The sequence below is a fragment of the Erpetoichthys calabaricus genome, chromosome 1, assembly GCF_900747795.2.
Source record: "Erpetoichthys calabaricus chromosome 1, fErpCal1.3, whole genome shotgun sequence".
NCBI classification, from domain to species: domain Eukaryota; kingdom Metazoa; phylum Chordata; class Cladistia; order Polypteriformes; family Polypteridae; genus Erpetoichthys; species Erpetoichthys calabaricus.
Window position 1 is genome coordinate 94,810,239 of NC_041394.2, and position 1,042,531 is coordinate 95,852,769.

The 1,042,531-nt window shown below is 39.6% G+C and overlaps 6 protein-coding genes across 9 annotated transcripts; 5 read left to right on the plus strand and 1 right to left on the minus strand.

The window, feature by feature from the left end:
* Positions 1-13,086: 13,086 nt before the first annotated feature.
* Positions 13,087-772,124, plus strand: unc5db (unc-5 netrin receptor Db). Its single transcript, XM_028803567.2, has 17 exons — positions 13,087-13,330; positions 489,373-489,591; positions 538,819-538,962; positions 539,221-539,324; positions 545,272-545,452; positions 554,016-554,183; positions 571,886-572,050; positions 577,375-577,407; positions 612,374-612,559; positions 639,504-639,881; positions 664,915-664,999; positions 710,863-711,034; positions 722,385-722,612; positions 724,289-724,438; positions 739,095-739,259; positions 744,725-744,903; positions 767,188-772,124. Exons 1-17 carry the CDS (start codon positions 13,246-13,248, stop codon positions 767,363-767,365), a joined length of 2,820 nt encoding a protein of 939 aa, XP_028659400.1. The 5' UTR covers positions 13,087-13,245; the 3' UTR covers positions 767,366-772,124.
* Positions 772,125-818,379: 46,255 nt separating this feature from the next.
* LOC114645896 (chromaffin granule amine transporter-like) lies at positions 818,380-871,065 on the plus strand. The gene is made up of 15 exons (XM_028793801.2): positions 818,380-818,580; positions 823,150-823,489; positions 827,395-827,453; positions 831,952-832,035; positions 836,003-836,095; positions 838,068-838,157; positions 839,359-839,402; positions 846,533-846,593; positions 850,259-850,354; positions 850,495-850,573; positions 853,017-853,068; positions 856,138-856,201; positions 866,368-866,487; positions 867,944-868,077; positions 870,328-871,065. Exons 1-15 carry the CDS (start codon positions 818,400-818,402, stop codon positions 870,418-870,420), a joined length of 1,590 nt encoding a protein of 529 aa, XP_028649634.2. The 5' UTR covers positions 818,380-818,399; the 3' UTR covers positions 870,421-871,065.
* A 21,110-nt stretch (positions 871,066-892,175) lies between these two features.
* tti2 (TELO2 interacting protein 2) lies at positions 892,176-911,770 on the plus strand. Of its 3 annotated transcripts, none has more exons than XR_007934031.1 (9): positions 892,176-892,388; positions 896,522-896,698; positions 897,263-897,953; positions 904,028-904,214; positions 905,045-905,137; positions 905,228-905,412; positions 909,211-909,354; positions 910,495-910,652; positions 911,120-911,770. XR_007934031.1 is itself a non-coding variant. In XM_028803578.2 (9 exons), the coding sequence occupies exons 2-9, from the start codon at positions 896,665-896,667 to the stop codon at positions 911,210-911,212; spliced, it is 1,590 nt and encodes a 529-aa protein (XP_028659411.2). In that variant the 5' UTR covers positions 892,188-892,388; positions 896,522-896,664; the 3' UTR covers positions 911,213-911,766. The 3 variants fall into 3 exon arrangements, 2 of the variants coding, with proteins under 2 accessions (XP_028659411.2, XP_028659420.2); XM_028803578.2 differs by having other exon boundaries at positions 892,188-892,388; positions 910,490-910,652; positions 911,120-911,766; XM_028803587.2 differs by lacking the exon at positions 896,522-896,698 and having other exon boundaries at positions 892,194-892,388; positions 910,490-910,652; positions 911,120-911,765.
* Positions 911,771-915,577: 3,807 nt separating this feature from the next.
* On the minus strand, positions 915,578-922,201 carry mak16 (MAK16 homolog (S. cerevisiae)). The gene is made up of 10 exons (XM_028803599.2): positions 922,034-922,201; positions 921,676-921,725; positions 921,053-921,162; positions 920,749-920,813; positions 919,291-919,442; positions 918,916-918,970; positions 918,729-918,803; positions 916,842-916,949; positions 916,666-916,728; positions 915,578-916,013 (listed from the first exon to the last, which is right to left on the minus strand). The coding sequence occupies exons 1-10, from the start codon at positions 922,046-922,048 to the stop codon at positions 915,789-915,791; spliced, it is 918 nt and encodes a 305-aa protein (XP_028659432.1). The 5' UTR covers positions 922,049-922,201; the 3' UTR covers positions 915,578-915,788.
* A 6,170-nt stretch (positions 922,202-928,371) lies between these two features.
* ssbp1 (single-stranded DNA binding protein 1) lies at positions 928,372-941,494 on the plus strand. Of its 2 annotated transcripts, none has more exons than XM_028803610.2 (7): positions 928,372-928,550; positions 929,334-929,369; positions 929,638-929,698; positions 932,142-932,282; positions 933,897-933,984; positions 938,621-938,709; positions 940,587-941,494. In XM_028803610.2, exons 2-7 carry the CDS (start codon positions 929,346-929,348, stop codon positions 940,628-940,630), a joined length of 447 nt encoding a protein of 148 aa, XP_028659443.1. In that variant the 5' UTR covers positions 928,372-928,550; positions 929,334-929,345; the 3' UTR covers positions 940,631-941,494. The 2 variants fall into 2 exon arrangements, with proteins under 2 accessions (XP_028659443.1, XP_028659461.1); XM_028803628.2 differs by having other exon boundaries at positions 928,372-928,522.
* Positions 941,495-959,990: 18,496 nt separating this feature from the next.
* creb3l2 (cAMP responsive element binding protein 3-like 2) lies at positions 959,991-1,038,433 on the plus strand. Its single transcript, XM_028803659.2, has 12 exons — positions 959,991-960,348; positions 1,004,719-1,004,944; positions 1,016,487-1,016,671; positions 1,020,328-1,020,412; positions 1,021,556-1,021,740; positions 1,025,070-1,025,216; positions 1,027,228-1,027,286; positions 1,029,797-1,029,865; positions 1,030,113-1,030,212; positions 1,033,112-1,033,235; positions 1,033,995-1,034,229; positions 1,037,688-1,038,433. Exons 1-12 carry the CDS (start codon positions 960,250-960,252, stop codon positions 1,037,761-1,037,763), a joined length of 1,590 nt encoding a protein of 529 aa, XP_028659492.1. The 5' UTR covers positions 959,991-960,249; the 3' UTR covers positions 1,037,764-1,038,433.
* Positions 1,038,434-1,042,531: the final 4,098 nt, after the last annotated feature.

A 1,042,531-nucleotide genomic window follows, 5' to 3' on the forward strand; every position in this document is an offset into this window, starting at 1 on the left:
TCCCAGGTGGCAAGGCAGGCAGACACCCATGCCCTGGAAATGACAGCCAGGCCACAGCCTGGTGTTACGTAGGTGTCCTCTTGGCCTGGTCCAGCTGCTCGTGTCCTTAACAATGATGATCCTGCGAGCCAGATCACTCCCAGGGAATCACGCCACATTGCCATAGTGCTGTAACTGATGCTCCCTCACAATGCAGGTAATTTGCCTCATTTGGGACTTGTTCGATGCTCAGACTCTCTCATTTTGAGGCACCTTACCTTCTTCCTGTCTACTTTTTGACTACCACAAATAATAGGTGTACCCCCATTACCCACTGTGAAAACATCATTCGCATACTTATAAGTTCTTTGTGTGTTTAAAGGTGATTCAGGTTATGCTTTGTTAGTATTTAGCGCTGAAAAAATAAAGATTAAGTTGAACATTAATTTTAATTTCTGGCTGTTCAACTGGAAAACAGTTATGAATAAAAGTCATTGATTTGTAAATGAGAAACCAAGACACTGCAGCACTGTGACAATGGACACCCTCACTGTGCCGAAAATGGCAGCCGATTAAAACTGGGAATTGTAAGCTGCACTACAATAAAAAATTTTACTGAAATTTGTATTGTGTTGGGTGCTGCATCGGTTAACGCTGCTGCCTCAACATCAGTTTGCAATAAAACTGAATTGTGCAATGAAACGTAGTGAAAAAAATTGTGAAACCAGGGAAATTTGTGCCATTGACCCAGGAGGAAAGACACTTAGTTTGTTCCTGGAAGTGTTTTCCTGTGTTAATTCTGCATGTGTCTGTCTGTCATTTAGTGTTTTAATAAAGTGAAATATGGGGATGTGAAAGTGTGGGTCCCCCTAATTAACTCTGTGGACCTCCTGAAACCTAAAAATCAGAGTGGAAGGGAGGATCCATGAAAATAAATTTTAAAACACATGGTGTAATAATTCATGCAGTGTCCATTTGCTGTGTCTGTGAGAAAGTACAGTAGCAGCCCGCAGGCTCCTCTTCACAGGCTTGGGGAGATTTAGCTGTCTGTGAGTGCTCTACAAGATAGATGCACCTAGATGTTTGAGTAGGGACAGCCCACCCAGAAGGGAGGTAAGTGTGTCCCTTGAAAAGCCTCAAGAAGATTCAGGAAAGCAGGATTTTTCATGAAAAAGTATAACCAGGAATCCAGAGAACTAGATCATAAGAACATAAGGAATTTGACAGACGAGAGGAGACCGTTCATTCCATCAAACTCGCTTGTTTAGCTAATAGCTAAGCTGTCCCAATATCTCATCCAGATACTTCTTACAAGGTTACTGCTTCAACCACATGCCTTGGTAGTTTGTTCCAGATTGGCACATCTGTTTGTGTAAAGAAGTGCTTCCTGGCTTCAGTCTAAAATGCACTTTCCTCTAGTGTCCTCGAGTATGCGATTCACTATTCAGCTGACAGAATTCTGCTGGATCGGCTTTATCAATGCCTTTGAGAATTTCAAAGACTTGGATTAGGTCGCCACACAGTCTTCTCAGCTATGACATAACATAACATTTTATTTGCATTTGGAAGTGATTCCGCACCTTGCTTAGATGATGAAAATGTTATGCTTACATAAACCCCTAAATCCTTTTCACAGGGGGCTTCCTGCCAGACAGTGTCTCCCATATTGTAATTATAATTGGCATTCCTTTTGCACATGTGTTGCACTTTTCTATATTAAGCTGCATTTTCTCTGTGCTTGCTCAGTTCTGAAGCTTGTCTAGATCTTTTTGATCATTTTTGCTGTCTCCTTAGTGTCAGCCATTCTTCCAATTTCAGTGTCATCTGCGAATTTCACTACATCTACACCGGAATGAGTGTCATCAATATAAATCAGATAAAGTATCCCCAGGGTTACTCATTTATTCCACTAATGACTTCATCCTAACGTTATCTTTACTCTTTGCTACCCGTCAGTTAGCCAACTTGAGATCCAATTTTGTAGGTTACCTGAGTACAGCTACTCATTTCAGAATTAATATTTGGTGTGGGATGGTATCAAAAGCTCTTTAAAGTCTAAGCAAATTATGTCATATTATTTAGTATGTTATTTCCATATAGGTACTTTTCTAATTCATTCATTATAGTTTCCATAATTTGTTATGCTTCAGAAGTAAGATGTATTGGTCTGTAGTTACCTGGATCTATTTTGTCTTCCTTCCTGAAGTCTGAAGTTACATTTGCCATCCTCAGGTACTTCACCTTTCTCAAATGACTGCTCAGATATGCCTAATAAGGGTTTATAGATGATGTCTTACATTTCTTTCAATACAATTGGTAAAACCCCATCAGGTCCAGGGGTTGTATTAGTCTTGAGGACTTGAAGTACATCTGGTTCTTCTATTTTAAAATCTAGGAACACATAGCTTGTCTTTACTTCTGCATGGGACATTCCATTTGCTTCTTGATTTACAAATACTCGGGTCATTTATTTGTTCAGTTTTGTTGCTTTTTCCTTCTCGTTTAGTGTGTAACTATTAGTCCTTGCTTTGGTCTCAATGATAATAAAGAATGTGATGCAAATTCCACCTAGACAGCAACCAAACACAGAATTTGAACCCAAGGTACAGGTTCCATGAGATGGTGCTGTTACTAGATTTCTCCAAATAAATCATATGTGGATGCTAGGGGTTGCTGTTGCCCCTTTAACCCAACAGACAGGTGCATAGGACACAGGTTAAAAGCACCCAGAAGATATTTATTAAATATGTCCTCTTCTCCAGTGCTTCAAAAGCATCACAGCCACCAATGCACAATTAATAAACACAATTCTAATCACTATTCTCTCTTTCTCTCTATATATAACTCATCCACACCTCCCTGCAAGTGTTGTCCACCTTCTCCCGACTCTGGCACCCTTGCTGGGTTTCTAGCAGTCCTTTAAATAGTCCTTGACCTGGAAGTGCTTCTGTTCTTCCTCCCACGTGACTTGCCAGCATTTCTGGGTAAAATGGAGGACTTGAGTTTTTCTTCAGCCTGGAAATACTTCTGGATTTCCGTCCTCATGACTTGGCAGTACTTCCGGGCTATAAGGGAAGCACGACTCCCCCGGTCCTTCCATAGCATCCCCTGGCGGCACCCACGGCACCCAACGGGGCTGGGATAACGAACTCCAAGTCCCAGGATGCCCTGTGGGAATCTGGGGTATTACTGTACTCCAGGGGAGCTACCATCTAGCGTCTTGGGGAAGACAGTGTCCAAAACCAAAAAGTAGCTTTCATTCTTGGGGCATCCCAGCCAGATTGAGCTGCCGGCCGTCCATCACACATACAAACAAGCAGCCTGTCACAGTGGGAATCATGAACAGGAAAACAAGAACATGGAGGAGGACTATGTAGTTGTTAAAAATACATATCCAGTATTTTCACTATATTAATTAGGATGCTCAGACCCTTGGAGTGTATGATTTAGTTTTTTGGCTATTCCGCCAGACAGAATTGTTTTGGCAAACACATGCCTTTTTGTAAAATTTCAGGGGTCTGTGACAGCACCGCCTAGTGGATGATGCTCTGTCTTTTATTAATCATGTTTCAGTCTAGATTATAATCCAGTAGTGGTTCATGGCATTCTGTAAAATAAAGATTGGTTTATTGACAGTCTAGATGAATCTATTGTAGGTTTAAACTTCATTTATGTAAGGCTGACATGTGTGTTGTAGCTGTTTCAAATATATCTATATTTATTTACTATGGTGCACTTTATTCCATGATTTCCATTAAAATATTAGTTGATTGTAGCAGGTGGGCAGTGTCACTCACCAGCTTTCTCTTCCACTTTGTTTAATAGCACACCCCAGGCATTAATAAAGGAATACAGATTCAGTGACTTTGGAGGAGTTTAACACAGCTGTACAGTATGGCTGATGGGCGTGATCCCTATGTCACACTTGACTTTTCACAAGGCATAACATAACAAACATGTTTGGTTAGCAAAGCTCAAAGGGCCTGTGAGTAGTCATAGTAAAAAAAAAAAATAAGATGTGTGACCTTCTGAAGAGAGTCTTCGAATCAACACACATAATATCCACAAGGCCTAAGCTATCATACGTTAAATAAACGGTTAACATGGTCCCTGCCATTCTTAATATTTCCTAATTGCTGCAACAAGAGAATAGAAAGATACACCTCGCTGCACAATGGAAAATAAAAAGTCACATTAAGCTGTTATATGTTTTATCTTGTTTCCATTCATCACAGAACATGTCTCATTAAATTTAATTGATTTTCATTAGAATGGATTTATAATAATGTAACAGGTTAAGCTTGTTTTTCAAACAGCTGTGATGAAGAGAATTATATATATATACACAATAGCAACAAAGGCTCTTTGACTCTCTTCTACAAACTGGCAAACCTTTATAAATCAAAGCACACAATTCATCTTTATTGATAAATAAATCACTTTCAATAAAAAAGACCCAGTGCAGCCTTAATTGCACAATAGCTTTTACATGCCCTACTGCCATTACTAGGAAGCTCTTCACAACTTCACAAGTACCGAGTGACCTACCAGGACCCCCAAACTGAAACTGTATGGGCCTTTGTTAGAAGATACCTACGTCTTTCTCCTTACCAGCACTAACTCTGGTCTGGCTGACCAATATCCACACCCTCACTGACTCAATACCACGCCGCAGTTAAGTGAGCAATTTAGCTAATGGTGGTCATGCAAATTGCTGATTACTTGCAAACATGTTCTTAAACTTTATGCGTAATCATTTCTTTTTTAAATCAGTGTATTATTTATGCCACATTTAATGGAAACTGGATAAAATTAGAACAGCTATGACAATAACAAGCCTTTTGACTCAACATGCTACCAATCCTATTCACCTACGTTTTCCAAATTGCCTTAAATTGAGATTTGACAGTCCCCTAAATAATTCTCCGTACCACGCTATTTGGTAGCATATTTCATGTTCCATCTTTGGTTCTCTTGGAGAAGAACTTAACAATTGCATGAAATCTGCCCTTAAATATCTTCCATCTGTGTCTCTTTGTTCTTGTTAATGAAGTCATTAACACATGGGTACAACTGCACTAATTTCCTTCATAATTTTAAACTCTTCATTCATCTAAACTCTTAATCTCTGTTTGCTTAAACTAAAAATATTCCACTTTAGCCTTTCCTCATTGCTCATACCTCTCAGTTCTGGAGTGAGTCTAGTCACTCTTACCCGCTGCTGTGTCTTTCTTGTAATATAGTGACCAAAACCAAACACAGTACTGCATATGAGACCTCACTAGTACATTATATAGCTTAAACACTATTTCCCTCGACTTATACTCTATACATCTTGCTATATAACTTAATATCCTATCAGCCCTCTTAATGGCTTCAGTCCATTGTCTCTTTGTAAATAATGACAAATCCACTACAACTCCCAGGTCCTACTCATAAGGTGGACTTTCAAGTTTCAGATCTCCCATTGTGTATTCAAATCTAAAATATTTTGCTTCCTAAATGTAATACTTTACAATTACATTAACTATCATCTTCCACGTATCTGTCCAGAACTGTATTCTGTCACAATTTCAAAGGGCAGTGTGCCCAGAACCAATCCCTGAGGAGTAACACTTTTAACATCATTTAATTCAGAAAATGTTCCCCTCAGCATATCACTTTCTTTCCGTTGTGTAAGCCAATTTTTTTTTTACCATTCTACACACTGTGCTTGGAATTTACACTTTTACTTTGAACACAAGCCTCTAGTGTGGTATTTTGTTAAAAGCTTCATGAAAATGAAAATAAATAACATCATATGCACCTCTCTGATCACTTGCTTTGATTGTTTCCAGCATATTATTCAAACCCAATCTTCCCTGTCTAAACCCATTCTTACTTTTCATTAATACACTCATTCATCACATGTCATGTTTGATCTCTTTATAATAATTGCTTCCAAGAACTTTCCCAGGATGCAGGTTAAGCTTACTAGCCTAAAGATACTTGGATCAGCCCAGTATACAGTATGTAATGGGACAATATTGTTGGCTTCCAGTCTGTAAGAATTTTCCCAGTGTGTATTAGGTTTATGTCCTCACTAGCCTCCATATGCACTCAATGACAGATGTTATCTGGCCACAGTAATTTGTTTGACTTCATCCTTTTTAAACAAGGCAGTGCTTCTCCCTCTACAATTTCCAATTCACTAACTACCTTTCTCATAGTTGCTGTTCTTTTACTACTAAGATGCTATTTTCTCTAACTGCATTTTATCTTTCCTTATAACCCTTTTATGTATTACTGTCATGCTCTCATAAGCCCTACAGTTCACGCTGGAGTTATTTGTCTTGCAAGCTTTATACAGCTGTTTTTTCTTTGCAACTTTTCTTTTTAGCTGCTTGTTGGTAATGACATTTCCATAAAAGAGGTGTATAGGACAAGGAAGTGCAAAACAGTGCTGGCTTACAGCTCCTGGAAACCTGGATATAATTCATGGCCCAGTTGCTTCCCAGATGGAGTATGTCAGTTTGCTTTCTGTTGCCTACCAGACTGCAAAACTGTGCCAGTTAGGCTAAATGGAAACTCTGATTTGGTATGGTACTAAGGAGTGTTAATGTGTATCTGTGCCCTGTGGGGCACTGGCACCTTGTCCTGTGAAAATTGGCTACTACCATGTACCCAGTGCTATATTGCAATATATATATATACAGTATATATACACAGTGCATCCGGAAAGTATTCACAGCGCATCACTTTTTCCACATTTTGTTATGTTACAGCCTTATTCCAAAATTGATTAAATTAATTTTTTCCTCAGAATTCTACACACAACACCCCATAACGACAATGTGAAAAAAATTTACTTGAGGTTTTTGCAAATTTATTAAAAATAAAAAAATTGAGAAAGCACATGTACATAAGTATTCACAGCCTTTGCCGTGAAGCTCGAAATTGAGCTCAGGTGCATCCTGTTTCCCCTGATCATCCTTCAGATGTTTCTGCAGCTTAATTGGAGTCCACCTGTGGTAAATTCAGTTGACTGGACATGATTTGGAAAGGCACACACCTGTCTATATAAGGTCCCACAGTTGACAGTTCGTGTCAGAGCACAAACCAAGCATGAAGTCAAAGGAATTGTCTGTAGACCTCTGAGAGGGGATTGTCTCGAGGCACATATCTGGGGAAGGTTACAGAAAAATTTCTGCTGCTTTGAAGGTCCCAATGAGCACAGTGGCCTCCATCATCCATAAGTGGAAGAAGTTCGAAACAACCAGGACTCTTCCTAGAGCTGGCCGGCCATCTAAACTGAGCGATCGGGGGAGAAGGGCCTTAGTCAGGGAGGTGACCAAGAACCCGATGGTCACTCTGTCAGAGCTCCAGAGGTCCTCTGTGGAGAGAGGAGAACCTTCCAGAAGGACAACCATCTCTGCAGCAATCCACCAATCAGGCCTGTATGGTAGAGTGGCCAGACGGAAACCACTCCTTAGTAAAAGGCACATAGCAGCCCGCCTGGAGTTTGCCAAAAGGCACCTGAAGGACTCTCAGACCATGAGAAAGAAAATTCTCTGGTCTGATGAGACAAAGATTGAACTCTTTGGTGTGAATGCCAGGCGTCCCATTTGGAGGAAACCTGGCACCATCCCTAGAGTGAAGCATGGTGGTGGCAGCATCATGCTGTGGGGATGTTTTTCAGCGGCAGGAACTGGGAGACTAGTCAGGATAAAGGGAAAGATGACTGCAGCAATGTACAGAGACATCCTGGATGAAAACCTGCCCCAGCGCGCTCTTGACCTCAGACTGGGGTGACGGTTCATCTTTCAGCAGGACAACGACCCTAAGCACACAGCCAAAATATCAAAGGAGTGGCTTCAGGACAACTCTGTGAATGTCCTTGAGTGGCCCAGCCAGAGCCCAGACTTGAATCCGATTGAACATCTCTGGAGAGATCTTAAAATGGCTGTGCACCGATGCTTCCCATCCAACCTGATGGAGCTTGAGAGGTGCTGCAAAGAGGAATGGGCGAAAGTGGCCAAGGATAGGTGTGCCAAGCTTGTGGCATCATATTCAACAAGACTTGAGGCCGTAATTGCTGCTAAAGGTGCATCGACAAAGTATTGAGCAAAGGCTGTGAATAGTTATGTACATGTGATTTCTCAGTTTTTTTTATCCATCCATCCATTGTTTCCTGCTTATCCGAGGTCGGGTCGCGGGGGCAGCAGCTTGAGCAGAGATGCCCAGACTTCCCTCTCCCCGGCCACTTCTTCTAGCTCTTCCGGGAGAATCCCAAGGCGTTCCCAGGCCAGTCGAGAGACATAGTCCCTCCAGCGTGTCCTGGGTCTTCCCCGGGGCCTCCTCCTGGTTAGACATGCCCGGAACACCTCACCAGGGAGGCGTCCAGGAGGCATCCTGATCAGATGCCCGAGCCACCTCATCTGACTCCTCTCGATGCGGAGGAGCAGCGGCTCTACTCTGAGCCCCTCCCGGATGACTGAGCTTCTCACCCTATCTTTAAGGGAAAGCCCAGACACCCTGCGGAGGAAACTCATTTCAGCCGCTTGTATTCGCGATCTCGTTCTTTTGGTCACTACCCATAGTTCATGACCATAGGTGAGGGTAGGAACATAGATCGACTGGTAAATTGAGAGCTTCGCCTTGCGGCTCAGCTCCTTTTTCACCACAACAGACCGATGCAGAGCCCGCATTACTGTGGATGCCGCACCGATCCGCCTGTCGATCTCACGCTCCATTCTTCCCTCACTCGTGAACAAAACCCCGAGATACTTGAACTCCTCCACTTGGGGCAGGATCTCGCTACCAACCCTGAGAGGACACTCCACCCTTTTCCGGCTGAGGACCATGGTCTCGGATTTGGAGGTGCTGATTCTCATCCCAGCCGCTTCACACTTGGCTGCGAACCGATCCAGAGAGAGCTGAAGATCACGGCCTGATGAAGCAAACAGGACAACATCATCTGCAAAAAGCAGTGACCCAATCCTGAGCCCACCAAACCGGACCCCCTCAACGCCCTGGCTGCGCCTAGAAATTCTGTCCATAAAAGTTATGAACAGAATCGGTGACAAAGGGCAGCCCTGGCAGAGTCCAACTCTCACTGGAAACGGGTTCGACTTACTGCCGGCAATGCGGACCAAGCTCTGGCACCGATCGTACAGGGACCGAACAGCCCTTATCAGGGGGGCCGGTACCCCATACTCTCGGAGTACCCCCCACAGGATTCCCCGAGGGACACGGTCGAATGCCTTTTCCAAGTCCACAAAACACATGTAGACTGGTTGGGCAAACTCCCATGCACCCTCCAGGACCCTGCTAAGGGTATAGAGCTGGTCCACTGTTCCGCGACCAGAACAAAAACCACACTGTTCCTCCTGAATCCGAGGCTCGACTATCCGACGGACCCTCCTCTCCAGGACCCCTGAATAGACTTTTCCAGGGAGGCTGAGGAGTGTGATCCCACTGTAGTTGGAACACACCCTCCGGTCCCCCTTCTTAAAGAGGGGGACCACCACCCCGGTCTGCCAATCCAGAGGCACTGTCCCTGATGTCCATGCGATGTTGCAGAGGCGTGTCAACCAAGACAGTCCTACAACATCCAGAGCCTTGAGGAACTCCAGGCGTATCTCATCCACCCCCGGGGCCCTGCCACCAAGGAGTTTTTTGACCACCTCGGTGACCTCAGTCCCAGAGATGGGGGAGCCCACCTCTGAGTCCCCAGGCTCTGCTTCCTCATTGGAAGGCATGTTAATGGGATTGAGGAGGTCTTCGAAGTACTCCCCCCACCGACCCACAACGTCCCGAGTCGAGGTCAGCAGCGCACCATCCCCACCATATACAGTGTTGACACTGCACTGCTTCCCCTTCCTGAGACGCCGGATGGTGGACCAGAATCTCCTCGAAGCCGTCCGAAAGTCGTTCTCCATGGCCTCCCCAAACTCCTCCCACGCCCGAGTTTTTGCCTCAGCAACCACCAAAGCCGCATTCTGCTTGGCCTGCCGGTACCTATCAGCTGCCTCCAGGGTCCCACAGGACAAAAGGGTCCTGTAGGACTCCTTCTTCAGCTTGACGGCATCCTTCACCGCCGGTGTCCACCAACGGGTTCGGGGATTGCCGCCACGACAGGCACTGACCACCTTACGGCCACAGCTCCGGTCAGCTGCCTCAACAATAGAGGCACGGAACATGGCCCTTTCGGACTCAATGTCCCCTACCTCCCTCGGGATGTGGTCGAAGTTCTGCCGGAGGTGGGAGTTGAAGCTACTTCTGACAGGGGGCTCTGCCAGACGTTCCCAGCAGACCCTCACAACACGTTTGGGCCTACCACGCCTGACCGGCATCCTCCCCCACCATTGAAGCCAACTCACTACCAGGTGGTGATCAGTTGACAGCTCCACCCCTCTCTTCACCCGAGTGTCCAAGACATGCGGCCACAAGTTCGACGACACGACCACAACGTCAATCACCGAACTGAGGCCTAGGGTGTCCTGGTGGCAAGTGCACATATGAACACCCCTATGCTTGAACATGGTGTTCGTTATGGACAATCCGTGACGAGCACAGAAGTCCAATAACAAAACACCGCTCGGGTTCAGATCGGGGGGGCCATTCCTCCCAATCACGCCCTTCCAGGTCTCACTGTCATTGCCCACGTGAGCATTGAAGTCTCCCAGCAGAACGAGGGAGTCCCCAGAAGGTATGCCCTCTAGCACCCCCTCCAGGGACTCCAAAAAGGGTGGGTACTCCGAACTGCTGTTCGGTGCATACGCACAAACAACAGTTAGGACCCATCCCCCCACCCGTAGGCGGAGGGAGGCTACCCTCTCGTCTACCGGGGTAAACCCCAATGAACAGGCTCCAAGTCAGGGGGCAATAAGTATACCCACACCTGCTCTGCGCCTCTCACCGGGGGCAACTCCAGAGTGGTAGAGAGTCCAGCCCCTCTCAAGGAGATTGGTTCCAGAGTCCAAGCTGTGTGTCGAGGTGAGTCCGACTATATCTAGCCGGAACCTCTCAACTTCGCGCACTAGCTCAGGCTCCTTCCCCTTCAGAGAGGTGACATTCCACGTCCCAAGAGCCAGCTTCTGTAGCCGAGGATCGGACCGCCAAGGTCCCCGCCTTCGGCCACCACCCAACTCACACTGCACCCGACCTCCTTGGCCCCTCCCATAGGTGGTGAGCCCATGGGAAGGGGGACCCACGTTGCGTCTTCGGGCTGTGCCCGGCCAAGCCCCATGGGTGCAGGCCCGGCCACCAGGCGCTCGCCATCGAGCCCCACCTCCAGGCCTGGCTCCAGAGTGGGGCCCCGGTGACCCGCGTCCGGGCAAGGGAAATCGCCTTCCAAAATTGTTTTTCATCATAGGAGGTTTTTTTAGCCGCTCTTTGTCTCATCCCTCACCTAGGACCAGTTTGCCTTGGGTGGCCCTACCAGTTTTTTTATTTTTAATAAATTTGCAAAAATCTCAAGTAAACTTTTTTCACGTTGTCATTATGGGGTGTTGTGTGCAGAATTCTGAGGAAAAAAATGAATTTAATCCATTTTGGAATAAGGCTGTAACATAACAAAAGATGGAAAAAGTGATGCGCTGTGAATACTTTCTGGATGCACTATATATATATATATATATATATATATATATATATATATATATATATATATATACATATATATGGGTGTACTGGCATTCCAAATGGGATGAAATGAGATGTTTCACTGGGCTGGGAGGTTGTAATGGAAGGACAGTGCGGGTGGAAGTGCACCTCAGTTGAGATGGTTCCTTTTTCCTCTCCCAGCTGAGAAGATGAATTAATGGGTGGATTGGGGAAAACTGCCTGCCAAGAACACTTTATCACCCAGCATGACAGGTGGTGACGTTCCATTGGCATGGCCCCAGTTTGGACACCCACAAGGTTGCATGGGAATTGTAGTTCAGGAGGGCACCCCTGGGTGCTGCTGAGGGGTACTGGTGGGAGAAAGACTCCCTTTCATAAAAGAAGTTGTTCCTATGTGTAATGTTTTGGCAATGGAACTACTCCTGGGTGCAGCATGAAAAAAGCTGCCTCACTGCAATCAACAGGTTGGAAAAGGTGGACAAAACTTGCCTGAGAGGAGTGGAGGAAAAGAAAAGGAATTGCTATGGTGATTGTGAACTTGTAAAGGTCTTACTGTAAATTATAGGGTCTTTTGAACCTGGGACTGTTGCTTGCACGGTTTTGCTTGTGGATGGAGGGGGGGTGAAATTCCTCCTAGTGTCACAATATATAAACAAATGTATTTGCATTTTTCTCTTGAAAAATTATTTTAATTATAAATGTGCATACAGATTATTTTAATGTGGATCTTGTTATTTACAGGAAGCCGTTCGGTGCTGTTTCCTGCTTTGCACCCAGTGCTGCTAAGACTGAGTTCGGCACGGTGTTAGCTTGAGTTAAATTACGCGTGTTTCACAACATTCTGTTATGTAGCATTCCGTTATCTTGCAGTTTAGGTTGCAACAGGAGCGTGCAGCAGGTCCTTTAATTTAATAACTGTTGAATATTCAATTAATGCCCTTAACCAAAACTATTTACGATGTTAAGTGCCAATTTCTACAAATAAAACGACGACAGGTCGACTAACTTGCCCAGGGTTCAACAGTGAAGAGGTGGTGCTGATTTAAAGAGCGATGTTGGGATTTAAATTCCAGCGGTTTAGAGATTGCCCGGGCACACGAGAGAAAACATTGTAAATACAGATAAATACAAAATTGATATTATTGTTTACGCTATATGTAATGAATCCGTTAGGAGTAACCACCTGCCAAAAGGGGAGTAGAAAAGAGCTTCTGCTGTAGCACTAGCTTCTGTTCACGTGAGGCCCTTAAAAAGAGTTCATTCAATGTTGTGCCATCTCTTCCTACTTTAAACACACACGCTGTAGCTCAACGAGCTCAGGATCTCGAGTCGTGAACATCTGGCAGCTGCCGTCTAAAGCCAACTGAATAACAGTCCGCTAGTCCAAACTCTCACTAGCCTGCGTGTCCGCTTGCTCCGCCCCTCTCCGCCCTCGTGCGTTGTGATTGGCTAGTACTCGGCACGAGCTGGTACGCTCTCTCCTCCAGCCTGGAGTAATGCAGGTTTAGTATAAGGAAGAAGGAGCTGCGACTGATGCTGGTGTAGTACCGCGTAGAGTGTTAGTGATCGCAACGAATTCATGGACACCTGAACGTTGTCTTTACCGAAATAACTGAGGGCGTTGCGGAGCATTTGCTCATTGTATATTCAACAGAAGCAATGGGAAGGCGTCATGCTGGGCGAGAATACTATTTGGGCATTTTGTTTTGGCTTGGGATCTGGATCTCAGGTGTGGCAACAAAAGGTAAGACTGCGAGTGAACTTAACGCTTTCTATCTACCGGGGCGCTTGGAAGGGTGTGCGTGAGTGCGCGCACGAGAAAATCAGCTTGAAATAGGAGGTTTGTTACCACGTACGGCGGGACACAGAAGTTGATTCTCTAGCCTGACTGTTTAGTCAGTACACTTTGGGCGATCGCATGTCTGTCATGTATTGCGAAAGGAGTGAGTCCAGCTTTTCGGCTCTTTGATTATCTCAGCAGAGTCTCATGGCTAAGTGCGAGCATCAACAAGAAGCAGGATCGCAGCGCCGAGTGGTGGAGAGGCTTACGATTGTGTACCAAGCAGCACGAGTTATCTTGATTGCTTGTAGTTTTTGTGGTGGTGCGCAAATATATGCAAAGGAAAGGAAGTTGTTGCTCAGTGTTTTTTTTCAGTGTTTTTAAAAGTTAATCCCAAACTGTTCCAATCCCTGGCGTTAATCATGTATCATTGATCATACCTCATTATTAATACATTTGATATGTGTTATTACTAGCTGATTGTTTCATTATTTAACAATAGCTGGATATAACGACCAGTCCCAGTTATTTAAAAGCGAGGTTTGCGTAACGATTTCAGGAAATTGACTGGAAGAGTAATTTCTAGTCACACGCTAGGATAATATGTCGTTTAACTGGCAAATTGTTCTCGAAATAGAATCAGAAATGATCAAGAAAGACTGGGGTTGTGTGATTATGATACGGTGATGAAGATGCGTGTCACCAAGCACACGCGTTAAAGCTTTTGCTTTTAAAAATAGACGCACGCCCTGTTTCGCAAACCTTATACTATATCCACGTGCTCTGCAAACGGCACGCCATCGAAATCGTGAATTCTAAATTAACGGAACCTTACGTGCTTCTTTTTTTAAGTCTTCCAGGCCCAACGAATACTAAAGTGTTCACGTAATTCATCATGTACATGTTCAAGTCTTAGTTGTGGGGGTGATTTTAAACATGACCGCATCACATACACGGACACGTCGAAGTCCTACCTTTTTTAAAATTTGGCATTTGGTATGTTTAAATGTATGCCATTAAAGAAGCGATCTCTGACTTATATAGGAGCTGGTGCTGAGCCTTACTTGAATAAAACAAATCAAATACTGTATAAGTCTGTAGCGGATTGGGCAGATTATAAATCGGTATGGGCGGATGTTACCGATAACTACATTGCAGACGGTGTGTAAATAGTGAATGTTTTTCACCAATAACGCAACGTTTCAGTTTAATAATGGACAACACCCCGTGTGCTTATATGTTATAAATAATCAGTATCAACTTTCTGCTTCAAGAACACGACTCATCTTGCTTATCTGGAATATTTGCGTTATTAGTATTCGCGGGGAGTTCTACGAAATAGCTGTTCAATTCCACCCCATTCCTGTCAATTAATAATTGTATAATTGCACATTGAACGTTGTGATTCAATGGCAGGTTGTCGCTCAAAACCTCTGATTACCAAAGCTTGGCTTTTCAAGCGTCGCTCGAGCTCTCCCCCCGAGTGGATTAGAGTAACTTTGAAACGTGCGATCTCGATGAAAAGCGGGGCGTGAAGAGTCCTGGCAGGCATGCCGGTAAAATTATCAAATCGGACATACATCAAATGCGACACTGCCATTGTAATCGTTCTTGTTCTTTTCCGTGTATATCGGTCACTTTTCCACGGTAATAACAACAACGATCAGGCTGAGTAAATTGTCGGGGTCTGGTGTGCTGATAAACGGAGAACCGAAACAGCCACGGCTTCAAACTTAAGGCATCCCAGAATTCTAAACAAGATGAGAACGACGAGTGTGCTAATTTAATAACACTAAAGCTAAAATAAACATTGTATTCAGCATTAGCTGCAGTCAAATAGCGCCTCTGAATCACGCTAGCCGAGGGTGAGGTGGGGGTAAGCGTTTTTTCTTTTACTTCCATTCATTTTTCCTTCATTTGTTGTCAACAGCTGAAATGTTTCCGTGCCAAGTGTAATCACAAGTAATCCATCTTTTAACCATTCTAGGAAATGTTTAATACTATTCATTATTTTTATGTTATCCTTCATTAAAAATGCATGCTTTTTGTTTGAGTACACTCGTTATAATTAGTAAACAGTAATCGAGCGGTGCATGTGCCGGCACTGCTGCCCCACAATTCCAGGTGCATGGATCGAATTCCATCACGGCAGGTGCTTTCGTGTTCTCCCGGTGCGCATGTTCGGGTTTGCTTGACTGCCACCTCTTAATTTACCTGGTACGGAGGACAGGCACCCATCCGCAGGTTTGATCCTAATTTGCGTTCACCGGGATAGTCTCAGAATGCAACCCTCAAATTGGTTTACTTTGGGTTCAAAAATAAATGCATGAATGGTTAACTTCCTTATTGCCAACCGTGAACCAAAGGAGTGACATTTCTAACACGCTATTGCAAAAGAGCGAAAATGACACCAGAAGAAAATATAAAATGACTGTAAAAAACCCTATCAGTTTCTTATACCGAAATGGTGTGCATCATGGCAGTGTGCTACTAGTTTAATAAACTTAACCCAAGCAAAATGTGAATTTTACACTCAAACTTGGCAACAGCAGGTCTCCATTTAGCCCAAAGCGCAAAAGTTAATAACCATTTCCCATCTACTATTGCCAATAAATAACCATTTTCAGTAGTAAGTGCACAATTGTAATCAGTGGATATCATAAATCACAAATCGATGTGTTAAAAGCAGCAGAAGCGGTTAAAAAATAGTTTGAAAGCCGATGTGATAAGTTTCTTCGGCGTGAACCACCGGCACTTTGTTTTCTTGGTTATCGTTTTAAACGTTTTTGATTAGTTTTTCTGTAGTAGAAAGGCGAGCTAGCTAAAGCTTCGCAGGAGCCGACTGTGTCGGATTGTCGTTTTACTCCGTGAGTTAAACATTTAACGTTAAATAGGTATCAAACATATTGTTGGCCACCTTGTTTGGAACTGAATGTAACTATATTGGCTGTTGGTCTCATCCCCCGCGGTCTCTCCAGCGTATCCGACATTCCGCTTTAACGCGCGATCTGTGACTCTCGTGTCGCGTTGCGTATTTTAATTACCGACTTTGAATTTCACAGACCGCTCTCCTTCAAAGTGTAGCTGGAGTGCTCTCCGCTAATTTGACAGAAACAACAGTAAATCATTGTCATTGCTCGTGTTATTGAAAGTATAAGCGGTTAATAGAACTGCAGAGCCAAATAAGGGAGTGATAACGGTGCTGCTGGTAGCTAAAGGTAAAATTCAAGAAACTTCTTTTTAAAGGGAAGACTTTCGAGAAGACACAGTCGTAGGACGGCAGCGGGGTGCAGTTGCAGAACGTTAAACATCAAAGTTGCTGGTGCATTTCCTGCCCTTGCTCATTGTATGACCCTGAGTAAGTCCCCTTACCCGAAAATAACAACAAACATTTGGAACACATCCTCATCTGGCATGAAGTGTCAACAGAATATATAAAAAAATATTTGTGCGTGACATTTATGGTTCTAAAGCCAGTAACAGAGTGTAGTATCAGTTAATAGAGACTAACAGTGCAATTTGTTAAAAGGTTCTGCGCTCTTTACAAGACGAAAAATCCAGTGGAAGATCATTTAGGGAAAAATGTTGGGCTCACTTTGATTACAAAGCTTTGCTTGTTGTTTGAATGAAGCTGACAGATTTTACAGTTAACCGCTTTCTGTGGTGTTTGTGATGGCGAAGACTTTCAGCCGATCGTTCAGTATCTGCAACATTAAGTGTCTATATATATTTTTATCTGCGTGTTCATTTTTTTTTCTCTTGCAATTATAAAAGGCACAAGAAGAGAATTATACTTTGTATTTGGGTAGAGCTTTGCGCATTACGTGCTGTCTGTGTACTGGATGACTTTTTGTGGGGAAAAGAACAAGAGTGGCGCTTTGAAGTGTCTGGCTGAAATGTATGTTCTGGGACTATTACACAATTTAAAAAGAAAAAGTCCTTTTATTTTAGATACTCTGATGACCCGAGCATACAGTATATACATCATATGTACATAATATGAACATTTATAAATTTATATGTGTGCAATTTTACATTCTGGGTATTTAGATTTAATACACAGCTAAAGTGCCAGTGTAGAATAACACTAAGTGAACGGAATTAAACACTTTTCCCATATATACACATTTAAGAGTTACTTAAAAATGTTGCCATGATACTACATTAAGAATAACTCCAATAAATTAAAAGCATACATTTACGGAGGAACAAAGGTGTCAGTTTTTTATTTATTTGTTGTATGTTAGGACATTCCATGCTCCAACTAATTTACCAAAAATCAGTGCCTACACACTACACCTACACACAAAGTGATCCCCAGAATTCATGTGAGCTGAAATGTTATTCGTCTTTGTTTTTAAGCACTTTAACACAATAAAGCTGTTACATGTGTTCCTGTATCTCTGAGACGTTTAAGCCAAATAACGGCAGTGCATTATACAGACAATGCTTTGCTTATTAATTAGTTCACTTTTTTTTTTGCATCCCCTTGTAAGGTTCTTATTCTTGTAATAAAGAGAATGGATTATACATTTTACTATATACATAGTATTTTGAAATGGACTGCCGATAAAAATGCTATAAATGAAATCCTTTTTGTTAAATTTTACCCTACTTGCACATTCCATCCTTTTAACTAAAGATGCTGGGTTTGTGCATTTCTCAGTTTACCTTGTCGACAGGTCATCTCAGCATGGATGAAACTTTATCTGTTCTGTGCAAAACATCAGGGATGAGAGAAGGTCACTCAGTCCATCAAGGACTGTTCAAAGATTTCTAGACAGCGAATTCTAAGAGCCACTTAATCTCTTGGTATCATCATTGACAAAGCTTAGTGTGTGGGCACACGTTTTCACTAAAACACACTCAGGAAGTAATTTACAGCCTTTATGCCATAACGTCTTTTTTAAATATAGTAGGTATTGTACCATTTTTCTAACTCCTACGTCCAAAGGGCTTGTGAATTGGGCTGAGTGGGGGGTTATTAAGTAAAACTGGCGTGAGTGTATATGTGATGAACTGCTGTCCACACCAGGATTGTCTGCTGTTTTATATCCAGTGCTGCTTGGGAAGCTTCCACTGAAACAGAAAAAATGGGTTTGGAAAATGTTTTGATGAATAAGTGTGACAATCTATTCGGAAGACTAGATCAACCCTTTGTCTAGAATATATTTTTATAAAGAAACAAAAATCTGTAAATAAGGTTTTAAGGAGCTGTACATGTGTGTGAGGTTTGCTATGCCCTTTCTTAATTATTTTGCAGAGGGTGGTTGTTCAAAATTCACATGATCTGCTTCAGTTCTACAGCAGGACAATGCAGTGCGCTGTCCTCTATAGGAGTGCTGATTCTTTTTCTGTTTTTTTTTTTTTTTTATGCAAACTTTGCCCACCTTTGTTTTGTAGTATGAGCTATGATTTCAGCACATTCATGGTTGAGATAACTGAACATGTCCTACATGTACTTACTTAGGTTTCTGTAAGGTTATGAAATGAGTTACATTTTCAGTAGACAACTTTCAGTTGGCCACAATATACTGTGGGTAGATCAGATGTGAAAGAAACTGCCTCTTCTTAAATTAGTATGAATTTCATGTACAGTTTTGGAATGTTTGCTTGGTCTGTGCATTCTCAGTGACCCTATATGTCCTTTCTAAGCTGTATTTTGCACAGATGTTTTGATGTCTTGTTGGGTTTATCTTGCATTGGAGATGACCAGTGTGCTGTGGGATTTCTCAGGTAAGGAAGTTTCAAGGTAAAGTAGTTATACTTGCTAATCACAGTGCTGAATAATACTGATGTGTTGCAAGCTGATTAGCAAACGGCAAGTATGAATTTCACCATACTCTCTACACATGATCGTATAATGACCCTATAATTATTGTATGTGCTCTTTTGATGTTTATAGACATCATTTCATGCTATATTTTTTTCCAAATGCCTGTTTAGCGTTGCTTTAATTCACTCCTCTGATAAATGTACACCCTTTACAGAGAGCAGAAGTTCCTTTGCCCCTCTGTCTACAATATACCCTCGAGTTTTCATTTTTAGCAAATCACTCCTTCCTCTCTCTCCACTAATTAGTTAGTAGGCTGGTGTCACAGTGGCATCAGCTTGTTGACTTGTTACTTCATTTTGCTTTTTGCCTGAAGGGGAGCCTGTTTATGATCTGGCCAGCACTGTTACATTGATAGCTAATACACACATCATGCATAACTGAACCACAAATGCATTCCGTATTGAAAGGATGTGACAAAAACATTTGTTTTTTTTTTAGCTTGCTATATGGTTGCAAGACATGGATGCTATCCACTGAGACGAAGACTGGACCCGTTTGGTACTGTGTCTTCTTGGAGAATCCTTGAGTACCACCGGTTTGACTTTATGTTGGGCTAGCGGTTGCTCACGGAGTCCCAATTGAGGCACATTGCCTGTATAATGAGGGAGAGTCAGTTATGCACTATGGCCATGTGGCGTGATTCCCTGAGGGTGACTCGGCTAGCAGTATCCTCATTGTTAAAGGACCTGAGTGGATGGACCAGGCCAAGGGGATGCCCATGTGACGACTGGCTGCTGCAGATAGAGGGTGGGACTGGACCGCATGTCTGCCTGGGGGGTTGCCCACCAGGATCCCAAGCTGTTTCGTCATGTGGTGGGTGTGGCAACACGCTGTACCAGTGCATACTCCCCAACCTGACCTGATTGGGGTGCTCTGACCACCAGGAAGATAATTGCTGCCACAGGCAAGTCATTGTTAAGGATTTTAAAAAAAAAAGAGATCTGTTAAGTCTAAAATCATCAATAATAGAAAGTAAAGCATTTTATAGAGTATAATGTTCTCCAAAGCAAATTGTAAGGCTTAAGTAGAGCTTTTGTAAGTCTTCTGATCAAAACTGTTTATTCTTCTGTTCTGGATGGGCTAGATTCCACAAGATATAGTTTTGGTGCCCACCAAAAGTGTATAATCTACTGATCTGAGCTGATCAGCCCACTTGAATTCCCATTCTGCTGGTTGGATGGTCAAAAGGAGTGGTCCCAGAACCTCTTCTCTCAGACCTATCAGCGCCAGATGTCTCCTTGATCCTCCTGGGCGTAGTCTCTTTAGGCTGGCTTCTGGTCCTCACCGACAAAGGACAGTGAAGAGCTCTTCTTCTAATTGTTCTCCGGGTTTACCAGAATTCCTGATTCTGAAAACACGGTTTTGGAGTGAAAGGTACAATTTTAAAATCTAAGAGAATTTCGCAAATGATACTTTGAGGGGCAGTCAGGCCTCATTTAGGAAGGCTGAGCCTCTTGCACTGTCATATTTTGCACCTTGAGTGGACTTAGTATTGGCATCCATACCTAGTATGTGGTCTCAGATCTTTTGATTGCTGTGTTTGTGCTGTATTGTTGGCAATTTGTGCAACAAATATGTCCTCACCTGTTAAAACTGTTCTGCTTTTTCATTTGTACTACTGTCTCCTGCTCTGAGCAATTGCATTTCAATCTTTTTTATATACAGTATGGTGCTTAGTATTAGTAATTTCATTATGGTTAAGAAACTGGATAGTGCTGCAGTTGGATAAAAGCATGCATAGCTCAGGACATAATAATGTACATCTTGTGTCATTTAATACGTGTTAAGGCGAAAGTAGGTATTGATGTGTACAAACAGTATTTTTAATTAAAAGAGCTCTTGAAAGCTTAACGACATCTCTTGCAGGCCATGGAATCCTGGTTGAAGACCAATAATCTGTGTAGTTGTTGGACTCTTGTGCTGATGTACCACAGTTTATATAGTTAATTACATAATGAATTATTCCTGAGCTCTGCTCAGTTAGGGGGACTCTCAGTTCCATGTTGTGGATTTACTAGGAATCTAGTGCTGAGAAGTTTAGAGGTGTGCTGGTATTGGCTTTTAATAAGAAATAATTAGCTGGCTGGTAGTCTATTTTTTTAATACATATGTAGATTAAGGGATGGCATTGTGTCCTTTAGATTAGCATTGCAGCCTGGAGACTGGTGTGGTAATGGTCACGGTGGAGGATGCATTCTCTTCCCATGTTTGTGTGGCTTTTCCTGCCACATCCCAAATATGTGTGTGTGTTAGGTGTGAGTGAATGAGTGTGACCTGTGGCAGTTGCAGATGGGCATGTGCTCAGTTATAGAGGTTGTATTACTTATTGTGTTACTCTTCTCTGTTGTAGCTTTGCCAGCACCTACAGTAGCTCACCTCAAGCAACAATATGGTTTGTTTCTTATTAAGGAATCAAGAAATAAATGTATTTGGTAATGTGACTGCTTTAGCTGATTTGGTGTTGGGATATTTATCTGTTACAGACCAACAGATAGAATGAAAGTGAGCAAATGAATAACAGTCATGCATGTTTGCATTTAAATAGCTACGAAAGCCTGACTGAGCTCAAATAAGAAAGAGCACTAGTGTGGTTCTGTTGAGCATATCTATCTTGACAAGTTATAACAGATAAACAAAGGAAAGGAAGGCTTTATTTTAATATGAAAGCATACCACTTTTGAAACATTTAACAAAAGGAAAAGACATCAAAAAGATGTTGGGTACCACAAGCTACCCGTGAAATGACGATGTTCTTGCTTCTTTGAAGTTTTAGCTTGAGGTGGATTACAGGTGTGTCCCTCTTATTTGATGTTTAGGTTGTCCTTTCAACATTTATATGCTGAGATGTCCATAAGAGACAGGCGAGGTGGTGGGGCTAGTGTTGTGTCACTGATTTGCCAATAGGTTGAGGTCTTCCTGCCTGGACATGGAAGCAAGGAATTGTTGTGTTACTGTGCCGCGCTCCGCTCCTTCCTCCATATACTGTACTCTTTAGCTTGGACCCTGGAAGAGACAGGCTTTTTTTCTCACTTCAGATAAAATTCCTACACAGATTCAAGCATATATTGTTTTCAGGACAATTTTTAGTGGGAGGGTATAAATGCTGCTTATGTGAGGTTTGCTACAGGCACAAATCGACATTGTCTTCTGATCCATCTGTTGATTGTGATCCCTTAGGCTGTGGTGTTAACTGAGATGCACTCAAAGTGACGGTTAATACTGAGTGTGCCGAGTTACCAATCTGTCTTTCAGAGCACCATCTGCTCCCTCCTAACTTTCTAATCAACCCCCCCCCCCACCAACTCCTCATATCCTCTTTTTGTACATATTGTTTTTAAATTATTTTTTGCCTTTAATTACTTTTCTGACTCTGACATGGAGCGTGTGTTCATGTTAGGAGGTTTTAACCTAAAAAAAATACACACATGGATTAAAAAGACTTCCTGGCCGTGAACTAGACCAGCGGGAAGGCAATGAATGTTAATATGAACCAATAATTCTGCTTGATCAAGAACTATAAGAAACTGTAAAACACCTCAATGGCTTAACAGTGTATATGTGACAATTTTTGACATTTCCCTCACTTACAAATCCATTCTACCTGCACTGCTTATTTCTCTAATCTCAGTGACTAAGTGTTACTGTTACATGACTCTCTACTGGAAAATACTCAGATACATGATCTGTGTGTGTGATTGTGTGTCACTTGTGTCCTATCCTAGCAACTTGAGGCTGCTTTGTGTATTTTAGGTTAGTATTTGATACAGGACTAGAAGAGAACACATATGATGATGCTGGGATTTATGTTGTTCACATTCTGATTTAAAAATGGGTGAATGGGTAGAGTTCCCTTCAATCTTCATTTCTCTCAATCTGTCCACTTCTGGTGAGTTTTTCTCACTTGTACTTAAGGTGTGCATCTTTATGTGGGTGGGTCAGGACTTACATAAATACAAATATGCATACAAGAAACAAATAACCAGCTTCTGGTCTTGAAAAATAACATAAAAGTAGAAGAGAAACTTTTATGCTTTGGTCATCTTCATTGTAACATGGAAGAAGTGAATGCAATGAGGAAGACTTATAACACAACATTCACAACCCCCCTTAATCAAAATCAGGGCCACGAGGAGCTTCAGTTTGTCTAGGCAACACAGAGCACAAGACAGGAAACAACTGTAGACAAGATGCCAGTCCATTAAGGACATTTTTCTTTATTATATGAAGGTAAGCGAAATTAAGACATTAAATTTTTTTTTTCTTAAATTATTGCAACAAAGTTGTCATAGAACTGTATAGTTTTTCAACGTAACCTCCATGGCATTCGACACAAGTCCTCCAGTGGTTGAACAGTTTGATATATTCCTCTAGAAAAAGAAAAAAAAGTGTTTTGCTTATATGTGCAGCTACTCATGAACCATCTGCTGAGCCACTTCATCTGACTTAAAGGTCTTTGCGCTCTTTGCCTCTTTGAGTGCTCTAAGGAGGTGGCAATCACTTGCGGTGAAATCTAGCAAGTATGGCTGATGATGAAAACACAAGTGCAGGTCCTTGATGGTTGCAACTGTTGCATGGGGCTGGGCATTGTCATGTTGCAACATGACACCTCTCCTCAGAGCCTTTATTCGTTGATAAATTTCAATAAGGTTCATTTCTTCACAGCTCAGAAAGCTGGGGACAGAACACTACTCTTCTTTGATGCATACTTTCAGTGGGACTGTCACTTTTATACTGCTACTGTGACGTCATGGAGCTTGTCTGCACCGTGCTTCTGCCTGCTGGACACTCCTAATGACATTATTAACAATGTTGCCAACTTACATGACAATGGTATCACAGTTTTAAGGTTTTCATTTGATTCGTCCTTGTTACAACCTCAAACACAATAATTAAATTCATCATCATCGATGGGGAGACTGGAGCCTCTCCTTGCTGTATTAAGCACTAGTCAAGAAAGGCTCTGTACATGGTGCATGGGGCCACTTTAGAATCCTCAATTAAACTACGCTGCACATTTTTGGGACCATGGGAGGAAAACACGCAGGGGTGGGCTTGGTCAGCAGTTATGTCCAGTGCAAACTCGGTTATCTTTATCCATGCAAAAATGCAAGTTTTTATATCTGCAAATAATGAATTTATGGGTAATTGAAAGAAACATCAATATGAATTACTTTGAGACAAAACCAAAAGTTTATTTATTTAAACACATAGACACACATTTTAAAACAAATACATACACTATATGTATGGCCATGGAGGATTAGTGCAGCAGTTTTCAGCCTTTTTGACTTGATATAATAAAATTATTTACTCGTAATTTGTCCAATCAGTGCCTGAAGTGGAAATACGTAAGTGCTGGTACTCTCTTTTTAAGTCTGATTTCTTAACAGATTAAATGTACATTGTAAATTTTAGTGACCGGATTTATTAACATTAGATTGGAGGCACAGCTCTTCCTTCGAGTATAGGGCATCAAATATTACGATTTGATCAGAGAAGGGGAGGTCCCCCTTGGAGTTTCGAGTATTCAGACAGAACATAGCATCACTCAAAATGTGATCTCAAAAGCATTCATGTTAGCTAAAAAACATGACCCGGTAGTTCACTGATTTTTGTGGACCTTCTTGGTAACAGGGCAGGTCCACCTCCTGGCAAACATATTCTACAGAATGGTGTTGGGCTGCAGGTTTTTGGCAATGGTGAAACACTGGCTTAGCGGTTAGTACTTCTGTCTCACGGATTCAGCGACCGGTTTATATCTTATCTCCAGTTATTGACCAAATGGAGTCTGAACATTCTCCCTGTTTCCGGGTGGATTTCCAACACATACTACTAAAGACTTTTAAGTTAGGTTTCATGCGGACACTATACCGGTAAAGTGAGAGTGTTTCTGTGTGTGCCCAATAATGGACTTGTGCTTCACCCTGAATGGGATTAAATAAACCTTAGAATGTTCTGTTATTTCCCCTCAAAAAGACAATTTGGAGACTCAGCCCTTTTCCTGTTAAGCCTTCATTCAGGTGCTAATATCATTAATGGATTTCTGCTCCATGTACATGCCTGCAGACGCAACCCCTGTCCAGCTCCGTTCAGAAACAGGTGTCCTATCATTTCGTTAATCTTATTTCCTCCCGCCACTCTGTATTGCCCACTGTCCCTCAGGCCAGAACAAGCTTCAACATACTGGGCAGCAAGTCATGCCGTCTGTTCTTCAGCTCCCAGTAGGATGAATAATTTCTCTGCCTACATTTTTTTACTCTCTCTCTCTCTCTCTGTCTCTCTCATTCAGACACACACACACACTCACGCTTTTGCCATTTAAAAGCCTGTGACATATTGGTTTGTCAAAGTATTAAAACTTATGCTAAAAAATATTAAAATGTAAACTGAAATATTGCTTTTCATCTCTCTGTGTAATTCTTCAATATGCGGTGAAACAGCCATCATGCCGACTCAGCCATTTTGTCGTCTGTGTGCGAAGGGTGACTTCTAAAAGAATGGTCTGTCAGGGAAGTGTTTAATGTTTGAGAGTTTCCTGTATTTGTTTAGGCTTGTCATAAATTCATTTCATACTTATCAACCCTTATTATATTGAAGATTCATATTTTTGTGTTGTGTAGCTAATGATTCTGTTGTATTCATCGTCTGGTATTTGTATTACTGTCACTAGTCCGTGAGAGACAAGCAAGTGAGAATTTCATTGCACAAATAACAGGGAAGTTGAACTTGAAATTAAATGCCACTTGAGATCTTTTATTTGTAAGAAAGCTGCTCTTCTTTGCACACTGCCTTTATCTCCATTTTTAGCTTTCTTTTATAAACTAAAATTTATATTCAAAGCACAGTAGTACTCCATACATTACTGTGCAGTTTACATTTTCATGAAATAAGTATACATTTACAATAGTATAGGATCTGATGCATCAAACAGAGTTAAGTAGATTTGTGTGTGTATTTTATTTCTTATATAGTGCACTTCTAGAGTGAACACCATCCTATAGTGGTTTATAAGTACAGTGTTATCATACTGTATATTATTTATATATAGTGACACGTGAGTCACTGTCTTGCACCCCAAAACACGAGGCTGAGTCTCAGTACTTTAGCAAACCAGCTTTATTCAACTTGAAACAGGAACAGCAGGGTTATTTATCGCAGCAGCACCTACCACTCTCCTATACATAGACACAGCAAATGGGCATAGTTTGGGCCAGGTCAGTGGCCAAGTTATACTGTTCCCTGCATTTGTAATGTCCTTAGCATCATTACTCGGCGACAGGCTCGCAGTTGTTTCCGCGGCGTTATTCTGTTGCGCTATAACACGCCCTTGACCCTCTGCAGTTTGCATATCAGGAGAAGGTGGGAGCGGAAGATGCCATCATCCATATGCTACACCGATCCCTCTCTCACTTGGACAGAGGCAGTGGTGCTGTAAGAATTATGTTTCTAGACTTCTCTAGCGCCTTCAACACAATCCAACCTCTGCTCCTTAGGGACAAGCTGACAGAGATGGGATTAGATTCATACCTAGTGGCATGGATCGTGGACTATCTTAAAGACAGACCTCAGTATGTGCGTCTTGGGAACTGCACGTCTGACATTGTGGTCAGCAACACAGGAGCGCCACAAGGGACTGTACTTTCTCCGGTCCTGTTCAGCCTATATACATCAGACTTCCAATACAACTCGGAGTCCTGCCATGTGCAAAAGTTCGCTGATGACACTGCTATCGTGGGCTGTATCAGGAATGGGCTGGAGGAGGAGTATAGGGACCTAATCAATGACTTTGTTAAATGGTCCGACTCAAACCACCTACACCTGAACACCAGCAAAACCAAGGAGCTGGTGGTGGATTTTAGGAGGCCCAGACCCCTCATAGACCCAGTGATCATCAAAGGTGACTGTGTGCAGATGGTGCAGACCTATAAATATCTGGGAGTGCAGCTGGATGATAAATTAGACTGGACTGCCAATACTGATGCGTTGTGCAAGAAAGGACAAAGCCGGTTATACTACCTTAGAAGGCTGGCGTCCTTCAACATCTGCAATAAGATGCTGCAGATGTTCTATCAAACAGTTGTGGCGAGCGCCCTCTTCTCCGCAGTGGTGTGCTGGGGAGGCAGCATTAAGAGGAAAGACGCCTCACGCCTGGACAAACTGGTGAGGAAGGCAGGCTCTATTGTTGGCATGGAGCTGGACAGTTTAACATCTGTGGCAGAGCGAAGGGCGCTCAGCAGGCTCCTATCAATTATGGAGAATCCACTGCATCCACTAAATAATGTCATCTCCAGACAGAAGAGCAGCTTCAGCGACAGACTGCTGTCACTGTCCTGCTCCACAGACAGATTGAGGAGATCGTTCCTCCCCCAAACTATGCGACTCTTTAATTCCACCAGGGGGGGTAAACGTTAATATTTAACATTATACATAGTTATTGTCTGTTTTTTTCACCTGTATTATTATCATTCTTTAATATTATTTATTGTATCAGTATGCTGCTGCTGAAGAATGTGAATTTCCCATCGGGATTAATAAAGTATCTATCTATCTATCTATCTATCTATCTATCTATCTATCTATCTATCTATCTATCTATCTATCTATCTATCTATCTATCTATCTATCTATCTATCTATCTATCTATCTATCTATCTATCTATCTATCTATCTATCTATCTATCTATCTATAAAACTATAGTTGCCTCGGCAATGGGAAAGCAGTCCTCAACAGACGTGGCACTCACGGTTTGGCATGTCGTCCCGTTTTTTTTTTTGTAATTGTTGGATCCCAGGTAGGATAAGTGAATTACTCATGGTCACACAGTGAGTCAGATGTTGGACAGAACTGGCTAGCTATGGGTCTGTAGTTCATCTTGACAAGTACTGTAGGTCACACTACATGGAGGGATGAATATGGAATGCACTCTTTTTATGATGAAGAACAGTTAAGGAAATATGGAGTACATCTGTACTCTAAATGTCTCCTGCACAACTCAGCCCTTTTTAATTTCCTTGTAAAGTGTGTTGAGACTTGTACATGCCATAAGAGATAAAGGACTGACTGCTTGACTCCACTTTCTCCTTTTAACATCACCCAAGTTACATCAATTCCCTCCATTTGCTGTTTCCCCTTTCCCCCTCTTTCTGCCTCATAAATGTATAGCAGGTTCAAAAGGCACTATATATACAATTTCTTCCTTTAATCAACAAGATTTTGTGCTTGGAGACCATAATGCATATCTTTATTGATGTATGTTTATGCATGGCTTCTCAAAAGAAAAGCTGCAATATATGTAAATTTAAAAAAAATGACTTGTGCTGTACTTCATTTCTTTGCCTAAGGTGCAGTATGTGCAATTTTAAAGTGATGTATCTGTGAAGGAATTAAAACATGGATCTTAATGTAAGAAGCAAAGTAAGGTATACCCCAAGGCTGTGGCAGGTAGAGCTGTCTTCTGACTACCACAAACTGGGGAATCATTCCATTTTCAGATCTTGCTTGTTGCCCTGGAGCGAATAGATGTTCTTGACAGGAACCTTGAAGCCATTAGTCGCACTACAAATTGTAAAGGGGAGTCCATTGCGAGCCAAACGCCCCATGTTTTATTCATTTCTTGACACTGAGCTCTAGGCGTTGGATAATCTGCCTAAGTAGGGTCCTGCCAACCTTTACATTTCAAGATGCTTGGATTAAATTATTATAACTAGGAGAACACTTGTTTTTTTATGTGGTGCAGCTCCTATGGAGTTCTTATTTTTTTTCTCTTGTCTCCCAATTTATTGATGGCTGTAATTCTAAGATCATCTGGAATGATTGAGCACAGGCAGCCCTGTCAATATGTGAGATGCTGTGTCAGTTTAGATCTGACAGTTGACTGTAATGTGAAAATGAAGGTGCTTACTCAACCAGCAACAGGAAGGATTGGAGTGTTTCTAAATGGATAGAGCCTAAAATATCTGAGAAATCTTGAAGCAGCATGCAGCTTAGAGAGGCTTATGGCATAGATTTTTTTGTTTTTAAATATTGTACGTGACAAATAAATGAGAACTTCTACTGGATTGATTTGCGAATACCCTTTTCTGTCCTCCATTGATTTGATTTTGGTGATTCTGCTTGGTGGCTGTCTGTCACAAGCGTGATTATCTCTGTTGGTTGGCTGTTAGTTCCCTGTCTCTGATGAATCATAGTAGTAAAAGAAGAGGCTCATGGTTCACCTTGGCTTTATTACTGGAACCTCATAGTTTGAGAAGAAATGTGAACTGGTCAGCACACCTCAAGAAGGCACCATGGTGATAGAAGGATGGACTTGCACTCATTTTATTATATGCTTAAATGGAGCACAATAATGTTGTAGACTGGCTTTTTATCTTTAACTCATTGTATGTCAACTTTTTCTGCCCCATGGAAAAGATGAACAGAGGGATGTTGACACACATTGACAAGAGTTCACACGTTTGGGTCTAACTGAACTGTAGCGTCCATTACAAGCAACATTCATCTTCTGCATTGCCTTCCAATTATGAGCACAATCTCAAGGAGCATTAAAAGAACTTGAAGTTCATCCATCAAATCTGAACATGCTCCATCAAGTTTATGTGAATTCGTAGAGCTATAATAGAGTTATTACAGACGTCACACATTCTATAGATTTCCTAGGTTTTCTATAAAATACCTGCTTTTTCACACATTGCCAGTAATACATACCTAAAGGTCATGCAAAAGGACAAAGTATATTAAATCCAAAAAATCAAAATCAATAATACTTATACAGTACCAATACATATACGAGTAGTGCAGAGTCATGAATGTATATCAGTGTCTGACACCTTTTGGGCTCATCACAGATGAGCACTACTATCCTGAGATACCAGGAGGTGCGATCTCTGACTCTTCTGTTTTTTCATCCACATCTCTGAAAAGACGCCCACTGAGACACCTCACCCCACCCCTTCTGGTCCACAAGCTATAAAAGCGAGGCGCTCCCGAAAGGAGGCATTTTACTTGGGAGATGAGCCACCCACACTATGGAGCTCCGACCCTGTAGCCTAATCACTCTACCCAGCCATTTGACCACAGCCCAATGCTGCCCTTTGCTTTTGTTTTCTTATTGCTCCATCATGCACTTGATGATTTGAGGAAACTTATTATTTTGTGTAAATGAGGAGGCTCAGCTGGCACTCTAGTGTTTCTTGCTGACTGCTTTTATACCCTCAATTGCCACCAATATATACAGTATAATATACTGCTATAATATACTGCTACCCTATTAGTGATTTTTCAGTTACAGTACTGTGATGGATAAGGCTGGTTTGGAAAATACGAGAGATACTGTGTACGATGGTTGTGTGGAAACTTCAGTGAGTCAGTCATTATCCAACCCGCTATATCCTAACACAGGGTCACGGGGGGGGGGGGGGGTCTGCTGGAGCCAATCCCAGCCAACACAGAGCGCAAGGCAGGAACAAATCCAGCCAACCCACCGCAGGACACACAAACACACACACATACCCACACACCAAGCACACACTAGGGACAATTTTTTTTTTTAGGATCGCCAATGCACCTAACCTGCATGTCTTTGGACTGTGGGAGGAAACCGGAGCACCCGGAGGAAACTCATTCCCTTATTGTCCAAAACACATTCATGACATTTAGCTAAACAAACAAGTAGGTTTGAGGGTCTGAACAATAATGAATAAATAGCTTGGTTGGCTGTTTAGTGCATGAGAATAATAAGATAATCTGGTTATCAAATCAGTTAATTAGTTGTTAATACAGTAGATATGTTTATATAGTGCGTGGAAATAAACTGATTTTAAACTGAAAAGAGGCAGTGAGTGTTTCCTTAAAATACAGCTATATACGGTAAAAGCTCTAACAAATGAATCCACATGCCGGTCTCATGGCAAGCATCTCAAAAAGCATAAAGTGCAGCATGAGAAATGGTTATGGATTTTCATTACTTATGTAATTTTGTAGCTGCAACGGTGGTGGAAATGTTTGCATTTTTCTACATGCAGAGAACAGTGTAACAAAATTAATATGCAATGCTCCAAAACGATCATTTTAGGTATCAGTTTAGAAGCAGTCAATTTTTAATTCAGATGTCTAACAATATGTTTTAATCAGAAACATGTTGTTCATTTATAGCTTTTATTTTTGTTATTTTCATTGATTGTTGTGACATTGTTGTGTTGCCATTTTTTTGTGTGTGTGTTTGGTTTCATGGGCACTGCTATTTTAGGAGGGATCCACACATGTGAAGCACATACCATGTGACCCATGACAACTGTGATCTGAAAGGAATAACTAAGTGCATATAGCAATATACGAACTTTAATTTAATATGCTGTCTCATATCTTGTTCACCACTTACCTGTAGTAAGATGTTACATTAAAAAAGCATATCCATCTTTCACACTTCTTATTCCACCTGCCCACAATTAGCCATAATGTTAATGGAAGGCACATAAATCTCTCGGTTCACAGTGGATGGAAATGCAAAACTTGCGCCACTTTCACAATTGCAGTGGTGTACGGAGTAATAAAAAGCTTTACTTTGAGAGTGTCCTCTTGGGGTTTGTTTGTCCTGCATATATTAAAAAGAAAAAAAAAACAAATCAATACGTGTTGGTCAAAGGTGAAATCAGAAAATAAGCCCTCATGAGAGTGGAGAGCCCAAGACCAGTCTGCATTTGCACATAATCAATCACTTTTGTTTCATTTTAATAGGCAGGAATATGCAAAGCAAAGTCAAATTATAGTATAGGAATGTGCTGACGGTCCCTCTGTGACCTATGAGCCGAGGCCCGTGGCCAGATGTCCCCCGGCCTAGCAGTATGGCCAGCTCTTCCGAATGTCTTTTCCAGCTGGCTTATGAGGCAATTGTATAATGGTGCGCTTAAGAAAGTATCTTGCACTGATGCCAGGCTGATTTACTTATCCACAGCTGCAGCATATCCATCATCCTATTGCTTGCTTAATCAAAGGTTCTCCCATGTGAATCGACGCACATACTGCTTTGTAGCGGCAGCCAGGTGGAAGCTGGCAGCATCACACACACCGTATCAAATTTGCCTATGCCAGGTCTCACAATACCTTACATGTCAAAGTTGTCATCTTATTTTCATTTTTCTTTTATAGCCTTTTGTAACTGTGTGTATTTGGACTTCATGTTTGCTTGCTTTTTAAACTGTTGTTTTTGGTTTGGAACATTCCAGTGTTCCAATGTGCCAAATTAAGCTGGGTAACTCTCTTGTCACAGGTACAGCATGATGGGTAAGGGTTTTGAGGTAAGCATTAGAGAAAGGACTTTTGAGGTTGGAAGCTAAGGATGGAGTGGATGACAGGTGTCGAAAGGGTGAAGTGTTGTAAATTCCGCTTGTATGTGAGTTGGTCCAAACCATCTGCAATGAAGATAATGGCAGCAGTAGGCGTGCTAACAAATATTGCTATTAATAAATACAAAACACACCATACTGGTTTCTGATTTCTTTTTTCATTGGCTAACACAAGCTTTCGGATCATTTATGCAATCATAAGGTCAACAGCATTTGCTAAACTCCCTAAAGCCCTGGGCCCATGTGGACAGAACTCCCTCTAGTTCCAGTTAACTTCAATACAGCTTAAGGGCTCCATTTGGAGTAATATGAGTTCTGCAGCTTTTTCCAGGATCGTAAACAACATGGTTAGGCAGTGGCAGTAGCCCCATAAAAACCTAAAAGTGTCTAATTATTTCTTCTGTCTGTTGTCAGTGTCTGTTTATCATTGTCACATCATCCTTACCTGACAAAGGTATGGCTCAAGCTACATAGAACTCCATCAGTGTTGCTATTGCATAGTGTAGGAGGATGCCATAAATTCAATTTGGTTGACTTCTATTTTGAGCCAAGTGCACTATACCATCCATCCATCCATCCATCCATTTTCCAACCCGCTGAATCCGAACACAGGGTCACGGGGGTCTGCTGGAGCCAATCCCAGCCAACACAGGGCACAAGGCAGGAACCAATCCCGGGCAGGGTGCCAACCCACCGCAGAGTGCACTATACAATATGTACAATTATAGTATAAAAAGCTGGGCACAGAAACTTCAATATATACAAATATATAAACTCAACCATGCACCATAGTGTTAGAACCTAAAGCAGGGGTGTCAAAATGGCTGGAGGTTTTCATTCTAACCATTTTCCTAATCAGTGACCAGTTTTCATTGCTAATTAATTTATTTTCCCTTCATTTTCCTTCATGTTTTTAATGATTCAGTCCTTGGAATTCTTTTCTTCATTAAATGATAGCCAAACAGTAAAGAGATGTGAAACGAGCCAACAGATGAGAAGCTAAATTGGGTCTTCAAACTCCAACCAATTTCACTCCAACCAGTTTCTTAATGAGAAGCCAATCCGTGCTGTTAATTAAACCCATTAGTTAATTCCATGGCCTAATGTTGCTCTCATTCGGCCACAGCAGACATTTCCAAAACTGTTGATTTTTCTGTTTTTTCTAAGAACACCGTCACAATGTTTTAGTGACCTTCACCTTTCTTTATTTTCAGATATTGTGTGATGAGCACAGTTAGCTGGATGTGTGGTGGCTTGTTTTGGTTGCTAATTAAGGAAAAAGAAACAACTAAGGTGCCTGAGTCAAGTTAAATAAAACTAAAGAAAAAGTAGTTCATTAGCAGCAAAATCTAGTTATTAATTAAGAAGATGGTTAGAATTAAAACCTGCAGCCACTGCGGCCCTCCAGGACCGGAGTTCGACATCGCTGACCTAAAGCTAAACGAAAGCCAATGGTACCATAAGCCTTTATGAAAAAGATGGTTTAAAAAAATTGATGGAAAGAAGCAATCACAATCTATATGATCGACTTGGATGTTTTAGACTTGTTATGTAAATAGTCTTTAAATGAGCAGAATGAGAGCCATTTAAGAAAATATCAATCCGTCCTTTTAGTCAACCACCTTTACTTGGAACTCAAATCTAATCGTAGCACCACACTGCAAAAAATAAAATCTTAGCAAGTAAAAAGTATGTATATCCTTATTGTAAGAATTATTGACATATCAAACAATTAATATTTACGTTTATTTAGCCTACTATAAGAAATCTTGTCAAGTAAATTTTGCTTATCCCATTGGCAGATTTTTTTTGCAAAACAAACTCCCGTTTAAAGTTTTTGCATATGCATTTTTTGCAGTGCACTGAACACAAGTTGTATGTCAAATGTAGTAAGGGTGCCAGTCCAACGTAGGGCTCATCGGCAGTCCTGCTAAATCAATTCTGACTTCAGCTTAACCCAACGTGCATGTCTTTCAGACTTGGCAGAGAGCTGGAGTACCCGGGAGAAACACAGGTAACTGAGCTGGGGAATTAAATCTACAATCTTGGAGCAGTGAGACAATAATGCTATCTGCTACACCATCCCGTATAATTCCACAGCACAGGTTCATTCTGAATTCAGAAGATGAATTGAGCAACACGAAGGCAGGACTCTATGATAAGTAAGGAATTCTGTTTGAAGCAGGTATGACTTTCTGATCAGGAGTGGACTGGAATGAAAACCTGTGGGCACTGCTGCCCTGCATTTCAGAGACAGGTGAGAGTTGTTTGTGCACCTTATTTAAACACAGAAAGTGAGAAGGCTGAGTGTCACTGTATGCAATGGTCTTGCAAGACTTGAGAATCCATGATTGTTTGGTGTTCAAGGGGAACACAGAAATGGCAGGCTCAATACTGACTGATAGAGAACTTAATAATAAAGCAATTTCAAATAAATCCAATTAACAATAAAAATCCACACTGCAGTGAATTAAGGTCTATTTGAGTATGTTGACGTTCACAGTAATTTGTGATGAGTTTTTTTTATATTTTCTTAAATGGTAATCTAATTTCTCTCATGTGCGTCTCGTGTGATGCTTTGTTTAATGAGTGCCGTGCAGCTTTCACAAAATACCCAGTGATACACTGCTACATAGCTGTGTGTGGAGATGTTTATGCGGATTAAGACTGTCTGAAGTGGATATTTTGATGTTGGGTTGAATCTTTTTTTTTTATTTTTTTATTTGGTCTACTATCCATAGGCTTGCCCATTTTTTTGTATTTTTTTTTTTTAAATAACCTGCCTGTTCCCATGGTGGAGAATGGCTGCACACAGTGAACTTGGGTTCCCTGGCAGTTCTTCATGAACCTAGGTTCCCCGTTCCCAGTTAGTTCTAAGGGCAGGATGCATCCCTTTTATTATTTCGTCTTTGAATGTATTTTCTAATTTGATTTAAATGCTTTACATTGAGTCTGCGTGTGTTTCCTCTGGGTGCTCCGGTTTCCTCCCACAGTCAAAAGACATGCAGGTTACGTACATTGGCAATCCTAAATTGTACCTAGTGTGTGCCTGAGATTTGTTCCTGCCTTGTGCCCTGTGTTGGCTAGGATTGGCTCCAGCAGACCCCTGTGACCCTGTGTTAGGATATAGCCGATTGGAAAATGAGTGACTGACTGGCTTTACATTGATGTGCTACCATATAATTAATGATTGTTTTTTTTTTTCTCCAAACCACTCCTTTCAATACTTGTGCTAGCAGTGTTGGTCAAGACAGTCATTCACCACTGGGCACACACACCCCCTCTGTCACTGGCAGTTATGTAATTTAATGGCATCAAGCCAATCTAATGTGTATGTGTTTAGGATACACGTGGAAACTGGAGTAGCCAGAGAAGACCAACAAGTCCATAAAAACAGTGACCAGGACATGATCTGCACAAAGCACTATAGCCACAGTCACACAGTGTGTTTTTAAGAGCACAGAAATATTATGGGATAAAAAGAGTTAATTGCATGTTTTGAAAAGTAAATCATCAAACAGCCTGGGGGCATTCTTGGGAGATCTTTAGGTAGGAGGGTTCTGCTGGCACTGAGCTTGTGCCCGTTTCTGACTGATCGTTTTGGCAGCGACTTGACTCTACAAGATCAATACTAGACAGACAGCTGTCCTTCCTCCGAGGCTAAAATAAAGAGAACAAGAGAGGTGGGGGCCGCAAACCAAGCTTGATGAATTCCTCCACGTGTTGGCTTCTTTTTTTCCTGCTTTTGATTTATTTTTGTTGATTTCTGTTTGTTTTTATTTTTTTATCTTTTCTCATTGGAGCATTTTATTAGCAGCACCACTGAGTGCTTTTTAGATCCCTTTTTTAGTTGTGCAGAGTCAGCGCTAGTAATAACATACACTCCAAAGTTGAGACCAATTGATTTTCTTTGTAAATAAGGCTGATCGAAAGAGTGAGGATGAAATTTGACTTAACTTTTTTTTTTTTTTGCCAGGAAGAGAACATTGATAGAATGGCAGAAAATAAACTCAGATGCCAACTTAAGAAAAGAAAATGACATACTGTATGGGACATAAAATTATGCCTGGCCAGTGTATTTCAATGAATAATGTGATGGCACAGACTGGCAAAAAGAGCATTTCTTTAATCCAGATTTCTCAATTGTAGTCCTGCTCCTAACATGGTGTAATAATCAGAGTTTTTTTCAACATAACTCCAAAAATAAGTATAAATCAATCAGGTTAGATGCATGGTGTGCAGAAGATTTGCTGTTGCAATGCTGCATTTTAGCTGGACTAGACATTATCTGCTGTATTTGATCTTGAGCACAGTGACAAATTTTAAATGCTCTTAAGCTGATCACATACGCTTACTAAAGTAAAGGCTGGAGGAGTGCCACTTCTGAAGAATGCCAGGCATTGTGGTCAAGTAAACTGGACAGTAAGGCCGCATAGAGTTTAGCATTTTGAGTCTCATTTTATATAGTGTCACAATGTGCTTTTGAGCAGCATACCAGCCTGAATTCTGCCCATTAACTGTGCAAGGTGCAATACATACAAAGCCAGCTTGATTGATTAAGTTTGGACTTGTCCACAGCACAAATTCATCTGTTTCTCAAGAAAGAAATGTTCCTAGTCCATGACAAAGGTGTTCTGTCATGTTAGGTTCTCTAAGGTGATCCTAGTCTTTATTATGCAGGCTTTATCAAAATGTTCCCAAATCCCTGCTATAACCCTCATATGTTCCTTTACTTTTTATACCTATGACCTCAAGCAGCTGGACAGGGCACCAGAACAGACAGATGATAAGAAATTACACATTTATTTATGCATTATGGATAATATGCCCCAAATAAAAAACAAAGTACAAATGAGAGCGTTGGCAAAATAATACAACCTGATAGTGCTAGTAGGTTCAGGGTGTGCATAGACTTGTTGTTGTACTCGATTCTCTTCTTAGCTAGCTAATCGTCCGCATAGGATCAGGCAGATGTATAGCCAACGACAGAGAGTTGGTCTTCTTCTCCATGCATGTAAAATGGCAGAGAGATAGGAAGGCAGAGAGAACAAATGTATGTCAATCATTTGGTTTCCTGTCAGACATCATGGACGAATGGGGTATTATGTTCTAGAGTGACCCTCCTGGTTCAGTGACCAATTCTAATTAGCTGCAATCCAATCTTCTAATGACCAATGGAAAAGGCTGACTCCCTACTTCATCCTAGTTCCTGTTTCAACACAACCCCATTCTCTTCCAGGTTGTACCAGCCTAATAACTTCATTTAATCTTAGCTACCTGTATTTCCTCAGGCCAGCAAGCCTGGCCAGTAAATGTATGGTTTGGAATTTCAGCTACCTACATGCACAGATATTATCTGATAAATGGATTGGCTTAAATATTTATATTTTTAGATATAATAAAAATATTATCAACCTATATGTTAGATGTTAGAATTGGGAATACCTCTTAATAATAAAAATTCATTACATTTATATAGCGCTTTTCTCAGTACTCCAAGCGCTATCCACACAGGGAGGAACTGGGAAGCGAACCCACAATCTTCCACAGTCTCCTTACTGCAAAGCAGCAGCTCTATCACTGCACCACCTGTGAGGACCTCTTGCACTTAATGGCTTCAAAATATTGGACTGTTTGGGGTAAGAGCATTAAATGACTTAGGAAAGCAGCATCACAAAAAGTAAAGAGGCAGTTGACCATTTGTCTCCTCATTACCTCCTTGAGTCTATTCCCATATCCATGTTCTTGATTTTGCCCTCCCCAATCATATGTGAAGATTCTTTAGAATCTGTCACTACTGGAGATTCAGGCCACACTCACAGCTGAAGCATTTAATTTAGGAGTGTCTAAATGCTTAAAATCAAATGTTCACATTGGTGCAGAATATAGTTTTATTCTTGGCAGCACAGTGGAATGGTGGTTTGCACTTCTGCCCTGACAGGTTTAGGAGAGTTAAAATCCTGGCTTAGCTGTTTTCCATGTTGAGTCTGTATATTCTTCTTTTCTAAATTTACTAATCACACTACAAAGACATGTACATTGGTTAAGTGGCACTTCAGCCAGTTGGCCGAAGTCTCCAGGGTGGCGACTTCATCTGATTTTGTCTTGTGACTGTTTCTGTTATAACTGATCATGGATGCCACGGTGGTTGATATTCTCCAGGGATGCTGTTAACTGGAGTTTTTCTTTTCCTCTCTGATAATTTAAATGGGAAATGTATTATGAGGATCCTTTCATGGGAATTACTTTGAAATTGCTTTGTTTTACTGTGTGCTTTAAGTATATCTTTTTATGTATGTGCATTATTTAATTAGGAATTTGTAAAGTCTGTAATTATATTTATCCTATGAACGTGTTACAGCACTTAGACCTTGTGCAAAAATAGGCAGAACTGAATTAAATCGATGTGAGTGTTGGTTTGCCCTGTAGTGTGCCCTGCCAATGTTGGTTACCACCTTATGTCCAACACTGCCTTCCCTAACCCTGAACTGAAGTAGACGAGTCTGCCAATGGATGGGGGGAACAGACCCTCACTAAATCTTAGCCTTGTTCCTCCTCCTATCCCATCACTCTGCATATTGGGCTGGCCCAGTGTGAGTGAGACCTGCAGCTCACCCAGGGTTCTTTTCTTCCTTACACCCAACAATGGTTGAAAAAACAGTTACAGAAATGGGTGAGAAAATAACTTTTCAATTTGTATAAATGCATTCAGGGAATGTTGGAGTGTGTGAAATTAATGCCTGTTCTAATTGCTAAATGTATTAGATTGATTTCAGGTTTTTATATTCCATTTTTATGGTAGACTGTTTTAGGCTAAACAGCAACAGAATCTTTATGGGAAGGCATATCTTTTTTACAGTGCTGCAAATCTAAATACAATAAAATAAATGAAGAAGGAATGTGGAAAATGAATAATTTATAACTGTATAAAGTAGTCCACTGTTTTACAGTAGCTTTTATAAAAACAACAGAAAATACTGATCATCAGCATCAAGTGGTATTTTTTTTAAATTTATTTTCTCCTATCCTGAGACTGCAAATGTGGCCATGAGCGTAGAATAAAAGGACAGAGGCTCCATTATTTTACAGCAGAGTGACCATACGGTGAGACTGTTAGATGACTTTTCTGGGGAAATGCTGAGTTCTGTCAAAGATAAATACTAAAAAGCACAGGGTTTTGAGTGGTGCAGAATTTCTTTGGATTACTTCAGGGATTTGGGAAACCCACACAAAGAACTGCTTCCATCCCTGCATCACTGGTAAGATGTCTTTCTTTCCAACAGAGCTGGGGTGACTGGAAATGAAAGAAATAGTAAATGATTTGATCACTGATCAGACATGCCCTCCCTGGTGTCCTTCAATGTGGAGGGTAGTGAGGCTTCAAGTGACCCTTCGAAGGCAATATTTCCACATTTAAGAGTTAAGAAATCCCCTGTCACTAACAGGGCAATGGAAATAAATATGTCATCTCAGTCACACACCATCAAGAGTGTTTTTTCTTCTTTGAACAAGAATCTGGGTGCAAAGCAACACTGCAAATTAAACAAATGCATCTGGGGATGCGTCTTTGCCTGAATTAATACATGAGACCTTGTTTTGTTGTGGAAGGGTTTTGGTGTGGTGATGACCTAAAACATTACATACCTTTATTCCCATGCTTAGATTCTTTGTTATGTAGATGCACACTGTTAAGGAAACCCGGGCATCAGCAAGCCCAAACCCCAACACGAACACACAAGCACAGTACGGGTTCAAATAAAGGTTGGTTTATTACACCACACTCCTTTATAAGTTACAACAAGCACAAAACACAGGTTTTTTTCTCTCCTTACTCTAACTTCTCTCACCACCGCACTCTTCTCCTCCAGTGAAGTTTTGCCTCTACCTCCCAGCTCTGACTTGCCTAGATAAGGGAGTGCAGCCCCTTTTACTACAGACTCGGGAGTACATCTGGTTCCAGGGCGATCATCCAATTGAAGTATTACCAGGTCACACACAAGTCCCTCATCATAGTAGGGAGCTTTTCTCCCTGTAGCACCCACTTGCTGTGCTTCGTAACTCCAGCAGGACTGCCCTGCCAGACTACACTTCCCGGCATACCATGCTAACTTCCCACTGGGCACTGATATCCAGGGCTGCTGCCATCTAGCATGCTGGGGGAATAAAAAACCCCCAGCGATAGCTTTTCTTTTTAATGGGATGTCTGTCCACCCTTTCCGGTCCTTCCTTTCAGGTCTGCTCCCTTTCCTGGCTGGGTTGCCCATCCAGCCCATGTGGCATCTACAACACATATCCTCCACTCCAACTCTTGTTCTCTTATCCTTGAACTCACCTGTCCTGATGGGAGACACAGCTCAGCCGTCACAATGTACTTGTCATGTGGACTATAGACCATCTCAACCCAGGACTGACTGCTGCTGTACTTCACTTCTCCTATTAGAGGACATCTTCAATTTATTCATACCCCAAGTGGCAAGGAGAGGAGGCAATAAACTTTTATTCAGTTGTTATAAATTTTACATTCTTGAATATCCTAAATGTCCAAAAAACAAAAGCAAATAATAGTAAATGGGTGTGGCAATTCAATTGATACAACCTGGCAGCTGTTAAAGCAGCTGTTAAAGACGATGCAGGCTGACACCCTCAATATGTCTGTAAAAGTTACATTGCTGGTCTCTCGGCATTGTCTTCTTGATTCTCAGCTTTTCTATTTGATTCTTCTCTCTCTCTTTCTCTTGAACACTTTTTACAGCTTGACAGGTGAACATTCCTGTCCCCTCTCTGTCCAATGTCATTTTGACAGACTATGTCAGTGCGCATGCACAAAGACAAAAAAAAATGTTTCGAGATCTTTACTTTTACGGAAGTCTAGAAATGACTATTTTATCATTTTAAAGTTCTGAACTTTTCATCTTGCTAAATGGCACTTTTTAAAGTAATGAGTAAAATTTTTGAAAATTTTGCTTTCTGTCTACTGTCTGTACTATCACTTCCTCTTTCTGGGGTGAACAGTTGCTACTTTTACAGAAGATCAGAAGTTCAACTATAGAAAAAAACCTTAGTTTTAACATATTGTCAATAATCCTTTTGAACACTTTTAACCACACTTCCTCTGCCCCTTAAGTGATAAACTAAATTTGAACTGGTCCTTCTCATTCTGATTTTTAAGATGATGTTGATAGTTTAGTCAGAGTGCTATCAGATGTCTGGACCTAAGAAAATTGCCAAACAATTTCAACTGTTTTAACATTACAGTGAATCTATGTACCATTTAATAAAACACTAAGGTCTGTGTGCCCAGTCCTTCTGAGCAATCTGATTGGTCAGTTTGGCTTTGGTGGACTCATGGACCCCATGATCATCTGAGGTGATTATGTGCAGAGGGAACAGACCTATAAATACCTGGGAGTGCAGCTGGATGATAAATTGGACTGGGCTGCCAATACTGATGCTCTGTGCAAGAGAGGACAGAGCCGGCTATACTTCCTTAGAAGGCTGGCATCTTTCAACATCTGCAATAAGATGCTGCAGATGTTCTATCAGACAGTTGTGACGAGCGCCCTCTTCTACACGGTGGTGTGCTGGGGAGGTAGCATAAAGAAGAGGGACGCCTCACTCCTGGACAAACTGGTGAGGAAGGCAAGCTCTATTGTAGGCAGGATCTGGACAGTTTGACATCTGTGGCAGAGCGATGGGCGCTGAGCAGGCTCACTGTCAATCATGGAGAATCCACTGCTTCCACTGAACAGTGTCATCTCCAGACAGAGGAGCAGCTTCAGCGACAGACTGCTGTCACTGTCCTGCTCCACTGACAGACTGAGGAGATCGTTCCTCCCCCACACTATATGACTCTTCAGTTCTACTCGGGGGGTGGGGGGGTAAACGTTAACATTAAACAAAGTTACTGTCTATTATACCTACATTTTTATCACTCTTTAATTTAATATTGTTTCTCTATCAGTATGCTGCTGCTGGAGTATATGAATTTCCCCTTGGGATTAATAAAGTATCTATCTGGTGTGATTGGTCAGTTTGACTTTGGTGATTAAAGGCGCATGAGAGAAAGTCACCCTCAAAAACGGCATGTATAAAACCGGACAGGAGGTGGGAAAAATGCCTCGCAAATAATGACAGAATCTGAGAAGTGGGCTGTATGTGAATGCGCTCGAGAGAGCAACGTGGTTAAGAGATATTCACATGCGCAAATACAGAGGAAAGTCACTGAAGGTACATGTAAGTCAAGAAATAGCAAATATTTTTGAATTACTCTATTACCAGTTTTTGATAGAAACTGTGGCTAGTCCATTATAAAATGATAATGATCTTGGAGAAAAAAAGGATCTGGAGCATTTGTAACTTTTATGTCCGAGTGGCCCAAGTCATGATACAGTTCACAATGAAATGGCAAGCATCGCTATACAGACTACAAGTGTTGATTCTTAACTTTGGCTGCTTAGCTTCTTACTGCCATTTCTCATAGAAATCCATTATTTCCAGCCCCTGTCCATGACTTTTGAAACACAGCATGACTTTCTTACATATTTAATTCGGGATGCCTAATTTCCATTATGTTTTCTTTTGTGGTTTACAGTTTTGCACCATGCTGCGGTACTGCCTGCATTTATTCCTTCTTTCTGTTAGTATCAAGTGCATTTTGTAATTTTTTTTATGTTGCTTTATTACTCTTAAAGTCAAACAGCGTGCATAAAAAGAAAGGCACTATATAAAATATATTCTCAGAACCTGGATGAAATCTGACACAAGAAATGATGGCTCTATTATCAAGCAGACCTGTTGAGCATCCTGGCTGGCTCCTCTAGATTTGGCAATGCTGTACAAAAGCTGATTCTGCTACGTGTGCCACATTAATGGGATGACAGATGCTCCTGCGTGGTAAAATATTATCCAGTTTCACCTAGAATCAAAACAGCATCATTCACTGTCATCTGTCGAGGAGCAGGCAGTTCTTGTCAGCACTGCTACTGAACACATTTGGTTTTGTGCTTGCAAGAGTACATAATGATGGAGATATATCAGCACCACAAGAGGGCAAATACAAATACACACTTTAGAACTCTCTAATCACTCAACACACTGTTTTAGTTAGCACTGCTAAATGTTGCTTACACCTTCTGTTCACCATAGAACAAATCACACAATGACACCAGGCAGGCATCCTCAGAATCTGAAAATATAGTACTAATAAATAAAAACCGTGATGAGTAAAATCTGAACTCCCTGCCATGCAAGTCACTGGCGGTCCCTGCTCGGTCTTTTTCTGTCCCCTACTATTCTGAAATGAGCCACTTTCTTGCATTTGTGTGCCACTTCTGATGGCAGATAAGTCAAGGAGATTAGACAGTAAGACCTCATACAGTTGAGCGCTTTGAGTCTCATATTGACCACATCACAACGTGGCACTGAGCACAGTTCTGGCCTGCAGTATTTAAAAAAACAAAAAACAAAACAACAACAACCTAGTCATAGGGTAATGACTGTGAAACCAGCTTGAATGATTCAGTTTTTATCATGTAAATGTCCACAATGCATGTTCACTCGTCAAAAAATAAATAAAAATTCATAGGGAAGTCCTATACAATAAAGCAGGCTTGACTGATTTAGCTGCTCTTCTCGAAACGTGCATGCATCCGTTGTTCATTTTCTTGTTTTCTCTTTCCACCTAGTTATTTCCTGAACAATTAATTTGCTAGAGGGTGTGCACATTATTTTTCTCACTTAAAAATTCGACATTTTGTTATTTTTACACTTGCACCACATGCAGCTTCCAGAGGTGATACCAAATCTAAATATGCCGCCACCTCAGTGTTATTTAGAAAGTGCCGGGAGTACAAATTTGGGGAAGTGACTTGCACGAGGTGCAGTGGGCAGAGCCCTTTTTGGCCAGTGGAGTGCACACAGGGCATTTTTGTGGATAATGAAGCAACATATATAATTATAAATGTGATGAGTTCATTATTATGACCCTTTTTATTAGCTAATCAAAGTGCTTTATGTACAGAATGGGGAACCACTTCAGCCACCACAAATGTGTAGCATCCATCTTGATGACACAATGGTAGCCATTCCTGTTCCAGTGTGCTCACCACACATTAGGTGGTGAAGGTGGGTGAAAGAGAAAGAGTGTCAGCCAATAAGGGATAGGGGATGATTACTGTAGGTATTGGCAGAGTTGCTCAAGTGCTTTTAAACTAACACCACCTTCTCAAACCATTTTAATTCTTTTAAGACATTAACCCCGTATAGAGTGCAGCTCCATTGCAGGACCACTCTTGCAAACAACCACAATGACAGTTTAGAATCACCAGGTAACCTAGCATGCATGTGTTGGGTGATGTGGGAGGAAAACTCACTCAAGCGCAGAGAGAAAGTGCAAACACTAAATTGCAAACATCTGAATGCAGGACTCGGAGGCAGAATTCAGGATCCATGAGGCAGCAGGGCTAATTACTGCATCACAGTGCTGCCCTCTAGTTGTTAAACTAGCAAAAAATGTGTAAAACACCAAACTATTAACAATTGCTGCAGGTGAAGGATCCATGCGCAGTGAGGCGGGGAAAGCTGATCCTCTGGAGTAAAGGAAAAAATTCATCCATCCATGATTTCCCAGGATAGTAATGAGGGAGAGATCGTGGCAACAAGCTAAAAATGTCAGACCAAACTTGTCTTTGTCCAGACTCAGATTCAGTATGTTTCTAGGGAATTACTAAGTTGTTCCCAAACCAGCTGATTCCCAAGGAGTTCACAAACCAGTTAGGAAGAAATAAGCCTTACTGGTTAGCAGTTTAAGTCAAACTGCACTTTCTTGATGCACGTGGTCATGTGGAGAGCAGCACCGTGGTTCTACCAACAGCTCAGCACTGAACAATGAATATGCAGATTAGCTATTCCCAAAGTATAACCAATTGACAGGCTTTGTAATTACAGGATAACTATGATTGACAGTTCTTACTTATTAGAATCATTTGTATTTTAATCATGTCCCTCAGTTCTGCACAAAAAAACTGAGCATTAGTTAAACAATCTCTACAAAAGGCATATACCACCTTAGAATGGTTCTCTTTTCACAAAACCTGGCAAGGTTGCTGGGCATCATGCTACAATTTTGTGTTCTTAAACATCTCTCCAAGAGGCACCTCTTCTGTGTGAACCAAATGAGATATAATGTCTTGTACCATGTGGTTATTTAATACACTTTGACAGATGTAATCCTTCCAGTAGATGATGAGGGGGCATCTTTAACCATATGATGAGACGCTATCCATTATCGATAGTTATCTCTGTCGAGATGGTCACCATTTGTTGGCCTCCTTGTCTCTACCCACTTCTGTCATTTCTCTGTGTGATCAGATCTTTTCAGTTACTTAAATGCACAGGCATTCAAAGGTTCCTTGGGATTTGCTAGTACTGTGCTGGTAAATTAAATAATACAGAAAAATAAAATGGGCTACATAATGGCACAATGCCGGATTGTGAGTAAAAGTTCAAGCCCAGTTACAGTCTGTGTAGAGTTTACGCATTCTCCAAGTATCTTTGAGTTTTTCTCCAGTTCTTCTTTCATCTTAAGTGAATTGATGGCTCTGAGTTGGCATTGTGGCAGCTCGTACTTCCTGGCATGACTCTGGCCTGATTTGAGAGGGTTGGTAAACGGATGGATAAATAATGAAGTAATATTAAGGTGTCTTTTACAACAGAAGAAATTTCCCTCATCCACCTCTCTGACTGGCATAGTTTCACTCCCTCAAGTTAAAAAACGCTGGCTTCATCTGATCCTAAAGGGAAAAAAAAATGTTCTTCGTCATCTTCATACCTCCAGAGGGTAATGCTTAAAACTTCTATTAATCATTAAAAAAATAACCTATTAAAAAGACGCCTCAGATTAATTAAACTGAATCATGGTGTCCAAAGCCCCCCTTCACGCTGACTAGGCCACCCAGCTGTGGCTTGCTGTGCCTCAGGGATGCAATTCAAAACTAAATTCCCCTAACATGTCATGATGCCTGCAGTAAAGGAGCTCTGGACTAAAAATAGCAGCGTAACAGATTTTATTTTATTTTTTTCAATATTCCTTTGCCTTACAGCTCAGAGCCTAAACATGCCTACAGAATTCTTTCACGGTTATGCTAGGAAATGGCCTCAGACGGGGTTGGTCTGCCTAACACTAGAGCTCAGGACTCTGCCTGCTTCTTTTTTCATAAATGAAAAGTAATGTGTGGAGGATTTCATGGTCACTGGTTCACTGGTTCCATGTTGTCACGCTATGGCCCAAGAGTAGGTGATACCCCTTAAAGGAGTCGATGTTAAGTGAGGCATTTTGCTATGTGTGGTTTTAGGCCTAAGAAACAGTATGGTAGAGTCTGCTATTTTTGTTTTATTGCAGCAGATTGCATGCCCTCAGTGACCCTTTCTGTGTGTATACTTCCTTGATCTGAAAAGAGGTTGACGTGTAGCGCCACCCGCAGGACTCATAGGGTATTACGTGACATCCTAGTAGTTTTAAGCAGTCAAACCCCCCACCATTCGGAGTATGTTGCCTTCTTTCTATCCCCATTTGGATTTTAAGCAGGTCAGGTGCATTGACTAACGCACAGTGTTATGTCTGTCACCTGCATGAGATATGATGGACTTTTACAGCAGACGATCTGGGAGTAATAAAACACCACCTGAAAGCCACTCATTTTCACATTTTCACTCATTTTCTTGCATTCTCGCCTGCCGCTATCCACCGCTTTCCAGTTCTTGGCAAACGTGGCGGTGTGTAGCTGTGGCACAGCCCCATCGGTGCTTCATACAGCCAAAGGAGCGTGTCCCCTCTATTAAAATTCAGCAGAGACATTCATTCAGCCGCCGAGGATGCGGTTGCCACTCTTGCTAGATGCCGCATACACTAAACGCTGGAAATGGTGCTCTCATTTATTGATTTATTTGTTTAATCTCCGAATCTGTTTTTGCTGCTCATTAAAAGTCACTATTGGGAAATGAGGGGTCAATTTACTGACTTATTGCTTCATTGATTCTCTTTGTTAATTACCTGTAACGCTGGTGTTGATTTGACACTAGGAGACTAGGGGCTCGTTTATTGAGTTATTTGGAAGTTTTCAGGCACCTGTGCCATCCCAGCTGTTTCAGGCTGACTGGAAGTGGATGTGAGTTGCTGAATCAGTTTATATATCAATTATTAATGCCCCATGCCACTTGCATTGACTTGACACTGGGTAATTGGGGTAAATGGCTGAATTATTTATATAGGGTGGCTCATGAACTGTTTGTGTGTCTCATTACAAGCCAACACACAGCGCCTGACACCGCAGAGGCATGCGTCTTGAATCCCAGGGCAGCAAAATATAGTAAGGGGCTTCTCGAAGTGTTATAACACTTTATTGGGTTTGCCATGTGGGATTGGACACTACACAGAATGGTGGCAGAGATGTGGAGCACATAGCAGAGGTCCTATCAATGGAAGTATCAGGGCAAGATGTAGCCAGTCACCTCAAATTAATTTAAATAATCCAATGAATCTGCCACTGCTCTGGATCACAGTTTTCTCTTTTATTTCTGCACTCTATTTTCCAGGCTTATTGTTCTTATTTCCCTTCCCAATAACATCATTTTCACTGTCTGGGAAGGATTAGACACCATTTGGAGTGTTCTAAAAATGTGTCTTACTATATTTTGACTTTCTAATTTAAAAAATTGAAGGTAAGAAAAAAAAGAAGTAGCTTCTCTTTGGACATATTCTGCACCGTAACAGGTAAAAAAAATAGCAAACAAAGGAGGAGAATCGACTTTGCAAAAGAAAGTGACAGAAATACAATACAATACAATGCAGTTTATTTTTATATTGCCCAAAATCACACAAGAAGTGCCGTAATGGGCTTTAACATGCCCTGCCTTTTGACAGAACCCCCAGCCTTGATTCTCTAAGAAGACAAGGAAAAACTCCCAAAAAAAACCCTTGTAGGGAAAAAAATGGAAGAAACCTTGGCAATGGCAGTTCAAAGAGAGACCCCTACCTATTCCAGGTAGGTTGGGTGTGCAGTGGGTGTCAAAAAAAGAGGGTCAATACAATACACAGAACAGAACACAAGTAATCCTCAATACAATAAAATAGTGCAATAGAAATATTACAAGTACCGAGCAGAATTCAACACTAGATGATATCACATAATACGATTTGGATTTGTTCAGAGCAGAAATGAAGCTTCTTGTTTCATTCACAATCCGAGCACAGTGATAGACTTTCATCCCAGCATCAAAAGAATGAAAAAATAAAGATTAGATGAAACCAGTTCTGATTTCTATTTGAACAGGAGGGAGAGTGCTGCACTATGGAGGAGGTAGAATTATTGGCCGTTTGCCTTCTACTTTGCCTTGGATTCTTCCTGGGGTTAGGTTTATTTCGCTTTTGGACCATGGGTGTCCTTTGGAACTCTGTCCTTGGATATGCCCCTTTGTCTCCACTCACACTTGGTGAATGATTGCACGCTCCACCCTGTTTTGACTTCTGCCTCTAGGCCTCTTTCAACTCACCCCTTTACTTTTCAGTCTTTTTAGGGGTAAGGGTAGCATTAGGGTTACAATGTATTGGCCTTGATGCATTTGGGAGCTGATCCTAGGAAATTTTGTGTTGACAGCTGGAAATTCTATTCAATTTTTTCTTGTACTAGCTGTGTAAGCCCATGCTGTAAAAAGCCCGGGGTCCTAGAAACTATTGAAATCGTCAGAAAAAAAATTGAAATGTGGAAATGTCAGGTAATTGAAAGGAACTACTCTGGACATCTCTTTTCTAGGAGGTTTCATTTTGCCGACATGCTTGCATTGTTTGTGTATTAGCGGCTAAGCGAGTGACACTTTCTTTGGAGGTTTCGTTTTGCCGATGTGCTTGCCTCGCTTGTGTATCCTCAGAGGTGGAGCCCTTACCCCGAGTCCACCTCTCAGTTCTGGACCAGACAGACAGACATACACACTTCCACGCGTAGACGTTTATATACAAGATAAGGACTTGCACAAATGTATAATGTACTGACAGTAATTGCTAAACCTGACAATATTAGCATGCATGAACACTCAGATTGTGTTAAATATAGTAAAACATAGCAATTTAATTTGATTAACAAAAATAAACTTTGTGACATTACAACTGATACCAGTTGGTACTGGAATAGGGGAAAAAATTTTCAGTCAGCAGTTTTTATATAAAAAATAAACCTCTGGAGGGCTTGGTTATAACAGAATAAGTCACATTTCTGATAACCATGGCCAGCTGGCTGTCCACCTTCTCTTGGGTATTGTACAATATCATAAGTACATGCCGGACAGAGTGTTAAAAAAAAACAAAAAACATCTGTGCAGATACAGAGTGTGGCTGTGTCGCCACTGAGTTAAGTCACACCGATGCCATTATACCACACCATCCCCTGACGTGCACTTGATTGACTGCCATGGCCCATTAAGCACCACTGCACCAAATACTTTGCTTCAGTCTGCTGCCCTTGTGCATGACTTCTGGGGTGTTCTGCGGACTTTGGCAAGCACAAATAAACTGTGTAGTGTCAGTTTTCATGTTCGGCTCACTGGATTGACATTCAGAAGTGTACTATGTTGTACTGTGCTATGTGTGACATAAAAGTGTATTGCGGTGGACTCAATATAAAGGCGAATCCTGCTGTAACATCCAATAGCTTTTAAATAGCCACCCAAAAGGGAATGGGGTTTTCATAATTTACTGAGCTTGCTGGGAGCACATCCTCCCATCGAGATGAGCACCTTGAACCTCTGCTACAAAACCACACAGCAAGTGTGTTCCACACAAATCTACCTGGTGCCTGAGGGATTCCTGTCAAGAACCAGAAAGTGTCCCTATTGGAGGGTGTATTAGAGATAAACTGTCATCTCTGACAAAATTAATTGTTCAATTCATTAGCTGAATTCATTATTTTTAATTGTTTACTGGCTGATATGCACCATTTAACATTTTAAAAATAAGAGTTATTAATCATTTTTATCCTGAGTTGCTTTGTTACATGTTGGCTGGTGGAATTTGGGAATGAAAGTTGATTTTTATTGTTGATGTTCTTAATGGAAATAAAGTGTGTATTTAAGGACATTGAACAAAAAAATACACTGTTACCAGTGATTAAAAGCGATCTAGTAGATCGGACTATGGGTGCAAGAAACTGTTCTAACCAGATTTAGAACAGTATTTAGCACAAAAGATTTTAAAAAAATGCTCAGTTTCATCCATCCATTGAATGCACATCAGTAAGTTTAGGTTCTCATGAAGCAGGAGTCCTCATGGTGAGCAAGGCTGAAACCAACTCTGGACATTGCAGGTACGCTACCCCAAAATGCACATTTTTGTCTGTGTGGTAAACTGAAATACATAGAGAGAAGTGTAATGGATGAAGCTAGATAGATAGATAGATACTTTATTAATCCCCAAGGGGAAATTCACATACTCCAGCAGCAGCATACTGATAAAAAACAATATTAAATTAAAGAGTGATAAAAATGCAGGTATAACCAACAGTAACTTTGTATAGTGTTAATGTTTATTCCCCCGGGTGGAATTGAAGAGTTGCATAGTGTGGGGGAGGAACGATCTCCTCAGTCTGTAAGTGGAGCAGGACATTGACAGCAGTCTGTCGCTGAAGCTGCTCCTCTGTCTGGAGATGACACTGTTTAGTGGATGCAGTGGATTCTCCATGATTGACAGGAGCCTGCTCAGCGCCCGTCACTCCACCACAGATGTCAAACTGTCCAGCTCAGTGCCTACAATAGTGCCTGCCTTCCTCACCATATTTAACATATTTAACAGAATCTGTCTGATATCTGGATGAGAGAGAGACTTCTTCTTTAGTGAAAAGAGCCAGTTAGACATGCCAGTATTCTTTCATTCATATTTAGCCTTTCTTTATCCAACCCTCTCAATCCAGTTCCGCATCATGGCAGTCAGAACCTATTTCAGTAGGAACGAGTCTAGTACGGTGCACTAATCAGTCGTGGCCCACATTCACATACACACTGACACTTGGCCAATGTAGAGCCATAAGGACAGCCATGCAAACTCCATACATAATTGGCATCATGGGCTCTAGAGCTGTGAGGTTGCTGTACTAGCTTCTATGCCACACTGTCGACCGAATTTAATCACCTTTTTTAAAATTCCCAACCATTTCTCATTCATCCATTTTCAAAACTTGCAGTTTTCCTGCCTGGTCACTTGCAGTCTAGCAATGCCCGAGCAACAATGGGCACATTTCCATATACACTAAGACTAATTTAATTTAGGGTGGGTGGCTAAACTGACAACATACTTGAAAGTGTGGAAGGAAACTCCTACAGATTCAGTCATGAGGGCTGTGAGGTAGCAGTGTTATCCTGCGCTTCTAGAAGATATCAGCCAGTTAAAGAGAGAAATCTTTTCTTGAAAGAGTCCCGTGGGAACTAAAGGAGTGACCTTTGAATGCAAATTACAAACTCTTTATTTTTAATAAATATGCTGGTGGGGGAGTCCGAAACTAAGTAACAAATCGTGCTATTGTTTGTTGACAATCTTAATTTTTTTCTGTGTATGCTCTTTCAACTATTGGAATGAGGGGTGTCTAGGTGGTGCTTTTGCCTTATCCCCCTTGCCATGATTTTGAATATTTTTTTTTTTCATGGTAAGGCTAATGTCTCTCATTCTAACACTTATTGTACTCAACACTTGAGATATTACCGGTTTCTCTGTCCTATGTCAATGACCTTCTTTTTCATACTAGGTCAGCTCTCAACTCTTAAGATCTTCCTCCTATATATCTTCCCAAGTTTTGCAGGGCTGTTGTTGCTCCATTCATCATACACACTCTCAGTCTGTCACTTATTCAGTTATAGCTGCCTTCAAGTTCCAACCCTTTGTCCTGACTCACTCTACCTTTTTCTGTTTGTCTTCTGTTGTATTCTTTTGCTTATCTGTTTGAGGCATTCAATTCTGGATGCTGTTGTCTTTAGCACAGTGAAACTGCTCTGACTTTCTCCTCCATGCCAATGAAGGTTTTCCCTTCTAAAATGATGCCAGTGTATGTGTGTGCTTGTGTTCACCTTGCGATGAGCTGATGCTCCGTCCAGGGATTGTTTCTGCCTCATGCCCAATGCTAGCTGAAGTAGGCACATCCCTAGATTGATGGATTCAACCATTAAGCATCCACCCTTTTCAGAAATATTGTGGGAAGATGTCCTCGGACTTTGATGGGTGTTTCAGGCAATTCACAACACAGTGAAGCCGAACCTGTTCTCACTATGATGATATCTTGCACTGCCACCTGGTGGAATCTTCCAGCTTTACGTAAAGTAATAAAGTAAAGTATAAACAGAACAAGGCTTGCGCAGTAGTAGCGTCCGCTGGAGTATAAACCTGGCCTTAGTAGTCTAAGCTCTGAATCCCACATCTTAGGCATAGTCACAAAAGCACTGATAGGTCCTGTCAGAGTTCGGATGTACTTTTCATTGGTCATCTTGCATACAGTCTTAAGAGGCTACAACAGCTTGACTTGAATCAAGGGGAGTTGTCCTCAAACTTTGATTTCCATTTACAAAGGTGTTAATTCTAACACTGCAAACTGCCTGCCTTATTCTTTGTACCATATAAACTTGTCAAAGAGCTGAAATCTTCTGAAGCCAGGATCTTCACCGTTGTCTTCTAAAGCACAGTCACCCAACTCACCCAGCTGGAAGTCTCTCTGTAGCTCTAAGACTGTCTCAGTATTGATGTACAGATCAAGAATGAAGGCTCATCTATTCTCTCTCTTGCTTTTATTTTCTTTGCTTAAATTTGACATCTTTCTGGAGAATCTGTTCCATTCTTCACTTTGTAGTACTGGGGCTATACAGAGAAAACTACATAACCTATGGAAATATTTTGAGAAAGTATTATGATAGAGGAACATTTTCAGAATCACAGCTTTATGTATTGGGGGAAAAAAACTTTGAAGGAAGTGCCCTGAATATATACATGTATGCAGTACTGTACAATTATCTTTTAATCTTATGATTGCAGTGTTTCTTTCATTATTGTTATCCTTTTATTATGTTGTGTTTGCTTTGTAAAGCATTATGTGTCATATAAAATAAAAAAGGAAAAAGGTTAATCCAATGCTGAAAAGAAATGAAGGTATGAGATGCAATGTTTTTGCTGTGTAACCTTTGCACATTCCTGAAACATTATGTTTCATATATTCTCTTCAGCACTGGAATGCCTTTTTTTGCTGATGCAGCCCTTCACCAGCTTTGTTAAATGAAATAAAGATTGGTAATTGAAACAAAGACCTGAAATTGTTTAAGAATGTACTATCCTCTAAACCGGGTGTGATTTTTATTGAGAGGGCCATAGAGTAAAGCCATTGCAGAAAGCTTGGGTCAACTGGTATCTATCACAATGAATTTGACCTCAACCTCATAAAGCTAACAGAGCTCTGTTCAGATGTACAGACCTCCGGACTGAGGAGTTCAGGTGTTATGCTATTTTAGCTTGTCAGTAGCAGAGCAACTTCAAGAAAGCTGAGGGGGATGCTTCAAATTAATTTTACTTTGTTTTTACCTGCACCAAGCTTGAAGGAAAAATGTACTTGGGGGGGGGGGGGGACACAAAGAAGTTTATTATCCCTTTTTATGACACAATGACATACACATTACTGTAGAAGGGGCTATGAAAGAGTAGCATGGTTTAGGAACCAGAAGTTTAAAAATCACATCTATATATACAGCTTTCACTCCTGACTTGGGATTTGAGCAAATCTCTTCACCGATTTTTGCTCCAGCTATATCCAGTGTATGTATTTATGGATGTACTGTATGTAGGTTTCTCCTTACACATTATACTGCAGATGTTTCATTGGTGTGCTTTTCTCATTAAAATATGATATAAAATACAAAGATTGTCTTGGATGTTAATTTGTGCTAAACAAAATCGGCTAATATCTGCCCTTCTTGAAGCATCTTCTTTTAGATTTTACAAAAATGTAAGGTAATTTTAAAAGCATGTGGAAGCAAAGTAGAAGTGTGTGCCTCTGTCCAAAGTGCTGAAATCTTGTTTACGTCCTCTGTGTGATGTATGCTCACAGTTTTTAAATTCATCACATATGCAAGTCAGGTGGCTTTATTGTCATACCTTTCATACACAGTATTACAGCATACAGTGGCAGGAATTAACATCCTTCAGGACCATGATGAAAATATAGATAAACACAGAACAAGTGCAGGGCAGGCAAAGAACTGTACTGTACTATAACAGATCACTTACCTAATGCTTATTTTTAATTATTTAGTGAATAGATAGTAATAATTTGAAATAGATAGTATGAAGCCCGAGGTGTGTACAACTGCCCTAACCCGACACATACAGGCAGGACAAGTTTTAACCACACAGCACATGATTTATTTAGATTTGGGGAAACATTTCTTTTTTTGCTCCCCCAAAGTACAGCACAGTCTATACAGCACCACAGTCCCTTCTTTTTACCAGTCCTTCCACCTCCACTCCTCCTCATGAGCTTCATCCACTTCCTCCCAACTCAGGTCATTAAGTGGTGGTGACTGGCTCCTTTCATATGTCCTGGGAATGTTCCAGGTGGCTCATCAAGATTACCTGGAATCACTCCCAGGTGTGCTAGAAGTCTGTTATAAGGCTCTGCAGCTTCCCCTGGTGGCCCCCGAGGAACCCAGCAGTGCTCTCCCAACTGCAGCTCCCAGAATGCTCTTTGGGAATCCGTGGTATCACAGCCACCCAGGAGGGTTGTCCTTTAGTGTCCCAGGGGAGGTATTGCATCATCTACGCTCTCTCCCCTGGTCCTTCCATTCTGTTGGCGTGCTGGCCAGGTAATGGCTGTGGCCGGCCATCACAATAGTAACAAATACATAATTAATAAATACTATCATTAAAACTAATAATAAAAACAACAGCACTGTCCAAAGTAACAAATTTACTGCATTTAAATTCACTACTAGGGGTAGATCCAAGGGCAGGGAGGGCAGCACAGAGCTCACAGTCCAGACAGCCAAGGGGTAGAAGCTGTTGTAGAAACTGACAAAACTGGTTTTGGATGCTACAGTACCTTTTGCCAAATGGAAGTGGGACAAAGAAACCATGGGAGAGGTGTGAGTGCTCCTTCACAATGCTGTAAGCTGTAATGCAAAGATATCTTCAGTAGAGGGCAGAGAGGACCCAATGGACCCAGTGGTCTTTTCTGCAGTGTGCACTATCCATTGTAGGATCTTCTGGTCAGAGACACAGCAATTCCCAAACCAGACAGTGATGCAGCTGGTTAGAACACTCTTGATGGTGTCTCGTAGAATGGGGGGAGCTAGGCTTACCTTCTTTAGCTGCCAAAGGAAATGCAGATGGTGCTACACATTCTTGGCTATGGAGATGGTGTTAACTGACCAAGTAAAGTCAAAATTGTCACTTTACAATTGCTTCTTCTTCATTATGGAACTAACAAGAAAGCATTAGGTACTGTTTTAGGGACATTTAGTGGGAGCAGAAATTGACAAAGTAGCCATTAAAAAAGTGTCTCTACTTTATTGCTATGTTGTTGTTGTTGTTTTGTTTTTTAAATAGATGTAAAAACCCAATTATGTCCACCATAGTTCCAGTTGTGACTAGGATGCTTCAGTCTTACATACCATGACTGACACAAAACTAAATTTTAAATATGCCCATGAGACCTGGACAGACTTCACACATTTGCAAGAGCAAGTGTGTGATGAGCTTAGTCTTCTCTGTCGATTTGCATTTTCTGTTCCCTTGGAGAATGAAACGGCACTAAGTATGAACTTACAGAAACCAACAGGATGCAATCTGAATAAACCAGCTTGATACCTGGTCCTGCATACAGTATTGGCAGCTTTAAGTGCATGGCGGTGCGCAGGGTAGTAATTCTGCCAGTTGCAGATAGTGTACTTTTCTATTTTAGCTTTTTTTTTCCCAGGAATGTGTAACAACTATTATCAATAAGAAAGAAAACTTTTTGGTATCTATCTATCTATCTATCTATCTATCTATCTATCTATCTATCTATCTATCTATCTATCTATCTATCTATCTATCTATCTATCTATCTATCTATCTATCTATCTATCTATCTATCTATCTATCTAAAACCTGAGTTGGGAGGTATTTTGGTGTTTCTCAGTGCCATAGGATTGAACCATTGATGTCAAAGAAAGAAAAAAAGACCTTGTCATTAGCCCTTTCTTTCTATGAAAGGCATCTTGCATGAAGAAGGGGCCCGAGTTGCCTTGAAAGCTTGCATATTGTAATCTTTTTAGTAAGCCAATAAAAGGTGTCATTTTGCTTGACATCCATACCCATACCAACACCCTAGTACTTTTATCATTGGAAGGAACCAGATGGAAACACTGTGTGACCTATAGACACTTCTTTCTCATGATGATTGTTTAGTTTTAAGAGGTTTATAATTGATAAATAATATTAATAATAATAAATTCCTATTTACAGTATATTGTGTGTGTGCACGTATTTATATACATAAAATACTAATATATATATGTAATATATACAGTACTGTGCAAAAGTTTTAGGGAGGTGTGAAAAAATGCTGTAAACAAAGAATGCTTTCAGAAATATAATGATTGTTTATTGTTATCAATTTACAAAATGCAAAGTGAGCGAACAAAAGAAAAATCTAAATCAAATCAATATTTGGTGTTACTACCTTTTGCCTTCAAACCAGCATCAATTCTTATAGGTACACTTGCACAAAGTCAGGGATTTTGTAGGATTATAGTCAGGTGTATGATCAATCAATTATACCAAAGAGGTGCTAATGATCATCAATGTCACACGTAGGTTGAAACACAGTCATTAACTGTAACAGAAACAGCTGTGTAGGAGGCTTAAAACTGGGTGAGGAACAACTAAACTCTGCTACCAAGGTGAGGTTGTGGAAGACAGTTTCATGTCATGGTAAGATTAAGCACAGCAACAAGACACAAGGTAGTTATACTGCATCAGTAAGGTCTCTCCCAGACAAAGATTTCAAAGCAGACTGGGGTTTCAAGATGTGCTGTTCAAGCTCTTTTGAAGAAGCACAAAGAAACAGGCAACGTTGAGGATTGTAGATGCAGTGGTCGGCCAAGGAAACTTAGTGCAGCAGATGAGACACATCAAGCTTATTACCCTTCGAAATCGGAAAGATGTCCAGCAGTGCCATCAGCTCAGAAATGGCAGAAACCAGTGGGACCCAGGTACACCCATCTACTGTCCGGAGAAGTCTGGCCAGAAGTGGTCTTCATGGAAGAGTTGCAGCCAAAAAGCCATACCTCCGACGTGGAAACAAGGCCAAGAGACTCAAGTATGCACGAAAACATAGGACCTGAGGTGCAGAAAAATGGCAGCAGGTGCTCTGGACTGATGAGTCAAAATTTGAAATATTTGGCTGTAGCAGAAGGCAGTTTGTTTGTCGAAGGGCTGGAGAGCGGTACAATAATGAGTGTCTGCAGGCAACAGTGAAGCATGGTGGAGGTTCCATGAACGTTTGGGGCTGCATTTCTGCAAATGGACTTGGAGATTTGGTCAGGATTAATGGTATTCTCAATGCTGAGAAATACAGGCAGATACTTCTCCATCATGCAATACCATCAGGGAGGCGTATGATTGGCCACAAATTTATTCTGCAGCAGGACAACAACATGTATAGGGGGATTATCAATAAATGGGCTTGCAGGGACCATGCTTTAATTACTGTTCTGCCTACCAGTAAATTGTCCAAAAGGTTCGTGTTCCCTAAATTTGTTTGAATTTCTAGAACATATCAGGTCATAAGCTTTTGATTCTCACCAAGACCAAGTTCTAGCCCCATTCATTTTCAAGTAATCACATGACAGGCAGACTGGCTGAAATTTGCATTTTATATGTATAGGACCACACCTGGGGCTTACCAGATGGGATGCCAACACCCAGTGTATGGTGGGATCTTCTGCCTGTAGCAGGCAGTGACTCACTGTTCCTCATTCTTAGCCTCCCAACTTGGAATGGGACTGCCAGCTATTCCAGTCGGGCTGCTTCCCTATCCATTTTGTCCTTCCACATCCACCTCCTGAGAATGGAAAGAGAAGGCCACAGATCCTGTCCTGACCTTCCTTTATAATGGTTTCCTGCCTAGGCAAGGGACAGGATCCATCCCAGCTGGGACACTGGTCCATCCACCACAAGACATATATATTATATTTTCACTTCTGTGTTTTGTAAATGTGTATATTCACATTAGTTTTTTGTATAACAAGAGTTTCTTGTCAATTGCTCCCTAAAAAAAGTCTCAGGTTAAACTTTACTTTCTGCAGGATTTTGTGACAGCCAGTAACTTTCTACTCTTTATAAGAAGATTAATGGCTTTACAAGCTAAAGATTTCTCTGACTAGTTAGCATAGCTTAAACATCAACTGATCAATCTGCTTGCTGTGAGCCTGCAGATCAGCTATAATAAAATATACTTGTCTGGAACCATCACAGGAGTGACTACATTGAGTACTTAAAAAGAAAACCATGACAATAATGTATAAAATCTCTCTTATACCCATATACTGTAGGAATTTAAATAGGAAAAGGATTATGCCAGGAACAAATTTCTGCATTTGAGGTTTCAACACATTTACATGTTTTAAGCAAACCTGACTTGACCACGTTCAGTCTGATGTATATGGTCAGGAATCGAATACCAGTCTGTGGACACAATAACTTTTTAAAATGAATGAAACTTAGCAATCTAATGATGTGAGTTGATCTGCTCCAGTAGGTTTTGTTCTACAGAAATAATTACATTACCTTTGATCATATTTAAGGAAAATATTTTGACAGGGGAAACGTTTGAAAATCACAGCTTTATATGTAGGGAAAATAATGATTTAGACCCATTTTTATGCTATATTTTAGATGGTGGCATGCTAATTTTATTTTTGATTTGAATTTGCACCTCAAGAAACATTTACACAGCAGCACTTGTGTCTTTGAGTGCAGCTCCTACTTTATATACTGTGGATAATCTCGGAGATTGAGAGCCATATGCTTTTTAATGGATGGATAAAATGCTTATTTATAAGCTTTATGGAATGAAAGCATTCCTATTTTGAAAGCACCAGGAAAAGTGATCTACAAAGCCGGGTCTACTTGCGGGGCTAATCCCCCCCCCCCTACAAAAAAAAAAAAAAAACCTAAAACATCACAAGCAAGAAGTCTTGCAATGGTATTGAGCCATGTGGTGATCCGAGTTATTTTTGTTTGACTGCCTTTCAATAATCTAGAACTGATCCACATCAAATTAAACTGGCATCTGGCATATGCTTTGGGATTAGGAAAAGAACTTCATGTTCCTTTTTTTTTTTTTTCTTTTTCTTTTACTCGGTACTTAACCCTGTATGACCAAATTTAGATAGAGGACCTTTATTGTTACAAGTGTGAGACATCGCACCTTAGAACAATGTGAAGATGACCAGAGGACAGGAATGAGTGTTAAATATACTACCTTACAAAGGAGACAGGCTAGCACAATGGGTGTCACTTCACTCTCTTCTGTCCAAAAAGGCAGAGGGAAACAGAATGGCCTAACTAGAATCTGCTGCCCTGACTTGGCCTAAAAAAGGAAACCTGCAGGTGTGAAGAGGGACCTTCTGTATACGAGACTTGTGCAAAGTCATAAAGAAGGAAAAAAAACGCACAAATACTGTTAAGCAATCCCGGTTTTGCTGCTGGTTTTCAATTCCTCCCATTTCTCAAGGGAGTTACTGCTTTTGACAAGCCTTGTCTGCACTTTAACACTACTCATTCACAATAGGACATGTTTTTTTTTTTTTTTTTACTTTTTCCTAACTATAACTTAAGCTCCTTCCTGATAAATATGTGAACATACGACTTTACCTCTGAAGGATACCTTATTATCAACACTTAAACTTATTGCTTGTTAATTCACTGTTTTTAGAAGTTTTTAGAAAGCAATAAAGAACAAAAAATGGTGTAAGAGATGATATTAAATTAAGAAAAGCATTGGTTGCAATTAGGTACATTTATACTTAGGCTAACCACAATAAATATCTTATATAATGACACGTGATTGATATGTTATCTTTTTTTTGGATAGAAAGAAAACAAAAAACTGCTGGATCTTAGAAAATGGTCCACTCATGCAGATGGCACTGTCACCCTCAATTAATGTGCTAATATTAAATTAATCAGCAGTGCAGGAAAGTGATTCTTAAAATGTGTGGTTCTTAAGTTTTATCTTAACTGGATCCTCAATTTTAACTTTCAAATAATAAATGTGTAATCGTTATTAACTTTCAGAACCTATATGTACAATATAAAGTACACTGTAAAAGATCCACTAAAATACTTTATATCTCTTTCTCTCTCTCTCTCTGTGTATATACATACGGTATATGTGTGTGTGTGTGTATATGTATATATGTGTATATACATATATATATATATATAATCCTAAGCCTAAAAGTGCAACGATTTTATGTGACATTTTATGACACGTTTTTTTGTCACGCTTTAAATCAGGCTTATTTTAAAACCTACATATATATATTAGGTATCATTCTTTAAAGTGATGTTGTTAGATTTTCAGATTCTTATTCCGTTTTTAAGTTATAAATTAAAAAATATCAAGAACTCGCATCCCGTGAGATGAGACTTTGTGCCAAGGGATTTAACCACGCCCGGGGCCGGAAATAAAAGACAGAGTAGGACAGCTGCTGTACAGCCTTTTAAATGGTCGAAGTGCCGCACGAGATGCAGATCACGCGTCATGGTAGCAGCAGCAAGCCACCAGCTGATTGAGCAAAGAGGAGGTAAAAAAAACTGTATTTGTGTCCCATTGTGTCCCATTGTATCACCGTTTAAGAGGGGGTTTTGGAGGAGTGACCTCCTCTTCACAACGCGAGCGAAAGAGATGGGGAAGTTGGCGAGCGAAGCGAGCAGGGGGCGAACCCCCTAGGTAACCTGAAAAAACCTAATACAATAAACTGTTAAAATAATGATATTAAATAGATAAATTCATGTACATTTACATTTAAGCAGTGCTTTAGCTGTCAATATCAATTAATTGTTTCAATGTGCAAGACTATTTTATGTGTAATGATTGCACTGCTGGAAACTCACAATGATACAGAATTCTAAATTTACCTAAAGTTACTTAATTTGCATAAGAGAACAGCCCGTTTGCAGCCAAACTTCTAATTGCTCCTTATAACCTCCAGAAATTTGCAACATGAGAAGCAAATATTTAATGGTGGTGAGCAAAATATTTTTTCCGTGTGTTCTGAATGTTTTTTGTGGTTATGGAAGATAATTTATGCAGTGTTATTTTTAAAATACTGGTGAAACTGTTACTCACCCTGTATCGGAAAAGCAATGTTTCCTTCTCCACTGGCCAACATGTGTTTTATTTGTAAATGTCTAAAAACATCCAATTGCTAAAATAACTATCTGTTGACATTTTTTTTGTATTTTACTGTTAATCTCATGCAGGTAAATGAACTATGTATTATGGAGATATTATAAATGATTTTTTTATAGAATGTATTGTTTGAATGTGGGTGAGTTTAAATACTTGGGATCAACAGTACAGAGTAATGGGGATTATGGAAGAGAGCTGAAAAAGAGAGGCAGGGTGGAATGGATGGAGAAGAGTGTCAGGAGTAATTTATGGCCGTCAGATATCAGCAAGAGTGAAAGGGAAGGTCTACAGGACAGTAGTGAGACCAGCTATGTTATATGGGTTGGAGATGGTGGCACTGACCAGTAATAATAATAATCCCATTGGGATTAATAAAGTATCTAATCTATCTATCTATCTATCTATCTATCTATCTATCTATCTATCTATCTATCTATCTATCTATCTATCTATCTATCTATCTATCTATCTATCTATCTATCTATCTATCTATCTATCTATCTATCTATCTATCTATCTATCTATCTATCTATCTATCTATCTATCTATCTATCTATCTATCTATCTATCTATCTATCTATCTAAGCAGGAGACAGAGCTGGAGGTGGCAGAGTTAAAGATGTTAAGATTTGCATTTGGTGTGACGAGGATGGACAAGATTAGAAATGGGTACATTAGAGGGTCAGCTCAAGTTGGAAGGTAGGGAGACAAAGTCAAAGAGGCGACATTGCATTGGTTTGGACATGTGCAGAGGAGAGATGCTGGGTATATTGGGAGAAGGATTCCAAGGATAGAGCTGCCAGGCTAGAGGAAAAGAGGAAGGCCTAAGAGGAGGTTTATGGATGTGGTGAGAGAGGACATGCAGGTGATGGGTGTAACAGAACAAGATGCAGAAGGCAGGACAATATGGAAGAAGATGATCTGCTGTGGCGACCCCTAATGGGAGCAGCCAAAAGAAGAAGAAGTTGTTTTAATTTGTTGTAATTGTGTGATATAATTTAAAAACAAAATTAACAGTCAGTCATTGTCTGAACGACTTAGTGCTGAACAGAGTTATTGGGGTGCTGATGCCTATTTCAGCTAACAGGGTGCGAGGCAGGTTCAAACCTTGGATAGGACTCCAGTCCATCACAGGGTGAACACATACACACACACTAGGGCTAATTTAGTGCTGCCAGTCCACCTAACCTGCATGTCTTTGGACTGTGGGAGGAAATCAGAGAGGGAGGAACCCCATGCAGACACGGGGAGAACATGCAAACTATATACACAGGGAGGACCCAGGACATGAACCTTTTACTCCTTACTGTCAGAGAGCAGCACTATCACTGCACCACCGTGTTGTCCATGAAACAGTTTAAGTTAATATTAACTTTTTCAGGGCGGGTGGTGACTTACGTCAACACAGAGGCAGAGGTCTACATTAATCGATATCTGGGGGTAGAGGGTGTGTAATCAGCTGTAAACATCAAGAAAATCCCCTGTTAAGTTAGAGTTTAGCTGTATTTGCTAGCAGTATGTTGCTTGTATTATGTGTTACACTGGTTACACTGTGTTGCTGCATACTGCAACCGCTGTCACCATTGGCTGCTCGAAGACGGCCGATCGCATATGGCTGCCACTGGCTGTGCAAAGAAGGTGGATTGAAGACGGCCCCCACCGACTGCCTTTGCCCGGCTGCCAGCTGCCACAGCGGTCACAATATGTAGCAACAGATACCTGAAACAGCAGGGCTCCAGTGTAATGTGGCAATGCACGGCATTTGCTGCTTCTAATGTTACAATACCTTGCAGGTCTATGCTGTGTAGTAGTGTAGGGGCTCACAGAACATAAAACACTGGGACATTTGCCATAAATAAATATTTTATATTGGTTTATGTGTGAAATCATTACTTTGTGTACTTTTCAGAAAACAGTTTTTTGGAAAAAACATTCAGCCTTGGGCCAAAACAGAAAAGTTAATAATTAACAAAGAGTTAATGATGAAGTATAATGGTTACTGACAAACCATACCCTTGTGTGATCATGACGGTTAAACTTCCAGTCTGGCCAGACTTTTTCAGTGTACAATTCTTGGACTGTTTAATCCACTGTGGAGGGGTTTGCATGCTGTTCTCTCAGCATCAGGACAGGAACCATTCACATTTACTTATTTGACTGACACCTTTATCCAAGGTTGCATTTCTTTTGCTTTTCCATATGGAGCACAGGCATGTGAAGTGACTTGCTCAGGTCACACAGTTTCAGTAGTGGGATTTGAACTCAAAGCCTCAGGGTTTGAAGTCCAAAGCCTTAGCCACTAAGCCACGTTGCCTGGCACACACAGCGTCAGTTCAGATTCTCCAAGTAACCCAACATGTATGTCTGTTTGGGATGTGCAAGAAAACTGGAATACCCAGAGAAATTCTGTGCGGTTTCAGTTGCTTAATCTTTTACCTTTTCAAACTGACCAGAGAACTGAACTTGTGCATTTTTCTTTTACACTTCCAAAAGCTGGTCCTAATTGCAAAACGAATCCCCAATACAAGTTATTTAAATGCCAGTGGGCAGACTTCCACATAGATTTTAACTCTCTATTGGTATTACTTTAAAAAACTTTATGCTTAAAAAATATTAACAATAATTATCCATAGACTCTCCACAACCAACAACTTGTATACACCAATCAATGTAATGTTCACATCCCTTGAGCTAGAATCCGCTGTCTGTAAAAGTTGTTTCTGCCATCGCAAACCTATGGGGCTTGGTATTTTAGTTACATGAAAATGCAAAAAACAATTAGCAAAAAGTATTTTATTTACGCTAGGAATACATGTAATTACATTCTATTATATTTTTTTAAATATGATGAATTGTTAAATATTTCAAAAACAAAAATTATATTGTAGTGTCCAGTGGAATAATTAATAGAGGAACTGTGGCTGACGTCCTGTACAAATCAGGAACGACTGAGGCTAGAAGAGACGACGGGCTCTGAGGAGGTGCGCTTATGAACCAATAATTTTCCCGTTCGGTTGGATATGCAAATGATCTTCGATTAAAAAATGGGTGGGGCGGGGTCTTTTGGACTGGTCGACGGTTGTGAAACATAGAGAATTAAAAGAAAGAAAGCCTACTAACCGGACATTGCAAAAGAAAGAGGTGGAGCTGGCAGACGAGCAGTACCGGTGCTAGATTATTTTGCCAAGCTAACGGCCCGGCCAGGCTGAAGGCCCATGAAAGTAACTGTTGGACTCGATTGAGGGAGGTTCGGAGGACTGAGAGAGCGGGTATGCTTAAAGCTGAAAGAGAGCGGGACTCGGAATGGAGGGGACAGAGGTAGAGTCTTTTTAGGGCTGGTCTCAAAAGAGAGGGTACGAGTAGAAAGGTGGTGTTGCCTTACGAAGTTGGCGTTTTTTTTCTGTTTTCTTTTGGTACTGATTAACGGCGGCACTCAAAGCCAGAACAATGAGAGATCTATGGGCAATTGTAAATAATTCAAGTTCAAATACTTTTTTTTTTTTGCTGCTATAATCCTGTTTTGTTCTGTTGTTCCAGTAAACTGTTCTCCGATATCTACTTCGTTCTTCTGTTTCTTCCTTTTCGAACTTGACGTGGAACAGATTGTTCGGTAACTAACCCGTGCGGCTGCTCCCCACAATCCCCGCCTTTATGACCTGCACCCTAGGCGAATGCCTAATTCGCGGGTGAAGCCGGCCCTGCTGGCAGTAAGTGCAGGCAGGCAGGCGGACAGAACACCGAGGTGGTGAAGCCGATGTCCCTCAACGTCACAATATTGGGCGTGTGTGGTACAAAATTTGTTCCTTTGTGTTTCTTTTGTGTTAATAAAAAAAAAAGTAAGTAAACCTTATTCACCTTGCTAGTCTCTTATTCCTTTTGCATCCCGGGTCTCTTTCTTTGATGAAGTACAAAAAATAAATACATTTCAAAACCGTTATCCAAGTGGCCAAATCGCATCTAAGCGTTAGGGATTATCCCAGATGCAGAACGTTATATCATCTTTGTAGTTGCCACATGTTTTTCTTGTTTCTCTTTCGTTCTTTTGTGTTAGCCCACCTGCTTCCCGACATCCACCTACTCTTCGATTACAGACTTCGATAATTTTACTGCATCGTACCTCTCACGCCTTCTGTATAGCCAACCGGTCTACAGGAACCCAGCAACACCTGACAGGGCGGCAGTCCAGCGGCTCGGTGCGTCTTATCGGCGTGTGCCTTATGCAGTTCTCATGGGTAACAGCTGGACTGTGGTCAATTTGAGTGATACAGTAGTTGTAAAAGCTTTTCAAAATACACTAATCGATTCAGCTTATGTTTGTATAGCGCTCTTCACTGAGTGCAGGTGCACAGTGCTGCAACAAGTTCACAGGTAAATAAAATGTTTCATTACATGAGTACACATACATGTAACAAGGTACTTAGTTCGAATTAAATAATAAAAGTAATTTTCAAAAAAATCTATATTATAAGGTTTAGAACTTTAAAGCGTTATAATTACACATTCTAAAATTGGGAACAAGCAAGCCATTCCAAAATATTACCCTACAAAGCCAATTCCATGTTGTTACAATGGGAAGGTTTTGTTCTGGTTTACAGTGCTCTTCAAAGGCTGTCAATTTTTTCCTCTCTCAAAGCATTTAAAGAATTTCTTTTCAGTGCGTCTCAAAGCGTATTAAAATTTACTCAGTGCATTAAAGCAACAATACGCTTTCATGAATAAGAAAACACATCTTTTTTAAAGTGCTGCTTATCTGCTGTTAAAGATGTCACTTCTTCAGCGCCGTATCAAAAGAAACACGATGTTACGTATGGGAGAGGAGTTGTTATTTTTATGTATTTATTTATTTATTTTATTTTATTATTTTATTCTTTGTTGAAATATGCTTCGCTGCAACCGAGTTGTATTCTTTGAGGAGCTCGGGCTTCATCTGTGATTCTTTCCCCCGTGTGCGCAATTACAGATTGCACTCATGTGTTGAGTTCAGGAGCCTTCTCCAAACTTCTGACTTAGAAACCCTTTGTGTGTGAACATGCGTCCAGTGGCGTAGAAAAGCGGCCAGATAGCACGAGGCCTCCCTGCGGAGACCTAAGACGCGACGCGGGCTGTTGCGGAGTACGAAGCGTCTATCTTATGTCGCAGGCACTGCATTTGTTTTACAGTATTTATTGTGATTTCCTTTACAATTACCACATTAAACTACTGACTTGTATGAATTTTTGTAATATTTCATTTGTCTGATTATAGATTTAGTATGCTCTTGGTCTTGTTATTCGTTTCACATCGTGATCTGAAGAGAAGTGTCTGAGGAGTCCAGTTGGCACCCAACATTTTTGCTTATGTACCAGCCGTAAAATGCGTTGAATTTGATTGCCAGATACCATATTAGATTTGGGCATCTGGTTATGGGGCACAGAGTTTTTGTTGGGAGATCTTTTTTACAAAAAAATCAATTTGCACTGCTGACTGCAAATTGACACTTGTTTCTACCTAAAACCATCACAATGAAGGCCTCAGAGTGGAACAATGGTGTCCATTTGAGAATGAATCTCAGTACATACAGTAAGCCTCTTCATGTAAAGCTCACTGGGTCACTGCATTCAAACACGTCCTTCTAGTTTTTGTTAGTTAAACGTGCCTCTTAGAGGATAATCCTCCACATTTTGATATGGCTCACTGTTGATTTTGCAGTCTATTTATCCCAGTGGTATAGAGTCAGAGCCAACTCTAATGTCAGATATCTGCATATCTTTGTCTTCTCAATCAACCATGTGACCTACTGGCTATTTAATTACAGTATACCTTTACTATAGTGATGGGTGATTTGTAAGATTGAGCAAATCGGTTTAGTGGAGCTCAACTGGAGTGTTAAAGCGCATGCTTGTCTAGTGTGGCGTCGTCGTCATCGGCTTCTGTTTCGCTGTTGCTGCCCCCTGGCCGCTGTGTAAAGTACATGAATCATCAGACTCCTGAGTCTTGATTCCTTTTAATGCGTGAATAAGTCACTACCTGAGAATCAGTCTAACGATTCTTATTCATTTTCTTCGTGAATGAATCATTACAAGATGCACAATTGTCAATCGCTTGTGATTCTGTAATGTAATGACCTATTTCAAATTTGCAACATGGTTAATATTAATATTAATGGTAAATATTTAATTATGTATGCATACACACATTTATTATAGGGCAGCATGCAGGTTAGGTGCATTGGCGATCCTAAATTGTCCCTAGTGTGTGCTTGATGTGTGTGTGTGTGTGTGTGTGTGCCCTGTGGTGGGCTGACGCCCTGCCCGGGGGTTTGCTCCTGCCTAGCACCCTGTGCAGACCCTTGTGACCCTGTGTTAGGATATAGCGGGTTGGATGATGGATGGATGGACATTTATTATATATATACTAGCTGTCCCCCGCTGCTCCACCCGTGTAGTAGGGTAACAGGACAAACTTTAAAAATCAACAAATGAACTGATAGTGATAGCTAAGCAGAGGCAAGGTATGCTCCAAAACATCGTGAGAGGTAGACCGACTCGAAAGGAGGCTGACAGGTGAGTGAGAAGGGCCCTGCCCGGCTCCCCACTCCTGATGTCATGTTTCCCCCTTCCCTCAACCTGTAGCCTCTGTCTCGGATTAGCACAAATATATCACTCCTGCAAGTGAACTATGATTCTTAGCGCAATGAAAGAAGTCGCAAAATCAACCAGAATGTTCAAGCAAATTATAGAAAAAAACCTGATCTAAATCTGTTAAGTAGTTCTCTCATGAAAAGTGGACAGACACACAGACAGACAGACAGATATATGCTGGATTTTATATAGACAGAGAGATATGTGTATATATATATATATATATATATATATATATATATATATATATATATCTATAAAATATATTGTGAATGCCACATGGGTTGGATGGGCAGAGGTTGGATTTTATTTTCATACACCTAATATATACAGTATATATATAATTCCAAATTATTGTATTAATTATTGTATTATTTAATTCAATATTTATGAGGTAAATAGAGGGGGATTCCATCCCCTTCAGAACTACAGTGTAATGTATCACTAAAAATGAATCAGAAAAATTGATTCACTAAAACGGACAGTTTTAAAGAATCAATTCAGTTTATTGAATCGACATGCCCATCACTACTCTGTGACGGGTTGAAATCTAAGTAATCGATGCAGACCTCATCTTTACCGTTTGCAGTGCGCCATCTATTGGAGTGTATTTTGTAATGCATATACTGTATAGATAGTAATAGAATTAACTGCATTTGTCATTCCAACAGATGTGGTAATAAAATGCATTAATACAAATATTTGTGAGGTGCCATCTATTGGAATAACGTGTCTCTGTTATATGCCATTTGGTAAGGGATTTGCAAAAGCAGTGTTAATGTTTGTGATGCCCCCCCCTCCCCTCACCTGCTGGAATTACATATACTGTATAATGCAGTTTATAACTACAAATGTTTGTGATGCATCATATGTTGGAATGACAGAGACAGAGCACACGGACGGATTATATCCACCTTAATATAAGGATAAGTGTCTATGTGTCTGTGAGTGTGTCCATTTTTGTGATTGTTTATTTTAAACCAATTAAACACAACTATACAATAATGACTATATGCTGTTATATAAAAAGGAAACACTAAAATAAACCTTCTCTGATGCCCTCCTACCCCCTACCCTCACCTTATTCCTTTGTGGTATACCCATATATTTTGAGTAACAAGATGCCTGAGGAGAAGAAAAGAGGCACCATTGGCCCAGGAGTCCTTGCGTCCAATTTGACACAGGTTTAGTTATCCACACAGACGATTTGATATTTGGTGCTGTACTCTATCAGGCAGTTGATGCCATTTGCCAATATTGATCTCAGATGAGCAGGTAAGAGCTTAAATTGGGTGAGACTGAGAAAAGATGTCTTTCAAGCATTATCTGGAGATTTCCAACAGGAGGCCAGTACTGACATGGCACTGATTGTCACAAAAGTGCTATTCTTGCACATAACTGAGAGAGACAGAGGGGTATGATCTAGAAATAAAAATATCTGAGGTAACAGATGTATATCCATATAGGAAAGATAGAAGACATAATGGTACTAACTTTAGATGAAAGGGTAGCAACATTGGGGCATTCCCAATACCTATGAAACAAGGTTGGCAGAGCCCTAGTTTATAATCAGAAGGGATCTGTGGTTAACCCCATAGTTCATTGTCTTCTAGGGGTCAGATAAAGGCTATGTCCTAATTTGAACTGGATATTTTGAAGATTGGGATGATTATATCTATATATTTTACGCCCTATATAATATCTATATAATTTTTTATATAATTATCTATATAATTTTTGCCACTGTGGATTTCTGTCCTTCTGGCTGGTACATTTCAATGAAACTTACTTCCAGGTGAAAGCAGTTTTGCTGAAATTCAAAGAGAGGAGCTTTAAGCACCAGAATTGTCAGTCATATTTAAACAATCTGTGATGTGTAAAATGGTAAAGATATGTGTAAAAGTACTACAGAGAGTACATCAGGCTTGAGAAAATCAACTGCGTGAGTAGTGAAAGGCAAGATAAGAAATAGAAGCTGCAGCAAAGTGTACACGAAGAGCAAATGTAACCAATGAAGAAGTGTGTAGCATACATGAATGTGAAAGACAAGCACCTAAATTACGACTTGCAACTAATGAGTACATCTTTGTGAATGGAACTGATCTGCCACCTTATAATGAAGATGTATCCTTCAGATTAAGAAATAAACAATTTTCTGCATTTCATTGATTATTAACAAGTCTCAAAGACAACCCTTCGATAAGGTGGACATTTCTTGAGCTACCACATGTGGACTTGGGCAACTACATGTAGCTTTCTCACAAGCCAGAAGGACATCTGATGTGAAAAGTAAGAATATGGATACAACTCTGCAAGGAAAATTAGTTCTAAAGTGCCAGAATGTGTTTATTCAGAATTTTGTACAGAATGATACACTTTGTTATTTTATTTTTAAACCAGTGGCTGTCTTTCAAAGAAGGCCCCTTGGGTACCAAGTAGAAGGGCACCCACATTCCCTGCTCTGTGTAATTCATTTAGCTTTAAATGTTGGACCAATATTCCATGACTGATTGTGGACTGGGTCAGTTAGTATGTACATATTTTAATAGAACTCTCCCCTCCTAAACACCTTGAGATGATATCCAGTAGAGCAGGGGTGGGCAATTTCAGTCCTGGGGGGCCCACAGTGGCTGCAGGTTTTCGTACCAACCCAATTGCTTAATTAGAAACCAATCTTTGCCAATCTCAGACCTTATTTAATTTTATGGCTTGTTAGTCTGGAATGCTAAGTTCTTATAGATTTGTTCCTTTCCAAGGATATCATCCAAATGATTTTAAACCTGAAATGGATAATTTCAGTGTGTCACATTTTTGTGTTTTATTAAACCAAATAGTGCATGATGAATCCACACGGGCGTAAATGGAAACAAGTTAGATGGAGGACTGCTGATGTCTTTGTAATTTACATCTTATTGCTAATAAGGAGCCAGTGAAACAGTGAATGCAGCTGTTTAAGACTGCAATAAGCAATTAAGGGTGGGGAACTTTAACAAGCAAGACCACCAAAATGAAGCATCAAAATGACACTTGAGCAATAAGTGCTTCATCAGCAATAATTGTCTCCTTATTAAGAAACAGGGTTGGAACAAAAACCTGCAGCCATTGTGGCCCCCCAATACCGACATTACCCACCCCTGCATTATTGAAACTATGAAAATAAAGTTTGCTGTATGATAATATTTTAGTAGAACTCAGTTCTCAGAAAGCATTTTGGGATTATATTCATTAAGGATAGAAGCCATAAAAATATAGTTTACTATAGATAAATATTGTACTTGTAAAACACTTTGGGATTACACCTATGAAAGAAAGGAGCTATATAATCAAAGAATATTTTAATCTATTGAGATATATTGCTTTGAGTGTGTTTTGCAGTAACAGTTCTAAATGCCACAATGAAATGATGTGCTGATTAATTTATCCAGATGAATTTTTAAACAGTTTGAGGTTCCTGGTCCTTCACCTATTTTCCAGAGCTTTTCTTTATTCATTATGCTCTAATCGGAAGATAAATCACTCCCTTCTGTATCTAAGCGGCCAGCCACCTTACAAGAGAAATAATTCTCCCTTCTGTATTCTCCTTAAATTACATTACTGCTCAACCTTCCTACAAGACTAGTAATAAATTTAGTCGGCGAGTTGGTCAATAGCAGGACACGGCGCAATCCCAAGTGACTCCTTTAAGGCTATGGAACACGACGGCCGTGCTGACCAGGGACTTCAGAGTGGCACATCGTAGCCAGATGTGCAGTTAATGCATCTGTATCACCCAGAGCTAAATCCTCATCCTCGTCTCATGTCCCTAGTTTGTAGTATCTCAATTTAAACTGTTAATTTTATCCTGCAACAAGCAAATGTATATTTTCCTAAAGAAACGTGAAGGCATAGGAGAATTATTTATTTATCGAGTCCACCACTAAATCTTGTTTCCTACGAGTCGGAGTAGGACAAGAAGCAGTACCTGGGCACACAGGTCCGATTTAGTTGATCGATAACTCTGTCTAATGTTCATGGAGGGAACACAAGACGGCACAAAGAGAAATGTGCCATCAGTGTCATGGGAGCGGTAAATGACTGACGCAAGAAGTGAGTGAGCAGTCCTGTTTGACATCTCGCCTATTCTCCGGCCACGTGAGACAAGTCTGTAGCCTGCCGTGAACTGATCTCGAAAAGAACATTCCTTTGGTCACTAGCTGACGTGCTTTACCTTGTTTCGGAAAGGTTTATATGTATTCGTCTGTTGGGTTTTGCCGAGAAAGTAAAGAGAACTCGCCTGATTTGCTAGCCACGAACATGCAAGATACCGATCAATGCGGAGGTGTAGGGCGGCCGTATTTGCAGCTGCTGCTGCGACCTCGCCAAAATCGTTTTTATTCCTTTCTCCTTTGATCAATTACATCATCGCCTCTTGAAAATAAAAACAAAAATCTGAAATCCTGTCAGCGTGTATTTTCAGACTTTGGTTCAATCATTGAATTCAACAAAGTGAGAAACAATACGTGCTTTATACTGTATATGCAATCCTTGCCTTAATTAAATGAACGCCTGGTCAGTTATAATCGTTGGAAAACCATGCAACTAAACTATAGATTTGGTTTTGGTCGGTTTCTGGGAGATTGTATTTTATTTGAAAAGCGCAAATATTTTCATTTAATGGCTTAAAAGAAATGTTAGAAACCTCATCTCTTTAATTAGTCCAACTAAGATCACTCTTATTTGTGAGGCTACATGATGTATTACAAGCGATCAATTGGGAAGAAATATGTGACATGATAAACCAATATTTTTTCTGGCACTTCTCACGTGAACACAAGCCAGTGGTTAAAACTATGGAGTTAAAACCCTGAGGGTTTAGGTTCAAATCTTGCTACTGACACTGTGTGACCATGAGCAAGACACTTCACCAGCCTATGCTGTAGTTTGAAGAAAAAAATGTACCCAAATTGCACTTCAAATATTTTAAGTCGCCTCGAATAAAGGCGTTTGCTATTATATAATAATAATAGTAACTTTGAAGAGTCGAATCTTTTCAAAGAACGAGTTCAGCTCGCTATACCAGAAGCATTAAGCAAAGCGGAAATCCATCACAGCACCCACTCACTCATACTGGCCAAATTTGCAGCCCCAGGATTAATCAAACATGCACGGTTGTTATGTGGGAGGAAAGAAAATTTAAACAGAAGACAAATCAAGAGGACATACTAAAGTACAGGGAGAAAGGTAAAATTAAACGTCAAATCACACAACTTGGCTGCAAATGACTTAGTAACTAAATCACTGAAAAAAACTTTAAATGTATTTATTTTTTTGTGATTAAGCACTGCTAAAATAAATCACAACTGAAAAGACGAAAAGTACTGCAACAGCCCACTTTGTAGAGGGATGACTGACACGCAGACATCGGGAATGTTAAAGGGCACAGGAGCATTTCTTTAGATCTTGTCCAAATCGAACCGAACCTTAACCAGGCCACCGCAGCATGGTTTTGGCAGACGACATTTCTCAGCGTCAGTCCCGAAGGTTGTTATATGAAGAAGTCCACGAACCGTCAATCTTTGTACCACGTTGCATTTCTTGCAACTGACAGAACCTCTCATCTAGCAACGGCGCTAACCTCGTGCCACACCCCCAGAACGCCAATCTTTGGCGCTGCCCCGCCCCATGGAAATCTCCTTCTGTTGCCCCGCCCTCTTTTTAGCTGTCCGAAGTCATCAACTGAGTGGTTTCATTTCAGGTCCAGGTAGCCAGTTCTCCTGTTCTTATCTGCATGGGTTTTTATTACATTAGGCGCTACGGTACTTTAAGGCGTTCTTTTCATGTCCATGGAATTTTATTTAAATGCACAGCAACAAAAAGCTATTAGCAGATAATATAACCTCATTGCAGGCTTTGGAAAAACTGCACGTTCTGTATAAAACGTGTGCATTGTCATAATGTGAAATTGGATCTTAAAGGTAATTTTTGCATTTTTAAATATATGGAAATTAGAAAAGAAAATTATTTACAGACATCTGTACAGGAGTGGGCATAAAATGCAGCTAAGGACAGGAGCCACTCTGGGTTATACACTTAAAGATTTTGGCCAGGGTGTAATAGTATGTCAACCAATCTCTTTCAAACTGAGTTTATCAACTTTTATTGTGTTTTTAACACAGCTGAAGTGTCCATGTACAGTAAGTTAATGTTGCTAATAATTTACTGTTACTGCATTAAAGATTATGTGTAAGTGCCTTAACCCATAAAAAAGGTAAAATTAAAAGACTGTCTGATACTCTGTTAAGGCCAATCAAATAATAATTACTTTATTTTGTTTTGTAGTCCCTTGTAGAGCCATTGCTTGACTGAGAACCATTTTATTCTCTAAACGGTTCTTTGCATATGAAGTTGGTTCTTTGTGTTTTGAAAAGGTTCCTGTATATGGACAGAACAGAAATGTCTAATATATAGTAGCAGCTTAGCAGGATACAACAGATGAAGAGATACTGGACTTAAACTGTGTGATCGTGTGCAGTGAGAGTCCATATAAATCATGAAAGCACAGAGATTTCACAAATCTGTTGTTATCTTTGCTTCGTCATTTATGGAGCCTGTTACAGATCTAAATAGATAAAAAGTTCTTTCTGGATGGTTCTGTTGATGGTTCTTTGTGGAACCAAAAATGGTTCCCCTATGGCATCACTTTGTAAAAAATACTCTGGCCAGGGCCGGATTTTCCTATAGGCTAACTAGGCTTCAGCCTAGGGCCTCAAGATCAAGAGGGGCCTACATTCAAATTGTTAGCAAAATTTTATTATCTCTCATGTAATTTACAAACTTAAAAATGGAAGGTGAAAGGGCCTCATAAGTGGAATAGCCTAGGGCCTCTTTTCATATAAATCCGGCCCTGACTCTGGCGCTTTTATTTTTAAGAGTGAACTGTTGCTTCACTCATTCCTGCGGGCCGACAAGCGGACATAAATTTTGACATCAATTTAAATGCTCGTTTGCATCTGAGAATGTTCCATTTTCATTCAGAATAGCTTTTTCTGGAATAATAATAATAATGAATACATGTAAAAGTAAATATGTGTATTTGGGACTCTGGGAGCATCCTGCTGGATAACGTGACATGGATTACATGACACCATAACATGAGATGTTTTTTATGGCTGTTTTTATAGAATTTGCTACGGTCCAGCCTTGGTCTCCATAGATGCCAATTATATCAGAAACCTTCTTATCTTTGCTCTGCTTGAAAACATGAGATTAAAATATGTTCTCTGAATCACTACAAACTACATATAAAATGTAAAGTTTCATTTTTGGGTGGAGTTTGCCTTTTATGCTTTCAGGGCCCACATTGATTCCCTTTCTTTGTTCACTTACCGATGGCCGAAAGAGCATACATGTTAACACACATTTGTCTGCATATAAAGAAAGGCATGGCTCCCCAAAGCCAATTTTCTCCTCATAAGCACATCAGCAAAGCACTCTGGGCTCCACAAAGCTCCTCACTCCTATGTCAGCTTTGAGCTTTCATCTTTCTTTGTAGACGCTCAGTGCTTTCATTTCTGGAGAAATTACCAAAAAAAGACAAATGGATCTTTTCTCATTAATTAGAAGAGAGATATAAAAGCAACACATGTCACTGTGTGTTTTTGTGCTACTTCATCTTTAGTGAATTTCATTCTAGCTTTGTTCATGTAAAAACCTTAAGAAAGTTCATAAGAAATTTTCTGGGCTGTCTATATCTGTCATCAATGCTTTGGAGAATGATGACAGGAATAACAATTAAAGGCACTATATAAGAAAGCAGTGCTGAGCAAATTCTCATAATTTACATATATGCACAGTCCTGAGGCTTTACACAAATAAAGATTTTGTTTTTTGCCTTCCCTGGACGTCTCATCAAAGCACCAGACTTTCATTAGAGAGTTAAAAACAAATCTCAAAATAAGTACTCTTTACTGTACATGCATAAGTGCATATTACATTATTCTTATTTACTATTTTGATATCTACTTTATTCATTGATTTTCTTATCTATTTCTAAATTGTTTTTCTTTTTTTTTTCTTGCAACTTTTTCTTTGACATCTTGTAAAGCACATTAAGCTATGTTTGCACTCTGAACACTCCAAGCCTTTATGCGGATGATATACAGCAGGGGTTTCCAATTTCAGTCCTGGTGGGCTACAGTGGCTGCAGGATTTCATTCTAACCATCTTCTTAATTAGTGAGCCATTTTTGCTGTGGATTAACTTGTTTTGCCTCAGTTTTACTTGACCTGACTCAGGCCCCTTAGTTTCTTTTTCCTTAATGAGCAGGCAAACAATAATGAGACAAATAAGCCGCCACGTGACCAGCTAACCTGAAAATAAAGGTGAAGGTCTCGGTCATGTTGGCCTGCTCAGGTCACCAAAACATCTTGACGGCGGTCTTAAGGAAAAAAACAGAAAATCAACAGTCTGCAGAATGAGAGCAGCAACAAGTCATGATATTCAATAATGGCTTTAATTAAACTGGCTTCTCATTAAGAAACTGGTTGGTGTGAAACTGGCTGGAGTTTGACGTTTCAATTTAGCTGGTCATCTGTTAGCTCATTTCGTATCTCATTTCTGTTTGGCTGCTACTTAATGAAGAAATGAATCAATTCAGAGGATTGAATCCTTTAAAAACAGGGCTGTTAAAATGAAGGGGAAAGGGGTTAATTAGCAGTAAAAACTGGTCGCTGATTTGGAAAAGGGTTAGAATAAAAACCTGTAGCCACTGTGGCCCACGAGGACTGGAGTTGGACACCCCTGATATACAGCTTTATATCTCATTTAAACCTAATCAAATTGAAAAATTGTCCATTTTGGTTGACTTATTGTCAAAGATCAATAATTGGCTTTGTAATAACTACTTGCAGTTGAACACAGGAAAGACTGAGATTCTAATTATTTTTCCCCCTAGCCTTCACTCTGAGATTAGTCTCAAAATGGCTTCTCTCAAATTGTAATCTGTAATCTTGGGGTTATTTTCGATAAGTCGTTAAGACGAGATTCGCATGTTAGGTCTGTAAGCCACTTTTTTCTTTTATTTAAGAAACTTATCTAAACTGAGGTCTGTAGTCTCAAGACCAGAATTGGAGATGCTTGTACATGCTTTTATTTTCTTGCGTCTTGACTACTGTAATGCCCTGTATACTGCTCTGAATAAATCCTCCCTTTCTTGGCTACAGTTAGTTCAAAATGCAGCTGTTAGACTTTAACTCGATCTGTTCGGAGGGCCATCCTGCACGCTTTACATTGGCTTCTGGTTTATTATGGAATTCGTTTTCAAATTTTGGTGCTCACTTATAGAGATCTCTGGGGATATTACTGGCATCCTGCATCACCATACAGCCTGTCAGGTTTGGGCAACAGGGCGTCTTGGTCATCCCTTATCCCCAGCTTAAGCTGCCGAGGGGATTATGCGTTTCAGTCTGTCGCACCAAGAATCTGGAATGGTCTTCTGCTAGCATTGTGCATGGCTGAGTCAGTTGATTCTTTCAGTAAGCAACTTAAGACATTTTTGTTTAAGCAGGCTTTTGAACACAGCTGAGTAGTCTCTGCTGGACTTTTAGTTTATTCTTTGTTTTGTTCTTGTTATTCTATTTTATTGGTTCACTTTATTTTTCTTGTTTTATTATATCTGGTTTGCACTCCTATGTGTTTTGTTGTTGTACTGCGCTTTGTGATGTCATGTCTGTGAAAGGCGATTTATAAGTAAATTTTACTTACTTATGCTCTTCACATGAAAACGTGCAATAGAAATAAATGTTGTTGTAATTTTGAATATGTGTTTACATTGTAAAAGACTTCCATCCACTAGCATTTTCAGATCATTTCGTAAAATCTGATCATCCATTCTGAAATGCTAAAAATTATAAATCTTTCTTTGCGGGCAGACACGATTGATCAGCCAAAAGCACTTTGTTTTTTTTTTTTTTTATGGAGCAAACCCAATGAAAATTGAAATGTAAAATAAATGAGGACAAAAACAAAATAGACCTCCGTCTACAAGTGCTTTTTTAGGTTACAAGTGAATGTAAAGCTACCAAAACCTTGAAAAATATAAATTGGGAGACCTGCCAAAATAAATACAATGAAAAATTAGAGTGATTCAAGGTATGGTGTCTGTCGGCCTAAGCTGAAAAGTTAGGAAAGGACTTTCCCCAGAGTAAATATGAGATCACAAGGGGAAATTGTACTTCATCTCATGACAATCAAGCGCCAGAATTTTCGAAAAGCTCTGTTTTCCACAGTCTGTTACATGAGACCTAGTGCTTATAAATTACTACAGTATATTTTGAATTAATTTTCAGTGTGGCTGGAAGGCTAAAACAAAGAAAAAGATGCATTGTCACATTTATGCATGTTACTGTGGACTAGGTCTAAGTATGCGTTGATGAATTCTCACTACCACTGAGTTGTCTTCTAGGACACAGAGGCCATCATTTGAAGAGAGGACCATTTCTTACTGTAATGCTTCTTGATTTTATTATCTGTTAAATGAGTGGAAGAAAGACTTTCATGTTTCCATTAGTATGTAGTTTATTAAACAAACCAACACAAGCATTCCATGTTATCATTGGAGCTAATCCACAGGACTGTTGTTCATTTTCTTGGGGTTGATGGACAGCAAGTGGCTTTTTTAATCCTATAATTTAGTTGAAGTAGTTATTCAGGGGCAGATAGTTTGTTTAAAAGCAGGAATTGGAATGTTGGGCACCATATTGATGCCTCGTATACAAAATATTTTGACAATAAACACCTTCATTTGTAGCTTTTTGATTATTGGGACTTTACCTAGAAATTCATCCATTTTCCATAAGAGCACATAGTTAGCTTTTGCAATACCCCAGGCTCATTGTCCACAAGCCCATATTTGCATTTTACATTTATTTGCTTTTATAAAATGCAGCTTACAAAACAGTTCAGAATAATCGAGTACACATCAGTGTGGGGAACAAGTGTTACAGGATGAGGTTACCAGTTTGATCACTGTATGTGAAGACCTCAGAATAAAATGCAAGTGAGTTAGAATTCCTAAACCTAACAGTTAATATTAGTTAGACAGAAATTCATTAAACAAGAGAGTCTCTAAAAATGTCTCAAACACAATGAGGTAGTCATAATTTTGAATGTAGCAGGGTAGCTTATTTGTCCAGCTAGGAGCTACACATGAAAAAAGTCTGAATTGAGATTTGATTCCATGCAGTGATGGCATCACAAGACACTGCTCATAAACAGAACTGAGTGGTTGAGAAGAAGCATAGGACCTCACAAGTGTCTCCATATGCATACATGCAAACCCATTGAGTGTTCTGTAGGCAAGAGTCAATAATTTGAACTTACAGGGACCCAATGTAGTGATCTGAGAAGAAAAGTGACATGTGCCTGCCTTGGAGAGCTGAACACGATATGTGCCACCGCATTTTGAATCATCTGCAGCAGCTTGGTGACACATGTCGATACTTCTGCAAGCAGAGAGCTGCTGCAGTGGTCCAGACATGAAAAGATGAAAGCCAGAACTAGGAGTTTTTACTGCAAACTGTGGTCTGATCTTGTGAATGTTGTATAGAGTGAAACTGCAAGGCCCATAGACTGTAGCAACATGGCCCCTGAAGGACAACTGGTCATTGACCACCAAACCAAAGTTGCAAGTGGCAGGTGTTAGCATTAATAAGCCAAGCTGAACAGAGATGGGGTGCTGAATAGATGGATGAGCTGGTGGAGCAAGAAGCTCAACTGTAAGGCATAACTGACATGTGGCTACTTCAGAGTTGCCAGTTGACTTATCACTCATCTTTGTATTGTGTAAGAAAATGAGCATAGACGGTTGGGCAAACTCCACTAAGACTACGGCTGGGCCCTAGGTGCCTGGAGGTGTGAGGTAGCAGTGCTAACTGGCGTGCCACTCTTTATGTGGGCTTTCTTCTATTTTATAGGTACACTACGCCTGCATGTCTTAGCTGGTGGTACAGCGGGAACTGGCAATTTGTAAAGAAGTAGGGAGCAGCCAGCTCTATCAACATGCTGAATAGACTGAGTATACATGCTTGGGCTGCTCTTTAATTATTGAACAAGAAACACGTCAAGCTTTGTGAGCTTTTTTTCAATTCACTTATTAGCAAACCTGAAAATGAAAGCCCAATTAAACAATTAACCAAGAGATTCAATTAGAAAGTGGGATAAAAAAAAAAACTCAGCGGGCCTGAACAAACCTCGGTAGTCTTTTGTGGTGTCATTCTGTTCCATTTTTATATACTGTACACTTTGTATGGCTATACATACATGTGTATGGCTCAGTTCCACTGATTGAGTAATTTAAATAAAATTGGATAGAACTGATAATTGTGCTCAATGAGAAATGAAACACATTAAAGAAAGAGTGGCCTCCTGGTTCCCTTTTATATTTTTGTTTCAGGTTTTGCAACTTGATCTTCTTCTTCTTTAGTGTTCAATCCGGAGATTGATTTGTAGTAGCTCTCCACTCCTCTCACTTTTCCACCTTCCTTTTCATTTGTTGGTATTTCCTGCATCCTATATCTTTCATTATTTGCTCAAGTTATCGCAGACGTGGTCTTCCTCTGCCTCTCTTCCCTTTCACCTGTCCTTCCTTTTTCAATTTCATGAGCCCTTCATGTCTCAGTAGGTGTCCCATAAGTTTCACTCGTCTTTGAACTATAGATTCCCATAAAATGTGCCTACCATCTACTTTTCGGAGAGCTTCTTCATTAGTTATTTTATCAGCCCAATTAATTTTCAACATATGCTGGTAGCACCATAGCTCAAATGAATTTAGTCTCTTTTCTTCTTTAACTCCTAAGGTCCATGTCTCACAGCCATATAAAACTACACTTTAGACAAAGGTTTTTACGAGCCTTTTTCTGATTTGAAGACTGTTAATTTGAGATGTCAAGAAGTTTATCTTTTTGTTGAAAGCAATTTTTGCTTGACTTGATGAATTCTGCTTATTACTTCAACTTTACTTTGGCTATCCCTCGTAATCCTGCTTCCCAGATAAATAAATCTACTTGTTGAAGATGTTCATTACCAACAACTATCTGCACTTTGGCTTGCTTGTTCTTGTCACATACCATTACCTTTGCTTTGGATTTATCCATCCATCCATTTTCCAACCCGCTGAATCCGAACACAGGGTCACGGGGGTCTGCTGGAGCCAATCCCAGCCAACACAGGGAACAAGGCAGGAACCAATCCCAGGCAGGGTGCCAACCCACCGCAGGACACACACAAACACACCCACACACCAAGCACACACTAGGGCCAATTTAGAATCGCCAATGCACCTAACCTGCATGTCTTTGGACTGTGGGAGGAAACCCACGCAGACACGGGGAGAACATGCAAACTCCACACAGGGAGGACCCGGGAAGCGAACCCAGGTCCCCAGGTCTCCCAACTGCGAGGCAGCAGTGCTACCCACTGCGCCACTGTGCCACCGTGCCGCCCTTGGATTTATTTATTCTCATATTATATTTTATCCCCCTAATTTCATTCATTTTTTTCCGACATGTATTTTAGATCTTCTTCATTTTCAGTTAAGATAGCAATATCATCTGCAAATCTGAGCATATATATTCTTTCACCCTCCACTTTTACTTGGTCACTAACTTCTTTCAAAGCTTCTTCTATATACATATTGAACGTTGATAGTGTGTATCCTTGTCTAACTCCTTTCCAGATTTTTGCCTCCTCTTGTTGCTTCCCTCCATATAAAATAGCTCTCTCATTCTTACTGTCACACACGTGTGATTGGGAGGCAGCTAGAGGGCCTATACAGTATAATAGTTATGCCACGCCAGACCAGGGGGTGACGAGCTGCACTAACTTTCTCACTCTGTTCTCTGAAGACTATCTCTGGGAAATCCAGCGCTATTGATAATATCACTTCTGGTCTCAATGACATCACTTCCAGTTCCTGTCTAGATGACATCACTTCCTGCCATGGCCTTAAAGCCGCCATCTTGTTAAACCAAAATCAGTTCTGTTTTGGACTTCAACCTGAACACAACTCATCAAAATTTAACTTTTGTAGCCAGGGCACAATATATGGGTAGCTGTTCCAAACCTTTTTTGACGTACCCGTGTCTTTCTTATCACACTATAAAGATTCCATATCAGTCTACACTCTCTATAACTATAACTAATTCCTTTTCTCAGAATCTTTAACATTTTGTCCCAATTAACGTTGTCAAAAGCCTTTTCTGTATCTATAAGTGCTCATGTATGTTTTCATATTCTGCTCCATCCTTTTTACTATGATCATTCTTAGAGTTAATATTGCTTTCCTGGTGCCTCGATTCCTACTTAATCCAAATTGATATTCTGAGAGCATTGCTTCAGCTTTTCATTTTATGCGCCAAAGGACAATATCAATATTATTTTTTTAAATCATCTTGAATTCTGCAACTTGATTAGATCTTTAAAAATGAAGGTGTCTCAAAAACTGACCGCACCGACACCCTGCTCCTTGCTTACCTCAGAGCACGTGGCTAACTCAGTGTAATAACCTATTTGTATCCTGCCGGCCAGACATTGTGGCCAGAGCCAGCTATTAGTGAGGAGGTAGTGACTTTGGCGGTAAAAGCAGCCCAGGATCAGAAATTGACAGCAGGAATACTGAAAAGGTCACAGAGTTCTGTAACAGTGCAATTCAATTAGAGAAAAAAAGAAAAAAAGAAAGAAAGGAACCTGTGCAGAAAAGCAATATTTGACACTAATGGCAGTCTGTACCAATTACACTTCTTGAATCTTGAAGACTGTATTGACAATGGAATGCGAGGCTTTGCAAAATCCAAACCTCTGAAGTGTTTTTACATTTTCTTTAAACGCATACCACGTGATCGCTGCACTCTACTGGGAATCCAAAGCACTCTCAAGAAAGGTGGCAGAATGTACACGTCACTTGTGCTACTGCATGCCGGTCCTCTAGGGAGGAAAGCTTCAACTCAAGTGGGCGCCTGTGTCACCTGGTTATGGTCAAGAGCTGTGATGTGAGAGCATACTTCCTAGGTACCTTTTATCAGAGGAGACTTACGAATCACACAGACAATCATTTTGTAATTTCTGCTCTTAAATAGCCTGCTTAAGGTCACACAGTGGATCAGGGGAATGTATGACACTTGGCCATTAGTCATGCTGGCTTTATGCTCAAACTGAGTTAGAATAGAGTAGAGCCCCCAAAATATGTGTCATACGAAATGGAAATGAGTTAATTGAAGACTACATCCAAAGTTGTGACCATCTTGAGGTTTGAAGGTAGGTTCTATTAGCTGGTATCATTTGACAAGGTTTGAAACATAAAACAAGAAAATGACAAAAATCATTGTGGTGCAAACCTGACCTTTCAACCTGACCTCTGTAGTATAATCAGTGATGAATATGTCACTGTGATTTGGACAGTAGATGGATATACACACTTACATGATTTTTTCAATATTTAAATGTACAGTCTTATAAACAAATAGATTTATCTTGAGTTTATACACACATGCAACCATGTTTTAGCTTGTATCACGTGTTATGGACACCCTTTGAAAGGAAAAAGAAATGACTGGGGGATGAAAAAGCAAATTGGAGTAGGAACAATCTTAGTCTTAGAGTAAACAGAAGTCATAAATCATTGACGAAAGAGGACAGAACCATACTTCATAACCAGAATCACAAAACCAAAATATAACATCAAAATAACACTGCCAAGAGTGACTGACTAGAATTAATTGGCCCTGACACTAACATTTGTTTTTTATAGTGAATCAGAAAGTTTGTGTACTGAACACTGCATGGAGTTTATAACTATTTGTTAATCTTTTGGTTATTTTTTTGTTCCAGTTTTGCTATTTGTATTATGGCAGTTTAATTTTAGTATTATGTTTTTGAAGCCATTTTGGATTACATTTTTTTTTTGGTGTTTTGTGTGGGTATTGTCGCATTGTTTGTGGTAACAATGCCCGTTGCCCATGACGCAAGATGTCATATATCTTATAACTGGGGGTATTTAAAAAAAAAAAAAAAAAAAAACTCCTCTGTGCTTGTTTCATCGTCTTTTCAATTTTTTAAAGTGCTGAATCATATCTGCACATTTTTATTGTTATTACAGGGTGAGTCAAAATTATATTAACACTAATGGTACGGCTATGTATATACTCCATCCGTCCATTATCCAACCCGCTATATCCTAACTACAGAGTCACGGGGGTCTGCTGGAGCCAATCCCAGCCAACACAGGGTGCAAGACAGGAAAGAAACCCCGGGCAGGGCAATTTTTGTGGACAATTTATGTGCCACATATGGTACACGTGTTGAACATGATGGCGAACAGGTTGAGACATTCCTGTAAATCATCTTGCACATATGAATGTTTTATGAATAAATTGTTTCCACCATTCAAATGTTAACATAATTTTGACTCACCCTGTATATTTAGTTATTAATGGGATAAATAATTGTACCGTGTATGTCACCATTTTGTTTTTTATGGGTACCACAATTTCAAGACCCTGTCGTCATGATTCGGTGTCAGATGCTACGGAGTGTGTCTTTAGAAATCATATAAATTAACATTGTTGATATGATGATGTAAATAGTGGCACATCAGACACATCATTGTTCGAGTTTATGGATATGTCTAACAAAAGGAGAAAACAGCCTTCTGTGTGTGAATTGTAAGTGCTTTAGTATTCCCAATTCCATACTCTTTGCTTTTGTTTCCTTGCTGAAATTCTTTCATTAGCATTTTGGAAGTGATGATTCATAGGATAGATCTCTGGTTTTGGCTTTGGTAAACATTTTCTCTCCCAGTCATCCCCATTTCTCATTCTGCATTTCCTTGTGCAAGGCTTGACTTAAACACATAAATGATGGAGGCACACAATACTTGGTATCTAAGCTTTTAGATAAATATCAAATAATCAAATTACTACTACTAGTTAGGTAAAAGATTTCTTAGTAATCCTTTGTTTGTTTTTCTAACTACAAATTTTGGTTATGATTTTGGGTTTTGCCATTTTGAAGTTTTTTCTTCATGGCTTAGGACCCATGTTAGATTTACGACCCTTTCTTTTACCTTGCCCCTTTAAACTTAGCTTATTCATCTCCTGATCTTCCTTCCAATCTATTCTTATGGTCTTTGACTTGCTAGTTTCATCCTTGGCCAAAATAAGATGAAGCTGTGCCCATCTGACCAGCTACAGTCACTGTTTAGCCATAAACACTACGTCCATATCCATGAGAAATGAACATAGAATGGCGGTGCTTGTGAGAAAGAATATTCCCACAACGACACTGAGATGAGGTTATTGACATAATGATAAAATATTTCGGTAATAAGTTTTGAAAGATGAAAATGAGATTCAAAAGTTCAAAAACCTCATGCAGGACACTAGGAATGTTAGGCACATGTGAGCTGTGAGACAAGACCCCTTCAAAAGCAAATGTCCAGAGGCAAACCATAAATGTCAGGGCTAAGATCTTTGCAATAAGCATGTTCTGGTTACAAAGACAAAGTGCATATATACAAGTGTATCATTATTTAGACTATAAGATGATAAAGACAGTAGCTACAACATCCTGCTTGTTAATTGCCTCTCTTTTCACAATGGGTTCAAATCTGACTGTTCAGTTGGAATTCATTGATTCGTATGACCTTCTGACCTTTGCTTCAGACTGAGTCACCTGAGGACAATTGCAGAGCTAAGACCTCAGCTGCAGATCTTGCCCATATTCCTGTTGTGTTTGAGACTCTTGTTCTGATGATGTGCTGCCTTCCTGTGCCTCAGAAGATGTTTAAAAGTCAGGTCCCTGTTGTTTAAGTTTCTTGTTTTCTCTTCATGTTTTGAACGGAATTGATTTTTATAATATTGGATCAAAAAATCCCTGGATCTTAATAGAAGACACCTCCAAGTCTGCACTGCTTTATAGTATTTTTAAGCCTAATGGTTGTGATAGATGACATTGATGGATGGCATTCGGGCAGGGATGGATGATGTTCCCATATGTGGCTAAGATGGCATCTTAATGGAGGGAGAACATCCCTCCCGGGATGTCTACTGTTCACTGTCTCAGATGAGAGGCCACTATGGACAGACTACATGGACAGGCATCCTGGCCAGGATGAGTGTTGTTTCCTGTCTCATTTGGGAGGAAGGAATAGCAGGTGGACTGAGGGAGACTGTTCCTCATGAACAGATGTTCCCCCAGTGTGCTAGGTGACAGTGTGCCTCTGGTATGGCTCCAGTTTTGGTACCCTCAGGCCAGCATGAAAGTTGTAGTTCTGGAGGGCAGCCCTGTTGGGGTTCTCGGGTGCCACCAGGGAGCCCCTGTTTTCACTGAGTTTCCATCTGACCTGGAAGTGATTCTTGTGTGCAATGTTGTGGCAACAAAAGTCCATCTGGGCCTGGCATGAAAGAAACTTCTCACCCAGGCAAGTTGGAATTGGGAGAGGAGGAGGAGGTCAAAGCTCACCTGGGAGGAGTGGAGGAAAAGTTGCGTTCTTGTAGAAGAAACCTTTGTGTCAGAAGGTATTTTGTGAAGATGATCTTGGACTTGTGTTGTGTGCAGTTGTGTCAGGGGTTTGGGGTGGCAGACCCCACATGGTACAATGTGTATTTTTTTTAGATGTCTGCATAAAATGCAAGAGAACCTATTGTCATTGTGTGTCTGTCTGTATGCAACTCGGCCCCCCAGTGGACCCATTTCATTGAAATTTGGCAAATTTGTTAATCAAGGAAATTTATTCACACAAGTATTTTTTTGCTGGAGTATCTCAAGAAAAGAATGCTGCACAATGTTTGAAATTTTAAACATTTTAAAAAGCATTGGCAACTTTTTGAAATCTTCTGTTTTAAAACTAGGAATCATGCTGCATTACCTCAGTTTCTGATTATTTTACCTCAGAGAGGTTATTTCAGCTTGAATATTTTCCTCTTTTACACATTTCATAGCTGCTCCTGGCAGGAAAACAAATCCTGAATACACCAGCAGAGCCGAGTGCGTGGCAGGAAAGTCACAGTCACGTCAGCTGCTTGTCGTGCGCACACAGGCAGACTTCAGTTTAGAATTTAATTCTCCATTGGGTAATCTTCCAAAAGTGTTATATTTAAGAGAAATGAACTAAAATTAGCCATCGTCCTTTAACAGTCAACAACTAACAAAAGTATATCATTGGATGCAGTTTTTACATCACTTGGAATCTGGTGCCTGTATAAGCTATTTCATCCTTCACACGTCCATTTGGGCTTGGCTTTTTTAAATGTGTAAACCTGTAACATGACAATAAAAACGTGTGCTCTGAATACATGTAATTGCACTCTGTGCCAGGGATCTCAAACTCCAGTCCAGGAGGGCCGCAGTGGCTGCAGGTTTTCATTCTAACCCTTTTCTTAATTAGCGTCCTGTTTTTGCTGCTAATTAACTTCTTTTGAATTAATTTTAATTGACCTGCTCTTGAAGAGTCAGACCCCTGAATTGTTTCTTTTTCCTTAATTAGCAGCCAAACAATAATGAGATACAAAATGAGCCAAAACATGACCAGCGAACTGTGACGATCATACAATATCTGAAAATTATATGGGTGGAGGTCTCAGGAATGTTGATTTGCTCAGGTCCCCAAAACATTTTAACTGTGCTCTTAGAAAAGTAAAGAAAAAATCAACAATTAATAATAATAATTCATTACATTTATATAGCGCTTTTCTCAGTACTCAAAGCACTATCCACACAGGGAGGAACCAGGAAGCGAACCCACAATCTTCCACAGTCTCCTTACTGCAAAGCAGCAGCACTACCACTGCGCCACTGCGCCACCTGTGAGGACATTTCGAAAATGTCTGCTATTGCACAATGAGAGCAGCAACAAGCCATGGAATTAAAGAATGGGTTTAATTCATGAAAAGACTCTGCGCCTAATTAGGCAACTGGTTGGAGTGAAATTGGTTGGAGTTTGAAGTCCTGACTTAGTTGGTGTTTTGTCTTGGTAGAGTAATATGTTGCTCTACTTTCCCCAATATTAATATGTAGCCTTTGTCAAAATGCCAAATCTCACAGACTTACCACTGTTTATAAGGTATTATAGTATATAACTTATCCCCACCTTCCCTTCTATATGTATAGGCAATTAGGTGTAGTAAAAAGACAAGCAGGAATTAAGTTACACATAAAACAATGCATTATTGGTAATATTCATAAATAATAACAATAGCAATATGAAAAGTACATTTGAATATTGGCAACCATACAACCTGATTAAATGGTGATGTGTAGTTTCAGGCGGCACACAGACTTGTAGTTATTTAAAATGTCTCTAGTTAAGGCATCATTGGTGCTCAGCTTTCTTCAGAACAGGCCGTATGCCTGTTCCAAAATGGCTACCGAGCTGTGGTCTCCGTTGTGTTGTCCTTTCAGTTCATGGTGTGATGGTCTTCATCATATGTTGGTTAGTAAGAGAGAGAGAGAATGTGGTTGAGCAAGCAGATTTATAGATTCTCTGTCCAACCCCTACAGCCAATAGGACATCATGGTACTTAAAAGCTTCTGATCCAAGCCAATTCCAAACAGCCATACTTCAGACCAATGGGGGAATACAACATCTTAAAACCTGCCACCCCCCAAGACCATATGTTAAAGTAACCTGGCTTCCTTGCGGGGGATTGAAAGACTTTAGCAGAGAAACAGAGAAACCAAACTGGTTTAAGGCACAACCCCCCCAACTCTGTCGTAAAATTCAAAGAAACTCAGTCGTAAAGGGGGGCAAACACGAATGCCTCTCACCAAAGTAACACTAAATTACATTGCTTTGCCTAAATAACAAATAAAGACATACAAAATATTTATCAAGTTATATGCAAAATCTCACATCACAACAGTTGGTCTTCTGTTGGCTCACTCAGTTCATATTTCACTTTTGTTTATGGAAAGAAATGAAGCAATTCAGAGAAACCATGAAGAAATTCCAGGGAACAAATCTTAAAAAAACAAGTCAATTAAAATAAATTCAAAAGAAGTTAATTAGCAGCAAAAACAGGTCACTAATTAAAAAAGGGTTAGAATGAAAACCTGCAGCCACTGCAGCCCTCCAGTACTGGAGTTTGAGATCCCTGCTATATGCTCACTGTTAGTTTTGAATATGACTTGTAGATGACAAAATATTTAACAAACAAAATTGTGATATTTCTATTTTTGATGGAAGTAAATAAACTAAAATTATTTTCAAAGCAGTTTAACTAAGTCCCCAGGTCCCCTGAATGTTATGCTACAAATACATTTTCCAACTTGGTTTTAATGTTTTAAGCAAATAGTTTTTAGCTTATAGTAAAGATGTTTAGAGCGGTCGAGTGTGAGTATTAAAAAGCTGCAAAGTAGAATCGATACTGTGGCCTCAGCTTCGACTACATGTGTGAGCGTAAGGCTGATAAATTTGTACTGTTCTTCAAGAGAACATTTAGGCAAAACTAAAGCAGTAAATAATTAGGAGCTGATAAATTTTGAGGGCAGTTTGCACCCTGAGATGGACAGACGCCCTGGGTGGGCACAGCTAAGTCTGACTAAATGAATAGTCAGTTATGAAGTTTTCAGAACAGCTTGTCATTCGATCCAATCAGTTGTAAACACACTGTAACAGGGACATTGTGGCCACATGTACAGAGTGCAGTAATCATGCTTAAGTAGAGCAACCGCTGGCTTTCTTTTTCCTTGAAGCTTATCCAAGGATGGAGTGCTCCCATCACACATGTAACTTGAATTGTGCCTCAGAATAAATCTCTCTGAGTTCTCTCAGTTGGGGCAGGGCAAATTTGAAAGCCAGTCATGCCGGAATCATTGCTGTATACCACTGAAATATTAGTCCTTGTCAGTATGGCTAAGAATCCTTCAGTGTAATCATCTGAGATGGGAGCCATTACATGTTTAACTGACATTCCTCTTCAATAGGAGTGGAAAGATTTAAGTTGCCACCTGCATAGAGCAGTGGTGCTGGAGTTAACACAGCCTCCTAGCTTGGAGCTCTTTAATGAAGTGTTGGCCAGTTCCCATTCAGTGGAAAATGTATGGGATCTCCTGGTGTGTGCACTGGCATTTCTTCTCATATTCTAAAGATGCACATGTCAGGTTAATTAGCAACTTTAATTGGTCCTTGTGTGAGCAAACAGAGTGTGCCCTGAGGTAGGCCTCTAGCCTCATCCCTTACGTAGCACACTGATAGGACTAGCTCCAACATTTACTGCTGGGTATTTATTTCTATAGCATTTAGGTGACTGTTTAAGATTCATTGTTTTCTAAAGTTTGCTTTAAAAAAAAGAAAAAGCGGGTATTGTTTTCAGGAAATTTTCCATCTATAGAGTTTGACTCCATGTGTAATTGGAAAGATATGGCCTACTTTATTTCAAAAGGCTTACTTGAGGCTTTAATCTTTATTTAGGACTTAGAATGATAAGAAATGAGAAATCCTGTTAGCAAACTGATATCAGATTGATCAGAAGATTTTGTTCAGCCTTTTCCTTTATAGGCTCTGAGCCTGTTTAAGTTCTCCTAGAACCCATTTCACCCCCATTGTTAACCTCAACTTTATCTCCATGATAATTACTCCTATAGCATTTCATGGATGATTTTAAATTCTTGGTTTTCTAATGTTTTCTTAAAGAAACAAGTAACATCTGTTGTTTTAATACAGGGGGTTCCCAACTCCGGTCCTGGATGGCCGCAGTGGCTTCAGGTTTTCATTCTAACCCTTTTCTTGATTGGTGACCAGTTTTTGTTGCTAATCATCTCCCTTTCCTTTCATTTTAATTGACTTGTTTTTTTAAGATTTGTGTCCATGAATTTCTTCATCATTCCTCCGAATTGCTTCATTTCTTTCCTTAAATGGCACCCAAACAGAAATGAAATTTGAAGTGAGTGAGCCAAAAGAAGACCAACTAAGTCAAGGCCTGAAACTCCAAACAGTTTCACTCCAAACAGTTGCTTAATTAGGTGCAGAGTCTTTAATTAGGTGTTCTTTAATTCGATGGCTTGCTGCTGCTCTCATTGTGCCAAAGCATACATTTCTGAAATGTATTTTCTGTTTTTTAAGAACACTGTTAAAATTTTTTGGGGACCTGAGCAAATCATCATTCCATTTATTTTCAGATACTGCATGATGGACACAGTTTGCTGGTCATGTTTTGGTTCATTTATTTATCTCATTATTGTTTGGCTTGTATAATTAAGGATAAAGAAACAATTAAGGGGTCTGAGTTTTCAAGAGGAAGACAAATAAAATTAATTCAAAAGAAGTTAATTAGCAGCAAAAACAGGTCACTACTTAAGAAAAGGGTTAGAATGAAAACCTACAGCCACTGGGGCCCTCCAGGACCAGAGTTGGGGACCCCTGTTTTAATACAACATTCACTCAGCTGAGTTTGACTCCATGTGGAAACTGACAGCTATGGACTGCATCATCCAAAAAAAGAGATTTGGAAATTAAGAACAAAAGAAATGAAGAATGTCATCAGCAAACCGATATGATTGATCTGAAGGTCTTGCTCAGCTTTTTCTTGACAGGTCTGGCTCCTCATGATCCTGTTTTAGTCCAGAAAATGGATGAAAGGACAAACAGTATATGATACGAATAACTCCTATTAGTAAAATGTAAAAACACAAAACTTTTTGTTACGTCATTGGACATTAATGCCATCCCTGGCTGAATTTTTGCCTGACCTTTCGGACTCAGGGTTAAATGCCTTTTAGTTGGGTGTCTGCTCACAAACTCAAAGGAGTCATTCACATATTAGACGATAAAAGCTGTGGATGACATCTTAAAAGTGGATTCAAATGTGTGCAAGTAAAGGATAGGAACGAGAATGAGGGACAAGTCAACGACTTAGTCAGAGGACATGGAAATAATCTAGTAACATGCATTGTGACTAAAAATAAGAGCAAGAAGGCACAAGAGGAGGTAAAGTTAAAAATACTGAAGTAAGCTACAGGCAAAACACCAAATTATAGACCTTCTTGAACACTGCGTGACAACAGAATAACAAAAACTTGATTAAGTACTAAACTGTAGTGCTGTCAGGAGATGGGCGAGTATTTGCTGTCCCCAAACAGTGACCAGCAGTGGCACAGTCATGTAAATGAGTGTGGCTGAAGGTATGAGAGTACCCTCCCCAAATGTCTTTGTTTTAGTCAATAAAGAATGACTAGTGAATGTGGAGAGCACATCGTCACCTAAGAAATTCAAAAGCAAGTTACCCTCGTTAAATTAAATGGGAGCTTACTTGGAAAAGAGCCACAAAGTGAACATCAAGTGAAACAACCAGATACCACCTAATTGGAGAACTTGCTGCCAAAGACATCATTAAGGTGTCTTTGAATAAAGACCCAGTCACATTACACAGCTTTTCCAGTGATTCTGAGTCTTCTCTTAGAGAGCTGGGAGCACTCGTGTCATGCTCCTGTGACCACCAGGTATGTAGTCAGAGATCCCTTAGTAGTTCAGCTCAAAACAAGTTTGTAATTTATCCTGTCAAAATTTGGTTTAAGTCATAGGGGTGGGCTCAATGTGCATGAGAGCTGATAACCAGTGAACACTCAGCTGGAAGCAGAATGCATATAATGCAGGAACACGGGTGATATGAAACTCACAAACAAAAGAGAGGTTAGTCTGTCTGATGTCTCATGTTTTTATAAGCCTCAACAGAATAATAAAAAAAAAAAATCTGAACCCAACATATCTGGAAATCATTCATACAGCACCGACTCTGTCATGCAGCACATTATTGACTATTGGGGAACAAGGGGCCTAGCTCATAATAACTTGGAAAGGTAAAACTGCGTTGGTAAGTTGTCACGCAATCATCTAATTTGTCAATGCTCAGAGATTTCTAGTTGTGTAATCTGACATCTTCTGGTGACGAGATCGGCATCTACACTCATTATTTTTGACATCCCCTCTGATTAGAGTTCTTGTATAGTGACATCAGCTTAACTTTGCCATCAAACTGATTGGAGTATTATTACTATGAATAATACCAGCCATCCATCTTGATTAAGGTAACAGGAAAGCTGAAGTCTATCTCATAATAATACAGTTACACAAAATTCAACTATAATAAATTTAACTATATGTAAACTGGTGGTAGATTAGATCATTAAAAAGTAATACAGAAAGAAAAGAGTGCAAAAAGTTAAATTGGTAAGGCATAAGGTGCCATGCCTTTTTCTCATATTCTTGCACTGTCGATCTGTCTTAGTTACCACAGTATGAGTGCCTCTCATACACAGAACTAGGGCTAGGACCTTTGACGGGTAAAAAATAAGTTTTCATTTCGAGGAGTACACGTTGAGTGCGGTGTCACTGAAATAAATAAGTATTTAAATAAACACATAAAAAGATAAGCAACAAAAGCATATTTTGTGAAATATTTGATTGCCAGTAATGGCGCACTGCACGATAACGTGCAGTGAATACATTTCACTTGAGCATTCATAGTTTTCATCCTCTTTCTCTGTACGTTTAGCATTCGTTTGCTCAGAGGTTGATGCTCTTGCTGCTTCCTGAGCAGCTCCTCTTTTCTGCACCTTAGCGGCCTGCTTCTTCTCTTCTTTTTTCGGCATCTTTTCGTGTTAAAACTTATTAAGTCAGTGTTTGTATTTCAATTACTTAGTATGTTTTCTTTAATTTTTCACTTAAGCTGGCACCTACAGTAAGTGTTCAATCTGCTCAAGAATGAGTTAAGATATGAAGAGGTAGGGGAAGTGATGGTGAAGGTGGTAGGGATGAGAACGGCGCCCGTACGCATGCGCCACATGGCCGCCCTACTGGCTGCTGCTGAGAGTTGATTCTACAATAAAATAAAAATAAAAAGAGGAATAACCTTGAAGGTCAATCATCACCCCAAAAGTGGATAGTAGACGTCACGTAGTATATGTGTACCAAATTTCAGGTCAAGCAGTTTGCGAGCTACAGGTGATTTAAATTCCTGGACAGACAACCGGACAGCCATGGTAGCGTATTATATGCAAAGATTCATGCTCACATACCATTAGGTTTTTATTTATTTATTGCTTCATTTCATAATGCATTTATTTACTTGTGAATTTATTTTTAATTTTGTCTGAAATGTTGTTCCTGCAAGACTCTCCTTTTGTCCCACTTGTTGCTGTACACAGGTGACAAGTGTGCCAGCTTAACACTTAGTCAATCTCATACGTAGGTGCACGCTGTCTCACTCACCCTGATGTGCGATAATCATGGAGGCGGACCTCTGTGTACTGTCATTCTCTTTCACACTGGTGCACAGGATGGCGTGAGGAAGAGTGAGATGCAGTCTTTTCTTGTTATTTCCAGTCTAACACCATGCAACATGTAATTTCTCTCGTCTTACTCGTTGTACACATCTTCAAAGTGTTGTTATCAACTTACTAAGTGTCATTTTGTGAAACAATGTTTTGTTCTATCTGTGGCTACCTCAGCTCTAATTTAATGCATGGAGCCTGAATCACCCAGAAATTCTCCTGTGGCACATAATCGATGTACAGTATGCACATACAATATTAATAAATAAAGGTTACAAATATTTCCTGTTATTTTAGGGGCAATGGTAAGGTATTTTCAAAGGACATTTGTACTCATGTACTCATATGATACTTAACAACATATACTTTAATAGTAGGGTGTTGTACTGTGTTAGCCATTATGGATGCAAAGAGAAGTCAAGCAAAATAACACCTTTTATTTGGCTAACTGGACAGATTACAATATGCGAACTAATCTCTTCAGTTATCCAATAAAAGGTGTTAATTTGCTTGACTTCTGGCAACATATGCTTTGCAAAAGATGAAGATCTGCTATAATGGGTTGAGTTTTAACTAGACTGAAATAATAATAATGAACTGCATACCATTAAACAGTCTTCAAAATAACTAAATCGGTTGAATCTGCAGTATGGAAAATGACACAAAGAAGCCCTTTTCTGTGTTTGTTCAGGACACTTCCCTTTAGATCATAACTAATAATAGATTGTGATGATGTGGGTTCTGCTCCAGGCTCTCGTCTCCATTTTGGGAGCTCCTAAACCCGACACCATCGGTAATGTCACCGGATGAGCTGATCAGTGAGGACATCACGAAACAAGGGGATGGTGCAAAAAGTGCTAGAGTGCTTTTATTAAAATCGGCAAAATCAACACAGTGTCCAAATAAATAGTGCAGTGTTCAAATGTCCATAAATAAATAATCCATAAAAAGATAAAATTCCAAATGGATAAAACAAGGCTAAAACACGAGAATTAAAACAGCAGCAATCATTGGAGCTACACCAGCCAGACACAGCTCCTTCCCAGCCTCTTCAGCTCACTTAAGGTTTGTTCAGTCAACAAGACTTCTGCCGCCGCAGTCCTCTCTCTACCAACCCCTGTCTTAGCTGCTTCCGCCGGCATCTGCTAGACCGCTCAGGGTCGGTTGTCCTCCTGTCTTCCTTCTTGCACATGTGGTCGTCCCTCAGATCCCTAGGGCGGACTCTTCCTCGATCGTTACCCACTCTCCCATTCAGTGGGCACAATCCGTCCCTTTGAGCGCTGATCACTCGCTCTATCCGAGATCCTCGACCGCTATGACGTTCTTTTTCCTCAGCTGGCTGGCTCGTCCATTCTCTTGCACTACCCCCAATTCTGCTCTCTCGCTCTCCAGTCTTTTACCATTCTCTTCCTTTCATTCTGCCTCGCGCTTCTCCTATTTATTATGGGGACGTGGCAATTAGCAGCTCCCGGCTTCAATTACGGATGCGCCCTGGAACCGCTCCAGCCACACTACCACGCCCCCTCTTTAAGCCGCGAGTGCGGCGCTTATTTATTTCAAAACTGGCCGTTTTGATCTGAGCTGTCGACCCGCTACACCACAGGAGTCTCGTCAGTTGGATCTGAACTACAGGAGGAAAAGAAAATAGAAGTTCATAGGGAGATTTTGACTCATCAAAAGAGTCAAACCAAAATTTTCTCATCCAACAAAGGTAAAACAGCACTGTTAGATGACAGCTTCCACTGTCTTTAGAGATGAATAGGGTCATCTAGCAGTAGCTGTAGGGGTGTGTTGTATTTGTGACCATTGGGGACCACCATAACCTGTTGTCACTACAGCTTAAAGGTGAAATAAAAAATATGCATGGCTGAAGGACACATTCAGTTTAACTCATTGTCTCATTTTGATAATGACATGTTTTGGATTATAGTACCCTTTCACTTTTTGGCATGTACTTTTGTGTTATCGGAGTTTTCTTTTTATATATACAGTTTTCTCAGATTCCTGTATTACATTCATGAAGTTCTGTATATTTTATATCATCTTCATTTCACTATTTATGCAACAATTGATTACATGGCTATGCTGTCACACCTTTGATGGACACATTTGTGCTTTCAAATTTTCCCTTAGGGGATACAAAACTCCCTTGTTCATCATAGTGCTAGTTCGCTTCTTTCTAAGTAGATCCTAGTGTTAGGTTTGGTTTCCTTCACTTCAGTTTCTGACTACAACTCTGTTTTGCTCTTTTGGATTCTAGTTGCCACCTGGTATTTTTGACCCTTGCTTTCCCTTTTTTTTAACTAGGATTCTTCACATTCTAATGCCCTCTTGGTTTTTTCTCACTCACAATAATCCTCGACACTCTGCATGTCATAACACAGGTGAGCTAAGGCCTGTATGTGGTCTGATCAAAAACAGGAACTAGGACGAACACAAAGGCTCTGTCAATCAAACAGGCCAATGTAAACATTGACTGATGATTTATTATTTTTTGGTGATAAACATTCACAGCTGAAGGATCAGCTACACCACTGCTGAACACAAAATTTGAAAAAAAGGGGCTGCAGCCTTTGAACCTCCAGAGAACGTGAGTCAAGCCAAGTCTCCGCTAGCAGGTAACCACAGCCAGGTGCTTGAGGAAGCCTTCATGCCGAACTGCTCATAATTAGTCCCACTAGCAATGGTGCAAGGTAAGATTAACACCGTTTAGCTTTTTCTCTTGGTCGCACGTTTATGAGGTGCTTTATCTTTTTAGTATTGATTTATACAGTCTATTAAATGCTTTCTTTGTTTGTTTTTTTAGCTTTAAAGATTGAGATCATTCTCCATAACCTTTGGCTGAATTATACTAGCAGTAGTGAAGAACCTCGCTGAGTTGGTGCACTGTGCTCCAGGCCTGTTTCATGACTGTCTTTAAGTTCTTCTAGAATTGACGCCCAATTCAGCCCCCAATGCCACCCCACCCCCGACTTTTTCTGCAGGGTAATTTATTTCTGTAGCATTTAGTGGGCCATTTAAGATACTTTGTTTTCTAAAGATTTCTTAAAAATTATAAAAATTCTATTGCTTTAATACAGAACTTACTTAATTTCACTAGGACTGAAGCCAGGAAGCACCAGTTATCTCACAGAGTTGTGGGAATCTGGAAAAAACTGCTGAGCTTTGTAGCTGAAACAGAAACCTTGAACAATCTTTAAAGTGTTTCTAGATGAGTCGTTGGGGGCAGCTTAGCTGTCAGCTAAACAAACAAGCTCTATGGACGCGATGGTCTTCTCTTGTTTATCAAAATTCTTTTGTTCTTGCCCAGGTGGCAAGCACATTGACTGAAGACAAATTTTGATATGTGTATGGAGTAAGTGACTCTGGGGCACCAATATAAGTCTGGGACGCTAGACAGGAGGAATGCTCAAGATCCCACATGCCCTAAAGTTGTGTCAGAGGAACATCTTATCTAAAATATGGCTCCCTGCTCTCTGGTACATGGGTCAGGTGAATCAAGGAAGCGTGGGGCATTGCATGGTCCTTTTCTTGAAGGCTTAGCTTCAGAAATGCAGTGAACTTGACCTTGAAAGTAGTAGCTGGGTCTCTGCCAGACTTAAAGGGCTGTTCTGAACTTAGGCCAATTGGGAGGAGAGTGGACAAGGGTGCAGGTGGGAGGAGGAAGAAACATCCAAGACGGAAGAAAGATGGGTGGAGTAGATGTGTAAGATTTATTTTTATTTATCCCATATTTTTGCATCTGAACTCTTTTGTATACAGTAATTAACTTTTGGCTATTAGAAGTCCTATCTTTTATTAAACTTTTTGGTCTCCTTGACATTCTTTTGGTTCAGGTGCCTGCGAGTTTGATATCATATAGTCACAATATAGAAGTGTTTCCTCATTTTAATTTTAGAGTCCTGTTCCTCTCTGTTTTGCTACTGAATTTCAGTAAATCTGAACTCTTAAGTTTGTGTTTACTCTTGAGATTTCTGAAATCTTGAATAAGTGTAGTTTGCTCTGCTCATAAGTCACTGAATTCAAGTCTACAGGAGACTAGGCTTCATTTTTTTTTCTCTCTCTAACACAGTGACCAATGGATGCATCCGCCTCATTTCTTTCTTTTGACTGACCCCTCATCACAGGTCAGTGAAGATAATCTAGTGTAGCAAGGGTGGTTGTGGTCAGATGAACAGATGAATGCTGCATACAGACTACTTGTTCTGTACAGTTCCAGACAGTATTGAACCCTGAGGAAGCCAGACAGTAGTAATGGAAACGGTCCATAAAAGGGAACCTCCTAAAGCACAGGGTGTGTGAGATGTAGCTGTGTTGAGCCGCTGATTACAATAAGAGACATATTGAATGAACAAATCTGATTGTGGCGCGAATGCAGATCAGGAGCAAAGCACACACTGCAGCTGAAGGCCAACATACGTACACACCCTGAAACTCAGATATAATTCTGGAATCTTAATTTAAATTTTAAAACCTGCTTGAGTTTCACTTAGCAGGTGGAATATGAAGTGAAGCAGCACACTGCGAAAGCCAAATGAGCAAAAATTAAGTAGAATAATTTAAAACACCAGCAAATAAATAAATAAGGCTGGTCAGACAGTCCTGGCCCAGTCTTTACATCTGCAAGGCAGCAGTGGCAGAAAGCTGTTAACAATAAGGCCTCAACAGCTGGACACCGCTCTTCCTCATGATGAAATCAGACCCATGGTAATCATAACCCCTTCCTGTTACACGATCATAAATCAAGACCCTTAAAAAACGGCCTTAACACTAAAAAATAGAGAAAGAAAAATCTTATTTTACCCACTTCTGTCTTTGAATTGAATTAATATGTATTGTAACACTTCCCCACCTCCCAAATAGGTTTGTTTTAGGAAGATTATGAGGAGATATATATATATATATAAATATAGAATATTTTATTAATTATTGATATCAACACTTTTCTGGCATGAACCAGTACAACACAGGTCATGAAAAATAGATGCTACAAGAAACTGCACAATCACATGAACCTTACTGCGGAAAAGTAAATAATAGAATAGAATGTTACAGCATGATACAAGGGTGTTGTGTGGCACAGAAGCAGAATCTACATGTCCGCCATCATCTTTCATTAGCTCACATTTTCTTAATGGTTTACTTGCTTTTACAGGTAAATTCCCCTTGTCTCTTCAATATTTTATCCCTTTAATTTCATTCCTTTTCTGGTCATTCGATGTGTTTTTTTCCACAGTTGCTAATGTCTTTTTGCTTGTGTGTTTGAGTTATGGACACAAGGCACAGGACTTATACTCTCATGCTTTCTAGGTGCTAATAGTGCAGTCATCATGGGAACAGTGGGCACACTACAGAGCCAGCAAGTTTTTTTTCCCCAGAGTTCAGCATCTCTGGACTCCCTGACTATTGCAATGCAGAAGAAATGACAACTTGCCCTTTACTGGCAGGATTACTAGATTTTTATGAAGGCATTAAAGAATGTAGTGGAAGTGAGTGCAAGAATGGGTGTGACTTTGATGTCTTTATATTGGTGTGGCCTTTTGCTAATAGGAACCTGTGCTGCACATTCAATTTCTATTTATTTTTGCATAGTACTCTTCATGGAGTACAGGCTCAGAGTTTTATGACAAATTACAGTAACACTTTAGTTTAGGTACTGCAAAAATGAATCTATTAGTCATATACTGTCATGTAACAAGACCTTAACCAGTGCTGCTTTTGATTTTAATAACACTTACAAAGCATCACTTAACATCTCTGTAATGTAATCTACTAAAATAACTTAATTTTGGAATGGTCAGAGGGGGCAAGAGTAAGACGTATTTCTTTTGATATTACATATTCAGTAGAAGACCTGTAAAGCCTTCATATTCACCAGTAATTTTATCAGCATAGCAAAAGTCCTTAATATGCCACACTGCACAGAGATTAATAACCACTTTACTGATATTTTGTAAGACCAAAAGACATCTTTATTGAGGTCTTGTTACATAACAGTATATGAGTATTAGATGCATTATTCCAGTACCTAACCCTAAAGTGTTACCCAAACGACACATTTTACAAACTAGACTGTTTACATACAGTATATACAAATGAATTTAGTTAAACATACAGTAAAAGGAAAGCAATGTCAAAGTCATTAAAATAAATGGATCCTACTAATACAGTATATGTCCATTCATATTATTTTTGAGATATGGCCAAAGAAAAACACCACTCGGCAGCATCCCTGGAAAATATAAACCTCTGGGGGTCCATGGTCAGTTATAATATAAAGTCAGACACAATCACCATCCTGGAGATCTAGGCCAATTGGCCGGCCACTAATTTCTATAGTATTATATAAGATACACCTACATCCTGATGTCATCAAAAAAAATCTGTGTGAGGGAGTATTAAATGGAAAGTAACAATAGTTAACCTATGCATCACTATATGTTAGATCCCTGGGATTGTGCACTCTGGTAGTGCTGGGTCAAACTTGTTGACCCTTCGTTAAGGGAAAGTGCTGTTTTACTCATTTAGGTTAAATTGGCTTTGGTGTAGCAAGAGAGACTTAGAGTTTAGCAAGGATCAGGATTAAAAGCATTCAGAGAGTAGTTTGTAACAGAAGACACATTTTATGCACTTCCTTGTTCACAGTGTTCAGCTAAAAATGATCCGACAGGAGCTTAGATGGGAGAGTGGACCATGAGACAAAAAAAAGTCACATGCCACAAGCCAAAAGTTATTAAATTCATAATCAAAATGTCTAGATAAAGTTCTAATATGTGCTATGAACATAGCAGCACAAAACTGAAAAAATAAAAGGTATTAAGCACACAGGCCAGATTGGAACTCGCCTAGTCTGCCCTCCAAAATAGACCTCACCTCAGGCAGCCAGACCCCAAAGTCTAAAGGATTATCCATCCATCCATTTTCTAACCCGCTGAATCCGAACACAGGGTCACGGGGGTCTGATGGAGCCAATCCCAGCCAACACAGGGCACCAGGCAGGAAAGAATCCCGGGCAGGGTGCCAACCCACCGCAGGACACACACAAACACACCCACACACCAAGCACACACTAGGGCCAATTTAGAATCGCCAATCCACCTAACCTGCATGTCTTTGGACTGTGGGAGGAAACCGGAGCACCCGGAGGAAACCCACGCAGACACGGGGAGAACATGCAGACTCCACGCAGGGTGGACCCGGCAAGCGAACCCGGGTCTCCTAACTGCGAGGCAGCAGCGCTACCACTGCGCCACCGTGCCGCCCAACTAAAGGATTATATTATTCTTAAAATCCCTGTAGGTTGGATCAAATGGCATTCTTCCCTACATCAGGTGTCCTAAAGTTTACTTTATTGCATCAGTCTTTTTAGATATAAAGACAAAATCTAGAAATTTAAAAGCAACTTAAAGTATAATAATACCAGTAGAAGAAAGTCAGTTATTTTGTAATCTGCTTAGACCTGAAGAGTGTCGCAGGGGTTGCTGGAGTCTCTCCCAGCTAGCATAGTATGCAAGGCAGCCATAGTGTGAGGGCTTCAGTCCATCGCTGGGCAAACACACACAGATGCACCCACACGCACCCACACCCACACATCCCAACCACATGCCAGGGCTGATTTAGCACCACCAATCCACCTAAACTGCATGTTTTTGGACTGTGGGAGGAAACTGGAGCAGCTGACTGAAACCCACACAGATATGAGGAGAACATGCAAACTCTACACAGAGAGGACCCGGGATATAAACCCTTGTTTTCTTAATGCACCACTGTGCTACCCAATAGAAGAAATTTTAATAGAAAATATAAAGGTAGTGAAGTCTGGATGTATATAGTCTTGGAAAACTTATTGAACATTAACATTGCCAAAAGTGGATGTTGTCCTTGATGTAATGCACAAGTTACATTCTCCAATTTCCAGATGAAATTGTCTGTCTCTTTTTCTGAAGGGTCTCTGTTTCTGATGTTTGTTTTCCTTGTTGTCCCTCCTTGATCCCTCAGAAACACCCTTATGTCAAAAATATATGTGGGATTTTGGACCACATATGATTGGCTAGCTATTCTGGAGATGGATGGTTCTGTCCCAAAGTCTTGATCATCATATTTACCGGTGCAGTCTCATGTTGTCCCCATTTCTTTTACTGTCAAGTTGTAAACTGACTGACTCTTTTAAGCTAAAAGCACCATAAATTTCATTGATATCAAGACAGATATACATCCACCTTAAAAAAGGATAAGTGTCTGTGTCCGTCCGGCTGCTATGTCTCCGTCATTCCAAAAGATGGAGCGTCAGACATTTTTAGTAATAAGATGCATTGCAAATGTCATTCCAGTAGGTGGCACATCACAAACATTAAACTGCTTTTATGAATCCCATACCAAATGGCATATAACAGAGACCTATGTATTGCATGGTGCAATGCAAACATTAACGCTTAGGTCTACACTGATTTCTTAAATTTCAACCCATAATAGACAGGTAGTACAGCAAATTAAAGTTATAAACTATTGGTACAAGAAGACAGAATGTACATTTACTGATCAAAAGGAAGAAAATGCAACTGCAATTAGTTAAGATGCTTTTAAGGGTCCTGTAAATGGCAACAAAAAAAGTGTGCAGAAAGTCTGAATACTTTCTCAATCCATTGTATCACTGCCACTTAATGAAACATTCTTCCATGTTTGATTCCAACTAAGTCCCATTTTGTGCTGAGACACCAGAACATGGAGATCACCACTAAGACCATCCCAGTAAAACCTGAAATTCCACTAAATCAACCTAGTGGTTTGAATGTGAAAGTCCAAATCACATTGTGATGTTTTGAATGCCTTCTTCATTTCCTGTGGTTTCTTTATAATAGCTCATTAGAGACCGAAAATCTGTTCCTGGCAATTGCCTCAAGCAGCTCACTAGTGCCCACCTCAACAAATAAATTTGTGCCAGCCCAAATTCCCACACACAGACTTCTTCAGGATGTATTTTGTTATTTATTTTCTAAAGACATCAGGGACTGACTAGCAGGCTCAGACCAAGTGGAAAAGGGTTGAGGAGATGTATCACATTTCAAGCTCTGATTTACCAACTAGCTCACCTCCATCTTTGCTGCTTTTGGTTTAAGCCAAACATCTTTGAAAATCAAACTGGAGAAGGGACAAATTCCCACCAAGCTTTGACTGCAGCCTTGAGTCCAGTAAAGGAAACTCATGAATGTTACGTTACATCTCAGTCAGACGTGCCACCTTAGCTTGTTGGAGCTATATGCCCAATTTGCTTCTCCTCCCCATTGACCAATTTAGTTGGCAAGGAAAAAAACAACCTGTGGACTAAATTCACATAACACGGGGATGCTACAGAGTTGAGCAGAGGGTGAACAATCCAGTTTCAGGTTCAAGTTCAAGTATTTGTAGCATATTCTCTTTAAATAATGGAAGCAAATGAGTCAGAGTGGTGTCTGCAACCAGAGTGCCTGTCAGAGGACTTAAAGCGAGAGAGTGCTTGCTGAAAATTGCCCTTTGTACCCCCTCATAGGTAATTATGTTTGCATAAACAAGTGTGAGATGGTAAGCAGACAATTTCTCTTAATTTCCTAATAAGTTAATCGGTGCCACAATGAGTAAAATGCACAACCTCCAAAAGCAAGGATGACTTTTTAATGAAAAAGTAATGACATGCGGTACGTGCTTAAAGACATAATTATGGGCAAGCGAGAATCCACTAATGAAAGAAAATGAATGGTATGGCAGGAATATGACTTTCCATCTGAAGGCATTTCCATTTTCCCTGACTCTAAAATAAGTGCTGCTGTTTTGCATTTTCGCTTTGTTGTCTTGAGTGTGGGTGTGTGTTTGTGTGTGTGTGAGATGGTGCATTTACTCAAGCATTTGGTATTGTTTCTATGTCTTCCATAATGAAGGTCTGTGGTTTCCTAGGTGCTGGGTGATTTCTGTTTTTTATCATGCCTTCAGGTATATTGTTATAAAAATTAACCCCTGCCTTCACCCTTTTATCTTTTCAGTCTGACAGGTCTTGAACATTTGTAGTGTTGATCATTTGGAACTTGATTGTATGCTCTCTTGGGGTCAATACATTTTTTTTTAACATCTTGTTAGTGTCATCCTGTCTGATTTTTGAAGATATCTATTTTGCTTTCTTATGGATGGCTCCTGTCTGATGCTGGAAGCTGGCAGTTCTACCCTCATTAAGTTGTATCTGCAGATTTACTGTTGCGATATGATACAACAAGATCTCAGAGGCTTGTACCAGAACTTTAACCCCACATAGTGTGATCTTGTCAGGGTGCCATATATTACAAGGAGATTTTACTATCCTATACTATCTGTTCCTTGATGTATATTACAGCCTTTAACAAGAATTGTTTCTGTTCTTGGACTGGGTTCCAATCCCTAGCTTGGTCACTTTCTGTGGGAAATAATCATGTCCTCGTTTTGCGGGCATTTTTTTATCCAGATACTTGGGTCCTCCCTGCCCATATATCAAAAATGTACACGTTAGACTATTTGGCAGGAAGACAAATATGTGATGTGGTGTAGATCAGCACCCTGTTTGGGTTTCTTGATGATACTCAGATATTTCCAGCTCTTCCCATGACCTAAAATTGGACAAGCCAGGTAGGAAAAATTAATGAATGAATGAATGATCCTATTGTGTATACCCTCTTTTAGTCTTACACTATGTCTACATTACTACATTTTTAATTAAAAACGGTGTTTTTAAGCAAAAATGATTTCAATCCATGCTTGGATTTTCACATTATTTATGAAAGTATCTCTGACCACACTAAAATGACTGAAAATGTGTATGTCATAGATGTTTTACTACACTGGTCACGCACACAACATCAGAAAAATCCTTAAAGGGATGGTAACCTGTTTTGTCTCGGTAAAGTAATATATTACTCTACTTTCCCCTATTGTATTATTAATAAGTAGCCTTTGTCAGAATGCCTCACATCTCACAGACTTACCACTGTTTATAAGGTATTGTACCATATACTGTAACTTCTCCCCACCCTTCGGTTCTACATCTATAACCTCAGACAATTAGGTGTAGTAAAAGACAAGCAGGAGTTAAGTTACACATAAAATAATGTATTATTGATAATATTCATAAATAATAACAAAATGCAAAGTACATTTGAATATTGGTAACCATACAGCCTGATAAATGGTGATGTGAAGTTTCAGGCGGCACACAGACTTGTTAGTTACTTAAAATGTCTCTAGTTAAGGCATCATTTCTAGCTTTCTTCAGAACAGGCCGCATGCCTGTCTCAATATGGCTGCCGAGCTGTGCTCTTCATTGTGTTGTCCTTTTCAGTTCATGGTGTGTGAGATGGTCTTTCATCAGTTTGGTAAGAGAGAGAGTGTGTGAGGTAAAGCAAGCAAATTTATAGGTTTTCTGTCCAACCCCTAGAGCCAATAGGGTGTCGTGGTACTTAAAGGCTTCTGATACAAGTCAATTCCAAACAGCCATACTTCAGACCAATGAGGGGATAGAACACCTTCACACCTGCCCCCCCAAACCATATGTTAAGGTAAAGCTTGGCAGTTAGGCAGCCTGGCTTTGTGTGGGTGTTGAGAGAGAGACTTTAGCAGAGAAACACTTGCCAAACTTGTTTGAGGCAGTTCCCCCAAACCCTGTCATAAAATTTAAAGAGACCCATTCCTAAAAAGGGGGTGGGGGGTAAACATGTATGCTTCTCACTAATGCAACACTAATATTACATTGCTTTGCCTAAGTTACAAATAAAGACATACAAAATATCAAGTTGTATGCAAAATTTCACATCACAGCATAACCCCACCAGCCATGGAATTTATTGAAAAAACTATATTAACATTAAAATGATTAGCCTTTTGCAACTGAAATGCATACATGTAAAGAACTAACAAGCACCATGGAAAGCAACCCCTCTGTCTCCGCTGTATTGGAAAATGGCTTTCTTCCTTGAAAGGTGACCTGTCAGGGAATGAGTGGTTATAATCAGCAGGGTCCAATCAGGGAAGAGCTACAGTATGTAATAAGTTCAAGCAAATCAAATTAAAGTCCACATTTTCATCCATCCTCGCTGGAACACAGAGTCAGTGTTTTCAGAAAGTATCTGGTTCTCGAGAGCATTTTCGGAAGTATACAGCTCTGGAGAATGTTTTCAAAAGTCAGATTTTGGGGATTAAAACAAGGGGATAGTGTGGACAAAAGGGAAAAATTGAGACTAATGTAGCAAGGTAGACAGGGCCTCAACCTACCTCCTCTAGGAATCCTCCTTTAATGTTTGAATATGTGAATTCCTGATGCCAACCCACTTGCCACTTTAGAGATTATAGCTGAATTCTGTTGTCTTTCTAGATCAAAACATTTACTTTCTTCTTTTAATCCGGACATATTGCAGAAGAATCTAACTTTTCAATATCTAGGGCAGACTCTGGCTGGTTCTAAAACCCTATGGTGTTCCCCTCTTGAGATTTATCCATATGGAGTCTGGTTTTGCCAAATAGGCTTTATGTTTTGTGTCCTCATATTCATATAGACCTCATATAGACCCTGTCTCATCATGGTAGACTGTAAACATTAGAGCCTTTATGATCAATAATTGGTGATTGACTATCATTTTTTAAATGCTATCCCAGTATTTTCAAGCTATCATATTTACCTGTTTTGAGTTAACAGTTTGGTCTAGTCAAATTTTGAGGACTGTATATCAATCCTCGGAATCATCCTGTCAAATCTCAGCAGATCTGGTGATGACCGATAGTGTCTGATAACCGAAGCCTAAAGTTTGACACTCTTAAAGCCTTACCATTACAAATTCTCATCAATTTACGCAACAATTGTCTATCCTTGACAGATCCCATGCTTTTATGAGATTGTAGCGTCCTACAAATTTAAGCCTGTCAGATTCCAGCAGACTTAGATGTTACTGTCAAACAGACTGGCCCTATCCAATACCCCACTGACCAGTCACATGCCATTACACTTCTAAACAATGTGACTTACCCCTCAAAAGTGTGGTCCTGTCTGTATATTTGGGGTCTGATTTTATTAGACACTAGCTGATTACCCAGTGGCTTTGCTCACTGAGTGGAAGGGAAAAAAATAAAATGTAGTATTTATAAAATAAGTTTGTTAGTTGCCAATTTTATTTTTCAACAAATTAAGAGCATTTACAATAACATAGAAATCAGTATAAACAACATTATTAACATCTTTATCATATGAGAATATGAAGTAATATATAAGAAGCACATTGCAGATAAATAAAAATTATTAAACAGTAAAATCTTCTTGTATAATACGCTACTGTGGCTGTTCGTTTGTCTGTCCAGGATTTTAAATCACCTGCAGCTCGCAAACCATTTCACCTATTGACTTGAAATTTGGTACATATATACTACGTGACGTATACTATCCGCTTTCGGGGTGATGATTTTATCACTCTTTTTATTTTTATTTTATTTTTTTGTAGAATCAACTCTCGGCAGCGAGCAGCAGGGCGGCCATGCGCGCATGCATACGGGCGCTGTTCTCATTCCCTACCACCTTCTCTAATCATTCTTGAGGCAGATTGAAGACTTAAGTGCCAGATTAAGTGAAATGTTAAAGAAAACGTACTAAGTAATTGCAACACAATAACTAACTTAATCAGTTTTAACACGAAAAGATGCCGACGAAAGAGAAGCAGTGGGCCGCTAGGGTGGCGTAAAGAAGAGCTGCTCAGGAAGCAGCAAGCACATCAACCTCTGAGCAAACGAATGCTAAACGTACAGAGAAGAGGATGAATACTATGAATGCTCAAGTCAAGTGTATTCACTGCATGTTATCATGCAGTGTGCCATTACTGGTATTTTGATAAAAGAATTTGAACAACATATATGAAGCGTATAAATTATTAAACAGTAAAACATTAACATTTAAGAAGTAAAGATAAATTGAGTACTACTGCAGTGCTTTCGGGTATACTACATTTTTTGTTTGCCCATTACATGCATAAATGTATACAGTTTTGGTGTACCTACCTGAGAACACGCGACATATAACTGACCGTGGGAGAAGCATGGATTTTAAACACGTGTTGAGTTCATCTGCTGGTGTCCCTCGTGGAATAACTGGTAATGTTTGACGAAAATCTCCTGTGAGTAGATAGATAGATAGATACTTTATTAATCCCAATGGGAAATTCACATAAAAGTAAAACGACAGTACCTCCCATTATTTTGTTAGGATCTCTGAGATCTTGCATTGTTCGGTTCAAGGCTTCATAAGCTCTTTTATGTGCCATGGTGCACTCATCCCAAACTATTATCTTTGAATGTTGCAAGACTTTTGCCTTTCCAGAGCCTTTGCGTATGTTACAAATTGGATTTTCATCGTGAGTGAGGTTTAATGGTAATTGCAATGCCGAATGTGCTGCACGGCCTCCATCTAATAATGTAAAAGCGATTCCCGATGACGTTACAGCCAGAGCTATGTCACCATTCTCTCTCTCGGCAAGAATCAGGTTTATTAAGAATGTTTTTCCTGTTCCTCTGTGGTCATATGTAATTTCTGTTTCAAACGCTCATACGTAATTTCAGTTTCAAACGCGAAAAGAATTTTATATATACAGTATATAGATCTGTAGGGTCCTGACACTTGTATGGTGATTTTTTTTTTTACCAGAAATGCAGCCCTTTAGTATAAAGCTGCTCTCGGCTGTGTGTTTAATTGATGAAGCTTTGTTAAGTTGTATAGATTTGGGTGTGCGACATGGATTTGAAGTAAAATATGCTAAAGTTCAAAAAGGAAGGTGAAGTTGAGTTTAATGAATTCTAGTAATGATGTCAATGTGCATTTCTTCCTGCTGTTGATGTTCTTTTCTTTTATAGCAGATATCAGTTTCTTTTAAAAATGTCTGAGTGTGATATTAGGTGATGGATATTTAAGACTGCATCACTTCCTCTGGACCTTGCATATGAAATTAGATATGTCAGTGGTCTCTATGTCAGTGGGTTGGGGTCTGGTGCTTGCCATCCAAGTGTTGAGCTGTACGTACAGAGGTTACACAATAGACACTGACAGCTAAGAAAGAAAGCGACCAGCATGTGAAATCGGCTTGCTTTTAAATGCAAAGTGTTGTCTACAAGCTTGGCTACAATGTCTAAATCTTTCACAGCAGCATGTGGGTAGGGGATGGTGGGTACCCATACACATGAAATCAGTAAGAACATCATAACAGTTTGGAAAGAACTGGCCATTGTGACAGATAGAGGGCGCTGTGACCCCTTGAACCCTCAGACCACTCGTCAGACACCAGATAAAATCCAAATATTGAATTTTTTATTATAAATAAGTGCACAAAGCACCCTCCACTCCACAATACTTACTAAACAATCAATAATTAATAAACTATAATCAATCCTCCACTCCCAGCAGCTCAGTCACCCTTCCTCCCAACTCGGCTCATTGCTGGGATTTCCCAGAGTCCTTTTAAAGTCTTTGACCTGGAAATGCTTCTGATCCCCCCAGTCCATGTGATTCCTAGCACTTCCGGGTCAGATCAAAACTCCTCTTTTCTTCAGCCCGGAAGTATATAATTTCTTCCATTTCCACAATTGTGAATTACTTCCGGGCTATATGGAAAGTATAAATCCCTGGGCCTCCCTGCAACGTCCTCCGGTGGCCCCCATGGTATCTAGCAAGACTGTGACGAAAGACTCCAAGTTCCATGATGCCCTGCTGGAATTCGGGGCTCTTCCATGTTGCAGGGATAGCTCCATCTGGTGGCTTGGGGGTGTTGGCCGGGATATACGGCAGGCAATCCCTCACACCACTTAGTAACTTCTCATTTAATAAATTCAAAATATAACTTCTACCACACAACATGGCAAATTATTTCATGTATCTTTGTTTGTGAGGAAAAGCTGTCTTACGTTTTATACAAAATAGCATTTTACAGTAGTAGATTTTTCTTAGTAAAAAAAATTGTTACTTTTTTTGAGACCTCACATTGGCTTTGTTGAGATTTTTCAGGTAAGGAGACAGACGTTTTAACATAAGGTCGAGATACACTAATCATAGTGCCATGGAGTGATATACTGCATGTTGATTAGCACATGCAAGTAATAAATTCACTACACTCTGCAGATGTGACAATAATAGATATGACCTATACCATAATACACCATAATGCACTATTATGGGATCCAGTCTTGCTGTCCTGACCATTTATTCTTTAGAGCAGTCAGATTTATTTTTCCCTGATTGTTTAAACATAAGGTTTCAGGCAGTGGTTAGTCTTAAACAGAGTTATGTCCTTCATTCGATTGGTGTACCTGAAGATACTGAACTGAAGTCTTATAAAGGCAGCATGTATCCAAGATTGTCATGGTTAGTTTACAGTCCCCTGAGATTTCTAGTCTGTCCTTTATGCTCTTAGTTTTCAAAAGAGAAATAGTTGAGAAACACTTGGATGGTTCTGGTCGAGACAAATTTCCTGCCTGTCATTTGCAGAGGGATACATTGTTTTCGGGTGTATTCTTAGTGTTACATGTGTCCACTTTGGAAACACTGACCCTCCTTCATAAGGGACAGTTTTCATCTGCCTTAGGAGTTGTGTCATGACCCATTTAAGTTGAAGCCAAACTGTAACAGAGGTGGTACTAATGATACTATGTTGGCTATTCCAGGTGACCCTTACCCAAAGCTTACAGTTGAGGGAACTACAATCTATTGACAGTGACTGTTCTGGATTCTAAATACTAAATCAGAAAAGTATCTATGTTTTAAAAAGCAGTGCCTTTCAGCTTTGGTTATCTACCATACCCCTTCCTCTCAGCAAATATTGCACATTATCATATTCTCTTCCCTCTCAGATCTGCCAGCTGGACTCAATAACACAATTCCCAACTTCTCTCAAAACATATCTTTACAAACTGGCATACCAACTATGATTTTAATCACTGTTACAGCCAGCTGTCTTTTATGTTTGTTACTACTTTTGTAACCTCATTGCTGTTTGATTTTATTGTTCTGTTTGCTTTTATCTTTTATTCTTTATAAGGTGATCTTGAGTGTTAAGAAAGGTGCCTATTAAATAAAATGTAGTATTATTATTATTAAATAGATAATAAACAGTTTAGCGTCAGACATGCGCAATTAAGGGGCATTTTTAGGGCTCCTCTGAGGTTGTCATTCATAACTCCAATTAAGTGGACACACGCTTTATAATGCCTTCTCCCTTTTTTCTGATGAAGAACAGCGAGATAACAACTGACATTGCTTCCTGCTTGAATCTGGAAGCCCTGCATCTTCTGCCTCCACTGGCATGTAAAGGAGTGCCAGCCCAGAAGTGGGTGACCATTTCTCAAAATGTTTTGTCCTTCTGTAATACAACATAAATGTCCGTGGAGACAATTGACTAATAGATTACTAAAATACAGGTGCTGGTCATAAAATTAGAATATCATGACAAAGTTGATTTATTTCAGTAATTCCATTCAAAAAGTGAAACTTGTATATTAGATTCATTCATTACACACAGACTGATGTATTTCAAATGTTTATTTCTTTTAATGTTGATGATTATAACTGACAACTAATGAAAGTCCCAAATTCAGTATCTCGGAAAATTAGAATATTGTGAAAAGGTTCAATATTGAAGACACCTGGTGCCACACACTAATCGGCTAATTAACTCAAAACACCTGCAAAAGCCTTTAAATGGTCTCTCAGTCTAGTTCTGTAGGCTACACAATCATAGGGAAGACTGCTGACTTGACAGTTGTCCAAAAGACGACCATTGACACCTTGCACAAGGAGGGCAAGACACAAAAGGTCATTGCTAAAGAGGCTGGCTGTTCACAGAGCTCTGTGTCCAAGCACATTAATAGAGAGGCGAAGGGAAGGACAAGATGTGGTAGAAACAAGTGTACAAGTAATAGGGATAACCACACCCTGGAGAGGATTGTGAAACAAAACCCATTCAAAAATGTGGGGGAGATTCACAAAGAGTGGACTGCAGCTGGAGTCAGTGCTTCAAGAACCACCACACACAGACGTATGCAAGACATGGGTTTCAGCTGTCGCATTCCTTGTGTCAAGCCACTCTTGAACAAGAGACAGCGTCAGAAGCGTCTCGCCTTTGGACTGCTGCTGAGTGGTCCAAAGTTATGTTCTCTGATGAAAGTAAATTTTGCATTTCCTTTGGAAATCAAGGTCCCAGAGTCAGGAGGAAGAGAGGAGAGGCACAGAATCCATGTTGCGTGAGGTCCAGTGTAAAGTTTCCACAGTCAGTGATGGTTTGGGGTGCCATGTCATCTGCTGGTGTTGGTCCATTGTGTTTTCTGAGGTCCAAGGTCAACGCAGCCGTCTACCAGGAAGTTTTAGAGCACTTCATGCTTCCTGCTGCTGATGAACTTTATGGAGATGCAGATTTCATTTTCCAACAGGACCTGGCACCTGCACACAGTGCCAAAGCTACCAGTACCTGGTTTAAGGGCCATGGTATCCCTGTTCTTGATTGGCCAGCAAACTCGCCTGACCTTAACCCCATAGAAAATCTATGGGGTATTGTGAAGAGGAAGATGCAATACGCTAGACCCAACAATTCAGAAGAGCTGAAGGCCACTATCAGAGCAACATGGGCTCTCATAACACCTGAGCAGTGCCACAGACTGATCGACTCCATGCCACGCCGCATTGCTGCAGTAATCCAGGCCAAAGGAGCCCCAACTAAATATTGAGTGCTGTACATGCTCATACTTTTCATGTTCATACCTTTCAGCTGGCCAACATTTCTAAAAATCCTTTTTATGCATTGGTCTTAATTGATATTCTAATTTTCCAAGATACTGAATTTGGGACTTTCATTAGTTGTCAGTTATAATCATCAGCATTAAAAGAAATAAACATTTGAAATACATCAGTCTGTGTGTAATGAATTAATCTAATATACAAGTTTCACTTTTTGAATGGAATTACTGAAATAAATCAACTTTGTCATGATATTCTAATTTTATGACCAGCACCTGTAAATGTTTAACCCTGTGTTTCTTAGTGAGATATTTTCATTTTAAGATGCATGTTTCAGTTTTCCAAAAATATTCTTATTTGAGTTGTAAACCAGAAGCATTAATCAGTAAAATCAAGAGGGACCCAATTTCCATAGAGATTGTAGCTTCCAGGTCTACATGAAGATTGCTTTATCTAAGCAGACTAAGATGTTTTCTGGCCTATGCACGAGGTCCTGGAAACACAGGGTTACAAGAACATAGTCTCATCAGATGATTGAGGTTTTGAATAAGAAAGGTCCTCATTTGAAAAAGGAATCTCGGCTCCACAGAAGCAATATACTATGCATTTTTGTAGCCATTAAAATGCATTAAGTATGATAAAATCGTAAAATGTCATTTTAGATTGTTACTTATATGTGTTATAGCATGTCTTTGAAGATGTGCAGAACCCCTAATGTTGTATCAGTAACAAGGCAGCAGTTCAATTTTCACAGAAGTTATGCAGGTTAGATATTGTCCATGGTGCTGAAATTGCTTTTCTGTTCTTTGTTTGTCAGGCGCTGTCTAAAAAAGTGGAAGGGCTGGGGCACCTTAAAGACTCAAATGTACTTTTTCAGTCACCCTTTCGATTTATTACCTAAAACCTCACCTTTATGTCTATCAGGGTTCATGCCTTCCAATCACTAGCCAGAGAGCAGGCCTGCTCCCCTAACTTTTACCCCTCTGAGTAAGTAGTAATTAATGCAAAGCCTCCACTAGTAACTGTCTAGTGAAAGATGGCTGCTCCATAATGGAAAGGGATGCATCACCTTACTTTTGATGAAAATTATTATTCTGTTCGTCTGCCCTCAGGATCTTGGGCCATCAGTATTTGCAGAACTGACTCAGCATGTTCCCAGTATGTATAAATTCATTTGATTTTTCTACAATTCTGCAAAATGTAACATTAATCACTGTAAGGTCAGCCATTTGAAAAGAGCCTCTCGAGGGAGTGGCAGTCTGACCTCTGAGGCACAATTGCATTTTCTCAGAGTTATTATGCAGTCCACACTCTGTTTATTTTCCTCTGAGGACCTTTTTCATTTAAGGTTGATTTTTTTTCCTTCAATAGTGCAAATGTCTAAAATAAGCAACTGCTTTATTGACTTAATTCACTTTTCTTTTTACTTAATTGAAGTTTCATGTAGGAGCTTTGCTTTTTTGAAGATCACACCTTATAAAATGTAAATAAAGCACATTGATGGATTTCACGTTCATTCTGTTATGCTTTTTTCAGTGACATTTGTAGACTCAGTTCAGACATAGACTAAGAGAACAATCTTCCACACAACTATGAACTCTGTCTCTTTACCTTTGAGACATAGGCTGTGAAGTCACACAAGGGATGACTTCAAATTATGAATAAATTGATACATCATTCTCTGCTATCAGCTGTGAGTTCTAAATATTAAATCATAAAATTTTATTTTACGGTTGTGGCGAGCGCCCTCTTCTACGCAGTGGTGTGCTGGGGAGGCAGCATAAAGATAAGGGACGCCTCACGCCTGGACAAACTGGTGAGGAAGGCAGGCTCTATTGTAGGCATGGAGCTGGACAGTTTGACATCTGTGGCAGAGCGACGGGCGCTGAGCAGGCTCCTGTCAATCATGGAGAATCCACTGCATCCACTGAACAGTACCATCTCCAGACAGAGGAGCAGCTTCAGCGACAGACTGCTGTCAATGTCCTGCTCCACTGACAGACTGAGGAGATCGTTCCTCCCCCAGACTATGTGACTCTTCAGTTCCACTCATGGGGTGTAAAACGTTAACATTATTCAAAGTTATTGTCTGTTATACCTGCATGTTTTTCACTCTTTAATTTAATATTGTTTTCTATCAATATGCTGCTTCTGGAGTATGTGAATTTCCCCTTGAGATTAATAAAGTATCTATCTATCTATCTATCTATCTATCTATCTATCTATCTATCTATCTATCTATCTATCTATCTATCTATCTATCTATCTATCTATCTATCTATCTCTCTATCTCTCTATCTATCTATCTATCTCTCTATCTCTCTATCTCTCTATCTATCTATCTATCTATCTATCTATCTATCTATCTATCTATCTATCTATCTATCTATCTATCTATCTAAAATTGCCTGGATACAGTATTCTTCTTCTTCCACTTCATCTTTTCCCACTTCTGTATGGGCTTCATGTGCTTGATCAACCTTCACTGTACAACTAGGTCTTGCAGCTCCTCCCCAGTCAAACCCTTTTCCTTCAGATCTTCTTTTACTTCATCCATCCACCTCCACTTTGGCCTCCCTCACTTTCTCTTTCCCCTGTACTTTCATTCCCATCACTCTTTTCCCCACATTTTCATTGTCTCTCCTCAGCACATGTCCATACCACTTCAACCTACTTTTCTGTAATTTCTTAGATATCTCTCCCACTTTTGTTGCACCTCTGACTGTCTCATTTCTTATTCTGTTCTTTTTTGTAACTCCACACATTCATCTCAACATTCTCATTTCTGCCACATGTAACTTCTTTTATTGTGTTCTGCATGTCCCAGCGCTATATATCATTGCAGGTCTTACCTCTGTTTTAAAAATCTTAATCTTAACATTTGCTTTAATTCTTTGATTACTGAATTCTCCTGATACCTTCTTCCAATTGTTTCGTTCACACTGTACTCTATGGGTTATTTCTGTATCGAATATTGCATCTTGGGCTGCCACTGATTCTAGATATTCAAATGTATTGTGGAATATGGCCGGCCGTTCATCCCGGCCAATACCCCCAAGCCGCCAGGTGGAGCCCTGCCTGCAACATAGAGGTGTCCCGAGTTCCAGCAGGGCATCATGGACAGTGGAGTTTTTCATCACAGCCCTGCTGGATACCATGGGAACCTCCAGTGGACGCTGCAGGAAGGCCCAGAGACTTTTGTTTCACCTATAACCCGGAAGTGCATATTAGTCACGGCGACAGAGCGAATGACTCACTTCCGGGTTGAAGAAAAGGAGTTTTTATCTGACCCGGAAGTGTTAACAATCACATGAACAGAGAGAAATACTTCCGGGTCAAGGACTATAAAAGGACTATGGGAAATCCCAGACGTGAGCTGAGCTGGGTGGAAGGGTGGCAGCGTGTCTGGGAGAGGAGGATTGGTTTATTGTATTGGTTATTGATTATTTATGAGTATTATGGAGAGAAGGGTGCTTGGTGCACAGTATTATTATAAAATAAATAATAATTGGATTTTTATCTGGTGTCTGACGTCTGATCTGAGGGTTCAAGGGGACGACAGTGCCTCTGTCTTTCACAGTATCCACTCTTTTCAGTAGATCTCCCTGCAGGCTAACTTCTGAATCCTGATCATCATTAAATCTCATATAATCGGGTCTTCTTCCTATTTATTTTCAATTCCCTGCCTTCCAAAGGCCTTTTTCATTCTTCCCACTTCCTTTCTACTTCCTCTTTTCTGGTGCCATACAACATAATGTCATCAGCAAAAAGCATGCACCGGGGGATTGATCTTTTATGCTCAACACATCCTTAACCAGATTAAAGAGGTAAGGACTTAAAGAAGATCCCTGGTGCAAACCTACTCTAACTGGGATCTTGCCTGTTACCACAATGCTGCTTTTAACCAGAGCCCTCACTCCCTCATACATGTCCTGGACAACCGTCACATATTCGTCTGGTACTCATTTGTCTTTTGTTTTTTCTGTTGCTGCCAAGTGGTTAATTTTTATAAACATTCCAGGCTATATGCTTTTCTCCTTCTATACCCCGAAAGTTAAACGCGATTGTAACTGGGTGCATTTCACATTGGCAGTGCTGTCACACTAGGCTTCCAGAAAGAATGAAATCCTTTGGTCCAACCTTGTGTGGAGAATAGCAACCAGACACTCCCAGCAGCTTACGTGACTGATCAGCAGCAGTATTGATCCATTTGCCTTGTGCTGCTCCATTCCTTTACTCACCCAACAGGAAGTTAACATTTTTGCAAAGTTGCCATCAATGCTGTCACTATTCAGTATTCCCTCTTTTTTTATAAGGAGTTAGGACTGGCATTGGATTCATCACTCTGCTTATCCACACGATGTGAAGAAACAGCTAGGAAGGCTGAAAGAATGTTAGGTGACATGGTGTTTCAGTCAATGATTAGTGCAATGCTATAGTCTGTGAACATGCTGGCAGTTAGTACAGAGTTGGAGGTGTTGCTGTGGTAGGTGAGCATGGATGTGTATTCTGACAATTGATGCATTGTTTGGTTGCTACAGTCAGAGTGACAAAAGTGTCTTGTGGTGAGAGTATTGCTCTTATGATCTAGGTTTTAACAAATATGTTTTGTAATATCACTGGGGTTTGGAAATATGAACACAATAATTACATGTGAACTGGAGCAATGTATAATGTGGTAATATGGTGAATGTACCTTTGTGTATGTTCTGACTAAGCAGAAATCAATATTTATCTGTACCTAATTGTTTACTTTGTGTTGAAAGGCAGTGAAAACAGCACAACATTACAGTGTACGTCTGAGGACGGCAGAGGCCCACCAGCATATGAAGATAACATTAAGAAATTGCCATTTCATTATAGGACACTTGCTTTGCTCTTTCCTCACTGAACTCAGTCTAGCTCTATGTTTACAGAGTCTGCTCCAGCATAATGCAGTTGAAGAGATTTAAACAAACTGTTTAAATGAAATTGTTTTTTTTTTCAAATGGACTTCTTTCTACTGATTGCAAGCAATCAACATTAAAAGGAAATCAGGCTAAGTGCAGTTGTTCAGTTTAGTTTTATAGAGTTGTAGTCCTCTTTTCAGTAAGGGGTTTGACTGCTTTTTTAACTTTAAGTTATTCTTTAAAAGGAGGTAGTGCCCCCTCAAAGATGATCATAGTGATCATACAGAGTCCTATACAAGTCAAGAGAGGTTATGCCTAAGCTATGTATCACACTATTGACTAGCGGAAGCGCAGGACTGTAAGGAGGGAAGATTAAAGCAAAATGAAGATTAAGAGGTGATGTGCTTGAAGTGTTCAAAATTAGGAAGGGAATGTGTACAGTATATCAGATCCCAGCCATTATTTTAAAATGAATTCTTCAACAAAAACAGAGGGACCCAGACAGAAGGTTTTTAACAGTAAATTTTGCACAAATATTTGAAACATTATGGCTCACTACACACATACAGTATGTGGTTTATTTCAAACCAAGACTAAGTGAATAGTTTCCTACCTGAAAAGTGTGCACCTATTTCAGCTTTAGGAATGAAAGGATGCCACATCATTTGATGAGAATGAAAATTATCAACCTACAGAGGGCTGAATTCAAAGACACCCCGGAAATCAAAGTGAATAAATGCTCCTAATGAGACGACGGATGAGGTCCTGGGGGATCTCCTCCTAGATCTGGACCAGGGCATCACTGATCTCCTGGACAGTCTGAGGTGCAACCTGGTGGTGTCGGATGGACCGAAACATAATGTCCCAGAGGTGTTCTATTGGATTTAGGACAGGTAAGTGTAGGGGCTAGTCAATGGTATCAATTCTTTCATCTTCCAGGAATTGCCTGCATACTCTTGCCACTTGAGGCCGGGTATTGTCGTGCACCAGGAGGAACCCAGGACCCACTGCACTAGCATAGGGTCTGACAATGAGTCCAAGGATTTCATCGCAATACCTAATGGCAGTCAAGGTGCCGTTGTCTAGCTTACAGTGGTCTGTGTGTCCCTCCATGGATATGCCTCTCAAGACCATCACTGACCCACCACCAAACCAGTCATGCTGAACGATGTTATAACGTTCTCCACGGCTTCTCCGGACCCTTTCACGTCTGTTACATGTGCTCAGGGTGAACCTGCTCTCATCTGTGAAAAGCACAGGGCACCAGTGTTGGACCTGCCAATTCTGGTATTCTATGGCAAATGCCAGTCGAACTCCACAGTTCCAGGCAGCGAGCGCAGGGCCCACTACAGGATGTTGGGCCCACAGGCCACCTTCATGAAGTCTGTTTCTGATTGTTTGGTCAGAGACATTTACACCAGTAGCCTGCTGGAGGTCATTTTGTAGGGCTCTTGCAGTGCTCATCCTGTTCCTTCATGCCCAAAGGAGCAGATACTGGTCCTGGTGATGCGTTAAGGACCTTCTATGGCCCTGTTCAGCTCTCCTAGTGTAACTGCCTGTCTCCTGGAATCTCCTCCATGTCCTTGAGACTGTGCTGGGAGACACAGCAAACCTTCTGGCAATGGCATGTATTGATGTGCCATCCTGGAGAAGTTGGACTACCTGTGCAACCTCTGTAGGGTCCAGGTATCGCCTCATGCAACCAGTAGTGACACTGACCGTAGCCAAATACAAAACCAGTGAAAAAACAGTCAGAAAAGATGAGGAGTGAAAAATGTCAGTGGCCTCCACCTGTTAAACCATTCCTGTTTTGGGGGGCGTTTCGTTGTTGCCCCTCTAGTGCACCTGTTGTTAAATTCATTAACACCAACGCAGCGGAAACTGAATAGCAACCCCCTCTGCTACTTAATTGACTAGATCAATAGCCCAGAAGTTTCACTGACTTGATGCTATACTCTGATTAAAAAGTATTCCTTTCATTTTTTTGAGCAGTGTATAATAAGGGTCTATGGTTACCAACGCTGGACTACAGAAATATGTAGCAAAAAGTCCATGAGAAAAATCTCATGTTACTCGTCTCGAATAGCCACATCAAGTTATCAATTCACTCACAAAGTCCCAGACACTTGTATTTTTACTAATATATTGTTAAATAAACCACCCCTGGAAAGTGCTCTTGTGAAAGAAGTTGGAATGTGCTCAGAAGCAAATGAGCTTTTGAACTGAATGATGGCCATTTGATTAAAGGCAATTTCAGTGTTTATGATTTCAGACATTATTAGCATTTTTGTACATACTGAGGCAGCAAAGGGAAACATCCAAGGTGTCTCTTTGCTTTGTTACCTGCATAATCCAATTTTGTGGTCACAGGGAAGTGGAGTATTTCCTTCCAGCATAAACTACATAGCAGGAACCAAATAAACATTCAAATAAATAAATATGCATAAAGGATGTCAAAGCCCTTACCTGATCTTGAACTCTTGTCTGCTAGGTGAGGTGGCTTACTCAAATAAAACTACCACACCTAACACTCTCTTTAATTTCCATTTCTTTTTCTTCTCTATCTTTCTAAAATTTAATTTCCCTCACCTCAGTCCAGAGCTTGCTCTTTCCGACCTCCTGACTTCACACTCAATAAGCCATTGTGGTTAAACTTGGCTTAAAGAACTGCTTGGGGTCATTCCTTATGGTAAAGGGGAATCGGGCTAATTTGCCCTCTAGTGGCCGCTGATGTTCCTGCACTTCTGAACCTAAGCAGCTGCTGGTTTAGTTAAAGGTTAGAACAGCATCCTGTGCATTCTCTGTGTGAACTCCAATGACCTGGAGGCGTCAATGCTTCCAGCATCCTTTTGCTGTCTCACTCTGTTTTGAAACAGACAGAAAATCTTGCTCACTGAGTAGCAGATTGCCCTCTAGCATTCTGGGAATGTGTACTTTTATAAAACATTTCCATGTTCTCTACCAACAGTATGTCTTGTGCAGTGAAGCACTATGGTTTGCCAGACTCACGATATCTTATAAAGTGCACTTTTATCAAACGAGGCCTCTGTGGATCATAAATGATCAGGTCACCTTTGAAAAGGGTTTTATTCAAAGCTTATGTTACACTCAGACAAAGGCTACACTTAGTCAATATTCTGTACATTCTATAATGCTTTGGATGTCACCATAATTACATAAGTACTAGACACCATGCTTTAAGTCACTTTATTGTGTCTGCAGTCAGGGTTTCATAGAAAAAGGAAGGACAAACGCTTAAAGATTAGTTCATCCCTTATATGATATATGTATGGAATGCAGTTCTCATGAGCCGATTCCAAAACTACAGGGTGGCTCATATTTATGTATATGATGTTTTACAGGCAGTAGCATTTAAACTACTGTGTGAAAAGTATTGAAAATGGCATCACTGTGTAGCCTGAGAATGGGAGTAACGATGTGCTGGACGGGGCAACCCCTGCTGTGTTCGAATACAGAATGGCAGTGAATCGATTGTCGCTAGAGCAGAGCATACGTTGTATGTGTTTATACTCTGCAACAAACAACTGTGCGGTGGTGAAATAGAGTATGGCAGTTGAGTTTGGAAGCAGTGGCCCTGGCGTGCTAACCAGCGCAAGAATAAACACAAAATTCTACATCAGCGGTACTACTAAAGGGAGAAGGTAGGCTCAGGAGTGTGCGTACCGATGCCAACACAGCTCTTGTGGTGAATGTCTTTCAAAGATGGGTTCTTCTTCAGGTGTGTATCGATCCTGATGGTGCATTGGTGGACCACGCCATGGAGAACAGGGGATGAAAAAACTTTTAAGGTTCTTAATGTTCACGTTCCATTATGTTACTTGATAATAACATTGGTAGTTTCCTGACAACAATGCTGTTTCAATCATATACATAAATATGGGCCACCCCGGAGAATAACTTCAGTAAAGCCAAATATTAACAATAAAATGGTGATTGTTTAGGAAATTGATAAAACAAAGGAATGGGAATACATAAATAAGTAATAGACAAGGACTCAAACATTTTAGACAAAAATAGTTTATACTCAACTACCTCTTGGGTCTAACCAAACAGTCATTAGCCCCCTGACTTTAGACTGGGTGCCTATCGCAGTTACCTACTGATCGGCTCACTTTCCTCAAGTCTTGACTTGCCAGAGCCTTTCTCTTGACTCTGTACTCAATGGTTAAGTGCCAAAAGGGTCTTGTAAGGTCTGTAAGGGTCAAGAATGGCCTAGGGAACTTTCAGAACTAGACTCTTACAATGACCCCCAACATCCAAGCTATCCTGCAACAAATATCTTTTGTAAAGAAAAATGGCCAGGCAGATTACATTTCCCATGCCCTCTTTTAAGGACATTTGTGTGACAGAAATAATTCAGTGGGCTTCTGTGCTACCACATACTGTATTTGAGGCTAAGTGTATAATGCCAATGGTCCTCCAACTCTACTGCCATTATATGTCCATTCCCAAGTGGTGGTGGTTTGATTACACTGAGACGGTCAGTCAAGTGTCTACTATCAGTGTAGCATTTACTTGAGGACTTTACAACAACAACAACATCATTTATTTATATAGCACATTTTCATACAAATAATGTAGCTCAAAGTGCTTTACATGATGAAGAAAAGAAAAAAAAAAGACAAAGTAAGAATTCAAATAAGACAACACTAATTAACATAGAATAAGTGTAAGGTCCGATGGCCAGAGAGGACAGAAAAAACAAAAAAACTCCAGACGGCTGGAGAAAAAAATAAAATCTGCAGGGGTTCCAGACCATGAGACCGCCCAGCCCCCTCTGGGCATTCTACCTAACATAAATGATCAGTCCTCTTTGTATTTAGGGTTCTCATGGAAGGACTTGATGATGATGGTCATGTAGACTTCTGGCTTTTAATCCATCAATGTAGGAACATCACGGTGCTTTGATTAGGTGGTGGTGGCGCAGGTCGCCACCACAGAAAACCGGGGAAAAAAAAAAAGAAGAGAGAGTAAGGGTTAGTACAGATTTTGGAGCCACCATGAATAGTTATGATAATTAATTGAATATACAGAGCATCAGGATTAAACTAAAATGAAGTTATGTGAAAGCCATGCTAAAGTAATGTATTTTTAGCAGGGCTTGTTTTCTCTCTGGAAACACGTGTGAGCGACTACAATCCCTGAACACTATAGATATATACGTGTGTGCATAAATATGTATAGTCAGGTCCATAAGTATCTGGACAGTGACACAATTTTCATAATTTTGGCTCTGTACACTACCACAATGGATTTGAAATAAAGCAACCATTATGTAATTGAAGGATAGACTTTCAGCTTTAGGGTTTACCAAAAATATCATATGAGCAAAATTACGAAAATTGTGTCACTGTCCAGATACTTATGGAACTGACTGTGAAAGCGTATATGAATACACACGCATTACTAGGGTTAACATTGCCGCCTCGTAGTTTCCTGTGTTCAGACTTCATTCTGGGTACATTTTTGTGTGGAAAAAATATGGATTTTAAGGTGTAGACTTAAACAAAAGAATACTTTACTTATGACCTTTGAAGTCTAGAGTGTTAGATTTTAATAGAGAATATGTTATTTACACCTATTTATGAAATATAGATTAAACAGTGATGATGCCTGATGACTTTATACAATTCACATAAAGGATTTAAAAGAAGACTTCCAACGTACTCTAGACACCAGATCAATACAGGTGAAAAATCAAACAAATATCTTAAAAATTAACAAGTAGCAAAGAGATGGGTCTTTTTTATTTCTTCTTCCAACACATGCTCCGCCGACCGCTACCTCAAGGCATTGTATAAGATAAAGAAATTTATTAAAAAAAAGACTTCATAGAGTTCCTCAGGGACATAAAAATGATTTAATAGAGGAGTAGGTTTTCAGAAAGTAAATGTATGTTATGAAAAACCTTTCAGCCCAGTGTTCTTTTGGCATGAAATAAATCAGATTTTTGTGTTTATTAAGAGAAGGAGTTTCCACAGTGTTTCTAAGCAGCAAATGCATGAAGACGGGTTGTTTAATTATTCAGTTACAAAGATTTGCTCACCTGTAGCAGCCGTGAGTGGATTTCCTAGGTGTTTTTATGCTGGTACCTAGCAATCTAAGAGCTGGACGTGAACCTGTCATTGGCTGTGATTGCCCCTCCTAACCCTAAGAGGAATCCTTCAGTGGTGAGTGGTGGCTCAAGGTGATGCTGCTGAACTTCATGTTATGCTCGTATCTTTTGTAACAAAAAGCCTTTTTCACATTTGTGCTGTGTCTGTGTAGGTTTTCCTTCTGGTACTCTGTTTTCCTCCCACAACTACAAAGACCTGTTGGTTAGGTTGACTGGCGACTGAAAGTTGGCTGCATGTGACTGTGAGTATGGGTGTGTGCTTCAGCAGGCCTTGTAATGGACTGGAGCCCATTTCAGAGCATTTTCCTGCCTTGTGTCATAAGATATTTGACAAATGAGACACCAGTCTATCCTGCTTGTCTATTTAGCTACTAGTTAAGTTGTCCCAATTTTTGTCCCAAGGTTTCTCCATGTCTTCATAGTTTGTTCCAGATTTTTTTTTACAACTCTTTGAGCAAAGAAGTCCTTCTTGGCTTCAGTCTTAAATGCGCATCCCCTTAATTTCCACTGGTGTCCTTGAGTATGTAATTCACCCTTGAGCTGAAAGAATTCTGCATGATCTGCTTTATCAATGTCTTTGACCTAATCCAGGTCTTCAAAATCCTCAAAGTGTCTAGTGCTAATAGACAGGTTTGTCCTTGTTGGCAACGTCCAGTTCAAGGACAACAGTTGATGTTCCCGGTCCGGTTATGAGTTTCTACCTTCCATAATTATTTTATGCTTTCTTCCAGCTTCTAGTGAGAGGTTTAGCAATGATTTATTTTGTGTTATGACTTATGAAACATTTCTAGCATCATTCATTCATTGTTTTACATTTTATCTAGCATTATATTTTTTATCATTGTGAACCACTGGGGTGCATACAGCCGCCCTAACCCGATACACCAGACACAGAGGCACAAGTCCCAGCACTACACAGGCTTTATTTATAGTTTCCAGCTCACACAGTAAAACACCACACATCACACGGTTCCTTTCTCTTCTTGTCTTTACTGTCTGCACTCCTCCCTCAAGCTTCATCCTCCACCTCCCGACTCTGGCTCACAAAATTGTGGCAGCTGGCCCCTTTTATAGCGCACCCGGAAGTGCTCCAGGTATTCCACGATCTCCTTCCGGGTGCACTTCCGGTTGTGGCAGCAGCCCTGCAAAGGAAGGCTCAGCTGTTGACTATACACCCCCTGGCGGTAGCCACAGGCCCCAGCAGGGTTGAGCTTCCATGTTCCAAATCCGTGACACTGTAGCACGCCAGGGGCGCTGCCCTCTGCCATCCCGGGGGGGGGGGGGGTATTGCCCCGTGCACCCTCCTTCCCCCAGGTCCTTCCATTATGGCAGCGTCCCAGCCAGGCATGAATCTCAGCTGTCTGTTACACCATCAAGTGGTGACATCTTTGTTTATTGAATGGGGGCCACCATTTCATGAACTTTGCTGTTCCTACTGGGTAGGAGGCAGGTCTGAGGCGTAACATTTGACATTAATTATGCAATGGTGTTGAAACTGCTGCAACATGTAACTCAGTATCTGTGAAACACATTCAAAACAAAAAATAAATACATTTTTCTAACTTGTGTTCTTAGTCGTGTTTCTGGTTATGACTTCTTGCTATTCTTCCTGACTGTGGTTTTTGATTTGCATTTTGTCCTCTGGTGTAAAGATCTCTTTGATTTTTGGTTTTGACCCCTTTTGTGAATTCTGGTGATGTCTTTTCCTATGTTTTGGTCCTAGGAATTCCACTTTTCTCTCTGCTCAGTGTGCTGGCAGACCAAGTCCTTATGTCTAGTACAGTTTTATATAATGTTATGCTGTGTGCAGTGACCACCATGCGCACAGAAGGTGGGAGCTGACAGAGAGAGCTCTGCATGAAGCATTCAGAGACGCCCTCTGTGCGGCTGAGAAATTGAGACCTCCTATTAGCTCACAGTGCAAGTAGACCACTTCTGAGAAAGACATTGTGGGTTTGCGACTGACCAATGCCAGTTCACTACAGTGCAAATCTTTGAACTGAGATGCTTTGTGATGCAAGTCCATGGCAATTCACTGTTATATTGGGTTATGTTTTAAATTATGTTGTGTTGTGCTGTGCTTTATGTTGTGATATGTTTTGCCCCAATTTTTCCAGTGCATGTATACATTAAAATGTTAACCATGCAGAATAGTCTGCAGACGGAGTCCAGTCACATAGTACCAAGTCACAATCCCATGGATAGAGGCCTGCATCTTTAGACCCAACACAGACTTTGACCCACTTGATGAACAGCTAAGACTCTATCTAGCTTTTCCTTATAAATGATTTTTTACTAAAATATATATTTAAGGAGAAAATGTTTCCCAATTGTTATAGGTATGGCCAAGAATTGCACTGAATCATGGAGCGGCATATCCATTCCACACAAATAAAATAAAGTTTTGCTTTTGAATTCTCTTGCAAGATTAGTATAACCCTTCTGTTGAAGTGGGTAACTTACAGTAGCCTATAAGGAATGACTAGTGAGTATTTCCATTCCCATCTATATATTTTATCTACTTTGCTGAAATATATTTAGGTGATGGCGTACATTAGATAGGCCGATTTTGTGTTTTCTATCTAATTAAAATGAAGTTCTTTTTGTTAATACATTCCTTATTTATTATGGTGCCAGACAGAGGTAATGTGATGCACATTGGTCAAACATGCATGTAAGAATTCCCTATACAGTCTGTACATATCTCATTCTTCCTTCTACTACTACTACTACTACTACTACTACTACTACTACTACTACTATTACTGTACAACCACCTTACTGTGTGTTTCTGAAGGAGCCACTTGTATGACAAGTTTAAAAATTCTATTCAGTACAGCCTATCAGTTTTGATCATTGCTGTTTGCATTTCCTATAATCCATCTCTGATGCTAAAGGATAAGTTTGGTATTTTTCAATTAGAAGTTATTCCTTCACTTACATAATATATATTCATTTGCCACATGAAATTGTGTTCTAAAGTTAAGCGTTTTCAATAAATTAAAAAAAATATATATACATATATATGGCCCACACTAATTCTTTACAGTGGCGGCTATAGGGCACAGTACACCACCAGAAAACAAAAACTTAAAACTTGGGACTGCAAACATTCTGATATATAAAAAGATGCTTTCTGTGTTTCCCACGGATGTTTGTAACAACAAAAGGGATCTGGAAATAATCGATTTTATTGCATATTTCTAGCTTTATTTTTGTCATGGTACGGATATGTTTTCTATTCACTTGTGTGAGTTCTCATATAAATTCTGAAGTAAATTAAAACAACACCAACGATGTGGCATGAAAAAGCTTTAGTATGATTTTGGTTTTTCGAGATGAAACCTTGCACCCCTTATGGGAGGGTGAAATTTTGTTGTGTAAGTGCTGAACTATCGTACAATGCTTGGTTCTTTTAAAATCGCTGAATCTCATGTTATTGATATTTTTTTAATATGTGTATAAACTATTTTACAATGTGTGTGTAATCGCAAGATGCAAATCAATACTCAACAACTGTCTAGGCTTGAAGAATGGACACATTCGGTAAGTTTAAACCATTCCCTGATGCCCTCTATTCTAAAGTGCCAGTGTAGGCAAGGTATTTTATTTATTATATAAAACACACAGTTTTGCATGGAAAATGCATATTAACTGCATTTGTGAAAAAATAACTTGAAAATGACTAAACTTATCCTCTATCCTTGAGGTACAATTAAAATAAGATTTGTGGGATCAAATGCTTTATTTATTTATTTGTGTTTGAGATCTTGACAACAAAATGCAGTAGCAATCCGATTTCTTTTTAGCAATTATCTATCATAGAACTGATCTTTTATTTGTGTTGGAACAGTTAAGGCAACTGGCAGGGATAGGCAAAAGAGAACAAGAAGTGTCACTCCTACAGATATAGGGTGACTGTCTGAGAATGCAGGCGAGGAGTGGTAAGACGTCAGGCTGAACCAGAGCATTTCATAAACAAACATGGAAGGTATGAGTACCAGACAGGGAAACTCGCTGCACAGCTAAGCTCATGAGCAATAGAGCTTGAAGTATTTGACAAATGTCAGACGAATTACGTAGAGCTGGAGTTGCACGTGATTGCGAGGGAGCACCTTCACACTTGGGCTTTGTGCTCTGCGTCATTTGCCTGCGTGTGTGTTGAAACAAGCCACTAATTATGCCTGCGGCCGAATGGCGGATGTGTTTGACTCATTTACCCCCAGGAGATATAATTTTCCACCCTGTTGAGGCTCAGGTGCTCAATTTCCAGGCTGGAACTTAACCTTCCTCTGCAGAGAAACCTTTCCTCCCTTAGGTGAAAACCGTTTAAAAAAAGAAAGAGGCAGAGAGAAAAATGCAACCTGCGAACGTGACCCCGTTTTAACCCTTAGACCTGTGCCCGGTGAGCTCCCAGCTATGAAAAACAACCCCAGACAATCCAGTGACACTTACAGTACTTTAGCTGACGTGAACCTTGCTTTTTATTCAATACTTCTTGTCACTTTTAATGTACTTGCTGAGAGCGATGACGGATCGGGGGAAATCTCCAGTTTGTTCAATCGATTACCTTGGCAAGCAGTCATCACTTGCAGGAGTATACAAAGCTAAGGCCAAATACACGCCGGACACTTGCTTTTGAATTTATTTTAAGCCTAGAATCCTGAAGTTAGGAGATTAATTTCCACACTGAAAACATAGTCACATTGCTTGGATTTAGCAAAGAGGGCAGGGCTGGTTTGGGCTGTAGCTTACTTGCTATTTAATAACTGATGGTGGTTTCTTTTGTGGGGTACTGAATTTGAAACATTTTTCAGCCTTTGGGAATGCTTTGTTCACTCATATGGTATTTGCCTTTATATGCACTTAATATCTTTAAATATTTTTTTTTTTCCATTTGACTTTTAGATGTTGAGTAAAGTCCATAGGGTATGGGCGTTCAATAATAAGCTGAGTGTGTCAACAATATGTACATATTGGTGTACATTTACGTGTTTCTATATGCATTTGGATATTATATAGATAAATGAGTAATTGTGTAATACATTCAGCCTTAAATGTTGCTGTTAATCCATTCAATGGTCACTTGCACTCATACTGTACAACCCACACATGTTGACTTGCTGGGCTTCAGCATTGGCCTTATTTCCTAAGCAGTGCAACGTGAGGTTTTATCAAGTTGCCTCACTAAGCAATCAAACAGTACACTGCTGTCACAAAGTTTTGAAGTCTGATAGCAAAAAGTATACAGCATGATGTGATATTTTGAGCCTCATTGACACTGCAGTTTCAGTTCGGAACACGGTGGTGGGGGGCCTGCCAAGTTCAGTCGCTACAGAACCTTTAGTTGTTCTGCTGACTTGGATTTTCTTTTCAGTGCTTCTGCCTTTTAAAGCCCTTTTTGTATCAAGGAGAAGTATAAGGGATTAAAAAAAGTAATGTAAAAGAGTTCTGGAGTAGCATATAACACTGTGTAGGTATAGATAGGGATGTAGTGGCAAAATGTGACATGACTTGTTAAATTGGTTGTGGCCGCATTGCATGTGTGAATATGAGGACACAACATTTTCAGTTTTCCAAAACAGGGAAAAACTTTGTCCCTTGCCAAAAGGCTAAAGGCTTCACAACTTCTAAAAGTGTACAAGGTAACAATTTAGTTTAAATACTGCAAAAATGCATCTATTACTCATTTACTCTTGTGTTACATGACTTTAATTCCATGTAGTAGCAGTACATTTCGGTGTCTTGTATGTCTGTAGTACTAGGGTGTTGTACCGTGTTAGCCATTATGAATGAAGTGAAAAGTCAAGCAAAATGACACCTTTTATTGGTTAAGTAAAAAGATTACAATATGCAACATTTCGAGGCAACTCCGGCCCCTTCTTCAGGCAAGATGTTAAGACCTTAATAAAAACTTCTTTTGGTGTAAGTAATACTTACAAAGCATCAGTCAAGTGGTTTTCATCTCTGCAATGCAACCTACTAAAGTAACTTCACTTTGGAATGGTCCAAGGTGGCTTAAGTGAGACATCCGTCTCTTGATATTGCATACTTCAGTATAAGATCTGGGAATCAGCTTATCTTAATATGCAACACGGCATGGAGGTCTTGTAACATAAGAGTAAATGAATAATAGATGTATTTTTGTTGTACTTAAACAAAAGTGTTACCGGCTAACTTAATCCTGCAGCCCCTTCCTTCACGCAGGTGAGACAAATTTGAGTAGTGGACAAGCCACATTATCTGTCAGACAGGAGCTGGCTTTATTGCTTTACTTGTATTTATTTGATACTTTTTCTTTTCCCTTGGTATGTCCCTCCTTTGTATTCAATATATTTGGCGTAATTCTGTGAAGAATGTTTACTATAATTGTGGTATTTCTATGAACATTACCTCCTTTTATTTGTCACTAGATGGCTGACTGATTTGATCTAGCCCTTTAAACAGGAGGCCCTGAACACTCTCTGCTCAGTGTATGCATAATGTACACCACAAGCCTGAGGTGCAGGGCCATGTCTAGAAGGCGCCTAGTACACCTTATCTTGTTCCGCTGTGTGTTAAAGCATGTCTGATAGTCTGTCTTTCTGCCAGGGCAAGACTCAGCAAGGTGTTTAAAAATGCTGCGTGTGCACCTCGACTGACAGAATGGCCAAGTAATTAGATGGAAAATTTGTTGCCGGCTGCAGCTATAGCAAACTTATGCCTCCACTTTTTGAGTCTCATTAAAGTTTTACTATAGAATGAAAACCTACTGCTTTATCTTTTTCAAATTATTAAATGTAACTTTAGATTTAGCTCTTCCGGAATGATTCCTAGATTTATGTGAACTCACTTGCCATAAAAATTTCTAGTGGTTTTGGTAGACTTAGTGTGTTTGCTCACTTTTGCTTTTGTACTTTCTTGTTTTCTGCCACCATTTTTAAAATGTAGGTCTGTTAAAACAGCTAACAAGTTTGCCTTTAGACTCCAGCCAACCAGAAGTTGCCTGATATTCACAGATTCTAATCTCTTAAACTGTCTCATATACATTTTTGCATTTTTTGGAAGCTCCCTGTTATTTGACCATAGCAGCTCCATTTCCTGTGGGCAAGTGGTGTTGCAGTAAGTCCTACACTGCTGAATTTGTGAAAGTGTAGAGTTGTTCACACTGGCAGGATTGATTCTGTCATAACCAGAAATAAAAGACAAACATAAGCAAGGAGACTGGCATATGATATACTAGGACAGGGGTAGGCAACATTGGTCCTGGAGGGCCACAGTGGCTGCAGGTTTTCATTCCAACCCAATTGCTTAATTAAAAAACAATCCTTGCCAATCTCGGAACTTATCATTTGGAACTCATCAGCCTAAAACAAATCATTTTTAGTCTCTCACATTTTTCTCTTAAATGTTTTGTTAAACCAAATAGTGCATGATGAGGTGTAAATGGAAACAACTTAGATGGGAAACAGCTGGCTCCTTTGTCATTTGCTTCTTATTGCTAATAAGGAGCCATTAAATATGGTGAATGCAGCTGTTTACGATTGAAATAAGCAATTAAGGGTGGAGAACCTTAACAAGCGAGACCATCAAAATGAAGCAGAAAAAGCAATAAGTGCTTCATCAGCAGTAATTGACCTCTCATTAACAGACAGGGTTGGAACAAAAACTTGCAGCCACTGCGGCCCTCCAGGATCGACATTGCCCACCTCTGTACTAGGTATAGGAGTTTTGCTGACTGATAATGAAATTCAGTCCCAACCTCTATATTGTGCAACATGTTTATCTGTAATCCTGGACTTATGTCCTGCTTGAAGGTGTAACAAGTGGTTAGAGTCCTGGTTTGCTTTATCTTGGTTATTCTTTAACACTCTGACTTTGGACACCATCTGTTCTCTGAATACTGAACTTAGCATTGTCATGGATGGCACACATGAGCTGGAGTTACTTCCGGGATGGAATAAGGATTCTTACTTGGCTGGTAGGCCAAAACAGTGAAAGGAGTGGTGGAGACAATAATGTACAAGTATTTTCTTCCCCAATATGCTAGATCACAACATCCCTTGGCTTCAGTACCCAGCAGGTTACCCACAGGGCACACTGGAAATTAGTGTCCCAGAGTGCAGCCCTGTTGGGTTCTTTTCGAGTGGGGCAGGGATGTATAATCCCTACTTTCTTGGACTTTCGCCTGACCAAGAAGTATTTCCTATGTACAATGCCATGGCACTGGAAGTACTCCCAGATCTCAGAAAAAGGAGCTGCTCTGCCTCATCCAGGATTTGGAATCTGGAATAAAGAATGGACAAAGATCTCCAGGGAGGAGTGGAGGAGAAGAAGAAAAAGAGAAAAGAGAGAGAGAGAAGAAGACTTTATTATATTATGTGTTTACCAAGACGCCTGTATAGAAAGGTACTTGTAATAATAAAACCTTTAATTCAAACTGGGACTTGTGTCTGTGAGGCAATGTCTGAGGTTTGGGGTGCTGCAGTGCCCCCTACATGTCACAGCGTTTAGCTAATAACTGCTTTTGAAGCCATTATACATGAAACACTCAGCTCTACATACAAAAATAAAGCAAATGTGTGCTGTAGAAATTAGGCTCCATTATAGATACAGTGATGTATGCCTTCAGGCCTCCCCTCCACTACTACCATCTTTGATGTTTTTTGTTCATCTAAAAAGTTACCAGCTCTAAGCATGTGAGATGCAGTACAGATTTTCCTAAAAAATGTCAAATCAAGGTCCAGATGTGCTTGCAAAGTCTGCATGACTAAGGCACAGGATGACATAACAATGTACAACAAAGAACAGTAGAGTTGATGCAGCCACTGATGCCTTGCTGATTCTTCCATAATGTCTTTCCAAACTCATAGATCAGTCTGACCGTTTGTAGGAGAAGTCAGTTTTATAGAGGACTGTATCATTTGATATCCAGAACAACCCAAAACATGTTGGAATATTTAAAACCCAAACCTAAACCCTGAATTGATTAATTACCTTAATTACTTAGTTTTAAATAGGAGCCTTAAATTACCAAACTTAAGTAAAATGTATCAGTAAAGAATATAAGGAACACAAGAATTAAGTCACAATGTGAATTAATTTAATAAATCAATTAATAAAAACAATCTGAATTAATACACTTAGATTCTGAAGAAAAAACGAGAGTTTAGAAGACTGAAGAGGAAGGAAACAAAAATAAAGTATCCCTGATGCTAACTCAAAACATAGTGAACTGTCAAAGAATTATTTTATCCAATTCACTCTGACTTTGATGGATTTCACAAGCTCATAACAACACGCTTATTACACTGGCATTAAAAATTATGCAGTAGCATTCGATAATAGATGCCCGCAAAGAAAATGCACAGATATTTTGGACAAATGCAATTTAGAGTTCTGAATTGCTAAGAAAGACTAGAAATAATGAAATCTCGATTGTTTTAGATATGAGCAAAGGGAAGTTGATTGAATATATTCTTAAATCAGTGGTTCTCAAAGTGTGGTCTGGAGACCACCGGTGGTCCCTAAGTGTGAGTCAAGTGATTTGCAAGCTGAAAATCATCAGGGCAAAGTGAGACTTTAATTGCTCAGTTATGATAGTCTGTTGTGTACTGTAAAGGGCAGGTGGGATTCTTACCCAGCTGGGATGCCTTTATAAGGAAACGACCGGGGACCATAGAGGGAGCCCCCCTGGCTTACTACAGTACCATGGGTTTGGAGCAAGAAAGCTCAACTCTGCTAGGCCCTGTGGCCATTGCCAGGGGGCACAAGGAAAACAGCTGAGCCCTCCTCTGCAGTGCTGCCGCCACACCCAGAAGCTGGAAGGAGATGGTGAAACATCAGCACTTTCTGGTGCTCTATAAAAGTGACCGCCTCACTCCATTTGGGGAGCCAGAGTCAGTAGGAGGTGGACAAAGCTGGTGGGAAGAGGAGTGGAGGTGTACAAGAGACAGGCACTGTTCTGCATAGGTGGGAAACAAGACAAAAGTGTTTCCCACAGCTGAATAAACGTGTGTTATGTGCTGGACCTGGGCTATATGTCTGTTGTGTCAGGGGTTTGAGGAGGTGTATGCTCTCTGTTGGTCACAGTACTTACTTAATATGTATTTGTAACAATCAAGGCTTGTAGCCAATATCAATACTACTAAATTATCATGCTTAGATTCATGAGAAATGTGTCTAAAACTACTACTTTGGAGAACAACTTTCTAACTTTCTTGTGGACTGTAACAACTTTTCCTCAGTGCCACACCTTCCTGCTCACTTGTGTTTGTTTGTTGTGATTGGCCCTCTCTCTCAAATTCTTACATGTAACACTACTTCAGGCATAGTCTCCTTCCAGGCCAGTCGATCTTGGACACAGCACAGATCTTTTCTCTAAACTCACTTTGAAGTCAGCCAGTAGAGACCACATCTGGTCAAGGCAGTCGTTTAACTCCAGTGTGGCATAGTGGTTAAGGCTTTGGACTTCAAACCCTGGAGCTGTAGGATCAAATCCCTGTACTGACACTGTGTGACCCTGAGCAAATCACTTGACCTGCCTGTGCTCCAATTGGAAAACTAAAAGAAATGTAACCAATTGTATCATAAATTTATTAAGTCGCCTTGGATAAAGGCGTCAGACAAATACATAAATGTAAATGTAAACTCCATGCCGCTGGTGATGCATGCATTAGTGCTAACAGGCTGCTTACTATTAATCGAGCTTCATGGCTAAGGAGTTATTATGGGTCACTGCCGAAAATCTGGGACTTTCAAATCCAAATACAGCAAAGTTGGATTTGAATCATCAGTTTTTTATTTAAATGCCTTTCATAGAAAGATTTTGGAAATGTAATGCAGAATTATACAGGTGAATTTCAAAATCAAGTGGTCCACTGTTACATTTGACTTGTGTTCCTCGGTCAAAACACTTTGAGTACCACAAAGACTTATCATGAAGAAAACAACAGCTTTATACAATGTCAGATTCAACAGAATCATTTTGTAGATGTCCAAAGCTCCTTGCAGGAGTTAGCAGACTGTTTTATCACCTCTAAACAAAGTGGGGGAAGGACACTAGAAACTAAAACTTATTGTTTTACACAAATACCTTAACAAAACTGCAGGGTAACAAATCCCTTACCAGCAATTCCAAAATTTACAAATATGACTTTTTTAAACATTGTTTTTCCAGTGTGAAACTTGGTGAGCCATGTTAGATGTTCTACGAAATTTACATATCTTGAACCATTTTACACATGAGCACCTCTTAGACTGAATATAGGAAAATGACGCAGTTTCTAGGTCATGATTTTATTTCCGGAAATACATTTCAATAGTTTTAGACTTAAGTTTATCTTTTATTAAATGAAAGAAATTACAGTGATACTAAATCACAATCTGAAATGATTTCCCATTTATTTTTCTACCTCCCTGTTAAGTTTGTGTGCAGCAAATTACATAAAATTGCAGATGTTTTCCTAAAAACACTTGTTAGGTTATCATCCATCCACAAGTCCATCACTATAAGAGTGGCTCCATTACTCTCGCTCTATTATTCTTTATATAACAGGAAAACGTGCATTACAGGCTAGATCAGTGGCGGACAGGGCAACAGTCAATTACATGATAAATCTCATAAAATGAGCCACATTTACACTTGATTGCATCTGTATAGTTAAGTGCTTTTCTTTGAAAAACAGTGCGTCATTTTCTGCCTTCTGCATTTGGGAGAAGAACAGCAGCTGCCATGCTGCCACCTTCAAATGTAAAGAAAACACTTCCTCTTTTAAAATAGTTTTTCTTGCAAAAATAAGTTGTTTTTTTTTCTTGGTATCTATAATACCCAAACATTCTACTCCTGTGGCATTAACAGACTTCAGAATCAATACTAGTGGGTAACCTGCGGAAGTTTTTTTTTTTTTTTTACCCAGACCCGATGTTGGCCTGGAGAACTTTGGCTTCTCCTTAACCCTACTCAAAAAAATTTTGGCATCTTCCTTTCTGTGCCTGTGAAGTGGACCTGTTATGCCTAAGGTGAAAACAGCACACTACAAGGGGAGAAGGATAAAGGGATAGTGAGACAGATGAGGGTTGGGAAACCAAAAATAGGACTCTAACTGGACAGGCCAATAAAGTCTAGCATCAAAGCCAAAACAAAATCCTAACTCATAGTCAAAATTCAGAAATACTAATCGAAGACCAAAGCTGTTAACATATGTGCTAAGTTTTTAGTTTGTATCTGCAAACGCAGTTTATCTGAAACTCTGTTGGACTGAACTTTATACCCAATGATCTATGACGTCAAACATAACATGACCCCGAATGTCACTCCATCAGAACTGCTTAACAAAAACAGAATAGAAATTCAAGATGGCATCACCAGAAGATGCAAATATACTGCTCAAAAAATAAAATTAAAGGAACACTTTTTAATCAGAGTATAGCATCAAGTCAATGAAAATTCTGGGCTATTGATCTGATCAGTTAAGTAACAGAGGGGGTTGTTAATCGGTTTCAGCTGCTTTGGTGTTAATGAAATTAACAACAGGTGTACTACAGGGGCAACAATGAGACCACCCCCAAAACAGGAATGGTTTAACAGGTGGAGGCCACTGACATTTTTCCCTCCTCATCTTTTCTGACTGTTTTTTCACTAGTTTTGCATTTGGCTACGGTCAGTGTCACTACTGGTAGCATGAAGCAATATCTGGACCCTACAGAGGTTGCACAGGTAGTCCAACAACTCCAGGATGGCATATCAAAACATTTGCTGTGTCTTCCAGCACAAACTCAAGGGCATGGAGGAGATTCCAGGAGACAGGCAGTTACCCTTGGAGAGCTGAACAGGGCCATAGAAGGTACTTAACCCATCAGCAGGACCGGCATCTGCTCCTTTGGGCAAGGAGGAACAGGATGAGCGCTGCCAGAGCCCTACAAAATGACCTCCAGCAGGCCACTGGTGTGAATGTCTCTGACCAAACAATCAGAAACAGATTTCATGATGGTGGCCTGAGGGCCTGACGTTCTAGTGGGCCCTTGTGCTCACTGTCCGGCACCGTGGAGCTCAATTGGCATTTGCCATAGAATACCAGAATTGGCAAGCTCACCAATGGTGCCCTGTGCTTTTCACAGATGAGAGCAGGTTCACCCTGAGCACATGTGACAGACGTGAAAGGGTTTGGAGAAGCTGTGGAGAACATTATGCCACCTGTAACATCGTTCAGCATGATCGGTTTGGTGGTGGGTCAGGATGGTATGGGGAGGCATATCCGTGGAGGGATACACAGACCTCTACTGGCTTGACAACGGCACCTTGACTGCCATTAGGTATCGGGATGAAATCCTTGGACCCATTGTCAGAACCTATGCTGGTGCAGTGGGTCCTTGGTTCCTCCTGGTGCACGACAATGCCCGGCCTCATGTGGCAAGAGTATGCAGGCAGTTCCTGGAGGATGAAGGAATTGATACCATTGACTGGCCCCTACACTCGCCTGAACTAAATCCAACAGAACACCTCTGGGACATTATGTTTTGGAACATCCGACGCCACCAGGTTGCACCTCAGACTGTCCAGGAGCTCAGTAATGCCCTGGTCCAGATCTGGGAGGTGATTCCCCAGGACGCCATCCGTTGTCTCATTAGGGGGATGCCCCAACGTTGTCAGACATGCATACAAGTACATGGGGGCCATTCAAACTACTGAGTACGATTATGAGTTGCTGCAATGAAATTTCGGCAAACTGGACTAGCCTGCCGCATCATTTTTTTACTTTGATTTTCAGGGTGTCTTTGAATTCAGCCCTCTGTATGCTGATAATTTTCATTTCCATCAAATGATGTGGCGTCCTTTCATTCCTAACACATTACCCAGTCCATATCAGCATAGATATCCAGCATGATTTTTTTTCCCATTGAGATCTGATGTGTTTTCAAAGTGTTCCTTTAATTTTTTGAGCAGTTTATATATATATTTTCTTATAATGAAACAAATCAAAAGAATAAATAATAGCAATAAATTCTGTGACCCACAAAAGGCCTAAAAGAGTTTAAAAAAAGAGTTTCTTCACAAGATTGGAGTAACAAAAATGGAAAACAAATGTAAATCACAACAGTACTCATGGTTGCTGCTGGGTTCTAAGTTTTGTTGAATATGAAAATTCAAAATTCCAAAAATATATCTTGCCCAAGTACTCTGAATAAAACTTGTGATACAAAAAAAGGCCTAAATCTGAACCCATCCCACCAAACCAAACAGGAGGAACACCAACAATGTGAATTACCAGGGAGTAAACCAGGTATAGCAAGAGCAATAACTGAGAATAGCAGGGGTTGGAGGCAAACAGAAGAGAAGGCTAGAGCGCCACCAAAAGGCATTTACTATGCAACCCCCCCCCCCTTATTATTATAATGTAGAATAATGGACACATGGACCATGCTGCATGGTTGTAGGGTTCCAAGGCTGGAAATGCTTCAGCTTTCTGGTACATATTTGAAGTTGCTTGTAACTTTTTATTTTTTCCAAGCAAGTTTTTGTCATTATGACACTAAACCCCTTTAAAGTTGAATGAATACTTATTAATTTTTAATTATGGAACAGTGTGTGTCACTTATTTATGAACCTGTAGAAGTCTTGAGATGCATTTAATATTAATCCTTTGTTGTTTCTCAAGTCAAAGCTAAACAGAAAGTCTATTTTTTCATTCAATTTTCTGTTTTATCATCAAAAACGCCTTGGCAAAACTTAAGAACATTAGCTCCTTTTTCCTTCTTAATTTTGCTAACCAAAGAGTTGAAAATTTTAATTGATTGAGCTGGAAAGCTTTTTATTATTATTATTATTTCACAAGCACTTCATTTTGCTCTTTCTTTTGCTACTTGGATGTACAGTAAATGTAGCTTTCCTCTTCATATTGCTGGTGGTTCCCGAGGTACATTGGGCAGCTCTGACACTGGGGCGCACTGGGTAGTTATGGATTTTTTTTGTCAGTTGATTTCATGTAGGTTTGGAAATGCACTGTCTGGATGACCAACTGACCTAGGTCAGCTAGAATTTGACTAACTTCACTGGCTTAGGTCAGCTAGAATTTGACTAACCGCACTGGCGTAGGTCAGCTAGAATTTGACTAATCGCACTGACGTAGGTCAGCTAGAATTTGACTAACTTCACTGGCTTAGGTCAGCTAGAATTTGACTAACCGCATTGGCGTAGGTCAGCTAGAATTTGACTAACCGCACTGACGTAGGTCAGCTAGAATTTGACTAACTTCACTGGCTTAGGTCAGCTAGAATTTGACTAACCGCACTGGCGTAGGTCAGCTAGAATTTGACTAACTGCACTGGCGTTGGTCAGCAAGAAGTTGATTTTCGGCTATATGATGTTTGTCAACTTTTCTATCAAAATCAAGTTTTTTTTTTCTCTCGTCTTCATTGCCATCTCTCCTTAGGCATGATAACCACATAACATACTGGAATTTTATCTTTGGTCCACCCCGAATACTGAAAAATCAGCAAAAGCGAGAAACACGTCTTTACAGATGCAGAGTTCACAACTGAACTGACTAACAGGTTGAGTCTGGACTATAAATATGGTGGATAAGAGGAAGCGGTGGAGTCAGGACAGGCAGAACAGGAACTAATGTGGCAGGAAGGTGGATTCAGTGTACCGGAAGTGATGTCAACAGTGGGTGGACCAGTAGTGATGTCACTGAGAGGCAGGCTCTTCAACTGAACTACAGAGGAACAAGAGGAGAGAGGATCAGGTGAGAGCACCAACCCCTGTTCTGGCTGACAAATAACACTATTTGAGCCTGTAAACTGTCCCCTATGCACACGTGTGTGACACTCTCTAAGTGAGTGTTTGGTTTGCCATACATCTCAAAGACATGTAGGAAAGGGTAATTCTCAACTCTAAGTTTACTGTATGTGACTGAGTGTTCCTTGTGATAACATGTTGTCCTGTGTAGGATTACTTTTATTTATACTCTGGATTTGTCTTCTGCTCCGAGGGACCTATGAGGGTAAAATACAGAAAACAGAAGTTATTGTGTGCAACTGACTAGCGCCCTCTCCAGGACTATCTGCTGCCTTGCACCTAATGCTACCAGAAAAGGGCTTCATCTAACCGGTGGCCTTGAATTAGATTAAAGTCGATGTCACATTATGTGGGTTCTTGTCGATGCACCATCTCAAATTACACGAGTAATATATATTTATATATATATATGTGACATCAGACAGACAAGGTTTTCTTCTGTTTATAAAGTTCAAACATTCATGATCCCTACCTTACCTTCATTAGTTCATTTGGTTGTCCGCTACTCTCCTGACACAGCCTGCCCTCCAACATGCTTGGTTTTTCCCTAGCCAGTTGCAGGCTAGTTGGTCTCCGTCACTGGGTATGTCATATTAGAGAATCAGCTTATTGGGAGTGCCCCACCCACTACCTCTGACTGGCTAAGATTATGTAAATGAAGGTTATGACTGAGAATTGTGGAAAAAGCCATCTAATGTGCCATGGCTTTGTTATTTTTATAACATGTGTATACATGCAAACTTTATCCCTTTTAAGAGCCCCAGATCTCAGCTTTAACAAGAAATTGAAGCAAACATTACTTATTATGTCATTAAAATAGTTGAATTTGTTGCATTTTTATGTGCTGTATATACTGTATTTATGAATCTATTCTCTTCAGGTATTGCTTTAGAAGATGGTTCCCTTGTGATGACTGTCTGCATCTAGAATAATGCCAAAGAGGTCAAACATATCAGCAGTTTGGAGTTTTCTTAACAATTATTTCTACCACTCTTGGATATTTAAGACAGAACAAAAATTACAAAGTAAGGAGAAGCAAAATAAGTGCTTTATGCCTCTCTGAGAATTTTAAAGTGCCTCCTTAGCCCAATGGTGTGGCCTGCAACACTATGACACCTTGTTCTCATCTACCAAATCTCTGTCTTTCTCTCATGGCCCTGGTATTTCTTCTTTCTACCAGTGAACCTTTGGCCCAAACATCATCTCAGATTCAGGTTTAATCTGTGCCATATGATGTGTTTGAAACTGTTACTTCCAGCCAAGCCACTTTTGGGGTTGGCGTGGGGAGACCCTACTTTTTCTCTTTTTTGCATCATGTGAAAACCCAGGTGTTGTTAACTTGGGAGTTTCTTCAAACAAAGTCCCTAAAACGTATAGCAAAAAGCCTCATAAGAGCAAAGGTCTGACTTAAATGACAAAAGGGCAAATGAAGAACCTTTATCAAATAAAAGATTTATTATGAAACATGCTTTATAGCACAAAAAGCTACAAGGAGCACAAAAGATCCAGGAGGAGTTGTTTTAATGCAATAGGCAATCCACTGGTGAACAAGTCCCAGAAACAAAAATCTAAGAAACAGCAATGAGGTCAAAATTTCAGAGTGTCAAAAATGAAGCAATAATCAATGAGAACTCACCAAAGTCAAGCGCTTACAATGTACCATAAGAGACTGTGTGTTTACTCCACCTTTATAGAGATGAACATGGAGATGGACAGAACCACCCTCAAAATACATGGAACACAGTAGAAGTATTGATACACAGAAATCAAATAATACTCAAAACGAAACAGAATAATGGGTATAATGAACATAAACAACAAAATTAGCACAAGCAAATGAATCAAATATGATCAAAAAAGATATAAAAAGGAATTTGAACAACAGCCAAGGGAGGAACCCTGACTGAAATATAACATTTGGTCTGAAAGGGCTTCACAGCTGCCCATTCCCTAAAATAGAAATATGGTCCCCCAGCCTGTAGATCGGGGAATACTGACCACCAACCAGATCTCCTTAAACCTGCACTTAAATGGCCTAATTACCTCCAACTTTCCTAGAAACAATCAGTCGGCCTCCCAAGGCCAGGATAAGGACCCCTGGTGCTTGCTGAACTAACCATTATTGTCTCAGGTGAGCATTACATACTTCCCACGAGGTTGCCCGCACTGACACTTTTGCATTAATGCCCCTACCTATTGGCCTTCCAGCATACAGTACCAGAGAGGATCAACCACCATCTGTTGCCCCTGCCTACTCACTCTGGCATGACTTGTTATATTTGTGCAGGCTATATTTATTTATTGTTCAAACTTTATTTCATACAGCTGACAAGCAGAGTTCAACTCAACATTCTCCGATGCAGACAACGTTTGCAGAGCTTAAGACACAGGCGACTGGAGTGGCATTCTCAAGGTCATACAAAGAAACCAGGGAGCCCGAAGCCTAGACTTCGTGGCTGCTAGACCACACTGGCACTGTCATCATCATCATCATCATTATCATCATCATTATCATTATTATCCGTTTACGTTTCTTCTGCCTCTGTCTTTTCTCCCTCCCTCACTCTATCCTCGAAGCCTTCGGCAGCTCCAGCGAGGAAACAAATGCTCTCCAGAGAGCAGCAGCTGGTGCAATCGCAGCTTTGGAGAGGGGAGGATTGCCTCGAGAGGAAAGCAAAGTCATTTATCAGGCTTCCCCGAAGATGACTGAAAATTTAAATTGAATGACTTTACAGAGCTGTTAAAACAGTGGCAAAGTCTCAGCCGCTCAACAGGCCGCCCCTTAATGGCAACATTTTAATCAGCCTCCTTTGCATTAGCTGCTGATCGATTGCTTGTTTGACTTTCTTCCATTTCGCTTTGCCTTCTTCTAGCTGCTGACTTCTGCTTACATTTTGATTAGTCTTACAACGTGATGCCAGTCTGTTCCCATGATAACAGGAAGAGAGTCCGGAAACATGGCTTGGGGACCAGATGACGTGCAAGTGGTGTTTAGGAAATGAGAAGTGATGCCTGATGTGTGAATGCCTGTGAGAAACCACAGCTTGGGAGCCAACGTGGCAGCAAGCTGAAATGCTTTTGCTTTTTTGGCTCTAGTGAGCCGAGTTAGAAGAATTCCTCAGATGTTCAGTCTCCTGAGATTAATTTCATCAAGCTCTTCCCAAGGGAGTCCTGCATATTGTTTGTCATATATGAACCGAGTGGGGACGTGGAGAGGGACAGAGGTTCACTGATACTGGGAGATCCCAAATGTTTGCCTGCATTAGACCCCAAAAATTGACACTCCACTTTTGCACAAAGTCTGGAACTTGTGATGATGTAATATTTATCCGACCATAGCATCCATTCTACATCTGCCACAAGTTGTGTTTCTCCTGACGTGACTTTCCCAAGATTACTTGTGCATGGTGTTATGACTTTTCCCAGGTTCTCATTAGGGTAACTGCTGCCTCGCAATGGCAGAGTTCAGGGTTTGAATCAAAGCTCAGTTTCTGTCTGTGTGAAGTTCCAATTTTTTTCTTCAGTTCTTATAGTTTACCTCCCACATCCCAAAGATTTGTAGGGTAGATCAATTAGGCCAGGATTTCTGTGTGAGTGATTGTGCCTTGCTATAGACTGGTGCCCTGTTTGATATTGGTTCAGTGCTGCTGGGATAGGCATCGTCCCTCACAAATACAGAATTGGATTTTATGGCTTTTAGGAAATTGATGCATGGAAGTATACTCAGTGGCCACATTATTAGATGCACCTATCTAGATCCCCCAGTGGTTCCTGAAGCACCCAAATTCAATAAAGGTATGGACTCAACAAGCTGCTAAAAGCATTTCTTAGGGAATTTGGCCTAATTCAATAGCATCATATTGTCTGTCAGTCAATCATTCTCCAACCCTCTATATCCTAACACAGGGTCATGGAGGTCTGCTGGAGCCAATCCCAGCCAACACAAGGTGCAAGTTAGGAACAAATCCCGGGCAGGGCGCCAGCTCACCGCAGCATCATATTGTTTCCAAAGATTTTCTTGTCACATATTCAAATTGTTAACCTGTTGTTCTACCTCATCATGACGGGTATGAGAGCTGTGCAAAGAGCAGTTACTGTTGTGTTTGTGGAACCAGCTTGAGAAGATGGGGCAATATCCTGATAGCAGTATCTATTTGAGAAATAGAAATTTTTGACCATAATGGATGCATATGGTCAGCTTAGGAATACTATGCCATTAAATTATACTTAATTGGTATTACAAAGCCACGTGTGTACCAATAAAACACTCTCAATTCTATTACTGTACCACCACTGTCCTAAATTGTTGAAATAAGGCAGAAGTCATGCTGTTTAAACCAATTCATTGTGGTCTTCTTCTACAGTAGCCCATCTACCACAAAGTGGAACAAGTTGTGCACTAAGATGCCCTTCTGCATACCACTATAGTAAAGAGTTCTTATTGGAGTATTTGTTGCATTTCAGGCAGCCATTTGTTTCTAATCTGTCCCATTAAGAAGGTGTTTTTGCTCACTGGACATTTTTTATATAGCACCATGTTCATGTGTGAAAATCCCAGGAGGATAAATGATTCTAAGATAATGGAACCACTATGTCTGATACCAACAATCAGACTATGGAAAAATTCACCCAGATCACATGTCTTGCCATTCTGATATTCAAACAAGATGCAAACCTTTAACCTCTTGTTCATGTCTGAACACTGTTTAAACTGAGTTGCTGCTACATGATTGGCTATTAGTAGGAGTGGGGTATTCTATTCTAATAAGCTGATGGAACTAATAAAGCAGTCCCTGAATGAAACTTGTGGCAAAATGTGTTCTATGAATAACTAGCTGTTCCCCGCGGTTCTGCCTTCGTAGTAGTGAAACAGGACAAACTTTAAAAATCAATAAACAAAAAGGTATCACTAGCTAAGCGGAGGCAATTTACGCTCCAAAACACAGAGGTAGACCGACTTCCTACTCCTGACATCACACTTCCCCCTCCCTTCAGCCTGCAGCCTCTGTCTTGGATTAGTGTGAATATATCGCTCCTGCAAGCGAACTATGATTCTTAGCTTGATGAGAGAAGTTACAAAATCAACTGGAATGGTCAAGCAAATTCTACAAAAAAACCCGATCTAAATCCATTAAGTAGTTCTCTCATTTGCTAGCTAAGTGGAGGTAAGGAATGCCCCGAGGCTGGCGTGTGAGTGAGTAGGGCCACACCCCCTCCCCTCGGCCCGCTGCGTGTCTCTCGGATTTGCGTAAATAAATCAGTACCACAAGCAAACTATGATACAAAGAGCAATCGGAGAAGTCACAACATCAACTGGAATGTTCAAGCAAATTCTACAAAAAAACACAATCTAAATCTGTTAAGTAGTTCTCTCATTCGCTAGCTAAGCGGATGTAAGATACGCCCCGAGGCTGGTGCGTGAGTTTGGAGGGCTCCGCCCCCCTCCCCTCAACAGGCTGCTTCTCTCTCAGATTCGCGCAAATAAATCGGTACCACAAGCGTCCTATGATAGTTAGCGGGATTAGAGAAGTCGCAAAATCAATCAGAATGTTCAAGCAAATTGTAGAAAAAAACCCTATCTAAATCCGTTAAGTAGTTCTCTCGTGAAAAGCAGACAGACAGATGTTGGATTTTATAAATATATATACATTAGAGAGAGAGATATTTTATATATAGAGAGATCTCCCTGCTGTGACAGCTGGTACCACTGCTATTTACTCTGCCCAGCATGTGCTCATGATATTACAGAATTCCCAGATGGGTCAGGGTGGCCAGTTGGCCTTGATCACCAGAACTGTGATTGCGGCTGGCTGCTTTTTTTCACTAATCTTGTTGATTTGTGCTTTGGTCTTCTTCTCCTCTGCTGCCAACTAGTCATATCTCAAATATAATATTATTGGATGCCATGTTGTCATGATTTCTTTGTGTAAAGTCATAGCACAAGTGTTAAATTATAAGGTCTATCAAGTTACAGTTCATGCATGCCTAGCTACACATTTGGCCATATGCTCACGGCCTATTCCCAGCACAGACTTTTATGAACTGCAAAAAGTTCTGACTAGTGTCTGCCTGTTTTTGTTATAATTATTTTGTCCTATTAAAACAATGCTTAACAGTTTCAGACTCTTTTAAGCCAATTCTGAGTCATGGGGATCAGTGCCAATCTTGGGCACAAAGCTGGAGCCAAGCCTTCACACAGTTAGTTCAAATATAAAAGTCAGTTTATTTTTCTTTGTTTGTTTGCTTGTTTATAGTTTCATTCTCACTAAAACTGTTGTGTAGAACAGAGAATAGAAGAATCTTAAAGGAATCATTTTAAAGACCCCTAGGGTATGGGGAAGAGAAGGAGAACTGCAGTGTGCCCCCCTACTGATGCCCTATCGCCTTATTCTGTGTGAGCTGTACTCCACAGGCCTCTTGATATTTTCATCTTAATTTTATCTTTTTTTTGGGGTGGTACAGTGTTTCACTCTGAGACTTCTGGATGTGTTATGTTTATCAAGAGAAGTTGGGCTTTGATCATTTGATATTGTGTATCGATTGTTCTTTTTTCATCTTGTGCTGTTAGTCCCTTAAGTTCTTGCCTGTCATTCTCTGCTAAAACATTGGCTCCCATTTGATTTCTCTCGTATTATTATTATTTTTTTTTTCTCCTGCAGCACACAGTGATTGGGGTGTTCATCTCTGACAGACAAAAGGTGTCGTCCTCCTGTATAGCTCTCAAGCAGCCATTGTTTGAAAACTGCTGGAGGATTTCAGTGCACTTTAATTTTCTTTCCCCCCGGCTTTGGATGAACTAGGCCCTCTTTTCTTGACGTTCGTTTTTAGACAGCTTGCACAATCACTTGCGTTGATACAAATGGATGCTTCCTCCATGCAGTTATTAATGAGGGTTTGTTATGTTGTGAAGGGCCTCCGAGGAGAATCAGCCTGCAATCCTTGACAGATTAGATGTCTACATTTCCACAACAGACAAGCATAGCCCCTCGTCTCCTGACCAGAAGCGTAAACTAGTATGCGTAAACAAAAAAACGACACCCGACAGCTTTAAATGCATATGCTGTTGGGCAGCCACTGTGGGGATATGTGAAGTCACTCTCATTTCAGAGCTGTCACAGTCAAGTGGCTAAAAAAAACGTGCCCACCTTGGGCAGTTATTATTTTTGAATATTACTTTGTGTGTTAGGAAGCTTAGGAATAGCACCGATACTCTGATTCAGAATGACTGTTGTTGGTGTATGTGCATGGAGAGATACTTACTGTAAAGTGAAAAGTGACCTTTCTCTGTTTTGAATTGTAACTGATGTCAGAGAACAAACCTGTAGACTTTGGTAAATGTTGTTATTGCAAGTTTTATTTTTTCCACATATCAATTTAATGTATGCCCCAGATGGAATTAAAGTGGAGAAGGACAAACAAACTGTAATTGCCTTTATTTCCCTATTGGCACGTGGACTTATCTTGCCTAACTGGAAGAATCCTAACTCTCCTCTTTTAAGTCAGTTGGTAACTGATGTTATATACAATTTGAAATTGGAAAAAATCAAAATGTCTCTTAGAGGATCTGTTCAAAACTTTTTTAAAACCTGGCAGGACCTAATCAATAATATTTTAGGATACGTACTTAAATTGGCGAGAAAGACTCCTTTCCCTCTTTACTACTCTCAAAAGTTTGACTCTGGCTCTTGGCCTTTCTCTCTTTCTTATGGGAGGGGGTTGAATTGAATTTAGCTTTGTTAAGTTTGACTTGATTGTATGGAATATTACATGCTTTAAATAAATTCATCCATCCATCCATCCATTATCCAACCCGCTATATCCTAACTACAGGGTCACAGGGGTCTTCTGGAGCTAATCCCAGCCAACACAGGGCGCAAAGCAGGAAACAAACCCCGGTTAGGGCGCCAGCCCTCCGCAGGGCCCAAGCACACACTAGGGACAATTTAGAATCACCAATGCACCTAACCTGCATGTCTTTGGACTGTGGGAGGAAACCGGAGTACCTGGAGGAAACCCACGCAGACACGGGGAGAACATGCAAACTCCACGCAGGGAGGACCCAGGAAGTGAACCCAGATCTCCTTACTGCGAGGCAGCAGCGCTACCCACTGTGCCACCAATTAAAGTTAAAAAAAAATGTAATGTACTGTATGCAAGACAACCTTCCAAAAGCAATGAATGTACAACATTGTGACTGTGATGGTTCTGGTTGCATCTCGTGGCACAGTATGACTAAGTTAACTTTAGTAATACAAAACATTGAGCAGATGCAGCAAAGTCTATCAAATACAAACCTGGAGAAGCTTTAAAGCATGGAGTCAGTCAAGGAGCAGTGGAGCAGGTTGAAAAGCGTTTTACATATAATGCAGGAAAAGTTAATCCCTGAAGTGTAAAAGCAGTATGACTTTAGTGGGAACTGCACACGGGATAAATAAGGAGCTAAAAAGAAAAAAAAATACAAAAGGTGGACAAGGCAACTAACTCTAGAGCTTGTGATTAACAGTTAAAAAGGATAGTCGGAAAGCTAAAAGGCAGTTGGAGAGAAACATCGCAGAAAGGGTGAAATATGAGCCAAAGAGATTTTTGCAGCGTTTTAGTAGTTAGGGAACTGTAGGAGGTGAAGTGTATCAAGAACAGTGAGTACAAACAAAAAGATATAAAAACTGAAATAATAATACTCCAAAGTTGCATTTTTCTGAAGTTTGAACATATGAAGAAATAGATAACCTCCGAGCAATAACAGGGGTAGTGAATTAGGTGCTGAATGATTTCAAAAGTGTAGAGGGACAAGTGCTGCTTAGATTAAAAAGGCTGTAATCAGAGAAATCACCAGGACCAGATAACATTTATCTTCAAGTGTTTAAGAAGATTAGTGAGTATATAATGTATATAAATTTTTCAGGCAAATTTTTCGCAAGTCTCTACACGATGGGGAAATTACTAAGGCCTGGAAGGTATCAAATATTATCTCATTATATTAAAAAGTGATCAGGTTCACCCTTAAGTAACTATAGGCCAGCGAGCTTAACATGTATCTTCAACAAATAAATGGAAGGAATTGTTAAGGAAAACATCAGGCAACACATGGCAAGAACTGGTGTATTAGTAAATATTCAATACTAGACATTAATCCCGTTACAATGACGGGCGCTAGAACAGTAGTGCATAAACAATAGTAGGAACAGTCTATATTAAATGGCAAGGGACCTTGACCTCATTCTGTTTCTTGTCTTAATTTTTTTTTTGTCAAAAATATTTTTGCAAGAGGGCGGCACGGTAGCGCTGCAGTTGGGAGACCTGGGGACCTGGGTTCGCTTCCCGGGTCCTCCCTGCGTGGAGTTTGCATGTTCTCCCCATGTCTGCATGGGTTTCCTCCGGGCGTTCCGGTTTCCTTCCACAGTCCAAAGACATGCAGGTTAGGTATATTGGCGATTCTACATTGGCCCTAGTGTGTGCTTGGTGTGTGGGTGTGTTTGTGTGTGTCCTGCGGTGAGTTGGCACCCTGCCCGGGATTGGTTCCTGCTTTGTGCCCTGTGTTGGCTGGGATTGGCTCCAGCAGACCCCGTGACCCTGTGTTCGGATTCAGCGGGTTGGACAATGGATGGATGGATATTTATGCAAGAAGCCTAAAGTAAAATAATAATAAAAATAAAATAAAAATGTATATGACAATACAGTAAGTATAATTAATATTGCCTTAGTGTAAAAGTTTGTAACAATCTGTAATACACAATATCTGAAGAAGATATTTAGGAAAAATTTTCTATTTTTTTACCTCATGAAATTTTTCTATAAAATTTCATTATAGACAACATTTCTTGTAAATATTCTGTCTGAGTTTGGCAAACGTTTGTAGATGGTCCTGAACAAGACAATCTTGACAACAACATTTTGAAAACTTCTAACTCTTCATAATGCAACATATAACTGACCGTGGCTGAATACTGGTTCTGGCAAGTAAATGCCATCTATTTGCTCGTATTTTTCTTTGTCTTTCAGCCATTCTTTTGTTGATGTTTACTTGCTGAGCTGACCGTTCTTCCAAGAGATGTTGCTTATATAGGATTTGATTGTCTGTGTCTTTTGTCCTACTTGACGTGTCCTTTTTTTTAGGTGGCATGTTGTTAGTAGATAGTCACAGTAATATAGGCTTGTATGTCCGTAATATTTTCTGTTACAATAATACTGGCTTGTACTGTATGTGGCTGTAATATGTGTCACTGTATTGTGTGCCTTTAATTTTCTCTCGCAGTAATACTGGTTTGTATTCCCGTAAATCTGACATCCTCGGAGTGAACACTTGCACAACTACAAACACTAATCCCACCTCTTTGGGGAAGCTGGTCTTCACGTCTCAGTACCCGATTGGATTTTCGTGCCTTATGTTTTAGGTCTTACCTCATTTACCGAAATCCGATTGGATCTGCTGCATCGATATTTTATAGGTCCCGCCCTCTCTGTCTTGTGTGACGCGTCAGGTGGCCTTTGAAGCATCTGCTTTGAAGCATCGTACTGTGCCCCGCGCATGCACACTTCACCAGAAGACACACACATACAGACACTGAACGCACACAGGGGTTTTATTAAAGAGGTTGAGTACAGATGGAGGAGATCATATTTCACAAACATGCTGGAATCCTTTAAGAAAGCCACAAAAAAAAATGGTCAGAGCAATGCATTTGGTTTTATTAATGGTGACTTTCAGAATGTATTTGATAAGATCACCAAGTGGGAATTCAAGGCAAAGTGTGTGAATGGGTACAAAACGGACTTAAACACCAGAAGCAAACATTTATGGAATGAGGAATTTTTTTTCTGAATTAGGTGATGTTCAAAGTGGTGTCCCTCAGGGATCACTGCTAGGGCCACTACTGTTTTTGATATACATAAATGATTTGGATAAGGATATATAAAAACAAGCTGGTTAAGTTTGCAGGTGATACCAGTCTAGAAGGGGGGGGTGGGGGGGGCAGATAATGTAGAATCAGCTCAGTAATGACAGAGAGGATCCTGGGTAGAATACAGGTTGGGCAGATTTGTGGGAGATGAAAGAGTGACTAATCTGATTCCATATGGCTGTGTAGCAATGAGGGAAAACTGAAAGTTTCAGTTGTGCCAAATGACAATTAAGAGGTGACTTGACCAAAGTGTTTAAAAATATGAAGAGGATGTGTACAGTTGGTTCCAGGCTGTTATTTTTAAAATGAATTACTTAATAAGCACAAAAGGACATAGCTGGAAAGGTAAGGGTAAATTTTGCCAAATTTTAGAAACTTTTTTGTTTCTTTTTTTATGAGAATGTGGAAGGAGATCTCCAAGGAAGACAAGAATATAGTTCAATCAATCTGTCTTTATTAAGATTTAAGTGTTGCAAGGCAGAAGAGCAAAGTTCCCCTTTTTCGATCGGCTTTTAATATCGTTCCTCCCTCCCCCTCCCCCTTCCTTATCAATGAACATAATATGTTTATCTAAGCATTCATCTTACATTGCACGAATCGGCTAACTGTTTCTATTTTGAGTAGGTTGCAGATGGGGCCCTAAAGAATGAAAGGTCATCTTGCTGTGTCTAATGGATGAGTCCCTAAAAACAAAATTGTCCTTGGTCAGCTTACTGCACCCTGTCTTATGACAGACACCTGTATGAATAACCTGCTGTTATAGCAAAACAGCTTTGTCAGTTTTGTAATCTTTAGTAACTTGCAAGCATTTAATTTTTTCTTTCACAAGAACAATAGACATAAAGAATAAATTAGTAAGTAGTGTGTGAATGGGAATGCCAAAAGGTTTTCTTTCTCACATGCAGTTGGAGATCCAGGTAGAGGGAGTTTTTGAAAATAGTTGTTTGGATTCTGCCTCAGAGTGATGTATCCATGTGTGATCACCCATGACACACTTTTTAAATTTAAAATTTCTTCCTGTCTAAATTGATTAGTTTAAGAATCTCCTTGAAATATTGGAGGTGGGAATGCTTCATTTCAAGAGTTAACATCCTAAACACCTAACATGCGCAAAATGTATGCATATTGAATTGTTCGTGAAGAAAGTATTGGATGGATGACACACAAGTAATCCTTATAGTGCCTTCTATGTCATACACCACCACTCTTCGATTCTCTATTAAGATTCACTACACAGGGACAACATTTTCATCTGTTACCAGTGTCAATGACCACACAAACCTTTGGCTGTCTTCGAGAGACAATAGTATTTTGCAGCCCATCTCTTGACTATTGCATATGATTCAGACAGGACCTGTTACGTTGCTGGCTCCATTGGGAAGAAATCCCTAAAGGTGTATTTTTCTCTGGAGTTAGAAATTCAGTGGTAGGGAAATACTCTGTTTTGTTTACAGGAGCTAATCATTGGCCTCAGAATCAACATGACAGAACAACCCTTATAACCCACTGAATTGCCCATTCAGGTTCAAAACTTTTTTATCCTATCTATCTATCTATCTATCTATCTATCTATCTATCTATCTATCTATCTATCTATCTATCTATCTATCTATCTATCTATCTATCTATCTATCTATCTATCTATCTATCTATCTATCTATCTATCTATCTATCTATCTATCTATCTATCTATCTATCTATCTATCTATCTATCTATCTGCATGTTTATATATAAGGACTAATTATGTGACTTCTAAAATCAGCTATCTGAACCAGTGTTGATTTAGACATGTCACTGAAAATGTATGCAATCATTTTTGTGTTTTATATTTCTAATTAATGTACACCACTTTGCAGAGACTTGTTTTCACTTTGATATCAAAGAGTCTTTTTCTATTGGTCAGTATGAGAAAAAAGAAATTAAATCCACTTTGAGTCAATGTTGTAAAACAATAAAATTTGAAGATCATTTCTGAGGGTGGTGAACACTTTTTTAGGCACTGTAGTGTATGTATGAATTTGTATACTTCATATGTGTGTTGCTTCAGCAGATTGCCCTCTTTTGGTAGTTTTCTGCAACCAGAATAATGCCAAAGAAGACAAACATATGAATAATTTGGTGTTTTCCTGTGTGTTAGAAATATGAAAGTATAACTTCTTCTGTCACTCTGAGCCTTCTAACTTACCCCCTTAACCTGAACTTTTCTTTGTGATAATTATTCCTGAGTTTCTCGTACCCCTCACTACTCCTGGTTTGTAACGGTTAAAGCCTTGGATTGGCTCCTTATCCCTATAAATCTGATCACTTCACCCTCTTATACAGTCATGTCCTGCTGTTTAACTTGCAATTTAAAGAAGCCCTCCTTTGCCATAGAGGCTTTGACACTGATTGACTGGTCTCATGGCACAGGATTTCAAACATACACCAGGTTTTCCATTAATTTTTCCAGTGTAGTATGAATTTAAGGATGATACTCCGGTACAAAGCACTCTTGCCAGAAGAAGAAAGACTGGCACAATGACTGACTTGTTCTTATTCAAAAACTTTCTTAAATTTTGACAGACGAAGGAGCCAAGCGTCTCTGAAATTCAGTTTCATCTGCTGCCTCTCTTCACATAAATGTTTTAATCCGGTGCTCTCATCATTGCCCTCTGGTGACAATCTGTAGAAATTGCATTTGGGGAGAGTGAAGCCTGTGTAGCATCTACTCTTGGTAGTACAACGTGTCGGAGTTCATTACAGGTTAAATGAAAGCTACAGTAACTTAAAAAAAATGGCAATTAAAAGTGCTTGTTGAAGGATAAAATTGCTTACACCAGTGGCGTATTGTGTAAACCAATGCAATTAAAACGGAATATGTTTGAGCTCAGCGTGAGACAATCACAGACACTGTGCTCAATTGGATTCTAAGACGACTGCATGCACGTACCCCCCGTCCTTGCCTATTAATTTGTATCATGCTTGTGTTCACGGGATGACACTCGTCCAACACCCCCCTCCTGAGCTCCTACCCGCTGCTCCTCTTTAATTATAGAAAAAAAAACTTTTACTCACAGGCCTTGATTGCTTTGCTACTCTGTGCCATTCCAGTTTGCCAACTCTGTGTTACCCCAGAGCACCTGCTTTGCAGGTGAAACCAAAATGTGGGATTTCAGTTGTAATTGCAGGGTTTAATTGTGATTGTGATGAAGCAACAACTGTCCTGTTCAAAGTCAATCCTCTTCTTTATCATCGTCAGCCTTGTCTTGACAATAATTAGTTGGATATATGGCAAAAATATTAAGACTGGCCTTCCCTCTCTGGAGACGCACATGTCCTGGATAGACTGACATTACTCAGCAGTTCAGAATTTAGTGAAAGATGGAAATCTGTAAGGCTGGAATGGACCAGTCCACTATGCCATTGTGGCTGTGTACCCACTCATCAGGCAAGATGCATTTGGATTTGCCCCAGGACAGATTGAGCTATGACTCACATTGCTGACTTAATGACTTAATTTACTGATTTTTTTTTTCAGGGTGATAATGATTTTTTTCATAACCTGAGATTCATAGCTTATGAAATCTCTTCAAGACCCAAGCTCATCTCTTACAGTTAGTTAATTACTTAAAAGTCTGGATTGGAGTTTGAAAGATGTGTTCTTTGACCCAATGACTGTTAAAATTATTTTGGGCTGGAGTTTTCACAACTCTGTGTCCTTGGAAAGTTGTCAACATGGTGTCCTATAATTATTCAAGGGCTTAATGCTATTTTGTTTTTTGAGTACTGTGCTTCTGTGGTAGAGATGGACAACACATTTCCCATGGAAAAGCAAAGAAGTGAAACCAGAGGAGAATAAAACCCAGGAGTACTGTATGGAATGTCTCCTCTGGGACATCTTAATGGCTATGGCCAAACAACTGTTGTGAGGTGTTCTGCTGGCAAGGGGTTTTCGGGGATAAGGTCACCACCATGGTTAGCAAAGGACAGGACACCTCCACAGGAGAGAAACGTCTTCTGAATGCCAATGTGGAAACAGCTGGGGCATTGCAAGATGGTAGTCCTTCTCTGCTAGAGGGGGTCAGGCCAAAGCAGAAAATGGAAGGACTAAAGACTAACTGCTTACTTGGTGGGAGTGCAAAGCTCAAAGGTGAACCCAGACGGTGTTTAAAGCTACCTCCTGACAGAATTGCTTTGAGTCTAGAAGTCCACAGGGGAGTTGAGCAAAGGCTTACAGAGTTAGCTAGATGCCTAGGGTAAGAAAGAGACACAAAGAGGTGAACAGTGAGAAGAGTGCTTCAGTGGATCCGGTGAGTCGAGAAAGTTGGAGAACTGCCTAAGGTATCTGCACAAATGCAATCAAGCCTGTATAGCCAGGCCCCACTGAGCCAGCAAGAGTCTACAATGTTACTTTATGTTTTACCTCTGAGAATAAATTAACCTATTTTGAGATTTTAGATGCCTTTCCAAGTGTAGAGGGACGCTGGTGGGATCCTCTTCGTATTACAGAGACCTGAATCTATTGGGATATTTTGGTTCCAGGAATAGGAGATGAACAGTACTGTGACTCATAGGAAATGGAGGGGGTATAACTTGGTGGGCTTTTGAGAACTGGATTAGAAAAGCCATTTTCTAAAAGGACTAGCATTCCAAGTAAATTTGAAAGATAAAATGCTAAATGTGAACTGCTTGTAGTTTGAAGTATGGTTTTCTACTGCCTTTTGGATGACACAAGAAGGCAGAACTGGGCCAACCAATAAACTAGAAGACACCAGTATACTGAGCAAATAAATAAATACAGAAACCATAGGATGAGTGGATTGGGACTGCAGAGAACTAGCAGATTTAGACTTGTTTGTTATGAAAAGACCTTCTTGTTGTCTAGCATTAAACAGTTCCATTAGCTACTGGTTCAGAGCACTGTAGTTAGAAATGAGGGGAGGTTGGCTGTCAACCTCAAAGTGGCTGCATAAGCCATGGACAGACAGTACAAGAGCATCATGGTACTTCAATCCTGGAGCTTAGTAGACTTGAAAGGACTCCAGGTGAGTGCCATATGCCTGTTGGAAATGGAGGCATGAAGGCGTGAAGGTCTGTACCCTGGGGGTCTGGGGCTGAACATTCGCAAGGCTCTGGAGGAACAAGAACAATTTTCTATTTGTCCCGAATCATATTATTTCCTCTGGGAGTCAGGATTTGACTGCACTTTTGGGAGAGCAAGTCTGCCTTTGTTTAAATAGGCATCCTTGCACCACGGCATCCCTGTGGTGGGCAGAGAGCTGCTTGTGTGCCTGATTCAGCCCTTATTTACATGCCACAGTGACGACTAGCATTGGGAAATTGATTGTTTTCTAAATTGTTTCACTGGTGAAGGTAGCTCTAATTTTCGAACAATTTTCTGGCCCTTACAAAAGGTCTGGCAATTAATTTGCTTTTACCGCCATCTCTCCACATAGAAAATTATTAATTTATCATTTTAATCAAAGTCCAAGATAGTAGTACGCGGGACTGCAGACTCCTTTTGATTATAGCGCCGAGATAGAGATAAGTCTCCCAGAGAGTTCATTTAGCATATTAATGCTTGTTCTCTTCGACTGTGAAATAGAGTCGTGAGGCTGGTTGGGGCGGGTGAGCAGCTTTTCAGAAAGCCTTTGAAAATTAAAAAGTGCCTGCTCTTCCAGTTTTAAATTTTAATCATTATTGTCTACCTCCCCCAGCCCCCTACTATCAGTGCAAGACTTCTGCCTCATAGTTTTCACTTTTGCCAAATATTTTGTGACTTTTAATATTAAATGAGAATATGTTATGAAATAATGGGATGGCTCATTGGTAGTTCACGTGAGGGTCCACCTCACTGGGTGTGTGTCAGAGCTAGGGGGAGTAGTGGTCATTGTTTTACAAGAAGACCCCTTATAGGGATACACACTGCAACTGATTGTATAAAGTTGGCATCACCAATAGCCTAAAGGGAATCGGTGCAGCCTCTTACCACCAACCTATTAGCAATGGTCTGAATGCTGATGTGAAAATGTGGTCAATTTCAGGGATGGTCTTACCAGTCATCAGGGTTCCAGGCAGAATCTACACTACACTATACCAAAAATATTGTTAGGTCTGATCAGCCAAGCATTAAGCTTAGTTGCAGTAAAGGTCTTACCCAGGGGAAATAGATTCATATCTGCAGAAAATGCTTGAGCAACTACAAAGGAAGGATTAGCAGTGCTACCAATAGTCCACTGCCATTTTACAGTTTGGAAGGCTAAAGCAGTTCCTTTGTTCTGGAGAAGGAAAGAAGGCCAGGTGTTCTTTTAGGAAGAGCCTATGAAGTCAGCACATTGGATTATAACCAGCATCATTCTATACTGATTTGGTTGTTTATTAGTTATACCCCACCACCACCACCTTCAGCGTTGGTACCATCAGCTAGTGTTCATCTAAGCATTGGTATGAACAACACAAGTGACCTCAGTGGATTTGAAAGTGGCATTATAGTTCTATCATGTTCCAAACAGCTGTCCTTATGGGCCTTTAATGCACAACTGTTCTAATGGTTTACTGAGGATGGTACAGATGGCAAGAAACTACCAGGGATAGGCGAAGTTATGGATGAAAACAGCTTGTGAATCACAGGAGTCAAAAGAAAATGGTGAGAATCATAAAAGCAAGCAGATGGGTCACAATCAGGCTAATCCTATCAAAATTGCATAATAGTTTGCAGAATGTCATTTCAGAATGCACCTCTTATCATATTTTGTTTCAAAAGCAATATTACAACCAAATACCACGTCAGTGCCACTATTGTCAGTGAAAAACAATGAAGTGTGTCTTATGGTGGCAAACATTCATCAAAACTGGACCATTGATGAGAGGAGAAAAGTTACCTGGTAAGATGAATCCAGTCTCCTTTTGCATCGTGATGATGAATTGATGAGAATTTGGTGGAAGCAGCATGAGTCAATGGTGCCATCCTGTTTGGTGTCAGGCTGGAAAGTGGTAGTGTTATGGTGTGACACATGGCTCATATTAGGGCCACTGATACCCACTGAAGAACATCTGAATGCCAAGGTATCATTCCTGACCAGGATGATTATGAATCACATCTCAAAGCAGGTATCATCACAGAATGGTTCCGGGAACACGATAGTGTGTTTCCCTAAGCTTCAGTGATCTGAGCAGTCCCCTGATCTCAACCCTATCAAGCATCTTTTTGATGAGTGGAAAGGACTGTTTGTATCAAGTCTGCACCACTGTCCAATGTGCAGCAACCATTCAATAATTACATATGGTTAAATATTCCTGAAAATGTCATCCAGCGGGCGGCACGGTGGCACAGTGGGTAGCGCTGCTGCCTCGCAGTTGGGAGACCTGGGGACCTGGGTTCGCTTCCCGGGTCCTCCCTGCGTGGAGTTTGCATGTTCTCCCCGTGTCTGCGTGGGTTTCCTCCAGGCGCTCCGGTTTCCTCCCACAGTCCAAAGACATGCTGGTTAGGTGGATTGGCGATTCTAAATTGGCCCTAGTGTATGCTTGGTGTGTTTGTGTGTGTCCTGTGGTGGGTTGGCACCCTGCCCAGGATTGGTTCCTGCCTTGTGCCCTGTGTTGGCTGGGATTGGCTCCAGCAGACCCCCGTGACCCTGTGTTCGGATTCAGCGGGTTGGAAAATGGATGGATGGATGGATGGATGGATGTCATCTAGCGTCTTGTATAAACTATGCTCAGACAAAGGTGGATGCCACATGCTATTAGACTCTGTATATAGACCGTGCTGGCATCAGATGACAGTGTTACTCCAGAGGTCAAAAGCAGGCCCTCTTGGAGACCTTGTAAAGCTGGAAACCTGAATCTGCTCTGGAAAATTTTATTGTGTGATATTTGGGTGGAGTAAGAGGAATGAATGACACCACATTTTATTTGATCTAATGGACAGTGGAGCTTTGTATTGGCCTCAACCTACAAACTACTGGCTCCATATCTCAACCCTCACCAGTTTGCTATGGAGCCTCAAGTCAAGATGCTTACCCAGACTGCACAGGAAAGTACAGTAAAGTTCACACTTTGTGTTGAAGTTTGGCAAGAGAATTATTGAAATCAAAAGGGTCTATTGGTCTGGTCACCTTTGGATTGTGTACAAACAAAAAGATGCTGTTTAAAGTGTGAGATTCTACATTTTTCTTTATGTAGAGGAACCATTATACTGTAGTTGTATTTGTAGGCTTAAATGTTAAGGATTTATTTATGTTTACTAGCTGTCCCCTGCGGTTCCGCCCATGCAGTAGTGAAACAGGACAGCAAGGAGGGCCCTGCCCAGCTCCCTACTCCTGACGTCATGCTTCTTCCCGGGTCCTCCCTGCGTGGAGTTTGCATGTTCTCCCCATGTCTGCGTGGGTTTCCTCCGGGCGCTCCGGTTTCCTCCCACAGTTCAAAGACATGCTGGTTAGGTGGATTGGCGATTCTAAATTGGTCCTAGTGTGTGCTTGGTGTGTGGGTGTGTTTGTGTGTGTCCTGTGGTGGGTTGGCACCCTGTGCGGGATTGTTTCCTGCCTTGTGCCCTGTGTTGGCTGGGATTGGCTCCAGCAGACCCCCGTGACCCTGTGTTCGGATTCAGCGGGTTGGAAAATGGATGGATGGATGGATGTTAGATTCAGACAGTGTGATGGCACAATGATTAGTCTGTAAACCTGTACAGGAAAATCCTTGTGGTTATGAGAAATCCAGGATCAAAAGACCATATGTATTAAGTGTTGATGACAGCCTCCTGGGCCCAGTCACTGCCTCTATGGAGTTTGCTTGTTCTCCCAGTGTCTAGTATTCATCTGAATACTCTCAGTATTTCACATCTCAAGGACATACATGGTCAGTTATTTGGCATCTCTATGAGTGACCATGGATCAGTATGCAAGTATTCCCAGCTGTGGCCTCCAGTCCTGTTCAGAATTGATGTCTGCCTTGTGCCTAATGCTGCCAAGATAAATTCTATCCCCAGCAACTGTGTGCTGGATCAATCAGGTTCAATAACGGATGGACAAATTTTATTCCAATGGGTTGAAACGCTTGTTGCTCTGTGTTTCAAGAGAGCTGAAATTGACAAGTGCTGCCTGGATGTGCATTCCAAGCAGTATAAATGAATAATGTATAAAATGGAGAGGCAGAATGCATTTGTCAGTGTTTGTTTTATATAGTGCTTCTCATAGTGATCATCATGATAGGGTCTTTTGTAAATTAATAGTGAATACAGTTGAGAGTAATTGGGTATGACCAAAAAAATTAGGTAAAGTTATCCAGTAAACCCTATTACACGTGTTATGAAAATATTACAATAAGTCGTCAAACTTGACAATACAAATTTGAAACTGTATAATCATGTGATGGAAATATTATAGTATGTATTAAATTGTGTTATTGTCTCCCAGAAATAATATAATATTCTAGCTGAGCAACCTGGCCTTGCCTGGATATGTTTGTAAAAAGGATTAAGGAAGGAAAGCAAAGGTGTTTGTGCTTTTAAATAGTGACCCTTTTGTCATTGCTCGCTGTCCCATCCATCATCCACACTGCTTCTCTTTCAATGTCTCTGCTCTCGTAAGTCGAGAATTTGTAATTTTTGGGTCTGATTGGATTCCAGAGTTGCAGAAACTCCTTGCTTTGTTGTAATCGTGAACATTGTCATGTTTGACTTGTCCTCATCGTTCAAGGTGGACAGTTCTTAGTGCTTACATTACGAAGAAAAGCTGACAAAGCAGGAATTTAAAAACAACCCTTTGATTCACCTGTGTGTTGCGCCGCACTTCCATTCTGGACAAAGCCTCACCCAAATACCCTCCTGCAGAAGCACACAATACTCCTTTATAAATTATAGTAGAGAGAAGCAGCACGTGTTGTTGCCCGGTAAAGTAATGTTAAATGCTGGTGATTTTATCTGCTCATCCGGCTTCAGTCTGTTCGGATATTTTCATTTTGTCTGAGCCAACAGGTAGCACTGGTGTGGAAACTGTAGCACACAGAGAAAAATAAATCCCTGGGTCAAAATTTTGAGTTCCAAAGTAGTATCTTGTCAATATGGCCTGAAGAGTAAGTATGTAAAATCTGGGTCCAGATTGGGTGTAGGATTGTATAGGGAACATGCAGAGAGACAGACTTTGAGACATTTTGTTTTATACACTGTATACAGATTTAAGAAAAGATCACTGTTAGATATTAGTTGGTAAAATGTACACACAATGTAACTAGTTTTGAGGAGATTTCCACCATGGTAACAAACATAGAAATAGTAAACTCTCTCTTGTTTTTGAAGTCATATATTTGTTTATTTATGATATTAGGCTTTTTTTTACAGAAATGCACCTACATTTATTCATGCATTAATGGTTAGCATCGATATCCGCCTCTACATATACAGTACACACCACTCTGTATGAAGACTGTCAACCTCTCCACCTCACACCTCCAGCCACAGGCCCCTGAATGATATCACAGGAGGTGTCTGCTGCTGGAGCTCTGCAGCCAGACTCTGTTGTGGTTGAGTCTGCAAAAATAAAAATAACGAGTCAGAATAAAAATCACACACATAATGTACAAACAGTAAGGAGTCGATGAGAGTAAAAAGTGTTTCAGATGACAAGATATTCTAGATCAGCTTTACAAATCTAATGCAAGAGTGAAAAGATCCTTGAAATCTAGAGAGCAGGCCAAGGAACAGAGTCCCACCAAGGAGTAACTAAGAACGGAAAAGTTCTTATGGTGATGAAAAGGATGAAGTCAAAGATCTGAGAGGTCGGGCAAGTTAAGTAATGATGACATATTGTGAGCTGCTGGAATATTTAGTTCATCATTTTTAGTAGGTGTCATAGTGTTAGCACCTAAAACTAAAATACTGTAACAGAACATGTTAAATTCAGCTGAGGGTTTCAAACCAGCACATGAAGACAGAAGTTGAGATGGCCAGACCACACAAACAAGTGTGAAGTGTTTGCTACAGTACTTTAACAGCCTGTCATGCTAAGAAGTGGTGCTTTCCGAATTATCCTCATATAACCCTAATAAGAAATTAGAAAATGACAGCAGGATGAGTCTGGCGTGTTTAAAAGGGTGAGGCCTCTGCTCACATGAAGCAGGATGATTTATTTCCTTTTGCTTTCTTTTCTCTACACCCAATGCTAGAGATAATTTTCAAGCAACTTCTTGTTGCAGATTAACTACTGTATATAGAAATGAGTTCAGTGATGTAATGTGGGTGATATTGAAGACAAACCTAATTTTTACTGATTTTAAACATGCGTACAGTAATCCCTCACTTATCGCGGGAGATAGGTTCCAAGGCTGACCACGATAACTGAATTTCCGTGAAGTAGGGACACCATATTTATTTAATTATTTAACGTGTATTTGGACATTTTTAAACCCTCCCTGTATTGTTTACAACCCACCCTTTACTCTATTAATAACAGGGACAACTGCTAAGCAATATGAAATCGGTAGATAAGTTTACACTTACTGTATAGCGAAGTACACGTTGCAGCTTGTAGGCGGTCATGACGTCGTCGACCTTGTTGCAAAGATTCCTAAAGCAGATTCCATCCAGACTACAGTGATCCCTCGTTATATCGCGCTTTGCCTTTCGCGGCTTCACTCCATCGCGGATTTTATATGTAAGCATATTTAAATATATATCGCGGATTTTTCGCTGCTTCGCGGGTTTCTGCGGACAATGGGTCTTTTAATTTCTGGTACATGCTTCCTCAGTTGGTTTGCCCAGTTGATTTCATACAAGGGACGCTATTGGCAGATGGCTGAGAAGCTACCCAACTTACTTTCTCTCTCTCTCTCTCTTGCGCTGACGTAGGGGGGTGTGAGCAGGGGGGCTGTTCGCACACCTAGACGATAGGGACGATGCTACCTTCTGTGTGCAGCTGCTTCCCGAAGGACATGCCGCACGGTGCTTCGCATACTTAAAAGCACGAAGGGCACGTATTGATTTTTTTATCTGTCTCTCTCTATCTCTCTCTCTCTCTGCTCCTGACGGAGGGGGTGTGAGCTGCCGCCTTCAACAGCTTTGTGCCGCGGTGCTTCGCATACTTAAAAGCAAACAGCCCTATTGATTTGTTTGCTCCTTTGAAGAGGAAGATATGTTTGCATTCTTTTAATTGTGAGACAGAACTGTCATCTCTGTCTTGTCATGGAGCACAGTTTAAACTTTTGAAAAAGAGACAAATGTTTGTTTGTAGTGTTTGAATAACGTTCCTGTCTCTCTACAACCTCCTGTGTTTCTGCGCAAATCTGTGACCCAAGCATGACAATATAAAAATAACCATATAAACATATGGTTTCTACTTCGCGGATTTTCTTATTTCGCGGGTGGCTCTGGAACGCAACCCCTGCGATGGAGGAGGGATTACTGTACTGCCTTATCACGCAATATGAAATCGGTAGATAAGTTTACACTTACTGTATAGCGAAGTACACGTTGCAGCTTGTAGGCGGTCATGACGTCGTCGACCTTGTTGCAAAGATTCCTAAAGCAGATTCCATCCAGACTACTGCCTTATCACGTCCACTTGCAACTCGATTTGCGCCCTGGTTAAAGGACACTGCGGCCGTAGATCTTATATGCTTTTCCTCCTTTTTAAATAAAAAGAATCGTGGACTCATTGATGCTGTAATGTGTCCTGCAGCAGTGTAGCTGTTCCCTTCCTTCAACATATCCAAAACTTTTACCTTTTCTGCAATCATTTGCATCTTCTGTTGGCGCTTGGACACGGCCCCTGAAGCAGTAGCACGTTAATGCTGAATGAGTGAGATGAGACTTCCTGGTTAATGCAACACTCCGTCGCTGAGCCAATCAGCAGCACACAGGAACTTAACTGCGTGCTCTGATTGGGTAGCTTCTCAGCAATCCGCCAAGAGCATCTCTTGTATGAAATCAACTGGGCAAACCAACTGAGGAAGCAAGTACCAGAAGTAAAAAGACTCATTGTCCGCAGAAACCCGCGAAGCAGCGAAAAATCCGCATTATATATTTAGATATACTTACATATAAAATCCGCGAAGTCGTGAATCCGCGAAAAATGAACCGCAAAGTAGCGAGGGATTACTGTATATTCCTTTCACTAACACAGCTGGTCTTATATTCATGTGGGTCCTCATCTCACATGTACAGGACATGAAACTTACCTTATCTCCCATTTATCCAGCCAGGATGTGTCCATTTGAGTGTTGCAGGGGTATTGAAAAGAGCCCTACGTCAGGTAACTCACAATTAGGCAATGAGTAGGTTACATTATGTGGGAGCAATGGAGGAGAAAGAGACTGTACATCAGACGTGGAGGCACTTTGTATGTCATGCTACGCCTTTGGCCATGCCTACTGCCCTGCCTTGATATCAGTGCTTGATATACTACTTGCCTGGTACAAGTAGCACCCCTTTATACTCAGGCTGCCTTTGACCTAACATTTTGATTAAAGAAAAAAAGAAAATGGATTAATAAATCTGGTTGATTAATTCATATGTAGTTTGACTGTAAATTCTTGGCAAGTTCCTTTACTGAAGGTAGTCCATCATTCGTATGCATCTTATAGAATACACAAAACCTTGCTATGTATCTTCAAAGAAATACTGTTGCATATATCAGTATTGACCTGATAAACTCAGAAGCAAGGATTAAGTTCCGTTTTGGAAGAAAAAAAAACCATATTTACCAGTCAGGAAGCCACCGCAATAAACTTGGTCATCAGTTTATGCCAGGACCATATCACATCATTCCCAGACTGAGGACATCCCCCGAAAAACTTCCTATCAACATGAAATGATAGTTGTAGGACAAATCCTTCCTCCTTCTTACGGATGCTGGTGTTTTCCCTCGACTCCAACTGCTATCAAGCAAGAGAGGTTGGTTTTTCACCCTCAAATTTAGCGACAGTCCTTCTTTCGTTGGTGGGCTTTCATCCCAACACCTGCATCACAAAGCAAGGCTAAGTTTTCTTGGCCTGTTCCTATCCTGTTAGGTGGACTGCTAAACATTAAATATTTCTGTTTTGCCCACATATTAAGAATGTTTTCACAGTCCAGAGAACATATTTCATATGCAAAGAATGAAATGGCTCTCTGTTAAGCAGAGGTTTTTCTAGAAACCACACAACCCAGTAAAGTGTCATTAAAGAACCATTATATTTACAAGTGTGTAAGATTAATGGCACTATGGGTCCTGTGCTTCCTAGTAGAACCTCTGTTTGGCAAAGAACCATTGAATTCTGGGTTATTTGCATTTGAAACTAGTTATCTGAGCTTTCAAAAGGTTCTTAATATGCGGACAAAGCCGGAATATTTATTGTATAGTGGGCTACCTAGCAGGATGGGGAGAGATCATGATAACCTGAACTTAGCATGTGTTACTGTATGCAGCAAAAGTCCTTTAAAAATCAGGAAGCCGTTGGTGTTTAGAAAATCTGTTACCATCTACTCGTGGCTATTAATATTGCGTGTGGTACGGATCTAATTAAAAGGTTCCTTCTGGAAGTTTCATAAGAATGGCTCTTTTGGGCATCGAATGTGGTTCCCCTATGGCACCGCTCTGAAGAACCGCTTTGACGCCTTTATTTTTAAGACTATATTATCGACAGAGCCTAATTTTGTTTTCTTTTCCTATAAAGCTCTTTGCACGTGAAAGGCGCTATATGAAATATAGCTCGTCTAATAGAAAGGCAGAGCTAGTTAGGACGGCTGCGAGCCTGCTGGTAACCGACCCTGCGCAGCCTTTCTCTGTACTGAGCCTGGGAGGCACTGAGCGCTCGTCTTTTAACTCGCTTTTTCTCGCTGACGGGCGGCAGGGTCGTTGTCCCTTCATAACGTTTTTCTAGACATTTCTTTATTTTTTTTTGCAGATCGTTTGCACTACGCCGCCATGCGACAATCAATAATGCGCAAATGATTAATATGCAATGCAATTTGCTGTATAAATATATCAATAAAAAGGGCTGCACTTATTAATCTTAAATAAAGCATGAGGAATGTCCTCGCTGAGAAACCGAGTGCACAAAATGAATTAGAATAATTGATACTACTGCGCTTTGAATTATTTATGGCATCTTATTAATAGTTTTATGTGGTGCAGCAAATATCATTGTGTTAGAGGTAAATGAGTATCATTTATAAAATATTAAATGGGATGTATAAATGGTGCGTAAACGTGGAGCGCTAGGCTCATTTATAAGAAGCAGAGGCTGGCGTGTACTCAAGGTATTAGACCTGCCTGGTGCGGCAATCGGCTTTAATTCATCTCCTACACTTCAAGAGAAATGGAGTCGTCGCTACTAAAATAGCCTTGATAAGCGGGCGATATATTTTCAGACCCAGATCAGAATAATAAAATGCATCTCATTAAAGATCCCCGGTGTAATTCCACAGGTCCCTCTTTTTATTAATCAAGGATCGTGTGCGCTCTCTTGCACTTGTGGAGCGCGTGGGACTGTTTTAGACTGATACAAATATGGGCATTGACCACGAGCGAAACATACAATCTACAAGTGAATTTGTTAGTTAGTTCTTTCCGACAGAACCGCAGTAAAGCCTCCTTGCCATCCCTTCAAAACCAGCTGACCAAACAACAAGATCGTGCACTCTCATCCACGATCTATGAAACCTTGATGCTGCCGGAGGAAGCGTCTGTAGTCATAGCAACCAGCAAGCGTTACATTTTGTAGTATTGCGCATGCCTCACGGACATAACCCTATATGTTCTCGTTGTTCTCTTCTTACAAAGGATCGATTTAAAGTTCCGTAATTCAGTGCTTGAACGATATTAGCAATTCTTCATACAGTTGATACATTTTGGGTTAAATGGAAAAAACTTGTAGTCAGGTTCGGCGCCAGAAAAAAATCAGTATGGAGGAGACTGAATTTCTGAGGGATGGTGATACCATTGAGTACCAAAATGAAGCTCAACTTTTACTTGAGAACCGACTAACTGTGAAGTGACAACAAATGTCTACTCAAATTTAGCATTTTAACATTATTTAATACTAAACATACTAAATGTCAAACTGTGCCTACAATTTCTGCATAAAGAGGCGCACACCCAAGGGAGAGGCGGTTGTCAAACAGTGGACTGAGAGAATTACGGTATGCGGCCCACTCTAATTAGTTGCTGCACTCTTTTAGTATTCTATTTATGCCCTCTTTTCAAATAAAATGTGATATGGGTGTATATCCTTTCATCTTTTTAGCGGATTCATAGACATTCAAGACAATGTATTGATACGTTTTAATGCAAGATAAACATGCAATACATGGAATATCCTCAAGTATTGTAATTAGGAAGCTCTGTTGACTTGCTAAACAAATAATAAGCTCAAAATGAAAATAAATGCACTTCACCCAGCAACTGTCGCACAAAAGTAAAATTAACTGACCTGCCACTTGCAGTTGGCATTAGTGTGAAATGCATGGGTAAGCGCCTTTGCTGCGCAGATGGGTGGCTTTTGGTGTAAATTTGGGGCTAGTCGTTAATGTACTTATCTGACCAGTGACAATGGAAAAGTGTTCAAGAATCTTTTAGTTCAAAACTTGGAGGGCAGGACAGTTCCACTGATGGACACATCCCTTCTCTCTAAACCCCACCTCCCCTGTGACACCATGTATGGTGATTGTATTTTATTCTTGTGCAACCTAAATTATAATTAAGAGGAGTCTAAGCTATCTTACCACTAGTTGACATTTTCCAAATCAGGTTTATTCACCCTCTCCACCTTCACCACGCCCCACAAAAAAAGTACAAATTCTGTCAATAAAAGAAAGTTGTGAGCTCACAATCCAAAAGTGGATTGATCGTCCTTAAATACAAACAAACAGGCATTAATAAAATGTATCATCAAAAATAAAAAGTGTCTTCAAGTGAAGACAGCTCGGTGAGGTTTGGGAATCCCTGGTGAAACCCCATTTTCTAGTTCATGCAAAGAATTACAGAGTTGTGAAAAAAAATATCCTGAAGGAACCTTTCACACTCCCATTGAAAAATGTTTTGAAATCTTCAAACTGAATTGGGATTGATGATTCATGTTTGACTGAACAAGCTGCTCTCATTAGTGCTTTTATGCAATGTTGCTAAATATGTGACATGTGATATCTAGGTAAGTGTTAGTGACAGGAATAACTTATATAGCATTCTACTTTTTAACAGAAGTTAGACTGAATAGTCATCAGCCTTAATGTCTGCCCACAGAGACCAGATTAAATGTAGTAATAAACAAAATAAGGCATTAAGGAATGTATTTAAATAATCTTTATTTTTGTATGTTACATATTTCTGAGTCTTCGCTGAATTGTCCATACGTGGCTACAGATATGGATTTGTATGTGTGAGTGGGCTGTGCTATGGACTGATGCCATGTCCAAGGCTGCTATTCCTGCTTTGCTCCCTTTAAGTGGGCACTAAAAGTGAAAATGTGAGCTCACTCTTTCCATGTATATCCTTTTGAAGGATTACTTTGCCAATAGTCATTTTCTTGTGTATTGGATCTCCTGAAAGTTTTCACTGAGAGACCCATCACACAACACGGTAAGATCAGTCTATTTTTAATATTCTGGTGCATCCTAATTTAAAGTATCCTATAAATTATATTATATATATATATTGATTAATTTTCCACTGCTTTTCCAAGACTGGGTCATGGGGCCAACAGTCATACAGTGATGTCCATATGTGTCCCTTTCCCTAGCAACACTTGCCAACTCATACTGTGGGATTCCAAGGCATTCCAAGGCTGTCTGGTAGATATAATTCTCCTCTGTCAGATGTCTGTGCTACTCACAGTATCTCTAAGGGAGAGCCCAGCCACCCTTCTGAAAAAGCTCATTTCAGCCACTTTGTTCTTTAGATCATTACCTAAAGCCAGAGGTGAGGGTAGAGCCGTAGATTGACTGCTTAATCAAGAGCTTTGTCTTCTGGCCTAGCTCCTTCTTCACTAATGAATAACTGTGTTTGCTGCACCAATCCATCTGTCAATCTCACCATTCCTATTCTCCCCACTTATGAACAAGATCATGGAGATACTTAAACTCCTCGACTTGACGCAGTAACTCACCTCCCACTCGGAGGGGACAGTTTACCTTTTTCCGACTGAGGACCATGGCCTCAGATTTAGTAGTGCTGATCCCTGCCGCTTCATGCTCAGTCACAATGTCTGCTGGAGTTCACAGTCTGCAGAAGCCAACAGGACCACTTCATATGCAAAAAGCAGAGATGCAGTTGATAGGCCACTGAATGAGACACCCCCCTTCCCTGGCTGCCCCTTGATATCCTGCACAGCTTTAATTCCATTAACACCCTAATTTACTACAAACCCACCTGGTCAAAACTACAAAAACAAAGTTCACAAAGAACAACAACAACAACAACAACATTTATTTATATAGCACATTTTCATACAAAAAGTAGCTCAAAGTGCTTTACATAATGAAGAAAAGAAGAATAAAAGACAAATAAGAAATTAAAATAAGACAACCTTAGTTAACATAAAAAGGAGTAAGGTCCGATGGCCAGGGTGGACAGAAAAAACAAAAAAAAACTCCAGAAGGCTGGAGAAAAAAATAAAATCTGTAGGGGTTCCAGGCCACGAGACCGCCCAGTCCCCTTTGGGCATTCTACCTAACATAAATGAAATAGTCCTCTTTGTAGTTAGGGTTCTCACGGAGTCACTTTATGCTGATGGTTATACAGACTTCTGGCTTTTAATCCATCCATCATTGTTGGAACATCATGGTGCTTTGGGTAGATGGTGGTGGCACAAGCCACCACCAATAGGACACCGGAAAAGGAAACAGAAGAGAGGGTAGGGGTTAGTACAAATTTTGAATGAATAGTTATTATAATGAATTGGATATACAGAGTGTCAGGATTAAATTACAGTGAAGTTATGAGAAGGCCATGTTAAAGTAATGTGTTTTCAGTAGTTTTTTAAAGTGCTCCACTGTATTAGCCTGGCGAATTCCTACTGGCAGGCTATTCCAGATTTTAGGTGCATAACAGCAGAAGGCCGCCTCACCACTTCTTTTAAGTTTTGCTCTTGGAATTCTAAGGAGACACTCAGTTGAGGATCTGAGGTTGCGATTTGGAATATAAGGTGTCAGACATTCCGATATATAAGACGGGGCGAGATTATTTAAAGCTTTATAAACCATAAGCAGAATTTTAAAGTCAATTCTGAATGACACAGGTAACCAGTGTAGTGACATCAAAACTGGAGAAATGTGTTCGGATTTTCTTTTCCTGGTAAGGATTCTAGCAGCTGCATTCTGCACTAACTGCAAACGATTGATGTCTTTTTTGGGTAGTCCTGAGAGGAGTGCATTACAGTAATCTAGCCGACTAAAGACAAACGCATGAACTAATTTCTCTGCATCTTTCGATGATATAAGAGGTCTAACTTTTGCTATGTTCCTTAGGTGAAAAAATGCTGTCCTAGTGATTTTATTAATATGCGATTTAAAATTCAGATTACAATCAACGGTTACCCCTAAGCTTTTTACCTCCGATTTGACTTTTAATCCTAATGCATCCAGTTTATTTCTAATAGCCTCATTGTATCCATTATTGCCAATCACTAAGATTTCGGTTTTTTCTTTATTTAATTTGAGAAAGTTACTATTCATCCATTCTGAGATACAGGTTAGACATTGTGTTAGCGAATCAAGAGATTTGGGGTCATCAGGTGCTATTGATAAATACAGCTGTGTGTCATCAGCATAGCTGTGGTAGCTCACGTTATGTCCCGAGATAATCTGACCTAATGGAAGCATGTAGATTGAGAAGAGCAGCGGACCCAGGATAGAGCCTTGTGGAACACCATATAGAATATCATGTGTCTTTGAGTTATAATTACCACAACTAACAAAGAATTTTCTCCCTGCCAGGTAGGATTCAAACCAGTTTAAGACACTGCCAGAGAGGCCCACCCATTGACTAAGGCGATTCTTAAGAATATTATGATCAATAGTGTCAAATGCGGCACTCAAATCTAAGAGGATGAGAACAGATAAATGGCCTCTGTCTGCATTTACCCGCAAGTCATTTACTACTTTAACGAGTGCAGTTTCTGTGCTGTGATTTGTTCTAAAACCTGACTGAAATTTATCAAGAATAGCATGTTTATTGAGGTGCTCATTTAACTGCATAATGACTGCCTTCTCTAGAATTTTACTTAAGAAAGGCAGGTTAGAGATGGGTCTATAATTTTCAAGAGCAGAGGGGTCGAGATTATTTTTCTTAAGTAGGGGTTTAATTACCGCAGTCTTAAGACAGTCTGGGAAGACCCCCGTATCTAATGACGAATTTACTATGTCAAGAACATTATCAATAAGCACACCCGATACTTCTTTGAAAAAATTTGTTGGTATTGGGTCAAGGGCACAGGTGGATGGTTTCATTTGAGAAATTATTTTATGTAAATCAGGTAAATCTATCCTAGTGAAAGACTCTAATTTATTTATTATGGAGTACTGGGGTTTCGGGGGATCCTTAGTGTTGGGGAGATATACTATGTTATTTCTAATATCATTAATTTTTTGATTGAAAAATACAGCGATAGCCTCACAGGTTTTACTGGAAGTACTTAGGAGGCATTCCTTTGAGTTACCTGGGTTTAACAGATGATCAATTGTCGAAAATAAGACTCTGGGATTACTAGCATTGTTATTTATAATCTTAGAGAAATAGCAGCGCCTCTCAAGACGGACTGTGTTATTGTATTCTGTTATTTTAACTTTTAATATCTCATAGTCAATAGTTAGTTTAGTCTTCCTCCATTTACGCTCAGCTCTACGGCATGTTCTCTTTAAATCAGACACTCTTTGGGTCTTCCAAGGTATAACAATGCTAGAAGATTTTTTAACTGTCTTTTCAGGTGCAACTATGTCAACAGCAGCCCTCACTTTAGTATTAAATCTTTCCACCTTACTATTTACATTCTCCTCGCTATTATAGTTGGCACTATAAACGGACTGATTGGTTAGAATGTTTGTAAGTTTTAAAGTTGCTGATGAGTCAAAGAAGCGTTTTTTAACAATATGCTTCTCATGAGTGTTTTCTATCATTATTTCTATATTAAAAAGTAGAAAAAAATGGTCTGAAGAAGAGCAAAGGGATGAAGTGGAGAGAGACAAATCATCAAATGAAGAAAGTTACCACGCAGATAATACAGGGTATTGAATGCACATGAAAATTATAACAATGACAGAGAGACAAATGTGCAGCAAGTGATGAAAATGACAGTATCAGTCACCCATCACAATTTACCAGTGGTGACAAAGCTACTCCGTCGATCTGCACAGTTTCTAAAATCAGATGCTCACCCCTGTAGTCACAATAAATCTTTTCAATCATATGTTACAAAATCTATGCTACAATCATATGCTACCTTTCTGTTCACACTCTACACAACAGACTTACAGTACAATATCAGCACTTGCCATCTACAGAAATTTTCAGATGACTCGTCCATCATAGGCTGCATTAATAATGGAGATGAGTCAGATTACAGGAAGGTTCTGGAGGACTTTGTCTTGTGGTGCAGGGACAATAACTTGCAACTCAACATCAGCAAGACAGAAGAGCTGGTGGTGGACTTTAGGCTTGCCAAGGAGCCTCTGTGACCAGTCATCATTCAGGAGGAGGACGTGGATGTGGTGCAGAGCTACAAGTACCTGGTGGTTATTATAAACAAGAAACTGGACTGGTCTGATAACACAGTGGCACTGTATAAGAAGGGCCAGAGCAGACTGCACTTGCTAAAAGGAACTCTGGACTTTTGATTTGTTCAGCAAGCTCCTGGAAATGTTCTGTCATTCCATAGTAGTCAGTGTGGTGTTCTACACTGTGGTCTCCTGGGGAAGCAACTTAAGCCCAAAAGAAGCAGAATGCATGAATAAATGTATCAGGAAAGCCTGTGCCATTACAGGACAAACCCCGGACACACTAGAAGCTGTTGTAGAAAACAGGATGGTGGCAAAATTGGATGTCATCATGAAAAACACTCTCCATCCCCTCCAAAAGGCGCTGTCTTGGAGTATTTTTAGCCACAGGCTCATTCCACCAAGGTATGCTAAGAAGCACCTCTGGGGGTCCTTTTTGCTCACCGTTATCAGGCATTTTCGGGACACTCATTAAGTTTATTTTGAAATACCATTTTGAAATATCTGAACAATATTTATTTATCTATTTATTTATTTCCATATGGTTTGATTGGTTACATTATTTGTCCCATGGGTCTGTATCCTTCTTTCTATGTTTCTGCTGCTAAATGTATATGAGTTTCCCCTTGGGATTAATAAAATGTATCTAATCTAATCTAATATACAACAAAGAAAAACCACAAAGGATGTTCAAGATTACGTATACAATAAATGGCTGGGAAATTGGGAGGATCTAGCAGATGCTTAGTTTACATTGAATGGTGTAATAAACAAAGCATACAATGAAGAGCAGTTCTAATGTTAGAAACAATCTTGTTAATTTGAAAAGTCAGAGGAGATTAGCCAGACTCTTTCAGGCTAACAGATGAGCCACTCAAATATAATTTATGTATGCAGTGGACAATTCTGGTTCTGGTGGGTCACTGTTGTTACAGGTTTTTGTTACAATGGATTGTTTAATTTAATGTCAATCTTCTTGATAACTGAAGATTTTATGTAATCAAATGGCTTAATCAAGTTCTGTGTGTGCTGTTTGTGATTAGAATTTAGAAGGATGTTTATTGTTGGTATGAATTTTAGAGTACAGATATTCTAACAGTGAATGAAAATATGGCAGCAATTTAAGATAAGGGAACAGGAGATGAAATGTACTCAACAAAAAGGCCAAAAGTTCATAATTAAGAAATTTAATACTCAAAATATCATAGCCAAAACACTAAACTATTTCAGAGCCAGCATGCAAAGGCAAGGGTTGAGTGCAAGAAACACTAAAGAACATATAAAGAATGCTAACAAGTTCGGTAGTATCCACAATCTTGGACAGTGCACCATGTTGATCTTTATAGTGTCACAGGATGATGTTGCATTACTTGAATGGTAATGTAATTGCAACTGCAAACAATAAATAAAAAATACAAAAAAAATAATAATACAATAATACAAATTAATTCCATCCAATAAAATTTAAAGTAGAAATAAATGGTAGTATCTGCTTGTATGTTAGTACCATCATTCATGAGTGAAATTGGTCTAAATATTTCACATTGGATCCAAGAATCTCTTAAGTTTCCACTTTATTTCTTTACATGTGTGTCAAGAATTTCAAGATTTTGATTTTTTCTTTATATTAATGAGAGTCTGCAGATGATTAAGTAAGATAACAATTAATCACATGAATTTGTGGTCTTTTCACCTATATGTAGAATCATAATCAAGAAGTTGTTTAATCAAATATTTTGGAAGAAGAAATATTTAGAAAGGAAATAAAAGTTGAGGAATGAGGATGTCTAATCCTGCCCATCAGTGCCGGAAGGAAATTCTGACAGAGAATAATAATAAGAAGTGTAAGGAGCGCAATAAAACTCAAACGCAAGAGCTGGTCTCAAAGAATTGGGCCAAAAAACAAGTCTGCCGCCACTATGGCACTCTAAGACCAGGACTGCTCAATCCCGGTCTATGCATTAATTACTTTTAGTGTTTTATTATGTTGAAAGATAAGCAAAAAGAGGTTGGTATTTTACAAAATATTAGCTCATAAATTATTTTGGCAGTTTATGTATTCTTTTATGCTTTGCTCAATTAACTGCTTGAACAAGAATGTATTAAGAACATTCCTGAATTAAGACTTCCGTAAACAGTATTTTGGTGATTGAAGTACTACAGTAATGTATAATGTTTTGAAAGGCCATTTTCACACTGACATACAGTTAAAGTTGTTTTTAAGTTGTGTCTACAGTTTATTAAACACACACATTTATATTGTATAATATTGTCATGCAGAGGGCCTCTGAGCCCATGTTTTTCATTGCTTTAAATTAGATTTGTAATTTGCAGCATGCATGAGGTTTAGCTGTGTGAGTTCTGTTTATTTTTTATTATTTTGCCTGGAGCCTTAAATAAAAAAGAAGTGATTTCTCTCTCCATGGCTGAATATGAGCTGTCTTTACCACAGGGGAGAGAGCTCTGTATTACAATGCACAAGAAAATAAAACATTTCCATGTTATTCAGTTTGAATTCTAAGTGCAGTGCCATTGTTAAAACATAGTTTTTGTGATCTGCAGACTCTCTCCCTTTACAGCCGATAAACTTCTCAGGAGTCAAATGGGTGGAGTTGGGGCAATATGGATGCAAACCGGGCGACACTGTTGCGTTCAAGTACTAAAATGATTTGCCAATGTCATTGTCTATTTATCACATGTATGTGCTGATGCTTTTGATTAATTTGGCGGACAGGTAGGTGTGAAAAGGATCCACAAGCCTAGTGTGCTGTAATTAGAGCTCATTGTTAGTTAAACCTAACCCCACGCTGGGAGGAGCCGCAGAAACAGGTTGGCTTTCTGCATCACAAGTAGCCTCCCTGATTAAAGCCTTTAAATGCTACTCGCTTACAGGCAGGCTCAACGGTTCAGGCATGTTGGGGAACTGGAAAGGCTCCAGGTCTATATTGCCTTCTAATGGAAATGGACAGCTGCAGAAAATGGGGAAAAATGGACTTGGCTGTAAATAGGTAAACGGCGTAAAATGAGGCACAGCATCCATGCTTCTAGTCATCTTCAGCAGTAGGATTTTTTTCTAATTATTTCTTAATTACTAGTATTGGTCTTAAAAAGCAGATAGGGATTTATAATTGTTTGTATATTTTTCATGTTGCTTGGTAGTGAGGTCTGTAGGAAACATAATCACTTGTTTTCATTAGTTTTGTGCTGTAATTAAGGTTATTGGTTTTATAAAATGTAATTATGTTCATACCGAATAATACCAAAAATTGGCAGAGCAGCACAAAATGCAGACAGTGGTACATTTTTTAATTAGTTTAAAATTGGTTTTATTGGTGTGTATGTGTTTGTGTCAAAAAACTACAGTACGCATGGTATTAAACTTTGAAAATCTGTGCTTGGTTTTAATTAATTAATTATTTATTTAATTATTTTTAACTATCAACATTATTACCTTAAAGAATAAAAAAAACACATTTATATTATGCAAAAGCATTTTAGCTTAAAACTTACATATTCCTATATTTGTGTTTATTTTGTTTTCCTTTTCTACCTTAAATAAAAAAGCTGCAGCATAGTAGTGACAGGGTTATCACAGCTCCAGAGTGCTGGGCTCAGATTCTGACATGTGTGTTACCGTTGTGTTCATTTACTCCTCCAATCCTTTAGAAGTGTGTGTGTGTAAGTATTTGTGAGTGTATATACACTACCCGGAAGCCTGTGATAGACAGGTGCCCAGTCCAGGTTTAATTCTCCCTCCTCGACATGCAGCAAGGACAGACTCAGTCTGCTGCAGACCTGTGTTTAAATAAGGAGATCTGGAATATGAATACATATGTTAATAAATTTGATTAACAGATAGATAGATAGATAGATAGATTCTCAGACCTGCTTAACAAGCACAAAGCAGGAGAATCCGCCCTGGATAGGGTGCCAGTCTATCAAAGAGTCCACTCACAATAAAACAGGAATAATTTGGCATTGCCAGGTAACCTAAACTGCACATTTTAGGTGGTATGGGAGGAAAACCTAAGAAAAGAATACACAGACATAAGGCAAAGGGCAGATGATCAGGCACGGGATTTAATTCTAGGATGATACTCTTCTGTGCTGTCCTGTCTATAGCTAGACATTGTGTATATGGAAGAGTATGTGTACCAGTGGCATCATTGGTTGAGTTCTTCCAGGGCTTTAGCCCCTGATCCTAAGCATCCAGCTCATGATCTTTGTGAGCCCCCATCCAGTCCATCCCACTCTTTGGGTGCATGAAAAACTGGGGGTTAAGCCCATATTATGTGCTAAAGCTAGCGATGTGGCTGGTGTGTATTTTGTTTAGATTATATATAGAAAATATATTTATTCGTATGTAGTGTGTGTGTGTGTGTATACTGAGCCAGATTCGGGAGGATGGAGGATGAAATTTGCTGCGGGGAGCGGAGGTGGCAGTGATCGAGAGAGAACCCAAAGTGTTGTGGGCTTTGTTTGTGCTTTGGGACTGTGTTATTGTGTGTGGGAAACGTTTTCCTGCAGACTGTGTGTGTAATAAATCTCTCCTGTGCTTTTACAGTTGTACCAGAGCCTTTGTGCTGGATTTTTGGGTAGCTGGAGCGCCACCTGGTGTCCACAATATACACACAAACACATATACACGCACACACATACATACTGCATGTATACAATATAAATATATATAGCAGTAATTAGATAAATACATACAACACTCATTGTAATTCTGCAAGCCATTTCATTTGTCTCGTGGAATGGAAAAACATTTATGATAATAAATATCGAAACAGAGAAGTTTATAGAATACTAATGATGTACTTTTGAGCTGGAGTAATAATTTAAGATTCTCAGCTACATAATTATACAGAAGCAAGTCAGATATGAGAAATAATAAAAAAAACAATGCATAAAAAATAGGATATATGCAATAGTTGAACCGCAATGCCATTGACTTCTAGTCTGACATGCCACCATCTGCACTGTTCTGCAACCATCACACACTTGGCAGTAAGATCCCACTTTCCGACTGTCACATGCAAACATCACAGAGGTCTTCTCAGATCGTTTTGAATTTCACCAAACTTTTCAACTTTCAAGTTTTGTGGGCGTTAGGGTCATGAGAATGATCCATTAGGTAAAACCAATGGTCCAGATAGCCAAGAATGTCTTGTCAGTCAGTCTGTCAGGGAGTCAACATGGGACATGCAGCTTTATAAACTGTATGCAGATACATATCCTTAATAATGAAAATGAACTGTCTCACAGCCTTGTCGAAATGTCAGATTTTGTTGGTGTAATTGTTCAAATCAGCACATATTTTCTCAGGCCTCTTTTCATCTTTCATCTTGAATAAGTTTTTTTCACCAAGAACACTGAAACACAAAACAAATAAGGGAATAAATACTTAAACTTTAAACCTCAAGCTCCTTGGTTATATAAGTGTGCACACCCTGCAGGATGGGACCTGTGTTTGTTTCCAGATTTACAACGTAACTAGCTGCATTGCGAATAAAAGCAGATGGATATCTTTTAGAAAAATATGCAGTAGTATACACATTGTAAATGGATATGTACAGCTATGTATGTATATATTGCTTTGTTCCATACTCATTATTTAATTTTTCTGTAAATTATAGCCTAATTACTACAGTATTTGTGTGAGATGTTTCTACTTTTCTGCAATAATGGGCAAACTGCCAATGCAGAATCTTATGGTCTTTTCAATGAGATTATTCCGGGAATTCTTTCTTTCTAAATAGCTTTTTATCTGCGATTGACTCATGTTTTTGCTTCTAACTCCTTGCACCTCTGACCAGGGCAGTCAGGGTCAAGAATGAAGACAAAGAGAGATTTTTCTTTTTTTTTGATCACAGCCTTAATAGAATATACACGTAAAAATAATAGAATTAGAGAGATTTTTCTTTTTTTGATCACAGCCTTAATAGAATATACACCTAAAAATAATAGCATTCTGTATCTTGTGAAGAGCTCTCCAATATAAAGTCACCCGCAGCAAAGCCTACTTGTTAGGAAGTCACACTTTAAGACTCCACCTTCCCCACCTCAGACAGTGAATTGAATTAAGTGAGTTTGTGAGTGATAGATTTAAACAGAAATAACCAAGCATTAGCTGCCAGGCATGGTGAAACTGAGCATTGTTATGATTCTGGCTAAGGTCCCTTCAGTGTTGAGTTTGCATGTTCCCAGCAGGTAGATGTATTTTTCCTGTGGGTCTGCTGGTTTCCTTGCACAGCCAGACCCAAACGCCAAAGTTTTATTGGCATCAAAGCTTGTGTTTGCCCATTGAGCTAAAGATTGTTACTGTCTGGCTGTTGGAGTACAGTTTACCTCCATTAATCTGCAGTAAAAAACACAAGTTCAAAAAAATGATGGATGAATGAGTAGGTTTCAGAAATTAAAAACAAAATAGGGCAGCATTCGTTTATAAGTCTCAGCCTTCAGCAAGATTTCTCAGTATGTGAAGGTCCTTTTGAATCCACAGATCAAGAGCAGAAAGGGTAATGTCAGAAATGGGCTAAATAGGAAACATGCAGACATGAGGACCACCCAGGACTGGGGTTTCAAATCACTGATAGCAGAGCACATAGGAGGTATACTACCATATGTTTATGTGTGTGTTAAGTAAGCAGATACGTTTTTGAATATATATGTATGAATACCATTATGTACAAATCTGTAAAGCATTTCCAGTTCTTTGTTCTTCTTTATACTCTGTGTGTGTGTGGGTGTATTCAGGGTTATGTTTTATTTGTCACTAAATACAGCATATTTCAGCAGCAAATAAAAGAATGGTGTAATTATTTCTTATATGGATCTAAATTCCAAGAATTAATATTTCAACAAATTTTTGCTTGCTTTCCAATTAAGTCTATTAGTTCAAGCAACCACCGTTGTGATAATTTAAATCCACAAGTATTCCTTACCTTTGGCCATGCAGATGTGCAATTATACTTCTAATTAAAGTCGCAGAAGTAAGCATAATTAAAATTTTCAAAGTAAAATAAACTTTGCTGGCTGATATTATAATTTAGAAATAAAAAAAAATACTTTAGTCTTGTTCTCCGTTTTTCATCCAATTACTATAATTAATCATTTTATTCCAATCTTTTATGACGAACGTGCAATTTTTGCACTCTAGGATTTCATTAGTATGCTAAAAAAAAGTTATAAAAAAATCAAATGTTAGTCAGAGCTGGTGTTGTGCCAGTCATTATTTTTTAAACTGTATGATTATTGAAGGCTAATATTAGAAAAGTTTATATATGATAATAAAAGTAATTATGCAACCAGTATGTCAGAATGCAGAAATGATGCCCTTGGTTTATTATAGTATAAGTGTGCCTAAAAATACAGATGTGTTGTATCACAGTAGTTTAAATTATATTAAAGAAATGAAATGTAAAATTAGACCTATCTGACCATTTTGATGTAAATATACATTTTGTTAAAAACTTCTTTATAAATAATCTAAGGTTTCAAAATTTTGTTACTTTTATGAAGGCCCTACATTAGAACATTAGAACAATCTAGACAAGAACAGGGCATTCAGCCCAACAAAGCTCACCGTTCCTATTGACTCAATTCTTCTAAAATAAAATCAAGTGGAGTTTTGAAAGTCTCTAAAGTCCTACAGTCTTCCACTCTACTTGGCAGCTTATTCTAAGTGTAGATGATTCTCTGTGTGAAGAAAAACTTCCTAACATTTCTGCAAAATTTACCCTTAACAAGTTTCTAACTGAGTCCTCATGTTTTTGTTGAACTCATTTTAAAATGTCAGTTTCAATCCACCGCACTAATTCCCTTCTTAATTTTAAACATTTCAGTCTTGTCTCCTTTTAATCTTCTTTTGCTTAAACTGAAAAGGCTTAGCTCTTTTAATTTTTCCTTATAATGTATCCCCTGTAGCCCTGGAATCAGCCTAGTTGTTCTTCTCTGGACCTTTTCTAGCGCTACTTTGTAGCATGGAGACCAAAACTGCACACAGTACTCCAGATGAAGACTAACCAGTGCATTACAAAGCTTCAGCATAACTTCCTCAGACTTGTACTCTGCACATCATCCTATTTAACCTAACATTCTGTTAGCCTTTTTAATGGTTCTTGAACACTGTCTAGCAATTGATAGCTTAGAGTCCACTATGACTCCTAAATCCTTCTCATAAAGTGTACTTTCGATTTTCAGACCTCCCATTGTGATTTCAAACCTAACATTTTTTCTTGCTACGTGTAATACTTTACAAAAACTTGCACCAAATTTTATCTGCCACAAATCTGCCCAAGCCTCTATGCTGTCCTCTGTAATGATTCAACAGATTCTCGATCATCTGCTAACCCACCTTGCCTGGTATCATCTGCAAACTTAACCTGCTTGTTACTCATATTCCTTACCATATCATTTCTATATATTAAAAGCAGTAATGGCCCTAGCACTGACCCCTGTGCAACAGCAGTCTTAACGTCAGCCACTTCTGATAAGGTTTCTCGCACCATAACCCTCTGCTTCCTGCGTCTGAGCCAATTTAGCATCCATCACCAAAGAACTCCGTGAACCACCAGTTCTTTTAGTTTGATGCCCAACCTCTCGTCATTAAATGTTTTCTGAAAGTCCAGATCAACAACATCATAAGCTCCACTTTGATTATATCTTTTTGTTGCTTCCTTATAGAATTCCAGCATGTTAGTAAAGCATGACCTCCCTCTTCTGAACCCATGCTGACTGTTCAGAATAACTCCTGTCCTTACCATGTACTGCTCAATCTTATCCTTAATAACTCCTTTCATTAATTTTCCTGTGATGCATGTTAAGTTTACAGGCCTATAGTTGATTGGATCTGTCGTGTCTCCCTTTTAATATAATGATATAATATTTGGCATTTTCCAGTCCTTTGGGATTTTCCCAGTACACAGTGACTACCTAAAAAAATGTGTCAAGGATTTATATATGTAGTCACAAACCTCCTTAAGAACTCGGGGATACATATTATCTGGTCCTGGAGATTTGTTTGATTTCAGCCTATTTAATCTGAGCAGTACTACTCTCTATAATTTCTCAATCACTCAGTATCTCCTTAGTAGTCCCGTTTACCGCTGGGAGGTTATCTACTTCCTCACTTGTGAAAAACCTCAAAAAATGTCAGTTTAGAGCATCTGCTTTTTCCCTTTTTGTATTTTTTTAATTCATATTTATTATTCCTGATGCAGTTCACCTCTTCCTTTACTGTTCTTTTACTACTAAAATACTAAAAGAATCTCTTTGGGTCATCTTTCACCTTATCTGCTATATTCCTCTATAACTGTCTTATAGACTCCCTAATATTCTTCTTAATGGTTACCCTGCATGTTAGATAGATAGATACTTTATTAATAGATAGATACTTTATTAATCCCAATGGGAAATTCACATTCTTCAGCAGCAGCATACTGATACAATAAATAATATTAAATTAAAGAATGATAATAATGCAGGTGAAAAACAGATAATAACTTTGTATAATGTTAAATGTTTACGTTTACCCCCCCCGGGTGGAATTAAAGAGTCGCATAGTTTGGGGGAGGAACGATCTCCTCAGTCTGTCAGTGGAGCAGGACATTGACAGCAGTCTGTCACTGAAGCTGCTCCTCTGTCTGGAGATGATACTATTAAGTGGATGCAGTGGATTCTCCATAATTGATAGGAGCCTGCTGAGCGCCCTTCGTTCTGCCACAGATGTTAAACTCTCCAGCTCCATGCCAACAATAGAGCTTGCCTTCCTCACCAGTTTGTCCAGGCGTGAGGCGTCTTTCCTCTTAATGCTGCCTCCCCAGCACACCACCGCGTAGAAGAGGGCGCTCACCACGACTGTCTGAAAGAACATCTGCAGCATCTTATTGCAGATGTTGAAGGACGCCAGCCTTCTAAGATAGTATAACCGGCTCTGTCCTTTCTTGCACAGCGCATCAGTATTGGCAGTCCAGTCTAATTTATCATCCAGCTACACTCCCAGATATTTATAGGTCTGCACCATCTGCACACAGTCACCTTTGATGATCACTGGGTCTATGAGGGGTCTGGGCCTCCTAAAATCCACCACCCTTGGTTTTGCTGGTGTTCAGGTGTAGGTGGTTTGAGTCGCACCATTTAACAAAGTCATTGATTAGGTCCCTATACTCCTCCTCCAGCCCATTCCTGATGCAGCCCACGATAGCAGTGTCATCAGCGAACTTTTGCACATGGCAGGACTCCGAGTTGTATTGGAAGTCCGATGTATATAGGCTGAACAGGACCGGAGAAAGTACAGTCCCCTGTGGCGCTCCTGTGTTGCTGACCACAATGTCAGACGTGCAGTTCCCAAGACGCACATACTGAGGTCTGTCTTTAAGATAGTCCACGATCCATGCCACCTGGTATGAATCTAATCCCATTTCTGTCAGCTTGTCCCTAAGGAGCAGAGGTTGGATTGTGTTGAAGGCACTAGAGAAGTCTAGAAACATAATTCTTACAGCACCACTGCCTCTGTCCAAGTGAGAGAGGGTTCTCATATGCCCTACAATTTACATTGTAGTTGTTAGTCTTATACTCCTTATAAAGCTGTTTTTTATCCTTTGTATGCTTTGTAGCTTCTTTTCATCGTTTTATTAACCCACTGCAGTTTTTTTTTTAATTTGCTACTAGTTCCAAATGTAGTTATGTATCTGTCCTGCATTACATGTAAATATTTTTAAACCTGTTCCACTACTCCTCGACTCTCTACACATTTAAAAGCTTATCCCAGTCTATCCTCCTTAGACTTTGCTACATCTGCTCAAAATATGCCCTACCAAAGTTAAACTTAACAGTTTTAGTCTGAGCACTCTTCCAGAACACTGAGAATTGTATTATGTTATGGTCACTTTTACATCCTCAATTCTATCCTGATTGTTATAAAATACTAAATCTAGACAGGTTTCACCCAGCATTGGTGCTTTAACAAACTGTGTTAAAAAACAGTCACTGATTATGTCTAAAAACTCCCGCTCTGGTGCTCCGCTATTTGCAAGGTTAATATTCAGGTTAATTTTCAGGTAATTAAAGTCCCACATGCCTATAATATCCCCCGATCAAATCTACATAAAATAGTAAAATAAAATAATAATGTAATATATTTTAAAACATATATATACTGTATATATATATATATACATATAAAACATAATATAAAATAATATCCCCCAATCAAATCTATATAAGAAGCAGAACAAAAACCATTTCCCTCAGCACACAGTACAAAAGTACAATAATACGGCTTGCCTTTTTCTTCTTCTATTCTCTCTCTCTCTCTTTGTCTGTCTCTGTCCTTACGCCTCCACTCCTCCTCCTGATTCTGGCTTCCAGAATGAAGGCTGCAGGCTTCTTTTATGTTATCCTCAGAAGTACTTCCGGTGTTTCCAAATCTTGGCCCAGGACTACTTCTTGGTAAGGCTGGAGCCCCACGAAGTAGGACTCCACAGTCCCCAGAGCACCTCCTGGTGGCAACCCATGAAACCCAAAAGGGCTGTGTTGAAGAACTCCAATTCCTAGTGTGCCCTGCATTAATCCATGGGGCTGTAGCAACCAAGAGGGGTTGCCTGGAGGGGAGGTAGTGCTCTGTACATTCCCTCTCCCCTAGTCATTCCACTATAGAGGCGTCCTGACCAGGCAAATGCCCCAGCCGTCTGCCACAAAGCATCTGGGCTGTGTAGAGGAGCGCATTGATAGGCAGGTATACACTCTGTAAGGGTGATTGTCTAAAAACACAGGTGAGACTTAAAGTGAGGTAAAAGATGTCACCCTCACATTTATACATCGATGGGCAAACTGCAGACATAGTGGAGAATCTCAAGATCCTGGGCAGTCTAGCATCTTATGCCAGAGGCATTTCTTTCTGAGACATTTATAGAAGTTTGCAGGCTCACAAAAGCTAATGACCCTTTCTTACACTTCCATCACTAAATGTGCTTTGACCTTCTCTGCCATAGTTTGATATGGTGATCTCTCTACATAAGTTGCTAGAGTAAGTAATGTCTACTATTTTGACAGCCTGTGGATTTACTCTATTTTTACGGACTGAAAAATTAAACCATTAAGATCTTTGAACCATCACACTTCACCCACATTCTGTTCATGGTTTTTCCATCATATGTCTATAAAGATAAAGCCTACCAGATTTCACTTGAGTACTTCAAGTTGTGAGACACATGAACTTCATGTGTTGACCTTGATGACGTGTGTTTTGTTCAATTGGTTTATAACCTCTTGGGGACTGATGGTTCCAGTTGTCTGTATGTTTTGTACTGCATATTGATATTTTATTTTATGTGCTTCACCAAATCAGATTCCATATTATTAGCATATAAACTAAAGTTCCTTCTTAAGGCCAAACTTTATCTTCTGTAACCACCTCTCCATGTACCAGATTATTTTGATTTGTTGTTTATTTTCTTCCTAACTCATCCTGTAGTTCTCTTAACATTCTTTATTCTGACAGTTCAACAGTCTGTCAAGAATGATGCTACATAAGAAAATATTACAGTAGGTCCATCCACAAAATGCAAAGTGAGGGGTGGAAAACCAAAATGTAATAACAAATCATAGACTACCAATTTTTGTTATCCTTAAACCTTAAAAGTTAAACTGTAGTAAGTATTGATATTATTGGTTTTTCATTCTAGTGCGGAAAACCCCACATTACAATAAATAACTCCGACAATATGGCACCACACAAAAATACAAATATTAAAAAAAATAAAATGTAATGGGCAGGAGTCAACCCCAGATTTGTTAAATGAAAGACAAGTTTGCTAACCACCTCACCACTATTGAAACCCACACTGCGCTGTTTCACCAAAACACTGTAGTATTTTGTTGCCATTCACTCCATCTCTGAGTCGCAAGGATGAAATTATATATCAAAAACCAGTCAGTGTCTTGAAAATCAAAGCTAAAGAACAAACAAACAAACATATCGATTATAGATATAGCGATTAATTTGGGAGTAGTTACAACATAGCATTCTCTGACCCATTTGAGGGAACCAGTCCATCACAGGGCACGCTCACGCACACCCCCGGGACCAATTTATATTCACCAGTTAGCCTAACACACACATCTTCAGGGATGTGGGAGAAATACTAAAGTACTTGGAGGAAATCCCAATCAGTAGCAGAGGGAACGTGCAGGCTGCACACAGACAATCACCAGGCATGGGACTCAAATCCAGGACGCTGGATCTGTGAGGCAGCAGATCTAACCACTGTGCCACTGCAACACCCTAGGAACACCGTTTACAAATTAGCCTTAGAATTTTGTTCAAACTGACAGACTACGTTTGGATAGATACCAGTTATCCTGTATCTAATTCACTGCATTTAAGCATAAAAAGCCCTATTAAAGTAATTTGTTTTTCTTTCTATTTTGTAATTCTTGTATTAAATTGAGGGGAGTTATTAGTCTTTGTTGTATTTCTTGAGCTTCTATAAAAAATTTCCCCTTGGGATAAATACAGTACTATCTCTCTAAAATAGTATGGCATACTGACAAACACCAAGGCATAGGCTCGGCAGAGGCTGCAGTGTCCTCCTGACTCTCTGATACTTTTGCCACTGGTTTGGCCTCCTACTTCTCACCCGTTGTGTTCAGCTACTCTGCAGATGCTGCACTTTTTTATATCTTGACAGATTATTCAGAATGTGTGAAGGTCAAACACATGGACAGAGTCAGGTTTCAGTAATAACTTCACCTCTATTCACTGCTGGCTATCTAGTTTTAACTCCTCTGCCTGTGCTTTGAAAGTTGGCCATTTCATAAAATAAAGCATGAAACAGATTGATTGTATTTCCTCTAGTTACATGTAGCCAAAAATCTAAAGATGTCTACCTGCTGCAGTCCCCAGCATAAACATTTTCTTACACAGTGCCAAACCTTGTTAGTGATTTTTACATTGATTAAATCACTTCTCCTGTACCTTTCAGCTCCGTGCACTATTTTTCTGAAGACATTTTCTCCTTCTTTCCTCTTATCCGTGTCTTGTGTTTGGCTATGGAAATGGAGGGATAGCCCTGGAGTTAGTAAAATCATGCAATGGGAGAGCTGTACAGTGCACCATATGCACCTTTCCTCTTTCGCTCATTTGCTCACTGGCTCTGTCTCAGTTTGTGTCCCAGTAGTCCCAATTTTCAGTCCATCCTTGCTGGTATGGTGCCTTGTGATGGTGTTGGCTGTAAAGATGCTGGAACAAATGGACATTCATTGCCGGTCTGTAGCCTTTCAGGACATTGCAGGTAACTTTATTTTCATATTATGGCAGGTCCATTCTGCTGCCAGACTTTGTGCAAAGCTTATTCAACCAAAGCTACAGGAAACACACAGCCCAATCTTGTCCTATGCAATGGTCCTGCTTCTTCTGCTATTGGTATTTCATACCAAAGACTCCTTGTCCAAAGAAATCCCCAGCCATTGTTACTCAACCAGTAGGTGTGCCAGTAAACATTCTGCTCACTCGAGCTGATGAAATGTACAGGAGGGAGATGTTCCCTTACGTGAAACCAAGGAAGATGAAGCAGTTCCCACACATCATAAGGGGGATTCTCCTGTCTAAGCATGCACTTGTGGAAGAAACGACCATCACCCCTTGGGTGACCTAAAACCTCTAAGAGAAAACAGGCAGGAAGAAGTTTAACTCATAGCCATTTATTCTTTTCAAAGAGGGAGCACTCCTATTACAGGACGCTGTAACTAGACGCACGCAGCATTCTGTAACGAGATGCACACCTTTTCTGCTAGATGAGGTTTTTTTTATAAACAAGTAAAAGGTACAGAATTAGATTACAAAGTTTCTTATCATCATTGGCTGCTTCCAGGTGCTAGACGGACACAAGGCAAAATGAACCATACTAAATTATAAGTAAAAACACGTTGATCATTAATGTCAAGCATCGCGTGTTTGTTTTGCCATTTTGAGCTCCTGTCTTTTAATAGCACAGAAGCTGAAGGCAGATGCCTTCCTCATACAGCAAATAGACATATACTGTAGTTTCCTGCTGACAGACTAATGTAATCTGCTTGCTTCCTGTTTCAGCTGCCCTAGGTTACCTGAAAACGCTTTTACATTATATACTGAACTTTGCTAAATGTGCTTAATTACTTTAAGATATAAAATCCAAACCTCACAACTATTAATTCATTTGACTTGTTATGATATTTTTTACCACAAACGCAACTGAAAGGTGTGAACTTCTCGTCTGTAAACTGATTGAGCTGCAAAACCCCTTACAGCGAAGATGCCACTTTAATGTAACCTCATCTTGCCTGGCAAGTGTCCTAAACACATATCAGCTATATTTTACATTTCTCTGTTTTGGGATATTTTAGATATATTTGTTATACAAGGTTACAAGAGCTGAGCAAGTACTTATAACAGAATAATTCTACTGTCTATTCCAGTTTTTCTCCCACATCCTCAAAGATGTGGACGTCAGGTTGATTCTAAAGTGGGCACTGGGTGAGTATGCGGGATGGCTCAGCAGTGGACTGGCACCCTATTGAGGGTTGTTTGCCGCCTTGCACACAGTGCAGCCTTGATATGCACTAACGCCCATGACCCTGAATCGGACCGAGTGGCTTTCAGAATGACTAACTGATTAAATTCTACTTTCTGCATTAGTGAGTAAAGTTAACCATGGTTCAGCAGGATGGGATTTCATCTTCACTTTTCCACCTGACCATTCTTTTCAGTAGCTCTTAGTTAGATGTCCCCTTTAATTGATTCTAGGTTGTTTCTATATTGCTGAATTGATTTTCCAGCTTTTTATTTTCTTATTGTACTTCACTGCTGTCGAGGGGAATTGGTGCTATTTGTGGTATACATCCTGTGGCCAAAAAAATAGTTGCAGCCAGAACCAGGTATTAACATTACATAAATAAGTGGGCGCTGGTGAATTTCGTAAGACAGAAAATGCAATTTGTTTGAAAGACTCAAGTTAAGAATTTCACTCAACTCTGTCATTTACCTGAACTCAACATTTACAGTACTACTTAACTTGGTATAGTCTCTGATAACCTGCATGGTAATGCTAAGTATGTTTTAAGAATTTTAAGACAAGGAAGACAGAAATTTTGAGGTAAGAGTGTTATGCTTTTTAGTTATGTTGCTGGAGAGTAGCAATTTGCTATGTACTGATTAGCACATACAAATAAGAATTTCACCAACTCTGTACGTGTAACAATTCTAACCCTATAAACCACACATACACCTGACAATATTACCATGAATACTATGAACCCTATACAACAGCTTGGCCAGGTATACAAATTAGACGGGTCTAACTTGGGCATGAAATATCTATGACGCAAATCACGCAATACCCATCATGGAATGCCCACAATGTCAGTTACAAAACACCCTCTGATATCAATCTAGATTTATGTCAGTTGGTTTACGTGGAAATTGTCATTATTTGAGTCAGATCATCATCCCACAACACAAATCATAACCACAGTGTAATCGAGCGCACCACCTAACATTCACGACCTCCCCAACAGAGTGGAACTCTAAAGGTCTGTACGTAGACTCTTCGTGAATGACATTGTGGGCATTACGTGATATTGTGGGCGTTATGTGAATTATGTCATTGGTACTGCAGGCTGCTGTTACACTCTGATGATGCGAACGATTGTCTCACTGTTATACTCACTATTACCACTAGATGGCGCTTCATCATGAAAAGGCACCAGGCAGTCATGTTGGATCATGCTGATGTTGGGAGTGTTGAATTTTCAGTTTCTTTATTAACCTCTGAGTTAGTCTGATAAAAGTTGAAAGGTTAATCTTTATAGGAGCAGGTAGCTGGCTTAACATAATGTAGCACATGTCAGCCCTTACATGGGGTGAGGCTAATAATCATGGATGGTCACAGGAAGGCTCCTGCTCTCATCAGAAAAGATAAGGAGTGGCATTGAGGAAAAACAAGAAGGAGGACGGGATGAAGTATAACTGTCTCATTGATTTTTTTAAATGATGGGTAACCCTTCAAACCATTGAGTCTGCTATGTCTCAGTGTTTATTACAAAATGATTCAGATCCATCCTCTTTCAATACTTTGGAGCTAAAATGTTTGATCACTAGCCATTACTTCAACAGATGCTAAGCATTTTTTTTCCTACCTGAAAAAAAAATAGATTTTTAAAGTTGTACAGTCACTTTCAGCAGCCTTGCATCCACAGTGATATGACGGGACCCACCATTTTGTATTACCTTCAATCCATTTATTTATACTGCTTTAAAGAAGTTGTACGACATAACATAGAGGACTCCAGAGCGTATGGAATTAAATGATTGTGTGCAGCTTTGAGATTGACCAGCACTATTTATGTACGTGCAGTACAACAAGGTGGCGTTTAGCAAGTCGGTTCCTATGATGCAGGAGTTTCTCTGAGACATGCATTTCCATTTATAATGAGAAGGCATCAGTCCTGTCGCTATCTGTCTGCAACTGTCGTTTACCCTTTCCGTTTCTCTCTGTTAGTGCTGCTTCCTGCGCGTAGCGATGTGATCTTAACCTTTTTTTTCTTTCTTTTAAGTGAGCGATCGCCAGTGAGCTCTGTCCCACATTTACAGCCGCTAAGTATTTCTGAGCTGCTCCCAAGTGTTACGATTTCGGAAAGGTCCCGTTAAATCTATGTGTATCTTTTAAGTCAGGTACACTTTCTGTTCTCCCCAGTGAGCCGCTTCATCAATAATTAAGCACAAGGCTGTTAAAAAACGAGTCTCCATTTCCCCGCTAACCTCCTTGTTTCTACGGAGTGAAGAGGCACTCATCCATCCAGCTATATGTGCGGAATGTTAGGCTACCATCTCTCCGAGCTGAGCACCGACTGTCCGCGGCACTCGCAGGGAGCTCGGCGAGCGCACCAGCCAAGTGATTTATTTCTCTCCTTCTTGTACGGCGGCCAGCTCGGCCAAGCTGATACCGACTTGTCAAAATTCGCTCTAATTAGAGGATGCGCGGGGACAAAGTTGATCAATTCAGCTGCATCGTCTGTGTTTTCTCTCTCTCTCTCTCTCTCTCTCTCTCTCTCTCTCTCTCTCTCTCTCTCTCTCTCTCTCTCTCTCTTCATTAGAAGACTTTGTAACAAAGCACTTTAGCTGGCGCGGCTAGTGGTACAAGTTTGAAAACAAGTCATAAGAGGGACTGGGAATAACAAAGCCGATAGAGGATGACTGAATTTCCAGAAGATAGAGCTACTCTGCAGTGCTGTGACTTTTTCTGTATACAGTGAGTTATTAACGCCTGTAATACTGTGTGCCGCAATTTAATCATAATGCTGTGCCGCACACGGATAAGTGAACCCGGTGTGGATCTGTGCAAAAGTGGGTCAAAACCCTCCAAAAATGTACAATCCGGTCCTCCTGCAATGTAATTGGACAGCAAAATTATTAGAACTTCATATCATAACCTGAATCGTAGCATGGGGAGATTTTAAATGATTGTGAGGGGTTCAATGTAGAGTTAATAATGAATTTAATTTTATGATGGACTACACAGCTGGGCAATCCATTAGGTGACACAGATGGCCGCCTAGGGGAACTCAAGGGGCTTGTGCTCAAAACACTGAAGTAAACTCCCTCCTTGGTCGTTGAAGTCTAATAACAAAACTGTGCTATGGACACAGAAGAGTGCCGTTTAGAAAAATCATGCATACAGTACATGCGCTCTGGACCCCCCACTTGTGTTATGGACACAGTGAGGCGACATTTTGAGACACAGGGGAAAATCTAGGACACCATATGGCCTTTGACTGGCATTGATGGACACCTTTCCACCAACTACATTTATTCAGTGATATTTTTTTATTCTTTGAAGCTGATATCACATCACACAACATTTAGTCAAGGGGTTATGTCAGACTTGTCAACTGCTGTTACTAATTCTGTCGCATAACCATATCAATACATGAGAGAAAATTGCTGGACATATCAAATTTAGTGACTGCCTGCCAACCTTCCAGCCCAGTCTTTTTTGCCCCCTTTTGTGACAGTCAGTGACGCACGCCCAACGGAGGTGGTGCTGTAGGAAGGGTTAACAGGTACGGCAGTCTCTGCCCTTTTTTGTCCCTATTCTTTTGCACTAGTGGTGGCTCTGAGGCTTGGTGATCTGCGCTGGCAGTCAAAAGATTGCCGGTTTCAATCCTATAAATGCCAGAATTGATTCCACCCTGTTGGGCCCTTGAGTAAGACCCTTAAACTGCAATTGTTCCGTGCTGGTTATGACGTTAACCTGCATCCAGCCCTGAATGCAGGGGCCTCTGACTTGCAGGGAAAACTTGGGGGTTGGTGGCAGGATTGGCACTCCAGCCACTATAAAAAACATCACACTGTTCCATTCCATCTGATCTAGTGTGGTGCTGAGGTGTCACACATTGCATGACAGCATTTGGGTCCTAATCTACGATCCTGAGGTGGTTTGTCATGTGGTGGGTGCAGCAACACTCTATCAGTTCTGCTCCCATCCTCCTGTTGTGTTATATAAAAACACAAGACATATGACAGACGAGCTTCTCATCTGTTTGTAAGGTCTAAAACACACAAGTTCCTTAGTTCTTGTCGTGGAATTTTGTGCATTGTACTTCCAGATGAGCATTTATGGGATGTCAGCTGTCATGCAAACAGAGCCCACCTCTGTGACTAAAGACAAAATCAACCTGTTTGAGTGAGTCACTGGGTATGTCACATTACGTGACACGGGAGTGCACCGCTGACTGCCTCCAAATCACTAAGAACATGTAAGCGAAGGCTACACATGGAGATCGCTGGAAAAATTGGCTAATGTGACACAGCCTTAACTAAATCAAATAATTAAAATTTAAAATCGAATATTCAAAAATTCATAATTATTATACCAGTACTACACAGATGACTGACTCCAAGGTTATTCAGGATCTTTTCATTTACACAAATGCTTTAAAGCTGCTTTTGAAACAATGTGACTTTCAAATCAGGTTTGTCTGACAATCACTTTGTGACATTTGCCGTGGTGAGATTAATGTTCGCATTACAGTAGTATATGAGTGAAACATTAGCAGTTTAGTAACACTTACTGTTGAGGAATATTTCATTGACAAGCCAGATTAGTTCAACTTTCTAATGTCACAGACTCTCGATGTTTTAATTTTACAAATCTCTCTCTCCTTTCTTATATCCGTCCCAACTTTGAGGCTGCTGTTATGAAATCAACGGGAGATTAATCTTTTATTTCAGAATTCCAGTTGACCAGCTTTTGTACTGCTGTTTTCAAGGTGGCTCGTGTAATATGGAATACCATTGGTGCAAAAATTAAATGAATAAAATGGCAATTATGACTCCTATGAAAAGTACAGCAATGTATACAAATGAATCATTAAATTGTGAAAAAATGTGTAAATTCATTAAAGTTCTCTAGTTAGTTTAAAATACAGTTTCATCATTTTATTTTGGTTAATACTCATCTACTTACCTTACATTTAGTTATTGCAGGTTTCTCTTTAGAAGTAGCCTCACTACCTGTTGAAGACAGGTAATAGAATAATTTAAAAATATTTGCTATCTCTTGCTCAGCAGTGCCTTTCCTCAGTGTCCACCGACGCTACCTCTTTTGATTTTGTTCCCATAAAAGCCTGCTTCTCAGAGTCCATCATTGTCTTCAAGGTACCATTCTTTCCAGTCCACATTTATACTTCCCATCCTTGAAGATGACTCTCTCAGCGAGCCTCCTTCGACTTTTCTCCTCCTCGTTTGTCTCACACTCTCAATCGTGTAACCAATGACAAATAGACCAATCACATCAAAGCCAAACTAACCAATCAGATTGCTCCAAGGGACTGAATACACATGCCATAGTGTTTTGTTATACAGTAGATGACTTCATTTTTTTTTAGCAATGTGACTTTCTGGAATGTCACATTTCCAAATGGCTGTTTTTATGCCTCTGCTATTTATTTGAAAATGTCTCTTTTCAGGATGGTTCTTCACTGACATTTTGAAGTTTATCCATTTGAGCATTTCCAATAAATTAATTTGTTGTAAAAGTAATATCATGTGTTAAATGGTCTCTTTCTATTTCATCTGCAGAACTTTCAAAACTTCTAACTGCCTCCACATTTCTGCCTGTTGGAAGGCAACTAGCGCTAAAGATCTTAGGCAGCATAACACTTAAAACCCAGCAAGAGTAATCAGCATCGAAGGATTAACCAATGGGAAGAGGCACAGCCTGGTGGTCTTTCTTTTGATTGACAAGTGATGAACCCATCATAAAAAGAGGCCTTGTGAAATAAAGAGTGTTGGCATTAAATGGGCCATTTGGAAAATTTAATTTAAAACAGATTTTAAAATAAGGCCATTTGGAATAAAACCTACAATAATTATAAAGAAAGCAAGTACGTTGTTGAACCAAACCAAATAAGGATTTTTGTGTACTTTTATTTAATTATGCATCTTTTTACAATTTAATAACTAGTTTGTATGTATCTCTGTACATTTTCCTGTGATTATTTATTTCATAATTTCCATTTTATTTATGTTAATTTAACACAAATGGTGTTCCAAAGTGTAAGTGCTCAGCCTTTTTGTTTCTTTTTGCCTTAGTCCTAATGCAGAATTAGGTGCTGAACCGGACAGAGCATCCCATTTGCTTGCTTACCATTCAAATACCGTATATACTCATGTTTAAGTTTTCCTGCAGACAAGTCAGGCCTTGATTTTACCATATAATTTCCAGGATTTTATAATGTCGATCGTATAAGTCGAATGCGGAAAACTCACTCGGTTGGTCCACGAGATTATGATATTCTAACGCCTACCTGAGAGAGTAACCACAGAGCACACTGCCTTTTTTTTTCTATGTATTATACTAACGAGACCACACAGTAATACCCAAACTATTCTGAAGCGATGTTTGCACTGTTTTGTGTTTTTTGTATTTCACACCCTCATACACCTTTTCGTAAGAGCATCCCTTATCTGTGATGGAGCTTTCGTTCAGAAGAAAATATGAAGCTGGTTTTAAATTAAAAGCCGTTGAAGTGGAGAAAGAAGTTGGTAACTGCGCTGCTGCAACAAAATTCGATGAATCTAAGAAACTGGTGTGAGATTGGAGGAAGCAAGAAGAATGGGCGTATACGTTGTGGTCTGATTTAATGATCACTTTTTTGTGTTTCAAGACCCGACTTATATGCGAGTATATACGGTATTTGTTATATGTAGTTTTACTACATTCATCACAATCTAATTATTAATCATTATACTAATAAACATTACACTGACTTCAAAATAGAATAAATAACATAACTTTAGTGTCTGCTGATTCATTTTAAGCAGCAAGTTTGCTGTTGATGCAGCAGCCCTGACTGCACCCCTCTGTTATTGCATGTGTTTGTTAACCTAACACTCTGGTTTTCTTCCCACACCCCAAAGACATGAAGTTAGCTTATCATTTAGATTTTAGTAAGTGTAGTTCTGTCCCTCTAGTCCAGTGTTGCCATAGTTAGGCACTGCTACTCTCTGCAACTTTGAACTGGATAAGCCATTTAGGCCTACAACTAATGCCAATATCATTGATAACTCCCTTGTTGAAATGTGTGACACAACAAGATAAAATGATTGCAATTCTCAGTTGATTGGTTGCATCACCGAGCTATCCAAGCAAGCACAAATCATGGTTTCAATTTCTGAACTAATACCATAAAATGATAAGAGTGGCAATAACAAAAGCCTTTCTTGCCCTGAAAAAAGCAATGAGATTTTCCTTCTTTACTTAAATTAACCATGCAGGATTCCCACAATCCTAATATCCAAGCCCTTTTACATAATCTCAGACAAACATCGGATAAACAGTAATTACCTGTGTTACTGAACGCCGTGTATTGTGCTATGTAATTTAAACAGAAATATACTGTACTTATGGGTATGTAGCGTTATTTTAAAAATTTGTATTTCAGAGCTAAAGTAAAATGTGAAACCACTAGTTATGAGCAAAACAGGCAAGTTTTGCGCAACTGAAACTAAGATTTGTTCTGTGGAAATATGATACTTTTTTTTTTTTGTCATTTTAACGATGTATTTTTTGGGTAGAAAACAAGGGATAATGCTTCCTGAAGTCTGATTCATACTTCCATGTTTATTTGTGTTCTAATTTGCACCATACTAGTAAAATCAATTCTATTTATGCCACTCATTCACATCGCTGCAGAGAAGTGCCGACACACCAAAACAAACGATCGTGTGTACATGGAAACCTACCCAAACTCATTATCTAGAGACCACCATATCCTAGCTGAGGATATGCACATGGATCTTCTAAAAGGGATCTTTATTTACTGTAAGTTCTAAATGACAGGCAGATGCATGCAGAATTAATAAATGAAAACATTTCTGCACTGGAACTAAATGCCTTTCTTTTTATTATGAATTTCACCTCAAGCAAAATGCAAATTATTTTGCAAATACAGTTTAGCGTGAATTATTTTACTAATTTCTGCACAGTGTGGAATGTTCTAAATAAAGCTATTAATCACCTTATATTGTAGATGGCATGGCAAGGCAAAAAGTGACTAGGGGATTGCGTATGCAGGTATACCAGGTGTGGATGTTAGGGGTCACTGTTGCCCCTTTAACCCCAACAGACAGACACACAGGACACAGAGTAAAAGCAATGTATTTTTAAATTTTTTTCTTCTCCAAACAGACAATTAAACAAGCACAATTCTCAGTAATAATAATTCTCTCTCCTCCACACCTCCCAGCAAACGTTTTCCACCTCCTCACGACTCTGGTTTGCTTGCTGGGTTAACAGCAGTCCTTTATATAGTCCGGGTCAGATGGAGAATTAGAGTACATTAATCAGCCCAGAAGTACTTTGGGGTTTCCATCCTTGTGATTCACTAGTACTTCCAGGCTACATGAGAACTTCGTCTCCCACCAACTTCCCACAGCATCGCTTGGCGGCACCCACGGTACCCAGCAGGGCTGCGTTGCCAGACTCCATGTCCCATAGTGCCCTGCGGGAATCCGGGGCACCGCTGTGGTCCAGGGAAGCAGCCGTCCAGCGTCTTGGGGGAGGCAGTGTCCTACAAGAGCTGCCTTCCTCTGTCCTTCCATCTCACGGGCGTCCCGACCGAGTTGAGCTGCCAGCCATCTCTTACACTGGGGATGTGCTAGGCCCTGTCCAGAGTTCATTCCTGCATTGTGCCCAGTGCTGCCAAGATAGGCTTTGGCCCCCCGCAAATATTAAATGCTTTTCAGAATGTACTTAATGAAAAGCAGCACATCTACTTAATAATGAATTTTATCCTTGATTTCTTTTTACGTTAATTATGGTATGCTTAATATTTAAATATGAAAGAAACTATCTAAAATTAAAATGGAACCTTTTCCATACTTACCTTGTTGTGCATGTGGTGAAATTCTTGCCATAACAGGTGCTTTAATAAATAAAAACCAATTAATTGCAAATTAACTAACTCTTACCCTAATTAAATTGTGCTAATTTAAAAGACGTCACATCAAATAATCACAGACCCATTGATTGCCAAAGGTCTTTTGGAAGTTTTGCTTTGCTAAAACATTTTATGGTGATGTCATTTGTTAAAGATGCTGTATTAGGTGGTCATTGCTTGATTTTTACCACTAGGAGCATTGCAAAGTTCTTTATTTTATTAATATTTTGTAAATGGTTCGCTGTTACTCTTGTTTTAATATTGTTCATAATGCACTGTTACACTATAAAGAGCAATTCTACGTTTTTTTTTTTTCTGTATTTTGTAGGTCTACAGTAGAGATGAAGGAGCAGACCAGTGCACTATTGAGCATTCAGGGAGTCAGACACTTGACAGAATGGTTGCTAGTTTAATCCTGCTTGCAGTGAACACAATTCTGAAAAAGTTGTCTTGTGTTGTCTGTTCATCATGTAAAGACCTCCAGATGGTGTGTCCAACAGGGAGTGGTTAGTATCGTGAAGGGATCAAGCTCAGTGTTGGGAAATGCACTGTGGAAAGTATATTCTACTCCCAGTGCTCCCTCAAGGGTAACAAAACAAACAGAAGAACAACAAAAAAGTAAACTCAACACAAATAATAACTTTATTAAACAAACTCAGCACACAATTCATGCCAGGCTCTGTTGGGAAGACCCCATTGAAATTGGGTCATGATTAATGGAGGTTTAGTATTATGGACATGTGCCGTCTGGCTGTCTTTGTTGATGTCTTTCAGTTAAATGAGATTCCAGTAGCTGGGAGCATTCGCTGATTATACCCACACCCACCACACAGCAAACCACCTGGAGTGCAGCCGTGCAGCGGGTGACACCTCAGCACCACACTGAACAGTGTGAGGTTTTTGTTACAGTGGCTGAAGTGCCAATCCTGCCACCAACCCCCAAGTTTCTCTGCAAGTTGGACAACCTGCTTGCAGGGCTGGATGGAGATTAATGTCATAGCCAGGATGGAGCAACTGCAGGTTAAGGGCCTTGCTCAGGGGCCCAACGGAGCAGAGTCACTTCTGCCGTTTAGTAGTGCTCCAGCTATTATCTTCTGCCACTGCTGTTGGAGCATGCAGAAGTTTGGAGATTGGAAGATCATGTAGGATTGTAGCTCAAAAGTCAAAAGGGTTGACCAGGTCAGTGGTTGTGATGCTTTGGCGTGTACAGGGTTTAGTAATTATGAGGTTCACAAGTGCCATTCTGTGCTAACACTTTTTACAACTGTAAGATAATGTTTTGGTGAAGCAAAACCAATCCATGATTAGCTAGCAGTTTCTCTCCCTTTTTCTAGAAATGTCTTGTAACAGTGTTTCTCCAGGCAGATTCCAAGAAATACATTCTCACAGACAGATACAGCATACAAGTGAAAACAAAAAAAAAGCAGATTTGTAAATTTAAGATAACTAGGCATAACATATATGCTGTATATAAAAGAATAGTATTTCCTAAGCAATTAGGATAAAAGTGTATTTCTTAAGCAGGTTATGTGTACAAGTGATTTTCTCCTTGAATGGACCAAGTTCAGTGCTGTGAGAAGGACATTCTGTTTTCACTCGACAGTGACAAAACAAGAAGAAGAACAGCAAAAAAGTAAATTCAACTCAAATAGTAACTTTATACTTAGCTGGTATTAAACAGTCATTCAGCATACACTCCATATCAGGCTCTGTTTGGAAAACCCCATTGAAATTCATCACAATTAATGGAGGCTTAGTGTGAAGGACACTAAACCTCCATTATCAGATACATAGACTACAGTGACATATTAACTATCGACTGGACTTCATTGATGCCTCCAGATGGCAGCCTAACCTGTCAACCCTATCACCCCGCCGCCATGTCTCACCCGCTCCGTTAACTCTCTGGTGAGCTCTCTGGTGAGTCAGGCACTTTGAGTGGATGTCTGTCTGCCTATCATTTTTATTTATTTACTGTGTTAGATATTATTTTCTTGGATTTCTAGATTGTTGCCTTGTAAAAGACTCCATATTAACAGAATGTCCATTTGAATTGTCTTTCTGTGGAGCCTTTGTCTGGCTCTTCTCCTCAAGGCACTAAATGAGATAAAATAATCGGAGCACGCCGTAACTCTCAATATACTCAGCATCAATAAATCCCAAGAAATGCAGAAGAGTTATTTCTTACCCTGGCACAAAATAATGAATTATATAAGGCCTTTTTACCCAGGAGCACCAAATCGGGTGAATGTGTGGCTGTTTGCTAATGTGGGGCATCTCCTTCTCCCTTTCTGTGCAAATTAGCAGCACTCCTACATTTTGTTTTGAACTGTCAAATTGTGTATGTGTGTGGACCTTCAGCTACAATGCTTAGAATATTATCTTTCCATTAGCAGAGAGAATTCTAATTGTGTATCTAGCAAGGTCTTTGCCACTCCATTGCTTTTGTGAAGTGGCAGGGATTCTTCAGAAAACTGTGTAAACTGGCAAAAAAAAAAAAGTTGTTTTGATCCTTTTGCATCCCTGAGGAGGCCGATGGACAGCTGTCTGAAATTTAAAAGCTGGTAGATTTAAAAGCAGAGCTGCAACAAGCAAGCAAGCAAAGGTGGATAGTTAGGTTTAAGGATACAGCATCTGTGTTTTCGAGCACACTTGTAATTTAACATTTTTTAAGCTTTCTACAGTTACAGAAGTCGGCATGGCATCATGCAAAGAAGAAATACTTGAATGCCCAAGTTGGCATGAAAGTAATGTGATGCTTGCCTGCAGTATAAAATGAGAAGTCACTCAATTAAGCATGCCTACCTTTAAGCAAGCTGGCTCAGCATTTGCCTTCAGATCAGCCTGAATTTGTCAGGACGTGGATTGGACAAGGTGTCAGAGTTGGGCATAACCATGTCGAGTCCACTTATCTCTACATAAATTAACTTTTGGAAGATCTATAACGTGAATAGTTCATTCTGTCTTATACCAAAGGGGGAAATTTGGCTTTTTGCAGAAGCTCAATAAATAGGTAAATAATACATACAATAGATTTTATAACAAACAAATACAACCTAGAATTACTAAAACTTGTGATTTTTCCTGGGGATAAAAAGAGCAGTCAGAGTCACTGTCAGGCTTTATAAAGATATATTGAAATCAGTGTAAAGAGGGCCCAGTAAATGCTTCTTAACACACTTCTGCTGAATAATTACTGTAGTTGGCTGAAATTACTCATTGCCAGGGAGTCCAGAGTGTATCCCACAACTGAGCTTACCCTTTTAATTATAATGCTTGTTGATTCGATGGGCCTCTCTTGAAGTGATGTTTACCAGCCCAGCACACAACACCACAGAAAACTGCACTGGCCATCACAGAGTTATAGAAGATGTGAAGGATGTCATTAACAATTAAAAGAATGCAGTATTCTAAGAAAAAAGAGCCTGCTGTACCCTGTCTTATATAGTTCATGTGTGCTACATGACCAATCCAGTCTGTCATTGATGTGGACCCTCATTACCTGTAGCAGTGCACTACCTCCATGTTTACTCGTTGAATAGTGACCGGAACATAGAGGCCATTTCTTGGTTTTGATGTTAGGCTGCAGGTAATTCTCTTTGTACTAAGAAACAAAGTTCTCCACACGACTCCCACACTCTGTCTCATTCCCCTTGTCAGTGCATGCCATAAGTGCAGAATCATTAGAGAATTTCTGCAAGTGTCATGACCTGGTGTTATATTTATAGTCTGAAGTGTACAGAGTGAAGAAAAAAGGTGACAGCACTATTCCTTGTGGCGCTCCAGTGTTGCTCACAACCACATCAGACAGACAGTCTTTGAGTGGTATGCCGGACATATTCTCTATTATCCAGGACACCATCGCCTCATCCATCTACATATCTCTGAATTTACCCCATTAGTTGGGATGTTGTGGAGAAATCAAAAGACATGATCTTCACAGTGGTGCCATCTTTATCCAGGTGAAAATAAGACTCGGGGAGCACTCTAGTCTTTGTCTGATAGGCCAGCTGCAATATGTCCAAGCAGTCTTTCACAAGAGGACTTATATAGTCAAGGACCAGCCTCTCAAAGGTCTTCATAGTGTGGGATGCAAGTGCTACTGCTCGGAAGTCATTAGGTGAAGATGTGACTACCTTCTTTGGAACCGGAATAATATATTAAGTTTTCCACAGCTATGTCACTTTCTGGAGCTTTTGTGATAGTCTATACAGGTAGCAGAGGAGATACCAGAAAATTGGGCAGCACAGACCTTAAGAACTCATGAAGAGACTCCATCCATTCCTTTGGCTTTTCCTGTGTGTAACCTCCTGAGTTGTCTCCTTACTTGGTCATCAATACAATACAATTTATTTTTATATAGCTTAAAATCACACAAGAAGGGCCGCAATGGGCTTTAACAGACCCTGCCTTTTGACAGCCCCAAGCCTTGACTCTCTAAGAAGAGAAGGAAAAACTCCCAAAAAAACCCTTGTAGGGAAAAAAAAAGGAAAAAACCTTGGGAAATGCAGTTCAAAGATACCTTTCTAGGTAGGTTGGGCATGCAGTAAGTGTCAGAAAAAGGGGGTAAATATAATACAAAGTAATTCAATGCAATATAATAGTGCAATAGAAATATTACAAGTACAGAGCAGTATTCAACAGTAGATGATATCACATAATGCGATTTGGATTTGTTCAGAGTCCTGGAGACCTCGGCCATCAAGCTGCCTCCCTCTATTGGCCATTCCACAGCTGTGTCAGTGCTGGGCCAGCCAATCCGATGAAAGAACTGTTCTACCCGATGATTCCTGCAATCATCCATCAGAGATGAGGAAAGCCCAAACTGTTGGTCAAGGGTGGTCTCATCATTCTGAACACTGATGTCTTAAACTTTCTCTGTATTATGGAAAATTTGGCAACCTTGAATTCAGCTGTTAATGTACACATGTCACGTCAGCTTCCTACCATTAATTGTCTTTTTTGTAACCACAGCTTCACTGTAGACATGATGGCTGTCAGTCATGCACTTTCTGATACATTCATACTAGCTTGGCTTTGCCCCCTGCCATTGCATATATAAAGTGTAGTCTTTCCTGTTCTTCACACACACATGATCCTTTGGGATCCTGCTGCACATGTGATGTGTTCCCTGATTTACAGTCAATTTATATGGGAAGAGTAGGTGGACCTCATATAGTGGATGCTCAACCAACAGTACAGTACATACTAAAATGAAGTTGAAACACTTTATGCTGTGTAAAGGCTGTTACTGGCTGACCACTGTTTCTCAGTGGAGTACAACCTGTCAGGGTGGACCGTCTTCCTTTCCTATCCTGTTCTGACTTCCATTTATTCAAGTTTAAAAAACTGAATGAAAATCGGTTATTTCCAGAACTGTTGTCTGACATGAGCAACATTATTCATTCCAACAGAAGTGCTTTTTAGGCACAGGAAAGGGTTACACATAGACGGTCTAGTGTTGTCGTTATCAGGATCCATTTGATTGGAAGTAACACAATGAGCTGATGGCACCAACCTAGTTTCATAGTCTTCCAGCGCACAGCTTTTTTTTTTCCTCCTCAGCAATGGTGTGTTAGTGTGCTAACCTGTGGGAGCATCCTTGGCCACCTGAGAAGGCCTTAGGCATGGAAGATGTGCAGGGCAGTGCTTGTCGGCTGTTGGTGTTTGTAATTGTTTGGTGTAGGTTTGTCTCTACTTAAATGTATAATTATTTTAATTTCTGTATTCTGTGTAAATCTGATGGTTGCCAAGCAAAAAAAGGAGACCAATGCTGGAAATCGAAGAACATCTCTGTAAGCCATTATGGGTAGATGGATGGGTGGGGGAGTTAGTGCCTGCCTGCAGAAATGTTACCATAGAAATGAATTCTTCAGATAATCAGATGAGAGAGCAGTTCTTTCAAATGGGAGAAGATCTGGGAAACTAGGGGCCACCAGACCAGCCCCATGAGGGATGCTGGAAGAATGCTAACTAAAATGAGAGCTATGGATGAGGTACGGTGTGTAATGCTTAGTCCTTCTGCTTCACCGGTGTAGTATCCTAGGTTTGAACCCCACATTTGGTTATTGTCCATGTGAAGTCTGCAGTTTCTCCATGGGTCTGTGTGGGTTTTCTGTCATGCTACTCTGGTTGCTCCTTCCATATCCCCAAAAATGTGGTGATTGTAAATTGGAACTATGTGCGTACATGCAAATGGATAATATAGTGGACTGGTGGTCCCTCCAGGGTTAGTTTCTGCCCAGTGGCTTCTGATGTAAGTTTCAGGCACCTGCAGATTCTGAATTGGATTCTGATATGACTAGCAAAAAGTTTGTTTAGCAAAACACAATGGTAGAACAGCAAGTGAATGACAGTGCAAAGTAGGAAAACAGAATCAATACGCTTTCATTACATTAGGATTGCAGGATATGCTGTTTCTGTAAAAGGCAGAATCATTTGATAGAACAGTAATAGTGCCCATGTTATTGGAAGTGGCAAGTGAAAATTTTCCTTTTAGTATATTTAATTTTTATTGTTATTAATTTCTTTATTTTACAGATTGGGGTTGTATAAAATTAAATCTGTAGGGTAGGCTTTAGTTTAGATACTAAAGACTAAAGATTTACTTGTATACAATGTTTTTGGTGAACTGTCTTTTTTCTTCCTTAGCTGGATGCAATGTACTGACACAATGGCAAATTGCACCTTTAATCCTAAAGCAATACGGATGAAAATCTGATAGAGATGTAATCTAGGCAGCCAAAGATGCAAATGCTAAGGAGCTCTTGTTGGATGTAATGTTGTGTATAATTTTATTTTAAACACTTAGGGAGTCCGGTCATTAACTGTTGTTAGCACTTTCATCCCTCTTTCTTTGTGCTTCTAGCTGTATCTGCTCTTTCGACATTCTATCTCATCTTTCTTTTTCTCATTCTGCACTTTGTTTTTTAACATGTTTCTCATGTTCTAATTGCTCATCATTTGAAGAAGAATTAATTATAGGTTATACTAATTTCCAAGTGGATTAATTCAAAGAAACTATTTTAAAAAAGATACTCTTGTGAAAGCCGGAGAACATGAGCGATGTCGACTCATGTAAATGCTGCTATGTTATGTCTGGGCATGGACAGATGCTAGAAAGACTCCAAACACGTTGTTGTTTTATATACAGTATATAAAGAGATATGATATGATATGATAGCTATGCACCTGTAAGCAGAAATGGCCTTCTCTCCCTTTCTGTTGGAATATAGTTCCACCTGAAGCTATTAGGGATGCTCTAGACTAGCAGTCTTGCAGTTCAGTAAATGTTTTTAAACCTCGAAATTATACTGATGGTGGTCCACAACAGAATTTAAACAACAAGTTGAGCTGGGATCTGAGCTGGAATAAGGGCAGAGAATCCAAAAGTAAAAAAGGGGAGAAAGAGAAAGTCTGGCAGGTTCAGTGGAACAGCTGGGTTCCATTTTTTCTTTTGCTATTTTAAGCCCTCTTGCCTTGGCTTATCCCCCTCCTGTTTTGTTCAGACATACAGAGATGTTAATTATTTCAAACACATATCTGGGCAGCATGCTACAGTGTACAGTATAAATAAACAAGATTAATGGAGGGAGATGTTTTTAAACCATGATATTGTCAGGGGTCTATGCTGGTGCTAGGTTTTTAAAAAGAATGTGGCTCAGGCTTTGTAGTGTGTAAGGTTCATGTCCTCGGAGTGCTTAATAGATGAACTGGCTGATTGCTTGTTCACATGCAAGTGTGATCAACACAGCCATTCTTTATTGACGCTCCATGGGTTGTTATGGTAGGTACCTACACTCACTAAGAAAAAGGGGGTCAGAGGAGAGAATGAAGGAAGAATAACAAAAATTAGAGAAGTGAAAACTCAAGAGAGTGCAGAATTACGGGATTGTGCCAATCTGCAGGAGAGAAGTCGCGGCGGTCAGATGGAGCAAGGCAGAATGTAGCTCCAAGCATCCCAGTGGTGACCGGCTGAGGTGGCTGGAACGAGAGCTGAAAAAGCAACCATGATTGTCTGCATGATGAGACACAGAAGGTGAGCAGGGGAGAAGTGTAAGAGAGAGAGAGAGAGAAGCACTGGAGATGAGAGGCAAGATAAGAAGAGTAATGATTCTGAGTCTGGTTTTTGTACCTGGTGTTAAGCATATTTATTGAAATAATTAACCGGTTTTAATCTTCACTAATGCACAGTTTTGATGGATTATTTATTTATTAAAGCTTTGTGAATTGCACCACACTCTGTTTTGGACACTATCTTAGGTTTTAATAAATGCTCTTTGCACCGTTAAATTGTTTTTTGTGCTCTCATTGTCCTAGTCCATTGTCAATTCATGACTATCGATGTCTTGGGAGACGGAAGATGCTAAGGCTTTGGGCCTCCAGGGCATCACACACCTGCACTGTAGTATTAAGTGTGATTTCTGGTAGCTGGGTAAGTCTCTTATGCTGTGGGACTCTCACCTTTTGCTGCAGTACATTTTTTTCTGCTGGCGCCATCCTTCATTGTTCTGCTGAAATTGTTTATTAAACCTAATTGTGTTTGTATAAATTCTCAAAAAGGTTTATTTGGTTAGCAAGTATACATTAATTTAGCACTTTTCCGGGGATGTTAGAGAAAGGCTTTTGAGCAGGACATTGCCAGAGCCTGGGCCTGCATGTAATTGTGTTGAAGGTGATGTTTTGTGCTAAGCACTCTGCACTTAGCTGTTTGCTGAAGGGATTTTTCATTTTGCCAGAGTACTGTCGAGGTACCACTGCATGTTTATTTGGCAAATAAATGGATGTTTGTTTCAAGCCACTGACTCCAGCCTCATCCCTGCCAGTGGATATGTATAATGCTGAATATTACTTCATTCTCCTATTGAACATTCATTTCTAAGACGAGTTTTGTATCTTTGTGTTTGAAAGTTCCATTTTCAAATGAAAGATTAATAAAAATAAAAACAGCCATTCCATGAATGTGCCGCCTGTCAAAGCTGTTACTTGCTCATGTGAAATCGAACAAATAGGCATAGGAGAGGATGGCTGCATGAAGAGTGCGGTTGTACATCAGCTTCAGTTCATCACTGCAAAACGGCTGCACACAGACTTTTATTGAGGTTCATAAAATGACACTTGCCTGTGCTTCTGCACACTTTACTTGACAGGTTCAAATCAAGTGAGATAAATATGCTTGTGTTATTCGGGGTGAAAACATCCATAAAGCCAGTTTGGACGAAACGCTGAGACGTCGAACATGATTGGTGTGCTGTTAATGGAGTGCGCTGACACCCACCTTGCCGCAGTTTCGCCCCAATCCTTTGTGACTGAGTAAACAGGTAAAAGTTGTATCAAGGAGCTTTTTCTCTCTGATTTCATTTGCTGATAATCATTGAAGCAATTTCAATTCAATACATTCGGAGGTATCATAATGTTGATTAAAATTTGGGCGGCACGGTGGCGCAGTGGAGGGGGACAGGAGACAGGAGATTAGATTTATGTGAAGGAGCAACAGTAAAAAGAGAAAACACATGATCTAGACATTGAAATTCGAACTAAATTTGTCCACGTTACTACCCAGGGAGATAAGTTACATCATCAAGGGTTAATCAGCATCAGAAATAATTCACTCTGTTATCAATATCTTAATGATGAATCATTCTGAATGTTGGTGACTTCAAATAATGAAACAAACGCCTATCAGCATGTTCCATTCTTGGACCCAAGAAGCAGGACCTGCTTTATTTAAATGTTAATGATTTTAAACATAAACCTGTGGTACAATCTGAGCAGGTCTGACCATCTTACTACCACCTACAGTCCTGTTATTTACAGCAGCATCTTTCTATTTTCCAAGCCAGATGTTCTTAGATGTGTTTGGTAGGTTGTTGTTTGGGTTTTATTATATTTTATATATTGTACCTGGGTGTAGAAATAACAGGTCTAACAGGCAAAGAATAGCTGGGACACTAATCTCTTCATCCTGTTTAATGCACAAGTCCAGCAAAAATAAAGTCTTCCTGGTGTCAATAAAAAGCCTCTTTCAGCGAAATTAAATGGCAAAATTAATCTGGTGCTTTGTCATTAGTAAGTCGTTTTCAGAGCAGCTCTGTTCAGCAGTCGGTTCTGCTCGTCACAAAAATGCCTCCTTCCGGGTGGTTGGGCTACTTATGTTGCGCCGACTGGAAGGAGCGGTGATAACTGCCTTCACTGGGTGGTTTCTGGATGCTGTCCAGAAAAAAAGTATATACATGTGTGTATGTGTGCATGTATACAGTACATACTGTAATAACAGGCAGGGACCACAAAAAAGGTTTGGGTAAATTTGTACTCCGTTTACTTGAAAATATGCAAAAAAAAAGAAAGACATCTTTACAGACAACAAGTTCAAAATGGAACTAACATAGATAGGCAACATGGTGGATATGTATGTTGGAGACAGGAAGAGGTGGGAACTGGTGAATATCTATCTATCACATGAAAAGTTCCTCATATGGAACCAATATACTAGTCTATCTAACTTGCACTTGGTGAGGTTGTGGGAAGTAATGGTGAAATCTTACAGAGGAAAGATGAGAAAAACAAATACAACTATGTAAAAGAGTTCCACCTAAGGCTTCCCTGTTGAGAGGTGCTTAGTAAACAGTAAGGGGTTGGTGGGTCTACTGGCAGGTTGATGGTAGAATCAGAAGAGATCTTCCAGGTTTGGATCCTTATAGGCGTAGAAGAAGTGAGTAGATGGAAGGTGTGTGGAGACACCTCAATGTCTATCCCAAATGTAGCATTTATATTGGTCCCCTTTAAGACTCTCAACATGCCCTTGCATGTAACAATGGTGAATGTGAAGTGATACGTTATTTTAACTCAAATGACCTTTTCTCACTAACTCCTTCCCTTACTCTTTTGATATGGCCTTATGATGCATATTTTCCTAATGTTTACACTGTGTAATATATAGACTGAATTTGGAAATCAGAGGAATAGAAGGAAAAACATCAGTAAGGCTCAGGATTTCATCTGGCTGGACTGCCAGTTTATCATTATTATTTTCATTTTGCTGTTTCTCATGAGGGTCCCAGCCGTAGCACACTGAGGTGGATTCCTCAGGCCACCCTTACCTGATCTACTATCTCCTGGAAAATTTGCAGACACTCCTAAGCATGTCTTGGGTGTACTGCTCGGTATTCTCATAGTGAGCCGGGTCTTGTACACCTACTATGAAAAGCACACGGGAGACATCTTAAGTACACATGTCCAACTATCTCAACTGCTTCCTCTTGATCTGGAGGAGCAGTGGTTTAACTTCAATGCCTTCCACATTGCTGAGCTACTTCAAGAAACAAATGGTAAAATTACGTATATCTATAAAATTAAGTTTTGATTTAAAGACAAATGATTTAAATACATTTGGAGCTGTAATTTTTGCTAAAGAAGACAAACTGTCACAGCACGTGATTTCTTAGTTTATATTGATCATCTTCTCCAAAATACATCATATATTGAGATTTTCTCACTAGCTTTATGTGAATGCAGTAAATTGTTGATTCATATTGTAAAACTTGCTGTACATGATTGCTCAAGTGCATGGTTCAGGGAAGATGTTACAGCAGAAAATATTTACATGAAGGAACAAGTGATCCTTAGAAATAAGGTAACCAGATTCCTCAGAAAATAGTTTTCAGTTGGGTGTCATTTTAAGGTGTGACAACATAAATGGTAGCCCTTCACCACATAGGACACAAAACACTAATCATAAATGTAAATATTTAATATCAAACCCCCTCAGCACTGTAAACAATTTAAACAGAAGTGTTCTTTCTGAGTTGAATGTGTTTGTTTTGAAGCCATCTTTCACAGAGTGCATACAGTAAATGTCTAAAATAAACTATATAGCTAGCGATTACATTTAGGGAGAGAGCAGGGTTTGTTGCCAGCCCATTATTTTGTATTCTGATAATTTTGTCATATATTCATCTTTGGTAATACATTTTTATTCTGCAAGTTTGTGTTTTTTCATTGGGGCTTCTAATTATGTTGGTTCAAGTTTCATATTCATGTTGTAGTTTCATTTTATCATAAGGATTGTACAAATATTTAATTGTTCTTTTCTGATGGCAACTTGTGACTCTGTAGCAAAAGATGCGGTTCTTCATTGTCAAGTTTGCACTTCCCAGAAGTTGTGTTGAGTGACATCATTGACACAACACTATTTCTTTCAACATTACTCCTCAGTACTCCACCAAGATTGCGGATATCAAAACATAACATTTCATGTACCCTTTCATTATATGTCTTTTGGCTTACTGACTTTCTTGCTGGGTTTGTGTTTTGGTTATATATCGGCTTTTCTGATTTTCACTCCTGCCAGTCTACCGTTACTTGAACCTTTTTTCTTTTGCCAAGGCCTGCCAGATTCATACCATTGGCAAACCCCCCACAATCCTCACAGTCACAGCCCATCTCATTACTCAGATCTTGCTTATTTTTAAATAACTTTAGTGAGTGGTGGTTAAACGTGGTGCTCTAATGTATAGCAAGTCCATGTATAGTGTGCTGCACATCTACAATTCCAAGAAATGCAGAACATCATCAAACATCACTAAAGAAGATTGGCTCCAGAGTGAGGATTCAACTGTAAAAATAGCCAACATGAGTAAACCTAGAAAATGGACATTAAACCAGTGATGATGATTACTGGTGACACTTCACAAATACAGAGCCGTAGTGAAATTGAAATAATTGCACCACAGGCATGTTTAGAAACATACTCAGGGTCACACAAAGAGTCTCAGGTGGGAATTGAACTGGTAACCTCCTAAATTAAAATTCACTGCCTTAGTCACTAGACCAGTTTTCTAATGTCATCTCCACAGGAGTGCTGTAAATGCAGTAACAGGCAGCTCAAGAGTTTAAACAACGCTGCGTCTACTTTTACACACAAGTCCATGTGGGAAATAAGCATCACTTCATTCCAATTACAAATGGTCATGCTTAAAGGAACAGTTCACCCAAAATTCAGGATTGCTCAGTTGTTTTATTACCTTGAGAAAAGTCTGTGGGCAAGAGAATTCTCTACTTTTCAGTCCACTTATTTCGTTTTTCATTATTTTAAACATGATTCTCCAAGGGTTTGTAATGAAAGTCAATGGTCTGTATTTGGAAACTGTGAATGGAATGGTAAAATCTTCATGTTGCATCTTTAAAGCAAAGACATTCAGCTACCTAAACTCATGGCAAGGTGGGCACGCCTAAATGGATACTACAGGTGGGGTTATTTGTGATAATTTTTAATCAATATATTTTAAAAATTACTCTATTACTATAATTATCCTATTTTGAATCATAGCAACTGGTGTCATGTTTCAGATCATTGGAGGTGCTGTGTCAATGAGCTCAGGGCTAATGTACTTCATTAGACAAAGCAACTTATGATAAGAGGTGCTGGACTGTCTCTTTCCCTTGCTGAATACAAGGAGCAGACTGGGGGAAGTTGTTTGAACTGGCTGGGCCTTTGTCTTCTGCCATCTTGTATGATCTCTATGTTACTGGCATTTGGCCTTCCAGTTTTTGTGTTGCTATGGAACACTTAGTCATGTGATAGATAAGAAGGGAACATAAACAGGAAGAGGTATGGAATTGACTATGAGATTTTGTCCTAGCCTGTGACAGTCCCTACAGTGGAAGGTGAGGAAAAAGCACAGCCCCCTGGCTACAGCTCTTCAGCAGTCAAGAGTGGATTGGCAACGGATACTGCTATTGTGTAAAGTGCAGCTGGCCATGCACATCAAAGTCATATTACAAATATGGGCAAGTATTAATGGTGGATTAGACAACACATCCCATGACAGAGTAACAGATGAATACACATTATGTGCCCATAACTTAATTAAAGATGGATTAGGAAATTACAGTAGAAAGGCCATTCTTCTTCTTGCATTTTGTGAATCTATCTATCTATCTATCTATCTATCTATCTATCTATCTATCTATCTATCTATCTATCTATCTATCTATCTATCTATCTATCTATCTATCTATCTATCTATCTATCTATCTATCTATCTTAATGTATAAATATAGAGTATATACAGAATATATACAGTATATATATTGTATGATGAGTTGTATGAGAGGTTGGACACTAAGGAGGGAGAAAAGGACCTGTACTGATTGGTTAGACAGAGGGACCGAGCTGGGAAAGATGTGCAGCAGGTTAGGGTGAAAAAGGATAAAGATGGAAACATACTTACAAGCGAGGAGGGTGTGTTGAGCAGATGGAAAGAGTACTTTGAGAGGTTGATGAATGAAGAGAACACGAGAGAGAGAGAGAGAAGGTTGGATGATGTGGAGATAGTGAATCAGGAAGTGCAATGAATTAGCAAGGAGGAAGTAAGGACAGCTATGAAGAGGATGAAAAATGGAAAGGCCATTGGTCCAGATGACATGGAGGTGTTTAGGAGAGATGGCAGTGGAATTTTTAACCAGATTGTCTATTGGAATCTTGGAAAGTGAGAGGATGCCTGAGGAGTGGAGAAGAAGTGTACTGGTGCCGATATTTAAGAATAAGGGGGATGTGCAGGACTGTAGTAACTACAGGGGGATAAAATTGATGAGCCACAGCATGAAGTTATGGGAAAGAGTAGTGGAAGCTAGGTTAAGAAGGGAGGTGATGATTAGTGAGCAGCAGTATGGTTTCATGCCAAGAAAGAGCACCACAGATGCAATGTTTGCTCTGAGGATGTTGATGGAGAAGTATGGAGAAGGCCAGAAGGAGTTTTGTGGACCTGGAGATAGCATATGGCAGGGTGCCTCGAGAGGAGCTGTGGTATTGTATGAGGAAGTTGGGATTGGCAGAGAACTACGTAAGCGTTGTACAGGATATGTACGAGGGAAGTGTGACAATGGTGAGGTCAGCGGTAGGAGTGACGGATGCATTCAAGGTGGAGGTGGGATTACATCAAGGATTGGCTCTGAGCTCTTTCTTATTTCCAGTGGTGATGGACAGGTTGACAGACGAGATTAGACAGGAGTCCCCGTGGACTGTGATGTTTGCTGATGACATTGTGATCTGTAGCGATAGTAGGGAGCAGGTTGAGGAGACCATGGAGAGGTGGAGATATGCTCTAGAGAGAATTGGAATGAAGGTCAGTAGGAACAAGGCAGAATACATGTGTGTGAATGAGAGGGAGGTCAGTGGAATGGTGAGGATACAAGGAGTAGAGTTGGCGAAGGTGGAGGAGTTCAAATACTTGGCATCAACAGTACAGAGTAATGGGATTGTGGAAGAGAGGAGAAAAAGAGAGTGCAGGCAGGGTGGAATGGGTGGAGAAGAATGTCAGGAGTAATTTGTGACAGATGGGTATCAACAAGAGTGAAAGGGAAGGTCTACAGGATGGTAGTGAGACCAGCTATGTTATATGGGTTGGAGACGGTGGCACTGACCAGAAAGCAGGTGTTAAAGATGCTAAGATTTGCATTGGGTGTGACGAGGATGGATAGGATTAGAAATGAGTACATTAGAGGGTCAGCTTAAGTTGGACGGTTGGGAGATAAAGTCAGAGAGGCGAGATTATGTTGGTTTGGACATGTACAGAGGAGAGACACTGAGTATATTGGGAGAAGGATGCTAAGGATAGAGCTGCCAGGGAAGAGGAAAAGAGGAAGGCCTAAGAGGAGGTTTATGATGTGGTGAAGTGAGACATGCAGGTGATGGGTTTAACAGAGCAAGATGCAGAGGACAGAAAGATATGGAAGAAGATGATCCAATGTGGCCAACCCCTAACGGGAATAGCCGAAAGAAAAAGAAGATATACAGTATTGTATGAGGGGTTTATAATGGGAAATGACCCTACCTGTGAAGGAGCAGCATCAGGGATTTTTTTTTCTTAAGTAGACCAGACCTTGTTTGTAATTTTGTAATTCCCGCCAACTTTTAACCTCCATTTGTTTCTCCTGCCTGGCACCTCCTGACTTCTTTCTCTTTCCTGAGATGAAAAAACACTTATGTGGTCTCTATTTGACACAGATGATGTTACCATTGAGGAGGTGGTGCAGTAAAGTGACTCGCAAGAAGTTTTATTTTTTTCCAAGGACATCAGGAGGTTGGACCACCGGTGGGAGATATGCATTCATCATTCATCTTCAGGGAAATTACATTGAAAAATTCTAATACAGCTTTGTGCTGCACCACTTCCTTCCCAGGTAGGCTCATTTCCCATCAGACACCCCTTGTATATGCTACTTAATTAAAAAATAAAGGCATTTGAAAATTACCGCAATGGATAGAAGCAGAAGCTACATATGATGTTTGCAATGGCTTATAGGTAGTTCAACTACACATCGCGCAGTGCTTTGCCATTAGTCTAGTTGAAGCTGTGGTCAGATGAACTCTTGAACGATGCGCTGTGGTGAGATTTCTTTGGGAAACCTGCTGAAATTCACAGAGGATGTACATGTAATACACTGTGTTGCATAGTGGCTATGAAAGAAGACTTTAATCCACAAGACAGACAGTAGCCACTTCATTTCCACCTCTAACTCACAATGTAACCCTGAGAAAATCTCTTGTACAGTAACTGCTGGTGCTCCAGTTGTAAAAAAATATATATATATGTGAACAGCTTTTACTGAGTCCTAAACATGTAAGTCTTCTTGCATTAAGGCATCCGCCAAATATTCAGTAATAATTACGGAGTTTGGGCATTGCTCCTTCTGCTTCATGACACTATTTGAATTGGGTAAAATGAATTTTGTGCCAGGTGGAACAGCCTATTTGCATGGCAGATGACGTGGGCCTGACACTGTCAGATTTCCTGTGATTTATTTGAAACAATGTTGACATGACAGATGGTGTACCCATAATAGCACGTAGTTGTTAATGCTGTGCCATGTATATTAGAGAACTGTGTACTGAAATAAGGCAGTCAAACCATGCAACTTCTAATAGATTTAACGTGCACTTCAGGGACTAATAGGACAGACATGACAAGCTCAGGTTTAATCCTTAAAGAACTTGTTATGGTGACCCTCTCCCACCGACTTTTTTTAAACCATGTATCTCAGATTTCTGTTTAATCCCTTGAGAAGGCAGAGCCTGTCTCAGCTTCAAAAAGAATAAAGCAAAAACCGACTGGTCAATCACAGGGCATACTCACCCACATACAAACACACTCTCTCATCGGCCAGTTTAGTCACCTGTCAACATAATCTTCATGTCTTTAGGATGTGAAAGAAAGGCCAGAATGCTGTGAGACATCTCACACAGATGTGTAGAGTACATGCAAACTTCTTACATGCATTGACTGGGCTGGGATCTGATCCCAAGGCTCCAGATCTATGAGGTAACATTGTTAACCACTGCATCACTCTGCTGCCTCTGTTATAAACCAACTCACGGTGTACTTCCTGAATACAGTGGCCATTCTTTGTCTTTCATCTTTAACTCATTTTTTTGGTGTGGCTTCAGGCAAATCTTCATTTGCTTGCAATGTCCAAGTAACAAACTGGATAGATGTGCTTTTCAGACTTTTGGTTGGAAGGTGTGTAATGACACCTCTTGTCTTTTTTGTAAACTTGTTGTATTGAGACACAGCCCTGGCCACTAGTGATGAATGAAACAATTGCAGTTGAACTCAATGTTTCACTTGCAAAAACAAATTGCAAAACAGATTGCGGTTTGTTTCCAGTGAAATTCATGCCATTGACACATGAAGAAAGATGTTTACTCCTCTCTGAAAGCATTTACTTACTTTAATTCTGCAGGCATCTGCCTGTCATTTAAATAACGTCTAGTTAAAAAAAAATCCTGTCAAGAAGAAAGTGACCCATCAGACATTATTCTGGTAGTAGGATCCCTAGCTTTGCCAGTTATGATGACAATCTTGATGATAACAATCCTAAAGAGGCATCAGAGACAGAGAAGAAGATTGGTCACAGCACTTAGGGAGTGCATATTCTTAACCTCTTCTGAAGGATTCAAGAAACAGGAAAAGACGGTTGCTAGGTAATGGTGGAGTAGGGCGTGGCTTCATATTAAGATCGAACATTGAAGTGGCCCTTTGTGTGGAAAATATGTCACATTTTTCAAAAAATGCACCCCTTCATGGTACATATGAACATACTGTATATAGAATTAATTTTACCGGTGTGCAACAGATTATTAAGATTTAAGGAGCAATATTCCATGTTTTCCCACCTCAAATACCCTTAAAAATCTTTTAATGAGTTTCGCAGCTTGTGAAATTGCCTGTGGAAAAGAAGTTTACTATCAGTAGCTGTATGGAAATTGAACTGTGCCTCATGTTTTTACTCACTGTTAAATGCCCTACCTGAAGGTTGACCACAAGCCCATGGCTTCAAAACAATGTATGCCAATCATCAGGCAACCAGCAAACCAGCAGCAAAGAAATGACATAAGGAGCAGTTTTGTATGATATTATCAAGGTTTAAGTGCTTATTTTACTCTTATTTATCGTTTTCCTAGCAATGTTCTTCATGCTGGCATTTCGTGTTTTTCTGTACATTGCTGCACATTTTTAGGGTACATTTATTCCCACATTTATTTGATGTGTGTACCATGCTGGTTATAAAAGATGATTTTACCTTAACATCTACACATTGTTTTTGCGAAGCAAAGAATCGTTGGCCTAAAACAGGCTAAGCAGTTTCTTTGTTTAATTTTATTTTTGTTTCTCTTTCCCATTAAAGATTATGTTTTTTTTGTGATTAACTTGTATTGGCCTTTCATTTCATTGCCTGTCTGATCCTCCCTTTGGAAATTCCCATGAAATTGTACTTCTCCCAGTCCTGTCCTCCCTTATTCAGCTTTGCTTTGCATGATCACTCCATTTGAAGGATCATTCAAGCAAAGTAAATTCAGCTACTGTGAAAAGTTCCATAGCTAAGAAATGTGACAAGAGCCCAGGTTGTATACTGTTGATAAGAAAGACACGGGTACATCAAAAAAGGTTTGGGGCAGCAACCCATATATTGTGCCCTGCACTGCCAAAAGGTTAAATTTTTTATGAGTTGTGTTCAGGTTGAACATCCAAAACAGAAACTGATTTTGGTTTGACAAGATGGCAGGGTTAAAGGGCATGGCAGGAAGTGACGTCCATTGAGACCGGAAATGGAGTGATGTCATTGAGACCAGAAGTGCTGTCATCCATAACACTGGGCAGTGAAAATGACATCTTCAGGACTGGAAGTGACATCATCATGGTTCTGGGAACTGGAAGTGACGTCATCAATAGCACCGGCATCTACTGGGATTTCCTGGAGATAGTCTGCAGAGGACGGAGAGAGAGAGAGAGTTAGTGCAGCTTGCCACCCCCTGGTCTGGCATGGTACTACTATTATTTAGGCCCTCTAGCTGCCTCCAAATCGTACATGTGTGACAATACTTTATGTAGTACTTCTGCCTGTACTTCTGCTCATGGTATAAACTCTGATTACATTCAATAGAAGGACAGTTTTGTCTTCTCTGCTATTCTGCCTGTGGTTTTCTCTGTTGACATTTAAGAGTTTTTGGTAATACATAGTCAGTAGAGGTGAGAGAACACATTTTCAATAAGTTTTTGTGTTTAGTGTAGTCTTGGGTGAGACAGCACTGTATGAGCAAGGATTGTACTTTGGTGGCTGAAGCCTCAACTGCCTAACGTGGCAAACTATGGCTGACAATCCTTGAGTGTGAAACAGCAGAAATATGAACACACAGGTTTAATAAGATAGTCTGTCATAGGGTGTAGTCTTGGATGAAACAGAACTATAAGTAAGATGTTCTTAGTGGCTGAAGCCCCAACTGCCTAGAGGACGCACTATAACTGACAATTTTAGAATCTGGTTGACTGTGCTATATATTACTATAGTTTGGAGAATGTACTCCCACAAATTAAAGGTTTCAGGTCAGTGTGAAAAATAATAACAGTTTAACAGTTCATAGCTTACAGTCTGAAGACCAGTTTACTGGTGTAACATTTTTATTTAACATCATTCTTGTAATGCTTTTTTTTTTTTTTCTTTATCATTATTTTCACTTTCAAGTCAACTGTTGATAGAGTTGGTGCTGTTTGTAGTAGGATTACACACCTTTTAAAAGAAGGAAATGAAAACACAAACCTATTCATCATTCCAGCATTGTCAGGCAGACTTTAATACCTCTGGAAACTAGTAAGATCTTTGCTTTCAGGATTTTCTGTTTTCCCTAGTTCTGCACAGTTTGTGCCTACTCATCAGCTTCAAAATGTAAGTGGCACTTTCATTTCATTCTTCCCCTCAATCTGCCTCAAACCCCAGAACGGTGAGATGGAGCTAATTTGGCAGGCAGCGTGGGGATGTCCCGTAACAAATGGAGCTCGCTGTCTGGCTTGCTAGCACACTAAACACATTGAGGCCTGTTGTAAAGTGGCATCCTCGGCTCCTTTCCAGCTCCATTTATCATTCTCTCGAAGGGGCAAATTCCCAAGCAGGCATTCCCTCCTACAGCTCACAGGAGACGACAGCTATCGCAGACTGTCCATTCCTGGTCAGGGGCAGACTGGACCATCTGATTAGCTTCATGTTCACTTAAGGCACTTGGATAACAAGACTGGCTGCATGTGCCTTGACTACTAAGACATTTGTTTCATTGACTTTCTCTTAATCTCAAATTTTCAAAAGGAAGAGTGCAGTTTTATTAGTTGTGGAGTAACTCTGGTTACAGGAGTTTGTGCTTAGCAAAACCTGGGAATTTTTTCATCTAAAAATGAATGAATTATTCTACTTATTTTTAGAGGTAAATGCTATCATTTTCTTCTCAAAGCCAATCTCATCCTGGTTTTCTCACTGGCATTTAAGTGAAAGCCATTCAAGCTGCAGTGTACCTGGACATGTTTCAGAGGTGCATCTCTCAGCTAGGACATACATCGATAAAAATATTTCATTTCTTTAACATGAATGGTGCTGCAATGTATTATAATATTTATCTGAATATTTATCCTCTCAATGGGGGATGCAGCGTTATGAACTGCATGGCACATTTTTATTTCTGGGCTGGCTGAAATACAATAATGCAGAGAGCTGCTGAGACGTTGCTTTAGTTTTTGTTTCTGGTTGGCTTTTGTCTGGCCACCTGTCGGCTGCAGATCCACACAACATGAAAGCGTTGCGCTTCTCAGTCAGTGGGAGGTGGTAAACTGACCAGCGCGGACTGATTGCCTTTTTGCCTGAAGTATGCTTCACATTTAATGAGCTCTGAGTATGCAAAATTGCATTTTTTCTTGTTTTCTTTAATTCTTTTTTTTTTTTAATAACAATGCAAATGTGCTGATTCTGTATTATGTGGCTGATGATGTAGAAATATTGCAGCCTCGCTTGGTGCTAAATTTTCTTCATTTGTTCAAACTCAGTGTTATAAAGCCTGTTGATTTATGCTGACTTTATAATTAATTTTTTCTCCTATAAGAAATGTTGCAGATCTACGTTTGCTTATACAGCCGAATCTCTTTGTGACTTGTCAGGCTCTTTTTGACATTCGGTCAATTTAGGAAATTCAGATGATGGACATTTCTCTTGATAATTAGGTCTGGAAAGCATGTCAAAGAGTTGCATTTCTGCAAAAGTAAATGAACGAAAGCACCTAAAAGTGCCTTGGTTACTCAGAATCCACTTTCAGACTCCTGCACATTCCTCTTTGTTCTGCTTAAAAGTACAACATCATTGTATTTGTATTGTAATCACACAAACCAAACAGTAATCAAATGAATTAATAGAGTGAATTAAGTGATTGACATACTCCACTAGCTACAAAAACTTTAACATATTATACGGGCTAAACAAAATGGTGTCCTCTTATTTGTCAAATTTCTCACGTTCTAATGTTCTTTTGACTAAGAAGAGCTGAGAGTTTCAGTATGGCCTGGGCCTCCCCTCCTACTTTAGACCAACCATAATTATGCTGGTAATGAACCTTAGGGGCAATTGGGTGGCTTGGGCCTCCTGGTCAAGTAGGGTGGTCCAGATCTAATTCTGCAACTGTTCGACTGACAACCATCTCCCTGCCATTTTGGAATGCAGGGCAGGTGTTGCCATCTATCGGCAACAAAAATGCAGGGCAGGTGCTGTGAATTTTCTATGTAATAAACTTAATACGTTATAGCGGTAATGAAAATTGCATAATTAGATCTGGACCACCCTAAGTGTGGTCTAGTGACTAAGCTAGCCAGCTTAAACTACAAGGCTCCAATTCCATCTTCACCTCTGACTCACTGTGTGACCATGAGAAAGCCCCTGTAAAGAATCCACATGAAAAACTACATGGTCATCAACTGTGAAACACCACAGAATGGTGCTTCGTAGTGTAGGCCACCACATAAAGTAATGTGTCTTTGTCCTGGGGCAGCATTTGACTGGTCATTAGCATGCTGCCCAGGTAATCATAGAGCAGAACAGAACACTGGGCTTCCCATTTCTGCATGAGACCAACCACAAGCATGTGGTAATCTATGAAGAAAATGGGGGGATGGCTTGGTCTGCCATTGCCGATAATATGCAACTGCAGATCTATGGAGCCATATGTCACTACAGTTTTTTGACGCAGTTTCGTGATGAAAATAAGATCAGGATAACCTTAAGGTTAGGGGTCAGTTTTTGTAAAAGTTTGCTTAGTTAGCGTGTAGTATAGAAATGAGGTAAAATCACTTCCACAGTGAAACTGCTGCTCATTATATTCAGTGACTTCCGGCAAGAACATACTGTATACAAATTGTGGGTGACGTATGCTCCTGCGACTTGGCAGTTGGATGCTTCTCCCCCAGTGCTGCATTTGTACAATAACTAATACGCTGCTAACCAATCACTAAAAGGAGGGTGTGATCTGCTACGCTGACCCTCCCTTCCCTTCTAAGCTTGTAATCATCGGAAGTACTGCCAATCACTCTGGACAGTGGTCTAGGCTACTTTTAGCTAGTCATTTTTAAGGCAGTTCATAGTTTACAAAATACACAGATCAATAGTTGAAACTGACGTGATTATGATATCAATTATTTATCCATATTGACTGGGCACATATTACAGGTTAGAGACACACACATATCCATTGAAGTAAGTGGAGCAGACTAATTGTGACATTGGAATAACTGGACTATCAGTTAGTGTGCCTTTCGGGCAATCTGCAAGCATTGATATTTATTATGTTCGTCAATGTCTTAACGAAGCTGAGTAGTCAGTAATAATGCTTTGCGTGCAGGGTAATGTGATATTCCTTGGATAATAGTCCATTGTTAATAAAGGAAGGCTTCACAAGTGCCACACCAGAAAAATAGGAGGAAGTGCTTGGGTGTCCGTTTTTGCACTTCAGATCTGCCTCCCCAACCCATTACGAATGACTCAGTGGTATGCCCTGGGCACCCTTAGATAGCGATGATAGTAGATAGATAGATAGATAGATAGATAGATAGATAGAATAGATAGATAGATAGATAGATAGATAGATAGATCTTTATTTGTCTCCAGGGAGAAATCTGTCTCTACACAGAAGCCTGCTAGATAAATAAATAAATAAATAAATAAATAAATAAATATATTTACACACACACACACACTATGGTCTGAACACACAAATAAATGACTAAAAAGGAAAGAAAGATTCTGACTTGTTCTCGATAACACCTACACATTCAAATGACACATACAGTATGTAAGATGAATAGTGACTTGCAATTATCCCAGGTTTGTGCAGTTGTTTTATTACGTTTATAGGGTGGTGTGCCCTGTGATGATCAGATCCTGCTTAACCGTATGCTCATTTCTGGTGGCAGTGCATACAGTTGCGCTGCAATCATCAAAAGACAGAAGAGGGCAGTAAAGCGGCAGGCTTTGTAAACTGGTCTGTTGCCTTCTTGTTTAATGCCGTGACCCGGATAACAATTGGCATAGGTCTTTTTGCATAGATAAGGAATTGGACTTGTTTGGAATCCTGGCCAAATCATTTATGCAAATATGAATGAGCAATGGTTGCCCACAGCAGTCCTGCCTCAACACGGGCATCATATCTCTCTCTCAGCTCTTGTTCTATCACTTCAATGCTGAGCTAATTGCTCTCTTTTGATTTTTCTGATTCTTTTATCCCATTTGCTTCTGTTTTTGGTGTTATTGGTTGCTTGCTATTCCCAGGATGCAGTGTGCAGTGTGCTTTGTATTCCCTGTGTTCTCATTCGCTTTGAAAAGAAGATGGCAAGAGTCTAGTTAGTAATGGCAGAAGGGTCCTTGTACTTGGGTTATATTTTTAATGTTATTTGATTTTTTTTTTTCACCTTTGATGTTGGGAATAGGAACTGAAATGCTGTTCTTGGGATTTATACTGGAAATACGCAGCTTGGCTGTAGTGCAGTTGTTAAGCCTTTTTTTGCATGTTATGTACTGTATGATTCTGAACTTTTTTGGTCAGAGGACAACTTAACATTATACCAGGATATATATAAATTAATACAAGTCTATCCATCCATCATCCATTGTCCAACCCGCTGGAATCCAAAACAGGGTCACGTGGGCTACTGGAGCCAATCCCAGCCAACACAGGGCACAAGGCAGGGAACCAATCCCGGGCAGGGTGCCAACCCACCTCAGGACTAATACAAGTCTAAGAAACAGATATAAAATGGTGATATAGTGAGCCCCCATGTCAAAAAGAGTCAATTTACCTTTAATGTTCAGCTCACTAAGTTATAAATAGTACATGAAATCAAAGTTAGGTTATTTAGCATGATATAGTTCCAAATGGTGCTTATCTTGAAGGTGTTATATAAAGACCCTTGAAGGTAGTTGTGATCCTAATGCTACACCATACCAAAATTATTTTAATGCTGCTACTCCTAGTACCTTCTCTGTGATTCTCCTTCATCACTATCTTCTGACCCACTGTCCAATCCTCAGCATTCTGGTAATCTATATTTTACTGTTATCTTAGCCAATAGGCCAGGTTTAGAAATGACAATGTAGACTAGAAAACATCTTTACAGAAAGGCATTTTAAAAAGACAAAAATGTAACTAGACGTCTTGAAAAGGCGGGTCCAACTGATTCATTACTAGGAAACAACTATTTACAATACTGTGCAATTTTACATTTCAGAAGTTGTATTTCAGACAAGTATAATCAATTCTTAATTCAAATTCTTAAACTACATAGTGTTTTACTGGGTTGCAGAGGGCTAAGAGCGAAAAAACAAGTCAAGAAAGCAACCCAGAATGAAACTTCAAGCTATTACAGAGCACAATTTTACACATAACATACACAATACAGCCAGACAACCTAATACTTTACATACTTTGTTAATATGTTGGAAGAAATCTGAGCACCTGGAACAATGAGGAGAATGTTGCAGACTCCACAGAAGCTGTCAATCTGGCCTGGGGTCTTGGAGCTGCAAGACAGCGAGTACTAACCGCTGGGCCAAGGTGCTGCAAGGAAAAGTCTTGTGAATTCAAAGTCCTGCCAAATAGCCAGCTGTGAAGCCTTTCACATCCCTCTGTCACATCTTTCATTTATCTGCTTGACTGAGTTTTAATTGGCACACGGCTGCTCCGACCTGACCTAAGCGGACAGCAGGAAGGGGCCATCAGGTTCTGAGATTGCATCTTGAGTGATGCTGCATGTTGTTTCATTTAAGGGAAGCACACGAGTTTGCACTTTGTATTATTATTGTTCTGCATATGACTTTGTTTTATTTTGCTGCTGGAGCGAAGTGAATTTCCTTTCACAGACCAGTAAAGCTCTTTCTTTCTTACTGTTATGTTGTGTCTTTCTATCTATCTATCTATCTATCTATCTATCTATCTATCTATCTATCTATCTATCTATCTATCTATCTATCTATCTATCTATCTATTATCTATCTATCTATCTATCTATCTATCTATCTATCCTATCTATCTATCTATCTATCTATCTATCTATCTATCTATTATCTATCTATCTATCTATCTATCTATCTATCTATTATCACAGAGCACCATTTAAAGGCACACTGTAGTGCCAGACGTCCCTTAAAAAGGAAAATGAAGACCAAGCTTTCTCTAAACCCTAATACTAACTCTAAATATTCAAACTCAAATCAGGACATTTAAAATGGAAAGGGTAGCAAATATATATATTATAGTGATTTAAAGTCAGAAATGTAAAAAAAAACATTTTGAAAAATATACTCAAGAAGATTTACAATGGTCAGAGTATTTGAAAACAAAACAACGCACTCTGATTGCTTGATCAGGTGGAAACCTAACCCAAAAATGGAGACTTTGTAAACCCATCCTGCCTATACCCTGACAGATGAAAGATATGAACAGTGGGTGTTAAGGAAGGAAAACGCCTTAACTACTAAAAAATCAACTTCTACAAAACTCAGGGGTGGAGATGCTTAGAAAAAAATGAAAGAGGTTTAATAGACAGAGAAAGGGAAAAAGAGGAACCACAAAAAGGCAGTGGTGGAGAGAGAATGCCTTGCATTTGTCAATGGGAATGAGGGGGACAGAGATCCTTCAGAAGTTCACTAATTGAAAAGCCTAACTCTAACACTAACCCCTATTCTTGTAATGCTTTCCCACCTAAAGGACGTTACAGTGCAATACTCTGTCTCACTCTCTGTGCGTCTTACTCTCTATTTCCTCTCACTTTCTCTCTTTCTCATTCCTTCTTACTTGGCATCTTTCTGCACAGGTCTGGCATTTCACTTTGTTTTGTGAGACTTTTTCTTCTTCAACCCCTGAGTTCCTGTCACACCAGTTAAACATGTCACTCGAAGACAATGTACTATACCAACAATCCTTTTTGGTTTAAGATTGTAAAGGTTCATTGTTATCTTTGTCCTTTTCTTTACTACTGAAAGGAAGGCTCTTTATAATCAGACTCCGTGCACACTGTTTGTGTCATAGTGAACACAAGTGGTTATAACTGCTACCTCATAGGGTTCAAATCCTGCACCTGATTATTGTCTCTGGGGCATTTCGACATTCTCCTGATGTCTGTGTGGGTTTTTCTCCCACACCTTCCAAAGACATGCATGTCAGGTCTCTAGGAGATTTCAAAATGGTCCATGTTGGTGTGCCATAAGTGCTCACTGTGATTATCTGGTGTCCTATGCAGGGTTCATTCTGCTTTGTGGATGATCCTGTTGCATCCTGAACAGTGGATCTTTTAAGGTATAACTTTGTTTATGTGAATACTCTTATAGCTTTTATTTATGTATTTATTTTTCATTATTTGCTTTTTAAACATTAAGACATCTGTTCCGCCTTCAGACTTTATGAACTCAAATCAGAGTTTTTAAATAACATTTAGATAGAAGCAGATGGCTATTTCAAAGGTTAACTTAAACAGTGTGTGGATTTTACCGTTAATTCCTAATTAAATCAGTGATTTTGCTAATAAGAAGATGACAACTTTCCATTTTTGTGCCAGTCTTCTCTCTGTTTCGTTTCAAATCCTGTTTCCGTATTTTTTGTCATTTTCAAATGCAGAGTACCTATGACCTCCTCGCAGTGCTTTTCCAAGAACACCTCCACTAACAGCAATGGCCCCCGTAACGGTGTGCTGTCAACCAAGGCACACCATGTGCAAGTGGAACAGAGAGCGTGGGTAGAACTGGTTGATGGAGGGTGCTGCCATGCATTATAATTGGTATGGGACAGTTAGTTTGAAAAATGTTTCATCACAAATCTGTGTTGTGCTTGCATCCTCACAAAACACAACTATTTAATTATGTAATCAATCAATTAATTTGTTACTTGCTATAGTTTTAATAAATATATATTTATTTTATCCGTGACCCTGCCTTGGGTAATCAAGTTAGGAAAATGGGTGGATGGGTGGATATTTATTTTATGGGCTCAGTGTTGGCATGATAGGTAAAACTGCAAGTCTGTCAGTACTTGTATGTGGATTTATTTATCAGCTGAGGTAAAGGTTATGGCTGCATCTCCACAACAGAAAAAATATGTACAAAAAGATTTAGTTACTTATTTAATCCAGTGTTTATTGGGTTAAATGGCTGATTAAATATTAGTTTGTTTATATATTTAGGTATTTGTGTTTAAGCTGGTGGTAAAATTGGTAGAATTGCTGATTCTATGGTGCTTCAATCCAAGCCCAGTTCACGGCTAGGGTATGTTGTATAACACAACAGAAGAACAATTATGTAAGAACTAGGGGGTTCCCCCAAGCTGGCTTTGCTTGCCAGCCCCCCTGGCCTGCGCTATGTGCCAGCCACTTTGCATCTCTGCAGCTCATGTTGTGAAGAGAGGGGCTGAACGCACCCCAAGGAGACACAGTCGCTCCTCCGAAACCCCCTCTTAAACGGTGATACAATGGGAAGCAAATACAGTTTTTTTTTACCTCTTTTCTCGATCAGCTGCTAGATTGCTGCTGCTGCTGTGCGGTGTGATCGGCATCTTGCACAGCGCTTCGAACATTTAAAGCATAGACAGCAGCTGTCCTACTCTTTGTCTTTTATTTCTGGCCCCAGCGTGGTTAAATCTTGCGGGACATGTGTTCTTGGTATTTTTTAGTTTATAATTTAAAAACGGAATAAGAATCTGAAAATCTAACAACAAATTCTGAAAAGAATAATACCAAACATATATGTAGGTTTTAAAATAAGCCTGATTTAAAGCGTGACAAAAAAGTGACATAAAAACATCACATAAAATCGTTGCAAAAAATCATTGCACTTTTAGGCTTAGGATTTTATATATAGAGAGTAGATTAATTAATATGTTGCCTAACAAATGAGTCATTTAGTTAATAATTATTTAGTTAATTGATGCTTGATTTATTTATATACAGTATATATATACAGTATACTGTATATAAATATTCAGTTCCTGTCTGAGGTGAGAATTATGAAAAAGTAATCAATAAAAGTAATAAATTAATTACTTAGCCAATTAATCATTTAGTCAATTTTTGCATTAATCAACTATGAATATATGTATGTATATATGTTTTTATTTAATGAGCTCAGTGATAGAACATTAGGTAGATTGGTAGCTTGCCACTGTTTGAATCTTGGGTCACTTTTTGGCTAAAATCTAATCTACGCAAAAAAATAAGACATAATAACTAGATAATAAATTAATTAAGCATTTATTTATTGTATATAATTCACAGTGCTACTTCTACTTCCCAGTCCCTGAATCTTCATTCATTTTCTAGCTGTCGTGCCTTTTCAGTTCAATTCAATTCAATTTATTTTTGTATGGCTCTGTTTACAAAGAACTGTAACAAATTTAAATGTATAATGTAAGTTATATAATTTGCATGCAAAAAAGTACAAATTAGTTTAAACATGCTGTAAAATGGAGCAAATTCAATTTGTTTGGTGACTATGTGGAGTGTTCAAGTTTTATCCATTCTCATCCAAAGAAAAATGTCATTATGCTGACTGGTGGGACTAACTTGCCCCATTTTGGGCTTGTGTGGCCCATAATAGACTGATGTGTTTTCTTTGATTATGCCTACGATGTCCTGTGTAGCTCCAGAATGGATAGATGGTTATGTTTTTAATCCTCAAAAAAGCCTCATTATGAAGAACAATCTCATGACTTGTTAAGGTCCAAATAACTGGCCAAATACTGTGATCCCTCAGCTTTCCACGCATGTATCTCTGTGTTAGCAAATTTAAATTACTTGTAGTGAGCTGATGGTGACTGTGCCCTGTGATGGACTGGTGCCCATCCTCAGTTGGTTCCCATCTTTGCATGCATTTATTTGAAGAAGTAGGCATGGAAACAGAAAGAATGATTATTTTGCCTGTCACTGATGTCCAATGCCCTGTACAGATTGTAGTATAATTCACATTTTTTATACTTTAAACTCTGGCTCTAAAGTGACTTCCTCAGTCACCTATATGTTGCATGAAGTTTCTTTGTTTATGGTTCTATGTTATACATTTGTGTTACACTTCCTTTTTTTCTTATTATATTTGTAATTATTGTATAGTATACTAGACTCTTACCCTTATTTGATGTGCTTGTAATAAGAATAAAAAGAGTTAGAAACGTAGAGACAATTCTCAACTTACAGTTGTCATGGTTCAGCCAGCAATTTCACCCTGGCTGGTGTTCAAAGCTGTGTCCCTTGTTTGTTTTGTTCAATTTTATACCATTTATTCGGGGCGGCACGGTGGCGCAGTGGGTAGCGCTGCTGCCTCGCAGTTGGGAGATCTGGGGACCTGGGTTCGCTTCCCGGGTCCTCCCTGCGTGGAGTTTGCATGTTCTCCCCGTGTCTGCGTGGGTTTCCTCCGGGCGCTCCGGTTTCCTCCCACAGTCCAAAGACATGCAGGTTAGGTGGATTGGCGATTCTAAATTGGCCCTAGTGTGTGCTTGGTGTGTGGGTGTGTTTGTGTGTGTCCTGCGGTGGGTTGGCACCCTGCGCAGGATTGGTTCCCTGCCTTGTGCCCTGTGTTGGCTGGGATTGGCTCCAGCAGACCCCCGTGACCCTGTGTTCGGATTCAGCGGGTTGGAAAATGGATGGATGGATATTTATATTAATGTTTATTTTATTTATTATATCTGTTTTTCTATGTGTGGGTTGGTAAAGGGGAATGGTTATGTCCGTTGTGTTTTGTGGGTTCACCCCCAAGGGGTGGGGCAACCTGCCAATCACCACCAGGGACAGCCCTCCATCCTATTTAAGAGAGGACCTCCCATAGTTCCTCATGGTTCAATGAATGCACTAGGGACTGGAGAGTTTTTGTGAGTATCTGTGTTTTTGCTGTTTTTTTTTGACTTTCTGGATTTATGAACCCTTCTCTCTTTTTGACATCACCTCTGGATTTCATATTGGGACTGTGTTATTTGATATTTTCGATCCTCTGCTCTGTTTTGACCACTGCCTTTGGATTCTGTATTGCAGTGATTCTTAACATTTTTTGAGTCACAGACCCCTTTAAAAATCTGATGAAAGCTATGGACCCCCTTCCCCAGAAATATTCACATAAACACAACTTTGCATGCAATGAATAGATTTTGATTCTCTTATATATATATATATATATATATATATATATATATATATATATATATATATATTTATATGAAACACACAAAATATTATTAAACTTTAAAGTAAACAATCTAAAAAAAAAATTCCTATTTATGCAAAAGTAATACCCACTCATTATAATTAGGAAACACAATCCTCTTGTGCAAATTAAAACAGATCTACTACTACAACGTTTTCTACTACCATTACTACTACTACTACTACTACTACTACTATTACTACATCAACTCTAAATCAACAGTACCAGGCTATATAGTGAATATAGATGTTAATTTTTATCTGACCTTCACGGACCTCCTGAAACCCATCCATGGATGCCCTAGGAGTCCTCATACCTCAGGTTAAGAACCCCTGCTGTATTGGGACATTGTTTGCTGTGTCTGCCTTGCATCTTCAGGCATCTCATTTGTGCTCTTCAAAGCTTTGTGTTGGCACAACCAGTTTTTTGCAAATAAACCTTTATTTTAAAAAGATTTGTTCCCCGCCCTTTGGGTTTCTAGTCAGGGTTTTTGACGGTGGACAACTTTTTGGAAGTATTTTGTACCTGTGCTTTTGGGACTCTCCAAATCAGGACAACAACCCAGTATGATTTTGGTGGTTGTTTTGTCTGGATTCAGTTGGGTGTTTCTAGAAATATGCTAATCAAGTTTATTGTCTTGTGTATGCTGTACAATGAATTTCTAACTTGCATGTCTCCTCAGAATAGTGATAGTGATACAATTCCAACAAAAGACACACACACACACACACGCACACACACACACACACACACACACACACACACACACACACACACACACATATGTATGTATCCATGTCAGAGATGTTAACACTACGGCCTGGTAGATCCAAGAACCCCAGTTTGTATCCCAGCCCAGGATCTATGTGAGGGGTGATTGAATGTTCACTCTGTTTTTGAGTGGTTTTCCACCAAGTCAGCAGATTTTCCTCTCACAACCTGTTTGTGGTTTAGTTGATTGTCATATCTAAACTGACTCCACTTAAATGACTGTGGGTTTGTGGAACACAGTGATTTGCTAGATACTGGCACCCCAGTCAGTGTTAATAGTCCAGGTCTACTAGAGAATTTTCCCCAATTTCCAAAAGAGAGTTTGGAAATCAAATGGATGAAGCTATACTTCTTCATGTATGTGCAGCAACTCCCCAAAAACTCTAAATCAAAAAGGCCAGTTAGGTAATGGATACAGTAGATGAATATATCTGGTTGTGGTCTGATCCAGGCCTGATTCCAGTGATGTGAACATTAGCTCAGATTACAGTCACATTGACCTGGACTTCATTCTTCTGAGTCTACACACCATTCATCTCATTTTAGTTTAAGCTCACACAGGGCACAGGGCTACTTGTTATTTAACATTACGGCAACAATAATGATCTCGAGCTAGGAGTGAGGGCAGGTCAATTTAATTTGCTCTTCAGTCCCTATATCTGTCTGCCTTCTAGTAGCTGTGTTGCAATACTTCATTTCCAGTGCCTTGTAGGACATTCATAACCCTGGGAAACAGTGAAAAAAAGCCTGACAGATCCCAGAGTGCCGTAGGATCAGGCACTCTTAAAAATAAAAGTGCCAAAGTGGTCCTTCAGAGTGACTCCATAGGTGAATAATTTTTGGTACCCAAAAGAATCATCCACATTAAGGTTCCAGAAAGAACCTTTATTTATCTAGATCCATAACAAGGTCCATAATTAGCCATGAAAAGGTAATAACAGATTTGTGAAATACCACTGGATGGGTTTCTGATTTTAAAAGAACATTTTCTGCATAGGGTGGCATGGTGGTGCAGTGGTAGCACTGCTGCCTCGCAGTAAGGAGACCTGGGTTTACTTCCCGGGTCCTCCCTGCATGGAGTTTGCATGTTCTCCCCGTGTCTGCATGGTTAGGTGCATTGGCGATCCTAAATTGTTCCTAGTGTGTGTTTGGTGTGTGTGTGCATGTGCCCTGCAGTGTGCTGACGCCCTTCCTGGGATTTGTTCCTGCCTTGTGCCCAGAGTTGGTTGGGATTGGCTTCAGCAGACCCCCGTGACCCTGTGTTAGGAAATAGCTGACTGACTGACTGATTTTCTGCATACAGTAACACAGTCTAAGTTCAGATTTTCTTAAGTCATTTGTATCCTGCTTGGAAGCCTACTATATATTAAAGACTTCTGTTTTTTTACACCCTTTACATCTTTATTTTGTAAGACCTTAATTGAAGTGGCCAATTATGGGCAATGGCAAAAATGTGTAAGTTATTAGCATCGCTTTTTAGCATGCTCTAAAAGTGAGCAATAGTCCTAAAATTATTACATAATTATGGGTAATTACTAAATTTATGATGGGGTGAGTAAGAATACAGACATGATTTCTTCAACATGGATGTGTTAACTGAGGCTGAAAGGGTTACATCTGTTTTTGTATTTTAAGTGCTGGCCTGATGCCGTCTTCAGGAGCGTTTTAATCAGCCCCATTGAACGCTTGATTAAGCAGCACGTCTGGAAACAGGACAATTATGCGACTCGATATTGGCATCTGAAGAACAGAACGTTATTTTGGGTTTTCTTTGTTTTGCTGGTTCTAATTTTCTTAAAAAAAAAAAAAAAGCTATTGGTCAATGAGAAAGAGGCCTTCAAAGTCTCATTAAATAAAGTAAAGTTAATGTACTTGCTTATTAATAAGGAATACAGCAGTCTTTCTTATTTCATTATCACCACCTCCCTCCCACCAGTGTGAATTTGCTTTTTGTAAAAACCCAACTTAATTATTTTCCTGCCAGCTAAGAAAAAAAAGACAGTGACATATTAAGAAATAGAATCAGGTCTTGGAGACCAAGCCATTCCAATGCCCACATACCCCTTTACCTATCCATCCATCCATCCATCCATCTATCCACCCACCCATCTTCTAAACCCACTTTATCCTGACAAAGGATGCGGGGAAACTGAAGCCTATTCCAATAAGCATAGGGTGCAAGGCAGGAACAATCCCCTGGACGTAGTGATAGCCCATTGCAGCCACTACCCTTAACCCGTAAATTAAATCATCAGCACTGTGAGATTCTCTGATTACCATTCATTTAGACCATATTAGGAGATCATTCCAAAATGTGCTATGACTCTGTAGCACCTCACTGTTTTACTGCTTTACCCAGTTTGCATTGGTGTCTTGGAAGTGACACCCTCACATTTGTTGTTAATTGAAAGTAATTGGTAGCTCAATTATGTTTTTCAATTTTCTTTCTGTACCCACAAAATGTTCCTTTGTATCCTATCACAGAAACTGTGTAATCCATTAGTTAATAACTTGCAGTTCAAATATACATCAGTAGGTGGTACTATGCAGATCTCTACACCAATTTTTGCCTACATCCAGTCTTTTGACATTATTATTATTCCTTGTCATTGACAATGTAATGTGTTGTGTGTAATGAAAGGTATGTTTACAAGGGGTTCATACTTCTGCTTTTTATATTTTTATCTGAACTATGCATTTTTTGGAACTGGGGGACTGTAATTGTTGTTTTACTACAATAAGATTTTCAAGGGAATATATGTTAAGAGAACATGTGTGTATATATTGTAATAAAAGGAACAGGACAAGAAGAAGGATCGAGGTACCTTCACAGAATAGTACCTTTTAATAAAGGTGCCAAAACAAAGACAGAAAAGTATGATCTATATCATCACCTGAACAAATTATGCTAATTTTCAATACCTCTGTACAGGAGCTTTGTCCCCCTCAATTATGAGTTCACTAATAAATGTCAATTTCTGGTCCATTGTGTGCTTAAATTGAACAAAAGGAGGAAGGGTTGGGGCTTTTTCAACAGCAGAGGAAGTGACATCAGTTGCATTACAGGCAGGAATCTTCAGGTGCACAGGTGAAAAGGGAGAAGCTGTTAGAGACAGCACCTGCCCATGTCTCAGAGGGTTATTGCTTAACTTCTTGGAGCCTTGAAGGTGTTCCCTAAGCACGTGTGTCTGACAGTATTTTTACATTTTTTATGTATCATACCAGATCCCAGTCCATCTAAGACCCCCTTTACATACCTACATGGGATCCATTTGGAATTGACAAAGAATCTAATTTCCATGTCTTTAGGGATGTTTGAGCAAAATCACAGTGCCCAAAGGAGAACAGAAACACATATAGAGAGAGCAAACAAACTCGGACAACAGCCAGCCATGATGTTTGAATTCTGAATGGTGGACTGAGTGGTGGCCACTGTCCACTCTGCTATCATGTTACCCCATATTCTATGTAGTTCTGTTCTTTTTTCATTTGTTAGAAAAATATCAATAGCTTACAACAGGAAGGACAGAATCAAACAGAACTCTACAGACTCAGAAAAGTCACCAAACATTAAATTAATTAATCCATTCATTTCATTAAAGAATGAAACTCATTAAGAAATTAAAAGGTAAACAGGGAGATCATTTTAAGAATAAATCAAGAAATTAACAAGACAACAGAAAAACTACTTTAAGGGAAAACTAAGAAGAAGTAAACTAATTAACCAAAATAAAAAGCACAAATGGAAAATGGAAAATAAACAAAAGCACACAAATGAATCAGGAAAATAGTTAAAGAACCTAGAGAATTTAAAGAATGCAGTTAAATGAACCAATAAAATATGAAGAAAAGAATTCAATGAATCATGCCACAATACACAATCCATGCTAGCATAACAAAAGAATAATTCTAAAATCAAAATGTCAAAAACAAAAGTTTCAAAAGCTCACCAAACATGCTGAGGAATGCCAGTTGTCTTAAATAGACTTCTCAGTGTTACTGTTAATGTTGATTAATTTTTGTTTGATTTGCAATGTCCCTAGTCACAATGTAGTCATGGTTTTGGACGCTTTCTACATCAGGGATTTTGACAATTCCATCAGTTTTCTAACTTAATGTTTCATTTTAAAGCTGATTATTTACTTTCAATGCCATCTTAGATTCTGACTTGACACTGTTGATGTCTTAATTGAGGACAGGTGTAAAGGTCCAAAACGATGCTGTGCCATCAAACTATAGGATCCCAAAACTCTTCCTGTCATGATGTGGTATAATTTTGTGTCCACAAAGGCCACCAGTGTTTATTTCCACCATTAGGTCCGCATCTAGCATTACAGCATGGCCTCTGAAGTAGGGAACCCATGCGTATCGACACAACAGGTTAAAAGGACATAATCATCTGTGCAAATCCTTTACCGATCTGTGGATGCCAGTACTCAAAGTTTATCTTTGTGCTTTTTTCTCGTGTTGACTTTCAGTTTTGACCCTCTTGTTCTTTAGAACATGATTATTGTCTCTTGTATTGGGCTTCGGTTTTGTTTTACTTTATTTCTTTTTTTTTGTTTTGTTTTTACACACATGTCCCAGTTTTTGCTCAAAAGTTTATCTGCCACTTCTATAACAGAACACTTTGTGCGCCTTGATCTTGTGATTAATTTGTTTTTGTTCTCGCGTTTTTTCACCTGTTCTCTCACTTCTTGGTTTCTGTTTTCTGTCTTGTTCTCTGTATTTTGACAATTTCGTTGGCTCGATCTCCCCGTTTTGACCTTTCTTGTTCTGACTTCAAGTGTTTCCTGGTCGCTTTCTTTATCTGTGTCCTCAGGTAGAGGCGACCCTGATGGCCGCAGCACATGACAGTTGTTCTCCAATAAGAGGCCCTGTCCCTGCAAATGAAAAATGCAATTAACAGAAACAGACTGGGAAAAATAAAAAAGCACAAAATAAAACATGCAGAAAACAAAGTTAAGGGCAGGAGGTAAAAGAACAAACACAAACAAAAACATAAACTTGACAAGACACAGAAATAATTCCAATATTAAAAACTTTTAGGAACAATTGAAAGTGGGCAGGGTTCATTGTGTATTTGTTGAGTAAGTGCACAGATTACAACATTTAAGTGGACTATCTGTACCAAGCGCCACATCTGCTCTGAAATTTCTTCTTACTATAACTATCCTGCTCTGATCTGTCTCTCTGTCTCTAGCTCTCTGTACAAGTCACTGCCAAATCCCTCAGACTGATCCAGGGACAACTTCTAATGTTGCACTGTTGGGTAGAGTCAGGTTGAATTTCCACTTCTTATGAGTTGGAGAAAGGAGACAACAGCATTACATTTCTTCTGAGAGCTGTTGTCCCCTGTAAATCCTTCCCAATTTAATTTAGCTCTATGATCATATTAATAACAATATTATGAATAAAGGTGTGTGCTTTGGTTTCCTTAACAACGCTTTGATGCTCCATCCAGAGTTGGTTCTGCTTTGACTCAATTCTCACAAGATACGCAGTGGGAAATTATGAGGACGATCTAGAAAAGCAGGTTAAAAAAATGAGATATATTAGATAGATAGATAGATAGATAGATAGATAGATAGATAGATACTTTATTAATCCCAGGGGGAAATTCACATACTCCAGCAGCAAAAAATATTAAATTAAAGAGTAATAAAAAATGCGGTAAAAAACAGACAATAACTTGAATAATGTTCAACGTTTACCCCCTCTGGTGGAATTGAAGAGTCGCATAGTTTGGGGGAGGAATGATCTTCTCAGTCTGTCAGTGGAACAGGACAGTGACAGCAGTCTGTCGCTGAAACTGCTCCTCTGTCTGGAGATGACACTGTTTAATGGATGTAGTGGATTCTCCATAATTGATAGGAGCCTGCTGAGTGCCCGTTGCTCTGCTACGGATGTCAAACCGTCCAGCTCTATGCCAACAATAGAGCCTGCCTTCCTCACCAGTTTGTCCAGGCGTGAGGCATCCTTCTTCTTAATGCTGCCTCCCCAGCACAACACTGCGTAGAAGAGGGCACTCGCCACAACCATCTGATAGAACATCTGCAGCATCTTACTGCAGATGTTGAAGGATGCCAGTCTTCTAAGGAAGTACAGGCGGCTCTGTCCTCTCTTGCACAGAGAATCAGTATTGGCAGTCCAGTCCAATTTATCATCCAGCTGCACTCCTAGGTATTTATAGGTCTGCACCCTCTGCACACAGTCACCTCTGATGATCACGGGGTCCATGAGGGGCCTGGGTCTCCTAAAATCCACTACCAGTTCCTTGGTTTTGCTGGTGTTCAGTTGTAGGTGGTTTAAGTCGCACCATTTAACAAAGTCCTTGATGAGGTTTCTATACTCCTCCTCCTGCCCACTTCTGATGCAGCCCACGATAGCAGTGTCGTCAGCAAACTTTTGCACGTGGCAGGACTCCGAGTTATATTGGAAGTCCGATGTATATAGGCTGAACAGGACCGGAGAAAGCACAGTCCCCTGCGGCGCTCCTGTGTTGCTGACCACAATGTCAGATCTGCAATATTAGTTTATAGCTATAGAAATAGTATGTCCATAGTTTATCTTAATGTAACTCTAAATTGTTTGATGCACATTTTTCAACCTGGGCATTTCTCATTGTAGTGATATGATGGTCACACTTACAATGTCACTTAAACAATGAAACATATATTTACAGCTATATCCATGATTGTCTCAATATTAAGAGTTCCGGTAACACATCACTGTTAGCCAATTTTCATAAATCAATATCTTTAACACTTAAAGGTGGCCAACAATGGTACAGTTATGAATGTTTCCAACATCGAAAACCAGTCAATAAGTATTACTTTTAATCAGTAATGTTTTATCTATGGATTTACTGTCTATGGAATATGTAATGAAATGTAAACAATAAATGTCTTGATGTCTGTGTTAACACATCAGGCATTCCATCAAGTTAAACAAACACGCAGCAGTGCCATCTGCCAGGCTCACTCAGGCAAGGTTCATGCAGAATGTCCATTAGTGTACAGTCAGACTCCAGCTTGTAAGGATGGTTAACTGACCAGTGGGTTGCAAGCGGGACAGGCATGTGCATAAAATTTATTTTGTAAACCCCTTTAACCTTAAGCTTACACTGTCACTGTCCCTTAGCTTTGTGCAGTCTTTCAAATTTTAAGTTAGCAGAACAGGCCTGTATAATCCAACAACCCCTCTGACTCCCTGTGATCTATTAAATTATGAAATCAGATGTAAGTGGACTTGGCAGCTTTTTCATGTTATGTCTTTCTACTTTACGTGGTGCAAGAAAGATTATCCACCATGTTGCATGTGTCCCCTGAGGTTAAGTATCCTCCCCGCTTTTGAAAATGGCTAATGCTATAGCAAATGTGAGCTGTTCTCTTTCAGTTCTTCCAGTCCATTAATATCCATTTTTTAATAAATGATGTCTCTCTTGGGTATGTTGACATGTTTTAGATGAATCTTGTAGTATTTTCTCTGTGTTAGGGAGAAAGTGTGTATGTCATAAAAATTGATCTGAACAAATTTGTGTCTTATCAATTTTTTAGAAGCACGGTTTTGTTTTCCCTTGTTTTGCCAATATTCCAATCAATCTTTTTTTCCTGCCTATTACATCCAGCAACAATCAACTTATAGATGAGACAGTCTTGTTTATGTAGAAAGATGCTGTGTGGGCCAAATCAGATGTTGAAGGTAGCCAACAACCAAGTGCAAAAAATATTATACCAACCATAGGCCTATAATAAAACAGAATAAATGTGAAGCATACATCTTGAACATGGTTTGAAAGTCAAAAGGCAGCACTCGACAAATAGAATTAGAAGCCACCATCAATGCTGAAGTGGCTTCATCTTATCATCATTAAGGACTGTGCTTTGAGAGCACACTGGGTACTCACAATTTGGATGCAAGGCTCCCTTCAAGTTTTGGGGGATTGCGATTATGGACACCCCAAAGACTTTTTAGACCACTATAACTATATTAAATTGGACTATAATAGACTAGGCGTGGTGTTCTGTGGTGTGTTGGGCTGGTAGCATCACTTCAAGAGGGTCCCACCGAATCAACAAACTAATTAAAAGTGCAGGCTCAGTTATGGGTCACACTCTGGACCCCCTGGAGGTAGTGGCAAAGAACAGAATTAAAACAAAACTGAGTGCCATTATGAGCAATGACGTAGATCCTTTTTCTGACACACTAACACTGAGGACATTCCACCAACATATAATTCAGCAGAAGTATGTCAAGGAAATTAGTAAGGCTTCTTTAAACCAGCATCAATGCCTCACTGTGACTGGGACTGCAAGTCAAACGTTTTCTTTCTTTTTAAATTTTCTTCCTTTTTAGTCATTCTGGTGTGTGGTCAGACCATAATGTGTATTATATATATTTATTTATCTATCTATTAATGTATTTATTTATTTAAAGTGCTTCTGTAACAAGCCAAATTTTCTCCGGGGGCAAAATAAAGTTCTATTCCTCTAGGATTTGAGGCATCTTTTAGGGGTGGACAGCTGAGACCACCTGCCACCTTCTCCTTATGGGCTGAGATTCATGGCTACCTAAAAATGATAGGGACTGCTATTAGAGAGATCACAGACCATATAGATGGGGATTTGACACAAACTGTATTCCTTGGAAGATGTTTTGAATTAAATCTTTAGTTTTTAGGGGCAGGGATTTTGGTCCATTTGCAGTTCTCAAAGGCAGTGAAAGGGGTGGAGCTTGTTGACTGGAAAACATCTTCTTCTTCTTTTGGCTGCTCCCGTTCAGGGGTTGCCTCAGTGGATCATCTTGTTCCATATTTTCCTGTCCTCTGCATCTTGCTCTTTTTCAAAGAAGTCAACATGATGTGTTGCAGTGACTGAGTCCTTCGATATTCTTGCCATGTTACTTGCATATCATTTCCCAATCTGTCCTTTGGAAACATTCATTCAGAACCATTTTTACTTTCCGGCTCCAATTTCTCACTTTTCTGTTTGGCTATAATTTGATGTCTAATATCAGTTTTGTAGGTGGGAGCAAGATGAATCAGGTTGTGGTCAAATCTGCCCAAAGGTGTCACATGTTTACATTTAAAAGTATTTTAAACATTTGAATAGAGCTGGTCCAACTTGTTTTTCTCTCAAGTGGAACATAAGACATACTAATAGACGTTTGTCACTCTTCCTTCCAAAGTCACTGTAGTTAAAGTCGCCACATAACTGCTGGGTCAGACTGAATCATCATTAAAATGTTGGTGATAGAATGATTCATTTCTGTTGCTGAGTCTCCATTTGCAAAGGGAGGAATTTAAACATTATTAAGTCTGATGTAACTTATCCCCTTGGGCAAATAATGTGGATGAATTCAATGTGGATGAATTCTAACTGCCAGAATTTCAATGTCAGTCAGTCAGTCAGTCAGTCATTTTCCAACCCTCTATATCCTCTGGATTACAAATATTAGTTTTAATTGTAATATGCTCCCTTTTACACCATTCCTCATTCACACTGAGGACCATACCCACTCCTGTCTCACCAAATACCCATTCTATCAGTGCACGCAGTTTCAGTTTTGCAACAAGTATGTGGCACGTTTAATATTATGCTTTGGTCTTGTCAACCTGCTTATTCCTCCTGGTCCACAGTTTTTGCCTCCCCCATCCCAAAGTGATTTGTTCTGTTAGATACAGACTTGCCCACATTGTTCTCTTTCAAAAATATTTATTTCACTAGGATCATAGTGTAGTTAGTTATGAGGTGGAATTCCCTTGACCAGGCTACTTTGTTTTGTAATATCATGTATATAGAAATGTCATCTGTGACAACTGTGCTTACCTGGAAGATACTGACTGAGCTGATTACAGTTTTGGCAGATAACATCCCATCATTCATTACTGAGGATTCAAATCTAGACCTATTCCACTGAAACTTAGTTTCAGGATAGGTGTGTTGGGCAGAATAACATTTATCTTTGATTTGTTTTAGGGTGTTTGGATAGTGAGAGAGCTGATTTCCTTCTTTTAACTTGTGCTAACATCTTCTGATGTTGTGGCCAATGTGGAGAGGTCAGATTTCCTTTTTCTTTATTATTATTTCCATTCCATTATATTGCTGTTTTTTGATTTGCTTATTTTTCCAATTAAAAATTGATAAAAAAAAAAAAGTTTTGATGAGAATAGGCCATTCAGCCTACCCTAGCTTCTCAATCCATAGTTGCCTAACCGTTTTACAATTTTGACATTTGAAAGTTCTCCAAGGATTTGGTAGCCTGTTTGTTGTTGAGGTATAGACATACTGTCGCATGCACCCTTAGCTGCTAGTACCAGGATGAATGCAATAAAACAAATAGTTTTATTTGACAACCAAGTGACCAAACTCACTATATTATTGTGAGGTTAGAGGAACTCGTGGAAACAGACACAGTGACCCTTTCCACTTATGTACAAATCACTCTAGTTTACATTCTAATTATAATATATGCCAAGAACACTAATAATGCAGCTGAAAATTGTTAATCAATTGCATACTTTTGTAAAATTGTTTAAAATGGGAAACATCCAACTTGTGAGCAATGTCATCAAGTGCCTATATTGGTAGATCATGTTTTGGTAATGTCCTACACTTGAACTATTTTGGGTAAAAATGTTGTTCATCTCTAGCTTTCAATTTAAAATGCCTCCTAATGCTTTTATAGTGATATCTGAAGTAATAGCAGAAGAGCTAAAAGTACTATCTTATGCCATACTGCTTATTTTGCTCAACTGGAAGAATCTCAATCCACACCACTAAGGCCAGGCATAAATTGTGTGATTTTTTTCAAATCATGGTCAAGCAACTATTTACACTGTAAGATAGAGTCTGAAGTTGTATATGTGCTCAGACTGTACCAACATGTTCTGTCTGATTGTCATTCCACGATGTGAGTGTACAGACTATACATACAGTATACATGACCCTGATAAATAGTTTTACCCATTGAAATTTTGTAATAAAGTTTAACAGTTTCAGAAAAACAATACATTCACAGCCTTCTCAAAATGTTAATAAAGAAAAGAGCTACATTGCTGGCACTTGCGGTAGTCTGTATGAAACTACAAAGAAACGAAAAAGTGCAACTGGACACGTGGATGGTTGGAAAGGTGCAGACAATATGTTCTGTCTATTTTACAGAGAGAACTGGAAGTGTGTAATCTCTAATTTGCCATTGTGTGTGCTAATTTTGGGTTCGTCCAGTAAACATTTCCAAAGATACATTTTGTCATTGCCAATTTAGTTGTATGTGGGTTTCTACGCAATAGGTAGCATTTTGAAATCAAAAAGTTGAAAATGAATATGACAAAAACAATACCCAATGTACAATGTCCAGCCACTGTACTACAACATACAGAAGAACAATACCGATCATTTGAAGTCTGATGGTGACATCAGAAAATCGGCTCGTGAAACTGCTTACATTTCAAAGCAGCAAAGTGAAATTTCTGACATGACGGAAACGGTTCATACGACGGCCGAATCCTAAGATGCAATCGGGCATTGACACCCCTTTCTTACTGTACATGAAACAACAGCCGAAAAAGCTGAAATTCAAGTGACTTGAGGTAAATTGGGTTTAAAATCACGACAAAATCAAACAGTGTATGTCTGGCTTAACTCAGTGGGAAAGCAATGTTCTATATTATCTCAAATTAGAAAATATCTAATACTTTTTAAGAGGATATGTTCAGAATTTTTCAGACTTTGTAAACATGCTGGGAGTAGTGCTGAGCTATTTTATCCTATGCAAAACATTATAGATGGAGCTCTCTACTCATAAAGCTCTCTTTGTCGGGTGGGAGCTGAACACTGAGCTTCATGGATTGTTTTTGAGGCATCCTATTGTACTTGCTTAGTTATTTTAATTTTTTGCGAGCTCACACACCCTCTGCCGTAAGCATAAGAGCAGTGCAAGCTGGGAAAGGTGACAAATCAGGTGTGGTGAATCTAAATGAAGTGATTCAGGAGGTTATTGCGCCTTACATCACATCAAGTGTATAGAATAAGTCTCTGCCAGGACTGACTACTGACTACTGTTGTTAATTTAGTTAATTATTGATGCCAATAAAACATTCAATTTAGGCCTAGTAGGTGTGTGAACTAAGCACAAACGTTGCCATGGCTAAGGTTAAACATGGTTTAATTAGTGAAGTCTTCCATTTTTGCTGTTTTTAGAAAAAATAATTGTTTTAAGGGTTAAGAAAATCAACTTTTAAAATCTAATTTGAAGGCACTATAAAAGTTTGGGACCCCTAGGCCAAAGCAAGTTTCCACCAGTGATACAGCACCTTTACATTGTCGCTCATCTGTCTGACTGCAGAGCACTGCATATCAGCTATGGCTCTGCCTGCTTGTTTGTGTTCCAGAGGAAGTTGTAGAGGAGCAGGGAGGCTAGATGATATGTGAAGATTCCTCCCCACTTATCTCTTGGCCCTGAATCTCAACTTGATTCCTCTTACAGGCTTACCATACACCCCGTTTCCTTGGCAACCTGCTCTCGTGCAGCTGATTTCAAGTAGCAAGCCTGCAGTTTGGGGGATTGTGGATTTTTTTTTAAGTCCTTTGCTCTGTGTGTATTTTTGCTATCTGATTCTTGCCGAAACAGCAGAAGTTAAAGATTTTTTTTTTCTCTTTAAACAAAGATGCTATCTGTCCAAGCCCAGTTGTTCAGCGGAATTCGAATAGCTTATCGGCAAGAGATGTGCATGAAAAAAAAAAAAAAAAAACTGACTGTCGATCAGTAAGCAGGCTGAGCTGAGGGCATGATGTGTTCTTGAATCAGCTCGGATATCTACCGATTGAATAATCCACAGGGGCAAGCTGAGTCAAGGGTGGGAAAAGGGGATTGTGAAGTGGCAAACTGGTGGTTATGATTCTCAAAAAGTAGTTTGGGAGTGAAACTCTGCCATGCTTTAAAGTGAGTGGTGCTTGTGGAGGGTGCTGGGTCACATCATTGCCTTTAACTGAGGTGGGATCATTGGAGGATTTCTGTCTGTGCCTTTCACATTGAGTACATTCACAAGACACTACACAGAAGGACCCAGCTGGTGTGAGGACTTCCATACAGTGGAGAGAGATAAGGGTTCATTATATGTTGTATATTTTTAGATCTTCAGTAGATAAAAATGGTGGACGGCTTGCTCCTAACATTTTGACAACCTGTTGCCAGTCACATAATTGGACAATGCTCAACAAATAATTTGGGGTCTGTTGTTCCAAAACTGAATTCACCAGCTGAGATAAATTTGGCCGCAGCATGCAGCTGGCATCCCGCACATTCTCCGCTCGATGGACCTGCCAACTAAGCCTGTTTTCAACTCCAAGCTGTTCCCTAATGTGTCTGATTTTTTTTTTTTCATGGAAGCTGCCATTCTGTAAAAGACTGCACAATTTTGACATTGCGGCCTACAGTTTAAGAAAAATTGAGATTATCAGTTGTGTGCTATTGGTGGTGTTTGTGATGCATTTTAACAGTTTTTTATAATATTTCCTTACGTTCAGAGTGCAATATTGTTTATTATTATATAGTTTATTTTTGATTGTATTTGCAAAACCAGCCTTGAAGTTACTAGTTGATAACAGCAGGGAGGACAAAACTTTCAATCATTGTAGAAAGTTAATGGGGGTAATGAAATTATTTAAAACTAGCCAACCCATGGCGTAGCATACGCCGCATAATTATGTATTGATGGGTGAACACTTCCTGAACGACACAGTTGTCCAAATGGGGTGGGTTTGTGGATACCACTGTGAGTAAATGAAAAGATAGACCTCTGGAGAGAGCAACATACAATTGTCCGTGACTGAAAGTGGGATCATCTGTGACGAAGAAGGCCACGCTGGTGAAAGTTACTTCGTCGGTAGGGATAAGTGTCAGTACTTGTAGATTAAGGTGTAGCGAGTCTTCGTTGTTGATGCTTAATATAGCTTGCGTACTGAGATGTTCCGGAGTCACAGTTGAGAAACACTTTTTTAATGTCTTTTAAGCACAGGGGAAAAAATTAACATGTGAAGCATCCGTAATGTAATAAGCCACCAAGAAAAGTAACATTGCAACAATGCACGCTACGATCCGATCGCTGTAAACAGAAGTGAAAACAAAATCGAGCCCGGTGTATTCTTTAACTGCCTTGTGGTGCTGTAGTAGTGCTGCTGCTTTGCAGTAAGGAGACTGTGGAAGATTGTGGTTTCGCTTCCCGGTTCCTCCCTGTATGGATAGAGCTTTGAATACTGAGAACACTGCTATATCAATGTAACGAAGTATTAACAGAAAATTGTCTTCGTGTAATATTAAAAGGCAAATTAACCGCGACAAACAAACTGTTTTACACACTGCATACCAACCCGTGGCGTCTACGCCGCATAATCACACCGCTTTTTAAATGTTTTTTAAGCAGAGGGAAAAAAATGAACATTTGCAAAATCCGTAACGCTGCTTTCAGTAAGTACAATGCACATGCGTTTAATTTGTCGGCCACTTTTTGCCAGCCGTCTTTTCTAGTTTGGAATGCTTTTGCAGTATTACTGCTTGTGCATATTAAATCTTGAAATCCTTCGAGTAACTAATTAACTAACTAACACCAACCCACCCACACACAGCTTGTGTGAAAAAAATGCACCCGTACTTTCATAATTTTGTTGCAGCCTATAGTGGAGTCAGGCACAGAGAAGGTCAGCTGCTGAGAGAGCGTCTCAACTGTTGCAGGGCCTGCATCGGTGAAGCAGGTGAGACGCTAATGAAACAGAGGCACAGGGCTTATTGGTTTTTAAAGACTGCTTCCTTCATTGTGTTTTAACCTCAGTTTTAAAGGATTGTTTTAAGGATCCCATGGGATACCCCTCGCAAACTGTTTTAGACACTGCATTCAGCAATTCACATCCACGACAAACATGCCTCTTCTTACATGGTCCTGCCGCGTCCACCCTCGTTCTCAAAGCATACACACCGCCTGGTCATGTGCCCGCTCGCAAGAGCAACTCACGGAGACCCGCCCACCAACTCTAAGACCATGGCATGTAAAACAGTTTGCAATGGTGGTGCGTGCATCATAACCGAAAAGAATAATGAAAAGTCAACGTGGCTCAGAGGTGCATGTGGACTCCTAGCACAGACGAAAGCGACTTACGGGGTGGTCGGTGAGTTGTTGTGTCCGGGCACATGAGCAGACAGTGGGAATGCCTAGAGAGCGAGGGTGGACGTGGGCCGGGGAATAAGGAGTGTTGGTGGGCGGGGAAACGTTTTCCGTGTTCCTGCAGAACCATCTAAGAAGACGCATGTTTGTCGCGGATGCGGTGGACGCGGGCCAGGGAATAAAGAGTGTTGGTGGGCGGGGAAACATTTTTTTCGTGTTCCTGCAGGACCATCTAAGAAGACGCATGTTTGTCGTGGATGCGAATTGCTGTATGTAGCATGTAAAACAGTTTGCGATGTTGCACGCAGTCATGCGTCGTAACCGAAAAGTCAACGTGGCTCAGACATGCATGTGGACTGTAGCACAGACAAACAGAAATGACGGTGTGTTTTCCGAGGCATCGTTTCCGAGATGGTGGGCGTGGCTCTGCGAGTTTTCGTCGTATCCAATGGTCTTAGAGTTGGTGGGCGTGGCTCCTTCCTGCGTGCATTCATGGGTGTCTTGCCCGCTCTGGCGGCGGCTTAGAGCCTTATATATATAAATGGTTTGAAAAGTGCCTAATAAGATGTGTTTGCTTGGGTTCTTGGATTTTCTTATGTGTTGTAAACATATTCTTTTAAAATGAGAGAAATGTGGAACTTCATGTGACTTTCATCTTTGGAAGAGAAAGGGATGGACTCCAGCTTTGTACTGAGAAGTATACCACTACAGACTGAAAGTCTTTGAACGTAGTCACGTGAATAAATACAAGTCAGTTTTGTATACTGTAATATTCTCACGACTTCTTATTGCAGTTTAGGATCTTAAGGTGCAGGAATCTATCCTTTCAGCCTTTGAAATCCGCACCAGACAGGGCCCACTCACCAACACTACCATACTCACACTTGGCCAATATAAAATAGGTTAATTGGCAAACCCACGTGTCTTTGGGGATATGGCTTAAAAAACTGGATCCATCCACTTGCTAAATGGGTTTTTTCCATTTCATAGCTGGAATCAAGTGCAAAGCATGATCCAAGCCATAACCTTCCATGCTGTTTGTGAGGTGACCAGCATATCATGAGCAAAACCATGCAGTCATGGCAAGAATGTGAAATCTACTCACTGAGGATAACCAGGCCATAAACTGAAATCAGGACCATGGAGAAGCACTGCAAACTGTTGTTCAACTACCATATATTTGATGTTACGTTTATGTTTAGTCTTTTAACAGATGCTTTTACCCAAAGTGACTTACAAATTAGGACAACATAAACATCAGACTGGGGGACTGTTTAGGAACAAATGTTACAGCAAAAAGTGACAAATTTGATCATCAGAAGTGAAGAGCTTTAAACCAAACAACAACACAAGGTTACCTGTTTTTTTCTTAGCTACTATGAACCTCACATGAAAGCCATTACCAATTAGACAGATATTCATAGAACAAGAAAGTCTTCAAGCACTTCTTAAACTCAGTGAGGGAGTCAACAGGTCAGATGGTGGTGGGCTGCTAATTCCGCAAGGCACATGAAATGAGTCTAGGCTGAGATTTGATGCGACACAGAGGGGTCATCACTAGACACTGTTCATCAGCACATCGAACTTGGTGAGATGAACCAGATGAACCCCAGGCCTTTATCAGAAATTACAAAACTGAAGAGGAGAAGCAAATAGCTTTGTTGTTAAAAGACTTGGACAGCACACAGAGCTAAACAGGGTGTCTTGTGCCATTTATTTAGCGGGATTGATTGGACTATCCTGAACACGGTTATCTCCATTACATCACAGGGAGTTCTCACTTTATTGTTGCAAAAACTAATGGGATGAAGATGCCAGTTTTGACTTTATCACGTTCACATTGTGTTACTTTCATCTACTCAATAGAAATAAAAGAATGAACATTTTAGTAGGCAATATCATCTTGTCTGAAACAGTGCCAAAGGCACAATCAAATGGTGTATCATGGTGACACAGTGGTTAGCCCTTCTGTCTCACAGTTCCAGAAGACACAGGTTCAATCCCCAGCCAAGTCAAAATCTGTGTGGTGTTTACACATCCTCCTGATGTCTGTTAGGGTTTTTCTCAGGCTACTCCAGTCTTCCTACAACTTCCCAAACTTAAATGATGAAATTCAGCTAGTATGAGTTAATAATGGTGTGTGTTGTGCCCCCTGATGGACTGGCACCCTACCTAGGGTTGGTTTCTGAATCATACCCTTTGCTACTTAAATGTGATTTTAGTAGGTGGATGTTTCTCTTTTATTTTATTTTTAATTGCAGTTAAGGTTACATTTAAAAGAATATCCCATATATCCATGTGGGTCTTCCTCCCAAATTACAAAGATATACAAGTTAGGGGAACTGACCACCTTTGAATGGTATAGAGCTCTCTAATTGATTGGCATTCCACCCAGGGATGTTTCCTGCCTTGCACCCAATGTTTTGGGGTATTGACTGCAGCTTCTCATGACTGTGAATTGCATTAAACAGGTTTGAGAATGTTATGTTGTCTGTAACATGTATAACTCGAGCTGCAGAAACTCCCTTTTCAGGAAGGATTTTTTGGATTCATTATCCAGAAACAACCACACTAGGCAACCGGAGAATATCTAACCATTTGAATTAAGCTCTTTTCTCTTGAAAACTGTTGTTGCAAAAAGAAATGTGGTGGACATGGACAAGGACATTCATGGTCCCAAATTATCAGCTTTGTGTATTATGTAACCATTATCAAAAAACTTCCATAAATGCATTCTTTTATTAATAAACCCACAATTTGAACCTGTTACATTCAGCAGTCAAAGACACTAACTATGATAATAAAAAGCAAGTGCAGGATTAAGTACTGATTCATTATAATTGATATGGTACTGTTTTAACAATTTTTTTTTCCAAAGCAAAATTTTGGAAAGTTGCTCATTTTGAACTTCCAGCAGTTAACTTTTATATAATTTGTCACTAAGGAAAATGTGCAAATTAATATGCCGGTTAGTCATGCCTTTGTGATGCCAGGATAACTTTTAGTTTATCACAGACCAAAAGAGGAAGAGTATTTTCTGTAAAATCGATTTGTAACATATAGTCAATAGAATCTAAACTTTTAAAAATTCCTAAGTGGTGAGGAAAAAAAGTATTTGAGAATTTTAAAAAAAGGGCTGGTTGGAACAAATGCCTTGCAATTGAAATCACACCTCCTTGTTCCTCAGCTCCCGACATTAGATGTTTCTCCCTCGAACTTGAAAGAAGTCTTACTTCTCTGCGATCTTCCTTCCCACCCAAAGGCAATGAATTCTGTTCACATAATCTTTCTAATCAGAAGGCCTTCATTAACACAGAACAGCAGGTTCTCAGCTTCAGCTCGTGTAATGAGGCTCGCCAGCCTGCCGTTGGTCTTCTTTTCTTTGTGGTCAGAAAGCCTGGTTGCTTTTTGAGTGATGTACAAAGATCAGTCAGTTTTCAAGTGGAGCTCACCAGGACAGCCCCTCCACTACTCCAAGAAAGCAGTGAGAGTTGAAAGGGAACTTGGCTTTGCACACTGGCCTGACATTAATTATTAAGAGAATTAGAAAACGGGACCTTCTGAATCCTTTCCAACAGAAGCCAGCACTTTTGCAGTAATTATCTGCCACCTCTTCCCTTGGTTGCGATTGACTGTGCTTCCCATTCTCATGCGTTGTGCGGGGGTGCAGCACCTCTGGCTATCTCTTATAATTAAATTGTAACCAAGAGGTTCACACTCTTCAAGGGTACAGAGAGTTACGCCTTTCAGTGTGGCATTCGAATGGTGAGGACTCCCTCTGCTGGGCAGTTCACTCATTTCACAGGAATCTGAGCTTCAGCAGAGCAACTGACCTATCCTGACTTCATTCAAAGTAATATCCGCAGTAGTGAGCATTGGATTTCTCTCTGATGCATCAGGGTTGATGATATTGACACCCTTGCTGGTTTGCCTGGTTTGGTGGTTTCCTGCATAACAAAAGCTCAGCAAAGGATTAGGGCTCAGGACCTTTGTGACCCTGCAACAATCTCCTTCTGATGGTGGCTCAGAATAAAGTAGGCTCTCTGTAGAGTGAGCCTGTCCCAAAGCAATTTACATCTGCTATACACATTTAGAGGACCGGGAGGATAAGAAGTACAAAGACATGTTGAAGATAATACAATCAGTCAGTGGTGGGATTTTCAGTTTCCCAGCCCTGTTCAATATACCTTTGTGGGCTGCCTGCACAAAATAAATGAAAACAGAGTGGGAAAAAGTATCGGTGGAGCACAAAGCATAAACTGATGCGATCCTGGAAGTGTAATATTCACTTAGAGCATGTCCATCTTATGGAGACCAAGGCAACAAAGGAGACATTATACACCTTTTAATGTAGTATGCTATTCAGTTTGATAATGTTTACTTAGTGAAAAATTATAAAAATAAACTTAGGATGATCAAAATGTAAGAATCTCCACTTAAATCATGAGAGCAGTGTCCCTCTCTCTCTGGAGTCCTAACATTTTGATCACCCTATTTTTATTTTTATCTTTTTTTTCTCACTTCTTGAGTGATAAGAATATTATCATGCTATCATGACCAGATGGTTTTGGTGGCCCTCTTAATTATTACTGAGCCACCTCCTCTATTACTGTCTGAATGTCATTTTGATAAGGAAAGGAGACTTTATCCAGAAAGAGAAATAATGTAACTGTGAATTTCTTTATAAATCTTTTCACTTTTTGATCAGCGTTTGTTCTGATGCTAAACCTGTGTGTTCAATTTCATTTTACTTCTGATCTTGATCTTGCATTTTGTCGGAATTTGTGGTGGTCACTGAAAATCTTTAGTTTTTTTTTTTTGGATTGTTATTAATAGTTATTATTATGACAATGACGTTATTGCAGTACTATTTTCATCATGGATGCTTCATTTAGTACACTTTTTATATGGCTGTCACCATGTTCTATATATTGCAAACTTAAAATGCTCAAAAGGCTGAACGGACCAGACCAGGTCTTCAGTAGTCTGCATCCAAAATAGGCCTCACCCCATGCAGCCTGGCCCCAAGCTCAAAAGGTGAGCTTCCAGGTCTGCACAGGCCCAAAAGCTTTAACATTCAAAAACATCTTGAGTTGACAAAAACAAAACAATGTTCCTCAAATTTAAAAAAATAATTAAATGTTCAAAAAAAATGAATAAACAAAGCAGAAAAAGGCAAAAAGGGCGTGCCTGCAAAGGCAAACAAATCAAATCTTTTATCCAAAGGCAAAATTCTGAAACAAGAAGCAAAACAATCCACTACCAGAATTTTCAAGAACAATATTTACAAATGAAATGCACTAAAGAAAAATCTGTGAACCTCTGAAGGACCTACTCCTCAGCCTTAAAATCAGTCCCTCAGCAGCAATATCATGGTTGGCCTGCCTCAAGAAACATCACATAATAACAAAAATATAGAAATAACCATTCAGAAACAACTGAAATAACAATAAAAATCAAATAAACTTACCCTGACTGAAACATAACAAAGTCTAACTACAATTTGCTGCCAACATGATCATTACCATTATTGCAGCTACTATTTAAGATGGTGCCATAGTATTCAAACTTTTGGATTAACCCTAAAACTCTCTGTGTACTTAAATTGTTTTGATTGGAGAAAATTCTTGTTAATCTGTTTTTTCTTTTGCTTTTTGGCCTTTGATTTCTGAGCCTAGACATTTTGGTTTTCAAGTATTTTCTGGCTAAAATGACTCCTGTCTGCTTTTTGGACAACTATTAACTTGCTTGTTCTTGTTTTTTCATCTCCTGCTAATTCCTCAATTAAAATCCTTTCAGTGAGCACGCTTTCTTTCAAGGTGTTTACATTACCTTTTATTTTTTTGCCTAAATCATGTCTCTCCTATTATGCCTCTTTTGACTTTTCTGATACAAAGTTTACAAAAAAAACATAAAAATGGCCAACAATTTCCTCATCATTTTTTCTCAACAAAGTTCCAAATCCTTTACTCACCCATTGACATTCCTCAATTGGTAGGTCTTGTCTGAATGAAGTTTGGGATCACAAAACAATTACTGGAAGTCTATAAATTCTGAGCACTGCTGGTCAGACCTGTGGAGACTATACAGTTGCAGATAAGACAGTGGGTGTGGGTTTCGTAGGGGCATGGTTTTGCTTCACTTTCATTCAGCTAATTCATCCCTGCTTGTGTATGATATTTCCCCTTCAGCTTGCTGGAATCAATTCTGGATGATCCTATGCCTGCTGCTCAACAATGGAATTCTCTGATATCACACTTGGCATCTGCATACATGGCAGAGCAGGGGTCCTTGCTTAGCTCTAGTTTCACCCTTTTTAATCTGCAGACATATGGGCGCCCGACTCTGAGAGTGCTCTCAGACTTCTTGCCTCAGAAGCAAGAGTATTGCTAGCACAGAATGTAGAATGTGATGGCCTACAGCCATGACGCTCAACAGTTCTTTTATCTGAAGTGACACGTACAGGTACGTGGTATTTAAATTCATCAATCATGACTGTGAGGCACTGTTGCCTCATATGCTCAGTGTCTGCAGTGGTGCTGCATTAACTTGTCACCTGCAGGGCTTCTCCATCTGTGGGAGGGCTGTGACTGACAGCTTGAACAGTACTTTGTGACGAATTTGAGGGGGCTTTAAGGAGGGGTATCCAACAGGCAGATGACAAGGCGAGAGGAGGCCTGGCGGCATTTTGAGCCTATTAGAGTGCTCAGCCAGCATAAAGAGGCAGAGTCTCTAGAGCTGGGAGAAGAACTGGGCTTGGTGTTAGACTTTGATTACCTTCTGTCTTGAATCAGTGAGTTGGGCGGTGTTAGAATAAAGCTCCACACAGAAAAGAAGCAGCCTTAAAAACACAATGCCTTGGTCATTATGACAATCAAGACCAGGTGGATCTCATTTTCTGGTCCTACATAACAAAAGCTAGCTTTACATTTCGGTTTAGCAACCTTTCAAAGTGAAAGCTATCTCTTCTTCATTTTTATCATCATAGGGTGGGTGGAGTGACTAAGCAAGCCTCTAGGAATGAGTGTAGTAAACATTTGTAACTCAAGTACTTCCTTAAAATCCTGAAAAATAGCCTTTACCTCCACTAGACAAGCTGTTACACACTTTAAATTGCACAAGTGTTAAGTCCATAAACATCTGCTCATTTTCACATATGAGTTTATGTCCTTTCCTAGGGTCTTATATATAGAACTTTTTGTGGATTCTTGCATGAAAATAGGCAAATGCCAAAAACAAGCTGATGTACAAAACTTGGAGTACAGAAATTTAAAAACAATTTAACCCATATATAAAAAGGTATACCTTTAAATTTAACCTATATATATATATATCGGTTACATGGCAAATTGGTTAAATGTGTATCATTAGACTATGCTGAAACAGTTGGTGGTGATCATGCGGAAGATGAAAACATCAACTTTCAATATCCTGAAGAATATCTACAACCGTTAACACCGTACAATCTTCCACCACACAAATTACTGTTGAAAGAAGGATGTATCCAAGAAAGGTAATGTAGTACATCTCCTGCGAATAACATTAGACACTAAAAGAGATCTTGTTATGCCATTTGTATTAAAACGTTCACAGTTTCCCATTAGAATAGCTTTTGCAATGACAACTAACAAATCACAGAGACAAACAATTGAAAAAGTTGGTTTATTTATTAGAGAGAAAGAAACAAAATTCACTCACGGGCAGTTATATGTTGCGTTGTCACGATGTAAGTCCAAACACAGAATCAACATTCAATGCGATATTGGAAAAAATTTAATTGAAAAATTTGTTTTTACTGAAGTTTTACAGTAAAAGTGTAAGTTTTAAAAGTATTTGTATGTTAATTTCAAATCCAAACAGAACAAAATTGTATAACGCAACTAGTAACTCTAACTCAACATGAAACATAATTTAATTTCAAATTATTACGTTTTACTACTTTTTAATATGGTTAATAGCAAAGTGGCTAGTGCATAGCGCCAGCCCAGGGGTTGGTGAGCAAAGCGAGAAGGGGGCAAAGCCCCCTAGTATATGTGTATATAAAAGATACAGTAACTTTTTCATATTCTTGGGTGTTACATTTCAATACCAGTTAATGAAAACTGCACTGCAAAAAATGCATATGCAAAAACTAGACAAAAAAACTTTAAATGGAGTTTTTTGTTTTTATTTAGCAAAAAATCTGCCAATGTGTTAAGCAAAATTTATTTGGCAAGATTTCTAAAAGTAAGCTAAATAATCATAAATACTAATTTTTAATAATTCTTAGAATAAGGAAACAAGATTTAATGTCATGATATAAAAACTTTTCACATGCTTAGATTCAATTTTTTCCAGTGTGAAATCCATTAAAATGATGGTTCTCTCTTAAAAATTCTATTTGAAATGTTTTCACGTCTCTTAATCCAACTAGTGTATAGTGTTTAAAAGAGATGATCAAGATATTTAATGCTACGTAAAAGTGATTTATAGCTATAATTAACAAGTACCTTTTAAATATTATTTTTTAATAGGTTTATAAATTTACATACAGTTGTGCTTTGCTTAATGACTGCATATGACTCCTACTAGTGCATTGTTAGTTGGTTTTGTCATTAAGAGTGTTGACTTAGATTAAGAGGGCAGGGGTGTGGCTCTGTGTCTGATGTTATTATTATATAGTGCAGTGCATCTGCATTGCTGGATTCTGTGAGTAGCATGTGGTAAAAATCCAGCCCTGTGCCAGCAGTACACAGGGATGTGACTTTGTGTCATTGTCACTGGAATGATGCATCAAGTATACCTTTGACTTGACATAACCTACCCTAAGCTAATCTAACCTCAAAAAACCTAACCTAATATTAGCATAATACATTCATCACATAAATTAATAATAGTTATTGAAATACAATATTAATAATACATTAATAACAAAATTAATACAGTAATACAACCACTTATGACAGAGTTATCTATCTATCTATCTATCTATCTATCTATCTATCTATCTATCTATCTATCTATCTATCTATCTATCTATCTATCTATCTATCTATCTATCCCATAGCTCCTGAATGAGGCATTAGGTTTGTATTGGTAGATCTGATTAAACAAGCTGACGCTTGGTGTTACTGGCTGGGCTCTTAAAATTCAACATTAGTGACCTCCTTCAATGAGCATTGTCAGACTTCATCAAAGGCCCAACTTGTGGTAACAGGTGTGATGTTTGTTGCATGGCACTGAGGTGTGTGACTTCCGGACAAATTTCACACATCCAGCTCTGCCCTAAATATCCAGTTCCTTCTAAAATTACAGCTCTGCCCCATTTTGCAGGCTACAGCAAGGACTGTCTCAAATATTTAACGACAATGTTCATCAAAAGATCCCAACTGATTCCATCTCCTTTAATAAAATTTTAATTTGTATGCTTACATGATGATTATCAGTTGAGAGCACAGTTGGTTGACATACAGCACTATCACTCACCATCACTATTATTTCTTTGTTTTGTCCTTTCATTAAGCCCCCATCAGACTGCATGATTTTTCTAGCAATTTTAAGTTGTTGTCTTCATTTTTGTAATTGTAGCAAGTTGTGGATGCATATGACCCCAAATCATGCCCAGGTGTATTGTGTCATCCTCAATAACTTGGTCATGGTGCTCTGCAAAGAGCCACAACAAAATGATTTTGTCACAAGTCATTGGATTGGGCTCTTGTGTCTACAAGATCTGACAACCAAGGAACATTTATTCAGTGCATACAACCCTGTTTTCCATGATCAAATAAATGTACTACTCTCCAGGTTTTATGATGTATCCTCATTTTTTGTTTTAAAGGAAAGAACAGACATCAAGGATAGTGGTAGCTGTTTCTTGATCCATGTTGCTTGTCTACTTTTGCACGATGTACCAATTCTTGTTTCAATGTCCTCGATTGCAGTGCAGTGTAATTTGAATGGGATGGGACTTGGTACTTCAAAATCCAAACTCAACGTCTTTTCAGGGAAAAGAGTTGCTTGCCCCTTTGTGGTTTTTGTGAGTAGTTCTTTATTGAGGTCTCATTCATGACTGAGGGTAGAAGTCATCATGTGAAGACTAATTAATTGATGCAGTGATAGCAGTTTTGCGGACATTGTGTCAGATTACAATAAAGAGAGAGCTGAGATTAGTCCCCCAGGTGATGCTTTCGGTTTACCAGTCAGTCAGTTTCCCCATCTACACCCATGGTCATGAGCATAGGGTAGTAACAGAAAGAACGAGATTATGAGTACAGATATCCAAAATGAGGTTCCTGTGCACAAATGCCAGACCTTCTCATCTTGATATGGTGAAGAGCTTACGAAATAGGAGAAGTTTGGAGTAGAACTGCTGCATGTCTAAAGTGAATGGAGTTAACAGAGGTGGCTTACATATGTTGTTATGAGTACCAAGGAGGCCCACTTAAAGAGGACCCAAGAGCAGATCCCGGATAAGCTGGAGGAATTGTATCTTCTTACCTGCTTGGGTGTGTCTGGGAACTCCAAGGAGGAGTTGTGGACTGTTACTGAGGATAGACTGACCTATTGTGTGCAACCATGACCGTCACCGGCACAAACAGATGTAGAGCATTATAGGAAATGAATGACTAAGTGGCCTGAATGAAACTTTGGTGCAGCGACATGTTATCCCTATGAATTTTCTTTAGGCATTCTGGTTTCCTGTCTCATCCCATGAATGTGCAGTTTAAGTTATCTGTCGAGTCTAAATTCTGTCATCTTTTCCTTCAAACCATATTCTAAGTCTCCAAGAAAAGGTTTGCTTCTGATTAATTTTACATAAAAAGCATCATCATAAGCTCTTGAACTGAGATGATCTAGCAATAAGCGTTAAGAGTTTGTTAAAAAAGGCGGCAACATGTACTGCTGCACATGCAGGGAGCAAAAATGTGACACTGTTAATTAGTTATCACCGTTGATTCAGAAGCAGACTGTAAAATAAAAAAAAAAAAAAAAAAAAAAGAAAGAAGAGAAAAAAATGCTAAATTATCAAACAGATTTGCCAAGGAGGGAGGAAAGCAGGGTGGGAGGAGGTGGAGTTGGGCCTTTCTAGTGCAAATTGCTTAGCCTTAAGTACAAGATAAAATGAGAGCCTGCAATTCACTTCATGGGCTAAAAATGGCAGTGACCTGCTGAGAGTTTGCCTAAAGTTATTCATGAATAAAATATGGCTTAGATACAGTGTCAAGAAAGCTTGTACATTTCACCAAGATCTATTTTTAAAGGCCGCGTCTTTGAGGCACAATTGAATTGTTGCTTTGTGTGCAGGAAAGTCGCCCCACAACAAGAGTAAAAAGCACTGACAACTTATGCCTGTTGCCCTCCTCTGGTGCACTCAGATATATAACGGAGAGACTATAACCAGCAAGTAGTGCACCAGTCTACTCCCACCCGCATTCATTCATCAGTAGGGTATGAGTGAAGGACAGACCACCTGCTGCAAAGTGTAGGAGACATTGTGAGGGCTGCAGCAGGGGCTAAAGTGATTACATACTGTGCAACCCCAATTTTAGAACCTTTTTCCCTACAGGATCCCTATAAAATTCTCTTGGTGACAAAGTTCAAGGAGTAAAAGGAGCTTAATGTTTTATTTTACCTTATTTTATGAACAATAATGCTCCCCACACTGTAAATTCAATGCCAGTTGAAGACCAGATGGAGCCCTGAGCAGTTTTATTTACACAATGGGGTCTCCTCGATGTCCGGACTTCTTGAGTCACATAAACAGTGCCAGACACCCTAGTGGGGCACCTATGTCACTTAATGTATTGACTGGCTGTACTGGAATTAAAAATTTCTGCTGCTGTGTGGTAGCAGGACTAACCACTGAATCATCTTACCCCCCACCCCACCCCTGTGTGTGTACTGCCTTGCATTCCAACAACCTAGAGATGAGATGGAAGTGAATGTGCCCTCTAATAAACTGTCACCCTGCCAGTGTTAGTGGCCCCTGGTGGCAGGATACTAGTTGTCCCTCATCGCAAGCCTCAATTTACTAAAACATAGGTGCCAAGTGAAGATCACTATTATAAATGATCTATTTAGTAATAAATGCATTAATATTCTACATATGATTTCATACATAATTTAATACAGTACTTCTAATATTTGGCCAGCATGGTGGCGCAGTGTTAGCGCTGCTGCCTCGCAGTAACGACACCAGGGTTCACGTCCCAGGTCCTCCCTGTGTGGAGTTTGCATTTTCTCCCTGTTTCTGCTTGGATTTCCTCCAGGTGTTCCAGAGTCCAAAGACATGCAGATTAGATGGTATGGTAAAAGGTACTACTAATATTAAATGCCGTGTTTTAAAATATGAAAGATTTAACTCAATGATAATATTCTCCATCTGATTTATTTTTGATTGCCTATCTCAAGTCCTAGCTCTACTGTACTTATTTTTAATTCTGTTAATTGATAACTGAGAAATTACTTGAAACTGGTGGAAGTGGGATTTGGGCTGGGTTAGGAAATGATCATCTCAAAAATATGACTTAATTTAATGGCACAGCTGCGTTAATTTTTTATTTTTTTATTTTCAAATTGACATCTTACTATTTTCTTGTTACTTCATTAATGTGTTTACTGCTTAGCTAAATATATATACATACAGTATATACATATAGTATATTTATATATATATACACACACTTTTAAAAAATGAATCATGATGTAACTAACAGTACTGTTTCCATGCAAACTAAACTGTTAAATGTCAAATGAGCACCAGCAATAGAGAATTCGTAATACATACAATACAATATTTTAAAGAAAAGGTAACATTTTTAGTTAAGTACAAGACGCAACAAAACTTTGTGTTATGATTGACATTTTCTTTTAATTTTTTACATAGGTTTAAATGGCCTTTTGGGACAATGTTTTAATCCCTTCTGAGAGTTTTTCCCATTTTAAAGTTTAGAATTTTGCACGTTATTCCACAATACCATTTTTCTGTATATGGTGTGATAAATAATTGAGCCTTGACACAAAAAGAGGTTTGGGGCAGCCACTCATATACTTGGAAAATAGCTGCTAAAGCGAAAAGGTTGCAAAAAAATGTTCTTTACATGCAAGAGTCCAAAACAGAACTGAGGATCCATACAGATATGGTGGGTTTTAAAGATGGAAGGAGGAAGTGACGTCTTCAGGGGTGGAAGAGAAGTGATGTCCTCAGGGGTGGAACCGGAAGTGCCGTTCAAGGGCTCAGGCAGAATTTCCTACATTTGGTCTGCAGGGGAAAAAGAGAAAGGGTCAGTGCACTCTGCTACCCTCTGGTCCAACCGGGAATTACCTTCTTTCGAGCTCTTTTGCTGCCTCCCATGCGCACGGTGTGTGATAATGGATACCACCATTTTGGAGTTATAACTTGTTGCTGTGGTGATGTATCCCAAAGTATCCCATGATCCACCGAGAATGCACAACTTCTGGCACTATAAGTGTGACGATATTTAGGTCATCATGTATGATCCTATTTCATCTGAGATTGGACTCAAAGAGCATTACATGCAGATCATTTTGTTTGATATTTTAAAATTTCATTATTTCGACCTTTGATCTTCAAGTAGTGTTTAAGATTTGACGACAGATTAATTTAATCTTTTTGGTGCTGACTTCAGGATGTTGTTCTCACCTCCTACTGATTTTTCTCTGTCTCATTGGAGATGGACCACTCTGTTAATTGAAGTAAACTTCACTTTCCATTCCATTTATAATTTTAAAAAAAATGTACTTATCTTACCTTTAATCTAGACATATTATAAAGAAATGAAAACAAATGAGGAATCACTTAGTAACAGACACATCACTCACTTACATTTTCATGCATGCTACCTGTTTGGAATTGATGTTGGCACAAGTCAGAGTATGGACAGTCATATGTACAGTAAAATTTTCAATTGTTTATAACAGGAACAGCCGTTTATCAAAGCTCTCCTTCACAAAGCAATGGAGGCAGGTGAAATGACTGCCAGGAATCTGAAAAAACAGATGCACCCACCAACTTCTGATCGTGTGCTTCTCCCTGTCTGTCTTTCTCTCTAGTGAACTGCAATTCAGATTAATTCAGTTTATTTTTGTGCTGTGCTCTTCACTTTGATGACATCCAGTACAGGATGAAACATGGTCTGCACAGAGTGGCCCTTGCTGGATAAAAGCTTTATAATGTATTAAAAAGTAATTTCCTCAGTTGGTGCCCTAATGTGGGAGCACCACATGCGTTCCCCTAAACCTGGAACTCCTGCTCAGAGCTGGTTTCCTCTTTACTTCTAAACTGGAGTAGAGGGACTGAAAACAAAGTGGATGACTGGCCCAGCATGAGTAAGTGTGACTGTGTCCCTTCCGGTACTGCTTTCCCACCTTGATCCTGATGCTGCCATGATTGGCACAGGCTGCATACAGGCCTGATATTGGATACGGCAGATTCATAAGATCTCATATTAAGTTCATCCAATTTGGAGTCTCAGGGGTGCTGCAGATTCAGTAAATGAATATAGGTGGAAGGATAATTAGCATTCCTACATGACATATCACGACTATTTACACTTTAGAAAAATAATGTTCTGTGGGCTGATGCAATGCAGATGCTTGGTTTTGTTGTATAATTGGTATAACTTGCTTTTATAATTTTGAATATCCATTTTCCATTATATATCACATGCAAAAACGCCTACCTTAGCACCATCATGCCATATACCAGGATCAAAATCTGGATGGGGTGCTTCAGGCGGGCTCACTGGCTTTAAAGCTGCTTTTGACCATTAAATTTTATTATATGATTGCCCCTTCTTAGTGTTTGTATCACATGATCACCAAGTGGGTGCAGTTCGTTAAATGGTGAAATGCTGAAAGGGTGAACTTTGTGTTTTGAGGTTTTATTACACCCATTTACACAGTGCGAAAGTGCAGCGGGCCCTGATAGTTTTGTTATTCTGTTGCTGAGTACTGTAATTGTGACTGGTTTCTCATGTTTAGGTTATACCAGGGGGTCCCCAACTCCGGTACTGGAGGGCCCCAGTGGCTGCAGGTTTTCATTCTAACCCTTTTCTTAATTAGTGACCTGTTTTTGCTCCTAATTAACTTCTTTTGAATTAATTTTATTTGACTTGCTCTTGAAGACTCAAATCTCTTAACTGTTTCTTTTTCCTTATCTATACAAGCAAAACAATAATGAGATACAAAATGAGCCAAAACATGACCAGCAAACTACATCGATCATACAATATCTCTCTCTATATAAAATCCAACGCCTGTCTGTCTGTCTGTCTGTTTGTCCGCTTTCCACAAGAGAACTACTTAACAGATTTAGATCGGGTTTTTTTCTATAGTTTACTTGAACATTCTAGTTGATTTTGAGACTTCTCTCATCGCGCTAGCAATCATAATTTGCTTGCAGGAGTGATTTATTCACGCTAATCCAAGACAGAGGTTATGGGCCGAGGGGAGGGGAAAGCATGACATCAGGAGTAGGGAGCCAGGCAGGGCCCTCCTCACTCATGCACCTGCCTCCATTCAAGTTGGTCTACCTATCGCCACATTTTGGACAGTACCTTACTTCTGCTTAGCTAGCAATACCTGTTTGTTTATTGATTTTTAAAGTTTTTCCTGCTTCTCTACTACCTGGGCTGAGCCACGGGGGACAACTAGTCTGAAAATAAAGAAAGGTGAAGGTCTCAGGAATGGTAATCTGCTCAGGTTCCCAAAACATTTTAACAGTGTTCTTAGAAAAGAGAAAATAAACAATTTCAGAAATGTATGCTATGGCACAATGAGAGCAGCAACAAGCCATGGAATTAAAGAACGGGTTTAATTAATGACAAGACTCAGTGCCTAATTAAGCAACTGGTTGGAGTGAAATTGGTCGGAGTTTCAAGCCCTGACTTAGCTGATCTTCCGTTGGCTCACTCACTTCACATTTCATTTCTGTTTGGGTGCCATTTAAGGAAAGAAACAAAGCAATTCAAATGAACAGTGAAGAAATTCAGGGGAACAAATCTTAAAAAAACAAGTCAATTAAAATGAAAGGAAAAGAAGTTAATTAGCAGCTAAAAATGGTCACCAATTAAGAAAAGTGTTAGAATGAAAACCTGCAGCCACTGAGGTCCTCCAGGACCAGCGTTGGGGACCCCTGGGTTAAACAGTCAGTGACATCCACATCCCTTTCAGCTCTGAAATACTGTAAGTAAGATGCCACTACTGTTTTGCCCTTATTTATTATGGCTGCATGCAGGATGATGGGCACTGGTTAAGATAGCTGTATGCCCTTGGTTTGATTAGCTCTTTGTTTTGGTGAGGTGTCTTGAAATGGAATGACTTCCTTTTCAGTCTGGGGATCCTGTAATTGGCTCCAACATCTGCCCAAGCCTTATGTAGAAAATGGGTGTATAATGATTGATGCAGACTAGAGGTGGCACTCTGAAACTGTCCACAGATGCAAAATGACTCAAAAGAGTCACAGAGTGGGTACAAGAAAGGTGTTTAATCATTTAAATAATAAGCGACAACTCAAAGCAATAAACAAAAGAGTAAAAAGTTAGCCTACATTCTTACTTGGCCACTTTTCTAATAGGTTTGTGATCCCTTTCTGTCAGATGGGGTGAGTATAACACTTACCCACACTCTCTTCTCACCTCCAGTGCCTTCTTTTCTCCTCTCCTCTTCCCTCCAATTGATATTCTCTCTGTTTCTCTTCCTGCCTCCAAATTCTGTGGTCCTCTGGCCAAAGGGCCTTTAAGCCCTGATCCATGATCAGTTATGGTTGCCCCAGAAGAACCTCAAACTCAGGGTCTGGCCATTATTTGCTCCAAGGACACCAGATCACTCTCTATTGGCCATTGGTAACCCTGCAGTCACCAACATAAAACTAGCTTCAGTGACTCAAAAACATTATGACAACCCCTATAACATACGAAAGGAGTTTAATTTGTACCCTTGATTGTTTGACTTCTGTCTTTTGCATTGCCATCCCAAGACCACCTCTGCTTTGTATATTAAACAATATTTGGGCATGAAATTTAATAATACTACTATAATAAAATAGTCTATCCATCCACTGTTCATCCATCCATCCATCCATCCATTGTCCAACCCGCTGAATCCGAACACAGGGTCACGGGGGTCTGCTGGAGCCAATCCCAGCCAACACAGGGCACAAGGCAGGAACCAATCCCAGGCAGGGTGCCAACCCACTGCAGTAATAAAATAGTACTTAACTATAATAATATAGTATTTAATTATAATATTATAACTGTAGATGCAGGGTTAGAAAATGGAGGGGTCAGAGACTTTGCTGAACAGGATTGAAAACTAGCACACTATAGGTTTTATCCCACCACTGATGCCTCTGTTTTACTCCTGTGTGTGTGTTCAGGTACAATATATAATCAAGGCATATGTTGACACCATATGTGCATCCTGAAAGGCACTATATCAAAAAACATTTTATCAGTTACAATTAGAATGTGCAAATCACATATTTGCCATAAAATCCAAACAAACAACTGTATGACTGCCAGCCCCTTCATTTTAGTGCCACTTGGACACCCCACCTCCAGGGAATTGAATTTTGTGCTGTATGAGCTTCACGTGCCCATTGGCACAGCACAGGCGATAAGTCTGTGAAAATTGCCTCTGCTGTTGCATATAAGACATTTTATACTGTATATATATATATATATATATATATATATATATATATATATATATATATAAAGCTAATTCTCTCCCGTTTGGAGGCAATTACTGAGATAGCCAAGCTCACTGTGTATTAGTATTCATTAGCCTTTGAGAAGAACCGCAGTTGTGCATCGCTTGGTTGACCGAGCAAAAAGAACAATTTCAGCAAGAGGAAGAAGTCCAAGCTTGATGGCGGCCAAAACGAGAGCTGCATCTTTAGGTCGAGCCTCATCGATTGACAACAATCCCCCTTTCTAAAGGGTCTCTGGTTACTGTCTGTATGCTGCTAGTCACACACGGTATATTATGTGTGCTCTTCCCCTTCTAAACGAGTGCTTTTCTGCGTGTCCATTCAGGACTCATGATTGAGCAGCCAGCTGAAATAAAATTGACTGTGCCGAGGACAGCAGGCAGAATTGCTGTATCCATCTATCTATTTATCCTTCCTTTACTGAATCTATGTATTTAATACACTTCAGTATCAAGGTTTTAAGAGCCTGCAGCAATGAGACAAAGCAGGAAGTAGGACTGACCAAGACACACTCACCATTATTAATAGGCTCACTCATGCAGTGCATCAGAAGAGACAGTCACAGCAGGCTGCTGCTTTTTAACCTGCTCAGTGCCCAATTGCCTGTGCCAGGCATGTTTTCAGTGGCCCCTGCCCTTTTCTCTTCTGCTCCACTCATCTTTTCTTCCCCCTGACTGAATGGAACCCTTTAATGTCCACTTTGTGATTTATTCTTGTCTAAAGTTTGTATCTCCTGGCCTAGAGCTCCAGCACCATTTTTCCTTCAAGTCATTCTAGTGGGCCCCTTGCTGTCTTTCTTCTGCTTGTTCAGTATCCTGTTTCCTCTTGCTTCTTCACACCTCAGTTATGTCCTACCAAAGCCTCAGACATTCTCTCCTGCTCACATCCTCCTAATGATGGGAATACTGGCCATGTGTCCTCTTCTCAGTGGCTGGTTTGTGAGCCATCCATATTCTCAGCCTGCTGTGTGCTTAAGGTCACAAGAAGCTAATTAGAAACCAAACCTAGATGAGATGCCAATCCAAGAAAGGCCCCACCACTCACATCCTCTCTTATTACATCAATTTTTCAGATGTGGTAGGAAATGGAGGAAGTATACATGGACATGAGGAGAAATCTGTGTCATCAGCGACCAGACTGGGATTTGAACCTCAGAACTTGGAACTTTGAGACACCAGTGTTAACATATCACTCATCTCTGTCTCCAAACTCAAGCATTATTTTATTTTGACTTACTTCCCAATCCACTTCTTTTTGTGTCCATTATACCCCTAAAGGTTTTCCCTTCACATCTTTCTTTGGTAAACGTTCTTTACCTTGGAATATTATTTCTCCTTGCACTTGACTGTACCTCGCTCACCAGGGCACCATAACTGATACAACTGTTCTCTCAATCTCTGTAGATAAAGTCCCAGCTAAAATGTGATCCAGATGTTCTTAAGAAACATGTGGCCATCCTTTCAGGGGCCCTTCTCTGCTCTATTCTACTGGCACATTATTTAGTTTCAATGCCTCATAAATTCAGCATTCTAAGTTTGAATCCCACTCTTCATCTGCATGGATTTTACACATTCTCCTTGTGTTTCCCCTCAAATCTCCAAAGATGTTCTGTTTAGGTTAATTTGCACATTCAAACTGACCTTGTGTATGTGTGGGATGTGTGGATGGCTAAACATTGCAATGGAACTGGACTCTGTCAAGAGTTTGGCCCATTCTTGCACCCAGTGCTGCTAGGATAGTCTTCGACAATCCCTAGTCCTGTCCAGAGAATAGATGGAGGGATGGATGGATGAATGAATGCTGGTTCCTGTTTTGCAATGCTTCAGATTAAGGCTGACACACTGTACAGAGATAAGTCAGCTCAAAACAAGTTAGAAAGTTGACAAGTGGTGTAACTATACGGTGTATTTAGGAACTTGGTTAACAGTTTTAAAAGGTGGAGCATATTTAATTGTAGTTTATTTTACTTTATCAAAGGGATAGATAACACCTTTTTGTTTATTAAATATTTTTTCAATGATGTATTCACAAATAGCAGTGATCATATATGTAATTACATTTATTAGTACATAAAATACATCTTTTTTTTTTTTAATTTTTATTAATTTTAATCATTCCAAAGAAATAGATCAGTTTTTACAAAAAGTAGGACTGAAAACAGATCGACCTCCACCCCTGAGAAAGAGAGCATGGCCAATGGGGTAAACCTTAACGCTTGTAAACGTACCTAAATTGATTAGTTTAATAGGGCAATAGAGATGAATGGAGAAGAGAAAAAAATGCGGAGAGAATTGCTTCCTCTGTGCTTTAAGAGCTTATTCTAAAATGTTATTGATTAGATCCTGCCAGGTTTTGAAAAAGGTCTGTACAGATCCTCTAACTAAGAATTAGTTTTTTCCAATTTCAAATAGTATAAAACATCGGTTTCCCACTGACTTAAAAGAGGAGAATTAGGATTCTTACTGTTTACCAAAATAAGTCTGCGTGCCAAAAGTGTAGTGAATGCAATCACAGTTTGTTTGTCCTTCTCCACTTTAAACCCATCTGGAAGAACACCAAACACAGCTGTTAATGGGTTAGGAGGGATTGTGACATGAAGGCTGTCTGAGAAGCACTTAAAAATTTTGGTCCAAAATTATGTTAGTTTGGTGCAGGCCCAGAACATGTGACCCAGTGAGGCTGGGACTTGATTGCAGCATTCGCAGGTTGGATCTTGCCCTGGAAACATTTTGGACAGTTTTAAGCGAGACAGATGTGCTCGATATATAATTTTGAATTGAATAATTCTATGCTTTGCGCATATGGAGGTCGAGTGAATTCTCTGTATTGCTACTTTCCACTCCTTTTCTGAAATATTGATTAAGAGATCTTTTTCCCATTGTCCTCTTGGATCTTTGAAAGGGAGGGACTGTAAAATAATTTTATATGTTAAAGAGATGGTGTTTAAGTCCTCGAAATTGAACAGTATTTTTTCCAGCATGGAGGAGGGTGCAAGATGAGGAAAATCGGGCAGGTTCTGTTTAACAAAGTTCCTAATTTGAAGATAGCGAAAGAAATGTGTAGCTGGAAAGTTACATTTGGAATGTAATTGTTCATAGGATGCAAAGATGTTGTCTATATAAAGATCTCTAAGCAATTTAATCCCAAATCTTTTCCAGATATTAAAAACTGCATATGTTCGTGATGGTTGAAAGAGGTGGTTCTCTTGCAGGAGTGCCACAGATAAAAGACTCTCCATCTTAAAATGCTTTTTACATTGATTCCATGTCGTTAGTGAGTGAAGCACAATTGGGTTATTAGTATATTGGCGATAACTTGCATTTATTGGGGCACAAAGCAGGGAATATAAAGAAGTACTGCAGGATTTTACTTCTATTGCGGACCAAGCCTGTGTTCACCTATTTGTGTCCAGGTTTTTATGGCTTGTATGTTTGCTGCCCAGTAATAAAACTGAAAGTTGGGTAGAGCCATGCCACCTTCTACCTTAGGTCTTTGTAGGGTTGTTCTTTGGATACATGAATGTTTTGAGTTCCAAATAAATAAGGTTATTGTTGAATCTAATTGTCTTAAAAAATGATTTATTGATGTATATTGAAATGTTTTGAAATAAAAAAAGAAGCTTAGGAAGAATATTCATCTTAACAACGTTAATTCTTCTAGCTAAAGTGAGATGAAGGGTTGACCATCTATGCAAGACTTGCTTAATTTTTTCCATACAGACGGCGAAATTTTGTTGATAAAGAGCTTTGTGTTTACTTGTGATATTTACCCCTAGGTATGTAAACTGATCTGCAATGATAAAAGGTAGGCTGTCCAACATAGTATTATATGCTTGTGAATTCACTGGAAAGAGTACACTTTTATTCAGATTAATTCTGAGACCAGAGATCTTTTGAAATTCTGTAAGTGCTGTTAAGACTGCAGGCACAGAATTTTGTGGGTCTGATATATACAGTACCATATCATCTGCATATAGAGAAATTTTCTGTTCCAGTCCTTGTCTGATAATCCCCTTTATCTGATAAGCATTTCGACAGTGAACCGCCAGTGGTTCAATGGCAATTGCAAATAGCAGTGGTGACAAGGGGCATCCTTGTCTGGTACCATGTTCTAGTTTAAAGTAGTTTGAACAAATGTTGTTAATACAAACTAAAGCTTCTGGATTGGTATACATTAGTTTGATCCATGCACAAATGTTCGGGCCAAACTCACATTTCTCTAATGTAGTGAAAAGGTATTTCCATTCAATCATGTCAAATGCTTTTTCTGCATCCAATGATAAAAATATTTCTGGGGTGTTTGACTTTGCTGGTGAGTATATTACATTAAACAGGCGTCGAAGATTAGAAGATAAGTGTCGACCCTTGAAAAATCCAGTTTGATCTTGTGATATTACTGAAGGCAGCACTTTCTCCATCCTTCTAGCTATGATTTTTGAGAGTATCTTAACATCATTATTCAGAAGTGAAATTGGTCTGTATAATGCACATTGCAATAAGTCCTTATTTTGTTCAGGAAAGATGGTGATTAATGCTTGGCGAAAAGTTTGAGGTAGAATTTGATTGTCTCTAGCTTCTGTAAATGTTGCTAATAGGAGGGGAGCTAGCTGAGCGGAGAATTTCTTATAAAATTCTGCAGGGTAGCCATTAGGGCCTGCTGCTTTCCCTCCTTGAAGTGACTTTATAGCATCTAGTAATTCTGATGGCGCCAGAGGTTTATCCAGTTCCTCCGCACTAAAAGTATCTATTTGTGGTATCTGTAATGTATCCAGAAATGCATTAGATTGTGTGTTGTCTTCTTTAAACTCAGTAGAATATAAGGATTTATAGTAGTCTCTAAATGTGTGCATTATATTTTTATTGGTCAATGATTTCATCTCTGTTTGTGTTGGTGATTACTGGGATTGTATTGTGAACTTCTTGCTTGTGGATTTGTTGAGCTTAAAGCTTATTAGCTTTCTCTCCATGTTCATAGTAATGATGTCTTGATTTATGAATAAGTTGTTCAGTTTCTTTAGTTGTCAAGATGTTGAGTTCTGTATGCAGAGCCTGCCTTTTCCTAAGCAGAGCCTCGCTTGGACACCTGGCATGTTCTTCATCTATTCTAGTAATTTCGCTTCTTAGCTCTAATACTTTCTTGGTTTCTAATTTATTCCTGTGGGAAATATATGAAATAATCTGTCCTCCTAAGAAGGCCTTTAGAGTTTCCCAGAGTATTCCTGCAGAAACCTCTGAGGATGTATTTGTCTCAAGGAAGAAACTGAAAATACATCTTTTAACAGCATCTGACAATACCATGTAATTAAAAACCAAGCCCAAATTTTCTTATCCTGGCTGAAATAGCATTTTTAGGCGGCAGATTCCAACTCAAGTGATGTAAAAATGACATTGATTGATATACTGTTTGTTAGTTGTTGGTTGGGGAGCGTCTGAGGCTAATTATAGTTCAAATTTCTTAAAAGGTAACATTTTTGAAAAAAAGTCCTGAGATAGAGTTAAGGTCTCTGTTGACATTTCAAGCTGTTTTGTTGTGTCAGGGTCCTAGGGTGACCCTATTCCCTTTTTTACTCTTTATTACAAGGACCATAACAGAAGGCCTCAAATCTCATATCCTTACCACACTGGTGGGTTTAACTGCTGTTGCAGTTCTGTACACCCATTTTCATTTACATTCTCTAACCCCAGGCAATTAGATAAAGTACCAGAAGATGCGGGAGAAAAAGTTACAAATTTATTGCATGTATTGTAGAGAAAACAGTAAGCCCAAATTTGAGCAAACAGAATACAAATATTGGCAAAATAATAATAATACAACCTGGTTCGTGGTAAACAACCAAACTTCAGGTGTGTGTCTGTTTTAATATCTGGTCCAGCTTGGTCCGGCATGCTGTCTGCATAGAGCATCAGAAATGGTCTCTCCTAAAGTTGGGATATACTTAATGCTACGCGACGTGCACACTTGAGGACGCTACTGCTATGCAAGCAGTATACTGCTTATACTTGTGCAAGTACTTTAAGTAAATCTGGAGGATTCCACCACATGGCAGTGCGAGAAATCATCATAGTGAGAAAACAATGTCTGGTTTCACTGTGTTGTGAGTTAAGAGACAAAAATGTTAAACATAAAAATTCTTTACATTCTGGCAACAGCATCATAGAAGATGGTATGTGAAATCTTTAAATGTATCGTGTCATTATGATGGTTAATATGTGACGCTTGTATTGTGTATGCAAGAAAATGATGAAAAAAAGCACCATAAATACATCTGCATGTCAAAATTTAAGTTTGATGATTTGCTTCACCACATCGAACCATTCATCAAACATTGAAGCACATAGATTTAGCTTGTTGGAGCTGCATTACAGTTTACTGTCACATGTTGATAGTAAGTAACGATGCTGATGACTCGTACCAAATCTTGAACACACACCCCTCACATACAATATTTTTGCTAGTACTGCAACTCGCGCATGGGTCAAGTTAATTTCTGACGACGTGCTCAGAAGATGCATCAAAAGAATGCAGGGCATTCTTGTGGCAACCATGATGCAGCATGTAAGCATTTTAAGCATGAAGTACAAACCAGCCCTATGGATTTTGCCATTCTCTCAGCCCTTAATTTAAGTCCAGTTCTGTATTACCACAGGCTAGCTTTCCAGTTTCAAAGGATGCAAAAATGTAGTTTAGGACAAACAAAAAAGAAAGAATATACAGGTAATTAAATTATAAACTGCCTTCTCAAATCAAGTTAAACATTTACTTGTCCCTTCATGGGGGATGACTCAGAATAACCTGCACATCTGGTCAGCTCTGATCTGGTAGGTTGTATCCGTCTCTGAGCAAGGACTGGCTCATACAACTTCCCTGCATTTTAAAATTAGACATCGTTTGACATTAATAACAAAATACATCTTTAATTGATATGTTAGATATTATTATCTATTACATAAGCTAATATTTTTGGACTAAGTAAACCATGATGGATAGCTGGCCTTGGTGACGCTTAAGTGTCAGAGAAATATAGAATCATTATAATCTGCAGAGAATGCTGCAGTGAGGTTGATTTAGGACTAATGTAAATATTGAGGATCTGTATTACTGTATGCATGATAGCAGTCATAATTTGAATTAAGGACCAGAAGATGCAAAAAAATGAAATAGCAACTCTTAAATTTAGACCAGGGTTTCTTTCCTGGCACCAGCCCACCGCATCAGAAATGGCATCAGAAAAAGATACAACTAAATTGTAATGTTAAAATGAAAATAAAACAGAAAACTAACATCATTATTGGACTAAGCATCTGAAAAAGCTATACTATACTTAAGTAATCATTTAAAAATACTCCTCCATAAAAGGGTAAAAAACAATCACCACACTTATAGAGCTACAATTGGGAATTCCTTTCCTCTGGCATTCATTACTTGATAAATTAAGTGACATTTTGCTTTCCTTGCTTCCATTCTTCACTGTTGGTGTTACAAAGGTCATTTCAGTGACCTAGTGCATCTTTGGATAGCAGGTGAAGTGAGTTGGTGAGGCAGGGGCTGATGGGACAGGTTATGACCCATGTAGGCAGCTCTAGTGCCATTTCAATAACTTTTACTGGGGATTCGTTTTGCTGTGAGGAGTGACTGTCTGCCATGTAAAAGAAGAAACTATACCAAAATATGCAATTTCAAAAAAACCTCTCTGAAGGTAAATTTGAAACAGTAAATTATTCAGTAGCTGAAGGCGCACAGCACAGACTATCTCTCTCTTTTATGATAGACAAATTCACCATTGCTTTCATTTGGAGTTTTTCAAATTTCTAAAATGCATACAGTACGCTCTATTCAAGATATCTCAATGAAAATTGAACTTTCCAGTCTGGTTCATTTTAATCGATGTGGGCCAAATTTCAACAGAATCACTCCATAGAGATATTTCATATCAATTGACTGACAGACAGACATACAAGAAGGTGACAGTCAGTGCTTTTCTCATTTTCTTGCAAGTGCACCTGAAAAGGAATGAAAAATAATGCAATCTTCATTTAAAATAACACGCATTTGCTCCAAGTGCCTAACTGCTTTTTTTAAATTAAAAATTAGCTGCCAGTGTTTGAGACAGGTCATTACACAAACTCACATATTTCTTTTTTTTTGTTTTAGTTTACATTTTATATCTGCAAATGGTGCAGGCAGGCTGCATGGAGACTTTTCTTGTAGAAATAATGTCCCTGCTTGTTTCTTGTGAATAACCTGCATTTGTTCTTGAACCAACCACAGTTTTGTAAAGGCAGCCCTAAAACATTTGCATGTGTTCATCTATCAGGCCACCCTAATGGGTCAGGAGTGAAGACTGGCGTGAACAATGGCAGACAGAACACTTTTTTGGGATGTATGGCTGCCCACTCAATCCTGGCCTTTATTAGATCCTCTGGTCTGCATCTATCCTCTTACACACAAACACTTTCTGTCGGATTCCATCTTCATATTACAACTCAGGCTGCCTTAATTCAAACAGATGTATTTTAAATGAGCATTTTTTACCTTTGTTTTTCATTTATTAATTGTGTTTGCCTTAAAACTGTTTACAGTTTCATTTTCTGATTTAATAAGAGTTGATTAAAGTTTAAATTCTTAAGTGCCTCCCTAGGAGTTTTTGCATGCCATTGCATAAATCAGATCATTTTTGCATAATAGCATTTTCCATCAAACTCTGTTTTAAAGGTTGTTGTTCTGCATTTTTGTACTGCTGGGATGATGCCACCAAGGCATAGTAGCATATATATTTGTATAGTGTCCTCCCTTATCAACCTCATAGGGAAAGTCTTTTCAAGAGTCATGAATATGAGCTAATACCCATAATAAGTAGACTTACAGGATGTCACAAAGATCAAACAGCTGTTCATGGATCTTGAGAAAAGGCCTTTCAAAAGAGTCCATGAAACATTGTTACTGTGTCAGGTGAGGTGACAGTAAGACTCAGTGGGTGACAGTTGGACATTCTGGGAGTGAATGGATAAACAAAAAAGCAAAGTGACGCAAAGGCACACTGAGTGACAGTAACTAAACTGGGAGACACAGTGTCTCAGGGAAGCATGGAAAGAACAGGTGAAATCAGACAATGAGGTCACTCATGGGCATGCTGAGAATCATTAGGGGAACAAGAGGAAGGTGACTCAGAAATGCATTGGGTGATGTGGATGACTCAGAGGTACATTAGATGATGTGACTGAACTAGGCATGCTGAAAGATGGGTGGCTAGGTGGGCAAAACGTTAACCAGATACCCTCTGCTACTCAGGGGAAGTCAACATACAGGGAGTAAGGAGCTGAATTAAAACGTCATATGATTGAAAGAGACCCTGATAGTCAAGCCCTGAGGTTCATGTTGAGGTGAATCAGAGGCATGCTGGGAATTAGTGGAAGGACTAGGGCCCAAGGTGAATGTGTAGCACACTGAGCACCAGAAGTTGGACTCTAAGGCGAGGTGAGGTGACTCGAATACAAGGTTTGACATTTAAGTTTGTGAACTCATCCTAGAAGAAGTGCTACATACCTCATTGCTGAATATCACTACGGTCACCTTTGAAGCATTCCCCTTGGGAAGCTATGCACTTTTGCCAGTGCCTAGTCCACCCTTCAAAGCAATTTTGGAACTCTTTTTCTGGAATGGCCATCAGAGCTGTCATCGTATTACGCTTGATGTCCTGAATGTCATCAAAATATCTTCCTTTCAGTATTTCCTTTATCTTTGGGTAAAGAAAAAGCCATTGGGGGCCAGATCAAGTGAGAAGGAAGGGTGTTCCAATACAGTCATTTGTTTACTGGCTAAAAACTCCCTCACAAACAGTGCAGTGTGATGTTGCTCTAATGCAAGCTCTGGCATTCTCAAGACGACACACAAGAACACGCAACAACAACACCATTCAGCAAGACACCGCCACACGTCGACATGAACACAGCTGTGAGACATGGATATACAAAGGTTATGAAACCTTACTGAGCTGTTTGTACAGTGCTGCCAATGTAAGCGCATGGTGGCAAGTTCACGAACTTAATTGTCAAACCTTGTATATTATAGTAATAAATAACGAGGCAAGAAGAATAAGAGATACTGGGGGTATGTAGATGAACTAGAAGACATGCTGAGAGAAGCCGGTCAAACTGGAAGTGGCTTCAGAACAGACTAAAATGGAATGCCAGGTGACCCAGAGTTATCCTGCTAGCCAGTGGGAAGTGGGGTAAGTCAGAGACATAGCAGGAGTCAACAGCTAATATAAGAGATAAGGTGACATAAGGACATGCTGAAGGAGGATGGCCGACAGGATGGAAAGTGGCTCTGGAATGGTGAGAAACTGGCCAGACTATGATGGAAGGTTGGTGATTGGAGTTGTCATACTAGAATGGATTTTGAATGTCAATAGGCTTTCTAGTAGTCTGTGGCTGAGTGGGAGAGGAGATTAATAAAAAAATACATATAAGCAGTGACTTGTTATAGACAAAAAGTGTGTCAGAAGATTATTGTGAGCAAGAATGAGGAAGCCCCTAGAGGCTTATGTTTCAAACCATCTAATATCCCAGACTAAATTGTTCTCTCCTAAATTTGCTGTCCCCACCGCCCATTACAAGCTCATTGCTTTTTTTTTAGAAGGCAAAGACAGAGGTACGTTACTGACTATGGCAATTGCCCATCTTTTGTGCTTCTCATGGAGGGCACACAATTAGTTCACACTAAAACACATTGTGTGACACCACACTTCTGTGCCCCAATCTTCATTACTCACTTGTTGGCATCAGTCTTGAATTTCATCTATCTGTATCTGTTTTTATTATCTCATTTTCACAAGTTGGTTGACAATTGTGCTCTTGTTCACATCTTATTGTTTTGCCTACTGTTTCTTAACTGTAATCTTACATTTTGTGTTTCAATTTCAGTTCATTTTTTTGGCATCTGAGTACCTTCCTTCAATTTTTCCTTAAGAGAAATATCTCATAATTTTATTGCTCTTAAGGTATTACTTTACTTGGCCCGGGTATGTTGGCTGTATTGCCAGTAGTAAGAATAAGGCGGTGTTTTTTTTTATAGATAAACCTGGAGATGAATCGTAAACCTTACAGGCAGTGAAAGTCAATATCTCAGAGTCAGATGCCAAAACTAAACCAATAAATCAAACTTGAAGTCTGTAAAGTATCACTAGTATTCTTTTAACTGAAAATCACACCAGAATTACAAAGTCACTTTTTGATAATGTTTCCATAATCTTCGATACTGCTGCACATGTAGTAGCAGCTTTTTAAGTCACAAAACTTCAGGACAGACAGTGCAATATATCCTTGCAACAGAACCACAAAATGGCAGCACTCATGGTAAAACAAAATGGCATTGGGAAAGACTGATGAGTGTAATGATAAAAAATAATTACGGTACATAAATACAGAGATTAAAATAAGCAAAAATAATTATATGGAAGGGATCCCACAGAAAATATATAATAATCATTCGGAAAAAATGTATTTGAAATAGAAAATACTTCTAAAGCCTGCACCATAACAGTTGCCACTTATTATATGAAGCCTACAATTAAGTAGTGTCAGTTACGACTCGGGCATGGCAGCAATGACTGGGGTACAAGCTTTGCAATCCCCTTTTAATAATAAACTTAAATATATCATTAACAAAAGAAAAATAAGCTATAGTGACCTATGTTTTCTGGTTTCTGCATATGGACCCAGTCTTTATCCCCCCAACAGGTCCCTCAGATTGAACACTCTCTCTATATCTGGAGCTCAACTAGTAGTGCTCAGCCTAGAAGGAGCAGGACCTTCTGGGTCCGGGTTTTGTCTCTCAGAGCTGCATCAAATAGGGAAACATGGTTAGTGGTAGAACCATCTCTTGTCCCAGAGTGAAACCTCGTCTCTATAGAACCTCAAAGGTGTCTCCAAAGCACATCATGTGATGTAGCCATTATTGACTTACTTGATATCATATAACGGTTTATTCGGTTTCCTTTCTTCCTCAGAATAGCATGCCAGATTCATGCACCCAATTGGAAGAGAAGAACAGATGGAGAATAGTAGCATCCATCCCCTTAAAATACCATAGTCATTTCTTCTGTCAAGAAAAGAATGTTTGTTGGCCCACAAGTTAAAAAAATCTTGGTGTAAGAACTGATTGAAATTAAAAATTATTTGCCATTATTCAAAGTCAATAAAACAAAACAAAAGACCACATGAGATTCTGAAATTTCAGTTGAAAAAGTTCAAATTAAGCAATAATTTACTGAGCCAGATCTTAGGGAAGTTTCTGACAGTCTGATTTAAGTAAACAAAGCCATGATGTTAGCATTCGTCTTTTCTGGCCAACATTCTCTGCTAAAGCGGATTAAGTAAGCTCTCTGCCTCACATGTACTGGGCCCCTCTCCTTTTTATATCAGACAAGTTTTAATTCATATGTATTTGTTTTAATGAATACTTCACCCAAAAATTATATTTTTATGTTACTTGCTTCATGTAGTTTGTAATGGTGGAAAATGTTTTTAATCTCATATATTCATGGAGAATGGACATAACAATGTTTCTAATAGAAACGGGCCCAAAAGGTGGCCAACGAGAATGTGAAAAATGTCTACAGTAAAAACAAAAAAAAAAAATCTCATATTACCCGTGTTGCATACTCCACATAACATTTATTTAGTCGTATGTTCAAAACGTGAAAAATGCCTGTAAATGTTGTTAAAGAGTTACTTCCTCAATAAATAGAGCAAATCATAAACTAGAAACTAAAGGCCTAAAGAAGTCACCATTTTAATTGAAGCCCCGCCTCTCCCCCTAATTCACTGGTCAAGAGTCCTGCCTTTAATTGGATTTTTTTGTCTTTTTTTCTGAGGACATTTTTCACATTTTGGTCACCACTATTAAAACCGTTGTTATGTAATTTCTCCACAAAAACACGAAATTAATTTTTTTTCTCAGCCACAAGTGTATGCAACATAAAAAAATAACATTTTTGGTGGAGTATTCCTTTAAGAAATGGGTATTTTTTTTAAAGTAATTAAATAGTAAGTTTGAGACCGTTTTGCTAATTGTAACCAAGAATAAGATAAGAAGCAAGAAAAATTAATTTAAAGAGTAATCATGAAGTGAAATACTGTTGTATATATACTGTATTATTGCATTTTATGTATGTTATTAAATAAAGGATAAGAGAAAAGGAAGTGCTGAAGGGTATTGCTAGGTAACCACAAAATGGCATTTTATGAGTAAATTTTGTTACATATTAAAAAAAAAAAGATTTAATAAGCTTGTTCAGAATTTGATTATGACATTTGGGGGATAGTTGAATTAAAATTCTTTCTTCCCTTGAAGGCACCAGGGAAGGGCAGGATCTCAATGCACAAAGACCCATTTTCTTTATTACTTCTGTAAAAGCTAAAGTAGATAGGAAAGAAGTTAGCTTATTGCATTTCATATATGAACATATATAATCTTTTTTTCTTGTATTTTGCTGTGTGATTAGTTAAATAAGATAAAAGCTTTTTGACATTATTCTGTGTGGACTTTTCTCCTTGTTGGAGGTTCAGATGTCAAAGTATTTGTTTCATTTAAGGGTTAAGCAGGATTACAGATGGGAACTAAAGGACAACAGAAGTTATATGTGTTAAACCGCATGAGACCTAGAGGTCATGAACTGTGGAATGAAATTTATGAGCCCTAAGGTTACAACTGCTTTCAGATCTCTCTAGGGCATCCCCTGGTCTTCTTCTAGATGCTTATCGCTGCTGTAGCCATTGGTAACGTCAGGATGCACCAATATGGAACTGTGTGTCACTTGTGGACAAGAAGCTGGTGTTCAATATTTGTTTTTCTCTCTTTTTTACCTTTGTTTCACTACAAGACACTGGACAAGCCGATAAGTTTATTCTTGTTACGTGAGTGAACTTTAATTATAGAGAAACAATCATGTTTCCAAAGAAATTCTAATTGTTTAGTTCTAATGCAGCATGCGGGAGTAGGAGCAGGAATGCAGTATGGCTTGAGCCGGGTGCATGAGATTGATGTCGTTTAATTAGGCAATGTTCTTTTTGTTTTCCTCTGCCGAGCAGGAACGCCTGTAATCCAACAGAAAGGCTTGCCAGCCTTCACGGTGCCCTCTCGCTCATTACATGTCTTTTTCGGTTTATGAGCAGGTTAATGGAGCCGAGTGGCATTAATTGTTACCTGCGTTAGCTAAATATAATGGCCGTTTTAATTATTGTTTAATTAACTGATAATTTCATTTTAATGAGACAATTGTTAAACGTGTTCTGTAAGAAAGCAGATAAGTAATTACATCAGAGCAGCTCATGCGGCATTAACTGTTAGAGGCTCTGGAGAAGAATGCCAATTGGAAACTCACGGCACTGGCTTTACACAATCTCACTTTTCCCATCACAGAGCTGTCCAGCGACAGATCTCCCATCTTAGAGACAGCTTCATTCTCCGTGCAGTATTTCTGCTGGTGATGCCACCTGCGTCAACTGCAAAAGTGCTGGTTTGCCCCTAAACCCAAAATCTGCTAGATCAATGCCTCACTTTGCCACCCTGAGTCATTTGACCTGCCTGAGCTGCAATTGCAAAATAATTCTGTAAATAAATGCAATGTATTGTGATCTCAGAAGTCACCTTGAATAAAGGTGGTAGTCTAATATTAAAATAAAAATAGTCAGATGAAGGAAATAAATAAGAAATGAAGACAACATTCATATGGGCCTGCTCTGCCACCATACTCAAGAGCAGAGCAATCAATGAAGTAATGCTTGCTCTCATCCACCTTCAAGTGCTCTATTTAATAAATCTATACTTCCCAGCAGTAATGGCATATTGCTTTATAACTCATAACTGGCTTTGGTTGTGCTACTTTGTTGTGATTTTCTATAGGAACTTGTGGCTTGACTTTCCAATGTACATGTTTTCTTTAATTTAATCCTTCAGGGTCTGTCATGACACCTCAAAAATAGTATATGACCAGCTAAAAGGCAATAGTATGGATTTCAGTTGCATCAAAAGTAAAGACTAGAGGAATAATCCAGGACCTGCTGTCTAATCAAAGTGTCAGTCAGAGGTACCCCCTGCAGTGTGAACTTGAGGAGAGCCAACACAATGCCATGCTTTGCTGTCAAAAGTTGCAGGCTTGATTTCAGCTGAGAAAATATGTGAATTTGGGTTCCTTGCTCATCTGTGCCTGTGTTTGTTAATGAATGTCCTTCAAGATATGTCTGTGTGTTTTATGAATTTGTATTTGTCTATTTGGTATTCACAGCAATGACAATGTGATGGGCTTAGAGTGACAAAATACCTGTAGCCAGTAAATGTCCCAGTATTTAGATACCAGCCATGTCCAGTTGTTACAATCAGCTGAGCTCCTCAAATCTCAAAATTTAAAATGTAGGCTTCAGGCTCTAATGAGGCCTAGAACTTTAAATCAGCTTTTTTTTAACCCAAAACCAAGAAGCAGGCTTGTGGCCTATAAAAAAAAAAATCACAGAATTTAAAAGGGAGAGGGGAACCACATAAAAACCCAGACCTACATTAATGACAGCAAAAAAAATCCTTTATATTTGAAAATGAATAAAAGAATTAATAAGCAATAGCAAAAATGTTAATGAAATGCATATAGATAGATAGATAGATAGATAGATAGATAGATAGATAGATAGATAGATAGATAGATAGATAGATAGATAGATAGATAGATAGATAGATAGATAGATAGATACTTTATTAATCCCGATGGGAAATTCACATGCCTAAAAGGCAAACCTCAAAACAAACTAAACCAGTAAGGAATCCAGAAATCTTAATAGAAAAATATTCAAAATACCAAATATAAGATATTTTGATTCAGAATGAGACAGAAATGCCTGTAATGTAGAAGACCGGGAAATACGCATGATCAAAAGGCAAGCTAAGAGTCGGAGCCAAAAGTAAATGTTATCTTCCAAAAAAACTGGAAACGTTATCAAAAATCAGTAGTCAAAGTTCAAAGCGAGAGATCAGAAAACTGGGAAGTCTAAAGGAAGATATGTTGAAAGATATGAACACAGGCTTTATCCTTAAAATGCAGATACTTTGAGATATTGGGGCAAATATTTAAACTGCTGCTCCAATGGCATCACAAGTGGCACACATCCCATGGAATTGTTGGAAGATTGCTATGGCAATGAGGGATGTCAAAAATCCAGAAACAGCTGCGCCAAAAAAAAAGAAAAAAAAGAAAGTAGACAGTGTTGTAGCATAATGGCAAAAATCTTGAACTTTTCCAGTTTACACTCAACACAATAACTAATGGGAAAATTGAGATTCTTGAGTTCTTAAATCCCCAGATCAATGTATAGATTGTGTAAATCAATCCAGGAAATCCCATAAAAAATTAACAAAGGCACAGATCACAACATAAGCAAGAAGCACTTATAAAAGCAGAGGTCAGAATCCCTTAATTCAAAACATTAAGTAACAAAATGAGAACCAAACAGCAGTAGGTTAAACTAATGCCACAGCGGGTGTTATGATTAAGAGTCATATTCGAAGGCCACAGGCCCATTTTGGGACTAACTGTGCCTGGTTTTTAAGATTCAAAACATACTGTAAAGTCCCAAAATGTTGTAAGATGTCTCTCTAGGGAGAAAAAAAAACATTAAAACTCTACCTTGCAGAGAAACCCCAAAACAAAGATTTTTTTATGAATGAAAACTATAACATAAACGATCTAAAAGGCAAAAGGAGCTGCTTTAAAGACAATCCCAGGTAAACAAATCCAAAAAACAATCCAAGGGAAGAAGCCAAAGGCAGAAGCAGAAATAATTACAAAATCCAAAAGAGAAAGCAATATTGACAAGATGTCTACAAATTCAAACTTTCTTAGTGAACCGCTACCTGCCTTAGTGCAATAAAAAGCCAGGAGAATGTCAACACCCACAAAACAAGTGAGAAAACAGAAGAATACATTACACATAGATACTGAAAAAGATATATACGAACAAAATTAACAAAAATTATATAAATGCCTGTAAAATACTTTAGAATAGCACAAAAGACATTGAAAAGGAATGCAAAACTAACCCAGGGAAAAATATGGCTAAAACATGACATCTAGGGAATGAAACCACTCAGCCCATTATGAAGGTTTAGAGCAGTTTTTCAGCTGCAGTGTCGGGGGCCCTGCCTCCATAGGAGTAAGAGATCAGGGCACACAACACAAAGAACAAATAGGTGAACTAATAACTTACGATAATACAAAATTAATATACAAAACAATGTTCACAATACTGTGGTGGGTTGGCACCCTGCCCAGGATTGGTTCCTGCCTTGTGTACTGTGTTGGCTGGGATTGGCTCCAGCAGACCCCCGTGACCCTGTGTTCGGATTCAGCGGGCTGGAAAATGGATGGATGGTTGTTCACAATTAAATATATAAAAAAAGAAAGCAAACAAATAATCAATAATTAAAGGATGTCAAAAGAATTCAACCAAATAGGAAAAGCACATCTGTGTCAGGCATGAATTCCTGGTCATTGTGTAACTCCAGTGCAATGTTTTGTTTTGTGGTTTGTGTTATTTAGCAGCAAACTAACTTCTCTTATCAATGTGATTTCAGTCACCCTACACTAGAGTTGTATGTCAAGGACTGTGAATTGTATTGAAAGTGGATGGATGGATGGATGGATGGATGGATGGATGGATGGATAGTATTCAAGATGATTGGAGTTCTCCTTCCATTCAGTGGTCAATAAGCAATCCACAAGCTACATATGTGCAGTATGGCCATATCGTGTTGCACTTTGATTAAAACCTATAAGCAAGAATTTCAATGTATACTGTACACATGTCAGTAATGACCTTCAAAACCTACCAGTCAGTGCTCTCCAGGTTTACAGTGCATTGAGTGAGCACTTTATTGGACTTATCTCACCCTACTATTTAAGTGGCTGCTCATGCAATTGTCAGATATTCTATGTAAATATGCCATGTAAAACAGATCACCAGCAAGCCAAGGATTTGTTCTGTGCATGTACAGTTTATTGAAGGAATGGGTAAAATCCCAGATTGATTTGCCTGTGAATGCAACATGATAGAACCGACAGCAAGACAACCAAGCAAATTGCATAAGTGAAACAAGTTAAACTCTCTGTTCAGCTGGGCAGCCTTATTCATCTAATTCTGTGTGTAAGTGTGTATCTAAAGTCTGAGTCACACTATCTGACTATTTCAGTGGTAACCATTATTTACATAATCTTAGAGAGAAAAGCTGCATATACTCATTTTTGAGCCTCTTTTAGTGCACACCAAAGTTTTACAAACCGAACCTCAGATCTCAATCTCAAGCGTGTAACAAATTCAGAGTAGAGAGCCGCTTTTATCTGATTTGCTGAAACTATCAACCACACTGTAAACCGGGCATATTGGACCTTGTCATTTACACTTTTGACACCTTGTTGTTCTGACTTTTCTGAAAGCAGATATCAGGGCATCTCCCTATGTACCGTATGTGGACCCAATAAAATGACCAATAGGCCGGTTAAAGTCCTGAATGGGCATTTCCTTTTGGTAAACTTTCCTACTCTCACAGAAGGTAAAATGCCTCTTAGTTAGGTTTTGTCTCTTCTCAGCTTTGTGCCATAGGCTTTGGCACATCTCCCAGTTTTTTGTTAGAACAATCTCTGAACAGCTGACTTTGTTTGGATCGTTCAACAATTTAAACACTTCAGTCAACAACAACAGTTTTATTTTTATACTCGAGCTGTTGATATTGCACAGGTCAAAGTCTTGAGTAAACTGCCCAATAAACAGCCATCAATCAGTATATAAGGACAAAAAAAACTCAGAACAATGTTGAGTTATAAATATATAGCAAACAAAGAACATGTAATAAGAACAAAAGAACTGAATCATTGTGTAAACAAAATCCCTGAAAGACCAAAGAATGACCTGCAGTAGACCACTTGAGCATCATACAGCAAAGCAGTGCAGTCGTTGGGATCAGCCACGTCTGCTGCTACTTGTTGCCTCAGCATCGGGCACATGAATGCAAGTTGCTCGGCTTGAATGGAGATAGAAATCAGATGTTTCCCATCTCCTCAGGCTACTTAGCTTATGTAAGCATTTTAGAAATGTGGTCTGTTCAGTAATGACTAGAAATATCACTTTTAGCATCTCTTCAGCAGCATTATATTCACTGGTGTGGTGTTTTAACCAATAAAACTCATACATAGGTCTAGATCAGTGTTTTAATCATGGGGTCCATTATTGCTCCAGTGTTGGTTGAACACTGATATTTTGCTCTAAAATTATTGCTAGTTAAGAAGAACGCTATCAGTTAGGATATACAGTATATATCGTAAGAAGACACATCACATCAAACACAGATCACAAACATAATCCACGCCACCTTGTACTTCTCACCAGCATTATGCAGGTCAGCCACTTTTCATATGATAAATGCTCTTAGATCCTATATGTGCAACACTAATACAGCTGGTTTATCTTGTAGATTCAACTAGCTGTATGGCATGAACCAATTCATCACTCTGTTACAGACCAGAGTTGCAGCTCAGGTTAGAGTAAGTCCTTATAGTAGTCCTTTTGAGTGCAATTCAGTGTTTCCCTGCAACATGTTGGTATCAGGGATATAGTCATTTTCAGCTATGCACCATCATACCCTTCAGCATCATTGAGATCAAGACAAACATTACCCGCTTTGTAGGACTTCTGTTTATATCTTACCTCTATATGTCCTGGGAATTTTTTTCTAAAATAATGTCAAGGCTTCTTAGAGGATGCTCTTCCCTTAGTTACCAGCTGCTGCTTCCACTGTATTAATGTGCTCTCAGTCAACTGAATTTTGCCTAATTTGTGAAGAGGAGTTTGCTGGCTGCTATGATATTCTCTCACAAACCCAGTAAGGGGTACTAAGTGGTTTAGAAACAGCAGAACATGTTTTTACAGTTTGTTTCTGGGGACCACCATATTTCTGATGTTCAGGCTTCTGAGGGTCAATTACTGAGTCCTAGACCCCTTGAGTTTCCTATATTTCACACGTTTGTTATTGCCGACCTTCTCTCCTGTCATTCAGCTTCTGAAAAGTTTACAAAAATTGCTTTTTTTTAATAAGGTCTGGCCAAGTTTGAAGTGAAGCTGAGATGCCTTCTGTGTGTCATTTGCATGTTCTCTCTCTTCCAGTGACACTGTCATTTCCACACACAGTCCAATCAAATACAATTGGGTTCACTGGCTATACTGGAGTTGGCCTGGGTGGAATGAGTGTGCCCCCTGAAAGGGTCTGCTCCTGCCCTGTGCTCACTGGATCCAGAATGCATTCCAGCTGACCACAGTATTTGAGAAAGAGACTTCAGAGAATGGGTGAGGACATACATAAGAGTCCTCTCGGGAGTAGAAGGGGATTTTACTCCCTCTAGTTCATCCTTTCCATTCAATAATAAATGCATCGATGGCTGCTATTGCTTACTGGGTTTCGTTTATTTGATTCTATAGCAAAAGCTTTTAATCTCTGACAGGGGTCATTTATTCTCCCGATCCAAACCCTCAGCTTTCATCCTTCCCACTTCTGTGTCTAACAGGAACCACTAACAACTTGAATATTTATCAGTTTTAAAAATGGCCTACAAACAGTTTGCTGCAAAGGAGCACAAGGTTGGAAAAATCTACATACTGTATATGCCATGCATCACCACCCTCAACACAATTACACAAAGGAAAAGTACAGAAATGATTCATCGTGTTTCATCTCCCCAAATGTTCGAAACAAACAACAGAAACAATTTGATCTTCTCCAGCTTTTCTCCCCAACAAAATTGTTTAATTTTAAAATTTGGTCACTCTGTGGAGGAAAACTAGAATCAAGGCTTCAGAGTATTGTTAGATAAGAGCAAACTGAAACGAGCAGCTATTAGCATTTGAACATTTTGGCAAATGTCTTGCAGATTCCAAATACTTCACAGGGCTAAAGCTCAGCTGGTTCTGGTTTCCATCCCCCTCATTCCAGCTGAAAGCCTTTGCAAGTGTAGGTCACTGCCTGTTTTTCCTTACTTGACTTCACGTTAGGTGAGATTGCTAGGAGGCAGAGCCTAAAGGTCAGGGGTGGGCAAAGCCATTCCAGTGTCTACAGGTTTTTGTTCCAATCCAAATGCTTAGTAAGAAACACTTATTGCTCAAGTAACACTTCTGCTTCATTTCAGTTGTCTTAACTTAAAAGCTTGTCTTAATTAAAAGCTGTATTCTCAGCTTTTAATTGCCCCTTATTAGCAATAAGATGCAAATGACAAAAGAAAGCAGCATTTCTCCATTTAGTTTGTTACCATTTACAACCGTATTTATTGTGCACTATTTGATTTGATTTGATTAAACACTTGGAAGGAAAGTGAAGAGAAAAAAGTGAAGGACAGAGAATTACTCATCCATTTCAGACTTCAAAACATTTGGATGATATTCTTATAAAGGAAACACAAAATCTAAGATATTGGAATGAGCTGACATGGCAGAGTTAAAGCACTGACAAGCCATGAAATTAAAATATTGGCAAGGATTGTTTTCTAATTAAGTAAATGGGTTGGAACAAAAACCTGCAGCCACCACGGTCCCCCAAGACTGACTTTGCCTACCCCTGCTATAGGTGCACCACCATTGAGGGGCACAGCCGCACACTTATTCTTAGGAGCACAATTCACAGTTACCACACATTCTAAGGTTAGGCATCAAAAATGGACATGGACTCCATTTCTTGGCTCTCCCCTGTGCTCCTTCCATCTGGATGTGTTGCATAATGGAGGGATTGGTCCACAAAAAAAGAGACAGTGACCTGGTTTAATCTAACAGCCCATCCTGAGCTCCTCTGTTTTTAGTAGTGTGAAGTATTTCCCAATGCTATTTTGTGCTTGATTTTGGCCTTGTTTTTGGATTTTGAGCTGTTCTAGCGTTTTTGGCAATTGTTTTGGATTTCCCTTTTTTCGACGTATTTGCCCACTTTATTTTATGCTTTCTCATTTGCAGTCTCTTGCCTGTGTATGATTTGCTCTTGGATCATGGCCTTATTTAAATAAACTTCTTCTTACATAATGTCATGTCTGCTACATCCACAAAATACCTTAGATTGCAGTATTTACTTTGGCTCATTGAGTCAGCCATGCTTTATGGAGCTGCACATAGAACCATGTTACCCTATTCAGCTCTTGCCTGACACTAGTGGTCCATATTGTGTGTGCTCCTGGCCCTTTGGGTCCAACAGACAGTACCTGATGGAGGAAACATCAGACACCAGGGGAAATCTAAGTGAACACTTTAGGGTGTCAATACTATCTTGAGATTTAGATTCATTTTCATTTTACCGTATCCTTATGTGTGTAAAGATTGTACTGTTTGTAAGAATTTTAAATCACTGTAAGCAGTAAAGAGTGCTATACAATAATAAAATGAATCTAGGTCACCATGCTGCACAAACTGAATTACAATTATAAGCAAATATGTTAATCATCTGTAAATGGTTTGGCTGTGGGCTAACTACACATCTCCATATAGTGCCTTTCATAATGAACCCCGTATCAAAGTGCTACCCAAAGTAAATTGTAACCTAGCTTGCACTGCATGTATCACTAAGCATATTAATTCAGGACTTGAGATGGGCACAGTCTCGTTGAACATGTTGGCATGTAAGCTCTAATGGAAGCACACACACCCCAAATCTCTTTCAGCTTGGCTAGAGCTCCTTTGTGTGTGAGTGGATGCCTGGCCATTATCAAGGAGACAAAAGGGAAATTAAAGGCAATTAAGGGAGCATTTTGAAATCTATCTGCAAGGATAAAAGGCACATTAAGAGGAACGTCTGGATTTAGCAAACATCAGATGGATTGACGCTAGCGGCTTGCTATTTAATGATGCTTTTAAACCTGGATAAACCTGGTTATATTAAACTCGCTGATACAAATTGCAACCTCACAGATGGCTTAACAATAAGCCGCATTCTCTGTGCCGCTCTTTTTTGTTGCACTAGGCTTCTCAGAAGGCAGGCTGTTAGCATTTGCTGTTCGTGGTGAATTTTGCCTACACATCTCTCTCTTACACACATGTGAAATTTTTTTTTTCCACCCAAAGTGCATCTGAAGGCGGTGTGGATGTGTACATGAAAAAGTAAGTCACCTGGCAGCCTAACACAATGGCAGTCCTGGCTAGATGTGATTTTCATTCTTTTAGTTGGCCGGTGCCAACATTGCTTTGCTTGCCATGATGGTGTGTACATTAAAGCAGAGTTTTGCTCCTTATATACATTTTTGGTTCCCTTTGGATTTCTAATCACCCTCTTTTACTCCACTGAGTCTGTCACTGATCAGGTTAGGTAGCCTGAGGTGCAGGACTGCTTAGTATGAATTAAGCACAGTCTAACAATGGCAGCCATAGCCATATACTGTATGCTGGTGTAGAAGACCTAATGATTATGCAGTTTTTCTCATTTTTGCCCAAGGAGGGGCTTCTTGGTTATTCTTAAAATGTATTTATTTTATTTAGACTATGCATTATTCCAAACTTAAATCATATGTCATCTGTAAGGCACACAGTTGGTGTGAAATTGAAATTATTAATTGGCCTTATGTGAGAGAACATAGGTGTGTATATAACTTGAATATCCTGCAATATCTTGGCTCTACATCTAGGGTAAGTTCAAATCTTGTGCTCAGGTCTGTTGGAACAGGCTCTGCACCCCTTTTGTAATCTTGTACTGGAATAGTGGTTTAGGAAATTAATAGTTTGATGTCTTCTTTTTAGGACTCTGTTTAAATTGCCCAGTATGAATGAATGACAGTAAATGTGTGAATGTGCCATCCATTCACCTAGGTTTATTACCAAGACTGTCAGAAAAGGCTCTGAATCCTCAACTTTGAACTGCATTGTACAGTTGAGGAAAACGAACAAATGGGTGAGTTCACTGGCAGGTTACAAGGCTCCACTTGTGTTAAAAAGGGAATCAGTGGTGGGAACTGAACTGGCAGTCTCGCTTTCCAGCAGAGCTTCTTAGCCACCAGGCCACTTTAGTGTAGGAAGTTAAAGATTCAAAAGGATAAATAAAATTATGGGATATAACAGAAATAATAAATGCAGTGCATACAGTGGATCTGGGGTCAGGAACCACACAATGAGAGCAGCAGCCTGAACCCTAAAACAAATAGCCTGGTATTCTCAATGTGCTACCACTGCTGTCTCTGCCCAATGAACACACTGAAAACAATACAATTGGAGGAATCACACAGTATGTTTGGTATGTTCTGTTTTTAGACATAACATGACCTATTAAAGAAGCTGGCCAGGTGCCTGCCTAATTTGCGGCAACCCAGATCAGTAGCTAACCCCTCTAATCCCCTAATTTGCTTGAACACTCCGGTTGATTGTGTGACTTCTCTCATCGCGCTATCATAGTTCACTTGCACGAGCGATTTATTCGTGCTAATCCACGACAGAGATTGCGGGCCGAGGGGAGGAGAATGCGTGACATCAGGAGTCGGTAGCCGGGTGGAGCCCTCCTCACTCACACGACAGCCTCCATTCAAATCAGTCTACCTCTGGCCACATTTTGGAGTGGACCTTGCCTCCACTTAGCTAGCGATACCTGTTTGTTTATTGATTTTTAAAGTTTGTCCTGTTTCACTAATGGACGGCTAGTAATTACTAAAATAACAGACATTAAAAATATGACAAATGTTACTTCATAATTAACAGAAACAACAATAAAACACAGAAATCTTCTTATATAATACGCTGCTGTGGCTGTTCATTTGTCTGTCCAGGATTTTAAATCACCTGTAGCTCGCAAACCGTTTGACTTGAAATTTGGTACACATATACTATGTGACCTCTACTGTCCGCTTTCGCGGTGATGTTTTTATTACTCTTTTTATTTTAATTTTATTTTATTGTAGAATCAACTCACTGCAGCTCACAGCAGGGCGGCCGTGCGGTGCATCCATACGAGCGCTGTTCTCATCCCTACCACCTTCGCCGTCACTTCCTCTACCATATCTTAAATCATTATTGAGGCAGGTTGAACACTTAAATGTCAGCTTAAGTGAAAAATTAAGAAAAAAGTAATTGCAACACAAAAACTGACAATCAGTTTCAATGTGAAAAGATCTCGATGGAAGAAGAGAAGAAGCAGGCCGCTAGAGAGTGGAGAAAACAAGAGCTGCTCAGGAAGCAGCAAGCGCATCAACGTCTGAGCAAACAAATGCTAAATGTACAGAGAAAGAGGATGAATACTATAAGTTAAGTGTCGCCATTACTGGTCTTCTTATATAATACGCTACTGTGGCTGTTCTTTTGTCTGTCCAGGATTTTAAATCACCTGTAGCTCGCAAACCGTTTGACCTATTGACCTGAAATTTGGTACACATATACTATGTGACGTCTACTATCTGCTTTCGAGGTGATGATTCACCTCCAAGGTTATTCCTCTTTTTATTTTATTTTATTGTAGAATCATCTCTCAGCAGCAGGGCGGCTGTGCGGCACATACATACGGGCCATGTTCTCATTCCCTCCCAACTTCGGCGTCACTTCCCCTACCTCTTTATATCTTAAATCATTCTTGAGGCAGATTGAAGACTTAAGTGCCAGCTTAAGTGAAACATTAAGGAAAACGTACTAAGTAATTGCAACACAAACAGAGTTAATCAGTTTTAATGCGAAAAGACAACGAAATGCAAAAAGCCAACGAAAGAAGAGAATAAGCAGGCTGCTAGGGTGGAGAAAAGAAGAGCTGCTCAGGAAGTCAGCAAGCACATCAACCTCTGAGCAAAGGAATGCTAAACATACAGAGAAAGAGTATGAAAACTAGGAATGCTCAAGTCAAGTGTATTCACTGCATGCTATAGTGCAGTGCGCCATTACTGGTATACAATAATACCCAACACTGAATTGTCCTCCATACATGTGCTGCTCCAAGAGATTTACCTACAGCAACATCCAGGACCAAAGATGAGATCAGTAAGTTACATTTTACTCATTGTTTTGTGTTTTATGATTGTTGTACTGGATATTTTATAAATTGTGTGTCCCTGCACTTGCTTGCTTCTGCAGAGAGGCAATCATAAGCAAAATTGCATCATCCACGTTTATGTGGCAAATAAAACAGTTACATTATACTGTAAGTGAAAGAAGTGATTCCTAAGGTACTAGTTAATCGATTTATAGCTTTCTATTTTGTTGTATGGGAATTAAAATTAGCATTTGTGCGAAAAAAGATATTTTAATGTAGCATTTGACATCCACTTTATATAGTATCTTCAATAGGTGGGCATTATGTCCTAATGGCTAGGGTGTTAGACTTATTAAAACCTTAGTAGAAAATATATTAGTAGTAGTTGTAGAAGAATTGTAAGTGAACAGAGTACAGTGAAATTCTTAATTGTATATCTGACCAACATGCAGCACTCTGGTGCCATAATAAACAAAAATGTATTAAGATAAAAACATTAATAGACAAATCAGCTTACCTGATGTTCGTGGCGTTACTAGGATGTCATCCTGGGTTGCCCATTTGGAGATGAAGGGAAGGCAACTAAATTTACAAATTGTTTAAAGTGTATTTGTTTAGCGATTTCTCATTGGGTCAGCACTACCCACAGTCATGCCCTTGACAGCTATAATCCTCACTTCTGTTTCTAAGCTCACATTGTTTAAAACCTGGTGGTTAGGCAAAGTGCTAACATTTATATTAAAAGATTAATCATAAGAGACTCAGGCAATGATGTATGAAAGTCTATGACTATCTTTACTGGTAGACAGTCTGCATCTGTGATTAAATCAACTGCTTTATCTAGAATATCACACTGACTGATGTAAGTTCTATTTTCAACTCCAACACAGTGTGACACTGAGCAAATGACTCAAAATGTGCTACCAATGTAAAAAATATACAGTATATAAAAAGTTATAATGGTTTCTGATGTACTCATTTTGATCACATATTCAGTAATGTTATTAATGTGATTTTAAGCACTTCTGACTTGTTACCCATTAATCTCCATTTAGGTAAAGTTGGAAGATTCAACTCCATTAGTCTTGTCTTACAACTCCTAGATGTGGAATCTGTCTAGTAGATCTGCTCTTGATCAAAACTGTGGTGATCCAGATGTGGCCTCATACAGCTTACTGGATTTGTAACCTGTATGGTGTGCTATAAGATCCAGCACTTGTGCCTGCAGTCACACAGGTGACCTCAGTGACAGATTTACTAGGAACCTCAAGTCTTCTCATAAGGTGTGTTTTCTAACTCCAGAAACACGCAAGGCATTGTTGTATTTGTATTTTATTTTTTAATATTAAATAATAAATCAGCCAAAGTCTGAAATTCATCAAATTGTGATATTAACAATGAGCATCTCCTAATCGATCAAAATAATTGTCAACCACAAATTTAGCTTATGTGCTCCTTTGACTTTTATCTAAATGATTGCTATAAATAAAAAAGATCAGCGGCTTAGACCAGACCCAGCTTTTAACTTCATATCCTCACTGCCTAACACAATGCTTTCTGTGCTTAAGCCAGTTTTTATCAACACATGCTGACTCTCTGCCTCATATAGTGTCCAGCTTTGTATGAATCGTTCCCTGTTCACTGGATTTTTTTATTTTACCCTCCTACTTCATCCACATTATTTAGAAAGCCTCAAAGAGACGGCACCCACACTCATCAGTCATTTTGGACTGCTACATTTGAACAAAATTCTGTTTTTAAAGTTTTGAGTTTTATTATAGAACCATATATCCCTATTTCCAGGTACTTCAAAGACACAGATATTTATTCTCCTTTTCATTTTGTCTATGGAAGAATTTCAAGATTAATAATCCATTCATAGCTCATAAATACTCTGATTACTACAGAACAGTAAAGTTGTAATACAACTGCAGTGACCCTGAAAGGACACTCACCTTATTAAATGTTCAGTTGGGTTCAGCTTGAGAAGAAACCTTGACGGAGTCTGAATCCTGGGGGTGCGATTTCTGCCTAATGATGCTCCATGCCAAGTAGCCAGTTATGCCAATTTACCTGCTGCACAACAGAGTACTGAATGGCACATGCTTGGGAGGGACTGCCCATGGGTTTGAAGATTGTTAGTTTATTCTGTTCGTCACTGTTTCCTGATGTCTAGCTAGAAGTGGCACTACTTAAAATCTTGAAGTGTGCACATGAAGCTTTCATATTTTTAGTTATTACTTCGATAGTAAATCTAGGAGATTGCTGTAGCATTGCGCGCAAACATGCAACCCTAAGTGTTATTTCTCATTTGATAACCTTTTGCCCTGGAATAGTTTAATTGGTAATTTTATTTTATAAAACTTCTAGACACAAGCTTAAGATATTACAAATAAAATTAAAAAAGGGAGATTAATGGAGGGGTGTGAGAATTGGTAGTTCTATCTAACAAATAAAAAGAAAAACACACTCCACGGTGTATAGCAATGAATTATTATGCAATCCAGAGTCTATTCAGTTTTATAATTCAGCAGATGCCAGTTCTTCCTATGTGAGGGTACAGGTTGATTGCTTTGAACGCACTTGATTGGCAGCATCCCAGGGACTTCCTGGAGGCTTCATTTTGGTTTGTTGCTGATCTAAGACTGAGGCCCTCTGTGATGGTGTAACCAACGCTGCTGGACACTTCTGGATCAGACGAGAGCGGCTCTAATTGAATGATGGGATCTGGCAGCACTGCTTGTGATAATGGGCATCAAAGTTTCAATTCCAATTCTAAGGTACAGCAAATTGATGCATGCTTTTGTAAAATGTGATCCTAGGTGGGTTACTGTATTGCTTCTGTTGCTTTCTGGGTTTGGCTCTGAGTCCCTGTGAACTAGGCCAGTATAAGCAGGATATTAAAAACAATGCAGAATGACACAGTTTAAAACTAAATACAAGAAAATATTAAGAAAATGGGACATGGACCACAATATATTAAACAATAGACCATTAGCATGTCATCATGTGCCTTAAAACTCAGAAAACCCAATTTCTAAAATGACATGTAAACCCTTTTAATGGTTAAAGAAACTGGGTTATTGGTCTCTGAGACGCGTAGTTCACAGAGGTTGATTCCTCTACCAGAAGCCCAGATATGTAGCCATGTAAACCCTTAACTGGGCTACACTTTAAGATATTGTTGTCTGCGCATGTCCGCTGCACTCTATGCTTTGCACGTGCTTTCAGTAGCCACATGTGGAAGCATCCACAATGATCAGTTTCCTGCGACAAATGGTCTGGCAGTCTAGTAGGAAAAATTGGAAGGACAGAAAAAGACATGAGCGTTAAAGAAAACATTGGCACCCTCTGACCCCTGTTATACATTATTTGTTTTAACAATTGTGTGTCTCAAAATGTATCAAAAGAGTATTTCACAAGTAACTGCAAAGACTCACTAATATCAGTTGATCCATCTAGATTTTTCACTTTACAAGATTAGTTCAATCAACTCACCTTTAACAGCTTGTTTCAGGTCATCGGTGACCTAATCACAGACAGTGGGGGTTTTGTTTTGAGCTGGTGAGCAAACTTACAACTTTACTCTTTGCAACAGCAGCTAGATAACTAAGTCTTTCCCCAATTGTGTAAGGCTTTTTGCCTTTGGCGTTTATATACACCATTTGTGCATGGTAAGAAATTTTCTTTAGTTCTATATTCTAGCTAATCATGTAACTCACAGCCCTTATGCCAAAAAAACTTTAGCATGCGTGTAATGCTTTGTTTCTAAAACTTTAATAGGTTTAAGATGCCATGAGTAAAGATTTCTGAGCATGAATCACACAGTGCATGAGGACTTGCCTTTAGTAGGCAAGAGTGTAAATCTACAGTGTATACTAGAGAAAATCAGCTTGTGCTTTTTCACTTCCTACCCACTAGGGGGCATACCAACACCCCAAACCCTAGACACAAATACACAAGGACAGTCCCGAGTTCGACCAAAGCTTAATTTCATTGGCAAACAGTACCTCAATAGTACACAATTTGACTCTTTCCAATTCTTTTCTCCTCCACTCTTCCCAGGTGAGTGTTGTCCAGCTCCTCTCCCGACTCCAACTCCCCAGATCAAGTGGAGGGCTCACTTTTAAAGCCCAACCATAGAGTGCTTCTGGTGTACAATCTATTGCTCCTAGGAAGCACCTTCAGGTCAGACAGGACTCCAACGGTCCTTGTGCCATCAATATGTGACAGTTGCCCCTGATGGCCCCCCACAGAACTTGACAAGGTGGCCCCATGGGACTACAACTCTCATGCTGCCTTGTGGGTGTCCATACTGGGGAACACCAGATGGGATGTTGCCACCCAGAGTATGGGGAATGCTGCAACCATAGCAGGCAGTCACCCACTGTCCTGTCTTTTCAGGCTCCCAAAACCATCCATGGCTGCTGGGAGACCAGCTGCTGCTGCAGTGTACTATTATAACCATGCCCTGACATGGAAAGGGGGGTATCAAGCTCCCTCACTGACATTCATTTATCAAGGCTTCCTGGCCAGGCAACGGAGCAGAGTCCATCCCACCTGGATGCCAGTCTGCCCCTCACATCTGATAATGCTTGGCTTTTGCCTTACATTTATTCTCTTCTTGAGCAAACCATTTCAATTGATCCACTATATTTGTCACTTAAAAATCAATTTTCTTTTGATGCTTTTCTTTATTCTGTTATTTGTTTAAAATATTCCACTTTTCCATCATGATTACTTAGTATATACAAAGGGATTGTTGCGAGAATGAGCGAGACCACAAATTTGAAGAAACGAATGTCTATAGTGAATATAACACTGTTGCCTATAAGTTGGCTGAATTAAACTGTTAAAGCTTCAAGGTGCTACTAAAGCACTGTGTTCCGTTACCTCCTGCTATTACATATGCTTTTACAGAAGAGTCAAGCCACAGTAGGCACCCTAGGATTTCACTCGTAACCCCACTTTCGGATCCCTGAGATAAGCTACAAGTTTCAGATATTTTAAATGAAAGCACTATGATATATATATATATATATATATATATATATATATATATATATACTAGCTGATTACCCAGTAGCTTCGCTCACTGAGTGCAATGGAAAAAAATAAAATGTAGTCTATAAGTTATTAAACAGTAAAACATTAACATTTTAAGAAGTAAAGATACATTGAGCACTACTGGAGTGGTTTCGAGTAAACTATATTTTAAAGGCGGTATAACATAACAGGTACATAGTACTAACAGCAGCTTAAATGTATTTGGATCATCTGTCGGTAGAAGATCCTTTTTGAAAGGCACCACACAACCGCTGTGGTATAGAAATTACATTTTCTATGTGATCGTCCAAATTTCTGCCTGACAACCTTGCTCTATGTGCCTGTGATTTAAGAGAAAAATAATTCTGATAAATGTAGACGCTGCCCTTCCGTGCTTAACAGGCAGAAGGTCCAAACAATTCCCAAGTCCAACACTTTACATGAAGAAGTCTGTACATCTTCTTAGATGTAAACTCTCCGTCTTCTTAAAATAATTGATCACTAAAGCAACCTTGAATGTTGCGGGGTTTTAGTGACCCGAACTCACCTTAAGGGACAGTAAGTAGTCGTGCAGGGCAATTTACAAACAGAGTCCTGCTTCGATGGTGCCGATTACACTCGCACAGATTTCCACTCTCCCAGGAGCCGACAGGGTACTTGAAGAGTCACAAACAGTGCAAGAAGAGAGGACGCTGCACGAAACTTCGAAGCTCTCGACCCGGCGGAGCAGCCCGACATTCCGCGCCTCCCAGTGTCCACTTTGTTTTCCCCTCGTCACTGAAGGCGGTCTCGTTTTCACATTGTTTACAGCTTGACGCAGTTAAAAAGTAGAAAGACGCAAAGCTGTTTTCCTCATCTCTTCTACTATCAAGTACTGCCAACTAAAAAAAAGTTACAATGTGGCAGTTTCTGTGACAGCCACGTGGACGAATAAATAAAACTTCTCTGTCAGAACGCGCCTGGCGGCGGACAGCTCAGCGCTGTAGTCCAGAGAGGAGGGCTGGGAGAGGACGATGCAGGGCGCACTTCTATGGAATAGATTGGCGTGTTTGTGATTACTTCTTTTTAATATCAGTAAAATAACTCTCACACAAATAATAACAATTTGTAAAGACAATATAAAAATGGCGTCCACAAACGAAGTGATTAGTTCCTGTATTATAATATGTTCTGTGGTCATACGTAATTTCCATATCGCGTGGTCATACGTAATTTCCGTTTCATACGTAATTTCTATATCGCGTGGTCATACGTAATTTCCGTTTCAAACTCGAAAAGAATTTTATATATATATACATATATATATATATATTTTTTTTTTATTATTTCACTGCTTTGAAACAGAATTGAAAATTTAAAAGATTTTTTTATGCCATATCCTTGTGCTCCTTCATCCCGACTCTCTTAGGTCCCTGGGCATTAATCTGGTCCTGAAAATTATGCTACTGTTTGACAAATCAATCAGCTAAACAGAGCAAAACCTGTTCTACTGACTGCTAAATCTGGCAACAAGATGTACATTGACTGAAAAGTCCATCATGGTATTGGGTCACCAAGAATTAGAAAAGACTAAATAGATAACCTAACAAAATATAGCCAAATGTAGCTTAGTTCTGCTAAGAGTTATGCAATTTCACATGAATGTCATTTCTTTGAGGGCCAAGGAAAGCAGAATTTTAGGACATGTTTTTAGAAGAGATTAGTCAAAATCCAAGGCACAAAAAGTGAAGCAATGTCTGCCTGTTGGCACTTTTTTTACTTAAAGAGTTTGTTTCCTCCATCAGCAAAATGTTAGTTCTTCTGACCACTGACATTATTCAGCTAATAATGAGCCAAAGTAAGAATGTGTCAGGAGACAATGAGCAGTGTAAGTTATCTTAGGCATCCCCCTCGGATTTTCTTCCATTGGGAAAAAAAAAAAGCTTCACAAAGTCACTTTGCATAAAAGATGCTCTGAAGATAATTCTCGACAAGTAATTACAAGTAATTAATTATTTTGTAATTACTTAATAGATAATAATCTCTAAAAGCAACAAGAATTAAATGTTCAAAAATAGATCCCTTAATGCCTATGTTTCATTGTGCATACATAATTTAGCCAAACACAGTTATTCCACTTCAAGACAGAGAAAAATGAAAGTGGAGTAATATTATCAGCTGCAAAATTTCAAAAAGGAAAAAATGTACTGTCTAGCGTAGTAGATACGAATCAGCAATTCCAGCCACTTTCAGGCTTGGGTCTAGGATAAATGTCAATGGATACTGCTGAGGTGACAACATGACAATATGATATAGAAGTCATAGCTATGGGAATGAGTATTATATTCATAATAAAGCAATGTACAGTGGTGCCTTGGTTTGAGAGTATAATTCGTTCCGGAAATGTGCTTGTAATCCAAAGCACTTGTTTATCAAAGCGAATTTCTCCATAAGATAAATAATGGAAACTCAGATGATTCGTTCTACAACCCAAAAATATTCATATAAAAATGATTAATACAAAATATAAAGTAAAAATGCATAAAACAAATTAACTTGTACTTTAGCTTTGAAAAGAATTGTGGCTGGTGTGAGGGAGATGAGAGAGGAGGAGAGAGGGGAGAGGAGGAGCAGGGTTATTGTGTAGGACGACTTTCACTATAACTAACGGAATCACTGCTATCTGTTGGCTCACTGGAATCATTTTTGTTTTTTTTGCAACTTTAACAAGGAAACCTATCCAATGACAGTTGCTTTTGTCTGAAGAGTCGCAACACTTGGACACAAAATAAAAATAATATGCTTTACGCACTGTAAGGTTTCTAAACTCTTTTGGGATTCTCCCCAATGGGACAACATGCGGAAGAGTGCCCCGAAGCAACTGCAGGCTCCCAGCGCTGTAGCAGTTCGCCGCAAAAGCAAATCTGAAAAGATCGCTGTCATGCTATAAGCTCCTGCTGTCAATGGGTGATGCAAGGAACATTATAAATGCAAGGGTACAGTACTTGGCCCCAACCCTGCCTGACTGCTGTGCCTGTGTATAGGAGAGTGGCAGATCCTGCTACAATAAATAACCATGCTGTTCCCATTTCAAGCTGAATAAAAGCAAGTGTCACTAAAGTACTGAGATTCAGCCTCATGTTTTGGGGTGCAAGACAGGGACTCATATGTTACAACACACACACACGTGGTCACAATGCTATAGTAAACAATATACGCTCGTACGGATGTTGACTATACGAGTGAGGCACGCCGACTGAGACCGAGCATGGGGGATGATTACCCACAATCCCGCAGCAAGAGAGAGAGAGAGAGAAGAACAATTGTTGTGATCACATGATGCTCAGCAGACAAAGCGTATACGTACTACTTGTATTGCAAGACCTTCCTCGTTTAGTAAGTTAAAATTTATTAAAACATTTTTGCTCGTCTTGCAAAACACTTGCAGACCAAGTTACTCGCAATCCAAGGTCTTGCTGTACTGCTTAATTTATATGTCTTCTGTACTCATTTTGTGGCCTACTTCAGCTGACTTCTGGTATTGAGGAATTTTGTGAGGAGGACGTGATGCTTCAACTGAAACCTTATTTTACAACCTGTTTGTGTAGCACCCTACCCTTGTGTAGTACTTTTTGTGTTATTCAAAGATTTTGGTTTCTGTTTCCTACTTATATACTTCAGTACTGACTGTAATATAATTTCATTGACCCAAAAGCTTAGGTTAATTGCTATGTGGGAGCATGTATTCAAACTGTAGTTATACTGTACATACCTAGTCAGGATTGTCAGCCATAGTGTGCCTGCTAGGCAGTTGGGGCCCCAGTCACTAAGTTACATTCTTGCCCATTTCATTTCACCCAAGACTACACTATCCAGAGTCCCAATTGAAAACATTTCCTCTAACCTCTTCTGACCTAGAAACAACAATGAACTTTTAATTCTCAGGTGAGAAACCAGAGGCAGAATAGCAGTGAAGGGAAACTTTTCTTCTGTTTGAGTGTAATACCATAAGCAGAAGCACAGACAGAATTTCTACATAAAGTATACAACCTAGACATGTGTAGCTACAGCAGTTTTACGATGGTCTTCATTTTCTGTCCAGTTGCAGAGCATCTCCAGAGGCAGACTCACAGTAGGCTTATGGCATCTTCAGATGTAAAGAAGAAGACTCTCTCATTAGCTTACTGTGTCATATAAAATCTCCTATCTATTAGACATGACCATTCTAGGAGTGCTGTGCCATGCCTCATTGTTATGTGATTTTCTAATTAAAACTTTAAACACAGTAAATAATCAGTATACTGTACAAAACACCATTGAAATCATCAAAACATTTGTCAACTGTTATTAAATGCTCCTATTTGCTAAAATAAAGTCCCATTGTTGTATGTTATCTAAGTTAAGCAATTCCAATAATGTCAGTTCAGTATTTCTGTGTGTTAGTTCAGCACTTCAGTCTACAGCAGTGGTTCTCAATCTGTGGGGTGCGAAGTAACAAAATGGAGGGTGCGAAGATGTGAAAAAAGAAAACAAGAATCAAAAATATGAAAAATACATCTATTGAAACCAAAACAAATTAACTTAAACTACATTCTGATACTAGAAAAATAAATATAGTTAGATAAATGTTGATAAAAGTTAAGTAGGTATAATAAAATAAGCATCTATGATATATCATTAATTAAAAAAGAACAAATTGGTATTAGTGAGCTCCTTCCAAAATAACGTTAGGGGGGGGCGCGATTAAAACTGTTATGAAAACTCGGGTCGCAGATACTTAAAGGTTGAGAAACGCTGGCCTACAGTATACAGTAAAGTCCATTAATCCCTCCAGTGAATGCACTGCAACCATTAGAACGGTACAAAAGAAATGTATCCAAATTATAAAAAGTTTGTATGTTCCAAAATATATTTAAATACAGCATCACTGACATAGCTTGAAGACTTCAATTTTGTCCATTGCTCCTTTATATAATTTTATGCAATTTCTCTGATGGCTACAAGAACTGACAAGTTTTGCATGTGGTGTTTAAGTCCAGGGGTAAACCAAATTGAGAGCTCAACTCCAAGAGGAAAGTGATCACTGCTAGTAAAGCTCATAGGGTCTCCATTAATGCAGCTTTTACCAGATAATCAGATATGAAAACAGCCCCTTCAGGCCATTATTGTTAAACAAAGAATTACCAGAAGATTTCTCTGACAATGTCTTTTGTTTACCTCTGTAATTAGTGTTGTAGAAGAAACAAACACTTCATTCTTTGTTTAGTCAAACAATTGCCAAGCCTTTCTTTTGAAGCCTGTGGGTGAGATTCACACATAGAACATGGATGAATCTAATTTTAAGAGTGTTATTGATGGTCTTTATAGTTCAACCCACGCCGGCCCACAAGAAGTGCTGCACGTACAGTACACCCCTCAGGCAAAAAAATTACACTTTAATCCATTTAATTACAAAACATGTCCTGCATCTGTAAAAGGTGAGGTTGTTTACTAGCCTCTTGGGTATATCGTGAGAAGGACAGTAAATAATTTGATCAGTAAAGCAGATAACATCAAAGCTTGCTGAAGCGAGTTTAAACCCCTTTTCATATAGATCAAAGAGGAAGGTTACAGAACGTGGCTGCTCTTGTTTGATGATGAGTTACATTGTGCACGGAGTTATGGGATACCTGGCTAAAGTTTGGTAAAATTATTTGTAGATGCTATACCATTTTATTTCAGTCTTCCATTACATATGACTATAAAACTTAATTTTTCCCAGCCCGCCACAGGGGATGCACAAACCAATGTTTCTTTGTGCTGGTCCCAAGTCCAAATAAATAGGGAGGGTTATGTCAGGAAGGGCATCCGGTGTAAAATTTTGCCAGATCAATATGCGGACAACAATACAGGTTTTCATACTGGATCAGTCGAAGCTTAGATTAACAACAACCATCCAGCAGTACTGTTAGCCAACAGGGTGGTGGGGAAAATTGGGCTACTGTTGGCTGAAGGAGAAGAAGAGAGGGAAATAAGTTTATGGTGGCAGGAAGAGAGGATGAAGGTTAGGAGAGTGGAAGTGAGGGTAGGAACTTTGAATATTGGCAGTATGACTGGCAAAGGTTGAGAGTTAGCCAATATGATGGAGAGAAGGAAGGTTGATAGATTGTGCTTGCAAGAGACCAGATGGAAATGGAGTAAGGCCAGGTGTATCGGAGGTGGGTTCAAATTGTTCTAGGGTTATACTGAAGGAACAGTATGTCAAGTGTTTTGGAGGTGAAAAGAGTGTCAGAGAGAATGATGATTATGAAGCTTGAAATTGATGGTGTAATGATAAATGTTGTTAGTGTATGGCTGTGGTGAATATGTATTTTATGAAGAGGGAGGAGCACAGGGTGACATACAAGAGTGGAGGAAGATGCACACAGGTGGATTATATGCTGTGCAGGAAGGTCAGTCTGAAGGAGATTGAAGCCTGTAGAAGTGGTAAGGGAGACAGATAAATAGTGTATAGTGTGACATCTGGACAAAAGAAACCTGGTGGTGGAATGGGTAAGTACAGAAGAGTACAGAGAGGAAGAGGTTGTCAAATAAAAAGTGGGATAATCAGAGAGATGAAAAAAGTAGACAGTAGTACAAGGAGATAAGGTGCAAGGTGAAGAGAGAGGTGGTGAAGGCTAAAGAAAAGGCGTTTCATGAGTTGTATGAAAACGACCTGTACCGACTGGCTAGACTGAGGGAGCAAGTTGGGAAATATGAGCAGCAGGTTAGGGTGATAAAAGATAAAGATGGAAACATACTCAAAGCAAGGAGAATGTGTTGAGCACATGGAAAGAGTACTTTGAGAAGCTGATGAATGAAAAGAATGAGAGACAGAGAAGGCTGGATGATGAGGAGATAGTGAACCAGGAAGTGCAACAGATTAGCAAGAAGGAATTAAGGGCGGCTAAGAATAGGATGAAGAATGGAAAGGCTGTTGATCCAGGTGACATACCTGTGAAAGCATGGAGGTGTTTAGGAGAGATGGAAGTGGAGTTTTTAACCAGATTATTAATGTAATCTTAGAAAGTGAGAGGATGCCTGATCGGTGGAGGAGAAGTATATTGGTATAGATTAATAAGAATAAGGGTGATATGCAGAACTAAAGTAACTACAGAGGGATAAACATGATCAGCCACAACATGAAGTTATGGGAAAGAGTAGTGGAAGCTAGGTTAAGAAGGAAGGTGATGATTAGTGAGCAGCAATATGGTTTCATGCTGGGAAAGAGCACTACAGATGTAATGTTTGCTCTGAGGGTGTTGATGGAGAAGTATAGAAGACCAGAAGGAGCTGCATTGTGTCTTTTTCGACTTAGAGAAAGCATATGACAGGGTGCCTAGAGGTGAATCATGGTATTGTATGAAGAAGTCGGGAGTATCAGAGAAGTATGTAAGAGTGATACAGGATATGTATGAGGGAAGTGTGACAGTGCTGAGGTCTGCGGTAGGAGTGGCGGATGCATTCAAGGTGGAGGTTGGGATTACATCAGGGATCATTTGTGAGCCCTTTCTAATTTGTAATGATGATGGACAGGTTGACAGAGGAGATTAGACAGAAGTCTCCGCTGACTATGATATTTGTGGATGACATTGTGATCTGTAACGAGAATAGCAAGCAGATTAATGAGACCCTGGAGAGGTGGAGATATGCTCTAGAGAGGAGAGGAATGAAGGTCAGTAGGACCCAGACAGAATACATGTGTGCGAATGAGAGGGAGGTCAGTGGAATGGAGAGGATACAGGGAGTAGATTAGGCAAAGGTGGATGAAGGGGGTTTAAATACTTGGAATCAGCTGTACAGAGTAACAGGTAGTGTAGAAGAGAGGTGAAGAAGAGAGTGCAGGCAGGTTGGAATGGGTGGAGAAGAGTGTTAGGAGTGATCTGTGACAAACGGGTACTAGCAAGAGAGAAAGGAAAGAATCTACAAGATGGTAGTGAGACCAGCTACGTTATATGGTTTGGAGACAGTGGTACTGATGAAAAGACAGGAGAAGTTAAAGATGTTAAGATTTACATTGGGTGTGACAAGGATGGATAGGATTAGGAATGAGTACATTGGAGGGTGAGCTCTGGTTGAACAGTTTGGAGACAAAGCCAGAGAGATGAGATTGTGTTGGTTTGGACATGGGCAGAGGAGAGATGCTGGGTATATTGGGAGAAGAATGCAGAGGATAGAGCTGTCAGGCAAGAGGAAAAGAGGAAGGCCTAAGAGGAGATTTATGGATTTGGTGAGAGAGGACATGCAGGTGATGGGTGTGACAGAACAAGATGCAGAGGACAGGAAGATATGGAAACAGATGACCCGCTGTAGGGATCCCTAATGGGAGCAGTCGAAACAAGAAGCAGAAGAAGAAGATTAGACTTAAATTTGCAAGGCTCTGTTTAATTTAACTCTAAGGCAATGCTCTTTGAGTATGCAGAAATACACAGTTTTTTGTTTGTTTGATATGTTTTTAATGTGTGTTAGCAGGCATAGGTTCATGCATTTTCATGTGATGAATCTCCATGTGCTTGCCTGTAATATTGTGTTTAAATAAAGGTCTCCGGTGAGAAAAAAATATTGAGTCATGTGGGGTTATGTTGTGGTATTCTAGCAGTACAATGCCAGTTTTTTTCCAATTATGATGGCAGTCATGACAGATTCAACCTTTAAGATGTGTCGGAGACAAAGGAGATATCAGGTACATTCCTGCAGTTTGTTTAAAGCTTGGTTGTTTAAAGCATGCCTGTGCTCGGCCTCATCTGCAAAAGACATGAAATAACAGATATTAGGGAAAAATACAATAATGCAAATGATGATTCATTTGTATGTCTCTACTTATAGATAAATTGTAGAATGTCACTTAAAAAACATTGCATCTCAGCCGTGATATGAAAAGGGCCCATTGATTATAATTGATATTATCTTTGTGCTGTAAACTACCTGCATTACCCAAATGTGGAAAATGTGAATGAGGCCTTAAGCTGTAGAAATCAGAAACTTAAATACTCCTTTGAGAAAGTTCAGCATGAAGTATTAAGTGCTCTTTTTTGAGTTTTTACATGTTTTTCCTGTATCGATTCTGGTAATCAGACACTTGTTTTGTGGTTTTGTTTTGGAGTTGCTGAGTTTGATTGACATTAGTTTGTGGTAATTCTCCTTTGTTTGGATGGTTAAGTATTTTTGGAACCTTTTTTTTTGCCATCTTGGAATTCATACTTGCCACTCTTTTGTTAGGGCCATGTCCTCTGAGGTTGTGGCACAACATGATAAGTTAAAAGGTGCTCATGTCACTTGTGAATTGAAAACCCCTTTCTAATCTCTCTGTCAAACTGTTTTGTTAATGAACTTTTGGTTAACAAGTTCTTTGCTCTTGTTTTTTTGACAAGGATTTGTGTCTCTCTTTTTGGCTTTGATGCTCAGACTTTTTGAACTCATAGTATTGACCCTTTTCTGACTTTCGTCTATTCTCCTGGCACCCTCTCAAACTCAGTCTGTTTGCAGACATAACACAAAGCTGCTGTAAATGCCTATGTCTCAAAGTTGTGACATTTGCATACCTAGTGTCAGCTGTACACAGTTGTTGTGATGTGAGATTTTGCATATAAATTGATAAATATTTTGTATGTCTTTATTTGTAACTTAGGAAAAGCAATGTAATATTAGTGTTACATTAGTGAGAAGCATTCATGTTTACAACCCCCCACCCCCACCAGGACTGAGTCTCTTTGAATTTTACAGCAGGATTTGTGGAAAGTGCCTGAAACAAGTTTGGTAAATGTTTCTCTGAAGTCTCTCAACTCCAACACAAAGCCAGGCTGCATAACTGCCAAGCTTTACCTTAACATATGGTTTTGAGGGCAGGTGTTAAGATGTTCTTTGCCCCATTGGTCTGTAGTATGGCTGTTTGGAACAGGCTTGTTTCAGAAGCCTTTAAGTACCATGACGTCCTATTGGCTCTAGGGGTTGGACAGAACATCTATAAATTTGCTTATTCCCTCAATCTCTCTCTCTCTCTTACCAACTGATGAAGGAGCAGCTCACACCATGAACTGAAAAGAACAACACAATGAAGAACACAGCTCGGCAGCCATATTGAGACAGGCATGCGGCCTGTTCTAAAGAAGGCAGACCACCAATGATGCCTTAACTAGAGACATTTTAAGTAACTAACAAGTCTGTGTGCCGCCTGAAACTACACATCACCATTTATCAGGTTGTATGGTTGCCAATATTCAAATGTACTTTGCATATTGTTATTATTTATGAATATTGTCAATAATACATTGTTTAAATTGTAACTTAACTTCTGCTTGTCTTTTACTATACCTAATTGCCTGAGGTTATAGATGTAGAAGGGAAAGTGGGGAGAAGTTATATACTATAATACCTTAGAAACAGTGGTAAGTCTGTGAGATTTGAGGCATTCTGACAAAGGCTACATATTAATAATATAATAGGAGAAAGTAGGGTAAAATATTACTCTACAAGACAAAACACCAGTAAAACAAACATACTAGACAGGATCTTCCACAAAGTTCACCAAGTTCATGTCAGTAGGTGCTTTCCCTCCACAGGAACTTTGTTTCAGGAATCAATTAATTCCTGTATGATATAGATCCTGTGACACTTATGGTCCTTGGCCATTTTTGTGTGTTGTGTTCTCACCACAAAACAGGAACTGTATGCTTAATGTAAAATATGTGACATGATACGGTGTGAAGAGAGGAGAGTTCGGGAGTTCATGGGGGAACCCCCACCAACTTATTGCTTCAATGTGGTTTATGGTACAGCACACCAAGGATTCAGCTATGAAGAGCAATGTGGTGTGAAGTGTGGTATGATTGGAAACTTAACAGTTGATCCATCCTTACTGTTTTAGTTTTGATGCAGTGCATGGCACCATGCATTAGGGTGGTGACTATGAAAAGTGATGAGGTGTGCGCCACGATCGGGAGTTCATGGTGGACGTCCACACCTTATTGCTTCAAACCAATCAACACTTCACAGAGGAGATTATTTCTTCAATGAGGTGATGTGGTGCAAAGAGCAGCACTCTGTCTTCACCTATAAGTCTCCAAAGTCTAAACTACTATGAGATCTATGAGAGTCAATCAGCACAATTCATTACCCATGCCCCACCCATGATAGTTCCTGGTTGAATAAAAAGTAGATACCCTACAGCAGGAGCTAAACAAGTCTCAGGAACTCCCTACCAGGAACTGCAATTGGTTCTTGCAGTGGGAATACTACAAAAGTTTGTAGTTTCTAAAAAGTTCCTGCAGTGGGGAAGCACCTAATAAAGTCACTCAACACTTGAAAGTTTGATGGGACAGAAGTTAACCCAAATTAGTAGATTTTATTATGTAAGTAATTAACTACTGGTGTTATGTGTTTTAATTTTGTGATGTCTAGATTCAGTTTTGTCCATTTGTGGCCAATGTCAAATTATATTTTGTATTATTATTCCATTATATCCTTTCTTTTGCGATATCATGGCCATGTTATTGCTGGCATAGCATCATTACTTGTTACATGTATTCCTAGCATTGCTGTATTTGATTCATTACATTCTCCCTAGTTAAGATGGAAGCATGGTAAATAATAAATAATAATAATTCATTACATTTATATAGCGCTTTTCTCAGTACTCAAAGCGCTATCCACACAGGGAGGAACCGGGAAGCGAACCCACAAACTTTCACAGTCTCCTTACTGCAAATCAACAGCACTACTACTGCGCCACCTGTGAGGATACTATCAATGTCCACATTTATGGATATAATTCTCAAAAATCTCATATCTTTTCCCACTTGTTCCTTGCCTTTGTTCATCTTGTCTCCAACTTCATTCACCATTGAACTCCTGGAGGCCGGGCCTTCATTTATTGCTTAGGTGCACTGCCAATTCTGGCAGTCACCTGAGGCTCTAATTAAGAAGCTGCCTCAGCGTCAGTTCTTTGCTGAGCTATTGATTGGAAAAGAACTCTGTGCAGCAGCTCTCCTCTTAATGTTAGTTTTCTCTTGGTTTCTTCTTATGTTATTTCAATTTAAACTCAAGTTCAGAGGCTTTCTTTAGGTTTCTTAGTATTAGTCCACCTTTGAGAATAATATTTTTTTTTTTTTTGTAATTTGTTAGCCGTCTTTGGGTATGTTGTCTTGGATTAGGTTAATGTATTCATAGGACTGTGTTTTCTCTTTTGTTACCTTCTCCTTAAATTAAACTTTTGCTTCTTTATGTTCCTCTTCCCCTCTTAATTTAACTTCTTGTTGTCCGCTGCTTTTTATTATGAGTTATTTGATTATTGTACAGTATTTAGTCTCTTGTGTTGAATGTATTTTCTACATTAGGTTCTGTTTGTTTCAATTGTTATTTTAATTATTTATAATTTTGTTAAAAGTATTACTTTCAGTTAATTTAATTTTCAGTTAATCAGTTAAGGACTTGTTATTTCATTACAGGGCGGTGGTAGGGATTGTTGTCTTTGTTGAGGTCTAGTTAAGCCTTGTGTGTGTATGTACTCACGGGCCAATCATAATGCTTGATTTGATGACACGCCTCCTGTTTTGATGCATGGGGACCATCCTGCCAAAGGAGTGAATGATCAGTTGGAATAAAAATGCAGGCTGGCCACCTTATGTTCTAGTTATTCTATTTTGAACTTCCCAGTCTCCTTTTTCATTATTATTCATAGTTGTTAATGCTATGATGGTGATGTCAGGCGCCATCATTTTGTACTTCATTTACAATTGCTGCAGCCTTGATGTTTGTGCTAACAATTGCCATTGCCAGCACCATAATTGGATGGCATTCCCACTGATTCTTTATGTATTTGGCATGCTGCTGTCAACACCCCGGCACTGGATCAACTTTCTATGTCTCAATTCTCTTTCAGTCTTTAGTGTCTGAGGAAGGTAAATGACACTTCCAAGAAGAGTTTAGTTTTAGGTCTTTTCTGCTTTGTTTCCTTGACTATGTTTTGAGCTTTTCAATATTGGGTTTTGTCGACCAGTCCTTCTCTCTGTCTGTGTGTCTGTGTTTTGATCTTTTGCTTGTCTTTAAATTTTCCCTGTACCAATCTTGTACTCTCACCTCACACTTTCTCAAAAATTTGTCAGGGCTTTCTCTCTCTCTCGCTCACACAGTGTCTGTAAGATCGGTTACAGGAAGGCATTGCCAACCCAGGGTGCACAAAGTGTTTTTTTTTTTGTAGCAGGCATATTACATATCCCATTCAAAACCCAATTAAATGTGTTTATTGTTGGAGTGCTGTAGTTGTGGCAAGCAGGTGACATGATTTTGTGAGGATGGCTTAGCCACCTTATGCATGCTTGAAATTTAAAATAGTGTGGGTGGAAAACAGTTACGATTTGTTTACAAGTATGAAGCAACTGAACTCAAGCATTGTGGTATTGAGTATGTTGGTGGCAAGTGAGAATTTGAGAGGGTATCAGTTCACAAGGAAAGAATGATAAAATACTGAGCTCAACAAATCTTGACAAACAAGAAAATTAGAAACAGGTATGAAGATCAGAGATGCTTTAGACTCACTAGGGAAAGTAATTGCAGCAGCCAGAGAAGATCGAATATGAAAACAACAGCAAAAAGATGGAGGTTTCAGAATAAGGGAAGATCACAGAAGGGAACAAAGTCAGAATCAGCGATTCACTAGTTTTTGTTTTGATTCATTTTATGTAATTTATAAAAGTTTAATTGTCGTTATTTTGTTTTAACATCACACCTCCATTTTCTTAAATGTTTTCTTATCAAAAGCCACCAGTTTTGTGCGTTGTTTTAATGGAAACCACCATGTTGTTGAAGACAACAATGCTTATTATTTGTATTACTAGCTGTGTAAGCCCATGCTGTGAAAAGCCCTGGGTCCTAGAAACTATTGAAATCTTCAGAAAGTAATTGAAATGTAGAGATGTCAGGTAATTGAAAGGAACTACTCTGGGCATCTCTCTCCTAGGAGGATTCGTTTTGCCAACGTGCTGGCATCGCTTGTGTATTAGCCGGCTAAGCGAGTTTTCTGTTTCCTCAGAGACGGAGTGCTTACCCTGACTCCACCACTCACTTCTGGGCCGGACAGACAGACAGACACACTTCCACACGTAGACTTTTATATATAAAATGGACTGATATTATCACACCACTGTTATATGGTAGCACATCCAAATTTTGCCTCAAATAAAATGGAATGACTCACAATCATTTAGCACAAGTGCATATCGTTAAATAGACATAATTGTAGGATTTTGGTTTGACTTTGCAAAGAACCTTGAACTTGAATTAGCATTTTGGGATTAGTAGTTAGTCATTTTGACCTGCCTGTTTTCTCTTAACATATTACTATAAGTGTTCATTTCACTGTCATGAAATGTATTATTCCGAAATGTTTGGACTTGCACATCAATCAAACGTTCAATGTAGTCGGTATGATCCATTGGGAGGTCTGGAGAAGACCTTAAAAGGAATAATAAAAACAGGTTGAAAAAACTGCTGATGGGGTGCAGAGCCAATAATTACAGAGGGCCTGGTGTAAAAGAGAAGAGTAAGGTAAAAGTAAACATGAACAGTGAAAGAGAAGCAACAAGTTCCATGTCCAAGGGTTAAAAAGTAAAAAAAAAAAAACACAAATAAGAAACTGAAATGACGTGTTTTCATTGGTGGTTTTATTGGCTTTAGTCATGGAAAGAAAAAAAGCATGTCTGTCTTCAATCTCTTTGCTAATCCTGAAAAGAAAGAACAACCTGCTTTAAGGCAACTGTGCTTTCTTGAAGTCTCCTTCATGGTTTCCCAGTGCTCGCAACGAAGAGGAGCAAACTGTGTCAAAAGCCACCTATGAAACAGGAAACATCTGATTGAAAGTGACTGGACCACCACTGATAAAAGGTGCTATAACGATGCATCCTTCTTTTTGTAGCCTTGTCTTGCTGTGCTTTATATTACCAAGCACATCATGTGTGTCCCTTCCAGCAGTTCAGGAAGTCTTAAAAAGGCTTTTTTTTAGATGTTAGCTCTCTCTACTGTGATGCTTAAATAAAATGGAAAGGACTTCAGTGGGGCATTAAAGAATAAGTAAAAATAGAAATAATCTCTTCTTAAGTAGCTCATCCCCTACTTGCCATCATGAGTGACACATAATTTTGTCTTTTAAGGGTATCCAACAAAGGCAGCATAACTAATTGGCAAAAGACCAGTTTTTCAAAATTACATTTCATGTCCCAATCCAATCCTGGAGACGTAGACAGTGCATGGCTGACAGTCTCTTTGTTGCTCCAAATTGGAGGGTTACTCCTCAGTCAGCATCAGGAAAACTGCTTCAGACATGAGAACACTAATCACTTTACGTCAATACCTGCACATTACTAAGCAATCTCCTGCAATTGAAGTGTATGCTGCCTCCTGGTGTGATCATTCCCATCCAGGGTCTCAATGTGTGCTTCTGCAGTGCTCCCTGTCAAATATAAATTGAAGTCACTTCTGTCTTCTCTGGAAGACTTTGTGATGGTGCTTATGTAATGTAGCTTTCTGTCACCTTGTACTGGGAATGCCATCCTTCCAGTCATCTATGAGTCCACTCAGTCCAGTCTTAACTGGGTTGGGTACAAAGCAGGGACGATCTCTGGGTGAGGTTCTAGTCTGTGATGGGACTCACTGACAAATGTTCCACTCATATGTAATGTCAGTTTAGATTTAGCAATTAACCAAACCTCTCCTTTTTTTGGGATATGGATGAAAACAAAAGTGTCTGAGAAAACCTACTCTCACAATGGCAGAATATGAAGGCTGCACCTAGATAGTGACATGGCTTAAATCTTAACCACAAGAACGTTAAGTGGTGACGTTTAGTCATTAGTTCTTCTGAATTCAAAACACAAGGTGGCTGATATAATTCTACTCCTACTCCAATTCTAGAAAAATCAATGTCCTTTATTATACTGCGATAAGTTTGTCAGTTGAGTTGGGTCGTATTATGTAATGTTATCTACTGTTGAATTCTGCTCTGTACTTGTAATATTTCTGTTGCACTATTAAAATGTATTGAAGATTGCTTGTGTTCTTTTCTGTGCATTATATTGTATTTACCCCCTTTTTTTGACACCCACTGCATGCCCAACCTACCTGGAAAGGGGTCTCTGTTTGAACTGCCTTTCCCAAGGTTTCTTCCATTTTATTTTGCCTACAAGGGTTTTTTCGTTGTCTTCTTAGGGAGTCAAGGCTGGGGGGCTGTCAAAAAACAGAGCCTGTTAAAGCCCATTGCGGCACTCCTTGTGTGATTTTGAGCTATACAAAAATAAATTGTATTGTATTGTATTGTGTTGCATTGTATTGTATTGTATTGTTAAGGCAAATGCGAAAGGTGCAATAATATTAATAACAATAATAATTAAAAGCAGTGTTAACTGCTGCACCAATATTAATGGATGCTCTTTCACACTTATCACTGCATGATGCAGTAAATGTAAAAAGAGAAGTAGAATCCAAAATCTACAGTGTCTGCGTGAACATAACTACAAGCCATTTAATCTGAAATATGAAGATATTAATAACATTACAGTCTCAAGCCTAGAAGAGGATGTATGGACAATCCATTAGAGGGTCAATTTGGAATCACTAAATAACCAAACCTGCATGTTGTTTTAGGTGTGGTGAGTACCAGGGGAAAAAAAACCATGAATTTTCAAGGACGATGTGCAAACTTTGCACAGGCATTGACCATGTGCAGTGTTTGATGCCAGGATACTGGATCTGTGAGACTGCCATGACCACTAGACCACCATACCACCTCAAGGTGGTGATGTTAAATGGCATGGGAACCACCTGTAGATCTTCTCCAGTATGACACCGATTAATTTTGTTTGCTTAGCTGATATTTAGCTTAAAAATGATGAATGAAAGTGCATTGTTTCCGTGGTATTACGTGCTTGAAGCTGCATGATTTGTCAGTGGTGGGAACTGAAATAGCTGCCTTGTGCTTTATAGTCCAACAAAGCCACACGGTGTGCATCTCTGTCATTTGTATTTGAGTGAAAATTAGACATCAGAGCAGCATTCCACTTTATGGCAATTCTGGTCTCACCTTTCGTTTCTAGCCAATCAGTGACACTCTCCTGTGTCATTTGTCCCTTAAATCCAGACTGAGGACACTCTGCTGCCAAGTCTGAATGAGTCCCAGCTTTTAGTACTGTCTCTAGCATACTTCCTCCTGGACTCATGGGGTATGGTAACCTCCAAAGCTCTATTCGTAATTCATGAATTCATTGTGTTCTCATACTTTGTAACCCGTGGCTGTGCTTGATTTGTATAGCTTCTTTTTAACATCCTGTCACTCAGCCTTTTACTGCTGCATTTCACCCGGCTTTGTAGTTTTCTCATGTTACTGTGTTTGATTTCTATAAATCCTTCTGTCAGGTTTACCTTAATTTGCTTGTTTTTTGTTGTCTTGCTCAATTTGTACATTTGTCACTCTATTGTAATATTCTTTACTCTGTAACACACAGCGTGACAAAGCATGCTATGATTGGCACTATATGAAATCAAGATCAATTAATAATCTTATCAACCGTTATTGTCCTTGACAACATATACTGAACGAATCCTTTAATTCTAATAGGTTTATAAAACGCAGACGGCGTGTACTTTTTCATGTCCCCAATAAAACGTTCTATCTTTACTTTGCTGTCTTTACTTTTTTCTTACATTTGTAAGTGATAATGTTTGCAATTAGATTCCAAAGTGCAAGGATTAATCCCTCTTTTAATTACGAGCAAGAAAAGGCTATGTTTTCAAATGTAAAACTCTGATTATTCTAAGTAGCATAATTTTAAAAATAACTACACTATTTTAATAAGGGGGTTAGATTGAAGTAAGAAGTAGATAAGGAGACTAAATTAACCCCAGGGAATCTAATTAACATTTTTGAAGATTAACATAATGCTGTGCATTGGGGTGAATCTCCAAAGGATTTTCCTTTAAATGAAACATCAAAGTGTTTTTTTAACCAGGAACAGAAAATGTATGCAGCTATATGAATAGAGGATGTGTGCACGTACATGCTTGAGGGTAGGGAAAGGGGCAACAATGTATGAACACAATTGCTGCTGCCAGTCTGGAGTATTTCTGAATGGAGTGGGTGTGTGTAGCTGCATTAAGTTGGAGGATTCGTGCAGAGCTGTGTTGTCACGAGTTTGTGACTTGATTGACTAAGAAATGTTCATAGACTCAAACATCTCCTGCTGTCTGTACTGGACTGGTGCCTCATCCAGGGCCAGCTTCTGCTTAGAACCTCATGCAGTCAAGACAAGCTTCATCCCTCATGAGATGTTATCACTAGATCCAGACATTCAATCAGTTTTTACTTCAGACAGCACCTTTAACAGCTTGTACAAACCTAAGGTGGTTTAGTGTGCAATCAAAACAGGAACAGACTGACAAACTCATGAGCAGAATGAAATTAAACCTGCAGTGCCACAGTGGACTATCATTGACAGACACCAGTAAAAGTCTGAGGCAATCCGCGGTGAGAAAAGAGAAGTCTGATTGATGCAGTAGAAGAGAAGCAGGACCATAAGGGCCTCACAGACAAATGGACGGTGAAGAACAAAGTTAGAGAGCTGGGTCCTGATACTTATGACAGAGCAGGGAGGTTCAGACAGGTGGAGTCTCAAAATGCAATACTTCACCTAACAATTATATATTTTATGTAGTTTGTAGTGATGGCGGAGAAAATATGTAATGTCTTTTTTTTTTTAAATTTTATTGATTTTATTGTAATCATTTCATACAAATAGATAAATTTTTACAAAAAAAAAAATAGGATTGAAAACAAATCCACCCCCACCCCTGAGAAAGAAAGCATGGCCAACGGACTAAAACTTAAAAATAGTTAAAATAAATAAATTGAAGAGTTTAATAGGCGGATACAGATAAATGGAGAAGAAAAAGAAATAGGAAGAGAATCTACTTCCATAGTGCTTTAAGAGCTTATTCTAAAATATTATTGATTAGATCCTGCCAGGTTTTGAAGAAGTTCTGCACAGATCCTCTAAGTGAGAATTAGATTTTTTCCAATTTCAAATAATATAAAACATCAATTACCCACTGACTTAAAAGAGGAGATTTAGGATTCTTCCAGTTTAACAAAAAAAGTCTGCGTGCCAATAGTGTAGTGAAGGCAATCACAGTTTGTTTGTCCTTCTCCACTTTAAGCCCATCTGGAAGAACACCAAACACAGCTGTTAGTGGATTAGGAGGGATTGTGACACCAAGGCTGTCTGAAAGGCACTTAAATTATTTTGGTCCAAAATGATGTTAATTTGGCGCAGGCCCAAAACATGTGACCCATTGAGGCTGGGACTTGATTGCAGCGTTCACAGTTTGGATCTTGCCCTGGAAACATTTTGGACAGTTTTAGGTGAGACAGATGTGCTCGATATATAATTTTGAGTTGAATAAATTGTATGCTTTGCACATATGGAGCTCGAGTGAATTCTATGCATTGCTACCTTCCACACCCTCTCTGATATGCTGAGTGAGAGATCCTTTTCCCATTGTCCTCTTGGATCCCCAAAAGGTTTTATATATTGCAGAAATGCTGGCTGAGTCCTCTTGACTGATCAATATTTTTTCCAGCATAGAGGAAGGTGGGAGATGGGGAAAATCAGGCAGGTTCTGTTTGACAAAGTTTCTAATTTGAAGATAGTGAAAGAAATGTGTTGCTGGAAAATTAAATTTGGAACGTAATTGTTCATAGGATGCAAAGATGTTGTCTATATAAAGATCTCTAAGCAATTTAATCCCAAATGTTTTCCAGATATTAAAAACTGCATATGTTTGTGAGGGTTGAAAAAGGTGGTTCTTATGCAGAGGTGCCACAGATAAAGGATTCTCCATCTTAAAATGCTTTCTACATTGGTTCTATAGTCTGAGTGAGTGAAGCACAATTGGGTTATTAGTATATTGGCGATAACTTGCATTTATTGGGGCACAAAGCAGGGAATATAGAGAAGTACTGCAGGATTTTATTTCTATTGCTGACCAAGCCTGTGTATGTTCATCTATTTTTGTCCAGGTTTTTATAGCTTGTATGTTTGCTACCCAGTAGTAAAAATGAAAATTAGGCAGAGCCATACCACCTTCTGTCTTAGGTCTTTGTAGGGTCGTTCTTTGTATACGTGGATGCTTTAGGTTCCAAATAAATGAGATTAAAGTTGAATCTAATTGCTTAAAGAATGATTTATTGATGTATATTGGAATGTTTTGAAATAAAAAGAGAAGCTTAGGAAGAATATTCATCTTAACAACTTTAATTCTTCCAGCTAAAGTGAGGTGGAGGGTTGACCATCTATTTTAATGTCATGTTTTCAAGGAGAATGGAGATGATTACTAAAAGATTGTTTAAAAAAAAAAAAAACATGCACGCTTCTGGAAAATGAAACAGTTAAACTGAAGACCCACCTCCTCCCTTCACTCATTGGTTACAGGTCCAGCCCCATAACTGTTATGTCTCAGCCAGGGTTCCTCCCCTTCCCATTCTGGTTTTATGTCTCTTGTATTAATTTTTGATTTATGTTGTTTATCTGCATTATTCTTAACGCAAGTGACATTAGTGTTTTTCATGGATGTTTCTGATATTGTTTGTTGTTGTTCAGTGTTAGTCACCATAGACACCTATTCTAACAGAATTTTGTTATTTCTATTAACCATAAAAACATGAGATTAAAAATTGTTCTTGGCCATTACTAGAAACTTGTAACATGTACTGTCATTTTTGGATGGAGTATTCCTTTAAAGATGTGGGCTAGCGTCTTGACTTCTTGTTAACATGACTTCTAGTTAAACAGGGTATCAAATTTAAAAACTGCAACTGCCGAGTTGCCTTTCTTCTCAAATTGGAATCATAGGGTGTGACTGATTACACAATTCCATCGTGATTCCAGATCCTTGTGAAAGTACCCAATGCCACCTAATTTTGGCAGCCAAGGAATGAGGCGGATACAGGAATAAGCGTGGCTCAGCAGATTACAAAGGAATGGAAAACACAACTCTCTAATGTCACTAGTAGACTTTTAGTATCAAAGCATGCCCCTCAAAAATTCATTGCACTGCTTCTACCCCTAATATGGATCTCCAGCATGAGCATTACACAGACAGCAGGAAGCCTCCGGTGTTTTCCCTTTCCATTCTTTCTTCCCTCGGACTTTCACCTGATGCTGCCTTCTCTTGCTAGCAAATGGCAGACCTCACAAATTGGCACTTGCGGCATTAAAGATGTAGGTGTCGGGGAGCTGTCAGAAAGATTTAAGGTGGGTATTTGAAGAGAAAGCAGAGAGCGTTTAGGAGAGGCTCCTGGGCTCTGATTTATGAGGCCTTGTTATGACAGACCTATCGCTGGAAGATGAAAAAGCTACAAGTGCGACAAAATCGCAAGACTCTGAAGCCGCTTACATGGATGCGATTACTCTCACAAGTTTCAGCTTGAACGATTACTGCGTGTCTCATGTAAGCCATTTAAACAAAGCTGGAGGTGATCTCTCATGGCAGTAAAAGTGAGCACTATTGTGTGGATGGCACACTGCCCCTGCAAAGGAGCATACCTTTTCTACTCTTGAGGACATCAGAGGCACAATGAGCTTTACAGGAAAGTGAGACAGAGCACAGAGGATGGCTCCAGGAGTTTGTTTGGCTCTCTTACACATGGTCAGATAAGTTCCTGCTTAAGAAAAGACAAGCCACAAAATTCTACTTAAGCTAAAGCTGCTGTCAAAGTGGGCTTTACCATTAGTTACAGAGAGCACATTGGATTTTGTGAGTAGCAGAAGGCTTAGCGTGGTCTGTGTCAGGTCCTAGCGCAGTCACTTTTTTATTTATAATGGGACAGTTTGCTTCTCTCTCTGCATTTCCACCTTTCTGTGTGTCTCTTCTAGGTCTGTCAGTCATTCATTTTTTTTCCTTTGCTTGCCTCTATACATATTTGACCTGTTTTGCCATTACTAGACATCTCCTACTTACCTTGATATTTATTTTAATATTTTATTGTAATGAGCTTTTCCATCCTTCGTCATTAAATGCACTAACTCCAGTTCAATGCTATAGAGGACTGAGGCCCATCTTGGCAACACTGGGTCTAAAGCAAGTTCTGGATATTAATAAATATGCTCAACTCACCTCTGTGTGCTGAATTTTAATAAATGTTTAGTTTTACTGGAAATTCTAAATGAAACTGATTTTTTTCTTTTGATACTTTGGTTTCAACCCCACATCCTAAAGAGGTGTATGTTCAGTAAATCTAAATCAGTATCTCTAAGCTGTTCCCATATGAATCTACGTTAGCGTGTTCTCTGATAGACTGGCCCCTTCTCCAGGGCTGGTCATTGTTACGTTCCCAATCTGCTGGGACAGACTGTCACCACCCTGAACTGGATTAGATGGCTAGAAAACAATTGGACAAATGGTGTAGCAAGCTGACTAGAAGACAGTTAGACAAATGGTGTAGCAGGTCAGAACTATGATATGTTACCTTTATGATCGTGGCAAAGGCGTACACAAATCAAGCATCACTTTCTCTGTTTGTGGTTTAAACCTAATGATAGACATATAACATAACTTAAGCTTGCTGCAATTAACATAATACTTTGATTCATTCATAATATAAGAATAATAGAAATGGATATGTGCAAGCATTTACAAACAGGGCTACAATCGAACAACACAAAACATCCTGGATACAGAAGAAGGCAAACACTTGTGAATATCTTCTCTTCTTTAATTCTTGTCTAAAGAATTGCCCCAGAAGACATTATTTTTTTCAAGATCAGCTTTTGAATGTTCTGGTCTTTCAGCCAGTTAGATGGATCAGTTTTAATCGGTATGAGTTTCTCAGTGCCTGTGCTTTCATAGGGGCATTGATTTATGTCACAGCTTGCCTGCACACACTTACCCCCCTCACACAACTCCGCCGTGAGGATGTGTGTGTGTGACGGACAGTGCTCTGAATTAATGGAAGGTCAGTTTAAGTTTTCTGCTGAATTTAAGCAGGAAAATTTATAAGAGCTAAAGACTTATTCTTTGTACAGGTTATTACTTTTGACTGCAGCAATAACAATAACCAGAAGCATGCATTGATACATTTACCGGCTTTATCCTAACTATGAAGTTACAAACAATGTGCCCTCAGAATCAAAATGTAGTATAAGTCCTACACATCCTCTTAAGGGTTCCTTTGTTCTGATTTTTTCAGTGTTTTAGCCTAGGTCTCTACCCTGGCATATTGCATTTATACTTTGTTATAAGTATATAAGTTATTTGTCATGTTTTTGTTATCTTGTAAATTGATTTTACTTTCTCGTATACATAGTATAGAGAAAGTATAGGAATCTTGAAAATACTCGACCTTGAGATTTTGATGAATCTTCAAATTTTAGAACTTCCTGAGTCTGAAAATACCGTTTTTGAAATTATGTTTGTCTGTATGTCTGTCTGCGTGTAACCTAAGTCAATGAGATTTTGTACACCTGCATTATATCAAAAATAAGGAATCCTATCAACTTTTGGGCCACTTCCAGCAAACGGAATTGGTAGTTAACTGAATGCTTTCACAAATTTTCAAGTAAACTATGGTTATAATTACAGATAGACGATTCAAATTGTGTATAGATATTTATAATGATGAAAAGCAAACAGATATGAAATTTCAGAAAAATTTTATTTAAACAACCATCCTAATCTTTTGTATCATGGAAATATAAATGTGTACACGATATTAAAAACTGTATTCAATATAACGCATATTCTTTCAATAACTATTATTAATTTTATTTTAATTTATATATCATCACTGCGGTGGGTTGGCAACCTGCCCGGGATTGGTTCCTGCCTTGTGCCCTGTGTTGGCTGGGATTGGCTCCAGCAGACCCCCGTGACCCTGTGTTCGGATTCAGCGGGTTGGAAAATGGATGGATGGATATCATCAGTTTAACAATAACATGTAAACATTGAACATGCCATGTAAATATAAAGATGTAATGGGAACAATAAGCTGCTACGTCCCCATCGTGTTCGTGGTAATACATTTAATCTTATGATTTTTTTGTTTTATTTCTGCCATCACTATCATAATTAAATGTAGCTACATGCAGTTTTACCTATAGCAATTTATTGCAACAAATATTATATAATACTAACATTTTTTCTATGTTTTTAGGTGACTATAACTCTTTTTACTTTGCACGTAATCTAGGTAATGCATATGAAAACATGAAAAAATTCCACCGCCGTTTTCGACCTCCCTATCATTTTAATATAAAGTTTGATTATAAATAGAAATAAATGATTATGTATCAATATTATCAAGTAGTTATGATGAGAAACAAAGACATATAATATTTGAGAAATATTGTGCAAGTGGAAATGGTTCTGATGACCTTTTCCACTATCTCTGTATACGAGAAAGTCAAGGGGAGCACACTTCCGATTTTCTATAATTATTAGTGTTTTTTTTTTATTTATACATACATTATTAAGACTGCATCCGTTGTTTTATGTTGGTGGAACCCCAAGAGGTGGGTCCAGCATAACATCACTGTTGAGTGACCGCCTCAAGGTTGTAAAGTAAGGAACGCTGGTGTAAGTATTTTGGATGTTTTCTGGATATTTTTGTTCTGATTTTGGGGATACTACTTTTAGACTTCAGACATAAGTTGTTTGCTTTAGATGTTGTGTACTTTCATTTTTCCCATCTTGCCTGTTTTGTTATTCCTCGTCTTTACTTAATAAATTCTTTACAGTATTTGTGAAAAATGATGGTTTGCCTGCAAACTTTAAGCCAAAGGTCTACAGTCATCCTCTTCTGTTAAGTACTTTTTGAGTATTTTAAATTTTAAAAGTTTAAGCTCTGTTTTGAGCCTGTGCAGGGCAGAAAGCCTACCATTTCACTTTGGGGCTAAGCTACCTTGGGTGAGGCCTGATCCTGAGGACTAAGCTTAAAACAGTCCTTGCCTGGGTTTTCTTTATATTGGGGCTTGTTCGAACTTTTTTGATATTTTCCTGTTGCTGAATCACATGATTTAGGATCTGTGGAAAGCTTCTGCTAACACACATGGCACACATACTTTTCTTTTGCTCTCTCTGTTGGCTTTAGTCATGCCTTGTGGTTGCTGGCTCTACTGTAGTTGTTTTTGAGGCTTCACACACAATGGTCTTCCTATGCTATCATAAAAATTAATCTGCTGGGAACTTGGTGATCAGTTGACTCCTTTACTTCATCAAGATAACATGTTATTTTTACATAATCTTGCTTTTGCACCTTACTTTCTTTTAAGAAGGCTATAGTCAATGCAGCACCCATGTCCAGCAATGTCACAAACTGTCTTCCATTTGTAATGGTGCAGCATTTGAATACACTTTGGAGTAGGAGGGTTGCTCAGCCCTTGTTATGGCCACAGAATTAATAGAGGTCCTACTACACAGCAGACATTAAAGCCATGCAGGGAGCAGGCTGAAATAAGGTTAACTGTTGGCAGTGTTGGACTATAAAGGAAGGAGCAGACACCTTGTCACTCATTATGTGAGTTCACATAAGCCCAAACATTTTGTTGACAATTGGTTCAAAGTTTTATCCATGATGGTTATCAACAGTTGAGTTACAATTACCTTGCTCACTGATCTTTTTGGAAAATAGTATAACACTGAGACATCTCCAAGCCAGTACTAGTATCATTTCACTGACTTTTATAGCTTAAAGAAAAGTGTTTTACTTTACATCTGGATAGTATATATTTTCTCAGCTCTGAGTTTTCTTTAATCCAAATGCCTGTGAACTATTTATAGCACCTTGTGGTTTCACACATAATGTCCTGTTTTACTCCATTCTCCAGTTTGCTTATCTGTGTGAATAACAGTCATTTAAAATCTCAGCAATGACAGCTTTGTTGCTGTAAAGCAGCTAATCCCAAAACAAACTGTGTGTCTGCATGTTAGTGCACTCTGAAGAGCTATGTGACATCTATTTAACAGCGCAAACAAAGGCTTTATTGATAAGGAATCTTTGAGAATCTCCCATGGAGTTTCACACTTGCCACAGAGGAACTCTGTGACAGAACGTGATGTTCCTGAAAAGGAACCATAGGTGACCATGTGGAGGACAGCGTCACCAGCACAGAGATTAAACTGCATTAGTGGACAGTCGTAGAATTAACTGACTCCCAGATGCCAACACAGCCTGCAAACAAGCACACTTCTAAAAACGATGTGGCCCACATTGTAGGGAGGAATATGGGAAGGACTGTTTGAGGGGGAGTAGTGTGGGCTGGAATGGCACTCTTCAGTCATGAGTGGGGTGACCAAGTCAGGGGCTGGAATTGTAAAAAAAAAAAAAATGTTTCTTCATTTATTGCTATTAGAATTCTGCTATCAATCCACACCGTGATAGTTATATTAGAATTATCTTTGTAGTGAGAAGTCAAGCAAAATGACATGTTTTATTGGTTAACTAAAATATTACAGTATGCAAGCTTTCGAGGCAACTCCGCTCCTTCTTCAGGCAAGGTATAATGCCTTCTTCTTGCCTGAAGAAGGGACCTCAGTTGCCTCAAAAGCTTGCATATTGTAATCTTTTTAGTTAGCCAAAAAAAGGTGCCATTTTGTTTGAGCTTCTTACTACATCCATAATGGCTAACACAGTACAACACCCTAGTACTACAGTGATTTCTAAAATTTAATTTTCAGTTCCCTGATGGAGGCTCTCTCAAATGAGATAGAGAACTAATTTAATTGTGCTGTAATTAGTGTTCCCAAAATACTGAGATTGCGCTGCTCTTCTCTCCTTTTTGATGATTTTTTTTTTTTATCAAAGTCACTATATGTGTTTATTGTGTGGTGATGTCTAACTGCAGAAGAGCAGAAGTGAACTCGTTTTAGTTTTCTGGACTTGTTAAATTTCCAGATTCACTCTTGGGTTGAGTGATGCTGATGTGTTGGGATGGGATGACTGCATCTACAGAATTTGATGTCATAAGCATGGCAGCCCCATCCCGTTTAACTCTAAGCCGAAAAGTCATTGAGGACGAAAGCAGTACTCATGTTAAACTCTTACATGTATCTAGGTGATTGTAGGACACTGTGTAGGTGTGGGTCAGTCTTTCACATTATATACAGTATACACAGTAATGTGAAAAAGTAAAGCTGGTTTGCTTTCATACTTTAAGCCAAAGGTTTACAGTCATCCTCTCCTCTTATGTACTTCTTGAGTATTTTGAATTTTAAAAGCTTAAGGCCCATTTTGAGCCTGTGCAGGGCAGAAAGCCTGTCATTTAACTTTGGGGCTAGGCTACCTGGAAATTGTTGAATTTTTTCAACATATTCAAACAAGCAAACATTCGTTCTTCATGCAAACAGTGCCTACAGATGAAGGTGGCATACTGTACTTGAATAAAAACACAAGGGAAATTTTCCTTTTTGATCATTTAAATATTAACAGAAGTAATGGTCTATTTAGGAAAAAGTAAGTAAAGCCTTGGCCTCAGAGGCTGGTATTGCTCTCTTTGGCAGAAATGACTTCCTGCAGACGTTTAGCATAACTGCCCATCAGTCATTGACATCGTAAATTTCTGAACACTTTTCAGTGCAAAACTCCTTCTGTTGCAAGATGTTTGAGGGTTTTCTTACATGTACTGCCCATTTTAAATCTCTTCACAACACTTTAATGGGAATGAAATCAGGGCTTTCACTATGCCAGTCCATAATCCTCCATTTCTTTTTTTTTGAGCCATTCCTTGGTAATACACTGTGGAGGAGGCAAAGGCGCTTCGAAAATAACTGCAGAGTCTGAGAAGCAGGCTTTATGGGAATGCACTCGAGAGAGGGAATGCCAGTGAACAGACAACAATAAAGGCGTAGGAGGTACACTGAGAGAGACACCTTCAAGCACAGAAAGTATAAAACCAGACAGGAGATGAGAAAGGTGCCAGGAAAATAAGTAGGCTTTAGAGGAACACGCTCGAGAGAGGGAGCACTAGTGAAGGGAGGTTCAGAAAAACACGGATACAGAGGAAAGGTGCTAAAGATGCAAGTAGGGCAAAAGATAGCACATATTTTAAAATCATTCTATTACCTGTCTTTGACAGATATTTTGGCAAGTAAAACAAGAAGAGAGGAAGTGTTTTACAAGACTTGCGGAAAATTTGTGAATGCTAGAAGCTGTACTTAGTTGTTACCAGTTTCAAAATAAACTTACCTGTAAATACTATGAATACAATATTACAAAATACTGTTCCTAATATAGCATTCAAAGACCTGCTTGATCTAATACAGGGTCAAGGGGGGGAGAGGAACCTATCCCAGCAGCACTGGGTGCAAGACAGAAAACAGCTTTGGACAGGCCACCAGACCATCGTAATGCCCAGTCATGCACATACCCCCACAGAGCTAATTTAGAGTTACCAATTAACCTACCCTGCATGTCTTTGTACATTAGAGAGCTGGAGAACCCAAAAGAAAACCCACACAGACATGGAGAATGTGTAAACTCCACACAGCCAACCAGCAGGTTTGGAGTTCAAGCCTAGGATGTTGGATCCATGATGCAGTACCACCATGTCACCTTATTCTTAGCTTACTGCAGCATTTCTCAACCTTTAAGTATTTGCGACCCGAGTTTTCATAACAGTTTTAATCGCACCCCACTAACATTTTTTTGAAACCCTAATAAAATTTATACCTATATTTTTTGCTGCCGATACACCGCTACAAGTTTAAAATTTCCCTACGAATAGCGAAATTACGCCACTTATGGCAACATTTGCGCCCCCTTTTTTGTTACTTCTCACAGTTTGAGAACCGCTGGCTTACTGACTGAAATATGTTACTGAATAAGATGAAAAAGCAAGTAAAAGCTAAAATTCTACATCTAAGCAAAATCTTAGACGGTGAGGTCTCTACTGGATGTACAGAAATACAATAGTGATACTGTCTTAGATTAATGTGTGGGAAAACTGGAAAAAGAGAGATTCCTGTTAGGCAAGAGAAAACGTGGGTACTAGACTGGCAGAGATTCTGAAAACAGGATGCCCAGTCGGCTGACAGAAATATACTTACGTAGTGCTTTTTCTGTATGGAAAAAAGAATGAGAAAGAGGAACTTTACCAGCTGAAAAAGAAATGGAAGTTATACAGTCTACTAGAAAAATAGAAATATGGGAGGATGGACACTTCAATAACTATAATAAATGACCTCTATTATTCTAACAGGAAAATAAGAATGGGGCAACTGCCTGAAATACAGAAAGCAGTGAAACATAGCAGACACATATGACACAGTGAAAGTAATGTAAAAAATGGTGAGAGAAAATGGATCTTATGAAAGTACAAAAAACTGGGGTCATAACTCCGTGACTGGAATGTGGCTAAGAAGACATCTCTCAGTCTGTCGCCAATCATTGATGGAGTGTTTTCTCTTAGTAATTCCACTGTCCAGTATCTTATTTATTTGTGGGGTGTAATGTGTCACATTAAAATAAAGCGCCAAGCAAGGTCCATTTGCAGAGGTTTGCGAAACAGTTCATTTTTGTTATGAGTAGATCAGTTAAGTAACTCAGTGCTTAGCATCCTGGTACTATTGTAAGTGACTATAATTGCCATACCTTGTATTTTCTGCCTTCCTTATTCAAAAAAATCTCAGAGAATATTTGCCATATATCATATTTCATTTTGCAAAAGGTGGGGAAAATACTGTGTGTATTTGTATCTGTAGAAAAAAATATGCTAATAAAAAGTCTTTTGAACCTGGGACTTGTGCAGGCTTAGTTGTGTCAGGGACTTGTGCTCTGAGATTCTCCCTAGTGCCACACTATAAAACAGGGGTGTCCAACTCTGGTCCTGGTGGGTGGCAGTGGCTGCAGATTTTCATTCGAAACCCTTTTCCTAATCAACGAGCACTTTTCACTGCTAATTAACTCCTTTTCCCTTCATTTTAATAGCCATGTTTTTAAGGATTCAGTCCTCTGAATTGATTTGCCCTAATTTAACATGAACCCTAATTGATTCTAATTTCTTCATTAAATGGCAACCAAACAGAAATGAAATGTGAAACGAGCCAACAGATGACCAGCTAAATGGGAACGTCAAACTCCAGCCAATTTTACTCCAACCAGTTTCTTAATGAGAAGCCAGTTCTTACTGTTAATTAAAGCCATTATTGAATATCATGACTTGTTGCTGCTCTCATTCTGCCACAGCAGACTGTTGATTCTGAGTTTTTTCTAAGACCACCGTCAAGATGTTTGGGTGACCTGAGCAGACCAACATGACCAAGACCTTTACCTTTCTTTATTTTCAGGTTAGCTGGTCATGTGACAGCTCATTTATTGTCTCATTATTGTTCGGCTACACATTAAGGAAAAAGAAACAACTAAGGGGTCTCTGTCACGTCAATTAAAATTAAGTCAAAACAACTTAATCAGCAGCAAAAATGGCTCACTAATTAAGAAGATGGTTAGAATGAAAACCTGCAGCCACTGTGGCCCACCAGGACTGGAGTTGGACACCCCTGCTATAAGCCTACAGGGTCCACATTCATTTAGCTAAATCACATATTCAAGGTCATCAACGGAATTCAAAGGGAAGTTCATGTAAAAAGGAAGCCAGGATGCAGTTGTGCAAAGAGTCTTGGGAATTTGGAGTGAACTACTAAGTCAAGTAGTTGAAGCAGAACTCCTGACAACTTTAACAAAGTGCTTGGAAAATATATTGGGACGTCTTAACTATTAGCTAATAAAAAAAGTCTGATGGACTGAATGTTGTCCTCCCATTTTCCAGGTTTGTTACTAGAAGGTGGATGGAGGATATAGGATGTTTACATCCTTTCTGGTACTTTTCTTAACTAATTTTCCAGCTAAAAGGTGGAATAATATTTGGAAGGTAGAAAAAAAATTGCAAAATGATTATAAATCTGAGAGGGTAGCATGGCCCACTCTAGAATATGTTTGGTGGATATCTGGCTTCCAGGTTGAGGTGTACTCCATTTTTCTTAAGTATACTGCCCATTGTGCTGGTCATGTAGGCCTGTAGAGATTTCACTTGGCCACACTAGAGAGGACATTATTTTCTGATGAAGCATTCCAAACTGGATTGGTCCTTGATGGGAGAGTCTGTGGTCCCAACACCATATGTCTAATGTCTGTCAAGTCTGACATTCCCATGGATCAAGATCAACATACAAGGTATACAGGGAGTGCAATTTCAATAGGCTCCCAATGATCTACTCAAAATTTGAGATGGCAGAAGTGAGAGTTGACTCCCATGATGGTGCATGATCTGAGGGAGATCTGTTAGAGAATAATAGTGAACAGAGCAGAAACGATCCAAGGCAGACCATCGACAATTATGCTTTACTTTGTATTTAGTTAGCAGTTTATTTGATTTTTAGTATACATTCATCCAGTTACAAAAAACAAATCTATGTGGTGGGTATTATCGTAGATATGGCCTTTGGGCTCATTCATTTGAGTGAAAAAATGAAGTGTTATTTTAAGGGCATAGCCTAGCTCAAGGACATTGCCTGGACCTTTTCCTTTCATGTAGTTTAACATAACATTATTATACCTTCTTAATCCAGTATTGGGCAGTGAGGCTGTCAGAATTTATCTCACCAGCATAAGGTTTGGAAATGACCCTGGACAGCATGCCAGGCCATCACAAGGCCATTTTGAAATAACCATTAACTTAAATGTAGGAAGACAACTGAAGTAGCTTTAGAAAAACCCATGCACACATGGAAAATGACTAGAAATATCATTCAAATGCTTTACTGTGGACACTAGCTTCTGCACCACCATAATAGCCCTTTTTTGGAATGTTAACAATGGAAATACAGCTACATTGAGAGGCCTGGTTTGGAGTCAAACACATTGAGCCCAATAATTAGAACTGGACCCCAAAGTCATTCTCCTCCAAAATGAAAAGCCACAAGGCATCTTGTAGGCCATTTTGTGAACTGCCATTACTGTAGAAGAGTTTCAGTTAAAATAAATAAATAAATAGATAGATTTTAAAATGATGCAGCTCTTCAATGTTCATGTATTAGCAAGGCAGCCATCTTGCGACTCGGGATGGTGTGCTGCCATTTGTCATATTCCCTCTGTAGCAACATGAAAGAAGTAAGCTGGAAGCTTAGATCAGACTCGCAATCCATGGAGTTACAATGGCACTGTGAAGCCACACAAGGAGCCAGTTGATTTCTTGGAGGTAGCAACCCCACAGCACTTGGCATGGAGGCATGGATTTGGCTAACTTGAAAAGAGTCTTTGTTGAGAAGGCTGAGGTAACAATCCCAATTTATCACTCTGACAGGACATTAGTCTGCATTTTGAAATGGTTGCTGCCTTGATCATGTTTGCCTTTGCAAGACAAAGAAAAGGAGGGGTGGGGGGGGGGGGGGGGGGGGGGGGGCTTTGTTATGTCCCAGGTACAAAGAGCTGCTGTCCTCTGTTGCTTGTTTTGTTTTCAGGATGTTCTGACTATCATTAACTGTCATTTGGGGGTATTCCCTGAGTCCTCTTAAAAGGGAAAGGTGAACAATAGAATGATAAAATCTGCACCTCTCCTACATGCTGAATGCTGCCGGTCCTTCCTCAAAACTTCACAAGTCCAGGCTGGAAGGAAGGGAAAGGCTGGTGAGCTTGATGCTCTTGGGGAGTTTCTGTTACTAAGTCACAGAATCGAATGGGCATTATGCAAAAAAATGGTGAAGCTGGCAAAGAGGGCACACGTGAGAAAGTGAAAATCAGTAACGCTGGGTCACATTCAGGTCACATTTAGCCACCATAGCCTATTAAGGACTAAAAATAAATTTAAGTTGCACATATCCTTAGCCATTAGATAAAATTAGTCAATAAATGAAGGAAGTGTTGGCAAAGAGTGAAAACGGCTCATCCCTTAGGTAATGATTTTGTGAACATTGTGCTCTCTATATTCGGCCTTCAATATATATTCACTACTTTTCCAGTGATGTGTTGTGAGCAAAACTCAGCCCCAGCACAGCGGATCTGAGGCTGATTTCATTATGTTAAAGATGTTCAAGTTATTTATATATTTGGCCATAAGCCATGCGTGATACCGTTTAGTAGGAGACCCCTGGGGTGGGAGCCATGTACACGGGTGTTGCATTCACAATGGTTTACAAAACGCCCTTAAGAAGGTTGTGACATCATTGTTACAAATACTATCTGGCCCCATAAGAGGATACCAGAGGGCATTACAGAATATAAACTGCCACCTGACCTTTAAACTCTTTTGCATGAGCTGTGATTCTTGAGAAAGAGAAGGTTGTAAATGGACAGTGGACCTAATATGCCTCCAGGTCTGGGCCAGTTGATAATGGCAGAGTGGGTGTGATTTTTACTGTACTGTATTTGTATGGATGTGGGGTGTTGCTGGCCAAAATTATACTCGATTTTCATAGGGACAGCAAACAATGAACATTTCAAAGTCTGGGGTTTTGGGGATGTGATATGTCATGAGTGGCTGACATTTCTGCTTGACAATAGCTTGGGTTTCAAGTGACACACATCACATTGACTGCTTGTTCCACCTGCATCCCAGGTTTCCACACAAGGCATGAATGTCAAGTAACAGATTATTCTCTCTCCACAAAGCTCACAGGGGTTCAATACTCTCGTCATTCAGCAGACTGACGTCAAACTGAACTTGTTTTAGTGTCTAATCCAAGCCAATGTTCCCCTCAGGCACAATTCCTTTAATAGATAAGTGCCAGCTGTTTCTTTATTTCTTGTTATTTCCCTGTGATTGGCTCTCCTGTAAACAATGCTACAGCTCAAAATAAGACCTGCTGATGGTTCCATAAATTCTGCTGCCCTCTCAGGATGAGGAGGAGTAGAAGAAGGAGCAGGAGGAGGAAATGGAAAAACAGCTTGCGTAAATCCATTTGTCTAGCTCAGCTTTGGCATTTTTGGCAAACGTTTGCGGCAGCACTGTGAACTAAACACCAATCTGCCTCAGGTGAGGCATGTATTAACTTCAAAATAAAAGGACATAGTTGGTAAAAGTCCATACTAAATTAATGACAATCTTAACTTCACAGTTGTAAGAGAAGAGTGTATGAAGTGATGATACTACTTGCTGCTCCACCAAGATTGTCTTCCTCTGAAGAAAAGAAAAATCCAAACAGTAAATGCAGAATGTAGAAAAGATGATGCCAATCAACAGACACTCCAGTTATTACCATAACAAAGCAAGCAGAAAAGGTGTGGACCCCCCACTAGAGGTTGTTTAGCAACAAAAGTAGAAATGAACACTTAAAAAGTAAACTGACCATGATCATGATTTTCACCACTAATTGGGTGTTGGAGACTACTTAGTGCTGCCACCTTGCACAGTTTTGGTTCATATCATTTACCACAAAGCCATTTCACTGGTTGGATTTCCATTCTGTATGTTTCCAGTTCAGAAAGATATTCATATATACCAGTGGTCTCCAACTCCTGGATGGCCGCCGTGGCTGCAGGTTCTCATTCTAACCCTTTTCTTAATTGGTGACAGTTTTTGCTGCTAATTAACTCCTTTTCCTTTCATTTTAATGGACTTGACCCCTTGAATTTCTTCATTGTTCCTCTGAATGCTTCATTTCTTTCCTTAAATGGCACCCAAACAGAAATGAAATATGAAATGTGAAGTGAGTGAGCCAACAGAAATCCAACTAAGTCAGGGCCTAAAACTCCAACCAATTTCACTTTAACTGGTTGCTTAATTAGGTGTTGATTCTTGTCAATAATTAAACCTGTTCTTTAATTCCATGGCTTGTTGCTGCTCTCGTTGTGCAATAGCATACATTTCCGAAAGTGTTGATTTTCTCTTTTCTAAGTGTGCTGTTAAAATGTTTTGGGGACCTGAGCAGATCAACATTCAGATCTTTACCTTTCTTTATTTTCAGATATTGTATGATCGTCACAGTTTGCTGGTCATGTTTTGGTTAATTTTGTATCTCGTTATTGTTTGGCTGCTAATTAAGGAAAAAGAAACATTTAAGGGGTCTGAGTCTTCAAGAGCAAGTCAAATAAAATGAATTCAAAATAAGTTAATTAGCAGCAAAAACAGGTCACTAATTAAGAAAAGGGTTAAAATGAAAACCTGCAGCCACTGTAGCCCTCCAGGACTAGAGTTTGAGACGAATGATATATACAGTATCTTATATTTACTCAAAATGATATTCACAATATAGTCATGATATATTTTTCATACTTTATATATGCTCTCTATCTATCTATCTATCTATCTATCTATCTATCTATCTATCTATGCATATTTATGCAGTATACTGTATATATACATACATGCATAAGTAAGAACTACTTGGATCAGTAAAGGTTTCAAATGTTATTGAACCTATAATCCTAATAAAAACCTTTTGTCCTAGTCTGTCTTGCTGAGTTCCCCATTAGAGCTTTGGCGCCATATCCATTTTCATCTCTGGGATCTTCCCCATCAAAGAAGCACTAGAGCCAACTTGTGGGAATCTGGCAACAGACCCAAATACACTCTTCCTCCAAGATACTGAGAAACTCCTAGAGCACTTTGATAAAAAATCAGCAGTATTTTTTTTCACTTGGGGATTAATCTGATGCCTGAATTTGGTCCCAGGCAGGTCTTCTGTTATCATGACAGCAGTCACAGACAGGCTTAACTGGCAATATGAGCCCTCCAGCAGACCCTCTAAATAGAAAGGCCCATAGAGAGGGTTGTGGAGCTAATTATTTCACATTTAGTGGTGTCAACCGTCTGTTCTGCTACTCACAGGATGTGATCTTCAGCCATTTTTTCCCAATGGTGTAAGAAACTTGATTGCCAGATTGGCTAAAGAAAGAAAAACTGAATTAAAGCTTGTCCTACTGTAATTTCAGATGAGTGATTAGATATCAGATAGGATGATCTAAAATGTGGACAAATTGAGAATATACCAATGCAGGGGTGCTCAGGTTTGAAGCTGGAGGTTTTTGTTCCAGTCCAATTGCTTAATTAGAAGCCAATCCCCTCCAATAACAGAAGCTGTTGCTTAATGTGGCTTCTTTGTATTTTCATTCTGCCATGTCATATTGCAAATTTTTCATTTTTCATTCTTTAAAACGATTTGTTCCCCAGAGCATGTTAGAAATTTTGGGCCCTTCACTTTTGTTTAGTTCAATTTGTTTCCAAATATTTTATTATTTCAGATACTTTATGATGAACACACTTACGTGTAAATGGAACCAGTATTGAAGGGGAGCTGTTCATTTACATCTCATTTTTAACTGGCAGCTGGTTAAGAAAACAAGAAGCCAGAAAAACAGAAAATAAAGATGTTTAAGACTAAAAGATTCAGTTGAGGGTTCAGAATCTTAACCAGTAACTAAGCTAAAATTAAGTGTTCCTTAAGCAATAATTTGATTTAGGGTCAATCATTGGCTTCTATTTGGAAATAAGTAGGAATAAAAACCTGATGTCAGTGATGTAGACTAACAGGCTCAACGGTTGTGGATACAACCTTAAAGCCTTACTATTCTATTTGTTGGTTTTCATATTAACTTTTCTCACTAAATACAGTATGATTAACTTCTGCCATTTTGTTATTTGTTACTTCTCCAAGTTTGCAGATAGAACCTTAAAGCCATCGCATTCCATTTGTTGGTTTTCATATTAACTTTTCTTCCTAAGTATGATTAAGTTCTGCCATTTTGTTGCTACTTGTCCAAGTTTTTGGATACAACCTTAAAGCCTTAGCATTCTATTTGTTAATTTTCATATTAACTTTTCTCCCTAAATATGATTATCTTTTGTCATTTTATTTCTTGTTACTTGTACTATTCTCATTACTAATCTTATCGCTCTGTTCGGTCACTATGTATTCTATCACACATTTGAGGTTTTGTTTATTAGATTCTTTTCCTCCTGGTTACAACTTTAGCTTGCTTTTTTCTGACTTTGCTCTATCTTCCGACTCCATACTGAAAATAACAGCTGCCACTCTATACCCTCTGGCTAGCTCCATTTTACTATACTTTTCTTTAAAAACACAGACACTAATCTCTGTTTTTACCTTTTATTCACACTATCTGAGTCTCCAAAAATGGAGACTTTTGAAAATACTGTCCAGAGCTGTGAACTTCTGAAAATGCCAGCTCAGTGTTACAACTTGGATGGTTGATAATGTAGTCTTTAAAAACACAGACTCTAATCACACTCTGATTTGTTTGTGCTTATTATGTAGCCCTTCCCTGAGAGGATTCTGCTGATTATAACATTTTATTCTCTGATTTGTCTCAATTTATGGAAGAAAACCATATTCCGACATAGCAAAGAGAGAACAGTTGCTTTCAATAATGCTTGTTGTGTTGATAACATTTACGTAGTACATTTTTTAAATTTTGCATACATGCACATAATTTACTGGTTGCTAATTTTTGTAATATATCCCATGGCCGGAGATGTTTTTTTTACCAATGCACACATGCTCATTGTATGGAAAGGTTCATGTCATATGCGTTTTGGGTTGTTTTAGTGGACGTACTCTTGTAAATGATTTGAAAATGCTGGTGTGGACAGAGATATTTTCATTTAGAAACAGCATCTGTAAAAATGAAACATGGTGTGGATGTAACCTCAGTATACACAGAAAACTGGAAGCTATTGTGGCAGCATTTTTGAAAAGACAATGACTCATATTGTGGCACATACCCAAAGTTACAGTATACAGGGAAAATTACTGTACTGTAAATGGAATAGAATGTGAGAAAAAAACTGGGACCAGGACAGTGTTTGGACCAAAACTTGATCCTGGGCTACTGAAGCTTTGATGCAGTAGCTTTAATTGCTGTACCGCTGTGCCTGTCATTACTCTATAAAGATGTCTGAATGATTTCTGCAAGGTGGTGTTAGACAGGATGCTTTCCAATGTACCAATTAGTATGGGATGATATGCAGTAAGTCTGTAGGCTTTTAGCAACAGTTCTGTCACCCTCTCAACAAAATCTACAAGAGTCTAGTCATTCATTCAAACAAAAAATTAAACTGTAGTTCTAAGTCCACTAAAAGGAATGAAAACTTGGCAGCAAACAGGCAGTGAGCACATTCTGCTGTTGCTTAAGTACAAACATACTGCACTCCCTATTGGCTGGAAAATGTGCAAACAGAAAATCCAGTGGAGAAATGCAATAGAAAATCAGGACCTCCCAGTGTGCCATTCATAGATAACCTGTATAAAGGTGAAGCAATTAAAGGCCACTGTGGTCCAATCAGCACAAATTTAACCACATCAAAATAGCCAATTGGGACCTGAGAAGGCTGGAATTAGGAAGCTCGCTAATCTTAGTAAAAAGCACACCGAGGGAACCCGTTTTTTATATGTCATCAGTCAAGTGTTTCCAGATCTAATGAAACTAATGAAGAACAGATGATGCTAAATGAAGCGCACCACCAAATTGCCTCTTTGACCTTCTGGAGAACACAGATGTTTGCCACATGTAAATAAAAGCAAGGTCACGGAGTAAAGCTACCATGCTATTATGATCACCCATGATACTGGATTAGATTATGTGCATTTGATAACAGATGTGTTATAATCTGTTTAGAACTTTATAGTTTTATTTTAGGCAAGTGTTTTATAATTTGTCATCAATTTTTTTGAAATTTTTAAAACTTACTGTTTTTCCTGACATCCTCCCATCACCATTTGTTTGAGGTCATGCAAATTTCTGTGTTTAGTGTATAGCAGCAACCATATTATTATTAATAACAACACTGGTCATTAGTCAAATGATTGGTGCCACAGCAACACATCAGGTCAACTAACTCATCGTTATGCCTGCAAATAAAAATCCGCACACCCAGAGGTAGATTGTATCAGGATCCTGGGTCTTTTTGTAAATTATTTTCAGGTTGTTTTCTGACTCTAGCATTGAGCTGAAAATCTTTATAGGGGTTGTCGATGCAAAAAGATTGGCAAAAATCAATTGTTTTTTGAAACAATGCTTTGTGTTAAAGTTTGGTTTTGATTTGAGCCGTTTTCTGACGCCATTTTGTTTTTCGTTCATCTGCAATAAATTGATAGCTTTTACCCAGTATGGGGCATGGCTTTAGAGGTTGTGATCCTTTCAGTCATTCCTCATCAGAATAAAAGGGTCATTCAAGGTTCACTTCCTTATATGACTACGTACTCCAAAACCCTTCTGGCACTTGTATTTCATTAATTTGTATTTGTTCACTTACTGATTTTCATCTTTGCAACCCTTTTTGACCTTGTTGTTGGTTCAGGCCTTCTTTTATAACTTTTTTCTCTCTCTTTTTTTCCAGTCATTCTTATTTTTTTTCTTGCCCTCTGGGCACAATGGATTAAACAGGGCTAGAATATGAAAAGAGCTATGACATTTTGGGACAGGCGTTGAAATCAAAGGCCAAAATATGAGCAAAAATTCAAATTCAAAATTAATAGAGCAAGAATCTTACCAAACCTTTAAATATGTCTACACCTTTCTAACTACCACACCAATTTTGTTCACTTTTTAGAATAAGTCAGAAGATTGTAGGACTAGTGACCGCCATCTTAAATAGGATCATCGCAGTGACCTCACGCATCTTACACTGGCCATCATATGAGGAAAATGGGGTACAGTTATCAACAACAATTTTTCAGCAATGTTAAAAAAAAAAAAAAATGCCAACAGCCATGATCAAAATGAAAATACAAAATGTCAGTGCAATGACATAGTTGAAATAAGAAAATGTAATGTGTGATTGTCCAATCATAACAGGCATGTTATTTAAGATGTAGGCGCTGGTTTAATGATGTCAATGCTTATAAAATTAAATTTAAAAAAATTCCATGATGGCTATTTCCATCATCTTTTTTAATCCGTTCAACTTGTTACTTCTGTTTTCCTTCTTCTTTCCATTTGGAAATATTTTAATTACCTATTTTCACCTTTCAACCAAGCTTGTGTATGAAAAAGCACAATAGAAAGAAATTCCCTGCTGTGTTTTTTGCTCCCTTCTATTGATTTTGACAAGAGATTGCTAAAATGAACATGAAGTATTTATATTCAAACTACCTTAGATATTACAACACATGTGCAATAAACACATTGGCCCCTGAGTTACGTGTCTCGTCAAACTGATGCTTTCATTCCACAAATCTTTGAAAAATACCTTGTGTTTCTAACAAAATCCACCTTTACACATTCAGAAATTTAGGCTATTTTAGTCCATGGTGAAGAGCATTGAATAATCTTCCCTGTAGGAGTTTCTCTCGGTGGACAAAGAGTCAAAATGGAGAGCAAGATGTTATTAACAAAAGCTGCACGTTCTGAAATTGAGTAAATTAGAAAATCTACCAAAGGCTTGTCATCAGAGGTCGTTTCAGGTTGACTATGTTTTGCATCTTTTACAGGCAATGTGATAAATGTTAATGAGAAGGTTGCAAGAAAGTGTCGAATCATAACAATCCTGCTAACAAATGAGCCTAATTGGCCTTAGTAAGAGCTAATATGCATCCTGATATGATATGAAAAGAAGGTTTGAATATGAAAAGAACTTTTGCCTGCAGCACACTGCAGCTCTGCTTTGAGAAAGTCGAATGTTTCTGAATGGTTATCTTTGTCATGTAATGTCTTACTTGGCACTAGAACCTCTTTACAATTGCAGTAAAGAGGCAGTTTTCAGGAGCTCAGATGATGAGCTCACTCCATCTATAAAACGAAATCCGCACATTTACAGTACTTGCGTTATTCCATTTGGGGTAATGAAAGGGCCTGCTTGTGAATGCCAGGAACTCATTCAAGCAGAAAAGAGCAGAATGTAGGCACTCTCCCCATGCAGGAAATCAGAATGTAAGCTGGCAGCATGTAAACTCATGACATGGAAGTGTAGCATAGCCCAGCAACCTGTTATGGTGTCTTTACAGTGTGGGTGGAATTTGGATTATCCAAACAAGAGAGTGATAGGACATGAACACTCAAAACAGCAGGAACCCCTGGGCAGATTTCATCTTGGGACAGAAGTACCGTCTGTTAGTCTATTAAAAAATGTCCAAACACGAACACATTATTTTTTTTCCAACAACTTACACTATAACATACACTAACATCAGTTTTACAAAGCCGCCTAGGACTTGTACAAGTCATGTATCGTTTGGCTCTGCATGCCACTGAGACTTCTGCAGTCATTAAATAGCATTAAGCCTTCCCCTCCATATTTTTCATAAAACAGTACTGACAAGACCAGCTCCATTAATGCTTCATTGTAATATACTGTGATCATTGCCATGAGTCCTCTGAGTTTTCAGTTAAGTTAATGCCATTGAACTAAACCAGATGCAGGAGATCACACCTATCCAGATGCTTCAATCCTGACAATGAACTCCAGATCATACTCTGAAGACACTGTTCATGTTCCCATTTATTAGCACGTGAACTTAGCTCAAATACTCTTTCTTGCATATGTCCCCAGAAAAGTGACAGTGATATAACAACCAAAAGACAGAAACACTATAGAGACTAAATAGAGACTATTCTTGAATCTACTGGTATATTTGCCAGTGGCCACTTGCTGTTTGACAGAAGGTTTGAGTGAGAGCTGTGCAGGCTGGCTGAGGTCTTTAGTTATGCTGTTTGCCTTTGTAAGGCAATGTTGTATTATACATGTCCTGAAGAGTAGGCAGCTCAGTGCCGATAATATTCTGTGCTGCCTTCCCCACTCTCTGCAGTATCAGCATGTCATTTATGCAGTAAACACCACTGGCCACCTGTGGAAGTCTGTCCACCTGTAGAAGTTTGTGCGCACAGATTATAAGTTGCTTTTAGGCATCTGGGGAAGTAGAGACATTGGTGAGTGTCCTTGACAAGAGATGGATTGGATGCCCACTTTAGTTCCTCAGTGATAAGTCACTCCAAGAAAGTTAAAGCTGTAGCCATCTCCTCCGATGTAATTGAAAATGTGGTCTGCCTTCTGCTTTCTTAAAACCTATGAAGAGCTACTTGGTTTTTGCTGACATTAAGGAAGCGATTAGAGTCCTTACACCACTCACTCAGTAGGTAAACCTCTTCTCTGTAAGCCATCTCATCATTGTTGATAATAAGGCCTATGAGAGTGATATCATCCATAATTTTAATAATGTAGTTGGAGCCGTGCCTGGCCACACTGTTAGAGGTGAAAAAGTAGTACAAAGGAATGTTTTAGCACAGTCCTCTATGGAGTGCCATTGTTGAGGGTCATCATGGAGGATGGATGCTACTAGTCTGTTGGTTAGGAAGGTTGTCGGGGGTGGCACTAAGTCCTAGATTGAGGAGTCTGGTGGTCAGCTTTGATGATACAACAGTGTTAAATGCTTAGTTGTAATTTATAAACTGGGTTCTGGCGTAGCAGTTTGTATTATTAAGATGTGCTAGGACAGTGTGAAGTGCGGTTGATATGGCATCCCCTGTGGACACCCTGTGCCAATTTTCAAGCTTGAGAAGATCATGACTATCTGGAATATTCTGTTTTAATGCTTTCCTCCACCAGCCTCTTAAAGCACTTTGTCACAACCAGAGTGAGCACCATTGTTCTGTAATCATTCAGATAGTCCACCTTTGTTTTCTTCGATACAGGGATAATTGTCCTTTTACAGCACATGGGGACTTCAGATTATCTCAATAGCAAGACATTAAAGATGTCATTTTTATGATTAGAATATTATGGAATGGAATCACTTTATCAGCTAAATACTTTGACACGTACAAGAAATTTGATTTGCTGATAAAATTAAACTTGAAATACCTACACATAAGGCAACTGTTGTAACTGTTATTTAGAAATAATTACGTATAAAGTGAGATTATTGTTCCGGAGGAATGCAGTACACTATACTGTATGTAAAGTTGCCACTACCAAGCAAACCCTGAGTTTCACTACAAATTCAGTCTCACATGAACTCGTTTCACTCATCACTAGTCAGCAAAAATCTTCTCGCAGGCTTCCTGGACCTGGAGTTAAAACAGATCATGGAGTTTGGGCAAATCAAAATCAACTATCTTATCTGCTGACCAAATGATAGGTTGAAGCCTGAAATTTTCCTCGACAGTGATTGCTCCAAAGGAAATACTTAAGGACCTGAAGATCCATTAAAAGGCTGATAAAGAACAGAGAGAAAAGATTGGACTACAGTTAAATATCGACAAAATAAAGGTTATGACAACAGAAAAGCCTGACAGCTTTAGAGATGATGGAAAACACATTGAAGCTGTAAACAATTTTACCACCTTGAATCAACTACTAAAAACAAAGACTCTAGGAGCCACAAAATATGGCACAAGCTCCTCTAGCTAGAACGAGGATCAAAGAAATCTTCAAATGAGGTGATGTGACTATAAAGACACACATTTAGAATTCAGAATGCAAAAGCTGAACTATAAAAAGGCAGGTCAGAGGAAAAATGAATGCCTTTCAGCTTTGGTTGTGGTGATGACTTCTGAGAATACCATTTACAGCAAAGAAAACAAACGCATGGATCCTTGATCAAATCAAGCCCAACTTGAAGCCCAAATCTGCAAATGAAAACTTACTTTGGATATAATAAGAAAAGACAAAATTTATTAGAAAGGCTAATTATGCTTGAACAAATTAAAATGTGATTGGTAGCAACTAGCTCTAAGTAGGCTGGATTCAATTATAGCAATCGTGAACATGCCTCTGTGAACCCTGAGAAAACAAATGAAAGAGATAACCTACTGGAGACAGACAATGCATATGGTCACCAGAATTTAAAATCAATTTGACCACACTCAGTATTAATGACGGATTGGATTCAGAGTGTAGAACTGGCTTTTAAAAATTAAATTCTTTAACTGTCTTAGCTTACTTAACAATGGATTTGGTGTTATCTTCTTATTATATTCCCCAGGAATGGTGGTGACTTCTTTTTTGGGAGGGATGATGGAAGGCCTTCTTCTGAAGACTATAATCATTTTGACAGTCTTCTAAGTACTGAGGTCAAGATTTGTTTTGACTGCACTAGGACACCAGCTGCTCAACCAACCTTCTATAAGCAGACTCAGTGCCATCATGAATAAGACCAGTCAGCTTGGTATTGCTAACAAATTTCAGGACTTTTACAAAGTGGAAAGACCACGTCATTTGTGTCAAGGTTGAAAAGAAGTGGTGTGGTACTCCAGTGTTGAGAGTTAATGTGACCAACTTGTGCTAACCCAATCTGGCATGCTGACTCCTGTCAGGAAGGAAGATTTTAAATTCATTTACAGATAGAGTCAGAAAGAGGGACCCAGACCTGTTAAAAGCAATAATGATTTAATTAACAGAAAAGCTAACATCAACAAAAACGAATCCTTACGTACGAATGTCAACAAATAACCCAATGTGATGATGCAGGTTCTGTTTCACACTCCCAGTTCCCTTTTGGGAGCCCTTGAACCAAACACTGTCAATAATGTAACCAGATGAGCTGGACAATGAGGACACCAAATGAAGCAAGGGGAAGGTGCAAAGTGCAGAAGTGCTTTTAATTAAAACGAACAAAACAAATCCAAACAGTGTTCAAAAGAAAGTGCAGTGCTGCAAAACATCAATAAATAAATAATCCATTAAAAACAGAATGAAATGTGGTGGTTAAAATAATCCAATAAATATTCCATTTAAAAACAAGGTTAAAATACTGGCTGGAACCAGTCCCTTCTTTAAAAACATGGTGCCTTCTTCAGCTGGCAGCTCTCCTGCTTCTCCCATCCAGGCCCTGCACCAGGGGAGTCACCCTACCTGCAGCTGACCTTCTCCTGCTGGTCTGGTAGCTTGCCAAGCCCTGGCTCTGTATGAGTCCCTCCAGACCAAGGCTCAGGTCCCCCAGCAACCAGGGCACTCACGCTGGAGCTTCAACCCCCCCAAGCCTCTGACTCCCACTGCCTTCCGTGGTCTTATGCGGCAAGCCGTCCTCGATCGTGGTCACCCCTGCTCCACTGTAAAACTCAGCAGGACTAACCCAATCCATCCGCCCCCCCGAGTGCCGGCCAAACACTTTTGCTGAGGGCTCACTTCCCAGCTGCCTATTATTACAGTGAGCCTGCTCTCGCTCGCTCCTGCACCGGCTCCTGCACTGGCTCCTTCTCCAGCCTGCTCCCTTTTCTCTTTTTTAACCTCCGTCCTTTTCTTTTTTCATCTCCCCTCTGCACTCGCACTTCTGCTATTTATAATGGGAATGTGGCACAGGTGTGGCGATTAGCAACTCCCAGCATCAATCACGGACATGGGCAATCCCAGACCTGTGCACTTCAATGCGGAAACGCCCAAGCCCATATCACGCCCAGGAAACACTCCGGCCACACTACTACATCCCCTCTGTAAGCCAAGAGTGTGGTGATTATTTATTTAAAAACTGGCCTTTCCTTCTGAGCCACGGACCCACTATATCACAACCAAATGCAGGGCCATATTGAGCACATCTTCCATGGGTTTGTTTGCTGTACAGACAAACTGCAATGGATCCAAATGGTTGTTAGTAATAGTTTTGTGGTGGGCAAGTACAAGACTCTCAAAGGTCATCATTACAGCAAAGCTCTGTAGTCATTTAAGTCAGTCAGTTTACAATTTTTGGGGGGAGTCTAAAGACTCATTATAATATTAGTAATAATTACTGGCAACTGACAGGTGCAGTACTTCAGCACAGATGGGGAAAGTGAATCTGGTCCAGCAGCTTGTTTGTTTTCTGCCTTTTTAAAAGTTCCTTTACATTCTGCTCTTCGATTATCAGTAATGGGAATAGTGGAGCAGCCAGGCTGAAATGCTGAGTTGATGAACAAGGCTGACTAGAATACAGAGGCAAAGGCAGGTTATTGTCAAAATTGAAGTTAGCCTTCATCTTATCAAATAAGCAATAGAATTTGTTTAATCCATTGGTCATTCAGAGATCATCTACAGCGTACTTTCTGTTTGTGTATTTTAATACCCTGCATGCCATTCCATACTGGGTCATTGGTAATTGCCTCCATAATTTGCACTTAGTACATGTCATCTAGACTAGGCTGAAATAACCAGGGCTGGCACCAAATCACTTATAAATTGTAAAATCCTGCCCAGGCTTCTGTCCTTTGAAATATAATTGCTCTATTCAATGATTTTCTTGTTTGATGACTCTAAAATGTATATTTCCTGGTTAAGACAATATATGTTTATTGGCTATTTAATCTTTGCTGTATGATCCTAATGTTGTTTAACAAAATCTGAATAATTGCTCCTGGCAGATAATTTACTTCTCTCTAGTGAATGGTTTCTAAAAAAGATCTTGGCTTGCTTTAAACACTTGATGCTGTAACTCCTCCCTAATATGGATATTGAAGTGTTTAACCAACAACCTCAAAGTAATGCATTTAGATGTCTTGCCAAGCACTGTCTGGTGTGTCATGTCCTTTTTGATTTTTATTCAGGTATTCTGTTTTGCTCCACGTTCATATTGGTTTATTTGGCCTAGCATATGTGAGTCTGTGTGTTTGGTTGGCTCCATAATCGAATGGCTCCCTGCCCAGGACTGGACTGGCACCTGCCTTGTGCTTAATGCTCTAGTGGTAGGGCATGCATACAGTTACCCAAAGAGTTAATGGAAAAAGAATAAGTGAATACACTTAATGTAATGTGTGTTCTCATGGATTATTCTTTTATTGACTTTTAGAGATCCACTCCTTCTACCTTTTGTCATTTCTTTTAACTTGTTTATTTTGAATCTATAGGTTTTATGCTGTTATTTATCATATGCGTTAGATTTTACAGCATTGTGTATATGTTTTTCCTTATCATCTTACTCAACAGTTGAACAAATCTATTAATAACACCATTGCTTCCATAGAAGCTTTTTTGCCTAAAATCAATTTTCTTAGCTTGATATATTCTTTCATATTTTTTTATACTGATGGCGTGAAACTCTTGCTTTACAGTGATTGTCCAAATCACAACTCATGGTTACACACAACAGCAGCCTAATTACAAGGCACATCTCTTTATCTGAGATCTGATTGGTTTATACGCTGGTATTTAACCATAATGTATCCGTTCATCTTAATTTTAAGTTTATATCTCTTGATCTGTCAAAGGTCTGAACTTGTGCGAATTAGAGTTAAGTACAAAAATGTGGCTGTCAAGGAGCTTTTATGACTTCATAACATTTTCTTTTAATCAAGTTCTTAGTTCAGCTCATTGCTTAAAAGTAAAAAAATGACTAAATAAAAGTGGAGCAGTGTGAGTGAGGGTGATGGCTTCACATAAACCTTCACTGAGTCAGGAGGCTTCAAACTGAATTACAGGGCTTCAGCATGCCTTTAACCTATAGAATAATTATACATTTCACTATGAGGCAGTTGCAGGTTTGGCATTTAAATAGGAGAAGTTTCAGGTTGACTGATTCATTTGATGTCTTTGTTTTTTTGATAAAGTCCCATAGGACTCTCTGCTAACATCTGGTTTGCTATCTCTGGTGGGTATACTAAAAAGAACAAAATGGCTAACCCATTACATTACAGAGCAACCAGAGAAAGGTAATTCTTTTAAGAATTGAGAGGTTTCTAGAGGTCCAAAGCTTTTCTGTACCTTTTCTCATTTTTTAGTTTTAGTAATTCTTTGGTTTATTTGTTCCCTAATGAAAATACACCAAAAATAAGTCAGTCTTTTATAGCATGGGTGCTCAGGCCACAGAGAAAGACAAAAGTGTAATGTCATTAGGTGCTAGCCTCCAACAATTATTAAATTTTATACATGGGCGACTCACATTCACATGAAACAATACTACATCCATCAAGTAAAGCATAGTTTCTTAAACTATGGGCCGCGACTCAAAATGGGTCACTTTTTGAGTTGCACAGGGTCGATACTCACTGTTGACTTGATTTGGAAAGGGTCACATTGTGTTTGTGAAGTATCTTGTGATGTATCGTCGCAGGCAGTTTAAGCAATCAATTTTTCTCCCCTATGCCTATTCTCGAGGGGGAACCCACCCCTTTATGATTATCAGCAGCAGTTCTCCAAGTGGACAGCAATCTGACAGTTGTCAAGGACTGGGACTCAAAGACACTAAGAAGTGGAAGATTGGGTCGTAAGAAGAGTGTAAGAAACGCTGCAGTGAAGGAAACAAATTCAAAGTGTTATGCTTGGAGGTATCAACAAGGCGGCCTTCAAATCTCAAGCTACTGTTATCTTGAGCTCTCTAGGTGAATAGATATTGACAAGCTACAAATACACTCAGTGGCATGTTATATCTTTTATCTTAGATCATCTTAGATGTGAAGTGCAGTGCAGAGGTATACTGACATCTTTACAAGCAATTTGTGTTAACTGTTGACTTGTACTGGTATTGAACAGAACTTCAACATTGCGCTTTACTGGAATTGCAATGCTATTCGAATGAGTCTGAGAAATTCAGTCGGCATGTTCAAGAGAACACAAAAGAATAAAAAGATGTATCTCGAAAATAGAATCAATTTATTTCCAGGGAGCAATTCAGATTTAGATACTTTGCCCCATTTGATTCTAAGTGCAAGTTTGTTGGAGTGGAGCTGTCCAGTTGCTGAAATGTCTTCTGAGATGTATAATTTCTCTCTCTTGCTAATTAGAATGTTAGAAAGATTAGATGAGAACAGGCCATATAGTGCAACAAAGCTCCTATCCACTTAATTCCCTCAAAAATGCACTGGTCCATTTTTGAATTGTTTTAATTAATTTCAGGGTCTCAGATGCTGGAAGTTGTCCTGGCAGGAGTGGGTGCAAGGAAGCAACCAACCCTTCATGGGACATTAATCAACTGCAGTCAGGGCTGGCACCACCATTAATGCAAATTAGGAATTAGTCTAGGGCACAGATCATAAAACGGGGAAAATTCCAGCCGCATGGGTTAGCTACTGAACAATTCATTGGCACATTAATAAGCTTAGTCTAGGGTGCAAAATAACCTAACACTGATACTGATTGCAGGACATAATAGTGCATACACTCAGCCTCACACATGCCATGCAGTAACATCACATGCCAGTCTTTGAAATTAAATGGAAAAATATCTTTATTGAAATAAATTTAAAAAAAACTGCAGTAAAGATAGTTTACTTTGTGATAAATAACAACTGCTTATCTTTCATTGGTAAGCTCCAATAAGAATCTGCTGGTTAAAATGTATCTTATAATTGAAGATGATACTAAATTAGCAGCATTAGCAGATACCTTACACTAAATAAAATCCTTATCAGTCAACTTGAACGTGATTCATGCTTAACCTGGTAACCTACAAATCAAATATAATGTGAATAAAAATTTGCATATGTAAAATATTAGATACAATCATATGTTCATTGCTTTGAGGCTTAAGATCAAGCATTATAGAAAACTTGGGAACCCTAGATGATTCATCATTTTTCCATAGCTAAATAGTATAACGGTGTGAATAGAGAGGCTAATAAGATACTTTGCTCTAAAGAAGCACTAACTTATATATTCAGATCTTCTGATTTTGACATTTAATGCAACTTTGTATGTACAGTAGCTTTGATCTTCGCATTACAGATCTCCTTTTCTCGAACACTCTCTCTTGATTTTGCCAACTCCACACCCTCATTCTCTACTCACCACTTATTCAAGGTTTAGTTAATGAAAGATGAAGCTGTGTCACGCTGTGGGAGACCAATACTGTGATTTAGCAGGACGTGTATATCCATACTGAAATGTTGGAACCAATAAATTTAGATATCGAAGTAATTTCAGTATTTGATCATTTATTTATTTACTGATTGATTTATGGTTGCATTATTTTGCCAATTACTACTAAATACATTTTTATCTAAATGTTCATGGAGTCCTCACATTCAGAAACCTCCACACAGCCCCACACATTAAATCAGAACTACAAACCCAATTCTGAAGTCACATACATTAAAACTGCCAGCCTCCCATCAGAAGGTACTGTCATATAACATGCCATCCCCATTGTCATATACGGTCTGTTACGTTTACATGCAGCTTATACCACCACCACATTTGAGGTTAACACCTTTGCAATGCTTTATCCACCCCTCTCCTTTTGCTCTACTAGCACCTCGCTGGTAATCACACAGTGGTTCCAACTAAGCATTCATAGCTTCATGTCTTCCAGATATTCTGGTTCTTTTCACATACATGTTAAATTAGTCCTTGTGTTAGTGGTCCCCATAATCTGCCTGCACTTAGTGCAGTTCAGAACCTGCTAAGGAAAAAATTAATTTTGGGAAAGGTAATGTAAATGAATTGCTTGAGTAACACTAACACCACCCAATTAGCAGATTCAGAATATAAATCAATATCTTTTTAAAACTGCATCACAAGCTATTTTTGTGCTTGTAAAGAATAGAAAGACAAACATATAGTTGTCTTCTTTTAAAATCTGTTTTAATTTTTTTCTTCATTGGCCCCTGCTTCTGCTTGAGACTCCAAATGACACATGCAAAGTTATACAACTTCAGCCACAAGTTGCTGATGCATGAAACGCTTGATACGGTGTGGGTTCTGTGTAGGTTTAGAGCTGTATGGTCTAGTGAGGACAGCTGCATTTCTTGTGTCAGGAAAATCTCTCGGGTGGAGCTAGGAGAGACATGCACATAAGGAGCACCAGTGAAAATAAATGATGACACAGAAAGGCATTCTCTACACCGTGCTAAAACAAAGTTTTTGCTTCTGGAGAGCTGGCAGTGCCATGCAAACAGAAGTGCAGAACAAATTGTCAACATCCCTGTGGGCATTCCCTGCTTAATAGCCTAGGATCCCATGATTCTTATCCTGTGTGGCATTTCATCTCCTCCCTTCCAGGTGTCTGAGGAGGTTAATGAAGGAGGCATTGCACAGACAAAAATAGAAAACAAGGTTAAACACGAGACAGAGGGAGACAGAAAACTCCACAGTCGGTGAGAAGTTCTTTCTTTCTTTCTTTCTTTCTTTCTTTCTTTCTTTCTTTCTTTCTTTCTTTCTTTCTTTCTTTCTTTCTTTCTTTCTTTCTGGTAAACAAGTCTGGAGAGTATTGCCTTTCAGCAGATTGGTGTAAGCTGGCAGTTCATTAATCCTAGCAAATCCTTCCAAAGTTACTGAGCTGTAGATTCCATTTTCAAATTCCTCATTAGTTTGTCTTTATGGATTAAATGCTGGCATTCACGAGTGAGTGCACACACAGCCCGGACTGATGGATGTAATTGGGTTGTAATGGATTTCGGGAGGTGTTCATCCCTGATGTAACCAATTTCCAACTGTGTCATCAAAGTATTTTTTTCTTCTCGTTTTTAAGTTTCACTTTTCTATTTATGAAAGTGAGACAGAAAGACACACCACCCACCTCCCAGTCTCACACCTTCTCTAAATTTAATGAATTCCCTGTTTAAAGTCCACGAGGTTCCCACATTCAGCCCTAAAAAGCTCTGCGTGGAGATCCCAAGGCGTGTGCTGGCGCCACTGATTTTACAGGCAATTCACATGAAGCGCATTTAGCTCCTAAATACTTCATTTGTCTTAAATCCTTAATTCCTTTTGTGCAGCAACCTATTAAAAGACCAAGTGCATTGTCTGGTGTGATGAATTAAATAGGAGTGCCAAAGATGTTTGCGGTGTGTGAAAAGACCTCTGTTTCTTATGTGAGTCATTAAGAGTTTACTCCGTCAGTGAATGTGTAGCACCATATATATAGTATGTATATGTTGGAGCTGGACAGAGTCTCCTGAGCTCGGAGTCGTTTCTGTGGGACCGATGGAATAGATGGTCTGGCAGGGCTATAGTACAGCTTAATTCATTAAGTCAAAGAAATGAACAAGGGGTTGCACTTCTATTTTTGGAATCTAATCTTCTAGTTTTGTTTTCTTTGTTTTAAATACTTGAGCAGCAGAAACTCAAAGTTTTAAAAGCTCTATTGTCCTACAGCACCCTCCATAATATTTGAGAAAAAGGCACATTTTTCCTTGATTATCCCCTTTGTCCCACAGTTTCAAATTACAAACTAAACAATTCAGATGTGATTACAGTGCACATTGCAGACTTTTGTTTAAGGGCATTTGCATATATTTCAGTTACAACTCATAGAAATGACAACACTTTTTATACATGGCTGCCTCATTTCAGGGCACCATAATGTTTGGGTCAATTGGCGTCACAGGTGTTTGTATTTCATTGCCTCATTAATGCAAGTATAAGATACCTAGGCTGGTTTCTACCTATAGCCTACCTTTAGAGTCTATAGTTGCCGTTGTTCAATGTGTAGACAAGAGCTGTGCCAATAAAAGTCAAAGAAACCATTATGAGGCTGGAAAACAAGAATAAAGCCATTCAACACCTCAGTAAAACCTCATGATGACCTAAATTAACTGTCTGGAATATCATTAAAAAGAAAGAAAGCATTGGTGAGCTCAGCAATTGCAATGGGACTGGTAGGCCAAGAAAGACCTCCATTGCTGATGACAGTAGAATTCTCACCAAACAACAAGCCCCAAACACCTGTCTGACAGATCAGAAACAGTCTTCAGGTCGCAGATGTGTATTTGTCAGAGGCCGCTATCAACAGAAGACTTCATGAACAGAAGAACAGAGGCCACACTACAAGAGGCACAGCACTAGTTAGCCACAAATTTAGGATGGCCAGATAATCCATCCATCCATTATCCAACCCGTTATATCTTAACTACAGGGTCATGGGGGTGGCCAGATAAAACTTTGTGAAAAAATACTTAAAAGAGCCTGCAAAATTTTTGAATAAGGAGTTGTGGACAGATGAACTTTTATTAGAGTGATGGCAAGAGCAAAGTGTGGAGTCAAAAAGAAACTGTCCAAGATCCCAAACATACCAGCTCATTTGTTAATCATGGTGGTGGGTTTGTTATGGCTTGGGCATGTAAGGCTGCCACCGGTACTTGCATACTTCTCTTGATTGATGATAGTACTGCTGATGACAGTTGCACAATGGATTCTGCTGTGTATAGAAAAATCAGCTCAAGTTCCAGTAAATGCCTCCAAACTCATTGGACAACACTTAATCCTACAACAAGATGATGATCCCAAACATACTGCTAAGGCAGCAAAGGAGCTTTTTTCAAATGGAACATTCTTGAATGGCCAAAACAGTCACCTAATTTTATATCCACTTCAGCATGCTTTCCATATACTGAAGAGAAAACGTACGGTAAGGGGACAAGTCCCCAAAACAAGCAGGAGCTGAAGATGGCTGTATTAGAAGTTTGGCAGAGCATCACCAGAGAAGATCCTCAGCGCCAGGTGATACCTGTGACTCTCAAAGTTCAAGCAGTCATTGCATGCAACAAAGTACTAAATGTGACTGCTTTAATATACCTTCCATTGCTATGTCCCAAACATTATGATGCTCTGAAATGGGAGGACCATTTTGAGAAAGATAAATATTTTATTATGTAGTGCATACACAAAAACTTGTATTTTTGATGATCATCATTTAAAATAATTTAATCAACAACTGCTAGCCCCTAAATACAAATAGTTAGAATCATGTTTAGAACTTCCTTAAAATCCATTTAAAAAATGACCTGTCAGCTTTATTGCAGTTAATCATTGAATAAAACTAACATGATAATCCTCTTTGTTAATCTGTTGCACATTTTCATTTTTGCAACCAAAAAGGAAGCTCCCAGCACTTTTTGTACATTACGCCCTGGCTGCTGGGGAGTCTGTTTTAGCTCTTTGCCAGTTCCATTGGACAGTTAGACTAGGTGTTCATTGGGGCTTCACACCACCTCCAACCAAACACCCCAACCCTCATATTATAGAAAATTATTATAGAATATTATAGAAAAACCACGGGTACCAGGATTAGCAGAGTTTTACCGAGTAGAAGGGAACCAAAGGTCAGCTATGGAGGCGAGGTTCTAAGAATGATGTTTTGTGAATTTTCAAAAATGTAAGCATCTAATGGAAAGAAAAGAATCCTCCAGACAAGTTCAGAACAGCCTCTTCTGCATTCTGATTTTCCTCCTGAAGTGAACCTCATGCCTTCTTTTCTCGAACTAGACTGGTAGTTGACTGGATTTCTTTGACACACATGTTCTTAAGTCATTCTGAAAAGGGTTTAATGCTTATATACTGTGTAATTATTTTAATTTCTTAGATGCTTGAATAGCAACAAGTGAACTCTTATTTTAGTTGATCCACTCATAAATAAAAACAATGATTTCCATCACAGAGCTTATAGGTTGTATGGGCAGACCTTTTGTTTTGCACTCTGAACTGAACCTCACGCTTGTCTTATTCAAGCCAACCTCCTAATGTTTCTCATCCAGCTTTTCATGTTATACCTTCTCACCTGAAAGTAAATCCTCACGTTTACTTTGACAAAATGAGGTGCATGCTAATTCCTTTTTCCAAGGTGCTGTAGGCCTACTCAATTGAATGCTGGCCAATGCTTTTTCTTCTTAAGTGGGCTTCTTGGTTTCTCCCCTAAAAGTAAACCTTCTCATTTCTGTGACATACACAAGCATGTTAGTTTGCACTTCTTAAATTGTGCATATTCTACTGAAGCAAACCTCTTGCTTTCTCTTCTTTTAGTATATCAGTAACATTGATCTTCCGAAGATAGACCCTTTGTTTTATCTCCTGGACTCACCCTTATTGTTTTCTGTTCTGAAATGATACAGCTTTAATTTTCTTATGTCAAAGTGTCTCTTTGCAAAGCATTTTGGGACTGGTTAGGGTATCTACCCCTAGTTGTATGGAATCCATCAATAGATTATCATTTGTAGTTTTGTCAGACTATTAGTGTTGGCATTGAGCCTTTGGATTATTTGAATTTTGGTGACGGGGGTTAGGGGTTCATTTCAGTGCAGTAATTTAGAAGTAGAAATTGATTGACTCAACTGTTCCTCTTTGACGCTTATTGAGTCGCTAAGCAAAGCACCCACACACAAAACATACAAAATGCTTGACTAGGACAAAGAAGGGGATGAATTGAAATTGGAAGAAAAAAACATACAAAAATGAGAAATGAAAAAAAGAGAGGTTGATCAGGTCCATCTAGTTAAGTGCAAAGCCTTACCTGGAGAGCTGGCCCTGCTGGATGTATAGATTGGAGCTGGAGCAAAGGCTGAGATTGAGTTGCTGTAAATGCAAAGAGGCCAAGTCTGTTGCATGTTCTTCAAAGACCAGGACAAGCTGCTAGAACCCAATGCATAATCTGTGAGTACTAATGGAGGTGGCAGAGATGGACAAAGGAGGAACTGAGGTGATGCAGCAACAGAGCGTGAGAGCCACAAAGAGAGGGAAGTTTCTGGGGTCTTCGTCTGGGAATAACGTTGTGGCAACAATGTCCCTGGCTGAGGAGCGTTGCTGAGAACTTTCCTGTGCTTCCCATTCATGGTTCCTAAGTGTGTATGGAGTCTGTACCATGATACTGATGAACTGACAAGGATTTCAGCACCCGGTACATTATCAGTCCATAAAAAGTGGATCACTACTCGCTGCTGTTGTTTTGTGCAAATGAAGAGTGCAACAGGCATGTTTATACTCATAAAGAAGCAACAGAAATAGACTGATCATGGTTGAAACTTTATTCACTATATTTATATATAATATATTAGGCCTCGGAAAGTTAACACGTTAATTTTTGCGATTAATGTGGCCTGTGTAACGCCAGCAATGTGGTAATCGTGTCAGGCAATGCTTTCATCAGGGTGGTATTTTCATGTAGTTTTACATTATAAAACAATAATACAAAAACGTTTTGTGAACCTAAAGAATTATATATGCATCCTATACCATTGTAATAAGAATGTAAGTTTAATGTCACTGTGCTCTGTACAAAAATTATTTTAGAAATCCACTCATATGTACAGGCCAGGCCAAAGTTAGCACACAGGGGCTCTCAGCATTTAGAGCTGCTATGTAAGCATTTGAAGAGAGAAGGTACAACTACGAAAATGGGCATTGTACTATTTCTGTATGTTAGAGATGAAATCGAATCCTCTCCTTTCCTTGTTTGGAACCTAAGTAAGGGCCTGCACGTGGAGAAGACAGTATATAAAGACTTGGACAGCAGCCAAATACTTCAAAGCCGATGGACGGATGGGTGATGGCTTTGAAGTATTTGGCTGCTGTCCAAGTCTTTATATACTGTCTTCTCCACGTGCAGGCCCTTACTTAGGTTCCAAACAAGGAAAGGAGAGGATTCGATTTCATCTCTAACATACAGAAATATTACAATGCCCATTTTCGTATGTTGTACTAGTCTATCTATCTATCTATCTATCTATCTATCTATCTATCTATCTATCTATCTGTCTGTCTGTCTGTCTGTCTGTCTGTCTGTCTGTCTGTCTGTCTGTCTGTCTGTCTGTCTGTCTGTGTTTTTGATTTATTTCCTCTCTCTAACTGCACTAGCTTTGCTCTTGTCTCCCCTGCTGCTAACTTGTATTTTTCCTTGTTACCTTTAGCACTTGATTAAGAGTATTTATCTTCACAAAATGATTCTATTCATTTCACAGTTTTTCAAAATGCTTCAGTCAGGGTCATTGTGGCTGACATGTTATGAACTATTGCGTTTCCTTTTCACATTTTTGAGTTTACTTAATTTTTTATTTGTTGCTCTAATGTTCCACTTATATTAAGCGCATCCCACTGATGCACTTTTTAGATTTTGTGCTATTCGTGAATTGACTTTTACTTAATGTCCATTAGCACAGCTTTTATTTATTTACTTATGTATTTTTAAGTCTTCACACACTCTAATCTCTTGCTAACCCATATATGATAGCTTCAAATTAAAATGAATAGCCTCCTAAGTGCTTTCTATTCATTTGGACTTGTTAATTAGCATATGATAATTAGTTATGGACAATTGGCCATGGAGATGAGTTCATTAAATAGCATCATGCTGGGATCTCATTAGCCATCTAATATGGGGGCATCAGTCAGCTGTCGTTAGCCTCTGTGACTGAACAGCCAAATAAGAACTTGTATCAGGACAGTTACAGGCAGAAGGAAAGCAACGGCCTGGTCCATGGTTTGGTAGGTGTCCTAGAATTTTCTTTTTTCTTTTCATTGTTCTTATCAGGCCCTCTTAAGACCAGTTAAGTTTGTCTCTGGTGTGTTGTTTCTTATTGGTATCCAGTATTGCTGAGGTCACTAACAGTTTCATGAACATGAAGCATGAAAGTCTAATTCCTCCAAATGATCTTGAAACCTTTTTTAATTGATTTCTTTTGTTTTGATGTGGAACCCTTAGGCATACTGTATATGACCTTCTTTGTAAATGTAATAAATTTGTTCTTTCTTCAACCCCTTTTTAGATGTGGTTGATCTATCTATCTATCTATCTATCTATCTATCTATCTATCTATCTATCTATCTATCTATCTATCTATCTATCTATCTATCTATCTATCTATCTATCTATCTATCTATCTATCTATCTATCAGCACTTGCTGCTACAGATTGATTACATATAGTATTTATCTGTTGCTCCTAATCAAAGCTTTTCAGCCCATTGGCAAGAAGACATGGAAGTGTCTATGTCAAAAGAACAATAGGCAGCTATGAGAAACATCTTGTCTATTCTTTAAAATGTTTGTGTATTGTTGCCAAACAAGACCTTTCTCTGTCTGCTGAGTTTCTCTAAAGGTAGTTGGAGACCACTCCAGGGAGCCCAATTGAGTCTGTGTAGATGTACTTGCTGTCACTGAAGAGTACACTCATTTGTCACTTTTGTACAATTCTAGTCCAATTGCATATTGTATGGCTGCTCTGTAATTGTGCTTTTCATGAAATATTTACAAAACACTTGTAGATTACACATATTCAGCTTAAATGTGTACCAGATAATGGCCCACAGCTGTGTTGGTGACATGAAAAGCAAAAGGGAAACTTTTTGCTTTCTTTGAATATGTGCTCTACCAATGGTAATTGTATACTCTTCTCAGTCATTATGAAGTGTTACGACATTAAAGTGGGTTTTGGAAATGTGCTGTGAATGAATACAACACATTTGGGCTTATGTTTTCTATGATGCACTTCTCTATGCACCTCCTGACATAGAAACACATGATCTACTCAGACTCCATTGAGGTGTTTCTTGTGTTCCCTTCATGCAAATTGCAAGGAGAGAACTGGATGAGTCGTGCAGCTCCATAGGGACATGTACTTCAATAAATGACTACTGTGAGCCTGCACAGATTTCAACTTTTCCAAAAGATGGACAATACTTGCATGATTTCTGTTGCAACAGGACCGACAGATAACAGAACAGTGTGGAAACATCAAAATGTAGTGAGGTGATGAAGTTTAAACGCTAACTAAAAATACAGATTGCTTTAGTTGTCCATAAGCCCTAAAAGGGCCTTGGCAGGATACAAATCAGAAACCAATTTAGCTCACAGTCATTCATTAACATTTTCTCAAGAAAAACTGAAACTAAAAAAGTAATTGGGCCCAGAGCCATCCAGGCCAGCTCTGTCCAAAGGGTTCCAGTTATCCCATCTTAATGATTCATTACATGGTCATCACATGCTGAACATTTTCACAGTCAGGACATCATTAAAATGCAACCCAACTGACTGGAAAATTAATCAGGTACGCAAAAAGAAAGGAACCCATGGAAGGTGTGGGCAAGCAGTATTATTTCTCCCAGGGGTGGCACTACAGTGGCCAATTAGGGCCTTGTGGGGAGGTTTTTCTTGTTAAATTTAACTCTTCATACCTTAATGGCACCTCTTGAAATGTGAAAATAAAATTTTAATAATGTACAGCTTGGAGCGTCAATGCTGATGGGCATGTTGGTGTTTAATGGTTAAGGTATTGGATTGTTGACCACGGTGACGGAAATGTAATTTTCACCACTAATTTAAGAAACTCAGTTAAACCTCCAGCTCTTGAGTAGTTAAAATATGTCAGCAACTATAAGTTACTTTGATTAAAACATCTTATCTTAATAATCAACTACAACATGAAAAGAATTAATGGATAAATGGACACAATCCATAGGGGATGTTCTTCACATGCTTCATTTTGTTTGTCCAATATAACAAGTATATGTCCTGGCATCAGACCTTCAATGAGAAGAACTGCACTGCCATTTTGCTGCGATAACGCCAGTCAAACTGTGCCTCATAGATGCAGCAATGTCAATCGTTCTTAGTCCGATTCCAAATCTATTCAATGTGACGAAAATGGAAAATGGATAGCATCAGTGGTGCACTAGCCACACCTTTTTGAGATGAATCTAAAACACTCTATGCGTTGTCTTATTAGAAAATAACAGAAAAAATCTACAGCTTGGGGCGGATTACAGGTAACATTAAAAACAATTGAATGCCCGCTTCGCCACCAGAGAGTAAGTACATCCAGAAACATTCCTCAGATAACCTCTAGTGCATTACCTGAGCCCTGGCCATTGGTACCAATGGATTTCTACAATAGAATTCTTTTTGTGAGTGCTGTATGTTGGTTACTAAGCATACTGCTTGTGACGTGTGCTCCACTGGACATGCAAATGTAGACATATATCTAGTAGTTATCATGCCATGACTTCCATATTCTCTGGAATAACAAGCAATTCCCACTCACATTCCCTTTCATGACATCGAGCCTAATCAAGAACATTAGAAAATTAATAAGACATAAATAAGAATTGTGATGAGGGCAGGCCATTCAGCCCAACAAGCTCATCCATCCTATTGACCTAGATTGCCCAAAATACCATCAAGTTGAAATTTGAAAGTCCCCGAAGTCCTGCTTTCCACCACCAAAATGTCCTGCTAAACCACAGCCCCTGATATGCAGTCTTCCCTGGTACAAAAATTTCCTTCTACTGCTTCCATGTTTCCCATAATAATAAACCAGACCCCTTCCATGGCATCATCCCTTGTCCTTTAAAGTCCTTCTGTAGTTTCTATGACCCGGTCAATAATAAGTCACTGAACATCTCTGATTTTAAAATGTCAGACTGTCAGGCAACATGACACCATTCCTTATTCAGACCCACCCTACTGCAGTTTCCATGGCATGTAGTAATAAACCACACCCACTTGTTATGAATCTCCTTCTTTGGCTTCTGTTCCCCTTTTTAGCCACACCCCTTGAATTGGCACCACCCCTGGTCCTGAAAATGTCCATTTTCTGCTTCCATACACTCTGAATTTGTAAGAGACACTGTTTGCCATCATAGTATCCCTTGCCCTTAAATTTCCTTTATTACCTTTCATGCTGTCTGCACTAATAAGCTACACCTCAGAACAGAAAAGAAGGTGCTTCATTAACTCCACACTGAGCTCAATACGCCATTCTATGTGTTACATGTGACTAGGAATTGTTCAAAATGGAATTATTACTGAGATGAGTAGCAGTGAATGAATGTTTCCTTAGAAGATCATTCAAAATAGTAATTATCAAAAGAGGCAAACACAGGAGTCACAAATTATGAATATGCCAGAACAAATATCTTAACCAAAACTTATTGTTAAAACTAAATATGTAGTTGTTGCTAAAGTAACTCCTAATTGCTCTTAGATTTACTAAATGTCAAGTTGCTAATCTTGGAGAGGTCTCTGCTTATGTTGTAATAAAAATTTCAGAGATATCATTGAGTGCACCTCCATCTTTTATAGTAGTGTCTCAATGACAAAATGGCAACACAATGATGACAATGATAAAAATTGTAAACAACACAATTTTTAAGAAAATTGTATAAAACAGACCAGCACGGTCATTAATGCACCTCTGAAAAAATTTTTTTCTTTGTTATGTTGGATTTTACCTTTCTGGTAGTTGGAGTAAAAATGATCCTGCTTCCCTTGGCTGCCTAACCAGAATGAAATCATGTACAACATGATCTTTGATCACACACTCATTTGCCCTTTCACAATAAAATGTTCCGTTTGCACTTGCATCGCCAGTGTTTCAAGAGAGATAACTGTGTGTGGACTATCAGCAAGTTTAGTTTTTGCAGTCAAGGAAGATGCCATCCAAACAGTCACCTGCCAATGGAAGTCACAGAGTAGTCCTGCCCCAACTACAGTTAAACCAGTCTTTCCGTGATATGAAGCATACAAGGATATTATTAACTATGGAAATACTTGTTGTTTTCTATTAGGCAAATGTGTGTGTGTGAGGTGCATACTATGTATGTTTCATAACAAAATAATTACAAATAATAAGTTAGACAATATAGGCATGACCTAACATTCAGGTATATTCAGCGACTAAGTGAATTGATGTGAAAGTTGGTTCATTTCACATTTTTTATTTACTTATCCAAGAGTCAGCTATTGCATTTTTATTAGTTTTGTAACATTGAGTCATATTCAAAAGTAGTAGTGATAATAGAATGCAATTCTGTGTATTAGTAGACTCCATTAAATACATGCTTTTTAAACTGCACTTTGCAATGAAGGCAAAGATGGAGCACAAAAAGGCTTGTGGTGGCTCATTAGCTTTGATACACAGCAGATTCCAATTCAAGTGATGTGAAAATGGCATCGATTGATTTGTGTTAGTGGTGGAAGGCATGTGACTAATTGTTGTTTAGTTTTCTTAAACATAACAAATAGAGTATTATCCAATAATTAGCAATTGAATCTTAATAGCAATCTATTAGTATAAAATGACCAATACTAGCATAAAATCAGTATCAATAATACCCCATAAAAGAAGAAAAGCAACTGAAATAAATTCCCCATCTAGCTATTAGTAATTAATATTAGTTAAAACACAGTAAATCATTAAATTATATCAATAAGTAAGAATTTAGAAAGGAACTTATTTATTGTATAACAGGAATAGGAAAGGTACACAGTGGGCAAGAAGATCAGGGGCTTAGCACAATTGTTCGTGTATACCAGGGGCTTAAGCCACTTCATCCTCCCACATCCCGACACCACTGTCCATTTTAAAACATGTCCTCTATTTATTTCACTTAGGGCTGCTGCACCTTTCCCGTGTTAATAATTGTTACAGACACCATTTAGCTTCAAGTTGATAACGTCATTTCTTTATGCAATACAGTAATCTGCAGATAATATTGTTTAATTACTGCAGTCTTATTAATGCTTGCATAATTGCTTTCCCCTTCCATTTATTTCTTGAGAAGTGATTTTATTGTACTCTATTAGTTAACTGACTTAAAACAGCAGGAGAAAATCTGTGTGAGCTATTTGCATGTGTTCTGCCCAGTGGTTGGCTCACTTGCATTCCGCACCCAAGTGGCTGTCAGATGAGTAAAAGAGGAAATTATACAAAATATGTAAGTTCAAGCAACCACTCTCAAGGTTAAATTGGAACAGTAAACTCATTCCAGTCAAACTGAACGTTTCTCCATTTTAAGATGGACGAGTCTGCAAAATCACCAATGGTTTTCAGTGGGAAATTTTGACATTTTAAAAGTTTATACGGTGCAATCTCTTCTCGATGAGTTTCTTTGAAAAACAAATGTGCCACATCTCAACCAAACTGGTCCACAGGAGGCCTAGCTGTTTCATGCGGACGGATAGACAGACAGATAGATGGACGTAGGCTTTCACAAAAGGTGCTTTGCGCATTATGTGTGAACGTACCTAAAAAAAAAAGAGAAAATAATTCCAAAGTACAAATTCAACAAAACTGTGCCCACTGAGTCTTTGACTTTTCAAACTTGTAGAGAATGCGATAATAAAACTCTCCTTCCTACCTCCCTGTGTGCCTCTTCCCAAAAATCACTGGCCTCCTCTTCCTCCCTACAGTTGCCTCCACTTAACGCCTGACTCCTGCCTCAGTTGATTGGAGGATTTGGAGTCCAAACCATCAGATCTTTGCCATCATTCCGACAAACTCTTGGTGGCAAAGCTACATTTCCAAGAAGTTTCTGCAGAAACTTTAATTAATGCAACAGGAAAATGTTGTGACCCTTTTGGCATCAGTGGGAATGCAGCATCTTTTGAACCTGCAGCCAGATGTATACCTTCCTGAATGGCACTCAGGCTGGGAAAGGGTATCCATGCTAGCATGTGTCCTACCCTACACAGCCCACTGTCTGCCTGTTTCCTCTAATAATACACTCACACACACACACACACTGCATAAATATATATAATACACAATACTGTATATGTAATACATATGTCTAAATGTGGTTGAAATCTAAATAATCAATGCAGACCTCTGTGTTAATGTTTGCAGTGCACCATCTATTGGTATGTATTTTGTAATGCATGTAGTAATAAAATGCATTGCATTTGTCTTTATAACAGATGGCACATCACAAACATTTGTAGTAATAGAATGCATTACTGCAAATGTTTACAATGCAACATCTTTCGGAATGACAAACACAATGCATATGTCTCTGTTATATGCCATTTGGTAAGGGATTTTAAATGTAGTGTTAATGTTTTTGACGGGCCATCTGTTGAAATGGCAAATGCAATGCATTTTATTAATGCTAATGTTTGTGATGTGCCATTTTGTTGGAATAATCGAGACATAGCAACCGGGTGGACATACAGATGCACAAGCATACAGACACTTGTCCTTTTATTAAGGTATATCACTGAGTCAGCAGTGGTATGACTCTGCATGCAATGATTCTATTGAGTAGCTTTATGGCCATCCAAAGTCACATGAATTTCAACTAGTGTGTCAACAGCAAGCCGTCCTCCTGAGAATAGCAAGCTACCTAAAAGAGTAACGTAATGAGCAAGAGTCCAATGGGTCAATGCCAGCAAGCACCACGCAACACTACATTATACATTGTGAGTAGGGTGGGATAGAGGTTAACTCCAGGAGCTGGCATTCAGTTCCTATCTTAGTCACTGTCTGTATGGAATTTTGTGGAATATTCTTTGTGTTCATGTCAGTTTCTTCCTGTTGGTTTTATGTAACATTTCCAAATACAGTACATGCACATTACAATACATTTCTTAGTGATCCCCTACATGAGCTAGTATAGCCGTACCTTGCCATGGACTGACTTCCTATCCAGTGTTAGTTTCTGCCTTGTGCCTGAAGGGCTACAATGGAAATTGAATCTGAAAATCATTGCTTGGACAGATTATAGAAAGAAGCACATTTTTAGCTTGTCGTGGACAGCCAGGATCTTTGCCCGGACAATACTTATGATAATGACATCTCCAAGCATTAAGGACTGGGGGAGCAAGGGTGGCCAGAGTGTTACCTCCCCCTGAGCACTAGATGGCAGCCCAACTGGGTTGCAAAGGTGGTAAGGACTCCTGCAGGGCTCCAAGCGAGTTGGAGTTTGGTGCAGCCCTGTTGGGATCAGTGGGCATCATCAGGGGTTGCTGCAGCAACCACTGAGCCCTTATGGGCAGTTCTTCCGCCATACTCGGAAGTTCTGCCAGAAATACATCATCAAGCACCTGGAGCACTTCCGGTGGCATTATAAAAGGGGCCATCAGACACTACTCAGTGAGTCAGAGTCGGGAGGAGGGAGACAAAGCTTGCCGAGAAGTGTAGGAGAATAAGAAAAGAAGAAGAAGAAAAAAAAAGTATTGTGTAAAGGTGTATTTGTGCTTAGTGAGACTGTGTTGTGCCTGTGGGAAATGGGGAAGGCGTTTCCCACGAGGTAAAGAAAAATAAAAAACATTTGTGTCTTTATAAGTGCCTCCTGCGTCTGTTTGTGTTGGGTTGAGTGGCTGCTACGCCCTTTACACTTGTCACAAGCTGTACTCTGTAATACCAGCCTCCTTTAAAGTTAAAATCTTAATTTGGACTCTTAAGGGTTAAGTCTGAAACTATTTATTTTTTTCTTTAAAAGGCGAATCTATGCATGAATGGAGAAGTTGATCCAGCACGATCCGCTCTAGTGCTTTGTTTCCGTGGGGATACAGAGTAGAGAGTAGTGGGAATTCTCTTTCCAACTGTGTTAACCCTTTTTTTGCCATGCTGCTCAGTCTAACTTTCTTTGTGATACTTGGGGAAAAACATGAGAAAAAAACTTGTCAGGTGCTGAGGTGCAAATCTTCCCACATTTGCCTTAAAGCTCTCTGCTTTTCAAACCTAACCTTCTGGTTTAATAGCTTGAATATTTCTGTCATTTAGGAATTGGTGGTGGGCGTGGCTAACATGAAGGGCGTGGCCTGAAGTGGGCTTGTCACTTGCTTACTCTGTTATAAGATATTCAACAGTATTTCCCATCCTTTTCATTTTTCTTTACCTTTTTATTCAAGTCATTTTGAAGCAGCCTGCTTTTTTCCCACCAAGTCTAGACAGCTAAAAGCATGGGTCCCTTAGTCATCACAAGCCACTGCTGATGTTTCACCTCCAGATGGGGACTCCTGTAACTGAGCATTGTGTGACTTTCAGCATGTGATCTAATTGATGGAGACACATCTCCTCAGTGGCGGGTAAAGGCTTTACTATAAATAGAGAGCACTGGGGGCCGTGCCCAGGGCACTATTATTTTTATACAAAATTTCCTGCACTTGTTACATTTCTTTCCTTTGTTTCTTTTAAAGTTGCACCTCTTAGCAACCTGACTAAAGCATTTTGCCTGTGTCTGCACCTTTTTTCTCCTTCTTTTAGAATATAAAACAACTGTATAATTATAAATCTTAATGCATTGACAGATGCAGTAGAGGTAAAATACTTTGAGGCACCACTTGTCATGAAAGACACTATATAAAGCAACAATGACTAAAGTCACCAGTTCTCTGCTATTTTTCACTTGTCTCCCTTAGGTGGCTTTGTCTTTCACAGACAACAGCACAGCAAAAAGAGCATTTTCTTGGTATTCCAAAGTCCACAAATTAAATTTCCTAGCGCTCCAGGACTGTGTGGACCATTGCAGAGGGAACACCATACCACATACAGTAACTTTCTTAAATCCACCTAACAAATTTAGGGTCACAGACGGCCAAAGTCTGTGGTTGGCAGCATTTGGTGCAAGTTAAGGAGCCACTCCTGGATGGGGTGCAGTCCATCATAAAGCTCACTTACCCACACGTATATCAATGCATGGTTTTAACACATAAGAAATGGAAGGATTGTTATCATCTTAGAAGTGGGAGAGCATTAAACAGTAATGAAAATCTGAGTGTCTATAAGGGACAGTTAGCTACCAGCCCAGAACTGAGCCCTTGCATTTCCTGGTGCCCCCTCCATTAACTCTGTTCTTTCAGTCTCACTGTGACTGAGTGATCCACTTCTTGTTATGTCTTCATCCCTACTGGCTTTCATAGACTATCATACAAATCATAACATAATCATTTAGAGGAAATAGTAGTTAAGTGTTTTGGTTTGCAGTGTACATTGAAATATATAAGAATTTGGGTTTGGAAAACTACTGAGATGGTCAAGTAAACAAAGGATGTACCACAAGAAAGGTTGACGTAATACACAAAATGTTTTGAAAGATGACTAAAAGATGACTAAGAAATCAGCCGATGTCCTGTAAAGAACCAGAATGGACAGTTCTTACATACACAGAAATTTCAACCCAAACGGTATAAGAAAAACAAGAATATAATAAAACAGACTTTTATTTTATATAAGTCATTTGGGTGTAAGCTGACGAACCAAACAGACTAAACAAATGCATTGATTGATGTAAATTCAATGGTTTATTAAATGAATCTCTGCTTTATATATCTTTGATCATTCTGACCATGCTGTAACAGACTGCTGTGATGAATGCTCCCTCTTCATGAAACGATATTAAAGACACATTGAACAAACCTGGTTTCTAATAGTAAGAGACAAGATTTCTTTCTTTAATATATCTCCAAATTTAATTTGTTCCACAATCCACACGCAAACCAAGGGTAATCGCCCCCTGATGATCTCATCAACACCTCTTCCAGCAGCAACCCAAGCTTTTTCTAGATAGTCTCCCATTCAAGTACTGGCTGGGCCCAAACATGGTTAGATTCAGGTGGATCACCTATTCCAAAGTGTAGGTGGTATGGCTTCTGACAGCAAAAGAAGGCACAAAAAGATGAAAAAGTAGTGAATAAATGGCAAAAGAGTGCAAAGACAAAACAAGAAATTCCCCAAGCCAGAAAAATCAGATGAAGACAATACTTATGATAATGACTCCTACAACTTTTAATGACAGCCTGAGGGAAGCCGTTTCATCCATGACAATATACAGCAAAGGTGGGAGGTGGTCCCTCAGTTGTGACATCAGGGTTGCCCCACCTCTTGAGGTTTCACCCACAGAACACAAGGAATGGACACATTTAAAGGGACAGTACATAATTTCAGAATAATAAATAAAGCCAACAGTAATCACAAAAATACAAGGAAAACAATATTTCAGTTTTGACAAAAGCTTGAAAAAAACATAAAATACACAAACTCAAATTGATACATAACATTAGCTAATGCCATTTTTACATCACTTGAGTTAGAATTTTCAGTCTATAAAAGCAATTTCAGCCACCCCAAGCCTATCTGGGCTTGATTTTTAAGTACATAATTGTGTAAAAACGTATTACAGCATTATTTTATGTATTCTAGTAGTAATAGGGTGGCACGGTGGTGCAGTGAGTAGCGCTGCTGCCTCGCAGTTAGGAGATCCGGGTCCGCTTCCTGGGTCCTCCCTGCGTGGAGTTTGCATGTTCTCTCCGTGTCTGCATGGATTTCCTCCAGGTGCTCCGGTTTCCTCCCACAGTCCAAAGACATGTAGGTTAGGTGCATTGGTGATTCTAAATTGTCCTGGGCGTGTGTGTGTGTGAGCGCCCTGCGGTGGGCTGGCGCCCTGCCCGGGGTTTGTTTCCTGCTTTGTGCCCTGTGCTGGCTGGGATTGGCTCCAGCAGACCCCCGTGATCCCTGTAGTTAGGATATAGCGGGTTGGATAATAGATGGATGGATAGTAGTAATAGTAGTATCCATATTGTCAGGTGTATAGAGTACAATAAATTTCTTACTTGCATGTCTGACCAATATCTAACAAATCACCCTTCTTCACTAATAAATGCCGCTAACTACTGTTATTTTTGAATGTGACAAAATATTTAATAAATAAATAAATATATGATTTCTCTGTTTTAATGAAGTAAAAAACTCATTTGTTGGCTGATCTCAGTTCTTCTCGAGTGTTCTGCCTGAAGGTTTATACAGATAAATCCCCATTCTGATCCCTCCTTTTATGGAAAGTTCAAAACAGTTACAACACTAGGACTGTACATGAATGGACAATCCTGGTACTGTGATGTAGTGGCTAAGGCACTGGATCTTTCGGTTCATTTCCCACCTCCACCTCAGTAGGTGACCCTGAGCAGCTCACTTAATCCATCTAGCTTCAACTGTAACAACAAAAAAAATGAAAATAGTTCTAATGTATCCTAATGTTGGATGTCACCTTGAGTAAAATTGTCAACCTAATCTATATACAATAGTTAGGTCTGTCATACGATTACTATTGAACCACTGAGGCTAGAGCCTTGATCTTGGCCTTGATCGAAGATTTTTGACCTGCTTTGTTCTGGCAAAAAAAAAAAATTGAGGTAGCTGCAAAGTGACCTGTGCTCGTTGGTTTCTTACAGTGAAATAACAAGCAAACAAGCTTTCATGGCAGAATAAAATAAGAAGACTAGCAGCATCTGCTGAGCATCAAGCAAATCACAAAGTCTGATAATGTGACCAACAACACAACACAACAGGTAGAAGAAGAAGAGCAGTGACATCTGCTGACCATTAAGTGTAGGATACAAAATGAATGGCAAACTCAGAAAAATGCATGTGACCGGGAGTCTGTGTTTCTCACTACTATATAATAATTATAGGAATGTTTCATGTTGATGATGTGACATACTTTGGCAGTTATTTAAGTAATTTCCTGTTTTATCTCTCGATCAAAATACCAGTTCTTCTACTAATAATATCATGTCATTAGAAAGCTTGTCAGCTGGTTGTTTTTGGGGCGTGGCTAATCTGCATATTGTCATTTGCGGAGTGGCTAATATTCAAATTCATTGTTCAATGCTGAGCCATTGGTACTCCCACAGTGTTGCTGTTCTCCACCTTCTTCAGTAAAGAGCTTCACTCTTGTGTCTTCATAAAGTCCCACACATGATTTGTCAAGACTGCTGCTCACTGTGTCGAAAGTGTGCAGTCACAAACATGCTAAAGTGTATCTGTTGCTAGCTAATTTCTGGGTAGACTGAACTTTTGAATCAGCCAATGGGGAAATGAAGCAGGTGTTATGAATATAAAATTCAACTGTCCACTGTTTAAACCATGAGGCGTGAAGCATGAATTGAATGACAATATAAATACAGTCAACAGGGCAACAGACACCCACTAGTAACAGTGAGGGGGGGCCAAATACGGCACTGCCAGTGAAACAGTGTGAGGATTTCATGTTGACCAACTTCACTTAATTGTATTACTGGTCCCCCATCTTAAGGGGTCTACACAGGACAAGCTTTCAAATATTATTCTACCTGGTGACCCCAAACCTCCTCAAACACCAAACTGGCTCCCATTGACAACTCCACTCACTCACCGTTCCCCTGCCCAGGAAGCTCAGCCATTGAATAGGACACATCGGCAGGAAAGAGCCAGAAAAAAAAATGTGAAAAGAGCATCCTTCCCAGAAATGCAAAGCACCTGAAGAAAAGAAGGTGCTTAGAGGCCGTGGGCAGAGCAGGCATCAAGAGCTGCCTGCTTCCTTTCAGGGAATTGCTGTAAGCTATCATGGAAGGCGCTCGGCGGAGAAAATCCACTTTCACCCTTCGCTGCTCTTGTGTGCTCATCTCGTAGAGGTGAACAGCTGCCGACTCTCTCTTGTTATCAGGCTACGGCAGAGGCTGTCAGGGGGCCTCCAAGCAGCATGTATGGAATCAGTCAGTCATCCTTCTAGAGCATTTGACATGCACTTTGATAAAGAAGTGCAAGCAAGCTGTGCTGAAGTCCAACTTTGTGTCTCCTACACTCTGAGATGAAGTCTGTTGGACAAGTACTTTTGAAGGATGAGCTGTATACCACTAAAAGGGGTTGATTCAAGTCAGGAATGTGAGAATTGTGTTAGAGTGGCATAGTGGTTAGAGCTGCTGCCTCACAGCTCTAGAGAGTTAAGTTTAGTTGTTGACCCGGTCACGTTCAGGAAGAAGTCTGCATGAGTTTTATCCATATGCCAAAGCCATGCAGGTTAGATTAATTGGTGACTCTCAATAAAACTGACATCAGTAGATTTGTCTGCCCTGCAGTTGACTGGCATCCCAGCACCTTGTGATGCCCAAAGAGGCCTCTGTATAAACCATAACTCTTAGCAGGTGCCAGAGTGCCTATTACCACCATCTCCCAGCTCCAGAGAATGGATTCAGTTCATCTTACTGTGTAGGGGTTTGCTTATTCTCCCTGTGTTTGTGTGGGATTCCTCCAGATATTCAGTTTGTCATCCCACATCCCTGAGCCATGCAGGCTTGATAAATGTTTGATTCTAAACTGGCTTTAGTGAATGACTGAGTGCTTATGCTGCAATGAACTGGTCATGATAGACTTCTGCCTTGGGTCACCATAATTTTGTTTAACTAGATTTGAGAATGAACAGATACATTTCCCAAATCTGTTGTGACAGTAGATGGCACTATACCAGCGCTTAACTCGACACAGACAGACGCAGGAGGCACACTTATAAAGCACAAGGTTTTCTTTTTTTCACCTGTGGGCAACACCTTCCCTGTTTCCCACAGGTACAAGACAGTCCCAGTAAGCACAACACAGCACAATACTTTACTTTTTTTCTTTTCTTTCTCTTTTGTCTTTCTCCTCCATTCCTCCTTGGCAAGCTTTGTCTCTCTCCTCTCGACTCTGGCTCACCGAGTAGTCTTTGCTGGCCCCTTACATAAGGAGCCTGGAAATGCTCCAGTTGCTAGTTCTCTTAATTCTGGCAGCACTTCCGGGTGTGGCAGAAGAGCTGCTCTCCAAGGCTCATCAGCAGCTGCAGCACCCCCTGGCGGTGTCCCCGGATCCCAACAGGGCTGTATCCAACTCTATCTCCCATGAAGCCCTGCGGGAGTTCAAGGCACCGCTGCAACCCAGGGGGCTGCCATCTAGCATTCTGCGGGAGGTATTGTTCTGCCCACGATTGCTCCTCCAGTCCTCTCAGTGAAGAGACATCCTGGCCGGACGAGGGTCCTGGCCATCTGTGACACTGTTTATTCCAATATAGGAATGTGAGGAGCCAGAACTTGTATCACTGTGCGCAAGGCAGGTACCAGCTCTGGAATTCAGTGAACATAAGAAGTGGAAATGCCTACTGGCTTTAAAGGTTGATAGGGTCATAATTCTTACGTGTACAGAGTACGGTGGAAGTCTTACTTGTATGTGCTCAACACGTTGCCACTCTCTGGCAACATGATTTGCAAGTTTAACAACATTACCTCATATTTTCAGTACTCTTTAAATAGCTACCTTACCAGAAAACCTTTGTCTTCCATACCTGTTGGCATCTAAACAGGAATGTTCTCCTAACGTTTAGGATGAAATGTTTTAACTCCAAATGATTAATGGCAAGATTTGAAGATTTAGAAACATCACAGATCATATACCTTTCATTACAGACATCTTTTTTTGAAGTACTACATAAAAAATGATAATCTGGGACTTTTTCCCTGTATGAAACTTGTTTATAAATGGATGGAGGGATAATTGGTCAGTACTTCATGTTTACAATTAAAATAATCCATTTAGTGAAAGCTGGAGCCTATCACAGACTCTGAAGGGAGCTCCACTCCATTAAAGGGTACACTCACATATATAATTTAATGTAGGCAGTTAACCTAATCTGCACAGTACCCGCACAAAAATCCACATGGATGTAGTGAGAACAACAGAACTTCATACAGCTGCCTAATTTTTACCTTGTGAGTTCCAAAACTTTATTCCACCACATCAGTTTTGTAACTGTGATCACCCATCTGATCATGGCCATCCTGGTGACACACGTAGTTCTTTATCAAGTGATGGTGAGTCACTTACCCATAGAGTTACTAGTTCACTTCCTGCCTTTTATTTACAGTGTGACCCAAACTAGGTCAGTCAACACCTACTTGAGCTCCAGTTTTGAAAATATCCATGAATAATTACTGTGCTTGTAATATGGCTCACTTTGGACAAGACGTCATGTGAACTGTAGGTTGTTCGTTTTCCACTTACTTACGTGTTTAAATCTGTGTTCTGTCATATTCATGCCAAAGCCAGGAGCTCATTTAAACCTTTAACTACTGTAACAAAAGGTGCTATACCAGCGCTTGACCCAGCACAGACAGACACGTTTTTATTTTTATTTTTCTTCACCTGTGGGTAACGCCTTCCCCGTTTCCCACAGGCACAACACAGTCCCAACAAGCATTAAGTACACACACTACTTCTTCTCTCTCTCTCTCTCTTTCTCCTCCACTCCTCTCTGGCAAACTTTATCTCCCTCCTCTTGACTCTGGCTCACGGAGTAGTGTCTGCTGGTACCTTATATAGGTCACCTGGAAGTGCCCCTGGTGCTCGTTGACCCACTTCTGGGTGTGGCAGAAGAACCGCCCACACAGGCTCAGGGATAGTTGCAGCAGATCCTGGCGGCACCCCCAGATCCCAACAGGACTGTAACAAACTCCAGTTCCCATGAAGCCCTGCAGGGGTCCGAGGTATCACTGCCATCTACCATTCCAGGGGAGGTGATGCTCTGTCCAAACTTGCTCCCCTGGTCCTTCCAAGACAGAGGCGCCCCGGCCAGGCAGGGGCCCTGGAGCCCATGACAATAGTCACATTTCTTCCATTCCCAGCAGCGTAATCCAAACCATTCTATTGTTTTACTTCCTCCCCGCAAATGTCTACCCAATCCTGTTCCTGCCTCCTAGTCTTGTCAGCAAGCAGTGCTACTGATGTCAAGCCCAGCTGTGCTTTCAACAGCTTCATCCAGCAGGACCTGCACATTTGTAAACCAGTCGTATTTATGTCAGTGCCTACCATTCTGGAACCAGTCCTTCCCCTGCCAACTAGGGCTATTTGGGTGAATCTGAACTTGGTGCCCTGCAGCCAGTCCTGAGCACCATGTAGCGCTGCTGATCCATGTCATCAGTCCAGGGAATTTGTAAGACATCTGATTCATGCTGAGCCAGCACCGTTGGGAAGATCCATAATCAGTGCGTGCTAATGTGTCATACGTGAAAAAGAAGTCACCATTGTACTTTCCGACTCACTGGCAAAGCTGTTAACGACAAGGAAAAAGTTAAAAACTCAGTTCTTACTGGAAGAGGCCAGGGTGCCAGCACCCCAAGGAAATCAGGCCGACTCATTTCAGGCAATATGAATACCTTTCCCTTAATCTTTTAATGTGCTCTATAAATATTTGCACCCTGCCGAGTACATCTGCCAGCTTCAGATAAACACTAAAAATGCATTTATGTTTTTTTTTTTTTTTTAAATAGGTAGAAAACTGAATGAGTGGTATGGCTGGGGTATTATGAGCAGCAGAGTGCAGAACTGGCACTGTTTCCCATCTCACCTCTTCCTTCTTTCTCCTTTCTCCATTCTTTTCTTTTTCATTTTCTGTTTGTTTTTAGCTTCAAGCAGTTTTTTATGCATTTACTGCTTAAAACTGGTCCAATTAAAATAAAAGTGAAGTGAAGGCATTCGTTGAAACAGATAGATGTCTAAGGGTAATACAAGAATGTTTTAGATACAGTTAGGCCCATAAGTATTTGGACATGATTTTCATAATTTTGGCTCTGAACGCCACCACAATGGATTTGAAATAAAGCAATCATTATATGATTGAAGGGTAGACTTCTGGCTTTAATTTAAGAGGTTTACCAAAAGTGACCATTTATATGTCAAAAGTGAAGAAAGACCTCTGCAAAGTGGTCTACATGAATTACCAATGTAAAACACAAACTAAATGATTGCATATTTTAGTAATCAGGTGAATACTTTTTACAGGCACTTTACATTCCTTAGAAAATTTTATATACTAAGAAAATGTATTTATCTCTTATAGTAGGATTTTGAACACCAGGTCTAAAGTCAGTGCTGCCAGTTACAAGAATGCCAAGTATGCCCTTCTAGTAACAATACATAAAAATCCCTGAAAGGCTCTTCATGTCGTAAAGCGAAAGGTCTGGTGAGTTCATTAACCGCTGCTGGCCATGCTCATTCACAGATGGGTTATCCTCCCTAAATGTTGATCAGTTTGGCTTTTGCTCCTCCACCATCAGTTAGTGTCATTAGGCCTATAGCAAGCCTGTGACATCTCTTCTGCGTATAGTGAGGGCACAAGCCAATGGGCAGACTATTGGACCTCATTCAGTTTTTGTTGTGGGAATCGGCAACAGACTGCAGCCTGAATGCTTCACTCATTGTCCACTTTTGAAGGTATTCCCATACCCTGCAGCAAAGCTCAGGAAAAGCAAGCAGCTGAGTAAGAGACCTGACGGCTCCATTTATTGTAACACTACAAGTAAGAGCTTGTATTTTGGGCTATTAAGGTTCGGTTTTAAAAAATTCTGTGCACCATGCAGGGCTTGTTCCTGCTTTGCTTCAGGACTGCCAGGATAGGTATTGGTTATCCACAACCCTGAACTGAAAAAGCAAATTTGAAGATGAAGGGATGGGTGGATTAAATAACTTTACTGAGTTTTCCCAACCTACGTATTACACTACAGGGTCACTGTGATAAAAGAAAAGCACAGAGACACAAACTCAGTGTTGGGGAGCCTCCCCATATACTGGCTGTGGGTTACAGTTCAGTCAAAAAGGTCAGAAATAAATCAGACATTCGACAAAGTCAACAGAGATTCTCGGATTTTTATGGAGACAATACAGGAAGTACAATTAATGGGGAGGAAGTGAGATCAATAGCGGGGTGTCGTAGAAAGCAGTGGCCGGAGATGACATCAGAAGCAGAGAGATGGAACTGAGGTCATCGGGAGGAGACCGGAAGTGAGATAATTCCATCGAGCTGGAAGAGAAGTCGTCTATACTGTCAGGATGAAGATGGATACTCTGGCGGTATGTCGGGTAGGAGTGTTTTATTCTGGCATTTTTCTGTAGATGAAAGGAGAGAAAAGCATTAGTGCTCGTTCCAGTTCCTCTTCTCTTGTTCTTTCACGCTCCATTGAGCCTTTTGACTGTCCCCTAATTGCATGTGTGTGACATCAGACAGAATCCAAAGCCTGTCCTCACAACACTGGGTGTAATATGGTACCCAATCTGAATGGGACTTCAGGACACACTATCTCACTCATGCCAGACCAGTTTACAATCTTACAGTCAGAAAGCTGACAGAAACCCCACACAGACATGGAGAGAACAGGCAAATATGTACTTCAGAAGCTGTTACCAAGCTGGGGAGCAAGCTTCAGTCCATGGAGCTGTGAGGCAGTAGTGCCAGCAACCTCACCACCATGCTACCTAAAACCATCTACATTTTTTTTTTGTAGAATAATGGCTTTCCATATGGAAGTACATTAGGGCTATAGAGAAGATACAAAACTAGGGGCAGAGAAAAAAACAGTGAATAGAAAAATATATTTTGTGATTAAAGATGAAATTTCCACTTTAATCTTGCAGTTTATTTTGTCATTAAAGTAGAACATCATAAGCTTCATCTTAAAATTGATATTTAATTTGCTAATTTAATTTACGGGTACAATAAAGAAAGAATATCCATTGGATTCAAAACTTTTTAGGAACACTGAAAAATCTTTGTTATACATTTTTAATTATTCCATCCATCCGTCCACCTAGGGTCACACCTATCCCAGCATGCATCGGGTGTGAGGTAGGAACAATCCCTGGACAGGCCGCCAGCCTATCGCAGGATCAATACGAGCACACACAAAAACTAGTCACGTCATTTTAGTATCAACAAATCTCCTACCCTGCATGCCTTTGGAAGGTAACCAAAACACATGGAGGAAACCCACCAGGAAAACATACAAAAGCCAGGCAGGAAACACCCGAGACGTGACCTCCTTACTGCGAGGCAGTAGTGCTTCCACCACACCACCGTGCCCCATGTGTTTAATTATTAACAGTTGTGGGATATGGCCGGCCATTCATCCCGGCCAATACCCCCAGGCCGCCAGGTGGAGCCCTCCCTGTAGTGTGGAAGTGCCCCGAATGCCAGCAGGGAATTATGGATAATGGAGTGTTTATTCACAACTCTGCTGGATACCATGGGGGCCGCCGGAGGACGCTGCAGGGAGGAGTAAGGATTATTTTCCCTACAACCCGGAAGTACGTCCCAGTCACATGGACAGAAGAAATGACGTGCTTCCGGGATGAAAAAGAAGAGTTTTGATCTGACCTGGAAGTGCTAGGAAGTCGCATGGACTGAGGGTTCAGAAGCACTTCCGGGTCATGGACTATAAAAGGATTATGGGAAACCCCAGAAGATTGAGCCGAGTTGGGAGGAAGGGTGACTGAGCTGCTGGGAGGTGTGGAGGATTATCATTGTTGAGAATAGATTGTTTATTGATTATAGTGGAGTGGAAGTGCTTTGTGCACATTTATTATTATAATAAAGTCATTTTGGACTTTTATCTGGTGTCTGACATATTGTCCGAGGGTTCAAGGAAGCTAGAGCGCCCCCTATCTGTCACACAGTATACATTATTTCAATGAAGTTAACAATTTATCAGTAAATTGTAATATACATACTTGAATTTGTTGAAAGGGATATCAAACATAAATCTTAGTATTCTAAATGTTCAGAGATGTGTAATGAATTTTATGTATTCTGTGTGGTGATGGCTGCATGCGCGCTCCTGTCTGCGAAAGAGAAAGCCCGTTTAAGAAGCACATAGCAATTAACAACTGGATTGGAGAAATTATAGAATACGAAGCATTTAACGTGCTACTTTAGTTACGATGGGGTTTGAGAAACTCTAGTAAATTAAATATCAATTATAAGATGCAGTTTTATGACGTTCTACTTTAATGACGAAATAAACTGTGAGATTAAAGTAGATGTTTCAATATTAAAGTCGAAATTTCATCTTTAATGATGAAATAAACTGTGATTAAAATGGAAATTTTAAGATTATGGTTGACATTTTGACTTTTATCACAAAATAGACCTTTTTTCCTTCACTGTGTCCCTATTATTTTTTTTTTCTTCTCTGTGCCCTGATACACTTTTTTTTACAGGATTTTTTTTTCTGCCACTTATGAATTAACATTTTTGATTACTTAGACATTATGGATAGGTGTCTCATGATTTCAAATGTCCCATGAATGAGGACAGTTCATTTTCATTTAATTAAGCCACCTCACAACCGTGTATTAGAGTGTGAAAGAATGAATGAATTTACATCATCTGAAGAAATGTGAAAATTAAGTGAAAAGAGTTGACTCATTGTTAGGAGGTGCAGATGAAAAAAAGGGCTCAAAGATTATGTTCGTAAAAAAAAATACGCTTTCTTAAAAACTGTAAAGGAATGCTGCACCCATAAATAATCTTTTTATATGTTACTTATACCATGGAGTTTGTCGTGATGTTTTAATGCAGAACTGTGATAAAAAAAAGTTTTTGATAGAATAGGTGTCTACGGTGACCAGCACTGGACAACAGCAAGCACTACCAAAAACATTTATGAAAAAATCTCATGTTACTAGCGTCACATAATCCACACATTAAATAATCCAGTTGTATGCTCACAATGTCCAAATAGTTGTATTTTCACCAAAATTTTGTTAAATAAACCACTTCATGAATGAACATTTGAATTGAAGATCCACCTGCCATCATTGCATTTCTATTCTTACTCACATCTGGTGTGCCACAGGATTACTTAGCCTCAGTTTTTACAACTGCATGGGTGAACTGACATTCTGCTTGTTGAAGCACCTCAGATATGTACAATCCATAGTCTCTCCCTGCTAGCGATTTCACTCGCTTTTCATTTAGCTTTGATCTTTAGTTGCTCATGTCTCTCTGTGAATTTGCATGTGAAATGCAATGTTTGGCGATGAATATTCTGTTACAGGGCTGGACTTTTGACCCCTGATTGAAGAAGGGATGCCAGGTCTTGAATTCAAATCCTCATTGCTCTCTGAGTACTTTCCATTCTTATTCACAAGCCAATGGCTTATTTAACAGTATTGCAATAATAATAATACATGTGTTTGGGACATTGTGAGCATATAACTGGATGACTTGACGTGTGATTATGTGACACAAGTAACATAAGATTTTTTCATGGACAATTTGATTTTGTTTACCTTTGTGGTCACTATATTTATCTTTTATATCAGAAGCTTGATTATCTCCACTTTGCATGAAAACTTAAGATTAAAATTTTTAATCAGACATTGCTCCAAACTAAATAGGGTAAGTCATAGGAAAAAACATGAATTTTGGTGGAATATCGCTTCAGCGATCAAGAATATAAACTGTGTATGTAGAAAGTTATATTAGGCATCTATGCTTTTTTATTGTCGGAGAGGAATGCACAAGTGTAAATGTTGAGGTGCCAACTGGGCCACCTCGTTTACTGAACTGATGAAGTCAAACAAAAATAACAGGTGCACAGTGGCACTAGAAGGAACAAAAATTCAAAGTCAGCCAGTGCCCGGAGTAATAAGGGTCTGTAGAGCAATTGGGCTTCCGGTGGGTCGCGCATACCCAGAATGAGACAGCTCCTTCTGGGAGTGCCCTGCTCTTACAGCCCGTAGACTGGAATGGGTGAAGACAGTTGCCCTCACTGGGTGTCTTCTCAGAGCTGTGGGTGGAAAAAGACACAAGATGGTCAGCAATGGTGCCCCCTGGTGTCCCAGGATGGTGATGAGCCCCATAGGTGACCCTCTGACACACATGCATGCCAACCTATAAAGCTCCTTGGGAGAGTGTCCTGCATAGAAAGTGCTACAGTAAATAAAAGTTGCCCTCTGCCCTACAACAGACTAGTGTAGTGTCCAGCATTCACTCCTGGGTAACAGCAGATACCTCAGGGATATGACTTGACTCTTGCAATTCTGAATAAACTGTTTCTCAAAATGGGTGGGTAGATGCACAGTTTTTCCCCCTGGTCAGGGATTATGTCTGTTTTAGCAGTAAGACGTACATTAAAACATTTCAGGAGAAATGTTCTTACATGTGAATAAAATATTCCACAGCTACATCTGAAAACTGTATGAAACAAAAGCACACATCTCTCAAATTCCAGAATATGATTATCCAATAGTTGTTATCATCTTTTTAGTGTTTCCATAAATGGGAATCAGAAGGCATAAATGAGACCAGTGGTGTAATAAAGTCACCAGTCTAAAAGGAACAAAAAGCTGCACTTACCTTGCTGGCCCTGGAAAATCTAAAACTGATATAAGTGGAGCAAAAATCTGAAAAGGGAAAGTTGTTAGTTTTTGTGGCAGGCAGTGTAGTGTCATGGTTAAGACTTTGGATTTCAAACCCTGAGGTTGTGGACTCGGATCCTGCTACTGACACTGTATGACCATGATCAACTCACTTCACCTACCTGTGATCCAATTTCTTAAAACAAATTAAATGTATCCAATTGTATTTTAGTCACCTTGGATAAAGGCGTCAGCCAAATAAGTCAGTAATGATCTATATAAATAGAATGCTGAGATCTTTCACATAATTACTCACAAACTACTAAGGCTAGTACCTTGATCTTGGTCTTGATTGAATGTTTGTGACCTGATACATGCTGGTTAATCAACAAATTTGAGGTACTGCCAACTTCAGCAAAGTGAGCTGGGTTTGTGCACTTCTTATAGGAAAAAAACAAGAAGGTGACATTGCAGAAAGAAAAAGCAGAGCATCCACATCTGCTGAGCATGAAGTAAATTGCAAAAGCTGATTATGAGTTAAAAAGAAAATGAATGACAGATGTGTCATCCACTGAGTGTCAAGCACGTATGGCACAGCAATCTGCTGATACTCTCAACCTGCTGGTTAATCAAGAAATTTAAGGTAGGGCCAACTTGTCAAAGTAAGCTGGGTTATGTGTTTCTTATAACAAACTGACCATGAAGGGTATAAAGAAAAAGAAGAGCAGCAACATCTGCTGAGATTGCAGTAGTTGGTTATGTGATAAAAAATGACAAATGCAGCATTCGCTGAGTGTCAAGCACATACAGCGCAGCAACATGCTGGAACTTAAGAAATACTGGGGCAAGAACTTTGATCTTGGTCTTAACTTAAAGCTTTTAACCTGATATATTGTGGAAAGTCAAACATGTGAGGTCACGGCCACCTCAGAAAAGTAAAGTGATTGACAAAGTGACATGCAGAAAGTAAAACAGGGCCACCTGCTGAGCCCACTGGTGGGCAGAAAAGTTTCTTGTAATAAAAGTTCAATCCTGGCAAACCTTCCCATTGATCCCCTTGGAAACTCTCCAAGTGTCTTCCAGATTTATAAGTATTATAAGATGTATAAGTATGGTGTTTACTGCTCATCAGTTGTGATGAAGATCTCTGTAATAGGAAGAAAAAAAAACAGTGCAGTGACATATGCTGAGTGTCAAGCACATCACACAAGAGAGACGTACATGCCAACAAACAAGCACTACTTTGGATAATCACATCACCAATGTAATCACAGTGAAACTGCATTTTCTCACAGTGAAAACAAAACGCTGGCTTGACAAAATGGAAAAGTTCAGCCTCCTCTACTGTATATGAACCAGCATTGTTTGAGGACCAGAGGTTCGTATGTTTCCTGGTAATAACATATTAGGGGTTATCAGCTAGATATTAATATTTGTTATCACCTCCTGCTTTTGTTGGATTTAATGGTTTAGGTAAACGATTGTGTTTGTGGTTATGATTTCTTCTCCGTGGCTATGTCTCTATACCAACTCAAAAAAGCTCCAAATTATTCAGCTCAGAACCAACCACCCCAAAAAGAAACGTCTTAGTTACACAAATGTCTTAGTAAGTGCTGTGCTGCCCTCTGCAGGTGGAGGTTGAAATACTGCCCTACTCTACCACAGTTTGTGCAATTTTTCTTAAGCTGTCCTATTGCCCCCTTTAACCAGTTAAATTTTGTTGAAATTAATCAGATGTAACTCTTTTATGCAGTCCATTGAAGTGGGATATGATTTTCAGCATGCAGACTTTGTTGGGAGTAATCAGGGGAATGATGAGTATGTCGCGTCTTTGTATAAAATTATTACAGACTACTGGGGAGAGTCAGCTGGGTCTAAACATCCATTTGGTTGGTGAAAGTCTAGGGATAAAAAGATTAATTGAACATTTAATCTGAAGAAACTGAAAAGTTTTTTTGGCAGCTTTTGTTTTATTTTGTTGTACTCATCAACATCAAAAAGCATTCAGTTTATTATGTCTCTGTAGTTCGTCTTATCATCTGCAATAACTATCTTAGTACTTTTTATGATGAAACCAACCGTAGAAAACCTAATAATGGCTGCAAAATGTGTGAAGGCTGATGAATGCAGAGCTAGAAAGGGTTCACTGGGGAAAGATGGATGATGAACACAAAGATAAGAGCTTTTTTGAAAAGTTTATGGTATTTACCGATGCTTTTTTTTGTGATGAATTGTGTATTTGTCATAATTAAGCTCATTTTTGAGTCTATCACTATGACAGGTCATGGCGACTGCTTCTTCCTTTGACATTTCGGATTCTTATAAATAAAAAAAAGAGAGAAGTAGCTCTTGGTAAGTGAGAAGAGTGAAGGGCAGGTTTTCAAATGATAACAATTGAAGTGTGAATTACAGGGAGGAAATTGAGCTCAGAATGAGGCCCATTGGCAGCACACAAAGTAATGGGTTAATTGTTAATTGTAATTATTGTCATGGTCACATTGCCTGATTGTCACTGTCTTCTGGTCACAGGTGATAGATAGATAGATAGATAGATAGATAGATAGATAGATAGATAGATAGATAGATAGATAGATAGATAGATAGATAGATAGATAGATAGATAGATAGATAGATAGATAGATAGATAGATAGATAGATAGATAGATAGATACTTTATTAATCCAAGGGGAAATTCACAAAAAAAAAGGTGCAGGTATGGCTCAGTACAATGGTAACACAGACTATTTGTTCATTTGTGGAATGGCCCATTCTTACACCCTTCAGTTCCATACTGATCCTCAAAAAAAAGCCTAAAGCATGAGATAACAGGTAATTCACAATTCTAACAGACTCAGGAAATTCAAGAGTGCAGAAGGTTTTGGTAACCCTGAGAGTGGTGGCTAAGTTCTTTGAGGCCTGTCTAACATTATAACAGTTCATAGTGCTGAAATCAGCCATTGGTCACAGAGTGATAATAAAGACAACAACTGTCCACAGCAGAGCCAAAACCTTGACATGCCAGATGGGCTTTACCTTGTTCTTGTCTCATGACCTCCATGCACATGGAGGGTCGATTCTTCTCTTGCATTTCCTGAGATCATTTGCAGACATGGTGTCACTGGTCTGCATATTAAGAACACTAATAGAGCATTACAAGTGGACAATGGGAGCATTTCATCAGAGCTATCAGATTAGGTTTCAACACCCCATGCACCCAACTCTGACCTGGAATAAGCAGGGTCAAGAAATGGATGAATCAGCAAGATAAGCCCACAAAAATAAACTGAATTCGGACCATCAATCAATTTTTAATTTGTACTGTTGCCTGACTAAGGCAATGGGCAGTAATGGCATATCCCAAACTGTAACAGGCACAAGCCATGGACATAGCGATAGTCAATCATATGGCACACTAATGCACCTGCCCCACTCACTGATAGACCAGGCACTTTTGGACTATGGAGAGAAACCCACATGAACATGGTGTGGAAAATGTAGAACCTTTAATGGTTAAACCTTCAGATGGTTACAACCAATGTTACAAAATGAAAATTGACATGACATTTTGTGCAGGAAGTCTTCTTACCACCACATTCAGTAGACAGGGACTTAGACAATGCAGATAAGGGTCAATTACAGTTTCTGTCACTGAGGAGGAGTGGCAAAAAATATAAAAATGTAAATCTGGGAGAACCAACATCTTGGTTTGTTAAACCCAATAGCCCACTCCGTAAAGTTGGGTGAAGCCATCTTCATTGATCGCATTCATTGCATTTTTTACTTGTACAGAAATCAGGGTTGGAGATAACACCATTATAGTATTCAGGAAGACGTAACGTTAGAGAAAAACAGCCAAAATAATCACTACTATGCAGTCATCTTCCACTCAACATATTCAAGAGCAGCCCGTTATATCATAAAAGACCATAATCAGGCAAGCAGAAATGTTTTCATCTAACTCACCAACTGAATAGACAAGAAGGGTCTAACAGCAGGCCGCGTTTATGGACTAATTCATTGATGTTGGAATATGTTCTCTTATGATGTATAAACATGCTTATACCCATTTGTGTGTATTTTTAGTTTTTGAACAATGGAGATTCTGATTTTGCCATTTTTTTATGTTTGGAATTGTGGGTACAAAGTTTAATTTCATTAAAGTCTTTAATTTCTTCATTTACGTGATGTCATTTTTAACTACAATCTCTGCGCCACTGACGCAGCAGAAGTTACTCTATAAATATGACGGTGATCACACTATTTGTTATCCATTGGTGGATAACACTCTTCTCAAACTCCTTAGTGTCTATTAGCTAATTTTTCAAGTTATCACTACTGGTAGGAGTGTGGGTTTTGGTTTCGACTTTTGAATTTTGTTTTGGCCTTGTGTTCTTGGTTGCCTGATTTGGCTTGATCTCATCGTTTTGACCCTTTGTTTCCCCAGACCACATCTTTGTTTTTGTTATTATCTCATGGTATTTTAAAGTGCTCATAATAATCCTTGGGTACTCGACTTTGTTCTTAACAGCAATGATGTTGCTTGTGACACACCATTCATCGGTATAATCAGATGTTGAATTAGTGATTGTAAATGTATTAAGTAAGCAAGAAAGATCAACAAGACAGAGTTAGAAATGACAATGTAGATGAGTATTTTGGAGATTTCACCAACATTAGGTGTTGTTACGTTTACTACTAAGGTACAAGTTGAGAGTGATGCCATTGATTAGGAGTATCATGCTTGTAAGTATAACGCAAGTGATCATGTAGGCACTGTGCACCATGGACTTGGGATAATTGCAGTTGGTGGTGACCAGTACATCTGCCATGTTATTCAATCAAACAGATGCAATATATGAGTTTTCTGATGGGAAATTTCTTGTGAATGCCCTTTGAAGTAGAAGCTTTCAGTAGGACAAACCTAGATTAGGCTAACTGTAATGTAACCTTTCACCTTATTTAATAATTTTGTCCTGCCAGATTTGTAATATTTTAACAGGGCACAAACTGAGTTTATCCTTAATTGCTCTTTGTGCAGTAACAAAGCAGTGGTAGCCCCATGTTTCTCCCAAAACATACACGTTAAATTCATGTGAACACAACAAAGTGGGAATGTTTGACGTCACAAGTGGGAACTTTGAAAATGTCCGTATAATATGAACTTGGTTACCTTTTTAAGATTTTGTCTGCTTGGGCCATGGTCATATTGAAAGGAAACTAATATGTATCTCTGATCATAACATGTTGGTTTGCAGGTGTTGAGCAATGGTTATCCAGTGGATGAAACTGCCATCTCCTTCCTCGGTCACCCTCTAATGCCATTGTTATTTGGTAGACCTTCCACATGGGTCCAATCTTCTCTTTTAATATAAACCACGAATTATTAAAAGCATGTCAATCACATATTTTAGTACACAGGAGCCAATCGTAGACCACTTACAAACTCACCCTGATTATCCTTACATTTTGTACACTGTACTACTAAGGTGACCCAAGCTTTAGGGGAGAGTGTTATACTGCATGATCGATTAAGCAGGCGAGTAGACGCTGAACATTGCTGAGAGTTAAAAGACGCATCGATGTGCTTACATTTTCATGGGGTTTAATGATAGGTGGCATAGCTCCATCTCCAGAGTACTGCACTTAAATTCTAGGTTCAGGCACTGCCTGTGTGGAGTTTGTACATTCTTCCTGTGTTTGCAGGGTTTTTTTTTCTCCCAGTATTCCCCTTTTCCTGACCCAGTTCCAAATACTTGCATTTTCAATAAATTAGCCACTCTGCTTTACCCCATTGTGTGTGTGCACATGTGTAATCTATAAGCGATGGGCTCCCAGTATTGTTGGGACAAGCACTGCCTCCCTGTGACTCTGAGTAAAAATAAATAAATAAGACTTTATTAATCACCATCACCAAGTATTGTTAGTTTCCTATTGAATCAAAAATGGGACACTTGCCACATATGGAAGTGACCTTTTCAGGACTCTTATAGCCTGGACATAAGGTTACTGTCCCTCACAATGGCTACTATATCACAGCACAGGCTATGTTATGTTTTACAGCACTGATGCTGACAGTCCTCACAGTTCTTCCTTTTTTTTCATGGTCACATAAACTGCTTTATTCATCACTGCTGTTAATTAAAGCCACAGCCTGTTACCATGCAGTCTTTTGTATGTGTTCTTGTGTGTGTTTAACCTTTTTGTTTGCTAAGTTGGAGTTATTAATTGTACACCTACTGTTTAATTTTACAACTTCATCCTCCAGAAGATTTAACAACGTTTGCTGTCTTAATTAAAAGGGCAGCAGTATGGCAGTGGGGTGGGGAGTGGGACAGAGCGGCTGAAGCTGAGTGCTTGCTCAGCTGGATGAGATGCATTTTCTGACAGGCGGTTAGGCAGTCAGCGGAGTCTGTAGGAGGGCTATACACTCTCAGACACAAAAAATAAATTCAATCAGTAACTGAGTAACTGCGGGGTTTAAACATGCATCTCGAGTTCATGGCTGCTTTCACAAATTTACAATATCTATCCACTCATGTCCTAACCCAATTTAGTTTAGGGTATTCAAGTCTTGGCAATGTGGCAGACTTTACATACCCACAATAACTTACCTAGAATCACCAAAACAACACACCTTTGTGGTGTAGATGGAGAAATGGGTACCTACAGAAAAAAGCCATGAGCACACAGGCCATGATTTAACGATTCTGGAGCTGTTAAGCAGCCATGTTAACCAGTGCAATTACAATTTCTCATTATAAAGAGAAATTAGAAGTTCTTGTTGATTGTTCCTGTGCTCCTTCGAAACAGCAGGTATGGTACTCCTGTGGACTCACACCACAAAGCATCTCAGTTCAAAGGTTTTCACTTTGGTGAACTGCCGGTGATCAGCTGTGAACCCACAATTTCTCTCTGTGTCAGCACTCACCTTTTCTACACAGCAACGCCACTACACTCCACCCACCCATACTGCAATTCCCATCTGTACATGCTGGACCACATTGGACCAGAGGTCATCCAAAGGCCATGCCAAACCACGCTAGACCAGCAAACAGTGAGCCCCCTGGTAGCCTATTATCAGGTAGTATTATTTTAACTAGCACTCTCATTTTTATTCTTGTTTTATTGTAGGCATGTTATATAATATATAACATATAATATAATATATAATGAATAAACCCCTCCTTTAACCGCCACCTTATCGTGGTGGAGGGGTTTGCGTGTCCCAATGATCCTAGGAGCTCTGTTGTCCGGGGCTTTATGCCCCTGGTAGGGCCACCCAAGGCAAACTGGTCCTAGGTGAGGGATGAGACAAAGAGCGGTTAAACAAAACCTCCTATGATGAAAAACAATTTTGGACGGCATTTTCCCTTGCCCGGACGGGGGTCACTGGGGCCCCACTCTGGAGCCAGGCCTGGAGGTGGGGCTCGATGGCGAGCGCTTGGTGGCCGGGCCTGCAACGTGGGTCCCCCTTCCCATGGGCTCACCACCTATGGGAGGGGCCAAGGAGGTCGGGTGCAGTGTGAGTTGGGTGGTGGCCGAAGGCGGGGACCTTGGCGGTCCGATCCTCGGCTACAGAAGCTGGCTCTTGGGACGTGGAATGTCACCTCTCTGAAGGGGAAAGAGCCTGAGCTAGTGCGCGAAGTTGAGAGGTTCCGGCTAGATATAGTCGGACTCACCTCGACGCACAGCTTGGACTCTGGAACTAATCTCCTTGAGAGGGGCTGGACTCTGTACCACTCTGGAGTTGCCCCCGGTGAGAGGCGCCGAGCGGGTGTGGGTATACTTATTGCCCCCCGACTTGGAGCCTGTACATTGGGGTTTACCCCGGTGGACGAGAGGGTAGCCTCCCTTCGCCTTCGGGTGGGGGGACGAGTCCTAACTGTTGTTTGTGCGTATGCACCGAACAGCAGTTCAGAGTTCCCACCCTTTTTGGAGTCCCTGGGTGTTGTGAGGGTCTGCTGGGAACGTCTGGCAGAGCCCCCTGTCAGAAGTAGCTTCAACTCCCACCTCCGGCAGAACTTCGACCACATCCCGAGGGAGGTGGGGGACATTGAGTCCGAATGGGCCATGTTCCGTGCCTCTATTGTTGAGGCAGCTGACTGGAGCTGTGGCCGTAAGGTGGTCGGTGCCTGTCGTGGCGGCAATCCCCGAACCCATTGGTGGACACCGGCGGTGAAGGATGCCGTCAAGCTGAAGAAGGAGTCCTACAGGACCCTTTTGTCCTGTGGGACCCTGGAGGCAGCTGATAGGTACCGGCAGGCCAAGCGGAATGCGGCTTTGGTGGTTGCTGAGGCAAAAACTCGGGCGTGGGAGGAGTTTGGGGAGGCCATGGAGAACGACTTTCGGACGGCTTCAAGGAGATTCTGGTCCACCATCCGGCGTCTCAGGAAGGGGAAGCAGTGCAGTGTCAACACTGTATATGGTGGGGATGGTGCGCTGCTGACCTCGACTCGGGACGTTGTGGGTCGGTGGGGGGGAGTACTTCAAAGACCTCCTCAATCCCATTAACATGCCTTCCAATGAGGAAGCAGAGCCTGGGGACTCAGAGGTGGGCTCCCCCATCTCTGGGACTGAGGTCACCGAGGTGGTCAAAAAACTCCTTGGTGGCAGGGCCCCAGGGGTGGATGAGATACGCCCGGAGTTCCTCAAGTCTCTGGATGTTGTAGGACTGTCTTGGTTGACACGCCTCTGCAACATCGCATGGACATCAGGGACAGTGCCTCTGGATTGGCAGACCGGGGTGGTAGTCCCCCTCTTTAAGAAGGGGGATCGGAGGGTGTGTTCCAACTACAGAAGGATCACACTCCTCAGCCTCCCTGGAAAAGTCTATTCAGGGGTCCTGGAGAGGAGGGTCCGTCGGATAGTCGAGCCTCGGATTCAGGAGGAACAGTGTGGTTTTCGTCCTGGTCGCGGAACAGTGGACCAGCTCTATACCCTTAGCAGGGTCCTGGAGGGTGCATGGGAGTTTGCCCAACCAGTCTACATGTGTTTTGTGGACTTGGAAAAGGCATTCGACCGTGTCCCTCGGGGAATCCTGTAGGGGGTACTCCGAGAGTATGGGGTACCGGCCCCCCTGATAAGGGCTGTTCGGTCCCTGTACGATCGGTGCCAGAGCTTGGTCCGCATTGCTGGCAGTAAGTCGAACCCGTTTCCAGTGAGAGTTGGACTCCGCCAGGGCTGCCCTTTGTCACCGATTCTGTTCATAACTTTTATGGACAGAATTTCTAGGCACAGCCAGGGCGTTGAGGGGTTCCGGTTTGGTGGGCTCAGGATTGGGTCACTGCTTTTTGCAGATGATGCTGTCCTGTTTGCTTCATCAGGCCGTGATCTTCAGCTCTCTCTGGATCGGTTCGCAGCCGAGTGTGTAGCGGCTGGGATGAGAATCAGCACCTCCAAATCCGAGACCATGGTCCTCAGCCGGAAAAGGGTGGAGTGCCCTCTCAGGGTTGGTAGCAAGATCCTGCCCCAAGTGGAGGAGTTCAAGTATCTTGGGGTCTTGTTCACGAGTGAGGGAAGAATGGAGCGTGAGATCGACAGGCGGATCGGTGCGGCATCCGCAGTAATGCGGGTGCTGCATCGGTCTGTCGTGGTGAAAAAGGAGCTGAGCCACAAGGCGAAGCTCTCAATTTACCAGTCGATCTATGTTCCTACCCTCACCTATGGTCATGAGCTATGGGTAGTGACTGAAAGAACGAGATCGCGAATACAAGCGGCTGAAATGAGTTTCCTCCGCAGGGTGTCTGGGCTTTCCCTTAAAGATAGGGTGAGAAGCTCAGTCATCCGGGAGGGGCTCAGAGTAGAGCCGCTGCTCCTCCGCATCGAGAGGAGTCAGATGAGGTGGCTCGGGCATCTGATCAGGATGCCTCCTGGACGCCTCCCTGGTGAGGTGTTCCGGGCACGTCTAACCGGGAGGAGGCCCCGGGGAAGACCCAGGACACGTTGGAGGGACTATGTCTCTCGGCTGGCCTGGGAACGCCTTGGGATTCTCCCGGAAGAGCTAGAAAAAGTGGCTGGGGAGAGGGAAGTCTGGGCATCTCTGCTCAAGCTGCTGCCCCCGCGACCCGACCTCGGATAAGCGGGAGACAATGGATGGATGGATAATGAATAAATATGTAGATTTTTCCTACATGCACTGATACGCTATCTTTTTTGCCTCATAAATATCAAAGATAATGTGGCATATGAAGGCTGTAGCAGGAATTTGGGAGCATTTGACTACAAGTGACATAGGACAGAACAACCATATTAATTTGTTGCACCTTCTGTTTTCTTTAAATAAAAAAAACAATTATGGAAATAATAACATGAAATAAAATTATTAACATCTTGAATAACAGTATGGTATGAGAAAGGCCCATGAACAAATACAGTGTACTATAACAAGATAAGTATGCTGAAAGAGGTCTGCAAGGATGCTGGTCTCTGAAGCACCACCATAACCCTTTGCTTCATTTCCTCCAGTGGGCAAATGGGGCAGCATAGAGTGCCCATACCAAAATTTTTGAATTGTGAACTCAGCTGAGATGAGCTGGTTAATCCATTAGGGGCAGCGTTTCTGAAAGCCAATGGGTGCGAGTTCTGGACACCATGTAGTGAGTACTCTGCAAACTCTGTGTTATGCACATAGAAGGGTACTAATTATATATTGTAACTTCAGGGTTGTGAAATGTGAACATTGAGGGGGAGGTGTCGTCAAAGTTTAATAGTGACTACAAGCAATGGACACCCTCCATTCCCACTTAGGGCTCTGATGGGCACTAATTTACTCACAGACACCCAGTATTCCTATGGCTTGGACTTCATGAGCACAGAGGATCTGAGGTATGAACCTTCCCTATTGCAGCATAAGAATACAGCTTAAAAATGAGTCTCATCATTATACACTGTAAAGATGAGACAAAACAACTTCAGAGTGTTGGGAAACCACCCTGGTGAACCCATATAATTGAAATAAGACAACAATGAAAAACATTCAACATCCTTTCAGACAGGAGCTCAGAATTGAACTAATTCAAAATGGCTGAACTTCTGGTCATGTGGGTTCCTGGCAGGAAGGGGTGGATCCAGGAGGGCAGGTAATGGAAGTAACGTTCGTGGTGGAACAGCCTTCAGTCTTCTGTTCTTCAAAGGGAGGAAGAAGAAGGCATTAGAACACAGTACCAACCCCTGGTTCCATGGGTAATTAATATCACTGGAGCCCTTAAGCTGTCTAATATGCACACGCCATGTGACAACACAGTAACATGAGATTAAAAAATATGCATCATCGACACCTTTGCATTGTCCTTTTTTAGATCCCGCAAAAAGACACCGAGTACTAATTTTTCAAGTGCAGACCCATCCCAACTATATTCCATAATCAAAGCCTGTTACTCATTCTTATAACCATGCATACATACTTACCAAGAGTGACATTCATGGCGCTCAGCTCAGTTGCACTTATGTGCGGTCGGCAGATTCTAAGAGTGCAGTCGGGCTACTGTGCTCTTTCTAGATATGCTGCTTGATCACCACACTCACTTCACCATCTTCTGTAGTAAATGCAGGAGAATCAGAGCTCCACAATGGCACATAGAGCGAGTTAATCTGCAACCCCAATTTCAATGAAGTTGGGACGTTGTGTTAAACGTAAATAAAAACAGAATACAATGATTTGCAAATCCTTTTCAACCTATATTCAATTGAATGCACTACAAAGACAAGATATTGAATGTTCAAACTGATAAACTTTATTGTTGTTTTGCAAATCTTCACTCATTTTGAATTTGATGCCTGCAACACATTCCAAAAAAGCTGGGACAGGGGCATGTTTACCACTGTGTTATATCACCTTTCCTTTTAACAACACTCAATAAGTGTTTGGGAACTGAGGACACTAATTGTTGAAGCTGTGTAGGTGGAATTCCTTCCCATTCTTGCTTGATGTACAACTTCAGTTGCTCAACAGTCCGGGGTCTCTGTTGTCATATTTTGCGCTTCATAATGCGCCACACATTTTCAATGGGAGACAGGTCTGGACTGCAGGCAGGCCAGTCTAGTACCCGCACTCTTTTACTACGAAGCCACGCTGTTGTAACACATGCAGAATGTGGCTTTGCATTGTCCTGCTGAAATAAGCAGGGACGTCCCTGAAAAAGATGTCGCTTGGATGGTAGCATATGTTGCTCCAAAACCTGTATGTACCTTTTAGAATTAATGGTGCCTTCACAGATGTGCAAGTTACCCATGCCATGGGCACTAACACACCCCCATACCATCACAGATGCTGGCTTTTGAACTTTGCACTGATAACAATCTGGATGGTCCTTTTTCTCTTTGGCCCGGAGGACACGACGTCCATGATTTCCAAAAACAATATGAAATGTGGACTCGTCAGACCACAGCACACTTTTCCACTTTGCGTCAGTCCATCTCAGATGAGCTCGGGCCCAGAGAAGTCGGCGGCGTTTCTGGGTGTTGTTGATATATGACTTTCACTTTGCATGGTAGAGTTTTAACTTGCACTTGTAGATGTAGCGACGAACTGTGTTAACTGACAATGGTTTTCTGAAGTATTCCTGAGCCCACGTGGTAATATCTTTTACAGAATGTCGGTTTTTAATGTAGTGCCGCCTGAGGGATCGAAGGTCACGGGCATCCAGTGTTGGTATTCGCCTTGCCGCTTACGTGCAGAGATTTCTTCAGATTCTCTGAATCTTTTAATGATATTAAGGACAGTAGATGATAAAATCCCTAGATTCCTTGCAATTGTACGTTGGGAAACGTTGTTCTTAAATTGCTGGACTATTTGCCCATGCAGTTGTTCACAAAGTGGTGAACCTCGCCCCATCCTTGCTTGTGAACGACTGAGCCTTTTGGGGATGCTCCTTTTATACCCAATCATGACAAACACCTTTTTCCAATTAACCTGTTCACCTGTGGAATGTTCAAAACAGGTGTTTTTTGAAAATTCCTCAACTTTTCCAGTCTTTTGCTGCCCCTGTCCCAGCTTTTTTGGAACGTGTTGCAGGCATCTGATTCAAAATGAGTGAAGATTTGCAAAACAACAATAAAGTTTATCAGTTTGAACATTCGATATCTTGTCTTCGCAGTGTATTCAATTGAATATAGGTTGAAAAGGATTTGCAAATCATTGTATTCTGTTTTTATTTACGTTTTACACAGCGTCCCAACTTCATTGGAATTGGGGTTGTATATTTTACCTCACTAACATCTGATAGTTAAAAATAAAACTTTTCCCTCAGCTACTTTGTCAATCAGTTTCACTTTTTCCAATCAGTGTTTCATCCTTTTGAATTTGATCCCTTAAAACAATTAATCAATGTCCTCAGAGAAGATGATTGAACAACAGGAATTGCCCACAGTCTTCATTATAAAGGGGCCAATATTTATGTTAGAATTTATGGATTTTGCAGTTCTAATCAATGTTGTTCATTCTCTAAGTATATAATATAATCAATCAAGGTCAATTTTTATTTGCACAAAAGGAAGTTTTTCACTTTTAGACATTGTTCCGTTTTAGTGTACTTTCATTGTGCACTACATCATTGTCCATTCTTTCATTTACTAACCCTACTTGATCAAAGGTGTTGGAGCACGAGTAGCCTGGTAGGTACTAAGCAGTGTACCACTGCATTGTAGGGCCCTTATGCACAAAAACTATGCCAGATTATAGCCATTAATGAACCTGATCTGCATGTTTTTACAATTCAGGAAAATCTAAGACTTGGGGAGGAAAATTCTTGCATCTAAAGGGCGATCAGTATTTGAACCATGTGTCCTGGAGTTGTGACACAGTAGTGTTAACCACTATGACATAACAGTGTCTAATTCGGCTTCATTATACAGAAAAAATTCCACAAACGCCCTTGCCACCAAGCTGTGCAGCACAGTGATTGCCGATTACTGATGCAAGTTAGGCCCAATTAGACTTACCAGCGCACAGTCAGAGTAAGCCAGTCTGTAGGGACCTGGGCTGTTTTATAGCTGCCGCCTTCATTCGTAGAACAAAGATTTAATTTTTAGTTCAGAAGCGGGAAGGTCTGACATTTATCAGGTAATTTAATATGATCTGTAAAATTAGTTTAAAATTAGATTATTTTATGCAAGGAAATCTGTGGATTATCTCCTGTTCTAGATATGATTTTATAATGATACCTGAAACCATTTGTTAATTTTTTCAAGCAATTACAATAGCCAGTAAATTATTAGTTAATGAAAAGCAGACCCCTTTGTGGCACACATGAAGTGTTTTGACAGAAATAGAGTCCAACAAAGCTTATGTGTGGCGGATCTGTGCTTGAGTTTATGTGGAAGATGGATGTGCTTGAATAAACGTCCTATAGTAGCGCCTATAACTCATCTATAGTCTCTTCAGTCAGATGGGTGCAGGTTTAGTATCCAGCCTAGACATTTTGATTGTTCTTCGGGGATCTTGTACAAAGGGGGAGATGAGGCTAGTTTCTTTTCTGCCATTAAATAACAAAACATTTGAATGAAGTTCTGACAATTATGAAAAAAATTAGTACAGTGGATTCCAGCTCTTACTTTATAATGAATTCTTCAACTGTTCTGTCTATGAGAAATTTGGGGATATTTTTTTGTTAAGAACTGAGAGAAAGCTGTAAACCAGAGACATGCAAGAATCAAAAATAATTAATCAGGCTGATCTTTCATTAAATGAAGGGCAAAACCAGAATCATAGTCAATAGTTCAAAATAAAGGAGTCTTAAACCAGAAGAGCAGTAAAGAAACAATCACAAGTATTTTAACCTGGTTTATCCAATATCAAACACAATGTAAAAGATGCACCAATATTTATCTATTCACATTAGTGACATTACATGTAGCACAATCCCGGAGAATTCTGGGAGTTATCACCATGGCAATCCATCAACGTCATTGCCAGAATATGGCGCCTTCCAAAAGAGAAAAAAACACTGTTGTGGGATTACATTTGTCAGAATGACTTGAATCACAAAATAAATTTTTTGTGTGTAAATGTATTCCTTTAATATTAAAACCTCATAAAAAATGTATAAATTGACCCAAATATTTCAAAGAGCTATAAAAATAAAATAAAGAAGCCAATGACATCAACAAGAACAGGGTGGCACAGATAGTAACTTGTTAAGGGCTTAGAAAGTTTTTTCTTCACAGAGTATTATAAACACGTGAAATAATTAGTGTAGTAGTGTGGTGAAGTTTTACCTTCAAAAATTGAATCAAATTTATTTTACAAGAGTTAGGTAAATAGATATTGACACCGTTAGTTGGGCTGAATGTCCAGTTCTTGTCATAATTTTTTTAATAGAAATAACGAAACATAACATTAGTAAAAAATAATAATAACATAGCATAAAACATTATATAACATAAGTGTTATGATTCAGCGCTAACCAAACTTCATAAAGCTTGAATTCTGCCAAAATATATCCAAGACCTACTCCTTGCAAAAATACATGAGCCATAAAATAAATACCAATAGGGACAAGGGAAAATTAAAACCCCGGCATAAAAAAACAAAGCCTTAAAAACAACTATTGATTAAATTAATTAAACTAACTATAAAAATGTCAAAACTGGATCCAAAAATTTCAAAAATAAATCTCAAAAGAACAAAACAAACATTACTATAACTAACACAAGACGTGTCAAAACTATTACAGTAAATCTGCAGGAGTTTGTTCATATTCCACAATGAGTAATCTAAGAAACAAAATACAGAATCAAAATATCAAGAAATCCAAAACGTATTTATGAAACATAAATCTGAACAGTGAGGAACACCAAGGAAGTCAAACAACAAAACTTAGAAAACGAATCGCAGTGTGCCTGAGGCATGCCAGGCCTTTAAGTGAGCCTTAAGAAAAACAGTGTCAGGAGACCCTGCCTTTACAGGCTCCACATACAAACTAATAAAACTGACAATAATATGACCGACAATTACAAAATAATTAACAAATCAACAAATAAAGAGTAATCAACACATAATGTTGTCTTTAAATCATTTTAAAAGGTATGTTTCACTCAGATTGTATCAGTGTCTGTTTGTTTAAAGAGCCGGTGTTTACTTTGGTAGCTTTGGACATTTCAAACTTTGGATCAAGTACAGTACCTTAATAAAAGCAAGTTATTCACACCACCTTCTAGACTTTCAATAAATATAGTAGCTGTGCCATAACAGTTTCTATGTTTTTGTGTTTGATCGATTGAAGTGAACAGAGAGCAACCTTCTGTAGAGACGGATATATAGTCCAGCATTGCCTGTTATTTTATGTTCTCTGGTAGGTCTTGGTTTTTTAGCATGTCACAGTCTTCAACCTCTTTATTGTCATCACTGTGGAAGCAAAGCAATATAAGTGTGTTTTTAAATTTCTCAGGTTCTTTCCCTTTAATGAAACTTCACAAACCCTTCTGTCCGTATTGTGCCATACAAAATATTTTTCAATATGCAGTGTGTGCACATTTAGCATGTAAAATGGGAGGAACAGTCTACAGTAGGCTACCATCAATTGGTCTGTTTAAAAGATATTTGTTTTTGAGTGTGTTGTCTTAATTTTTGCTTAGTTTTCCCTTTTCACTAAGCTTTTAGTATTGTTTTATGTCAATGCGTTATTAGTTCTTTTAGTTGCAGTTTTCATTAAAGGCAATTGCTTTGCTTCACATAGATTTGTTTCTGTAATTGGAAGGATTTTAATTTGCACTGTCTAAGTAGTGTAGCTGTATTTGAACCCAGAAGAACATTCTGACTGCATGTCCATTTTACTCATGCACTGAAAAATCTTTAATGAACTCGGGGTCTGGGCTTTGATACCCACGGTTCTATAGGGTGAAAAAAATCTCCTCAATATGGTGTCTCTCATAATCAAGCAATTTTAAATTGGAGGGATGAGGATCAGAGGCTCTGTGGATTATCCTAACTGTGTAGTAGCTCCATTCATCATGCTGGCGCTGTACCCATGGGTGTTCTGGAACATTTGTGCCGCCCTGACATCATTATGTCATTTGGAAACTTACCATACATTATGCTTGAACTGGGCCCGTGGATGTTGGTGCCACCGTGGGATTCCTAACTTCTCCGTGGTATTGTTCAACCAGTGGCACTATAGATTATTTAGCACAGTGCTCGTGGGTATATTGGGGAATTTGTGCCACCCAGACATGACTGTCACCTTTGGGGCACTGTTCATTCCATGATTCTGTACATTACGTCTGAGTGCAGTGCAATGAGCATGCCACATTGGCATTAGTAACTATTTTGGGGTACTTTTAGGCAGCAGCATACATCACGCTGGCACTGAGTCCCTGTGTTTCAGTCAATTGCCACATACATCATAATAGCTTAGTGCCCGTGGGTGTGCTGCAGGATTTCTACCATACATCATGTTGGCCTTGTGCCAGAGCGTTTGTGACAGTTTGACGTCATTGCCTGATTTGGGGTGCTGTGTAACTAGGTTAGTGCTGCTATATATCATGCTAGCATCTTGGAACATTTGTAAGATTGTTATAATCACTAATCATAGCACCAAAGATTGGCAATATATGGCATGTTAAATAGTGCATGCAAGTAAGAATCTCACTGGACTCTGTACAAGTGACAAAAATGACTCTGTAAATAAATATATCTTGTCTCTTGAATTCAAGATCTTCTGACGCTGCTAGACACTGAAGCGGGCTACCATCACCGATAGACCAATACCAGTTTCTCATGATTTACTAATATTTACAACGATAGTGGTCCGCTACCCTCAAGAATAATTGAGTAAATAATATTGATAAAATCCAGGCCTTTTGAGTTATTTTCATAATAAACATGACTTGGTTGCATTGGCATGGTGGTTGTTGCTGGTGATTGTCTGTGTGGTTAGCATGTACACCTCATGGCCAGGTGATTGCTACTTGCACCCATATCTCAAACCTGTTTACTGACTCTAAATGCGACTGGCATACTCAAGTGAAGAGGTGTGAGAGACTCTGCCCTGCGATGGACTGGCATTCCATTTTAGGCTGCTTCCTGCTTTTCATCTATGTGGCCAGGTATGCTCCTGATTTCTATAACCTTGTCAGATAGTAAGTGTATTTAGACAATCAATAAATTAATGAACTGTTTGGTTGAATTAACTAAATGTTTGAAGTGAGAGAAAGTGCCAGGCTGGACCTTTATGGTGACCAGAGAGTAAAGTAGGCACTGTGGAGTAGACAGACAGAAAGCTGAGTGATTGGACCCATTCAACCCTGAAGAATGGTATGAACGGCCCAAGTACATGTCCAATACTTAAGTCAGAATTACATGTCTGTCCTGCGATAACTTCTTAGATTCCAAGTGACTGTCAGTATCCAATTCTTAATGCTTCTTTGCTTGCAGTTAACTGTCCATAGTAACACCAGCATCACTCCAAAGTATCCACATGACTGTCCACATCTGTGTAGATAAAAGGGCCAGTGGAATTAGGAATATGAAGTCTTCATTAACATATACTGTCTATCTCTGGTCCCTCATGGTGACACTACTGCTTAAGTCAAGTCTTCCCTGAAATCTGCTGACTTGCTTTGTGCATCCCTGTCTCTAGCTGTTAATGTCCGCCTCCTATTCTCCATGGCTCCCCTGCAAGTCCAGTCTGCACATACACTACTGTCTTGTTTCAGTGGTCATTGACCTCATGACTATGCAAATCGAGGTCATCTTGAGCTGTACGCTTGTCCTTTATTGAAGAGTCCTTAGTGGCCTTGAGCTTTCTCATCTTCTTTCATTGTGGTTCACATCCTTTCTTCTATGACTATACCCCCTTCCAAGTCCAGTCCTCACTGACTTCTTTGCTTTCCAGTTCCTATCCCTTAATAATTTCTAGACTTATCATGTTTCAGTCCTTTAAGGTAACCGTTTTGCCTGACAGTAAGTCTTCAATGACATGTTTTTAGTGGTCATGAGGCTCTCCATGTTTACTGCTTAATGTCTGCCCTGTTCTGTACAAATAAATTCTTGTGTAAGGGTAGTCCACCTTCAGTGCACAATGATCAGTAGACTAACCCACACCAGCTCTTAATAGCCACCTTAACTGTTGTCCTCATTACAGAGCCCTTAGTGATAACATTATCATTCCTTAATGCCCACGGGAATGTCCACACCAGCAGCTGTGCAAATATAGTCCACTTCATTACTTAATGATCACTTGATGAACCTGCTGTCACATCCTTCATGGTCAGGCTGCTACCTACGTGTAGTCCTCATTTTAGAACTCATAGTGTCCATGAGCTTTCCAAGATTTTTCTGGGCACTGAGCTGTCACAAAACATTAAGTGGGATGATAACATTGCATGTATTATTAAGAAAGCCCATCAGAGAATGTTGTTCTTGGGTCAGCTGAGGAAGTTCAATTTCCCTCAAGCAATATTGGTCTAATTCTACACAGCCATCATCTAATCCATTCTGAGCTCATTTATAACTGTGTGGTTTGGTGCTGCCTCTGTTCAGGGTAAGGCCAATTTACAACATATCATCAAAGCCTGTGAAATGATCATAGGCTGTAACTTACTGCACATTGAAAGCCTATGTGAGTCCAGAGTAAGGAAGAGGGTTGCAGAGATCATTTCTGATCTGACTCACTCAGGGCATCACCTGCTCCAAAGACTTCCCTCCGGCAAATGTCTTTGTGCAGTGAAAACTAAAACAACCGTCTCCTAAACAGTTTTTTTTCCATGTGCAATTATTCTTACTAATCAGGTCTGAGCTTCTACTCAGTATCTACATATACCTGCACACTAGACTGTCTGGACATTTTCACCCTACTGTCTCTTTGCTTTTTGTTTTGCCCTTATATGCTACATCTTATTTTTTCATTTTATATTTTATCTTCTTATATTCTGTGTTGACCTTGTATGTTGCACCAATGCTATCAAGACAAATTCCTAGTACACATTAATGTACATAGCCAATAAAATGAATTCTGATTCTGATTATTTCCTTAATGTCCCATTATGAATGGCAACACACTTTTGCAAGTCTAGCCTGTAAAAGTCCCACTCCAGTGCACTTTTATTGCAAGTGGTAGTGAGGCTGACAACAGTGAAATACCCTACTGTGTGATATGACATCCTCACAGCTGTACTTAAAAGTGAGATAGTCAGAAGTCACTTGAGCCAGGAAGGTCTCTTTAGCTTAACCAGGTAAGCTGGTGTTTACGCTCCAAGGCCCTAAGTTCACAGCCAGCTTCCCCATGTAAGAATACTGAAGACAGAGGCAGGGGACACTGAATGATGACACTGGTCCTTATAGAAGGATCCTTAGTGTCATTTTCCTTAATATTATCATGGATGTCAACACTGAAAATTTCTGGGTTTCCTAAGACTGCGCAGTTCCTTTAGTTGAGGACCACTAGGTGTCCAGTGCAAGCGCTCAAGGACATCACTATCATGCAGTTGTCACTCTTTGATGATTTTCTGTTTTAGGCCTTAAATTGTAGATGTTCAGCAGTCATTAGCATCAGTAAGCTAAACATTTTCCTCAAGCTTTCAAAATGGCTTTGTGGTCATATTTGAGTTTTTTTTTTCATCATTTGATTTTTAAATTTTATTTTATTATTATTTCACAGCATTTCAGATGCATTGTTTCAGTTTTAATATTGGATTGGTGGTTATGGATTCTGTTGGTGTACATTTGTCAATATGTTGGAAGAAACATGATTTGCTTATGGCAGCAGACTCTGGACAAACCAGCATATTAATTCTGTTAGACCTCAGTGCAGCATTTCACACTGCCAGACATGACATTCTACTGTCCAGAACGGAGAACATGCTGGGTATCTCTGGCACTGCCCTACAGTGGTTTAAGTCCTATCTGACTGACAAGCAAGAGTTTGTTAATCTTAGCAACAGCAGGTCCAGCTCAATGTCAGTCACACAAGGGGTTCCTCAGGGCCCTGTGCTCGGACCTCTGCTCTTCTGAATCTTTATTATTCCCCTTTGGCCATATTATTCGTAGCTTTGGACTGGGTTTTCACTTTTATGCAGATGGTACTCAACTCTATTTCAATGTTAAAAGCAAAACTTCATCAGAGTTTTCTTAGTTCACAACTTGCCTCAGTGAAATTAAAACCTGGATGGAGCAGAACTCCTGCAAATTGGCACTAAAGCTCAACTTAAGAAAATTAGCTCCTTTTCAGTCACTCTTCATGGTGATTTCATCAGACAGACCTTCTTCTAATGCAAGGAGTCTTAGTGTCACTTTTGATTCCTCCCTTTCTTATTCCGCCCACATAAATCACATTAAGAAACTTTCTTACTTCCACCTCCATAGCATATCTCATGTTCACTCATTCCTCTCCTATTCTAATGCTGATAAACTTGCCCAATGCTTCTATCACATCCTGCACCAATTATTGTAACTCGCTGCTGGCAGGTGCCCCTTCTAATCTTATATCTCAGCTCCAGTTGATTCAAAACTCTGCTACAAGAGTCCTTACACAAACCAGCAACAGCGAATACATAACACCTATCCTGCTTCACCCCCACTGCCTCCTTACAGGATTGAATATAAAATTCTGTTACTAACCTACAAAGCTTAAAATGGCCTTGCACCGAACTACATTAGTGACCTTCTCCATCACTATGTTCCTGTTTGCCAACTGAGGTCCTCTGATTCTGGCAATCTTGCTGTGCCCCCGCAATAACCTGCACTCTATGGGTGAGAGGGCCTTCAGCTCTATAGCACCTCCTGAAATTAATTAAATCAACTGACTCAATTCCTTCTTTTAAAAAAACAACTTAACACTCATCTGTTCTGGAAGGCTTTTAACTTAACCTGACATTCTGCCTCCTCTTTCAGTCTTCCTCTCTGTCCAGATACTCAGGATAATTTGTGTATGCATTATCTCAGAAATTATGTTATTTGTTAGGCTTTTCTTTTAGTGTTGAATTTAGTATTTCACTCTAGTTTATCATTTTTTATTCTATTAATTCTTCATATCAATCTGTTTCAGTGATCTATTCAGGAAACATCTGTATCCAAAGTTACATATACCTGTTGTTTCTTTCTGAGACGCTGTGAAACACATTGAGCATACAAAAAGTGCTATATAAAAAATGTATTATTATTATTATTAAAAGCAAATGCAACGTGACTCAAGTATGACAGTTGCAGTTCCCTCTTTTCAGAATTTGAATTCTAAAAAAATAAAGAATTCTCTCACATGCAAACAGAACATTTTATTTCGTTGAGAATTTCACATTTCGGACTAAAGCTGTCACTTGAATATAACTATGAAGCTTCATGCAATCAGTCTTAAGATTTCAGATTCTGGTTTACATATTCAGCCTCTGCACACAATAGAATCTTTTTTGTGATAGTCATTCTTGTTGGTCAAAGAAGAGGTCATCCTGTGGGACAGAGATATAAAATTTAGCAGAACTGAGCAAAGTGAAAGCAAAGGAGAAGTTTGTTTCTCTGAAGCTCTCATTGATTTTTTGCTTTGAAGATCAGTCAGCTGCCCCACTGACATTCCAGAGATTGTGTATGTATAGTAAGCTTAGGTCAAAATAGGTCATTTGAAAAGTGGACTAATAGATAAGCACTGGGATAAGCCAAAACCAACAGAAGAGTCTGATAGACAGGCATGGTACTATTTAAAAATGCCTGCAAACAAAATGAATGCATGAGGTGAAAATCAAAATAGGGAATAAACAGGTCCTAAGCATAACTAAATCACACAAAGTTTTAGTTTATGATCTAAATGTTTGGATGTGAAGCTATGCATGCCATGATCTTATATGTGATCGGCTCTATTACGTCACATGCATTGTGATGTATGGTCGGCAGTTTATCCCGGTCAATACCCCCAGGCCGCCAGATGGAGCCCTCCCTGCAACATGGAGGTGCCCCGAATTCCAGCAGGGCCTCATGGACATTGGAGTTTTAATGCACAGCCCTGCTGGATACCATGGGGGCTGCAAGGAGACACTGCAGGGAGGCCCAGGGACTTCTATTTGCCTTATAACCCGGAAGTACTTCCCAGTCAAGGGGACAGAGGCGTACTTCCGGGTTGAAGAAAAGGAGTTTTCATCTGACCCGGAAGTGTTGCAAAGTCACATGGACTGAGGGACAGAAACACTTCCGGGTCAGAAAGTATAAAAGGACTATGGGTAACCCCAGTAGATGGAGCTGAGTTGGGAGGTAGGGTGACTGAGCTGCTGGGAGTGGAGGATTGTGTATTGTGATTATTATTGATTGTATATTGGAGTATTGAGGAGTGGAGGGTGCTTTGTGCACTTTATTATTGTAATAAATATTAATTTTGGACTTTAATCTAGTGTCTGGTGTCTGATCTGGGGGTTCAAGGGGACGATAGCGCCCCTATCTGTCACAGCATGTAATGCCATGATGTGCCTAGCCAACTGAGCTCTTGTCTAAAACAACTTGGCTGCAGCCATCTAATGGTAAAATGAAATGAATAATGAATCATATCAAAATAAACACGAAGAAAAATAAAAATAGTCATATAGCTTTCAGAGATGCCCAAATTCAGACCAGTGGGGGATTTGAAATCCAGAGAGCAACATCTTGACATGGTCAGTGGTTGCAGACCCAAGTGTGAGGAGGCTTCAATCAGAATACCATGACGTTGAAGAGTTGAATTAGCAAGTTGTGCTGTTTGTCAGGACCAAGTAGACATGACAGAGTTGGAATGATCTGACCTGCGTGCTAATGCAAGGAGCCCTGCTGCTATGGCCACTTATGCCAGCTGAGGCTGATTTCTTTTTTTTTTTTTTCCACTTTGCACATTAACTTACTGAGCACACATGGCACTCTTTCAAAGATTTGACCCCATTTAATGTGACCTTTTGACAAATGATTTATTTGGTTTGATTGTTCACAAATGTAGAAATAACAGCTTTTTAAAAGGCTTAAACTGGAGAGAAACACTGAAATAAAAAGAAAGAGAGGGAATTCTGATTTTGGGAGGCTGAAAATCATTTCAGATGCACACAATGATTGCGCTGGTGTAGGAGCTGGCACCTTTAACAGCGCATTTGCAATGCTGCTGACCATTTACACAGACTCAAAGAGGAATAATAAAGAGAACAATGAACATAAGCTGAAAGGTCTGTTATAATTCAGGAACTGATGTGCCTTCTGCAGGAGTATCAGGTGGAGTTTAGTAATTTATACTGTGGACATTAAGAGGCACTCAGGGCTCCCCAAACACCCCACACTTACAGGTACAGACACAAGGTAAAATCCCAAAGAGTCTTTTATCAGGGGAAACTCTTCTCAACAAGCATTTCCCACCACCACAACCACACGTATGTGCAATAAGCACTATATATCACAATAAACACACTCTTTATGCACAATAAATACTCTCTTGGTCACTCACTGCCTCCTCCACTCCTCATCCCAAACTTCGTCCTCCACCCAGCAGTTCCTTTTTTTTTTAGCTGCACCGGAATTGCACCCGTTCTTCTGCACACATGGTCTGCAAGCATTTCTGGGTGAGGCGGACACCCCATGATGTAGGGACTCCTCAGTCCTGCAGCTCCCCCCTTATCGCCTCTCACAGGACCACACAGGGTTGTCCCCCGGGACTAGAATACCTACAGTACATAGCATGCCCTGTGGGCACCCATGTGAGGATCCAATCCTGCCATTTAGCATCCTGGGGGAGACAAAGCACTGTGTAAGCTGTCTCCCCCTGCACTTCCATCCTAAAGGCTTCCCAGTCAGGTAAGGATGCTGGCAGTCCTTTACAATACCAAGTGACATTTGAATGAAAGATTGTGAATGAAGCCAGCCCCACTGCCAGAAAATCTTGGGCTCCTGATGATTATGGATGAACACCTGGACCCCCTGGCTCCATACTATGATAATTTTGTCTCCCCGAGCTAATCGAGTGACATGCTTACGCCACACTCAAGCTTAACGTCGATCACATTGAAATTTTACACAACCGTAATTACATTTATATATCGTATCGCATGTCATGTCTCATGATGTGTGGAGGGTTGGTAGCTCTGAAATAAAACCACAAACAGAGTCAGCATATCTTTTTGCAATGTTTTTATTTCTGTATGTGTATCTTATGATATAATATGAATGATCACAGTGTCCACCTTCGGATCTTGATATTTGTGTCATACACGTTCTGACGTGAATCACCTCATCTTTCAAATGATGTGACAGATCCTTTGAATATTTTACATCTAAATTTGCCCAAGAGGCTGAGATCTCCTCTGTGCTCACACTCCTAAAGTTTAAAATTGGACAAAAAAGGCGACATATGTTGTTTAGGCTTTCAAAACGCCCGGCAATTCTGAAATTATGGAATCCATCATAATGTGAAACATGCCTCTTCTGAATTTTACTTCTGAATTTTGGGATTCCTGATCATCTGCTTCTGCATCAGATCCATCGGACTCAATAAGACGATTTCATGGATTTCCATTTCATTTGCCGCAGCTTTAGCCTCATGCAAGAGAGCCTCCCACTGCTCGGGGCCCCTGACAGGTGTCATGATTGCCTCTCCCTGGTGGCAGCTCTGAGTGTGCACTCTTTAATGGTTGTCTTTGGCTTTGCACAAAACACATTGAGGTCTTTGAGATGTGGGAGGATAAGGCTCCATAAAGTGGATGGGTACTCGACCAAAGACCAAAATTTGGGGGATGTGGGAAGGTAGTTTTGCTGTGCTTGGGTTGAATTCTATATGTCAAAAAGGCTGAATCAATTTTGGGTTGGTTAGCATACAGTCATATCTGGCCTTTAGTGTTATTGAGGGAACTGCTGTGCAAAACAGGCAAAGAGTGCAAATGAGAGAACAAATCACTGAAGAAGGCTGGAATGTGTTTAACACAAACCACTATGAGAATTACCGAAGAACAGCGGCATAGCTCTTTATTGAACTATACAAACTAATAACATACAAGACATTGTCAATCATTCCTCTGAGTATCACCCCAAAAGTGTACATCAGTAGTAGAGTCACCAGGCACACTTAATAATACCCTAAAAAGAGAATGAAAAACCAGTGTCAAAAGAGGCACTCACATTTCAACATTACTGAAAATTGAAAGTGCGGCTGCACGTCTACTTGGTGACTCAAAAAGAGGTGCTGCCAAGTGGATATATGAGATATGAAGCACACAGGGCTGTTTAGATATATGACAACAGAAAGACAGGCAATTCTCCTCTACAGCATCACGTAGACCAAACATGCAATCAGACAGATACTTTCAGCCAAAAATCATAAATGACAGCTTGGGTTAGTATACAATGATCGATCTCTCAAGGTTTATTTCTCTCAGCATTAAGCAATGAAATATTTACAGATTTCCTTACATTGTGATGTTTAGTCAGTTGGCCTGTGACATATAAGAGAGTTAGATGGCACCAAACAGGAGACGTTTCATCCCTAAGCATACCATATGCTAAGATGTTCACCTTAGAGGAGTATAAAGTCTAACAGGGCTGGGCTACATAATGTTTAACATCAAATCAGAGGCTCATGGCTGAAGATTGGAAAACGTCCAGACCTCTGAGATGGGATAAGGTTAGACCATATAAACAGTATAGATCTGCCACTGCTGTGAGATTAGATGAGTGCTAGGCCTGACAGGGTTAGGCTACAAGCTATCTAAAATTCAATCAAAGGCTAATGATAAAAGATGGGAAAACCAGCAGACCTTTGAGATGTGGCATGACTAGGCCTCAGAATGATAAGCCAGGAGAGGTTTAAGATCTGTTAGAGCCATAGTTCAGACATGTTGATCTTAAAGAGAAGGAAGACCAACATGGGTTAGGCTACAATTCTGCCTAATTTCATGATAAAAGACGAAAAAACTTGCAGACCTTTGAGATGTGAACTATGGTGATAAACAAGGTGTCTAAGATCTGTCAGTGCCATGTTAATCTTAGAGGAGTGCCAAGTGTGAAAATGCCTAATATCTTATCAAAGTCTCATAATCAAAGACAAGAAATCTTGCATACCTGTGAGATATGGCCAGGTTAGACGTATGGTAAAACAGGAGATAGCTGAGCCTTAAAAGTGCAGCATCCCTATCTCTTAGAGAATTACAAAATGATTTGGGGACTGGATACATGCATGATGTTTTACATCAGGCCTATGCAATTTCAAATGATCACGATAGAAGATGACAAAACTAAACCTGTGAAATGCAACAGGATTAGATCTCATTGTGGTAAGGCATTTGAAATCTTCTGGAGCTATAATCTAAAGATATCAGTGTTAGAGGAGTACAAAATCTTCAAGATGTCTCACTTCAAATCAAAATCTCAGAAAAACTACAGACCTGTGGGATATGGCAGGAAAAGCTCCAAGGGGACAAACCAGCAAACATATAAGCCAAAAATGTGCTAAGTACGAAATATAACAAGCTTAGGCCTCAACAACAACTGCAACAACATTTATTTATATAACTCAAGACGTTAAACATCAGGTGTATAAGGCTTCAAAAGATCATAATCTGAACCTCAGCTCAGCATTTTGCTAGAGCGGCCCTTACCTGAAAATGTGAAACAAAAATAATGATGATGATGACATAGCATTTAGAAGGCTGCAGTCCTATGAAATTTGACATGATTATACCTCATGGTCTTAAACCAGGCGACACTGGAGATCTAATACTATTGGATCTCATTTCAGGAGTCTGCTAAAGTTGTACTTCAGTTTTGAACATTGGACAGTTTTCTAGTAAAAGGAGACTATCCTGCCTGTCAAGTAGATTTGGTTATTTAGCACCACTCTAGGCAACATGCTTTATATTCCAGCTAACCCTTGTGACAAAGCTTTTGCCAGTTTCTTCAATGTCCACCTATATCCTGGAGCCCATGCCTCACTATTTAGCTGCAAAATCCTTCAATTCAAGATGAGAATTTTGAAGACATTTATTATGTTCCCAGATATGGTAGCCTTATCTATTCCATTGACAGCTCAAATAAGCCATTTAGCCTCATGGGTGCTTCTTGTGCTGCTATGTCTTTTGTAGTGTGATGTACGAAATTGCAACACTTCTCCAAAATATTTGTGTTGACCCCTTTGTGAAAATTGTTTTTTAGACTTTGACACCCTTATAGTTTGGTTGTTATATCCTATCCATATTAAAGACACTAATGTCAAATTTAAAAAGTAACAAATCAGCACCCTGGTATTATAACAGACATTTTCTATGCATGTTTTTGTATATTTTATCCCATGAGAATTTAGATTTTTATTTTATATTTGTAATTGTTGTTACAAAGTTTAGTTTTATTTTTTTTTTTTTATTTATTTAAATGATGCCATTTTGACTATATGTGTGGCATCAATGACATAATGGAAGTTATGCTATAAATACAAAGGTGGTCACACAATGCATTATCCCTCTGTGGTAACCTCTTCTCAAACTCCATCTTGTCAGCTATCAAGTCCTAGAGGTAGGTAGTGCGTTTTGGATTTGACTTAACTTTGCCTCTTACCTTTGAATTTCCTTTTGTTTTCTGGTTGCCTGTTTTGCCTTGATCTTACCTTTTTCTGTTTCTGACTAAATCCTCATTTTTGTTATCATCTCCTAGTATTTTCAAGTGTTCATAATGATCTGTGGGCACTCTACTGTACCTTTAACACAGTGACCTCAGAAGGGACCCTACTGTTGTTTTATTTTAACCCTGAGAGACATCCCACGACCATGCCACAAGATTTGAAAGCTGCAGGCCTGTAACGTGTGACAGAGTTGTCAAAGGTTAGAGAATGTCAAAGTCTCAAGGGGTTCAACAACACATCTTTGGACTCTCACAGGATTGTCACAGTGAATGAAAAATTTGCATGTCATGGCTCAAAGCTGTGTTTTGTCTTCTCTTCCACTGTTACCCTTGGCCCTCCTTAATGACTAGGAAATTCTAGGAGAGGAGAGGGCATAATGAAACTTGAAGCACCAACAGTGGCTGATGGAGAAATCTGATAATGGCCTTCACTTTTATAGCAGTTGGCTGTGGGGCCATGGTTACTAACAGAAATTAAGGGAAGTAGCAAAAATAATTTAAAAAGTGAACCTGCTAAAAGAGGCATAAAGATGTGTAGTCAAAAAGCAGAAGAACAGAAATTCAAAACAAGAACTTTCTTTTAAAAAGGAACTAGAATACATGTGCAAATTGAGGTAGGACACTGTAAGAATGACAAAATACAAGGAAAAAGGTTTAGAGACTGTTTTGTCTTGGTAGAGTAATATATTGCTCTACTTTCCCCTATTGTATTATTAACATGTAGCCTTTGTCAGAATGCCTAATCTCACAGACTTTCCACTGTTTATAAGGTATTATTGTATATAACTTATCCCCACCTTCCCTTCTATATCTATAACCTCAGGCAATTAGATGTAGTAAAAAGACAAGCAGAAGTTAAGTTACAGTTTAAATAATGTATTATTGATAAAATTCATAAATAATAACAAAATGCAAAGTATATTTGAATATTGGCAACCATACAACCTGATTAAATGGTAATACGTAGTTCAGGTGGCACACAGACTTCTAGTTACTTAAATGTCTCTAGTTAAGGCATCATTGGTGCTCAGCTTTCAGCCACATGTCTGTTCAAAATGGCTGCTGAGCTGTGCTCTTCATTGTCTTGTCTTCATCACAGGTTAGCAAGAGAGATGCTTCTTTCAGATGTTGGTTAGCAAGAGAGAGATACTTCTTCATCATCACATGTTGGTTGGTAAGAAAGAGAGTGTGAGGTTAAACAAGTAAATATATAGATTTTCTGTCCAACCCCTACAGCCAATAGGGTGTCGTAGTACTTAAAGGCTTCTGAACCAAGCCAATTCCAAACAGCCATACTTCAGACCAATGGGGGAAATAGAACATCTTAACACCTGCCCCCAAACCATATGTTAAAGTACACCTTAGCCCATTTGCGGGGGTAGAAATGACTTAAGCAAAGAAACACTTGACAAACTGGTTTAAAACACACATCCCCCAAATCCTGCCGTAAAATTCAAACAGATCCATTCCTAAGGGGGGGTTGGGTGACGGGGTGGGTTGGGCAGTAAACACTAAATTACATTGCTTTGCCCAAATTACAAATAAAGTCATACAAAACATTTATCAAGTTATATGTAAAATCTCACATCACAACAGAGACACACCCCATATAAAAAAACGAGTAATCAAAAACGACTGAGTCCACAAACTTAAACATGCAATGAACTGAATAGAAATGGTAGGTAGGTTGCTTTTACAGCATTAAGGCAGGAATGACGTGTTTTAGGGCAAGAAGTGGAAGTGAGGTCGTCATCAGGGGCAGGAAGTAAGTTCGGGATTAAAGGCAGAAATTATGTTTTCATGTGGACTTTCCTTCTGGAGGCCTGTAGAAAGAGAAGAGCAGGCATTAATGCTTATCATCTACCCTAAAATATAAAAACCTAAACCAAACAAATCCAAACCAGAAACCAATAGACAGTATCTTACAGGGAATGCAGGCTTCAAGAAGTCAGAGAATCCAAACATGAAGCACAAAAATCAAGCATAAAAATTAATTCTCATAAAATGCATTTATACCAGTTGTATAGTCAGGTGGTCCTGCCTCCTTTAGTGGCACATACAGGAGACAGGTCAAAGAATAAAGAAAATGAATACATCTTATCATAGCATAATAGAAAACTGAAAATGTAGTAAACATCACAATATTACATAAATATATTGCAGACAAAACAAAATAAATAACAGATTAAAAAAGATTTTTATAATTTTCTAAAAAAGACCAAAATGACACCTTTTATTGGCTAACTAGAAAGATTACAATTTACAAGCTTTCAAGGCAACTCAGGGCTCTTCTTGATTACATCTTGCCTGGAGAAAGGGACTGTAATCTTTCTAGTTAGCCAATAAAAGGTGTCATTTTGCATTTTTACTTCTTACCACATCCAATGGCTAACACGGTACAACACAATAGTACTACAAAAAAAGAGCAAAAAGTATACTAGAGTAATGATAAAAATTAGAGAAGTGTTGTATAACAAGGGTGTGAGCAGAAAGAGAAGAAAAGAGTGTAGATTGACTTGGCAGGATGATGAGATCCCAATCACTTAAATTTCATAGCATTAAACAGAACCAAGTGAAAAACTGACAAATCTGAAAGGCTTTGTGATGCAACTGGACTGGGAGTGATGATGTTTCGATATGCGACAGTGCATGAGCACAAAATGGTAGTCACATAAGAGGGTAAATAGTAACAGCATCAGCCTGAAGGCCTCAGAAGATCAGACAAGAATCGTCCGAATCGAGATACCAAACAAGATTGTATTTCAAACTAATAAGCTTCACACCCCTGGGGTGTCACTTACATTGAATTCCTTTTTTACACTGTTTTTGGAAGAGACCTTCTGGCAACACTGTGCACCCAGAACCACACACAGTAGGCAAAAAGATCACAAAAATTGTGCCTTTATTAAACAAAATGAACTTAGGGAGGGATGAACATAAACAGACTACACATGGACATAAACAGGTTTTGAAGAAAGGAACCTACAACCTTTCTTTAGTGTTAAACCATTTCTTAAACAGGATGACTTGCTCATTTACCCACCATTCCAATTACCCCCAAAAATACTCCCTTCTCAGCTCCTGCCTCTTTGGTCACCCTAGCCTTCCAGTAGTTGAGTGTTTACCTACTGTATTTGCAAATCTGCTCTCCTTTGGCATCTGATTTGGATGAGGCACTAAAACCAGCCACACAACTGAATTTCTTCTGTTGTCAGAGATGACCTTCCATGTTCTCCATATTTGGATAGAAGTCCCTCTAGTGGCTTCTGACATTCCTGCACCCAAGAGCCTCAAGTTGTCTTGTGAAGTTCAACGTTTCTAAGGTAGCTGCCCAGCTGCCTGCACTGTTTGAGGGACAGCACAGTCCAAATATGTTCCTTTCTAGACAAGTGTGCAAGTAGTGGTCCTCTTTCAGCATTCTTTCTTTGGCTTCACTGTCTCTCTAGGCAAGAGTCAGCCATCCCTGCCAGTAGCTGAGCTACTTTCAATGGGAACATTCCACACTTCCCTTCCCTCCTGCTCATGCGGTTGCCAGTGCCTACCAACCTTCTGCAGTGGAGCCTATTGCTTCTTAATCGCCCTTGTGTTTCCACACTGAGGTGCTTTGGTTTCTCTCTCTCTGTCTGTTTCTTTCTCTGCTGGCTGTCATTGGGACATTTGCCTGTGCTGTGACAGCCAAGCATCACGAGGATGAGCTACAAACACACACATAAACATGATAATAACATCTTGATGTCACCTTATCTCAGATACACTGCTGCAACTTTTTTTTTTTTAGCTAGACTGTTAATGCCACATTCCCACAGCTATTCAAAATTCATTGGCATAAGGGGTCACCGTCGGCTAATCCAATCTTCTCCTCCTTCCTTTCCGCTTGTCTGATCAGCAGTCTTTTATGACTATGGAAGTGTAATTCGCCAATAGCAAGGTGTTGATGATGGTCGTATTTTAAGCTCAAAATAACTCACCATAAAAATCCAGCTGCCTGCTGATTAGCAACTAAACGCCAAGCAGTAATTTAAAAAGACAAAAACAGCTAGGAAAACAAACCCTTCTTTAACAAAATAAACACAAAAAAAGAGTTAATTATAGTGTTGTGTCTAGCTGGCTATTCCCTTGGAACTTGAGCACTGGGCCTATGATGTGAGTGACTGCCAACTGGCGACAGCGCCAAACTTTCTAGCATTAGTCAGTCAGAGGAATCAATGGGAAGAACAGTGTGCAATACATCTTATTCACTGCTTCAGCCCATTTGCAGTTGGCAAATCCTCTATAAATTGCAGAATACTCCCCCTCCCCACTTTGCTTTCTTTTTTTATTTTCCTTTTTAATTCAATAATCTCTCTGCAAGCAGCCCTTCGATAACTTAAAGACAGCGGTAAGTGAATTGTCCTTGATGCAAGCCTGTGGATCCTGATTGACTTTTTGGAGAAAGTCCATCTCTCCTGGAACTCAACAAACCAATCTCACAATATTTACTAAATAACTGTGCTAATGGAAAGCAATTAGGCAGAATGCTAGAGGTGCTTGCCCACGCTGTGAAACGCGGGATAGAAAGATTATTGGATGACCAAGTTTTCTATCTGTAATTTTATCAAACAAGCCTGAGCAATGGTAATGTTTTAACCTGAACAATAACAAAGATTCCAAACTCCAAATGGTCGGATTAGTGATAAGACCTAAAATAGTACAGATGCCAGCACCACAGTTTGAGTGCTTGAGCTGGTGAGATCAAAGAGGACTGCAGTTTTATAGTTAGAGATGCTGTCTAAGTATGAACAGTGAGCCCTGCATCTTTACAGTATGGAAGATTGTGATAACGTCATCCAAGAATCAAGTAGCCTTATGGTATGAGAGGCTGAATCTGTGTGGTTAGAGAAGCCTGCAGCTTTAAATTATGGAAGATGGCGATAACGTCATCCAAGAATGAAATAGTCTTACGGTATGAGAGGCTAAGTCGGTGTGATTGGAGAAGCCTACAGCTTTACAATATGAAAGATGGAATCAACATCATCCAAGAATGAAGAAGTCTTACAATATGATAGGCTAAGTCAGTATGATTGGAGATGCCTGCAGCTTTACATTTTGGGAGATGGTGATAACGTCATCCAAGAATGAAGTAGCCTTACAGTATGAGAGGCTGAGTCTGTGTGGTTAGAGAGGCCTGCAGCTTTACAGTACTACAGGCTCCATCTTTATTCATGAAGATGCTTGTGGCTTTACAGAACAAAATGTTAAGCTGGTGTCATCAGAAAGTCCTGCGTGTTTGCAAAATGAGAGTCTCAGTTGGTTTGAACAGAGGAGCCTCCTGATTTACAGCATGAGAGGCTAGGTCAGTGAAATCAGGGAGTCCTACAGCTTCACAGTATGATAGCACAAGTCAGTGTGGTGACAGAGACCTTCTGCCTTACAATGTCAAGTGTCAGGTGGCTTTATTGTCATACCATTCATACAGAGTATTTCAACATAAAGTGGTATGAAATAATGTTCTCCTGGACCATGGAGCAAGATGTATTTAAACACAGGACAACTGCGAGACAAGTAAAAACTATACTAAAAATAGATAATTGATATATAATAAGTAATAAATTGAAATAGATACCAATAAATACATAAATCATAACAACTAACAGTAAAAACAGCAGTAGTAACAAATGCGACAAATGTACTGCATATAAACAAACTACTAGGAGAAAATGAAAGTGGAGGGGGGCTGCGCAGAGGTCAGAGTCTGGAGAGCCCAAGGGTAGAAGCTGTTGCAGAACTGGTTCAGATGCCACAGCACCTTCTGCCAGATGGAAATGGGACAAGGTGACTATAGGAAGTGTGGGAGCGGTCTTTCACAACACTGTAGGCTTTGCGGATGCATCACTTGATGAAGCTCTCTTTAATGGAAGTTAGAGAGGTCCCAATGATCTTTTCTGCTGGGTGCATTATTCATTGTAGGACCTTCCATTTATGTGTGTTATCCATTGAAGTTCCCAAATCAGACAGTGATGCAGCTGGTCAGAACACATTCCTTTATAGAATGTGGTAAGAATGGGGGGAGGTGGGCTTGCCTTTCTCAGTCACCAGTGGAGGTAACATTAACCTCCTTAGCAGTATGTTTACCCCTAGAAAAACAAGGGACAAATGTTGCATTTTTTCCAACAAGAAAATACAGTAAGTTATTATGTAACAGTAACATGTAAAGAGCAAATGTCAACATACACTCAGTAGGAAATGTATATCTAGCATTCACTGCCATACTGATGCAGATTTAGAACACGTCCTCCATGTGTTATGTTTTGAAACCGTCATTTGAAATGTCACACGGGAAATGTGAGTTCACATTTTCCCTGACACAAACATTGAGAGTGGCTGCAATGTGAATAGAGCTTATGGGGCTAATGTCTTTCTTGTCCTTCCACTTTTGCTAGGCTGAAGCTTCACATGAACAAATTCACCAGACATATCAAAGTAGTTTTGGTTGTACAGTGCCATATGCATCATTTTCACTATTCATGTCAATGTCAACAATTCACATTGTCATCACTATCTCTTGATTCAACTAATGGCTCAGTTTCAGTTTGTTCTAAAACTGGCTATGCGATTTTTCATTTTCATGCCATCATGCATTTTGGTTGAAGTCTCCATCCTGCTCATGAATATTAAGGAGTTAGCGTAGAATGATTAATTTAATTACATTTATATAGCGCTTTTCTCACTACTCAAAGCGCTTTACATAGTAAGTAGGAAGCCGCTACAACCACTGCTAATGTGCAGCATCCACCTGGACGATGCAATGTCAGCCATTTTTGTGCCTGTACGCTCACCAAACATTAGCTGTTAGGTGGTGAAGTGGTGAGAGAGGTAGCCAATTAGAGACCGGGGATGATTAGGGGGGGCAGAATGACTAGGCTGTGGTGGGCAATTTAGCCAGGACAACGGGATACACCCTGCTCTTTACGAAGGATGCCCTATGACTACAGGGAGTCAAGATTTCAGTTTTACGTCTCATCTGAAGGCTATTTTTACAGCACAGTGTACCCAACTCTACCCTGGGGCATTACGACCACAGGATAAGCCCCCACTGCTGTCTTCACCAACAAGTCTTCCAGCAGCAACCCAAGCTTCATACTGGCACACAAATGTCTACCATCACACTATCCTGGTGAACCATTAGTGGTGGTTGAAGGGGCTCCCCATTCACTGAGAAAAGCGCTATATAAATTTAAAGAATTATTATTACTATTAATGTGAAAGCACAAAAATACAGCTCTATTTTAATATTAACAGTTTATTTTTAGCACAACTGGAGTCTTAACATCTGAGGTAAAAATGAAGGCAAATACATGCATTACAAACTTAGAAGACATCTTTATTGGTTTGAAAATGATCAATTTTAATGGAACACTTTGAAACAATAATGAAACACGTCTCACCAAGACGTCTATCACATTTACTGATGAGCTCACTCCCTTAACAGCAGTTTTGTGCTTTTCAGAGTGAACAGGAGCTTTAAGCCCCAAGTGCCAGCTCTACAGACTGTACAGGTACATTTGACTTGCCACTCATTGCGTCCAGGTCATAAACTTGGGGGTTATGTATTTTATTTTTTTTAATTGCCTGTAAATGTACACTTTTGTTTTTATAAGATGGCATTGAATAGAAAGATAGTAGGATGGGATTGAATAGTAACATGGCTCTGCCCAGTCCTCCAACCTGTCACCAAATCATATTATGTGATATCATAACTTGTTAAATTCTACTATGTACTTGTAATATTTTTATTTTACTGTTATACTGTATTCAGGATTACTTGTATTTTGTTCTGTGTATTGTATTGTATTCACCCCTTTCTCATTGACACCCACTGCACGCCCAAACTACCTGGAAAGGGGTCTCTCTTTGAACTGCCTTTCCCAAGGTTTCTTCCATTTTTTCCCTACAAGGGTTTTTTTCTGGGAATTTATCCTTGTCTTCATAGAAAGTCAAGGCTGGGGGGCTGTCAAAAGGCAGGGCCTGCTAAAGCCCATTGTGGCACTTCATGTGTGATTTTGGGCTATACAAAAATAAATTGTATTGTATTGTGCCGCTGCGGTGGGCTGGCACCCTGCCCGGGATTGGTTCCTGCCTTGTGCCCTGTGTTGGCTGGGATTGGCTCCAGCAGACCCCTGTGACTCTGTGTTAGGATATAGCGGGTTGGATAATGACTGACTGACTGACTGTATTGTGCCACATGTGCTTTTCATTAAACAAAACCAATGCTACACGCAAGTTACTCTTCAAGGGATTCAAGATCTGTTGTGCATGGACCCGACAAACAATTTGTAGACCAGCTGTGTGTTTCTATAGTCTAAGTAGTGATCAAGACAAAATTCCTGACAATTTTAGGGATTTTATAAATACTGGCCAGCCTTATATTTTAGGTAACAAAAAGAAGGCACGTCCTAGAAAGAGATGAGGTTTGGTCACCCGATATCCACTTATTTCTATTCATTTGTCTATTTATAGTAATATTCTGGAAAATAAATAATAGTCATAAAAAGAGTTACTTCCACCTGTATCAAGTTTTTCCTCTTACAGATTCTACTGTTTTAAGAATCCGCCTACATTATGTGCCTAATTCAAGGAAAATGGGTATGTGTCCAGGAACGAGACTTAATTTTGTCAGGAGTGGGAAAAAATTTTGATGGGAGCAGGATCAAAAAAATAGCAGACCTGTAGCTTGGATTTCACAGTATCAGAGCTGGACGGCCTGCATGTTTAGACTACAAGAGCCAATGTGATCAAATCAGATGGGCCCAGATTTTTCAATGTGAAAGGCTGTGCTTTAGGGAACAATTAGGCCTGCACACTTAAAATGGGAATGGCTGGGTCTGTGTGATCAGAGCGGACTGCGTGCCACACCATAAGAGGCTGAGCTGGTGGGATGCGTGAGGCCTTCAGTCTTAGCACATGAGAGGCTGAGTTAATGGGATTAGTTACAGTGTGAGAGGGTGAGATGGTGTGATGACAGGGGTCTGACATCTTCACAGTGTGAAAGGTCGGGTCAAAGTGATTATAGCTATGTTCTGCTTTACAATTTGAAACGCTGACTCCACGTAGCCAGAGAGGCTTGAAGTCTTACAGATACCTCACAAAATATATTAAAAGGCTGCTGCGGCTTTATACTAAGAAATCCCAAACTTCCTGAGAAACCTACAGCTACAAAGAGTTGCTAGGTCATTAAAAGGAAGAATACAACTCAGCAGGGCCTCTTTGATAAATTTCAAAGAGAACGTGAAGCAAATTGGCAAAGAACAATATTTAATCAATCACCTCTGACGAGCATGGTCAGACGGGAATTCTAAGATTTCTGGTACTGCTGCATCTGCTGAATAGTGGACAAAAACAAAGCAAACAATGTACGGTAATTTACTTAGATGTTCAAAAAAGCTTTTGATACAGTTCAGCATCAAAAAGTAATTCTGAAACTAGTAGCTGTGGGCAGCAGAGGGAAACTACAAACCTGGATCTCAAGTTGGTTAAGATACTGGAGATTGTGGCCTGCAAAGGGCGCTCCTGCCACCCAAACCCGACACAGACAGACACAAGATACACGTTCAGCACACACGTTCTTTATTTTTCCTGTGGGAAACGGCTTCCCTGTTCCCTGCACAGTTCACAAGCACCAAAGCTCAATAAACACAGTACTTTCTCTTCTCTCTTTGCCTCCACTTCTCCTCCAGGAAGCTTTATCCACCTCCTCCCAGGGGAGTGAAAGCAAGCTCCTTTTACAGAGCATCCGGGAGTGCTCCAGGTGTTCCATGACCTTCTTCAGGCAGCATTTATGGGTCTGGCGGAAGTGCTGCAACCAAGGGCCCAGTAGTACCTGCAGCAACCTCTGGTGGCACCCATGTAACCCAACAGGGCTGATCCAAACTCCAAGTCCCACAGAGTCCTGTGAGCATCCAAGGCACTGCTGCAACCCAAGGGGGCTACCATGTAGCGCTCCAGGGGAGGTAATGCATTAATTATGCCGTTTCACTCTATAGATATCCCGGCCAGGCAATGGCTCTGGCCATCAGCCACAAGACAAAGATTACAGATAAGAGGAGAAAGGCCCACATCGAGTAGGATCATCAGTGGAGTTCATCAGGGGTCTGTGCTTGGACTGTTAACTCTTTCTGTTTAATATTAAGAGCATTGATTTCAATATATTTGGTAAACCTATGAAATCCACAGAGGACACTAAAATTGGAGGAAAGGCAGCAAACAAAACTCAAAAAGACATGGACAAGCTTCAGAGAAGGACGAATATTTGGAAAACGAGGTTTAATTAGGGACTGTCATTTGTAAATATAAGATGGGAGACACTTTCCTACAGGAAGCAACCTCTGGAAAGGATTTAGGGGTTTGTGTTGACATATTTTCATTGTGTACAGAGGCAATTAAAAAGGCAAATAAAATGTTAGGTTATATCGTTAAAGCTGTTAAATTTAAGTCAAGGGATGATATGCTCAGACTATTTAATGTGCTAGTAAGACTGCATCTGCAGTGTTGTGTGGAGTTCTGGTTACTGCACTTCAAGAAAGACATAGCAGCACCTGAAGCTGTGCAAATTGGAGCAATTAAGTGCATCTCAGGATTTACAGACATGTTGTACTCTGAACAGACTCAGAGAATGAAACGTTTTTAGGCTCAAGCAAAGGAGATTGCATGGGGACCTAATCCAGGTCTTCAAAATCCTCAAAGTCACTGATAAAGGAGATCCAATTGAATTGTTTCAACTGAAGGGTGAACCACATACTCAAGGACACCAGTGGAAATTAGGAGGAAGTATGCTGTAGCCATGAAGCATTTCTTTATGCAATGAGTTGTGGGAATCTGGAACAAACCATAGAGACATATAGTTGAAGCAGAAACCTAGACAATGTTTACGAAGTATCTTGATGAGATACTGGGACAGCTTAGCTATTGCCTATAGAAACAAACCTGACAGACTGAATGGTTCCTTCTCGTTTGACAGATTTATTAGGTTCTTATGTTTGGCAGACCTGTGTCTGTAGATACTGAAGTGAAAGGCACAGAAAGACCTTTAGTCCATCTGTTATTAGATTATTCTCAAGCAATTGAACAAAGTCTTTTGTGTTCTGATTAATTGAGATGGTCACAACCATGTTTGTCTTCTATCCGGCCGTCCAACATGTGCGAATGCAGAAACAGCATGGTTTGCTTTAAATGAGTTTTGTAAGATGTGAAAGGATCAGACTCGACACACTTAAAAAGGTTTGGGGCAGCCACTCGTATTTTAGCCCTGGCTGCAATGGGTTTTGGAAGTAAGACATTGGTGTCTTTGAAGGAGTCCAAACAAGAACTGATGATTAGTGGTTAAGATGGCGGCTTTAAATGCCAAGACCAGAAGTGATGTAAGGGAGTCAGAAGTGGCCTCCTTCTGATGATGTAACCAGAAGTGACATTCTTCTAGGTGCCAGAACCGAAAGTGACGTTCTTCTACGTTCCGAAACCGGAAGTGACGTCTTTAGGGATGAGTCAGACAGGTTTTCCTGTGTTTGGTCTGTAGAAGTAACAGAAGAAGGTTTAGTGCACCCCGCCACCTTCTGGCCTGGCCTGGAATTACCCTCACTTGGTCCATACAACTTCCTCCTACTCGCACGTGTGTGACAAAGAATTACCCTGAAGGATTTACTTACTTGTTTTGCTGAATGATGAAACACTTTGTTGTAACTGTGGGATTTACAGAAGCTGGCAGATGAAATGGCAAGAATCCCCATCCCATGATTGTTGACTGTCTGCTTGTAGCTACTATATATACTAAGGAACACAAAGAGGAGAAAGAAGCCCTGAAAAGTGAAGTGTCTTAGGGCCAGGCAGGCAGGGAAGTGGACTAATTTGTCATTTCTTTGCCCCCCCCACCCCAAATAATTGACCCACTTTACTACCCTCAAGGTGGAGAATAACCAGCCCCTGTCACTAAGTATGCATTACATTAAACCGCATGTGGTACTTCTTGTTAAAATACACAAATGTCTAACGTGATTGGCATCCAAATTAGTGGTCAAGGAATTGCGATGGCTAATCTCTGAAATAGAGAAGGTGAAAAGTGAAAATTGAAAGCCTCACAGGAATAAATGTAGGTCACCTAAAAATGAGCTTTGTGAGAGAATGGCAAGCGGGACTCTCCAAGCTCGAATTTCGCACCCATCCCAGTGACAGGATTTCACCTTCAGTAATGAACATCCCGTCAGGTGGACCAGATAAGTCTCCCCTCCGTGGGCTTCCAGCCGTCAGCCTGTCAATATAATTGGCACCTTATCTGTCAATTGACTGACTGGGAACTGACATTCATTACACATAATAATGCATCCTGACTCTCTGTGCTCCACCGGGAGTTGAGCCTGACTGATGCCACGACCAGTCAGCTGTGCATTTGGTTGGGGGGGGGGGTTCTGGGATAATTGAATTACAGCAAGCAGGCAAGAGGTGCGGTACAACCTGAGATGCAACAGTGGGCAGCAGCACTGCCTTGTTTATCAGGTACCTTCCTCGATCTTGTCAACTTCGAGGTGCCATCTTAGATCTTGAAAGATTTAAACCCCATTTGTGTCTCTCTCCTTTTAAGCAGTGCACCACACTTCAAATCCTGCTTGCTGGAATTGAAGTAGTCATGGAAATGAAGAGGGAAGGATGAGTATATGCCATGGTAGACTAACCAGAGTCGTCTGTAATATTTGTATTGGTCCATAAAATCCTTCTTTTCACTTTGAATGACCTCCAGGACCACCTTAGTCAGGAAAGTAGTAGATAGTCAGGAAAGTAGTCAGCTTGAAGTCTTCTGTCTAGGAGATGTCTGAAGGGAGCAAAAGAAAGACAATGTCAAAGGCAGATCTACTACTGTTTAATTTATACTCCCACTTTTTCTGCCAGGCCTTAATCAATCAACTGATCGGCCATTATTTTACATAGCATCCTTCACAGGGCATTATATCATACATTCCTAGTATTTCTAAGCAACAAGATGAAAGGTACTATGAATCTGTGGCTTTATCCTCACTATGCCTTAATCAATCAATAACTCAGGTATTTCTTATTTCATATAGCGCCCTTCACACAAGTATACATCTCAAAGTAACAAGTTAAAATACAACATCATTCCCTCAGTCTGTTTTGAATTGGCTGAAATCAACCAATAGTTGGACAAAGGTTTAGAAATTCAGAGATCGATGAAAGGAAAAAACTTTTCTAACACACCAGGACACAATCATTTCCTCATTTTCTGCTTTCTCTACTGCGCTGGTCATTGTAGCAGAAAAAAAAAAGACAGGCAAAGACAATTTGAAGAATTTTAATATAATTAATTCCTTTTAAACAGCTGGCTCAGGCTTTGACATTTGCAGCACACCATCGATTGCTCTGACTTCAAAGCTGAGGAGCTCGCTCTCATGTCTGTTAATGACAGGCCCTCACTACTGCGCTCACTAACCCGGGTGGCTCTCAATTAAAAGTCCCCCACTGCAGACAGAATTAAAAAAAAAAAAAAAAAAACTGTCATTTCCAGTTTTGACAAATCAAGCTCCAGCAGGCAAGGGGGTGCCAAGAGTGACCCAGAGGAAACCGTGTATCAGTGAGGCTTGTCAGTCTCCCGCTACACGGAGGACAGAGGCATTAGGAATTAATGGTATAACCTAATGGGAATTTTATTAATTAGGCAGCAGTGGCGAACATGTAGGCAGAAGCTGGTGCCAGCCCCTGAGGAATGGCAACGAGCACACTGACTACAGCACAGTCTTCGTAGTGGATGATTATAGCTCTGCATGTTCAGCTGTTATCGCTTGAAACCAACTTTTTAATGTTGAGCTTCTTAAATCTGAAAAAGGTATGAGAGGTGTGTGTGATTGGAAGTTCAGCTAGCTTCAGGTGTAGGTCAGTAAAGACAACACTGAAATGGGAGGAGACTCTAAGGCAAGTCAGGCACTACCATCCTTGAGTCTTGTGGCTTGTTAGTCAGCTATCTGTAGGATCAGATTCGACACACTTAAAAAGGTTTGGGGCAGCCACCCGTATATTATCACTGGCTGCGATGGGTTTTGGAAGTAAGACATTAGTATCTTTGAAGGAGTCCAAACAAGAACTGATGATTAGTGGTTAAGATGGTGGCTTTAAATGCCAAGACCTGAAGTGATGTAAGGGAACCGGAAGTGACCTCCTTCTGACGATGTAACTGGAAGTGGCATTCTTCTAAGTGCCAGAACCGAAAGTGATGTTCTTCTATGCACCGGAACTGGAAGTTACGTCTTTAGGGATGAGTTTGACAGGTTTGGTCTGTAGTGGTAACAGAAGAGGGTTTAGTGCACCCCTCCACCCCCGCCCTGTTTTAGCTTGTCTTGAAGACAGCAGGCCTAGCAGATCCAACAATTTAGAAGTATACAGTGTGATGGAAAGCAATTCCCGGTAATCCTAGACAGCTTTTAGAGACTAACGAGTGAGGAGGAGTGCATTTTAAATAAGCCCTACTATGTCTGACTAATGAATTGGCGATTTGTCTCCACTACTCCTTACTTAAGAAAATAATTTCACTCTTTAGCATATTTCTGAAGGTCCCAATATCATGGAAATCAGTCAGAGCATGCTGGTATTTAGGAATATGAGCTCTGGACAGAATTTCAGTTGGTGGAGCTGTCCAGTTTCTGAATTCACTTCTGCAAGCAGATCTGGGGTAGAAAGTCAAAGAAAGTTATCTGCTCTACTTGAAATATTTCTCCATCTCCTCTGTATCACTCAAAGATAACCCTCTTAAACATCATGGACTTTTAGAAACTATGAAGCATGGTGGACACAGTGGTGGAACTACTGTCCTAGATTTGAATCCTGGCCTAGTCACTGTCTGTGTGAGGTCTGCATGTTCTTCCCATGTCTGTATTGCTTTTTCTCTAAATGATTCAAAATCATGCATGTTAGGTTAATTGACAATTCTAAATTGGTCCTCCATGAATGGATGTGGCTGTGTTCATGAATATGCCCTCCAATATGTTTTGTTCCTGTCTTGTGTCCAGTGCTATCTGGATAGGCTATGTGCCATACTGGATGCATATGGATTCATAATGGATGAATGGATCTTTTACAATTGAGAACTTCAGTTCCTATAAAAACTATTCACCCCCTTTATTCGCCCCCTTGAAGTTTTTCACATTTTATTTTTATACAACATTGAATCACAAATGGCCTACCCACTGATGAAATCACTTCCAGCACCCATTGATGACATAATTTCTGGTACCCGGAACCCATCAACCTGCCATATCAGTTCCTGTTCCGGCCTTCCTGACTCCACTCGTTCTTCTAGTCCAGCATATTTATAGACCAAGTTTCATCCTGTTAGTCAGTTCTGTCTTGAAGTCGTGTCTGTGAGGACATATTTTCATTTTTTTAACGAGTTCTAAACAGAACTGGTTAACAGGATGAAATGTGGTCCATAAATATGATGGACTAGAGGAAGGGTGGAGTCAGGGAGGCCTGAACAGGAACTGATGTGGCAGGTAGATGGGTTCTGGGTACCGGAAGTGATGTCATTAAATGGTGCTGGAAATGATGTCATCAGTTGGTGGACCAGTGGTGATGTCATTGGGAGGCACAGTCTTCAGCTGGTCTGCTGACGGAAAAGAGGAGAAAGGACCAGATGACAATGCCAACCCTGGTCTGGCTGAGAAACAACACTATTTCAGTCTGTAAGCCTGTCAAAGTGAAAACAGATCTCTGCAAGGTGATCTAAATTAATTAAAAATACAAAAACACAAAATAATTTCTCAGATAAGTTTATACCCCCTTCAAGTCAATATTAACTAGAAGTACCTTTGGCAGCCATGACAGCCTTAAGTCTATGTAGACAGGTCTCTCTCTATTACTGTAACTTTGCACTTCTGTGTACTGCAGTTCTTCCCATTTCTTCTTTGCAAAACTGCTTAAGCTCTGTAAGGTAGCTTGGCGGACATGAGTGAACAGCACTTTTCAAGTTCAGCCACAAACTCTCAAGTGGATTGAGATCTGGACTGTGATCCGGCCACTTCAGGACATTAAAATTGTTGTTTTTAAGACATTCCTGTGTAGCATTGGCTTTATGCTTGGGGTTGTTGTCTTCTGGAAGTCAATCTTCTCCCAAATCTTCTCCCAAAGTGTAGGTTTCTTATAGACTGTATCAGTTTTAACTCCAGGATTTCCTGTAGTTTCCTGCATTTATTTTACCCTCAGAATGCTCCAGAGCTGCTGCAGAGAAGCAACCCTGCAGCCCTGATGCTGTCATCACTATGCTTGACAGTGTGAATGGTGTATTTCTCATGATGTGCAGTATTTGTGTTATTCATGGCATGTTTGATGGTCATGAAACTCAATTTGGTCTCATCAGACCATAGAAACGTCTTCCATGTACCTTCATTCATGTGGGTTTTTGGTGGCTTTCTCTTTGCCTCTCCCTTAAAGTTGTGACTGGTCAAGCATCCAGGCAACACTTTATGCACAGTCTGTCCCATCTTAGCCACTGTAGCTTGTAACTGCTTCAGAGTTCTCATAGATCTCTTGGTGAACACCCCATCTAGTCATCTTCTTGCATGATCCCTGATCTGGGTGAATTTACAGCTGTGCCATACTCTTTTGATTTCCTGATGAGTGATATATCTGAACACCAAGGGATATTCAGTGATTTGGAGATTTTTTGTCTCAATCATCTCACTAGTGCTTTTCATGGAGATGCTAGGAGTTTCCTTTAAGTCTTCATTCTGTATGTCAGCCCATGCTACTGACTCACCTCAAGCTGACCCTTCCAGATAAGGTGTACTGTATTTATACTGCCACCAATTGAAACCCTAGATAGGTGATCTCTATTTAATTAATTTCGGGACTTTAAAGCCAACTTCCTGCACCATGGATGATTAAGGTGTGTCATTTTACAGCAGATCATTATGTACTCAATTAATTCATACTTTATATTTGTAACTAATTTGCACCACTCTGAAGAGATTTGTTTTACACTTTGACATTAAATACATTTATGACTTTATTTTAAGCTGGCGAACACAGCATTAGTCATGGCCTATTGGTGGCCATTTTAACTAGAGGATTTTTCACCCAGATATTGACCTTTTGAGAACACCTTCCTCAGCACATATACAGTATACATATTCAAAGTGGTGTCATAGTTTCTTTATTTCTTTGTCAAGGATTTAATTTGAGATATTTTCAGTCTCTTGCAAATTTTTTTCAGGAGATTTCAGTGGAGATTCCAGTGCTGAACACCATATGAAAGCCTCAATTGTCCAAAATAGAGCTTATACAGTAGAAAGTATTGTAAGTCCTTGGCTCCTCTTTGCTTAATCATATTGGTATAAACGAAATCTATAAGAACAATATATTGTGATGGGTGGCCATGGCCACTACCTGGCCGGGATGCCAATGGTGTGGAAGGTCCAGGGGAGAGGGCATTGGTGAGGCAATACCTCCCCTGGGACACTAGAGGGCAGCCCTTCTGTGCGGCTGTGGCACCACTGATTGCCGTAGGGCATGCTGGGAGCTGGAGTTTGGTGCTGCCCTGTTGGGTTCCGTGGGGGCCACCTGGGGGAGTTGCAGACCCTATAAAGGACCTCCAGCACACCTGGGAGTGATTCCAGGCAATACTGATGAGCCAACTAAAATACTCCTGGAACCTGAATAAGAGGAGCTGCCTCACTCCATTGAATGACCAGAGTTGGGAGGAAGAAGACAAAGCCTGAGGAATAAGTGGAGGCAAAAGGACTGATGGCAGAGAAGGGACTGTGCTGTGTTGGTGTACTGTGCACAAAACTGTAAATAAACCGGGTGTTGTGTGTTGAACCTGTGTTCTGCCTGTCTGTGTTGGGGGTTAGGGCATATATATACTAGACTAGTGTTTCTTAACCTTTTTTGAGTTACAGACCCCTTTAAGAATCCGATGAAAGCTATAAACATAACTTTGCATGCAATGAATACAATGTACTTTATCAAGATTTGATTGTCTCATACATATATGACATACACAAAGTATTATTAAACTTTAAAGCAAATAATCTAAAAAGCACTCCTTTTTTATGCATAAAGTAATGGCTACTCATTATAATTCTGAAATACAATCCTCTTGTGCAAATGAAAGCAGATCTACTATGTTTTCTACTACTATTACTACTACTACTACATCTACTCTAAGCCAACAGTACTGGACTGTATAACGAATATAAATGTTAATTTTTATCTGACCCTCACGGACCCCCCCCCAAAACCCATCCATGGACCCCTAGCTTGCAGAGATACTTGAATCAAATTCTTCCTGCCCTTCACGAAACTTAGGTAACCCCTTCTTCTGTTTCAAATGTCAAAAGGTAATTCTCCAGTTATCATTGTTGTATAAAATGCACTACATATAACGGATTAAAGTGTTACTGTGACCAGAAATATGCTTACTTTTGCTGAACTGGCAAGGTCTAATTTTTTTTACAGTTTTCAGTGGAAATAAAACAGACTAAACAGTGAAAAGTGTATAGTTATCAGGGCACAGTGTGGGTGAAGGCAAGGTTTGCAGGCACACTTCAAAGGATCCGTTTTTCATATGTTCAGTCTGTTTGAAAGTTTACTGAGTTAAAGTGAGCTGAAAGCATTTGAATTAAAAAAAAAAACAGACATAAACCTGCTTTGTCAGGCAGTGAAGTACTCAGCGGAGGAGGAGGAGGAGGAAGGTAATTTAGAGTTTAAATGTCTGTCAGTGAGTTCACTGGTGGAACTGTGCTTGAAAATTGCTTAATGTCTACATATACTCATCTTGTAAGGGACATAACAAAAAGCTGTTAATGGAGAATCACCCACCAGGACTATTTACCGCAGTGGACACAAAAAAATATCCCATTCCAATGTAGAACAGTCCAGCCTGTCACTTTATCTCCTTAACATTTTCAGTAGATATCTATTGCTTGAATTATATGAGAATAGATGACCCAAAAGATTAACGTGAGCATGGTCAAGAAGGCACAGAAAGCTTAGTAAATTATAAATAATCATCCACTCCAGACTGAAATAACATCAACACTCATGGTGTACTGATTGACCTGGAACATCTGTCTAGTCTGAAGCCATATGCTGGTGCAGTATTCACAGTATTGCAGAGAAATGCTGTTTAGATTATAAGGAAAGGCTGCTACCATCGTGCCTAAGAGTGTGAAAGCAGCTGTTCTTGGTTATACCCCACCTCAGCACCTGTTTTGTGTCACCATATCCAGTGTAATTTTCTGCTATAACATTCAGGGTAGAGGACTGTCACTGCATTTGAATCCCTACTTGATTTTCAACACTAATGTTTTTGGAGTTTTTTTTTTGCCCCTGCAGGGATTCTGGTTTTCTCCTACAAAGTAAGAACTTGATACCAGAATGGCTGGAGACTCTGAGTTGTGTATGGATGAATGTTTATTTTAATGTGAACTGCAGTTGACAGTTATACCATGCTGTTCTGGATCTTGTCTTGTGTCAAGCATTTATAAAGAATGTAAAACATTGTCTTTTAAATGGTCAATTTTGGGGCAATACTCTAGACGGAGACAGAACTGGAGGTGGCAGAGTTAAAGATGTTAAGATTTGCATTGGGTGTGACGAGGATGGACAGGATTAGAAATGAGTACATTAGATGGTCGGCTCAGGTTGGACCATTGGGAGATATAGTCAGAGAGGCGAGATTGTGTTGGTTTGGACATGCGCAGAGGAGAGATGCTGGGTATATTGTGAGAAGGATGCTAAGGAGGTTTATGGATATGGTAAGAGAGGACATGCAGGTGATGAGTGTAACAGAACAAGATGCAGAAGACAAGAAGATATGGAAAAAGATGATCCGCTGTGGCGACCCCTAATGGGAGCAGCTGAAAAAAGAAGAAGAAGAAGACTCTAGATGTGCGTCTGCTCTCAATTGTATGCGTTGATTTTTTAGGTTCTCTCTAAAGAAGATGATGTCATACTTCACCATACTTTTAAAGGTCCCAACATCTTATAAATCAGTTGGGCCATGAGTTCATGAGTTGAATAGAATTTGAGCTCTGGACAGCAATTTGGTTGATGGAACTGTCCAGTTACTGAATTCACTTCTGCAAGCTGAGCTGGGGCAGGAACTCAAAGAAGAGTTGTCTATTACTTCTCTCAGATTGTATCAGGATTGCTTTTTTCATTACTTCCTGGAAAAAGTAATCACATTACTTTACTTTTGTATAATTGGGAAACCATCCTTTTTGTATTTTAATAAGAATGAAAAAACCAATAACAATGAAGAAGAATTCAGCAGTTAAACAAGTAAACTACATGACCTACATTAGCACTCTGCCATTACAAATATATGAACCAGCCAGTAGAGACCTTTAATTTCCAAAAAGAATTCTTAATAAAAAATAAGTCCTAATAATTAGAAATAAAACTGACTTAACCCCTGGAACTCTTCCAAGTATAGAGTCAGTAAATGGTAAAACTATTGCTAGAGTAGAGGCCTTACTGATCAGGTGGGGTTAGCTACCTGTTGTGTTTATTATGTAACGCAACATCATTGTGCTCTTTAGGCTGTCACAGTTCTGCTAAACCTTGCAATTTTTCCTTCCCAATCCTCTAGTCCCCTTTTTAAATCATTAATCCTAACAATCAGATGGACTCCACTTCTTCCATTTCATGTGCTTCCAGCTTCATTTCTCCATTCTTGACCATTCCACTATGCAGTAGCTGCAGAACATGATCTGCCTATGTTCATGCCATGTGCTTTAAGAACATCACTGCACCTCTCTAATACCATTTCCAGGTCCTACATATTTTGTTGTTGAAGGGTTTTAGGGTGACCATACCCTAAAACATAGATACTTTTATTCCCACACCCAGATTCCTTGTTACATAGGCCTGCACAAAGGTCTTCCACCCCAACTCTTATTCTCTTTTCTTTGCACTCACCTGGCATGGAAGGAGACACAGCTTGCAGATGCAACACTCTTCCTGCTGGCACTATGGAGTGACTTATCCCAGAACTAACAGCTACCATGCTTACCTCCTCCTGTTTAAGGACATCTCCTCTGTTCTCTATACCCCCATGTGGCAAGACAGAGCAACAAAGCAAGTAAGGGGAGTTGACAATACACTTGTATTAAGTTATTAACACTCTTAAATATCCTTAATGTGCCAAAAGGGTAAGAAAGAGCAAAATGGATGATGGCAAATTACCAATATTCCAACATGACTATTTCAAGATCTGTCATAGACAATGCTGGCTGACACAGCCAATGTGCATTCAGTCTCTTAAGGTTACATTGCTGCGTGATTGTGTTCTTTCTGCTTCTTCTCCTTCCTGGTTCTCTCTCTTGTCAATCCACTCCATCCATTCACTATAAACTGATGACTTTTTAAAGTTTGCCAGGACTAAGGAGAAACACACATAGCTCCTCTCTGTCATTTTGACAGAACAGATCAGTACACGTCGATGAGGTGTGCATGTTTGAACGTAACCAATGGTTTCAAGACTTGGCTTTTATTCATGTGGAAAGTCCAGAAAATGACCACTTTGCCATTTGAGGTGGTGACCTTCATCTTGTTAGGCTGCCATTTTTACAGTGGTTAGTTTCATTTTTGCTTGTGTAGCCTTCTGTCTGCTGCCTGCACTAACACTTCCTCTTTCTATGCTTGAAACTTGCTGCTTTTAAGGTCTAAAGTTCAAGTGCCAAAAAAATAAAAGCACTTACAGTTTAAATACGGTTATAATAAAATAAAAGGTTGTCTATCACCCTTCCTTGTAACACTTTAAAGTACAAGAATAAATCACATTCCCCTACACTACCTTATATCTTTCTACAGGCAGCATTGATCATCAAGGGCTTTCTTCCTTTCCTTGCTGATCTCATCTATCACTGGGTGTATTCTAAAAGCAAAGGGTCCATATTTTGATAGCAGGAATAGCGAGCGAGTAATTAAGGCTTTAGACTTCAGATTAAGTACCCTGGGAAAATGCCTAAATGACTTTGCTCATGTACACTTTGTCTTTGGATTGAAAGCACATATGGAGCAAAGAGACTCGCCTGTTACCTCAGGTAGTCTCAGGTAATTACAGGTGCAAGTTTCATTGACACTCGATCTGGTGACTCAACCACTCTGTGTTTGTAAGTCTATGTTGAATATTTAACAACCCTCTTCTAGGGTGCTGCTATGATTTTCAACAACACTACTGTATAATGTGGCTGAGGGGAAACAGGAGAAGAGTTGTTATTCATGAATCACCGAATGCAAATGATCCGGCTTAAGGTTTATGTCTCAGAAGCACACAAGACCTCAGAGCCGGAATCACAGTGCACACAGGACTTATGGGTAGTGTGTGAAATAGAAAATGCATGCAAAGTAATTATTAACATTAACATTTAGAAATACTTAGAGCTGTTATTCTTTTCATATTTATACATATTATTGCAGCACTGGCACCTCAGGTTGCTGAAAGTCCTTTATAACGTAGAGGTTTGTAGTATGATATTAGGATGGATTAGAGCATGTTGGGGATAGTCAGATGGCTCTGAATTGAACAAGAAGCCAGTGCAGTGAAGTTAAATGCATGGCTGCACGTGCCAGCGTTGTCGTTTACATGTTGCGCCAAGAATGTTAAAGAATTATAGATGAAAGTTCTGGCAAAAAATGAGAAGAGCATTGACACCAATTTTGTCAGGCTGCCATTATTAATGATGTTTTCTGCCTTATATCTTTGGTGTCTGGAATCGTAAAGAAAAATGACACTTTGTGCTATTGGCTTGCGGTCTGCTAAATTCTGTGGTAATCTTCTGACTTTGACTTCATATTAAAAGATGTTTTTTCTTACTCAGAAACATCTTGGAGCATATAGATTCAAAGATGAATTTCTTATTATTCCTATGTTGGCCTCTTTCATACACAATGCTATCCAAAAACACTTTGTTTCCATATTGTGCTCACTGTGAGTGGATGGGGTGTGCAGTGGACTGTTTGGTAATTACTCTGTGGCAGTGCAACCAGGTTAGGCTCCAGTTCTCACCACCCTCTTATAGAAGGATATACAAGAGCTGACTTGGGACGCAAAGCTGTACATAAAGTAAAGGTTACTTGTATAATTTATGTGAATTATCTGCAAGAATATTCTTCTGGGGCAGCACAGTGGCGCTGTGGTACTGCTGCTGCCTCACAGTAAGGAGACCTGAATTCGCTTTCCGGATCCTCCCTACATGAAGTTTGCATGTTCTCCCCGTGTCTGTGTGGGTTTCCTCCAGGTGCTCCGGTTTCCTCCCATAGTCCAAAGACGTGCAGGTTAGGTGCATTGGCGATCCTAAAATTGGCCCTAGTGTGTGCTTGGTGTGTGTGTGTGCCCTGCGGTGGGCTGGCACCCTGCCCAGGATTTGTTCCTTCCTTGCATCCTGTGTTGGCTGGGATTGGCTCCAGCAGACCCCCGTGACTCTGTGTTAGGATATAGCTGGTTGGATAATGGATGGATATTCTTCTGCTCTTCTCATGACTTTATTTTGATTTTGTCAGGTTGGCCTTTATTGAAACTAAGGAAAATGGCTTTCAAATGTATTACAGTATAGGGGCAGCTTACTATCCCTAATCCTCATCTTAATATTGAGAGGTTTTTTTCAGTTATTTATAGGAATTAGTGAAGGTTGTAAAATCTCTTGTATATTTTTCCCCAAACCATTTACAGCCCACTGCTTTGATACCATAGCCCAGCACAGAAGCTCAGCACATCAAGTGGCTGATCCAAAGACAAGGTCTTATGGCATAAAGGGGCTACTAGCGCAGCAGGGGGCACACTCTTCATATGGAATGAACATGGCTGTATGAGTATATAGCCAGTCAGCCACATCCATGTCTTCTGGTAATTCCCATCATGTAGCATCAGGACTCTGCCATTTTTTTGTAGTATTATTTAAAGCTCTAGCGACTATACAGATTTCTTCTTTTTCTTTATGGAATCTTATTGACAGAGCGTGCCTCACTAATCCATCTTTAAGTGTTTAAAGGGGTCAAGTTTTCCATTCTAAGAAAAAAATTTATAAGAAGACGGTAAAAGTCCTGAAGGCTTAGAATTGTCAAAATGTCTGAACAAGCTTTAAATCTGGCAGAGCGGGATTTCCTGGTATCTTTCAACGTTGAGCTCTTGTTTTCCCATTTAGTGGGCAGAAAGCTTTTGGAAGAAAGCAACAGTTTCTCATATTAGGCCTTTGCTGCAAATAAGTGCTATACTAATGTGAAAGAAAGAAAGAAAGAAAGAAAGAGTACCATCTTTTAAATAGTCCTTTTGATAAGATTGTAGCCAGAATTATGAGCATGAGCAGCCATAATAAAAAGTAAGTGGAAGAAGAGATGAATGTTCTCCTCCTCATTTTACATCTCATTGTAATTTTTACCTTTAAGAAGGTCTGATTAGCGGTGCTTATCACACAGTTATTATGTACACAGGCACAGATCCTCAATTTGGACTGCCATTCTCATAGCAGGAACCTTCCAGCTGTCTCCATCACCTCATTTTATAAAAGCCCTTCTTGATAAATGGAACACTTCTCTGAATTCCAAGCATACTTTATTATGAAAAACTTTTGATATAAAAATATCTGAATGCGGCTGGCAGTTATGGAAAAAAATGATCACTCTATTGTTGTTTTCTGGGGACGCATTAAGCATTGAAGGGAAAATGCAGCGTCTCGGCAAATGGGCTATTAAAACAATGCAAGTTTCTGTGAATACATTAGGCATTGATTTAGAAAAAAGGATAGTCTTTTTTCTGTGAATACGTAATGCACAATTCTGTGATTCTGTTGTGCTATTATTGGAAACATGAACATTTCTCCGAATACATTATGTTATCACTGGGATAGAAATAATTAGGCCGTGGTTATAAAAATGGAAAGTTCTATAGAATTAGGATGATACTAAAATCACGGCTCTTTTTTGATGAAATCTAAAAAAAAAAACAGTAAGTGAGTCATAGTTTAGCATTTGAGAAAGAAATTAGATCTGATTCTCCCTTTTTAGTGTTTCTGGGGCTTCTGAAGTGGAATACCAATGAATTCTTCTATTTGACTTCTTATGTATCTTGATTTTATTCAATTACACATTCAATCTCTTAGTAAAGTACAAGGATGACCCCACTTTTTCCAATTGTTAGGTGCACTGTGAAATAAATGTGCACCCTTAAAAAGAAAAAGGAGAAGAACAGGAAATAATGATAAGCAAATTAAAATAAGAAAAGAGGCAGGCAAAAATCTATGGTTAAAAGACAAGCCAATGTCAGAGACCAAAAAGTTGAAATGATCTTTCTCTATCCAGAATAATGGATGCAGATCACACTGTGTCGCCATCTTATAAAATGAAGAGTGACAACATCACATGGTGTACCACCAGCAGTCATTTGGCAAACAACAGACAAAGTTGCATCCATCCATCCATTATCCAACCCGCTATATCCGAACACAGGGTCACGGGGGTCTGCTGGAGCCAATCCCAGCCAACACAGGGCGCAAGTCAGGAAACAAACCCCTGGCAGGGTGCCTACCCACCACAGACAGACAAAGTTGTTTTGATTCATTGACACAAAAATAACAAAAAGAGGTACAGGCCACAAAATGAACAAAAGTTAGACCAGAAATCCACTAATTTCTTTTACACTCCAAGAACGTATTAAATAATCAGAAAGGAGAACAAAGAAAGTTAATGATAAAGCCAAAAGGGTTTGCCTAAAAGACAGTCCAAAGCAAACAAATCCAGTCCATAATCCAAGAACAGAATCCAATTAAAAAGAGCAAAATATCAAAGAAAACCAGAAAATCCAAACAAATCCCTCATCTCTCAATGATAAGGTGGGTAACAACAAGGTGGTCCATCTCATGGGATTCCAGCCACAGAACACAAGGGTTACCAGAACAGAGGTATGGAAAAACAGAGAATAATAACATGAACAAAATATTTATTGCAAAAATTCAAGTAAACAGGAAAGCAAAACTATAATTAATAAAAAATACTTATGTAAAAACAAAAAGGTTAAATTAAATGACAATAGGGATGAACCCCTGGCTGTATATTAATGGTATAAACAGCTTGGATGCAGCTGAGGGAAGCACCATAAAATGGCAGAAATCACACTACAATGTCGCCATCATGTCATGTTATATCATTTTCTAACTTCCTTAATCTAGACCAGTGTTACAGGGGCCTATCCCAAGTAGCATAAGGTGTAAGACAGGAACAAAGTTTGGGCAGGGTGCCAGTATACCACAGTGAACACACAAACCCAGGCAAAATTAATGTTACCAATTCTCCTAAACTGCATGTCTTTAGACAGTGGGAGAAAACCAGAGAACCCACAGGAAACTCACGTAGACATAGAGAGAACTCCATGCAGGGAGGACCCGGGACACAAACCTTTGTCTCCTTACTGCAAAACAGCAATGCTACCACTGCAACACCATTTGCCCAGTTATCATCATAATGATGGAAATGAACAGTAACTATAAAAATGAAACAAACTGATAAAATGCACAGACATTAATTGTCATCTGTCAAAACTAAGAGTCGTCACACTAGTGAGTTCTAAAATAAAGAAGGACTATGTGGAGTGTGTCATCTTTGAGCCTGTGAATTCATACCTGTAAGGATCTTGATAATACACCACAGCAGGCCAAAAGAGTACACAAGAAAGCCAGTAGATGAACTAGAAAAGCAGGTAGGTGTCAGAATACCAGAGAAGCAAGACAAATTAAAGAACAAAGCCAGGAACAACATTAGAAAAACATCCTAACACTGCTTTGGAGTGTTTCCTCCTATATATTGTAAAAGATTTTATTGGTATTTGTGGACAGTTTTGGTAAAAACTAGGATGCCATGAGCTCACAATGTTACATCAATGTGTTACTTGACCAGCAATGGCCGTAAGAATGGTAAACAAGATGGCTATGCCTGTGACAAGACCACGCAAAATGGTGTCAACTGTGAACAAAGCAAAAATCCTAAATTGGTAATGTGACAAAGTATCAAGTAAAACAAAAGCAACATGTGCACACATGATTCAAATAACTAGAAGAACAAATGCATGTAGAAAAAAACTCTCAGAATCACAACAGTTCTGCATGTGGTTTTAAATCAAAGCTGTGATTCACCATTGGCAAGTGGCATCTATGACATTGCTGGCTAGTTCTCCACCCACCTTGGTAGGCCTAAAATGTTTATACTGTATAGGAAAAGGCAAACGTTTTAGGTCATAATTCTAAAATGGTTTAGAGGCCAGTGCCATTCTGCTAGCTCAGGGGTTATGTTCTTTATATATTGGGTATAGCACTGCGGCAGTTTATGATTCTTGTGGTACATCCAGGAGGGAGACAATAAGCTTTGTGTAGAAAATACAGAAAAGTATCTCCGTAGTCAAAAATGGTAAGATAGTCCAGAGATTCTCTGTAAGTAACAGGATCAGCAGATAAAACTGACTAGTATGCAACACACTGCTGCACTTCATGGCGTAATGCCCATGCTTGAAGTCCCATCCATGCATCCATGTACTTAAACTGCTTAATCCAGTTTTAGTGATACTTCAAAGTTCATCTAGTGATCCTCTTCTGAGCATGCTTTAAGCAGTTCAGGGTTGATTGGAACAAAAAATACAGAATCACCCCTAGAGAAGAGACCAAACAACCACTGAGCACACTTATGCAGAGACAACATTTAACATTCAACAAGATCTATATCACACTACACGGCTTCAAGGTAGAAAGCATGTCATGCTCAACCACTACAGATGCTGGATCTTGTTGATTTAAGGATGCCAGATTACACAACAAGAAATTGCAGAGGTTGATTAATTACATAACACATCTACAACTCTTGAACAGAGTTCTACATTTTGTATTGTGCTTATTTTGATAGCAAAATAATGTGCTATCTGACAGCGGCAGTGGCTGTACAAATGTTTTCCAGGTATATCGAGTTCAGACTCAGTTTCGGCAGTGCCTTTTTTTTTCCTGTTTTGTCGTGGTACAACAAACACAAGACATCAGATAGACAAGCCTCTTCACAGTTCAAAACACTCTCATTCTTTCTTTCTTTTGCAGCCACATTATATCTGTTGTACCTCCGGGATAGTGCTCATTGCTTGTCAATTCTCAGACACATTGAAGCCCACTTCTATAACTAGTAAAAAATCAAACCTGTAATTTGTTTTTGAGTCCTATGATTGAGTTGCAGAGCAAGTCAAACTACACAACTGGCATTCACGGGTGCACAAAGCCACTGTCCTCGATTCACTTTGATTTTGTAAATGAATTCCACAACTGAAAATCACCTGAAATGTCAAGTAACGTGATGTGAGTTATGTAATGACTGCCTCTAGAATGGAAACCATGAGAGGTGGCAAAATCAAAATCACAGGACTAGGGTCGTAACCGTAAAGACATGAATAATGTAATAATAATAACAATAATAATGTAAACAAGCTCGGGACGTGATCCAAAAATTTAGTCAGAAACCAGTGCAGAATAGTTGTAGCTGGGGACACAAAACCAGAACAAAAATTAATGCTACGCTTTTCTATTTAAATAATCTCAGATATCCAGGAAGTGCATGACAATGACCTTATACCGTTCACACATCACATACAGTACTGCTAGTCATTTTGCTTAGCAATGGCAAAAAAAAAAAATACCGGCGCTCATAATAAAACACAGTGCCATGGGAGAACTTAATTTATTTTCAACATCATTTAAATAAAAAATAAATGTAACCAATAGATTCCTTGGTGTTCAAAATCCTGAAAATGTTTATATTTTTTTAAATGTAAGAAACCAAGGAGCAGTCAGAAAAAATAAAAGTATAAGGTGTTTCATGACAGGCTTAACCTGAATGTCTTTAGGATGTGGGTGGAAAATGAGAGAACAAAAGGAATAGTACAGGGTGCACACCCCACAAAGAAAGTGAGCAGGACAGGATTCAGAACTAGGGCTGTGCAGCCACAGTGCTAACCACTGCATAATATGCCATCCATATTTGAAGCTATTCACGTATTTTCATCGATTCTGCCATGTTGAACTTGTATTTGGGTTTTAAAATGCACATTCAAAAAGACTGTAGCAACCAGCCATAAAGCAGACAGCTGCTATTAGGAAATAAAACTCTAGACAAATGACTTTGCATTGGATTGACAAAACCAAGCAGAAGAGATTCCATTTCACCAAGAGCAAAGAGCCCAGCCCTGGAAGACAATTGATTCTCTCCAACACCTCGGCTGTTAAGTCAGTCATTCAGCCTCTGTGGTTTTAATTAAATCCCTTTTGAATCACAGCCTCCTAGTATCAATCAATACAGGCAAAGTAGCAGGACATTTGGTCTCTGCTCAGGAAATCAATCCCGGTAGGATTGGGTCAAACCATGAGAGTGGTTATAGAGAGGAGTACCACTCCAATCCTTTCAAGGTTTGAGCAAGTAAACAGCAGCCTGCTGCTCCATTCTGTAGCTGTGTTATGTCCGTCTCTTTTTTGTTACTGGGAATGTGCAAGCAGCACAACTGGAAACTACCCTGCTTCCACCTCTCAGATTGGCTCTGTCATATAAAAGAGCCACAGACATCAAAAAAAGTTTGGGGCAGCCACCCGTATAATGTGCCCTAGCTGCAAATGGGTAAATGGTTGAGTTGTTAACAGAACAGTGTCCAAAACAGAACTAATTTTAGAAATATGGCAGCTTTAAAGGCCGAGACAGAAAGTGACGTCATCAGGACCGGAACCGGAAGTGATGTCACCAGGATCGGATGTGACCTCATCAACGGCACCAGAAACAGAAGTGATGTCTTTGGGACTGGAAGTGCAGTCATCAGTGGCGCTGGTACTGGAAGTGACATCATCATAGGCGCTAGAAGCGACCGGGATTTCCTGTGAATGGTCTGCAGAGGTTTGAGAGAGAAAGTCAGTGCATCTCGCCACCTCCAGATCTGGCGTGGTACTACTATTATTCAGGCCCTTTAGCTGCTTCCCAATCGCACATGTGTGACAGCTCCCATAGATAATGGTCCCCCAGTGCTCTTCCAATATTTCTATTGTCATATAATACAATGTCCCTTATTGGTGCCAACCCAGAGCCAGACAAGTTGCTCTTCCTAGCATATTTTCTTTCCAGCATATTAAGCCCAGTTTGCTGTCCTGAGCCACATTTCTGTGACTGCAGTCTGGGCCCTGACTGAGTGCTCCATCACAATACACACCTTCTGAAATAATGAATACATTTAGGTCAAATCATTTTGAGTTATTATAGAGAGGAATGGGAGATAAGAAGCACCCAAGTCCTTCAAGCTTTGGAGAGAGAGTTAACAGCAGCCTGCTGCACCGTTGATTGCCAGGCAGATGTGGGCTCACTATGCCAGTCTCTGTTTTGTCACTGGAAACGTGCTTGCGATTCGACAGGAGGATGTGTGTAGTGTGATAACAAGGCTTCCCCGAGGAGTACAAGGTGAGCTTGTTAGCTGGAACGTGCTGGGCCCTGCCGTTTATTCTGTTCTCACTAAATCCTCCCCTGTCCAGCGAAGGTATTAGAGAGCTGTTTCTCATCACGATGTCAGCGCTCCCTGGGGTTCTCAGAGACATTCAGTTGCCAAGTCACTACCACCCCCCCTCCCCCCAAATAAATCCATTGACACAGCACACTTGGACGAGATGTACTTGTGCAATTTTAAATTAGTGTTGTGTCTGGTAGAAGGCCATTTTGAAACAGGACAAGTTTAGTCAGACATGAGGGTAGCCGCAAAGAGCAGGGCACTCCTGTAAATTGCCATTGTTGAGAGAATGCAACAAAAAATAAATAAAAAGAGAAATAAATCAAGTGAAATCCTTCTTGATTAATCTTTACTCAAGCAGCTCCTTCAAAGGGTGAAGCTGTCTGTCTTGTTCTGACGGCAGCCATCTGAGAGAATGGTTGTTCCTTCCAGACAGCGGGCAGCTATGGTCTATAAATGGTCACTCGTGTTCTTGCTACCTCATTTCACTAGGATCATGGCTTGGCCTTTTGGGGGGGGCGGACAGGTTTAGGGGAGTGGAGCCACACCCAATAGCGCCACACAACCACAAGATATGATGGCACACCTAGAAAAGTCAGGAACATCGTCCTTTTGCTGTTACCTACAGCCATACCAGCCTGTCATTAAAAATAAAACTAATTCTTACCAAGGTAGGGATCACAAACCAGAGGTTCAGACCACCTCCATTCACTAGAAGCCTATGGTTGTATACATTCAGTTTATTTGATTCCATCTTTTTTTGCCAGTGGCTGATTCATTTTAAGCATTCAGTATTTTAATTCTGATATACTGTATAATAGACATGGAAGCATCCAATAACAAATGGCTGCACTGGAGTCAGCCTTTTATGCTAAAATGAATTTTAGAAATTAATACCCTTACTGTCCAGTCCTTTAAGGTCCAGCCATTAGTGTCCAATTGTAAGGAAGGTAAAGGCACATTATGAGCTAACCCTGATCTAAGCTGAGACAGTTTAGCTCCATTTTGGCCTTCTCTGCTTTTCACTAATTTGAGTGACTCCTAGCCTCTGCAGTGATGTAAAATAAGGGCAGTGGTTATTTTACTGTCTCTTTGCTGCGTGGCTAAACTGTTTTTTAAATATGGGTGGAGTAGTGATGACCAGCAGGGAGAAATGCTTCAGCACTGCAGGTTCTATTATAAAAAGGTTTGCAAAATATAGATTGGTATAGACTAGAAACTATAGTGATGTAGAAAATGGATCGAACCCATAATGACTTTTGACTTGCAACGTGGTGAATTAACAGTCATTGTTGGAAGAGTTTATGCAATATTTTGTAGTGAAAAATTATAATCTGTCTTGTTTGGGAGCAAGACGATTCATTCTTGTGTATTTAAGTTATTTCACTTGTCTGTCAGTCTTGCACACATAACATCAAGATGCATTGCATGTAAAACTCAGTGTTCCCCACTATACTACTCGATTCAGAGTCATAAAAATTGTAGATGTTCATTATTTATGATTTGAAATTAGAGTGACTCTGACCTTGGGAGTAAATCGGGCAGGTTAGGACTATTCACTATGTACATCATATAATAATAAGATCATCATTTAAGGCCTGCCTGATATTTGGACACCTTGTTGAGATCATCAGAAGGGTTGAATCTGGGCGATTATTCAGCAATATGTGCCTAGCATTTAGGAAAGTCTGTAGCAGATGGCCTGCCTGTCACTAGGGGGCACTTGTGTGTGTGAACACTGTGGTCATGTGATGCAATATATGGTAGTTGTGCTCCTTTTCACAGTGTCCTTCTTACTAGATGACACACACTTGGATCTTATAGCTTGTGAATCATGTAAATGACAGGTCCTATTAAGGATCTGAAGTGGCTCAGTGGTTCATATTGCCAGGAATCCTAATTGTGTGGTTTTTATTCTGAGACCCACCGGCTGTATTCTGCTTTTGCAATGATGTGCATGCTCAGGTGATTGGCCTGGTGTAAGTAAGTGTGGTTGCAATGCAAACCAAATAACACAATGTCTTTGTGTCTCTCTGGTTTCTATGTCCCTATCATTCCAAAAGATGACGCATCGCAAACATTTTTAGTAATTAAATGCATTGTGTTTGTCATTCCAATAGAAGGTACATCATAAACATTAACACTTCTTTTACAAATCCCATACCAAATGGCATATAACAGAGACATATGTATGAAATGGTGCACTGCAACTGTTAACACAAAGTCCTACATTGAATTAGTTAAATCTGAGCCCATCTTAGTCGGAGAGCATAGTCTAGTACAGACTAATATTATTAGAAAGAAGACTTCAGACTTTGGTGACTGGCTTGCTCCATTATCCTCCCCTAAGTTCTGAGGATGTCCTTCTCAGTCAAGGCAGTTCGCCAGTTCGTATTGTGGTGCTCTTTTAAAAAGACTGAAACATCAATTATTCCCCCAAAGAACTTCGAAAGCTTTCAGTGTGCTGAGGTTTCTCAGTCTGTCTTTGTAAGACACTTTTCTGAGGCTTGGAAGGCTCATCATCGTCGAGGGAGCCCGGCCTGCACTGTTAAGCCACACATGGCTTGCTCTGGGAACACACAGTGATACGTTCCATACCTGATGGGGTCACTGTGGTGAAGTGGCAAAATTCCCAGCTAATCTCCTTTACTTTAGGCTAGGCTGTGCAGCAGGAAATCTTGTAATCAATTGTTCAGTTTGTACTTTACATAGCAGCCCCCTACAGATCACAACATACTATAATAAATAAGATTGCATTTCAAATTAACAAGATAAAATATGTGTATCCCGGATGTTTTTTTTTGTGAATCGTGAGAGACACTCCTCCACAATCAATGTATCCAGATTTTTAAAAGTTTTTAATTGCCTTCCCTACTGGGGAGTTACTTGCTTCACCACAAATAAAAATGGCAGTGGAAAAGTAAATCAGCAGGGGGAACGTCAACATTTAGTGGCTATGAACTTTAGTTAACTTTCAGTAATTATATTTTCTTAACAGGTTCACCAAAAGCTTGGCAATTTAGACTTCTTTTTCCAGGTAAGACCCCCCAGTGCATCAGTATTCTTGTGTACCGCTCTTTGTGCATAATTTAAGAAATGCACTTAATTTAAATCAGCTGGGCGCTGCTCTGAAAAATCAGATGCCAGTGTTCTCAGTAATCAGGAAGTCCAGTTGGACAAAATTATTAAAGGACCGCGCTGTGATTAAAGAGATTTTTGTCTTGCCGATTGACTCCTGGAATTGTGCTCCCTTTCCCAGAATCCTTTTAGTTACAGCAGCAGGAGGAAAAGACTGCACGACAACGCTGCGATGCCGATTCAGGCAATTAAGGGGAAAATCACACTTATTTATTTGTCAGCCGGGGGAGGCCAGTATCTACCCATGCCGCTCCGACTCCCCCACTCCCTCCTTCTTTTTCCACCTCCCTTAAAAACGGGGCTTTCTAAAGTCAATAATGAGATCTGGCGGCCGTAGGGGTTTCCTGTTCCCAGCGGACACCCCAGCGGCCTGCTCTGTCTGAGCATTTAACTTTAATCATGAACTGCGGCAGCTACTTCGCCTCCTCCCTTCACCCTGGCGTGCACAAACAAAACCCAGCTTGAGCAAAAGTTCACATCCACATGGAGCTCGGAGGGGTTTTAACCTTTATATTCATTAATTTGGACATTATGTGCATTCTAATTATATTGCATGTCTGCTTTCTCTGTCTTTCACTCCTTTTTTGTCTTCCCTCCTTCCTAAAGGCTGTGAAATGCTAGTGATGAATACAGATGAAAAGTTTGAGGTCTTCTTCCCTTCTGCATGATAATGTTTGACATAGGGAAAAAAAAATGAAAAGAAACACGAAAGCAGATTTTCAGAGGGCCGCCTATCTAAGTAGCTGCCTGATGCACGCATACAGGCTTCCATTAATTCAAGTTTCTTATCGTCCCTGCCCTCTCTGCCTCCATTATCATCAAATTTAAGAAGAAAAGTCATGAATTTTATATAATCTGTACGGCATGATTTAAATGTAAGAGTGTGTTAAAGTTAATATTTGAAGGGACCATTTGGGTAGATGGTGGCGCAGTGATAGTACTGATGTTTGTATTAAGGAAGACCAGGGTTCAAATCCCAGGACCTCCCTGCATGAAGTATGTCTGTTTGGGTTTCATCTGGGTGCTCTGGTTTCCTCCCACATTAAAAACACATGCAGGTGATTTGAACTGGTGACACAAAATTGGTCCTAGTGTGGTTTTGGTGTGTGGGTTTGGGTGTGTGTTCACCCTGTGTCGGACTGGTGGCCTGTCCAGGGTATCTTCTTGCCTTGCACCCTTAACAAGCTGGGATAGGCTTCAGCCTCTCCCACGACCCTGGTCTGGATTAAGTGGGTTAGAAAATGACATGACATTTGGGTTGTATTTTATTTTAGCAACATTCAGATACAGTATATTATCTAAATTGGATCAGAGTGAGCTGGCATTGGTTACATTTTATTAAATCTAGCACAGTTTGGATCAATCTGATTCCTATAGATTCGTTTACATTATGTCATGCTAGATCAGTTTACATGTGGTTTAACTGAACTGAATTAGTGTAGGAAGGTTTCAGATGAAGTTAAATTTAATTTGTTTAGGTATGGGTCAGTTGAGTACACTCTGATTTACATGGGAACAATTATATACAGTTTGATTCACTCTAATTACTTTCAATTAAATTAGATTAGATTTGATTTAGTTTGGTTAGGCTAGATTAGGCTAAATTCACTTGGACTCAGCTGGATTCCTGTCCGGTTAAAGCTGATGTCACATTACACAACTTCAGTCAAACTTGAAGAATGCATTTGTTGATCTTGTTGCATGAGCACCTCACATTACACAACTAGGCGATGGCTGGATGACGACTTTCCAAAATATCACAAGCTCTCCCCTTTTTGTGACAGCCAATGATGTGCTGCCTGACAGAGTTGGTACAGGTTTAGCTGTTATCCCATTACTTTATTATTATTTTTTCCATTCTGTTGTGGCTTGTAAAGCGTGCAACATCAGACAGACAAGTTTCTTTTCTGTTTGACACCCATCTTTCTTATTCCTTGCAACCGTCTTATATCTATTGTGTGTCCGAGTGAGCGCTCATTGATGTTCAACTGTCACACACACACAGCTCACCACTACGGTTTAGGACAAATCTGTTTGATTTTGTCCGGGTGATTTGCAGACTGGTTAGGACTGAGTTGCTGGGTGTGTCAGACTACATGAGTGGTGGTCACGAGAGACTATATCTGAAAATGAAGACTGAAAACTGAAAACTACTAGAAACATCATACAATGTGACTTGGCCTTTAGATTATGGGTTTTGGTTCATTTCAATCATGTCTTTGGGTCAGATTAGATTAGAGATGAGGCTCAAAATCTGATTTGACGATTTTGTTTGATTTGGCTTGGTTATGTTACATTAGAGTGTAAATGTTCGCTTGAGTCATGTTCAATTAGGTGGATAAGTTCGATAAAATAAAATTTCATAAACACTAAAATTTCATAAAGTACCTTTTAAGTTAAAAGTTAATGAAGTTTGCTTAAGTTAACTAAATTTTGTGTAGTTTGATGAGATAATAGTAGAAAATAACAGATTAGATTAGATTGGATTGGATTAGATTCGATTAAATTAGATTAACATATAGCTTTGCTCCATGTGATTTGATTAGGAAAGAAATTTTAGTTTAGAATACTAAGAAGAAAATGTTTGGTTCAGTTTTATTAGATTATTTTATATTAATTTTAGTTTGGTTTAGTTGAGTGAGTTTATTTTTACTCAAATTGTGTGGCATTAACTTTAAATTAATATATGAATTAATTTATGTACATTATTTTAGCTGTCTTGGTTCTGTTAGACTAGATAATCCTAGATTAGATTAGATTTATCTGGTTTAATTTGGTTTGGTTTGGGGAAGGAATTTGTTTATTTAGATTTGACAAGTAATATTGGTTTTGGTTAATTTAATTTAGAAAAAAATTAATTGGAATAGGTTAAAAATTAGGTTAAATTCACTTGAATCAGGCTGGATGTGGCTCAGTCAGATTAGATTAGATTAGATTAGATTGCAAACCCAATTATGGAAAAAGTGGGTACACTAGGGAAAATGCTAGAAAAACAAAAATGAATGACTTGTAAATTTACCTTGACTTGTATTCAGACAAAACCAATGTAAAGACATGGCATTTCATGTTTTACTGTACCTACTCAACTGCAATTGTTTTTCTGAAGATATACATTTATTGTGAAATTGGGCAGTTGGGGCTGTGGTATTTTAGGACTAATAATGATATGACAAGTTCAAATAACAAAGTGACAAGAGAAGTGAAACTGGTAAGGTAATTATATTCTAGTAGCATAAGGAGCGTTAAAAGGTGTTGTCCTTCTAGATCAAGGATGGGCCGAGACTCATAAATTTCAGTGAATAATCCAGGACTTTGAGAACAATGTTCCCCAAAGACAACTCGGTAGGGTTTTGGCCATTTCACCCTCAAGATAGATAGATAGATAGATAGATAGATAGATAGATAGATAGATAGATAGATAGATAGATAGATAGATAGATAGATAGATAGATAGATAGATAGATAGATAGATAGATAGATAGATAGATAGATAGATAGATAGATAGATAGATAGATAGATAGATAGATACTTTATTAATCCCAAGGGGAAATTCACTTACTCCAGCATCACCTTACTGATACAAAAAAAACAATATTAAATTAAAGATTGATAATAATGCAGGTAAAAAACAGACAATAACTTTGTATAATGTTAAATGTTAACATTTACCCCCCGGGTAGAATTGAAGAGTCGCATAGTTTGGGGGAGGAACGATCTCCTCAGTCTGTCAGTGGAGCAGGACAGTGACAGCAGTCTGTCGCTGAAACTGCTCCTCTGTCTAGAGATGACACTGTTTAGTGGATGCAGTGGATTTTCCATATATTGATATTGGCAGTCCAGTCTAATTTATCATCCAGCTGCACTCCCAGGTATTTATAGGTCTGCACCATCTGTACACAGTCACCTCTGATGATCACGGGGTCCATGAGGGGTCTGGGCCTCCTAAAATCCACCACCAGCTCCTTGGTTTTGCTGGTGTTTAGGTGTAGGTGGTTTGAGTTGCACCATTTAACAAAGTCCTTGATTAGGTCCCTATACTCCTCCTCCTGCCCACTCCTGATGCAGCCCACGATAGCAGTGTCGTCAGCGAACGTTTGCATGTGGCAGGACTCCGAGTTGTGTTGGAAGTCCGATGTATATAGGCTGAACAGGATCAGAGAAAGTACAGTCCCTTGTGGCGCTCCTGTGTTGCTGACCACAATGTCAGACGTGCAGTTCCCAAGACGCACATACTGAGGTCTATCTTTAAGATAGTCCACGATCCATGCCACCATGTATGAATCTACTCCCATCTCTGTCAGCTTGTCCCTAAGGAGCAGAGGTTGGATTGTGTTGAAGGCGCTAGAGAAGTCTAGAAACATAATTCTTTCAGCACCACTGCCTCTGTCCAAGTGAGAGAGAGATCGATGTAGCATATAGATGATGGTATCCTCCGCTCCCACCTTCTCCTGATATGCAAACTGCAGAGGGTCGAGGGCGTGTTGAACCAGTGGCCTCAAGTGGTGAAGCAGCAGCCTCTCCATGGTCTTATTCAGATGTGATGTCAGAGCAACAGGCCGGAAGTCATTCAGCTCACTAGGACATGATACCTTTAGGACTGGGGTGATACAAGATGTTTTCCAAAGCCTCGGGACTTTCTCCTGTTCCAGGCTCAGGTTGAAGATGCGCTGTAGAGGACCCCCCAGCTCCGATGCACAGACCTTCAGCAGTCGTGGCGATACTCCATCTGGACCCGCTGCTTTGCTGGCACGAAGTCTCCTCAGCTCTCTGCTCACTTGCGCTGTTTTAATTATGGGTGGGGATGTCTCTCCTATGCTGGTATCAGCAGAAGGATGTGTGGAGGGTGCAGTACTCCGAGGTGAGAGTGAGAGTGGGTTAGGGTGGTCAAACCTGTTAAAGAAGTTGTTCATTTGGTTTGCTCTATTTACGTCTCTCTCGATGGTGGTACCCCGCTTCGAGCTGCAGCCAGTGATGATCTTCATCCCATCCCACACTTCCTTCATGCTGTTATTCTGCAAGTTCTACTCCAGCTTTCTCCTGTACTGCTCCTTCGCCGCCCTGAGCTGGACTCGGAGTTCCTTCTGCACGCACTTGAGCTCATGCTGATCACCGTCTTTAAAAGCCCTTTTCTTCTGGTTCAAAAGGCCCTTGATGTCACTTGTAATCCATGGCTTGTTGTTAGCATAGCAGCGTACAGTTCTTACTGGAACTACAATGTCCATACAGAAGTTGATGTAGTCAGTAGTACAGTCAACAACCTCCTCAATGTTCTCACTATGTGATCCCTGCAGGATATCCCAGTCTGTAGTTCCAAAACATTCTCTCAGAGCATTCTCAGCCTCCGGGGTCCACTTCCTGAATGATCGTGTGGTTGCAGGTAGGACCCTCACTTTTGGTTTGTAGTGAGGCTGAAGCAGAACCAGGTTATGATCTGCTTTCCCAAGCACAGGCAGCGGGGTGGCGCTGTATGCGTCTTTAACGTTTGCATACAGTAAATCAATAGTCTTATTTCCCCGGGTGTTACAGTCCACATACTGGGAGAAGGCAGGTAATGTTTTGTCCAGCGTCACATGGTTGAAGTCTCCAGCGATTAGCACAAGCGCTTCAGGGTGCTGCGTTTGTAACTTAGCAACAGCAGAATGGATGATGTCACTCGCTGTCTCCATGTCCGCCCGAGGAGAGATGTAAACAATAACAACAATGACGTGTCCAAACTCTCTGGGCAAGTAATAGTAAGCTATTAATAATAATAATAATAATAATAATATATTATTTATAATATATTATATATTATTATTAATAATAATAATAATAATTAATAATAGCTATTGTAAAAGCTGTCATCTGTAATGGATGTCATGATGTGGACTCAGGTATACTTCAGTAAACCTTGGTCAGTCAACACCATCTGCCACTACATCTGCACATGCAAGTTAAGAATTTACTATGCAAAGCAGAAACCATACATCAACACTGTTCAGAAGCACCACTCGGTCTCATCTGAGATGAACAGAAGCACATTGGAATTGTGTTTTATGGTCCAATGAGTCAACATTTCAAATTGATTTTGAGAAAAGCAGCTATCATGTTCTCTGGGCTAAAGAGGGAAAGGATCATCCAAGTGGTTATCAGTGTCTGAAACCCAGCATTTGTCATAGTATGGGGTTGTGTCAGTGCCCATGGTGTGGGTAACTTGCACATCTGTCAAGACACCATTAACTGAGAAAGATTTGAGACAACAAGTGCTGCCATCTAAACACCATTTTCTTCAGGAACGTACCTCCATTTTCCAGCAGGACAATGCCAAACCTGATTACATGTGCATGGCTGTGTTGACAGAGAGAGTGGGTACTAGATTGGCCTTCCTGCAGTCGTGACATGTCCCTGATGGAGAATGTGTGGCGCGTTATGAAACACAAAATACAGCAGTGAAGGCCCTGCACAAATCCACAGCTGAAGACTTGCATAACGGATGAAAGGGGAAAAATTCCACTTGCTAAACTTGACCAACATGTGTCTTCAGTGCCCAGACACTTAATCTGTGTTACATAAAGAAATGGTGGTGGTATGCAGTGGTAAACACTCAACACTCCAAACTTTTTTGGAGAGTGTTGCAGTCATCAGATTTGACGTGAGTGTATATTTATGAGAAAACAACGTCAAATTTTGTATTGCAGGGTTTTCAATATTGTACAGGGTAAATAGAATCTGCAAATTACTGTTTTTATTAGCATTTTCCATATTGTCCCAACTTTTTTAAGAATTGGGGTTGTAGATTACATTAATTGTGGTTTTGTTTGGTTTAGTAGGAGAAATTCCATTAGATAACAAATCAAAGCATCACACACAAAAAGCAGGACTAAACAGCAGAGGCCGGACAAAAAGTTTATCATCATTCACAAAAAATGTAATCATGAGGCTCAAGAAAACCACCAAGAATGCAACTCAAGATAATTCAAATTCAAGATACATATCAGATGGAAAAGAGGCTGGGAGCATCCAGGCATCAGTTATAAAGAAATAGTTAAATGTCCATAGGAGGCCATGTTTGGTATCAGTATGGCATGTGCCAAATAGTCCACTTGAAGAGAAGAAAATACTTTCAGAGCAGAAATTAAATGCAGGAGAGGAAATGTGACATAATGTAGTTTCAAAAGTATGAACTGTCATGGAGGAGAGTTCATAAACTTCTTCTTCAGTTATGTGTTAATGAAAGATGCCCACTGTTACATGAGTAACCATTTTCTTAATACTTCATTACACATAAATAGATTCTTTATTATTAATAAAATGGGGCATCTTTCAATCAGATTTTTCTGCATAGGAAGCCTTTTACAGTAAACTTTATGGTCTCAATGTTAGAGCTGTGGTGTTCTGCCGTGTGCTTTATGATGGCTCCTATTCATAAAGAGCAAGACCCTATATGGATATAAAAATCTGTGCCAGCACCATCATTTTTATTTGTCACTTTTCAGCTGAGCAGGAGTCATCCCCCGTCGATGTGGAGATGCATTGGGACGCCACACTCTAGAGTCCTGTTTTACTTCCATTACATTAGACACTTAGGCTTTCTTGCGCACAGCACATCATTTGAATAAACTGCTATTAGCTGCCGACTAACTGCTTGTACTTCATTTCGAACAGGCTGAAGCTGTCCTCAAAATTAATTCAAGCAGGCACCTTGTATTCTGATGAATATTTATAGTGGCGGAAATCTGCATGCATCCTACCCTTGAGCAATTACATCAGTTTAAGTTCAACAGTTAAAAAAAAATAGAAGAAGAAGATGAGTGCCTAATTCCAATTCAGCACTTGCATTTCGAGTTATGCTAATGGTTATTGAAGTCTGTTAAAGTGAGTGGTGCCGGCCAGCATTTCACCTTGCTTTCTGTCTTAAAGGCGCATGCCTCCTTCCTTTTGTAGATTTGCCCACTTGTTACACGCAGACGTTCAAGGTGAGTTTACAGAATTGTTTTTAAGAACAGATCAGTTCATGACATTTTCCCTACACCTTTTACTTTTTTTTTTACTCTTTTGTTCAGCCCTGTGATTGTGTCTGTTCTATCTATAGTGTCCTTAGGAGTTAATCTTATACAACAAAGTCAAACAAATAGTCTTTAATAAATCTTGTAATGCAAAGGCTAACATCCATAAAGAATCCTGGTCTGGTCTCTGGAACGTTCTTCTCGTATCAGTGTTCTTTGTTTCTCTCCATCCTGAAGACTTGCTCATATGAATCATATGAATCCTGAAGACTTACCCATATGAATCAAGTGTGGTCATTTATGTGAATTTGGCTAGCATCCCATCTAAGTTTGGAATCTGCCCTGTTGCTACCTCCATCTTCCTATGACTGGATTAAGTATGCTCAATAACATTAGGATGAATAGACAGATTTTGGATTGTACAGTTATTTGTTCTAGTGACATCCAGAAAGTAAATGAAGTGTCATTTTTAGTTATATTGCTGTCAGCTTCTGCCTAAGAATTAAACGATGGATGGATGAATGGATGGATAGGTGGATGGATGTGAGCACATATCACAGTACAAATAAACATTTAACAGACTCAGAATGAAAACTCTTTGGGCCTGTCTCCCCATGTATGTAGCCATTGGCAAAGGAAGTTGTGCACTATCCATAAAGTACTTCCAGTTTTTAATCCTTTCATCCATTTCAAGATCACAAGAAGCCATTGTTTTTCTCACAATCAATGAACTCAAGATGAAATTCTTCCCTGGATGGGTCACTGGGCTATCCCTGTCATGTCACAGCCAGGCTTTCTCTCCTGGCTGGGGTTCAAATTCATGTTTTATGCCTGTATTTGATTCTATTACTTATGTCACTGTTACTTTTGTTAAGTGCATTATCCTTTGTTTTTGATTTTGTTTATGTATGTGAGCTGCCCGTGTTATATTCCATGCGTTCCAAGAGCTGGAGCCACCTGCCAACCACTGCCATGAACTGACCTTCGCCTTATAAATCCAGAGGGTCTCCCACAGTTCCTATTGGTTTATTTCAAACTAGCCAACCCGCGGCGTAACATACGCCGCATAATTATGTATTGATGGGTGAACACTTGCTGAACGACACAGTTGTCCAAATGGGGTGGGTTTGTGGATACCACTGTGAGTGAATGAAAAGATGGACCTCTGGAGAGAGCAACATACAATTGTCCGTGACTGAAAGCGGGATCGTCTGTGACGATGGAGGCCACGCTGGTGAAAGTTACTTCGTTGGTAGGGATAAGTTTCAGCACTTGTTCATTAAGGTGTAGCGAGTCTTCGTTGTTGACGCTTAATATAGCTTGCGTAGTGAGTTGTTCTGGAGTCACAGTTGAGAAACACTTTTTTAATGTCTTTTAAGCACAGGGAAAAAAATTAACATGTGAAACATCCGTAATGTAATAAGCTACCAAGAAAAGTAACATTGCAACAATGCACGCTACAATCCGATCGCTGTAAACAGAAGTGAAAACAAAATCGAGGCCGGTGCATTCTTTAACTGCCTTGTAGCGCAATGGTAGTGCTGCTGTTTTGCAGTAAGGAGACTGTGGAAGATTTTGGGTTCGCTTCCCGGTTTCTCCCTGTGTGGATAGCGCTTTGAATACTGAAAACACCGGTATATCAATGTAATGAATTATTATTATTCTTATGCGTCCAGCGCTCTCTCTCTCGCACGCCTGTATGCGTGTGTGTGTCGCTCGCTCTCTCTCGCTCGCTGCATGTGTTCCTGCAGGCATAGCAGTAAGTGAATGAAAAGATGGAACTCTGGAGAGAGCAACATACAACTGTCCGTAACTGAAAACTGGTTTTGGCAGATACATGCACATCTTTTTGAAAGTTTGGCCCTGTGCCTTATCAATTGTCATCGCAAAGGCAAATCTAACAGGAAATTGTCTTCGTGTTAAAGTGAAAGGCAAATTATCTGCGACAAACTGTTTTACACGCTGCATACCAACCCGCGGCGTAGTATACGCCGCATAATCACGCCACTTTTTTAATGTTTTTTAAGCAGAGGGAAAAAATGAACATTTGCAAAATCCGTAACGCCGCTTTCAGTAAGTACAATGCACACGCATTTAATTTGTCAGCCACTTTTTGCCAGCAGTCTTTTCTGGTTTGGGCTGCTTTTGCAGTGTTACCACTTGTGCATATTAAATCTTGAAATCCTTTGAGTAACTAATTAACTAACTAACACCCACCCACCCAGCTTGTGAGAAAAAAATGTGCCCGTTCTTTCATCATCTTGTTGCAGCCTATCAAAAACTTGCTGATCATGTTTTCTAGACTCAATATACAGTGGAACCTCGGTTCACAACCATAATTCGTTCCAAACCTCTGGTCGTAAACTGATTTGGTCGAGAACCGAAGCAATTTCCCCCATAGGATTTCATGTAAATACAATTAATCCATTCCAGACCATACGAACTGTATGTAAATATATTTTTTTAAAGATTTGTAAGCACAAATATGGTTAAATTATTACACCATAGAATGCACAGTGTAATAGTAAAAACATTGAATAACACTGACATAAACACCCAGGCTCCCTGCTCAGCTGCATGGCATGTGCAGTGCATGCGCAGGCTCTCTCTCTCAGCAGCACGCGAGCCTCCCCAGCCCCCCCTCCCTCTCCCTCTCAGCAGCATGCAAGCCTCCCCAGCACCCCCCCTCTCTCTCTCTCTCAGCAGCACGCGAGCCCCCTCCCCCTCTCTCAGCAGCACGTGAGCCTCCCCAGCCCCCCCTCTCTCAGCAGCACGTGAGCCTCCCCAGCCCCCCCTCTCTCTCTCTCTCTCTCAGCAGCATGCGAGCCCCCTCTCTCAGCAGCACGCGAGCCTCCCCACCCCCCCCTCTCTCTCTCTCTCTCAGCAGCACGCGAACCCCTTCCCCCTCTCTCAGCAGCACGCGAGCCTCCCCACCCTCTCTCTCTCAGCAGCAGGCGAGCCCCCTCCCCCTCTCTCAGCAGCACGCGAGCCCCCCCAGCCCCCCCCCCCCTCTCAGCAGCACACAAGCCTCCCCAGCACCCCCCTCTCTCTCTCTCTCTCTCAGCAGCACGCCAGCCCACTCCCCCTCTGTCTCTCAGCAGCACGCGAGCCTCCCCAGCACCCCCTCGCTCTCTCTCTCAGCAGCATGCGAGCCCCCACCCCCTCTGTCTCTCTGCTTCGGGCATTTCTCCCCTGTGTAGTGTGTGAGCGAGTGAGGAGAGAGAGAGAGAGCAAGCCAGTACGTTACAGTGAGCGAGAGCAGGCTCGAAGGCAATGTGTTCCTGTGGTATAGCGGGTCCATAGCTCCCCTTCAAAAGGCCATTTTTAATCAGGCGACTGACAGTATTGGAGTCAGGCACAGAGAAGGTCAGCTGCAGAGAGAGCGTCTCGACTGTTGCAGGGCCTGAAGCAGGTGAGAAGCTAATGAAAAAGAGGCACAGGGCTTATTGGTTTTTAAAGACTGCTTCCTTCATTGTGTTTTAACTTCAGTTTTAAAGGATTGCGCGGCTCTCTCTTGCACTGCCTGTGTGTGCCTCTGTCTCTCTCTGGCATTGCCTCTCTGTGTGTGTGTGTGTGCGCGCCCCTCTGTCTCTCTGGCGCTGCCTGTGTGTGCCTCTGTCTCTCTCTGGCGCTGCCTCTGTGTGAACCAAGGTTCCACTGAGGTTGACTAATGAAAAGTCAACGTGGCTCAGAGCTGCAAGTGTACTGTGGCACAGACAAACAGAAATGACGGCATGTTTCCCTTGGAGTCGCGTCCGAGTTGGTGGGCGTGGCTCTGTGATTCTTTCGTCGTATCCAATGGTCTAAGAGTTGGTGGGCGTGGCTCCTTCCTGCGTGCGCCATTGGTGTCTTACTTGTCGGCAGTTTAGTGAATCCACGCCCCTTCCGGCGTGCTTTCCATGGTCGGCTACTTGTCTTCTGGCTTAGTGAATTATATATATAGATGATGTGCCTGGGAGTCGTGAATCGTGTTTTGCTGTGCTTATTGTGATTACGTTTGTTTTATGTTTTATTTTGCCTTCTTTCTCTGTTTTTGACTTTTGGGATAATTATTCACTTTGATTTGCCTTGCTGGCAACTTATTTATGTATTTTTGCTTTTTGGAGCTTCATTATGAGACAGATCATTCTTGTGATGATAAATCTTTTTACTTATAAAGACTTTGTGCTCATCCTTATTACTATTTGGGGTTTGATGGTGATATCCCCCTCTAATGGGCATTTTTGGAATTGTTTTTGGGACTATGTGCTTTGGGATTCCTAGTCCACAACAATCACAGGACACGAACACAAGTATCACATTCTTATTTATCTGAAGTCTTGGTCCTTCGGCTGCTAGCATCAGTTTTCCACTTCTGAGCCTTTCTACGTACTTGTTTCCTGACTCTAGGCAAATAAATTTACTCTTATTAAATACCTTTACTTTCTAAGGTCACATATTTTATTACTGTATATGCATATCCTCAAGACTCTATGCACTGCACTATACCCCTAATTAAATGGACACCCAAAGAGGGCTGCAGCCTTCACATGTCAAACGAAAAGGGATTAAGGTTTATAAACTTGAAATACTGAAAATGGAGAGGGGAGAACTGGACAAACCCTGGACCTCAGTAACTAAAAAGAATGTTATATCCATCCAGCCATCCATTTTCCAACCCGCTGAATCCGAACACAGGGTCACGGGGGTCTGCTGGAACCAATCCCAGCCAACACAGGGCACAAGGCAGGAACCAATCCCAGGCAGGGTACTAACCCACCGCAGGAATGTTATATTTAATAATTTATATCACAAAAAATTAAGAATAGCAATGTGGTAATGTGCCTTACTGGCATTACCTGTAACTAAATAAAATTTGTCAAGCGTCCTCTGTAGTGTTGAGAGGCATTTGTTTGGGATAAAAAGTTAAAAGTATAAAGAAAGGAAACTTGCCTTTTTATAGAATGCAGATAGACGTCTTCTCTGACCTTATTAGCGCCTTTTGGAGAGTGTCGCGGTAGGTCTCGTGTAGACTGGAGAGACAGCCTTGCCATTAACCGGCCGGGATGGCATTGTCGGTCCTCCACTTTTGCGTGTGCCTCCCACGACCCCATAACTCTAAAGGAGTAAAAGAAAGTGTGAAGCATCGTAGTATTAGTTTACCGCGGTTTAGTAAAGGGATCCCATGTTTGTAGTTGTCTGGACAGTAGCTCAGGGGAAGGATGTGAAAATTTAAAAGTGCTTACGTTAACTCAAAAGCCGGCACAGCTATGCGCGCGCGCACCGGCTGCTTGACCTATTATAGCATTTTTGCAGAGCAGGAGTCGCCACTTCTCGCAGACGCGTTCTCATCATCGCATGGCTGTAGAGAGATGACGTAGGACAGCTTAATTGGTCGGCACAAGGGCGCCGAATATAAAAGGGATTCATGGCCCCTATAGGTTGGTTCTTTTATGACTAGATCTTCTTGGAGAAAGGTACTCGGTAGAACAGCTTTTGAATTTACCAAGCATTACGGCTTGTGCCTTGCTTTTTGTAAATATTTGTTCTTGTATATATATATATATATATATATATATATATATATATATATATATATATATATATATGGTTGAAATAGTTTACTGTCAAATAAATGCAAAGAGTACGCGACACGTGTTTCGCCCTCGTTATGGGCTCATCAGGCGTATACACTCCACTGCACTCCCTCTCGGGAATCGAACCTCGGACATCAGCGCCAGAGGCGATGCCCCTGACGTTGCGCCACGGCGTGTGGTTCATTTATTTATATTATTATTATTATTATTTGACAGTAAACTATTTCAACCATTCTATGATCTGCTCCTCACAAACTGAGGGCACCGTGGCGGATGTTAGCAGATTGCTGGCCAACCACAAGCGTTACCTGGAAGGTAACCACCCATACAATCAGATTGTGACACAGACTACGAATGCAATGAATATATATATATATATATATCTCTGGAGTAATTTTGGTGGAGGTATTTATTGGGTTGTGGTTATTGGTGCACTGTTTATTTTTGTATATACACTGTTTCTGTATTTTGAATATTTTTGTTTTGGTGAATCCTGTATACACTGTTTGAAGGAGCAGCTTCCTGACTTGGAGCACTGTGGAGGAAGACAGCTTCATTTTGGTTCATGTATATATGGTTTTCACTAGTTTGTATGCAGTATTCTTTTTTCATTTGGGACTTTCATTCAATACTATAAATACTGTATATAGTCACTATTTTTGGGCTTCATTTACTTACTGTTTTTGTGTGTCCTTTGTGGTATTGGACTGTGTATTAATATATAAATTCCGCAGGACATTATTTTTGTTTTCTTTAAGTGCACCTGTAAATAAAACCTCACTTTATTTTTCAAAAACTCAACCCTTTTTGTGTCTGTGTCTCCCTGTCTTACACTACAACAACAACATTTATTTATATAGCACATTTTCATACAAAAAGTAGCTCAAAGTGCTTTACATAATGAAGAAAAGAAGAATAAAAGACAAATAAGAAATTAAAATAAGACAACCTTAGTTAACATAAAAAGGAGTAAGGTCCGATGGCCAGGGTGGACAGAAAAAACAAAAAAAAACTCCAGAAGGCTGGAGAAAAAAATAAAATCTGTAGGGGTTCCAGGCCACGAGACCGCCCAGTCCCCTTTGGGCATTCTACCTAACATAAATGAAATAGTCCTCTTTGTAGTTATTGTTCGCACTGAGTCACTTGATGCTGATGGTTATACAGACTTCTGGCTTTTAATCCATCCATCATTGTTGGAACATCATGGTGCTTTGGGTAGATGGTGGTGACACAAGCCACCACCAATAGGACACCGGAAAAGGAAACAGAAGAGAGAGTAGGGGTTAGTACAAATTTTGAATGAATAGTTATTATAATGAATTGGATATACAGAGTGTCAGGATTAAATTACAGTGAAGTTATGAGAAGGCCATGTTAAAGTAATGTGTTTTCAGTAGTTTTTTAAAGTGCTCCACTGTATTAGCCTGGCGAATTCCTACTGGCAGGCTATTCCAGATTTTAGGTGCATAACAGCAGAAGGCCGCCTCACCACTTCTTTTAAGTTTTGCTCTTGGAATTCTAAGGAGACACTCAGTTGAGGATCTGAGGTTGCGATTTGGAATATAAGGTGTCAGACATTCCGATATATAAGACGGGGCGAGATTATTTAAAGCTTTATAAACCATAAGCAGAATTTTAAAGTCAATTCTGAATGACACAGGTAACCAGTGTAGTGACATCAAAACTGGAGAAATGTGTTCGGATTTTCTTTTCCTGGTAAGGATTCTGGCAGCTGCATTCTGCACTAACTGCAAACGATTGATGTCTTTTTTGGGTAGTCCTGAGAGGAGTGCATTACAGTAATCTAGCCGACTAAAAACAAACGCATGAACTAATTTCTCTGCATCTTTCGATGATATAAGAGGTCTAACTTTTGCTATGTTCCTTAGGTGAAAAAATGCTGTCCTAGTGATTTTATTAATATGCGATTTAAAATTCAGATTACAATCAATGGTTACCCCTAAGCTTTTTACCTCCGATTTGACTTTTAATCCTAATGCATCCACTATCATCCTGGTCACACTCTGTCCCACATACTAGACACCTAGAGTGTAGGCTGGTGTTCCTAATTCCCACTACATGGGGTGTCACAAGCAATGACAAAAAGCCAAAGAAAGAAATGCGTAAAAGGCAAACCCAAGTACACAAACCAAATTTGTAATCTAATAATCAAAAATCCAAAATGACAAATCAGCGAAAAACAGAATAGTTGCCATAATTGAATTTCAAAAAGATAGAAAAACAATGGTAATATTCACTAATGACCCCCACAATTAGTCTCTAAAATAGGGCTAGTATTGCAGTGTCAGGGATCCCCACTTCCTCAGGCTCAAAATTTAAAAGACAAGTAACATAAGGAGCATATACATACCTGACACAATATAAGTGACATTAATATTTCATACAGGTTGGCACAGTGGCACTGTGGTAGCACTGCTGTCTCACAGTAAAGAGTCCAGGATTCACATCCTGTGTTCTCACTGCATATAGTCTGCATGTTCTCCCCGTGTCTGTGTGGGTTTCTTCCAGGAAACTTTCCTACTTGGATAGGATTTGACTTGAAAGTACTCAGAAGGGCCACATCTGCATCAGTGGCTAAAACAAAAGGCCCAGATATGGAGGGAGTTAGAGAAGGATTTATGGATTAGCAAGCTCTTCTCAACAAACTTTGACAAAATGGAGAAAGAACTTGACCGTTCAGCAGTCACTCCAGTTTGTTGAGAAGAACATGCTTGATGTGATCTTTTTGATTCTGAAACATGGTGGGATCAATCCATAAGTCCCTCTCTAACTCCCTCCATATCTGGGCCTTTTGTTTTAGCCACTGATGCAGCTGTGGCCGTTCTGAGTACCTTCAGGTCAGATCATTTCCAAGTAGGAAAGTTTCCATTTCTATTTTGATAAAGAAATCTGAGCTTGAGTGCCTTGACACATGGAGATCAAATAAATATTGTGTTGGATAATTGTTGGATGTCTTGGTTAGCATGTGGCTGGCAGAGAAGGGTGGTGGTTTGCACTTTGGCATATTGTCCTGTGCCATCACACAACTTCAGAGGCGTCACGTTTCTTTACCTATGTTGGAGCAGGGAAAGCTGACCTTGAATTATGGATGTTGCTTGGCTGTAACCCAGTAGATCAGTTCTTTGCACTGATATGTGAGGGTCGCAAGAGTTTTGTTTTTGAAATTGACCTACATGCTTTGTGGACTTGGAGAAGGGTTATGACTGCATACTCTGTGGTGTCTTGTGGGATGTTTTATGTGAGCATAATGTGTGAGCATGCCATTAATTTGTGGCATTTTTGCACATGGTCATACTACTCATGTCACCTGTCCAGGTAGTCACTTCTGTGGATAACTTACTCTACTAGGAGAGCATCCATTGACCCTAAAGATGGCATCTCTGCTATTTTGTTTTTTTCTAACTGTGATCAGCAGTAAACACTGATGTTTCTCACAGACTCATCACCATCATAATGAAGGAAATGGTGCCTTACCCACCCCTAAGCGAGATCCTGATTTGAATCCATTCCCTGTTTTGGGGTATCCTACAGAAATTGGACAGATCGCTTGCATGCTCTTTTATGTGGTCAGGCATTAACCTCTTCACATAAACCAAGCTTTTATTTTCACTTCCAAAGATGTGCTTACTTTTGAATTCTGTTCTCCTCACTGCTGCCATTTTCCCTGGCAGCAAATAAATGTTCTTATTAAAATGCACTGGATTCTGTGTCAGATTCTCACATTCCTTTTGTGTGAATTCAAGTGTTTCACTCTCCTGGCTTCTGCTGATGAGTCCTTACAGTTTTAAAGGTAAAATTACTGAAAAAAGCATGATTGAACACGAGAAGAGCAGCTTGAACAAATGAAGAGCGGGGACAATGTTCATTGGCATTCCGCATGCTGTCTTGGGCAGGCTGCAGAGTTTAGATAGTAGAGATGAGAAATGGGCAAAAGGAGCTCAGCACTAGAAAACCATCAACGCCCACCCCCTCCACACCCAAAAAGGCAAGCCCACGTCTTCTCAGCCCCATGCTTGGTCTGCTTTGTCCATCATGAAGCCGTTGTCACAGGTGGACAAGGACTAATAAACTCGAAGGACTGAATGGTCTCCTTTCATTTTCTAAACATCTTGTAGCCCATATTAATAAAGCCCCAATGCCCTAAGTAGTGCCGTGTCTCTAATTGTGGCCCCTGCCTTTTCAAATGACCCTCCACCTGTTATTTTTTATCTAGTTTGGGTGCTTCAAATAGGGTTCCTGTTCACCTCCTTGTGCATACCTCTGCGAACCAACGTGCTTCCACTTCTGGGCATCATTTTAATTCTAAGATGCCCTGTCACTGTTTAAATTCCAGGCCCTGTGTGTAGGAAACTAAACCAGTGTCTGGAAAATTAAGCCCCTTTTCGGACATCAGGACCTCCGTGAGACCCTTCCTTGGTTACTTAGCCTTTGCTGCAGAATCCTGATGGATTAGATTCAGCAGACCTTCACAGCCATTATCTAGCACTAGTAACTTCTAACTTGCCAAGGAATTATAAAATAGAATCATTCTGGAGTGGTACCTCGTCTCATGGATAGTGATGGGTACAAATGGTAGTGAGTTAGAAAAATTCTAATTTTATTTAAAAGTCAGCATCAAATGAGGTTTTGCACAATTTGGAGTCACCAATTAATCTAACTGAACTGTGGGAGGAAGCCAACACAGATAATAGGAAACATGCAAACTCTTCATGAACAGTGATCAGGCCAGGAATCATATGTCTCAGTCATTATGCCTGAAACAAAATTATTTAATGTTGAAAGCTCCGCAAGACCCTGAATTGGATTAAAGGAGTTTGAGAATGTAATACCATGTTATGTTATCTTATGCTGGTTGCTGTGCTTGTTAATTACTATTGTTTTTATATTTAATAAAATGACCCATCCAGTTTAAGAAAAATATTGGAAACGTGATGGGTATTATGAAAGGGAGAAATGGGTTAGCAACTCAATCAGTCTATAAGAACTATGGCTCAGTGAGAGTTGCCTTGTGTAGATTATTTCAGGTGGATGCCAGTAGAGGGTGTTGTTTGTTGGTTTCATGATGGCTGACATGGGCCCACAGTGGCTAGTTATACTTGCAGCCTCACACCTCCAATGACCTGATTCAAATCATTTTTTTTTATATGCTTCTCCAGTTTCCTCATGCTAGGCTTATTGGCCCAGTAAGGAGATGGCCTTGTGTTTAGCATGTCAGGGATTGGCTAATCTGCTACATTTATAATACATAATGCAGAAAGATGGCTAATCTAGCTAGTGAAGCATCCTCCCAGGCGCCTACTGGAGAAACCAACATCAAGCAGACTGAATCATGGGTGAGTTGCACTGAGGGAGGTGGCAAATCCTCATTTCTGTTTGAGTCCTTGCAGCCTGCACACATTTATTTTAGTTTTATTTTCTTAAATGTGCAATTTCTGTGATAACAGCACTTGCTGGCCCTTTGCATTCCACAGAATGGCACCTTAACACGAGTCAGACATATTCTGTCTGTGAACCGTCAAGGTAAGAGCTCAGAGTCTTCTTTAACATGGTGACAAGAGGCAGGCTGTCCCCTCGTGATGGCAGCAGCAGGCTTGCCGGCTCCAGATAAGCTCCTGTGCTGCTCAGTCAATTACGCACTTGCTCCGTTCGGCCTGTCAGCAGCTGGATGAAGCGTACCGGCAGATTTAAGGAGCAGCTGACAGTCGAGTGACTGCTGACTTGATAAGCATCCATGACAGCGATCCGTTTAGGGGAAACAAGGCGCCCTCACTATCAGCCTGCCTCTTTTTGGAAGTTATATACACGATGGAAAAATGGCCTTGGTGATGGAGAACACGTGATGCTGTCCATCAGTATAGTGATGGCAATATTTTAGTCTCGGTTTGGTTAATATTCATTCATCCATTTTTGTAACTCGCTTATCCAGTTTACGCCCATAGGGAGCCGTTATTTACCCCTGCAGCATCGGCACAAAAAGGAACCAGTGTTGGACAGGGTGTTTGTCATGACTAATCTGAATTGCTGCAGAATGATTTTGTGTAAAAATTTGTAAAGTTAGTTTCTCATTTTGTATTGACAGATTGTCTTTTATGCAGCACTAATATAAGCTTTATCTATCCATCCACTACCATGACCACTTGCTTTAATAGGTTAACCTCAAACCTGGAACCTTGCGTCCATCATTGTGTTCCACTTGGCCTTGTCTTTTGCCAGGATATTTTGTATGACATCATGGCTGTCTGTCATTTCCTGAATATCATCCATCCACCAAGTTCTTCCTCTCCCTTTCCCTTTCTTTATCTTACTCTCTTCTACAATGTTAAATGACCTTCTCATTTGCAACGATGTCCATACAGCTAATTTTCAAGATCAAGTTCAAAGCTTGTGCTCTTCGTTTTTAGAGAAATTCAAAGAGAAATGTTTCCATTTGTAGTGGGAGATTGTTCTTCATCAGCTCTATGTTTCTCCAGAAACCTGGCTTGTTTTTGGCAGTTCCATCTCTGATGTCAACATTGTTTGGCAGGTTTTGATTGATCCATATTCTGAGATAATGGAAGTTGCTTTATTTTTGAATTTTCATGCAGTAGTTCTTCTTCTTTGTGCCCTTTATTTGTTAACACCTCATTTCATAAGGCCTATATATATATATTGTACTGTATATACATACATACATTTAGTCCAATTGTAGAGACCTTGGCATCATCAAGCAAAAGACAAGCAACATATATTTTATATTGTGTATTTGCATAATGAATCACTTTGCCAATGTGATTTACTTTTATAAAAATGTAGTACTATTGTCTACAATCTATTTATCTATTATTTTTTTTAACAGTTGGAGCACAGGCCTATTAAATGACTAACTCCAGGTCACACAGAAAGAATTCAACCGAATGCCTTGGCATATACAGTAAAGTCCAGTGCCACAATCAAGACCCAACTCTGGATAGGATGCCAGTCTACCTCAGAACACACTTACACTGGCACATTTTCAAGTCACCATAGGACCTAATGTACAACACAGTAGAGTGCTTGCTGAGCAGGGTGCAAGTTCTGATCAACTAAATATGAGAAGGGGCTTTATTTGAGTGGCCTGGTGGCACAGTAGTTAGCGCCATTGCCTTCAGAATCCTAGGTTCAATGTCTTGACCACAGCCTCTGTGGTATTGGCTTGCTCTCTTCATGTCTACGAGTGCTTTTTTGTTACATTTCAATTTCCTTTCACATTCCTAAGATATTGTCAGGTGTATCAGCCATTTTTGCCATTTCCTTTCGTTGTTTTCCATTTTGGTTAGTGAACTCATGTTGTTCTAAAGGGGTAAGAGAGGTGCTACATGATGGGTGCGCAGGAGCGTAGACACAAGGTTAGCTTGTACTTCAAGGGAAGGGGTCATGTTCCCCAAACATCTATGTAGATCCGAACAATGGTAAGAAACTTGTAAAAAAAACTAGACTCTGTCAATGACCCAACATCCATTTTTCATTCCTTTATTTGATGTTTTGTATCTTTTTACACATGGTGAGATATTTAGTTTATGCTAATGTTGTGCTTTATTTTTTCTTTTTACTGTAATCGTTAAGAGTTAGTTAAAATAGGCAGGCACTCATATGGGCTGTTCGTGGTCAACTGAGTGAAGCAGGCTTTTTTGAGCTCTCCTGTTCAGGCTAGTGGTTAGGGCCTTGTTTAGCTGTTTCTGTTGTGTTGGCCTCCCTGTATCTGCTAAATTTCATCATCTCATTTTAGTGCCACCAAAAAATCTATTTTGGATTTTTACATGTTTGCTGGTTATGACAAATCTGGTGTACATTATAACATCTTGTATTTGGCCCAATGTAGATGTGTATCTAGCTGTGTTAATTTAATTTAGTTACATTACTCATTACTTACAAAAAATAACTGAATATGTTGCATAGCTACATATTATACAATTTATTGCATTACAAACAGTGCATTACTTTTGCATTACTTTTTCCTTCTTTTGTATAAAGAAATTCACATTTCACTTGCCAGCATTTCTTATTAAATCCTTACTTCAATACCCTTCGTGAAACTCACCAGAAAAACAGCCAAATCAGATCATTTTTTTCTTTCTTATAAATACTGTAGCATCTCTGGGTCCAGGCCAGAGAGTGACGCGCTCCTCAGGTTGCTAAGACCTGTCTGAGGCGGCGGGAATACCCGGAGAAGCTGGCTATAAAAAGCAGCCCCCAGTTATTACACACCTGAAGTCACTTTCTCTTTCCTCTACCACCCTTCAGTGCTGCTGTGATGTGGCTTCACGCACTGCCTGCCTACACATTGACACCACCAGCTCCACCTCCCACCACTCATTTAAGTGTGGGTGACACCATAGCTAACACTATCTGCCTTCAGTTGATCAGTGGCCTCATACCCAGGCCAATGGATTTTTACAGCTACAAGTAATTGCTGTCCAGCCACACAACTTTTTCCACATTCTGCTCCATAATAAACTGTTCCATGCTTTTGACCAAGGAGAGAAAGGCGGCAGATGAGATGAAAATATATGTGCTAATGGTGCAGATTTCGCTTATGGTGAAAAACAGAATTCAAAACTCAACATTCAACACTCTTCACTAGTGATCGACAAAATAACTGGGACAGCACAGAAACTCTTTGGTCATCTCTGGTATGCAAGATATTGTGTCCCTTTACTTACCACTTTTTATATAATCTCTCTCTAACCATAGCAAAATGCCATTAGCTTCTAATTTTTGGACAGGGAGAGTGACCCACGATCAACTGTGTAAAGATATATTCAACTTGGTAGCTGGAGCAGCTGTCTGACATTTAGTGTAGAACAGCAGACCTCCATGTGCCCGATAAAGTGTGGAGCCTGGTGCACTGACTTGACTTTATGGCACTGCTGCCCTCTGGTGGCAGGTGTTCGCCACCAGTCTCTCCAACACTTGGGAGAATCTCTTACTTCCCTGCCTCACACCACATTTCCCCGCTTTGCCAGTCAGTCAGACCACCTACTACTGAGGTCATTTTCAGTTCCCCTGTTTGTTATACAGAGTCATCATCTTTATACCCAGTTCAGAGTCACTATCTGGAGGTCTCATTCTTGGCTACTCCATCCATCCTCTTGTTTATGAAGGACATTCTCTGATTATGTAATAAAGACAGTTAGGATCATGTTGCCTGTTTAAATTACTGAACACCTAATTCCAGCTTTACCTAATAAATATAAAAATCTGCCAAAAAAATAAAAAAAGGATATTTGACCAAATGAATATGGGGAAACAAAGGTTAAAATGGTGCTTTACTAAAGCTGATTAAAGCCTTGTCAGCATGTCTAATGCAGGTCAATTGAGGCCGAACAGAATAACCAATGAACATCACATATGAATCTGTCTACAAAACTAATGGAGGACATTTAGGCCCAGACAACCTTTTTTACAGCTCAGGGCAACAAGAAGCAATGAGTTAGAGCACCAACACAGAAACCAGTTTGCAGTTAACCTGAGGGTACTGTGGTACTTGTAGAAAAACCTATATGAGCACGGGGTGAAAATACAGCAGGGTAAAGTGAAACCAAAGACTACGCCTGAAGGACATGATCCACAGCCAAATTAGGTTTCACCATTTCTAGTTCAGATTGAACAGCTCTGCTGCTTTGTTTCTAATCACAGTCATTGATAAGCTGGTCCAGTAACATATCAGGTATCCAATACCTGGACTTCAGGTACCAAACAGAGCATCCACACATTTTTCCTATGTGGCAATAACAGTACAATTAGCCTTACTTTATTTTACCATTTTAAGCTCAAATATTCATTTTTATTTAATTTAGTAAAAAAATACTCATATTGTCATAACTTCTATTACATATAGCAAGATATGAGTTATAATGTGAACTGTTCCCGTATTTATCAAACATCTCAGAACAGGAAAACTGTCATATCTGACTCAAAAATCTCAGAGTGACACAAAGTTGGTTGTACTCCTAGAAGTAGACATAAAAGCATTTTTCCAGTTTTCCTAAGTTAGTAGACTACTCCTAACTTCTCCAGGATTTAGGAGAGCTTGTGAGCTGTGCTAACGTACTAGGAGCTGCCAGAAAATGGCATTCAGGCAGAGATTGGCACACACTTACTGGGAAAAGTAGACTGTTTTGAAAATGCAGGACAACGAACATGTAAAAAGATATTGATCTGTTAGAGATGGTATAATATTCGTCACAAATCTTGTATGTTACGTGATTGCTCCATCTACACAGAGAAACCACACTCTTTCGGTGAAATGAGAGTGTTGGTAACGTTATGTTGGCCACAGGGAAAATGCAGCTTTGCCATGGTAATGATTTTAGTATGTCACAGGCAACCATTTCTCAAATTTTATACCAAACCTTGAACACCCTTAAAATCCATGAGGTAATACACAGATTTATACATTTCCCCACATATTGTAATCTTTTTAGTTAGCCAATAAAAGGTGTCACTTTGCTTGACTTCCCACCACTCTAAGTAATGTGTTGTTAATGCCAGCTGCAGTCATGCAAACCAATTTTTCTCGCTGGTTGGTGTGATTGACAGCACACACATAAAGATCATTGCCATAAGTGTGAAGGAGCACACATATGTGAATCACAAGTGATATCACAGTATCAACACACAGGTGGTCATGGATGCAAACTATTATTCCTCACATTGTTGCGAAGTTACAACAATTACAAGCAGCTTGGAACAATATCCCACCTTCTTCTTCTTTGTCTTCTTCTTCTTCTCCTACTACTTTAAATATTACTGTTATTATTATTATCTTTGTCATGAAGCCTTATCAGTACTTTCAGAAACCTGCAAAGCGTCTTTATGATTTCCAAGGAAACTACCAAATACTTTGTCGACGGTAAAATCGTGATGTCATTCATTCTGAAACATGAACTCCTACTCCTTGCTGGAGTACTTCTCATCTCCTACTCTGGGGTGGAACAAATTGTTTTTCTAGTCAGAGTTTTGGTACAATTAATAATAATAATAATAATTCTTTGCATTTATATAGCACTTTTCTCATTACTCAAAGTGCTCAGCAATTGCAGGTTAAGGGCCTTGCTTAACGGCCCAACAGAGCAGTGTCCCTTTTTGGCATTTACGGGATTCAAACCGGCAACCTTCCGATTGCCAGTGCAGATCCCTAGCCTCAGAGCCACCACTTTGCCCTCCCCAATTCCTAAAAGTAATTCTGTCCACTTAGATGGCACCAGGTCTGTGGCATTGAACCTCATACTATCCAAGGGTGATGTTTTTCAGATTTATGTGTTGCCCAGGGGGATTAGATTTATTGTTGCTTTCGTTCATCTGTGATGGTTCAGACATCTCTAGTTTATGTGACCCTTGCCCATGAAATATGCTTCAAAGGTGGTTGCCTAGTATAAGTCTCAATAGCAGGAGAGCATGGAGGCAGTACAGGTACAGGCGTATGACACAGATATTTAATACAACTGCTGAAGGTGTGTCTCCATGGCAGAGATGAGATGTTACACAACAAGTCCATGATACATCATTGATATGACTAACCTGACATAGTGTGACCCAGTGGTTAAAGTATCAGATATTTCAACTAAAGGTTGTTGGTTCAGACCCACCTCAAGATAACTGTGTGACTTGAAAGTGTAAGTAGGGTGCAGCATCCTCTGTCTTGCAGAGACTGTAATGCCTACTTCTAACACACAATGATACAGTTACTTGAGCCACAGTCTGTTGGCATTTACACCTCTGCTCACTGGATACCCAAATTAGTTATCATTTTTAATTCTCAATAACATTGTTGCTCCATAATTATCCAAATGAAACCTTTATCAGGACCAGGCTGTGCAAATCTAATAAGACTTAAAGGGTTTTTGGGTTGCTGTGCCAATATGTGGCATGCAGAGCTAAGGGTATTGGACAAATGAGAGGATTGTTTCTTGCCATTTTATTCAAATAGGATAAATATCCTTCAAAGGGCACTGTTATGGCCAGCATGCATCTCTGCTAAGCTAAAACTAAGCTCAGCTTGTTTAATAGCGCACGTTTTGCTTGTATTGCCATTTTGGCTTCTCAGTATAATCACTTCCTATTGTTTGTGGAAGCGCGTCCATGGCACCAGCTTTCGCCCTGCTGTCACTCTAGTGCCATGGAAACTGAAGCTGAGTTATATTTCAGACATTCAAACAGAATGCCAATTAGGATGCAAACCAGGCCAGGCCTGAAGTCTGAATAGAAGGTTTCTGCTTCTGCCCTTCTTCATAGCTCTCACAAAAATCCATTCTTCACTTATGATCGGTGAAATGTGCCTCAGATGGCAGTACATTGTAGGTGTTGATGGGTAGGAAAGGAGATTTAGGCTGCTGCCAGTTGTAAAGAGTGCTGCTGTCTTCGATTCCCTTCAGGACTAAAGGCTCTTGAAACAAAATCCGTTTTTTTTAGCTTTGCTTGGAGTTTTCCTCCCATTTCTATTGACATTATTGTTTATGCTCCTAGGAAGTACGTAATGAGCTGCTAATTGGCTTCCCTTGTTCAATCTGTGAAGGTCATTCATGTACTTTTATTGATAAATGTCTTCAATAGCTGATGAATCATTGGCTCAGGCAGCACTCATAGTTCAGTGCTTCTTATGTATTCATCCATCCATTTGCTATAATCATTTATTCCATTACAGGGTCATGGGTATCCAGTTCACATCCTGGCAACATTGGGCACAAGGCAAGAAACAAATCTGGTGGGATGCCAGTCCATATATGATCACACTCATGCAGACTGGGCCCAATTTAAATTAGCAAGCATGTTACTGGGATGTGAGAATACAAGAAGAAAACCTTTGTGGACATGAGGAGAATAAGCAAACCACGCAGACAGTGCAGTGGCTTGGAATCAAACCAAGAAGGCTGGCACTGTGGAGCAGAAGCACTACTCACCATGCCACCCTTTAATTCATTATCCCTTCCCTAATTGAAAGTATCCATCAGCTTCAGAGTATCATGATTAGGGGAATTCAACTTTTTTAGGGATAGAAAGGCTATGCCAGCTATTTATTATACATGTGACAGATCTTTTTATTTAAAGCAATGTACATGATGAAGAATAGGTACAGTTCTTCACATATACAGGTTAGGTAACTTGATCAGGGTAACACAATGAGTCAGAGGCAGGAATCAAACAGACATCTTTGTCATCTTCATCCTCTCCTTTTCCTGTTAGGCCTGGGTGATCTTACTGTTGTGTAGGTCTGTCTCTCGGCTATCTTCATTGATGTAATCGATCCATGTCTTGCTTGGTTTTCTACCTGTACTTTGTTCTTCCTTTTTTCCCTGCACTTCCCATTTTACTACATTTCGTTTTTCCATTCTTTGGACATCTTCAGACCATCTCAGATCTTGATTCATGAATTTTGTCTCTAAAAGTCCTTACTTAACTGGGTGGGGGTTGAATTTAGTTTTGTTAAGATTGACTTAATTGTATGGAATAGTAATTTGCTTTTAAGAAAATCAATTTAAAAAAGGAAAAAAAAAGAAAAGTCCTTACATTCACCTCCTTTGTGAATTCTTCATTACATCTTCTGTCTGCAAGGTTCACCCTCTTCATCTCCGCAACCTCTAATTTTCTTATCTACTGCTCCTGAATTGAACTGACATCCTTGTGGTTTAAGCTCCATTGCCTTAAAGCCATATGTGTCTTGTATTTTATGTACCACGACAGAATGGAAAAAAAGGAAAAACAAAGGGCTGAGATTGTGGCCGAACTTGCCATGCCTAGAAAGCATTTATACTGCACCGGCTCTGTCAGGCAGCATGTTATTGGCTATAAGAAAAAGTGACAAGCTTGTAATATATTAAGCAGTCATCTAATTTGTCATGCCCAGCAATAACTAGTTGTGTAACCTGACGTCCTCTGGCGATGAGATCAGCAAGAGCAGCCATCAAATTTGAAATCCTCTTCAACGAGAAGTTGTGTAATGTGACATTGGCTTTAGCCACTGCAGCATGCTGTTTCAAGGCAAGCCCAAGCCCTATTTGTCTACATCAAGCCCCCTACCACTGACTCTGCCCTTCACATTCTGACTGTCTCTTGCTCCTCCCCTTTTATTAAACTGTATGCTTACCACTCTTTCCTCAAATATAGTTGGACATGTTTCCAAACTTTGGAAATTATATGAAGTACGCACTTCAATGTAATTCAGATTGAAACTCTACACGCGTTAACACAAATCCATACTTATTCTAAATACTTTATTTCATTGTTACTTTTTTAGATTCACACCTAAAACATATTCTATTGGCCTGTACCCTAACTAACCTATTAATGTGCTGATCCATTGGATTTTTGATTATACTTCTTCCTTGAAACATATGTGTAGACTTCCTCTAACATTTAATCAGGCTCGTTCCTGACTGCTTTGCAGATCTAACTAATTTCTTTAGCAGTCATCACATACTGTTTCCTTGAGCCGTTGGTGAACAGGGTGACTCTCCAAGCTTTTTCATTGTTTCTTTCCTTGACATATTTGTAAACAGGTGGAGTCCCACAATGGTCAGCCTGATGTTTACTTTTTGCTTTGCTCTGTTAGATGAAGTGCTTATTTCTTGTAAAGGAAAGTCAAAACCTAAATTAACAGCTCCTTACTTACTGTATGGGGCAGTGTATTTTCTACAGGACAGTTAATAAATTTCACCTCTCTCTAATGGCTGAAGAGTATGCAGTAGCTGTTTGCTCATTTGTGTATCCTGAAAGGTTGACTTCACTGTATGAATATAGTTTGCTTCTGCTGCCACAATTTCTATAGCTTCTGTAAATGTTAGATCAGAGCATCATATTGAGGGTTGGGGTCTTGGCCAATAATATCCCGTTTAATTGTCAGAGGGAAAAAAAGGATATTCAGAAAAGAAAATGAATAAGCATAAAGGCCAGCAGCCCAGTGTTCAAGTACAGCCACAATTCTGCATGGTTCAGAAGGTCCTGCTTAGTATGGCAGCTGCTTCACAATGAACACTGTCCTCCTGCCTTTGATGTTGTGAGACCAGAAATGGCAGGGCTATGAAGACAGTGCAGAAGTGAGGTCAGTAGAGGAAAGACTGGAGAGAATGTGCATCACTCTTTAGTCTTCCCATGTGTCTTCAGTAAGTCACTCACCCAACCAACATTTTTGACACTTCTGCCTCCATTGACATCTAGAATTTACCAGTGTGGCTGGGTGATTTTATAGCAGTCCTCTGAGTCAGGGAAAGAGTTTTAAGCTATGGGAAAGAATTCAGAATTGGAGAAATTGGACAAGAAGTTACCAAGCCTCATGAGGTCTGCTCAGAGTCCATGGGTATCTAACATAGCTGTATCATTGATTCCAAAAGCAGCTCCTTCCCTTCTCGCCTCAGTGTAAGGATTCATATGGTATTACCTTCCTGACAGCTAGTCTTTAGCATCTTGTCACTTTGTAAAAGGGCCAGGACTCGGTTTCTGAGAACTGCAGTAATTGTCGAGTTCATAGAAAGGTCTTGTTTCACACCAGCTTTCTGGGAAGCTTGGCATATTCCTCCTTTATGCACCTATTAAGTCAGCACAGCTCAGCTGGAAGGATTAGCCTGACATTTCCATCCTCAATCCAATCCTGCCTAACCCAGCTCACCTCAAACATCTGAGCACATTTGATAGAAAACTATTAGCAGTGGAAGCAGGGGTAAGTTCTGGATTTTTGCATTGCGATCTTAACTCTTAAACTGTCACATTTCAACTATTGTTAGAGTTAGATATTAATGTTAGAACTTATTGTTAAGAGTGAATATTTACTGTTGCCAGAACCCTGGAGACGTTGTGTTTCAGACTGTTCATCCAAGGTCTCAGGCGATAATGTTTCATTATTGACTGCATCAGCTAATCACTGTTCTCAAATCCCTCGAGTCCCCCACACTTGTAATTATGCATTAAACTCTGCCAGAAATCATTTTTTTCTATCAATATTTTCCCATGGTTTTACTTAAGAATTTTTATTAGTTAATTAAAGAGGAAAGAAGTAATCACATACCCATTTTAACCATATATTATTTTTCTTTCATTTTACACACTAGTCCCTTGTCATTTGAAGTGTAGCACAAAGACTGTAGATCTCTTGTTGTCGGCAATGAATACTATTAAACATAAAGGTACCAAAGTCATCTTACATGTTTTTTCATGGGGTGGTAAGTTCAAAAGTGAACATCCATACATTCTAGGGTTTGATTTTCTTTACTTTCTTTCTAAGACCCATACTCAGCCTTTCTCATTGAGGTATTTTGAGCAGTATAGACCCCTACACACTTTTAGTACATGACCATTGTAAGTGGGCTTGATTTAGGGGATTATTATGCTCACCATTCTTTGAAATATTATGACTTTGGCCTATGGCTTCATGACTGGAGCAGCATGGTGACAGAGTGGGTAGTATTGCCATCTTACATCGTTTCAGATTCCCTGCTGGATTGCCTTCTTTGGGAAATTTGCTTGTTTGCCTTTTTTGTGAAGATTTCTTACATTCTAACAGCAGGTAGAGTTATTTGGACAGGCAACTCCAAATTGGTCAGCTATACCCTATTATTTACAAATAGAGTGACTCACACAGTGTATCTAGTGCCCCATCTATGATTGGTTCCTACCTTGTGTCTGAATAAGCTCACCACTAGGTAAGTTGGTTCAAGAGCTGGATGGAAAGACTGGCAGAATTAAGGCTTTATTCATAACCTGTGCCATTGATTCGTGAGACAAGTGTTTAGGACAGTGTGCTTATATCAGTTTGGCACTCAGTCTTATGTCTAGGCCAGGTCAGTTACTTCTATAGCCTCATTTTAAATATCACTATAACAAACATGACAGAGTGAGTGAAACAATGGTCATTCCAAATCCTGCCCATTGATCAGTCTCAAAACAATGAGGTTTCATTTTTGAATATCATGTTAGTGATGCTGACATTGTGTTCTGTTTAGTTCAGGAAGAGAAGGCACCACCCAAACCTTCATGTCAATAGCTTATTGTCCCACCTGACTCTTAATGATTGACCTCACCCATATCAGAGTAAAGTATCCAGGCTGGAAGGGAAGGCCTCAAAAACTCTGAGTCTGGAGTTAGAGCTTAGGTGCTCACCACTGTGGATAGCTGGGTGTTATCCAATTCCAGATAGTCAGATTTGAGCTCTTAGGGGATGCCAACAGACCTTCAAATCAGATCCAAAAGTTTCATCTACCCATATCCTTCTCCAGGAGCTTCCAAGTTTGATATGCTCCCACTTCCCTCACAAGAATTGTAGTGCAAAAGTTGTTTCTTAAATGATTACTACATGGACCATCCCAAAGTGTTCACATGTTCCACTTCCAAAATTCAGTCTTCTTAGCATCTTAGTGCAGTGAAGAAAGCCCACTAGATAGTCTTCCAGAGAAAAAGCATAGAGACCGACTAGCTTCACAGCACCAATTCCAGCACCTTCCCCACTTGGAGAGGGCTGAATGGCTCTGAAACCTAAGTGCTCATTTAGCGCACTGTAAATGTAAACCTACCATCTAATGAGCTATTGCATATGCTGCAGTTTTGCTTGCATTACCATCTACCACTCATCAAATAGTTTTCTCAAATATGTGAAAGTGGTTTGCTTCCCTGTAAGTGGACGCCTGTAAGCAACATCCTGTAATACAGGGTGAATGGTGCACAGGTAACCACCCCTCAGTAACTAATAGACAGATATCAGGGATGATGGGAGACTTCTACCAGCAGCAGTCACTTTCTGCCTTCACACTTGTGTGATGCCACTATTCGTAGTGACCTGCAATCAGCCTCCTCTTACTCTTATTGATTGGGTCTTCCTCTTTGACCTTACTGTCACGGCTGACTCTAGCAGGAGCGTACTGTGATGAGTGCATGGAAAGAAGCAGTCGTAAATCAGTTTTAATTATGGATCAGGAGATGGGGGAGTAAGAAAGTTAAGCTGAGGTCAATACCAGTACATCAAAATAAGAGTAGTTATATAAAGCCAAAAACATGAGGCAAAGATCAGGGTCAGTAAAAATATAGAGAGAGGGTCCGGAGCCAGAAAGGAAATAAACTCATTTAGTCAAAATGTGAGACAAGATAGTTAGGTACCAAAACAGAGACAAAATCAACAGAAAAAGTCACCTGCAATGTTCTTTGTGAGTATCTGCACAACGTTAACTTTTATGCCATCATGGCGATCGTGTCGCATGATGCACACCTTGAGCCTTAGCAACAGCCCAGGAGCCTCACAACACAAAGTCGCGAATTTGCTGCGTCTATACACAAGCAACATGACATTGTGGATGATAGAATTAAAAATGAAACAGTATTAAAATTGCATCATAATCAAAAGCGAATGCAATCAACAAATGTTTTTCTTTTCTATTTAGTCCTTTAATCCTGTTATGCCTTCAAATTGGTTTTGTTATTCAGTATATGTTTGACTTCTGTTTTGAGAATACAGTGATCCCTCGCTATATCGCGCTTCGCCTTTCGCGGCTTCACTCTATCGCGGATTTTATATGTAAGCATATTTAAATATATATCACGGATTTTTTGCTGGTTCACGGATTTCTGCGGACAATGGGTCTTTTAATTTCTGGTACATGCTTCCTCAGTTGGTTTGCCCAGTTGACTTCATACAAGGGACGCTATTGGCAGATGGCTGAGAAGAAACCCAACTTACTTTTCTTTCTCTCTCTCTTGCGCTGACTTTCTCTGATCCTGACGTAGGGGGTGTGAGCAGGGGGGCTGTTCGCACACCTAGACGATACGGACGCTCGTCTAAAAATGCTGAAAGATTATCTTCACGTTGCTACCTTCTGTGCAGCTGCTTCGTGAAGCGACATGCTGCACGGTGCTTTGCATACTTGAAAGCTGGAAGGGCACGTATTGATTTTTGCTTGTTTGTTTTTCTCTGTCTCTCTCTCTCTTTGTCTGCTCCTGACGGAGGGGGTGTGAGCTGCCGCCTTCAACAGCTTTGTGCCGCAGTGCTTCGCATACTTAAAAGCCAAACAGCCCTATTGATTTGTTTGCTTTTCTCTCTCTCTGACGCGCACTCCTTTGAAGAGGAAGATATGTTTGCATTCTTTTAATTGTGAGACGGAACTGTCATCTCTGTCTTGTCATGGAGCACAGTTTAAACTTTTGAAAAAGAGACAAATGTTTGTTTGCAGTGTTTGAATAACGTTCCTGTCTCTCTACAACCTCCTGTGTTTCTGCGCAAATCTGTGACCCAAGCATGACAATATAAAAATAACCATATAAACATATGGTTTCTACTTCGCGGATTTTCTTATTTCGCGGGTGGCTCTGGAACGCAACCCCCGCGATGGAGGAGGGATTACTGTATTATTTTACTGTATTAGCTATTTTATGATATTATATAAATTATTGTGATGTTGCTATTATTGCATCAAAAAGTATATGTGCTTATTTTTTTTGCAGTTTGCATATTGAATCTAAGGAGCAGGGCCCCTCTGCCATAACTGCCATGTTTTGCTCCTCCCCAGCCTTACTCAATAGACTAGCAAGCCGTAAGTGGGCTGCTGAGGCGTTAGCGAAAATGTCAGTTGTTTGACTTTCCTTCTGTATTTTACTTTCTTAATATAACCCATTGCAAGTGCTTTTCTCATTTTCTTTGGGTTTATAGACCTTGGCTTTGCTGTTGGATTAATACTCTAAAATTTTCTGTTGACTGATTTTGATTTACCTTTTAGACATACCTCATTACCCTTTTCATTTATCTTCTTGTTTTTGAAATTATGTAAAATAAATCTTTACATATAAAATAACACATTTTTTATTTTCGGCCAGGGTGTTTTTCAGTTCCCTCTTTTAGTCTTGGCTTTATTTTGACCTGTGCAGTCCATGAAGCCTACTAATTTTTGGTTTCTAGTCCTCAGCCTTGGCGCGTAGTTTTTGAATAAAAGCCTGATTTGGCAGAATTAGTGTTTGCTGATATTGCACTTGAGGTCATCTCATCACATAGTCCTCTACACTGGTGTTTCCAAACCTCCAGTCCACTAACCGGTACCAGTCTGTAGAATATTTTTGCCATGAAAATCATTGAATTCGCAGGTTTAGCTAATGTGAACACTTTTCAGCCAACATTTTGAGCAAAAATATTACATCATGTTCTGTCTGGATGATTGAAACTCAAAACAGGGAACACCCCACACATCATTCAGATCTAATGTTAATAACTCTGGATGGTAAAATCTCCATTCTGTTGAGAAATCAGACTTGAAAAGAGAGTCCTGGCAGTTACATATCTTCACTTTAGGCATTAGTTGGACAAACTGTGACACAGTGTAAATATCCATCCATCCATTTTCTAACCCGCTGAATCCGAACACAGGGTCACGGGGGTCTGCTGGAGCCAATCCCAGCCAACACAGGGCACAAGGCAGGAAACAATCCTGGGCAGGGTGCCAACCCACCGCAGGACACACACAAACACACCCACACACCAAGCACACACTAAGGCCAATTTAGAATTGCCAATCCAACAGTGTAAATAAGTTTATTATATTTTCCAACTCCCCGGTCCACAAAGATCTCAGTCTTCTGCCGGTCTACAAGTCAAAAAGGTTGAAAACAACTACACTGCAACAAAACCGTCTTTAAAGCAGACATTAACTTAAGATAACTGGGACTCAAAATTTTCACAACTGCTTGAGCTAAAAATGGCACAAGTACTGGTCATGTTCTGAAATGCAGACTACCCTGGGATGGACCATCAATGCAATTCACAACAAAAAAATCTGTTTATGCAAATTAAGATGCCATAATTAAGGTATAGGTCATTTGATCGATATGTTCCTCATTGGAAGTTGTGTATAATGCAATGAGTGATCATATAGCTCAAGTCTGTAAAAATCCCTTTTCCAATAATCCATCATCTTTGATGGATGTAGTGAAGACTCATCAGAGGCAGTTTGCTGACAGCCATCTTTTCAGTTAATTGGGGCACAACGGTGTGTCTGAGTTCAGCACGTTAGAGCAGAAAGCGGAAACAGGCGAAGTAATCAATATGTGCTGTCTGACTGGCCTTCAGGCGATGGAGAGGTGAACTGTAAGTCCAAGGAAGCCATAGTGTTTCCCAATTTACAGTTGTCATGTGCCTCACTAGAGTCAGAAATAATTGTAGAAGAACCTATATTATAGGTCATTGTGCTGGACATGCCTATAAATAAGAGAGATAAAGTCATTTTACCTGAATTAAATGTGAAGGATAGCTACATCACTTTCAAAGCTCTTTCGAGCCTCCAGGGAACAATCCAAGTAGATGAGTTCAAGAGTTTGTAGACCCACCTTGATTGGGGCTTGACACACAACAGCATGCTGACTGGAATTTAAAACCCACTCCCTGCCATCATAACCTGTAAATAAAGGAGGTGGCAGATTCTGTGAAGTAGAACAGATGTATACTGAGAAATGGACTGGATTTTAAAGGGACAAGACAAGATAGGGTCTGAAAACAGGCAAGCATCAAGAACAAGAGCATCGAGTGTATTGAAATCAGAAATTAATAATGATAAGAGTCAAAGAAGCAAAGCAAAGCTCTAAAATCTTCTTCGTAGCACCTTTTAGTTACCCTCAGGACTAGATGGGAAATGACTGGGAAAAATTGCAGTGTCCAGATGTGCAAAGCTGACAGAGACCTGTCCACACAGACTCAAGGTTGTCATGGCTGCCAAAAAGTGCATCTAATTAATATACTGTAGACTTAAAGTAGGCAAATTCTTAACTGTATGTGATCAATTGTTTTGTGGTTTGTATTTTTAATTTATTTAGCTTACTTTGTACAGATTTGTTTTCATTTTAAAATGAAAAATTTCAGAAGTGACAGATCTTTGATCCAAAACACGGATAAAAGGACAAATACGCCACCATCTTAAGTAGAGATCCCTTAATGACATCAAAACAGAAACATTGGGAATATCGTATCTTGCAATAGTGTGCTACTGTCAAATACAATAAAGCTTGGGCCACATCATACAACGGTGGTCTCCATAAGGCAAGACACCATCAAAAAGGGTCCCAAAATGATGTCACCATTAACGTGAAAATTTTTTTTAAACACCTCAAAAACAAATGGTGCAAAGTCAGACAGCACACAAATGAGGTCTACAATCACAATATTAAGCATTTTCCATTATAAAGTCAGTTCAAAGCTTACATACTGTAATCTTTCTAGTTAGCCGATAAAAAGTGTCATTTTGCTTAATTTCTCACCACATCCATAATGGTTAACACGGTACAACACCCTAGTACTAAAGTCAGTTCAGAAAGGTTAAAATAAGCAGAGTGAGACAGAGTTCTTCCAGAGCAAAAACAGGACAACTTGTCCAGAAAGTGATGACATCAAAAAATTGGAGGACTTAAAGAATAGACAGGCTTGAAGTTAAGACATACAGTGGTGAAACGTCTTCAAAAGGAAATTACTAGACAATTTAACTTGCTAAAAGAAAGGTCTTTCCCTTATTGAAACAAACTACATACAGTTACTGAGCATGCAGCTCGCTCTTAAATAGCCTGCCTATACCGCATGAGCACACCCAGTGATGTCACACTCACATGCTTGTGGGACACACCCCCTTTCAACACATAGTCTCATAGCAACTGAAAATGCCAAAGGGTTAGAAATGATGTCATCATTGTGTGAAACCAGTTTGAAAAAAAAAACAAATACATGATAGAAATAAAAGTAAGAAATCAAAATATTACGATCCTTGCTTAAATTTTATCACCTGCGAGTAGAGTGATGAGGGTCTGGAGGTGGTAGGAGTGTTGGGGAAAAGGCTCAGCTGCAGACAGGAAGTGACAGAGCGAGTGTGCATGAAATCTGAGTGCACCATTCAGTGACATTCAGCTACCTGAGCATTGTGTGTCGGAGGATTGGAGCTGAACAAGACCTCCCACTGCAGTTAAGGGCATTGTTGGGGAGTGCTTTACCGTCTCCCTGTGCACATCTCCTCCTTTCTTGTGGAATATTTGATAACCTCTATTTAAGTATAAAATATGTATCTATTTATATACTGTAATGCATGAGTTACTGTCTTGCATCCCAACACACGAGGCTGAGTCTCAATACTTTAACAAAACCAGCTTTATTCATCTTGAAACAGGAACAGCATTGTTATTTATTGCAGTGGGAGCTACCACTCTCATATACACAGACACAGCAAACGGGCATTTTCAGGGCCAGGTCAGTGGACAAGTTATACTGTTCCATGCATTTATAATGTCCCTTGCATCACCCATTGGCGACAGGCGCATATAGTGAGATCTTGATTAGCTTTGATCAGCTCGTAGTTTTTTCCACGGCACTCTGCTGTTGCACTGCAAACCTGTGGTTGCCTCAGAAACAGACAAGCAGTCGTCCACAGACATGGCAGGCATGCTTCGGCATGCCGTTCCATTGGGGAGTTCCTAAAAGAGTTCAGAAACCTCACAATATAAAATATTGTGATGTACAGGTAGTCACTCTCTAACCCTTGTCTGAGGAAAGGGGGGGGGGGGGGGGGGGTTGGATGGCTGAGGTTTCTAATTGTACGAGATGAACAAATCTCTTGGGAGTGGGCAGAAGTGCAGAATGAGGGAATTAGGAGTGAGGAGCCAAAAGTGAACAGGCGTTGGTGACAAGTGAAGTAGATGGATACATAAAGCAGGAAGACGGGAAAGATATAGGGCTTTGATAAGCACTTAAAGTTTTGGAGGTGTGCTCTGTAACCCAAAATAGCAGAGCCAACAATAGTGCTTCATTTTTACAGGACCAACTTAAGCAAAACAAAATCGAAGAGGCCCTGACAACTGCCAGTCCTCCTGTTCTCATTTACTCGGATTGCTACAATATATATATATTAAATAGGCTTGATTTTTTTCCTTTTTTATTGGGTTTATATACATCAGTGCCTTATTTATAATACATACTAGCAAAATACCCGCGCTTCGCAGCGGAGAAGTAGTGTGTTAAAGAGGTTATGAAAAAAAAAGGAAACATTTTAAAAATAACGTAACATGATTGTCAATGTACCCTAAGTTCTTGTCTATAAGCCGGACTCATGTATTAGCCGGAGACCAAAAATCATACGAATTTTTAAAATAAAATCGTATCATAGATAAGCCGGACTCATGGATAAGCCGAACGTACTATAACCTATAACTAATAGAAGGGAGGGAGGTCAGTGGTCTCACTCGCGCCCATTTAATTTCTTTAAGGGGGAGAGAGTGTGAGATATTGGCGTCTCTCTCACTCCCCGCATGGCGCGGTTGGAGCGGCCGGAGCGCGTTCTTTCTGCTCTGGGCGTCGCTGAGTCAACACGAGCGCGTAGCGGTCATTTAAATTGTGATTTTATATGTAAGCATATTTAAATATATATCGCGGATTTCTGCGGACAATGGGTCTTTTAATTTCTGGTACATGCTTCCTCAGTTGGTTTGCCCAGTTGATTTCATACAAGGGACGCTATTGGCAGATGGCTGAGAAGCTACCCAACTTACTTTTCTGTCTCTCTTGCGCTGACTAGCTGTGATCCTGACGTATGGGGATTGAGCAGGGGGGCTGTTTGCACACCTAGACGATACGGACGCTCGTCTAAAAATGCTGAAAGATTATCTTCACGTTGCTATCTTTTGTAAAGCTGATTCCTGAAAAGACATGCTGCACAGTGCTTCGCATACTTAAAAGCTCGAAGGGCACGTATTGATTTTTGACTGAAAAACAAACTCTCCCTCTCTCTCTCTTTGTCTGCTCCTGACGGAGGGGGTGTGAGCTGCCGCCTTCAACAGCTTTGTGCCGCGGTGCTTCGCATACTTAAAAGCCAAACAGACATATTGATTTGTTTGCTTCACTCCTTTGAAGAGGAAGATATGTTTGCATTCTTTTAATTGTGAGATGGAACTGTCATCTCTGTCTTGTCATGGAGCACAGTTTAAACTTTTGAAAAAGAGACAAATGTTTGTTTGCAGTGTTTGAATAACGTTCCTGTCTCTCTACAACCTCCTGTGTTTCTGCACAAATCTGTGACCCAAGCATGACAATATAAAAATAACCATATAAACATATGGTTTCTACTTCGCGGATATTCTTATTTCGCGGGTGGCTCTGGAACGCAACCCCCGCGATGGATGTATAAGCCGGACTTATGTATAAGCCGATATTCTATTTTTTCATTTTCACAACTTTTTTCCTTAGATAAGCCACGGCTTATAGACAAGAACTTAGGGTAATTGTGTTGTCATTGTTATAACTGTTGCTGTCTTTTATATATATATATATATATATATATATATATATAATATACACACACACATAAACATTTATATACATATACATATATATACATATCTACATATACACATCTACATATATATACACACATACATAAACACACACATAAGACTTACTGACTGAAACGGGCTTTCATTGACAATCATGTTACGTTATTTTTAAAATGTTTCCTTTTTTTTTCATAACCTCTTTAACACACTACTTCTCCGCTGCGAAGCGCGGGTATTTTGCTAGTATATATATATATATATACACATATACACACATACATGCAGTTTTAATAACACAGAAATCAATATAAACATTAACATCATTATCATATGAGAATATGAAGTAATATATAAGAAGCACATTTCATATAAATATAAATTATTAAACAGTAAAATCTTCTTCTGTAATTTGCTACCGTGGCAATTTGTGTGTCTGTCCAGGATTTTAAATGACCTGTAGCTCGCAAACCGTTTCACCTATACACTTGAAATGTGGTACACATATAGTACGTCACGTCTACTATCTGCTTTATGGGTGATGATTGTTTTACTCTTTTTATCTTTATTTTATTTTATTGTAGAATCAACTCCTATCTGCGCACAGCAGGGCAGCCGTGGGCGGATGCGTATGGTGTATTCACTCCATGTTATCGTGCATTGCGCTGTCAGTGGTATTTTGATAAAAGAATTGAACAACGTATAAGAAGCGTATAAATTATTAAACAGTAAAACATTAACATCCATCCATCCATCCATCCATTTTCCAACCCGCTGAATCCAAACACAGGGTCACGGGGGTCTGCTGGAGCCAATCCCAGCCAACACAGGGCACAAGGCAGGAAACAATCCCGGGCAGGGTGCCAACCCACTGCAGGACACACACAAACACACCCACACACCAAGCACACACTAGGGCCAATTTAGAATCGCCAATCCACCTAACCTGCATGTCTTTGGAATGTGGGAGGAAACCGGAGCGCCCGGAGGAAACCCACACAGATACGGGGAGAACATGCAAACTCCACGCAGGGAGGACCCGGGAATCGAACCCAGGTCCCCAGATCTCCCAACTGCGAGGCAGCAGCGCTACCCACTGCGCCACCGTGCCGCCTAAAACATTAACATTTAAGAAGTAAAGTTAGATTAAGTACTACTGCAGTGCCTTCGGGTATACCTCATTTTTTGTTTGCTCATTACAAGCTTAAATGTATACATTTTTTGGTGCACCTACCCGAGAACACGCGACATATAACCGAGCGTGGGAGAAGCATGGATTTTAAACACGCGTTGAGTTGATCCGCTGGTCTCCCTCGTGGAATAACTGGTAATGTTTGACTAAAATCTACAGCGAGTAAAACGACATTACCTCCTATTTTTTTTTTTACGATCTCTGAGATCTTGCTTTTTTCGGTTCAAGGCTTCATAAGCTCTTTTATGTTGTATGGTGTACTTATCCCAAACCATCATCTTTGAATGTTGCAAGACTTTCGCCTTGTATGTAGATCGGGGTAATTACATTCATTGCATTCCTAGTCTGAATCACAATCTGATTGTATAGGTGGTTACCTGGCACTGTAGGGTTGCCACCCATCCTTTAAAATACGGAATCGTGCCGCGTTTGAGAATGAAATTGCGCGTCCCGTTTTGAATCAATACTGGACGGGATTTATCCCGTAATTTTTTTATAATTTTTTTTTGAAAGCAGCGTCTCATGCAAATCATCCCACACGCATTTTATGAAGATGCCTCCTTTCCTACTTTTGATTGGGTAATACTTGATGTCATCGTTAGTTTGATTGGTCTTTTTAACTGTCCAGTGAGAAGGGCGTGTCTTTTAAGTAGAGTCTGCAAAGTGTTGGCACTGAGATGTGGCGTCAGCACCATAGTTGAAGCCCCTAACGTTGCGGTCAGCAAGTCGGCTAACATCCGCCATGTGCCGTCTTTCAGTTGCGAGAAGCAGATCATAGAATGGTTGAAACTGTTGCCCCTAACGTTGCGCCACGGCGTGTGGTTCGTTTATACCTCGTGTCTTCTCATTAAAGTTTTATCTCACGAATATGTTATTGCAGTCCGCAGCGGGAGCGTTTGTATAAACTTAATTTAAAGTTACGTTTTACACCGTGCTTTGTTTCCCTTATGAACATGCTTGTATGCTTAACTCGCTCCGTTCTCAATTGTTTAATTAATTTTTTGCTCTTCGCTGTTTGCGGCTCTTCCTCCATTTCCCCCTACTTCGTTCTTTTATCTCGCGAATATGTTATTGCAATCCTTAACGGGAGCGTTTCAATAAACTGATTGAAAATACTTTTGCATTTACCTTTTTAGTAAAAGGCGAGCTTTTAAGCCTGAGAAATCACCCCGTAAATGCACACGTTTAATTGCACATGTGTTAATATGTATGGTTACACAGTATTAAAAGACAGTGAACAACGTCAGTTACCTTTGTTCCCGCGTTTGATAAAAGGTGAGCTTTTAAGCCTGAGAAATCACCCCGTAAATGCACACGTTTAATTGCACATGTGTTAATATGTATGCTTACACAGTATTAAAAGACAGTCAAAAATTAACGTCATTTACCTTCGTTCCCGCGTGTGACTCGTGCTGTAAATCTCTTCCTTGTTTTTAGTTCACGTGATTACGTAGGAGGTGTGATGACGCGATACGTGACTCCGCCTCCTCCATTACAGTGTATGGACAAAAATATGTTCCAGTTATGACCATTACGCTTTGAATTTCGAAATGAAACCTGCCTAACTTTTGTAAGTAAGCTGTAAGGAATGAGCCTGCCAAATTTCAGCCTTCCACCTACACGGGAAGTTGGAGAATTAGTGATGAGTCAGTCAGTCAGTCAGTCAGTGAGTGAGTCAGTCAGTCAGTCAGTGAGGGCTTTGCCTTTTATTATTATAGATTATGAGATATATATGTTCCCGGTACTCAGAGGAGTCCAGATTTCAGTCAAGTGTAACTTTTAATGAACTCTAACCAGCTAAGTTCATCAGCCAGAAGTGAACAGACCCTTTTATTTTATGTCTTTGTTTTAAAAAAATTGAGAGTTGTGCAAAGAATATCTACAAAGGGAAAAAAAAACTTCAGTTATGTAATAAAGCAGCGTGTTTGTCCATAGTGGGCTTAGTAGAATCTGATTGACTCATCCTTATCTATCGGCAGACCCTCAGGGACCTCCACAATCTGAGCCAATAATGTACTGGCTCATCCTGGTGGAGTCTGCTGTATAAAGAAGAGCAAGTGATGATTCTGTGTGTCCTTAACCTTGAAAGACCAGTGTGAGGTGAGAAAGCCTGACAAGCTTTTATTTAGAGGACAAAGGTCTGTACTCACATTATGAACAATTCCAGCAAGTCCGATCATGCCAGTGCTGCTGAACAAAGAGGTTCGGAGCATGTGCTGATACAGCATATTGTCGCACCCACCACATGACAAACCAACTCAGGATCCCAGATTAAGACCCGAGTGCAGCCATGCAACGGGTGACACCTCAGCACACACTAGTTCAGATGGAATGGAATAGCCTGAGGTTTTTTATGGTGGCTGGAGTGCCAATTCTGCCACCAACCCCCAGGTTTTTCCCAGCAGGTTGGAGGGCCTACATGCAGGGCTGGATGCAGATTTCCATTAATAAAGAACTTATAATTTATTTTGAAATTTGGACATTTATTGTATTCTGTATTCCAGGATAGAAATGGCACCCTACTTTAATAGATAGATTTGTACACAAGAAAAGGCAATATGTAAGACAGACAGACAGACAGACAGACAGACAGACAGACAGACAGACAGACAGACAGACAGACAGACAGACAGATAGATAGATAGATAGATAGATAGATAGATAGATAGATAGATAGATAGATAGATAGATAGATAGATAGATTCCTGCAAGTTGAAGTCACTGTCTCTGAGGTGTCTGCCAATTCTCCCTCCTTTTCTTTGTGTACTCAGCTCAAAGTCACTTGACTTAGATTAATTACTGATCTTACACTGGTCTTGATGTGCCTTTCATGGATTGGCACTCTGTTCAGTGTTAGTTACCACCTGATGCCCAAATCTACCAGGATTAGGCATCTGCTCCTTGCATCCCTAAACTGTGTAAGTGGGTTAGTAAATTGATAGATGAATGGATGGTGCCAAGTCCCCCCAAAGCTGAGGTTGCCTGGCATTCTATTCCTTTCCACGCCCTAATTAGTTATGTAACATGCTAATGACATGGTGGCAGTCAGAGGTAATTAGGGCCTGAAAGTCTGCAGGGTAGTGTAAGAAGGCGCAAATCACAGAAGCAGAGGAAAATATGACCTGAGTGAGGAAAAAAAGACAAATGGGCCGTAGGCATTCAGTTGCACTGACATTTGCATGTATTAATTTGGCATATGCTTTAATGCAAGGAAGATTACAAATCTTAGGTGCATAAAAACAAATTCAAGGGATGCATTCAAGCACTAAGCCATACATAAGCATCAAAATGACTCCATATGACAGAGTCAACACAGTATATCACAAGTTAAGTAAAACAAAGCACTAGGGTTTACAGGTGCAATAGCAGTGACAAGTGCATAAAATTACTACAAATTACATCCTAAGCACTACAAGTGTATAAAATTGCAGGAAATTACATGGTAAATACTACAGTAGGTTAGGGCACAGAATCAGATAATCATAGCAGTCTCATAATGGAGGAGTTAGGATGTCAGGCCTCAGAGAACAACAGTGCCAGTGTTAAGAGGCAGTGTGCCCATTGGCAATGGCACCATCAAATGACCAGTTGGATCAGCCCGACTGGCACATTGAGTGTGCAGGCAGTGTGGAGGCACATAAGGATAATGCCAGGGGAGGTCCTGATGGCTCTAATCTAGAGGGGTTGCTTAATTCCAAATGATTGGAAATTATCTGATGTCTCTACTCAGAACCCTTGCCAGGAGGGAGCTGCAGTAATCCAAATAAGACATGACCGATGTGGGACTTTATGGATGTTGTTTCATTTGCATGACTCTTCTGTTGTAGAGGAACAAACCAATAAGTGAAGGCCACTGAAGTGTCACGAGTCCAAGATTGGAAGTGGGAGGCGAGTTAGATTAGAGGTGTTGGGAAAGATGGAGTGAGATCAGATACTAATGAGAGAGGGATGAGAGGTGATCAGAGGTAAGAAGGCAGAGGGTATGATGGCCGTCTGGGAAGGTGGGGAAGCTACTCCATCAGAACGTCTAGGATGCTCCAGCAAGGAGAACTTTGCTTCCTTCTGTTTTCAATCTCCCATTTTGCTATAGGGGTTTATAGGGTCATTATTGTTACATGTGCAGAGTACAGTAAAATTCTTACATTTTCATTTATTTGCTTGGTAGACTGTTTTATCCAAAGCAACTTAGAAAAGAGGTAAACATAATCGAGTAACATTTGGCTAGGGCCTGTTTGTTCAGCAAGTATAATAGGTGTAAAATTCTTATCTTACCTGAAATTCTCAAAATGTTCCCCCTGTTATCATCCCTTTTCTATGTGTTTTAAACAGTAAGCTCAACATTTTTAATACTCATATGTAGACTCCAGTTCTAAATGTAGAGGTGCTCTCCACTTAGATACACCCCATACATTATAGGGAAAGTCTGTTTGTTGTTATTGAAGCTGGGGGCGGACTGGCATAGTGTGTAGACAGCCTGGGTGGAAGGTCATCTTGCTGGAAAAATGTGTGCTCCCTTTCCTGACTGGGAGGCCCTACTTGTAGGACAGTGCAGATGGATTGGCATCAAACCCAGGATGATTGCTGTTTCTTTTCCTGGTCAGGATGTTGGTATGGCAGCCTCTCGAAATCATGTGTTCCACCAGTACGCTGGTTGGCAGCATCACTCTAGCATAGTTCCTGTCTGGACACCCACAGGGCTGCATGGAAGTTATAGTTCTACATTGGGGTCCACGATTGCCACTGCAGGAAGCTGTTGGAAGGAGGCGCCCTGTTACCTCCCTGACATATAAGTCCCTTCTTATTACAACGCTGACATGCCAGATGTACTCCATGGTCTTAAAAGAAGCTCCTCCACTTCAATTAGGTTAGTCAGAGTTGAAGAGGAGTAGGAGGAGGACATAGATCATCTGGGGAGGAGTGGAGAAGGAAAAATTAATCAAAGCAAGGAAAAAAAGAAATGTTTTTATACTGATTTGATGAAGAAGCTTGTCAAAGAGTATGTCTTTAAATAAAAGAGGTTTTTTGCACCTGGTACATGAATGGAATGCAGTTGCATGAAAGGTTCAGTGATCTGAGATGCCTTGAACCGGGGTCACACCGATTAGCCAAAGCAACATTATTGTATGTTATGTTAGTTATCACATAATCACAACTTGGCAGCACTTTGATACAGTAACCACATAGTTTTACTTTCTTTGGTTTGAAACCCACGTCCAGTCATTTTCTATGTGGAGTCTGCATTTCTATGTCCAGTTATCCTCGTCACACCTAACAAATGTACACTTTAGTCTATTTGGCAGTTTTGTACCTCATGTGGGTGTGTGCCCGAGTGGACCCTGTACTGTACTGGCGCCCAGGCCTAGCTGCATCTGCTTTTGCACCCAATGCTGCCAAGAAATGGATTAAGTGGATGTGAGAATGTTCTCAGGTGAATGACTACTTCATTAATGAGAAACTTCACTAGAGCTGTCTTGTATTTATCCTTCACAGAAGGATGGTTTCATCTTAGAAAGAAGACCAGTGAAAAGATTAGGAAAAATGTAGGATTTTTATGTGGCAAGACACTGTTGTCATTTAGGAAGACTAGTACTCAGATGTGTTCATTATAAGTAAACCTTAAAAACCTACCTGAAGAAGGGGCCTGAGTTGCCTCGAAAGCTTGCATATTGTAATCTTTTTATGTTAGCCAATAAAAGGTGTCATTTTGCTTGGCTTTTCTCTACATTCATAATGGCTAACACGGTACAACATCCTACTACCTGCATGAACAAAACTTTACTTTGTACAGCGCCTTACAATGTACTCATTCACAACATGGAGATACAATGGTGAGCATCACAGCTTCTCAGCCTCAGGATGCAGGTTTTAAGCTCTGACCACACTGTCTATATGGAATTTGCACTTTCCCTCTGACTGTGTTAACGTATGGGCTCAATGGGCACTGGCAAGGGGCATAGGGACCCACAACGTTTCTGATGCCTATGTATGTTTCTTTTGTGCTATCAAAAGAGGAGCTCCAGCACACTACTTTGCCCAGTGGCCTATGATGCTGTTGGCCTTTGTGGTCCTGTGTAGCCTTTTTGTATCCCACAGATGTGCACACTGGGCTGATTCTTTAGGCTAAACTATCTCAATGTGAGGAAGTAAGTCAGTTATGAACAAGGTATATCAGTTATGGGCAGAAAGATGGGCTCAGGTGTGGACTAGGTATTTTCATGAAGTGATAAATGCAACAATATTTACAATGTACTTTATATGTCTAGCGCACCCTGACAGATTCAGTGCCACGGTGACTCCCTGGTGGTGTTTGAACCTGCAAACTGTCAAGGTCATCAGCCGCTACCGCACTGGCTTCTAGATGGCTACAGAAATGACTTATTTTTTTTCAGTTAACAGGATTTTTGATTTCATGGAGCCACGCATAAATGTTAATTTCATGTCAAAGAGATAATTACAGAATTCAGAAAAGTTCAACATTCTAATAAAGGCTGTTCTGTTGACATTTAACCACCCAAGTTGCACAGAGGGGGAAAAAAAGTCCAGGTGATGTTTTATTCATAACTAAATCTCCATCTATACTAGGCAGTGGTTTGGGAGATAAGTGGGTGGCAATTTGAAAAGTTACACCGCGTCCTTGTTATGAATTTTAGATCAGAGAGTCGAGACATCGTCCAGCTAATCTTCACGTACGGCGACAGCTTTCTTTCTTCGTTTGGCCGCACGCAAGCAGCGCAGCCATCATGATCTCTGTTTGTTCTGAAAACATAAAAGGCCTGCAAAGGGGACTATAAGGGTTGGGGGGATTAGGGTTAGGGTTTACAGCTCTTCAAGGATCTTGAGTGATTTGTAGTCACCTGGCATGCCCGATCTCCATTGCTGCAGACAATCCCGGCTCTGGGCCGCCGCACAGAAATTATTGCCACCGGCTCAGAGAGACGTAAAAAAGCCCCGAGATCCATAGAAAAATTAAAGGAGCATCAAAAATCAATTTGGAGCCAGCGTCGTGTGCTGCGCCCAGCTCCGGTGTGATTGTGCTTAATGAATTATTTCCACATGTTTTAGCCTGGCCCATCCGACTCTTTCATAGCAGAAAATCGCTAAAAGGAATTAATTTCATCTTGTTCAGCTGGCGGAACAATTTTCTACTTGTCACTCAGAGATCTCACGAGAAGGACTCCATATTGCACAGATAATGTTTTTTTTTTCTGGAGGTGTTAAGAATAATAAGTTTGTGGACAACAGAAAGGGTGAGCTCTTTACCCTCTTAGTTTGTTGTCTTATTTGTTTAATAACGCTGCGGGCTCCAAGCTGGTTAGAATAAATGGACATATCGCATATCCTTTTTCATTCACTAACCCTAATTCATTTTTGACCACACTCTTATGCCAGTCAACCAAACAGGGGTATGATTCTTTCTTTCTTTCTTTCTTTCTTTCTTTCTTTCTTTCTTTCTTTCTTTCTTTCTTTCTTTCTTTCTTTCTTTCTTTCTTTCTTTCTTTGTATGGTGCCTAGAAGTAGGGTAACACACAGAGACTCACCTTTGCTTACTAAACCTGAGTGGGCATCGATGCCTGAACTTTTTTTATGTGAAGCGTTGTCAACACTAACAGATCAGTTGTGACACTTCTCATATAGTGTCTCTTTGCCAACGTCCACCTGCTTTTTCAACCTGTTGAGGTGTAGCAGGACTCAAATGTAATGAGCCCACTTTAAAGTACAGATGCCCTTGCAGGCACACAAAGACAACACCAGGGGAGGTCTTAAAGGCTGTAAACTAGAGGGGTTGCTTTATTCCAAATGATTGGAAATTATCTGATGTCTCTATTCAGAACCCTTGACATGACCGATGTGGGACTTTATGGATGTTGTTTCATTTGAATAACTCTTCTGTTGTAGAGGAACAAACTAATAAGAGAAGGCCACTGAAGTGTCATGAGTCCAAGATGAGCTTGGAAATGGGAGGTGAGTTAGATTAGAAGTGTCGGGAAGGATGGCACAAGATCAGAAACTGGGCAGGTAGGGAAGCTACTACGTCAGAACGTCTAGGATGCTCCAGCAAGGAGAACTTTGCTTCCTTTTGTTTTCAATCTCCCATTTTGCTATATGGGTTTATAGGGTCATTATTGTTACATGTGCAGAGTACAGTAAAATTCTTACATTTTCATGTATTTGCTTTCTAGACTGTTTTATCCAAAGCAACTAAGAAAAGAGGTAAACATAATCGAGTAACATTAGCCTGTTTGTTCAGCAAGTATAATAGGTGTAAAATTCTTACCTTACTGTACCTGAAATTCTCAAAATGTTCTTTCTGTTATCATCCCTTTCCTATGTGTTTTAAACAGTAAGCTCAACACTTTTAATACTTGTATGTAGGCTCGGTTTCTAGATGTAAAGGTGCTCTCCAATTAGACACACCCCATACATTATAGGGAAAGTCTGTTTGTTGTTATTGAAGCTGGGGATGGACTGGCATGGTGGGTAGACAGCCTGGGTGGAAGGTCATCTTGCTGGAAAAAATGTGTGCTCCCTTTCCTGACTGGGAGGCCCTACTGGTAGGACAGTGCAGATGGATTGGCATCTCACCCAGGATGGTTGCTGTTTCATTTCCTGGTCAGGAGGTTGGTATGGCAGATGGAAACAGGGAGCATGCCTCTCGGACTCAAAGTTTAATGAGCTCACTTTAAAGTACAGATGCCCTTGCAATCAGAGTTTCCATTGGGTGGAAACACAAGAGCAAAGAGGAACTTGTTAGATAAAGGCCGGAATTTGTGGCGCTGACCCCAAGGTCATGGTTGGATTGTTCCCTATCACTAAGTGAAGACTGCATATTCTCTCTTCTTACTCTAATATTAATCCCATATCTTACAGACATATACGTTGAATGGCTACATTAATTTAACTATCTCCAAAAAGGTAACATGACATTCGATAACTGGTGCATATCCAAGCTAAGGACAAATCCCAAAGAAAGAGTATGATGGTTTGAATAGAAGCCTAACCATTCAGCCTCCATTCAATGTGGACAACTGCATTTAGTGGTCCTCAAAATAAGAAACTCTTAGGAAGAGTTTCCCACATATTAAAAGCTGTATGTTGTGTTGGACTTGTGCCTGTGTCTGTCTGTGTCGGGTTTGGGGAGCTGGAGCGCCCCTTTTAGGTCAACGCACATAATGTACCATTATCCAGTTACACTGTTATGCTGCTCACACTAGTTACAATGCTATTTTTTTAGCTGCAGATCTGTTTTGCTTTTTCTTGTAGGATGGTGAAGTGTTCTTGTGTATTGCTTCTCACATTAAAAACTGTTTTGCAGCAGAAGTACAATTTTGGCGTTATGGTCCTTATAAAGGACGGTAGAAAATGATGAAAGCTGTGAGAATGAAAGCAATAAAGCTTGTCCTATAGTATCAATCTGTTGTTATAAGATTGTGGCTTATCATCATATTATCATCATACTGTATAATAAAGTCTTTGTTTAATAAATCAAAAATTTTCCTTTTTAAACTTGTTGAAATTTGCTGTGGAGTCTAAATTCATAGTGCCAAAACGCAGGGGAGTGTGGAACTCAAAGAGTTAAGTATTCTCCACTGAAGGGTACAAGCAGCCCTTAGAGGGCAGTAAAGTGCCATGACTCCAGTGTAGGTTCAGATTCTTCATTAAGAGACACCATGTTAGAGAGGAGCACCCCTATTTGCCCCGTATCTTACATGTTTGCTTTCTTCAATCTTATGAATCTCTCCAGTGGAGCTGAGATAGGAGAAAAAAGAAGCTTCACTGCAATTTGTTGTGCTCAGAAGTCAGGCTAATTTCTCTGTTCCAAACCACCAGCTCACATATATGGCTAGTGATAATAGAAACTTAGACCCCTGTGCAAGCAGATGGCAGGATTTCCTGCAAGCCAAAACAATGCAAATGAAACGTGTAAATAGCAAACACCCTGGGCTAGAACAAGGAGAAAATAAAAGCTTCCCGCCTTTCTTATTTTTATTAAATCTGCAAGGGCATTGCCAGTGATTAATGTGCTGTTAATTTGTATTGGACACTGCTGGAGGACAGTGGGTAATGATGAATAAGCTGGTGGTTCAAAAAGCATTTGTGTGAATGTGTTTAGATTTCAATCGATGGCAAAAAGAAACAAGTTGCAGATTGCAAGATGCGCTCCCCTGCATATGTGTGTGGTTCTGCAACTTATTTCTCAAAAATTTCAAGAAAGTGCAACTATAGATCTGGTTGAATAGCAGAAGTAAAGCCTGGGCCGTTCTCCACAAATCTATCAATGAATATATCGGCAAGTCTTCTGATTTTTCAGGCAAAGGCATCTTGTTTTCTCAAGTGTTTCTAGTTCCCCTATGAACCCCTTCCACAGAATTAGTTCTTGTGTTCCTGTCTTTATTAAGCAGGATTATTCTGTACTTCTATTCTTATCCTTCCCATTTGAACATTTATAAAACACTCTGGGCATGGGACAGGCGCTATATAATTAAAATGTATTATAGTATCTATCTATCTATCTATCTATCTATCTATCTATCTATCTATCTATCTATCTATCTATCTATCTATCTATCTATCTATTATTATTGCAGGGAGTCCCAAGTATAGAGTGTTTATACAGTCTAAAAAGTGAGATGTATAGCCCAATGAAATATTGTGGGAACATTCTCCATAAGAAATAACAGAAAACTTAGAAAGGTGCACTCTTCATAATACAACTTTCTAATTTGGAAATATACATAGCATGCAATGCAGTAGTACATAAATACACTTAAAAAGAACAGTAAATTAATGACAATTAAAGATTTTTTTCTAACATTTACAATACAAAGAGTTTTGTTTATTGTGGATAGACGCTTTAAGATGAAGTGTATTTTAATTGGAAGGGGAGGTAGAGTAATGGGCAGGATTAAAGCGATTTTCAGTGTTTACTCCTTAAAAATGTTGAAACACTGGTGGAGTTTCATCAATATCCAACACAGCACTGAATGTGTGCGATTTGGTTAGTTTTCTTTGTTATCTTTTCACTGTGTGATATTGTACAATCCCATTCACAACTTTTCTTTGTTTCTTTACCACTCAATCCTCATAAAAGGATAATTTAAGAGCTGTTGCTTAAATGTGTTGTTATGCAAGACTTTTCATTCTTTTTAGAGAAAAGTTGCATAACAAGACTTTTTTTAATAATATGGGCATTAATATATATTATGCAAAAGCCTGTAGCAAGCAATAACCCCAAGTGTTACTAAATGAATGGGTATTTAAAAACGTTAAGCTTTTCCATGTTATAATCTGCATACGCATACAATGACCTGCTGCTGTCCATACGTGTTGCAGAGTCCAATGCTATCGACTTAGACTATACACAACATAATTTTCCGATGCACATTAGCATCAAAGAAACCATTTATCTCATACAGTATATTACACAATCCACAAGTAATCATCACACACTACACTGACATACACACTTGAAAATTAACCTTGCACAATGCAGATGAATGCAATGTGGACCTTAAAAAGCCACTTTATGATACAGAGCTGAAAAACGCAGGCTTGTCCAGAAAAAGACAATAAAATAACACCCGATCCAGAGATGAAAGGCAAGACAAATGAAATGTCAAAGTGCAACACAATGTCATAATTAGGAGATCAAGCAGTCGAAAGTAACAAACGGGAGGCAAAAAGGTACAAAGCAAGAGGCGAAAAAGCCAAACAAATCAAAGGAGCAAATAAATAACACAAGTCAAACATTTTGTATCCCAACACTCAGTCAGTCAGTCCCAGAGATGGGGGAGCATACGCACAAACAACAGTTAGGACCCGTCCCCCCCACCCGAAGGCGGAGGGAGGCTACCCTCTCGTCCACCAGGGTAAACCCCAATGAACAGGCTCCTGGTCGGGGGGCAATAAGTATACCCACACCCGCTCGGCGCCTCTCACCAGGGGCAACTCCAGAGTGGTAGAGAGTCCAGCCCCTCTCAAGGAGATTGGTTCCAGAGTCCAAGCTGTGCATCGAGGTGAGTCCAACTATATCTAGCCAGAACCTCTCGACCTCGCACACAAGCTCAGGCTCCTTCCCCTTCAGAGAGGTGACATTCCACGTCCCAAGAGCCAGCTTCTGTAGCCAAGGATCCCCGCCTTCGGCCACCACCCAACTCACACTGCACCCGACCTCCTTGGCCCCTCCCATAGGTGGTGAGCCCATGGGAAGGGGGACCCACGTTGCCTCTTCGGGCTGTGCCCAGCCGAGCCACATGGGTGCAGGCCCGGCCACCAGGCGCTCGCCATCGAGCCCCACCTCCAGGCCTGGCTCCAGAGGGGTGCCCCAGTGACCCACGTCTGGGCAAGGGAAAACGCCATCCAAAGTTTTGATTCATAGAGAACACTTGGAGAAAAAAGAAGGTGATGAATGAAAGCAGGCAAGGGTCATTAAAAAAACAAAAATGACTAGAAATTGTTACCATTATCTTCAAATATTAATTTTTGTTCATCTGTTTGTAGTATTTCTACGCATTTGTTGCACCCACTTGGTTTTTCAAGGTTAAAGATTCTATTTATGGTGTTAGTTTACCCTGAATTCAAGTATTTAGAGTTTTTTTATTATAATTTGTACCAGTTTATTTTACTGACTATAATTTTCACTTAATGTTCTGTTTTTGTCATTTTCTATCCTTTGATTTTCACAGTGACAACTGTTTGCTGTGATATTTGACTATGTCTTATTGTTTGGTCACTTTATTTCTTCTTTCAGGTCCTCACTAGCTTAAAATAAATCTGATTTTAACAAATCTTTTATGCTGATTGTGTGATATCAGCACGTGTCGAAACATCAGCAGTCATAGATGTGGCAACCTGAAGCCCATTTCACATTAGACGACTTTTTCAACAATTTTCAGTTGTAGCCTTCATAATATTTCATAGTGTTTGCCAGTTGGAAGCAGTCTGCGGCAAACTCCTTTGAAGCCGATTATCTAATGTTAACACCCAATGACTGAGACCAAATAATCTTCAACTGGCTAGTATTAAATCAAATAGGGTTGATTTTCTCTTTGGTCGGGAGACTGGGCTCCTTGCATGTGAGAGTTGAGAGCCAAGGTGCGTTCAGCTGGTAGTACAATGCATAGTATGTAGCAAGAAGGAATAAGCAACACATACTGTATATACTCGCATTTACGTTCTTCCGCGGATAAGTCAGGGCTTGATTTTACCTTATAAATTCTAATATTTTATAATGTCAATCGTATATGTCGAATGCGGAAAACTCATGCTATTGGTCCAAGAGATTATGATATGCTAACTCCCACCTGAGAGAGTAACCACAGAGCACGCTGCCTTTTTTTGTATGTATTGTGCTAACGTGACCACACGGTAATACCCAAACTATTCCAAAGCGACGTTTGCACTGTTTTGTGTTTTTTTGTATCTCACACCCTCATACACCTTCATTGTAAGAGCATCCCTTATCTACGATGGAGCGTACGATCAGAAGACAATATGTAGCTGGTTTTAAATTAAAAGTCTTTAAAGTGGTAAAAGAAATTGGTAACTGTGCTGCTGCAACAAAATTTGATGTCTTTGAGAAACTGGTGCGATATTGGATGAAGCAGGACGATGTAAAAAAATTTAAAAATGTAAGTGTCGTATTTTTGAACGGGAGTATAAGTCGGGTCTGATTTTTTGATTGATTTTTCGGATTTCAAAACACGACTTATACGCGAGTATATAAGGTATGTTTTGAATCTCTCAAACAGAAGAGAAGCTCATCTGTGTGATGTTACTTGTTTGATGTACTAAAACAGAATGGAACAAAATAAAGGGCAGAGATTGCTACTGAACGTGCTGTGGTTCTTAACCCTTCGCACATCGCAGGCTACATCACGTAACACGCTAGTGGCTGTCTTAAAAAGCGGCGAGCACTACTATGCTGGAAGATTGCCGATCATTCTGTAAATGTGACATGGGCTGCGATTTTCAGTTATGTAATTTGACATGGTGTAGCAACAAGATCAAAGATTGCAATTAGCAAATCTGACATACTCCACAATAAAAAGTTGCATAATGTGATATTGGCTTTGCTTAACATGTCCTTGACAAGCGAATATGAAATGTGGTTACCCAATAAGATCCAAAATGCAAAGAGACAATGCCACACTCATAATGTTAAAATTAAATAATTAGCAAAAAACATGAATGAACGTATTTAGAATCATGACAGTGTTATGCTACTGTACCCCACATGGTGTCATGGCCATCTTGTAACGTAGAAGGCAATGGGATATTTCAAATGAAAAAGTAAACTAATGACTAAAGATCACCTGCTGGAATACACTCTTCCGGAGGCAGAGCCTGACATTTACTGACTTAGTCTTCCCACAATTTACAGTGACACAATTTTGTCCAAGCTATAACACAATGCATACCCTACTGATTCCCTTATTTGTTATTTAGTTTGTGGAGGACAGCCCTCTGCATTATAAATTCTTGTCCCAAAAAAGACTCTTTCTCCTAAGAGAAATTTCCCTAAAATATGTTGACATACCTGCTATGCACCTGTTCTGAGAAAAATCTCTTGAATTCGATCCAATAAGCAAAAGTGTCCATAGCTGATGAATGCACCTTTTTCTCTTCTTACATCTTACATTTCCTCACTTAATAACATTTCTCCTTCTTCTGCTCCTCAGGAGGTGAAAGCAGTGATGCTCTTCCAGAGTCCATCCCTTCTGTCCCAGGAACACTCCCACACTTTCTTGCAGAACCAGATGATGCCTACATTGTCAAAAGCAACCCCATTAAGCTCCACTGTCGAGCAATGCCAGCTATGCAGATTTTCTTCAAGTGCAACGGGGAATGGGTTCACCAAAACGAGCACATGTCGGAAGAGAGCATCGACGAGGGTACTGGTAAGACAACTTTCAGTGATCCATACAGTGTCATCTGCCACCCCTGCTGCTACTTATTTAATAAATGTGATGGGGTGATAAGGCAGGCAGAAACCTCCAGTGACAAGAAGGACCATTTGAAGGTCTTGTCTTTTCCAGAGAGGCATGTAATCACAAGGGCTTACCAGTGTAATAACCAAGCCTCCAGTGCCTTGTTTCTGCCAGGGTGTGTTCCCTAGCTTCTTTTTATTTTCCTTTTCTGTGTCTTCTTTGTTTATTTTAAAGCATAATTTTTCATAATTATTATAATTATGTATTTTTGTTAATATTGCGTTGTTTATTTACTGTTTAGATTCTGTGTATTTTGTGCTGTCCTCTTATGTTCCTTGTGTTTTGTGGACGGAAACCTCAAGAGGCAGGGCTACCCTGATGTTACAGCGGAAGGACCATCCTCAGCCTTCTTAGAGTGTATATATGTTTAAGGACTGACTTTTCTGGTCCTGGTTTATTTTACTTCAGTTTCTGGGGTTCTGATTATTGGCCTTGTCCTTACTAACCTGAGATTTAAGGGTTCTTCACCCTGGAACAGCATTTATATATATTTTTGGCATATTTTGGGACAGTTTGTTTCTCTTTCTGCATACTTTATTGTGTTGTAGATTTAATTTTAAATTGATTAATTTGCCATTTTGTACAATAACCTGTAATGACAAAGTGAAAACATTTTTTTGGAAAGGTTTGCAAATTTATTATAATTCCAAAACTAAACTCTCTAGTTTATTTAAGTAATCAGACTCCTTGCTGTGGTCAAAAGAAACCTAGTTGCTTTAACATGTATTATATAAGGTGCCACAATTAACACTCCACGTCAGGACAAAAAAACAAGTGATGCAGTCCATGAAACGCTCTGTAGACCTCTGTAAATAAAAATTGTACAGATGCATAGATCAGGGCACGGGGATAAAAAACATTTCTAAAGCTACTGGTGTTCTATGGTAATTGTGAAATAGTAGAAGTTTGGAACCACCAAGAAACCTCACAGAGTTGGCCGTCTGGCCAAATTTAGTAACCAGGGAGCAAGAGCCTTAGTCAGGGATGTGACCAAGAACCTAATGGTTACTCTAACTGAGCTTCAGAAGTCCTTTTCCAAGATGGAGCGAAACAATAACCATCTCAGCAACACTCCATTAATCAGACGTTTATGTTAAATTTGCCATTTGGCACTTAAAACTTAAAAATTCTGGTTAAAACTAAATAGGGTGAAAAGTATGCAACAGGTATGGTTAAGCCTTGAACAAGATACTTTTTTTTAATAATTAAATATTTTTGGGACAGTTAAAGAGATAAAACCTATAGTGCCACTTTTGGGTATGGTTAGGTTAGGAGTTTCAGGTGGCTGCCGGGATAGGCCTTGTTTGTGGATTCTTTTGAGGCCTACACTGTTTGTGCAATTGGTATGGACATAATTTCATAATGTCCAGAAGGGGCATTAAGCAGGGTCTCTGCTTGGGATTTCAGTCAAGGACCTGAAAGGACAATATTTTACCCCCCAGTATTCTAGACAGTGTACAGTCCTGGATGTATTCATATCCAACTATGCAATTCCCTCAAATATGGATAAGGGCCTGCTATGGAGTCCTGAGACTTTACAAACCATAGTAGGCATACATTACAGGGACATATAGAGCCACCATGAGAGTCTGATGTCTCTCCTTCTAAATGTAGACAACACCTTGACATGGATGTAATTCTGGACAGAACCTGAAGTGACCACTCAGGAGAAACTAAAGGCTCATTGGGTCAGAATAGAAAGAGCTTGGAGTTAGAAAGACAGGTATTGGCAACAGCTCAACTGGCAGGATGAAGACAATCCAGAGGTATGGTAAGAGATACTGTAAGTGGACATGTTAAAGAGGAGTGGGAGTTTGGGATTGTAGTGGGAGATGGCTCTGATTAGACAAGTGACTAACCCGTGTAGCTCGGCCAAGCAGGTTTGTTATTTTTCATGGTATGTCATATTGTGAATTCTTCTTTCATTGTACAGTATATTCCCAAATTACTTTTACTTTTTGTATTTTGGCCTTCTTGGTTTCATTCTGGGTGTGAGGACACTCCAAAGTATAAGACTTAGCTAATCTTGCTCACTCTGTTTTCATCGTCCTACATTGCAGTTCCTCTTGTCTTGCACTATTTCACCTTTGTGATAAGGCTAACAGTCAAATATTGATTTCTTAACTGTACTTTTAGCTTCTGCTCCCTTTCTGTCTCCTCTAATTGCATTTCCCCTGTTCATTGTGCATTCTCTTGTTTACTTCGTCCTGCATCTCGGCTTCTGTTACCCACCTTTAACTCTTCCCTCTGCATTTTAACTTTGTTCTTTTATGGTTCTTTCATGCTTTTTCACACTTTGTTCCCTGTGCTAAATTTATGTTATTGGTAACATTATTTATGCTGTTTTCTCCCAATGTTCCCACTCTTTTATCGTTTTTTTCTTGTAGAATTTTGCCTTTTTGTACATTTCTCTTTTTTTTCTCAACTCAGCTCAGTGTTTTGCTGAATTTCTTCATTAAGCCCTCGTTATATTTCTTCTCTTACTACATTTCAGCTACTACTAGTCCAGATCCCGAATTGACCCTGATGTGACCCTTAATTGGATTAAGTGGGTTTTAGAATGTTGTTGTTGTGTGTCTTCATTTACAACATTCACAAATTTTTAACATTATATGTTCTCTCTTTAGTTCATTTTTTTCCTTTGCTATGTTGACTTCTAACACTTTCTAATATTTTTTCAATTCATTCTTCCCTTTTCTCTAACACATTTCTTGTCATCTCCTAACATGATCTCTCTTCTACACTGGTATTTTCACTTTTATTGAACTTCCTCTATTCTCTTGCTTATATACTTTATATAATGTATCGTATTGCAGAAGTCTTTTCAAACCCTTTTAATTTAAATCATAGGGTGCCAGAGCTCATCCCAGAAGCACTGGATACAAGGTGGGAACCAACCCCAGATAGAAGTGCCAGTCTGTTGCATTACCCTCTCACACATATACAGTAGCTTCTTCAGCCCTGTACTACACTGGACCAGAAAGGGAAGAAACAACAACAAATTTAAAAACACAAGCAAACATCATTACCAAAGTCAAAATATACTGACCTAACAGTAAGACCTAAATTATTTAAATGAGAAGACATATGAGAGATTCTAAGCCTTCTATCAATCACATACTAACTTCCACAGCAAAAGCCTTTTGTTGCTTTGAATCTAGAATCTTGGACAACCATAGAAGTGAATAACACTGACCTTTAAACCAATACAATAGTGACATCACGACTTCCAGTTATTACGTGGTAGCAGCAGGAATAGCAACCATACACAAATCCCAATAAAAATGGTGGCATCAATAAGAAAATAAAACAGTGGGGAGCCAAAATGTAAAATAATTGTAGGTCATTCAAAAAGCTCATTACATAATCAAATTCCTTTTGCTCTAAAGCCCCAACAGGAAAGGAAAAAATCCAGAAAATATATAGAATAAAAAAAGGAAAAAAGAAGAGTTTACATTCATAGCACAGTTAGAATCAGTGATGTGAAATGATTCATGCAGAAGTGAATTTGCAGCAAAACTTGCAAAAAAAATTCGCAAAACAAATTGCATTTCTCTTTCAGTGAAGTTCATGCTGTTGACACAGGAAGAAAGATGTTTAGTCCTGTCTGGAAGTGTTAACATTAATTAATTATGCCTGCAACCGTCTGTCATTTAGTATTTAAATAAAAATCTCTAGTGAAAAAGAAATTACCAGACTCATTTTCCATGATGCATGGCTATTGCCAGATGTGTTCTGGTAGTATGGTCACCAGTATACTAATTATGATGGCAACCTTGGCAATCCTAAAGATGCATCAGAGACAGAAAAGAAATATGAAGCTCCGTGGTGCTTGGAGTGTGGATATCCTCAACTTCTTCTCCAGTAATCAAGATGCAGGAAGGAGAGGTTGCAAGGTAACAGCAGGGTTGGGGTGTGGCCTTCCAGTCTAGTGAAAAGTTTCTGTGTAAATAACACTGTAATATGCATGATGGAGTGTTTTTTTTGTGTCTTCATTTAGAAAATATGTGATGCACTTTGCTCCTCAGTGGTGATGTGAATGCGAAGTATACAGTATATAGAATTCACTTTACTGGTGTGCAACAGCTTACCTGCATTACACAGCTGAAGAAAAGAGCACAAGTGTGAGTAAAGATTTAGGGAACAATATTTTCCACCCCGAACATTAAAACCTTCAAAAAATCATTTTTAGTATGTTTCACTTTTCGCAATTGCAATATTGCTTGCAAATAAATTAAGTGTGGTGAGTGTCCTATCCAACACATTTTATTAGCAAGTCATTGACAGTAAATAAATTACTTAGGTATGTGAAATAATAATGAAATAAATTTGTTTATTTGCACAACGTGCCAGGTGTCAGCATATGTCAACATCCATTAAAAATTGGTTCCAACTTATATTTGCTTAATTTCTGTGTGAATACTTCTATTTCCTGAGTGAAGAGAACCAGCCAAATGAGACTCTATGAAGGCCTTGATCTTTTGGCAAGCAGTTGACCCGAGGCTCCCCTTTAATTGGTTGCTTTCAGATTTTTCTGGGGATGCAGTTCTCTGCGCCATGGACACTCCCACACTTATTGGCAGTGAATTAGTATTGCTTTAAGTTTTTTTAATCTAATGTGATTGGTCAATCGTTGACGCACTATGTCATGTTGACCTCAATGGTGCACAGGTCACACCCGCCTTTAACGTTACGTAACTACAGATGAGCGAGCGTTGCTTTGATGGCAACTTCAAGTGGAAAATTTGGTTATTGGAAACACCCCTTCATAAATTGTTGACTTGAAGAAAAAAAGAAGATAAAAGAGCTTGGACCGGACTGACCTGACTTAAGAATTCAGGGATGAGTGTACACATGGATTTGTTCTCGCTCTTGTTATGATAAATGGAGTTGGCTAACTTGGTGTGGTGTAAGTAATGCCTTTTTTTTGCTTTCCCTGTTTGCTTTTTCAAAGTGTTGCTACTGAAACGATGGGGGTATGAGATCTAAAACATTTTTCTGAAAATGCAAGCGGCATGAAAGTAGCTGCAGCTATCTAGACAATTGTATTAAACTAAATTTTTTGGCAGGCTTAGTATTGTTGAACAGCTACATGCAGGCTATAGGACTGGCATTAGAAGGCACAACAAAGAGGTGACCAGAAATTGACACATCCTATCCAGAATAATAGATGAGATATATATGTGTTTGTGGTTAGTATGAAAGTGGGGTGTCCTGGAATGATTTTAGTTGTAAGAAGTGTGCCACTACAGGAAAAAGGTTAGGAAACACTGCTGTAGACAATATTATGAGGCTAATTTTTTGGCAGGCTTAGTGAAATGACTCAGTTTAATCTCAAAATGGTTAATAAATCTTCAGGCCTGAAGGAAAGGAGGACAAATTTTATATTCAAGGAAATATAAGTATCCTGACCCGAAAGACAGAATAAGATTTAGGTTGGACTTGTCCTGTGGGTGAAGTACAAGACAGGTTAGAGGGGCTAGTTATGGCTTAAGATGTGGGGTCTGTAGATCTTACAATGTGAATTTGTGCCCAGTCGAGGCAATCCTGGAAAACTTGCATAGGACTGGGCAGACTGGCGGTAAGTGTAGAATAAAATTAGGGTGGGAGTGAGGTAAATGATAAACTGGGATGCAAACCTTGAGAAAAATCAGAGGACTAGTGATTGTTTGAAATGGATTTATGGAATAAAGTGTGAATGGCCAAGGACTGGGCAGAATAAAATTTGGATTGGACTTATGTTATGGATGTGTTATAGGGCAGACAGAAGTCCACATTATTGGAAGATTACAGAGTTGGGGATGCTGACATTATGATGTTGGAACTAGGCATGGTGCCAGAGGATTTGACAATTTAGAGACCAGTGCTGTATAGTAAAAAAAATTAGGTGGCAGGTGCACCTGTTCCTTTCCACAGCTATAGGGCAAGTTATGGGAAGAATAATGCACTGTGGATGTCATGGACTGACGTTTTGAAGCACAGTAGAAACGGGAAAGCTTGGCATCAGATTGGGCAGCATGATGGAAAGGCCAAGATGTGAATTCACATTATTATGAGGACCACAGGAACATGTGGAATGACTAGATAGATAGATACTTAGATATGGTGAAAGGAACTATATAATAAATAAATGAGAAAGGCACTATTTAACAGATAGATAGATAGATAGATAGATAGATAGATAGATAGATAGATAGATAGATAGATAGATAGATAGATAGATAGATAGATAGATAGATAGATAGATAGATAGATAGATAGATAGATAGATAGATAGATAGATAGATAGATAGATAGATACCGTAGATGTGAAAGGCATTGTATAATAGATAAGTGCTTCTTCAATTTGTCTCCACCCAAAGCTGCACCTCTGCTCAAATTTTTTTTCCGTCTCTGATACAAAACTATACATAAAAATGTGATTTAAAATATAAAATATATTAAAAATATATTTATTATTGCTATCTTGTTAAAAAGTATTTTTCCATATGGTTTTTAAAAAAAACTTAAACTATTCACACTGTTCAGTCTTTACTTCTATCTACATCTTATGTATTAAGATGTGGATTTATTTTATATTATTTCATTGCCTGGAAGTATAATTACATCTTTTTTCCACTGAGGTCTTGTTTAATTTAAATTGATTACATTACCAGTGTGTCTTATGCAGTCAAAGCTGTCACCATCTCTGTCTGTCCTGCATTTTCTTTATTAGTTCAAATGCCTGTACTGCTATATAGCTAGGAGTTTGGAATTATCACTCCAGGGCTTACTGTATGTCATTAGTATTCTATTGTTCTCTTCTTTTATGTACTATAATGATGACTGTTCATGCCTGAGTATGATACTTGGTAGTCCTCCTCTGGCGTGGTCCCAGTTTGGACACCTATAGGGCTGCATGGGACTCCTTATTCTGAAAAGAAGAAGCCCTGTTGCAGTCTTTATTTCCCGCCAGATGGTGCTCTTGGGAGAAGACCTCCCTTTTTTGTGGAGTATGGCCAAGAATTTCTTCCACCATACTAAGCCATAGCACTGGAAGCACTCCCAGGTCCAACATAAAGGAAGCCACCTCACCTGAGTCTAGGAGTCAGAGTCAGGACGAGGTGCATGACATTCAGTGCAGTTGTGAGGAGGAGAAAAGCAATGAGGAATTGTGTCTGTGTCTGTATTTGATTTGTGGAAGAAGGAACTTTTAAATGTTCTATAGTTCTGTAAAATTAAAATGCTTTGTTTGAACCCGGAAATGGATTAGTGCTGTTGTTTGGGAATCAGTGGTGCCACCTTGAGGCCATAATATAGATAGATAGATAGATAGATAGATAGATAGATAGATAGATAGATAGATAGATAGATAGATAGATAGATTTTTTTTTTTTTTTTAATTTTAAAATGTCCTTTATTAACAATTATAACACAACTGTAGTCAAATTAACAGCCAACATTCAAAAACATTTAAAAGTAAAGTTTTCCTACTCAGATTTTAGTACCAGACATTCATTTTCCATGGAACATAAAACATCATTTACAGCCCAGATTTCACTAAATACATCTAATTGATTAATTAGTTTAAAATATGCAAATTCAATCTTCAGTCTCCTTTGAAGGAGGACCTTAAACATTAATAGAGCGTCAGTGGTTTTCAGACCTTTATCTCTATTTCTTCTTGTTTTTAAAGTTGCCATCTTGGCCTGGCCTAACAAAAAATTGCAAAGTAAACATTCTCTTTTATGAATTCTCAACACCGACATTCCAAAAATATAAATGAGTTCATTAAATACAATTCCCAAATTCAACAACAATAAAGCAAGGAAAGTCAGCAATGGTTGTAATCTGGTACAATACAGGAATAAATGATAAATTGTTTCTTTCTGAAGACAAAATGGACACTGATCTGTTGCGCTGGCGCCAATGGTTTTTAAGAATGAATTGGTAGCTACTGCTACATGTAGAATCCTCCACTGCAGGTCCCCAACTCTTTTCTCAATGGGAGGTTTATATAAAGTCCTCCATGCTGGAGATGTCGTGTCATGCAGACACAGAGTGTTCCTCCAGAGGGTATCAGTCATTTCCTTCAAATGTATAAAATGGGACACTTTAAGACACCAGTCATACAAATCTTTTTTTGACAAATCTTGGAACAAAATTCCATTTATGTGATTAATTTTTAAAATTGAGTTTTTAGGCCTGATAAAATCTTTTACATTTGGTTTGATTCTAATATCACATTCAGGAGGTTCTGCCTCTTTTATGAGATCACCAGAGAAAAACTCCTCACACAGGGGACCTGCACCCAATTGCACTAAAGAGACTTTTAGTTTGTTAATAATCGACCCCCCAAAGCGGACAGACCTAATCCCGAGCTCATGTGTCACAGCTGCCTCAGACTTCCACTGGTTGCTGACTGGATCAATAAAGTCAGCTACTTTAGTAAAGCCTTTGCTCATAAGCAGGGAGTTCAAACTAACCGAGTCAAACTCCAAGGTTGGATTCCATACTACTGGTTCTTCAAGTAACCAGAAGACTGAGTCCAGATTAATTCCCACTCTGCTTGCTTTAGTATGCCAAATTAATAACATATTGCAGTATGTATATGGCCTTCATTTCAAGATGCCTTCTACTGCGTACAGTACCTGTTCCAGCCTCTCAGCCTCTCTTTGTTCACTAAATCTCTTACCTTTACTTGTTCAAATTATTCTCATAATTTATCACACTATTTTTTCATTATTTTTATGGCATTCCCTCTTTTTTTAATGTATGTCATGTTGACATTCTGAAATTAATCTTTTTACACTGCAGTTTTTCTCTTGATGATATTTTTGTCTTATGCTGCTCTAATTCTTTTCTTTTTATTCCATATTGCATAAAAGAACAGAGAGCAGACCGAGAAAGACTTCTAGAAATGGGGTATTGTGAGAACCCCAGCAGCACAGTCAGAATACACACAAATTGCTCTGAGTTAGAGAGCTGTCATCCCACCCTCACTCATTAGATGAACTCTTTTTCAGACTCTTTTTCAAGGACAGATCACAAAACAAGTGAGCAGCAAGTAGTCAGATAAAAATGGAGCTCATGGGCCTTCTTCTGGGTTGAAGTCTTCAGAACTAGAGAAGAAGCAGAAAGAATATAGAAATCCCCATAATCTCCTCCATAATCCTCTCCATTATACTTCTTGCTGAGTTGTAGTGGACTTGAACTCTCTTGATTCTTTTGTTCACCCAAATCTTGTTTTTTTATTTTTCTTATTTTATTTAAAAATTTTCCCTTAATATATGTACAGTGCCCATAAAAATTATTTACTCCCTTGGAAGTTTTCACATTTTGTTATTATACAACAGGTTTCAAAGTGGATTTAATATGCCTATTTTACATTGACCAACAGAAACATACTCTCTAAGAACATGTCAGGTCAGGTCAGGTTGGGGGAGCATGCACTGGTATAGCATGTTGCCGCACCCACCACACAATGAAACAGCTTGTGATTCCAGTTGAAAACACCCCAGGAAGACAGACGGTAAATCCCACCCTCTGTAAATGACCATCTATCTGGTGTTACGTGAGTGTCCCCTTGGCCTGGTCCAGCTGCTCGGGTCCTCAACAATGAGGAATCTGCGAGCCGGATCACCACTGGGAATCGCACCACATGGCTGTAGAGTCGTAATTGACACTCGCTCACAATGCAGGTAATGTGCCTCATTCAGGACTCCATGAGTAACCACTAGTTCGACACAAAGTCAAACCAGTGATACCTAAGGATTCTCAGAAGAGACACAGTACCAAAGGACTCCAGTTTTCATCTTGGGTCACCTGGATTGCATCCATGTCTCGCAACCATATAGCAAAACAGGACGCACCAGGACTCTAAAGACTTGGACCTTCGTCCTTTTGCAAAGATATCGGGGGCACCACACACCCTTTTCCAGCGACCTCATGACCCTCCATACTCTCCCAATCCATCTGCTGACTTCATAGGAAGAGTCACCAGAGACATGAATGTCACTGCCGAGTTAAGTAAACTTCTCGACAAGGTCGACACTTTCCGCAGACATACACACTGCTGATGGCTGTGAAAACTTCTAAAGTGCATGATCAATGTCAAAAATAATTAAATCCACTATGAGTCAATGTTGTGTAACAATAAAATGTAAAAACTTTCAAGAGGTGAATACTTTTTATAGGCACTGTATCAACATAATTAATCCTTGTTATAGTTCATTTGCTTTCTTTCTTTCTTGGTTCTCTATTCTTCTCTTGTGTAGAGTCATCTCTTAGTGTATCTTGATATTTTCATTGCATGTACTTTTCTCATTGTTATCTCCTGAATTCCCTTAGTCAAATCCATCCATCCATCCATCCATTTTCCAACCCGCTGAATCTGAACACAGGGTCACGTGGGTCTGCTGGAGCCAATCCCAGCCAACACAGGGCACAAGGCAGGAACCAATCCCGGGCAGGGTGGCAACCCACCGCAGCAAATCCATCTCTTACTATATAATATTTTTATTTTTTTATCTGTACATGTCCCCTCTTTACTCAAAGCATTTTGTGTCTTCTATTCCTACAAGTCTTCACTTCATAAGTTTCTATTTTTTTCAACTTACAGTAAAACATTTTGGCCTCTTCTTCTGCATTATTTCATTACCCCACTGATAGTGTTTTTCACACTGGTCCTACGTCCATCTGTAGAATTACAGCAGACATATTTTTTCATGGAAAGGGAATTGAAGGCAGCTCCCCACTGTGGTGTGCGCGCTTGACAGATCCTGGCAGCTTGGAGGTTCGTTTCCAAGTCAATTGCTTCTGTCAGCCCTTTGATTCTGCCTGTCTCGGAGAGCTGGGGTATTTTCATACCTGGCATATTGATCACCAACAATTCATACCAAGTGCAGTGGCAGTGTTTTCCTTACTCTTGTGGGAGTTGGTACAAACTCAGATTTCTTAAAATATCACAAAGGGGCGGCTTGCCAAAGAGGCGTGGGAATTGTAATGTGTTGTAAAGCCCGGAATTGTTCATTTTTGTAGCCTAATTACTTTTCTCTAAAGTGTGGCAGTGGGGTGGATACATTTTCATTGTCTGATTGCCATGGAGCTTCCTGCTGCTATAATTGAAGACTTGCAAGCACAACATTATTATTGCTTTAGTATCTATGTATTATCATGAAGAAATCTGTGCAGACATTGAGCAGAGATCCCTAACACACACATATCTCATTTCCATTACAAAGACAAGAAAAAGGAAATGTTCAGCCATCAGAGTTCAGACAGTCTGTAGACAAGAGAGGATGATGTCAAAATAAAATCTATGAACTCCTGAATCTTACAGATCATTAAATATCGCATCAACATGTAAATTGTGAGGCTCCTGGACACTACACCTCAACAAAGGTTATATGGTTAAACAAGTTACTATCCACATTGTGACCAAATGAAATCTCTGAGAGCATTTGTAAGAGCAAACTGTTGAGACCTATAGGAATAAGTGCCATATCAGATTAAAGCCTGTAATTTAAATGAGACAATTTGACACTATATCATCAATCAATCAGTCAAATGCTGTCATCTGCATCAGTTTATGTATGAGCACCTGAAAAAAGTAATATTCATTGTTCTCAGAACCCTGAGAAAAAATAAACTCCCTATGTGAGACTAAATGTTAACAATTTTGGAGACTGACAGCCTTTGTAGCAGACATGTTTGGCGGCTTTTTCAGGGAATACCTTAACTTCCTCACACATTACTGCTACACCTTATTAGAACAGACAGCGCAAGGTGCTTAAGAATCATAAGATAAGCAGGGCAGTAATTGCAATTAAATATAACATGCCGTAGTCAAAACCAAAAGTTCCAATAATCCTATATACAAAAGCCCAACGTGTAATGTTAACTCATACTCGAATTGCACTATTTTGTAATCAACATCTGCAATAAGATGCTGCAGATGTTCTATCAGACAGTTGTGGTAAGCGCCCTCTTCTGTGTGGTGGTGTGCTTGGGAGTCAGCATTAAGAAGAAGGACGCCTCACGCCTGGACAAACTGGTGAGGAAGGCAGGCTCTATTGTAGGCATGGAGCTGGACAGTTTGACATCTGTGGCGGAGCGATGGGCGCTCAGCAGGCTCCTATCAATTATGGAGAATCCACTGCATCCACTAAACAGTGTCATTTCCAGACAGAGGAGCAGCTTCAGCGACAGACTGCTGTCACTGTCCTGCTCCACTGACAGACTGAGATCGTTCCTCCCCCAAACTATGCGACTCTTCAGTTCCTCAGTATGCTGCTGCTGGAGTATGTGAATTTCCCCTTGGGATTAATAAAGTATCTATCTATCTATCTATCTATCTATCTATCTATCTATCTATCTATCTATCTATCTATCTATCTATCTATCTATCTATCTATCTATCTATCTATCTATCTATCTATCTATCTATCTATCTATCTATCATAAACACACCCCATACCAGAACGCTGCTAAAGTTTGTTTGAGAGAATTATCTGTAATCTCGGATACAGAAACCACCCACTGATGTGACGAGACTGACTTCTCAGGGCTCGCTTATAGCAACCAATGGACCAAATGGCATTGACCTTTGCTCCAAACATGATGGGTATACAAATTAATAGTTGCAGTGGGTTGCTGAAAGTAGGAAACCTTTCTAAAAACATGAAATAACAATTAGAAGTCAGAAAAAAGTTAACAAAGTCATATTATTACAATTACAGAAGCAGTCGCATTAGATCATTAGCTAACATTCTACAATGGACTTGAATTTGGTCTAGTTTTGTTCCTGGTTTTCCAGCACTGCTGTCAGGATTAACTTTACCTGAATATAAGAGAATCCTTGGAAATGGACTGGTGGATGGACAGAAGATTAACCCTATAATCACAAGACCCTTCAAGTGGACCATTTAGCCTCCATGTCATAGATTACCATTTCCAGCCCATTTGATCAAATCATTGACACAAATGGAATCTTCTGTCAGTCTTGGTGTGTGCGTTTGTGCCTGAAGGCACTTCTTACTGAATACTGTGGTGTAAACACTAATGAACAACCAGGGAGACATAAGAAGGGTTGACCAGGGAGAGAAACCAATAATGGTGGGAGTATTAAATGTCATGTCATCACAGAAAGGAGGACACTCCTGGGGGTGTTCAGTGAAGGGAAGACACAATCAGCAATAACTCCTGGCCACTAGAGGGCACATTGCCCTAGGTGAAGATGTACAAATGATGCCTCCAAATTCCCAGAATCATTAAAAAAAAAATTACACAACTTACAGCAAGTCCATTTTAGTTACTGTCAACATAATCCGCTTGAGATACAATACAATCATTACAGTGCTTCTTCAATTCCTGGAAATACTTTCTGTACTTGTCTTCTGTTACTGTGTCTAGAGCATCCTGTAATTTTTTTCTCTGGATTCCAGCCATTATAGCCAATCATCTTCACATCATTCTCAGTTTTAATCAGGAACAAAAAGAAGTCACAGGAAGTTAGGTCTGGTGAATACAGTGGTGTGTGAAGCATCAACCACATTGGTTTTGGTCAAAACTCTTTGACTGACAACTAAGTTTGTGCAGGTGAACTGTCACGGTACAAAATGCAGTTTTGCTTTCTCCATTGCTCTGGATGTTTCTACCTGAAGGTTTCACACATACGTCTCAGAAGTTCAGTGTAATGTTGCTGATTAACAGTCTGTTCACTGTGAAACTCTTTATTAAAAACTAGCCGCACCCCGCGGCACTGCCCGCATAGTAGTGAAAAATGATAAACTTTAAAAATCAATAAACAAACAAGTATCAGTAGCTAAGTGGAGGCAAGGTACACTCCAAAACACAGAGTTAGACCGACTCCCCACTCCTGACGTCACTCTTCCCCTCCCCTCAGCCAGCAGCCTCTGTCTCAGAATAGCATGAATATATCACTTCTCCAAGCGAACTATGATACTTAGCGCAATGAGAGAGGTCATAAAATCAACCGGAATGTTCAAGCAAATTGTAGAAAAAACCTGATCTAAATCTGTTAAGTATTTCTCTCATGAAAAGTGGCCAGACATAAAGACAGAGACAGACAGACGTTGGATTTTATATATAGAGAGATGTAAGTAATCAGTGTTGAAAAACGTGTTCATCATTGTCTTGATGCTGAATATGTCCTGACGTAGTTTTCTCAGCTTGGAGAAAAAAAAATTTGGCAAGGTCACTTGATTGAATATAGAGTAAATTTCAGAAATACTCACTAAATCAACTCAGCATATTGCCAATTGGCAGACTGATTAACATGATGGTAGACATACGATAGCCAACTCTGGGAATTCTTGGGTCTCCACCTCGTATAAAGCTGAGGTATTTTTTTTTAAACCAAAGATGCAACCGGGAGCCAGGTTAGGGAATGTAGCCCCCTCAGAAATAAAGATGCAAAGACTCCAGGAGTCATTACAGGAGCCCTATTACCTACAGTAAATCACAAGGCTCCTTTTAGGGAATAGCCAGGGAAACCTGGTTTTAAATTAAACGTCATTAAAGTAGCGAAATAAATTGGTAAGTGCGCTGCTGCAACAAAATTTGATGTGTCTGAGAAACTGATGCGAGATTGGAGGAGGCAGGAAGATGTAAAAAAAAAAAATTTAAGTGTCGCATTTTTGTCTTCTTTTTATATACCTCTTTCTGAATATTGTTTCATTTATTAATTTTATATTATTATCTTTTGTTAATAATATATTCTCTTTATGTGGCCTGTGCTATTCTCCTATAGATATTACATTGCATCCGGAAGGTAATCAGAGCGCATCACTTTTTCCAAATTTTGTTATGTTACAGCCTTATTCCAAAATGGATTAAATTCATTTTTTTCCTCAGAATTCTACACACAACACCCCATAATGACAATGTGAAAAAAGTTTACTTGAGATTTTTGCAAATTTATTAAAAATAAAAAAATTGAGAAAGCACATGTATATAAGTATTCACAGCCTTTGCCATGAAGCTCGAAATTGAGCTCAGGTGCATCCTGTTTCCCCTGATGATTCTTGAGATGTTTCTGCAGCTAATTGGAGTCCACCTGTGGTAAATTCAGTTGACTGGACATGATTTGGAAAGGCACACACCTGTCTATATAAGGTCCCACAGTTGACAGTTCATGTCAGAGCACAAACCAAGCATGAAGTGAAAGGAATTGTCTGTAGACCTCCGAGACAGGATTGTCTCGAGGCACAAGTCTGGGGAAGGTTACAAAAAAATTTCTTCTGCTTTGAAGGTCCCAATGAGCACAGTGGCCTCCATCGTCCGTAAGTGGAAGAAGTTTGAAACCACCAGGACTCTTCCTAGAGCTGGCCGGCCATCTAAACTGAGAAATCGGGGGAGAAGGGCCTTAGTCAGGGAGGTGACCAAGAACCCGATGGTCACTCTGTCAGAGCTCCAGAGGTCCTCTGTGGAGAGAGGAGAACCTTCCAGAAGGACAACCATCTCTGCAGCAATCCACCAATCAGGCCTGTATGGTAGAGTGGCCAGATGGAAGCCACTCCTTAGTAAAAGGTACATGGCAGCCTGCCTGGAGTTTGCCAAAAGGCACCTGAAGGACTCTCAGACCATGAGAAAGAAAATTCTCTGGTCTGATGAGACAAAGATTGAACTCTTTGGTGTGAATGCCAGGCGTCACGTTTGGAGGAAACCTGGCACCATCCCTACAGTGAAGCATGGTGGTGGCAGCATCATGCTGTGGGGATGTTTTTCAGCGGCAGGAAATGGGAGACTAGTCAGGATAAAGGGAAAGATGACTGCAGCAATGTACAGAGACATCCTGGATGAAAACCTGCTCCAGAGCGCTCTTGACCTCAGACTGGGGCGACGGTTCATCTTTCAGCAGGACAACGACCCTAAGCACACAGCCAGTCCTTGAGTGGCCCAGCCAGAGCCCAAACTTGAATCCGATTGAACATCTCTGGAGAGATCTTAAAATGGCTGTGCACCGACGCTTCCCATCCAACCTGATGGAGCTTAAGAGGTGCTGCAAAGAGGAATGGGCGAAACTGGCCAAGGATAGGTGTACCAAGCTTGTGGCATCATATTCAACAAGACTTGAGGGTGTAATTGCTGCCAAAGGTGCATCGACAAAGTATTGAGCAAAGGCTGTGAATACTTATGTACATGGGATTTCTCAGTTTTTTATTTTTAATAAATTTGCAAAAACCTCAAGAAAACTTTTTTCACATTGTCATTATGGGGTGTTGTGTGCAGAATTCTGACGAAAAAAATGAATTGAATCCATTTTAGAATAAGGCTATAACATAACAAAATGTGGAAAAAGTGATGCGCTGTGAATACTTTCCGGATGCACTGTATGTCTCAAGGTCCACTTTACCTTACCTGAGGCACTGAGGTTTTTCACTAGCTTATGTAGGCCTGGGGAGGTCATACAGCTGCACTTAAACACAGCATATTAAGAATAAGGGATATAGACTAAAATAATACATAAAAATACCCAAAACAATATTTATAAGAGAATAATACAATGTAAAAAGACAGAGGACAAAAAAATTATAAATATAAATTATAAAACAATGCACAAGAGTCAATAAAATAAAATAATTACCATAAGTTGGGACTTGATTTTACCATATAATTTCTGCCATTTTGTAATGTCGGTCGTATAGGTCGAATCCGGAAAACTCACACTATTGGTCCAAGAGATTATGATATGCTAACGCCCACCTGGGAGAGTAACCACGGAGCACACTACCTTTTTTTTTCTGTGTATTGTGTCTACATGACCACACGGTAATACCAGAACTATTTCAAAGCAACGTTTGCATTGATTTGTGTTTTTTGTATTCCACAAACTCATACACCTTTATCGTAAGAGCATCCCTTATCTGCGATGGAGTGTTCGATCAGAAAAAAATATGAAGCTGGTTTTAAATTAAATGTTGTTGAAGTAGTGAAAGAAATTGGTAAGTGCGCTGCTGCAACAAAATTCGATGTGTCTGAGAAACTGATGCAAGATTGGAGGAGGCAAGATGATGTAAAAAAAAATTTAAGTGTCACATTTTTGAGCGGGCATTATAAGTCAGGGTCTGATTTTATGATTGATTTTCTGGGTTTCAAGACCTGACTTATATGTGAGTATATACCATAATTAAAAAGAAAAGGCACATGAGTTGGGGATGAGGCCTTGGCATAAATGGGCTGTGTAAAAGAGCAGAAGCAGAAACAGAAGGTAAAGTTGCTTAGGACTGTCCCCAACAAGAGGGAAAAACTGATAAGTGAGACAATTCTGTCTTCTCTCAGTGAGCAAACCACTTATCACAATAATTTACAAATAAGAGAGCTGAATGATAAAGAGCAGGTATCTAACATTGAAGGTTTCTGGACATAATTGTTTAAATTAGAAACTACTTTTGGTGTTGAAAATGCACAATAGGAAAATCAAAGTGAGGTTCATGTCTAAAGAGCGGGCAGCACAATGTTTTCCAGACCCCTTTCCCCCTGCAGCCAGTGTGCCCCTTAACTTATATTTGGTTCTGATTGCTGAGCTCCAGGAGAGACTGAACAATAAACATCATCCATGAACACACTGCAGCCTCATGTTTTGCCTGCAACGTCACAGACTTCATTTCCAAGTTCATTTTTTATAATGAACCCAGTGTCCAAATAAATTGTACTTCCATCTGTAGTCTTGGAGCACACAGGCATCTCTTCTTCAGAAATCCTCTTTTAAATGTATTCCTTTATCCTTCATTTTTTGAAGGCAGGCACATTTCAAAGTACTTGACAGACTTCAGTTTTTTCAACAATACGGACATCTAAAATACATTAGCAAATAAAAGATGAGTAAATTAAATGGAGTGACAGAGGCAGCAGCAGTGATGTGAAAAATAGTGTGGCACAGACTAAATAAATTTCAGGAATGCAGATTCTTAAGGGAAATATTATGAAGCAACATAATTTGATTCCCTTCTGACTTCAGGCTTTGTGAATGCCAAGCTCGTGATTTCACAGTACATTTTTAGTTCCAAAGCCACTCCAATACATCTTATTTAGACTGGACTCTGGCAACAGGTCAGATGGGATATGAATTGAGGAGAGACTTTGGAAAGGAGCACTGAAGTGTTCAAGAAGGTCAGGCAACATCATGCAAGGAGGTGTGGTGGTGGAGCTTATAGGCTGATTTCCAGAGCCGTGTATCTCCCCAAAGGGTGTAAATAACTTTGTATGTTACATGTCATCATCAGGGTTTTGTGGGCTAAAGTCACTCTGAGGGCCGTCTAGGCTGAATCCTATAGAGTTGTCTTACATGACACTTCACTCCCCGAGTTCTATTGGTTGATTTCCAGAGGGATGTAATATCTGGACTCAGCTGGGTTGTTTAGGTCGTTTCCAGACAAACATGCTACATGGCATGTCTCCCTAAGAGACGTCTGTGTTGATTCCCAAAGGAGTGTCCAATGTAACGTGTCTTTCTGAAGGTATTGTGTGCTAACATCCTGAAGAAAGACCTGGATGAACTCTAGTTTCCAAACATAAGTCCTATGTGAAACATCTCTATGAGGGTCTTCTGGGCTGATTTCCAGGAGAGTTTCCTGTGTGATATTTCACTCTCAGGGTCTTTATGGATGATGTACACAGTTATCTTTTACACAATAAACCATTCTAAGGAGCTTTGGGAATAGTGTAAATGTCAAGTCACTCTGAAGGTCTTGTCTGATGAGTTCTAGACTTATGTCATACATGACATGTCTTGAAGCCCTGTGTGATTTGTGATGGTATTGACAGCTGTGGCAAAGCCTATAGGTTGATTGCTAAGCTGAAGTCCTACATGACTCATTACTCTAAGGGTCTTTAAACCTGACTTTAAACCTGAGAGCAATATTATAGGGGATATGTTATTCTGAGGAGCTTATGGCTTATTCCACAGCAAAATCCTACATGCTGCATCACTCTGAGGATCTTCTCACAAAACCATCCTACATGATATGTTACTATGAGAGTCTTGTGGGTTAATTTTCATAGTAAAGTCCTTTGTGATCTAGGAGATTCCTGTCTGCTGATTGTGAATTCTATAAGGAAGTTCATGACTGATGTCAGAGTAATAACATAACTGACATGTCAATTTCCAAATTTTGTTGGTTAATTTTAAAGGTGATGCTTGGCACAATCTGTTGCCTGATTTCCAGAGAGAAGTCCTATGTGGTGCCTGAGGGTGATTTCTAGACTTATGTCCTGAATGACACATCTCTTTCAGAGTCCTCTATGCTACTGGCCAGGGGAGTGCCCTACATGACAAGTCACTCTGAGGGTCTTGTGATGATCTATTTGACACGGTCCTATTCAAAGGAGTGACATGTTATAGGAGTGACAACCATCCAACCAACCAACCATCCAAGTGATAGCTGAGGCGACAATGATTTTTTGGTGAGCGTACTTTCAGTTGTGTTCCTGCTCTCTGTTGAAGCAAGATAACAATTATAATTTGTCACTCCATTGTTATGTCACTCCAATAAAATGTCACTCCTTTAATACAGTATTTATGTCACTCCTTTGTTATATCACTCCTATGAAGTATCACTCCTTCGATACAGACCCATTTGACATGTCACTCTAATAAAACATGGGGTCCTCTTGGGTGACATTTCTGTCTGAACATCTTATATGCTGACATCTGAGAATTTACTGTAGACACTGTACCTAGTGAAATATATAAATATAGGGAACTTAATCTTCAGGTCATATCTCTGAAGTTGCAGTGGGACTTTGTGTTCAAGGTCTTTTAGGCAGATTTCCTTCAGAACATCTGTTCTGTCTAATTCCTCAACAAAAAAAAAGACAGACAGACAGACTGGCAGACAGGCAGACAGATAGATAGATAGATAGATAGATAGATAGATAGATAGATAGATAGATAGATAGATAGATAGATAGATAGATAGATAGATAGATAGATAGATAGATAGATAGATAGATAGATAGATAGATAGATAGATAGATAGATTCCTGCAAATTGTTTGTTTGGAATATTGAGATGAATCTTTCTCATCTTGATTTCCTTACCTGCACTGGTACAGGCCAAATCAGAACCCTTTCCTGGCTTGTTTTTCTTCACCCTTTACATTTTATATTTTGGCACTTTCCACTTACATAATAAGCACACATATATATTACAACCACTGCAACTGCAATATCTTTGGTGATCTAAAAGTAGTGGCTGTGCTACTTGGATACAGCTTGGATATTCCAAGTAGTATTGTTGTTTAATTTGTGAAAGGGACAGCAGTGCTAAGGAATCTCATTGCATTAAATGACCTAGCTGCTCCATAAGTGTTTGTTTCCAGGGCAGAAAAGTGTGACACATAAGTCAGTTATTGACCCAACAAGGAAGTTTTTGTCTCTCCTTCATATAAAACTTGGACTGATAAAAAATGAATGAAAGTGATGAATTAGCAAGGTAAAGGATTTCGATATTTGAGACAGATGTTTTCATGACTAAATGATGCCAAGATTAAGGAAGGCATTTCTGTTGGTCCACAAATCAGACACACTGCTAGTTGTGGCCAAAGGAAATCTTGTGGAAGGCACACAAGGAGGTCATGGAGAATTTTCTTGGCAACTACAGAGTACCAAATTATGAGAAGCTGGTTGACAACATACAAAACCATGAAGTGCAACATGTTGCTAAACATACATTTTCTGCATTCAAACTTTTGGTCTCGTGTATAACGCCAAGTATTGAATTCACACTAAAACATTGTGTACGGACAAATGTACGTACACACAAAAAAATCCAGGTGCATAAAACTGTGCGTACACCAAGTTCCATGCACTTCCCCTGTATAATTCCTAATACATGTGAAATTTAATGCATCTGCATGTGCCTACAGCCCCACTCTGACTCCTCCCAGAATTTCATATATTTGAATATGCAAATCAATATAAATAGCCCCTTCTGTTCAATGCTCTGTTAAAAGACAATGGCAAAAGCACGTGGAAGAAAGAAGAATGTCTGCGTATGTGAAGTGGAGGCAAGGAAATACATACTATTTGTTGGCTTAAGCAGTGGTATAAGCAAGAAAAGGAAACTGATAGAGTGATACAGTGTGGTGGAGACACTTAAAAGTTCAAGTTCAGAAAGTTGCACAATGCCCAAAATAAAAATGAAGTGGTTAGTCAATGTCAACCTAAAAAGATGAATCTCAGTCCACCATCTGTTTATTCTGTTTCAGACAATACTACAAATTCAGATCCCTGTGCAGAGGACACTACTCTAGGTAGTGATTGTGCTACTGTGCCTAGCAAATCTTCAGTTGCTGGCTGCTCACACACCTCTGCCTCAGAAACCACTGGGCGATCATCTGGCTGTGTTCTGACGAACTGTTCTGGAGTCACAAAATGATAATAGTGGATACAGTAAGAAATGTGTCCAATGAACTAAGGAATATAAGGGCTGCACTATGTGATATTGACCACAAATTAAATGAATTTAAAAATAAATGCTGCATCTGATTACCTGTTTTTACATTCTGCTAATTAAATTCAAACAAAATTGTAGCCAATCATTTGGTGGGTCAGAGTCATCATAGCGCATCTCTTCAGGTACGGTGTAGCTGCGATTGTATGGCACATTAGGCACCATGCTACATGCCTGTACAATGCGAGACACTTTCTGTGGACTATAGAGCAGTGCATTAATAGAATGAAAATGCTTTATATTTACATAAGTAAATTCATTCTCTGAAGGCACCTTTATAGCATCGCATCTGCACCAAGTGCCACAACGGATAGATTTTCTGCTCTTTACACGGCTCTTTGAGGCGACTCCTTAACAAAACCGCTTGCCTTTTGCCACACTAGTTGGAAAAAAACACCAGCGACTATGCAGAGTTACTGTCTTTATAGGCTCTTCTGGTATAGATGATGTAATGCCAGCTCTTTCTTTTGGTGATTCATCCCTGGCTGTCTCTTGTTCAGCAGCATTGCAATAGCAATGTGCATGCAGTTGACCCCTCCGATTACATTTGGAAAACCAGATGTTGTTGTGAATTGCGCTTTGATGTTTCATTGTTCAACCACAGTGTAAGGAAAGCTTATATATCTGGATTACAAGCAGAAAATACCATCCTATACAGCTGGCATGGCACAAGTCAGTGATGTTTGTGAAATACCTGGTCGGTCAGCAATTCACATTGAAAAGCTCCTGTGGCTAAAAACCCGAGTGGACAGAACTTGCACAATTTCCTCAAAATCTGCCTTTGTAAAGCCAGTACCAGTCCAGCTCACAGCTCAAAAGGAATAGCTGTTGAAAATTGAAGTCGACTTAGAAGCCAGTCATCATCATCATCTATAAAAACGCACTCTCTTCTAATTCTTCCATTGGCAATGTCTTCTAACAACACTAAAGCAGATATGGTAGTTTGAATAGATTGGCCATTCCATGCACTATTATATTGTTACAGAATGATTACAATCAAATGAATTAAATTTGTAAATGATATGCAGTTAATTTGAGTGTATTTGATAAAACCTGCATCATAAATGTGAATCTAAAAAAGAAAAGCAGACCACAGAAACAGTAGCGCTGCTTTGACACTGGGTGCCACCCATTTGCAAAACCAAGCAGAAAAGTACGTATACAAGGTGGGGAGCTTCCATGAAAATGTACATGGCTTTACACCAAGTTTAATTTTTATACATCTCAAAGTGAGTGTGGAAACGGGCATATGCAACATTTTTGCGCATATACACAGTTTATGCATGAGGCTCTTGGTCTTCTTCCCAACAAATCTTGGTGCAATCAGTGATGAACATAGTAAAAGGTTTCACTAGGACATTGCAGTGATAAAAAGTGGACTCCATCAGTACTCTCTGACTATTGTTGGACACTGAAATGAGAAGTATGAAATGCTGAGTACAAATGAAAATCATCAGCAAAACATTTTCAGCTCAATTGAACTAATTCAATGTGTCAGCATCATTAAGCGATTAAACACGCTAAATTCAATAAAAGTTAATTTCATGTTTCTCCAAGTCTTATGTGATAAAGTGAATCAGAAATTATATTTGTTTTCACCTTGAAGCTGCCTATCATGCACCCATTCCATTCATTTTCCAAACCCTATCCAGAGCAGGGTCACGGGGTAGCTGGACCCTATTCCAGCAAACATAGGGCACAACACAGGAACAAACCCTGGACAGGGCACCAGTCTGTCACAGGGTGAACATACACACACACAATTTAGCAATGCCAGTTCACCTAACCTGCATACCTTTGGGCTAGGAAAGGTAGGAGGAGGTAGGAGGAAACCGGAAAACTTGGAGGAAACACATGTAGACCCAGGGAGAATAACTCCACGCAGAGTCTCCTTATTGCAAAGTATCAGTGATATAATGGTGACACTTTGCCACACAGTGCCTATCATAATTACCAACAAATTTTTCAGGAAGCAAAACATTTGAAAAAAAATCGTTGTCTACTGTAATAGGACAAGCTGTGGAGATCTGCTGTAATTTTTTACCATGGCCCTAGTTTTTCACACCCCATTGTCCCCGATTTCTGTGATCCGTCTTTGGAGGGATGTGGTGTCTATCATTAGATCATTTGCAGAAAAAAGAGGAGGCTCCACAAAGCAGGCACTCAAAAATTGGTACAGCCCTTTGTGGGTGCTTAAGGGCACGTGAATGTAATGCTGATTTAATGCCGCCTTTCCCAGAAGAAAATAATCATATAGAGAATGAGAGGAAATAGCCGCAGTGCATTAGATGGGAGCATGTGAGGGACAAAGCAGAGGCGCTAAAGGGCTCCGCTTGCAAATTGCACTTGTTTAAACTTTACAGCCATCAGGAAAGCATACAGGGATCCACAAAGAAGCTGCCTTTTCTTTTATGTTGTATATAAAGTGAAGAAGATTAGAATTTAATAGAGCATGACATTGCTGTTTGCTTCTCCTCCTCTTAAATGAGAAAACATACCACGGTGGTAGACAGCATAAACTAAAAAGCCATTAGGCAGAGATAGCTGGCGGTCTGTCCATCCGACTGCTCCATGCGAGGAGGATCTCCTGGAGGAGTTCTCTGCCTTTATTATTCATCTCTTTTTCTGACACTTCAGTAACTGTTTGGACATAGTTTAACGGGAATCGGATCACTTAGGTTACTTCATATTTGTTTTTATGATGAAAGGAGTCTGTACGAGGGAGAAGAAAGAGCTTGCCGGCCACTTATCAGTTCATTCACTTTGAAACTCAGTTATCCTAATATAGGTTTAAATATATTACACTAAATTAAATTATATTACTGTACACTCCAAATTATATAGCAGCTTTCTTAGCATCACAACTATGTTCAAACTAAAACACAAAACAAACTGCATTGTGGGCAGGAAGCAGCTCTGAACAGGATTTTAGGGGGGATTACTCATTATGATTATGTGTATATTGTCATTACTTATGCTTTGTTCCTATTATTATCTTTCTACGTTACTATTGCTTATGTTGTATATTCTTTATATGGTTTATGCAATATATTCTAATTTTATTACTACCGTGCTCTTTCCAGAGAGTGTTTCTGCCTTGTGCCCAGTTTTGCAGGGATCGGCTCTGCCCTCATGGCCCTGAATTGGATTAAGTGGGTTAAGTGGATATTCTCATGCGGGGCCATTCATTAAATCTGTGGGGAGCAATATCACCTTATCAAACCACCCCACTGCCAATGCTCTCTCTCTGTGAAATCAGGATGTTCTTCATCTTGTTAGTTTTTCTTCAAGTTCTTTGGTCTTCCATCCATTTGCCAAATATATCGACATTAAATTGATTTGTCACTCTGTGATGGCCCAATGTGGGTGAATGCAGATTTGTTTTCTGCAATACATGCTGGGTTGATTCTTGCCATGTGCTGCAAAGACAAACTTGAGCTCCCAAAACCTTGAATTGGAATACTGTGACAGGGTCAAATAATTTATTTTATATGTGTTTGTCCTTGTTTTGACTAAACATATTCAAAAGGAAAAAAATCATGTACATTCATAAATGTTTACAGTAAGTAAGCTATGCATGCTAAACTGCAGAACACAGAGATCTCCTATAGCTTATCTGTTCTTTCTGTTGATGGCCTTTTTGATAGTTTAAACCAAAATTTAAATTGAAAAAAAAATGCAACAATTCTGTGATCTGAAATCCAGAAGGATACATTTGTTTGCACACCAGAATGCAGATGTTTACTTTCAACTCTTTGCATCAATCAGCCAAGCTGAATTATTCACCATTCAGAAAAAACTCATTTACACGAATTACATGGGAAATACTCTGCACAGCAGGTATTTACTGTGTGGTTGTCTTGTCTTTACAAGCAAAACAGCTGCTTTAGCAGAATCTGGGTGAAAGTGAACATTACACATACTGTAAGAATTTTACTGTAATCTGTACACACGACATTAATAAAGTTATGGGGATATTGGAACGATAAAGAAACTGAAATGTGGGCCAACCAATGGTATGGCCAAGCATGCAATAAGAAGAAGCCTTGTGAGACATTGATGGAGTTTTCCTCTGTACCCCCATCATCCATCATCAGAGTTGCCCTTCAGCTGAGACTGAAATCCAAATGTCCTTCTATGAAGCACTGCATTTTATTTATACTAAGAATTGCCATCCACCTGTTTGTTTTCCTTACCTATCCATTAATATACCACCCATTTTTTTGCAACTTGTCTGGGTCTGGGTTGCCTGGGCAGCAGTCTAAGTAAAGATGCCCAGACATACTTTTTCCCCGCCACCTCCAACTCCAATTCTTCCGGGGGGATACCGAGTCATTCCTGGGCCAACTGAGAGATAAAATCTTTCCAGCATGTCCTGGGTCTGCTCTGAGGTCTTCTCCCAGTTGGACAAGACTGAAACACCTTCCCAGGAAGGCATCCAGGAGGCATTCTAATCAGATGCCCAAACCACCTCAGGTAGCTCTATTCGATACAGAGGAGCAGTGACTCTAATTTGAGCTTCTCCCAAATGTCTTCTGTGAAGGAAACCAGGGCATCAGCAAACCCCAAACCCCCAACACAAACACACACAGAGTCCCCTGTTCAAATCACGGAAGGTTTATTCATCCAAAATACAAAATACCTCTCTAAGTTAACAAAAGCACATGTTTTTCTCTCCACAATCCAGTTCTTCTCCACAATTCCTTTTACCACTGCCCTCCTCCAGTTAAGTGTTGCTCTACGATTTCCCAGCTCCGACTCGCCTGGGTAAGGGAGTGCAGTCCCTTTTATTAAAGACCCGGGAGTACTTCCAGTGCCAGGGCCACTGCCTGATGTGTGTATGTGAAAGTCCATTATAACAGGGAGCTCGTTTCCCTGCAACACCCTCTTGCAGCACCCAGTGACCCCAGCAGGGCTGCTCTGCCAGACTACATCTCCTGACATGCTCTGCTGGCTTCCTACTGAGCACTGATATCCAGTTCTGCTGCCATGTAGCGTACTGGGGGAATAAAAAGCCCCCAGTGACTTCTTCCCTTTTCAGTGGGCTGTCTGTCCATCCCTTCTTGTCTTTCCTTCTGGGTCTGATCCCCATCTCCTCCCCAGTTGGGATGCCTATCTGCCTGTTAGGATCTTCCCGTCTGGGTAAGGAACAAACCCCTCTTCTGGTTCGGGATGCCCGCCCAGCTCATTTGGCTTCTACACTGTGCTCCACACCCTATCTGTAAGGCTGAGCCCTGCAAAGGAAACTAATTTCTGCTGTTTTTATCCACAGTCTAGTTCTTTTGGTCACTACCCATAGCTTGTGACTATAGGTGAAGGTAGGAATGAACTTATAGATCGACACGTAAACTGAAAGGTCTAACTTTTGGCTCAGCACCCTTTTCACCACGAATGACTGGTACAGCATCCGCATGACTGTGGATGCTGCTCCAATCTGCTTGTTGCGCTCCTTTTCTCTTTTTCACTCACTCAAAAAAACAAGATCCTGAGATAGTTTAACTCTTCTACCACAGGAACTTGAACTCTTCACCCTTTTCCAGCTGAGAACCATGACCTGAGACTTGGAGGTAATGATATTCATCCTGGCTACTTCATACTTGGCTGCAAACTGGCCCAATGCATGTGTAAGGTCACAGCCTGATGAAGTCAGCAGGACCACATCATTCTCAAAAAGCAGAGATACAATCCTGAGGCCACTAAACTGCACATCCTCCTCTCCTTGTCTGTGCCTAGGAATTTTGTTCATAAAAATTATGAACAGAATCAGTGATAAAGAGCAGGAAAGACCGAAGTACTTCCCACAGGACACCCTGAGGGACACATTCATATGCCTTTTCCAAGTCAACAAAACATATGTAGACTGGTTGGTCTTATTCCCAAGAACCCTCAAAATCCTTGTGAGGGTAAAAAGCTGGTCTGGTGTTCTGCACCCAGGATGATATCTGCATTGTTCCTCCTGAATCTGAGACTGGACCAACAGTTGGACCCTCATTTCTAGAACCCTGCCATAGGCTTTCCCTAGGAAGCTGAGGAGTATGATACCCCTAACATTGGAACAGACCTTTCAGTCCCCTTTCTGAAAGATGGGGACCACCACCCTAGTTTGCTAATTCATCGGCACTGCCCCTACGTCTATGCAATGTTGAAGTGGTGTGTCAGCCAAGACAACCCAGCAACATCCAGAGCCTATAAGAACTTAGGGTGAATATCATCCAACCCCAGAGCCCTGACACAAAGGAGATTTTTTAACTGCCTTAATGATTTCTAATCTCTAAATTGGCTAATGTCCTCTGCTCAGTCCATGACTGCTTTAGATTTTTAACTTGTTTTCTCTCCTACACTGAAAACATCCCATATGGTTTATTCCAGCTTCAATTCGTGGGAATTAGGTTTAGTCAATCCCATCTTTGCCAAAGAGGAACATGCACTTGGACATGTTAGATCCTGAATTATAAACTTGGTCCTAACTCAGTCATATTAAAAAGGGGCTCACAAATGGCACAATAGCAGGGAGCTTAAATAGGCTCCTGACAACACGAAATGTTATAAAGGAAAATGAAAGGATGGATTACATTTTTATACCAGCCAATTTGGAGCGCCATGCAAGAGTCTTCAGAACATATGTATTCTTTATTTATGGGGAATGGCGACACAAAAATAATAAGATCTTTACATGATATAACAACATTATCAGTCCCACTAAGGTCAATGCAGTTTTCCCTCCCACATCCCAAAGACTTACAGTATGTGTTAGGTTAATGGAGGACACTAAACTGGCCTTCTATGAGTGAGTCTGCCCTGCAATAGACTGGCACACCCACTCAAAGTTGATGCTTTGTGCCCAGTGCTGCCAGGATAGATTCTCGCCCCCATGATCTTGGGTTGGATTAAGAGAACTTCGTGGCTAGAAAGGTGTGTCCATGTATGTCTATAAATGGTGTGTGGCTTTGTGTTTTTCTATTTCAAATTTGTAAATAGGTGCAAGTTTGGTCTCTTTGATGAGTGCTACATGCAAATAAGATTTAATCGAGTTTGGAGTGGCACCATGTAGTCCCTACATTGATGGATTGAAGGCCAGATGTCTACATGATCATCATCGTCTAATTCTTCCATGTGAAGCCTGAAACCATGAGGACTGATTTAGATCATTTATGTCAGGCAGAATGGCCTCGGAACCACTGCAGATTTTTTTTTCTCCAGCCATCTGGAGTTTTTTTTTTCTATCCTCCTGGCCATCAGACCTTACTTTATTCTTTGTTATTTAGTATTAATAGCCTAATCTTATTTTTATATTTTTCTTTTTTTTTTTTCTTCGTCTTGTAAAGCACTTTCAGCTACATCATTTGTTTGAAAACATGCTATATAAATAAATGTTGTTGTTGGTGGGGGGTCAGAGTCTGTCTTGGCAACATTGCGGCAAGGCAAGAACCATCTGTGGATGTGCCACTATCCCATCACAGGACACACTACCATGCCATATCTACACTCACATGGGGACGATGTAAAGTCACCAATTAACTTAACATGTACTGTGCAGTAGTCTTTGTGGGAGGAAAATTGTATTACCTAGAATCTGTGCAGACTCCACATAGACAGAGGCTGGGAATAGGATTTAAACCCCGGATACTGGATCCACCAGGAAGCTGCACCAACCACCATTCTGCTTTATATAAATTAAACTGAACTGAATTCACTCCCCTTTAGTGGACTCCCTGAACATTTAATGCACTGAGTGGTCACATTATTGAGTAGCCCAAATTAATAGCAGGATGAGGCCTTCGGAATAGGTTGACTTGATTGGAATTGGGCACAACAAAGTGACAAAAGTGTGGCATGGAGAGGTTGACTCATGTCAGTTGCAACTAGTCACCAATGAAATGATGGAACTAAATCATTCATTGTCATCTGCATTGTTTGATGGTATTTAAATTTTATAAGTGTTGAGGCCAATGCATTAACTGGAATTAAGTGTTACTTTCTTCATTTTGTGGCATACAATGCTATCATGTTGAAAAGTACTAGGGTCCAAGGTGGAATTGTATTGATAGAGATGTTGGGCTTTCCCAGAGCATTTGAACACATTAAAAGAGCCAATATGTGCTATCAAAACTCATCTACACCTTTCTGCTGCCATTTGCCTGCACTGTTCACATGCAGTAGGAGAATTGCAAAAATGGTACAGGTTTTTTAACATAGAAATCCTGTTCCACTCATATCTGTGAATTACAAAGACATTAGATTTATCACAGCGGGTGGTCTTTCTTGAGTTACCCAGTGTCTAATATTTCTGTTCCTTTGTCCAACAATAACCAGCATCAGCTGTCATTTGTGTCAAAATGCATTCTGACATGTTTGTTTTGGCAACCCTGCTTTCATTGGTTGGCCTGTTGCTCTACATAAGTCTCTTTCCTCCCAAGTTTGTTGTAAACTACAGAACTGCCATTTGGTGGATGGCATTTGGTGATGGCACATAATCACTATGCAGAATTTCTGTTCTTGATATGCTCACAACACCTGCTACTGTGTGACATTCTAGCTACTAGTTTTGCTTATTATATCTGTGAACTGCACTAACGTGCAAATGGCTTAGTGAGACCAGCCTTTGCTCACATGTGATGTTGCCACTGCATGAGAAGGTGAACCTCACATAGTGTCCCATCAGCATGTATCTAATGAAGAGAGTCCCCATGAAGGACTTGAACATAGGCGGAGTGGTGGCTCTGAGGCTAGAGATCTGCACTGGCAATCAGAAGGTTGCCAGTTCGAATCCCGTAAATGCCAATAGGGACGCTGCTCTGTTGGGCCCCTGAGCAAGGCCCTTAACCTGCAATTGCTGAGCGCTTTGAGTAGTGAGAAAAGCGCTATATAAATGCAAAGAATTATTATTATTATTATTATGTATAACGCACCAGTACAGTTATGTCTACTAGGCCATTGGACCAATTAATTATACATGATAGAGTTAAATGTTTTCTTTTACAGTCAATACATTCAGATTAAAAGGTGCTACTGTATATAAAATAGAGAGTGATGGACTGAGGTGACACAGTTGCACTGAAGAATCTCTGATTTCCCATAGATCTGTTTGTGAATTATAGTCAGTTGTGTTGAGCTTTTGTAAAGACTGAGTGCGTTTTGATTTCCTCTGTTTCATACGGCCTTAGTTAATGCCTTTGTGTTATCTAAAGCAGGATTATGAGATAAAAGGAATACAAGTACGTCAAAGCACCTTATGTGCTCCTCTTACCTGCCACTGCCTCTTCCAGCATGTCAGTTTGTAAAAAGCAGGTTGACAGCTTTGCCTCTTTTATACAGTGCCAGCTGGTGGAGTGATCAACCATACTCTGAATTAATAACCAAACAGGCACCACTTTCACATTCTCGGGAGGTATTACATTAAAGAGGACTCAGTAGAATTAAAGTTTTGCCTGTTTTGTTTGGTTTTTTTTTTTTCTGCATCTGAAATGCAGAACATACCGGGAAGTTCAAAATATGATGTAGCACTAAAGTGAAAAGACACCACTTGGAGGTATAAGACACCACAGCTCAATTATGAGTGGTGCCGTGCCTTAAAGTTCTAAGGCCTTCAGGATTTTCTCTCTCTCTGTCTATCCATATAGAGCACCTCTATGGAGTATTTAGTTTTCAGACATTTTCAGATTTTAGTGTTACATTGAATCACAATGGATTTAATTTGGCTATGTGACATTGATCAACAGGTTAAAAAGACTCTTTGATGTCAAAGTGGTCTAAGTTAATTACAAATATAAAACACAAAACAATTGATCACATAACTACTAACCCTTTGAAGTCACAATTCTGGAAATGCACCTTTGGCAGCTATGATAGCTTTGAGTCTGTGTCCGCAGGCCTCTATCAACCTTTGCACATCTAGCCACTTCAATGTTTCCCCCATTCTTCTTTGCAAACTTGCTCAAGCTTTGTCAGGTTGCATGAGGATTATGAGTAAATAGCTTTTTTCTAGTCCAGCCACAAATTCTCACTTCGATTGAGATCTGAACTCAAACTCCAGAAACACCAGGACTTTAATGTTGTGGTGTAGTCATCCTGTTTTACTACTGGCTTTATGCTTGTTATGCTGGAAAACAAATTATCTCTATCTGTCAGACTGCTTCAGGGTTTTCCTCCAGGATTTCTCTGCACTTCACTGCATTCATTTTCCCATCACAAGGCTTTCAGGGCTTACTGCAGAGAAATATCTACAGCACAATGCAGCCACCACCATGTCTCATGGTGTGTTTTTGATAATGTGCAGTGTGTGGCTTATATCAAAAATTGATGTTCAGTATGATGGCCATAGAGCTCAATTTTCATCTTATCAGACCATAAAAACTTCTTCTAGCTGACTTCAGAGTTTCCTATCTGCCCACTGGCAAACTCAAGCCAAGATTCCATGTGCATTTCTTTTAACAGTGGCTTTGCCTTTGCAGCTCTCATAAAACTGTCACTTGTGAAGTGCTTTGGCAGTAGTGATTGTCTGCACTGTCTCATCTATTGTAGCTTGTAACTCCTTCAAAGTTCTCGTTGGCCTCACTCGTCTTCTTTTAACACAGTTACTTAGTTTTTGATGATGGTCTGCTCTAGGCAGATTTAAAGCTGTGCCATACTTTGTCCATTTCTTAATGATTGATTTAAACGGACTCCAAGGGACACTCAGTGACTTGGATATTTTATTGTATCCTTCTTCTATCACCTTTTTATGTAGGTGCTTGGAGTGTTCTTTTGTCTTCATAGTGTAGACTAGACCACCATACTGACTCACCACAAGTTGGACCAGATAGGTGATATTCATTGAGTTAATTTTGTGACTTCTAAAACGAATTGGCTACACCAGTGATGATTTAATAATAATAATAATAATAATAATACAAGTTATTTATAAAGCAGCATTCCCATGCTCAAGGCGCTTAGGTGTGTCATATTACCGTATATACTCGAATATAAACCGAGTTTTTCAGCACCCAAAATGTGCTGAAAAATGTCACCCTCGGCTTATATTCGAGTCAGGTCCCGCTGCCCCCCCGGTATACGAACAAGCCAGTTTCCCTTTCGGTTTGTGCGCGCCGATGATTTCCGCACGTTTTCAGTCTCTCCCTGTGCATTCCCTGTGCAGCAAGCGAGAGAGAGAGCACAAGAGAGAGAGACACACGTGCGTGCATGCGCACGCGCGAGAGAGAAACACACACATGCGTGTGCGGAAAAGAGAGAGAGAGAGAGAGAGCGCGAGCGAGAGAGATACCATATTGTTTTTGTTGACCCTCTTTTCCACTTACAAAACTAGTTTACTGTTTTTCTTGAAATAAATACTCAAAAGCATTTAACCTACTGATGCCTCAATTAATGTACGGTAATTTTATTGGTATTTATTTTGATTATTGAAACTTACCAGTAGCTGCTGCATTTCCCACCCTAGGCTTATACTCGAGTCAATAAGTTTTTCCAGTTTTGTAGGTAAAATTAGGTACCTCAGCTTATATTCGGGTCGGCTTATACTCAAGTATATACGGTAAGCTGAATACTTGTGCAAACAATTATTTTGTGTGTTGTATTTTTGATTAATTTAATTGAATTGAATTAATTTAATTGAAAGATCTATATTCACTTGGACAGCAAAGAGTCTTTTTCTATTGATCAGTATCAAAAAGCCAAATTGTTGTGATTCAATTTTGCACAACAATAAAATGTGAGAACCTGCTAAGAGGTGAATAATTTTTATAGGCACTACGGGACCTCTACATTAGTACTTATTCGATGGCTATGAACAGCATGCACCCTATAAGAACTTTTCACATTTTCTTTTATTTAAGTTATTTAATTAAATGTTTATCTTAAGTGCAGCATGGTTTTAGCAAACCTTACCTGAGGCCCAAACTGTTTTGAAGGTGGCCTCCTCCTGGATTCCTCAGTAGCCCGGCTCTGTTCTCACTGCACAGCAGGAGTGTTGCTGTCATCATGACGTGCACAAGTACTGTATGCTTGTGTTCCACAAAGCTCTTGTCCTGTAAGCCGGGTGAGACAGATATATCAGTGTTGTTGTTAACAGACTACTGAATCTTTGTTCCCTGAGCCTTCCAAATGCCATATGGTTTAGATGTGAGCCTATTGTCTTCTCCACCTTGGATATTAGCTCATTGTTGACCTTTCTTCTTTCTCAGAAGTCATTTGTATGAAAATCTATGCTCTTTAGATTTGACATACAGTAGTCTTCTTGGCTCTTCCCCTATCTATCTATCTATCTATCTATCTATCTATCTATCTATCTATCTATCTATCTATCTATCTATCTATCTATCTATCTATCTATCTATCTATCTATCTATCTATCTATCTATCTATCTATCTATCTATCTATCTATCTATTGTGAGGGACGGCCGGCGGTTCAGTCTGGCCGGGACATCCCTGAAAAAGAAGAATGGAGGAAGCCAGGGGGAGCTCACAAAGAACCTGGGGACTTCTACTGTTACTACAACCCGGAAGTACTTCGGAATCACGAGGACGGAAGTCTGTCGTACTTCCCGGATACTTGACGACGGAGGATGTGGCGTTTGACCCAGAAGAAGAGAAAGAACACTTCCGGGTCATGGACTATTTAAAGGACTGCTGAAGACCCAGCAAAGGGAGCCAGAGTTGGGTGGTAGAGTGATGGAGCTGCTGGGAGGAGTGGAGGATTATTGTGATTATTGTTTATTGTATAATTATTGGAGAATTGTGGCGAGTGTGGTGCTTTGTGCACTGTATCTGAAGAAAAATATTAAAATTCTTCTTGGTGCTTTTTACAAGTGTGTCTTGGACGTCTGTCTGGTGGGTTTCACGGGGCAACAGTGACCCTTAGCGTCCACACTATCTATCTATGTTTAATATTTTAATATACCTCCTTCATGTCTTGAGGTAGTTTTTACTATAGAAAAATTGCTATCTTCTTATATAATACACTACCGTGGCTGTTCGTTTGTCTGTCCAGGATTTTAAATCACCTGTAGCTCGCAAACCGTTTCACCTATTGACTTGAAATTTGGTACACAAATACTACGTGACGTCTACTATCTGCTTTCGGGGTGATGATTTTTATTACTCTTTTTATTTTTATTTTATTTTATTGTAGAATCAACTCTCGGCAGCGTGCAGCAGGGCGGCCATGCAGCGCATGCATATAGGCATCGTTCTCATTCCCTACCACCTTCGCTAATCATTCTTGAGGCAGATTGAGGGCTTAAGTGCCAGCTTAAGTGAAAAATTAAAGAAAACATGCTAAGTAATTGCAACACAAAAACTAACTTAATCAGTTTTAACGCAAAAACATGCCGACGAAAAAAGAGAAGCAGCGGGGCTCTAGGGTGGAGAAAAGAAGATCTGCTCAGGAAGTAACAAGCTCATCAACCTCTGAGCAAATGAATGCTAAACAGAGAAAGAGGATGAAAACTATGAATGCTCAAGTCAAGTGTATTCACAGCACGTTAACGTGCAGTATGCCGTTACTGGTATAAGATAAAAGATGTTTGTTCATACTCATCTATTAACACCTTTCTTATTTGTCTATTTACATATTATCTGTGGATTTTCTAATTTGGATTAAGCATCTTGAGAAAACAGATGAATGCATTTAGTGCTGCAAATTTAAAACTTTAGCCAGTCTTCATTAGCAGTGTTAGGGATAACACATTAAAAGTAACGTGTGTTATGTAGTCAGATTACATTTTAAAATAATGAGTACCATAACGCAGTACTTATTTTATTGACATAAAAATACCAGAGTTACTTGAAAAAAAACACACACATATGCGTTACTACTAAAGCTTATTCCTGACCCCCATAAAAGAAAAAAATTACTGCGTCATTTCACAGAAACGTTGCATTTTTTCAGTAACAGCATGCCAACCTGTGCTCCCACCATCTGGTAACAGCTAGTGATTAAGAAGCTAAACATGTGCATAGCATGCAATACAGTGAAAAAGAAATGAAGAAAAGTCATAGGTAAATTTAAATGGCCCCTTTTAGGGGAGCCAGTGACTATCACATCAGCACTGGGTATAAGACAAGAAGCAAATGGGCCAGGCAGTATAATGGTCCTTTGTAGGGCTGAATCGCACAGTCAAGCAGAAGAGTGTGCTGAATGCTATCCAGTAACAGAAGCCTCTTTTAAAAACGTCAGTTAAGTTGTCATCCAGCTCTTTGCTGTAGATATGATAAAGCAGTCTGATGGGGCACTGATGAGTACTCACACTTGAATCATTAGGAGCTCATTGAGGGGATGGAGTATGTTATTTACTTCACAGCACATGAAGAAGTAAACATTTTAAAACACAAGAAAACTATAAAATCTGGCCGTGTTTCTGGTCAGCTTCATGAAGTTTCCTATATGGGCTTTATTAACAAATGCTGGCCATTGAATTGTGAAGCTTTTCATACAAAAGAAGAAACAGTAACACAAAAGTAATGCAGCTTGTAACACATTACTTTTCCTAATAAGTAACTATATAGCATATTTAGGTTGGAAGGTTGGGAGACAAAGTCAGAGAGGCGAGATTACATTGGTTTGGACATGTGCAGAGGAGAATTGCTGAATATATTGGGAAAAGGATAAGAGCTAAGGATAGAGCTGCCAGGCAAGAGGAAAAGAGGAAGGCCTAAGAGAAGGTTTATTGAAATGATGTGAGAGGACATGCAGGTGGTGGGTGTAACAGAACAAGATGTAGAAGACAGGAAGATATGGAACAAGATGATCCGCGGTGGCAACCCCTAATGGGAGCAGCCAAAAGAATAAGAAGAAGAAAGCCTATTTAGTTACTTGTTTTAGTAAGTAATGAGTAATACAACTTTGTTTCTTTAAAATGTAACATTCCCCAGGGCTGTTCATTAGCGACTGAAGTACTTCTTGTACATGTCATCCATTCTTGACTGGTAAACAAACTGCATACAGTTGTGCTCACTGAGTTTCCATCCAGTCTTTAGAAGTGGCTGGTATGTTCCCTGTCTATATTAGTGATGCATCCAGTACATTAAAACTTGTTTCAGTCCCCTTTGTGATCATATGAACATTTGTACTGTGTATCTGTATATGCAATCTGCCTACGCTATAGGAAAAGTGCTATACAAAGTATAAAAAGTTGTTTATTCATCAGTCCCATGGAATGAGTGCATTTGAGCCTGGATTCAAGTGTTAACAAAGCAGCATTAAAGATGTAAATTGCCTTCAGTCACGTATGATATCTGTGCAGTGCTATGCACTGACTGAGCCTGCGTCTAAACTCAAATGTGAACAAATCTGCAGTAGTGCACACATACCTCCTGAAACTGCATCTTGTTAGAGGACATTGTTGAGCTGCTAGCCCTAAGTCTAGCGTTAGACAATCACAATGCAACTCTGTGAGTGACTGACACCTTAGTAACTCTTATATGCTCCCTGAATCCAGAGCTAAGCAGTGTCACATTTAATTCTGTATGTGGTGTCTACAATGCCCATGGCTGTTTCCTACTCTACACAGTGTACAAAATGTAAGCCAGTTCCGGGCAGCAAACTGCATGTTGTCCTGGACAACCACTCAAACTAACTGCCTTGTAACAGAGGGCCATCCTGAATTTTCATTTAACTCTAAAACTCATGTGCCATTTCTGCTGTGTCGGATGGCCCAGAAGCAAATGGAGAGTCAGAAATTCAAGATATCTGAATGTGTATGGATTTTTATTGCAAGTCAGGGTCCTGAAGCACATGATGCTCGGATTTAGTTTACCGTTTATATTCAGAAATGGGTTATTTTTTTCCTTTTTGTTTCCTTCATAAATTAAATTCTGCTTAGGCTCAGCTCCTAATGATGAGTCACTTGAGGACCTTCGAAATCTTCAGTTGTCAGCTAAAAAAAAACTTGAATTCATTTGCATGTGAACGTCTGGGAGGATAGCAGTCTAATTGCATTGAAATGCATTTCAATCTGTTCTAAAAATGAATAACATATTTCTTGCCTTTTTTTAAGCAACTGCATTTTTAACTTTCTTTAAATAGTCAAGCGGCATTTTTCAGTGGCGATGGCTCTGGCATGTCAATGCCTTAACTTGTCCTGGGCCTTGTATTTTTTCAGTTGGTATTATTTGGATGTGTAGTGTGGTGAACACTTGCTACATAATGGATCCAAAGTCATTAGGATCAAATCCCACAGCGGATGTTGTTTTGCTTCTGTCGCTTTTTTAAGGCATACTCCCATTTTCCTTCCACACCCCCAAAGACAGGTTAGGTTAACTGATGATTCTAGTCAGGACGTTGTGTTGGTCTGTGCGTTAGTGGGCCTTGTGATTAACTATATTCCCTTCCCAGGGTTATATCCTTCCTTGCACCGAATGCTGCCAGGATAAGGCTCCATTTTGCTGCAACACTTGATTGGTTTAACTACTGTAACTGTGAATGTGTGTATGGATAGATGCATTGAGTGGGCGTCACAGTGATAAACACATTTTCTTTGTTATACTTGCCTTGAGGAAAGGCAAACTTCTAATCATGAAGCTGACCAGGAGAATAAACATCAAAAATTCATGCTGAAAGTCCAGTAACTGAGGGCCTGTTTCAACTTTAACCACATATGAATGCTTACAGGGTCTTAAATACTAATTGTAATTAACTAACGGCACCTTTTTTTAGTTTTATCTGCCAATTTTTCATCCCGTCATTGTGATGATGTCAGCACTTTACACCCGTGAGGGATGCCATATAGCAATATTGTGGCAACTACCCAAAATGGTGGCACACAGAAAAACCAAGATGCTGTTGGAAAAGACACAACAAATAATTTGCATATAGAAAATGACTTGGGAACTAAAAACTATTAATATTATAAAATAATTAAGTGACCTAAAAACATCTATATAATGATCTATATAATGATATAATTTGTTATAGACAGAAGAAAACAAAAAAAGAGTAACAAACTCAGATGATAAACCTCTTTACCTCATCTTAGGTTTTTCTTCATAATAATAATAATAATAATTCTTTACATTTATATAGCGCTTTTCTCACTACTCAAAGCGCTTTCCACACAGGGAGGACCCGGGAAGCGAACCCGCAATCTCCTCAGCAGCACTACCACTGCGCCACCTGTGAGGATAGCAGCATCAGCAGCTTCCTACACCTAAAAGACCATATAAGGGTGATTAAAGGATTCTTATTTGTCTTTGTGCAACTGAGTGTGCATAATGTTGGTTTCTGCCTTGTACCCTATTAATGAGAAGGGGCATAAAACTTTACAGTACTTGTTTCTCTCCTCTTTATTAAGTTGTGGGAGTCTCTTTGATGTGTTTATTGTGAACCACTCTATGTTGATCTCCTTGAACTTTAGATCTATCTGTCCATGTCTGATTTTATGTTTCCCAATACGGCCTTCTGTAGAGCCAAAGCCTGTTCCAGCTGTGTTGAGTTAAAGCCAGAAACCAACCCTGATGAAATGCCAGTCCACTAGAAGGCACACTCACTCACTCACAACAACAACATCTCTCTGTTATAAAAGAAAATCTTGAGACAAGACAAGACTATTTTACAGTTAACGGCCCAGGCCCACGGTCCTCACATTTGTGTGAATGCTTTTTTCAGACACAGTTCATGCACTCTCAGCTCTTATAAAGTTTTACGCTTTCCTCACTTTAACTTCCCAATAAAAGAAGACTTATTATGTCCAAATCTTAATGAAGAATTTCATCCCGAAGGGTTATCAACAGAAGAAATGATTACCTAGGCAATCCTAACACCGAGAAATGATGAAGTCAAATAATTAACGTGAAAATTGTTGATCGGTTACATGGCAAATTGGTTAAATGCGTATCAATAGACTATGCTGAAACAGTTGGTGGTGATGTTGCGGAAGATGAAAACATCAACTTACAATATCCCATAGAATATCTATAACCATTAACACTGTCCAGTCTTCCACTGGCCGAGTTACTGTTGAAAGAAGGATGTATTGTAATGTTATTGCGTAATTTATGTATGAGTAATTCTCTATGCAATAGGACAAGATTAGTTGTATTCAAAATTGGTCAAACAATTCTGACATGTAAAATTTTAACAGGCGACAAGAAAGGTAATGTAGTACATCTTCCATGGAAAACATTAGACACCAAAGGAGATCTTGATATGCCATTCGTATTAAAACGTTTACAGTTTCCTGTTAGAAAAGTTTTTGCTATGGCAATTAACAAATCACAGGGACAAACATTCGAAAAAGTCGGCTTATTTATTAGACAGAAAGAAACAATATTCACTCACGGGCAGTTATACATTGTGTTGTCATGATGTAACTCCAAACACAGAATCAAAATTCAAAGTGATACTGACGAAAAGTTAATTCCAAATATTGTTTTTACTGAAGTAAAAGTGTAAGTTTAAAAAGTATTTGCATGTTAATTTCAAAGCCAAACAGAATGAAAACGTATAATGCATTGAATACCTCTAATGCAACAAGAAACAATTTATTACGTTTTACTGTTTTTTACTATGGTTAATTACTCACTGTAATGTAAAATAGTTAGTTCTATTATGCATATGTAACAATTCCAATGAAAATAACAATCTGTTTAAATTGTACATCCTCTTCTCCGTACACGAGCGGCAGAGCTGCCAAGTTGCTAGCGTATAGCACCTGCACGGGGGTTGGCGAGAGAAGCAACCAGGGGGCAGAGCCCCCTAGTTTTATATACATAAAAGTGCTTTACAGTAATAATGCCTAAACAGAGTTATAAAATTAAATAAAAATGTCAATAACAAATTATGGTCAGATGGCCGGGGAGGACAGGACAGTAAAAAAAGCTTCTGTTGACAGGATGTTGGAGAAAAATAAACCTGGTGGGTTCCAAGGCCAAAAGACTACCTGGTCCTCTCTGGGCATTCTAGAAGTTCCTCTAGATTCTTTACTTCCACCATTATTTGTAAAGACAGGTGTCCTAGTTTATTTCTAAAGTTCTCACTTTTTTGTTTGCTGCCAATAATACATTTTGTTTTTCTTTGTAAAGTTTAAGGAAATTATTACTCATCCATTTCATAATACTGGTAAGACACTAGGTTAGAAGATTTAGAGACTCAGGGTCATCTGGCACAATCGATAAACACACTTAATGTCATGTGTGGTATTTCAGTTTATGTTTCTTATTGATCAGGCTTAATGGGAGCATGTAGATTGAGCAGACCCACACTAGAGCCCTGTGGCACACCATACATTATATCATGTACCTCTGATGTATTATCACCACAACTAGCAAAGAATTTTTCTACCTGTGAAATAAGAATGATATTTATTCAAGGCACTGGCATATAAGCTAACCCACTGTCAATAAGAACGCTACAATCAATGGTATCAAATGCTACACTCAAGTCTATTAGAATAAAAACAGATATATTATTTGAACCAGCATCAAGCCATAAGTCATTAACTATTTTAACCAAATCAGTTTCTGTACTCTGATTTGGTCTGAAACCTGACTGATACTCATCCAGAACAGAATTTTTATTCAAGTAGTCATTTAGTTGTTGTAAAACTACTTTTTCTACAATTATACTTTAAAAAGGCAGGTTAGAAATGGGTCTAAAATTGTTCAGGACAGAAACATTAATTGAGAGTTGCTACATACCATAACTTGCGCACTCTTGACATGTGTTTTTACCCATAGACTTAGAAGTGGGACATGAAAACTCCTCACCATACCTCCGATCCGTGGAGCTGTGAAGCTACACTTCACTGTCATGCCACTCAGAGAAGTATAATATAAATGAAAAGGTATTAATATTGTGAATTAAAGAAAACTAGGAAGGGAGGTACAATTAAAATGCCTGTCTGGCGAGAGACATACCTGCTGTTAGAGGCTCCTCAAGGGGACAGACAATTTGCCTAATCACCTATTAATAGAAGCTGTCAATGTGCCAGAGTTCATCTCCTTACCTTCTGCTCGATTCATGACAATTTGCCTGCTGTGCACAACCCAGGAGTCTTCACCTGCTCGCTCACTGATGGTGACTTCTGTTGCAAGGAGAGACTGTGCAATGTGAAGTTTGGCCAAAGTGATTCTTATCAAGGTTGCCATTTGAATGTTTTAGACATCTGTGGGCACATCTGGCCATCTGTCCTGCATCATGAAGAATAGCTTTTGCTGAAACAAAAGACCATCATTAGCAGCATCCTTAATAAATAAAGTCCGATGAGTAATGATCACCTTCTGCTGCCTTTCCTAAACGGTTGTAGACGGTCATTCTCCTCCTTGATCTATTTAAAGGACACAGATTATTAAGAGTTTTGCTTAGTGAATTTACTGCACAGCAATAATCACTTTGCAGGGTCAGTCAGATGAGAAACACCAACTGCTCTCAAAGACCTGACCACATGTGCTTCTTATCCCCTTTGAGTTACTCTTACTGGATGCACCCCTGCTATAAAGCATCTGGCCCTTGTGTCTTCGAGTTATGAAGTAGTATGTCCCATGGTGAATAGATGGAAGGATACACAGTTGAATCACAGAATACACAAGGCCACAAAAACCATTAGGAATGGCAGTGTGCAACAAGCTACTTGAAAAGATCCCACAAGGCCAAGACACTACCAAAAAAAGGGTGTATATTCAATTCCCATGACTGTTTTACCTCAGTCAAGTTACCAGGACTGAAAGACAGCACTCAAAAAATCCACAGACACCATAATAAAGATGCATATGTGTTTCTCTGGAAACTGGACACTACGATCTCATTGCTACTCACTCAGCCCGGCTCCATTTTGGTTCCTACTGCTTAGGTGTCTTGTTAATCAGCATGGATGTCTCAGCAAATTTTGAGAGGAAGTCTACTAGTTACATGATAAGAGAATGGATTACAACATGTTGCAAAATATTAGGTGGTATGATTAAGAACGTCATATATCTGAGGAACAGGATTTCATTGAGGGATTTGCTCTATGGTGGGACTGGAGAATTGATCAGGGGGTCTGAAAATTTTCAGGACACTATGTATGAGATAGGGTGGCAAAGTAACCCAGTGGTTAGTGTTGATACCCCATGGCCCCCTGTCCTAAACTGCTTCCCAGAGCCATCTTAACGTATGGGCACACTGGGCATTTGGCCAAGGGTCCCACGAGCATAGGGGCCCCATGCTAATCTATGTATGTTGTGACTTGCTGTCAATAAATACATACTATACTATACTAAACTATAAATATTGTTATTGTGTTACAAGTAGACATTGGTATTAGCCTCTGATTTAGTATCACGGTTACCTCTGTAATCTGACGTGTATGTACAGTGGTGTGAAAAACTATTTGCCCCCTTCCTGATTTCTTATTCTTTTGCATGTTTGTCACACAAAATGTTTCTGATCATCAAACACATTTAACCATTAGTCAAATATAACACAAGTAAACACAAAATGCAGTTTGTAAATGGTGGTTTTTATTATTTAGGGAGAAAAAAAAATCCAAACCTACATGGCCCTGTGTGAAAAAGTAATTGCCCCCTGAACCTAATAACTGGTTGGGCCACCCTTAGCAGCAATAACTGCAATCAAGTGTTTGCGATAACTTGCAATGAGTCTTTTACAGCGCTCTGGAGGAATTTTGGCCCACTCATCTTTGCAAAATTGTTGTAATTCAGCTTTATTTGAGGGTTTTCTAGCATGAACCGCCTTTTTAAGGTCATGCCATAGCATCTCAATTGGATTCAGGTCAGGACTTTGACTAGGCCACTCCAAAGTCTTCATTTTGTTTTTCTTCAGCCATTCAGAGGTGGATTTGCTGGTGTGTTTTGGGTCATTGTCCTGTTGCAGCACCCAAGATCGCTTCAGCTTGAGTTGACGAACAGATGGCCGGACATTCTCCTTCAGGATTTTTGGTAGACAGTAGAATTCATGGTTCCATCTATCACAGCAAGCCTTCCAGGTCCTGAAGCAGCAAAACAACCCCAGACCATCACACTACCACCACCATATTTTACTGTTGGTATGATGTTCTTTTTCTGAAATGCTGTGTTCCTTTTACGCCAGATGTAACGGGACATTTGCCTTCCAAAAAGTTCAACTTTTGACTCATCAGTCCACAAGGTATTTTCCCAAAAGTCTTGGCAATCATTGAGATGTTTCTTAGCAAAATTGAAACGAGCCCTAATGTTCTTTTTGCTTAACAGTGGTTTGCGTCTTGGAAATCTGCCATGCAGGCCATTTTTGCCCAGTCTCTTTCTTATGGTGGAGTCGTGAACACTGACCTTAATTGAGGCAAGTGAGGCCTGCAGTTCTTTAGACGTTGTCCTGGGGTCTTTTGTGACCTCTCGGATGAGTCGTCTCTGCGCTCTTGGGGTAATTTTGGTCGGCCGGCCACTCCTGGGAAGGTTCACCACTGTTCCATGTTTTTGCCATTTGTGGATAATGGCTCTCACTGTGGTTCGCTGGAGTCCCAAAGCTTTAGAAATGGCTTTATAACCTTTACCAGACTGATAGATCTCAATTACTTCTGTTCTCATTTGTTCCTGAATTTCTTTGGATCTTGGCATGATGTCTAGCTTTTGAGGTGCTTTTGGTCTACTTCTCTGTGTCAGGCAGCTCCTATTTAAGTGATTTCTTGATTGAAACAGGTGTGGCAGTAATCAGGCCTGGGGGTGGCTATGGAAATTGACCTCAGGTGTGATACACCACAGTTAGGTTATTTTTTAACAAGGGGGCAATTACTTTTTCACACAGGGCCATGTAGGTTTGGATTTTTTTTCTCCCTAAATAATAAACACCATCATTTAAAAACTGCATTTTGTGTTTACTTGTGTTATATTTGACTAATGGTTAAATGTGTTTGATGATCAGAAACATTTTGTGTGACAAACATGCAAAAGAATAAGAAATCAGGAAGGGGGCAAATAGTTTTTCACACCACTGTATGTGTACGGATCTCACGCACTACATAATGTAAAAGCGTATATGTTAATGTCACTTCAACTCAACTCTCTGCAAAGAAATTTTGCAAATGTTTGTGCTGAAAACTTGATTAATAATAAATAATTCATAGTAATTTCATACTGTGCCATCTCCGTCTGTATGGTTTACCAATTGAGTATAATTTATATGTTGAAACTTTTGTGTTTTTCAAAGCTCATGTTATATTGTTTAAACATTTGTGTTGATTAATCTTTGCTGTATGGCCTGTTTTCTAATGCTTAAACACTGATTTTGTTGGATATGTTTAATTTTATCGACCATTTACATTTTTATTCCTGTGAGGGGTTTTGTAGGTAAGGGCCCCAGTGCACTGCTTTGCCGGCGGCCTATAATGCTATTAAGATGGCCCTACTGCTTCCTGCTTTGTGCCTAAAACTACCAGGAGAGGCTTCAACTCTGAATTGGTCTGAGTGGGTTTCAAATTGTTATCATATAGTTTAGGGGCAAAAATATTACAGAGAGTAATAAATCTCTCACACGCAGCAAAACTGTTAGTGTAAAATTAACTCTGATAGTGTTGAAGTATCTCTTAAAAGAGTATATAGTACGTGGAAAAAAGTGTTACCATATATGCATTTTAAGTGTTAATTTAATGTATTGTGTAGTAATGCTTAAAAACAAGGTTAAGGAGTATACAAAGCAATTTAAGGTAAATAAGTTGTCTATTTTAGTACATTCTTATCTATCATGGCAAAAGGGAGTTGTGGCATGCTGAATGCTGATTTATTATGAAACAAGAATTTCACTATATTCTCCACAAATATGTAAAAATCAAGCCTGAAAAAGACTAAAAAATCAGTCAGAAACATAACATAATGAACAATCAACAATGCCATTTATTTCTATAGCACTTTTACTTGCAAAGAATGTAAATCAAGGTGCTTGTGGTTGTAGTGCAAGTTCAGGTTAGCATGCAGCCTAAAAAAGTATCATAAACAACAAAAACATAAAACAGTGTTAATGAACACAAAAATTATCCACAGAAATGGCCACAAATTTAGCAGAAGGGCAAGCACTAATCAACCATCTAACAAAAGTGTTACAAAAGACAAATTTTAATTAAAAAATCAAGTAAAAATCACCATATCTTCTAAGACAATTGACAAAAGACTGGAAATGCAATGTTCAAGCGAAGATTTTCCATCAAACTCCCTCTTTTTTTATTTCCCTTGCCTTTCACATCAAGGAACTGTCACCTGAATACTGAATAATGTTTCATAGCAACTGATACCAATGGGCAGGGCTAGGGGCAAATTGCAGGCAAACTGTGGATGGGGCAGAGCACCCATTGAATTCTGACACAGTGCTGCCCTTGCCGTGATGAAATTAAGAACAAGGCTATTTCTTGCCCAGAATATTGCTTAAAGGAAAGGAAATTCATTGCAAAGACTGGACACAGTACAAACTCATTATTTCATAAATTAAATTAAGCTAAGGAAAGCAAAAACACATGAAAAGAAAGCAAAAATTTTAAAAAATCAAAGATAAAAAACAAAATTACAACATACAAAAGTATAAATCAAAAAACCCTAAATTTACAAAAGCAAGAAGTACTACAAATCAACTATTAAAAATCAAGCCAAAATACAAAGATGGTATAACAAGAAATTGAGGTTCTAAAGGAAGAAGGTTATAAGACATCTAACTAAACCAGAAGAGACGATGAAAGAGACCAGAAGGATACAACCCAGGGTTAATGCCACTGCAGCTAGGCAGTGGTGGCAGGTGTTTTAAATAGCCCCAGGGCACTGCCATAAAACCTAATGACAGCATCTGAGGGTCATTGACTAATTCAGACAAGAAACAAGAGGACATAATTAGCTGCACACACTAGAGAATTACTATAATAAAAAAACAAATAGAAAAAATTAAAACTAAGGCAAAACATAACAATTTGAAGATCCTTCATGCTCTTTATCATATATGAATGCATGAAATGCACAAAATGCACAAAATCATTGATTGCCAACCTTCAACATATGCCAGAAATCATCATGGTGAACACTCATTGAACTTTATGCATTCTCTTCCTATGATGGTTTTGGAGCCTATCTAAGTCCCATTGCTCATTAGGAGGCTAAGGTCTAAAAACCTTCCTTTTCTCATTTTCTTTGTTGAAACATTTGCACACTTAACCTGTGTGTGATGTAAACCAGGGGCATCAGCGAATCCCAAACACCTAAACACGATCACACACAGTTTATTAACCAACTAGCAAAATACCCGCGCTTCGCAGCGGAGAAGTAGTGTGTTAAAGAGGTTATGAAAAAGTAAAGGAAACATTTTTAAAATAACGTAACATGATTGTCAATGTAATTGTGTTGTCATTGTTATGAGTGTTGCTGTCATATATATATATATATATATATATATACATACATATACACATATATTATATATATATATATATTTATATATTATATATATATATATATATATACACATATATTATATATATATATATATATACATATATTATATATATATGTTATGAGTGTTGCTGTCTTTTATATATATAATATGCACACACACACACATAAACATATATATACATATATATATACATATCTACATATACACATATGTACATATACATACGTATATACACATCCACATAAACATATATATACATATACAAATTTACATATCTACATATATATATATAGACATAGATATATACATACATACATTCACATAAATTGCGCGTCCCGTTTTGAATCAATACTGGACGGGATTTATCCCGTATTTTTTTTATCATTTTTTTTTTAAAGCAGCGTCTCATGCAAATCATCCCACACGCATTTTATGAAGATGCCTCCTTTCCTACTTTTGATTGGGTAATACTTGATGTCATCGTTAGTTTGATTGGTGTTTTTAACTGTCCAGTGACGAGGGCGTGTCTTTTAAGTAGAGTCTGCAAAGTGTTGGCACTGAGATGTGGCGTCAGCGCCATAGTTGAAGCCCCTAACGTTGCAGTCAGCAAGTCGGCTAACATCCGCCATGTGCCGTCTTTCAGTTGCGAGAAGCAGATCATAGAATGGTTGAAACTGTTGCCCCTAACGTTGCGCCACGGCGTGTGGTTCGTTTATACCTCGTGTCTTCTCATTAAACTTTTATCTCGCGAATATGTTATTGCAATCCGCAGCGGGAGCGTTTCTATAAACTTAATTTAAACTTACGTTTTACACCGTGCTTTCTTTCCCTTATGAACATGATTGTATGCTTAACTCGCTCCGTTCTCAATTGTTTAATTAATATTTTGCTCTTCGCTGTTTGCGGCTGTTCCTCCATTTCCCCCTACTTCGTTCTTTTATCTCGCGAATATGTTATTGCAATCCTTAACGGGAGCGTTTCAATAAACTGATTGAAAATAGTTTTGCATTTACCTTTTTAGTAAAAGGCGAGCTTTTAAGCCTGAGAAATCACCCCGTAAATGCACACGTTTAATTGCACATGTGTTAATATGTATGGTTACACAGTATTAAAAGACAGTGAACAACGTCAGTTACCTTTGTTCCCGCGTTTGATAAAAGGTGAGCTTTTAAGCCTGAGAAATCACCCCGTAAATGCACACGTTTAATTGCACATGTGTTAATATGTATGCTTACACAGTATTAAAAGACAGTCAAAAATTAACGTCATTTACCTTCGTTTCCGCGTGTGACTCGTGCTGTAAATCTCTTCCTTGTTTTTAGTTCACGTGATTACGTAGGAGGCGTGATGACGCGATACGTGACTCCGCCTCCTCCATTACAGTGTATGGACAAAAAATATGTTCCAGTTATGACCATTACGCTTTGAATTTCGAAATGAAACCTGCCTAACTTTTGTAAGTAAGCTGTAAGGAATGAGCCTGCCAAATTTCAGCCTTCCACCTACACGGGAAGTTGGAGAATTAGTGATGAGTCAGACAGTCAGTCAGTGAGTGAGTGAGTCAGTCAGTGAGGGCTTTGCCTTTTATTATTATAGATTCTCAAAGTCACACAATCACAAATAGACAAGTTTTCTCTCTCCACAATACCTCTCAATTTACCATCGCACTGCCTTCCTCCAGTTGAGTGTTGCTCCATGTCCTCCCAGCTCCAACTCACCCACATAAGGGAGTATAATTCCGTTTATTACGCACCTGGGAGTTCTTCCGGTACCAGGGTGATTGCCCGAAGGAAGTACTTCCAGGTGACATGGAAGTCCCATAAATTGGAGAGTGCAACTCCCTACAGCGCCCCCTTGCAGCACCCATGAGCTGTATTGCTGGACTATATCTTTCAACATTCCCTTCTGGTTCCCAAATGGGCACTTTCATGGACGGCTGCTGCCATCTAGCGACAAATTCCATCTTCAGTGGGCTGTCTGTCCATCCCTTCTGGTCTTTCCTTCCAGTTCTGAACCCCTTCTCCTCCCAGGCCGGGATGCCTGTCTTCTTACTTGGAGCCTCCTGTCCGGGTAAGGAATCATCCCCTCTTCTGGCCGGGGTGCCCATCCCACCTATGTGGCATCTACACCTGTGATATTTCACTTACCCCTTATAATGTGCCAATTATTAATTTTATATATTGTGTGTATTTACTTTTCACTCTAACAATACAATGTTTCATCTCCTATTGTGATCACAATGATTGATTTATATAAGCTGCATATATTGTATAATGTTTGACTCATTGGGTGGATAACAGTTCCAACCATGGTGGGACAATGGTATTATAACAAAACTTCTTTTCATATCAGGACTGAAGATCCGAGAGGTAATGATTAATGTGTCCAGGCAACAGGTGGAAGATTTCCATGGCCCAGAAGACTACTGGTGCCAGTGTGTGGCATGGAGCCACCTGGGGACCTCCAAGAGCCGCAAAGCCACAGTGCGCATTGCATGTAAGTTGCCACTTTTCCACATACAGACAATGAACCTCATGATGTTAAATTCAAGTGTGTAAAATTACCTGTATAGAAAAGAATTGTGCAGGCTTCTCCCATTGTGATAAGTCAGACCAATGGCTGGCCATATCTAAGTCTGCAAGAACTGAGGCAAAGCCTTATGTACAGGAAACCCTGAGTAAATTAGCCTAGTTGATAAAAAAGAGTCCACATAGCAAATGATACAAACAGTAGTTTTTCCTTCCTTCTTTGCAGATTTACGGAAAAACTTTGAGCAAGACCCCCAAGGCCGAGAGGTACCTATTGAGGGGATGATTGTGTTGCACTGCCGGCCTCCAGAAGGAGTTCCCATGGCTGAGGTAAGATTCAGTACTGTGGTTTTCTCCCATATTTGCTCACCTTATACTGCCATTTGTGTGTGCAGTCTCTCCATTTACGGTGTGCAAAGCCTTGTCTTAAACTGAATCCAGATTTTCCATTCCATTTGCAGTCCATTTCTAGATAAAGGGAAGCTGAAATATCAGCAGATTTTAATTTAATCCTCCTCCTCCTAGGCATTTGCTTTTAATTTACCTTTTGTGAAATTGTGCTTCCTACTGATCTATTGTTGCGCCTATTGTTGTGTGCTTTAATGAATGCTAAATACGCCCATCTCTGGGTCATCCCCAAAAGGAACATGAAAAGTGAAGGTGGAATAAGATTCTGGAAAAACAAAATTTATGAAAGATCTGTGAACTGGTCCAAGTGTGATTCAGTGTTGGAACAAGGAGTCCTCCAAAACTAAATGGGTATTTGTCTGAGAGGGGCACTATGCCAAATCTAAACAGTTTTCAGTTTCATACTGCTGATTAGTAAAAAATCATTAACACATTGTAGTGATCTTCAACTGGAAAGGGCGAAAGACTCGCATCTAAACCAGAAGGCATTTGGAAGGCTCAAGGTAAGGAGATTCAATGATCTGGTTACACCAACACTAACATTTCTGACCTGCTGGGCAAGAGCTGTGTTGAACACAAGCATACTTGTGCACACCTTGATGAGACCAGCATTCCTACCATGATGTGCAGGGAGAACAGAACTACACTGTTGTGAAATTCATAAGGAGGACACCTTTAAAATAGATAGATAGATAGATAGATAGATAGATAGATAGATAGATAGATAGATAGATAGATAGATAGATAGATAGATAGATAGATAGATAGATAGATAGATAGATAGATAGATAGATAGATAGATAGATAGATAGATAGATAGATAGATAGATAGATAGATAGTGAAAATGGGTAGGACTTGCACCCCAACTGGAGTGCTATTTGCCTTTGTGTTTGTCCACAGTCCCCAACTCAGGACATGAATGACTGGTTGGAGTACAGTAAATAAATAAGATGATAATTCTAGCTCACCTCTGTGCTTTTCTCGTTCCATCTTACTCTTTCCTAAATTGCCCCTCAAATGCCAATCTGACAGTCCTGTCCATATTAATCTCTCCTGTGCTTGTTTTTTCCTGCCTCCTAATAGGTCTCTCCATCCTTCTCTCTGTTTTCATCTCTCTCGCTTTTTGTGTCACTGCTTCTTGCACACCTGTCATTCAGCATGAATGGCCTCGGGGTCACAGGCTGACATCTCAGTGAGCGCTGTTTGTTTTCGCCTCACAACTAAATGAACGACCTCTATCTACTTGGCAGACTTGCAATGTTTTCGATGAGCATGGTCTTGGCATGCTGGAGACCCTGAGGGCAAACTGATTGATGAGGTTGAATTACTGTCAAAGCCTTGGCCAGGGCTGATAACTAATGTTTTGTGCTGGGCATATGAGGGGCTCTGAAACTGACCTGCACCTTGGTTCACACAGACCTGAGTTCCCTCTCAGTAATGCTGATGTCCACTCAACAAAATGCCCAATACTTCGTAAGCTGTTTGATTGATCTCTCCCTCTGGCGGCAGCCTGTTCTGTCTATGCTGGACAGATATGCTCCAGAGCAAACTGCCAGTCTGGAATAAATAAAAGATGTGTGCCAATCTTGAGCCAAGCAGGCCGTAAAAGTGTAATGAACAGATCGTTCAAAGATAGACAGGGGAATAATAAGGTCATTTGGAGCATGTAAAGGGTGAATGAGCAGATCCGCACAGTGGCCGCCACCCTCCTCCCAGCAGCACAACCATTTGTTAAAACTGTGTCTTTAGGTCATGCAAATGGTGCTTTGTAATGGGTACAAATGTGCCAATTAAAGAAACTTTGCTTCCTTTTCTCTTCGCGCTTTTTTTATTAGAATAATTCATTTCAGTCCCGCTCTCCATGCTGCAGACATTCTCTTCATTTGCTTCTTTGATGCAGCCATTGTGATGCAAAGCAGGTTTGATTCTCGTGAACAGCGAAGCTTAATTGAGCTGCCAGCACATCTGCAAATGATCGTCTTGAATCAAGTGTCCTGCCAGCCCATCAGTCCAGACGACGGTCTGTTTAACCCCATGTCTGCTGGCAGGATCTCACTTACCACAGGGACTGTCATTCAGCTGTGCCTGAAATGTGTTCTGCCAGGGCATCTTGGCATTTTCCTTCATGTTCTCAGTCTGTAGTCTCAAATGACATGCAGCAGATCTTATACTAATAATTCCTAGTGCTCCATTCTACCACTTGTCTTCCATCCATCCATCCATTTTCCAACCCGCTGAATCCGAACACAGGGTCACTGGGGTCTGCTGGAGCCAATCCCAGCCAACACAGGGCACAAGGCAGGAACCAATCCCGGGCAGGGCGCCAACCCACTGCAGGACACACACAAACACACCTACACACCAAGCACACACTAGGGCCAATTTAGAATTGCCAATCCACCTAACCTGCATGTCTTTGGACTGTGGGAGGAAACCGGAGCGCCCGGAGGAAACCCACACAGACACGGGGAGAACATGCAAACTCCACGCAGGGAGGACCCGGGAAGCGAACCCAGGTCCCCAGGTCTCCCAACTGCAAGGCAGCAGTGCTACCCACTGCGCCACCATGTCGCCCACCACTTGTCTTGCATATTTTAATTTGCTTTTTTGTACTGTTTATCAAGTAGAATTACAAATCTCAACGAAGACTGATGGATTTAGTGATTGACTCTCAATCATGAAATAAGTGGAAAATTAAAAGTCTTTATCCAAGGGATATTTCATGCTATTATTAACAATAACAATTGTGTTTATAAGGGAATCTTTAGTGAACAATAAAGTCAATTTCCCCAAACTAACTTTACACAATTCAGGATCACAGGGACATAAAACTAATCCTCACATGGTGTTTGAATGATCTGCCATTCCACATACATATACACGCACATACACCACCATTTTTAAGTCCTTAATTAACCTAACATGCTTATCTTTAATGCAGGGGGAAGTATCATGCAGACACTGAAGGAGCATGAAAACTCATCATAGATAATAAACAATGCAATGTTCAAATCTAGAATGCAGCATCATCAGGGGTGTGGCAGACAACTGGGGTCCTTACCTGACAGGGATGCCTCCATAGTGGAAGGACTGGCGAAAAAACATATTCAGAGCATTAGGTCCCTTTGGAGTAATAGGTGCCAGCCTCCCTGCGTTGCAGAGGTGCTTCGGACTCCCACAGGGAGTTGGAGTTTGGATCAGTCCTGTTGGGTTCCATGGGCGTCACCAGGGGGTGCTGCAGGTACTGTTGAGCCCTGTGACAGCACTTTTGCCACACAAAGAAGTGCTGCCAGAAGACAGTCATTGTGCACCTGGAGCACTTCCGGGTGTCCTATAAAAGGAGCCAACCGCCACTATTCCAGGAGCCAGAGTCGGGAGGTGGAGGACGACACTTGCCAGGAGGAGTGGAGGTGGACTGAGAGAGAGAGAGAGAGAGAGAAGAAGAAGAAGAAAGAGAAAAGAAGAGAAGTGTATTTACGGGGAAGACGTTTCCCACAGGAAAAAATAAAAAGCTTGTGTGCTGAACTTGTGTCCTGCATCTGTCTGTGTCAGGTTTGGGCAGCAGGAGCGCCCTCTGCAGGCCACAGGGGCGTTAGTACTTATCACTATGGCATCTTGCTGCCCAACATACAAACCACACAAATATACATTCTGTTAGATAGTGCATCCCGAGATGCTTTTCCAACAGTGGGACCAATAGCAGGTTGATTGAGTCAAAGCAAGTCATTGAAGTCAAAGTTAACCATTTCTCTCTATTATAAAAAAAAATCCTGGGAGAGAAAGATAGGGAGACGAGACGTGATCTTCACGTGAAGATCACGGAAGACACTTAAAAGACCCACGAGATGAAAGAGATTGGCCACAGAGAGTCTCGCAGGGACCTAAAACATGAGACTTTGTGCCAAGAGATTGACCCAGGACTGTCTCGCGGGGATGTAGAACATGAGATTCTTGCAAGACACTTACAACCAATATCAAATAAGACCACGGGCAGCAAAACACTCAGTCAGGTCAAGGCTTTGAGCACACACAGATCCAGGGCTCTCAGCGCATATAAAGTGTATAAGGACAATACGTTATAGATGAAACATCGATGACTAGGCGAAGATGAAAGAGCAGCGCAGAGAAAAGAGACCCAAAAGTGCTGGAGAGAAAAAACAATGCAAAAAAAGAAAAAGAATAATCGAGGTGCAAATTCAGAAAATAAGGAAAGTAATAATCAGCCAGGAACAAGTGGAAATGAAAAAAAGCACGTCCAATCGGCCTCAGAATTAAAAGACAAAGTATAACTTCATAAAGTCAAAAACGTTGGCGCTATACACATGCAGAGCAGGTTAGAGATTATGACAGCATTGGAATTCGAAAGGCTCAAAAAAATGTTGGTGCGATACACATGCAGAGAAAGGTAAAGAATTTGAAAGCAGGAAAATTAGAAAGCATAAAAAAAGAAAGTAAAGATCGCAGTAGCGCAAGCAAACGGAAATTATTACTCGATAAAAAGGGAAAATAATCACCACGGACCACATGTCATTGAAAGCAAAGCAGGACAAAGCGAGGTCAGAAATAAAAGACAAAGAGTAGAAAACAAAGTAAAACGTCATAAAGAGGTTAAAAAACAAGGGGGGCAAACACATGCAGAGCAGGTTAGAGATAATAAAAACTGGAATTCAAAAGACTCAACAAAAACGTAGTCGTGAAACACATGCAGAGCAAGTTACAGAATATGAAAGCAGAAAAAAATGACAGTGTCAAAACAAAAAAGTAAACATTGCATTAGCACAAAGAGAAATTATTACTCAGAGAAATAACAAAAAGGTGAATAGAGATCGAATATATGGACATAGGTGATATGTCTGAAGTATGTAAATATTGTAAGGCTTTGAAGTTTAAGTCAGAGAATTTCAAAAACGGGGCTTACCTCACATGCATTTATTGGTTACTTTGGAAAAAAATGATTAACTGCTGAAGATGTAGATCGTTTTCTCTGTGCTGAAATTCCAAACAGAGAAACCTATCCTGAATTATGGTACAAAGACATTAAACACATGTCTCACTGACCTCATTTAAAAGATTCAGCATGTTGGGACACGAAAAATTCCAAAAATTGTTTTTACCAAAGTTCTGAAATAAAAGTGAAACTAATGAAATAGCAACAATTCAAAGAAAAAAAAATCTTAAAAGTGTGTATCTGGAAAACCAAACATGGGGGTTGGAGAGCGAAGCAAGCAGGGGGCAAAGTCCCCTAGTTAAATAAAAAATAAAGGAACATTTCATACAGGCTACTAAATTGGCTCCAAATAACTGATTGAAATGACTGCTTTTCTTTTCACAGTCCTGGCCCTAGTGCTACCAATTTTCTTAAAAGATTGTATTATCAACAGTGTGAATTATGAAATGAGGTATTGTAGCACAGTGGCACCATTCTTAGTGTTACTACCTCAAATGGCCAAAAGACTGAGTTCACATCCTAGTTGTATTCTTACCTGTGTAGAGTTTAGACTAACCAAATGTGGGCTTTCCTTCAGGATGTCCACTCTCCTTCCCAGAGCTGAGAGACGTTTCTGCTGGGAGACTTTAAGCTGCCTTTCTGTTTGAGCAAGCAAACAATTCCTTATAAGTAAACACAGAGAATCATCACAGCCAGTATTGTCATTGTTTGGCTGAGCTTTTCAACTTTTCAGTCTTATTTGAGCTGTTTTTCCGTTTTTATTTGACCTTTGGAGTTTGTTTCTCATCTGTATTTTGCTACACATTTTCAGATCACTTTTTTTTTGCACTGCAACTCACACATCCTGCTGTGAGGACAAACTGGTCACCCATCGTAACTAAGCTTTTGTTTTCACCTCCATACTACTTTCGTCTTTTCAGGTTGAATGGTTGAAAAATGAAGAACCTGTGAGTGCCCTCAACGATGATAACATTGACACTCGAGCCAATCACAATCTCATCATTAAGCAGGCCCGCTTGTCAGATTCTGGTAATTACACCTGCCTAGCCAGCAACATTGTGGCCAAGCGGAGGAGTGCATCAGCCACTGTTGTGGTCTATGGTAAGATGGCCTACTGTTGTTAATGTGGATTATTGTATTTGAGTATTGTGTTGTTTGGGTAAATGCAAATCTGACTAATAATGGATAGTGGTGAAATTTATATATGTTTTCATTTACAAATACGGTAAAGTCATCTACTTACAGCAGTCAAAGTCCTATCAAATATAAAAAATATATGAAATTTTCTTATAGAATGGTAAAATTGGGTTATACAAAAACACTTTGAGATATGAAGACATACTTTACCCAGTTAGGTTTTCTATGTACAATGGACTTAATACTGAAGGACAGGATTTGTATTAAATATAACGAAGTTCTTTATTTTAATGGATTCGTGTTTGTCATGGTCCCAAAGAGTGATGACATGTTTTATGTTGGTTGGAAATGCAAGGAAGAATTTCACTGTGTACACATGACCATCAGAACTGCTCCGTCCACTGACCTTTAGGTGACATGTCAAGATCCAATAATATAATATAATATACCAATCAGCCACAACATTAAAACCTCCTGCCTAATATTGTGATTGAGATCTGGCTAATTTGGAGGCCAAATCAAGACCCTGAACAATGTGTCATTTTCCTCAAACCATTCTTGAACAATTTTTGCAGTATGGTGGTGTGTATTATCCTGCTGAAAGAGGCCACTGCCATCAGGGAATACTGTTGCCATGAAGGGGTGTACGTAGTTTGCAACAATCTCTAGGTAGGGGGTACATGTCAATGTAACATTCACATTAATGCCAGGATGCAAGGTTTACTCAGCAGAAAATTCCTCAAGAGCATCATGTTGCCTCTGCCAGCTTGCTTTCTTTCCATAGTACATCCTGATGCCATCTCTTCCCAACGTAAGTTATGTACCTGCACCCAGCTGTCCACATGATCTAAAAGAAACTGATTCATCTGACCAGGCCACCTTCTTCCATTGTTTAATGGTCCAGTCCTGATGCTCACATGCCCATTTTCGGCACTTTCAGTGAGGGACAGAAGTCATCATGGGCACTTTGACCGTTCTGCTGCTTCACAGTCAAATACACAGCAAGTTTTGATACACTATGTGCTCTTAGTCTTTTGAGAAGCATTAAGTTTTTCAACAATTTGTACTACAGTAGGTGTTCTGTGGAATTGGACCAGATGGGTTATCCTTCACTGCCCACACGCATCAGTGAGCCTTGGGTGCTCAAGATCGCCTTACAGGTTCACTGCTTGTCCTTCCTTGGACCACTATTGGTAGGTACTAACCTCTGTATACCAGGAACACCCCACCTGAGCTGTCGTTTTGATGATGCTCCGACCCAGGCATCTAGCCATCACAATTGCTTGTCCATTTTTCACAATCAGTTGTGATTATTCACTTTCTTCCTAATATATCCCTTGCCTTGACAGGTGTCTTCATAACAAGATAATTAATGTTATTAGCTTCATCTGTCAATAGTTTTAATGTTGTTGCTGATCAGTGTATAATATAATATAATATAATATAATATAATATAATATAATATAATATAATATAATATAATATAATATAATATAATATAATATAAAATAATATAATATAATATAATTCATACAATTTCAAACTTACTTATCGTGTTCAGAATCATGGATAGCTGGTACCCATCTAGCAGCATTGAGAACAAAGTGGGAATGAGACCTGGATAGAGTGCCAGTCCACGGCAGATCTGTAATCTATATGTTATAAGTGAAGACAAGGATCTTTGTCCTGAATAGGTGCGTTCATTGTTGGAGTTGTAACCTCAGAATTTTAACTGAAAAATTGTTAATATTTTCGGTCAGAACCATAAAGGGGTTCTGAGCCCCCCACTACTTTCAAAATGACAGCCATTTGAAAAAACACCTTTTGTTGTCCTATTTCTGCTCATAATTTCTGCACATGCAAAAATTAGTAAATGAAGTCATAGGGGCACATAGTCAGACACCTGCAGAATCGATTAAAGGTAGCTACATGTCCCTAGCCATTATAGGGCCAGAGATAAGAAGTTGGGTCAGACGCCTGCAAACACAACAATATTTTAAAAATGCACTCAGTGGCAAGAAGATCGGGTTACTACCTAAACAAAATGAATGGTACTAATATTAAATACCTACAGTAATGCATTTGTACGCAAGGTCAGTCAGCTCATAAAATTGATGTGTTCCAATTTTTTTGTCAGTGAATCCAAAATCTAATAAAAACTGTGAATGTATATGAATGTAATAAACACTAAACTATTTACATGCTTTAAAAAAACTGATATATGAATGTATTAACTTTGCAAAGTTTAAGGTAAATAATTCTTGCATTTAGTTACAATCAAATATAAAACCTTCTTAAAGTACAATAGGTGGAGTTTTTGTCAATCTACTCAATAAAAGACAGAAGTGAGCATGATCAAACAAACTTTCCCATTGAATTCCTCAATTCTCTCACTCCAAGTTTAATGCCCATACATTGACTTAAATTAAAAATAGAAACCATTATTATTCTATTGCGGAACATCAATATCAAAAAAAGGATTATGTAATAGAACAAAAGTTATTGTTACACAATTAAAACCTAATGTCATATTTGGTGAAGTTCTTACTGGACCAATTAAATGACAAATAATTTTTATACCACAGATTCTTTTGAATGATCAATGTCCAGATATTCCTCTTCTACTTAAATGACAACAATTTCTTATAACAGTTGCATTTGCTATGACAATTAACATGTCACAAGGACAAACTCTTCAAAAAAACTGGAATTTACTTATCTAATGCTGCCTTTTCACATGGGCAGTTGTATGTCGCTTTCTTAAGACCAACTTCATGTGAAAATGTCAACGTTCAAATTGAGAAAACTGTGGTTCAAGGAAAACTAATTAGAACATTAGAACAATGTAGATGAGAACAGGCCATTCAAGCCCAACAAAGCTCGCCAGTCCTATCCATTTAATTCTTCTAAAAAAACATCAAGTCGAGTTTTGAAAGTCCCTAAAGTCTTATTGTCTACCATGCTACTTTGTAGCTTATACCAAGTGTCTTATCGTTTTTTGTGTAAAGAAAATCTTTCAAATGTTTGTGTGAAATTTACCCTTAACAAGTTTCCAACTGTGTCCCCATGTTCTTGATGAACTCCTTTTAAAATAACAGTCTCGATCCACTGCACTTACTCCCTTCATAATTTTAAACACTTCAATCATGTCACCTCTTAATCTTCTTTTGCTTAAACTGTAAAGGCTCAGCTCTTTTAATCTTTCCTCATAATTCAACTCCTTTAGCCCTGGAATCAGCCTAGTCGCTCTTCTCTGGACCTTTTCTAGTGCTGCTATGCTCTTTTTGTAGCCTGGAGACCAAAACTGCACACAGTACCCCAGATGAGGCCTCACCAGTGCATTATAAAGGTTGAGCATAACCTCCTTAGACTTGTATTCAACACATCGTGCTATATAACCTAACATTCTGTTTGCCTACTTAACGGCTTCTGAACACTGTCGGGAAGTTGATGTTGTAGAGTCCACTATCACTCCTAAATCCTTATCATAAGGTGTATTCTCAATTTTCAGACCACCCATTGTGTATTCAAACCTAACATTTTTACTTTCTATGTGTATTACTTTAAATTTACTTACAATAAATTTCTCCAGGCACAAATATGTCCAAGCCTGTATGCTGTTCAAGTCCCTCTGTAATGATTTAATGGATTCCAAATTATCTGGCAATCCACCTATCTTGGTAACATCTGCAAACTTAACCAGCTTGTTACTTATATTCCTATGTAAATCATTTATATACAGTATATTAAAAATAACAGTGGCCCTAGCACTGACCCCTGTGGAACACCACTCTTAACATCGGCCAATTCTGATTAGGTTCCTTGCACCATCACTCTCTGCTTCCTGTGTCTGAGCCAATTCTGCACCCATCTAAGAACACCATCCTGAACTCCAACTTCTTTTAATTTGATGCCCAACCTCTCATGTGGCACCTTATCAAATGCTTTCTGAAAGTCATTAATAAATATCATATGCTCAACTTTGATCATATCCTTTTGTTGCTTCCTCATAGAATTCGAGCATTTTAGTAAAACACGACCTCCCTCTTCTGAACCCATGTTGACAGTTCAGTAAAACTCCAGTACTTGCCATGTGCTGCTCAATTTTATCCTTAATAATTCCTTCCATTAATTTTCCTAAGATGCACATTAAACTTAATGGCCTATAATTGCTTGGATCTGCCCTGTCACCCTTTTTATATAACATATAAATATTTATAATTTTCCAGTCCTTTGGAATCTCCCCAGTGCGCAGTGACTTCCTAATAATATGTGTCAAGTGTTTATATATGTACTCGCTAGCCTCCTTAAGAACTCAAGGGTAAATACTATCTGGTCCTGGTGATTTGTTTGATTTCAGCCTATTTAATCTGAACAGTACCTCTACAATTTCCAAATCCTTCAGTACCTCCTTAATAGTTCCATTTACCGCTGGGAGGTTATCCACTTCCTCACTTGTGAAAAAGAAAAATGCAGGTTTAATGTATCCGCTATTTCACTGTCTTTATTTTTGTAACTGTAATTCCCCTTTACTATTTCTGATGCACTTCACCTCACCCTTGACTGTTCTTTTGCTACTAAAATACTGAAAGAATCATTTAGGGTCATCTTTCGCCTTATCAGCTATATTCATCTCCATGTGTCTTTTAGCCTACCTAATATATTTTTTAATGATTGCCCTCATGTTCTCATATACCCTACAATTCACGTTGGAGTCATTAGGCTTATTCACCTTATAAAGCTGTTTTTCCCTTTGCAGCTTCTTTTTTCATTCTTTATTAACCCACTGTGGAGTTTTAAAATTTCCTATTAATTCCAAATTTAGGAATGTACCTGTCCTGCATTACATGTAAAACATTTTTTAACTTGTTCCACTGCTCCTCGACTCTCTATACGCTAAAAAACGTATCCCTATCTATCCTCCATAGATTTTGCTGCAACTGCTCAAAATTTGCCCTACCAAAGTTCAACTTAACAATTTTAGTCTTTGCATCTGCCCTAGTGGTTCAATCACCTCTACACCCTCAATTCTGTCTTGATTATTACATAATACTAAATCCAGACAAGCTTCACACTGTGTTTGTGCTTTAGCATACTGTGTTAAAAAACAGTCACTGATTACTTCTAAAAACTCCTGCTCTTGTGCTCCTCCATTTGCAAGATTATCTCAGTTCATATTCGGATAATTAAAGTTCCCCATGACTATAATATCCCCTTGTATACTTGATGTGTATTGAAGTTACTGTCTGCATTGGGTGGTCTATAACAGGGGTTCCCAAACTTTTCAGCTCACGACCCCCAAAATAACCGTGCCAGTGACTCGTGACCCCCACTATCCTCGGAAGTGGTTAAAATATACAAATGTTGCGCGCAACGGTGCACATGCGCCAATGGGCCTATCCAAACATGAGAATGACAACACGGAAGAACACATTGGTCTAACAACCATACAATTTTTTTTAATAGTAATTTACTCATTTGTTTAATTTCAACAAAATATCTTATCCAAACAAGAGCATGACAACAAAAAAGAACATAACGCTCTAACAACCATATAACTTTTTTCATCCAGCTCAGAAAACATATCAATCCTTCCTATTTCAACTCGCTCAGTCCAGCGCTCAAGTTTTCTCTTGAATAAGTGGATTTTATCATTTAGCGAAATTATGTGGTGTTCTCACCTTGAAATGACATATTAAGTCCATTCAGTTTTTCAAATATGCAAGCCAAATACGCTAGCCTTGTTAACCAGTCAGGATCAGTGAGGTGATCAGCGAGCTGGGACCCATGCTCCATCAGAAATAAGCGCACTTCGTCCCGCAGCTCAAACAGGCGGCAGAGCACATTCCCTCGCGAAAGCCACCTGACTTCTGTATGGAAAAGCAAGCACTCATGCGCCGATCGCAGTTCGTTGCAGAGAGTGGCAAACAGTCTGATATTGAGTGGATGCGCTTTTATATTGTTGACCATTTTTATCGAAGTCTCAAGAACACGTTTAAATTCTGGGTCAAGTGTTTTGCTCGCAAGAGCTTCTCTGTGTATAATACAATGCGTGAATTTTACGTGAGGCGCCACTTGTAAGACTCTTGCTTTAAGACCTTTCTTTTTTCCCCAGCATCGCTCCAGCACCGTCTGTACACACACCGACGCACTCGCTCCAAGACAGTCTGATGGCTTTTTTAATTTGCATGTTTTTTAAATGTAACTATTAACTACTAGTTTTTATCTTTTGTTAGTTATGGATAAAATGTTATTTCTAAAAAATTAAATTAATTTCTAAAAAGTTTTTAAAAAGTATTTGATTTCTTGGAAATCATCCCGCGACCCCCCCCCCCCCCCCCCCCCCCCCCCCCAATGTCTCGCGACCCCCCACTTTGGGAACCACTGGTCTATAACACACTCTTAAAATAAGACCTCTTCCCCTTATGTTTTCCGGGCAATGTCACATGTCCTGACTAAGATGGGGCTCATAGTGCAACTGAAGAGGACTTACATTTAAATTGTGTTTAACATAAACAGCAACTCCACCTCCTTTTCTCTTCAGTCTATCCTTCCTGAAAAATGAGTATCCCTCTATGTTACACTCATCCCCATCTTTGTTATTTAGCCAGGTTTCTGTTATTGCTTTAATATCACAATTATGCTGTGCTACATACAGCTCCAACTCACTTGTCTTATTTTTGATAATTCTAGCATTAAAGCAAGCTATTTTTAATGTGTTAGTCCTTCTATACTTTAACGTTGGGTTAGAATTTACATTAGTACTCATTTTTATTTCTACACCATTGTTTGTTCCTCCATGCATAGATCTAAACCTGGCCTGTCGTAAATTACCTGTCCCTCCCTATTCACTAGTTTAAACAATCCTTGACTACCCTATATACACCTCCCCAGTACATTGGTAACCCTTCAGTTCAGATGTAATCCATCATGGCAGAACAGGTCCCATCTGCTCCAAAATGAGTCCCAATGCCCCAATGTCTCTGATCATTAAAATAAAGAAAAAATTCTGTGCATAGCACAGGCTAAATTCTAAATATAATATAATATAATATAATATAATATAATATAATATAATATAATATAATATAATATAATATAATATAATATAATATAACTAGCTGTGTAAGCCCTGTGCTTTAAAAAGCATGGGGTCCTAGAAACTATTGAAATCGTCATAAAAAAATTGAAATGTAGAGTTGTCAGGTGATTGAAAGAAACTACTCAGGACATCTCTTTCCAAGGAGCTTTCGTTTTGCTGATGTGCTCGCCTCTCTTCTGTACTGTATTATCAGCTAAGTGACTTTGTCTTTCTTTGGAGGTTTTGTTTTGCCAACGTGCTGGACTTGTTTGCATATCCTCAGAGGTGGAGCTCTTACTCCAACTCCACCTCTCCCTTCCGGGCAGACACACACACTTCCACATGTAGACATTTATATATAATATAATATAATATAATATAATATAATCTAATATAATATAATATAATATAATATAATATAATCATTGTCTCCCTTTGACAAATTAGAACAACCATCAAAAATGGAAGAATGAAAATTACATTGTGTATGGAAGGCATGATGGCTCATCTACTATTGCTGCCTCACAGCTATGTGATATTGGGTTTGAATCCTAACATGGCCACTTTCTGCATGAAGTTCTCGTGCACTGTTTGTAGGGGTTACTACAGGAATTCCAGTTTTCCTCCCACATCCCAAAGATGCACCAATTAATTTAATTGGCCTTGTAAACATATAAAAATGATTTTATGGATTGACATTCCATCCAGATGATCTGATATTGTTGGTTTTCTGACATTCCTAGAACAATATCAAAGTGAATGATCCAGGACAGTCATCCAATTTCTCTCAATCAGCTTTAAGTTTAGTGTCTAACATCGTATATAAGGAAGTGCATAAAACACAATGTCCAAAGTTTGAATCAAACAGAAACTAACTAACTAACTTTTCACATTCACAAAATTGTTTGCAAAATCCTTAGACCTTGCATGTATTTAAAATTTCTAAAGTAACTTTGTTTTCTTTTTCTTTTAATCCATTATATCAAAAATATGACTTTTTCTGCATTTGAACATAAAATCCTTCCATTGTGATGTCTGAGTTTAAACCTGATTATTTGAAAACCGACTATCTAGCAACAACAAAAACCAAACAATATAAGATCCATCCAGTTCATCCAGGGTGGCTTTCTGCCTTGCACCCAATGTTGTGCAAAGCTGTAGCTCAATTTGAAAAGACTGCAAGGTATTTAGCGACTCAGAAATGAAAGAAATGGCAGATATTACTGCATATTTGGAGTTCAGGAGATTTCAGTAAACAGCTGCCTTGCACAATTAATTATTACATTTCATTCCTCTGTAGTAATTTAGGCATAATATGAGGCTTTATCCGAGGAGTCATAAAAGGCTGATTTTCTTAAGTATTGTTACATATTGTGTGATTCTCCAGTATGCTGGCACTAACTGGGTGCTTTGGCTCTGACTGTTATGCTCTTGTTTTATCTGTAGTGAATGGTGGATGGTCCTTGTGGACTGAATGGTCTGCCTGTAACGTGAGGTGTGGCAGAGGATGGCAGAAACGGTCACGGACCTGCACAAATCCAGCTCCCCTCAACGGAGGAGCATTCTGTGAGGGGATGTCTGTGCAGAAGATCACCTGCTCATCAGTGTGCCCAGGTAAGCCACCTGTACCAGGGCCCCAGGGTATCAAGTAGAAGTGAGTAACTATGGGAGCAGTACAACTGGGTAAAAAAAAGTGAAGAAAATATACCTTTTTCATGATTTTCCTTACAATAAGTTCAATTCACAAGATTGCTAATAATAATAATAATTCATTACATTTATATAGCGCTTTTCTCAGTACTCAAAGCGCTATCCACACAGGGAGGAACCGAACCCACAATTTTCCACAGTCTCCTTACTGCAAAGCAGCAGCACTACCACTGCACCATATAGTAGGCATACCAAGTAAACTGTGTCACATTGTGAAACTGATGCAGAAAAACCAGACCAGCACTGTAATGTGTGCTATGAAGACACCATTCATCCTGGACTAGTATAGATTGAGAGCTTTACTGTAACAATGAGTCAACTTTAGCTTCATTTTGTTTTTCATTTAACTAAAACTGATCTATTGGAGAAGACGTCAGAAGCCTACCCCACTAGAATTGCACGCTTCACCTCATAAGCTTTGGGACAACTACAACGAGAGCAAATTTAAATTTGTGGTAGCTTAAAATAATGAAAGAATTGAAAAATGTGATCTCTAGTTGCTTTGAATTATCTTTGGGATGAGCTCTTTTGGTCAGACTTTTACAGATGAGGTCCAGAAGAGTTGGAGCCAGAGGCAGAGCTAGACACAAGGCTAATTCTCTACTTCTTGGCATTAGTCTTAAAGTCTGGGGACCAGAGAGAAAGACACGTGATTGGTTGTATTGTCACTAAATCCTGCTGTTATAATCATTCCCCATAAATATAACAGAGTGTTGACCATCCTCAATCCCCATCAGAGGGGCTAAAACTGCATACTGTTGTCAGATTTTTGAATATTAAGCCTTGGTTAAAATATCAAACACAATCATTTTATTAGGTTATAAACTAAATATGGAAACTAAGCACCTTTTTGAGCGACTCCTGCTTCAAAGAAATTTTGTTTAACGCTGCAACCTTTTGGTGGAAGTTACAAGATGTGTCCACTGGGTGGCACTGCTGCTATTCATTTCTAATCTACAGTATATTACTCAAATCTACCCTCAGTGGATTTGAAATTCTAAATACCACAAGAGAATGGCTGTTTACAAGCAGTGTGATTTATTCTAACAAGGACTGAAAAAGTACCAAGCATACATCAGCTTTGAACTGATAAATCCCTGAAGATGTGTTCTGTTGTGTATTATGAAGAGAAGAAAGTATGTCGAACGTCAAACTTGATATCACACTGGTTCTTAATCTGAGGGAGGTGTCTGAGTGCATTTACAAAGAGGCCATTTATGCTTTTACCGAGTGAAATAAATCACTTGGGATATGCTCATTGTATTATATGGGGATGGGGGTGTGGTGTTATGCTTGTTAGTGTTATCTGTAAAAAGAGATGCGTGTTGAGCAACATAATACACACCTTCTGAGGTTTTTGCGAGTTCCATTCTTCTCGCAGCCAAGACTGATAAAATTTGCATTTAAATTAGCCTTGAACACCTCCAGCAATAGATGCTACCTGCAGAGTCGACAGACAAAGACTACATGCACAGCTCGAGGAAAAGATGAAGTGAAATGTGTACCAAACCTTTAGAGTAAGCCATTTCAGGCTACTGTGGTTGGTGTCCAAGTGAATGCAGGCCACAGCCCAAGCTACATAATACTATAACAATTATAAGTGAAGGAAAAGCCATTGTGGAATATTAAGTGGAGACAAGGGGCTACCAGATCTCTGTGAGTTACTTCCTCTGATTAGTGATATTTATAGTGTCTTTTTAGTGCGCCCCCTTTGGTTAATCCAGGCAGCTTTCAAACTCCATCACATACCATGGATAGATATATAGATAGGTAGATATGGCACTATATAAGATAGATAGATAGATAGATAGATAGATAGATAGATAGATAGATAGATAGATAGATAGATAGATAGATAGATAGATAGATAGATAGATAGATAGATAGATAGATAGATAGATAGATAGATAGATAGATAGATAGATAGATAGAACTTTAAAAAGGTCAATGCTGAATACCAAGTATATAATCTGCCTTTATATTCCATGCATACCCCCCACAACAATGAAAATGTGCATAGAAATCCTATTAAACAGAATTATGAGTTATCATTTTTCGATACACTCAGGATATGCGCATTCTTCACAATTGCAATATAACTTGGGATTCCCTACTATCAGCTTTTTTACATCTCTTTTGTTGTGCAGGATAATTATATGTACTGTGAATGGAAAACGAAAACAAGATAATTACCACACACTCAAGAAAATAACTGATTGTGGGAAACAAAATTTGAAGTAAAAACTATCTGTGTAAATGTATCTAGTTGTTACTATTTTCCGATAATTTAAGATCCCATGCTGCACAGATTAAGTGTGTCCTAGCTGAACATGATGTACCGTATGTGAGTTATAACCTAATATAACACATAATGCAGTATTCTGAAACCCACTTAATTCAATTAAGGGGAGGTGGGGACACCACTGGGAGCAAGGCAGGAAACAGTCCTGGACATGGGACAAAATGTCACCCAGGTACAATTTGGTATCCTCCATTAACTTAACCAGCACATCTTTAGTGACATGGAGAAAATATGCAAACTGTACAACAACCTGTTGCCGGATTCAAACCCAGGATACTGGATCTGTGAGGCAGCGGTGCCTGCCGCTGAACTTCCACTCACAACATAAGATGACATTTTCAAATACACTTAATCCAATTAAGGGTCATGGAGTACTGGAGACTATCCCAGAAACATTAGGTGCAAAGAAGAAACCATCCAAGACCAAGGGTCAGATTTATAAAACTTATATATGTCCATTCTGGGCCTCTTTTTGTGTGTACACAAGTTTTATAAATCTTTCCGTTCTAAAGATGGGATTTGTAAAAGAAAACTTGACAAGACAACTTGCATGTATTTACAGCAAATTTGACCCATCTGTATGCACCATTTAAAAGAAACCTGGGAAATGGCGACACCATTGGTCAAGTAGGGAAATGCAGCTGAACCAAAGGACAACTCAAACACATAATCTCTCTATTATAAAAAAAAATCTTGGAAAGCAAAAGCAAGGCTACGATACGTGATCTTCTCAGAAGGCATTTAAAAGACCCACGAGAGCAAAACTGACTTGCCACGGTGCATCTCGCGGGGACTGTAAACATAAGAAATTGTGCCAAGAGATTGACCCAGGACCGTCTCACGATGACGTAGAACATGAGATTCTTGCAAGACACGCCCTACTTACAATCTATCAAATAAGACAATGGGGCAACAAAACATTCAGTCTTGTGAAGGATCTGAGCACACACAGATCCAGGGTCTCAGCGCATATAAAGTGTATAAGGAAAATACGTTATAAATGAAACGTCGACAAATAAGCGAAGAAGAAAGCAGAGTGGAGAAAAGAGACTCAAAAGCGTTGGAAAGAAAAAAGAAAAAATATCCTAGATGCAAATTCAGAAAATAAGGCAAGTAATTATCAGCCCGTAACAAGTGGAACTGAAACAAAGCGCATCCAATCAGGCTTAGAATTAAAAGGCAGAGTAAAAGACAAAGTAGAACTTCATAAAGATGTTCACAAACGTTGGCACTATACACATGCAGAGCAGATTATGAAAGCAGTGCAATTCGAAAGGCTCCAAAAAAAAATAAAACGTATGTGTGATTCAAATGTGGAGAAAGTTAAGAATATGAAAGTAGGAAAATTAGAAAGTATAAAATAAGAAAGAAAAGATCGCAGTAGCGCAAACAAACAGAAATTAATACTCAAAAAAGGGAAAATAATCACCACAGACCAGGTGTCATAAGAAAAAAGCAGGACAAAGCGAGGTCAGAGATAAAAGACAGAGTAGAAAACAAAGTAAAACGTCATAAAGAGGTTACAAAACAAAACGGCCAAACACATGCAGAGCAGGTTAGAGATAATTCAGGATAGGTTTCTCTGTTTGGAATTTCAGCACAGACAAAGCGATCTATATCATCATCAGGTAATAATTTGTTTTGCAAAGTAACCAATAGGGCGGCACGGTGGAGCAGTGGATAGCGCTGCTGCCTCGCAGTTGGGAGATCTGGGGACCTGGGTTCTCCTCCCGGGTCCTCCCTGCGTGGAGTTTGCATGTTCTCCCCGTGTCTGTATGGGTTTCCTCCGGGCGCTCCGGTTTCCTCCCACAGTCCAAAGACATGTAGGTTAGGTGGATTGGCGATTCTAAATTGGCCCTAGTGTGTGCTTGGTGTGTGGGTGTGTTTGTGTGTGTCCTGCGGTGGGTTGGCACCCTGCCCAGGATTGGTTCCTGCCTTGTGCCCTGTGTTGGCTGGGATTGGCTCCAGCAGACCCCCGTGACCCTGTGTTCGGATTCAGCAGGTTGGAAAATCGATGGGTGGATGGATGGAAAATAACCAATAAATGCATGTGAGGTAAAACACGTTTTTGAAATTCTCTGACTTAAACTTCAAAGCCTTACAATATTTACATACTGTACTTCTGACATATCACCTATGTCCATATATTCGATCTCTATTCGCCTTTTAGTTATTTCTCCGAGTAATAATTTATCTTTTTTTGCGCTAATGCGATGTTTACTTTCTTTGTTATGATACTGTCATTTTTTTCTGCTTTCATATTCTGTATCTTGCTCTGCATGTGTTTCGCGCCTACGTTTTTTTGGGGATTTTTGAATTCCAGTTTTCATTATCTTTAACCTGACAAAGTCATTAAACACATGTCTCACTCACCTCATTTAAAAGATTCAGCATATTTGGACTCGAAAGAAACTACATTTTACACCTGAATCCAAGTATAGTTTTATAAATGAGACCCCAGGGCACCAGTCCATCATAGAACGCACAAACATACACACATCCACATTAGGAAAAAAGTAAGAATTTTCAGTTTTCCTAAACGTATGACTTTTGGAGGAAATTTAAGTGACAGGAACTTCTTGATAAAGACAGGAGAAAAGCAAAAGTAATAAGATTTGAGTAGTAATAAAACATTCTTGATACTCCAAACTTTCACACTAGCATTAGGCATGTGGAACAACTTACCGCATACTGAGTGAAGGTGAAATGGATATCAGACACACCACATGGAAGACATATTGGAACACGTTTACCAATCAGACATGCTTGTTGGAATGGAATTTGTCCTTACATTTGTAAAATGTAAAGTTTTTAGAACATTTTGACTACAAGAAGAACTGACACAAGACAGCATAAAAGAAATGTCAGTCCCCATATCGACTCTTTGCCATGTAGCCTGAGAAAATATCCATATGTGTGTGTTTTTAATAGGAACATAACATATATTATAACATCATCACACACTTGTTATTCAATTTTGCAAAAACTGTGAAATTTACTGGCATGTTGTCTGTCAGGGTTAGAGGTTCCATAAAAGGGAAATGGCTGTCACTGACAACTAGAGGACGCACAGAATCCCAACACACAATAGATGGATCTGTTGAGTGCTGTGTTGTACCAAGGCGAAAAAGGCAGGCCAGGAAATGGATTAAACAAGAACTGAAATCAGAATACAAAATCAGCATTGTTAACAAATAGTCAGTGTAGTGGAGGACTTGGGTGGATGGGCTTCCCGGCCAGATTGGTTGTCGGTACCTTTCCTGGCTGTGAGATCATAAGAAATGAAAGACAGAGGGTGACTGCCTCCCAAGGCCATGTATTTTGCTAACACACTGGGTGGCAGCATCCCTCTAATAGAGCTCCCATTTGTACCCCCATGGGAGCTGTAGTCCTGATGGGCAGTTCTACTGGGGTCCTTGGATGCCGCCAGGGGGAGCTGCTGGGAAAGGACTTCAATTTAAGGAGGTTCTGCCTAGCCCAGAAGTGAGAGGTTTGACATAAAAGGAGCTTCAGTGCTTCGCCAAGGTGAGTCAGTCAGATATGGAGGAAGGACAAAGCTCACCTAGGCAGAGTGGAGGAGGAAAAGGTAGAATAAAAAAAGAAAAAGAGATTGAGTTGTGAAAGAACACACCTTTTGAAATAAAAACATTTAATTTCATCCCGGGACTTTGGATGTTGCAGTTGTTTCTGGGAATAAGGACTCAGGCTGTGTCCCCTAGTGTCCACATCAGATAGCCCAAAATACTAACCAATACACATACTGTAAATGTAACAAATATACTGTACATAAAATCTCTTGCAATGAATTGAGACTAAATCATTAATAATACTGTTTTAAGTTTTGTTGGTACTATCAAAATAAATCATCTCAGCAAATATAAGCCCACCTTGCGATAATAGCTGTTAGAAAACATGATGTGGAAGAATACGCCTTGACACAGGAAAAAGGTTTGGGGCAGCCACTCATATATTTGAAATAAGGCTGCAAAATAGGCAATTACATGCAATACTGTTTACAGATTTGAGTCCAAAACAGAACTGACTCAAAGAAGGAAGGTTTTGTCAGGTTTTTAAGATTGGTCAAGGGAAGTGATGTCATCGGGCCCAGAACTGGAAGTGACGTCATCAAGCCCAGATGTGACATCATCAAGTCTGGAACCAGACATGGCATCATCGGGTCCAGGCAGAATTTCCCATTTTTGGTCTGCAGAGATAAAAAGATAAAGGATTATTGCACTCTGCCACCCACTGGCCGGGCATGGAATTACCTTATTTTTACCCCTTTAGCTGTCTACCATACGCACGTGTGTGACAATGGATATAAGCAGGAGATATACATCACAGGAATATATTTAAAGTATTAAACAAAAAATGCCAACGATAATATGTTCAACAAAAAACACATTACTCAACAATCATAATTAGCAAAGAGAGAAAAATCAGAGATATACATAAAAATGAATCAGTACTATGGAATGCAGAAAAAGCAACAAAAAAGGAATAATTTGCTTTTGAAACCTTTGATTTCAAAATGAGTTTAGGCGTGATATCTCTCATTTATATCCATTTACTAATAAGGTTTGTTGGTATCCAAAATCATAGACTGTTGGATATTTTTTAATACTTTAGAGTATCTTTCCAAGACAAAAAGGCAAAAATCAAGCTACTGGTATGCTAAAATGCTAAATGAGCATAAAGAATAACAAGCGTTTGTGAAACTGAGCTAAAAAAAAATAAAAAAAATAAATGAAGATGCCCAAGTTCATGACATCTCTGTTAATATATTATTAAATCTTCAATGTATAAGTCCGTTTCATCAGGGAGCTATCCTAGTAGCAGCAGGTGCAAAGCAAGGCCCAACCATAAATATGACACCAGTCCATCACAGGGCACACTCACAACACACTTTGGAGTTACCTGTTAACCTAACCTGCATATCTGTGGGAGGAAACCGTAGTAACTGGAAACAAAACACTCGTTATTAACAGCGACAAGGCCAGTATTCAAACCACTCTCCTTTCAATTGAGTATTTAACACGAAACAAGCTGGTGTAGTAGTTTGTGCCTCTGCTTCACTGCCTGAGAAACCAAAGTTCAATTCCCAGCTTGGTTTCTGTTTGTGTTGCAACTGTACTTTCTCAGCTGCACAGGCTTTCACCATTCTGTCCAGTTTCCTCATACATACCAAATGTTTGTTTAATACTTCAGGCACATGTACAGTAGGAGTGGGTCACAGGAAGACAATCAGCCTGCCATGGCACACACAGATGTGTGCATCTGCAGCTTAAACGTTGTCCCATCCATAGGGCAGGAGGATCTCAATTTATTGCTTGATGAGATGAGATGCATCCTTTTAACCCAAAGGCATCCAGTATGCAACTGGAGGCGAGCGCTTAACTGTGATGCTACAGAGCAAATTCCTAGACTGAGACAAATGACATTATGAATAGGATTCATTCTGTTCAGGAGGGTATATTGTTATAGTCTAGGCATGCATGGGAGTTGGGGACTGGGACAAAGCCAGCCTCACATTGCGTACAAGGAAATGTGCTGCCACAGCTTGGATGCTATTCTATCCACAGAGCAGGGGGAGTTCTCCCTTCATTGCTCACTGAGTTGGGAAAATGTCTTTGTAACTTGAAGGCTTCCAGTTCACAACTGGCAGGGAGTACTTTTCTGCAACAATATAGAGCAAATTGCCAAACTGAGATAGTTTGCGTGTTACACTATTAGGAAACTTTATTCCAGCATGAACTGAGGGAGTATTCTCAATTTGGAATGGTTCCTGGTATTTACCTGATGATCCCAGATTAAGCTCTGCCTCATCATACCTATGACATATAAAACGCAGTTTCAAAAAAAAAAAAGATGACAAAATGTTAATTGTGCTTCAAATATGTTTTTATTAGAGCTTTTAATATGTACTCCAAAGCTTCATGCCCTTTTTATGCCATAGAATGGGCAAGATTTTCTGCACTGTTATTTTGTGCTCCTCAACAAGACAGGCCTTTGTAAATATCCTAGGTGGCGAGGTCAGAAGGGGTTGGTGAATTCTGCCTTTGTTCACTTCCTTCTAACCATTTATTCTTTAGAGAGTACACTTCATAGCACATGCCTTCACAGGTTCTTCAAAAGCATAATATTCAAAAAAACAAGATAACCAACTTCATTAAGTAAAGTATGATAAATCACATAAAAAATAAACATAGAGAGACAGCATGAGTTTAAAGAGGACTCTGGGGAAGAGATTAAAGCATTTCTACACTTTCCCTTCGGTTTCTCATGTACTCCAGGAAAGTCTCAAAGGATAAGGCCTGGCAAACAGTTGACAACAATAACAGCCTAAAGTATGAAGAGTTTAGCTTGAAAGCACCAAAGCTAATATCTACAAGTCACAAATGACTCCCCATTTAACTTAGTGTGTCATTTAACCTTTCAGTTCTCCTACGATTATTTATAGACAGGTACAGTATGCTGTGTTACTATACACACAGTAGCCACTTTATCAGATACATCAATCTGGCACTGGGTAGAACCTTACTGAACTCTAAAACAGCCTGAATTATTCAAGGGACACATTCGATAAGGTGCCTAAGAGTTTAGGTCTTTGCTGACTCAATAGCATAATGCAGTTTTTGCAGATTTTTCAGCCACACATTAACATCGTGAACCTCTCGTTCAATCTCATCCCAATGGTGCATTATTGGATTGAGATGTGAAAACTGTGCAGCCGGTGGAGGTAACTGAAGTCACAGATTTATTGGCACAACCAAGCTGAGATGATGCGTGCTTCATGACAAACTGCAATATCATTGCTGGAAGAACCGTAGACTGTGGCCATAAAAAAAGACATATGGTCAGCAACTATGCTGTGGCATTCAATGATACTTGCTTAGTATTATGAGTCTTTATGTGTGCAGAGAAAACATTCCCAATGCCGCTACACTACCACCTCTAGTCTGTAACTTTGACAAAAAAGAATGGACCCACAGTTATGTGCCGCTTATGCCAAATCCTGACCCCATAGAAAATTATTTTTGCCAGAGCAGTCAATATTTTTCTGTCAGAATGCAGGTTAATAAAACAAAATAGTCAATATAAGACCTCCTCCCAGAAATTAGGCTAGAACTCCCTGGCAAGTCTACAATATCCCAGTAGGCCTTACAAGGTCAAACTAAGTCTTTCCCACAAACTTAAGGAGCATGCTTTATGGCCTATAAACCTAAAAGAGTGCCAAAGCATATAATCCTCAAAAAGAGAGGAGGACCATAAAACCCTTGGCCCAAAAGAACAAAACAGTCCTTCTTATAATAATTATTATTTTAAAAGATTTTGATGAAAAACCAAAACAAAGTAAATTCAAAAACAGACAAAAACGAATTATAAAATTGTTACCTCAAGGAGGGGACTCCAGGCAAACCAAATCCAAATCATACTAAATCATAAAGCCACAGGAATGCGGAAAGTCCAATAACCAGACAATCAAATAACAAACTGACAAAATTCACAAGGGAAACCCAACAGTGAGCCAAACAACAGAGGCACGGAAGCTAAAATCTCAGTGATCGTGCAGAATTTTTCTACACTTTAAAAAGAAGTGATGGCAGTCTCACAACTACTGCATCAGGGAGTCCTGTCCCACTATGCTCCACAAAGAAGAACACTGCAGATAGCAATCAAGATGGACATTATTACAGAAAGAACAGGGAATCACAAAATAATTGAACAATGGAAAAATACTAATTTTAACTTAAACAGAAAAAAATTAGCAAAACTACATTCCTTCATAAATATTTCAATATCATAGAAAAAAAATGCAAAAAACATACAAGAATTAACAGGATTGAAGCCAAGGATGAACCCCCAGCAAAACCACAACAAATTCAGCCTCATTTTCCTTTTCTTAGCTAAACAGATTGGAATCAGGGACGTGCGGTCAGGGGAGGCAGGTGTCATCATGAAAAGTTAAAAAACTAATAATCATAAAATAAATTTGTCCACTGGTCTGTGCTATAAGTTTGTTTTCTGTATGATTCCAATAACTTTGATCATTTTTATAGTCAAAATCGCTGAATTGGAACATTTTCTTTTCAAATACAGGGGAGAAACACGAGATGCGGCAACAACGAGCCTCACCTCACCTCGGAATGCCTGTCCCTCACACACTGGGTTGATGCATGCAATTGCCTATTGCTGTCTCTCTGTATTGCTGTTGCCAATATAATGTTTGCAGACATGTCTATTATACATCCTGACTTTCCACAGTCTGGCTAATATCTTTAACGAATGTGTGGGACATATCTAGTCTTGCTGATCAGACATGAAACCACAGTGAAAAGACACAAGGTGAGGCAGACAGTACCATGCTGCACTGAAGCATGCTCATGTGAGCCCAACAGGTGCTTGTTGCTGCTGTTCTTCTACGCAGAGGCTCTTGGCGCCAATAAGTTAGCAATATCAGAAAGTCAAGTGCACTGCAGTGGTCTGTTTATTTTTATTTTTTGTTCTGACTGACTGCCAAAATGGAAGATTAAGATTTTTAAAACTAAAGAAAAATAAGGAAGACTTTTACAAAAAATTGACGGAGATTTTCGTGGAGAAGGATAGGCACATGGACTTCATTTACGAATAAAGGTAAGACCATAAGTGGTTTTAAGGTCAAAATTGAAATCCATTTATTTGGTACACTACTCAATACTTTCATTTGTATTGAATGAGTATGAATTGTGGAATTGCAAGGGCAAATTTAGAACACATGGAGGGAGCAGAGCAAATGCGTCCTCTCTGCTCTCTCTCACCACTATAAATGTAACGTTCTTTCTTAGCCAAATACGTACCTTACCTATGTGTGTGTAAAGAAATGCTGATGAGATATGAAACATAACCAGAAGTCAATGTGCATGCTGCCAATTGAATAGTGAATAAGCTATTCTTTTGGGTTCATATATTTGTAAATCTGACTCTGAAGGAGTCAGTGCCTCACCAGCTGTGAACCTCACCACACGTCACTGAATCAAGCGTGGTCTTCTGATGCATCGGCCCATCCACTTCAAGATCAGATACGTTGCACATTTTGCGATGCCCTTTGTCATTTGAGAATTTCTGACCTTTCTGATAGTTTGAACAAGTATGGCTTTTTTCCTGGTGTTTTCACTCACACTCCTTGGATGTTTCTGTTTATTATACAATTCTCTGGAAACTCTAGACTGTATTGTGTGATGATCCCAGGAAGGCAGATGTTTCTGAGCAGCTTGACACACCACATGTGGTCACAAGACCACACATCTTAGCCATTCTAATATTTGGCCAAACAATAGCAATTTAGCAGATTCTTGTTCATCATGACACCAAAGTAGTGCTATGTTGCATGCTGGTCAAACATAAAAGTAAGGATTTCATTGTACACTGTACATGTGACAGTACTACTTCTAGTACTTCTAAACCTCTTGACCAAGACTGCATGCTACCTTTATTGAATTGTAGCCAAAGGACGGGCTATTTAGAGGAATTTGACTGTTAGAGTTAATGAGCAGGCAGGAATAACAAAGTGGCCGTTGAGTTTATGGATGCAACATTCTAACACTATACAACATAATCATTGCATACTAATAATGAAATTTGACAGTATGTCCTTATTGTATATCATATATGTTAAACAACATGTAACGTTTGAAACAGAAACCAGAGCCACCATGCTTCTTTCAACATTCATTTAAATGCTTAGAAAGCTTGACGATCTTCGACTCACAAGCCCATTTAAATAATTATGCTTTAAAAGTCCTTATTATTTTTACATTCTGACAAGACCTATTCTGCCAAACAGATCAGCTTTTCTGTTTTGCTTCAGCAAGCAGGTAAGCGGCTAGATTGTTAAATGTGACAGCTTTGGCTTTGACAGAAGCGATATTGATGTGCACAGTAGCCATGCTAGATGTTGTTTTTGCTTGATTTGATTTATTCATCTTCCACTAACTTGCATCCACACCTTTCTTCTGAAACTACAATTTTAGCTCCCAATTATGAGAAAAACAGGCATACTGCACCTTCAATGGGGGACAAGACTTTAACAGAGAGAATATAGAAATGCGGGACTAAACACTTGCCTGCCATTATTCTCTCACTTACTCTTCATTTGGCTTCAATTCCTTGCATTCAGCAAACCCCTCTTCTGTTAAAACTATGCGTAAGAGAAGTACAAACTACTAGGACCAACATAAGACATTTTTTGTGTTTTAAATATTTTATGGCAAACTGGCACTTTGCTGCAATCTTGTAAATAAAGAATGACAGACCATTTTTAAGGCTCACAGCTGTGTTTAGCATCTTAAAAGTGATACCCTGTCCTGTGAGACCGGCTGGTTTTTACATTGAATAATTTTTATATTAAACAGGCTCTAATTGAATATCTTGTTTTCATATTTTCATTGCAGGAGTTAATGCACATTTCCATTCCTTTTTCTCCTTGTAAATGTTTTTGTTAACTGTGTAATGTGAAAGATAGACAATGTGTTTTGGGGCAGGCTAACCTGCTTATAAGGCATTCATGGGGGGAAAAGGTGGGTCCAGGTGGATGGACCCTGGAAATGATGTCGGCGTGCAGAAGCCATCAATCTTCCTTTCTGCAGAGGGAGGAAAAGAGAGATCATCATTACATTGTGTCACCTCCTGTCTCGATGGAGAATTATCGTCGTCAAAGCTAATAAGATGTCTTCCAAGCACACATGTGTGACAACTGGAATTCATTTCATTGTTCCTACTACACCCAATTGATCATTAGCAGGCCCACAGTGGAGTGGCTCATTCTGTCTTACTATGGTTCAATCAGAAGGCAGCTTTAAAATATATTTTGGAATTAAGCAAATGATAAAATAAGTAAGCAAAAAAAATAGAAGTTATCAGTTCTGATGTGAGAAACATGACAATATATTTTTAACTATTAACCTTCAAATCTCGACTTAATGTTAGTTTGGACAATTTAGGTGAATAGAAACAGGATATAACTTTTTGAACTGAATGGCCTGTTCTCATCACAATTTCTCTAATGCTCGAACTAACGAAAAAGACAAACCTTTTGAGCCTGAACTGAATTAAACAGGCTCATTAATGGAGAGAGAGTTGGAAAACAGTCTATATCTTTAAACAAGGTCATTAAAATATTAAAAGGTAAGATTCTCCACCTGATTATTAAAATGAAGGCAACGTGCCCCCAGGGCAAAGATTATGAAGCACAAGCCTGCAGTAGAATGAAATTAATGTTGTCTTCTAGCTCAGAACCCCCCCCCTCCCCCCCACCCCCTTTGTAATGGGTTTTAGGTTCCCACTCATTAATCTGGGGTCATGTCCCACTCAAATCTGCCTGCCCTCTGGAATTCCTGGACTTGCCTGGATCCCACAGTCCTGACTAATGACACATTGAAAAGGCATTTAAAATAACAACACTACTGAATCCAACACAGGTTTTGTGGGTTGACAGAGCCTATTGAGGCAAAGCGCCATGAGGCAGGAGGCAGAACCAAAACTTGGAGTGAGAAACGGCTCATCACAGATCCTGCTTATATCTAATACACGTGTCCTGGGAATATATGCATTCTAACTGAGCTGCAAATAGGCAGGCCACTTTGGAAAATTTGTAGAACTAGATTGGGGATAAGATAGAGAAATGCTTTAAACAAGCCAGTGTCTGAGCCAGAAAAAAATACCAATAAGGCAAAAACTAAAACACTAACCAAAGGTTGTAGTCAAAGTTCACTAATTAGACTTACACCTAGTTACGCACACAATTTCAAGATCTTTCTTTTTATTCAGAAACTTAAACGCTGAAACAACCATGCTGCCATCTTAAATAGTAGCACATATGTGAAATGTCTGCCAATTATGTGGTAACAACCAGACATTGTTGCTATCAACAATATGGAGATGATTATGTGAGAAAACCCCAAATGATGGAAGCTGTTGCCCAAAACAAAACACAAAATGGCAAATATGCTTTAAGGTTATGAAAAATCTGAACACACTGAAAAATTCAATTAAATGTATTGCAAAACAGCTGAATTAAAGTCATTAAGTTGAAAAAGCAAGATTCAAAAACGAGTGAGGACAACCAGAATACACAGAGAAAATCTCATACAGACATTGGGAGAACAAGCAAACTCTACACAGAATGTGACTTGAACCCAGGAAACTGAATAGATCCTACCTTCTTTGACCTGGAGTGAAATAGCTGGAAATAGAAATGGATTAATAAATGAATGGTTAATGTAGTCCTCTTGTCAAAGTCTGATTAGCTCAAATCTGCTAGTGAGAATTATTTTTAAAAAAGCCTTATGTTGCACAAAATACTAAGTAAACAAAGAAGAGCCTCGAGCCACTATTATAAATGAACTCCATTAACCTGAGATGAAGACTGGATTCCTTCGGAACTGTGTCTGTTTGGAGAATCCTTGGGTACCGCTGGTTTGACTTTGTGTCGAATGAGCAGTTGCTCTTGGGGTCCCAAATGAGGTACATTACCTGCATTGTGAGGGAGTGTCAGTTACGGCACTACGGCCATGTGGTGCAATTAGCGAGGGTGATCCGGCTCGCAGGGTCCTCATTTTTAGGAGACCAGGCCAAGGGGATGCCCATTTAACATCTGACTACGGCATGAAACTGGATGAAACTGGACCGCGTGTCTGCCTGGGGGGTTGCCAACTGGGATCCCAAGCTGTTTCGTTGTGTGGTGGGTGCGGTAACGCGCTGTACCAGTGCATGCTCCCCAACCTGACCTGATGTCCTAGTTTAACTGGCAGGCAGTTCCAAACACTTTTTTCCTTTTCCCTTACACTTCCCATCTTTATTTTATAGCAGATCCCACTTATCTTACAATATAATAAAATGCCCTCCCTCACAATATAACGGTCAGTCACATGCCAGCTCAATGCACCAACAGAGACGGCAGTGCACACAGCATGGCATCCTGGCACCAGCTCTTCAGCTGTGACCACTGCACACCACCCTACTGCGTGAAACTGACCATATGTAGAAAGTATTTTATTTATTTAAACAAGTCTGTACTCTAAAGGACTGATCTACTAACCGGACGGGAGGTTATACTGTATGAGAGAACCCACAGGAAAACAGTGAATAAATCCAAGATCAGTATTATGGGATTAATAAAGTCTATCTTATCTAATTTAAAAACAAGATGAATTTCACAAAATTGTAAACTAAAATAGAGTAAAAATTAAATGAAGCCACAAGTCAAAAATAAAAATTTAGAAGAAATAAAAGTACAAACTGCTAAATAAGGGGATCTTAACATCACATCAAATCAAATCACATTTTATTTGTCACATACAAGTCATAAATACTGCACAATATTTAATGAAATGCTTAGTTGCTGGATTCCAATAATGTGTATTAGAAGAATCTTTAAAAAGACAACTAGTAGTAAATAGTCATCTCTTTAAATATGAATAAATATCAATATGTAAAATGAGAGCATTATATTAATATTATAAAAATAAATAATACATAAATAGCAATATTGGAGAATTAACAATTGTGCATCAATTAACTTTTGGTCCTGTCTTCATTTAGGGTGCAAATAGACTCTCTCTCTCAGTCTCTTTGAACGGGTCTTCAGGTAGCAGGCCATTGTTGGCATGGCTGGTATCTCTGATAGTTTTCTTTCTTCAGGTCTGACATTGCTTGGTGTGGATGTGCTGGTAGTGCACATTCAGTGATGCGTTCAGCTGACCACCACTCTCTGTTGAGCCTTGTGACCCCACTGCATGCTGTTCCCAAACCAGGCAATAATACTTCCTGTCAGGATACTTTTGATGGTGGATTCATAGAATTTTTTTAGCATCATAAAAGGCATCCTAAAATCCCTGAGGTGTCAGAGTTGGTAAAGGAGTTGTAATGCTGTCTTCACCAACGTGTAAATATGCTCAGAGCAGGTCAGGTCCTCTGTGATGTGCAGACAGAGCTATCTGCAACTGTCCACCCTCTCCACCTGAAAGCTAATAGAATTGAGTAGGGTGGTAGTGCCTCTGCTGCTTTCTCCCAAAGACAACAATCAGCTCCTTTGTCTTGCAGTCACCAGCATGGCAGACTTTCCACTATATTTAGGTAAGCCTTCTCATTGCTATTAGAGGTCAGGCCCACCACAACTGTGTCATCAGAAAACTTGACAATGATGTTAGAATACTGTGCAGCCATGCAGTTATATGTGAGATGAGCTGGTGCAGATGTATGAAACACAATGCTTGAGCAAAGTACTACTTGAGCTCCCCGAATATACTGTATGGACAGAGGCAGCTAGAGGTTTAATGGAAGAGTATAACAGGACTAGGAATGGAGCCCCAACCTATTCTTGACAATAACCGACAATGCACAGTGAGCCAGCAGTGGGATTAGGGTCTGTTACATTTAATACTTTGGATTGGTGACGTAGACCCACCAAGTTGCCCAATAAAGAAATAAACAAACAAAAGTATTTATTTGCCATTGGGTTACCCTTTTTGAACCAGCAAGAAGTAGATACATGATGATACATCATGCAGTGGGGAAGGAATCTAACAATGTCTAATACCAGCCTAAACCGATGTCGAGCTTGCAAGAGCTTACTTCACTAAACTGGTCAGGATAAGCAACTGCCCACTCAGCCTCTAATGGGCCCTAAATCACTACAATAATGGAATAAAAGAAGAAAGAACACAAAACAAAGCAAGATCATACAGCCGACTTGCAAACAAAAGGCAAGCACAAATCTGTTATAAATTAGTAAAGTCATAGCATCAACATGACAGAGCTTTGCCTTCCACAACTAAACCAAGCTGACAGTTTTAACCATGATCTGGTCCTTTTTAAAAACAACAAATGGACACTCTGGCATAATAAACTATCTCAAATGGCCACTCCTACCATACTAGAGCCCTAGGTTACAGTTCACGCATTAATAAATTCAGCCTCATCTCTTCTTAGTAGGGCTACTTGGCTGTAGTTAGAACTGCCTTCTTCTTCTTCTAGTTTCTCCAAGTTGTTATTTCACAGTTTACAGAAGCAGTGATTACATCTTGCCTGAAGAAGAGGCCTGAGTTGCCTTGAAAGCTTGCATATTGTAATCTTTTTAGTCAGCCAATAAAAGGTGTCATTTTGTTTGACTTCTCAGAACACTAAGATAAAGTTTATTTCAGTCCACTTCTGTCCTCTTGTGCCTAGTTGGACTGCTTTTGAGAAAAACTTCTTGCTTTGTCCATTTCGTTTTCTTTCAAACGTTCAATGCAGTGTTTGTTGTTTTACTCTTTTTGATCCCTTACAGTTGATGGAAGCTGGGATGTTTGGAGCGAGTGGTCCCTTTGCAGCCCTGAATGTGAACGCCAGAGGAGCCGAGAATGTAATGCCCCTTCACCAAGACATGGGGGCAAATTTTGCGAAGGGCCTAGTCAGGAGACGGAAAACTGCACTGAGGGACTGTGCACTCAGAGTGAGTCAACAACATGCATATCTATCAGTTTTGAGACCCATTTAGTCAGGCATCAGTAAGCTGGAACCATTCTAAGCACTGGGTACGAGGCAGGTTCTGAATCCTGTTTATACAAGTGCCTGTAGTGGCTAAGGTACTGGACATTTAACCACAGGAATGCTGGTTTAATTCCCAGTTCAGCCTATTTGTGCTCCTGAAGCAAGTTGCTTACTCTGTTTCTGCTCCAACTGTAAAATATATCTTTGAACATATGTGATGTACCCTGATTTGGTAAGTCGCCTTAGACATCAACTAAATATAAAATAACAATAATAATTTAGAGTGGCCAGTCAAACTAGCCTGCACATCTTTGGCTTATGCCAGAAAACAACACTGCTCAGGAACACAAGGAGAACATTCAAATTCCACAGATATACTGCTATCTTGGAATTGAACCTTGTCTATTTGAGTTGTGAGGAAGCACTGAAAACTACTGTTCTACTCATAATTGATGATCCCAAAATTCTAACCTGATGGTTCTGCTTAGCAAATGAAACCTGGTTGAAAGGATAATGATTTTCCACCTTTCACATCACATGGTTGTCATGTTGGAAAATATTGCAGTGTTTTCTAGCTCTTAGGAATCCATACTGTGCATTATAATGACATGTATAACATTTGTACCTAAGCATACAGTGAGTCACATTCACACATTTGTTCCAAAATAAAAACACACAGAAAATACTGTGCTGGTTGTAAACTGACCCCTTTTAAATTGATCATCACAGTTCATTGTTTGGAGCTGTTGGGAAAGGATATGAGATCAACTGCTTTGTTGTACATTTTATGGGTTTTGCCCATCTTAGTGTTGCAATGTAATTTAGAAATGACTTTACAATCGCCCTCGTATGAGGTGCTATTTGTAAAATGGTGTACTTGTTTAATTGTGCCATCATTTATTGTACATTTACAGCATGCCAAATATAAAATGCTCTCTTTTTCCGCAATGTGTGTGCTTTTTAGGTGAAAAAATTAGAGCATTTTTAGATTTGTTGTAAAGGTACAATAAATGATGCTACAAATAACAAGTACACCATTTTACAAACAGCACCCTTTACTTTCATCTAGCAGAGATTTCTCTCTTTCTTTCTTCTTTCAAAAACTGTTGTTTTTACTTACTGGCTCTCTGGGGAGGGATAGGTGTTGAAACGAAAATAACCCATGGAGGTCAGCATCAGCATATGCATTGGACGCATAAAAAAACAGGATGCATGTTCCAATATCACTGACTTCATGTGTTTTCGGAGCTAAAGTAAGAACCAAGCAGGATAAGGGCAAATGGCTGTGAGGTGTTTGCCCACACATGACTGGCAGAGAGGCACAGATGATAGCATGCAAGTGAACACGTGCCATGCAGTTACTGTACGTGCAAATGTGTGATCCAGAAGGATGGCATTTCACACCAGAGTTACAAGGCATGTCTTGGTTGGTTTACACCCCCGCTTCCAAATTGGGCAGTTGTTGCTTTGAATTTATTGCGGAACAGTATCTCTGGTGCCCAATCTCATGAACAGTTAAGAAACGTTTGGGAAGTTGTCCATACCTGGTGCAGACAAGCTATTTTATATTCTGAGCATTAAGGCTACAAGGACCTCCTAGTTTGAGGTGAACAGTTTATCTCCCTAGACAATCACGGAAGGAGAGACCATCTTAAGGCCAGGGATAAACGCTATGCAACGCGTGCACTTGGACACTGCTGATAACAAGCAGTGTACTGTCTATACTTGCACACATACTTTAAGCAAATCTAGAAGATTCCATCAAGTGGCCATGCCAGAAATCATCATGGTGAGAAAATAACGTCCAGTTTTGCTGTGTTGTGAGTTGAGGGAAGAAAGATGTTAAAGATAAGCGACACAGAAGATGGTGTGTGAGACCTTTAAATGTATCACGTTATTACGATGAGGAATATGTGATGCTTGTATTGCCCATACGAGAAATGAATGAAGAAAGCAACATAAATACATTCGCATGTCAGAATTTAATTTTGATGATTTGCTTCAACGCATCAAACCATTCATCAAACATTGAGTCACACAGATTTATCCCGTTGGAGCGACATTGCGGCCTGCTGTCACATGTTGATAGTAAACAATGATGCTGACATCACGTACCAAAACTTGGAACATAATAGTTGCATATTTTTGCTGGTAGTGCAACTTGCACACGCATCATGTTAATTTCTGACAACATGCTCAGAAGTCGCGTCAAAAGAATGCTGGGAACGCATGGTAGCTATGATGCGTGCGAATACATGTTCTGACCGTAAAGTATAAACCGGCCTTTAACTGGAGCTGCATTCTTTTTTAAGAGTCCTTGAAAGGATAGTGACAGTTTTGCACCTTTTTAAGAGAAGGTGCAATAATATGTTTATTTGAGTGTCCATTTTTATTTTTGTTTTGCATTTATAGTTCACTTTTGTTTATTTTTTTACTTTTATTATTGAGGAAAATAACATTGCATACAATCAAGTCGAACTTACACAATAAGTTATTTCATAGTCAAATTAGAAAAAAAGAAGAAGAAAAATCAGAAATTTAAAAAAGGAAAGAAGGAACAAAAAAAGACAAAACTTAACAGAATTCATTATTCGCTCTTTTTACATCACAATTGTTTCCTTTTTTCAATGTTGCTGTTTTTAACATAGTTTGAGCTTTTTTATTTTTTGCACAATAAAAACACTCTGATTGTAACTGCACCTTTTTTTCTGCCTCCCTATAGCCAGTGGCACATTACACAAACTCTAGTCTGAGGGGATGTCAAACTTGATGACTGCTTGCTGATCTCATTGCTGCTTACAGGACTATAAATCACAAGACATGACAAATTATATAACTCCATGACAATTTTCCAGCACAGTCTCACACTTCCAGAGTATCACAAGCTGTCCCCTGTGTTACCTGCCAGAGCCGGTGCAGTATGGACACTTTCCAGGTGTGGCAAGTTCACCGTCAATCTCTGCCTTTTTTATTTTTTGTGGTATCTAAAACACAAGACGGCAACCAGATGTGCATTTTTTCTGTTTGCATGGTCCAAAACACCAGTGTAAACTATCCATCTTAGCTGCTTTTATATGCATTGTACTTCCAGATGAGTCCTCATTGACTGTCAACTCCCACATACACCTATGACTTAAGACAAATTCAAAGAAGGAGCGAATCACAGACTGGTCGCTGCTTGTGTCAGAATTCACGGTTAGAGGTCACTGCCTCCAACTCCGATTATGTAAATAAAGTCTAAATTGAAAGTCACTCAAGAAGTCATGTAAAATAACAGGACTTTTAACATTCAACTGGCGCTCAAGTCCTGTCATAGCAGTTGTAGATCTTGCCATAACCTTTTAAAGATTCTGAGGGGTCACACATTCATTTGTTGTATTCTCACACTCACGACAGCAGACTTTTCCTAGTTGCTACATGTCTAGAGGACGGCACAGTGGAACAGTGTCTAGCAAACATCTGCAGAGACTTGGGTCGACCTATCAAGCTGGTCACTGCATGTCTGAAGTCTGCATGTTCTCCTGGCTTCCTTAGCAGTTTTTTTACTCTAGCTACAAATTTATGGGATCAATTCTAGCTCAACACTACCATATAATGGAAAAAGAGGATTCAGAAACAGCATTGATTTTTGATTGAATATTTGGGTGCGACTAGCTAAATCCCAAGATGAGTCTCCAATGAAGTTACTTACCTCCTTATTAGTACAATGGGAACACAGATAGGTAAAATGGCTTGCCTCGACCTACAGGCAGAAACTGAAATCCCATCTTTGTAGTTTCAAGTCCAAAGCCTTAGCCTTTACACAGCATGCATGATGAATGGAATCAGTCTAAAACAGGGGTCCCCAACTCTAGTCCTGGAGGGTCCCAGTGGCTTCAGGTTTTCATTCTAACCCTTTTCTTAATTACTGTCCTGTTTTTGCTCCTAATTAACTTCTTTTGAATTAATTCTAATTGACTTGCTCTTGAAGACTCAGACCCCTTAATTGTTTCTTTTTCCTTATTTAGCAGCCAAACAATAATGAGATACAAAATGAATGAAAACATGACCAGCAAACTGTGACTATCATACAATATCTGAAAATAAAGAAAGATGAAGGTCTCAGGAATGTTGATCTGCTCAGGTCCACAAAACATTTTTATGTGCTCTTAGAAAAGACAAAATCAACAATTTTGGACATGTCTGTTATTGCACAATGAGAGAAGCAACAAGCCTTGGAATTAAAGAACGGGTTTAATTAGCAACAAGACTCAGTGCCTAATTAAGCAACTGGTTGGAGTTTGAGGCCCTGACTTAGTTGGTCTTCTGTTGGCTCACTCACTTCACATTTATTTTCTGTTTGGGTGCCATTTAAGGAAAGAAATGAAGCAATTCAGAGGAACGGTGAAGAAATTTCAGGAAACAAATCTTAAAAAACAAGTCAATTAAAATAAATTCAAAAGAAGTTAATTAGCAGAAAAAACAGGTCACTAATTAAAAAAAGGGTTAGAATGAAAACCTGCAGCCACTGCGGCCCTCCAGGACCGGAGTTTTTAGAACCTGGTCTAAAATCTTGCCACTCTGCTCTCCTCTAATGGGTGGGTGAGGAGTTTGGTCGATTGCATTACCTGACAAATGCCCTCTCTTCATTTCCTTCAGCCATCACAGGCTTTGATCAGTGATGGGTGGCAGTTTATTGGTGGTAGCCATAATAAAAAGCATCCCAGAAGGTACTAAAAGGGAATTTTGTTTCTGATTAAACAGTGACCATGTAAACCTTGAGTGTCTTCATTTGTGAAACATAATTACTTCACAAAATAGTTAGAAGAAAATATAAGGTATATTTTTACAAATATTATTATTCATTAAAACAGCCACACAGTTTGTGTCATGTTGAAGAAATATTCCACTTCCTAAATATAGTAGATTCTAAGCAATTAGAGAGATAGCATCAGCTTTTTATTTTACTTTCCAATCTTCAGGTTGCGGAGAGTGCTGTTCCTAATTACAGCATGATTATTGTATTTTATTTGATTTTTTTTTTGTTAGCTACCTAGGTCATTAAATGAGCTGCACTTTTGCAGATCAAATAAAATCAATTATGGCGTGTGTGCCGTGCAGCCCGGCCGCCTAAGCCTCTAGAAGTGAGAACGGCACAGGCTTTTGAAAACATTATCTAAGATGTACTTAGCGGGGCGCTTCTATTAAACACTTTGGCTTTGTTCTGCGCTGAGATGTAATTGCCTGGCTTCCAGACCCTGTAAATGACTGTAATTATGCCCCCTGTTTCTTGTCTTTCTTTTCTAGACCGAAAACTCCTGCACAAGGTGAAGCCTCCAAGTAAGTTGCTTTTTTTCCATTTTCTGTCATTATGTAGTCGTTTATGAAAGGCTTTGATTCATAATCAAAACTCATTTGGAATAATTAAGTAATTGAGCAAAGCAAGTCATTTCTGTCCAAAGTAAAGAAGAGGGGAGGAGAGGAGTTTACTGAGGCAAATCCTACGATTATACAAAGGAGAAAAGCAAAAATAGCTAACACTTTGTGGAAGGGTGCACGTCCCCCACACCTTTGGGCCACAGAGCAAACAGGCTGTTGGTCCTCTCTGATGAACGTCAACATAGTTACTTGCTAAGCAATTACTTCACAATCACTCAATAAAACAAGCAAGGCCAATTTTACCTCTTTAGCTTTGACTTTACGGACTTGTTTATTGTCACACTTGTAATGTAACATAATATAACATCCTCAAATCCACTCAGGATACTTCCAGATAGCATTAGTGCTGGGAAAGAGTCAACCCTAGACAGGGTGCCAGCCGATTGCTGGGTACACTAATAGGCACATCCATCTTCACTGGATGCCAATTAAAGTTGCTAATTAACCTAACACACACACATTTTTTAAATATATCAAGTCAGATTATACAAACAGGTGGAAGAGACCAGTTAATAGGAAATGTGATTATACTTTTATAAATGTACTTGTTTATATTTTGGGCAGTAAAGCACAGAATGAAGGAGATTATACTCTATCCCACAGTCAAAGTTCACTAAGCGTTGTGAAAGGCAGTCAGGCACCACTTGTCGGAGTGCTGGAGATGATACATTCAAGAAATCTTTCTTCAGCCCAGCATATTGTAGGACAGAAAATTGCACTGTAAAACTGTCATGGGTGGAGGAGGGAGAGAGATATTGCAATACTACTGAAAATGTCAAAACATATCATGGATTTGCATACATTTCCAGACTAAATATGTATATTTTATACATATTTCTTGAGCTCAACAAAATACTAAAACCCTGGCTAATCTCCTTATATAATGCAGTACCGTGGCTGTCCATTTGTCTGTCCAGAATTTTAAATCACCTGTAGCTTGCAAACCGTTAGGCCTACTGAAGTAAAATGTGGTACACATACAGTATTCTACATGACTTCTACTGTCTGCTTTCAGGGTGATGATTGACCTCCGACATCAAAAGTCAACCGAGTAAAGTCAAATCAAATGTATTCACTGCACAGTTGCGTGCAGTGTGCCGTTACAGTCACCTGCACCTCCCAAACCATTTGAACTTCTGACTTGAAATTTGGTAAACATATATGGACAACGAAGGTCAAGGGTCAATGGTGTATGGTCAAGTCAATTGTATTCACTTCATGTTATCATGCAGTACACTGTTACTGGTGTTTATATGTTGCACTGAGACAAAAGACCTGCAGCAGTGTTTTGGCTCTACTTGTTAGAATGTTATACATGATTTCGTCATGGATTCACAATTGCGCTTTTGGGACGGTCTACAAAGTTGATCTTATTACAGTCATAATTGTTGGATATAAGCCAGTTCTTGAGAATTTTATGTTTGTACCTGTCATATTTTTTTTGTAGCATTTAGGGCTTGTGGGTGAATTGAAAGATAGACATCCACTGAGTTATCGAATTAGTATTATCTTATTCTGATCATCTGTATCAAACATTTTGCCCATCTATCAGTTTTTGACATTTGATGCCCATTGATAATATATAATTAATTAATAATTCAAAGCTTTATATCTGTTTCATTTCTCTTTTTAAAAAGAGTATAATGTAGAAAAAAACAGTTAAGGCTGCTCAAGTTACTAAAGTATATTTTATGGATTTTCTTCCAATGTATTCTAACCTCTCCAAATTAACTTTTGAAACTTGTGTTATTTTTATTCTTCAGCCACAAGAAAAAAACTGTTGAGAAAGGTGACAATAAGCACACATCTTATTTTTACTGAAACAGGTGAAGTTGTTAGGTTAATGTGTTTCACAGAGCACAGGCACCCTGTCGTGATATCTCTCTCCAAAGCACTAGTCTTGTTATTTTTTTGCCCAAATGTCTCTCCACATAAATGGCACAATACACACACATAACTGTGACCACATGTCCACACCAAGCTGTATAGTACTGACAAGGAATATGAACTTGAACTTTAGCATTATGCAAAAAAAATAGTGTTCTGCGCAGCTTAAGTTTAAAATTTTATAACAACAGGATCAATTATAATAATAACGATAATAAGAAGAAGAAGTTAGAAGATTCTGGTTTCCTGTGTTGGGAGAACATTTGCACATCTTCTTGACTTTTTTTTGTGCCTTTTAGGTTTTTTCTCCCTTCTTCTTTTCCTTTTATCTCTTAATTATCTTCAATTTAGCTCAGAGCAAACAGGGCTTGGGTCTGAAGTACAATCGGGACTCTCCGATGCTGTGGTCATTGGGACTGCAGTTACCTCAGAGAACTATAAAAGACTCTTGTTGGCCACAGTTCTCCAGTGTCACACTAGTTAGCTTTAGTTCACTGTGCTTTCAGTTTTTTTTTTTTGCTCTTCAAGTGTTTGTCTCTTTTGAGAAATGTTGTGTGGCTTTACCGTGTTCCACATTTTAAAGAAAGTTTGTATTGTTTCATAATACCCATCTTTTGGATACTCTCAATATCTTTTCTGTCTCTTTTGATGTTTTAGTTGAGGACTTTAGTATTCATCTCTTGTGAGAGAGACACTGTCTCTTAAGTGTTCTGCTTGTTTCGAACCATTTCATTTCCCACAGCAATAAACTCAGTCACAAGCACAGTAAAAAGCACAGTCAATACTCTCTGTCTTTGTCTTCTTTGTCTCTCTCTGCCTCATCTTTCCCCCAGCAAGCTTAATCTTCTCCCACCTAACTCATGCTCCCCAAGTGAAGTGAGGCTGCTCCTTTTATCCTTCACCCAGGAGTACTTCCAGTGGCTCGTTAGCGTAGTTCAGAAGCATTTCTGGATGCGACCAAAGCCCGACAAAGTAAGGCTCTGCAGTCCCTGCAGCACACCCTGGCAGCACCCCTGGAACCCAACAGAGCTGAGACAGCAAATTCCAATTCTCAGTGTGCCCTGTGGGAATCCATGGTGCTGTAGCAACCCTGTGGGGCTGCCACATAGCAATCTGGGGGAGATAATGCCCTATGCGCTCTCTTTCCTCAGGTCCTTCCATCACAAAGGTGTCCCAGTCGTGTAAAGGCCCCGGCCATCTGTCACAACTAGTTAATACTAATTCTAATGTGTTCCTGTAATAAGAATGAGAAATAATAACAATTGGAAATAAAAAATTATCACACAGAAAGAAAGGCAACCACAAAAACATGTTTACTCCTGACAAATTCAAATGCATGTACTGTATATTAGATAAATTAGCCTTTCTAAACTGGATCAGTATGGGTGAGTGTGGCCTGCATAGGCTATCCAGAGCTGGTTTCTGTTTTGTTCCCAGTCCTACAGGGAAAGACAAAGGATGTTCAGAGACCAAATTCACAAAATGAATGAATGGGTGATAATAATAATAATAATAATAATAATAATAATATTAATAACAGGTGCGGGTGGCGCAGTGGGTAGCGTGCTGCTGCCTCGCAGTAAGGAGACCTGGGTTCACTTCCCGGGTCCTCCCTGCGTGGAGTTTGCATGTTCTCCCTGTGTCTGCATGGGTTTCCTCCGGGTACTCCGGTTTCCTCCCACAGTCCAAAGACATGCAGGTTAGGTGCATTGGCAATTCTAAATTGTCCCTAGTGTGTGCTTGGTGGGTGTGTGTGTGTGTGTGTGTGCACGCCCTGCGGTGGGCTGGCGCCCTGCCCGGGGTTTGTTTCCTGCCTTGCGCCCTGTGTTGGCTGGGATGGGCTCCAGCAGTACCTCAGTGACCCTGTAGTTAGGATATAGCGGGTTGGAAAATGGATGGATGGATAATAGGTGCTCTCGGGCTGGTCAGGAAAGGGATGGAAAATTACACCAACAAAATCACTGGTAATATCAAGATACAAGAGGTCCAGAACATTGTTCTCCTTGGCACTACTCATCTACTGAAGAGGAATTTATCCATCAAGTGAGCCATCACATCATCATGGCAACCCTTAGCTTTAGGGATGGATTCGGCTTAATGAGTGAAGAGAGTAGGACTTTAAGGAAAGATAATAATAATAATAATAATAATAATAATAATAATAATAATAATAATAAACAACAGCCTTTTCATAAGTATCCCTCTTTCACTCTAGTGTATGAGATACACCGTTTGTAGTCAGGTGTTTTGTAGGTGCTTGATTGTAAAATGAAATCTTACACTGTGTCGCAGTAGAGGTATTGCTCCACCTCTCGAACCCTCAGGTACCACTCTAGACACCAGGTAAAAGTCCAAGACTCTTTATTATAATTACAACGTGCACCAAGCACTCTCCACACCACAGTATTCATACACAATAAACTCTCAATACAATTCTCTTTCCTCCTCGCCCAGACTCTTAGCCCTCCTACCTCCCAGCTCAGCTCAGTGTCTGGGCTTTCCCACAATCCTTTTATACACCCTGACCTGGAGGTGTTCCTGTCCAACAGTCCACAGTTCCTTATTCCTTCCGGGTCAGGGTAAACAGTCCTTTTCTTCAACCCGGGAGCACGTCGTTTCTTCCTGTCACGTGATGATGACGTACCCCCGGGTTATAGGGCACATAAGAGCCCACGAGCCCCCCTACAGCGATGCCTGGGGGCCCCCAAGGTGTCCAGCAGGGCTGTGTGTAGAAACTACATAGTCCATGAGGCCCTGCTGGAATTCGGGGCACGTCTACGCTGTTGGGAGAGCTCCTCCTGGCGGCCTGGGGGTGAGGGCCGGAATGGGAAACCGGCAATCCACCACAACTGGCACTGCGGAATATTTAATTAGCTATGCAGAACACTATCACATAGGATATGAACAGCTCAAGCACACACATTGCATCATACATAGATATGCAATCTGTAAATAAACGCCACAGCACCTTCAACTTCAGACCAGCATCTTGCAGATCAGCCACTTTTCATGACACAAACACATTTCTGTATGGCAGAGAAAAAGTCAGCAATTGATTCATTCATTCAAGTGTTGATACGCACTTCAACAAAAGCAGAATCTTTGGTTAAAGTTTCTTTATCTGGGACATCATTCTCTTTTTTTTCAGTTGGAGCACAGGCAGGTGAAGCGGCTTGCTCATGGTCACACAGTGTCAGTAGCAAGAGTTAAAGCCACTACCTCAGGGTTTGAAGTCCAAAACTTTAACCACTATGCCACATTGCCTGAAGTTAAAAATTTATAAGCAGAGAACTTCTTTTTTTGTATTCTTCATTTCGGAGTGGAGCTGGGCTAAATGACATATCATTAGCACCACTCTGCCACAGATAAGCACTGTAGCTCTATTTAATTAAAAGCAAAGTAAAACGAAACATCCTATCATCACGACCTTCCTCTGAATTTGTACTTGAGTATATTTTCTTGCAAATCCAGAAATGGGCACTGAGTTTGAAGGGGGAGGGTTCCCTGAAATTTTCACCTTGATACCAGCTCTAGACAGGATACTAGTCCTTTAGAAAGCAGGGATATTTAAATGTTATTTCTTACACTGCCCTTATTTCCTCTTGTTGGTAGTGGTATGTTTCCACTCACACACACAGAATCTTGGCACTTGTGAAATAAAGCCAGCTAACAGACACCTGTTCGCACTGCCAAAAGTGTCCTGATGTTGTCCAGATACTTCTCTCTCATGGCAGGTGTCATTTGCCATACATTGTTTTGGGTTACAGAGTGAACTCCCATTCACTCCTACCTTTCAGTTTTTTTTCACAAGGTGTGACAGGATACAAGCAGCAAGCGTTACACATGCCTGCAGTTTGGCACGTAGGTTAGGTGGTGCTGCCAACTTCCCTTCCCATATCTGTTGTCTAGGTGTCACTAAATCCTTGCTCTTCTCTTTTTAGTAGCACTTTGACAAATGAGACGAGATATCCACATGATTTGTGTAAACAGCACTGCAGTAGACACTTGGGAGTGTTTAAAAAGATGACTGTTGACTTGAGGTGGTATTCTTAACAGTGAATGTACAAGTGCAGGTAAGCTGTTGATAAGGCAGTGGTGAAGGCCTATCAGTCCATTCATTTGGAAACCAAAGAAAAGCAGGCTTTAAGGGAGAAGTTCAGTATTCTTCAAATTGAAGTCATTTTCTCGCATTGTGGTATACAGTACATTAATGGTCCAACAACAACAACATTTATTTATATAGCACATTTTCACAAAAAAAGTAGCTCAAAGTGCTTTACATAATGAAGAAAAGAAAAATAAAAGACAAAATAAGAAATTAAAATAAGACAACATTAGTTAACATAGAAAAAGAGTAAGGTCCGATGGCCAGGGTGGACAGAAAAAACAAAAAAAAACTCCAGAAGGCTGGAGAAAAAAATAAAATCTGTAGGGAGGGGTCCGTGTACTTTTTGGTATTTGAAATTTCATTTTAGAAGCAAAAACGGAAAAAACGAAAATGAAAGGAATTTTCAGATTTTGATTTTTGATCAAAGAATGAAATGAGGGAAAATAAGGTATTTTTTAATTCTGTGGTAACAAATAGCAGTCATAAACTTAAAATTACACATACTTTTCTCGATTTATTTGTGAATCAAATAATGAAAGTGTTATAGCTCAGAAACAACAAAACAGACGCATTTTCGTTGTGTGAAACCGGAGGTCTTCTTCTGCGCGATTTTTGACGACACGTGCGAACAGCCCTCCTCCTCATGGCATCAGCAGAGGATAGATAGATAGATAGATAGATAGATAGATAGATAGATAGATAGATAGATAGATAGATAGATAGATAGATAGATAGATAGATAGATAGATAGATAGATAGATAGATAGATAGATAGATAGATAGATACTTTATTAATCTCAAGGGGAAATTCACATACTCCAGCAGCACCTTACTGATACAAAAAAACAATATTAAATTAAAGATTGATAATAATGCAGGTAAAAACAGACAATAACTTTATATAATGTTAACGTTTACCCCCCCGGGTGGAATTGAAAAGTCGCATAGTTTGGGGGAGGAACGATCTCCTCAATCTGTCAGTGGAGCAGGACGGTGACAGCAGTCTGTCGCTGAAGCTGCTCCTCTGTCTGGAGATGATCCTGTTCAGTGGATGCAGTGGATTTTCCATAATTGATAGGAGCCTGCTGAGCGCCCGTCTCTCTGCCACAGATGTCAAACTGTCCAGCTCCATGCCAACAATAGAGCTTGCCTTCCTCACCAGTTTGTCCAGGCGTGAGGCGTCTTTCTTCTTAATGCTGCCTCCCCAGCAGACCACCGCGTAGAAGAGGGCGCTCGCCACAACCGTCTCACATTACGTTGTTTTTTCGGAACAGTAAAAGAGTGACACTCCGGGACGAGGACATAACTGCAGAAAAATGAGTCGCATCTTTCAGGTAAAAATACAAGCTTTGCAAACTTTGCTTCATTGATGTGGCAGTTCTTTTATGAATGTTATTGTTATTACTTACTGTGAAACTGATAAAATTTGGTGATTTCATTTACTAACACTAAGTCTGGCAATTTTTATAGTGCTAGCATTTTGAATGGTTGCTCATTGACTTTTACCGGCTACTATACAGTAAACATTTCGAGTATTAACAGTGCGCACAAATGTAACGCATGTTAGGAGAGCAACGTAATTTACAGAAAGTTTTCTTAACATGTGTTACACTTGTCAATGAGCAACCATTCACACATTTACAAAGTGAAACAGAGATTTGCTGCAAATTCAGCTTCACCTTGTGACCTGTAGGGGATGTTGCAGCACCCCAAACCCCAAACACAACTCTACAAACACAAGTCCTTCGTGTAAATAAATGATTTATTTTAGAAATACCTCCAAACAGGCTTCAGCACACGGTTTGCACAATTACAGTTTTCTTGTTTCTTTTCTCTCTTTCTTATTTTTTTTCATCCTCCACTCCTACCAGGTGACTCTTTGCGCAATTCCACCCGACTCCAACTCACTTGGGTAAGGCAGAGCAGCTCCTTTTATGGGAGACTCTGGAGTATTTCCGGTGTCAGGGCATTGCCCATAGGACCGCATTTCAATGTCAGGCATAAGCTGCCCAAATTAGGGACCACAGATCTATGCAGCATACCCTGGCAGCACCCATGGAACCCAACAGGGCTGCCCCACAGGACTACAATTCCCAGCATACCCTGTGGGTATTCATATGTGTACCGTATCCCAGGGCCACTGCCATCTAGCATGTTGGGAGAGTAAACAGCCCAGAGAGATGGCCTCCTCTGTCCCTGTGTTACACAGACCTCACAGCCAAATAAGAATCTTTGGTCCATCCTTGCCGGGACGTCAGCATATTCACTCTGAGGATGGTGCCTCCTGCCAACCTCCTGGCAAAGGGCAAGGAACAGCCTGCCTTTCTTTTCGGCCATTCGGTATGGCCACCTCCCAGCCAGGTAAGGACTCATGCACCATCCCAGTCAGGACACCAGTCCAGGCCTGCTGTCCACCACAGTGTGAGTCGTTTTGCTTATCTCTACAACTTTAGAGAAAACAAAGATGAAAAATAGGAAGTTGTACAGATTACAGGGGCCAGAGCATATCCTAGAAATGTTGAGGCTAAGCAGAAACCAGTACCGAGCAGATACCAGTCCATTAGAGAAGTAGTTCACAAACATAGGAAACTTTAGTTAAATAAAATCAAAAATGTGAAAACTTACAGATGACTAATTGCTGCTTAGATCTGTATCTGACATAAACCCTGGAGATTACCCTGGACTACATTAAAGCAGACAAAGCCTGCCAACATGGCAAGTTGGTTCTGCTTGGCACCCTCCTTTGTGCCTCTTTTTCCCTTTTAATAACATTTGAAGACTGGCACACTTTAGGCAAGTTTGAGTTTTAATATCCTAACTTCTTCAAGCCTTTTGCTACCCAAAAGGTACTTTTTTGAAACTGTTTGCAAGGATTAAATGAAGCCTACAAAGCCAATCTATCACACCTTCACATTCACCTTTCTCCTCCTCTCCTACATCAGTAAGCAGCAAGTCAGAAGAAAGAACTATAGCTGTCTTGATGTTCCATGATAATTCTTGCTACTGTATGTGAGATTCTATCTTAAACACATTGATCTCTGATCAGATATTTCCTAGCTCAGCACGCTGCCCTCCACTGGCTACCATTGGGACCTGTATTAGGATCTTTGCACAAGATGTCTAATTGGTTTGCTTGAAAGATTCCGGGGAGGGGAGTAAAAGAAAAGAGATTAGAATGCCATCATGAAGACATTGACGCTTGGGTGACCTCCCACAAGCGGAATGAGCTACTTGTATTCAGGAAGGAGCATTGCTGGGATGAGACAGAGTGCATTAACACGCTTTCCAGCGAGAGAGCGGAGTAACGGATGGTTTGCGGCGAGTGAACATGTGTGCTATAGAGGAAATTAATGGAGTGTAATTACAGCAAATGAGCTAATTTAATCAATTATATGTGTTAATATGCCTGGTGCAATTTATGAGCCTTCATTTCTAGCCTCTGCACTTTTTCCGATTATCTTCAGGTGCTTGAGAGAATACAGGCAGAGTCATTTGTAGAAACTTCATTAGCATTGGACCTGCTCCTAATGAGGCTGCACTGATCGCCTTGTAAAAAGGTACAGAAAGACAGAGCTGGACATAACTCCTGAGTCTTTCTGGCAGCAGAAGTTTCACAAAACCATCAATAACCCTTCTGCATGGGAGCATCTTGAAATGCTGTCAATCAATCTGCCCATCTCATCCTTCTTATTTCATTTAATTCAGTACTCATATAGTGCTCTGCATGGAGTACAGACTCAGAGCACCAGCACAGAATCACACCGATATAGTATGACAGCAAGTCAAGTTCATAAATGCCCATGTCAATGCAAATAAACACTATGCCCACTGTTCTGATAGTTCCTGCCACCTGTCTACACATTTATTCATGTGTTCAGACTCAGAATTAGGCAGAAACAGATATGTAGCAATGTTGATGTACAATCCAATGCCTAAACACATACAGATGTGTCTCACATTTGCACACACTGACTGGTACCCAACACACAAACATATATTGGCCTGCATCCACCCATGATATTCACACACAGACATACATTTTGGATAAACTTGTACACATTCTTGCTCACACACCAGAATGTAATGCATACACCTACATGGACACACACATACATACACACATGCACAGACACAGCTATCCCTCCAATTAGGCAGCTGCTCCATAACCAGCCCACCAGAACAGTGACTAATCTGTCCCAGTGGACTTACCCAAACTTTTGTCCATATTTAAATACAATACACTAAGGCTACTTTGTAAAATATAACATCCCAGTGTCCATGTCTACTCAGGATGAAAGTGTGCGTGTGCTTGTGTGTGTGTGTGCGCCTTTCCACCAATCATCTTTTCATGTTAATTTTTTTCCCTTTGTGAACAAGCGGCCTTTTCTTTTTTTCTCTTCGTGACAGGCGTTGCTCAAAGCCTTGTCAGAGGCAGCTGCAATTTGAACAAATCTTTGTCACTTACATTCGCCGGCCTGTCGCCTTGGGTATAGCAATGCATTATGGAAATGCGATTTGAAATGAGTCCGCCAGGCATTAGCAAGTAGAGTGCAAAGGGATTATTAACCCTTGTTTGGCATTGCACATGCTAGGCACTGCTAACAACTCCAAAGCTCTGGGAAATGCCAACATGCCTTTGCGATTTGTATGACTTGCCATTCACAGTAGCCCAAACAGCGCCATCCCATGAGTGACTAGCGTTATGAGTGAGTAAGGCATGATTCTGTCAGGTTTTACAGCCATCTGAGCATGTTTTGTGCTGTTGTATGTTGTTTTGTGTTTTATTTTTTACTTTTGTTGCTTTTTATTTTGCATGATTTTACTAGAGGTCTTCCATTGTTTTAACAATCCAAGATAGAAAGAAACTGTAATGACATATTGGTGTGGCTACATTACATAATGGTGTGTTATGAAGAACAGTAGTCTTTTATCATCTAGATTAGCTTCTGTCTGATTTTGGGTAACTTTGATCCATATTGTGACGTGTGAGTCGGTGTCTTGCACCCCAATGACAAGGCCGAGGCTCAGTACTTTAGCAAAACCAGCTTTATTTAACTCAAAACAGGAACAGCAAAGTTATTTATTATAGCGGGATCTACCATTCTACTAAACACAGACACAGCAAACAGGCAGGGTTGGGGCCTGGTCAGTGGCCAATTTATAACATTCCCTACATCACCCATCGGGAGACCGGCACTTTGCGCATGGCAGCGGTCAGATTGTAGTTGTTTCTGAGGCACTGTGAATCTGCAGTTGCCTTGCCAATGGACAAGCAACCCTCAACAGATGCAGCAGTCATGCTTCTGCATGTCGTCCCGTTGGAGAGGGTCTCAAAAGGTTTCAGGAGTCTTACAATATGTTTTTTACCAGTAACAGCGCACTGCATGATAACGTGCAGTGAATACACTTGCCTTGAGATTTCATACTCTTTCTATGTATGTTTTGCATTTGTTTGCTCAGAGGTTGATGCGCTTGCTGCTTCCTGAGCAGCTCTTCTTTTCTCCACCCAAGCGGCCTGCTTCTTCTCTTTTTTCGTCTGCATCTTTTCACGTTAAAACTGATTAAGTCAGTGTTTGTGTTGCAATTACTTAGACAATGGAACCACTGCCAGACACGTCTTTTCTCCGACTTTCATGTAAAATCAGTATGCGCGGCTCAGTGTTGCTGGTGTCCAACTTTTGTATAAAGAAACAAATCAATTCAGTTCTTTGTGAGTGTTGCGGATGGCCAGGGCCTTTACCCGGCCAGGACTTGGGACCCCGCTTGACAACAGAAAGGCAGTCTCCTGTAATAAGGCACCTGGATGGACTCCAGGTACCTAACGAGCTTCTTCCGGACACGCTTCCAGGTGTGGTGGAAGCGTGACTAAATAAGGCCCTGGAAAGGTCCATGCACCCCCTGGCAGTGGCCACGGGTTCCAACAGGGTTGAGCCTCCCTGCTCATAATCCGTGGCCTCACTGAAGACCAAAGGGGTTTCCCTCTATCGGCCTGGGGAAGAAACTGTCCCGACAATCCTCTTTTCCTCAGTCCTTCCACACCTTGGGTGTTCTGGCCGGGTAAAGGCCCTGGCCATACACCACATGAGTTATTATTCTGCTTGAAGGTGAGAAGAGGATCCAGAGAAGAAATGTTTGTCAAACCAAAAATAAGTCAAAACTGTAAAGAATAAATCCTAAAGACCAAAGCCTAATTGTAAACCAGAAATAAAAGTCAGAGAGAGAGAAAAAAATATGCATTTCGTCTGATAGAGTTTTTATCCCAGTCATGGATACCAAATGAATCTTTGCACCAGATTTAAATTTAAAATTTAAAAGGCTTTGTGTGCCAATATCAGGAATAGTAACCTAGTGTTGCCCAATTGATTAACAGAATAATGTCACCGCACCATGAATGATCATTACATTCAGGAACTATATAACTGCAAAGAACCCACAGAGAAGGGGGGTAAAGAAAATGTTCTAAAAAATATTTAAAGAGAGAAAAAAAAATCTCAATGTGCATAAATCTTAACAGTTATTTAGGGAAAGGATCATAAGATAGCCAGGATTTTTGATTTGCTTTTCAACTACAAATTTTTTACCACAATTTGGTATTGATATTAGGCTCTCTGGTTACTTCTTGGTTCGACCACCTGCATCATGTTTGACAATTCTTTTAGTTTTCCCCTAAAATACCATCTTCATTTAAATGTAATTTAATTTTATTTCTTTTCAAATTAATGGAGCCTCCTTCTACTCAACAATATGAGTCACGTCAAGGGGCAGTTATCCCTCCATGAAAGAAGAATTGCCACACTCTTGTCTTTATGAAATTCACTTCACTTAACTTTTAATGCACCTCTTCCATCTTCCCATTCATATGCACAGGCTATTTTCTCTACTTGTTTTTCAGCACATATTGTTTTATGCTTCAGGTTATTTGTTCTGTTGTAGTCAGTTTTGCCATTCACTTTTGTACTCTGTGATGTGTTTCCTTTTTTGTGCTCTTTAGGAACTAGTTAATTTTAGGAAGGTGTTCACGTCTGTGCATGTAAGGACAGGTGGGTGAAGCAGACACTTGCATGTCTGACCATAAGGCTTTGTAAATTCAATTGTTTATCAGGCTAGTGACCTTTCAGGACTTTAACACCATGAGCTATTTTCTTTCTTAAATGATTTTATTTAACTTGACTCCTTTGTCTGTTTGTTTGTCTGGATCAAATCTTGCAACTGATTTTAAACCCACTTTTGACGAAGCTAATTTTTTCATATTTTGCATACATGTTCAGTATCGATGACATTACAATAATCCGTCAAAACCGATGCAATTACGTAACAGATTTTGCCATAATCAGTGGTTATGAGATTCCAATTAACACACACACAACAATGATGGAGAGAGAATATAGTGAAATATAGAAGCATACAAGTGAGAGGCGCCTCGGATTGCCCCCACTTGCCTCTTCCAGTAAGTGGAGTTGGTAAATATGCGTGCTGACTTTACTTGTTTACTCTTGCGAAGGAGTAGCCTTGATGATCAAGGTGAGGAAAGGTTTGGCGTAAGCTTGCCATTCTGTCGTCAGACAGCAACCGAGTGCTAATCCCATAAGAACCTGGACAGAAAAATAGCTAAAATATAATTTAGTATTCAAATAATTCTGCAGAAAAGATATATTATGTAATACTTTTAATTAAAGAAGCTTCCCATTCATGAAAAATGATTAAAGCAAAATCATTTGCAAAATACTCAAAAATTAAAAAGTAAAACATAAAATATATAAAAAGAAAATTTTAAGTTAAACGATTTTATTAACTTTAGTTATAAATGCACTAAAATGCAAAAAATATTTTTTTCTTTAACCACAATTTTCGTGGTTATAAGTGACATATATTAATTCAATTGCACATATATTAATTCAATCAATAAATTCATAGAATTGTAATTTCCCACCATGCTAAACAAGTTTCAAAAATTGTTTGAATCAATTAATTTATGTGTGCCCCATGATTTTATTTAGTCACATATAAACACAAAAATTGTGCTTAAAGAAAAATTTATTTTTTGCTTTTTAGTCCATTTATAACTAAAGTAAATAAAATCATTTCACTTAAAAAATGGTATACTTTATTTATTTATACCTTGGGGATTAATCCATGCATTTTATGCCACCAGAAAATGTAATCTTTTTGCGACTGCTATCCTTATAGAAAATGTTCCTAATAATTAAAACCTTAGCTGTCACAATGTACATATAGATACTGGTGTGGCAGCACAGGTGCTCAGTGGGCTTCTAGATTTAACATAAACTGTACTAAAAGTAAAAATGCATAGTATAGTGACTATGGAGGATTTGTATTTTGTAAAACTCATGTTTCCACACTGGAGGGAAGATATTTGAATTTCAAAATAAGGTAACCTGTACTTATGCAATCATCAACTTTAGATGTAAAATGAGTAGCCCCTTGTTATTAATTCTACCCGCATTTCCCACTTTATTCTGTGCTTTGCCAATGATGTGCTTCATTAACATCAAATTCAATGCAACTAACATTCTTATGGCAATAAAATATTAGCTTACGTAAGGTATGTCAAGGTTTGTAGGCGCTACATTTAAGCTGTTCCCACTCATAAAATTGGACCACATAGATGAAGGTTATGAAAATGTTAAATTATCACAAAAATAAAAACACTAGGGCAAAATCTGATAAGAAGAAAATAACAAGACCGCTCCCATGGCCTGTCTATACAATTTTTATTTTCTTATATAACTGGTGCCTTTATCCAAGTTCACTTACATCATTTATAATACCATTGGTTACATTTCTTTTGGGGTCCAATTGGAGCACAGTACAGGTCAAGTGACTTGCTCATGGTCACATAGTGTCAGTAGTGGGATACAGTTTGAAGTCCAAAGCCTTAACCACTACACCACACTGCCTGCCTCATTCCTGAGCAGCCATAAGGCACCCACTTACCCATGATGAAGTATAAAGACTCCAGCAAACACCTACAGTAATTTTGTGCTTTTTCTGGGCTCTTGTCCTCTTGCCAGTTAAGCTCTTGCTTTCATTTGCTCAACAGTCTTATGGCTAGAAGGATCTTTTAAAAACCATTCACCAACAACCTCTGGAGTCACTTCTAGTGCCCTTGGAATTGTGTCCAAGTAATGGGAATGGTGTCTTTTTGGGCTAGATACACTTGGCTAGAGCTCCACCTAGTGACATCTAGTGGACCTGCAACTCCAGACTTGATATTTATTTTAATTGGCCAATATGCTGTAACAACATCACGTTTGAGGGACAGCCTATAAATGATGTACAGAAAATACTTTTTAAAGCAAGTAGGTTTGGTTTCATTGTATTATGCGATTCAGAAGGATATTTTACAAGATAAAAAAATTGAGAATTTTCAAATATAGTGTGGAACTCAGAATTTCAGAAAGCACAACTCATTGTATATTATCTCAAATGGGCACAATAGAATTCAACTGATATTAGTCAAAAATGAGAAGATGTGGTTGCATTGGACCAATGAATGCAAACATTAAAGGACCGGAAAGTTATTGTCTGGTCTAATTCTGTTGGAAGGCCAAGGATATGGTGAAAATCACAAGAGTCTGTGTCTCCATCATGACAAGTGACAACAGTGAAGTCTGGTGTTGTCAGTGTAATGTTCTTGGGTCCTTTTTATGATCTACAAAGAGAGAAATGTTTGAGTGATTCAGCATATGTGAATATCAACACAGATCAGGTACATCCCTTCATGGCAGCACTGTGCCCATGGGTACTTTTTGAATTAGGCAAAAACCTAAAACATTTCTTGAATGGTTTCAGTGACATCTTATTGTTGTAGTCTCACTATAGTAGTTGCTAAATCTCAATCTAATAGAGAAATTGTAAGAAGACATTTAGCCAGTTATTTCGAGATCCAAGAACAGTTTGGTGATGAACAATGCATTTTCCAGCATGGTGGAGCACCGTGCCATAAGACAAAATTGATAACTGAGTGGCTCAGGAAACAAAACAAATAAATTTTGGTCCATGGCCAGGTAACTCCCCAGACCTTAATCCCTTTGAGAACTTGTGGTCAATCCTCAAGAGGCGGGTGGACAAACAAAAATCCACACATTCTGACAAACTCCAAGCATTGATTATGTAAGAATGGGCTGCAATCAGTCAGGATTTGGCCCAGAAATTGATTGACCGTATTCCAGGGTGAACTGCAGAGGACTTGAAAAAGAAGGGCCAACACTGCAAATAATGACTCTTTGCATAAAATTCATGTAATTGTCAATAAAAGCCTTTGAAACTTATGAAATGCTTGTAATTATCTGAAAAAAGATCTAAAAACATTGAAGCAGCAAACTTTGTGAAAACCAATCCTTGTGTCATTCTCAAAACTTTTGGCCACGACTGTAGGGTGCTGGGTCAGACTCTGTGAAAAGCCAACACAGATCTCCAGTAAAGCTACTCCTCTGATGGAAATCTTTGAAGAGTCAGTAGTAAAGGAATCAGTTTATTTGTGCTTAAGTAAAAAAAAACATAGATTATCACACAACATTAGAAATGGGTAATTCTAAAATATTTGAAATGACAGTTTTTAACTAAGTAATCTAAATACATTACTGAATGACCATGGTGTTTCTTTATGTTCTGAATCCTGGTCTTCAAAAATTATTATAATATTTAACCACAAAAATCATTTAGTACACTTTTTAAGAACTTTTCAAAGTGCACACAAGTGGTGGTAATATTGGGATCTGAAGCTGTCATATTACTGTTGAAATTCTTTTTTTTTTTTCTTCTTCTTTTACTTTTTCATTTTTTGTGTATCATATACTAACTGAGATTTCTTTGCATTTGCTATGTGCTAGAGAAATTCTTTATTGATTAAAAAAGTCTGTAAAAGTTTTGAAAGTTCAAACTATTGAAAGATTTGTTCCTCTGAAAATATTACTGTTCCCAAGGTCAGAGGAAACAAAAGTTGTGATGCATGACTGAAATGTTAAATAACCTTAATAAATGTTACAACAATTGGAATATTTGCACATCAAATTTTGGCCCTCACTTCAAACACATTGATGAATTTCGAGTCGAATTAATTAACTTGTTAACTTCAATCTGTTCTTGTTGAAAAACCACACATCCTTTTGATACCTTCGAGAAAAACTGAGTGAGATGCACCGTAGATTTTTTTTGATATAGTCAGAGTAGTGTAATTAAATATCTACAGTGATGTTTTGAAATAATGCCAGGCAACATCATGTAACAGAGCTGGTTTAACATACTGTATATATAAGCACTGAGCTGTCAAATTCAAGAGTGTAAAGTTAAATATCTTCTGAGGTTCATCAGCATTCACATTATTTTTAAATCAGTTGATCAGTTTTTTCAAGGCACATTATCTTATTGTTAATGAAATGCACAGGAATGCAATCATTATTAACAGTTACAATACAATTAGTCATCAATAATTATAATAATGAGTAATTACTCATTAACAAAATAATTAAATAATTGGAATTATCAGTCATTAACATTTCCAGTACAATTAGTATTAGTCATTTTTAATCAGTCGATCAGATTTTGCTTTTATTTTTGGCAGAGCAGATTATCACTTTGTTAATGAAGCCCACAGGAATACAATTAGTATTAGTCATTATTATTAACATTTACAATGCAATTAGTATTAGTCATTGTTCTAAGTTAATTACTATTAACTAATGTATGTGTCTTAACATAAAACAACCTTCTTTTACTTGAATATCATTTCAGAAATTAAAAAGAAATTCACACAGTGAATTAGAGGATTTCAGTGGTGCTTACACCATCATGTAGGCCCCCAAGGTCTTACACTGTGACAAGTATGAAGGCTGCTGCAATGCATGCTAGGGTCCATGGTACAGATCCAGAGTAGCTGGTGGTAGTTACAGTAATACGGAGAGAATAACAACAACAACAACATTTATTTATATAGCACATTTTCATACAAATAATGTATCTCAAAGTGCTTTACATGATGAAGAAAGAGAAAAAAGACAAAGTAAGAATTAAAATAAAAGAACACTAATTAACATAGAATAAAAGTAAGGTCCGAAGGCCAGGGAGGACAGAAAAAAACCCAAAAAACTCCAGACAGCTGGAGAAAAAAAACAAAACTGCAGGGGTTCCAGGCCATGAGACCACCCAGCCCCCTCTAGGCATTCTACCTAACATAAATGATCAGTCCTCATTGTATTCAAGGTTTTCATGGAAGGACTTGATGATGACAGTCACATGGACTTCTGGCCTTTAATCCATCAATGTAGGGACATCACGGTGCTTTGATTAGGTGGTGGTGGCGCAGGTCGGCACAACAGAAAACCGGAAAAAGAACAGAAGAGAAAGTAGGGGTTAGTACGGATTTTGGAGCCTCCATGAATAGTAATGATAATTAATTGAATATGCAGAGCATCAGGATTAAATTAAAATGAAGTTATGAGAAAGCCATGTTAAAGTAATGTGTTTTTAGCAGTTTTTTAAAGTGCTCCACTGTATTAGCCTGGTGAATTCCTATTGGCAGGCTATTCCAGATTTTAGGTGCATAACAGCAGAAGGCCGCCTCACCATTTCTTTTAAGTTTAGCTCTTGGGATTGTAAGCAGACACTCATTTGAAGATCTAAGGTTACGATTTGGAGTCTAAGGTGTCAGACATTCTGATATATAAGATGGAGTGAGATTATTTAAGGCTTTATAAACTATAAGCAGTATTTTAAAGTCAATTCTGAATGACACAGGTAACCAGTGTAGTGACATCAAAACTGGAGAAATGTGCTCGGATTTTCTTTTCCTATTTAGGATTCTAACAGCTGCATTCTGCACTAGTTGCAATTGATTTATGCCTTTTTTTGGGTAGTCCTGAGAGGAGTGCGTTACAGTAATCTAGTCGACTGAAAACAAACGCGTGAACTAATTTCTCAGCATCTTTCAGTGATATAAGAGGTCTAACTTTTGCTATATTTCTTAAGTGAAAAAATGCTGTCCTAGTGATCTGATTAATATGCGATTTAAAATTCAGGTCACAGTCAACAGTTACCCCTAAATTCTTTACCTCCGTCTTCACTTTTAATCCTAATGCATCAAGTTTATTTCTAATAACCTCATTGTATCCATTACTGCATATCACTAAAATTTCAGTTTTCTCTTTATTTAGCTTGAGAAAATTACTACTCATCCACTCAGAAACACAAGTAAGACATTATCTTAGTGAAACAACAGAGTTGGGGTCATCAGGTACTATTGATAAGTACAGTTGCATGTCGTCAGCATAGCTGTGGTAGCTCACGTTATGCCCCGAGATAATCTGACCTAACGGAAGCATGTAGATCAAAAAGAGCAGTGGACCCAGGATAGAGCCTTGTGGAACACCATATAAAATACCATATGTCTTTGAAGTATAATTACCACAACTAACAAAGAATTTTCTATCTGTCAGGTAGGATTCAAACCACTTTAAGACACTGCCAGAGAGGCCCACCCACTGACTAAGGCGATTTCTAAGAATATTGTGATCAAGAAGAAGTCTGAAGTAAAGCAGGGCTTGAATAGATGTTAAATAAGGGGGAACCCCATGTGCTCTGACTTTCCTGAAACAGGAACAGCATGATTATTTATTGTAGCGGGATCTACCACTCTCCTATACAAAGACACAGCAATCCGGCAGTGTCCTGGCCAGATTAGTGGCCAAGTTATATTGTTCCCTGCATTTATAATGTTCCTTGCATCACCCATTGATGACAGGCGCTTATAGTGTGATCTGAATTGGCTCGGATTTGCTTCCTGCGGTTGCTCTGGCAACAGACAAGCAATCTTCCACAGACACATCAGTCAGGTTTTGGGATGCACTTCGGCGTGTCATCCCGTCAACCCGCTATAACTTAACACAGAGTCTCGGGGGTCTGCTGGAGCCAATCTCAGCTAACACAGGGCACAAGGCAGGAACAAACCCTGGGCAGGGTGCCAGCCCACCGCAGGGCACACCCACACACACACACACACACACCAAGCACACACTAGGGACAATTTAGGATCGCCAATGCACCTAACCTGCATGTCTTTGGACTGTGGGAGGAAACCAGAGCACCCACAGGAAACCCACGCAGACACAGGGAGAACATACAAACTCCACACAGGGAGGACCCGGGAAGTGAACCCAGGTCTCCTTACTGCGAGGCAGCAGCACTGCCACACAGCTGAATAGCTATTGTATATGTAAAAAAGACAAACAAACACAAAAATTCTACAGATTAAGAGACTGTATAAATGTGTATACCTCATATATATCCATCCATACCATTTTCTAAGCTTGATTAGGGTCACAGAGGACTGAAGCCCATCCCAGCAAGCACAGGACGCAAGGCAGGAACAATCCTGGACAGGACGCTGGGACGCGACCCTTGGTTTCCTTACTGCAAAGCAGAGGTGCTACTATTGTGCCACTTTGCGGCCCCTCATATATATCACTATCACAAACATATATAATAGCCATAACAATCTGCTTTACCTGTATAGTGGAAAAAAATGCCTTTTAAAAACTTGTTGTGATGTTCTGACTACAGAATGACTGAAAAAATGTGAACAAAGCAATTAATATATTTTCAAAGTGAAACCAAACTTTATAATACTCTTATTAGCTATTCCTGTAAATGAATAGGAGGAGGAACTTAAATATTATTAATATTTCTTTAACTTTCATTAACCTCCAATGATGGACTAAGCAAAAGAAAAATAGTACAATTTAGAATAAAGAGAAAACAAAAGAGAAACCAATTACCTTGTAGGTTGTAGGTTATAAATGTAAGGAGCCCCCAGATAAGACCAATGCAATCTTGGAACCTCGGAGGACTGAAACATTTGGGACATAACTATATAGTAATACTCCAATATGAAGGAAAATTACTGAAGCTACAAAAAAAAAAAAAACAAGAAGAGATGCTTATTACATTACTCTTTTAGGTATTTCACTGTACTTAGGAGTATAGCTCGTTTAGCCACGCAAGTTGGAGATGATGCAAGTCTGGCATCATCACCAATTTTATTAACTCCCCTGCAGCTGGCACTGAAGCTGTTCATTTGAATGACAGAATGCCAAGTCATACTGCTGCTGGTTCAGCAGTAAGGTCATCTTCAGATGATGCAACTTGTCAGTACCTTTGCATGGCCTATCCTTTGAGAGATTGGCTGTCCCAGCAAACTGCTTGTAATGGCACACAAATAATTTAGAATGGCGGGTTTGTCTTGCTGGTGTTGAGGGCACAGCAGCAGAGGTCTTCCCCGTTGTGTTGTCAGGTGGAACAGGATGGATGTTGAGTGCTGCACTGTTATGCGGTGCAGTAGACTTGTTTGATGCTGTACTTCTGTGTGCTCATCTGTCCATTGTATTTGGACAGGTGAACCTCCTTGTGTTAAGCTACAGTTGGATCATTTCATTCCTGAAACAAAACTACAACTGGCATTTCATGACCTAAGGTTCTAGACTCTCCATCTACAACTCACAAACAAATGAATTTTTCAGGACTCTGTGCTTTCTAAACCGAACTTTAGGTCTTCTCCTCATCCTGCTTCTAACACCAGTGTAGCACTTTGCAGTGCTTCTCGAAACTGACACAATGAATCAGAATTTCTTGGGAACTGCAGGTCTGACATTGTGGTCAGCAACACTGGAGCGCCGCAGAGGACTGTACTTTCTCCGGTCCTGTTCAGCCTGTATACATCAGATTTCCAATACAACTCGGAGTCCTGCTACGTGCAAAAGTTCGCTGATGACACTGCTATCATGGGCTGCATTGGGAGTGGGTAGGAGGAGGAGTATAGGAACCTAATCAGGGACTTTGCTAAATGGTGTGACTCAAACCACCTACAACTGAACACCAGCAAAACCAAGGAGCTGGTGGTGGATTTTAGGAGGACCAGGCCCCTCATGGACCCCGTGATCATCAGAGGTGACTGTGTACAGACGGTGCAGACCTATAAATACCTGGGAGTGCAGCTGGATGATAAATTGGACTGGTCTGCCAATATTGATGCTCTGTGTAAGCCGACTATACTTCCTTAGAAGGCTGGCTTCTTTCAACATCTGCAATAAGATGCTGCAGATGTTCTATCAGACGGTTGTGGTGAACGCCCTCTTCTTCGCAGTGGTGTGCTGGGGAGGCAGCATAAAGAAGAGGGACGCCTCACGCCTGGACAAACTGGTGTGGAAGGCAGGCTCTATTGTAGGCACAGAGCTGGACAGTTTGACATCCGTGGCAGAGTGACGGGCGCTGAGCAGGCTCCTGTCAATCATGGAGAATCCACTGCATCCACTAAACAGTGTCATCTCCAAACAGAGGAGCAACTTCAGCGACAGACTGCTGTCACTGTCCTGCTCCACTGACAGACTGAGGAGATCATTCCTCCCCCACACTATGCGACTCTTCAATTCCACTCGGGGGGGGTAAACGTTAACATTATACAAAGTTATTGTCTGTTATACCTGCATTATTATCACTCTTTAATTTAATATTGTTTTTTTTTATCAATATGCTTCAGGTAGGTAGGTAAAGAATTGACATACCAGACTTGCTGCTGCTTTCCAGCTCTGCACCTCTCATATCTAAGGACCCAAAGTTTAACATGAAATTATGTGAATTTACCATATATTTTTACTGTTTTGACATACTTTTTCAGCTCCATTTTGTTTGTTGCTGTTGTGGTTAGGTGAGGGATGATGCAAGGCGAGAACAAAAATAGTTGGTATGCCAACTGAGCAAAATCCTATTGAATTCACTTACACAAAAAATAAAGTAAATCTTTAACAAAACTATGCGCTCAGCTGCGCTGCAAAGATCAGCAAGTTGCTGCTGTGTTTAAAGCTTCGAGGCATCTGCATGACCTTCCTAGTGGCATGTCAGGTTAAATCTGAGACCTCACTTTCTTATACTGGCCAGAGCGGAAGGGGCGTGGCTTCCTTGGCTCCATTGCCCTCAAGGGACGGTTTCTTAAGACAGTTGGCAACAGTTCACCCTCTCATCCCAGGGTGTTACTGCAAATCTTAGGTAAGCCCAGAAGGCAATCCTTGGGTATGCAGGGCTGACACTGTACCACAGTGTGCTACTTGGGGGTGGTTAGTGTTCCACTGGGGGCATTGCCATATATTGTGATGTTACAGCATTTTTATAAGGAAGCGCTTTATGCACATCAGAGCCTGAACCTCTTTTTCAGCAAATAGATAACCTACAGTTGTACTTGAAAGTTTGAGAACCCTTTAGAATTTTCTTTTTTTCTGCATAAATATGACATAAAACATCATCAGATTTTCACTCAAGTCCTAAAAGTAGATAAAGAGAAACCAGTTAAACAAATGAGACAAAAAATATTATACTTGGTCATTTATTGATTAAGGAAAATTATCGAATAATACATATTTGTGAGTGGCAAAAGTATGTGAACCTTTGCTTTCAGTATCTGGTGTGACTCCCCCTTTGCAGCAATAACTGCAACTAAACGTTTCCAGTAACTGTTGATCAGTCCTGCACACTGGCTTGGAGGAATTTTAGCCCATTCCTCCGTACAGAACAGCTTCAACTCTGGTATGTTGGTGGGTTTCCTCACATTAACTGCTCGGTTCAAGTCCTTCCACAACATTTCAAAGGTCAGGACTTTGACTTGGCCATTCCAAAACATTAACTTTATTCTTCTTTAACCATTCTTTGGTAGAACGACTTGTGTGCTTAGGGTCGTTGTCTTGCTGCATGTCCCACCGTCTCTTGAGATTCAGTTCATGGACAGATGTCCTGACATTTTCCTTTAGAATTCTCTGATATAATTTAGAATTCATTGTTCCATCAATGAATGCAAGCCGTCCTGGCCCAGATGCAGCAAAACAGGCCCAAACCATGAAACTACCACCACCATGTTTCACAGATGGGATAAGGTTCTTATGCTGGAATGAAATGTTTTCCTTTCTCCAAACATAACGCGTTTCATTTAAACCAAAAAGTTCTATTTTGGTCTCATCCGTCTACAAAACATTCTTCCAATAGCCTTCTGGTTTGTCCACATGATCTTTAGCAAACTGCAGATGAGCAGCAATGTTTTTTTTGGAGAGCAGTGGCTTTCTCCTTGCAGCCCTGCCATGCACACCATTGTTGTTCAGTGTTCTCCTGATGGTGGACTCATGAACATGAACATTAGCCAATGTGAGAGAGGCCTTCAGTTGCTTAGAAGTTACCCTGGGGTCCTTTGTGACCTCGCCAACTATTACACGCCTTGCTCTTGGAGTAATTTTTGTTGGTCAACCACTCCTGGGGAGGGTAACAATGGTCTTGAATTTCTTCCATTTGTACACAGTCTCTCTGACTGTGGATTGGTGGAGTCCAAACTCTTTAGAGATGGTTTTGTAACCTTTTCCAGCCTGATCAGCATCAACAACTCTTTTTCTGATGTCCTCAGAAATCTCCTTTGTTCATGCCATGATACACTTAAACACATGTTGTGAAGAGCAGACTTTGATAGATCCCTGTTCTTTAAATAACACAGGGTGCCCACTCACACCTGATTGTCATCCCATTGATTGAACACTCCTGACTCTAATTTCACCTTCAAACTAACTGCTGATCCTAGAGGTTCACATACTTTTGCCACTCACAAATATGTAATATTCGATCATTTTCCTCAATTAATAAATGACCAAGTATAATATTTTTGTCTCATTTGTTTAACTGGTTTCTCTTTATGTACTTTTAGGACTTGTGTGAAAATCTGATGATGTTTTAGGTCATATTTATGCAGAAATACAGAAAGTTCTAAAGGGTTCACAAACTTTCAAGCACAACTGTAGATAAAGAATTCTAAAGTTCTGAGCAATTTCTTTTCTAGTTTTTTAGGATATTGTTTTCTGTCTGTTTTATGGTAACAGGTGTGTTTTGCCCGTTTGCTTTTAGGCAGTAATTTTCCTTAGGTTAAAAGTTCTGTGAAACATGACTATGCTGTACTGTGTGCTCTTAAAAAAATAACTGTCACTCTATTCAAAACCTTTTTGTCTCTGTCATTCCAATTTGACGTGTGGTCTTAATGGATACAACAGCTTCACATGATTAATTCCGCAACCAACAGCCTGCACTGTTTACAGTTGACAGAAATGGGTATACATGCCGTTGTAAGGAATTAGGACTCTGAATTTATTAGGCAGCAGCTCTGAACAAAGTTAAAACATGCTGCCTTAGGACAAATTATTCTTTTTTTAAGTGCATTTATATAAAATGCAAAGTCTGTTCTCGTCATGTTTGTCAGACCCTTGGCGCCCAGTGGACCAATTTCAATAAAATATTGTAGAATTATTCTTCAAGAGAAAATTGTTACGAAGGTTTAATATTTGTTGACATATCTCAAATAGACACATTATATACATTTTGAAATTACAAAACTGTCATTTAAAGCATTTGTAAAATTTCTGAATTGTCTGCCTTAAAGCTGCGAAACATTTTGTGTTAGCTCAATTACTGATTACTTCATTCCTTTGAATTTACCTTCTATAAGTTTATTTTAACTTGTACGTTTTCCCCTTTTATGTGACTGTTGCCTGCTTTCAATAACAAAACAGGTACTCAATACAAGTTTTTGAAATACCAACAGAGTCGTGTGTGTCATTGGAAACACACAGTTACGTTAGCTGCTTGCACAAATGCGTACAAACTACCGTAAATTTTAATTCTCCAATGGGTACTTATTTAAGTAATCTTATATTTAAGTAATGTGACCTGCAATTAGCCATATACCCTTCACAACCAACAACAAATAATCGTACCAGAAAATGTGTCAATGAAAGCAATTTCACCCATCACACTATACATGAAACTATAAAACGCTACCAAAATCATGTTTTATGTACTGTACTAGTATATTTAATTAAACTCTATTATTTTTTTAATATAATCCACTATTGCAAAAATATTTATCAAACAAAAATGTGATATATCTGTTTTTGATTAAGTAAATACATGTGTATACATTTTATCAATAGTTATTTTTATAGATTATTGTTTGCCATCCCTTTCCACAATTCTTTCCCCATTCCTCTCTCTCCTCAGCTTCTCCTCCCCCTAGAACCTTCTTCTCTTTCTTCACTACCTTTTTCTCTCTCCCAATTTAGACTTTTCATGACTGCAAACATTGCAGCTAAGTTGCTTTTATCTTCTTGATGGAAATATCCTTCCCTTGTCTCTCCTGAAATCTGGAAGTCTTCATTTTACATTCTTACCCTTCTTGAATTTTCTGCATCTCAGATCAACAACTCTTCCTGTTCTACTATCCACAACTGGCATCATGCTGATCATTGGGGGTTGCTCCTTGAGGCAGTTTCTTCTCTCTACCTTTCCTCTTTTTTTCCCTTATTAAGCTGTGTGGTCCTGTGTGGAGTGTGCATGCGTGTGTGTTGAATTAGCCATCTGAGGCGGGGTATGGTGTGGGAGGCACAGGTGGGGGAGTGTCTGTTTTTGTTCTTACAGACTCCAATCATCAGGTATTATTGTTGGTTTCATTTTACAGTATTCCCCTTTCGTTTTATCAATAAAAATTTGATGTCAAAAAAAGAATATTATTGTTTATCATTTGATGGGTGACAGAATGTAGGACAAAGCAAAAATCTGTCAGCAGTAAAATGCTTTTATCATTTGCCAAAAAGTCTTTGATGTGGACAGATAAATATAAACTGCAACATATGACAGATATTTTTGAAAGGGAAACTAAAACATGAAGATAAGGCTCTGAGCAAACAACTGGTAAGTCCAAAAAGCTTTGATGTGGGTGCGAGAAGGGGCAGGGTTTTGGGTGTCTGGTATGCACTCAGTCAGTCTTGATGCAGACATTATTTCAGCTTTGTGGAAACCATACTGCAAATCTCTTATCAACAACAGCTTTCTACTCCAAAATTCATTTGAACTTTTCGATAAATGCGGAGTGGTCATTTATTTTAGAAGGCACTCATGTATTGCTGCTCAGAAAGAGTTTGCCTATTTAGGCACATTACTGCTTAATGACTCCATCATTAAGATCTTTAAAAATAATTGAATCAGTTATAGTAAAACTGTGGGGCATCTCACATGCATGTTGATAATTTTATGTAAAATGTTAAATGAAGTTTGCATGTTCTCTCCGTGTCTGCGTGGGTTACATCCGGGCGCTCCAGTTTCCTCCCACAGTCCAAAGACATGCTGGTTAGGTGGATTGGCGATTCTAAATTGGCCCTAGTGTGTGCTTGGTGTGTGGGTGTGTTTGTGTGTGTCCTGCGGTGGGTTGGCACCCTACCTGGAATTGGTTCCTGCCTTGTGCCCTGTGTTGTCTGGGATTGGCTCCAGCAGACCCCCGTGACCCTGTGTTCGGATTCAGCGGGTTGGAAAATGGATGGATGGATGGATGGATGTTAAATGAAGGATAGCACAGTGCATCCTGGGTTCCACTTCCATGCCTGTGTAGAGTTTTGCATATTTTTCCCCTTGTAGGCAAGCTTTTGGATTGAAAATCTGCATTTCCCCTTTCATATATTAGTCAAGAGTTCTGTACTTTATGAAGCCAGAATCCTTAGTTTGAATTTCAATTACAATTACCTAGTCAAAATTTTGAAAAATATTTCCCTTTTGAACTGAAGATCCCCTTCTTCCTGCTCATTCATTGGTCAGGAGTCCTGTCTTCAAAGTAAGTGTGCAGTGCAGGCCTGAGCAGTCCATTTATATCTGCTCAGTTTTCCTTTCCTTTTACTTTGCCTTGAATGATGGAGACAGTGTAAGACAGTAATTTAGATTGCTAGAAACCATTTCAATATAAAGGAGCATATTTTTCCACAGAATTTGTGTACTGATCTCCAAACCTCCCTACTCTATGAACAATGGTTTGTGTGGCACATTTTGAAGGATAGGTCTCCATTACTGATCCACATGAAGCAAAGAAAAATGTTTTGAGCAAAGTTAATAGAAGAATAAAATTTTTGATAAAAGAACACTGTGCATAGATAACATAAGATTACACCATGAAATGTCAGTGGACATTTCTCATTTCATGTCAGCAAAGAGCTGGTCTTCACGTGGCTGTAGTGTACTTCCACTTAAAACTAAGATTTTTGTACCATTTTGTCTTCTCTTTTCTTGCCCTTTTGTTATAATGCAAGTTCTTTCGCCCCTTTCTTGCAAATACACCCTAATCCTAACCCTAGCCCATTGGGAGTAGGTGTATCCCTTGAATTCCAGTATGTTGTCTAAATCACGAGATACACAAAAGAGTCATATATCCAATTCAGCTGAAAAAGTACAACCACCCTGATCATTTGGATGTAAGCAGAAACATTTGTATTGAATTGCTGGTTATATTTTTCTAAACATTTGTTAATAATAAGTAGCATCCATAGTGAGCATTCTGAAATGTTCGTTACAAAGAATTATTAGGCTATTGATCAGGAACTTTAAATGTTTTATTGAGAAGAATCCAAAGAATAGCTGAGGGGCACAGCAATGGCTAAAACTGATCGTCAAAACAAAATCGTGAAAAAACAAAGTCCAAACAATCTTAAAATAATTTACCTAAAAAAGAAACAAATATTCCAAAATTTATTCTTTTTAATAAACAAACATAAATAATTACTATACTGCTGTTATAATTCTGACATCACAAAACAGCAAAATCGGCGAGGGCTCCAAAACAGATCCACAAAAGAATACAGAACCTTACTGGCCTGCCCAAATATGGGCCTCACCTCAGGCAGGCCTGAGCCTCAGGCAAGCAGCAGGCTTTGACCTGACCCAAGCCTAAAATGAAACTTAGAACACACAGTTCAGAAATTGTCTAAGAATATCAAAAACATAGCAAGAATGCCCTTCCAAGGAGAGGGAAACCATAAGCACCTCTGGCCCATGCAGAATCTATATAATAAGGATATTTATTCAAAAGTCACAAAGAAGGAAAAAAATGGTGGAAAAAACAAAAAATAAAGCAAAACGGATTTGCCTAAAAGGTAATCTACACCAAACAAATCTCAAAAAAGTAATCCAATAATCAAAACCAAGAACAGAAGCAAATAAATCCAAGAACCAGAAAAATGTCAAATACAATTGCACTCTATGAATCAATGAACCACTAAAGGACCTACTTCTCTCCTTCAAATATATAGGCTGAGGGCAGTCACGCAGAGGTGACATCAGGATGGTCCTGCCTTTTTGGGTTCTACCCACAGAACACAAGGATCAAAGGATAGCATAGAACACAGTCAGTCAGTCATTGTCCAACCCGCTATATCCTAACACAGGGTCACGGGGGTCTGCTGGAGCCAATCCCAGCCAGCACAGGGCACAAGGCAAGACCAAATCCTAGGCAGGGCGCTAGCCCACCTCAGGACACACACACACACCCACACGCTAAGCACACACTAGGGGCAATTTAGGATCGCCAATGCACCTAACCTGCATGTCTTTGGACTGTGGGAGGAAACTGGAGTACCCAGAGGAAACCCACGCAGACATGGGGAGAACATGCAAACTCCACGCAGGGAGCGAACTCAGGTCTCCTTACTGCGAGGCAGCAGCGCTACCACTGCGCCACCCTGCATAGAACACATACATATTAAATAAATCAATGAGAATAATAGCAACAAAACACATAAATACAACAAATACCATAAAATAACACAAAGAAAACACCATAAAGGAAAATAAAATAAACCAGGGATCAAAACCCTGCTGAAACATAACAACTGCTCTGCAATCTTTTTTATAAGCTAATATTGTCATATGTAGTGACACATGACTAGCAATGAACAAGGTTACTACAAACAATACAGCTAGAAAAAGGTCCAAAATGTTGGTTATGAAACCTACAAAGCTGCGCAGGAATGAAATCACATAAATAATAATACAAAATAATAACAAGGCAGATGCTGAACAATATAATAAATAATCCCAAATTAGGCAAAACAAATATTATAAGTGAAGAAAGCATGATTCATAAGATTACTTGTGCCAAAGTTTATGGCAATCCAACGTGTTAATTACATTTCATTGCCTCTTACCTCACCTTTTGAAGCTGAGTGGTCATTTGATTCCCTTCAGTTTTGGCAAGATCAATGCAAGGTCTTGAATTGAAATGCAGTACACTCAGAGCAGCCACAAAGTGAAATGCAATACATCTGCTATGCTGTTAGTTATGACACGTGACATTTGGACATGAATTAAAATCCAATGCGCTTTTGTATTGCATTTTAAACTGACACAAAAAATGCATGCCATGTGAAATGCAATCAATTATTTGGTTGATTCATTTTTAATTATGATGCAATAAAACCGTGCCAAAAGTAAATGTACCGTGTACATACGCATTGCATTGCAATAAAGTTAATACGTTGGATTGCTTTTAATTTTGACATGAATAATATTTCCTACATAACAGTGTCAGTCTTTTAAACCAGAGATTTCAAATTTTCAATAAGATGTTGACCTAAGAAGATATTTCTTAGGCTGTAAATGAGTACATTTGCCTACATGGCAGGAATTTATTTATACCGCACCTTAAAATTGATGAAAAAATGTAAGTGACAGAAAGTTAAAGATTCTTTCCATTTGTTTTAGTGCAAAGCATATTATCTTGACGTAAGATACCTATGTAAGATAATTGTTTGCATTTTATCTTGGTTTTTGAGATTTTCATTATCATCATCATCATCATCATGACTTACTTTCAGGTTCCTTTTTTTAACCCATTATTTACTAATGATCTTGCTAGTGGATATGACACTGAAGTTGCTGCTGCCTTTCAGCATTCACAGTTACAGTATTTTTGTTGGTGTCTACTCTACTCGTTGCTAATTGTCGGAAATTGGAACAAGGTAGCATCAGGTAGAAAGTAGGAACCAATAGCTTTAATTAAACCAATCTAAACAACTAGTCTTTCAATTAACTGTTTTAATGGAGCAACTGAGAAAACCCTTGTGACATTTCTTCACAACCCAAACAATGCCAAGAATTTGGAATGTGGAGAAGGGCTCCAATTGTTATTTTAATACATGTTAAAATTGATGTTTTATTTATTTTTATGCATGACTATTTTGGAATTTATCAAAAAATAAATATCTTTATTTTATTAAAACACACAAATGAGGGGAAAACTAGTTAGAAGACAAGATACAGCAAAACACTTTGAGGCTCATGTCGAGTGACTCGCTCATCTACCTGCACCAAAGCAGCATGCCAAAGCCTCTCACCTTCCATGTCTTTCACTTTCTTGACCCTGGCTTTTCTAACCCCCCACCCAAAGACCCTTTGCCTTTACTCTCCTTCTGCCTCTATACTAATCAAGTAAGGGATTCTTTAAATTTCTAGCTAAGCTTAAATCAGCTACAGCAACAGCAGGATAGTATTCCCAGTAATATCCATGAGCTCTCAGTGCCCCTTAAAGGGTTGTGCCTATCAGGCAACTCCAAAGTTGTATGTTCCCTCTTTTCTAGGCAGGAGAGTTGCACCTCTCCATATTGTGAACATTCTGCTCCCAGTTGCCTGGCTGGTAGTTTTCTTGCACTTTCCAAGTTAAATGATTTTCCATTATGAGTTGTGCATCACTTCCTAGTCCTGGTATTGATGCCTTCAGTTGAGTATGTTAAAAGATTGCTACAGTTGGTTCCCCAGAATCCTCTGTGTTCAATGAAGCTAGTGTCATGGAGTGAAGTGTCTGTAGAGCTGACTAGCATTAATGTTTTATTATGGCTTAAAAGTTTAGTCTGCTCCAGCATGTTCTATAACAAGGTTTAATCTTGTCTAAAGGGTATACGTGATTGTTTTGTTCATTTTTTTCAAGTTCATATTTACTGTCTTGTGTTTAAGTATATACAGTACAGTAAAATCTTACTTTCATATCTTCTCTGTATGATGACAGTGATATAATGCCAACAAAAGACACGCGTGGACATTAAAAACAACAGTATGTATATACTGTACATACATAGAATACAATATACTGTATATCCACATTATATACAATATACTGTATTTGTTATTAAGGCTGTTCAGAAAACTTGACAATCACATAAAAACTGTCTCTGAATCTACTGGTGTGAGTGCCAATGGTCCTCTAATGTCTACTATTTACCAAAAGGACAAAAGCAGCTTCAGAGCATGGTCAAGGTCTTTATGCACCCTTTATGCCTTTTTAAGGAAGTGTGTGTTAGTATACAAGTGTCCCGAACAGACGATTAGATGGGCATTGGTATTATTCTTTGCTGCCTTCACCACCCTTTACAGTGCTTTATAGTCTTGAACCATGCAGGTACTATACCAGAATGTGATTTAGCCAGTGAGGATGGACTCTGTGCAGGTGGAAGTGTGGTCAGCCTTCTGTTTCCTGAAGTCTATTACAAGCTCCTTGGTTTTGCTGATATTGAAGATGAGTTTGTTCTCCTAAAGATGAGTTTGTTCTCCTTTCTCCATTGAATAAGGAGGTAGACCTCTTCTCTTTAAGCCCTCTCGTCATTTTTGGTGTCATCAGCAAATTTATTGATGGAGCTGGAGCTGTGTCCAACTACACAGTCAGAGGTGAACAAGAAGTACAGAGTGGGGGCTCAGCACACGGCCCTGTGGAGTACCTGTGTTAAGGGTCAGTGTGGAGCATGTGATAATCCTAATCCATGTATGATGAAGTCTTCCAAAATCCAATTACAGAGGATTTCACTAAATCCTAAACTGATGATTTTGGTGGTCATCTAATACGATACAACAGTGTTAAATGCAATGTTGAAATCTAGAAACACGATTCTGGTGTAATTGTTTTTATTATCCAGATGTGTCAGGATGACATGAAGTGGAAAAGATATGGCATCCTGTGCAAAGTGGTTATGATAATACATAAACTGAAAGGGTTTGTGACTTTCTAAAATATTCTATTCAGTGTGTCCAAGAATTAGTCTGTCAAAACACTTCATTACGAATGGAGTGATGACCACCAGTCTGTAGTCATTCAGACAATCCACTTTTGTTTCCTTGGGCTTTTTGTTCTTTTGAAGCAATCTGGGACCACAAATTGTTAAACCAAAACAGTAAACATGCTGTTGAAGACTAAATTTATATCCAGACATTGTATCGTTCTACAATGCTTTGGAAAGGTCTTCCTGCCAGGAATGAGACTGATAACAGTAGCAAGAAGACAAACACCACCAGCCATGCTTACCAGCACTAATGGACTACACCAGTAGTAAGAAGTAGTGGAAAAACAAACATCTAGCCAGTAAGATGTGGATGAAAACAAACAGTATTCAATCATAATGCTTTGTAAATCACTGTGTTCCCTGTAAGTAATTTAAACATTAAGGAACCATCTGGCAACCTGTATTTTTGTTTGTTCTTTATTTCGCCTTATACAATTTCTTGTATTAGGAATTTGGTAGTTTTCACATACCCCTTGGGGTCAGAGCGCAGGGTCAGCCATTGTACAGCACCCCTGGAGCAATTACAGGTTAAGGGCCTTGCTCAAGGGCCCAGCAGAGTAGGATCTCTTTTGGCAGTGACGGGGATTCGAGCCAGCAACCTTCGGGATACCAGCACAAATCCTTAGCCTCAGAGCCACCACTCCGCCATGTATGGGGGTCATTTTAAAAGATGTGCATCCTGTGACCTTGTGCCTGGGACAAGACCCTCTACTCTCCAGAGTAGGCACAGGATGCGTTAGAAAGCCACAGAGACATGACCATCACTGCTTTGACATGGGCTTCCCTCAGTTACTGATATTTGGAGGTGTCAGCCTTAGTCATAAGTCAGAGGGTGATTATTGGTCACTGACCTATTCAATATCCTTTATGTTATATTCTTAAGATTTACTGGGGGTATAATAGTAGTAAGGCTATTTCTCATCTAGGGAAAGAAACGTTTTAATGTTTGCATATAGTAACTACACAGTGCCCTTCAGACATACTGGCTCACAATATATCGGAGCTACAAGTAAAGGTCTGACATGCAACATTTTAACCTCACCTTTTATTCAATAGTCATTTGGTATCAACATTCAGTATACTCACTAGAACAGCGAAACACCAGATGACTGCTATAAGGACACTGTACTGCATGCATTAGCAGCCCAGTTAAGCAGCCTCCATGCCATTTGAATCAACTGGCGGCCTGTTTTGAAGCCAGTATTTTCAATTTGTATGGAATCACTGTAGCTTCTATTCTTCTCATTGTTTTCACGGCTTAAAACTGAAAATTGCTATTTTTACATCCATTGCTAATCTGATTTTAATGAATGCCAGACCCTGTGTTTGTTATGATGTCAGGCAAACTGAAAGTGTGCTAATTAGGGTGCAATTTACAGAGAGGAGAAAAAATAAGTAAAGGATGTAGCAAATGACAGGTTTCCCTTCTGATAAAATTGCCAGGCGGATTCGTAATTAGGATATGAGTCTGAAGAAGTCTGAACTTAGCCATTCAATGCAGCGTGTTCGCAAATCGCCTCACATGGCAAAGACTCTACCGAAAGATGCTTTGAAACGATTGCACAGCAAAACCAACATGACGGAGCCCATATAATTACTCACTCACGCTTTATGTGAAGTGTTTCTAATTACAGTTTTCTTGTATTGTAATTCTAAGTAATGCTGCACTGGTGCAAATGTACAGCCAAAAGCAGTAAGAGTGGTTATAAAGTGCACAATTGCTGTTACTTTTTTACAAAGTCTGTACCTAAAAGTGGTGACTATGTGCTTTAGGGATACACAGTCTCTTTTTTAACACTGCTATGAGTAATTAATTCCACTCATTAATTATAATGCAAGTTCACGGAATATTTACTTTTTATCTCAAGTACTTCCCATCTCTGTCAGCCAATCATGTTATCTTTTTTTCTAATCCCAACAGCCATAGACAGTGCCAGTGACGTGGCCCTTTATGCAGGTCTGGCCGCTGGAGTCATCGCTGTGGCAGTCTTGGTCATCGCGGTCACTGTGTATAGGAAGAGCCAGAGTGAATACGGTGTGGATGTCATCGACTCCTCTGCCTTGACTGGCGGCTTCCAATCCTTCAATTTCAAAACAGCTCGACAAGGTGAGTTGGGAGGAAAAGTGGCATATGGTTGGGTAAACACTTCCACAATCACACTGCTTATCTCAAAAACATAATTCCACTTTTGCATCAGTATAGCTCATTTTCTGAGTAGAGTTGAGGGCCTCATGTATGAGTGTTTTTTCTGTCTTATTTAATTGGTGTATGGTTACCATAGCCTGTTGTTTGCAACAGTTTAATTAGGAGTAGTGTAGGGCCCTATTTCACTACAACTCATTGATAATCTACACCCACATACTTTTCAGTGTTTTGCATTTTTTAAAGTTTTGGCTGAAAATAATTAGCAAAATATGTAAAGTTTCTTGAAACAATCATCAGGACCAGATGATATTTCTTCTTGAGCTCTTAAGGAGGTTAGTGAGTACATATTTAATCCCTTGACGCCTATTTTTAGGAAGTCAGTGCACACTGGGGAAATTTGGATAGACTGGAAAATGGCAAATATTATCCTGTTATATAGAAAGGGTGTTCAGGCAGATCAAAGTAACAATAGGCCAGTAAGCTTAACATATGTCGCAGGTAAATTAATGAAAGAAATTATCAAGGAAAAGATTGAGAAACTCATAGCAAGCACAGGAGTTTTACTGAACAGTCAGCATGGGTTCAGACGAGGGGGTTGTGTTTTACTAAGATGCTTGAATTCTATGAGGAAGCAACACAAATATATGATCAAATATCAAAGTGGAGCTTATGATATTATTTATCTGGACTTTCAGAAATCATTTGCTTAGGTGTCACATAATAGGTTGGGCATCAGACTAAAAGAGGTGGGAGTTCAGGGTGCAGTATAAGAATGGATGCAAAATTGACTCAGACACAGAAAGTAGAGGGTGATGGTGCAAAAAACCTCATTAGAATTGGGTGAGAAGAGTGGTGTCCCACAGGGGTCAGTGCTAGGGCTGCTGCTGTTTTTAATATATATAAACTAGGGGGCTTCGCCCCCTGCTCGCTTCGCTCACCAAACCCCGTGTTTGGTTTTCCGGATAGACACTTTTAAGATTTTTTTTTCTTTGAATTGTTGCTATTTCATTAGTTTCACTTTTATTTCAGAACTTCTGTAAAAACAACATTTGTAATCTTGCGAGTCCCAATATGCTGAATCTTTTTAATGAGGTCAGGATAGGTTTCTCTGTTTGGAATTTCAGCATAGACAAAACGATCTACATCATCAGCAGTTAATAATTTATTTTTACAAAGTAAAAAAGTAAGTAGAGTTCTGCATTGGACTCCTGTCTGTAAAGTTGTGCTATTTTCCTCTCACAGTTCCAAAAGTACATGGGGTTACCAAGGTGATACCCCAGCTTTTGTCTAGGTTTTTGTACAAGGGCTAGACAGAACGTTTTTGACTCCTCGGGTAAATGTGTAAATGTTTTTAAATAAGCAGACAGATAAATATGTATACATGAACAAAGTAACCAATAAATGCATGTGCGGTAAACTCCGTTTTTGAAATTCTCAAAATTCTTTATTTGTCACATGCATAGTTATATAGGACAACACGCAGTGAAATGCATCCTGATCCGCTTATCAAAAACTGTGCAAAGAATATCAGTTAGATTAACAAAAAGTCCTAGATTGAAAGGTAACAGTATAGTAGAACATAATAAATAAGTACAATTAAGTGAATAAAGTAGAATTAAGTGTTAAGGTGCAATAGTGTAGTAATTATTGTGCAAAACCAAAGTTAGACTGGTACATAGTTAAATGAGGCAATTTGTTTGTTTGTGCTAATGCGATCTTTACTTTCTTTTTTTATATTTTCTAATTCTCCTACTTTCATATCCTTTAACTTTCTCCACATGTGTATAGCACCTTTTTTTTTTTTTTGAGCCTTTCTAATTTCCCTGGTTTCATAGTCTTTAACCTGCTCTGCATGTATTTAGCGCCAACGTTTGTAAACGTCTTTATGAAGTTCTACTTTCTTTTATTCGTTGTCTTTTAATTCTGAGCCGGATTGGACGTGCTTTTTTTCCAACAACAACAACAACAACATTTATTTATATAGCACATTTTCATACAAAAAGTAGCTCAAAGTGCTTTACATAATGAAGAAAAGAAAAATAAAAGACAAAATAAGAAATTAAAATAAGGCAACATTAGTTAACATAGAAAAGGAGTAAGGTCCGATGGCCAGGGTAGACAGAAAAAACAAAAAAAAACTCCAGAAAGCTGAAGAAAAAAATAAAATCTGTAGGGGTTCCAGGCCACGAGACCGCCCAGTCCCCTCTGGGCATTCTACCTAACATAAATGAAATAGTCCTCTTTGTAGTTAGGGTTCTCACGGGGTCACTTGATGCTGATGGTCATACAGACTTCTGGCTTTTAATCCATCCATCATTTTTGGAACATCATGGTACTTAGAGTAGATGCGCCACCACCAAAAGGACACCAGAAAAAGAAACAGAAGAGAGAGTAGGGGTTAGTACAGATTTTAGAGCCACCATGAATGGTTATTATAATGAATTGGATATACAGAGTATCAGGATTAAATTACAGTGAAGTTATGAGAAGGCCATGTTAAAGTAATGTGTTTTCAGCAGTTTTTTAAAGTGCTCCACTGTATTAGCCTGGCGGATTCCTATTGGCAGGCTATTCCAGATTTTAGGTGCATAACAGCAGAAAGCCGCCTCACCACTTCTTTTAAGTTTTGCTCTTGGAATTCTAAGGAGACACTCAGTTGAGGATCTGAGGTTGCAATTTGGAATATAAGATGTCAGACATTCCGATATATAGGATGAGGCGAGATTATTTAAGGCTTTATAAACCATAAGCAAAATTTTAAAGTCAATCCTGAATGACACAGGTAACCAGTGTAGTGACATCAAAACTGGAGAGATGTGCTCGGATTTTCTTTTCCTGGTAAGGATTCTAGCAGCTGCATTCTGCACTAGTTGCAAACAATTTATGTCTTTTTTGGGTAGTCCTGAGAGGAGTGCGTTACAGTAATCTAGTCGACTGAAAACAAACGCATGAACTAATTTCTCAGCATCTTTCAATGATATAAGAGGTCTAACTTTTGCTATGTTTCTTAAGTGAAAAAATGCTGTCCTAGTGATCTGATTAATATGCGATTTAAAATTTAGATTACAGTCAACAGTTACCCCTAAGTTTTTTACCTCCGTTTTGACTTTTAATCCTAATGCTTCCAGTTTATTTCTAATAGCCTCATTGTATCCATTATTGCCAATTACCAAGATTTTAGTTTTCTCTTTATTTAACTTGAGAAAGTTACTATTCATCCATTCTGAAATACAAGTCAGACATTGTGTTAGTGAATCAAGAGATTCGGGGTCATCAGGCGCTATTTATAAATTCAGCTGTGTGTCATCAGCATAGCTGTGGTAGCTCACGTTGTGTCCTGAGATAATCTGACCCAACGGACCTCGTTGTAAACTGAAATATATACAAAAGAAACATACAGTCATTTACAGGTGTACAATCAAAGACGATAAAGAATGATTTACAAAGCAATGCAGTACATAGCGGACAGTGTACATTAAACAGTAAAGCTTTAAAAGATACTTACAAGGCGAGTGGTTTCCACGGTTGGATCAAGACAAAGAGAAGCGCGTAGACAGAGGTTCAAATTGCTGTGTAGCACAACTAACCAGACCCAGGGGTTTATATACGCTAAGAATACGTTTTGGACGTGACCAAAACAAGAGATAAAGGGGTGCCTACATGAGAGACATGGGGTGTATTGTATTCAAATGTTTATTATGGGACCTGTGTGCTTTACGTGAGTTTCATAGACTTTTATAGCGCCACTGAGAGTGTGGGACGTGACTGACTGGTGTGTTAATAAATGACAAGATGAAGGGGGAGCACAGTTCAACAAATAACAGTCTTAACTAACAAGATGTGGGGCAGAACACTCCCCTTCTGATATAATAACATTATATCACTAAACAGTACATAGAGGCAAATATTGTATGAACTTATCCGTCTTTTTTAGGGACTAGTAGAATGACTTCTGTGATAGACCTGATAAAGTATTTGGAGATGCCTTGAGAGGCAGTTTTAACTTCTATTTTTCTTATAGTGCCATCACTGCTAGGGAATACCGAAGTGACTAATCCCATAGGCCATTCATTGCTTGATAGTTGACTCTCCTTTAGCAACACAATGTCTCCTTTTTGTAAATTTCTAGATGGGTGGGCCCATTTCCGCCTGTTTTGCAGAGTAGGGAGGTATTCACGTCTCCATCGTGTCCAGAATTCATTTGCCATGGCTTGTACTTGTCTCCACTGGCTTTTAAAAAGGTCATTCCTTGTGAAATTACCTGGAGGTGCTGACACACCAGTTTTCTGGGTAAGCAGCATTGCAGGGCTCAATAAAAATGGCATCTCTGGGTCAGAGGAAATTGGGACAAGTGGTCTGGCATTTAGTATTGCAGATACTTCCGTCAGAAAGGTACAAAGGACTTCATGAGTGAGGTGAGACAGTCTGTTCTGTAGAAACATAGAGTTAAGTATTCTACGTGTCATGCCAATCATACACTCCTAAGCACCTCCCATGTGTGACACGTGAGGGGGGTTGAACTCCCAAGTGCATCCCTGTCAGCTTAAGTATCGTAGGATGCTCAGATGTTTCTCAGAGTTTTTTACAAATCCTAGTTCCCTGCTAGCTCCAATAAAGTTTGTTCCGCAGTCAGACCTGAGTTGCTTTGCAGGGCCACGTATTCCAAAAAATCTTCGCAAGGCATTGATACAACTACCAGTGTCCATGGGTGCTCATGCAAGTGAAGAGTATTGTCCAACGCTTGTTTTGAGCCACACCTCCTCTTGTGCGTCGTGTGGTAACTGACCATGGGTCAAACACATCTAATCCTACATAGGTGAAAGGAGGGGATGTGTTGATGCGTTCTTGGGGAATGTCTGCCATCATTTGTTTTTCCATCTTGCCTCTAAGCTTACGACAGGTGGTGCAAAGATGAAGAACAGAACTTACAAGTCTCTTACCACCAACTACCCACAGACCTGATGCTCTAATGGCTCCTTCTGTGAATAGACGGCCCTGGTGTTGCACGTCTTTGTGATAGTGCTCCACTAACAAAGCTGTAACATGACTTTTCCTTGGGAGTATAATAGGGTTCTTTTCGCTTTGGTCGATATCTGCATGCTTCAGTCGCCCCCCTACCTTGATAAAGCCATCATTCAGCATAGGGTGGAGTTTAAGAAGAGAACTGCTTATGGGGAGGTTCCTCTTTGCTGTGAGTGAATCAATTTCATTTGAGTATGCCTCTCTCTGGACTGACTTAAGAATAACATTCCTTGCAGCAGTGAGCTCATCTGGGGTACGCGGTTTGTTACACCAATGCCAGCCATTACAGTTTCTGTGTGAGTCAGAGCATGACTTGAAAGAATGGACTATATGGATGAGAAGTGCAACAGCTCTTAGGGCAGAATGCCAGGTGGAGAAGCGTTGGAAGCGCTTAGGACTGAGTGGTTTCTCTCTAGTCAGAGTGATGAACCTGGTTATTTGTGGGTGTACTTCTGCATCTAGCTCAGGATGGATAAGTTCAAAATTTTCTTGTGCTTCATGGGAAATTTGTTGTTGCTTGTATAGAAAATCTGGTCCGGTGAACCATAAAGTGTTGGCAAGCTGAGAAGCAGGTACTGATCTTGTTGCAAGATCGGCAGGATTCTGATCTTAGGGAACATAATGCCACTGCTCTGGCTTTGTCGTCTGACGAATGCATTGGACTCTGTTGTGTACATACACAAAGAAACGCCTGGTCTCATTAAATATGTAGCCGAGAACGACTTTACTGTCGCAGTAGAACTTGACTGAGTCTGGCTGGAAATCCATCTCATCTAGAATGAGTTCTGCCATTTCTACTGCGAGTACTGCTGCACACAGTTCAAGGCGCGGTATGGTTGGTTCTGGCTGGGGGGTCAATTTGGCTTTTCCCAGAACAAATCCCACATGACACTGTACATTCTTGGTTGTAATTTTAAGGTATGCTACTGCACCAATGGCCACATTAGATGCATCCGAGAAGACACACAATTCAGTATGCTTTGCCTGGGCCAGGCCATGAGGAGCATATGTGCGTGGGATATGAAGATATTTTAAATCCTGTAGAGAGTTTTGCCAGATCTTCCACTCCTCTAATTTATCCTTTGAAAGTGGGGTATCCCAGTCACCAGGGCCATGGGAGATTTTTCGCAGTAAAGCCCTCCCTTGTATGGTTACTGGGGCTACTAGACCAAGGGGGTCAAAAAGGCTGATGACTCCTCAGCTGCTCGTCTCAACCCATAGATGGCAACTGCAGGGGAAGGACTATTTCCAAAAACATGCACTCGCATCTGATATTCAGTTATGTCTTTAGTTGTGTCATTGTCCTGATGCCACAGAAACCTCAGATATTTCCGGTGGTCTTTTCTCACCATGAAACAATAGAACATTTGCTCAATGTCTGCAGTTACTGCTACGGGTTCCTTTCTGAAACGGATCAACACGCCAAGCAGAGAATTATTTAAGTCTGGTCCTTTCAGTAGAATGCTGTTTAGTGACATGCCACAGTACTGCGCACTGGAGTCAAAAACTACCCTTATTTGATCAGGCTTCTGTGGATGATATATTCCAAAAATTGGCAGGTACCAGCATTCCTCCCCTTCTTTCAGTGGAGGGGCTGGTTCTGCATGTCCATTCTCGAATATTTTCCCCATAAAGCTGGTGAACTGCTTTTTCATCTTGGGTCTTCTGTCTAAAGAATGCTGCAGAGAGACAAGGCGAGAAAGAGCCTGTTCACAATTATTGGGGAGACGAGGTCTGGGAGATTTGAAAGGGAGTGGTGCAACCCAGCTATTCACTTCATCTCTGTTAAGTTCCTTTTCCATGATTTTTAAAAAGACTTGATCTTCAATAGAGAGGGCAAATTTGTTGTCATTTTTAGTTCTCTCAAATATTGACTTGCCCAGCACATCATTATGTGCAAACTTGATCAAAGGGGCCAATGGTGTTGGTTCCCCGCCGTAAGTCGCCCTTTCTCTCAAGCAAAGGTGGTTATACCAAGGCGTGAAAAGTGAAGGTCGTCCATTTTCCAGCACACTTGTTTTGAATGTACAAACTGCCAGCTTGTGAGCATTTCCCAGGCAAACTTTGCCAACAAGAACCCAACCTAGATCAAGTTTTTGAGCAAAGGGTGCATTATGAGGGCCATTCATTTGCTGCCTCACTTTGTGTACTCTGATGACGTCTCTTCCAAGCAGAAGCAGAATATGGGCATTATTATCCAATTCTGGGATGTGGCATGCCACAGACTGTAAGTGAGGGTGGTGACGTGCTGCCTCTGGTGTTGGTATTTCAGAGCGATTGTTCAAAATCTCATTGCATTCGATAAGTGGAGGCAGGGCTATACTTAATCCGCCATTCACAGCCTCTATTTGGAAACCAACTGCTTTCCTGCCAATTGTCTCCATAACTCCAGCACAGGTTCTCAAAGAGTATGTGAATGGGCTGCTTTGAATGTCAAACATATCAAAGAATTCTGATCTCACTAGCGAGCGGTTGCTCTGATTGTCCAGAATGGCATACATTTTAACTGTCTTCTCGGGCTGCCCTTGTGGATACACTTTAACAAGGCATATCTTTGAGCATGAGCGTGCCTGTAGATCCTGGCCACATACTTTAGTGCAGTGAGAAGAAACTGTAGGTGAGCTGCTGAGGTCTTCTTCTTCATTAGCCTCATGTCTGGACTCCTGTGCATCAGATTTTGATGACCAGGGAGCAGGGCCTGGATGCATGGCTGTGCTGTGTCTGTCGCTCTCACATTCCTTGCACTTCAGCTCCAACTTACAGTTTCTTGCTATGTGAAAAGATGAAGCGCAGCATCTAAAACATATACAATTCTCTTTCAGATATGTATTGTGCTCCTCTATGGTCTTTTCTCTAAAACCTCTACAGTTTGCCAGGGGATGAAGCTTGTTGTGGATGGGGCAGTACTTCATGAGTTCAACTTTTTTTTCAATTTCAACTTGTTCCGGACTGATAATTACTTTCCTTATTTTCTGAATTTGCACCTCGATTATTCTTTTTTGCTCTTTTTTCTGTCCAACACACTTGAGTCTCTTTTCTCCACGCTGCTTTCTTCTTCACTTAGATGTCGACATTTAATTTATAACATACTGTCCTTATACGCTTTATATGCGCTGAGAGCCCTGGATCTGTGTGTGCTCAAATCCTTCACAAGACTGAATGTTTTGCTGCCTATTGTCCTATTTGATAGATTGTAAGTAGGACGTGTCTTTGGTCTCGCGGGTCTTTAAAATGTCTTACGAGAAGATCACGTATCGTAGACTTGCTTTTTGCTTTCCAGGACAGGATTTCTTTTTATAATAGATAGATGATTTAGATATGAATATAAGTAACAGGCTGGTTAGGTTTGCAGATGATACTAAGATAGGTGGATTAGCAGATAATCAGGAATCTGGTAAATCTTTACAGTGGGACGCGGACAGCGTACAAACTTGAGCAGATTTGTGGCAGGTGAAATTTAATGTCAGTAAATGTAAAGTATTACATGTTGGGAGTAAAAATAGTTAGGCTTGAATACACAATGAGAAGTCTGAAAACTGAAAGTACAGCTTATGCAAAAGATTTAGGAGTCGTAGTGAACTTGTCACTATCAACTGCCAGGCATTTTTATATATCACGATGTATAGAGTTCAAGTCCATGGAGGCTAAGCTCAAGCTTTATGACGCACTAGTTAGACCTCATTTGGAGTACTGTGTGCAGTTTTGGTCTCCAGGCTACAAACAAAAAACAGCACTAGAAAAAGTCCAGAGAGGAGCAACTAGGCTGATTCCAGGGCTACAGGGGATGAGTTATGAGAAAAATGAAAAAAGGTTGTGCCTTTTCAGCTTAAGCAAAATAAGATTAAAATCAGACATGGTTGAAAAGTTAAAAATTTTAAAGAGGATTAGTACAGTTTAAAATGAGTTTATCTAGAACCCAGGGACCCACTTGGAAACTTGTTAAGGGTAAAGTTTACACAAACATTAAGAAGTTTTTCTTCACATAGAGAACCATAAGCATATGGAATAATTTACCAAGTAGTGACACAGACATTAAAACTTTAGGGGCCTTCAAAACTTGATTTGATGTTTTTTCAGAAGAATTAAATGGATAGGACTGGTGACCTTTGCTGGCCTGAATGGCCTGTTCTCGTTTAGATTGTTCTAATGTTTAATATTATACTAAAATTAATAGTCATGGTATTTTCATTCTATGTAAGTGAAAATTTACATCATGTAGTGTTTCTTTGAGATTTTATTGTATTCTGTTCCTAGTGGGTGCATCAACATGCTGTATCAGTGCATGCTCCTAACCTCTCTCCCTCGCTTTCTCTCTCTATTCCTAGTGTTTCTATTCCTTGTTCTTGTCACTATATTGTTCTTTATGCCAATTACCAGGTCAGCAATATAAATAAGAGCTGGCAGCCAAATTAATTCTCTGGTTATACAAAATGAATAAACGTAGAGGAGCCAAAATAGCTATAGAAGCCCAGTACAGTTTTTGTTCTTTTCTTGGATCGTATCCACAAATTCCGACAACCAGAACTTGCCCTACACTGATCTTTATACCATCATTATGTAATGTCATGTGTCACACATCTCTGGCCGTCCTGCGTTAGGATTACTGTAGGAATGGCTAACAAAGATATTCACAAAATGGCAGCACCTGATGAAATCTGAGATAGCATCACTTGAAGACGTAAAAATATTTTTACATCCTTAAATTTTTGTCTTATTAAGAAATTTTAGATTCAGCATCCTCAAAAAAAAGTTAATTTTATTCTGAAGGCAAAGTGAAAGATGCAAAAATTCACATTATTTTAGGCTGAATGGCCTGTTCTTGTTAAAATTGTTGTCAATTTTTTTACATCTTTAAAAATATTTTTTCATTAGTTGTTCACCTTTTTGCTTTACTTATGTAACAGATTCTTTCCATCTGTTATATAAGTAAAAGTTTATAATTAAAGTAATTAAAGTTATAATAAAGTGTTTCCAATTTTCAATTTTAGAATTGCATTAACTTTGAAACATGTGAGGGGGCTAAAGTTTGAACTGTAATGATGCTGGAGTAAGTGATACAGAACAGCATAACTTGCACTGGTCAGTCAGACGAGGTTCTCTTTCTACTAGGCACTATCAAGAATTGAATTATATTACACTGTGTATTAGTAAGAGGGATGAGACAGAGTGTAGGAGTCAGGTGCAGAATGTGGTGCAGAAAGAATTGTCTGCAACTTAACATCAGTCAAAGAAAAGATTTGGTAACTGACTTTCTCTGGTCCAGAAGGCCTCGAGACCCAATCACTGTTCAAGTAGTGGATGTAAAGGTGGTGCATTGCTACAAGTACTTGAGGGTCTACATCAATGACAGCTGGACTAGTTTAGTAACACAGAGGAGCTCTATAAGGAAGGACAGAGCAAACAATTTTCTGATGAAACTGCGTTCCTTTAATATGGGTAATGACATATTGTACATCTCTGTGATGGTCAGTGCAATTTACAACACTGTGGTGTGCTGGGCTGGTAACATCACTTCAAGAGAGGCCCAATGAATTTAACAGGCTTATTAAAAGGGCAAGTTCACTTTCGGCATACATTCTGGACCTCCTGGAGGTAGTACCAACAGGGAGAATGAAGACAAAACAGAGTGCCATCATGAACAATGCTGTATACCCACTCTTTGACACACAGCCAATGAATTATTCAGCTGAAGTGTGTCAAGTAATGCCACCTACTACTACCATATATACTCGCGGATAAGTCAGGACTTGATTTTATCATATCATTTCTGGTATTTTATAATGTTGGTCATATAAATCGAATGCCAAAAACTTACTGGTGCAAGAGATTATGAAATGCTAACGCCCACCTGAGAGAGTAACCATGGAGCACACTGCCTTTTTTTTTCTATGTGGGTGCGGCAATACGCTGTATCAGCGTGTGCTCCTAACCTCTCTTTCTCTCTCTATTGTGCTTATGTGACCACACGGTAATACCAGAACTATTCTGAAGCAACATTTGCACTGATTTATGTTTTTTGTATCTCACACCCTCATACACCTTTATTGTAAGAGCATCCCTTATCTATGATGAAGCGTTCGATCTGAAGAAAATATGAAGCTGGTTTTAAATTAAATGTCATTGAAGTAAGGAAAGAAATTGGTAACTGCGCTGCTGCAACAAAATTCAATGCATCTGAGAAACTGATACGAGATTGGAGGAGGCAAGAAGATGTGAAAAAAAGAAAATTAAGTGTTGTATTTTTGAACGGGTGTATAAGTCGTGGTTTGATTTTATGATCGATTTTTTGGGTTTCAAGACCTGACTTATACGTGAGTATATACGGTATGTATGTACTACTGTTTATACAGCATATAATATATAGTATATTATATATACACAGTGTGTGTATATATATATATATATATATATATATATATATATATATATATATATATATATATATATATATATATATATATATTATTTGACAGTAAACAATGTAACATTCTATGATCTGCTTCTTGCAACTGAAGAGGGCACCGTGGCGGATGTTTGCCGACTTGCAGACCAAACACAAGCGTTACCTGGTAGGTAACCACCCATACAATCAGATTGTGATGAATATATAAAATATGTATATTTATTGTGGAATATGACCCGGACACAGACAGGCAGACACGTTTAAATTACCCCACACACGTTTATTTTGGGTCTCCATTGTACAAAAATCACTCACCAACCCCAATACCCCACAGTCCTTGGCCAACACAATGCCTTTATCTCTTTTCAGTCCTCCTCCTTCTTCCTCCTCCTGAGACCTTGTCCACTCTTCCACCCGACTCAAGTCCTCATGCGAAGGGAGGCGGCCCCTTTAAATAAGCACCCAGATGTGCTCCAGGTGCGTCCCCGGCAATCTCCCACCGACACGCCCCTGTGTGGCGGAAGTGCCGGCTGTATCCCCGGAAGCACTCTGGGTGTCCCTGTTCCTCTTCCCCCGAGCACTTCCTGGTGTGGTGGAAGTGCTGAGGTCCAGGGTCCTCCAGGTATTGGGGTACCCCTGGCGGTGACCTTGGGCCCCTACAGGGTCGAGCTGCCCAGCTCTGTACCCATGGCCCCCAGGGCGGTTGCCCCTCCTCCGGAATTCTCGGGCGTCCTGGCTGGGTACCACCCCCATCCGGGTACCACAATATGTATATGTTGCATAGTTTACTGTCAGATAATGCAAGGAGTATGCAACACGTGTTTCGCCCTCATTTGGGCTCATCAGGCGTACACACTCTACTGCTCCCCGCTCGGGGACTCGAACCTCGGACGTCAGCATCAGAGACGAAGCATGTGGTTCGTTTATTTCACAGCCTGTAAGTCCGGAGTAATTACGTTCATTGCATTCGTAGACTGAGTCTCGATGACCTGAATTGTGTGGGTGGTTACCTACCAGGTAACGCTTGTGGTTGGTCTGCCATTCAGCAAACATCCACCACGGTGCCCTCTTTCAGTTGCGAGAAGCAGATCATGGAATGTTGCATAGTTTATTGTCAAATAATGCAAAGAGTACGCGACAGGTGTTTCGCCCTCATTTGGGCTCATCAAGTGTACACACTCTACTGCTCCCATATATACTGTATGTATAATGCCTCACTGTGACTGTAACTGCCAAATCAGAAGTTTTTATTTTTATTCCATTTTAGTTTGCTTTCATTTTAGTCATTCTGATGTATACTTGAGAGGGGACTCTTTTTTGTCTTAATACAATAATATTATTAACTAGCTAACTTGCAGCGTAGCATACGCCGCATAATTATTTATTGATGGGTGAACACTTCCTGAAAGACACAGTTGTCCAAATGGGGTGGGTTTGAGGATACGACTGTGAGTGAATGAAAAGATGGAACTCTGGAGAGAGCAACATACAATTGTCCGTGACTGAAAACTGGCTTTGGCAGATACAGGCATATCGTTTTTGAAAGTTTGTCCCTGTGCCTTATTTATTGTCATTGCAAAGGCCAATCTAACAGGAAATTGTCTGCGTGTAAAAGTAAAAGGCAAATTTGAATCTGATGGGGTCAGGGATATCTGGGGAATAAGGACAGTTTGTGAGGTAAGAGCTGCGATAGTTTTACACTCCAGTACATTGCGGTGAATGCTGGTAACAGTCAGGCGGGCAGGCGGGCAAGCCAACAAAAACACTATGCTCTTAGTATGGTATGAATGAGGTTTTTGTAGACAAAGGTTTTCCCTGTTCCTGCAGGACCATCTAAGAAGAAGCATGTTTGTTGTGGATGGGAATCGCTGTATGCAGCGTGTAAAACAGTTTGTGAGGGTTGACGCGGCAGATAGAGGCATATCTTTTTGAAAGTTTGGCCCTGAGCCTTATTAATTGTCATTGCAAGGGCTAATCTAACAGGAAACTGTCTGCGTGTAAAAGTAAAAGGCAAATTTGAATCTGATGGGGTCAGGGAAATTTGGGGAATAAGGACAGTTTGTGAGGTAGGAGCTGCGATGGTTTTACACTCCAGTACATTGCGGTGAATGCTGGTAACAGTCAGGCGGGCGGGCAGGCGGGCAAGCCAACAAAAACACTATGCTCTTAGTATGGTATGAATCAGGTTTTTGTAGACAAAGGTTTTCCCTGTTCCTGCAGGACCATCTAAGAAGAAACATGTTTGTCGCGGATGGGAATCGCTGTATGCAGTATGTAAAACAGTTTGCGATAGTGGACGCGGTTGTGCATATCCCATGATGCGGGAAGAGGGTTAGAGTTGGCAGGCGGGGCTCTGTCGTGCGTATCCCATGGTCTTAGAGTTGGTGGGTGGGGCTCTGTGAGTTTGCAGATGTGGCTCTGTCGTGCGTATCCCATGGTCTCTGTCTTGCGTACCATGGTCGGCTACTTAGTGAATTATATATATAGATTTATTTACTGTGCTGCTATCTATCTATCTATCTATCTATCTATCTATCTATCTATCTATCTATCTATCTATCTATCTATCTATCTATCTATCTATCTATCTATCTATCTATATATGCTTCACAAAAAAAAAGTTTTGCTGTTTAAACAAATGTTGATTAGCACATACAAGTAAGAATTTCACTGTACTTTGTACATTTGACAGTAATCACCCTATGCACCTATAAATAAACTTAAAGGACATCAACCTTCTAATTAGTCACTTAAAACTGGCTTTCATGAACGCTATATTGCTCTCCCATGAAGGGTGTCAAAGTACATTCCTGTAACATTCTCCCACATAATGAATAATTTACAACAATAGAAGCGTTGTTAAAACAGTGCAGGTGAATAATAATAAAAAACATATTATTGCAGTTCAACAAAATACACTTTTACATGAAATGGACATCTGTGTACTGATTAGTCACTTACTGCAAGGCTGCCATATTACTCACATCTGAGGGGTGTTTTATGCAGTTTGAACATAATGATAGTTATATAGAAAATTTATTTGTTATAATTCTTAAGTCTTTTCCCATTGTTTGTCTGTATTTCCTATAAATCCCACTGCTACTAATTGAGTTTGTTGTGTTTGTAGAAAACCACAAGTCATTCCTCTCAGACAGTTTGTATTTTAGAGTGGCAGAGTTCAATTACAGTTTTTCTTTTAGGGCTTTTCAGGAGAGTAGTAAAGATAAGCAGCAAAAATGGTACAAACAGTGTTTACTTGTTCAAAATACAACAGAGGAACAAAACTACATCAAATCCAGAAATGAATCCTGCACCATCCATCTCTTTACATAAGCACACATCTCTTAGTGAGTCTTTTAGTTTCTTAATATTCTGATGCTGTCAAATCCACACAGCCATCTTTTTTAGTGAAATTGTCATCACATCACGTGTAACACAGAAGTGCATCATGTGAGTGGGAACACGCAGCAACCAAAGAAAACAAGCTCTCAAAGTGAAGGTGAAGTAGTCCACAAAATGGAGTCATCATTAAAATAAGGGTAAAAATATTAAAAATTGTTATTAAAGTCTAATAAAGCGTTAGGAGATGATAAAAACAATTTACTAATTAGCTCCAAACGGAATATAGCAGGAATTAATACAACCTACTGGAACAGGGACTGATGCATTCCTATTGCTTTTATCTGTTTTTATTCAAATGCTTGTTTGTTGTTTACTGTATTTCTGTCATTGTTTTTGTGACATAACTGTGCCACCATCTAGAAAAACAAGAAGCGATTTTTTAACGAGTATCAGCATTTTCTGCCATATTGTTGTTGTCAATTGTTATGGTTTTAGCAGGGCTCTGCCCCTTATGTCTGTTTTTTTTTGTTATTAAGTTTATATGTATAGTTATTCTTTGTTGATCTCTTTTGCTTATTTTGCAATATTAATATTTTTTACTTTTTATCTTATAGTGTGTTGTGTATGTCAAAATATGTTATTGCAGTGCACATCTACATTCTGTAAATTATGTTCCTTGTTCTCTGTAAGTTGAACTCAGGTGGGTGGGGCCTCCAGATAAGACAGTTAAGGATCCGCCCCCCCATCACTATTTAAGAGCCTGCACTCTAAGAAATGGCTTCTGCTACACTGTGGTTAATGCTTCTCTTTCTGGCTCTTCTTTTGATTTTGATGTTAGCTTTATAATAAGTGTTTTTTCTGATTATTCTTTGGTTAATGGACTTTTTTGTTTTTTGTTTTTAGATTTCAGTTTCTGGATTACAGACCAGATTTGTGGTTTACTTTTTGAGTGTACCTTATTTTTCATTTTTATGCCATTGCTTTTGCTCTTGGTTTTTAAATTTGGTTAATACATTTATAAATACAAAAGAACACTGCTTTTGTTATTTAGATGTTTCATGGTTGCCATCTCTCAGGTTTTTGAACAAAAGCTTTAGCCTTATTTTTGTGCTTGTGCAGACCTAAAACCTGCTCCTTGGTTTGGGTTTAAGACTAAATTTTTGGTTAAGCGTCACTGGATCTTTGAGGCCTGTATTTTGTAGCTTTTGTCACAGGTAGAATCAAAGCAGGCAATGACTTTCAAGTCATGTAAAATGATGATGCCAATATGCGTGATGTCAACATGTCGGCATATTAAAAATTTTGGTATGCGTAATTTATTATCCAATCTTTGGAGTAAAGATTAAAAAATATCTATTCTATTACTAGTTCTTTTACTAATTAGGGAAAAGCGAACCCGGTAGGATATTGTTTACTACTTTGTTAATGTCATCTAATTTCTAATTAAGTATTTGATAGTCTTGTTTTAACATCATCACATATTTTTCCAAATTGCCATTTAAAGCCCATCATTTCCCAGTTATTAAATGTAACCTATTAAATGTAAAATACTCTCTTTGATGTACTGTATGTCAGAAAAAATGGTTTTGGGTCCTACCAGACTTTTGATTTTTATGCCCGAGTCAGACAAATTAAGCTAATGGGATCTCCCCCTGCTCAATTAAGCATGTGGGCTTCTGACTTCTGATTACAACTGCAAGGGTTTCATATTATGAAATGGGCAGTCAGGCACTCTCTGCCACTTACTTCAACTTCAAAATCTAAGTGCAAGCCCCCAGATAAATTGATTTTTTTTTCATTGTTAGCTTACATAGGCTTCTGTTGCTGAGGTGCTTGATTTCTTGCTAGAATAATGTGAGATTCTGTAAATTTTATTGAATATACAGTATGTGTTTTACAGTAAGTAATTATTTTGAGCATGTTAATAGCTACCAACCCTAATACCGCAGTTATTATTACATCAGATACATTCTGAATAAAGTAAACATGGTTATTTCTAGTCATTTTATGATATCTTCTTTACTTTCTGATCTCACTGCCCCTACTCATAATACTACTAATACCAGGAAGACCTCCTAAGCACTCACCAGCTTCATAGAAGCTACTGACCTTGAATATACAGTATGTCTTTTACAGTAAGTAATTTTTTTGAGCATGTTAATAGCTACCAACCCTAATACCGCAGTTATTATTACATCAGATACATTCTGAATAAAGTAAACAAGGTTATTTCTAGTCATTTTATGATATCTTCTTTACTTTCTGATCTCACTGCCCCTACTCATAATACTACTAATACCAGGAAGACCTCCTAAGCACTCACCAGCACTAAAAGACTACCTGGTCAACTATGCAGGGTCATGCCGCACATAATGGGAGTGTCTGAATTGTAAACTGTCTTCCAGCATTTTTTCTCCTCTTGTCTGTAAGAATTAGCTTAGCTTGTACAAATTTGTATGTATGAGTGATTTTTAATCAAAACTCTAATTTTCACTCTTGTCCTGGGGGTAGCCTACATCACAGGCATTTCATTTCCTCTTTTCCACCTCAGTATTTTTATTTCCATTTTTCATTAGAAAAAAAACACTTACAAGGGTAAATACTGTCATAATAAAGCAATAAATGATGGCTGATATTAACAGAATTTATTAGCTTTACCAGTGAAGCAGTTTTAAAGGCAGTTACAATCAAAAAATAAGAATGTAAGAAGTCTCACAAACAAGAGAAGACTATATAGTAAATCACACAAGTTGCCTGGCTAATAAAGCTGTTCTAATATTTCATCCAGATCATTTTTTAAAAATGGTCAAAGTTTCCTGTATAATTGAATGCCTTGGTAGTTTGTTCCAGAGTCTCACAACTCTTTGTGTTAAGAAATGCTTGCTGACTAAATTTCCGCTTAATTTGCACCATTGTTTTTGAGCATGTGATTCACTCTTTAAATGAAGTAATTCTCACAGATCAGCTTTAACTAAACCTTTGACAGTTTTAATGATCTGAATTAGACTCCCACAAAGCCTTCTATGTTCAAAACTAAAGAGGTTTTAACACCCAATCCTGTCAGAGGAGGACATTTTAATATACAGGAAAGTATTTTAATGTTCTGTTTTAATTATTCATCCATTAAAAAAAAACATAGCAGCAGCCTAAAGTGGGATTTATTTGCCTCTTGCAGTAGAATCTTGCACATTTTGTACAGGGCTACTTTTTCTCCTGCAAGGGCTTCCCTATTAATTCCTCTTTTTCTCAGGATTTGTAAAAGTTGTTCTCAAGTTAGACTTAGCCTGCTTGGGGCATAAGACACGGAACTTCATAAAGAGAGTTAATGTGGGAATTATCCCCTTTGGAGTATTTTTGGCAAAACTTCTATATGTAACGTTTGTTTCTATTTCCCAGAGACACAAGACACGCAAACCATAGCTGATGTTGTCTACCGTGAGTAATACAAGACTGCAGATGAAATGGTGGAATGTAAACTGGGCCACCCCACTTACTAATAAGACATGTCAAAATGAACGGGCACATGATGGTTCAATAAGAAACAAAAGTAATGTTCAGCTGTTAGCAGCAGACAAATGGCTCTAAAAAATGGTCAGGTTTCAAGGTGAAGTTCCATCAGGCAGATGGCTCATCTCCCAGATGAGACACCTTCTTCTGAGAGTGCCCTGCTTTTATAGCTCGGAGACCGGAATGGGCATCTTCTCAGAGCTGTGGGTGATACAAGAGACAGAAGAGTTAACATCTACTTGCCCTGGTGTCCTGGGGTGGTATTGCTTACCTCTGATGAGCCCGAAAGATGAACATCTGACGCAGATGCGTGACACTGTTCATAGAAGCTACTGACCTTAGCTTATTTACTGTTTCTATATTCTTGTTTGTATTATGTACAGAATTCCCATTCAAGCATTACTTGAACCTGCACCCCAGTCCAAGACAGACAGGGCTTGCTGCAGCACAGTTATCAGCTTAGAAACAAACTCAGAATGGAATTGGACCTTAACATTTTTGTGTTGTCTGACATGAAGGATGCTAATATAAAATGAAGCATGAAATGAAACTGAATTTCCATCCATCCATCCATTTTCCAACCTGCTGAATCCGAACACAGGGTCACGGGGGTCTGCTGGAGCCAATCCCAGCCAACACAGGGCACAAGGCAGGAACCAATCCCGGGCAGGGTGCCAACCCACCACAGGACATGAAACTGAATTTAACTTTCTAAAATATAAAATAGTGAGTCATCATCTAGCAGAAATGTATGATATTAGTCTACCTGCAAGCTCTACTTCCCTGGGACTCTGAAATGGATAAGCAGATTAGGAAATGGACAGATAGATGTTTGCTTGAGAATTTTTTTTTTTGCTAGCACAGAAAGTGAGATAAAGTTAAGGCAGAACAGAGAGAAGTGGAGACACCTGATGCTTGCTTTGACAGGCTCAAGCATCCCCAGGACCCTACTCTGAGTGAGCGGGTTTGGAAGATGGACGAATGGATGGATGGATATCCAGATTAACATCCACAGCATAAATTCTTAAATGTTCAATGCTAAACTCAATGCAATAAGTAATATGAAGATCAGTTATTATCCATTTTCTATCCCATTTATTCGGGTCATGGCCACAGTGTCATTTGTCGAGGAGTGCAACAGCTTGTTTATTAAAGACTTTAAATCAATTATTCTTAATTTATATAGTGCCATTAATAGTATGCACTGTCTCAAGGTTGTAACAGAATATCAGTGAAATTAAAAGCAAATTCAAGAATGGTTATACTATGTATAACCAGGGTTTCATCACTGCCTCAAGTATTCGTTCTCTTTATTTAATCTTGTCTTTAAAATATTATTTTGCGTATAGTGTTTATTCTGTTCTTGTCTTTTTTCCTTTCTTTTTTCCTTTCCTGGATACTATTTCTCCAGTTTTGTTTCATGTCATTAATTAATTTATTTGTTTTGTATGATTTCTGCCCTGTCCCCTTCATGTGGATGTCATAGTTCAGGTCCATTATAATTTTTATTTTGCGTTTTTTTTTTTTCCTAATTAGGAATGGGAATTTTGGAGTTGTTTTTTAGAATGTTAAATATTTTTTTATTTACGGACTTTGTTTAGAGGGTGGCGCCATCTTTTGGGCTGGTTGCCACTGATAACTGCTCAGGAAACACAATGCATGGCATCAATTACACATCCACATAAAAGTTAGTCCTTATGATTTCCTGATCATCTGTGATTGGATCTAAAAGAAAACTCTGCTCATTTGGTGTGTGATTTCTAGAAGATTCTGTTTAAAGAATCTTTGCAATAGCTACAGCAATGATTTTTTGGGGTTACAATTTGGTTTTGACAAACAATAGGCTGGATTTTTGGCTTTTGAGTCAGGCTTGTTTCTTGGTGATATTACGTTTTGAGGTCCTTTCTCCAGTATGGGCAGAACGGTAGTCCTCCACAGGAGCAAGGACACCTAATAATGTGGCTGAGGGGCTGGCCCAAACAATATAAAAGAAAAGGTTGCCCTCACAGGTGGCACAGTTGTAGTGCTCCTGCTTTGCAGTAAGGAGATTGTGGGTTTGCTTCCTGGGTCCTCCCTGAGTGGAGAGTGCTTTGAGTAGTGAGAAAAGCGCTATATAAATGTAAAGAATTATTATTATTATTATTATTACAACACAGTTCCATTTTGTGTTTATTTCCTGTTTTTATATTTTGTGCTTCTGATTTTTGTACTTCCTGTTTCTGGCCCCTTAAGATACATATTTTTTGTTTTAATGCTTTTATGTATACTTTTCTGGAAGTCATTTTAATAATGTGTTATAAACCATCAGGAGAACTGTTTGTGTCTCTGTACCAGTATCTTTAACATTTTTCCTCTCCTCTTTTTAGACACATTTAGTTTTTTAAAAGCCTTGGCCCTATTTTTGGCCTTGTGCAGGCCATGAGCCTGCTTTTTGAGTTTGGGGTTAAGCTACCTTTAGTGGTGCTGATCTGGCTTGTGATTTTTCGAGACCTGCCTCCCATTTGACATTCGTGAGAGGCAGGATCAGAACAGTCTGAATAATAGACACTGGGAGGACTTTGGCAATATATATGCATAGATTTTAAGTGTGAAAAATGAGCTGTCACAGCAGCTAAAGTATATGATTATAAGCAAGGGGTCATTGCAATAGACAAAATAACATTAAGGAACGATAAGTAAAGTAAGTGACAGCAGTCACTGTGTTAGGAGGTCATAGCAGTATGTCGTAGGCTGGATGAAAGACATTTAGTGGGGAGGTGAACTAAGAGATGAGATGGTGTGTTTCTTAGCACTTTTATCTGGCACGGTGTCTGTACGGTGGCACTGTGGAGGCGCGGGTACAAAGATAGCTCGCCCACACCATCACACACTTGCATGCTGATCCAGATTTCCATTTGTCTGTATTGTTATTTCTGATCCATATTTTTAAAAAAAATACAATTCCACCATATTATGCAATGATGACACTTTTTCTTTTTGCACTTTACATTTTAAATAAGCAAATGTTTTTTGTTAACACAAAGCAAAATTATTCAGGAGTTTTTAAACTTTTTTTACAGTTATTTTCAGATTTTCTCCTATGGCAATAAATAAACACAGAGATAATGCATGTTGGGACTATTTAATGTAATGTCTTTAATAGTGCTACCCAAACCATTTTAATGCTTCAATCAAAATTAACAGGAAATGTATGCAGCTTCTTTGGTTAATTTAATATGTCCCAATTACTAATGCAGCACCATGGAACAATCTGAGTCCTACTACCAGTACATGCGTAGCTGGTCCTCAAAATGGTGGCAAATGATGATATGCATTTTAGCAACTGGAAGCAATCTCAAAACATGGGTGGACTGTTCTTTTCAAAGCCATCCCACAGCCCAGTAGTGGTGTGCAAAACAATTCTTTTTTAGTGATTCGTTTTGCTCAGTTCACCAAAACGATTCAAATCTTTGACTCACTACTTTCTTCACTTCAAGAACACCAAGCTATATTCTAGTTTAAAATCTAGAATAGTATCATAACTGTAACCACCAAACAATGCCAACATTATAAAAAGAAAGCAACAAAATAAGTAATTAACACATAATAATAATAATAATAATCCTCTTTATTGAATCTGATAATAAGTATAATTTCAACAATAAATAGAAAACAAATCATGCAATTTGCTGAAACAGTTTACTGACAGGCTATTTCCCAGGAGACAACAGCCATTTAAGTGAAGTTAAGATGATAGCTCCTGACTGTTGCAGAATGCTATATAAAATGTAGCACACACTATGCACGCCTCAATTTCGTTCTTTAATGTCATTGAACTAGTATGTTCATTCAGAGACAAAAGCAAGTACAAAAGAACTAGTTTGTTTGTTCATTGCACATCACTACAGCCCAGGTCTTCTTCCTTCATATTTGGAGTCTCTCAATTTGCCATATAGTATATGGAAAAACTTTGGACATTATTATGAGGGTATTAAAGACATGAAGATGTGGAGCCAAGTGCAAGACTCAAAGTGATACAAGAAGGTGATACATACATTTGCTTCCTGCTGTTTGAGATGTTAGCAGAGATTATGAAGAAAAATACAGAATCTAGAAAATATTTTGAGTTGTCCTATGAGTATATGAGTATTTTAAGAATGTACTTGAATTAACTTATAGGAACCCTGCAAACATTTTTCAAAGTTTTAACAAAGCCTGCATCCACAAGGACAAGGACATGCTAACTCAGCCATTTAGGCATCCCAGGCAGGACTGGAACTGGAAATCTTCACATTATCACCTCTTCCTATGGTGATGCTGGTATGTCTTGGATATCATGATATTTTAAAAGAAAACAATACTATTACTGCAGTGGGTTGGCACCCTGCCCGGGATTGGTTCCTGCCTTGTGTTCTGTGTTGGTTGGGATTGGCTCCAGCAGACCCCCGTGACCCTGTGTTCGGATTCAGCAGGTTGGAAAATGGATGGATGGACAATACTATTAGCTTACCTATGTGAAATAGGTCCACTGAATTTGCTGTAGAGTAGAACTACACTATGAAGACAACTTACAGACACATATCAATATCTGACAACCCTATGGAACACATGAGTTTAAAATTCACAAAATATTTTTAAATCATAATTGTACCCACACTGCGTTTCACAATAAAGGCTATATCATAAAACACATCATAGATGCTAATTAGTTTATGAAACTTATTTTTATTTAATAACAAAGAACTGAAATTTTAAAGTCTTGAAAATAGGACAATCCATAATTTCATGAGTAAACTATATTGGAAATATATTGTTTCAAACAGTGATAAGAAGGCTGGGGGTCCATGCATCTGTCTGTTTCTTTATGGACTTCAAACATTTTTTCTAGGTAGGAGCTGTCAGCTCTGCAGTGCAGCTTTTTGTTGCTTTTATATTATTTACTCCTGCTTCCTTGTCTTTGTTCTCTCTCTGTTTTACTTTTGTCCTATGAATTTGCTTGTTCGTTTTATTTTTTGCAAGTTATTTTTATTAATGAAACTTTTTGTTATTTTCTATCTTTTTGTATGTTGGTTTTCATTTAGGTTTCGTGTTGTTAATTCTTTTGTAACCATTCTGTACTTTTGCCTTTGTCTTTTAATTATGTCAATTTAGTTAGATATTTTCTTTGGAGTTTTTATGTTGGCATTTCAAGCCAAGTCTTAAATAAGGGCATTTACTTAGGCATTAGCTAACTGCTCGTTGCTTCTGGTGATCGGCTTCCTTTTTGAATTTCTTCTTCTTCTTTCTTTTTTGACAATTTTTTGTTTTACTCATTTTGTTCTATTGACATGCTTTTCTTCTTGCTTTCCAGCTTGATTTTATAAATTGATTTTAGTTTTTTTTTGGATTGTCTTTTGTTTATTTGTATTTAGTAACTTTTGTATTTTTTATAATTTAATCTTTTGATTTTTTTAAAGTTTTGTTTTCTTTTTAAGTCTCTGTTTTTGGAGATTTTTTAATTATTTTCCATTGTTTCAGTTTTCCTTTCCTCAATATAATATAATATAATATAATATAATATAATATAATATAATATATTATATTATATTATATTATATTATATTATATTATATTATATTATATTATATTATATTATATTATATTATAACATACAATTTGATGGTTTCCCTCTCCCTTTTGGAGATTTTAGGTCTTAGGGCCTTTTTTTGTGCGTAAGCCTTGAGGATTTTTGAAGCATTCTGGCCTTCTTTATGTTTTATTTTTAGATCTGAATCATATTGTGTTCTGTCAGCAGAGGCACAGAGAAAGAAAGTGACCTGGAGAAATGTGTAGTCACATACAGGCAGAGTTTAAAACCAGAAGATCGAGCCAAACAAATTGTCAAAGTACAGAACACAGAACAGGAATCAGAAACCAAGAAACAAGAGAACAATTAAATTAAATATTGGAAGTTTAAAAATAAATAAATTGCAGGGACAAGATACAGAAAAAGTTTTGGGATCCTAAATTAGGTGCCATGGCATGGTTTTATAGAATATTTAAATCTGTTGCCAATTAAGATGTCATCAGAGCACAATGCAAAATAGCGGCACCTGTCACAATCCAAAATGGCATTTTAGTAAACAAAAATAAATAACCAGATTTAACTGAGGCATTAAATTAGCAAATTGATTACATTTTCAGAATTCTTGAATTAGAAAACCCCCAAAGCCATGTAAAGATTGTGGCTAGAGATGTTACAAAGGCTGAGTAAAATAAACAAAAATAACCAACATAACAGTTTGACTCCAAGGGCAGAATCTCTAGTTAATTTACAACCATCGGGTGCTGCTGTCATTGGAGACACGCGTTGCCACTGCCATGGTGCTAAGGCATTGATTCTTGTTACTGTGCTGTTCAGTTTATTTTTTTGTGCTTCCATTTTTGGACAGGTTTTGCTTTTGGAATTTTTGGCTATGAAATAGTTTCTACAATTTAGGCATTTACTTTAAATTTTGGACTTTGGTGCAAGTTATTTTGGTTACTTTAATTAATTTCAGACTATTTAGCTGATTTGTTTTTTTATGTATTAGCATTAATTATTTTCAATTAAGAATATTTTATTTTGTTAATAAATTAAATTTCATCATCAAAGTTTTGAGATTGGCAAGGTGCTTTGTTGATTTTTCTTCCTTCCAATTTGGGATGATGTTTTATCGTGAAAAGGCTTTGGAGGACACCTTCTCTTACCTGCATGATTTCTTTTTAATGTGGACCCACACTGTAGTGTTTAATCCTCTTTTATACTGACCTTTAACAGCACTTGATGATATACATCCCACTTTTTATCCTGTAGTACACTACTGTAACAATTCTATCCGAACAGCCTGCACTTTATTGTGCTACTGTATCAATTCTGTTGGAGCACCCTCTTCACCTACTGACCTAATTAGCGCACTTAGTTCCCAGCAGAGTAAAGAAACATGCAAGCAGGAGAAGCAGGCAGTTATTTCGATTTAATATTGTAATGTTCAGAGTATCAATTCTCTATAATCATATGTGGCAAAGCAAAAGCAAATCAGAATATGACAATCCAACATACAACCTGGAAGTGCTGGCTATTCACTCTTCAAGGAAGCTCAGGTCTTGTGGTGCTATTTGGCATCTTAAGCCCTACTATACTATATGCATATGCTGCATGTCTGTCATGATGATGGATGAAGACCCTAATCAGTGCATCTTCTGACCATATGATGCTAACAGGAAGATTCTACTTCCTTTCTATTTGGGGCTTACTCAGCTAATTTTGTCTCTGACATCTGAGTTGAGTGGTAAGGGGATGGCTGCTTCTTTCCTTTGAGCAATCAGCTTGACTTGCTTTTCAAAGATACCGGTGCAGACAATTACCACAAATATTATATATAAATGATAGCTCATAGTATTCGGTGGTAAGTTTTAGCAAAAAAAATATTTTTTGTTCAGTTCTCAATGCAGTTTATTGCTATTATCTTAATTCCTGGGCATAATTCTACTCCCGATATAGATGGAATCAAAAAACAGTGTAAGACACACTTACACATACTGGGGCAATTTACAGTCGGCAATCAGTCCAATAGTATGTCTTTAGATTTGGGAAGAAGTCAGACTTGCAGGTGGAAATGGATATATGCACTACTATATTGGCATGTGCATTGGGAGATTTCAGGACTTTTTATTTTTGGCAATTACAGCAGGTCCTTGGGCCATCTACGGGTTCACATACCCCAATGCTAAGTGCAGAAGGTGCTGTTGTTTAGTAGCCCTAGTGTCTAAGGGGTCCCGATGCCATGATTTTAGGCTATGAACAACATGGTTTCAGTTGATTATTTTTTTCCAGTTTCTGTTAATATTTTGTTTTTTTCTTAATATCTTAACATTATGTTTTTGTTGCATTGTGACACCATTTTATGGGAGTATGTTTACGGGATTTTTAGCAATTTTACAGAGAAAGTCTTATTTATAGTTACTGAATTCTTTGCCTTGCTTTCTGACAACAATTTTGACTACTGTTTTTCAACTTTGATTCTAGGCTTGCCATGTTCTTCATGGTATTCTGTCTTTTCCCTGCCCCCTTAGTTTATCTGAATGACTGGTTCACCTCCTATTCTTATTTTTCTTTTCAGTCTTTAAAAAATTCAGTTCAGTGAAGTAGGGACAAAGGGACTGTCTTAGGATGCTTTAGGGTTATGAAACCTGTTTAATAAATTGCTTCATGATGAGCTCTAATAAAAAAGGCGAGGATTATAGTCTTGCATCTTCACCTCTGCTTCTCCCATATGAACTGTCATTACTCATTCATCCCTTACGCCACAAAAATGAAAGCTGTAAAATAAAATAAGAAAGTTACCGTATATCCATTTCTCATTTCTCGCCATTCTACCCTGAAAGAATTAGTGTTTAATGTTACATATCTTTAGTGCCAAAGGCACCAGAAAGATTTAGGGTTTGGCCTTTTAAAGGACGCAGCCCATGTGACAGCAACTCTTTTTGTCTTCTTTGTTTGTGACACTGGGGATGTAGATGAATATAAGATTTGACAACTTACCCTACTGACAGAATGCGGTTGCAATAAAGGGGATCTTGAAGGTTTTCATTCAAAATGCTAACTTTCACACTCTTTCCTGTCTCTTTTAGGAAATTCCCTCTTATTAAACTCATCCATGCAGCCTGACCTGACGGTGAGCAGGACATACAGTGGACCCATCTGCTTTCAAGATCCAATGGACAAGGAATTGATGTCTGAATCCGCCTTATTTGACCCTCTACCTGACATTAAAGTCAAAGTTCAAAGTTCATTCATGGTGTCCCTCAGTGTGGCAGACAGAGCAGAGTATCACGTCAAGGCACAACCGGACACTTACCCTAGGGGCGTCAGCAGAGACTATAACACCCTAAACAACAGGAATAAAAGCCTTTTGCCTCCAGGTCTTTCAAATGTGACGCTCAAACCTGAGCTTAGGACTGTGGGAATTTTTGGCCATCTTGGAGGACGACTTGTGGTCCCCAATACTGGTGAGTTGAATTATGTTGAAAGTCAGTTTGTAGCAAAGCATCATGGATAAATGTCTTTGTCTTGTCTTGAGTGATCTCTGTGTGTGAGATTTGCATAATGGTCAACCAAGAGGAAGAGTCAGCTAATATGAATGTTGAACTGAACAGGCTGGATGTTCACGGCTTGTGAAGCCCTTGAATTTGTTAGTCCAACCTCTATAGATATCTCCATAACAGTGCATATGTTTGTGCTTTCCTAGCTAACATAGCAATGGAATACTAATCTGTCTGTTCTACAGTATATAACCTTTGCTGTACACCTTGTGCAGCTAGTCTTCCAAGGCCCAAGCTACACTGAATTTGTGAGGTTACCATGCACAAATTGAGCGTGGATCTGCAGGTCATGTGTTTAGCCGTAGGGCATTCTGTCAAGCTTTAGTATAACATGAACATAATATAACAAAGTATTCTACAATACCTGTGGTTGAGTCTAAATAAGAAATTTAGAAAACCGACAGGAGATACGGTATCTGGTGATTATTGTTGTATAGGTTAATGTTAACGATACTGTACGTTCAGTACTTTTCAAGTCAAAGTTATTTCTTTACAATCATGGCATATACTAATTTGCCACATGAAATTGTATTCAAAAGCATATTTTATAAATTTAAATAATGCCTGGTCTTACATTTTATGGTGGACCTAATAGTACCAAGGTCCCAATGTGAAAAAAGTGTTAAAATTTGCCCAATATGTCAATTTTTCAACAAAAATATTATTGAATATTTTTGTGCATCTTGAAATATTGCACATATTACAAAACAGAATATCCATGTCTTTTTATAACAGAAAAAAATTTAAATATGTTTGTGAAATTCAGCCATTTTGAAAAAAGATCAATGGTGCATGTCACTTCACTGCTCATCTTCCTCCCCATCAGTCTTTCAGGGCCAGGGGTGTAGATTCACCTTGGAAAGTCATCGCCATTATTGACATCATTGAATATTGATACCCAGATGAGAATTGCTGTCTGTTTTATGAACAACTAGACAAAAATAACAGAGAAAAGTCACACGATCGTTACATTCTTTCACTATATAAAAGCGTCTTTTACTATTTCACAAAGATATTGCCTGCTGCCGCTTGTATTATAATGTATGCATGTAGATAGCATCTGCCCAAGTGACAGAAACTGAATAGACATTATAGGCATACATTTAGTTTTAACCAAATTAAAGTTTATTAAGTTTAGCACAGCTACTATAGCAGAGGCAGAGTGGTAGCGCAGAGCTGTCATTCCTGCCTCTGAGCTCCAGCTTCTGGATAAAGATTGCACGTTCTCCCCATGTATTTACAGACTGACTGGTATCAGTGAGTATCAGAGAGTTTACTCACTCGAAAATGTTATTCTCAGTTCTTTTATTACCATATCCTCTTCAAGGGTGACAGATCATGCGTTACAAAATTCAATAATTGGTTTGTGGCACTTCAGTCTGCACACTCTGCCTTTTTTTATTTCTGAGTGCTTTTCTTATCGTGCATGCACAAAACAGACGATTGAAAGTGTGATGAGCATGTAGCTTGGCTCTTTCAAAAATCTAATACTCTTATTAAAATACAGATTTATTGTTGCTTGCATAAACTATAATGAAAATCATATGTGTGCTGTTCACAATGATGCTACTACGACTCAGCATGAATCTTGCTCTGTAGGCTATGTAAATTAACAACACAAAATGTAATAGGTAAAAAGTAGGCTTTGTTTAGTAAAAAAAATAATGATATGATTCAAGCGAGCGAGTATCTGTCTGTTGGTATAAGCCGTGGCAAAATATGACCACTAAAGAAACAAAATTGCAAATGCAAAAGTAGGATAATAAGCATAATATACAGTAGCTTGGCAAAGGGGTTGGTGGAGTAGAGGGACAAGCAAGAAACATATTTTTACTTCAAGAAAATATTACCATATTATTTCCAGTTTACGTTGTTTGTCACAAGCATGCCTCTCAAACACAAAAGTCACGCTTTCTTTAATCAAAACCTTTGCAGCTTCAAAGTGGACATATTTGGTAACTTTGAAGGCCTTTTTTCTTATTGGGACCCTGGTACCTATTAACTTCATTGTAAAATGCAAGAGCAGACTAGTTATTTTTAAGAATGTATATCTCTTTACAACGCAATTTAATCTGGCAAATTAATATATACCATGATTTTTTTGTGGTTAAATATTTATTGAAAATTCTATAGCACATATATCGAGAAGTAACATGAAGAACCACTGGGAACATGAGCTATAGGGAAGGAATTAACAACAAAGCCCCTCTCACTGGCGAGCTTCTGCACACCCTCATCACAGCTCTTTTGGGGAAATGACAAAAGCAGATAAACGTCACCTGATCACACTAAGGAGAGACATGTGACCTGCGTGGCAGACACGGGAGGTGGAAGGTAGGGAAGTGACAGCAATTACAGGGTACGTGGCTCTAAACCCGCTGAATTACTGTTTTCCGCTGAAGCTGGTTGACAAGGCTCGCCAGTCCTATCCATTTATTTCTTCCAAAAAACATCAAATTGAGTTTTGAAAGTTCCTAAAGTCTTACTGTTTACCACACTACTTGGTATCTTATTCCAAGTGTCTATCGTTCTTTGTGTAAAGAAAAACTTCCTAATGTTTGTGTGAAATTTACCCTTAACAAGTTTCCAACTGTGTCCCCGTGTTCTTGATGAACTCATTTTAAAATAACAGTCTCGATCCACTGTACTAATTCCCTTCATAATTTTAAACACTTCAATCATGTCACTTCTTAATCTTCTTTTGCTTAAACTGTATAATTCAACCCCTGTAGCCCTGGAATCAGCCTAGTCGCGCTTCTCTGGACCTTTTCAAGTGCTAGTTTCTAGTTGGGTTTACTGAGGGGAAGATAAAAACATTTAATGTCTCATTGACGAATAATGTGGGTTAATGTACTGTTCTTCCCAAATTATTTGTTTTTTCAGGTGTTAATGAGTAGCTTGCCTGTTTTAAAAAATGTATTTCTCTTTCTTCTAAACTAAAGAAAAAAGGAGAAGCTTTGAAAAAAAAAGAAAAGATGAGTCGTTAGTTATTTTCTCAGGATCACCCCACAGTTTAAGGAGGCATTACAATGAGAAACAACTTTATTTGATATCTCTCCATACATTTGAGCTGCCTCCCCAAATATCCCTCCAAATTGTCTTCTTAAGAACATGGATTCAATAAGCTGTTAACAGTATGGAGCCAGAGTGCTGGCCCATGTCAGTTCCTTTAGATGTTGCAAATTATCTGGCTCTGAGTTCTGGCCTTCTCAAATGTGAACTGCATGTTCGTACCCATAAGCTTATTCAAAGGGAGAAATCCCAGTAGAGGGGTTTTTTAAGGTGATTCAAAAAAAGGCAGCCAAAGAAGTAACTAACAGCAATTATTCCGACAAGACAAATAGTGCTCTCAGTCTATGCTGATTGTTGTCTGTTTTAATGAGGATGGCATCAAGAGTTACTTTAATTCATACTTGAAAACAGAAAGCCTTCTGAAATTTTATGAGAAAAAATGTGGATTCCTATACAAAAATATGGAAAAGGAAAATCAGAAAATGTAATTGATACATGTTTGGAGTAGTATAATACCTTACTAGTGTGCAGATTTTTGTGAGGCAGTTCAGAAAACTGGTCTAACACGACTAAAGCTGTGATATATATACATGTTCAAAGGTGGGAGATTGGTAATGAAGTCCATAAATTAATGTGCCCAGAGTCTATTAGGTAAAAGCATCAAGAACAACAGTGAGGACAGCAATTAATCATTCAAGAGCAACAGTATGGCTCGCAGGCCTTTCAGTATTGATTTACCTTATGACATCGGGTATCAAAGGCCAATAAAGTTCAATTAAAGCAAGAAAGCCCACCAATCAAAAAAAAAAAAAAAACATGGCTCCAGTTTAACACTCTTAATTGCAAAGAAAGCAGTATAGAGATCATTCCTGGACAACAATAGGAATATTTTTTGTGTACTTAGCTGAAAGAAATACCAGTTCCGCATTTTGATTGTAATGACTAGCATTTCATTTGATGTCTTTATACATTTATTTTTTAGATACTGAAGGTCCTATCATGGGATAGCAGAGTTTTAAACTGCTAATGCCCGGCATCTTCACATGGCGACACTAAGTGTAGTCTGTTTCCTGCATCAGCTGGCCAGCTAAACCTCAGTACATGTATAAACTTTGACCAGTTTATCTTTACATTTCAGAGCTGTGTCCTCCTTTTATTTAACACATATTTTTCCTTTTGTTCTTGTAATCAATAGCTCATTTAATATTTAAATCACTGGAACCATATAAGCTTTTGCCTAAATTATGATTTTCTAATGACTTTTCCATATTTTAATTAATTCGCCCTCAGCCACTGCTGGTAGCAAATGAATATTGTCTCAAAGAGTCATTCAGGCTGTCCATTTTCAACTTCCAAAAAAGTGCAACATTATTTTGTCAACCCTTTTATTATAATTTAATTTAATTTTTTTGTTTCTACTATCTCCTTTTTATATCCTCAGCCCACCTAAGCTGACAGAATTGAGGCCATTACTCTTGCAACCAATCACTAATGGGGAAGCTCTAAACTGCAGTAGAATATGTGGCATGTTCAGCATTTGATGTGCTGCCAACAGCCAAGAATGGAGAGACTTCTGGGGGAAATGTCAAGTCATTATCAATAACTTCAGCCAGACTCTTGCTTAGATACTAATCAACCAGGCCTTGAGATCAAGAAACAGTCAAGTGTGCTTAGTCTACTTAGGCGCAGGCAGCACAATTAATTGCTCTGCTATTCCCTCCTATGAGCTGTGATCTCCTGGAGGTCTGCTTTGTGGTCACATCCAATAAAACCCATAAAAGCCAAGTCCTAGTATTTTGTGTCACACACTAATTAAGACAAATATACCAGGCATCCAAAAATCATTATTTAAATCACAAAGCTGACTTTAGTTTTAGCTCCACATTAAGACAAAGGAAGATTAAGTCAAGTTTGAAAAATACAAACAAAAACAGAATAGAATTTTGCAAAATAAAAAGCAAAAGCAAAGCTTAACAAACAGCAGAGACTGCAAACGTGTCACTTAAAAGCTAGACGATTTTTAGATCCATTACCATTTACCTAAAATAAAATGGTTAACTCATCAATTTAAATGAAATTCATGCGGTGCTCTTATTTCATAGTATTTTAGTTCACATTTCCAATTTTTTATTTGAAAATCCTCTGTTCAATACTATGTAGTTTTATTTTATTTCTGTTTGCTAGCACACTGCAAGCTCACAACTTCCCCATGTACTGGGAATAGAAAGCACAGGCAGAGGTGAATATGTTTATCCCTTAAATAATTTGTTTTCTTTTAGTTTAATGAATTAATACAAGTGACTTGAATATAAAGACGTCCGCTGAAACTCGAGTGATTAAACAGGCAGAGGTGTGCAAAAGAGATTCTTTATTTCAAAAGCAGTAAGGGACGAAATTAAACTTACAGCCAATAAACAACCCAAAGTCAAACTTGCTATATTTCTTTGATATTAATGTGTTTTTGTAATATTTCTGTTCTTGAATTATTTACAGTTTACCAACCTCCATTATTGTATAACACTGGTTTCCTTGGCATTAAGTGCATGTTTTTATGCGTAACAGCAATACCAACAACGCTTATTTCTATAACATATTTTCATATTGTAATAAGCAAGCAGAAACAGTAAAAAGTATTGAGGCACCCCTGGTCAAACCCTGCATAACTGATATCTCAGAGAAAACAAAAAACGTGTGAGAGTGTTACGATGCGTCTTTTCAGAAGGGAGTCTGGTGATTCTTCCAGCTATGAGAGATTCCAGCAGGATGAGGCTGGTCCAGGTGGCCAGACACCAGAAGTTGCGTCAGTGGTGGAAATCTTCCAGTCCACAGAGAGAGAAAGAGAGAGAGCGCCAACCCGTGGAGAGGCGGAAAATTACCGTCGCCTATGTGCACATGCGTAACAATATGAAAAGAGTTTCTAAAAATGCTTTGCAAAAAGTAAAAGAAACAAAATTACAATACATAAATAGCAATATAAATGTGTATGCTATACAAACAAACAAGTGGAAATAGTATAATCCTTAAGAGTTGCTATATTCACAATTAACTTTGTGGAATTTTTAAGCCTTTAATAGTTTTAATAGTAAAAGTCAGTGTCTGATACTATGGTCAAATGACCAGGGAGGACAGTAAAAGAAAAACTCCAGTCAAGAGGATGCTGGAGCAAAAAACCTCTAGGGGTTCCAAAACCAAAACCATCACTGACCATTCTATAAAATATAAATGTTCTAAAGTAATTCCATACTATCTACATATGATGAAATGTCCTATAAGATTAGATGCAGTGGGTCTCGTCAGTATCAGGGGCATCCACATTCCTTTAAATGTAAGCAAAAATAATTGTTGTATACCAGTAACAACCACGATAAATTAAAAGAACTGATGTCTTTGAAGATGACCAAAATAAATCCTATCCCAAATGCAGAAAATCTCACCAATGACTTAGAAAAGACAGGTTCTGACTATGAATAATGATCCTTTTATCCTTTCTTCTTCCAACAAGCTAAGCCTTGAAATCTTGTTTTTTTTTGTTGTTAATTAACTTTATAGCTGCTTTATGACAAAACTTCACTTTAGTTCATTCTGTAATTAATTTTCTTGAATATTAGGTAAGCAAGCACAATCAGAGAGAATTCATCATATAGGATGGACATGCTGGTCAAAAGGGTGAATACAATTACAGTAAGGTCTCTTTTCTTTTCTGTGCCAAATGTGAGGTTTATGTTCTCAGCTTTATACCCCAATAGTCACAGACGTATTGTTTCATCTGCGTGGTTTCACTGAAACTGTGTATGCTTTTCCTTTTTTTTTTTGTTTTATTTTTAATTATTAATCTACTAGGAAACACACAGACCTCTGGTCCTTAATGAGACCTCAAATTTTTTGACTTTTCACATTGTATTTAGAGTTCTTCATCAAGACTGATGATCAATAAACACAATTCTCACACTTAATTATGAATTTGGAAGACACCACAGCTTTCATTCTTCTTCTTCCAATCACGTAATTGGTTTCATCAGTTTGCTTCAAGCTCAGCAGATGTTGCCCCTTTTCTTTTTCTTTCTGCCATGTCATTTTCTTGGTCATTTTGCTGTAAGAAAGATGTAAACTCTGATAACCTTTTGGAGGTTGCCACCACTGATTTTCTTTGCTTCACTAGTGTGTATCACATCATAAGTTTTTGATTAAGACCAAAGTCTTTGTTCTAACCCCAGTGGCTTGCAAGTAATTGCATGACAGACAGGCATAACCCTTAGCATTTTATTTATATAGATATCATGAAGGAAATGCTTTTAGTTATTTCATCATTAAGAGTAACCTGCAAGTGTTTTATTGCACCATTGTTTAAAAGTATTCTTTAGGAAGTGTTGTATAGCTTGTTATTTGAGAATTCTTTAAATTGATTCTATAGGACATACTTTGTAGTTAGCACAACAGGAAGAAGAACAACAGAATCAAAAACCCAGTTTCAAGAGATCTTAATTTTTCATGAACAATTTCATAATGAATTTCTTGGCCTTAGTAAATGTTTACATACTGTAAAACATACTGTATAGCCATATGCTAAATTAAAAAATTCCTCTCGTACAGTAAATGTGTATCCACTTTTTTGTATACATTTCTTTAATGTATGAGATCTGCACAAGAAGCTAACGTATGTTGCTGTTGCTTTACATATGGTGCTGCAACCTGGGAATTAAAGCACCAGATGGTATCCAATGGTGCTTTAGTTCAGAAGACCACAAATCCAGAGATGAGCACCTATTACCCAACATTGCAGCAGGGAGACATCTAATCATCAGCATCATAATCAAATGTCTGTCTTTGGACATGTCTAAGGAAAAGTTGTCTCATCCACATTGGTAGCCTTCATCCGCCCATATGTCCTTTCCTTCTGGACATCCTTAAACATTGTCGTCCATTTCTTTACTTTTAGTCTTCTGCCTAGAAATCTTCCCTCAGTCATTTACGCCATTTCATCTTAGTAAGTGTCCAATCCATAATTTCTTCCCCTTCATAATTGACAGAATGAATCCAAACACTAGACCAGGCGCAGAACATTTTCATTTATTTTCCTTACCTTCTAACCTACTATGATTACTCTTCAGCAAATACTTCTAAACTGTCCAGTCTCTTTAACGCAGCTCAGCTCAACACAACTCACCTTTAATTGTCATTTATCCACACAAATAGTATATGGTTAAACAAAGTCTCGTTCCATACAGTCCCGAGTGCCTAGTCAAAACAACATACATTTAATAAACACCATAATATTACCTAAACCAGTGCAACAATACAATGTAAAAAAAACAAAAGACTTTAAAGCTCAAACAATGCTCAATATCCATAATAAAATGCAGAGTGTAAAGTGACAGTACATAATTAGGGGAATGTTATAGGGATATGGTACTGGGTGACATGTTGGAGTTCAGAAGTCTGACCTAGCGCTGGTAAGAATGGGTTGTGGCAAAACCGATTTGCTTCAGTCTCCACAGAAAAAAAAAAGCGTTATACCTTCTTGATAACAGAGTTGGAATTGATTGTGCAGGAGGGGTCATCAGAAATGTACACACCAAGAAAGCTACTGACACTCTCCACTGAAGAGCCATTAATGAGCAGTGAGGAATAGTCAGCCGATGTTCTCCTGAAATCGACAAGCATCTCTTTAGTCTTACTGACATTTAAAGACAGATTATTTTCACTACACCACCTCACCAGAGGATGTTCAACCTCCTCTCTGTAGGACGTGTCATCATCATTCCTGATGAGGGCCACTATGGTTGTATCATCCGCAAACTTGACAATGACAGTGCACTCAGACCAGGCAGTGTAGTCATGGGTGAGCAGCATGAACAATAGTGGGCTCAGCACACAGCCTTGGGGGGTTCCTGTGCTCAGCCTGATGGTGTTTGATGTTCTGCTGCTAATGCAAACTGACGGTGGCCTCTCTACCAAAAAGCCTAGAATCCAATTACACAGTGGAATGTCAAGGCCCAGCAGAGAGTTTTCTGGGAATTATTGTGTTGAACTCTGAGGTGATACAGTAGATAGATAGATAGATAGATAGATAGATAGATAGATAGATAGATAGATAGATAGATAGATAGATAGATAGATAGATAGATAGATAGATAGATAGATAGATAGATAGATAGATAGATAGATAGATAGATAGATAGATAGATAGATACTTTATTAATCCCATATGGGAAATTCACAATTTATATATAGTATACAGTGTGCAAGGTATTGGTAATGGCGTCATCATTGGAGTGGTTAATCAAAACTGGAGTGGGTCCAGAGAGGTGGGGAGGATAGAGCTGATGTGTCTTTTGAGCAATTGCTGAAAGCAGTTCAGCACAATAGGAGTCAGTGCTACAGGGCGGTAGTCATTAAGACACGGCACTATTGACTTCTTCGGCACGGGAAAAATACTGGTCTTTTTGAAGCTCGTGAGGACTATAGCCTGCCTCAGAGAAATGTTAAAGATGTCTGAGAGGACAGCCAGTTGGTCAGTACAGCCTCTAAGCACAAGCCCAGGAATGCTGTCTGGTCCTGCAGTTTTCTGTGGATTGACTCTGGAAAGCGTCCTCCTTAAATTAGCAGGGTCCAGACGGATACGCCTGTTTCTCATTGGAGGGTGCTGACTTATATGCACGTATGTTGTTTTGAGCCTCAAAACGTGTGTAGAAGTTATTGAGCATGTCAGGGAGGAAAGTATCAGTGCTGTTGGCCTGTGGTGAGATTTTATAATCTGTTAAGGCCCGGGTGTCCTGCCACATCCGCCTAGGATCTTTCAAGTCATAGAAGTTGTTGTTAATCTTCTGTGCATACTGATGTTTAGCTTTCCTGATGGACATGGAAAGTTTAGCCTGTGCTGATCTAAGAGCACCTTGTGTCCTGATCTGAAGGCAGCATCTCTTGCTCTCAGCAGAGCAAAGACTTCAGCTGTCATCCATGGTTACTGGTTGGCATGTATAATGATATTTTTTTCAATAGTGATATCCTCAATACACTTCCCTATTTACCCAGTCATAGAGTCAGTATACTTCTCTAAGTTAATATGCTGGTCATAGGTGGCCGTCTCCCTGAATATATTCCAGATTGTACACTCAAAGCAGTTGGCTCCTTCAGGCCAGACTTTGATGGTTCTTTGTTCTGGCCTGGATGGTTTCAGCAGTGACCTGTAGACTGGGAGCAGCATAACACAGAGGTGATTTGAGAATCCCAAACAGGGGCAGGGAACAGCCTTGTTAGAATCTTTAATATTTGTATAAAATAGGTCCAGAGTATTCTTTCCGCTTGTAGCAAAGTTCACATGCTGGTAAAACTTTGGTGCTACAGGTTTCAAGTTGGCATGGTTGAAATCGCCAGCAATAATAAAAAACCATCGGGATGGGCAGCCTGCTGCTTACTGATGACATCGTGCAGCTCTCGCAGTGCCTCATTAGCATTAGCTGGGGTTATATACACTCCCACAACAACACTGGCAGTGAATTATCTCAGCAGATACAACAGATGACATTTCACCACTAAAACTCCAGCTGAGGTAAGCAGAAGTCGCGACTATCATAGCATCAACACACCAGACATTGTTTACATAAACACAGAGTTCTGCAACCATTTTCAAGAAAATAAACACACAGCAATTTCTCATTCCAGGCTGGGTGATGAATGAGAGTTTTTCAGATAGTCCATTTTATTTTCCAGACAGTGTACGCTGGCCAGTAGCACTGACAGGAGAGCTGAACAGCTAGGCTTGGCCTTTAGCCTACAATGGACTCCCAATTGCTTACCACACTTCTGCTTCCTCTTGCACAGCTTGCACAACTTGGTGGAACTTTGTCTGCGTAGCAGTCTTAGATTGTGTAGCCTGTCTGTTACCAATGTAGAAATTGTTGCAATATAGGTACCTCCATGCGTGTTATTTAAGACCAAAGCCATAAGAAAATTGCAATTCTAAACTAAAGTAAAAAGAACAAGCATTCCTGGAAATGGCAGGATGGACATTAACGCAAACATTAGCACCGTACATGGGAGCCAAAGAGGCAGCTGTGTCCGTGCGGCCCACCATTTTGAAAAAAATATATAAAATTTTTCAGAGCTCATATGCATCTTGGGTATGACTTTAAATTGCATCTAGTAATGAAGACAAAAGGTAAATGCCTCAATTCATTTTCCCAAGTATGGCACAACTCACAAATAATTTTGAAACATTCCATTGTTGGCAATGAAAAGAAAGTTTTTAGAAAGACAGCAGGCTTGAATTAAGAATGCAACAGGATCTAATAACAGAAATGCATCAGTGCAACTGTTTTAGGAAACACCCACATGGCCTAAAAAAATCTCCTCTTTTACTCATTTGTCATGTGTTGTATGTTGTCATTACACACTAGCCAGGATGCCATAACGACAAAAAAACCCTTAGAAACTCAATGGTTACTTAAATAAATACGCTATACAGTAATCCCTCCTCCATCGCAGGGGTTGCGTTCCAGAGCCACCCGCGAAATAAGAAAATCCGCGAAGTAGAAACCATATGTTTATATGGTTATTTTTATATTGTCATGCTTGGGTCACAGATTTGCGCAGAAACACAGGAGGTTGTAGAGAGACAGGAACGTTATTCAAACACTGCAAACAAACATTTGTCTCTTTTTCAAAAGTTTAAACTGTGCTCCATGACAAGACAGAGATGACAGTTCCATCTCACAATTAAAAGAATGCAAACATATCTTCCTCTTCAAAGGAGTGCCCGTCAGGAGCAGATGTCAGAGAGATAGAGAAAAGCAAACAAATCAATAGGGCTGTTTGGCTTTTAAGTATGCGAAGCACCGCGGCACAAAGCTGTTGAAGGCGGCAGCTCACACCCCCTCCGTCAGGAGCAGACAAAGAGAGAGAGAGAGAGAGAGATAGAGAGAGACAGAGTTTGTTTTTCAATCAAAAATCAATACGTGCCCTTCGAGCTTTTAAGTATGCAAAGCACCGGTGCAGCATGTCATTTCAGGAAGCAGCTGCACAAAAGATAGCAACGTGAAGATAATCTTTCAGCATTTTTAGACGAGCGTCCGTATCGTCTAGGTGTGCGAACAGCCCCCCTGCTCAATCCCCCTACGTCAGGATCAGAGAAAGTCAGCGCAAGAGAGAGAGAAAAGTAAGCTGGGTAGCTTCTCAGCCATCTGCCAATAGCGTCCCTTGTATGAAATCAACTGGGCAAACCAACTGAGGAAGCATGTACCAGAAATTAAAAGACCCATTGTCTGCAGAAACCCGCGAACCAGCAAAAAATCTGTGATATATATTTAAATATGCTTACATATAAAATCCGCGATGGAGTGAAGCCGCGAAAGGCGAAGCGCGATATAGCGAGGGATCATTGTATTGCCAAAGTTATTGGGACATCTCTCCACATCTTTGAATTCAGGTGTTCGAATCACTTCTCTGACCACAGGTGTATAATATCAAGCACCTAGGCATGCAGACTGTTTCTACAAACATTTGTGAAAGAATGGGTTGCTCTCAGGAGCTCAGTGAATTCAAGTGTGGTATCGTGATAGGATGCCACCTGTGCAATAAATCCTTTCGTGAAATTTCCTCGTTACTAAATATTGCACGGTCAGCTGTTAGTCGTATTATAACAAGGTGGAAGCAATTGGGAACAACAGCAACACAGCCACAAAGTGGTAGGCCACGTAAAATCATAGAGCGGAAACAGCACATGCTGAGGCGCACAGTGTGCAGAAATCACCAACTTTCAGCAGAGTCAATAGCTACAGACCTCCAAGAGCTCAAGAACAGTGCGTAGAGAGCTTCATGGAATGGGTTTCCATGGCCAAGCAGGTGAATCCAAGCCTTACATCACCAAGTGCAATGCAAAGCATCGGATGCAGTGGTGTAAAGGATAGAGCAGTGGAGACGTGTCCTCTGGAGTGATAAATCACACTTCTCTTTCTGGAAATCCGATGGACGAGTCTGGGTTTGGTGGTTGCCAGGAGAATGGTACTTGCCTGACTGCATTGTACCAAGTGTAAAGTTTGGTGGAGGGGGATTATGGTGTGGGTTGTTTTTCAGGGGTTGGGTGTGGCCCCTTAGTTCCAGTGTCCATTTTGGACAACTTCATGCTCCCAACTTTGTGGGAACAGTTTGGGAAAAGCCCCTTCCTGTTCCAATATGACTGTGCACCAGTCCACAAAGCAAGGTCTAAAAAGAAATGGATGAGTGAGTTTGGTGTGGAGGAACTTGACTGGCCTGCACAAAGCCCTGACCTCAACCCGATAGAACACCTTTGGGATGAATTAGAATGGAGACTGCGAGCCAGGACTTCTTGCCAGACATCAGCGCCACACCTCACGAATGCTTTCCTGGAAGAATGGTCAAAAATTCCCATTGACACATTCCTAAATCTTGTGGAAAGCCTTGCCATAGGTGTTGAAGCTGTTATAGCTGGAAAGGGTAGGGCAATAGGGCAACTCCATATTAAAGCCTATGTATGAAGAATGGGATGTAATTAAAGTTCACGTGGGTGTAAAGGCAGGCGTCCCAATACTTTGGGCAATATAGTGTATATTAAATGGCTTAATTCAAAAATTCTATAAAGAAATATTAATAATTTATAAGTCAAAATCAAATCAAAAAGAGTAAAAAAACAAAATAACCAAAAAAAACTGCTCAATAGTAAAACAAATACAGAAAAGAGCTAGTTACTCAATAGAAAGAGGTTCAAATGTAGTAAAATTGAGCAGGTAAACCAAAGTTATAGAAATTAATTACACCAATAGGGAAAAGAGAAAGCCAAATACAAATTCAAAGTACTAAATATTCAAAAACCAAGAAATCTACAACTAAAGATTCAAAACCATGCATCTTATGGTAAAGGAGCAGAGTAGAGGCTGAAGAGCAGCTTGCTAATGGCACAGTGATTTACTTACTTATGTAGGTGACTGCAGCACCAGAAAGTCCTTATCATAGATGAGGCCCCTACCCAAAAGACACAGGCACCAGTAGAATATAAAACAAATTAAAATGTAAAGATGACAGTTAGTGACTGTGGAAAAATGACAACTACAGACAAAAATGTAAATGGCAATCCTAACATTATAGGTAAAGATAAACTCCAAACTTTCAAAAGCTGAAAATAAATGACTGAGCTGATTTCTTTGTTGAACAACTGTGAAGAGTGAAGTAGACATGAAAGATGATGGCAGAGCACTTGTTTTACAGTGTAATGTGGGTTGTTAAGAATATGGACAGGGAAGAAAGGACTTTGAGAGCATTTCAGTGGTAGCCAGGTCCAGTTATCAGTCAGCATCTTTGGACTAAAGTAAAATGAAAATCAATATTGACTTCTGGTAGAATTTCTTAAATTCATATGAAAAATGTGAAACATACGTTGGCAATTTTGGTGCAGATTGAAATCTTTATGCCATGCATGTTTAAAAGGTCTGTAATGCTTCTTGTAGCTAATGCCTCCTTTAATGTTTCTTTCTGTTGTTGCTTTTCTCTGATTAAACGGTCAGGAGAGGCGTACCTTGTTTTTAAGCCCGTCTGCTTGTCTTGAAGTTTCATCATAAACAGTTTAATACTTTCCAGAATCTTTTTAAAGCCCTCTCAGTTGCCATTGATTTTCAACGTCTTTCTCTGTGTGTTTTAGACTTTCTCTCAATTAGTAATATCAATAGCATTTTAGCATTTTTTTTAGCATTTTAGAAAATTGCAATACAGAAGAACGCTAACAAATAGCATTTTTTTTCATTCAGTAGGTCTCTGTCTCCTTTATTAATAAAAGCCTGCCAGGCAAACTAAAAGGTTGACGCACCCTATGCAGAATTATTTTACCCCTCAGTTTTTGCATTTTTTGACAGTATTATAAACCATATATTACATGTTGTGTATAAATTAATTTCAGTATTTATTTACTTGTTCCTTAAAAATATTATTCAACAGCAATGCTCCATGTAAAAAGGAATTGCTCTCTTAGAGTCAGTAAATGATTAGGCCACCTTTGGAAGCTCTAACTTCAACCAGCCCCTTCCAATAGTTATTGATCAGTCTCCCACATCAGTATAGAGTAATTTCGGCCCAATCTTACTTACATGAACACTTTGGTGTTTGTGGGTTTTCAAGTGTGACCTGCTGTCTTCAGATTCTGCCACTGCATCTCAGTGAAGTTTAGCTATTGACTTTGATCTGGTTATTACCATCAGGATCTTTCCAAAACAAGTACGGTTGGACCAGTTTAATAAATCAAGTGGTGTAGATTAAAGATAGGTTACAGAAGAGTGCTCAGATGCAAACTTTTTTGGATAATAATCCACAATCTATTAATTAACAACAAATTCAACAAAAAAGAAACTTAAGAGCTACAGTCCAGGAATACAAGTTTAAAAATATTTATAAAGCAAAGCCAAAAGTAAAGCAATTACAAATATTAAATCAAAAGCCAAAAATAAAAAAGAGAGCAAAGAACAGAGCTGCACAATGTGCATTAATGCCACAGCAAATTGGCCCTGGCAACAGGGAGCTAATATGGAACTCTCAGGTAACTGAAGACTGAAGTAGTCCAGCACTTGAAAGCTTTAATGGGCAAAGTTCAGAGTAAGAGAATGGAAGTGAAAAAACACTTGGACGAACCAAAAGAAACAAAATCTAAGAAAAAAACATTGTTAAAGATAAAGCTCAAATCCTAACACAAAGCAAAATTAATTGTTGCATTTTTAATACAGTAAGACCTCAATTATCCGTCATGGGTCAGGACGAGAAAAGACGAATAACAGAACAGCGACTTTAACAATGATATACAGTAGATTAGGTTAGCGAACAGCTATTTATTTACAAAACAAAACCATATTAACAAAATTAATTCATTCATATAATATTATTACAACTGGCATAATAAGCAAATGCAAGTCAGAGGTATTGGAGTTTTCTACGTTTTACTTCATTCCGTAACAAACGCTCTTATACAATGTTTTCTGGGTTACAGAGCACACCTCCAAAATTAAAGAAAGCTTTCCCTACCAATCAGTTTATCTCCACCACTCATATTCTGTCTTTCTACAGTATATACCAAAAACAATCTTGCTTATTGTCTCCTGACTCCCTACTCAAAACTTCCTTCAGACGCACCTTCCTTTTTTCCTAACTTCTCCTGTTACTCATCTCCTAAGAGACATGTCCGCCCTTTACAGAACAGAAGCCCTTCGCCCAGTCCCATTACTTACACAGCATTCCACTCTTTTGGTTAACCCACAGTCCATCACCAGCTGCCTGCACGTCACAATATATTAACAAAACATAATATAACAGAATTTAAAAAGAAAACAATACAGAAGAACACTAACATTACTACAGAATAACATTACCGTCAGTGGTTTCCATTTTTAACACGTTTTCCAATTTTATCGGCATCACGCTATATATCGTTCATTGTTGTTCTTCCTACTCCGTAAATTGAAGCAATACTTGAAGCACTTTCAGCGTTTTGTAAATGCTTAATAATTTCCATTTTTTGTGATAATTCCAACACCACACGCATACATTTATCGGCCATAACAATGTATAGTAGATTAATTATAACAAAAGAGAAAAGCTACGAAGCACTATTAAAACTGAATGTACGTAACTGATGCTGTGATTTCAAAATGTGGCATGACACACAGTGCTGGGGAGAGTTCTTCCAATGTGCATAGCTCACAGCATACTTTATGGCAGTAGTAGTACAGTAATGGGTAGGCGCTGGCTTGTGCAATTTTTTTTTTTTTTGCCCTGACAGTTAACAGAGACTGACAGTTAATTGAGTGACAGATAATAAAGGTTTTACTATAATAGCATGTTATCCTGATTTAAAACCTGGACACTAGCACCACCATGCTTGACAGTAGTTTTGAGGTTCTTAATGTGGAATGATTAGTTTCAGTTATGAGAGCACTGTTCCAGAACTGTTAAGGATTATCCAGGAATATTATGGAAAACTTGAGGCAGGCTCTCATCATCATATTAGTAAGCAGAAGAAAAGGCAGGAACTGCTATAGGGAAAAAAAAAAGATATATCCAAGGGCCGAGCTTAATAGCCTTTGGCATTGCCCATCAGGAGAGTTACCATCTTCAATGTGCCACCTTCTACAACCACACAAAATTTTGTCAGTCACTTCCTGTTAATCTCTTTTTCAGCGGGTGGCCTTTAGACTCAAGCTTACTTCTTGTGTTAAGCCGCAGAAACACTTCTGGGGTCAGAGGTAGGCTCTTAAAGTTACGTGGCTACCCGAGCAACCATCCTTTGGGATCATTGCATCCTTGTGTCCTTCTATATTAATATATTAGAGTCATCTCTGAGTTCTTTCCAGTGGCAATAATTATCCTTTCAGCCTCAGTCTCTCTTAAAAGAGAAGGTGCCCTCTTGGCAGCCTTCTGTCTACAATTAGCAGCATGGTTCAAACTGTGCCCATAGGATCACTTTACAGCTAATTGTTGGCTACTAGAATATCCAGATCTCTGTCTCACTCTCACTTAGATATGGTGTATGTGGTTTTTGCTTGCAGACAGGGTTTATCACCCTTTGGCGCCTCATCTCCCACATTGGCATGCAGTGTTCTCTATGTACCAGGGTAGAATTCTGCCGTTCTATAGATTATTGCCACTGGCTCTCGTATTCTCTGACCAGCTTGGTGCTGCTGCCTCTGCCCCTGCAACCATTGCTGAGGTGGGCATCCTTATACTTGATGTAAATGAGTTAATCTATACCGGAACCTGGTGAAATTTCTTTTTAAAAAATCACAAGTGACTAACTGGTCTTCATCTTATCAGGCAGGCAAAGCAAAATGCTCTCAGCTATTGTCTTACATTCTTTATTATTCATGCTTTATTTCAGTTCTTGCTTACTACAATACAAACCAACTGGGCTAAATCAGGAGCTATGAAATCCATGTCTTAGGTTTATTCCCACCTCCAAAGATGTGTGTGAATTTGTGAATTGAATGAGTTAAATGTGGTGTCCTGTCTAGAGCTAGATCCTAACCCCCAACATTATTTAAAGTACTTTGGTTTCTGATTTCCTCTTTTTTCAATATTATCTTATCTAATTTCTGTTTTTGTAAGCCACTGACATCACAAGGTATCTAATATGTAAACTCCACAAATAAAACTCCAACTCTGTTATGCAATGACTGCATTAAAAGACAGTATTGTATGGTAACAAAGTAGAAATTCCTTATTGCTGTACTCAAATATGTTTTGAGCATATTTCTACTCTACGTGAATATATAAATTCCAGTCTACTTAAATTTTTACTTCACTACATTTTCAAATGCAAATGGCCACTTTTACCCTAAGATATTTTGCTAAACACATTCATTAGTGCAAACCTAAACCAGAGAACAAAAAGGCAACACAAATATGCCCAGTGCTTTGCTCAGCCAATTATTTAAAATACTGGCTACCATCACTTTAGGAAAATTTAATAATAAGAACAACCTCTGACAATTTTTTCTATCCCTGACATCCAATCATCTACACAATTGTTCACAGGTACATCTTTCCAGCCTGTAAAACGGCTTGAGATTGGACGTATGAGCAGGATTGGACGTTGGTCACATACAGTCCCAGTCTCAGTCATTCTCAGAGCTGATGCTGAGCTTACATACTGTCCTCACAGGACAGGAGGGGCTGGATGTTTGTGGTGAGGTTGGACGTTGGAGATACACCATCCCATACATAGCTGATCTCTCCACATTCAAACAAGGTTCTCTCACGAGGTGTACTTGTGCGTTTACATGCTGTGGGTTACTCACCTTTTCACGTGTGTTGCTCACATATCTTCTCACATTATCTTAACTCTTAAATAGATTGTTAAGTATTTGGAAAAACCCCAAGAAAAACTGAAAGGCCATTACCTTGAATGTGAAACTTAAAGTGACAGAAAGTGCTTTACTAAACATTATTTACTGAAGGCCAACACCTTATTAGGGTTTGTTTTGGCAACTAATGTTGTTATTAAAATAATATTGCCAATTTTCATATAGTTTAATGTTATTTGAACAAACATGGGGTTATTTTTGATGCCAGGGAATGCTTAAAATTGTTTTCCATTCAAATTAATTGTAATTAACTGTTAGTATAGTCCCCACTGAATTAAAATAGAATCATTAAGCTGTCCACTTGTACTGAATGTGGCTGCTTCAAGTTGCAGTTAGTTGGCTCATACTTCAATGATTCTAATATGACTCCCATGCAAAATAGAAAGAGTCCGAAATTTTATAAGTTTATGGGAACTATTTTTGACTTTTGGAAAAGCAGAAAGATACTACCTTTACTTGTACGTTTGATACATAAATACACCTAATATTAGATGCTTTATAACTTAAACTTGAGTAGTTTGCTGGTGGGAAAATTTTATTTTTACTTAAGTCACTTTACAGAAGTGATTTATTATTTTCATTTACTCAAGTATGGCTGGGTAAAACTTCGATCTGCACAACACGAAGAAAAGGCTAAACAGAAAGAACGAGTTTTAGAAGATGTGCCATTGTCCTTTTAAATTTTATCTGTGACTCTGTGTGGCACAAAGGTTAGTGCTACTGTCTTCCTGCTCTCACTATATGCATGTCCTTCCTTATTCTTTGTGAGTTTTCTGCCATTCCCAAAGAGGTTAGGCTGATTGGAGACTCTACACTGGCCCATTTTAAGAGACTGTAGGTAAATAGGCCCTGTGATAGACTTGAACATTATCCACTGACAGTTTCTGTCAAGTAACCTATGTTTTTAGGTTGTCCTCTGTGAAAAAGCAGTTTAAGATGACAGATGGTTGCTTTGGCATATGGAATTGCAGTACTCAAACGAGGCACAGACACACACAGGGAGAACTTGTAAAGCGGACGCAGATAGTGAGTGATTTAGGAAATTCATCTGTGAACTGACAGCACTAAACACTTTGCTGCTGTGTCAGGCCATGACCCTTACTGTTTATCTGAACAAGTTGATATTACATCACTGATCTGCTCGCTACTGCCCGCCATTTTATTTATATTCCCAGTGCTCCACTTCAACTCTAACACTATTGCCTTTGTTAAAGCTCTCTTGCTATTATTTTATCATTAACAAATGATCCATGGTCCTTTGATGCTCATTGCTCCTGCTAATACAGCATCCATCGCAGACTTTTGTTCCAACTCTATGCAGCTACTGTTTTAACCCTAGTAGTGTCATCCCAGACTTGACAGCAGCAACTATTTGAATGCACCCAATTTCTAGTTGTATGTAATTTTCAAAACGACTCAGTTTGGAGTGGAATAGTGGCAGAAAGTCACATTTTATCTCTAGAAGTGCTGTGGAGTCAGTGATGGAACTATATACAGTATATGAGTGATCACATTTCTAACTCTGGTCTAAGATGCCAGACTATGAGAAAAGTGTCACCTACCTCTGCCCCGTTTAGTGTTAACTGAAGCCATGCACAAGCATGCATTTGGGAATGAGTAAATATAACCAAATCCTGCTAATGGAATCTCCTGCTTCATTTCTGGATCATTATACTTAATTTTTAAACGTCCAGCAATCTGTGCGCACTCAGCTTTGTGATTTGTTCAATTTAATACATGCTATAATTAAAGTCAATTCCTTTAATCCAGACTCATTTTATTAGGATGTTTTTCTCAAGGGAACAAACCGCCACTGCTACAGTTGCCAGGCGCCGCTCTAACTAGATGATCAGAGCAGCATGGAAGACATAAAGCCTGCTCGCTGTTTGATACCACAATTACTGCTGAACTAATCACTTTTTAGACAGCATACAAAGCCGTTACACATCTCACTGGAGGCCTCGCACAGCTTCTCCTACCGTCCTAGTCCTTAACATCTTGCCGTATAAGCTCATTTGATTTTCTGAATTCTGTTTGTCCATCACAGGGTTTTGGGAAGCTGTAGGATATCCCAGAAGGATTGGGTACAAGCCAGTCAGACACACAGGACCAGTTTACCTGGTGCACATCTCTGAGGAAAACAAAGGTACTTAGAAAAACAAATATCTGTACAAAACAGGAGAAACTACATACAGCCACACCAAAAGGTAGAAACCAGTTGTGAAAAGTGGGTTAGTTTAGAGTCACCAATTAACCTAACTAGCACAAAAAATAAAGAGAATCCATAGAAAAATTCATACAGACACAGAAAGAACATGTAAGCTCTACATAGAAAATGACTTGAGTGGTGATTAAACCTCAAAACTGTGAGCCAGCTTCCCTCACCACTGCAGCACTGTGCACTCATAATCTGATGCTTTTAGAATTTGTCCATCCATCCATCCATCCTCTTCCGCTTATCCGAGGTCGGGTCGCGGGTGCAGCAGCTTGAGCAGAGATGCCCAGACTTCCCTCTCCCCGGCCACTTCTACTAGCTCTTCCGGGAGAATCCCAAGGCGTTCCCAGGCCAACCGAGAGACCTAGTCCTTCCAACGTGTCCTGGGTCTTCCCCGGGGCCTCCTCCCAGTTAGATGTGCCCGGAACACCTCACCAGGGAGGCGTCCAGGAGGCATCCTGATCAGATGCCCAAGCCACCTCATCTGACTCCTCTCGATGCGGAGGAGCAGCGGCTCTACTCTGAGACCCTCCCGGATGACTGAGCTTCTCACCCTATCTTTAAGGGAAAGTCCAGACACCCTGCGGAAGAAATTCATTTCAGCCGCTTATATTCGCGATCTCGTTCTTTCGGTCACTACCCATAGCTCATGACCATAGGTGAGGGTAGGAACATAGATCGACTGGTAAATTGAGAGCTTTGCTTTGCTTTGCTTTAGTGTCTGTTGAGCAATTTCTGAAGTACAAAGGAAATGCAAGAAGAGCAGAAAAGTCAATAGAATTTTTTGGTGGTCACCAGGATGCATCTTTCTGTACTAAACTTTGATACTGTTCCTGCTCTACAATGACGGCATAGCTGCCTCAAGAGTACTGTGTGCTTTTTTTGGTCACTGTATGTCACTTTCAGTGCAGCCAATGCACCAGAAGGAGTGAACCCTTTTATGTACTGAACCTAATTAATCCAATCCAATGCCCATCCCAGCACAGGGTGCTACCCTATTGAAGGGCAAATGAACATGCACATTCACACTCACTCACTCTCTAATACTTATAATAATAATAATAATTCATTACATTTATATAGCGCTTTTCTCAGTACTCAAAGCGCTATCAACAATAAACCTAATATGAACATCCTTGGGATCAGGGAGGGCAACCAAAACACTCAGAGAAAACTCAAACAGAACATGCAGATGACACTCAGACAGGCCAAGTTGATATTCTAATGTAGTCTCCAAAGGATGGAATCAGCAGCAGTTTATCACTATACTCCGTTGAATTCAATCCAGCTTTTCAAAATTCTATTACCCAATGAAAAAAATCTTCCAGTTGTGGAAAAAACAGACACTTCTATCTTTGCTTTGTTGAAAAAGAACACCGAGGTCTTTGTTATTAGAGCACTCGCGAGGGAGGCTAAACCTTTGTAACATGCTCCCCAAAGGAAGTCAACAATAAATTTTATAGAATTAACACTACCACCCCCACTTCAATAAGACTTTTTCTTTGTTTTCTTGGTGAGGACAAACTGGTTGTGACATCTATAACTCGCCATTGATCAATAGGATGGATTCGGTTGATCTGGCTAGGCGGGTGTCCCCTTCCTCCTTCAATGCACCACACACATCGCTCCTGAAGTCCCGCACTTGGAAGTTGATGATGCAGCCCTTGGGTTTTCAATCAGCAACCAGAGAACCTCAAACCAAGCGGAACTGAGCAACTCCAAGTTTCCCAGAGAGTTCACTAAGATTTGATGTCATATTAGTAGTTACATCCTTAGATAAATTTCAACAGCTTTTTGAGGAATTCCGTGGCAACATGCTTATCTTGCTGGTGATTACCACAGACAAGTCAATGGACTTCTGTTCTGAACAGGTATTTTCATTATTACACAGATGATGTATACAAGTCTTGACAATGCATTTCTTTCAAATAAGTAAATAGCATTTGATGTGCTTGAAGGCACCAGTGGAAATGAAAAAGTTCTGATTTCAAAACCACAAGCACTTCTTCACATACGGGCACTGGAGAGTCTTGTCATGTAGTTACGGAGTTGATGTGGACAGCACTGTTTTGTTATACACTTTTTTCAAAAGTTGCTCCTTTTTGTGTGTTTTCTGCATGGCTGCCGTCTTGTTGTTGATGGTCGCTATACAGCACTGCTATCAAGTGATTCAGCTGACTTCTTAAATCTGGCATCACATAATTTAAAGATGAAGATGCACTGTGTGAAGTATTCACATATTGAATTAAAGACTGAACCTGTTTCTCAAGTATTTTTTTTCATCTGGAGCTGGGAATGGTTATATGATTAGAAACAAAATATTTTTGGTTAACATTTTGTGATTTTCATTAAAATTTTTATTTGTCTTTCCTCTTAAAAGTGTTCCCATTTTCCACTCTATTTTTCATTGCTTGAAGTTTCCACTGCACTAGATCATAATGTTATGTGCTCCTTTAGTTGTTCTCCCACAGATGGAAAATGGTGAGCCAGAAAGGTAAAAGGATAGGGACCAAATGATAAATGTAGAAAATATAATGAGGTAAACTTCAGAATAGAACTGCGAAGACTTTTAAATTCAGGATTCCTGAGCCAAAACATGAAATGAGTCGTAGTCAGAGAACTACATGCAAAGTGTTAAGCAAGAAGTCAACAAAAGATCAGCACTCAGCAAAATAAATGCAAATCGGTATTTTAGATGTATTCACAGTGACAGGAGGAGCTGAAGTAAGTTGTCTTAAATATCAGTCTAGATGCATGAAACACAGGGTGAATCTTTAAGTGAATTGTTAAAGCCAGCTTATAAGATACTGGACCCAAACATTTAACAATAGAATGGGGAACGATACAACATGGAGTCAGTTTACAAAAAGGAACTACAAGACAAATGTCGTATAGTGAGCCATATATTTTGCCACAACCCAAAACTCTTGGGCCTTCCAACATTTACGCTCAGCAAAACATTTGGCTTTGGTGTCAGCAACTTTTAGGCTTCCTCCCAGTTTATTCCAGAAACTATGCAATCAAGAAAGTTAAACTAAAAGAGAAGGAACTGCTGAACCAACTAAAGGAAAATGTAGCAGCACTGGTCTGAAACCATTCGAATGGAGACAAATTGTTTTCAGAATAATACCACACATTACTGGCAAATTCAATTAAAGGCAGACAAAATTTACAATTAGACTGCAAAGAATCTACCATACAATTTAAAGACTTTAAGTCTTGATGACTTCTTCCTTCTGTCCATTAGATTGAGGACAGTATCATACCTGAAAACTCATTGTTAAATGAAACAATCTCCAAAATGCTAATCCTTAGAAAAAAAATTCTAAATTAAGATAAACGTTTAGAAAAAGAATTGTAAGACTATGTGATGTTTGCACATTAGCTTTGTGAGTTAGAAGCAGGTAGATAAGAGACAGGAGAGAGGGACCTGAAAGTGTAAGGAAAAGAGGCAGCAAAAATTGAAGCTGGAGACCATGACTGGAAAAGAGCGTGTGTCCATTTTACTTGAATAGCAGGGACTACTCTGAGAAACTAAACTCATGGCCAACCTGAGAAAGAGATAACTGCCCTCGTCAGTCGTTACTACTGTAAATTTTAATCATTAAAGAGAAAACCTTGAAATAAATTAGAACTAGAAAAAGACAAGATTGAAAAGCACCTAAAAAGTCTTCATGTTGGCTATAGCTGAGCTTCAAAGTGTATCAACATATAAATCACGAAACAAGAAGAGTGAAACTGGGAACTGCTTCTCTGCATGTATGCTATGTGATATACATAACTTACTCGTAAAGCCACCATCTTTGCTCATCACACAAATCTTTCAATGGTTCTCCCCTAAAATTCTGTCATTCTTTCCCAGGTGTCAGTCTGTTAGTTCCCCATGGTGCCATTATGGAGGATACTTCTTGGGAGATGTACATGATCGTCAATCAACAGGAGTCCAGGTAAGAACGTGATCACCTTGAAAATACACCCGACTGCACAAAAGGTTTGCAAGATGATGATAACAATCTGACTGCCTTTAGAGCTTCTTTTTATGATGATTAAACTCATACAATTTCATTTAGCACCCTATACTACTATTCTATTTGAATTATTACAATGTCTGAGGTAATGTATGTCAACAGAAGAAGGGCGCAGCAGATTTGGTTAATACAGAAGGATAAATCACTTACGAATCTTAGGTGCTTTTCTTCATAGAAAGACGTTTATATCCAGTGTTGTGCAAGTTCACACCTCACAAGAACTAGCTCAAAGTTCAGTTCACATAGATTAAAATGAATAAATTCACGTTCATTTCGATTTTGAACTAGTTCGTGTTCAGTTCATTTTGTATTTTTTAAGGAATTAGAATAAATGACCCATGAGTCTCCTTTATTCAATTTTGCATGCCTTATATTAGGCTATTACAGTGTTCCTGAATAAAATACAATAATTATGAAGACTTTTTTATTTAAATACACTTTATTGAGTTATACCCAGCAAAAAACACATATAACCATATATGCTAATATCCTCCCGGTCAAGAAAGAAATTAAATAGATGCAAGTATACATATAAATTACTGCTCTATTTCCAACCGTGTGACACAAATGGTGACTGTGGAACCAGCGTGTAGGTGAACTAGCCTATTATACTGTCAAAATTTGTGTCACATATTGCATGTCCAACAGGGAAAAATATAAAATGGCCTTGCGAAGTACGTTTTCCTAAAAGTGAAAGCGGAGCTTCACTGTATCCTCGTGTCAGCGGGGGTGCAGCTTAAGCACAAGCAGGCAGACACAGACAGTACCTATTTGATTTTATTTGACGTTATTTCTTCTGAATACAAAGAAATGGCAAAAACTTCATACGAAATAAATATTCGTAAAAATCCACTATTTATGCTTATCTGAATACCGTATTCAGATTCTGCTCCACCCCAAAATGGCAAAACGTTTAATCTGGTCCTAAACCAGATTGAGAATGTCACATAAAACTGAACTAGCTCACGTTCACGTTCTTCACTTGCAAATATGTTACGTTAAGTTCACCGTTCTTAAGCAAAATGAGCTTGTTCAATTAATGCACTCTTTTAAACTAGTTCATGCACTGCTTATATCTGTAACTTCATTGAATTATTTTATCCATCCAAAAGATGGAGTACATCAAGGAAGAAAACTCTTCCTTGTTCATGCAGCTTATTGCAAACAGGGCCAGCCGTTTGTGTCGGGACTCCCTGACTAAAATAGTTTAGTGCTTCCTGTGTGGACATTCAATTAAATCCAAGCACCCTACCACTTTGTGACTTATTGTCTACAATTACATTGCATGTTGCCAGTCATGTGCTACAGGGATCATGTGATATGTTTTGGCATCATTGGCCTACGTATAAAAGATGGCAGTGCACAGTTCCTGACTGTTGTCATTTTAATATTTTGACCAACTGAGAATTTATTTTCAGATATATTATGGTTCAATCTCTGCTTTTTTATTATTCAAATTATTATTTGTATTGTTTATGATGTTTTAGGTTTACAGGGTCATAAAAATCCTTACCTGACTGAGATAATCAACATGAAACATATTGTCAATTTTGGTGTCATGATTAGTGAGTATCTCCTTGAAGACTAAAGCCACCAAACTTTTTCCTATTTTTCCCTACTCCATCAACATGGGGTATTGTGTGAAAAAGTTACTTGCACCCTCTGGAAAATGGCACTCCCTCACTCCTATATTTCATAACCCTATTCTCTCAATAGGTGGCCGGCCCTGTGTATTTCCTCCTTGGCAACATCCTGGAAATAGTGTACTGGGGGATCTGTTTAATAGTTCAGGGCTTATGACATCCCAGTCTTTACAAGCACATTTTAATCTCCCTGGTTCCAGTTTCTTTTCTACTTTCAACTCTGACCAGTGCTCAGGACCTGTGGGATTTCCCTGACTACCTTCTGCCAAAACACTCATTATACTCTTTGTTTTGTAAAACCTGTCTCTACTCTCTATTCCTTACTGTGCAAAGCATCCTAGGAACCTCTGGCCTTGATTTCTCTTTGGTCCAGAGACCTTTCTCTTCTCCCTTCATCCCTTTTCATGGGACCCTGTTCTCTCCAATGTAAGGTTTTGATCTAGAAACCCAAACTACCAGCACACAAAGTTCAAAATTCTACACAGACTCTATCCTAATCCCCACAAGTGGTTTCTGATGGGTCTCACTGCTCTTTGTCAATTATGTTTCCTTGGTTTACCCAGCTCTTTTCTCCTGTTCTGGCACTGTCTCCCTGTCTTTTCTTTTTAGTCACACGTATGTCACCTACTGTCTTCCCTTCTTTCCTGCAGTATCCCTCTGTTACCTCACATTGTTCTTCTTTTAGACCTTTATAGGTTTCTACTTAAATTCTCTAAATACAAGTTATTCGGTCTGGGTACTCTGGCAGCCAGACTAATTATTGCCTCCCACTGGAAGACACCTGAATGAGTCACTGTCAACAACTGGCAGTCCACCTTCTACAATTTAAAACTTTTGGAGTTGTCTGCAGTGTGGATTAATGGTGCTTCCAGTACTGCAATTGAATCCTGGTCTGCTGCGACTCAATTGTTTAAATCTCATCTTGCAACACTTTCATTTTTTTTTAAATAATCCCTTGGCTCAGGCTGAGTGGGAGAGGGTGGCAAAGGGTGGGTTACTTTGCATGTTATGTTCGTTTATTCCTGTAAATTTGTTTTTGCTTAATAAAAAGTTGATCACAAAAAATGATTAGATTGTATGACCACCTTACATTAAAACTTCTGTATGAGAACAATATCATCTTTATAAGAGAGAATTCTGAAAGAGTTTCCACGTGTCCACTTTTTTATTTTGTTTTTGGTTGTAGTGTCCATCATTTTATGGTTAATCCTAGTTTCATTAGATATTTTGTTCTAGTAACATTCTGCTATTGCGTCCATGTGTTTACTGCATGGAACTGCAATTTGTAAGCGACTGTTTAAGAATGCCAATGAGTGTCATTCCTTATCCAATTTTTTGGAAACACAGAACCTTCTAAACTTTTTTGATATAGTGGTTACGTAGAGAAAGGTTTAGAAGACACATAAGAACTACTGTATTTTAGCCTTTTTAGGACGTTTGACTTTTGTTTGGCAAGTTGTGATTTTTCATGCTATTTTTCTTTGTTCCTTGTTTAAATCACAACACTGACATCCATGTTTTTGATCTCATTCTGTAACTCTCAACTCTTTTTATTAGTATTAATGTAAGCTACCCTGAGAACTTCAGTGTTGGGACTTTTATGGCTGCTCTGATTTTGTGGCTTGGTTAGTATCTATTGGCTTGGTTTTTTCTTAACTATTTGCTCTCCAGTATTTTCTCAAGTTGGGGTGGACACCTTAAAAGACAGACAGACGGACAGACAGACAGATTCCTAGATAGATAGATAGATAGATAGATAGATAGATAGATAGATAGATAGATAGATAGATAGATAGATAGATAGATAGATAGATAGATAGATAGATAGATAGATAGATAGATAGATAGATAGATAGATAGCATGATTTGACTAACTCTATTTATAAAACACAAGAAAATCACCACAGATGCCATGTTTATTTTCAGAATAACGATGAGAGACGATGACATTTAACATTTTTTTGTGCACTTTAATGATGTTTGAGCGTTTTGACAAATGAGAACTCTAGAAGTATACTTGCCCATGTAAACACAGATTATTAAGAAACCAGGTTTCTTCCTTAACTGGGTTATTCATCTTAACTTAGTTAGGTGTAATCATGTAAATAGACCCCAAAGTACTTGCAAGGGGTGCACCATCTCTACATCCACTCCCTGAATAGTGACTGGACATAGTGGTTTTTTGGTGCAGTGAAAGTCAATGGTTTTACTGAATTTAAGTTATATACAATTCTTTCTGCACCACAATAACATGTTCTCCTTACTCACACCTATACTGTGTCTTATTCCCCTTATTACTGCACCCCAAAAGTGCAGAATCATCTGAGAATATTTCCAAATGACATGACCTAGTGTTATATTTGTAGTCTGAGGTTTAACGTGTAAAGAGAAAAGGAGACAGAACTGTTCCTTGTGGTGCTCTAGTGTTGCTCGCATTCACATCAGAAACACAGTTCTGTTTTCTGCCTGACAGATAGCTCCTTATCCAGGACACCACATGCTCATCCACGTGTATATCTCTGAGTTTACATCTTAAGAGGGATGGCTGAATGATATTGGAAGTGCTGCAGAAATCAAATAATCCTCACAGGGCTGCCAGTTTTGCCCAGATGAGAAGAAGCCTTGTGGAGCAGACAGATTATTGCATCTTCCACTCCAATCTTTGCCCAAGCCTGCAAACTGCAATGGGTCCAGGGGGTCTATCACAAGAGGACTCATATAGTCCAGGGCCAGCTCCTGAAAGGTGTTCATGATATAAGACATAAGTGCCATTGGTCTGTAGTCATTAAATGAAAAGACGCCTGCCTTCTTGGGAACAGTAATGCAGGACTGAGCCCATCGTAGTCTGCCTTTTCCTGTGTGTATCTTCCTCAGTTTTCTCCTTACTTGGTCTTCGGTTACATTTGACACCTCATACTGATTGTCAGAAGTGGACTTATCACTGGCCATTCTAGTTGACGTGGTATGAGTTTTTGATGTAGTAGGGATGGTGCAGGGAGATTGTTCATTAGAAGAAGGTGAATGTTGGAGGGAAAATCTATTAGAGATTTTGTTTCAGGTGTTAGCTTTGTTCATATCCCCTTCTAGCACCTGAGCCCTGGATTGCTTGAGTTCAGTTATTATGCCGAGGGCAAACCAGACATCTTTCATGTTATTCTAAAATAACATGATCCTGAAATTACTGGACATTTAACTCCCAGAAGCAGCATGAGATGGAATGGAGATGAGTGCCTGATCTTAGTAAATGAAATATAAGGCAAATGAATACAACTATCACTCTCCAGATTGCTCCTGTCCTCTGCATGACTTGCCCAGCAGAAATTTTGTGTCTTTAATTTTTTTTTTTTTTTGGAATGATGATTGTAAAGGGGAATCCTTAATACTCAGGGAGAAAGCATCAGAAAACAGGGTTATATAAATCACGAATGAGTGCTTTAGAGGGTCCCAGCTCCTGCACAGGCAGTGTGGGTTGGAGACAGCGACTCTTGTGAATCTGTATAACCCTAGATAGATAGATAGATAGATAGATAGATAGATAGATAGATAGATAGATAGATAGATAGATAGATAGATAGATAGATAGATAGATAGATAGATAGATAGATAGATAGATAGATAGATAGATAGATAGATAGATAGATAGATAGATAGATAGATAGATAGATAGATACTTTATTAATCCCGATGGGAAATTCACAAAGAATGCTGTTGTAGATTATTTAGAAACAGACAGGATGCTAGTGTAATGTGTCTAGTTGGAGAGTTACTTGGAAATGTTACTGGGTGGACAGTATAATTTTTTAACTTTCCTTTTTATCTGGCCTTCTTAAAAGGAGATATTTGAATAAAGAGAACTGCAGCAATCCACCTAAGAGGTGACAAAAGCCTAGTAAACTCCTACTTCATCTGTAAAATTGTCTCTGTGAACTTGTCATAGCCTGACCTTCAACTGACTGCTGTCAGTTGGAAGTTCTGCAATTATTTTTAAAGTTCTTGCACCTTCTAAGTTTAGTCACCATTTATCACCAATCATCATGACTCTTCAAGCATTCCTCAAAACCAATAAGCTTACAATGAGAGACCAGCGGCTGCAAAGCAAAACACACCTACCACAAGTGCAAAACAATACATTTAAGAAAGGTGACACAGAGCAGTCCTACAGATTGCATGCCTGTTAATCAAAAAAAACCTCTCATTGAAAGCCCCCTGTAATTACAGTATCAAGGTAGTGTAAATAAATGAGCTAAAAGAGCAATCACGGCCCTTTGAAAAGAGTCAAAATGACTGCTTAGCTCTTTAGAATGGAGGACCATCAAGCTTTTGCTTCGTGAACTTAATTGCACGTTATGAGTGGTGTGTTGTATAATTATGTGCATTGCTTCTTTGCACCCATATTATCTATCTTCTGCCCGGATTTACATAGACCCATTTCTGAGTAATCAGAGCATTAAAAATAGTAAAGTCAGAAGTCTACAGAAACGTCACACAACATATTCTTAGTGGTGTATTTTCACCACCTCCTCCATTTATTATTTGAATGTGACAGTTAACCATGCAAGTCTGTCCTGTTTATTTTATAAACAATTATAACCTTTTATCTTAAAACAATGAGGTTTATTTAGGCAAATATAGCAGGCATCAATTAAGTACGTAAAGGCACTATGTACATCTTCTGCAAACTGAAAGTTCTAGCATTAAACGTATATAGCAGTCTTGCTCCCTTATGCCTATTAGTTTAGCTCTGTTTATAGGCAGCCATCTTCTGAGACCTGTGAATGGATAAGACCTTTGAGGAAAGAACTACCCACTGATCAGAATCAAAATCACATTTATTGGCCAAGTATACAGTACATGCATACAATAAGTTTAACTCTTGTTTTTGGATGACTCTCTTAGTATAGTTACATGACTAGTACATATCTGAGATACATACTGTACAAGACATACAATGGAAAACATATGCATTCAAAGTGCAAGGCATTGCAGAAAAAACATTAAATATATGTAAGAGTAGTGTGAGATATGGGGTGAGGTTTGACCATACTGAGCAAGGACAGCTGAATTAACCATTTGTGAGTCATCCATTTGTGAGCTTGACAGCCTTGTTTTGATGTAGTTTAGTCTATAACACATGGTAGATTTGACATGAGGGGTCAGGGATGATTTTCTCTGCCTGCTTCATGACTCTGGAATAGTACAAGTCCTGTAAGGTGGGAAAACTGGTGCCAGTGATCTTTTCAGCAGACCTGTTTGTTGTAGCCTGTTCTTGTCTTGTTTAGTTGCTGATCCAAACCACACTGTGATGGATGAGCTGAGAACAGACTCGATGATTGCTGTGTAGAACGGAATCAGCAACTTCTGTGGTAGATTGAACTCCCTCAGCTGTCGCAGGAAGTACATCCGCAGCAGTGCCTTTTTTATTATGGAGTCTATGTTGGTCTTCCATGTCAAGATGAGGGATGAGAGAAGAAACCTTATAAAATTGAGACATGTGCATTAAATGTGTGTGCTGTATCCTCATGCTTCATTTTTGGTGCCTTGTTTCAGAGAGATCAAAGGGAGCATAGGTATGGACACCACCTTGAACCCCCTTCCTTTACCCTCCAACGACTATATACACTCCAGTTCAGTCATTTTCCTAATAATATTTATAGCATTGAAACAAACAACATTTGCAGTCTTTCTCACTTGTTTGGCTATTTTTAAGTTTTTAGACTTATTCAGCAGTTGCTTATAGTCAATACTACAGAGCAGTGGTTTATTTGAACACATTAATATAACCTGTAACTGGTTTATGCAGACCCCTGTTCACTTGCTGTTATTGTTTCCCAGTTCAATAAGTTCCCCACTGGTTCTAATGTGCCCCACTGGGCACTCTGATGCCTCACATTTGAAGGACCCTGTAGATACAGCAAGAACTCACAAATACCATTCAGACCCCTGAATGACTGGGAACTGAACTGGAGAACTGTGAGGAAGCAATGCTAAATACAGTTCCACTGTGCCCACTCCTTATTCTACCAGACATATTCATAAAGTTAATTTTATTGTAATTTGTTTTCTGCAATTTAGTAGTTAGTGGGGATAGCAGTAACAGAAATTATACTGAAGGATTGCCTCATGTAATAATCTCTTATCACTGATTTAATTTGTTTTCCATGTTTCATTATGGCTTCACTCAAGTTTGCAGCACTATAAGAGAAAATATACTTCAGTTAAGAAAGTGAAGGGTGAGAAGGATGCAAGTTCATCTTGGTTTAGACATTCAAACACGGGTGTATATGCCGCCATGCATTTATGTACTTCCAACTGACTTTATTTTTTCTCTTCAAGTTTATACCGAACCAGTTTTATGTTTTTATTCAGTTCAAAATCAGTTGTACTTGTTTCATAGTGGTTTTGAATTGTGTTTTAGTATTTATTGTCTGTTTAGTGTTGTTTTCTTCTTTGGGATGAGCATATCCCAGCTGTGACACCTCCGCAGATCTGTTCTACACAGCCTGGAAAGTAATTTTCATGTTGCTACGCTAAGCAGTGTGTATACCTTTTGAAAATTGATCTGAAATGGTCATGCTTTCAAGTGAATCAAATTAAGATATAAAATTTGTGCCCTGTCAAAAACTATATAAAATCTCTGCTTCTCACTTACAAGTACCCTGCCCCTCGCCTTCCAATAACCCTCTGCTCAACTTTCCAATACCCTGTCCTTCACTTTTGGATACTCACACATCACTTTCCAATGCTGTACCCTGCACTTTCCAATACTTCATACTTTACCATCCAATGCTTTGGCCTTCACTACACAATATTCCACCCCTGGTCTTCCAGTACAGCACCCCTCAACCTTTGGCTTTCAACTATTCTGCCCCTCACTACTCCAGACTCTTCTAAAACTCCACTCCTTGCCTTCTATTACTTCACACCCAACTTCTAACACTGTAGTCCTCTACTCTGCACCTTCCAGTGCCCCATACCCACCTTTCCAAATCTCTGCCCTTTACTGTATTTCTCAATATTCAGTTCTGCTCTTTGTAATACTTCACTCCCCTCTCCCTCCAAAGCCCTGGCCTTTGCTTTCCTCCCACCCTATTATTACCCAATATCTTGTCCATCAGTTTCCAGTCCTTTGCCACTTATTACCCAGTACTCGAGTTTTTGACTCCTCAACACTCAGCTCCTAAATCTTCCATGCCATCCACCTTTGAATACTCCACCTCTCTTCTTGTAATAGTCTGTCCCTCACTTTTTGATACTCCATTTCCCACTTTATCCCAAGTGCTATTCATCTCTTCCGATACTATTCCAATCCATCTTGCTTACTAAATGTTGAGAGTATTGATTCCATTCATTTTCCCCAACAAGCCACAAACCTATTCACTTCCAAAGGCAAAACAGGACACTGTAGCCAATGATCTCCTTGACCCACTCCCACTAGCTAAAACTAAGACAGGATGTCAACTGATGGCACAGCCATTTTCATGTTAAACTGTCAAAAGGACAGCCACCTCACACTTCCTTTCTACAACTCTACTTCAGCTGAATGTTTTCCTAAACCACATCCAGTAAAATGAGACCAATCCCATTTGCCAAAATCCTAATTTAAATTTTGAGCCTGTGGTTCAAAGAAATGTTGAAAGAGAACATTAAAACAGTCTAGACAAGAACAGGCCATTCAGCCCAACAAAGCTCACCAGTACTATCCACTTAATTGATCTAAAAAACATTGTCTAGTTTTGAAAATCTCTAAAGTCTTACTGTCAACCATGCTAATTGGTAGCTTATTGGTGTCTATGGTATTCTGTGTAAAGAAAAACAAAATTTACCCTTAACAAGTTTCCAACTGTGTCCACGTGTTCATGATGAACTCATTTTAAAATAACATTCTCGATTCTCTGTACTAATTTCCTTCATAATTTTAAACAATTCAGTCATGTCATCTCTTAGTTTTCTTTTGCTTAAACTGAAAAGGCTCAGCTCTTATAATTTTTCCTCATAATTCAACCCCTGTAGCCCTGGAATCAGCCTAGTCACTCTTCTCTGGACCTTTTCTAGTGCTGCTTTGTCCTTTTTGTAGCCTGGAACCAAACCTGCACATAGTACTCCAGATGAGGCCTCACCAGTGCATTATAAAGCTTGAGCACAACCTCCTTGGGCTTGTACTCCACACATCGTGCTATATAACCTAACATTCTGTTAGCCTTCTTAATGGCTTCTGAACACTGTCTGGAAGTTGATAGCTTAGAATCCACTGTGACTCCTAAATCCTTCTCATAAGGTGTACTCTCAATTTTCAGACCTCCCATTGTGTATTCAGACCTAACATTTTTACTTCCCATGTGTAATACTTTGCATTTACTGACATTAAATTTCATCTGCCACAAATCTACCCAAGACTGTATGCTATCCAAGTCCTTCTGTAATGATTTAATGGATTCCAGATTATTTGCCAATCCACCTATCTTGGTATCATCTGCAAACTTAATCAGCTTGTTACTTATACTCCCACTAGGGAGTTCCCCCATTCTCGCTTCACTCACCAAACCCCTCAGCCTGCGCTCATGTCTCTGCCGATCACGTTGTGAAGAGGGGGGCAGAACACACCCCAAGTTGACGCGGTCGCTCCTCCACAACCCCCTCTTAAATGGTGATACAATGGGAAACAAATAGTTTTTTTTTCCTCCTCTTTGCTCGATCAGCTGCTGGTTTGCTGCTGCTGCCGTGCCACATGATCTGCATCTTGTTCGTAGCTTCAAATATTTAATAGCCTGTACAGCAACTATCCTACTCTTTGTCTTTTATTTCCGGCCCCAGGCATGGTTAAATCTCTTGGCACAAAGTCTTGTCTCGCGGGATGTGAGTTCTTGATATTTTTTAGTTTATAATTTAAAAATGGAATAAGAATCTGAAAATCTAACAACATCACATTAAAGTTCGATAAAATCTGAAAAGAATGATGCCAAACATATATATGTAGGTTTTAAAATAAGCCCGATTTAAAGCGTGACAAAAAACGTCACATAAAATCATTGCACAAAATCATTGCACTTTTAGGCTTAGGAGTTTATATAAATATAGAATAGATGTAAATCATTTATAAATATTGAAAATAGTAGCGGCCCTAGCACTGACCCCTGTGGAACACCACTCTTAACATCAGCCAATTCTGATGAGGTTCCTCGCACCATCACCCACTGCTTCCTGTGTCTGAGCCAATTCTGCAACCATCTAAAAACATCACCCTGAACTCCCACTTCTTTTAATTTGATGCCCAACCTCTCATGTGGCACCTTATCAAATGCTTTCTGAAAGTCCAGATAAATAATATCATATGCTCCACTTTGATCGTATCCTTTTGTTGCCTCCTCATAGAATTCCAGCATGTTAGTAGATACTGTAGATAGATAGATAGATAGATAGATAGATAGATAGATAGATAGATAGATAGATAGATAGATAGATAGATAGATAGATAGATAGATAGATAGATAGATAGATAGATAGATAGATAGATAGATAGATAGATAGATAGATAGATAGATACTTTATTAATCCCAAGGAGAAATTCACATACTCCAGCAGCAGCATACTGATACAAAAAACAATATTAAATTAAAGAGTAATAAAAATGCAGGTATAACAGACAATAACTTTGAATAATGTTAACGTTTATCCCCCCGGGTGGAATTGAAGAGTCGCATAGTTTGGGGGAGGAACGATCTCCTCAGTCTGTCGCTGAAGCTGCTCTTCTGTCTGGAGAGGACACTGTTTAGTGGATGCATTGGATTCTCCATAATTGATAGGAGCCTTTTGAGCGCCCATCACTCTGCCACGGATGTCAAACTGTCCAGCTCCGTGCCTACAATAGAGCCTGCTTTCCTCACCAGTTTGTCCAGGCGTGAGGCGTCCTTCTTCTTAATGCTGCCTCCCCAGCACACCACAGCATAGAAGAGGGCACTCGCCACAACAGTCTGATAGAACATCTGCAGTAAATTATTGCAGATGTTGAAGGATGCCAGTCTTCTAAGGAAGTATAGCCGGCTTTGTCCTCTCTTGCACAGAGAATCAGTATTGGCAGTCCAGTCCAATTTATCATTCAGCTGCACTCCCAGGTATTTATAGGTCTGTACCCTCTGCACACAATCACCTCTGATGATCACGGGGTCCAGGAGGGGTCTAGGCCTCCTAAAATCCACCACCAGCTCCTTGGTTTTGCTGGTGTTCAAGTGTAGGTGGTTTGAGTCGCACCATTTTACAAAGTCCTTGATGAGGTTCCTATACTCCTCCTCCTGCCCACTCCTGATGCAGCCCACAATAGCAGTGTCGTCAGCGAACTTTTGCACATGGCAGGACTCCGAGTTGTATTGGAAGTCCGATGTATATAGGCTGAGAAAGTACAGTCCCCTGCGGCGTTCCTGTGTTGCTGACCACGATGTCAGACCTACAGTTCCCGAGACGCACATACTGAGGTCTGTTTGTAAGATAGTCCATGATCCATGCCACCAGGTATAAATCTGCTCCCATCTCTGTCAGCTTGTCCCTAAGGAGCAGAGGTTGAATGGTGTTAAAGGCGCTAGAGAAGTCCAGAAACATAATTCTTATAGCACCACTGCCTCTGTCCAAGTGGGAGAGGGATCGGTGTAGCATATAGATGATGGCATCCTACACTCCCACCTTCTCCTGGTATGCGAACTGCAGAGGGTCAAGGGCGTGGTGTACCTTTGGCCTCAGGTGGTGAAGCAGCAGCCGCTCCATGGTCTTCATCACATGTAACGTCAGAGTGACAGGCCGGATGTCGTTCAGCTCACTAGGACGTGATACCTTTGGGACTGGAGAGATACAAGAGGTTTTCCAAAGCCTCGGGACTCTCCCCTGTTCCAGGCTCAGGTTGAAGATGCGCTGTAGAGGACTCCCCAGCTCCAGCGCACAGGCCTTCGTGGCGATACTCCATCTGGACCCGCTGCTTTGCTGGCACGAAGTTTCCTCAGCTCTCTGCTCACCTGCGCTGCTGTAATTGTGGGTGGGGATGTCTCTCCTATACTGGTATCAGCAGAAGGATGGGTGGAGGGTGCAGTACTCCAAGGTGAGAGTGGGTTAGGGTGGTCAAACCTGTTAAAGAAGTTGTTCATTTGGTTTGCTCTCTTCACGTCTCTCTCAATGGTGACACCCTGCTTCGAGCTGCAGCCAGTGGTGATCTTCATCCCATCCCACACTTCCTTCATGCTGTTATTCTGCAACTTCTGCTCCAGCTTTTTCCTGTACTGCTCCTTCGCTGCCCTGAGCTGGACTCCGAGTTCCTTCTGCACGCGCTTGAGCTCATGCTGATCACCGCTTTTAAAGGCCCTTTTCTTCAGGTTCAAAAGGCCCTTGATGTCACTTGTAATCCATGGCTTGTTGTTAGCATAGCAGCGTACTGTTTTTACTGGAACTACAATGTCCATACAGAAGTTGATGTAGTCAGTAGTGCAGTCAACAACCTCCTCAATGTTCTCACTATAAGATTCCTGCAGGATATCCCAGTCCGTAGTTTCAAAGCAGTCTCTCAGAGCCTGCTCTGCCTAAGGGGACCACTTCCTGAATGAGCGTGTGGTTGTAGGTAGCTCCCTCACTCTTGGTTTGAAGTGAGGCTGAAGCAGAACCGGGTTGTGATCTGCTTTGCCAAGCGCAGGCAGCGGGGTGGCGCTGTATGCTTCTTTAACGTTTGCATACAGTAAATCAATAGTCTTATTTCCCCGGGTGTTACAGTCCACATACTGGAAGAAGGCAGGTAATGTTTTGTCCAGCGTCACATGGTTAAAATCTCAAGCGATTAGCACAAATGCCTCAGGGTGCTGCGTTTGTATCTTAGCCACAGCAGAATGGATGATGTCACCCACTATCTCCACGTCCGCCCGAGGAGGGATGTAAACAATAACAACAATGACGTGTCCAAACACGACCTCCCTCTTCTGAACCCATGCTGACTGTTCAGAATAACTCCTGTCCTTGCCAGATATTGCTCAATCTTATCCTTAATAATTCCTTCCATTAATTTTCCTGTGATGCACGTTAATCTTACCGGCCTATAGTTGCATGGATCTGCCCAGTCACCCTTTTTATATAACAAAATAATATTTGCCATTTTCCAGTCCTTCGGAATTTCTCCAGTGTACAGTGACTTCCTAAAAATATGTGTCAAGGGTTTATATATGTACTCGCTAGCCTCCTTAAGAACACGACGGTAAATATTATCTGGTCCTGGAGATTTGTTTGATTTCAGCCTATTTAATCTCAGCAGTACTTTTCCCTCTACAACTTCCAAATCAATCAGTACCACCTTAGTAGACCCTGTTACCACTGCAGAGTTATCCACTTCCTTACTTGTGAAGACCTCAGAAAAATGCTTATTTAGAGCATCAGCACTGTCTGTGTTTTTTAATTCCCCTTTACTATTCCTGATGCACTTAACTTCCTCTTTGACTGTTCTTTTACTACTAAAATACTGAAAGAATCTCTTTGGATCATCGTTCACCTTATCTGCTTTATTCCTCTCTAACTGTTTTTTTACCCTCCTTAATATAAGAGAAGTTTAAGAAGAGAAGTGTGAGAAATCCAAAACAACTGGATAAACAGCTTTTCCCCTTCCGTGTTTTCAGAGCAGTGAGCCCACCTTCCTTCCAATCCTATAGCGCATCACAAGTTTTTAACTTCCATATTCTGATTCTCTCACTTTCTAGCCTTCACCCTGCTTGTCCTCTTACTCTCAACCCACTGAACAGAGGGCATGCTTGACGTGTGACATAGTTTTGTATCTACTAGTTCGGAATCTTTCGCTGATGGTAAAGTAAAAAAGTTCTTTTGCTTATTGAAGGGTTTTGAAGGCAGTGTGCATCAGCAGCAGTAAACACTTCACTGAAGCATTGTGTGCAAGTAACAGATCGGGCTTTGTGCTGCGGGCTTGGAGAGGGCCGAGTGGGCTGCTCAAGAACAGCTGTTTTCTTTAGATAAGGAGGCAGTCGACATGTGTGTCACTTTCAAAGTCAGCAGTTCTGTCCATGGATGTGAAAGAAGAGAGGCAAGGGTTTTACATGTTGTCAGCAAAAAGGCAAAATGGCAGTTTAAAAACTGCTTTTGTTTTTATTTTTTTTTACATCATAGAAGAACAGAGCCATCTATTCCACGGTTTTCTATCCCAGCACAAAAGACAGAGGGGATGAACTGGACCTCAATGTGACATCAGTCCAAATACTAAACCCTGTTTCTCTCCTCCTTTGGATTTGGGCTTAAACACTGGGAGAGCATTATCCCAAAGTGGCTAAAACCACAAGCCCTGTTAGCTGGCAGAGTGCCACCCTAGAGTAAAGGATCAACCCAAACTGCTGAGTGCAGCAGTGCGAAATCTCCATCTGCCGCTTAACAGAATCTGCAGCCAGCAACATGTTGAGTGCAGATGTAGCCATTTCAGCAAATTTCATGGTGGAAATTGAATTTTATCTGATGTGAGAAAAACAAAACGGGTTCAGTTCAGGAATTTCTAGAAATCGTGTCTTGTTTCAAAATAAAATAAAAAACAAATATAAGAAAACCCCAACATGGCAAAATTCATAAGAGTCTGACTACCTCTTTAAGATGTTATGGAGTTTACAGAGCTTCATTTATCATTGTTCTATGTGTGTAGGCTGATTTAATCAACTTGGATTTGGTCCACCACAGAAAGAGATTTTTTTTTGTCTGCCACTTGTTGGCAAATATTAGCTTGAAACAAACTCAAACATGCACAAGGTAAAATAAATCAAACCCTGCATACTGATACCAGCCAAATCTCACTGATCAGGAGTGCTAACACGTCAGGTAACAGGCTTGCCTCAAATAACTTATCTGGGTTATGGCATCTTTTGTGAGCTCTTTTACCTTCTAACCCTGCAGCCCAAGTTGTATCACACTGGGCAGTGAAGTATTGAGGCACACATGGTATTTGATCCTGTGCCTATCAGAATTTAAATATAACAGTGCAATCAGGATGTTGTTTACAGTCAGCTGGAGAACTGTACAAATAAGTGAAACCAAAAAATAAGGTTTAGGACACTGAATTAAATCCAGAAAGTGGGATTAAAATTCCCAGTTACTATAAATGGGATTCAGCACGAGTTTACAATGGTTAGTCTCATGGCCAGCGGTGTAACCTGAACATGATGGGTCCTAGTTCAACATAAAAAAAATTCAGACATGAGCATCAGTAGGCTTTGCGCCTTAGGAAACAAGGTACCCGAACTGTTCTATAACATTTCAGTTATCATTTACCGCTCTGATGCTGATCTTTCTGATCATAAAATACGTAATTACAATAGCAATTGACAAGACAAATTCATAATTAATTGCAAAAATACAGTATTTGCCATAATTCTTGAGATATTATCAAAAATTCATTTGAGAGTTCCTCTAGAGCGCCATTTTCTCTTGCACAATTTGGCTCAAAAACTAATCAACACATCATCATCTGATAACAGGCTTAAGTTTTGAGTTTGATATTTTTCCATCCAGCAGTTTTACCTGTAGACCATCCTCAACAAACTGTGACACACAGACACACACACAAACAGACACACACCCATCATCAAGATATCAATGTTTTCGGTATCAGAGGACCCTAAAACATCAAGATCCATCGAAAACTGGAGATTGAAATTTTTGACGACTCTAAAGCTTTCACTCTTCCTCTGTAGACAATAGGTTATTGTGGCGGAGGACGCAAAGCAAAAATTAGCCACTTCCCCCATATGAAATTCAATTAAATCTAATGTTTACTGTAAAAGGTGACTATTCAGAAATATGCTTTTATGGAGCTGTGAGAATGATAACACAATTATCCTTTTCATCCTGATAGCATAATAATAATAGCAACCATGCAGTCGCCATTGCCACTCCTTCCAGCCCCATGAACCCCTTTGGAATTGCTCCACCCACTTTGCCTATAACTACGCAGCTGCTTCCTGTGACCTCAGTTTGAATGCTAGCCTGGTCATTATTGGTATGTATTTTGTATGTTCTCTGTGTGTTTGGGGGTTTTTCTCTCACCATACTATCAGGCCACCCCTAACGCTCAGTATATGTACATTTTTGAAAAGCACATGATAGTATGCAAGACAAAGTACTTAGTGTTTTGGTTCTGCTTGTTAATGTTCTGTATTCTCTGTTTAAGTCCCTTTTTCATGCCTTATTTGTTTAATTTCAAGTATTTTCTATATGTTTATTACCCTAAGTTCTTGTCTATAAGCCGGACTCATGTATTAGCCGGAGACCAAAAATCATACGAATTTTTAAAATAAAATCGTATCATAGATAAGCCGGACTCATGGATAAGCCGAACGTACTATAACCTATAACTAATAGAAGGGAGGGAGGTCAGTGGTCTCACTCGCGCCCATTTAATTTCTTTAAGGGGGGAGAGAGTGTGAGATATTGCCGTCTCTCTCACTCCCCGCATGGCGCGGTTGGAGCGGCCGGAGCGCGTTCTTTCTGCTCTGGGCGTCGCCGAGTCAATACGAGCGCGTAGCGGTCATTTAAATTGTGATTTTATATGTAAGCATATTTAAATATATATCGCGGATTTCTGCGGACAATGGGTCTTTTAATTTCTGGTACATGCTTCCTCAGTTGGTTTGCCCAGTTGATTTCATACAAGGGACGCTTTTGGCAGATGGCTGAGAAGCTACCCGGCTTACTGTTCTCTCTCTCTTGCGCTGACTATCTGTGATCCTGACGTATGGGGATTGAGCAGGGGGGCTGTTTGCACACCTAGACGATACGGACGCTCGTCTAAAAATGCTGAAAGATTATCTTCACGTTGCTATCTTTTGTAAAGCTGATTCCTGAAAAGACATGCTGCACAGTGCTTCGCATACTTAAAAGCTCGAAGGGCACGTATTGATTTTTGACTGAAAAACAAACTCTCCCTCTCTTTGTCTGCTCCTGACGGAGGGGGTGTGAGCTGCCGCCTTCAACAGCTTTGTGCCGCGGTGCTTCGCATACTTAAAAGCCAAACAGACATATTGATTTGTTTGCTTCACTGCTTTGAAGAGGAAGATATGTTTGCATTCTTTTAATTGTGAGACGGAACTGTCATCTCTGTCTTGTCATGGAGCACAGTTTAAACTTTTGAAAAAGAGACAAATGTTTGTTTGCAGTGTTTGAATAACGTTCCTGTCTCTCTACAACCTCCTGTGTTTCTGCGCAAATCTGTGACCCAAGCATGACAATATAAAAATAACCATATAAACATATGGTTTCTACTTCGCGGATATTCTTATTTCGCGGGTGGTTCTGGAACGCAACCCCCGCGATGGATGTATAAGCCGGACTTATGTATAAGCCGATATTCTATTTTTTCATTTTCACAACTTTTTTCCTTAGATAAGCCGCGGCTTATTGACAAGAACTTAGGGTATATTTTTTTATGTAATATTTATACTTTTTTATTTTTATGCAGTCATGCGTTCTCTTGGGTCCCTTGTGCTTTGGGGGTGGTCCCCCAAGAGGTCGGGCCACCTGTCTGTCTTCATGTTTGAGCCGCCCCCAGACCTATAAATACTTTGGAGACCCACTGGTCTAAGGTGGTTTGTTATCTTATTCTTGGTATTGTTGATTTCTCCGGTATTTCGCATTTACTTTGTTAACTGATAACCTGGATTTCAACCTTTTTTGCTCCGTTTCTGATTTCTGTCTTTGGATTACTGTGTTAGGGCTTTGTTTGCTTTTTGGATTGCTCTTTGGACTTATCCATTATACATTTTTATCCTTTTCAGAGAATTTCTGTGTTTCAGTTCTTTTTGAAAAAATAGTATTATAGAAGAAAAAAAAATTCTTCATTTGTTGCTTAAATACAGTCATAGGTTGATGGTTACCCTTCCCCTGTTGGGGGCATTTGATACAGTATATTTGGACTTATAGTTATGTCACCAGTTTCCTTTTTTGAAGGCCTGCATTCCCTGAACCAAACAGATAAAATTAAGATCCTAGTCAGATAAAGTGGGCATCTGCATGTGTGCATCAGCAAAGAGTTTTGCTGCCTACCAGTCACTGTGGAGGCCTCTCTTGTAGATTTCATTTGGGAAAAATCCCTGCACCAGAACACCAAGCACTTCTGCTTCACAGCTATACCAGGATTCAAATCCCTGTTTTCTGTCAGAGGTTGCATATCCTTCCCATGTCTGCGTGGGTTTTTTTTTTCTTTTTTCCTCCCATATGCTATATTAGGTTAACTACCCATTCTAAACTGCCCCCAAAAGTGATCTAAACTAATTGTGAGCATGATTCTGTGCCCAATGACCCTGACCTAGATTGAACAGGTTTAATAATGGATCGATGGAGAGTTAACAGGTATCTTGAACTATGGGAGCCTCATGCTAAGTTTCTTAACCCCCAGGTAACTGACAATTAATTACAAGATCAGGAGTGAGAGTAAGCCATGCTGGCCATGTTGCCAACAAGCCAGTGCATCTGTAAAGCTCGAAACACCACTACACCGTGAGTGATACAATTAAAGACAATGTCAATTAAGAGATTGGTTGGAGTGAAATTGGAGTTTGAAATCCCAGTTTAGCTGGTCATCTGTTGCTTTTTTTCACATCTCATTTCTGTTTGGCTGTCATTTAATGAACAAAGGAATCAATTCAGAGGACTGAATCCTTAAAAACAATGATATTAAAATGAAGGGAAAAGAAGTTAATTAGCAGTGAAAACTGGTCACTGATTAGGAAAAGGGTTAGAATGAAAACCTGCAGCCACTGCGCCCTCCATGCCCGGAGATCGACACCCCTGCTTTAGGCTCTGTGGCTTCCTGTGTGGAGTCTGCACATTCTCTTTGTCTTTGTTGTTTTTTGTCTCAGTTTCAGTAGGTTCCATTAATAGTTGACACTTATGGCTTGAGTTAAGTGTTTAGAGGATGCAAACTGTTTCTGTTGATAAATGGAAGAACTAAGTAACCACATAACATTTTCACACCTAGTAGTAGTATAGTCACATGTACAGAACACAGTAAAATGCTTACTTGTATGTCCCACCAACATGCAACACATCACTGTTATTAGTTTCAAATTGTATTAATTTCTATGTAAATTCCTGGGCAGTTCCTATCAGTTTATATATAGACTAGCCATGTGCACCCAACTACATTGCGCATGTTAAAGCTGTCTGTGAAGGGCTCCCTGTTTAAACGTGGCTGCCAGTCGTGAACTGGGCCCTTCGTCGCACAGCATTATGATTTTTTATAAGGGAAACAAAATTAGAAAGCAAAACCCTTGGACATTGATTCGATAGGAACGGCCTACTCGGAATCACTGTCCGAATAGTAAGTATGTGGTGGTGGAGGAGCATTTCTGCTTCTGTCAGTTCACAGTCCGTCTCGTTTTCATGACGCTGTCATTTCCTGTCACGATCACTTCTCAACCTTTCTCCAATCTCGCAGGTTGCTTTGTGGCAATCCAAAGAGTAAGGAAGAAGCAATGCTTCTTTCTTGAACTCCAAACGCCGACTGTTGGAAAATCACAGAAGTATGCCCGACTTATATACTCTAACTGCTGACTCCAAGAAGTGGGTGAACATTCGATTTGGACGAAGTGCTGCCAACGACGGTCGATAGAAACACAAAAAACCACAGTCTCGACAACGAAGCAGGTGTTGACGCCAGATCTAAACACAAAGCATGGTGTCGACGCCAGATCTAAACACAAAGAGTGCTATCGACAGTGTTTGTAAGTAACAACCAAGGTGTTGTGTATTCAGCCAGTACAAACAGCACATAGTCTCCTTTAGTTCAATCCTCTTTAATCACCACACTCCAACCTCATCCAACGATCCTCCCCCTCACTTCCTCTCCTCCTCCATCACTACTGCCCTCTACTGAACACAGCAGGAACACCACACAAGGAATTGAATTCGTGGACAAACAAAGATCAAGATCCAAATGAAGATTATATATAAAGATTATAAGGTTTTTGAGACTCAAGGAATTCAATTTTGAGGGTGAATTTTGTCTAAAACCTGTTTTGAGAAAGTTCCTTGTTTCCCATGTAGGCACTGCTATGTTAGGTTTTGAGTTTCTGCCAACTCCATGGAGATCTTTCCCAAAATTCCCCAGAGTGAACTTGTTTGTGATGTCAGTTTTGCAATAATACAAAAGTCACCCTAGGCATTTCTTGGGTATCTGAGCTTGACTGGTTTCACTGCATTAAAAGATCTTTATTTAGTCCTCCCAGTTTTTTCGAGACCCTGCTGTTGCTTTTAACTTCGAATTTTCCAGTGGCACTTTCATTTTAGTGAAAGATGGGTTTTTTTTCTCCTAGTTTTAATCTTCAGCCTATTCTTTGATTTATAATTCCCCTGGTCATTTTCATTTTCTTTTTAATGCTACTTCCAAGTCAGTACAGTCACCACTCTCTGGCACTATAACAATCAAGAATGTGTTAAATGCAGAACTTCACTTTATAGAGACAAACGAATATTATCAGTCCTGGACAAGTTGCCAGTCCATTACCAGGCCCATGCTCACAAAGAGACCGATTTAGAGTCACCAGTCAACCTAACACACATGTCTATAAGGATGAGGGGTGAAACTGGAGTACCCTGAGGAAAACTTATTCATACAGAAGGAGGAGGCGGAAGCTCATCACAGACAATGAAGGAGTATGAGTTTTAAACTCTGGAAACTGGATTGGTGGGGCAACATCGCAGAACAATCTATCATCGTGCCTGCCAGAACTAAGTATCTAGTAATGTAAATTACAGCAAATTAAAAAAAAAGTGTCCAGCACAACAGTGAATTTTATGTGATGTTAAAATACAGTGAATTACAATCTATGTGTCTAGCGATATTTTGTACGTTGAGTAAAGTAGGTCATTTCAAGCAACTATGGTAGTTGGTTCAGTCATTGGTTGGTAGATGGGGACAAATTAGTGTCGGTGGGCTGACTAGGTCTACCCTTTAGGGTTTGTACATTGATCTCTACATCAAACCAGTCCAGAAAATGAAACCTGACGAGCCTTGAACATTTCATTTTTTCTACCTCTATGTCAGACTCATCTCCTTTTTGATCTCTACTTGAGGTCCTCCCTGTTTCCTTATCTTTTTGAGAGGCCTCTAGTTTCACTCTGCTTTATCCTTTCATTAGTCCCTGATTCTTTTTTCTCAATCTCTCCAGGAGGTCCCATGTTTCTTTCCTCTTCCCTGCTCTGCAGGGCTCCATTTCTTTCTTATCGATTTCTGTGAAGCTCCACCTCCAAACAAAAGAAATTTCTTCTCATTTCATTTCTGATCTCTTTAATGTGAATTTAATTAGAGCAAGTGGATGGGTATATCAGGTGAAAACAGGACTGTCCGTTCTAGATACAAGTAAAAATTCAGCTTGCTCAACTTTATAAGCAGCGACTTATAACACATATTAAATTATGATAAAAAGATAGTTGGTTCATTTAGGAAAAACAAATTTGTCTTTTCTGGCCTGTAATACACTTCTGTCTATCATATACAGTGATGCAATGGGACAGATTTAAAGAACCGCATCTGACCAATATCAGATATTTGTATTTTTGTATAGTATTTAGGTAAAAAGCACCAGACGCCACAAAGTTGGCCATATTAACATGGAAAATGAGGCAGATTATGAGTTCTGTATATGTTATATGTCAAAAGTGGTATTTTGTACTGTTGAGTATTATACCTCAGGAAAATAACATTTGCATAGTATGTAAATAACTACATATCTGACATACTATAAACATATACACAAGACCATAAATAAATATCCATCTATCCATTTTCTTACCCACTCATTCTGAGCAGGGTCACGGGGAACCTGGAGTCAATCCCAGCAAGCAATGGAAGCAGCCAGGAGTGGTCCCTGGACAGGGCACCAGTCCATCACAGGGTGAACATACACACACACTCTCACACACTATGGCCAATCTAGCAATGCCAATTCACCTAACCTGCATGTCTTTGGAATGGAGGGCACCTGGAGAAAACTCTTGTGGAAAACCCATACAAGAAATAATTTCTTGTTGAAATGCAGTAGTGCTACCACTTCGCTACTCTGCTCTCCCAGACCATAAATGGTTGCTTTTAATTTCATATGTACAGAGATTAGTCTAATATATATTATTTCAACTTCAAGTTGCAGGCTAATGCATAGCAGCAAATTAGGAGAAAGACTAAATGCTCTCTTCTGCTCTCAGCATCACTTATTATCACTTACTGCACCTCTTGTACAGAAATCTCCCTTTGCACTAATTGCCTTCTCCTGACAGTACGCACAGGTAAGTTCCTTCTACAGCAGTGTGAAGTTGTTTGTTTCAGTCCTTTATCTTGAACTCACTGACATCTGCGTTCCTCTGTGAAACATCAATATGCATGTTCAGCATTGCTCAGGAGATTATCTAAATTCTTTGTACTCTCAGTTTAGACGAGCAACTTGCTCAAAATAACTAACATGAGTCCTTCTCTTATGTTTCACAGTCCCTCTGTGACTGAACTCCTCTTCCTATCCATCACTAGCGAATATGGACTCTGCTATCGCTGTCTTTGCCGCAGTGCATTTTTTGATCTTCCCTCCCCAATCAGACTTCATTTATAAACTAATGTTTCATTTCTTATGTTTTTTTCAGGATACAAAGATATTACTTGGTTGGTTATTTAGGGGTTTAACTTTTATTTCAAATAATTACATGATTACTAGCATCACACAAGTGTATGCACTACATGTGATGCTCTAAAATTGATGAATTGATCCATATCTGCCCTGCTCTTCGAGTTCAGGTTTGCAGGAAGCCACTGATTATTCAGGCAGCAGTAGGTGAAAGCAGACAACCGACTTTGTGCCAACCTGTGGTGGGTAATAGGAAAATATGCTTTATTTCCAGTAGCAAAAATGTACAGGCTCTACATTTTATTGGAGCCGACACATTTTTCCTCAGTGTTGGTACTGCTCATACTACATGTTAGTTAATAAACTGTGAAATTCACAGATGACACTAAAATCGGAGGGATGGCAACATTGAGGAGGCAGCAGAAAGAATGCAAAAAGACCTGGGCAAGTTTCAGAACTGGACAAACACCTGGAATATGCAGTTTAGTGTAGAAAAGTGCAAAATGCTACACATGGGCAAAAGGAGCATAACTTATAAATACAAGACGGGAGACACTGTCGTACAGGAAGCAACCTCTGAAAAAGACTTTGGGGTTTATGTTGACACAATATTTTCATCGACTCATCAATATACAGAAGCAATTAAAAAGGCAAATAAAATGTTAGGTTATATTATAAAAACTATTCCTGCGGTGGGTTGGCACCCTGCCTGGGATTGGTTCCTGCCTTGTGCCCTGTGTTGGCTGGGATTGGCTCCAGCAGACCCCCGTGACCCTGTGTTTGGATTCAGCGGGTTGGAAAATGGATGGATGGATGGATAAAAACTATTGAATTTAAGGAACATTATGCTAAAACTATATAATACACTAGTGAGACCGCATTGTGTATTGCGTGCAGTTCTGGTTACCACACTACAAAAAAGACATAGCAGCACTCGAAGCTGTGCAGAGGAGAGCAACCAAGTGCATCCCAGGACTTAGGGACATGTGCTACTGTGACAGACTCAGAGAATTACAACCATTTTAGTCTTGAGCAGAGGAGACTGATTGGGGACCTAATCCAGATATTTAAATTCCTCAAAAGCATCGATAAAGTAGACCCAGCAGCATTCTTTCAGCCTAAGGGTGAATCACATACTTAAGAACATTAGTGGACATTAAGGGGAAGTGCATTTAAAACTGAAGCCAGGAAGCATTTCTTTACACAAAGAGTTGTGGGACTCTGGAACAAACTACCGAAACATTGAGTTGAAGCAGAAACCTCAACAAACTGGAGATCCTCTGCCCATCTTTGTTCCTCAAAGACTCAGCCTTTCATGGATACTGCTTTTGTACCAAATCATGATTGTAATCACCTGTTGACATCACCTATTAGAAATCACATCATTATTTAGTCATTTTACCTCATTATTGGCCCTAAATTGCCTCTGTCCCAACTTTTTATGGAATATAGGAATGGATATACTGTATATTAACAAATTAAATGAAGTTGACCAGACAAAATATGAAATATCTTGGGTTCATACTGTCTTCAATGAAATAAAAGTCAAAGTAAATTTAAGAATCACAATTTTTTTTTAGTTGCATTTTCCATACCATCCCAGCTTTTTCTGATTTGGGTTTGTGTATACGTATGTATATGTCCTGCAGTCTTAGTTCTGTTTGGTAACAAAGAATATTGGATGAACTGGAGAAGGTTAATGCCAGGAACAGTTCATTTCCCAACACAGCAAGTGTCAATGTTCCTCTGGCCACCTGCAGGATTACATGGAAATTGGCGTCCAGATGTGCAGCTGTGTTGCAGTCCTTGGGTGCCACCAGATGGCTCTGCTGGGGGAGGACTGCCCTGGTTTCTGTGTGATCTATAAGTGCTCCAGACGATCATGGCTTTGACACCAGAAGTAGTCTCTGGCGCAGTTTAAAAGAAGCCCCGCAGCCTCACCTCAAGGAGTCAGAGTGAGGAGACAGTTTTGTGACACTCAAAAGGAGTAGTGGAAGGAGAGAAAGAGTACTCGCTTGCTTTGTAATAGTGGTCTTGGTGATTGTGCACATTTGGTGAGGTGTTTTGATGTAATAAAAACCCTTTATTTGAACATGGGACTGTGTTGGGTGACATTGTGTTTGAGGTTTGACACTCAGTGACGCCTCCTTGTGGTTTCTACATATGGGGCATTGGTTATAATGGTCTTGGTTAATTGGATGTATCAGAAATACTGTGTAAGTTACTTTTCTCTATGGGCTAATAATATTAGTTCACTGGAGCAGCTTACTGTACATATATCAATTCTTGCTTTTCCTAGTGACTTGGCTTTTGCTGATGGTCATTGCCAAACAAAATTTTAGAGGAAACTGTATTCTTTTGGATTCAAATGGGTAGTTAGTAGAAATAATGGGAAATTTGACACTTTGATGCATTAAACCTCATCTGTCAACTGTTATCTACAACCAACTTCGGTGAGGTTTAGATCAACAGCAACATACCCTGAATCATGGCATCCTTTGACTTAACACATACAGCATTGATGATGGCAGGCTGAACATTTACATGGCCCATGTAATGAGCTGAATATTTTAAGCACTGTACAGATAAAAACAGGTAGAAGAAAATGATATTGTGATTTAATATGCTATTAGATGATGTGCTCTATATACAGTAGATGTATAGTTAATAATATACTGTATATAATGGAGAATCTTGTAGCATCCTTGTCACTCTTGAACCTGGGGCAGTTGACAGTCATGACAATGAGGACACACAATCAGCAAGAGAAAGGTGCAAGCTGCAGTAGTGCTTTTATTTTCACAATTCAAACAGTGTGCAAGCAGTGCCGTGCAAGTTCTTCAATAAATTATCCATCCATTAAAAATAGGTATTCATGTGGGGGATACAAACACTAATAAGTAAGTTAAAAAGCCCAGTCTAAAACCATGCAGGTATCGGGTTCTGTTCTGCTCCTCTCTTCCCATATTTCCGGCTCACCCCATTGGGTCTTGCAGTTGGCAGAGACAATGACAGGTACTATCCATTCCTCCGGTTCTTCTGGCGACTGCTTCCATCAACGTCTGCTGCAAACCTCTGGGCCAGACCTCCAGCTTCCACACACCCTCCTCAATGTCTACAGGATCCCTAGGAGGCTGCCTGATTGTTCCCTGCTCCTCCCTTGTGTTCAACGGGGAACAATTCACACCTGGAGTGCCAGCGACTTGCTCCTCCCCAGTGTCACCGACCACCTGCATTCTCACCCATGCGTTGGCTTGTACTTCCCAACTCTGCCTTTAACTTTCCTTTGCCAATCTGATCCTCTTACTATCCTGCTCAGGCTCCTCTTTATAATGCTAGGGATGCTGGTGTGCTGATTAGATAGATAGATAGATAGATAGATAGATAGATAGATAGATAGATAGATAGATAGATAGATAGATAGATAGACAGACAGACAGACAGACAGACAGACAGACAGACAGACAGACAGACAGACAGACAGACAGATAGATAGATAGATAGATAGATAGATAGATAGATAGATAGATAGATAGATAGATAGATAGATAGATATTTTATTAATCCCAAGGGGAAATTCACAAGTAGAAAGATAAAGTCGTACACGGAGCTGCTGGAAAGGCTGCCACTCGCAGCGGCGCCTGAGTCATAAGGATTATGGTGATTAGTGCTATTCGGGTAATTCACATCTGCACATGAATGAATTACCAGCCGATCACTCCATCAACCTCCACCACACTGCCACACACTCCTGCACCCCAAGTGCCCTTTATTATATAATTAAAACTGTTCTTTGCCACAAACCCTAACCTGATTCAACACACATACTTGTATACATAGTGTATACCATTATGACAGGATAAGGAGTGGACTGAAGTATTTAACAATAAATGGTACACTTCATTTCCTTATTGTACTACATTGGACTTCACATTTTTTGGCATGCTCCATTTCACTTACAAATATCAAGAATACATGAATAAAAACTATGTTGAGCCTTCCTAAAAACTGGATGAAAAAAAATGCAGTGATGTGGACTGTAAGGAGACAAGGAGTTAATCTGGATTATCCTGAATCCTAATATGGGGAGATGAAGAAGGGCCACTGGGCCTCTCATTATTTTGTATCTAATAGTCACTTATATTTTGAGTAGTTTAGATTTTTTTTAAGTGTCAGCAAAATAAAAGAAAAACGGTTCATGAAAGCATTAAACCTTTTTTTTTTGATGTATGTACTAATTACTGGGTTTCTTTAGGTTTACAGAAATATAAGGCAAGTTGTTCGGTGAGGCAATTCCTGCTGATTCTGTAATAAAGAATAAAGATTTTATTCCCAGTGTTGTCTCACCATCCACACTTCGACTCCTGATCTCCAGCTCCTTTTAATGCTGATGGAGTTGTTGGCCTGCTTCTTTGAAATGGAGCCAGAAGAAGTGCTGGGGGAGGCCTGAGGATAGTGGTTGTCACATTGCACCCATCTCATTGACGGCGTTGTTTTTTAAATTTTGCAAGGCTGCTGTTTGTTTAAAAGCTGAGTAAAATGAAGCATTTCACTTCAGTTGCACTGCATTATTCATTTAAATAGCAGGACAGGCTGAATCAGTCAAACAAAAAAGAATGTGACACTCAAACGCAGAGGAGCCATTTCCTCATCACTATCTCCCAGAGTGCAAAATGCTTTCTGCAAAGTGATGAAAGCTTTATAAGAATAGAAGCCAAGCTGTGGGCTATGTGTGTGTATGCGTGTACTTGTGTGTATATATGTGTGTGTTGGAAGCAGTGTGGCAGAAGAACAGATGCAAATGTGAGCGTTTTAAGTTCTGCTGTCACTCGCATCGTGCTAAATGTCACCAGTGATTCACCTTTGTGGAAGCAGGTTTAAATAAACCAGTCTTTGAAAAGCAAGCAGCAGCTACTATCTCTAGAGTCCAAAATCAAGAGCGGTTTTTAGTAAAGTTGTGTCAGAAAGGAGTCCTGGATGCCCGCAGAAACCGAAAACAAGCTCCAGTCTGGCAGGCTTCCATGAGGCACTACTGGTCAGTCAGTCATTGTCCAACCCGCTATATCCTAACCCAGGGTCACACTACTGGTTTATACATTTTTTATTCATTTCTGCATTTCAGATTAAAGCCTGCCTGTTGTCAGCTTGGCTGTCTTATACACTACCATATTATGCAACATTTTTTTTTGCTATTCCAATCAGACCATCATTCATCAGTACAATACATTGGGAGCAGCATGGCAGTGTAACATTTAGCAACATTGCTTCATGAATTCAGCTCATTGGGATGAAATCCCATTCCAAGGTGTTGTTTGTGTACAAAATTCCCCTGTGTTTGGTTAGCTTTATCTCCCATGTCCTCAAAGATGTGTGTGACATGTGTCTGGTCACACTTACAGGTAATCTAACCTAGACACCATTAAAATATCCGACTATGCCACCCAGTTTTATTAAGAGACTGGGAACTCTTGAAATTTACCAATAATAGCACACCGATTTTTTTAAATTGGGCGGTGAGTAAACACACAATGAAAGGCACAGCAGAAATTTCAGGAAAAGCAACAGTAACTTCTATTACACAAGACAATATAATGAACATTAAAAAGATAAACAAACATAAAAATCTAACAATATCAAGAACGAAATTCCTTTTTTTAAAAAAAGGAAAGCACGCAGTCCACACTCTTAAAGTCCGTTAAAGACATGGAGGATGCAACTTTTAGTGGTGCAGAGTCCAGTTAGTGCACTGTGTTACCCCAACAATTAATTGTCTGAAGGTCCATGGATGCACTCTGTTCACCGGATGCTCATTTCCCAACAGAAGTTTTGTCAACTTGTTGAATTCCTGTCAGTGTCTCTTCGTTGTTTTTTTGTTTTCCACTCTGAGCTCCTTGTGTCGCTGCGACCTAGGCACGCCTCACTTCTTGTCCCCCAGCTTTGCTCAATCATTTCATGTCGGCTTCCCTGTCTCGCTGGACTGGCGTCTCTTGTGAAGCTGTCTCTTCCTCCCTGGAGTTAAGTGCCTCACGTCGTACCAGCCATGTACCCTTGTCTGCCTGCAAGCCCCTGTGCTCTGTACAAGTGGTCCTGACAGCATTCCCAGTGAACTGTCCCTCACCCCTGCCTTCTCCTGCCCAGAACTCTAAATCTGCTTCAGTCCCTGCCTAGACCAACATGACAATGGATTAAACAATGGCACATCCAAATTTCCTGGGTTTAACAAATAAAGTAAACACAGGTTAACAAAACGTATTGCTTCCAACTATCAATGAGTACACATATGCTGATTAGAAACCAATATTCCCAGACATGTTCATTTCTAAGTCAGGTAAATACAAACATTTTCCATGAAAAGAGCAGTTCTGTTATCACAATTTTGTATTGTTTGTATTGTAAAAATAAATACTCTGACATCATGAAGGTTTGGGGCAGCCACTCATATATTGTATCCTGGCTGCAAGTTGTTGAAAAAATAATAAAGAGATCTTTACAGACCGAACTAAATTGCTGTCTTAAGATGGCAGCTTTTAAAGACAAGTGGAGGAAGTGATGTCATTAGTGCCAGAACCGGAAGTGACATCAGCAGCAGTGCCAGAACCGGACGTGATGTCATCAGCACCACTGGAACCAGGAGTGACATCATCTGGACAGGATTTACTGAGAATGGTCTGTAAGGGATTGAGAGAGACAATCAATGCACCTTGCCGCCACCTGGTCAGGCATGGAATTACCAGAGGCAGTGGTGCTGTAAGAATTATGTTTCTGGACTTCTCTAGCACCTTCAACACCATCCAACCTCTGCTCCTTAGGGACAAGCTGACAGAGATGGGAGTAGATTCATACCTAGTGGCATGGATCATGGACTATCTTACAAACAGACCTCAGTATGTGCGTCTTGGGAACTGCACGTCTGACATTGTGGTCAGCAACACAGGAGCGCCGCAGGGGACTACTTTCTCTGGTCCTGTTCAGCCTATATACATCGGACTTCCAATACAACTCGGAGTCCTGCCACGTGCAGAAGTTTGCTGACGACACTGCTATCGTGGGCTGCATCAGGAGTGGGCAGGAGGAGGAGTATAGGAACCTCATCAAGGACTTTGTTAAATGGTGCGACTCAAACCAACTACACCTGAACACCAGCAAAACCAAGGAGCTGGTGGTGGATTTTAGGAGGCCCAGGCCCCTCCTGGACCCCGTGATCATCAGAGGTGACTGTGTGCAGAGGGTACAGACCTATAAATACCTGGGAGTGCAGCTGAATGATAAATTGGACTGGACTGCCAATACTGATTCTCTGTGCAAGAGAGGACAGAGCCAACTATACTTTCTTAGAAGGCTGGCGTCCTTCAACATCTGCAATAAGATGCTGCAGATGTTCTATCAGACGGTTGTGGTGAGCGCCCTCTTCTACGCGGTGGTGTGCTGGGGAGGAAGCATTAAGAAGAAGGACGCCTCATGCCTGGACAAACTGGTGAGGAAAGCAGGCTCTATTGTAGGCACGGAGCTGGACAGTTTGACATCTGTGGCGGAGCGACGGGCGATCAGCAGGCTCCTGACAATCATGGAGAATCCACTGCATCCACTAAACAGTGTCATCTCCAGACAGAGGAGCAGCTTCAGCGACAGACTGCTGTCACTGTCCTGCTCCACTGACAGACTGAGAAGATCGTTCCTTCCCCAAACTATGCGACTCTTCAATTCCACCCGGGGGTGTAAACGTTAACATTATTCAAAGTTATTGTCTATTCCTGCATTTTTATTACTCTTTAATTTAATATTGTTTTTTGTATCAGTATGTTGCTGCTGGAGTATGTGAATTTCCCCTTGGGATTAATAAAGTATCTATCTATCTATCTATCTATCTATCTATCTATCTATCTATCTATCTATCTATCTATCTATCTATCTATCTATCTATCTATCTATCTATCTATCTATCTATCTATCTATTATTCAGGCCCTTTAGTTGTGTTCTAATCGCACGTGTGTGACAGTATATTTAAGCAGTTAAAACTTCAAAGTGGTGATTCTTTTGCAAGACAGAAAATAACTATATTCTGTAGATAGCCATCACAATAATCAATAACAGGATTAGCCAGGAACTTTGCCTTTCAACTTCTCACCCCAGTCCCAACAATGGATGCCTTTTGCCCCTTCATCTACTGGTTTTTAAATGTAATATTACATGTTTTTTTGACTAAGAGAAAAAGAAAGAAAAACAAAATTACTCATTGTACAAAAAATGTTCCCCTCTGACATGTGCACAGTGAGCTAACTGGTGACTGTAAAACATCAGCGTGTGTGTGTGCATAAGTACGCCTTGTGATGGAGCTTGCTTAATCCAATACAGGTTTGTGGTAAGCTGCAGCATTAATCCAGAGGAATTCAGGTAACATCCCTCGACACAACATTTTCTATGATTATTCTTGTAAAAATAAAATGGAAGAACCTGTATCTTTGTGGGAACACTATATAGAGGATATAGAGAATGCAAACACAAAGAGTACTTGGGATGCATGCAGCACTTATTTTCTTAAAGTCTATCAATAAAACCCATTTTATAGCCAATATCTTATACTATACATTGTCAAGACAATATGAATATTTGAGCCATAATACACATATAAACAGTTAGATCATGCAGCGGCCAACTTCCCCACACAATAGAACTAATTAGTAGCTGTTCTCGACAGAATTCTCACAAAGCCGAACAAGTAAAAATCTCACAGAAGGTCATGGGCTAACTCATGAAGAGCTCCCTGAGGAAACACTAAGGGACGTATGTGACAGAGAGAGACTGAGGAAGGGAGAGATTAGATTACAACCTGTTTCTTTGTGGAAGTTTTTAAAAGATCCCACTGGGAGTTCCTTATGCCCCACCATTCTTTGACATTGTCTTATTTATGTGAAACATTTGTATGCATTAAACAGGTATTTGACATCAATGTCCTTATTAAAAGCCTCTGTTAATATGGCTAGATATCCAACCTGCACAGCACTTTCCTGAATTCAGAACCCCTTCCCCATGATAAGATATCAATCAAAAAATGCCTAGTGTATTGCTAAATACACGGGAGTCTGGTGTTGCCCAGTGGTGCAGTGGTTTCCTCTGGTGTCTCGCACCTCCAGGAGACGCAGTGTCTTGTTTACTCTGTCTCTATACTGATTGGCAAGTCTGAAGTGGCCAGATGTGAGCATCTGCATGGGTATGACATACAGGCGTTTGGCATCTGTCAACACCCAGTGTCCTCAGCCTTAAAAAGATCTTAGCAAAACACCAGGGTCATGTAGTGAACAGGACCAAGGGGGGCAATGGAACAATGAGGGGAGCAAACACAGAGAAGTGGTTGCTGCAAATAAAAAAATAATAATAATAATTTTACTGTGCAAATTTTAAATAATATATAAATAGACTTTCATTAAAATTTGTTTCAAAGTGCCCATGTTTTTTTTCATGGAAAAATTAGTAACAATACGTGTATCATAAAATATGGTGACAAAAATGTTCCAACTTTAAAAATGAAAGAAAATTTTAAAAATATTGCACTATCCCATCTCTTGTGTGAATGATCAAGAAGACCCACACATCCTGTCTATAAAGGTACACACTGGAATCATACACCCTAAAGATTCTCTATTATTATAACATTCCTTTTATTCTTAATCTTGATCATAAAAAGTCTACAGGCTTGTTACACCAAAACAAAAAAACTGACCCTAAGCCCTGTGTGTACTCGTCTTTTAGAAGTCTAGAAACCCATCAGGCTGACTTGAGCTGAAGCCCTCATATGCACATACCTGCCATTAAAACACTGCACATCTCTGCGAGTACAAGACCACTTCAAGTAGAAAGAGAATACCATATGTCCCAAAGTGCCACTGCCGCACTTTCTCCTAAGGGACCCCAACTTGTGAACATAGCTTCTCACCAGTTTACATATCCACCTTTGACAAAAGCAGGACAGATCTTTGTGCATTTGTCCAGTTTGTTGAGCTGCAAACTGAACACAGTCGCACACACTGATTGTGAGGATTGACAAACCTACTTTATCAAACTCCTAGAAGCCGACTGCATGCCGTCAGCCTCAAGTAAGTTGATTGAAACCGATTTCACTGAAATCCTTAGTGCTACCCTCTTTGTAACAGAGCTCTTTAGTACTAGGGTGTTGTACCATGTTAGCCATTGTGAATGTAGTGAGATTACCTCTTGCCTGAAGAAGGGGCCTGAGGTGCCTCAAAAGCTTGCATATTGTAATGTTTTCAGTTAGCAAATAAAAGTGTCATTTTGCTTGACTTCTCATAAGAGAGCTCTTACAACACTGTGTATTGTGATATGCTCCGTCACATAGTCCCATCCAGGACTGGTACCTACACCACCCATACAACCACATAACTAATCAACTAATTAGCACTCATTTAAAACTACTTGAGTTACCTTACCTTGCCTAGGTGAGAAAGTGGAAGGATGTAAAGGAACTACAAATTATATGTTACCAAACATTAAGTTGTTGCATTTAGTATATAACATTTGTTAGTTTTGGAAAACTTTTTGTATATGATCTTCTTCTTCTTCTTTTGGATGCTCCCATTAGGTGTCGCCACAGAGGATCATCTTCTTCCATACATTACTGTCCTCTGCATCTTGCTCTGTTACACTCATCACCTGCATGTCCTCTTTCACCACATACCTAAACCTTCTCTTAGTCCTTCCTCTTTTCCTCTTGCCTGGCAGCTCTATCCTTAGCATCCTTCTCCCAATATACTGAGCATCTCTCCTCTGCACATGTCCAAACCAACGCAATCTCACCTCTCTGACTTTGTCTCCCAACCATCCAACTTGAGCTGACCCTCTAATGTACTCATTTCTAATCCTTTCCGTCCTTGTCACACCCAATGCAAATCTTAGCACCTTTAACTCTGCTACCTCCAGCTCTGTCTCCTGCTTTCTGGTCAGTGCCACCGTCTCCAACCCATATAACATAGCTGGTCTCACTACCATCCTGTAGACCTTCCCTTTCACTCTTGTTGATACCCGTCTGTCACAAATTACTCCTGACACTCTTCTCCACCAATTCCACCCTGGCTGCATTCTCTTTTTCACCTCTCTTCCACAATCCCCATTACACTGTACTGTTGATCCCAAGTATTTAAACTCATCCACCTTCACCAACTCTCCTCCCTGCATCCTCACCATTCCACTGACCTCCCTCTCATTTACACACATGTATTCTGTCTTGTTCCTACTGACCTTCATTCTCCTCCTCTCTAGAGCATATCTCCACCTCTCCAGGGTCTCCTCAACCTGCTCCCTACTCTCGCTACAGATCACAATGTCATCAGCAAACATCATAGTCCACGGGGACTTCTGTTTAATCTCGTCTGTCAACCTGTCCATTACCATTGCAAATAAGAAAGGGCTCAGAGCTGATCCTTGATGTAATCCCACCTCCACCTTGAATGCATCTGTCACTCCTACTGCAGACCTCACCATGGTCACACTTCCTTCGTACATATCCTGTACAACTCTTACATACTTCTCTGCCATATGATACTTCTCTGTATATGATATTTGTGTTTTTGTTCTTGTGCAAACAACCCCAAATTGCAATAGATATCTGACAATATGGTCCTACCTGGAGTGGCTTGAGGCCTAGACAAAAAATGTGCAGGATTTCACGAAAAAGTTAAATGTGATGGGTAGGAATCAACCTAGATTCATGAAATGAAAGACAAGCATGCAAAATCTCACCACCATCACATCAAGTGTGACACTGCTAGTCCATCAATCTATATATATAATTCACAAAGTCGACGCCAGAAGGGGAAGACACCCATGAAAGCACGCACACCAAAACAAGACACCCATGAAAGCACGCAGGAAGAGGCGTGGATTTACTAAGCCGCCGACAAGTAGGAAAGAGCCTCGCCCACCAACTCTATGACCATTGGATACGACGACAACTTGCAGAGCCACGCCCATTAACTGGGACGCGACGCCTCGAAAAAAACGGCGTCATTAATTTTCAATCTGTTGTACGCTACACATGAACCTCTGAGCCACCTTGAGTTGGGGGCAGCAAGTCTTTGATAGGCTGCAACAAAATGATGAAAGTACGGGCGCATTTTTTCACACAAGCTGTGTGTGTGTGGGTGGGTGTTAGTTAATTTGTTACTCAAAGGAATTCAAGATTTAATATGCACAAGCGGTAACACTGCAAAAACAGCCCAAACCAGGAAAGACAGCTGGCAAAAAGTCACCAACAAACTAAACGCGTGTGCATTGTACTTACTGAAAGCAGCGTTACAGATTTTGCAAATGTTCATTTTTTTCCCTCTGCTTAAAAAACATTGAAAAAGTGTCGTATACTACGCCACGGGTTGGTTTGCAGCGTGTAAAACAGTTTGTTTGTCGCGGATAATTTGCTATCCACACAGGGAGGAACCAGGAAGCGAACCCACAATCTTCCACTGTCTCCTTACTGCAAAGCAGCCGTACTACTACAGCGCCACAAGGCAGTTAAAGAAGTTATATTTATATTTTTTACACATCACACACTAGAAGCTGCTGACGAACCCTTCTCTTCGCTGTCAGTCTGTAGCTGTGAAAAAATAAAAGCAATACGAGTTTTAACAGACATCATTCAAGTGCATCATAAGTTTCTGTAACGTTAATGAAAATGGCCAGGAGGTGTCACTAGAGAAGTGAGTGTTAAATGCTTCGAAGCTTCGATACGATTTCCGACACAATTGCTTCAAACGTGTTGATATTTTGCGAGGCTTCACCCCACCCATCACTACTCACAGGTTACTGAACAAGAAATCAGCAGACTAGCATGACGGATGGGGCGTAATGGGCGTCCTTCCCCTCTCCTCCGGATTTTTCAAATGTTAATTTTTTCCCTGTGCTTAAAAATCATTAAAAACCCTGCCTGATTATGCGGCGTATGGTACGCCGCGGGTTGGCTAGTAGTATATATTTCCACTTGTTCTGATCCTTAGGTAGAAAGCCAAGAGTTTTATGTCAAAAACCCTCACGTACACTTTTGTTTATCAAGCAACAGACTTGAAATTTGGCATAAAAACTGTGCATAAAGAGCAAACAAACAAACAAAGTGAGGTTGTGCTTTCTGTTTTTAGAGATTAGCTCATTTGCTCAAAGCAGTACCTCAAAGGCGCACATCCCTTTTTTGTGTAAATATAAGCACAGCATGAGTTTTGTGAATCAAGTAGTGCAAGGATGGATTGGGGGGGACCTGTTATGTGGGTGCTGTGGTGTAAGCTCCACCCCCTCAATGGCATTGGTCACTCCCCCAGCTCATACAGTATATCAATCTCATTGCTGCTCAAGTCAACAATTTGCCATTATACACTTTTAATTTTAAGAGCACATACCCCGCTCACCATCTAAATAACTGCATCCTGGCCTATTCTTTTTAAATGTTCATTCCCACGATATATTGAAGAGCTACTAATGCCTTGTCCTGACTTTCCAGTCAGTTGGTGCCCTGTTTGTTTTGTTATTTTTCTGATAGTTTATATAAAGCATACAATCTTCTTGTTACCTTTCTTATGTTTGTCCATAAGATGGAAACACATGGTAACCTTCCCAGCTGTCCAAAGACGTAAGGGTCGAATGAAACAAATAAACGCAAAAAATGAGGTGAAATAAATTAAAAGGGATTGGGTCGCAGAGACACTTGGGCCTTATTTAACAGTAGAGTTACTGGGTTAAGGAAAAGTAGACAGCAGTCAGAATTTGCTAGCAGAAGCAGCACAGCAATAAGTAAAGGAATACAGACTCCCTCACCTTGCTATTGAACCCTGTGGAAATGAGTTCATGCAGCCGGGCCAGTCTTCCTGCAGGGACAACAGGGGACTGATTACTAAATGATGATCTCTGGGATGAAGCAGATAATGTCATTAGGAAGTTCTTCCCTCGGCTTGCCTGACATTTTCTAAGAGCTGTAATTGGCTTCAGCGAAGGCAGCGCAGTGGCAGCTCAAGTCTCAAGAGACCTCTTCATGAGGCGTGTGAAAGGAGGAGAGCCGCAGGATCTTAGGTAGTCTGTTTGATCTTCTTCTTGGTGACCATTTCTGGTGTGCTTGCTTAGACACGGCACATTATACAGGGCAGATGTTACATGAGAGCGTGACATTGCTGTAATAAACTGCATGCTGCAGGTGCTCAGGGAGCATCGCTCTGCAGGTCTGCCAAAGTTACTTTTCACTTTGGCAATCTGGAGGAGGTTCACACCAAGCCGTAGAAATAAGCATTTCGTGTGTAGAGTTTCAATTATTTAATTTGACTTTGTGAGAGGCAAAGGAAATGAAGCCGGAGTGAGCAGATGTGAATGACGTCATCTTTATTTTATGTACCAATGAACTTTAAATGAACACATAAGAAAAAGAAAATGTGTATCTTAAGCACACACCACATAAGACCAATTCTCAGGGTTTTGTCTCTCACCCCATATGTTCTCATCTGACAGCACCCTCTTCAGTTGCACTTCATATTTAGCATATGACCTCCTATAGTTATGCCAGAAGTGCACTGTAACAAATGTTTTCAATTGAAAATAGACACGGAAGGAACTGGTAGGTCTTCCATGAGGATAAGGTTTATAGAACCAGTGGGGTTAACTTTTGTGTGGAATATGTGTGTTTCCCCTAGTTCATGCTGCTTTCCTTCCCTTATCCTAAGACATACTGGTAGGTTGAATGGTGTTTCAGTGTGTTTGAAAGCTCAGGAAAAGGCTGGTAGTCAAGATATGCTGTGGACCAGGAAAGTGGGGCAAAAAATGAGTGAGCAGACATCGAAACTATATGATACAAGGGTACCATCTTAATCCTTGGTGTTGACTTGATAATGATAGCAATGGATTTTATATAGTAAAATCTTTTAGTGGGTAAACAATCTATTAATCATTCCCATATTATGTAAAAGGGAGATTTGGAAAAACTATTAAATCTGTGGGAATGGATCACCAAGTATGACTTGCCTTATGATAAAACAAAATATGATATGGTGTCACTTCTAAGGAAACTGATTTGATGCCACAGGAAAAAAATGTCACTAATGGCTGGCAGTGATAGCTTCAAAAATCACTTGTTATTAGGCAGTCAGTGTGGTGAAGTGGATTAAGAACTGGACTGTAAGGCTTTATACTGTTGATGTACTGTGGCATCCTGAGCAAGTAACTTAACTTCCCAGTGCTCCGACTGTAAAAACACTCCCATGACCACTTGTAGGGTGTTCCTATATACTACTATCACTATAGAAAGGAGCTATATAAATGTTATTAGTAGTAGTAGTATTAAAGAACGACAGTGGTTAAAATTCCAGAGTACTGGGTTTGTATTCCTCAACCTCTCACTCATTTACAGATGTTCTTCCTCCATCTATGTGGGTTTTCCCCTGAATCACAAATACTTTTAGATCAGTTGTATAGACAGTTATACTGCCCAGCAATTCTTCTTGGCATTGTGACTAATAGGGGGATAACAGTGCCCCAAACCCCAGACACTACAACCACAGCACAAGTTCTGGGTTCGAATACAGTTTTTATTATCACAAGTACCTTAAATAGGCTTCATAAGTGACACAAACACAATTATACTTCTCCCCTCTGTCTCTGTTTCTTCTCCTTCCACTCATCCATACAAGCTTTGTTCTTCTTCCTCCACCCACCTCCAACTCGCCTGGTTGAGGTCGAGCAGCTCCTTGTATGCCAGACCCGGGAGTATTTCCAGTCCTGGGGCATAGCCCACTGGAAGCACTTCCGGGTTAAAGGGAGTACCTGAATATATCAATCTCAGCAGCTCACCCAGCGGCACCCATGTAAAACAACAGTCCTGTTGGGACTACAGATCCCAGCATGCCCTGCTGGTGTCTGTGCGGGAATCCTAACCCAGGGATCCTGCCATCTAGTGTATCCGAGGAGTCCATAGCCACATTCCAATTTCCCCCTGTCCTTTCAATGTGATGGCCAACACACATTTCATAGTGATGGCATCTCCAGCCAATATTCCAGAAAGAGCATGAAAAGTTCTGTTTTTCCTTCATCCTTGCCTCCCAGCCAAGTAATGAAAACGTGTCCATCCTGCACGGGGTTCCAGCCCATGGGTGCTGTCCATTGCAGCATATTGTATTTTTTGCACCAAAATGCCTTGTAGTGGTGATCATATTTAAAGATACTACACTTTTCTAAAATTATGTAAGATTATTTATGCTTCCATTACATTTCCACAGAATGAATCGCACAATTCATAAATACTGTACCAACATTGGCTGGCACAGAGGCATGTCCTAGCTGCAGAAGTTTGGTTGGGAACTAGGACAGTGTCTTTCTGCATCTTTTACCTATTTTCAATTTCATTGTTTGCAGCATGGCACCATGCATTGTTTTCCCAAGTAGAACTTTTTTCCTGTGGTACAATTGATGCCATCACCATCATCATCATCACCCACTCCTCCCCACTATTATCTTAGGTGTCGACACAAGACATGGCAGACAGTGTCTTTGAATCGGGTGCATTAGATATGTGAATAGGGAGAGAGAAATAAATAAGCAGATGTCTGAGTGATGAAACAGAGTGGAACACAAAAGGAGCCCATTTCCAGACACTCTTCCAAGCTTATCATTCAGGGAATAAGTCAATGATTTTTGGATTTTCTTGCTTCATTCTTCAGTTATATTCTGATTTAAATCAATTGAATTCACTCAGTCCCATCTGAAATATTGCATTCTGTCAACTGTGTGTTGTAGGTGGCTGTACCTCCGCACACAATTCCACTTTGGGAAAGTTTACTCTGTCACCTGCTTCTGGATCTCTTCTTGACCAGCAATATGTTTTCACACACTACTACTGTTTCTTTTATAAAGCACATTTCCTTGATCTACTTGATTGACTAGGACTGTCAGCAGTTTATTAGTTGCAAATGAAAATATAATGAAAGTGGGGACAAATGTCAGATATGGTAGGCAAAGAAAGGCTTGTTGGTGAGACATGTGCAGATGGATGACATCTGTGGACCACTCTGCCTTTCTTAGTTTTGGTTTGTTGGCATGGATTTTATTTTAGATATATCATTATATCTACAACAACAATTAAAAATAACACGTGAACCATTACTATAGCTGATCTTAATTCTAACACCAAGATGGAGCTTCTTCACAGAGCCCATCACTTGTTAAGTAACTTGCATCAGCCTGTCTACTTTCTACTTTATGTGAATTTGTGAATCTGTGAATTTTCCCTTGGGATTAATGCATTATCTATCTATCTATCTATCTATCTATCTATCTATCTATCTATCTATCTATCTATCTATCTATCTATCTATCTATCTATCTATCTATCTATCTATCTATCTATCTATTAATTCCTTTACTACTTTAACATAACCATTCATTTTCATGTCTTTTATGTCTTTTTTGGGAGAAACCACGACACCAAGTGGCAGCAGCGGACACTCACACCCTGGGCTTTATTAAATAACGTAACTTACAGTTGCCGCAGCAAGGTGTAGAGGCTGTGGGACTGTAAGAGTGTCAGTCAATTCACTCTATACAGAGTAGCACAGCAGCAAGCTAATAGAGGTTAGAGTAATAGGACATGCACAAATATATATGGATTTATAAGTGGGGTGGGATTCTGTGGATGCATATGTGTGAAAACTGTGTGTATGAATAACAATGAACTTACCTTATTTCACTAAATGCACACTTTCTCCAGCTCTCTGTACAGTCTAGACACTAATTAAACACAAACCACTGCTCCTCCACACAGAGATAACTACATTTGTCTGTCTCTTTTAACTTCTGCAACATCCCACAAGGCTGTGTGGCATATTGCATGCTGGGATGTACACCCTAATTGGCTCTGCCTTTCTAATAATAACTTAACATAACACTTAATTCTCTCACCCGCTTAATCCAATTTAAGGCTAAGTGAGAACAGAGTCGACCGTAACAGCTCTGAGCATTAGGCAGGGGCCAGACAATCACAGGTCCCACTCAGGCACATACCCCTGCTCACAAGGGGTCAATTTACATTCACCAGTCATACTAGCACACATTTCTTAGGATGTGGGAGGCAATCCACCCAAAGAAAACCCAAACAAACCATTTAAACTTCACATGGTTAGTAAGCAGGCCCATATTTAAACGTTAGGCTGCTAGATCTGTGAGACAAAAATGTCCAGCACTGCACTGCATCAGCTTTATGCTAGTTTCAGGGGTTCAGTTATTTATCCACCTGAAGCAAAGTATATTCAGGTCCGGCTAGTACTTGGATGGGAGTCCGTCTAGAAAAAAACTTGTATTGTTGCTGGAAGAAGTGTTAGAGAGGCCAGCAGGGAGTGCTTACCCTTTGGTCTGAATGTGGATCCCAAAGCTCCAGTGCAGTGATGGGGACACTGTGCTGTAAATATGGCACCATCCTTTGGATGAGATGTAAAATTAAGGTCCTGACTCTGTGTGATTATTGAAGATCCCTAGGCTTCCTTCATAAATAGCAGGGTGTATTCTGATGTCCAGGTTAAATTGCCCTCCATGGCCTAGCCTTTCTGGCACCCTCATCATCCTGTCTTTAATTGTCTCTCTCTCTCTCTCTCTCTGTCTCACCTCTTCACCACCTAATAGCTCATGTGTGGTGAGTGTACTGGCACAAAAATGAGGTGGATTCTGCACATTAGTGGTGGTTGAAGTGGCTCCCCGTTCACTATGAAAAGCACTTTGAAAAGTGAGAAAAGCACTCTAACTGCAAAGAATTGTCTGTCTGTCTATCTATCTATCTATCTATCTATCTATCTATCTATCTATCTATCTATCTATCTATCTATCTATCTATCTATCTATCTATCTATCTATCTATCTATCTATCTATCTATCTATCTATCTATCTATCTATCTATCTTTTAACTGCTACAAACCACTTGTAACTTATTACAAAATCTCTGGATGGAGAAGACCATTTAGCACAGAGACTAAGGCCATGACATGGAGGCATAATGAGGTGTTTACAGCCCCCATGGTGGTTTCCAACGAGCTCCTTTCCAAAGCAGTTAACATTATAGTATGAGATGAGTCAATAAGTGCATTTTATTTCTATCTTGGCAGAACAATTCATCAAACAGGTAAATGCATGAAAGTATATATGTCTCATATATAAGATTGCTAGATTCAAGACAAAAGAGTAAAGACAGACACATTTAGCTGAGATTTGAATACTGAAACTGAAACAGCCTCAGCAAAGTAAATGTACAGAGAAGAATATCAAAGAATTAAAGAGAGCAATGATGACCTGAAATTGAGTTAGAGGAATGGGACCAACATTCAGGTAAAATGAAGCCAGTGCCCATTCCAGTAATAACAGATGTGATGCCTTTCTAGTGCCAGAGTTCTTGTTACATAATATATTCACAAGCTGATCTAAAGTAGCATAGTACATACACAGGAACACCGTTACTCAGTTTAACAATCTGTTGCACAATACTAAAAATCCAGGGGCCTCATGTATAACGCTGTGCATAGAATTCACACTATAACATGACATACGGACAAAAGTGGAAATGTGCTTACACACAAAAAAATCCAGATGCATAAATCTGTGCACACGCCAACTTCCACGTTCTTCCGCTACATAAATCCTGGTCAGCATGAAAGTAACGCACGTGCACGCGCCAGCTGTCCCGCCCCAACTCCTTCCAGAATTACGCCTCTTTGAATATGCAACTCAATATAAATAGCCATTAAGCTCAGCCTTCTGTGAAAAGACAATGGCAAAAGCATGGGGGAAAATAGAATTTCAGCGAATACCAAGAGGAGGCAAGGAAAAACTTACTATTTGTTGGTTTAAAAAGTGATATAATCAACAAAAGGAAGTTGATTGAGTGACATAGAGAGTCGCACAGTGCCCGAAATAAAAAAGAAGCGGTCAGATATCAAAGTTGCCGTGAAAAGGCGAGTCGTAGCCCGCCGTCTGAGTGTCATATGAAAGCTTATTAGGGTACAGAGAAAAAAAATAGGCAGACAGTGGTAAAAAAGCATGAAATGTCAACTTTAATCTCGTAGTTTATTTTGTCATTAAAGTAGAACATCATAAACTTCATCTTAAAATCATTTAATTTACTAGTTTCTCAAATCCCATCATAACTAAAGTAGCACGTTAAATGATTTGTTTTGTATTTGATCTTCTATGTGCTCTATGTGCACTACCTGCTTCTTAAACGGGCTTTCTCTTCCTCTGATAGGACACAGAATCCATTTCATTTGTAAATTTTACAGCTCCCTGAATAATTAAAATCCTGAGATGTATACGTGATATCATTTTCATGATGGTAGGAGTTAAAGCATGTTATTAAACATGGGAACACGGTGGCGCAGTGACAGTGACGAGCAGGCGCCTCGTCCAGAGATTGTTCCTGTCTCCCGCAAGATGCCTGCTGCACCATGCGTAACCTTTGATGAAATAATTTATTGCAGCAGTACTGTCTCTTTCAAACGTACTAACCCCCAATTCCTGTCCTTCCTTTTCTTTCTCCAAGTAACCAATCGCCACACAATCAGCTCTGTAAGCTTAGAATGCCGATTTTTCAAAACTTTTAAAGAACATTGAAATATTCTTCATAGTACATGTTTAATTATTCTATCCATCTGTCTTTCCGCAGTGTCGTGCCAGCCCCAGCAAGAATACAGCGCGAGGCAGGAATAATCGGGGCGCCAGCTTGTCCCTAGCGCTGCGACACTGTGTCCTCACATGTTTAATTATTAACAATATAGATTATTTAAATTACTTTAACATTTTATCTGTATAATGTAATAAACATATTTTGCTGCATTTCATCTTAAAAATGATATCGTCATCATATGTAAATACGCACTTTATAAAGTGGCGCTGGTTGTGCAATATTATAACTATCGCAAGTTTACAGTGAGATAATTGTACTTGTAAGCACAAGCAGTTCTACAAGGAGCGCTTGATGGACTGATTGAGTGCATTTATAGTTCTTGGGATGAAACTGTTTCTGAACCACGAGGTCCATACAGGAAAGACTCTGAAGTGTTTGTCGGATGAGAGCAGTTCAAATAGCAAATGGCTGAGGCAGCGTGTGCTTGATGCTGTATACCGATAATTCTCTTTGTGATCAGCTGCTCTGAGTGGTGCAGTGAAAGTAACAACGCTAAAGCAGCTATGGTATTTGGAATAGTTCGGCCATTCCGTGGAACATTATATTGTTACAGGTTAATTACAATCAGATGCCTTAAACTAATGAACAATATGCGGTTAATTTCAGTATATTTATAAAGCCGCATCAGGGATGTGGATCTAAAAAAGATAGGGAAGCCACACTGGAGCAAAAGCACTGCTTTGACGCTGGGTGCCACCAGTTTGCAAAACTGAGATGAACTTGCATACTCCGGGGTTTGACCTACCGTGAAAATGTGCGTGGCTTTACGGTAAGTTTAGGTTTTATACATCACGATTTGAGTGTGGAAACAGGCTTACGCAACATTTTTGTGCATATGCACCGTTTATACATGAGGCCCCAGAACTTTGCCATGTTATTAATAATACTTTAAATTGCATTATTATTAGTTCCACAATTACTTGCAGATAAACATGAGGAATTCTACATATTGTTGCATCACAGATGGTCACTCTGGTATAAAATTCGTCTGAAAAAATAGAAGAAGATGCTATAGGGCACTTACTTGTATATTAGTCAGGCATGCATTTAAGAACTTCAATTTAATACAAGATAGATCCACTCATCACTAATCAGAAAGTAGGAGCTTAGTGTAAAGTTCCAGCCTCAGAGGTAGTCAATACCATTCACAACATTCAGCAGCAAAGTAGCTAGGACATTTTAATTCAATTTGCTTTGTTTTAAAGCTTGTGACCTATTCGTTTAAGAAAGTTGCTTTTTTTTGTAGTACCCGGAGCTGCTTCTGGGGATGGCTTGGAATCCAGCTGTAAACCAAACATCTGGTGTCATTATAGAGTTTTGTAGCCTTATAAGTAAGGAGTGAGTGCAAGGACATGGGGTTGTCTGCCCCGTCCATTCTGGCCATGTTCCTGTGTTCTTCTTGAGCAGAATTTTAGAGGAGCGTGTCATCAGACATCAGAAGAAAAGCTAAAAAAGAATGAAGGGCTGATGAATAACAGGAGAGGGTTTACATAAAATGGAAGTCAAAAAATCTGAAAAATTCTGAGTAAATTCTGAAGGCCCTTGAGAGTGGAAGCTGTAATAGTGGAGTGTGCTCACAGACCACTACTTCTGATGGCTACAGAATTTTATGGCTATTAATATGTACCCTTCCTGCTACATCTGAATGTGTAAAAGGTGAGGACAACTAGGTATAATCAGAGAACTGTTCAGAGGAAGCAATGAGTATAATGCAATGTTGTTTAAACAAACCTGAAAGGCTTTATTTTTCTACTCCATTCCTAGTCCTTTTCCTGGATCAGACTTGCCCTGAATTTCACTTGTACTGTTTCTATGTTATTTCTCATTACAGTGTCTCCACTGAAGGAAGTTCTGAGATTCTGCTGGGTCCTGAAGCAACCTATGGTCCCCCAGGTCTGACCCTGTCCAGCCCTTTAGCTTTGACGATAGCTCACTGCGCAGAGGTCAGCTCAGAGCACTGGAATATTCATCTTCGCCGACAGACCACTGAGGGCAAGTGGGAGGTAAGTGGAGTAGCTCCTGTGTACCTGGTGGGACAGGACATGGATATCAGGATATATAGTGTCCTCACAGCATGTTCTTGGCAGCACTTGTAAACTTCACACAGATGTATAAAATGAAGCAGACATTGCCTTTGGGTTCAGCCAGGAACATCACCAACATATACTATAATCATACTTTGCAGGGGAAAAAATGATGTGAATGCATAAGTTTGGGTGTGCAGAATCATTTGCAGACCTCTGCATTTTTCTAGCTACATTTTAAAGCATAAATTTACCTCAAGGTGTCTTTACCCAAGACTTTGTGCTGTTGTGTTCCCTCAGAGCTGAATTTATCATCCAACATTTCTTGAGCGAATTCTCCACTTCTTTCCCAAATCTAGTATTACCACTTTAATCTGGTTTCCCTTTCTTGTTCATATTTGCCTTTTTTCAGTCTGTTTTATTCCTTTTATCCCAGTGATCGACTTAAATGTTTAATATTGCAATGTCCTTTGACACCATGATTGGTGATAAAAGAACAGGACCCCATCTTAGCCTGATACAGTGTAGGGACAGACCTACGCCTGACACTCAGGCTACCCAAGTTTGGATGTCCTGTGGCAGAGTGGCATGGCTCCGAGCAAACTGTGAGGGTGGGTGAACACGAATTACAGCCTTTTATAAAATAAAAATTTACCAAGAGATTTGCCCTCAAGCTTAACCGTGTTTCCCAAGTAAGCAGCTGAAATGAGAGCTACATCATCTTACATGATAAAGTGTAAATTGTATTTAACTTCTTTAATATTAAAATTAATGAGGAGGTAAACATTTGTTAATTTGCTGAAATAATTAAACTTCTATTCCCCTTGGCTGCTGAATTGCTAACTAAACACTCTTAAATGTCTTCAGATTGTGTTGTAAACCTTTAAATTGAGGTTTAATTAAATTTACATTAGCCCATCATTATACTTTGATAATACACCATACAGTTCACTTGGAAATCATGCACAATTTTCTTTTTGCATTTTTTCACAGAAATGTAGTATCTCTGTTAAGGTGTAGGACTTGCCGGTATTATATTTTGTGATAAAATATTCATAACAGAAATTGAAGTGTTTTTCTCGTGTTCTATAGTAAAACCAGGCAACCATAAAAAATGTACAGAATGTATTAATGAAGCAGTTGAGACTGTGGAGGACACTCAGCAAAGTCATATCCTAAGAAAATCCTGGGATATTCTATAGAATGAGCTCCAGCAGGTCTGTATCACTGAAAGGCCACAACATCAGCCCAAGTGGTTATTAGACAATGTGCAGGAGTCACAAAGCACTTATGTTACTTTTTGTCTTCTTCTATCTGGGAAATGGTACAGGACTGTAAGCACTCGCAAGATTCAAGCACATCTTCTGTCTACAGGTTATCAGGATAATGAACAGCCAGTCATACAGGAAGGAAGGAAGGAAGGAAGGAAGGAAGGAAGGAAGGAAGGAAGGAAGGAAGGAAGGAAGGAAGGAAGGAAGGAAGGAAGGAAGGAATTGTAAAAAGCTTTATCTATAAATGGTGCAAGTACAACAAACAATGAAAAAAAAATTATAAAAAGCACACATCCTATAACAAATACCATATATACTCACGTTTAAGTTCTCTCGTGGATAAGTCAGGGCTTGATTTTACCAATTAATTTCCAGTATTTTATAATGTCGGTCGTATAAGTTGAATGTGGAAAACTCATGCTATTGGTCCAAGAGATTATGATATGCTAACACCCACCTGAGTACGGAAGCATATTAGGGCCACGGAGAAGAAAAAAAATATGGACACAGTGAAGAAAAAAAAAGTGTATGTCGAGAATAAAGTCGATATGCCGACTTTATTCTTGGCATTTCCAGTTTAATCTCGACGCTTATGTCTAGAATAAAGTCGACTACTCCTACTCTGTTCAGTGCTTGCATGGACTGGGTGTTGGGCAAGGTCATGGGGTCCAGTGGCTGCGAAGCATCTGTTGGTGAAGAAAGATTCATAGATCGTGACTTTGCTGACGATGCTGTGATCTTCGCGGAGTCAATGGAGGCCCTGATCGTGGCTCTTGAGAGACTGAGCGAGGAGTCTGACTTTCTGGGCTTGCTAGTGTCCTGGATAAAAGCCAAGATCCAGGCCTTTAATGACCTCTTGTGCACAGCCATCAGCAGTGTGTCTGTCTGCGGAGAGAGTGTCGACCTTGTCGAGAGGTTTACTTACCTCAGCAGTGACAATGATGTCTCTGGTGACTCTTCCTATGAAGTCAACAGGAGGATTGGGAGAGCATGGGGGTCATTAGTTATCAGTTTTTAGAGTCCTGATGCTTCCTGTTTTGCTATATGGTTGTGAGACATGGATGCTATGCAGTGACCTGAGACGGAGACTGGATTCCTTCGGTACTATGTGTCCTCAGAGAATCCTTGAGTAGCGCTGGTTTGACTTTGTTTCGAACAAGCGGTTACCCTTGGAGTCCTGAATGAGGCAAATTACCTGCATTGTGAGGGAGCGTCAGTTATGGCACTATGGCCATGTGGCACAATTCCCCGAGGGTGATCTGCCTTGCAGGATCCTCATTGTTGAGGACCTGAGTGGTTGGACCAGGCCAACGGGATGCCCACGTAAGACCTGGCTGTGGCACATAGAGTCAATCACTGTGCCATCTCTCTGCCTATAGAATATGTAATTACATGGAATTAAGAAGAACATTAATATTTTTTACAAATATTGCTTTCCTGGGTGTTAGTATTCCAGTATTTTTTTCCCTTTGTAAAAGCCTTATGACTATTAGGGCCGGTTGACTGAGCCTTTGAGCCTTTGTACACTTTATACATGCTTCACTGAGTAACTAATGGAGCACATTTAATAGAAACTACTTTTAAAGGGTAGGGAGGAAGTTAATTCATATGCAGTACAATAAACAATAATTAGAACAGTAAATATATAATAAGCCTGGTAGAAAATTTAAAACTACAGTCTGGAAATATGTTACAACAATATAATATAAAATATGATCCTTGAAAATACATTATGATAGCTTGTACTGCAAAAATACTATTGCCACTTTATGACACTGAAATATACATTTGTCAGTTGATTTAACCAGTAACAGTTTATGAAGGCAAAAAGAAGCCTTTATTAAGGTCTTCTTACATGAGAGTAAATGAGTAATATAAGCATTTCTGCAGTACCTAATCTAAAGTGTTACCTTTTAACCCTGGACTGGATGCCATTTCATCGAAAGGTATGCTCATTCTCAAACCCATGCTTGAAATGCGTCACACCAGATGAGTTTATAAATACCATGCCATGCACATCTTTGGGAAGTGAAAGCAAGTTGGAGTAACACACACAGACCTGGAAAGATAATTTTAACTTATCACAGACGAAGAACACTAATGCCTGACACTGTGAGGCGGTAGTGACACCCACTCTGCTACTTTGAATAGATATGATTGTCCATCCACCTATTCTCATATTTACTTAATTTAGTAAAGCATCATGGGGTCAGGAGTCTTTTTTTGCATATTGCAAAAAAAATATTGCATATTTTTTCCATTAAAGAGTTATCATACCTATTTGAAAAAAATCAATTTAGAGTGGTCCTGGAGAAAAAATAGGCAGAAATAGAATGAATGTGCAAACTCAGACATGGGCCACCATTTGAACTCAGGATTCTTTAGCTAAGAACCAACAGCACTAGCTACTGTCCCATCATGCTGCCTGCATTGCCATATATTTTTAAAACATGTTCATTTATGGGGCTTTAGGGATAGAATGGTGGTATGATGGGAAGCATTGTTTGCTAATTCCATTTTTTTCTCATCCTTTTTTCTTATTTGCATGGTCTCTCCATACCTGCATTGGTTTCTTCCCATAATTCAGAGACTTTCAGTCAGGATGGTTAGCATCTCTTAATATTCACAGAATCAGTGTGTGCTGACAGCTTAGCTATTAGCTAAACAACATGAACTTGATGGACTGAATGGTCTCTTCTCCATTGTCAAATTTCCTGTGTCCTTATGCTCTGGTAAGTCTGACACCGAATGCACATTTGGCACATTATCTAGAACGTGTACCACATTCTGTTGTTGGGTTAGCATTCAGCTTCCCACAATCTGGAAGAAGGCATGTATTTTATTTAAGCGCTCGTCTACATAAAATTATCTAAGGTACCTTATATTTATGCTATGTAAAAGACATAGTATACAAGGAATAAAACCACATGAATATCTAAGAAGAATTTAATATAGATTAACAGTAGGATATGAATAAATAGAACATAAAAACAAGAATGCAATAAATATACATAACTAAATACTTAACTAATGTATTTCCATAAACAGGTCACAGAGATTAGTGAAAATCAATTATTCAAATCAAACAGGAGCAGATACTTCAAGTGTTACTTCCTAATGTAATTGAAGATGCAGACATGCAATTAAGATTAGTTCTAGGTGTAATACACAGTTTTTTTTTCCAATCAAGATAACAGTAAATCTAAAATAATATATGTCAATAAATTATCCTCAGTTTGACAGGCATGTGTGTTTAAATGATGCAAAAGGATCTGATGGTTTACAGCAGCAGAAACAAAGCAGATTAAACCCATTATAACACTAAACACTTAGACTAAGGCTGTCACAGTACTAGTGATGAGCGGAACAATTTGCACGAAATTAAAAGAAAGAAACGATGTCTTTCAGTTTACAAAAATTTTTGTGAAATAAATTACATTTCGCTTCCAGTGAAATTAGTGCAATCGACACAAAGTTATACGCATTAATTTCACATGCATCTGCCTGTTATTTAGTATTTAACTAAAAAAATCACTGGACTTATTTCTTGTCACATCTAAACAGTTTGTTGACCTATAGAATTTGTCCTGGTAGTACAATCCCCACTTTGCCAATTATGATGACAATCTTGGTTATCACAATCCTAAAAAAGCATTTTAAATAAAAAAAAGCTACATCACACTTGTAACCTGCCCATCCTCATCCTCTTCTGCAGAAATTAAGAAACAGAGATGGCCGGTTGCTAAGTAACGATGGACTGGGGGCAGCTTCCTATGCAGTGAGACTTTTCTATGGAAAAAACACAGCAATGTCCATTTTGGAGCACTGTAATGTATCTTTGTGTGGAAGAAAAGTACATGTAACATTTTGAAAAAATGTACTGTGCTCCTCTGCAGTGATGTGAATGAGAGGCATAAATGGAATTAATTTTATTGGTGTGCGACAGATTACGTGTGTTATACAGCTACACTAAAGATCACAGGTATAATTGTAAGTGTGAAAGAGGCTTTAGGGTGAAATATTTCCTGTTTTTTTACCTCAAAAAAACTCAAAACCTACAAAAAAAATCTTAGCTTCACATTTCACAGTTGTAAAATCATCTGTTTCGTGAAACTGTATGCAAATAAAAACTTGCCTGTTTCACTTGTACTTAGTACAATGGGCTTATTTAAAACGAGATTTAAACTGCTGATTGCAGTCATTAGGAACTATCTAACACTGTAACTGATGGGAAACTGAACTGGAAAGAATGGCTTAGAAAATGGACAGATGGACAGTTATATTGTCTCACAGCTCCAGAGCTCTCAGTTTGAATTTCGACCAGGATATTGCCAGTTTTGAATTTGAAAATTTCCCCCGTATCAGTGTGGGTTTTCCCCCAGGTGCTGCAGTTTTCCACCCAATTGCCAAAAAAGTGCATAATGCATTTGCTGTAGGGCTTGGGTCCTCTCCCTGACTGCTTCAGCAATAAAGTCATCTGTATTAGGTGTGGATGCTAGGTGGCACTGTTGCGCCTTAAACCCAACAGACAGACACGCAAGACACAGGGTAAAAGCAACAAGAAAATATTTTAATTCTTTTCTTCTTATAACAGTGCCCTCAAGCACCACAGCCACAGTAAACAGGCAAATAAATAAGTGCAATTTCCAATGATCACATAAAATTCTCTCCTCCACACCTCCCAGCAAGCTCTTTCCTACACCTCCCGACTCCGGCTCGCTTGCTGGGTTAACAGCAGTCCTTTATATAGTCCATGACCCGGAAGTGCTTCTGTTCTTCCTCCCACGTGACTTGCCAGCACTTCCGGGTAAGATGGAGGACTTGAATTTTCTTCAGCCCAGAAATACTTCGGAGCTTCCGTCCTCGTGACTTGGGAGTATTTCCAGGCTATGGATGACATATAACTCTTTCGGTCCTCTTGCAGCTTCCCGGGCAGCACCCATGGTTACTAGCAGGGCTGTGGTATTAAACTACATGTCCCATAGTGCCCTGCAGAAATCCGGGGCACCACTGCAATCCAAGGAAGCTGCCATCTAGTGCTTGAAAAGCTGCCTTCCCCCATCCTATCATCACAGGGGCGTCTCTTAGGCCACCAGTATAAAAGCTGTGCACAATATCCACAATTTCTCTAAGCCTATACCTAAAGTGCCAAGTGTCTAGGACCCAGCATGACACCAGAAGATTCAATATTCACATGATGATGCCTTTAGATTGGTTCACTCTTCTCATATATGCTACTTCACTGAATCATGAGCAAAACGTATTTGAGTTATCTTGTGCTAAATGATATAACGTAGAGGACATTGTGGAAACCATTGTGTCAGTCCAGAATTTGGAATGACCCTAATTTCATTTAATGAAGTGCCCCATCTGAATGATGTAAGTACGTTCATGCCTGATAGATACTTATTCCTCCAGCTGGCACAGCATAACAAACTATAAGTTGAATTGAACTAGGCTTCCAGTTGCATGTCAAGTTAAGTCAACATCCTTGTTAGTTTAGCAGTTTTTTTATTGGGGTGTGAAGAACAATTTATTAGACTGCCATCCCACTGAGGATTGGTCTTGGCCTTATGCTTGGTGTTCAGTTCTCAGCTCTTTCACAAAAAGGCTAAATAAGTCTACAAAATAAACTTCCCCTTCTTACTGATAATTGTATTTCAATAAGATTAGTTGTTGTAATTGTATTTAATGGAGTTACTGTTCGACATGCAAGTGATGACAACCACCCCTGTGGGTAGCAACAATGTTAGCCATCCATGGTATTTTTTAAGCTCAGTCAGCAAGGTCCATTCACCAGCAAGTGTAAGGGCTGTGGTTCAATCTCAACTAGAGGTCAGGGTCAGGTGGCTACTAGTTCAAGTTCAATATCGATTACCAAATTTTGTAAACTGGTGATGACAATGGAAATGCCCCAAGGTAAGCTTCCAGGGGCAGGTATGTGTGTATCAAAAATAGGAATTAAACTGATATCACAAGCAAAGATGACTCTTTAAACCCCTAACCCTGCAATTGGATTACAATTGTTGAAGCTCCCACTGGTCCCAGGCCAATTAAAATTTAGGCTCCTTCTCTGACATGGCTAAAAGCTAATGCGAATGCTCAGCAGACTTATTATGTAATCAAACAAACAATTAAGCTGTATGTATTTGTAGCCCCATTCTAAACTGACCACCATCCCAGGATGCTTCACGTGTGTTTTCTATCTATTTTAATGGCTGTCAGGTTAAGTGCATCACTAGAGACACACAGTGAGTTGCTTTCCCACTAGTGCTTTACCACTAGGCCACCTCTCTGTGTGACTGCAAGTCTGTACAGTAAACGCAAATCCAATACACAAGGGTGGCCATGACAGGTGGCCTATCACATTGTACACTGCTGAGTAGCTGCGTAAACCATTGTATGTAACGAAGTTGTTTATCTCTCCCAGTCTTTTAAAATCCCCTTTCATTTTAATGGATTAAAGTACAATTATGAGAAGCCACCAGAATACACAAAGCCTAAATATAGCACCCTGCACATCAGCTTCTCACCCACAGGGTTTGAGAGTTTCCGCAGAGCCTTTACAGACTTAGCCAGGGGGAGGAGGACATGGCGCCAGCATCTCCAGACAGTCAATTATCCTGCCACAGAGAGATATTCATGTGTGAAACTTCTAGGTCCTGCAGGCTACTAGGATGGACAAGAAGTCCAGTTATCTATCCTGGCACCTGCCTCATGTATCTTGAGAATAACAGCAGTGTTTAACTTTGGGATGTGTTAGCTGCTTAAATTCAGCATTCAGCTGCTTTCTATCAATGATAAATGTCTTCACTGATAGCTTTATGTTTGAGACGCAGTGTATTTAGGGGCCTGTTATGGCGACGTGACGTTCATCTGCAATTCATTTCAGTCACACACCTTTAATTCTCAATGAATTAATGACTCTGTAAAGTCTCCCAGGAATAAATGTAAAATGAATGATGGCTTCATGTGATTGCCTTGCTGAATATGATATTGCATACATTGACGAAAGCTGCAGGTCACTCATTACCCGGCTGTCCTCATTGTCAGCTTCAGGAAATAAGTGTAGTGCTAGAAAAGGAAAAAGTTAAGAAAAGACTTGACTGTTTAATAAATGAAGAGAAAAATTTCCAAACATCTGTTTAGTGTACTAAATGGTAATAATAATAATAATAATTCATTATATTTATATAGCGCTTTTCTCAGTACTCAAAGCGCTATCCACACAGGGAGGAACCGGGATGTAAACCCACAATCTTCCACAGTCTCAATGGTCATGGTGAACCACAGCCAATGCTGGACGCATTTGAATGCCAGGCCATCACCAAGCACATTTACTATTATTGGGCTCATTAAGCATCACCAATCAACTTATCCTGAATACATGTGTGAGTAAACCATATATGGACATGGAGAGAACATGGAAACTTCACAAACAAAACCATAGGGTTAGGAATGGAAGCTGGATCTCGTTTGCAACTAAGAAGAATGCATAGATTCTCATATACAACTGTGTTGGGCCACCCAGATATGCCCTGATTCGAACTTAAAAGAAGCAATGTGCCAGTTAATAGTTGACTGGGTCCCTTTCACGGCAGAACAGTAGTAACACAGGTCCGTTGTACTAGAGCGAGCATCAGCTTGAGCCATTTGTTCACCACTGTGGTTGTGATCCCCATTTTTTGTTGTTGCTGTTTGGGACTTTGGAGATGGGAAACCTGATATGTGAAGTATGTATTTTGAATGTCACCCTGGATAAAGACATCTGCCAAATAAATAAAAACAATAAATCAAGTTTAAGTTTACTCTCCGTGTACAAAACACCTTGAAATTCCTGTATGCATGTCTGCCCAACATGTAGTACATCATCACTGTCCAGCATCACGATCAGCAGGGATTACCTGCTAGTTCAAGATGCATCGACAGACAAATATGAAAGGTGCTGTATAATTGAAAGAGAAATTTTTATTGGTAAGAGGCAGTTTTGATAGATATAGTGCCTTCAAAAAGACCCCTTTGCCTTTTAACATTTTGCTATATTGCAGCCTTATGCTAAACTTATTCAAATTAGTTTTTTTCCTCATTAAAAACACTGAGTACTGCAGAATGATAAAGCAAACATAGGATTTAAGAATTTTTTTTTTAAATTTAAAAAAAAAAAGAAATATTACATTGGCACAAGTATTCAGACTCTTTGCAATGACACAGTGCATCCGATTCTGTTGAACATTGTTGAGGTGTACTCTACACCTTGTATGGAGTCCATATTTGGTCAATTCAATCGATTGCACATGATTAGGAAAGGCACACACCAGTCAATAGAAGGTCCCACAGTTGTCGATATTTATCAGAGCAATAAAACAAGCCATGAAGTCAAAAAAATTGCCTGCCAAGCTTAGATACAGGATTGTGTCAAGGCACATATCTTAGGATGGCTAAAAAAAATTCTGCAGCTTTGAAGGTTCCCAAGTGTAGAGTGGCCTCCACAATTCTTAAATGGAATACATTTAGGATAATCACAACTCTCCCTAGAGCTGGCTGCCTAGTCAAACTGAGGAATCTGGGTAGAAGGGTCTTGGTAAAAGAAGTGACCAAGAAACCAATGATCACGCTGGATGAGCTTCAGAGAACCTGTGTGAAGGTGGAAGAAACTTCCAGAAGGAGAACAACCCCTGCAACACATGAAAGACAACAGATGAAAGCCCACTTTAAGTTTGCAAAAAGGCACCAAAAGTACGCTCAGACAAAGATTGAATTGTCTGGCATCAATTCTATGTATAATGTTTGGAGGAAACCAGACTTATCACATGCACTATACCATGTTGGTGGAGGCATTATGTTGTGGGGTTGTTTTTCACCAGCTGAAACTGGGAGACTACTTGGGATGTAGGGAAAACTGAACAGAGCAAAGTGCAATTATATCCCAATGAATACCTTCTCAGTGTGCACTGCACCTCAGACTGGGCCAAAGATTTATGTTCCAACCGAACAATAACACTAAGTGCAAAGCAAAGACAACACAGGAGTGGCTTACAGACAACTCTAAATGTTCTTGAGCAGCCTAGCCAGAGGACAGACTGATTGAAAATCTGTGAAGAGACCTGAAAACAGCTGTCCACTGACAGTCTTCATCCAACCTAACAGAGCTCAAGATGATCTGCAGAGAAGAATGGCAAGAAACCCCCAGATCCAGGTGTGCAAAGGTTGTTGTGATACCCAAGAAGACTCCAGGCTGGTATTACTGCCAAAGGGGCTTCAACTAGGTACTGAGTAAAGGGTCTGAATACTTATGTCAAAATGATATTTCAGTTTTTGATTTTTTAAAAATGTGCAAAAATTTCTAAAATCTAGTTTTTGCTTTGTCATTGAGTGTTGCTTGATGAGGGAAAAAATATTTAAACGATTTTAGAGAGACAAATATACAGTATGTGAACAGCACGATAGATAGATAGATAGATAGATAGATAGATAGATAGATAGATAGATAGATAGATAGATAGATAGATAGATAGATAGATAGATAGATAGATAGATAGATAGATAGATAGATAGATAGATAGATAGATAGATGTTTAAAGGGTTTTTGTTGGAGTAATTCTAAATGATGCTGGATGAAGAGAAAGGGTCACGTCTGACAGAGCTCTGTATTACAGTAGATGTAACAAACCTGAAACAGGATCCAGAGCAGCAAGAACAAGATAAAAAAGAACCATTAACCATTAAGGTCAACAACACAAGAAACATTAGCAAGACAAACCAGAAGATATCTGAGTGTCTGAGTGCATTGACTTCTTAAAATATTTAAGATTCACAAGACCAGCTTGGTGGCACTGGGGCTTAGGTATCTGTGTTAGTCTCAGCCACAGAAACATATCCACCATTTAAAAGTTAATGACTTTCCTTCAAGCTCCTTTTCAGAGTGGAGGTTTGTTTTTGTTTTCTTTTGGGCCTTCAGCATAGTGGACTTGGAAGATGTTCATCAAAAGGTGAAAGTTGATGTGGGATTTGGGACTGACTTTTATATTTCTCACTAACATATTTCTTTCTTATAATAGGAAGTGATGTCAACCGATGAAGAGAGTACTTCCTGTTACTGCCTTACAGACTCTCACTGCTGCCACCTGCTGCTGGAACAGCCTGGCACCTATGCCCTGATTGGTGAGCCACTGACTGAGTCTGCAGTGAAGAGGCTAAAACTGGCTATTTTTGGGAGCATGTCGTGCAATGCGCTGGACTACAGTGTGCGGGTCTATTGTGTGGACGATACACCCCACGCCTTTCAGGTGAGAGGTTATGGGATGAATACCATCGTGGTGTTCTCTTGCTGACAACAGTTTGATCATATGGCATTGTTTAGTGGTTTATCATTGTTCAGGATAGGAATATCATCCTCTAGCAGAGTCTACTGGAACTGAAGTTGACGTGCAGGTGGAACTGGGGTGACCCATAATTATATAGGATATATAGAAATGTAGAATATCACCAAAACAGTAGTATTTTCACACTAGATGTTAGAGGGCAATTGACCCATTACTGTTGGCGGTCCTTCTATGAAAGGTTAGGGTGGTAGTAATAACCATGAGAGTAGTTACTTCTGCGTGGGTTAAAATGGAAGAATGCTATTGGATGTGATTATCCTGGGCAGGAGCTCCTCACTTCTGAGGAGTGACAGACTCTGAATGATATACAAAGTCTACTACTACTCATTGGCAGACTGCCTGTATTTGGCTTGGTCCTTTAGAAAGCACTGGAGCTTAAGATTGCATTAAACCACCTGGAGCCCCAGGATGAGTTCTTGAAGGACATTTTGAGGAGTTCCTGAACTTATTCCTTAAACATATTTGGAAGTGATCCCTAGCCTATGCTTACAAGCCCCTTCCAGTTACTCAGAAGTTTTGAGTTTGGAGTGGGAAGATTGTCGGTAGCAACAGCTTGACTGGGGGAGGAAGAGAGACCGTTGTTGGTGTTAAAGAAGTTCAGGAGATGAGAAAGATAAGTATTTGAGCAGTACTTTTGGTGGATACCCAACCTGTAAGAAAAAGGCAACAAGTTACGGTGTTCTTTTTTATAAATAAACACACCTGTTTTTGTGTTTCATTTACCTCTTGGTGTTACAAGAGTTCCCACTTCTAATCATTGGACCTAACAGCAGAAAATCCCTATGTCTAATTACACTATACCACTACTACAGTTCTCTTCCTCTCTCGTTTTCCACTGTTCCTCTTTTTCTTGTCTCAGCTAAATGGCTGTTACCCAAGTTTGCCTCTAAAATTCCAGCCTGCCATCTTCCCATACTTTATCTCACCAAATGAATATCTTATTACAACTATACAATATTATGATGCTAGGCACCCAATTTTAATGGCTAGAAAGTAACCATCCAATTACCAAACCCACTTAACCTAATTTTAGGTTCATTTGATCTGGGGCCTATCACAGACGCAACCAATCAAGGTTGGGATGCCACAGGACACATTCATTCATACATGGTCATTTGGGAAGGACCAATTAAAGCAGCGTTCCTGTCTTTGTGATGTGTGTGGAAAACTATGAAATAACAGTGACAGCTAAACCTCACCCATCAACTGCACTTACTTATCCAAAATCTGGCAGAATGTTCTCTATAAGTATCTGTACATGGCCTAGGCCATACACTGGCCAAGTACAGTATGCAGTCTTCATATGTCAGGTGTGCTCTTAGCTTCCCCCCAAACTCCAGACTCATTGAAGTTCAGGTCCGTTCTTACTGGGCTAGAACATTGGCTACAGTGAATTCCATATTTCTGGTTTTATCAGCAGACGATTTCACTTGTAAAATCCAGCTACACTCAGATGACAATGAAAGTACATACTGTCCATCCTTCCTAGTGACAGTCTATTCAGCAGAAGTGGTTAAAGAAGGAAGTAACCATGCAACCTCTCTAATGTTCCTTTTCTTATTTACTTTTTTTTACTGCAGGGAGTTGTAGCAGCTGAAAAGAGCAAAGGGGGTCAACTACTGGAGGAACCAAAGACGCTGCTGTTTAAAGGAAACAGTTTTAACCTCCAGGTGTCAATCCAAGATGTTCCACAGTTTCTGTGGAATATCAAGCCCTTCACAACATGTCAGGTAGGCCTGCAGACCCTGTCCTCAACAGAAAGATAAGCTTTAAAATCACTGAGCAGTGTGGTCATTTTTAATACAGTATTAATGACTGGTTTAATTCAATTACTTCTACATTGGCCTCAAATGTGAGTGAAATTCCAACAATGGGAAATGAATGGAAACAACATTAATGCTTTTTCAAATGAGTTGTCTCCATTTCTGGGGCATAGACAGCTGCAGTTAATTTTAGAAGTAATGGACACAAGGCAGAAACCAACCCTGGATAGTGTGGCAGTCAGTTACAAGCCACACACATAGTGATTCCAATTAACAATTACAATTTAACCAAAAAGTTTGGATGTCTTGAGAAGAAATGGGAGTGCAAACTTCACATAGACTGTGACGGGATGGGTAATCAAACCCACAGTAGCACTAACCTCTGTGTCAAAGCTGATAGAGCCATGAGGTAGTGTGGAAAAACTTTAACAGGGCGCCATACCCCAGAATGATTCGAGGAACCCTGAAAAATTGGTTGTAGTTCCAATTAATATTTTGTCATTTGGCTCCTAGCTTACTTTAAACTGTTATGTCTGTGTTTTGATTAATAGTCCAAAATTGTGTGTTTATGTTGCTTTTAGAATGTACCAGAACTTTTTGTGGCTGATATGTTTATACCTTTCCTAGTCTAGAAAAGTAAGAATAATAAAGAAAACATTCCAACAAATGGCTCCTTCTGATGATGCTTAATCAGGAATGAGTCACTGTGTTGAGGTCTTCCCTTCCACTTGTTGACAAGTTGTTGACAAGCATTAGGCCTACTGATCAGTTCAGCAGGCGCTCCCACTAAAGCCAGGCAACTACGCATCAGTAAACACATGATCATTAAGGAAGCTACTTCTATTGAAACATTTTTATGTTTATGTGACTGAATTATAGAACATGGCATACATCTATCCATCCATCCATCCATCCATTATCCAACCCGCTATACCCTAACTACAGGATCACGGGGTTCTGCTGGACCCAATCCCAGCCAACACAGGGTGCAAGGCAGGAAACAAACCCCGGGCAGGGCGCCAGCCTACCTCAGGGCTTAAATCTACCTAATTAAAAAAGATTAAGGAAATTGAGCAAAACATACCCATCACATATACTTATGTTTTCTGAAAGGTGTTTTGTATTTCTAATTATATTGTAAGGTTTCTAAATTCTTTTGGGGCACCCCCCAGTGGGACAACACGCCGAAGAGTGTTCCGAAGCGCGATCGCCAGGTCTGTGGAAGACAGCCTATCAGTTGCCGGGGCGACCACAGGCATCCAGCACTGTAGCAGCTCGCGAAAACAAATCTGAAAAGATTGTGACCGCACTATGAGCACCTGCTATCGATGGGTGATGCAAGGAACATTATAAAGGCAGGGAACAGTATTACTTGGCCACAACCCTGCCTGATTTCTGTGTCTGTGTATAGGAGAGTGGCAGATCCCGCTACAATAAAAAAAACGTGCTATTCCTGTTTCAAGCTGAATAAAGCTGGTTTTGCTAAAGTACTGAGACTCAGCCTCATGTTTTGGGGTGCAAGACAGGGACTCACACATCATAATATTTCTTCAAGCAATCTCTCAGTTTATACTGATGTGGAATGACCTCCCACAGCATCAGTGTCTTTTCTTTGCCAGTTTTAGTGAAACATACTGTCTTTTGAAAAAAGGTTACTGTGGTTACACACTGGAGAGCGTGGCTGCCACAGTGTTGGGTCAAGGATTCAGTTCACTACTTGGATGCCTTCTTTGTGGAGCTAGTATGTTCTCCTACCATATCTCTGCACCATACAGCACATTCTTCAACAATGGCGCAATCCCACAGTGGAGAGTCCATGTTCATTTGATCTTGGCTTCAATAAGACTAACAGCATAGTGCTGCACTGTGCATGTTTGAACTGCCTATAGGCCATCATGACTGTGTTGTATTGCGTCATCTTCTATCCATTGCAGTTACTGCGTAATTTTCAAATTGCCTTTACTTTTTGATTTACCCTTGTAAAATGTATTGCATTTTTCATCCCAGCAGACAGCACATCAAAAACGTTAGTACTGCTGTTGAGATTCCTGTGGCAAATTCCACAGACAAACTTACACTTTAACTTAATAAAGGAAAATTTTAATGGACAAAATAGAGGAAATAAAAAAGAATGATAGAGGGAGTACTAATCCCATTCAAGTCCATTAAAAATTCTGGTGATATTCTCTCATTAATTTAGCAAAATGTTAGTAGGAATATATTATGTAAGCAAAGGACAACTTAAAGAGGGAGCGCTGGCTTCCTAGAACTCGGGTCATACTCCAATTGGATTAATAATTCCTCTGTCAAGTTTATTTATTTCCTTTAAAATTTTATTTATTAGATTGTAGTTTCGGTAGTATATGTCATCTGTTGGAATGAAAAATGCAATGCATTCTATTATTACGCATGACAAACATTATGGAATGGACATGTCGAGAATAATGCCTTTGACTGATGGTTTTACAAAGGTACTGTGGACTGCAATTGGACTCATGTTGAATTAATTTCAATTAGATGGCACTAATGAATCACTAACTAGTGATTTATCATGGAGTGGACCAGCTAGTATTTTATATGTAGCATTGTTAAAGCCTATTATGAACAGCCATAAATTTCAATTGATCTCATGTTCTTTAACTTGCATGGGATTTCATGAAAACTAAGAAGTATGGAAAGCTTACCCACAATGCTCCTGCTCAGCCATCCCAGGTTGCATTGGCCACTATCCGGGGTTCAAAGTTTCAATTGGTTGGCCAATTCTGCTGCCTTGGCCCCCAGTGATTGTTAGGAGAGAAGTTCATGCAGTGATCCTGGATCATGGATGCTGTGAGAGGTATGCTTTGTACTGTGCAGCCATTGAAAATCCTGAGTACCAATTGGAAAAATGCATTGATATTTCAAGAGACAATGTCAAAAAAATGACATTGATGTATCAGGGACAGGGCACGCTGTTGTAAATAGAGATAACCAGAAGGCATATTGTAGTTATTAAAATAATAAATAAACTGAATGTATTCTTCCTTAAATAGATTACAAACCAAATGCATCCATCTGTCCACTCTTGAATTCTTCTAATCCAGTTTAAAATGGAGGTGGGGAGGCAAAGAGTATTTCAGCAGTATTGGATGCAAGAAAGGAAACATCCACAGATTGGGTCAGTTCCTCACAGTTTCACACATGTATTCACACTCAGCCATTTCAAATTCACCCAGCCTGCATGTCTATGAGTAAACCAGAAATCAATCACAAAAACTCCACATAAAAGGTGCCTGGAAAACAAGCCCAGAGAGGTGGAACTGTGAGGCAATCCATCCATTCAGTTGCGACTTCAGCAGCAAAGTGATAATAAGCCTCAGTTTTGCTATGAATGCTGCTGCTGGCATACTGCAAAATATATTAAATTTGAGCCACTTATTATCTGGCACGCTGGAGCACATGTCTACCTTTGTCAAAGAATAAATGGTGAAATTATTGAAGGCAAGCACTTCCTTGAGAGAAGAATAGTGCAGAAAACAGTGAGTAGGCAGGACAGCCTCCCCAAATGTGACGAAACAAGCGAAGGCGTGCATTTTGTTCTTTGACTGGTTGACCAATTATCATTCAATCATCCAGCGACTACTTCTGAGCAAAACAAGTGCTGAAGCTGGTGAGCAAGAAAGACATTGTGTCACTGTAGGGGAACCCTTTTGGGTTTGTATCCTTGTAAGATCTGAGCAGAATAAAAAATGTGCACTGCCTTATTCCTTCATAACCACCTTTCTGCTTTGCATGGGTTTATTTTTTCTTGTTGTGTCAGTTGTAATGGACAGATGTACTTTCCTTCGTTCTTACCTCCATTGCACCCAGTGCTGCTGGGATAGGTTCTAGTAACCCCATAATGAAGAATCTATGGCTAAATGATTGATAGCCTCGGGGACTTGAAATGAAAGCTCCAACAAACAAACTTTATTTATGTGGCACTTATTTACAGTAGACATTTAACCAACACATCTTTCTCCAAATATCTAAATGTCAGGTGATGTGCTCAAAGTCACTCCCTGTGTATTACAATCCACCTACTAGGCCTCATCACTGGTTTTGACATGTCCCCAATCAGGGCAGTGAACCTGGAGTAGCTGTCTCAGAAATATAAAGCTGGTATCATGGATTCTATCAGTTAAAGATGTATAGAGGCACCTAAAATAGATAAATGAATGCATCACAGAGTATTTTTCTATTAGATCCATATAATGTGAAAATGAATAACAGACTCAAAGGAGACAAACGCCTTGCTCCTTAATCTCAGAAAAGGAACTATCCGCATCTAAATGATGGCTATTATCTAAATTAAATGGCCGCCCCGGCAGCTCGGGCAACCAGGCCTGCAATAGAAAGAAAACGATTCTTTAGATTTTGCCAATTATATGCAATGACATTCCATCTCTTTCATTACACTGCTATTGCACTGTGATACAGAGATCAAACGCTGGATACACAAAGAGAAGTCTTGTCGAGACTGATTTGGTCTTTTGTACTCCTTGGTTCAAACTGGACCAGCAGTTCATTACTCGCAATGAAAACGAAAAGGTTATAAAAACAGGTGGATACTGCTGAGACAAGTGGTGGGGCTGTCGCAATTAATGCAAAAATGTCAGTGACCTTTAGAGCATGTTAACTCCACAGAGACGCTAGTCTATTAGCGATACGCACTGATTGTGAGATATTCCAACGCACGGCTACGCCATTGCACGGTGCTGCAGAGCAATCAAGGAGTGGGACGTCACCATCATGGCAGATTACAAGGTTATTTGGTTCATATGTAATTGAAATGAGTGACATTTGTTTTTGTTTACGACAGATTAGCAGAAGACACTACAGCCTCATAATGCTCCAGCTGGAATGGAATGTAGTTTGTGTGTTTTACATGAGCTCACATAACTTTTCTCATGCCTTCTTTTTCTGACACTTTGACTGGCAGTCTAAGGTTTAGAAATTGGATGTCCTCTTTTTCATGTAATGCTTGCATTGTTTACAATGTTGACTTTTTGGGATTTCTTTTAGTATTTAGTGTTATGCTCAGTCCGCAAATATCCTTGAAGATGGTGGGGGGGTGGCGGTATTCTTCTTAGATTATTTTAGTATAGCACACTTCACTGAGTGTAGATTTGGAATTGTGTAACATGTTTAGGGGTAAAATACAATTACAGACTTACACATTACGTAATCCACATGTATAAAAGTACAAATTAGTTTAAACATGTGACATTTCAAACTGATTGACATGAACAGATCGTAACAAAACACTACTTTTAAAATTGTGCTAACAAGAATTACTTATGAATAATTTGAAATCGTTTCTTTTTTTTGTTGTTGTTGTTGTTTGGTTCCTCCTGAAGACCCCCACATGTGATATATCATTCAACTTGTTTTGATGTCTAGTTACAGTATGTGAGATGGAAACACAAGCAGAGCTAATGAACTGAACCAATTCTTCAATAGGTTTGACTCATTCATGTCAGTACAGAACACCAAAAAACACTGCTAGCCTCTGTGAGCAAGCTGAGGAGGTTATGAAATCCCAACTGCCATCTGAACCCTGCATGACTTTCTCCTATGATGACATCACACCTGTGGTCTCCAGCCCCCCTCCACTCCCTAGACAACTGTATGTGTCTCTGCTGATCAAGTGAGGAGAGAGCTGGTAAAACCCTGCATAAAAAAGGCTTCAGGGCTGGATGAAATTAGCACCAGGGTGCTGAAAACATGTGCCACCCAGCTCTGCGGGGGGTCCTTCAGCACCTGTTCTCCCTTTCCCTGAGTTTGTAGAAAGTTTCCCAAACTGTGAAAAACATTCTATGTTGTCCCAGTGCCAAAGAAAGGTGTTTCCAGTAATCCCAAGATCTTCAGAGCAGTTGCTCTTATTTAATACATCATGAACACCTTTGAGAAGCTGGTCCTAAAGCAGCTACGACCCCTGGTTTCAGAATATTTGGATCCTCTGCAGTTTGCCTATCAGATATATATAGATGTGGAGGATGCTCTCATCTACATGCTCCACAGAGCCTGCTCCCACTTGGACAAAGCTGGCACCACAGTTAGGACTTTTCCACAGTTCTTTGACTTTTCCAGTGTTTTGAACACTATTCTGTCTCAAAAGGTATGGAGAACCTCACGGCTTTGAATCTTGATGCCCCCACAGTCGCCTGGATCATGGACTATCTAACCAACAGACAGCACTTTGTGAGGCTGAGGGACTGTGTGTCAGAAATGGTGGTGTGTAATACTGGAGCACCTCTGGGATCTGTCCTGTCTGTCTTCCTGTTCACCCTCTGACTTCCAGCAGCATACCAGCACTTGCTACAGAAATTTTCAGATGACTTGTTCATCAGAGGCTGCATTAATATTGACGATGAATCAGAGTACAAGAACGTTGTGGAGGACTTTGTCTTGTGGTGCAGGGGCAACAACTTGCAACTCAACATCAGCAAGACAAAAGAGCTGGCGGTGGACTTCAGTCATGCCAAGGAGCCTCTGAGACCTGTCACCATTCAGGGGGAGGGCATGGAAGTGGTTCAGAGCTACAAGTACCTGGGGGCTCACATGAACAACAAACTGGACTGGTCTGACAACACAGTGGCTCTGTAGTAGGCTTTCCCCTCATTGAGCTGCTTATTCAGTTCTGACTGCACCTGCTTTATTTCTTCCTTAACTCAAGATCTGAAGGCTCTCGTCTTCACTTTCAATATGGCTTTCAAGTCTTTTGTGATCCATTCCTTCTTGTTAGGAAAGCAGCACACTGTCTTTGTGGGGACTGTGTTATCCACACAAAACTTAATGTAGTCTGTGATAAGATGGCAGAGTCTGTCTATGTTCTGGCTAACTCACACAACATATCCCAGTCAGTGTTTTCAAAGAAATCCTTCAGAGTCTTCTCAGTGTCTTTTGTCCATTTCTGCACTGTCCTGGAGGTGGCTGTCAGCTGCTGGACAGTGGGTTTATACGCAGGTATGAGCTGTACCAAATTTTGGTCCGATTGGCCTAAAGGTGGCAAAGCAATAGAGTTATATGCCACTTTAACATTGGCCTACAACAAGTTTAGGCCTATTTTCTCTTGCTATACAGAAAAAATGTTAAAACGTTAAAATCCTCAGAAACTGTGGTGATAGCACTGGGATGGTTAGTGGTGCTATTGCTCATTACAGAGTATACAGTGTCTGTTGCAATTGTCACATCTGCCAAAGCAAGGATGTAAACTGCTAGCACAATGGCATATGCAAACTCTCTCGCCTTATAATAAGGTCGTAAACCCGCCGTGAGCAGCGTAATATTCATGTCACATACCTGTGCTTTAATACTAATGTGTCCAGGGTGGCACCATTTTTCATTCATAAAAACAACAAATCCACTTCCTTTCTTCTTGCCGCTTTCACACCTGCTTCTGTCCACCCACATGATCTTAAATCTAACTAACACAACCGCAGATTCCGGCATTTTATTCACCAGCGATCTTTTCCCATAATAATCAAAGATAGATAAGGTCTATACCTTCTTCTCTTATTGCAAACTTGGGCATCTACTGTTATTCCCTGACGTTTATGCTGTAGCTCTGCTGACAGCCCGGCAATTAGCTCTGGCGATGTGGTAGACAAAGGGCACAAGTGTTTGTGTCAGTCCCTCCTCACATTTTTGGTTATCTATGTTGTCAAAAAAAAGTAACAAACAATAGCAAACAATAATGAAGACAAACAAACATGGAGTTGCTGTTGCAGGTGGGCACTCGTGGCAGTGCTGGAAGTAATAACTATTACAAATAAATCACCAAATATACAGAAACAACCAGCCACAATTATAATCAAGTGTCTCTTTCCCTCCTTCTGCTCCTTTTATTGAGTCAGAGTCAGGAGTCAGCAGACTTTTTAAGCTGGTCCCAGGAATGCTTCCGGTGCCACAGTTTGTCCTGTTGGAAGCACTGCCGGGTCATATGGAAACCAGGGAGATCCTCCGCCAACAGCACCCTCTAATAGCACCCAGGGACCATGATAAGACTGCACTTCTAGACTCCAGTTCCCATGTATCGCTACAGGTGTCCAAACAGCGGGGATGGAACTGCTCCTGACCTCTGGCTTCCGCTGGTCCACCCATTATATGCCTCCGGCTCGGCAAAAAGCTGTTCTGTCATCCACTTGGCATGCCCATCTGTCCTCCATGGTACTTACACTAGTTATAAACTAAGAAACAGGCTTATTTTACAATCTGAATTATTAAAAAAATAAATATGAATAGACCTGAAATGGATTAACTATGGTCTACAGGCCACCAGTTTACAAACTTTTATTTTTTTAGCTATGGTCCGGGCAGGGTATAGTTTTGCACACATTCAGAAGTTGCGTCATCACTTTCGTATGCTTCACTACCACTAAAAATGAAGCCAACTATACAGTATAATGCAGTCATTGGCCGTTTCTGAAGAAGTATCTCTAATACAACAAATCGTTTTCTTTTTCACTATTCTGTTCATCCATCAGCTATCAGCCAGCTTAGTGACAGGAATATTTCTGTGAAAAACAAAGAACAGATATTTTTTCATACAAGTTACTAAATTTCAACTCCACTGGGCTGCAGCCCAGGGTAGCTCATAGACTGGCCATTCTAATGCTCAGTTATTATTCCAATATACATGGGTGCTGTAGCACCCTCAGAAACCCCTTTCCCATGTTCTTGTTTGGGCATTAATCTTGCCATGTTCTTGTCTCCTCTCTTTGTAGTCTTTACAGCTTTATGGATAAGACCTGAGAGTTTTTACTGATCAAATGCCCAACAGAAGGGTGCAGGTTACTACTCTAGGCCTTAGGATCTCTGAAGCCTCACTCTTGTTATTTGAATTATTAGATCAATCAATCAATTGTGAATTTCCCCTTTGGATTAATAAAGTATCTATCTATCTATCTATCTATCTATCTATCTATCTATCTATCTATCTATCTATCTATCTATCTATCTATCTATCTATCTATCTATCTATCTATCAATAGAGCTATGCTTAAGTCCTACCTGTCATCTGTTCTTTACTGAATGTTAGAAAACAAGACAACTGCCGTCCACATATTTTCTACAAAATGTATTAAATGACTTTTTGGGAAATTGTACCCAAAAGCAAAAAGTAAAGGAATAGATGATAATTAAAGTTTTTGTACCCTCTGCTCTGATAAACTAGTGGCTGCCGTTATCCCAGCCGCTTGGTGTGGTGTGATTAAAAAAACACCTACAGGGCATCCTCTCTGTACAAAATAATTATTTAGTTTGGAAAAGAGAAGAAGTCTGATTAAAGTCTTGCTGTGCCAGCAAACAAACGGTACGCTATCGGCCAGAAGCTGTGCCAGTAATGAGTGTCGGCCGGGTGCTGCTTCGGACACCACTGGATCCCATTAATCTGTTCTGCGCCCCTTATGCAAAGTGAGCAGCTCAACCTGAAGATTTCAAAAGAGCCATGCTGTGGCCAAGCAGGGGAAGAAAACCCCATCCTCCGGGACATCTGCCAGTCTCTGCCCTGACTGTGGATGAGTTCTTTCTAGTGAAAAATGTGCCAATTTAGCATAAGAACATGAAAAGAAGATTATTCAACAGAACATTTACAATGGAATTTATTTTCTTTCTTTCTTTCTTTCTTTCTTTCTTTCTTTCTTTCTTTCTTTCTTTCCCTGTAAGTCATAATAACCCCATCTTCTATCAAATAGTACTTTAATGATACAGGGGTGTGTGGATGCGTATTAAGGGCTGCTCTGTGGCCCAGGCTATGCAGGCATCACCTCTTAGTAAAGACTAAGCTGTGCTATCCATCAGAGATGGGTCTAAGTAATCAATGTAGACCACAGCGTTAACGTTTACAGTGTGCCATCTATTGGAATGTGTTTTGTAATACAAGTATTAATAAAATGCATTATTACAAATGTGTGTGATGTGCCCTATATTGGATGACAAATGCAATGCATTTTATTACTAAAATGTTTGTGAGGCACCATCTTTTGGAATGACAGAGACATAGCACCAGGACAGACACACAGACACTTGTCCTTTTATTAAGGAGGATGCTCAAATGTCATTTTGGTACTGAGGAAATCTTTCCAAGATTCTGTGCTACACTGAGAGGGCAGCCCCTTTACACAATAAAATATTTAGAGGATATGCATAAGATTCTGTGATATCTAGAATGAATATTTAAATCATTTATGTAAATAAGTACTGTAATATTCAGCAGTAAGTGGAATAGGATATAAAAAACTCACCCCTTTTGGTTGTTGGACCTTTGAGAGGAGGCCCCGCAGGATAAGTGGAGATGGATACAGAAGACCCCATCCATTTTGCCTATTTTGACATTAACATATATGTGAGTTGTATGGGGGTCTGACCAATTAGATGTTGCTGGGAGTGTGGCTGTGTCAATATATATGCTGTAATGATCTCCTGAATTAAATGCAGCTTTCAGATTGAAAATGAGGAGTCCAGTGAATCCAGCTAAGAATAAGTGGAGGTGAAATACTGAGAGTTGGACCTCCCTCAAACAATCCTGGATATGAAAGAACAGCAATTTGAAAGTGGAATTTAGAGGCACCTTCCATAGTTTAGTATAGCTAAACATATAAATCCATGACCTTTTTTTAAATTTTGGGTAACACTTTAGTTAAGCTACTGCAAAGAGGCATCTATTACTCATTTACTCTTAAGTAACAAAACCTTAATAAAGACTTCTTCTGGTATAAAAGCTCAAAACATTAGTAAAGCGGTTATTCGATAATGCAATTTGACCAACTAAAACAACATTACTTTGGAACCATCACAGGTTTCTTAATAGAGACATATGTCTCTTGATATTGCAACCTGCGAATCCTTCATATTAATAGGTAATTTGACCAGTATATAAAAGGGTCTTATTATGCCACAATGCACAGAGATGAATAACCTATCTACTGGTGTTTTATAGACACAATGAATCCTTTGTTAAGGTCTTATTACATAAGAGTAAATGAGTAATAGACACATTTCTGTAGTACCTAAACTAAAGTTTTACCAAACATTTAATGGGGGTCCCCTGCAGGATTCTAGGATAGGTGAGGTGATATAAAAACACACCCATATCTTGGTTGAAATGTCGATTTTACAGTAAACTGAGATAGATGTATAAACCATAGTAAATTTTAAATTTAATAGGGAGTCCTCATTGGATTCTGAGGCTGTTACAGACTCATATGTAAAAGCACTATTATTTTCATGATAAAATATTCCAAGAAGACCCCTATTAGATTCCACAGAATTAAATGTATGGAAACATAACATTTTAGAAGGCTGACTATATTGAGAAAGGGACCCCAGTGAGCAAAGCTGGATATACAGTATAAACCATGCCTGTGATGTTATAGTCTGAATTCATGTGTATTTTATGTTTTTTTGTTGTTTATGTTATTTTTGAACTTTTATTCCCATTATGTTTGTAACTGTGTTCTGTGGCTTTAAATGTTCTGGGATGTTCTGTGCTTTGTGGGTGGAGCCCCAGGAGGTGGAGCCACCCTGACATAATTGCTGCTGGGTCTGCCTTTTGGCTTTATTTTGAGCCAAGAAGGAGAGATTCAGCAGTGGAACATTGAAGTTGTTAAGTGAGTTAAGTGAGTATTGCTTCTGTTTGAAGTTTCAGTTTTTATCCGTTATTGTTGCTCTGATCGGTGGATTATTCTTTGGTTTAAGTGTGTTGGGGCCCCATTGATATTATTTGCCTTTTAGGCAAAAAACGTTTTGCCTTTTGGAATATTTTTGTTATACTTTCTATTTTTTTACTAAATATCACTTATTTATAAAGATTCCTTTTTTGCCCTGTTCATACGAGTTGAAGGTTTTTATGTATTCTTCCTCTGGGCTTTGTTATATTTTTATCTTTTTTAGTTATTTAATCCAGCTCCCCGTTTTTGAGGTCTACTGGGCCAGAATCCTGCAGCTAACTGCAGTTTTGAGGCTAGCTGTATTTGGGGTGAGTCTCCTTGAGCAGGCTGTTTAGTTTGTGTTCCTGCCTTTATGGTCTCTTTAGCAGGCTTTACCCCCATTTTACAAAAGTTCCAATTTTGACACTATAATAATAAGAAGGCTCTACCATAGAATTCTGTGGTAAGTGTAGCTGGCATGTAAAACTCCACTCATTTAGAAAGTGAAATATTCAGAGGAGTGAGAGGATACACTGTTGAACTCCCCAGTTAGAGGAATATATAATAATAGAACTCCAACTCCAATGTGTGTCTTTGTGTTTGGTATAAAAATCCACACCATGGGAACTGATCTTTGCACAGATTCCCAATTTGTACAAGGGAAAATCGTAGGCTGGTTTTCATTCTGAATTTTTTGTCTTGGAAAACTATATTTAGTTACTTAATGATGTGCCCCAAGGAGACATTTTTAGGAGTTGGCACAGATTTGTAAAGTTGTTCTCCATTGTGAGTTTAGTCAGTGAAAATTTGGTTGGGGGGGAGAAAAGGTTTTCCTCCTGAGGAATTTATTTAGTGACAGCGCCTGCACTTTATTCCAGGGAAGGAGTGTTGGGTTACCCCTGTTAGTACAAAATCCATCCATCCATCCATCCATCCATCCATCCATCCATCCATCCATCCATCCATCCATCCATCCATTTTACAAACTCACTCACTTTATCCTGAGCTGGGTAGCAGTGAAGGTCGAGGCTATTATAGCAAGTAGAGGGCACAATGCACACCCCCCACACACTCTAGGGCCAATTTAGCATCGCCAATCCTAACCTAAACACTATGTCTTTGGACTGTGGGAGGAAGCTGGAGCTACTACTGCACTACTGTGCTGCACACTAGTATGACATATATAATATGCACTAGTATATATACAACCTGCTCATTTAGATAGTAAGATATTTAGACAGGAATATTGTGGGATTCTGCAGCAGAGAGAATGATTCATTATTGTAAGATATTTTGCTAAGTTGAATGACATATAAAACCATTTATTTTTAAAAGAAAACGGTATATGACTTGATGGCAAGTGGACATATTAAGTCATATCCATTTTCACAGTGACAGGGTCTATCCAGCAGGGGGATATCCTAGCTCCCTGGTTGGAATAAGTTCTTTTTTAATTGCGGCATGTTACATAACCTGAAACTATATAGATATCATATTAAAAGGCAATACCTCTCCCTTAGTAATACAGCGGTAAGAAATCACATAGGAGAAATAACTTAGCTTTCTTTAATGACGATTTACGCGGCATAACAGATGAGTAAGCCATGACAAGACTATTACTGAAGTGCGAGCTCAATGTATACAGTCTGCCATTTTCGTTGCTGTGCTGGAAGGATTTTTCAGGATCGGATGACATTATCTCCTATCCTTCAGTCGGCTTCAAAGGTGTGCCAGGCAATGTTCCAAGGCTTTATACTCTTTCTCCATGTACAGGCCCCCACTTAGGTAAATAATACAATTCCAAACAAGGCAAAGAGAGGATACAATTTCATGCTGACTCTAACACACAGAAATAGTGCATTTGCAGTTGTTCTTAACTTGTCTTGTCTTAAAATGCTTGCTTAGCAGTTCTAAATGATGAGCCCCTGTGTGCTAAATCTGGCTTTGTGTTAGCTGTACATGTGAGAAGAAAAGAAAAGCAGATTTAAAATATTTGCACAGAGCGCAGTGACATATTAAACTTGTATTCTGATTACAGAGGCGACCCATAGAAGTCTGTGACACATGAAATTGGACTTAGAAAACCAGGGCCACTTTAGTGCTGAAATGTTAAGAGGGGGCTGTCTTGTATACCCTTGCATATAAAAAATATATGTAAAGCACACTTGTTTGAATGGTGAAATATTGACTGAGATGCTAAGTGGAAATGGACATATCAAACTGCTAGTATGTTGACTAACAGGACTACTCGTCTACTACCTCCTACAGTGTAGCTTTGAAAGCTGAGCTCATGAGCTGGACTATGGGAGGGTCACCTAGGACAAAGCTGCAGCAGAGCTGGCCCTGGATGTGTTACTAAGAATTCAGAAAAACATACAAAATTAACAAACCATGGAAGTGTCTTTTTTTTTTAATTGTTTCTCCTTTTGTCTATGGCAGCGTTTCTCAACCTTTAAGTATTTACGACCCGTGTTTTCATAACAGTTTTAATCGTGCCCCCTTAATGTTTTTTTGAAACCCTAATAAAATGTATACCTATATTTTTTTGCTGCCGATACACTGCTACAAGTTTAAAATTTCCCTACGAATAGCGAAATTACGCCACATATGGCAACATTCGTGCCCCCTTTTTTGTTACTTTTAGCCCACAGATTGAGAACCGCTGGTCTATGGTTTAGTTTGTTTTATGATAAGACAATAAGACTCTTTAATTTTAGTTGAGGGGTGGGTAAGGAGGCCACAGTGTGTGATGACAGCCTAATCTAACTATCTTATTTCACAAGCATGGCACATTTTGTTTTAGCGCCTCTTATCTTAAATGAGTTTTAATCTTTTTAGGAAAAGGTAAGTCATGTTTGTTTATAAAGAATTGATCTGACAGGGTCTGCCACTTTTTTGATGTTTTGTGTATTGCCATGTGACATCATTTTCACTGAGGTCTCATTCTTTTTCAGGAATTTCCCTTTTCTGAAGTGTGGTGCAGCAATCAGAAGCCCCTGCACTGTGCCTTTTCTCTGGAGCGCTACAGCCCCTCCACCACACAGCTCTCGTGTAAGATCAGTGTCCGGCAAGTGAAGGGCCATGAGCAGATCCTTCAGGTCTATGCGTCTGTAGTCGAGGTATGGATAACTGTAGATTTAAATGTACCAAGTATTGAGCTCGAATCACACTGTTGGGTCACTGTGTGGTCCTGAGGGATTCAATTTGTTTTCTTGTGCATTGGCATTAAGAATCTGCTTAATGTATAAGAGAAGTTGCTGTACTCAGCAAAAGTGATTGACAGTGAGCTGTGCATAAGATGACTTGACAGTCTTTCTTCCTTCAAGATGTGTTTCTCCTTGTCTGAGGTAAAGTATATTATGTTTCCAGTCTAGCTGAGCATCAGGGTCAGCAGTAGTGGCACATTAAGCAGTGTGTACTGCACATCCAAGGGAAGGCTCTTAAAGTGTATTACTCTTGACTGTTGTGTTAAGATTGAATTATTATTGTCTTAATATAGAGAGACAAAGACTACATTCAATGGTTTGCTGTTCAGCTGGTCAGGGGATCGTTTTTTAAAAGGAGCAGAGGTTTTATTTGCACGCAACTAAAGGTGTCCCCATCCACTTTAATCAGTCAATCAGACTTACAGATTTTTCAAAAACTTCTCTCGATTCAGTCTCACAATTTTCCTGGCTGACCGAACAAAGATGCTGTAACAATCTTTATTGACCAAACAGGCAGAGTCAATGCCACAAGAGATCAAAAGCATCCTAAATTTGATCTAATCAGCTCTTGGTGTTACAACCCCGCGCCTGACAGCAAATCACCAAACTGGTTTTGACAAGACGTGATTTGCATCTTATTAAGTTTCACCTGTGGGGTCATTTTATTAGCAGCTTTTGCTTCATCAGCATCTCTCATTAATTGATAACAATAAAGGTCATTGTTCTATCCCACAGTCGTGATTCGACTCTCTAAACAGTTCTCAATAAATATTCTGCTATTGCCAAGCAAGGTAATGTTAAATCTTTAATATGCTAATATTACAATGATAAATACAATACAAGTGTCATGGAAAACACAGCACATACAGTATGGTTACAATAGCCCCGAAGTTAAGTACTGCTTTTCTAACATTTTTTTTTAAGGATGATCATTTATCCCAGCCCCAATATGGCATGATGGTGCTGAGTTTGAGATGGATGGACCAGGGTGTAAATGAGGGAGTGATCAGTTAGGTCAATGTCTCAACCTGTGTTTCCTCTTATACTGAGCAGCAACACACCACCAGTACGTAATAATAATAATAATAATTCTTTACATTTATACGAGGTGAGACACAAAAATAACCGGATTGGTAAAAAATATATATTTATTGATGAATTACAGCATTCTAAACATTGTCACCTTCTATATACTCCCTCTCCCGACCTCTATACGTATTTCCATTGATTGAAACAGTGCTGGAAATCTTCTTGCTTGAGGCTCTTCAACAGGCTTGCCGTTTCTGTCTTCACTTCATCCATTGAAGAAAAATGTGTTCCCTTCAGGTCACTTTTGATTTTCGGGAACAAGTAAAAATCACAGGGAGCTAAATCAGACGAATAGGGAGGATGATCGAGGACAAGAATGTTTTTGTCAGCCAAAAACTGCGTTATGGAAAAAAAGAAAATTCATGACAAATTTAATGTTGATTCGTTGTTCAATTTTTTTCACTCAACATTATCTCGGCAACTCGTGTAGCGATTCTTGTGCAAATACTGACTGGGCTATTCACAGGATATACCTAGCTGGTCGGCGATCGGCATGTGGGAGGGGATATAGTTCTATGATTCACGTACGGCCATCCTCCAGATGGTTTTCCAGGAAAGCCCCAAGCCCAGTCCGGTTATTTTTGTGTCTCACCTCATATAGCACTTTTCTCACTAGCCAAAGAGTTTCCGTGATTGGGGAGCCACTTTAACCACCACTAATGTTTAGCATCTACTTGGATGATGCAATGGCAGCCATTGTTTTTTTGGGCCAGTACGCTCACCATATACTGTATGAACTATTAGGTGGTAAAGAGAGATAGCCAATTAGAGACAGGGGATGATTAGGGGGCCAGAATGACTAGGCCGTGGCAGGCAATTTAGCCTGGACATTGGGATGCACTATACTCTTTACAAAGGTAGCCCAGGAATCTTTTTTGACCACAGAGCATCATGATGGTTTATTTGTTACTCATGTTCTCACGTTCACTAGAACATGATGAATTCTGCTTTAGAGTGATAGGAAAAGCCACTTTAAAAGTAAATTCTTTTCCTGCCACAAGCCAGTTATCCCTGTGATGTTTTTTCTGATACCTTCTGCTTAAAACCCAAAATCCAGAATGATTGTGACGAGCTGCTTTTACAGTCTGTACTCCTGCTGAAAATCAAGATCAAGTAAGTTTTTTCCCTTTAGCACTACTTAGGTCACTTGCATTACAGTATGAGAGGTGTACTGTCCCAGTGAAACTCCTCATCTATCACTCAGCTCTGAGTGGCTCATATCTGAGCACACAATGGGTGCCAGAAATTAGAGCCCCACAGGCCATACTGGTGAGTGAAAAAACAATAATAATGAGTCAGAATTATATATTTCTTCATATTTTGTAAGTTTTCTACAATGATGATGGTATTACAATGCACCCTAATATGTATTCTACTGACTGAAATCCAAGTAATGTGAATTGTAGCAACCAGGGGATACAGTAGATGAAAAACTGAGCCAAAAGTCATAACCGGAAAATCAAGTCCAAAGACTTCTCTAATAGAATACTATAATAATATAATACTAGAAATAAAAGCTCACTGTACAAAGTAGGCTTTGTTTTGAAACATCTGCCAATTTCAGATAATAGAACAACTTTTTAAAGTGTTGCATCATTAACGCCAATCGCTGCACACTCCAGATGTTCTCTGGGAAACAAAACCATGACAACCGTTGTTAAAATAGTTCACTTAATGGTGGTGCCCATGACAACATACAAAACAATTTTAACATTTCCAAATAACGCCTTATTACCGTATTTACCTTTGTACCACACGCACATTTTTTTCCCGAAAATTAGCATTAGAAAATCAGGTGAGCGTCATACACGAGGAAATTTTTTTCTGTAATGTTTACTTCTTCTGCTTGGGCTCTCTCGCTCGCTCGCGCGCACTCTCTCTCTCTCGCTCGTTCGCTCGCGCACACTCTCTCTCTCGCTCGTTCGCTCGCGCACACTCTCTCTCTCTCTCTCTTGCTCGTTCGCTCGTGCTGTCTCCCTCTTGCTCGTTCGCTTGCGCTCTCTCTCTCTCTCTCTCTCTCTCTCTCTCTCTCTCTCTCTCTTCTCGCTCGCTCTTTCATCATGCAACAAAAACAGAAGGGCATTTTGCGGAAAACGTGCCCTAAACTCTTCCTATACAATCACAACGTGCTTCGTACACATGGAAAATTTTTTTTGTGATTTTCTTTGTAAAAATTAGGGTGCATGTCTTACATGAGGGTGTGTGGTACACGAATAAATACGGTAATTTCCAAAATGGTGAAAATGTACTTTCCATTGTACCAAACCAACAATGCAAACAAGAAAGACGCAGAAAGAGGCAAAGAGAGGTCAGAAAATTTAAATAAACAAGTATATAAATCTTAACACTATGTTAACATTGTTAGCACAAAAGAAAGCCCCACAGAACTAGAAGGAAGCACTACACAGCCGCTCAGATCATGAAGACTGCGTGAAGTGCGTAAAGTGTGTTATGCAGGTCAAACCAACAATGAGGACAAAATTTAATAATGCATTTTATTTATAGGGGCACTTTGCATTAGCAGTAAATCTCAAAGTGCAACATAAAAAGATTAAACAAAGGCAAGGCAAGATAAAAACACAGATAAAACAACAATAATTATAGCATTCTTGTTAATAAGCTTTCCTAAATCAAAAAGTCTTTAGCTGTTTTTTAAAACAGCCCACAATCTGATGTGTTCTCAGGCTCTCTAGTAGGGCATTCCAGAGCCGTGGAGCAGCAGCTGCAAAGGCTCGGTCACCCATTGTATGAAGTTTGGTCACAGGGGGGCAGAGGCGGTAGGTATTTGTAAAACGGAGGTTTTGGGTTGTAGTAGATTGTAGTATAAGGAGTTCTTTAAGATATTGTGGAGCATTTCCATAGATACACTGGTGAGTAAACAAACAGAGTTTGTATTCGATACGGATATGGATAGGGAGCCAATGAGTGACCAAAGGATTGGTGAGATGTGTTCATATTTCTACACCCTCATCAGGATTCTTGCAGCACTATTTTGAATTTAGACTTTTAACAAAACTATGCAGCAGTGCTTAAACTGTATTTACTGCTTTCCATGCTATAATGTACAAAAAGCCGAATTTAAAAACACTTTTTCTTACCTGGTGGTGCTGGACTTTTGTGTTTAGTGTGACGGATATATATTTTTTGAAGAGATGTGTTGACATAGCCGCAATCAGATGTGTCGCTAGCTTTAGCTTTTATTAGGGGCTTGGCCCGACCTTTGACAATGCTGCTAGTCCTACAAAGTGTGTAAACGCATGGGGGACTTCCTTGGGTTTTCACACACTTGAAGAGCATGGGGATGGGGTTGGGGTTCCTCATTGAGTTTCACACAAGAAGTCCATGTGAAGGGGGACTGGGCTCTCAAAGATCAGGGGTTGGACATCTGAGATCATGGAGCAGGGTTGGTGGGGGGGGGGGGGTATTCTCAAGGATCAGGATTTAAAACCCCTAAAGTCTGTAACACCACGCATCAAATGACACCATTGGCTACAATCTGAGCATATCTGATTTGTCAGATTTAGTCAATTATGAATATAAGTGATATGATACAAAATACAGCCATCAAGGCACTGTATGCTAAACCATGCACAGTGTAATGATTGAATAATTATGTTCCACACTTATGTTATTCTTATCAAAGCCTCATATCAACAGCTTGCTGTTTGCTTTATATGGCCCCTTTACCTTCTCTCTGCTCCTCCATTGACAATAACCAATAATAATAATATCTCTTTGGCCTTCAAAAATCATAACCACCAACACATTCAGTTTAAATTTGTGCACCATCTATTTCTTAGTCCACATAATCATTTTGCAATTGCATTTCCTCCCAGCCTCTTATGTAACTTTTGCTTTCTTAAGGCACCCGACACCTTTATTCACATGTTCTGGGACAGACCTCCTGTTGTTTTCTTTTGAACAGTGGGAGGAACAGGCAAAAGAAAATGAACAGCAGAGATCAGTGGCTTAAAAAATAGGTGATGAACTTAACTAATTTTCATCCATAAACAGCATAAAATAAATACAGGCCTATCTGTTCTGGTGGGCCTTCAGGTATGATACGAATATTTACATTATTGAGTAAGGTTCTCTTATATGTGCAGGCAACTGATGTTCCATGTTGGCTCAGGATTCCTCACTTCCATATTTTTTGCCTGTGGACTGGCACTGGTAAACAGAATCAGTGTTAGTAGACTCGGTGAAGCTCCATGCTAAAGAGAGACCATAAATGCACATCATGTTGTGGTAGAGAATCTACTCATTTCCTTTGCATTTGCTTTTTTCAGAATGAAAAGGAACTTATTCCATTCTTCGCCCAGGCGGACTGCACTGTGACCTCACAGACAGGGCCCAAGGCCTTCAAAATCCCATATTCCATCCGACAGAGAATTTGCGCTACCTTTGACACAGCAAACGCCAAAGGAAAAGACTGGCAGCTGTTAGCGAAGAAGCTCAACATCGAAAGGTAAGGCAAAGAGACTAAGAAGCCATTCTAATTTTCTGTGTGATTCTTTGCTAGTCTCACTTCTTGCACTTTTATCAGGTTTTAAAAGTATAAAACCCACCATTGGCTCTTTAAACTCATGGATCACACATAGGTAAACATCAGTCCACTATTTTTGTTTAAAATAAAAGTAAGAAATGTCACCTCAGAATTCCTGGTTCTTCTTTTCTTTTGCCTCATTTCTTGCAGGTCAGCCCGTAACATTCAAACAGCCATCAACAAATGGCTCAGCTCACCCCTCTCCTTAGCAAGAATAATGTTGCACACTATTAACAGGTTATAACAGCAATGCTTGCTTTCATTGGCTGAGTAAATTAAAAGAAACTGGTGGCAGCTAACAGTCACACCTCATTACACCTCATGAAGTATTTTCCCTGGATATTCTCATATTACCATTATGATAATCGCTCTGGTCGTGTTATTATTTACAGAGAGCCATTGTGAGCTGAAAAATTAACCTGGAAGCTTGCTACCTCTGACATCTTTATCTTCTGCCTCCATTGTGCAAACAGACTAAGCAGTAGGTTAGCCTCCTGCTCCCCAGATACTCTTGCAATTTTTTTGTCACTGTTGCCGCAATACATGATTGTCCAGCCTGCCAGTGGTACACAAAATTTGTTGGAGAACTCAGGGCTGTGACTTCTGTTCTCATTGAATATTAACTTCCTGGACCTCTTTGCCCTTGTCATGTCCAACTTATTAGCCATGTATGTTTGCTGTGTTCATCTTTTGCAAAAAAAAAAAGGAATTTTATAACTGTCAAGAGACCAAGTTTAGGCTTTTCTTTTTCTGCCTTCCTACAGGCAGTGAGTCTCTCAACTTATAAATCTCCATTTGAAATGGGCAGTTGAAACCACAAATTTTATTCCCTTTATATATTGAGGCAGAGGTGAATGTGATACAAAAAAGAAAGAGTGGAAGAAATCAATATAACTTAATTCCACTGCACTCGTTATTTAAAAGAGACACTCAGGGATTTAAATAGAACTGTAAATTCCTTTCAAACTTGTAGATATCAGAAGCAAAAGTCTTGTGCAGTTAGTGCACACGGTTCAGTCAGGATTACCTTGTTGCTTCCATTCCAGCTCACAATCTGTGATTTATGTGCCAAATGGAAAATCTTCTCTAGACTTAGCTCCCTTGGCACTAGCTATACCAGTGAAGCTTGAGCCACAAAACTTTGAAAGACAGGAAAAAAATCTTCTTCTGCCCACGTGGAAATGCTGTTGGTAGAAAACCATGTCTTTCTCATCAGGCTGCCCTTTCACCAACTCCATTGCTGTTTGTCAGGGTTACCGGGTGTTGGCTAGTCCTTGGGACTGTTTAAACTGAATTTTGGAGATACGCCTAAAATATATACAGTATGTATACTACACCGCAGGTTCTATAAAGAAATGTTGGGGTGCCAACCTGGTTGTCCCTGTTCAATTCTATTAGCAAAAATAATAAAAAAGGCCCACTATGTGCTCCACTACAAGAACTCAAATAAGCAAAATAAGAAAGCTGTTCGGTTTGACAATTGTATGGGTCTGGTCAGGATGGAAGGAGTACTGTCCTGCAGTGCACTTTGTTCAAGACTGAATACCTCCTTCTGGCAGCTGCAGGATTTATAGGTAAGGGGCAAATTCAGCCCGGGATGGTAGTATGGTAGTTTGTGTGTGTGTGTGTGTGTGTGTGTGTATATATCTATATATATATATATATATATATATATATATAAAAGCCAAATACTACTGACTCACTCATCACAAAATCTTTCAAACCATGACAACTTGGGACTTGAAATATGGAATGTAGGTAACCCTTGGCACAGAGGTGCTCGAAACGGTTTTAAAAATTTTGTGGTCCAAGCGTGAAATTTCTTATAGTTTTTTAGACCCATTTGTTTGACTGTCTGCTTTTCACGAGAGAACTACTTAACGGATTTAGATCGGGTTTTTTTTCTATAATTTGCTTGAACATTCCGTTGATTTTGTGACTATTTCATCATGCTAAGTATCATAGTTCGCTTACGGTACAGATTTATTAGCGCAAATCCAAGAGAAACTCATTGGGCTGTGGGCAGGGGGGCAGGCCCTCCTCACTCACACTTCTGCCTCGGGGCATAACCTTAACTTCGCTTTTCTACATATTCACCTTCCTTTGCGATGCAATTATTCCAGTCACATGACACTCTCAGAAACAACCAATTACTACTCCTCCAGCCTTCACCATTTTCAATGAAAATATAAAAGTGTGGAAACTTTTTGAACATCCCTCGTATATGTGTGTGTACATATATATATATATATATATATATATATATATATATATATATATATATATATATATATTAGGGCTGGGCAAGTTAATGCGTTATTATCTCGTTAACACAATAATCACAATAATTAATTAATGGAAACAATTATTTTATCATGCGTTAACACAGTTTTTGTTATTATTATTATTTTGAAAGCCTCAGTCTTGCTAGCGATCAGTGATCGGTGATCTTCTTGTTACAGCACTTTTCGATACATTTTTGCTAGAAGGAAAGTTAACTTTGTTGATTTGACCTCGATCACCTGCATGTGCATGAGTAGCGAAGAGTAAACAGCTTCTAAAATGGTATGTGGAGAGATACCAAAGAGAAAGCTCAAAGCAAAATAATCTGTGGATGACTTTCTTCATCTTATCGCTGAATCGGACTCTGATTTGTCAGATTCCGATTTTGATGCAAGTGATCTGGAGATGTAGATTGAAAATGAAAGTGAGGTACCGACATCAGCTAATCGGTCCCCATCTAATCGTGGTGCTGAACACATTCGTGTAGCTGATGCACCTATGGCAACGTTCGCCTGGGAGGACAGACACTTACGATGACAGGTGGTACAAACCATATTGCTTCTCACAGTAACTGCCACCCCACCACACCTAGGCGGGCAGCCAGCCCACCGTGTGGGTTTGTGAAACCATTGCTTTGTGCATGTTTCAGAAAACTGCATTTTTTGGAAAAAATATTAGCCCTCAAGGAGTTGCTACTGAACATAGACTGTTTATGCTGCTCCCTGATAAAAGAAAATGTTCCTGATGGTATCTCTTCAGATAAAAAAGAAAACAGATTTAGAAATGATAACTTGCTGTTGCTTGGAAGTTGCCTGTTATAATGTTGTGATCGTAGCTCTGGACTCTTGAGGGTAACTTGTTTTTCTATAACAAACTAGATAAAACGTTAATGACCTGGCATTGGCAAATAGCTTTGGTTTCATATTTGATTTGATTACATTAATGTTTAAGTTGAGATTTACAAGAAATATTTTAACTGCTACTATGCAAAGGGAATACTGCTGTTAAAAAGCACCTTATTTGTTTAAAGTGTTTGCAAACCAAATACACAATATACACTACTTTTGAGTTCATTATTGAATTTTGCACATAACAAAGTGATTCTTGTGATTGTCTGCGATTAATCACGAATAAAAATTTTAATCGCTGCCCAGCACTAATATGTACATATATATATACAGGGAGATTCTAATATGCAGAGCCCATAGTTATAATATGTTACTCACTTAATAATGAAGCAATTCAAATTAAATAAATACAGGACATACCTCGATAGATGTGTAAACGATCCAGTCATATTCAGTGTTGGAAATGGTCGCCTTCTTCTTACAAACACAGATCAACACAGCGCTCCATATTGGCAAAGGTATCCGCAAGCATTGTGGGGGTGATGGCAGCAATTTCCTGTTCAATGTTTCGCTGTAATTGTTCCACTGTACAAGGCTTACTCTTTCCTTTCAGCGCTTCCCAAAGCAAGAAATCTAGAGGTGACAGGTCTGTTGAACGATGTGGCCATAGTCCATTTGAAATGACCCGATTTCCCAAAGAAATTCAGTTTGTGCCATGCTCAGAGCTGATGTGCCCCATCTTGCTGGAAATAACCTTCAATGAAATCATGGTCATCCAGTTCATTCACAAATAAGTCAAAAGGAGCACCATGCCTAACCCACTCGTACATTTATCCAGGAATACTGTGATCTTTATTTTGTTTTTAATTCTTCATTATTAAGTCAGTAATACATCATAACTCAGGACCCTGCCCATTCGAATCACCCTGTGTGTGTGCTTGTGTGGTGTGTATATCTATCTATCTATCTATCTATCTATCTATCTATCTATCTATCTATCTATCTATCTATCTATCTATCTATCTATCTATCTATCTATCTATCTATCTATCTATCTATCTATCTATCTATCTATATATCTATCTATCTGTATATCTATCTATATATAAGAGAACAGGCAGACCATAATAAAGAGTTTGGGTACCACTCTGGTAACCCTGCATAATTGAATGCATCAAAATAGAACAAGGCACACAATAAATTCCAGAGATGTCTTTTCGGACCCAACTTCACAACAGAACAGAACTAAGATGGCCAGTCTTCCGAGGCGGGTCCAGGTCAATGGACAGCAGAAATTACTTTGATACTGGTAAAGCCATGAGTCTTCCAGTTTGTGGAGGTAGGAAGAGAAAATTCATTATTACACAGTATCAACCCCTGGAGAAGTGGGTTATTACCATTACTAGACCCTTAAGCTGTCCTCTGAGTGCATGAGCTTGACAATATAGAGTATATATCAGAGGTACAGTGTGCCTTGGCCAGTCTGCTACATTTTTCATATACGGTAGCTCATTTGCTTGGTGCTGCATGGCCTCTGTGTTGGTTTGCCCTCTGAACCCGGAGCTTCTGTTTACTGGACCAAGTGTAATGCCTGTGTTTGACTGGTTTACAATAGGTGCACAATTCTGGATCCTGTGTAACAAAAAGGTGGCAGTAACGCAGCAGGTTCTTAGAGATGTCACTAACTACATGTTTTCCGACTCATCCTTCCCATTCAGTTATGATACAGTGCCTGCATGTGAAACAATGCAAATGATTACATGATAAGGGCACACATATTGCCAAAAATTCACCAAATAATAGTATTGTGTATTGTGTCCCCCACAAACAGCATACATCATACTTATTAAAAGAGTATAGTGAATGTCTGCTGGAGGCTTGCACTGAGCACACTGTTGGCAATTGTCACTAGATCACTAAAGACTCCTCAAGACTGGATAATGAAAAAGTGTTCATGTCAACATATGCAAAATGCTTCTTTTGTCCACTGCATCATGTGTAAAGCATGTTAAAACTGTTGCTAAGGGTTTTATCAAGTTTCAAGCAAAATTTGATGGGTACGGCGATGTACCATTACAGCAATGAGATCAGCTATAACTGACACCGACAAATGCTCTCCTGGCAGTATTGCACTAAATGATACTGTGCATTTTATTTGTAACAGATACACTTAACTGGTGTCTTTCAAATAGTTCTAGACACATTTTTACATTTTCTCTTTCCGTGGCACTCAAATTTGGTTTATTTTTGCATTTACCTCAAATACTGAAAATTATTAAGTCATAAGGGACCAGAGCCTATCATAGGTGCATTACATGTAAGACCCAAACAGGACAGGAATGAACCCTGGACAGACTGCAGCTCACACCCACACCCACATCATCCAGATGCTCTGGTTTCCTCCCATAGCCCAAAGACATGCCTGCTAGATAAATCAACATTACTAAAGTGGCACCACCATGTGTTTGTGTGTGTTCTTCCTGTCTTGCTCCTGATGCTTGCTGGGATAGGCTCCAGCTTCCCTGTAACACTGCTCAGGATAAGTGGGTTTGAACATGGATGGATGGCAAGGAGAATCCCAAAGTAACAAGGACATTACATTGTTCATATTGAAATGTGCAGTATTGCCACTAGTAGTTCTTCTGTTGTCTCGTACTTGACTAATGTCACCTCCCTCAGCTATGTGTCTGTAGTTCAGTGTGAGAAAATATCTTGTCACTTTTGTAGACATGTCATTGTGATATCGTGCAATGTTTCAGTTTCTGAAGGAGGAATTCTCTGCAGTTTACTTATTGTAAGCTTTTTCACCCACATGCAGTGAAGACACCTGTTAGACTATAAAGAATGGAACACAGGAATCTGAATTAACCCCCAAATTTTTTTTTCTTTTCTTTTTTATTTGACTCATTTCATAGTAGGCCAGCATTTAAATTATTTTTTCAATTTGTATGCAGACACACACAGTTCATCGACATGTTGGGCACATTTTTGTGAGTTAAAGAGTAAAATGCCTATAGTACAAATAAGTGACAAATCTCTATTAAGTTTTTGATGCATTGTTTTGTGTTGCAGCAAGGTTTTGAGGGTCTCCTTTTGTGCCACATAAGAGGCCTAGTGAAGCTGGGAATTACTAGCAATTATTTAAATTTAATGAATTTAGGGAAGTAATTATGAAGGACGTCTGAAAATCACCCCCATCCAGAACTAGCAGTCAAATTTGACAAATGCAAATATTCAAACCAGAATAACCCACCATGACAGTAATCAGCCAGAAATCAGTTATCACCCCTCAAGGAATCATTAGGAAGCATCTTTCAAGACGTCACCATAGTGTTGAGCAGAAATCATTGCAAAATCCCTCCGAGCATGGTGTAGGACAGAAAAATGAAACAACATCAAGTTTTTGATAAATCTGCTCCCATCTTTTGTGTTTCACGTGCGGCACACTAGTGTGGAGCAAGACAAAAGGCACATCAGGCGATGTTTGATTTGCTTTCTCAAGTTCACTTGAGAGGTAAATTGACTGGCCTATTCAGTTCATTGTTTCTTGCTTCAAGCAGATTGTACTTTTGCTATCTATGATGGTTTTTGTTTATAAGAGATTTATCTCAGATGTTATATTTAGATGCTACTCAGCAAGAAGATCTACTGTAGATTCAATTATAGATATACAGCAGGGCCGGCGTGCAGGTTAAACTGGCGCCATTAATTCTGTTCACATTGGTGACATAAGTGCTTCTTCTGGTTCAGGCAGAGGGAGACAGAAAGCAAAGACATGGGAATGTTTTTTTGTAGGCCTTTTGCTGCTCACAGGTGATCTCAGACAGATATGAAATTTAAACATAAAACCTTTTTTTTGGCTGACTGAGTTAACTGGTTTGTATACCGTGAATTGCTTCTCTATTACGTACCCATGAAAATCATCAGTGTTAGATTAACCCATAAAATATTCTGTATACGGATACATTATTTCCTTGAATAAACTTTTTAACTGTTAAATGAACTCTTCTCTGTTGTTGCTTTGGTTTACACCCTTGCTATTCTTCTAAATATTGTTTGCTATGAAAGGTACTGTTAAAAATGCCTGAATTCTAATTGACTGTTTTTGTTGCTGTAGCAACCTCAACAATACAGACAGTTTACAGACTCCTGGTAAAGGCCTACAATCTTAAAAAGTTTGCAGGCAAGTTTGTCCACATGTGTGCAGGATTTGATGTTCCTGCTTTGAGTCTCATATTTTACCTGAAGGACTCCTCCTACAGCCCATTTTGTACCTATGATCTTGGTTTAACAAGCCTTGGAAATTACAGCGGTTCAACTCATTGGCGTATGCCAATATGACCTGTCCACTTCCACTCAACCCAACTAGGTGTGAGTTGACCCTAAACGTGCACATAATGTCAGTGACGACTGTCTCCAGTTTTGGATATGTGGTTGAGCTGCACTGGCTGTCTGATAAATTATATAGCATTATTACCTCAATTGATGAAGACATATAATGCAGCTACAGATGGAGAATTGAAAAACAGCAGAGCCAAATCCAAAGCAGCATGGATATAAAGATGGGTGTCACTGCCAAAAGCATTTCTTCTGCCTTTCAAGCTTCACAAACAGAGGGTGCCAGTTGCTTAAATACTTAAACTTTCACAAAACAGTTAAGGAACAAACTAGACTTTCATTTACTATGACCCAAGTCTTTTATAGTTGCTTCACTTGCATCAACATCAGCATGTCCTACATGAGGATGCAGTGCTGTTTTGTGCACTTTTGTGCATGAACACATAACTCCAGTTCTTAAATCCTTACACTGGCTCCCGGTTAAGTTTAGGGCGGATTTCAAAATCCTCCTTTTAACATATAAAGTCTTAAATAGCAAAGGTCCAGTTTACTTATCTGAACTTATCATGACTTACAAACCAGAGCACACATTAAGATCTCAAGATGCCGGTCTGCTAATGATTCCAAGGATTAATAAAATAACTGTGAGAGGTCGAGCTTTTAGTTACAGGGCCCCTAAACTGTGGAATGGTCTGCCTGCTACTATAAGAGATGCCCCTTCGATCTCAGCTTTCAAATCCCGGCTGAAGACTCACTACTTCAGTTTAGCATATCCTGACTAGAGCTGCTGATTAACTGTACAGACTACATCTCTGTTGTTAGTCATTAGCACTAAATCATAAGTAACATCCATCCATCCATCCATTTTCCAACCTGCTGAATCCGAACACAGGGTCACGGGGGTCTGCTGGAGCCAATCCCAACCAACACAGGGCACAAGGCAGGAACCAATCCCAGACAGGGTGCCAACACACTGCAGGGCACACACAAACACACCCACACACCAAGCACACACTAGGGCCAATTTAGAATCACCACCTAACCTGCATGTCTTTGGACCGTGGGAGGAAACCGGAGCGCCCGGAGGAAACCCATGCAGGCACGGGGAGAACATGCAAACTCCACGCAGGGAGGACCTGGGAAGCAAACCCAGGTCTCCTAACTGCGAGGCAGCAGAGCTACCACTGTGCCACCGTGCCACCCTCATAAGTAACATGATAGTTATAATTTGTTACTAACCATTGCCATTGCCAAGGTTTCTTCCATTTTTTTCCCTACAAGGGTTTTTTTTGAGAGTTTTTCCTTGTCTTCTTAGAGAATCAAGGCTGGGGGGCTGTCAAGACAGCAGGGCCTGTTAAAGCCCATTGTAGCACTTCTTGTGTGATTTTGGGCTATACAAAAAATAAATTGCATTGTATTGTATTGTACTTTAAGCACCGTTTTTCTGACTTTGAACAAGTGAACAGTTCCTAAGATTCTTGGCCTTTGTTATGTTCACACAGGCCTTCAAAGTCAATAATTTACGGGCAAGTTCATAAAATAGCAGTATGGGCTTATGGCTGTCTAACTGGTCACTCACCTGACTATTCCTCAAGTGAAACAGAACCTCAGCCAAATACTGGTGATGGAGGGGGCCCAAAACTACTTTCTGTTAGTCCTCCAGGTAAACATAGTACAGCCATAATTGTACCCAGTAGTCTAGAATTTCCCCATTGCTGACAACCAGAAAGTTTGGACATGTTTTTGGTTTTATATATGTGCGGACCTAAATAAGCAAACACATACATAACATCTACATCTATGATTCTAAACTCCAAATAAGAACTGTTAAGTGCGTCTTGCTTTGTGTATAATAAAGGGACCATTTTCTTTACATTTTACATGCTATCTTGACCAGAAAGCCTGTAGTACTGACACCCTTCAACAGCGCTGGTCACCACCCATTAGGAGCTGATGGATATTGCCCATTGTTATCCATAGCAGGTAGTTGATATTATTAGACTTCAAAGGCCTGCTCGGGGGTCTCGATCAGTGTTCAGTCCGAACAATTGTTTAGTAACATAAATGACACTCCTTTCTGTATATACCATGGACTTTACCTCCTTTATACACATGGTCATTTACATTGCAGTCACTAAACAGTCACCTGTTTTCAAGTACACATATGTTATAGAATGATCCTAAGAAGATTACAAACAACAAAAAAGAAATACGCAAGCAGTAACTGAAGTTTTTCAATCCTAAAGTCTATGGCTGGCCGTCCATCCAGGGCTGATTTCTGCCTTGGGCCTAAATCTCCTTGAATTATTTTAAGAACAACTGAGCTATTAGCTAGGCACACAAGCTTGATGGACTGAATGGTCTCCTCTAATTTGTCGATCTTCTTATAAATTACAGTTACACCTGCCACCACATTTTGAAATGAGCAGACTTAGTAAATGAAGGAATGATGTTAGACTTTCAAAGGCATACATTTGAAGCTTGAATTGTGTTTTGTGCATAAAACCAGTACCGATTGATTCTACTGGGCCTGTGATGCAGCTGAGTGGAAGCACACCATGCAATGCATTACAAAGGCCCACATTGTACTGTCACATTCACAGCCTTATGACTCCAGAGTAATCAGTGGATCCGCAAATGCAACTGGCACATTCAACTCAAAGACATTTGTGATTTATTGATAAAAATTGATTTTAATCTCATCTTTATATTCAAGCAGATGAGTGCTGTTCAATTTGTTAGTGTTTGCCTTTTTAATTCAACCTGTCAGTGCAATTGTCACACATGCGTCTGCTGCATTATTTTGTCAGCATCTGTATTTTCACAAAGAAAATGAGAGACATTTTACACAATAAAGAATTTAACAGTTAATGGGGCAGCACTGGTTTGCATTAAGGTCATATGGCAAATCTTCATAAAAAGCAAAAAAATATGTTAGTAATTTTAGCTTTTGTATTGAGTGTCCAATGCACTGTTTAACTGTGTTTATGCTCATTTTACTAAGTTTACAAAATACTAGAAAGTAAAGTTTAAGTGTAAGGTCCAATAGCCGGAAGGACAGAAAAAACAACACAAAAAAACTCCAGAGGGCTGGAGAAAAAAATAAAATCTGCAGGGGTTCCAAGGCCATGAGACCCCCCCAGCCCCCACTAGGCATTCTACCTAACATACAGTAAATGATCTCAATCAGCCCTCATGGTTTTCAGGCTTCACGTGGAAGAATTCGACGATGAGGGTCATGTGGACATCTGGACTTCAATCCATCAATGTAGGGACTGCTTGGTGCCTTGATCAGATGGTGGTGGCGCAAATCACCACCACAGAAGTAACAGAAAAAGAACAGCAGAGAAAGTAGGGCTTAGTACGGATTGTGGAGCCATAATAAAAATGATGACTAATAACTGATATACTTAAATGAAGCTATAAGAAAGCCATGTTACAGTAATGTGTTTTCAGCAGTTTTTTAAAGTGCTCCACTGTATTAGCCTGGCGAATTCCTATTGGTAAGCTATTCCAGATTTTAGGTGCATAACAGCAGAAGGCTGCCTCAAGTTTAGCTCTTGGAATTATAAGCAGACACTCCTTTGAAGATCTAAGGTTACGAGTGAAAGGTGAAAGGCATTCTGAAATATAGGATGGAGCGAGATTATTTAAGGTTTTATAAACCATAAGCAGTATTTTAAAGTCAATTCTATATGACACAGGTAACTAATGTAGTGACATCAAAACTGGAGAGATGTGCTCAGATTTTCTTTTCTTAGTTAAGATTCTAGCAGCTGCATTCTGAACTAGTTGGAATCATTTTTTGGGTAGTCCTGAGAGGAGTGCGTTACAGTAATCTAGTCAACTGAAAACAAAGGCGTGAACTAATTTTTCAGCATCTTGCAAATTTATAACGGATCTAACCTTTGCTATATTTCTTAAGTGAAAAAATGCTGTCCTAGTAATCTGACTAATAAATGATTTAAAATTTAGGTCAGGGTCAATAATTACCCCTAAATTCTTTACCTCTGTCTTGACTTTTAAGCCTAATGGATCAAATTTATTTATAATACCCTCATTATATCCATTTTTACCAATCACTAAGATTCCTGTTTTCTCCTTTATATCACTTTATACCATTCACTAAATACAGAACTACTGTATCACATATGAAGATACAGAATTGTCCAAATACATTAAAAACAAAGTAGAAACTAATTAATATAAATGATAAACAACATCCATCAGTTAATGGTAGAGCTACTGCCAGATTGTAGAAGAGGAGTCAGGCAAGCCAGACATAGTCAGAGTCCTGGAGACCCTGGCCAACAAGCCAAGAGCCAGGACTTTAGTCTGCGGTGGAACACATTACATCACCCATACGTGTCCTATTTGGTGTCAAAGACTAATCTCATATACAGCATACTAGGATGTGGGAGAAAAACAGGAGCAACCAGACGAAATCTCACACAGCAATGGAGAGAATGTACAAATTTCATACACACAGTGACCAGCCTGGCAATTAACCTCAGTGCTGTGGAGATGTGAGATAGAAGTGCTAACCATCACACCACCATGCCACTTCTTACCTGATGTGCTCTCAGCAAACCAAACTACTTCTATTTATTAGTTGACTAATTTGACATTACTGTACATAGTGCCATTAACAGCATGCACCATCACAAGGTGCTTTACAGAGCAGAGAAAATGATTATGGTGCAGCATGAAATATATGAGATAGATAGATAGATAGATAGATAGATAGATAGATAGATAGATAGATAGATAGATAGATAGATAGATAGATAGATAGATAGATAGATAGATAGATAGATAGATAGATAGATAGATAGATAGATAGATAGATAGATACTTTATTAATCCCAAACGGGGAAATTCACATACTCCAGCAGCAGCATACTGATACAAAAACAATATTAAATTAAAGAATGAAAAAAATGCAGGTAAAAACAGACAATAACTTTGAATGAACTGAGTAGGACAATAAAAATAAGGTAAATACAAAAAAAATGCAGCAGGGATGGATACCTAGCTGTTTACCTGACAGATTTTAGACAGCGTGACAGCACGTATCAAAAGAGGCTACAGAAATCAAGCACAAATAAAGTATAAAGTATAAAGCTGAATACTTTGTAAATCGGAAAGAGAGAAAGTAACAGCAAGTATCACAAGGTGCCATAAACAACAAACACTATAATTATGCAAAGCACAGTAAGAATTAACAGAAAAGGATAAATGAATAAATCTTGCATGTGGCCTTCACAGCTAACAGACCATATCATAATATACAAAGTAGTATTAACTGTGCTTACCATGTTGAAGTTTATGAATAAATGGAAAGCGGGTTAAAAAATGGCCAGGATGGACACATAGGTTTTTGTGATAGATGGGACTTCACTAATACACCTAGAAAGAGCATCCCAGCAAGCTCAATGGGTGTTTGTCCAGACCTGTGGAGAAATAAGCAGATTGGCATTAAAATATCTCAGCAATATAATAGGTTTATACGTTTTAAGCAGCACAAACAGGAATACGCTAGTGTTAAAGGAAACAGCTTTGTAAGTCAGTAGTGTTTTAAAGACAATTTGAAACCTCGCAGGAAGCCAGGGTAGACAAGCCCTGTAGGTGGTACTGTGATTACAGCATTTTGCACTGTTCAAGACTGAGTCTGTTGTAACCTTTTGATGCCCCACACGGGACGACTGTTGAAAACAGAAATCCCACTGAGAGGCGATAAAAGCAAGAGCACTTAAGCATTAAAACTGCTGGGGTATCGGTCAGAGTCTGATGAAGATTCTGTATTCTGCAGAAGAGGTCATGCTTGCTGAGGTACTGCCCTTTCATTTGTAACACTTTGTTGAAAATCACATTACTTTGATTTTTTACCATTCTTAACTTGGCAACAAAAGGACATTCAGACATCACAGAGGAAAATTGCACTTAGCTTGACTTAACTTTTTACCCGTACGAACCAATCTTGGCACATTTTTACTATGCCTAAAATCCAATTACTAAAACCTATTTTCATTGTCTGATATCTCTGTTTGCCTAATTCTGGTTAGGTTCAAACTTATGAGACCATTTCAGTTGTCTGGCTAATCTGAAGTAAGTAATTCATTCTTTTTTTCTGGTGCATAAAAACCTAACCAAAATAACCCTATCCCTAATGCTAAGTTGTTTCTAGACATACCCCACAACATTTAAAAGGACATGGCATCCGTTACTTTAGTTGTTTCTGAGCAGAATCAAGAGTCTTGAAATTGGAATAATGATGGCATTTTCCATGAGAAAAGTGTTAAACTGTGCAATATAATCTTCACTTCTCTGACTGTCTTCTGTGACCAGCTTTTGAGTCATAACTGACAGTAGCTTGAACTATGAAGCCTGCACCTCTGTAGTAGTGACAACTTCATTTTATTACCTGACTGGCTGCATTACCCAACTTCGCCTGGGAAATTTCCTAAGACAATGGGCCTCAGTTATATTGCTGAGTGTTAATCACATGTAACATGTTCTTTTCTGTATACATAATTTTTTGGGTCTTTTTTCCAACACCCAGGGCCTAATATCGTTAGTTCACTGTAGCTCCTTATTTGTGGACTTAACATACCATTTTCTAAACCTGCTTAATCCTGAGCAGTGTCTCAAAGGTGCTGGAGCCTAACCCAGCAAGCTTCGAGTACAAGGCAGGAACAATTCCTAGACAGGGGACCAGGCCATTGCAGAATAAACACATACGCATAGACCATAGCAGATTTACAGCCACCAATCCACCTAATCTGCATGTCTTTGGGAGAAATTGGAGCACCCAGAGGAAAGCCATTCAGACATGAAGCCTTGGTCTATTTACTATGAGGCAGCAGCACTACCACTGCACCACCATGTCATCCACTCTTGAACATGCTACATACAATTGCACATGAGTAAAACACTCCTGCTGTAGATCAGTTCTTGCTTTTCCTAGTGATTTGGCTTTTGTTGATGGTCATTGCAAAACACAAGTTTAAAGGAAACTTATTCTTTTGAATTTAAACAGGTAATTAGTAGGAATAATGGTCATTTTGGGTTTGAATATAATTTCATCCTGTACCAGATCCTGTAAAAGTGATAGTTTCAGTGAGATTTGAATGTAACCCTTTGATCTGTAATCTTCTAGCATTAAAAACTTTTGGAGAATTTAGACCAAAAACAATATACACTGAATCCTGGGTTCCTTTAACTTATTACATACAGCGTTGACGTCTGCAGGTTGCATATTTAACTTGTATTGTACAAAAAAATGAGTGAAAAAAAGAAATAACACTGTGAACTATGTACAATGTCCACCTCCTTTATGTTCTGTACCTGGAGGACCCCTTTAGTGAGCTGTGCAAGTATTTAGCCTGACCAAGGCATGCTGTTGCTCCCAACTTGTGTTGTACATAGATAACTCGAGGTGACCCTCCCATTACCAGAGGTTTGAATCTGCTGGTATCCCTTAAGATATTTCTCTTTAATAGATCACCTATGCCACTGGCCAACACAGTGTCCAAATGCCTCCAAAGAAGTGACTCCAAGGCAACCACCTAAAAGCCTGTGTCATGGGTCAGTCCACACAATATCACTGTGGCCATGGTTCAGCAACCTGTGTTGTCTATGTCAGTGGTCTGTCCTTGCTTGGATTTGATGACAGAGTCCAATCTTTCTAGCTGAAAGAGCTTATAGTTCTCCATTCATCAACACAAATAGGTGTGGTTCTCCAGTGCTTAACCATTCTAACTTTAGATATTGCTCAGGCAAACACAAAAATACATCTTTTGAGATTTTGCTTTTTTCTTTTTCTCATTTTAGCAGCCCATATTTTCCTGTGAGTTGTTACTAGTTATATCATGTAAAGATCAAATGCAATAAATAATAAAACTGTGAAACTCTGCTGTAAAATATTGCTAAGGACCACGTGCAGCATAACATAACACACTTTCATTGCAGTCCCAAGGCTAATACATTGTTAATGCTTTAGGGCACTGTGTAGTTATTTTTGAACAGTTGAATGCTAGTCCAGGGCTAGCAGAAGTACTGTACAAGTGTACCAGAGCCCAGATGCCTAACGGACATGCATTAAATAGGGATAGTCCCGATAGAATAAGCAAGCACACTTTTTAACTGGGTGTAAAACTCCACAAATTACTGCTCTATTTGCTGTCTAAAATTGTGTCCATTTTGCTGCAATGCTGCTGATGGTGACATGTACTCTTTGGCCAGTCTGTGACACACACACACACGCACACAGTCATTTATGCAATATTCTTCTCTTTGTATTCCTGGCACTGTTTAGTCTGCTTTGTTATTTGCCATAAGGTATAGCAAGAATGTAATGGGCATAAAGAACCCTGATCTTATTCACAAAAAAAAGTTGCATTGCATAGTTTCTCCTTTAGTCTTTTACTGCATTATATTGTTTTCTGTTGAAGTGAAATGATGTCTGTAATTCCATGAGGAAGCAACAAAAGGATAAATGAAGTGGAGAATACAATATTATTTATCTTGACTTTCAGAAAGCATTTGATAAGGTGCCACATGAGAGTTTAGGGATCAAACTAAAAGAAGTGGGAGTTCAGGGTGATGTTTGTAGATGGGTGCAGAATTGGCTCAGACACAGGAAGCAGAGGGTGATGGTGCGAGGAACCTCATCAGAACTGGCCGATGTTAAGAGTGGTGTTCCACAGGGGTCAGTGCTAGGGCCACTGCTATTTTTAATATATTTATGTGATTTAGATAGGAATATAAGTAACAAGCTGGTTAAGTTTACAAATGATACCAAGATAGGTGGATTGGCAGATAATAATGAATCTGGTAAATCATTACAGAGGGACTTGGGCAGCATACAGACTTGGGCAGATTTGTGGCAGATTACATTTACTCACATTAAATTTCAAGTATTACACGTATGAGAATGGGTATAGGAGTCGCAGTGGACTCAACACTATCAACTGGCATGCCAGTGTTAGCCTTAGGTTACATAGCTGCTGAGGCCTCATCTGGAGTACTGTGGGCAGTTTTGTTCTCCAGGCTACAAAAAGGACATAGCAGCTCTAGGAAAGGTCCAGAGAAGAGTGACTAGGCTGATCCCAGGGCTACTGGGAATGATTTTTAAAGAAAGATTAAAAGAATTGAGCCTTTTTAGTTTAAGTAAATGGAGATTAAGAGGAGACATGATTGAGGTATTGAAAATTATGAAAGGAATTAGTACAGTGGATCTTACTTTACAACGAGTTCAACAAGAACATGGCGACACAGAAAATCGTTATGGGTAAATTTCACATACACATTAGGAAGTTTTCATTCACACAGAGAAACAGATACATGGAATAGGTTACCAAGTATTGTGGTAGAGAGTAGGATTTTAGGGACCTTCAAATCTCAACCTAATGTTTGTTTGGATGAACTAAGTGTATAGCACTGGTGAGCTTTGTTGGGCTGAGTGGCCTGTTCTTGTCTAAGTCTTTCTAATCTTTCTAATTTTGCAGTGCTTAGTGCTGCTTCTTTATATTTTCAAAGTACAGGGTTCAAATCCCAAGGCCATGAATGTAAAGTTGGAACATGTTTACCAAATCCAAAAGATACTTTATGCTACTTTAACTAGCAATTTCACATTTGTCCTCGTATAAGAGAGTGTTCATTTAGACTGCAACTCTGACACCCAATACTGCTAGGATTTTCTCTAGCTCCTTATTTTAAACTATATTTAAATAAGGTTATGGATGGATAGATGCCATTTTAACAATGGTACCCATATGAATGTTTTTAAAAAGCTCTAAAAATAAACAGAGGAAAAACTGAAAAAATGTTGGGGCCCCAAATGGGAAAAGCCCCATTTAATGTGGGGGGATTGAAGTCTATGTGTGCTATGACACCACCGGCATTGCTGAAAAGTCAAGCATACTTCCATTTGAGGTCATTAGAGATACTTCTTGAGCCTGGCAGAGGTCCTCATAAAGTATATTACAGTGTGAATGGCAGTGAGCACAGAGGAAGGCTATGTTCTCAGATCTCCATCTGAGTTGGTAACTTCTAAACTGTAGAGGGTGCAGATGAATATGTGAGCTCCCTTGCATCTTCAACCAACTTTCGTGATTTCTGTTATGAAACGTGAACATACAATACCACAAAGTTCAAAGACTTTCTGAAGTAAACAGTTGCTTTCCTGACTTTTAATTTCTTTTAGCAATTACATAACCTTTTACAAAACAGGCTGGTATATAAGTAAAAGGTGAGAATTGCAGCAGCTGCTGTTAAGGAAGAATAGACAATTTGCAAGATTCACAGTAAATAAAAAATAATACTTCTGAGATAAGTGTGTTATGGGCAAGAAAAAAGATGAAAAATTCTGAAGAATCCATGAAGCACACCTATCAGCTACAACATGAAAGCCGTAATATTCTGCTGGTTCCACCTCATGTCACCAAAACAGCTCTGACCCCTTGATGCATGAACTCCACAAGACCTCTGAAGGTTCCCTGTGGTTTCTGACACCAAGATATTAGCAGCAGATCCTTGAAGTCCTGTAATCTGTAAAGTGGATTGGACTTGTTTTTCCAGCACATCTCACAGATGTTCGACTGGATTGAGATCTGAGGAAATGGGAGGCCAAATCCATAACTTGAACTCTTTGTCATATTCCTGAAACCATTACTGAATATTTTTTTCAGCATGGCAGGGAGCATTATCCTGCTGAAAGATGTTTCCATGAAGGGGTGTATGTGAATTTCAACAATCTTTAGGTAGGTGGTACATGTCAAAGTAACATCCACATGAATGCCAGAACCCCACAGAACATTGCCCAAAGAACCACCAGCTTGTCTTCCTCCCATAGTGCATCCTCCTTCCATCTCTTCCCTATGTAAACAAAGTACACACACTTGGCAGCCCACGCAATCTAAAAGAAAACATGATTCATCAGACCAGGTCACCTTCTTCCATTGCTCCATGGTCCAGTTCTGACACTCATATGACCATTGTAGGTAGGTAGGTAGGTAGGTAGGTGGTCAGCATTAGCACTCTGATCGGTCTGCAGCTACACAGCCCCATACCTAGTGAGCTGCAATGCCCTGTGTGTTCTGATACCTTTCTCTCATGGCCAGCATTACATTTTTCAGCAATTTGTGCTACAGCTGTTTTTTTGTGGGATCGTACCAAGCAGGCTAGCCTTCACTCCCCACACGGAACAAATGAGCTTTGAGCACCAATGAGCCTGTCACTGGTTCACCAGTTGTCCTTACTTGGACCACATTTTGTAGGTACTAACTACTGCTTTCCAAGAATACCCCACAAGACAATTTGGTCCTTGTCAAAGTCACTCAGATCCTTACACTTGTCTGTTGTTCCTGCTTCCAACTGATCACCTTCAAGAACTGACTGTTCACTTACTGTCTAGTATATCCCACCCCTTGAGAGGTGTCATTGTAACAAGAAAATCAATGTTACTCAATGTACCCAGGCAGTGGCTTTAATGTTGTGTCTGATCTCTATATGGATACGAGCAAAAAGCGTTCATTGAAAGGCAAATAGCTAGGGAGGGGGCTGTTTTGCAGGTTCCTCTGCAGTTTAATACCATGTGTTTCAGTGCTTCTCGTTTTTTTATTTTGATTTCCCCATTTTACAAATTGCTTGTCAGATGCAGCCAGGAAAGAATACATGCCAGGGGCATTCTACAGGGTGCACATAGATGTCTGGACTATAAGAGGTCCTCCCATCAACTGTAACATTATTTTAATTCTAGCTCCTAGCCAAATTTCATTCAAACCAGCATGGCAGATTAAGATTGAGAATCAACGTTTAGTTCTTTAAAAAAAAAGTAGCTGTTCACCTTTAGCACACACATTACATGTGGTGTCATATCCCGGAACAATTTAGAGTCAGTGATGAACCTATTCACATGTCTAAATACTATGTGGAATAAAATCACAAAACTGTCAAGAAAGTGTGCCCCACCAGTCCAGCATGGTTTAAAACAGATATCTCAATTTTGCAAGGCAAAATAAAAAGTAGAAACACACTAGACAGCTCATTTAGCATATAATCTTTATATTTCTGACTAATGGCTCTCATTACTTTACCTGTGACAAAGATCATTCTGTGGTGAAGTTGTCCAGCATGTACTTCTTAGTTTGGCAGCTGCTCTTCTGAGCCACATGCACTTTTAATATTAATAAGGATTACATTAATACATCACAGGTAAGAATCACAGTCTCTTTGAGTGAAAAGACTCAAAAAATGTTTGAGAGAATTCCAGAAATAATCCAACAACATAGCCAGACAACAGTGCCATGAGGATGACTGACACCTTTAAGAAAAACCTGCCATTTGCTAAGTGTGCCTGAGAGGTTTTGCAGGTGTGTTTTGAGGAAAAAGATGCACACCTTGTGATTCAGATATTTCAATGCACACTGTGCAAGCTACATTTAAGACTTTCTTTACCAGCAAGCAAATGAAACATTTGGCCACATGAAAAAGGCTGCAGCGTAAAAATCGGCTCTTTTGACTTTGTTTCTAAGGAAGCAGTGCCCCACAGTGGAGACACATGTGAACTCCATCCAATGTTTTAGTTCTTATTGACATCCACATCAAAGCAAACCAAAGCACCCTGATCTTCCATTGGATAAATCCCAACTTGACCTGGGAAAACTGATGTGCTCAACCTCAATTACACTTTGTATATGTGGACTGCAATATTATCAATATCCCTGACTGTTTTTAATGCCATTGGGAAGTAACCCAGTAAGCTAGAAGAGAATACATGACATAGCACAAAGAGAGTTAGAATGGGGGTCAGACAGGTCATAATTCATACAAATATGCTTTTAATGTATTGTTTTCTGTTCATCCATCCATCTATCCATTTTCTAATTTGCTTATCTAGTTCAGGAGTGCCTATCCCAGTTTCATTGGTTTCAAGGAGGGGATCAGTCCTGGATGGCCATGTATGAGTGAGTGAGCACTGGCACCCTGTTCGGAGATTATTCTTGTACGTTGTCCAGTGCCTCCTGAACAGGTTCCAGCTCCACATAGCCTTGAATTAGAATAAGCAGATTTAGTGAAATGGATGGATTAATGCAAATTTAGTCTCTGTTGAGGTCTACTTTACTTTGACTTAATGGATCCTTACTTTTGTTTCTGATTGCTGACCTGTTGTTATGCTAGATCTGACCAACTCCAACCTCTTCTACCTAAATACAATCTATTTGTCTACTTTATTAGGTATACTTATGTCAAACTGAGTAGGACCCCCCTTTCCCTCTGGAACAGCTTGAATTCTTTGAGGTATGGATTCAATATGGGGCTGGTCACACATTCATGCTATGAACCTTCTGTTCCACCTCATCCCAAAGGTGCTTTATTGGATAAAGATGTGGAAAAACTGAAGTCAGTGTCATGTTGACAAGACCAGCTTTAGATGATGTGGTCTCTCTGACATGGCATATTATGTGCTGGAAGTATCCAGGCAGTGGTCAAAAAATGATGGACATGTCATTTCAGTGACACTCAACTGGTATTATGAGGCTTAATGTATGCCCAAGAAAGCAATCCCCTCAAAACTACACTACCACCATCAGCCTGAACTGCTTATACAAAGTAACATGGATCCATGCATTCATTATGTTTAATCCAATTTCTGATCTTGACATCGTTATGTTGCAGCAGAAGTCAAAATGTTTCCAACCATACAACATTTCTTCTGTCTTCACTCATCCATAATTGTTGATTATGTACCTACAGTAATCTGTTATTAACTGACAGGGGTGGAACCCATTGCAATCTTCTTCTGCTATAGCTGATCCACTTCAAGATCCAATGCATTGTGTTTTCAGAGATGCCCTTCTGTATACCACTTTTGAAGAGAATGGTTATTTAAGTATTTGTGGCATTTCTTTTAGCATGAACAAGTCTCGCCTTCTTCTCCGATTTCTGTCACTAACAAGATTTATAGCTATACAGGGTCATTATTGACATATGTACAGACTAAAGTGAAATTCTTTTTTGCATTTATGTTTTCATTTGAAGGTCTTCCACTTACTGGATGTTTCTGTTTATTACACCGTTCTAGAAGACTGTAGCATGTGAAAATCCCAGGAGGACTGGTGTTCCTCAGATCTTGAAGCCATCACATATGCTATCAACAATGACGCTAGTCAGAGTCACTTAGATCATTCTAATGTTTGATCAAACAATAACTGAAACCATGTCTAAATGCTATATACACTGAATTGCAGCCACATCATTTGCTGATTGGAGAAGCAGACATTTCGAATCTAATAAATGGGTGTACCTAATAAAGTGGACACTTGCTGTATAAACAACATCATTTGATAGACCCTAACTACAAATTTATCCAAAAGTCCGTCTAAAACATGTCATGGCTGGTTGCAGTAGGATTGGACATTCAGACAGTGGTCATTGATCCATTATCCACACAGACTATATTAAAGTGCTTCCTGGAGTGTGGAAGAGGAGTACTTCAGCAGTGGGTAAGGACATGTACAATTCTGTTAGAAGTGTTGAAAGCCATTCTACCGTACATTTGTCCATCATCCATCAATTCTTGTGTGATACACTGTGTTGGTGAAAAGCTGATAAGGTCCTTTTTGAGGAAGGTGATGGAGCATCTTGTGAACTGCTACCTGCAGGCATTACTAGTGGGCAGCTGATTCTTAATCCTCATTGAACTGAAACTGTTTTGTCATTCATTCTCTTTTAGAAACCTATCATATTTTGCCAAACAGAAGAGCCCATCAGCTGTCATCCTGAACTTATGGGAGGCACGCCATCAGGACAACGGTGATCTGGACTCATTGGCAAGTGCACTGGAAGAGATTGGAAAAATCCATGCCAAAAGCCCCAACAGCACTGAAGATCTGACAGAAGATTGCAGCTAAGGTGTTTCCACCCATGATGGAAAGAAGAACAAAATGAGGACGAACAAGCAGAGATTTGCTGTCTGTAAACTTCTGCTACATCCAGGTCTAGCTGCAGTAGACGAAGAGAGGGAAAGAAACAACACTTCAGAGGTTCAAGGTGGAAAATGGAAGTGGTGGCAGCTGGCTGGTATGTGGCCAGGGCAGTCTGGCAGGATCCTAGCTACCGGACAGACTGACTGTGGCACTCCGTGAGACAGAGAAAGGACTAACAATGTTTTCTCATTTCAGCTCCTGTCTCTGGGGTCCAAAGTTGAGGCCTCAGTACTCGGGAAAGCTTTTCTTTTACTGGCTTCACATCTTTTGTTTTCATTTTTTTTTCTTTCTTATAAGGGACAGCTACTTCCTTCTACTAAGCTTCAGTCATATTTTAAGTATTAGTATGAACAGGTATTTCCTGTGTTTAATGTCGCAGTCACCAAGACAAGTGTTCCTTTAATGCTATTTTGCTGCCAGTTAAGGACGTCGATTCATATGGCCTTGTAGAATGGCCTGTCAGATACTAATCTACCCTTTAAGCTCCACACCCTTGGAATTTGAAAATCTTTATCGGTGACATTTACAGACAACAACCAAGATTTCAGGTGTTACATCTCCTGCCAGGAGCAAATGACTGAAAATGACAAATTAAGATTAAAGAATAATATTGGACTGTTTCTGAGAGATTAAATTTGTTGCATTTATGTAAAGGGGAAACAAAGAGGTTGGGGATGGCCAGCACTGTCCACTCACTATATTACTTTTCTTATTCAACAAAAAGTTTTCTATTCCCTTCAGGTCATTTGTTAGGTCAGTCCCCCCAGCCACCCCAGGGCCTTTCTTTGCTCTTGCACCTCCATCTACTTTTTCTTTCCTCTTCAGTAATTTCACTTCTACGGTTTCTGGGTTTTTATTACAATATGCTAATTCTGGCAGATGCAGAGGTAATGCCTAAGGAGTAGTGTCCCTCCTCTGTGGAGCATATGAGACAGAATATTTTTAATGGCGCCTCATTTCAAAGAACCATAAAGAGACTTACATTTCATTTTGAAAATGTGTGGGCCTAAAAAGACTAAAAAAAGATTCAACTGAAAAAAAAAGAAATTCCAGTGTTACTAATTTATTGATAACTAGAAAGCAACAGTTGTTAATTGATTGTCAGCAGCGTTAGTTACTTGAGCATTAGCCTCATATGTGTTCTAGGAGGTGGTAAAATGGTTAAAATCTGAAGATAGAGTGTGACTGCAGTCTGGCATCCAGGCAGATGGGGTCACCAACTGTTTAGCCCTTGGCGTCTGCTGCTCACAAAGTGTTTTGAAGTAGGAGTATCTGGAGTGTGGCCGTGCGAACGGGTAGGAACTAGGAGTTGGGATGCATGCAAGTTCCCCAGTCATGTCAGCATCATAGCAAGGACACCTTGCATTCGGTTCAGGCGCGCTGTGTGTGTTCATGCTCGTGAATACTCATCTTACTAATATTTTTTTCCCCCACTGATTCTCAGTGCGGACATGCTTTCATTCCATTTGTCTTTTGACCCAAGCTTTTACAAGAGAATACACCACAGTTCAAGAAGCTACTGTAATAATATAGAAGGAAGAAAATGAAACGTGTCCTTTCTTTAGTACCTGGTGCATTGGCCATTTCGGCCCAGCTTTGGAAATACCTGAGAGGATCCCAAAAGAGTTTTTTGCAGCTGTTTTCACACCAAAGATTTCACATTCTTTGCTTCACTTTAAAGAGATGCTGACCTCCAAATCCAATGCAGACAGAACATCTTATCCCCCACTTCTCCTACCCCCCCAGGACACAATACTTCCTTAGAAAGGTGATATGGCTCTTCTAATCTATAGCCTTGGGGTAGACTTATAGTCTCCAAAAACTCTCTGGAGGCTATTCAGGCCGGGAACACAAAAGCATTTGTGTTATATTGTAAGTCTTATCCAGTATTTGACTTTTCAGAAACCAAAATTTGGGAAGGCTACAAATGTAATCATATAAAAGTATAAAAGCAGTAATAATGGCATTTCTTACAGCTCTTTGATTTATTTTGATGGTGTATTCTATTTGATTGTGTACAACAATCATGTCATATGCACCAAGCATCTAATGAACATTTCAACTGATTGCAATCATTAACAGTATATGTCCCGTAATGAATGCCACCCGCCTATCCCACCACCCCTCATCGCCCAACACCCTGAGCTGCATCTTTAGTGAATCTAATAGTACTTACATTATCTAGCAATTTTATGTAATGAGCACTTTCACAGATCTGTACACTGTATTTAAGAACAGTAGTTCATAAACAAAAGGAATCTAGCAATGCATTAAGAATGCAAAGAATGGAGTAATTATATAGCAAAAAAATGTAAAATAAAATAGGGTCCTTAAGTATATATTAGGAAAGGAGTGGACTGATTAATGTCCATCCACCTCATTTGCTCAACCTGCTTTTTTCATTTTAAGCATTTGAGGATAATAATAATAATTCTTTGCATTTATATAGCGCTTTTCTCACTACTCAAAGCGCTCAGCAATTGCATCTGAACTTATTCTAACAGCGCCAGGCATAAGGCAGGAACCAGCCCTGGGTGGCATGGAGCTCCTTTGCTGGACCCACACTCATTCTTTGGACCATAGTGTACATCATTATGAAGGTGGGTGAAAACTGGGCCGGAACGTGGATGTCATGGGCCTAGTGGCATTAATGTATTTTGAGGAGTCAACTGTCAACTCTTTCATTTTCCAAACCTGCCTATTCCACCTATGGGGTTGTTCAGGATGAGGTCTATGCTGATAGAACTAAATGAAAGAAAATGGCCACCCATCACAGATATCCCCCACATTTATTCTTGTTGAGCCAAATTATTTTTACCAGTCATCCTAAATAATTCTTCAGGTGGTGGCAGGTGTCCCAGTAGTTAGCACAGCTGGCTCACAGCTCCAGTGTCTTTACTGGTTTCCTTCTGGAAGCTCCAGCTTTGCTGTCACATCCCCAAATTTCTGTGTGTTACATTGGATGGGAATTCTAAACTGGCCCGGCATGAGTGAGTAATGGAGTGTGTATGTGTGTCTGTCCATGTGTGTTTGTATACATTGTCAGTCACTGGTATCTACTGTTATTGATCCATGCATGTAGAAATTTCAATTTAATATTTTCCCCTGACAATATAGCCCTATTTGGACAGGATTTGTTTTACACCAAGAGGTGGCGTAAAGTAATTATTATCATCGGACCTCTTTAATTTTACTCCCGTTCAATCACTCAAATGACAGAAATTTTACAGACATTTCAATTGGCACACTACTGTTTTTACCTAGGGTGGTTTTTTACAGACTTTTTATGGACATAAACGGCTCCGTAATCTTTACTGAGATGTGATGAAGTCTGTAAAAAGTTTCTGACACGAGCAATTCAGAGAGGACTAAAATTTCAGAGGTCTGCCTTTCTGATTAGGGCTCAAGCTTGAATGTAAACATAGAAACTGAAGTATCCAGAGAAAACACAGGATGATATTCAAACCAGACGCAGATTTTGCCAAGTCAAAATTTAAAACCATCTTGACAATGGAATAAAGAGTTAAAATATTAAGTGAAAGTAAATCTTAACCTGAATTTTCACATAACATCACTAGAATTACATTGAAATATGTGAGTATGGCTGTGCATGAGTGCGTCCTGCAAACCTGGCACACCATCTGGGTTTGGCTGCCAGGATAGATGGCACAGTCTGAATTAGATTTAAAAAAAAATTAGAAAATGGATGAATGGACAAAACAGCAGGTGACAGCCCATTGGGATAGGAGAAGAATGTGCCAAAAGAACACCTTAGCACCTGCCACTGTGCCACTCATAGTTTGATCTTAAAAAGTGAATGCTGTAGAAGAGGCAGGACTAAGTGAGGTCCTCTGTTTTTATTCAAGTTAAGCCAGTTTGCAGGCTGCTGGGTCCATTCTTTGGCCCATTTTATGAGGTGACCTTTATTTCTGTCACATTTTTTCTGTTTAGTTTTCACTGGGCTAAAGTTTCCCAGGGTCATCTGTTCAGCACAAATATAGTTTCAGTTTAGGATTTTCTTTTTTTACACTGTGGCTAGTATTATTTTTGACTGCAGGTCCATCTATAAGGGCCAGCGAATGAAGTTAACAGTTCACAACTCTCAAAACTACGACTCGTGCTAACACTAGCTCACACCTGACAAACTGCTGTGCCTCCAGGCTGGGGGCCCCTCGCCTTCCATTCTGTACCTGTATCTGTGTGTAACAGTGCTTCTGGTCCACCTGCTCACCGTTCCCTTTTCCACTTTGTTCCTCCTTGCCATCCCGCCTTTTTCCTTCACTTGATGGTATTGAATTTCTAGAATGCTGCAAAGGTGTTTGTCACGAAGTCCGGTCATGGCTTGTAATCCCACTTCTTGTGCCTTGTATAACTACTGTAAATTATGAATGTTGTACAGCTTAAGACTGGGTTGTATCAAATTAAGAGAGAGAAAAATAAAATGAAAAGAAAAAAAAACAAAACTAAAGACGACAAAGTCGTACCAGAGGCTGCACCCAGCTTTACTTTTTTTTTTAGCGCTGAACCTCTTTGTTTGGTCATGCCAGGCAGCTGTGAGTTATAATGTATGTATAATTATGAACAGAATGGATGTTACATGTACAGTAGAGATTGCCAATGTATATGACTGCAGCCTTTTGAAATAAATTAAATAAATGTACAGTTGAAACATATTTTAATTGAATTGAGTGGAGACCTGCGTTTTGTGTTGTTTCTGTCTGATTGATAGAGCCAATCGAAATACACGCTTTTGAGATTTTCTCCTCATTCACATCATCTGGATTTACTGGTAATCTGAATATAAAGGTTATGGGATGATACCAGAACAGGCAATTTTAGGTTCCATAAGAGTAAACACCAGGAACAAAGCTGATGAAATGAGTCTGAAATGAAGATGGTGTGCTGTAGGTAAGAAAATTTACTTTCAGAAACAGTAATTAACATGTACCTATTTACAAAAGCTCAACATGAAGTGTCACAAAATCAAGTGGAATGGGCACGTCAGTGCGGTGGAATTAATTCTGGAGCACCGCTCGCACATGAAAAAAACATTTCTGTTTCCAATTACATGCTCAACATTTGGACAAGAGTCACCACAAAATGTGTGTCACATCACTTTCTGACAAAGCAGTCAGCATTTGAAAGAGTTCTCAAAATCTTTAGTGATTCTTTTAAGGCTCTCAGCAGAAGAAAGGTCGGAACAAGAGGAAGGATAATACACGTTTGTCTTCATAGAACCACGGGGTTTGTTTTGTTTGTCTTCATTTTTCCCACACATCAGCACCGGTTTTGTCCATTTTAAAAATGGGTGCCTCTTTGTTACCTAATGATGTGCAATTCACACAACGGGGACATTTAGGAGAACTTAAGACATATTTTAAAGAGAAGAGTTCATTCACCCCAGCAGAGCTTGACATTTCTAATTCACGTGTGTTGGATATCACTGAATCTATTATGAAGATCTCCATGTTGCTGTTCTCATTTACACTTCTCTGTGAAGAGCTGGCATTGTACCAGAGGTGATCAAAAAAGTCTGGCACCAGGAAAGACAAAACAAGATTTTAGCACAATCCCTGTGAACACTAATACCTGTGTTTTCACATTATTACGTTTATCTGTGCTGCTTATTTTGTTTTGCTTGTGCAGCCACTCTTCTCTACCTGACTTGACATCTTCATCTTTGGTATGGTGCACCCCACAGAGGTAGCGCTGCAGATTAAGAAATACAGAAGATTTAAAACTATCTATTTTTGCTTTTTTTATAGTTTTCTTTTTTTTAACTTAACAGCTAAAAATACCCAATATTTTGAAAATAACGTTTAATGTTTTAAAATATTTTTCCTCTCTCTTCTTCTCTGAGTCTTTCTCTCTCAAAATGCATAGCTGGAGGCTCAGACTCTCTTTGTTTTTCATATTTGATGTAGCGGACCAAGCTCTGATGGCTATCAAATAGAACTCTAAACTTTGCCACTGCTACTCTGACCTACTCTTTGTATCGCTCATCATCTCAGATGCTGTTTCTGTGTTTTTTCTGCTACCCACACACCTGTTACATATTCACGCTCTACTTGCTGTTCTTGTGTATTCACAAATCGTAAGCTTGGACATTACTTTCTAGTTTTCCTGTGGTTCCCATCAGAATGCCTATGGTAGACTCCAAAAAATGGTTCAAGCTCAGGGCCAACCATCCCACCAAAGTCCATACCTGTGCAAAACAGTGCTATCTGGACAACATAGACATCATCATGTTTTGTAGTGGGTAGAAAGGTTTGAAAGAAAATATCTCACATTTAGTCTGAATTCCTCACATAATGTCATCACAATTAATCCTACTGACTTAGCAGGCTGTAATGATGATCAACCATGAGGTAGGAGGTCATATTTCATAGAGGGCTTTGTAGCAATGAAGTCTGGGAATGTAAAACTGGAAATTGAAAACTTCTCAATGTCATTTCAGTCCTTAAAGTGTGTTAAATGTCCGTTAAAACTCAAACAGTGTTTATCATACCCACATATACAGTTTCAGCTAGTAGAAGAAATACATACATATGAACTTGCCTATAGTTTCTCCTTGCTTTGAGTTTTACAGTCTCCTGTCAACATAAACATGGTTCCACCTTGTTCACAATTTTAATTGCTGCCTTCCATCATGACTATTATCTTCCATGAAAGCATTCCCCATAACACTTTTTTTTTACAATAATATTCGTATTGAATATTCCACAGAACACTCTCCCCAGTGCAAGATAAGATTCACTGTTGTTCTATATTGCGCTTGACTGGTTTTCATATGATATCACAGTGTGTTGCTACTCAGCTTGGTGCCCATTCGCTTCTGCTGCTCTCCAGCTAACCTCAAGGACAGGACTGCAACCGGCGATTTGAAACAGAGGGCACAATGGGTCACAAATGTATATCATGATATAATTTAAAATTACCACACTTACAATATATATCACGGTCTAATCTTAGGTGCATATACTTTTCAGACTGAATCCAGTTTAGATGCTTCTGGGTAGTTCTACTGTGATGATTCTTTTCATAAGGACTATTTTCATCAACTGAGGTAATTCCAAAGTATCTGTACTATGCAAATTAAAAAATAAGAGGAACTGAACAAGAAATAAATAAACATATATTGCATATGACTTTAAAGACACAGTCTGGAAAAATATGTGTGCTGTATAAACTACAGTATACAATAAAAAATGAAAAAAGACCAACAATAAAAAATAAGTATTAAAAAAATCTGTTCTTCCCAGTTCCTCTAGTTTATCACTGAGCAAAAACAAGCAATCCCAACTAGACTTTAATACAAGTTTTACCTTTCAAAACATCTTTGTGAACATGAAGAAAATTTATAGAAAGACAGTCGAAAGAAAACATGACAGAATACTGGCTATTAGAACAAGCCCTACAATACAGGCTACTAAAGAAAGCTTCCACAATTCTCACACTGCTGAAATGAAGTGATCTCAAGAGCGTACTTTTCAATTTTCAAAGTCCTCTTTCTACAGAAATTGATGTTGGCGGATAACTTTTTAAAAAGATATCCTAATAAAGGAATATCCTTATTTGTACCAAACAAAACATCTTCCATTTCTTGGCTTTCTAACCGTGGTGAAATACAGCATTTCAACATACATGGATCAAAAGATGTAAATATAATGCTTCTTGTTGCCTGCTTATGATTTCATTTATACTACTTTTTTAAAAAAACTCGGTGTCCCCTTTATCTTGGTGCAGTAAACATTGTTTTGATTTTGATTTGATAAGTTAATGGTTAATGCAGAACTGCCTTATCTCTCTATTATAATAAAAAAAATCTTGGGACAAGACGTGACTTTTTGAGAGACTTTTTGGGATGAAGTCCCGTGACACAGAGACTTTTAACATGAGATTCTTTCAAGTCACGCCCTACTTACAACCATTTTCAAATAAGACCACGGACATCCAACCTCTCAGTTGTATGAATGCTTTTGGCAGACACACTTCCTGCGCTCTCAGCTCTTATAAACTTTATCAGGACAATAATTGTATACGTTCTAGACACGTTAACGACTAAGTGAAGAAGAAAGTGCAGGGACAAACATTTGAAAAAGTCGGGTAATTTATTAGAGATAAAGAAACTAAATTCACTCACGGGAAGTTATACGTTGCATTGTCATGATGTAAGTCCAAACACGGAATCAAAATTCAATGCAATCTTGAAGAAAAGTTAATTCCAAATATTGTTTTTACTGACGTTTTAAAGTAAAAGGGAAAATAATGCTTATGTAACAATTCCCATGAAAATATAAATTTGTATATCCAGTTAACCAAACCCGAGGCTGAGCAAGTGAAGCAAGCAGAGGGCAAAGCCCCCTAATTTTCATTATAATAGACTCTGAAAGATTTGTATGCCAACTGTCACATGTGAGTCACATGTGAGTGAGAGACGCTGAGTTCATAGGCTTTTGGAAAACCAACTTTATTTCAATCAAAACAGGCACAGTCAGGGTCTTTACTCAAAGGGGAGCTACCACTTTAATACACATAGACACAGCAAACAAGGAGTGACAGGGCCAAGTCAGTGGCCGGGTGAAGACGTTCTCCGCATCAACCATCAGCCGACCGGTCTGTTACGCATTGAGGCTGTGAACCTGCGGTTGCCTCAGCGACAGACAAGCAGTACCTGACTGCGTTGATAGAGTTTTGTGCCTTCTTGTCAGCAGTTAGCTCCATCCTCTCGACTGTAGATTGGGGTGCCCTGCAGGTGGCTAGAATGTATGGGAAAGGGGCATTCCTTTTCCCTATTAAAAGAGGCCAGGATAAAGTGTCTGATACGGTGCTCCAAACTTTAAAGTTTCTCCCCTTAAATTTCAGAGGGAGCAAGATAGTCTCATATTCTTTAACATCTCCAAGAACACAGCAAATGTTAACCTGGTCCATATTTGTGTAGGTAATCTGACGGAGCACATCACGGCAGACTACACAGAGGTCACTATCAAAGTCCAACAGGACCAGGATTTCATGTCCAGCCAATTTACTAGAGACCTTGGAATTGTATTTCTTCAACACCTTGGGGGAAGCCTGAGAACCACATAACTGGGCCAGACAGAGGTCCATGGACTGTGAATGCGAAAGGCAGCACTCCCAAGCTAGATGCCCCGGGAGATCATAGCAAAAGTACCTGCACTTGATCCCAGCTGGGGGTTTCCTTCTACCTGTGGCATTGGCCTGTGTGCCCCCAGCAGTGGTGTCAGCAACTCTAGGAGCCTAGTCTTGAGCAAGCAAGAGAAACTGAGGTAGGGAGTGGCTACAGACGTTGCTCTGAGGAGAGGCAAGGATGAGATGGGGGCAGAGGCTACGACCCGTAGAGACGTGGGCAGGGACGTGATGGTTGGGTCAAAGTCTATGCCTTTGGGGGCAGAGTGGTGGCTCTGAGGCTAAGGATCTGCGCTGGTATCCTGAAGGTTGCCGGTTCGAATCCCCATCACTGCCAAAAGAGATCCTACTCTGCTGCGCCCTTGAGCAAGACCCTTAACCTGTAATTGCTCCAGGGGCGCTGTACAATGGCTGACCCTGCGCTCTGACCCCAAGGGGTATGCGAAAACTAACAAATTCCTAATACAAGAAATTGTATAAGGTGAAATAAATAAAGAATAAAGAACTAAAAAAGTTAGATTAGCCCCTCTGTGTCCAGGCGGCTTGGGCACCCACCGTCTAGTCTGCGGGTCAGGCCCAACAGCAAGTGAACATTGCTCCAGAGCATCTCATCACAAAGGTCTTTGTTTATTCCTGACAAGACTGCATCAATAGCGAGCTTTTTCCCAGTCTGCTTGAAGGTGTCTCCACGAAACCAGCTTTGAATCACGTCTACTAAGCCTTGGACCTGTCCAATAGGCCAATCTGGAATAATTTGCCACAGCCAATACTGACATCCCTTGGCCAAGGGGCTCATAGCCATGCAGAGGGGGATCTGTTGCTTCAGGAAGTCATAATCATCAACCCTTTCAGGAGGAAGATTTTGCATGACCTGTAGGGCCTCCCCACTCAAAAAGTGGGTCAAAATAGTTGTCCAGCCTCTCTTGTCCCATTGCATCATTGTTGCTGTGTGTTCAAAACAGAATAGGAAACACTCGGGGTTGTCCAAGGGAGCCATCTTCACCAGTACATCCCAGGGACAGGCAAGGACAGGAGCACCTGCAGGACAGTCATCCCGCTCTAGAGGGAGATAAATATTGTATGCCTGTTGAGGATCCATTGGGGCAAGACCCTAATTCTGGTACCATGGGATGTGTGAGTCACTGTCTTACACCCAAGAGAGGACGCTGAGTCCACAGGCTTCAGGAAAACCAACTTTATTTCAATCAAAACAGGCACAGTCAGGGTTTTTATTCAAATGGGAGCTACCAGTTTAATACACCCAGACACACCAAACAAGCAGTAACAGGACCATGTTAGTGGCCAGGTTAGACTGTTCCCTTCATCAACCTTCAGCAGACCAGCGCATTACACAGTGAAGCTTCAAATCTGCAGTGGCCTCAGTGACAGACAAACAACCCCTGCCTGCACTGATAGAGTTTTCGGTGCACTGCGCAGCTGGGGGAGTTTCAGAGTCTCAAAAACCTCACAAAATATTAAATCACATCACATATGTATTTTTGTTGGCAGCACAAAACCAGCTCATTGGTTTTGTAGTACTAAATTTCCAATTTTTTCACATCCCTGCATTATTTTTAGAGGCCCAGTCATGTAACGTTTATAAAATGCATACTTGATCATTCTGGAGAAAAGGGGTTGATAGCGCCTGAGTTTAACTGATCCCTTCAAAAATCAATAGTTATAAGTTTTGACAAGAAAAAAAAATGTAAGTTGTTTTATCTCTTCATACAGCATACACAATATAATATAACAACCCAAGTTTCAGCAGAGGAAGGACTGACATAAAGACACAATCAGCTTGTTCAGTAGTCCTAGAAAGGACCATTTGTTGTCCCTTTGAAAAAAGACACTGAACAACTCCACTAGTGGGCTTGGAAGACACCACTCTTCATCTTCAAGGGGGAGACGCATGTCCTCATGAGGGACACATCTTCACACCCCACCAGATGCCTTCATTTATTTGCTAAGTCCAAGTCAGACCTACTGACACCAGACATCCAGGCACACCCCCATGCTGTACATGGAATTTTTTCTATCTACGCAGCAATGCGACACCATGTATATAAGGTCATGAACTTTGGATGTGAAGCTGGTTACATCAATGCCAGAATGATAAGGGGCTGAATATGACTCAACGGGTCATCAAAGTGCAAGACAGATCTGCAAAAATGTTTGAATTACACCTATTTTTTATGTATACGAGAATATTTTACTTGGTCTCCCTTTACCGCTTTTGGTCTTTCCACTATCTCCTTCTCCTCTTTAAGCCTGTAAAAACAAGCACAACTCTTCTTCCATTAGCAGAGTGTCACTTCCTTTGCTTTGACATTGTTAGGTATGCTTCATTAATCAAACATGGTCACTTACTGACTAGGAAATTATTGACACAATGTCGGTTGTGGACCAAAACAATACTTTGTTTTGCAGTCTGTGCAAAAGTTTCACGTGGTAAGCATAAACAAGCCCTTCACCCAGGGGTGGGCAATGTCAGTCCCGGATGGCCGCTGTGGCTGCAGTTTTTTGTTCTAACCCATTTTCTTAATTAGAAACCAATCCTTGCCAATCTCAGATCATCTTTAATTTTATGGCTTGTTAGTCTGTAATGTTAAGTTCTTATATCGTAGATTACTTTTTTTCTTTCCAAGAAAGTCATCTAAGTGATTTGAAGCCTAAACTGGATAATTTCTACTTTGTGACATTTTTCAATTAAGTGTTGTATTAAACCAAATAGTGCATGATGAAACCACACAGGTGTAAATGGAAACAAGTTAGATCGAGAACTGCTGGCTCTTTTGTCATTTGCATCTCATTGCTAGTTAAAGAGCCATTAAAACACTGAATGCAGCTGGTAATACTGAAATAAACAATTATGGGTGGGTAACCTTAACAAGTGAGACCACTAAAATGAAGCATCAGAATGTTACTAGAGCAATAAGTCATTAAGTCATTAAGAAAGGGGGTTGGAACAAAAACCTTCAGGTATTGTAGCCCTCCAGGACCGACATTGTCCAACTCTGCCTTAACCCCTGCAGAGACTCACAAAGGTTAGTTAGCTTCCAATCTTCGACGTCTGTTTGATGTAATATATTCACCCACAAAGTCACCCCAGAGATATTATTATCATTGGATGCAGAAAAAGCATTTGATATGATTAAATGGAACTACCTTTTCACTACATTGGAGAAATTTTGGTTTGGCCCGAAAACTTGTGCATGGATCAAACTACTGTATACCAATCCAGAAGCTTCAGTTTGTATTAACAACATTTGTTCAGACTGCTTTAAACTAGAACATGGTACCAGACAAGGATGCCCCTTGTCACCACTACTTTTTGTAATCGCCATTGAGCCACTCGCAATTCACTGTCAAAATGCTTATGAGATAAAGGGGATTATCAGAGAAGGACTTGAACAGAAAATTTCTCTATATGCAGATGATATGGTACTGTATATATCAGACCCACAAAATACTGTGCATGTAGTCCTAACGACACTACCAGAATTTCAAAAGATTTCTGGTCTCAGAATTAATTTGACTAAAAGTGTGCTCTTCCCCGTGAATTCTCAAGCACACAATATTAGATAGGACACCTTCCCTTTTATCATCGCAGATCAGTTCAAATATCTAGGGGTAAACATCACAAGTAAACATAAAGCTCTTTATCAATAAAATTTCGCTGTCTGTATGGAAGAAATCAAGCAAGACTTGCAGAGATGGTCAACCCTTCATCTCACTTTAGCTGGAAGAATTAACGTTGTTAAGATGAATATCCTACCTAAGCTTCTCTTTTTATTTCAAAATATTCCAATATACATCAATTAATCGTTCTTTAAGAAATTAGATTCAACCATAACCTCATTTATTTGAAATTCAAAACATCCACGCATCCAAAGAGCGACCCTACAAAGACCTAAGGCAGAAGGCGGCATGGCTCTACCTAACTTTCAATTTTATTACTGGGCAGCAAACATACAGCATATTAAAACCTGGACACAAATAGATGAACATACACAGGCTTGGTCCACATTAGAAATAAAATTCTGCAGTAATTCTTTATATTCCCTGCTTTGTGCCCCAATAAATGCAAGTTATCGCCAATATACTAACAACCCAATTGTGCTTCACTCACTCAGAATATGGAACCAATGCAGGAAGCATTTTAAGATGGAGAATCTTTTATCTGTGGCACCTCTGAATGAGAACCACCTTTCTCAACCCTAGCAAACAAATGCAGTTTTTAATATCTGGAAAATTTGGTGTTACTGTAAATCACTTAAAGATCTGTACATAGACAACGTCTTTGCATCCTACGAACCATTACACTCCAGATTTTACTTTCCAGCAACACACTTCTTTAACTATCTTCAAATTAGAAACTTTGTTAAACAGAACCTGCCCGATGTTCCTCACCTCCCACCTCCCTCTATGCTGGAAAAAATATTGCTCAGTTTTGATGACTCAGACAGCATTTCTGCAATATATAAAACCATTTTACAGTCCCTCCCTTTCAAAGATCCAAGAGGACAATGTGAAAAAGGATCTCTCACTCAATATCTCAGAAAAGGAGTAGCAATGCAGAGAATTCACTTGAGCTCCATACGTGCAAAGCATACAATTATTCAACTCAAAATTATATATTGAGCACATCTGTCTCGTTGTCCAAAATGTTTCCTGGGCAAGATCCAACCTGCGAACATGCAATCAAGTTCCAGCCTCACAGGGTCACATGTTTTGGGCCTACACCAAATTAACATCATCCATCCATCCATTATCCAACCCGCTATATCCTAACTACAGGGTCACGGGGGTCTACTGGAGCCAATCCCAGCCAACACAGGGCGGAAGGCAGGAAACAAACCCCGGGCAGGGCACCAGCCCACCACAGGGCGCGCACATGCACACACTAAGGACAATAATTGCAATCACCAATCCACCTAATCTGCATGACTTTGGACTGTGGGAGGAAACCGGAGCACCCGGAGGAAACCCACGCAGACACGAGGAGAACATGCAAACTCCACGCAGTTAATTAGACAAATTAACATCATTCTGGACCAAAATCTTTAAGTACCTATCAGACAGCCTTGGTGTCACAATCCCTCCTAACTCATTAACTGCTGTGTTTGGTGTACTCTCAGATGGGCTTAAAGTGGAGAAGGACAAACAAACTGTGATTGCCTTTACTACACTATTGGCACGTAGACTTATCTTGTTCAACTGGAAGAATCCTAACTCTCCTCTTTTAAGTCAGTGGGTAACTGATGTTACTGTATATACTATTTGAAATTGAAAAAAATCAAATTCTCACTTAGAGGATCTGTGCAGAACTTTTTCAAAACCTGGCAGGATCTAAACAATAACCTTTTAGAAAAAGTTCTTAAAGCACCGAGGAAGCAGATTCTCTCCCAATTTCTTTTTCTTCTCCATTTATCTTTATTCGCTTATTAATTCATCTACCGTATTTTTCGCACCATAAGACACTCTTTTTTTTCCCCAAAAGAAGGTTGGAAATGTCTGTGCGTCTTATGGAGTGAATATTGCGTCACAGACCATGATGTGTATTACCTGACAAAAGTCGACATCCAGGGGTAGAGGGCGACAAAACTCACTGTTACGTTACAGGCATTCCCTCTGTGCTTGGAGGAATGTTAGAGTCATTGACTCGGCATCTAATCCTTGCGTGTGCGTGAGTTGCAAAATGTAAACAAATGTAAACAAAGGCAAGATGGCATCGACATTTCACGAGGGAGCGAAGCGAGTGCAGAAAACAAAATATTCAGCTGACAATGTTTTGCGCATTATCACTGAGTCGGACTCTGATTTTTCAGAATCTGATTTTGTTGAGAGTGATCAGGAGATCAAACAAGAGAGTGAGGAACTGGCATCAGCAGATCGGGACACCAGCCGATGCCGCCCCAGCTGAGCGCATTCGTGCAGCCAATGCACCAATGGCAAGGTTCGTGTGGGAGGAATACCTAGACATTGATCCGTGGGAGCCAAACTGGCTACCGGACTTCACAAGACAGTATGGCTTGCTGTTGGACTCGACAGATTACCAGCCACTTATATAGATGGGACTAGACTGGCAATATAACTTCAGGGAGCATTGGTCCAAATGTTCTTTGTCCCCTGGTGGCTTTGGACAGGTTATGCAGCGTGATGATAGGTACATGCTCCTGCAAAGTGATTGTGAGCAACTGAGCTTCATAAATTCTGACACTAGCGATGAGGAGTTCTTGGGGTTTCCATAAAACTAGAAGAGTGCTTGAACCTTAAAGTCTCTCCTTATTTGTTAATGACAGTGATGATATTTCTTAATACCGCTGTTGAATTTACATGGTTGAAATATTATTCTGCTATATTTTATTAAACATATTAGTACACCATTTGGGTGGCACGGTGGCGCAGTGGGTAGCGCTGCTGCCTCGCAGTTGGGAGACCTGGGGACCTGGGTTCGCTTCCCGGGTCCTCCCTGCGTGGAGTTTGCATGTTCTCCCCGTGTCTGCGTGGGTTTCCTCCGGGCGCTCCGGTTTCCTCCCACAGTCCAAAGACATGCAGGTTAGGTGGATTGGCGATTCTAAATTGGCCCTAGTGTGTGCTTGGTGTGTGGGTGTGTTTGTGTGTGTCCTGCAGTGGGTTGGCACCCTGCCCAGGATTGGTTCCTGCCTTGTGCCCTGTGTTGGCTGGGATTGGCTCCAGCAGATCCCCGTAACCCTGTGTTCGGATTCAGCGGGTTGGAAAATGGATGGATGGAGGAGTACACCATTTGGTTCAGAATATTTTTTTCTTGTTTTCCTCTTCTAAACCTAGGTGCGTCTAATGGTCAGGTGCGTCTTATGGAGCAAAAAATTACTTGTTTTTACTAGCTTTAAATTTTACTCTGCTGGCCATGCTCTCTTTCTCAGGGGTGGGGGTCGATTTGTTTTCAATCCTATTTTTGTAAAAATTGATCTACTTGTATCTAATGTTGTGTGATTTCAATAATATCAATAAAATTTTTTAAAAAAAAAAGGTTAGTTTATACTTGACGCGTCTGCGCGGCAAAAAATGACATCAGACTTGAAGACACGCCCCCTCACGTAGCTGTGCGTAGAGGACGGAAGTTGTCGAACTGGCCCTTCTCTCACAAGTCGAGTCGCTACATTAACACAAAATACAAATCTTAACAAAAGTAGCCTTAACTCTGCTACCATCGGATTCCACTCTCCACGATTATTACAGCATGGCATGCATTTTCCGTTACACATCCTTTTTATATAAACTCAATCGCTGAAACGAACACACTCAGCTTTAGGGCGTATAGGCTGTTCTTTATTTAATTACATGCGAACATTTAAATTTAATTACAGTTGAGTCTTGAGTGGACTTTTCATCTTTATTGTTCAACCGGCATGTGCTGCGCTGTTGGCAAGAAAATCATACACGGAAACTAAAAACCGGTGTGCTACCCGCCCCTAGTAGGACCACTGGCCGCTGCTTTTAGAACCTGCTTTTAGAACTTGTAACAGGAGTTGGTATTTATGCTTTGGAAACCTTATGCTTGTAAATCGCCGAACTCAATCCTCATCACAAGTGTTTGCTTCCTGGATTGGTAAACGTGAAGCGGTTTGGGGAAGCAAGGCGTGATTGCTACGCCTCTAGTACAGACGCACTCAAACTTAAAAAATGAAGGATAATCGTGACCTTTATGAAATAAATTGCAGTGGAGCTTCTTGAAGCAAAATCAGTAGTGTTATATGGAATCTTACAACGTTAAAAATAACAAAGTTTCAGTCGGAATGGGCGATTCTTTTTAACTTGGTGTCCACAGATGCGTATACTGATCAACTTCACTCGAAACGTGGCCCGACAGCTTTAGGTACAGGGCCGTCTTAACGCATGGGCACGTTGGGCAGTTGCCCGGGGTCCCCATGCTAATCTATGTATTTTGTGACTTGCTGAGTGGTTGTGTAGGTAAGGGCCCCAACTGCACTGTTTTTCTCCCGAGCTTATAATGCTGTAAAGACGGCCCTGATTAGGTGCCAAAAATGTGCAAGTCTGGTGAAAGTCAAAACTGATGCAGTGACAATACATGCCCTACATGTGCCTATACTGTATATACAACTACAGTATATACAGGTAATGAAAAAAACTTAGAGCTTCTGTAAAAAAAAATCCGCTTATCCAATATGTAAACCCACAGAAAGGGATTTGGGGCAGAACCCTACTCAGGAAGGTTTACCAATCCAAAGGGCTAACCCAAGCACACTCATACTGGGTTATTTTAGACTCTCTCGTTTTCGCTCTGGGATTAGAACCGGGGTACCTAAAGAACCCCACTTCAACATGGAGGGAACGTGCAAGCTCCACACAGTCCGTAATGTTGATTACAGTCCTAAAGGTGCGAAGCAGCAACTCTAAAAAGAAGTGTACTGTAAATCGTGGTTAATTGACACGACATAAACAAATTGAAAATCTGCCAAATATGGAAAAAGCGGAATTATTTACACGTTTTTAAGTCTGACCATTCTAATTGAACTAGTGAAAGTGTCGTGAAAACCCCTTCAAAATGATCGACCACAAGGTGTCAGTAGAGTAACATACGACCGCACTCTGGCTAGCCGGCTCACCGGCCGGCTGATTTTGTTTTAATTTGGAGGAGTGTGTGCGTTTTCTTGGAGGTGCAGGACGGTGTCGCATTAATGTGCATTGCTGCCTTAAAGTCTCACAGATCCGGGTTCAGGTTTCCACCAGGGGTTTCACATGTTTAACCATTTAGTGCACGGGATTTCTCCGACACTCCCATTTCCTTTCGCCCTGGAATTGTTGCAGATGATGTGTATGTGTGTTATTGGTTGTTATACCCTCAAAAATAAGCACATGTGTTGTTTAGCACCTCTGAGCAGCCTGCTGCGAGTGTGTTTTGTGATCTTGGCTGGCAGTGCACTGTAAAGACCAATTGATGAATGCGCAGATGTGTGCAGATACTTGATTTACAAGCTCAGGCTACTGAGTAGTTTAAGTGGCCATAAGCGCATCTGGAAATGATCGTGTAAAGACGTGACCGAAAGGTCTATACTGTACTCTGACTGAGACATTCGGGTATATGCTCAAAGTAAGAGCTCTGGCGCGGCACACTGTAGGTACTGTATATCTGATTTGTTGTGACACCAGTGGCGACATCCACATCGGAAAGAACTACAAGGCAAGAATGTTAAACCGAGTTTTATGATTTAGTCCTGTCTGGTGCTGGTGTCGTTTCCTGACATGCTGTCAGGGTGTTCCCTGGCCCCCCACGATTCTGAATTAGATACGTGAATCTAAACATGTTGTTACTTCATGTTAATCAGGTGATGGATATTTGTTGTCTTTTAATTTCATAAAAAAAATAATCAGACGTGCAGTATTCGCTGGTCTGTATTTTATTAACAATATCATGAGCTGAAATTTAGAGAAGTGTCAAAGACATGTTGGAATTTGAAAGAGTAGGTGTCTGACTGTAGGGGTGTAGATTATTAATCCATTCCTTGAATTAAGCTTGTGATCCAAATCAATACTAACTGAAAAAATGCTATTTTGAAGCTAATTCTTTTTTTATGGTAAGTGATTGCACAATTTTTTTTCCATGTGGATCCACAAACTTATAACTACGTTTTATTTCACAGTGAGTTTGTAGTAGTATCAGATCAACTACTTTTAGTAGTTTCTACAGTTTGTTCCAAAATGGCAACCATGTTAAAAATATAAATTTGAATTTAATTATTTTTATTATTATTCTAAATAATTATAATTATTCAAATAATAGTTGTAATTATATAATAATAATTTTTAATTATTATTTTAATGTCAAGATTTTCCACCTTAATAAATTAAGTAAATCTTTATTAAAATAATACACTGGGTTTAGTAAATATACTTATTTTAATATAATGAAATTAATTAATCCACAAGTAAATTTCTAAAAAGAAAAAATAACCTCAAACGTAATTCATTGAGGTTATTTTAAAGCTAATCAAGGAAATTGGGTATTACTAATGTTCTTACAGTATACCCCTCTACACTAAGAATAAAATATATTAACACTTTTTCATTAACTTATGTTGATGGCACTTTTTTGTGATATTAAATTATAGTGATGGGTGAGTCATTCTTTTTGTTTTCAGTGAATCGTATGAATTGATTCATGAGCATTCATGATTCATTAACACTATGGAACATTTTTAAAAACTGCTAAAAACCAGTCTCATTTTAAATTGTATTTTAGCTACATTTTGGTTGTAGTCCTAACAGACTATGTAGGTATTGAATTTATCACATTTTCAGGATTTTGCAATCTTTACTAGTCTCTGCTTTTCTGTGCTGTCTTTTCCTGCTCTTCTGTGGTGGCGAGTTGCACCACCACCACCTCATCGAGACACCATGAAGCCCCCTGTGATGATGAAATCAAGCCGGGTGTCTCCTCTGTCCACGAGACCAACATCATCAAATCATCTCATATGAAGCCTGAAAACAAAGGGGACTGATTTAAGAACATTTCTCTGGGTGGTCTTTTGGCCTTGGAACCCCTGCAGATTTTGTTTTTTTTTTTTTCTCCAGCCTAACTGGAGTTTTTTTTTTTCTGTCCTCACCAGACTCATCTTCAGAGACTTAAATTATGATATTGTATATAAGGATACTACTCTTCTACTTGATACTTATCTGTTTTTTAAGATTGTGTACAGATCTATTTGCTTTTTCTTTGTTACTTATTCTTTAATATTATTGCTTAACATTATTTGTTTTTCTTTTCTTGAAACTTTCTTTTTGTTATCATGTAAAGCACTTTGAGTGACATTGGTTGTATTTAAAATGTGCTATAGCAATAAATGTTGTTGTTGTTAATTGGAAAGAGACATAGTGGTGAACAAAGAGGTGCAGGATGTGATAAAGGCTAAGAAGGAGTCAAAGAAGACACGGTACCACTCAGATAGAGAAGTGTATAGGCAGACAGACAAGGTAGCAAAGAGGGCAGTGGCAAGAGCCAATGCACAAACTTTGGAGGAGGTGTATGAAAAATTGGAGACAAAAGGGGAGAGAGAAAGATTTCTGGAATAGTGAAGGCTAAGATCAAGGCTGGAAAGGATTTTAGACAGATAAAGCAGATTAAAAATGAGCAAGGTGTGGTCCTAAATAAGCCTGAAGGGATCAAGAATAGATGGGAGAGGTACTTTGAAAATCTGTTGAATGAAGAAAATCCAAGGATAGTATTTGGGGATGGAGTACCAAATGAAGGGCTACTACCAAGAATAAGAAGTTAGGAAGTAAAAGAGGCACTGAAAAGAATGAAAAGTGGAAAGGCAACAAGACCAGATGAGATAGCAGAAGTGTGGAAGAGTTTAAGAGAAGAAGGAGCAGATGTGTTGTGGGATGAAATTCAGAAGATCAGTGAAAAGGAGAGAATAGCAGAGGAGTGAAAGAACAGTATGATTGTACTAATTTTTAAGGAGAAGGGTGATATTCAGTATTGTGGAAACTGTAGCGGGATAACGCTGATGTCACACATAATAAAAAGAGACCACCATAGGGGAGGAGAAGTTTGGTTTTATGCTAGGAAGAGGAACAACTGATGCTTGTGTTGTACTGAGACAGCTGACAGAGAATTATTGAGAAAAAGAGAAAGGATTGCATATGGTGTTTATTGATTTGGAGAACACTTGTGATAGAGTGCCATGTCAGGAGGTCTGGAGGTGTATGAGAAAGAAAGGAGTGCCAGAGAAGTATGAGAGGATTGTCCAGGATATGATTGAGGGACTGTGAAATTGGGTAGCAAGGCTGGGGTAACAGAAGTTAGATGGGGCAGAAATAAGAATGTTGATATGGACATGTAGAGTTACAAAAAAGTATAGAATGAGTAACAAGATGATCTGAGGTACAACAAAAATGGGAGAGATACTGTATCTTAAGAAAGTACAGGAAAGTATTTTGAAGTGGTATGGACATGTGATGAGGAGAGACAATGAATATGTGGGCAAAAGAGATGGGAATGGAAGTACAGAGGAAGAGAAAAAGAAGGAGGCCAAAGCAGAGGTGGATGGATAAAGTAAAAGACCTGAAGGAAAAGAGCTTGACTGGTGAGAAGGTGCGGGACAGAGCTGTTTGGAGAAGGTTGTTTGAGCCCATCGACCCCGCATAAAAGTGGGAAAAGATGAAGAGGAAGAATCAAGTCATGAGCACAAACAAGTTGATTCAGAGTGGTACAACAGGAGTGCTAAGACGCATGCACGTCTTGCATGATGTTGTCAACATCTTTCGTTTCACTGACACTAGTAGACATGTAAAGTGCATGCACAAGAACAGCCTGAATGATGAGTCCCAACTTATTTGATTTGTGAACGAGTCACTACTCAAAAACCTGATTTGTGAACTAATTATTATAAGTTGCAGAATTCGCACTCACTTCTGATTCTGTAAAGAAACTCATATGTTAATTAGGTATCTTAAATATGTTATCATAGTATGTGTACAGAAATAGGACAGTGGCACATGAATTATCATGTTAAATATAGAATTAATTATATATAAATGAGTAAACAAAATTGTTTATATTTATAAACACACATACATAGCATATATATCAAAATAATGTAAGAATTATTGAATTATACCATCCAAATTCCCATATACACCACACTCAAGCTCAAAATGAATCAAACAAATCGATTTACTTAAATGGGCAGTTCAACAGAATGAATCAGTAAAAATTGACCATGTTATTGGAAGCAAAGGAAAAGATTCTTTTGTGATGTGGAGTGGATAATACTTTTGCCAGTGTACGATATATATACATATATATATATATATATATATATATATATATATATATATATATATATATATATATATATACACAATAGACCCCCGCAAAGTCACAGTTCAGAGTTCGCAGCCTCAGTCATTCGCTGATTTTTCCTTAGAAACTATCTAATAATTGTTAGCGGAAACCGCAAACTTTTATGGCTTTTTTCATGGAAATACTGTACTGTAGAGAGAACAGGAAGCAACTGTAGTGGAGAACGCAGCTAGGGATGGTGAAAATAGCCAGTAGAATTTGAAACTGCAACTCCCAACAGTCCCTGCAGTGGCTTTGATTGGTCTTCTGCTGATGCTGCTGGGGCTGTTGGGGTCAAAGGATGTCAGTGCGGCTTTTAAAAAGGGGGCCAGTGACCAAAAGCAAAAAAAAAAGTACTAATTCGTTTTGTCCTGGATCGTTTCGTGATTGGCATCTGGATTGTCTGCCATCTGCCTGTGTACATGAGGACTGTAAGTGGATTCATGGCCGTCCTGCAAAGAAAGGAGCGCTCCTGAACCCGTCCACCCGTCTTCACCATTTCAGGAACTAGCGGCTATCTTTACATTCCCATTCAACGTGCGGATCTCTGGACTTTCTATTTTCATCATTACATTTCATCCGTTGCCATTTTTCATGACCATTTTTCATGATTTACTGTGTGTGTTTTCTTTGTGCTTTGTTGTATTTAATGTGTAATCGCCGTAAGGGGAACAGGGGTGGTATCGTTGTTTTCATTTCTTTTCATTATATTCTTTATTTGCTGTTTGATTACCGGTTTGCTTTGCTTTTGTCTCTGTTTGTGAGTGCGTGTGAGTCGGGCCAAGGCTGGGTGCATCCCTGGAATCTCTACCATAAAAATAAATCACCGTCTTCTAGACGGTGTGAATCTTAGCAGCACCGGACCACCACAGTGTTATTCATTTCTCCTTGCTGCTGATTGACTGTGATGCATCTCCAGCTGAGTGTTCTTGTATTTTCCGTTCTGTTCCTCTGAACCCTTAAACCGGCTATATTCGTTTCCCAGTGCCATTTGCGAGCACGCAGGAGCTGATCAGTCAGTGCCGTACATTAGTTGAGCAGTCAGCTCATGACCACAGCCAGCCCCTTGTGAGCAGGGGGGCTGAACGCACCCCTAGAAGACACGGACACTCTTAAAAAACGCTGGTAGACTACTTTACATTGCTCCCTTACTTGCTGGGCTTATTTGCAGCTGCTCTGTCACGTGATATGGTTCTCGCGAGATCCTACGCTTACTTAAAAGCCTGAACAGCACGTGTCCTTTTTGGCTGATTGCTTTGTTTCTCTCTCCACCCCCAGACATCCTCTGCTCCTGTTGCGGGTCCCGCTCTCGTTGTGCTCCCCTATGATGTTTGCCTATTCTTTTAAATGAGAACTAACTGCATACTAAGCTCGTTTTACTTCTGAAAGAGACATGTTTGTTTGAAGCGTTTGAATAAAGTTCCTGTCTCTACCATCTCCTGTGTCTCTGTGCAATTCTGTGACGCAAGTGTGACACACTGCAGCCTCACTGTCCCTGGGATTGAGTCACTGCACTAGACTAGCTTGCGTGCAGGCAGTTCAAGCGCAATTGGCTCTGTGTTTTAATCCATGGCGTCAGTTACACTTTGTACATTTTTTTCCGTAGTTTTTTAAATAGTTTTTACAGTTCATTAGCAGTGTGTAAAATGATCAGTGTTGCAGTAATTGTGATGCTCTTTGCATGAAAAAAAATGTGTTCCATTAAAATTTCACTTTTTCTTTGTAAATTGTGACATTTACTTAAAGTGCAGCAAAAAAGTATTTGACGTCCAGAGATGCATTAACCCCCAAGTATGTGGTAGTTTAAGGCTTAAAGCCCCAAGATGCCGTCGAAACGCCCTGCACTTTCTAAGGCTTCTGGCAATGAAAATGTGCTTGCATGAATTACAGTACATATAGCAGTAACATCGGTATTTTACATTCTAGCACTGTGGGAGACATAGCACTGAGACATAGTACTGTGCTGTATACGGGTTTACCTTTACATTCTTTTTTTAGGTAATGTATTAAGCTGAGTTTGAAATTAAATTAAAGTGTTTTGGGGGCATATTTAGGGTTTAAACTATAAAAATAGGCATAGACATCCAAAATGCACAGTTTTTCACAATTCGTGGGTGCTCTAGGAACGTAACCCCCGCAAACTTTGGGGGTGTACTGTTCCGACTGTTAACGTAGCACCCACATCTGGGGAAGCAGGAGGCCGTGGACGTCACCATGGGTATTTCGGCAGTGGGGTTGAATGAAGATGCTTCCTGTGTGATCAACCCAGCCACTTGGTGAGGGAATGTCGCCTATCCCCTGCTCAATCGATGGAAATTGGTCTCGCTGAGGTTTGTTGCTCCCATGTTCCTTATTCTTCAGATAAAAAGGATGGCTTGCTGATCTCTGTGAAGTTGGGGGGCTATGAGATCTCTGCATTATTGGACTCAGGAAGTGACCTTTGTATTGTCAGACGGGACAGTCTTGACAACAGGTACCTGTGAAACACTAAAACTGTAAACATACATTGTGTAAATGGAGATGTTAAAGACTATCAGACATTGCTTCTTCCTTTAACATATAAGGGTTGACATTTTAAAGTTTGGTCTGCCGTTTCGGACTCCTGCCCCTGGCCCTTACTGATCAGCAGGAGGAATGCCCTTTTTCCTAGACTCATGACCGAATGTCGGCTGCCAGTCAGTGAGCCCTGTGTCAAGCTTAGTGGTGGGGGGGGGGGGAGAGAGGAAGAACTGTTAGCTGTTGGGGAAGATCTCGAGCCCCATTTACATATTGAACCCAAAGTGGCTGTTGGGGAAGTTCTCGAGCCCAGACTAGATATTGAACCCGATCTCTCCAGTAAGACCAAGGGAGACACCCCCAATTTCCCAGAACGGCTGGCTGGCCCATCTACAACTTCTCAACTTGCAAATGCCTCCCAACAAGATCCAAGCACTGGTGAGAAGACAGATTTTGTGCGCTTGCAGCATGCCAATAGGTCATTAGAATATGCATTTAAACAGGCTCGCTCTGCTAGTGACTCTTATTACCAAGAGCGTGCATCCAAGGGCTTAAAAACCCTGCACTTTCTTGAGAAAGACGGCTGCCTTTTTAGAGTGATATCAGATCATTTAGTCTGGGAATTTATTGAACAGTTAATTGTACCTGAAGTACATAGGGACATTCTTTTGCAATTAGCTCACTCTCACATCTTGGGTGGGCACCTGGGGGCTGATAAGACTAGAGAACGTTTATCAAAACGATTTTATTGGTTTGTTATAATATGTTTTGTTATTAAGTTTAATGTCACAGTTCTCTGTGTCCACTGCTATGGACTCATTCATACAGGCAGACCAAGTATGGCACACAGGGGCTCAGCATCAGCATTTAGAATTGCCGAGCCAAGCACAGGACTAGAGAGCCAAAGACAACTGGAGAATTGAATATTCAGCCTAAAGACAGACTAGTATATTTCTGTCCTTTGTCAGCACACCATCCTCTTTCCTTGTTGGGAGAATGAGAACTGTATGAAGGCATTGTGCTATTCCTGTATTTTTGAAGGTGGGGTTTGAGTCCTTTTCTGTCCTTGTTTTGATCTAGAGAAGGAGCCTGCACATGGAGCAACCAGAATATAAGGATGGAACTACGGCCAACACTTTGAAGCTGCTGGGCGGAAGATTATGTCTTCTGTCCGGTGAAAATCCTTTCAGCGTGGCAACGAAAGATGGCAGACTGCGTTGATCAAGACCCCCACATTTCTTGACAGAGTCTGTCATAAGCTTGAACCCGTCAGTAAAGAGCTAAATTATCCTTTATACTTCTTGTGTAATCTTGTAACCTTCATATTGCATGCTGGGGGGGATAATACCTTTTTTATTTATAATTATTTAAATTTAGGTTAATTAAAATGCTGCAATTGAAAAGAACACATTTCCAGAGAGCTAATCCCTCTTAAGGAAACATGGTTGAATACAGGGAAAGATGTGGAGTGATTCTGTACTTCTTGTCATGATTGCCAGAGTTGTCTCTGCTTATAAACCTCCTCGGGCTCTCCTTTCTCCTATGCCTATTTTAGAAGTCCCCTTCCAATGGGTTGGATTAGATATAGTAGGCCCTTTACCTAAGACAAAAAATGGGTATCAATATATGCGTTGTGTTGGTTGACTATGCAATGCGATATCCGGAAGTGCCTGCTTTAAAAAAAGCCAATTCCCCCACTGTAGCCAAAGTTTTGTGCGAGATTTTCACTCGTATTGGCATCCCTAGAGAAATTTTAACTGATCAGGGCACACCTTTTACTTCTTGCGTGATGAAATAATTGTGTGACAGCTTTGCTATTAAGAAATTAAGCACCACTGTTTACCATCCACAGACGAATGGTTTGACTGAATGATTTAACAAGACTTTAAAACAGATGATAAGGCGAGTCGCTTATGTCGATCCGACATCTTGGGACTCTGTCCTGCCTTTTATTATGTTTGCGGTGCGAGAATTGCCGCAGGCATCCACTGGCTTGAGTCCATTCGCGTTGTTGTTTGGCAGACGTCTGCGAGGCGTCTTGGATGTTGTACGAGAGGAATGGACAGTATTCGGGACAATAGCTCATTGGCCGAGCTTTGCAGATCGGGTAATTAATCGTTAATCATTGCAAGAAAGAATTTCTAAACTTTCTTCTATTGCTGTGGAGCATCAGCGACATGAGCAGGAAACTCAGAAACGTCTTTACGACAGGCGCTGTAAGCTCCGTGAATTTAAACCTGGTGATCGTGTTCTGGTACTGATTCCAACTGACTGGCACAAATTCCTAGCGAAATGGCAGAGCCCTGCCATTATTGAGGAACGAATGGGGCCGGTGAATTACAAGGTTAGAATACTGGGCAGGCGCAAACTATTCCAGATTTTACATGTTAATCTCTTGAAGGAGTGGCATGACCCGGCGGAGGGGGTTTACACTTCTTTGGCTACTGTCTCTCAGACTGATGCTGCCATTGGTGATGATTTGACTGACAGAGACAGAGTTGTCATCTTTGATTGAACGGAACACTGATGTTTTTTTGGACTTGCCAGGCATAACTAATATTGCAGAACATAAAATCACTACTGAACCCGGTTTTAGGGTGCAGATGTGCCCGTGTCGGATTCTGGAAGCATGACAGATTATTGTGTGCGAGGAAGTCAAAAAGATGCTGACATTGGCTGCAATTCGTGAAAGTAAAAGTGACTGGTGCAGTCCAGTCGTATTAGTCCCAAAACAAGACGACACAGTTCGCTTCTGTATCGATTTCAGGCGCTTGACTAAAGTCTCAAAATCTGATGCTTATCTAATGCCCCATGTTGACGAACTGTTGGAAAAACTGGGTCAGGCATCCTATATCTCCACATTGGATCTCACGAAAGATTACTGGCAGGTGCCTCTTGAGGCTGGCAGTTGTGAGAAAACAGCTTTTGCGACTTCTGACAGACTATGAATTTACTAGACTCCCATTTGGCATGCCTCTAACTTTCCAGCGTATGATAGACCAGATTTTGCGTCCTCATTTCGAGTATTCCGGGGCGTATCTCGATGATGTCATGATTTTCAGTAATGATTGGCAAATACATTTAGAACATCTCCAGGCTGTCCTTGAAAGCTTAAGACAGGCTGGTTTGACAGCTAACCCCAAGAAATGTAAATTGGGAATGTCTGAGACTCATTATCTGGGCTACTCCATGGGCAGGGGTTTACTCCGACCTCAATTCAGAAAAGTGGAAGAGATGCTTGCTTATCCACGTCCAGAAACGCAGAAACAAGTATGTGCCTTTCTGGGGCTTGCTGATTATTACAAAAGATTCCTCCCTGATTTTGCAAATAGGGCTGCTCCTCTTTCAGATCTGACTAGAGGCAGGAAAATCCGCCCTGTTGTATGGACAGACGTTTGTGAACGTGCCCTTTGTGATTTGAAAACAGCTTTGTTTTCTTATCCAGTTCTGCGGAATCCCGACTTCTCCAAGGATTTTGTTCTACAGACAGACGCAAGTGCGTTTGGTGTAGGCGCCGTCCTGTCCCAGGTTTTTGATGGGGAAGTGCACCCTATCACATATTTGAGTAGGAAATTGCTTCCTAGGGAGCGTAATTATTCGACTATTGAGAAAAAATACTTGCCGATTAAATGAGCTGTGGAATTATCAGAAGGATACGAACTCTTGTCTCATGAGATGGTTTTTGGGTTTGCAACCTTACAGTTTTACAGTGAGGCATCGACCCGGCTCTGAACATGTTAATGCTGATGTCTTTTCACACTTGTTTGAACCTGGTTTGGAGTGTCGCTTGATTCATGAAAATGTGAATAAAGCTGAGGGAGAGGGTGTGAGCTGGGGGGCTGATCGCACCCTTACAGGTTACAGATGCTCCTCTAAAAAACGCTGAAAGAGTACCTTCACATTGCTCTCTTGCTTGCTGGGCCTACTTGCGGCTGATCTATCACGCGATCCGCGCGGTACTTCGCATACTTAGAAGTCCAAACAGCACCTGTCAGATTTTGATTGTTTGCTTTTTTCTCTCTCTCTCAGACCTTCCCTGCTCCTGACGCGCACTCCTTTGAAGAGGAAGATATGTTTGCATTATTTTAATTGTGAGACGGAACTGTCATCTCCGTCTTGTCAAGGAGCACGTTTAAACTTTTGAAAAAAACTTACTGTATATATATTGTCACAAAATGGATGCTTGGTGGTACTGTTCCTCACCTTTACCTCAACAGACAAACACTCTGGACACCGGTTAAAAGTACTAAGAATATTTTTACTTCTTTTCTATAGTGCCCCAAAGCACTTCCACCACAACAAACAGGCAATAACTATAATAACAATACAATAACTATAACAATTCTCTCCTCCCAACAGCTCTGTCACACTCCCTCCCAACTCCGGCTCTCTTGCTGGGTCTCCACTAGTGCTTTATATAGTCCTTGACCCGGAAGTGCTTCTGTCCTTCATCCATGTGATTCACCAGGACTTCCGGGTCAGATGGAGACTTGTATTATCTTCTGTCCTTCCGTCCCCGTGACTTGGGAGTACTTCTGGGCTATATTGGAAACAGAAATACCCATGTCTCCCTGCAGCATCCCCTGGCAGCACCCACAGTACCCAGCAGGGCTGTGAATCCGAATTCCATCTCCCATAGTGCCCTGAGGGAATCTGGGGCACTGCTAAGCTACAGGGAAGTCGCCATCTAGTGTCCTGGGGGTTTCGTCCAGGTTGAGCTACCAGCCATCCATCACTATATACAGGTGCTGGTCATAAAATTAGAATATCATGACAAAGTTGATTTATTTCAGTAATTCCCATTCAAAAAGTGAAACTTGTATATTAGATTCATTAATTACACACAGAGTGATGTATTTCAAATGTTTATTTCTTTTAATGTTGATGATTATAACTGACAACTAATGAAAGTCCCAAATTCAGTATCTCGGAAAATTAGAATATTGTGAAAAGGTTCAATATTGAAGACACCTGGTGCCACACTCTAATCAGCTAATTAACTCAAAACACCTGTAAAAGCCTTTAAATGGTTTCTCAGTCTAGTTCTGTAGGCTACACAATCATGGGGAAGACTGCTGATTTGACTGTCGTCCAAAAGACGACCATTGACACCTTGCACAAGGAGGGCAAGACACAAAGGGTCATTGCTAAAGAGGCTGGCTGTTCACAGAGCTCTGTGTCCAAGCACATTAATAGAGAGGCGAAGGGAAGGACAAGATGTGGTAGAAAAAAGTGTACAAGCAATGGGGATAACCACACCCTGGTGAGGATTGTGAAACAAAACCCATTCAAAAATGTGGGGGAGATTCACAAAGAATGGTCTGCAGCTGGAGTCAGTGCTTCAAGAACCACCACGCACAGACATATGCAAGACATGGGTTTCAGCTGTCGCATTCCTTGTGTCAAGCCACTCTTGAAAAAGAGACAGCGTCAGAAGCGTCTCGCCTGGGCTAAAGACAAAAAGGACTGGACTGCTGCTTTCTGATGAAAGTAAATTTTGCATTTCCTTTGGAAATCAAGGTCCCAGAGTCTGGAGGAAGAGAGGAGAGGCACAGAATCCACGTTGCGTGAGGTCCAGTGCAAAGTTTCCACAGTCAGTGATGGTTTGGGGCCCCATGTCATCTGCTGGTGTTGGTTCATTGTGTTTTCTGAGGTCCAAGGTCAACGTAGCCGTCTACCAGGAAGTTTTACAGCACTTCATGCTTCCTGCTGCTGACGAACATTATGGAGATGCAGATTTCATTTTCCAACAGGACCTGGCACCTGCACACAGTGCCAAAGCTACCAGTACCTGGTTTAAGGACCATGGTATCCCTGTTCTTGATTGCCCAGCAAACTCGCCTGACCTTAACCCCATAGAAAATCTATGGGGTATTGTGAAGAAGAAGATGCAATACACCAGACCCAACAATTCAGAAAAGCTGAAGGCCACTATCAGAGCAACATGGGCTCTCATAACACCTGAGCAGTGCCACAGACTGATCAACTCCATGCCATGCTGCATTGCTGCAGTAATCCAGGCCAAAGGAGCCCCAACTAAATATTGAGTGCTGTACATGCTCATACTTTTCATGTTCATACCTTTCAGTTGGCCAACATTTCTAAAAATCCTTTTTTTGCATTGGTCTTAATTGATATTCTAATTTTCCGAGATACTGAATTTGGGACTTTCATTGGTTGTCCGTTATAATCATCAACATTAAAAGAAATAAACATTTGAAATACATCAGGCTGTATGTAATGAATGAATCTAATATACAAGTTTCACTTTTTGAATGGAATTACTGAAATAAATCAACTTTGTCATGATATTCTAATTTTATGACCAGCACCTGTATATATATATATTTATCATGTCACGCACATGCGCGTAGGGAGCCACGTAAAGACCCAATGAGCAACGTAAAATATCGTGCCAGGGGACAAAGGCAGGGTACTAACCTTTCTTTCTTTTATCTCCACAGAAAGACAGAATCAACGCCGCCATAACTTTACCCAGGTTCCCTAAACCACTACCACTTACGAATTCCATCCCTTCCTCTGGTCCCCTCCTGATGATGTCATGGCTCCCATACAGCACCTTGATTCCTTCCCAGCATTCCATTCACCACTTTCTGGTCCCACCCCATAAATGGTCCCTTCACCATATGCATCTTGTCTGTTGTAATGCTGAAAATTCATATCACTGACTGTATTATTTGTTTTTCAAAGCTGTACCGTATATGGGGCCGGAAAACCCCAAACCTTTATGCGATCTTGTGTCTCTTTATTACAGTGGTGTAGTCGGCAGAATACTTTGTCCAAAGGACAAGACCTCAATACTGTTTTAACAAGTCTTGGCGGGCACAGCTCACGGCGGCTGAAGCAGCAAAGCCAGAGCCCGCGCAGTCTCCACCTCCACCTCCTCTGATCATTCCACTTTCAGAAGCGGACAATATAGAATCTTTTTTGTTGACTTTCGAGAGGACAGCCTCTCGGAATCAGTGGCCATACTGGCGCTGTACTTGAAGGGTATCACGCAGAGGGCCTATCATGACCTCCCCTTCGAGGAAGCCGCTGATTATGACCTCCTGAGGGTCGAGATCTTACGCCGCTACAGCGTCACATCGGACCAGCAGGCAAGTGAGTGGAGGTCTGGAAGTTCAACCCCGATCGCCCTGCCCGAGTTTTGGGACAAAATGGAGCGCTGGCTGAGGCCAGATATCAACCAGGCTCACCAGGTGGTGGAACAGGTGGCCTGTGAGGGGTTCGTTAATGCGATGCCAGAGTATCTCGCCCAGCAGGTCCGGCGACATCCCTTTAAGGACATGAAACACCTTATGGAGGTACTAGAGCGCCAACTCACGGTGAACCGAGTCGGGGGGTCGGAGAGGTCTGCTCGCGGGACCCGACAGGGATGTGTTGCTACTCTCGAGCCCTCCCGTCGCATTGCGGAAGCTCCAGGTAAGCCGAGAGAGAGAATATCAGCTTCGTCGCACTGTTTCAAGTGCGCCGAAGTCAGACACACCCTACCCGCCTGCCCCTAGAACGTGGACTTCATGGACTGCACCTGGGCCAAAGGAGAGTGGTACTGTGCTCTATCTAATCCCCTGGCTGTCTCGAATACAGGAGTGGTCTTAGTTAACGGGCATTCGGTTATGGCATTGTTATTATTTGAATTATTTGATTCCAGGAGTAACATTACTATTGTTGCTCACCATTTTCTCCTGCCATGACAGTGGACAGCCCAGCATGTGAGTGTAAACAGTGTGCATGGAGTGACCAAGTCGTATAGATCCGCTAAGTGTTGCATAACCTGGAAGGGTGAACCAAGGCAGCTGCTGGTGGCCGTGTTACCCGAACCGCCCTTTCCAGTTATTCTGGGACAAGACTGGTCTGAAAGCAATTGCGGTAGAGAAAGCACCACTCCTATTGCCAAGTTGGGTCTACTTATGGATGGACAAGGCACCGTCCCCGCAGCTCCCACGCAGTGCAGCCCGGCAACCAATAATGACGTAGAAAGCCTGGGGGAAGAGTTTCTGGCAACGGACCTTGACCCAGAAGTGCAACTGGATGAGGGTCTGGGTCAGGCAGACGACAACCCCCCGGCTCCGAAAGACACCTTAAGCGGCATGGACTATCAGATTAAGTCCATGCCGGCGTCACTTAAAAGAGAACAGTGGAACGATGATTCCCTAAAGTTTGCCCAGAATGCTATTGTTTCCATTGACATCAATACGTCGGACATTTCCATACCATCAGGACCCTACTTTGTACTGGAAAACGATCTGTTGTATCGAGTCATGGACCACGAAGGCGAGGTACGGAAGTTGTTGTTAGTGCCACGGACCTACCGGCAGGAGGTCTGTGAACTAGCTCACAGCCACCTCCTTGGCACCCATCTAGGGTCCGAGAAAATGCTGGAGAGAATAAAACTCTATTCTCTGTTCTATTGGCCCGGAATTAATGAGGAGGTCTGTCGTTTCTGTCAGTCACGTCCAGACTGTCAGTTACATCAGATACCTAGGAGGGACCATGCTCCTCTCGTTCCGATTCCCCTCATTGATGTCCCCTTCGATGCCAGGTCGCATCTCGCTGATTGAGCACGACATCGTGACAGACCCGGGGGTGGTAGTTCGGGAACGGCCCTATCGCCTCCCGAAGGCAAAATGTGCAGAGGTGGAGCTGGAAGTCCAACGAATGCTGGATATGGACATCATAGAGGAGAGTCACAGCCCATGGTCCAGTCCCATCGTCCTCGTTTCTAAGCATGATGGCTCTTGGAGATTCTGTGATGACTTTAGGCGTCTTAATCAGGTCTCCAAATTTAATGCCTATCCCATGCCTCGGGTGGACGAGCTCATTAAATGCTTGGGTACGGCTCGTTACCTGACTACTCTTGACATGACTAAGGGATACTGGCACATTCCCTTAATGGCATCCGCTAAAGAGAAAACAGCCTTCAGCACCCCTAGCGGGCATTGGCAATATAAGGTCCTCCCATATGGGTTGCATGGGGCGCCTGCTAAAGGCCCACCAGTGCTAAAGGCCCACCAGTCCTATCGTAGTCATCTATTCCGGCACCTGGAAGAAACATATTTTGCAGGTTTACGCTGTCCTCCTAACGCTAGCGAAGGTGGGCCTCCGCATTAATCCGCGTAAGTGTTTCTAACGAGCCAAATATTTAGGCTACCTGGTGGGGGACGGACTGGTGAAACCACAATGTTCGCAAAATTAAAGACATCCTTGAATGGCCCCATCCAATAACCAGGAGACAGGTGCAAGCTTTCCTGGGGTTAGCGAGTTACTACCACCGGTTTGTGCCTCATTTCTCCAAGAGGGCCGCACCCTTGACAAATCTGACAAAGAAAAGGGCCCCTTTATATGTGGTATGGGATGACCTAATGGAACGAGCATTCAGTAACCTAAAGACGGCCCTGACAATGGCACTGATATGGAGAACCCCTGATTTTTCTCTTCCTTTTATCCTCCAGACCGATGCTTTGGACACAGGTCTAGGCGCCGTGCTGAGCCAAAGCATCGACAGTGTTGAACACCCTGTGAGCTATCTGAGCCGGAAACTGCTGGATCGGGAGACAAGGTATGCAGTGGTGGAGCAGGAAACTTTGGCTATCAAATGGGCAGTAACACACCTGAGGTACTACCTGTTGGGTCGGGAGTTCACTCTGGTGACGGATCGTACCGCCCTCCAGTGGATGGCTGTACACAAGGAGTCGAACCCCTGAGTTACCAGGTGGTTTTTGGACCTCCAGCCGTACAAGTTTGCCGTCACTTATCGCCGGGGTAACCTACAGGCAAACGCTGATGATCTCTCCCGGGTTCACGACCTCTCGGTTCGGAGTTTCATGTCACACACGCGCGCATAGGGAGCCGCATAAAGACCCGATGAGCAATGTAAAATATTGTGCCAGAGGACAAAGGCGGGGTACCAAGGTTATTATAGTTAACGAAAACTAAAATCAAAACTGAAACTATTATTAAAAAAACATTTTCCTAAACTGAAATAAAATAATTAACAAAACTGAATTGAAAAACTAAAACTAAACGAAACTATTAAAGTAGCTGGATAGACAACTGAAATAAAATAATAATTTACTAAACATAATTTTAGTTTTCATTTTTGAATTTATTTTCTTGCTGTTAGTTTTTAACCCTTATAACTTTCATCTCTAAAACTGAAAGCCATTCACCACGAGCCACCTGCACAGATTCATCCAGTGAATGGAGGCTGGTGATGGAGGCCGATTTACATTTCGCCTTTCTTTGCACTTGTTGTATATCAAGATGTAATTCAAACGCCTGAAATTGGAATGTGCTGCTCAACAAAAACTTTACCGTATGGAGAGAAAAATCACGAGTGAGTAACGTTTCAGTTTATTTCTCAGGTGCCTGCTTTTTGTTGACAGTAATTCACCTGCCACTTCGCACTCGAAGTATACAAAGTATAGAGAAAGTATACTAATCATGAAAAAAATTCGACCTTGACATTTTGATGAATCTTGACGTTTTAGAACTCCCCGAGTCCGAAAATACAGTTTTTTGGAATTATGTCTGCGTGTGAGTGTGTGTGTGTGCGTGTGTGTGTGTGTGTATAAACACAAGATCTCAAAAACGTAACTAGATAGATGGATGAAATTTGCCATGTGGTTGTTACACCAGAATTGTAGATCTGTATTAACTTTTGGGCTAAATCCATTAACTGGAAGTGATACTTTACCTAAACAAATATTCCATTTTTTTTATTCATGCAGCTGCAGAGTCCGATTTATTCAACTTTACTTTTATAATAAATGTTCAATATATTATTAATTTGATTTGATTTGTTGTTGGTGGTTCTTTATTGTACATAATATAATCATTGTCTTGCGGTTTACTCCTCAAATATCCATCCCCATATCTGAGTACACGAGAAAGTCTAGGGGAGACCACTCCCGATTTTTGAAAATAAAACGGCACTGATCGAGAGACTGACAATGTCATCATGCAAGATCAGCATATTGTTGCTGACCAATCACTTTTGCTTTAAAAACATCGCTTAACAATGAAGCAATGTAAACCTTGTAAAATCCCTGAGTTGGCAATGTCTCTACTGAATTACAGGTAGGTGGGGGGAAGCGAGTCTGCCAAGTGGTGAAAAGCTAAACATACTAATTTGTTTTTGTATTTATTCTATATTTATTAATTTATCTTTTTAGTTCATATTCACAGCTCAAAATACCTGATATTGTGACAATAATCCAGTAGCAGAATTATGCTTTAAAATATCTGTTTTTTCAATATTTCTCTCTCTCTCTCTCTCTCTCTCTCTCTTAAAGCAGATAGTTGAAATATCATATTCTTTTTGTTCTTAACATCAGCCATATCTATATTACTAAACGACAGTTGTATATATGCACGGATGCAGGACGACGGACGCAGGATGCATCGAAGCGCACGCGCACTGCGACTCAGTGCCCCAGAGTCAAACCCAGCGGCTTCCCAGACTCAGTAGGTAGCGCCTAAACAACACAACACAACCTGTAAACTAAACTTCAGGTCACAATACAACTGCCGCCCGAATGCGCACACCACTGCATATAAAACCTTCGTTTAGTAATGTTTACGAAGGTTGTATATATGCACGGATGCCAGACGCAACCCGTGCCAAAAGCGCATGCGCACTCGCACAGCGCCCAACAGTCAAACCCAGTGGCTTCCCAAAGTCAGTAAGTGGCGCCCAAACAACACAACGCAACACAACCTGTAAACTAAACTTGACGTAAAGCGTGTATGCCAACAAGTTGCCATGGTGACATATTTAAACATTGACATAGAATAACTAGATGCCTCATGACTAGCAGAATCGTACGTCAACGGCGCCGCCATATTGTGAGTGGCACTGCTGTGGAGTGAAGTAATGAATAATGTGCTGCTTGGGATTGTACAAACCGCTGTACACTCCAAACCAGATCCCGGGGGATTACATTTCATAGGTAAGGCTAAACAATTGTTTTGGTTATATTTGGCCATTAGAAAATCCTGTTTTATAATCTTTACTTTAGCTAAGCCAGGCTAAGCTAGCAAAGCTATGCATTTATGTGCTCAAGTGTGCCTCCAAACAACGTTTTGGCTAAACGTATTTAGTCACTATGTAGATTGTTGTTAGCTGTTAACATTTCTCAAACTTGATGATGTTTTTTCTCAAGGAGCACATTGAGGAAACACAGTTTGAAATTGACAACCATCATTTTATGCTCATGTCTTTAGTTGTGTCTGTCTTCCACAAACTAAGGCTGCACCATATTGCCAGACTGAATACTCTCAAATTACAAGATCTGAGTGAGCGAGAGAAGTGTAAGTCTGGAGGAGATCAGTGAGGTTGTGGAGAGCTTTAAATGTTAAGAGCGGTATTTAGTATTGTATTCTGTAGTTAACTGGGAGCCAGTGAAGTTGAGAGAGAATCGGTGTAATGTGTTCAGTGGATTTACAACAGCAGGATATTATCCTGTCAGCAGAATTTTGAAGAAGTTCTAAGCGATTGATAAGTTTTTGTGGGATGCCAGATAGAATACCATTACATTAATCTATACGTGACGTGACTCAGGCATTAAACAATACTTCAGTACTGTGTTTCGTAAGAACAGGACAAAGTCTGGAAATGTTTTGAAGATAGAAGAAGGCAGTCCCCGAAATGTTACTTATATGGGAGGAATGGTTAATAATAATAACAATTATTATTATTATTATTTAATAATTGCCATTATTAGTGTATAAATGGATATAAATAATTGCATTTAAACTATTCGCCAAAATCTGTTGTATGTAAACGATACTGTTTTAAAAGTTATTGTTTTTTCATCAGAAAACACAGTTTCCACGTCTACCTGTATTAGTTTAAATGGCACTTTTGCCACTCGTAATAAGGCTGACGTATCGTGTCTACTGGGAAACACAGTGAATGCGGCGTCTATCTATATATGTGTATGTATTTAAACTTGAAGTAGTGGTGACTACTGACAGTGCCAGCAGTCAGCTACTCCACAGTGCCTGCGGTCAGGAGTTCAATTATGATTCCTAACAGCAAACGACTTCTAGCTAACAACACACCCATAGAAAAACAAAAATGAGACTGCATAGATAAAAACAATGAACGAAGGCGCCTACAACGTGCTTCTGAAACACCAGAACCAAACGAGTCATGACTCCAAAAAGAAACAGCTTTTACTACAAATATATTTATTTCATTAAATGAAAACTTTCCCAGGACGCTCCCACCCTCCATGATCTTACATCCCTACAAAGATTGGAGGGAACAGAAAGTAATTGCCATTCTTGGATTTGCGATTCTTTAGAGAATCAGGGGTTTACTGGTCATACATATTGCATACCAGGGAGTTTTCCTGCCTTGCATCCAAACCTGCTGGGTTAGGCCCCAGGTTCCTGTGATCCTGCTCTGGATAAACAGGTTTAGATAATGTATATATTGTTCTTAATCTCAGATGCTGTCTCTGTCATTTTGTGCCTGCCCATACTCCTATTACCTGCTCTTGCTCTTCTCATTATGGGTTTACTGTTCTTATGGTGGGCTTTTCAAGTCTCACTGCCCCTAACCTTCACACTACATGCTTGTTTTTCTTTGTTTCCCTCAATACAGCTATGTGGGGTCTGCACGCTCATTCAAGCCTAAGAGTCCTGTTCTTCCTTAACCCCTGTGACTTTTATGGTCACACACCTGTCCGAACACAGTAGAAACTCTTTTCTTATTTTTTTATGTCTTTCCAGGCCTGCAGATTCAAAATTCTGTCTATAAATTGTTTGGGCCTGATATGGAATCATAGATCAATATGGCTGATAGAAAATAACAAAGCCCAGTGTTTGAGATTTTTGAATGAAATATTGAAGGCATTCATTATAAACACATTGTCGTTGGAGCGGGATATGTTGTGTGCTGTAGACATTTAGAGTAAAAAACTCTTAAACCTTAAAATTCACCTAAAGTTCATTACAAATTGGCCCATTCTGGGCAATTAAAGGAAAAGAAAAAAGTGCCAACAGTCAGCTCAGATTTGTTCAGCACAAATGACATAAAAATATTTTTAAAATTATAAAATTGTGTAAAATTGTTCATATTCAGTACCTGGTTTTGATTATGCTTGTTTTTATAAGACAAAAACAAAACCAAATTGTAAAGTGTGTTGTGTAGTGTAGCAAGCTTCCACTAACATTAAATTCATATTATATCCAAAACCATTAGGTGTACAGTTCTGTCTCACTGTGATACAAAAACTAAATTCCATAGTAGCTCTTTAACCATACTATAATTACTAAAACTAAAACTGAAACTAATATATATAAAAATAAAATAGAAATGTCTTTGTAAAATAAAAACTAAACTAAAACTAAAAATACACGATGAAGGAAAATTAAAACTAAACTGAATTTCCAAGTAAGGTCAGAAAAAATATAGAAATAAAAACTAATATAAAAAGGCAAAACTATAATAACCTTGCAGGGTACTAACCTTTCTTTCTTTTATCTCCACAGAAAGACAAAAACAACACCGCCATAACTTTACCCGGATTCCCTAAACCACACACTACAACTTCCGCATTCCATCCCTTTCTTTGGTCCCCTTCTGATGACGTCATGGGTCCCATACAGCACCTCGGTTCCTTCCCAGCATTCCATTCATATATATATGGAAGAGAAGGTCTGTGATACGGTTTGCATATTAGCAACTGGAGATCCACAAAGGGAGAAAAAATTAATCACGTATCATAAAGTAGTTTTTATTCCTGAGCTTTCAACCCCTGCCAGGGGTCTTCATCAGAGGATAATGCTTAGACTTACAAGAATCAAAGGCAATATATAGCAAAACATTATGTGGAGGGGGTGGGGGGGGTGGCTAAATCAGTGTGATGGTGGGGGTATTGGGTGTACAGTTTATTTATTATGAACATGTTCTTCTTAAGTTTGCATATGCTGGATTTATGTCCAAGTGTCTGTTGATGGCGTTCTCATTTGATAGCCAAGATTCGGCCAGCTCTCTGGCACTTCTAGTAATGACCTTAAATTTTACTTGTACATTGTCCCAGTTAAATGTATGTCCTGTTGATTTAGTATGCGTGTAGATCAATGAAAGTGAGTCCTTTCTTCTGACGCGTTGCGATGTTCCTGTATACGTGTTGCGATTCTTTTGAAGTTTGTCCTATGTATACCGCTGAGCAAGAACTGCATGGAATGCTATAAACTGCGTTTCGTGTTTCTGCTATAGATTTCTTGTTTTTAGCATTAAACAGGACCGTGCGCAGATTGTTCGTGGGTTTGTGTGCTATTCTGATGCCTGACTTGGCCAGGATGCGCGCTGTACCTTCAGACACCTTGTGGTGATAAGGGAGTGAGTGCCAGGTGGAGTGGGGGTTCTGATTCAATTCAATTGTTTGCTGAGTTTTTTGGCGTCTTCTGTGTAAGCTCCGATTAATGAATGTTTTTGAGTATCCGTTTGAAGTGAAAAGATGGAAGAGATAGCGTCTCTCATTCATTTTTGTTTCCTTCGTATTACAATGGGTGTGGACTCTTCTGAATAGGGTTTTCACACAGCTCCATTTATGAGATACCAGGTGGTTGCTGGTGAAGTGTAATATCTTGTCTGCGTAGCATTCTTTACGGTAAACACTTGTGGTCAGGGTGGCGTCATTATTTCTTTTGATGTAGATGTCCAGGAAGCTGATGTGTCGGTTAATTTCTTTTTCCATTGTGAATTGGATTGCAGGGAATATTGTGTTGATGTGGTTGTAGAATTCATTCAGCTGGTTATTTTTTAGTATGACGAATGTGTCGTCTACATAGCGTATCCTGTAATAAATCATCTTCTACAACTACACAAAATTTGAGGAATTCGAACAAATACATTTTGTAAAAGTCTGTCATTTTCCTTCCAAATGGACAAAGCTGTGGGGGTGTAACAAAAGGGCAGGTCTTTTTGCAAAATATCACACTTTGTTAAAAAATAGAACAGCCATGTACACAGATCTTGTTTATTTTAAGTGAAATCAACCTAATGCAACTGTGTATAGCCAAACTGGCCATATGTTTTGAATATTAAAAAAAGTATTGATTTTAAGTAAAATTAACAATAAGTGAATAATGACAACAGACCCTGAGGCTAATTCTCCTCCTGTTGAAAGGAAATAATTTAATGACTTCTTTCAACTTCAAATATTTGGAGATAAGGACATCCTGCTTATCGCACCAGTTTGCCTAGGGATGGCACTGGTTCTTTATTTTATAACAGGCTGTCTCACAGAGCATCGACAGTGCTCTTTATAGGCCCAACAATTCCCCCACCCTTAACCTCAAATATTTTCTAATCCAATAGCAAAATATTTGCATGAAAATGTTACAAGATGCAAATCCATCTAAAAGGTGCTACAGCAGTAGTTAAAATTGAGGAGGCATTTTAACCAGTGGTGCTTCTACAATAAGGGCCAGTGCTCACAGCCCCATCGGATGCTGGGAGTAATAAGGTTCCCTCTGTAGTTTAACTTTGTAGTAAAATGTTTGTAACTGTCCTCAGCTTTGTCTTCTTAAGCTTTTTGTTTCCTATTTTCTAACATATGCTCAATGTAACTTACTTATCTAGAAAAAAACTCCTTCTTGTAGTATACAAAATCATCTTTGTGCTGGGGCCTGCAAGTATTCTTCCAGCAGAGGAGCTTCACCTACAGGCCCTGCAGTGTTCTCTATCCCAGGAGCCTGCAAAGTCAGTCCTGGTGGACCATAATGAGTACCAGTTTTTGTTCCAAACCAATTTCTTACGGAGTAGTCAATTATTGCTGTCAAAGCTCTTATTGCTCAAGTAACACTTTTATACTTCATTTTAGTTGTCTTTAGCTGCACCACCTCAGAGCCCTCGGAATTCCTTTTTTCATATTTTTCTTACAAAGCATCAATGACAGGACCAGAGTCTAATTCCCCACACATTGTTGCCTATTTTCGTCTTAAGTTGCTGTACCTCCTGACCTTAGTAGCTCCTTCTTAGCAATAAGATGTAAATGATACCAGCAGTTCTCCATCTAACTTGTATCTATTTACACCTGTGTGCTCATCGTGAACTATCTGCTTTAATAAAATATTTGGAAGGAAACTGTAAAAAAAAAAGTAAAGGACAGAGAATTACTCATCTGTATCAAGCTACAAATCGTTTGCATGATGTCCTTTAAAATGGAAAATTTAAATGATGCAAGAATTACTTGACAAACAGCATAAATGCAGTAACAACTCATTAAGTTAAATAGATCTGTTATTGGCAAGAATTGGTTTATAATTAAGCAATCAAGTTGGAACAAAAGCCTGCTGCCACTATGGCCTTCCAAGATGGACCCCTAATGTATATGCTCTGTGCTCTTGGATGTGTGCACATGTGTCCATCTGAACTTTCCAATTTAGGAACAGGGCTTGAAGGTCATCACTCACATCAAAATGAGACCTGCCTGTTCTTGATGTGTGTGTCTGTGTGGTTTTGTTTTTGCATGCCATTTGCACTTCTGATTTAGGGTTTTCCCAGTTGACTCCATGCCAGTGAAGAGGCACACAAAGCGTATTACCATTTGCTCTCATAAGGATAATGACACTAATCTGACAAACAAAAAATAAGAAAGCAGATCAATATTAGGAATGCACTGCTAACAAAGCATTATGCTGCATTTTGATTTTCCCCGACTGCTGAGGAGAACCAAGGAGGCCTACGTGTGTTCCTTCCACTTTGTGAAGAAGGTGCCAGCTGTATGATTCCACTGTTACAAAGAAACACAGACTTGTGGTGCAGAAAGAACAGGTATGTATATTGAAAATAATTTTTTTCAGTTCTTTGCACTGACCATCAAACACCTGCTCACATGGGCTTAGCACTTCTACCAGACGTGCAGTGTGCGTAGAGTGCACGTTCTTTCCATGTTAATGTTACCAGTCCATTTTCACCTCAAAGCTGTTCAGTTCTAAGCTTGCCATTTCAATTTAGGCAGATCATAGCCAATATATTTTTCTGAGCGGTGGGTGCTTGTGAGGCTTTTACTTAACATTTTAATCTATATTGCTGTATTTCATCAAAAGATGAATGATGCCAGTGAGCGTCTCAACAATCTAATTCAACTGAGAGAGACCAGTCACCGGCAACCCATTGTTTGGTAATTGGTTTTTTTTTGTGACACGAATGACAAGAGGAGCTACACATCTCCCTAGTCATTAGGAAAAAAAGGGACAGACATTATTAATTAGGTAACTTAATACTTAGATTAGAGAAATCTGCACGAATAAAGGGAAATTCTGATACGGCCTCAGCAGAATTTTCAGGCCAGAGACCTCCCTGGTCTTAACACTTAACACTCTGGATTCTGCCAAAGTACAGTCTAAAAAATGTTACAAACGTGTTTATTTCACATTAAGTTTAATTGACTGAGCCTAAGTGGGTTATAAAAAAACATATTAATAATTACAACTTTCGGAAAAGACCATTCAATAAATAATATTGTCAGATTCACCAGACAAAAGGATTTGTTGCTTTGAATTGTTCAGGAGACCCCAGGGGGACATTTCTTCAGGTGTGCACCTGCTATAATCCCTCACAGTCCTGACGGATTTCTGTAATCTGCTGTTGTTCTCTTCCTACTGCCTTCTGTTGCCCCAACAGTCAGTCTCCATCTCAAGGTGTTTCTCCTCTCCTCTCAGTATCCTCTCTGCCCAAGACCAGTAATTGTGCCAGGCAGAGTCTCTTCATTCGAATTCTGAAGCCATCTGTGGGCTCAAACATTTAAACACCGAAAACAACACATTCTGGTGTAAGCCAGCCCTGGATGGGACATGGGCCCAGCGAATGGCAAACTGTACAAAGTGGAAAACAAATTATTCTTTCATAAATTAAATATTTTTTCATTAGAACACTAGAACAATCTAGACAAGAACATGCCATTCAGCCCAACAAAGCTCACCAGTCCTATCCACTTAATTCTTCCAAAATAACATCAAATCGAGTTTTGAAAGTCCCTGAAGTCCTGTTGTCTACCACACTACTTGGTAGCTTACTCCAAGTGTCTATGCTTCTCTGTGTAAAGAAAATCTTCCTAATGTATTTGTGAAATTTAGTCTTAACAAGTTTCCAACTGTGTCCTGTTGTTCTTGTTGAACTCATTTTCAAATAACAGTCTCGATCCACTGTGGTGAGAGAGGACATGCAGGTAGTGGGTGTAACAGAACAAGATACAGAGGACAGAAAGATATGGAAAAAGATGATCCTCTGTGACAACCCTTAAAAGGAGTAGCCAAAAGAAGAAGAAGAAGTCTTGATCCACTGTACTAACTCTTCATAATTTTAAACATGTTAAACACTTCTTAATCTTCTTTTGCTTAAACTGAAAAGGCACAGCTCTTTTAATTTTTCCTCATAGCTCATCCCCTGCAGCCCTGGAATCAGCCTAGTCACTCTTCTCTGGACCTTTTCTAATGCTGCTATGTCCTTTTTGTAGCCTGGAGACCAAAACTGCACAAAGTACTCCAGATGAGGCCTCACTGGTGCATTATAAAGTTTGAGCATAACCTCCTTGGAGTTGTACTCCACACCGTGCTATATAGCCTCACATTCTGTTTGCCTTGTTAATGGCTTCTGAACACTGTCTGACAGCTCATAGTGTTGTCCCCACCATGACACCTAAATTTTTCTCATAAGGTGTACTCTCGATTTTCAGACCTCCCATTGTGTATTCAAATCTAACATTTTTACTTCCTATGTGTAATACTTTACATTTACTGACATTAAATTTAATCTGTTACAAATCTGTCCAAGCCTGTATGCTGTCCAAGTCCCTCTATAATGATTCAAAGGACTCCATATTATCTGCCAATCTACCTATCTTGGTATCATTTGCAAACTTAACTAGCTTGTTACTTATACTCCTATCTATATCATTTATATATATTAAAAATAGCAGCAGCCCTAGCACTGACCCCTGTGGAACACCACTCTTAACATCGGCCAATTCTGATGAGGTTCCTCGCACCATCACCCTCTGCTTCCTATGTCTGAGCCAATTTTGCACCCATCTAAAAACATCACCCTGAACTCCCACTTCTTATAGTTTAATGCCCGACTTCTCATGTGGCACCTTATTGAATGTGTTCTGAAAGTCACTAATAAATAATATCATATGCTCCACTTTGATCGTATCCTTTAGTTGCTTTCTCATAGAATTCCAGCATGTTGGTCAAACATGACCTCCCTCTTCTGAACTCATGCATTTAGAGTACATACACCTATAAGCACAGCATGTTATACAATAATTAAAGAAAAATTATGGATTCAGTGGACATGCATACACACCTACAGGGTGGTTTTACATCACAATTCCATCAGTCCTGAAAAGAAGACACAAGTTCATCAAATCCAGTTTCTGACAAAAGTTCAGAATTTTAATGTTTTATCAAGTCATTAGGAAATACACCATTCTATTTCACTAGGCAAATTAACTCTTATCTACTCATGGCTGCTGTATTTGTTTTTATTTTCATATTTAGGAAAGAATATTTCTGGTAAGGATCTGACTCCACTGAATCTCTGAGCTGGTTTAAGTGGGCTTCAGAATGTTGTGATTTTTTCTTTTTTAAATTCACAAATAAATAAACTACTTGGGTTTCTCTAAAGTAAATTAATGTGCACTTGAATGATGTTAAAGTATGAAGGATTCATCAGTTTCTGAGCCCTACCATGATTAGACACAGAACTTATCAAAGAGCCTCTCCAGTCGTCTGTTTTCACATTTTTTATCACTTTTAATAATATGTAAAGTGCAATGTTTCCTTCATACAAGTAGTCCCGCCTTTTTGAGGTGTCTGCCTCAGCATCACTGATCACGTTATTCCAGGTTGTTGAATTTTGGGGACTGATTACTACCAAATGGTAAACTTTCAATCCACCTAAGAATAACCAAAGAAATACCATTGAAATTGCAAATATGAACCAAAAATGTCTATCAAGCAACATTCAATAGATAGAAAATACTAAGACATGACCCAACATCGCAGGCTGACATGAAATGAAAACAAATAACCTTTAGTCTGTACAGATCACTCAAAAAATGTATAATATTTTTTCAGTCAGAAACCATCTTAGAATAGGAAAGCAGCACACACTTCCTCTACCACAAATGTTAGCAACAGATTGATAAAGGAGGTAGAAGCTGAAGAATTAAAAAGGGAAAAAAGACTTGCCTGTAGTCAGAAACCATGTAATCAAACCGAACCAGTGAACTGATCGAAATTACAGAGAATTATAGTCTAGAAACAAACCAAACTAATCAAAGATTTCTCCAGCTAAAATAAATAAAACATGTAAAATTCTTGTTGTTTTTTATCCTAAAGCTGGACGTGAATGTATACCATGTCACCGGTTTAAATAGTTGCCACATGAAGACATCGTGCATACCATCCACAGCAATGACGTGGTAGCAATCGCATAGCAACAACAAGCTTCTGAGCCACAAAACGATGCTAGAAATGTTTCAAAATGGTGGTGACCTTCAAAACTGTAAAATTAAAGTAGACAATTTTAAACAAATGAGACTCGCCTCAACTGGCTTTTATTAAAGTTTTTTTAAAGTCAATTCACACCTGTTGTAGACAAAATAAGACAATCAAAAATACAGTCTCTTAAAAAAAAAAAAAGTGGTTTGCCTCCACCGAGACGACACTAATTTTCATCTGTCGCCGGATTGGTGGCTGTGGTTGTGTTGCCTGCCTTGTTTCCTTGCTGTCTGACCCCTGGGAACCACTTCTGTAAATGTGAGTACCAAATCTGACCATTATTCTTTTCAAAAAGTAATGCAGTCATCTCTGTTGAGGTGGGCCACTTATTTGTGGGCCACCCTGTAGATATATATATATATATATATATATATATATATATATATATATATATATATATATATATAAATGATGACCTTACGAGGTGTGTTTCAGTCCCCTAAACCCCAGAGAAAACATCATACACACAAGGTTTTTATTACAATAAATTACCTCCACAAAGGTTTCTTTGTAATCATTGACAGAAGTTTCTTGTCTCTTTTTCATCCCTCTCTATCCACCCCACCAAGTGAGCTTTGCTCTGTCCTTCACTCCCAACTACAAGTTGCCTGGATTGAGGCAGACCACCTCCTTTTAGTACTTCGTGTGCCAGGGTATTGCTCACACACAGGAAGCACTTCCAGGTCACCCAAAAGTCCCAAAAAGTAGGGGTTATGAATCCCTGCAGCACACTCTGGTGGCATCCACGGAACCCAACTGGGTTGCCTCACGGCACTACAGTTCCCAGCATACCCTGCAGGTGTCCTAAAGGTACTGAAGCTCAGGCATGCTGCCATCAAGTGCGTCGTGGAAAATATAGTGTTGCCTAATTGCCAGGTAAAGAGCCTGAAACCATCCCTGCAGGGACCCCACCCATGCATGGCATCCATATTTATAAAGGGTGCATCTTAAATCGTTAAAAAAAAACTTTCATGAATGGAAAATGACCCGTCTGACAAAGGTATGGCTACATAAAAAAAAAAACAACTTTAGATTTGTTAGACTCAAATGCATTAGAAAAGCTGACCCTTCCTGCCCCTCAGGTGTGAAAATGTGAAAGCTTGACTGACCATAATCAGAGTCACTGTCACAATAAGGTTATAAATGATAGATGTGTTGACATTGCCCTGGCCTCTTTACTAATTTAAGAAGGTAAACTAAGTATGACATATTGTTTTGAAAATTAAAGAAATTGTGTTCACATTTAACAGCAGAAAGAAAATTAAAATGGAAGACCCAACCTGACCACTTGAGAATAATAAAGAATTGTTCACATGCTCATTCAGCTTCAATAATATTATAAGTATGTAAGACTCAAGTCCCTACAATCTATATATAAATATAACAGAATGTCTATCTGTCTTTATGTTCCCTATGCAATCCTACATCCTCTAACTGATCTGCACCAGATTTTGCACAGTTGCTCTCCAGGATAATTCAGACTACATTGGAACCCAATATTTTGACCCTGGGGGTCCGAGTGGGTTTTTTTTTTCCCCTGTGTGTTACAGTTTGCACACCAGTGTCACCTACTGGCTCAGAGCAAGTGGAACATCTGAGCCAAACCAACAGACAAAATGACCAGAGCTTAACATTACTTAGTGTGCTGCTTCTCCCTACTGTAATATAAAAGAGGGTGTTGGGTGAGCCATAATCAAGAGTGGAAATGCAGTGCAACACAAAGGAAAACCAAAGGGTAGTTTCTTTAACTTCTGCTTTGTTGGCTATTCTTCATAATTTAAGCACTACAAACTGTCCACCTTGAAGTACAAGGAGGAGTCAGAAAGAAGAGCTTTCATGGTTACAACGCAGCAAGGAGTGGATGCAAATCTAGAATCCAATCAGATCCAAAATGAACAAATTCTCAACTCACAAGAGCAGAGATATTGACAGAGAGGCAGTGTGGATGAAGGATGGGATGACTAGAAATAACAACAGGGTCACCATTTACAAAACACAATAATTTCTGTATTCATTTCTTGCACCGTTCTACAAATATACCTGGGCTTACCAGGTACTTGAGTAGTAATTAATAAAACCAACAAAAATTTAACTATATGAACATTACCCTATTCTCTGTCATGAAAAACTGATACTACTAGAAGACTGTGATGGAAATATAAGAAAAGCTAGTCCCCTCACCCTCTCCACTGGAATTCTCTACAAGCTGTATCAGATATGGCAGACAGGGGTTTGGGCAGAGAAATGGTGATCACTTCTCAAAGACCACTAAAACGAAAACAAAAGTTAAGTACAGAGACCTAACCCTAACCTATTAGGAATAATACAGGCCTCATTCATCTTCATCTGTTTTACTTTTAAAATAATAAGAAAGGGATACCAAAGTTTCACCTATTTGTAACATAGACAATAAAACTAAAATTTGAAGCATATCAACTCTTCCTCATATTAAGCTGTGAAAATAAGAATTTGTCACAGAGTTACTGACATACTGAGATGGAAAAAATAAGAAAAGGCATTCGCTTTATCCTGTCCTCAAGTACATGAGGTCAAATCAACAGACTGAGGATGCTAGTAACAGTGGATGACATTGGGCAACATGAATGGGAAAATAAATGTGACCTAAAAGTCTGAGGCAACTAGCAAAAACTATAAATATTCTTTAGGCTACTATGTTATTACCCCTCTCAATGCCAAAGACATGCAGGTTAGGTGTGTGAAAAATCAAATAAAGGGACATCATCCCCTCGTGCTGATAAAACTGTAAGAAAGGGCACCCAATGAAATATTAGGACCTCCTAGACCTACTGAAAACCATTTATCCATCAATCCATTACCTAAATGAACCCCAGTGTGTCTGAGAGCCAAAGTCTATTTCAGCAGCACTGGACACTCTCTTGTGTGACTGTAACCCTTAGGACAGTAGCAGGTTATGTACAGATCTATCTGTATGTTGATTTGGTTGGCTTTATTGCTTTTAGACTGCAGACCACACAACCGGATAAGGAGCTGCTATCTCTGATGAAAGATAAACATTGCAAACAGGCAGAACTCGGCTACAGGGAGCTCTCAGTTTGGCCCCTGACAATCACATTTTCTTATGACGCAGTGCAGGACCACAGGGCATAAACAAATCACATTTGAATTAGGTCACAAAAAAAAAATCATATCCTGTAGGAGCACAAGTTTATAAATGAAGTGGTCATCTAGGAAAGAGTCATTGTGTCGAATCTGGAGAGGAGCAGCCACATGCCAAGCAGGGTGAGTGTGCAACACTTTACATCTGAAACCTGCTCTCTGTTTCATTTTCTAAAATATTTAAAAAAAAAGATCAATTTGCCTTATTTTCATAAATAAAATGGGTATGAAATCTTTCACAATCTTTGTAAGTACCAGTTTATGTATTTTTACATTGTTTCCTTTAACACTTTTGCACAATGTAATTAGTATTGTACTGAAGGAAAGCAATTAAATACAATAAACAATTAAGGAAAATAACTAAACTCTATTATTAATGCAGTTTCTTTGCTGAATACACCTTTCCGAACTCTCATTATTTGTGAGAGAACACTTAGTTTATCGTGTCACTCGTATTCTTATTTTTCCATATTATAATAATTATAAATAGTGCACTGCCGTGACAAAGGAATAATGCGCTGATTATTTTTTTATTCATCCTGATGCAGGGCATTAAATAATAAACACTTTTAGGATGTAAAATTTAATATTAAAAGTCACCATAGTGTGAAGAATGCAATTCTTTCTACTACAATGGACTTTTTCTTTCATATTGGCAATATAAATCTAGCTTTGCCTCTCTTCATTTATGGGTGATATCATCAGACTTGATGTTTAGATTTGAAAGTTTTCATATTTCACTTTTGTGTAATGTATTATTACATTACTTTATGCATGAATACATAAATGTATGTAAAGAGTTATGAAAGGAGCTATATTAAATAGTGATAGATATGAAATTGTCTTAAATGCAGGTAAGAAATTAACTAAAATGTATTAAATGGGGCTGTACTAAATGGAAATGTTATGAAAGGTCCTATTTTAAAGAGAGTGCTATGACGGGAGTCCTATTAAACAAAGCTAGATAAATAGATTTGAGGGGAGCTATATTACATTGAGATAAACATAGCTCTGTTTAATATTTAAATATATATCAAAGTAGCTGTACTGGAGATTAGTTGCTATATGGTGGATGCAGACAGACGTGAGATGTGAATTGTAGGTTCACTTACCTTTAAACTCAACTGCATGTTATCTAAATGTTTCCTGTGTTCCGGGGTAAATTCACACCACTCAAATGTACACTACATTTAAAGTGAATTACAGGTTTTCTAGCCTGTATGTGTATTCAGCTTGTGACGATGTGTCTGTCGCCTTGCTGTCTTTGCATTGTGACTTGCCAGGTAAAAACGCGAGCAATGCCGCCGCACCGTTATAGTTACTTCTTTGTGAACACTTGCTTCGTTTTCCGTTACTTTTTGATACGTGGAACAGGGGTGTAGCACAGAACTCTGAGCCCTATACATAAACCGTCTCTGTGGGGTCCTTTCCTCTCAAAAACAAAGTTTTCATTCCGGGCTTCGAGAACCCCTCCGCCAAATATACCCCAAAAAGACAACCCTAGCAAGCCCCCACCCCCCAAATCTAATTTGCTGGCCTTTCTCTCAAACAACGACGCCCATCCACGGCGCTGTTAAGTGCGGTTAACCTCTTCGTTCGTGATTAAATCGACTTACTGACCTACTGGCCAGACTCGCACAAGGCACATAAAGTATAAGGTGGAAACAAAATTGTACGCTCGTAAATAATGACCTGATGATGCTTGTTCCTGACCTCGCAGGTATTTCGGGACCGTTTTGTTTATTTTAAAGTTAGTTAGTTAGAAATAGAAGCCTGTGTTTAATGAGCTATTCTCTTGTGTATCTTCATCTCCAAATAGCTCTGATAAGTGTTTACAAACCTGCGGTCATGGCCACCAATAAAATAACGGAATGGCTGAAGAAGAGCAGGGAGTCCCGAAAGCTGGTCCTCACTGTGGTCTTTGTCGCTCTTCTGGTTGATCACTTGCTTTTAACGGTTGTAGGTAAGTCATACAGTCCTTTCATCTCTGTGTATGTCTTCCGTTTACGCTACGGCTCATCACGGCTGAGTTTGAACCCCATCCCGGTAACTGTACGTATGGAGCTTGAAAGCTCCCGCCCCATAGTCTACTTGGGTAGTGATTTCCCATTATATTTCTTATTTTATTGTTATTCTTTAATTTTCATATTTGTGTGGCCATCTTTCATTGCCCTCTATAAGCAAGTGAATGCGTGTGGGTCCATGTACAGTATGTTCCCTGCAATTGACTGGCATTCCTTTAACGATTCGTTTCTTTCTTGCGCCCGATTAAGCGGGTTTGATAATTGATTAATTTTCACAAAAATTAGCATGTCCTAGTCGGGCGGTAGAAGACACAAAGAGAGACAAATTGAGAGAGAGAGTGAAAGAGCGTGCATTTACACTGCCCGGGCTCCTGTACGACACTACATGTCTCTACATTTTAATCACTCGTTCATTTTTAGAACCCACTGATTGCAGTACAGGTCGCAGGAAGGTCGGGAGTAAAGCAGGAGTCAAATTGAACTGAACATCATCCCACCGAAGTGCACGAAAGAGGAAACCATCTTTGCCAGAGATGGAGCATAAGAAGCTCCACGCAGCAGAAAACCGAAGTTAATACACGTCATTTTTTTTTTATTCGGATTGTAAACTAAACAAACGTTAAGCCTGTAAATAAAGAGTTGCCAGGAGCTCAGAACACTATTGGTTGCGGTTTTCTCTCACTAAATATTTGCACTAAAATTATAAGATGTGCCCTTTACGACAGTTTTAATTAAATCGTTCCCCGTACACTCTTTGATTTATTCGAGCGGTGCTTGTTGAATTGTAAAACAATCCCGATATCCAGGTGCCACAGTGAAGGGAGGGCGCCGCTGTTAACTTGTGCTTCTTCACTGAAGACTGTGCCGTCCCCGCTGTGCCAAGTGCCAGGACTTTGCAAGCTCCTGGACATACATTTGGACCTGTTATTTGCCAAGACAGCTGTATCTGGACACATTGTCAACATTTTTTTTATTGAAAAAAAACAAGTGCCGTCCCCAAATATACTATACATAACCAAAAGTATTTTTACTCTCTGGTATCTGGATACTGCGGTGGGTTGGCGCCCTGCCCAGGATTGGTTCCTGCCTTGCGCCCTGTGTTGGCTGGGATTGGCTCCAGCAGACCCCCGTGACCCTGTGTTCGGATTCAGCGGGTTGGAAAATGGATGAATGGATGGTATCTGGATACTCATTGTGTCTTCAGGCTTTTTTACACTTCAATACATTACAGGCATTTATTGATAGAATAATTATAAATCTAGCCAAAATAAATCTTAAGGGATTCTATACTTAGTATGTGTAAGAGACTAGCTGCTTTCGATCACGGTGGCAGAAATATATTTTTCAAGGAAAGATTTTGTACGCACTGCTACAGAGAGCATCTATGAAGGGATTAGGAGCACCAATAGGCAGGATACCTCCTTGGCAAAAATGGACATTTTCTCAAGTAATGAAGAGAGTGATTTTTAAACTTTCACATTATAAATAATATGCAAACACATAATTAAAAACTGGGGGTTGGTGGCAGAATTGGCACTCCAGCCACCATAAAAAAACCTCACACTGGTTCAACTCCATCTGATCTAGTGTGGCATGGCTGCACTTGGGTCCTAATCTGGGATCCTGAGTTGGTTTGTCATGTGGTGGGTGCAGCAATGTGCTGTATCAGTGTGTGCTCTTAACCTCTCTCCCTCTCTTTAAAAATGTTTTGGAGATTCTTAAAACTGCCTTTTTTCATTTACACCCTTGCAATGGACAAGGTCTACATATATTTGTTCTACGATGGATTGACCTCCAGTTCAAGGTTGATTCCTGCTGTGCTTCTCATACTGTAGGGATAGACTTTGTCCTTCTGCTAATTCTATGGACTAAGTGATTTTTTCCAATGAATGTATTGTTAGATATTTTTTTTTAATTGTAAGTCAAACTGTATGTCATGAGTGGTTATTGTATTCAAACACAGAGCATGAATCGCATAACATAGTCAGAGGTCCCTCCACATTAATGGCAAGAGGGCACTTCCTCAGTCTGACAGCAGATGTAAAAAACTGAATAAGTAGTAAACTCATTTCAAAATTTAACATGTTAAAATGTTTATAGTAAACTCAGCTTAGATATCATAATCAAATGTTTTTTTATTTTCTATGATATGCTCAATGCATTTTTTAGGAAAATATATCTTTTTGGAGTTTGTGATTTTTTTTTTGGGATGCATGAACTTACATATCTCAGTATATTGGTCATCATCATTATCATAAATCACCTCACTTACTTCTGTATGAAACAGTTTAGAACTTTACCTACTGTAAAAAATGAGATATTTATGATTTTTTATTGATTTGAGTTTCTGCTTTCAAATGAATAAAATTGCTTTCTATTTGATGCTATTGTCTCTTAATCCTGACCTTTGGTGGTGATGCTGGTTGTGGCAGGTTTTTTTGCTTGTTTGCTTTGTTTAATTTTTTGTGTATTTTTGCTTTTATGGATTTATTATGCTGACATATAATCATCAGAAATGTTGGCAGCCTAGCACATCGTGAAATGCAATGTCTCACCTTCACGTGATGTTTACTGAAGGCTGTTTCCTTCTCGGCAACTCTCTGTCATTCATTATCTGGAGCTTGATTATCCTTCCATAGTGTAGTACTAGGGTGTTGTACCGTGTTAGCCATTATGAATGTAGAGAAAAGCCAAGCAAAATGACACCTTTTATTGGCTAACTAAAAAGATTACAATATGCAAGCTTTCGAGGCAACTCAGGCCCCTTCTTCAATGATTACATCTTGCCTGAAGAAGGGGCCTGAGTTGCCTCGAAAGCTTGCATATTGTAATCTTTTTAGTTAGCCAATAAAAGGTGTCATTTTGCTTGGCTTTTCTCTACTTCCATAGTGTAAAATGCTAAGGGTGTGAGTGAATGTGGTTGTGTGTGTAAATGTGCCCCATGAAAGACTGGTGGGTGGTAAGGTGTGCCATGGGGTTTATAATTTTTTTTATCATAATTATTATGTATCTTGCTTTTAGTTGTTCAAAGAGGTGCTGGTCTCACTGGAAGCGTGATGCCCCTACTGGTCTCCCTTAAAATGAATGACCACTAGTGGAACAGGGAGATAGAATGATGAAGGGATCAGATGGAATGGTGAAAGGGAATGATTGATTGGGCCACTCTTTTAGCAGAGATGATTAGAAATAAAAAGAAGTGAGACAGGTTTGATCGGGGCAGTCGATCAGCAAAGAGAAGGAAAGAGAGGAAGATTCCTAGAAATGAGCCAGGGAGTTTGCAATGAATTTCACGTGACATAAGCAGGAGAGGAGTTGGGGGTCAAGGCAGCGAGTGAACACTGGGAACCTGTCGATGTGGTAGTGAGGTGGAATATGAAAAGGCCTACTGGGAATATGATGAGAAGGATGTGAGGTGGGTCTAGGCATCAAGAGTCAGGGACGGTGGCAGGCGGCTGTTGAAAATACCACTTATTGATGCATCATGGAGAGGTGAGGTGGAAAGCAACTCTGCTGTCACGGAGAAGTGTGCATACCTGTACAGATGACGGGTAGACAAAGTCCTAGCAATGATAATTAAGAGTTGTCTCTTCTGGTGTTGGTGTAACTGTTGTGCAGTGATGGCTTTACTCTCCTGGGATTAATTAGTTAATTTTAAAGACTTTTTAATGACTGACTATTTAATTCTTTCCTGGATTTTACCCGTTTTGTTCTTTAAGCTGATTTATTCATCTGTTGAATTTATTGATGTTGCACTATTTGAACAATAAACTTGATATCCTTTTTCTTTTCAAAGAAATACCTATTTTATGTTTCTCACCACTGGGTCCATCTTGGTCTTACAAACTGCTAGGGGATCCTCTCAACATGTGAGTGTCCGACATGCCCTGGCATGCTGACCTCTGACATGGGGTTCCCACAAGTTTTGGTTACTGCCCTTATTGCTGCCCCCTTCCCTCAGTACTGCGCCATGTGGGGATGGATGGATGGGTGTATGAGAGACATGGCATTTTACTGTTTTCTTTTGCACAGTGTTCCAATGTTGTATGTGGACAGTTGTATAGCACCTTTTTGATGGTGAGTTTCAATCCAAAGTTCCTACAAGTACAAGACTATATTACAACTGCTTTCATGTGTTTTGTTTGTTTGGTTTTTTTTACTTTTTTTGAACTAGTGACATTCAGGTTTACCAGGCAATGCCTTTGTCTCTAGGCCCACCATTTTGCCTGCTCACAATTGTTACCATTTATATTAGAAGTCCTCATGTCCAAATGTATAAAAACAGAGCAGCATCACTGCTAACCAAAAAGAAGTGGTGCAGTGAAATGCACTTTTAATGGACATAACAAGAAGTAAAATTGTGGTAGGAAATGTTTGAGGGTTTAGTGGTGTAAGCGGTTTACATTCTTCTCTGGGTTTTTTACTCTTCCACTGTAAGTTCCTCAGACATGTGCCCTAATCCAGTTTACAAACCAAGTTTTGCTAGAATTGTCTCTCTTTAACTCTTTCAGTACCTATTGTGCCAAGTTTTCTCTATACCAACGAACACCAAAGATCCAATGCTTCTGTGACCACAGATGAGTGGCTTTCTGAAGGACAATTAGGTGGTAAATCAGAGATCTCCTCTGTCTTCTCCTACTATGATAATGCAACATATCTGGTGAGAAATGACTCGAGTAACCAAACTCTGAACACCACTCAGCAGAGCCCCGGGCCAAAAAATGAAGACAATACATGTGTCACGGATGGACAGTTTCTCAAGGATGAGAATATCAGAGTTGGCATCTTGCTCGCATCCAAATCTATCATGCAGCTCGCCTTCAACCCCATCGTTGGGCCGTTAACCAACAGGTACAAAGTGTGTGAGCACTTTCACCCTTAATAGAAAGAAGTGAGAATTGTAATCATCAATGATATTTGCATGTAAAGTCAGGTCCGTAAATATTTGGACAGAGACAACTTTTTTCTAATTTTGGTTCTGTACATTACCACAATGAATTTTAAATGAAACAACTCAGATGCAGTTGAAGTGCAGACTTTCAGCTTTAATTCAGTGGGGTGAACAAAATGATTGCATAAAAATGTGAGGCAACTAAAGCATTTTTGTAACACAATCCCTTCATTTCAGGGGCTCAAAAGTATTGGACAATTGACTCAAAGGCTATTTCATGGGCAGGTGTGGGCAAGTCCGTCGTTATGTCATTATCAATTAAGCAGATAAAAGGCCTGGAGTTGATTTGAGGTGTGGTGCTTGCATGTGGAAGATTTTGCTGTGAACAGACAACATGCGGTCAAAGGAACTCTCCATGCAGGTGAAAGAAGCCATCCTTAAGCTGCGAAAACAGAAAAAACCCATCTGAGAAATTGCTACAATATTATGAGTGGCAAAATCTACAGTTTAGTACATCATGAGAAAGAAAGCAAGCAATGGTGAACTCAGCAACACAAAAAGACCTGGACGTCCACGGAAGACAACAGTGGTGAATGATTGCAGAATCATTTCCATGGTGAAGAGAAACCCCTTCACAACAGCCAACCAAGTGAACAACACTCTCCAGGGAGTAGGCGTATCGATATCCAAGTCTACCATAAAAAGAAGACTGCATGAAAGTAAATACAGAGGGTGCACTGCAAGGTGCAAGCCACTCATAAGCCTCAAGAATAGAAAGGCTAGATTAGACTGCTAAAGAACATCTAAAAAAGCCAGCACAGTTCTGGAAAAACATTCTTTGGAGAGATGAAACCAAGATCAACCTCTACCAGAATGATGGCAAGAAAAAGGTATGGAGAAGGCATGGAACAGCTCATTATCCAAAGCATACCACATCATCTAAAACACGGTGGAGACAGTGTGATGGCTTGGGCGTGCATGGCTGCCAGTGGCACTGGGACACTAGTGTTTATTGATGATGTGACACAGGACAGAAGCAGCCGAATGAATTCTGAGGTGTTCAGAGACATACTGTCTGCTCAAATCCAGCTAAATGCTGTCAAATTGATTGGGCGGCGTTTCATGATACAGATGGACAATGAACCAAAACATACAGCCAAAGCAACCCAGGAGTTTACTAAAGCGAAGAAGTGGAAAATTCTTAAATGGCCAAGTCAGTCACCTGATCTCAACCCAATTGAGTATGCATTTCACTTGTTGAAGACTAAACTTCGTACAGAAAGGCCCACAAACAAACAGCAACTGAAAGCTGCTGCAGTAAAGGCCTGGCAGAGCATTAAAAAGGAGGAAACACAGCATCTGGTGATGTCCATGAGTTCAAGACTTCAGGCTGTCATTGCCAGCAAAGGGTTTTCAACCAAGTATTAGAAATGAACATTTTATTTCCAGTTATTTAATTTGTCCAATTACTTTTGAGCCCCTGAAATGAAGGGATTGTGTTAAAAAAATGCTTTAGTTGCCTCACATTTTTCTGCAATCATTTTGTTCACCCCAGTGAATTAAAGCTGAAAGTCTGCACTTCAACTGCATCTGAGTTGTTTCATTTAAAATTCATTGTGGTAATGTACAGAACCAAAATTAGAAAAAAAGTTGTCTCTGTCCAAATATTTATGGACCTAACTGTATGAAAGACCAGTATACAGCAAGTTAGTGTTGCTCATTTATCAGAGTTTCAAAACATTTCTGTCAGTATGCCTGTACTGTCCGTGCTTTCTAAAGCGTCCTGCTGATATTTTAATATCTTTTAAACTGAACAGACTGATTACTTTATCACATTACACTTGTCTAGCTGTCAATGGTGTTTCGTTAAATATTCCATGACTCTTTCAGTCTGTTCAGAGGTTTGCACCCTGTCAGTTTCCTTTCCACCTTGAGCCCAGTAATCCAGAATAGACTCTAGCACCTAAACACCTTGAACTGGATAAGTAGATTAGAAAATGGATGGTCATTTTGATTCATAGAAACATTATAGGATATTGCGTCTTTTAAGCATTGGCCCCTTCAGGTTTTTGTGTATCTGATGTCTAGTGAGCTGCCTTGGACTCCACACTGAAGGAGGGCAGAATGTGCCCTTGCATAGCAACATGTTAGTGCTGTCCTTTCTTGTGTTATGGCATACATGGTGAAATGCTACATATCACTCCATTTCATATTTCTAAAAATAAGAGCATACACAAATAAAAATAATTTCATGTATGCATCAGGACATTAACTTTAAATAAGTGTAAAATCATCACAAATTTACTTTGTTAGGAATGAAGAAAATATTAATTAACTATTAAATAAGACAAAGGTTTCGGTCTTTGGTTTTACCACACCTAAATGTGTCTTGATGATTTAATCCATCACCAGTACAGAATCAACTTCTTCCTAAAGTCAGTTTCATGCAGTCATAGATTTTGATGAGTTCTTACATTATTATCTGCCTTTAAAAGCCTTTATAATAAAGCTCACTATAAGAAATGCTCAGTGTTACTGCCCATTTTGCAGATACCTTTAGCCAAGGCGACATTTTTTTAAATAATTGGAATAAAGGCACGTGCAGCCATGTAGTTGAGGGTCCGGAGGTTTAGTTATTAGGCTAAACTAGGGTTGCCAGATTAGAAAATTAGAAATACAGGAAACTCTTAAAATCTCTCACTATATTACTATATGCTGTATATAAATGTATACATGCTCCTTACACACCCAGACCAATATATTATATAAAAGTAGAGACATAAGTTAAAAACATAAAGCAAGCATTTTAATGGGTTATGAGGAAACCAAAAGTAAAATCATTTGAAAATTATTTAATACAAGCTAAAAAAATTCTGTAAAAGTGAAATCATTTGAAAATATTTTTTTAATACAGACAACAGAGAAATATTATTATTATTTAATACAGGCCGTTAGAAAAAAAGTGAGCCGTGGCAAGTAGTAAGAACACACTTTGTTGAAAGTGTACATTGCAATGCTGATAACAGAACTGCACAGCAGCGCAGCTGGAGAGCAAAACGGTAAGAGTGTCGCTGTCCTCGGCCAACCATAGCAACTGAACAAGTTACAAATGGCCAGCAAATACTAGTTTCCTCATTACATTAGGTTATTTTCATCAAGAGAATCTGAGAAAGGAAAGTATAATTACTTATAAAGTTACAGTACAGCTAAATACCGCAAGAAAGTAGTAAAAATATATAATTTTATTACGAAATTTGAAAATTAACTAAATACGGGACATGTGGGTGTCCCTGAAAGGTCAGTATGGGACAGGGGATAAAATTATCAAATATGGGACATGTCCCGTATATAAGGGACGTCTGGCAACCCTAGGCTAAGGTGCCTGTACACAAAGTGATTGAGTATAACGCATAAGGACGTTTGTAACAATACTGTACCTTTGTTTCATTAAATGTACTCCAATTAGTGGCTAAAGTTAAGCAGGTCCCTGCATGTATATTTGCTTTTCAGCAGTGTTTTAGCTGCCTCTGTCAATTAGTTGATTCAGTATGTTGTATTGCCATATACTCACAATATTTTACGATATTTGTAAAAGCAATTTTATGTAGTACGAAAGCATGCTTTATAAAATATTCAGTCTTACTCATAGTGAAACAATTTAATCTATAGGTTAATGATGGTAGAATTTTAATAATTTACCACAATAGTTTTACTGATATAAACTGTACAGTGGTCTGATATCTTTTAACAGTTAACCATCAAATTAGAGTTACTTTTTTTGAACATCATTAATTTATTCACTCATTTTTCCAATCAAGTGACTACTAGACATTTGTCTTTTTTTTTGTTTTGTTTTGTTTTGCAGGATCGGATTTCACATCCCAATGTTCACCGGCTTTGTCTTGATGTTTTTTTCAACAATAAGTAAGAATTCATTTACAAACCGACATTTGTGGTTTTCTAATCTCTAGAGTTAATCTTAATATTAAATCTATTTTTCAGCAAAAACAAACAACTGTCCATGTTATCTATTAATCCCACCTTCTCAATTGGAGGATGAGATAACTAACATCTGAGGTCAGCTCTGAGATAGGCAGCTAGTTTGATTATGGTTAGTATGCACTGTTGTGTGGCCTCCTGGAACATCTCTTCACCACCAAGAATGAGTCTTTTTGAGGGAAATAAGCACAGATATTACAGATCGCATAATTAGTAGTTCTTCCATTTTCTGAATCCAGCTCTTCCCAGTAATGGACCTAACATTTTTGAGGACCCTGAAGCTTGAACTGTTATGGGGACCCCTTCGTAACCAGCAATGAGGTCTGTGTAACCAATGTTATTTTCTTCAATGGGGTTGCTCCATGACAGATCACCACAATTTTTTTTAAAATTTTAACCACTACATCTCAGATTTTGATCAAAATTACTGTACTTGATTATCTCACATGTTAAAGTCACCTGGTTGAAAACAAATTTCTTATGCCTTATAGTTTTCGAGTTATGAGGAGATGAAAATTAAAGTCGCTTCTGGGTCCCCACTAGGATTAGGAGTCCTAAAGATTAAGCTTCATTAGTTTCATAGTAGATCTGCTCCTGCTTCATCCCGATAACCAGGTAACTAAAATTTCAGAAAATGGAATGGCATTCTATCACACAACATGCTGATTCAAAAACTTGCCCAGTGATTTGAAGCCACCAATTAACCTCACATGAGCGTTCTATGATGTGAAAACAACATGAACAAATTGCAGACAGGGATCAGACTTTGGATTTGAGCCCATATAATTAGAATAATCCAGATTATTTTTCTAGGCTTGAATGTTCGTCACTTTTCAAGTCTGACTTCTTCAAGGTGTTAGTATGGGTACCTCAGGTTCAGCAATCATCTGTTAATGTATGCCACTGATGAATTGGTGATCGATTTACCCATCCCTTGTCTATACTAACTTTTTCCAGTACAGGCTAATGGGGACAGAGATTATCCAATCATCATGAGACACAAAGTAGGAACAATGTGTGTACTGGGCTACAGTCCTTTGCGGGGCATGAAAACTCCACATGGTTGGACAGCAAACTCCATATAGTGATTGTGCTGGTATACAAATCCAGTTTTGTCCTCCTGTGCAGAAGGTGCACTGACCAATGCAACATCTCTATGCCACTGCACTAACTACTGCACCAATATGTTGCCACCCATCTGGATGATGCAATGGCAGCCATTACTCAACCATTATGCTCACCACACATTAGCTATTATGAAGGAATAAGAGAGAAAGCCAATTAGAGATAGTGGGTGTTTAGGGGGCTGGAATGGACAAGGCAAGGCCATAATGGGCAATTTAGACAGGTCATCAGGATAAACCCTACTCTTTTCAAAAGTTGCCCAGGGATTTTTGATCACCAGAGTGAGTCAAGACCTTGTTTTTACGTCTCATCCGAAGGACGGCACCATATTTACAGCACAGTGTCCCCTTCACTGCACTGGGGCATTGGGATCCACACTTCTGTGAAGAAGTTGCACTAACCACTACACCTTCACACTTTATGGCTATATAAAATGTAGTTACCAAGGAAAACATAACCAAAGCTTCTCAAACCTGCACTGGGTACAAGGGGGGCTTGGATAGAGTAACAGTTCTTTGCAGAGCTCACTATCACACCACTGTCACAGTGCTTGAAGTAGATACAGTATGCATAAATGCCTGTAACCAATGTATATCACAGATGTATTAAGGTGAAAATTGAAGAGTATAGAGTAGTAATTACAAGTATTGCTATATAAGTTACCTCTTGAAGAGCTTCCCCCTTTGAGATTCCAGCTCTGTGATTAGAGAGCAGGATGGGAAGAATCCACTTGGGGTAGCAAATGCTGCATCATTAGGGCCGCTTGAATAACCAGGATGCACACAGGTATGCTTCCAGACACTGCAAGTATACAACAAAGAGTGCCAATATACACTTCAAGCACTGGGTATATGGGAGAAACACTGTAGTACCAAAAAGAAAACCCACACAGTCTACACACAGACAATGATAGATAGATAGATAGATAGATAGATAGATAGATAGATAGATAGATAGATAGATAGATAGATAGATAGATAGATAGATAGATAGATAGATAGATAGATAGATAGATAGATAGATAGATAGATAGATAGATAGATAGATAGATAGATAGATAGATAGATAGATAGATAGATACTTTATTAATCCCAAGGGGAAATTCACATACTCCAGCAGCAGCATACTGATAAAAAACAATATTAAATTAAAGAGTGATAAAAATGCAGGTAAAACAGACCATAACTTCGTATAATGTTAATGTTTACTCTGCCAGGTGGAACTGAAGAGTTGCATAGTGTGGGGGAGGAACGATCTCCTCAGTCTGTCAGTGGAGAAGAACAGTGACAGCAGTCTGTCGTTGAAGCTGCTCCTCTGTCTGGAGATGATACTGTTCAGTGGATGCAGTGGATTCTCCATAATTGATAGGAGCCTGCTGAGCGCCCATCGCTCTGCCACAGATGTCAAACTGTCCAGCTCCGTGCCTACAATAGAGCCTGCCTTCCTCACCAGTTTGTCCAGGCGTGAGGCGTCCTTCTTCTTAATGCTGCCTCCCCAGCACACCACTGCGTAGAAGAGGGCTCTTGCCACAACTGTCTGATAGAACATCTGCAGCATCTTATAGCAGATGTTGAAGGATGCCAGCCTTCTAAGAAAGTATAGTTGGCTCTGTCCTCTCTTGCACAAAGCATCAGTATTGTCTGTCCAGTCCAATTTATCATCCAGCTGCTCTGCATCCAGGTCTGCACCCTCTGCACACAATCACCTCTGATAATCACGGGGTCCAGAAGGGGCCTGGGTCTCCTAAAATCCACCACCAGCTCCTTGGTTTTGCTGGTGTTCAGTTGTAGGTGGTTTAAGTCACACCATTTAACAAAGTCCTTCATTAGGTTCCTATACTCCTCCTCCTGCCCACTCCTGATGCAGCCCACGATAGCAATGTCGTCAGCGAACTTTTGCATGTGTCAGGACTCCGAGTTGTATTGGAAGTCCGATGTATATAGGCTGAACAGGACCAGAGAAAGTACAGTGCAGACCTGCAGTTCCCGAGACACGCATACTGAGGTCTGTCTGTAAGATAGTCCACAATCCATGCCACCAGGTATGAATCTACTCCCATCTCTGTCAGCTTGTCCCTAAGGAGCAGAGGTTGGATGGTGTTGAAGGCGCTAGAGAAGTCCAGAAACATAATTCTTACAGCACCACTGCCTCTGTCCAAGTGGGAGAGGGATCGGTGTAGCATATAGATGATTGCATCCTCTGCTCCCACCTTCTCCTGGTATGCGAACTGCAGAGGGTCGAGGGCATGGCAGACCTGTGGCCTCAGGTGGTGAAGTAGCTGCTGCTCCATGGTCTTCATCACATGTGAAGTCAGAGGGACAGGCCGGAAGTCATTCAGCTCACTAGGACATGATACCTTTGGGACTGGGGTGATGCAAGATGTTTTCCAAAGCCTCAGGACTCTCCCCTGTTCCAGGCTCAGGTTGAAGATGCACTGTATCCAGCAAAGCTGGAAACCCCAGCTCCAGCGCACAGGCCTTCAGCAGTCGTGGCGATACTCCATCTGGGCCCACTGCTTTGCTAGCACAAAGTCTCCTCAGCTCTCTGCTTACCTGGGCTGCTGTAATTGTGGGTGGGGGGAAACTCTCTCTTATGCTGGTATCAGCAGAAGGATTGGTGGAGGGTGCAGTACTCTGAGGTGAGAGTGGGTTAGGGTGGTCAAACCTTTTAAAGAAGTTGTTCATCTGGTTTGCTCTCTCCACATCTCTCTCGATGGTGGAACCCCGCTTCGAGCTGCAGCCAGTGATGATCTTCATCCCATCCCACACTTCCTTCATGCTGTTATTCTGCAACTTTTGCCCCAGCCTTTTCCTGTACTGCTCCTTCGCCGCCCTGAGCTGAACTCGGAGTTCCTTCTACATGCGCTTGAGCTCATGCTGATCACCACCTTTAAAAGCCCCTTTCTTCTGGTTCAAAAGGCCCTTGATGTAACTTGTAATCCATGGCTTGTTGTTAGCATAGCAGTGTACTGTTCTTACTGGAACTACAATGTCCACACAGAAGTTGATGTAGTCAGTAGTGCAGTCAACAACCACCTCAATGTTCTCACTATATGATCCCACACAAAATTTAAAATTTATCACAAGATGCAGATTCTCATTGTATATTTCATTCTTGTTCACTGAGTATACTTAGAAAACCTAGAAACAGACAGGAAGTCCAAACAATGTTTTCATAAATGGGTTTCCACACAGAATATATTCAATAAGCACTTTTGACATGGACTATGCATAATGTACAGTGCTTGTTGTGATAACAATCAATTTGAGCCTCATTTTTGTTCTCATGCTCTTTTCAGCATATGCCTTTGTTACGACCTATCCCCTGATGATCTTGGCCCGGACCATTCAAGGAATTGGCTCGTCCTTCTCATCTGTGGCAGGTACTACATTTGTCAGGGTTCCTGGAATTGCATCTTTTGATTTTTTTGGAGTGAGGTGTCACAAAGCTTACTTGTGCATCTGCTCCAGCTCCTTCGTTTTCCATCTGGTTCATGTGATTTTCAGTGGATAATTTAGAACAATGTTCTGACGATGTGATGCATGGTTTATGAAGCAGCATTTTACCTTCTCGTTGCTCGTAAATATCCACATGCTGCCTCTCAGATTATGATTGTAGGAAATGAACAAACCTTAATAGGCCTCTTCCAGATAACGGCTTTCTTAATCGCTATAATTTTACCTGCTCTGTAGTACTTTAGTGGTGTGTTGAGTGGCAGAATGCCAGCTGTTCAGCCCTTCAGTCTGCTGTCTTGCCTGTGTGACTTGATTTATTGGGCTCTGGTTGCTACGAGCTGTAAATTGACTCTTTTATTCAGCTGTTAGTTTACTTGTAATGTTCACATATTCAGCTGGAGGAGCAGCACCTTCCATACTGACTGTTCAGAACAATAATCAGTGGTTTGAAAAATCTGCTAGCATGAATTCTGACCAGCTTTTCTTGCATTTTACAAGATAACATTTCACAAGCAGGAGTTCTCATTCATCCAGTGTAAATAAAATACTGGAATTTTCTGTATCCAAGGTTGTTTTTATATTTTCTAAATCATTCAATTCAATCATTTCTGTTTTTTTAGTTTCTATTATTTAATTTAATGAGATTGTATTCATTACTGAATCACAAACATCTGCAAACTATGGTCTGTTAAAGAAACCCTTCTGCACCAATAGAGGAAGCTGCAGCTGTTAAAAAATGCAACTCTAAACAGAGAAAAAAAAGAAAAAAAGGATGATAACAATTACATTATTAACAGATAGAAATTCCATGTAATCTCTACCATGGTGTTAAGAAGCATGATGAAGGAGAGCATCTAAAGAGTATTGAATATACGTAGGTAAACAACTGTCAGAGGCACTACATAATAGAAAGAAAAATCTGAAAGGTACTAAAAATATTGTTGAAATAATAAAGATTAATTACATTTGTATAGCACTTTCCTCACTACTCAAAGTGCTTTACATAGACAATGGAGAACCACTTCATGGAACCACCAATGTGTGGCACCCATCTGAATGATGCAACGGCAGCCATTATTACGCCAGTATGCTCACCACACATTAGCTATTATCTGTGAAGGAATAAGAGAGAAAGGTGGATGATTAGGGGGCTGGAATGGAAAAGGCCATAATAGACAATTTAGATAGGACATCGGGATAAACCCTACTCTTTTCAAAAGATGCCCAGGGATCTTTGATGACCACAGAGATTCAGGACATCAGTTTTACATCTCATCTGAAGGACTGCATCATATTTACATCACAGTGTCCCCATCACTGTACTTGGTCATTGGGATCCACACACAAACCACAGGGTAAGCACCCCATCACATCACACTGAATAGTTAAAAATTTAAACACATCTGTAGCATCTAACTGGCCACAAGTTTATAGAGAATTGAACTCTGATGATAAAATGAGATGAGGATCTGGAAGAAGGAGGGTCACATTTAGGAAGGAGCTGAAATTCATGCAAAAGGTTGAAAAAGAGCAGCTGGAATAGCTGCACAGCATTGGCCTTTCGAAATGGACTCCTCAATGACTTCAGACCACCATGGTTTTATCTCTTACTCTTCGGTTTCCCACATTAAAAGCCCCAGGTAGATAGGCTCCTGGTAGATTGTAATACAGTTGGCGCATCCTCTGGTGCATAAGAGAGTCTTCCCAATGAGACTTTGAGTTACTAAACAGAAAAGTTTGTTATTTGCAGTTTGCACAGCACTTAACAAGTATTCTGCATTTTAGACTGGATTTAGTGTTCAAATGGACACCATCTACTGACTCAGTAGTCTGTCTGGGACTCTGTGACCAATGATGGAGGTGCACGATTGAGAATATTGGACTGACAATTCTGAATTTGATCAGTGAATTGTTACTGGATTTCTGTGCTAGTTAACAATTGTCCATAACCAATGCCATGATCACACACACAGTTGCTTAAAAGTGTGACTTGGTACCAGAGCATCTTGGACCAAAGGGCAATGATTGTCTTTGTAGTTGTGTATTCCAGAAATCAAGTAAAGGGAGGTGCTGAACAGTCATCTGATTACCATTTTGTGATGAGCTGGCTCAGGTAGACACAGCACCTACTTGACTGATCTGGATGACCCAAATGAATAGTGAGGTTATGTTAGCTATGACTGTTTGGCATATTTTAAACTATAAGCTGCAAAAGAACTTTTCCTGCACTTTGGGAAAGGTCAGGAACATTGAGTCTGAATAGAAAGTGTTAAAGACCTAACCAATGGTAAGAAGCTGTGGATAAAAGATCATTGGTTCCTACCATGGTCGTAACAATTGAATCTCTTGGTTGTCACCATCAATAAGGTAAGCTGTCAGATTGAATACATAGTCTTTCCATGCAGTGTTAGCAGGAGCTTCTCCAGATTTAACTGAGAAATGTTGGGAAACCAAGAAAGCGGGAGCTGCAATAGGCAGTGGGTAAAGGAAAACTCCCTTCTGGGTAGAGTTTAGTTAGGTTATGGAAAATGACTCCAATGAGTTTGAATATTGTGGTGCTGTAATTGTGTGGAGGTGATAGGAAATAACATTAAAAGGAGCTAGATGATGCTATTTTTGCTAAAAATGATAAGCATAATTATACAAACTTGTATAACTTGCACAAGCGGAAAATTCTTCTATGTCATCCTGGTTGATTATATTATAGAACTAGCCATACCCCACAGCTTCACCGACATAGTAGTGAAACCGGACAGCGAGGAGGGCCCTGCCTGGTTCCCCTCTCCTGACGTCACGCTTCCCCCTCCCCTTGGCCCGCAGCCTGTATCTCGGATTAGCGTGAATATATCACTCCTGCAATCAAACTATGATTCTTAGCACAATGAGAGAAGTCACAAAATCAACCGGAATGTTCAAGTAAATTCTAGAAAAAAGCCTGATCTAAAACCATTAAGTAGTTTTCTCGTTCACTGGCTAAGCGGAGGTAAGATACGCCCCAAGGCTGGCACGTGAGTGAGGAGGGCTCCTCGCCCGTCCCCTTGGCCCGCTGCGTCTCTCTCAGATTCGCACAAATAAATTGGTACCGTAAGCGCACTATGATACTTAGCACAATGAGAGAAGTCGCAAAATCAACCGGTATGTTCAAGCAAATTATAGAAAAAAACCCGATCTAAATCTGTTAAGTAGTTCTCTCATGAAAAGTGGATAGACAGACAGGCAGACGTTGGGTTTTATATATATTGAGGTGTCCTTTATTACACTGTTTCGGTCAAGATTAAACAGAGCCATTTCTTATTTTACCACATGAAGTGTTATGGAGTATATGAATTATTATTATTATTATTATTATTATTATTATTAATTTATGCAAACCTGTTGCACTTTCCTATGACATTTCTCTGTCAGGAATGCATTGGTATTTTAATTTCTGATGGTTTCATTTTATTTTGCTCAATTGTTTTTTTTTATTTTTTTACTGTGTTTTATCATGTATTTGTGTCCCAAACATTTCTGCTGCTTGCAACACCATTTGTTCCCAGGACACTCTCTACATTCTACCTAACATGTAATTCTCTGTATTTCATAACATCAACAGTTGCAAATCAAATAATTTACTCTAGGTATACAGGGCCTGTTACCCATTGGTCTAAGTTGAATCTATCACTTTTCATATTTATCACTAAGTTGAAATCGCTCGTAGACAATTACTTTTTCCTTTTGTTCACTGATACCTTCTATATGAAAGGTCACCAGATAAGACTAAAGTAAAACCCATCCTCTCCCCATCTCCTGTTTATGGTGATAGTACATTATTGACATTCTGAAGTCTTATTACTGTATTGTCCATGTCACCTGTCTTGTTTCTCAATAACTTTTCTTTGGCTCTTATTTTAGGATTGGGACTGCTAGCCAGCATTTACAAGGACAACACAGAGAGAGGCATTGCCATGGGAATAGCACTAGGTGGACTGGCTTTGGGCTTGCTTGGTAAGTAAAGATGGCACACATGATATTGCACAGAGTCCTCCATAGTAAAGCTGAAACAGTGGATCAACCCATGATTATTGCTGGGAGAAGACCATGAACTATTATATATGTTAATTGCCTATAAATTATTTTTCTAAGAATGTTACAGTTCTAGCAATTCCACACCAGCTGAATTATTTTTCACAAGCTAAATTAGTTTAGATTGGCCTCCTTTTCTAACATGAAGGCCTAATTGCCATATGAATTCAATTCAATTCCATATGAGCCCACTCGTGCATTTTGTACTGTGCTGTTAATTAAAATGTAGACATGGAAATAAAATCTTGGAGCAGTGGGCAATATGAAGCAGTGCTCTCAAAGAGGAATTATTTTAATATGCTTTAAGTTGCACAGTATTAATCATTGGCATTAAAAGGTCAATTAGGATAACTAACCGACCTGGGCCTGCAAGATAAGACTGCAAGTTAGCTATGGTGGAAAGGGAAAACTGGAGCAGTAAGTTTGAGCTGGGTGTGTGTAATCTGCTCAGATAAAATGTGACAAGGATGCGCTTCAAAAAAGGAACTTGGTAGAAATGCGATAACTTTAAGTCACGTATTCTGGATAAAGTAATCATTTTATATGTTAAAGTTGTATAACCATGAATCAGCTCATCTCATGTAGCCACCATAAACATATAAATATATATGAATCACTTTGCTGATACTCTGATCAGCTTGCTGAAAGCAGGCACTCCCTCTTTGAAGAGAAAATGAAAGATGCAATGAACAAGCTTCCTCCTGCCTGATTTCTGAATCAAAGAGATCCTAATTGAGGACAAAATTTGTTTATTTAATATAGGTCCAATTTTTTTCTTCCACACTTCCTAAAGATATTAATTTAGACTTAACTCTATCTGGTGGCTGACTAACAGGTAGGACTTAAAGGATGGAAGTAAATGGTTGTCTCTCTGATGTACTGTCCTCATCCACGGAGCACCCTCAGGGATGTGTTCCTTCATCTCTTTTCTATATTCTCCACACTAAGGGTTGTCACCTTAAATCTGAAATTGGTTTCATCTAAAAATTGGCTGATGATTCAGTGATTGTAATCCTACTTAATAAGAATGATCTAATGGTAGATGATTTTGTTAACTGGCTGAGGCTTCTTTAAACCAAATGTTCAAGAAAGACAAGTAATAATTGATACAGTCATCAATGACCAGGTAGTTACAAATATCCGGGAGCAGCTATGGACTCAAGAGAGACTTTTAATCAAAAGCAGTCTGTAAAAAGAGACAACAGCACCTCTACCGTCTAAGAAAGACGAGTCTTTTTAGTGTGAGTCCTATTGTTATGTCAGTTTTTCATAAATCTTGTGTTTAGTCTGTTTTAACTTATCATCTGCTGACTTGGTTTGAAAACCTTATTGTTAGCAACCATATTAAAATGGAGCTGTAAAATTACAACGTCTCAACCGCCAAAACTGGCTGATCTATTTAATAAGCATATTTTGAGGAAAACAGAATATCTTCTCGCACAAACCTCACCCATTATATTCTTCAATTCCACTTTATGCCATCAGGTCACAGGTTCAGTTTCTGAGGATAAAAAGCAACTGGTTTTCATCCCAACTGCTGTTCATCTTCGAAATAAGTTTCATTTTAATGAACATCCACTAGTTTAAACCCTGGCTGTTCAGTTGTCATTTGTGTCAGTCATTAGAGAAGTGTTATTGTCATACTGTAGGTGCAAAATATTACCACAAATAAGTGTTTTCTTCACTATCATTTTTTTGTACAAAGTTTATTTTTGATGGCTAAGTTCTTGCTTATTGTGTTCTTAATGTGATGTCAATCCAAATCTGCTGGTAAGCTAAATGTACCTTTTGGAACACAAACTTGAATTGAGATGAGCAGAACTGACAACGATGCATATAAGCGGAATGTGGGAGCCACTTTGTCACTAAAATATGTCTGACCTTTGTTTTTCAGCTGGAGCCCCTTTTGGAAGCATCATGTACGAATTTGTGGGGAAGAAGGCTCCATTTCTGACTTTAGCCTGCTTGGCTTTATTTGATGGAGGTACTATGTTATCGTCTAGTCGTAAAGTGTGGTAGATCAGGAAAAGGCAGCCTGCCAAGTATAGAACATGGAGACAGAAAATACTAAACTTATCTTTATACTAAACTTTCCTCTTGTATGTGCATGGATGCTGAAATAGTGAACAGGGAATTGACAATGTGTCATTTAGTGTTGATTCCTACCTGATGTCCAATGCCAGGGGGACAGACCTTGGCTCTCTGTGACCCTGATATGGATATGCAGCTTACAAAATGGATAGATATACCCATCTAATTGTAGCTCACAAGGAGCAGGTGGATCCCACTGGTGTGCTAAAGCTACACTTTGAAGGCTCTGCACCAGTCTCTTAGCACACTTTACTTTTCGTTCAAGAACCTTAGAGATTGGGTAGGAGAATTTACCTGCTGAGGATCACCCTGTGGCCTGGTGGCTTATACTCTGATTCCCAAGACCAGTGTTTCCTAAACATTTTTTTTTCTTATGGCCCAGTCTTTCCCTTTGACCCATCACAAGATTCTTTGCAAACTGTATGTGTCCCCATTGAATACATTTGTGAGTTATGACTCTTCACAACCCAAAAGGTGGCATTCCATAGTTTAAGAATCTCTGCCTTAGACCATGCATCAACGTCCTTACATCACACATAAACAAAAGGCATGCTGATGAAATGAGAGAGATAGCTTAACAGAAAATAATTTGCTATCCATCAAAAGTTGTATTAACTTTTTAAAAAGATGGCCGTCCATGAGATGTTGATTTTAAGGACTGGGAGATTCTATCTAATATATGAGGAGACAACTTTAAATAATCTAATGATCATTTAATGATGCTTTAATGATCTGACGGTAGAGATGTCCACCTACATGGGCAAAACTGGATACCAGGCCTATGACTCCTATCATGTTCTTTATTAGAGGTAGACTGTATTTTAATAGAAGTCTGTGTGACATTGAATGATGGGATTTTGTTGAAGTTGATAAATGTTCCACTGTTCAAAGGCATGGCTTCCCTTTCTCCCCTGTGGAAACCTGTTCCCCAGATGATAGGAAGCTCCCACCCATCTAAAAAGGCAGCAGCAGCAGAAAGACCAGTGGAGCAATAATTGTGCTATCTGCTTTATAAGCTAACATCTAGAGGAGGATGATTTGCATGCCAGAATTTATGTCATTTTCATTCATTTCTTTCTTTTTCTATGATATAGCATTGCAGCTTTGTATTCTTCAGCCCTCCAAGATTTCTCCAGAGGTGAGCTGATATTTGAGAATTATTTATGCTTCACTTTTAATGCCTCACCCCTTATGCTTCACTTTTAATACCAATGGAGTTGTATCTTCAGACTCATTGTCTATTGGAGGAAAATGTCTTCAACTCTTAACTGATCCAGAGAGGTTTATATGTGTGATGCATTGTCCTTTTAAGCTCATCAGTGGAAAAGCAACAGGGTCTTGGGTAATGCTTTGGTACTGGAAATGGGGGATTCTAATGCCTCTATCTTATTGGCTTATTGCCTCTTTCACCATATACATGGGACTTGGTTCAGATGTTGGAAACCTCTATTGATGTAGTGCCTCACAAGGTTTAGTGTTAACTGCCCATTGAGAAATATCCTTCCATTTTCTTTTTATTTCAGGAACTTCATCTAGCAAGAACTTAAGTAGGAATTATCTCTGGAATGGGACCTAGCCACTCTGAATGTGTTGTACTGTACATATATAATACTGAAAGGTTTCCTTATCACAGCCCTTTTGGTAAACAGTACTGTTGTTTTCTGAATGCATTCTGCTTTGTAATTGAGCTTTTTGAACTCCACCAAGCAGACACTGCTGTCTGGAGGCTAAGTGTTGACTTTTAAACTATTATACTGCTGATTGAGTCCCTACCACTGACTCACATTATTGTTTTGTAAATTGCTAAATATCAGTCTAAGACCAATATTTGGTTCCATTGTAGGGCAAATGAGAATTTAATTTTGGTTAATTGTTTATCAGTTTTGCCTTCTGCAATGCAGGTAATTGATTAAATAATTCAGTAAGGCTCCTACTTTATTTATCTTACCTTTCTCTGTTGTAGGAAGCAAGTCTCTGGCCATTAGACATATATCAAGGTGCCTGAGACACACTCATTTTAAGAAACAGAATTATACAATTTATTGGTAAGCACAAGGGGTACAGAAATAGGATGACAACTTACTGTATATATTAACATAAAAGACAGGAGAGAAGACAGACGAGACAAACAAACATACAACACAGAAGAGGCTGGCTGCTTACTGGTATTTAGAGTTCCAATTTATCAAGTCTGATGTTGTGTGGAGTTGTTGTTGTTGTTGCTCCGGGTTCAAGTGGAGGATTCTTCTTGTACTGCAGTGCACTCTTTACCTTTGCAACGTGGCCCTTTGTATATGGTGTGCTTTGCTTTTCTCTGTTAGGCTATTTGCTGCGTCTGCTGCAACTTCATAGAGAAAAGCATTACTATTTCTTATGCAAGAATTTAGATGCTGAAGTACCCTTCTTGAAGTAATGGTTGCTTCTCAGACTGGGGTCAGTTGCTGGCACAGGACTTGGCTTGGCAGAGTGGATCTCAGCTTTCATCTCCCCTAAGTGGGAACAGATGATCAGCTTTTAGGTTTCAATGAGTGGGTTTTAGAGAGTGCCCAGGAGTGATGAGTGAAACCAGTTTTTGAAGGAAGGTGTAACCTCTTGTGATTGAATTAAAGTCACATCCAGTTTCCAAATCCTTGCTTGCTCAAAGGTGCATTGTTTTGTCTAGCACAGTTTTCACACATTGCATTATAGTTCTTTGTTTGGACTTGAGCATTTATTTGACATCTTCTGGTCTGAGAGGAGCCTCTGCAAGGATGTCAGTTGAATTCTGACCTACACTTTTGTTATCAGATGACGTGAAGTCTGATACTGGTATGCACAGCAGTTCAGTCACTTTCTGGAAAGTAGGCTGAGGGAAAGTGAAGTTGGATTTTTGCAGCCCTGTTAAATATGCTGTCTTAACAGGCCTTGTGTGCTGCGAAACGTCTAGCAGATTTGGCAATGCCCAATGTGTCCTACACCAGTATCAAGAATTAGCTGAGCTTGTCTCAGCTTTCACGCCAGCAACAAAGCTGGAATTAACTGTGGACACAATGCCAGTAAATCAAACAACTGGAATCCAGCAGGACCATTCTGAGTCTCTAATTCCTTAAACTTTCTTTCTTTATTTAGTTATCTGCCTCAGGGCACGTCTTTTAATCGCCAGTTATTCCATTGTATTCCCTCTTCTTTTTATTTATTGGTATGATTTACAATCTTTCAGATAATACAACATATCCTGCCTTGGCCTTCCTCTTGATTTATTTCCCTCCAGCATTATTTTCAGTGATTCATCTCCTCCTAGTATATGTCCCATTTCATTTTGTTACCTTCTTCTCACTGTTTCCAACATGCTCCTTTCTTCACCAATCTTTCCACCACATTTTTATTAAATATTTTTATCCATTCAACTGACCTTTTCCATCTTTCGTAATAGTCATAGTTGGAGTTCTTCCAGTCTGTTTATATTCCTTTTCCTCATTGTTCATGTGTCTGCTCCATACGATGCAAAATTCCAGATTACTCTTTTTATTATTATTTTCTTTTGTGTTCAATCTATTATATTTGTTAGTAATTTTTGTTTCACATTGAAGGCCACTTTTTGGGCAGTAGGCCTTCCCATCCCACACTCAGACTTGCACCCATTCATATCCAGCTATTTTGTAGGCTCCAGTTAATCAAGCGCATTCTTTCTAAAGTGTGGCCGAATGTCAACCATTCTAGTGCCTGCCCTTATCCTGGACCTGAGTGATTTGCTAGTTCCTTTCCTATAAAAGCAAAATAAAAGAATACAGGCAGTCACACAAATCACTCTGTCTGGCCAGAAAAGCATTTTACTCCATTACATGTTACTCAGAAGATGTCCCCTCAAGCCATATCACAAACTGTGAGCACAGTTTCTGCTGGAAGGCAACTTGAAATTGGCTTACCCACCCAGGAGTCACTGCTGTTTTGGGCCCTTGATTTAATTTATAATTGTATATTGATATTTTATTCTATAACTGGCTGATAAGAAAAAGAACAGAAATGAAGTAAAATATAAAAAGCACACACATTTTAGTAAACTATCTGCTGCACTTTGTCAAAAATCAACGTTCTCAGAGCTTGCAAAGTCCTGTTTTGCTTGTGTTAGTATGTTTAAGGACAGAACCAGTCAGAGCTGCCCTTGCCATTTTATATAGCCGGGCATCGGAGGGTGCTACTGCAAGTGACAAGTGGAAGAAAGGTAACATCTAAATTGGGGATGCCGACATCGTGCATTGGAATGAGTTGGTTTCTACTTTGAGATATGTAAAGCAAAATCAACCAGACATTTCAAGAAAACTGCTCTTGTGCAAGGCATGGCTGAACCCAGTGCCCATACATTTAATTTAAGTTTGTTGCTAGTTGGTATAGGGATTTTATTATACAGTATTTTTATAATCAATGTATCCAGCTCCTTCTACCTTACAGGTCATCCTTTGCTGTATAACACACTTGTAAAGCCTCATTTAGCACATTGTGTGCAGTTTTATTCTTCCACTGCAAAAAAGACGAAGTTAGAAAATGTTCAGAGACAAGCTAAACAAGGACAGATGGATATGAGCTGTAAGGAACCATAATCTCTTTAATAAGCAATTAAATTAAAAAGATGATAGAAGGGTTTAATATTATAAATTTAATATTACAAGAACTAAGTTGCACGTTCCTGTCTGCCCTCAATTCTCTTGGGAAAGGCTACAGCCCTCAATAATATTATAATGGGGTTAGTGTTTAGAATTATGGACGTGGATAAATTTGTTTTTACTCCTCAATGAAAAAAGAAGAACCCACAATTATTTCTGAAATAACCTAAAACTGACAAAAGTAATTAGCGTCCACCATTGCTTAGAGTTTTAGAGTTTTAGTTCAACAGATAATTTCAAATAATAACACACATGAAAATGGCATGGACAAAAATGATGGGACCCTTAACCTAATATTTTGTTGCGCAACTTCTGAGATTTCCGCACCTGACAACAGGTAGCTATGTCAGGTTTGAAGGGGGCCTTCTCTTTACTGCATATTTCTGTTTTTTCCATAGATGTTCAATAGAATTCAAATCAGGGCTCATAGTAGGCCACTTCAGAATAGTTCAATATTTTGTTCTTAGCTATTCATGAGTGCATTTAGTTGTGTGTTTTGGATCATTATTCTGTTTGAGGATCCATGACCTGCAACTGAGACAGATCTTTCTAATACTGAGCAGTATGGTTTGCTCCAGACTGTTGTGATGGTGCGGGTTGGCTCCACACTACCACTCCCTTCTGGCAGCACCTTGAACCCGACACCATCCGTAATGTAACCAAGGGATGAGTCGAGCAGATGAGGGCACATCTAGCCAAGGGGTAGGTACAAAAATGTGACAAAGTGCTTTTATTAAAAAAATCCAAATCAAATTGTCCAAACGCAGTGCAAAATCTCCAGTACATATATAAATAGTCCATTCAAACAGCTGACAATTTGTGAGTTTTAAAGCAATACTTAAAATGAGAATAAAAACCATCACTGTCATTGAGTCAATGTGACTTCCACTCTTTGAACGAGCCTGGCACAACTCCCTCTTTATCTGCCAAGCTCTCGCATTCATTGTTTCCAGCATAGACTCAAGTCACCCCTCAAGTCAGCCTCCTCCATGTTTCAAACATTAGAACACTAGAACAATTTAGACAAGAACTGGCCATTCAGCCCAACAAAGCTCGCCAGTCCTATCCATTTATTTCTTCCCAAAAAACATCAAGTCGAGTTTTGAAAGTCCCTAAAGTCTTACTGTCTACCACACTACTTGGTAGCTTATTCCAAGTGTCTATTGTTCTTTGTGTAAAGAAAAACATCCTAATGTTTGTGCGAAATTTACCCTTAACAAGTTTCCAACTGTGTCTCTGTGTTCTTGATGAACTCCTTTTAAAATAACAGTCTCGATCCACTGTACTAATTCCCTTCATAATTTTAAACACTTCAATCATGTCACCTCTTAATCTTCTTTTGCTTAACCTGTATAGGCTCAGCTCTTTTAATCTTTCTTCATAATTCAACCCCTGTAGCCCTGGAATCAGCCTAGTCGCTCTTCTCTGGACCTTTTCTAGTGCTGCTATGTCCTTTTTGTAGCCTGGAGAGCAAAACTGCACACAGAACTCAAGATGAGGCCTCACCAGTGCATTATAAAGGTTGAGCATAACCTCCTCAGACTTGTACTCCACACATTGTGCTATATAACCTAACATTCTGTTTGCCTTCTTAATGGCTTCTGAACACTGTCGGGAAGTCGATAGCTTAGAGTCCACTATGATTCCTAAATCCTTCTCATAAGGTGTACTCTAGATTTTTCGACTGCCCATTGTGTATTCAAACCTAACATTTTTACTTCCTATGTGTAATACTTTACATTTACTGATATTAAATTTCATCTGCCACAAATCTTCTTTCTTTACACACAATGCTTCCCAGTCTGGCTCCAATGCTCCACAATCCTAAAGGTTGAATGAACTGCCTTAGAAAATAAATGGAAGGATGTGTTCCTTTAAACTTCCTTTAAACAGCTTCTGTTTCTTTTGTATGTTCTCCGGCTTCAGCCTGGTATTCATTTAGCATAAAATAAAATCACTTCTTCATTAGTCTCCTTCTTAAAATTGAAATGTAGTGTTCAATCACATGTGTGGATTATTTTAAATATTTAACTTGCTGTTCTTTTTAGACATGTTGACGTGTTAATGATTGTTTGTCATTCATCTTTTCAAAGTTTATGCTTTGTGTACACAGGGGACATCCTTAACTGACTGGGCCTTTCACATCAGTTTGTGAAGTGGCACTCATATGGGTAAATAGCACTGCCCCCACCATTAAGACGATCGCTGAATTGGCATTTTTATTCAAATGGATCATGCTAGGTGCCAACCCTGAGTCAAGACCAGCTTTAAAAACTATTTTTATTTCACACTATACACCAGTGATGTGGCAGTGAATTGGATCAATCATGTTAGAAAATCAATGAAGCAATTAAATTCACACATATGTCAGAATGTCATTCTAGCCACTGCTCAGTAGCTGTCATAGATATACAATTTGCCCCGCTTGGAATGCACTTCTGTACTATCAGAAGAAATGAAACAACAAGGCATTGGAGTGATATCCCATAGTGGGTTGTATCCTGCCTTGAAGCCAACGCTGGTTATCAACTGGGTTCAGAAAGTGAAGGCATAAATTGACTAATGATGAGGCAAGTGAGGGTGACCTTCACCCTGTCACTGCTGCACATCTCTATCATTTGCACCTAAAGCTTGAGAGGCTCAGGTGATTTAGACCAATGGTTCTCAAACTAAGGCCTGGGGAACTCCATGTGGCTTCTGATTTTTGTTCCAACCAACTCCTGTTGTGAATTGGACCACTAGTGTAATTAACCAACCTATCATTTTATATGTTATTTGCTTTGAGGTGAATGTTGAAATTACAAAACTAGGGTTGGTAAATATTAATTGAATGTGCTAGGCATTTACATTTGCTACATGGAGTTAGTTTAGTGTCTTTTTTTAACCTGTTTTTAAAGATTTTCATCATCATGGTCTTCATTCTGCTTTTCCAGGTATTCTGGTTGTTTAATCCATTATTTACTAATGAGCATGTTAGTGGGTCTGATGCTGAAGTAGCTGCAGCCTTTTAGTATTTGCTCATTGTTAATTTATGTTATTCGCTATACAGAAAAAAGGCAAATTAATAGAAAGATAGAGAGTTATGCATTTAACATTATAGCCAAAACTGAATTATTTCTAAATATCTCATAAAAATTAAAATTGCTTTGATGTGCTTTTCCAAATGTAAAATAGGAAAAGAGGAATAAGACCAGCTAATTAAATAAGATGAATTATAGATAAAATGACTCACTAAGTGTGCAACTGGCTGCAACAAAAGTCCCCAAGATGGAGTTTGAGAATCAGTAGTTTAGACTTTCCAAAAGCTTATCCTTACAGATTGACTTGTAGACACCATTTCCCATGCCTGGTGTTTTGCAGCTCACAAGGTGTTATGGCTGAAAATGCAATGGACAGACTAACAGAAATCTGATCAAAGCTTTTCCTGGAACAGTGAGCCTGACTTGTGAGCCATGTCCTTAAGGTAGATCTGTTACATTAGGATGATCAGAAGTAGCCTGAAGCTGAAGTCTGCAAACTTTCAATTATTTTCCAGTTATGCTGACACACCTAAGAGCAGCTGGCCATAAAAGACACGAGTGTCAGATCATGCCGGGCTAAGTGGCTTTGTCTCTCTCTTTCTGTGCAGGCTGTGAAAGGCACACCATTGTTAACTTTACTGCGGGATCCCTACATTCTCGTTGCAGCAGGTAAGTTAACTGTCCTCGGTACAAAAAAAAAGATAAAATTAAATCATCTTTAAACTGTAATGTGATTAACATTGTAATTGACACAGGGATGAGATGAAATCCCCACACAGCTGACCAGCAGAGATGAATGTTTGTAGAGAATTAACTGGCAGAATTATTACTTAAACTGAATAAGATGTTCATAGAATTATTGCACTTCTAAACTAACATGGGATCTTTGAGAAGTAAAATGAAACCATAGAAAGAAAATGTGGTTCATTCCACTCATCACGCACATCTTAATCTCCCTCGGCTGCTGGTCATTAGTCTTCCATCATATGCAGAACACTTTTAAGTTCTGGGTTTCACTGAGTCAAAACCTGTCCCACGGCCTTCTGGGTGCCGGTCCCTGACAGACCTTGTTAGGATCATTCACAGTGACCAGATGGCTGGCTTTATGACCCAGCTAAGATCACAATCCCACATGGTGAAAGACTTTGAAAGTATTAATGATACCATAAGCATTTTTTTTTATTTAAATTAATTTTTTTGTTTACAGATTCACATTGACAACATTTTTTTTTATTTTCCATGTGTCATTTATATCTACTCATAGGATGGGTGAATTTCTCGTTTAGGTCCTGCTTGCGTCTTCTGGTACTTTTTGGTTGCCCTAGTGTTTGACAACTTTCATCTTATGGCAGTACAGCCACAGAAGTCATTATCTTGTGACATCCAAAGATTTGTAGGGACCTCATCTTCAGATTGACACTTCCTATAATGGTGAAGCAGAATTCACTAAACGCTGAATTCTGCAATCACTAATGTGGCACGTGAGGTGGGATTAAACCATTATGAGACAGCTCCGTTTTACCCTTCTGATGATATGTTATCACAAGTTCGATCTCCATATAGTTTTGCTTGAGGCATGACCTGGATAATAATCATTAGCATGTTTTGTACACAGTCAGATCACAGAGAAGGTAACTGTTTGGAATGAACATGGATTTTGAGACCATGACTGAATAGTTTAGGTATCTACTGTCACTTTGAGCAGTAGACAAAGATGGTTCATTACGGAGGAACTCCTAGATGTCTGTGGACAAATAGCACAGTGGCAGTCCAAGCTACTCCATTTCTTCTGCCTGTCTTATTGATAAAACATTTAGGTGTCTTTGCCATTTAAGTGACACTTCATATTTCTCCTAATGGTAGATAGTATTGTAAACTGTGTTCTGAGATGTTTCAGGTAAGGAAGGCAGAAGTTTCAAGGTAAGGCCGTTATTCTCACTAACCGTGGCACCAGAGAGTGGCAATGTGTTTCAAGTTAATTAGCACATGTAAGTAAGAGTTTCACTGTACTCTGTAAATATGACCATCATGACCCTACAAACCTATAATATACAGTTAAGACTAGGAGAGCACAAAGTAATGAATGAAGATATTCTAATTTAGAAAACTATATGGTAGTGAATGGGAATGTTTCAACACAAAGGGAAGTAGTCAGGGAAAATTTGGGATTAAGACTAAATCACCATTAAGGACAAGAAAAAAATAAATTTTCATTATCTGGTAGTGTTGGTAGGATGATCTGAATAAGAATAATTGATTCCTGCTTGCTGAGATTGAGGCCTGCTAGAACAGGGGTCGCCAACTCCAGTCCTGGAGGACCACCGTGGCTACAGGTTTTCATTCTAACCCTTTTCTGAACTAGTGACCTGTTTTTGCTGCTAATTAACTTCTTTTGCATTAATTTTAATTGATTTGCTCTTGAAGACTCAGACCCCTGGATTGTTTCTTTTTCCTTAATTAACAGCCAAACAATAATGAGATACAAAATTAACCGAAACAACTGGTGTCCATCATACAATATCTGAAAATAAAGAAAGGTTAAGGTCTCAGGAATGTCGATCTGCTCAGGTCCCCAAAAAATTTTAACTGTGCTCTTAGAAAAGAGAAACTCAACAACTTCAGGGATTTCTGTCTGCTACTGCACCACAAGAGCAGCAACAAAGATATGAAATTAAAGAATGGGTTTAATTAACAACAAGAATTGGTACCTCATTAAGCTGCTGGTTGCAGTGACATTGGTTGGAGTTTAAGGCCTTCACTTAGTTGGTCTTCTGTTGTCTCCCTCACTTCACATTTCATTTCTGTTTGGGTGCCATTTAAGGAAAGAATGAAGAAATTCAGGGGAACAAATCTTGAAAAAGCAAGTCAATTAAAATGAATTCACAAGAAGTTAATTAACAGCACAAACAGGGCACTCATTAAAAAAAGGTTTAGAATGAAAAAATGCAGCCACGGTGGTCCTCCAGGACCAGACTTGGCGACCCCTGTGCCAGAAGGTAACAGATTGTCTTGACCATTTAAGTTTTTATAGAGCATTGTCCAGTGACAGTCAGGAAAGAGTCAGCACATGTGGTAGTCTTTATGAGTCCTTTCCAGGCACACCACTGTAGTATGATTCCCCAGGTAATGTTTTACTGAAAGCATCAAGATCTTGGAAGTAACCAATCCTGTCTGTGCCACCAGTTGTATAGTCAGTTCTCATTCTCTGCAGGGTTACGTTCCTGAAAAACCTGGTGGATACAGAAACCACAATTACTGAAGTATTGATCCTATCAGAAAAATGTGGTTAGGTTCCATCTGGGTGCCAACTTGGCAAGAAATTAGAGAACCAGTCGGGTGGATGTGTTGGCCCTCCTAGCTTGCCCCTTTATGCTTGTTAAAGATCCTTCACCTATAGAAACCTTGGTATGACTTTTACTGTCTCTCTAGTCAAATTGAAGGATCTTATATGTGTTCCACACCAGGGCCAATCTGAGGACCTCACTAAGCTAGCCAATCAATAGTAGTGATGGCGGTGTGTACAAAGGTCAGGAATTTAATCAATGTGACCTTATGACCAACACTTACTGGGAGTTTCTTGTCTGTGGGGAACTATTGCAATTAGAAATGGAATTCGATGGCTTACCCACACCTTCCAGCGGCAAATAGACGCTCATTGATCCATTCAGTGTATTGCGCACATGCAGCCCTAGACATCTAAAGGCATCACAGGCCTGTTATTGTTTAATCTCATGTTTTGTTGCTGCACATTTGCTTCTCAGATTTTTTTTTGTGCTGTGCATAACTGCAAAGGGGTGTGAGCGTCACAAAATGGGTTCCACTTTTGTAATAACTCATAAGTGAATCCCCACGATTTACTGTGAATAGTGCACAGTAGTTTAGATCTGACCAGTGCCTACATGTCACCTGAAGATGCTGTGGAGCTTAAAGCATGGAGAATGTAGGCAATGCCTGATTCACTTTTTTTTTGCATTTACCAAAAGTCAGAATAATAACAGAATTTTATTTTTCAGAGTAATTAGCTTCTGGCAAGATTTACCATATAAAAGCCAACATGCTTGGAATAAAATCAAAATATAAGGAATTCTCCTGTTTTTTTTCCTTTCTCCTATGTTTTTATGAAATGCTAGTGTGATGGCCCAAGTCTGACACGATAAGGAAAACAGTTCATGAGGCTCCTTCTTTTGGATATAATATAATTCCATTGGAAGCAGCCTTAGGGTTATGATCCAGGAAGGCTGATTGTGCTACCTACCGATCTCGTGTTTGTCTCTGCAGATGAGTGTAGTGCCAGATTTGTACCCCTGTCTCTCTCTCTCTCTCTGTCTTTGCAGGGTCTCTCTGTTTTGGAAATATGGGAATTGCAATGTTGGAGGTGACTCTGCCCATTTGGATGATGCAGACCATGTGTGCGCCAAACTGGCAGCTAGGTAATAATGTGTATCCAAAGACACCAATTAGCGGGTTTTCACATTTGTTTTAAATTGTCTCTTTTCTTTTGTTTTTGTGCTTTTATTATTTTTCATTGTTCACGCCTGCTATACATTTTCATTGTCTGCTTGTTTTTCAGGTGTGGCATTTCTTCCGACCAGTTTAGCTTATCTATTTTCCATCAACATGTTTGGCTTCCTTGCAAATAAATTTGGAAGGTAATCTTTACACTGTTTAAATAGCTTCAGGACAATGAGCAACCTAAATTGTGAGAATGGTGATGCATCTTTACACACTGGCAGATGTCCTTGTTGGAGAAGTGGCACCAACTGGGCACAGGACAAGGGCATGGAGGCAGGGCCATCTTAACAACATTATAGGCCCCCGGGCAAAGCAGTGCACTGGGGCCCCTACCCACACAACCACTCAGGAATAAAAAAGTAAATGGTCGATAAAATTAAACATGTATTTATTATATTGGTATTCCAACAAAATCAGCGTTTAAACATTAAAAAACCTGCTGTACAGCAAAAATTAATCAGCACAAACATTTGAACAATATAACATGAGCCTTGAAAATCACAAAAATTTCAACATATAATTGATACTCAATTGGTAAACTATACAGATGGAGATGGCACAATATGAAATTACTATGAATTACTTATTATTAGTCAAGTGTTCAACACAAACATTTGCAAAATTTCTTTGCAGAGAATTGAGTTGAAGTGACATTAACATACTGTATACGCTTTTACATTATGTAGTGCGTGAGATCCGTACACATACATACACGTCAGATTGCAGAGGTAACTGTGATACTAAATCACAGGCGAATACCAATGTCCACTTGTAACACAATAACAATATTTATAATTTAGTATAGTATCCATCCATCCATTTTCCAACCCGCTGTATAGTACTTATTTATTGACAGCAAGTCACAACATACATAGATTAGCATGGGGCCCCTATGCTCGTGGGACCCCCGTGCAAATGGCCAGCATTCCCATGCGTGAAGATGGCCCTGCATGGAGGTACTGCATACACTACCCATCAAAAGTTTTAGAACACCTCCGTTTTTTCCAGTTTTTTTTCAACTTTAACCAGTTGAAATGCAATGAATGACTTAAAATAGTGAAAAGGTAAAGAGTAAAGCCCCAGAGGTTTAAATTTAAAGTTTAGATTAGCAAAAACCTAAAAAGGAAATATCAGAATATTACAAATGGGCCTTCTTCAAGGAACAACTAAGAGGTTACAATCTACAGATGTTCTGCAGAAATCCAAGTAAATGAAGCCTTGTAAGTTGAAGCAAACAATTTGCACAGGTGTCCCAACTTCTGTTGATTGCTTAAAAAACCTCAGTCCGTCTTAAAGCAGAGTTGGAAGAGAGTGTGTTACTACACCTGCTGATGTACTACTTGGACCATATTCCAGTGATAACGTCAAGAAAATGGCAATTAACAAATGAAATGAGACAGAGCAGTGTTACCCTTAGAAGAATAGATAGATAGATAGATAGATAGATAGATAGATAGATAGATAGATAGATAGATAGATAGATAGATAGATAGATAGATAGATAGATAGATAGATAGATAGATAGATAGATAGATAGATAGATAGATAGATAGATAGATAGATAGATAGATAGTGTAGACCCATTTGTAATTTTCTGATATTATCTTCTTTCAGTTTTTGCTAACCTAAACTTTAAATGTAAACCTCTGGCAGTTTACTGCTTAACTTTTTCACCATTTTAGGTTATTCATTGCATTTCAACTGATCAACTTAAAGAAAAACTGAAAAGACTGAGGTGTTCTAAAACTTTTGACAGGTAATGGAGGTGGAGTTGGATTTGAGTGCAGAAAATTATGTTTAAATAATGAAGGCTGAATGGTAGGCATGAACTTCTTCCTTCTGTGCTGCCCCTGCTTTATAAAGAGCAATAGATAAAAAGTAAGCTGCATTCAGTAATACGCCTTCTATTCTGCTTCTCTCAGTTACAATTTGCTTTGAAATTATAAATACATAAATTAATATGCCAGCACCTCATCCAAGGTGTTTGTTGCGTTGAGGTGTTGGGATTGTCATGATCTCCAGCTATTTAAGATGTTGTTTTCTTATCTGGATTTAATTCATTTTGTTTATTTCACTTCTGTTTTGTCTCACCCTAATTAAAGTCATTCATTTTGCACATCTCTCTTGCAACAGTTTTTAATATTGTGGACATCATGTTTTTTATGACCAAAAAAAAACGGCACTAAACAGTGTCTGTGCTTTGCCAAAGGAATAAAAGAGAAAGATTTTGTAACATTAAAGTAATACTTTTTTTTTTTGCAAAGAATATGAGGTTCCTATTTAGGGCATTTTCTCAATTACAATTCTCAATTTGTCTCCTTAAAAATGTCAGTTTCTGGTTTGTATTTTCAACCTCTGCCACTGAAAAACAAGAAGATACAACAAAGTGCTCTTTTCTTTTGGAGAGACGTTCTTATACGGCACAGGGATAGGTTCCAGCACCCTTATACCCTGAATTTAGAATAAGCAGGCTCAAAAAAAGCATTAAATGCCTTTGATGCTTTGTGTTTGTGATGAACATATGAACTCACTGTGGGTGCTTAATACTCAATGTTTATGGCTTTTATTTTTCTTTTACAGGTGGATTTGTGCTGTGATTGGGATGCTATTCTTGGGTATCGGCCTCATCCTTGTAAGTAGACTGCATGGAGATGAGTAAAAGTTAACTGAGCATGGAAAAGAATTTGAGTACAGGAGGTTGCAAAAATGGACACTTGAAATGGATGCACAGCAAAAACAGGTGACTCAAAGGACTGGGCAAATCTGCCAGTGCTGAGCCTCCCTGTACATTATCACTTGCAGTTTCAAAGTGTAGCTCCGTATGTAACATTAATCTTCTAACCTACTTATCCATTTCAGAGAGCAGGACCTTCTCCTGGCAGCATTTGAGTGTAAGGTGGGAATGAAAGTAAGATGGGGTGTCAGTAATTGGCAAAGCATGTTCAAATGCAAAACCACACTCGTTCTCACTGGGTCACATTGCCATTTTAACCAGCATGATACAATGATCAACAAGCTGTTTAGGAAATTTGATATGTGTGAAGCGTGCCAGTATATTCAATAAAAGTGTCATACTGCAGCAAGCACTGGCCATCACCTAACCTACACATCTCCAGTATGTGGGAGGAAAACATACACTAACATAAGGAGAACATGCAAACTCCACACAGCAGGTGAGCAGGCTAAGATCTGAACCCAGGACTCTGGAGCTACTAATGCATTTATTGCAGATTTAAAAAGCCAAAACTTGGCCTTCATTAATCTAAAAATGACTGAGCTGAACAACACCTCCTGCTAGACTTAGAGAAATGCGTAGGGCTGTAAAGAAGCAAGTCAGTCTTAATAAATACCAGCGTCATCATGAAAACAGCTTTGCATGCAGAGGTAGCCACTCAAACACTCTTTAGAAGTGCATCATAGTAAACAGCCTTACTGAAGAAGACATGGAGCCAAACAAGCTGGCATTTACATAAATATGCCCACTTTTCCTCAGGATATTTTCATATTATCTTATACATTTTTTACAGTTTCAGGTCACAGATAGCTGGAGGCAGTTAAGACACACTGGGCTCAAGATGGGAACTAGGAGCCAGTCCATCAAAGGATGAGCACACACACACACACACCCTCACTCATACTGGCCAGTTTAGAGTCATAAATGAACTGAGAGGTGCAAGAGGGAAAAAGAAAGACATTTATAAGGTTATTATTGTCACGTGAGGGCGGCACGGTGGTGCAGTGGTAGCGCTGCTGCCTCACAGTAAGGAGACCTCCCATGCGTGGAGTTTGCAAGTTCTCCCTGTGTCTCCGGTTTCCTGCCACAGTCCATAGACATGCAGGTTAGGTGTATTGGCGATCCTAAATTGTCCCTAGTGTATGCTTGGTGTGTGGGGGTGTGTGTGCCCTGCGGTGGGTTGGTGCTCTGCCCAGGATTTGGTTCTGCCTTGCGCCCTGTGCTGGCTGGCTGAGATTGGCTCCAGCAGACCCCCGTGACCCTGTGTTAGGATACAGTGGGTTGGAGAATGACTGACTGACTGACTGACTGACTGACTGACTGACTGCCTATTGTCATGTGAACAGAGTACTGTGAAATTCTTAACTTTCATGTGCTAATCATGTAACGTATCACGACTCTGTAACACTTGGGTTAGCGACTGTGATGTTGATCACTACAAAAGGCAGCATATGAAGAAAAAGAAGAACTTTGAAAAACCTTTAAAAATATACATTTCTATATTAATTTCAGCAAAATCTGAAATTCTTTAATCAGGCTAATTTGAAATGTTAACCTGCCAGATCAGATCAGATAAGATCACAAGTGGCTATTCAACTTGAAAATCTGAACATATCAAACGTTGGATGGCTTTAAAACTTTTTTCTGTTAATGGTAACTCTGATTACATCCAATTTACAAGAGAAAATCCTAAGTGTACAGTATGAACAGAAGGGCTGTGGATGTCAGCTTAATATACAAAATATACACCAGAAGGGCTAACAAAATAAACCTCAAAATACAAATAACATTTTGTGCTTTTCACTAAAAAAGGGGGACAGATGTTCAAAGGGAAAGGAAAACGTATAAAAAAGTAAATAAAATAAATAAATCCTGATGTCCATCTTCATATTTCTTAAACAAACTGAATTTGAGTTAGTGCTCTTATAAGGCACACTTCTGGTTATGGGCCCAGTGCAACAGTATAAAACAAAGTAAATAAAGTAATCAGTTTAGTCCAATTCTGGGTGACGGGGGTTTGACAAAAGCTACGCAGACATCACCAAGCATAAGGCAGGAAGCAGCTTGGGACAGGATGCCTGTCCATCACAGGGTGATCGGACAAATGGCATATGGGTAACAATTAAAGGGCAGGATTTGAATCTGTGAGGCAGCAGCTTTAACTGCTGCACCACCTTAAACGCAGTACAACTAAATTAACAGAAAACATTACATGCAACAAGAGCACAAACATAAAACAAATCACAAAACAACATTCAATGTGTGCAATGAAAGAAAGCTTTACATATACTGTAAATTAAGAGGCAGAGTGGTGTAGTGGTTAAGGCTTTGGAATGCAAACCCTGAGACTGTCGATTCTAATCCCACTACTGACACAATGAGACCATGAGCAACACACCTGAACTGCCTGTGCTCCAACTAGAAATACACAAATGAAATGTAACTAATTGTATCATAAATGTTGTAAGTCACCTTGGATAGGCATCAGACAAATAAGTAAGTGTAATTTCTGTAGATGCAATTCCTACTCCATTTAACATTGCTATGTTGGTCAGTTTACTGATCTCGTGACAATTTTTCAAGTTTCCCTAGAGACTGTGAAGTAAGAGGAGTAGTGTACAGAGCTCATAAGTGTACCATGAGCCAAATGTCACAAATGAACTCATGACATTTGAGTGTAATGAAGCATTGATGTGTTTTGTTCGAGACATTTGATGTGAAGGGTCAATGTCTGATGTGAGGGAAGGTACCCTGCAATGCATTCATGCCAGTTTAGTTGCTGCCAGGATAGATTCTAGTATCCCACATGCTCTTGTTTGAATAGTTACTTTCAGAAAGTGTTTCATTCATTCAGAAAACAAATAAATATTACATGATAATGAAATGATATCAGGCTAGCCCTCAAAGGGCCAATGCAGATTGAATGTGCATGAGAAAAGAGGTTCAATATTATCTGTTTAATTTTAGGTTCCCCTGGCAAAAAATATCATTGGACTCATTGGCCCAAATGCTCTCCTTGGAATTGCAATTGGTGAGTGTAAAATGTATTTGGAGATGTCTTTTTGAAAAAACAAGTTATTTGAAAGAATTGAAAATAAAAAATGAAAATTATTTTTGTGCCATTTGAAAGGCTGTAATTGACTGTAAGTGAACAGCACGTACACTCCAAATGGCTGCAACAAGTGTAGTAGGCAAGATCAGATAGAATGAATACAGGCTGCATAGACACACATTGTATGAACTGTTGAGTCTTGTGAGTAGAGCATGGCACTTACCGTAGGAAACTGACAACTACAGTATATGAAAGTCTGCTGTTAACAGCCAGGTACTAGAGCTGGCATGTGAAGTCACATCATTGAGTGGTATGTATTAGGGTGTTTTATTGGTCAAAATATGTCTGGGGAGAAGAGAGACCAAAGCCAAGGACAATATAAACTTTATGTAAAATTGATTTAGTCATATACCTTGCTAAATAAATAAGTGTAATGTAACATTATAAACCTGCTTAATGTTAAACAAGGAGTATTGGACAGTAAGAAAAGGGATGAAAATACCACAGGAAAACCTCTTCACTCAGATTTCACAATATGTAGGTAATTTTTCTGTCATCTAATTAAAATGATGTGCTTATGTGACATAAATTAGCTCTTTTCATTTCTTATCTATGTTACTCTATCATCTGTCCCTATAATGGTCCAACCTTAATATTATATAACTACATCTATCTAAGGATGCATGTTATGTAAACGATTGTGTACTTGCATAACAAAATACCCATTTATGAAAATGGCCGCATTATCTATATATATAAAGGAGAGTTGGGATCCGTGTGACTGTGTTTGTGTGTTTGTGGAGGGACGGAGAGTTAAGGCGGGTGTTGGAGTCATGTGATCATCTCCCCTCCCATTCACCTCATTTCATTCACTTCATTTCGCTCCGAGCTGAGCTCCGCAGCTAACGCGGTCTTGCCATTCTTTTTCCATAGTGTTTAGTCCTTTCTCCTTTACTGATTTACTGTTTAGTAGACACGGTACTTACTGAATAGTATTTTTTCATTTAGTGTTTCTACTTAGTGTTTCTTACTGTTTAGTAGACGCGGTGTGCTGGTGTTCCTGGCGGTGTTTCAGTTTACTGTTACTTTCTACTTCGTTTTTGTACTTCAGTGTTTAGTAGGCTTTTACTTTATCTCATTTAGTGTTGTTCCCGGCTGTGTTGCTGTTTTTTAGTGTTAGTGTCTACTTAGTGTTTGTGTTTAGTGTTATGGAAGGAGTGATCTTACCACTGTCAGATTTTGCAATGAATGAGTTGGTAAATAATGATTATTTATCAACAGATCACATGAGCAAATTCAACGAAATTTTAGCTGCGCATACAATTTTCCAACCTCAAGAGGTTTTGCTAATGTGGACTCCTGACATACCTATAATGCCCATTCCACAAAATGCAAAACATATTCAAATATTACCTTCTGCAGCTACTGAACGAGTGACTCACTGGGTGTGTACCTATTATGATGGTGCTGTAATTCATGTCTATGACAGTTTAAATGCTGATAAAAAATTCAACTTCACCGAAGAGCAGCTTCGTTTCCTTCATGCTTTGTTTCCTTACAAACCTCCCATAGTTTATGAAGACGCACAGCAACAATTAAATCATACAGATTGTGGTGTATTCTCAATTGCATTTGCTGTGTGTATTTCTTTAGGTATTGACCCAAGTGATCAAGTTTTTACTATTTCTTCAATGCAAAATCACTTACAAATAATTTTTGTTACTCGACAATTGCTTCCATTCCCTGTCGAAAGTAGCCGACAGGCGACACCAGTTACAAGTATTCAGTGCGTTCAAAGACCTGTACGAAGCACGGCCACTAACACAGTCACTCATAAAAGGGGAGATGACTCGGTGCAGGAAATGGGTATTGAAACTACCTTGGAAGACATGCAATCAACGAGGCGATTAAACGGATCTCAAGAGACGTCTTCTAGGTTGGAAAAAAAGCGCTTGGCTGCCAAAACCATATATATATATATATATATACAGTATATATATATATATAAATATACATACTGTATATATATATATAATATACATACACATACACACACACATATATATATATACATAAATATATATATACATACACATATATACATACATATATATACAGTATATATATATACTGTACATACACATATATACATATATATATATATACACACACACACACACATATATACATACACATATACATCTATACTAATAAAAGGCAAAGCCCTCACTGACTCACTCATCACTAACTCTCCAACTTCCCGTGTAGGTAGAAGGCTGAAATTTGGCAGGCTCATTCCTTACAGCTTACTTACAAAAGTTAAGCAGGTTTCATTTCAAAATTCTACACGTAACGGTCATAACGGTCGACAACATCCGCCATGTTAAACTTTCTTATTTATGGCCCCATCTTCACGAAATTTGGTAGGCGGGTCACATGCCTGCAAAAGAACCTAACTGAGGCAACTATTTTTACTGGCGGTGGCTCAGGGGAGAGAGTTTTTATTCCTCGCATCCCTGTTATACCCTCTGATCTCCCATTTCAATTCAAATGCCTACAATTTCCAGTAAGGCTCTGCTTCGCAATGACAATTAATAAGTCTCAGGAACAGATCCTACAAAAGGTTGGCATTGATTTGAGGCAAGATTGCTTTTCACATGGCCAACTATATGTTGCATGCTCAAGAGTATGCTCAGCGCACAGCTTGGTCATATTACAACCGGAGGGGCGAACTGACAACGTGGTATACAAAGAGATCCTTAACAAATAATTATTGGTATATTTTCCCTCAGTTTATTATTTAAAATTTTAAAGCAGTAATTCGCCGCAGCGAAGTGCGGGTATTTTGCTAGTAGTCTATGTGTTTCAATCACGGTGTGTTTTGTTGCCTTTGTTTATTGGACGTTCCAACCCTTATATCACTCTTTCTTTGTGCTTCTTGTTGCCTTTGTTCATCGAACAGTCCCACCCTCTTGTGGACACCAGGCAACATTACGCCCAGGCACAGACAGTTTAGACAGCGTTTAAGCTCCAAGTTAGCTAGCTGTATTTTATTGGAGTTCTGTTAAAGAGTCTTAGCAGTTTTTCTGTATTGTCAGGATCAAGGAAAACAGCAGAAATGAAAACTGAAGACATGTCTGCCATAGTTTGTCTGTTTGTCAATCTCTTACTTAATATGGGAATAGCACCTACTGTAGTCATCATGTCTTTCTGTCTGTCTACATGAAACACCTTGGCTCCCAGTAGACTGATTTAGTTGAGATTTGGTACATATTATTTTTCAAGTAAGTCACATATGCAGGGGGGAAAACTTCCACATAGCAAATCGGCAGATTGCAAAAACCTATCGTGTTCGTTACACAGTAGTGCCCCTAAAATGTGACATCCATCCAGGGACTTGCACTGATAATAAAGCACACAAAGAATTCTTGGACAAGACATTTGTCTATCATATGAACTGTTACATAAGTTTGATCGAAGTCAAACCTTTGGTCTTTTTAAGGCTGGATGATTGGGCCATCATACTGTAGCATAAGTTTGGAAAACATGATAGGTGGCCCTAACCCTGGAGTTTAATTACAGTATACACCTAACAGCAGTATGAATGGAATGATGGATCAGGGAACACCATATCACGGTGTCTTGTCACAATTTACAAACATGCATCTCTCTCTCTCTATGTAAATCAAGCCACAGAGTGGCTTGCACGAATGGGACTCCATAACCATGCCAACTATCGTCAACTATATCTGGTCCGGTGTCAGGCTTTATATAGCCAACACTTCCTTGGGCTGGTGTCAGGTACACCTCAATGTGAACCCTGTTGCTACCTAATGACCATTGGACTCAGATATGGAGATAACATTGACAATAATACAATCCAGATAATTTGACATGCAGCACACTAATAGAACTTTGGATAACACAATGTCCAGATGCCTCGAGGCTTTCTGGAAACAGTCTGAATTAGGAGTAAAATGTCAAGGAGCTTTTTCTACCTATCATATCAGGTTTTGTGGCAGGTCTGCTTGGTGTCGGCTTCCATCAGATGTGGATGACAGGGGCACCCCCTGAAGAATCCCCAAACTCAAAATAATAACACGGGGGCAACAAATAAAAAATATTATGAAAATGGAATAGATGGAGGAGTTTGCATGTTCTCCCCGTGTCTGCGTGGGTTTCCTCCGGGCGCTCTGGTTTCCTCCCACAGTCCAAAGACATGCAGGTTAGGTGGATTGGCGATTCTAAATTGGCCCTAGTGTGTGCTTGGTGTGTGGGTGTGTTTGTGTGTGTCCTGCGGTGGGTTGGCACCCTGCCCGGGATTGTTTCCTGCCTTGTGCCCTGTGTTGGCTGGGATTGGCTCCAGCAGACCCCCGTGACCCTGTGTTCGGATTCAGCGGGTTAGAAAATGGATGGATGGATGGATGGATGAATAGATGGAATACACATAATGCGAGGTGAGGAAAAAATAATAATGAATACCTGCTGTCTCTCTAAGCCTGAATAAACAGGCAAAGCCCTGGCTACACATTGTGATGTCTGCTATTTTCATCAACTCTGTAGCCAAAGCATTCCAACTTTCACCCCTCTTCTTTCCAACAGTCAAACATTTTCACTAATTCACCTATCAATTTCAATCAAAAGTGGCTAGTGAGGAAGAGGGAGTGACATAAATTGTAACTGTAAATTGTAGGGGCAATGTACAGTTACTTTCAAGCATCCCAATGGTCCACTTCCTTAGAGACAACACTATGCCCTCCTTCTTCTCCCTGTTACTTCAACTGGCAGAGAAGCTGCTCTCTCCTATACACAGATAAGGTCTGTACGTAAAACAGATAGGTCTTGAAATTGTCTTATGGTCTGGAGGACTTCTAATAAGTCTGTTATTGTCTCACACTGCTATAATAATAATAATAATACTGTAATAACTAGGGGGCTTCGCCCCCTGTTCTCTTCGTGCGCCAGCCACTTCGCGTCTCTGCTGCTCGCGTATGTGGATTTCACTTTCACCAAACAACAAATCTTTTAATTCTTACGGATACGCCTCTTCATTGGGAAGAAACACTACTTTCCCTGATGGCAACACGAATTAGACGATCTACAAGTCTCCGACTTAAAGTTTACAGTAAATCCAAACTATATATTCATTCTCTTTTCGCTGTTCCGTTATTTCACCAAGTAATAATTTCCATTTGTTTGCGCTAATGCAGTCTTTACTATCATTTTTTTGAGACTTTTGAGAATTTTAGTACTTTCATTATCTCTAACCTGCTCTGCATGTGTATCACACCAACGTTTTGGAACCTCTTTATGACGTTCTATTTTGTTATCTATTTTTTTTTTTATTTCCGGCCCCAGGCGGGGTTAAATCTCTTGGCACAAAGTCTCGTCTCGCGGGACATGAAAATATCTCTCTGAAAAAGTGTTGTCTTGTCCCAGGATTTTTTTATAGAATAGAGAGATAATTCTCACTCTCACTACTCTTACATTTGTTCACCTTGTATCACTGCAAGGTATTTACCATAAAAATGGTAACTGCTGCCCTCAACATTATCCTGTCTCTTGTCCTAGTGTTATGATAAATGTTAATCCTGTACCAGCTTCAGACTTTTAGCACCTCAGAAGGTTCTGCTCCCATATTGTTGTAGACTTTTTGTCCTGACCAGGTTCTCTTCTACACTGGGAAATTCTTAACTACTTTGCTGGAAATGCCTACATGATAGCTTCTTTGTATGGTGTGTCTGTTGGCCAATCTCCAATATCTATCTCTGTAGGAAATGCTGGTATACCAAGTAGAGTCTACCCCACAACCTCTGCAAACCTTTGCCACCCTGGAGCAGCAGTTGCATAATGCTTGGCTTGGATTTACAATACTACCCACATGATCCCGCCATCCATGACACACAGTCTCACTGTCCATGGCCTTTTGCCCAGTGTCAATAAATCCCACATGAGTCTAATTCAGGGGTCCCCAACTTCAGTCCTGGAGGGCCGCAGTGGCTGCAGGTTTTCATTCTAACCCTTTTCTTATTTGGTGACCTGTTTTTGCTCATAATTAACTTCTTTTGAATTAATTTTAATTGACTTGCTCTTGCTTTTTTTCCTTAATTAGCAGCCAAACAATAATAAGATACAAAATGAACCAAAACAGGACCAGCAAACTGTGACCATCATACAATATCTGAAAATAAAGAAAGGTGAAGGTCTCAGGAATGTTGATCTGCTCAGGTTCTCAAAACATTTTAACAGCCTGCATGGAAAAGAGAAAAACAACAATTTCAGAAATGTATGCTATTGCACAATGAGAGCAGCAACGAGACATGGAATTAAAGAATGGGTTTAATTACCAACAAGAATCAGAGCCTAATTAAGCAACTCATTAGAGTGAAATTGGTTGGAGTTTCAAACCATGACTTAGTTGGTCTTCTGTTGGCTCACTCACTTCACATTTCATTTCTGTTAAGGAAAGAAACAAAGCAATTCAAAGGAATGGGGAAGAAATTCAGGGGAACAAATCTTAAAAAAACAAGTCAATTAAAATTAATTCAAAAGAAGTTCATTAGCAGCAAAATCTGCTCACCAATTAAGAAAAGGGTTAGAATGAAAACCTGCAGCCACTGGGGCCCTCCAGAACCAGAGTTGGGGACCCCTGGTCTAGTTCCTTTATTTGAATTTTGGAAAACTGTCTGTTGGCCCAACAATCCTGTTATCCTTATCATCCCTGAGTAGTGCAGAATGTGATTTCAAATTTTAAACCAATACATGTTTAAAGACCATAGATGTTCATCTTTTTTGTCAGTGGTAGGTTATTTCAGGCAGAAGGTACTCTTAGGCCCAGACAAGTATGACTACTTTAAATTGTAGGTCTGAGGCTCACCAAAGTATTCTCAGAAAAGCAAAGAAAATTAATAGGCAAAACAGAAAAGAAAAACTCTGTCCACATTGGAATGATGTTCAAATTATTCAGATGGTTCTCTCTCAGCTATTCTCAGAAGCCTCTACCTTCATTGTCTGAATTTAACAAAACATCTGGGATATTCTTTAATCTCATGAAATGACAGGTTCCACCCCTAATTCCTGTAATTATACTCCAGTGTTGTTCAAACAATCTTGCAATTATTTCAAATGATAATAACAGAGCTATAGTATTAATAGTAATAACATTAGTGTAACCATAGCAATAACCAGGAGCAGATGCAACAACCCATGTGAATGACTTTATTGAATTGACTACCAGGCCATTGGCCCAGCCTCCTGAGCACCTGTCATAATATATACAATTAGGTTTTTATTTCCTACCTGTTAGTCAGGTCCATAGCTCAGACTATGTGTTTTAGGTCAAACTGTGTGACAACTCCTTGACCAGAGCCTGACATGAATGGTTATTAATGTTCCTGAGCAACACTGAATTCAGCGTCAGCATTTAACCATTAACAAGAGTGCAGGCTAATTAGAGGCCTCTGAGCTCACTTAACATCAGTAAGTCATTTAGCCTATATCACTGCCCACGTGAGACTGGAGATAGGGGCATTGACAGGTGGGTATTGCCTTATCTTCCTCCAGAAGTGTACAATTGTTGTTATATAACAAAAAAATCCGGCACATGATGTTTTCTACACAATGCTGTGCTTTCAAAATTGAATTTTTGATATATCTATATATTCTAGCTATGTCACCTGTTGAAGAGGTAATAGAAAAAACTTTAAAATGCTTAATATTTGATACCATTTGCCCTGAATGTGCTCTTAGAATTACTCCTACATCTTTTCTCATTGTCCCTGTGTACCTGTCTTGCCTGGTGCTCCCTCTCTTGATCACGTTTCTGTAATGCCTGCTTCTCAGACTCAGTCATAGTCATTTCAAGGTGCAATGCTCATCTTCTTTCCACTTTTTGACTAATGGTAAACGGGCCCGATGTGAAAATATCTTTGGTACTCTTAAAAATCCCTCCCAGTTTAAAAGGCAACTCTCAGCGTTCCTCTTATTCCTTTCCTTTGTATCTTAATGTATCTGAACCTCTCTTGCCTAGCACCTCCTCTATCAATCGCATTCCTGTTAAGCCTGCTCTGACTCTTGACTTTTTGAAACACCTTGCTTACATTGTATCCACTTTATGACTGCCTACAATGGCATACTGGCCTGCATTACCCACTGTGAAAATATCATTGGTACTCTTGCGAATCCCTCCATCTTTGAAGGTGACTCCCAGCATTCCTTCCTCCATAACTGAAAATGGCGAGGGATTCAGACTCACTGTACATGTGTCTTCACCTCTCTTGCCCATCACTTCCTGTCTAAACTGCATTCCTGTAAAGCCTGCTCAGACATGTGACGTTTCGAGGCACCTTGCTGGCAACCTGTTCACTTAATGACTACCTACAAGGGTAGATGGGTTTCCCTTACCTGCTTTGAAAATGTCATTTGTAGTCTTGTGAATCCCTCCCATCTTTGAAGGCAACCCTCAGTGTTGCTCCTATCCCTTCCCAGTTTTTCCGCGTGTGTCTGAATCTCTCTTGCCCAGCACCTCCTCTGTCAATCGCATTCCCGTAAATCCTGCTCAGACTCTCGACATTTCAAGACACCTTGCTTACATTGTATCCACTTTATGACTACCTTCAATGGTAAATGGACCCCCATTTATCACTGTGAAGACATCATTTGTATTCTTGAAATTACTTCCCATCTTTGAAGACGGCGATTTGCACCTTGTTAGTATTTAGCAACCCAACATTGCCCGGTACACTGTTTGCTATGTTGTTGTTAAAATTCTCCATTTTAACTTCTTTTTATAAAAATAAATTTGAAAAAAGATTGTCACAATCAGGAATTGAACTCCGCACCCTTAACATATCATGTCATCATCCCTACCACTGATCCACAAAAGTCAAACCAACCATTCAGGTTTTTCAGAAGGACCAGACACACACACACACATACACACACACAGAAAGAAACATTTTATTATATAGTAGAGTAGACAATATTTATTCTGTATACAGTATACACATACCTGTGGTACCGCATAAGTGGTATCTCCATAAATAAAATCTATTTCAGCAAATTTGCACAAAATCAGTGAGCTTTCAGAATGCTAATAACTATGAGCGATATCACATCCCAGGACTTACCTACCACTAAATTCATACACAGTCACACATCACTCCAGACGTGAGCAGGTCATGTTCCAGGATGCCTCAAATGCATAAATCCATTGAAAACTTGAACATGAAACTTTGACCCTGTCACAACACATTCCCTATTTTTATGCTTGCAGCATACGATGAGTAAGTGAGAAAAATTCTAAAGCACAGAGAAGTTATCAAAGAGTGGAAATCAAACAGAAGTTTCATTTAATCTTGGTGAAATTTAATTACTGTTTTAATTTAAAAAGTAAATGGAGAAAAGTTTAGGGATCAGACAGAAAAAAAGCAATTAGATATCTGAAACAAAAGGAGGAAAATGAGGCTTAGTATTTAACAAAAGAGTTTCCAACTGGGATAAGGGCCACTGCCACTGACAATGAAAAGTAATAAAAAAAACCATTAGTCAAGGCAAACGCTCATTATGAGACGCGGCAGGACTTGGAAAAGACGGCCAATGCTGAACGTAAGACAGTCGAGTTGCAAATGCAGAAAAAATGTGGATGCATTCGTTCTGCTCATTGATTAAGTGAAACAATTTAAAGTAAAGAAGATCTGTGCGTGTTGTTCTGTCCAAGGATGAGCAGCCTTAGATCCAAATTTAGACTGCAGTAATCCATAGCTTAATATGGCAATAGCCAATAAGAAGGCATCCCTTACATCACACAGCCAAAGTTAAAATTAGAGAATCTACAAGGAAAAACATAACACAAGTGGACTGAAAGGGTGGATCATCAGGCCAGAGTGGTTTGATTGCAAAATAGATTTTTTCTGTTTTTCTTTTTATAGGAGCATCGTGACTGTAAAATCCAGTATTTATGTTAGCAAAACCAGATAATAGTGGTCTTTTGTCCCTATCAAAACTGTATGCTTAAATCAGTCTGAACTCCAAGTAAATGGATGCTTCCCATGATTCCTGAAAAACTGTGTTTAACTTCAAATGTTACTTTGGCACTAAAGGAATCATTTAAAGCTGTGATCATACAATGTTCTCTCTCTTTCTAGGAATGGTTGATTCCTCGTTATTGCCAATAATGGGCTACTTAGTGGATATCCGGCACACCTCGGTGTATGGGAGCGTCTATGCTATAGCAGATGTTGCACTTTGTCTTGGATTTGCCATTGGTAAGTCTAATAAGAAAGTCAAGATAAGATAAGCACATGTTCTACCACATTTGCTCTTGTGTTCAGAAGTCGAGTAACATTGTGGGCAAAGCAGGATCACATTTAATATCAATCATTAAAGCAAGACGTTGCTGGGGAATTACTTAGGTCAAAAGGACCTCAGAATTCAGAATTCAAGTGTGGTAGAGTATGCAAAATGCAAAACCTATTCAGCTAATTCTTACCATTGTTGACAGTAATGATACAATTAACAATAACTTTTATTTATATAGAACTTTATATCAAACACATGGTCACATTACAAAAATGCAAACAAATAGGTACACAGAAAGCCAAAATATTTCAGATGGCACAATACAAACATACAGTATAAATAACTTAAAAATACCAAATTATAAATTTTTAGGCAAAAATAAATAAATACATGTTACATCTTAATAAAAGAATGGTAACACTGGGTAAATAGACATGTTTCAGGATTGAACATGAAAGAGGAAAGGCTTATGCAGCTTTGGGAACATGGAAGAAAAGTGTTCCACAGTTTGGGATCAGCTACACTAAATGGCCGCACTGCAACAGTAGAACATTTTCTGTAGGAAACTGTAAGAAGACTTCAGGGAGCCACCTCATGTATAAGGTGGAAGAAGAGCACAAAGATAAGAAGGGGCAAGGCCATTGAGTGCTTGGAAGGTTACGTGTGAGGCGTTTAGATTGAACACAAATCAGTTCAGAAAGCCAGTGTAACAGGAAAGGAACAGGGGTGGTATGGGCAAGTAGCCTGGCTTCTGAGTTTTGGATTTGTTACAGCTTACTGAGAGATTTGACATGGAGACCAGTATATAATGAATATTATTGGGAATTGGGATCTCTGCATCAGGGAAAGCAAGTGAGGAGCATAGATGGGCGATATTATGTACGTGACAGAACACGGCTTTAGGCAAAGAATTAATATGCATCTGGAAAAAGAGTATCAAAAATAACATCAAAATTCCAAATGATACTTGAAAGAGTAACTGTAATACCCTCTAAATTAAAAGAAAAGTCACGGACCCTTGAAAGGGCAGCCTTGGACCGTGTCAAAATGATCTCAGTCTTATCTTTATTTAACATAAGAAAATTGAGGCAGTTCATCAGAGACAAAGGTGGAAGAGAACAAGTGGGATGGGTGCTTAGACATATTTGGGTGTCATCTGTGTTAAAGTGAAATTGCAAGCCATGCTGACTGACAATAGGACCTAGGGGAAGCAAGTAGACAGTAATCAAAAAGGACCTTAAACAAAGCCTTAAAGCAGTGAAGTACCACAACATTCAAATTTAAAAAGTTTATTTTACATTTCCACAGGCCTATGCGGGTAGTTTTGAGTCTACTTTGTGACTGAATTTTGCTTTCCAGGCTTAGAAGGCATCATTGCACAAGTCTGTGTAGAGATCAATGTATGCTCTTGTCACCCTCTAGGACCTTTGACTGGTGGGGCCATCGTGAAATACCTCAGCTTTCCTTACCTCATGGTTATCATTGGAGTTATTAATATCATGTATACACCACTGTGTTGGTTTCTTCGAAATCCACCTACAAGAGAAGAGAAAATGGTAAGGTCATTGTTGTGTACTTTTTCATTGTCAAGGTATGCCTGTATTGTTAAAAAAGGAAGAAACCATTCCAGAACTACCTAATCCTACACAAAGGAAGACAAACAGTCAGTCATTCTCCAACCCGCTGTTTCCTAACACAGGGTCACAGGGCCTGCTGGAGCCAATCCCAGCCAGCACAGGGCACAAGGCAGGAACCAATCCTGGGCAGGGCGCCAACCCACTGCAGGACACACACACACAAACCCACACACCAAGCACAACTGAGGATTGCCAATGCACCTAACCTGCATGTTTTTGGGCTGTGGGAGGAAACCGGAGCACCCAGAGGAAACCCATGCAGACAACATGCAAACTCCATGCAGGGAAGACCCAGGAGGCGAACCCAGGTCTCCTTACTGCGAGGCAGCAGCGCTACCACTGCACCACCATGTTGCCTGTTTTGTCTTGGTAGAGTAATATATTGCTCTACTTTCCCCTATTGTATTATTAATAAGTAGCCTTTGTCAGAATGCCTAATCTTACAGACTTTCCACTGTTTATAAGGTATTATAGTATATAACTTATCCCCACCTTCCCTTCTATATCTATAGGCAATTAGGTGTAGTAAAAAGACAAGCAGGAGTTAAATTACACATAAAACAATGTATTATTGATAATATTCATAAATAATAACAACATGCAAAGTACATTTGAATATTGGCAACCATACAACCTGATTAAATGGTGATGTGTAGTTTCAGGCGGCACACAGACTTGTAGTTATTTAAAATGTCTCTAGTTAAGGCATCATTGGTGCTCAGCTTTCTTCAGAACAGGCCATATGCCTGTTCCAAAATGGCTACTGTGCTGTGGTCTCCGTTGTGTTGTCCTTTCAGTTCATGGTGTGATGGTCTTCATCAGTTGTTGGTTAGTAAGAGAGAGAGAATGTGGTTGAACAAGCAGATTTATAGATTCTCTGTCCAACCCCTACAGCCAATAGGACATCATGGTACTTAAAAGCTTCTGATCCAAGCCAATTCCAAACTGCCATATTTCAGACCAATGGGGGAATACAGCATCTTAAAACCTGCCACCCCCAAGACCATATGTCTTTATGGCTTTTTTGCAGAGGTTGAAAGACTTTAGCAGAGAAACACTCAGCAAACTGGTTTAAAGCACAACCCCCCAACTCTGTCGTAAAGGGAGGGCAAACACGAATGCCTCTCACCAAAGTAACACTAAATTACATTGCTTTGCCTAAATTACAAATAAAGACATAGAAAATATTTATCAAGTTATATGCATAATCTCACATCACAACACTGCCCAAGACAAATACTATATTTAAACTTCTCTGTACATTCTAACAACCATCAAAAGGTGTTAACAGCTTTAAAACTTCCTCATCTTTGAATTAAAGTGTATAAAGATACACCTGAATAAATCTGAATCTCTCCTCTATGATGGGATCCTAAAACCACCACACAACATCATATGCACACGCTGCTTACACTCGCAGAAGGACTATGTCAGGAATGGCTTCGTGGAGTAAGAGAAGAAAACCAAAACGTGAGAGACCCTAACCCCAACTCTCAAAGAGATAATTAACAATTATAAAGATGGAAATGAAGAATTTTTGAGAAAAAACAATCCAAAGTGGACTAAGGGACATTATAACTTCAGCATAATTTCAGCCGAATAGCTGAAGTAGAACAAAGAGCATACCAAAAGAAATCTGAAATAAAGCTAAAAAATAGCAATGAACCCTAAATCCAGAGGAATCAAACATCTGGCTGTTCTTCACCATATTCCTTACATCAGGGAGGAGGACCACAGGACAATCCTTCACCCATAGCACAAATCATAACCTTTAGAAAGACAAAACATGGCTGTGTTGCTCATCACTAATGGTGAATCTAACCCTGGCTGGTTAAGCAGATGAGCTTTAATATTTACAAGAATTTTGCAGGGGCTGGTGGACATTCAAAAACCCATAATTTTCATGCTGGAAATGGAGGTCCAGGAAAAGAGAATTTTGAATAGGATACATCATCCTTAAGAGAGGAGCACAGAAGGTTTACGTGCTAAGTAGCTTTGTTATTCAATGAAATAAACCAGACCACTCATCTTCTAAAAAATATTGAACTAGTTTTGCGAAATTGTTTCAAAGCCATCGTTTTCTTCTTCACACTGTACTGTGCACCAGGAGGCTAATGATCTTCTCATTCTTTGCTTTTCTTTCTTAGTCTTTGTGTGCTTTCTTTGCAGGCCATTATCACACAGGAGTGTCCCATGCACGTGAAAACCTACCAGACCCAAAAGTGCCACCGACAATTTCCTCTGAGTGATGAGAGTGATTAATCAAGTGGTATCAGTAGGAGCTGCACTTCTGGTGGCCTTCATTCTACTCTTCTACTCCATGTCATCTTTTTAGACAGACATTTGAAGCATGGCTGGTACCTGTTTTAAGGTGTCCGCTGTCTGTGGGGAGTAATCTGGTTTCCTCCCATCATCTCAAACACATGCATATTAAATTAAATAACAACTGTATATTGGCCTAGTGTGGGTGCTATCTGAGTGCATCGACCATGGACTAGCTGCTCATCCAGGATTAGTTCCTGCCTTCTGCTCAGTGCTGCAAGGATATGCTCCAACCACTACAACCCCATACTGGATTAAGTGGTCTTAGGAAGTTTATAGATTGCTTGATGAGTGAGTGAGAGAAGTTATGTGCGTGGCTCTGCCCCATTTCTTGCCAGGTGGACCCCATGACCTTACACTGGAAAATACAGGTTCAAAGGGGTAGATGTATCAAGCATATTATAAATAAATTCAAAATAATGAAAAGAATGAGTATTGTCCCATTGTGGTGAAAACGGTGCTTCTGGTTAAATATTGTAAACCAGAAAACAGAAACAACAAGCAAGACAGAGTGAGCTCTTGTGTTGGACTTCATCTTCTCAAAGCTTATGGTCTAATTTAGTTATGGATTAACTGGATTCTGGATTGTGGCAAAACTTCAGGACAGAGAAGAAATCATTAGGACGATTAGGAGGTAGATTGACACAAGGGTGCACTGTTACAAAATGACATACTAAGCTCGGTGATACTGGGACATTCTTGACATTACAAAGGACAAAGGCAGGCCAGCTGTTGCTGGAAGTTGATAATAAAACATGGTGCTGATGGGCACACTTATAGATGTTGAGGTGACCTAGACCTTATGAGCAAGACTAAGAGATGAAGTTAGTCACATATGTGCTGGAAATTAGTGGTACAATTTGTCCATGAATCACTCCAGCTCCATTCTGAGAGTGATTTGAGTGTTTGTGGAACTTAAAAGATGCTACAAGTAAGAACGGGAAATGAAGTGGGTCAACTATATGCTTAAAATGAATGATAACATTGTTAAATAAAGTGATTCAGGAACATCCTGTGGGCGACTGAGGTGAACCTGGGACATGAAGGCATTAAGATCAAGACAGGGAGGAGGGGTGGCTCAGATGACACTGGCACATTACAGTAGTTACTTGAACTAAACAGGGAGGTTGTAACCAACCAAGATGCCTTTAAAAATAACATCATTACACAGGGGTTCGATAATTTTATGGCTGAAAGAGGAGTGAGCATTGAACACTGAAATCATAACTGTGGAACAGGTAGGAGTCAATCAATCTAGCTTACTTTCTTATAGGTCAAACACAAAAATGAAAACTGAGGAAGCCAGAAGATCTAATGAAATGATTAATCCTCTTTAATAAAATCCCTGTGTGCGTCCAGGTGTCCATGTGTGTGTGTCTTCTGGTGAAGTGCGCATGCGCGGGGCATGGTGCGATGCGCAATATTACTGTCAGAGAAAGTTACAGGTGTTTTACGGAAATACAAACCAGTATTACTGCGAGAGGAAATTAAAGGTACACAATACAGTGACTCATATTACAGCCACATACAAGCCAGTATTACTGTCAGAGGAGATTAAAGGCATATTACCGACGCGCACGCCTGTATTACCGCCAGAGAATATTGAAGGTATATTACAGACGTACAAGCCAGCGGACGTACAAGACGGTATTACTGTCACAGAAAATTAAAGACACACAATACACGGCGGCAGCCCACAAAGAACGGTCAGCTCAGCAAGTAAACATCAACAAAAGAAAGGCTGAAAGAAAGAAAAATACGACCAACAAAAAGAATGAGGTCAAAGTCCCTTGCCATTTAATATAGACTGTTCCTACTAATGTTTATGCACTACTGTTCTAGCGCCCGTTATTGTAACGGGCTAAATGACTAGTTTAAGAATATTGTGATTTTGAGTGTCTTTCATTTTTATATAAAGAATTAACAAAATGTAACCTAGCCCCTTAAATAAGATGGCATCAACACGTCACCAATTGATGCCCAAATAAATGCACCACAGCAAATGGGAAGCATCCTCAGACATAAGGCATAGCTCACACAATAATAACTAAATCAATGTTTCAACGAATATTATAAACAATGATAAATAAGAGTGTATTTTAAAAAAGTGGAATAAATATTTACAGAGAAGCAAGACAAATTCAATTCACAGAGAATCTGAAAGAGAGCTGATCTAATAGATGATACAGTCAAAGCAGGAAGATGAGGTGGGTCATTTGACGCAGAGACGTTCCAGTAGTTACTGGCCAGTCATGGAGGTGAGGCTGATCAGGCGTGCTCTTGATTTTGCTGAAAGACCTGAAATGTAAGATGACATAAGGAGACAACACAAATTGCTGGCAAAATTAAGAGTTCAGGAGATCATAGGAGAAAGTTGGGGTGACCCTGAAACTTACTAGACGTTAAATGCGAGACAGTAGGATGAGGTGGGTCAGGTATTTGTTTGAAGTTTACCAGAGACTTGTTGCCCACACAGGGCATGCACTGACTATAAGGTTACTGAAAGTCAACATTTAACACCTGATATTTAGGTTCACTTCTGTCCCAGTCATGCCTGTTCTTTCTCACAATGACTCGTACGCCCTTATTGACATCATCATGAAAGTGTGTTCAGGATCAGATTGACGCAAAGAGCTGGCTCCTCATAATATTAGCTGAGTCATGTGCTGTTTGAAATATTCAATATCCTGTCCTCTCACTGCCCAGTGCAGCTGAAGCCAGCTCTACCTCTACTCTTCTAATGCTCATATTGGCATTTTATTGAACCTTAAGTGAACCTTCTCGTTTGTGGCCACAGGGACTGTTTGACAATCATATTTTCTAATTCCCCTTATTTAAAAAGGAGTACTGTACAGTGAAGTAGCACGACTGCACCCATGCCTGTTTTATTCCTGCTAACTTCAGTTGCTTTCTTGGATTTGCATATTTCGACTGTCACCATGCCAAACATTCAACCTCTTAGGTTTTTAAAAAGTTTAAGGTTTTAATATGTAGCAAGGTGTTAATATGTAGCATTTTTATTTCATTGCTAAACATTAAAAAACTTACTCAAGGGAGATCTTTCTGAATGAATCTCTTTCAGATTGGACCTCGATCTTTAGGTCAATACCCACTGGCCTATCTGAAGTCAGCTTGTTGCTTCCCTTAACATACAAAGTTTAACAAATTAGAGGAGACCATTCAGTTCATCAAGTTTGTTTGTTTAGCTACTACCGAAGAAGTCCCAATACTTCATTCCGATTACTCTTACAGGTTGTTTCCACTTCAACTACATAATTCCATATTGTGTTCTAGATTCCTATAACTCCTTGAAGAAGTTCTTCCTGGCTTCACCACCTGTTAATCTCAACTGGTGTCACCAAGTATGTGATTTCCTATTTACAAGAATGAATTTTTCCCAATGAACATCGACTCCTTCCCCCAATTCTCTACCTAGTATCCCTCTCACCTCTTCTTTACAATTCTGGACCTTTTATCCCTTATGCTTTAAAAACTTGCCACCACATTGAGAAGCTCTTGGGATCAATCTCCATTTGACACTTCCTTACTACTATTTCACACAATTAAGTCCTACTTACAAATGGACATTCAAATTAAATTCTGCTTGGTATTATTACATTGACAGATGTTGATGTGATTTCAACTCAGAGTCCAGTGTCTCCAACCCTTCCTCCTCTTCATTCTTCTGTTATCTTCAATTGCACTTAGCTGTTAGAACATGAGGTGGCTCACTATGCTATCTCCTCCTTCACCCGCTTTCTGTTGTCAGTTGTGGTTTCTCCCCACATATGAAATCTGTTGTTACTCTGTGTGCTGCATAGCATCCTACAAGTCTTTACCTGTGCATTTAATATGATAACACACCCTCTCCCACCCTCCATCATTTTATCTTGGCATACCAAATCACCAGCACTTCAGGTTTTATTTTTTCCATTGTGTTCATTGTTCATGGCCATATTTCAGTGGGTTTATCAATTAACTATTTTTGTCATCACTGCTCTCTAATTATTTCCAGAATGTATTTACAAAAGTTTTGGAACTGTTCCTCAGTCACTTCCTTTTGCTCCTTCATTCCAAGTTCTCTCTCCTCTACTATCCCTGTTGAAACAGAGATGAAGTCACAGAGCCTTTCTTCACATTAAGAGTTATGGTAATACAGAACAGACTATGAAGTCTTACAGTTGAAAGAGAAATCCTTCCAACATTGAAGAGCGTGTGGATAAGATGTTGGGGCAACTTAACAAACCAATGAGCTTGATGATTTCTTATGTTTTGGCTCTCTTAGAGTAGCATCTTTATCTATCACTTCAAAGATATGATCGTCCAAAGCCCCCTGATTAGTGTCAAAGCCTAAAGATTCTTATAAGTTTGATCACAACTGCCAACCTGTGTCTTTCAAATTCACCTTTAATTTTCTAAATGAAGCATCTTTCACTGTGAGTGCCATCTCAAAATCCTGCAAATCAAGCAAATCATGACAATGTATCTTATAAATACACAATGCATTTTTTTTTGTTTTGCCCACCCAGCTGTTTGATTTGCTTTTAGGCAAAAAATTTAAATTTTCCTTTACAATCGTGAACTAGAAGACCCTGCAGAGAGTGTCACATGACTGCCGATAGACATCTACGGCTATTAAACCACAATCTGCTGCAGAGCCACGATGCTAAATGATGAGCAGCTCAGGTCTTTTCATTACAGATGGTGGGGTAAGCTTTGGAAACCACAAAGTTAGCAGTTAAACTATAATTACTTTACACGTACCAAGTAATTACACTTACTGTACTGGGTATTACTGGATTCCCGAAAGTCTGACTTTAAAATGGAATTACAAGTCCAGCATCTGCTCCAGTGTAATTCCAATGGAAAGTGAATGGATATACATCATTGAATCTCCTTTGTATATTTCAAGCTAATCCACACAGCATTTTTCTCTTTCAAAGTAACAGACCACTTCATGCTTTCCATTAAAAAAAAAGATTTGAGTCAATGAAGGAAGGCTTTTGAAGAGACTGGAGAATCATAATGAAGGCTGATGCTGCCTACTTCTTATCTCTCCAGTTAGCTTAGTGGCCGACAGTAAGGCTTCCACAAAGTAGAAGAGCACCAGGCTTTTGGGGTCAGGGTAGGGACTTTGCAGATGTGCATGTCTGTAGGCAGATAATGTCACTAAGGGCTGATTTGCTGATGAAGCAAAAAGTAGATATAAACATCATGAAAATCATCTGCCATGAGTCGAGAATAAACTCTCTAGTCACTTTGTTAAAGAGGACATTTTGACAATTTGAAGAAACAATGTGATGAGGATGATCAGTTGTGGGCTTAGGAGAGAAGGGATCCTTGGGCTTGAACCGCTGTTTGGGCCGCACCTACACATTCTGAGGGAAACACAAAAAAAACAGTATTTAATGTCAAAGTTGTTGAATAGGCCCAAGCCTGATTCCAAAAAAAGTTATGACAGTATGAAAAATGCTAATAAAATCAAAGAGTGAGTTGTAAATTTACTTTGATTTGAATTACAACAAAAACAACACCATTCCCCAACTGCATCTACTGATAAGGCTTCACTATGCAAAGCAGAAGCCATAATTGACACTACCCAGAAGCGCTGCTGATGACTCTGGGAATGGTCTCGCCTCAGAAGGAAAGTAGCTCTGTGGAATTGTATTTTGTGTTCCAATGAGTCTACATTTCAAGTAGTTTTTGGAAAAAAAAAACAACCGGCACGTTCACCTGGCTAAGGAGGAAAAGAGTCATCTAAACTGTTATCAGCACCAGGCCAAAAACTAGCGTCTGACATGGTATGGGGTGGTGTCAGTGCCCATGGCATGGGTAACCTGCCCATCTGTGAGGACTCCATGAATGTAGGAAGATATGTACACATTTTGGATCAACAAATGCTACTGTCTAGATGCTGTCTTCTCAAGTTCTCTGAAGTCCCTTCAGCGTCCATAGCAGGACAACACCAAGCAGAGCTTGTGGATACTCGACTGGCCTGCCTGTAGCTCTGACCTACCTCCAGCTGAGAATGTGTGGCACATTATGAAGCAGAAAATAAACCAATGAAGGACCTGCACAGTTGTGCAGGGGAAGACCTGCATACACACATACACACCCTCACCAATATGTCATCCCTCATTAATCTACCTTGCATGTCTGTGGGATGTGAAGGACAATGAAGTTCTTGTACAATTGTGTATAATGAATGAATGGAGAAACATTCCACTTGATAAACTTAACCAACTTGTACCTTTAGTGTCCAAACATATAATCTGTCTTACATAGAGAAATGGTGATGTTATACAGTGGCAAACACAATTGACCCCACCTTTATGGAACGTGTTACAATCATCAGATTTGACATGAGTGTTTATTTTCAAGGATACAATAAAATGTATATGGTAAAACATCAAATAATTTGTTGTTGTAGTGTTTCCAACATACAGTACAGAGTGAATAAAATTTTCATATCACTTGTTTTGGTTTTTATTATCATTTTCTGTACTGTCCCAACTTTTTTTGGAAATGGGGTTGTACTACACAAGAACAAAAAGTAGTATGCAATACGCAATATGCATGGATAGCCACAATATATCATAGGAATGGCATCTGAGATAGATAGATAGATAGATAGATAGATAGATAGATAGATAGATAGATAGATAGATAGATAGATAGATAGATAGATAGATAGATAGATAGATAGATAGATAGATAGATAGATAGATAGATAGATAGATAGATAGATAGATAGATAGATAGATAGATAGATAGATAGATAGATAGATAGATAGATAGAGCATTTGCAATGTCTAAGCTTAGAATTATACTTGATAGCCATCAGAGCACAGTATGGCATGTCAAAGAGCTTGAGTCTTCATCTATCCATTTTGAGAGAGAATGCAAGAGATAGAAGGAGAGAGGGAGAGAAACTATTTAAAAACATTATTCTAGAAAATAGTTATTTTCAAAATATCAGGTATTGTCAGTCTATTAACTCTTTCAGGGCTGATGTTGACTTTTGTCGAAATTCGGGGTAGAGGACAGTAATCGGCTGTAAACTGCGACAAAACTTGCTCTTATGTTTTAGTTCGACTCTCTTTGCTTGAAGGAAAGTTCCGTACCTTTGTTGATTTGACCTCGATTCCCTGCACGTGCAGGAGTAGTGAAGAGCAAACAGCCTCTAAAATGGCAGCGACATCTTAAAGCAAATGTGCAAAGCAAAATACTCCATGGATGTTTTACGTATTATTTCTGAATCAGACTTTGATTTTTTGGACTCTGAGTTTGATGCAAGTGATCTGGAGATGGAAAATGAAAATGAGATAACTGCATCAGAATATCGGTCCTCAGTTGATTGTTGTGCTGAACACATTTGTGTAGCGGATACGCCTACAGCAGCGTTTGCCTTGGAGGACCACCACTTATGATGACAAAACATATTGCGTCACACTGCAACTGCCACCGTTGCCATCCTGCTTTGCTAAGACAGATTGGTAGCCGGCCTGAAGTGCATTCTCGCTGGCCATTGAGGCATCCCTGCGCAGCCACTGCTGCCAGAGATGCCAAACAGACGCCAACAGCAACCACAGCACGTAGCAACAGATATTTTATATTAATTTCTGTGTGAAACCAGTGCATTGTGTTGAGTTTTTTGGAAAAAATATTCAGCCCTCAAAGAGTTAAGGTAAAACTGAAAAAAATAAAACTAAAATAGAAATAAATAAATAAAAACACTTCAGCGGGTTTCATTTTTCACCAGTGTGCACTTTTGCTGACCTACCAATAAACTTTCCATGTAGTTCAGTGGAGACACTGCCAACTCCGTCACTGAACGGGGTTTCTATCAGTTTATTCCCAGTCTTCCCAAACCAGAAGTGATCTTCCGTCAAAAGTGAAATTCTTCTCAATTACGTACATTTTAGCAAATCTCTATCAGTGCCTCAAAGAACAGTTTTATTTTCAGAAAGAATTTCTCACGACTGTGTGAAGTGACAAGTAGCGAAATCCAAAAACCTGAGATGGAAGCTGTTTTTTCACTCATGATTTGCCTTCCATAAGAACTTTCAAGCAAAGATTTAGTTGACCATCACATTTTAAAGATGATTCAGTTGACCAGAATATTCCTCTGAAAAACAAATAACAAATATTATTTCATACTGTACATCTTGATTGGCTTCAGAACCCTCTGCACCCCAGGGTTTGTGCAGAAGTCCGGCCATGAGGATGGCAGACCTGCCCTATGAACTAATGCAATAAGCACTTTGAGTAGCAAGAAAAGCGCTTTAATAATGTAAAGAATTATCTTTATTATTAAGTGACACAATCTTAAATGGACTCTGAAATTGTGTGGGTTTAATCCACAACACTGTATATAGTGCCTTTTCAAGAGATTGCCACCATATAGCTTTCAAAATCTGACACACTATTAAGATAAAAGAGCATTGGTCAGGTGGTGGGTGGCAGATGATTGGCTGTCTGTTTAAAGCACAACTCATGAGATTCATTTAATCCTATCAGTTGTTTTCCACCCTCACTCCATTACAGCAGGCATGTGTCTAATGCTGCCAACACTGGGAATAAAATAAAAGCCAATCATCTGTGTGGTGCCATTGCCTCTCAGGGTGCACACACATACACACCCTCATCAATATACCATCCCTCATTAGCCTCCCTTGCATGTCTTAGGGATGTGAGAAGAAATCACAGCACTTGGAGAGCCCACAAGGGATAGTGACCAGGCCATTCTCCTGAGCAGCAGTGCCATGTTGCTACCCATTAAAAAAAAAAAAAGTTCAAAACACAATGCTTTGACTGTTGTCCTGTTGTGGAGTGTGTCACTTCACCTCTTGTTTTATACATACTGATGCTCACAAACTGTTGCAGTGTTAGACTTTAAACTACAAGGTTGCAGGCTAAATTGCTACTTCTGGCTCCTTGTGTGGCCCTAAGCGTGTTTCCTAACCTAACTGTAATTTAATTGGAAAAATATATGCAAATATTTTAACAATTTCATTGCAATGCAAATTTAATTCCATATCTAAATTTCTAGAACTCCCTGTGCAAAGTAGAAAAGTGTAAACTGCTACACATCAGCAAAATGGAACTTCAATTATAAATTCAAGGTGGGAGACATTGTTTAACAGGAAGCAACCTCTGGAAAGGACTTAGGGGTTTATGTTGACACATTTTCATTGACTATGCACTGTACAGAAGCATTTAAAAGAGCAAATAAAATGTTAGGTTATATTGCAAAAATTGTTGAATATACTGTAATCAAGGGATGTCATGCTCGAATTGCATAATGCACCAGTGGGACCACATTTGGAGTGTTGTGTGCAGTTCTGGTTGCCACACTACAAGAAAGATATAGCAGCACTTGAAGCTGTGCAGAGGAGAGCAACCAAGTGCATCCCAGGACTTAGGGACATGAGCTACTGTGACATCCATCCATCCATTTTCCAACCCGCTGAATCCGAACACAGGGTCACAGGAGTCTTCTGGAGCCAATCCCAGCCAACACAGGGCACAAGGCAGGAACCAATCCCGGGCAGGGCACCAGCCCACCGCAGGCTACTGTGACAGACTCAGAGAATTAAACCTGTTCAGTGAGACTGAGTGGGGACCTGATCCACGTCTGCAAAATCCTCAAAGGCCTTGATAAAGTCAATCCAGCTGAATTTTTTCACTACATGAGAGCACTGATGCGTATTAAGGACTGAAGCCAGGAAGCACTTCTTTACATAAAGAGTTGTGGGAATCTGGAACAAACTACTGAGCCATGTAGTTGAAGCAGAGACCTTGACAAGCTTTAAGAAGTGTCTGGATGAGATATTGGGACAGCTTATCTATTAGCTAAACAAAGGAGCTTGAAGGACTGAATGGTCTTTCATTTGTCAAATTTCTTATCTTCTTATGGTGTAGAAATATTGGCTTTCGGGGATCCTATGCCAAACTGAAATCACATTTTAGGAAAATGTGGCCTGTCTTAACGTCACCACGTTAAGATGTCTGCTTTCATTTGAGAATGTTATAAACATGTGACAGGTGTCTGGTCACACTTACAGGTAATCTAACTTAGTCACCATTAAAATATTCGACTACGCCACCCAGTTTTATTAAGAGACTGGGAACTCTTGAAATTTATAGCACACAGGTTTCTTTAAATTGGGCGGTGAGTAACACAATGAAACACACAACAGTAATTTCAGAAAAAAGTAACAGTAAGTTCTATTACACAAGACAATATAAAGTACATTAAAAAGATAAATGAACAAAACAAAATCTAAACATATCAGGAATGAATTTCCTTTTTTTAAAAGGAAAACACACAGTGTTTGGAAAAGTCCGTTAAAAACAAGAATTGGAGGATACAACCTCTAGTGGTGCAGAGTCCAGTTTGCGCACTGTGTTACCCCAACACTTAATCATTCAACAGTCCACGGATGCACTCTGTTCACCGGACACTCATTTCCCAAAAGAAGTTGTGTCAAATCATTGACTCCCTGTCAGCGTCTCTTCGTCGTTCCTTTTTTTTCCACTCTGGACTCCTTGTGTTGATGTGACCTAGGCACGCCTCATTTCTCGTCTGTCAGCTTCGCTTGGTCCTTTCATGCGGCTTCCCTCTCTCCCTGGAAGTAAGTGTTGCCATCCTTGTGCCTCACGTCGTGCCAGCCGGGTACCCTCGTCTGCCTACGAGCCCCTGTGCTCTGTCCGAGTGTCTTGGCAGCGTTCACAGTGGACCGTCCCTTCAGTCTTCACCTGCCCAGGAGTTTAAAACTCCTTCAGTCCCTGCTGTTGTCAGTCCTGGACAATCAGTTTAATCAATGGCACATCTAAATTTCCTGGGTTTAACAATTAATGAAAACACAAGTTAACAAAAATGTATTGCTACCGACCATTAATGAGTACAGATCTGCTGATTAGAAACCAATATTTCCAAGTCAGGTAAATACAGACATCCTCCAAGGAAGGAGCAGTTCTGTTATCACAACTTGGTATTGTTTGTAATCTCAACCAGCCAAAGTGACTCCTTTGCAATACGGCAGATACCTACATCCAGCAGACAGCCTTTTAACTTCTCACCCCCAGTCCCAACAATGGGTGCCTAATGGAACCACCCAGTGCACAAAAAAAAATGTCCCCCTCTGACAAACACCACCTTCCTTTTAGTACAAACCAGCCAATCGGTGCCTTTCAAGCCTCCTACATCACAGCGTGATGGAGTTAGCTGTAGATTTTTGTATTTGTTAATGATCGCTGTACTCTGCAGGCACATGCCTACTACCTTCAAGTTTGGGATTGTGCCTGATGCCAGGTTTGTGCGTGCAGTTGTGTTAAAATAGGACAATTGCAGTATTTGACTTTTAAAAGCCACAACTTGTTTCATCCTTAATAGGACATGCAGTCTCACCTCAAATCAGTACAATCGTCTACTGAAACACCTGAACTATGCGCTGAGGTTTTATCTCCATATTTTGAGATTTTGTCTCATAAACTGTATGTGAATTTATGAAATTAACTGTATAGACTTGTGGGTAAAATTACTGAATTTATTGGGTATTGGCAGTTCCTTAACCTGAACAATCAAGGATGTTGTGAACTTGAGAGCTTCTGTGTCCTGTGATGTCATTTTCACTACGTACCCGTACCTCACAGTAGAATTGTATGCGCTGTTCTAAATGATTTAAGTCCTTAACAGCTTCTCATTAACTTCTTCCTGCTCTTTTTGTGAAAGTGCTTGGTGCCATCTTTGGCTGCATTTACACCATCAATCTAGCCAGATATGTGGAAGAATTGAAATCTGGTCGGAACACCCAACTTGCCTGGGCCTCCTTCAATTGTGCTAATGAATTCCAGTTTAGTTTCGATTGAACATATTTGTTTAATCGGTCAGGCTGAATTTCCGAAGGAAGTGGCATGATTAGAACAGTTTTGTGCATTGTGGGACACGTTAAAACAATGATGGCAGATGAAGCAAACACCAATGCAGTGAGGATATTTGTAATAACTTTATGGCATAGTAAACTTATTCACCATATTTAGAAAATAAGCTCTGTTTCAAAAACAGAACACTGAAGAGCTTTAGCAGAAAAAATATGTCAGATCCATTTTAATATCTTCAAAATTAATTGTACATAAGCTGACTGTGTATGTAAGCATCCCGGCCTCATTCAGATGGAAGTTATGAAATGGCAGTCTATGTGTGGCCATTGTGATGTTCTGAAGATATTTGTGTTCTTCCTTTTGCCTCCTGTATGTGTTTTGTTTTCTGGTTACCCAAAATTTTGTTTTAGTTTTAGTGCATCCTTCTTGGCCTTTTTCATATCAAATTTAATTTTAATTAACTAATTTTATTTTATTTTCCAAATTTATTACCTCTGTTCATGGCTATTGCGGATGTGTAGTGTTTTGCGACAATACTTAAAATGGATATGTTGTATTTTGTCTTAAAAGCTTTTGGTTTCTGAAACTCCTGACATATTTTAGATTTATTTTTGAAAAATGTTTCTGTATAGATTTAATAAATGTGTAAAATTTTATATTGTTAGTATTTTTCATCACATTTCATCACAACAGCACAGGTCATTTTTCTCAGTTTGGCTGAAATGGCTCTAAAGCATTTTGTGATGAAACTCTTCAGCTCTATGAGTCAGATCACGTAAGGTTGTCTTTCATAAAAGTGTCAGCCAAATGAACATTATTGCCTCCATGGGGACTATAAATCAGACCTAGAAAACTATTATAGCAGCCCACCCAAGTTCTTCTAAAGTTGGACAGCTGTTAACAACATCACTTTACACTTCAGGCATCGAGAGTAAACCTTCATTGTTTGGGTGACAGAAGAGATGAAGGCCACCACAGCATGTCAAGTGGTCACTTTATTAAATCCAGTTTACCATCCCAAATAAATGACAGCACAAATCAGGTGGGTACCACTGAGTGTGGGAATCATTAGAACCTGAAGCCCCTGATTAATTGTGCCAAGCCCCTCATTCTTTCATGTATTTTGCCTAGCCCCTGTTATATATAATCATGAAGGCACTCGGAACTCCAGGTGGGACCCCCAAAACTTCAATGTATGTCAACAGACTGCTGTCACTGTCCTGCTCTACTGACAGACTGAGGAGATCGTTCCTCCCCCACACTATACAACTCTTCAATTCCAACCGGGGGGGAAATCGTTAACATTATACAAAGTTATTGTCTGTTATACCTGCATTTTTATCACTCTTTAATTTAATATTGTTTTTTATCAATATGCTGCTGCTGGAGTATGTGAATTTCCCCTTGGGATTAATAAAGTATCTATCTATCTATCTATCTATCTATCTATCTATCTATCTATCTATCTATCTATCTATCTATCTATCTATCTATCTATCTATCTATCTATCTATCTATCTATCTATCTATCTATCTAACATGCTCAAACCCATGATACCAACATTCTCAAAGACCCTGATGCCATCAAATCTTAGATACGCCCCTGGTACTGATGCCTCCCATTTCTGCGTGTGCGTTTGTGGCCATGACAGCAGGAGTGTACCAGAAGACCAACGTGCAGGCCAAGGATATTGAAAATCTGTTTCAACACAACTGTTAGCCATAATTATACATCTCTAGGCCTAACCAGTGCCATCTCTGCATTACTGGCAGGGAGGAGCTGCCCCTATCTCCCAGCAAATGTGCAAAAATGAAATAGGTACCATAAATATAACACTTTGTTAAAATGTTTATAGCAAACAGTTTATGAAATCGTTGTTGTGTCTGGCACCACCAACCTCGCAGTGTTCTAAAGTGACCTTCGGTCATAAATATCCTGAACCTGCATAGATCCTTTTTTAAGAAATCCATTGGTTGATTTTTTGTGACAGATTTTGATTGTCCTAGTCTGCTCCATTCTCCCTGTTGCATCCAGGAACCTCTTGGACCTGAAAACGTCAATAGTCATTGAACCAAGATGAGCCAGGCAAATGAGGACACACACATTGAGCAAGTAGTTGGTGTATAAATGCCATGTGCTTTTATTATAAATTCCCAAACAAACAAAGTGTCCAATAGTGCAGTGTTTCATCCATTAAATAGTCAATAAATAAATAATCCTATAAAACAATGCAACTGGTAGAGGTTAAAACAATCCAATATATAAATATCCATTAAAAATGAGGCTAAAATCAAGAGGCAGGAAATGTTTCCGATGTCTCCTCTGCTTGCCCCGCTTAAGATCTTGCAGCAGAGGAGATACCCAGCCAACTGGCAAAGCCAACTTTTTTTCATAGGCTTGGGTCACTGTTGTCAGCACAGGTTCCCAGCATTGCACTGTGCTGTGCCAAGCCGAGTTCCTTCGGCTCCCACTGTCACCCCTCATTCTTGTGGGGGAGCCCCCTATGAGCATCAGGTCACTCCAGCAACCTCAAAAAAGGGTTCAGTTGGAGTGGCCCTCTTCAACTCCTTTCCAAGGGGCTCTCCTCCTGGCTCCCTTCCTTCTTTCCTCCACACCCTGGCGTCTCCCGATTCTGCCTTGGTTCTGCCGTCCTTAACCCCGTATTTATTTTCTTTTCTTTTTTTCTCTTTCTGTCCCTCTGTCTGCCTTGCAGTCTCCTTTTATGTGGCCTTATCGGGTGCAGACATGATCCTCCGACCACTCTGAGGTGTGCATGCGGCACCTGCCTGGTCCACTCGCATTTGCACATGAGTGTACAATCAGCCAAACACCCCAATCAACCCCAGAGCAGTGCGGTCATGTATACAACTGCACCCAGTCTGAGCGTGGATGCTGTCAGAGGAGGAGGAGGAGGTTGGGACTATGCTCTCGGGACAAAATTATTTATATACTACCAGCACAACACCACGGACCGCTTATCACACAAATTCTAAGTGTGTGTGAACTTTCATACCTCACTATTTTGGAATTGTCATCATCATTATCATAAATCACATTGATTACTTATCTACATTACTGTTTAGCACTTTACCCACTGAATAAAAATAGCAATGACAACGACAGCATTTATTTATATAGCACGTTTTCGTGCAAATGATGTAGCTCAAAGTGCTTTACAAGATGAAGAAAGAAAAGTTTATATGAAACAAAAATAAGATTAGGCAATACTTAGTAACAAAGAATGAAGTAAGGTCAGGTGGCCAGGAGGACAGAAAAACCAAAATCTATAGGGGTTCTGAGACCACAAGACCTCCCGGCCACCACTAGGCACAGATCAGAAATAAAACTCAGATATTTATAAATATTCATTTATGTTTCTACTTTAGGAGTTGAGCATTTGATGTTGATGTTGAGATATCTTCTAATACTGCCCTTTGGTGATTGGACTGTATTTCAATATGCTGATAGATCTTTTTTGTTATTTCTTTTGGCCTTATTCAGTTGACATTTTATCATCACTACTGCAGGTAGTCTAATATATTTTGAAATGTAGTGCCTCTCTTTTGCTCCTTCATGTGAGGTCTTCTAGAGGGTGTCACATTCTTCAGCCACCCTCCAACACTGCTGCTGCATGAATCTATTCACATCTCTTTTCATGCAGCTCCAATAATTATTTCTCTGCCATGTCCACTGCATGCACATTCACACTGGTAGCTCAATACATTCTAAAAAGCAATGTCTCTCCTTTGCACCCTCACATAAGGTTTACTGAAGGCCATCTTCTTCCTCCGTTGCCCTCCAACATTGATGCTGATGCTCCAGTCTTTCACGGTTCCTTCCATGTAGCTCCAATTACCTTTTCTCGGCCATGTCCAGTGTCTGCACATTCACACTAGTGTCTCTGTCTCTCACTATGTGTTAGAAGCAACACCATCTGAACTCACTTTTCCCAATTCTGCAAGCTGATCCAAGCCAGGATCTTTCCTAAGATCACCTTCAGTCATGTACCCAGACCAGTGGATTTAAGCCGAGGAGCAGGTCTGTCAAAATCTGATTCACAAAGCCAGGTCAGAATAAGAAGAACACCTTTACTGACACATATGTGGACTCACTCTGTACATGGAAGGAGATGACTGACTTAGAGATGGTGGTAATACACTTGTCAAGTACAAAAGTGTGTGTCTAGATTGATTTCCCATGTCCTTGCTAGTTACTGATAAACAGGACCCTTAGCATCAGGATTCTGCTACGCTAGGTTGTACTGATTCTCTTATCAATTCTTCTCCTTGCATAGAAGTAGCAGTGCGACTGGGTGACATGTCAAGAGGCTTTAATTAAAATGTTTTCTTAGAGTGCCAAAGACAAAAGCTAACAGTTAACAAGGATAGAAATAATTCTGTATAATCAAAATATAATCAATTTGTGAAAATCATATTCATTAGTAAAAATCATCTCTCACAGGTCTCATATGTGCTGCTTTTTAAGTGCTTCAGATCTCCTTCTCACTCACTGGTACACACACTACCTCTGCATGACTTCTCAGGGTGGCTCTGGCCCTTCCAATAGCATCTCTCACTCTTTCTCTCTCTCATTCTTTCTCTCTCTCTCTCTCTCAGGTCCATGTGGTTTCACCGAATTTCCAATCCAAAGATGTCCCTGGGCTTGACCAGTATGTTCACACATACCCTTGTGCATATTGGGATGTCCATTTTCTCAGTACCCCAAGTCCAACTTCTCTCTCCTTTCACCATGCATCACTTTCCATCATTTACAATGTGTTTCAGCCTTCAATTGCTGCCAGTACATGTGTATTCACAGGGTGCAGACATGGATATGCAATGAGCATGATAACATTTTATTCTTTGGTGGGAGTCCATTGTGGTTCAAGTATAGTAGATAACCAGGACACCCCAGTAACTATGGACAGCATCTCCTAGGCAGGTGGAGAATGTGGACAGATCAAGAGAGACCAGGCTGAAAACAATTAATTGGAGGTTGGTTTCAGTTCTCACTTTTACTAGTCCCATTTCTCTGGGCTATGAAAGGCACCATAAAAACAAACAGATAAACCATCTTTGATGCCGAATGGATTGCTTAGTAAAACATCTTTATAGTGAACCACACAGAACAGTACAGCTCAGTAGAGTATTACTAATAATAACTGACGTCATTAATCCACAAAACGTGCACATGGGAGTCATGGTTACATACGGCAAGTGTGAGTCACAAAAGATAAAATCAAGATAAACAATAAATCAGGGAGGACGTCCTGGATGAATGTATTCTAACTGGAGTGTGACTGTAGATTGGAGGTGATAAGCTGTATTATGAGTGGCAAGCCATCTGCTGCCTTCACAAAAGGGTCTGTTTACGCTGCACACAATGGAGGAGAAATGTTTCCTCCTGAGGTGTATTTGTAAGCCCAGCATTTACAAGCCTGGCAATGAATGATCCCACCTAGTTGAAAATCTGTAGGTTTCCATCAACACTTGGAAGGACAGATAGGCATAAATCCCATAAAGCTAACAGGCACCTTTTATGCCCACCATCTCATGTTTTCCACATTGATGGACAATTTATATCTCACATTTTCCTTATGTATTTTTGACACTGTAATAACAATTATTGCCCAAAGGCAAAGCAGCATCTTTTGAGTCATGGAATGCTATTAGGATGATTTGCATTTCAGTAATAGAAACAACTGGAAAGATGACATTTCATTCTAGAGAAGCCACCACTTGTAGCTCAACATTAAGGTAGTGAAAATAAGAAAGCAGGCGGCATGGTGGCCCAGTGGTTGGCACTGCTGCTTCACATCTCCAGGGTCCTGGGTTTGAATGTGAGTCTGCTCTTTAACTGTGTGGAGTCTGCATGTTCTCCCTTTGTCTGTGTGAAATTCCTGCTCTTCTCACCCTAGTGACAGTCCCACTAGCTGTGCCACCGTGAAGACAGTTTAGCACGCATGCTGGCAAACATGAATTGTGAATACTTGGCAGAACAGGTGAGGTGATACCTTGAATGTGAGCATACACGCTATTCTGCCCATTTACTGGCACACTCTACTCCCAAAATTGCAGTGTCCAGAAAAACTGTCACATTTCATATTTCTCACTATATGGTCATTTTTATTCAGTATGTTTTAAATAAGCAAACTTCGAATCATGTAAAACACATGAATTTAAAATATTTATACATACACTAGTGGAACACATCCAGCTTCAGTCCTAAAATAAAAGGCAAGTGAAAGAAGTAAAGACAGAGACCGTCAGGGTTTAGGGGCACCCTGAGGTGAATTTCCCATTGGGATTAATAAAGTATCTATCTATCTATCTATCTATCTATCTATCTATCTATCTATCTATCTATCTATCTATCTATCTATCTATCTATCTATCTATCTGAGGTAAACCCTGTATAACTGAATGCATTTATTTCAAAAAGAAACACGTGAAAATGTACAAAATAGTCTTCTCAGACTTGAGCCCTTATCGAGACCACCCTAGACGGAGGGCAGCCAGGTAGGAAGAGGTGGTTCCAGGCAGATGGACACTGGAAGTGACGCTGGTGGAGGAGAACGGCCAATCTTCCAGTCTACAGAGGGAGGAAAAGCGAGAACATTATCACACAGCGCCACCCCTGGATTGGTGGGGAATTACCATCACCTGAGCTCTTAAACTGTCTTCCATGTGCACACATGTGACAGTATGCACCGTGTCCTGGGGGATAATCAACAGAGACTCTTACCGATGCCAAAGATAAGGAGCTGTTGACACCTCTTATGTGTTGTAAGTTGTTTACTCTTCAATTATGTTGTTTTTTATTAGTTCTGGTGGTTCATATTGAGCAAGCCGAAAATTTCCATTTTGGTAATACATTCTTTCGTTCTCAGTATGAACAAAGCATGGCTTCACAGTGATCACAGTGTTCTAATGTTCGTAAGTAGAGCTCTTCAAACAAACAGTGATGTAAGGATATAAAAGCAATGTTTCTGTTTCTGTATGGGCGGTAGTTGTGAGTTTTTGATGATCCCCTCATTTGTCAGCATACATTACTCTCTCCTTGTCATTCTTGCATTCTGTATAATGGAGTGTGTCTGGCATGTCAGTGAGCCATAGTATGAGCCAGCTGCTCAATAGCTCTATATTCAGGCATACGTCTTGGTTTGCTATATGCTTTGTTGTATTTTCATCATATTCTTTCTCGTTCTTCATCACTGAAGCACCTCCTATATTTGGCTTGATGCTCAGAAGTTGCTACTAGAGTTCTTTTTCATGCCATCTCGGTGTATAGCACTGTATTTTATGATCATAATGATCACTTTGGTGTGAGGACAGGTGCACAAGTCAGTTTACAAAGGCATTTGTTTTTGCTGGTCAGGCATTGTGTACCCCGTACTTGATGCTCAGCATATTGCACTGCTGTTCTTCTTCATTTTCCTCTGAGCAGCCTCAGAAATGCGCTTCACACTCAGCAGATGTCATTGCTCTTATTTTTCTTTCTGCCATGTGTAGCCAAAGGTTTGAAGTGTGCCACTGTGCTCTGTGAGTTTTATTCCACCTTGCATTATTTTATTTAAAACAGGTAACTTAGGCCATTTGTGAATTTTCCCTTGGTATTAATAAAGTATCTATCTATCTATCTATCTATCTATCTATCTATCTATCTATCTAGACACAGCTGAAGCATTTAAGCCACTATTGCCAGCTGACAGGGAGAAGGCAAAACTGAGAAAGGAAAAAACAAGAGGAGGCAACTCTGGCAGGCTATTAAAGGACAGTAGATGTACTCCTTGGTTTGATGGTCAGTTTATGGTCAAGTTATTATGTGCTATTTAAAATTGAACAATGCCAGCAAAAGATTTTATCCTATGTTTTTAAAGTACACATGTTTAGTTTGGAACCAAAGAGTGTGGGAAAAGCATAAAAGCTCTGGAAACTGCACTGAAAATTGAAGTTCATCTGCAGAGAGATGGAAGGTATCACTCCTGCCTGTACCTAGGAAAAATGACTCCCACGCTCTCAAAGCAGCCACAGCCAACTGCAGGAAACCTACAACTGTACTTTGCCAGGAGCTTTCCTTCAAAATTGTATTATTGAGAGTGCCAGCCAATAGTTAAAGAAGATAAGTGTATTCTTTCTTTAGTGTTATTTTTTCTTTCTTCACCTTAGAATTACTGCCATTAGAGAAGGATATTTTATTATATATATTATATTGCATATATGTATATATATAGAGAGAGAGAGAGAGTCACAGATGCATGTCTGGGCTCTTCCCAGGTATGTGATACCACTCCAGGCCAAGAGGGGGTGCTGCCGCTAGCTGTCTTGTCATTTTTTTCCTCTGCAGTCTCAAGAAACCGTCCAGTGAGGGCAACTGACTCTGCCCCTTCTGGTCCCAGAGCTTCCAAAAATGATATCCTAGAAAGAGACATCACTTCTCACGGACATGACTTGATCAAAGGAGCACCATGTCTGATGCCCCATTGGCAGAGCCAACATAATCAAAAGCCTCCCCACTACATGGTGATTGTCTTTTTATCATTTTCTTAAGCTATCGAGTGTTGTTTTTCTTTGTTGAAGACTGTTAGTAAATGGGGAGGGCCTTGTTGAACATCCAAAGAGAGAACTTTGACTACCACATTGAAAAATTAATCTTTTCCTAGGCGTCAGGTGCCAGCTCTACCTGCCAGCACCCATTCTGCTGATCCAAGTTCAAAAAGCAACTTGACCCTGTTGCTAGGTCTAGGGGATCCTTCACAGAAGTGGGTATGAGCCTTTCCTGGTAACGGTCACACAGAAACGTCATTCTCCTGTATGATTCGGTGCCAGGACCACCGGGGAGCACCAGCTGCCCTCATTTCCCTAATTAGCCTCAGCTTCCTATTGCTGGATGACACCATGTTTGTTGTTTGATAGGCTGAGCATCGCCAGTGTCAAGATTGGAATGAACAAGGTAGGGTCCACCTGATATCAGCTAGCAAAGTAGCAGATCTGTCCGGAAACTCTCAAAGTAAGTCCCTCAGTTGTTGTCTTTGGACAGGTCCAGGCCATTACAGTTAGCTCACCATAGTCTCTCTAAGGAGGGGATTCAATCTTCAATACTTCCAGATGGTCTGTGCTGGAGGTGATCTCTCTCAAATCATCAGTGGCCTTTTCCTGAAATCCATATAGAGTTGTGCCTTTAGCAAAAAGATCATCCCCAGAATATAGAGGACTTTTCGTATCTGCTACCCTCACAGGATCATCCCAAGCGTAGTCCCTGAACCGAAAGGTGACCATTGCCTGGCCCCTCATAGCGGTACTGGCCTCTGTAAGCAATGCATAGGACAACAAACATATAGTAGCTGACAAAAGTCAAATTATTATCTTCTTCATCACCACCATCGTCATCATGATTATAAAATCCATGAAGCAACTGCAACCTGCGCTGGGAGGTCTGCCAAACTTGTCTAACAGATTGTGTTACGTTTACGGTACAACAGCACCTCCTAACGTTGTCCAAATGTTTTCTTTACAAACGTAAAAGAGAAAAGCAAGTCAAGCAATTCATGGCGCAGTGTCCTTTAAAAAAAGTTATATTTATATTTGTAATATATTTATTGTAAGTTCAAACGCTCACTTTTTCGCGTTTATTTAAATGCATTACCAAAGCACTTCGGAAGTGCAGAAAGAAATCATTTTATAATACAGATATAAAACAAATGGAAATCGCTTGATTATTCATGTAAAAGAAACAGGATTGTCTGCATGTGTTAAAAGTAAAAGAAACAACAGGAAAAAAGCAAAGCAGCTAAGCAAATAAAGCGGTACGCCGGCAGCGCGCACAGCGAGTGCGCGCATTCGTCCGAACGGTGATCGACTGCTTTTCCTATCGTTTGTGGGAAGCTTAATCGAAAGAAGATTGTCATAAATTGAGTATGGGAAGTCGCTTTTGTCAATCCGTCGTGAAAGAGAAACGTTAACTGTTTGGCAATATGTGACAGAAGCCAATGTTAGTGACTACGGTATCTTTTGTGCATTCGGTACGTGTACAGTTTCTTTTAATGGTATAGATAACAGTTCTAAATACAAATATGATGGTTTCTTTTACATGTGTGCCGATATGATGCTAATAACGTGTATGAGGACGGGTATGTATTTCATATACAGGGCGTATTATGAAGGGGTTTAAGTTTATGACTCTAATTTGAAACATAACGACTACCGTATGTCTGTATTTTTTCGTTACTTATAATTTTAAGAAACGCCGAGCTCGTTAGAAGTCTACCGTATCGCTGTTTTAAATTCGCATTTACAAGCCAACGTGCGCTTCTTTGAGTGTTCATTATGTTAGATATACAGTGGGTACGGAAAGTATTCAGACCCCCTTCGATTTTTCACTCTTTGTTATATTGCAGCCATTTGCTAAAATCATTTAAATTATTTTTTTTCCTCATTAATGTACACACAGCACCCCATATTGACAGACAAAAAAAAGAATTTTTGAAATTGTTGCAGATTTATTAAAAAAGAAAAACTGAAATATCACATGGTCCTAAGTATTCAGACCCTTTGCTCAGTATTTAGTAGAAGCACCCTTTTGAGCTAATACAGCCATGAGTCTTCTTGGGAAAGATGCAACAAGTTTTTCACACCTGGATTTGGGGATCCTCTGCCCTTCCTCCTTGCAGATCCTCTCCAGTTCTGTCAGGTTGGATGGTAAACGTTGGTGGACAGCCATTTTTAGGTCTCTCCAGAGATGCTCAATTGGGTTTAAGTCAGGGCTCTGGCTGGGCCATTCAAGAACAGTCACAGAGTTGTTGTGAAGCCACTCCTTCGTTATTTTAGCTGTGTGCTTAGGGTCATTGTCTTGTTGGAAGGTAAACCTTCGGCCCAGTCTGAGGTCCTTAGCACTCTGGAGAAGGTTTTTGTCCAGGATATCCCTGTACTTGGCCGCATTCATCTTTCCCTCGATTGCAACCAGTCGTCCTGTCCCTGCAGCTGAAAAACACCACCACAGCATGATGCTGCCACTGCCATGCTTCACTGTGGGGACTGTATTGGACAAGTGATGAGCAGTGCCTGGTTGTCTCCACACATACCGCTTAGAATTAAGGCCAAAAAGTTCTATCTTGGTCTCATCAGACCAGAGAATCTTATTTCTCACCATCTCAGAGTCCTTCAGGTGTCTTTTAGCAAACTCCATGCGGGCTGTTATGTGTCATGCACTGAGGAGAGGCTTCCGACAGGCCACTCTGCCATAAAGCCCTGACTGGTGGAGGGCTGCAGTGATGGTTGACTTTCTACAACTTTCTCCCATCTCCTGACTGCATCTCTGGAGCTCAGCCAAAGTGATCTTTGGGTTCTTCTTTACCTCTCTCACCAAGGCTCTTCTCCCCCGGTAGCTCAGCTTGGCCGGACGGCCAGCTCTAGGAAGGGTTCTGGTCGTCCCAAATGTCTTCCATTTAAGGATTGGGAACCTTAAGTGCAGCAGAAATTTTTTTGTAACCTTGGCCAGATCTGTGCCTTGCCACAATTCTGTCTCTGAGCTCTTCAGGCAGTTCCTTTGACCTCATGATTCTCATTTGCTCTGACATGCATTGTGAGCTGTAAGGTCTTATATAGACAGGTGTGTGGCTTTCCTAATCAAGTCCAATCAGTATAATCAAACACAGCTGGACTCAAATGAAGGTGATCTCAAGGATGATCAGAAGAAATGGAAATATATGAGTGTCACAGCAAAGGGTCTGAATACTTAGGACCATGTGATATTTCAGTTTTTCTTTTATAATAAATCTGCAACAATTTCAAAAATTCTTTTTTTTGTCTGTCAATATGGGGTGCTGTGTGTACATTAATGAGGAAAAAAATTAAATGATTTTAGCAAATGGCTGCAATATAACAAAGAGTGAAAAATTGAAGGGGGTCTGAATACAGTACTTTCCGTACCCACTGTAAAACAGGGCATACGAGACCTCTTTAAAAATTAACTCCATTCAAAGGCATAGAGCTGAATGCTGTACTGTATATTCACCATGTGAACGCAGTCAGTTGCCCAAACAGACACAGACAGACGCAGGACACAAGTTCAGCACACAGCTTTTTTATTTTCCTTGTGGGAAACGCCTTCCTGTGTCTCTCACCCGCATAGCACAGATCCAAAGTACCAAACACAAAAGCACACTTTTTTCCTCTCTATCCTGTTGGCAAGCTTTGTCCCCCACCTCCTAACTCTGGCTTCAGGAGTAATGACAGCAGCAGGCTCCTTTCATAGAGCACCCAGGAGTGCTCCAGGTGTTCCATGACCTTCTTCCGGCAGCACTTCCGGGTGTGGTGCAAGTGAACCCAACAGGGCTACTCCAAACCCATGAAGCCCTCTGAATATGCTCTCTACCCTGGTCCTTCCGTTATATAGACAGCCCAGCCAGGCAAGGGCTCCGGCCGTCCACCACACTGCCATCTGGACATTATTATTGCTTTTAATTTGGCTGATGCCTTTATCCAAGACAACTTACATCTGAGATATAATTGGTTACATTCTGTGTGTTTTTCCCATTGAGGCACAGGCAGGCGAAGTGACTTGCTCATGGTCACACAGTGTCAGTACTGGGATTTGAACCCACAACCTCAGGGTTTGAAGTCCAAAGCCCACAATGACGTGGTCATGGATAGAACCACAGATCCATCTATTCTCAGTAATGCTTATTCCAGTTTAGTGTCACTGATATGACTGGGCACTAGGAAGAAACCAACCCAGGGCAAGGCGCCAGCCTAAAACAGGCCATATACACATATGCCCTCTCATTCACTTAGACTGAGACATTATAGGGTTACCAGTTAGCCTTCTGTGTATGTTGTGGCTGTTTGTAAGATAAACTGATTAAACTATTAAAACCAAAGTAGATTTTCAATTATTTTGTAATGTATACTATTATTAGTTGGCTGATGCCATTATGCCATCTGGATATTATTAGAACGTGAGAACAATCTAGATGCAAGCAAACCATTCAGCCCAACAAAGCCCACCAGTTCTGTTCACTTAATTCTTCTAAAAAATCATGAAGTCCAGTTTTGAAAGTCCCTAATGTTCTACTGTCTACAGCACTACTAGGTAGCTTATTCCAAGTGTCTGTGGTTCTCTGTATAAAGATACACTTCCTAATGTTTGTGCAAAATTTACCCTTAACAAGTTTCCAACTGTGTCCACGTGTTCTTGATAAACTCATTTTAAAATAACAGTCTCGATCCACTGTACTAATTCCCTTCATAATTTTAAACACTTCAATCATGTCACCTCTTAATCTTCTTTTGCTTAAACTGTATAGGCTCAGCTGTTTTAATCTTTCCTCATAATTCAACCCCTGTAGCCCTGGAATCAGCCTAGTCGCTCTTCTCTGGACCTTTTCTAGTGCTGCTATGTCCTTTTTGTGCACACAGTACTCTAGATGAGGACTTATAAAGGTTGAGCACAACCTCCTTGGACTTGTACTCCACACATCGTGCTATATAACCTAATAGAAATATTATTACATTATTAGGCAGACACCTTTATTCAACATACAACATTTATGATCTAATTGGTTCCATTTCTTTTGTTTTTCCCAGTTGACGCACAGGCAGGTGATGTGACTTGCTCATGGTCACAGAGTGTCAGTGGTAGGATTTGAACCCACAACTTCACGGTTTGAATTCCAAAGCCGTAACCAGTACAACTCACTTCCTTAATGACTTACAAATCATGAATTCATAAATGTAATTGTTTCCAGTTTTACGCAGTTCAGACTTTTATCAGTTTAAGAGACATTCTAAGGGTTATGTGGTACTTTGTTAAGAAATGAATCTGCAAAAAAGAGAACCTTCAAGAGTTTATTTAATCACATTTAAAAAGCCTTTCAGAGGTGAGCAGTATGTTACAGGACTAGTGCAGTGCATATTTGTACACCTTGAGGTACACCGTGCAGGGTTAAGTAGCTAGTGTGGGTAACAGTGTGACCCTTGACCTAATTGGCTCATCCCATTGGTTTGTTGACAGTTTTATTATTTCTGTCAAGCTGCAAAATGTGCTTCTGCAACTCAGAAATGTTCTACAGCCAAAAAATATATAATGTGAAAATACATATTTGCAAATTTGCCTGAGGTAAAATTCTACCAACTGTGCATCTGAATTGATTTGCAGGAGCAGCACAGGACGGCATCCAGCTAATGCAAGCAGCAGGATCATTAATGTTTGACTTGACGTTGGCTGACAAGCAAGTGAATTGTGGGTTGCTATGCTTACTTGGTAGTGCCCTTTAATCCTTAACGTTTTTTAATTGCTGAATGGCATCATTTAAACATCAGAAAGCTTTGCAAGGTCAGTCACTTCTCTTAAAACTTTAGAAATCCTGAGACGTTTTATCCTCTGCTTGACTGGTTGGGCGTCATTATTTTTGTTTCCCGTTGCCACCAGGCCTTGCCTGCCTTATTTAGCGGACCTCTCTGTGTTAGATATGCCCTCCTTTTGACAAGTGCCTGTTATCTGTTGGGTTATCTGACACCATTTTTAATTAACACAGGGTGCACACAGCCTAACAGATTCAGGTCTCTGTCTAATCAAACTTTCCATATCATGGCTCACCCTAACATCCCAGAGAGCTCTTCAGTTATAACAGAATATGGCAGCCCAGCCTCAGTTTATGCAGGTGGGCATTTATGTTTTGTTTTTGTTTTCACTCTCCAGTTTTTACACAGTCTTTTCTGCAAATAGATGCCTTTTAATGTAATTCTAAAACTATAACCAACAGAGAATTTTTAAAAATCCAATATGATACAATTCTTGTATGATATTACCTTCTCCAAAACACTTTTATGCTCTTATGTTAGCTGTGCATCTTTTATGTACCTTGCCTCAGATATCTCATTCAGTTTCATTCCACAGATGCCCCAAACATGGATTTGTCAGAAATCCTCACCAAACTCCAGCTGGAAAACAAAGAGGCTTCAGACAGCACTTCTCCTCAGCCTTGCATTCCCGTCTCCAAAGCTCTATCACAGATTCAACATCTGTTCCAAGCAGCAACATCACCCAAAGCTCAGGAGAGCATTTTAAAAGATATCCGATCATTCCTGTCAGCAGCAGATGTCCACTGGCTTTTCTCCCCATGCTGCCAAAACGCAGGGCTCAATGTTGGTGACATATGGAAAGAGTTTGTTAATTCCCTCATCCAGCATACCACTCTTCCAAAATGTGAGCTGGACAGTGGAGAGTTACCGGAAAGTTCATATCAGCTCATTCCTGACCGGGCAAAGAACGTAACAGAAGTGCTTCTGATTCTCTTGAGTAAGGCTGCTGCAGAAAAGCACTTGAACCCTTGTAACAACACTGTGGTGCCTGAAACATCACCTGCCAGCACCCTTTTACCTTCTGTCTTTATTTTTGCTGCCACACATCTGCAGGAATATCTCTGGACCACTGCCAGCTCAAGGTCTGCTGCCAACAAACTGATGAACCTTCTGATGGAGACAGCTTATTGCAAAAATGTGCATGAGCTGCTGTGTGGGAGACAAGATGGAGGCACAACTGGGATTTTTGGAGCAGTGTTAGAACTGCAAAGACCAGAGCTCAAAAAGTGAGTTAGTTTGAGGTTTGTTTTCCTTCACTGCATGCTGTTGTGACATTACTTTGATGGTGAACAGTAGTGCTATGTGTTAGAAACAAGCAGTGCATCCACATTCGAGCTAGAATCTGAAAAAGCAGTACTGGGGTTTCTTCAACACAGCTAACTTCACAGAAGACTTTCTGTACTGTAAGTAGTCTCGTCTCGCTTTGCATTTAACTTGACCCCACAGGCAGATCGAAGGTTAGCGCCCAGTCTCACATACAGTCTGGTCAATGAGTATTTGGATAGTGACTCAATTGTCATAATTTGGGCTGTGTACACCACCATGATGGATTTAAAAAAGTGCAGTCATTATGCGATTGATGTATAGGCTTTAAACTTTCATTTAAGGGATTTACCAAAAATATCGTATGTGCCATTTTTCTGCATAGCCCCCCATTTCCAGGGGCTTAAAAATATTTGGACAGACTAACATAATCATAAATATAATGATCATTTTCAATATTTGGTTGAAAATCCCTAACATTCACTGACTGCCTGAAGTCTGGAATCCATGGCCATCTCCAAGTACTTTGCCAGGCCTTTACTGCAGTCGTCTTCAGTTGCTGCTTGTCTGTTGGACTTTTAGCCATCAGTTTTGTCTTCAGCAAGTGAAATGCATTTCCATTTTGATTTAGGTCTGTTGATTGACTTGGCTGTTAAGGAATATTCCACTTCTTTACTTTGAAAAGCACTTGGTTTGCTGTCACAGTATATTTTGGCTCATTGTCCATCAGTACTGTGAGGCGGTGTACTATCAGTTTTGCAGAATTTCGCTGAATCTGAGCAGATAGTACAGCCCTGTACACTTCAGAATTCATCTTCCTTCTTCTGCCAGCAGTCATATCTTCAATAAACACTAGTGACTGACTTCTGTTGTTAGCCATGCATGATCATGCCATAAAACTACTTCCACCATGTTTCACAGATGATGTGGTATTCATCAGGCCATGAGGTGTTTCTTTTCTTCTCCATACTCTTCTCTTTCCAACATTTCCTTTGTCCAAACAAAATTGCTCCAGAACTGGACAGACTTTTAAAAAATGTTTTCTGGCAAAGTCTACTCTGTCCTTCCTATGCTTGAGGTTTACCAGTGGTTTGCACCTTGTGGTAAACCCTCTGTATTTACTTTCATGAAGTCTTCTCTTGATTGTAAGCTTTGGCAATGGTAGGTCTACCTCCCAGAGAGTGTTGGTTTGGCTAAATGTTGTGAAGGGTTTCTTTTTCATCAAGGACAGAATTTTGCAATCATCCAGCATGTTGTCTTCTGTGGTTTTCCAGGACCTCCGGTGTTGCTTCTTTTTAAGAATGTTACCAGATGGTTGATTTGACTATGGCTGGTGTTTCTGCTGTCTCTCTAAAGGGTTTGTTTCGTTTTTCTCTGCCTAATGATGAACTGTTTTTATTTGCATGCGCAGCACTTTGGACCTCATATTGAGAGTTCACAGTGACAGCCTCCAAATGCAAATTCCACACTTGGAATCAATTCCAGACCTTCTACCTGCTTAATAGTTAATGAAATAATGAGGGACCTGCTCACATGTGGCCATGGGACACCTTGTCAGTCAAATGTCCAAATACTTTTGAGTCCCTGGAAAGTGGGGGTGCTATGCAGAAAAATATTGTTACTAAACACCTCATATGATATTTTCTTGATTGCATTATCCATTGTGGTGGAGTACAGAACCTAAAATATGAAAATTGTGTCTCTGTCCGAATACTTATGGTCCTGACTGTAGGCTGGTTTCCAATGCATTCAGGTTTTTTCATTCATTTTTCCACTTCTGACATGTCTAATGATAAGAGAGTAGTCACAGTGAGGCATTATAAAGATGTTTTGCCGTTGTTATAAAACATCCCCAGTAGCACATCTTAACACACTTATGCTGAATCATTCGCTGGCTGAAAGTCCTCAGTGTTAGTGTGTCAGAGAGAGGATGTGCAGCATTATTCATAATGGCACTCAGTTTTCTCTTCATTCTTTTCCTTGTGCCACCTTGAGTGTATCGAGGGGGCATCCAACAACTGAGCCTGCTTTCTTAATCAGCCTATAGATTTGGTGGGCCTCCCTTGATGTGATGTTACCAGCCCAGCACAACACAATGTAGAAAATCACACCGGATATCACAAAGTTGTAGAACATGGAATGGATGTTACTATCATTAACACTTTTCTTAATGAGAAATAGTCAACCCTTTCGTATATAGTCCCTCTGTGCTAGTAGACCAGTATAGCATGTCACTGTTGTGGGCCTCCTAGTATCTACCGTGCATCCGGAAAGTATTCACAGCGCATCACTTTTTCCACCTTTTGTTATGTTACAGCCTTATTCCAAAATGGATTAAGTTAATTTTTTTCCTCAGAATTCTACACACAACACCCCATAATGACAACATGAAAAAAGTTTACTTGAGGTTTTTGCAAATTTATTAAAAATAAAAAAACTGAGAAATCACATGTACATAAGTATTCACAGCCTTCGCTCAATACTTTGTCGATGCACCTTTGGCAGCAATTACAGCCTCAAGTCTTTTTGAATATGATGCCACAAGCTTGGCACACCTATCCTTGGCCAGTTTCGCACATTCCTCTTTGCAGCACCTCTCAAGGTCCATTAGGTTGGATGGGAAGCGTCGGTGCACAGCCATTTTAAGATCTCTCCAGAAATGTTCAATCGGATTCAAGTCTGGGCTCTGGCTGAGCCACTCAAGGACATTCATAGAGTTGTCCTGAAGCCACTCCTTTGATATCTTGGCTGTGTGCTTAGGGTCGTTGTCCTGCTGAAAGATGAACCGTCGCCCCAGTCTGAGGTCAAGAGCGCTCTGGAGCAGGTTTTCATCCAGGATGTCTCTGTACATTGCTGCAGTCATCTTTCCCTTTATCCTGACTAGTCTCCCAGTCCCTGCCGCTGAAAAACATCCCCACAGCATGATGCTGCCACCACCATGCTTCACTGTAGGGATGGTGCCAGGTTTCCTCCAAACGTGACACTTGGCATTCACACCAAAGAGTTCAATCTTTGTCTCATCAGACCAGAGAATTTTCTTTCTCATGGTCTGAGAGTCCTTCAGGTGCCTTTTGGCAAACTCCAGGCGGGCTGCCATGTGCCTTTTACTAAGGAGTGGCTTCCGTCTGGCCACTCTACTATACAAGCCTGATTGGTAGATTGCTGCAGAGATGGTTGTCCTTCTGGAAGGTTCTCCTCTCTCCACAGAGGACCTATGGAGCTCTGACAGAGTGACCATCGGGTTCTTGGTCACTTCCCTGTCTAAGGCCGATCGCTCAGTTTTGATGGCCGGCCAGCTCTAGGAAGAGTCCTGGTGGTTTCGAACTTCTTCCACTTACTGATGATGGAGGCCACTGTGCTCATTGGGACCTTCAAAGCAGCAGAAATTTTTCTGTAACCTTCCCCAGATTTGTGCCTCGAGACAATCCTTTCTCGGAGGTCTACAGAAAATTCCTTTGACTTCATGCTTGGTTTGTGCTCTGACATGAACTGTCAACTGTGGGACCTTATATAGACAGGTGCGTGCCTTTCCAAATCATGTCCAGTCAACTGAATTTACCACAGGTGGACTCCAATTAAGCTGCAGAAACATCTCAAGGATGATCAGTGGAAACAGGTTACACCTGAGCTCAATTTCGAGCTTCACGGCAAAGGCTGTGAATACTTATGTACATGTGCTTTCTCAATTTTTTTATTTTTAATAAATTTGCAAAAACCTCAAGTAAACTTTTTTCACATTGTCATTATGGGGTGTTGTGTGTAGAATTCTGAGGAAAAAAAATGAATTTAATCAATTTTGGAATAAGGCTGTAACATAACAAAATGTGGAAAAAGTGATGCGCTGTGAATACTTTCCAGATGCACTGTATAACAGTGCACCACCTCTTCATGCACTCCCTGAAAAGTGACCCGACATTAAGGATCTTTGATGCATCACAACTAAATAACCAGATCCTTGGTTTTGCTGATGTTAAGTTGCAGACAGTTCTCTTTGCATCAAGAAACAAAGTTCTCCATCTGACTCCTATACTGTGACTCATCCACCTTATCAATACACCTCATAAGTGCAGAATCACCTGAGAATTTCTGAATTGTCATGACCTGGTGTTATATTTGTAGTCCGAGGTGTACAGAGTGAAGTGAAAGAATAGTTCCTGGTTGTGCTCAAGTGTTGCTTACATGCATATCCAAGACATGGTAATGGTAACATCCAATGAACAAAGTAGATCTAGGTCCCTTCAGAGCTAAGAAAGTCCATGTTGTGCCAACACAGTCACATTTTCTTTTACATGTGTGATCTGACGGGAGCTCAAGCAGGTAAAATCAGATCTGGGATCTATATTTTTTATTGCTGTACCTGGGCCATAAGACCATCAGTTTATTCGTATATCATTTCAAATAGTCTGTCTATGGGAGGTATTTTCTGCAAAAAGGAAATGAAAATTCAATTATAGTTTTAATTTTGCACTTTGCATTTTCATTTTCAAGTTCTCAACATGCCCATATATTTAAATAGCATGAGTTAGTGGGCGTGGCTTCAATATGTGACTGACGCGTTTTGGAAGGTACTTTGGAAATTGATTTTCAAGAACCGACTAGAGTTAATGGAATTTTATATTACTTAGATGTGAAATGATTTTAGATAGGCTTGGAGATGTTGAGGCTTTCACCAGCCCCAAGGTAAATGGTGTTCTACATCGTCTAAGCTCAGCATCAGTGGACACGGCAGCCCACGCAGCACCAGATCAGCTTTAGTGTAGAAGTGATAAAGACATATCTGCTTCATGGAGTACAGGCCAGAGAAACAGTGCGCCTCATTGGAGTTTCCAGAAAGGACGATATTTGAGAATGCTAGTGTTCTAGTGCTAACCCGAAAAAGTGCCCCTCTTTCATTAAACTGTGCATGTGGAACACATGCTGTACGGACAGACACAATTTTAATGTTTTGTACATGGATCTATTTGTTTGTACTGTATTATAATTTTATCTCACATTAATTTTTATAGTTCTTTCACATTTAGACCAGTGATCTCAATATTCAGTCCTCAGGGCCCCCTGTGGCTGCAGGTTTTTTGTCCCAACTCATTTCTCTTAATTTGACTACTGACTTAATTAGGCAAACTGTTATTTTCCAGAAATTACACACTTGTTATGCTATATTTTTACTTAATGAAGTAGGAATTTATACGGATTAGATGATTAAGAATTGATTCTTTTTTCTTTTAAAAATTTTTTTATTTTGTTGATGTTCTGATTATTTGCGCAATTATTTACAAATAAGCACACAAGTAGCTGCTCCTTCCAGAGTCATTTTTGCTCATGTCTGCTCAGCTCAGCTCAACATTAATTAAGAAAGAAAGAAAACTCCACAGAAAAGTGAATTTAAAAAACAAAACAAGGTACGCATTTAGACACACGGAAGACATGCAAAGATCCAATTTCCTTTAAGTGTAGATCTGACAAAAGGAAAAAAAGGGGTTGGCTAATTAAACAATGAGATCAATTAAAAGTAATGAGGACTGATTGAGAAATTGGTTGGAACAAAAATGTGCCGCCACAGGGCCCGAGAACTGAAGGTTGATAACCAGTCATTTAAACTGTGGTGTAGTCACAGAACTGGTTTTGATGGTGCCTGCAGTTGTAATTTACTAGCTGTGCTTTCTTGTTCTTTCTGCTGTGAGTGGTGTTTTTTGATTTTATTGCACTAATCAGTTTGAATAGTTGCTATTATGCTGTGAACCTGTTTAGCATGTGAAGCTCTTGATGTGGTGCTGGCGGTTTATAAACCATTTCATTGATTGATACGAGTAGACGTAAACTCCTGTCCTGCAACATCTAAGGAAAGTGTGTTGTGTATGCCAGTGCCCAAGGAGCATCCAAAGCTATAGATCTGTAAAGGAAATTGAGCTTTAACTGTACAATCTTTCATTTATGTAACTCTTTGTTTCATAATATTATCCGCACTATAATATTTTAATGTTGTTGGTCAAAAATATGTTTTTTTTTCCTGTGTATTTATTTATTCATTTGCTTGCAGAGAGACATGGAAGTTGAACCAGGCAACCAAACATGTCTTCTTGTGGAGTCTACTTCAAGTGCCTCGGCCATGGCTGTGTGTCCACCTCGAACATGTTTTTCCTGCCTCTTTGATTATTTCAGATGATTATCGAACAGAGAACAAGGTCCTTGGCGTGCGCTGTCTTCATCACATCATCATGAATGTAGTAAGTTTTGTTTTGCTTTTTTTTTGTTTGTTGTTGTTACGGTTGAGATGCTACGTAAAGGTCATAGCCTACCCAACAGCAGTAGCCAGTGTGTCTCAATGCACAAGCTTGATGGCTGAGCTCACTATTGGTGAATTCAGCATTACTGTTTTCTATCTAGCTCTTTGAATGGCGTAGGACAGGGAGAGAAGACCAAAAAGGTTAATACTGCAACTTTTATAGTAAATGGAGTAATTAGAAGAGAATCTTAACTTAGGTCCTTTTTAGAGCGAATCTGTACCTGCTAGCAATGATATGTTCAACACTCAATTGCTCTGAGTACAGTGTACTCGATTTGGGTGATGGGGTGCATTTGAAGGAAAAGTTTGGTATTTTTGAAGTCAAAGTTATTTTTTCATAATCATATATATTAGGATTTAGGAAAGAGTCAGGGCGCCCATGAGCTCCATCCACAGCGCTGCAAATTGAGCGATCTGTTTAGGATTAGGGTTAGGTTTAGGGTTAGGGTTAGGATTTGACACATAAAAGTTCTAAATTGAAGTGTTTTTTTATACATGTAGTTTCACCTTTTATGAAGTAAAACGATCTGTAGTGACAAAGTACACGGCAGAACATCTTAGTGAAAGTTCTAAATAAATGAATTAGATTTTGACATTTTTTTGATCGTCCAGCAGTTGCTCCAGCCCTCCTTTTTGTGTGCCCACCCTTCGCACAGCATGCTACTTGCACTGTTTTCAGCCCATGAATATTTGTGTTACATATGTTTGTGCTGGTTGTAGCAAATATTCCGCTCCTCCTTACCAGCACTATTTCTTTTTGTTCTCTTTCAGCCTGCAGCCGACCTGCGGCAGTACAACAGAGCCCAGGTGCTGTATCATGCTTTGTTCAACCATCTGTACACATCTGATGCTGACCTCATACAAGTAAGTAAGAATTTTAAGGTGGGCTTGTCCCCCTCTTTGTGACCCTTTTTGACGGGTGTCGTTTTTCTCTGTTTTTCCTACTCTGTCCAGGTAGTTCTACCTTGTATGCTAGATCTACTGCACGTACTAGAAAACCCATCCCAGAGGGCAGGGGACCCTCGCAAACCCAATCAGTATGACGAAGTCTTGCGACTCATTTTAATGCACATGGAAATGGAGCACAAGATCAAGCTACGAAGAGTCTACGCAAGAAGCCTGCCACCCTTCATAGAAAGGTTCAAAACAAAAGCACTTGCCTTTTCCTTATTGGTAATGTGGCCATCTTCACATTATTGTAGCACTGAAGGAGCCCAGAGCTTCTCATATGGCTTACCGTTGTGTTGAAATAATTATCTAATTACTTCAGCACATGAAACTTGAGTAATAACACGTCTTGCTTCAAAAGTTCACTTTTAACCGTAGGTCACAAAGGAGATCATTTATTTGGCTTAAACAGAGCAACGTCTTCTCACATTCAGCTCATTACTTCATTTTTAAAGCATTCACGTTTTTACATGCCAGTTTTGATTTCTTGATGTCCGCAGATCTCCAGTGCGTTTCTGACCTAAATCGATTCTTAAGCTGGGCTTTCGCTAGCAGGTCAGGGCGGTTTGTTTTCTTGACACTGATTAATACAGTTTTGTTATTGGATGTTCCTGTCCATGAGGATATATTTCAAGTCAGTCGAGAAACGGAAATAATGAGTTTCAGCATATCGCAGAATTGAATTGAAATTCTTAGCATATTGCCACACATTAAAAAAAATGTCAATTTTGTCACATTGTAACCCATGATAATCTTCTTATGTAATACGCTACCGTGGCTGTTCCGTCCAGGATTTTAAATCACTTGTAGCTCGCAAACTGTTTGACCTATTGACCTGAAATTTGGTACACATATACTATGTGACATCTACTATCCGCTTTCAGGGGTGATGATTGACCTCCAAGGTTATTCCTCCTTTAATTTTTATTTTATTGTCGAATCAACCAGCAGGGCAGCCGTGTGGCACATGTGTACAGGCGCCGTTCTCATCCTTACCACCTTCGGACATCACTTCCCCTACCTCTTCATAGCTTAAATCATTCTTGAGGCAGATTGAAGACTTAAGTGCCAGCTTAAGTGAAAAATTAAAGAAAATGTACTAAGTAATTGCAATACAAACTCTGACTTAATCAGTTTTAACGCGAAAAGATGCTGATGAAAGAAAGAGAAGAAGTGGGCTGCTAGGGTGGAGAAAAGAAGAGCTGCTCAGGAAGCAGCAAGCGCATTAACCTCTGAGTAAACAAATGCTAAACGTACAGAGAAAGAGGATGAAAACTAGGAATGCTCAAGTCAAGTGTATGTGCAGTGCGCCATTACTGTTGTTAAATGAATAAAAAGAGAAATGTAGAAAACTGAATGCTCAAGTCAAGTGTATTCCGTGCAGTGCGCCGTTATCATAAAATCGTAAAATGTTTTTAAGGGACATTGAAGTGAATCGTTTCCTGTTTTCATTTACTACGGTAATAGGATAGGTGACAGAGATAAATTATTATTGTCACATGTACAGCGTACAGCGAAATTTTTACTGGTGTAATGTTCCTTGCAGACACAATAATCAACATAAAATATCAGGAAGAGAAAAAAAGCTCAAAATTAATTCTAATATTAATAATAATCCCAGTAAAGCACACAAAACACAACATTACATACACAAGAATCATAGAAGATGTGGCTCTTCATTCAGTCCGTTGATTACAGACACATACAGTCACATATGACAGTTGAGCAGCCATATTACCTGTGGGTAGAAACTGTCATTAAATCTCACAGTTCTGATGTTAATAGTTCTATAGTGCCTGCCAGCTGGAAGGAGGGAGGTAATTGTCCATTCAGGATGACCGGGGTCTCTTATGATTCATTTTACCTCTCCCAGAGAGCGCTTGGTAAATAAGTCCTGCAGAGATAGTATGTGTGTGCCAGTGAAGGTCTGCAGTGCCTTGTGGGCCCTAGCTGAACTGCTACCATACCAGCACACCATGCATTCTGTCAGGGTGGACTCCAGAATACAATTATAAAAGTTGACGAGGGCTGCTGGACGTAAAGTTTCACTTTCAAGTAAAGTTTCAAATGCCTGTTTGATTTTGAGACACAGAACCTTGAGAATGACAAACTGGGAACTAGGAAAGCAGATGGGTCCATACCTGCTTAATGGTTTGCCATCCAGCAATAGTTCTGTGCTGTTGTTTACACACAGCCTCATCTTTTAGAAGGGTGCTGGTCAGATGTACCCACATACTTGGTAGACGATGTTAGCACAGGCAGTGTTTTTAGGGCCTTTGGCTGAAAATGTCTGAATGAAGTTTTCTTAACATATAGATGATAATATGGTGCCCTGATCTTTGTTTAAGGTTTGTGGTGTGTGTTTTTGTAGCACCTTTAATGCAACTATTGAGCTGACACATTTGGTCATCATCTTATGACCTTTTTAGTGACCTACCTTGTTAGACAATACATTTTTCATCACTTTAAACTGGAATCTACAGCAGCAGCAAAGGTGTCTCACCAAAAACATCTCAAGGCACACCATTGTTCTACTAAGCACCAACGCGTTAAATCTCACACACGATGTGCTTAACTCTCTGAAGGGGTGAGACTGCTGGATAAGTCAGTAAAAAAATCAGCTCCGAGATCAGCGTCCACAGACACAGCACTTACTGAGCACTCTGGTGGCATCTCCCAGCTGCTTTGTCCCTTTGCCCGTCCCCCTGTGCCTCAGGGGCAATTCAAATGCTGACTGTCCAGCAGCCCTGTGAAGCCCATTGGCGACTACACACCAAGGGCAGATGGACTCTAGGAGTGAGGAGATGCATAACAGTTGTGGAGCTGCTTTTACGCCAGCTTCTCCGGTAGTCCTGTCCTCCTCAGACAGGTCTCGACCACCTGCCAAGCCTGTCCCTCTTAGGTGTGGACCCAAGTGCACTGCACTATTATTTCCATGGCACACCCCTGTGTGTCACCTTCACACTGGTCTTATAGAGTGATCATATTTGGTAGAAACCAAACACCGATTATTTACTGTAATTTTATATTGTAGTCTTATCAGTAATTTATTATTGCAAAACTCTGACTAATGAAACCATACAGGAAACATAAATATTCTTTCAAATGTGTATTTTTTTTTTTTTTTTTAAATTTTGATGCTTTACTCTTCCCAAAGGGGAAATTGTCCTTTTTATCTTTTGGAGGTCAGAGCGCAGGATCAGCCATCGTACAGCGTCCCAGGAAGCAATTTTCATATTAAAGGCATTGCTCAAGGGCCCAACAGAGTAGGATCCCTTCTGGCAGTAACGGGATTTGAACCGGCAGCCTTCCAGATACCAATGCAGATCCTTAGCCTCAGAGCTGTTCATGACATTCATACAAACATTTATGGCAGCTTCTGCATGATTTGAACCCAGTGTAAAAATGAAGCGTTATAGATCCACTGTCTGATTACAAAGCCTATTGGAGACAAATATAACCTGGATATCTACCCAGAGCAGCACTGACAATAACTGAAAAGGAGTTTGGCAATATGATGTGACAAGATTAAACATTTTCATATCTAAAGGAATACTGGAACTACTTTATGCCACTTCTGCCATCTCCTTGCATGTGACTAAAGAGGGCAAGAAACAGAGGGTTGACTCCTTAGCTGTCTTATTGCAAATGCTTTACCATCCATCCATTTTCCAACCCACTATATCCTAACTACAGGGTCATGGGAGTCTGCAGGAGCCAATCCCAGCCAACACAGGGCGCAAGGCAGGAACAAACCCCGGGCAGGGTGCCAGCACACCACAGGGCACACACACCCACACACCAAGCACACACTAGGGACAATTTAGGATCACCAGTGCACCGAACCTGCATGTCTTTGGACTGTGGGAGGAAACCCATGCAGACACGGGGAGAACATGCAAACTCCACGCAGGGAGGACCCAGGAAGCGAACCCAGGTCCCCTTACCGTGCTGCCCATGTAATGCTGATGTTCTTGTAAATTTTACAGGCTGGGCATTTTAATTGCCCGTCATCTGAAGAGACTGGAAAGGGTCATAGTTGGCTTCCTGGAGGTTTGTGATGCACCAGAGGAAGAGGCAAGGCTGTACGTCCTGAAGTCACTTGAAAGTACAATAAGACATGCCTGGCCAAGGTGACAAGCAGTTGATCTTTCTTTCTTTCAAATGTTCAGATAAAACCATGTATGGTGTGGCTTCTTCTAAGCATCTTTTATATAAACGTCTACATGTGGAAGTGTGTGTGTGTGTGTGTCTGTCTGTTCGGCCTGGAATTGCAAGGCTACAGCATGAAGCTCAAAGAAAGCGACTGTGAAACCACCGAGAAAAGAGAGAAATTCGCTTAGCTGCTAATACACAAGCGAGGCCAGCACATTAGCAAAACGAAACCTCAGAAGAAAGAATCACTCGCTTAGTGGCTAATACAGAAGTGATGCGAGCACATCGGCAAAACCAATCCTCCTAGAAGAGAGTTGCCCAGAGTAGTTCCTTTCAATGACCTGCAATCTCTTTTATGTTGGTTATTTAATTGATTATTTACTAATTAGCGGGTCTGACACTGAAGTCGTTGCTGCTTTCATCATCCCAGGTGTCTCCTGTGCTGGTTGTTAATTGTCACTATTAGGGTTACATGAAGGGGGCAAACTACACAGGAAAAGGGGAAAATAATAGGAAAACAATAAAAGAGAGTTAAACATTTAAACGTTAGAAAAACTAGAAATATTTCTAAGTGCCTTATAAATATTAAAATCTTACTGCCATGCTTAACTTGAATGCACAATACGAGAAAAGAAAAAAATACCACCTAATTAATTTTTTATAAATATATATATTTCTAATTTTTATAAATTATTATCACTGATTGTGAATCTGGTCACAGAGGGTCCGAGTTTAGGAACCTCTGTTTTAGACTCTCACTGATTCTGAGATTTCCCCATTTACTAGTGATCTATCTAACCCTCTATCAGAGGGTGAAAAATAACCAATTTCTACTAAAATCAAGAATATTCCAATTTTAAACATTTAAAGTGAAGCACAAGTTTTAATATTTCAAATATCTGACACAACTATGCTTGTTTATTATTGAATGTACTTCTACCCCATCATTTCTTATTAACACCTCGAATTAAGGCAGCTAATTCAGACCATTTTTTATTCCTAAATGAGTTATTAAATTAAGCAGCTCTTGGCATATCATGCTTACACCCAGTTATTCAAATTTAAGATCAGAAAGCCACTGTGAACATGACATTTTTTTTTTTTTTTTTTTAGAATAGCCCCCCGACTGCATGTGCTGGTGAAGTCCCTGGTGAGGCTGCTTTATGACCTGTCCACTGAGTGCAGCTCCACACCACAGACTGTGAAGGATGAGCTGCTAGAGCACGTGACCCGCTGCCTCCTCCTGCTGAGTGAGCTCTGTGCTCAGGACCTCCAGGTATCGTTCAGCCTTGTTTCACTTTCAGTTCCCAGATTAAGCATGTCTGCCTGCCTGCCCTGGAGTGCTGGTGTCTACTTAGCCCAGTTGCTGCTACTGTGGAATTTGCATGTTCTCCCTTTTTTTTCTTTAGAGGTTTTTCTCCAAAATATTAAAAATGTGCAGGTTACTTGAAATGTCGACTCTAAACTGTCACACTGTATGAGTGTGGGTTGCAATGAGTGAGCATGTAATGCAAATGCCTGGCACCCAGTCTGGGATTAGTTACCATCTTGGGCATCATACCGCGTCTTCAGTAGAAGTCGCATGTCTTTCCGAAATGAACTGAATGGAGATGCCCACTTTTCTTCGTTTTGATGTTTATTTTAATTTTGCTGCTTCTCCAGTTCTCTCATGACGTACTGCAGACCTGCAAAGAGCAGCACCGTCCCGTACTTAACCCCTTCTTTGTGTCCTCCTTTCTTAAGGCCGTACTTGGCGATATTCACAGCAGCTGTTCTGATGCTCGTGTCAGCCAGTGTCTTGAGAAGGTCCTCCAGAGTATGAGGTGCCTGCAGTGAGTTGGCCCAGGGCTTTAAAGGAGCAACTTTTAGGACCCCACCCTGTGACTGCCCGTGGACTCGCCACTCTGGACTAAAACACCCACACATCCTTTGTGACAAGGACATCTGCTGTGAATCTGCCAAATCTGAGCTGTCTGTCAGACAGGGTGTCTTCCCCCGGATCACAGATGATCGTGTTTGCAGTGCCCAAGCATCTTGCCAATTACTTCTGAAACGTTTTTAGAAATGCTATACTGTATACGAGTAGTTCAAGTGGACCACATTTGATTCCGCTGTCCTGGGCATAAACGTGTGTCTACTGTGGATGCTGTACTCTCGCAAAAGTTATGATTTGTGGCTCTACTCGTCAAAGTAAGTAGTATTTTAAAAAATGAATATCCACAAGACAGCCATCAGCATTTACAGTGGACAGTCAACTTCAACAGATGGTGTCAAATTTTCACACTGAGGGAAAACAATTGAGGCTTCATTTTCCTTGGATGCACATATATTGAGGAATATTTTTGTTTGTTAAAAATAAATATACAAATAGCAATATTGTGCAGTTGGCGAAAAATAAAATGTGAGAATATATAATTATGCTCATGAAATGTATTCATTTTGTTATTCTTGATCTTTTTAATCATTTATTCATTTTAGTGATGGCACTCACTTGAAATAAGCCTTAAGATATGAGAGCTTAGTGATTGGCGGTGTCAGTCGGAGAGACCACCGCTCGGGGGGGGCTGCAGCTTAGAGCACTCGGCAGTGAGCCACAGGACTCCCAAAGTAAGCAAAGCACAGCAAGCAGTATGGCCACAGGTGGTCACAGTTGTTCATGGCGGACATGAGTGCAAGAAAAAGTTACCCAACATCTACTGTACATTAATTCAAGAAACTATGAATCCTCCATCATCCTCTCACGAGTTTGCATCTGCCGTAAACGGGCCCAACATTTCCAGTATGTCCATTCTGACGGCTACTCACTCTACTCCTGTTAGGATGATTACTTCTACAAGTAGAAAATGCGCCAACAGAAAACCAGTCTTCCTATATATTTTTTAAAATATATTACACTGTTAAGAATTACAGACAAGTTAGACATCGAATGAAGCTGTCATTGACAGGATGAGAGAGATGAGATGTTGTTTGTAAGCCTGGAGCAGAGGGCACAGTTGTCATGTTTGTATGTGGTATCACACTGGTTAGAACTACACATTTGACAAAAAAAGAGGACTTGTGCTGCTTGTTAAAAGTTGGTAAGGCTTCTCCTTTAACAACATTTTTGATTAGCAACATCTGCAGCAAATACTTGTAATTATTTAACTCTTCGGATGAATACAGGTGGATGAACCAAAGTGGATTGTCTCTTTTATTTTTCTTGTGGTGTTTTTATTACTCTTACAGCTCCTGCCACTTTCACAAATGTTCTAAAACTGGTAAATATTGTTAGATACACAGAGTAAAGTGGCTTACTCTACATGGCTCAAATCTCTGAATAGCAAGGTAGCACAGATGGATCTGGCAATTTTAAAACGTGACCAGTTCTTTTGAACAGCTACCTGCTTAACTCAAAAAGTTCCCAATTACCTGAGTTGGGGCAAAAGGGCCCTTATGTATGATTATGTAATGTGCCATAGTGGCTTCTGAAAGGACCCTTGAAGCACTAGGTCCTAGGACCACCGCCACTAGATTGGTTGATGTGGTCTCCATGCTCGTGCCTGACACTCCTCTGACTACACTTCAATAAAGTAGTTCAAATACCAGAAGTCAACACACCAGGAGTACTTTGCAAAACTTACTGATGTCCATTTAATTATGCATGGCTATAACAAAGCAATGCACTAGAACATCCCATTAAAAGAAACAGGTAGGCAAAGCAGATAACTGAACATGCCATTTACGTGTTAACAACATGAGGCCATTGTGGACCATACAAGTCAAAGGAGCATAAGCTTAAGCTACTGTACATAACACACTGGTGAGGCCTCACCCGGAGTACGGTGGACAGTTTTGGTCTCCATTACAAAACAGTCGAAAAAGTCCACAGAAGAGCAACTAGGCGGATGCCAGGACTGTGAGGTAAACTGTAGGCTATGAGGAACGACAGGAGATGAACCTTCTCAGTTTAAGCAAAAGGAGATCAGGAGGGGAGATGACTGAAGAGTTTAAAGTTACAAAGGGAATGATTACAGTGGGTCTCACTAAACAAAAGGAAACAGACGCAGCTGTTAAAGGTAAATTTCACAAACATTAGAAGTTTTTCATCACACTGAACCAGAAACACATGGTATACGTTAACAAGTAGTATGGGTTGAGGGCAGGAGTTTAGGGTCCTTCAAAACTCGACTTGATGTTATTTTGGAATAATTGGGTGAATACGAGTAAGAAGCTTTATTGGGGTGAACAGCCGATTCTTACTAAAATACTTCTAATACTCCAGTCTACAAATCTCAATGGTACCCCACCAGACACACTGTGTTAACATAACCTTTGGTACATGCAACATATGGTATTCTTACATGTATACAAAGAGGATTTTGCTGCACAAGTGAAGTTTACTACTGACCAGAGATGTGCTACACCAAAAAAAATGATAACTGGCCACTCACATGCCCATCTTCAAACTACGTGCTGTGTTTGCTGAAGAATTCCTGCAGATGACAGGAGAGCATATTAGACACATCTAGCTGATGCTGTACACAAGTAGTTGTTGCCTCAGATCATGCCATACTAGAATTTATATAAGTTTTGATGACTTCAGTTCAAGGTTGTTGTACACCACATACAGCACAATACTTGGCAATAGAGGGTATACATCAGAAAGATCATTTGCAGCAATTAGTAAAAAATATTGTTTTTACCAACTGGATTAGTTCATGGCTACAAAATGCTGTATATTCTCCGATTTTCTTGACTTTTTACTCCATGCAGACTGTGAAACAGTATATTGAAGTGTGATTGATAAGCAATTTTAATTGAATGACATAAACCCCTAATAAAGGAAGATGATACAAGTACTGATGTAAGATGGACGGGTGTCCTGTGCTTGCTAGGATAAGCTCCAGCCCCGCAGTTACCCTACTCGGGATTAATGGTACGGTGTTAACATAGAACATGCAGACCACACAGACCCAACTAGATGCAAAGTATTTTAACTTCAGACCCTGCAGAAGAAGCCTGCTGGATTAAAAGGGGCTTTAAACATGTTTTGAAAATTATATTCTAATCTGAAAAAATAAACATAAAAGAAAAAAAGTAGTCACATAAAGCAAAATGGGATAGTGATGGTGCACCAACCGTCAAGCCATCAGAGTCAACTGGGTTTACCAGGCCGGTGTCCTGCCATACTGCAAGAGGCATGAAGGCGTTGCTATGACTGAAATATTTTGGCCATCAAGAAACCCAATGACTGGAAAATGAAAAACATTCAAAAGTATGAAAAAAATGCTTCAAACTCATCTAGCTGTCACTCATTTTAAGTTTGTTTAACATGAATCTTTAAGCATCAAATTTAAATAGTCCTTTGTATGTAGCTTCAAATGCTGAGACAAGTCAAAAATACAGTACTCACTGTGCCTCTGCCACCACACTTCCACTAAGAATTCCAAGCATCACGCTCATTTTAGAGCTCAAATTGCTAATTCCATGTCATTTCTATGGCCTATTCAAGATGCTGTACCTGCTTACAGTACATATGACTCCTTTCTATTCTTGTGGTTCGCTTCTGTATCTTAGTTGGCCTTTAGTATTATTCTTTAAAGGTTTGGCCCAATCTCTGTTGAACACTTCTGTATTTTGCTTTCTTGGCACCACTTCTGCTTTCATTCTCTTCTTAAGCCTGACATTCATTGTTCTTTGAGCAGCTGTTTGCCAGAGACAGCTTTAGCAGAACTCAACTTTGGTCTAAGCCAACTGAATCACACTACAGGACCACGGGACTGTATCTGCATCAGATGGCATCAGGCAACACATTTTAAAGGAAATACACCATTTTAAAGCCCAAATGGCAAAGCACCAATTCAAACCAAGTGGAGGGCCTTTGCTCTTTTCTTACGAATGTACCAATGCAAACAGAGCTGGATGAGCCAAGACCCAAAAAACAGTTACCATATCACCAGTATTTAGGACAGTTTTGCTTTTATCCTTTCATAAATTGAATGTGCCATTCTCTTCCTGTATTCACTGTACTTTGTAAGAATAAAATTCAGGTCTTAAGTAATTTTCGGCTTAAAGGTAAAAAAAATAAAAATAAACAAATGACTTGCTGGGTCTCTCTAGCAGCAGAGCTAGATTTACTGTGACTACAAGGTGGATAATGTTTAATTACTTTGAAAAGATATTTTCACTTTGGAAGAAAATGCTGTGCAAATTTATAAAAAAGGCATTCCAAAACCATGTTTAATTTTGGAAGAATTGAGTAAAATTGATAAAGCTGCTCTACAGGCAAGCACCCTGCATGTAGAACATGATGCTTCATACAAAAGCAGACAGATGTTAACTATACTGTATGTTTCCCCATGTCCTGTCCAGAGCTGAAGTCCAAGGCAAAAGTGTCTTTAAAAAGCATGTGCTGTAACACAGCCCCGATTGGTCAGGTGGCTCTCTCTTTCGCTGCTGGTTCCATTTCATGTTCATACTCAATTTCCACATAAGCCCTCTTTTTTCTAAATGGCCCCTTTATTGGTGCTTTGCCTTTTGACTTCTTTGCTTTAGAGGTTGAACACTCTGCCTCTTTCTCTGCTTCTTCCTCCATCTCAGACTCTTCCTCTTCACTTGACCCTTCTTCATCACTGCTTCCTTTGAGTTTGTTCATTTCCTGAAGGGGAAAAAGAAAAAAAAAATCTCACAAAAGAAAAAAGACATCTGACAAGAAAGTGAAATATAGAATTGCGCATATCTGGTTTCAAGAAAGACATTTATAAATGAGGTAGAACTAGCAATAAATGTAAATGCCTTGGACAGATTTTGAAATTGTTAAAGCTGTAGCATTGTCTCCATTAGCTGTACAGCAAAATCATTCATTAAAATGACATATGATCACACTTTGTAATAATAGCTAATGTTTTTCAGTTACATTTGTTAATCAAACAAGAAAGACTCAACACACCTCACTTACTGAACTAGGAAATGAGTTTGCACAGGAACAGAGGGATTTTGAAACTGTTCACTAACACTTTAAAAATATATACTTTTATTTGGGAACTAACAGTACAATTTGTGGCTCAAGCATATCATTTCTCATGAATACTGTGTACTGAATATACTTTGGTTTTACATGTTTATGAAAATTAATATAACCAGATCATTAAAGTATCCAGAGTGTATTTTTAAACATGTAGAAATGCTCCACCAATCTTTCAAAGTGGCTTGAGGTGCCACAGTTTTATAAGACACTTTTATGTATTTAAATATGAGAGTCTAAGCTCCAGTCGTGTTTAGTCTCAAACCAATACCAGAAATTCCTTTACCTCAAAGTCACTAAGGTCACTTTCATCGATGTCAGCTTCAACAAACTCTCTGTGGCCATCATCCTATTGAAAACAGCAGATTTTGTTAACATTACAAGCCCCTACATGATTACTTTAATAATTACCCATTAGCAGTAAATTTGTTAAAATATTCTCCAGTTTAGTTTCAGACTTACGGCATCTTCATTCTCTTCTTCCTCTTCAGAATCTGTTTCACTTTCTGGCTCTTGATTATCCAATGCCTTTTCAAAAGCATGGGCAGGAAAATTGTAGATATCGCCATACTAAAACATGCAAAAAAAAAAAATAAAACCTTTAAAATCACTTGCTTTACATTAGTTACCCACAGAAAGTAGGCCTGGGTAAAAATATAATTTTTCCAATTGCTATTTTTTTGCTTAAATGACTCAATATCGATTCTCAACGTCTCAAGATCAACCTTGTGAATCTCTATCCTGCTCAATTACTATATGTATATTTTTGCTTATCCTCATTTTTTGTGTCCAATCCAGTAGATGTTGGTAATGGCTTGCTAAGGCTTCCTACAGAAAAAACACTTTAGTACGAGTAGCCTTCGCTGTTGGACATAGCAGATATCGAGCTCAGGGGGAGAGGGTACAGACATCCAACTATGCAAACCTAGATAATGTTTCATGGGCAGGTCTGAAATCCTAACCCCGCCATGACCTTGCCCTCCTGAACTCCAGCAGTGCTAACTTGCGATAGGTGAACATTCAGGGCAGTAGATTTTGACGAACACGACAGTCACATCTCACTAAATTAAAAACTGCTGGGCACCTGTGGCGGATGTGTTGCAGACAAGCATGCTGCATGCCACTCACACTCTACATATACAGTATGCAGTGCTGCTGAGATGGCTGGCTGGTTGTTGTTCCAAAAACCTTTCAAGAATGTCCAATGCAATGTTCCTTGTACTGCATCAATCACAAGTTTGTGTGTTAGCAAATTTAATAAACGTTGCTTTTCTTTAAGTATGTGGCTAGCTGTACTGCTAAGGTGAAAAACATTTCCAATGTGCCTCACCCAGCCAACCTGTGATACCAAAGTGAGCATGTGGGAAAAGCAGCCAATGTGAAGTAACTACTTAACTGTACTGTACAGATCATATCAGCGATATTATCAGTCATGATGGCTGGTTGTCTTTTATATTAAATTCAGCATCAGCTCTAGATCTTCATTTTAAAATGTTTCCTTTTAGTCTGAGGAGAAAGTGTGAAGACACATTTTCAAGACGGCTTAACATGACTGCTACACGCGCAACTGAAGATTTATGTAACTTGTGGAATTATACAAAATACATCTTCCCGCTGTATCTTTAATTTTGACTAATTCAAGATTACTTCAAATGTCCAATAGGGGAATAAATTTGGGTAACAGTTTAGGTGCCTAAACGGAGATTCATAACACACGAATACGTCACTGACTAATATTTATTACTTAAACAATATTTGATTATGTATAATAAACATCATTCGCAAGGTAATATAGATGTTTTATAAAGTAGATGTCACTGCATTGTATTAAACAAGAAGCCCACCCCCATAATATGTTATTGTGAATTTTGAATAAGTGCTGTGCAAGGTTTTTTTTTTTTTTTCTATTTTTCTATTTTTTTTTAAAGAGCAACGATATTTTGTTCCATGTCTTCCAAATACTGAAGTTAACTCTTCATTACTAATCAAGTATTTCTTCTTAAATGTCATTCCATGCTTATGCATATGTTATAAAGTCACTATGAAGGAACCTTTCAAATAAAGCGTTACAGAAATTTGACACATTAATATTCCCTGGGCAATGTCAAGTAATCTCTCAAAAAGGCATTAGAAATATCAGTGCACACTAATCAATCAAGATAAAAATCGATATTGAATCGGGGCATTGTCAATCAGAATCAAATCAAATTGGAACACTGGTGCCAATTTACAGCCCTAACAGGAGGGCTTGAGGTAATTGTTAGGCAACTGAACTTTCAGAAGTCACAGCGGTCACACTGCTATCTGAGCACATACATTGATACCAGCTTTGCAGCACTATATTCCTACCGTGCCTTGCTTCAGTCGTTCCAACAGCTCCTTTTCTATTGCATTGTCAAGCTGAGCTGCTACTAAGGCCTTTTCCTAAACAAACCAAAAAAATAATAAGAATAAGCAATATATTGTAATAACGGCAAACAAACAAAAAAAAAAAAACAAAGTTAATGCCCCAAACATCTCCCTCTAAGTATATTACCTCTCTCCGTTTCTCTCTTCTCTCCACTTTTCTACTCAAGGGAACAAGTTTGCGCCTATAATAAAGATGGGTTAAAAGGTGAATCAACAAATGTCTTCAAAAGCAGTATTTGGCCTAAATAACAGTTCAGACATTATTCAGTATCATATGTGCTGACTGCCTAAATATGAAGTTTTGTCTGTAGAACTAAGAACAAGTTTCAGTGCAGATGTCTGCAACAGGCCATTTTATGCAGAAGTTTAGCTTATCCTTACTAAGCAATGTACTCTCAGTAGAGATGTCCATCTGTTTCTGGGTGGCTTGTGGTCCCAAAAAAGCAAATACTATAGCATTTACCACATTATTAATTTTTTTTTTAATCATCCTTGTACTTACTGTCGCTTGAGAGTCAACTTGCGAATTCGGATCAAGTACTGTGTGATCTTGGTGAACCGCTGTTTGCACTTGTGTCTGATGAAGCGAGGCCAGTATATAAGATTTGTGTCGATCTGTTCCAATGCCTTTTCATAGTTTTTGCTTAGTTTCACCTAAAATAAATGTCAATAAAAATACCCATTTTGAATAAATAGGTTTACAATACAGTCTGAAGTATACACTAAAACCTACAAACCCAACTTCCTATACGGCCAATACTTGTGGATAAGTACATCACTTGCATTCCTCAGCCTCTGACCAGGAGTGCTACTCAGCACTGTTCACTTTCATTTTCTATAAGTGGTATGGCCCTTATTTAAAACTGTTAATTTCTTATTTGTTAGTTTCAGTCTTTTTCGGTTGCACTTATGCATGAATGAGAACCAAAACAGCTACCGTTTATGCAAAGTGCTGTGGATAGGTCTGAAAGCCATTCACATGAAAAAAAAATAATTTCTTGATGCATTATTCATTAGAATTAGAAGTTTCCCAATCTTACATATTCCAATACAGGGTGATGGTGACAAGAGTCTGACTGACTTTTCAGCATTGGACACAATGCAGGAAACAATAAATATGACTGTAGTAATTCTCTGATGCACAAACCCACACTCATTCACTGCAAGTCAATTCAGAGTCATTAGTTATCCTAACCTTCAAGTTTTTAGGAGGTTGAAAGAAACCAGAGTGTTAAAGGAAAGCCTACTTCAAAGAACACACAATCTTCATACTGACAGCACCTGAGCTGGCACTGAACACAAAAATCTATAGCTTGGAGGCTGAGAAGCCAACCACTGTGTCACCCTTAGGAATTACACTGTTGATGAATTACACTAATGCCAAAAATAGTGCAAACTCCAACAATTCTTAAGAATTCAGTACAAATACATCTGGGAATGACATAAGCTGCTGTGAGAGTCTGCCTCCAGAAATGCTCTGCAACAAAGAAAGGTGCCACCTGGAATGAAGACGACTTTAAAACTGCTACAGACCAGGTTGGATACTTTATGAAGTACTTCTGCTATGTTATGGTATTACACCATCATTAACGGAGGAATAGTTTGGTTTCATGGGAATTATGCTGAAAAAATTGTTTGGTTTTACTTGTGCATCTCTCAAATAGCCTTTTTTAATTTATTAAAAAAAAACACATTCGCTGACCTAATGAAAGTTTGTGTTGTGTTGAGAGTCCAGCAAATCTACTGTATATAGTTTAAGCCATAATCACAGCTATGTAGGAATTCTGCTACGCTACTTTATATTATGTTTCTTCTCATTTGAATTTGTTTAAGTTATATACACAGTTTTTCTAAATATTAGATGCCTATTTGTTGAAAGTGACATTTTCCAGGTGAAAACTGTATCCCAGTCTTTACAAGACGTGTCAGGTTTAAATTATCCTACATGCATAGGTCTTACCTTCTCCCACAGTCTAGAGGGAAAGGCAGCTCTTTCTATAACCTTCATGTACAGAAAACATTGGCCTGAGTAGGAAACAAAAAAGATATTAGCAAAGTATAAGCTTTCTTATAAGCAATAAATTATTTCCAAAAACAATTTCAATATACTCAATACATTCTTCTAAATGTGTGACTGACCAGTAAAAACTTCAGAAAAACTCTAGTTTAAAACACTTCACGGAGCACAAACATTTTTATTTGACGCAGACACCTAGTTTTGTAAAATAAAACTTTATTCAAGCAGTCCTGAAGGCCAAACTCACCTTTTTCTTCTTTGATAGTGGCATACTGGCTATTCGCAAGTGGACAGGATGAGCGGTTACACTGGCCTGTGAGGCTGTATTCATTCCGACAGAAATTCTGTGTCTTTGTTCTAAGTATTGTGGGGAAAAAAAAGAAACACTAAAGCTAAATGAAGTGTCTACACATGACACCTCACAGACAATTCAAATGGTCAAAACATCTGAACAAAAGGAGACAGGTTGACCAGATGTGAGGCTCAACATGCTGTCAATGACCAGATCAGATGAAGGCAAGTTGTCTCAGCTTTATGATGTCACAGTTGGGAAGAAGAGGACGAATAGTAGTAGTTTCAGTTTCTATCTAAACAATGTAGAACTGACCACAACAAACCAGTTTCTTCATATGTGCAGAATTCAGTGATTCATGTTTAATACTGAATAAACCCAGTCACTGGGATGCTGGGCTTCTGGAACATAAAGAAAACACCAACCATGGATAAAACAGCAGTCCACTAGAGAGGACATTTTTACACTCTCCCAGACTAAAACAAGTTCAAGCTGATCAAGTAGACAGAGACAGACGTCCAAAGCCTTGTAGTGCAGTGCAACTGTGAGCATTCAGGCAGAAGCTATACAGTACTTACTTTACTTTAAATGAGCAAAACTGCTTGTTGCCAATAACATCCCAAAATACCTGCAAATAAATAAAATTACAACCATTAATTCAGTTTTCCCCTCACAGAATTCTATATATAAACTGTACTAATTCAAAAGTCTTTAAAAATACATGCCGTGATCTTGTTCTTATGGAATGTGTACTGTGCTTTAAAAGAAGCTACAATAATTACGTTAATGTATTCTTTAAAAACTGTATATTTAGTAAAATTAATTTTGTATATTGTTAAAGTTTGCTCTTATTATCACTGCTACTCGAATTATACTATCAAGAATACTAATTACGAAATACATGGTTTTTAAGAAAAACGTTCATATAAAACTTACATCGTCATGCTGCATGTTGTAGGTATCGAAACTCCGTAATTTTACTAATTTAAATAAAATGAATACAAATGACAAACTAAACCAGAGGTAGTTCCACTTATTACTTCACGTATTCTAACACGTTGAGGCAGAGCTCGGCCATGCCGAAAAGAAAGCAACTCTCGCGATAACCGAAAAAAAAAAAACGTGAAGCGACTTCGTGACGACGGTACAATAGAAAGGTCAAGAAGTACGAGTCGAACGCTTTTTTCAGTCTGTCAAATACCCTGTTAGTTAAATAGAGGAAACATTCTCAAACTGCTTCTTAAGCTGGTCGCAAAATAACCGAAGCGATTTTATAAGCTATGTCATAGTAACTATCAAACGTGGAAAGAATAATGAAGTTCCCAGCCTGCTTTAGAGCATATTTCTAGAGCGTGTAAATAGAGAAAAGTGAAGCAAAATGACACCTTTTATTGGCTAGCTAAAAAGATTACAATATGCAAGCTTTCGACGCAACTCAGGCCCCTTCGAAAGCTTGCATATTGTAATCTTTTTAGTTAGCCAATAAAAGGTGTCATTTTGCTTCACTTTTCTCAACATTCATAATGGCTAACACGGTAGACCTACAACACCCTAGTACTACAGAGCGTGTATGGAAATGTTCAAGAAGACAGAAGAGACAACGCGGAAACGCACCCTGGTCAGGAACTGAAACTATGGCATCAGTATCCACCACTGTGTCATCATGCTGCCATAATTTAACTTGATTAGTTTTTATTTTTAATTAACATCTCTTTGCATAGCGCACATAAATGCACGTTTTCACAGTGAACACAGAAGTACAGAAGCACTACTCTGCGCCAGGTGTTGAAAGACTGGACTCGCAGATAATAGAGTAGCACCTCTGCTAAACTTAAGCCTTCCGAGTTGTTCTCTTTAATTTGATAGACATGTTTCCTTCATTTCACTTATTTAAAGTCGGGTCTGATTAAGACACTACGGTTCTCCAATACACACAGATGTACTGAGACAAATCAAATGCAATATACTATACGACAAAAATAACATTAATAAGCTAATATTAAAGGCAAAGGAGCCTCCACTGGATAGATAGATGGGCCCTGTATCCATTTTGTTAAATTCCAAATGGAGTCCCATAGGAGTAAGTTACATTTAGAATCTGTGTAATCAGTCATTACTGTTGTTTCCAACACACACACAATTAAGAAAATGGGCAAACAGAATACTTTCTTTTAAATTATTTTTATGGCTTTTTAAAAAAAAGTTGCATTATTAAGTTTTATTGACCAAAAAAGAAACACACAAATCAATGAAAAGGCCTAGACTTAGTACAACAAAGAAATGATTATATTCCCATCTAATTATATGTAGTAAAGCAGGATAATTAAATCTGAACTAAATGCACAACCAGAAATAGGGACATTATTATCTACCTGTATAAATGTAAGGTAATCAATAAATCTGAACAGAATTCAGAACAAGACATAAAAATTGAAGGCTAAAAAGACTTCTTTCCAAAATGAAGTCCCTTGAATTAGGGACTTTCCTTATTTGATCTGCACTTGATCTTCAAAATGCTGGGTCTACAGAAATACTGTCAAGTTTCTGTTGCCGATTATCAGGCATGGACTGGGCTTTATTCTCATCATCAAACTTACTAACTGCAGCCTCTTCCTTTTGTGTAGTTGTGTTGTTTGAGAGCGCCATAATGTTAGCCTTGCCCTCAGAGCTAGCCAAACCTTCTCTGCTAATGCTAAATCTTGATAAACATGAGTCTTCATCCTTCCTATGTCTGTAGTACTAGGGTGTTGTACCGTGTTAGCCATTATGAATGTAGAAAAAATCGAAGCAAAATGACACCTTTTATTGGCTAACTAAAAAGATTACAATATGCAAGCTTTCGAGGCAACTCAGGCCCCTTCTTCAGGCAAGATGTAATTTAATAAATTTCAACAGATTATATAAATAAAACACCACAACAAAACAATAATAATAGAGAGAGAGGAGGAGAGGTTAAGAGCACACACTGATACAGCGTATTGCCGCACCCACCACAAGACAAACCAACTCAGGATCCCAGATCAAGACTCGAGTGCAGCCATGCAATGTGTGACACTCAGCACCACACTAGATCAGATGAAGTGGAACCAGTGTGAGGTTTTTTATGGCGGCTGGAGTGCCAATTCTGCCACCAACCCCCCAGGTTTTTCCCTGCAGGGCTGGATGCAGATTAACATCATACAACTGCAGGTTAAGGGCCTTGCTCAAGGGCCCAACGAAGTAGAGTCGCTTTTGGCGTTTACGGGATTCGAACTGGCAACCTTCCGATTGCCAGTGCAAATCCCTAGCTTCAGATCCACCACTCCGCCCACCATTCCATTCTATAGTAATAGAATAAAATAAAATGTGTAAACCTAAATGAAAAAGTGAATAACATGCAAATAAATGTAAGGTGCACATGGTTATGAAAAATAAATACAAAATTCACAATGCAATATTTAAAAATAAAATGAATTTAAAAGCGTACATAATAGAAATTTAAAAAATAAAAATGGCTTGTAAAGGTATTACAGGTATTACAGTAAGTTTGTGGGCTATGGCTACAGCAAATGCAGCCACTACCTCCTCAAACTCTCTATTGAAATTCAAGCTAGGGCTGAAAGCCACTCAGGGCCAGAATAAGACCTATAAAGGCCCTAAGCACTAAAAAGATTTTGGTGCTCCCATATATATTTAATTCAAAATATAAACAATAATAAACCATAAAATAAAATTGTATTTTTCAAAATGAAACAAAATTTACGGTAAGATGAAAAATAATGCTGATTTTTGTATACTTCCACTATATTTATATTTGAAACGTTTTCTCTTACTGTTTCTAATTGAAAGGTCTTTCATCAGATCCTCAAAACTGATCTTACGCAAGACATCAGCTTCTACGTTTAGTAGAGATAAGGCATCTAACCTGCCTTTATTATTATTTTATTATTGTGTATTTATGTATGTAATTTTTTCATTTAATGCGGGAGCCCCTTTTTGTGGAACCTGGTTCAGTTGCACCATTTGCAGTTTTGCACCATATGGTCCTTTGATGCTCTTATTTTGTCAGTCAGTCATTATCCAACCCGCTATATCCAAACAGGAGGTCACGGGGGTCTGCTGGAGCATTGGCACAGAGTGCAAGGCAGGAACAAATCCCGGGCAGGGCGCCAGTCCACCACAGGGCACACACCAGAGACAATTTAGGATCGCCAATGCACCTAACCTGCATGTCTGTGGACTGTGGGAGGAAAACCACACAGACACTTCGTGCCGCCCCGTGCTTATTTTGCTTAATGGTTAATCCAGCCTGCAGCCACTCCTGTCAATAGTGAGGCCTGGAGAGACTTGACTGAAGCTGGATCAGGAAAGGCTAAATTGTCTAAATAAAAAAATTAATCCAAATTTTCCTTCCAAACATGTAAATATTCTGATTGCATGTAACGTTCATCACACCCTCATAATGAAAATATGGGCCACAATTTGTTCCGATTGTTTCGTTGTAGTGCGTCAGTGCTAAACTGTGTTTCATGGGAGTTCCCGCAGATTTGTCTTTCCCATGAGTACCCAAGTAAACCCTCCCAGCTCTGGGCCCCAGGTAACTCAACTGCCTGGGGAGTATTTTTCATACGTCGCTTAAATCATCCGAGATCAGGTGCCTCATCTTGGATAAGTTAATGCCGGTGACACTCATCCAAATAAGTCAGTTTTTCAAACACAGCCATGTAGTAGATTAGTCTAGCTGGATCTAATCATACAAGATGAATGCGCGCGCCCGCGCTGAGTGAAAAGCCCATATATATTGAGTCTAGAAAACATGATCAGCAAGTCTTTGATAGGCTGTAACAAAATGACAAAAGAACGGACGCATTTTTTTTCACACACGTGGCACAAGACCTTTTATTCGAAGGACATGAAGAATGTCAAGATTTAATATGCACAAGGGGTAACAATGCAAAAGCAGCCCAGACCAGAAAAGACAGCTGGCAAAAAGTGGCCGACAAATTAAACGCAAAGTACTGTGCATTGTACTTGCTGAATGCAGCGTTTCAGTTCCTATGTGTCAGATTAATTATTATTTAATATGTCATAATTCCAGATCAAACGTGAGCACAAGGAGAACATGGGAACAGGTTAAAGTGAAGTACAAGAATATACTTCAAACTGGTAAATATTGGTATATAACTATTTAAAGAATTGTTGACATAAAGAATCATATATAATATAAAAAACATTAATTTTAAAGCTAATAAGAAGGCAGACAAGCAAAAAACATGTGGAGGTCCACGTGGTCCAGACCTAACCTCTGCAGAAGAGTTGGCTCTCCAGCAAAATGCCCATCGCCCTGTTTCTGAGGGCATTCCAGGGGGAAGCTCCTCCTCAGAACCAGTGGCAGGATGCAGTGGTCACTTCATTTCAGGTAAAGGATGGTCATTGCATATATTTGTCCTCCATGTGTGCCATAGGTATGTTCCATATAGCCCTCTTTTTTTGTTGGGTCAGTTGCAGGGAATGTCATATCCCTTGAACCTGTGTCTGACCAACAAGATATTGACGAAGGTCAAATATTTGATGAAGACACTGTGTCTGATTATTCATCAGGAGGAGAGGTACATTTTCCAAATAATGTTTGATCAAACTCCACTCTGATCAGCCCCATGTGCCCCAATCACATTTGGAAATCCTGGTAATGAGAATGTTAGGTTGATTGAGATTCTTCATGGAACTGTGGGTGTTTTAGCCTGTGTATTACCTACCTGCAATGGCATGAAACGCCTCTTTTATTGTCTGCACACGCAGGTGTCCAGAAAACACTATGAAAACCCGAAGGAAATATTTCAGAGCCAAACAGACTTTACGAATTGCCTGGCAAACTGCACTTTTAGTTAGATTTTCCGCATCGCCTACAGTATATAAAAAAAGTGTCACTTGCAAAAAACCTCAAAGCAATGCCTACTATCTGTGTGGTTGTGAGAGCCCAACTTCGCCGAGTTTGACTTCGAATATAAGGTGCTAATAAATCTTTGAGGTACAATATTCCCCCTTGGCTAAAGCGGTATCTTTCGAAAAGAATTTCCTCCGGGAGCAATAAAGGATCTTGCCGATCGCGCAAAACCCTCTCCATCCATCCATTTTCCAACCCGCTGAATCCGAACACAGGGTCACGGGGGTCTGCTGGAGCCAATCCCAGCCAACACAGGGCACAAAGCAGGAACCAATCCCGGGCAGGGTGCCAACCCACCACAGGACACACACAATCACACACTAGGGCCAATGTAGAATCGCCAATCCACCTAACCTGCATGTCTTTGGACTGTGGGAGGAAACCGGAGCGCCCAGAGGAAACCCACGCAGACACAGGGAGCACATGCAAACTCCATGCTGGGAGGACCCGGGTAGCGAACCCATGGTCCTCAGGTCTTCCAACTGCGAGGCAGCAGCGCTACCCACTGCGCCACCATGCCACCCTATATGAAATTCTCTACTTATAATTTGCGCACCAATATCAATTGGTCGCTGATTCATGAACGACGAAGCCATGACTGGATTACTTCCACGCACCGTCACTGATCACGTGTGTAAACTAATCCTTGTTTACACAGAACCTGCTCCGAGCAGGTTTGCGGATTAGGATGTGTTGCTATGACAACACTTCCAGAAAGAGTTTCGAAAAACCGACAGATCCAGGATCAGGCCAAATCGTCAACAATTACATACGGCTAAACGACTAATCCACGTACGAAAAATACCCCCCTGTTCTGTTACCAAGCCTCTGCCCCTGACTGATGTTTACTCGATCATGTTGGCCTCTCTTGTAAGTCCCTTTGGATAAAAGCACCTCCTAAGCAAACAAATATAAATTTAAAAAGCACAAATGAAGGGCGAAGCGGGAGTATCGTTGCTCAGAAACGGTAGGTTCGAATCTCACGTCCGGTTGTTGTCCGTGTGTAGTCTACATCTTGTCTTGGCTAATCTGTGTTTCCGACCACACTCCTCCCAAACTGAGCAGTTTAAGTTAACTCGCGACCATATTTGTCCTATGTGGGAGAGGCCCTGCAGTGGACTGGCGCCTTTCTGTCTTGTGCCCGCTATGCTAACGGAATTGCCATCTTTACCAATCAACCCCGACAGGTCGGCGAATGTTATATTATGAGAGACAACAGGAAGAGACTGGCAATTTGTGTTAAAGTATTCAAACATCATTTCACGTCCTGAAAAATAGATGACACAAATATAACTAGGTATATAATAAGCCAGCCAGGAACTCTCCCAGTAGAGCGGCAGCGAAGGAAACGGCCGCTATTCGTATTTCTTACGACCACATTATAGTGACGGACCGGATACAGCGTGCTACAACTAAGGCGAGAGGTGAAAGCGTGAAGAGTTGAAACGTCTTTAAGCAAAAACAGAGTCTGGGTTGGCATAAGTATCAAGGAAAGCAAATAAGTAGGTGCTGCACCAATTTACGTCTTTAGTAAGTAAAACGATTAACAGAATTTTCACTTTCGTTTCTGCCAAAACAAGTGTCTCGTTTAAGCGGTATTTTTTGGAAGAATAAATATCTGGCGAGTTTAATGTTAGTTTTGAAACCTAATTTTTAAAGCCATTCTAAGATTAAATTTCATTGTCACAGAATAGGAGTACAAGAAACAAAACTGGTAAAATACACGGATTATAGGTGTACATTATTGATGCGCAATATGAACTGCTTGCGTTAACATAGTACAGTAAATATTAAACGGCGTATTATTTTTCATTCTCTGTTTTAGATGTAATCGCAGTGTTATATTGCCTTCTTGTCCCTTTACTCCGAGTTCGACGCATCTAATAACCGTATAATTTTTTTCAGTTTCGCCACGAGGTCCCGATACAGTAATGTAAACTGATTGGCCAAACGTCTCGTTAATTTTTCCCCAATATTGCCATGAGGTGCTAGATATAGTGTTCAAAAACGCAGCACGGTAGGTAGTTCCTGCAAATGCATTTTCTTAGATAAGACTGTAGTAGCGTGTGATCGAGAGTAGGCTGAGGGAAAGTTAATAGCATTGCCAGTTTAAATCTATTGGCCAGTTTTACAGTGCGCATTTTGACACTGAGCAGCAACATCACAAAACGATTTATTGAACACGTTATACTACAGGTCTAATCAATGTAACCTGTTTTATTATTTCTAATTTTCTTTGTACAGTCTGACAATTTATATTTTTGCTTCTTGATTATTATAATCAATTACTTGTATTTTTTATTTCCTCTTCAGAGAAATACAGCCATGTTCAGAAAGCCAACATTGCAGGTAAAGCTCGAGTCAAAAAATGCCAACACATTGTCAAATATTTTTAATTTAGGTTTTTCCTTCTACTTAAAACCTGATGTTCACTTTAGATCTTTTCCTTTGTTTTTGTAATTTTTTCACTATTAACACTAAATCAAAAGGTGTGTGATAGATATGCCGGGAGATGCTAAAAGAATAATGAAACATATTTTTTGTAAAGGATGTACAGTACAAAAACTGTTTAAATTAGACACGATGTCACAACTAATAAGTGTTTTTAAACTTTTAGATTATTAGGCACTGCATTAGATGCCAGTCAAATGAAGCCAACTCTCTTATCCTGGAAAGATGTGAGTACCATGTGTTTGTTCCACATTCATAAATGGTTTCTTTTAAAACAGAAAAAAATAACCAGTTTATGACCACCTATTGATTACCTTGTATTTACTCCATATTTTATAAACATCGATAAACCAATGTGGCAAGAAAACGCTGTTCTGTTACATTACCTGAAAACACAAACTTTATAAGCACATAAATTCTCTGATGACAGTTATTTTTGTGTCACATTAGAATGATAGGTCAGGAGTTGTTTTGCTGAACAGTGGTATACATGACATGATTTCTTTTATACCAAAGTTTTATTCTGCTGCAATTGCTCACAGCATATATCTAATGAATTAATCATACAGTAAAGCACAAAGGAGCATTATATGCAATCGGCAGTCTAGATTTAAATCTCAGGACTCATTGCTATTAATGTGGACTTCATGTATTACTCCTGTGTATGCGTTGTTTTTTTTTCTCCAGGTATTGTTTTGTTCCAAAATTCCAAAGGTTGTGTGTTACTTTGATTAACGAGTCTAAAGTTTTACACCCAGTACTGAAGGGGATAAGTTATAGCTATACACAACTCTGAACTGGATTAATCAGCTTTGATATTGTTGAATCTTGTGTCATTTAGATAGTAATAGAAGCTATCAAGTCGGAAGATGATAAATGAGAAAACACAGTGAAAATGTGTAGTCAGTAGTGCTTTCTGATAATAATTGATAAAGTGGAATTTCATTTTAAGGAAGCATTATTGAAACACATTTGCTAGAAAAATTAAAACTGTTTAAACACAGTTTTCTGAGAGTTTATACCTTAATGCTATGTGCTGAGGATTTATCTACATTTACTTATTTGGCTGGTGCCTTTATCCAAGGCAACTTACAACATTTATGATACAATTTGTTACATTTCTTTTGGTTTTCCAATTGGATCACAGGCAGGTCAAGTGACTCACTCAGAGTTGCACCGTATTGGTAGCAGGATTTGAACACACAACCTTAGAGTTTGAAGTCCAAGACCTTAATGACTGCACCACACTGGCCGATATTTGAAGGCACTTACGAAGACCTTCTTTGTTTCACAGTGTGAGGAGATTGTTTTTAGGTATCTCCAGACTGTTGTGGCCTAATTAGTTTCAAATAATAATCCATAATTTATTTTAAGACTGACCTGGCTTATTTCTGTAGGTCGGTAATCACTGTTGCAAAAGTAAAATACTAATTACTTAATGTGTTTGTCTTTGGTATCAAGCTGAAAAAGTCACTTCCATTGTATCCAAAACATCATGTTTGCTTACAATCATTTTGATAGATACATAGAACTTTGTCTTTTTATAGAAGATTTTAAAATATATAATAAATATAAAAACACACACCAAGGTCTGAATACACACCAGAATGACTAAAAAGAAAACTTCTGACTTGGTAGTCATGGTCACAGTGAGGCGTTATGCAGACATATTGCTGTTGGTGTAAAGCAGCTCCAATAGCGTTTCTTCACACACTTTTGCTGAATAATCTGTAGGCTGAAATGTTACAGATTCAGTAGGTAAATACGTTGTAGTTGGTAAACTGCTTTCAAATAAGACAATCCACAGCTTGAAGCAGTCCTATGCATTTGGACAGCTGTGTCTTTTCAGTATATATTCAGTATGTCTTGTTTATTGTTGTGACATCTGTTGCACTTGTGACCAGTCAGTGGAAAAACCATTTCATACACTAGGATGAAGGAAAAAAACTGAATTTGGTCCCAAGAAAAATCCTGCTGGTGTGCTTCACTTTGGGAAACCGAGCATCTGCATTATTCCTTTCCCACTGGATAGAAGAGAGCTGTCAACAATCATTAAATACTTTATACGAATATAAAATCAGTTCAAAATGCCTGTTCCTAAAATATACTATATATTGTTTTAATAATGCTTTAACTTTATAAATATGTGTAACTGAATTTATAAATGGGATGAAACTTGACACCTCCCTATCCCTGAAATACTGTCAAATATACAGTACATAACCCTATGCAGTTAGAAGGATTCCTGCATTAAATAAGACACTGTTTTGTGGTTTACACCACTTGCTGTCTAAGTGTGTTTTTAGGTTTAATAGTTAAAAATGAACGAGAGAACCTGAATTGGATATGTGAGTGGTAACCTTTAAAAATATTAAGGCAGTAAGATGTTTGAAATGTGAATAGAGATTTCAGTATTTTAAAACCCTGGTAAAGCGACATGTTAAGTAATGCAAACGGTATATATGTCTATCCACTGTTTCAACTTATGAATTTCTATACAAAAATTTTGTTAGTTTTACTTCACTCCATGTATTATATATTTAAATGGATGCATTTTGACTGGACAGTAATTAATGTTTAGTATGCATTTGACTTTGATATTTAAAAAATTATTTAAAAGAATCAGTCATCTCTCTGTCTCACTTCTCTTGACTTGTGTTTATGGCTTAGCTATGAATAGAGTTCAACTACTAGGACGAGTCGGACAGGACCCAGTCATGCGTCAAGTAGAAGGCCGAAATCCTGTCACCATTTTTTCCATGGCCACAAATGAAATGTGGCGATCAGGTGAAGGAGAAACAAGTTTTACAGGTAATTAGCTTCTGCCTGATCAATTTGTTTCTTGCAGCAGAGTCAGCCCAGAATTACAGCAAGTTCTTTCAGAGTATTACATATTTAAATATATAATGCAGGGAAATTTTAATCATAAGATTGTCATTCTTTAACCCTGGTAGATTTTGGCTGGTGTTAATTAAAATTAACATCACATGTTTTCTAGTTACTTTTATATCATAACACAGTTTCAGATTTTTTTACATTTTTTTTTATCTTACTATGCTTTTTTGATGATTGTGTTTTGTGTTGTTATTAACCTCATCATTTAATATATCTATACAGGCATAGTAGAAAAGCATAAAAACAAAAAAAAAGGCATTTTAAATATTGTTAATGTAGCAGAGCAATGTGTGTCATTTAGCATATTATAAGTAATTTATTTTAAATGAAATGTTCTTTTTTTAATAGAAGCCATGAAAATCTTTGTGAGTATATTTATTATGTACATACATATAGACACACATATACACTTCTTAACAGAATTGGCTAAATGGAGTACATGAATAAATATTACCTCCTTATGCATGTTTATTAGTCTCACTCTGTGAAGTGACTGTGTTATTAGCACAGCATTAAGTTAAAGAAGGAGCTGTTAGCTGGACTCCTATGTGTTTTAAGTGGCTTTGTTCTGAAAAATTAAATAGTCCTCTGAGAAGGAGTGACACAGGTGGCGCAGTGGTAGTGCTGCTGCTTTGCAGTAAGGAGACTGGAAGATTGTGGGTTCGCTTCCCGGTTCCTCCCTGCGTGGATAGCACTTTGAGTACTGAGAAAAGTAATGAATTATTATTATTATTAGAGTTGCAACTGGAGAATAGTGAAATGTCTGAATTAATGCTAATGGCGTACAAAAAAAGGGGGTGTGCCTCAGAATAAAAATGTCTGTTTTGGAATGTTAGAATGGATTTGTAGGTGTTACACATAAGTTAACTGGTTTGGATTGTAGTAATGTTTGAATATATTACACAGACAGTGTGGTGTAGTGATTAAGGAAGTGTACTTCAGACACTGAGGTTGTGGGTCCAGAGCCCACCACAGACATTTTGTGACCAAGATCAAGTCACCTTTTCATCTTTTTGTGCTTCAGTTTTTTGTTTTTTTTTTTTTAATTTCTAATTATCTCAATTTGCCTTGTATAAAGGCCTCAGCAAAATAAGTAAATGTAAATTTCCATGAACCAGCCTGATTGCTCCAGCCCTCCGTGTTAGTTCTTGAAAATAGTGATTAGACAGGTTGACTGCTTGTAAACACATTTGCAGACTGAACATGATGTTTATTATAATATTGAATATCACATGTTATTTAAAGTTAATTAAACCAAAGGATGAAGGGCTGCTTAAGAGTATAACCCTAATAAGCCAATGTAATTATTTTATTACAACACATAATATGAAACGTTTGTCTTATCCATGCTTTTTTTTGGCATATTTAAACCTAACTATTGTGTTGTAATAGCTGTATCCTTTTCCTGCTACTATTTCTGTCTTTTTCTCTGTTCTTCTGATACATTCTTTATACATCACTTCTTGAAAAAGGTGTAGTCATCTAATATTTCTGTCTAATTTCCTTAATATGTTATTCTTGGTGTTTTAGGAGATGTAACCCAGAAAACTACATGGCATCGCATTTCTGTATTCAGACCAGGCTTACGGGATGTAGCATACCAGTATGTGAAAAAAGGGTGAGTGGCACATGTCAGCTTCCAATTTTTTAAAGTTTGAAGTACATTTAAAATATAATTCTGTGCATTTGTATTTGCTGTGTGGCATATCAATCTAATGTAAATATTTCAAAATCTTAAACATTTAGTCTTGTTAATATCACTGCTTAGTATTGTGATTATGTTGCTGGAATAAGATTTTGGACTTCTCTGCTTAACCTGTTATCAGTGCAGCCTTCTCCATCAGAAGTGGTATGAAAATGAAGTAAAGGCTGGACATGATCATTGAATCTTCTTTTGCAAGAGTTACTTTTGTTTTATAAATTACTTCTTTTCCAAGGCAGATACTTTATTGATCCCGAGGGAAATTCAAGTACCAGTAGCCAAGAATTAATTATATTAAGTTAAATACAAACACTTAAGCACACAATGCACAAATAACAAATAATGCTATCACAGTACACTAGACGGTACATACAGTAATGCCAGTGCAGTAAGAATTGTGCAACAAATACTGCTATCAAAGTGACAGTTGACACATAATATTAAAGTGACTTAATGTCAAAATAAAATAAAGTGAAATGCCTTTGCTTATAGGATAATAACGAACGAGGAAAAAAAATAGTATATAAAGTATAAGGTATGTACTGTAAGTACAAAATATAGGTACAAAATATGTGTTTAATACAACACTGGACTTCTCAGTCATTAATTCTGTGAGATTTTCTTCCTACATTTTATGATTTTCCAAGCTTAAGGCTGATTTATGCTTCTGCTTTCGAGCCCACGCTGTAGGTACGCAGTAGTTGCCTTTGTCTGTTCTGCAGGGTAGTCTGATGCCCACCTCCTCAAAAATGTGAATGCATGTCACATTGACATGAACCTTGCGCAGACTCCTATAATTCTGATTAGCCAGTTGGTAAGTACTGTATGTATTTCCTGAAACATGTTTCCCTTCATCTACAAGTTTGTAAGTCAGCAAATGTATGAAAAAGTGGGAAAAATGTGAGGGACAAATACATTTGCCTCTGCAAGAAAATGTGTAGCAAGAGGAATGGTGATCCTGAAGTGCAAAAACTGCCTGCATTTTTCATGGATCATTTGCTATTTTTGTGTGCCACAAACACTTTATTTCACATTGTGTCTTCTTGATTTCATTATTTTCATATTTCATACAGCTTCTCACAAATGTTTTCCATTCATTACAAGTGAATTTCTTAAAAATGCTGGACAAACGTGGGTCACGTGCAAAGGCAGTCACAAAGTAAGAAAAAAAAACCCAAAGCAGAGAGAATGGGAATTTTCTTGCAAAACTGTGGCATCTGATAAAAGTTGTAACCTTTTTCCAGCAAGGTTTGCTCTCTCTCTCACTCTCTGTCTTTCCGTTAAATAGTTAAGATCCAAAGCAGAAAAATGTGCACTTCTTTAACAACAAGCCATTGTCATCTTCCACTCCAAGTCCTGATTTGTTTATAAGTCACTTTACTATAAAGAACCTAAAGAGGACTAGTGTGATATTTGTAAAATCTGCCAAGAAAAGCTTAGATGAGGAGAGTATAAACAATTACTTTTGGTATGAGGTTTCACAGAAAATGTACAGGCACATTACAAAGGTGGAACACAATGGTTGTAGACTTAATTTAACCTTTCAACTTGAATGGACAGAACCACACAAGTGTGTAGTCCTGCATGCATCCTTCATATTGCATGTGCACTTTGGAGTTTCCCTTTTGATTTTTTTTTTCTTTTAATTTGGGAAAAAGAGAAAATTATTTATTGCTCAGTAATACATTGGTTAGCACTGTTGCCACACAGATCTAGTAGCCTGGTTTAAATGCTGTGCATATCCATTTTTCATGTACCGTTTATGTTCTGTCCCTGTGTTTGTGTGGATTTTCCTCTCACATCCCTATTGCTGTGCAGGTTAGGTTAATTTTTTAACCCAAACTGGCCCTGTGTGATAAACTGCCACTGTATCCAGGTCTTCTTCATGCCTTGTGTCCAGTGGTACCAGTATAGGCTTCAGACCACCTCCACAACCTTCTTCTGGATTAAGCAGATTTAAGAATGTCATGTGATGTCATGAATGAATTAAATGGAAACATTTTCCAAGACCATTAGGCACTTGACTGAGCCACAGGGGTGGGCTTTGTGTGCAAGCGAGCTGAAAACCAAAACCAAAAAAGTACAATATGTGTAGTGCAGTAACAAGGCATAAATAAGGAACATGGGTGTATTGGACTTCACAAATAGAAAAGGGTTCATCTGTCTGAGGTTTCATGTTTTAAATAGCAGGACAGAATGGAAACAAGAAAAAGAGGATGACATTGCGGTTGAACTTGCTGTACCTGTTAACCCTTTGTCCAGGCAGTATGTTCTGGCTCTCAGAAAAAGGGGTGAGCACAGTTGTGCTGGAAAGTCGGCACTCAGGCAGTAAGTTCGAGGTGCCAAGCAATTTTTATTTGTGTAAATTGACATGGTCTGGTAATGAAATCAGTAACGGCAATCAGCAAGTCTGACATACCCTCTGACTAGAAGTCACATAATGTAAATTCAGCTTTAGTAGCCTTTCATCAAAGCATCACTTGGATAAGTATATGTATAATAAATAAATGTAATGTAAAAAGCCTGAAGTTACAGAAAATATTATCAGAAGGTTTTGTTAAATTTTGATCTTTGGAGTACATAAATATGTTTGGTGTGTTTCCTGGAAAAGAGAAGGATAATCGGATGTGAGGAAGTAAGTTGCATGTAATCAAATGTGATGTGAGGCCTGTTCATTGGTTGAGGGACATTCTAAATACAGTTTGGTCCATAAATATTTGGACAGAGACAACTTTTTTTCTAATTTTGGTTCTGTACATTACCACAATGAATTTTAAATGAAACAACTCGGATGCAGTTGAAGTGCAGACTTTCAGCTTTAATTCAGTGGGGTGAACAAAACGATTGCATACAAATGTGAGGCAACTAAAGCATTTTTGTAACACAATCCCTTCATTTCAGGGGCTCAAAAGTAATTGGACAATTGACTCAAAGGCTATGTCATGGGCAGGTGTGGGCAAGTCCGTCGTTATGTCATTATCAATTAAGCAGATAAAAGGCCTGGAGTTGATTTGAGGTGTGGTGCTTGCATGTGGAAGATTTTGCTGTGAACAGACAACATGCGGCCAAAGGAGCTCTCCATGCAGGTGAAAGAAGCCATCCTTAAGCTGCGAAAACAGAAAAAACCCATCCGAGAAATTGCTACAATATTACGAGTGGCAAAATCTACAGTTTGGTACATCCTGAGAAAGAAAGCAAGCACTGGTGAACTCAGCAATGCAAAAAGACCTGGACGTCCACGGAAGACAACAGTGGTGGATGATCACAGAATCATTCCCATGGTGAAGAGAAACCCCTTCACAACAGCCAACCAAGTGAACAACACTCTCCAGGGGGTAGGTATATCAATATCCAAGTCTACCATAAAGAGAAGACTGCATGAAAGTAAATACAGAGGGTGCACTGCAAGGTGCAAGCCACTCATAAGCCTCAAGAATAGAAAGGCTAGATTGGACTTTGCTAAAGAACATCTAAAAAAGTCAGCACAGTTCGGGAACAACATTCTTTGGACAGATGAAACCAAGATCAACCTCTACCAGAATGATGGCAAGAAAAAAGTATGGAGAAGGCGTGGAACAGCTCATTATCCAAAGCATACCACATCATCTGTAAAACACGGTGGAGGCAGTGTGATGGCTTGGGCGTGCATGGCTGCCACTGGCATTGGGACACTAGTGTTTATTGATGATGTGACACAGGACAGAAGCAGCCGAATGAATTCTGAGGTGTTCAGAGACATACTGTCTGCTCAAATCCAGCTAAGTGCAGTCAAATTGATTGGATGGCGTTTCATGATACAGATGGACAATGACCCAAAATATACAGCCAAAGCAACCCAGGAGTTTATTAAAGCAGAGAAGTGGAAAATTCTTGAATGGCCAAGTCAGTTACCTGATCTTAACCCAACTGAGCATGCATTTCACTTGTTGAAGTCTAAACTTCAGACAGAAAGGCCCACAAACAAACAGCAACTGAAAGCCGCTGCAGTAAAGGCCTGGCAGAGCATTAACAAGTAGGAAACCCAGCATCTGGTGATGTCCATGAGTTCAAGACTTCAGGCTGTCATTTCCAGCAAAGGGTTTTCAACCAAGTATTAGAAATGAACATTTTATTTCCAGTTATTTAATTTGTCCAGTTACTTTTGAGCCCCTGAAATGAAGGGATTGTGTTAAAAAAAAATGCTTTAGTTGCCTCACATTTTTATGCAATCGTTTTGTTCACCCCACTGAATTGAAGCTGAAAGTCTGCACTTCAACTGCATCTGAGTTGTTTCATTTAAAATTCATTGTGGTAATGTACAGAACCAAAATTAGAAAAAAAGTTGTCTCTGTCCAAATATTTATGGACCTAACTGTGTGAAATGCCTGCTTAGTATATATATATATTTTTGGGTGCTTCGGTTTGATGTTGGCTTATTAAACAAAAAACTGATTAGCAGTAGCAAACTGTTGGCCAAACATCACATAATTTTAGGCATTTTCAGATAACAAGGAATAAATGCTGACGGCTGACTTTAAGTGTTTGTTTTTTCTCCATTCTCCTGCTCTTTCAGAGCTCGTGTTATGGTTGAAGGCAAGATAGATTATGGGGAGTATGTGGACAAAAATAATGTGAGAAGGCAAGCAACTACGATCATAGCAGGTGAGAGCTGCTTATTATTATACTCAAGTATGTGGCTTCTACTTCTAATTTTACTAAATATGAAATAATGTCAGCAGTGAAGAACTACCCCATTTGTAGAGTTTCTCTAATTATTTATGTGGCACAACTACCACATTTTTAAAATAAATACAATCTTATAATGATAAAATGTTTAAAACCCTATTAAATAGTGTGATTTCCGTAATTTATAAAGAAACATTCATAAGATATTTATATTTTGCATAAATGTGAAAGCCATTTTACATATTATGATGGATTCCAAGTCAAGAAAACATGTAGAAGAAATTTTGTAAATTATAAAGCATTTTATGGATGTTAGAGATTATTCCATGATATAAAGTACTTCATTCAGAATATGAGCTTCTATAAAGACAAGATTTAGCTTTCCTCTTCAACCAATGCCTGACTTTGCATCTGTTATTTTAGAATTCTAACTTGTATTGTACTACTTATAGCTCAGTAAAGTCCCCAGCTATATTTTGTGTGTTGGTATGTTGATGCGTAAAGTGCAGTGTAGAAGAGGTGATGTTTCTCGCATTCTTTTCAGTTGCACCATTTCAGTACAGTCAGCTTGAAATCATAAAAATTTCATTTGCACGACCACTTTAACTTGCTACTTTTTTTGTTTAGGGGTAGGGTCATTGCAGTACATGCTATTTAATATTTAATACGATTTAATTTTTAAATTTCACTTAACATCCCCAAGTCCTGTTTGGATTACACTGGTAACAAGCTGAGGAGAACTTCTAAGACTTCCAGCTCCTCCCAGGGTAATTCCCATGCCAGTTGACACGTGTTATCTGCCCAGTAATACAAAATGAAGCTTTGGTGTTGATATGCAGTTTTGTGTTTGCTGTTTATTTGTATCATGTCTTCTGTCCACCGATCTTGATTCTAAAGAGTGTTGTGTAACTAACACCTGGGTGGTATGGGAAGCAACTTTTTTTTTCTCCTCCCCATGATGGCAGTTGTTTACTGCGCAGTAAACTTCCACAAATAACACTCATGTTAATTGATTTTTGTCTCATTAACTCCTGGACACATATGTTTAAAAAGAGCGAAGAAAGGCTGCAGGTCCTTAACATTAACTCAACAGTTTGGTCTCCTGTTGATTGTTAAATTCCTTTCAGTCCATCAAGCTTGTTTAGCCAATAGTTGTCCCAGCAACTCCAGGTACTTCTTACGGACTGTCAAGGTTTGTGTTTCAATCACACGTCTCGACAGTTTGTTCTAGATTTCCCACATCCCTTGGCATAAAGAAGTGCTTCCTTGCTTAAGTCTTAAATGCTCTTCCCCTTAATTTCCACTGATGTCCTCCAGTATGTCCTCAAGAACCCTACAGTTCTCTGTAACTTCCTTGAGCGATGTAGTCCTTTACAGCTTTATATACGTGTGCAGCTCTTCACAGGAGGCCCAATTGGGCAATGTTGAGTGTAAACGGATCTCTGCCATGAGCAGCTAGAAATGAAAGTTGTGGGTAGGGTAGAGTAGGGCATCTTGAGATACACCTGAATTCTGTTTCTTTTACATGGACCTCCTTATTTGAACTTGCCCAGTTTCCTTACGGTTAATTTATTTATTCCATTTTTCATCTTGAAGATTTAGATAGTGTTTTTAATAAATATATAGTTCTGTGCTATTTATTTTATCAAAGTAATGTTTTCTTTTTAAGGTCACATTTTAGAAACCATTTATGCAGGAATCCAAAAAATTCTAAAGGTTTCACAGTTATGTAAATTTACATGCAGTAAAAGACATGAACACTCCCTTAAATTAAAAAACAGACCTACCTTTTTTTAGTTCACAGAATGTCCAGAATGTGTCTCACTGTTTCTTTTATAATCATTTCTTTGCAGATAACATTATTTTTTTATCTGATAATCTGAAGGAGAGAGAATGAGAACATTTGTACCTGAAACGAGGTCCTCAGATGTTTGCTTTAACACTATTTTTTAGTAAGCATCCCACTTTCGATCGGCCTATTTGAAAAGGAGAAACAATGCAGCATCCATATATAGACTACTCCTGTCAGAAGTGTGTGATTGGTAAATTCCATTCTTTATTATGACCAACTAATATGAAAATGCTCAAAGAAGCAGCACCTTTGAAGAAGAATAATCAAGAAACGTGAAATAATAGATGAAAACAGCTACTTGGATCAAAAAATGCTAGTGAAAACATCACTGATATGTATACATCTGTGAATATTTATTTTAGGTCCTGTACTGAATTTGTATAACGTAGATTGCTGTATTATAGAATATACTATTTTTGATATATTTTTGTTTCAAGCCAAATCTAATAATGGCAGAAAGCTAAGGCTCAGCTAGACTTTTGTTCTTAATGTTAATTTACATATACAGTATACAAGTATACTTCCTTAGCATTCCTTTCCTTTCCTTACACAAGCCTTTGCTGCTTATCAGGTTCTCATAATTGAAATTTTTAGCACTTCCGTTCTGCTGATAATGTCATTTTTAGGTTCCCCGCAGATCTATTTAGCTGTACAAGTCAGAACCGGCCCACTTTGAATTAAGGCTCCTTTTTAGCACTTGGCTGACATACTTGGACCCCCCGAATGTGTATATACTTCTGCAAGCCAGTAATGAGAGAACTGGATTGTTTCTGTTTTCCTGTAAATCATGCAGGATCCTGGTTTTCTCAGTTTGTTAACTAAGCTTGAATAGTTTACACTCATTCACTATATACATTTTATCTTGGTTTAATTCTGTGTCTGTTTAGTTAATAAAAAAGAATTCATGTTTCTGTTATTTACTTCATTATTGCCAATCAGTATAAAACAATAAAATTGTGATTTAAACAAAAAAAAAAAAAAGGTTTGTCCTTGATTTTGAGTTTTTCCTTATTAACCCCTATTTTACTGGCTGTCAACTGTTTTCTATTGTGAGACAACTCACCAATCTGCTCCTCTCTCACATAAAGGCACTGCAGTAACCTACTAATTGAAAAAGGAGTTAAAACAGATATTACTCCAAATTGTTTTATTTTTCTAGTGCTTGAGATTAGTAAGGCTTCACCGATAACTTTTGAGAACTCAAGTAAGTGTATTTAGCCTAGTGATCCTGTAAAAGAAATAAAAGATTAAAGTGCTCAAGAGTTTCCACTCATTTGCACAGTGATGATATGGAGACTTCATGAAGACTGCGGAAGTTGTTGGGATAGAAAAAAACCACAGACAGATCTTCCTAACAATGAGTAGCTTGGTGAATAATGTAGGCCATCAGCACATTTCTTGACATTTGTTTCCCCCCCCAATTGTAGCCTTACGTAATTGTAAAGTGACACAATCAGGGCGATCTGAGATTCCCCATAACACAATCAAACAAGTTCAAGTTTGCCTCAAGTCACTGAGGTAGGCTCCTGTGTGAGAGCTGACAATGGCTGAACACCAACCTTAGCTGAGACTAGAGAGGTCTACACTTCTGGCATCCTGAATGCATTTTTTTCCTATACCCTTTGGACACAGTGGGCTTTTGCTGTGAAGATTCACCACAGTTCCAAACATTTTGCATGCGGAGGTAATGGCTGTTGTGGTAATACAGTGGTGTCCCAGAGCCTTAGAAATGGGTTTGTAACCTTCTCCTGATGGGTAAGTTTCAATGATTGTCGTCATATCAGTTATTCCTACAAACCTTGCAGTGTCTACTTCACTGTCATTGAACATGTCAGTATATGGTGAAGCTTTGATTCAACACAAGGCTCGCTGTATTCAGTCAATGGAGTTGAATTATTAGGTCAGATGTTTGAGTGAATGACTGGAAAGGAGCACAATTACCTTTTCACATGAACTAATTTGTAGGATATCTTTTATCATTTACATATATTATGCAGCAATCTAAAAATCGTGTTACATATTTACTCTTATTTCCTTTATCCAATATCAGCTTTTGTCTAAAGATCTGAAGTCATTCATTGTGACATACAAAATACAGGATATCAGGAAGAGGTAAATACTTTTCCATGGCACAGTACTTGAACCTTCGACCTGAAGTAGCTGCTCACTGTATACTGTGACACCCCGTGTAGTGGGAATTGGGGTCACCAGCCTACACTCTAGGTGTCTAGTATGTGGGACAGAGTGTGACCAGGGTGATGGTGTAAGACAGGGAGACACGGACACAAAAAGGGTTGGGTTTTTTTGAAAAATAAAGTGAGGTTTTATTTACAGGTGCACTTAAAACAAAAATAATGTCCTGCGGAATTTATATATCAATACACAGTCCAATACTGCAAAGGACACACAAAAACAGTAATTAAATGGAGCCCAAAAATAGTGACTATATACGGTATTTATAGTGTTGACTGAAAGTCCCAACTCCTCCTTCAAACAGTGTATACAGGATTCACCAAAACAAAAATATTCAAAATACAGAAAAAGTGCATATACAAAAATAAACAGTGCACCAATAACCACAACCCAATAAATACCTCCACCAAAATTAATGCAGAGATATTTATCCAAATATATATATATACAAGAAAAAATATTTACAATAAGCAAGGCACAAGCCGTAATGCTTGGTAAATTCAAAACGCTGTTCTACCGAGTACCTTTCTCTAAGACGATCTAGTCAGACAGAACCCCCTCAAGAGGCCATGATTCCCTTTTATATTCGGCCAATTAAACTGTCCTACGTCATCCCTCTGCAAGCACGCAATGACGAGAACGCGTCTGCGAGAAGTGACGTCTCCTACCCTTCAAAAATACTATAATAGTTCAAGCAGCCGGCGCGCACGCGCATAGCTGTGCCGGCTTTTGAGATGCAAACTGCGCTTCTGCCTTAAGTGAAAGTAAGCACTTTCCATTTTTACGTCCTTCCCCTGAACTACAGACATGGGATCCCTTTTCTAAACCGCGGTAAACTAATATTAAGGCGCTTCGCACTTTCTTTAGCACGTATAGAGTTATGAGGTCGCGGGAGGCACACGCAGGAGTGGAGGACCGACAATGCTTTCTCGGCCGGTCAATGGCAGGGCCGTCTCTCCAGTCTACACGAGACCCGCCGTGACACTCTCCAAAAGGCGCTCATATCGTCAGCGAAGACATCTCTCTACACTATATAAAAGAAAAAAGGCAAGTTTCCTTTCTTTATACCCTTTTATTTCTCAAACCAATGTCTCTCTCAACACCATGCAGAGGACACTTAACTAATTTTATTTAATTACAGGTAATGCCAGTAAGGCACATTACCACATATATCTGAAGAGAACAAAATTCTATCTAGGAGAGGACTATGACATCAGAACCAGAGGTGCTGATTTTCGTGCCAACTGCATCACACTCAGCTAAAAAACATACCGGAGATCAGAATCTAATGAGGCCAAGAGGACAACATCATCCGCTAAAAGTGGAGATTCCACTCTCAAGTTTCCAACCTGGATACTCTCCATCAATGAAAATCATGACAAGAATGGGACAAAAGATTTTTCTTTGGTGCCCATGGGCCACATTGAATAGACTTGACTTAACACCAAGGACACAAACACAAGTCTGCACAACTGACAGAGAGCAGTGGCCTCAGACAGCCACAGTTTCGAAGCATCTTCCACAAGATACTAGAGCAGGAGTTCTCAGACTCAGCCCTGGAGGGCCTCAGAGGCTGCAGCTTTTTAATTAGTGCTGCAAACAGAACTTGTCGTTTAATTCTATGGCTTTCCTTCTGCCACCTCAGGTTATTCTTGCATCATAGATTTTTCTTTTCTAAGAATATCATCCAAACTTTTTGTGGCTAGAGCAGATTAGGTCATTTTATTTCATACTTGTCTACTCATCCATTTCTGTCCAAATATTCAATTAAAACAGAATTTCATACTGAATACACTCATGCATACATGGGAGCAGGTTAGACAGCGAGCTGCTGGCTCCTTTATCAGTATTAATTGACAACTGGCAAACAAAACAAGTAGTAATCATAAATAGTGAATGTGGCTGATGACGACTAAAAGAAGCAATTAAGGATTGGGAATCCCTAAAATGATGCACAAAAGTTGCTTCTAAGGAAGAGCAAAAACATGCAGCGTCTGCAGCCATCTAGGGCCAAACTTGAGGACTCTGTATAGTTAGTAGGTACAAGGTCAAGCACATGAAACAAGCCTCTAACACCCAAGTAAGGACAAAGAGAGGGTCTTTGTGATGATGTGTGTGGAAGATCACCACGGCCTCGCTGTTGTCCTCTGCGTTTGCGTTTGGACTCCCAAATTTTGCACCTCTTCTCTTTGTCCCTGTACACTCTTGCTGGCTCCTGGGAACTGAAGTCTTCTCATTTCCTCTGCGACAGCTTCATCATCATAATGAATTCGTCCTCTTAGAGACAGAATGTCTTCAAATAAACTTTACTACCGTCACCTGACTTCTTTATGAGAATATCTGTTTTGTGTGGTCCCTGTTGCTCGATGTTTAACTTTCAGCAATCGTCCTCTTCTCAAAAAGGTGCAGAGATTTTATTTTAAGGGTCTGTTTTGTGTACCCACTCAGCTGCACAAATGACTTCTGTTCACCACCCTATCCTAGCACCTTTCAGGATTCTGATTGGCTAACGACAAGCACATTAAGTCGCATCTGGAAACGTGGAAACTTTCAAGGTGCTATTACAGGGCGTCTGCAGATAACTTAATACAGGCTCTGACTGCGCCAGAAAAAGAAAAAACAATTTCTGATGAAAATAGTAATGTAATATAATTTGAAACAATCAAAATATACTTAGCAAAATGTTAAGTATTCACTTTAAAATAAGTTTTTGATTCTTATTTTTTGCTGGTAAAACCGGGTGGTTCCAGGGCCTGGATGAGACGCTCACTGCTCCTCAATTAATGGATTTATTCAAACACATTCCAGAGTCTCTGTTCCGTACTCCAACATTATCAGCCCAGGGTGGTTGAGGAGTGTGATTTCTTATTATTTCTAATACACTCTTTGACCCTCCTTTTTAAAAAGGGGTCAACTACACCAGTCTGCTAATTCTATCATATTGTGCCCATGCCATGCAACACTGAAGAGGCAAAACTCTCAACAATATCCAGGGCTTTCATCACTTCTGGTCAGTGGTTAGCCATTTATGGATAATATTAGAAAGAATTATTTATAATCCATTAAGTCCAATAATTTATTTGAGATCTACCAATCTGGCTTTAGGCGTTATCATGGTGTTGAGATGGCCCTCCTTAAAGTATTCATGACATCTCTATTATTACTGACTCAGGTGATGCTGCAGTCCTTGTCCTCCTTGACCCGTCCGCTGTCTTTGACACTATTGACCATGAGATATTGCTGTTGCAGACTGAACATCTTGTTGGGCTTAGAGGAGCTGCTCTTAACTGGTTCAGGTCATATCTAATTGGTAGACACTTTTCAGTGACTTTAAATTCCTGTTTTTCGTCTACTGCTCCTCTTAAATGTGGTGTTCTTCAGGGATCCATTTTAGGTCCTATTTTATTCTCTATATTCCTTCATCCTATTGGAACTATTTTTAGGAAATTTAACATTTCTTTTCACTGCTATGCTGATGACACACAGGTTTATATTCCCATCTGCAACTCTGCAATGAATCAACTGCACAACTGTCTTTTTGAACTAAGATCCTGGATGGCTAATAATTTTCTTGATCTGAATCAAAATAAAACAGAGGTGCTTATAGTGGGTCCATCAGCTAAAGCCCAAATTGGTCTTGGAGTTCTCGGCTCTTTCTCTGTCTTTTGCAAACCTCAAGTCCACAATCTTGGTGTTATCTTTGACAGTAACCTCTCTTTTGAGAAACAGCTTAATTCTGTAGTCAAGAGTTGCTTTTTCCAGCTTCATCTTTTAGGTAAGATCAAGCCATTTTTATCTTCTAGGGATCTTGAGAAAGCTACTCATGCTTTTATCTTTTCTCGCCTTGATTACTGCAACTCGCTGTATTCTTGGATTAACAAATCCCCGATACGCAGGTTACAGCTGGTCCAGAATGCTGCTGCTCACTTTCTGGTTGAAGCAAGAAAGTCTGATTCTGTTTCTCCAATATTAGCTTCTTTACACTGGATGTCTGTCAATTTTCAAATTGATTTTAAAATCTTGTTGCTAGTTTTTGAATCTTTACATGGGTTTGCTCCTGCCTATTTATCTGAACTGTGTGTTTTACACCAGCCATCTAGAGTGCTTAGATCTTCTGGTCAGTTGTCTCTTGTTGTCCCTCGTACCAAGTGTAAAACTAAGGGGACAGGGCTTTTGCAGCTGCTGCTCCTCGCCTGTGGAACTCTTTACCTCATAACATAAAGGAGTCATCTACAACTGAACTGTTCAAAACAAGATTAAAGACTCATTTCTATTCACTTGCTTTCCGTGACCTTCAGTAATACTGATGGTTTCCTCATTGTGATTATGTAATCTTACTTCTATTTATTATTTATTTTATTTATATTCATTTATTTTATTTCTATTTATGTTAATTGTATGTTTTTTTCTTCTTTTATTGTAAAGCACTTTGGCCACAGCATTCCTATGTTGTTTTAAATGTGCTATATAAATAAATTGACATTGACACTATTAAGCCCCATGTTATTCTGAAGATTTTTAATCACCATGGTGTCCCAATCCACAATGCTTCTGACGCTGCATCCTCCATAAAGGGCTTATCCACCAAGTTTAGGGAAACAATTTTGGGAGCTGGTTTGACTTTGTGTCGAATGAGCGGTTGCACACAGGGTCCCGAATGAGGCACATTACCTGCATTGTGAGTGAACATCACTTATGGTACTATGGCCACGTGGTGCGATTCCCTGAGGGTGATCCGGCTCACAGGACACTCATTATTGACGACTCGAGTGGCTGGACCAGGTCAAGAGGACACCCACATAACACCTTGCTGCGGCCGATAGAGGACCATTCCCAGAGGGTGGGCCTGAACTGCGTGTCTGCCTAGGGGATTGACATCCTGAGCTGTTTTGTCGTGTGGTGTTTGTGGCAAAGTGCTGTACCAATGCATGCTCCCCAACCTGACCTAACACTTCTCAACAATATCTTTCAAACAATAACATCAACCCAAAGAGAGCAGCTTCTAATCTCTGGCAGTAATGAAGAGGAGAATACAATACAGTTGGAACTCAGTTTTAAGGTGCATTTCAAATTGCTCTGAATGAAGTGCAGACCTTAGCCAATATGGCAACAGCACTGTCAGACACAATGGCAGCAAACTGGAAACTAGTAGTGTAACAACAAATATTGTAATAATGTCATTATTCATCTCTATTTGTATAAAATCCAACATCTGTCTGTATGTCCACTTTTCACGAAGTGAACTACTTAACAGATTTAGATTGGGTTTTTTTCTATAATTTGCTTGAACATTCCAGTTCATTTTGCGACTTCTCTCATCCCGCTAAGTATCATAATTCGCTTGCGGTACCAATTTATTTGTGCGAATCCGAGAGAAACAGTGGACTGGGGGGGGGGGGGGCCTCCTTAATCACACGCCAGTCTCGGGGCATATCTTACATCTGTTTAGCTAGCGAATGAGAGAACTACTTAATGGATTTAGATCTGATTTTTTTCTAGAATTTGTTTGAATATTCCAGTTGATTTTGTGACTTCTCTCATCGTGCTAAGAATCATAATTTGCTTGCAGGAGCGATATATTCTCGCTAATCCGAGACAGTGGCTGCGGGCTGAGAAGAGGAGGAAGCATGACGTCAGGAGTGGGAGTCAGTCTACCTCTGTGTTTTGGAGCGTAACTTGCCTCTGCTTAGCTAGCAATATCTTTTTGTTTGTTGATTTTTAAACTTCGTCTTGTTTCACTACAACACGGGCAGAGCCGCAGGGAACAGCTAGTTTTATATAAAATAGATTCCTGTCTCCCCGCATGTTTCCTATACAATCCTACACTATTTCACCAATCTGCATCATTGCTACATTTTGTACACTAGTGCCACCTGCTGGCTCAGAGTAAGTGAAACATTCAAGAGACTAAAGCCAGATGAGCAGATGAAATGACCAGCGTTTAACATTACTTACCCAGGCAACACTGCATGCTACTTCTATCTACTGTAATATAAAAAAGAGTATTGTGCGCTTTTGCAAGGGGTATTGGGTGAGGCTTGGTCAACAACAAAAGTGCAGTGCAACCCATAGGTGATTCAAAGGGCTGTGGTTTAGCTCCGGCTTTGTTGGCCTTTCATTGTAAATTAACTACGAACTGCCCACCATGCACTAAGAGGACGAGTCAGAAATGGTAGCATTCAGGATTACAACCCAGCAAGGAGTTGCCACAATTCTGAAATCCAATTGGACCTAAAAAGGACAAATTCATGACTCACGAGAGCAAAGACAATGACAGAGAGGCAGTGTGGATGATCAATGGGACAGCTAGTGATAACAGCAGGTTCACCATTTTAAAAAACACATAAGCTTTTGCTTTCTACAAATAGAGCCACCAGTTTAGTTAGTTTTAACAATAAAAATGGCATCTCATGTTTCAGATTTTTTTTCTGCACCAAACAAGTGTACTCCTGTAGGTATAACTCTGACATACAGTTTAATTTGTATTTGCTATAAACTTTACTGTTATGCTTTGTGACCCGGCCCCCTGGGGCTCCACCAACAAAGCACAAGGAATATCAGGACATTTAAATGAGCTGAACACAACTACAAACATTGCAGAAAATCCATAAAAAACGAAAAACAACAATAAAACACACGAACACACCTAATACTTTACGCTTACCTTATACTCATCTGTAACCTTCAAAAGCAGTTCTAATTCGTAGTCTGTGCAGACAAAGAAGTCTGGCTTGCCACACTCTTCAGGCGCGCTCTGGGTTTTTATTTTTTATTTTATCTTTTTTGCATTTCAATTAACTTAAGGTGTGCTCTGTAAACAAACAACACTCTTGGCTGACAAACACCGTATGCCAAATAGGAAAGATTCTGAAAATTGAAAACTGAAAAAATTCTAAAAAACAATCTGAAAACATCAGCAGCGATGAAAAACTTTAAAAGTGCTATTTTCAAATGCATTCGTGTTAATGTGGCCTGCAGGTAAATGTGTTTTATCCTGATTACTTAATGCCCCCTTAGGGCAAGCAAAGTTCGATCTATGTATCTACTGTCTGATGGGAAGGCAAAAAGCGTAGTCTTTAAACTTGCAGAAGTCTACGCCAGGAAAGCATAAAATAATGTGTGGAGATCAGCCCGACTACAGACAGACACAAGACACACAGAAGTCCCAAAAACACACACTTTTAATTTTCTCCTTTGTTTTTACAGCACCACACAATGCACAAATTCCCCACAGTGCTCACAGTGCTTTCTTTTTTTTCTCTGCCACCTCCACTCCTCTCCCACAAGCTCCATCCTCTACCTCCCGACTCCGGCTCCCTGAATGGAGTGAAGCGGCCCCTTTTATAATGCACCCGGATGTGCTCCAGGTGCTCCCTGATGACCTTCCTCCAGCACTTCCTGGTGTGGCGGAAGTGCTGCAGTCCATGGCTCCAGAACCATCCAGGCACCCCCTGGCGGTGGCCACAGGCCTCAACAGGGTTGAGCTTCTAAACTCTGATCCCATGGCCCCAATGCAGACCAGGGTGGCTGCCCTCTCGTGTCCCGGGGGAGATATTGTTCCTCTCCCAGTCCTTCCATCCTCCAGGCATTCTGCCACAAATGAAACACCAAAGGCCCAAGCACTAACCAAAAATAGAGAACAAAAAATAACATGTAAGATTCTATCTATTAAGATTATAATTAGATTTTTTTCATCATAATCCAAAATTGTGTACATCAGGAGTAGCGCACTGCCATATTAAATACTGTGTCAGCAAAGGTAATGTACTGTATGGCTGACAACAACATGGCCACTGGTCTCCAAAATTGTGGCAAATAACAAAACAGCAGTGCAAAAAGAAATAAACATGAATGGTAAAAAATCATTTTAACTAGAAAATGAACAAAGAAGTGCAAAAAGAACCAAACATAATACAAAACCACAGAATTGTTACACTTGCATTGTTTATTTGGAAAAGTGCTATTTAAAAACATTAATGTTATATGAAATACTAGGGGGCTCTTTGCCCCCTGCTCACTTTGCTCGCCAATCCCCCCTGTCTCTGCCGCTCGTGTTGTGAAGAGGGGGGCTGAACGCACCCCAAGGACACATGGTTGTTCCTCCAAAACCCCCTCTTAAACGGTGATACAATAGGAAACACATACAGTTTTTTTTTACCTCCTCTTTGCTCGATCAGCTGCTGGCTTGCTGCTGCTGCCGTGCAGCGTGATCTGCATCTCGCACTGCACACTTTTGTCATATCACCTATGTCCATATATTCGATCTCTTTTCGCTTTTACCTTTTCATCAATATCGCTTTGAATTTTGATTCCATGTTTGGAATTGGGTGGCACGGTGGCACAGTGGTAGCGCTGCTGCCTCGCAGTTAGGAGACCTGGGTTCGCTTCCCGGGTCCTCCCTGTGTGGAGTTTGTATGTTCTCCCCGTGTCTGCGTGGGTTTCCTCCGGGCGCTCTGGTTTCCTCCCACAGTCCAAAGACATGCAGGTTAGGTGGATTGGTGATTCTAAATTGGCCCTAGTGTGTGCTTGGTGTGTGGATGTGTTTGTGTGTGTGTCCTGCGGTGGGTTGGCACCCTGCCTGGGATTGGTTCCTGCCTTGTGCCCTGTGTTGGCTGGGATTGGCTCCAGCAGACCCCCGTGACCCTGTAGTTAGGAATATAGCGGGTTGGAAAATGGATGGATGGATGTTTGGAATTACATCATGCCAACACAACATATAACTGCCCGTGAGTAAGTATCGTTTCTTTTTCTCAAGAAATGTGTCTGACAATAGCATTCACACAAATGAGAAATGATTTCTCTTGTGGGAGTTCACTTTCACCAAACAACAAATCTTTTCATTCTTGCGGATACGCCTCTTCATTGGGAAGAAACACTCCTTTTTTTTTCCCTGATGGAAACACGAATTAGACGATCTATAAGTCTCCGACTTAAAGTTTAAATCCGAACAATATATTCAATCTCTTTTCACTGTTCCGTTATTTCACTGAGTAATAATTTCCGTTTGTATGAGCTAATGCGATCTTTACTATCCTTTTTTTGAGACATTTTCGAATTTTCGTACTTCCATTATCTCTAATCTGCTCTGCTTGTGTACCGCGCCAACATTTTTGAATACTTTATGACTTTCTACTTTGTCATCTACTCTTTGTTTTATTTCTGGTCCCGGACATGATTAAATCTCTTGGCACAAAGTTTCGTTTCTCTGTAAGAAAATCACATCTTGACTTTTTTTTTTTATAATAGAGAAATGTGATGTGTAATGTGCAAAAATAATTTATGTGAAAACAAGTAGTACAGAAAAACAAGTTTTTGATCACTTTTTGCATGTGTGTTTGTGTGTGTGATAGCCCTGTGTGCGTTTTACAAGAGTTGTTTTGGCCACGGCACATTGGAAGGATTATTTCTGGAACTATCCATAAAGGGGCAGGGTGGTCTGGTCTTTCCATCCCGCCCTGTTGCCAATAAAACACTCAGTAAGACCAACAGGTAGGGAATGAGTGACAGGTACATGCATGTCAATGCCTTACAATGGGCAGGGCCCCCCTGTGCAGACGTACTCCTGCTCCCTGCCCCCAACTTGGAATCAGTGAGTTTAGCAAATGAATTGATTTATTTTCAACTTTTATTTTTCAACTTTCTGAAATGTAATGTTTTTATATAAAAACATTACACTTCACAAAGGCAATCATTTTACTAAACCTTTATTTCAAGCAATCTTCTGTCATCTTTATCTTTATTAGACTGTAGCTTTTATAATTTCAGAACATTCCTTCAAAAGGGCCCACACCTGTTCTTTCAGTTCCACTATCTTTTTTCTCCCTCATTATTCTACGTGAGGGCCACAGTGCTGCTTCAGCAGAATGCCTTGACCATAAGCAGTAGATCAGTCCATGAAAACAAACTGATCAAATAAAGTAAGTGGGAGAGATTATTGTTGGGATGCTCAACAGATCTACAGTCAGATACAGGCACAGGTTAATGTTGTTAGTAATCAAATTCAAAAAATCAAAACAAAACTACATGTTACAGGACTTTGTTGAGTTTCTGAAATTGTTTTCTTTTATTTAAGCATAAGAAGTGTTGTGTTTTTACCTTAGTTTGCATGCTCTTTATGTATCTGTGTCACTTTCGTCAGAGTACTTTGGTGAGTATGGGTGTGTGTGAGTGTGCCTGAGGCATCTGGGCTCTGTCAAGGTTTACTTCATGCATTGTGCCCTGACTTTGTAACCTGCAATCTTATAACTGGGTAAGTGGTGTTCTGAAATGAAATAAGTGAATAAGACAAGACATTTCATTGGAGGATATTTTTGTTGCAAAGAAGACTAATTTGAGTAGACATGGGTGCTCATCACTGAGACTTTTCCTAGCTATGCTGATGTAAAGAGTTCAGTTACTTATGAATTTCCATAACAGGGACAGAAAACTGTCATAAATACACATGTGAAGAAAACGTTAATTACAGTCATATGAAAAAGTTTGGGAACCCCTCTTAATTCTTTAAATTTTTGTTTATCATTGGCTGAGCTTTCAAAGTAGCAAGTTCCTTTTAATATATGACATGCCTTATGGAAACAGTAGTATTTCAGCAGTGACATTACGTTTATTGGATTAACAGAAAATCCAATAAACGTAATGTAATGCATCATAACAAAATTAGGCAGGTGCATACATTTGGGCACCCCAACAGAGATATTACGTCAATACTTAGTTCAGCCTCCTTTTGCAAATATAACAGCCTCTAGACACCTCCTATAGCCTTTGATGAATGTCTGGATTCTGGATGGAGGTATTTTTGACCATTCTTCCATACAAAATCTCTCCAGTTAAATTTTGATGGCTGCTGAGCATGGACAGCCTGATCCAAATCATCCCATAGATGTTCGATAATATTCAAGTCAGGGGACTGTGACGGCCATTCCAGATCATTGTACTTCTCCCTCTGCATGAATGCCTTTGTAGATTTCAAACTGTGTTTTGGGTCATTGTCTTGTTGGAATATCCAACCCCTGCGTAACTTCAACTTTGTGACTGATGCTTGAACATTATCCTGAAGAATTTGTTGATATTGGTTTGAATTCATCTGACCCTCGACTCTAACAAGGACCCCAGTCCCTGAACTAGCCCCACAGACCCACAGCATGATGGAACCTTCACCAAATTTGACAGTAGGTAGAAGGTGTTTTTCTTGGAATGCGGTGTTCTTCTTCTGCCATGCAAAGCGCTTTTTGTTATGACCAAATAACTCAATTTTTGTCTCATCAGTCCAAAGCACTTTGTTCCAAAATGAATCTGGCTTGTCTAAATGAGCATTTGCATACAACAAGCGACTCTGTTTGTGGCATGAGTGCAGAAAGGGCTTCTTTCTCATCACCCTGCCATACAGATGTTCTTTGTGCAAATTGTGCTGAATTGTAGAACCATGTACAGATACACCATCTGCAGCAAGACGTTCTTGCAGGTGTTTGGAGGTGATCTGTGGGTTGTCTGTAACCATTCTCACAATCCTGCGCATATGCCGCTCCTGTGTTTTTCTTGGCCTGCCAGACCTGCTGGGTTTAACAACAACTGTGCCTGTGGCCTTCCATTTCCTGATTACATTTCTTACAGTTGAAACTGACAGTTTAAACCTCTGAGATAGCTTTTTGTAGCCTTCCCCTAAACCATGATACTGAACAATCTTTGTTTTCAGATCTTTTGAGAGTTGCTGTGAGGATCCCATGCTGTCACTCTTCAGAGGAGAGTCAAAGGGAAGCACAACTTGCAATTGACCACCTTAAATACCTTTTCTCATGATTGGACACACCTGTCCTTGAAGTTCAAGGCTTACCGAGTTAATCCAACCAATTTGGTGTTGCAAGTAATCAGTATTGAGCAGTTATATGCATTCAAATCAGCAAAATTACAAGGGGACCCACATTTTTGCACAGGAAGTTTTTCACATTTGATTTAAATTCATAAAACAAAATACTGCTTCACTAAAAATCTTTGTTCGGAAAACACCCCAGTACTCAGATGTTCATAGGTAATGAAAGACATACCACTGTTATCTTTTTTGTTGAAAGTAAATTATTATGCAGGCTGAGAGGGGTTCCCAGACTTTTTCATATGACTGTATATTACTTGGGTTAATTTTTATTTAATTAATTCAATATCACATTAAGACACTAAAAATTAAACATTGGGAAAAGCAAACAAAAAAAAATGTTTACACAAAAAACAGCAGTGGAGATGTACAGTATAATCTAAAGATGCTGAAGAATACAGCTATCAGTGCTGATTGGGACTCAAGTCTAATTCTGGAAAATGAATTACTACAAATGTATAGGATGGAGTGCTAGCACAATGATAAGTGGTGCTGCCTCCCAGCTCCAGAGTTGAGGGTCCAGTTACCGTCTGTGTGGAGTATTGTATGTTCTCACAGTGTTGTTGTGAATGTTGTCAGGTTTCCGCCAACATCCAAGATCGAGTAAAGATGTGTGAACTGCCACAGACTGGTGTCCTAACCAGGATTTGTTCAATGAACAACTTTGGATGAATAATTCTGCAGTTTACTGCTATTGAATTTATTTTCAAAATGCTATTCATACAACTAAAATTATTTCTAATATGTTTTTAGTGGGTGGCACGGTGGCGCAGTGGGTAGTGCTGCTGCCTCGCAGTTGGGAGATCTGGGTTCACTTCCCGGGTCCTCCGTGCGTGGAGTTTGCATGTTCTTCCCATGTCTGTGTGGGTTTCCTCTGGGCTCTCTGGTTTCCTCCCACAGTCCAAAGACATGCAGGTTAGGTGGATTGGCAATTCTAAATTGGCCCTAGTGTGTGCTTGGTGTGTGGGTGTGTTTGTGTGTGTCCTGCGGTGGGTTGGCACCCTGCCTGGGATTGGTTCCTGCCTTGTGCCCTGTGTTGACTGGGATTGGCTCCAGCAGACCCCCGTGACCCAGTGTTCGGATTCAGTGGGTTGGATAATGGATGGATGGATTTGTTTTTATTTCCTCTCACTGTCCAGAGAAAGTAACTTTCTTTATTTCTCACACTGTAGCTCCAACAATTACTGGAGGGAAATTTCGGTGCTGTTGTTTAAATAAATTTAATTAATAATAATAATAATAATGCATTTTATTTATATAGTGACTTTCCCATTTGAAATGAATGGAAATGGAATAAGCAGAAACTCACATGTCTGAGGATGAATATACTGTAATGTTATTCAGTGTATATGTTACCGTCTATGTGTGAGATTAGGCATTGTGTAGAAAGCCTAGCAAATCTATAGAAGGCCAAAAATGGGATGTCAAATTTCAAACATTTCCTAGGCATTCTTTGCAATGCCACAAGGCAAATAGTATTTGTCATTGTGTATAATGCCTAGCTATTATAGACAATGCTTAGGGGAAGTATATAGAATATTAAAGTAACACAGACATTTTATGCTTTGCCTAAAAACATCACACATTCTATAGAATTCTATACAATACCTGCTTTTCACATATTACTGGTAACATATACACCGGCCTGAATTTTTTTTTACCTCATTATTACTCTAAAAACTAACATAAATAAAAAGAATTATGGTCATGTTCCTGTCAGTTTTTGACACAACCTTTCAACTCTCTGGTGTTGGCCTATTAGCCACATTTTGCCTGTTCAGACCCCCAGCACTTATCCACCGAGTGACCTTGAGTAAGTCATTAAAAACACCAGGGCTACTCCAGGTAAAAACAGGGAAAAGAACAACATGCGCTTCATAGAAAGCATCAGCTAAATAAATAACATAATAATCCTGTCTAGACACATCATTATTGCTAAACAGGGAATTAACTTTGTGCATTAAGGAATAAGAGAAATTATGTCTAAAAATAAACCCTCAATTGCCTTGCATCATTTGCATTAAAAGAAATAATCAGAAATTGGATATCAGTAGAAAAGATGTGAGGAAAAAAGAAACTAACTTCAAGTTTTAAACTCACCCTTGATATATATTTTATGACAATGTCAGCTGATTGATCTTAAATGGAATTATGATTCTTGTACCTGTGAGGTTAACATATCCTGAGGAAAACATGGAAAAAGAATTTAAAATATGTCTCTCTAGTATATAAAAAAACCTGGGACTTTTTTCAAGGGATTTTTTCAAATCCTGTGAGACGAGACTTTGGCCTTGAGATTTTTTCAAGTCACGGCCTCCTCTCAACCATATTCAACCACGCACCCGGTACTCTCACCTCTCATTCATGTGAATGCTTTTGTCAGACACAGTTCCAGCTCTCTCAGCTCTTATAAATTTTAACATTTCCTAACTTTAAGTTCCCAATTAAAGAAGCCGTATTACGTCCAAATCTTATTAAAGAATTTCATCATGAAGGGTTATCAACAGGAAAAATGACTTCACGGGCAATCCTAGCACTGAGAAACGATTAAGTCAATCAAATTAACAGCAAAAATGTCGATCGGTTACACTGCAAATTGGTTAAATGTGTATCAATAGACTATGCTGAAACAGTTGGTGGCGATCATGCGGAAGATGAAAACCGACTTACAATATCCCAAAGAATATCTACAACCGTTAACACCGTCTGGTCTTCCACCGCACGAATAACTTTAGAAAGAAGAATGTATCCAAGAAAGGTAATGTAGTAAATCTTCTACGGATAACATTAAACAACAAAGAAGATCTTGATATGCCATTCGTATTAAAACATTGACAGTTTACTGTTAGAATAGCTTTTGCAAAGACAATTAACAAATCTCAGAGCCAAATATTCGAAAAAGTCATTTTATTTAATAGAGAGAAAGAAACAAAATTCAATCACGGGCATGTATACGTTGCGCTGTCATGATGAAAGTCCAAACACAGAATCAAAATTCAATGCGATATTGATGAAAATTTAATTCAAAAAATTGTTTTTTACTGAAGTTTTACAGTAAAAGTGTAAGTTTAAAAAGTATTTGTGTGTTAATTTCAAAGCCAAACAGAACGAAATCGTATTACACAACAAATACCTTTAACGCAACATTAAAAAATAATTTACTTTCAAATTATTACATTTTACTATTTTTAATATGGTTAATTACATGCTGTAATGTAAAATTGTTAGTTCTATTATGCATATGTAACAATTCCTATGAAAATAAATATCTGTTTAAATTGTATAACCGCATCCCCATACGTGAGTGGTAGAACCACAAAGAGGCTAGCGCGTAGTGCAGGCCCAGGGGATGGAGAGCAAAGCGAGCAGGGGGCAAAGCCCTCTAGTATTAATAAAAATAAATAAATATCGAAACTATGTTAAAAGGGTTACATTTACATTTTACATTTATTTGCTTGGCAGCTGCTTTTATCCAAAGTGACTTACAACAGAGGTAAACATAATCAAGTAACATTCGACTAGGGCCTGTTAGTTCAGCAAATGTAATAGAACAGGTAACAAAAGTTGATTGCCACAAGTGAAAAAAGTGTAATAACTAATAATTTACAGTCATAGTCATAGATTATAATCAATAAAGCAATTAAACGTAACCAACAAATTAACCAACATTATAAAAGATCACAGAGCATAGGTTTTTTTTTCTTCCTGTTTAGAGCTAAGTTACATACAGTAGATGGGTGGGTAATGAAAACTGGAAAGTTTTGTATTGCTCATTTTAATTTATATTTTACAGATCATTATTGTTATAAAAACAACTCGACTAATTGTTTGTATCCTTACAGTTAATTATTATCATAACTTAACAATTCTATTTCTGTGTTTGCAAAAATCATTATTGCCATTATGAAATCATAATGAATATTCCATTCATCAGATTTCTAGGATGCTATTCCCAAAGAAGGTTTTGGGAAAATAATACATACTATTTGTTTTAGTTCTATGTTTATAATCATATGCCGTACATTTTTAGAAAAACAAAATTCAGCTGCTTAGCCTTCTACTTCAACTCAAAGTATTTTTATTTATCACTCTTCTCAGTGACACTGTATAGATTTAAAAGTATAGGTATGGCCACGAATGCAAAATACGAAGAGCTAACTACTCAATAGGTATATGCACTCATAAACCTATAAGGAGAGAATAAAATAGTAAAGACTCTGAACAGTGAAAAGGAAAAGTGCACTAGGATAAAACAAAGCAATAAGGTACAGTATTACACAAAAGGTAAACGTAAACAGTTTCGATAAAACAAATAATCTTACTGGTTTTACTGTTCACCTTCCTTTTCTCCAGTGTAAAATGCTGGACTTGGCTACATTAGTGTAAATCTTCAACTATGTCAAATGAGAAAACCAAGGATAAAATTCAATTTTTATTAGTGTGGAAATGTCTCCTTCTTCCAGCTATTAGCCATTTTGAAGTGCTATACTAATTATTGTTTCTTTCATCGCTTATTGGGTAAGTGTGTTTCAGAATGTCATGTTTTTTGTAAAGATCAGCTTTACATTCAATTCTAAAGGAAGCCTGGAGAGAGGGCTGATCTTAATTTAGTAGTAATATTATTGTAATACCTAGGGCCGACAACAGGGGGCAGCGTGACCCCATGAAACTTTAACCGTGACGTTAATTTCTACTTTAAAAGTGTTAAGGCTACAGTCAATCTACAGTAACGTCACTGGCTTAAAATGCGTTTGTTGTATGCAAGCAGAAATGACATTACAAGCTCTGACGCTCGTACAATTGCTGTTGGCACGTGCTGCACAAATTCCGTCATATCTTAGCTTTATTGCAACTTATTATAAAGTCCTAACAGTAACACCAGCAAGTATTGACTACATATTCATGATGAAGTGACAAGGAGACTAATTTACTACAGAACGACCTTAAAAGCGTCAGACTTGTCTATTACGTTAGCGCTCCGAGTTTTGTACTGGTATCCTTTGTGATCCGTTTTTCCGGTAGTCTTGTCTCTATTTGATTGGTCAACCGATGCGGCGTCGTTTTTTGTCGTTTGGGCCATCAAGTTGTCCATCGACAGGAGGCGTTTCTAGAGTGTGTTTGAGACTCACATAGTATGGCAGAGCCCTAGAATTAGTGTTATTCGTCCCTTGGAATGTAACGATCCAGCTTCGACAAGATTCTAACTAAAGTGAACGTCTAATTATTTTCTTTTACGATACGAGTATCCAAGTCCTTTTAGGATATTAGAGGGCGTGGTCATTGAGGCTTTGTCTCGCAGTTGATTGGCGCTGATTGCGAGGGGGCGTAAACTCTCGCTATGACTCCGCCTTGCAGACATTCCAAATCAGAACGCTGTTATGGGAGCTGGTCGATCAGTACAGTGAAACTTTTAAGTGATTTAGTTTGCAAGTTGTGCTGTAGGACCGGTAATCACAGTGTCAGTGCTGCAATTGCGATCTGCGACTGTTGGAAAACAGCCTGTAAAAAAAGCCTTTCGTCCAGTACAATACGAAGCAGTGGGGCACTTAATTCGGTTGCTTTGACGTCGCTGTAAATTAGAAGAAACATCAACAAAATATCTGCGATGGAAATATTAGACAGTGGAGAGCCGCTGTTGCACTGGGATCGGAGCCTGTGCGAGATGTCGGATGGGGAGGATCAGGAAAATACCCTGTATGCCACGGTAAGGCTGCTAGATTCGCGTTGCCGTTTGTGCGATGCCCAGTGGAGTATTTGGGTTGGAAATCGGGGCGCTCCCTGGGGCATCGGGTGAGAATAGCTAAACCCGGAGTGGAAGGTAACGCTTGTTGACGCGTGTTTTCCGTTTTCCCTTAAGATCTCTTCTTAAGAGCAGACATGTCACGGACCGGACGCTTTTTGCCAGTAATGCTGTACTGCTTTATGTTTATCTTTTCACTTGCGTTGGCAAAACACCTACTCATTCACCGAGGCTAGCAAGCCAGCAGCGCCAATGGCATTTAAACAGTGTGTAGTGTACACTGCCAGCCCCTCCTCCTTTCTTCTTCTTTTACATTTAACAGATTGGCATGGATGCGTGTGAGTTTTAAGTATTTGGATTACTGAGGTATTTTTTTAAGACTGCCCAATTTTAAATAATGAAGTTAAATCCATGCTTTTTTATTGAGGTTCAGAAGAATTACTAAAATATGTTTACTACGTGTATTTTGTTTATAATTAACATATTCCATATTCCAGCAGCAGAATTCGGTTTGGTTCTAATGTGTCATTTTGTATTTAATAATTTTAGATAAATTAAACATTTGCTTGTGTTGAACATACATTATTGTATTTAGGAAATGCAAAATGACAAGACAATATGTAGGTGTGATTAAAAAAAAAGTCTAATAAAAGGCCGGATTATCTTTATAAATTTAGGTTGGGTTTCCATTTGATAATGCAGTTGTGTGGAATATTGTAGTTAGTTTTGACCTCTGTATTAAGAACATAGCAGTCCCAGAGAAAGACTGGATAAGAGGGTTTAGACTGGAAAAACGTAAGGAGTTCACATGCAGGCACAAAGGTGGGCTTGTTTGCTTTAAGAACATAATAAGAAATTTGGCAAATGAAAGGAGACTATTCAGTCTATTAGACTTGTTTGTTTAATTAATAGCTAAGCTGTCCCAGCATCTCATCCAGATTAGTCTAAAAGGTAGTCAAAGTTTCTGCTTTAACTACATGTTTCAGTAGTTTGTTCCAGATTCCCACAACTTTTTGCATAAAGATGTGATTCCTGGCTTCTGTCCTAAATGCACTTCCCTGTAACTTCCAGTGGTGTCCTCAAGTATGTGGTTTACCGTTAAATTGAAAGAATTCAGCTGGATCTACGTGATCGCTGCCTTTGAGGATTTTTGAAGACCTGGATTAGATCCCCAGGCACTATCCTCTTCTTGACACTAAACAGATTTAATTCTGTGGATCACTCGGAGAACAACACATCCTTAAGTCCTGGGATGTACTTGTTTGTTTCTCTGCACAGCTTCAAGTGCTGCTATGTCTTTATTCTGGCATGGTGTCCAACTTACTGTAAACACAGTAAGCCATCTCTGTATGCAAGATATATGGAATTGGCATCCATGCATTTGTTAATTCAATGTTCAGATTCAGGGAGCCGATGCCTCTCCCAACAGCACCTGGGTTGGGTGGCCTAAGATGTACATTTCTGGGATGTGAACAAAGAAACACCTTTGGAAATTATTCGTGTTACATTCAGCATTTATTTACAGAATCTAGAGATGGATTTTTATTTTTCTTCTATTTCTGTTAAATTTAATGAACTTTTACAAGGTAGCACGTTTTCATACATGAAAGTTTTTCAAAGTGCTTTACAATAATAATGACTGAACGGAGTTACAAAAGAAACTAAAAACTATAGAACAGTTATTTATAACTAATCAATCAGCACATCCACATAGTGCCTGCAGTGGTAATTACTATGTATGCTGGGGGCATTCAGTAGTGGTTGGAGACACAGACACAAAATTGGGAATTCTGTGTTAAATAACACACAAATATTTGTTGCACTTCAGCTGGTGGTGTAGCACAGCGCTGCTGCTTTACAGACCCAATGTCCTGGGTTCAAATCCTCCATTGGGGTGTTTGCTGTATGCAGTTTGCACACGTCTTCCGCATTTTCTGATTTTTTCCCTCCTAAATCCCCAAAGATGTGCTGATTAGGTAAACTGACAGTTCCAAACTGGCCCTATGTGAGCGTCCCCTAGTGATGGACTGGCACCCACCCAGTCCATGGCTGTTTCTTGCTATTTTGCCCAGTGCTGCTGACAAAGGCCCAAGCCCACCATGACTCTGAATAGGATTAAGTAGTTCTGAGAATGTCATGTTGTTATTAAATGTATACATTTGTAATTACCAACTAAAGAATTTTTTTTAAAGAAACAGTTAATTTCTAGTATTTTATTTATAGTTATTTATAGTTTACTAGGGGGTTCACCCCCTGCTCGCTTCGCTCTCCAGCCACTTTGTATCTCTGCCACTCGTGTTGTGAAGAGGGGAGCTGAACGCACCCCAAGGAGATGCGGTCGCACCTCTGAAACCCCCTCTTAAACGATGATACAATGGGAAAAAATATATATTTTTTTTTTTTACCTCCTCTTTGCTCGATCAGCATCTCACGCAGCACTTTGAACATTTAAAAGCCTGTACAGCAGCTGTCTCGTCTCACGGGACGTGAGTTCTTGATATTTTAGTTTATAATTTAAATACGGAATAAGAATCTGAAAATCCAACAACATCACATTAAAGTTCGATAAATTCTGAAAAGAATGATACCAAACATATATATGTAGGTTTTAAAATAAGCCCGATTTAAAGCATGACAAAAAAGTCACATAAAAAATCGTTGCACAAAATCAACAAAAGGGTTTACTTACTGTACAAAAATACATCTAAGAAAACTGTTAAAGGAAAGGTATATCAAGCTGGATATACTGCAGCTGATCAATTATTATACCCATGCCATTTTAAAATATGCTGATCGCTGAGCTGTCACCTTAAGCCATCTATCTTCCCTGTATAAAACTGGGTTGACATTCTCATCCCACAATTGTGCTTGATGACTTTCTTTACTGTCATTTAACCCACTTATTTCAGCTCAAGGACTCAACCCCTGCAGCATCTGGCACAAGACAGCAGCCAGCCCCTATGAGATGCCAGTTTGAAATATTCACACTAACAGTAAAGAATTACTTAAATTAGGAAAAGAATGTACTTTATAACACAGGCAGCAGGGACTGGCTTCTGGAAAACTTCAGCCTACTCAAAAGGTGATGTGTTTCTCTTACTGACAATTCTTATGATTAAAAATATACAGCAATAAAGTGTGTGGGCACAATATACAGTATGTCATACACATGCTCAAACCTATTGAGAGGCCTGTGCGGGCCAGAGCCTACCCAATAATCCCATATCTGTAAACCATAATGACACAAAATTACACAATAAACATTGACTTGTACACATTAGGCTTTTCTGTGCTGCCTAACCAAGCTGACTTGCAGTGGTCCCATCATGCTTCAGCTTGCAAAGCATCTTTGATGAATTAAAAATAGAATAACACAAAGCAAGACATAAACTGCTAAAGTAACAACAGCTCACGTTTGGCCGGGGAACTGCTTTAGTTCTGTTCCTCCTAATAATAGGTTCCATGGTATAAGGGGATTATTTGAACACGGCTGCAAAGACTTTTGTATTCTTCTTTACTGGCCCGCAGATGCCATCATAATAGTTGTTTAGAAATGTCCGTGGTGTTTCTGCTTACTAATTTGCCATCAAATAATTTTTGTTTTGCCTCGTCCTTTGCAGGCCTACAGTATAATTAAGAGACTCCACCCTTCTGGAATGGCACTGGCAAGGCTCATCCATTTTAATACCATGTTGCTCTCAGTTTCCGTTAAACTTGGCTTTTCATTTCCTTTTAATTTTAGCTTTGGATGAGCCTTATATGGCCGAGAGGTCTAGAGGGTGTGGTAACATCCCACCACTACCCCTCACCCCTTGGTTGATACTAAACAGTTTTGCATTTTCTTAAAATATTTTAAGAGCAGATGCTCATACGGGAGATGAATGAGCTAAATGCAGTTGGAAAAATCATGTAAGCTTGTCATATTTCATTTATTTAAAAATGGGGAAAATAGATATACATGTACTTAAGTCGTATCTGTGTGTCTATGTATATATTTTAATATTACATAGTTTGGTGCCCACCTTGTGCCAGTTTGGAAAGACACTGGCTCAATCTAACCTTCAAGTGGATTAGCAGGCTAGAACAGGGATGGATGGCTTCATACGTGTATTTGTGTGTATACATATGTACAAATATATAGTTTCTTCCGAAAATAGTCAGACCCTTTCACATTTTCACATTTTGTCATGTTGCAGCCTCATGCTAATATCATTTAAATCAATTTTTACCTCATCATCAAGTAACACTCAATACCTGTGAAATTTCACACTGACACAAGTATCCGGACCCTTTCCTCAGTACTTAGCTGAAGCCCCTATTGCAGTAACTACTTCCTGGTATCTTCTTGGGTATGACAAGACACGCTTCGCACTTCTAAGATTCAGGGATTTTTGGCGATTGTTCTCTGCAGATCCTCTCAAGCTCTGTGAGGTTGGATGGGGGACTGTCAGTGGTCTCTCTAGAGATGTTCAATTTGGATACATCTCTGCCATTCAAGGGCATTCCCAGAGTTTAGCCTAAGGCCCTCCTGTGTTGTCTTTGCTTTGTGCTTAGGGTCATTGGCCTGTTGAAAAGCAAACTTTTGGCCCAGTCTGAAGTCTAGAGTAGGTTTTTATTAAAATATTTTTGTATATCACCTCATTCAGCTTTTGGTGGTGTGAGTTTTACAAGATTGGAATGGAGAGAGCCCACTGAAAAAAGAAAATGCCCTTTTAGTTAGACTGCTGATTGACCACTAGCAAGAGGTGGTTTTCCTTTAGCTCGAGACTAAGATGGCAGTACTCTGAATCCAGCAGCCCGTGATCATGTCCAGCAGCTCCATGTGAGGATGTGTATCTAAGTGGGGTCTGAACCTGCTTCCTTAATTGTAGGGTTATGGACTGCTGGATCTATTGCTGGTAGCAGTTTGGTAAAAAAAAAAAAAAAAGCAGCCTAACAAAGCTCACCAATCCTTTCTACCCTATGTACCTAATTTCTCCAAATTAACATAAATCCCAGTTTTGAAAGTTCCAAAAGGCCTGCTGTCTGCCACACTATTTTTTAACATATTCCTTTTGTCTGTGGTTCTGCATGTGAAGAACAACTTTGTCATTTTTATGTGAAATTTATCCTTCACATGTTTCTAACTGGGGCGGCACGGTGGCGCAGTGGGTAGAGCTGCTGCCTCGCAGTTGGGAGACCTGGGGACCTGGGTTCGCTTCCCGGGTCCTCCCTGCGTGGAGTTTGCATGTTCTCCCCGTGTCTGCGTGGGTTTCCTCCGGGTGCTCCGGTTTCCTCCCACAGTCCAAAGACATGCAGGTTAGGTGGATTGGCGATTCTAAATTGGCCCTAGAGTGTGCTTGGTGTGTGGGTGTGTTTGTGTGTGTCCTGCAGTGGGTTGGCACCCTGCCCGGGATTGGTTCCTGCCTTGTTCCCTGTGTTGGCTGGGATTGGCTCCAGCAGACCCCCATGACCCTGTGTTCGGATTCAGCAGGTTGGAAAATGGATGGATGGATGTTTCTAACTATGCACCTGTGTTGTTGCTGAACTCATTCAAAAGTAATGAGTTCCACTGGATCCACTGTACTAATTTTAAACACCTCAGTCATCACATTTCTTAATCTCCAATTGCTTAAACTGAAAAGGTTCAACTTCTTTAATCTTTCTTCATAACCCATACCATGCAGTCCTGGAATCAGCCTAGTTGCTCTTCTCTGGACATTTTCTAGCTGCTGCTATGCCTTTTTTGAGCCTGGAAACCAAAACTGCATGCAGTACTCCAGATGAGGCCTCAACAAGTGAATTCTGCAGCTTAAGCATAACATCCTTAGATGGGACGAAAGCCCATCACATGGTGCTCATATACTGACACCCACACTCCTCTTCCATTCATTATTCAACTGCTCAATCCAGTTTAGAGTCACAGGGCCTGGAGCCTATCCCAGTAAGTTCAGGTACAAGTCAGGAACCAAACCAGAATGGGACACAAGTCCTTCATAGGGAAGACTAATTCACTCAAACTAGGAAACCCATTCAGAGGGAACATGCAAACTCCACACACAGGGACAGGGCTGTGAACTGTAAAGCTGGCAAGACTGAACACTGTACAGCTGTTTGGTCTTCTAACGTTCAATTGAAAAACAATAATCTTAGAAACCAAAGTCAAAATGTACACACATTCTACCTGTTTTTCTCAGAGATTCTTACATATTCAAAGATGTAAGGAGCTCTTAAGAAACCCAGAAGGTGGATTTGGTACATTTGGTTTGCCACAAAAGATGAAAGCCAAAGTTGACTCCGCTAGTTCCTTTAAATCTCCTGCACTAATTGTTGTTCAAAGTGCAAAACACATGGCCATTCCAGGCCATGACAAAGGAGCTGATGAGCACATCGCTGGGTCAGGTTGAGCTGCAGACATGCAGGGCAAAGTTTGCTCGTCTCTGCTTCCTGCTGACAGTAAACACACCTGTGTACGCACACAGAGAGAGTCCGACTGGAAGTCCCATCAATCAGATTTCCGAGAAAAGCCAACAAGCATCCCTTGCATCTTCTGCCTGCCTTTGTTTAGGGCTGATGGTTGTGTGTGTCATTCTAATGGCACATCAAATGTGCTAAGGACTTTGCTTTAAGGGACTTTTCACACATACTTTGTTTAAAGTGAAAATGCAAAGGAATTCACTTAATTAAAAAAATTCAGCAACTTTCAACGTAGACTGTTACGTTTTTCCTCTGCATTTTCCTTAAACTTTCTTTTCTTTTGCAATTGCGTTTTAGGAAAGAAACGAATCTGCACAGTCTTAAACATGCAGTAATGCAAATTGCCACTACTATCTCATGTCATCAATTTAGACTCAATCATAATGTGCTCAACAAGTCTCCGGTGGGACCTGTGAAGGCCTATCTAATGACACCCTGGGACTGCTGAAACTTTCTACCCTCCACTCGGCTTTAACATCTGTTTGTATGCCATCCTTATTTAAACTACAGATTGCTTCTTTGCATTCAGCTCCTTGTCCCACTATAGCTCTTCACTTCTCGTGGACAGGAGTTTGGTTTTGTATAGGCACCACCATTTTGCAGGTTTTTTTGTATTGACGCTAACATTCTCCTTTGACTGTTATTGTTGCACTATTATTGTACGATTTCTGATTTTTATAGGCTCGTTTTGGTGAAAATATTATAAATTTGCTGATACAGATTTGAGATCCAGGAGACTGTGCTCAAATCCTAGGTTAGTCGGTGTCTCTGTGTCAGTTTGGGCTTTTCTTCAGGTACTTTGATTATCTTGCCATATCCCAGAGACATGCAGGTTAGGATTCTAAACTGTCTTGATGTGAATGAATGTGAGTGGGGCCTGCAAAGAACTGGTTTTCCATTCTGAGTTGATTCCTGCCTTGTGCCAGATGCTGTCACAACAGGCTCTGGTCCCACGATAAATGCGTTTATAGAGTGTAGTTTTGTTCAAGAAAACATGAAAGACTGCTCATGGATTATTTTTGCAACAGTTTGTTGCATATTTTAATAACTGCATTAACATTTTAGACTGAGATAGAGGTGCAGCGTTTATCACATTTGCCTTGCAGCTCCATGGACGGCAACAACAACATTTATTTATATAGCACGCTTTCATACAAATTATGTAGCTCAAAGTGCTTTAAAAGATGAAGAAAGAAAAATGTAAAATAAGATTAGGAAGTACTAAGTAACAAAGAATAAAGTAAGGTCCGATGGCCAGGAGGACAGAAAAAACAAACTCCAGAAGGCTGGAGAAAAAAAAATCAAAATCTGCAGGGGTTCTGAGGGCAAACACTTCCCAGCCTGGTACCCTGAGTAGATGGGATCTGTGTGGTCTTTCATATTCCACATGGGTTTTCCAGTGAATATTAGAATATTGTAATTGAAATCTCTAAACTGGCCTAGGTAAGTATGTACACCAAGTGATGGACGAGCGTCACTTCCAGGTTTTGTTCCTTTCTTGTGAACATCCCTTCCAAGATAGGCTACAGCTTCTTGAAGTCTTGTACTTCATTAACCTGCTTCAGAAAATGAATGAATGAATTAGCCCACTGTGAGCAATTTTATTTCCTGTGTTAATCCAGCATCTAGTGAGTGCCCAGTGTTGCCAAGGTAAACCCCAGCCCTCCATATCCCTGAGATGAAAGGAACTGTTTCAGAAAATTAATGCATGGATAAGCTGCAATGAAATTTTTGTACCGCATAATCTACCCAGGATTGGTTCTTGCCTTGCATCTAATGCTCCTGGGGTTCAAAGAGTGGATGGAGAGATAATCCTATATATACAAAGGCATATCATGTATCAATTATGTATGTATTCATCTTGAAACCATCAATTCATTTAGAAATTTGACATTAATATTTCTAACAAATGTGGCCTTTATAAAATTGATAATAGTGGGCCTGTCTGTTTTTTTTTACTGAGAATATCAATGAAGATGACAGGGCCGTGAAACTTTCGATTGTTTCGTGGGGATTGGCACAAGGACATCAATTCTCAATCCGATCCTGTGGTTTATAAAGACTCTTCAGCAGTCTCTAGTTCTCATGGACAGCTGTCTCATATTCTTAATTCTCATGTGTGACTCGAGTGAATCCCCTTTACTGCCAATGCTGTGAACATTCCAAGAATACTTTTGTCGTCTTCTGTGTGTTCACAGGGCAGTTTGTGTATATGACTTGTTACAGATGCCTGACAGCCTCAGTTTGTCGTGAGCCTAGACCAACACCTCGTGCTGTAATTTACTCAAGACAATAATACTGCCAGTGATGTTGTTTGAAGAATTGTCTCAATTTACTAAATTAATAAAGCTGAAAGGATACATATAATGAGTCAAGTTCAGTTGTAGCAGAGGTTTGCCACTAAAGATGAAAGTAACAGATTACACCATTGCCTGCACAACTGAGTTTAGTTCAAGTAAAGCAAACTTGGAATAGGCCTGAGTGCTTTTGGAGTAACCATATTATTGTTTTTTTTTTCTTTATTCATTACTTATGTTTACTTTCAGAGATACCAACGTTAAATACTAGAAGTCAAAAGTAGAAGAAAAGGTACAACCTGAACGGTTAAAACCAGTGTCTGAAACAAAGAGCTTTGCCTCAATACAAGCAGGTATAATTTAAGGAGTCCGTTCTTCTTAATCCAACTGAGGCGTTCCTTAAAAAGATGCGCTATAATGAAACAGGCTCGGTCTGCTGTAGCTGGCACTGTGCTTTCCTCATTAGACATCATTTCGTTTTCAGTGCGTCTTCATAACTTGCCGTTTCATAACTGTATTCTCATATTAAAAACCTGTATCATTCCTCCATTTTCAAAGCAGGTATGTTGTCTTTCTCACATCTGTTCCTCTCTACAGCTGAATATATGTCCCATATTAACCATACAATTGTTAAGCAGGAAACAAATACTGTATTAATTCACATCGGAAAAGCCTCGCAACCAACCAACCAAACATGACAAAGCCTTAAAGACCTCCACCTGGGAGTTTCTTTGTTTGAGTACACTGGGGGTAGGAATTACAGTCTTCAAAGTCTTGATAAATCAATTAATTTCCCAAATACTAAAAGGAAAAATAGGCTGTCCATTGTGTCGTTTGAAACGCTATGCTTTTCTCCTCACTGCCAGGAAGCATGTTTTTAAAAATATGCCTTTGCCACAAACCTTTTGGGGTAGGTCTTCACCACTGCACACACATTTCAATAAGAATTGATTTTTAATCAAATTTTTTTTGAAGAAAAGCTGATGCTTGATTTATTGATTTACTGCCTGCTGATAGGGTCAAATTTTGGAACTTCTTAAAGTTATTTACATTTTATTTTGCGCAGAATTGTTATTCTGTTATTTTTTGGTTGTGTCTTTGTGTCAGTATGCATTTTGTTTTCTTATGGGCACTGCCATTTTGCAAGTTGCTTTGTATGGGCACCGCCATGTTGTTTATGGGAAGGACTTCAGTTGCTGTTCATTTAGTGCTGACGGTCTGCAGTGCACATAACTTTGCATATGAACTTTAAAAAATACTAAGGGAAGGCACTGCGAAATAAATACAAGAATAAATGACTTAAGAGAGAAAGCTTTAGGGTTTTGATCTTTGCTTTGTTCTAGTCTCTCTGATGATTTTGGCCTTTCATCTACTTGTTTCTAATCTATGTCTGACTTTACTTATTTCTTGTCGCCTACTCTGCCTCTTATCATCCACTCAATAGTGAATGTAACAGACAATAAATTAATGATCAGTAAAACTAGTGTGGAATTTCTGCCTAATTAGGTGCAATACCAAGAATCAATGTATCTGCCAATTTTGACTCTGATATTTATTACAGTATATATGTTTCTATTATATCTTACTATTTTTTCTGCATTTCACAAAAATCTTCTAATTGATGACTTAAAAGAGCACAGACTACTTTAATAATGTATAATAATAATTTAATAATTATTATAATAATTTAATAATAATGGACAGTTTGACATCCGTGGCAGAGTGATGGGCTTTTTTTTTTAATTTGACGGGCGCTCAGCAGGCTCCTATCAATTATGGAGAATCCACTGCATCCACTAAACAGTGTCATCTCCAGACAGAGGAGCAGCTATCTATCTATCTATCTATCTATCTATCTATCTATCTATCTATCTATCTATCTATCTATCTATCTATCTATCTAATAAGGTAAACATCTGATTTTTTTTCTTTGAACAATTTTGATCTTTGACACTTAGCTTAGTTTTCAGGAATAAATTATGTAAGAGTAACACCCATCCTAACTGTTTTTATGTTATTGTTTATCTGTTTTACATGGAAACACGATGTACTGCAGCCATGAATATCAGATTAATGGATTATGCTTTCAAGACTGAATGTCTTTAATTTTCTCATATAAAAGGTCAACTGATAAAGGAGCAGCTGGTTCCGCTTTAATCAGTCTGCTTTTTTGCCCTTTAGCTTTATGGTAGACAGCTTACCTCTCCAATATTAATAATTTAACTAATTAATTAAATTTGTTGTATTATGACTTTTTTATCTTATTCCAGCCACACAAGCCATTTGCAGAATTTATATTGTATACTTCTATTTTGTTATCTCTGGTATTCACGGTATAAAGTGAGCACACAGCCAAATGATGCCCAGTAAACCTCAGGAGCAGTCTTGGATCTGTGTCTTATAATTAATTTGTTACAGTAGACGTGATATTGCTGTTCTTTTTTACTTTCTCATATACAAAGTATAGGGAAAGTATTGTAATCGTCCAAAAATTTGACCTCTGGATTTTGATGAATCTCAATGTTTTAGACCTCCCTGAGTCTGAAAATACCATTTTTAGAATTATGTCTGTGTGTCTGTCCGTGTATGTGTGTGTATGTGTATATAAACACAATAACTTGAGTACGCTTTCAGTTAGGTCAACCAAATTTTGCATACAAGTATTAGGTACAAAATGTAGATTTCAATCAACTTTTGAGCTATTTCTGCTAACTGGAGGTGGTACTTTTTTATTCATGCAGCTGCAGAATCAGATTTATTCAACTTAACTGGTGCATAATATAAAAATATACGGTAATCTTTGTCTTGTGGTTTACTCCTCAAATATCCATCCCCATATCTGAGTATACGAGAAAGTCTAGGGGAGACCACTCCAGATTTTTATTGTCTCTGTTTTTGGCCAATAATAGTACTAATAGTTTAAAAATCCAATTCCGTGAATAGTTTTTGTCAAACTGCATTTTTGCTACTTTTGAATGTTTCTGTAATAGCTGCTAAACTTACCAGGCATGTAGCTAAGAAGCGTCAGCAGTGATGCCTACACGTGCTTTGTGTATTGTAACCCACATGGCTGTATTATGCTAGAGATAAGGCCCCTCCAGCAGTTCCCAGCCATTGTGGAATCATGAGCCCCTCAAAAGCAACTTACCTTGTGCTGAATCCATTTTAATTTTGTGGGGTCATAATCTCACTAGGTTTAAGTCTAGTTGCATTAATCTCTTCCAGGGGTCACCATAACCAGCCTATCATATTGTCTGTTTTTAAGCCATATAAATAAGGTTTATTTATTCAGTTTTTTTACATGACAGACTCAATGCTTTAACGTGTCCGCCCAAACAGGAATGTGATTTGACTCTATTCCACACTGACCCTTTTCAAACTCGATTAGGGACTTTTAGATCACCGAAGCTGGAGTGCTACCATAAAGGCACCCAAAGTGACTGAAATGAAAAGTAAGGAGAAAAATGCCTACCCACCGTGCTGGAATCCCACTACCTGAGGTTTGAAGTGCAAGTCAAAGAAAGCTCTGTCCTGATAGAGCAGCTGAGACAGTGCCGCTTTGTTTCCTTCTGCATCTTGATAAAAAGTGTGTGTGTAAAACAGGCTCCTTCCAGAAGCTTTGTATGACCCCCAGAGTGTGAATTCCTAATAATGGGTGGTGATGTTGCAGGAAGAGTTTGTTTGCACCCTCCAGAGTGAAAAGCACCCTGGGGGGCAACAGAGAATTTTGTGACCAGTGGGGGTGGGGTGATGGAATGCAGTAAATGATGTGCGTGCTTTCACAGCAGTCCTCTTAGAAAAGCCCCCATCGCCACCATGTCATCCTATAATACGCAAGCCTGCACATGAGTGGAACACGGTCAAAAACTAGCCTTTTATCGTCAGTGACTTAATTGATTTTTTTTGGATTCCTATCATCTGACTCCTTCCCCACTAAACTTTTGCTACATTGGTGGTCCTACTGGTCTGCAACTAAGATTTGTGTATTAGTTTTTTTTTTAATTTGGTCATTCATACTGTAAGATGGCAGTGTGGCAATGTGGTTATCACTGCCACCACATAGATCCTGGGACCTGGCATGAATCCTGGCCCAGCCTCAGTTGATGCGTACTTTGTACTGTATGCTCTTCTGTGTCTGCATATAAGTCCACCATCATACAATACAGCTTCAGTGATTCTACTCTGTAGCACAAATCAATTTAAATTTATTTTATCCGCTCGGAGCAGCAACACCTATTGTACTACAGTGTTAGCTGAAAATTAAGTTCAAAAAGATATTCTAAACCCAAGCACTACTTTTTGTCTTATTGTGTGTTGCTGAAACTTTTTTGATTTACCACTGCAACTTTGGATTACGCTGGTGAAGGCTTGGGCAGCATATTGGCGCAGTGGTAGCTCTGCTGCCTCGCAGTTAGGAGACCCGGGTTTGCTTCCTGGGTCCTCCCTGCGTGGAGTTTGCATGTTCTCCCCGTGTCTGCGTGGGTTTCCTCCCACAGTCCAAAGACATGCAGGATAGGTGCATTGGCGATTCTAAATTGTCCCTAGTGTGTGCTTGGCGTGTGTGTGTGTGCCCTGGGGTGGGCTGGCGCCCTGCCCGGGGTTTGTTTCCTGCTTTGCATCCTGTGTTGGCTGGGTTTGGCTCCAGCAGACCCCCGTGACCCTGTTTTTGGGATATAGCGGGTTGGATAATGGATGGATGGTGAAGGCTTTGCCTGTCCCTTCCTCCATGACAACATATTACCAGGTTTGTGTAGTGACCCCTGTCTAGTGGTTATCACAAATGACGAATTACTGTTACATATCTTCCTCATGCATTGATCCAAATAAGACCTGCAACAACAGGGAGGGTTACCACTGTCTATACAGTTGGAGCGCATACAGGTTCATGTGACTGGCTCAGGGTCACACAGTGAGTCACAAGTGGGGACTGGACTTTCATCCTTGGGGTTTGAAGGTCCAAGTCCTTAGCCAATGCAGCACACAGTCGGTAGATAAACATGTTTCCCAATGAACCACCTTAGGCAGTTTCCAGAGTGTCACACACAATACATTACGGAGAATTTTTGATGGTAAAGTAAAATCCATCAATCCATTCCTCCGTTGATCTGTCTATCCTCTGATTCCATCTCAGTGTTGTAGCGAGCTGTCGGGAATCAGATGTACTGTATGTGTGATGCAAGCTCAACCTAATGCACATACTCACATGTAGTAGTTAACTAGGATTAGAATTATGAATCTTGGCAGCGACAGTGGCACTTAATATTTAGTTAGTTGCATTTATAAAGCACTTTTCTAACCTACTTAAAGCTCTTTACATTGATAAGGGAAAACCACTTCAACCACCGCCAATGTGTATCAACCACCAGAATAATACAACAGCAGCCATCCTTGTGCCAGTGTGCTCACTGCACATTACTGTTAGCGGAGAGAGAGTGTTAGCCAGTTAGAATCAGGATAAGGCTGTGGTGGGCGATTTAGCTAGGGCATCAGGAAACATTGTATCCTTTTCAAAAGATGACCAGGGATCTTTTATGACCATAGAGAGTTAGGACCTCGGTATAATATCTCTTCAGAAGGACGGTACCAGTTCTTACAGCACACTGTTCCAGTGCACCAGGATCCACAAACAGGCCACAGGTTTGGTAAGTTTCCCCTAATGTAGTCACCAGTACCAACCAGCAGCAACCCCGTTTTTTCCTATCCAAGTACTGGCTGGGCCAAAACAGACTTGGCTTCAAGTGGATTAGTATTCCAAAGTGTGGGCTCTTGTCTAGGGGTACTTTTATAGACAGTCTTCTTGTGCACTTTTAAAGAAAACACAACTGTTCTTCATCCACACTAGCATCGGTCTTAATTGGGATTATCTTGACTTCTGGGAAATCTTGCTGCCCAGGATGTCTGATGGCAGGCCTTCCTCTTTCTAGACGATTGTGTCCCTAGACCTGTGTGAGGCATTCTGGGATATTAGTTTCTACAGATCCTCTGCAGACAGCTGCCTTCCTGAAGGAGCTGTGATTGGTTAGCTGTACTGCAGGACACCATTGGGAACCCATATAAATTCCTGACATGATAAGTATTTGAGGGTCTTACCTGACAATAATGGCCACCATGATGAAATAATTAACCAATGTTGTTATGAAATTGTCTCACCTGTTCTGTACACATAACCAAGGGTATCATACAGGGACTTTTAGATTATATAAAAAGAGCACCTTAAAGTTACACTGTAGCTGGGGTCCTGACGTTCAGATCTGGTGTGCCACAGTAGTTGCAAATTTGTTTTGGTTTTTTTTTATTAGTATGCAATCCAAGCATTTTTGTGTTTCATTTTAGTGCATTTACTTGTTAAAATTCTCAACTCTTAACTGCTTCTTTGACTTAATCAGCTGCCAAAGCAATGAGCTGCAAATAACAAAGGAACGGTCGCCAACTAACCTGCACCCATGTTCAGTGTGAGGTATAAAATATTAAGAGATAGAAGGAAAAAATATAAAGAATGAGAATCACCAGTATTCAGTGTCCCACAATTGATACTCTTGGAAATGAAAGATGTAAAATATAGGAATGACCAGATTTAGCAGAATAAAAATATGAACAAGCCATAAAATTAAATAACCAGATCCATTATCAACAATAAATGTCTGATAAATAAAGCAATTGCACTGAAACAAAAACCTACAGCTACTTCGGCCTTCCAGGACCAAAACCTATGTAGCCTGGCACTATAGCTTGCTGTCTTTCTCTCAGCTCCTAAACCTCAGGGTGCCCTCTGTTATATCCCCACAGACCTACTGTCAAGCTGACTGATACCCCCGTGTGATGATTTGTGCACCCCTTGATGAAGTGGCTTCCCATTCAGGTTGACATCATGCCATCCCTTTAACTATCAAGCTCTACATGATCCTGAATTTGGCTGGGCAACCTTATTAAAAGAGATGGGTGATTTGCTCCTAATTTCCAGAAGTCCTGGATTTTTAGCCTGAGTTAGTTGAGAAATTTTAAAAGTTAGTGCTGTCAGCTGCTAGGGTAGGCCGGATCACACGGGGTGTGAATGCAGACATTCTGAAAGTCTGTAGTCCAGCTCATTTCCCTGTCTGGACATTTCGTAAAGCAGTGTTGATGCAAATGTGCCATGGCAGATCAGAAGCTGCCACATCAGTCCATGTTACATTTTGGGTAAAGAAGCCAGAGTGGCAGGGTTGGAAATTTAAAAAAGAAGCAAATCCTGGTTTCAAATTATATATATATAATATATAATATAATATTATACACAATTCACTCTGTTCCGATTTGAATTCCGTCTCCTGTTTAATTATAGCTTGTGTGCCTTAGTGATTGAAAGAAAAGAGCACAAAATTGCAGGGATGGAAGAGGGGGAAAGTTTGCAGGAGGCAAAAAATAGACAAGCCAGTAAGTGAGCTTGTGCCGGCCAATCCCGTTGGCATGGCGGCCGCCTTCAACAAAGGTCACTTTATTGCACACACTGAGAAGCCTGTTCAAACCTTCTGCCTTCCTCCAGGAGAAGAGTAACACGAGCAGTCTCTGAAAGACCCTGCTCCGTCACCTCTGTGTGTGTGTGTGTGTGCGTGTGTGTGTGTGTGTGTGTGCGTGAAAGTGGAAAAAAAGCCAGTCTTTGTCCGGCTGCAATCTGAGCTTGGTGGCATACTGTTCACCCACCCTGCCAGAGGATAAGAGTTTGAGTTCTGTTCTTTGTAGGTAGTATTCAGGACCCCACAGCCACTTTTTTTTTTTTTTTAAAGAAATTGTAGCATATTTTCTCAGTGGCTTATTATTGGTTGAAAAACAATGTTATATTAAAAATGAATAGATGTGAGCACTGATGTGAAGAGTGAAGTCATCCTCTCAAACCTCTAGCCATTCCCACTTACTGTTTTTTATTTTCCTTTGTGATTATTTTATGTTGGCTTGACGTATTTGCCAAAGCCAAAAACTCCTTGTCAAGCTGGGCCTGATCCGGCCTGGAAGGAGTTTGCCTGAAATGATGCTTTTTGCTTGCACATTCATCTGGTGGTGTTGGGTGGTGTTGGAGCCTTAGTCCTGTACAGATTGGAGTGTGATGATGGGGTGGAGGTGGGGGGTTTCGGGGCGGGCCTTGGGCAACCCAGATGGTGATAACAGCTTCATGCTTCTGGAATGTGATTCCGGAAGAAGCAAGCGTCTCAGTTTCTCTAAAGTATGAGGCCCCTTTCCAGAAAAGTCAGCCGGCTGAATATGTGTCCAGTAGACTGTGCTTTCAGGCAGGTTTTTCACTTTGACGTGAACAGTGAAAAAAGCTTCTGTTTCTGTTACCTTTAAGATTTTGTAACACAAGTGTTCATCTTTGTGATCTGCATGGGCCGGTTAGGAGAAACGAGGTGGTGGGAAGTTAGGGGTAGACTTATTTGTCACGATGGACAAATTACTGTCATTACAGAGCAGGACTGCTACAGTTAAAGGCAAAAGCACATAATTATGAATGCAGCCTGGCAAGATATAGTGTCAGTTTGAGTAAAGAAGAGGCTGCCTCACGACTCCAGGAGCTTCAGTTTAGCCACTCTCTGTGCGTATTTTGCCCCTTGATCTCTATGTCTGCATGGTTTTTTTTTTTTTCTCCTGGTGCTTTGGTTTTCATCTCAAAGATGTGCATGTGCTATTACTTGGTAACGTGGAGTTGGCCAAGTATGAATGTGTTTATGAATGTGCCCTGCTTGTGTCCTACTACAAGGCTTGTGCCTTGCTTGACACCTACTGCTGCTGGCAAAGGCTCCTGTGCCTACAACTGTAAATTGGGCAAAGTGAGTACAGTTAATGAAGAGGTGGGTGGAATTGTATAGGGCTGAATACCACCTTTATTCTTTTAAAAGTGATCTGACCTTAATGAGATATTAGGACAGCCTGGCTACTTATACACTAAATGAGTTTGATGGACTGAAGAGTCTTCTGTCACTTGTCAGATTTCTTATGGCATACATTTTGCTGCCACGTTACTTGTTTCTGTCAATTGATTTTTTTATTTGCAGACATTACTTGGTATTCAATATACAGTAAATACCATTTGAGAGGTCTTATTTACAGGGCTGTGGAGTCGGTAGATAAATCCTTTGACTCCGACTCCTTAGTTTCTGGTACTTCCGACTCCAACTCCTCAGTATTTAATATGCTAATGTACGTATTTTCCATGTTGATTAAAGGAAGGTAACATACACGTCATTTAACCACAGAACTACTAGCTAGTAAGCTGACTCTCTACCATATTGGCCAGTTTAAACAAAAGACAAGAACACCTGAACACACATCAGGCCACAGCACACACCTCCACTTACATCATTACACTTGTTTACACTCAAATGAACTTGTTAAACGCATTATATCTGAAATAAAATTAAAACACTTTTTGTAATGTACCATAATCCAGATTACAATATGTGAATGTCAGTTTGTATAATGGCTCAGCTGAACTTCACACTAGTAGTAACACAACTATGCACTGGGCTTTATTCTTACATCAGATAAGTACTTAATTATGACTGTTGTTTGTGAAATGGGACATTTGAACTTGCTGTATTTTTTTTCATTACAATTTAAATTTATTATTTGTCGGAGTCGGTACATTTTTGCCGACTCTGACTCCAGGTACCCAAAATTGTCTCCGACTCCACAGCCCTGCTTATTTAGCACTCTGTGTGTCTCTTTTTTCCTTTCTTTACCTTACAAGTTCATTGTAGGCGATTGTTTTTTTTAACTGTACTAGTTTACTTTAGTAATTAAAATAATTGTTTATCCATCCATTTTGTATCCCACTTATCCGCACTTTGTCCAAAACACTGGACGGGATGCCAGTCCATTGCTAGGGTCACTGATGCATACACCCATATTCACAATCAGCAAATTCACAGTGGCCAGCAAGTCTTTGGGATGAGTGGGGGTGCTGGGGGACTTGTGCAGTTAAAGGGGATGCAGACTCCACACAGGAGGTGTTCACACCAGGATTAACACCCAGGAGTCTGGGACTATGAGGTGGCGATGCTAACCATATGCAACACCAAGCTGCCATGAAGTAGATGTTCAGTTACTGCTTCCCCATAACATTGAGATAACAGTCTCATTGACACCCAGGTAGACAGGGAAACACTTTTTGGACCCAAATGAGTCTGCTGTCTAACTCGGTGAAAACCCATCACCTAATAGCTGTGCAGCGTGCCTGGACTGAAAGCTGCCATGAGCATTATGGCCCCCAGCCATCACCAAGACTCTACACTTGACTCTACTTCTGGAATTCACTGACAAAACAAATCCACTTTCATACTTGAGGGGGTTTGGAAATTGTGATGTAATTGTGCATTAGTCTGCAAAGCCAATGAACACCTCGACAATTGTGCATTAATCTGATAATATTTTGATTTATAAAATGTGCAAATTAGATTAAATCAGTTTTAAAAGGCGTGCATTTGAATGGTGCTACTCATTAAGGGTTTGATTTTGTTTCTTCCCTTATTGCTTTCCTACCCTTTTTGATCCTAACCTATTCAACACTCTGCAGGGGATTTATTACATCACAACCAGACATCCATCCATCCATCATCCAACCCACTGAATCCGAACACAGGGTCACACAGTCGATTTTAAAAATCCCCAATTAATCTAAAATGCAAATCTCTTTGGAATTATGCCTCTTGTTACTAGAATAAGTTCCTACTCCTTGAGACATTCAAGTGGGTGTATAAAACAGAAAGATGGTTGAAAATGATGGCAGTAACATCCATCCATCCATTTTCCAACCCGCTGAATCCGAACACAGGGTCACGGGGGTCTGCTGGAGCCAATCCCAGCCAACACAGGGCACAAGGCAGGGAACCAATCCTGGGCAGGGTGCCAACCCACTGCAGGACACACACAAACACACCCACACACCAAGCACACACTAGGGCCAAGTTAGAATCGCCAGTCCACCTAACCTGCATGGACTTAGTTTGGACTGTGGGAGGAAACCGGAGCGCCCGGAGGAAACCCACGCAGACACGGGGAGAACATGCAAACTCCACGCAGGGAGGACCCGGGAGGCGAACCCAGGTCCCCAGGTCTCCTAACTGCGAGGCAGCAGCGCTACCCACTGCGCCACGTGCCGCCCCAACTAGACATTACAAAATAGAAAAAAATTTACCATAAATTTTAAAAAAAATTAAGAAATGCACATCACAGGCATGCAAATGATTTGACATACAGTTAGTGTTGGTACCCCTGCACCAAGTCCCCCTACTGTGGTACAACAACATCTTCTCGTTCCTTTTGCATATAATAACAAAGGAATGAGGAAAGTTAGTGGCTGGATAATATTGATAAATAATTCTGCTGAACAATATTCATTACTCCTTTTATAGTTTTATGGCCTACTAGTTTATAAAATAGGCGATCAGATCATTAGTTAAAGGACAACACATCATGTGTACAGTGTTGCTTTTCATTTTACTTGGGCTTTAAATGAAGTTTAGAAAATTTAAGGGAGGGGGAAGCAACTAAAGGCAGACTTCCTAAACCAGTCGTCGGGATTAAACTTTTAGAGAAATTAAATAAAAGTTTTCAAACAACAGGTATTGTTCAGAAGACACATGAAGAAGCATTTTTCTTTGCTTCATGCTGAGCTGTTGATGGCTTCATTCCAGATCACATTCCTGCCAGATATGCTTGCTACCTTTTGTTCTCTCTCTTGAATGTCAGATACAAATCTATGAGTTGCCCTGAGAGCTGAACCATTTCATTTTAGGGAAGATTCGTATTACAGAGAATACACTGAAAGATGCAACCTTTTAAGGCTCACATAAAACAACAGCAGATAAGTGTCTGTTTATTCCTGCTAACTTTACAGCTCTTAAGAGATTAGTTGGACAAGTTGGACAGTAAATGATTATGCAATTTCTAATAACAAAGATGCATGTCAGATAATGTGATTCCCTGCTGGTGAAACAGAAAATATTGCACAAGGTGACTTTGGGAGATTAGAGTCTGATTTCTTCCAAGAAATCACAAGGATCCTGGAGCACAGAATGATGGCAATGTACGAAAATAAAGTGACAGCCACACTCAACCGGAATGCTCACTAGGAGATCCCCACAGCAGCAGCGGATTATAGGCAGTTGGGCAGGCAGCCCAGAGCCCTTTGGATTTTGTCTTGTTCCACGAAATGACTCTGCTTTGTCTGGACCTGTGCAGACAGCACAGATAAGTAACCCTTGGACCCCCAGCTTTGCTGGAGTGGAGGTTTCCCAACTCTCTGAGGACTCTGTGCCTGTCTAAGTCAGCACATTCATCACTTAGCATCTAGCCTGCTATCCGCAAAAATGACCTCAGGGCCTTAGTGTGTGTTTTGACCACTAAATAAACGTAATAAAAAAATAACTTGAAAAATATATACTGTATTATATGTATTGCATTGTGTTTTTATAGAATGATATCTTATGTTTTAACCATCCCTCTCTCTCTCTACTCTCTTATAAATTCATCAGTTTCTACAGTATGCAAAAAAATCTCTCTCTGTTTCTAGTAGTATTTAAGTAGTACATATTGGAGCACAGAGGTTTCTACAATACTACTGTAATGGTGAACTTATGAACTGGAGTGACACTTCAGCTCCCAGCTAAATAATTCTACAGACATGTGAGCAAATAAAGAGCAATGCAGGATAGACAGAGACAGCAACGATTCTGACAATTTAACAGACACTGGCAATGTAATCAGTTAAATGACAGAATACAATAAAGAAAAGGCTTACAGACAATCAAGTAATATAACAAATGCACAACCTAACACCAGGGACGTTCTTAGGCATTCGCGAACTACGCATCTGCGTAGGGCCCCGACCTACAATTTTTTTTTTTTTGTTGTCGGGCTGTGGGCCTGGGTCCCCTGTCATGCCCCTGGCACTGCAGCCGTCTGTGCCAGTCCCAGGAAATTCAGTTCAGTGCATCTCTTAGTCTTATTAACAATGGTAATTTACTATCCAAATTGCAATCTTCACCTAAATCCCTAATAATATTGTCACACCGTCGTAACTTTGCCAAATGCACTATAGCAAATGTTAATTTTAGAGATTCGTTTCGGATTCATTCAGAGAGATCCCCATAAAATCGTGAAATATCCTTATATTACCGGCCTTTACCAGATCCAGAACAAAATCAATATTTTACCACTCTGCATACACACAAGCGTACATGTAGGCCTGCTGGTCATCTAAGGCCTTTTCCGGACGTTTTGTTAGAACACCTTCCTGAGCTCCAGGGGGAGCGGAGCCAACCCGGAACCCCCATCGGGGCCTGCACATTAGAAGCATGCACATTTCTGAACCACGTAGGGCCCCCAAACTGCTAAGAACGGCCCTGCTAACACATAAGAAACAGATATAAGTAAAGACCGAATGTTGTAAATATCTTATTTTTTTAGAACAGTGTGGTACAATATTATATCTGTGATAGTCCATATTGACAGTGTCTGTCACAAACCACACTCGCACCTTTTTAAACGTCATTTCACCTAATATGAACGTCACGATTATGTGGGAAGAAACCCGACTACTTGGAGGAAGAAATTTGAGAAATTGTAAATCACACAAAGACAGTGACCCGGTCAAGAATCAAATATGGGTACCAGGAGCTGGGAGGCTGCAGTCCTAACCACTGTGCCACCATTTTGTGCTCCCCACATCTCCATAATCCTGGGTATGGAAAATGGATGAGTTTGCCCTTTGAGTAACAAATGAATAAATCCCACAACAGAGTGGGCAGATAAAAAGAGCTGCACTGTAGACGTGGGGCCCTACCACCATAAAAGACACCCAAACCAAAAGGAAAATGCATATTAATAAATATTCTCAAACTCGCCTAATACTGCACGGGGTCATAGTGGGGTCAGAGCTTATCCTGGCAGCATTGTGCATAAGCAGGACCCAACGCTGCCTGGGTTCCAGTTTGGATGCACTGTTTATTAATTTTGAAATCTCACAATAATTTTAGTGCTTGAGTACATGCAGTTATATGGCTGCCATAATGCACTTGGTCATTAAATATAATTTAGTAGTAGAGAAAGCAGAGAAAATGCCTTGATTGAAATTCAGCAGTAGGGCGCTAAAGATACAGGCTGCCATGACCCAAGAGCACTGGGTGGTTTTGGGGTGGGCATGTAGATTTACTGGCGGGAGCAGACTGTGGCAGAAGAAAGGTCAAGATTTATGGTGGATATTTGTGTCTTAGACAGATTACCGTGGGGCTACCCGTAACTTTGTTTTTCTATTTTATAAATCGTCCTGTCAACTGCGTGACCATTTATTGCTCTATTAGGATTGTTTACTCGTCAGTCAGTTCATTCAGTCTGCTCACAGATGACGGTGTCATTGTCAGACAGGTAAACACTGCTGGCCATCATGCCACCACGAGGCAGGAAGGAGTGCAAGGAGCTGGAGGAGGACAAGGCCTGTATGCCTGTGGCTTTAGAAATCTGATTTTGTTTAGGAGTAGCTTACAAACTGCATATTAGAGACAGATGCAAGAAAAATGATTAGCTTGCACATGAAGACCTCTTTAACGTATCAAATTGATTATAAAGCAATCGGCTAAAACGGAGTTTACAGCATCAGACTTTTTAATGGAGGTTGAGAAATAAAGCTTCTTTTTTTAGTGTATGTGCTTCTGCTTATTTGAGCACTTACAGTATATATGCAATGACAAATATTCTGTGTTCTATCTGTCTATCTATCACACACATTCAGAGTGTTCGCCTATACAATGCTAACATAAGATGGTGCTCTTTTATTTTTTCAGGGCTTATTTTGAGAGCGACGTCTTTTACTCCTTTCTCTGTAAACTTTTCAACACTAAGGGGTAAAAAAAAAAATCAAACAAGGGTCCAAACAAGTCCAGGCTGCCTTACTGAATGGAGAGATTGTCTTAAAAAGTGACTTGTCGCTCCTCCTCCCCCCAGAGCTGGATCCATCCCAACACCCCCTTTGCCTTGTTGCCCCCCCCAGCCAAATAATGACATGTCTGAGGCGGGCTGTAATTACTCCCAGATGTTTGGCAGCCTGTTAGAATTTCTTCAGGTCCTCCCTCCCTTCTTCCCTCTGCCTCAGAGGCCACCTTTTTTCTTCTGCATTTAAACAGCTGGGTTCTCCAGTTGCCTTCCTCGAACTCCTCTGTCCTTCATTACACTTGTGAGGTTTTGTTCTTGGCAAAAAAAAAAATGGCCTTATATGCATAAGAAGAATTAAATCGTAACCGCCATCATCTGATACGTGGGGGTTTCCAGGACCCATTTAGGGCTTAACAGAATGATCCAGTGATCACAGAAATCTCTTCTTTGCTAGTGGGTATGCTAAAGGCTCCCCTTCAGCCACGTAATGTGATTGCCCATCAGTTTCAAGTTTAAAAGCAGGCCTGCATATGGAGGTGATGTATAACTGCTCACAATTTGACATCTCAAAACAACATTTTTGAGCCAGCTGTGCATGCAAGTGTGCTGCTCGTCACTGCCCTGTCTGCCCACGCTCTGACTCACATAGTCTGCTGCACTGTTTTACTAAATGCTAGTGCCTTCTGTCCTTTGTACTGTTGTATAGACGGGGGGGTCACTCTTCCATTTCTCTGTTACTTTCTTTGTTGCATTGTGAACCCCATCATGCTGACTCATACAGTATACGCGGAGTCCAGAAGAAAACCCTGGTGTTTAGTTTAGGGCACGCATTGCCAGCCAGGTACAACACCATATAAGCACATGGCTTTACAGTGCACTTCAGAAGACTCCCCTGCCACTCCCACCCCACTTCTTTTCTTTTTTTGTATTTAAGCAGGGGGCACGAAAATAGGAAAGTCTTACCACTGCCATCACCTAACAAACACAGTCAACCCTTAGATGTCTGTCTTATTTTCAATCAAACAGGCCACCGGAGCCCTATTTTTACTTCTACTTTTTTTTTAACTGAGGAAACCATGTTTGAGTCTTTTATTTATTTTTTTTATTAAAATTAGGCCTTACTAAAATGAAGCATTGAAGAATTCATACTAGCAAGTACCTCTCAGCTAGCTTAGTTGCCCGTTGTTCCCTAGGTGAGAAATTGGAAAAGCAAAAAGTAATTATGTTACCAAACAAACGTTAACATTACAAAATGTTACTGTCTGTTATACCTGCATTTTTATCACTCTTTAATGTAATATTGTTTTTTATCAGTATGCTGCTGCTGCTGGAGTATGTGAATTTCCCCTTGGGAATTAATAAAGTATCCTATCTATCTATCTATCTATCTATCTATCTATCTATCTATCTATCTATCTATCTATCTATCTATCTATCTATCTATCTATCTATCTATCTATCTATCTATCTATCTATCATTGTTATAATAAAATGTGCTGCATTTAACACATTACTATTGTTAGTATCATAAAACTTCTTTGTAGAATATTCTTAGTTCTTCCTTCTAGTTCAAATAACCTCACATTGCAATAAAAAAACCCTGGTGACAATTTGACCCCACCTTGACTTGATAAAAATAGTGGGAGAAATAACTTGATTAAAGAAAAACTTACATGTAATTGACAGGAATCGACCTCAGATTCTTCGGGAGAAAGGCAAGAGTGCTAACCATCACACCACCATCATAAACCGCATGGCATTGCTTCTCTTTCGAAGGCTCACACTGTAGTATTTCTTCACACTCACTCTTACCTTGAGCCGTCCCAGAGGGAGCAAAGCCAAAGTTATATGTCAAAAACCTGACTTATGCTGAGGAGTACCTGCTTGCCACATTTTTGGTATGGGGTTTGACAATCAAAGCTGCGCACAAAGAACCAACACACGGAGATGGTGCTTTATAGGTATAGAAATTCATTGATCCATTTATTTTCAGACCTGTAAGCTACCCCCAGGTAGGATGCCAGTCTATCATATGCTGTTCTTTATATTACTTTAATATTTGCTCAGTCATGCTTGGATTTTACTACGCACAAAAACTAATCAAGCCCTAACATGAACTGAATATTTTTCTTTTTCCTTTTATTCTTTCCCTCCCCAGTAAGAATGAGGTCCTTCTGTGTTAACTGCAGTTTAAGAAGAGCATCTTTAAATGCACAGTGGATTAGTTGACTGCTTAGTCTACTGGGCTTTGAGTGTCTGTTTCCACAAAACAAGCTATATATTATATTGTGTATTTACAGACCTGCCTTCCTCCACGTCACACCGTAAGTCAGAGGCAGTGAATGACGTGGCACCCTTGTGGTTCACAGTTCACCAACTTAGACACAATGCTCCACTGTCTGTTCTGTCTCTGTTTTTGTTTATTTTACCACAATACCAGTTTGGAGGGCAGCATATTGGCACAGTGGTTGGCGCTTCGATTTTGTTGATTCAAAACCCTTAATCCCACTGTTCCATCAGTTCTTCTCAGTGTGGAGTTTGCACATTCTGCAGGGGTTTTCTTCCCACATTCTGAAACATATGCCTGATAGGTTGATTGGCCTTGAGTGAATGTGGATGTCCATGAGTGGACTGTGCAATGGATAGACACCTGTTTCTGACCTTGCAACCAATGCTGTCGAGATTAGCTCTGGCTTTGACGTGATTTACCAGAATGGAGAATACTGTGTTATAGTATTATGGAGGTATTCAATTCATTTTCATTAGCCATAAGCTTATAAAAATCTCTTGACTCTATTTCCTTTTTATATTTTGTACCTTCATCATATCTGAAAAAGATGCAGTGCCTACGACATCAGCCGAGAATCAGGCTCAAGATACTGTATGTTGTGTCCCCACATTCAGTAGGTCAGGTGCACTTGGCATTTCTCGCGTGGCATTTCTCAGCCAACACTGATCAGCACATAATGTGCACCCACCTTCACTTGTACATTCCTGGCAAATGTAAGGGTACAGATTAACCTCAGCATCCGTGTTTTAAATATGAAAGAAAACTAGAGAACCCCCACCTGCACAATCCATGTGGACATATGGAGAACATCTCTACACAACAATATTAGTGATGGTGTTGTCATGTATAAAGAGTGCAGTGACACTTCTGCTTGCATGTCATAGTCCGTATCAGGCCAAGAATGGTCCACCACATGCACACACGACATAAAAAATGAAGACATCCCAACCAAGAATCTACTGGGACCCTCTTGGTTCAAATTCAACAAGTAGAAAACTTGGTGTGATACGCTTGTCAAATCTGGGCTTATAAGTGCAATTGAAATGCACACCACCATATTAAAATAGGTATCGTTATTCATTTTTAGTCATCAATCTGTGACCTACTGGGCCTAAGCTTTGGAGTGAAAGCAGACTGTGTTCAGGATGAAGTTGCACCTCCTTCTCACTTAGAGACTACAAGATGGTGGCAACTCTAAAGTCTCTAGTGTGCTTTAAAGTGCTTGAGTGACTCGATGTAACCAGACCAGCTTTTAAATTCTTTTCAGACATTTAGTGACTAGTGATTTGTTTATCTTTAGGGCATATTACTTTTCTAAAAGATTACCTTAACATTGCACTTAAAAATACGGTTGTCACTTTTGCAATTCTGAATAAAAAGCCTTCAGCGTCAGCGCCCATCACTAATAGTAGGAACTTTAAACATCTACCAGTGCTCCAAAAGCAGCCACTCCTGGTTCTGACTGACTCAAATACTGTTGGGACCTCCTGGATGAATCTGAAGCATTTTTCCTTCCTGCTGCTGACCTTTACTAAGTTATTTTGTGACTGAAACAACATAGGAGCTCACCGTTTATTTGCAGAATTCTTTTTTTTTTTTTTTTTTTAAATTTTACATGGCAGCAACCATCCCTAAAGTCCTGGATAGGGCAGCAGTCTATCACAGGAAATACACACACACACACACACACACTAACACCACACGACTTTAGAGATGCCAGTAAGCCTAACAGTCTTGTTTGTTTATACCTGATATGTATATTTGTAATCTGATAACATAACATTGTCAAATCCACCTAATCCAATTTAGGGGCCAGAGCCTCTTCTGGGGGCACTGCTCAATGCCCGCTAACACTTAGAACCGCACTCCCTCAAGGGCCATTTTGAAATTACCAGTTAACCTAGCCAGCTTACAAAATGTGTAGGTGTCACTCAGCCATTAAGTGCTTGTGGGATTTGAACCAGAGGCCAGCTTTAGAACTTTTTTAAATATCTGCTTACATTTAATCTAAAATGTCAAAAAATACAAAAAGAGAACACAATATAGCAAATGACACACACAATTTTATGTTTTTTTTTTCATTAATTAATTTATTACTCAAAATTACCCTAAATTTAAATGTCATAGTTTGGGTCAAATTAACGCAGAAGTTCAAAAAAAATTCTAAAGAGCTGAAAAACCTTCTAGCAGCACTGTATATATGTATAATCTATATACTTATTATATAGTACACTATTTATTATACTTTTCCATATCATATACTGTTTATTGTATTTTTCACATATTTATTTACTATACAGTATATATACAATACTCTTTATTATACTGTTTTAATTTGTTACCATAATCTGTATAATACTGTTACATACCTATTTACTGCATAATAAACTGTTTATTCTACTTTTGTGTATTTATTTACTCTATAGTGTTTATAATACTGTTGCGTATTTTTGACTGGATACTGTAGTATATACAGTACATTGCCATTCTTTTTTCTCTGATCACTGATTCACTCTTTCTTAGTGCTGTGTTCGATGTTGTCCCTGAACATTTCAGGTTTACGCACCAGTGGGACGAGCAGCAAATGCATGTCACTGTACCATGCTACTGTACTGTATAATGACAATAAATTGAATTGAGAACTGGAGCACATGCAGCCACACAAAGGAAGAGCATGTAAATTCCACATAGGCAGTGTCTGGGCTGAGACCTGAACCCAAGACTCTGGAGATGTGAGTCCTGACTAAAGGACCAACATTACATTTTTTTTTTTAATACCTTGCTGTTTTTTTTTTTTTGTCTGCTTTTTATTTTTTGTTTCACTCTTTTGATCAATCCTCCCCATTGTTTCTGCCCCTACGATGTCTTCTCTCTCTCAAACTCTTAATGGCCAGGTGGCATGTAGGTAAAAGGAGGATTTGAAGCAGCATGCCCACTTTAAGCATTTCCATTGAGGGCTGAATTCCCGAGGCCGTCTTTGTTTTGCTTTTTGCTTTTTTTTTTTCTTCTTCAATGTCTAGACACTGCCTTCTGGTGGAAAACAAGATCACATTCTGCAGCATTTAGGAACTGGTGGGAGATTAAACCAATGAGACTGATGAAATTTAATTTGCACATTGCATCAGTGGTGACTTCTCAGCAAAACTATACGGACTACGTCTGGAAAGCTTCTGGCTTGATTTAGGATCTTCATTATATTCCGGGCCTTTTGATTTTGAAGGCCACAGTACTAATACTGTCTGATTCCACGACTGTATACACAAGGAGTATATGATATCCCTGTTTATTGTACTAAGCAGCATGATTTGTGCACTGATAATATTGCAAAACAGAGAAGAGCAGGGTTCAAAGGACACAGTCGGGTAAAGCAGTTAAGGCCGAAGATTGCTATGATGTGAAAATGTCAAATGTTTAAATTAGTATTCTCCTTATTGTCTCTTCATATGTAGCAGATGTTATTCACATGCAATCAAGCCACTTCTTCAACCATCTTCCGTCTTCTGTAAGTGCTGGATCTTTCCAGATGTCATCACTGTGTAAACATGCCTCGGCCATTCTCTCCCTAGGGAACCTAGAAAATGCAACACTAGCAAAGACATCTGGGCCCTAAGGCTCTCCTCTATAGAGCTCAAGAATTACAATGTGTTGATTTTCAAACAGACAACGCTGCTTCCTTAGGCTTGAGTTCAAATTCAGACGGAGTTTGCACATTCTTCCTCCATTCTTTTTTCCAGTCTTCTCCCACATATCAAAGATGAGTATATCTTCTTGGTAGCTCATAACTGGCTTATTAGTATTGTATATCATATAATGGACTATCACAGGGATTGTCTGCTTGCACCTGATGCCACCCTGTTAGGTTGCAGATCCCCTTGACCATTTAATAGATGAGCAAGTTCACAAAATGAGTATACGATTCTTAATCCACCTTTGGTTGTTTAATGAACTGAAAAATATGACTGTGTGTGTTATGGGGGTGTACTTTAATGGCTGGGTGGCACGGTGCTTGACACGGCTGGATCCAAGGTTCAGATCATTTCCTGGTTTCTTGTTGTGTTGAGTTTGCATGTTCTACTAATTTCCGCAATATTTTTCTTTGGGTTCTCACATTGACCTGCACGTCTTGTTCACTGGTTTTTCTGAACCAATTCAAGGTGTATAAGTGTACTCTGAGATAGACTGGCATCCCATCGACAGTTAGCTGGGCTAGGCAGCAGGCTTATAATGGAAGAATGAAATTCTATAGTAAAAAGCCACCTACTGTACATCATGCCATCACTGTGGTGTTGCAAAGCGCACAGAATTGTTGCATATCTGTGGCTAAAGGAAGCAGACACAAACTTCACACGGAGCTTGTTCTCACAGGCTCAGAACCTGCTATTGAAGATTAAAGTTGGCACATTTAAATTCAATTTACCATTTTACTAATGTGGCTGTGTCTGGCTGACTAACACTCGAGAAATTTAGATCAGACCTTCAATTAAATTTTTAGCACAGTTTAAAAAGTGACTTCATGTATAACCCTGATGGTTAACTAATTTTAAATCCCAGCCTGCCCACTGTGCAAGGATTGCATAGTCTCCCTGTGTCTGCGTGGGTTTTGCTCCCACTTTACAAATATGCATGTATGTGTTTGGTTAACTGGGGACTCTAAACTGGCACAATGTAGGTGTGCCCTGCCATGCCTTTTAGACCCAGCTCCTCTGGATTAACTGGGTATCTTATCCAGTTCAATTGTGTCATCATAGAAATATGCTGATTAAATCCCAGACTTGCTACCATTAGTGACGATAACATTGTTAGTTTGCCAGTATTTCACTTTGCATGTTACAATTATGTGTTTGTTGTGCTGTAGCTTATATTTTCCTGACTGGAAAATTGGACAAGGAAAGAAGTTTATGTACTCTTCTCGGGTTTGCATTTAACAATAGCACTGAGTTTCTCTGTGGGACAAGGATATCAGATCCTTGGGTGTAACAACTAGCTTACTGTGTGTGTAAAAAAAATTATTGTCTGTCTCTTGCACCTTTTGTCCTCTAATTTATGTAACTAGAGATCAAATCTTTTTTCATTTTAGCCCAAGGAGAACAGAAATATCTATGGGTATACAGGTCCAGCCATGTTGTAGGAATGGCAGGACACCTGGGGGGTTGGAAAAGAATGTAGGAGCTTTGATGAAAACCAAAGAAAAAGTGCAATTCTGTACCACCTGGGTGCATTCCTTTTGTTTTCTCTCTTTGGTTACGGCTTTTTGATCATTTCGCAGATTACAGCGCATTTTACTGCAGCTTTACTTCAGCAAGAAATAGAACAGCAACCTGCACTCTTTTTTTTGTTATCCAGTTTATTTCGTTTTTAATTAACAAATCATAAAGAAATATTGAAATACGTTATCAAGTAGTATGCTAGATAGTTGTTCTCTGGGGTCTTTCAAAAGCCAACTTGTTATTTTGGAGAATTAGGTAAATAAGATTGGCAGCCATAATGGACAGAATGGCCTGTTCTTATCAAAACTGATCTGTTGTTCTACTGACATTTACTGTGTTCGCCGAAACAAAATTCCTGAAAAAAGAAAGCAGACTTCACTGAAAGCTTTAGAGGTTTCCTATAAAAATTCCTGCATAGGGCTGTCTACAGTAGACTGTTTACCTCAGACAGAGAGGTTCTCAGATTGCAAGTTGTGGATCATATAACAAAACATGTCGGCATCCAGTAGCTTTTCTCTAAAATTCATGAAAATTTCATTCACTTGATAGTACCTCACTTCCTTTTTTTTATTTTTCTGTTAGCATTTCTGAGGTCATAAGGAGTTGAAGTGTATCTCATCAGTGACGGGTACAATATAGGAACCCACCCTGTGATAAAGGACTAGTCCTCTGGAGAGCACGTTCTCTCGTATCAGACCAGACAATCTGCACTTACTCTGGGATTCATACAATCATTCCTATTTCAAATCCTTCTAATCCAACTAGAAAGTTGGTGACGGGGAGCTGCAGCCTATCCCTACAGCATCAGGCACATGACAAAAGTTGGCCCAATGTCCAGTGGTGGACATGTTCACACTGATTTATACTGACACCTAACCTAACATATCTGTATTTAGAATATGAGAGGAAAATCTGTGAGACAAAAGAAAGTTCATATGGACTCAGGAGCAACATGCAACCCTTGCACATTTTTAGACCAAGGAGTTGGCCCTACACCTGCATACATAACTAAGAATTGAGCCACTGTGTGGTCCAGTTTGACAGGATTGCACAAACATCTGTCTACATAAAAAGTGCTTCTCAAATTATGTTAATCTGTTGTTGTTTTTTTTTTTGCCCCCTGCTCACTTCGTTCGCCAACCCCCTGACCTAAACCACTTTGTATCTCTGCCGCTCGCGTACGTCATATTTCTGTCATATCACTTACGTTCATATATTCAATCTCTTTTTGCTGTTCCATTATTTCACCAAATATTTCCATTTGTTAGCGCTAATGTGATCTTTACTATCAGTTTTTTGAGACTTTCGAATTTTAGTACCTTCATAATCTCTAACCTGCTCTGCATGTGTATCACGTCAATGTTTTTGAACCTCTTTATGATGTTCTACTTTGTCTCCTACTCTTTGTCTTTTATTTCCGACCCCGCTGAGAGCACATGAACTGTGTCTGACAATAGCATTCACACGAATGAGAAGTGATTGGACCGTGGGCATGGTTGTAAATGTTTGAGAGGAGGGCAGGACTTGTCACATGAATGAGAAGTGATTGGACCGTGGGTGTAGTTGTCAATGTTTGAGAGGAGGGCGGGACTTGTCAAAATCTCTTGGCAAAAAGTCTTGTCTCACAGGACCTGAAATTATCTCTCATGCAAGTTGAAATTATCTCAGAGAAAGTTTAGTCCCAGGATTCCTTTTAATAATAGAGAGACAAGTACAGTCCTAGTGTTACCATGTTGAGCGGATTCAGTCTGCACTTTTAAGCTGAATTTAGAGCCACAAGTGGTAAAATGAATATCTTGTAGAAGGAAGATGTAAAATAGAGGTTTCAGATTTTGGTAAAGCATGCCCCTAATTTGCTTTCACCCTACTCCATTTGGAAGTCAGTCTTATGGTTAGATATTATAGAATCTGTGCTTTTGGTTAAAGAATGATGACTGGTACTCCCTTATAAGTAAAGAGTAGGGGTAAATATTGGAAAACTGTGGTCTTTGGAAAACCTGAGACTTATTCAGGTCCTGGCTTCTGTTGCTGCACTGGTGTTTTCAGATGATGGTAAGTAAGCAAGTCTGCTCATATCAGAAAGGACCCCTCCTAGTGGGCATGCTTGAGATTTCTCTAATTACGATGGCTCTTAACTTCTCATTCTCTCTCACACTTAATGACCTACAGCTAAATTCCATACAACAAAAGGCCAAATGCCTCTTCTGCTGTCTTGTTTGCTATTTTTAACTGATTTCCTCCTCACTGCAACTTGGAAAAGCCTTGCAGCATGTGAAATTCCACTGAAAAAATCCACTAGAAGGCATGTCGCAGGTATGCAAACATTTGTTTGTTGCAGGTTTTAGTTTGCTTATCCTTTACTTTTCAACTTTTATTGTAGATTTTTTGCAGAAGCTAGGAGGTTTATGAACTCTAAACATTGGAAGTAGTCTCCCCTAGACTTTCCTGTATACTCAGATATGGGGGTGGATATTTGAGGAGTAAACCGCAAGACAATGATTATATTTTTATATTATGTACATTAAAGAACCATCAACAACAAATCAAATTAATAATATATTGAACAGTTATTATAAAAGTAAAGTTGAATAAATTGGACTCTGCAGCAGCATGAATAAAAGGTAAAGTACCACTTCCGGTTAATGGAAATAGCCCAAAAATTGATAGAAATCTACATTTTGTACCTAATACTTATGTCAACCAAATTTTGCATACAATTGAAAGCATACTCAAGTTATCGTGTTTATACTCACACACACAGACACACAGATGTAATTCCAAAAATATTTTTTTCGCACTCAGGGAGGTCTAAAATGTCGAGATTCATCAAAATCTCGATATAGAAATTTTGGACGATTACAATACTTTCCCGATAATTTGTATACGAGAAAGTAAAAAGATTTAGCTGTTCCAATGGCATATGAATTCATAGTTGGCTTTCTTTGACCTGAATAAAGATGGGCTTATACCTTTGTAATGTTAAACTGGCTGGAAAAATAAAACATGTGGCTAGTATTAAATAAAAAAAGAAGCCTTTAGCTTTATTTTCTCTGTCTCTAACGGGGCTTCTTTATATTTTGCCTTGTAGTAGTCTCATGGACTAGCATCCTGGGCTTGAATTCCATACCCAGCTGTTGTCCATATGTTTTCCGACCCCAAAGATTAAGTTAATTGTTGTTTACAAATTAGCCCTAATGTGAATGTGCATGTGTGTTAGTGGGTCCTGCGATGGCCTGGCACCTTGTCCGTGGCTTTTTCCTGCTTTGAACCCAGTGCGGCGCTCCATGATTCTGAATTGGATTTAGCAGATTTTAAAATCCTACGATAGGTTTATATGTGGCTGGAGGTGTGGCAGTTTCTTCTTAACAGATGAAAGTAGCAGGCACATAGGGTATTTGGTGCAAGACTCTGGCCCTTTCCGTGTACCCAAAAAAAAAAACTTCCCTGTAAGAGAAGATCTGTGACAAAGGGCACAGCACAGCCCCTTGATGTTTGCAAGCTCAGCAGCTTAGACACATTCTTGGGGTTGGCCAGACATGTGTTTTCCATTTTTGAAGCATAGAGTCTCAAAGAGATGTGCGGCCAAGAAACACCTCTGCTTTAATTAGGTGGGGGATGTTTGGGCAGTTGTGCACACTGCTTTCTGGTGCTTCCCAATGTAATGACAGAAATTGGAAAGAACGTGTGCACTGCAAGATTTAGCTGTAAGGAGGCGGCTTGTGAGGGGGCTCACTGCAGAAAACTCTCTGAATGTACATTAAGGGGGCTTAATGACCCCCTGTTGCGATGTACTCTCTTCCAGGATCTGATCCTTTGATCTCCATGTCACCTCCATTACAACAACAACAACAACATTTATTTATATAGCACATTTTCATACAAATAATGTAGCTCAAAGTGCTTTATATGATGAAGAAAAGAGAAAAAAAGACAAAGTAAGAATTAAAATAAGACAACACTAATTAACACGGAGTAAGAGTAAGGTCCGATGGCCAGGGAGGACAGAAAAAACAAAAAACTCCAGACGGCTGGAGAAAGAAAATAAAATCTTGCAGGGGTTCCAGACCATGAGACCGCCCAGCCCCCTCTGGGCATTCTACCTAACATAAATGATCAGTCCTCTTTGTATTTAGGGTTCTCATGGAAGGACCTGATGATGATGGTCATGTAGACTTCTGGCTTTTAATCCATCAATGTAGGAACATCACGGTGCTTTGATTAGGTGGTGCCACGCAGGTCGCCACCACAAAAAACCGGGAAAAGAAACAGAAGAGAGAGTAGGGGTTAGTACGGATTTTAGAGCCACCATGAATAGTTATTATAATTAATTGAATATACAGAGCATCAGGATTTAACTAAAATGAAGTTCTGAGAAAGCCATACAATTCCAGTTTTGCACTTTGTCTTATCCTGTTTTATTTTTAATAGACCTTTGTATGTTTTGGTCTGTCGCTGTCTTGATTTCTCTGAGTTTAGCATTCATATTCGTGACTCGATATGAAGGCTGCTTCAAGAGAAAATGTTTGATTGAGCCCAATGTTGTTGGCATGCTGATATATTTTTTTCTTGTACAGAGTGTCCCACCTCCACCAAGACGACTGCATTACGTAGTGAAGAGAAAAATGATCAGATCTGGTACTCACATTTACAGAAGAAGTGAACCCTTCGTGTGTCAATACGTCTCTGTGCCCGTTTCAGCATGTTCATGTACACTCTTCGCACTCTCGGCGGTGGCGGGCCACTTTTATGTAGGCCACCCTGTATTTTCCTTACTGATGTATGTGGGCATGGTATACACACATTTATTAAAAGATCAGAATGCACAAGGTGAACCAGGTGGCATTTAGGGACAGAAACTTACAAGATATTCAGAATATATTGGACAGTTGTATATATGCATAAGTATAGGCGGAGAAAAAATAGGCCAAAACAAAAAACATTTTGAGCAGAAAAATTTGAGATAAACTCATGTGTATCAGCAGTATAGTTCTACTAAATAGTAAAAGCTCAGACAAGGATGTGAAGAAAATCTCAAAAAAATGAAAACAGGATATCCCAGAGAACTTAAACAAACCACACCTTGACATTTTTTTAACCTTGTTTGACAACTTGCTTAAAGATAACTAGGAATACACCCTTCTTTAAGGGACCAACCCAGAGTTTCCGTGTTTGCAAATGAGTAACGAACAAAAGCGCAATGAGGTTCGGCCGCGTGTAGCATCTGCTATTCAGGTGTGGAACCAAACTGGTTTGTGAATGGAAAAAGCACTGCTACTTCCTGTGTAATTCTAGAGAATGTAGAAACTAATATTATCCAGTTCAGGGGCTGTAAAGTAGGGAAAAGCCCTCCTGACTGACAGTGTTCCTAACTATCCAGTTTCGTAACCAGCAGCCACATCCTACATTGCTTAAAATCCATGTATAATCCAGTGTTTCTTTTTCATATTTTTGTGTTTCTGTATTCTCTGTGGGTGAAGTGTGGTGCAGTGGTCAGCACTGCTGACCTGTGGTTCCAGTGTCCTTGGTTTGAATCTCCTGCTCAGTTGGTGTCTTGTCTGTATGGAGTTTGCACCTGCATCTGCTTTGGGTTTCTGCAGGTGTACTACACATTATAAAGGTGTGTGTGTTAAGTTAATTCACTATTCTGAATTTGTCTTGTGAGACTGTAGCGGACTGGTGGCCTGTCCAGAGTTGGGTTTTGAGTTATGCCTGGCACTACTAGGAGAGACTCCAGCCCATGGCAAACTTGAATTGGATAAACAGTTGTTGTTACTTATGTATTCTGTTTGTATTTATAACATGAATATTCAATTCACTCATCAAATAAAGTGCAGATTTATCTACTTTGAATACATGGAAAAGTATGTGTGAGTTCTCGCACAAATCTTATTATCATTTTGAAATGAGGAACAAAGTTCAACAAGCCAAAAACCATGCTGTGGTGTCCAGGCCAAATGCTTCCTTCCACTTTAATTTGGTGATGGCACAAAAATGCCCTGTTCACTCCCAGAATGGATGAAAGCCCACATGGCTCCTCCATCTATCCAGCTACTGTATTTCCTAAACCCTTTCTTCAGGTCAAAGTCTCAAGAAATTAGAGTCTGTCCAAATAGATACAGATGGAAGATGGCAGATCAGCTTCATGCACACCCCCATGGTCACAGCAGGTCCATGGAGAATTGTCAATCATCCTAACAGTGTGAGAGGAAAAGTTATTTATTATTTTCAAAAAATGGCTAAAAACATGAGTTATTTAAAAAGGGTAGGAGAATGATACAGTGGTTAAAGCTGTACCTCACGGCTCTGTGGACCAGCAGGTCTGGTGACGGACTGGTGTCTCAGGTAGTGCCAGTCCTTGTCTTGTGCCTATTGGTGTCAGGATGATCTGCCAGCCTGCAGACCCGTAATAAATGTTTTCACAAGAACAAACCATTCAACCCAATATAAATCATCAATCTCTAATCTGCTACATTTTACAATTTATCGTTAAAGGATAAGTTTAGTATTTTTTATAAGTCAGTTATTTTTTCACAAATATGATATATATGCATGTGCCACAAAAAAAATTGTTCAAAAGGTGAGCATGCTATAAATTAAAAAATTGTCTTGAAAAATTGACATATTGGGAAAGTTGTTAAGCTTTTCCTCCATGCCCCATGGCCTCCAAAGTAAAGTGACAGTGCGGGCAAGATATATTTTTAAATTTAAACAAAGCGATTAACTTCAAAACACAATTTCACATGGCAAATTCATGTACAGTATACCATGGTTGTGAAGAATTAAATTGTACTTGAGAAATACCACACTTATCCTTTAAGCTGATATTTAATGTTCTCTAAATAGTACTATCTGTCACATTAGATGGTGTACAGAATATCTTTTGTTTGAAATGTACTTTTACACCACTTCCATCTGTGCCCCTGTTTTTTAGTTGAAAAAAAGTAGTTTGGAGTCACAGCTGGCTCCCTCCCTACAAATTCCCATCACAGTTTTAAACCCTGCTTTCTTCACTCCTCTTAATTTGAGTTTTCATGCCAGCCACCGAAAAAAAAAATAAATAAATAAAAAAAAACACTGTTCCAGTGTGGTGCTGACGTGTCACCCGCTGTATGGCTGCACTCGGGTCCCAATCCGGGTGGTTCATCGTGTGGTGGGTGCGGTAATGCACTGTAATCAGTCAATGCTTCCAACCTCCTCCTCCTCCTTTCAGCTTTTAAAGAGTTTCACCTCCTTCAGTCATTCATTTTAGTGCCTACCTGTAGGTCTTAATTCAGTCAAGTGGCTCATCTCTGAATCTTTACTTTTGGAAAAGTCTCCTTTTAGACTAGCATAGTTCGGCTGAAAACACAGGTCAGGATTCACTCTGGTATACCTGTGTGGAAGTGGAAATATAATAATCTGTTACAACAGAACTGTGTAACAAGTATAAGCTATTTTAAATCCTGAACTCTAATTTAGTATTTCAGGGTGCATTTTTAGATCACTGCGGTGGGCTGGCACCCTGCCCGGGATTGGTTCCTGCCTTGTGCCCTGTGTTGGCTGAGATTGGCTCCAGCAGACCCCCGTGACCCTGTGTTCGGATTCAGTGGGTTGGAAAATGGATGGATTTTTAGATCATTTATGGTCAGAACAGCAGCATCACATCCTCAGAGTCCCATGTCTTTGTGGGTTTCTCAAAGGCAGCATATTACGTACTGTATATGAAGGACTTGAAATCGGCCTGATATCACAAGGAAATAGCTGCTTTATTCTTTTTACCCACCGCTGCCAGGTTTGGTTTCAGCAGTTAAGTTCAAGCTGAAGGTTTACATATTTTGTCGCTCTCATCCCTAATCTGTGACACTAAATGTTTTGAATTTACATTTTTGATTCTTATCTGGCTTACTGAATATCTCCCTTTTTATTTATGCTAGAAAAATACTAAAATTTTAACCTTAACAGCTAAAATGCATCCAACTTTGAAATTTAGCAATAAATCTTACACTGTAGCAAGCTTTAGCACATGTTGCTGTATAGCAATTAAAAAAAAAATATCTGAATATTTCACACAGTATAGCAAAAATCTTTACATTAGAGCATGTAAAGAATCTCAAAAGTGTTTTTCTTATCTTTTTGGAATGTGGCTAGTGTTGCACTGGTTGCCAACTAGTGTGCTGATATTCATGTGGAATTCCAAAATCTACTCAGTGACAAGAACAGTGAGCATTGGGATTAAGCTTAGAACCTTATTAAACTATACAATGCCAAATAGTTAAATTTAGAACTAAATTTCCCTTTGAAGAGGAGCAGACTTTTCCTAAAATACAGATGTTTGTCCGCAATGGTTTATAGTGTTGCATAGGATGCTCTCATGGAGTTCTATTGAGGTGTAGCTTTTGTTATAGTATAAATAATAGATGTGTGTCTGAGTGTGTAGATTATATATATATATAAAATAAATAAATACACACTCGGAGTTATGTATGTATGTATATATGTATAATATCTCTCTCTCTCTCTCTCTCTCTCTCTCTCTCTCTCTCTCTCTATATATATATATATATATATATATATATATATATATATATATATATATATATATATATAAAAATAATATAATATAGTGGCAATCAGGGGGCACTGCAGCACTGCCCCACACTCCCAACACAATGGCACGGACACAAGTACTTTAAAGGTTTAACCTTCTGAATACCAGAATATGATGCCAGCCCCTGCATGATGTCCCTCATTATATATATATATATATATATATATATATATATATATATATATATATATATATATATATATAATATAGGGGTCACTATTGTCCCTTTAACCCAACAGACAGACGCTCAGGACACCAAGTAATTCAAGTTCTTTAGTGTGTGTGTAATATAATATATATATATATATATATATATTAATATAATACACACAAACACACAGAGTACTGGTCAAATGTTTTAGAACACCTCCATTTTTCCAGTATTTATTGTAATTTAAACAGGATAAGTCAAAACAGTAACATGAAATGGTCCAAAGGTAACGTAGTAAACTGCCAGAGGTTTAGAAAAGAAAAAAAAAACATTGAGGATTTAAACTCTGTAACTTCAATAAAAACTTTAAAAATGGGAGTGTTATAAAACTTTTGACCAGTAGTGTGTGTTGTATGGACATATATATACTTTTTATATATTACTGTGTGATCATTAAGTGGAATAGATAGTATTTATGTGCAATGAAGGGAAATGTAGGTTATTTGTACCAAAAGTGCCAAAATATTGGTTAAACTCAACTTACAACATTAGTTTTTTTTTTTTTCGTGTGGGATTATGCAGTTCTATTGCATACCTGCATCTTAAATAAAAAAAAGTCAGTCAGTTATTTCTCCAACCCGCTATATCCTAACACAGGGTCACAAAATATTTTAAGCCACATCCACCTTTTCATACTTACACCAGAAACCAACTTTAGACTTGGTTGATGAGTGTCATCTACGAGGGACGTTCAAAAAGTTTCCACACTTTTATATTTTTGTTGGAAACGTGAAGGCAGGAGAAGGAGTAATTGGGCAGTAAAAAGTTGGTACAATGCTGGGAAAATTGCATCTCAAACGAAGGTGACTATGTAGAAAAGTGATGTAATTTGTTTTTGAAATTCTTAATAAACAGTTAATAAAAAAGTGCAGAAACTTTTTGAATGTCCCTCGTATATGTCATACCTAAACTGGTGAGCTCTATGCATTTGCACCCTTGAGAAAACAATATTAAAGAAGACCCCCCCTAGTATATTCAAATGATAATTAGCTTACTGGCCAAAGCAAACACAGTTTGATAAACTTCGACTACAGTACACACCCCACCATTACGCATGACACACCCAGGCCCTGTGCGCAGGTAGATCACTTATCAAGGCTTTTATGCACCTGTAAGTGAACATATAGTTGTAAGACTAGTACTGGTAAAAAAGGAATGTGTTACGTCATCGAAAATCCTTGGCATGAATAAAGTGCTTAGCATGATCAACACGTCATTGTAAAGATATTTCAGCTTTGAAAAAAATCATTATCAGCACTGCTTTCTTACAAAAATTATATTAATAATTAAATATTTTTGGCAACTTCATTATAAGTTTCAAGTTCTTACACGTTATTCAAGAACATTGCAAAGTTTAAATTGTATTAAATATTTTAACAAAAACGAATAGTACTATTTATCTATTTAGGACACATGGTTGGAACAGTGGTCAGAACTGCTGGGTTTGAGCTTCTGGTCATTGTCCTTGTGGGTTCTGCACAGTCACCCTGTGTTTGTGTGGGTTGCACTCACTTTCCCAAGTTTAGCAGGCTAGCCTTATCATTAGAGACCCTAAACTGGCCTTGCGTCCCTGTACTTTTGTGCATGAGCAGTTCTTTCACTGGAATGGCACCCTGTCCAGGGCTGGTTCCTGTCTTGTCCAGTACAACCCAGAATTGGTGTAAGATGTTTTGAGTCGATATGTGTACATTAATGCAGATGCAGTATATGCATGCAGTATTTTTTGGGATAGTTTTGTTAGTATTCATTTTACACAGTTAGTATATTTACTCCCATAGATTTTTCTATTTATAATACAATGATAAAGAATTGTGCTAGCCCCTGCTGTTAAGATTGTTGGCAGAAGCCTGCTCTCTAGTCAGAGCCATTTTACTATCTCAGTTTCAAAGAATGCTTTTTCAGCTTTCTGCCAGCTACTCTCTAGAGCGCTGCCTGTATCTATACTGATTCTGGTGATCAGTTAGAGGTTGAAGACTCTTTTTTCCATTTTTTTAAACTTATTTTAAATCTCCATACTACTGCGATACAGGCATCTCAGTGGTGTCTATGTGTTGTTATTGGAGTTTCTTCTTATTGTGAATAGATGCCAGGACATTTGAAAGTAGTTCTAGGAGTCAATTTCTGTCTTAATTTAACTTGTACTTTGTTATGTTGCAAGTATTCTTGAGGAATTAGTTAATTAATTATTCATGCTTGTGCTTCCACAATTGTGTACACTATATTGTACTGTATTGTTGTATTTGTTTGCTTTGAAAAGAACCTTTGGATAGTGATTGCTGAGAAAATTATTATATTAAATAAAGACTGCTTGAGAGAATTATGCTCATGGAGTCCCGAATGAGGCACATTCCCTGCATTGGAGCGTCAGTTACAGCACTACAGCCATGTGGTGCGATTCCCTGAGGGTGATCCAGCTTGCCGGACCTCATTGTTGAGGAGCTGAGTGGCTGGACCAGACCAAGGGGATGCCCACATAACACCTGGCTGCAGCAAATAGGGGGTCATTTCCGGAGGGCGGCACTGGACCGCGTTTCTGCCTGGTGGGTTGCCAACCGGGATCCCAAACTGTTTCTTTGTGTGGTGGGTGCGGCAACATGCTGTAACAGTGCATGCTCCCCAACTTGACCTAAGAGAATGAGGTTGAAGAAGTATTGAGATAAATAAGAGATGACTGTGTTTTCTCAAGATCTCAGGATACAGCAACGGTGATTAGGGTCAGCCCGGGAGGGCCACAGTGGCTGCAGGTGTTTGTTCCAACCCAGCTGCTTAATTAGACATCAAGTCTTGCCAATAACCGATCTTATTTAATATTATGACTTGTTTGTGTTCTAACTCTGCAATGGCAGGTCTTTCTTAAATTGTAGATATATTTTTCATCCTTTCTAATGATATCATCCAAATGATTTGAAGCATAAAACAGATGTGTAATTTTCAGTCCTTCACTTTCTCTTCAGTTTCCTCTTCAGTACTTAATTAAACCAAATAGTGAATGATGAATACCCATGGGTGGAAATGGAGACAAGCTAGATTCCTTTGTCATTTGCGTCTTATTGCTAATAAGGAGTCATTAAAAACAGTGAATGCAGCTGTTTAGGATTAAAATAAGCAATTAAGAGATCAAAATCTTAAAAGGCAAGACAAGTAAAGTGAAGCAGAAAATGTCACTTGAGCAATAATTGAATCAATTGGGTTGGAACAAAACTTAGCAGTACTGCAGAGCTCTAGGACTGACGTTTCTCACCCCGGATTTAAAGGGTCTGAGTCATAAATAGCAAAGCAATTAAACTAAGTATATTAGCAGGAAAAACTGGTCACTAATTAAGAAAATGGTTGCAATGAAAACCTATAGCGACTGTGGCCCTTTAGGATTGGAGCTGCGCACCCCTGGGATAGATGCTGCATAAAGGAATTTGGGGTTAAAGCCAGATAGTCTGCTATCTATACTTTACTTTCTTAGAAGGCTGGCGTCCTTCAACATCTGCAATAAGATGCTGCAGATGTTCTATCAGATGGTTATGGAGAGTGCCCTCTTCTACGCGGTGGTGTGCTGGGGAGGCAGCATAAAGAAGAGGGACGCCTCACGCCTGGACAAACTGGTGAGGAAGGCAGGCTCTATTGTAGGCATGGAGCTGGACAGTTTGACATCCGTGGCAGAGCGACGGGCGCTCAGCAGGCTCCTATCAATTATGGAGAATCCACTGCATCCACTAAACAGTGTCATCTCCAGACAGAGGAGCAGCTTCAGCGACAGACTGCTGTCACTGTCCTGCTCCACTGACAGACTGAGGAGATCATTCCTCCCCCACACTATACGACTCTTCAGTTCCACTCGGGTGTAAATGTTAACATTATACAAAGTTATTGTCTGTTATACCTGCATTTTTATCACTCTTTAATATTGTTTTATCAGTATTCTACTGCTGGAGTAAGTATGTGAATTTCCCCTTGGGATTAATAAAGTATGTATCTAACCTATCCTATCCTGTCTGTCTGTCTGTCTGTCTGTCTGTCTGTCTGTCTGTCTGTCTGTCTGAGCTGAATAAGTAGTAGTTTATGTCTAGAAATTCTTACGGTAGAGTGACCTGCTCTACAAATCTAAATGATCTTTACAAACCTATTTCAGGAATTATTGTATGAAGCAATGCCTTCTCAATCAATCCATTGATCTTCACTTTTATAGCAGATTTTGTAGTAACATAAAGTAAACAGCATTACAAAATGAAATTTAAAAAATGTACAGAGAAAAAAGTTAATGGAAATGGTACAGAAGGATTGTGTGAGGAAGAAAGATGAAATGCACATGGAAGATAAATATTGTTTTATTTTATATTTGTCAAGATCCGTGTGCTGTCCTGAATTGCCCATTAATTCCTCTTTCTTTGTCCTTATAGCACTTCAGCGAATTACTGGATGACTTCTCTCAGGATGCCATCCTCGGACAGCTTCTCAGTGACCCCTTCCTGTCCGATAGAAGTGATGCAATGGATACAGAGGAAGATTTAGCAGAATCTCCCGTACCCCCCCACATCAAGACTGAACACAGTTACTCACTGTGTGGAGACTCCCGCCCACAGTCTCCTCTTACACACCTCGCCGGTGAAGAGGCCACTGATGGAGGTACGTCTGCTGTGACTCTACTGCTAACGTGATTCTTTGGTATTTTAAATTCTTCTTTTTCAAGCATATCACTAGTCATCAGATAATGGCCATTACAAAGAAAGGGTTTTTTTTTTTTTTTATCCTACCAGATGGGTTGTCCCTTTAGAGTAGCTTGAAAAATGCCACCTGGTGTGTTTTGCAGGGAAAACCTGAATTTACAACTGGGTGGTTGACTCACAGAAGTCTTCTTTAAAACTGATCAGCACTCCTCACTTATGGCTTAGGCAGATAAGGGCAAACTCCAAGTAGCATTCTCTGTACTTTGGGGCAGAGTTTCTCAGCTCTGCTCCTGACCAAGCCAACCAGACAATTTAAAATTTGAACTTTTAATGTTTTTGAGAAGAGACGGTATCTGGGACAAAACCTTCCCTGCAGCCTCATACCAGAAACAGGGTTGTGAACTCTTTTATGTATCAATGTCGGGCTTGGTGTGCCACCCTGCCAACCTGAATTGGGGTTTTCTGAGATTAAAGGCCTGTTGAGGAAAAATGCAAACTCATGCCAACTATCTAAATAAGAAAAATAATGTAGGTAAGGAAAATAAGAAAGTACCTATGATCTTTGTTACTGACTACAAGCAAAAACAACAAATTTCAGCGCATGTGAAGCAATGGCTACAGTCACATATGCAGAAAAAGTGTCTCAATTTCAATTTTTTTCATTACTATATGGGACAAATCTGATCATTTTAGAGAAGTTTGATTAAAAACTACATGGAAAGTTATCTTCTCAGATGAGATTTAGGCTACTTTTATATGCATTACTAAATCCAATGCAGACACCTCTGGCTTCAGTTGGAGTTTTCTGACAATACCCGGCACTCATTGCCAGTCAGTATTGTTTTTGAGAGAAACTGCTTATTTTTGCATGAGAGTCTTGCAGAAGGAATTTGACATACCGTATATACTTGCGGATAAGTTCTCCTGCAGATAAGTCGGGACTTGATTTTACTGTATAATTTATGGTATAATGTTGGTCATATAAGTCGAATGCAGGAAAACTCACGTTGTTGGTCCAAGGGACTATGATATGCTAACTCCCACCTGAGAGAGTAACCACAGAGCTCCTAACCACTCGCTCTCTTCTCTCTGTTGTGCCTACGTGACCACACGGTGATACACATTCCGAAGCAACATTTGCACTGATTTGTGTTTTCTGGATCTCACGCGCTCATACACCTTTATCGTAAGAGCATCCTTTATCTACGATGGAGGGCTCGATCAGAACAAAACATAAACCTGGTTTTAAATTAAATGATGTTGAAGTACCGAAAGAAATTGGTAACTGTAGATAAAAAAAAAAAAATGTAAGTGTCGCATTTTTGAACGGGCGCATAAGTCGGGGTCTGATTTTATGATCGATTTTTCGGGTTTCAAGACCCGACTTATATGTGAGTATATATGGTTTGTACTTGAGACACCCTCCACGATATTTTGAAATTGTCAGATCACTGACTTTTTCATCCTCCATATTTCCCACCAGTCCTGGAGCTTCTGTCTTATTCACAAGGTTTCTACAAACAAGGATGTCACACTTTTTATTGTTTTCTTTTACATTTTTTTTTTTGTCCATGTGGGCCACATTCACATTAGATATCTATACTCATTGATATCAAATTGGGTTCCCTTGAAAAAATTAATTTGAACAGTCAGATATAAAAATCAGATTTGAGCTAAAAAACAGAATTTAGTCATTTGTAGCACTAGGCTGTTGTACCGTGTTAGCCATTATGAATGTAGAGAAAAGCCAAGCAAAATGACACCTTTTATTGGCTAACTAAAAAGATTACAATATGCAAGCTTTCGAGGCAACTCAGGCCCCTTCTTCAGGTTTGTCATTTGTAGCTGTAGTGTAAAAGTAGGCATAAGAGTGCAAGAAGTCATTTTACTGCCTGAACCGTGTGGTCAAAGAGTTTACTGTTGATTTATCTAACACTTGTTTGTCTTAATAATGAATGTGCTGTTCCCACATCGTGATACACAACAAAAAGAAAATTTGGAAGAAAAAAAAGTGGAAAACACGTTGTACAATTAACAATTTTACATTTTTTTGACTGCTCTCGGTTCTCAGCAAGTTTAGCTGCTAGAACACTATCTTTATGCAAGTCCATTTAATGGAGGTATTGCAGGAGCGCAACCTAATCAGGAGTTATTTGTTTTTAAGAACAGTACTCATAGGATCCTGATGAGGGTATGAGAGTCAGGTCACTTCACCCCTGTGCCAGCCTCCTATCAGCCTGTGAACTGATATTAGAATTATCTGGTTGACCTGCAAGTGTCTCCATCTTGCTCACTATATCTGCTGGAGTGTCTCCATACTGTAACACACGTCACAGTCTTCAATCAAACATTTATCCCCAACCCCCTTGTCCAGGATCAAACTGCATTCAGTGGGTGATCACACCTTTTGGTTAGTCGCACCTCAGTGTCTAGAATGAGTGTGTAGAGACAGCTGCACATCAGTCAGGCATCTTTTAAAACAGCACTTAAATCGGGATCTGGCTAGGCAGGCATTTGTGTAATTTTTATTTACATTTATGTAAACCATGCATGGCATATGGACATTCTTAAATTTCCCTCAGGATCAATGTAATGTACATCTTGCCTGAAGAAGGGGCGTGAGTTGCCTCGAAAACTTGCATATTGTAATCTTTTTAGTTAGCCAATAAAAGGTGTCATTTTGCTTGACTTCTCACTACATCCATAATGGCTAACATGGGACAACACCCTAGTAGCTCAGGACCAATAACGTATCAATTTATCTATCTATCTAGTAGTTAGTGCCATTTCGTCAAAGCTCCTGTGTCCCTTAGACAGCTGTTAGCTATGGAGTTATCCCCATCTCCGTGTTAGTTTTCCTCCCTCAGGCCCAAAGTCATGCAGGTTCAGTGAATTGGCACCTCTAAATAAGTCCCATTGTTATTGTGATTGTGCACACGTGTTCTCTGTGAAGAACTAGCACCCTCTCCGGGGCTGATTCCAAACTCACATCCAGTGCTGCCAGGATTGGCTTCAACTCCCTGTGATCTTGAATTGGATTAAGTGGGTTTGAAGTTATACATATACAGTACATGGTTTAGTCATCCAACCCGCTCTATCCTAACTACAGCGTCACAGGGGTCTGCTGGAGCCAATCCCAGCCAGCCCACACACTAGGGATAATTTAGAATCGCCAATGCACTTAACCTGCATGTCTTTGGACTGAGGGAGGAAACATGCAAACTCCATGCAGGGAGGACCCGAGAAGCAAACCCAGGTCTCCAAACTGCAAGGCAGCAGCGCTACCCACTGCGCCACCGTGCCACCCATGGTTTAATCACGTTAATTCAAATCTAATTTTCTTTGCTTCCTTTAGTTACAGTTTTGATTAGTAAGGCTATGTTCATACTGCAGTTCAACTCAAGTTTTGTTCACTGTTGACACAGATCTGATCTTTTTGGAGATAAGCAAACAGCAAAAAAAGATTGAATCAGAACTCTTCAGATTATATTTAGACCACCTTCATAATTCAGTTCAGATATATGTGACATGAATGTGACCACGGTTTGAATGATTTGATATGAATTGTCTGGAAACATACCCTGTCCAGCTAATTTTACATCAGTGTTTATGCAACCTTCTTCATATCTCCGTGTGACTTAATAAACATTTAGGGGGCTGTCGTCCACAAATAAACTGCAATTGCCATGTGTTTTTGACTGAAATAGTAGCTAAAATGCATGCTTTTTTTTCCCAAGAGATTCTTGTGGCCAAGTATTGATATAAGTAATCGATTATTCCCCTCAACACTCTGAAATTGTCAAACCATTGTTTAGCATCTAAACCCTCCATATCTTGAACCCACCTGTCTCTACTTTTTTGTGTCTAATTGCTTCTGTGTACAGGAATGGCAGTTAAGGTCTGTGCCAATAATGACAGCATTTTACATTTTCTGTTTCTCTTCCTTACCACCGTGAGCTGACAGATACACAGACGCCCTGCACCGAAAATAACACGAATTAGTGCAGCAGACAGCATCTTGTTGGTATTCATTTTAGTCTGTCCTACAAATTTGTTTTTTACTTTTCTTTTAAAATTGCTTTTAAAATGAATTTGAAAAGTCAAACAGAAATCAGATACGTGCCAAAAATCGGAAATGAAGTCACTTTTAACTGTAGCATGAACATTGGCAAAGTCTGTCTTTTTTTTTTTCTCTCATGAATACAACAGCAGTTATTGGTTCATAGCTGTACTTTTTTTTCTTCTTCATTAAATACTTTGCAAGTCAATGATGACTCTGTTCTGTTGCCACCTGCAAATTGCTCTTCATAAATGAGACAGAGTGTTCTGGAAGTTAGGCCTGGGAGAGGCAATTAAGCTGGTTTGACAAGAGCCAAACAAAGTTCTTTGTCACATTCTCCTTTCAGCTAAAATCGTTTAAAAAGTATCTTTGACGCAGGTGATGAAAATAACCTTCAATGTATTAAGCAATAATAAAAAAAAAACTGCTTCCCATGCATTACATTTGTTTTAATGTTGTTTATAGTTGTGTCCGATTTAACGTGTTCCTGAATTAACTGATTATTTGTTGTAGAAATTCAACATCAGTCTCTATTTAAGAACCATTTAGACTCACCAATATTGTAGTGTTTTGCTGCAAGTAAATCAAGCAATTAATGTATGCATCTGATAATTAACTCATTAATCACTTGTTTATCAGAAATAGAAATAAGTGTCATGCATTAAAGAGTGCCATTTTCATGGTTGCTATTGAGAAAAAAGTGAAGTCCTCATCCCAAATGTCATTGTTGGAACCAAAGAGGCGACATCCCGTTTTCTCAATGGCCCGTCACACAGCTTTAAGGACACTATTTAATTAACATTTGACTTTCCTGACATCTTGCACCTTGCTTAGAATGTTTTATTGGGTTGATCATTTAAACAATAACGAACAACTAGTGAAATTTGCCCAGGACTTGCCTTCTGATAGCAGACTAGCTGTATTGTCCCTAACCATTTAGAGCTCATGCTGCTACCTCAGATCACTTCATTACATCCCAGCAACTGTGGTGGATGTGACATCATGTTCAGAAAATTTCTACAGTTTGGCTTAACAGTCAATTTTAGATCTGAGTAGCACCCGATATTGTTAAGATGTGTGTAATTTACTGCCACTGCCCCCAAAATCTGCTATTTCGTAGGCCCGCATTTTTCCATCTCATCTCATTCTCACATCTGCTTAATCCAATTCCGGGTTGTGGGGATCCAGGGCCTATCCCAGCCCCACTGGACCCAAACCAGAAAACCACCCTAGATAGGGTGCCAGTCCGTCACAGGCCCACTCCTTTACACATCCACACTCTCATAGGGCCTGGTCACGTCTTGGGGGTTTTTGAGGAAAACCCACACAGATTCGGGAAAAAACATGCAAACTCTAAATGGGCAACGTCTGGGTGCAGGATTATTACACAGGAAGCTGGATCAGTGACATGGCAGCACTACCCATTACACTACATTACCACCCTCAATTCATTCAGTTTATTCATAAAAAATGTGTTACATATGGGAGATTTTCAAATCCACTTAATACAACTGGGGGGTTGCAGGGAGCTAAAGGTGCAGCCTTGGACAAAGAGAAAAAACAACCCTGGATAGAGTGCCAGTCCATCACAGTAATAATGCCAACGTTCACTTACATAGGAGCAATTTAGTAACATAAAACATAAACACATTGCCAAAGATAAAGGCACCATCCACGTCAAAGCTTACATTATACTTGTCAATATCTGTAGATGTATATGTGCAAGTCCATATTTCATCCGTTTCATGTTGACTGTCTGGTAAATCTTGTAATAGTACTAACTGTGAAATGTGCTACATAAAGTAAAAATGATTTGTATTTATACAATATCTTGTGACTCTGTTTTTTATCATATCTCACTTGTGGGGCTGCATGTTTTTCTAATTTCATAAGCAATGGCTTTCTTGGGCACAGGCAGCTGTGGTCATTTTAAGGACCCTTCAGTCCATGCTACAGGTTGTTCTGGCAGCAACAACCCTGAGGACTCTGAGCCATTCACCATCAAAGACCACTGATGTGAAGCTTAGCAGTTGCACCCGGATTTCCTACCCTGAAGATGCAGACTGAGTCACACTGGTGGCACACAGTTGTCTGAGTGTCAGTATTGGATTTGAATTCCTGAATCATCCCCCTGTGTCAAAGAAACAGCATGCAATGCTCACATGATGAATCCAGAATCTAAAATTAAGTTTTGGAATTGTCAAGAGAGAGCTTCAACGGTCGCCGTCATCTGAAATTGGGAGTTTAGTCCTGAAATGTTTTCTCTGCGATCCAAAATTCTGTAATTTCTGATTTGTGACTAATCAGCATTCCCCTTTCATGGATGCGCACATTTTGTTAAAATTGTTATATCAGTTGGGTCAGCCAAGAAAGAGGTGACTTGTTCAAACGGTGCTACCTTATACTGCCAGGTCAGGTTACAGTGGTGTTCCAAAATCTGGATGGATACGGATAATGCTTTTTTTAAATAACATTCTGTTGTTTCTGTGGCTGCACAGATTACGTTTCTTTTGCCACACATGATGGCTTATTTCCAGGAATCGCCCCAGTAGTTCAGTGCCCGCACTAATTTCTATGCGACAATAGCCTTTTTTATTCAGTGTGAAGGCAAAAAAGCAGTTCACTTTTTAATAAGTGTAGCCAGTTATCGTATGTGAATGACATCTTTGAGTTCATTACTCAAAGTTTTGCAGACTTGGTTTAGGTATTGCCATTAAGCGCAATAAAAAAGGTTTCCTAAGTTTTGTAAAATTTGTTAACTATTGCTAGAAGAATCTTGCAAATAATTGCACATTTGTAATGGGATGCACGGTGGCAGAGTGTTTAGCACTGTTGCATCATTGATCTAACATCCTTGGTTCGAATTCCTTGCCTAGTCACTCACTGCATGGGGACTGAATGTTCTCCTTGTGTTTATGAGGCTCACCTCCATCCTCCCAGAGACATGTTCACTGAACCCCTGTGAGGGTGGGTATGTGAATGAGTGGGCCATGCGATAGGGTGATACTTGTCCAGAGCTAGTTCCTGCCTTGTACCTAACGCTGATGAGACAGGCTCAAAACACACCCTCAACTTGGATTAACCAGGTCTGAAAATGTGAAGTTTCATTTTTTTCTCCAAAAATGCGTTACATCTGCGCTCCTCCATAAAGCTATTTGAATACCAGTGAGTTCTGCGCCTAAAGTGAAATTTGTACCTCTGTCATCTGCTTGGCCGCATTGTCTTTATCCACGTTGAACTATGTGTTGAGTACACGCAACAATCAATAAACCCAGATTCTGTCCTTTTTTTTCCATTTTTGTTTCATTTGATCTTTACTTCATCTTTGGAATTCCTTTATTTGCTTTGTTTTCGTCACTCACTTCAGAATTTCCTACCTAACTGTCAAGGATTTACACATCAGTTTAAATGTTTTAATGGCTCTTTGAATTTCTCCCTGTTCATCTGCCTCAAACAGACAGCAAGAATTGACAGGGGTGCCCACCCATCTCTGTGTTCTGCCCAGTTTCTCTCAGACCCCCTCTGTATAAGAAGGAGAAAATAACATGGAGGAATAAGTTGTCCTCATGAAGAATCCTCACTTTTCAAAGTGATAAGCCATAAGTATCCAAACAGTTCTGATTACCCATTTTCTCAGTGAGGTGCTCATGATTCTTAACCCATAGGCTCCTTCTGGATTTGGCCACACTTAATACTGAAAAAGCTCTGTAAAGAGTCATACAGGAGATTGTATACTGTTCTTTACATTGTTAAATATATGTATAGCTGTAGGGAGAAGCTATAACTTTTAAGGAGTACCGGTAGATGTCAATTTTTATGTTTTCAAATAGTACCAGGACAATGACACGTTGGCACTACAATATGACCCTTGGCTATGTGAGGCCACATGGGCTCCTGACACTCTAATCTATCAAAGCAGACTTTATGATCTCACGTGTCCTTTTAGATGCTTTCTTTACATGTTACATGTAGTCCTCCTAACATGTGTTAGTGCTTCTGGGATGATTAGTGATTTGTTATTTGAGGATTGCCAAAATATTTAATAGCAAATTAGAGGCTGCCACAGGACAATATTAGAGAGGAATGATGCCTTTTATCGATTAATTATTATCATGCCTTTGCGCTCTTTGCTTTGTTGTCAACAAGCCCTTCATCTGTTTTGCTATCATGCAATTGGTTATCCTTCCCATGTCTCTGTCGATTAATTGGCAGCTCGAAATTAGTCTGATAGGAGTTAAAGTTGCTGTGTGCCCGAGTGTGGTCTATGCACTGTCCTAAAAGAATGGCTATTTGACCACATGTATTGTGCAATTTATGTGATGCTGACATCCCATCCAGGCTTGGCTCTTACTTTGCACCCAGTGCTCCACATGATACCATAAAAAAGACAGTATCTGCACAAAATTGATTTTCAAAAATTGCTTTAGCTATAATTAATTCAGTTCTCTTATTGGTCATTTCTGTGCTATTCACCTTATTTAAACATTAATTCTAATTATTCTGCCATCCAATTTCAAATCCACTTACCCAATACTGATTCACAGGGTCCTGAAGCCTAACCTGATGGCAGTTGGATCATGGGGCAAACTTAATAATAACATTATCAGGTAACCTTTTATTCAAATGGTGTAATTTTGACTGCCCCATAACAATAAGAAATATGTGTGAGGCCCAACTCTTGCACCCTTCTGTCTACTTTTATATTTTAGTTTGCAGAAGAATAATATCACAGCATTGCTTAAACAACTTAATGTTTACTTTAGCCGAGGGCTGTGTGACTGAGTTCATTCTGACCTTTTCTGACATTGTCACGCAGGGGGATATCTCTCTGTGCCATCCTGTTCTTCATCAGCATAGCTACAAAAATCTTATTACACCATAGGTAAGACAATAGCCTTTGCCTTTGAAGTCATCTTCAATCTCATTCTTGACCTTGTGTTTCTTTGACTGTTACCAGCGAAAACTGTCTGATGGAAATTCTTAGAAAATCAAAAGAAACAATTGAAAAAGGATCATGGTCTATGAAAAGCAGGTCTGAAAAATGGTGGAGAACATGGTTACCTAGACTTGTCTGTCAGTTCTGAAAGATACCTGAGCTGATGCAAAGTTCAATCGTGTCAACATTTTTGAAATGTTTATTTTAAAGCATTTCATAATCGGCAATCGGCAATTTTCATGATACAGTAATCCCTCCTCCATCGCGGGGGTTGCGTTCCAGAGCCACCCGCGAAATAAGAAAATCCGCGAAGTAGAAACCATATGTTTATATGGTTATTTTTATATTGTCATGCTTGGCTCACAGATTTGCGCAGAAACACAGGAGGTTGTAGAGAGACAGAAACGTTATTCAAACACTGCAAACAAACATTTGTCTCTTTTTCAAAAGTTTAAACTGTGCTCCATGACAAGACAGAGATGACAGTTCAGTCTCACAATTAAAAGAATGCGAAGCACTGTGCAGCATGTCGTTTCAGGAAGCAGCTGCACAAAAGATAGCAACGTGAAGATAATCTTTCAGCATTTTTAGACGAGCGTCCGTATCGTCTAGGTGTGCGAACAGCCCCCCTGCTCAATCCCCATACGTCAGGATCAGAGAAAGTCTGCGCAAGAGAGAGATAGAGAAAAGTAAGCAATCTAGCTTCTCAGCCATCTGCCAATAGCGTCCCTTGTATGAAATCAACTGGGCAAACCAACTGAGGAAGCATGTACCAGAAATTAAAAGACCCATTGTCCGCAGAAATCCACGAACCAGCAAAAAATCCGCGATATATATTTAAATATGCTTACATATAAAATCCGCGATGGAGTGAAGCCGCGAAGCGCGATATAGTGAGGGATCACTGTATACAGTATATATCTATATCTCTCTTAGTATATCTATACAGATGTATATGGTAGCCACTAGGGGGCACACCAGCTTCCCAAACCCAACACAGACAGGCACTAGGCACAAGTCCAACAACACACACGGCTTTATTTTGACGTGGGAAACGCTTTCCCTTCACCTCCCACCAATGCACAGTACAATAAAGCACCAAGCACTGTAACAGAAGCAAACAGCACTTTGCCTTTTTTTCTTTCTATTCCTCTTTCTGTCTCCTTCCACCTCCACTCCTCCTCCAGCAAGCCGCCTCTTCCTCCCCCTCCTCCTCCTCCTCCCGGCTCTGGCTCCCCAAATGAAGGCAGGCGGCTCCTTTTATGCTGCAACTGGGAGTACTCCACGTGGCTCGTTATAGCAAGGCCCGGAAACACTTCCAGGTGTGGTGGAAGCCCAACAAAGTAGGGCTCTACAGCTCCCCCTGGCGGCCCCCACAGAATCCAATGGGGCTGTGCCAAACTCCAACTCCCATGGTGCCCTGTGGGAATTCGAGGCACCACTGCAACCCTGGGGTTAGGTTGCACTCCAGGGAAGGTAGTGCCCTGTACTTATCTGTAGAAGGCGTCTCAGCCAGGTAAGGGCCCAGGCCTTCTGTCACACTATATATAAATATACGTTATATACCTGTGTGTATGTAAGTTCCTCGCAGCTCCGTCCACATAGCAGTGAAACAGGACAAACTTCAATAAACAAAAAGGTATCACTAGCTAAGCGGAGACAAGTTATACTCCAAAACACAGAGGTAGACCAACTGCCCACTCTTGATGTCACGCTTCCTCCTCTCCTCGGACCTCAGCCTCCGTCTCGGATTAGCGAGAATATATCGCTCCTGCAAGCGAACTATGAATCTTAGCACGATGAGAGAAGTCGCAAAATCAACCAGAATGTTCAAGCAAATCAAAGAAAAAAAATATATATACTGTATATACACACACATTATATCAATAGTTTATTACTGATTATGAAATGGAGGTTTTAAAAACTGATCAGAGGTGGCACAGTGATTCACATCCTAGATTAAAAACCAGGCCCATTCACAGGAGTTTGCACCTCCTCCCTGTGCCCATGTTGGTTCACCTCTGTGTACTTTGGTTTCCCCTCAACATCCAATTCTGTCGCTGTGTTCAGTTGGGTCCTGCAGTGGACTGGCACCCCATCCAGGGCAGGTTCCTTTCTTGTGCACGGTGCTGCCAAGAGAGGCTGCTACCCTGAATTGGACTGGGTGATTTAACAATTGTTAATAGTTCTCACATAGTATAATGTCAATTACATTTTGGGTACTGAGATAGACCACAACTCTCTAGACTTTGAAAGGACTAACAGAAATTCATCTCCTCAACAAAGCATTTGATAGGTTTTGAATTTGTGTGTTTGTTTTTCTTTTTCTTTGTATTTGTGGTTCACTTTTGCTTACTTTAAAATTGAATTGCGATTATTAATGTAGAATGTGCTGAGTTATTCATAAACTGCTTTACAATTAAAACTACTGTGGCAATATGTATTGACAGGAGGGTGACATAGTGAAATTTTTTTAATTTCTAATGTATTTTTTTTTTCCTGCAGAAGACAGTGTGGGGGCATCGTGGCCAATGGAAAGCACCAACAAGGCACTGAAGATGGAGCCTCTGCTGTGTGAAACACCCAGCCTCCTTCCCACTCTCACTTTAAATCTTGCTGAAGAGGCAATGCCTAGTAAAATGCAGGCCTCCACTTTTAGTGTGCCTATCCTTATCACCCCACCTGTCCAGGTAGGATCTTTATAATGACATCCCAAACTAGACTAATGGCACCAGTCACCAGTTTAAATAAGAATAACTCATTAGATCATTGAATTAGTGAAAAATAGCAGACACTTCCTGAAAATAACATTGTCACTTTGCGGCTTAGAGGACCTCAATTTGTCTGCGAGCCAGTTGCGGTTTCTATTAGATTGACTTGCAAAGGATCTTGGCAGGATGATCACTATCAAAACGTTTTATACAAATCCTAGTTCAGTAAGCACAATGATTGATATTATCTTTATATATAACTAGTCATTTAGCCCGTTACAGTAACGGGCGCTAGAACAGTAGTGCATAAACATTAGTAGGAACAGTCTATATTAAATGGCAAGGGACTTTGACCTCATTCTTTTTGTTGGTCGTATTTTTCTTTCTTGCAGCCTTTCTTTTGTTGATGTTTACTTGCTGAGCTGACCGTTCTTTGTGGGCTGCCGCCGTGTATTGTGTGTCTTTAATTTTCTGTGACAGTAATACTATCTTGTACGTCCGCTGGCTTGTACGTCCGTAATATACCTTTAATTTTCTCTGGCGGTAATACAGGTGTGCGCGTCGGTAATATGCCTTTAATCTCCTCTGACAGTAATACTGGCTTGTATGTGGCTTTAATATGCGTCACTGTATTGTGTACCTTTAATTTCCTCTCGCAGTAATACTGGTTTGTATTTCCGTAAAACGCCTCTAACTTTCTCTGACAGTAATATCGCGCATCGCACCGTGCCCCGCGCATGCGCACTTCACCAGAAGACACACACACACGGACACCTGGACGCACACAGGGATTTTATTAAAGAGGATATGCTACCGTGGCTGTTTGTTTATCTGTCCAGGATTTTAAATCAGCTGTAGCTCGCAAACCGTTTGACCGATTGACCTGAAATTTGGTACACATATACTACGTGACATGTGCTATCCGCTTTCGGGTTGATGATTGACCTCCGAGATTATTCCTGTTTTTATTTTTATTTTATTTTATTGTAGAATCAGCTCTCGGAAGCGGCAAGCAGTGCGGTGCATGCATATGGGCGCCATTCTCATTCTCCGTCACTTCCCCTACCTCTTCATATCTTAAATCATTCTTGAGGTAGATTGAAGACTCAAGTGCCAGCTTAAGTGAAAAATTAAGGAAAACGTACTAAGTAATTGCAACACAAACTCTGACTTAATCAGTTTTAACACAAAAAGATGCCAAGAGAAGAAGGAGGCCAGTAGGGTGGAGTAAAGAAGAGCTGCTCGAAGCAGCAAGCGCATCAACCTCTGAGCAAACAAATGCAAAACGTACAGAGAAAGAGGATGAAAACTAGGAATGCTCAAGTCAAGTGTATTCACTGCACGTTATGGTGCAGTACACAGTTACTGGTATATAATAAATTAATAAAATTCCAGACCTTAAAACTTTTTCAAAAACAAAAAGAAAAAAAACTAAAAGACAATAAACAAGCAGCAATAGTGACTTAAAATGAGTTGAAAGGTTTAGAATGACAACTTGTTTCAGAGGTTCACTTGAGATGTAAGTGAATTGCAGTCTTCAGCATCCTGCCTGAAATCACCCTCAGACCATATATATTCCAGAATTCTCTGTATACACTAAATAAACATTTACTAGACAAGCTGGTTAATAGTTTAACTTAAATTTACATTCATTTCAATTTAATTTGGTAGTTAAGTGAGGAGGATTAGTGGGTAGCCTGGAGGCAGGTAGGACATTTCACGGAATTTGGGTATACAGTAAATGAAGTTTAATGTTTCCAAATAAAAAAAAAATTCTTTGTAAACGGATAAAATTTTAGATATTGTATGCAGAATGTTGAATGCGAGTTGGGAGTGAGTAAGTACACTTTTATGCTAGTGATTATGAAATTAATTAAAAATAATTCAGGATATATTAGATGGACTTTATTATTACAGGTCAGAATGAATGCAGATTGTTTCAATCAAAATAAATGGTGCCTTACTAAGAACAAACAAGGCTGCCGTTTCACTAAAAATGCTAGAAATTCCATTGCACACGGAGCAGGGTGCACAAATGGGACCAGCTGCTTAGCAATGTGGTTGAAACCGTTCAGTTTGACATCGTTCTGGAAGTACTTGGTGTAAGTGAGATCTGATTGGCTGTGGTGGGGTGAATGTTCGACTGATGCTTTGGAGCTGCTGCACAGTTAATGGAGTTTGTGTGTTGTTTTTTTTATGGTTGTGGGCCATCAGTAACACTGAAGGTTTTCACTAAGTAATTCAAATTCTTGTTTAATTAACTGGATGTAATGTGCTCTAATTCTGTAGTCAGAAAGGCACTGGGTGTTGGATTTACTTTTGTAAGAGTATTAGTAAGGTTTTTTTTCATAATAATACAGTAATAATAATATTTGCCAATAAACATTGTCATTTTAACTGTTTAGTAATCAGGAGTTCCCTTTTTTGTTTTCTACTTTACCATTTCTCTTTTTTTGATACAGTTTTCTACCTAGGATATCCACTCTTTTTATTTTTTTGGACCAGTTGCCCCAGTTCAGGGTCTCTACAAGCCTCTGCCACCAGTATCAGGCACAAAGCAGAACTAGTCCTGCTGAGGAAGAGGCACCAGTCCATTACTGGGCACATTTCTGGGCACAAGAATATTCACTCATATTGGCTCCATTTGCCACATCAATAGCAGTTAACAAAGGACAAATGGCAAAAGAAGATTGTTGTTGTTTTGCTCATTAGCAAGCAATAGTTTGAATAACCATAACATCCATCCATCCATCCATTTTCCAACCCGCTGAAACCGAACACAGGGTCACAGGGGTCTGCTGGAGCCAATCCCAGCCAACACAGGGCACAAGGCAGGAACCAATCCTGGGCAGGGTGCCAACCCACCACAGGACACAAACAAACACACCCACACACCAAGCATACACTAGGGCCAATTTAGAATCGCCAATCCACCTAACCTGCATGTCTTTGGACTGTGGGAGGAAACCGGAGCGCCCGGAGGAAACCCACGCAGACACGGGGAGAACATGCAAACTCCACGCAGGGAGGACCCGGGAAGTGAACCCGGGTCTCCTAACTGCGAGGCAGCAGCGCTACCACTGCGCCACTGTGCCGCCATAACCATAACATTACAAATTAAATACATTTATAAAACACTTCAGTAGGATTCAACCATCCCTGATGGAAACTTTTGGATTGACACAGTAATGGTGCAAATGGGCAATAAGTCCATGTTTCATTGAAACAAGAATTTTTAACATTAGGAGTTGACTGGAATAAAAACCTGCAGCCATAGCAGGCCTTATAAATGATCTTGAGAACCAATTTAACTCTTTTAACATAAAACCTGATGTTATTGACTCAACGATCCTTGAGAGAAGTACATCAGCAAAAACGTAGCTTGTTGCAGATCACAGCTGGATAGGATTTATTTTTATCCCTGCTAAGTATGATGTTCTAACTTTTAATGTCCAATTAACATTTTCCCAGGTTTCCCAATACATAAATTAAAGATATGTATCTGAATAACAGAAAATAGGCCTAAAACTTGCTTAGAGCTTTTAATTTCACCATGACTTTACTGTCTTTTGCTGTGAGTTGAATATAATAAATAAAGACAATATGGTTTTTCTCTTTTTTCTTTGCATTTTCAGATAAAAGATGACAGTGATAACACAATTCCAGAGATAAAACTAGAGCCCCATGAAGTCGACCAGTTCTTGAATATTTCACCCAAAGGTAAGCTTTTAACTTACAGGACCAAGACAATGCTGAATATAAAGGAATGGATGTTATGCTCAAACTGTATAATGGAAGAGTGAGACCACTCAAAAAAGACATGTCAGGACATAAAGCTGTGCAGAGAAGAGCAATCAAGTACATCCCAGGAGGAAAGGGAAGTGCCTGCCCTGATAGGCTAAGGACATTTTTTTTGTCTCAAGCACAAAGGTTGCTTAATGACTTAATCCAGAGCTTTAGAATTCTCAAAGATATCAATAAAATTGATCCAACAATATTATTTCAATTAATAAAGGCACTGATGTGCAATGGCTAAAGCACGGGTCCCCAATTCCAGTCCTGGAGGGCCGCAGTGGCTGCAGGTTTTCATTCTAACGCTTTTCTTAATTAGTGGCCTGTTTTTGCTGCTAATTAACTTCTTTTGAATTAACTTTAATTGACTTGTTTTTTAAGATTTGTTCTCCTGAATTTCTTCATCGCACCTCTGAATTACTCCATTTCTTTCCTTAAATGGCACCTAAACAGAAATGAAATTTGAAGTGAGTGAGCCAACAGAAGACCAACTAAGTCAGGGCCTGAAACTCCAACCAATTTCACTCCAACCAGTTGCTTAATTAGGCGCTGATTCTCATTGTTAATTAAACCCGTTCTTCAATTCCATGGCTTTTTGCTGCTCTTGTTGTGCAATTGCAGACATTTCTGAAATCGTTTATTTTCTCTTTTCTAACAGCACTGTTAAAATAAAATTGAAGATAGTATCTCTCATAGGTTGCATAGGTGGTATGACATAAGCAACATAGACAAGTGAATCCAACAAAAGAGGTTTATGTTCTAGTATAAAATACAAAAATCATCAAAAGAATTACAGAACAGAATACGTGTTGTTAACAGTTATCAGACTATTGCAACCTCAGTTCTATCCCTTAACACACACGTGGGAGCCTGACCCCATCACTGGTAAGTAGCAGGAAAACTGTACTATTTCTAGTGCATTCAAGAGTCTAACCCCTGCCTAAGAAGGCTGTTATTTTAATTGACTGACTCACTAAGCCAAGTGACCTGCATTTTCAAAGTGTACTCTGGATAATGTATAGTTTTACCAAAAATTCACTTTGTGTAACATTCTTCTTTTTATACTCCCAGGGCTGGAACCTCTGCAGTTGCCTCCTACACCTCCCAGTTCTCATGGAAGTGATTCAGAAGGAAGCCAGAGCCCAACTCGATCCTGTCCCACCCCCAGCCCAACAACCCAGGTCCAGTCGGTCCTCAAGGTGGCTTCCCGGACTCCTTCATCACTTGCAAATTCTCCTCTTCTCACAGCAGCTCACGTAAGTATTTGCATGTGAAGGGCATGGATGCTGCAAGCAGAGCTTTTCTATGTGTAGTTTGCAAACCCATCTAGGACCGAAGGTTAGGCATTGGTATGGCACAATCTATCTATCTATCTATCTATCTATCTATCTATCTATCTATCTATCTATCTATCTATCTATCAATCACGCACAGCCACACACAGTATGTCCATTGGGGTAATTTAGAAAGAACAGTTGGTATTTCGGCTTTGTTGTCAGATAAGGAAAGAGCATACAGAGTTCACAAAGACAACCTGAATCAGATCCGTTAGGCCACAACACTTTCCAGTCTGCCTGCTACCACCAAGCTGCTTAACCTGTTCTGACCGACAATATGGAACAAAGCAGGTAGTCATACTGTTCACCGATATTGAGACACATTAAATTGTTAGTTAACCCGAGTTAAGGAAAGTGGAGGTATCTGCTACACTGGCCACTGCCCCCATATCCTGAAACCAATGACACTCGTCTCTCTGTCTCTCTTTTTTTTGTTTTATACCGAGTATGGCCACAAAACTGCTCATCAAAGCAGTTAACAGTCTTCCAGCCAACGTAAGACATTGTAAACAAAGAAGAAAAGACCATTTGGGTATTAAATTCTTAAAAACATAAAATACCATTACGTTTTCCAAAGTGCTTATTGTAATTCAGTGTCACACAGGGCTATAGCCTGTCTTGGCACTGGGAGCAAGGAGGAAGCACCCTTGGATATGGTGCCAGTCCATTACAGGGTGCATTCACACTTGTGCAGAACTAATTTGGAATCATCAGTCAGTCTCACCAGCATGACTTTGTGGATGTGAGAAGAAAACCTGTGGATCTGGAGGAAGACCATGTATAGTGTGCAAGGATAATGGTCGGGCATGGGATTCAAACTAACAGCAGTGGATCTGTGAGAGAGTATCACTATAATCTACTACACAGGATCCCCTGAGTCATATACAATATAATAAAAATTCTGAAAAGGATTTAAAGATTAATGTCATCAAGTTAGTTTGTGTCATCTTTAAATGAACGAGCTAATCCTTTTTTTATTATCTTTATTGTACTGTATGACTTTGTCTTCTTATGTAGGTTTTAATGAAGAGATTGATGGCCTAGAACAGGGGTCCTCAATCACCGTCCTGGAGGCCCGCAGTGGCTACGGGTTTTCACTCCAGCTAGTGTCCTATTTAGAACTCAGTCCTTGCTGATAATGAAAGTTGGTGTTTAACTCTATGCCTTGTTAGTACCTTTATTCATCAAAGGCAAACTGTAGTTACTTTGTAGATAAGAGGTCCTCAATTACAGTCCTAGAGGTCTGCTATTGGCTACAGACTTTCACTTTAACCAATTTCTTAATTAGAACCCTTTTATTTACTACTAAAGCAATACATTTTTTGGGATTAAATTTAGTTCTCTTGCCTGTTACCATTCAAAACCCTTAATTGCCTATTTTAGATTTTAGCAGCTGCATTTAAGTTTTAATTGTTGCCTGTTTTCTTAATCAGAAATTAGTTAATAATGAGATACAGATAACCAGTAAACCAGCAGCTCACGTGCTTACCATGAAGTATCTGTGATAAAAAATGTTTAGAAGTGAATGAGAGGGAAATTGGAAGGACCATTTAAGTTTAAATCTATTCTGGTCCACCAAACACTTGGATAATGTTCTCACAGAAGGAAACTCTACAGTGCTATTAAAATTGCTTTTGGATGAATGCAAGCATTAACAAGCCAAACAGTTCAATACCAAGTTTCATTAACAGCATGGACTGCTTTCTATTTATGAAATTAGTTGGAATAAAAACCTGCAGCCACTGTGGCCCTCCAGGACCGTGACTGAGGACCCCTGGCCTAGAACATTGATGAATGGATGTATAGGCAGAATGTTGTGCTATTACTGAATGCCAGAAACAGACATAAATTGCTGTCTTGTTTTAATAGGAGTCTGGTTTCAGCATTGTTTAGTGTTTCTGATTCACAGATGTAGAGCCTTGGCTTCAAATCTTAGCCTGCTCACAGTTTTATGTATTTGTGGAGTTGGCCTGTTATCCACAAATTGGCAAAGTGAGCCCTGAGATGGACTAGTGACTTGTCCAGTGATGGTTACTGTTACTCCTAATACTGGCTCCCAGTGACCCAGAACTGGAATTAAACAGGTTCAAAAGTGGATTGGCAGTTTGCATGCACAAAGCCAATATATACATGAGGAAAACACAAGAAAAATTAAGCGTAGTAAGCGGTGTCACACGTGAAACCTTAAAAGAATTATATTGTTGAAATAGATGAGTAAATTTGCATGTAACTAAAATAATATATGAAACTGTTTTCAGTATCAAGTACCCCTATGGCCCCTGGTGACTGTCAGCTGTTAGCCAAAAATAACTTGTGAGCCTTGCTGAATGTAACTTGCTTTACAGTTTCACATCTAAAATCCCTTAAATGCTGCACAGATGCTTTATTATGGTTTCAGTAACACCCAAGAATATATTTTATGCCCATGCGCTGTAATATCAAATTCCACCCGCCCATTTAGTGTAGCCACTCAGTCCGATTTTAGGCTTACAAGTTGGTGAAAACTATCTTTTCAATATTGGGCCCAAGACTGGATAACTAACCCTGGAAATGGTGAGCATATATCGCATGGCACACGTCCATACTTGGTCTGTATCTATCAATTCAGTGTGGGGACAGCAATCAGGCTAACTTGTACATCTTTGGGATATAAAAAAATCTAACTTGATTATCCTGTGTAATTTAAAGATAAATATTTCTTAGTAGGCCTCCTTGGAAGAGGTCAGACTTCTTGATTGTTTAGACATTTTCGCAAATCACAAAATGTAAAAGTTATGAAAGAAGACATTTGATTTGCATGCATTAGGTGGCACAGCAAATGGCACCACCACTTTACTTCTGTTAGATCACACATTACTTTCCAAGCTGGGCTGTGTTCTGTTGAATTTACAGGTTCTCATTACATCTTTATGAGTTTCCACTTGAAACAGATTGTTTCCCTGTGGTGTGTGTGTGCGTGTGCGTGCGTGCGTGCATGCGTGTGTGTGCGTGCGTGTGTGTGTGTGTGTATGTGTGTAACTATCCAAGTCCTGTTGTTCCATCCTTGAGCTCAGTTGTATAGGAAAAGGCTTTAGCTCCTTTCATAGGCAACCATTATAAATAATTTCAGAAAATTAATGGACTGCTATAGTGTATACAGTATACTGCATCTGTGTGCTGCTTTTATTATTATGAAACAGGAAATTCAAGACAGGCTGAAGGTTCTGTTCTTTAGTGACTTTAGTGACATGTTCCGTTCTTTCTTGCAGAAATTACAAGGAACTGGACCATTAATGCTCACAGAGGAAGAGAAGCGAACACTGATTGCAGAAGGTTACCCAGTACCTAACAAGCTACCTTTGACAAAAGCTGAGGAGAAAGCCTTAAAGAAAATTCGACGAAAAATCAAGAACAAGGTAACAAGTTCAGTGGGACATTAGAGAGAAGTAGCAGCTTTATACAAGCCCTGTTATTTAGAGGTTGCAACTTCTTAACTGGCACCAGGTCTTGCCTATTGGCTGTGGCACTAGGCTGTAAAGCTCGAGTTTGCTGGTTTAGTCTCCAACATTCATTCACTTACCAGGAATGTAAGCCATTTCCAAAACTAGGCACAGCAAGGTGTTGTTGTATACCTGCAAAACACCTTGGAATGGTGTTGATGGTAAAATATGCAAGAAAAAGACCTGCTCAATTCAGTTCATGGTCCAGGGGGAGAGCTGGAGCATACGGTGGCAGCTTCCAAGTTTGGATAGAGACAATGCATTGTAGGGCCCACTTTTACACATGCTTGCATTCTCAGTCAATATAGAGCCGCCAGTTAGCCTAACCTGCACGTGTTTGGAAGGGTGGCAGGAAAGCTGAAAAAACCCACACAGGACACTGGATTTGAAACCAGGAAGCAGAATCTAGGGGGTGGCCCTTGGGCTGACATGTTTGCTATATCATCACATTCCAAAAATGTATTTTTTCAAACATATTCTTTACAGCGCTGCTGCCTCACAGTAAGGAGACCTGGGTTTGCTTCCCGGGTCCTCTCTCCATGGAGTTTGCATGTTCTCCCCGTGTCTGCGTGGGTTTCCTCCGGGTGCTCCAGTTTCTTCCCACAATCCAAAGACATGCAGGTTAGGTGTACTGGCGATCCTAAGTTGTCGCTAGTGTGTGTGTGTGCCCTGCGGTGGGCTGGCGCCCTGCCCGGGGTTTGTTCCTGCCTTACACCCTGTGTTGGCTGGGATTGGCTCCAGCAGACCCCCGTGACCCTGTAGTTAGGATATATCGGGTTGGATGATGGATGGATGGATATTCTTTACAAAGACATATTTGTATTCTTTGTTCCTTTTGGCATTTAAGATGCTCTTATTTGTAATTTATTTTTGCACTGCATTGATATATGAGGCCGGACATTGGTGCAATGTGGTTAGCCCACGCAAGTAAGAATTTCAGTGTACTCTGTAAATATGGCAACCTATAATGATCTGAATCAACATGCTATGAGCAGACCTTTATAAAAGCAACTTAAAATGTACGTCTTTAATGTGCACAATGCACCTAATTTTTCCAGTTGAGTCAAAAGAGGTACTAAACATCATACAGCTATTAAAAGACAAAAAGATTTGTTCATGGGAGGCTGTGTGTTAAATTAATCAAAAACACATCTTGACGCTAACCCTTTGACATCATCAGACTGACTCACTCATTGTAATCTTTACTCTTTAAAATAAAAAAAGTCTTTGAATGATTCATTGGAGTGATGCTAAATTATTTTAAGTCAGTTACTTGTGTAACCGCAAGTCTTTCTTCTCTTTAAGCATTTCCATGAGGGCCATTTTGGGTGATTTTTTTCCAGTCTTTCAGTGACATACCCTGGCCTCTTACAGTAGGTTTTAATCAGAGGAGTGGTCAGGCTCCCAGCCCTCCCTACAGGCAGTTTGATTCAAATTAGTGTGGGTGTCACAAAAGAACACGATAATCCCTTTGGCATTACAAATGAAAATGTCAGCTAGTTCTACGACAAGTTTGACAAACTCTTTCAATAGCCGGTAATGATGCCCAGAATCAAAATCAAATGAGACTAAATATAGTTGTGTGAACTTTTTGATCCCAAAAGAGCATTCGCATATTCTACTTGCAGCAGATTCACACAGTGAAAAGAAAAGTAAAATTTCTTACAAGGACCTGTTGCAGACTCAACTTGTTTTTAACACCTTAACGGCATTTCTCGGACTATTCAGGTTTCCTTTCACATGTCTAAGGCCTGCATATTATGTGTACTGGTCATCCTAATATGGCCTGGTGTATGTCACTGTGCCTGATCCTGGCTGGACTCTTGCTTTGTGCCTTATGCTGTTAGTGGAGGCCTACTGCTAAGAAAGCAAGGTGAGAAAATGGGTCAATTCCCTTCTTTAACTCTTAAAATATTTTTGTTCCCAGATCTCTGCCCAGGAAAGCCGACGAAAAAAGAAAGAATATATGGATACATTGGAAAAAAAGTAAGATGATTCATATTTTATCCTCATGCAAACATTTAAGGAAGGGAGAATGCTGTAATAAAAAGCCCTCACTTTTTATGTGATATAATTTATTAGGGTTATCAAATAAAACAAACCACAACAAGAAAGGCAAGCACAAGCGCACATACATTCATACATTCTATGGAATTTCTTTGTGACTTCCCTTTCCATAACACATCTTGAAGGCAAGTACTGGGCTTCAAAACTGGTCTTAGTGTGTTTGCTATGATGAATGTTACCTTTTCAAGGTTACTCCTTACCTTGCACCAGATGAAATGCTGTAAAATGAATGAATGAATAAGTTGTTAAATGACCCATACTCTGTACACGTGACGATAAAGCCCCTTTAAACCTGTTAAATGTCTGCTCTAACGTGCCTGAACAGTGATGCCAATGTATTAGCGTGTGAGCTCCCTCTACTGGACAGCATAAGCAGTGTTCTTCTGCGGATTTCTATCCGGTTTATTCATATTATAGATTGAGTGGGATCCAGTCGAGATTTTTAAGCCATAAGTAATTTTGACTTCCACAGAGGAACAAACAAACAAGCAAGCAAGAACTGAGATCTGCTTCAGTGTCATTTATATATCCGAACAGGACTGTAAGCTATAGTGGCTTACAGGTACAGTATTCATTGAACCCAATTCCTTCTGTATAATTGAATGCATACTGTATTTCAGCTCCATAGCTACAATCTTAAAAATTATTCTGATCTTAAATAGCTTAATCTAACAGAATACCTTCCACCCACCCCTTTACTAAAGAGTCAAAAGAAGCTAGAGCTCATTTACACATATGAAATATATTACTCCATTTTAGGGCACACTCCTGGACATGTCCCTTGCAGTTTAAGTGTTTTGAGGTGGCGGTACCACTTGCTGCATCATTGTGCTGCTTTACCAGTATGGCAGCTGTGAAAAATGTGCAACAAATTGTACCACTGTGTTCTGTGAGTCACAGTGAATAGATCTGCTAAAAAGGATACAAATATATCCTTAACAGTATTAAAAATTGAATACTTATTTTACAGAGAAGTGGAGATGATTCATCTCTGGTGACCATCTTGGCATGTCTTAAGAAGCTGGCATGTAATCCTGCTCCGGAGAGAATAAAAAACGGCTAGAGATTTTGATAAAGCTTTGCAATACGAAAAGATTTATAAAGTTTCTTCCAATTTGAATAGTACCATAACCGGATTTCTGATGACCTCACAAAAGTGTTTTGAATATAGTAGTAGATATAGAAATATGTGGGTATGAAAGTGCAGTGGTTAGCACTGCTGCCTTATGGATCCAGTGACTTGTGTTCAAATGCCTCACACAGTCGTAGTCAACCTGTGCTTGTTTTACTCTTAGTATTCCTGTTTTCCTTTCCAAAAATGTATGTGTTAGGTTTATTGCCAAGTCTGGTTTGGCCAAGGGTGGGGTTATGTGTTTTGAGTGGGCTCAGCATTTGAGTGGGGTTGCTTCCTGCTGTGTGCCCAGTGCTGCTGTGCAGGCTGTGGCCCCAGTGAGCCTGAAATGGTTCAGGTAGTTCTGAGAATTTTAAGTTATGTCTTGCTTACATATGCCTCCTCAGGCGTCCCAAAATGCAATAGTTAACGCACATGAATGCAGGTTTAATCCTTGACACTGCTTCATGGTTTAACCCGCAACAAGTCATTTAAGTTTTTTTATTCTATGCAATTATATTGTACTAGTAAAGTGCCATAGGTAGGTACATACTATGAAAGACACCATACAGGCCATCCATCTATCCGTTTTAAGGAAACTATTATTAGATTCAGGGTCATTAGATTCTGGAGCAGAGTGCAGGAGAAGCAGTCCAATGTAGTGTTCCACTCAATCATTCACACTCAATAACTCAGAATGAAAACTTACCATTAGGTGCAAATAACTGGGATGTGGCAGCAAAGCAATGTTCCCAGAAAAAAATTCACCCGGTGTTGGCGATAATTTTCAACATTACATTCTTAAACCTATTTAACCTAATTCAGGGTTGTGGGGTTCACTATATCTATATCTATATCTATATATATATATATATATATATATATATATATATAATCCAACATCTGTCTGTCTGTCTACTTTTCATGAGAGAACTACTTAATGGATTTAGACCAGGTTTTTTTCTGTAATTTGCTAGAACATTCCGGTTGATATTGCGACCCCGCTCATTGTGCTAAGATTCATAGTTCGCTTGCAGGAGTGATATATTAATGGTAATCCAAGACAGAGGCTGCGGGCCGAGGGAAGGGAGAAGCGTGACGTCAGGAGTAGGGGGCCTTCCTCACTGTCCCGTTTCACTACTACTCGGGTGGAGCCGTGGTAGATGGCTAGTAATGCATATAATGATGATGTCATGTGGCAATTTAACAGATTATAAAAACAGAGCTTGGTGTGACCATCGGAGACTGCAACATTTATTTGCACTCCTGTTGAGTAGCTTTCTTAGCTGTTTCACTTTGACTTTTGTATTTCCAATAGGGTAGAGACATGTTCTAATGAAAACACTGAACTAAGGAGGAAAGTGGAGACTCTGGAGAGCACAAACCGGTAAGCACACCGCTCAAAGCTCATCTGAAAAAATATCTAAAATTTAAAAAAAAATGTTTAAAGGAACACATTGAAGGCAACTTTACAGACAAGTTGGTCATATCTATAAAGTAGTGATTTTAATGAACATCTTGAAAGTATAACATTTTAAGTTCTTGTCATTGTACTCTTGACTTCAGTGTCCAAAATGGGGAGAAGCATAGTATCGCAGACAGAATGTCCTGACTTGATTGTTTCTCTTTTTCAGATCTCTGCTGCAGCAGCTCCAGTGCTTACAGGCTGTAGTGGCCGGGAAAGTCCCTCGATCCTGTCGTATTGCCAGCACCCAGACCAGCACTTGTCTTATGGTGAGAAAAAATACATACTATATACATGAACATACTATAGGAACATATATTTGTATGCATTTTTCTATGTCTGTATGCAGGTTTATCATCTGATAAATGAGTACATAAAAAACATCATTTTACTTGATCTGCTTAGTCCAACACAGATTCTTAATTTCATACATAGTGGGAGAAACAACCAGGTTGGTGAACAAGTGAAGCTGAGGCTGAACTTGACACACCATTTTAAAACAGTTCACCAAAGAGTCCTTTTAATCTGAACTTCACAAAATGCGCAAAGCTTCCTTGAATTGCCCAATTCTTTCCAATTCATTTTAGAACCTGCTTAATCTACTGTAGTTTAGGGTCTCAAGGCTGGCGCCAGTTCTCACAGCATCAGGTATATGGCAGGAACCAAGCTTGGATAGGGCGCCATTCATACAGGCAACTACACTCAGTCACACTGGGCTTATTTAGAGGTATCTGTTAAATTTAATCTGCCTGCCTTTGGAGGAAAAATCCCAGTAGACAGAGAAAAATCCATGCAAGTATGAGGAGAAGGTGCAACATCCACACTGACAATGGCTGGGTCAGAATTCAAACTCTAGCACTCTGGGAGGTAACAGCGCTAACCTCTGTGGCAATGTGCCACTCCACACCAAATACAGAAAAAAAAAATATGAATGCATTAAAAAAGAAATAACTATTAAGCAAGGATTGGGTACTTAAGAACACTGTCATAATGAAAGGTTCCCCATTTTTGAAATCCTCGACAGTATTTCTTTCTACATTCTCCAGAGTTTGGCAGCAAGTATCAGCGTTTTCACTTTTACAAACCAGTTTGATTTCATGCCTGAACTGCAGATGCCTCACATTATCTCTGTTCATTATTAATTTGAAATAATTAATAACTATTCAAGAGTGTAATAATTAGTTAACAATGTTACTGCCGGGCGGCACGGTGGCGCAGTGGGTAGCGCTGCTGCCTCGCAGTTGGGAGATCTGGGGACCCAGGTTCGCTTCCCGGGTCCGCCCTGCGTGGAGTTTGCATGTTCTCCCCGTGTCTGCGTGGGTTTCCTCCGGGCGCTCCGGTTTCCTCCCACAGTCCAAAGACATGCAGATTAGGTGGATTGGCGATTCTACATTGGCCCTAGTGTGTGCTTGGTGTGTGGGTGTGTTTGTGTGTTTCCTGCGGTGGGTTGGCACCCTGCCCAGGATTGGTTCCCTGCCTTGTGCCCTGTGTTGACTGGGATTGGCTCCAGCAGACCCCCGTGACCCTGTGTTCGGATTCAGCGGGTTGGAAAATGGATGGATGGATGTTACTGCCATCATTTTCAACCATCTTTCTGTTTTATACACCCACTTGAATGTCTCAAGGAGTAGGAACTTATTCTAGTAACAAGAGGCATAATTCCAAAGAGATTTGCATTTTAGATTAATTGGGGATTTTTAAAATCGACTGGGTAGGTATTTATACATAAATGTGCCGTATGGCATCCATCTATGGTTAGTCCCTGCTTTGCTCCCAGGTCTCTTCAGATAGAAGCTTCCAACATGAGACCCAGGAATGGAAAATCAGAATAATGAATGAAAACTGAAGAGGGCACCAGTCCATAATACAACATGTTTATGTACACATTAAACAATCTCACACTAGTTCAGTTTAGATACATTAATTAGCCTAATACTGTACATGAAGGAAAACTCCCCAATACAAGAAAAATGTGCAGACTACAAGGATAAAGCATCACAGATAAGAAATGAACTTTAGTCCTTCTGCTGTGGGTATGCAGCAGTGTGCCAACATTTTCAGATGATCCACCCACATACTAGACCCTGTTTTTCTGTTCAGAGGTCACATGTAGGCCTTATCTGACTGTTAGCTGCGGAACCTCAGGCCCAAGATGGTAACTGAATGTGGATGGATGCTGTAAAGGCAATTTTACTGTATTCACACTTACTAAACTACCGTACCTTTATAATCACCAATTAAATTAAATTGACTGATGTTTTGAATATGCGAAGAAAGGCAAGTTTGCAGAAAAACCTTTGAAGAGCATTGGAAAAAATGTAATCTTCACAGAAGATACTGAACCCACACTCCTGGAACTGTGACTCAGCACCGTGCTGCCCATATTCAAATCAGGCAGTCAAAAATCTTAACTGGATGCAAAATGACAGTTATTCTGGCAGCATGCAAATTTTATTCCTGTATATTATTTCCAGTCCAACAGCATTTTAGCCTGATTATCATTATACAGCTGTAATGAAATGTATTTTCATGTTAAGTTAAAGTGTACCGTGTCTTGTATATTATGTGATGTAATAAAAAAATCTTTAAGAAACTTTCTAATGTAAAGAATAAATTAATTCAAGTTAGGATTTGTCTCCGGTCAATAGAAAAGATGTTTGAAAACTGAAAGAGAAATCATGCACATTATTTTTTAATTTTATTGCAAGAAGAATAAAATGTGATTCTGTTATTCCATAAAGCATTTATTTTTTGCCTTAGTAGGGATATAATGGCAAAACCTGAAAAGGTTACACTTAATACCCTGCTTTCTTTTAGTAGCTTCTTTACTGTATTTTAACATCTTTGGTGAACACCATCACATTTAGATCATATTACATTGTCATTGCTTCCCCCATAACACCTTCAGCTTTTCCAGCCAATACTGTTATTATAATGTACTGTATACATTCCTTACTGCAATTCTCATTTTTGGGCCCCTGCTGTGCATGAAGTCAGCCTGTATATTTTTAAAAGAATAAACTTTTACTGAAATTAGGAGGCACATCTCATTTACTGTATCTACAGATTAGAACTGCTATGTAGTCCACAGTTGATGACTATGCAGTGTGTAGCTTCTTCCAAATATTATTTCCATTAAATCCATGCGTATGTGCTTCTGTGTCCCAGGTGGTCGTGCTATGCTTTGCAGTGTTCCTTGGAGGGTTCTCGCAGAGTTTTGGGCCCTACTCTTCCATCACAATGGCAGACCTTCCCAGCCAGACACCAGCACAGGAGTCTTATACAGCTACAGGTAAAGATTGTGGACAATGGATAATCTTTATTAATGCTTCTCTAATCTTAATAAGGTTGTCTTAAATCTTCTTACAGAACGCATATTATCAGCATGCATGCATATCCATCCATTCTGTCATTTTCTGAAGTATATTGCGGTGGGGGGGATAGCCTTTTCCTGCAGTAAGGCACATACGTTTACACTTAATAATCACTCATACTTGATGGATACAGAGTTGCAAAATTGTCTACCATGCACTTCTTTGAAATGTTGGTATGATGCATGTAATTGGAGAAAACTTGCATGAGCAAGAAAAAATGTGAAAACTCTACACAGACAGTGAGTGGTCTGGGAATCAAAGATAGGATCCTGCTGTTCAAACTACTGCATGTGCATTTCACCTTAACTTCAGTTTTCAGCATTAATTTAACACTGACTCCATTGGGATCAGTTCTCGATCTTTCGTAGAGATTATAATAAAGTTTAGTGCATTTTCTGTTCTGGTCACAGTAAGCCTCCAATGTGTTAAGTAAAAATAGTTTTCATGTAACGTTCTGATGAGTTTGGAAATTTATTTCAAAATATCTATTGATGTTGTTTCCTTTGGTACTGCAGTACACTTGCCGCATCCTATTAAGCAACACAATATCATTTTATAAAGTTACAGAGCAACCCAATTTCCAAAACATTTAGTTTCAGAATTAAATAACTTGGGTATAGAAGGTGATTCTAAACATTTCAAGGTACATCTCTTTTCCTCCATTTTCTGAAATGCAGTGAGGTCAAGAAGCTTATTAGGCTTTAAAGAGCACAGCGGATTTGACGAGCCACACCCTTCCATACTGTCCACGGAATATTCAGAAGCATGGGACAGACAGAAAGACCTGGAATCACAGCAATTTGTGCCATCTCAAAAGAGCGATGTATATACAGAAGACAGACAGACAGAGTATCTAAACTACAACAATACGCAGACCGAGAAATCAATACTCATAGACTTGCATTCACACAGGTGAGTATGTTTTATGGCATGTACTTCATGAGTCCAAGTATGATGTTTTTGGAAAATTGTTTATTTAGTTGTTGGCAGCCCAATGGATATTTTCACCAGTGTCTTTGAAATCTTGGAGTCAGACTTCTTCATTTTCAGGGATAATATGTAGAGCGTCCATTTTGCTTTCTGTTTCCCATTTTTTTTAAATCTCAAAGCCAAATCTTCACCATTTTGACTAAAATGTGTTCACTTCACAGTGACTGCAAATGATTCAAGTGGGCAGTGATCTGACTTGTTACTGGTATGCACAGTAGTTTTCTCCACCACCATGGCATCATTATTCTCTTTGTTTTGATATTAGGAAGGTCTTAGAATAAATTACTAAAGAAAAGTAATACTGTGGACAAAGAAAAGGCAGATTAACTGTAAATGTAAATTAGTCACCAATAATGAATTGAACAAGGTGTCTACCTTCTTTTAATCTTCATATTTTGATGCATGCATATATAAAATGATTGTGTGCTCCTCCATTACCTTTTTATGTGATAAAGTGAACCTAAATAGAGCAACAGATTGTTTTTTTACAGTGCATTAGCTTTGTTGAACTCTGGCCTTCCAAATCTTAGCTTTAGAAGTAATAATGTACATAAAACTAGAAACAGTGGCCATATGTTGCAATGATGTAACTGACTTTTAACAATTATAGGCTCTAAATAACATTAAATATGATAAAAGCACTGCAGTTTGAGACCCAATACTGACATTGCCCATGGCTATACTGTGTGCGTGTGTGTGTGTGTGCGCGCGTGTGTGTGTGTGTGTGTGTGTGTGTGTACTGTATATATTATAAAAGGAAATCCTGGGACAAGACTTTCTCTGAGATAATTTCAACTCCTGCGAGAGATCATTTCTGGTCCCACAAGACAAGACTTTTGCCCAAGAGATTTTGACAAGTCCTACCCTCCTCTCAAACATTTATAATCATGCCCAAAGTCCAATCACTTCTCATTCATGTGAATGCTATTGTCATATACAGTTCCTGCACTCTCCGCTCCAAGCGAGGTCAGAAATAAAAGACAAAGAGTGGAAGAAAAAGTAGAATGTCATGAAGAGGTTCAGAAACATTGGTGCAATACACAGGTGTGGTGTAGCGGGTCCACAGCTCACATTAAATAGGCCACTTTTTAAATAAATAATCGCCATACTCACGGCTTAGCGAGTGGCCGTGGTATGTATGGCAAGAGTGGTTCCCAGGTGATGCGTGATGCGGATGGTCCTCACTAAAGTGCACAGGTGAGGAGTCATCTGCATCCGTAATTGGTGCCGGGAGCTGCTAATTGCCACATCTGATCCGCGTCCCCGTAATAAATAGAAGCGCGAGGCAGCTAGGGGAAGAAAAAAAGAAAGAAACAGAGGTTAAGGAAGAAGGAAGCAGGAAAGAGAACGCCAGTGAGAGAGAGAAAGCGAGCGCAGACTCGCACTGTTTGCAGGCAGCTGGGAGAGGCGAGCCCGAGTGGGGTGTTTGGCTGGCACCTGAGGGCCGACGGTAGTGGTCACTCCTGCTGAGCTCTTGTTGGAAGCAGGAGTGACCAGGAGAAGGTTGGCTCGCCTCAGCGAAGGCAGCGGGAGTCGGAGATTTGAAGTTGAATCCCCAGCGTTAGCATCCTGGCCGTTGGGGGAAGCCAAGTCTCGGTCTGTTAGTGGCCCAACGAAGCCAGGGATCAGGAGGCCACCAGACCAGTCGAGCAGAAGAAGGTCAGCTGCATGTATGGTGACTCCCCTGGTGCATAGCCTGGATGGGAGAAGCAGGGGAGTCACCAGTAGAAAGGCACTGGGTTGATTTTAAAAAAACAGCTTCCAGCCAACAATTCACAGCTTTTTATGGATTAGTTATTTAAGGAACTATGATGCACGCACTTTATTTTGGACACTTTGTTTTTGTTTGTTGTTTTAATAAAAGCACTTTGCACTCACTGTCTAGCTCATCGGTGACAATACCGACGGTGTCGGGTTCAAAGGCTCCCAGAAGCCAGATGGGAGCATGGAGCAAACCCGCATCGTCACAACAGGCAGAGCAGGTTAGAGATTATGAAAGTACTAAAATTCGAAAGTCTCAAAAAACTGATAGTAAAGATTGCATTAGTGCTAACAAATGGAAATTATTACTCTGTGAAATAACGGAACAGCGAAAAGAGATCGAATATATGGACATAGGTGATATGACAGAAGTATGTAGTTATTCTTTGGCTTTAAACTTTAAATTGGAGAATTGTAGATTTTTCTTCCCAATAAAGAGGCGTATCTGCGAGAATTAAAAGATTTGTTGTTTGGTGAAAGTGAAATCCTCATATGCAAGCAGCAGAGATGTGAAGTGGCTGGCACGTAGCGCAGACCAGGAGGTTGGCAAAGCCCCCTAGTGTGTGTGTGGAATATTGCATAAATAAAAAACACATATAGTACTACGTACACATAAAGGTAAATTTAAAATAAATGAGAAAAGGAGGGTAAGCATTTAAAGCTATGGGAAAGAATACAAATACCTGCTGTCCAGAGAACTAAACAATGAAATCAATTAAAAGTAAAAGAATGACGCACTGATTGTGAAATTGCTTAGAATTTACACTTGCAGCCACAAGACTGAAATTGAACACTACCGCTTTAATTAAATTACAGAAGTGCTTTGTTAGCAGCTGTAGTGGGACAATAAGGGCGACATGGACACCTGCTTTTACGTAAATGTCAGGATGGTGTAAATTTAGGTGTTGAGTTCAGGTATTTTTCCAGTTCAGAAGTTCAGGTTGCATGCCTTTTCTGTCCCAGAAATAATGCAGGTTCAAAGGAAAGTCTTGGCACAGGATTGGCCATAATTTTTCCTTTCTGTGCTTTATGATAACTCGAGAATTTTAGGCAGTGTATTAAGGTACCAGAATACTGAGAGGTAAAATAACACAAACACACCCGCCAGCAAGGCTGACTTTTAGAAGCAGTCATGTTTATTGTATTTTGGCGGTTGGAACCTCAACACATGAGAGATTTGAAGTAAAGCCTACATATATAGAGATAACAGGAACAAAGAACTATTTAAACAATTCTTTCTTTTAAAAATAGAAGAAAATAATTTAAATGGGGAATGTAAAATGATTACAGACTGTTCCAAGTCATTTTCATGTATTATTGTCATGAAACATCTCCTGATTGAATATTTCACCATAATATTAGTTGATGAAAACAACACTGTAAGTGGTAAGACAAAAATAATCCAAATGAATACGTGTGCTCTTTCTCCCCCTCTCTCTTTCTGTGTCTTTCTACTGCTTTTTTTGATTTATGTTAACATAATAACTAGAAAATAAACAGATTAACTCAAGTTGGGTAGGCTGCAAACATTTTTCTAATTGCAGAAAGGAAGCGACACGCAAATGCACAATTTTTTTGTAAATGTTTCTAATAAGTGCCTTTGTTTCTTTGATTATCAGATCACATATGGAATTAAGGACAAATGAAAGCAGAAAAGTGATTGAAATTGAGAGGATGGTCAACAAAACATCGTGAACCTGAAGTCCTTTCTTTCACCAGACACCCATCAATCTCTTGGCCCCTGCACAGTGCAGGATAAATCATATTTAGTATTTATATATTCTTATATGTCTTTGTTTTATGTTATGTAGTTTTATTTGTATTTTGTTGCAGCTCGGTTGTAAGCTTTGTTAATACTGTATTTTCTCTTGAATTTTTTTTTTTTTTTATTTTGATATTTTGTTACTTTTACAATGAGTTCCAGAGGGCTGAAAACTTCAATATTCAAACATTCATTTCATGGCTGGGTGAACAAAGAGTATGTGAGTATGTATGTCTGTATGTATATACGCATATATACTGTATGTACACACCCACTGAATACACTGAATATTCTGAAAACTCTCCAGATCCTAATTTTTCTCTGTGAATCTTGGGGTCTTTTTTAGATTGCCCACAGCTGCTTTGGACTCATTTGCATTGTATTTATGAATCTGAACTTGCACTGTAGGTAAAATGGTTTCTTACCATAATTTTGTAGCACTGCAAAATGAAAAATATTGTTGTTTTCCTTGTAAACGTGTTCACAATCAGTACCGATCTTGTAAGACACATTGTTTTGTGAAGTAAAATTTGACATTGTTTGTGAAGTTAACCAAAATGTTAAGCTTTTTTTTCAGAATAAATATTTTCCTTAGTAAAAGCACTACATGACTCACTTTTGTTTATTATCAAAATTTTAACTTCCTGATGAATGAAGATAAAGAAGGGGAAATCAAAGAAGGGGAAATCAAAGTAAAAACAATCTAAACCCTTGCAGTGTTGCAACTACAATACTTAGTTCATACAAGGTTCATCCCAAAATATATTTTATGAGAAATTTGTAAATTCTAGCCATTGGATTACTGAGACACTGACTGAATCGGGGACCTTGAAACCTTTTCACGTGAAAACATGTGCTCTTCACCATTAGTATTATTTCTTGAACATCATAATAAAAAGTAATTTTACAAACAAAAAGAGACTAATGTCTTGTTAATATTTGTAAGATGTCTGGTTTAATTATATGGATCCATGCTTCTACTAAATGCCTAGATAACTTGTTTCACATTCCCTCAAACCTTGGTGTGAGTAGTGCTTTCTATAGTCTGCCTGTAATGCAATTAATTCCATCATTGTCATAGGTCAAGGTCAAATATGTGACTGGTGGTTAAATGCAAGAATTCAGCCAGAACAGTTTTATTCTCGTTTTGGTCAGAGGACCTTCCCTGTTTAAGATTAACAAGTTTCAGTTTCCATAACATGTCATAAACGCATATACCCTTTAGACCAAGAATACAGCAAAAATAATACTGACCTACAAAAATCAAACTCGGAAAAGGAAAATCAAACATAGTAGCAGTTGTTTCCTGTTGTTCTTAATGACAAATCCTTTGCTTGGTGTAATGGTTGTCCAAAATTTCTACTGTACAGTAGCCATAAGTCAGAAACTTCAGGTTTAAGAGTAGATAAGAGCCAGGGTGGGAAAATACATTTAGTGTGTGGGTGGCAAATCAGGTGGAACTGTGCAGGAGTAGGATAAAGCATTTAGAAATTTAGCAGAAGCAGTGTTTATAAAATGATACATACTGCCATCTGCTTTAAGACACATGAATGGAGTGTGTTTAAACTGAATCTGACTAGTTCATTATCAATGAATTTCTGCACATGTCATAGATTGAGCTATGGTGTTTGTTATGAGTAAATGCAAGGATAGTTAGATGTTTACTTAGTACCAGACTACCTTGGGCCAAAGAAAAAAAAGGAATTTGTTGTCTTATCATCTAATTTTAGGCAAGCATGGTGAACTCTTCTTTAAAGATTACCCCTTGCTTAGGTCTTGGGTCAGCTGGACAAGTTACTGTGGGCCAGATGTGGGTTCAGAAATCACCTCAAGAAAAACACTTTCCATTTCAGAGGGACAAATGGGGGCATGGTCTCTGAATGCAGTTCTAAGTAACAGAGGTGAATGGAAGGTGAAGTGTGCTCGTCATGGCAGCAACCATATAATACAATGGTGACAGTAAAGGGTGAGAAAAGAGGTAAAGCTGCAAAGGAATTTAAGATTTTGTCTTTAAAAGCTAAAAGCACTGCATAATGAAGGACTGTCTTAATTATTTACTGTAAATACCCCTTTATATGTGTTCTTCTTTTTTAGGACTATCTGCTGATAGAATTTGTAGGATTCCTATTCCATTTTAAATAGCTTCTTTTAAAAAGTATTATATAAAGTATTAATTTCTCAGAATTTGGTCAGTTGTACTGCAGACAATCTATACCTATGCTGTATACCAATATGTATCTATACCAATCTATATCTATGTTGTCTCCTGGGAAGTTTCCAAAGACAACGTGCCTCAGTTACAGTGGCATCGGTTAATCAAGTGTATCAGAAGTACTATGTAACCGTACCCTTATATACAGTATATGGTATTATTTATATATATATATATATATATATATATATATATATATATATATATATATATATATTATTAGTTCATTAATAAGTGAGTAAAACATAAAATAACTGAGTAAAACATTCTTGCCACAGATCAATTCTTGATTTTCTTAGTGAACTGAATTTGGCTTTTGTTAATGGTCACTGCAAAACACAATTTTACAGGAATCTGTATTAATTTGATTTGAAACAGGTAATTAGTAATAACAAGGGGGCTCTGCTCCCTGCTCGCTTTGCTCGCCTACCCCTGGCGTTGGGTATCCTGAAATACATTAGTCGAGCTCGTTCGTTTTGGAGCCGTGCCCGCTTTCCCCGCGACATTTCAGATGCGCGTTGTAGGCGCCTGCGTTCATTGATTTTATCCAGACGGGCTCGTGTTTGTATATCCGTCAGTCGAGCTTGTTCGTTTTGAACCCGTGCTTGCTTTGCTTCCGCAGTTTCAGACGCGCGTTGTAGGCGCCTGCGTTCATTGATCTTATCCAGGTGGGCTCATGTTTGTATCGTTGAGCTGTATTGTGTTTGAATTTGGTGTAAAGTGTTCAGCGGTTTGTACAATCCCCCAATCCCAAGCAGCACATTATTCCTAACTTCACTCCGCAGTAGTGCCACTCACAATATGGCGGTGACGCCTGCGCCTTCCGTACTATGTCGGGTTTCACTATGCTGTGTAGCCTTTGCCTTTCGTACTTTCCCGCGCCTTCCGTACTATCTTTGTGGACCTGTGGGGCCTCCGTAGCCTCTTCCGTTTGAATCTGGGCTGCAGCGCAGAATCCTCTTTTTTGTGTGGCTGTGTCGTTAGTCGTTAGCTATGGGCACGTTGTTGCTTCATTTCTCATTCACGTCAGTTGAGCTCTTTCATTTTTGGGCCGTGACTCCTTCGTTCGCGGTGGATACGACTTCGCTTGCGGTTTATGAGACGCGCGCTGTACGCGCCTGCGCAGTACGTCTCATGGTCCCATGCCATCCGGTTTACCATTCTCGGTTAGTAATATGGATGGGAATGTTGAGTATAAGTATAGCTTCACCCTGTAGTATATCATGTGCAAATGGTGGCTTCAAGCAGATTTGAATGCAATGCTTTGATCTGTTAGCTTGTAACCTTACAAAATTTTGGAGGGTTTAGCTCAAAAGCAGTAAACACAGAATCAAGGTTTCCTTTAACTTATTACATACAGCACTGACATTTACAGGCTGTACATTAGTGTGGCACATCCAATGAATTGAATGTCGTAAGCTTTGTACTGAAAAGATCAGGTGAAAAGAAATAATATGAACCATGTGTGATGTCTGCCTGCTCTATGTTCTGCCCTTAGGGGACCCCTTTACTGAGCTGTGCAAGCATCTAAACGTACCAAAGCATGACATCGCTCTGTTATGCCCAGGGCTTGATTTAGGCCGGTACATTGTATCAGCGCTTCTCTGCTTCTGCTTTGCAAACTGGAAGGGGACACCCTTGTTCTCCGAAACACTGCATGTGTTTTACCATCAACGGTCCTCCATCACCCACCCCGTTGTTCAAAGCACAGTATATATAATGTAATATATGACAATCCGGGGCTCAATCATACCCCCATCCAATTTGTATGGAATTTATACCACATCATGAGGAATAAGAAGAAGCTGACAGATTATGGAGTACTTTGTGTATCCAGGAACACAACTTACTAAGAACGTCCTCTTTGAGCTTCACTGTACTTTCATAGTTCCAGATCAGCCTTCATTTGCACAAAGCCACTGCCCTGTTTCTCTGTGTGATTCTTTTTCAGTTCTCAGCAATAAAAAGGACACCATGCATAAAATTGCCCACTCACTACAGCATTTTTATCAACAAATGTTGACAAATACAAAAACACTGGTTTCTTTTTTTTTTTTTTTTTAAAAAAAACACATCACCAAATTTCAATCATATCAGTCAAAACATTTTTGAGATTTTGCGGTATTTAGTGTTCCTATTGTAGGAGGGATTTGACCCCTAAATATTGATATATCAAAATGTCCTTTCTTAGCAGATACCTACTGGCCTAGATGTAACATCTTGACGCATTTCAACTTTTTAACTAAAGGGGAAATAATGTTTTCATTGATGAGTGCGTGAGACTGTGAGTGAGTCAACTTATCTGCATTAGATAGATAGATAGATAGATAGATAGATAGATAGATAGATAGATAGATAGATAGATAGATAGATAGATAGTGTGAGATATGGCCGGTCATTCATCCCGGCCAATGCCCCCAGGCCGCTAGATGGAGCCCTCCTTGCAGCATGGAGGTGCCCCAAATGCCAGCAGAGAATTATGGACAACA

What these genes read in the sequence shown, in the direction of transcription:
- unc5db (XM_028803567.2), top strand. Translation starts at nt 13,246, where the DNA reads ATGGGAAGGCGTCATGCTGGGCGAGAATACTATTTGGGCATTTTGTTT. An exon ending in CTGCTCATCAGTGTGCCCAG is followed by an intron (nt 554,184 to 571,885) that starts GTAAGCCACCTG and finishes GATCCCTTACAG; the next exon opens with TTGATGGAAGCTGGGATGTT. An exon ending in GCACAAGGTGAAGCCTCCAA is followed by an intron (nt 577,408 to 612,373) that starts GTAAGTTGCTTT and finishes TAATCCCAACAG; the next exon opens with CCATAGACAGTGCCAGTGAC.
- LOC114645896 (XM_028793801.2), top strand. Translation starts at nt 818,400, where the DNA reads ATGAGCTATTCTCTTGTGTATCTTCATCTCCAAATAGCTCTGATAAGT. An exon ending in TGGGTATCGGCCTCATCCTT is followed by an intron (nt 853,069 to 856,137) that starts GTAAGTAGACTG and finishes GTTTAATTTTAG; the next exon opens with GTTCCCCTGGCAAAAAATAT. An exon ending in CTACAAGAGAAGAGAAAATG is followed by an intron (nt 868,078 to 870,327) that starts GTAAGGTCATTG and finishes CTTTCTTTGCAG; the next exon opens with GCCATTATCACACAGGAGTG.
- tti2 (XM_028803578.2), top strand. Translation starts at nt 896,665, where the DNA reads ATGGCATCATTTAAACATCAGAAAGCTTTGCAAG. An exon ending in ATCACATCATCATGAATGTA is followed by an intron (nt 904,215 to 905,044) that starts GTAAGTTTTGTT and finishes GTTCTCTTTCAG; the next exon opens with CCTGCAGCCGACCTGCGGCA. An exon ending in TCTGTGCTCAGGACCTCCAG is followed by an intron (nt 910,653 to 911,119) that starts GTATCGTTCAGC and finishes TCCTTTCTTAAG; the next exon opens with GCCGTACTTGGCGATATTCA.
- mak16 (XM_028803599.2), bottom strand. An exon ending in CACTATCAAAGAAGAAAAAG is followed by an intron (nt 920,814 to 921,052) that starts GTGAGTTTGGCC and finishes TTTCCTACTCAG; the next exon opens with GCCAATGTTTTCTGTACATG. An exon ending in GAAGAGAGAAACGGAGAGAG is followed by an intron (nt 918,804 to 918,915) that starts GTAATATACTTA and finishes TGGTTTGTTTAG; the next exon opens with GAAAAGGCCTTAGTAGCAGC.
- ssbp1 (XM_028803610.2), top strand. Translation starts at nt 929,346, where the DNA reads ATGTTCAGAAAGCCAACATTGCAG. An exon ending in CTCTCTTATCCTGGAAAGAT is followed by an intron (nt 929,699 to 932,141) that starts GTGAGTACCATG and finishes TTTATGGCTTAG; the next exon opens with CTATGAATAGAGTTCAACTA. An exon ending in AGGAGAAACAAGTTTTACAG is followed by an intron (nt 932,283 to 933,896) that starts GTAATTAGCTTC and finishes TTGGTGTTTTAG; the next exon opens with GAGATGTAACCCAGAAAACT.
- creb3l2 (XM_028803659.2), top strand. Translation starts at nt 960,250, where the DNA reads ATGGAAATATTAGACAGTGGAGAGCCGCTGTTGCACTGGGATCGGAGC. An exon ending in TGAAGAGGCCACTGATGGAG is followed by an intron (nt 1,004,945 to 1,016,486) that starts GTACGTCTGCTG and finishes TTTTTCCTGCAG; the next exon opens with AAGACAGTGTGGGGGCATCG. An exon ending in ACTCTGGAGAGCACAAACCG is followed by an intron (nt 1,029,866 to 1,030,112) that starts GTAAGCACACCG and finishes TCTCTTTTTCAG; the next exon opens with ATCTCTGCTGCAGCAGCTCC.